The sequence below is a fragment of the Oryctolagus cuniculus genome, chromosome 1 (assembly GCF_051225735.1).
Source record: "Oryctolagus cuniculus isolate XC-2025 breed Fujian yellow rabbit chromosome 1, ASM5122573v1, whole genome shotgun sequence".
NCBI classification, from domain to species: Eukaryota; Metazoa; Chordata; class Mammalia; order Lagomorpha; family Leporidae; genus Oryctolagus; species Oryctolagus cuniculus.
The window spans coordinates 227391359-228436495 of record NC_142867.1 but is presented as its reverse complement, the minus strand read 5'-3'; the positions used below and the strand labels follow the sequence as shown (position 1 = coordinate 228436495).

Below are 1045137 nucleotides of genomic sequence, written 5' to 3'. Positions count from 1 at the left end.
GCCTCCACGGGGAGCCCGAAGCAGCCACTTCTTGCTTCTCCTGCACATTCGAAACTGGGCCCCAAGAGGGCTGGGGCCACGGGCCGCCGACGGCCACCTGCTGGCTGCCTGCGCGGGTGGGGTCCGAGGCTGGGCCTCCTTTATCCAGAGCAGTGAATGAGCCTGGCTGGGATTTGGGAGGGCGATGACAGCCGCCAAGCACCTACTGTGTGCCAGAGGCTGTTGCACCCTCAGACAACCGCCAAGCACCTACTGTGTGCCGGACACTGCTGCAACTTCCGGCTGCTGATGTTCAGCCCTGCCTTGACCAAGCGCCCATTTTACAGATGAGGGAAATGAGGCTCAGAAATGACACCTAGGAAAGCACATTCTCTTGCCCAAAGCTGCCCCAGTAGCAAGGGGTTGAGCTGGAAGTGGACAGCAGAGAGCCAGTCTCATGGCGGGGCGGGCACGCTGGCTGGCCATGGTCAGCAGCATGGCGCTGGGCCGTTGCTGGCAGGAGAGAGACAGGCAGCGGCCACCCCAAGGGAGCCAGCCTTGTCGCAGCGCTTGCTGATGAATGCAGACGTCACAAACCCGCAGGGAGGGAATGGGCCGTCCGTAGCTTCTTCAGCCTCTTAGTTAGGAACCTGTTGCCAGCCCCGCGTCTGCCCATATCCACTTGCAGTGAATGTCAGATCAACAGGAACTTTACGATGGAGAAATACACACTGCAAATAATAATAATAATAATAATAATACTCATCATCATCATAGGAGTTCTGAGACACTGTACGTGTGCAGGGTTCTAGTGGGTCAGGGACACCGGCCGTGTTCCTGCAGCAAACATGAGTGAGCTCATTCATTCATTCATTCCCATGGGAGGGGCCTGAAAACGTTCACAGGAAATGCAATTAAAAGACGGTAATCCTGGTGCAAAAAATGGTTTGTAATTGATACATAGTTTTTCCATAATATACATTTTTTCCAAATCTTCTTGAAGACTCCTTGTATGTGTGGATTTCAAAACATTTTGCACCAAAATAAACTGTTTTGTGGCTTTTTTTATTTGAAAGGCAGAGTGAAAGAGAGGGAGATCGTCCATCCGCTGGTTCACTCCCCAAATGGCTGTACCAGCCAGGCTGAAGCTGGGAGCCAGGAGCTCCGTCAAGGTCTCCCGTGTGGGTAGCAGGGACCTGTGCACCCGGGCCATCTCCTTCTGCCTCCCCGGTGCAACAGCAGACCGCTGCCTTGGACGCCTGCAGTAGCAAGCCTTGACCTGTGCACTCTGATATGGGATGCGGGCATCCTGGAATGTCGGCTTAAACCCCCTGTGCCACAGTACCCACCCCAATCAACTTCTTGAATTGTACTTTCCATGAACTTTTTCAAGCACTCCCGTATCTCGGAGCGGCGTCTCGGGGCCAGGTACCACTGCAAGCACTGGGGAGCAGCAGTGAACTAAGTACAGCCCTGGCACTGTCTGGGGCAGGAGGTAGGTGCTGGGAACAACAAGCTCAGTGGAAAAAACAAAGCAGGAAAGACAACAGAGGGTCCCAGGGCGCGTTTTCCCAGAGGCTGCTGGTAGAAGTCTCTGTGCTGTGAGAGCTGAGCAGAGGCCTGGGTGGGGCGGTGGGGACGGTGGCCAGCACCTTCTGCATGTCCACAGGCTCTGTGCTCTGTGAATGACCAGGTGAGCTGCGGAGCCAGCACCGGACCCTTCCGCTAAGGGAGCGTTGCCGGCACTGGGAGAGGAGGGCCGGGCCCTCCTGCCCCGCGTGTCTGCTGAACACCGGACTGTCGCAAGGTCCCTGCACAGCCTCGCAGAGCCCCTGTAGCAAACACTTCTAATGCCCTCCCTTTTGGGCTGGGGGGCAGGCTCAGGGAGGTCAGGCAGTATGTCCCAGGTCACACTGCCAAGGTCTGGCTGCAGGGCTGAGTGGCAGGAAATCAAGGAGCCCTGTCCAGGGCCCCTCCCCCTCTCCTCCTTGGACGTCAGGAGGGACAGCAACAGGACTTGAAGGGGTGTGGGGGCAGTGCCAACACCCCATTTTCCCTGCATTCCTCTTTCTCATTCTCCACTTCCTTCACTCATGTCTTGGCCCTGATGGTCCCAGTCCTTGGTGACGTGCTTGTTGGGGGAGGTAAGGGGGTGGGTTCAACCTCCCCAGAGACCCGCGAATCCCCCACAGTGCCCCTACCACCCTGGCCAGGGCGGGGGTGGAGGGGAGAGATGCGATGCAGCCTGAGTCGAACTCAACTTTTGTTTTTAACTCAAAGGAGATTTTAACGACTCCCACAATGAGTCAGCGTGGAGAGGTGTTTGCAAAAATGACTCCCAGATTTAGAACTCGTGGCTGCCTGCGCGCTGCGCCTGACCCCTCTTCCCTCGGCGTGGCTTCGGCCACTCTGGCCTCAGAGCAAGGCTCTGTCTGCTCCTCCAACGCCAGGCTGGGAGTTTCAAGATTAGGCTTGAGTCGTTTCATTCTTCCCCTGCTTCAGGGGGGAGACAGACTCCTGCTCGCTGGGTGCCTTGCATGTGCCTGGCTTTGGAAGAGGATTTTATCCTCACGGGGTCGTGACTGGGGTCTTGCAGGTGCAGAGCTGGGGCCGCAGAGAAGTCAGGTGGTTTGGACACAGCCAGGATTTGCATCAGGTTTACCCAAAGCCAATACCGTTGTCCGTATTCGGGGCAGAGGGGCCAGTGTTGCGGTGCAGTGGATGAAGCCACCACTTGCAAGACGGCATCCCCTATCCGAGCACAGGTTCTGGTCCTGGCTGCTCCACTCCCTGCTAATGCACCCGGGAAAGCAGTGGAAGATGGCCCAAGTGCTTGGGTCCCTACTTCTCCCCACCTGGGGAGACCCAGGTGGAGTTCCAGGCTCCTGGCTTTTTTCTCGACCAGCCCCAGCTGCCGTGACCATTTGGGGGGGGTGGTCACCTTGGTCCCCAGGGGATTCATTCTCAGCCTGGCTGTTTTCCACCACCTGAGGTCCCCCAGAACTCCAAGAGAGTTGATGCAACTGAGTTACATTTTCAGGGCAGCAAACCAGGGAAGGGGGGGGTCAGGACCCCGGCTCCTCCCCCCCCCCAGTTCTGCCATCACTCCTGGTGTGACCCTCACTGGCACGATTGGGGGCGGGGTCTCCAAGGGCCCTGTCGACCTTGACCTATCAGCCCAGGATTGCCTGCAGCCCAGAAGACCTTGGTAAGAATTGGGAGGCAGGGAACACCACCCCTCCCCCACACCATCATGTAAAAGCAGCAAACCCACTTTTAGCGTTTTTAACTTTTGAAATGTTTAAGTATTTTCTGAGTAGCTAAAACTTGCCTGCAGGAGGGTACCCTGCAACCGTGGCCCCACCACTCCATCCATCACCTGGTTCTCGCCCCTGGAGGGAACAGTGTCGCCAAGCACAGTGCTTATGTGGTTGTGTATTTATGTATGTGTGTATCTCTGGACAATGTGTATATCCATTTTTTCTTCCTGTCTTGTTTTTACACAAATGATAGCATACGATCCATGTGATTGTATACCTTGTGTTTTCTTAGGTGCTTGGAGACCATTTCCAGCCACTTCATAAGGAGCAACTTCCTTTTTCATGACTGCATACTATTCCGAAATTGTCGCATTTCATCTACATTCAGCAAGTACCTGCTTTCTGTCCTGTTCATCATGGGGAGGTAACAGAAGTCTTGACCATGGCCCCTGCTCCCAGGACTTACGGGGGAGAAGAGCAGAAACCATTAGTGGAGCGTAGAGGAGTGGTGTCTCCTCCGGTCTCCAGGCTTTTCTGTGAAGTTTGGCTTCCTGACTTTTTTTCCCCCAGCCCCAGGCACCTGTGGAATTGCTGAAAGCCCAGACGTGGGTTTTTGAAGACCCTCTTCCTCCGAGGTGAGTTCCAGCGAGGTGCTTCCGCGTTCCGGACCCGCAGTTTGCTCGCTCGTGGGATGCGGGCAGTCAGCGTCTCCCGCAGGTGCGGTCACACAAGGCTGGGTTCCCGGGGAGTTACGCAAGGCATCGCAGGGCGAGAAGCTGGGGGAGCCCTAGGCGGCTGGAGGGAGTGCAGGCGGAGTCGGGGCGCCCGCCTCTCCTCCCGCGGGAACGTGCTTCCAACCAGCCGTGCCCAACGCGATGGAACGCAGCCAGGGAGGGCCTCTGGGGATTGTCATTCCAACCCTCCCTTCACAGGCCGGTCCCAGCCTTCACCGTGCCCCCTCCACTGATGGCCGGTTCAGCTGCCAACCCTATGAGTTCCAAGCCCCGCCCCTTCCTCCTATGTTTGCATCCCTGATCAGAACGCCCTTTGAAGTAGCTTTGATGCCCATTTTACAGATAAAGCAACTGAGACTTGTAGCCTCCTCACCTAACAAAGAAGCGAGCGTTAGGTCAGTCCTGGACAGAAACCCTTGAAGTCATACTGCCCCTCAGTAAGAGAGCTGGTGTTGGGGGGGCTCTGCCCCAGGTCTGCTGGGGATGGGCACAGCAGGCTTGTCTTGGGGTGCTGGGGGAGAAAGGAACCGGATGGAGATGATCAGAGGGTGGGAGTGCGGAGGAGGAGGAGGGCAGGGGTCTGGGCACTGTTCCTCCCTGTCCCCAAACCCAAACCAGCCTCTGATCCAGCACCAGGAGCAGCGAGGGCCGAACCCGTCTTTAGGAAAGAAAATCCATGTCCGCTGTGCCAATGAGCCCAAGGGAGCCTGGTTGGGGTTGTCATTTGGGGAGACTCCTGGGAAGCAGGGTGTGCGGGTAGAGGGGCTCGGGGGAGAGGGGTGGGTCCGGGGGCTCAGGGGCCCCTGAACAAGACAGCACAGGTGGTACCATGCAGCTCAAGCGTCAGGCTTCGGGCTCTGAGCCTAGGTGCCCAGGCAGCCCCCTGGGACAGGCAGCCGTGCAACCCCACACATTCTACAGTGTTCTGATATCAGCTGGCAGGAACCCGGCCTTGGAGCCATCAGCCAGGGTGCAGAGCTGGCAGCATGGGCTTGCACAGGGCATGGCGCCTGCCAGAGCTCTGTCCTCCCATCAAGAGGTAGGGGGTGAGAGCACCTCTCTCACCAGGCAACGATGCGGTCGTGCCCGACACCCCTTTAATGGAAGGTTGGCAACAGGAGAGTGTAGTGTAAGCCTTGGGAGGGAAGCCCCAAAGGCCCCAGGCGAGCTGTCCTTGTGCTCAGATCCGAGGGAGCGGGGTCTGAGCTGGGAGAGCAGAGTGGGGGATCCAGCAGGGCCCGGCCAGCTTCTTCTCGTTCCTCCCAACAGCTCGTGAGGGTCTTGGGACGCGCGGTGGGCCAGGAGGGCGCATCTCCAGGCTGGAAAGCTGTGTGTGGTGGGGGTGGGAGCAGGGCTGTTACAGAGATGTTTGTGGAGTGGATGATTGGCTTTGGGGGAGAGAGTTCTGATTTCTGCAGCCCCGCCTGGGGAAGAGAAATCCCGGACCTTCGGGCAAGGAAGGAGAGCAGGAGCCGAGAGGATGGTGGGTGGAGGAGAGACTTCGCTTCTGCGGCCGTCCCTTGGAGCCCAGCAGCACAAGCCTGCTGGTGGTTGCCGACGAGGCTGACTGCCCTGGAGTCACAGCCTGGCATCCGCACTCGTCACACCGTCCCCTCCAGCAGGCCTCTGGAGCGTTGCCCGCTCAGAGCTGGGGATCGGCCTCGGTTTCCCTGTCTGACCAGAATGGCTCAGGGAAGTTAAGTGACTTGTCCGAGGTCACGCCGCTGAGAGCAGCAAATGGCTATGCAGGTCCGTGCGGTCTCTTCTGTAACAAATCCCATGTAACAGGCCAGCCTCTATTCCAAATCAATCCCCCCCCCCCCATATTGGTACTTGTCTATTCCCTGGGGGGTGTGATGTCCTGGGGCCGCAGTTGCTTTTCAACCACCAACATCAGCCTAGCCATTCCCTGAGGTGGGATAAGCAGCCCTCACCCCGCCGTGGGAGCACTGCCCCAGCACACTCCTGGTCCTGCCTGCCCCTCCCCAGAGCCCTAAGATTCCACTTCCTCCCGTTGTAGCTTATAGAGCAGCGCTCCACAGCCTGGCGCTTTGAGCCAAAGGACGTTGGAAGCCCCCAGAAGAAAGCTCTCCCTGACCGTCTCCTGCCCGCCCCCCCCCCCCATTCTACCCCAAAGCCATGAAGCCGGAACCTGTCGCTCATAGCTGCCCTGCCTTTCTGTCCAGGAGTGGCCACAAGGAAACCTGCTGACCTCTGGCTGTCTGATAACAGGGCCATAAGGCCCTCACTCATGCCTCGTAGCCGGGAGGGAGACAGGTCAGGCCGAGAAGAATCTGGACAGACTGGCCTCGCTGGCCTTCCGCACCCAGCCCCCTGCCGCCGGCTCCCGCTCCGTTTGGCCCACATTTCTGTCTGCTGTCCCTGCTCCAGGGAATCTATACTGTAGTGTAGACATTTCCTTCTCTGCCTTTGCATCACACTTAAAACTGTGACGAGATAAATTTGTTATGCATTTCTCTTGGTCATCTGTCAGCAGGGGGTCACCCCTCTCTGCCCCTAGGCTTTGCGGGGGAAGCAGGAAGCAGCCAGGCTGTCCTGGGTCCCCACTGGGTGCTAGGAACTACACTGTTGCATCCTTTAATCTACACAGCAACCCACCGGTGAAGGTGCTATGGTCCCCACTTGCAGATGGAAATACTGAGACCCCCAAAAAGGAAATGTCCACTTGGCCAGTGCCACCTGTCTGGTCAGGCCCAGGTCTGCCCGACAAGCCTCAGGCGGTCTGGCTCTGATCTGGGGGCAAGTCGTGACGATTTCTGGGTGACAGGGTCCTCATCGTAGGAGAAAGAATTGGACAGGTTCGTTTCTAACCACCGCTTTGCGTTTAATGAGCCACGATTAGAAGATTCCAAGAGCGAAGTGGGGCAGGAGTGAGGGCTTCCATGAGGGCATGAGTGTCAACTCCGGAAGGGAAGAGTTTCAGATGCAGGCAGGGCCAGGTGTTCAGGAGGGGACACTTGTGACTGGTCCCAGGGCATGTGTGCTTGGAGGCCCCACGGGGCTGAGTCTGCACCCCAGCCCCTCAGCTTCCTGGCTGTGTGACCCTGGACTGATAGCTTCACCTCTCTGGCTATTTCTGACCCCGTTAGTAGTCAGCTCTATTATTCCGGAAGCTTAACAGGGCCATGAAGGGCCCCCAGCGTGGAAACCTTTGCACCTGGTGCATGTGGCAGAGCCCCTCCATCTTTACAAAACGGTGTGACTCCTCCCCCGTCTCCAGCCCCCTCCCTCAGTTGGCTTACCAGAAGCCAAGGCTCTTTGCTCCCTGGCCTAGGAGGCCAGAGCAGCTGAAAGGGGAAGGGGAGGGAGGCCTGCGGTTTCTGTTTTCAGCCGAGGCCGAAGCCAAGCCCCCCAGCCTGCACCCCCAGCCCAGGCCCACCTCCCTCCGGCCTGCACTGCTCCGGTTGGCTGCTCGGCTCAGGTTTCTGAACGCCTGTGTTCCCAGAGGAGGCCTGGAGCATGGAGGAATGCTTGCCCTGCCTGTGGCTGGCGGCCGAGGGGGCTGGGCCGAGCCGCAGCCTGGAGAGAGCCCCCCCACGCCAGCCAGCTGCCGCCAGCCCAGCCCCCACCGGACAGGAAGAGAAAGGAAGTGGAAAGGAAAGGAAAGGGATCCGGCAAGCTCCCGGGGGACCTCCTGCCCTGGCGGGTTGGGGAGGAGGGGAAGGGGCTTGGGCCAGCTGGGGAGATCAGCGAGGGACGTGATGGGTTTGGGGCGGGAGACCCCATGGCCCAGGGCCCCAGTGTACAGGCACTTGCGGGGTCATATGAAAGCAGCAGGATTGTTGCGTAGAAACTTCTCGACGTGAGTAACCCAACTGCAAGCAGGCCTTCCTGCTCCCAGCCCAGGGCCAGTCTCAGCAGGCAGTCACATCCCAGAAAAGATCATGGAGCAACCATGAAGCCCCAGGCTTGGGCTCACAAAAGCCACCCGGCTCCAGTGCAATGCCCAAAACTGAGTTCCGGGAACACTGGGGAGGGCGACTCATCAGAAAGCCTTCCTCAGAGCGGGCTCCTCCACACAGCACCTGCTGGCACGCCTCCTCCGCCAGCCCCTCCCTCCCCTGCCCCTCTGCCTGGACTCCGGAATCTCCACCCATCACCAGGGCGGTCAGACACCCTCACTCCCTTGGGAGAGCTGGGTTTATGGTGGTTTGTTCCTCATAGTGCCCCCTTTCGCGTGCAGGCGTGTCCTGGGACAACACCAAATGACCTGGCGTCTCCCTCCTCCAGGGCCTGCCTCTCGCCTGCAGCCGCCCAGCCACTGAGCAGCCTTGGGGTCCAGGGCGCCCCTCAGAAGGCTGGGAGGAAGCCAGGCCTCCCTACCACATGTCCTGTGGGTCCCCCAGAGTCTGCTCATTGATTCCCCATCCTGGAGACCAGCAAGCTGAGGCCCAAGGTCAAGGTTCAAGGTCAACTATCCTGTACTTCCCAAAGCTGGGGTTTTAAGCCAGCTCCGTCTGAGAGCAAGCCCCCATCACCTCCCATGACGCCTGGCCAGGGTGGTGGCAGGACAGGGGCCACCAGGGGTGCTTTTCATTCCCTGGGGAGAAGCCATCAACCCCCTCAGGCTGCACTGGAGGGCACTGAGGTCAGCCACATGATCTCATGCAGCCTGGGAGCGTCGGGCTCAGGCCACTGCCAGGCGCCTTCCTCTCCAGGCACGCCTGGGTTTTCTCCTGCACAGACCGGAAGCCTCAGTGCCACTGTGGGTAGGACTCAACGCCAGGGAGCCCGGTCCCTCGTGTCTCCACCTTGTATGTGTTCGTCCCACCTGGGCGTCTGTGTCAGTTTACCTCCCCAACAGACTCTCTCAACCCCTGGCCTGAACCTCTCTTCTCTCGCCAGCCCTTCTCCCGAGAGAACGAAGCTTGGGCTCCTGCCTCCAACGCCAGCTCTGTGGCGAGTAGGTGTAAGGGGCCTGGGGCAGGGGCAGTGTCTTGACCCTGGAAAGTCCCCCTGCAGCCCGTGCCTCTGAGTCACCAGGGTGGAATGTCCCTGCAGAACTGTTGCCCAAAGAGTGGCTTTCAAGACCCTCTCTGTTCTCTGTCCCCTGCCTCCCCCCCTTGCACTCACCCTGGGCTCCAGCCACCCTGTTCCAAGCATGGGGGCTCAGAAAACAACTCCTGGGTGTGAAGGCTGCAGAAGCAGGGTTTCAGTCTGCCCTCCCCTGCTCTGCTGTCTGTCACTCCTCATTCTCCCCCCGAGGCAAGCCATCCGAGCCAGAACGCCTCTGCCCCAAGGCTGGGCATGGGAGCCAGGACCCCTGCCCCCAAAGCCAGCCGTAATCATCGCATCAAAAACGACAGTGAGAACGGGGCTCTCATGTTCCCCAGTTTTCTGTGCGAGAAGGGCCCAGAGGAAATGTTCTGGCCCAGCTGTGATCGTAGGTCATAGGGCCCGATGGCAGACAGGGCCCTGCCCACGGGCGGGAGGAAGCAGCTGAGAGGGACCAAGCAGAGTCCGGACGTTCAGGCCTCACTGGGTGCTCCCTGGTTCTTCGGGTCTCCGTCTGAAACCTGTGAGTCACAAAACTCAGTTCACATCAAGTGGCTAGACTTGCCTGTCACCACCAGCCTGTCTTTCGTAATAGGGGTGTCAGCCATGGCCCTTGTGATGGGCAGGAAGGGATCTCACCCTTTCTCACTCTGCACAAGGACCCCACACCTTTTCTGTTCACCTGAATTCGACATGTGCTGTTCCCTCTGCCTGCCAGAAGAACTCTTATTCATCCGTCAGGACCCAAATAGGCCATTTATGATCAGCTGATGGACATTGATGGGTTCCCACGGATCGGTTACAGCCAGCATGCTTTCTGATTGGCCGGTGACTGTGACAAGCAGGTTGGTAGCTCTTTAGATCCTTCCCCTGTGAAGTCTCCCCTGGCCTCAGCCTCCTCCCGGGTACAGCCGGAGCTCCCACAGGGCAGGGACCATGACCGGCCCATCCTTGGAGGGCCTGGGGCAGGCCAATGCCCAGGCGAGAGCACCAGCACTGGGCACTGGTTCAGTTTGCCAGAGGGGGCTCCAGAGAGGGGGATGCTGTGAAACCTCTCCTGAGGGCCCTCCTGTGGCCATCTGCTCCCTCACCACCCGTCCCCTTCCCCCTGACCACTGTGGGTCCCATTCAGTCCCGCTTTACAAATGGGGAAACCCAGGTGCCAAGGTCACGGAGCCAGGATCTGAACCCGGGCCTGTATCTAGAGTCCCTGCTCTGCCCGTGGGTCTCTGCATCACAGGCAAGCTACGAGGGGGAGAGGGCAGTGGTCTCAGCTGAGGGGACGCCCACAGCCCCTCCAGGCCCCCCGCTCAGGACAGCACAGGGAGAGGCAGAATAACACAGGCTCACCACGTCCACTTGCCGGGGCTCAGGCCAGACCTTGGCCCTGGGTCCCCTTCCCAGACCGCCTGGTGAGCCCTGGCCCCTGGCCGCCCTGGGCATAGCCTCTGGAGGACACCAGGGAGCAGTTCTGCAAACTAGGCGGGACTTTCCAGGACAACCAGAAAGGGAAGACACAAATCTTCCTCCCATGGGGTCACGCAGTCCATGTCCTCTCTGATCCTGATGCCACCACATGCCCCACCCTTAAGGGGATGTCAGAGCATCTCAGTGGAGCCAGCCCCGAGCCTTGAGCCAGGAGATCTGGGTTCAAATGCCGGCTCCAGGGTGTAACCTTCCCTGCAACCATGGCAAACCCCTTTTTCTGCTGACCCTTGCCAGATCTGTCGGGCCAGGACCAGGGGCCTGCTGTGGGCTTGCTGTTCCTAATAAGGCCTGAATCAGAGTCTAGAATATTCCAAGCTTTCCAGAGAAATTGGTTCCCTGCCAGTCTTGGTAACCAGCAAGTTCCCCAGGTGAAATCAGCTCGCCTCCTCGCCTTAACGTGGTCTGGTTTGCCCTTCCATTCTCCGTGGGTGGGGGAAGCACACGGTTCGCCGTTCTCTGCCATCCGGAGCCGCCTTCTCCCATCCCATGTGGGAGGCCCTGGGCTGCTCTTAGATGAGGTCGTCACTCAGGAGAAAGTCCCTGTGCCCCGAAAACCATAGAAACCCGAGCCTGCTGGGCCACCTCCGGGCAGGCGGGGGGGGGGGGGGTTGGACTCACGCTTTTCAGAGCATGGTGCAGCTGGGAATCCACGATAAGGCGATTGCAGTAAGTGAGGGCTCTTCCGGAAGCTCATGGAAGGTGCATGTTATGAGAACACTGCCTGGGCTTCAAGTTTTAGGGCACCAAAATAAACTCAGCTTTTTTTTTTTTTTTTTAAGATTTGTTTATTTGCAAAGCAGAATGAGAGGAGAGAGAGAGAGAGAGAGAGAGAGAGAGGCCAGCCTTCCATCCATTGGTTCACTCCCTAAATGGTCACAATGGCCAGGGCTGGTCCTGGCCGAAGCCAAGAGCCTGGAACTCCATTTGGGTCTTGCACATGGGTGGCAGGGGCCCAAGCCCTGGGGCCACCTTCCACTGCTTTCCCAGGCACATGAGCAGGGAGCTGGACCGGAAGTGGAGCAGCCGGGTCTCAGCTGGCTTTGCAGGTGGCAGTTTAACCCGTCATGCCGCAATGCCGACTCCCCCCAGGCTCTCCGATCTTAAGGCAGAGTTGGTCACTTTGCCCCAGCTCAGAAAGACCCCCCTGTGGTTTCTCTCGGCACCCTGTGGGAAGTCCCAATCCTGACACTGCCATCCACGGTTTTCCTGAGCCACATGCCCCGCCCCCAAACTGGCACTCACCTTGCTCTCCACGCCACAGGCCCCTAGTGTGACGTAGGGGGCTGCCCCGTGCCAACCCCTGTGCCACGATGCTGCTAAGGGGACACAAGGGTGCAAGTTATCCGTGGCTGAGTGGGCCTCAGGGTGGGACTAGAAGGAGGCAGGCTAGAAGGCCAGGGTGGCAGGGGCAGGGCAATGGCTCCTTGATGAGTTAACAATGCACGGTCACCTGCCCCAGCAGCTCTGCTCCCGGATGTGCAGACAAAAGAGTTGGACACAGGCAATCAGACAAGAGCTTGTACCAGGATGTTCACGGCAGTGTTACTCACACGAGCCAAAAGGCGGGAAGAGTGAAACGGCCGTCAGTGGCCATCGTTGTGGCACGCCTGGATACCCTGCGACTCAGGGCGCCCCGTCCCCTCTCGCAGTGCCAGTCGGAATCCCTGCCGCTCTGCTTCTGACCCAGCTCCCTGCTCACACTAAGCCAGTGGAAGGCGGCCCGTGTGGGGGAGCCCGGATGGAGTTCCTGGCTGCTGATTTCAGCCTGGCCCAGATCGGGGAGGTGAATCTGTAGTTGAAATATCTCCCTCTCTCTTTCTCTCTCTCTCTCTGACTTTCAAGAAAATAACTTAAAAAGAAAAGCTTTTAAAAAAAAAGTCTGTCAACAGATGCAGGGCTGAACAATGTGTGGTCAGTCCACATGGTGGAATATTATTCAGCCAGGAAGAAGGCAGCAAGATACAGGTGACAACACGGACGGACCTAGAGCACACCCTGCTGGGGGGAAAGCCACCTAGTGCATGATCTCCTGTGGACAACGTGTCCAGAATCGGCAAATGCCCAGAAATAAACAGCAGATCCGTGGTTACCAGGACTGGGGGGTGGGTGGGTGGGTGGGCGAGACTCCTAACGGGCAGGGGCTTTCTTTTTTGGGTGATGGGAGCGTTCTGGACCTAGATTATTGTGATGATTCCACAACATTTTTAATGAACTAAAAAAAAATCCCAAAATTGTACACTTTAAAAGGATCTCGTTGATAAGCTTCACGCTCAGGACCCCCCACTCTCAGAAGCTGAGCAGCGCTGGTGTGCCCTGGGGGAGCCCCTGGTCTTGGGCTCCGGGTGCCTCTCTCACCTCACCCTGATCCTGGGGCCGGCGTCCACGGCCTGGTCCATGGTGAAGGGAATTCTGCAATGGCCTTGTGGTTTCTCCTGCACCCACCGCTCCACTCCCCGGGTAAATCCTCTCATGGGCAGATCAGGTCAGGTGCTGAGGCAGAAAAGGGACATTTGATAAAAAGAAACACGCACCGAAAAACCAAGGCTGGGATAGGGAGCTGGGCAAGGGGAGTGGGCAGTGCTGGGGAACACAGAATCCTTGCAGGCAAGAGAGAGTTAGGGAGATAGGGAGTGGAGAGGGAGAGGAAAGAGGTCCCACCTGCTGGTTCTCTCCCCAAAGCCCACAATGGCTGCGGCTGGGCCAGGCTGAAGCCAGAAGCTGGGAACTCCATCCAGGTCTCCCACGTGGGTGGCCAGAGCCTGATTACTCCCTCCCAGGGTGTGCATAGCAGGAAGCTGGACTCAGGAGTTGATGGTGGTGGTGGTGGTGGGGACCCAGGCATCCCCGTCGGCATTATACCCATCACTAAATGCCTGCTCCAGGGCCCCGTTTTTAAAAAACAGCTTTATTGAGATATAATTCATTCACCACACAATTCATCCATTTTAACCACAAGTCTGTGTTTGTTTTCCTGTAGTCTATGTGGCCATAACCACAGTCAATCCAAGGACAATTTCATTAGCAAAAGCGAAACCATCCCTTCTCCCTGCAAGCCCAAGCAGTCACAGGAAGCTGAGAATTTTTTCTTTCTTTTTTTTAAGGATTTATTTATTTATTCAAAAGGCAGAGTTTCAGAGAGAGAAAGACAGAGGAAGAGGGAGAGAGAGAGCTCTTCTGTCCACTGGTTCACTTCCCAAATAGCCACAAATGCCTGCATTTCACAATTTTTCGCCACAGGGCAGATGTTTGGCCTGCCAGTTAAGGTGCCGCTGGGACATCAGCGTCCGACATTGCTGTGGCTGGGTTCAGCTCCCAGCTCCGGTTCCTGATTCCGGGTTCCTGGGCGGCAGTGGTGAGAGCTCACGAGGTCGGGTTCCTGGCACCGTGGGAGACCTGCTTTGAGTTCCCAGCTTCTGGTTTCTGCCCTGGCCAACCTGGCATTTGAGCAGTGACCCAGACAGAGTTACAGAGAAAGAGAAAGAGAGAGAGAGGGAGAGAGAGAGGGAGGGAGAGAGAGAGAGGTCTTCCGTCTTCTGGTTCACTCCTTAAAGGGTCACAATGGCTGGAGCTGAACCAATCCAAAGCCAGGAGCCAGGAGCTTCTTCTGGGTCTCCCACATGGGTGCAGAGCCCCTTGAGACCGGGGGCTTCACTTTACGACCCCCTGGCACAGCACAGCCTCTCAGCACCTGTTCGTGACCTGAACACAGATGAAAAGCAGTCACCTGCCACTGGCCTGCCAGTCTCAGGGAAGATGGCGGCCACATCTGTCCCCTGCTCTTCAGCCTGTTCACTTGCCCTCTCCCAAGGGGAACACACTGGGGAAGTGATGGAAGTGTTGGCAGCAATTGCCTTGGGTTCAGAGACAGAAGGTTCCAGAGCTACGTTTCTGCGCTGGGTGTGTCTGTCCGTCTGTCTGTGCAGGCATGGGATGCGGGGAGTAGGAGATTGTGCTCCTCATCGCGCCCCCCTTTCTCGTCCGTTCCGTGCCCAGAGGGAATGCGGTTAGGGAGGTCCAGAGAGGTGTGGATGGACAGACAGCAGGGGCCTGGGACTCAGGTTTCTCCAGCAGGTGTGGGGATGTGTGGTGAGCACCCCGGAGCAGCCTCTGCCCCCTCGAAGCCTGCAGAAACTCCCTGCCCGCCTGGGCATGGAGACGGTCTGGCTGTGCTGGGCCCACGCAGGAGCCTTGACCCTGTAATTAGACATAATGACACATGGCAGGAGCTTCTAGAACCTCATGCCCCAAGCACGCCCACCTCTCCCTCCCCCATCTCAGGGGCCAGCAAGGTGTCATTAGGCCTGGCGCCCACAGGTGCAAGATCCGAGGAGGGAGGGAGGAAGGAGTGAACCCGCGCGTCGATTCATTTCTCCAAGCCTCCATTTTCTCACCTGTCAAATGGAGTCACGGATTTATACCACAAAGGGCTGTTGTCAGAGGGGAGAGTCCTCCCTCTGAGCGAGGCCCGCCTGTGGGATCGAACCTGGGTCCTGGGGCGGCACCTCTGTTCCCCAAGTGCAGAGGAACCCGCAAAGGCCAGTTTGGTAGAAGGTAGTTCTTGAAAAGCTCATTGAAGGACTCCTGCCCCCGTATTGCCAAATGCACAGATATTCCAGTGACACACCCGGAAAACACTCCGTGATTATGTTCAACGTTCATTCTTCTGACAGGTGGCATTGCCTTCCGAGCAGGGTTTGAAAGACTATCAAATTGTCCAAAGCTATGGGTCCTCAGAAATATACAAGTTTGCAATGCATTTCTCCCCATTCCTCCTCTTCTTCCTCCTCCTCTTCTTCTTCAATAATATCCTAAGGATATGCTTTATTTTAAAAAAAATCCCTGCAAAAGTAATTTTCTATTTTATCAGCCCTTCAGCATTTGGGGGATTCTTTTGCAGTTTTGTTGAATAGTCAACTCAACAAACTGTTCACATTTACTGCTCAGCTTCAAATGTATTTCTTTTATATTTTTTATATTTTGATTTTGCTTTTATTAGAGTTTTATATGCACTTTGTTCTGTAAGACTTGTAATGAAAAACAGCAGTTTCCTTGTTTTTGTCCCCAATACTCAGTCAACAGAGGGAGTCACTTTTAAATAAGAAACAGCAGCTTCCTTTTTCCAAATGTTTATCTTATCTTCATCTACTTGAAAGAGCAACAGAGAGAGGGAAAGAAGGAGAGAGGGAGGGAGAGATATCTTACATCAGTTCTCTCTCCAAATGCCCATAACAGCCAGGCCGGACCAGACCAATCCCAAGGGCCAGGAATTCCTTCTGGGTCTTCCATGTGGGTGGCAGGGACCTGAGCCCTGGAGCTGTCACCTGCTGCCTCCCGGGTGCAGCAGCAGAAGTGGAGGCACCAGGACTCCAACCAGGCGCTGCCATATTGGCTGCAGAGGTCCTGCCCGGCGGTTTATCCCACTGCACACAAGACCTGCTCCAATAGTTTTTTATTCACCTGCAGGCCACTAAATCACCTGCTGATACTCATTTCTTGACCTGCAGTTTGGGGTAGAATGGGCCGTCTTCTTACTCTGGGAGGTAAGAATTCCCGACCGTAAAGCCCCACCTTCTGCCTCTCCTGGCACCATCTTCCTTCAGTGACCACAACACGATTTCCGATTTGCTAAGGTTTCGGGTTTTTTTAGACGACCTTCAGTAAGTGTGAACGTTGCTGACAGGCAGCCCTGTAGAGTGCTAAGATTACATTTGCTTTCTGGTAGGACTTTTGGGAGTTGGTCAATTTCTGGTTTTGGCTTGTGGGGTTTCTCGGTGCGCAGCTCAATTTATCCCATTTGGGCGTCCCCTGCCTCCCTAGGATGGAGAAGGGGACCCAGCCCAGCAACCCAGCCGGCGACATCTTCCTCGGCCCCTCGTTCTAGCATCGTCCTCTGTTTTGCCTTGAGTCCCACACTCTCGCTGTTTTACAGGATAACAGGACCGCCACTTGGGAAAACGTTCCGCCAGGATTCTGCCGGCACTGTGTGCTTGGGCAGGTTCGTCCCAGAGGCCACGCCGGGTTCTTCTCCTGACGTCCCATGGGGGACACAGAACATCCAGGTGCTAACCGCGCGGGTGCTCACTTTGACCATTTGAACAGTGTCTCCGCTGTGGCGTTTCTCTGTTACTTTTGTGGTGATAAGGATCTTGTGAGCAACACTTCTCTCTGTGTGAGTATCCTTTTCCTCCTTCCGTTCAGGCCCTTGCTTAGACCAGGTGCAGGTGTTTCTCACCTGAAACAATAACTGTAACAATTTCCAGAAGGTCATTTCCCTTCTTTGTCTGGCAGCCTACCGTAAGGAAAAGCTCCATCTATTTGTTGTTTATTCATTTGCTTATAGCAGTGTGCATTCATCCCATGGTTATAATTCATGGCTATCACTACTTATTTTGATACTCAAATTCTACTACATTTGGCCTGAAGAACGCCCTGCCAGCTGGCTCTGTGTCCCTGTGACAGGTCCTCTCCGTTCCTTGAGCACTTCTTTAGCTTCTGACACAATAACAGGTCCCAAAGCTCATGTTGCACTTCCTCTGCCCCGGCTGGGAAGCAGCCTCTCCCTGGAAGCTATGTCTCCTGCAGAGGGGAGAGTGGTGTCGTTACAGCTTTGCGGGGCCTGGCTGCTTCCAGAGCTTCTTGGTGAACAGAGCTGGGGAAACACACACACTCATACACTGTGTCCACACACGTCCACATAAATACAAGAGCCTTCAGAAAGTTCGTGGAAAAGGTGCATCACAAACACGATGCATGGACTTCAAAATTTTTGCACTAAAATAAACATCTTTTTTTTTAATCTATCTATCTATCTATTTGAAAGGCAGAGCGACAAAGAGAAATAGGAAGAGAGACAGGGAGACCTATCTTTCATCTGCTAGTTCACTCCCCAAATGGCCATAGAGCTCAGGCTGGGTCAGGCTGAAGGCAGGAGCCAGGAACTCCATCTGGGTGGCAGGGGCTCAAGCGCTTGAGCCACCTTCCACTGCCCTTATAGGCGCATTCGCAGGAAGCTGTATCTGAAGCAGAGCAGGCAGGATTCAAGCCAGGAGTCTCTAAAATGGGATGAGGGCGTCACAAGCAGTGGCTTAACCCAGCACTACAACAGCAGCCCGATTTCTCTTCGAAAGTGCCATCAGAGCTCTGGAAGCTGCTGAGATTTTCAGGAACGTTCAGGTGGTTTCTACTCCATTTTCCTGAAGCTGCCACTGGGGCCGCAGGAATAAAGACCCGGGGCAGCTGACTGAGGCCCAGGCTGGGCTGCGGGTCCCGGGGTGGACTTGGGTCTCATGGTCCGAGATTCTAACTTTCACGAGACCTTCGAAAGCCCTGCCGACTCGTGTCATGCACTGTGTGGGGAATGCCACAAATTTAAAAAGCAGTCGTTTCGGGTCTGCGTGGACTTGGTTAAGCTGAAGGAGGCGGTGCTATGGCCACATGGTCCTTGACTGAACTGACTCAGCCTCAGTGGGCAAGGGGTGCGGCGGGTGGTCCCTGCTCTGGGTCCCCTCCTGCTCTGCTCGTCTACATTTCAGCTGCCAGTTTCCTGCGTGAGCTTCCTTTTGAAAACAGATTTACAAAGAAAATCCAGCCCAGTACCAAGCCCAGAGTCTCCAGTTGGCTGGGTGAGCTCCTGCTTCCCCGGGACCCCAGGGTCCCGGCTGGTAAAGGGGGATTCTGTACGGCTTGGTGTGGGGCACACGCAGCCCGGGGCCCCTGGAATCTTCCGCCAGGTCCCTGGAGCAGTGGTGGGAGGAGCCGCCCCTCGCCCTCTCCCAGAGAAACAGGTCGCTGGCTGGGTCTGGGCCTGCAGCCAAGGGGAAGCGGAGACAACAAGCAAGCTGCAGTCCGCTGGGCCAGCTGCGGGCAGGTTGTGCAACTTCCGCCCTGTATTGGCAAACAAGACTTTGGCCGGCTCTGGACAGCCCATCCCCCTCCCTGGACCCAAACCACATCTGGGGGCTGGGCAGGTGCTCTCATTGCCCCCAGGACAGCCAGGCAGCTGCCGTTCTTCAACAAGACCCCCACCACGCAGCCGTCACAGCCCGGGGCTGTGGGGGAGTGGGGAGGATGGTGTGGGGGGTGCTCAGCATGCCTGTGGGGTGTGTGTGTGTGTGTGTGTGAGTTGCATGGGAGGGTACGGGGGGAGGCTGTGTGGGCAGCTGTGGTCACCCACTTGGGAGTGACACTGGCCCGTGTGGGTGTGGAGTGTGACATGTGTCCCTGTGGGGGAGGACACCTTGGTGAACTGCTTTGTGGGCGGGGCAGCTGTTTGCACGCATGCATGTTCCGGGACACGTAGCAGAGTGTATACAAGTGAGTTGGGATTCAGGGAAGCAGGAAGAGGTGTGTGGCTGCGTGTGCATGTGGGTGGAAATCACGTATGTGTGCCCCATAGGGGGCACATCTCCCATTGGAGGTACTCATCTGTGTACCTGCAAGCCCCCGCGGCTGAGCTTTTTGTGGTCTCTGGGGCAGGATGGTGGTTTGCAAACACGTGTGATGTCTTTAGCACGTGCGAGTGCAGAAGTCTGTGGACTGTGGATGCACTTGGTTTTGGACATGAGTTGAACGGGCTGAGCATACAAGCCCTTCCAGTCTGCCTGCTCCCTGATGTGGCTTCGTGCCGTTCCCACAGCTGCAGTGAAGGGAGCTGAGGCTGGAGGGAGGTCCCACAGCAGGACAAGGACAGAGCCAAGGGCACTGTGCATCCAGTGTCCCCTGGCCTAGGTGAAATGGGGGCAGTCTGGGGTCAGGTTTGCAGCTGTCAGTCTGGGCTGAAAGCCCTGGGGGACATTCTGAGAGGAGGAAAGCTGTGGAGCCAGCTGAGGCCAGGGGCGGGAGAGCTGCGGCTGGTACAGTGAGGACTCCATGCCACAGGGAAGCACAGGGCCTGGGAGCCCGTAGCTTGGTTCAGATCACATCTGCACATCCTGCTCATGTGGGTCATCGCTCTGTGCCTCAGCTTCCTCATTTGTAAAACGCTAGTGAGACCTGAGGGGTTGTACGAGGGCTCTTTAAAAAGTTCACAGAGAACATGTGTTATGGATTCCAAACTCCTTTGCACCAAAATAAACTTATCTTTTAATTCAATTTTCCACGGACCTTGTGCAGTGCCCTCTGATAAGTGTTTGCTGGCACACATGCCCCTAGACTGTGCGTCTCTGTCCCAGGGAACCCCTCATGGGTCAAGAACACCATCAAGTGGGGAACGCGTGCAGTCCCCTTCACCGAAGCGCATCCTGGCTCAGGACCGCAGCAGCCCCGGGGGTAGGGCAGGTTCCCCTGGAGGTCGCAAGGCTGAACCACAGGCAGTGCTGCTGCCCAGCGTCACCAGAGAGCTCTGCGCTGTGGCTGGCCCAGGGGAAAACACACCTCAAGAATCAGGTGGTACAGCCACTTATGCCACGGCCTGAGCACCAGCATCCCATCTGGGAGTGCTGTTCAAGTCCCAGCTGCTCCACTTCTGATCCAGTTCCCTGCCAATGCTCCTGGGAAGGCAGCGGAAGATGCTTGGGTCCCTGCCACCAACGTGGCAGACCTGAACAGTTATTGGCTGCTGGCTTCAGCCTGGCTCAGCCTGGCCATTGTGCCCATTTGGGGAGCTGGGGAGTGAATAAATGGATGGATGATTTCTTTTTCTCTGTCTGTCCCCACCTCTGTCCCTCTGCCTTCCAAATAAATGAATAAATATATTTTTTTCAAAAATTCAGAGTATAGTCTCTCTCTCTCTGCCTTTCAAATAAATAGATAAATGCTTTAAAGAAAACCAAAATATTATCATATAAAAACATTTATTTACTCATTTGAAAGATGGACAGAGTGATTTCCCATCTGCTGGTTCACTCTCCAATGCCTATCACATTTGGGACTGAACCAGACTGAAACCGGGAGCCAGGAACTCCAAGCGAGTCTCGCACAGGGGGGCGGGCACCAAACCACTCGAGTCATCCCCGCTGCACTAGCAGGCGGCTGGAGTCGGGAGTGGAGCCCAGACAGCAACCCAGGTGCTCTTGACACTACACATGCCACTCCATATGTCGCTGTTCTTACTCCCATTTTACAAGCAAGGATATTGAGGCCCCAAGAGAAAAAGAAACTCAGAGAACATGGCACACTAGCAGGTGGAATGGGACTGCAAGTCCTGGCTCTGGGGACCGCACCATTCCCTGCGCTGTTTCTCAGCTCCTCGATTACTCCCCGCAAAGTCCCTGTGTTGAATTCCCTCTGCGCAAAACCCACAGCTTTTCAGGTCTGTGGAACACTCACCTGGTCCCCGCCCGCCTTTGTTTCAGCTCTACCTGGGCCAGACCCTCTTTCGGGCACTTAACCCGTGTTAATGAATTTAGCCCCGTCGCCATGATCCTACCTGTGGGTTAGGTCTCATCACCATCAGGCCTCCTGAACAGGAAGTAGATGGTATGGAACCCCACTCGCCTGGGGTTCTGCAGCTGCGGAGGGCGGAGCTGGGGTTCCGAGGCAGGAGGTTCACGTACAGAGCCCACCCCCGACCACCCCACAGTACTGGCTCGCCTGCCATTGGCCATCATCACGGCCAGGCAGCTGCCACAGCACCCACCGGAGCCCCACCCTCGTGGTGGGCAGGCGGCCTCTGTGACGTCCCCAAACGACCACGTCTAATTGTTGCCCCTGAACCTGAGGACCCAGAAGGTGTCTCCCAGGCGTTTGCTTCCCCAAACTGAAGATCCCAGGGGCTGGGAGGTGACTCCTGGACTTCCTGGGGGATGCTGGGAAGGCTTGTCACTCCCAGGTCTCCTCCCAGGCCACCTGTGGCACCGCTCCCTCCGGGGGGTGGGGGGGGTGGAGCCTCTGGGGACTGCACTGCTTTCACGGCTTCTGCTCTGGAGGGAACTTGGGACCTCCTGCAGCTGCAGAGAGGAGGTCTCTTCCTCGGGGGGCTTCAAAGACCAGGAGGGGGCACCGTGGGCCATGTCACAGGTCAGCGACCCTGGTCTGGGGGTGGAGTATTGTGACTGCACAGGGCAGGGTGGCAGGGGCATTCTAGGCTGACCCCTGGCCCGAGGGGGAGCCACTCCCAGCCCCCAGGAGGGGTGGCATCCAGGGAAATGGACCCAGTGGTTTTAAGCTGGAATTGGACCTCTCATCCCCACTGGTGGCATTAAGGAAGCCCATCTCCATGCATGCATTCGTTCCCTCACTTAACAACTCTGTCCCAGCCTCCTGCCTCCTAAGCAGTCCCTAGTGTCCCAAGAAGGCAGCCTGCTCCCTTCCAGTGAGAAGCTCGTGGCCCGTGGGGTGGTGGGCAGGTGCTGTGGAGAAGAGCTTGGAGAGCTCCAGGCAGGGCCAGGTAGTGCAGTGGCTAAGGCACAGGGCACCACCAGGATGGATCTAGGGTTCCTGGAGCCCGAAGCTTTTCCATTTGGGGAGGCCTACTTTGAAAATAGAGTTCAACATCAGATTTGCAAGTGAGCGTTTATCTAGGAGAACACAAAGGCCCAGACAGCCCAGAAGCCTGGGCGGCACCTCTGAGATCACACAGAGCTGAGCAGAAATGCATCCCAGAAACGCTACCTTGTTGCAAGCTGGCTTCCCCCTCCCCTTAGAGCACCCTACAGCTCCCAGCTACTCCAGGCCTGCAGGCAACGGGGAGGCTAAGAGCCTCCAGGCCGCCATTCAGGAGCTGGTCCAGGGGAAGGGTGCCTGGCTCAGTGACTGCTCAGGAGCCAGATCCGCCCGGCGCTCCTGACTCGGCCGCTTCCTGACTGTGCAGCTTTGGGGAAGTTGCTTCTCTTCTCTGAGCCTTGGTTTACTCATCTGTAAACTGAAGCTGTTAAGAGAACCACGGTGTTGCGTTTTCAAAAACGCAACAAGATCATCTATACAGAGCGGCACACACCCCCCCCCCCCCGCCGCCTCCCTGGCCCGCCGTAAACATGAAGCACCCTCTCAACGTGAGCTGTCCCTGCGAACACCACCAGTCACAATGCGGATCTGCTCCTGCCTGCTCCTGCCTGTGTGTGCCCAGCAGGTGGTCAGGGAAGGCTTCCTGGAAGAGATGACTGTGGTGTGGGGTCCAGAGGGGGAAGGAGGGGGGAGCATTCCAGACAGCAGGAACGGCATGTGCAAGGGCCCGTGCCCAGGAGAAGGCAAGGGTCCCGGCCAAGGGCGGCCTCGAGGGCTTCTCTAGCCCCCCAGGTGGCCAGAGCCACGCTGGGCTGGAGTGCCCAGGCTCTCCGGGCTGCAGGCTGGCAGGGGGCCCAGTGTTGTGTCTGGGTGGGCGGGGGGTGCCCCAGCGGGTCTCAGTTTCAGCCTCTCACCTCTCTGCCCCCTCCCGTTTCCGGACCTCTGCTTCCTTCCCCAGCACAGACCGCAGAGCTTTTCAGAGGAAGCTGCTGCTTATTTTAGTGGCCTCCCTGGACACCCCCACCCCCAGCCACCTCTGCCCCCGAGCCCTTACTGGCACCAAGGGCCTCTGGGAGCCACAGCCTAAATTACTCATGAGTGGGGAACAGGTCCTACCTGGGCCAGCGCCTTGCACCCACCGCTTCCTGGCTCCAGAACAGGAGCGAGCACTGGTTTTGCAGCTGGGAGACGTGAGGTCAAGGCCAGCCCTGGCTCTGACTTACCAGATGGTGTCCTACAAGACCCTTCACCGTTCCAGGCCCCCTGGTCCGTATCTGGGCTGTGGGGCCCTGTGTGGCGCAGCACTAACCCCTGGCAAAAGGTGGAGGTGGGCACCCCGTCTCTGGCTCCTGACCGCCTATGGCATCCTGACTGGAAGCTTCTGAGTGAGAGTCTTGTCCCACACGGGTTTGAGGGCCTGAGCTTTCCCCCAGAGGGGGAAAAAGAATCACAAATGCACGTGGATTTTTACTTAGAAAGGGCCTGTGCAAGTGAGAACCCTGCAGCTTGACCGTTGTCTGGACCATGGAAAATCTGCCTGTGCTCTGGAGCCTCGAAGTCCCTGAGAGGCAGTGGGGAAACTGAGGCTCAGCGGCAGGTGCCGCAGCCGGTGAGGGGTGGCTGGGATTTGAATCACCGCTTGTCAAAAATCAGCCTCCAGGTTCTACCCACCTCCCTCGACAACCTCTAGCAGCTGAGCCTGGGTGGGGAGAGCATTAGGGAGGAGGGAGAGAGACAGACAGAGGCAGTAGCCTTGTCATTACAGCGCGGTGCAGGGGAGAACACAGGCACTGTGGCCCTTGCAAGTGCTGCCCCATCTAGGCAGCTCTGTGACCCTTCCTGAGCCTCAGCATTCTCATCTGTAGAATGGGTGATGTCCGGCAGGGGTAGCCACGCCATGGCAGTGGGCACTCCCTCAGCAGGTCTTCTTAGTCCACTGTGAACCATGCTGATAATAACCACGGCCAGCACTTGCCCGGTGCTCACCTAGGGCCAGGCACTCATTCAATAACAGCAATTTAGACTCGTGGAAGCCTCACCACGACATGACACTATTATAGCCCCATGTTCTGGGGTGGGTGGGGGGGACTGAGGCCCAGCTCTTTGTTGGGCACAGGGGGTGCAGCTGTGACCCACTCACAGTCTTTTTTCTCAGGGAGCCAGGGCTGGTGGGGGACAGAGGCACCAGCACGTGCACCGTTACAGCACCAGGTGGCGACCAGTGTGTGTCAGAGGTGGGGTCCAAGGGAAGTTCCTGGGAGCAGAGGAGAGGAAGGGACAGCGTTTGACCGCGCGGCTCAGTGCATGGGATGGTGTCAAGCACAGCGCGCCGGATTCCTAAAGAATTTCCCAGGCCGACCACAGTGGAAGGACATTCTCAGCAGAGGGCCGGCACTGGCAAAGCCAAGGAGGGGAGGGCAGCGAGTTTTCACTCTTGCACCAGAGATGGTGCAAGTGTCCACACGTCTGTCCACCCTCACGTCCATCTGTGGGTCTACACATTCAACACTTACCTGGGCAGACATGATGGATGCATTGCCCATCTTCCCTTGGTCTGCCTCCAGGTCCCCTGCGCTGCAGTGGACTGTCCCCACTACAGAGGGCGTGTCCCATCCCTGGAGACCACACCTCCACTCCTCTGAGCCACAGGAGCTGGCTCAATGTCACCCAGGGCACCCCAGTGTTGCCAGGGCTGGAAATGTCCCCAGGAAATACTGGCCAGGCAGCTGCTGCGTGGGACAGCGACCGGACAGCTTGGCAGGGCGCTGCTGGGATTGAGTCCTGGGCACCCACAGAGGAAGCTGCTCACTCCCACACCCCTTGCTGGCTTCCTGAGACTATCACCTCCTAAATAAGCCACCCTCCCTATCACCACCCCATCTCCCCTCCTTTCATGGGTTCTTGCCTTTGTCCAGACGCCAGCATCCGTGGGGTTCACCCTGCTGGCCCCGTGCCGGGTCCAGGCAAGCAGAGATAAAGTGGGCATGGCCTTGCCTCCAAGACCCACACATTTGGGGAGAGGACACAGGCTCCAGGGGCACTGCAGAGCTGGGTCCTTGCCCCACCTCTGCCATGCTCACCCCCCACCAGGGGAGCAGGGTCAGGGCTGAGCTCAGCCGCTTCCTGAATGAGTTGGGGTCCCCACCTCCGGCTGTCTCCTGCAGGTAACTGTCGGAGGCAGCTTCCGGCAGCTCATGCCCTGTCCTGCGGGCAGGAAGAACAGTTAATACGCGTTCTCACTACACGTGGAGCATCTCCAAGTATTAAACCCAGGAATCGTCATTCACAGCAGCCCTCATTTTGAACCTCATTTTACAGCTGGGGAAACCGAGGCACCAAGAGACTCACTCAAGAGCCTGTACTGAGATTTGAACCCAGGCAGTCTGAGCTCAAAGCCTTTGGTTCAATCTCCGTGCTCCACTGTTACAGGAAGCAGGGAAGGCAGGTGGGCGCGGGTGTTCAATGCAGGGAAAGGGTTCAGACACACGTGAGAGTCTGGGGGGAGAAGGCAGGTCTGTGTGGAAAAACACGCCAGGTACGCACAGTCATCCAACATGCACAGATCCAAACACGCCATGCACACCGGGCACACAGACAGGACACACACACACACACACACACACTTAGCCAATGGGCAGGTACCCATCTAAGTGTACACAGCGCGCATACCCAACCCTCTCATGGATTTGTTCAACCTTACATGCCTGTATCTGAGCATTCATAAGCCAGAGCACATGCCTGCACATGTGAGCAGGTGTCAACATACGTGCATGTCCACAGAGGCACACATGTGCTCTCCATGTATTTGCACTCATGCGTACCTGTCTGCCCATGGGCGTCTACACACCATATGCCCCCAAGCACCTGCACACCAATACGCATCAGTGGCCAGCGTGAGTCCTTCGCTTGAAGAAAACTTGTGACTGTATTAAAAAATACATTGGCCAAATAATTAAAGTGAGGCGCGGGGCCATGGGACTCCTCGCTGCTGTCTCGGGGCCGCCGGGGCCGGGCTGTGCTCGGCGTGGCTCTGTTCTATATATCTGAGGAAGCGGCACTTTATTACAGTAATTTATCACCCCCATAAACGTGGCTCCTCGGTAACGCAGAATAATTTGGGAAGAAATATGTTTTAAAAATTAAAAATGCAGGCAGCATGCGCCCCGCCAGGTCTGCAGGGAGACATCGCGGCAGCTCCCGTAACTGCCCGCGTAGCTCTAATACCTACAGCTTCCATTATTTAAAGTGTGATTATATTTTTCCTGCTTGGAGCTTTGTCAGCTATAAATAAAAGATAAGGGTGAAGTGTTCCGGGGCCCAGTAAGCACTTCCATTATTGGTACTTAAGGGGGCTCGGGGAAGGAGCGGGCGGGCCGGATGGGGTAGGGGGAGGCGGAGGCCATCGCGGGGTGCAGCCTGGGCCTGCCAGTGGAGCTGGCGCGTTGCGGGGGACACTGCCTTTGCAGGGAATCGAGGTGGCATGGACCCTGTGAACTCGGGGTCTGCTGCCACGTCTCCCCACAGGCCTGACCCTCTCCCTGTCTCCCCAGGGACTCCACACCCAGGAGAGAAGGGTCCCTCGAGAGAAAGGGTTTTCCACAGCCAGGAGATGTGTCCCTGTGAGTCCTGAGAGCTGGCTGGGTAAGGACGAAACAGGAAACCGGAAATAATCTCCCTGTCCTCGACTCTCGGTCACGCAGGTGCCTCTAAGTCTGGAAGCCCACGTGGGCATCCCGGCTCTGCCAGTTCCCGGATGTGTGGCCATCGGCCAGCGTGGTCACTCTTTTGAGCCTCAGTTTGTTCATCAGTAACCTGGGGACAGCAGCAGTGTTGGCAGGGTTGCTGGGGCAACTCCCCAGAGTAAGTCGCACTAACTCCAGCTCAGTCACGTTGGTGGAAGAAAGAACAACACTCCTTAGTTTTTATCCTCCGATTTGAAAATGTGTGTCCCTGTAAAAACCCGCATGCAAATGTTGACAGCAGCTTTATTTATAAAAGACAGAATGTGGAAGCAACCGAGAGGCCCTTCAATGGGGGGGAGGGGGGAGAGGGGCTGGATAAACAAACTGTGGGATCCACACCGTGAAATACTGCCTAATAATAAAAAGAAACGAGCCATCGGGGCAGGTGTGGAGGTGCAGAAGTTAAAGCTGCCACTTGGGACTCCTGCATCTCACAGCAGAGGAGCGGTTTGATTCCTGGCTACTCTGCTTCCAATCCAGCTCCCAGTTAATGTGCCTGGGCAGCAGCAGATGATGGCCCAAGTATTTGGGTCCCTGCCACCCACATGGGAGACCTGGATGGAGCTTCTATCTCCTGGCCCAGTCCTGGCTATTGCAAGCATTTGAGGAGTGAACCAGCAGATGGAAGATCTCTCTCTCTATCTCTTCATCTCTCTCTGTCACTCTGCCTTTTAAGTGCATAAATAAACCTTTTTAAAAAGAAAAGAAATGAGCAATAGGAACAGGAGGCATTGTTTAATGGGTTTGGCATTTCAGCTTGGGAGACGGATGTTGGTGATGATTGACAATAGTGTCACTGGACTCTGCACTTAAAAGTGGTTAAAATGGAAAATTTTAGGTTATGCATATTTTACTACACTAAAAAAGAGAAATGAGCTACTGAGCCATGAAAAGAAATGGAAGAACCATAAATGCATTTTACTAGATGGAAGAAGCAAGTCTGAAAAGGCTACATACATACTGTATGATTCCAACTTAACGACGTCCTGGAAAAGGCCAAACGACAGCAACAGTAAGATCAGTGGTTGCAGAGCTCGGGGGTGGAAGGAGGAGGAAGGGAGGGGCACCTGGGTGGAGCGCAGGGGATTTTGAGGGTGGTAAATCTACTTTGCATGGCACTGTCATGGAGGACGCATGTCGTGATACATTAGTCATAACACGTGTGCTAACACTTGTGTGCATTAGTCATTACACATTATACATAGAACGCAGGGCACAGTGGATCCTGATGCAAATGCTGGACTTCGCAGTGTTGGCTTGGCAATTGTAACAAGTGGCCACAGTAACACAACATGTTAATGCTGAAGCATTTGGGGGAGTATACGGGAATTCTCTTTCTTCTCCTTTTCCTGAAAACTTAAAACTGTTCAAAAAAGTAAAGTTTCTGAAAACTTAAGTAGAAAGAAAAGTCCTAAAAATTAAAAAACAAAATGATAGAGCCAGTGTTGTGGCACAGCTGGTTAAGCTGCTGCCTGTGGTACTGGCAGCCCGTGTGAGTGCTGGTTCAAGTCCCAGCTGCTCTTCTTCTTGTTTCTGCAGAGGCAGAGAGAGAGGTCTTCCATCCACTGGTTCACTCCCCAAATGGATGCAATGGCTGGAGCTGGGCCGATCCAAAGCCAGGAGCCAAGAGCTTCCTCCAGGTCTCCTATGTGAGTGCAGGGGCCCCAAGGACTTGGGCCATCTTCTACTGCTTTCCCAGGCTGCTCCTCTTCTGACCTAGCTCCCTGCTGATGCACTTGGAAAAGCAGCGAAAGATGGCCCAAGTGCTTTGGCCTCTGCCATCCATGTGGGAGACTTGGCTCTTGGCTTTGGCCTGGCTCAGCCTTGGCCATTATGGCCATTTGGGAAGTTAACCAGAAGATGGAAGATTTTTCTAGCTTCTATCTATCTAATTCTGCCTTTCAAATAAATAAGTAAATCTTAAAAAAAAAAGCAAAAACATGATGGAGATCAACACCCCCTTTTCCTGAGCATTTTATACCATTTTTAAAAAATATTTATTTATTTATTTGAAAGCTAGAGTTACACAGAGAGAAAAGGAGAGGCAGAGTGAGAGAGAGAGAGAGAGAGGTCTTTCATCCACTGGTTCAACCCCCAGTTGGTTGCAACGGCCGGAGCTGCGCTGATCCGAAGCTAGGAGCCAGGAGCTTCCTCCCGGTCTTCCCATGAGGATGCAGGAGCCCAAGGACCTGGGCCATTTTCCATTGCTTTCCCAGACCACAGCAGAAAGCTGGATTGGAAATGGAGCAGCCAGGTCTAGAACCGGTGCCCATATGGGATGCCGGCACTGCAGGCAGCACTTTACCTGCTATGCCACAGCGCCGGCCCTGTATTTAATACCATTGAAAGTACAATAGGAAGACAGCTGAACAGTCATTCCACCCAATGGCTTCCAAATCCTTTTCTTTTATTCAGATGAAAAATGTATGGAGCTCCTAAGACACTTAAAAAGCTTACCATGACCGGGGCCAGTGTTGTGGCATAGCAGGTTAAGCTGCTGCCTATGAGGCTGGCCTCTCATATGGGTGCCAGTTCAAGTCTCAGCTGCTCTATTTCTGATCCAGCCCCCTGCTAATGGTCTGGGAAAAGCAGCAGAAGATGGCCCAAGTGTTTGGTTCTCTGCCACCCATGTGGGAGACCCAGAAGAGGCTGCTGGTTCCTGGCTTCAGCCTGGCTCAGCCCCAGCCACTGCAGCCATCTGGGGGAGTAAACCAGCAGATAAGAGCGTGCTCTCTCTCTCTCTCTCTGGACTCTCTGAAATAAATAAATAAATGAACAAATATAAATAAATAAATAAATCTTTTTATTTTTTTAATTTATTTTTTAATTTTTTGACAGGCAGAGTGGATAGTGAGAGAGAGAGACAGAGAGAAAGGTCTTCCTTTGCCGTTGGTTCACCCTCCAATGGCCGCTGCGGCCGGCGGGCTGGGGCCGGCGCACCGCGCTGATCTGATGGCAGGAGCCAGGTGCTTCTCCTGGTCTCCCATGGGGTGCAGGGCCCAAGCACCTGGGCCATCCTCCACTGCACTCCCTGGCCACAGCAGAGAGATGGCCTGGAAGAGGGGCAACCGGGACAGAATCTGGTGCGCCGACCAGAACTAGAACCCGGTGTGCCGGCGCCACTAGGCGGAGGATTAGCCTAGTGAGTCGCGGTGCCGGCAACAAGTAAATAAATCTTAAAGTCAACCTCACCTTGACCAGAGCAAACCCTGTGGCAGCAGCAGACAGAGCTGGGCTCCCTTCTGCTACATGGCTGGGGAGGGCTCCCAGGCTGTCCCCGCCTGCCTGCCCAGGTTGGCCTGGAATCTGAGGTACGTGAACCAGGGCAGCCATGCAAGCCGCTCGGAGCTGGTGCTGGCTGTGTGGTCCTGACCCAGTTCAGATCGCTTTGAGTCAGCTGAGATCAGCCCGTGGCAGAGCCGCTGACTGACAGAGCCGAGTGACACTGGGAGGGACCAGTGGGCAGGCAGAGGGGGCAGGACGAAAGGAGTGACCGAGCCGCGGCCAGCCCAGGAAGATCGCGGGCATGGTCTGGCCGTCGTCTGGTGCACAGGAAGAGACTTCCAGTCCTCGACTTCTTCTTCAGTCATTCCCTCCTTTGGGCCAGAGCGTCCCCTCGAGTGCTAGGTGGCCTGAATACTAAGGCCAAGAGTCCAGCTGCAGCCCTGAGGGAACTCGTTGTCCGATGCGTGCAGTTGCCTTGTCTTCTTCTGCTCTGCTAAATATAAGCGTACACATTAGAGAATGGAAGCTCTGTCCTGTCTCTCTGCCATGCAAATAAATAAATAAGCAGGAGGAGGACGAGGACGAGGAGGAGGAAGGTGGTGGCGGCTAATTGCTTGCACTCAATCCTTGTCTCAGGAGTAGTTTCTGGGAGAACCAAACCAAAGATGGTTTGTACGGCAAATAGTCCTAGAAAGTGGATGCTCAGGAGGGGCTTCTGGGGTGCCTTGCACAGCTGGTGTTGGGAGCAGTGGAGGTAACCCCTGGTGTGTGGTGTGGGGGCGGGGGGAGGGCTCACCCTTGCTGGATTCTCAGCTGATTCGGTCAGGAATGGTAGGTGGAGGCAAATACACAAGTGTGAGTACCTCAGGAAGTTCGTGGAAAAATGGAATTGAAAGAGAAGTTTATTTTGGAGGGAATCCCCTTGGAACACCTGCTTCCCACATTCGAGTGCCAAGATTGGGGTCCTAGCTCCACTCCTGCTTCTAGATCCCTGCTGGCCAGCGCCGCGGCTCACTAGGCTAATCCTCCGCCTTGCGGCGCCGGCTCACCGGGTTCTAGTTCCGGTCGGCGCACCAGATTCTGTCCCGGCTGCCCCTCTTCCAGGCCAGCTCTCTGCTGCGGCCAGGGAGTGCAGTGGAGGATGGCCCAAGTCCTTGGGCCCTGCACCCCGTGGGAGACCAGGATAAGTACCTGGCTCCTGCCATCGGATCAGCGCGTTGCACTGGCTGCAGCGCGCCGGCTGCAGCGGCCATTGGAGGGTGAACCAACGGCAAAAGGAAGACATTTCTCTCTGTCTCTCTCTCTCTCACTGTCCACTCTGCCTGTCCAAAAAAAAAAAAAAAAGGTCCCTGCTAATGCACACCCTGGGAGATGGCAGGTTGCTGGGAGACAGCAGTGCCTAGGTCTCTGCCACCCGCGTTGGAAACCTGGAAACCCAGAGTTCTGGGCTCCTGGCTTTTGCTTGATCCAGTTCTTGCTGTTGGGGGGCATTTGGGGAGTGAAGCTATAGATGGAAGATTCTCTCTCTCTCTTTCAAATAAAATGAAAATAAACATGTTAAAATTTCACTGAAAATGGGATAAAAAGATAAGTTTATTCTGGGGTGAACAGTTTTTGTAGGCCCTACATTTCCTCCCCATAATGCGCGTTTTCTGTGAACTCTGTGCAGTCTCTTCATTATGCCCTGTGGTGCCAGACCTGAATGACAGGGGGATAATGGTAACTCAGGATTGCAGAGTTGTCTTGGCAGAGCTTGGCTGCAATTATAGCCCTAAAGAAAGACAATTACAGGCTCCAGTCAGCCAACCACCAACACAGGGCCTACTGTGAAAGCCGGGAGGCTGCCAGCACAAGGCTTAAATAGACCCCTCGGCTCCCAGGGCTGGAGGGCAGCCGGTGCTAAAAATCAGACCCAAGATCAGATGCAAAGAGCAGAGGTGGAACACGGGGTGCTGCAGCCACAGCCCCAGAAAGACTTCTGTGCAGAGGTCACAGAGCCAGGAGGGAAGGAATGGGACCCTGACCCGCAGCGGGACACGGGGGTGGATCTGCTGGCTGCCTGAACCTGAAAGTCGGGGCTGGTAGGAGAGCCCCCGCTTTGCTAGAGGAGAGCGGCCTCCCCTTGGTGGGAGGTGATGCAAAGTCTTCCGCGCGGGTAATGCTTCTCTCTAGAGGAAACATGGCTCCCTCCACAGTATCCTCCACTTCTCATTTCACACCAGGAACGAGGGGCAGGTCCAGCCCGGTCCAGGGCTCCCGGAGTGGGAGGACGGGAGCAAGCAGGCAGCTGCTGATGTGCAGTGCAAGGCAGCAGGACAGCACCTCCGGGAGGGGGTCTCAGGGGTCCTGGGTGAGGGCAGGAGCACGTGACTCCAGAGCCTTGCCCCCCCCTCCCCCGGGCTGCAGCAGGGAAGGTGGTCCCCAGTGCGGGAGGCCGCAGATGACAGCGCCGCCGAGGCCGGCATCAGGGCGCAGAGAAGTGGGAAGGACAGAGGGACTGCCCCTCTCAGTGAGTCAGAGCAATGGGGAGGCCAGAGCCGCGCCCGCACGCTCAGAGGGCGCAGGAGTGGCGGTTCCTCTGGTGTCTCCGGTTAGCTCCCCAAGAGCGCCCTTGAGAAACGCCAGTGGGTCGTGCCGGACCGTGGTGAATTACTACACGCTCGAGCGAGTGTAGGTCCTATCACGGGACAGATGCTCGCCGCCTCTAGCACTCAGCGAGCGGCCGTCGGTGTGCGGAGTGTGTTGAGTTCCATCCCGGTTAGACGCCGGGGTTGGAAGCGGCTGTGCACCCTCACCTGACCCCAGGGTGCACCCCTGCCCCGCCCTCTGTCACAGCACAGGCCAGAGGGATCCCCCTCTATCACTGGAGCTGGGCTGGCTCTGCACTGTGACAGCTTGACTGAGGTGCAACTCCAGTTCCCAAACGCCCCACGCTGCATCCAGCTCAGGCAGTCTGGGCCACGAGACGCTTTGTGCTTTTCTTGGGAGACAGGAGTTCTAGGCTGTATTCCAGTTCAGGGTGTTCTCGCCACTGTGTTTAGAATGATTGACTCTGTGGGGGGTCTTCAAAAAGCTGGTAGAAAGATGGAATTAAAAGGTTGTTTCATGGGGCCGGCGCTGTGGCATAGCAGGTAAAGCCGCTGCCCACAGTGCTGGAATCCTCTATGGGAGCTGGTTCGAGTCCTGGCTGCTCCACTTTTAATCCAGCACTTTGCTATGGCCTGGGAAAGCAGTGGAAGATGGCCCAAGCCCTTGGGCCCCTGCACCCACATGGGAGACTTGGAGAAAGTTCCAGATTCCTGGCTTTGGATTGGCACAGCTCTGGCCATTGAAGCCATTTGGGAAGTGAACCAGCAGATGGGAGACTTCTCTCTCTCTCTCTCTCCCTCTGCAACTCTGCCTTTCAAATAAATAAGTAAATCTTTTTAAAATGTTATTTTATTTTGATGCAAAAAAAGTTAACATGTATGATATGAGGAGTCTTCAAAAAGCTTATGGAGGATTTGGCATTGTGGCATAGTGGGTAAAGCCACCACCTGTGATGCTGCCATCCCATATGGGCACTGGTTCGAGTCCTGGCTGCTCTACTTCTGATCCAGCTCTCTGCTATGGCCTGGGAAAGCAACAGAAGATGATTCAAGTGCTTGGGCCCCTGCACCCACGTGGGAGACCCGGAAGACATTCCTGGCTCCTGGCTTCAGCCTCGTCCAGCACTGGCTATTGCAGCCACTTGGGGAGTGAACCAGCGGATGGAAGATTCTCTCTCTCTCTCTCTCTCTCTGTAACTCTACCTTTCAAATAAATTAATTAACCTTTTTAAAAAATAATGCTCATGGAAACTGCATATTATGAAAAAAAAAAAAGCTATGCAGGGATTTCAACTCTTTTGCTCTGAAGTAAATTTATCTTTTCATTTCTCTACCAACTCTCAGCAGCCGCCTTGTGTTCCAGTGTGTCTGTTCTTCAGCTCTGCCTCCAGCCTTCTCGCTCTCTCTCTCTGTCCTCTGGCCTGTGCCCACAGCCCAGAGTCTGGAAGGACATGGTGGAACCGTTCATCTGAAATGGCGATTTCTTTTTTTTTTTTTTAATTTTTTTTGACAGGCAGAGTTAGACAGTGAGAGAGAGAGAGAAAGAGAAAGGTCTTCCTTCCGTTGGTTCACTCCCCTAAATGGCCACTACTGCCAGTGCGCTGCACCGATCCAAAGCCGGGAGTCAGGTGTTTCCTCCTGGTCTCCCACACGGGTGCAGGGCCCAAGGACTTGGGTCATCCTCCACTGCCCTCCTGGGCCACAGCAGAGAGCTGGCCTGGAAGAGGAGCAACCGGGACAGAATTCAGCACCCCAACCGGGACTAGAACCAGGTGTGCCGGAACCGCAGGCGGAGGATTAGCCAAGTGAGCCACGGCGCTGGCCATGAAACAGCGATTTCTGAAGTGTGGAATGGGAAGGGAGGGCTTTCCTGTGGCTGTGACACACAACGAGGCAAGGAGAGATTAGGTGGCGGGCTGGGGCCGGGCAGGAGAGTGGCAGGGCCCAGATCTTGTCCTCCCGTCACCTTTCCGCCTCCTTCACCTCTTTGGGCATGGCCCCAGCCCTAGGCTTGCAAACCAGACTTTCCCCTGGAAACCCCTGGTGCTGTCACTGCCTCCTTCCTGCCTCTGTGGTCAGGGGACAGAATTAGATCTTGCCTCGTGGTTCGAGGTGGTGGCAATTACTGCAGAAGAGAAGTGACTTTCAACTTCTAGGAATTGGCTTTGACGATCAGATAGGGCAAGGGCTGAGTCACTGTCGGCCACCCCCCTCCTGCTGGGTTTCAATCGGGTCAGTTGGTGGCAGTGTGTGGGGGCAGGTTGGGTGCAGAGGCTCCAGTCTCACTTCCACCCCGAGAGGCCCAGTCCCTCAGTGCTGTTCTTGTCACCAGCAGGTGTAGATCCAGGCCTGGGCTAAGTTTAGGTCCCAGAATGTCCCAGCTCTGAGGACCCAGCATCCCATTCTGCAGATGGATAAATGGAGACCCAGAAGGTCTAGAGACTTGCCTGTGGCTACACAGCAAGCCAGTCACAGCAGGAGCTCAACCCTGGCCTGTGCAAAGATCACCAAATGATTCAGAATGAACGTTTCCAAAACCCCCAGCCTGGCCGTTGTCAGCTGGGGGTGGCGGCAGGAGTGGGGGCGCCGCTCTGTGTCTGGGTCCAGATGCAGGGGTTGAGGCAGGTCTCCGGTGCCTAATCCTGGGCCCCACCACTTATTCTAGTCGAAGGCCATTACTTCCTTTTCCTTTCAAATGAGCGTCGGGGCTCTGGTGCGGCAGCACTGTAGCTACTCCGCAAGCGCAATGGTGTCCTGGCAGAGTCCTGAGTTATTGATGACGTCTCAGGGGTCCTGGGGGGGAGGGATGAAGGAAGAGGCCGAGCAAACAGGGCTGGAGCTCCTCCTGTTCCTGCCACCCGCCCCCCACCCCTACCACCCCATCCCCTATGGACCTGGGCCTCTCGGTCTATAGGTTTCATACTTTGGTTTTCTGATGTCGGTCCTCCACTGTGTCGGGGGAGGACCAGGGCACCTCATGACTTTGGGAGGCTGCTCAGAGGCGTCCTGGCCTCTGTGACCAGCAGGGCCTTGGGGACCTCTCGGGGGGAGGGAGCTGTCCTGATCGCCTCACAGCCAAGGAAGCAGAGGCTCAGCGGGGGAAGAGTTTGCAGGCAGAGGGGGCCACTGGTGCTCCGGTGACTGTGGCCAACAGGACAGGAAACTGAAATTGCATTCGAGTCAAAACCCAGTCTGCAAGGGCCCAGCTGGGCAGCAGGTGCAGTGGGCGCCCACTGTGCTCCACGGCAAGAGACTGGTTCTCCCCAGGTAGAGCTTCAGGGGTCACATTTGTCCCCTACCTCTCTGCTCCCCTCGTGGCTACTGGCTGGACCAGGGTGGACGACGACCCAAGCTGGGCCAGTCAGCTTCCCCCTGTGACCTTGGCATTGAGAGCCAGAGATGCTGGGCTGCTTATGTGAAATCAGACATAAGGGGCCAGCACTGTGGCTCCTCGGTTAATCCTCCGCCTAAGGCGCCGGCATCCCATATGCGCGCCGGTTCGAGTCCCAGCTGCTCCTCTTCCAGTCCAGCTCTCTGCTGTGGCCCGGGAGTGCAGTGGAGGATGGCCCAAGTGCTTGGGCCCTGCACCCCAAGGGAGACCAGGAGAAGCACCTGGCTCCTGGCTTCGGATCGGCACAGTGCACCAGCCATAGCAGTCATTTGGGGAGTGAATCAATGGAAGGAAGACCTTTCTCTCTGTCTCTCTCTCTCTCACTGTCTATAACTTTACCTGTCAAATAAATTTAAAAAAAATATAATTAGACATAAAGTTGGGTTGGGCTGGCTGTATTTGGACACGGCCTTACAGAATGGCAGAGAGAAGACGCCATCTATCCTAGAGAGGCTGAAAGTGCTTATGCGTGGGAGACAGAGGGAGAGGGAGACTGAGAGATAGAGACACAGAGACCGGGAGGCAGGGCAGGGGTAGGGGAAGGGTGGAGAGAGAGAGGTCGGCCGGCGCCGCGACTCAATAGGCTAATCCTCCGCCTAGTGGCGCTGGCACACCAGATTCTAGTCCCGGTCGGGGAGCCGGATTCTGTCCTGGTTGCCCCTCTTCCAGGCCAGCTCTCTGCTGTGGCCAGGGAGTGCAATGGAGGATGGCCCAAGTACTTGGGCCCTGCACCCCAAGGGAGACCAGGATAAGTACCTGGCTCCTGCCATCGGATCAGCGCGGTGCACCGGCCGCGGTGGCCATTGGAGGGTAAACCAACGGCAAAGGAAGACCTTTCTCTCTGTCTCTCTCTCTCACTGTCTACTCTGCCTGTCAAAAAAATAAAAAAAAATAAAAAAGAGAGAGAGAGAGAGAGAGAGAAAGAGGTGAGGGAAAGGTGGCCAAATTCCCTGTGCCCTGGACAGGGTCTGGGGCACAATTACCAATAAGCCCATAGCAATGTCTTTCTTTTTTTTTTTAAGATTTATTTATTTATTTAAAAGGCAGAGTTACAGAGAGTCAGAGAGAGAGAGAGAGAGAGAGAGGTCTCTCATCTGCTGATTCACTCCCCAAATGGCTGCAATGACCGGAGCTGTGCCAATCCAAAGCCAGGAATCTGGAACTTTCTCCAAGTCTCCCGTGTGGGTGCAGGGGCCCAAAGGCTTGGAACATCTTCCACTGCTTTCCCAGGCCATAGCAGAGGGTTGGATCAGAAGAGGAGCAGCCAGGACTCGAACCATATAGGATGCCAGCACTGCAGGCGGCGGTTTTACACTCTATGCCACAGGGCCAGCCCCCATAGCAATGCTTTAATAAGAAAAAGCGAGCCCTCTGGGCCCCAGGGCTAAGGGCCCAACCTGACTAGTGAAGGGGTTGTGGTCCTAGGGCAGGGACGTGGGGGCTGCCCATGGGGCATGAGCCAGGAGTAGGGGAGGATGGCGCCCCAGTGGCCACACACTACACAGGGACTGCTTGACTCTCAGGTGGGGGTGGGGGCCTGGCGAGGACGAGCCCATCCCGAGGAGCAAGGTGGGCTGAGGGGGCTGTGGCTGTCCCTTCTGCTGGGAGCCCTGGCCCACAGCCGGGTCACGGTCTTGTCCCTTACCTGATGTCTTGGTCTGTTTGCTGCTGCTGGACTGAACCCCAGAACTGGGCAGTTGCTAAAGCACAGAGATTTATTAAGCTCATGGATCTGGAGGTGAGGACCCTCCTTCGTGCACCACAGTGTGGCAGAAGGTGCCCCATGGCAAGATGGAGCCTTGCGTCTCTCTGCCTCTTCTCATACAGCCACAGTGCCATCCCACAAGCCCCCTGACCACCTTCTGTAAGCCTGGTCACCTCCCAAGGGCCACCTCCACACACCACCAACATGGGAATCGAGATTTCGCTCCCAACACGTGACATTGGAGCACACGTTCAAACCGCAGCACCCACTGTCTGGCTGCGGGGGGCGGGAGGGGGCGGACTAGGGGCTGATGTGGCTCGGCTCTGTCTTTGGGAGAGAGGCCCCATCCGGCTAGAGACTGTGCTTCAGAGCCCATGAGCTTGAGCAAACATTGAGGTTGCAGCCAGAGTGAATCCGGCAGCCAGCTGGTCAACCAGCTCTCTCCACTACAGCCTGTAGCATCTGGCAGTCACTGTGGTGTAACTCTTCCCACCACTAACAGGATGTCGCCAAACAAGCTGTGAGGGAGAGCGCCAGGTCCAGAGCAGCTCACCAGGGACACAGTGACGTAAAGGAGTTGCTAAAACGGATGCACAAGCAGGTGGCCTGGAGAGAGGTGGAGGGAGAAGGTGACAACTTCAGAAAATCCCTGGACAGCATGCTCCCTTCAAACGAAGCAGGATGGGCAGCAAGTCCCCCGCTGCTCATGGACTGTGCTTGTGCCCCCAGTATAGCCACAGGGGACCACGCTAGTGAGGCCTGGGAAATGAGGCTCGTCCTCAGAGCTCGGCCTGGGAGCTTAGGGTCAGTGAGGCAGCAAAGGGTGGGTGGGGGAGAGCAGGGCGGGGGCAGGGTCATGCAAGCATTCATTCAGCAAATTGTGAGCCCAGGTGCCAGGCACAGTAGGAAGCACCGGCGGGACAGAATCAAACACTGGGCAAAGCAGAGTGTGGAAGAGCGAGCGGCCACGGATTGGGGCATCAGGAGTGCGGGCGGGATGGGGATGCCCAGCGGCCTGTGCAGCCCCGAGTGCGGAGGCTTTGTAAGGGAAGGTCCCGGGGGGCTGGAGTGTGCAGGTGGGGGAGGGGAGGGGGTCCCAGCCTGGGAAGAGCCTGAGCACAGGTCCCGAGGTGAAAGGGCAGCAGCACCCTTGTCTGGGAGGGGGAGGTGCAAGGAGAGGGGCTGCTGGGGAGGATCCGAGGGTCCAAGCAGCTGGAGGAGGTCGGGTTTGGGGGCCAAGGACGGATGCCATCTGAGCCTCTCCCCACCCTCCCCCCAAGACCCTTCTGGCTGCCCTTGGGCAAAAGTGGAATCAGGGGGCCCAGTTACAGACAAGGGGGACAGAGCCTACTGATGGAGGATGCTGGTGAGCGTGTGGATCTGAAATACAGGGAGGCCACGGCGTCCTTCGCCAAGAGGGAAACCTGGGAGAGGAGGAAGTTGGGGTGGGACGCTCCTTGGGGGCACTGACGGCCAGTTTATTTGTTTATTTATTTTAAAGGCAGTGTTACAGAGAGGCAGAGGCAGAGAGAGAGAGACTGAGAGAGGGAGCAAGCGAGAGAGAGATGGAGAGAGAGGTCTTCCATTGCTGGGTCACTCCCCAAATTGTCAGAATGGCCAGAGCTGAGCTGATCTGAAGCCAGGAGACTGGAGCTTCTTCCAGGTCTCCCACATGGGTGTAAGGGCCCAAGCACTTGAGACATCTTCCACTGCCTTCCCAGGCCATAGCAGAGAGCTGGATCAGAAATGGAGCAGCCAGGACTTGAACCAGCGCCCATATGGGATGCTGGCAGTGCAGGCTGTGGCTTTACCCCCTTCTGCCACACTCTTTGGAGAGGGTCCAGTGGGAACAGAGATCAGAACCAGCTACGCAACTAGCAGATCAAGTGTTCAAGTGCAAAATGAAAACACAGAGCCCCTTTTTCAAAAGTTATTCCCAATTTTCGGATGGCGACAGCACAGCATTCAACCATGGCAGGACTGCACAGGCCCCAGGGCACTGCAGCTGCTGGGACCCAGGCACTGAGTTTCCCAGCCCTTCTTGTAGCTCAGGAACCACTGGACGAGATCTAAACAGATGGTGCCTGGAACCGTGGGCTCATATGAGGACCCCTGGAGAGAGAGCGGCGGAGGGAAGGGGAGGCCCCCGGGGCTGTGCTGTGGGTGTGCGGACGTCGACATCCGAGACTGGTAGAAAAGAGACAAGAGAAACATTGAGAAGGAGCCGGACATGCAGGAACCCCGGAGCATGTGGTGCCGAGAGACTGGGGTGGGGGGGGGGTGGGGGGAAGAGGACTTCGGGGAGGAGGAGCTGCCAGAGGCAGGGGCGAGGCGGCCGTGCCCCGGGGCAGTGCCCAGTGGCACAAACCCACCCAGGGGTCTGGTGAAGCTGCAGATTCAGGTCCGAGGCGGGGCCTGAGGGTCCATGCTTCTAACAGGCTTCCCAGCCATGCTCACAACCTTGACCGCACCGTGAGACCGAGTCTGCAAGGCCCTGGTTTCAAATCTGGTGGCATGGGGCCAGTGCTGTGGCACAGTAGGTTAATTCTCTGCCTGCAGTGCTGGCATCCCATAAGAGTGCTGGTTCTAGTCCCGGCTGCTCCTTTTCCAATCCAGTTCTCTGCTGTGGCCTGGGAAAGCAGCAGAAGATGGCCCAAGTCCTTGGGCCCCTGCACCCATGTTGGAGACCCAGAAGAAGCTCCTGGCTCCTGGCTTCGGATCGGTGCAGCTCTGGCCATTGCTGCCATTTAGGGAGTGAACCAGTGGACAGAAGACCTTTCTCTCTGTCTCTCCTTCTCACTGTCTGTAACTTTAACTTTCAAATAATAAATAAAATCTTTTGAAAAAAGAATAACATTTAAAAAAAATCTGGTGGCATAGGAGGGCACCAGAGTTGGGGGGCTGGGCCCCCACAGCCCACACCCCAGACCAACCAACTCACAACCTCCAGCCCAGACCTGGAATTTCTAAAAATGTATTTGTTTGAGGCAGAGAAAGACACATAGAAGGGACAGAGACAGACAGGCAGAGAAGGGGAGAAGGGACCCCCTCCTACCAGTTCACTCCCCCAAACGCCTGCAATGGCTAGCGCTGGACTGGGGCCAAAGCTGAGTGCTAGGAGCTCAACGTGGGTCTCCCACAAGAGGGGCAGGAACTCACTCACTTGAACCACCACTGCTGTCTCCCAGAATCTACATTAGCAGGAGGCTGGAGTCAATAGTTGGAGCCAGGAATCAAACACAGGTACTCCGATATGGGATGAGTGTCTTTTTTTAAAAAAAGACTATGTATTTATTTATTTATTTACTTGACAGGCAGAGTTAGAGAGAGAGAGAGAGAAATGTCTTCCTTTTCCATTGGTTCAAATGGCCACTACGGCCGGCATGCTGCACTGATCCGAAGCCATTTTTTTAAAATGTTTTATGTTTATTGGGTAAATTTTCTTTTTTAAATGTAAGCATTTAAAGCTTTAATTTTTCTCAAATTACCACTTTTGCTTCACTCCATCAATTTTAATATGAAATATTTTCCTTTTTTAATTTTATTTTTTATTTTTTGACAGGCAGAGTTAGGCAGTGAGAGAGAGACACAGAGAAAGGTCTTCCTTCTGTTCGTTCATTCCCAAAATGGCTGTTGCGGCCGGCGCGCTGCGCCGATCCGAAGCCAGGAGCCAGGTGCTTCCTCCTGGTCTCCCATGGGGTGCAGGGCCCAAGCACTTGGGCCATCCTCCACTGCACTCCACTGCAGAGAGCTGGCCTGGAAGAGGGGCAACCAGGACAGAATCCAGCACCCCAACGTGGACTAGAACCTGGGGTGCCGGCGCTGCAGGCGGAGGATTAGCCAAGTAAGCCGCGGTGTCGGCCTTATTATTTATTTTTAAATGCTTATTTATTTGAAGGAGAGAGAAAGAGAGATCTTCTATTCACTGGTTCATTCCCCAAACAGCTTTGACTGGTCCAGGTTGATACCAGGAGCCTAGAACTCCATCCAGTTCTCTCACATGGGTGCAGGGGCCCAAGCACTTGGGCCATCTTCTACTGTTTTCCCAAGTGCATTAGCAGGGAGCTGGATCAGAAGTGGAGCAACAGGGATTCAAACCAGTGCTCTGGTATGAGATGCTGGCCTCGCAGGTGGCATGTTAGTGCTCTGCCTACAATGCCAGCCCCACCACAACGCTGGCCCCGGGTGAGGGTGTCTTAGCTGGCATCTCAACTGCTGCACCCCTGGGAATTACTAAAGTTCCAAGGTGGCTCTCGTGTGAAGCCAGGGTCAAAGACTAGCCCAGGATTATTATGTACACGTATCACGTACGCTGTTGTGTCTGTTATCGTAATTTAAGGCCAGTGTTCCTAGCGAACCCCAGCCAGGCAGTGTGTTCATCCGGGCAGTGTGCTCTCGTCCGCATCAGCATTGCTCCTTTTCTTAAAATGGCCAGAGCTTCTGCAGCAGGGAGGGGTGCACAGGCAGAGCACAGAGGAGCTGGCTGGCCACGAAAACACGGGCCAGGTGCTGTCCTGGTGGACACCTGTCGTTACACATTGTCCACACCCATCCACCCACGGGCGGCCATGGACTTTGGCAGTAAGCATTTGTCAGTGTGGGTTCCTGGGTTGTAACAAAGGCACTGCCCTGGTGGGGGCGCTGGTGAGAGAGCGGCTGTGCACATGTAGGGGGAGAGGGGCAGTGGGAAACCTCCATACCTTCCTGGCCACTTTACCAGGAGCCTAAACTTGCTCTAGGAAAATCAATTCTTTTGAGAAAGGAAAAACAAGGGAGCAAGTGTGGCAGCAGAGCTGGTTAAACCACCGCTTGGTGTGCCCGCATCCCGTCTTGGAGTGGCTGGGATAGGTTCCGCCTCTGCTTCCAATCTGGCTTCCTGCTTGTGAGCCTGGTAGGTAGCAGGTGGTGGCCCAAGAACTTGGGTCCCTGGCATCCACGTGGGAGAAAGAACTGGATGGAGTTCCTGGCTTCTGGCTTCTGCTTGGCCCAGTCCCGGCTGTGGCAGGCTTTTGGAAGTGAACCAGTAGATGGAAGATCTCTCTCTCTCTCTCTCTCTCTCTCTCAAGTAAATAAGTAAATAAATCTTTCTAAAGGAAGGAAAAGAAACTAGCCTGAGCTAGTGTTTACTGGTGATGGGCGTGCACTGAGACACTCTCCCACGATCACAGAGCGGAAGCAAGGCAGTGTCAGTTTGCAATCTATTTCAAAGCCCTCGTTCTAACCCACTGTGCTACAAAATGGTGTTTGTCAGTGCTCTCCGATACTCGTTAAAAATGCAGGTTTTCCAGAGCCTACTGGAAGGCAAGCTTAGGAAGCCCTGCTCTGATCCTGGGGCGGGGTTTTGCTGTTGGCAGGGACGGAGCCCCTTCCTGTGAGAGGGTGCCCCAGCCCCACCCTGGCTGCCCGGCCATTCTCAGCACTGCGGGCCGGTCGGCCTTGGCCGTGTGAGCTGGAAAGCAAGAGCCGCGCCCCTTCGGTCCAGCACCAGCTCTGAGTGCAGCTGTGCGGCTCAGCTTGTTCTCTCGTGCCTCTGGCCTCTGCCAGAGAGAGTGCACGTCCCAGAGAGGAGCCATGCCTTGGGCCTGGGCTCCAGAACCAGGGCACCTGCGGGGCGGAGCCAACCTGCGGTCCTTGTGAGACAGAAAGGTCTCCTGTGGGCAGCCGCTGAGATGGGTGGCGGCGGCGCTCGTTATACAGCAAAGCTGACGAGTACATGCGGCTCACGAAGCTACAGGGCAGGAGTGGCCCATCTTGGGTACCTTTCATGCATGAAGCACCACATGTATGTGTATGCATACATGCATACGTGTGTCTGCCAGGTAGGGATTGCTATCTCGATTTGGGGGCCAAAGAAACTGGAGCTCTAAGAGACGCGGTGGTTTGCCTGGGCTCCCCGTGCCGGGAGGGGCTGAGCCCTGTCCGAGTCTGAAGCTCTTCACTGCACAGTGGAGCCGTTCGGCGCCGCCCCGGCCCCCGGCCCCGGCTCTTCCCTTCATTTTCTGCTAGCATCAGTCTCAAGTGCAACCTGTTGGCAGAAACAGAAAACAGGCAATACTTAATTCGCTTTAATTAAAATATATTTTAGTCGATTTTTTTTCTTCTGGGACATAACTCATTGTGATGGGAACCCATTGGATTTTAATGGGAAACCTATTAGAGGAACATATTGTGAACCTTAATGAAGCGGGGCTGCGTGGAGAACCACCTACAGGTAATTAGACGCCCCCAGGCCCCTGGGGAATTAGGTGAAATGAACTTGGGTTTGTTTAAGACAATTAGTGCAGACAATGATCTGGGAACGAATTAAATGGTCCTTGATTAGGAGCAGCTGTGCAGGTGGCGGCCTCAGGAAAATGGGACACACAAGAGGCGCTCTTAAGGCAGAGCGATTATTAGTGCTTCTCTGTTTACCTTGGCAGCTGGCACTTCCGCCGGGCTGGCGTTGGCTCGGCCGGCTACTCCCGGCCGCCCTCCTGCCTGCATACAGCCCTGCTGGGCCTGTCAGGTGACTCAAGGGGCCCAGGCTCCCGGAGCAGAGAGGTGCATCCAAGTTGGGCAGAGCCAGCAGCTCCTACACCCTGGCAGTAGATACTTCCGTGTCGACGAGCACTTCTCCCCTGCTGGCCGCAGGAACCTCTTATCTCAAGGACGGGCATCACTGGTGTTGCTGCCCAGGTTAGAACGGGCACTTCCACCTGGCTCCCTACATCTGCTCTTCTAGGGGCCACTGTCCTTGTGTTTTTGTTTTTAAGATTTATTTATTTATCTGAAAGGCAGAGTTATAGAGAGAGGGGAGGGGGGATCTTCCATCTACTGGTTCACTCCCCAAATGGCTGCAATGGCCAAGGCTGAGCCAGATCAAAGCCAGGAGCCAGGAACTCCATCCAGGTCTCCCCCGTAGGCGGCAGGGCCCGAGGACTTTAGCATCTTTTTATGCCTTTCCAGCAGGCAGCTGGATCAGAAGTCGAGGAGCCAGCATTCAAACTGACGCTCACATGGGATGCTGGCATCCCAGGCGGCATCTTGACCTGCTGAGCCACACGTTGGCCCTGAGGCTCCTCTGGGCAGGAAGACCAACCACAGCTGTGGGGACGAGGGTCAGTGCCCCGACAGGTGCTGCTCCTTCGTCGTGAGCCTTCCCTGGCAGAACGGGGCTGCCTGGAAGAAGGGCCATCTAGACTGAAGCCTGGTGGGAGTCAGCAAACAGGGACAGGCATGAAGCCACCTGCTGTGGCTGAGCTGGGAACGTCCATGGGGACAGAGACTCTCCTGGTGGGAGGGGGGACTGGGGAGTCTATGCTGGCAGAGAGGGAAGGGCAGGCTGCACCGGTAGAGGCCCTCGCAGCGACAGGCGTGTGACACCACTAGGAGGACTGCGTCCGTCAGCAGCACCTCTGCCCTTAGCAGCAGCAGCAGTTAAGTCCCAGAAAACAGCAGGATCTGTGCACGCAGCGAGCCGGGCGGTTCTTCCTGGGTGAGGGTGGCGCGTCCACCCTGGTCTCCGATGTCTCCTAACTCTTTTTTTTTTTTAAGATTTATTTATTTATTTGAAAGGCAGAGTTAGAGAGACAGAGGCAGAGAGAGTGAGCGAGCGAGGTCCTCCACCTGCTGGTTCAGTCCCCAGATGGCCCCAATGGCCACAGCTGCGCCAATCTGAAGCCAGGAGCCTGGAGCCTCTTCTGGGTCTCCCATGCAGGTGCAGGGGCCCAAGGACTTGGATCATCTCCCAGTGTCCTCCCCGCCAAGTCCATAGCAGAGAGCTGGATCAGAAGTGGAGAAGCTGGGATCCAAACCGGTGCCCATATGGGATGCCAGCACTGCAGGCAGCGACCCCACCCGCTACCCCACAATGCCAGCCCCATCTCCTAATTCTTGATCAACAAAACCAGAGTGATCCCACGGGCTTTCCTCAGTCCCAGACCATTCCCTGAGCCCAGGGTCTCTCGGCTTTCAACCCGGCACTACCCTGCTTGTGGATGGAAGAGGCAGCCACATTGTGGGTGGTGTGCGGTAGGGAGGGACAACGGGGAGGGGAAGCGGGACCACCGGTGCCCTCCCTGTCCACGAAGGTACTGGGAGGGGAAGGGCCCGATCCTGGGCAGAACCCAGAGATGCCAGAGCAGGATCCAAGCCAGCATCCTGGTACCCGGGGCCAGGAGGTTGGCAACCAGGACGCCCCAGCGCCACCCAGCAGCCCAGAGTCCCTTCCCTCATCCCCGTGCAGCTCTCGCTGCTGGCAGGGGCTGCTGCGAGATTCCCCATGCAACCCTGCCACGGGGCTGTAGCTAAAACATTGGGCTGGCAGTTTTCGTCTTTAAGTTGAAGTGTGATGTTGGCAGGCGGTGAGCTGTGGTGGCAGGCTGCCAGCGGGAGCATGTGCTGGAAATCCTTGCTCCACGTTGCTGCAATCTGGGGCTCCCCCACCCACAAACTGCTCCGCAGCCAGCCAGCCCCGGGGCCAGGGCCTCGCACCGCAGGGGAAGAGTGAGCGAGGCGAGGGGACGCCGAGGCCCAGGGGCTTAGAGAAGCAGCAGAGAGAGAGGAGCGAGCAGAGATGGTCTGAACCGAGGTGGACACAGACAGAGAGCTGGAGGTGGAGCCGCAGCTCGAGACACAGCGAGACACAAGCACAGCCAGCAACGGGGAGGCGCGGAGGCCCAAGGAAGGCAGAGAGGAGATGAGGAAAGAAGTCAGGCACGAAAGATGGGAGAAGAGGGATAGACCAGGGCGCGGAGCCACTCCTCCACGCATGACCGGAAAATGCACTTTAGGGTGCTTCAGAAAAAAATTCATTGAACAATAGAATTAAAAGGTAACTTTATTTGGGGGCAAAATGTTTTGAAATCCATGCACGGTTTTTTTTCATAACCCACAAACTTTTGGAAAACCGGCTGTCTGCATTTACTTTAAAAATTTTATTTCCAATTTCCATGAACCTTTTGGAGTCTCCCTGTATGTGCTGGGATACCTGTATAGTACCTGTAACGGCTGTGGGAAGCAGGAGTCCTCAGCACCCCAGACGCTGCGCTGTGTGGGATTCCTGGAAGAGGGAGCATAGAGAGGCGTGGCTTGCTGTTGTGTCCATAGCTCCAAACTAAGAGCAGGGCCGGCGCTGTGGTACAGTGGGGGAAGCTGCTGCCTGTGACGCTGACATCCCATGGGGCCGCCACTTCATGTCCCAGCTGCTCCACTTCCCATCCCGCTCCTTTCTAACACCCTGGGAAAAGCAGTGGAGGATGGCCCAAGAGTTTGGGCCCCTGCCACCCATGTGGGAGACCTGGATGAAGCTCCTGGCTCCTGGCTCCTGGCATTGGCTTGGTCCATCCCTGGCCATTGCAGCCATCTGGGAAGTGAACCAGCAGATGGAAGTGTGCTCTCTCTCTCTCTCTTCCTTTCAAATAAATAAAAAAATCTTAAAAAAAAAAAAAAAACTAAGTGTAGAGAGGGTCACAGCGCCAGGTGGTGCTCCAAGCTCAGGGTCAACAGTGGACAGCAGGGGGCCAGGGACAGCTGTGTGGGTGAGCAGTGGGTGCTGCATTTACAGCCACAGGCCCACATGTCAGAGAAGCGAGAGGGAATATTTCGGCACGGGGAGGGGCAGGATGGGCCCTGGGCATTGGGAAGACCGGGGCCCATCACTCAGCACCAGTGGCACGCCTCAACTGTCGTCATCAGAGCCCAGCCTGTGACAGACCGACAAAGAGGGGTTCACAAAGCAAAGGGGAGCAGAACCCCAAGATGCTCACGTACTGCAGACAAATCCAGCAAGACTCTGAATGAGAGGTGTCAGCTGACAGAAGACCGAGACCCGCGGGAATGCAAACACAAACCTAGAAAACCTCCAAACAGCACCGCCACCATTGTCCCCAGGGAGACGGGAGAGCCATCACATGGGTAAATCGAGAACAGGCTGTTACAGTGGGAAGTTCAGACGATTGTCCAAGTTTAAGTCTCAGTACACTGGCTGAATCGTAGAAGGCGCAAAGCTAAGGAGAGTGTTGGGCGTGGGCTTTCGGTGCAGGAACGCTGCCAGCGGGATGCCCACCTCCCACCCGCGAGTGCCTGCTCTGAGTCCTGGCTACTCCTTCCGATCCAACTTCCTGCTAATGCACACCCTGGGAGTCCGCAGCTGGTGACTCCGGTACCTGGGTCCTTGCCACCTGCGTGGGAAGCCCAGATTGAGACCTGAGATCTTGGCTTCCGCCTGGCCCAGACCAGGCTGTTGTGGGTATTTGGGGAGTCTCTCTCCATCTGCCTCTCTGACTTTCAAATAAAATGAAAGATAGAGAGTAATAAAAACTTTAAAAAGAGAACATCAGAATCAATGGAAAGAAAGGCACCTCCCAGGAGTCTGCTAGATGTGAGCATAAGGAAATAAATATGAGAACGTTCACTGCAGAACTATTTGTATTAGCAAAAAATTAGAAACAACCTTTAACACAAAAGAGAACTGATAAATAAATCATGCTGTGGTCCCATTACAGAATCCTATACAACAGGTAAAATAAATTACCTGGCTGTATCCACAGGGACAAGCTTTAAAAAATGCTTAGTGGAAATAAATGATAAAGTTCTACAATATCTATTATATAAAGATACAAAGACAATATTATTTACCTTTTTTGATGCATTCAATGAATCATGTTGATTATACTTCAATAAAATTTACATTAAAAACGTATATGGAGAATGTGTCTCCAAAATAGATACAATCTGACAATGTGATAAGACGAACAAGTCAATAAAAATGGGCGAAAGAATTGAGGAGAGGGCCGGCGCCGAGGCTCACTAGGCTAATCCTCCACCTAGCGGCGCCGGCACCCCAGGTTCTAGTCCCGGTCGGGGCGCCGGATTCTGTCCCGGTTGCCCCTCTTCCAGGCCAGCTCTCTGCTGTGGCCAGGGAGTGCAGTGGAGGATGGCCCAGGTGCTTGGGCCCTGCACCCCATGGGAGACCAGGAAAAGCACCTGGCTCCTGGCTCCTGCCATCGGATCAGCGCGGTGCGCCGGCCGCAGCGCACCGGCCGCGACGGCCATTGGAGGGTGAACCAACGGCAAAGGAAGACCTTTCTCTCTCTGTCTCTCTCACTGTCCACTCTGCCTGTCAAAAAAAAAAAAAAAAAAAAGAATTGAGGAGAAATTTCACAAAAGAAGACACAATGATGACAATAATCATGGGGAAAGATGTTCACCTTCACTGGTCGTTAGAGAACTAGAATTCAAGTGAGAAGTACCTCTACGTACTGAAGTTAAGAAGAATGGCAACGCGCGGTGACGGCATCTCACAGAGTTAAACATATCATGTATCCTATAACACAGCAATTCCACTTCCAGGTATTTGCCCAGGAGAAATCAAAACACATGTCCACACAAATATTCATAGTTGCGTTTTTCAGATACCTCCAAACGGGAAGCAACCAAACTGTTCATCAGTTGGGGTTTAGATAAACGAATTGTTCAGACGGTTCATGAAGGTGCACATTGTCTTTTAAAAATATTTATTTTTATTTATTTTCAACCTGAAAGGCGAGAGAGAGAGAGAGAGAGAGAGAGAGAGAGAGAGAGAGATCACGTTGATCCATGGTTCATTCCTCAAAGCCCTCAACAGCCAGGGCTGCGCCAAGCTGAAGCCAAGAGTCAAGAATTCCATTTGACTCCACAGTGGTCCAGGAAGCAGAAGCAAAGACCAGCTGGGCCCGACTCAGGGGCCTGTGTGGCTGGCATCGGCCCAAGCACTCGGAACATCATCCAACACCTCCCAGCATCCATTAGCGGAGAGCCGTTTTAGAAAGAGGAGCCTAGACTCAAACCAGCATTCCAGTAAGGGATGATGGGGTTCCGAGTGCTGACTTACCCATTAAGCCACAGCTGCCACCCCACGATATGTTTCTTTTTCTTTTTTTTTTTTTTTTTTTTGGACAGGCAGAGTTAGACAGTGAGAGAGAGAGAGAGAGACAGAGAGAAACGTCTTCCTTCCATTGGTTCACCCCTCAAGTGGCCGCTACGGCCAGCACACTGTGCTGATCCGAAACCAGGAGCCAGGTGCTTCCTCCTGGTCTCCCATGCGGGTGCAGGGCCCAAGTACTTCGGCCATCCTACACTGCCTTCCTGGGCCACAGCAGAGAGCTGGACTGGAAGAGGAGCAACCAGGACAGAATCCGGAGCCCCAACCGACTAGAACCCGGGGTGCCGGCGCCGCAGGCGGAGGATTAGCCTAGTGAGCCACAGCGCCGGCCTCAATCCCATTTTCACATGAACTTTTGAAGCTTTCTCATCTTCGGGAATAGTATTCAGCAAAACAAAATAATGAAACATTAATAATACATGGAAAACATAGCCAAATCTCAAAAATATTATGCTAAGGGAAGGAACTCAATCACACAAGACTAGGCACTGCCTGATTCAATTTCTATGCCATGCTAGAAAAGGCAGAGCTGCAGTGACAGAAAGCAGCGTTGTCTCGGCCCAAGAAGCCCATACCTAAAACACAAGATCGAATCAGGGGTGGCTAAGGCATGCCAAAAAGTGCAGTCAGTCCTGGCCCCGCTCAATTCCTGACTGTATGGAGGTGACCGGCTTCCGTCAACCACCTGCTTTGTGGAGGAATAGGAAACCTGTATTTAGCACTCCTAAGATTCTTTTATGCACACTGTGTGGCATCACTAAAAATTGCAAGGGGGCTGGCGCTGTGGCTCAGTAGGTTAATCCTCCAACTGCAGTGCTGGCATTCCATATGGGCACTGGTTCTAGTCCTGGCTGTTCTTCTTCCAGTCCAGCTCTCTGCTATGGCCTGGGAAAGCAGTGGAAGATGGCCCAAGTGGTTGGAAGACTGGGAAGAAGCTCCTGGCTCCTGGCTTCAGATTGGCTCAGCTCTGGCCATTGTGGTCATTTTTTGGAGTGAACCAATGGATGGAAGACCTCTCTCTCTCTCTCTCTGTCTGTAATTCTACCTCTCAAATAAATAAATAAAATCTTTAAGAAAAATTTCTAGACAGGGGTTGGTATTGTGGTGCAGGGGGTTAAGCTGCTGCCTGCAATACTGGCATCCCTTATGAAGACTGGTTTGAGTCCCGGCTGCTCCACCTCCAATCCAGCTCTCTGCCTGTGTACCTGGGAAGGCAGTGGAAGATGGACTGAATGCTTGGGTCCCTGCCACACATGTAGGAGATGCAAATGGAGTTTCAGCTTCCTGGCTTTGGGGGAGCAAACCAAGAGATAGAAGATCTCTCTCTCTTTCTCCCTCTCTCTTTCTGTCACTCTGCCTTTCAAATAAATTAAAAAATTGATTAAAAATAAAATAAAAATTGTTACACATGTCTAGAATAGGGAAATGTGACCAAGAGTCAGTAGTAAAAATGAATCATGGAAGCAAACCTACATTTGAATTTAATGTTAGCGTTAGCAGGCAAGGATTTAAATTAACTGATTGATGTGTGTTTTAGTCAGCTTTTCACCACTCCAACTAAATACCTGACACCATCTACTTATGGAGAAAGGAGGTTCATGGCCCAGGATTGGGTGCACTCCATTGGTTTGGCCATCTAATAAGGCTGGACGATGGCAATGGTGGAGTCCGACCCACCTCCTAAACACCATGAATTGGATCAAGTCTCCACCTTTAACCCATTGGCTGTTAACATCAATCCATTAATCATTTTTTTGACAGGCAGAGTGGACAGTGAGAGAGAGAGACAGAGAGAAAGGTCTTCTTTCACCCCCTAATGGCCACTGCGGCCGGCGCGCTGCGGCCAGTGCACTTCTCGGATCCGAAGCCAGGAGCCAGGTGCTTCTCCTGGTCTCCCATGCGGGTGCAGGGCCCAAGTACTTGGGCCATCCTCCACTGCACTCCCTGGCCACAGCAGAGAGCTGGACTGGAAGAGGAGCAACCGGGACAGAATCCGGCGCCCCAACCAGGACTAGAACCTGGTGTGCCGGCGCCGCAGGCGGAGGGTTAGCCTATTGAGCCGCAGCACCGACCAATCCATTAATCATTAACATTAGATTTCAGGGACCAAGACTTTTACACACAGGTCTTTGGGGAGATACCCAAACTAACATCCAGACCACAGTAATGTGTTAAATAAGATCATGGGGGGCCAGCACTGTGGTGTAGCAGGTAAAACCATTGCCTACAGTGCCAGCACCCCAAATGGGTGCCAGTTCGAATCCCCGCTGCTCCACTACTGATCCAGCTCTCTGCTATGGCCTAGGAAAGCAGTAGAAGATGGTTCAAGTCCTTGGGCCCCTGCACCAGTGTGGGAGACCTGGAAGTAGCTCCTGGCTCCTGGCTTCAGATTTTTCAGCTCCAGCCTTTGCGGCCATTTGGGGAGTAAACCAACAGATGGAAGACTTCTTTCTCTCTCTCTGCCTCTGTCTCTCTGTAACTCTACCTTTCAAGTAAATAAATAAATAAATCTTAAAAATAAATAAATAAGATCATGGGAAATGTAGACAAAATGAGTGAAAAAAGGGAGAATTTTAACAGATCCTTGAAATTTATATGCATAATGAAATGAACATTCTTAAACAAAAAAAGAAAACTAAAATTTAAAACTTATTAAATGGGCTTAACAGCAGTTTAGATACAGGTGAAAATGTAATCAGTAAAGTGGAAAATAGGTCAGGAGAAAATATCCAGGTAGTTCAGAAGTCTGGAGAGAGACAAAAGAATTGAAAACACAAGAAAAAAACAAGACATATGGGATAGAGTAAAAAAAAGACTTCTATGTTCTTCTCTTTTCTCAATTGAAATGGTATAATTATAGTTTCTGAAGGAAGAAAAAAAAGAGAGAAACTGAGATAGAAAAACTATTTGAGGAGATACTAGATGAGAATTTTTCAAAACGGTGGGAAGAGAAGACCCCAAAATAAAGGCTGCTCAGCAAACCCCAGGAAGACAAAAGTAAGCAAAGCTACCCCTAAGAGCATTACATGCAGCCTGCTGGAAACCAGGGACAGAGATGCACGCAAAAGGGGAAGAGACACCAAAAGGGAAAAGATGCATTATCACTCCTTTGAAGAATAACAGCAAGATTTACAGGTGACACCTTCATGGAAACCACAAAGCTGAAAGAGATAGGGATGAAATCTTTAAAATACATAAAGAAAAATCTGCAAACCTAGAATGGTACATACAACAGTAGCACCCTTCAAAACTAAAGGTCTAGGAACAACATTTCAAATAAATAAAGGTTGAAAAATTCATTGCCAGCAGTTTTTCCCATCAAAGAAGCCTTCTTTAGTTCAGGAAAATGAGCTCAGGTGGATGTGTGGAACTGCAGGAAAGAAGGAAAAATAGATAAATATAAGGGAAAATATTTTAAAGCTGTTTATAACAACTATGTTACAAATGTGTATATAGCATGTATAAAAGAAAATACATGACAACACCAACACCACAAAAACCATGAGGATGAGACAGTTAAACGGCTGTAGGAGTCTAGCACGCTTCGGGAAATGGTGAAAGGACTAAGCTGGAACTTACAGCTGTCGGGCAGTACTGCGTGGCCTAACACACATGTAGTTGGGACCTCAGAAGTAGAAGAGAAGAAATGAATTGGAAGAAATAGTCATAATATGGCCGGCGCCGCGGCTCACTAGGCTAATCCTCCACCTTGCGACGCCGGCACACCGGGTTCTAGTCCCAGTCGGGGCGCCGGATTCTGTCCTGGTTGCCCCTCTTCCAGGCCAGCTCTCTGCTGTGGCCCGGGAGTGCAGTGGAGGATGACCCAAGTGCTTGGGCCCTGCACCCCATGGGAGACCAGGATAAGTACCTGGCTCCTGCCATCGGATCAGTGTGGTGCGCCAGCCACGGCGGCCATTGGAGGGCGAACCAACGGCAAAGGAAGACCTTTCTCTCTGTCTCTCTCTCTCTCACTGTCCACTCTGCCTGTCCAAAAAAAAAAAAAAAGAGAGAGAGAGAGAGAGAGAAATAGTCATAATAGCTGAGAATGTCTGCATATTAGTAAAAGACAGCAAACGACAAATCACAGATCCAAGTAGCTCAGAGAATTTCAGGAACAATAATTTTAAGCCACCTTCCTGGGATGCCAGCATCTCACATAGGAGTGTCTGGTTTGAGTCCTGGCTACTCTGCATTTCTGATCCAACTTCTTGCTAATGCGCCTGGGAGGCAGCAGATGAAGGTCCAAGTCCTTGGACCCCTGCCACGCATGATGGGAGACAAGGATGGAGTTCCTGCCTCCTGGCTTCAGCCTGACCTAGCCCTGGCTGTTGTGGGCATCTGGGGAGTGAACCAGTGGGTGGAAGATACCTCTGCTTCTCTTTCTGTGTCTGTTACCCTGCCATTGAAACAAATAAATCTTTAAAGAAGAGAGAGAGAATTACAGCATATTTAAACTGCTGAAGATTAAAGATGAAGAGAAAAATCTTGAATTTTATCACCATATAAAAGGCATATTACATATAGAGGTAAAATATAGAAATTACAGCACACTTTTCAGCAGAAACTACACAATTCAGAAGCACTTAGAGTAATAATATCTTTAAAGTATTGAAAGCAAATATACTTGTCAACATGGAATTAATCTACCAAGAATAACTTTCAAAAATGAAGACGAAATCAAACTGTTTTTGGACAAAACTGAGATGATTTGTTACCAACAGACTCCTACTAAAGACACGTTCACTAAAGACACGTTCAGGGGCTGGTGCTGTGGCGTAGCAGGTAAAGCTACCTCCTGCAATGCTAGCATCCCATATAGGAGCCAGTTCAAGTCCACTTTTGATCCAGCTCTCTGCTATGGCCTGGAAAAGCAGTGGAGGATGGCCCACGTCCTTGGGTCCCTGCACCTGTGTGGGAGACCCGGAAGAAGCTCCTGGTTCCTGGACTTGGATCGGCACAGCTCCGGCTCTTGTGGCCAATTGGGGAGTAAACCATCGGATGGAGGACCTCTCTCTCTCTCTCTCTCTCTGCCTCTCCTTTCTCTGTGTAACTGACTTTCAAATAAATAAATAAATCTTAAAAAAAAAAGACACGTTCAAAGAAGTTTCCTTTTATTTAGGAGTAAGATTCCAGACAGCAGCACAACAGCCTGGATCTACACTAAGAAATGAAGAACAACAGAAATGACCTAAATTAAAGTAAATATAGAATCCAATGTATTGCAGGCTGACAGCATACGTAAAAGTGAAGTACATGACAAAATAGTACAAAAGATGGGAGAGAGAAATTAGAAGAATCCCATTATATGATCATACTACACAAGAAATTATTATTTGAAACTGGACTAATACCAGTTAAGCGTGTGTTTTTAAACCAAAGGGCAACACTAAAATAATTTTTAAAGTGGTATAAATAATAAGTCAATGTGATGACAAATAGAACCATAAAAATATATCAATTCAGAAGATGACAGAGGAAAAGAAATAAAGAACAGATGGAGCAAATAAAAAACACCCAGACAAATGCTATATTCTAATTTGACCATTTCAATGATTTCATGAAGGCAAGCAATCTAAACATACCAAATAAGGAAGGAAACTATCAGATCAGGTTTTTAAAAAGTGCGGCTCAACTATATTCTGTCCACAAGAAACTCAGTTTGACTATAAAAGCGTAGGTGGTGTGGAAGAGTGGGGAAAGTAGTCGTTCCAGCACCGATCACAAGAAGAACCAAGTAGCCATTCTAACACCAGCCCAATGGATTTGAGAACAAGGATAAAGAAGGACGTTACGTAACAATACAAGTGAAGGGCGGACGTCAGACACCAGTTAAGACACCAGTGTCCCACAGCAGAGTCTGATCCCTGTCTCTGCGCCCTGACTCCAGCTTCCTGCCAGTGTAGACCCGTGGAGGCAGCAGTGATGGCTCCCGTCACTGCCCTCCCCATGGGGGACCTGGAGAGGCAGTGTTTCTGGCTCTGGCCTGGCCCATTCCCAGCTGTTGTGGGTGTCTGGGGAATGAATCAGCAGATGAGAGCTCTCTCTCTGTCTCTCAAATAAATTAATTTAAAAAAGCGCAATAACAGAAGTTCAAAGCTAGATGAAGCAAAATTTTATAGAATTTAAAGGAGAAATAGATGAGTCAGCAATTATACTTGAAGATTTCAACATTTTTCTCTCAAAAACAAAAATAGCAGGTAAACACAAATCAGGAAGCTTAAAGACAGCACTGTCAACAAACTTCACGTAATTGACTTTTAAAGAACATTCTTCCCAGTAATAGAAAAATATGTATGGGACACTCATCAAGATAGAAAATATCCTGGGCCCAAAAATAAACCCTGACCAATTTAAAATAATTAAATTCACATGAAGTTCATATTCCATTATGGAATTCGTATTCCATTATGGATGGAATTAAACTAAAAATCAAAACCAGACAAAGTGAAATGCAAAAAGAAAGGAAGGAAAGAAAAGCTAAGAAGGAAGGAAGGAGAGAGAGAGAGAAAAAGAGAGAGAGAGAAAGAGAGAGAGAGAGAAAGAAAGAGAGAGAGAGAGAGAGAGAGAAAGAAAGAAAGAAAGAGAAATAGTCAATAACAGAGAGACGTGGGAAAATCTCCGAAATGGTAGGAAACGAAGTGAAACACTTACACTAACCCTGAGTCGAAGAGAAAGGACATTAGACAATATTCTGAATTGAATAACATCAAAATATAACAAAAATTGAAAATAAAAATACAAGGTATCAAAATGTGTGAGAAATACAAGAAATCTGTAGCATCAGATACTTGCATCAGAAAGAAAGTTTCAAATCGGTGGTCTTGTCTCTCAACCCAGAAAAAGAGGACCAAACACCAATCAAGCGGAAGGAAAAACGATGAAGTTCTGAGCGGAAATCAGTGAAACTCAGAGTGAAAAGGGGGTGAAGTGAAAGCAGCTGTTTGTCCTTGAAAAGGTGAGAGGACACAAATGACAAAAATCAGGAAATTGCTTCAGGGTTAAAAACACAAGAGAAGCTGACAAACAACCCATGTCCACGGTCTGAACAACCAAGACGAAATGGGCAAAGTTCCCTGAAAAAGGCCAACTGTTAAAGCTCACTCAGAGAGAGATAGAGATACTTATTAGTTCTACAGCTGTTGAAGACATTGGACTCGTAGTTTTTAATTTATAGCAAAGGGGCTGGTGCTGTGATGTAGCGTGTAAAGCCACTGCTTGCAGCACCGGCATCCCTTATGGGTGCTGGTTCAAATCCCAGCTGCTCCACTTCTGGTCCAGCTCTCTGCTTTGGCCTGGGATAGCAGTAGAACATGGCCCAAGTCCTTGGGGCCCTGCACCTGTGTGAGAGACCCGGAAGAAGCTCCTGGCTCCTGGCTTCGAATTGGCACAGCTCAGGCCATTGTGGCCATCTGGAGAGTGAACCAGCAAATGAAAGACCTCTTTCTCTCTATCTCTGCCTCTGCCTCTCTCTAACTCTGCCTTTCAAATAAATAATAAATCTTTAAAAAATAAAAAATAAATTTATAGCAAAGATACCTTCAGGCCTCAATGGTTTCATTGGATAATTACACCAAATATTTAAGATAGAAATGATGCCAGCTGGCACCACGGCTCACTAGGCTAATCCTCCGCCTGCGGCGCCAGCAATCCAGGTTCTAGTCCCGGTCAGGGCGCTGGATTCTGTCCCGGTTGCTCCTCTTCCAGTCCAGTTCTCTGTTGTGGTCCGGGAGTGCAGTGGAGGATGGCCCAGGTCCTTGGGCCCTGCACCCTCATGGGAGACCAGGAAGAGGCACCTGGCTCCTGGCTTCAGATTGGCGCAGCGCCAGCCATTGCGGCCATTCGGGGAGTGAACCATCGGATGGAAGACCTTTCTCTCTGTCTCTCTCACTGTGTGTAACTCTGCCTGTTAAATAATTTTTAAAAAAAAAGAAACAGAGAAAGGATAATATTTTCAACAATAATGCTGAAACAATTGTATATCCATATGCAAAAAAAAAGGTGGGGGGACTTCAGTCCATACTTTTCATTGTAGGTGAAGTTATACACAAATGAATCGCAGACTTAAGTATCAAACCTAATACTGTGACTCTTGGGAAAAAATTGTGAAAATCTTCACTACCCTGAGCTAAGCAAGGTTTCCTCTGATACGATGCCAAAAGTGCACTCTGTAAGAGAAAAAAACAATAAATTGGATTTCATCAAAATTAAGAACTTCAGTTCTTTTAAAGACACCGTCAAAAGAATGAAAAGACAAACAACATTCTCACATCAAATATTTAAGAAAGGATTTGTATACAGATTATAGAAGGAAGTCCCCACATTCAATATGAAAATACACAATGCAATAAAACCATGGTCTAAAGATTTGAATGGATAGGAGGAGATGTACCAAGTAAACGGTTTCGGCTTTTCACTTCAGGGTGCTAAATAACCCCAAAACTTAGTAGCACAAAGCATCAATTGCTGATTAGTTCTAGGGCTGAGACTTCTGTCCTTCCACTCTGCGTGACGTAACCTGGTGACGCTCACTTGATCACGTCCAGCAGTAGCCGGGCTGGACGGCCCATGAAGAAGGCGTAACTCCAGGCTCCTCAGTGATCTGGCCTAAGACTCTGTTCCTACATGGTGTTCCATCACTCCGCGTGCTGGTCTGAACGTCTGTAGCTCCTGGCAGCAGGCTTACCAGAGCCCCAGAGAGGAGATTCTTGGACCTCCCCAAGGGCTGAGCAAGGAGTAAGCACGGTGTCCCTTCCCCCACACCCCATCAGCCAAAGCAACTCACAAAGCCAACCTGGACTTAAGGTCGAGGAAATGAGACCGACTTTCTTAGGAGGATGCACTTGCAGGAATGAGAGGGATTGTTGATGAGAACTGGAAGGTGGTATCCTTAACTTAAGGTAATATGTGTGTTAAATGAGAAAATAGGACAAACCACAAGAAAGATAAAACAACTGAACATTTATGCTGCTAACAGCATGGCTCAAAATATGTACAGCAAGTGCTGAATTAAATTGTAAAAATAAACCTACAAAGATGATGGCATATTTTAATATCTACCTCCCGCAGAAGATGAGAAATCAAAAATAAAATAGATGTAAAATAAGTAAATTTAGAATAAGAAAGAAACTGAACAACACAATAAATAAGCTTAATTTGTTAGATAGATTGACACAATTTTCTACTCATTAAACAAAGGATAGATGCTCTTCAGATATCCATGAAACAAAACATCAGCCATGCATCGCTCCTCAGAAATCAGCCTTAACACATGTAAATTATGCAGGCCACTACCTCTGAGGTCAGTGAGATGAATTAGAACTAAATGAGATCAAAGTTAATTCTGGGTTCTTAAAAACTAAGACTGCATAAAAATGCGATTAAAAAAAGCAAACTAAAAGCACTTGGAAAATAGTGTTTAGACATCAGTGGGAGCACTGCACATCCCACAAAATCTGCACGCCTTGCTTTGGATCAGCCCTCCTACTGAGAAAAAAACAACTAGAAAAATCTGGATTTAAAAAAATCTGTTTGAAGGCATTGGAGAGCTACCAAGAGAGTGGGAGTTTGGGGCCAAGATCTGGAGATCGGGAAATATAAAATAGGTGAGCCCAACATTTGGCAGTGTATTTCCACTCAAGGGATTTGCTAACTTAAAAATCGAAATAACAGTTTAAAAGCCAAGAAATTCAGCAGCGTTTTCAGCAGTTTTAGAGGGTAGAGGACAAAAATTGGAGTTTGGGGCTTGTGAAGGTTGGGGAACCAGGTAAACCTCCCCAGCTTTCTTTAAATAAACCCTGGAAATAGACCATCCCTGACAAGGATGAAAACCAACTTTGAATCATCGCTTTTCCCCACCCCAGCTCTGTGATTGGAATAAGAGGAGCTGCCTTTAGCTTATATGTCAATCAGAAGCAACAGAACATCCCCTCTGGAGACAGACAAGATCATCCAGAGCCAAAAATCAGCTCTGTAATTTTCTTCATGCACAATGCCCAGCACTCAATCAATAAAAACCAGGCACAGAAAAGACAAATGCTGATTGAAAACCAAGAAATGAAAAAGCAGGTAAAATAGTTCTACTTTTGCAAGTGGCTAAGTAGTTTGAGTTCTCATCACTCTAATCCTGCAAATGATCACACCTTTGATTTGTGACAAATTATAATGAAAAATCATCAAAGCACTGTCAAGTAGATGAGTTGGTGCTTGAAACAAGGGAAAGGCACGGGACCGTCTCTCATTTCAACAGCTCCTTGCATGCAAGTAAAGCCTGTTCAGCACTATGCAGTTACTGAAACTTGAACATAAACCAAAAGACAGAGTTTCTACCATAGCTAGAAATTGAGGAGGGGGACTCAGAACGGAGACAGACAGCGGGAGCCCCCAGATTCTAGGTTTAAACTCAGGTCATCTCTGGATGACTCCTGAACCATGCTTCACTGGGCCAGTTCCAAGCAACTCACCCAAGTCTAAAAGAACTGACCCAAAGTTTCAGCTGCCACCATCACAGAGGAGACAGGGCTTGTGTCTGGGTCCAGCCAAGGCAATTACTTGCTTTTCAGAAACAACAAGAAAGGTGCTTTGAGGAGTATATGGAAATCCAAGGTTTCTACAATGTGTCATTCACAAGGTCCACGATACAATCCAAAATGAGTTGACCCATAGTGAAGAGAAAAGGTCAATGGCAAATGACCTTCAGGTGATCCAGATTTTGGAACTAGCAAGCAAGGGTCCTTTTTTACCCACTTCTTTATCTTTTCTTTGTGTTTGGAACTGCATGAGCTCCTTTCTTCCAGTTCTTTTTATAGTGCCTATCACATTGTTGGGAACTATAGTCAAACCGCTGCCTTAGAACACAGAACCTATTATTTCTACCTACCTGTGACTTGGTACTTGCTAACAAACCTCTCCTCGACTTTCCCCACCTCTGGTAATCACCGTTCTAAGATCAGATCCACTTATTTAACTTCCACGTGTGAGAGAGAACATGCAGTATTTGTCTTTCTGTGCCTGGCTTATTCCACATAACATATGACTTCAACACCAATCCATTTTGCTGGGAATGTCAGAATTTCGTTCTTTTTAATGGCTGGATAATATTCCACTGTGTATGTATGCTATGCTTTCTTTATCCATTGCGAACAGGGTTACAATGAACATAGAAGTGCAGGTGTCTCTTTGATATGCTGATTTCATTTCCTTCAGCCATGTACCCAGAAGTGGCATGACTTGGTCATATAGTAAATCTAGTTTTAGTTTTTTAAGGAGACTCCATTTATCCATTATCATTCTGGATAATGCCTGTACTAGTGACATTCCCTCCAACAGTGTACCAGGGTCACCTTTTCTCCACATCCCCAACAGCATTTGTTATTTTTTTATAATAGCATTCTAACTGCACTGAGATACCATCTTAATGTGATTTGGATTTGCACTTCCCTGTTGGCTAATGATACTGAGCATGTTTTCATGAATTTGTTTGCTTGTATTTTTCTTTGAGAAATGTCTATTCAGATCTTCTGTCTATTTCTTGATTGGATTGTTTGTTTTGTTGGTTGTTTAGGTAAAGGTCTTAAAATAGATACGTTCTTCTCAAGAACATATAGGAGGCTGGTGCCGTGGCTCACTAGGCTAATCCTCCGCCTACGGCACTGGCACCCCAGGTTCTAGTCCCGGTTGGGGCACCGGATTCTGTCCTGGTTGCTCCTCTTCCAGCCCAGCTCTCTGCTGTGGCCCGGGAAGGCAGTGGAGGATGGCCCAAGTGCTTGGGCCCTGCACCCGCATGGGAGATTGGGAGGAAGAACCTGGCTCCTGACTTCGGACCGGCGCAGTGCACCAGCTGTAGTGGCCACTTCTGGGGTGAACCAACAGAAACAGGAAGACCTTTCTCTTGTCTCTCTCTCTCTCACTGTCTAATTCTGCCTGTCAAAAAAAAACATATAGGAAAACACACTTTTAATGGAAAAAATATAAACAATATTAGAAAGAATAAAAATTATGAAAATATAGATATTCTGCAACTGTAAATTACAATATCTTAAATAGAGATATTTTTGGAAACATAGTAACTCATTAGGGATGAAGAAAGAGGTAGTGAACTTGAAGATAAATCATTGGCAATTATCCAGTCTGAAGAACAGAGCCTTAGCTACCTGAGAGACATGGCAGAAAGATTAACATCTATGTAACTGGACTGTCAACGGAGAGAGAGGAGGGGCAGAAAATACACTTGAAGAAATGATGCATAAAATGTCCCCAAATTTGTAAAAGACCAGAATCTCAGTAAACATCAAGCCAGGAGCCAGGAACTTCCTCTGAGTCTCCCATGCGGGTGCAGGGGCCCAAGGACTTGGGCCATGTTCTACTGGTTTCCCAGGCCATAGCAGAGAGCTGGATTGGAAGTGCAGCAGCCAGAACTTGAACTGGCACCCATACGGGATGCTGGCACTGCAGGCAGTGGCTTTATCTGCTATGCCACAGTGCCGACCTCGGGCGCACCACTTCTAATCCAGCTCCCTGCTAACGCATCTAGGAAAGCAGTGAAAGATGGCGCAAGTCCTTGGGCCTCTGTACCCACGTGGGAGACCTGGTCAAGCTCCTGGCTCCTGGCTTCTGGCCTTGGTCTGGTCCAGCCCAGGCTGCTGTGGCCATCTGGGGAGTGAACAAGCAGATGGAACATTTCTCTCTGTGTGTTTTTTCCTCTCTCTTTAACTCTCCCTTTCAAAATGATAAAATAAATATTTTTTTTTTAAAAAAAGAGATAACTCATCACAAATAGATTTTGCTACATAATACTAAGGATGGGTGTTTGTGCAGTGGTAAAGTCGCTGGATGCCTGCATTCCATATCAGTGTGCCTGGTGTAAGTCCTGGCTTCCCTGCTTCCAATCCAACTTCCTGCTAATATGCCCGCTGGTGGGCAGCAGGTGACGACTGAGGTACCTCTGTTCCTGCCACCACCGTGGGATACTTGGATGGAGTTATAGGCTCAAGGTTCTTATCCGGCCCAGCCCTGGCAATTGTGCATTCCAGCAGTTGGAAGATCTCTCCTAGGATGACAGAGCAGAATGTCCAGTGGAGTGTGGGTCTGGACTATCTGTAGAGCTTCCGGGCTGCCTACCTACAGACTACTTTTACATGAGAGGACAACATACGTCTATGTTGTTTATGCTACTATTGATTTTCAGTCCTTTCAACCAGCACTTGAACACAAATACCAACTAATATAGAAGCAAGTAAGCTTTAAATACCCAGTTATGTACATCTGAGATAATAGCAACTATAGTGCAATGGGTTAATGCTCTGGCCTGAAGTGCTGGCATCCCATATAGGCACCAGTTCGAGACCTGGCTGTTTCACTTCTGAACCAGCTCCCTGCTATGGCCTGGGAAGGCAGTAGAAGATGGCCTAAGTCTTTGGGCCCTTACACTCACATGGGAGACCTGGAAGAAGCTCCTGGCTCCTGGCTTTGGATCGGTGCAGCTCCAGCCGTTGCGGCCATCTGGGGAGTGAACCAGCAAATGGAAGACCTCTCTCTCTCTCTCTCTCTCTCTCTCTCTCTGCCTCTCCTTCTCTCTGTGTAACTCTGGCTTTCAAATAAAAACAACAAATTTTTAAAAAATAAATGAATAGTGTTCTTATTTTAAAATGGCCTGTTTATTTAGAAAATATAATAATTCCATCACCCATCCACTAATACCACCATCTTTTGGTCTTTTTGTTGTTGTTTTTCCTTTTTTTTTTTTTTTTTTTTGACAGGCAGAGTGGACAGTGAGAGAGAGAGAGAGAGAGAGAGAGAAAGGTCTTCCTTTTGCTGTTGGTTCACCCTCCAATGGCCGCTGCTGCGGCCAGCGCATTGCGCTGATCCGAAGGCAGGAGCCAGGTGCTTCTCCTGGTCTCCCATGTGGGTGCAGGGCCCAAGGACTTGGGCCATCCTCCACTGCACTCCCTGGCCACAGCAGAGAGCTGGCCTGGAAGAGGGGCAACCGGGACAGAATCCGGCGCCCCGACCAGGACTAGAACCCAGTGTGCCAGTGCCGCAAAGCGGAGGATTAGCCTATTGAGCCACAGCGACGGCTGTTGTTGTTTTTTTGTTTTTTGACAGGCAGAGTGGATAGTGAGAGAGAGAGACAGAGAAAGGTCTTCTTTTGCCGTTGGTTCACCCTCCAATGGCCGCCGCGGCTGGTGCGCTGCGGCCGGCGCACTGCGCTGATCCGAAGCCAAGAGCCAGGTGCTTCTCCTGGTCTCCCATGGGGTGCAGGGCCCAAGCACCTGGGCCATCCTCCACTGCACTCCCGGGCCACAGCAGATAGCTGGCCTGGAAGAGGAGCAACCGGGACAGAATCCGGCGCCCCGACCGGGACTAGAACCCGGTGTGCTGGTGCCGCAAGGCAGAGGATTAGCCTAGTGAGCCGCGGCGCCGGCCTTGTTGTTGTTTTTTAATAGAATGATTTCAAATGTTTAAGCAATGGAAAGAAAGAATAGCAGAAGGGAACATAGAGGAGAGTATGAAAAAATAACAGAAGGAAGATCTAAATCCCAGAGTTCTGAGAGATGGAAAAATGAGGAGAAAGAGTGAGCAGTGTGGAAGTCAAGTCTGTGCTCAGATACTCCCCGAAGATCCTGTTGCTCAGACATTGCTCCCAGATTCCCATGGGCTCCAAGACTCTTGATTCTGACCAACAGCCCATCTCCCTGTAATAACAGTGCATCAGAGATAATATCAGAACCACCAATCATGCATGAAGGGGAGATGGTCCCAAGGTGGGCTGGAGGTCCCTGCTCAGCAGACTCTACTTCCTCCTGCTACAAGGAGAACATCCCTAATCTTTGACCCTCATACTCCCTGGGGGTCTTTCAGTGAGTGGGGCTGTGGAAGGTTCTTCGTGGCAATAGGTAAGACTCATGATAGTAGGTACCCAAAAGGAACCAGAAATGGTGCTGACACTCATGAGGTCATTGTTTTGTGGGCATCCTGTCTGGAGCCTGGATGGAAGACAGATGAGGCAGGAGGGTGGCGTTGAAGCAGCTTCTGAAAGTCACCTTCCTGAACTGGAGGTCTCCTGTACTGAGAGGTAATGGGAAAGAAGATGTGATCAGAAGCTACGACCTTGCATGATCAATTAGGAAGACAATTGGGAAGAGAAGGCAGAAGGAAAGGTCAAATTAAAGACCACAAGTTGTCTAAGCAGTTAGTCCTCATCTAGGATGGAGGTGATATTCCAGTCCAAGGGCCTTGTCCTTAATTGACATAAACCAAGATATGTGAAAGGTTCTCACAGTTCTAGTGATTGGAGAGGAAGGGAGGAGTCCTATGTGACTTGAAGTAGGTGCACTCTTAGAAGGTAGAAAACCATAGATAATACCAGGGAAAGGAGGACATCAAAACCAAGTAGAAAGGACATCAAAACCAAGTAGAAAGTCTAGGGTCTCAGCTTGATGTACTAGGGTTCAGGGAGCTGAGTAGTGAACAGAATAAGTGATCCAGATACTCAGTCAATACATAAAGTTATTAAAGCTATCAATACATAAAGCACAAGTTCAAGATTCCAGCAAGATATATGCCGGCTGACACCCTGAATATAAAGAATTAGGATTGCCAAAAGGATAGACTTGCTTTATCCTGTTAAGAATCAAGGTACTCTGAGGGCTAGATTAGAATTGGCAAATGCATAGCAAACACCCCATGGCTCATTCATTTCCCACTTACGACAGACATTATTAATCAATCCTGGAACAATTTCCTGTTGAACCTGTACAAAGCTTCATAGCTTTCTCCAGTAGAGTACTTTGGGCAGCCACTACCTGTGGATAGTACTTAGCATCAAAGATGAAATCGTCTCACACCCTGGGGAATAGCAATTCATCCCTGTGGGTGTGACCTACAGGGGTACTCATACACCTCCCAGGATAAAAGGTTTTGGTCAGCAGGAAGTCATCCTGGAATACAAATCCCTCAGAGCTCTCCGTGGTGCTGAAAATTGGTCTGCATTTCCCTTCGGGCCTCTGGATCCTGCCACTTCCCACCCACCGCCATTGTTCACATCGAACAAATTTCCCATGGTTGTGGGAGATGCGCTTGTAAATAAACAGAACCTGAAACCATCCAAGGGATGAGAAAAATACATTTTTAGGAGGAAATAAGATAACAGCTATTATAGATTAGCTATGAAGTAGACTTTAATAAGACCAACACTCAGGAAACAGGATGTCAGTCATCCTGAAAGAGAATCTATGACAGAGAATCCTGATCAGAGAATCTATGGGTGAACTTTAAAGAATCCTGCAAATTGTGAGTGAAGTCAGGAGGAAAATCTAAGGTTATCGACCCCAACAGTGCACCTAGGTGAGAGTAAGGACAGGGAAAGTCTTGGGGGCCAGCGCTGTGGTGTAGTAGGTAAAGCCGCCACCTGCAGTGCCAGCATCCCATATGGGCACAAGTTTAAGTCCCCACTGCACCACTTCTGATCCAGCTCTCTGCTATGGCCTGGAAAGGCAGTAGAAGATGGTCCAAATGCTTGGGGCCCTGCACCCACGTGGGAGACCAGGAAGAAGCTTCCAGCTCCTGGCTTTGGATCAGCTCAGCTCCAGCCATTGTGGCTATTTGGGGAGTAAACCTGTGGATGGAAGACTTTCTCTCTCTCTCTCTCTCTCTCCCTCCCTCCCTCTCCTCTCCTCTCCTCTCTCTCTTTCTGCTTTTGCCTCTCTGTGACTCTGCCTTTCAAATAAATATAAAAAAAGAAAAAGACAAGGCAGCTCTCAGCAATAGGAAGTCAAGACCAATTTCAGGAACTAGGAAGGGCAAGCGAGAAAGCATCACATGGTGCTATGGACTACACATTTGTATCTCCCTAAAATTTGTATGGTGAAGTTCTATCCCCCAACATGATGCTATCAAGAGATGAGGCCTTTGTTGGAGATTAGTGAATGGGATTAATCCTCTTATAAAAGAGACCCCAGAAAGCTTCCTCACCCATCCCACCATCTAAGGAAACAGCAAGAAGACGCATCTACGTACCAGGAAGCAGGCCTTCACCAAACATCAGATCTGCTGATGCCTTATCTTGGACTTCCCAGCCTGCAGAGCTGTGGGAAATAAATGTGTTGTTAATCCACCTGCTCTATGGGATGCTGTTATGACAGCCTGATAGACTAAGATACATCCACTGATGATATTCTTGTGGGCAGGCTTTTATTGGTTCATGGATACCTCTTTCTTCATGGATATTTTCTAATAGAACATTTTGTCTAATTTTTAAAATAATATGTAGTTATATATTGAGAAGCAAACAAAAGTAGAAGGGAAAAGCTCTTGGCCACAATTCAAACACAATCACTGTTACCATTTGGACATATGTCTTTAAGTCTTTCCCTCTTGAATATTGATATAGTAAGACTACACTCTGGGGCTCAGAAGATGATACTCCACAATGGCACTTTGTCATACTGAGTACTTTGAACAAAAGGGCATTGGGAGGCTTCAAAGCAAGTCCTCTCTGATCTTCTTCTGCCCCTAAAATCAGCTATAGCAACCCAAATTCTTCTTCCCCATGCTGGGTCATAGAAGCTAGAGGCCCTCTCCCCAGAAGCAAGTCATAAAACCTAAAAAAAAATCATTCTCTCCCTGCTTCCTTGAAGACTCCCCTTCCAGAGGGGGCCTATCCTTACCCAGGAAGAAGGGAGGCTGTGTGGAGAGTCCAAGAGTCATGTGAACAAAGAGGCCTTACTGGGTTTCCCTCTCAGCCTATCACCTTAGATAATCACATGTCTACTGTCCTTTCCTTATCAAAGCTAAGTGTCCATTTTCCCCTGGGTCTCTCAGCCTTCATTTCAGAAGCCTCCCATGCCATGCTACACTTGGAAGAAATAAAATTGCTGTACTTTTCTCTTGCAAACCTGACTTTTCTTGTAGGACTGTTTGCTGTGACTCTTACAATGAGTGAGGAGGTGCATCACATCTTTCCACCCCTACAACACTTTTTTTTGACAGGCAGAGTGGACAGTGAGAGAGAGAGAGACAGAGAGAGAAAGGTCTTCCTTTGCCGTTGGTTCACCCTCCAATGGCCGCCGCAGCTGGCGCGCTGCAGCCGGCACATCGCTCCCCTACAACACTTTTACATCTAAATTTTTAAGTTATACTCTGGCAATTTTTCATGTTGTTAAAAATTCCACATAAAAATCATCTATACTGGTTGCTTCATACAGTATTATGTATCGAGTGCTTTCAGATTGTTCCTTATTTTTAAAGAAAATCACAGCAATGGCGTACTTTGCATGCACCTGTGTCAATATTTCTGATATTCCTCTTATACTCCAAGAAACAGAATCCTGGAGTTAAATAATCTAAACTTTCTCAGCTGTTGATAGATTTTTAAAAATATTTATTTATTTATTTGGAAGGCAAAGTTACAGAGAGAGAGAGAGAGAGAGAGAGAGAGATCTTCCATCCACTGAATCACTCCCCAAATGGCTGCAATGGCTAGGTCTGGTCCAGGTCAAAGCCAGGAGCCAGGCGTTTCTTTTGGGTCTCCCACATGGGTGCAGGGGCCAAGGGAGGTGGATCAGAAGTGGAGCAGCTGGAACTTGAACCAATGCAGATGCCTGCAGATGGCGGCTTAACCTATTGCACCACAGCACTAGCCCCTGCTGATAGAACTTGTCCAGTTGGCTTTGAGGACTATTGTAGCCATGGGGATAGGCTGAGAGCCCAGGGGACAGTTACTCAAGCAAGATGGACACTCCTTTCTTTTTCATTAAACAGTATAAAGGTGAGAAGCATTAGCAAAGCAGGCATTCCCCTTGGAGACATTCAGGGCTCTGGTTCCTCCCATCTTCTTCTGCCACCCCTGTGGGTGTGGTCTCCTATCTCCATTTCAAGTCATTCTGCAAGAAAGGAGGAGAAAAGGCAATGGAGAGTGAGCGATTTGGGACAGTGAGGTGGACATCAGCCCCCCATGTCTACTTTCTACTCTCATCTGCACCTTGAGAGCTGCCCTTGGCACATTTCCTTGCCCTCTGGCATCCAGATGAGTCTGGGTAATGAGACACCAATGAGAGACCAGGGATGGAGGAAACAGATCAGCACTTAGTTCTCTGGCTCTCTCTGCTGGAGGTTGCTGGGTCCATTTATTGAAAGTGACAGCCCCTATCTGGTCATCCACTGCAGGTCTGTATTTGTTCCCTTCTCCTGCCTCTAAGGACTAGGGAGAGCAGTAGCTCCCCATCTTTGCCATTGTTGGGGGGACCACATTGCATCTTGTCACTTTTCCTGAGCCCCACCTGCAATGACTCTGACACCAACTACCGAGAGTTTGGCCAGCCTCACAGGTGAAGGGCACAGTCCTCCGATTGCTCTCGTGTCAGACACGAGCTACACGTTTGGGCTTTTCTAGGCTGCCTTCACTTCTGGGCAAATGGTTGTAGTTCTTGGGATTCCCACTACTCACGTAGCTGCAATAATTACAGAATAACTAGGATCTCAATGTAGTATTATATGTATAAGTAGCACAAAGACACAACCCAGAACCAGCCAAAGGAAAAGCTACATTGGCCGGTGCTGCGGCTCACTAGGCTAATCCTCCACCTGCGGCGCCGGTACCCCAGGTTCTAGTCCCAGTTGGGGGGACGGATTCTGTCCTGGTTGCTCCTCTTCCAGTCCAGCTCTCTGCTGTGGCCGGGAAGGCAGTGGAGGATGGCCCAAGTACTTGGGCCCTGCACCCCATGGGAGACCAGGAGGAAGAACCTGGCTCCTGGCTTCGGATAGGCACAGCACGCTGGCCGTGACTGCCATTTTGGGGGGTGAACCAACAGAAGGAAGACCTTTCTCTCTGTCTCTCTCTCTCTCACTGTCTAACTCTGCCTGTCAAAAAAAAAAAAAAAAAAAAAAAGAAAGAAAAGAAAAGGAAAAGCTACATAATGCAAGGTCTTGGAGGACCCCCAAAGCTAACCTTTCATATCCTGAGGAACTCACTCCCCTCCCAGCCCACCAGTGTGTGACCTTATGCAGAGGACTGCCAACTAAGGGAGGCACACCTAAGTATGGCGGCCAGAGTTTTTATTGCAATTTAATTATATAAGCAGTATTGATTAACTCACTGACCACACAGTTGGTCAATGTTTAGCCTTCTGTATATCCCGAGAGATAAGACTGATATCACGCAGCTCAAAAATCCCAGCCCTCTGGTCACAGGGCTGGAGCTTCTGGCATGGTTGGCCTCGATTCCTGTGCCCTGAGTCATCGCACGGGTATAAGCAAGGATCTGGCTCACATACACCATCAGGTGTGGTCCAAGGGTCACAGCGTGGACAACAAAGACACGCTTATCACTCCGGAAATTCCAAGGAATTGAAAGTTACTTCCCAGGAATCAGGAACAAAAGGCCAGCAAATTCATTACTGAACATTTCTCACACCTTTGTAAATTGTCCCTTTACTTAGTCTCCACGATTTGGCCAATTGGCAGCTGCCATCTCTTTCCTGCTGGGGCCCAGCTAAGAGTAAAATTAGATACATTACTTCTGGCACATGCCATAGGTGAGAATGCAGTCATGTGGAGCCTGGGAGATAGTCATTATCTGAGTATCCACAGGACACCTGAAACTGTCACTATGGAAGGGAGAGAGAGAGAAGAGAGAGAGGGAGAGAGAAGAGGGAGAGGGCGAGAGGGAGAGAGAGAGGGAGAGAGAGAGGAGGGAGAGGGAGAGAGAGAGGAGGGAGAGGGAGAGAGAGAGGAGGGAGAGGGAGAGAGAGAGGAGGGAGAGGGAGAGAGAGAGGAGGGAGAGGGAGAGAGAGAGGAGGGAGAGGGAGAGAGAGAGGAGGGAGAGGAAGAGAGAGAGGAGGGAGAAGGGGAGAGGGAGAGAGAGAAGAGAGAGAGTGTGTGTGAAAGGAGGGAGAGGGAGAGAGGGAAAGAGAGAGGGAGGGAGAGAGAGGGAGAGAGAGAGGGGGAGGGAGAGGGAGAGAGAGAGAGGGAGGGAAAGGGAGAGAGGGAGGAAGGGAGGGAGAGGGAGAGAGAGGGAGGAGGAGAGAGAGGAAGGGAGGGAGAGAGAGGAGGGAGAGGGAGAGAGGGAGAGAGAGGAGGGAGAGGGAGAGAGAGAGGGAGGGAGGGGGGAGGGAGAGGGAGAGAGAGAGGGAGAGGGAGGGAGAAAGAGAGGGAAAGAGAGAGAGGGAGGGAGGAAGAGAGGCAGAGGGGAGGGAGAGAGGGAGGGAGAGAAAGATCTTTCATCTGCTGGTTCATGCCCCAAGTGCCCTCGAAAGCTGGAGCTGGCCCAGGCCAAATCCAGGAGTGGGTGTCCCATGTGGGTGGCAGAGACTTAAGTACTTGAGCCATCATCTGCTTCCTCCCAAGGATGTACATTAGCAGGAATCTGGTATCAGAAGCAGAGTCAGGACTCAAACCCAGGCACTCTGATATGGGAGCAGGGCACCCCAGTGGGGTCGGCCACTGTGGAGAACACTGACCCCACAGTGGCCAGTCTTGTTGGACCGCCCTGAGGAACTGCATGGAAGGCATCTGGCGTCGGGACTCTAAAGGATGGCAGGAGCAGAAGGGACATTTATCCACTGCTGGTGGAAAATTAACCACGGGGCTCTTAACTGCCCTGGACTTCCCAGCTACCTTGGAAAAACCCTAAATGTCCACACAGCTGCGGTTGAAATTAGAGGCAGGCCAAGCGGATATGGTATGTGCCACAAATAGCAGTCACTGCTCGGAGTTTTTTTCAATATGTAAATACCTCAACCACACACCAGGAAAGCCATACGCGTTGTATTTTGGGTGGGCTGGTGCCCCAAGCAGCGTGAGCAGTAGTAGGAAAGGCTGGGAGCTGGATCAGGTGGCACCGAGGGGAGCAAACCCCAGTGGGGGGAGGGGCGCAGGGTGGAAGGAAACGGAGCTAGGGCAGCAGTGTAGCTGGTTGGAGCGCCACCCACCGACAGGCTGAGGGTGCTGATGGAGTGCCCCGGGGTGGGGGGACAGCCTGACCTGAAGGTGTGACCACAGGGTTCCTGTGGCTCTGTGAAAAGGACCAGGTCTCCACAAGCACACAAAGGCGTGTATTCAGGACGCTCAGCTTACTGTCCTTCAGTGGGTGGACGGACGGACAGACGGACGGACGGATGAAGATAGATAACGTGGAAGAATTACTATGAAAAATACATCAAGATGTCATTAGTAGTTACCACTCGGAGGTGGATGTTTTCTAAGTTTGTTTGTTTGTTTTGACAGGCAGAGTGGACAGTGAGAGAGAGAGATAGAGAGAAAGGTCTTCCTTTTCCATTGGTTCACCCCTCAATGGCCGCTGTGGTCGGCGCACTGTGGCCATTGCACCGCGCTGATCCATTGGCAGGAGCCAGGTGCTTCTCCTGGTCTCCCATGGGGTGCAGGGCCCAAGCACTTGGGCCATCCTCCACTGCACTCCCGGGCCACAGCAGAGAGCTGGCCTGGAAGAGGGGCAACCGGGACAGAATCTGGTGCCCCGACCAGCACTAGAACCCGGTGTATCGATGCCGCAGGTAGAGGATTAGCGTAGTGAGCCGTGGGGCCGGCCTCTAAGTTTTTGTCTTCCATCTTTCTATACTATCCGAATATTGTACGGTAATTTTTTTCCTTCTTCTTATTATTTAAGAGGCAGAGAGAGAGAGCGAGCGAGCGAGCTGGGGCAGCCTGAAGCAAGGGGCCTGGAACTCAATCTGGGTCTTCCACATGGGTAATAGGGACCCAAGTTCTCGAGCCATGTCTGCTGCCTCCCAGGGTGCGCATGAGCAGGAATCTGGGTGGGAAGTGGCGTGGCTGAGGCCAGAACCAGGCACTGCACTATGCACCATGGTCTCCCCCGCAGTGACCTGACTGCTGTGTCAAATGCCTGCTCCTTACAGTTTTCTAACAGGCACTTGTGACAGAGCGCTCAGAAGAAAGAAACCTGCGCGCCACCAGTCTTTCCCCTTAATATGCTTATTCTTTCCCCAAACACTGGAAACATTCTAGCCTTCCCAATATTCCTCAAAAATACACATTAAGAGGAAACCTCATGTTTTAAAAAGATCTTACTTGGGGCCGACGCTGTGGCGCAGAGGGTTAACACACTGGCCTGAAGCGCCGGCATCCCATATGGGTGCTGGTTCGAGTCCCGTTTTATCTACTTCTGATCTGCCTCTCTGCTATGGCCTGGGAAAGCAGTAGAAGATGGCCCAAGTCCTTGGGCTCCTGCACCCACGTGGGAGACCTAGAGGAGGCTCCTGGCTTTGGATTGGTGCAGCTCCAGCAGTTGCGGCTGTCTAGGGAGTGAGCCAGCAGATGGAAGACCTCTCTCTCTCTCTCTCTCTCTCTCTCCCTCTCCTCTCTGTGTAACTCTGACTTTCAAATAAATAAATAAATCTTTTTTTAAAAAAATCTTATTTTTCCAGTAGTGGCATTAATGTAGATTCTGGGGTAAAGATTGAAATAAATCAAAAACAGAAAAAGCCATGGTCCCCGAAGTGTGTCCAGCCCAGGCCGGGGTCCAGTGCTCCACCCCTGCTGGAACGGATGTGTCCAGAAACCCAGAAGGAAGCCGGGAGCATCTCACACTGGAAGGAGGGCCCAGGGTCCACCCGGGGCAGCAGCCTCTGGCCAGGCTTGGCGGGACCAGGCTGGCCCTGGATTCTGCCAGGACACAGGGCTGTCCTTGGGCCCTCTGGTCAGAGGATGTCTTCGTCTGAGTGAAGTCCAGAGCTGGAGAAGCAAGAAGCTCTCTCCCCAGACCAAGAGGCAGAGGGAGTGGGGTGGCACCAGACTGAGCTCATCACCCTGCCCTGAGCCTGCTCGCCCTGGGGCCCTGGGCTGAGCGAACAGCCAGCGCCGGGACACGTCCCTGACCCTCTGTCTCCTCCAGAGCCCCCCAGCTCCACGATCCCCACTTGTCCCTTCCCCAAGCTGCCTTCCCCAGCAGGCCTCAGCGCTCTCGGGTCTGCTCGCTGCCGAGGCCTCCTGCCCGAGGCTGGGCCACACACTCCTGGGATGAGAGCAGAGTCAGTGCTCGCTGCATCCGGGTACTTCGCATGCGTCGTCTCAGACAAGGACAACAAGCCCCAGGGCTCCTCCCCTGGTTGCCCGACGACATCGCGATGCTGCAGGTGGTGAGGACGGGATTCAGACCCGGTAGCCTGGAGTCAGAGTCTTCGTGCTTCACCCAGGCTCGGGGACCGAGTAGGGGGAGGGGAGGTGCAGAGTTGGACTCTCAGAGGAGCCGTTCGTGGGCTGTGTGACCTTAGGATCGGCCTCACCTCTGGAGTTCCTTTACCCGAGCAATGGGGATGCTGGCCTTGCAAGGGCTGAGTAAGATGACGCTGTGCCCAGCCGATGCGTCCCCTGTGCTGGGTCACTCCTCCCTCGCTGGCTGCCCTTCCTGCCTCCTCTCCCCTGTCCCACACGACGCAGCAGGGTGACTCTCCCCCAAACACCACCGCCATCCTGCAATTCCCTTACAGGGCCTCCACACCCCTCCAGGGCCCGAGACGCCCCGTCCACCGGGAACGCAAGCTCCCTGACAGGGCCTCTGCTGCCCCCACCCCCTGCTGTGTCCTTGGCCTCCTGCCTTGGATGTGACCTCTCTGGATACACTCCTGCCGGGTGGGGCAGTCCCGGCCTCACCACTGTGCGGACTTACGGCCGCCAAGACTGAGCTCAGTAAACCTCTTTTCTTTTCATGTTTTTTATCTACTCGAAAGGCGGAGTGAGAAACACCGAGAGAGAAAGAGATCTTCCAACCTCTGGTCCACTCCCCAAATGTCTGCAACAGTCAGGGCTGGGCCAGGCTCAAGTCAGGAGCCAGGAGCTCTGTCCGGATCTCCCACGGCGGTGGTGGGGGCCCAAGCACTTGAGCCATCAGCCGCTGCCTCCCTGTATGCATTCGCATGGAGCTGCCCTGGAAGCGGAGGAGCTGGACTTGAACTGGGCACTCCCAGGTATGGGTGCTGGTGTCCCAAGTGGCGGTTTAACCTGCTGCGCCAAACCTGTTTTCATTAAAAGTTTCTCAGAAAAATGATGCAAACCATCACTTCCGGGCACAGCGGAGCAGACTACAGAGGGTGGCCCCAAAGGGTCCAATCTCAGCACAGAACCACATTCAAAGACCCCAAGTCCAGTCATCAATTAGCCATTTTTAAAACTTTAAAAATATATTATTTATTTGCAAGATAGACAAAGGGCCAGGCCAAAGCCAGATGCCAGGAAGCCCATCCGGATCTCCACGTGGGCGGCAGGGAGCCACGTACTGGAACCACCACCTGCTGGCAGCGTGAGGAGTGGAACGGGGACCCCACCGCAGGCACTCCTAGACGGGACGCGACGACACCAGCCCCTCCATTAGTAACTTAAAGAGAAAGATCTAGCCTCACCTGAGCTCCAAGAACATTAAAAGGGGTCCAGGCCAGAGCTCACAGCAGCCCCCCTCACCAGCTCCTCTCTGCCCCCCCCAGCACCCCGGTGTCCAAGGCGCCCCGCCCATGCTCCTTCCCCTGCTTCCCAGTTCTCCACCCTGTCAATCATCTCGGCCCCTCCCAGTGGTTCTTCCCATCCGTCACAACTCAAGATCTGGAATCCAGCTTGGTAGGTGGTGGGTGGAGGGTGGGGGGTGGGGGGTGGGAATGCACATGACATTGGCACGTGAACCCTGGGGACCGGCGCACCGGCACCAGCATGTCCATCATCCCCCTATTCCTGGCAAGGCTCTCACACATGATTTGCATGTCATTATCATCCTAATCCTTATAGCGTCTGGTATCAGCGGTGTACACTGCTACACAGAGTAACCTGCAAACACCCACAGGTGCCTTCACACAGACGCACGTGCACGGGACACGTGTGTCCACACAGACACAGCCACACACGTGTGCATGTCCTGCTGGGTACACTTCAGTACTGCAGGTGGGAGAAAGGGGCTCAGCCCCGCCACCACCCTCCTCCCTGTACCCCTACTACTGCAGCCGGCACCTGCTGAGCCGGTCTGCCCCTCTCCCCCCTGCTCTCTCTCTCTCTCTCTCTCTCTCTCTGCCCCTTCCTGAACTCAGCTCTGCCACTAGGCTCTGCTGGGACCTTGTTATTTTTACAGCTGCAGGGAGCAAACTCTCGCAGAGAAGGGACAGCTTTGCTAAGAGCGCCGTGCCTGCTGCCCTGAGCCACTGCCAGCCCAGTTCCCAAGGGCAGGGTTTCCTGGCTCGGCTGGGACGGTGGCTGTGGTCAGCCAGGACCAGCCCTGGGGCCTGCCAGAGGGACCTTCCCTGGCAACTGGCTGGATGCTACTGCCAGCTCTCCCCTGGGCGGGGGGCACCCTGGGCTGGCTCTGGGCTGTGCGTGGGAAAGATACTGAGCCCAGAGCCAGGGAAGGAGTTCTGTGTCACAGAGGAGGGAGCGCATCTCTGGGACTCTCCCCATTTGACTTCCCTCGTAGGACAGGGAGCTCCAGGGCCCTCTATGTGTGTGTGGATCATGGAGTTTGCGGGATGGGTCATGGGACAAGGGGGTATACACTGGAAGGTGGAGTCGGAGGGGCTGGTCTTGGGTCTTTCCACCAGGGACAGAGGTGGGGGGGGGGAGAGAGAGAGAGGCAGAGAGGCAGAGAGGCAGAGACACAGGGAGGGAGAGAGGGAGAGACTTGGGGCGGGGGACAAGAGAGCTGTGTCTGAATAAAGTCCCCGGCTGATGCCAAGGCCAGCGACACTGCCCCCTGCAGACACTTTGATCTCACTGTCCTGCTCCTGCTGCCGTGGCCCCCAGTCATATACCTGCCAAGACAGCCCAAGGGCTCCTGGAACTCAGGCCTAGAGCGTCCACCTTCCTCACGGCTCTCAGCCAGAGTGATGGCCTCCCCACCTCCTACCCCCAGAGACTCCCCTTCCAGAGCCCCACTCTTGCTCCCCGCCCTGCCCCTAGGCTCCGAGGAGGAGCAAGAAGGCGCCCCCAAGAATGCCAGGGAGGCTCTTGGAGAGGGCTCCCAGCACAGCTACCCTCTGCTGTTGAATTTGGGGCAAATCCTCATTATTTTGCTGTTCAGACAGAAAGTCCCACATGCGGAGTTAATCCCCCGTCGGAACGCAGGGCTAGTGCCAGCCAGAGCTCGGAGGTTTGCTTAATCCCCAGCGGCCCCTCTGTTTCCATCACAGGGTTAATTAGGCCCTGAGAGACTCAAGCCCAGGGAGGCTGCCGTGGGCCGGCAGCCCAGAGATCAGGTCTCGCAGCCGCAGCCGCCAACCCCTGCCTCACTGGGTGAGCGACCTCCCACCCCTGCCCACCCTGGGCCTCAGTTTCCCCATCTTCAAAATGAGCACATGGACCTGGAGGACCTCCAAAGCCCTTTCTGTCGGGCTCCCAGCGTCCGTGACATTCTGCACCAGGCTGCGGAGTGGCAGGTGGTGTCACCGTCGTCCCACGCCGCTGACAGGCATCTGGCGCATTCCGGGAGTCTACAGCGCTCCATGACATTCCTTGACACTTACAAGAGTCCACGATACCCTGGGACATTCTTTGACATTCCACAACATTCTACATCACTCCTGGACACCCCACAACACTCTGGCCATGGCGCTCTGTGACATCCTAAATGCAACGCCATGTGGGCTTATCTTCTCTTCCAGGAGACCTCCCTGGCATTGCTGGAGAAGCCACACCCCCAGCCCAGGACCCTCCCCCTCAGTCCCTCGCAGTGCAAGGTACATGGCCCTCTGTGGCCAGAAGCCCTTGACCTTGGGCCTAGAGCCACCTGGCCACCCTGGATCAGGATCTGAGCGCTGGGGGTCGGGATGGGGAGCTCGCTCCAGCGACAGGGGTTTTGCACCAGCAGAAATCGACTCCGCTTTCCCCCACTGTCACTGGAATATTCCAATTAGTGGGGCCTGGCTTTGGGGTAAATGCATCTCCCTGGCACAGTGACTGGAGGCTTGGACGTGCTGACCCAGGGGAATGGTGGTTTTGTACGCGTCCACCTAACACAACAGACAGAAAGTGGGTCCGGGAAGCAGGCTGTCCCAGAGACAAATGTTGGTGCTGCTGCTTGCTGGCTGTGGAATTTGGAGCAACCTCCCCAGGCCTCGCCCATAAACAGAGACAACAGCGGCTCCTTCAAGGGCTCGGCAGAGGAGTCCACAGAAGGGCCCAGGCGAAGGTCCTGGGGCGGAGAAGAGGCCTCAAAGACTTCTAGGGGTAGGCGTCTGGAGCAGTGGGTGAAGCCACGGCTCCAGACGCTGCCTCCCACATCAGGGTGCCTGAGTTCGAGTCCTGCTACCGCTCCCAATCTGGCTCCCTGCTACTGCACCGGGGAGGCAGCAGTTATGAAGGCTGAAGCACACAGGATCCCATGGGAGACTCGAATGGAGCTCTGGGCTTTGGGCTTCAGCCTGGCCAGCCACGGCCCGGCTGTTGTGAGCATTTGGAGAGTGAACCAGTGTCTGTCTGTCTGTCTGTCTCTGTCTCTTTCTCTCTGACACTTTACCTTCAAAATAAGTGAAAATAAAAGCTTAATTTAAAAAAAAAATGGGCCAGCGCCGCGGCTCACTAGGCTAATCCTCCGCCTTGTGGCGCTGGCACACCGGGTTCTAGTCCTGGTCGGGGCACCGGATTCTGTCCCAGTTGCCCCTCTTCCAGGCCAGCTATCTGCTGTGGCCAGGGAGTGCAGTGGAGGATGGCCCAAGTGCTTGGGCCCTGCACCCCATGGGAGACCAGGAGAAGTACCTGGCTCCTGCCATCGGATCAGCGCGGTGCGCCAGCCACAGGGCACCGGCCGCGGCGGCCATTGGAGGGTGAACCAACAGCAAAGGAAGACTTTTCTCTCTGTCTCTCTCTCACTGTCCACTCTGCCTGTCAAAAAATAAAAAAAAAAGAGAGAGAGAGAGAGAGAGAGATGGCACAGTTGAAAAAGAGGACCCAGCTGTTGGTCTCAGCCTGGCTTCTTCCTCAATATATCTTATTTTTTAAAAAAGGGATTTATGTATATTTATTTGAAAGAGTAACAGGGAAGGACAGAGATATTCCACCTACTGGCTCACTGACTCACTCCCCAGATGGCCACAATGGAAGCCAGGAGCTTCATCCGGGTCTCCCACAGGGGTGGCAGGGGTCTAAACACTTGGGTCATCCTCTGCCGTTTTTCCCAGGCCATCATCAGGGAGCTGGATCGGAGGTGGAGCAGCCAGGTGGCAGCTTCACCTGCCACACCACAGCGCTGGCCCCCTCCTGCGCTACGGCTTTGAGAAAGCGACTCTGTTCTGTGGATCTCAGCTTTCCCCTCTGTGAAATGGGTGGGAGGCAACTGACTCACCTGGAGGGCCCTCTGGCCCTGATGGCTGGGGTTTCTCTGGCCGGGGCAGAGTAGGATCTTGAAGTCTGGGCAGGCAAGCACTGTCGCTTTGAGTTTCCACGTTCAGGGAGGCCAGGATCCCAGGAAGTGGGGTAAAATCACAGCGGGAGGGGCAGGCCTGAAGAAGGTTCCTTTTTAAGCACTGCCAGACGCTCCACTGGGCTGCGGTGCTGGTCCAGGGGAGCAGCTAACGGAGCCCTGCTAAGAAGGGGACCAGTACCCCAGCCAGAGGGCGCTGCCTCTCCAGCCCTCGACCTGGACTGGTGCAGAAAACTTAAGAGACTGCGCCCCCTCGTGTCCAGGCGCTGTCGCTGCAGCATGGGGCGCCCAGGCTGGGGAGGCTGGCGGTCTCATACTCTCACCAATGGCCTTAGCAGAGCTCTGGGAGAAACTGACTCAAGCTGAGGCGAGCCTGCACGCTGACGGCTTGATCTTCATAAATCCCCTCAATAAGCATTTATTGAGCACCGACTGTGTGCCAGGCGGTGAGCTGGGCTCTCAGATCCAGTGCTGAACAAGACAGGACCCTCACTCGGCCGGAAGCTCACACAGCGAGGGCTCTTGGGCTGGCTGAGGACCTACTGTGTGCCAGGCTGTTATCTCCTGGCTTCTTCACAGCACCCCAGGGTCCCCGCCACGGTGCTTGGGTCTGGGCAGGTGGGCGCTGCGCTTGTTACCACCCTCACCCATGCCTCTCCCTCGGAGCTCCTTTGTTGTGGGAACAGCAGGACCTGCCCGCAGGCAACAAAGCCATTGTCCTGCTTCCGGGGCAGCATGGCCAGGGCTCCTCAGCTGGTGTAGACAAAGACAGAGCCAGAGCTGCTCCTGAAGAGGATCCTGCAGGCAGGGCGGGCCCGGGGCCCCTAGGCGGGACAAGCCAGGCCCCATGTGGGACCGTGAGGGCCCACGGTGGACTGTGGGTGGGGGAGGGGTGGGTCTGTACCAGGCTGTGTAGCACAGGGCATGCTGTCACCGCCCAGGACGCAGGTGACGGAACTCAGGACCAGAGGTGCCTATGTGGAGCTGGCCGTGGGCCGGTGGCTGTGTGTGTGTGTGTGTGTGTGTGTGTGTGTGTGTGTGACAGAGCCCAGGCAGCTGCTATGGCTGCTTGGATGGCATGGTGGGAACTGTAGTACTGCGGGTATGACCCTGTGTGGGAGGCTGGGTGTGAGGAGTACAGCTGTGCAGGTGACACCACGCATGCGTGTCCATCATTCATGGGGAGCCTCGGCCCTGGGCTTGATGTGGGCTGAAGGGACTGTGCAGGTGACTCGGTCACTGTATTGGTGGCACTGGGGGGGGGGTGAAGCGAATCGTGCAGGTGACGTCACAAGTGGCCTTGGATCTGGTGACTATGAACAACCAAATGACAGGAGCCTGAGCCAGCTCTGCCCCCTCCAGCCCCGCCCTGGATGCTCCCAGGGTCCCCTGCTCGCGGTCTCCGTGCCTTGCTGTCTGCTCCCCTGGGGCTGTTTTCTGTCTGGGGCCTCTGCGGCTGCACCTGCGGCAATCAGCAGCTGTGGCCATCCTGCACGCAGCTTCGGGGTGGACGCTGGGGGAGAAATCAGAGCAGAAGCAGACGCGTGCACCCTGCTGCCACCTGTCCAGCCAGCCAGCAGTGGACGGACCTGGGAGTGGCGGGAGACCCCCAGCATGGTGTGTAAGGTACAGGCTCATTTTTAGAGAGGACAAAATAGGAGTATGTGTGTACTAGTGTTCTTTTAAAAGAGAATGGGAAGGGCCGACGCTGTGGCGTAGCGGGTAAAGCTGCCGCCTGCAGTGCTGCCATCCCATGTGGGAGCTGGTTCGAGTCCCGGCTGCTCCACTTCTGATCCAGCTCTCTGCTATGGCCTGGGAAAGCAGTAGAAAATGGCCCAAGTCCTTGGGACCCTGTACCCATGTTGGGGGACTTGGAAGAAGCTCCTGGCTCTTGGCTTGGGATCAGCGCAGCTCCAGATGTTGCAGCCATTTGGGAGTGAACCAGTGGATGGAAGACCTTTCTCTCTCTCTGCCTCTGCCTCTCTGTAACTCTGCCTTTCAAATAATTAAATTTTTTAAAAATGAGAGAATGGAAGCAAATGCAACCAGGGGTTATTTGTTGGTATTCTGGGTGGGAAGATTGTGTGAATATTCACTGGTCTTTTGAATTTTCTGATGTGTTGATCTCTCAAAATAATTAAGCAAAAATGATGGCATGCTCATGACAGAATGCGTCCCGTGCACATGTTAACACTGACCCTGTGTCAGGTGCTGCACCGAGCTGGCCACACGGCCTCTCTCACTGAGCACTGACCACAGTCTGGCGAGGAGGCCCTGACGGCAGCTGCGTTTAGAGGAGGGGAAACTGAGGCTCAGAGGGTTGATCAAACTGCACACAGCCAGGGAGTGGTAGAGACGAGAGCCAAATGATCTCTTGCCTTAGAGTTATTCTAACAGGCTCTCTCTCTCTCTCTCTCTCTCTCTCTCTGTGTGTGTGTGTGTGTGTGTGTGTCTCCTCCTGGAATCTCACAGCCACTGGTCTGCAGGGAAGTTGAACTCTGCAGCCTGCATGGCTCAAAGTGTGTCCGGTCCAGTCATTCAGCCATTCAGCCAATCACTCATTCACACTGTTCCTCTGGTAGTACCTGGTGTCCCGAAGACTTTCCTTGTCCCGCCTCCTCCCCAGTGGCTGTGCCTGGACATGCTGGTGGAAGAGTGTGGTTCCTCCGTCCCCCTCCACACAAGACCCCGCAGGCTTCCAGGCTGTTAACTTACGAGTTGCGTCCAGAGCCTCTCCCTGCCTCCATCCAGCCTGTGGCTGTGGTTCGTAAGATGCCTCTCTCTGCTCCCTCCTGTCACGGTGGCCCCCAGACCACTCTACTGGACACACCTTGACCTCCACACTACAGGGGAGCACAGGAGGGCTCAGGGTCGCCCTCTGCTGGACACCACAGCCACAGCGCCAGTGAGGCCTGTGTCCCATCCAGTCGAGTCTTCAAAAAGTTTGTGGAAAATGCATATTATGAATGCACTATGTACGAATTTAAACAATTTTTTGCATAGAAATTAACTTTCAATTTAATGCCATTTTCCAAAACTCTTTGAAGTACCCTCATATTGGTGATCTCTCCTGTATAATAAAGCAGCCCACAGGAAGACAGAAGACCACAGTCGTCCAGGTTTCTCTGAGCCAGGGACTCGGGGGTGGCTTGGCTGGACAGCACGGGCTGAGTCACTCCTGAGGTTTCACGGAGATGCTGGTGGTGCTGGTGGTGGTGGATCTGAAGGCTTTGCTGGGGTTGGAGGACTCATCCCGAGCCCATTCCAGCAAGCTGGCACAGGCTCTCCATGGGCAAGTTGAGCTTCCTTACACCATGGTGGCTGGGATCCTAGTGTGAGCACCCCGGGAGAATCAGCCGAGGTTTGTTGGCTTGATGACTTAGACCAGAAGTCACGTGACATCGCCCAAGTCCCAGCTGCTCCACTTCCCTTCCAGCTCCCTGCTGATGTGCCTGGGAAAGCAGTGCATGGGAGACCCACGTTGGAGTTCAAGGCTCCCGGCTTTGGCTTGGCCCAGCCCCAACTGCTGTGCCATTTGGGAAGTGAACAGCAGATGGAAGATCTTGATGTTGATCTCTCTCTCTCCCCCTCCCTTTCTCTCTGTAACTCTTGCCTTTCAAATAAATAAATTAAATCTTCAAAAAATGTATTATGGATTTCCTGGACTCCATGCCAATCCCAGAGATCTGCTTCATCCTTTTTTAAAAAATGGTTTATCTGAGAGACGGACAGAGCTCCATCCACTGGCTCAGTCCCCAGTTGCCCAAGTCAGGAGCTGGGAAGTCAGTATAGGTCTCCCATATGGGGAGCAAGAACCAAGCTGTTGGAGCCATCCCTGCTGCCTCCCAGGGTTCGCATCAGCAGGAAGGTGGAGTTGGAAGCCAGAGCACTCCAGTATGGGGTGCAGGTGTCCCCTCCATATCTTTACCACCAGGCCAAATGTCACCCCTACTCAATGATTTTTAATAATGCTATAGTATTCCTGTGTGTGTGTTGCCATGTACTTAACCATAGTTCTTCTGAATGATACATAAATTATTTCTAAATATTTTTACACTGCTCAGAATGCTTCATAGGATTTCTTTTTTGACAGGCGGAGTGGACAGTGAGAGAGAGAGACACAGAGAAAGGTCTTCCTTTGCCGTTGGTTCACCCTCCAATGGCCACTGCGGCCGGCGCGCTATGGTCGGTGCACCGCGCTGATCCGATGGCAGGAGCCAGGTGCTTCTCCTGGTCTCCCATGGGGTGCAGGGCCCAAGCACTTGGGCCATCCTCCACTGCACTCCCTGGCCACAGTAGAGAGCTGGCCTGGAAGAGGGGCAACCGGGACAGAATCCGGCGCCCTGACCGGGACTAGAACCCAGTGTGCTGGCGCCGCAAGGCGGAGGATTAGCCTAGTGAGCTGCGGCGCCGGCCTTCATAGGATTTTGCAAATATATCTTTACATGCATGTACTAGCAATTTAGTAAGACAGATTTTTTTTTTTTTTATTTTGACAGGCAGAGTGGACAGTGAGAGAGAGAGACAGAGAGAAAGGTCTTCCTTTGCCGTTGGTTCACCCTCCAATGGCCACCGCGGCCGGCGATCTGCGGCCGGCGCAGCGCGCTGATCCGATGGCAGGAGCCAGGAGCCAGGTGCTTTTCCTGGTCTCCCATGGGGTGCAGGGCCCAAGCACCTGGGCCATCCTCCACTGCACTCCCTGGCCACAGCAGAGGGCTGGCCTGGAAGAGGAGCAACCGGGACAGAATCCGGCGCCCCGACCGGGACTAGAACCCGGTGTGCCGGCGCCGCTAGGCGGAGGATTAGCCTAGTGAGCCGCGGCGCCGGCCTAGTAAGACAGATTTTTGAAAGTGGCTTTGCTGGGGCACAGACTATGCACACTTTAAATTCTGATGAAGGTTACCAAACCACCCCCTCCCAGCGACATGGCATGGGATTGTGGGCATTTTCCCACCTGCTACCCATCGGCTGAGTGTTAGGTTATTGCAATTTAGTAGCTCGTTGGGCAAAACGTGTTTTTGCACATGTTTCATTTTCACTGTTACTAGCGAGCCTTAGCTTTTGTGATCTATTGACCAGCCATTTGTAACATTTTTCAAGATTTATTTATTTATTTAAAAGGCAGTTACAGAGAGAGAGGGAGAAGGAAGAAGGGAGAAAGATACACGCACACACACACACACACACACACACGCACACACACCGATCTCCCATCCATTGGTTCACTCCCTAAATGGCTACAATGGCCAGGGCTGGGCCAAGCTGAAGCCAGGAGCCAGGACCTCCACTTGGGTCTCCCACATGGGTGCAGGGGCAGGATGGCAGGATGGCAGGCTGGGCCAGGTGGGGCAGGAGAGCAGAGGCCAGCCTGGATCAGGCCCTGGGCACCCCAGCAGGGGAAGGGGGCTGGGTGCCTTTGGGAGAGGAAATGGACTTGGGTCTAGCTTTGGACCTTGGCTGCCAGGAATCACCACCACCCCACCCTGAGGCCTGGGCACTCCTCCTCCCATGTGAGGATCTGCACACACACACACACACACTCATGGACAGGCCCACGGATGCTCATATAAATAAATGCACACTTAATACAAACAACAGAAATGCTGACAGAGCGCACTGCATATGGCAGTCACTGTCCTGAGTGCCCTATCCACAATCTCAGTAAGTTCTTTTTTAATTCATTCACTTCTTTTTTTATCTTTTTATTTATTTATTTATTTTTATTTTTTGACAGGCAGAGTGGACAGTGAGAGAGAGACAGAGAGAAAGGTCTTCCTTCTGCCGTTGGTTCACCCTCCAATGGCCGCCACGGCTGGCGCGCAGCGGCCGGCGCACCGCGCTGATCTGATGGCAGGAGCCAGGTGCTTCTCCTGGTCTCCCATGGGGTGCAGGGCCCAAGCACCTGGGCCATCCTCCACTGCACTCCCTGGCCACAGCAGAGAGCTGGCCTGGAAGAGGGGCTACCGGGACAGAATCCGGCGCCCCAATCGGGACTAGAACCCAGTGTGCTGGTGCCGCAAGGCGGAGGATTAGCCTAGTGAGCCGCGGCGCCGGCCATTCACTTCTTCAAAAGGCAGAGCCACAGAGAGGCAGAGGCCTGCGGGGGTGGGGGTGGTGTCTTCCACCTGCTGGTTCACTTCCTGGATGGCCGCAATGGCCAGAGCTGCACCAATCCAAAGCCAGGAGCCAGGAGCTTCCTCTGGGTCTCCCACATGGGCTCAGGGGCCCAAGCACTTGGGCCATCTTCTACTGCTTCCCCAGGCGTATTAGCAGGGAGCTGGATTGGAAGTGGAGCAGCCGGGACTCCACCTAGTTCTGGTGTTGAAGATGATGGTTTAACCGACTGTGCCACAATGCTGGCACCTGTAACATTTCTCTTTAAAATACTTGATCATATATCTAGCCCATTTTACTAGTGGGTTGCTTTATGTTTTTACTTGTCCATTGGAACTCTTTTCCTGTTATAGATAATACTCTGTCTACAATTTGAATTATAGATACTTAGTTCCAGTGAATTTGTCTTTTAAATGTGCTTGATTTCTTTCACTGCACAGAATGTTTATGTATTTATTTACTGGCAAGATAGAGACAAAGACAGACAGCCCTCCTTTCTGCTGGTCACTCCCCAGACGCCAGCAATGGCCAGGGCAGGGCCAGCCTGAAGCTGGGAACTCAGTCTGGGCCTCCCACACGGAAGACAAAAACCCCACTGCCAGCTTCCCTGCTGCCTCTCAGGGCATGTGCATCAGCAGGAAGCTGGAGTCGGATGCTGAGCCAGGAGTGGACCCAGGCAGTCTGGTTTGGGGTGCAGTGTGCCAACTTGGCATCTTACCTGCTAGGCCAAACACCCACCTCTCTGTCTATAGAGTTGGATCTGTTGATCATTTTTTGGTAACGTCCAGGTCTCATATTTGTCTTGCACATGTCCTTCTCGGAGCAAGGATATTAACCCTTTCCAGAAGGGGGAGCCTTGCTCTCAGAAAACTGGTGCTGCAAGTGGCTCGAGACCCTTTCCTTGCAGGGGAGAGGGGCAGTGTCCCAGGGGGTAAAGATGGAGGCTGCAGGGGCCCCCAGGGATGCTTTTTGAACAAAACAAGCTGCACCCTGGAGCAGGGCCCTTTGGAGAGGCAAAGCTTCCCGAGAGGCCCCAAGGGGTGCCTGGGAGGAGCTGCTCGGAGACACTGGCGGCCCGGGAGCTTGAAGGAGGATCTGCCTGCGTCTGCAACTCTCTGCCTTTCTCCTTTCTGTGGCTGCGGCAATTGCAGCCGCACACACACCACACACAGTTGTAACACAGAGAAACACCGAGAATACACGCACACACACGCACCCAGGAAAGCTGATTTGTGTGTACCTGTGTCCATAGTCACGAATGATCGCACGTGCACACATCAGGATGCCCACCCGGACACATCACATGCATGCCGGGCCACTCGAGACGTGCAGCAGCCGGTACACTCAAACAAGGTGGAAGAAGTCCTATCTGGGACCCACTGACACAGGTGAGGGCAAGAGCAAGGGCAACCGGAAGCAATAGTGGAGTCACTGCCGACTCCAGGCCTGCAGGTTGAGGGGTGAGCAACCACAGCAGGGCTAGAGGTTGCGGCTAGGGGGCTGCCCAGTGGGGGCTGGGGCAGCTCGGCAGACAGGCAGCCTGCCAAGGAAAGCAGCCACCCAGTCCCAAGCCTGCCCTCTGACCTCCTGGTCTCCTGCCGACTGAACCCCCTGGAAGACCCCAGGGCCGGCTGATGTGCTGCACAGGGTGGCCCGCTTGGCACACCGGGCAGGGTGAAGAGCGGATCCAGAAACCTGGCCCCGCCCCCACGCCTGTGCTCCTGCACAGGTGCTCCTAGGTGTACACCGCGACTCGGATGCTCGTGCACCAAGGTGCACTGTGCACACCTTCCCACACAAGTGCCAGCGCCCAGAGACCCAAAGGGGCTTAAGAGGAAGGTTGGGAGGCACGTAAGACCAGCTCTCCCCTCCCCCACCCTCCCCGCCCACCCCCCATACCAGCTCTTGGCTGAGCTCTTTGTTACTCTTGGCAAAGACCGACCCTGGTGGGACAATGGGCTGGCCAGGCTTGCACAAATCGCTGGCTCTTTGGGAGTCTTTCTGAGCCTGGCCTGCCTGAGTGACAGCTGAATCAGATCCAGATTGGGCGGGGTGGGGGTAGTGCACTCCCGGAGGCAGTCTCCCTCCCCTCTGACTCCTCTACAGGGAGGCCCAGCCAGACCAGGGCAGCTGGGTCCCCCTTTCTCCTTCAAAGCCTGACTCCCCACCCTCATCTGGCGGACCGCCCAACGCTACCCACTTTCCCTTCTCAGCTCACTGCTGCCTGCCCCCTGGAACGGGTCTCTTCCCTGGCCTGGCCACCTGCAGGCGCCCCCTGCCTCCAGGGAGCTGCTCTACAGCCCGAGGGCCCCTCCTGCACCTCCATGTCCCCCTGCAGGTGAAGTCCCACCCAGCTCAGCCCCAACATCTCGCCCCATCTGGTCTCCGACCACACGCCCAGCGCCTGCTCCCAGCCCTGCTGGTGCCTGAGCCTGCACAGGTGCGGCTGCCTCTGCGGAGAAACCTTCCCCACAACGCGGCCCCTGCTGGCTGTTCCCAAGCCAGAGCCACTCATCAACGAAACAATAGGGTAGGGCCAGGTTTTGTTTTTTTTTTTCTTCCAATCCACCATGGATCAATATTTTTGTAAAATACAACAAAAATGTGCTGCTAGAAGAGACGACATTTAAAAACATGGTGAGGTATGAGCCCCTCAGAAAACAGCAGTTCCTTATAAAATTAAACACCCACCATATGACTCAGCAATCCCACTCCTAGGCGCCCAACCAACAGGAGTAAAAGCATATGGGCACCCCAAAGCCTGATGTGAATATTTTCCATGGTTTTAATCGACGATTGCCAAAACCCAGAAACAGCTCAGAACCCTTCTGTGGCGAACGGGTAAACCAACTGTGGTACATCCATACACCGGGAAGTCCTCGTCGGCCACAGACAGGGAGGAACTACTGATGTGAATGTCACGTGAACGAGGGTCAAGTGCATTCTGCTAAGTGGAAAAAAAGCAGAACTCGAAACCACGTTCATCGCGAGATGATTTGTACAGAGTGAGCCTCCCTAACCTGAAAATCCAAACTCTCAAATGATCCAAAATCTGAAGATTTTTGGGGTATTGGCAAAAAAAAATGACCTCCGGTGACAGATCGCGGTTAAAGTACAGGCACACTAAAAACTACCTTCCAGCCATGTGCATAATATGTTGTGAAACATAAACACGTATATGTGTACATGTATGTGATATGTATATTTGTGATGTGTGTATGTGACATGCATATATGTGATATGTATGTGGATGTGAAGCATAAGCGAAATCTTGTTTAGACTTGGGTCTCACCTCCAAGATACTTCCTTGTGTCTGTGCAAATATTCCCCAATCTGAAAAGCCCAAATGTAAAGCTCATCTGGTCCCAAGCGTTTCTGAAAGGGGAGACTCACACTGTGTGTTTTGGGAGAGACAAAACTACAGGGAACAGGCAGTGGAACCAGGAGCTGGATTCGGGCTCAGGGGCTGGTGGAGGGGTCGGGCGTCAGCACCACAGGCACTGATGGCCTCGAAGGACAGGGGAACCTCCCAGGTGGTGGAAATGCTCTGGATCTTGTGTTGGGGGCCATGTGGCCATACATGGGTGCCAGAGTTTATAGAATTACAAACTCCAAGGCGTGGCTTTTACTGATAGCCCCCAATAAATCTGACTTTAAAAAAACACAAGCCCCATTTTAAGCGTTGTGGTGAGATACGCATGTTGACCCTTTCTATAAGTGCAAGTTGGTGGCACTGAGTAGGTTTACGCTGCCATGCAACCAATCACCACTGTTCACTTGCAGAACTTGGCTGTCATCCCAAATTGAAACTCTGTCCCCATTACACACTAACTCCCCAGCTCCCCTCACCCCCAGCCCCCAGAAATGACCTCCCTATGACCTTGACAGTTCTGCGCTGTTCAGGTAAGTGGAATCACCTCTTAGTTGCCCTATTGTGATTGTCTTCTTCCCCTTAGCAAAATGTCTGTAAATCTCCTCCATGTTGTAGCACATGATGGGATTTTGTTCTTTCTAAGGCAGAAGAATGTTCCGCTGTATGCCTATACCACATCGGGTGTGTATGAAATGGAGGCTCAGAGAAGTGCGGTGACTTGTCAAAGGTCACAGAGCTAGGCAGAGGCTGAGCTCGGGTCCACAGCCCAGTGGATGAGAGGCCAAGACTGGAGAACATGACCATTAGACTATTTCTAGCCCACAATTGCATATACCACGTGCACAGGAGTTTGCACACAAATCATGTGAAAGGACACATTGATGTACACACATAGGCACACACAAGCACAAGGATCCCGGCCCCCACACACACACACACAGGGGGCACACTTGTGCACAGAGACATGGAACACGGAATCAGATATGAGCCGACTCAGGTGGTTCACACGAGGCTCACTGAGGTGAATTCACAGTCCTAGGCTAGGTCCTAGGTCAGATCAGGGTCTTGGCTCAGACTTCTGTCACCTCTCTGCCAGCCCTGCCCCCTCTTGGCAGGTCATACTTTGGGGGTTGGGCAGTGCCGAGCTAAGCCCTGGCAGCTGGTGGCTCAAATGCCCTGGGGACAGACTGCTACCTCCCACCCCCTTCAGGCAGGTAAGCAGAGCCACCCTTGGGGCCAGCATCACAAAGCGCCACACCTGAGCCTCTCCCAGGAGAGGCTGAGTCAGAAAACTTCCAGGTGGCAGCCACAGTGGCACTCCCCAGGCCCCGCCCAGCCCCCAGCTGCTCCCAGCTCCCTTTCCACCAGCAGCTGGAGGTGACAGGGACAGTGACCCCCGTCTCTCCTGCTTCAGCTTCCTTTTATTCCCTCAAGGCTCCCCACAGCCCTGCACACATGAACCATCGAGCAGCAGCACCTACCCATCCTGGGGATCAAGGAAGGCTTCCTGAAGGAAGAGGAGTTTGCACTGAGCTCTGAACCTAAAGGCTGCACAGGAAGCCGCGGGTCTAGGCATAGAGGAAAAGAGCTGTGGCCAGAGGGCAGCATGGGCAAGACCCTGGAAATGAGAGTCAGTGTCACTTTGGGGGAACTGCAATTGATTCATCTTGACCAGAGGAGAACAAAAAGACTCGTAGAATGATCAAAGTCCTTGGTTAGGGGCTGCTTTGCACACTGCAAGACACAGCCTTCCCAGGCGGCAGAGGTGAGTTTGGACCATGAAGGTGCAGGGCAGCTGCCCAAGCAGCCACTAAATTCTGGCCTCACATCTGGGGCCAACAGCCTGGGGAGGACAATCACACAGACTGTCTCAGACCCAGCACACCAGCTCACTGGCTTGGGGCCCCTGGAAGCCCAGATCTTACCCAGCCAAGTCACTGGCTGTGTCTCACTCTCATGAGCCAGGACATTGACCCAGCTGGGTGGAGGTTACCAATCCCATGTATGAGGGAAGAAATAAAACCTTGCAGAGGTGACTTCTTCAAGCCAGGCAGGTGACCTTCAAGCCAGGTGACCTTCAAGTCAGAGGAGTCATGAGAAGAGGCCCCTGGCAGCTGATGAGAGAATTAGCCTGGCAGGAATGTCCAGGATCTGGGAGAGGCAGGAGGAACTGGGGGGGGGGCTGGGAGACTCAAAGACTCTGAGGCCTGATCCCCATGGACAGAAGTGAGTCTCTGGCTTTTGGAGTGACCTCTACAGATCTCTTTTGCTTTGCCTCCTGTCATGCCACATCCAGCCCTCCTTGGGAGTCTAGAGCCCCCAACATCCATGTAGACAGCCCCAAATAAATCTAAGAATAGCTGAAAATGCCAGGGGCCGACACTGTGGCACAGCAGGTTAAAGCCCAGTCTGCAGCATGAGCATCCCATATAGCCACCAGTTCAAGTGACGGCTGCTCCACTTCCCATCCAGCTCTCTGCTATGGCCTGGGAAAGCAGTAGAAAGTGACCCAAGTGCTTGGGCTCCTGCACCCATATGGGAGACCTGGAAGAAGTTTCTGGCTCCTAGCTTTGGGTAAGCTTAGCACTGGCTTTTGCAGTCATCTGGTGAGTGAACCAATGGATGGAAGACCTCTCTCTGTCTGTCTGTCTCTCTCTCTCTCTGGCTCTACCTCTTTTTGCAACTCTGTCTTTCAAATAAAGAAAAGAAAATGTCACTAACTTTATAGGCTCCAAATTACTTTCCTGTGAGGCAGGTTTATGACTGCAACTCTGATGACACAAGACCCAAAGAGTCAGAGGAGGACCTCCACTGGCCAGCCTCCAGCTCAGGCCTTCACCTGGGTCCCCGGAACTTGGTTCTCAGAGGCCCAGCACACTAAAGAAGATGACATCTACAGCATTAGAATGATGCCTGGCTAGCAGACATGCTTGACAGCTGTCTACGTCCTTATCTCCCAGGTATTAAGCACTAGCACCCGGGACAGTTCCCCAACTTGTGGCTGCTTGGCTGCTGTCCGTGGTGCTGATAAAATATTACACTCGTTCTTCCTGCTTCCCCCAAGTTCATTACGCTCTGTGACATTCTCAGATATCTTGTGGATTAAGAAGAGCTGCATGTTGCTTTCACAATTTTCTCTTAGACATTTATCACCATGCTTCAAGCACAGCCATACGATAAAGTGTTGTTCCCATGGTGGGTGGGTGTGTTCCTCTTTTATCTTGTGTGTTCCTTTGAGTAACTTTTATATTGGGTCTAAGAGTCCCAGATTAGTAAGCAGAATTATAATAAAGAAAACAAAACACAGTGATGTTTATTGACCACTGCTTTCTAACCAAGCTTTCCTATCACTCCAGTTTCTTAAACCATCATCCAGAAATCCAGATATTTACAATACAGCCTGAAAAGTCTTGCCTCCTTACTTTCCATTTCTGATCATCTATAGGAAAGAGAAATGGGAGAAGCACCAGGGCTCAGTTCTTACTCATTATCACAGGCAGAGTTGTGGTCGAAGCAAAGCTGCGATGATTCTCAGCCCATCTTCCAGCAAGACCAATCAGGTGCACACAACAGAAAAGAGCACAGGGCTAGGACCCAGCAGACCTGGATTTCAGTCCCAGATCAATCACTCACTGGCTCTATGGCTTTGGCAACTCCTATGAGCCTCCATTTTCTCAGTTGGAAAGCAATATTAATAATTGCATCTCCTGAGCAGATTATCACGAAGACCAAATGAGAGGCTACTCCTAAAGAGTTTAGCAATATTTCAATAGGAGTTCCATAAAATGGTGGATATTGTGTCAGGCATCTGGGTCTCCCAAAAGGAAGACACTGACCAGCTGTGCCCCTTCCTATAAAGTCAGCTGCAGACTCCTTCATCTGGGGAGAACTCTCCCTGGAGATGCAGCTTCCCTCTGCCTCTCATGGGATGTTGTACACCCCAGGGCACAAGTTTCCTCCTCTTTCTTTCTCTGTTCAGTATCATACTTTCCCCACTCCTTCTTCTCAAGAATCCTTGTTTGGGTTGAGTCCACCTCTTGTGATTCTCACCCAGAGTTCAGGTAAGAGTGGGGAGAGAGGAGCCAGACAGGCAAACCTGGGTTTGAATGCTGGCTTGGCACTTAACAAGCTGTGGCATTCTCAGCAAGTCACTCAATCTCTCTGGCCTCAGTCTCCTCATATATAAAGTGATGGTGACAATACCCTGCTCTTCATGAGGTTGCTGTGAGGAGAACATGCATCATGGCTCTTAGCACAGGTGCTGCTGGCAAGTGCCCTTCACCTAACCACTGGTATTGCTGCTCTTGGCTCCCTAATTTCTGTCCCTGCTGTCATTTCTATGAACGCTCTGCTTCTTCTCTGACAGGTGGGAGGGTAGAGGACCAGACCTCAAGCCACCAGCCCCTCTTTGGAAGCAGAGTGAACTCTTGTATTTGGGGTCCATATAGTACTCACCCATCTATGGGGGAAGGCATACATGGAGCATGCTATGGTTCCTGAGGTCAGCCTTCTGGGACCCTTGACCTCTTGTCTTGTGCTGGGACCCTCAATGAAGTGTTCAGCCTTTGTGCTGTTGTATGTGTGTGTGCACATTGTAAGACTGTGGGCATGTACACCTGTGAGTGTGGGCATGGGTACCCGGTGACTGTGGATTTTCTAGAAGTGCATGTGTAATTGAGTGTAGAAGATGTGCATGTGAGAAGTGGCTGTGCGTGTGAGGTTGTGTGTACATGGTGAGAGGGGTGCAGCAGTTGGACATGATGCCAGCTCTTTAGCCGTCTGCAGTCTTGGGGTGCCTGAGGCAATTCACATGGCCACTGATTGATGCCACCTGCCACTCTGTCACTTTAGGAATCACCACACTTCAGTGATTCAAAACCTTGCTTGCTCTAAATTTTTCATAATCTGATTTAGGTGGGAGACTATGAAAAGACTGGCCAAGCACACCAATAGTACAGTAGGATTCTTTAAAAAAAAAGATTTATTTTACTTGAAAGAGTTACACAGAAAAAAAGGAGAGGCAGAGAGAGAGAGAGAGAGAGAGAGGTCTTCCATGCACTCCCATGTGGCTCAAATAGCCACAATGACAGGGCCTGGGCCAGGTCAATGGCAGGAGCCAAGAGCTTCTTCCAGGTCTCCCACATGGGTGCAGAGGCCCAAGGACTTGGGGCGTCCTCTTCTGCTTTCCTAGGCACACTAGCAGGGAGCTGTATTGAAAATGGAGCAGCCGGGACTGGAAGGCCGGCGCCGCGGCTCACTAGGCTAATCCTCCGCCTAGCGGCGCCGGCACACCGGGTTCTAGTCCCGGTCGGGGCGCCGGATTCTGTCCCGGTTGCCCCTCTTCCAGGCCAGCTCTCTGCTGTGGCCAGGGAGTGCAGTGGAGGATGGCCCAGGTGCTTGGGCCCTGCACCCCATGGGAGACCAGGAAAAGCACCTGGCTCCTGGCTCCTGCCATCGGATCAGCGCGGTGCGCCGGCCGCAGCGCGCCGGCCACGGCGGCCATTGGAGGGTGAACCAACAGCAAAAGGAAGACCTTTCTCTCTGTCTCTCTCTCTCACTGTCCACTCTGCCTGTCAAAAAAAAAATGGAGCAGCCGGGACTGGAACCAGCCCCCATATGGGATGTCAGTGCTGCAGGCCGTGGCTTAGCCTCCTGTGCCACAGCACTTGCCCCTCCCTGGTACTTGTAAAGCCATTTGGGGGCTGGACATTCAATGCAGCTGTTGCACTGCCACCACAGACAGCTACATCCCACACTGGAGTGCCTGGGTGCAACCGCAGGCTCTACCCTCCATTCCAGCTTCTTGCTAATGCAGACCCTAGAAGACAGCAGGTGATGGCTCGAGTAATTGAGTTCTAGCCATGTGGGAAGCCTGGGTTGTGTTCCTGGCTCCTGGTTTTAGCCTGGCCCAGTCCTGGCTGATGTGGGAATTTGAAGAGTAAACCACTATACAGGATCCTCTCCCCTCCCCTGCTGTCCCTGCTTTTCAAATAAAATAAAAATTTAAAGACCACTTGATTTGAACCCCTTTATTTCCAATGAGTGCTTAATTACCAGTGATTCTCATCTGTTCATTCAAGCCCCCATCCTAAGGGACTGTGCCTTGACAATGCAGGGTTAGTCATTAATTTGCATTAATTTGAAAGTAATAAAAGTTGTGCAACGCCTCATAACTCAGACTTATCATGAATACATGAACACACTCCCCTCCATTATTCCTCATCAGGAAAGTTCTATTATCTAGCAGCAATATGTACTAATACTCGAGGGAAATAATTTCAGTGTCACCATTTAGAATTTGGTATTAGTAGTGTAATACTGTGTAAGGCCTTCCCTGGACCAGAGCAGAGCTTGCTCAGAGCACTCAGCCACCCGTCCCCCCCAGGACCCCTGCAGCAGGGTGGGGGGCGCTGTGCCCATTTGTCCCAGGGAAGTGCCCCTGGTGTGGAAGTGAGCAGCACACCAGGCTCACACAGCCCGCTGGCCACGGCAGCAGAATCAAATGCAAGGGGTCCCCGTGGCTTCAGCTGGTGGGGCCGGCATTGTGGTATAGCAAATAAAGCTGCTGCCTGCAATGCTGACATCCCATATGGGTGCTGGTTCAAGTCCCGGCTGCTCCACTTCTGATCCAGTTCTCTGCTAATGGCCTGGGGAAAGCAGCAGACGATGGTTCAAGTGCTTGGGCCCCTGCCACCCACATGGGAGACCTGGATGAAGCTCCTGGCTTGGGCCTGGCCCAGCCCTGTCTGTTTGTTGTGGCGATCTGGGGAATGAGCCAGCGGATAGAAGATCTCTTTCTCTCTCGTCTTGCCTTCTCTCTCTCTGTAACTCTGACTTTCAAATAAAAATAAATCTTAAAAAAAAAGAAAGAAAGAAAACAGTCAGGTGCCCCCAGGAAAGCCAGAGGGAGCTGTTGCCCTTGGCTGTGGGAGCAGGAGCAATGTCCTAACTCTGGCCACCCCAGGTGCTGACTGTGGAGTAGGAAGCAAAGAGGTCGGAGCAACAGGAAGGAACTCCTCAACCGTCCTGCCCAGCCCACATCCCTCGAGTTCTTCCGTCTCCCCTCAGACCTGTCCTGTGCCTACCGGGTGCCAGGCCTGGTGAACAAAGGGACCCAGGCCCCCAGTCGGTCTGCAGGCTGGACATTAGTCCCCAGGCTAACGAGAGGTGGTGAGGACATAAACAGCAGTGTCTCTGGTGGGGGCAGAGGGCAAATCCTGGAAGGACCAGAGACCAGAAGTGGGGGACTCAGCAAGCCAGGTTGCAGATCCCCCCTGAAGACCACGCAGCACCACGGAAACCTCCAGGCAAGAGAGAAATGGATCTCCAGCCACAGGTACCTGAGGGGGGAAAAAAAGTCCTATCAAGACCACAGAGACCCCTGCGGCCTCCAGGACACACAGGTTGCTTTGGAGAAGGCCACTGGGCGGAGTGGGACAAACAGGCTGCACAGCCCCGCAGAGCCGGGCTGGAATCGGAGCTCCACGTTTGACTGGCGAGTGCAGCTAACAGATATTACTGAACACCTACTCTGTGCTGTGCCTGGGAAGACACCGTCTTAGGTAACAGCTTCCCGAGTGAGCGCGCACGATGCCCGAGGGCCGGGAGAACTGTGCAGAGGCATCGGCTGCTCAGGGAGACAGCGTTGAGGCGGAAACCAGGAGGAAGCCAGAGCTTGATCCGGGGCGAGCACCCCCCAGCAACAGAAGCAGCAAGGACCAAGGCTCCGGGCAGCCACAGGTTTGTTCTCATGGAGCCGAAAGCGGCCAAGTGGAGAGCGACAGGGCAGTGACGGCAGGTGGGCTGGCAGGGGCCAGGCCCATGGTCAGGTGTGGGGGCCAGCCCGGTGGCTGCTTTCCAATCCCTTCCAGAACACAGAAGCCACAGCTCCCGGACACTCTTGGTGACTCTGTCCAGCGTGTCCCTGCTACGGCTTGCACGGGGTGTGGCCCCTGACCTCACGCAGATGGCTAAATCCCAAAGGCACGGCTGATGGTGCTAAGAAGGCATAAATCTAATCGAATGGTGGCGTCCCGGCGCTGGGCCCGCGTGGAAGCTCTTAGGACGCTGGTGCTGTGCTGACAGGAAGCCTGGGTGTGCCCAGCCTCTCCCCGCTTCCTGGCCGGCCACGTGATCCTGCCGTTGCCCTCCCCTGACCGTCCACTGTTGGCTCTCACCCAATCTCAGACTGTGGACCTCCACAGCTATGAGCCAAAACAAACCTCCTTCCCTCCTAAGTAACTTCTCTCGGGTATTTTATTAGCAATGAAAACCTAAGCGCTCTCATCCCCAGAGGCACAGGGCCCAAGGCCTGACCCCAGAGAGGCAGAGGGGTGAATGGGAGAGGAGGGGGTAGGGATAGCAAATCCACACAGCACCCCCAGGAGTCTTCGCTGAAAAGGAGTGTGTGTGCTTCCTGGAGGGGGATGCAGGGTCACGGCAGGGTTTCTTCCAGGGCCCAGGCTGGGGTGTGTGTGTGTGTGTGTGTGTGTGATATGATGATGATGATGATGGATGAGTTGCGTGTTGAGCGGAGGGAGAGAAGGAAGGTTCTAGAAGGAGAGATGACCCCAGGGGTCAAATCCTTGCTGGGTGAGAGGGGAGGGTTCTGGGGCCTTCCCATGCAGCTACCAGCCACACGAAGGGGCAGGACAGGTCACCTGATAAGCAGGAAAGTCAGAGAGGGGTGAGCCCACGGGTGCAGGAAGGTCTGTGGGCCTGGGAGAGCGGTTTCTGCATGGCTTAGAGCAGTTTTCCAAAACTTACCAAGCCCGGCTGTTAAGCCACTGGGGCCCTGGCATAGGCTGTGGTTGCAACATTTACAAGCTGGAAATTGGCAAACACTGCCCATCACAGGCTCTGTGTCCAGGGAGCCGGCTGTGCCACACTGGTGTTCTTGGTGAAGGCAGAAGGGGAGGTACCCTGGGCACTGGAAGGAAGGGAAATTAGAAAGGAAAAGGAAGCTAGCCCCGAGGAGAAGGAGCTGGTGGTGTGGCGTGATGGACTGAGCTGCTGCCTGGGACACTGGCGTCCCATATGGGCGCCAGTTCAAGTCACGGCTGCTCCACCTCTGATCCAGCTCCCTGCTAATGCACCTGGGAAAGCAGCGGAAGATGGCCCAACTACTTATAGGCCTTTCCACCCACCGGAGTTCCTGGCTCCTGGTTTTGGCCTGGGCCAGGCTGTTGTGGCCATTTGGGAGTGAATCAGTAGATAAGAGATCGCTTTCTCTTTCTGACTTTGTCATTCTGCCTTTCAAATAAATAACTAAATCTTTGTTTTTAAAGTGTGGGGCTGGTGCTGTGGTGCCATGGGTTAAAGCCCTGGCCTGCAGCACCAACACCCCATATGGACGCTGGTTCCAGTCCTGGACGTTCCACTTCCAATCCAGCTCTCTGCTATGGCCTGGGAAAGCCGTAGAAGATGGTCCAAGTTCTTGGGCCCCGCACCTGCGGGGAGATGCAGAAGAAGCTCCTGGCTCCTGGCTTTGGATTAGCTCAGCTCTGGCCATTGCAGTCATCTGGGGAGTAAACCAGCAGATGGAAGACCTCACTCTCTTTCTCTGGCTCTACCTGTCTCAGTTACTCCATCTTTCAAATAAATAAAATAAATAAAAAGAAAGACTGATAGGGCAAGAAATATATTGAAAAGTTAGAATGAATGATATGAAAAATAAAAGTTTGAAAAAAAAGTGGAAGAAGGATGCAGGTAAATGAGCAGCATCTTGGAGTCGTCCAACCACTATCTTGACCAGAAACTTCCTGCCGGCACTGTGCGGAGCGCACTTCTTGGTCGAATCACTCTGGGCAACTTCCGCGAGCACTTTGAGCTCTGGCTTGAACACCTGCAAAATGGGAGGCCTGGTTCCTACTTTTTGAGGTTGTTAGGGTCATGAAACAAGGCGCACAAAGCCCCTGGCCAGAGAAGGGGACGGAGGCCTGGCCGCGTGAGCTGCACTTGGGGTCTTGGGTGCACAGAGGGAGGACGAGCCTGGGGCAGCTCTGACTTGTGGCCGCTCAGGGAGATGGGTTGAGCCCCACCTCTCCCACCCCATGTCAGTCTCGGTCCTCTGCGGACTGGGTGGGCCGGGGTCGGCTCTAGGCTCAGGGCCCCTCACCCCCACTTCCGCCATGTACATATTTATCACAGTACAGCAACTGCATAATTTAAAGTGGGTGTTAAAAAATATTCCGATGTGTTATGTGATTTTGCATTCCTGGGTGAAGAAAAATTGCTGCAAGAAGGTACTTAATTATTTAAAACAACAAACAACAACAACAAATTCCATGAAATAAAAATAGACTCCTTGTCCAGCAAGAAAGTGAGAAATAAAAGAGGGAGGGGAGCCATGAGGAGTGTGCCCCTGCACGCAGAGTGTGGCTGCTTCTTAAGGACAGAGCAGGTGCACCGGAGGGAGACCGAGGCCATTGGAGGAGGCAGTGCTTGTTTGGAAAGTGGGTCGCTCGGATGAGGGACGGGGCGTGGTGACAGGTGAGGGCGTGGAGGTTACAGCGCCAGGCAGCGGTTGAACAGGAGCTTGGGCGTGAGCGGAGAGGCAGGGCTGAGCCTTTCATTTAAAGGAAGGGTTGGTGATGGCGGCTTGTTGTTGGGGTCCTTGATAAAAGTCCTATCGAGAACTACTCTGTGCCCCATCTGAGTCCTAGTACTGATTCAAGAAAGAAGCCCACTGGCCGGCGCCGCGGCTCACTAGGCTAATCCTCCATCTGCGGCGCCGGCACCCTGAGTTCTAGTCCCGGTTGGGGTGCCAGATTCTGTGCTGGTTGCTCCTCTTCCAGTCCAGCTCTCTGCTGTGGCCAGGGAAGGCAGTGGAGGACGGCCCAGGTCCTTGGGCCCTGCACCCGCATGGGAGACCAGAAGAAGCACCTGGCTCCTGGCATCAGATCGTCGCAGCACCGGCTGTGGTGGCCATTTGGGGGGTGAACCAATGGACGGAAGATCTTTCTCTCTGTCTCTCTCTCTCTCTCTCTCTCACTGTCTAACTCTGCCTGTCCAAAAAAAAAAAAAGAAAGAAAGAAAGAAGCCCAGGGCAGCGTTTGACACAGTGGCTGAGACGCTGCCCGCGGGACAGGTGTGTGGTCCAGCCCTACGAGCTGCCACTTGCCACACTGGCATCCTGTTTTGGAGTTCCATTTGGAGAACCAGCTCCTCCGCTTTCCATCCAGCTTCCTGCTGCTGCGCCGTAGATGGTGGCAGTGTGTGTGTTCCTACTGTGCGTGAGAGTCCACGACTGAGTTCTTGGCTCCTGGCTCCTGGCTTCTGCCTGGCCTAGCCTGAGCTGCTGCAGCCATCTAGGGAGTGGACTAGCAGATGGAAGGTTTCTCTCTCTCTCTCCCTCTCTCTGACACTTTTCTTTCAAATAAGTAAGCAAATAAATCTAAAAAGAAAGGAAGGAAGGAAGGAAGGAAGGGAGGAAGGGAGGAAGGGAGGAAGGGAGGAAGGGAGGAAGGGAGGAAGGGAGGAAGGGAGGGAGGGAGGGAGGAAGGGAGGGGGAAGGAAGGAGGGCTGGGAGGGAGGGAGGGGGAGGGGGGAGGGAGGGAGACAGTGTTTTTGATGCTTGCATCCCACATCTGAGTGCCTGGGTTTGAGTCCTGGCTTTGCTCCCGATTCTGACCTCCTGTTAATCTGCACCCTGGGAGGCAGCAGGTGTTGGCTCAAGTGCTTGGGTCCCTGTTACCCATATGGGAGATCTGGGTTGAGTTCCAGGCTCTTGGCTTCTCAGCCTGGTCCAGCCCTCGCTGTTGTGGGCATTTGGGGAATGAACCAGCAGGCTGAAGATCTCTCTCTCTCTCTCTCTCCTCTTTCCCCCTATCAAATAAATAAAAGTAATTGGTTAATTACCTTTTTTAAAAAAGGAAGAAGATCAAGGCCAAAGACCTTAGGTCTTAAAAAAAAGGCCCCGTGGGAACCATGGCTGCAGTGAGTACCAAATGGGCCTGTAAGCTGAACCCCAGAATAAGGCCCATGTACCCCCCTGCAAAGTGCTAGACTGGGGGTCCCATCCAGGGGGTCCCCTGGCACAACGAAGTGGGGGCGGGCTGCTTGCTCCCAGGGACAAAGGGAGGCACCGCACCTGGTTGATCCTTCTCAAACTTGTTGAGCAGAAAAGCCTCTCTGCCTGCGCCGCAGAACGGGTGAAGGGAGTGAGAGAGGCCAGGAGCACATCCCTGGCCCTGGATGATCCCCCGTCACGGAAGCCAGGAGGACAGGCAGGTCCAAGGGACAGCCCTGAACTGACATTGGCTGTGGGACCTGGAGGTGGACGGGGTCAAGCAAGGAGACACCTGCTTTGCCTTTGGGCCCATCAGCGTGGAGCCCACAGGAGCCCCATCAGCGTGGAGCCCACAGGAGCCCCTGGGCCATGCATGCAGGGGGCCTGTGAGTACCCCACACCTTTGCTCTCTCAGCGGAAGAGGAGGGGCTTCAGGCAGGTGCCAGGCACTCTGTGTGGTTCCTCCTGGTACACGCTGGCTCATGGCTCGGTCCCTCCCCCTCCTCCAGGAAGCCTTCATGGCTCCCTCCTCCGAACTTCATGCAGCTGTCTGCACTCAGCCGGGGCGGTCCCTAGCCTTGCTCCCTGCCTCTGAGAGTCGCTGTCCTCTTCTCCCCGCACAGAGAGGGCTCTCAGGACGTCTGCTGCTGAGGTCAACGCTTTGCTGTGCAGTGCAGAGCGACAGGCGAGCCCCTCTCCACGGCAGAGTCTGGGGTGCAATTCCGAGCGTGAGGCCGGCTTCTCACACCATCACGTAGTGCAGACCTGCCTGCCCTGCCTCGAGTAGGGATGCTGCTTCACGCCCCGGTGTCTCCTCCGACTCACGGAGTGGCCTGGGGTCAGCATTTCTCAGCCACATTTCTCACTGTGTGGCGTGTGCGCGGCTGACAGGAGAGGAGGCTCTGCTTCCAGTAACTGGGTGTGGCTCACCCGGGAGGCAGCAGAGCCCTGCGGGGGGCACTTGGCTCGCTCCTGGGCTGCCTGGGTCAGGCCAGGCCTCTGGGCAGGACCGGGGCGGGAAGGAATTCAGAAGGGAGAGAGTCAAACACCTCTTTCCATGGGCACTGGCAGGGGGGCTCTGGGAGGAAAGAGCCTAGAGGGGGCCCCACAGCAAGGGAGGGGGCCGCAGAGGGGGTCCCCAGGGTGAGACCACGTCTGACTCGCAGGCAAAGGTGCTTCCTGCTTGGGGTGGGTGTTCCTTGGCCACCAAAGCCTGCCACACTCAAGAGCCTTGAGTGAGTGGAAAAGGAAGGGGTCATGGGGGTTTGGGGAGCAGCACCAGGGTGCTGTGATGTGTCCAGCAGCCTGGGAGGGGTCTTTGGAGACAGAGGCTGCAACATGGGCGTGGCATGGACCACCCTCTCCTCCAAAGGATAGGAAAGTGAGAGAGGACCATGAAGGGCCGGCCTGGGAGTGCAGTGGAGGATGGCCCAAGTGCTTGGGCCCTGCACCCGCATGGGAGACCAGGAGAAGCACCTGGCTCCTGGCTTCGGATCAGCGCGGTGCACTGGCCACAGTGCGCTGGCCACAGCGGCCCTTGTGGGGTGAACCAACGGCAAAGGAAGACCTTTCTCTCTGTCTCTCTCACTGTCCACTCTGCCTGTCAAAAAAAAAAAAAGGATGACCCAGGATTCGTGGGGGCCTCGGAGGCCCCAGAACAGCACTGGCGACAAGTCCCGTGCCAGGCGACACAGGGACATCCCGACATCCCTGATGACATCACTCTACTCACTTGCTTTCTGCTGTGATTTCCTGAGTGGGAGAGAAAGGCTGGGGGTTTCAGCCCGTGCCTGCCTGCGCCAGGACCACCCGTCACGCCACATCCAGGCTTGGACAGTGCACAGAAGGCTGTGTCTTAGGGACGTGGACACAGCCAGGGGACTGGGTCAACGTGCATGGTGGACAGAATCCAGCTGTCCGCCCGGCACTGAGAGGCACTTCTTCATCCAGTCCTGTAGGCCAGCAGGTGCGAGCGTGACAAATCACCACCTGGCCCCTGGTGGCATCCGTGTGCTGCACCCAGTGGGGCTGCAAGTTGAGTGAGCAGCCCTGCCCCCAGGGAGTGGGTTGGGCTGTAGATGTGATGTGGAGAGCAGACCCAGGGGATGCCAGTCTCACAGTCTCACGGGGTGTAGGTCTGTAGGGAACGGGTTGTGTGAGGAAGGTGAGGCTGTGAGGCCACCATGGGGCTGGTTACAGGCAGCACCAGCTCTGGTTGGTGCGAGGGCGGGGTGTGCATTGTGAGGTTGTGTGAGGAGGATGTGGCACGCTGGTGTTTGAGGGTGATGGGCTGAGTGTGTGAATGCTTGCATGTGGGTGGAGGTAAACCTGTGTGGTTGAGGGTGTCCATTTGCATGTGCAATTATGTGTGTGCACATGTGTCTAAGCATGTAAGCATTGATTGTGAGGGCGGGTGAGAATTTAGTCATTTTTGTCAAATGTGCATGAGTAACTAAGTGTTACTCCTATTGGAGAGTGAACCTTAGATAAAAGATATCTGTCTGTGTGTCTCTTTCTCTCTGCCTCTCTGTAACTCTGCCATTCAAATACATAAATAAATCTTTTTCAAAAAAACTAATTTAATGGGATTGTGCATAGAACACTCAGGACAGTGCCTGCCGCGTGCAGTGTGCTCTGTCAGCATTGCTGTTTTTGTATTAAATGTGCATTTGCATAGATGAGCATCTGTGGGTCTGTCCATGAGTGTGTGTGTGTGTGTGTGTGTGTACATTTGCAGATCCTTACACAGGAGTGGGAGTGCCCAGGCCTCGGGTGGTGGTGGTGGGGGGGGTGAATCCTGGCAGCCAAGGTCCAAGGCTAGACCCAGGTCCATCTCCTCTCCCAAGGGCAACACCCAGCCCCCTCCCCCCCGGGGTGCCTAGGGCCTGAGCCAGGCTGGTTTCCTGCCCTCCTGCCTCTGTTGCCTACTCCAAGGCCTGCCAGGAGGTGGGGCAGGGACAGAGCAGCCAAGAGGCCAATCCCTCCCGCGCCGCAACCTGACAGCTGTGGCCCAATTAAAATCAACAGTTCACAGGTGTTCCTGGTAATGACTCACGCACAAAAAGCTCCACTCCCTTTAGGGCGCTTTTAAAAAAAATTTAGAGCTCTTTAAATTTTATTCACCCACAACATCAAACCGAGGGAGGAAGTCATAAAAGAGGAAGGGGGAGGGGCTGCTGCAGACACGTGTGTGCACACAAGGCTTGCTCACGCGTAGACACATACACGTGCCAATACTCTGTCTGGCACACACAATCACACCCTTTGACCTGTCCAACACGTGCTCGCTGTCTCTCTCTCGCTCACACACACAAGCACACACACACACATGCACATGCATGAACACACACACAGACCCAAACAGCCACACGCCCAGACACGTGCTCAAGCACACATACACCTTAAAGCACATGCCTTCCAAATCCACACCCACTGACACAACCCCTGGGGTGGCCACACACCTTGCACAAGCGCCCATACGCCCCAGCTGTACTGGTTTTTCCATTCTCCACAGCCATCCCCACAGATGGAACAGCTTAAAGCCACACAGCTTCGTCATCTCACAGCGACTGCGGATCGGGGATCTGGGCACAGCTCAGCCGAGCCCTCTGCTGCGGGGTCCACGAGGCTGCAGCTGAGGTGGTGGCCGGCTGGCCTTTGCCTCCCGAGGTGCTGCTCAGACAGACCCCCTGCAGGGTGTCCAAAGAAGTCATTTCTTTGTGTCTGTCTGGATGTTTGTGTTTTGTTATTTATTTGAAAGGCAGAGTGACACAGAGAGAGGGAGAAATAGAGTTCTCCCATCTGCTGGTTCACTCCCCCAGTAGCCGCAACGGCCAAAGCTGGTTCAGGCTGAAGCCGGGAGCCAGGGACTCCGTTTAGGACTCCCAGGAGGGTGGCAGGGGCCCAAGTACTTGAGTCACTCTTGGCTGCCTTCCCAGACGTATTAGCAGGAAGCTGGGTCAGAAGCAGAGCAGCTGGGCCTCTTTGCTACAGGATGCCCCTGCCGCAAGTGGCGGCTAATTCCACTGAGCCACAGCGCCGGCTTCATGGCCCGGCTTTTGCTACCTGTCAGCTGAAAGCCACCGGAAGTTCCACGCCCCGTGGGCTTCCTCAGCCTGGCCACTTACTTCCTCAAGAGAGCAGGGAGAACTTCTCTAGATCATGCCAACAAGACCGAGAGTGTGTGTGTTCCCACGTGTGTGTAGATGACACATCTGAGTGTGTAATGTGTGTGTGCATTATGCATGCGTGTGTGCATACACGTATGTGTGTCTCTGGTAACCTAGTGATGGCAGTGGCATCCCCCGCCCTTTACCATCCTCCCTTGGTTGGAAGCCAGCGGGGGCCCCACCGCAGTCACAGGGAGGAGGAGACACAGGTGTGACCATGGCGCCACCTCGGCCTGTCCTCCACACCAGCTCACACCCATGTGTCCACGGCGGATGCAGGTTCAGTTCTCCAGCTTCTGCTGACCCTAAGCAGTCTCCGGACCACCCCTGAAGCACCCAGAGGGCGTGGGCAGGAGTGGGGCCCTCTCTCAACACAGGTGCTCTTCACCTCGCTCCAGGACAACTGGGGTAACCTCTCTTGGTCTCCTCCCTCCTTCCTTTCCTTCTTGCAAGGCCTCTTGGCAAGGGCTTCCAGGGCTCCCCAGGGCCTGCTTCTAAAGCCAACACTCCTTGGCTTAGTGTAGTACACACTCACTACCCAGACTCCTCCCTTGTGTGGACTCTTGTCTTCCTTCTAGAAACTTCTCCTTAATCTCCTACTCCCAACACACACACACACACACACACACACACACATACACACACACTCAGCCATCCCATTCACAGATTTATAGTATAAGCAATCATATCAGTCAACATATCCCCACCCTGAGCCACAGCTGATTGGTCCACAGGTGGGCAAGTGCTCGAGCTGGACCAATCAAAGGCCTTCCCTGGAATTTTGGACTTGGAGCTGAAGTGAGAGGTCAGGTTCTTTGGATGGCTGAATCTTAGGCCTTGTAAACTCAAGAGGCTTGTTGGCCATGCCCTGCCATGAGGACCCAGGAAAAGAAAAACCCAGTTGTTGGAGGGGGAGTGGGGCAGACGGGAGGTGCTGAGACAAGGGAGGCACTGGGCAGAGGCAGCACCTCCCGGACTTGCTCCTGAGTCCCTCAGGCCCTGGTCGGTTGCTCTGGCGCCCAACTCTTGCCATCAGCGAACTAGCCAGGCCCTTCCCCTCCTTCAGACTTGACCTTCCTAGAGGTGGCTTCTGTTCCTAGCAGCCAGGAGTGAGAATCCCAACATTTAACACTTGGGCTTCACAGCCTTGATAATCAGTGATGTTGGCCCAGGTGCAGGATCCCAAAGGCACCCTAATGTTCAGAACATTAACCCAGCATTCCAGGGCGGGCCGGGGCAGCTGGTATCATGGGTGGCAGTGGTGGGTTCTCCAGGCACTTTGGCCTGCAACTCTTGTCCAACTGAACTAAAGCGCTAGAGTATGCGAAGAAGACGTCAGCTGAACACAAGGCTGGCCTGCAGCAGAGCTGACCTCCCTGCACACTCAGACTCCACCCGGTGAGTCTGCTCCAGCTGCCACGACGGAGGCCACAGCCAGGGCAGGGGCGTGCACAGCAGAAGTGGGTTTCTCACGGTAGTGCAGGAGGAGAAGTGCAAGATCAAGGTGCTTGTCAGGGGTTCCTGGGAAGGGCTCTCTTCCATGCTGGCAGACAGCTGCCTTCTAGATGTGTCTTCACATGGGAGGGGGAAGGAAGAGAGAGAGAGAGAGAGAAAAGGAGAGAGAGGAGGAGGAGGAGAGAGAGGTAGAGAGAAAGAGAGAGAAAGAGAGAGAGAGCTCTCCAGTGCCTCTTCTTACAAGGCATTAAACCCTAATTGCTTCCCAAGGCCCCATCTGGGGATTAGGGCTTAAGCATGAGGATTTGGGGGAGGGGGCACAGGCACTCTGTCCATGACCCTGCCCTGCCGACCTGTGCCGGGTGCCAGGAGTGTTGAAGACAGCACTGGCCCCTGCCTCCCCGTTGCCTCATGTGGCAGGGCTGCTCTGGTCCCTACCCTCTCTGCTCCCACTGGCTCCAGGACACCTTGTCTTTTCTCCAACCAGACAAAGTCTGACCAGCCTCCAAAACGCCTTCCCCTCCCAGAAACCTCAGAACCTGTGGTCTGAAGGGACCCCAACCACCTCACCTTTTATTCTGGTCACCTCCTGCTCTGTTCTCCCAGAATCCACCCCCTACCCATAGAGCCGCACCCCACAGGGGGAGAGTCTGCAGAGGGCTGTGCTGGGTTGGGGGCAGCCTCTGTGTCTCCAGCAGCAGCAAGCCCCGAGCTCTGCACACAGTGGGGACTTTGCTCTGCACACAGTGGGGGCTTTACCTGCCCCTCTCATTGATGGCTGGTAATCCAACTTTATTCCGTGCGTGCGTTCTGTGGACAATGAGAACGAAGGACACACAGGGCCGCTGATAATCCTACGAGACACAGCCCATGCCCCCTCTCCCCGCTGTAAGCTCTTCACTGTTCTGTCACCCAGTTCCACCAGGAGGAAGGGCAAGACTTGTGACCTCAGTTGCTTCCTGGCCCGGGCCCGCTGATGCTGTAGTCACCCACATCTCCCCACCTAGGCTCCTTCCCCTCTCTTGCCCCGGGCGTTTGCACCTGCTATTCACACTCTGCCTGCATCAACCACTCAGCACCCTTCCCTTGCTTCTGCCGGGCCGTCAGTCCCGATTCCTTCTCTGGAGGCCTGCTCCGATGGTCCTCCCCAGGTTCTCACAGGGCCCAGCACTGCTCTTGCCGCACCATTTATCATTGCCCCTGCAATGACAACCTCCAGGCTTCCTGTAGGTCTATGTTGGCAGCAACCGCCTCGGCCCAGCCTAGCTTGGCCTTCTAGAACCAGCCAGAGTGCCTGAGCCTTGATCCTCCAAGTGCGGCCTGTGGACCGGCCAGGAGCAGCCGTGGACTTGCGAGAAATGCAGCTTGCAGCAGTCCCGCTCCCCACCACCTCCTCGGCCACAACCTGTACTTTAACAACCCCCAGGGCCTCGCGTGCACGCCACAGTCTAAAAAGCACTTGTCTAGGTCAGGGGTTCTCAAAGTTGGTTGCATGCTGGAATCACCTGGGAGCTTTCTTTTTCTTTTTTTTTATTTTTTAAAGATTTACTTGAAAGGCAGAGTGACAAAAAGGGAGGGAGAGACACAGAGAGAACTTCCATCCACTAGTTCACTCTGCAAACGACCTCAGTGACAGGGCTGGGCCGGGCTGAAGCCAGGAGCCTGGAACGCCCTCCAGTTCCCCCAGGTGGGTGCAGGGGTCCAAGCGCTTGGGCCATCTGCTGCTGCTTTCCCAAGCACATTAGCAGGAATCTGGATCAAAAGCAGAACAGCCGGGCCTCAAACCAGTGTTCATATGGGATGCCGGCACTGCAGGTGTCGGCTCCGTCCACTGCGCCACCTGGGGAATTTTAAAAACCAGCGATACCTGGGTTCCAGCCGCAGAGATTCTGATGGGCTTGACCTGGGGAGAGGCTTGCATGTCTGGATTCTTTAATGCTCTCCACGTGACCCTAATGTAGAGCAAGTCTTTACAATCCCACTGAACGAATGAGCATTTCATATGAGCTTCCCAGCAGCCCTACAAGGCCTGAGCAAGAATTGTCCCCATTATCAGATGAGGAAGGTGAGGCTTGGAAGGTGTGTTGGGATGAGGGGGCTGGGAATTGCTAAAAGCTGGCGACAGAGTCCAAAGTTCATATTTTCCCTCTGCTCCAAGCCGACTCCCTAGACCAGGACAAGGTCACCGGCAATCAAAGTCACTCCGACCTGCCTCCTCCAGCAGGCAGAAGCCCCCGTAGGCACAAGGGAAAACAAGCCCCTTGGGGCACCGAAAGGCAAAAAGCACACATAAATAAAACCTGAACCCCAGTGCCCGCCGCGAAGATGAGGCGTATATTTATAAAAATCACCCGTGCCACCGTTCCTGGGTTTCGTGTTTCCTTTACGGCGAACACAAATAGCTTCAGCAGGAATATCTGGAACCAAAACAGAGCCGCGGGTTCCGGAGCATCTGTGCTATAGGAGGTGCAGTGTGCACGGAGACAATTTTAGCCCAATGTGTTATAAACAAGATCTGCAGAAGCGCACGGCGGGCTGAGTTTTGAAAACTTAGGATTCTAAATGTATAAATTGTTGGGAACATTTAACATCCAGTCATTAAGAAGTCACCCCCTGGCCCTGCGTTCTCAGAGAGAAACTTACAGTGCGGCAGCCTCCAGCTGACACCCCCTCTTCCCAAGTATTGAATAGGAGCCGCGAGGCTGCGATGTGCACACGCACACACCCACGCATGCACACACACACACGCACGCACGCACCAGCTGGGCCAGACCATTTCTTGGAAGGCAGAAACGGTCCCAAGGCCAAACATCCTGCTCACCGCTGTGCTGCAAAGACCGTTTCTCAAAAGCTGCGGACTTTTTTTTTTCTCGGTTGAATTTTGCAAGTCAGTCTTACACCTCCAGCTCCAAACAGCTCCTAGGAGCGAGCTGAGCCCGGGAGGGAGGGAGGGAGGAGGGCAGGCGCTGGGTGTCATCTGTACCACCTGGCTGGGTTAAGTCTGCTTTTCACAGGACACAAAACTGAGGCTGAGAGAAGGCACACGCCCAAATCAAAGAGCCGTCAGGAAGCCAAGACAGGAGTGCAGCCGAAGGGGACTTGACTGTCCAGCGGCCGCCTGGCGGACGGGAGTCGTCCAGAGCACCCACTAGCATTGGTCCTTCCGGATTTCCTGGGATCCTCCTTTTTCCTGTTGCGCAATCCCGCTAGAGTCGTCCCACCACACACCCACGGCCACAGCTCAAATGGCACAGAAAAGAAAACGCAGCAGTCTGGGCCAGAGTCGCGTGCAGAGGGGTAAACTGCCTGCAGCATCCCATAGCGGAGCCCCAGCGTGGGTCTCGGCCACTCTGCTTCTGCTCCAGCCTCCTGCTCGTGCGTCCCGGGAGCTACAAGTGCTTGGGCACCTGCCATCCACCGGGGACATCTGGGTGAGGTTCCAGGTTCTGGCTTCGTCCTGACCCATCCCTGGCTGCTGCAGGCATTTGGGGAGTGAGCCAGTGGACGGAAGACCTCTCTGTCTCTCTGTCTCTGCTGCTCTGCCTTTCAACTTGATGAAAAATAAACTTTTTGAAAAGATTTATTTATTTATTTATTTGAAAGGCAGAGTTACAGAGAGGCAGAGAGAGAGTGTGTCTTTCATTCACTGGTTCACTTCCCAGATGGCCACAACAGCTGGAGCTGAGCCGATTTGAAGCCAGGAGTCAGGAGCTTCTTCTGGGTCTCCCACGTGGGTGCAGGGGCCCAACTTGGACCATCTTCTGCTTTCCCAGGTCGTAGCCGAGTGCTGGATCAGAAGTGGAGCCACTGGGACTCTAACCGGTGCCCACATGGGATGCTGGCACCGCGGGCGGAGGCTTTACCCATTATGCCACAATGCTGACCCAAAAAACAATTTTTTAAAAGCAAGTCTTCCTGAGGCCGGCGCCATGGCTCACTTGGTTAATCCTCTGCCTGCGGCACTGGCATCCCATATGGGTGCCAGGTTCTGTCCCGGTTGCTCCTCTTCCAGGCCAGCTCTCTGCTGTGGCCCGGGAGGGCAGAGGAGGATGGCCCAAGTGCTTGGGCCCTGCACCCGCATGGTCGACCAGAAGTACCTGGCTCCTAGCTTCAGATTGGTGTAGCGTGCCGGCTGTGGTGGCCATTTAAGGGTGGACCAATGGAAGGAAGACCTTTCTCTCTGTCTCTTTCTCTCTCATTGTCTAACTCTGCCTGTCAAAAAAAAAAAAAAAAAAGGCAAGTCTTCCTGCCATTCCCACTGCATCCAACCTTGGAAAAGCAAATTGTGTGTTTTATAATAACTTGTCTCTCTCTCTCTCTCTCTCTCATTGGTAACCCTATAGCTTTAATTCATTTGCTTTTCTGTTTCTTGTTTATCTCTTTATACAGTACCAACTTCATGATCTGAAGAGTGTGTGTTTAGCTCATACATGCTACACATTTCCCCTTCTTCTTTTTCTTCTCCTTCTTCCTCCTCCTCCTCTTCCTCTCCCCCCTCCTTCTCCTTCGAATGCTTAAAACTTAAATAATTATTTTTATTTTAAAAATTTACTTATTTGAGGGGCCAAGGGAAGAAAGAGACACAAAGATAGTAGAGAGCTTCCCACAACGGTGCGGACTGGGCAGAGCTGACACCGGGAGCCAGGAACTCCACCCAGGTCTCCCGTGTGGGCAGCCGGAACCCAACCACTTGAGCACCACTGCTCCTCCCAGGGTCTGCACTGGTAGGGAACTGGAGTCAGGATCCAGAGCCAGGAATGAAACCTAAGCACTCAGCAACTTAACCACCAGGCTGAATGCCCACCCCAAGTAACTACTTTCAAAGCTTCCAAGTGTTACTCTAAGTGGTATGTAAGTGATTTACTTAAAACCATCATTTCTTATTCCCAACTCTTTAAACCATGGCGAGATTTCTTGGTCTCTTATGAACAAAACTATGCCTGGACTTCAAAATCTTTTTGCTCAAAAATAAGCTTAGCTTTTAACTCCATTTTCCACGAACTTTCGGGAGCAGCCTTGTGTTTGAATCATGACTTACACGTTCTTGCTCTTTTCAGCTTTCTCTCAATGCATATTTGGGAGGCAGCAGTGATGGCTCAAGTAATTGGGTTCTTGCCACCAACGTGGGAGACCCGGATTGCATTCTTGGCTCCTGGCTTCAGCCCCGGCCCAACCCCAGCTGATGTGGCCATTTGGGAAGTGAACCAACAGATGGGAGATCTCTCTGTGTGTCTGTCAAGCTTTCTCTGTCTACCTCTCAAATACGCTTTTTTGTTTATTTGACAGGCAGAGTGGACAGTGAGAGAGAGAGAGACAGAGAGAAAGGTCTTCCTTTGCCGTTGGTTCACCCTCCAATGGCCTCCACGGCCAGCGCACTGCGGCCGGTACACCGCGCTGATCCAAAGGCAGGAGCCAGGTACTTATCCTGGTCTCCCACTGGGTGCAGGGCCCAAGCACTTGGCCCATCCTCCACTGCACTCCCTGGCCACAGCAGAGAGCTGGACTGGAAGAGGAGCAACCGGGACAGAATCTGGCGCCCCGACCGGGACTAGAACCCTGTGTGCTGGCGCCGCTAGGTGGAGGATTAGCCTATTGAGCCGCGGTGCCAGCCTCAAATACACTTTTAAAACCTTTAATGATAGTGGGCATTTTTCCACAAACTTTTTGAAACCCCCTGTGTAAATGTTCTAGAAGACATCTTGAATTTTATATTCCAGGTTTTAAACAAAATTTTATTTAATTATTTTTATTTTGTAAGAGAGAGACTCTTCCACCTGCTGTTTCAATCCCCAGATACCCAGAACCTCCAGGGCTGGGCCAGCCAAAGCCAGGAACCTGGAACTCAGTACAGATCTCCAATGTGTGGAGCAGGGAACCAAGTACCTGAGCCGTCACCTGCTGGCTCCCAGGGTGCTCACCTTCAGGAAGCTGGACTGGAAGCCGAGGAGCGGGGGCTCCACATGAGACACGAGAGTCCCACATGGCAAATTAATCACCGCGCCAAACGCCCACCCCCTTCCAGGCTTTTTGCCTGAATTTTTGTGTCTTCACAATCAGAGTTTCAATCCTTTGGGTTCTCTTGTCCTTTTGCTTGTCCGTTGGTTATGAAACTCTCTTTGTTTTACAGCTATTTCCTTTTCAAAGATGCATTTTATTTATTTGAAAGACAGAGTTACAGAGAGAGGTAGAGACAGAGAGAGAGGTCTTCCATCTGCTGGTTCACTCCCCAGATGGCTGATACGAAGCCAGGAGCCAGGAGCTGGGAGCTAGGAGCCAAGAGACTCTTCTGGGTCGCCCACACGGATGCAGGGGCCCAAGGACTTGAGCCATCTTTTACTGCTATCCCAGGCCTTAGCAGAGAGCTGGATCAGAAGAGGAGCAGCCAGGACTCGAACTGCTGTACCACAGCACTGGCCCCATACAGCTATCTTATTTTCTAATCTGATCTGTTCTCTGAATTAGTTCTACTTCCTCCCAGGTCAGTTTTTCCCTTTGGCTTAATCTTGCTGTGCCGGAAGTTCCTGGGGTTTCTGGTGGCGTCTGTGCCAGCACTGGGTGGCTGCTGGGGGTTTTCCCTGTAAGGGGGATTCATTTCGTGCCAGGCTGGCTGACTGTGGCCCAGGTGGGACGCGTCCGTGAAGGTCGACCTGCAGCCAGCCTCTGTTTTAAGGCCAAGAGCAAGCTATGGAAGAGAGCCTAGGAGGGTGACCCTCTGGGTCACCCAAATGCATGCCAGGAGCCTCGGCTTCCCCAATCTGCAGATTGTCTTTGGGGAGGAGTTTCTGCTCTGCGGCCTGGGATAAACCCAGCAGGCTGAGGGGCGGGGCAGGAGGACTGGCAGGACCTGCAGCCAATGCCCTGCCTTGAGCCCCTTTCTCTTTCTCTCTCTCTGTGTGGCTGCCAAAGCTGCTGGCCTGCAGAATCTCCCGGGGGGGAGGAAGGGGGCTCCACGCCCACCTCCGCTGCGACCCCCTGGCGTCTGTGTTCTAGGCTCGGCCCAATCCACCCACCAGCCCACTGCCATCTGTTTGCCACCTTTCACATGTGTTTTGAAATCTCTTGCCTCAGGAAAAGATGGTGCAGCCACCGCCCCCGCACCCCTCCCCGCACCCCTCCCTGGGGACTTCTTCCTTTTAGAGCTCCCTTTTCCCTCGTGGCTCATCAGGAGCAACAGGAGACAAGCGCTGCCCCCACTGCTCCAGCTGCCACCGGTGGAGCCAGGCCTGGGCTCTAACAGGAGGCACCGATGGCCACCATGTCGCACGGATTTCACACAGCAATGGTTTTACACCAAAAGGATGTAAGGTGGGTTCTGAACAGCTGCCATGGCCTGGCTGTGGCCATTTCCCAGTGACCCACTGGGGCAGGCATCGTTGTCCCCCACCCCGCAGACAAGGAAATCGAAGCTCAGAGAGGTCGAGTCACCTGCCTGAGGTCACACAGGCAGGAAGTAGCATCTCCCAAGAAGCTCCCGGGATTTAGCAGGGCTGGGTTCAGAGCAGAATCTGGAACAAGAGGGGTTGAACCCACAAACAGGAGAAAATGTGGGCAAGTCAGATCTGCTGAGGGCTTTATGTCCAGAATACGTAACGTATGCTTCCAACTCAGCATTAAAAAAAAATGAGCCAATCATGAACTTCTTCTAAGAAGACAGGCAATGACCCATAGGTCAATTCTATCTCCATAAAGTCGTTTAGAAGATAGAAAGAGGAAAAACAGACGGAGATTAAGAAGAGGAACTGAACCCAGTGACCATCATTTCACAGCACCGCCGAGGCGATGACACGGATGGAGTGTGGGCACCCAGGCCAGCAGGGGAAGAGGTCAGGGACAGGAGGGACCCCATCAGGTGCAAGGAAGAGGCCCAAGAGGGCCTGCCCCATGAATTCCTTTAACGGCCGCCCCTGTCCCCAGCGGCTGCAGCTGTCTTAAACTGGGGGTCCTCCTGGCATTCTAGTGACAACCTCCCGCCAGGGTGGGCAGGATGTGGTCCAGTCCTGGGAAACCCCGCCCCCGCCGGCTCCCCCCACCCCTAGCTTCCAGGAACAGGCCCCTCTCACAATAAGAACTGGCATTCATGGGGGCACGGGGGGAAGCTCTTTTGTGACGCTGCTTATCCCAGAACGCTTCAGCACACATGAAAATAGCTGTGTGACGTGGTGCAGCCCGCGGGCCTGGGCCCCAGCTTCCACAGCTACGGGGCTTTGACCAATCTTCTTTTTTCATTTAATTTTTAAAAGATTATTTATTTATTTCTTTGAGTGGTAGAGTTACAGACAGAAAGGAGGAGAGACAGAGAGAGAAGTCTTCCATCTGCTGATTCACTCTCCGAATGACCGCAGTGGCTGGAGCTGTGCTGATTCAAAGCCAGGAGCCAGGAGCTTCTTCTGAGTCTCCCAGGCGAGTGCGGGGGCTCAAGCACTTGGGTCTTCTTCTACTGCTTTCCCAGACCACGAGCAGGGAGCTGGATCGGAAGAGGAGCAGCCAGGGCTAGAATCAGCACCTGTGTGGGATGATGGCACCCCAGGTGGAGGCTTCTCCTAATCAGCCACAGCGCCAGCCCCTTGGCCCATCTTGCTTTGCTTCTGCACCCGCCACCTGCCTGGACCCCTGCTCGCCTCTTCTGCCTCGTTGGAGCCCCACAACAAGCCTGGGAGGCAGGAGCCCTGGTGAGCTCCATTTTTCAGATAAGGAAACTGCGGCTGAGAACGGTGAGTCACTGCCCTCGGAGGCAGCAGGGCCGGGATTCAGCCCCAGGAGCGTCTGTGTGTTTGCATCACTCTCTCCTGCGGGCCGCGGAAGGCCCTGTGACCCCACCAGCAACCCCCAACACCTGGCCTCGTCGCCAGAGCGGGGCTGAGTGACCCGTCTGGGAACGAGTGAGTACTGCACCCCAGAGGCTGAGAGCCGCCGGGCCAGGGTGGAAACAGCCGGTGGGAAGCAGGAGTTCTGCCACAGCCAGCTGTGACCTTGGGAGGTTCCTCATGTGCCAAATGGGAGGGACAGTGCCTGGAGCATGGTAGGGGCTGCACACGTGGTTCCCACCGACTTCCTGGGTTAATCTAAGCTCAAGGTCTGGGGTAGGGGTGGGTGGGTAAGCGACGGCCAATTCTATCTGGGAGCGGCCTTACATGGCTGGGGAAGAGCCTCTTAGAAGTCCAGAAACTGGGGCTGGCACTGTGGTGTTGTGGGCTAAGCATCCACCTGTAGTGCTGGCATTCCATATGGCCACCAGTTCCAGTCCCGGCTGCTCCTCTTCTGATCCAGCTCTCTACCTATGGCCTGGGAAAGCAGTGGAGGATGGCCCAAGTGCTTGGGCCTCTGCACCTGTGTGGGAGACCTGGAAGAAGCTCCTGGCTCCTGGCTTCAGATAGGCTCAGCTCTGGTCATTGCCACCATTTGGGGAGTGGATCAGCAGATGGAATACCTTTCTCTCTATCTCTGTAACTCTACCTCTCAAATAAATAAAAAATTCAAAAGGAGAAGTCCAGAGATCTTGTCCCCTCTTCAGTGTCTCAGTGGCCATCCAGCCCCAGGGCTGGGAATCAGGGGGCCCGTTCCAGACTCCACCACGGCCCCAGCACTGGACTCGACTCCATGCCTGCCACCAGCCAGGCCCTTTCTGTGTGCCTGACCTGTGACTTTGACCAGGAGAAAGGAGCATGAGTGTGATTTCCTGGACTCAGCCTGAAGGGGTCTGTGGCCTCTACCTTCACCTCCTTGGAGCCCGGCCGCCATGCTGTGAGGAAGCCCAAGCAGGCACGTGCAGAGGTCCTGGGGAAGGAAATGCTGGCGCCTGCCGTGTGCTGCCTCGGGACTCTGCCAGCCAGAGACTAAGACCAGATGAGGCCCTCGGATCTCCAGGACCGTGAGCCAAAGTAGGCCTCTTTTCTTCCTTTTCTCAGGTATCTTGTTATAGTAATAACTGGCCAGTACACATGCTATCTGGAGGAACAGGAAACAGCTGTTGGTTTAAAGGTGCCAAGCTTGGGGAAGCTCAAGGAGCTTCGAGGAATTAAACAACCTGCCCATGGCCATATCCAGAATTTGTGGGATCTGGATTCGATTCAGGATCTGCCTGCCTTCAAAACCTGGGATCTTCCCAGCACGAGACAGCGCCTCTGCTGTTCAGTCCTGGGAACAGCCTGGGGACACCATGGAGCAGCCCCCTCCATGCCCCAACTGCTGCTGGGCCCCCTCCCGCAGGCACGAGTGACGCGTGGCCGTCCGTGTGCAGACGGGGAGCGGTGATGTATGTGTGTGCTGCCATGTGGCACGTGCTGGTCCGTGTTTATGAGGGGAGTGGGTGCGTGTATGGGGGGGTGAATATTGCATGGCATGTTTAGATCTGTGATGGCGTGTGTGCAGTATGTGCAGTGTGTGCCATGTGTTGATCCATGTTGATTGTGTGTATGTGTGTGTGTAGTGTGTAGCATGCTTTGGATGTGTGTAGCTTCTGTAGTGCATGGCACATGTTGGTCTGTGTTTGAGGGTGTGTGATTATGCATGTGTTTATTTGGAGCATAAGTATAGTGTGTGGCATGGTTTGGTCTGTTTTTGCAGTGTGTTTGTATGGAGAGTAGGTGTTGCATGTGGCATGTTCCCAAGTGTGTGTGTTTGAGGAGTGTGTGTAGTGTGTGGGATGTGTCTGTGTTGTGAGCACCTGTGTGTGTGGCACGTGTTGATCTGTGTGGTGTGTGTTGATCTGGGGGGATGTGATATGTGTGGTCTGTTTGTGCTGAGCATGTGTTATGTCCATGTTGTGTGAAGTGTGCACATGTGTGGGGCGGTATGCATTTATGTGGTGTGTAGTGTGAACATGTGTGTGGCACATGTGCATGGCATTGCTTGCGCCTTGTGTATGTGTGCAGTGTTGCCATGAGCATGTGTGTAGGGCGTGTGCTACGTGCATGTGTGTGGAAGGTGGGTATGTGTGGCGTGTGCCATGTGCATTCGTGTGTGTGCGTGGCGTGTGCCATGAGCATGTGTGTGCGTGTTGCAGAGCGGTCTGGGCTGGAGCGTGAGTCCCTGCTGGAGCACGCGGGCATCTTGCTGACACTGATCTGGGTCTGGGAGCGTGTTTCCTGAATAAACATGATGTCATTTCCATTCCATTCAGCCTGCAATGGGACAGCTGCTGTCAGCATCGCTGAGGGAAATGCCACCTCGGCCCTGACAGCTGCCACTTGGCACGCTTTGTAGAGAGCTTCTCCAGGAAGAAAAACCAGCCAGTCGTGCAGATGCTATTTAAAGTATGTTGCGTCCTGATGAGCGATGTCGAGGAAGCCAGAGAGGGCGGGGGAGGGGGCGCGGCTGGGACCGTCGGCTGGGGGAGACGCGGGCGACCGTCACGCAGGCCTTGTGGATCCCCAGCTCCATCTGTCCGACCTCCCATTGTACAGATGAGGAAACGGAGGCCTGGAAGGGGGGAGGGGCTCGCCCGAGGTCAGAGAACAAGGGGGAGACACAGAACACGGCGGGCTCTCAAGTCTCACTCCCACGTTGTACCAATGGGAACATTGACCCAGAAAGGAGAAGCGATTTGCCCAAGTTCATGCACAGAACCAGTGGCAGTGCTGCCATTAAAGCCCGGGTCCTGGGCTTGGGTATTTGGCCTTTGACTCAAGCACATGGACAGTCGCTGTTTGCGAAATGACTTTCACTGCTGCCGCTGGCTTAGAAATGCAAAGAACCATCCTGTCCTCAGCCCGCCCGCCTTCCTAGCCAGCTCTGGGCCCTTCCCACGTCCTGGAGTCGGCTCCACCTGCCTTCTCAGCCGGCACCGAGCCCTTCCCGCGTCCTGGAGATGGCTCTAGAGCCAGGAGGGAGGAAGCAAGGTGCTGCCGGCGGAACAGGAGCTGCTTCACTCCCGAAGTGGTCAGCAGGCCCAGGCTTGAATCGGATTCCTGCCATCTCGCTGGCCTCTCCACGCTGCGCATACTCCCCGTGCCGACATCCCAGGCTTTTCCCCATCTGGCCTCTTCCCACTTGTTCTTGCTCATCCTCCACCTCTTCCCATTCACAAGCGATCTTGGGCTGGGCTGCTGGAGCAGCAGTTAAGAGGCCCCCTGGGTCACTCGCGTCTCACTTTGGATTGCTTGGCTTCAGCCCCGGCTCTGCTGTGGATTCCAGCTTCCTGCTAAATGTGCGCCATGGGAGACAGCAGGTGATGGCTCACATACTGGGGTCCCCACCACCCCCATAGGAGACCTGAACCAATGGATAGAAGATCTCTCTCTCTCTCTCTCTGTGTGTGTGTGTGTGTGTTTATGTGTGGGTATCTCCACCTTTCAAATAAGAGGAAAATAACAAAAACAAGTGATCTTGTAACTTTTCATTCTGAGTAAGCTATGTTCTTCGATACCTTTGCCTGCTTTTTGCATAGAAGGACTTTTGTCTGCCTTTCACACTGCTATGCTTCCTTCAAGACCTTATTGGATAGCAGCCTCTCTGAGGGACAGGGTAGCTAACTGACGGTGGGTGGAGAGCCTTTTGGACATCTCTTGGTGGTAAACATTCCACAGTGAGTTACGACCGATGCTCGGGCTCCCCTACAAGATCAGAGCTGGACAACGTCTGTCCCCGGCATCCAACTCAGAGCACAGGTGGTGAAGAGCTGTTGGTTGAGGCTTTGCCCTGTGCGGTGACTCGCAGACGGGCGCTGGGCCCAGAGCAGCCAACGCGGGGGTGGCGTGGAGCTCCAGGCCCAAGGGGCCACCTGTGGTGACTCAGAGCTCAGCCTGCTGCGTCTTTGAGCTCTTGCCTCCGTCCTGGGCCAGCCCCACTCCCTCACCCAGCCCTTTGCCTCTCTCATGTCTCAAGCATCCATCAGGTTGCCCTCTCTTAGTGGCCCAAAGCTCTAAACTAACTTTTCATTTCTCCCTGAACCTCAAGAAAAATTCTGCTCATCCCACTGAGGTGGATTGCCTTGGCTGTTGGGAAAACAATCTGATTAAACATATCCCGGGGCTGGTGTTGCGGTGCAGTGCGTTGAGCAGCCACCTGCAACACCTGCAGCCCCTAAGGGCACCAGTTTGAGTCCCAGCTGCTCCGCTTCTGATCCAGCTCCCTGCTAATGCACCTAGGAAAGCAACAGAAGATAGCCCAAGCCCTTGGGTCCCTGCCACCCGCATGGGAGACCCGGATGGAGCTCCTGGATCCTGGTTGTTCAGCCTGGTCCAGCCTAGGTTGTTATGACCATCTGGGAAGTAAACCAACAGATGTAAGATCTCTCTCTCTCTCTCTCTCTCTCTCTCTCTCTCTCTCTCGTGTGTGTGTGTGTGTAGAACTCTGCCTTTCAAATAAATAAATAAATAAACCTTTTTTTTGTGAAGGACGTTATGCCATCCAACTGTCTTAGAGATGTGTGCAGGAAAGGAAGAAGGCAGGGAGGGAAGAGTTGAGAAATGTTAATGCTAATGAGATTTCACAGCACAACAGAATTGCAAGTGCACTCAGGTGAGAAGCACTCTCCTACTGCCAAGCTCGCTTTGAGCGGCCAGCGCCTTGCACAGTGGGTTCCTTGGAGCTTCTTCGCTCTGACCTTCACCTACCTGCGGTCCCCTGCTGTTGCCCTTGGCATCTCTCTGATGGAACCAGCCTCCCTGATACGCAGAGTCCACGCGCACTTTAACTTGATATGGACTTCGAGCTTCTTGAAAACACACTGTATTTCTGTTACTTTTAACTTATTGAAAGCGTAGCATGGCCAATGACCTTGGAAAAGACAGCAACAGAAACCTCTTCTCTTGCCTCTGCATGTGGATGGGCGTGGTGATGAGAGGGCAGCATCGAGAGAAGACTAAGGAATATGGTAGAATGGTCCCCCCTTATCAGTGGGGCCACCTCCCAAGACTCCCCATGGATGCCTGAAACCACAGAGAGTAACACACCCTGTGTGTATGTGTGTGTGTGTGCTTTCTTCCTATACACATATACCTAAGATAAAGTTTACAAATTAGGCAAAGTAAAAAATGAACCAAAATAATAATAAAACAGCAATGACAACAGCATAGTATAAAAGTATTGTGAATGTGGTCTCTCCCCCTCTCTGTCTGATTGGCTGTTCTGGCCTCCCTTCTGGTGAGGATGTGGGGGAACGAGGAAGAGGGAGCCCCTGACGGCTTCTCTTTGGCACATCTGAGTCGCCAGCTTCCCCATCCTGTGCTGTGGGGCCGCTTTAGAGTCAAGTGAGGATTATCTGAATGCCAAGCCCTGGGATACTGTGATGGCTGACCAGTTGATCTGATAACCAAGATGGGTGCTGAGTGACTGCGGGGCAGGTAGCACCCACCATGTGGATACACGGGGCAAAGGGAAAACTCACGGCCAGTGTGGGATGGAGCGGGACAGCATGAGACTTCTTCACACTTCTCAGAAAGGAGCACCATTTACAATGTACGCACTGGTTATTTCTGGAATTTTCCATTTAGTATTCTTGAATTGCCGTTGACTGCAGGTAACTGAGACTAGGGGGTGAAACCTCAGATTGGAGGGGGGGGCTTCCATACACAGTGGAGGCTTAGAGAACATGGGTCAGCCACTCTCGGGGAGTCAGAGTGGAGCCTGGACATTGTCCGACCCCCACTACGTGGATCACCATGTGAATGACGGTACCTCCGTGGCTTCTGGGAGCCAAAGAGCCCCAGAGTCAGGTCTCTCCTCTCCAGGCTCCCTGGGACTGCCAATTGCAGGCCAGTGGGCAACAGTCCTGGTGTCTCTGACTCTCTTAAGGAAGGGCAGCAAGCAGGGGAGAGCCCCTGCCTCAGGCCAGCTCTGCACCCTGCAGTCAGGGCCCCACAACCCCTTGCTAAACAGGATCAGGGACTCTCCAGACCCTTCTGGAAGCTTTGCAAGCCAACTGCTTGCATTGTGATGCTTCGAGTGTATCTGCTCCCCTCTCCCCCAGGTTGGCAGTTGCACTGATGATGCACAGAAGTGACTTGAGAGAATCAAAGCAGTGACACCAAATTGGACTAATAATCATCGTATTCTTTTTAAATTTTTTTTATTTATTTGTTTGAGAGGCGGAGAGAGCACACTCGTGTGCTGGTTCAGTTCTCAAATGCCTGGAGGCCGGGGCTGGGGAACCAGAAACCCATTTGAGGTTTTCCACGTGAGTGGCAGAAGCCCAATTCCTTGAGCCATCACTGCTGCCTCTCAGGGTCCGTCACTGGCAGGAAGCTGGAGCTAGGAGCTAGAGCTGGGACAGGGACCCAGGTGGGACGCAGGTGTCTAAAGCGCCAGGCTGAATGCCTGCCCCCGATCATTATAGCCTGCTCACTTTCAACACTGTCGCCTAGAAAACCATCTCAGATGCATCAGTGAGTCTTACTACTCCCTTTCATCTCAGCCTGGAGGACACATCTTCTTAACACACTGTGAAGAACTGGGACGTGCGCATAAGCCCCTCTGGTGCAAATGCCAATCCAATGCCTGTCTCGGGGAAACGCATTCGAGTTCCCATCTGCGTTGTAGCTGAATTATCCCCTTCTTTCATGGAGCTTCACTGTACTTGCAAGAATGATGAACCGGAAAATTGGGGTCCATCGGACTTGAGTGTTTAGCAGACACCGCAAAAATGGAAGGAGGGGACCTCTCAACTCAAGGAAAACAAACGTTAACATTTGTTGCCAACAATACAATTGGAGCTTTCGGGTGACAGCTGAGCCTGGTCACCTCCTTGTCCTTAAACACTGAGGCGATGATGCTAAGTGTGATATTTTTTCTAGATCGTACGTTGAGACGTGTTTGTTCTCAGAGGAGCTGCATCATTCTGTCACCTATGTTTCCCAAAGGACAACGTGTGATGTTAAAAACCGTGCATAGGTAACAGGTCCATACAGGGTGCCTGATCTGCCAGCAGAGTCCACAAAACAATATGAAAACTTCCACACAGTGCAGAGCCTACATTGCAACCAGCCTTTAAATGCTACTGCTTGTCGGGATTTAGCGTAGTATCAAAAGTTATTAAGGGGGCCAGCGCTGTGATGTAGCGTGTAAAGCTGCTACCATATGGACACCGGTTCGAGTCCTGGCTGCTCTACTTCTGATCCAGCTCTCTGCTATAGCCTGGAAAAGCAGTAGAAGATGACCCAAGTCCTTGGGCCCCTGCACCCGTGTGGGAGGCCTGGAAGAAGCTCCTGGCTCCTGGCTTCAGCCTGGCCCAGCTCCTGCTGTTGCAGCCATCTGGGGAGTGAATCAGCAGATGGAAGACCTCTCTCTCTCTCTCTCTGTGTGTGTGTGTGTGTGTCTCTGTCTGTAACTCTACCTCTCAAATAAAAATAAATAAAATATTAAAAAAAGAAGCAGACACATGGGCCACGGTGCTCGGCCCGCAGCCACAGACACTGGCCACACGAGACGCTACCAAGCTTTGGAAGTGGAAAGGCTTTTATTTCATTTTTTTCCCCACGATAACACCAAGGACCTCATGTAAAAGATACTTATCAAAGATGACAAGTTCAATGGGAAACAAAGAAGATAAAGAACAAAAAGCAGGGTTCCAGGAAAGGGGCAGAAAGGAATGCAAGCGACTCAGAGCGTGCTGCAATGCGCACAGCAGCTCTCTTCAAATTGTTGTCGGCACTGCAGGCTTTTAGGAACGCAGGGGAAGCTGGTGATGACAGCAGTGCTGATAGGGAAGCGGTAACGAGCATTCTCGCCGGCCCTGTCGTGGGCCAGGCACTTTGAATCCCTTTACATCATTTGATCCACAGAACGCCCCTGATGGCTGGGAACTGTTCGCTCCACTTTACAGATGGGGAAAGGGAGGCTGGAGGAGCGCTAGCGACTTGGTCAAAAACACAGCTGGCTTCACATCCGAGTCCATCTAAGTCCGAGGTCCTCGCTCTTTCCACCAAGCCTTGGAGACCACAAAGGAGGAGAAGAAATGGGTAGGTGTGGGAGGAAGAGCAAGAAGAAGGGAGGAGAGGAATGAGGGCAGAGAGAGACCCCGTGGGGAGGGGGCCACCTATTGCCTAGCAGGTGTCTTTATCCAAATCAAAGAAAGCCACGCCCCCGAGCTTGAGTCCCGCGGCAGACGTAAAGGACAAGGTGCCCTTCCTCCGGGTGGACGGTGCCCTTGCGGGAACGGCCGCTGGTGAGCAGAGGGTTCTCGCGCCCTCCCTGGGCGACACTGAGCAGGGAGGAGCGCAGGTCGGCCGGAAGCAGGAGCGCGCCTGGGAGGGTTTGTCCTCGGAGAGCCCCCGAGCAGAATCATGACGCCTGCCGGTGTCTGGAAGTGACGGGAGCGTTTCTGGTCCAAGGAGAAGTTGGCAGCAAGAAACGAGACATCCTCTTGGCGTTCACACTTCTGCCTTCCATCCTTCTTACTCAGCGCCCCATCCAGCCACCCACTCAGTCACGCGCCCATCTCCCAGCGCCCGTCCGTGCGTCCGTCCCTCCACTCAGTCAGCTACTCAAAATAGCCTTGCGAACATTCTGTTCAAGAGTCCCTGTTGGATTCCAGGGACCCAGAGGTCATTTAAGCTAAGGCCTTTGTCCTCCCAGGGCTCACAGCCTGGTGGGCAGAGGCGGACAAGGTCAAGAACGACTCCAAAATAAACTCAGCTGGGCTTTCAGAGATGCAAACGCTAGGGGCCCGGCATAGGGGCGGGATGGGTTAGGCCTCCGCCTGCAGTGCCAAGCATCCCGTGTGGACGCCGGTTTGAGTCCCGGCTGCTCCACTTCTGATACAGCTCCCTGTGAATGCACCTGGGAAAGAGAAAGAAGAGGAGAGAAAAAGAGACTTTAAGAAAAAGCAGGAAGATACCGCAAAACCATATGAGGGCAGTATCATTAGAAGCGGACTCTAAAGAATGGGTAGAGTCCACCACAGAAATGCAAACCAGAACTACAATGTGACAGTATGTCACACTCGTAGCAAAACAGAACGCAGCCAAGTAGTGGAGCCCTTCCATGCTGTTGGTGGTCATGTAAAAAGGTGTAGCCACTGTGGAAAACAGTGGGGCTGTTCTCAAAAAAAAAAAAAAAAATCACAGTAGAATTGACATATAATTCAGCAGTTCTGCCTCTTAGTATATACACAAAAGAATTGAAAGCCAGATCTCAAAGCTATCTGTGTGCCCCTGTTGGCAGCAGCCACCATGTCCACATCCATGGGTGGATGGATACACAAACAAAATGTGGGATCTAACATGTGGGCTATTACTCAGCCTTATCAAGGAAGACAAATCTGACTCATGCTACAACATGCTAAGTGAAATAGCCAATCCCAGTAAGACAAATACCGTAGATCCCACTCACATGAGATACCCAGGGAGGTTACATGTAGAGGGGGTGGGAAGTAGATGGGCAGTTGTTAGGGCTGGGGGTAGACTGGGGAGTTAGTATTTAATGTATGTAATGCACGCACGGTTGGGGCAGGTTAAGCCTCCACTTGGGATGTGCGCATGCCATCTTGGAGTCCCAGCTTGGCTTCCGATCCAGCTTCTGCACCTTGGGAAACAACAGCTGACTGCTCAAGCGCTTGAGTCCAGGTGGGAGACCCAAACTGAATTCTTGGCTCCTGGTTTTGCCTGGCCCAGCCCTGGCTGTTGCAGGCATCTGCGAAGTGATGGAAAATTCTCTCTTTCTCTGCCTTTCAAATAAATAAAATAAATAAATAAATTTAGCAATGAGTGTAGAATTTATATATTGCAAGATGAAGTGTTTTGGAGATCTGTTGTTCAGAGATATGTATGTACTTAGCATCACTGAACTGTACACTTAAAAATGGCTAAAGCTCAGGCATTTAGCGTAGTAGTCAGCATGTTCGTTAAGACACTTATGTGTCCCGCATCCGAGTGCCTGGGTTCGATCCCCAGCCCCAGCTCCTGTCTCCAGCTTCCTGCTAATGCAGACCCTGGGAGGCAGAAGCGATGACTCAGGTAATTGGGTTCCTGCCACAGACATGGGAGAACTGGGTTGGGTTCCTGGTTCCCAGCTTGATCCTGGTCCAGCCCTGGCCACTGGGGCCAACTGGCAAGGAAACCAGCAGAAAGGAGTGCTCGCTCTCTCTCTCTCTCTCTCTCTCTGCCTCTCAAGTTAAAAAAAAATATGATGGTAAAGTTTATATTTACCACAATAATAAAAAAGAAGCCATTGTGACCATTTAGGGAGTAAACCAGCAGATGGAAGATCTCTCTCTCTCTCTCTGCCACTCTTTCAAATAAATAAAATAAATCTTTTTTTTTTTAAGAAACCATATCCATGGCTGGCGCCGCGGCTCACTAAGCTAATCCTCCGCCTGCTGTGCCAGCACACCGGGTTCTAGTCCCAGTTGGGGCATTGTTTCTGTCCCGGTTACTCCTCTTCCAGTCCAGTTCTCTGCTTTGGCCCGGAAAGGCAGTGGAGGATGGCCCAAGTGCTTGGGCCCTGCACCCGCATGGGAGACCAGGAGGAAGCACCTGGCTCCTGGCTTCAGATCAGTGCAGCGCCAGCCGTAGTGTCCATTTAGGGGGTGAACCAACGGAAAAAGGAAGACCTTTCTCTCTGTTTCTCTCTCTCTCACTGTCTAACTCTGCCTGTCAAAAAAAAAAAAAAAAAAAAAAGGAAACCATAATCAGACTAAAGCACTAGCTTCACATGTAGATCTTTGAGAAATTGCAGTTTTTCAAAGTGGCTGTACCCATTTGCAGTCCCACCAGTAACCCATGGGCCTCCTGCCTTGCCACACCCCTTGACCATTGGTCATTGTGTCTGACTTGGTGTGACCTCTCGGTCACGGCCAGGGCAGCCCCAGCAGGAAGGGCACCTGTTCCCCAGCAGAGACCCTGGAGGCTGGGGCTGTCCCTTACCATCTCCTCCTGCTGGTCACTTGCAGGATCACCCAGTGGGAGCCCCAGGCCTGCCATCTCAGAAGGTCACAGGAAGGTCACACGAACCCCAGGGACCACTTTAGAGGTCCCTCTCCCCAACCCCACCTGCCTCCCTCCCTGCACTCAGGGCCAAGAGCAAAGCTCTGCATAGGAGGCCAGCCTAGTCCTAAGCTTCCCTAGCCTAGCCTGGGCTACAGAACTCTCCCCTGTGGGCAGACGCAAGCGCACTGGAAACTGTTACAAGCAGGTCCCTCCCCTCATCTCAGGAGGATGCTGGGCAGGTGTGTGCAGCAGGTGGGACAGTGGGGCTTGGGCATCACAGCACCTCTGGCAGGGGGCCCTAAGGACGCAGAGAGGAGGGAGACGTTGTCCCTGCCCTCAATAAGCCCCCACCATGCACGGGGTCAGTCACTGGCCATCCCAGGGTGGGTGACAGTGCTGTGACAAGTTGTGCAAAGGGCCTGGGGGTGCAGCTCTCTGGTTCAATGAGAACCTCACATGCCAGGCAGAGACTCAGGTTCTTTCTGATCCTCCCAGTGGCCTGGGAGAAGTGGCCTTAATGGATCTGCACTTAACTGTCTCTGGCCTGATGAGTGCCCTCCATGTGCTAGCCAAAACAGACTGAGTCTGCGCAGGTGTGCCTATGGCTCAAGCTTCTAGAACATTCTCCACTTGCCCAAGCTCTCCTCCCACTGACTGAGCCATGAGCTACCAGAATCAACAGAGTCTGTACCCAAAAGCTTTGGCCAATTTGTGTTTATTGCTGTAATTATACAATTGAGCTAAATAAAACAAACAAAAAAAAAAAACAATGAAGTATGACTGCAAAAAATAATGTTTTGAGAAAACCTAAGTCTAATGCTTTGGAAATATGCAATGAAGATGAATTGCTAAAAATAAATCTGTTGATTTCGTTTGGGGAGAGATTTGGGGTGGGAAGGGATGATAACAATGTAGAATTCCAAATTCAAATTGTTCCACGCTGTCCTGGCTCCCACTGAACAGGAAAAAAAGAACTGAAAGTCGTTAGTGGTGCTTTCTGAATGCAGTCAGACACAGCAAGACCTCGGCCAGAGGCCCTGACCTCAGGACAGCAGCTGTGGCCTACATGCCTTGTTTTAGGTCAGAACAAAATGTTCGAGGTATTCGCGAATCCATTTTTTCTGATTCTTCTTCTTAGCAAATCATTTCACTACCCAGTCAACTCCTTGGAACCAACCAGGTTCGCAGAGAGGCAGCTACTGGATTATTATACCCATTGTACAGATGAGAAGAGTGAGGCCGGCAGAAACAGGCGTCTTGTTCAAGGTCACACAGTGGAGAAGTCCTGGCATTGAACCCCAACCTGGTGGTTCCCGAACCAGTGTCTCCCTGCCTCGTTTGTGGCCTCTGGTTTGTGGCTGTGGGACCGTGAGCCCAACCCCGAGTGTGGGTGACAATGTGGGTGTGAGTCCCCGTAAGTGCGTATGAGTGTGGCCCCGCGGTTTCCACTCCCTGAGGCTCTGAAACTCCCTTGGGAGGAACTGCGGAGACCCGACCTGGGTTCAACCTTCCAGGGTTTCAGTGCACATGAGATGAAACGCATTCAACACAGTGCCCACTGGCGCCGGGCAGAAGGTGGAGGAGGACGCGGTGGGGACACCCTGGGATCCCTGCAGCAGCTGCACGGGCCTCTCCGCACCCATCCTCCCCGCAAGCGCGCATGCTCGCACTGCTGTGCACAGATTTTGTGACTCCACCTCCTTCAGTCTGGCAGCGCAGGAGGAAGGGCGCGGGGGTTCTCGTGCCCATTTTCTAGAGGAGGGGGCTGAGAGTTCCTGGGGTGCGTGTCGTCGGGAAGTTGGAATCCCAGACCTTTCAAGTCCGAGGGACCCTGGGGGCTCATGAGCCCCCACCCAGGGTTGGGCTTAGCTCGCCCCAGACCTGCCTGAGAAAGGCTGTGACTGAGAGTGACACTGATCAGCCTGTTCTCCCCATCCCCCTTCCTTAGTGGGTGACTGAGGGTCCCCTTGGAGAGCGGACACCGCGGGGACAGCCCCTGCACAGCGCTGGCTCCCCACCCCGCCCCCCACTCCAGTTTCCGCTTTCTGGGGAGGACATGGCCTTGGGTACCACTGCCTTCCATGATCCTGGCTACCAGGGAGGCAGCCCCTGCTGGGTGCTAGTCCAGAAACTCAGGAGCTGCCCCAGGTCTCTTGGACATCATCAAGTTGTGTCTGTCACCAGGATCACCGGGTGCAAACCAGACACAGCTGCTCCCACCTGGCCGGGGCACCACATGTGCTGACCCAGCAGAAGACACTGGCAAGGCCGCAAGAACAAGCGGGAACAAGGGACGCACATGTGTGTGGACACTTCCGTGGAGCACGTAGTTGCAACTCCCATAAGCACAGACACACACACGACAATAATCGAGAAGCCGGGGCGGGCGTTGTGGTGCAGTGGGTTAAGTCACCGCCTGGGTTGCCTGCCTCCCATATCAGAGTGCCTGGGGTTGAATCTGTTCGAATCTGATCTCTGTTTCTGATGTGTTTTTCTGCTAACGCTCCTGGGAGGCAGTGGATGATGGCCCAAGTGCGTGGGTTTCTGCACTCACGTGGGAGACCTGGATGGAGTTGCTGGCTCCTGTTTTTGGCCTTGGTGCAGCCCTGGCTGTTGCAGACATTTGGGGAGTGAACCAGCACTCTCTCTCTCTCGCTCTCTCGCTCTCGCTCTCTCTTCCCCTCTCGTTCTGTCACTCTGCCTTCCAAATAAATAAATACATTTTTAAAAAGAGAGAGATAAAGAAAAATAAAGTAAAATAATAAAGAAGCCAGAGAACCCAACGTGACAAGTGCACACCCAATCACCCAAATGAGCAAAGGTTGATGATTTCTTGTTTTTGCCTTGGGCATTTTTTCAATGTTTCTTTCTTTCTTTTCATTTAGTTGAAAGGCAGAGTGACAGAGAAGGAGATCTTGCATCCAGTGATTCACTTCCCAAAAACCCTCCACAACTAGGCTTGGCCAGACCAAAGCCAGGAGCCAGGAACTCTATCCAGGTCTCCCATGTGGCTGACAGGGGCCATCACCTGCTGCCTCCCAGCACGCATTAGCAGGGAGCTGCATTGGAAGCAGAGCAGCTGGGACTCAAACCTGCGCTCTGGGGTGGTATGAGGGCATCCCAAGTGGCAGCCTAACCCCCTGTGCCACACCACCCAGCCCGGCCTTCGACATTCTTATTTGTTTTTTTTTTTATATAAAAGAAATAGATGTTGAAGATTTTTATACCGCTTCACTCCCCTTCATCGAGCAGAAGCAATTTCATCAGGGATTCCCCAGTCCATTCTGTTAATCTTTTTTTTTTTTTTTTGACAGGCAGAGTGGACAGTGAGAGAGAGAGACAGAGAGAAAGGTCTTCCTTTGCCCTTGGTTCACCCTCCAATGGCCGCTGCGGCCGGCGCACCGCGCTGATCCGATGGCAGGAGCCAGGAGCCAGGTGCTTTTCCTGGTCTCCCATGGGGTGCAGGGCCCAAGCACCTGGGCCATCCTCCACTGCACTCCCTGGCCATAGCAGAGAGCTGGCCTGGAAGAGGGGCAACCGGGACAGAATCCGGCGCCCCGACTGGGACTAGAACCCGGTGTGCCGGCGCCGCTAGGCGGAGGATTAGCCTAGTGAGCCGCGGCGCCGGCCCTCTGTTAAGTTCTTGACCAAATCTATAGGTTTGCTGAAAATATGCCTTACAATTTTACATAAATAGTGTCACATTGCACTTAGCCGTTTCCATTTGACCATTGTACTAGTTTCCTGGTTAGCGAGTTAGCTTCTGCGACCGAGTACTAGAAACATGAGACGTTGCTTCTCTCAGGGTTTTTGGAGCCAGGGACCTGTGCTGCTTCTGGGACTCCGGGCGGAATCTGCCCTCGCCAGTTCTAACTTCTGATGGGAGCTGTCAATCTTCGCTGCACCTCGGCCTGCAGCTGCCTCTCTCCAGTCTTGGCCATTGTCACCGCGTGGCCATCTTCTCCCTGTAGACACAGGAGTCACGACCCACCCTCTTAACCTATGCCTGTGAAGATCCAATTCTCAAATAAAGCCACCTGTGAGAATACCTGGGCCCAGGATATCAACCTAACATTTTAGGGGATGTAGTTCAACTCATAGCACTTCTTTTTTTTTAAGATTTTATTTATTTATTTGAAAGGCAGAGTTAGAGAGAAGCAGAAACAGAGGCAGAGAGAGGTCTTCCTCAAACAGCTACAATGGCCAGAGCTGTGCCGATCTGAAGCCGGGAACCAAGAGCTTCTTGGTGCAGGGGCCCAAGGACTTGGGCCATCTTCTACTGCTTTCCCAGGCTGTAGCAGAGCGCTGGATCAGAAGTGGAACAGCCTGGACTAGCACCGGCGACCATATAGGATGCCAGCACTGCATTACCAAAGCTTTATAATACATCAGGATATTTAGTAATTTGGTAGGAAAAGATCCGTACCCTATTCTATTTCAGATTTGTCTTTAGCTATTCTTATGCTTTTTTTTCTCTTTTTGTCTTTACCCCTCTGGGTAAATTGGAAAATCAGTTCTCCAAGTTTAATGATAAATCTTTTTGGAATTCTGATTTAGGATTACATTGATTTTATGAGTTAACTTGGGAAAACTCAAAGTATATATGATATCAAGTCTTCCTTTCCATGAATATGGTACACATCTTTATTTATTCTCTTTTTAAAATATTTATCTGAAAGTCAGAGTTACACAGAGATAGGAGAGGCAGAGAGAGAGAGAGAGGTCTTCCATCTGCTGGTTCACTCCCTAAGTGGTCACAACAGCCAGAGCTGTGCAGATCCGAAGCCAGGAGCCAGGATCTTATTCCAGGGTCTCCTACATGGGCACAGGGGCAAAAGGACTTGGGCCATCTTTTGCTTTCCCAGGCCATAGCAGAGAGCTGGATTGGAAGTAGAGCAACCAGGACTCGAACTGGCACCTATGTGGGATGCAGGCACTGCAGGTGGCAGCTTTACCCACTACCATTCTGTGTATGTGTTCCTCAAGATTTCATACTTTAACCATTGAGCTATTACACACCTTTCGCAATCTTATGGCTTTTAAATACTATCTTTTTTCTGTAATATTTACATTTTCTTGGTGCCAGTGTTGTGGTGTAGTGGGTAAAGCCACCGTCTGCAGTGCTGGCATGCCATGTGGGTACTGGTTCAAGTCCTGGCTGTTCTGTTTCTGATCCAGCTCTCTGCTATGGCCTGGGAAAGCAGTAGAAGATGGCCCAACTCCTTGGGCCCCAGTGCCCTCGTGGGAGACCCAGAAGAGGCTCCCGGCTCCTGGCTTTGGATCAGCACAGCTCTGGTCATTGCAGCCATTTGGGGAATGAACCAGCAGATGGAAGACCTCTCTATATCTTTCTGCCTCTGCCTCTCCATAACTCTGACTTTCAAATAAATAAATAAATCTTTAAAAAAATATTTCCATGCTCTAACTGGTCATTAGCTGGAACATAGGTACATGGTGGATTTTCTGTGTTGATCTCATAGCCAGCAATCCCAACTTCCTCACTGTCTGGTTCCAGACAGAGGAAGGAAGCTTTGAACTCGGTGAATCTGCAAGCTTCCAGGATAGGATGCAGTGTGGGCCAGGTATGAAGAGTTTGACAGGTGAACCTCGGGTCCTGGATCTGCCACTCACTCGCTGGGTGAGTTACTTTGCCTCTCTGAATTAACACACCCACTCCCCGGGGGGCTGTGGGATGCTAGGGAGATGAAATGCAAACAAGTGTCTAGCACAGTGCCTGGCACCAATAAAGTGTGTAATTGAGGCTGGTTCCTGTAATTATTCTTAACTGGCCTCTCCTGCTGCGTAACAGGAAGATAATTATCCACTGCTAAAGAAATCACTTCCTGCTTGTCTTCATCATAGAGAAGCTATGCAGAATTGCCCGGGTCCTAAGCAGCAAGTTTACACCCACATTCGTGGTCTGCTCTCATGATTGCCCATTTGGAGTTCCCATTTAAAATCCACTTGATCCCTTTCTCTGCATCATTTTGACACACGAGGCCCCCCAGGCAGGCTGAAGATGGCCTGCCATTGACACTGGATTCGAGAAACCTTGGAGGGCACCTGCCCATCTCCGACCTCGTCCCATGCCTCTACCTCCTGAACTACTCCAAGAACCATGATGGGTGCCAAGTCAGACCACACCAAAGTCTCCTAGCAAGTCATCCTGCTACTTGGTTTCGGGGTGGAAAGAGACACACGGACAGACAGAAGCTTAACTGTGTTTTATTTTTTTAAAAGATGTATTCATTTATTTGAAAGTCAGCGTTACATAGAGAAAGAAGGAGAGGCAGAGAGAGAGAGAGAGGTCCTTCACCGCTGGTTCACTTCCCAATTGGCCACAACAGCCGGAGCTGAGCCAATCCAAAGCCAGGAGCCAGGAGCTTCTTCTGGATCTCCCATGCGGGTGCAGGGGCCCAAGGACTTGGGCCATCTTCCACTGCTTTTCCAGGCCACAGCAGAGAGCTGGACTGGAAGTGGAACAGCCGGGACTAGAACCGGCGCCCATATGGGATGCTGGAGCTTCAGGCCAGGGTGTTAACTCGCTGCACCACAGCATCAGCCCTAACTGCATTTTATTATGATTTGATCCAAAACAACTCCTTGTACACCCAGGGAACTTGACAGTGGGCGTTGGTCAGTGAAGGGGTGGGGGAGGGCGGGGAAGCAGGCGGGGTGGATCTGAGTGAGCCTTTCTAACACAGGACCCGAAAGGACGCTCTAAGCGGCTTCCGCGGGCTCCCGCCACGTCCCAGGCTTCAGTGAAGCTCCTTTGGTTCACAGATGCCGTCTCTGGCCAAAGACCCACCTCCCGGGGCTGCCAAGGTCCAGGCCAAGGTGGGATCTGGGGTTTCCTCAGCCCTGTTACAGCAAGTGTTGAAGCTGGGGGCCTGGCCTGAGTCAGCCACCGTCACGTGGAGTCCTCCCCACAAGCCAGAGGGGAGCGGATCTCCCTCCAGAGGAAGGGCCAGGGCCAGGCTAGGAGCCGAGAGCTGCTCTGAAGTTCCCGGTTTCGTTTTTGGGTTTCTCTCCCGAAAGTGTGAATGCTACCATACAGGGATGGGCGCGACCCATGCTGCGGCTGCCGATGCCTCTAACCGCCCTGAGGCCAGCAGCACCTGGCTGGGCCACAAAGGACTTCCGTTCAGCCACTCCTGGGATTGGGGGCAAGTGCTGGCCACCGGGGTGGGGGTGGGGGGTGAAGTGATCACCCAGCCGCGGGCGGGGCCCTGGCGCGGGCATTTCCCTCAGGGTACCAAACTCTGGGCAGCAGCTGCTCTGACCTCATGGAAACGGCTGCAGCTGGCACAGCTCTTCCACCCCAGTTCCAGAGAGCCTGAGGCACAGCTGGGACCAGCCTGCGGGTAAGAGGAGGTGTCTGGGGCCCTGGGCACTGCGTCCACCCTGGCAGAAGCTTGGGGGGCTTGAGGGCCTTCTCCCACCCCTTCCAGCCTGCCATGGTCACTAATGCTGCAGCCGAGGCAGTGGGAGCTGGGGAGAAGAGTAGGCTCCCAGGCAGGGGGCCGGGGACACCGTGGGCTGGGACCACTGAGTCCCCTGCACAGGCGGGGAAAGTGAAGCCCCAGGGCAGACTGTACAGGAAGACCTGTCTCTGCTGTCCTCGGAGGGAGCTTCCTGGCAGATCTTACCCCCGCCCTGGCACAGCCCATCCTCCCCACTTCCCTCCCAAGTCTAAGGCACCCACGCCTAAGCTCTGGGCTCCTCCACGGAAGAGAAAAAGGGAAGACTCCAAACGCGCATCAGCAGGAGCCTGGACAGATGAGCCGGGGCCTGTTTCCACCACGGGGCACCTGACAGCCAGCCCCCGGCATGTGCAACAACACCGATGAGCCCCACCACGGTTATGTTGAGCCGAAAGAGCCACACACAAGCGGGGACTTAGTGTACTGCTGCACATGTCCAAGGTCAAGAACAAGCAGAGACGATGCACGATGATAGAAGACAGCATCGCAGTTACGTCCCAGGGCAGGCAGAGACCTCAGCCACTGGAAATATCTACACCTCGATCTGGGCATGGCTGCATGGGTGTAAACATGTGTATAAAAAGTCATCAAGCAGGGAGCCGGCACTGTGGCACAGTGGGTTGAAGCGCCGGCATCCCATATGGCAGCCAGTTCTAATCCCAGCTGCTCCTCTTCCAGTCCAGCTCTCTGCTATGGCCTTGGATAGCGGTGGAGGATGGCCAGGTCCTTGGGCCCCTGCACCCATGTGCAGGAGGAAGCTCCTGGCTCCTGACTTCGGATCAGCGCAGCTCCCGCCATTGCGGCTATCTGGGGAGTGAACCAGAGGATGGAAGACCTCTCCCTCTGTCTCTACCTCTCTCTGTAACTCTGTCTTTCAAATAAATAAAATAAATCTTTAAAAAAAGTCATCAAGCTACACGTTTCCATACACTATTGCATGTCCGCAAAGCCACATTCAAAAGTTTAAAGTGCATAAGAAATAAACCAAAAATACATGTTCACCGCTTGCCCAGAGTCAACTGGAACCCGGATGTTTAAAGAAATGACCGTCTCGGCCGGCGCCGCGGCTCACTAGGCTAATCCTCCGCCTAGCGGTGCCGGCACACCGGGTTCTAGTCCCGGTTGGGGCGCCGGATTCTGTCCCGGTTGCCCCTCTTCCAGGCCAGCTCTCTGCTGTGGCCAGGGAGTGCAGTGGAGGATGGCCCAGGTGCTTGGGCCCTGCACCCCATGGGAGACCAGGAAAAGCACCTGGCTCCTGGCTCCTGCCATCGGATCAGCGCGGTGCGCCGGCCGCAGCGCGCTGGCCGCGGCGGCCATTGGAGGGTGAACCAACGGCAAAAGGAAGACCTTTCTCTCTGTCTCTCTCTCTCTCACTGTCCACTCTGCCTGTCAAAAAAAAAAAAAAAAAAAAGAAATGACCGTCTCCACCCTCCCTCCGCATCCATTCCCAACCATGGCCTGGGTACCGGGCCCTGGCCATGAGACTGGCCTGATCCCACCGCCATGACTCTTCCCAGGAGGGTGCAGGGCCTGTGCCTGGTTCCACTGTGTGGGGAGCAACTCGGACTAGACTAAGTTACTGGAATTAAGACTTATTCTATGCATCTGCTCTCCCACAATATGGCGCTGAGAAGGGAGAAACAGCTTCTACACAGCTGCCTCCAGTTCAACCAATAAACTGTAGGACCTGCTCCTGATTGGAGGAGAGCAGCGTACTCGGCGTGTGGGTAGCAGAGTTGGGATTGGTGGAAGAGGACTATAAAGGAGGAGAGAGACAACATGCACCAGGAACATCTAGAGGGAACATCTAAGGGGAACACCTGAGCAGCCCCCGAGAGAGCCGGCCGGCGGTGTGCCGCTCCCCTGCGGAAGTGGGGAAAGTGGCAGGGGGAACCGCCCTTCCACGGAGGTGGAAGGGTCGGTAGCCAACCCGGGAAGAACCAGCAGCAAACCCGGGGAGGGCCGAGCAGACAAAAGAACAGCACAGGGTCCTGTGTCGTTCCTTCACGAAGACGGGGAGCGACACACTGAGTCTTACAGTTCATTCCAGGCTCGGGAGTCTGGCCGAGGGATGCTCCCAAGACAGGCAAGGGGGCCGGGTGTGCCCTGCCTCGGAGTGGCTCAGGCCCCCAGATGTCGGTTGCTCACTTGAAGGGGGTAGGAGACTCGGGCTCCTGCACTCCGCCTCACCCCACCTCCTGATTCACACCCCCATCTCCAGTTTCCTCACCCCTCCCTTCCCCAGGCCCTCTCGGGGGGAGGGGCTGTTGGGAGAAGGAGCTACTGGCCTTGGCAGGAGACACCGGAGGTCACTTCCGCCCACGTACTTGCTTCCTAAGCCAGCTGTTAGCAAGGGGTCCTTCAGCCTGCCTCTGTGCTGTCCGGGGCCTTGGAACAGAGCAGAGGGGGCCCACACCCCTGGTTACCCCAAAGAATCCCAAGAGATAGAGAGGAAAACAGGAAACAAGAGTGTCTCCACTTCCGGCTTTTATACCTCCTGTGAGGGGGAGCTCACTACCTACCACAGATGCCTCCCTTCTCCCCACTTGGTCCTGACTCTGAGCCCTTGCTCATACAGGGAGGAAATCTGTAGCAATGGGTCCACTGCTCCAGTGCTCTGTTTATTCAGGTTTGGCCAGGATTTTTCTAAGTCCAGTGTTAAAAAACAAACAAACAAAAAAACTGTCAATCGCAAACAGACCGGACGGTTAGTCCCACTGTCCCACTCCTGCCCCCACTCCCAGCTCCACCCTCTGGGTCTCAGAGGCCCTCTCTGCAGGTACCAAGCCCAGCACCCTCCATCTCCCTGGCTAGTTGTGTGACATTTGTTCATGCATGCATTTATTGATAGCCATTCAGAACACCTCTTAAAACCTAGGCCCTAGGGGCTGGCTTTGTGGCATAGTGGGCTAAGCCGCCACCTGTGACACCAGCATTCCATGTAGGTGCCAGTTAGAGAGCCGGCTGCTCCACTTCTGATCCAGCTCCCTGCTCATGCCTGGGAAACAGCAGAAGATGACCCAAGTGCTTTAGGCCCCTGCATCCATGTGATAGACCCAGAAGAAGATCTTGGCTCCTGACATCAGTCTGGCCCAGCCCTGGCCACCACAGAGGGAAAGAAACAGGGGATGGAAGTTTTCTCGTCTCTCCCTCTCTCTCTCACTGTAGTTCTGCCTTTCAAATAAATAAAAGCAAATATTTGAAAAAAAAAAAAAAAAAAAAACCATGGCCTCGGGGCCAGTGCTGTGGCGTAGCAGGTAAAGCCACTGCCTGCACTGCCAGCATTCCATTTGGGCACTAGTTCAAGTCCCAGCTGCTCCACTTCCAATCCAGCTCCCTGCTAATGTGCCTGGGAAAGCAGTGGAAGATGGTCCAAGTGCTTGGGCCCTTGCATCCACATGGAAGACCCTGAAGAAGTTCCTGGCTCCTATCTTCAGATCAGCCCAGCTCTAGCTGTTGTGGCCATTTGAGGAGTGAACCAGTAGGTGGAAAACCTCTCTCTCTCTCTCTCTCTCTCTCTCTCTCTCTCCCTCTAGCTCTCTATAATGCTGCCTTTCAAATAAATACATAAATCTTAAAAACAAAACAAAAACCCTGAGCCACATCCTGGTTTCACATCCTGGCTGTGTGACTTTGGCCATGTTACTTAACCATTCTGAACTTCTGTGTGTGCATCTCTAGTTGCAGGCTAAGCCTCTGCTTCACAGGGTTCTGCAAGTATGAAAGGAGATAATGAAAGGAAAGTGCCTAGCACAGGGCCTAGCATCCAGCAAGCACTTGTAAAGGTTAGAGTCCATTCATTCACTGAAGGAACATTTATCATGTGTGTGTCCCATCTGGATCCTACTCTAGGCACACAGTAATAACGGAGGCGCCCCAAACGCACCAACATGCCCGCAGGCTGGTGCAGGGAGCAGAGGACAACCCGGGCAACTGTACCCAGTGTGCAGGTGAGATCCGAGGAGCGGTCTGTCCCCACCAGCGTCACCAGAACTGGTCCGGCTGACACCTTGATGCCTGACCCCCAGGCTCCAGAATGCGGAGAGGAGCCCTCAGTTGTCTGATGCCACCCCGTGTGTGGGATTCATTAGGACAGTCCTGGGAAAGGCCCAGAGGAATTCAGTCCATGACAAGAGCGACACAGTTAATCAATGAGCAAAAGGCAGATTACTCAGTGAGTGGTGCTATGACGAGTGGATTGCCACCCAGGGAGAAACAGCTGAATCCCTACCTCACATCGCACACCAAGAACAAATTCTGGAGTGAAGACAACCGGAGAGTACTTTTTTTTTTTTTTTTTTTTTTTTGACAGGCAGAGTTAGACAGTGAGAGAGAGAAACAGAGAGAAAGGTCTTCCTTCCGTTGGTTCACCCCCCAAATGGTCGCTACGGCAGGTGCACTGCACCTATCCGAAGCCAGGAGCCAGGTGCTTCCTCCTGATCTCCCATGCAGGTGCAGGGCCCAAGCACTTGGGCCATCCTCCACTGCCTTTCCGGGCCACAGCAGAGAGCTGGCCTGGAAGCGGAGCAACCGGAACAGAACTGGCGCCCCAACTGGGACTAGAACCCGGAGTACCAGCGCCGCAGGTGGAGGATTAGCCTAGTGAGCCACGGTGCCGGCCCGGGGAGTACTTTCAAGAGCTTTCTTACTGCTGCACAGTGCTTTTAGAGTAGGACTTTGTGAAAAACGAAATCCATAAATGAAAAGATGGATAAATTTGGCCACATAGTTATTTTAAATTCCACATGGAAAAAATAACACGAAGTCAAAAGACACATACATTATAGATGCATCATATGTTATCGAAAAGGGCTGATATCTTTGTTATTTTAAGAGCTCCTACATATTGGGAAGAAAAAGAAAACAACCTAATTAAAAGATAGGCAAAAGACATAAACAAACATTTCGCAGGAAAGGAAATGTAAATGACTCTTAATCATATGAAAACACGGTCAACCTCCCTTGTAGCTACAGCTACGGATATCATTTTCTATCTAACAGATTGACAAAGATCAGAAAGTTTGATAACATGCCGTCTTGGCAAGAGTGTGGGAAACAGGCACTCTCCTTCACTCCAAGTGGCAGGGCGAATTGATACAACCTCCCCGAAGAGGGATTTGGCAATATCTCAGTAAATTAAACAGCCACATCCCCTCTCACCCAGAATTTCCATCTCTAGGAAAGATTATCCTTGCGCATGTGTGAGTTAATTACGAAACCTGGGTATCTCCTCCAGCTTTGCTTGTAATGACAATAGATGGGAAACAGCCTGATTTCCTGACCGCAGGGGACTAGCAAAACCGATCACCGAGGATCCACCCCGGGGAATACTATGCACTGGTGTAAAAGGCTGGAGTCCTTTTATATTTTCGCGGGGAAAGAACTCTGCCCTGTGGAGCTAAGGGAGCGGGCGAGGGGAGCTGTGTAAGTACAATGCTGTTTATGGAGAAATGACTTCACGAACGTGCTTTCACAGGCATAGAATGTAGGTACCAGGCTTTGCCTTAAGTACAGAACTGGGGTGCTGGGGTGAGGAGACATCATACTCTATGCTTGCACAGACCACATGGAGCCATTCAGAGGAAGCCGAAAAGGAGAGAGAGGGAGAGGGAGAGGGAGAGGGAGAGGGAGAGGGAGAGGGAGAGGGAGAGGGAGAGGGAGAGGGAGAGGGAGAGGGAGAGGGAGAGGGAGGGACAGAGGGACAGAGGGGGAGAGAGAATGCTTTTAACGGGGGGGGGGGGGGGAATCACACAGAGAACACAAAAGCAAAGTTTTCCTCTGAGATCCGAGTTTACACATCAGCTCCACCACTTCCTTGGAGAAGTTATTTTAGCTCCCTAAGTCTTCACTTCCGCACCTGTAACATAGGGGTAACAATGTAGCCCACCCGCAGGACAGATGCCTGGGTGTGCAAGAGACCGCTCAGCCAAAGGCAGCAAGAGGTTAAAAGCCGGGGCATCCTGTAGGCCTATGTGGGAGATCATTGCACCGTCACACCTTTCCTAGAATTTGGAAGATTCTTAAATGGACGGTTTGGTGGGTTTAAGAAAAAAAAAAAAAAAAAAAACGGCTGGTTCCTGTACTGACCTTGTGCGCGGACGTTTTTCCGAGGGCATTGCGCTCTGAGCACACCGCCCCAGACCAGCGCCAGGTCGGGCTCAGGCCCAGGCCGCCCTGCCCTCCGTCCGTCCCCCGCGCGGGCGCAGGTGTGGGACGGGGCCCTGGACCCCGGCGTCGTCGGGAGCGCAGCCCGCGCCCCACCCTCGCTCCATGCCGGGGCGCCCTCCGCGGGGGCCCGTGCCGGGACACGCAGGGATCCCCGGCCCTGGCGCAGCCGGGATCAGATAAGGCGGCGTTGGCAGCCGGGCCGGCGAGGAGTTTACGTAAGCTTGTTGATGGAAAAACAAAAGCACCAGCAGGCGTTTCCTGGCCGGCTCCCGTGCAGCCGCGGGCCCCAGACGCTGGCTCACCCCGAGAGGCTCCAGTCCCGACGGCTCCCCGGGGGGCTCCGGCTGAACTCTGGGGGTCCCGCGTGCTGCACGACCGGCTCTCAGGGGCCACCCAGCGCCCCAGCTCCACCCCCGGAGCCCAGGCCACCCTGCACGTGGGTCCCGCATGCAGGAGCTGGTTAATGAGCTTGTGCTCGGGCCTCCCGGTGGGGCCCCAGCTCCAGCCCCGCCCCCGCCCCGGGCCCAGCGCCCGGGAGCGCCCGGCCCAGGCATCCATCAGCACCCCTCGGTGAGTGCCGCTGCGTGCCCGGCCCTGCGCAGGGGCAGCGGGGGTGACTGGGCCTGGGAACGGGTCGGCGCTGAGGACAGGAGAGGGCGGTCCGCTCTACACGGCGGGAAGGCGGGGATGAGGCCGCCACCGCAGGGAGAGCGCAGCCCCCCCGCCCGCCAGCCCACCCGAGGCTCGGCGTGGAGGGAGCTAGGACCGCGGCATGACCTCATCCCCCAAGCCGAATCTCTTTATCTGTAACAGGGCAGTGAGGCTTGTACCGACCTCAAGTTTGGAGAATTCAGTGAGCTGTCCTGAGGATTAAAAGAGAGAAATATACTGGGGCCGACGCTGTGGCGTAGCAGGTAAAGCTGTTGCCTGCGCTGCTGGCATCCCATATGGACGCCAGTTCTAGTCCCGGCTGCTCCACTTCTGATCCAGCTCTCTGCTATGGCCTGGGAAAGCAGTAGAAGATGGCCCAAGTCCTTGGGCCCCTGCATCCATGTGGGAGGCCCGGAAGAAGCTCCTGGCTCCTGGCTTCAGATCAGCACAGCTTCAGCCGTTGCAGCCAACTGGGGAGTGAACCAGTGGCTGGAAGACCTCTCTCCTCCCTCTGTGTAACTCTTTCAAATAAATGAATATAAATCTTTAAAAAAAAAAAAAAAAGGAGAGATAAATATACAACCCTTCAACCATCCCTAAGGTGAGATCTGGCACAAAATATCACCCAGGAACAGGTCCCAGGGAAAGAAGTGTATTATCCCACCCCAGCCCCCCATCGGTCAGCCTGGCCTCTCCCGGTCCCTTCCCGCACAGGTCCCCAGCTCTCCGCGTCTCAGAAGCACATGGGTCCCAGACTCAGCCTCTGAGTGTGGATGGGTGCGGAGAGACAGCGGGTTAAGCTGCTGCTTGGGACACCAGCACCCTACACTGGAGCACGGGTTCAAATCCCGGCTGCTCCGTTTCCCTTCCAGCTCCCTGCTGACGCACCTGGGAAGCAGCCGACGATGACTCAGGTGCTTGGGTCCCTGCCCCCCTGTGAGAGACTGGGATGGGGCTCCTGGCGCCTGGTGCCAGCTGCTGCAGCCATTTGGGGAGTGAACCAGCTGGTGGAGGATCTCCCCCCCACTCTCCACTGTCTATCTCTGGGCCTCAGCTTCCCCATTTATCCAAGGGCAGTGCCCACACTCAGTCCCCATCACAAGGCTGTGGTCACTCAGTTAAGTGGACCCACGTGGAAGCCCTCCCCGGACACCGAGCAGCTCCCAGCCAGGGTCCAGCCTGGTTGCTCCTTCGTGTTGTGACCCAAGACTCCTCAGGCTCCTCATCTGTGAAGTGGGTTAGCAATAGCTCCCTCCTGCTCCCTGTGGCACATGTGGTTGATGGCGGGTGGGACAATGTGATTTCTGTACATGGCCTCATCTACTGTCATTATACAGCTGGGGAAACTGAGGCAGAGAGGTCTCAAGCCACCCGCCCATGGTCACACAGCCAGGAAGCAGTGCTGCGAGGTTACCCTGGTGGGCTAGCTGATGCTGCAGCCCTGGGCTCTAACCACTCTGCTTCACTGCCTCTCCGGAACCTGTACCAAGAGCGTAGCAGTAGCAGTCAGGCCTCTGCAGACAGTAGCCATCATTATGATTCTATTAATATGTGGTGTTGATATCACCGTGATCTTAATTACTCATCAATCCCTTCTCCGAGCAGGGCAAGCTGTGGCGCTTTGGGCCTGGGTGGGTGCCAGCTGAGGGCTGGCGCCAGGAGCCCAAGCTGCGGGCACGGCTTTGTTTCCGTGTCACACCCAGCGAGAGTCAGCCCCTGGGGTGGCGGGGCAGGTGGGGCAGGGCCCCCAGGTGAGCCTGGGTGTCACGTGCCCCGCTCTGCCTGGTCTGGCGCTGGACACCCACCCGGCTCCCGGAGCAGGGCAGGGCCAGGCAGGGGCAGACACTGGGCCTTTTGTGTCCTGCTCCCCACGCAGCCCAGCCCAGAAACCCGTTCCCACCCCCGCCCCGGGCTGGGCCAAGGGTGCCCAGTGCCCTCCTGGGAGAGGAAAGAATTCCGGCTGGAGTCAGGAGTCCAGCCTGTACCCTGGCTCCAGTGTGCGTGGGCCAGAGCTCCCTGGGCTGGCCCCTCCTGGGGTGAGGCCCAAAACAAGGCTCAGAGAGCTGCTGCAGGCCTGGGTGGGCTTAGGAGGAGAGAGGAGAGAACCACCGGTTCTGAGGGGGCCAAAGGACAGGGACAGGCATGGCCAACCCAGCTGTAGGTGGAAACAGGATTCAGGTTTCCACTCCCTCCCAGGTGGGCCCAAATCACTCCTCAGTCCCAACACACACACCTCAGCCGCATCACAACACCTGCACCCACCTGCGTGCTCCTTGCCTGCACACAACTCCCACAGACACACGTGCACATCTCAGAAGGCACCCTAACCCACCCGTACGTGAACACGCCGGATACACCGCACACCTGACCCTCTACGACCCCACGCTCGGGCTCCAACACCCGGAGCTGCTGCTGCGGGGTTAGAGAAAGGCCCTGGGGGCCCAGGACGGGTGCCTGGAACTGTAGCGCCTCATCTCTCCCACACTTGGGGAGCACCGCCGGCTTGGGTCCCATACCTCTGCCCGGAGCTCGACTAAAGGAAAGGAGGGCCTTTGGGGGGACTCATTGTGTGCCAACCCCTGTGCTGTGCGTCGGGAGCCTGGCACACACTGAGCACCCAATGGTCATGCCCCACTCGGAAATTGAGGGAAGCTCCAGGGCTGGGGCAATGCCGCGGTGCACCGCCAGGGGGCGCCCTCCTCCAGCCTGCGGGCGCCACGCCCCACACCCCGCAGTCAATGCCCGCGGGGGCACTGCCGGGCCTGGCCTGGCTCCCCCGGGAGCTCGCCTAAGTCCGGGCGGCGGGCGCCCCCGCAGGATGTCTCCGCTCCCCCCACGCCGCCGGATCCGACCTCGGCTCCGGCTTCCGCCCCCTCCCGGGTCCCCAGGGGCCTCCTCCGCAGGCTCCAGGCCCGAAGCCGGAACCGCCCCTAAGCCCACCCCCGCCGGGCCCGGACCGTCCCGGGAGTGGGCCCCTCTCCGCCTGGCTCCCCGTGCCACCGGGCGAAGGGGCAGGAAGGTGCCTGGGCCCGAGGACTGCGGCCAAAGCAACAACAGCGCCCTCCGCGTCGCGGTCACAAAGCCCCTCGAGGTGACCCCTGCTTCCCAGGAGGCTCAGAGCGGGCAGTGCTGCGCCCAGGCTCCACAGCCTCGGTGGCACCTGCGCCGTGAGGAGCCGACGCTCCGTGCCCAGGACTCGGAGTTCGGTAGGAAGGGCGGCTCTGTGCCGGGCAGGACACCAGCTGTCCCGTCTCCATGAGGACCCAGACCCTGGATGTGGAAGTGGACAGGAACTGGAAGGAGGAGAGGGCAGCGCGTGTCCAGGCACGCACCGCAGAGCCATCACCGGTCTGCTCCCCTGACCGAGAGACAGTGCTGGGAGCTGGGCGCCCAGCTCTGTGCGGCCGGCGGGAGCCTGAGGGTGGGCTGGAGTGTGCGGTGTGCATGCACAGTTTTAGCCCCGTGTGGTGCGCGGGGTCAGAAGGGGGATTGCTAAGGAGCTCCGGGGAGGAGGGAATATTTGAATAAGAGTTTTCAAGGGGAAGGAAAAAGGTGGGACCACCCCCGGCCCGCTGGGGGTCCCCACAGTGGGCAAAGCACTGAGCTTGGTGCACCTGGCTGGCGTTCAGCCCAAAGATGGGAGGGTGGCGAGTCCTGCACCTGAGCCAGGGAGGGACTAGTGACCACGCCTCCAACGCCTGCATGAGGACCAACTCGCTCGGGAAGGCTGGGAGGCCCAAGGAGGAGAAGGGGGGTGTCCCCAGGTCTCAGCCATGCCTCCCCACCTGCCTGTGAGCCCCTTGAGGGGAATGGCCAGGCCAGCACTGCAATCCCTTAAAGGCACCAAATCTAGGAACACCCACCCTCCAAATCACCTCCCTCCTTCCCATCACACACAGGGTTGTGGTCCCGCTCCCTTCCAGCTCTGCCTAACTGCACAGCCACCCTGCCTCCTGGGCCTCCACCAGTCAGGTGTCCCATTTCCTGGCTCCCTCTCAGAGCCCTCCCCTGTCCACCTGTCCTCTCCTGCCTGGACCCGGCGTTCCCAGCTTCTGGTGCTATTGGAATGAAGACCCAGGCATGCTCCGTGACTGCAGCACTGCCTTCCACCACCCTGGACCCTGGCCTCGCTCTGACAGCTCCAGTAGCTCTGGACACCTTTTGGTGCCTTGGATGAGTCTGGGCCTCAGGGCCTTTGCACATGCTGTTACTCCCCCCCCACACACACACACTTATAGTTTCCCACTTGTGGAGTGAATTCCTGCTCACTTACCTGATGGCTTAGCAATACCTTTCCCTGACCTGTGTGTGTGCTTCATGGTCCCATGTTGTCATTACCTTCAAGGCTGTTTCACATCTGTGTCCCCAACCAGATTCTGCTCCTTGTGGGCAGGAACTATCTCGTACTGTGCCCAGCACAGAGGCTGGCCCTCAGTGAGTGTCCTGCATCCCGATGACCCGGGCTGCATGCCCGTACGTCAGTCCCTTCCCCATCCGTGAGCTTACCCTGCTCTCCCCGAAAATGCAGGGGCTGGGGCCTTTCAGTCCCCAGCTCTGGCTGCCGAGGTCACCGTCTTCGTCGTGGTCACTGTCATCATCATGGCAGGATGGAGGTGCGGTGGGGGGAGGTATGGATGTTACACAGGCAGTGAACGCTGATGCCGGCCCAGCCGGGCAGCGGGTCCCTGAGGGTCAGAAAGCTCCTCTCTACTTTGTAGGAGTCCGGCAGTCTCCGTGAGAGAAAGTTCTGTATCCGATGCCGCGGCCGGCGCTGCTCCCCGCCCCTGCTGGAGAGCCGGGAAGGGGATTCTGGAGAAGATGGACAGCTCTGGCCAGAGGCTCCCCGGGGCCGGCGGGCGAGGGGGCAGCGGCTCCCCGGTGCTGTGCCCTGTGGGAGAAACCCCCGCCCGGAGCACGTGCCTCGTCCCCTCCCTTAATCCCTGGGCTGCAGCAAAAATTCTTGGTCAAGCACCTGCTCATACAACTCAAAAAGACCCCCCCCAAACGCCAGTGTGCATGAGCGGCCGCTTTGGGCTCCCCAGCTTCTTAGCCCCCCAGTCTCAGCTGCAGTCGGTGAGACCCCCGGGATAAGTGCCCGCATCCAGGGCCTGGCACATCATGGCTGCCTTCTCTCAGCAGGGGGTGATGCTGCCTGCGCATGCACGGGGTGGGGGTGGGGGGCTGCTCATGAGCACAGAGAAGTGTTGCCGGAGGCCGGTGTGCCGGTGAGACTTCACCCCGGGGCACGACCAGACTCTGTGTCCTGGGTTCTGTACCCCCGGCTCTTCCCATGCCGGACGGTGACCCGTTAGTGATCCCGGCAGGAGCCAGAGCCGGCTGGTGGTGGCCAGACCATCTCCATGGCCCCAGCACGGGACCTCCTGGAGTTCCCAGCCACCCAGAGCATGGCGGGAGGCTTCCCCGGCCCCGCTGGCAGACGAGGCCTGCAGGTATCTGTTCTCGCCGGCAGCGCACCCAGCTCACAGTGGCGAACGCTGCCTCTCCAGGAAGCCAGTTCTGCCTCGGGAGACTCCATCTAGAATATTCCATCCCGTACAGGGTGGGGGAGGGACTGTACAGCCCTGTCCCCAGCCTGGGGCCCAGGAAGGCGCAGGGGAGGCATGCTGGGCCACTGGTGTCTCTGGCCTCATCCCCTCCCTCTGGGCGACGGCCCAACCTCCACCGGATCCAGTGGCTGCGAGGAAGCCCCCTGAGGGTCCCAGGACAGAGTTCCAGCTGGTATTCCAGGACCCCTCAAGCTGAGCCCCCCGCCTCCACTGGCCTCACCCAGCTCCCCTCCTGGGGCTGCTCTGCCTCCTCTTGCCTACATCCTGGCCTTTTCCTCCGCCAGGAAGCCCACCTGGCTCGCCTCTCCCAGTCTCGTTCAAGAGTCCAACCTACAAATCAGCTCTTTCTCCCCGTCTTTCCCAATTCCCCAGCCAGGTCCTCTCCACCGTGGAACTTAGTCAACCTGCGAATAAGGCAGGTACGTATTCCCTCAGCGGATCCTATAGACACCGCTCGGGCCCATTTTACAGATTAAGATACTGAGACTCAGAGTGGCTAAGCACCTTGCCACGCCCTTCAGCATGGAGAAGATGGTAAGGTCTCTTCCTTTTGCCCCAGACCTCCCCGTGGGGAAATGGAGACTTGGGGCAGGCGGGTAGGGCCATGGTACAGGCCCCGGCCCCTGCACACCACCAGTGCCAGGCCTGGGTATGGCTCCCTGGTCCCCTCTGTAGTCTGCACGTAGGAAGGCTGGGGTGGGCATGCAGAGCTGCAGGTTCGGGCCTTCCAGCACCTTCTCCTTGCCGTCGCGGTGGGCTGAGCCGGCCTGGCTGCCCCATGCCGGCCCCACCGAGCACCTGCCCTCCTGCCTGCCTCTCCCTGGGCGGAGAGGCTTCTCCTTCGAGTCTCTCTTCACCAGCCTCCCAAGAGCTCTGACTCTAGGTCTGGGTCCCTCTCAGCACCCCCAGGCTGCCCCACACCTCCCTTTGTCTCGACTCTCCTTGGACCTCTGACACACTGCCTCTTCCTCTCTGTCTCCAGCCCCGCATCGCTCCGCCTCTTCCCTCTCTCTGTCCCTGGCTCTCTCTCTCCACCTCTGTTTCCCTCTACTGCCGCTCCGTCTCCCTCCGCCCCGTGTCGGCCTCTGTGTGTGTCTCCGTCCACGGTCCCTTTCTGTCTCCTGGGCCCTGCGTCCCTGACCGTCACTCTCTGAGTCTGTGTGTGTCTCTCCCAGTCTGAATGCGGGACAGCAGTGCCTCCTGCACAGCGTCCCCTTGCCTGGCCCAGCGTGCTCCCCTGCAGGGGCGGAGGACCCCCGGGCACCCGTCCAGGGCCCTCTCGGGCTGGGTGGCAGTGCTGACAGACGAGATAGGGATCAGACTCGGCTCTGTTCGGGCCTGAGCAAGGGGCACAGCCGGGCTACGCGGGGGCGTCGGGTGCCTGCGAACGTTGCCTGTGCGCACGTGTGGGATTGTGCGCAGGGCTCCCTCATTGAGGGGGGCGGGGGTGGGGGCTGGGTGTCTGTCTAGTTTATGTGTGAGCGTCTGGGCCTGTTTACGTCTGTCTGCGAGCATCTGCCTTGGTGTGTCTTTGTGTGGTGCTGTCTGGGGGTGAGTACCATAGCCTGTGGGTCTGTCCCCCCATGGGTGCCTCAAGAATGTGCGTGTGTGTGTGTGTGTGTGTCCCTGGGCGGGAGGTGTGTCAGGGTGTGTCTGCGCCGCTGTCCATGGGCCAGGCCTTCTGCTTGCATCCGCTCCTGCAGGTGGCAGTGAGACCCAGAGGCCATCACCCCCCTACCCTCACTGCCCCCCCACTGGTGGGGGCCTTGAGGCTCCCCTCCCCGCCCCCGCCCAGGTATGTGGCTGTGGGGGTGAGGCCTGGCAGCACACAGACTGGTTCAATGCTGGCTCCTGCAGCACTAGCTCCGAAAGCCCGGCAAGCTGCCTGGTCCTGCCATGTCTCCCACGTTCATTCAGCAAAAATGTACCGATCAAAACCAGCTAAATCAAATCCACGGTTCAGGAAGCCAAAGAGGAGCTGCTGGGGGAAGCGGCCCAAGGGAGCCTTTGGGGGGCCTCTAGCTTGATTTCCGTGGTCGTGACGTGGGGGCGTTTGCTGGGCGAGCATGCATGAAGCTGCTCATTTCAGACGTGTGCATGGTACAGGTTGCTGTAACACTTGATGAAACATTTGCTGGTCTCCTGCTATTTATCAGACATCAAATATCATTAACAGTAGTGGGGGTGTGGCTTGGGGTTTGTTTGTCTTTTAAGCATTTCAGAAAGTGAGTCAGTCCACTTGCAGCGCCATCAGCCCACTCTCATCCCAGCCGTGATGGCAGAGGGAGGAGGCGAGTGTTCCCCACCCCAGCCTGGCCTTGCTGTTTCAAGACAGCCATGATTTTCCCTCGGATTCTGGTGGGCCACTGGGGGCATTGTGGAGTGGAACTGCTGGCGTCCAGGGGAGCTGTAAGAGCTGGACTCAGAGCGAGAGCCGGAGGGCGGGCGACGCGGACGGCACACCTGCTCGGTACCTCCAGCACTGACAGGCAGGGCCTGCTCTCCACCTGCAAAGGCCTCACGTGCCACCTGCCAGTCACCAACACAATGCACTGAGTCCCTACCATGTGCCAGGCCCTGGGCTGACCTCACTTCACCCCCTGGAAAGGTGGCATTGGCCTCCCTCGGCCCACACTGCTCACCAGTAGGGATCTGGATGGAAAACTCCTTCCTCTCTGGCTGTGCCTCGACTCGGGGTTTCTGAGGTTCCCTGAAGCTTGAGTGGAGGAACAGCAATCATTTGCTTTGGCCCTCTTGGGAAAGTTCAATGCTGTGTCTCGGCAGGAAAAGTAGCTCGAGCCGCCCTTTGGTGACAGCGTGCACTGCTCATAGGGAAAAGCTGCTGGCTCTTCAGGAGGCCCCCTCATGGCAGAGAAGGCAGGTGTGGGGGCCGCGGGCCCCTGCAGGGCAAGTGTGCAGCAGGGGGAGCCAGCATGTGAAAGGACAGAAGGAGTGAGTGAAGGCTACCTGGCTTACAGACCCCCACCTGGGCACCTCTTGTCGGTCCTTGAGAACAGGGACTGTTTTGGCATTGCAACAATCAGTTGCAAAACCTGGCACAGAGGAGGGGCCCTGTGGATTTCTTTTTAAACATTTTTTCCCCAAGATTATTTATTTGAAAGCAACAGTTACAGAGAGGGAGAGACAGAGACAGAGGTCTTCCCTCTGCTGGTTCACTCCCCAATGGCAGCAATGCCCAGAGCTGGACTGTTCCGAAGCCAGGAGCCAGGAGCTTCTTCTGGGTCTCCTACACAGGTGCAGGGGCCCAAGGACTCGGGCCTTCCTCTGCTGCTTTTCCCAGGCCACTAGCAGGCAGCTGGATGGGATGAACCGGCACCACATGGGATGCCAGCCTGGCAGGCAGCGACTTTACCAGATATGCCACAACACTGGCCAGAAACTTTTTTTTTTTTTAAGATCTATTTATGTATTTATTTGAAAGGCAGGATTACGGGGAGGGGGGGGGGGATCCTCCATTTGCTGGTTCACTCCCAAATGGCCACCAATGGTCAGGAATAGGCCAGACAGAAGTCAGGAGCTTCTTCCAGGTCTCCCACGTGGGTGGCAGGAGCCCAAGCACCTAGGCCACTGTCCGCTGCCTTCCTGCGCCATTAGCAGGGAGCTGGATGGAAGTGGAGCAGCTGGGACTAGGGCAGGCAGTGGCTCTACCTGCCGCGCCACAGCGCCGGCCCCATGGATTCTTGATAAATGAGTCCAGACCCTGGAACCTGCCTCTGGGCTCCGTCCTGCCTCTCTGGCCCTGTGAATTCCACACTCAGGGGCAACAGCACTAAGTAGTTTCGATAAGTGGTTTTATTACTGGTTAGATTTTACAAATTCGGATATTCGAACAGACTTCCACCTTAAAATTCTAAAACAACAAAGCGACCGTTGGAGGGGGTTTGATTTCTTTTTTTTTTTTCTTTTTAGGACTATTCAAAGTAACAAACTTTTTTTGTTTGTTTTTTTTGTTTTGTTTTGTTTTGTTTTTTACATTTTTGCTCTGGTCATAAATATACAGAGAGAAAAAGAGGGAGAGAAAAATGAACAAGTCATCCCAAGTATGGAGAAAAAACAGTATTCCTAAGGCACGTGGCAGTCTTTGAAAATACAGAAGCTCTAGCCAACTTAAATTATTTGTTGTTTTTCCTCGCTCAGTCCACAAAACTGTACAGTGACACAAATGTTGTGTTGTAGGTTGATCTTCCAAGTAATTCCACAGTCCGCCCCACTGCGGGAGCTGGCCGCGCAATTATTTTTTTTTTTTCCCTCTGTTTCCAGGCGAGATCCTAAAATGTGGTTAGTTAGTTGCTCAAAGCCTCTATTTTAAAATACACTTGGAATTCAACTAAAGATAATTTCTTTTTTAAAGAAATCGTGGGGCTGGGGGCCGGGGGGCGCGCGTCGTTAGAAAAGATTGGTAAGAGTCGTTTGTGAGGGGCTGTGGGGCTCATGGCCCTCCAGGCTGCCAGGCACAGAAGTTAGCACGGACGTCACGGTGGGCAGGGTGGGGCTGGTCAAGTCTGTGAGGGTGGTGGGCGTGCTGGAGGGGCTGAGCGAGGCGTTGGAGAGCTCCGAGGCCGGCCCCGACGGCGTCCCCGTCGGCAGCGCCGCGTCCGTGGACTTGTCCACGCCCGTGTTTTCCTGCCGTAAGAGGTTGCGCCTGAACTTGGCCCGGGCATTCTGAAACCAGACCTGCGTGGGACAGGGAAGGAAGGGCTGGTTAGCGGGGCGGGCTGAGTACAGCTCTCCGGGGGGTTCGCGAAGGCCCCCTTCTGCAGAGGCGGGTCCAAGAACTCTTAGCAAGATTAAATAAAACTTTTCCTTTCCCAGGCTGCGCTGGGTTTCTAACTGCAGCCGCTGGCCGTGGAACGACTGAGATGGATACCGGCCGCCAGCCCGCAGGTGAGGGAGCAACACACACTACAGGCCTGAACGGCAGGAGAAAGACAAAATGAGGGCATCGCCATCGTAATTCTTACATCGGTTTCCCAAAGGGAGATCAGGGATCTACGGGGATCCACAAGACACTGTTGAAATCCGGTTCTGCTGCCTATGCACTTCCTGCTGAGCTTTCCCTGGACACACCAAAAACTCTGCACAATGATTGGTTGAGAGGATTTTTCTTTTTTTGGCAGTTGCCTCTAAGCAGACAACAGACCCCACAGGTTCTTGCTGTACAATTCTGAAGTGGTTTCTGAAGTGTGAGGTTGAAAAACACAGAGATGACAGAAAGAATCCACAGGAATCAGGCCACAGTGAGAGGCAAGGCGGGACACGGACACCGCCCCCGGCAGCTGGAGGAGGCCCAGGCGCCCTGGGCGCAGGCGGGCGGAGTGGCAGGCAGCAGCCGCCAGGTTCACGCAAAGATGTGCAGGTCAGGAGGAGCAGTAGCTGCAGGAGGCCTCCCCCAACAGGCCAAGTCCCCTGCTCCCTCCTGGAGGGAGGTGGAGCCCGAGTGAGAACCGGGCTTGGTGCCGTGTCCCCTGCTCCCTCGTAGAGGGAGGTGGGCAGGAATGAGAACCGGGCTTGGTGCCGTATCCCCTGCTCCCTCCTGGAGGGAGGTGGGCAGGAGTGAGAACCGGGCTTGGTGCCGTGTCCCCTGCTCCCTCCTGGAGGGAGGTGGGCAGGAGTGAGGACCGGGCTTGGTGCCGTGTCCCCTGCTCCCTCGTAGAGGGAGGTGGGCAGGAATGAGAACCGGGCTTGGTGCAGGCTCACCCTCTGACTCCGAGGGTGCAGCCACAAGGACACCTTTGCATGGGAGCCTGTAAGGTTCATGAAGATGCATGCCCACGCCACCCCCCAGGCAAATCTAGCCATGGTCCACACAGCGCCCGGGAGAGGCCCAGGAAATCCGTGCCACTGGGCGGGGTGGCAGTTGTGCCTCCCAGAGGCAAAAGCCCTACAGGCAGGGGCCCCTTCCTTCTCAGTTCCAGGAGGACAACACCCGCCGGCAGCCGCCCCCTACATGCAGGCCCGGGGGGCCCTCCAGACTCTAGGTGTCCAGCTGTGTGTTTCCAGATGTGGCTGCATCTGCCTGTGTCTTCTTGGCGTCTCGGGCCGCTCGTGGCCCCACCCTCCCCTGGGGACCACCCTGGCTGCAGGGGCCTGTGGCCTCCAACTCCCCTTTCTGGTGGCCCCACACAATTTGGGCTCAATTAAAAACACAGCCGGGAGAGCTGCAGAGGGAGGAGAGCGGTCTGCGCTGTGACGTGGCGAGACCAAGCTCTCCCCCGAGCTGGCTGGCGCCCCTGCCCCAGGAAAGCCCCCCGCCTCAGAGCATCCTCACATTCTGCTGCCAGCCCCCAGAGACCCTCCGAGGAAGCGACTGCCCTAAAGGGAGCACACAGGTCCCCGAGAGAGACTGCTGGAGCCCTGGCCGCCGTCCTGGTCTGTGTGCGTGACCCAGGAGCTGGCCCTGTGAGTCTGGGTCTCCCACGCGGTAACTGGATGGGGAGTCCTGGGGTGGCACATCGCTCAGCCACCAGGGCTCTGAGACCTTGGGAAGGGCTGGATCTGGTTAGCTGCCGGCTGTTTGCGATTTCCCAGGCGTTGCCCCTAACAGCGCACTTGTAAACAATGACACATCCTCCGCAGCCGGCGCCTCTGCCGCATGGGGGAATCTCCCAGACTGAACCCAACAGCCCCCTCGCGGCCCGGCTGCTCTGGGGGGTCGGGCTGGCTTGGGGGTCACCTTATCCGGAGTATTTCCTGAGAGGATACAGGAGACAGGGGCCCTAAGTCATCTCCTTGTCCCTGGGGACATGACAGAGCCTGGCGAGGGTGAAAAGTAACAGGTGTGACAGGAGCAGCCCAGACTTCCGTGCCTTGCGCTGTGTCCTGGGCACCCAGCCACCCCGACGACAGGCACCGGCACAGCCACCCACACTGGGCCCAGTGGGCGGGCCCCATTATCATCTCCACCTTACACATTTAAAATCCAGAGGGGCTCAGAGAGGTGAACTCACTTGGCCAAGGCCACACAGAGGCTAAGCGGATCCTAGAATCCAGAATGGTTCGCTATTAAAAAGCAAAAATAGTTCTCCCGGCCACACGATCCTGATGAGTCAGCGAGTGAATGGATGAAAGAACCCAGTAAACAGAGACGCGACCACGGTGCAGGGGGAAGAGCGCAGGACACGGCTCGGCTTCCAGGGCTGCCACCGACCAGCCAACCCTTACCTCCGGGCTGCCTCAGTTTCCCTATGGAAACTGCGGCCTCCTGGGGCTCTGACAGGCTGGGATTCCAGGTCAGCCGCAGGCAACAGGGACACGATCTGCTCCACTCCCCCCGTTCTGAAGCCGACAGCCTTCCCCGTCACCTGCTTGCAGCTCTGCGGTTGTGTGGGACAACGGTGCCCACCCAGGCACAGGAGTCAGAGGCCCACTTGGCCCTGGCACAGCCCCCCTGGAGGTACGAAGGAACCCCAAACATGCAAGCTTCACGCCCACAGGTGTTCATCCTGGCATTTTTTTCTATGACATCAAACAAGGGCTGCATCCAAAGTGCTCACTCAAATGGGGCGAAGGGAAGTCATCACAGGGCGACTCCACGTCCCCGCAGGGGAAGTGTACGGCTGTGAGGTGAGGAGAGGGGGCACCACGATGCCCCCTGCCATTGCAACTTTATGCAGACAACAATAATAACAAATACGACTCACACCAAGGTCCAGGCATTGTCCCAGTCCTCCACACATACTAACTCAGTTTGCCATTATAACCCTAGAAGGTAGGCACCAGCGTTATGGCCAGCCAACAGATGAGAAGACTGAGGCACAGCCAGTAAGAGGCAGAATGGAGACTCCCAGCAGACCGGGTCCACACCCCACCCACACTTAGCCTGTAAACCACACCTGAATGATCAGATCTTTGTGTTCTCAGATGGCTGATGTTTTTCTATTTTTCTAATCTGTGTGATTATTTTACGAAGTTTTTTTTTTTTTTTAAGTTTTGTTTTGGGGCCAGTGTCCTGGTACTGTGGGTAGTGATGCCAGCACCCACATCAGAGCACCAGTTTGAGTCCCGGCTGCTCTGCCTCTGATCCAGTTCCATGCTAACGGGAAGGCAGCGGATGATGGCCCAAGCGTCTGGGAGACCTGGATGGAGATCTACGCTCCTGGCTTCAGCCTGGCCCAGCCCTGGCTGTTACAGCCATTTGGGGAGTGAACCAGCAGGTGGACAATCCTTCTCTGTTTCTGGTTTTGGTGGTTTTTTTTTAAGATTTTTTTTTATTTGTCTATTTGAGAGGTAGAGTTACAAAGAGAGGGTGAGACAGAGAGAGGCCTTCCATCTGCTGGTTCACTCCCCAATGGCAGCAATGGCCAGAGCTGTGCCGATCCAAAGCCAGGAGCCAGGAGATTCTTCCGGGTCTCCTATGTGGTTGCAGGGGCCCAAGGACTCGGGCCATCTTCCACTGCTTTCCCAGGCCATAGCAGAGAGCTGGATCAGAAGAGGAGCAGCCAGGACATGAACTAGTGCACATAAGGGATGCCAGTGCCGCAGGCAGAGGCTTAGCCCACTACGCCACAGCACCGGCCCCCTCGGTTTCTCTCTCTGTCTCTCCCTCTCTCTGTCACTCTGCTTCTCAAATAAATAAAGTAAGTCTTCAAAAGTAAAGTTTTCTTTCAAGTCCCAAAAATCCTAATCAGGAACCCCAGGCCTACAACCAGTTCACTGTGAGGCCTTGGGAAAACCCCACCACCCTTCAGGGCTTTGTTGTTCTCCCCCAGAAACTGAGAGATTTCCTCTAAAATCATCTGTGAGAATCTATCCGACCCAGACTATCCATGACCAGACTGGACGCTCAACACTGTCCTGTACAAATGACAAGCAAGATAATGACCATTTCACAGGTGGGAAAACTGAGGCTCAAATACGCAGTGACTGGCCCTGGTTCAAACCTCACTTCCTCCTCAGGGGAGCCCTCCTTGACTACCTCCTTCACCAGTCGAAGCCCTCTGTTATATGCCCCTATTGCATGTCTGCGTTTCTTCAGTTGTATTTTTTTCAGGAGTTAGACGCGAGTTCTCTGGCCGCATAAACTTTGAGAAATGTTAGTCGAGACAAAGCTGACTGCCCTGCAAGATTTCTCGGTGCGTCTGCGAATGCTGGCGCACTCTGAGCCCCAAGAGAAAGGCAGCCGGTCTTCAGCGTCACCTGAGCGTAGTCATCCTGGAGTCACTTAAAATGCACTTTCATTATGAGCCAGTTCCAGCACAGAACAGTAAGCAGGCTCCTCTCGTCACCGTCTCCACGCGGTGCACGCCCCTAACTGCACAGGCTGGCGGAAGGCCTCATTCACCTGCTGACTGCCCAGTGCCCGCGGCCCCGGCTGCCGCGTGCAGGCGCTGGATTCGCTGAATGGGTGAAGAGGACAGCTCGAGTTCTCAACTCCTGAGCGCCCACACAGACTGCTGACAAGCAGCCATCTGCAGGACGGCTTTTCCATTGTGAGCGGGGCGGGTGTTTGGTGCCGCAGCTAAGACGCTGCGTGGGACACCCACATCCTCGATCAGAGCGCCTGGGCTCAAGGCCCGGCTCGGCTCCTGATTCTAGTTTCCTGCTACTGCACACCCATAGGGGGCATCAGGTGATATCTTGAATACTTGGGTCCCTGCCACCCACATGGGAGACCCGGATGGAGTTCTGGGCTCCTGATTCAGGAACGAACCAGCAGATGGGAGATCTCTCACCCCCTCTCTCTCCCTCTGTCTCTCTGCTTTTCAAAATAAGTAAGCATTAACTATTAGTAGCTAAAATGTGCTTTCTTTCGAAGTCACACCAGGAACAGCCAAGGAGACCGTCCCCCTCCCAATCAATCAGCTCGCCAGCCCCGCCCCCAAGGCCACAGTATCTTCATCACTCTGCCTTCCCAGCCCTTCCCCAGGAAGAAGGAAAAGCAACCTGGGGAGGCATCTGTGTGCCCAGAGACACTCTCCACACATCTGCAAGGCTGACCGTCCCCATGAACCGCTGGCCGAGGGGCCACTGTCTCCTGGTCACCTCGCCACTGCCGGAAGCGCTGGGCTCAGCACGCTGCTGCTGACGCCTCTGAGCGCCTTTTTTTTTTGACAGGCAGAGTGGACAGTGAGAGAGAGAGACAGAGAGAAAGGTCTTCCTTTTGCCGTTGGTTCACCCTCCAATGGCCGCCGCGCTGCGGCCGGTGCACTGCGCTGATCTGAAGGCAGGAGCCAGGTGCTTCTCCTGGTCTCCCATGGGGTGCAGGACCCAAGCATTTGGGCCATCCTCCACTGCACTCCCTGGCCATAGCAGAGAGCTGGCCTGGAAGAGGAGCAACCGGGACAGAATCCGGTGCCCCGACTGGGACTAGAACCCGGTGTGCCGGCGCGGCAAGGTGGATTAGCCTATTGAGCCGCGGTGCCGGCTGAGCGCTTTCTATGTAACGAGAGCGTCACCACGGGCTCCTGCCTGCCACCCAGACGTGGTGTCTCCAGCCCACACCCTCCCTCCTCTCCCATCTGTACTGCTGCGTCCTGCAGCGAGATCCAGAAGGAAAAACCCCAACCCCGACACTGCGCGGCCCCGGAAACAGCTGGGAAGGGGCCTTTCTGGGCTTGCCACCGGCACCATCACTTCCTAACCGCACAGACACGGAAGCCCCAGCTTCCTCGCCCGCAAAGTGAAAATGATTACACTTGTAAACGCCTGCAAAAGAAAGCAGAACACTGACCCGTGCTGTGTAAACGTGTCCGCGACATCAGCACGCCCCGAGCACCTCTTGCGTGCTCTGTCGATCACACTGTATGTCCTCCCTTTCTCCTATCAAGGGCAAGATCGCTAGTATTACATCGCCATTTCACAGCCGAGACCACTGAGGCTCAGAGAGGTAGAGTCACTTACTCAGGGTCGCTCAGCCAGTGAGCGAGTGGGAGAGCGGAGCGTGCACTCCCAGCAGCTGACTTCACATTCCATCAGGAATGCTGCACCCCAGGCCCACCGTGTTGGAGACAGACAAGCATTACAGATTCCATAGTAGCCTAGAACATCGCCCCTACAACACCCGCCCACTCACCCTCATCGCCCCTGGAAACACGGCCCTGCCCCGCCAGGCAGGCGCTCTCTGGGGCTGAGTCTGAGGGGATAGCCTGCAGGGGGCGCCCAAGGCCTGGTCCCATTAAGCCGGCAGAGACAAGCAATGTGCAAGTGGTGAAGGGAGGCCGCCTGTGTCCCAGCAGGCACCGGGCTGGAGCCCTCCCCTCACTGTCTCCATCATCAGGAACCCCCCAGGTGAAAACTTCTTATCCCATTGCAAGGCTGGGGATCTCATCTTGACAAGCACCCCAACCACACGGCTTCTAAGTCAGAGGGGGTCACATCAGTCTGCCGCCCTCCAAAGCCTCCCCACCTGCTGTCGTGCCCAAAGAGGCTCCCATCCATGTCCCCGCCCCAGGTTCTACCCGCAGCCAAGCCCCACGCTGGGGATGCAGGCAGCCCCTGGACCCTTGCAAATCCCTGCATCCTATTCGGTGTGCAGCTTCTCACTTGCGCAACGGGCAGGGACCTATTAAGGGAAAACAGCTTTGCCCACTGCCACGTGGCCCTGAGCATTTGTGCCACGGCGGGGGGGGGGGCGGTATTCAGGGTTGCAAGGGCTGTCTGGAGGTCTGGGAAGCGGGGAGAACAGGGTCTCGGGCTTCTCCCCTCCCCACCATAGACCCTCCATGACACTCACAATGAACACACACAGGGACCGGTTCGGGTCAGAGGAGACAGAAGCATGGCCGCTGGTCACAGTGGCCTGGATCCGGCTCTGCGAGCTCCTGGCCCAGGCAACTGCAACGCATTCAGGCCCCAGCGTTCTCACCCGCACGGTGGGGAGACTGAGGGACCTGCCCGTCTCCACACCTAACAGGAGGATTTCTCCAGGGCCAGGACTGAGTCATCCCTGTGCGTCCAGGACCTGGTGCCAGCAGAGACTTATTCAGATAGAAGAACAAGAGACAACGCCCCTGGAAACCCAAGTTGGTCACCCAGGCCTCCGCCTCACCTGGGTTGCAGAGGCTGGCCCTCCTGGGAGATGCAGAGTCCTTGTTTCCTTTAACCTGGACCACTGGGGGAGGCCCGTGCCCGTGCGTGCCCATTGTAGAGATGAGACCCCCACAGCTCAGAGAGGCTAACTCACTGTCTGAGATGCACAGCCACTGAACGGACCCCAGGCCTTCCTGAGCCCAGCTCTGCCTGACCCCAGGCAGCGCCCGCTCCTGCTCACCACCCAGGGCATCTGGAGGCAGCTAGGATGAAGAATTGTAGAACCTCAGAACAAACTCACCCAGGGCTGAAGGCCAGGGGTGCCCAAAAGGTCCCCAAGGAAACCCAGGAAGGTTGAGTCATCCCCGATGGGACCCTCAGGGTCCACCACCCATTCTAGAGCCCAGGCCTGAGGCACTAGGAGCTGTGGGGGGAGAGGGGTGGGCCCAGGGAGGCGCATGGGCTTTCCATTGGCTGGTCTCCGCCCCTCCCACCTACATCACCCAGCCCCCAGTGGGCTGGGTGCACGGGTGCCTGCTCTGCTCCCGGGTGCATTCAGGCTGGGCAGCCTAGCCGGCGGACGCCCTTCTTCACAATCCCAATCGGCCACCTTTTTCTTTTCTTTTTTTTCTGACAGGCATAGGAACTTTTTAGGGTGGCTGTGGCTCTGGCTCCCTTGATGTCACCTCCCAGCCCTCCGTGCCCAAGCCCTGGGGCTGGAAGGTGGTGGGTACGGCCTGGGCTGGAGTCCCCGCACCTCCCTCCTGCTCTGAGACCGTGGTCAGGTCGGGTCACTTGTTTCACCTAACAACGTGCATTGCTCTTGCTATAACCCCCAGTCCTGAAGGAGAACTCAGCCACCTGCTATCCAGGGAGCTGTCCACCTGCCTTATCCATGTGTGGATGGAGGAACTGGGGTCCAGCGATCAAGAAACTCATTCACACGAGGTAACGACCGACAGCTAATGAACCTCGCTCCTGTGACCACTGGCTGCCATCCAAAGCCGCTGGAGCCAGGAACCCTGTGCCATAGGTAGTTCTGCTGTGCCCATTTCACAGATGAGGAAGCTGAGGCTCAGAGGAATCAGGTGACAAAGGGCCATGAAATGATTAAGAGGAGGAGCTGATGATTTCAGAATTGTCAGCTCAGGGCTGTGCCCTACAATTTTGCATCATGCCAAGGCTAGGGTCATTAACATCTTCTGGATAATAGAAATCTCACGGAAGTCCTGGGTCTTGTCTGTCAAGAAAGCACTCTCACACACAGATGTAATCCCACTGCGTTCTGCAGGCTCAAAGCCATTTCTCCAAAGCCAGCAGGTGAGTGCTGCTCCCACACCCCACCACCAAGCCCTGCTTCTGGGAGAGTCTAGCACACAGCGAGAGAGAAAGATGGGTCTAAAGAGATGCCAGAATAAGGGAGAGGGGCAGAGGAAACTCCTGCGAGGGAGTGAGAGACACACAGGCACTGCCACTGGCCTGGGATGGATGTCCAGGGAGGGGGCTGTGGGTTTATGGGAAATATGCGAACCTCTCACAATGGGAACACACGAGAGGGTCACGGACAGCAACTCACAACTGTGCAGAAGGGAGACAGAAAGAGAGAGAAAGGGGAAAGTTAGGGGAAGAACTGAAATGGCAGACGGAGATGGAGAAAGAGCCAGGCAGACCCAGGGCTGGAGGTCCCTCTCAGTCCCCTGGCTGCTGCGGGGGCTCCACCCCTGCCCCGGCTGACCTGCAGCACCCGCTTGGTGAGGCCTGTCTTCTGCGCCAGCTGCTTCAAGTCCTTGGCGTCGGGGTTGTGGTTAATGGCAAAGTAAGACTTCATGGTCCGAAGCTGGTGGTGCTTGAAGGAGGTGCGCATGCGCTTGGTCTTCTGGCTGCTGGGGTACGGCTGGTCGCGGTCCAGGTGCTCTGCGTCATTCTCATTGCAGCTCAGCGCTGGGGAGGGGACGCAGAAGCCGAAGGTGAGCTTCCAGACCGAGTGCCCACCTGCCCTGCCCACCACCGCACCCTGAGATGGGCGTGTCATCTCCCCACCCTACCCCTGTTGCAGCTGGAGAAACTGAGGCTGGGACACACAGGCTGCCCTGGATCTCTCAGGAAATGAAAGAGTCACTCCCAGCAACGAGATCCAAAAGCCACTTGGAGCCATCACCTTACAAAAATGACAGCGACAGGGACAACTTGTTGCTGTCTCACGGCACCCCAGATGAGGCGCACCAGGGCCACGCCCCGAGGAGCAAGCTGCTACCTCCCCCTTTCCACAGATGCTGAAACGAGGCTCAGACAGGGCAGCTTCGTCCCTGGGACACAGCAGTGCAGGGTCTCCGAGCCCCCGTTCTTCCGGCTTCCCACACTCTCCAAGGAGGAGCCACTGTTTCCCATCGTCCCCTGCAGGCCCTGGCATTGACACCTGCAGTGCCTGGAGGACTGAGAGACTCACTTTCATTCTGCTCTCATCAGCTCCTGTGCCCAGAGGTACTGAGTGAGTCTCGGGTCTTGGGCATTAGGTGGTTTGGGCCCCGACCCCCATGTGGGAGACCCAGAGGAAGCTCCTGGCTCTTGGCTTTGACCTGGCTTGGCCCTGGCTGTTTCGGCCATCTGGGGAGTGAACCAGCAGATGGAAGATTGATCTCTCTCTCTCTCTCTCTCTAAAATAATAAATAAACAGTAAATAAAATAAACCTTAAAAAGAGGGGGAGAGAGAGAGATTGCGCTCGGTGGCTGAATGCTCATCACTGCCCTCTGCAGTGCCTGTTCAACAGCTTTACAAATGGAGCAAGCGGGGACGAAGCAATCTGAGGGCAGGAAGCCGGAGGAAGAAAGGAACAGGTATGGGTCAGACGCCTGGGAGCCTGGGAGCCGGAGCCCGCAAGCCTGCGGCTTTGTGAACCTCACAGCATCACCACTACTGCTATTGTTCCCATTTTAGAGATGACAAAAGTAACGCTAATGGGAAGGAAGCCACTTGCACACATCTAAGCCACCGGATCCAACAGCTTCTCACCCCCCACACCCGCCACAAAGGAAGGCAGCCTGAAGAGAGGTTCCTTAGGGAGCCTGCCACCACCCACAGGGGCCTCGCTGACAATGGCTGATGGCCCTGGGGGTGGAGGAACCTCGGGCCTCAGAAACTGCTCAGCAACCTGGCAGCTGCTGGGGACACGCCGGCCCCTCCCAAGACCCCACACGGAGGGGTCCTGCTCTGGGGAAAGCCTCACCCGAGGGTCAAAGTCAGCACCCCAAAAGTAAGAACTGGGGGGACACCTTGCACCCCATCCCATGCCCACAATGCAGTGGCCAGATTTAGCAAATAAAAATACAGGTGATCCGGTTGATTCAAACTTCAGATAAACAACAAATGTTTTTAAAAATGATTTAGTCCCAAATACTGCAAGGGTCACATCTATATTTTAAAAAATTATCTACCTAAAGTTCAAACATTGCATAGGTTATACTTAAAAAATTATACTAAAGTCATACTAAAAATTATCTAAAATTCAAATATTGCATGGGATATACACTGTAAATATATTCGTTGTTCACCTGAAATTTAACTGAGCATCCCCCATCTCCCTGGGGAGTCACTCTCCCTCTTCTGGTGACTCCCACCTCCCCCTGCCCAGGGACAGGGACAGACCAGGCAGGAAGCATTTGCAAGATAGTGCATTTGCCCTGACCTTGGAGCTGTCAACTAGGACTTCCCCCTCCTAAGCTTCCCTTCCTGAAGCTCCCCCCAGAGCAAAGACCGGGGCTCCCCGATTTAAAGATCAGAGGGTGACCACCATCCACAGGCACAGGACGGGCCCTGCCCGCTGAGAAAAGCGACCACCTTCCCCCAGTCCCCGCTACACACCGGTGGGGCAGGCCTCCCCACGGGGGACCTCCGGCCCAGCCCCCGCCCAGGCCTCGCTGCTGTTAATGAGCTCCGTGGGGACCCCGGCGCCCCGTGGGCCCAGGGGAAGTGCCCTGAGTGCGGCCTGGGTGGGGGGAGGTGGTGCGGGGGAGGGAAACGGATCGGAGAAAAGAAAGAGGTGGAAAGAAAGAGAATGGAGAGAGGTGGGGAGGGGAGACAGACAGGGCCAGGGCGAGAGGCGAGCCAGGGGGCAGCAAGAGAGATACCCAGCTACGGAGTCCCGGAAACAGGAAGACACGGTGGGGGTCCGGGCGAGGGGAGTGAACCCCAAGAACTAAGGGAGGCAGGGTCCCCCCCCCCGGGGGGGGGGCCGGGAGCACAGCAAGCACAGCAGGGGAGAAACCCAGAGATGGAGGGAAAGGAGAAAGGGGCGGCGGGGGCCGCGGCAGATCAGCAGATCAGCGGCGGGGCAGAGTGCCCCGGGGGAGAACCGAGGGGCCGAGGCCTGGCGCGCACCCCCGTGCCGGGCCGGGTCGAGGCGCCCCAGGATCGGATCCGGGGAGGAGCAAGGGGCCGAGGGGAGGGGGAGGACCTGGGCTTTCTCTCTCTCTCTCTCTTTTTTTCTTTTCCTCTCAATTAGGCCGATTCAATGGAGCTAAAGAGCTCGTAAAATCATGAATAATTTACTCGTGATCTGTTATTAACCCATCGGGTTTCGAGCTCTTGTCGCTGGGACTGAACCTGTAATCAAATCTGACTTCGCCTCATTTTACTAAAGACGAGATTGTAGGTTCAATTGTCTAAATAATGGATTGGAATCAAATCAGTAATTACGCCGCCAGGCACACACACAAAAAGCTGGGGCTGGGGGAGGCCCGAGCGTCCGGCCGGTCCGTGCGGGACTTCCGCGGCCGAGGCACGCAAACCCGCGCAAAGTGCACCGCCTGGACCCCTCGAAGGCTCCGGCCGCGGCGCCCGCGCCCCCCGGTCCGCGAGCAGCCCCGCTTGAAGTTAAAGGGAGGTTTCCGTTCCGCCTCTGGGGCTGGGGCTGGGGCCGGGGCTGAGCGCTCGGACCGGAGGGGCCGCGGGAAGAAGGCCTGCGGCGGCCCCCGCCCCGGAAGGACTTTCCGACCCTGCGGCCTGCGGCCCCGCTGCCCTCCCCTAAGCCGAGGCCCGAGTGCACCGACAGCGCACCCCCAACAACCGCTCTCGCGCAGCCCACTCCTCCCCCGCCGCAGGACTGTCCCCCAGAGCGACGGGCTCTGCCAGGTGCCAGGACTCGGTGTGGCCGGGCCCCTGGACGCGAAGCACTGGAACAAGCCAGCCTCCTCCGTCGGAACCAGGCACGCACACAACGCCCGCAGGTCGCACCCTGCACGGTCCCAGCTTTCCGATCCCAGCTGCCCCATGGCCCACACTGCGGCCATTTCCCTCCTGCCCGAGTGGGAGGAGAGGGAAGGGGCGCAAGCCGGGTCTGGGGAGGCCTGGATGCTCCCCACCCCCAGCAAGGCCCCGGAGTCCAGCCTTGTCCCGGGAGCCCCGAAGCAGCGAGCCGCACCGCCAGCGCCGCGCACCGGACACCCTTCCTCCTAGTGCCCGGGGGCCGGGCCAAGGCCGGAGGCGCGAGCGCACGATAGCGGGGCAACAGTGAAACCGCTCGGGAGACAGAGAAAGGAGGAAAAGAGCGGGCCCAAAGAGAAATGAAAAAACTGAGCTGGCTGTGGGGCAGGCGTCCTGCGAAGGCGCCAGCTCCCCCTGAAACAGCCTCCGGCCGCAGGTCCTTGCGGCCTCCCCGGGGCGGGGGGGCGGGCGGCGGGCAGCAAAAAGCAAAGAAATCTTTAGCGCTTCTCGTCCCGCTTTTCTTGTACGATTCCAAACCCAGTGTGCCCAAGGAAACGCTCAAGCCCGCTGCCGGGTGCCCTGGAGCCACTTCCTACTGGGGGCCGAACCCGCTTGATACACAGGCGCGGCTTGGTGTTGGGGGCCCGGCCCGGGCTGGGAGATGCGGGGTGGAAGTTCGAGAGGGCCCCCCCGGGCGGTAGGGCCTCCCCAAATCTTAAACTGCCCTGCCATCGCGGATTCCCCACTGCCCCAAGTAGGGGCTGCAGCCCCCCAGCTCCACACACCGAGACACACCCCACTGCCTTGCAGCGGGCAAGTTCTCGTTGTCGCGCAGCGGCGACCCCCCAGCCACTGCCCAGCGCTCCCCCAGCAGCTCAGACTCAAGATCAAAATAACTGACTTCTTCTGCACCGCCGCCCCCTCTGCCCCAACTTGGGCATCAGACTGGGGGTGGGGAAGAAACCATGATTTCCGAATCCGATTCTGTCGCAAACGAAAAAAAAGAAAATAATTGCAAATAAACTCTAGTTCGGAAGCCCCCAGAGTCGTAAACCTTTCCGGGTCGTGCAGACTTCGGGCAGATGTTGACGGTTCAATTTGCGGAGCCTACTGCGGTCCTGAGCGGGGAGGGGCGCAGGAGGGGGCAGAGCTCCAGGAACGGGGCCCTGGGGTTCAAAGACGCCGGAAATGTGGAACGAGGCCACCCCTCTGCCGCACCCTCCCCCCTTGCGAGGCCGGGCCTGCTCGGGTCTCTCGTCCCGGGCTCCGGGCTCCGGCTTCCAATGGTTGCCGCCCTCACCCCATTAGGCGCCCGGACACAGAGAAAAGAGAGCCCGGGAAAACCAGGACCCGGCCTCCCTGGAGGGTCGAGACGCCGCAAGGACCCACAGCCCTGGCCTGGAAGATGCTCCCGCGTCCGCCGCCCTGGGGACATTTCTCACCACCGGACCCTGCGCCAGGCTGAGCTCACAGCCCCAGGCCACCTCCAGCCCTTTCTCTTGGGACCCTCAGCGCCCTGCCGGGCTCCGCTGAAGCCCCGGCTCCCCGCCCTCCGCCGCGCCCGCCCAGAGCCTGTTTGGTGTCTGCGCCGCCTTGTTTGCTCGATCCCTACACTTTCTGCGCAGCAAAGCGGGCACAAGCTGCAAACCAAAAAGCCACCTCTAAAACACACACACACACACACACACACACACACACACACATCTAATCCGCTACAAGGCCCGCACCCAGGGCTCCAAGGGCCCAAAGCAGCCTCTGAGAGCGCGCCTGCTGGGGCGGAGGAAAACTGAAGTCCCTGCCGCCAGGCCGCACTCCGGCACGAGAGTCTAAGGGTCCGAGGGCCCTCGGTATGACAAGCCCAGAGAGATCCTCCGCAGCTCGCGACCCTCGGCGCCGTGCTTTCCCCCAACCCGACGGGGGCGCTCGGTGCGCCCCGCACTTGCACGCGCACTCACCAGCGTTGTAGGCCGCCAGGTCTGCCCCAGGGCCGGGGCTCTTGCGCTTCCGCGGCCGCCCCTTCTGCACTGTGCCCACGCCGTTGTAGTACGGAAGACCCAGCGGGTTGGCCCCGGCTGCGCCCAGCCCAGCGCTCTTGGCCGCCGCCGCTGCAGCCGCCGCCGCCGCCACGTCGGCGTGGTTGAAGTGCGCCGGATACTCGCCCTGCAGGAGCGCCTCGAAGTGCAAGCGGCAATAGACCAGGCTGTCCTTCATGCCGAAGTGGTCTCCGGTGGTCAGCATCTTGTTACACGTGGTGCATGTGAAGCAGTTGAGGTGATAAACCAAGTCCCGAGCCCGCATCACCATCTCCGAGGCCGAGATGCCCAGGTGGCAGCGGGCGCAGCGCTGCACGGAGAACCGCCTGTAGGGACCAGGGAGGCAGGGGCTGTGGGGACACACGGTTGGGTAAGCCCCCCCCCAATCCTTCCTCGGGATGTCCCCGCTGCTGCTGGGACAACTTTGCCTGCCTTTGGAGGATGGGGCAGAGGGAGCTAGATTTTGACCCAGGCCTGGTCCTATCCTGAAATAGTTCCCTTTAACCATTTTTACGCCTACAAGAGCTTCTGCCTTAGAGTCTGAGCAAGCCCTAGGAAAGCCTTACTTGGGAGTGGAGCAGAAACTCCCCCAGGTGCCCCTTTCTCCACACTCCCCCTGCCCACCTGGGTAATTTGGAGGAAAGAGAGGGAATATAAACAGACACTAACCCTAAACCTGGACGGAAGGAGAAACTGGGAACCTGGAGCCCCATTCGGCATTCTGCTGCTTTAATCCTGGCCAGTTTTCTTTCCGGTCTTCCTGTCTCCCTACAGACTCCCGATCGCGCCCACTCCCCAAGCACTCCCTGCAACTTTGTTCCACACCAACACTGGCCGGCCTGGGTTTGCGGGAATGCCTATTTCTGTGCCCCTCTGGCTGACTCCTGAAACTTCACGGGGGAGAGGAATGCAAAGCCCCCAACCCCAGCTCAGAGGGGAGGGCAGCTCCTGCTGCTCTCTGGTCCCTACACTTTGCACACCTTCCCCAAAGCTTCCCAAATCACTGCTTTAAAAGGCTGTCACCGCATCCGTGCTGGTCTGGAGGGGGCGGGGGGGGGGGAGCCTGAGTAGGGAAACCTGGGGGGGGGGGCTGTGGCCGCGAGGGCATTCTGAGCAGGGGAGGGGGGCTACCTGTAGTAATCTTCCTTGCAGTAGATGCTGCCGTCCTTGCTGAAACACGTGAGCTCCGACTCCAGGTTGAGCTTGCACTCACAGCACTTGAGGCAGCGCATGTGCCACTGCTTGTCCACCGCCAGCAGGTAGTAGCGGTCCGAGATCTTGCCCCCGCAGCCAGCGCACAGCGCAGCCCGGTCACTACTGATGGACGGCATGGTCTGCGAAGGGAGGAAGGCGGGAGACCGCAGCGCCCGTGTCAGCTTGCGGCTCCTCCGCCGCCGGGAAGCCGGCACCCGCCACTGCCTCGGTGGCCCCAGGCAGCCCTGACCGCCCAGGGGGCTGCCAGCGTGGGCAGTGCGCTTCCCCCACCCCAAAGGGCCTATATCCAGGCGGCTTGGGGCCCAGGCCCATCGGCGCAGCCTTAGCCGGCCACGGGCCCAGGCCGAGCTCCCAGTCTGGACGACTCGCTCCCTTTCTACTTCTCCCCCTTCCTGTCCCCCAGCCGGTTCCCCAGAAATGCTTGTCGGCCTGCAGGGACTGGGGCAGCCTGCGGCTATTCCGGTCCAGCCTTCCAAGAGCGCCCTCCAAACTGTTTCTTAAAGGAGCCACCGGCCGGGTCTCAGGAGAGGGGTAAAGTGATCATTAGCAGTCACCCTCCGGACAGACTCCTCTTCCTGGAGCCAGCAGGCTCCCTCGCCCCCAAGCCCCGGTGGTCTCTGGATCCGCAGGCCGAAGGCTTTTGGCCAGGGCAGGTCATACAACTTCTGGCTCCTCTGCCACAGCGGCAGAGGCCTTCTTGGGTCCGGGGGTTGTGCAGCGGGGTGCCGGGGCACCCTCACAGTCTCTGGGTGCCGGGCAGGCCCAGGCCAAATCTTCCCCCACCAAGCTGGAGCCGAGCGAAAGGCTTCAAAGCGGGGCAGGAGCGCCGGGAGGCCGAGAGGCCGCTGAGGCCGCCGCTCTTGCAGAAGACGCTTCGAACGGGCTCCCCGCCGCCCCGGCCTTAAGGTCACTTCTGGGCCCGCCGCTCGGGCAGCCTCGGCTCCTCCGCCCCCGGGGAGGTCTAGGGGCCCGAAACTGGCTCTGTGGGGCTGGCCAGGAGGAGCCAGGTGCAAAGAACCGAGTGGAGTCTCCTTCCGCGAGAGCCAGGCCGAGCCTGAACTCCTAGCCCCGGCCTGGTCACGGCCGGCCGGCCACGGGGCCGGGAACACGATCAACGAAAAGTGCTGGCCCAGAGGACTTCGGCCCCAGAAACCGCTCCGGGGAGCGGGCCCCGATTCCGGTGACGCCGGATAGAACCCCAGTGCTCCCGACTGGTTCGTCCTGCCCGGAGCTGCGGGAGACGCCGCCAGCAGCCCGAGCCCGAGCCGGGAAGCGGAGCGCGGGGCTTTCGACCCGGGCGCCGAGCGAGGTGAGAAGGGCCGCAAAGGAGACTTCGCCTCCACTCCGGGAGAAACGCTGTCCTCCACCCCAGGGCTCCGGGATTTCGACCTTGTTTCCTGCTGCGCCCCAGCAGCCAGGTCTCCCCCCACACACAAACACCCCAGCCGGCAGCTACGGGCCTAGCATCCTGTCCGAGGATTCTCAGCGCCAGGTCCCGTGCGGCACGAAGGGCGCTCCCTAAACTTCGGGGACCGGAGGCGCCGACGGACCCGACTCCGTCCCAGCTCTCAACCCGGACCCCACAGCCGCGCGCCTACCGTCTCGGTGTCGCCGCGGTCGATGGCGGAGCTGATGGCGGGAGCCTCGCTCTTGGCCCTGCGGTCCATCTCGTCGATGACCCCGTGCACTTCGGGGCCCGACAGACTGTGGAACAGCATCTCGGCGGGACCGGCGGGGCCGGGGGCGCGGCTCCTCGGACGGAGGGCTTGCCCCCCGCCTCAGCTGCCTGGCGCTCCTGGCGCTAACGGGCCCGGCGCATTGCCACCGCAGCCCCGGCCCCGCCCGAGCTCGGCTGCGCCCCCAGGCCGGGCTCCGGGTCCCGGGCGCCCGCGGGCCAGGACGCCTCCCGCCGAGGCGTAGGGGCAGCTACATCGCGGGGCGCCTGGGCGGCGGCGCCAAAGCCAGGGTCACAAGGGCACGGGAAGGGGGGGTGCAGAAAAGGGCAGGGGTCGGCGCCCGCCGCGGGCGCTTTCACGCCGCGGGCATTGCCCGCCCGGCTTCGGCGCCCGGGGCGCAAAGCAGGGGCGCAAACTCTGCCCGAGGCAGCGACGGCTGCGGTCGCGGTTCACCCCACAAGAGGCTGGTGCCAGCGGCAGCCCAGCTGCCTGGAACCCTCCCCTCCCTGGGGTGCGCCCCAGCCCAGGGCGACCCTCTTGGGCGCCGAGTCGGCGACTGAAGTAAGGGTTTCTCCGAAGCCAGCGAGCCGAGCCGAGCCACCCGGAGAATTGAAGAGGAGGAGGAGGAGGAGGAGGAAGAGGAGGAGGAGGAGGCGGAGGAGGAGGAGGTGGAGGAGGAGAAAAAGGAGGAGGAGCAGAGTGGGAGGAGGAGCCGCCGGCCGCGGGCCCAGCCTCGGCGCAATGCTCTCCAAGCGCGCGCCGAGCCCAGCCCCGGCTCTGCAGTCCGCGCCAGCGCAAGCCTCCGCGCCTTTTCTACAGCCGCGCCTGACATCACGTCCTGCCGCCGCGCCATTGGCCGCCCGGCGCCCCAGGCCCTGGCAGCGCGTGCTCCGGGAAGGCGGGAGACCCGAGAGGGAGGGGAGAGGCGAGGGGAGGAGAGGAGGGACGAGATGGTGGGAGCTGGTGGGCGAGGCTGGAGGGAGGAGGCGGGAGGGAGGAGGCAGAGCGCGGGGTTTGGAGTTTTTAAGCTACGAACGGTTTCCTGCGATTTCTCCGGGAAGGAAGGGAAATTAAACCCTCGCTCCTCGCTCTCTATCCTAAGAAGGTGCAGCCGGAGGATGCTCCAGGAGGTCTCACTCCGGGCTCTCCCCAGCCCAGAGCCTCTGCCTCTAGCACCGGCTGTACGGAGGGGGCCCAGAAAGGCAGGCCTGGGGCAGAATTGCCAGTCTTCGGTCACTTCCCTCAGAGCTGGACCTTGAGCCTGGGCTGCGGGCTGCTGCACAGGCCCGCTGGGGACCCAGCTGAGCCCACGAGGGGAAATCTGTGGCTCCCAGCGAGGGGGCCAGCCAACACATCCTAGATGCGAGTAAACTAGGGCCCAATCTGTGGCCCAGCGTGTAGCTCCTTCTTGCCTCTTCCCCATCTCTCTCCAGCCTGGAAGAGTGGGGGTGAGCGTGGCTTTGGGACCTCAGAAAGGCAGGAGTCCGAATACTGGTTCCTAGCGTTGCTGTTCAGGGAAACCTTAGGCGAGTGACATAACCGCCCTTAGCTTGCTTTTGCAATGGCAGACAAGAGGGCCCCCTTGCATGGAGGTGATAAAGCAGAGATCATCATGTAAAACGCCTGGAACGTACTAAAGTAGGCACTTGGCAAATTCTTTACTTACTCTTTTCTCTCTCCTATTGAAAACTTTCAGCACCACTGAAGTTTCTTAAAGACCTCAGACCCATCCTCTGCCCACTGGGTGTGCCAAGCCACAGATCCACTGACACCCAGGGTCCACCTTGCCACCTGGTTCCACCACTGTGCCAAGGACCAAGAGCCTAGCCTGCCAGGTAAATCCCAGCTACCACTCCCAGCCTCTACACTTAAAGCTTAGCCTAATCTGTCCGGGAATTGAAGGCAATACCCCGGTGTCTGGTGGAGCAGGATTTAACAGATCAAAAGTGACCGGGGAACAAGGCTAAAGGAGTAGGCTCGGCTCCATCTGAGGGAGGGAGTGGGGGAAGAGCGTTAGTCTGAAGTGACCTGCTTGCCAGGACGCAAAGCCAGGGTCTCTGCCAGAGCTGAGGCAGCAGGACATCATACTTCACACGCCCACAGCACCCTCTTACATAGATATTCCTGTGCTTGAAGTGTTCTTGCACTTGCAATCGAGTTCACATGTGCAAGTGCACACGCTCGTTTCTGTTAGCAAAAATACAGCCAGCATAAATTTGCCCTTGTTGGCAAAGCCTCATCCACCACTCCCGTTGAGCTAGGGTCTACCCCCTGCGCATCAGGTGTGTGTCTGGTCCCCAACAGCAAGATGCATCTGGGAACGCAATTCTTTGCACAACTTAAGTACACTCGCGTGTTCAGGGAATTCTGCTTAGATCACCTACTGGAATAACTTGTTTTTCGTATTTGCAGAAACTCTTGAAGTTCCCAGGATGTTTGCACACGGCTGCGCTGCACACGCACAGATGCCCCAAAGCGAGGAAATGACCACGATCACAGAGACGCGCCTGCGCGCGTGTGCACACAGACGTTTTCCGGCGCCTGCACACACTTGCGCCCGGGCACGCGGACGCCTACATGAGTGCAGGGGCGTGCTTCCCTGACGCATCTGGGACACTTTCTTTCAAAGAAAGTGGGGAATGAAAATCTAATCTGGGAATCACCAGGGTTCAGCAGGAGGTCGCCCAAGGGGTAGAAAAAAATTTAGTAACGAGGCCAGAGTGTTTGTCCTCGGCGAGGCTCCGCTCCGGGGCTGGCTGGATACAGTGCGTCTTGGGGAGCTGGAAGGGCTACGGTGGTAGAAGAGGGCCCCCCCCCCGCCCCGCCAACTCCTGCCGCGGGCTTCTCAGCAAACGCAGAAACGCACCCCGCAGCTCTGCGCTCCCCCCAACCCCACAGCCTGTGCGCGCGATTCCGTCGCCCCCTCCCCGACCGGCAGCCCAAATCCGTTGCTGCACCGACCCCCCAGCTTTCGGAAGTCGGCCGGGAATCGCGTCGGGTGCGCCTGCCTATTGATCCCTCTGCGTCAGGCTGGGAAGCGCTCGGGTTTGCGAGAGGCTCCCGCCGCGGGGTGCGAGATCTGGGCGTCCCGGGCCTCGGGGTTCAGAGGCCGGTAACTTTGCTAATCTGCCCCAGCGGCCGAGGGCCGCGGTGCAACCGCTGAGCCCCATCCGCGGAGACCAAACAAGGAGAGGAACAGGCTGTAAACACACATCCTGACACGTGAGTGACATTTACACGGTGTGAGAGGCTGCCGCCGAGGCGCGGGCAGGGGGTACGGGGGAGGCCGGCACCCACAGGTAATGCAACATTGGCAGGCGCGGGTCGCGGCGGCCCCTGATCCCCCCTCCCCTGAGGGTGGGACGTTGGGGGGAGAATCCTAGAGTCCCCCGAACCTGCCTTTTGTGGGAGGTGACAGGTGAACGGAATTCGGGTCTGGCCACTCTCGCCGCTGCCTACCTCCCCACCATCTGCTTCCTAGCAGACGTGCAGACCCGGCGCATAATGAGGTAGCAGCCTCCAGCCGGCCACCGTGACTAACTCAGAACAAAAGCGCTCCCTCCACGCCTCCTCCAACAAAGGGGCCACCAGCCCTGGCGCTCCCCGAAGGCTGCGGGGCTCCCGGCTGCCGGCTGCGGAGCTGCCGCGCGCAAACTTCCCGGGGCTCCCGGGGCTGGCGGCGCCACCGAGCCTGGGCCGCGGAGCGAGGAAGCGCGCGCGGCGCGGAAAGAGTGAGGCCGGGCCGGGCCGGGCGGGGGGCGAGGGGCGGGAGCGGGGCGGGGGGGGGGGGATTGATCCGTGCGCCGTCGCCGGCGCTCGGTCCCGTTATTAGAGCCGGCCAGAGCGGGGCCACGCAGTAACCTCGGACTCGCCAGCTAATTGACGCTGCGGGCAACTACTTCATTGTGCGCGCTGGTTTTATGTCTTCATAGCCGGTGATTGACAAGGTGTAATTAGTCATCTCACTCGGTGATAAACATGGGCACCCTCCTCCCGCGGCATCAGGCCGTGTGTACCAGCAGAAGAAGCGATAGTTGACGCTGATATACCATTAAATCAAAATGAAGACGTTCAGAAGTGTGTGTTTGCTGTGACGCTCTGATGGTTTATTTCTCAAATACGGCACCAACAGATTTACTTGATTTGCAAGTTAACTACAACATTAACTGGTTTTATTTATTTTGCCTCTTCCTTCCTCTTCCTAGGCAGGGATGTTGCTCTTGGAGAATGTGAACAGTTTGCTTCTTGACAAGCGAGCGAGCGGGCGCCCAGATTTTTGCAGCCTTTCCGAGAGTCTCCCCCGAGGGAAAGGCAGGGAGAGAGAACGCCGGCTTTGGGAGCCACCAACGAAGGAGCCCCGGGCGCAGGGCAGCCACCCTCCCTGGCCCCAGAACCCCTGCCTGGGGCTCCCTCTCTGGGCACTGCCAGTGGATGACCAGAAACTCTTGAGGCTGGTACTGGAGGCTGGGTAGCCTCTAGAACAGAAACTGGAAAGAAGAGGCAAAAAAATAAAAAAAGAAACACACACACATGAAAAAAACAAAAACACAATAACCCAAACCACACTTCTTCCCTCGACTGGAAGCAGAAGGGACAGTGTTCTTAAGGCTGCTGGCGGTCGCCTGCCTCCATTCCCTGAGGAAAGTGTAGCATCTCCTCTCTTCTGAGCCTGCTGGCACCATTCAGCTAATTGTACTCCTTGCTCACCAGTGGGGAGCGTGTGTGTGTGTGTGTGTGTGTGTGTGTGTTCGCACTGAGGCTGCTCTTAGAGATGCTGATTAGATATTCCAGAAACCCGGGGGTTTCCATTTTTTAAAGAGAGGGGGTACCCCCACCTTGACCCTCATTCTGGTTAGAGCGTGGCAGGGACTGAACAAAGCCGCCACCCCTGAGAGTCCACACCCAGGGCATGCAGATGGCCCCCCAGGAAGACCGCAGGGAGGGATGCTGTCTGCACTTTCTCCCTGCTCTCCAACCCGCCTCCTGTTTGCCCCCACCCCCAGCAATGCGGGGTTGTGGGCAATTCCAGGAAAAGCTGGGGTGAGGCTGAGCCACGCCAATGCCAAAGAAGCCTCAGTCTTCAGTGAGGAACCACCCCCCACAAGGCGTGTGGGTCAGCAGGGTCTGGGGGTGGGGTGGGTGTAGGGGTGGTTTTTTTTAATTATTATTATTATTGATGTGAGGCTGTCAGCAGCCAAGCAGCCCGGCCATGGCCGTCTCTTTATAAACCAGAGCATTGCCTTGATCACACCATACGGCAAATCTGCTAATCACCATTATCGACAATAAAAATGAGTGGGGCCTCGCTTGCCTCAGAGACGATCCCTGAGTCGGTGACACTAGACCAGATAGATAGCTGGCTTGGCCCGTGGCAGGTAGGCAGAGCCCAGGTCCTCCTCCTCTTCTCCCCGCAGCGATCTGAACAATTCCGAAACCTCCTCCCTGGCGTCAGCCGAGCGGGTGAGGGAACTAACCAGGGCGCTCTCTCTAGGGCCCTGTTACATGCACTGAACTTAAAATGAAACACGAAGTGTGCATTTCGGGTTTGAACATGACGCATCAGGAGCGGTGGAAGCTGGCAGCCCTTCCCCTCCCTCCAGCCTTTCGGTAGCAGGTATTAATATTGTATTAAATGTTATGAGAAAGTAAGGGCTGCGGAGAGAGGAATGTGCTCAGATGCAATTTTGTCAAGGTTTTTATCTGTGATTATGATTCCAGATGTAGAAACTCCCGGGGGAGGGAAGTGAGGGGCTGCTGGCGTGTGACATGTGTTTTAAGGTGTTTGGCAGTGTTTCTCAAAGTGGTGACAAAATGTTCAATTTTATTACAGGGAATTGGTAAAAGAAATATGAATACTGGGTCAGGGATTGTTCACCTCAGCATAAGGGTTGGCCATTATTGATCAGGGTGGGGAAAGTTTGTACCGAGCCTTGCTTAAATCACATTGTCAACAATGTAAATCTGTCAGCTCAGGTTTTTCTGAAAGAAGACTTGTAACGAAATATCCAACAGCTAACTGTTGTCTACTTCCTAATTTCCAGGAGAAGATGTCAACTACCCTGGAAGCAAAAAAATAAAAATAAAAAAGTAAAGATTGCAAGAAGAATGCCACACCTTTTTTTTCCCAGTGGTATCACTCCAGCCATTCCTTCAGGGTAATTCATTTCACTCTCACCCAGAAAAATGCTCAGTCTGGAAAGGCCATTTTTGCCAAAGTGGCCGTTCTACAAGTCTTTCAGACTGACACACACAACAACAACAACAACACATTTTCTCACAGTGGGAACCACATTTTGCTTACAAAGACAGGGAGATTTTCACAAGAAAAAAGTGGGGACAGAGCTGATGAACTCCAGATGAGCTGACAACTCTTACACCCCCATGCACTTGACACGGGGCCGTTTTCCTGCTACCCTCTGCCGACAGCAGGACACCCCTAAACTCCATCTCTAAGCACAGGTTTCCTCATAAACCTTTTATGAGGTTCACATACGCTAACAGTAATCCACTCGGTGTCAGGCCCAGCACCGAGTCGATTGGAGGTGGCCCTGGTAAACATTTCCATGGGACAGACAGGGATTTCTGGCTAAAAAGGCCACACTTGACCACTGCCCAGCCCCCATCAGAGCCCTGGGGTCGGTGCCCACTCGCTGGAGGCACTGCCACATGGGTCACCCCCTAGCAGCCCAGTCCTTCCCTAATCCAGGCTACAGAGCATTGGTTTTGGCTTCCCAGGCGCTGGCGTTCTGTTCCCATCTCCAGGCAGACCAGGCTCCTAGCACAAATTGCACCTTCGGTGGAGGTGAGGCGGTTCCTCTCCCAGGAGACGAGCTAAGACGTGGACCTTCTCCCAGGGGGAACAGTGAGGTTGCAGGGGATGGAGAATGCCCAGCATGGCCCCCACCTCCAACACTGCTCTCAGTGAGACCCTTCCCCTAACCCAGCCCAACATTCCACGGGTCCAATTAGCAGTCCCCACTGCTCCGTGGGAAGTTGGCATTGTCTCTTTAAGGTGAGGAGCGAGTCGTCCTCCGCATGGGCTTCATGTGGAAGCCCAGCTCCTCAGCAACACCCCCCTCCCCGCATTTTTATTCCTCCATTAATTAAAACAACTAATGTCCCATCGATGATCTTTGCATGAATGAAAATCATTATGAGCCCTTGCAGGTATATGGGAAATTCTGTTTGCTTAAGTCTCCATACTTTGATTTCCTATAGACTCATTTTCTCAGGCATAAGGAAATTCAGACAAAACAATACAAAACCAAAATCTCCTGCGCCTTTGTAATAAAACATGAAGAGGAGTCGTGGTACACTTGTGACGACCTCTTGCAGGAGAAGCAGGCAGATGACCCTGTTTCGGGGCTGAATTTTACTAGCAGGTGGAGCACTCTAGCCAGTTTAGGCAAACACTGACAGATCTTCAGACTCAGATTTTGAATTTGTGCTCTGTTGAGTCAGATGAGCTCATCCAAATTGACTTTTAAGCTCCCATGTTAGTAAAAAAAAAAAAAAAAAAAAAAAAAAAAAAAAAAAGTAGGGAGGGACAATCAGTTTTATTTGGAATTTCCCAGCTAGTTGGCCATTTCAGCTTGCATCTCCATTTCTGGGGGTTGCCATAATTAGAGCGATCTATTTTGCATTTACTTCTCTTTGCAAGCACTACATTATTCACTCTTTCCTGTGCTTATTAAACAGTGCCACCTGCACCAAATTCAACAAAGCTCTTCCATCAGTCGGGCCCAGCTAAGGATCCCAGGCCATATATTATCATTAATTGAAGCTCAATTGAATAGTTGACAACAGAGGCATGAGTAAAAGCAACACATTTTCTAGGATGCGTTTATAAAAATGTTTTAAGCAAAAAAAAAAAAATCCCCCAAATTGTCATTTTACAAACTCATTTCATTCTTTCTGCAATACAGTAATTCAAGCAGCAATTAGCAAGTCTTTTAATTAATGAACTATTCCTGTATGTCACCAAGGTGCCCCCAGCACCGACGTCCTCCTTCATAGGTACTAGCAAAATGCAGCCAATATTTTGTCACCCAAAGCCTTCGATGCTGACCACCTCGATGACCCTAGAGTTCTAAAAAGGATTTGAAGAGCCAAAGACAAGACTGAAAAGCAGAGCACCCTTTTCAGGAAAACTAGTCAAGGGGGTGGGAGTGGGGGCGGGGGTATGGTGGGGAGAGAATGGACCAGAGGCGGAGAAGGGAGACGCAGAAAATGGATGGACAAGGACCTCAGTGGTTACAAATGGCACCGAAAGTTTCCAGCAAAGATGGGACCCTGGCTGAGCTTCAGCTCTGTTACAACGGACTCTGTGTCCAGATGCTGATGATTTACACGGCGTTCAAAGCCTCAAACCTCAGTGTGGTTTGTTCTTTTTAAAGCTCCCTGCTTTGTTCAAAATACTGCTTATCTTTGGCATTGTCAACAGCTCTGCATCTGTGAGAGATTAATTAAGTGATAGGTCAGGCAGGATGAGGTGAAAGGGCATGTCTACCCAATGAGGACGGGTTCATCCGTTCCTAGGTGGATCAACTTTTTTGAAGGATGCCAATTTGGGTTCCATTTCCAGAGGAATTTATCAATAGGGACGCCTGAGCTGCTCCAGTGAGGGGCACTTAGCTGGAAAGGATCATTCTGCAGATAGAAAAATCTAAAATCTACATCCTCTGTCTTTTCACGATGAGGAAACAAATCATAACCGTTCATTGTCTGCAGGCTTAAGTTGTACCGAGCTGGGTAAAGGCTGATTTTCTCAAATATGATCCTTTTACAAAATAGCTAATTGGACGATTACAAATAAGATTGCCACACCACACAATGCAAAAATCAAAAGTTTGCTTTCTCTGTCTCCACTGGCTGTTTCTTATTGCCTCTTCCTTTCTAGTCCACTGTTAATTTCTAGAAGGCAAAATGAGAGAATGAGATAGAAAGGGAGTCAGGGAGGAGGATAGAGAAATTGAAAAAGAGAGGTTTTCTAGGCACCAGTGACTGAATTTTTCCAGACCAATTAGAGATTATCTTTAAATCTCCATCTTCTACCCCCTCCACACCTTTCTAAATAGATCTTCAGATTAGTGAGAAATTAGTTAATTGGGAAAGGCCATGTGGCCGCTTCTCCCTGTTCTTAACCAGAAGGGTTTTAAGGACCTTAGACCCCCCCCACTCCCCAAAATGGCCCCCTCCTGGCTCTTCGCTACAGATCGGTCTGCATTAACACTGTGGTTGCAAAATTGTGAGACAGACATAAGTAAACTCCTCGCCTATAAACAGGGCTAGACTCAGGTAAAGTGTTCTCAGCCAGCCTTGGGGAACAAGGAAAACATTTGGAATATTTTTACTCTATTCTTCAGCACTCCTACAAATGAAATTCACATTACCCAAAGCATTGGGGGTAAGGGAGGAGGGTAAACAACCCTTTGTGTGTGTGTGTGTGTGTGTGTGTGTGTGTGTTTTGGGGGGGGGGGCTGTTGTAACTGACCAGCCCTGCTTTCTCTTCTCCAAAGAAATGTAGCATGCTAGTTTCTTAACTATCCAATTCTTTAAATCATCTGGGATCTATCTATATTTATAAAACTGAGCAGAAATACTTAACAGCCTGATCAATAGCCATTGACCGTCAGAGCACCTTGCACCCTAACAGGCACAGCTTGATCATGTATATTTGATCATTGAAAAATTCAAAGCACCTTGCAGCAGTGTTATCAAGCTTCCCATGAAACAGTCTGTCTCTTTCTGTGGTCTGAAAAAGAGTGAGAGGTTCTCTCTCCCCTGCCTGCATCCATCTATCCTTCCATCTATTTATCTGAGTACACACACACACACACACACACACACCCTTCCCGGAGAATTTACTGCTCCTATATTTGATGAAGAACAAGGTAATTAACTGCGAGGCTGTACATCTGGGCGGCACTTCACATCCATGACAATAATAAAACACTTTTTTCACATTTTAGCAGAAGAAAGGCTAGTCCTACCCACAGATTCAGAGGACCCCAGAGTCTCCGTCTGCAGAGCCTCCTTGTTATAAATCCTGCCTCCCTCTTAAGTGATGGCACGCACAATTGCACCAGGGGCACTAAGTTTATCTGTGCAAAAGCATCACTGGAAAAGCCTGTCCCTTCCCAGAGTTTCAGCATCAGCTGGCGGGGGTAGGGAGGAAACTGAAAGAGAGACAGCTGCCTCCTCCATCCCCAGTCTGCTGGGCTCCAGACTGGGGCAAGGGGCCAAAGGACTTTGTCCCATGAAGGGCCACAGGGAGATGAGGCGTCTGTAGGATCCCAAGGGCTGATATCCTGGCCATGTGCCACCAAATTCTATGGCTCCCCAAAGGGTTGGGTCCTGCAGGTTTTTCCGATATTCTGGGGGTCAAACAGCTGATTCCAAGTTTCTCCCCAAGGTATCCCAGGCCATTCCCAGGGTCTGGCTAGAGAAATACAAGCTGGTAAACCTGCTCCAACCCCTCAGCACGAGTCCTAACAGCCCCAGCCTCAGAGACCACCCCAATCCCCCAGCCAGCAAAACAAGTTACCTGCACACCCTCCCATCTCGTGAGTCTCCTGCTCGGTATTCCAACCGTGCCCAGCACCGATTATCCAGGGGCCCTTCCTTCTACAGGAAGGCTCTCTCCTTTTTAAGGGGGGGGACTTCATATGATAATACGTGTAATATGATATGGAATGACAGAATGCATGACAGTTGCCCATAATACATAGAAGTCAGTCAAAGGACAGAGGGGACATTTGGATAATTACCATCCATTGGCTAGTCAATCACGCGAACAGAGAGAAACTGCACAAAACCCACAATGGAGTTGGGAAACAAAAGAGACCCGAGCCAGACTCAGGATTAACCGGTCTAAAGCGATCTAAATGCTTTTGTATCTGAAGAACTGAGGCTCCCGGGTCGCCCCCACCCCAATCCCAGGGAACTAATTGCGGGGATCAGAGTTAAAGCTCTCTCCCTCCTTTCCCAATTCTCTTTGTAGACTACTGCTCACCAAGCAGAGGGGGAAAAATGATTTCTCTCTCTGTGTTCATTAAACTATTTTAAAGTTAAAGGGATGGGGGAGGGGTGAGATGTGCTCCCCCCACATACCCTCCCGTCCAGAAGCTGAGATTCTTCAGTCTTCCAGGAGGCTCGGACAGTCCGGGTTGGCCTCGATTCTTTGTTTCAGGGTAAAGTCTCCCCTCTTTGCCTCTTGGAAACAAACGCCCCATCCACCTGGGCTGAGGCTGGCAGCACCCCCTTTCCCCCACGGAAGCCGGGCCCCTGCTTTGGGCTGAGGGCGTCGCTGGCCCCTGCACTGGGAACACGCAAGGGCTGGCTCCCAGCTGTCGACCCCGCACACCCAGGGTGAAGTGGGGAACAAGGGCACCAGGGAAGCCGGTCTGGCGTGGGTGAGGATGGCCGCACACCGCGGGCAGGGGAATCTCCTTCTCAATGCGAGGGAGAGGAGGAGAAAGAAGAGCCCTCGGAACTGGGGAGGGGACGAACACGCTGAACTGGGGGTGTCCGGCTGCTGGTGCAGAGAGAGAGGCGAAGAGGGGCTTCGTCCACAGACACGCCGGGAAACGGCGCCCGTGCGCGTCGGCAGGCTCCGAGGGGATGCCTGCCGAGAGGGGAAGGGAATCCCTCACGCCACAAAAGAGAAGGTCTCGGTGATGCGGGCGGCACCTCCAGTCCCCGGACAGGAAGACCGGCAACGACCGCCCTGGCCCAACGCGTCCCTCCCCGCGCGACTCCCACTCGCCGAGGCCCTCCCCGCCCCAGCCGGGCCCTCGCGCGCCCGGGGCCCTGGGGCAGCCGCAGCTCCCGGTCCGGGTCGGGGGGCCGGGCCCGCGCCCCCGTGCAGCCCTCCCTCCAGGCCCCACGGGGCGCGCCGCGGCGCCTTCTTACCTTGCCGAGTCCTCCGCAGCGGGCGTGGCCGGCTCTGCCGGCAGCCCTGGGCCGGGGCCGGGGAGCGGGGGGCGGCGGGGCCGGGCTCGGGGGGAGCGGCAGGGCGAGGGCTTGGGTCGCTGGCACGGTGCCCAGCGGGGGCGACGGGGCAGTTGGCAGCCCCAGGGCCTGCGCGCCCGCCGGGCCGAGCCGAAGGAGACGCGAGGCGTGGGGGACCGGCTGGGGGCGCCGGGGCCGGGGCCCTGGCCGCGGGACGGGGGGCTCCCTCCTGGGGCCCGCGGGGCGCTCCAGCCTGCGGGGCCGGCCGGGAGCCGGGCGGGGTGCGCGCGAGGGAGGACCGGCGCCGGGGAAGCCGGGGACGGGGCGCTCGGAGCCCGGGGGCCGGTTGCTCGTCTCGGTTGATAAATCAATCAGGGCCCGCCGCACCGGGGGAGCTGCCCCCCGGGCTGCCGCGCGCCGCTGCCCGCTGCCCGCTGACGGCCGCCTCGAGTGGGCGCGGGCCGCGCGTCGCGGGCCGGGCTGCGGTCATTCGGCGGCGGCGGCGGCGGCGGGCGCGTGCGGCCGGGGGCGGGGGCGGCCGGGCCGGGCCGGGGCGGGGGCGGCGGCGGCGGCGGTGGCGGCGGAGCGCCGTGGGGGGAGCGGGGAGCGGGGGGCGGCGCCGCGTCCCCGGGCCTCCCGCCCCGCCCCCCGCCGTCCCGAGCCCGCTCGCGCCGCCCCCGCCCTCGGCTCTGTCACTGTCACTCGCCCCGGCGTCCGGTCCCTCGGTCGGTCCCTGCGCGCCTCCTCGGGCCTCTCCGCATCTCCCGTCCCCGTCGCGCCGCTCGGTTCGCCCTCACTGCGCGTCTCCCCGTCTCTCTGCGGCGCTGACTCCGACCCCTCGCGGCTTGCTCGCTCTCACCATTTTCTGCCCCCATCCCCGGCCCTGCCTCCCTCCCCTCGCTCGGGAGCGCTCGCAGTGCCTCCCTCCTTGGATCGGGTTTAAGCCGTTCCGCTGCTCCGAGACCTGGGACAAGTCGCCCCCCCCCCGCCCCCCTCCCAGCCAGCTGCAGTTCTCCTCTCCCTGGAGGAGCTGATGAGCAGCTCCTCGCGGGGTGGCCCCGTGAGCAGCCCTGGCAGGGGGTGCCCCTGGTGAAGTTCACGCACACGCAAAGCAGCCGCACGGTGGGCTCCCGGGGACCTCCGCCTCCAGGTCCAGTGCCAGAGGCCGGGTCAGCAGGGCAGGTCAAGGCGGGTGATTTCCTCAGTGTCCCTAAACCCCTTTCCAGGGTCTTCTCCCCCCCCCCCGCCCCCGCACATCCCAGAGCCGTCACCTGCTGGGTCCTCCCCCACGACCCAACTGGTGTCCTTAAACCCAAGCCCCATTCCTCCACACTGCTCCCCTGGGCATCCTGGGCTCCCATGGGCAGCCTGGCTGGCTTGGGGCTTCAGAGTTGGACAGGAGTGGGTCCGAGCCCACGTGTCCTGGGGCAAGGCACACCTCTCTAAGCCTCCGTTTCCTCGCCTGTGAAATGGGGACACTAGCCCCTTCGAGGATGATGACTGGCCTGCACACCAGGCCCAGCCTGTGGAAGGCTATTGGTTCTGCCCAGCTTGCTTTCCACCGACGAGGAGGAGGCGACTCACAGGCAGGCAGGGTCTCTGTGTTGTGCACCTTGCACTCCAGGTGGGGAGACGGACTGAGCAGCACTGACATGATGACCTTATGACGCTGTATCGGGGCCCCGGGGGAGGGAGTCAAGAGGGTGATGGGAGCAAACGTGCGTGCGGGGAAGCTGACCTGGGCTGGGGCGCAGGAAGGGCTGGATCAAGACACTGAAGCTGAGCTCTCCGCTGAGGATTGCAGGGGACAGGAAGTGGAAGGAGCTCAAGGAGAGGGTGGAGGGCTGAGCAGTGCGGAGGGGCCCTGCAGAGGAGTCTGGGCCTCCATCCAGGGGACTGAGAGACCAGGGGGCAGCTCCCTGACTGGTCCTTTGCCTTTGGCGCTCCTTGGAGGTGGCCGCCTCCTGTCTCCTGTGCTCTGTCCCAGCAGCGTCCACCTCAGAGGGTCAGTGCGTGCCTTGGCATCTGTGCCCCCCGCACCCAAGAGCGCACATGCAGGCTTGGCTGCTCTTAGAGCCCTTCAAGTCGGGCCTACAGGAGGCGCCCTCCGTGCGCACTTGTTGCATTGGGCACCTGCTGTCCTCACAGAGGACTGGGCTTGGGGTGACAGACGCCTCGGAGCACACAGCCCATAGGTGACCCTTCTCAATGAGCCCTGCAAGGCACACGAGGTGTGCGACTGGCAGCTCTTGGAAGGCAGGAGTTTGCTCACCTGGTGCAGTCCTTGGTGTGTCCCAGTGCCTGGGGGACACGCTCCCTAACACGCACTGAGAGGGTAAGAAAGAGCAATGCGTTCCAACACAAGAGGAGGAAGAAGGGGAGGTGGATGGAGTGAAGTGAGCTATGAAGATGTGATCAGGCCAGTGCTAAGCATTTGTGCGCAGTCACCTTGACCAACCTTCCCAGTACTCTTGCCTCCTGGGCACCATCTCCTTCCCTTTTCCGACAAAGCACTGGGGCCCAGAGGGGTTAAGCTACAGGCCCAAGGTCACACCGCCGGTGAGTTCCTTCACTTGGATTTGAACCCAGGTCTGCCTGCTCCTCCTTGCTCAACGGAGGAAGCAAAGCAGGAGGAGAAGGCAGAGGAAGGAGACAACTGAGAACAAAAGAAGAGCAGGGGCAAAGGAGTAAGCTCCACGAGTAATTTTTCAACTTAAAAACAATTCCCATTTCCCAGCCCTGCGGAGGCAGGCGCGGCGGATCTGAGACGTGGCTGGCCCACTGACTCGCCGGAGCCTGCCGAGGGGCCCGGTGAGCTGCTTCAAAGCAGGCCTGCTCAGCACAGGCGCTTTTAAACTTCACACGGGAAACTTTCCAGGGCTGCCTTTTTGCACTTTGTTTCCAAATCAAGAGATGGGGAAGTCCCTGCCGGCCCAGCAGGGCGGAGAGCTGCCCGAGAGCCCTGCCCTGGGCTTCCCCCACCCCACCCCCACCCCAGTGAGACAGTGGGAGGACAGGGCCCCTGCTGGAAAGGGGTCCCGGCAAAAGGGAACTCAGGCCATGGGCGTGGCAGCCGGTCTCTCACCCCCACCCGACACCCCCGACCCCCACACCCTCCTCCAGGAATGAGGCTTCCTTTTACCGGGGTTTCCTGTGGTCCCCGCTGGTGAAGTGCCACCACCTCCCAAGCATTAGCTGTGCTCTGGAACCCCACCGTCTGTTGTCCTCTGATCACCGGTCCGCAAGGCAGCGAGGGTCTGCCTGTAACCGGGAGCTCCCTCTGATTTTTGGAATTCAGATTTGGATTTTGGATGAACATCAAGAGGCCGGCTCCATGCATTTTAATTAAGCTGTCTTTTTTCATTTATTACTAATACACTCCTCTTAACTATGATTTATTTGTTAAACAAAGCACCATAAGCCGTCTCTTATTCATCTTAATTTCAACAAAATTAAAGTAGTCGCTGTTAGATTGCACCTAATTGCACTTGCAATGAAAAGAACGGAGATGTTAATCAAAATAAATTGAAGATAAACAATAAAATCATTACGTCTTTGCAGCGCTAAGTGTCACTAATCAGTTTGGACTTGAAGCGACCGAACAGGAATAATGAATGTGTCACCGAAGGCGTGCTCATTAAGAGAAGCCACCGAGACCTGGTCCTCAGGGCAGCAGACGGCCACCCTGCCCATGTGGTCCTGGGGGTCCTTCCCTGGGCTGGGCAGAAGGCCCTCTTGGAGCAAAGGGAGGCTCGGAACCGGCCGGTGTCAGGAAGGTAGCCCCACTTCCAAGGGGTTCTCCCGTATGGTGAGAAACCATGAGGCTCCAGGCTCATTTCTGCATATCCCAGGTAGCCAAGGACAGGACAGGAGAGGCCGGAGGACAGCCAGCCAGCCATACATGAGACACAAGCAGCCCGACACACCCTGGGGGGCCACAGTAGGGAAGACTGGAGCAGAAAGAGACAAGGGGACAGAGAGATGGCACCCAGCTCGAGAAGAGGAAGAAAGATGGGGGAGCGAGGCTGATGAAGGCCAGAGGTGGCTCTGGGTATGTATGCAGTGGGGCTGGGAAGGGGCGCTGTGGTGGGGGAGGCAGAGGGTCCCTGCAGGGTCCCCCGGGCTCATAAACAACCTCAAGGATTTCGTAGGCCTGGAGGGGTCTGGTGGGGACCCAGTCACAGGGACACCAGGTGCAGAGCCAGAAAGATGCCAGCCTGGGTTGCTTTGGCTGAAGCTGTCCCAGTAGCACCCCCTTTCTAGTCCAGGCACACCCAGTGTTCCTGTGGGTGACTTTGGGAAATGGGGAAATTTGAGGATAGGGTCTGTCTGGGAATGGATGCCAGGAGGGAGATTCTGAAAGCCACACATCTGAATACCTACTATGTGGTTAGCCCTGGGAAATACTCAGGCAAATCAAATATGGATGGCTTCTCCGAACTTCAGTCTGTCCATCTTTAAAGCAGGGTTAGAAATAGAACCCACTTTTTTTTTTAAGGTTCATTTTATTTATTTGAAAGAGAGAGAGAGAGAGGGAGAGAGAGAAAGGAAGAGATACAGAGAAAGAGAGAGGAAGAGAGAGATCTTCCATCCACTGGTTCACTCCTCAAATGGCCACAACTGCCAAGGTTGAGCCAAGCCAAAGTCAGGTCTCCCACATGTGTGCAGGGGACCAAGCACTTGGGCCATCTTCCACTGCTTTTCCCAGGTGGGTTAGCAGAGAGCTGGATCGGAAGTGGAGCAGCTGGTGCTGGAACCAGTGTCCATATGGGATGCTGGCATTGCAGGGGGTAGTTTAACCCATTATGACACTACACCGGCCCCTGCCTTTTTTTTTTTTTTTTTTTTTTTTTGGACAGGCAGAGTGGACAATGAGAGAGACAGAAAGGTCTTCCTTTGCCGTTGGTTTACCCTGCAATGGCCGTTGTGGCCAGCATGCTGCAGCTGGTGCACCGCGCTGATCCGAAGCCAGGAGCCAGGTACTTCTCCTGGTCTCCATGCAGGTGCAGGACCCAAGCACTTAGGCCATCCTCCACTGCCTTCCCAGGCCACAGCAGAGAGCTGGACTGGAAGAGGTGCAACCGGGACAGAATCCGGCACCCTGACCGGGATTAGAACCCTGTTGTCGGTGCCGCAGGCGGAGGATTAGCCTATTGAGCCACTGCGCCGGCCAGCCTACTTTCTTTTTAAAAAATATTTATTATTTATTTATTGGAAAGGCAGAGTTAGAAAGAGGATTACTTCGCAAATGGTTGCAATGGCAGGGCTGGGCCAGTCCTGGCTTGGTCAGGAGCCTGGAACTACATCTGGGTGTCCTACCTGGGTGGTAGAAGCCTAAAGCACTTGGACCATCCTCTACTTCTCTCCCAGGCTCAGCAGGGAGCGGGATGGGAAGTGTACCAGCCCAGACTCAAGCTGGCCTTCATATGGGATGCCGGCGTTGCTGGTGGTGGCTTAACCTGCTGCGCCGTAACGCAGCCCCCATGTCAGGAGAAGTAAATGAGCTGATGATTGCAAAGAGCTTAGAGCAGTGTTTGACCCTTAGACATGGCTGTATGTGTTTGCTAAATAAGAATAAGAGGAAGTTGAGTTCCTGCCCTCACGGAGTGGACACAGACTCATGAACAGGCAAGTTCAGGTGAATGGGCCAAGCCATCCTAGGTGCACCTGTCTGTGCAGAGCCTCCGGCTGAACAACTTCTGGAAGGAGGAGTAAGAATTAGGTAAGGGCGAGCAGGAGGATAAAAGAGTGTTTCCGGTGGAGGGGATCACGCAAGCGGAGGCGCACGGGTAGGAGCTGGTAGGATGTACCTGGTGATGCCGAGCCAGTGGAAGTCAAGGTGAGCCCTAGCAGGGCTGCCGGGGGGCGTCTGTGCTGGTTTCTGTCCACCCTGTGGTTCTGGTTGCTTTGCATGCATTTGCTCTGGGTGGGGTGGGACTCTTCTTTCGGGATTGAATCCTACCACGATTCCTCCCCTGCCTCCCTCCCAGTCCATGTGGTCCTGGTAGAGGCAACCCCCATGACGTCAGGGGAAGGAGCACGTGACCCAGACTGAAGCCAATCAGTGCACTCTACTCCTGTGGCCACAGTGATTGGTTAAGAGAGGGACAAGCCGGCCCAATGGGAGCCAGCCCAAGGCCTCGGCTTGCAGACTCTGGAGAGGTCTTTGATGCTCTCTGATGGTCTCTAAGCTGACAGGGTGCCAGCGTTGGGGGTGCCATCACCATCCCAGGACCATGGGGATTCTGAGCCGAAAGCCAACACAGCAGAAGGCAGCACGACGGAGGAAAAGGAGTTCCAGCGACATCGCTTGAGCCCCACATCCAGCCGAGAGGAAGCCAGTCCTAGCCCTTGGCCTTTCTGGTTTCACGAGCCAATAAATTCCTTTTTGTCGAAGCCAGTTTGGGTTGAGTGGTCTGTCACTTGGGACAGAAAGAGTTCTAGCTGATGCAGACTTCAAACAGGAAAGTCTGCTTTAGTGACAATACTCTGGCAGCCTCGGTGTGGCAGAAAAACTGGAAGGGGGGAGCCAGGCAGCTGTGGTGGTCTCCAGGGGGCTTGTGGCAAAGAGCAGAGCTGGGGACTGTGGTCTGCACCCAGGTGCTGGCTCCCAGGGCTGCCAGACAAGTTGCCACGGACCTGGTGGCCAAAACCCAGCAGAAATTAATCTTCTCGCAGCCCTGGAGGCTGGGTGTCCCAAATTGGAGGGGTAGCAGGTCTGTGTTCCCTCCCAGGCAGGGAGAGTGCCTGGGGGAATTGAGAGAGAATACCTGTTTTTTAAGTTTTCTTTTAAAAAAATATTTGTTTATTTACTTGAAAGTCAGAGTTACACAGAGAGGAGAGGGAGAGAGAGAGAGAGAGAGAGAGAGAGAGAGAGAGAAGTCTTCCTTCTGCTGGTTCACTCCCCAATTGGCTGCAATGGCTGGAGCTGAGCGGATCCAAAGCCAGGAGCCAGGAGCTTCTTCCAGGTCTCCCACACAGGTACAGGGGCTCAAGGACTTGGGCCGTCTTCTACTGCTTTCCCAGGCTATAGCAGAGAGCTGGATCGGAAGTGGAGCAGCCGGGTCTTGAACTGGTGCCCAGAAGGGATACTGGCACTGCAGGCGGTGGCTTAACCCACTACGCCACAGCGCCGGTTCCTTAAGTTTTCTTTATTTTTTCAAATGGCATAGTGACAGAGAGAGAGAGAGAGAAAGAGAGAGAGAGAGAATCTTCCATCTACTGGTTCATTCCCCAAATGGCCTCAACAGCCAGGACAAGGCAAGGATGAAGCCGGAACCCAGAGTCCACGGCGGTCTTCCACGTGGGTGGCAGAGCCCACCACTTCAGCTGAGCTGCACTCGAAGTTCACGATAACCTTTCCAGTTGTATAAAGCAGCAAATGGGAGGATTTGGAAGTAGAGGCGGGAGGTGCTGGAGACCCTGGACGCTTGGAGGCAAGAGGAGGAAGAGTTTGGGGATCCCCCATGCATCACGGTGAGCACCAGAAAGCCAACGGCTGGGGTGGGCAGAGCTCTGGGGAGGCAGTGCAGTGCCCCTGAGCCGTACCCAGGCCAAGGTGCCACTGCCCATAACTTAGGAGCTGGGCAGTCCCTCCAAAGCAGCACAGGGCAAGAGGGAGGCTCAGGGACACAGAGCAGCTGACTCTTCTGGGAAATTTGTGTGTTCCCAGGTCAAGGACAGAAGCAATCCTACAAACATGGGGCGGGGAGGGGAGCATAGCCCCCACATCACTGCCATCTCCTGGACCCTGTGCCTCGCTCAGTGCTTGGCACACGACTGCCCAAAATGGAACTATTGCCAAACCCCAGTTCTCCGTGACGCCCACCTCACATCCCAGAGCCTCAGTCTTCCCATCTGTAAGGAGGTCGAGATGAGCAATGCACCACATGAAAAGTTTGTATGAACCCCACATCCCTGTCCAACCCAGGAGGTCAGGAAAGATATGGAGGCAGCCTCCACATAGCTGCTTCCTCTTCCTGCCCTTGAGTCATGTGTTCGGGGCAAAAGACCAATTTTCTCATCGGACATCTCTTCCGGGAGATGTGACAAGGCACACCAGGAAGTTCCGTAGATGTGTGCCTCCTACCCTGCCTTCCTAATGAGGACAGGGCATTTGAACGAGGATGGACCCAGGGGCGGGGAAGGCTCTGGCTTGGCCAACCTTTCCTCTCCTGCCAAGTGTCCACAGCTGGGACTCGCAAGTGCCCGCCCAAAGGTGCCTCACCATCCAGCTCCCATCAGTCTTGTGCCTGGCCTGTGCCCGCCGCTGTCATGCCAGCTCCACTCGCTGATCGACCGCACGGTGTCGGGCAGTGAGCTTGGGGATCTTGTGCTCTGCTTCCCTGGGTGCAGAGTCCATTGCAAGCCCTTCTCACAGAAGAGGAAACTGAGGTGAAGTGACTTTCTCAAACCCAACAGCTGGCAGGTGCCAGAGCCAGGACTCAGGCTCAGATCTCTTACCCCAAAGACTATTCTTAGAAGTGAGACACCTCCCTGCCTGGGGTGTGGAGTGGGGCATGGGGCTGGGAAGACCATGATGCTGGGCCCCCGGGGCTGGCTCCAGAGCGCCGGTGCTTCAGCTTCGCCTAAAGGAGGAGATGCCCCCCAAATTCCTCTTTGAAATAGGAGCCCCACAAGGCATGGCCGGAGACCCATCAGAGGAGGGCCAGACGCCAACGATGCCCACCACAGCGGGGGCCGGTGCGCCTCAGAGGAGCCTTGGGTTTGGTGCCAAAGCCTGAAGAGGAGCCCCTCCCCCACCCCCACCCACGGTGCCCCTGTATAAGTTGAGGGAATGGAGCTTGAAATCACACTGTACAAGGGCGGATGCTTGGCCTGGTGGTTAAGATGCCCACGTCCCTTATCAAAGTGCCTGGGTTCAATACCTGGCTCCAGCTCCTGCCTCCAGCTTCCTGCTAATGCAGACCCTGGGAGGCAATGGTGATGGCTTAAGTAATTGGGTTCCTGCCACTCCTGTGGGAGACCTGGATTTAGTTCTTGGCTTTGGCCTGACCCCCCACCCCGTCATTGCAGACATTTCATGGGTAAGCCAGTGGATGTCTGGGGCGCCAGTTCAACTCCTGACTGCTCTGCTTCAGATCCAGCTCCCTGCTAAAGCACTCGGGAAGCAGTGGATGAAGCCCCAGATACATGGGTTCTTGCCACCCGTGCGGGCTCTTGGCTTTGGCCTGGAGCAGCCCTGGTTGTTGTGGCGTGTGGGGAGTAAACCAATAGGTGGAAGATCTCCCTCCCTCTCTCTCTCTCTCTCTCTCTCTCTCTCTCCCTCTCTCTCAAATGAGTAGATCCATAATTTAAAGCTAAATGAAAAACCACGCCCTGGAATCTGCCGAGTGCTGGCTGTGTGTCGAGCTACACTCAGCATCTACTTACTCCTTTGCACGGAGCAGCAGTTGGTTTCCGGTTTTCCAGCTGAAGATCCAGTGACTGCCAGCCCCCCACCCCCACCCCCGCCTTTCAGCCAGGAAGTCACTCGAGCTCTGGCCAGACAGGGAAGCCACTTGCCCTGGAGCACGTGGCCTCAGAGTAGCGGCACCAGGTGTGTTGGAGTGAAAAAGTAGGGAAAACAGAAGCCTGGCACATCTGCCCTCTGGGCAGGGTGGGGAGGTGGCCCAGAGGCTGAGAGAGAGGGAGAGAGAGAGAGAGAGAGAGAGAGAGAGAGAGAGAGAGAGAGAGAGACTGGCAGGGGAGCTGTCCTTGGTGAGAGGTGGGGAGGCCTGGGGGTGGGGGAGGACAGAACAGTTTCATCTGGCAAAGTCCTTGGGGGGCTGCCCCATCCGCCGTGCGTTTAGCTGCTGAGCTGCCTGCTGGGAGTTACAAGGAATCTGAGCAGTTTAATCAATGTTTTATCGCACCCTGAGCTGGCCCAGTTGGGCAAAATAAACTGGTTTCTCCAGGAGCAAATGAAGGACAAGCATTCCTGGGCATGTCCGTAGGGCTTTTTCTCTTATTTCACACTCTCATCTTCAGCTCAGAGAGGCAAAGACACTTGCCCAGGCCCACACAGCAGATTGGCACCCAAGGTCCAAACTCAAGGCCCCGGAGCTGGGACCTGGCAGGTGCTGCATTGCTCTGCCCCCAGGAAGCTCCAAGCTTTGTGAGAGCTGAGGCTGCCTCTCCTCCTGTGCTGGGGCCCTCTCCCCGGGCCTTCTAATGGGGACGCACTCAGCCAGGCTGTGGGAACCTGCAGGTGGGAGATCTCTTCCTCTGTCTTTCCATCTCTCTCTGTCACTCCTCCTTTCAAATAATGAATAGGGCCGGCGCCGCGGCTCACTGGGCTAATCTTCCGCCTTGCAGCGCCGGCACACCGGGTTCTAGTCCCGGTCGGGGCGCCGGATTCTGTCCCGGTTGCCCCTCTTCCAGGCCAGCTCTCTGCTGTGGCCAGGGAGTGCAGTGGAGGACGGCCCAAGTGCTTGGGCTCTGCACCCCATGGGAGACCAGGAAAAGCACCTGGCTCCTGGCTCCTGCCATCGGATCAGCGCGGTGCGCCGGCTGCGGCGGCCATTGGAGGGTGAACCAACGGCAAAGGAAGACCTTTCTCTCTGTCTCTCTCTCTCACTGTCCACTCTGCCTGTCAAAAAAAAAAAAAGACAAATAATGAATAAATAAATCTTTAAAAAGGAAAGGGGGGTGTGGCACTGTGGCGCAGTGGGTTAACACCCTGCCTGAAGCACTGGCATCCAATATGGGTGTCAGTTCAAGCCCCAGCTGCTCCACTTCCCATCCAGCTCTCTGCTATGGCCTGGGAAAGCAGTAGAAGATGGCCCAAGTCCTTGGGCCCCTGCACCCTTGTGGGAGACCCAGAGGAAGCTCCTGGCTCCTGGCTTCAGATGGGCACAGGACTGGCTGTTGTGGCCAATTGGGGAGTGAACCAGTGGATGGAAGACCTCTCTCTCTCTCTCTTTCTGCCTCTCCTTCTCTCACTGTGTAACTCTTTCAATAAATAAATAAATTATTAAAAAAAAGGAAAGGGAACATTACAAATCACTCCCTAGCTCTTACAACTTCTGCTCAGAGATGATCCTTGACACGTCTCATATGTCACCAGACAGATAAAGCCACATGACCATGCCTAACTCTGCAGGTGGCCAAGAAGTGCAATCCTTGCATGTGCCTGGATAGCAGAGATTCTGAACTGTTTTGAAATACCATTAAATACCATCACAGAGAGAGCACAAAATACCGCATTAGAGAGAGCACACTTCAGCTTGCACATTCATTCCCAAAATATCTGCAATAGCCAGGCAGCGGGAGCTCAATCCACGTCTCCCATGTGGGTGGCAGGGACCCAGCTACTTGGGGCATTACCAGCGCCTCCCAGGGTCTGCAAGCAGGAAGCTGGAGCCAGGAGCTGGAGCCAGGCGCAGGAAGTGCAGGATGAGATGCGGCTCTTACCTGCTCTGCTGGAGCCCAGCCTGACCCTCACCTGTTGTTCCTCCTGCTTCAAATACCCTGTCTCTCTTCAGCACTTGGCAAGTTCCCAGTGTTCCTTCTCCCTTCTCTTCCTTTCTCCCTCTCTTCTTTTTTTAATATTTACTTGAAAGCAGCATTACAGAGACACACACACACACACACACACACACACAGACATCTTCCATCTGCTGATTCAGTCTCCAAATGGCCACAATGACTGGGCTGGGCCAGGCTGAAGCTGGGAGCCAGGAGCTTCTTCCAGGTCTCCCATGTAGGTGCGGGGCCCAAGCGCTTGGGCCATCTTCCTCTGCTTTCCCAGGCATATTAGCAAGGAGCTGGATCAGAACTGGAGCAGCCAGGACTTGAACCAGCACCCGTATGGGATACAGGCTCTGTAGACTGTGACTTAACCTGCTGCGCCACAATGCTGGCCCTATCGCCCTCTCTTCTTGCATCTAACAAACACACACTAAGTACCCAATGTGCCCACGCTGTGCCCAGCTCGACTGGAGCCTGCCCTGCCTCTCACTGAGGAACGGCGTCCTCAGCACCTGGCACGTCCCTCTGCTTGTCACTTTGGGTTGTGTCTGTGCCCACACTGCCTTTGGCCACTGGGCAATGGGCCGTGCGTGGGTGGCGACTGTGTCTCATTCATGTCTGCATCCTCAGTCCCTCCCCTTGTGCTCAGAAAAGGATTGTCAGTCAACCGGCCAATTGATTGACTGAATGAGTGAATGAATGAATGTTCAACAATGGCTTGGTGGCAATAACTGGGCTGTTTTGCCTTAGGCCCAAAAAAGAAGGATTTTAAGCTTGGTTGTTTGGGAACAATTTCCCATTGCACAGAAAATAGGGTACAGACCCTTTCCCACAGCCTTCGTGGCCCTGCCTGGCTTGCCCCTGCCCGCCATGTTCCAGTTCCAGCCATATTTCTTTTTTTTTTTTTTTTTTTTTTTTTTTTGACAGGCAGAGTGGACAGTGAGAGAGAGAGACAGAGAGAAAGGTCTTCCTTTGCTGTTGGTTCACCCTCCAATGGCCGCCGCTGCAGCCGGCGCACCGCGCTGATCCGATGGCAGGATCCAGGATCCAGGTGCTTTTTCCTGGTCTCCCATGGGGTGCAGGGCCCAAGCACCTGGGCCATCCTCCACTGCACTCCCTGGCCATAGCGGAGAGCTGGCCTGGAAGAGGGGCAACCGGGACAGAATCCGGCGCCCCGACCGGGACTAGAACCCGGTGTGCCGGCGCCGCAAGGTGGAGGATTAGCCTATTGAGCCACGGCGCCGGCCTCCAGCCATATTTCAGACAACCAGACGCACCAAGTTCATTCCGGGGTCAGGGCCTTTGCACTTGTCATGCCTCCTCCTAGAACTTGCTGTTTCGGGTGCATCACTGGGCTGCCTTCTTCTCACTGTAGCCCCAGCTCAAATACCACCCTTGGGTGCCTTTCCCTGCACACGCAGTCTGAAGGCGTCCCCTGCTGCCTTGTTTATTGTGCTGCCTGTTTTATTCTGTTTAAGCTCTTTTCCGGCTGATGTTCTTTAACTTACCCATTTGCTCATGTGCCTGTATTTTGCCTCTTCCTTCCAAAACACAAAGCTCCCCTGGCCTCTTCCCACAGCTGCAGCTGGAATCCCAGGTAGTACTCAACTGAGTGCAGCAGCTTCATCCATGTTTGTCAAGTGCATGAGTAAGAAGTGAAAAGAAACACCTTGCCTAAACAGTCCAAATGGGGGGGATTCTGCCATTTCTTGCCCACCAATATAGTCCTTGGCCTTGAACTCTGCTCTTCCCATTGGTTGTTGGGGACAGATGCCTGCAGAGCAGGTGCCAGATGCCTGAGCACTTAGGGTGCACATGCATCTATGAACCCCGCAGAGCCATCCAAGCACTTGGCCTGGGAGCAGAGAGGAGCTGCAGGGCCATCTCCTCTCTCACCCAGCTCTGGCCCCAGCACCTTCCTCCTGCTCACTGCCTGAGCGCCTGGTCCTGTGCAGCTCTTCTGTGATCAGCAGCTTTAAAAGCTAGACGGGGCGTTGCTCCTGGTCTGCCTTTGAGCGGAGGGCAACAGGGCAGCCATCCCAAGGCTGGCAGGGCAAACACAGACTTCAAAGGACTCCACTTTTGGTTGCCAGGCAGCTGAGAGGCCAGGGGCCTGGCGGCAGGGTGGGGCACAGCAGGGAGCAGGCAGGGCCACCTGTGCAGAACCGGCGTTGGGGGGAGGGGCTGGCTCTCTGGCTGGTGCAAAGCTGGCTTATGTCTCTGTTTTCCCTCTGTTGTAGCTGGTGGCAGCTCCTCAAGGGTGGGGAACATTTGTCTCTTGGTTCCCAGCACCCAGAAGCAGACTAAGCCATACACGACTCTGTCTGCTCGTGTCCCACCCAAAGCGTCTTCCTGGCACGTGGGCAAATCTGTCCTCGGCCGCCTCAGCCTTTGCAGAGGGGGCTTGGCAGGCTGCAGACCCACCTCCAGCGTGCACCATCTCTGCCGCTGAGCTTCTCTCAGGAACCTGCCCTACGGACGCCAAGTCGCGTAGCCATGCACCTGTTCACGCCTGTGTCATTCATGCCAAGTGATCCACTGGGAGGCAGTGAGTGGCAGGCGCCGCATCAGGCCCTGAGACAGCTCACAGGTGCATAGATGGGATCGCTTGGGTTCCTTTAGAAATCGCAGAACCTGGTAGGTTGAGCAGGCAGTCATGGACATCCCGAGTGAAACTTACGCTAAGTACCTCAAGTGAGAAGCACATGGCGTGGTGTGGGGGGACAGGGTCACAGGTCCTTCTGGGAGGCCGACGACATTGTGGCACGGTGGTGGTGGTGGTGGGGGTTAAGCCACTTCCTTCGATGCTGGCATCCTATATCAGGTGCTGGTTTGAGTCCTGGCTGCTGTGCTTCTGATCCAGCTCCCTGCTAATGACCCTGGGAAAGTAACAAAAAATGGCCAAATTATTGGGGCCCCTGCCACCCATGTGGGACACCTGGATGGAGCTCCTGGCTCCTGGCTTCAGCCTGGCCCAGCTCCAGCTGTCGCAGGCATTTGGAGAATGGACCAGTGGATAGAAGATCTTGCTTTCTCTGTTTTTTCTTTTTTTTTCCTGCTCTCTCAGTCACTTTTCCTTTCAAAAAATACATAAATCTTTTTAAAAAGAGAATGAGAAGGACCGGCGTGGAGGTGCAGCAAGTTAAGCTGCTGTCTGCAATGCCATTCCTATGAGCACCGACTCGAGTTCTGGCTGCTCCACTGCCAACCCATCTCCCTTCCCCGCTAAAGCACCTGGGAAAGCGGTGGAGGGTGGCCCAAGTGCTTGGGCACCTGTCACCCGCATGGGAAACCTGGATGGAGGTCCCAGCTCCTGGCTTCATCCTGGCCATTGTGGCCATTTGGGGGCTGAGCCAGTGGATGAAAGACTTCTCTCTCTCTCTGTTTTTCCCTCTCTTTCTCTCCAGATAAATAAATACATCTTTGAGAGAGAGAGAGAGAGAGAGAGAGAGAGAGAGAGAGAGAGAATGAGACAGGTTATATGAATCTACAGTGTAGCAAGTCCTCAATATTGTGTTAAACATTTTAAAAAGGTGTATGGCATGCTTGAACACCAACAATTCTTGTGGTATTTGTGCGTGTGATTAATATTTGCATGGGAAAAGATGGCAAGAATATGTCCCATATTGTTAGCAGCTGTTATTTCAGAAAGGGGAATACCTGTGACTTTCGCTTTTTAAACATTCCAATAATGTTTGAATCGTTAAAAATAGACAAACATTACATTGGTGAAAAGAAAAAAACTAAAGATTCCAGGTGAAAACCTGAAGCTGTTCCGAGAATGGGGTCTTGCTTTCTGGAGGTGAACTTCCTCCCGCCAGGAGCTGGAACCTCAAAGGTGGAAAGCGCTCCGTGAGGAGGGAGCGGAGGCTCCGCAGAGCTCCGCGTGGTACGGGGAAGGCGGGGCCTGATCCTGCCTCTGCCATTCTCCTGTTGGTGATCTGGGGAGGCCACGGGGTCTCCAGTTTCCTCACCCGTGGGGAGGGCATGAGGCCCCTTCATAAAGTTCGTGGAAAATGGCAATAAAAGACAAGTTTGTGTTGGTACAAAAAAATCATAATGCATGTGTCGTTCTCACAGTACGCATTTTCCATACGCTGTTTGAGGACCCCGGTGTAACACTGCCTTCCCCAAAGGGTTGTTTGCAGAGAGAGTGAAATGCTACATTAGAATTCTCTTGGAAAGCTACGACTCGGTGGTTCTAAACAGAGGGAATGCTTTTGCCAGACCTGGAAGCATCATATGGAATTGTTGGAAGAGGAGGAATAATTTTGTTCTTGGCTCCTCTTACAGAGAAGTGAAATTTGCTTATATCATCCACCTAAGAAAACACAGTAGCGGGTCCGCTCATTGATAAGAGGCGGTAGATTCCAGCACGCCTCCCTCGGCACCCTCCTCGGGCGCAGAGAAGGTACCAAAGTCTGTTGCCTGGGTAAAGGAACAACCTACTCCAACCTACAGGGCTGTGTGGTCATCCCCAGGTGTGAACCACAGAGGAACAATTCACTGAACAAAATCTAGATCCCCCTCCCCACACAGTCATAGGAGAGCCACCAGGCACACTTCCGCGTCCCCCGGCCATGCTGAGGGAAAGGGCAGCCAGTGACAAGCAGCTGGGATGCTGTCCAGGAGGCCAGCCCAAAGAACCGGGCAAGAAGTGAAAGTCAGAGAAAACCCCGCTCTGGAGGTGCAGGGAAGTGACAGACAAGCGGGACAGGGGGCCTCAGCCCTGGGGCACTGTCCAAGACAAGGGTAAGGTGCCCTGAGACCCAAGGGCCGGGCCAGTGGGAAGGGAAGAGTTCCTGCTGGTGATGCCCGAGGAGGTGTGCTGAGGCCCAAGGCTCAGTGTCCAAACCCACGATAAGCTTCGGCTTGGTTCTCACTGGCGTCTACCTTGAGTGGAGGAGGGGTGCAGTCTTAACCGGAGTCTGGCCAGCGTGGAGGCATGAAGGAGAGTGGTGAGTCTGTCCATGGTGGAAGCCAGTGCTCTGTCGGGCTCAGGATCTGGAGAACAGAAAGTCTTCAGCCAACAGTGGCTCTCACACCTACTACTATTAAAACTGTCATATTAGGGCTGGTGCTGTGGCACAGTGGGTTAGGACACTGCCCACACCACCAGCATCCCGTATAGGCACTGGCTCGAGTCCCGGCTGCTCCACTTCCCATCCAGCTCTCTGCTAGTGGCTTGGGAAAGCAGCCGCAGAAGGCCCAAGCGCTTGGGCCCCTGCAACCATGTGGGAGACCTGGAAGAATCTCTGGTTCTTGACTTCGGCCTGGCCCAGCCCCACTAGCTGTGGCCATTTGGTGAGTGAACCAGCAGATGGAAGACACCTCCCCCCTCTGTCTTTCCCTCCCTCTCTCTCTGTAACTCTGCCTTTCAACCAAATAAATTGTCGTATTATATAGAGTCTGGTGGCTCTGCTGGTTCTCAGACCTACGCTGGTTCAGGACACTGATTAAGGTGTTCTGGCTTCAGGGGTGAATTTCCCATCAGAGAAAAAGTAGAATTCTTGTGAGAAATTCAAGTAAGAAGATCATATTGTGTGTTTACTATCTTCCAGGCACCATTCTAAAGGCCTTTACCTGGATTAACTCCCAATTATCCACAACTGATTTTGTTCCCACTTTACAGTGGGAACAGTTCCCACTGATTTTGTTCCCACTTTACAGGTGAAAATACTGGGTCCCACTGAGGAGGCCTTGCTCAGGCTATAGAACTAGCCAGGGCCGTCAGAGAACAAAAAGGCCATCACAGCCCCGCGAGTGCCCCTGAGCGTCTTCCTTTGTGCAAAATGTGTAAACCACCTTACACGAACCCCCCAGATCTCAGGGGTGAGACCTGGAACCTCACGGTACAGGGGAGGAAGGCGGCGCAGAGGTGCAGTGGCTCGCCCCGGCACACACAGCCAGGAGACAGGGCAGGGCCGGAGCCGGCCCCTCTGTCAGTTGGCATCCAGATGTTGAGGCTTTCCCACCAATCCCCCTCGCAGCCAGCAGCTCAAACACTGAGCACAGGGGCACCTGGGGCCTCAAAGCTCTCCCCAGACACACGGGTAGCAGATGGGAGACAGCCAGTGCACTCCTGGGCCCCACCTGCCGGGCGGGTGGGGCTGCTCTCTTCTTCCACACCACCTGACCCGGGGCAGCACAGGTGGGACACCAGGTGGGCTGGCCCAGGGTGCAGTGAGGGGCCAGCAAAGCCAGCCTGGGACAGCGCTGCCTGACCCAGTCCTGAGGGTCTTCATATTCCCAGTGTGAGCTGAGACACGTCGCCTGAGGAGAAGGCCGAGGCCCACCGTCCCCACTGGAGGGGGTGGGGGCTGGAGAGAGGCAGGGCTCCTTTCCAGCCTCCTTTGCCCTCCACTTCTCCCCTTCCCATCCTTGTCCACTCTGAAGCCACAGGGAGTCTTTCTAAAGGCAAATCCCAGTCTACGTCCTGTGGTGAATGGCCTTAGCCTTCAAGACAAAGTCCTGGCTATTTCTCCTGACCTTCAGGGTCCTGAGTGTGACCTGACCTTTGCCTCCCTGTTGAGCCGCATTCCCTAACCATGTCCCCCACCCCACTCTAACCATGTGTGCGAGCATGCGTGCATACACACACAGAGGCTACCACTGCGGGTTTGACCATTTTCCTAGATATACCGGGTTCTGTCCCTCCTGTTGTTTCCTTTACCTAGAATGTTCTGTCCCCCTTCCTTGGCCAGCTAGCTCCGGCTTGACCTTCTTGTTGACCTCCAGGACTCAGCCCTGGCGACCCCTCCTGCCCAAGCCTGGCCTGGCCCTGTCGCGGGGGTGGGTGCCTGTCTGGTGCTCTAGACCCACACAGATCAGCTGGGCTGGGACTGTCCTGCTGTGTGTCTCCCTCGTCAGACTAGGGGAACTCCTCTCCCTGCCTTGAGCCCAGGCCTTGCAGGGGCAGGTGAGGCTCAGTCAACGGGAGATGAACAAAGGAGGGGACCCCAAAGTTCTCCATCCTCATGTCCCCCAGCTCGTCCTCCATGACAACACAGCTGGCAGCAAGAGGGTTAAAGTGTGAGAGGCTCCACCACACCGGCAGCGAGAGGACCAGGGGAGAACCAACGGTTCAGCTCCTGCTGGTTCCTGGCACCACATATGGTCTGCATGCCTGCCTGGGAGAAGGGCTGAGCCCAGGAGGCTGTGGGGGCTGAGGGCTCACAGGGGATGTCTGAGTGTGTGTGTGCACATGTGCGGCTGGTAGAGCAGACGGGAAGGAGAAGAGAGGACAAGAAAAGAGATGAATGAGCTGGGAAAGCGAGGGGGGGGCAGGCAGTGAGGGAGGGGAGAAAGCAGGGGGGAGGCAGAGGGAGATGGAGACGGAGCCCGGAGGGGAGGGGAGGAGGGCCCCTCCACCCAGAGGAGACCTGGGAACCAGCCTGTGACCTCAGCCAGCGCAGTCAGGAGTCAGAAGCCCATGGACCAAGTTCAGCCAGACAATGCCTTCCAGGCAACACAGAATGCAAGGGGAGGAGGGCGGGAGAAGGAGCCCAGACACGAAGCTGGAATGCGAGGCTGCAGCGGGAAGGCCTCCCAGGTCCCCTGACGTCCCTGCTGTGGCTCTCTGCCTTTAGACCCTGCTCCTCAGTGGATCCCCCTGCTTTGGAGTGCCTAGACGTTTCCTAAGTCCACTCCCGTGGCTGGGAGTGGCTATGCGGGCTGTGCCATCTGGATGGGACCCCCGGGCTCAGGTCTGACCCACGTGGACCCTAGGATCCATCGTCTCTCCTGGACCAGATGCTCTGAGGAGCGTCAGGACTCGTGCCCAGGTGGACCAGATGGATCCCAGGCCAGGAAGGCACCTGCAGGTGGATCATGTGTTCCTCATTCCCGTTGGTCAACTTGGTCCTTCTTTTGCATAATCCTGTGAGATCAGGTGTGGACTTGCTGATTTTCAGTTAATCAGATTATTTACACACACAAAAGTATTGACATAGACAAAAGTATTTGCTAAAAAGTATTTGCCCAGAGTCCTGACCTCACCCTCAATCGATCATGTTGGAGTGGAAAAGGGCTATCTCTTTGAGGACAAACAGCCCTGGCCTTCCCGCTAAGAAATTCCTAGCCTGGTGCCACCTGCGATGCCCACATCCCATATCAGAGTGCCTGGGCTGGAGTCTCAGCTCTGCTTCCGTGTCCAGCTTCCTACTAACGCAGCCACACCCTGGGAGGCAGAAGTCGTGGCTCAAGTAGTTGGGTCCCTGCCACCCACATGGAGACGTGAGTTGCGTTCTGGGCTCTGGCTTCAGCCTGACTGTTGCAGGTATTTGGGGAATGAACTAGCAGATGGGAGATTTTTCTCTGACTCCAACTCTCTACCTTTCAAATAAAAAAAAATACATTTTAAAATTTTTTAAAAAGAAATTTCTAGTCTGAAGTGGGCTGCAAGTCAAGCCAGCATCTCCCTCCTCACTTTTTCTCAAATATTTATCCATTTGTTTGTTTATTTGAAAGGCAGAGTTTTGGAGAGAGGGGAAGAGAGAGAGAGGTCTTCCATTTGCTGGCTCACTCTCTAAATGGCTTCAATGACCAGGGCTGGGCCAGGCTGAATTCAGAGAGCCAGGAACTCCATGTGGGTCTCCCATGTGGGTGGCAGGGACCCAAGTCCTTGAGTAGAGCAGCCAGCGCGGAGATACAGGATGTAGATGGAAGCCGCCAGCGGCAGTTTAACCCCCTGCACCCCAGTGCCCATCCCTCTGTCCTCACTTTGCCCAACAACCCGACTTCTGAGAGGCAGGAGGCCCTCCCCCTTCAGCAGAGCAGCAAAGGAAAAAAGATGGGGCATCACTGAACTCCGTGTCTGGGAAAAAGACAGGGAAATTGGGCTCAAGTGTAACAGAAAGCCCACAGGGGAAGGATGCGCTTATTCAGATCTGACTGTGAAAGATAAAGCATGAAATCTTCCAGAAGAAAACATGACCATGGAGGAATCAGAGTTCTTCATAGGGATTTCAAAATTGTTTTCACCTAAATAAACTTATCCTTTAATTCCATTTTGCCATGAACCTTTTGAAGTACCCTGGCATTTTGTTGGGAGGAGATAAATTAGTACAACTGTTTAACAGAAGTGTTTGGCATTGTCTTTAAAAGCTGGCCATATGCACACCTGGCATAGCCATTTCACTTCTAAATACTCTTCCAATAGAAATGTGGGCACAGATGTATCCAAAGATATGTACAAGAATATTCTTCAATTCATCGAGACAGAAAGTAAGATCATGGTTACCAGGGGTTAGGAGCAGGTGACAATGGGGAGTTATTATCTGAGGGGTACTAAGCTTCAGTTTGAGATGATGAAGAAAATCTGGAGACAGATAGTGGTGATAGTGCAATGAGGAGGTACTTAATGCAACTGAGCCAGGCTCTTAAAAGTGGTTAAAATGGATGTGCCTCGAGGACATTATGTGAAATGAAATAAGCCAGGCACCGAAAGACTAATACCAGATGTTGTCACTCCTATGAGGAAGCTAAAAAATTTGATCTCAAGTTCGGAATAGAACCCAGGCTGCCAGGCTGGGAGTGGTGGTGGGGGGAGGGACAATGGGAACGGATAATGAACACAAAAACACAGTGAGAGGGGTGGAGGGTGTTCTCTTGTCCACCGCACAGGAGGGTGACTGGTTAACTACAATTTACTGTATACTTCAAAATAGCAAGAAGAGGGTTTTGAATGTTCCCAACACAAAGAAATATTAAATGTTTGAGGTGATGCAGATGCTAATTATCTTGACTTTATCATTATACCTTGTATACATGGATTGAAACATTACACTGTACCCCGCATATATGTACAATTATTATGTATCAATTGAAAAAAGAAATGGTTAAAATGATACATTTTATGTTATATATATTTTACCACAACAAAAGAAGAATGTTCATAGTAATTTTTTCCCATATTTATCCAACTGCAAATGAGCCAAGTAACCATTCTGAGTAGAATAGATAAATAAATCATGATAAATTCATGGAACAAACTATTATATAGCAACAAGAAAGAGTAAATCATTGCTACAAGTAACAACATGAATAAATCTTACAAATACAAGGTGGAGTGTAAGAAGTCAGACAAATGTTAATTGGTTCCCTTTATGTCAAGTTGAGAAACAAGCAAAATGTACCTACAATGTAAAGTGGTTGTGTTGGAGGAGGAGGTGGGGGCAGTGAGGAGCTCCGTGGTGTGGCAATGCCCACCCTGACGTAGGCGATGGCCATGTGAACGTATCCACTCAGCAAATTCATGGATCTCGTGATCTGTGCATTTTCCCTGTTGGTACAATTCAATTAAAGGTGAATGAAGGGCCGGTGCCGCAGCTCACTGGGCTAATCCTCCGCCTAGTGGCGCCGGCACACCGGGTTCTAGTCCCGGTTGGGGCGCCGGATTCTGTCCCGGTTGCCCCTCTTCCAGGCCAGCTCTCTGCTGTGGCCAGGGAGTGCAGTGGAGGATGGCGCAAGTGCTTGGGCCCTGCACCCCATGGGAGACCAGGAAAAGCACCTGGCTCCTGGCTCCTGGCTTCGGATCAGTGTGGTGCGCCGGCCGCGGCGGCCATTGGAGGGTGAACCAACGGCAAAGGAAGACCTTTCTCTCTCTCTCTCTCTCTCTCTCTCTCTCTCTCACTGTCCACTCTGCCTGTCAAAAAAAAAAAAAAGTGAATGAAAAGAAAAAAGAAAAGACCTTGTTTTAAAATGAGCAAAGGACTTGAATAGACATTTCTCCAAAGAAGATACCCACGTGGCTCCACATTGCTCATCACTAGGCAAATGCACACACAGGAAAAACCCACGGTGAGATACCATCTCCCACCCTTTACAATGGCTGCCATCAGAAAGAGAAAATAGCAAGTGCTGGCATGGATGTGGAGAAACTGGAGCCCTGAACCCTGCTGGTAGGAACAGGTAACACGACAGCTTCCAAAAGCAGGCTCTTCCAGGTATTCACACCCGCGGTCCTGGTGGCTTTATTCACCTGCTCCACATTCTGCTCAAGCTTTTCTATAAAATATGCTATATGAACTCCATATCTTTTATAAAATCCCAAAAGTTCTGAATTTCAAGGCACTAAGTGACTCATCCAATCTATGCCAATTCTTCCTGGCTGGGTGGGGCAGGGGCAGGGGCAGGGGAGGTGACAGGTGGCGATGCTGAGTATAGGTTACCAGTGGAAGGAGGCAGGGAGGGGCATCCGGGTTGGTGGCTGCAGCTTGCACAGAACAGGGAGGAAGGAAAGTGAGGACTGCGTGGTAGAAACACAGTGGTTTGGTCCAGCTGGCAAACACAGGGTGATGGGAGAGCGACAGGGTCAGAGGCAGGGAAGACCGATCGCTGAGGGCGTGGGTGCAGAGCTGAGGCGTCCCCAGTCCACCCTCAGGCAGCGTGGAGCCCTCAGTTCAGCCAGGGCAGGGACCAGGTCAGAGCTGCCTTTTAGGGAGACCCAGCCAGGTGAGATACTCCCGCAAGTGCCTTCCTGGAATCCAGAATTGCTGTCTACAACCTCCCCAGCTGCCCAGACCGCACACGGAAATGAGGTTGCTCTAGCATGGTTTACCTGGCAAGACCAACTTCTAGAAAAATGTATCTGCAAGAATCAATCATGTCATGGCAGGAAACCAACAAGGAAGCAGAAGTGTGGCTTTGAGGAGTCGGTAAGCAAGGTTCTACGGACAACTTCCGACCACAGTGTCTACTACTCTCGCCTGGCTGCTGCAGCGCTGTGGCTGGCCAGACCCACGAGACAGGCCTGGCCAGGGACAGCCAGCTCCTGGGCTGCACCCTGTGCTGGCACGCTCACCCAACAGCACCCATAGCAGCTCCCGCACTCGCTGACTGCTTCTCAAGTTGCCTCCAGGTTGGCCCCAAAGTACCCACTCTTGTGTATCTAACACGAGGCCTTTGCTCCCCCTTCTCTATCGTTATTTGCATATGTGCCAATACAGCACTCAGCATTACTTCCACTGGCAGTTGCATGCCCTTGTAACAGTTTAATTTTGCTTCTTGCTTTTTTCTTGTGGCGTTGCCTGTAAGTCGACGCAGGCTCTTCCCTTTGACGGGTGTAGTATTTCGTTGCACGCACATCCTGCTACTTATTAATCCCTATTTAGTTCCCCATCAGCGGATACATAGGTGGCTTCCAATTATTTGTTATTTTAGGCAATGCTGCAGTATAAGCGTCTTTTGTACTTGGTTGGAACACAGGCTTCACAGTCAACCGAAATTGAGTTCAGTTTCCACCACTAGTTCACTGTGTGGCCGTAAGCTTCCATTGCAATGTTCGTTACAAAGAGCAGGGAGGGGGTGTAAAGGAATAGGAGCCTCTCTGATAGGAAGGGGCTTCTCACCCTGGACTGCATGCCGGGTGACGGCAGGCCCTCCTCTGCCTTCTTTATTGCTCCACCCCCCAGGCAGTGCTCAATAATTACGGCTGAACGAAGTGACAGTTGGCGAAGGAGCACTGTTACTGCATGTAGAAGGGCCTTGGGTGGGGCAGGGTTTGGCTCAGAGGTGAACACAACGCTGGGGAGGCTGCACTCCATATCGCAGTGCCTGGTTTGAGTCCCAGCTCCACTTCTTATCCAGCTTCCTACTCATTCGCATCCTGGGAGACAGCAGGTGAGAGTTCAAGTCCCTGGGTCCCCGCTGTCTGCGTGGGAGATTCAGAATGGGTTCCGGGTTCCTGGCTTCAGCCTGGCCCAGCCCAGCCCTGGCTGTTGTAGGCATTTGCAAAGTGAGCCCAGGGATGGAAGATCACTCTCTGTTTCTCAATTGAAGTGAAAATAAATAAATAAAATTTTCTTTTAAAAAAGGCCTTTGGTATGCATATACAAATATGAGTTATTACTAGTCACAGTTATTGAAATAAAATAAACAATTTTTAAAATTTTATTTATTTTTATTTGAAAGGCAGAATGACAGAAAGAGATCTCTCTTGCACTGATTCACTCTCCAAATGCGTGCAACATCTGGGGTTGGGCCATAAGCCAGGAACGCCATGCAGGTGGCAGGGACCCAGGTACTCGCTGCCTCCCAGAATAAGCTCTCGCAGGAAGCTGGACTGGAAGCAGAGCCGGGACTTGAACCCTGGCACTCAGATATGGGACACGGGCATCCCAAGAGGCATCTTAACTGCTATGCCACAAAGCTCATCGTGCCTCCCCCTCCCCACTGCCTTGCCTTTTTAAGGTTTTATTTTAAATTAACAATTTATAATTCCAGGACTTTACATTCTGCACGTGTCCCAAATTCTTCCGCCTCTCCCCTTCCTACCTGCTTCCCTTCGCATCAGGAGATGCTTCCCGAAGATCCACTGAGTGGGCTTGGCTTGGGATTGGGAAATAAGAGACTGGCCCGGCAGGCTCAGGTGGGGTGGCCTAATTGTCCCTCTTGAGGTGGGTGTCGGGGGTCATGCACCGTCCAAAGGCCTCCCCTGGGCCGCGTTGGCCTATAAAACCTCGCTAATGCAGGCGCCCAGCTTGCTAAGGTGTTGTGAAGATTAATTACGGCTTGTAAAGAACTTTGAAGATGAAACGTGCTTGTTATGGAAATAAATGGCTTGAGACGCAAAGCTTTCTTCAGGTCCTCTCTCTGTCTGTTCTTGACCTCCAAGGACCCCGGGTGCGTACAGAGGTGACGGCGACCTCACCACGACTCTCGTGGGCAGCAAAGGTTCCGCGTAGACTTCCCCCAACGACACGGAGATGTGGTTCCTTGCTGCCAGTTTTAAAATTTAAACTTTTGCTCTGTTTCCTAACTAGCTGAGCTAAGCTGGTTCAAAATGCATTAAACAGATTCGCCCATGGGGTGGTGAAATGCATTTCCGGTACTGGGCTTCTCGCTGCCAAATTTAATTATTCAAACGGGTTCAAAAAAGTTGGGTTTCTCGCCACCTCCCCCACCCCAGTGTCTTCCCAGATTTAGAGATATTTGAAGTGGAAGGAATACGAGCCAAATCTCTTCCAATGGTGAAGCTGAAGTTGAGACAGCACGGGCGTTGGAGTCAGCCCGACCGGAGTTCCGAGGCCAGCTCAGCTCCTCCTCGGCCCCGGGAAAGCCCTGGACGCCTTGCAACCGCTCAGTTCCCTGTCTGTCTACTGGGGCTGATAATAACTCCCGCCAGAGCCACTGTCAGGATCAAGGGAGTGGATGCATGAAATGCACACAGAAGCACTCAGTGAATGTTAGCCACTTAGAATACGACCAGAGCTGGTGAGAAAGGCAGTGTTAACCTCACCCAACAGATAAGGAATCCACGCACAGAGGGGCGATGTGTCTTATCATGATCTGTCCCAGGGAAAGTCGTGTGCAGGGATTCAGACATGGGCCTGCCTGACCCCACACCCTGGTCGCCGATGTGTGGCCTCACTCCTGACTGGAAGATCCTTCCTTCCTTCCTTCCTTCCTTCCTTCCTTCCTTCCTTCCTTCCTTCCTTCCTTCCTTCCTTCCTTTGCTGGCCCACATTTTCAGTTTACTGCCATATAGAAAACATTTTATAAAATAAGAAAGTAGACATCTCTCTTTAACATCTTCATGTAAAAATTTCACAGTGCAAGAAAGTGATCACTTTTACGTAGAAAGACATCCAAAGCCAGTCAGTGTAGCACAGAGTATTTTTTTCTATTCACTTCCTAAAACATGCTGGCACATTACTTGCTTGCATTCTAAAAATTAGCTAGTGTCCACTTCCTATCCTTCGAAACATTTTTTATTCGTACTATATCACAGTAATCCTGGAGATCAAAACAGCTAAGAATCTCAAAAACCTCTCAGGTAGCTCAGACGGCTTGATACAATTGGTAAAAGGTAAAAGGTATACCAGAATATTCTGCAAGCAGTTTTCTGTCTGTTATCGCAATAACAAAGTATAAAGCTGTTATAGTTTAAAAAAAAAGCTAAAGGAAAATAATTTCGTTTTTCCTTTGCAAATACCATGTCTTAGCTCTTAAGTAAAGAGGGGAAACAGTTTCTTGGAGGGAGAAGTATTTTATAAGTAAAAATGTCAGATTCAAGTTAGTCATACAAACGTCTCATTTAGGAGAGAAAGTGAACATTTTGATTCAAAGGATTCTAAAAATTTCATCATTGCAAGAAAAGCTTAATTTAAAGACAAAAAAATTGTAATATGTCCAACTAGTATTGGAAGGTTGTCTTCTAAAATGGGAACCTGCGATAAATCTCAAGCCAGGCAGAGAGAGCAAGAGGGAGTCCGGTGACGTCCTGAAGCTGGAGAGTGACTGCTTAATCCCACATTGCTGCATTATCCTGGCATTCCATGTGTGCTTCTCATTTCCCAGTGCTGTTAACACTTGCTTGCCCAAGTGGGGAGGGCTGGCTAGACGTGTGTTTACTCACACATCACAGTGGGACGGAAAATATCCAACGGCTCCAAGAGCTCCTGACATCCAAGGGCCACTGCTGTAGTTGGAGGGTCTTGAGCTTACTGATCCTTTCCCTGAGTCTAGGACTTTGCTCATCCCCTGGTCAGCTTGGCCAGACACCCCCTGGAAGCTAGAGTCTTTGGTCATTTATTCGATTTCGCCATCCTTTATTTCAATGACTATTTATAGCGTTCAACTATGTGACGAGACACAGATTAATCACAGTGGCCCTATTGGATGCTTGCCAACCATCATGCATTGCACTTTCCAAGTATCATCTCATTTATACCTTACAACAATGCTTTCAGGTCAATATTAATAACATCACCACTTCATGGTCAAAGAAAGACAGACGAAGATATGGAATGGAATTGGGATTTTTTGTGTGTGTGTGTGACTATACCAGCTGGGCTCTTAATCATTACAACATACTGCCTCCTTGAGGGCGTACACAGTATCACATCCACTTCTTATCTCCAGTTCCCAGCTCGGTATCCAGTAAGTGCTCAATAAATGTCTACTGTTTAAGTGAAAGGCTAGATAATTGCTAACACACGCACAGGGTTCCATGGAGTTTGGAAAATGCTTCTCACCCATGCCAGCCTTTCAGATTAGACATGGGAGGTAGGTTTAATGATCCCTCTTTGTGGAGGAAGTTCGCAGAGGTAAAGAACTTCTTTGGGGCTATGGAATGACTTTGGCCAAGTTTCTAAAATAAACTCGCAATGAAGACACAACATCCAATGGTGCTGTAGGGCAGAAATGCGTCTGTCTGCTTGAAAAAATGTGGGTATTACAAAGCACTAGAGCTTACGCCACAATCATATGTCCAGCACATGTTTTCTAAAAACATTCACATCACTTACATGGTCGGTGTGAGGCTTCTAGATATTAAAATTATGAAAAAGTAAAGCAAGATGTGAGAGGCAGAGATGGAAAGAGAACAAAGCCAGTTCAGCCTTGTCACCACTTCTCTTTATGGAAGTTCTCTTCCCAGAAATCTCTAGAGGGCCCAAGCTTCCAACCTGACTACATAGTGAGTGGCACAGCTTGTGGCTGGGAGCCATACTATAAATAGGCTGAAGGTTTGAGGCCAGGTTCAAGTCCAGACTCACTTACTCTGCAGCTGTGTGACTTTGGATAAGTGTCCTTGACCTCATGGTCTGGGTTTGTAAGTTGGAGATACATCAGACTTGTTGGGATGATGAACGTGTTACTTTTTTTTTTTTTTTTTTTGCTTCCTGTTTAGGACTGTAGGAAATAAAAAAATCCTAACAGCTACTCAATGTAACTTATATATGGGTCAGAATAAGCAAGGTTTTGCTACAATAATAAGCACCCTATAACTTCAGTGGCTTAATACACACAGAGAAAAATGGGTTTGCTTATTGTTCAGGGTGCACGTCCACCCCGGGTTAACAAGGGCATACTGTTCATCGTGGTCACAAAGGGACTGAGGCTGGGGGAGCAGCTACCATCTGGTTGATGGGTGTTGTGTCCATCAGGAAAGAGGGATTAATAGTCTCCCCATGATAACTGACACATAGCACTTTTGGCTCATAATTCATTGAGCAAATTAAGTCACATGACCCCTCCCAGCCACCAGAGGGCCAAAAAAGTGCAACCCTAGTGTGTGCTCAGAAGGGGAAAGAATCAGAAATGTTTGTTGCTTGAGACCCGCCCATTCAGCAGACACCACCCTGAAGGTTTTTCAGGTGAACTCCTTAATGCCCTTCAGGGTCCTCTGAAGCAGATTCTGCAGTGCCTGCTTGAATACACTGACTCTCAGAGATGCAAAGCCCCTTGTTTTAGGCTGCACGAGTCAGCAGCAGGGGCGGAGCTGATAGCTTGGAGAGAACCCCCACTCTTGCCCCGAGCTGTGCTCCAGCAGCAAGCCGGCAGCCATCAACCAGGCGATTAAATACATCGCTGCAACAAGAACTGGTATTGACTGAGCCTCCCTAAGAGTCCCCTTCCTTCCATTTCAGTCGCACCCAAGAGTTCATTTCCATGCTAAGGATACAGGATCCGAGGCTCAGGGAGGGAAAACCTTTGGCCCTGAGCCCACAGCAGAGGTAGCTCTTGAGCCCACGTCTTCATGGGCTTTAACTCTGTGTTTGTTGGACACCCTTCTACCCCCTCCTCCTTATTATGTATCATCATTTGTAATGGGAACAATGATAGCCAGCCCAGTGGGGGGTGGGGGGAGGTAAGAGCTTGGGGGTCAGAGCCAGACGGTGGCTGGGTTTGAATTGGGGTTCTGCCACTGGGGTTAGCCACCTCTCTGTGTTTCAGTTTCCAAATCTGCAACATAGGGCTGGTGGCTGAGACCACCTCCCGGGGCCCCTGTCGGCAGGAAGTGACATCATCACTGGGATGATAACAGCGAGTGTTTCCCGCAAAATTACTGGGGCCAGAGACTGAGCTGAGCACGGAGTCTTACGTGCCTCCTTCTTTTTATTCCTTCATTTTTCAAAAGCTTTTTTTTTTCAGCATAATTTTAGGCTTACAGAAAAGTTGCAGAGAGAGCACAGACAGTTCCCATATAGACTTCACCCAGCTTTTCATAAGGCTAACACCTGGCAGGACCAAAGTACATTTGCCAAAACTGAGATGAACACAAGTCCGATACCAGTAATTAAACCAGAGACTTTACTTGTATTTCACTCATTCCTGCGCTATCAGCCTTTTCTGTCCCCAAATCCAACCCTGACGCAACGTTGCTTTCAGTTTTTGCCACTCCTCAGCTTCTGGTCGTCTTCCTATGCATTCTTTCATCTCCTTTTCCCATGGAGGGCCCAGAGGTGCCTGTGATTAAGTTACAGGCCGAGGTCTCAGTCTAGAAATTCATGGTGCAATCAGAATTCAACCTGAGACCTGTTTGACGCAAAACCCAAGTCTTTACCATTCATAAATAAATTATCAGAAAAAAATCCAATTTTCTGAATCAGATCAGCACAGAGAGAATAAGAGGCCTGGGGAGGGCTAAAGCGCATAGAACTGGCTTCACAGCTTTGGGATACTAACTCGGCCTGATCCACGCCAACAGCAGCCCGAGCCCAGGTAATCTGCTCAGCCAGGAAGAGCCTCAGGCTGGTTGAGTGTGCACCTGGGGAGTCGTGCGGAGGAATCACGCTAAGCTCTGGCTCAGACGCTGGCGCAGGGGGTCTGCCTGCAGCTAAGCATCCGGAGAGAGGCAGGGAATGTGCAGGATGGGGACGAAGGACAAAGCACACAAGACGAGAGGCTCCCTCTGCCCACAGCACGCGGTGGAGCAGCTACGACCAAAGCAGCCACTGAAACTGTGGCCTTCTTCATGCCGACGACGATTCATTTCTACTGGTCTGGTATTTTATGTGACTGAACTCTAAAGACAGAGAGAGAAACAGACAGACAACAGAGAGAGAGAGAGAGAGAGCGCAGAGACCGTCCTGGGGATCTGTTTCTTAAGGGAAAAGAAAGGATGCAGATGGATTAGCTAGTTTGTTGCATGCAAGACTGAAGGAGGGGGCTGGTGTCTGGTCCAGCGGGTAAGTTGTCACTTGGGATCCCCACATCCCGTATCAGAGTGCTTGAGATCAAAGCCTGCCTTCGTTCTCCATTCCACCTTCCTGCTACTATGCACCCTGAGATGAAGTAGGTGATGGCGCAAGCATTTGGGTCCCTGCCACACATGTGGGAGATGTGGCTATGAGTTCCATCTGGCTTCCACCTTGCCCTGGCCTTGGTTGTTCTGAGCACTTGAAGAGTGAGCCAGTGGGTGGGAGATCTCTGTCTCTGTCTCTTTGTCTTTCAAATAATTTTTTTTAAAGATCTTATTTATTTATTTGAGGGTAGAATTACAGACAGAGAGAGGGAGGGACAGAAAGAGAGGTCTTTCATCTGCTGGTTCACTCCCAAAATGGCCACAATTGCTGGAGCTGCGCTGATCCGAAGCCAGGAGCCAGGAGCTTCTTCTGTGTCTCCCACGTGGGTGCAGGGGCCCAAGCACTTGGGCCATCCTCCACTGCTCTCCCAGGCCACAGCAGACAGATGAATCATAAGAGGAGCACCCGGGTCTCAAATTGGTACCCATATGGGATGTTGGCGCCACAGGCTGAGGCTTAGCCTACTATGCCACAGTGTCAGCCCCATAACTAATTTCTTTTTTTAAAAAAGATTTATTTTATTTATTTGAAAGACAGAGTTATAGAGAGAGGTCTTCCATCCGCTGGTTCACTCCTCAGATGGCTGCAATGGCCGGAGCTGTGCTGATCTGAAGCCAGGAGCCAGGAGCTTCTTCTGGGTCTCCCACATGGGTGCAGGGGCCCAAGGACTTGGGCCATCTTCTACTTCTTACTCTTTTTTTTTTTTTTAACAGGCAGAGTGGACAGTGAGAGAGAGAGAGAGAGAGAGAGAGAAAGGTCCTCCTTTGCCGTTGGTTCACCCTCCAATGGCCGCCACGGCTGGCGTGCTGCAGCCGGCGCACCGCGCTGATCTGATGGCAGGAGCCAGGTGCTTATCATGGTCTCCCATGGGGTGCAGGGCCCAAGCACCTGGGCCATCCTCCACTGCACTCCCTGGCCACAGCAGAGAGCTGGCCTGGAAGAGGGGCAACCGGGACAGAATCCGGCACCCCGACCAGGACTAGAACCTGGTGTGCCGGCACCGCCAGGCAGAGGATTAGCCTATTGAGCCGCGGCGCTGGCCCATCTTCTACTTCTTCCCAGGCCATAGCCGAGAGCAGGATATGAAGAGGAGCAGCCGGAACTAGAATCGGCGCCTATATGGGATGCCGGTGTTTCAGGCCAGGGCTTTAACCCACTGTGCTACAGCACTGGCCCCAATAAATAATTTCTTAAAAAAGAGCTTGAAAGAGGACCCCTGATCCTTCCTGAAGCCCCAAATGCCAGGAGTTGAGCACAGGTGTGGTTGTTGCAGCACTGGGCACAGGACAGGTACCTGTACCTGTATGTCAAGTGTATGAGCAAATACATTGCTGATTTAGATCATTTTCAGGTACTCCGGTAAGAAATTAATCAATGTACGTAGATCTGTGCCAACATGTAGGACTCTGACCGGCACTGGGAACTCTCTCAATGTTTGGGGACCCAACGGATGCTCATGACTAGGTTCTCTGTGCAGAGACCTCTTGTTGGTGAGTTGCAATCCATCAGGACAGAGGTTGTGCGCTACAGGGGCTGGGAGCACAAGATCTGGGCCTGGGTTCTTAGGTTTGAGTCCCAGCTCTGCCACCTACTGACTGTCTGACCTTGAGCAGGACGCTTAACCTCATCTATAAAATGTGGATGAAGGGAGTGCAGCATTGTGACCCAGCGGGTTGCCTAATCCGTAGGATTGATATGCACAAATGCAAACACATGTGTATACTCCAGCATCCCTCACTGGAAAGCTGTTTTGAGCCCTGGCTGCTCCACTTCTGATCCAGCTCCCTGCTATTGCACTTGGGAAAGCAGTAGAAAATTGCCTAAGTGTTTGGTGCCCCTGTCACCGTGTGGGTGACCCAGATGGAGTTCCAGGCTCCTCGGTTTGGCCTGGCCCAGCCGCCGCCACTGTGAACATTTTGGGGAGTAAACCAGAAGATGGAAGATATTTCTCTCTCTCTAATTCTGCCTTCCAAATAAATAACTAAATCTTAAATTAAAAGTTAAAGATACAAAAGAAGAAATGCTGGCCAGCCCACAAGTGTGCTATGCAGCCCACTTCTTCCTCAGGGCCTCTGTTGCTGAGTGCTCTTCTAGGAAGACTTCTGTCCCCTCCACAGCCCAAGGGGCTCACACCGGACCTTGTAGCTCTATGGTTTCCACAAAGGTTATTGAGCAGAGCTCACCCAGGCACCATCCTGGGCCTTGCACACACCTTGGCGCATGGACTCCTCTCGAGCAGCACAGAGCAGTTGTTCTCAAAGTGTGGTCCCCCTGCCAGCACGAGCATCCCTGGGAGCTCGTGAGAAATGCAAATTCTCGGGTCCATCCTGAATCTGCTGCTTCAGAAACTGGCGCTCCACAGCCTGTGTCTTACAAGGACTGCCTGGTGATTTTCATCTGAAATGCACAAAGCAGCGCTGTAGGAGGAGACTGTGTTGCTCTTGGGGCCGCTGAGGCTGGGAGGGCGGTGGTACATCTCCTGATCTCCAAGGCAGAGCTCCAATGCTGTCAGCACAAAGCTGTGCGATTGTTGATGTGCTCGTCCCTCCTAGTAGCATTTCTATCGCCTGGCCTTTCCTGTGGAACCTGATGTACCTCTGCGGGCTGCGTGGGAATCACCGGCACGGATTAGCACTCAACCCAGATGTACGCTCCCGCCAGGCGCCAATGCAGAACCACCCTGCGCTGGAAGGGAGATGGACACGTGGATCTAGAAGACGCATTTCTTGGTCAGCAAGGCTCCCTGGAACCCCCCCAAGCATTGTAGCCCAGAGACAAATCATGTTCAACTTCGCCTCCAAGTGTGTGTGTCGGGGGGCTAGGAAATGGTTAACGTTTTACTGAAGTTACAGACGTTCTGCTGGTTTCGAGACTTTCCAATAATGAGAAGTCAACACGATTAGACAAGGCACTAAAGTTCTGTGTAGACTGCCAGCTGTCACTCTTGTTGACTAGCTCAGATGAAAGAAATGTATTTTATCTCCTAAGTTATTAGACATGACAGGGCCATTAAGTGGAGATATTGTCATAAGAAATATGTCACTTGCTTTGAAAATAAACATCTCACCTTTGCTTCTCTTTCCCTGTGAAAAGTTGAAAGAAATCAAACTATTTAACTTGGGCCTTTCCAGCACACTGGTATCCTGTCATCTTTTTCCCAATCAGGTCCAAGGTTCCAGCCACAGTCATTCTAGGCCCCCTGCCCCCGCCTCACTCATTTCAGCATGGCTTTCTTGGTAGGGACTGTGGGACCTGGAAGTTAGACCAATTAGCTGAAGTCCAGCCTTGCTGTCACCATCCACAGCCAATGCCGCTCCTGAGAGGGGCTTCAGTCTTAGCCTTTTCTCATTTCTGTTTTTTTAAATTATTTTATTTATTTATTTGAGAGGTAAAGTTATAGAGAGAGGGAGAGACAACGAGAAAGGTCTTAACATCCTGCTGGTTCACTCCCCAAATGGCCACAATGACCAGAGCTGGGCCCATCTGAAGCCAGGAGCCAGGAGCTTCTTCCAGGTCACCTACATGGGTGCAGGGGCCCAAGCACTTGGGTCATCTTCCACTGCTTTCCCAGGCCACCAGCAGAGTGCTGGATTGGAAGGGGAGCAGCTGTATGGGATGCCGGCACCACAGGGGGAAGCTTAGCCACACTACACCACAGTGCTGGTCTCTCATTTCCCTTTTTATTTTTTTAAGGTTTATTTCTTTATTTATTTGAAAGTCAGAATTACGAAGGGAAAGGGAGAGACAGATGGGTATTCCATCTGCTAGTTCACTCCACAGATGGCCACAATGATCAGGGCTGGGTCAGGTCAAAGCCGGGAGCCAGTAACTTCTTCCATGTCTCCCACTTGGATGGCAGGGGCCCAAGTACTTGGGTCATCTTCTGTTGCTCTCCTAGGCCATTAGCAGGGAGCTGGATCAGAAGTGGAGCAGCTGGGACTCGAACCAGTGCCCACGTGGGATGCCAGTATTGCAGGTGGTGGCCTTACCCGCTCTGCCATGACATGGCACCCCCCTCTTCCTCATTTCTCACTCTTCCTTTCTACAAGGAGCAAGATGGCTTTTTTTATTTATTTATTTTTTTTGCGACACCAGCTTCCCTGCTTGGCTAAGTCTTGTCATGCTCAGCCTTGCTCCAGCACCTGCTCTTCCTTCTGTCCACCCTGGACCATGTCACTCACTCCCCCACCTCATATAGAACCTCCCCTGAACACCTGACCTAACAGACCCCTCCCCTGAACACCTGACCTAACAGACCCCTCCCAGCCAGCCTCTCCTCCTTCCTTGCCTGACCGTATCACAGTTGACTTATTTTTGGTTTGCTTGCTTATTGGCTGCCTGTCCCAGACTCCATGGAGGTAGGGATGCTTTGTCTCACTCTCAGAACACGTGGGGAATTTTTTTAAAAACCGAGACAAAATTCATCTATCAGAAAATTGACCATTTTAAAGTGCACCCTTCCGTGACCTTCAGCACATGCATGCTGTTGCACAGCCACTTCGGGGATCCAGCGCCCAAACATCTTCATCCCTGTAGAAAACCGGGTGCCCATTAAGTGGCTGCTCCCCATGCCCTCCTCTCCCTCACGCCCTGGTACCCACCACTCTGCCTTCTCTCGCTCCTGGTGTCTGTATTCTGGACACTTCCTGGAAATGGACTCGCACACCATGTGATCTTTTGTGTCTGCCTTCTCCCTGTTTTTGAGATTGGTCCACATTGTGGCATCTATCAGCATTTCATTCCTTGTTGTGCTGTACAATATCCCATGCATCCACACCACATTCTGTTTCTCCACTCTACTGAGGTGCCTGACGCTTCTGCTCGTGCGCTATGAAGAATAATACTGTGGGGCCGGGGCTGTGGCACAGAAGGTTAAGTCTCCGCCTGCGGCACCGGCATCCCATATGGACAACGGTTTGAGGCCTGGCTGCTCCGCTTCCGATCCAGCTCTCTGCCAATACGTCTTGGAAAGCAGTGGAAGATGACCCAAGTGCTTGAGCCCCTGCACCCGAATAGAGGACCTGGAAGAAGCTCCTGGCTCCTGGCTTTGGTCTGTCACAGCTCCAGTCATTGCAGCCATTTAGGGAGTGAACCAGCAGATGGAAGATGTCTCTCTCTCCTTCTCCTCTCTCTGTATCTCTGCCTTTCAAATAAATAAATCTTAAAAAAAAAAAAGAATAATAGTGATAAGAACCTTTGTGTCTAAGCATTTGTTTGAGAACCTGTTTTCAATTATTGTGGGTATATATCTAGGAGTAGAATTGCTAGGTCAGATGGTAATTTTGTTTATTTATAGGGGCTCTTAACAAATATTTTCAGAGTGAATGAGCAAGTGAAAAAATGAAATAAATAAATCTAGGTCTTTTCAGTCCCCAGGTCCTCTATCCAGTGTACTAGGGGACTTCAGGAATTTGTGGGGAAATAAAATTAAAAGAAAAATTGGGGGCAGGCATTTGAACTAGTGGTTAAGCCGCCAGTTCAGACACCCGTATCTCATATCGGAATGCCTGGATTTTGAGTCGTGGTTTCACTCCTGAGTCCAGATTCCCACTAATGCACAACCTAGGGGGCAGTAGGTGGCAACTCAAGTGGTCGGGTCGCTGACCCCAACCCAGGAGACCTGGGTTGATTTCCCAGCTCCCAGCTTCGACCCTAACCCTGCCCTGTACATTGCAGGCTTTGGGGGGTGAACCAGCAGACGGGAGCTCTGTCTTCTGCCTCTGTCTCTTTCTGTCTCCTGTTTCTCAAATAAATAATATTTTAAAGGTTTGTTTATTTATTTGAAAGGCAGAATTACAGAGAGAAAGAGAGAGAGAGAGAGAGAGATCTTCCATCCACTGGTTCATTCCCCCAATGGCCACAACAGCCTGGACTGAGCCAGGCTGAAGTCAGGAGCCAAGAGCTTCCTCTGGGTTTCCTACATGGGTACAGGGGTTCAAGTACATGGATCATCTACTGCTTTCCCAGGCACACTAGCAGGGAGCTGGATTGGAAGTGGAACATCTGAGACTCAAACTGGTACCCACATGGGATGCTGGTGTTGTAGGTGGCAGCTTAACCTGCTATGGCACAGTGGCTGGCCTTTTGAATAAGTAATTTTTAAAAATTGTAACAAGAGGGCCAGCATTGTGGCATAGTGAGTAAAGCCACTGTCTTTGATGCTAGCATCCCATTCAGGTGCTGGTATGTGTCCTGGCTGCTTCACTTCCTATCCAGTTCCCTGGTAACAGCCTGGGAAAGCAGGGGAGGATGGTCTGAGAGTTTGGGCCCCTGCCACCCATCCGGGAGACCTGGAATAAACTCCTGGCTCCAGCCTGGCCCACCTCTGACTGTTGTGACCATCTTGGGGCGTGAGCCAGTGGATGGAGGATCTCTCTCTCTCTCTGTCTCTCCCTCTCTCTCTGTAATTCTGACTTTCAAATAATAAAGAAAAAAATTTAAAAAGATAATTTATTTTGGTGCAAAATGTTTGAAATCCATGCATGGTTTTTGCAATAATATGCATTTTTCCAGGAACTTTCTGAAGACCCCTCATATTCCCCCATTGAGGAAAGAAAGCATCTTGGGGTCTAATAGGCCAGAGGACAGTGCCATGCCCCGACTGGTACACGGCAGATGCTCCACAAAAATCGAGGCCTATGTGAGGAGTGCTGCGTGGACCATCTCTGTGCATTACCTTGTCCACGTCGTCAAGGTCATCAGATCTGAGAGGGGAATGGCTGTGTCAAAAACCATAAACTCTCGGCCGGCGCCGCGGCTCACTAGGCTAATCCTCCGCCTTGCGGCGCCGGCACACCGGGTTCTAGTCCCGGTCAGGGCGCCGGATTCTGTCCCGGTTGCCCCTCTTCCAGGCCAGCTCTCTGCTGTGGCCAGGGAGTGCAGTGGAGGATGGCCCAGGTGCTTGGGCCCTGCACCCCATGGGAGACCAGGAAAAGCACCTGGCTCCTGGCTCCTGCCATCGGATCAGCGCGGTGCGCCGGCCGCAGCGCGCCGGCCGCGGCGGCCATTGGAGGGTGAACCAACGGCAAAAGGAAGACCTTTCTCTCTGTCTCTCTCTCTCACTGTCCACTCTGCCTGTCAAAAAAAAAAAAAAAAAAACCATAAACTCTCTAACATTTCTTGACACATGCTCTGTGTTGCTTTATTTTTAGAAAATCTCCTATGACCAGCTTTTAAAACAATTCATTTACTTATCTGAAAGGTAGAGTGAGAGAGAGAGAGAGCGAGAGTGAGCTTGCTCCCACTGGTTCACTCTCCAAGTGATTGCAACAGCCAGGACTAAGCCAGGCTGAAGCCAGGAGCCCAGAAATCCATCTGGGTCCCCCATGTTGCAGCAGGGGCCCAAGCACTTGGATCATCTTCCTCTGCCTTCCCTGGCACATTAGCAAGGAACTGGACTGGAAGTGGAGCAGCAGGGACTTGAACTGGCACCCATTTGGGATGCCGGCATCACAGGTGGTGTATTAACCCGCTGCACCACAACACCAACCCCGTACCATATCGCTTTCCTAAAAGGTTGCAAAATGTTCACTGCCAGCCTTGAGAATGTTAGGGCTCAATTCAGATTGTCCTAGTGGTGGCCGACTGCCTCCCATGTGAGGAGACTTTCCTCTGAGACGTGGCTGGGCAAAGACGTAGCAACCTTCATGGTTGCTTTGCTTTTCCTGTCTCTGGGCCCCCATTTCCACACCTGCGTGACGCATGATGGCTAAAGTGCACTTCTCTGAGTCGAGTCCCCTTTCTGGTGGCATGACCCCCGCGGGAGCCCAGGCTCTGCCCCGGCCCATTGGCACCACCTTGGCACTTACAGGCCCCAGGAATGCAGCCTCCTGGAAATGAGGCTAAATTAGTTCTTCCAAAGCAAATGCCCATTTGGAAAATGACTTCCCACGTCTGTGCAGCCATGGGCTTGCCCTCCTCGGGAGACGTGTCAGAATGCGTTGTGCTTGGCGGCAAATGAAGGCCAGATGGTTTATTACTGCTATTAGCGATTATTTGTACGGGGCCGTAGGTGTGCATGGCACCTTACAATGCCCAGGGGAAGCCGGGGCAGAGGGCAGTGTTCCTGCCCTTCGAGGAACACCTGGCCTTGGCTGCTGGGGAGAATGGGTGCCCATCGGCACCGGAGGGACTCACCCAAACCAAGGAAGTCTGACTGGCTGGGAAGGAGCTGGGCGAATGGGGTGGAGAAGGATTTCCAGAGTGCCTTCCCGTGCCCAGGAGTACACACCGGCAACCTCATTAAATCTGTTCAATCATCCTAGGAGTTTGGGACACCTATCTCTGTTTTCCTTTTTTTTTTTTTTTTTTTTTTTTTGACAGGCAGAGTGGACAGTGAGAGAGAGAGACAGAGAGAAAGGTCTTCCTTTGCCGTTGGTTCACCCTCCAATGGCCGCTGCGGCCAGCACACTGCGCTGATCCGATGGCAGGAGCCAGGTGCCTCTCCTGGTCTCCCATGTGGGTGCAGGGCCCAAGGACTTGGGCCATCCTCCACTGCACTCCTGGGCCACAGCAGAGAGCTGGACTGGAAGAGGAGCAACTGGGACAGAATCCGGTGCCCCAACCGGGACTAGAACCTGGGGTGCCAGTGCCATAGGCGGAGGATTAGCCTAGTGAGCCAGGGCCCCGGCCCTTATCTCTGTTTTTCAAAGAGGGGTTGAAGTTCTGGCTGGAGGCTCTTCGTCCCGTATTTCCTGAGCATCTTCCAGCTGTGCAGAGCTGCTGCTGCTGCTTGGATCCACGCATGAGCAGGGAGCTGGATCAGAAGTGAAGCAGCCAGGACTCCAGCTGGCTCCGATATGGGATGCCGGTGTCACAGGCGCCAGCCTAACCTGCTGAGCCCCAGTGCCAGCCCCTTGTGTCCATGCCTATACTCCCCGGGTGAGGAGTGCGGGAGACAGCAGGATGGGCAAATAGACTAGCAAGAAGGCGCTGGCGATTGTTTCATGGGGTCCATGCTCTTTGCACTTCGACCCTAGTCTGATGAGGCTTTGGAATCAAAGCAGACCTGAGTTCAAGGTCTACTCCAACCCAGGAGCCTGGGGTGAGTCACTTATCTCCCCGAGTCTCAGTTTTCTCCTCTGTAAAATGGGACAAGAATGCCATCCTACCTGGCAGTCCTTGTGAGGATTAAACGCAACAGTGTGTGCAGAGTGCCTGGCACTGAGAGGGGGTTGACAGTTGCTGACCTGCCGCGGGAAAGCATTCAGGAGGCACGAGGGGTGATGGAGGTATGCTGGGTGTTATTATTCACTAGTTACTTAATTCAATGTCTTCACACTTCTGTTTCCTCATTTGTAAAGGGAGGTGATTAAGCGTCTTCCTCATTATGTGGGTGTGAGCATTCAATGAGTTAATGCAAGCAACACGCTCAGGGCAGTGCCTGGCACATCTCTCGGCTCTTATCTTATTCCTCTTGGCTTTGGGGCGGATCAGAAAGCCCCCCAGAGTAAGTCAGCCATCTGTTAGTGGGGTGGGGAAAGGAAAGGTTTCATCAAGGAATGCTTGGTCCTGCAGTAAGTAGGGGACCCCCAGGGTTTTCTGTCCTGACTCCAGGCTCTGGGCATGTGGGGTTGGCCTGGAGACTGGCATCAGCCATTCTGGAGGTTCAGAACTGTTTTAAGAGCCTGGCCTTGGCCGGCGCCACAGCTCACTAGGCTAATCCTCCACCTGCGGCGCCGGCACCCTGGGTTCTAGTCCCGGTTGGGGTGCTGGATTCTGTCCCGGCTGCCCCTCTTCCAGTCCAGCTCTCTGCTGTGGCCTGGGAGTGCAGTGGAGGATGGCCCTGGGAGACCAGGAGGAAGCACCTGGCTCCTGGCTTTGGATTGGCACAGTGCACCAGCTGCAGCGCACCGGCTATAGCGGCCATTTAGGGGGTGAACCAACGGAAGGAAGACTTTTCTCTCTTTCTCTCTCTCTCACTGTCTAACTCTGCCTGTCAAAAAAAAAAAGATTAAAAAAAAGAAGAGCATGACCTGCCCATGTGGGGGTGGCACAGGAATAAACTGTGTGTACTGTGTGTGTGTGTGTGTGTGTGTGTGTAGCCACTGTAGGTACAATATTAAATGATGTATTGTGAACATTCAGGCACAGAGCAGGGGAGGGGTGAGCCCATATTGAGCCCTGCCCCTATTTCTTTATCTTTTTATAAAAGATGTATTTTTATGTATTTGAAACACAGAGTTACAGAGAGAGAGAGAGGAGGAGAGACAGAGAGAAAGGTTTTCCATCTGTTGGTTCACTCCCCAAGTGACCGCGACAGCCAGGGCTGGGCCAGGCCGAAGCCAGGAGCCAAGAGCTTTATCCAGGTCTCCCATGTGGGTGCAGGGGCCCCATCTTTTCCAACTAATGCACAGGTCTATACTGAACAAGCGCTACAAGCCAGGCACCGGGAAGTCGGCTGCGGCCCTGCCTCCTGCAGCTGTCACTTCCCAGGTTCTGTGCCGACTGTCCCTGCGGTGGAAGAGCAACGGGAAGACTTTCTTTGGTATCTTAATGGACTCCGAAACCAAACACGAGGTGTCTTCGTGGGAGTGTCAGGTTAGACTTCATGCTTTCTAGAAGGACACTGCTCAGGTTCAGGACACGTGCGTTTGAGAAAAGAACGGCAGCACGGAGGCCGTTTTCACCTGTCCGTTGGCCTTCCCCCCGAAGCAGGTTATCAGACCCTCATTCAAGGGTGACCCCCTCCTCCCAGAGCAAAGGACAACCTTTATCTCTGAGGACACAGAGACAAGAGGAATCTGAACAAACAGGCCTGGCCAGGTCCTCGAGAGCTCATACCAATCATACCTCTCCACGGCTATGCACTCTTCATCGAACCTGAGCAGAAAAATGCACATTTGTTTCTTTGGCTTTCCATCTTCCTAGGAAGGCCCCTGTGTCATGTAAGATTTATATGAAATACGCTTGCTTGCTGAATTAATCTTTTTAAAATAGAGACCTCTGGGCTGGCGCTGTGGTGCAGTGGGTCGGGCTGTGGCCTGTGGCACTTGCATCCCATAGAGTGGCCGGTTCACGTCCTGGCTGCTCCACTTCCAATTCAGCTCCCTGCTGGTGCACCTGAGAGAGCAGCGGGAGAAGGCCCGGGTTCCTGGGCCCCTGTCACCCATGTGGGAGACCCAGAAGAAGCTCCTGGCTCCTGGCTTTGGATCTGCCCAGCTCTAGCCATTGTAGCCATATGGGGAATGAACCAGTGGATGGAAGATCTCTCTCTCTCTCTCTCTCTCTGTCTCTTCCTCTCTCTGTAACTCTACCTCTCAAATAAATAATTAAAAAAAAAAAACCCTCGACTTTCTTGAGCAGCTGAGATGAGAGGGCAGAGCTCTGGCAGACTGCACTGAGCTCAGCATTTGGGGGAAAACCAAGAAGAGAGAAAATCAATTTCCTCTTCCATTTCTTGTTGCCATGGACTGCTGAAGGCGGCAGCATGCAGGCTCTCCTGGGCTCTGGAAGGGAACCCCTCAGGGAGTCTCTGCTGGGGACTGGGCCTCGCCAGGTCTGCTCGGACTTCTGTCTGGGATTTCATCCCTCTGTCACATCTGGTTCCCCCTTATCCGTCCCCAACACACACCACTTAAAAATCTCCTCTGGCAGGGCTGGCGAGTTAAGCTGCTGCCCGCGGCACCAGCATCCCATATGAGTGCCAGTTCGAGTTCTGGCTGTTCCACTGCCAATCCAGCTCCCTGTTAACACACCTGGGAAGGCAAGAACTTGGGCTCCTGCCACCCATGAGGGAGACCTGGATGGAGATCTGGGCTCCTGGCTTCTCCAGTCATTTGGGAAGTGAACTTGCAGATGGGAGATTTCTCCCTCTCTCTGTTACTCTGCCTTTCCAATAAAATGGAATCTAAAAAAAATTAAAAAAAAAAACAACTCTATCCCTGCTTTCTTTATTTTCTTAAAGATTTACTTATTTATTTGAAAGAGTTACACAGAGAGAGAAGGAGAGGTAGAGAGAGAGAGAGAGAGGTCTTCCATCCACTGGTTCACTCCGCAGTTGGCTGCAATAGCTGGAGCTGTGTCGATCTGAAGCCAGGAGCCAGGAGCTTCTTCCAGGTCTCCTACGCAGATGCAGGTGCCCAAGGACTTGGGCCATCTTCTACTGCTTCTAGCAGAGAGCTGGATCGGAAGGGGAGCAGCTGGGACTTGAACCGGTGTCCATATGGGAGGCCGGCACTGCAGGTGGCGGCTTTACCTGCTACACCACAGCGCTTACTCCTATCCTGGCCTTCTGAAAAGTGCTTCGTTTTTCCCAGGAGGGCCCAGTGCCCTGTCTCCATTCAGGGCTGCAGGCTTTGGGCTACACCTGCCAGCAGGTCGCGGGCAGGCCCCTCAGCCCCCTCCCCTGGAGCCCAGCACGGCCTTGACTTCTTTCCTTAGAAGCTGCGCTGGCTAGGCTGGCCAGGCTCCTGCGACAATTCCCACCAAACTCCCAAGCTGACTGCAGACATTTGTGCTGTCAACAGAATTGCAGAAAATGCAATTCGTGTTGTTAATGAGCAGCTTGTTTGGGTAAACAAACCAGGTGAGGTGAAAAAAGTGATGCTCTCCAGTAGGAAACACACGCGAACATGAACCAGATGGAGAGTCGCGCGCTTCTACACGCTTCCTACTCCGCGCGCCTCCCGGCGGCTGCAGCGGACGCCCCGTGCGCTCCCTGCGAGCTGGGACTCTGCACACGGGCTGCAAGGCCAGGGTGTCCTCCCGCGGGAGAAGAGCCGCCTCGCAGCCAGCACCGTCCAAGCCTGGCGCTGTGCCTCACGTCCTGCCGACCTTGGCCTGCTTCGTCATCCCTCCTCACTGCTCCACGCCGAGTGTGCGTCACAGCTGGGGAAACTGAGGCTCCGAGACGAAGACGAGGCTTGCCCAAGGCCCAGATGGTGGATCTGAACCCCGGTTAGCTTGACTCTTGCTCCCTCCCACACTATTCTCATCCCTGCCTCCCTGGTCCCTCTCCATCTAAGGGAATTGGCTGGGGCTGCCACTCACTGCCTCCTCCCTCAGACTGTGTGGCTGAGGAAAGTATGAATTCCCACGGAGGCGGTTCTCTGCCTGTCTGGTCAGAATGACAAGACTTTCTAAAAATGGAGAGGGGCGCCCATGTTGCAGCATAGTGGGTTCAGGCGACAGCATCCCAACTAAATGCCGATTTGAGACCCAGCTGCTCCACTTTCCATCCAGCTCCTGCTAATGCAATTGGCAAGCAACAGAGAAGATGGCTCGAGTTTTTGGGAGACCCTGATGGAATTCCAGGCTCCTGGCTTTGGCCTGGTCCAGCTCTGGCTGTTGTAGCCATTTGGGGAGTGAACCAGCAGATAGAAGATCTCTGTCTATCTCTGTCCCTTTGTCTGTAATTCTGCCTTTCAAATAATAAATAAGTAAATCATTTTAAAAATATTTTTAAATGCCAACTTTTAAAAAGATTTATTTATTTATTTGAAAGAGTTACAGTGAGAGAGGGAGAGACAGGGTAGGGGGGAGAGCTTCCATCCCCTGGTTTACTCCCCAAATGGCCACAATGACTAGGGCTGGGAACCTGGAGCCAGGAGCTTCAAACAGGTGTCCCACGTGGGTGCAGGGGCCCAAGTTCTTGGGTCATCTTCTGCTGCTTTCTGAGGCACATTAGCAAGGAGCCGGATCAGAAGTGGAGCAGCCTGGACTCGAACTGGCGCCCATAGGGAATGCTGGTGTTGCAGATGGCAGCTTAACCTGTTGCACCACAGCGCTGGCCCCATAAGTAAATCTTAAAAAAAAAAAAAAAAAAGTGCAGGTGGATTTTGAATAGCATTCCCACGACTAAAGAGAGAGTGAGTGTGTGTTGCCTGAATGTGTATGCATGAGTGTGCACATCCACCTGTTCATTCTACAAGGAACTGCATTTTCCCCAGAAAATCAATAATTTAGGGAGGTTCACAGTCCTCTTGTAATAAGCTGATTACACACTATACACTTTGCATTGATAGCTTTTGCTAATTTGGGACAACACACACACACACACACACACTACACAGTCACAGATCTGGCTGTATTTTACAAACATGAATGACTTGGCTAACTGCAGTGGCTGAATGTGTCCCTCATATAGACAGGACCGGGAAAAGGGAGGTTTAGGTTGCAGGCTGAAGGGCTACATATGTTTCTGGCACTCTCTCTCTCTCTCTGTTGCTCAAGAGAAAAAACTCACATCACATTCATATGTTATAATGCTGTGAGTTATTCCCCCTTAGCATTCAAGGGTAAAGAGTCCATTAAGCTGTCATCAGCCACATAACCAGCAGGAGAAGTCAGGGCAGACAGTTTGGCTCTAGCTGCCCGGAGCACACGTGCTCTGCCCCAAGAGGAACACTCGATGGTGTCCGCGTGCATTTTGTCCTAGGAGCAGAAATCAATTACTCTGACTGCTATTAGAGAGATGATCTGGCTGGAGAGGCTTGCTGTGAATGCAACTGCCGCTCATGAATGAGATCTTTATGCGTTTCATATCGCTTTTACTGTAAGAAAATTGAGGCTTGGAGAGAGGAAGGAATTGTCACAGATCCGGAGCATGGTGCATTCTGGGGTTTGAAACCCGACTTTCTGGCTCCATACTCTATGCAGTTAGCCACCAGGTTCTCCTGTCTCTCCTGCTAATGTTGATATGGCTCACCCCAAATATGTGGCTTACCTCATGGGAGTTCCCAGCTTTTGAGGGGGTTACACCTGGAGGCATTTTTGAAAGCTCATAGATAACAGAATGAAAGCTAAGTTTATTTTGGTGCACAAAAAAATTTTTTTTGAAATCCATACATAGGAAGTCTTCAAAGAGTTCATGGAAAATGCTTATTATGAAAAAACTGTGCATGGATTTCAATTTTTTTACACCAAAATAATCTTCTCTTTTACTTCCAGTTTTCACAAACCTCTGGGAGTGCCTTTGTAGAGCACGTCGGGCCCTGGGGATTCTCATATAGTCTTCCCCACGGCCCTAAAGTGCTCGGGTTCCTATTAGCTCGATTTCACAGCCGAGGAGACTTATGCTTGGGAAACAGGAAGGAGCTTGCCCGAAGTCCCCCAGCTCCAGTGTGGCAGATGTGCATGAATGAAGGGAGTTTGTTTTCTGCTCGATGCTGCCATCCAGCTAGGGACCTGAGCCCAGCGGCAGAGGGGGCTGCCACGCGCAGCTGCCTGTACTGAATTCAGAGCAGTCTTTCCTGAGCAGCTCCGCCACTTCCTTCGTGTAGGTGGAATTCTTTCCTTGGGATGAACCAATTACGTTCAAAGGAGCAAAAAATAATTTATGCGTATTAGCTAATGAGGATGCTGTTTGGGATATTTTTAGCCTAGCTGAGAAAGAGAGAGAGAACACAGGGCTTGGTGGGAACTGACTGGGAGGAAGGGGCAGCTTGGGAATCAGACAGCCCTGAGCCCAAGCTTTGGCTCTCACTGCCTGTGGGCAGGTGCATGGGGTGGGGAGGGGGCGGCGAGGGGAGGAATCACTGCCCCTCTGTGAAAGTGCGTATTGCAGCAGCCACCTCTCGGGTTCTGCTGTAAAGACTGAAGATCATATAAGCAAAACCCACAGTGAGTGTCTACCCCTTGTACCTGTGATAAGTATTTATCAAATGTTTATTATCGCCTGGTCCTCACTGTTTGCAGATTTAATAATTTTATCCTCAACACCATCCCAGCAAGTAAGGACTAACTGTACATCAATCTTTCAAATGAAGGAAGTAATTTGCTCTAGCAGGGCCGGGATTCAACCTGTGGCAGGCTATGTCCCTAACCATCAGGCCATACTGCCTCTATGGCTGCTAGCGCGGCTTGACTTTTACCTGTAGCAGGCAGAGCTCACAGTGGGTCGGGTCATCATTTGTAGGAGCAGGGTCTCCCTTAGGAATCTTAGTAAGCTACTTACACTTAAAAGGAACTCCGTCATCAAACTGGGTCAGAATCCTCTCTCTCAATGTCATGGCAAGTCTGGCTGAGCAGCAAAAACTCTGCTCAGAACAAGAGGCCAGAGAGCTGGAATCTTTTTCCTTTCTGTTTTAAATTAAGATTTATTATTTATTTGAAAGGTAGGGTGACAGAGAGAGAGAGGGGAGAGACAGAGAGAAAGAGACAGATCTTCTATCTACTGGTGCACTCTTGCAATGGTCATAATAGTCAGGTTTGGACTAGGTCAAAGCCAGTATTCAAGAACTCCATCCTGGTCTTCCACACGGGTGACAGGAGCTCAAACACTTGAGCCACTTTCTGCTGCCTTCCCAGGTGCAACAGCAGGAAGCTGGATAAGAAGCAGAACAGCTAGGACTCAGACTGGCACTCCAGGATGGCATGTTGGTAAACCACTGTGCCACAATGTCAGCCCTGGGTGTTGGAATCTTAGTCTCTACTCAGATGCCACGGTATATCTGTCACTATCATCAATTTTGTATGCCTTTATTTGCAAAGTGGGAGAAATACTAAGATTAAAACTTTATAATTGCCAGCGCCGAGGTTCACTAGGCTAATCCTCCACCTAAAGGCGCCGGCACACTGGGTTCTAGTCCCGGTCGGGGCGCCAGATTCTGTCCCGGTTGCCCCTCTTCCAGGCCAGCTCTCTCTGCTGTGGCCAGGGAGTGCAGTAGAGGATGGCCCAAGTGCTTGGGCCCTGCACCCCATGGGAGACCAGGAGAAGTACCTGGCTCTTGCCATCGGATCAGCGCGTTGCGCCGGCCGTGGCGGCCATTGGAGGACGAACCAACAGCAAAGGAAGACCTTTCTCTCTGTCTCTCTCTCTCACTGTCCACTCTGCCTGTCAAAAAAAAAACCAAAAAAACAAAAAAACAAACAAACAAAAAAAACCCTTTATAATTGCCTGCAATGCCAGCCTCCCATTTGAATGCTGGTTTGAGTGCCAGCTGACCCACTTGCGATCCCTGCTAATGTGCCTGGGAAGAGGAAGATGGTCCAAGTGTTTAGGACCTAGGAGGCAAGTTCATGAACACAGAGGTCCTCTGACAGGGTGTCCAGTACAAGTCATCAGAGGTAAGCATGGAGGCTGAAGGGGCCATCGCAAACCTGATTGTGTACTGAGTCTCCTCTACACACCCTCATACTTGTATCTTATCCCAGGCACCAAGCCCGAGGTGTAGACACACAGCAGCCCACAGGAAATGCTTGTTGAAGGCTACCCCACAGACCTGGGAGAGGAATGGTGCCCTGTTGGAAGCAAGAAAGAGTCCTGAGTTCAGGACCTGGCGCGGTGGTCAATGAGTGAATGGGTTGTCGATGACACCGAGCTAGGTGTCTCCAGCCCCAGCAATGCTTTTCCAGTCAAAGGCCCAGACTGTACCTTTAGAAGCCAGTGGCTAGGATGTGGGACCCAGAGCCGGAGGCACCTGGGGAGAAGCTGGCAGGCTGCCGAGGCCCCGTGGGTACTAATGGGAATTCAGTTCACGTTGGCAAGGCTCAACAGTGGCTCCCCACCTGTTTATGGATCTGCATCACTTGTGGAACTTGTTCAAACACACAGCCTTCTGCCTTCTGAGTCAACACTTCCAGGTTCGGGACTCGACTCCATCTCAGACGACAGCAGCGCACATCGCCAAGCGTGGAAACTGAGCTCTCAAATCCTCAATTTTCATTGGCCTTTCTTAGAATTTGGTGTTTGTTGATTGGTTATTTATTTATTTATTTATTTTTAATTTTTTTTTTTGACAGGCAGAGTAGACAGAGAGAGAGAGAGAGAGAGAGAAAGGTCTTCCTTTGCTGTTGGTTCACCCTCCAATGGCCGCCGCGGCCGGCGAGCTTTGGCCGGCGCACCGCGCTGATCCGAAGCCAGGAGCCAGGTGCTTCTCCTGGTCTCCCATGGGGTGCAGGACCCAAGCACTTGGGCCATCCTCCACTGCACTCCCGGGCCACAGCAGAGAGCTGGCCTGGAAGAGGGGCAACCGGGACAGAATCCGGTGCCCTGACCGGGACTAGAACTCAGTGTGCCGGCACTACAAGGCGGAGGAATTAGCCTAGTGAGCCGCGGCACCGGCGATTGGTTGGTTTTAAAAAGACATACCTCTGACAGTCAACATTGAGTCATTTAAAAATCAAGACTAATCTCTGTTCTTTACATGTAGGAACACATATAATTTTCACATAACGCTGTGAGGAAGGCATTATCCTCCCCATTTTACATAACAGGAAACTGAGCTAGAGAGAGGTTAATAGTCCAAGGTCACAGGCAGAGCCAGGCAGTCTGCCTCCAGAGCCCACGCCCTTAGCTTCTTTCTACAAGAAGAAACCTCAGTCCATCGCTTTGAATCCGTGTATACCCAGAAGAAAGACTGCAGAGGAATTACATCTGCTACTTATCCTTTTTTTTTAACAACATAAATTATGATCACTAAGAAAGATGATGTTTGATGAACTAATGAATAGCTCAGTGAGGAAAAACCACAGCAAGATAAACTATTGTATCTTGGAGAACTGACAAATGATCCCACAACTAGGAGTGAGGAGTTGTCTGGGCTTAATTTTGGGTTTTTCCTGGCCATTTGATCTCAGAAAGTCGCTCAAGCGTATTGTGTAGCAGCATCTTCATTTTTTAAAGCAAGGGTAACAGCTTTCTCTGACTACTGAGTAGTGGGAACATGTGGATTATTAAGTATCGATAAGGCAGTATTATTAACGACAATAAAATAACCAGAAAGCAGGTGAGCCCCCGGGAGGAGGGTCTCAAGCATTTCTACCTTGCCCTCAAAAGCAAGCTAAGATCTTTGCCTTACACCTTATACAACAGTTTACTCCAAATGAAACAAAGACGTAAACATACGAGCTTAAACTGTAGAACTCCTAAAGGAAAACATAGGTGAGACGCTTCATGTCATTGGGTTTGGCAATGATTTCTTGGATATTTTTACCAAAGGCACTGACAATAAATGACAAAAGACAAACTTGCAGTTCCCATCTTTAACAATTTGACCATTTAGCATAATGATACTCCCATTTATGGAATACCAAATATATAGCAAGAACCTTATATTCTTTATTTCATTTCACCTTCGTGAGGTGGGCGTGCAACTGTCCCCTGAGAAGAAATGAAGGCTCACAGAATGTAGCTTTCTGAGGACGCTCACCTAGCAGCGTGGAACTCCGTGATTCCAGGTCCAGTTCTCTAACTGCTGTGCTATCGTGTTTGCATTCCCCTCGTTGGAAACCTGTAATGTACTCTGCGGCAGGAAAGGCTGTGAGAAGTTCTACAGGTAAAGAAACCTATTTAACACAGTACGATTGTGTGTATCCAAAGCCTATTGAATTAAATAACCCCTCCTCTCTGTGGGAGAGGAGAGCAGCAACCCTATTAATGAGCTGTGGATTCTTTCTGCAGAATAAAACACAGGTGCAGGGCCGGTTCGAGTCCCGGCTGCTCCACTTCCTATCCAGCTCTGCTATGGCCTGGGAAAGCAGTAGAAGATGGCCCAAGTCCTTTGGCCCCTGCACCCGCGTGGGAGACCTGGAAGAAGCTCCTGGTTCCTGGCTTTGGATTGGCACAGATCTGGCCGTTGTGGCCAATTGGGGAGTGAACCAGCAGATGGAAGACACCTCTCTCTCTTACTCTCTCTTTCTCTCTCTCTCTGCCTTTCCTTCTCTCTCTTTGTAACTCTGACTTTCAAATAAATAAATAAATCTTAAAAAAAACACAGGTGCACACAAAAATGGTCGCACAATGTTCACCGCAGCATTTGTCATTATAGCCAAGAAGCGAAAACCCAAAAGTCCATCAGCGATAAGATGTGGGGCCAGCGCTGTGGCACAGTGGTTTAGATGCTGCTTGTGACACTAGCATCCCATGATGCTAGTGACGGTTAATGCACCTGGGAAAGCAGCAAAAAGATGGCCCAACTGTGTTAGCCCCTGCCAGCTAAGTGAGAGAGCTGGATGGACTTCCTGGTTCCAGGTTTTGGTCTGGCCCAGCCCTGGCCTTTGCAGTCATTCGGAGAGCGAAACAGTGGATGGAAGATCTGTCTGCCACTCTTGCCTGTCAAATAAGTAATAAATTTTTTAAAAAGATTTATTTATTTATTTGAAAGGCAGACTTACAGAGAGAGAAGGAGAGGCAGAGAGAGAGAGAGAGGTCTTCTATCCAATGGTTCACTCCCCAGATGGCTGCAACTCCCCGGATCAGCCAGAGCTGTGCCAATCCGAAGCCAGGAGCCAGGAGATTCTTCCGGGTCTCCCACGTGGGTGCAGGGGCCCAAGAACTTGGGCCATCTCCCACTGCTTTCCCAGGCCATAGCAGAGAGCTGGATCGGAAGTGGAACAGCAGAGACTTGAACTGGTGCCATATGGGATGCTGGTGCTTCAGGCCAGGGCGTTAACCTGCTGCATCACAGTGCTGGCCCCCAGTAATAAATATTTTTAAAAGGACAACAATATGTGGATCAACATATTGTGGTCTATCCATATAGTGTTTGGCAGTAGAAAATAATGCAGTATGGGCCGGCGCCGCGGCTCACTAGGCTAATCCTCTGCCTGCGGCGCCAGCACCCCAGGTTCTAGTCCCAGTTGGGGCACCGGATTCTGTCCCGGCTGCCCCTCTTCCAGGCCAGCTCTCTGCTGTGGCCCGGGAAGGCAGTGGAGGATGGCCCAAGTGCTTGGGCCCTGCACCCACCTGGGCGACCAGGAGGAAGCACCTGGCTCCTGGCTTCAGACTGGCGCAGTGCGCCGGCTGTAGCGGAATTTTGGGGGTGAATCAACAGAAAAAGGAAGACCTTCTTTCTGTCTCTCTCTCACTAACTCTGCCTGTCAAAAAAAAAAAAAAATAAAAGAAAAAGAAAAAAGAAAAAAAGAAAAGAATGCAGTACAGATGTAGGTTACATCATGGGTGGACCTTGAGGGCGTCATGCAAAGAAAGGAGCCAGATGTGTGAATGTCGCCTATGATACGGCTCATCTGGAATAGGCAAATCCACAGAGACAGCGCCGACTTACGTTGCCAGGAGAGGGACACAGGGGAGCAAGGCAAGTGACTGCCAATGGGTGTGGGGTATTTTTTGGGATGATGAAAATGTTTTGGAATGGGTGGTGATGTGACTGTATGAAAAGCCACTGAAGTGTACACACCACAGTGGTGAGTGTCTCTTGCTGCACCCATATGAATGAGAAGACCAGGAATCCAGGCTTGGAAACAACTGTCATGGATTGTTTTAGGAAAATGAGAGAAAAACAGAGAGACCTTTGGAGTGAAATTGTCTAAGAGCCTGGAGGATCCCTCACTGTGTCATCTTGCAGACCCTGGGCATGATGAGCAGGAAGAGCCACTTGCAAGATGGACATGAGCCATAAGCTCATGGTAAACCTGGGCACTCTATACCCACGCCAGTGGCCTCTGGATCTCTGAGGGGACCCCACCCTCCCCCATTGGACTGCCAAGTTCTCTGGTTTGCCTTGGGATGTTATTTGTGTGATTAGTGAAAATAAAAATGGAAAAATGTGGTGAATTTTATGGTAGGTCTACTGTATCTTAATAAATAAATAAACAAAGAATTCCAGCACAACTTAGTGTTCTGGAACAACGGAGCACTGAATCCTGGCTCAGGCATCATCTAATCTGATGTCTTGTGCTGTATAATTAGGAGGGCTTGTGCTCCCTGCAAGACACGGCTCCCTAAACTCTAAGCAGAAAAACCAAACAGGTACAGAGGAGTGAGGGCAAGCCTGGAAACGGAGAAGCATCAAAGTGTCAGTGCAGGTGGTATCGCCCCTCCGGTGGGCTTTTATCTGCTACATCTACTAAGTTCCCCTATTTTGACAACAGTCAAGAAGGCAATGTTCTGAAACCCTTGCTCTTCACCGGGAGGGTTCAATTCCAACACTTGACAGTGTTATGTAACTTGGCAGACAGATCTCGTTTTATTTGAATGATATCACATTCACCTAGGTTTAAAGGATTTACAAAAACAATAAATGACTGAATTACAGAGTTTTAGAACAGAGAAGGACTATGGAGAGAGATGACTGGACCTGATCCCCTTACTTTGGTTATGGGGAAACTGAGGCTCAGAGAAATAAAATGGCTTGTCCAAGGTCACAGAGATAAGCATGGGTGAGACTGCTGCCTGCCTTATAGTAACTGTCTTCTTCCTTTCAGGAGCTGCCACCCCCTCCCTTCCAGCTGTGTGCACGATGGACTGGAACAAAGGACGTATTTCCTAGTGAGATATGGTGGCAGGGCCGCTCTGGCCAGTGCATGTTCATAGAAGTGGTGTGAGAAACTCCTGGGAAGGACACCTCATAGTAAAGGGTTGGAGTGGGGAGCTTCCTTCTTCCCTCTTGCCTGCTGGGTTGCGTAATAGTTAGCTACAGTTCTGCAGCCATCCGGGATCATGAGGGGGAAGCTGCATTGGTAGAATAGGAGAGCAGTAGGAATTTTGTGTCTCTGATAATTGATAGAATTGTCATACCAGCTCTGGAATGTTCATCTCCAGACCTTATGTGAAAGATTAATTCTTTCAGCTGCTGTGATTTTAGTCTACCATTTACAGTTGAATTGAATTCTAATTGATACAGAATGTAAGAGAGCTGAATGGAAATTTAAGTCTCCTGAAACCCGGGACTATTTATCATCATGCTTATTACTTTTAGTAAGAAATGCCAAATTGCTAAATGCTTTGTCTAAAAGAGTTGCTGACAATTTTTTTTAATAAAGAGATTAATTTATTTCAAAGGCAGAGTTACAGAGAGGGTGAATGAGCTTCCATTTGCTGGTTCACTCCCCAAATTGCCACAACAGCCAGAGCTGGACTAGGCTGAAGCCAGGAACCAGGAACTCTATCAGATCTCCCACATGGGTAGCAAGGGACCAAGCACTTGGGATATCTTCTGCTCCCTTCCTAGGCACATTAGCAGAGAGCTGGATCAGAAGCAGAGCAGCCGGGACTTGAACTGGCACTCATATGGAATGCGTGTGTCACAGGCAGTGGCTTAACCTGCTGTATCATATAGGACCCACATGGAGGCACAGTTGGCCCCCGTTGCTGATAATTTTTTTTTTATTTTTTAAAGATTCATTTATTTATTTGAGAGGTGGAATTACACACAGAGAGATTGAGAGTGAGAGAGAGAGAGGTCTTTCATCCACTGGTTCACTTCCCAAAATAGCCGCAATGGCTGGAGCTGGGCTCATCAGGAGCCAGGAGTTTCTTCCGGGTCTCCCACGTGGGTGCAGGGGCCCAAGCACTTGGGCCATCTTCTACTGCTCTCCCAGGCCATATCAGAGTTAGGTCGGAAGAGGAGCAGCCAGGACCAGAACTGGCGCCCACGTGGGATGCCAGCGCCGCAGGCAGAAGCTTAGTCTACTAAGCCACAGCAACGGCCCCATGCTGATAATTCTTGAGTGCTAATTGTATGCCAGTCACTAAGTACTTTTTAAGTGTCATTAGCTCATTTATTCCTCATGTCAACTCAGTAAATACCTCTATTATTATCATTATTTCCATTTTACAGGCAAAGAACCTGAGGCACAGATTGAATAACCTGCCCACGGTCACATATGTAGGAGCTGCAGTTTGAACTCAGGCAGTCTGGTTCCAGAGCCAGCACTCTTAGCTCCCATACGACACTCTCTCTTATGAGATGAGCCCCACACCATCCGTTCTGCTCTGTTTACAGAGGAGGAAACTGAAGCAGACAGTTGTCCAACCATTTGCTTAAAATCACTCTGCTAGTTAGCACTGCAGCCAGCTTGGATGCCAGGTTCCTAACTCAGTCTCCCCAGACCACCCTGCTATCTCAGAGGCCACCTAGGTGGACATACAACCCCCACATCCCTCTTCCCTCCAACACACACACACACACACACACACACACAACCACCCAGCAGGCACTCAGACATTTTTGTGGCCAGGATGGCTACAACCTCCTTTGAAAAGCAGCCAGCTTTTGCCCTCCACCAAAATAACTTTGTTTTATTTATAGTCTCCTGCTTAGAGCTTTTGAACTGGTTGCTTATTCCCAGGGAGATCTTGATAACAACTGCTCCTTGGAGAGGGTTCATAGGAAACAAGGTGAACAAACACCGCAGAGCCCCTGCCTGTCTAGCAGAGCTTTGCTCCTGGGTGTGTTTGTGAGTCGGTGTTGGTGTCTGGGTGCAAAAGATTTTAAATTCAACATGGCGGCTTGGACATTAGCACTTTTTTTTTTTTTTTTTTAATCCAAAAAGTTCACCCTTGGCCTTCAACAACTTCCGGATAAAATGATATTTATCCAGAAGTCGCCTCCAAAAGAGGGAATCTTTCCTACTACTTAGCTAATTCTTACTTCCTTTGCTCCCTGACTGGCTAGGGACCTGGGATCCCTTACTGCAGTGACTATGGTGGTGTCAGGGTAGGGAGACACTCCTTTCTTTCTTTCCTTCCTTCCTTCCTTCCTTCCTTCCTTCCTTCCTTCCTTCCTTCCTTCCCTCCCTCCCTCCCTCCCTGCTTCCCTCCTTCCTTCCTTCTTGGTTCACCCTCCAATGGCCGCCGCAGCCAGCGTGCTTCGGTCGGCGCACCGTGCTGATCTGAAGCCAGGAGCCAGGTACTTCTCCTGGTCTCCCATGGGGTGCAGGGCCCAAGGACTTGGGCCATCCTCCACTGCACTTCCTGGCCACAGCAGAGAGCTGTCCTGGAAGAGGGGCAACCGGGACAGAATCCGGCGCCCCGACCGGGACTAGAACCCGGTGTGCCGGCGCCGCAAGGCGGAGGATTAGCCTAGTGAGCCCTGGCGCCGGCCGCTGCATGATTTCTAAGAGCTAAAATGGCAGAAGCGGAGTGGCATTTCAGAACAGAACATTTCAAATAAAAAAATGAAAAAAAAAAGGAAGACGAAAGAGAAGAGAAGAAAAGCCAACTAGCAAATCTGGCCAGGCGCTTCCAGCATCTTCTGACTGGCAGCCAAAGGTGCCACCCCGCAGCGCGCCTGCCTCACGGGCGTCTGGAATCACTCGGCCTGCATGCTGAACTTGGCTTTCCAGCCTCAGTTGCCTCGTTTGCAAAATGAGGGGATAAACTCTCAGGACTGGTGCCCGGCGTGGCCCTCACAGGTGTGGGCAACGCTTTGGCTGATTCACAGGGCTCTTCCTCAGCCGCTCGCTGGACGTAGCCGAGGCACTGCCATTACTGCTCCGTTTGTGAGCCCTCCAGGCCCGCCGGGGATAAAATGGGGTGTTCATGAAAGGGGGCCCCTAGGGAGGGCAGGGGTACGGAGCAGGGCGGTGGTCTTGGCCCCTGGATACTTCCTCGTCCCCGTGAGTTAATCTCTACCAGGCGCTAACAGGTCTGTGTACTGCAGCCCCCAAAATGGATGGCAAAAGGAAGCGGGGGTCCGCGAGGGCAGCACAAAGCCGAACCCCCATACGGGTCTCTCGAGGCTGCCAGGTGGCTCTCCCGCGTGCGGTCGGAGAGGAAAGCAAGGGGCCTGCCTCAAGCGTCGCGTGGGGAAGTGGATGGTGTGATGTGGCACGGGTCTGTGAGGAACTTACTGGAAGGTATGGGGTTTCTCAAAGGGGAAAGGAGTTTTCCTCGAGGCCTACGTGGGAGAGCTACTGGGCGGGAGGACGCCCTAGAGGGAGGCACAGGGGGTCTCCATGACCTATTAGGGTCTCCTCAGGGGCGGCTGTGGTGCAGAGTTCTAGGCCAGAAGCCCGCGGTACGGATCTTCACGCATCTGCACCAGGAAGTCCCAGCCCGCGGGGGCCCAACTCAGAAGGTGAGGGCGGATGCGCGGGTCCGCCGCCTGCCGCGGCCCCGCCTCCCGCGCGCGGACTACACTTCCCAGCGGCCCCCGCGCGCGGCGGCGCGGGCGGGCGGCAGGGGGCGGCGGTGTGAGAGGCGGCGGGGGCGGCGCGCGCCGGGTACGCGCGCCGGCGACCATGGCGTTCGCCGGGCTGGAGCGAGCACATTAACCCTGGGAGGCGGCGGCGGCGGCGGCGGCGGCGGCGGCGGCGAGGGAGCGAGCCTCGAGCGGGCGGGCCCCAGCCTGAGGGAAGGGAGGAAGGGGCGGGGAGAGCGCCAGAGGGAGGCCGGTCAGCCGCGGGCGGGCGGGCAGCGCAGCGCCGAGCGGGGCCCGCGGGCCCATGAGGAGGCCCGGGGACCATGGGCTCCAGGATCAAGTGAGTGCGGCCGGGCGGAGCCGGGCCGGGCGCGGGGCGGCGAGGCCGGGCAAGGGCTGCAGGCCGCGGGCCGCGCGGGGGACTTGTTGCCGGGACCCGAGGGGGCGCCCCGCGAGCTGGCGTCACGCGGGGAGGGGGACGGTTGCCATGGCGATCCCGGGGAGGCGCGGGGGCGCGGTGCGCGCGGGGTGGCCTGGCGTCGGCGGTCAGGTGCCCCCTCCTCACCTGATTGCGCGACCAGCTGAGCTCGCAAGGTGGCCGCCTCCGTGGGCTTACAGAGCCCCCCGAACATGGTCCTACAACTGTTGGGAGGGGAGTGGGAAATCCCCGGAAGCAACTCCCCAAAGGGGTGTGTTTGGGGCGCCCTGAGAGTTGGCAGGTCTGCGAGGTTGCAGTGCGGCGGCTTGAGGCCTGCGGCCCCCCGGAGAAGTCGTGTGAGGTCCTGGAGGGAGGGGCCGCTCTGGACGTGAGGTCCGGTTGGCTGGGGGAGGCAGGCCCCCCCTTATCTGTGATAGTCTGGGCGCAGCAAGGGCCAAAGGCTGTGAAGGGAGATGCCTCCGCGCTGTAACTCTGCACCTGATCTCGATACTCGTTGGAAAGGCTTTGTAATTCAATCTGACGAATTTCCTCCCTCATTCATTCACCTGGAGTACCCGCTGTGGGGTTGGTTTTCCGAGGAAATGGTTGATAGTCTAACTTCTGAAGCCGGGGAAACATTGTTGCTCTCCTCCTAAGACCAGAAGTTGACTTTGGAAAGTGCAACTTTTACGCGCTCCAATTTGGGTGTGTTGCTCCGGGCTCTATCTCCCCTCCCAGCCAGGTCCTCGCTGGCCTCTCCCTTCCTCAGCCCCACAACGGGAGATGCTTTATCTCTAATCACTAACAAATGTTTGCTTTTTTTCTGTATGACTAATAGAATTGTTTAAGGGCATTTAAAAACAGAGTTGACAGCATAGACGTTGTCGTAAAACAGCTTTCTTGGGACACTTGAAACTCTCTTACGGGAGTTTGTGGAATGTGTTTGTTTCAGCGTTTTGAGAACTGTGCTAGGGAAGGTTGAAAAGCAAAGGGCCTCAAGGGTGAAATCTAATAATTATTCAGACATCGCTTCTTATGTCCAGGTGATGCCATGCCGCGTGACCCTCGCCCGGCCTTGCAGTCCCCTAGTGGTTGGGCTTTCCCATGTACAAGACCTGTCTAATGTGTGCGGCTGTGGCCTCGGCTGAATGGAACTAGGAGGGCTTGCTCGTAAAAATGCAAGTGGAAGAGTCAGATGAATATGCCGTTAATTCCTTAGCTTTGTGGAAACAAGCGGAAAAAGAAGTAGGCTCCAGACAGGAGCCCTGCAAGCTTGGGAGGTACAGAGGCGTATTTTGTGGCGCGTTGGGGTTAAAGAGGCACTCATGTTTAGTTCGTGCTTCCTTGTAAACTTGGACTTCAGTAGCATTCACATGCACTTCCCAAAAGCCCCCTGGAGTCAGAGAGTGTGTGTTACAGAAAAGTTCGGAACTTGCCTGATGTGGGGAAGCAGGCGTTAGAGCCAGCGTTCACATCCACAGGTAGTCAGATGACCAACCCTAGGTCTTAGGTAGCAGGCTGACAGATACATTTCTCAAGTGTGTTTTGTGGAACCCATCGCTGTGATATCTGAGCACTTGGGCCAGGGACTTTATTAAGGCATGAAATTGTATTAAGCGTGAAGTTAGTATGAAGAATAGCCTTATTGATCCTAAAACTAAGCAGCTCTGTGGTAAAACCTTAAGCTTAGGAAATATGTTAGCTTTATTTGTGGTGAGAGTGAAGGAGTATGAAGAGAAGTTATGAAGAATTGTGACTTATAGTGACTGCAGCTTCTGCCTGTAGCTGGGAATGAGAATGCGTGGGTGCTGCCCTACTTGCTGGACAAGAGTGATTTGGTTACTGCTGGTCTTTTCCATCCTGCCGGGGCAGATCAGACTTTAGCTCAGGTGTGCACCTGCAGGCTCCATTGTGTAGGGCAGTTTTGGGGGTGGGGAGCAGGAACAGCACTGGCTGCCCTCCCAGCAGGAGAGCACTGTGGCTGCCTCTGCTTTCTCCTGCTTTTCTTTGATGCTGTGAGCAGGCAGAATGACAATGGGGAATCAGATCTGGGTTCAGATTCCAGCTCTTTCTCCTGCTAGCTATGAAACTGGGCACAGACTACCACCTTCAATGTCAGTTTCCCTGAGAGTGAGATGGAGACGACTGTGTCCATTTTGCAGGGTCATTATGAGCACTAAACAGTATCTCCATGAATGCGAGGCCTGTGGTGGTTGGCTTTCCTTCACACCTTCTCTATCAAAAGACGAAGAAAATCTGGTGTATTTTAAATCAGAAATGTCAGATATCTTTCAGATAATGGAGAAAAGTTTTAATGATGAAGAAATTAAGACTGTTAACATGCAGAGCAGGCCTTAACATTGTCTGTTATTAAAAATAAAAGTTGATTAAAAACCGTATTGTGGAGCTGGTGTCTTGTATGGTCCGCGGTAAAGCATGTGCACTGCCAGGCCTGGGTGTTGAGATTTAGCGTTTGTTCGGACTTTCTGGCCCAGGCTGGTTGAGCACAGTCTCTGTCAGGCACCGTGGTAATGCTTAACATGAACCATTTCCTCAAAGTCTCACAACTACCGTGCTGCTACTTATTAACCACATTTCTCAGAGGACAGAGTGGGAGTTTATAGGCCCAAGATCAGTGGCCATCCCCAAGAAGCCTGCTGACGCCAGTGCCCCATTGCCCACTCATACTGCCCTTCCCAGCCTAGGCCTGATGCCCCTTACCTGTGTTTCTCTGGCCCGTTGTGTTTATTGCTGTTACAGTCCCAAATCGCTCCTTGTCTATCTCCCCTACTAGGCTGGACACAAACTCCGAGAGCAGGGATTCTCTTGGCTGTCTTTGGTTCCCTTTGTCAAGCTCAATGCCTGGTGTGTGGTTGTTTAGGAAGAGTTCTTGGAATGCTTTTAAGGAATAGGTTGGGATCTGAGTCAAGATCCTGATGAAGTTCTCTTGAGTTGGATATATGTGGAGTAAAAAGAACAATTTGCTATTTGAACCCTCTAGGGAGAGTTTTTATAAAGTGTAAGTCAAATTGTCCTAGTCTAGGCAGACTTCCTTTTTCTTGAGAGTGTTTAGTTCACGATCATTTTTCCAAAGGAATGTTGCTTCGCCTCAAACTGAACATTGACAAAGAGAAGGTCACTGGTAGGCAGGTAGCACCCTGGAAACCTAAACTTTAAACCAGAGCAGACATTCATCTAGAGGGATGAAAGGAGTGGTGGAAGCTGACAATCTTTGGCAGGTATGTTTAAATCTTATTTAGTGTTTGAGTGATCCCAGTGTGCCGCAGTGTGGTTAATATGAAGCAATTTAACTGATAATGCAGACACACAGCAGGAAACGTGTGGCAGTTTAATATTGCTTGTGGTGACATCCTAGGAATTGCTTCCAGGCACCAAGTGCAGGAAGTGGGTTGTGAGTAATCGAAGGAAGTACTCTAAGTGAGTTTGAAGAAACCTGACATTTATGGACTCCGAGAAAAGCACACTGTTCAGATTTGAAGGCTGAGGACAGGACGGGGCAACTGATTTGGCCTCGTGGTGGTGTGCATTCTGCCTTATCCTGTTTCCCTGTCTTCTGTCCCTGTCACACTGTGACTTCTGCGGGGTTGACAATAAATTTAACCATTTATTCCTTCACTCACCTGCTATAGAACTAGGAAGAGTGTTAAGCACATATTAAGCACTTAGCAAAGTTTAGCCATTACTATCATAATTGGAGTAGTAGTGTGCCTCACAGTGTGCTAAATACCAGAACCACAAAACCAAATCAATTTTTCTTTGCTTTAACACTTTCTATAGTAAAACAAAAACCCTTCCAGGATTCCTCCCAACTGAAAGCGAAAGCAAAACAACCAAAAACCAAGGATAAGAGTTCTATGGTGGAGCCTGAGCCAGAGGTTCCTAGGTGAAGTAGTGCAGGGGGAGTTGAGAAGAGGCAGAGTTTCAGTTGGGGAGAGGAAGGGTGCTGCACGGATTGGAGGCTGTGGTGATGGTAGTAGCAGTTGTAATGTCACCCAAGGGCAGGATGTATGAGCATGGGGCATTTACGGAAATAAAAACATCATTTTCTAGGCACTTAAATACCAGCAATCGTTTTAGGCATTGGGAATTACACAGATTCATTTCTACTCCAGTGGTGCTTATAGTCCAGTGGACATAACCAAAAAAAAAAAGTAAATTCATGTACAGGTGTGCGGGGTTGCTAGAAAGGGAAACGTGATGCTAGGAGCGAGTGATGGGAGTAGCTGGCTGTGTCTGTTTAAAATAGAGTGGGGGAAGACCTTGCTGTGGAGGTGACGTTTGGGCTTAAAGGAGAGACTTAAAGTTTGAGACTTAAAGGATGAGGCAAGTCCTATGAAGAGATTGGCCAAGACTTGCTGTCTCAGGGGAAGGTCTTGAGGCAAGAGAACAGTAGGCACGTTTCAGGAACTGACAGAGGCCAGCGGGCTGAAGTAGTGACCGGTGGCAGAAAGATCTGAGATGATGTCAGAGACTGAGCCTGGATAGGACCTAGAAGGATGTGGTTATCTGAAACTGCTTTGTTAAGATGAAATTCACATGCTATAAAATTCACTTTGAAGTATAAGATTAAATTTTTTTAGTATATTTACAAAATGTGATTTATCGCCACTAATTCCAGAGCATTCATTTTCTTTCTTTTTTTTTTTTTCTTTTTTTTTGACAGGCAGAGTGGACAGTGAGAGAGAGAGACAGAGAGAAAGGTCTTCCTTTGCCGTTGGTTCACCCTCCAATGGCCACCGCGGCCAGCGTGCTGCGGCCGGCGCACTGCGCTGATCCGATGGCAGGAGCCAGGTGCTTCTCCTGGTCTCCCATGGGGTGCAGGGCCCAAGGACTTGGGCCATCCTCCACTGCACTCCCTGGCCACAGCAGAGAGCTGGCCTGGAAGAGGGGCAACTGGGACAGAATCCGGCGCCCCAACTGGCACTAGAACCCCGTGTGCCGGCGCCGCAAAGCGGAGGATTAACCTAGTGAGCCCGGCGCCGGCCCTTCAGCATTTTCATCTCAAAGAGAAGCCGTCATTCATACTCATCCCCTGAACCCTCCCAGCTGGGGCAATCACAAAATTTATGGGAAATGCTTATAATGAAAAAATTATGCCTGAATTGCAAATTTTTTTGCATTACGATACTTTTTTTTTTTTTTTTTTAAAGATTTTATTTACTTACTTGAGAGGTAGAGTTACAGACAGAGGGAGAGACAGAAAGGTCTTCTATCTGCTAGCTCCCCAAATGGCCGCAACAGCCAGAGCTGGGCCGATCTAAAGCTGGGAGCTAGGAGGAGCTGCTTCTGGGACAACATGGGTGCAGAGGCCCAAGCACTTGGGCCATCTTTTCCTGCTTTCCTAGACCATAGCAGAGAGCCAGGTTGGAAGAGGAGCAGCCGGGACTAGAACTGGTGCTCATATGGGATGCCGGCACCACAAACAGAGGCTTAGCCCACTGCACCACAGTGCTGGCCCACTTGTCTTTTAATTGTACTTTCTATGAGCTTTTTTTTAGTACCCTCTTTCTGTTGCTGTAGACTTCCCTTTCTGTGAATTTCATATAAAGGGGATCATACATAACCCTTTGTGTCCGGCTACTTAGCACGGTGATTTCAAGGCTTATCCATGTTGGAACATGAGTGTTTCATTACTTTTTTATTGTTGAGTAGTATTCTGTTGTATGGATATACCACATGTGACCCATCCATTCGGCAATCGTTAGGTTTTAGTGTTGTTTCACATTTTCACTATTACTGATGATGTTGCTGTGAACATTTTGTGAGGACATATGTTTTCATTTCTCTGGAGTATGCACCTGGGAGTGAAGGTGCTGGATCATATGGTAATTTTGTTTAGCTTTTTTTTTTTTTTTTTTTTTGACAGGCAGAGTTAGAGAGAAAGGTCGTTTTCCATTGGTTAACCCCCAAATGGCTGCTATGGCCAGTGTGCTGTGGCCGGCGCACCACGCCAATCCAAAGCCAGGAGCCAGGTGCTTCCTCCTGGTCTCCCATGCGGGCGCAGGGCCCAAGGACCTGGGCCATCCTCCACTGCCCTCCCGGGCCACAGCAGAAAGCTGGACTGGAAGAGGAGCGACTGGGACAGAATCCGGTGCCCCTACGGGGACTAGAACCCGGGGTGCTGGCGCCGCAGGTAGAGGATTAGCCAAGTGAGCCACGTCGCAGGCTTGTTTAGCATTTTGAATAACTGTTAAAATTCTTTTCCAAAGCAGCTGTACCACTTTGTGTAAAGTGGTATCTCATTGTGGATTTGATTTGGCCCAAATGAATTATGTAGAAAACAGAAGATCAGAGTAGAAAGATTTTTCAGAAGAGTTTGGGACTGAAAGAAACAAGAAATTTGGAGGAGGGGTGAATTCCAAAATAAAGAATAGTGGAAATTAATCGACATGAAAGGGGATTGGCCTAGCAGTTCAGACACTCGCATCCTGTGCTGGAGTTCCTGGCTTCAAAGCCCACCTCTGGCTCCTGATTCCAGCTTCCTTCTAAGGCAGACCCGGGGAGGTAGCAGGGATAGCTCAAGTAGCTGGATTGCTGCCACCTGTGTAGGAGACCTGATTGAGTTAATCACTCTGGCCTTGGCCCAGCCCTGGCTGTCACAGGCATTTGAAGAGTGAACCAGTGGATGGGACCTTCCCCCACCCAACCCCCTGCAGCCTATCAAAAATAAATAAAATTGAAAAAATGGGATAAACCCATCCTAGTGTTTTCAAGTCTAGGTAAGCAGCCATGGCTTTGCTATGCTCTTGTCTTTTTAGACTTTTTTTTTTTTTTAAAGATATTATTCATTTATTTGAAAGGTAGAGTTACAGAGAGGTAGAAGCAGAGAGAGAGGTCTTCTATCTGCTGGTTCACTCCCCAAATGGCCACAATGGCTGGAACTGTGCCAATCTGAAGCCAGGAGCTGCTTCTGGGTCTCCCACATGGGTGCAGGGACCCAAGGACTTGGGCCTTCTTCTGCTGCTTTCCCAGGAAATAGCAGAGAGCTGGATCGGAAGTGGAGCAGCTGGGACTGGAACCAGCACCCACGTGGGATGCTAGCACTGCAGATGGCAGCTTTACCTGCTACACCACAGCGCTGGCCCCCATAAACTCCTTAAATTTTCAAATTGTGTGGCAGGCTTGCTTCTCCTTGAGGTCTGTTGTGTAGCACTGCTGTGATGAGGCTGGGTGTTAAAATGTGACTTCCTCTGTAGGACTTGTCCCTCTGATCCTTTTTACCTTTTTCCCTGTCTCCATTGCTTAAAGGCGTCTCTAGAAAGATGTGGGATGTTTGAATAGAAGTGTCGTTGGAGACTGGGCTCACCATTATTAGTGTCCAGAGTCAGCTAGTTGATTTTTCCCTTCCTTTCCCTTCCTTTCCCTTCCTTTCCCTTCCTTTCCCTTCCTCTCCTCTCCTCTCCTCTCCTCTCCTCTCCTCTCCTCTCCTCTCCTCTCCTCTCCTCTCCTTCTCTCCCCTCCCCTCCCCTCCCCTCCCCTCCCCTCCCCTCCCTTCCCCTCCCCTCCCCTCCCCTCCCCAGATTTCTTTCTTTCTTTGAAAGGCAGAATGATGGAAGATGAGGGAGAGAGTGAAGAAGGGAAAGAGAATAAGAGAACCATATGTTCTATCCACTTGTTCAATTCCTACATGGGCTGAACAGCCAGGACTGGGCAAGGCTGAAGCCAGGAGCCCAGAACTCTGTTGGGATCTCCCACACGGGAGGCATGGGTCCTAGCATTTGGGCCATCATACACTGCTTTCCTAGGTGGATTAACAGGGAGCTGGATTGGAAGCGGAGCAGCTGGGACTCTAACCGGCACTCTGAATGGGATGCTGGTGTCAGAAATGATGGCTTAATCTGCTGTGGCATGACACCCACCCCTACTAGAATTTTCATGACTTCCTGGAAAGTGTATTGTTGCTAGTCCTCCGTCATTCCACCCCTAGTTGTTAGAGTTGACTTGGAGGAGGTGGTACGGTAGGTAGGAAGGTTAAAACAGGGAAGATAAAACCTGGATTATTGCTGTATGAAAATGTAGGTGCATTCAGGCTGTTAAATCTCAGTGTCTTAGTTTGTGGCTGAATTCTAGTTGCAGCTGCAAGGATTCAGTGTTTTTCCTGGCCTTAGAGAGACTCATCTCTGGGTTCACAACATCCTTTTTGCTTAAAAAGACTTTTTTGGGGATATGGAAAGATAAATAAGGAAGAGAAAGCGAAGCTGGGTTCCTCCACTGTTATTGGAATCCATAGTCATTCTTTCCAAGTACAGTCACGTGCTGTGTGACCACGTCTGGGCCAGTGGTGGGTGACATACACGATGGAACCGCTTAATTGGTGTATTCATCTTAATTTGTGTAAGGACACTGATGTTTGCACAATGATGAAATTGCCCAACAACAGGTTTCCCAGAACATGTCCCTGTGGTTAAGTGATGCATGACTGTATCTAGGACTTCAAAAGGAACCAAATAGCAGAACAAGAAGTCTATCCAAAGTATATATGTTCCTATGGAAAAGATAGGTGTCATTCCATTTGTAAGTTGGTATAGCATTTAGAATGTACTTTTTTCTTTTTTTTTTTTAAGATAATATTTATTTGAAAGAGTTACACAGAGAGAGAAGGAGAGGCAGAGAGAGAGAGGTCTTCCATCCCATCTGCTGGTTTATTCCCCAGTTGGCCACAGTGACTGGAGCTGGGCCCATCCAAAGCCAGGAGCTTCTTCCTGGTCTCCCATGCCGGTGCAGGGGCCCAAGGACTTGGGTCATCTTCTACTGCTTTCCCAGGCCATAGCAGAGAGCTGCATTGGAAGTGGAGCAGCTGGGTCTTGAACCAGCGCTCATATGGGATGCCGGCACTGCAGGCAATGGCTTTACTCATTATACCACAGCGCTGGCCCCAAATGTACTTTTTGTTTTGCAGATACTGTTACGTGCAGATCAGCTGTCAAGGGCAAGAACGTTCCACACAGAAGGAACTTTGCAAAAATCACAGATAAAAGGTGTAGTTGAAATGCAAGATAAGTGCATGAAGGTGATAAGAGATGAAGTTGAAAAAGTAGGTTTGTGCTCTTGGGATATGATACTATGAGCGTTCCAATCAGGTGTGTAATATGATCAGATTTGAGTTGTTTTGGTAGATTTGTCTGGGCTGCAGTAGTTGGAGCAGTGATATCCCTGGCTTGTGCAAGATGATATATATATATATGTAATATATATATATATTTATTACTGATAGGCAACTGCATGGGAAAAGATGGGAGGCCCCTGGATTTGGAGATATGTGATGGTTTACACTGCAGAAGATTAAAGCTTGTTGTAAGGTTTTGGCAGTAGAAAGAAAAGAGATGGATTTGAGAGAGATTTAAGGTAGAATTGACAAGACAGTGCCAAATTACATGTGAGAGGCGAGAGAAGCGTCACAGATGACCTGCCAGGGCTAGCAAAGCTGTATTATAAGTGGGCCGTTTGTAAGGTGAGGACTGGTTGTATGGTGTGTGTGTGTTTCTGAGGAAAAGTGAAAAGTTATAATTGGGAGACGGCATTTTAGTCTGCAGAGAGAGGTGAAGGGATCCATAAAGGCTCCGTAGTGAATGTGTGTGCCTTGTTGGATAAGTACGATTTTAAGTGGCCTGGACCAGTTGCTGAAGGGAAATCTGTTCATGGTAGATTTAGAGAGGGAGGGAGGGAGAAACCGCACATTTAGAGCTCTCTTTAGCCACAGGGAAGGTTTCAGGAATGTTGCACTGATCTCTGGCCTCTGCTGTGTGAGTGAATGGAAGGAAGAAAACATCTAGAGGACTTGCTGTTGGAGTCCAGGACAGGAGAGGAGCTGGGGATGGGCACGTAGGTGTTGGGGTTTTCAGTCTCCAGGACGAGGTCCCATCTCCCTCTGAGTTCTGAAGTTCTGAACCTCAATTTGTTTACTTTATTATTATTATTATTTTTAATTTATTTGAAGGTCACAGCTACAGAGAGGGAGGGGAAGACAGAGAGGGATCTTCCATCCGTTGGTTCACTCTTCAGATTATCACAATGGTGTAGCTAGGTCAGGCCGAAGCCAGGAGCTTCATCTGAGTCTCCCATGTGGGTGGCAGGGGCCCAAGCACTTGGGCCATTTTCAGCTGCCTTCCTGGGCACATTAGCAGAGAGATGGATCAGAAGTGCAGCAGCCAGAAAATGAACCGGCACCCATATGGGATGCTGGCGTCATAGGTAGTGGCTTTACCTGCTATGCCACAGCACTGCCCCTCTCCTCCCCCTTTTAATTTATAAAAGGAAGCTCATAAATTCACCTGTAGGATTGGTGTGAGGATTAAGTGGCAATGAGGACTTTCTGGTCAGTGGCAGCTGTTATTAATATTGCATTGTCTAGACAACCTGGAGTTTAAAAAAAGTATTCTCTTTTATAGTTTATTTTTCCTTAAGGTATTTGTTTCCTTCCCGTGAGAGTGTTAGGATGATGTATAGTGTATTTTACTGAGTGTATTTGAAGGATTGAGATCCTGATATTTGCAAAGCACTCTTTCTCTTGCTGGTTGAGGAGAAAGGAAGCTCTGTCGTCTACTAAGAAAGGTAAAATGAACATGCAGATAATTTCTTGTTAACACTTAGGAACATTCTGTGCTACCACTTTCATAAATACTGGGGATTTTTATTTAGTTCTATGAAATATTTATATCAGTAATTTATATTTTTAGCTACTGCGGCTATTCGTTCTAGTCTCTATTTTTTTTTAAAAAACAGATTTATTTATTTATTTGAAAGGCAGAGTAAGAAAAAGGGAGAGACAGAGATCATCTGTCTGCTGGTTCACTCCCCAAATGCCTGCAGCAAGTGGGGCTTGGGTGGCTAAAGCAGAAGCCTGGAACTCCATTTGGGTCTCCCACATGGGTGGCAATATCCCAGTTACTGAACCATCATCTGCTGCTGCTCAGGCGTATTAGTAGGAAGCTGGAATTGGAAGTGGAGATGGGACCTGATCCCAGGCAGTCTGACTTAGGATGCTGGGTTACCAGGCCTCCTAAGCAGTGACTTAATAACATGCCATGTCACACATCCTCCCCAGGTGTTGTAGTACCTTTTTTCCTTCCTTTTTATTTTTTATTTATTTTTTTTATTTTTTAAAAGAGGTCTATTTGAGAGGCAGAGTTAGAGACAGAGAGCACTTCCATCCACTGGTTTACTTCCCAGAGGCCCCAGTGGAGGCTGGGATCAGAGCTGGGCCAAACCAAAGCCAGGAACTTCTTCTGGGTCCCCTACGTGTGTGCCAGGGCCCAAATACTTGAACCATCTTCCACTGCTTTCCCAGGCCATTAGCTGAGAGCTGGATGGGAAGTGGAGTAGCTGGGACTTCAACTGGTACCCATAGGGGATGCTGGCACTGCAGATACAGGCTTAACCTACTATGCCACAGTGCCGGCCCCTCCCTCCCTCTTTTAAAGATTTATTTATTTGAAAGGCAAAATGATGGAGGTGTAGGAGGGAGAAAGCTCTCTTCTGTCCACTGGCCCACCCCCTAAATGCATGTAACAGCTAGGGCTGGGCCATGCGGAAGCTAGGAGCTCAGTCTGGGTCTTCCGTGTGGGTAGCAGGAACCCAAGTACTTGGGCCGTCACTCCCTGCTTCCCGAGCACATTAGTAGGAAACTGCATCAGAAGCACAGAATAGCAAGAACATTAGCAGGAAGCTGGATCCAAAGCACAGAATAGCCTGGACTTGAACCAGCACTCTGGTAGGGGATGCAGGTGTCTCGGGGTGGCTTAGCCCACTGTACCACAATGCCTACGCTAGGTTTCGTCTTTTAATGTAATTTTTTATTTCTTATCGCTTTATACTTGAAATTATTTTTAACATTTTTATTTTGGAAAACGTCAAACATCCATAAAAACAGAATAGTGTAACCAGTCCCCAAATGCCCAGAGCTTGGTTGCACCACTTACTAATTTATGGCTTACTTGGTTTCATTAATAAGTAACTGACCATAATTCCCTCTCCATCCTCCAGTCCTGGATGATTTTGAAGCAAATTCCAGATGCCGTTTCTCATTTTTTAAACATTTCTACATGTGTTTCTAAAAGATACTCTTTCAGAAAATATAACAACAGCGACAGCCTATCTAAAAAAATCACAAAAATTCTTTTAACATTATCAATGGCCAGTGTTCAAAGTTTTTAACCTTCTTAGTGTCCCTTGACTCCACACTTTAAGGGAGAGTCTAGCTTGCTCTTCTGCCTTCTCTAAGCTATACTTTCATGTGGTCATTTAAATGTTGATCCATAGCTAGTGCTGGGTCTCCTCTGATTTATACTTAGATTAAGTCTAACAATTGAATGTTATGAATATTTCATTGTATTTAACTTCAGCTAGGCCAAGTAAGATGCTAGAATAACATTTGCTTCCCATTTGAGGGAGAAGGTCATATGAACCAGAATTTAAAATTCTGCTAAATTTCTTTTGCTTCATCTCTGGATTAAAAAAAGTTTTGCAGTTATTTATGCAAAAATAGCAAAAGGTGCCAGACCTGTACAGAGAGCAGCCCAGGGGTGAATACAAGTACTTCTGACTTTATGTCAGAAGATGAAGGCTCTACTCTGCAGCTTTTGTGGGAGACTGGACACCTGTGGGAGTCTGAGCCTTCGTGCTACCTTAGGTTGGTAGAACCTGGCATCCTGGAATTGTCATAACCAGCAGGCTTCCTGGTTTTGGGACTGAGTCCATTTCATGACCTTGAGCTTGATGAAGGTCATGATGGTCTTGGTTTTATTGGCCTCTGTCATCTTTACACTCGTGGGTTTCTTGGAAAAATGCATGATCCTTAGAAACTTAGGTTCCACCTCTTTAAAGGATATCTTCATGGGGCTTGTGTGGCACAGTGGGTTAAGCCACCACTTAAAATGCCAACATCCCATGTCAGAGTGCCAGTTTGAGTCCTGGCTGTTCTGCTTCTGATCCAGCTCCCTGCTAATATGCCAGGGGATGATAGCCCATGTACTTGTGCTCCTGCCCATGTGGGAGACCAGCATGGAGTTTCTGGCTCCTGGCTTCAGCCTGGCCATTTTGGCCAGTTGGAGAGTGAACCAGCAGATCTAAGAGCTCTGTCTTTCCCTCTCTGTTACTCTGCCTTTCAAAACAAACAAATCTTATAGAAACATTACAAAAGGTATCTTGGTGATCAGGGCTTATGAATGCCATTTCAGTGTTGCTTGGGAACTGCTTGTGTGTGATGTGACTTTACAGTGGCTGCTGTGCTGCTCCTGAGTGCAGAAAGCTCCTGAGACTGTTTTTTTTTTTTTTTTTCTAAAATAGTATTCTTTGTCCTCTCCTTCTTCCTGAGTTTCTAAACCTTTTTTTCCCGAAGTTTGAAATCAGACACCCCACTACCAGATAGCACTCTCCCATCTTCCTATTCCAATCTATAAAATCAACCTATGGTATAATCCTGGAATGCCCCTCCACTTCATTCTTTGGTTGATTCACTATTTCCTGGTCCCTGTGTTACTTTTAAAATTTAAAAAAAATTATTTATTTGAAAGGCAGAGACACGGGGAGAGAGTGAGTGTGCCAGCGAGTGAGTAAGGTACTTCTGTCCACTGGATCACTCCCCAAATGCCCACGATGTCTGGGGTGGGGTGGGGTGGGGCGGGGCTGGGTTGGGAGCTGGGGATACAGTCTAAGCCTCCCTTGTGAGTGGCAGCAACCTAATTACTTGAGTTACCACCACTGCCTTCCATGGTCTGCTGGAATCAGGAACCGGATACAGGAACTGAACCCAAGTACACTGATGTGGGTCGTGACTATCTTAGCTGCCACTCTCGTATCATTCTGTTTACTGGAGTACGCTTTCAAGTTCTTAACGGAGAAGGCCACAACAGCAGACTTAAAGTGGGCATAACAGAGTTCCTGCATGTCCAAAAAATGTCTGTTTTCTCACAATAGTTTGGATGGATGTAGATTGATACAACATCCCCTTGAACCTCAAAGATACTTCTGTTGATTTTAGCTGGCATCCTCAGCCACTGCTCTGGAAGGGGGAGGAGCGTGCTCTGCCTTGTGTTTGCCAGGTGGTGTGTCCCTGGCATCCTCAGCTTCCATTGCCATCCAGATGAGAGATTCCCTTTCACTTCAGGGCAGGAGTAGAGGTTCTGGCTCTTTGGAGGGCCTCCACTGATACCCCTCTGGCTGGCTGGGTAGTGCCTTCTTTCCCAAGTGCATTAGCAGGGAACTGGATTAGAAGTGGTGTCGCAGGCGGCAGCTTTACCTGCTATGCCACAGTGCCGGCCCCAGTGTAGTGCCTGCTTGCTGTTTTCATGATGACCTCAGCTGACACTGAGACTTGCGGGGGGTGGGGGTGGGGGTGGGGGGTGGGGATGGGGCTGAGCACTCCTGAGAGGTGACAGAAGTGCCATGATTCTACTGGAGATAATAAAGGGAGCCTCATTCTTGCCATTGAGGGTGGAAGTCTAGCCTCCCTAGCATGAAGCCACATTGAGGGGTCTTTGTCAATACCTGGTGAGGATGATGAAAGTCCCAACTTCCTCCTGGGCTCTGTTCTGCCACCCTGGCAGGGTGGGGTGAGAGAAGTCCCTTATTGAGGAAACCTAGGCTCCCTGTTATCCTTTGCAAACTTGAGTGAGGGTGAGGCCACGGATTTTTCTGTGGTGTTTGGTGTTTACTTTTTGATCATCATCTGCCCTTTACCGGTACTTTGGCTAGAAAGAGAGTTGGCTTTGTTGCATCAGTTGGTTTTCGTGGTTGCCAGCTTCTCCAGTTCCAAGTCTACCATGATATATTTTTGAAACATATTTTTGCTTTACATTTATTCACTTACATAAAATGTACAGATTTTAAGGATGTTACTTGATGAATTTTAATAGTTGTATACCCGTTTAATTGCTGCCCAGACAAGATTTGGGATACCTCCAGTGCTTCCTAAGGCTCTTTGTGCCCCTTTTCAGTCAGTTTTTATTCAAGAATAATCATTATCCTGGGGACTGACTTTTTGGCTCAGCAGGGTAAGCTGCAGTCTGCAATACTGGCATCCCATATGGGAGCACTGTTTTGAGTCCTGGCTACTCTGCTTCTGATCCTGCTCCTTGCTAGTGTGCCTGGGAAAGCAGCAAAAGATGGTCTCTTTACTTGGGCCTCTGCCACCCACATCGGGGACCTGGATATGGTTCTAGGTTCCTGACTTCAACCCGGCCCAGCTGTGGCATTTGTGGCCACTTGGGGAGTGAACTAATGATGGAAAGATCTCTCTATCTCTGCCTCTCTGTGTCTTCCTCTCTCTCCCTCTCTCATTCTGCCTTTCTTTTATTTTTTATTTTTTTTGTAAGATTATTTTATTTGAAAGTCAGAGTTACAGAGAGAGAAAGAGAGGCAGAGAGAGAGAGAAAGAGAGCACTTCCATCTGTTGGTTCACTCCCCAAATGGCCACAATAGCTATTGCTGGGCCAGGCCGAAGCTAGACCTTCATCTGGATCTCCACATGGGTACAGGGCTGAAGGACTTGGGCCATCTTCTGCTTTCCCGGGTGCATTAGCAGGGTGATGGATTTGAAGTGGAGCAGTCAGGATTCAGTGGGCGCTGCAGATGGTGGCATTGCAGATGGTGGCTTAACCTGCTGTACCACAATAATGGCCCCCACTCTGTCTTTCAAATAAATAAGTCTTTTATTTATTTATCTGTAGATTTATTTATTTGAAAGGCAGAATTACAGAGAGACAGAGATATTCCATATGCTGGTTCACTCCCCAAATGGCTGCAACAGCCGTGGCTGGGCCAGACCAGAGCCAGGAGCGTCATCCGGGTCTCCCACATGGGCACAGAGTCCTAAGCAGTTGTGCCATTTCCCAGTGCTTTCCCAGGTGCATTAGCAGGGAGCTGGATTGGAAGTGGAGTAGCCGGGTCTTGAACCAGTGCCCATGTGGGATGCCAGTGTTGCAGGCTGTGGCTTAACCCACTATGCCACGGTGCTGGCCCCAATCAAAGAAATCTTAAGAACGTTACTGGGCTACTTGGAATAAGATTGTTGGGGAAAAAAAGCAATTTTTATTTCTGTCACCACAGCAATTCTGTGCATACTGGACTTCATATAAATGGAGTCTTCCCGTGTGTACTCATGTGTTGGGCTTCTTTTGCTGAGCATTGTGTCTGTGTGCGTTGGTGTGGTGTGTAGCTGCAGTTTACTCTCTCATTGCCGTGTACTCTGTTACATTAATATGCTACAGTTTATTCCTTCATTGTATTATCAACAGATATTTAGGTTGGTTTCTTGTTTTTTTGTGAATAAAATTGCTAGGAACATTCTTATGCATGTCTCACAGTTAACAGAAGTCGTCCTTTTTGTTGGGTTTTTACCCAATACTGGAATTGTTATTGAAAAATTTACAAAAATGCTTAGCTTTAGTAGTTGCTGACTGAGTTCCAAAACAGTGTGCTGGTTGACACCTTAGCTCTCCTAAGGCTGTTTCACTTGTTTCATATTTAGCGCTCTGTATTATTAGTCCTTTTTTTGCCATATTAAACATTAGTGAGGTATATGAATTACTCACTGAGGTTTCAATCTGTTTCCCTGATGACCAATGATGTTGAGCACCTTTTTATGTTTTGTTGAGCATTTTGACACCTTTTGTGAAGTCTTTCCCATTTTTGCCTGGATCGTCTGTCCTTTTCTCACTGTTGGTATCCATGCTTTATGTTACCAGAGAAGAGTACTTGGTGAGACGTGTGTGCCAACATCTTTCCCCATCTGTGGTTTGCCTTCTTAGTTACTCAGTGATGTCTTTTGATTACCAGAAGATTAAAAAAAAAAAAAGGTTTTATTCGAAAGGGAGAGAGAGAAAGAGGGAGATCGATCCACTGTTTTGCTCCCCAAATGCTGCATCACCAGGGCGGGCCAGGCTGAAGCCAGTAGCCTGGACTCGACCTGAGTCTTCACACAAACGTGCCTCATCTCTGGATTACTTTGTAATGAGTTGGTGTGAACCATAATGAGCCTTCTGACTCATGAAAATGACAGATAGCTCCATATATATCTTTTCAAACTTCTCTCAGCAGTATTTAGTTTCTGTTATAGGGTCCTAAACATCTTTCTGGTTTTTATTTATTTATTTATTTGAGAGGTAGAGTTACAGAGGGAGAGACAGAGAGAAAGGTCTTCCATCTTCTGGTTCACTCCTCAAATGACCGCAACGGCAAGAGCTGGGCCAGTCTGGCCAGGAGCTTCTTCCAGGTTTCCCATGTGGGTGCAGGGACCCAGGCACTTGGGCTGTCTTTTACTGCTTTCCCAAGCGAGAGCTAGGATCCAGAGAGCTGGATCGGAAGTGGACTAGCCAGGACTTGAACTGGCGCCCACAGTGCCGGCCCCTTTTGTTCATCTTTTTTTTTTTTTTTTTTTTTTTGACAGGCAGAGTGGACAGTGACTAGAGAGAGACAGAGAGAAAGGTCTTCCTTTTGCCGTTGGTTCACCCTCCGTTGGCTGCCGTGGCCAGCGTATTGCGCTGATCCGAAGGCAGGAGCCAGGTGCTTCTCCTGGTCTCCCATACGGGTGCAGGACCCAAGCACTTGGGCCATTCTCCACTACACTCCCGGGCCACAGCAGAGAGCTGGCCTGGAAGAGGGGCAGCCGGGACAGAATCCGGCGCCCAGACCGGGACTAGAACCCCGTGTGCCGGCGCCACAAGGCAGAGGATTAGCCTAGTGAGCCGCGGCGCCGGCCTGTTCACCTGTTTATCTTTTATTCATAGGTATTTGTTGTTGTTTTTTTTTAAGTAATTCTAAGTGGCATTGCTTTAAAAATTTTATTTTCTATTACTGTGTACATAGTGCCAATATGAAATATTGACCTCATATCAGACAATGTTGCTAAATTAACTTGTTAATTCTTGTTAATTCTGATAATGTCTGTAGATTCTTTTGTATTAAGTACACAATCATGTTTTCTGTGAATAACAACAGTTTGACTTCCTGTTTTTTGATCGTTTTGCCTTATTTCTTGTATTATTTCACTGGGAAAGACCTCTGATATGATAAAATGAGTATAAGGAACATGGACTTAATGGTCCTAAGCCTGAATTTAGGAGGAAAGTGCTCACTATGTCACCATAAATAGATTGGTAGTTAGAAGTTTTTCTTAGATGCCCTTGGTTAAATTAAGAAGTTCCTGAGGCTGGTGCTGTGGTGTAGTGGGCTGAGCTCCGCCTGTGACGCCAGCATCCCATTATAGGCACGGGTTCATGTCCCGGCTCCTTCTCTTCCGATCCAGCTCTCTGCTAATGGCCTCTCTCTTGCTTGCTCACTCACTCTTGCTTTCTGTCTCTACCCCCCCCCCCCCCCCCCGCCCCCAACTCTGCCTTTCAAATAAATAAATTTAAAAAAATCTTTAAAAAAGTCCTGTCCTTTTCTGTGTTGCTGGGAACTTGAATGGATGTTGAATTTAGCAAATGCTTTTTTCTTTTCACTTGAGATGATTGTTTGATTTTTCTTTTTGTCCCTGTTAATGTAGTAATTTACATTTATTTTCAAATGTTAAACCAACCTTGCATTCCTGAGAAAAACTCTCTTGGCCATGGCCATGTTATATTATCCTTTTCTGAATATTGCTGTATTCAATTTAGTGATGCTTTATGTTTGTATTTATATTCATAAGTGCTTTCGACTATAATTTTTTTTGTGATGTTCTTGTTGGGTTTTGGTATCAAAGTTATGGTGACCATGTTTTATTTAAAAGCTCTTTTTTTATCTTTTTTCTTCTTTTCTCTCCCTTGTAGCTTTCTGTTCCTGTTTTGTAGAGATTGGGGTTTTTTCTGTTGTATTTAAGGATGCCCATTTTCTGAATCATATTTATTAATTTTTTTCAGAGATATATTCTTTTTCAAGAGATGTTTCTGTCTCTCCATTTCAATATTTTTAACAGGTCTCTTATTCCGCCCTTCCCCTTTTTTTGTTTAGGATTTATTTAATTTATTTGAGAGAGAGAGAGAGAGGAAAAAAAAAGAGAGAGAGCTTCCATCTGCTTCTTCACTCCCTAGATAGCCATAACGGGCAGGGCTGGGCCAGGTCAAAGCCAGGAGCTTCATCTGGGTCTCCATGTGGGTGCAGGGGCCCAAAGACTTGGACTTTTTCTGTTTTCCCAGGAACATTAGCAGGGAGCTTGAACAGAAGTGGGGCAGCCAGGACACAAACTGTTGCCCATATGAGATGCCGTTGTCACAGGTGGTGACTTAACCCACTGTGCCACAGTGCTGGCTCCAGGTCTCTTATTTGTCATGTGCCCTTGAGGAAGAAGAACTCTGTGTAGACTGGCTTTTTACCCCATGTGGGTGAATAAGTTACCCTGGCACAGGTCCTTGTGCCCCTGGGGTGACAGTCAGATCCTCTTCTCAGATCTGTAGCTGAAGAACTGGGTCAGGTTCTTTGTTCCTCGTTGAATTCCCAGTGACTCGCAGGTGTTGACACTACTGAGGATTTTATTCCCTCACTGCCTGGTATGTTCATATTCTGAACCAATGACAGACAAAAGAAACTGCGATTATTGGAGTGCATTCTGTTAGAGTTGTTCTTATCTCTGTTCTGACTGTACTTTGTGTAATTATTATAACCAATGTAACTAATTTTCAAAATAATTTAAAAAAAATTAGGTAGTTCCCTTACCTGTTAAACTGTGTGTGCATGTGTGTGAGATTTACTGATTTATTTATTTTAAAGATTTATTTATTTGAAAGTCAGAGTTACACAGAGGAGAGGCAGAGAGAGAGAGAGAAAGGTCTTCCATCTGCTAGTTCACTCCCCAGTTGACCAAACGGCCAGAGCTCTGCCGATCCAAAGCCAGGAGCCAGGATCTTCTTCCTGGTCTCCCATGTGGATGCAGGGGCCCAAGCACTTGGGCCATCTTCCTCTGCTTTCCCAGGCCATAGCAGAGAGCTGGATCGGAAGTGGAACAGCCAGGTCCTGAACTGGCGCCCGTGTGGGATGCCGGTGCTTCAGGCCAGGGCGTTAACCCACTGCACCACAGCGCCGGGCCCCCTGATTTATTTATTTATTTATCTTTTAAAATTATTTGTTTATTTGAAAGGCAGATGTAGCCCGGCGCCGCGGCTCACTAGGCTAATCCTCCGCCTAGCGGCGCCGGCACACCGGGTTCTAGTCCCGGTTGGGGCGCCGGATTCTGTCCCAGTTGCCCCTCTTCCAGGCCAGCTCTCTGCTGTGGCCCGGGAGTGCAGTGGAGGATGGCCCAGGTGCTTGGGCCCTGCACCCCATGGGAGACCAGGAGAAGCACCTGGCTCCTGGCTCCTGCCATCGGATTAGCGCGGTGCGCCGGCCGCAGTGCGCCGGCCGCGGTGGCCATTGGAGGGTGAACCAACGGCAAAGGAAGACCTTTTTCTGTGTCTCTCTCTCTCACTGTCCACTCTGCCTGTCAAAAAAAAAAAAAAAAAAGGCAGATTTACAGAATGGCAGAGGCAGGGGTGGTGGGGTGGAGTGGGGTGGAGTGGAGAGGAGAGAGAGAGAGACTTAGTGCGTAAAGCCCCCGCCTGCAGTGCTAGCATCCCATATGAATGCTGTTTGAGTTCTGGCCGCTCCGCTTCCAATCCAGCTCTCTTCTATGGCCTGGGAAAGCAGTAGAAGATGGTCCAGGTCCTTGGGTCCCTGCACCCGCATGGGAGCCCCGGAAGAAGCTCTTGGCTTCGGGTCAGCTGTTGTGGTCATTTGGAGAGTGAACCAGCAGATGGAAGACCTTTCTCTCTCTCTGCTTCTGCCTCTCTGTAACTCTGCCTTTCAAATAAATTAATAAATCTTTAAAAAAAAATACTGAGTTTTTTTCTGGGAAATAAATGATTTGCTTTGGTTTATATCGCAGATAAAGTATATTCATGGGGAGTTTACCATGGGCAGCTGAAATTTAGTCCCAAAGCTCATGAAAAAAGGTGGGAACTAAAGATCTAGTCTGGGAGTTAATTACAGAGTGGTGTTGGAAACCAAATAGACTTTGTAAATCTCTAGTGGAACGGAGGGATCAGTAGGTTGTTGAGGACATCTGCTGTGCTTAGTGCAAACATCAGGTCTCGTTGCTGTGTGTGCTTGTGTCCTCCACCACTGTCGTCTTGTTCCAGCTCTATACTCTCTTGCCTTAACAGCTGGAATTCTCCTGACTGGGTTCCTTCTACCACTCTTGCCTCATGCAGCCCAGCCTGCATGGTGTCCAGGATGAGCCTTTGAAACGGAAAGTCTGAACGTGTCAGTTCATTGCTCAGTATCCTTCGGTTGCTCCCCACGCTTCCAGGTTAAGCTCCACAATGGCTTACAAGGCCCTTGGAGACCTCCTCTCTGCTGGTTAATATAAAAATAATAACTAACGTTTATTGAACTCTGAAACATTAGTACTTATTATAAGTGAATTTATTATCTCACTAAATCTGCACACTGATCCTTTTGGTGTACCTTCAATAGCAACCCTATGGAGAGGGTACTGTTATCTCCATTTTTTAAACTAATTTTTTAAAAGATTTTATTTATTTATTTGAAAGGCAGAGTTACAGAGAAGCAGAGGCAGAGAAAGAGAGTGAGATGTCTTCCATCCCCTGGTTCACTCTCCAGTTGGCTGCAACTGCTGGAGCTACACTGATCCGAAGCCAGGAGCTTCTTTCGGGTCTCCCATGCAGGTGCAGAGGCCCAAGGACTTGGGACATTTTCTACTGCTTTCTCAGGCCATATCAGAAAGCCAGATCAGAAGTGGAGCAGACGAGACATGAACTGGCGCCCATATGGAATGCTGGCACTGCAGACAGCAGCTTTAGCCGCTCTGACACAGCATTGGCCCCCTGATCTCCATTTTACAGATGAGAAAAACAGATTCCAGTTGCCTGTGGTCACAGAACCAACAAGTAGGGAGCAAATAACTTTACATGCACTGCACTATTCATTCCTCAGTACAGTCCTGTGAGGCAAGTATAGCTGTCCCTCCGTATTCGTGGGCGATTGGTTCCAGGACCCCCTGTAGATACCCAAATCCACAGATGCTTCCATTCCTTTCTATAAAATGATATAACATTTGTGTATAACTTACATATTCTCCCTTATACTTCAAATCATCTCTAGAGAGATGGTATTACTTATAATACCTGATAAAATATAAATGCTATATGAATTGTTGTACTGCATTGTTTAGGGAATAATGACAAAAAAAGTCTTTACATATTCAGTACATTTGCAGTATGTTTGGACTATTTTTGATCTGCAGCTGGTTGGATCCATGGATGAAAAACCTGTGGATATGGAGGCCAACTGTGTTATTACTGCTTTTTACAAATAAGGTGACTAAAGGGCCTGGCGCTGTGGCGTGGTGGGTAAACCTGCTGCCTGTGGTGCCAACATTCCATATTGGCGCCAGTTCAAGTCTCTGCCATTCCATTTCCGATCCAGCTCTCTGCTATGGCCTGGGAAAGCAGTGTAAGATGGCCCAAGTCCTTGGGCCCCTGTACCCACGTGGGAGACCTGGAAGAGGCTCTGGCTCCTGGATTTGGATCGGCACAGCTCTGGCCATTGTGGCCAGCTGGAGAGTGAACCAGTGGATGGAAGACTCTCTCTCTCTCTCTCTCTCTCTCTCTCTCTCTCTCTGTCTCTCCTTCTCTCTCTGTGTAACTCTGACTTTCAAATATATAAATCTTTAAAAAACAAAGTGACTAAAGGCAGATGTCATTTGCTCAGGCGCACACAGGTTCTGTGTGGTGGGGCTGGGATTGGCTCCAGGATCTGTGTGACCATGACTGTGCTGTCTCTAGGCCAGTCCACCTCTGCCCTGTCTGTGGGACCAGCCACCTCCGCACTCTGAGCACAGAGACATAGTCCCTGGCGTGGTTGTCTTCGTTCTCGAGGCTGCAGCTCAGATGGAGCTTTGACTGAAAAGCCTCCAGGCCTCCCCTTTACCCTGCCTGCTGCACCGGGAGGCACTTTGCCCATCAGCCATGGCTGTTACTGTTCTTTGTCTTTTCCATTGTCGACTGAGAGTCTTCCCCACTATGAGCTCTTGACTGACTTGTATAGTGTGTGGCACATAGTAGGCACTTAGTTAACGTATGTTGAATAATTAAGTGATTTTTCCACTCCATGCAGAGGTTGTACTCATATTTATTCATAAGGAACATTCATATATTTAATTCTCACTATGTTTGTGTTCGTTCCACATAACTGATAATCCCCAAATCGTGTGGCTTTAGCAGTCCCTTTGGGATTATAAACATCTATATTTCTGTTATTTTTCTTAGGCTAATGCTGCTGTGCTCTGTCTGTGGAGTAAACACTGATAATCAGCAGAGAGCGACCGCCCAGAATGTGCTGGTTTAGCTGGAGAAGGCAGCCTGGGGTGTCTTACTTGCTGTGACGAGAATACAAAGTCAGTCATTCCTACCCTGATCCTTGGAAGTGGTTTCTGCTCTGCTGATAAGCTGGGTTTTCTCTGCTGCCACTGGGCAGGTAGTTATAGCCTGGAATTAAGGAGGGAGGAATTTCTAGTTTTCTGTAGCCTACTGCTTAATATTTTCTCAGGCAAATTGGTCTGACCTTTCCTACCTTGGTCTGACTTCCTCATAGGAAAAGTTTCACACTGCACAGGAAAGAACAATTTAGCAGGAATATAAGTTGTACATTATTAGTTCAGTGGTGCTCAAGCACGTTCAGGGGATGGAGTACCTAAAAGTCGTGGTATTCTGCGGAATACCATGAAAAATTTATATATTAAATTTCAAACTACATTTCCCCCTAAATCATATACTATTTTATATTATATTCCAGAATTGATAGAGGAGCAGGTGAGACGAAGGTTTAAGAAAAATGCATGGTAGAAAAACTTAAAATTACATTAGTGTACCTTATCTTTTCATGCAAATTGGGAAAAGGCCATTTTTAGACCTCAGTCTAGCTTTCAAATCTACAGTGTTTAAAGTAGCTTAGTTGGTTGGAGAACCATGAAATTAATTGAATATGGGGAGAGGGGAGAAGCTAAAGGGTGAGGATATCAAGATTTTCCATCTGGGAGCATTAAATGCCATTCACAGAAACTGAAGGGGGGAGAGTGTGCCATTGGGATCAAGAAGGATGAATTTGGTGGTGGAGAAATCCACAGTAGGCAGTCAGAAGACGGGCTTAGTGCCTGCCTGTCACATAGTAGGGCCCCCAGTGTTTGCCAGCTTTTACTGAGAGGGTAGAAGCTTGGAAATTATTGGCCTGGATAAGAAAGATGAAGCTATGAGAATTGTTTTCAGATGGAATAAAGCCAAGTGTGGTTTAAAGCTTGAACCTGGGAGTGGGGAGAGGAAGGGACATACGCAACTCGTGTACACTGCTGTTGGGAGGCCAGAGGCAATGGAAACCCAGGGAAGGTGATCTGATGTGGCGATGGTGGTGTTGATGGGGATAGTCCTGATACGACCTTGCACTTAGTCTTTCATCTAAGGCAGAAGTTACCTTTGAGTCCCTTTCCCTATCATTTTATCCCTCCAGTCTACTGATAAATTGCTATTAAATTTACCACTCTAAGTAGGACACAGGGCGCAAACTGTAAGAGGTTAATGAATTATGCTTTCTCAAAATTAAAATGTTTTATTCTTAAAAAAAAATGCCAATGAGAAAATGAAAACAGAAGCTACAGGTTTCCAAAAACTCACTCATTTGATGAGTATTTTTTTTTTAAGGTTTATTTATTTATTTTGAAACATTGGAGAGACAGAGAGGTCTTCCATCAGCTGGTTCACTCCCCAGGTGGCCACAACAGCCAGGGCTGGACTATCCTGAAACCAGGAGCTAGGAGCTTCTTCCAGGTCTCTCACAGGGTTGGCAGTGCCTCAAGCACTTGGACCATCTTCCACTGCTTTCCCAGGCCATTAGCATGGCGCTGGATGGGAAGTAGAGCAGCTAGGACTTGAACTTGGACTCACATAGGATGGTGGTGCTGTAGATGGTGGCTTAACCCTCTACACTGTAATGCTGGACCCTGGTCAGTCTATTTTTACTGCTGCCTTCATATAATACACGTGTGTGTATGCATACTTAAAGGATTCTTACAGCTGAATGAAATGAACAACCCAATAAAGAAAAATGCCCAAAATATTTGAATAGACACTTTTTGGAAAAAGATATACAGATAGCAAATAAGCACATAAAAATACTGAGCATCATTAATCGTTTGAAAAATGCAAATTATAACTACAGTACGGGGCTGGTGCTGTGGCGCAGCGGGTTAAAGCCCTGGCCTGAAGCGCTGGCATTCCATATGGGCTCTGGTTCTAGTCCTGGCTGCTCCTCTTCTGATCCAATTCTCTGCTATGGCCTGGGAAAGCAGTAGAAGATGGCCCAAGTCCTTAGGCCACAGCACCCACATGGCAGCCCTGGAAGAAGCTTCTGGCTTTGGATAGGTGCAGCTTTGGCCATTGTGGCCATCTGAGGAGTGAACCAGTGGATGGAAGACCTCTCTCTCTGTCTCTACCTCTCTCTGCATCTCTGTCTTTCAAATAAATAAAATAAATCTTAAAACAAAAAGCCTACAGTGAGAAAGGCCTTGCATTCTCAATAGATTGGCTAAAGTTAGAAAGGTCAACAATATCTAGTGTTGGTGAGGATGCAGAGCAGGTGGATCCCTCATACGTTGCTGGTAGACTTCGAGGTGACCCTGGGAGTTCAAAAACAACTTTATTGGGTCGTCTTCCTGAGTTCCCTTCTCTCTGCTAACTCTTCAGTTTCCTGGAAGCTCTGTGTTTTTGTTTTGTTCTGTTGGCCTGAAAGCTGAGGCTTTAACTGCTATGTGCATCCCCTGGCTGTATCTGTAGTATAGGCTTAGCAGTGAGAGGACAGAGAGGAAAAGAACGTAGCAGGAGTTTGCGCTATCCTCTTAGGCCCACTCCCTCTGGAGAAGGAGGTTCATTTCCTTGATGCTCTAGGTGCATATCGACCCCTGCTGCTATCCCACTGCTTGAGCCTGACTGGACAGCTTGCCTGGAACTCTAGCCGTGCTACCTGATGTCGGAGGAAAACATCACTGGTCTGATGGTACCCTGAATCCTAGTCTTCATCCCGATCCGTTTATGACTGTTTACTTTCTAGATTCCTCAAATAGCTGCTTCATGACTTCTGTCCTGTGTGCTTTTTTTTATAGACAGTTTTTATAGATGTTTTTTACAGCTATAGAAAGAGGGTAGAGTGTGCCTACTGCATTTTACTTGGAACTAGAACTTCTTGATTTCTTTTTATTTATCTTTATGCATTCATTGAACTTCTTGAATGTGTAAATTTGTATCTGTTTAGCTCTGGAAAATTCTGAGCTATTTTCAGAGCAAGAACTAAGTGAACTAGGTAAAGGTGGAACCCTCAAAAGTAAGTGCAGCATTTAAAGCAGCTTTCTGACGCCAGCGGTCTCTTGCATTCCATTGTCTTCTCTGCCTGATGCTGATGAGTCTTATGGAATAATTTTTCATTTATGTCTTTTCTCTTTTTTATATTTTTGTGAATTCTGTAATTTTTTTTTTAATTCACCAGTTGTCTCTCTCATTGTACTGTCCTACTCTTTAAGCTGTCCAACAAGTTATTCATTCTTATTATTTTGTTCTTTTTCACCTTGGCTTGGTCATGTCATAGTTTTCTATTCTTTACTCATTTTCAACCTTTTCAAGTTGTTGCAGTCTGTTAACCATTTATTCCATATCCTGTCTCCGATAATTCCAATATCTGAAGTATTTGAAGGTCCAATTCTGCCAGCATTCAGTTCTCAGGGCCTTATTTGTGTACCTTGTTTCTTAGAGGTTTTCTTTTTTTGACAATTGATTGTTTGAAAGGCAGAGTGACAAAGAAGTGTCTTTTTTTTTTTTTTTTAAGATTTATGTATTTATTTGAAAGGCAGAGTTAGAGCGAGGGGGAGGGGGAGGGGGAGGGGGAGACTGAGAAATCTTCCATCCACTGGTTCACTTCCCCAGTGATCACAATGGCTATAGCTGGGCCCATCTGAAGCCAGGAGCTTCTTTTGGGTCCTCCACCTGGGTGAAAGGGCCCAAGTACTTGGGCCATCTGCTGCTGCTTTCCCAGGTGCATTAGCAGGGAACTGGATCAGAACTGGGGCAGCCAGGACTTGAACTGGCATTCATGTGGGATGCTCACATTGCAGGCGGAGGCTTAACCCCCTGTGCCACAACACTAGCCCCCAAATTGATCATCTCTTATGACTGTTATATTTGAAGAGAAATGATATGAATACTCTTATGTCAAAAAGTCAGAAATATGATACCAGATTATGGGCAGTTTTTATAATTGAGTTAAACATCTTTCTATGGAAAACACATTGTAAGTCCCTACTTTTCTCATTTTGCTGCTGGCTGGAAAGGACAGCTGGGACCATGGCCTTAGCTTGGAAAGGTGTCTTCACTCTGCAAACCCGCAGCACTTTGTTTCACTGATTCTGTGGCACCTTGTCATGTATTTCCTCGTTACAGTTCATGTTTATGTTTTATTATGTTTCGTCTCCTTGACTAGTTGCGGGCTCCTTACAGCCATTATCTGTAGGTATTTACTCATAAATATGTGTTGAATGAGTTAAATTTAGATGCCTCAGATGATAGTTGAAACCTAGAGTTATTTATAGAGCACTCATTTGAGTGTATCACAGCTCTGAATGCTGTTGATTTCTCCAGGAGAAAGAAGGTTTAATATGAATCATGGGTTGCTTACTCATCTCTTCTCCTCAGGGAATTTCATTCAGTTAACAAACTTAGTGACTGCTTGTTAAAAGCGAGGCCTCTTGTTAGGGGCCTGGTGATATGGAGATGAGTGAAACAAGGTTCCAGTTTAGTGGGTAATGTGTATATACCTGTGTAAGTAGAAAGCATAGAATACCACCAGGGGACCCTTGTAACAGGCCTTTGAAAGGAGTCCTGTGACAGTGTGGAGAGAGCAGCTGCATTTTATAAGGCGGCAGAGAAGCCTCCAGAGAGGAGGCGGCATTGGTTCATTCAGTTCTCCATTCATTCAGCAAATATCTCTGAAGTGCCTGCTCCTTGCCAAGTACTGGTCTAGATGCATCTTGAATGAATAGGACATTGTTCAGAGAAAGAACCCACTGTAGGCTGGGGAAGCTGTGATCAAGAACGTGCGCTTTGAAGTAAGAACAGACCTGGTCTGAGTCCATACACAGCTACTTACTCTAGATGTTGTCTTAGAGCAAGCTACTTAATTTCTTCGAGACTAGTCTGTGAAATGGTCACGTGGGTGACTTGGGGCGTAGTCAATTAAGTTAAGCATAGCACACTGCCCAGCAATTCTTAAATAGCTCAAGGGCACTTAAAGTTCTGGAAGGTGTGTGTTATGAAGAAGCTATGCTTGATTTCAGAAACTGTTTGCACCAAAATAGACTTAACCTTTTAAACTTATTTTTTGTTTGAGAGAGTGGGATCCAATTCCTTTGCTTAACTCCCCCAATACTTAAAACAGTCAGGACTGGGGCTGGGGCCAGGGCCAGAGCCAGAGCCAGAGCCAAGGTTTAGGAATGCGATCTAGGACTCCCATGTGGGTGACAGGAACCCAATTACTTCAGCCATCACTGCTGCCTCTTAAGCTCAGGAGCCTGTCCCAGAAATCTTGAACCCTGGCACCATCATGGCATCTCAACTGTTAGGATAAATGCCTGTTCCCTAAACTTATCTCAGTTCCATTTTCCACAAATTTTTCAAAGTACACACACACAAGTTGTGGGAGATTGAAGCCTTATGAGAAGCTGGAGGTGAGTGTAATTGGGAGTGATGGTGAGTGTGTTGGTAGGGGCTGTCGGTCGATAAGACTGGAGGATCGGAGGCTGAATTGCAGTTGGTCTCACGTGTCACACTAGTGACTCTTTTCATTGCTGAATGCATTTGGGAGCCTTGGAGATGAATGTTCTATTTCCTGTTTATGTTGTAAACTGCAGTGGCATGCTGAGCTGTAGCAGAATAGTAGGAAGTGAGGACCCAGGACTTTGTATGATCCCAGCTGCCTGACCTCCTAAAGCCCTGATTTCAGGCAACTACATTAACCTGTTGGCACCTTCGTTTCTTCATTGGTAGCCTGGGTATTTAATATCCTATCTTACTGGTTGCTTCATTTGCGTGTATGCCCTCTGAGCCACTTTTGTTTTTAAAACTATTGAAGCTTTCGTCAATGGACATTTTATTTAACATTTAGACAGCTAAAGCAGTAGAAGTGGGTCTGTATGAGCCGCCTGTGTTTCTCTACCCTACCCTTACTAAGGCCTCTGAGACATCACTGCCCAACACCACTTCCCTAGAACAAATGACTGAATGCCTGCCTGCCTGCCTGCCTTCCTTCCTTCCTTCCTTCCTTCCTTTCTTTCTCAGGCAGAGTGGACAGTGAGAGAGAGAGACAGAGAGAAAGGTCTTCCTTTTGCTGTTGGTTCACCCTCTAATGGCCGCTGCGGCCGGCGCACCGCGCTGATCCGATGACAGGAGCCAGGTGCTTTTTCTGGTCTCCCATGGGGTGCAGGGCCCAAGCACCTGGGCCATCCTCCACTGCACTCCCTGGCCACAGCAGAGGGCTGGCCTGGAAGAGGGGCAACCGGGACAGAATCTGGCGCCCTGACCGGGACTAGAACCCGGTGTGCCGGCGCCGCTAGGCGGAGGATTAGCCTAGTGAGCCGTGACGCCGGCCCTCTTTCTTTTTCTTTTTCTTTTCTTTTCTTTTCTTTTTTCTTTTTCTTTTCTTTTCCTTCTTTTCTTTCTTTTCTTTCTTTTCTTTTCTTTCTTTCTCTCTCTCCCCCCTCCCCTTCTCTCTCTCCCTCTCCCTTCTCTCCCTCCCTCCCTCCCCTCCTTCCTTTCTTTCTCTCTTTAGTTCTTTAATTCTTTCTATTTATTTGAAAGAGTTACACAGAGAGAGGAGAGGAAGAGAGAGAGGTCTTCCATCCGCTGGTTCACTCCCCAATTGGCTGCAACAGCTGGAGCTGTGCCCATCCAAAGCCAGGAGCCAGGAGCTTCTTGCGGATCTCCCAAGCAGTTGCAGGGGCCCAAGGACCTGGGCCATCTTCTGCTTTCCAAGGCTGTAGCAGAGAGCTGGGTTGGAAGTGGAGCAGCCAGGACTTGAACTGACGCCCATATGGGATGCTGGCACTGCAGGTGGTGGCTTTACCCGCTATGCTACAGCACTGGACCCAAATATCTTTCATTTATTTGTTTAATGGATGTTTGGGACAAAGAACTTGGCCAGTTGGGAGCTTGGAAAATTAGCATTTGTGTTGCTCTAGATCAACAGAAATTATTAACTTTCATATTACTACCTACAATATGACTTAGTATTTTGCAAACGGGAAGATTTGGAAGGATAGAGCCACAGGACAGCAGAACTGGAGAGTTCTTAGCATTCTGTTTAGAGATAAGAAAATTAGGTCCTGCAGAGGGACTCTTTAAAGGCACGCCTCAGCGTGTATGCCTGTGTTGCCCCCTTCCCGCCACAACCCACTGTTTCCTGTCCTTTCTTACGCCGAGCCGCACTACCAGTTGAGTGCTAGAACCAAGGCAGTGTTCACTGTCCCAGGACTCATGCTCCTGCAGCCCCACCTCTTGCTGTTTTACTGGGTATGTTCTTGTCTTTAATGTGGACTCTGCCCTGAAGGGTTACTGGGTGAGTCTGGATTGTTTTCTCCAGTTGTGCTTGAAGCTCTCTTGAGAGCCCCTGAGGCCTACACTGGACTGATTAGCTATTCCAAGATAGATGCTTTTTCTCTTCATGATAGGTTTTAATAGCTGTAATTAAATACCATTTATCAGTAAATCTAATGTAGGTAAACCGCATGAAGAGTAAAGCTGTTCCGAATTAAAAACGAGCATTTAAAATATTTACCTGGGTGTGTAAGCAAGGCTACCATAGCTGAAAATCTGATAAAAAGGTACAGTTGTGTTTCCCTGTTTGTTAATTGTTGTTATGTTAACGAGAGAGCACGCTTGGATGGGCATCCCTGGCTGGCCACAGAGAGCCTGGGAGCTGAGGATTGTGGTCAGCACCTTAAGCAGCCCCGAGCCTCTACACTCTTTGGTCTTTCTGGGACCACACAAGCCCTTCTGTTGACTTTTCCCTCCCTTCTCAGTGGGATCTCCCTACTTGTACATCAGCCCAACAAATATTCCTCCTTTAGTTTTAAGTGCTGTTATTTAACCTGGCTGGTTATGCACCAAAATCACCTGGAGAATGCAACACTTTCTGGGTCCCACTCCAGACCTTTTGCATCGGAATCCCTGGAACTCGGGCATCTGTGTTTTCAGTTCATGTAGGTGAAACCGTTCACAGACCCGAATGCCAGGACCAGTCCTGTAATTGCTCCAGCTCTGTGACTTAGTTCTGGATTCTTGTGATGGAGAGAATCTGATTGGCTCAGCTTAGTTCCTGGTCATTTTTGGTTTTTAAGGGCAGGTGGGTTTCTGTTTTTTGTTTCTTAGTGATGGATGAATTACTGTGGTTCTCAATATATGTTCTCAGAAACATAGATATTCTGTGAATTGGTGTTACTGAATGATACTGGATGTTTTCCCGCATGTCACGGAAGAAGAAAATGACAGAATATCTCAATTTTGAGTAAATTTTTCCTGTGTTGAACAGAATTTTTAAATTTTGAGGTCTTCAAATTCATCAGTTTTGTACAGTGTGGCTTTGGAGGTCTCCCAAATCCTTAATGATTCAGATTTGTGGTTGAAGCTTTGGACACAATTCGGGAAAGAGTGCAAGCAGGTGGAAATGGAAGAATTATAGATAGGTAAGAGAATAAAATAGCTTGAATTTTAATTTCAAAAGTTTTTCTACATAATGATCATGTTCTTCGTAAATAGAGCAGTTTCCCTCCCCCATTTTTTTTTTTTAAGCTTTATTTACTTACTTGAAATTCATAGTTTGGGGCCGGCTCTGTGGCATAGTGGGTTAACACCCTGGCCCAAAGCACTGGCATCCCATATGGACACCGGTTCGAGACCCGGCTGCTCCACTTCCAATCCTGCTCTCTGCTATGGCCTGGGAAAGCAGTAGAAGATGGCTCAAGTCTTTGGGCCCCTGCACCCGCACAGGAGACCAGGAGACACTCCTGGCTTCAGATTGGCGCAGCTCTGGCTTTGTGGCCAATTGGGGAATGAACCAGTGGATGGAGGATCCTCCATCCACCCCGCCCCGCTTCTCCTGTCTCTGTGTAACTCTTTCAAACAAATAAATCTTTTTTTTTAAAAAAAAGTCATAGTTACACAGAGGAGGAGAGGCAGGGAGAGAGAGGTCTTCCATCTGCTGGTTCACTCCCCGAGTTGGCCGCAATGGCCAGAGCTGTGACTATCTGAAGCCAGGAGCCAGGAGCTTTTTCTGGGTCTCCTACGGGGTTGCAGTGGCCCAAGGACTTGGGCAATCTTCTGCTGCTTTCCCAGGCCATAGCAGAGATCTGGATCAGAAGTGGTGCTGCTGGTACTTGAACCAGCACCCAGCGTTGGCCCCCCATTTTTTTCTTTTTTCGAAGCATGGTTTAAAAATTTTTTAAGGCCGGCGCCACGGCTCACTAGGCTAATCCTCCACCTTGTGGCGCCGGCACACTGGGTTCTAGTCCCGGTCAGGGCGCCGGATTCTGTCCCAGTTGCCCCTCTTCCAGGCCAGCTCTCTGCTGTGGCCAGGGAGTGCAGTGGCGAATGGCCCAAGTCCTTGGGCCCTGCACCCGCATGGGAAACCATGATAAGCACCTGGCTCCTGCCATTGGATCAGCGTGGTGCGCCCGCCGCAGCGCGCCGGCCGCCGCAGCCATTGGAGGGTGAACCAAGGGCAAAGGAAGACCTTTCTCTCTGTCTCTCTCTCTCACTGTCCACTCTGCCTGTCAAAAAACAAAATTTAAAATTTTCATTTTATTTGAAAGGCAGAGAAAGAGCAACTAGGGGTGGGGGAGAGATATCTTCTATTTACTGGTTCACTCCACAAATGCCTACAACAACCAGGGCTGGGCAAGGCCAAAGCCAGGAGTCTGGAACTCAGTCTGGGTCCCCCAGTGGGTGTCAGGGACCCAAGTACCTGAGCCATCACCTGCTATCTCCCAGGGTGCACATTAGCAGGAAGCTAGACAGGAAGTGGAGAAGCCAGGATAGGGACCAGGTACTCCGATATACCACGTGAGCATCCCCTGCAGCAACTTAACTGTTGTGGTACGACGGCCGCCCTCCTCCCCTCCTTTTCTGTACTTAGGCCGTTTATTATTTTTCATGTCTTTTTGCCCTGGCTAGGCTTTCTGGTGTAATGTAGGAGTGGTACAGTCCCTTGTCTCGCCCCCGATCCTGGCGGGGAGGATATTTTGTGTTTTACCACTAGATATGCTATTTTTTATTTTGTTTTGTAGATATCTTTTATCAGGTTGAATAAGATCCTCTCTTAATTTTCTGAGTTTTTAATCTTGAATAGATGTTGAATTGTATCTTTTTTAATGCACCAATTGATAGAATTTTGATTTGTCTTGTTTAGCCTATTCATGTGATAGATTATATTGATTGGCTTTCAAATGCTGAGCCAGTTCTGCATCCCTAGAATAAACCCCATTTAGTCATGGGTGAATATTATTGAATTTATTTGTTACTATTTTGTTAAGGATTTTTCTGTCTATATTTGTGGGTAATATTTGTGATCTATGTCTTTGTACTGTCTTTGTTGGTTTAGGGATCAAGGTAAAACTGGTCTTATAAAGTGAGTTGGGAGCTTTCCCTTTTATTCTGCATTCTTTCAGATACTGTGTACAATTGGTGTTAGTTCTTCTTTAAATGTTTAGTAGAATTCTCCAGTAAAACCCCTGTATCTATTGAGATTATCATTAGGCTCTTCTTATTTAGTCCATGAAGTTACTAAATCTGATGCTTTTCATTCTTTAGTGTAGATCCCTATATCCATCTGGCATCATTTTCTTTTTTGCCTGAGGACTTTTAGCTTTTCTTGTAGTACAGGTCTGCTGGAAATGCGTTCTTTCAGCATTTGTAATGTCTGAAAAAAATCTTTATTTTGCCTTCATTTTTGAAATATTCTGTGGAAATAGAATTCCAGGTTGTCAGTTTTTTCTCTCAGTAGTTGAAAGCTACTGCTCTGCTGTTTCTCTCTTGTTTTATTTCTGACACAGAGTTTGTTGTCATTCTGATCTTTGTTCCTCTGACTGTAACGTGTTTTGTTTTTTTTTTTTTCTGGTAACTTTGAAGTTAGTTTCTTTATCATTAGTTTTGAGCAGTTTGTTTATGGCGTGTCTTATTTTTCTTTATGTTTCTCCTGCTTGGAGTTTGTTGAACTTTTGGATATGGGCCTTCATAGTTTTCATCACATTTATATATTTTTTTGGTATTTGCTTCAATTATTTTTTTTTTCTGCCACACTTTCCTTGTTTGGTGATTGCAATTATCAGTATAGTAGATGCTTGAAGTTGTCCCCTGGGTCAGTGATGCTGTGTTGGAGTCTCTCTGCTCTCGGTGTCATCTTACTCATGTTCACTAATCTTTACTCCTGCACTGTTTAATCTGATGTTAATCCCATTTAGTGCAGCTTTCATTTAATATATTGTAGTTTTTAATCTCCAGAAATTAAATTTGAATCATTAAAAAATTTTCCACTTCTCTAACATTTTGAACACATAGAATACAATTATTATAACTGTTTGTCCTTTCTGCTAATTAAAAATTATTTTCATTTTATTTGAAATGCAGAGCGATACAAGCATCTTGAATCACCTGGTTCACTCCCCAAATGCCTGCAGTAGCTGGGGCTGGGCCAGGTTGAAGCCAGGAGCCCAGAACTCAATCTGGGTCTCTTACATGGGTGGCAGGAAACCCAAGTGCTTGAGCCATCATCTGCTACCCCTGCAGGTCTGCATTAGTAGGAAACTAGATCATAATCAGAATAACTGGGACTGGGACCAGAGATTCTGATATGGGATGTAGGCATCCCAAGGAGTGACCTTAGTGCTGCACGAGACACCCACCCCCTTTCTGGTATAACATATCTATCAGTGTGGGTTGGCTACAATTGATTGCTTTTTCTTCCCATTATTGGTTGTATTTTCTTGATTCTTTGCATACTTGCATTGAATGCCAGACATTGTGACTACATCTTGCATCGAATATCAGACATTGTGAATTTACCTTGTGTGCTGGATATTTTCATATTCTGTTATTAAAGATTTTATTTATTTACTTGAGAGAAAGAGAGTTACCTTGGGTCATCTTCCACTGCTTTCCCAGGCTATAAGCGGAGAGCTGAATTGGAAAAGGAGCATCTAGGACACAAACTGGTGCCCACATAGGATGCCAGCATTGCAGGCAGAGGCTTAGCCTACTACGCCACAGTGCCAGCCCCTATTTGTATTCTTATAAACATTCTTGGGCTTACTTAGGGTAGCAATCTGAGACAGTCATAGGCTCACCTCATTTTTCATCTTTCAAGAGATTGTTCTGCTTTGTTGCCTAATGTCTTCAAAATCATTGTTTCATATATTTTGTCTAAGTTGCTTAGAAAGATTTGATCCTTCCAACTTTTGCTTTTAAGATTTTAAGACTTAAGATTTGTTAAGTGGGACAGTAGCAGTGCTTGGTATGAAGCTCATTATTCCTGACTGCTAAGGTCATATCTACTGTGCACTTTAACCAATGCACCAGGAGTCACAAAGCTTTTCCATCTTGGCTGGTGGGAACAGGCATCATTTCTACCCCTGTGTCCCGGGCACTGTTGCCCTCTAATCTTTTCTGGTAATTCTTCAGTCTCAAGTGATTTTGTGCTAATCAGTACTTGGCTGTATACTTGAGAGGACCCTTGCATGTTTCTGGAATTCTCCCCTGTGTGCAACTCCCTCCATACTTGGTGCTGTGAACTCTGACTGCCTTGGTCTCCCTGGAGCCTTGGTCTCCCTGGAATCTCAGCTGTGTCTTTGCCATTTGAGATGTCCTCTGGGCCCTGCTTGGGTTCCCATTCCTTGCACCACAGTCTAGAAACTTAAAAAAATTTTTTTTAGGTTTATTTATTTGAAAGAGTTAGAGGGGGAGAGATCGATGAATAGAAATCTTCCATCCACTGGTTTACCTCTTAGATGGTCACAACGGCCAGACTGAAGGAAGGAGTCAGGAGTTTATCTGGTCCCTGGTGCAGGGACCCAAGCACTTGGGCCATCCTCCATTGCTTTCTCAGGTGCATTAGCAGGGAGCTTTATTGGAAGTAGAGCAGCCAGGACTTGAACCTGCACCCATTTAGGATGCCGGTGCTGCAGACGGTGGCTTAACCTGCTGTACCACAGGGTTGGTTCCTAGAAACTCTCTCTCAAGTTGGTCAGATATAGGGCTCAACTTATTTTCTGTCTCACAGGGACCACTATACACTGTTAACTAATAGCCAGTGTCTTGGAAAAACTTGTTTGATGCATAGAGAGGTAGTGGATAGGTTTTTTTTTGTTTGTTTTTTGGGCTGTTTCAGGTCTGAGGGTAAATATGGTCCCTAGTACTTGATCGTGGCTGGAAGTAGAATTCAGTAAACTTTTGATGCCTGCTATTGCCTGTAAGAAGGTACTTTAAAAAGTTCATAGAAAAATGGAATTGAAATAAGAGTTCATTTTAGTGCAAAAATTTTTTGAAGTCCACATATAATATGAACTTTCCATGTTCATGTATGAATTTTCCATGAGCTTTTTGAAGACCCGTCATAAGCATATACTTTTTTTAAAGAAAGCTTTTATTTAATGAGTACAAATTTCACAGGCACAGCTCTAGGAATATAGCAGTGCTTCTCCCCACACCCACACTCCTCCCCCACTCCTGTCTACCTCCTACACCCTCTCCCATCCTATTCATTAAGATTCATTTTTAATTAACTTTATATGCAAAAGACCAACTCTATACTAAGTAAAAATTTCCACAGTTTGCACCCACACAGACACACAAAATATAAATTACTGTTTGGAAACAAGTTTTACTGTTAATTCTCATGGTACAACTCATTAAGGACAGAGATGCTGCGTGGGGAGTAAATGCACAGTGACTCCTGTTGTTGATTTAACAATTGACACTCTTATTTATGATGTCCATGATCACCTGGGACTCTTGTCATGAGCTGCCAAGGCTATGGAAGCCTTTTGAGTCCACAAACTCCATCAGTATTTAGACAGGGCCATAAGCAAAGTGGAAGTTCTCTCCTCCCTTCAGAGAAAAGTACATCCTTCTATGATGGCCTCTTCTTTCCACTTGGGGTCTCACTCACAAAGATCTTTCATGTAGAACATTTTTTTGCCACAGTGTCTTGGCTTTCCATGCCTGAAATGCTCTCATGGGCTTTTCAGCCAGATCCAAATGCCTTAAAGGCTGATTGTGAGGTCAGAGTGCTGTTTAGGGCATTTGTCATTCTATGAGACTGCTGTGTGGACTGCTTGCCATGTTAGAACATTGTCTCCTTTGGGACCAGTGCTGTGGCGCAGCAGGTTAAAGTCTTGGTCTGAAGCTCAGGCATCCCATATGGGTGCTGGTTCTAGTCCTGGTTGTTCCTCTTCTTATCCAGCTCTCTGCTATGGCCTGGGAAAGCAGTAAAAGATGGCCCAAATGCTGGGGGCCCTGCGCCCACATGGGAGACCTGGAAGAAGCTCCTGGCTCCTGACTTTGGATTGGCTCAGCTCCACTGAGTGAACCAGTGGATGGAAGACTTCTCTGTCTCTATATCTCTGTAACTCTCTTTCAAATAAATAAAATAAATCTTTTTTTTAACTTTTATTTAATGAATATAAATTTCCAAAGTATGGCTTATGGATTACAATGGCTTCCCCCTAAAATAAATCTTAAGAAAATTCCCTCCTTTTTAATTCTATTGTTATTACCAGACATTTGGTCTTATTTATGTGATCCCTTTGACAGTTAATCCTACCAGTATGATCAATTACACACTTAATATGATCACTTTAACATGTAAGAGGGCTTAAGTTCTACCCAGCATAATGTGATTGGAGTCCTTTGGCAAGTTTTTAGCTTTACCCTTAGGGGTAAGTCCGTGGGAATGTGATAAGTATATACTTTTTTTTTTTTTTTTTTTTTAAGGATTGATTTATTTGAAAGTCAGAGTTACACAAAGAGGGAAGAAGCAGAGGCAGAGAGAGAGAGGTCTTCCATCCACTGGTTCATTCTCCAATTGGCTGCAACAACCAGAGCTGCATCAGTCTGAAGCCAGGAGCCAAGAGCTTCCTCCGGGTCCTCCCATATGGGTGCAGGGGCCCAAGGACTTGGGCCATCTTCTACTGCTTTCCCAGGCCATAGCAGAGAGCTGGATTGGAAGTGGAACAGCCGGGTCTCCAACCGGCGCCCGTATGGGATGCTGGCACTGCATGCAGTGGCTTTACCCACCATGCCACAGTGCCGGCCCCAAGCATATACTTAAATTCAAGATGTTTTGCACCAAAATCACTTTTATTTATTTATTTTTTTTTTGTTTTTAAAGATTTATTTATTTGAAAGTCAGAGTTACAGAGGGAGGGAGGGAGGGAGAGAGAGGTCTTGCATCCACTGGTTCACTCTCTGAAGGGCTGCAATGAGAGAGAGAGAGGTAGGTAGGTAGGTAGGTAGGTAGGTCTTGCATCTAGAGAGAGAGAGAGAGAGAGAGAGAGAGAGAGAGAGGTCTTGCATCCACTGGTTCACTCCTTGAATGGCTGCAATGGCCAGGGTAGGGCCAGACTGAAGCCAGGAGCTTCATCTGGATCTCCCACATAGGTACAGGAGCTGAAGGACTTGGGGCGTCTTTTGCTGCTTTCCCAGGTGCAAGGAGCTAGATTGGAAGTGAAGCAGTCTGGACGTGAATCAGTACCCATATAGTATGCCAGCATTGTAGGTGACAGCTTTATTCGTTATGCCATAGTGCTGGCTCCAAACCCTGTCTTTTAATTCCATTTCCCACAAGCCTTTTGCAGTGTCCTTATATAAAATAGTATTTGATTTAGTGCCCTTATTTTTTATTGAAGTTTATCTTTGAGGGTTTTCCAGAGACTGATTTCTAGGTTGTCTGCCATCCTAACCCATTTGGGTACTGTGTATCACTGTGGTTCTCAGATGCCACTGATCAGAATCATTTGAGAAAGCAGATTCATAGATCAGCAGATTATCAGTATCATTTTTCAGAAAATGGATTCCTAGGCTTTACTGCTCACTGAGTCAAACTGCAGGAGGAGAACCTAGAGATCTGATTTTTAAAGTCTCAGGTGATTTGAGATTCTTAAGCAATGAGGTGGTGGCTCCGTGGCAGGCTTGTGATCTGTGTTGAGAAATCACAGGTGTCTGAATCCAGCAGTGCCAGAGAAAAGGCACATTCTCTCAGCAAAGGTAACTCAAGACCATGAGGGAGAGAGGAGCACAGATGCTTCTAGGGGGCATAGGGGAGACAGATCCACCTTGTAATTCCTGGGTCTTTCTGAACTTGGTGGTCAGCAATTTGGGTGGCCCAAGGAGCTGCTCAGGACCTGGAGCCCATGGTTTCGAAGATCTTTTCAGTTGCCCTTAGGTCTAACACAGTAGCCAGATGCTGTGGTTTTTGAATAGGCTATGGAGGAGGAAAAGAATTGGGCAGATAGTTTCATTAAGAAAAAATTGGCCAGCGCCGCGGCTCACTAGGCTAATCCTCCGCCTTGCGGCGCCAGCACACTGGGTTTTAGTCCCGGTCGGGGTGCCGGATTCTGCCCCTCTTCCAGGCCAGCTCTCTGCTGTGGCCAGGGAGTGCAGTGGAGGATGGCCCAAGTACTTGGACCCTGCACCCCATGGGAGACCAGGATAAGCACCTGGCTCCTGCCATCGGATCAGCGTGGTGCGCCGGCCGCAGCGCACCGGCCGCGGCGGCCATTGGAGGGTGAACCAACGGCAAAAGGAAGACCTTTCTCTCTGTCTCTCTCTCTCTCTCACTGTCCACTCTGCCTGTCCAAAAAAAAAAAAAAAAAAAAAAAAAAAAGAAGAAGAAGAAGAAATTAATAGTGTGGGAGTACATGGGTGCCTGCAATTGTCAAAACTCACGGAGCCACGTGCTTACAGTGAGGAGTTGTCGTGTGTGGCTATCAGTACACACACAGCTGTGTGGATTAAAATTGTATATTGTGGGTGTAAAGTGGATTTTAAAAAGTATGGACTCTGGAGTCACACTGCCTGGGTTCCAGGCTCGGTTCTGTCTCTTACAAGCGGTGTGACCTTGGGCCAGCTTCTTAACTTCCTTGTACAGGTTGTTTAAGATTTTGGAGTTTTTTGGATTTTGGAATGTTTACATAGACTTTGCTGGTTGAGCATCCCTCCTCTGAATTGCTCCAAAATCCAGGATTTTTTTTTTTTGTATTTGTCAAGTGTACTCAAAAAACTTAATGTTTCTGAGCATTTCCGATTTGCAGATCAGGGAATGTCATTTGTATTTTAGTAACCTCATCTGGAAAATGGAAATTCCCAGCAAGTCTTTCGTAGAGTTGCTGGGAAGACTAAATGAGGTGATGTTTGCAAAACGCTCAGAACAGTGTCAGCATATAGTTAAGTGTTTAGTATGAGTCAATGAGGTTTAGAAACTTAATTAAGTGGGGTGTGGTGGGGGGAGTAGCAGTAAGAACTTTCCTCACTTTGGCTTGGTTTGAGGATTAGGTAAGAAAGACCATAAAAGCAAAGTCATCAGTGAAATGGGGTTCCTGTTGCATATTTCCATAAATAGCCTCGTGAATCCCCTGAAAAGTGTAAATAATTTTTTTTCATTTTAAGTGCACGTTTCTGGGGAAGGTGGTGAAGCTCTTCATGAGCTCCCCAGAGGAGTCTGCCCTACTCCTGCATTCTCCCGCAGAATGAATCCTCAATCCTCCCGACTCGGGCCTTGTTGCTTTAAACGTCTTTGAGTAGTTTTTGGCTTGGAGGTGTGGTGTGGTAGAAAAGGCATATCTTTTTGAACCTGAAAACCAGGCTTCAGTTGGAGTTCTTCTACTTCCACTACCTACTGCTGGACAGGGTTTTGACCATGAACTTCAGAAATGTATATGAGAGGGGCTGGCGCTGTGGCATAGCGGGTAAGGCTGCTGCCTCCGGTGCTGGCAACCCATATGGGTGCCAGTTCGAGACCCGGCTGCTCCATTTCTGATCCAGGTCTCTGCTATGGTCTGGGAAAGCAGTGGAAGATGGCCCAAGTGCTTGGGCCCCTGCACCCGCGTGGGAGACCCTGAAGAAGAACCTGGCTCCTGGCTTCGGATTGGCCCAGTTCCGGCCATTGCAGTCAGTTGGGGACTGAACCAACAAATGGAAGACCTCTCTCTCTCTCCCTCTCCCTCTCTCTGCATTTCCTTCTCTCTCTGTGTAACTCTTTCAGGTAAATAAATAAATCTTAAAAAAAGTTCCAGGTTAACCATGAAGGGTTAATTACACAGGTGGTCACATTGCAGAGTGACAGGTATAATTGTATGGCCAGAGACTTTAATTTTTCTATTTTTTTTAATATTTGTGTTTTATTAATTTGAAAGGCAGAGTTACAGAGAGAGGAGAAAGAGTGTGGGGGGGGGAGGGAGAGAGCGAGCGAGCGAGAGAGTGTGCTCCCATCTGCTGATTCACTTCCCAAATTGCTGCAATGGCTAGGGCTGGGTCAGGCTGAAGCCAGGTGCTTCTTCCAGGTCTCCCACATGGGTGCAGGGGCCCAAGCACTTGGGCTATCTTCCACTGCTTCCCTAGATGCATTATCAGGGGGCTGTATCCGAAAGTGGAGCAGTTACAGCTCAAACTGCGCCCACATGGGATGCCGGCGTTGCACAGGAGGCTTAACCTGCTATTCCATGATGCCAGCCCTAAGGCCGGAGCCTTCTTTTGATTTTCATACATTACGTTTGTTTGCTCTTTGGTACAGAAGAGACTTTTTCTTTTGAGGTTCTGGTAAAATGTTTCCGACTGGATGATCTAAACTCTTGTTATTAAAAATCTTTCTTTATTCCCCAGACTGTTTCTATGCAGAAGGGTCCTCATTTTCTGGATTGCTTTTAGTGACAGTATTTGAAAGTTTAATAGTTTTGAGTACTTGAAATGCACAGCAATGCATGTTTTACTTACAAAATCTGCCATTGACAAGGTGAAACATTTTATTTTTTATAAACTTACTAGTAATGACCCCCTTTAGTGCCTCATTTTTCTCTCATTTGATCCCTGAAACAGCTTTAGGGATGAGCAGGGCAGGTGTTACCCCTTGATAGGGGTAGATGCTGATGTGTGAAGGTTAAATGACTTCCTCTGATCATGTGGCAAGGAAGGAAGCCACCTGGGATTTGAACTCATGCCTTCACACATTTAATCTGCATTCTTTCTATAGAATCACATGGCACTCCTGTGAGTGAGTCCTGATAAAAGGCAAGTCAGGGAAATTAGTATTAATGATTGATTATTTATTTGTTTTAAAGCAATCAGAAACTTACAAAATAGGTTAGCAACACAGTTTAAAGAACTTATTTTTAAAAAATTTTTTTGCTTGAAAGGTAAAAAAGAGAAAGGTCTTCCATCTACTAGTTTATTCCCCACATGCGCACAACAGCCAGAGCTGCATCAGGCCAAAGCCAGGAGCCAGGAATTCAGTCTGGATCTCCTTTCTGGGTGGGTGGCAGAGACCCAAGTACTTGAGTCATTATCTGCTGCCTCCCTGGGTGTGCATTAGCAGGGAGCAAGATCAGAAGTGGAGGGGCCGGGACTTGAACCTCTGCTCTGGAAAGGGAAGAGACTGTTCCCAAGCAACAGGTTAACCTGTTGCACCACAACAACCTCCCTGGTACTTATTTTAGTATTTTATTTTTATTTAGAAAACAAAAACACCACTTCAGAGTGACTGTTGATCTGATGCCATATCACCTGTGAATACTTAAGTGTGTTTTTCCTGCAAACAAGCATTCTGGTATAAGTGGGATCCTCCAAAAGTTCATGGAAAATGCATTTTATGAAAAAATTGTACATAGATTTCAAAGATTTTTTTTTCTTTTTTTTGGCACCAAGATAAACTTTTTTTTATATATATAAGATTTTATTTATTTTATTTGAGAGTTAGAGTTAAAGACGGTGAGAGGGAGAAACAGAGAAAGGTCTTCCTACCATTGGTTCACTCTCCAAATGGCCACAATGGCTGGAGCTGTACCGATCCAAAGCCAGGAGCCAGGAGCTTCTTCCTGGTCTCCCATGTGGGTGCAGGGGCCCAAGGACTTGGGCCATCTTCTGCTTTCCCAGGCCATAGTAGAGAGCTGGACTGGAAGTGGAGCAGCCGGGCTCGAACCAGTGCCCATATGGGATGCTGGTGCCGCAGGCAGAGGATTAACCTGCACCACAGCACCAGCCCACGATAAACATCTTTTAATTCCATTTTTTTTTCCTGCAAGCTTTCTGAAGTTCTCTCATACAACCACAACTCAGCCATCAAAGTAAGGAAATTAACCCTGGTTACTATGCCCATTCCTGAGAGTCCATTAAAATATGAGAAGATGTCCCAGTGGCTTCTTTTATAGTGAAAGGAACCAGTTGAGAGTCACACACTGCATTTAGTTGTCATGTCTCCTCTGGTTTCCTTCAGTCTGGAAGAGATCTTCAGTTTCCCCTTGGTTTTCATGCATTGACACTTCTGAAGATTACTGGCTGAGTATTTTCTGGACGGTCCCTCTGTTTGAGTTTGATGTTTCCTTGGGTTAAGTATGTCTGACAGGAATATCCCAGAAGGGGCGCTGTGCTCTTCTCATTGCTTCTAGCAGTTTGTCCCATGACTGCTGATGATCACTGATGCTTTGATGAAGGTAGTCTTTGCCAAACTTCCACGCTGAAAAGTCTCTCTGTATTTGTAAGTAAGTAATTTGCTGTTAAACTTGGAAGGGTTAGGCTCTGTTAATATTATTATTCATTCTGATGCTCACATTGCCTCCAATTTGGCCAGTGGAAGCCCTTTCAAGCTGGCTGTGATGTCCCTGTGACCAGTCCCCATCATTCTGTGGGTGCATCTTTGCTTTCTGGCAGCTCAAGATGTTCCAAGCTTGTCTTGTACTTTCTCTGCACTAGCCCTGGAGTGAGCTGTTGCTTCCAGGAGAACTGTATTTGGAAGTCAGGGTGTCTGGGGACTAGATGTGCTTTTGGGGTGTTGTTGCTCCCAGCCCTCTTGGGAGAAAGAGCTAGGACGTATGCACCTCTTAAAAGTCACATTACATTTGTATTTTATTTCTCTTACTGGTCTATGTGTTTTAAAAACTTTCAGTTCATACTAATATCTTTAATTCAACTCTGTAGAAGTTGTGGTGGTTTTTGGTTAACTCTGGCTGTGAGAGACCAGGCTTCCTCATGTACTCCTTACCTGCCTTGGACCCACATGAGGCACGCTGCCCCTCCTCCCTCCCCATGTGGTCTTTCTCCTCCTCTGGCACCTTGCTTTCTCGGGATCACAGTGCCTATGCTGGTGGTTCCCCATACCTCTCTGAGCCCACGTGGACAGTCTCCTCTTCTGCTTGACACCCTGCGTTGGGCAGCCCTCACTCTGCCTTTAGCACTGCAGGCCTGGCTGCTTTGTGCGTGAATACCCTTCTCTCCTGGCGTGGGCTCTGACTCCCTACACCAGGCTGTTCCCATGATGCCCGGTAACCCGTCAATATGGATGTGCTGTTGCCCTGTTCATGTGGTAGGAACACCCTCCTCTCTTGCTCTGGCTGCAGCTTCCCACACTGGGCCATCACCAGCATGGGCATCCGCCTCACTCTGCCCGCCTAATAGCACCAAGGTGAATTGTTCAGGAAGGGAAGAGGACAAGTTAGGCAAGTGGAAGTGTTTACATTGTTAAAGGAAAAAAAAGTTTATCAATAATGAAATAGAACTATCTTTGTAAATGCTGTTGTTATGGTTGAAGAGCCTGGATAGCACACTGCAGCCAACTTAGGAGAGAATTAATTCAAACTGCACATGGCAGTGGGGTGTTCAGGCTCTGTGTGCAGCTAAACCTCTTCCAGCCGCCTTGCTTGCACATTGTGGCTTAGGACCCTTTCCACAGGGGTGTATGGAAATAAAACTTTGCAACCCTTTTCATAGCAATATCTGTGCGTGTTTATTAATCCGATCCTGAGAACATTATTAGAAATGAAAAGTTAAGTGTAAAGTCTTGAAACGACTTGTTTGTATAATTACACAACTAAGTTAATCACTTTTAACAAGTCTCAACAATGCTGGCATTCTCCTATGAAGGTGTTAACTTGTTATGGGGCAGAAAGCACCCTTTGATACAGCATTTCCAGCCTGGAAAAAAGAGCTTTAATTTTAGAGTCCCCTGAAACAAATGGAGGCTTGTTGGAAATATTAACACCACCCTTTGGCTTGTTCCTCTAGCTTAAAGAAATCAGTGTTTATTAGGTGCTGTTTGCTAATATGTGCTGAAGCACATACAGTTACTTTTGACCCTGTTGTCAAGTTCAAGACAGTTCAGTTGGTATGGAGTTTGAAGCATTTTGCTGTAGCCCCCTCAGTATCTGAGTTTGTAACTAAAGAAACCCTGTGCTGCAGTTGGCTTGAAGTCGTGAAGGCTATGAACCGAGGGGCCCTAGCACAGTGTTTCTTTTGGGTCTCTGGCTCTAAATTGCACTTAAAAGGATGAGGACGTAGCATCCAGGCGCAGCTACCATATGCAGCCCAGATTCACTTTGTGAGGCGTTAGTGTTACATTTCCCTCCTAATCTCGTAATATGTTGTAATTGAAGAAAAGTGGGTCCTAATTGAAAGCTGATGATCCAGCAGAGTGATCAATAGCATGATGCTTTGGCAGGAGAGGGATAAAAACCAAACCATTAAGCTTTCCTGCTGCCTGCATGTTGTCAGAGCCTTTGTGTGTTTCTTGACTTCAAGCTGAGTGTTCTTAATCATTTTGAGAACGTGGCCCTGAGCACTGAGTGCAGCTCTTCCAGCGAGTCACTGAGAATGGAGTAGAAATTCTCCCTTGGTTTACTCCAAGGCTTCATTCGTCCAGAAATAAGAACTGAGCAGACCTCCCTTGTTTCCAGCACATTGCAGCTGTCTGTGGCTGTCATTTTCACGTATTTAAGAGCTGAGGCTCTTGTCAGCAGGCGTGACTTATTGATACCTTTAACGCCAAAGGAAAACATCTTTAAAGAGTCAGGTGTGAGCAGTGTGCATTCTGTAAATTACTTCTTGTCAGAAAAAGAGAAGCCGTTAGTGGGAGCTGGGAACTGCATGTCAGGTTTTGGTGGAAAACTTACCAAACGTTTACTGGGCAAGGCAGTGGAATGAGGGTTCTGAGAAGACAGTGCCCTCAAGATGCTGCCAGTCTAGTTGGGAAGACAGGCATTTAATCAGAGGTGCACCTGCGGTTCTCAGCCTCAGCTGCACTTTGAAATAAACAAGGAATTAAACCCGAAGGCTGGAGGTTTTGATTTGCTTGGAGTCAGCCTGGACATCAGGATTTTTCAAAGCTATGCAGGTAAATGTAATTGCCCCAGGGTTGACTGTAGTGAGAGGGGGACATGCAGTATGCCCAGGTAGCAGTAGAGGAGGGTGCCTGGGGTGGGCAGGGCTGGGCTGGGTGTGGTGGTGGAGGAGAAGGCTTTCCAGAACACAGGAAATACCTGAGTAGGGCTCCATGAATGAGGGTGAAAAGGGAAAAAGTGGAGGAGTGCTCCTTGCCAAAGAATATGGAATAATGAAGTGGTTCATGCCCTGTACACTTTGCTGCCTCCTCACTTCGGCCAGTTTGTCCTCCATATACTTTGGTGTCCTCTTATTTATTTGAAAGACAAAGAGATAGAGTTACCTTCTGTCTACTGGTTCATTCTCCAAATGCCTGCAATGGCCAGGCTGAAGCCAGGCTCCCACATGGGTGGCAGGGAACCAAGTATTGGAGCTATTACTTGCTGCCTCCCAGGGTGTGCATTAGCAGGATATTGGATGGGAAGCAGAGGCAGGATTAATTCTAGGCACTCTGATATGGGAGGCATGCATCCCACGTGGTGGCTTAACCTGCACCGCAGCATCTGCCCCTACTGTCCTCACGTTGAAACTGAGGGTACTACGACTTACAGTGTTGAACGCTGACTGAGATGATGGATGTGGAGTGCTTAGGATTGTGCTCGGCACATAGGAAACTGTGTGGTGGTGGCAGCATAGTAATGATACTGCCAGAGAATTGGAGCCTGGTTTGTTTAGTGAGCTACAAGTGGTTCTGTATGGCTGGCTCTGAGGGTGCAAGACTGCAGGAGGTGGGAGTGGGTGGCAAAATGATGTGCATGGCAGGTGGGCAGGGTTCCAGAATGTGGAGTGCACAGGAGTATAATGCAATTATTAATGGAGTCCTATGGCAGAACCAGGACATTTCCATGGTAATATGTTAAGATTATAACATGAAGGTTCTGGGAAAACTTGGGTCTGTATTGGAAAATTGGCTCCAAATATGGTATTCTCAGCATCATTACATGTACCAAATTAGCAGTGAGTGTTAATAGGACAGAAATAGGATTTTCAGTTCCTTTAGCCAAGTAGTTAAAAATATTGAGCATCTTGAAGAACAGTGGAAGAATAAGCAGTCTCTAGGTGGTCCCAACGAGCCTTTGCAAATTGTTATAGCCTTACTTGTTGACAGGCTAATGAGAGTATTAAGTAAGAGTTGCCTGGCCATTTGCATTTAGAGGAGACATTTTTTATTTTCTGATCTGCAGAGAAATAGAAATGTTTCCATCTGCATTGACTTCACCAGCCCCTAAAATAACTTCTGTATACTTGTTGGTATGTTATATAACCTGTCACAACATTAGTCACCATTTCTTCCATAAGGCAACATGTAAACGATCATGGATAAGCATGACTATAATTTATAATTATAGACCAATTTGTTCTTGGTGTTTTTGTCAGGTTTTTGCTTTTCTTTTTTTCTGGGAGACTGTTAAAATCTTTGGCTCCATGTGATAGAATTCTGCCAGCTATTGGAACTGAGTAATCTTAAATGGCTTTATTATTTATTACTCATTAGAGTGAGGCAGTAGCTATGGGTAAGATAGAAGAGAAGTAATTTTTATTGTTACTAAATGCCTTTTTTTCTTTGAAATGTTTCTTTTATTGCAAAATCAGTGAAATTTGAAATGACAGATTATCAACATATACCCTATGTTTATGTTATAGGCATTAAATTATTTGGAAGAATTCCATTTCACTGCAATAGTGGTTCTGAAAGTGTGATTATCAGTCCAACAGCATCAATATTACCTGAGTACTTGTTAGAAATGCTGATTCTTGGGGTTGGGATATAAGTCTGTTTCCATTTTAATATGCATTTCCCTGCACTTTTTTTCTTTTTTCTTAAATTTTCTTAAAATTTATTTATCTGACACACACACACAGACATACAAAATGAGCTCCCATCTGCTGGTTCATTCCCACAGCCAGGACTGAGCCAGGCTTAAGCCAGGAGCTGGGGTGCCTTCCAGGTCTCCTCTGTGGGTAGCAGCAACCCAACTACTTGAGCCATCACCTTTTGGCTCCCAGAGTGTGCAATAATGCATAAACCAGAATTTGGAGTGGATCTGGGACTCAAACCTAGGCATTCTGATATAGGATGCAGCTACCCCAAGCTCCGTCTTAGCTGCTACGCCAAATGCTCACTCTTGAGTTTGGTGTGTTTGGCGCCAAAAGAAGGCCACTGTAATTGGAGTTTAGTGGGCAGAGGAGGGAGGTCTGAAGTGAAGTTGGACAGGTAGGCAAGGGCCAGATCATTTAAGACTTTTGGAGCTCTTGTAAGAACTTTTTGTTTCCGCTATTATTTATTTATTTATTTATTTTTTTACTTGAGACAGAGAGAGAGAGAGAGAGTTATTACCTGCTGTTTTGTTCTCCAAGTGTCCACTATGACTAGCGTTAGGCTGGGACCAGAGCCAGGAGTGCAATTCAGGTCTTTCACAGGGGTGGCAAGAACCCACTTACCTGAACCATCATTGCTGCCTCCTAGAATCTGCATTGCAGGAATGTTGCAGTAAAGAGCCAGAGCTGGGATTTGAACCGGGCAACCCAAGGTACGGTGCTTAACCACTATGCTAAGCACCTGCTCAGAATCACCCCCCCCGCCCCCAGTTTTTGCACGATGGTAAAGTACACATAATAAAGTTTTTCTTTGTAGCCTCTTTTTTTTTTTTTTTTTTTTTTTTGACAGGCAGAGTGGACAGTGAGAGAGAGAGACAGAGAGAAAGGTCTTCCTTTTGCCGTTGGTTCACCCTCCAATGGCCACCGTGGCCGGCGTGCTGCAGCCGGCGCGCTGCAGCCGGCGCATCACGCTGATCCGATGGCAGGAGCCAGGTGCTTCTCCTGGTCTCCCATGCGGGTGCAGGGCCCAAGGACTTGGGCCATCCTCCACTGCACTCCCTGGCCATAGCAGAGAGCTGGCCTGGAAGAGGGGCAACCGGGACAGAATCCGGCGCCCCGACCAGGACTAGAACCCGGTGTGCCGGCGCCGCAAGGTGGAGGATTAGCCTAGTGAGCCGCGGCGCCGGCATCTTTGTAGCTTCTTTTAAGTATACAGTTCAGTGTTGTTAAGCACATTCATATTTTTTTTAAAGATTTTTATTTATTTGAGAGGTAGAGTTACAGACAGAGGGAGAGACAGAGAGAAACGTCTTCCATCCACTGGTTCACTCCCCAAATAGCCGCAATGGCTGGAGCTGGGCTGATCAGGAGTCAGGAGCTTCTTCCGGGTCTCCCACGTGAGCAGGTGCCCAAGCACTTGGGCCATCTTCTGCTGCTTTCCCAGGCCATAGCAGAGAGCTGGATCGGAAGAAGAGCAGCTGGGACACAAACCAGTGCCCGTAAGGGATGCTGGTGCTGCAGGCGGAGGCCGGCCCCTCATATTCTTAAGTAGCCTTTACCACCATGTATCTCTAGACCTAGAAGTTGAACTTTTGACATTGAGTGATATGGGATATTTTTGGGAGATTGGGAGCAGAGGACTGAAAAACTTTTTTTTTTAAGATTGATTTATTTATTTGAAAGTCAGAGTTACACAGAGAGAGAAGGAGAGGGAGAGAAAGAGAGACAGGTCTTCCATCTGCTGGTTCACTCCCCAATTGGCTGCAACAGCTGAAGCTGTGCTGACCCGAAGTCAGGAGCCAGGAGCTTCTTCCAGGTCTCCCATGGGGGTATAGGAGTCCAAGGACTTAGGCCATCTTCTACTGTTTTCCCAGGCCATAGCAGAGAGCTGGATCGGAAGTGGAGCAGCCAGGACTTGAACCGGTGTCCATATGGAATGCTGGCACTGCAGGCGGCAGCTTTACCCGCTACACCACAGCGCCAGCCCTGAAAAAATCTTTAGTGTAAAAGGATCGCCGGCCACTGTGCTGAGATCTGACTGTGGGGGAGAAGGAGGAAGCAGGGAAAGGCCAGTCAGGTGAGCGGATGCTCTGACAGGTGGTCTATCTAGGACATTAATGTTGGGGGTGCCAACCAAGATTCTAGATAAGTTTTGGTGGTAGAATCAGCAGAGTTCACTGATGGGGTGATCATGTCATGTTGGTAGTTGTGGCATCTGAAGCCAAGAGGGAAATCCAGGGTAATACAGAGTTTTGTTGATCTGAGTAATGGGTAGAGTTCAGGAGATGCAGATTTCAGGAAGAAAAGTGTGGAGTGTTGAATTAGAAGCACTTCTTGTGTGTGTGTGGGGGGGGGGATGTTGAAGAGCAGTGGGGTAAGGAAGAATTCAGGGAGGAAGCTGGGTTGGAGACATGACTTTGGGGCTTGTTAGAGTGTGCATGGTTAAATCCACGAGACTGAATGAGATCATCTAAGTAATTTGTGTAGACACAGAGAGTCCTAGACTAAGTTTGAGAGTAGATTAGGGAATTAGCAAAGGAACAGCTAGGAAGGGGGTGGGGAGGGAAAGAAAGAAGGAAAGAGACCACTAGAATGGGATGTCCTGGAAGGGAGGAGAGCGTTTCAGGGAGGAGGAGAGGAGCATCAGCCGTGTCACATGCTGCTGAGAGGCTGAGACGCACACTGAGGGTTGAGGGTTTTGGCCCATTTTAGCAATGTGGAGGTCTTTGGTGACTTTAAGTTGTTTCAGTGATGTGGTGGGTTCAGTAGCCTGAATGCAGTGTGTCAGAGAAGAGGGAGAAGCTGAGACAATGAGTGCTGGCAGTGTTAGGACATTCTTCATTGAGTGTGATCACAGGTCTGCACAAAATACCTTTTGCCCAAGGTAACGTGTTGATCCTCTAGTGTTCTAAAATGTGGTATGTGACACTTCTGATGGTCATGTTTATTATTTCAGTTTTTTTTTTTTTTTAATAGAGACAGAGTTCCTATCTGCTGGTTCACTCCCCAAATGCCAGCAGTCATTCTGGTATGAAATGTGGCCATCCTGGGGCTGGTGCTGTGGCGCAGTGGGTTAAAGCCCCAGCCTGCAGCACTGGCATACCGGTTCGAGTCCCGGCTGCTCCTCTTCTGATCGGCTCTCTGCTATGGCCTGGGAAAGCAGTGGAGGATGGCCCAAGTCCTTGGGCCCCTGCACCCATGTGGGAGACTTGGAGGAAGTTTCGGGATCAGCTCAGCTCTGACCGTTGCGGTCACTGGGAGAGTGAACCAGAAGAATGGAAGACCTCTCTCTCTGGCTCTACCTCTCTCTGTAACTCTTTCAAAGAACTAAAATAATTCTAGAAAAAAAAAAAAAAGATATGTGGGCATCCTAACTGGTGTCTTAACCACCAGACCAAATGCTTTTCAAGTGGAAATTTGGATAGAAAATGCGTGGAAGCTCTGAAGAGCCTCTGTGGAGCCCGGGGGTCTGGTGGAGCATTTTTCAGAGCTGTTGACTTAATCCAGTGGCTGAGATTCAGCCAGTTGCAAAATATACTTGAGAGATTTTTAGGTTTCGGAGGGAATCTTCCTGATGCTCCTCTGAATATACTGCCTGTTATTCACGAGAGACGACCTCGGAACATCCCTTTCGTTTGTCAAGTGCTCTATCTGGAGGTCTTTTTCATGAGTGGAGTGTTTCCATGTGGTATTTTCTTTGAATGTTTGGTGCCAAAATCTTCGTAGGTCATTTTGCACCCACTTGGGTGGGGTGGGGGGGGCAGTGGCGGCATTTTTTCAAGGCTCTCTTGAAACTCTTTTTTCCTTGTTTGTTTTTTAAGTTAGATACTGTGATTTATGTCTGATTTTTTTTTTTTTTAAATTACTATGTTTGACAAGGTATATTTAAATGCCTGGAATTTTAGAGCGACCGACTCTTTTCCCTGTAGGCACTTGTTTAAAGCAAAAGCCCACGCTTCTCTTCTGTAACAGGAGAAATAAGTGGATCCTTTACTCACAACACACACGTTGTTTTTCTGCTCCTAAGGAAATAGGAGGGAGTATTAAACACATTTTATTGAATTTAAGATGCTATTGTTTTATGAGATGTACCATTACTTCATGTGGCACCAAGAAAAAAAAATTGCTGTCTTTTGGATTATAAAATTACTTCAGGTTGTAGGAGAGGTGACTGTGTTGCGGGGAGGTGAGATTCATCTTAAAATCAATGAAACAGGATTTGGGAGGTCAGGAGGTATGAGCTGAGTCCTGGCTACATCTTTAACTTGCTGTGGATCACACACAGTAACTTAGATGCTGCCTTGGTTTTGTCGCCTGCATAGGGAGAGTAATGGCTGATGTACCTACTTCACAGGATTGTGATATGAGAGAAGAAGAAAGAGAATTTTTTGAAAAGTAGGCTCAACTGAGCAAAAAAAAAAAAGTATTTCCTGGACTTAAATTAGCCCTTCGATTTGATTAGGCAGCTTAGAACATTTTTTACTTGAGCTTTGTTGTCAAGTTTACAAAGAAATTCAGTTTTAAGAAGTTTAAAGTGTTGCATTTTCTTTTGCTAAATGATTTTTTAAAGATTTATTTTGGGGGCTGTTACAGTGGCATAGCTGGTAAAGCTGCCACATCCCATATGGGCACCTGTTTGAGTCCTGGCTCTTCCACTTCCAACCTAGCTCCGTGCTGATGCACCTGGGAAAGCAGTGGAAGATGCCCAAGTATTTGGGCTCCTGCACCTACATAGGAGACCTGGATGAAGCTCCTGGCTCCTGGCTCCTGGTTCCTGGCTTCAGCCTGGCTCAACCCTGACTGTTGCAGCCATTTGGGGAGTGAACCAGTGGGTGGAAGCTTGCTCGAGCTCACTCGCTCACTGCCTCACAGAGAGGCAGAGAGTGATCTTCCATTTGTTGATTCACTCCCCAGATGGCTACAACAGCCAAGTCTGGGCCAGGCTGAAGCCAGGACCCAGGGGTCTCCCACTTGGGTGGCAGGGACTCAAGTACTTGGGCCATCATCTGCTTTCCAGGCACATCAGCAGGGACTCAAATAGGCACTTCTATATGAGATACAGATGTCCCAAGTGGCAGCTTGACCCACTGCGCCACAATACCTGCCCTAGTTTAATGATTTTCATTTCAGCTGGAAATAATGTTTATGTTATAGTTTTGAAATTAAAGAGAAAATACAGAGATAATATAATTAAAATATTTTTCACCCCAAATTAATAAGCATTAGCATTCTGTTAGTGCTGTGATCTTTTTAAAGCTTATAAATGTTTATGACATAAAAAGCTAAAGGAAAACAGCAGTAAGCATTCATATACTTGCCATTTTTGTGCAGATGAAGCCCCCTTGTAAGAACAGTGTTGCAGGCTCACAACAGTCTATTGACAGCATTCTGCTTCTCTTCTTCTTTTTGTCTTTAACACTTGTAAATAAGCGAGTTAATTTTGTCGTGTAAGTGTTTTTATCCTGGAATGTGGGGGAAAAGGCTCTTTGTGCTGGTGTTGCTTTGGTCTTAATGTCCTCAAAATTCTACCCTTGGCTTTGGAGGTCCGACTGTGGAAATGGAGAATATGACATTTGTAGGGACGTAGTAATGGCTGGCCTAGGCATTGTACCTAGACATTTTTTGTGTATTTTTGTTTTGAAGTTTTACAATATTTCTTTTAGTTAGGTGCTTTTGTTTTGTAAACTAGGAGGATGTGTTTGAGACGTTGAGTAGCTTGTCCACAATTCTGTGGCCATTAAGTTGTGGAGTTAATAATTTCAATGAAGTTAATAATTTTCAATATTTCAAGTTAATAATTTCAATGGCCTGTACCACAGCCCACATGTTCTGTATCATGCTGCCTCAGTTCTTGTCAGTAATCCTAAGCTGTTTCTCTTGTAGGCAAAATCCAGAGACCACGTTTGAAGTATATGTTGAAGTGGCCTATCCTAGGACTGGTGGCACTCTTTCAGGTACTTGCATGTTCTATTATAATGTGGTGTATTTGTTTATTGTATGACATAGCCATACCAGTATACAAATCAGGGTAATAAACTGTTTCTTTTTCTTAAGTATGTTTAAATGTCTTTTCCTTTTACCCCGGCCACATCATCTTAGGAAGAACGGAGAATAAAAGTACAGTGAAAGGTTGGATTAACAGTCCCTGTCATGGCTTTATTCACTGCAATCATTGGGTCTTGGAATTTATGTCTCACAGATGTCTGGAAGTCAACTGCTGTGCAATGTTGTCACCTTGCTAATGAGATAGGCTTAGAATTGAGTTATAGGCTACAGAATAATAAAAAGGGAATATTGACAACTAAACTGCAAGATGTTTGGAATTGACTTAGAAGATTTTATGTTTACTGGTTAAAGAAGGTTGGGAATTAGTTGAAGGATATGCGTTATATAGCTTCAACTTTTTGGATATGTATTTCTGGACTACTGTGTCTTAGATGAGGTTGGGGTGTTTTGTGCAGGCTGTGTATGTATCAATTCCTGACCTTCATTTCTTCCTGATTGAGAAAATTAATTTTATGATTTTTGTTTTCATTGCCTGAGAGTGATGCATTTTACTAAAGGGTGTGTTAAGGACGCTTGGTCCACATACATAAACACCGTACCTGTATCAGTTGGTGTTTAGGGAGAGTGAATTTATTTTGCATGGGGAATTTGGAGTAATCAGGATTCCAACAGTAGTTATGCCTTAAGTGTCTTTACAACTTGGGGCATATTTTGATTTTATTATTTTAATTGGATTGTTATAATCATAAATACTACTACATATATATATGTATGTATTTAAGATTTTATTTTGTTTATTTGAAAGGCAGAGTGACAGAAAGAGGGAGAAACAGAGATTTTTTCATCCACTGGTTCACTTGCCAAGCAGCCACACTGGTCAGGGCTGGGGCCAGGCTGAAGCTACAAGGCAGGAATTAACATCCAGATCTCCCATATGGGTGATCTGAATACTTGGGCCATGTTCTGTTGCTCTCCCAGACACATTAGCAGGGAGCTGGATTGGAAGGGAGACTCAAACTACCTCTCCAACATGGGGTACTGGAGTCGTGAGTGGCATCTTAAGTCACTGCACCATGTTCCCAGCCCACACAACTATCTTTTATTGAATGACTGTTGTTCTGTTATCCTCCATGCTTTGCATCTGTATTGTCAATCCTTACCAAACAAATCTTTTATTTTTTTCTTAAAGATTTATTTATTTGAAAGGCAGAGTTACAGAGAGGCAGAGACAGAGAAAGAAGTCTTTGGTCTGCTGTTTCACTCCCCAAATGGCCACAACAGCGAGAGCTGCGCTGATCTGAAGCTGGGAGCTAGGAGCTTCTTCCAGGTCTCCCATATGGGTTCAGGGACCCACACAGTTAGGCCATCTTTTACTGCTTTTCCAGCCCATAGCAGAGAGCTGGATTAGAAGTAGAGCAGCCAGGTTTTGAACCGGCGCCCTTATGGGATGCTGGCACTGTAGGTGGCAGCTTTACCCACTCTGCCACAGCACCGGCCCCACCATAAAAGCCATAAAGATTGCTTGGTGGTATCCCTATTATGCTTATAAGAAAACAGAATCTCAGAGAAGGGAAATAACTTGCCAAGATTGTATAGCTATTGAGCATTAGGAGCCAGCATTTTTGTTGTAAATCCTTTTTGCTCTTCTAAGTTGCCTTCATGAGGGCACTGACCACATTGCATACATCTTTCCGTGTCACTTTGCGGGGCTGTGCACAATGTCACCAATATTGATTAAAATGAATGAACCTCAATAGCAGATGTGAGCTGTTCTCTACCTCCTGTGTTACATTTTGAAGGCCGTGCAACATATTACAGATTTACGGTTGTTCTAGAAGAAGAAAGTTCGCATCCATTTTAAGTCATGCTCTTGTTATGCATGGCAACCACTGGGTTTAGAAGTATCCGTTACCAGCTGTGAATGTGTAGTAGCGGTTGTGTGGGCTGACTTCCCCGAGCAACCGCATGATGATGGCTGTGATTTAAGGACAAAACATTAACAGTTATCAGCGTCTCCCTCTTTTTAATGTTCAAGGAGTTTTCCTCCCAAAGCTGAAGTTAATGTTTTTCATTATGAAACAAAATTTAAAGTGTACAGATGAGATGGAAGAATGAACAAAATTGAAAGTTTTCATTCTATCCCACAGAAATTCCCTTCACGTTTGACCCTTTATTTTTTTAGGATTTATTTGAAAAGCAGAGTTAGAGGTAGAGAGGTAAAGATAGAGAGCAAGATCTTTTGTCTGGTGTTCCATCCCTCAAAAGGCCACAATGGCTAGGGCTGAGTGAGGCTGAAGCCAGGAGCCAGGAGGCAGGAGTTTCATCTGGATCTCCCTGTGGGTGCAGGGACCCAAGCACTTGGGCCATCTGCTGCTGCTTTCCCAGGTGCACTGGCAGTGAGCTGGATAGGAAGTGGAGCAACCAGGACTTGAACCAGCACCTATATGGGATGCCAGTGTTGCAGACAGTGGCCCAACCCACTATGCCACAATGCCAGCTGAAGTTTATTTTTTAATCTGAATTTTATTTTGAAAATATTTCAGAAGTTTACAATAGTCCAGCATATTCCCTTTCCTTAGATTCACCAGTTGTTTAGTATTTTGCCTTGTTTGCTTATCACTACACACACACACACACCCCTACACACATACCTTTTCTTTTTTTAGTTTACTTATTTATGTTCATCTGGTTTAAAGGCAGAGTAATGGAGTGAGCAAGCATGCATGAACACGTGTGCTCTTGAGCTTCCATGTACTGGTTTACTCTCCAAATGCCTTCAAGGTCTAGGACGGGGCCAGTCCAAAACCAGGAGCCAGAAACTCCATCCTGGTCTCCCACATGGGTACTGGAGCTGTTCGTTATCTGCTGCCTCCTAGAATGCGGGAGTAGGAAGCTGGATCAGAAGTGGGAGTAGCCAGGACTCAAAGCCATGCCCTGGTATAGGATGCAGGCATGTCAGTTGGTGCTTAACCTGCTGAGCCACAATGCCTGCCCTGCAGTGTGCTTTTCGCTGAACCATTTAAGAATATATTGTAGACATGACCCTTCACCCCTTCAGGATGTATCTCTCTAGATAAGGACATTTTCTTATATGACCCTAGCACAGTTACTGAAATCAGAAAATTTAGGATTGATGGAAGACCAGTTTTCACACTGCAGTTTAGTCAGTTGTCCCAGTAGTGTCCTTTACCCTGTTTTCTCCTCTGATCCAGACCCCAATCCAAGACTATGCAGTCTGTTTAGTTTTTATAGGTATTTAGCCTGGAATGGTTTTGTGTCCTTTCTTTGACATTTCTGACATGATTTTTGAAGATTTTAGTTTGTTTTGAAGAAAGTCCATGAATTTGTCTGAATGACTTCCTCATGATGAGCTTCAGGTTATGGATGTTTGACAGAAACATCTCAACAGTGACCCCTCGGGTACATGATATCTGTCCCTTTATGGAAAAATTGCATGGAACTTATGTGTATGGTTTTTTTTTTTTTTTTTTTTTTTGACAGGTAGAATGGACAGTGAGAGAGAGACAGAGAGAAAGGTCTTCCTTTTTTTTCCGTTGGTTCACCCTTCAATGGCCGCTACAGCCGGCGCACCACGCTGATCTGAAGCCAGGAGCCAGGAGCTTCTCCTGGTCTCCCATGCGGGTGCTAGGGCTCAAGTACTTGGGCCATCCTCCACTGCCTTCCCAGGCCACAGCAGAGAGCTGGCCTGGAAGAGGAGCAACCAGGACAGAATCCGACGCCCCGACCAGGACTAGAACCCGGTGTGCCGGCGCTGCAGGCGGAGGATTAGCCTATTGAGCTGTGGTGGCGCCGGCCTATGTGTATGGTTTAACAAATTATTATAGAGTGATGGCTATGTCACTACTATCCAGACTAAAAAATAGAATGTTGCTGGTCCTGTGGAAATATGAGTCCTGGCCCCTAGTACCTCTTCCCTGGCCTAGTGATTTAGAGGGAGCTGCCTTGACCCTCCTCTGACAGTGCCCCATTCCATGGGACTCAGAATTCCTTGCCCCAAAACTGTGATTTTATTTCTAGAGCCTGTGTGAATCTCTCCTCTGGCGCCTATCATCCTGAGGATAAAACTGTGCTGCTAGTGGGTACACACCCAGGCCTGTGGGTTGACTGAAGGGACACTGTTGGTGGGGAGTAGAGTTTGAAATAGAGCTCAGATTTGTAAGGAAGTCAACTCCACGCTTGAATGTCAGGTTTGTTCCATTTAGAGCAGGATGCAGAAGGGAGCAATGGAAAGTGAGCCAGAGGTCAGGTTCTCCTGCACCACCACTTTCGCATTGGGAACTCTAGGGAATCCAAAAATTCTGACTATGAATATGGCCTTCCAGGAAGTTCTAAAGATATGTTTGTCATGATAGGAGTATGGAACATATTTAATCATTTGTAAGCTTGTTTTATAAATTTTTTTAAAAAGATTTTATTTATTTGAAATGCAAATTACAGAGACGCAGAGAGAGAGAGGGAGAGAGATCTTCTATCCACTGGTTCACTCCCCAAATGGCCACAATGGCTGGAGCTGAGCTGATCTGAAGCCTGGAGCCAGAAGCTTCTTCTGGGTCTTCCACATGGGTACAGGGACCCAATCACTTGGGCCATCTTTTACTGCTTTCCCAGGCCATAGCAGAGAGCTGGATCATAAATGGAACAGGCGGATCTTGAACTGGCTCCCAAACGGGATGCTGGCACTGCAGGCAGTGGCTTTACTAGCTATGCCATAGCTCTGGCCCCAACTTGTTTTATAATTTCAAGTATCTAGACACACGGCCTGTGGTCTGCATTTGTATAATTGCTGAGCCCTGTAAATGTTAGAGGTAGGCTTGCCCATCACCCCAGGGGCCCCTGCCTTTCTTTCTCCAGAGGTAATTACTATTCTGATTTTTATCATAATCATTTCTTTGTTTCTCATTATAGTTTTACTACAAACATATATCTTTGAAAAATATAATTTAGTTGTTTCTGAATTTTATATAAATAAAACTTATTCAAGAGTGAGAGAGTACTCCCCTCTTGATGATTTTTTGTTGTTTAATATTTATTTATTTATCTGAAAGAGTTAACAGAGGGAGAGACGGAGAGAGAGAGAGGTCTTCTGTTCACTGGCTTACTCCCCAGATGGCCACAACGGCCAGGGTTAGGCCAGGCCAAAGCTGGGAGCCAGGAGCTTCTTCCAGGTCTCTCAAGTGAGTGGCAGGGGACCAAACGCTTGGATTGTTAGCAGGGAGCTAGATTGGAAGTGGAGCAGCTGGGACACAGACTGGTGCTGTGGGCAGGATGCAGGTACTATAGGTGGCATGTTTAACCTACCACAACACTGCCTCCTCCCCTATCCACTGGTTCATTCCTCCAAACACCTGCAATGGCCTAGCCAGAGTAGGGCTAAAACCAGGAACTGGGAGCTCAATCCAAGCCTCCAGGCAGGTGACCTGGACCCAGGTACTTGAGCCGTCACCTGCTGCTTCCCAGGGTCTGTGTGGAAGGAAGCTGCAGTTGAGCTGGAGCTGGCTATTGAACCCCAGTACTACCATGTGAGATGTGGGCATCTGAACCACTAGGCCAGTGTCCTCCCCTAAATACAATTGTTCTGAATGTAGTTTTGCTGTTTTTTTTTTTTCTTGATTATGTTTGTAAGGATACTGTATGTTGTATTTAATTGCAGCCATTCAGTTTCCTTTCTGTATAATATGTTGTAGAGTTATGTGTATCATTAGTTATCCATTCTACTACTGACAACATTTGAAGTTTGCAGCTTTTAGCTATTACAGGCCATGTTGTTGTGATCTTTCTTATACATAAACCCTGTTGCACAAAAGCGTACATTTCCACAGGATTTATAACATCTAATTACTGGATCATGTTAAACTGTTTTCCAGTTGATTATGTTATTCTACGGTCCCACCTGCAGCATTTGGTAGTCCTTATTGTTCTGTGATTTCATCCATCAGGATTAACTTTGGCTAACCTGATAGTTATGCAGGAGTTTTATTTGTATTTTTCTGACTAATGAGATTGAGCACTCTTTCATATGCCCTCTGGCCTCTTGAATATCTACTTTTACAAAGTGCCTGTTCAAGTATCTTGCTCATTTTTAAGACTGAGTTTTATACCTTTTCCTGATTGGTTAGTAACACATTCTTTATGTATTACTATCTGGTTATATGTGTGGCAAATATCTTCTCTTTTGTTTGTCTTTCACTTATGGTGTCTTTGATCAAAACTTCTTGGTTTTACTATAGTATAATTTATTGATATTTTCTTGCAGATGTAAGCATGTTTCTGATATTTTATTCTAAGAGATCTATTGTTGCATCTTTTACATTTAAGTCTTTAATCTACTGAAGGTCTTAGTTTTCTATTACATGATTCATATCCAGAAAAGTTAAACTCTAAATTTGGTTTCTCATCTGTGATTTTTAAAAATTGGGAAGCTAAATAAAACTGGGTTACTAAAATATGCTGCACCTTTCCCTAAAACATATTTTATAAAGTGATTAAGTACTTCAGATCATAATTGAAAAATTACCTCATGGTAAAAAGTTGCCAGATTTGAGAAAGGCTGGTAAGAGATATTACTAAACTTTAAGGATGGTTCTTTCTTCTGCTGATTGCTTTTGATGTCTATGCTAGTAAAAGTATGCATTATAAAGCTTCCCTCCCAAGTTCTGTGCTCTGAAGAGACTCTCATGAAGTCCCTAGAAGAAACCTGTGACCTCCCAGTTCTACTTATAAATCGTGTTAAGACCCCAACACTGAATGGAACGCTTCCCAGTGATCTCCACTTGCTTTCTTTGGAACTGGTCAGATTTCCTCCTTGCTGTTACCACTGTCAGTCTTTGATTTTTAGATTGCTTTTGTCTGCTTCTACATTTTCTTATTTGCTTTTATTAAAACTTTTCCTGCTTGCCTTTTTATGATATTACTTAAGACATTATTTTTGCTATTTTAGATGATTATGAAGACTCTACCTTTCAGTTAGTCCTTGTTCCTTGCATCTTCATCTCCGATCTGTGCCACAGTATCTGAGCCTTCATAGATATAAACTTTACCCACTTTACACAGTACTAGAGTCTAGGCATAATCGGCTCTTTGAAGTTTGCTGCCTCCACCTAGAAGGGTTAATTCCCTGCTGTGAGAAGTTGGGTTAGAAAGCACTGAAACTGCTTCACGGGTCTTTAATTGGAGGATTTGGTATACATTTTGTTCTATAAACTTCTTTGGGCATTTCATTCTTAAAATTTTTCTTGTACTGTGGTATGTTCTCATTGCAAATTAAAAATGTATACTAAAATTTTTCTCAAGTTACTGAATATATATTGGCAGATTATCATGGTATGTGTGTTTTTCTATTTTTAAATTATTAGGTTGTTTTCTGATGAGTTGTAGAGTATATATAAAATTTAAAAACTTAAAAAATCATAGAGAAAAACTACTTAGTGGTAACTACTGTTAATGTTTTGATATATTTATTTCCTCTGTGTGTGTGTCTGTAAATACATACACTTTTTCCAAACTCTTACTATGTATGTATTCTGTTTTCTTCTCCCAGTTAATCATTAAGCTTTCCCTAAAATAATTAATACTGGCTTATGAAAGTCCTTTTAGTTGCTGTGAATTGTGATATTGAGTTTATGTGCTATGTTTACTATAATTAGATCTTTAGATTGTTTCCAGGACTTTCCAGTGAGTGATGCCAGCAGACATCTTGCCTGTCACTTAAGTATTTGATTTCGATGCTTTATGAAGAAACTGGACCATTCTGAGTAGATCTTTGATCTACTTTGTCCTTAAGATTTTAAATCTTTTTTGTCACATTCTTTTTTGTGTACTCTAATTGGTATATTTGTTCAGGAACCTACCTTCCTGTCAGGATCGCAGGAAACCAAAGCTGCCAAGGTTGAATTCTGCCCGTGTGATACAAGGTCTCAGAAGAGGGTGCTCTTGCAAGACAGATCTGCCTGCGAGGTCCCGTGAAACTGGCCATGCAGAAACTCTGGGATGCATTTCCAGCATCAGTGTCTCGGTACAGCTGGCATCCCAGAACCCACTGCTAGCGCTCTTCTCGGGAAGGTGCTTAGCCCTTGGAGAGTGGCGGCATTGGCTCTTCAGGGCCACTCAGCAGGCTAGCTTCCCGCTGTGTCTGCTCCTATTAGAGTGTTTTGGATGTATTAGCCCAATGGCCACTTGGTAAAAAGGAGGAGCTGGTCAACTTGAGAAACCTTTTGTGGGAACTCCGAGAAGGGAATGTGTGGGGCATGGTCTTTTGGTAGCTGAGTTTTTCACCTACTCTGGTATTGAGCCACAACCTTCAAAACAAAACAACTTTAAAATCTATCTTAAATGACTGTGTTTCTGTATTAGTGGTATCCTAAAGAAAACTATGTCTTTGGGGTATTCAGAGCAAGATTTATTACTTTGGACTTTGCTTTCATTTCATGGGATTGTATTTGTGGTCAGGGAGCTTCCCCTGAATCTGTGGTCACAGTGGATGCCCAGCATTAGTCAGCATTTAAAAAACATGACTTTTGGGGCTGGCGCTGTGGTGTAGCAAGTAAAGCCGCCGCCTGCATTGCCAGCAATCCTGTATGGGCGCCCATTTGAGTCCTGACTGCTCCACTTCCAGTCCAGCTCTCTGCTGTGGCCTGGGAAAGCAGTGGAAGATGGCCCAAGTCCTTGGGTCCCTGAACCCAAATGGGAGACCAGAAAGAAGTTCCTGGCTCCTGGCTTCAGATTGGTGGAGCTCCGGCCGTTGCAGCCAACTGGAGAGTGAACCAGCGGATGGAAGACCTCTTTCTCTGCCTCTCCTTCTCTCTCTGTGTAACTCTGATTTTCAGATAAATAAATAAATGTCTTTAAAAAAGTCTTTTAGGGCAGGCATTGTGGCACAGTGAATTAAGCCGCTGCCTGCAGTTGCTGACATCCCAAGTGGTGGTGGTTTGAGTCCTGGGTGCTCCACTTCCAATCCAGCTCCCTGCTAATACTCCTGGAAAGGCAGCAGCAGATGTCTCAAGTGTTTGGTCCCCTGCCACCCCTGTATGATACCTGGGTAGATCTCCCGACTTTGACCTGATCTGGGCAGTGAACCAGTGGATGAAAGATTTCTCTCTGTTTCTTTCCCTCTTCGTTGCTTTGCCTTTCAAATAAATAATCTGAAAAAATAGTAAGAAAAGTGACTGGGATGTATTAGGCACTCAAGAAATGGTAGTTTGTTACCATTCTTGAAGCTTGCTATGACTCTGCTGCCTTCCCAGGCACGTGAGCAGGAAGCTGGGACTGGGACCTGAACTGTGACTTGGGATGCTGGCATTGTAGTGGTAGCTAACCTGCTGCCCCACAATGCTGGCCTTGTTTACTTTCTTCAGCCTTGAAAAACACTCTAAAAATAGGTTTAAGAAACTGAGGATCAAAGAGGTTAACTTCCCCAGGCTGAATAACACCAAGTTGTAGAGCCATGTTTCATCCTCAATCCTGTGGCATCTTCCAAAAAATAATTTTACCTAATATTAGCTGCACATTTGGTGCTTAGTCAGGTAACATTAATATGAGGGAATAGAAATCTGGCTTGTGCAGAAAATCAGGGGAGAGGAGGTTTTATTCATGTGTGGTACAAGGGATTCTTAGTTTCTTTTTTTTTTTTTTTTTTAAGAATTATTTTTTACTTATTTGAAAGAGTTACACAGAGAAGGAGAGGCAGAGAGGTCTTTTTTTTTTTTTTTTTTTTTAAATGGCGCTGCGCTGATCCGAAGCCAGGAGCCAGGTGCTTCCTTCCTCCTGGTCTCCCAAATGGGTGCAGGGCCCAAGCACTTGGGCCATCCTCCACTGCCTTCCTGGGCCACAGCAGAGAGCTGGACTGGAAGAGGAGTAACCGAGACAGAACCAGCTCCCTAACTGGGACTAGAACATGGAGTAGTGGCGGAAGATTAGCCTACTGAGCCGCAGTGCTGGCCAGAGAGGTCTTCCATTCTGCAGGTTCACTCCCTAAATGACCGAAACAGCCAGAGCTGAGCTGATCTGAAGCCAGGAACCTGGAGCTTCTTCCAGGTCTCCCATGCGGGTTCAGGGGCCCAAGGACTTGGGCTATCTTCTACTGCTTTCTCAGGCCATAGCAGAGAGCTGGATCGGAAGTGGAGCTGCTGGGACACCAACCGGTGCCCATATGGGATGCCAGTGCTGCAGGCTGAGGCTTTAACCTGCTGCACTACAGCACCGACCCCGATTCGTAGTTTTTTGATGAGTCAGAACTATTACTTCAACATTTCTTTTTTTTTTTTCCTTTTAATTTTCCAGTTAAAATGAATCCATCTTATTGAGTATTAAAGTATGGATCCTGATTCTTAGTAGATCAGTTAAGACAAATTGCCACTCACCTAAAAGACATGAGTTATTAAATAGACTTTTTAAATTTTTCCAGGCTGTAAGTACCTGACATACCAGTTAGGAAAATCTTTTTTCTTTGTTTTTTTTAAAGATTTATTTATTTATTTGAAAGAAGATTTATTTATTTGAAAGTCAGTAAGAGAGAGATCTTCCATCTGCTGGTTCATTCTGCAGTTGGGAGAGAGAGAGAGAGTCAGAGAGATCTAGAGCTTCTGTCTGCTGGTTCACTCTCCAGTTGGCTGGGCCAGGCTGAAGCCAGGAGCCAGGAGCTTCTTCCAGGTCTCCCACGTGGGTGGCAGGGGCCCAAGCACGTGGGCCATCTTCTGCTTTTCCCAGGCCATTAGCAGGGAGCTGGATTGGAAGTGGAATAGCCAGGACCTGAATCGAGGCCACAAACTGGGGCTTATATGGAATGAATGCCAGGTCTCAGGTGGCGGCTTTACCCACTACACCATAACACTGGACCCTAGAAAAAAATCTTGTTTGCAATAGAAGCATGGAAACTCATCTTGTACTTTTAAAACAGGCTTTAAAAAGTCAGATGATGGACTGGTATTGTGGTGCTGTGGTTAACCCATCAATTGTAACACTAGCATCTTATATTGAAACACTGGTTTGAGTTCTGCCTGCTCCATTTTTAATTGAGCTCCCTGCTAATGTGCCTGGGAAAGCAGTAGATGATCGCCCAAGTACTTGGGTCCCTGCCACCCCAGTAGGAGACCTGGATGGAGTTCTGGACTTCTGGCTTCAGTCTGGCCCAGCCCAGGCTGTTGCGGCCAATTGGGAAGTAAACCAGCAGGTGTAAGATGTCTTTCTCTTTCAGTTTCTCCATCTCTGTTACTTTGCTTTCAAATAAATAATTTTTTTAAAAGATTTTATTTATTTATTTGACAGATGGAGTTATAGACAGTGAGAGAGAGAGAGACAGAAAGGTCTTCCTTCCGTTGGTTTACTCCCCAAATGGCTGCCAAGGCCGGCGCTGCACCAATCTGAAGTCAAGAGCCAGGTGCTTCTCTCTGGTCTCCCATGCGGGTGCAGGGGCCCAAGCACTTGGGCCATCCTCCACTGTCCTCCCAGATCACAACAGAGAGCTGAACCGGAAGAGGAGCAACCGGGACTAGAACCAGCGCCCATATGGGATGCCGGCGCCTCAGGTGGATTAACCAAGTAAGCCATGGTGCCGGCCCCTCAAATAAATAATTCTTAACACAAAATTAATTAAAAAAAGAAATCAGGTCCTGGGGCAGGTGTTGTGGTGCAGTTGGTTAAGCTGCCACTGGGGATAATTGCATCCCATGTGAGAGCACCTGCTTCTAGTCCTGGCTACACTGTGCTTCCAATAGAGCGTCTTGTTAATGCTCCTGGGATTAGTGGCAGGATTGGTGGCCTGGGTGCGCGAATCCCTGCCACCCATGTTGGAGACCCTGAGCGAGTTCCTGGCTCATGGTGTTGGTATGGCCCAGGAGTGAACCAGCTGATGGGAGATCTCTTTCTCTCTGCTTGTCTCCAGCCTCCCCCTTCTTCCCACCCCCTCCCCGACTTTGTCACTCTGCCTTTAAAGTCAATACATATGTAAATATATAAGTGAATCTTAAAAACTAGGCAGGTACAACTTTCAGAATTATACTGTACCTTGTCTTCTTTTTTTTCCCCTCAAGATTGCTATGATAATGATTATTTCTGTAAACTAGAGGTGAGCCTGGTAAGAATTCACTGTAATAAATTTTGCCCACCATGTAATGAAGTAAGAAGTATTATTATTACCCTGTTATATGGGTAAGAAACATAGGGCTCTAGAGGGCAGAAATCATGTCTTGCTTGTACCTGTATATTTTGGTAGCTACAACAGTACCTGCATATCGTAGATCCTCAAGTACTGAGTAGTTAAAGCTTAGAGATAGGAAGTGACTTGTCTAAAAGACGAAGTTGGGATTTTTTTTTCTTTTAAGGAAATTTATGAAAACTCTTGCCCAAATTATTTGTATATTTACAGTTTTAAAAAATAAATGAATATGCATATATCCACTCCTCAGCCTAGAAAATGGAACATTTTGTATCTTCTTTTTTTGTTCTTTTTCTTACTTTTTAGACATCTACTTTAATCATTGGAAAATGATCTACTTATTAGGATTCAGATTTTTTAATGGCAAAGTTACTTTGGTATGTGTTAATTGCATCATCACCTTAAAATACAGGAGAAGTCAAGGATTTTATTTTATTTTTATTTTATTATTTTTTTTTTGACAGAGTAGACAGTGAGAGAAAGAAAAGGATTTTAAATACTAACATTTCTTTGGGGAGTGGTGGTGATTTTTTTTCACTAAGAAAAATGGTTTCCAAGGGGCCGGTGCCATGGCTTACTTGGTTAATCCTCCACCTGCAGCGCCAGCATCCCATATGGGCACAAGGTTGTAGTCCCGGTTACTCCTCTTCTAGTCCAGCTCTCTGCTGTGGCCCAGGAAGGCAGTGGAGGATGGCCCAAGTGCTTGGGCATCTGCACCTGCATGGGAGACCAGGAGGAAGGAAGCACCTGGCTCCTGGCTTCGGATCGGCGCAACTTGCTGGCCGTAGCAGCCATTTGGGGAGTGAACCAACGGAAAGAAGACCTTTCTGTCTCTCTCTCACTGTCTGTAACTCTACCTGTCTAAAAAAAAAAATGTTTTCCAGTTGCATCCATTTTGTTGTAAGAGAAAGGATTTTTTTTTTTTTTTTGGCTGAGTAGTTTTCAATACTGTACATATACCATATTGTCTTTTTTAAAAAAATTATTTAAGGAATAAAAATTTCATATATGCAAATTTGGGAACGCTATGATTCTTTCCACTCACACCCCCACCCTTCTACCTCCTCTGTCTCCCATCCCTAGTTTGATTTTTTACAAAGATCTATTTCTAATTAATTTTATACACATAAGATTAACCCTATACTAAGTAGAGAGTTCACCAAATAGTATAAAGAAAACAAAGCAAAACAAAACAAAAAAAGTTCCTCAACTCTTAAGACAGAGACTGTTCAAAATCATCACATCACAAAGTGTCAGTTTCGTTCCTATACATTGCCTTTTAGGTTCTCTATTACCACAGATCAGAGATAACATATGGTATTTGTCTTTTTGTGACTCTTATTTCATTAAGTACAATGTTTCCAGTTGCATCCATTTTGTTACAAATGGCAGGATTTCATTTTTTATCATTGTATAGTATTCTGTAGTGTATGCATACCATAATTTCTTTATCCAGTCTTCAGTTGATGAACATCTGGGTTGATTCCATATCTTAGCTATTGTAAATTGAGTTTCAGTGAACATGGAGATACAGATAACTCTTTCATATGCTGATTTCCTTTTCCTTGGGTAAATTCCTAGGGGTGAGATGGCTGGGTCATATGGTAGGCCTATATTCAGCTTCCTGAGGTATCTCCATACTGTCTTCCACATGGCTGCACCAGTTTACATTCCCACCAACATTGATTAGGGTACACTTTTCTCCACATCCTTGCCAGCATTTGTTGTTTTTTGATTTCAGGATGAGAGCCATTCTAACGTGGGTGCAGTGAAACCTCATTGTGGTTTTGATTTGCATATACCCACTCCTCAACCTAAGAAATAGAGCATTTTGTATCTTCAAATCTCCCATAGACCTATGTCACTTTTCCTTTCTCTACTGAGGTCACACTTTGAATTTCATTAATTGCATATCCTTACTTTAAGCTCATTCTTCTTCTTATCCTATACTGGCGATTCAAATTGAGTTTGAATTGCTGTTCTTAGGAAGTAACTAAATGACCCATATATTGTCTTTTCTGATTGCTTAGTTATTTGAAGCAAACTCCAGATTTTTTTCTTGTTACTAAACTGTCCAATTCAGGGGCCATCTTGGTATAAATTATATGGCAGTCTTATAATGTTTGGTTCAGTCATGACAGTGTGGTTCTTTTCTTATGCTTGTGGTACACATGTCTTTGGCTTTTCAGGTGGTCGAGGAATTCATTGATATGTTAAACTTTGAAATCCATGTGAGCAATGGGTTCGTTGAATTATTATTTTTTAAAAATGTATTTATTTTTTAAAGATTTATATATTTATTTGAAAGTCAGAGTTACACTGAGAAGGAGAGGCAGAGAGAGGTCTTCCATTCCCTGGTTCACTCTCCAATTAGCCGCAATGGCCGGAGCTGCACCGATCCGAAGCCAGGAGCTTCTTCCCGGTCTCCCATGTGGGTGCAGGGGCCCAAGGACTTGGACCATCTTCCACTGCTTTCCCAGGCCGTAGCAGAGAGCTGGATCAGAAGTGGAGCAATTGGGACTCAAATCAGTGCTCTTATGGGATGCCAGCACTCCAGGCGGTATCTTAACCTGCTACACCACAACACCGGTCCCAATTTATTTATTTGTTTGAAAGAGTTACAAAGAGATTAACTCCCCAGAGGGCCACAGTGGTGAGGGCTGAGCCAGGTTGAAGCCAGGAGCTTCAGCCAACTCTTCCTAATAGATGGCTCAAACTCCTGGGCCATCTTTGGCTGATTTTCCCAGGCCTATGGCAGGGAGTTGGATTGGAAGTGGAACAATCATGACACGAACCATTCCCCTTATGTGATTGTAGGTGGCAGCATTACCCGTTATGCCACAATGCTGGCCCCTGTTGAATTTTTTTTTTATTTTTAAAACTATGCGTATTTATTTTATTTTTTAAAGAATTATATATCTGTTTGAGAGGCAGAGTTACAGACAGAGAGGTCTTCCATCCACTGATTCACCCTCCAAATGGCTGCAATGACTGGAGCTGAGCTGATCCTAAGCCAGGAGCCAGGAGCTTCTTCTGGGTCTTCCCAGGTGGGTGCGGGTGCCCAAGCATTTGGCCCATCTTCTGCTGCTTTCCCAGGTCATTAGTAGGGGGCTGAATTGGAAGTGGAGGAGCCAGTACTTGAACTAGCACCCATTTGGGATGCTGGCACTGCAGGTAGAGGCTTAACCTATTGTGCCACAGTGCCAGTCCCTGTTGAATATTTTTTTAAAAATCTCTTTGTCTCTCCCTCTCTGTAACTCTGCCTTTCAAATAAATACATAAAATCTTTTTTTTCTTTTAAGATTTATTTATTTGAAAGTCAGAGTTAATACAGAAAGAGAAGGAGAGGTCGAGAGAGAGGTCTTCCACCTGCTGGTTCACTCCCCAATTGGCTGCAACAGCCAGAGCTGCGCCAATACAAAGCCAGGAGCCAGGAGCTTACTCTGGGTCTTCTATGGGGGTGCAGGGGCCTAAGGACTTAGGCCATCTTCTACTGCTTTCCCAGGCCATTGCAGAGAGCTGGATCTAAAGTGGAGCATTGGGGACTCTAACTGATGCCCATATGGGATGCTGGCACTCAGCGCCCACCCCAGTAAATAAAATCTTAAAAATAAATTCCCTTCAAATACCAGTCTTAGGGCTTCATTGAAATCAATGAGTTTGTTGAATTACTAGTATTCTTTTTAAAGATTTATTTATTTGCAAGCGTTACAGAAATAGTGAGAACAAGTGAGCTTTATCTGCTGGTCATTCCCCAAATGGCTGCAAAGGCTGGAGTTGGGCCAGGCCAACACCAGAAACCTGGAACTCCATCCAGGTTTCTCAGGTGGGTGGCAGGGGCCCAAGCACTTGGACCATCTTCTGCTTCCTTCCCAGGTGCATTAGCAGGGAGCTGGATCAGAAGTAGAGCAATTGGGACTGAACTATGTGGGACATTGGCACTGCAGACAGTGACTTAACTTACTGCCCCACAGTGTGGCCTGAGGTGTTACATTAAGTCATTATTTTTGTTTAAGACAAGAGTTCATGTCTGTGTGGAACTCTATTTAGCAACTGTTATCAGTGTAACATGGCTGGAAAACAAGAAGCTTGGAAAAGTAAGCAGCCAGAGTGGATTTCTCAGAGTCCATTCGCTAATTCTTGAGTCCTATATATTTTTTTTTTTCTTTTTTTGACAGAGTGGACAGTGAGAGAGAGAGAGACAGAGAGAAAGGTCTTCCTTTGCTGTTGGTTCACCTTCCAATGGCCGCTGTGGCCAGCGCGCTGCAGCCGGCGCACCGAGCTGATCCTGATCTGAAGGCAGGAACCAGGTACTTATCCTGGTCTCCCATGGGGTACAGGGCCCAAGTACTTGGGCCATCCTCCACTGCCTTCCCGGGCCACAGCAGAGAGCTGGCCTGGAAGAGGGGCAACCGGGACAGAATCCGGCGCCCCGACCGGGACTAGAACCCGGTGTGCCGGCGCTGCAGGCGGAGGATTAGCCTATTGACCCGCGGCGCCGGCCCTTGAGTCCTATATTTATGGAAGAGTTCTTAGCATGTACCATAAGTACAAATTTGTACACTCTTGGAATTTTTTGTGTGTTCTATTGCTCAGCACAGCAATTCATGTTGATGACATTAAATCATTGCAATAATCAGTATGCTTTTCATTGCACATGATAGAAACCCCATGGAATCTAATTTGATTAGTAAAAAAGGGAAGGAATTTATTGGCTTCCAACACTGTGGTGGTATCAGAGCCTTTGAGTCTTGCCAGATCTAGATCTTCTACTCATGTTTTCAGAGATTTGCTGTATTTTATCTCCTGGTTCTCTATCTCCTGAGTTGGATTCATTTCTGGGCAAGCATTCCCTATATAATGGCATTGATGGCTACTAACAGACCCAAATTTATATTCTGCCAATGTAATCACCCAAATGGAAAAAGAATGTGTTAGACTATTTTGAGCCATGTTCCTAAGATGTCTGTAATAGGCTCCATTTGGAATATATATATCCCAGATATGTATATATATCCGTCTATGAACCATCCCATGACTCTGGGTAGGTGCCTGTAAGATGACTGGAGGAGGAGATGTGTGTGTATGTGTAGGTGCAGTGGGGAGCAGGACCGTCAGTGCCATCTGGATCCTGTAGCAGTCATTCTTAAAGCAAAACATGGTGCTGCAGCAGAAAGCAGGTGTCCCCTGCAGCCATCAAGCAAATGCTATATCTAAAACCCTCTTTTCAAGAAAGAATGAGATGTGTAATCTAGTTTGGAAAGATTGATAGCTAGAATGATTAAGTTTCAGTGTTTAAAACTTTAGCTCTTCAGCTTTCTGGAAAGACTGATTTCCCCAAGGTCTGTCTTTGTGTTGTACACAACCACCTATACTTTGAGCATTTGCTTTGGGTTCGGCAAGGTGCTAGACTGTGTGGACAGTAGAGTGTTACCTCTGTATGAAACAGGAACTAGACCTCATGTTTTAAATGCTTAGGAGACTTAAAAAAAAAAAACCTTTAGGAAGTTGTATTTTAGCTTCTGAACTTCTTTGGTATTATTTCACAACACATTTTGCATTTTCTTCTTTATGTTACCTTGAAAACATGCGGTCTGCTCTAAGGCTTTCATTAGAAAAAGAAAGCTTTGCTGAAAGGTATCGCCATGAGCTTGCCTTGCCCGGCAGGGGACTTTAATAAGTTGCTAGATTTAAAGACAGGGTTTTTTTGTTGTTTTTTTCAAACCTTTAATGTGTTCTTAGGCATTAGAATTTTTTGCTATCATGAAACTTTATTTGAAGAGAAAAAGATGCAAATAAATTGCTGTCTAGATTATAACAATGCCATTAAGTATCTTTGTGGATAATTTGTATTTAAAAAGTTGTAAGTCTGCAGGCTTTGAAATCAGACAGCCCTGGGTTCAGATTTCTTTCCCCACTAATTGTTTGACCTCAGGAGAGTTATTTAAACTGACTTCTAGTTTTCCCTTTGTTTAAATGGAACTTACATCTCCTTGGCAGGTTGTTTTGTAAATTAGAGATAATGTATATTAAAATACCTAGCACAGGAACTAGTACAAATTAGTCATTCTTCTGGTGACTTAATTTAACATCATCATTAAGTTTAAAAAGAAAAAAAAAACAGTAAAACCCCAAACTGCAGAATTTCCTTAATTGTGATGTCATTAGGAGAGTAAATCTTCTTTCTGATAGTTAACTTGAATTCTTTTTGAAAGGGTTCAAATATTAGAATAATAGAAATTATGTGAAACTTATGAAAACTTGATGAAAAGAAAACTGCTTGATCTGACCAGTTTTCTTTTTCAAAAAATACAGGATTAGTTCAGAAGTTGTTTCCAGGGAAACATACTTTGGGCACAGGAATAATTTAAAATGATCCACCTATATATATTTTTCCTCCACTGATATGTTACAGGTAAACTTTAACAGGAACCCAACAATCATTCCTCAGTTCTCTTGAGTTTTTATTTAAACTTGTAAGAAGAGTCAGATGCCAAGAAAAGAAGGTAGTATCAGATTTATTAAAACAGCCCATTTCTGGAATAAGGTCGATAGTGTATATTTAGCCCAGTTTTTTGTCCTCAGCAGTAATGATCACTGAGACTCAGAATGATGGAATTGGCTTCTTGAACATCAAAGGAAATTTCAATTCGTTTGTTGGGTTGTACTTACCATGAAAGGAAAACAGACAAAAGTATTTGGGGAAGATTTTCTACAAAAGCCTGAAATGGAAAATACTGTGTTTTCATCAGGGCCCTCAATGAGTTTGAAAGTCAGCTTTTATTCCCTGTTCATTTATTTATTTTTACTAAATATTTTGATTAATAGAAATTTGCCTCCAAAGCCTCCCAAAATGTAGTCAGTGAAATCTGGTTGAGAAAATTGTTTCTAGAATGAGAGCCTCTGGGTTCAAATTTTGACTCTCCCACTTAAGACATACACCCTGTGATTTTGGGCGAATTACCCAATTTCTCTGTTTTAGTTGCCTAAACTGCAATGCAGGTGGTGATGATAATCTCAGTATTGTGAGGATTAAATAGGAAAATAAGAAAAATAAGAAGTCTAGAGTGATTCTCAGTTTGAATGATCATTGAAAGTCAAGTTGGATTTGTTGATTTTGATCCTTCAGTTGAGGCTCATCAGGAGTCTGAACTGGGGAAATGTTATCTGTGCCTAAGATGGGCTCCTCCTTGCTCTGCACTTGGTGGTAGGGCGTTGGGAGCAGGCCCGAGGCAGTTCAGGTCCAGGGGCTCTGGGAAGGCTTCCCCAGTTTGTTTCTGGCCTCCAGCAGCCCCCTCAGCAAGTCGTTTAGGCTTTTCAAACAGTTCTTAATCCCTGGGGTGGACCCTGGAACAAACTGGCCTAATTTCTCTTGTGTCGGCTGAATGGAGATGGAGTTGACTCAGGTTTTATTTGGTCTTCTCTGGGCCTTCTGCAGGATCAAAGCTCAGGTCTAGATCCACTTAAAGTGGATATTTCGAGCTGACCGCTGATACAGTTTTCCTTTCTTGTTTTTGAAAGATTTTTGTTTTTTAGATATCGTCCTTCATTGAGCAATATTTATTACAAGCCTGCTATGTGGTAGGTGGTGGGGAAGGGAGGGCACATTCCAGCAGAAGGAAAAGCATTTACAAAGCCATAGAGGAATATTTATTTCTCCTTTTATTAATCAGCTGGATTCTGATCAGCTGGAGGGAACTTGTGTTCAAAGAATGTCAGACTCTAAAGGGCACAGATCTTAGTTGACTTGGTCCACTCATATGTCCCCAGCACCTAGGACAGGGACTGGTACGTTGTAGGCCTCTGGAAGATATTTGTGGGAAGAGTGAATGAGTTAAGAGTTTTATTGTTGATGTATCCCTCATTTCCAGTGGGTTGAATGGCTGCCCTGTTTACTAAGTCTTTTTCCTTTTTTTTTTTTTTTTTTTTTTTAAAGGGGAAATCTGTGGGTAGATCTAGGGAGAAGAGTGTTTATGTTAGAGGCAGGAGTTGTGTTGAAGTTTTCTTTCTAGTGATTTTTCTTAAATACTAGATTCTGTCTTTTCTATGAGCAGATGTGCTTAGGATGAAAAGTTTACAGGCAGGCGCACTCACATTCCCTTCGCCAGCCGAGGAGGAATGCCTTTTCCTCTCCTTTTAGCGCGTGTCCATCAGCCTTCCCAGAGCACAATAAGCCGCCAGCGGCAGCCTGTGCTTTCTATATTTTAGACTTTTTCTGCCACCCCTTGGAAGCTGCCTGGTGGTCTGGCATCATGAGCATTTGAGTCACTGCGGCTGTTTCCACAGCCTGTCCTTGAGTAGAAGCAGTGGGGGTGTCCTAGGAAGAGGCGTGGACTTGGCCTGAACTGGGGCTCTGCTGCTAACAGAGCTGACCTTGGGGAGGTTACTCATCTTTTGTTGAGTTTTCTCATTTGCAAATATGAGTTTGATGATGATTATCTTTTAGAGTTGCTGTGAAGATTAAATAAAATAGTAACTCTACAATAATTAACAGTGCCCAGATAGTATTCTTTCTTCTCCTGTCACATCAAATCATTGTTTTCTGCTCTTTGAGCCTCTTGGCACAGAGAGACAGTTATATTATTTTTCATAGCTTGGAGGTCTGTAGAGTCTTTGAAACTCTTGATAATGATTTTCTGTTATTTTTGGATGAAGCAACATGGAATTTTGTTAATATATTTCTACTGACAATGGAACATTTGCCTATTTAAAGAAAACTTACATACTTAATTTACAAGTTTTCCAGGCTAGAAAGTTTTGGTCTTTTAAGAGTTCCTTGGCCCACACGCAGCTTCCTATGGAGGGCATGGCACGTTTGAGTAAGGGGGAAAGGGGAAAAGAGGGAGAAAGAGAATGAAAATATATGTGTGGTGAAAGAGAGATTGTAGCTTGCTTTTGTAACTTTAGCTTTGCTATGCAATGTGCCAAAAGTTATTTCTCCCTAGGGAGTGCCTCTTTCAACAGTTTGTGAAGGTAGCATAAATTCTCGCTTGGTGTTTAAGGAAGATGGTAATACAGTTTAGTACAACCAGAGTATTTTTTTTAAACTTGTTAGAAACCAAAATGTGATTGCAGTGGCAAAGTTGTCAGCACACTCGAGTTTAACAAGTGTTCGCAGGATTAGTAAAGGAAATGTAGTTTACTCTGCAGCTTTTATGACAAAGAATTTAAAAGGTTTTGCTCTAAGCCCCACCATGTGTTTCTTCCTTTTCTCCAAAACATACCTCTAAGCTGAAAAGAGAGATGGATCTCTTAGGGAGAAACTATTAACTCTGAGGGAGTTTATCATTGTTTGAGAGGAAGCAAGGCATTTACATTTGAATTGACCCTGAGTGTAGCTTGTGCCCTAATCTCGTTCCTTCTCGAAGCTGGTGAGGAGTTTAAGTGCTTCCTACTTTGTGTCCTGGTCCTTGTAGTGCCATCCTAATTTTCTTGGTGATCATAAATTTTCTAATTCAAAGTAAGCAAACTGCGGGGGACGCTGTGGCCTGATCATCCCCGGAAATGGTTTTTGAAGTTATTGCTGAAGGACTATTGGCCAGAACTGTCATTTTCACAGCACTTGTTTCCACCCTAAAAATGCTGTAAAAAGATGAAATGTTATGGCAGGTTTGAAAAAGAGATCGAGTCCAGTCACCTCCACCACAACCCCACTTTTCAGTTTGAAATGTTCCCATTTGACATAGTTAGAACTGGTGTATAGTTGAAATGACAAAAAGTAAGACATTCATGTTGATCACAAACATTTTACTCAATTTTGAGTTTTATAGTTTGATCAGTTTCCTTATAATAATGCTTATAAGTTGATTAATCAGTTTCCTCTTATGCACATAAATTCAACCTTTCTTAAAATAAGACAGGCTAATATTTTGTAGACTTTGATGGCCAAATCTTTGATATTCTGCTTTTTGGGGGGCTTGGAGTTTGGGGTTGGGGGGGTGGAGAGGAAGAAGAAGGCTGAGAAGGACTGTGCCGAAGATGACCATGTTTCAGACACAATGCCTTTTCTAAGTCCGAAGTCTGTAAGAAATTTAAACTGAGTCATTTTCTGAGATCAAAAAAAAAAGTGTGACCTTGTTGTATTAATGCATATTTTGTTCTGTGATGGATTAAAGTACTATGACTTGAAAATAAAGCTTACATTTTGTGGATTCTTAAGTTGCTGTTAATGCCTGCATATATCACTGATTACGTTTTGCTTTTTAAATTTGCTTGAGGAACATTTCTGCTGGGGAGGATTTAGGTCACGTTAGCCTAAAGAGAACAGGATCTATCTACCTAAAGATTTGTTGATGGGAGAAATGCTTTGTATTTGCCCTCCTGTCTTGTTGGACAGCTGGACCCAGGACCTAGGACTGGATTTTGCTTCTGCAGCAGCTGTGAAATCCTTGTCTTACAAACACAGCATGTTCCTGGTGACTGATTCTGTGACCAAACCATCGTTCAGACCCACCTCATAGGAACAGGATGTGTCTAACACTTCTTGGGTAAAATGAAGAAACCTTGTTGGAGCCATGGCTTAGTTAAACCCAATTGCCTTTAAAACGTTTTTATTAGGAGTTAGTAAGTTAGGGTTGGGGGAGGGCTATGTTGATTGCTGAGAGGTGGGGATGAGAGTTTTGCCTGTGGTGCGTAGTGTGGTACTATAACTTGAGAACCATCTGCAAGCAGAATATTTGGAATGGAAAGCCTCTTTGTGGTGTGCGTTTTAAAAAGTGTCTTTAAGTGTGCTTAGAAAATGGCAGCACTTGCTGGTCTCGGCTGTCACTGTCTTGCTGCTCCTGACTGTGTTAACCAGAAAGGGAAACTCAGAGTAGAAAAAGTCTCACTCCCAAGACTTTACAAGAAAACCCCTCTTTGTGGATTTATATATATATATTTTAAAGGAGCTTGACATCTTCATCAAGTTCACAGTGGGCTTGCTTTGTTTGCTTTCTCTTGAATGCTTGATAAGATTTTTCTTCTATTGTTTTGTGCAGCAAGAACAGATCTTTCCATGGCTGGGGTGGGTTTTTTGTAAATCCACAATATGGTCATTGTCTGGTGGTGAATAATTGTGGCTGCTTTTTGTACAACCAGAACTAAGGCTTTGGCTGTGAACAGATTCCTTCTTAGCGTGAAAAGGGACTAATCCATGTAAATACAGCCCCAAAATAAAGCTTTACAGAAAAAGGGGAAGGCCGCTGAGCAGGAGGGCACAGGTCAGCAATTTAACCTTTAACCTAACAAATAAGAAGCATGAAAGTTCCAGAATTGGTTTACAAAAGAAAGCTCCTGTGATCTGTCAGTTTTTCTTTTCAGGAGGGAACTGGGTGAGAGATCTGACTGACAGCTAGTGCCTTTTAACTGCAGCCCGAAATTAACGGCCAAATTGAAACTCAAATATTCGAAGGAGAATTTTTCTTCAGTAAACTGAGGTGGCAGAATAGGCTGAATGAGTATTGGTCAGGGTCTCACGTGGGATTTCTATTCCAGAAGTTGGGGGGACAGACATCAGGCTCCAACTACCTGTAGGCTTCCCTTCCAAGTTTGCTAGAGTCTGTGGTCTGATTCTCTCCCGTCAAATTAGACATGAACTTTGCAGTCTGAGGCCAGATGAAACTTCTCCCCTTTTCTAGTTTTATCACTGATGAACCTTGTAGCCCTTACCCGGCTCCATAAATTAAACTGCAGTCTTTACTAATGATCTAAGAGCTTTTTTGTAAATGTAATGAATGTGTTTTCCACAAAACAGCTGTCTTGAGATTTCACAGTGTGCATGACTTTTATGGCCTGATGCGTTACTAGAAGCTATACTGTGTGACGTGAAGCCCTGCGAAGCAGAGGGCACGGGCTTGCTCTCAGGCCCTGCAGTTCTGGTCCACAGACTTTGGCGTTACTAGCAGACACAACTGGAGTAAGCTAAAGCTGCAGAAAGTGAGGTATAGGTGATTATTAGGCGATGCACTGGGGAAATGGGAAGCCGTGAAAAATGAGGAGTTGCCCGTCTCCTACATGGGCTAGAAGAGTGAAGGAAATAAGATTTGTGCTAAGTGGTAAGTTTTATGCTGTTGTATTCATTTACAAACTTTGCAAACAGTTTGTATTTATTTAATCACAATAGGTAATCTTGTTAATGAGTGTTAGTTTTTGCTTACAGCATAATGCATGTGAAGTCGGCTGTTCCATCTCACTATGGAGAATTCTGTAACTGATAAAAACTTTAATTACTGAGAATCATTCAGATTATAAAGAAACAATGAACTAATGACTTTAAAGTAGGCTCCCTGTAGATTAATAAGAATAATTACACTGTGCAGCTCCATTGTGGAAATAACATCCCTGGGATGATTCCATTTTAGTTTTCCGATTGTCCATAGTGCATTTGTATACATGTGTTTAAAATTTGTTCCTTCTAGGTACACTCTGGCCTCAGTATCCCCCAGATATTCAGAGGTCAGAGGTACCATAATGTTGCAGATTCAGGTGAGAGCAAGGAGTCACTCCAAGCTAGAAATCAAGCTCATTAGCACAAGGTCTTTGGAGATCTAGCTCCTACCTATCCAGCTTCATCTTAGGTGCAGGGCCCAAGCACTCGGGCCATCCTCCACTGCCTTCCTGGGCCACAGCAGAGAGCTGGACTGGAAGAGGAGCAACCAGGACTAGAACCTGGCACCCATATGGGATGCCGGCACTGCAGGCAGAGGATTAACCAAGTGAGTCACGGCGCCAGCCCCCCAGTGTTAGTATTCTTAATTTAGATCTTGTAAATGAAGATAAAGCATTCATGGATACAGACAGATTTGTGTGTGTGTGTGTGTGTGTGTGTGTGTGTGTTTAAGAGTTATTTATTTATTTGAAAGGCAGAGTTACAGAGAGGGAGAGAGAGAGAGAGAGACCCTCCATCATCTGGTTCACTCCCCAAATAGCTGCAGTGGCTGGAGCTGCGCCAGTCTGAAACCAGGAGCCAGGAGCCTCCTTTGGGTCTCCCACATGGGTGCAGGGATCCAAGGACTTGGGCCATCTTCTACTGCTTCTAGCAGAGAGCTGGATTGAAAGAGGAGCAGCCAGGACATGAACCGGTGTCTGTATGGGATGCCGGCACTGCAGGCAGTGGCTTTTACCCCCTATACCACAACGCCAGCCCCTGTCAAGAATCTTAAAGCCATAGTTTGCTTCTAGCAAACACACTGAGAAGTGTGTATGACTTTGTGGGTATACTCTTATTTTTGTATGCTGTTGTCATCTCTGGCACTATTTTTCTTCCTTTTATTTCCCATTGTCCTTACTCCCTCAGCTTATATGTGTATTTGTCATTCTCTTATATATATGTAGTTTTGGAAGTCATCTTGAATTGTTTATGGGATTTCGAAGAGTGTAAACTCTCCCAGTGTGATTTTTTTTTTTTAAAAAAAGACTTATTTATTTGAAAGGCAGAGTTACAGAGAGGCAGAGGCAGAGGCAGAGGCAGAGAGAGAGAGAGAGAGAGAGAAAATCTTCCATCTGCTGGTTCACTCCTCAGTTGGCTGCAACTTTTATGATTTTTTTTTTATTTGAGAAGCAGAGAGAGAGAGGTCTCCATTGATGGTTCACTCCCCAAATGGCTGCAATGGCTGGAGTTGGGCTGATCTGAAGCCAGGAGTTTCATCTGAGTCTCCCACGCAGGTGCAGGGGCCCAAGCATTTGGGCCATCTTCTACTGCTTTCCCAGGCTATAGCAGAGAGCTGGATCAGAAGAGGAGCAGCTGGGACTAGAACCAGTGCCCATATGGGATGCTGGCATCACAGGTGGTCTCTTTACCCACTGCGCCACAGTGCCGGCTCCCACATATGATTATGTTCATTGCATGTGCAGTAGACTGTACTATCTAGATTATGTAAATAGACTTTTGTGAAGTTTGTATAATAATGACATCATCTAATGATGGATTTTTCACAGAGAATCCCTGTTGTTAAGCAACATATACTGTGTGAGAGAACTTCAAAAAGTTTGCAGAGAATGGAATTGAAAAAAGTTTGTTTTGGTGCAGAAAGTTTGGAATCCATGTATAGCCTTTTCACAATACACTCTTCTTGTGTGTTGGAAAGGGTAGGTTTGCGCCAGTACTTACAAATTCAATCAATACCACTTGATTCATTTTAGTTTTTCCCCTTTCAATATCTAACTTTCTTCAATAGCAAGAAGCCTGGTTTCCCTTATTCCTGACACATTTACTTAGTTGATCAGGTCCTTGCCCCTTTTCCACGACTTCTCAGTTTAGATGCTCTTTTTAGCCCTCAAGCAATCTGTTACCCTCCTGCCACTCTGCCTCTCCTACACGGGTGCCTGCCTTTTGTGGCTTGGGTTTGGCACCCACACCAGGCTTTTTGTGTGGGTGGGTGCCTTCTTCACCTTGATTATTGACATGCAGTGCACAGCTCCCACCGCCTTCCATGTTGTTCCCCGCCTTGTCCTGTTTGGCATCTGATACTGTGTCAGGTGGTCCCTGCAAGGATAGCCCCCTTACCCTGCCCTGACACCTCAGCCACACCAGGTCATTTTTTCCCATGGACGGTCCTCTCAAACGGCTTTCACTGTGACACCTCATGCTGGCAGCTGTTTGATGCCCACTAGTCCCTGCTTGCACTTAGACGTGCCATATAGGTCCCTCTCCTGCATGGCCCCTTGTGACTCTTAGGTTCTGACGACCCATGCTGGACACCCTATGTGGGTACCCTCCTCACATGCTTGGATTCTGATTTGCCAGGCTGGTCATGCTCTCCCATGTAGATCACGTGGCTGCTTCTCACCAAGTGTGGACATGCAATTTGACTTTGGGATTAAATGGTCAGTTAGGAAGAGAAAAGGAAGTAAAGTTTCCCAATCACTTCCTTGTCTTTTTCTCCCTTGTCATCCAACTCTACCGCCTTTGCCTTGGTTCCGGGCCTTCCTCCTCCTCCTTTGTATCACTGCCACTTCCTTGGCTGGCATCTTTCTCTTTCCAGCCCATCTCCTGTCTTGCTGGCAGGTGCTGTGTGGGTAAAGAAAATGGGATCAATCCAGTCTTCTGCTGCAAGCCTCCAGTGCCTTTCCATCCGTGGAAGGGAAGACTTGAATCCTTAGCATGGCATAAAAGGCCCCTCATGACCTGGCCGACCTCCCCCCTTCATCTCTTCCCACTCCCTGTTGACCTGGTACTCTGGCTCCTGTACTTGAGTCTTTTGCTTCCCTGCCTTGCACCTGTCCTTTCTTCTTGCTGTACCATCCTATGTCTGATTTTCCTGGTTCGCTTCTATTGTCCTTTAAGATTCAGATAATGCTTATTTTATTAATTTACTATGCCACAGCAAGCCCCTCCCCCCAGCCTTTTTTTTTTTTTTTTTTTTGGAATAATTTTTTATTTATTTGAGAGGCAGAGAGACAGAGACCGGTTCACTTCCTAATTCTGTGCAACAGCTGGGGCTGGGTTAGGCCTATGCCAGGAATCTGAAACTCCATCCAGGTCTCCAAATGGGAGGTAGGGACCCAAATATTTGAATAATCACCTGCTGCCTCCCAGGGTGCACGTCTGCAGGAAGCTAGAATCAGGAGTGGAGTCCAGACTTGAATCTAAGCACTCTTTGTGGGATGTGGGCATCCTAAATGAGATCTTAACCACTGCACCAAACTCCTGACCTGAGAGGCCTTTAATCCTCTCCTTTCTGTGTCCTGGGCCGCTGCCCTGTCTGCCACCCTTTGCAGCTTGGTGAGAAGTGTCACGTGGTCCAGGTCTCGGCAGCTGGCAAATTGCATTATAACTGTGTTTTCTCTTTTCTATTATTCTTGAGGACAGGAACTATGTTACTTGAATCCCCACCCCACGTACAACCCCCCTGCAAAGGATAACCCTGTTCAGTACACACGTAGCTAAATGAAGAGATGCTTAAAAATATTTCTGTGTTAGAGAATTTCTCATTCAGTGGAATTCATTGTGTCTAAATAAGCAAGGCCATGTTACTGTCAGTTGCTTCTGAGGCTTTTGAAATAGTCCCATTTACATAAAACTGGACGTTATAATTGTATTTTTCCGAATGGGGTCTTACCTATGGTTATGTTTACTTCTAGGGCGTCTCCAGGGGCTTAGCCTTGTTTTTCCTAGCAAGGTAAGAAAGAGATTTAGAGTGTATCAAGGATTGGCTCATTATCTTCTTTTCCCCATCCACTGCGTTTATCACCACTGTGCGTGCGGAAGGCTGTGTCAGTGTCCTGTGCTAGCCACATAGCTGATGAGATGAAGACACAAATGTGCTTGACCAAGGGACAGGAGAGACTAATTTGACTTGGACTGTTAACCATTTGCTTATCAATTGATTCATGGTTTTTTGCTTTTATTTTGCTTCTTTTTTGAAAAATCTGAGGCAGAGTATTCAACACTGTGTGCTTTGGCACCAAGAGTTCTCTCATGTTTCTGGCCAGGAGCACTGGCTGAGGGCTTCCGTGAGTGCGTGCTGTGGAGCCCAGGAAGGTTCATTTGCTGGCCAGGAGGTGCGGGGTGTGGTGCCCCACAGTGAGATGATGCGCACAGGTGAAAACACCTCGTGAAATACCTTCACCTGCCTCAGTCATTGCTCCCCAGTGTTTGTTTCACCCTGGTTTCTCTTTCACAGACAACGTGAGTAACTTTCTAAAGCAGACGGTACATACTGGAAGTATTTTCTTTCCAGGAAAGTATCTTACAAGTGTAAGATTGCATTTAGGTGTGCCGTAGTCATCTGAAAGAGGCGCTGCTTCATCGGAGAGGTTTTCCAGCTCAGTGAGAGGAGCCAGTCGCCTTTTGGAGAAGCTGGCTTCTGGAGAGAGAAGGATGTCTCTAAGTGCTGCCCTAGAGTGATACTGCGTGGTTATTGAGCGTTACTGTGTTACTCTTGGAAGAGCTTTGCTTCCTAAAACCTGAGAGTTAGCAGAAACCAGCTAGAGCTCCTAATTTCAGTGTCCTTCACTTGAGGGGTTTTTCTAGACATGTAGTTTTAAGTGAAGCATTTTCTCCCTCCTGCTCTTTTGCACTGTATTAGGGGAGTCCACTCTCCCCTGCCCTGTTGGTAACCAGTCACCGGTTATTTAAAACACAATTTAATGAAACACATCATCTTTGGAAGGCTTCTTATTAACTTTTTTAACCAGTTGCACTCTGATCAGTAGATGCTTTTAAGCTATTTTGACTATTAAAATGCAGGCTTAGGAGCAGGCAATTAGCATGGTGATTAAGATATCTTCAGCCTGCGTTGAAGTACCTGGCGGTTCAATTCCTGGATCTGGCTCTGGCCTTGCATCTTGATTGCAGCTTCAGTAATTAGGTTCCTGCTACCCTGTGGGAGACATGGCTTGCATTCCTGCTTCCTGGCTTTAGCCCTGTCCCAACCATGATGTTGCAGGTATCTGGGAGGGTGTGAACCAGTGACAGGGAGTGCTGTCTATCCTGTCCATGCCTCTGAGTGTTGTTTTCAGAATGTTCTTGGGAATTAGGTCTTTCAGTATTCCACACACTTGTGTGACCAGTGAGATGATGATTCTTGTTTTTAATTGCCTAGTGGTCTTAAATATGTGACTGAGGGCTGTCTCCTGAGTGCATTAGAAGCATGTTTTTTTCTAGCTACATGGATTGGAATGGTCTGAGTCCATGACAGACTGGACTTTTTTTTCCCTATATTCATAAATTCAGGTATTTGGGGGACCACGGCTACTGTGGATAGAAATAAAACACATTGTTTGTAAGGAGTTTAAGTCCTGTGAGAGAAACAGATGGTAATTGCCAGTGTAAATATCTGGGATGCACGTATCTGAGCGAGTCACCAAGTTCTGTGGGAGTTCAGTAGAGGGTACCAGGAGCAACAGTTTGTACCGAGTTGCTTTGGAAACATCTGTGTCTTCTTCCAAAGTTCCCCAAAGTTTCATCCCATTATCTGATCAGCTTAGGTCCCTCAATTTCCTGAACTAAATCAGGCCTGGATTCAGATGGGGCTCCTTCAGTGTAGCTTCTCAGAATTCCCACTACCATTTCGACTGAATGTGCGTTGCTTTTGGAGCATCAGAAAGTTGGAGAATGGTAAAGTTGAATTGTCATAAATCGGGGACCATCTGTATACAGTGTCCTGGTAGGTTTTAGCATGCTTGTGTAATGTAGCAAAGCTTACTCTCTTAAACAATAAAAAGACATATTGTTTTAACTTTAATCACTTCTTTCACAATTTATGCGAATATACTTTTATTATGTGTTTTATTTAAAACTTATTTAAGACATTGTTAGGTTTTTATATAGCAAATGTTTGTTGAGATTTATCCATGTATTTTTTCTTTTTTATTTGACAGGTAGAGTTATAGACAGTGAGAGAGAGACAGAGAAAAAGGTCTTCCTTCCATTGGTTCACTATCCAAATGGCCGCTACGGCCAGCACTGCGCCGATCTGAAGCCAGGAGCCAGGTGCTTCCTCCTGGTCTCCCATGCAGGTGCAGGGGCCCAAGCACTTGGGCCATCCTCCACTGTCCTCCCTGGCCACAGCAGAGAGCTGGACTGGAAGAGGAGCAACTGGGACTAGATCCCAGCACCCATATGGGATGCCGGCGCTGCAGGCGGAGGATTAACCAAGTGAGCCCCGGCCCTGTATCCATGTATTTTCTTTCTTTGTTCTTCATGGCTTCTTGTATCGTAGGTTGCTTTCCATCTGGGATAATTTTCTTGCTTAAATAGAATCCCTTTGTTTATGGGAAATACCTCAGTTTTTACAAGTGTCCTTATTTTAAGCCTATTGGAAATGTCATTTTATTGTCTTCTGATTTCTGTTGTTGGTATGGAGAAGTCCCCTTCCATTTTCTTTATTATTTTTATGTAGATAATTTGTTTTATACAGATTAGTGAAGGCAAATGTCTAGCAGTGGCATTTTCTTGCATGTCTTGATTAGGATTCAATTGTTTGAATCTAAGGATAGGTATCTATTTTTATATCACTAATTATTGCTTCCCCTCTCCATTTTCTCCTTTTTCTTCTTATGAAACTTTGATTAGACATACATCAGGCCTTTCTATTTGTCCTTTACAATTTTTAACCCTACTTTCTGTGTTTTCAATTTTTCTCTCTGCTGAATTCAGTAACTTCAAGTCTTTTCTCCAGTTTACTAATTCTCTCTTCAGCTGTGTTTTAATTGCTGTTAAAACCATTGATTTAATGTTTCATTCTAATTATTTTTAAACAGTGTCATTGAAACAAAATTCACAGATCAAACAATTTTCCAATTGAAACAATGGTTTTGGTGCATCAACATTAGCTTATTTCATTTATAATGAGATATATATACATACACACACACACACATACTTATGCCACAAAACTTGCCATTTTAATCTTTTTAAGTGTATATTTCAGTGGCATTAATATACTACTGTGCAGCCATCACTACAGCCTATTACCAAACCTGTATCACCCCAAAATCAGAAACTCTGACCATTGAACAATAACTCCCCATCCCCCCCCCCCTTCAGTCCCTGGTAGTGTCTAATTTACTTAATGTCTTTCGGTATTCCAAGTTCTTTGTTTAAGTGGAATTGTACTATCTTTGTCCTTTTGTGCTGACTTATTCCACTTACGCTAACGTTTTCAGGGTTTATCCATGTTGTAAGACTGATCAAAACTTTGTTCCTTTTTGTCCATTTGTAGATGTTTTATATAAACTGCATGTTGTTTATTCATTTATCTGTTGGTATACACTTTTTTTTAAAAAATTTACTTATTTGAAAGTCAGAGTTACATAGAGAGAGAAGGAGAGGCAGAGAGAGAGAGAGGTCTTCTATCCGATAGTTCACTTCCCCCGCTGGCCACAACAGCTGGAGCTGCGCTGATTTGAAGCCAGGAGCCAGGAGCTGCTTCTTGGCCTCCCATGTGGGTGCAGGAGCCCAAGGACTTGGGCTGTCCTCCATTGCTTTCCCAGGCCAAAGCAGAGAGTTGGATCAGAAGTGGAGCAGCTAGGACTTGGACTGGTGCCCATATGGGATGCCGGCACTGCAGGCGGCGGCTTCACCTGCTATGCCACAGTGCCGGCCCCAGTAGACACTGAAGTTGTTTCCACGTTTTGGCAGTTATGAATAATGCTGCAATGAACAATGCCATTCATTGTCTGAAATCTCTTTGGAGTTCCTGCTTTCAGTTTCTTTGGGTATATACCTAGGAGTGGAACTTCTGGATCATATACTAATTCTATTGTTAGCTTTATGAGAAATTCCAAGCTGTTTTCCATAACAGCTGTACTATTTTAGATTCTGCCTGCCCCCCCCCGCCCCCCCTCCCCATGTATGAGTGTTCTATTTCTCCACATCATTGTCAATGCTTGCTATTGCCATTAAAAAAATTCTGTCCTGCCGGCGCCGCGGCTCACTAGGCTAATCCTCCGCCTTGCAGCGCTGGCACACCGGATTCTGTCCTGGTTGTCCTCTTCCAGGCCAGCTCTCTGCTGTGGCCAGGGAGTGCAGTGGAGGATGGCCCAAGTGCTTGGGCCCTGCACCCCATGGGAGACCAGGAGAAGTACCTGGCTCCTGCCATCAGATCAGCACGGTGCGCGGGCCGCGACGGCCATTAGAGGGTGAACCAACGGCAAAGGAAGACCTTTCCCTCTGTCTCTCTCTCTCAGGACCCTGCGTTGTTCTTTGGTCTGCTCGGCCTTCCCCGGGTTTGCTGCTGGTTCTTCCCGGGTTGGCTACCGTCCCTTCCACCTCCGTGGAAGGGCGGTTCCCCCTAGCCACTTTCCCCACTTCCGCGGGGGAGCGGCACACCGCCGGCTGGCTCTCTCGGGGGCTGCACAGGTGTTCCTTCAGATAGATGTTCCTGGTGCATGTTGTCTCTCTCCTCCTTTATAGTCCTCTTCCGCCAATCCCAACTCTGCTACCCACACGCCGAGTACGCTGCTCTCCTCCAATCAGGAGCAGGTCCTGCTGCTTATTGGTTGAACTGGAGGCAGCTGTGTAGAAGCTGTTACTCCCTTCTCAGCGCCATATTGTGGGAGAGCAGATGCATAGAATAAGTCTTAATTCCAGTAACTTAGTCTAGTCCGAGTTGCTCCCAGTTGCTCCCCACAGTGTGTAAAGTGGTATGTCATTGTGATTTTGATTTGCATTTTTCTAGTAGCTAATGATGTTCAGCATCTTTTCATGTTCATTTGTTTCTTTTTTAGAGAAATATCTGTTTATATCCTTTGCCAGTTTATTGATTGGGATTAGTTCTTTATTTACATAGGGTCTTCCAAAACTTCCTGGAAAACGTATATTATGGAATAAAATGCATGAGTTTCAAAATTATTGGTACCAAAATAAATTGAGCATTTTATTTCATTTTTCCATGAATTTTTAAACTCCCCTCATATTCTATGTATTTTATCAGTAATGTGGTTTGCATGTACCCTCGTCCATTTAACTTTTCCCTTCCTTAATAGTATCATCTACAGCACAAAAGTTCTATTTATTTTTTTTCTTTTGTTGTTTGTGCTTTGCGTTGTATCTGAGAAACTTTAGCCTATCAAAAATTATGAAGAATTAGTCCCCCCCCCCTTTTTTTTATAAGATTCTTATAGTTTTGGTTCTTACATTTGGGCTAGGAATCATTTCTGCTCAATTGTATATACTGTAAATGAGTCTCACTTCATTCTTTTGCATGTGGATATCCAGTCATCCAAGCAAAATTTGCTGAAGACTTTTTTTTTTTAACTGTTTGTATATTTTTTTATTTTTATTTTTATTTATTTATTTTTATTTTTTGACAGGCAGAGTGAACAGTGAGAGAGAGACAGAGAGAAAGGTCTTCCTTTGACGTTGGTTCACCCTCCAATGGCCACTGTGCTGCGGCCGGTGCACCGCGCTGATCCGATGGCAGGAGCCAGGTACTTCTCCTGGTCTCCCATGGAGTGCAGGGCCCAAGCACTTGGGCCATCCTCCACTGCACTCCCTGGCCACAGCAGAGAGCTGGCCTGGAAGAGGAGCAACCGGGACAGAATCTGGCGCCCCGACCGGGACTAGAACCCGGTGTGCCAGCGCCGCAAGGCGGAGGATTAGCCTAGTGAGCCGCGGCGCCGGCCCCTGTTTTCTTTTTCCATTGAATCGTTTTGATGTCTGTGGTAGAAATCAGTTCATAGTTACAACCCTCAGTTACAAAGGCCAGCATTGTGGCCTAGTGGGTAAAGCTGCTGCGAGTGGCACCAGCATCCCTGATGGTGCCAGTTTGTTTTCTGGCTGCTCCACCTCCAATCCATCTCCCTGCTAATGGCCTGGGAAAAGTGTGTGGGCCCCTGCCACCCATGTGGGAGATCTGGATAAAACTCGTGGCTTTGGCCTCCCTCAGCCCTGACCATTATGGCTACTTGGGAGTGAACCAGCAGATGGAAGATCTTTGTCTGTCTGTCCTTTTCTCTCTATGACTCTGACTTTCAAATATATAAATCTTTAAAAAAACAAAAAAAGAAAAAAAAAGGGGCTGGCGGTGTGGTGTGGAAGACTAAGCCTCCACTTGCAGTACCGACATCCCACAGGGTACCGGTTCGAGTCCTGGCTGTTTCACTTCTAATCCAGCTCTCTGCTAGTGCACCTGGAAATGCAGTGGAAGATGGCCCAAGCCCCTGGGCTCTTGCACGCAGGTGGGAGTACAAGAGGAAAGCCAGGAAAAAGCTCCTGGCTTCTGCCCAGCCCAGTCCAGTCATTGTGGCCATTTGGGGAGTGAACCAGAAGATGGACGGTCTCTCTTTTTCCTTCTCTCTCTTTATCTCTGCCTTTTAAATATAAATAAATAAATCTTAAGACAGTTATGTGTTTATTTCTGGGCTCTCAATGCTACTTTTATCCTTTTGCTAGTATTATACTATCTTGATTACTATAGCTTTGTTGTGGATTATGAAATCAAGAAGTATGAATCTTTCAATTTTATTCTTTTTCAGGTTTGTTCCAATATTTTGGGTCTCTTCCATTTCCATATGAATTTAAGGCCAACTTGTCAATTTCTACAGAAAACTAGCTAAGAGTTTGATAGGTATTAAATTCAGTCTATAGATTCATTTGGGGAATGCTGACTTCTTAAAAGTATTAAGTTTTCTATCCATGGACATAGATTCCTTTCCATTTATTAATCTTTAGTTTTGTTCATTTTTCTTGTAGTTTTTGGAGTATAAGTTTTGTAATTTTATTGTTAAATGTATTCATGTAGTTTTAAAAATTCATTTATTTGAGAGGCAAAGAGACAGAATAGGTAGAGGGAGAGAGAACTTCCATCCACTGGTTTACTTTCCAGATACCCCCAGTGGCCAGGGTAGGAAGCCAGGAAGTAGGAATCCCACGTGTGACAGGGACGCAACTGCGTGAGCCGTCATCTGCTGCCTCCCAAGGTCAGCACTGGAAGGAAGCCAGAACCAAGGGCCGAGGCAGGACTCAAGCCCAGGTACGCTGGTAAGGGATGCTGGCATCTTAATCAGCATCTCAACTGCTGTGCCAGTCGCCCACCCCATAATCCCCTCTGCCTTACTGATTTTGATGCTGCTTAGATTGGAATTTTTATTTTTGCATTGTTCATTGATATTTGCATATATATATATCTTATCCTGCAACTTTATTGACCTAGTTTAATAGTTCTAATGCTTTTTTAAAAATATTTTTAATTTAAAAAATTTTTGTTTATTTTATTTAATATTTTATTTATTTATTTGAGAGGTAGAATTATACACAGTGAGAGGGAGAGACAGAGAGAAAGGTCTTCCTTCCGTTGGTTCACTCCCTAAAAGGCTGCAATGGCCGGAGCTGCGCAGATCCGAAGCCAGAAGCCAGGTGCTTCCTCCCGGTCTCCCATGCAGGTGCAGGGGCCCAAGCATTTGGGCCATCTTCTACTGCTTTCCCAGGCCACAGCAGAGAGCTAGATTGGAAGAGGAGCAGCCAGGAGTAGAACTGGCGCCCATTATGGGATGCCGGTGCCACAGGCGGAGGATTAACCTACTGTGCTATGGCACCAGCCCTCTCAATTTATTTTTTAAAGATTTATTTATTTACTTGAGAGGCATATTTACAGAGAGAGAGAGGGAGAGAGAGGTCTTCCATGTGCTAGTTCACTCCCCAGATGGCTGCAATGGCCAGAGCTGAGCTGATCCAAAACCAGGAGCCAGGAGCTTCTTCTGGGTCTACCAGGTGGGTGCAGGGGCCCAAGGGGAGCAGCCGGGACTCAAACTGGCACTGATAAGGGATGCTGGCACCACAGGCAGATGCTTAACCTACTATGCTACAGTGTTGGCCTCCGTTCTAATGCTTTTTAAGTAGATTGTTTGGAATTCTCTTTCTACAAGGTCATGTCATCAGTAAATAAAGCTAGTTTTACTTCTTCCTTTTCATTCTGGATTTTTTTCACCCTAATTACTCTGGCTGGAACATTCAATCCAATGTGGAATTGAAGTGACTGCAGTGAATGAGTAGTTCTGCTTTGTTTATCTGACTAAAGGAAAACATTTAGTCTTTCATCCTCACGTATGATAGTGGCTATACATGTTTATAGATTTGCTTTTTCAGGTTAGTGATGTTTCCTTCTGTTCCTAGTTTGTTCAGTTCTTGTTATCATGAAAGGGTGTGAACACTTAAGGCTTTTTCTGTGTCTACTGAAATGGTCATATGATTTTTTGTTGGCTCGATGCAGTCTGTTATATTTATTCATCTATTTTTGGACATTAAGCCAACCTTGTATTCTTGGAGTAAGTCTCATTTGATCAGATTATAATCCTTTTTTTATGTGTTGTTATATTTAATCTGCTAGTATGAAGATTTTTGTTCTTCTTTAGTTTTCTTGTGATCTGTGAGGGTACTTCAAAATACTAGTGGAAATGGAATGAAAAGGTATGTTTTTTTTTATAAAATATTTTCAAATCTATTCACATGAGGAATCTTTAAAAAGTTCATGGAACATGCATATTAGGAAAAAGCTATACATAGATTTAAAAAATGTATACCCCAATAGACTTATCTTTTAATTCCATTTCCCACAAATTTTTAAAGATACCCTTGTGTTTGTTTTCTTTTGATGTTAGTGTAATATTGGTCTCACAGAATGAATTGGGAAGTTTTCTTTTTCTTTCTTTTCTCCCTCCCTCCCTCCCTCCCTCCCTCCCTTCCTTCCTTCCTTCATTTTTTTTTTTAAAGATTTTTTTGAAAGACAGAGAGGTCTTCCATCCACTGGTTCACTCCCCAGATGACTACAGTGGCCAGGGTTGGTTCAGGCCAAAGCCAGGAGCTTCTTCTAGGTCTCCCACACGGGTGCCATGGCCACAGCATTTAGGCCATTTTCTGCTGCTTTCCCAGGCCATAGCAGAGAGCTGGATTGGAAGAGGAGCAGCCAGGACTCAAACTGGTACCCATATGGGATGCCAGTACTGCAGGTGGATCCTTAGCCTACTATACTGCAGCGCCAGCCCCTGGCACGTTTTTCTTTCCATTCTATTTTTTGAAGGAGTTTATGAAGTTTAGTATTTATGTCAGTCTGTTTTTCATTACTATAATGGAATACCTGAGATAGGCTCCTTACGAAGGAAAGAGACTTATTTTGCTCACAGTTCTGGAAAGTCGGTGGCAATACGTTGACATCAGCTGAGCTCTGATGAGGGCCCAACAGTGGGTGACATCATGGCAAGAACACATGTAGGAGTGAGAGATCACATCAGCTAACAGGAAGCAAGAGACACGGCTGAAGATTCAGTCTTGTCTGAGGGGGATACCTCCGAAGACCTAAGCACCTCCCACTAGGCACCACCTCTTAAAGCTCCATGCTGTCTGTCAGTCTCACACCTTTAAGGACCAGGCTTCCATTGCCTGAACTCTGGAGGGGCTCACTCAGATCACATCTAAATCAGAGTAATATTCATTCTTCTTGTTTAAATATTTGGTAGAATTCACCAGAGAAGTCATCAGGGGTTTGTTTTGGGGGGCAGGGGTAACAAGTTTTAGATTAGTAATCCAATCTCTTAATGTTTTATAAGTCTGTTTAGATTCCTATTTCTTCTTGAGGCAGTTTTGATAGTTGGTTATTTCTCTAAGGATTTGTCCATTTCATTTAAGTTATCCGACTGGTTAGCATATGTTTATTCATAGACTCCTCTTGTAATCCTTTTTATTTCTGTAAATTTGGCCCTCATGATATCTTCTTTTTTAATTTTTTAAAAAAGATTCATTTATTTATTTGAAAGTTAGAATTACAGAGAGAGAGAAAGACAAAGATCTTCCATCCTTTGGTTCACTCCCCAAATAGCCACCAATGGCCAGGGCTGGGTCAGGCTGAAGTCAGGAGCCAGGAGCCTCACCTGGGTCTCCTATGTGATGGCAGGGGCCCAAGCACTTGGGCCACCCTCTGCTGCCTTCCCAGGCACGTTAGCAGAGTGCTGGATCAGAAATGGAGCAGCCGACCGAGGTTTGCGCTGGCAGCCATGTGGGAGGTCAGAGTCACAAAGGGTAGCTTAATCCTCTGTGCCACAGTGCTGGCCCCTAAAATGTTTTAAAAGATTGATTGATGTGAAAGGCAGAGATCTTCCATTTACTTGTTCAGTGCCCAGATGGCCACAGTGGTGGTGGCTGGGCCTGGCCGAAGCCAGGAGCCTGGAACTCCATCCAGGTCTCCTATGTGGTTGCAGGGGCCTAAGCACTTGTGCCATCTTTCACCGCTTCCCAGGAGCATTAGCAGGGAGCTAGATTGGGAGTGGAGCAGGCAGGACCCAAACGGATGCCCTCATGGGATGCTGGTGTCATAGGCAGCAGCTCAGCCTGCTGTGTCACAACGCAGGCCCCTTGATTTCTTCTTTTACTTCTCATTTGAGTAGTTTGTACTTGAAACCAAAAAAAGCTTATTGCCATTTGCAGATGCTGTTCCTTTGTCTCAAATGCCCTTTTCTCCGTTTTAAGAATTTTTCTATCCCTCCCTTCCTCCTTCACTTCCTTTCTCTTTCTTTATGTCTTTCTTTCTAGATTTATTTTATTCATTTGAAAGGCAGAGTTACAGGGAGAGAGGGAGAAACAGAGATAGAGCTTCCATCCACTGTGGTTCACTCCCCAAATGGCTGCAATGGCCAGAGCTGGGGCAGGCCAAAGCCAGAGCCTGGAACTCCTCCTGGGTCTCCCACGTGGGTGGCCTAAAGCACTTGGGCCTTCATCCATTGCTTCCCCAGGCACGCCAGCAGGGAGCTGGATCAGAAGTGGGGCAGCCAGGTCTCCAACTGTTTATCTTTAAGATAATTGTCTTCAAGTCCCTGATGATCTAGGCAGACTGAGTCTCTTCTTGTGAACCTCAGTGAACATCTGCACCTCTCACTGTGCTTGCTTCCCTTGGAAGGTAGCTCAGCAGCCCCTTCATCCCCTTTTCCCCACTGAGGAGCATGGGACCCGATACAGACTTCTTTGGAATTGCTTGTTGAATAAGGAATGAAATCCTGAACCTTTCCTCTGAGCCCTCAATCCCTTGAATGCATCAAAGACATGGGAAATTTAAAATGCCTAATCCAACTAAACGTAGTGAAGATCTCTCTGGTCCCCTTCCCAGTGGACAACACAGCTTTAAAAATCCAGCATGAGATGCTACTGCCTTCATTCTGTTCTCCTGCCTTCTGGTTCACCTTCCATGCTTAGTATATGAGTGTATGGTTGATGTACATAACTTTTTTTTTTTTTTTTTTAATTTTGACAGGCAGAGTTAGAGAGAGAGAGAGAAAGAAAGGTCTTCCTTTTCCGTTGGTTCACCCCCCAAATGGCCACTACGGCTGGTGCGCTGTGGCTGGCGCTCTGCGCCAATCTGAAGCCAGGAGCCAGGTGCTTCCTTCTGGTCTCCCATGTGGGTGCAGGGCCCAAGGACTTGGACCATCCTCCACTGCCTTCCCGGGCCACAGCAGAGAGCTGGACTGGAAGAGGAGCAACCGGGACAGAATCCGGCGCTCCAACCAGGACTAGAACCTGGGGTGCTGGCGCCGCAGGCGGAGGATTAGCCAAGTGAGCAGCGGCGCTGGCCCCATAATTGTCTTTAAAACTGGAAATTTCTTTCCCTCTCAACTTTAACCATCCTAAAACTCTGTCCCTGCTTTTTTTTACTAGCTCTGTGCCTTCAAATCTGGCCTCAGACATTACATCCTCAGGGAAGCCTTTTCAGATACCCAAAGTAAACATGTTCTTATACTGTAGCTCTTCCCGTAGCTTGTAATTAACTTACTGTCTGCTTATTTGTTTGTCTGAGTTTCTCTACTGCACCTCAGACTCTGTGAGGATAGGGATCACATGTTATTTGCTGTAAGATTTGTTTACTTATTCAAAAGGTAGAGTGACAGGGAGGGAGAGACAGTGAGTGAGACAGAGTGCACACTTCCGTCTGCTGATTCACTCACTTAATGGCTGCAACAGCTGGGTCTGGGCCAGGATGAAGCCAGGTGTCAGGAACTCCATCTTGGTACCTCACGTGGGTGCTAGGGGCCCAAGCACTTGTACCATCTTCTGCTGCCTTCCCAAAGGCATTCACAAGCAGAGCAGCCAGGATTTGAACTGGAATGCAGGTGGCCAGAATGCCAGCTGCATACACTATTTTCTTTACCACTATATGACTAGCGCTCAACACTAAGGTTTAATGAATATTTATAGAATGAATATTCATAGAATGAATGAAGCAGTGAAAATGAGGTAATTGATATGTCTATGCCTTTAAAATGAAAATTACTGGAGAAACATTTATTGTTTTCATGATCTGTTAATGTTTACAATAACCCTGATTAATTTATTGAATTTACAGTTTTGCTTAGGTAAAGACAAATTCTGAAATCATGTAGTATTTAAGGCTAGATCATCTTAGATAGATCCACTTATGGCTGATGAGGCTTTGTTTCCTGGGATTGTGGAATTGGTGTAATAATGACAGCGTAGGGTAAGTTCTCGCTGGAAAGTGCTGCAATACTTCCTAAAAGACACCTTTTTGGTAATGATCACATTTGGTTTAAGATATCAGTTAGTATAAAATGGGTTGCAGAAAGTCCGATCCTCCTAAATATTCAAGTAAAGGTGGTGACTTTCTTCACAATAGAGCAGAGATGAAACAGCTCCTGCATTTGTTATTCTGAGTGGAGCCTTGGGATGGAATTCCAGGCAGCAGAATGCCACTTAACATTCTGCATGCTATTTTGCTCTTTAGTAGTATAATTGTAAAATGAGGCAATAAAACTGGAGCGGATATAATATTTATACCTGTGTAGGCAGTTCACATGATAAAATGTCACACGGGACTGTTTACTCCAGGCTGGTTATCTGGATAATGCCCCACCTGCCTCGTGACAGGAGGTGCTGAGTCTTGTATAAATCTTGGGAAGAAGGTTAGGGTTAATACAGTGAATTTTTCAGTGGGAAAAAAAGAATCCATTATATGTGACAATAGTAATGGCTATTCTTTGAGAACTAATTTTCCATCGGCATTGTGCCTGGCCCTTGGGGAGCAGAGAGGCACCAAAAGAAAGAATTTCAGCGAGTCCCTTGCACGTGTCATTTATTCCACCGCACACTTTACTTACAGTGTCTGTAAACCTTCCAGCAGCTCTGCAGGTAGGTGGTGATATCCTCATGTATATGGGACTGGCTCTTGTTTATCTCATGAAAAAAAATCCCAACAACCTCACTGGAGTTCTGTTATAATTATCATGTTTAAACTTTGGTGCTTTTTAAAAAAAATTTAAATAGTCCTTTTTTTTTTGAGACAAAAAAAATTAATGAGAAGAGACAAAGAAACATCAAAGAGCTTTTCCCTCTGATTGCTGTGTTAGAACTTTTGCCTGAAAATAGGTTACATTCCTTCTGTTTTCAGCTGAATCCTCATTAACTTTACATTTTAATGATGTCCAGGGCAAATTACACCATTTATGGTCAGTGCCTTAAAGGGATGCTTAAAGGGGACTTGAAAAAAATTTTTTGGGGGATGGTATATATATTTACTCCAGGAATAGAAATTGATCCAGAATTAAAAAAAAAAAACAAAAACATATAAACCCTTTAACTGTGGGGTTGGTTTTCCATTTCTAAGTGTTATAACTTAATTCAGAGAAAATTATTTTCAGCTTATAGTAAACTAATCTTTGAGCATATTTATAATATCTGGGAGTATGTAACTGGAACCAATGTCCTACGTTTATTTTTGAAAATAGCTTCAGTTTCTGATTTTCTTGAACTTGAATTCCATTTTACTGCCTAGCTTCAGAAATAATTCATAGGTGGTAGATGCTCAATAGGAATAAATGAAGACAGCTTCTCCAGTTATGAAAAAAGCAAAGGTGATTGAAATGCTAATATGTTGATAGAGGGATTATATTTGCACAAGAATGAGGGAATGTAGAGTAAGGTGGAACTTACAGGATTCCAAATTATTCAATTTAAAAGAACAATATGAACTGCCAAGCTGTGCTTTCATTGTAAGATGTGAATGCCTACTTATTGTTTGATAAGTTGGAGTACAGTGTCATCTTGTTGTCAAATACCATTTATTTCCATACCATTATTTGGTACATGAATTAAGAGAAACTAGCCTGTCTGTTGAGGAACCGTATCTATGGGAATGCCCCTCTACCATCAGGTATTTTGTAAGGTTTGTGCTCCTGTTTTTTGTTTTAAATGTTGAATCCCTTCTGTGTGCCAGGCAATGGGCTAATGTCCTTGTGCAGGCATCTTTGAATGCAGGGCCTGGAGTTTCACTAAAATCAGCTCAGAAAGAGCAGGGATGGAGGTGGAAGGATCTGTCCTCCAGAGAAGGACAAGAAGCAAAAGGCAGCTGGGCTTCATGGGCAGCTGGACCAATAAAGTCACAGACCAGGGTGACTCCACCGTGTCTCCCATGGTGGCTTTGCTTACTCATTCTCTCCTCTGGCTTTCTTTGTTTGCTGGTTATCTTGCTCAGTTTCAAAGTGGTCTTAAGGATCTTTCACACTAGACTCCCCACTGCTGACTGACATTTTCTGTGTCTGTTCCCAAGGCTGGCTGGGTGTGGGGCTCAGCCCAGTCCTGGGTGGTCACTGTGCTTGCCAGCTGCGATGTGCTGCCCTTTCTGAGGACCATGGGTGAGCAGAGTAAACAGTGGACGGAGGAGACATGGCTCTGGCCCCTGTGTTTTTCATATGGACATAATAATAAACCTAAGAGGGCGATTTATACTTACTGTGCTAGGACTTACCTATCAATAAGGATGTATTTCAGTCACCTGCAGTATTTGCAAATTGAGACAATGGTGGGAGGGTTTGGGCAATGCCAGTGAAGGCAGTTGGCACGATTTTCTTTTGCCATGAGGTTTCCAAGGCGGGGCTCCTCCAGGATCCAAATCTGTAATTGTTCGCATGCTTGCAGCCATGCAAGGAAAATGAATTAGAAAAAGAGTGAGTGTTTTAACCTAAGGGTTAAGATACCTGCATCCCTGCATGCCACACTGGAGCACCTGTGTTGGATTTTTCGGGCTCCTGACTCCATCTTTCTGCCAGTGTAGGACCTGGGAGGCAGTGGTAATGGTTTAAGAAATTGGGGTCCTGACACCTATGTGGGAGACCTGGATTGTATTCCTGGCTCCTGGCTTTGGCTTTAGCCATTGTAGATATTTGCGGGAGTGAGCTAGTAGATGGGAACTCACTTACCCTCTCTCAAATAAATAAAAAATAATTAAACTAACAAAAAGAAAAAATTTTCTTAGTTGGATTTTCTTCCCATGTGGCAGAAATAGGAGTGTTCAATGCAGCTGAAGGAAGTTTTTGCAGTGTTTGGGTTTGATCCATTGTGGCTCATGACTTTATTTATTTTTTTTAAGATTTATTTATTTGAAAGGCAGAGTTAGGGGGAGAGAGAGAGTACTTCCATCCTCTGGTTCACTCCCTAAATGGCCACAATGGCTGGGGCTGGGCCAGACCAAAGCCAGGAGCCTGGAACTCCATTTGGGTTTCCCATGTGGGTGCAGGGGCCATCTTCTGCTGCTTTCCCAAGTGCAGGGAACTGGGTTGGAAACAGAACGTCTGGGACTCAAACCAGTGCTCAGTGGCTCATGATTCTTGATAAGGCTCTTTCTGTGCTTGTCAGTGTTTCAGTGTTCAAAAGGCAAGCTAGAGTGTTAACTAGCAGATTCTGTGGCTTCTTCTCAAGTATCAGCATCATCATCATTTATTTATTAGAGAGAAAGATCTTCATCTGCTGGTTCACTCCCCAGATGGCCACATGGCTGTGGCTGCTCCAGGCTGAAGCCAGGGGTCAGCAGGTTCTCCCAGTCTTCCACATGGGTGCAGGGGCTAAAGCACTTGGACCATCTTCTGCTGCTTTTCCAGGTGCATTAGCAGAGAGCTGGATGGGAAGTGGAGCAGCCGGGACTTGAACTAAAGCACATATAGGATACCCCACCATGGTGCTGGCCTCATCATTTTTCTTTTTGTTGTTGTTGTTGTTTTAAGTTGTATTTATTTATTTGAAAGGCAAAGTTAGAGAGAGGGAGACAGAGAGCTTCCATGTGCTGGTTCACTCCCCAAATGTCTGCAACTGCTGGAGCTAGGCCAGTCCGAAGCCTGGTCTTTCATGTTGGTGCAGGGGCCCATGGAGAGAGATCTTCTATATACTGCTTCACTCCTCAAATGGCTGCAACGGCCAGAGTAGGACCAGGCTGAAGCCGGGAGCTTCATCCAGGTCTCGCATTTGAGTGTCAGGGTCCCAGGCACTTGGGACATATGCTGCTGCTTCCCTAGGCTCGTTAGCAGAGAGTTGGATTGTAAGTTGAGCAGCCTGGACTCAAAGTGACGTCCATATGGGATGTTGGCATTGTAGGCGGTAGTTTAACACACTGAGCCCCATCCCTGAGCCACAGTTCTTAATTTCTTATTGTGCATAATATATAAGTTATACTGTATCACAGGTATATATACGAAAAAACATGTATGGAGTTTGGGTACACTGACATTTCAGGTATCCACTGTGGGTTTTAGATTGTATCCTTCATAGATAAGAAAGGACTATTATATTGAAAGGGAATGAAGCTCAAGGGGTATATGAGTGTTGGTGTAACTTAACAGTTGTAGAGCTTCTGTTTGCTTTATACACACGTGCACACATACGTGTGCGTGTGTGTGTATACACATGCATACTTGTGTAGACTACTGGAATATTTTTTCTTGTTATTCCTGGAGCCTAAAAGAGATGAATGATTGTCCCCATTTTACAGTTGTTACAAACCAAGGCAGAGATTAAGTAAGTATCTGATCCTCAGGTAATGCAAGTCGTGAGTAGTAGATGGTGATTTGATTCTAGACCCATGCTACGCTGGCTTCTAAGGAATGTGTCTGTGTCTGTGTCTGCATCTCTGTTTTAATGGTGGTCAGCACTGTGAGACAGCTGGTTAGGCTGCTGCCTGTGACGCTGGCATCCCATATGAACACTGGTTCAGGTCCTACATGCTTTACTTCCAGTCCAGCCCCCTGCTAATGGCCTGGGAAAGCAGTGGCAATGGCCTGTTTGCTTGAGCTCTTGCCACCACATGGGAGACCTGGATAAAATTCTAGGTTCCTGGTTTCAGCCTGGCCCAGCCCTGGCTGCTGGGGCCATTTGAGGACTGAACCAGCAGATGGAGGATTTCTCTCCCTCCCTCCCTCCCTCCCTCTTTTTCTCTGCCTTTCAAGTAATTAAATCTTTTTTTTTCTTTATTAAATTAAGGATAATGACTCAGTTGGGTTTCTGAAATGCTCAGCTTCTCTGTTCAAATGAAGTTTTGTTCCAGTAGGTTCTGTTAAAAGCCTAAGTTCTAGTTCAGGTATAGCCTTTTATAAGCTGTGTGGTTGTTACCTGTGTTAGTTAGCTTTTTCTTATTTTCAATTTGTAAATGGAATTATTAGCACACCCATCTTAAAGGCTTGGTCTGAGAAATAAGAGGTAGTATATAGTGTTTTGCCACATGTGTTTCTGTATCACAAATTAACTTGGGTAGTTGATTAAGAGGAGTGGTGGCAGAATAAAGGAGTTGTATTGGTTTGTGTGTTCTGTGCCTCCAAGTCACATTAGCTGGTGTCAGAGTAGACCTGTTGTTCTTTACACTGCAGCAGGGCGTCAGCTTCCTTTTTGCTTTCTCTTTGGAGGCCTTTAGGAAGGCAGATGGTGACCTTGTGGTTTGGGGTAAGTTTAACATCGATAGGATCAGGTCTCCCGAATTGTGCTTGTGCCTTTCTTGATATAGTTGTGAATAACAATTTTTAAATAGTTTTTCAAATTTTGGAAAAGTTATATATGAAGGTGCTTCAAAAAGTACATGGAAAATTTGCATTATCTTTTCTTTTTTTTTTTTTTTTTGGCAGGCAGAGTGGACAGTGAGAGAGAGAGAGAGAGAGAGAGAAAGGTCTTCCTTTGCCGTTGGTTCACCCTCCAATGGCCGCCGCGGCCGGCGTGCTGCGACCGGCTCACCGCGCTGATCCGATGGCAGGAGCCAGGTGCTTTTCCTGGTCTCCCATGGGATGCAGGGCCCAAGGACTTGGGCCATCCTTCACTGTACTCCCTGGCCACAGCAGAGAGCTGGCCTGGAAGGGGGGCAACCGGGACAGAATCCGGCACCCCGACTGGGACTAGAACCCGGTGTGCCAGCGCCGCAAGGCGGAGGATTAGCCTAGTGAGCCGCGGCACTGGCCAGAAAATTTGCATTATCTTTTATTTCTGTTTTCCCATGAATTTTTTGAAGCTCCATATATTCTGCTCCTGGGTAAGAGTATCTGGTTGTTTCTGGGTTGTGCTGATGCAACAAGACTATTTTGAAGTTGTTTTTCCCTTTAACATGACCTGGTTTGTTGAGAGATGCTTGGTCCTTTTGGGAGCAGGCGAGGGTGGGAGCTAATTGTGGGGTATCTTTGTTGAGTGATGAGACACTGTTGTCTGTGACTGTAGTGGAGTGGTGTGTCCCTGTAATTATTTTAATCACAGAGAATGTAGGAAATAGGAAAACAGTATGCCAGTATGCAAAGTGGAAGAAGCAGAGTTTAGGCTTGATGTGGACCTTTGATGGCCAGTAAACCAGCTTGGGCAAGGCACTTTTCAGATCTCCATTTTCTCATAAATAATATGGAATTTTAGCATCACCTGCCTGTCTTATTTTGAGAATTTTTTAGCATAAGAAATTTAATGATGTGAAATGTCCAGAAGGCCTTCTTCATGCTAGGTATTTCATAAATATTTTGTAAGGGAACTCTATAGGCAATAACAAATATAGTTGTAGTCTGTTTTATGCAGTTAATATTCCAAAATATTGTATCATTTTTGTAAACTAGCTATTATTAAACATAACAGAAAGGAAATATCTTTTGAAAAAAAGTATAGTAATGGCTCCTATCCTATTTGTAAGACAGCATTAGGAATTACTTTTTAAAATGTATATTTGGGGCCGGTGCTGTGGCGCAGCAGGTAAAGCCATCACCTACAGTGCCGGCATCCCATATGGGTGCTAGTTCAGTCCAGGCTACTCCACTTCCAATCCAGCTCTTTGCTATGGCCTAGGAAAGCAATAGAAGATGGCCCAAGTCCTTGGGCCCCTACACCCGTGTGGGATACCCAGAAGAAGCTCCTGGCTTCTGGCTTCAGATCGGCCCAGTGCTGGCCATTTGAGGAGTGAACCAGTGGATGGAAGACCTCTCTCTCTCTCTTGCTCTGCCTCTGCCTCTCTGTAACTCTGCCTTTCAAATAAATAAATAAATCTCTAAAAATAAAATTAAATGTGTATCTGTAGAAATTTGTATTAGAAAATACTATTTTAGTATTTCTTCAAATTTGAGATGAACAGTATATGATACTGTCATTTGAAGTCCTATAATATAAAATTAAACACTTAGACCTAAACTGTATTTTACCTAGTCACTTTTTGGGCTGCTTTTCTTATGGCATTTTATTAAATATCCTGTCAATAAAAAAAAAAGAAAAATCTGCATTAGCTCTTTTCCCTTTAGTAGCATTTTTCCTCTGTATAATTTTATTTGCAAAAATACACATGTGTTACTTTTTTTCTCTTATAGGCAGCCAAATGTAGTGAATGAAACACCCATAGCCAGGAAGTTTATGTGAACTTGGCTGCACTGTTAACTCCCTGGTCTCCTTCAGTCCTGTTAATCCGTTTGTGCAACAGGGCTGTTGCTGCTCATTGACCTTTACTCATGGTGATTTTTGCAAGTGCACAGTTAGTGTGAGTGTTGTGAATGCTTGGGTGATGCTACGCCTCGGACACACACTGAGGTGAAAGGTTTTGTTTTTTTTTAAGACTTATTTATTTGAAAGAGTTACATAGAGAGGCAGAGACAGAGAGATCTTCCACCCACTGGTTCACTCCCCAGATGGCCACAAATGAGCCGATCTGAGCCAGTGTGAAGCCAGGAGCTTCTTTTTGGGTCTCTCACATGGGTACAGGGTCCCAAGGACGTGGGCCATCTTTTACTGCTTTCCCAGGCACATTAGCAGGGAGCTGGATCAGAAGTGGAGCAGCAAGGACACAAACCAGTGCTGCAGGCTGGGGCTTTAACCTGCTGCCCCACTGCACCCGCCCCTGAGGTAGAAGTTTATTCAAGGTCACTATAAGAGCACCCCACCATACCTGCCAGTGAGCTGTGTGTTTAATTTTCACTGAATTACTGTTCAGGAAATAATTCACATTATCCTCAAAACCTAGCATACTGTGTGTCAGATACCCTGCTGGATGCTTTACACATAGTGTCTCTAACCCTCATAACTGTGCATGAGAGAGTGGATTCATCGTTTCAGGAAGCGTGAGAAAACGGCCTCCACCCACACCGCTCCTGCCAGGCTTTGCAGCTAGAACTCTGCCCATTATCTGCCCTCTGTTTACAGAAACCCCAGTGGATCTAATGGAAATCAGAATGTATTCTGATGGAAAGTTAGTGATTCCCTTTTACTTAACTTTTACAGAATGCTGTGTTCTGAAGGAGTGGCATTTTGAAAGTTTTTGCTGTAGAAAGGCACTTAGAAGGGTGGGTGTTTGGTGTAGTAATTGACACTGCTTGGGATGCCTGCATCCTAGTGGATTGCCTGGGTTTAAATCCCAGCTTCTATCCCAGCTTCCTGCTAATGCATGCCCTGAGAAGCAGCAGATGGTTCAAGTTGTTGGGTCCCTGTCACCCATGGGGGAGCCACAGATTAAGTTCCCAGCTTTGGGAACAGCCCTGGCTGTTGTGAGCATTTGGAGACTCAACCAGCAGTTGGGAGATCTCTGTCTCTATCTCTGCCTTCCAAGTAAAATAAATAAATTTTTTTAAAGGAAAGGTATTTAGATTTTTTTCTTTAATTTTTGTGTATATTGAGAGGAAAATTCAGATACTCAAGTTAAAGCATGAGGTAAATTAGTAACTTTTTTTTTAATTTAAAGATTTATTTACTTATTTGGAAGAGTTAGAGAGAGAGGGAGAAACACGCACAGAGAGATAACTTCCATCAGCTGGTTGACTCCCCAATGGCCCTGGTGTCCCAGACCGGGTCAGGCCAAAGCCAAGAGCTAAGAGCTTCTTCCAGGTCTCCCGCATGTGTTGCAGGGGCCCAAACACTTGGGCCATTTTCCAGGGCTTCTCCCAGGCCGTTAGCAGGGAGCTGGATAGGAAGTGGAGCAGCCAGAGTACAAACTGCCACCCACGTGGGATGCCAGTACTGCTGCAGGCTGTGGCTTTACCTGCTGTGCCATAATGTTGGCCCTGGGAAAATTAGTACTTTTTATTTTTTTATTTTTATTTTTTATTTATTTTTTTGACAGGCAGAGTTAGAGACAGACAGAAAGGTCTTCCTTGCTTCCATTGGTTCACCCCATTGCAGCTGGTGCGCTGCACTGATCCGAAGCCAGGAGCCAGGTGCTTCCTCCTGGTCTCCTGTGCTGGTGCAGGGCCCAAGGACCTGGCCCATCCTCCACTGCCTTCCCGGGCCACAGCAGAGAGTTGGACTGGAAGGGGAGCAACTGGGACTAGAACCCAGGGTGCCGGCGCTGGAGGCGGAGGATTAGCCTAGTGAGCCGCAGTGCCAGCCGAAAATTAACTAGATTTTTGGGAGATTCCTTTGATTTCCTTTTTAAAAACTTAATTTTAATTTTAATTGACAAATAATTGTATCTATTTATGGAGTACAGTGTGGTATATTGATATGTGTATATATTGTAAAATGATCAAATCAGGCTAATTAACATATCTATCACTAAAATATTTATCATTTCTTCCTGGTGAGAACACCAGGAAAATCTTCTTTTAGCTGTCTTGAAGTGAACAACACATTCCTGTTAACTGTAGTCATCATGCTGTGCAGTAGAGCACAGGCCCTTATTCCTCCTGACCCTGTACCCTTGACCAAGACCTCCCCTTTGCCCGTCCATCCTCCTCCAGCCTCTGGTAACTGCCACTTTACTCTCTACCTCTATGAACTTGACTTTGTTAAACGTTAACAAACAGTAAGTTTGAGATGCAGAGGGGCAGACTGAGAGAAAGAGCTACCATCTGCAAGTTCACTCCTTAGATGCCCGTTCCCGCTGGGACTAAGTTGGGTTCTAAGGCCTAAGCCAGGAGCTCAACTCAGGCCTCGCATATTGGGAGGGCAGGGACATAACCTGCTTGAGCTATCACTGCTGCTCCTCAAGGTCCACATTAGCAGGGTGCTGGGATTAGGATCTGGAGCTGGGATTAGGATCTGGAGCTGGAGATTGACCCAGGGATTCTGATGGGGGATGTGCGCATTCAAACCAACATCTCAACTACTAAGCCAAATGCCTGCCTCAAGTTTAACTTCTTTTAGATTCCATGCAAGAGTGAGGTCAGACAGTACTTGTCTCTCTGTACCTGGCTTACAAGGGTGCTTCAAAATGTTTGTGGAAAAAATGGAATTAAACGGTTATTTTGGGGGCAGGCATTGTGGTATAGTGGGTAAAACTGCTGCCTGCGGTGCCAGCATCCTATATTGGCGCCAGTTCCAGTTCCTCCATTTCCCTTCCAGCTCCCTGCTAACGCACCTGGGAAAGCAGTGGAAGACGGCCCAGTGCTTGGGCCCCTGCACCCACTTGGCAGACCTGGAAGAAGGTCCTGGCTCCTGGCTTTGGTCTTGGCCAGCCCTGGCCATTCAGGTCATTTGGGGAGTGAATCAGTGGATCAAAGATTTCTCTCTGTCTCTGCCTCTGTCTCTCTGTAACCTTCCTTTCAAATCAATAAATCTATAACAAATTATTTTGCTGCCAAAAATGTCAAAATCTATGAATAGTCTTTTATTATATATTTCCATAAACTTTTTAAAGACTCTTCATATTTCATTTAAAATAATGTTCTCTAAGTTAATCCATATTGTTATAAAGATGGAATTTCTTGTTCTTTTAAAAGGCCAAATATTAATTACATTGTATACATGAGGGATCTTTAAAGACTTCATAGAAAATTCATCTTATTAAAAACCTATATGTAAATTTCAAAGGTTTTTTTTTTTTTTTTTTTTTTTTTTTTGGTACCAGAATAAACTCATGCATGTTACAACATGTCTGTACAGGCTCTCATTTGGGGCACTGATAAGAATAAGATATCAGTTTAAAAAGGATTCCTGTCAGAGCAACCTTTACTCTGCTAAAAATGAAGCAAGAGCATATGTGTAACTTACGTTGAGAAGGGTGATCTGATGCTTTGCATAAAGTTCAGGGGGACAGTGCCCCAAAGAAATCAGCACATAAAAATGGAAAATGACTTTTTCTTTAGGAAGGGATGAGACATGTTGAAGCTGAAACCCACAGCAGCAGACCAGCTCATCAGTTTGTGAGGACAAACTTAATCTTGTTTGTGCCCTAATTGAATATAACTGATGAATCACAGGAGAAACAATAGCCAAAACCATGGACATTGCAACTGGCCCAGCTCACACACTTTCGACTTTAAAACTAGAGTAGACCAGACTTTCTCTGATGGGTGCCAAAACTGTCATGCCCAGATCAGCTGTAGACAGAGCTTTTGATGGAAATGTTAAAAAGTGGGACCAATCCTAAAACATTTAATTGGAAGAATGATAACCAGAGATGAAACATGGTTTTACCAGTAGTATCTTGTGGAAAAAGCACAAAGTAATGGCTACCAAGAGGTGGAAGTGGTCCAGTCACAGCAAAAGAGGACCAGTGAAAGTTCATGGCAACAGTTTTTAGGATGCTCAAGGTCTTTCTGAACGGCCAGGGAACTGTAGCACCTGCTTATTAGAAGAGTGTGTTCAGAAAGGTAGCCAGTGTCAGCAGAAAGACACATTAGCAGGCTTTGCCAGGGGGTCCTTCTCTACCACAACACGACTTTGCTCATTCCTCTCTTCACATGGGTGATTTTTGAGGGGAAATTTTTAGGCATCCATGTGGTGGTCCTGATTTGATGCCTTCTGAATTCTTTTTGTTTCCTAATCTTACAATATCTTCCAGAGCAACCGTGTTTCTTCAGTTAAAAGCATGAGAAAGACTGCGGTCTATGGTTAAATTCTCAGAATTCTCAATTTTGTAGATATGGACTAAATGACTGGCACCATTGCTTATAAAAGTGTCTTGGACTTGATGGGCTTATGTTGAGAAATAAGGTTTTTATTACACAGGGGAGGAGAGAGAGAGAGAGAGAGAGAGAGAGAGAGAGAGAGAACAGAGAGAAGAGAGAATCTCTCTCCCATCTGCTGGTTCACTCCCCAAATGGCTAAAACTGCCAGGGCTGGGCCGGGAGCCAGGAACTCTACCGGAGTCTCCCACTTGGGTGGCAAGGACTCTGGTACTTGGGCCATCTGCTGCTGCTTTCCCAGGCACATTAGCAGGGAGCTAGATCAGAAGTGGAGCAGCTGGGACATGAAGCAGCACCTATATGAGATGCTGGTGTTGCAGAAGGTGGCTTAATCCTCTACACCACTGCGCCAGCCCCTGTTTTTATTTTTACATTCCATTTTCTGTGGGCTTTCTGAAGCCCCCTCACAAACACTGTCTTTTAAGAATACATTCAACCTCTGCTAAGTACTTGGTTGTTTCTCTGTGTTGGCTCTTGTGAAATTTCTGCGTTGCTGAACATAGATGTACAGACATCTCTCAGCATACTAAATTCAGTTTGGGTATATATACACCCAGAAGTGAGATTGCTAGGTAATGCAGTAGTTGTATTTTCATTGTTTTCCAAAATGATTATACTGAATTACAATACCACCAACAGTGTGCAAGTGTTCCCTTTCTTCCTGATTTTTGAGCTTGTTACTATGACTAGATATTTGTGTATCGTGTGTGTGTGTGTGTGTGTGTGTGTATGTGTGTGTATTTGTGATGCGTGTACTTGGCCATCATGAAATTATCTTCAATCCTAGAGGTTGGACAGATTGCCCCTCAGCCCCCACCCCCATCATTGTATGGTGGAAGCTTTCTTTTATCATTTTGCTGCCATATGTTTTTGTGAAAACCAGTTGCGTTGTAAAAATTCTTACTTCCTGGAAACCAGAAACCCATTCAGCAAGTGTCCCTACCCTGCCTGCTTCCTCTTCATTATTGCTAAATGATAGTGAAGTCGGTTAGCATTCCAGGCATTCATCTAGCTAGGATTCCTTTCTTGCATTTGCTAGTTGGTGCATTTTCTCCTATCTTATTTTGTTTCTTTGTCCTGATTAGTCCACCAAGTATAATAGAAAAGACATTTGCTTTTTTTTTTCCCCTTTAAAGCAAGTTATTTTAGAGGGAGAGTTTACTAGTGATAAGAGCTGTTTATGTCCTAAGCGATTGATTTGTAATTAATGTTGCCTGGGCTCTCACATGTTGGCAGAATTGGTAACAGCTTGCAGTATTTTTAAAATTCTCTTTTCTTTTTGGTATTTTGACAATGTCATTCATATCTCAAGAAAAAGTACCTCAGACAGGTTAAATGTGTTAAAACACGGAATGAAAAGGATGGAAGGAGACCCAGTGCTGCCTGGAAACCTTGATCTTTTGCCAAAGTATTTAAACAATTTAGTGTTTTGGTTTCCTAGCTCCAAGCTGCTTCTCAAATCCCTTGCTAATTAATCCAGTTAATGCTTTGTAGACTTAGTATATGCAGTGCTTTGGCTTGCTGGTCTATCCTTGAGAAGTCTGTTTTGTTTGTTGGAGTAAACCTAAGCTCTGTTAGAGCGCTGTGCTACACGGGGCGCTTGTGAGTGTAAGAAGCTTGAGGTCTTTAACTTCCTTATAAGTGTGTGTACATACATGTATATGTTCTGTGCACTTTCATAGACAGTAAGCTCAACATTTTAAGATTAGAAAGCAGATACAAGATTAAAAAAATAGAAGTAGGTGACTGATCTTTCAACACCAAACCAAGAAGTGATTGAATGTTGCCCCTCCAACCCCTTAAGTGAGTTCTGCAAATTGTTTGACTTCTCTAAGCCTCAATTTCCTCATCTTTAAAATGGGGAAAATAATCCCGTCTTCCTCTTCTTAAACACATAGCAAGTGCACAGCATGTGGTAAAACTCAGTAAATGGTGACTATTATGAGCAGTCTATTGTAATCTTTTTGTGTTGAATACATTGGTTAAATTAATTTCTTTTGGTGCTTGCTGAGTTTTGGAGGAGGTAATTCCTCTTTCTCTTGGCAAAGGATTTTCAGGTATCTCAATTTGTGTCAAGAGTGTACAAGTCAAGAGCTCATTCTTCTAATAGTAGCTTTATTAAAACCCAAATAGCTGTAGTTTGCTGTGGTGTGTCGTTTTAACACCTAGTAAATGTGAGTTATCAATACAAATGGTTGTTTTAAGGTCTGAAAGGTGAATTTCTTTTATTTGCTGACTTGACAGCTTAGATGCAGAAAAATGCATGGGCTGTCCCCCGCCCGCCCGCCCAGAGTTAAATAGTTCAGTACCATAGAGACAACATCAAGAATAGTCACTGTTACTGAAGTTGATGTTGACTTTTTCTGCTATTGCATTTCTGAAATCCACATTATGCCTTTTAAGCTCAGAGGATATCCTGGTGATTAGGAATTAGGGTCCTCATTTGATTATCATAGGAAATTTTACATTTTTCCCTTCATGGAACTGGCAAAGAAAATGTGCTGTCAAAATGTATAACATTCTCAATTTTTTTCCCCAGCTAATTATTTTTCTGTTTAGAAAAGCTTTTTATGACATAAAAAAGAGGAACAAACAGAAAAATACGGAAATGTAAGTTAACAGCTGGATGAATTAGCACAAAGCTAAAACATCCACAGAACCCTGCCCAGTTCAAAAAATAGAACGTTGCTAGGCATCTTAAGTGTCCTTCCAGTCATCATCCCCTCAGTTCTCCCTAAAGAGAACCATTATCTTGATTTTTTCTTAAGATTTATTTATTTACTTGAAAGAGTTACACACAGAGAGGAGAGGCAGAGATAGAGACAGGTCTTCCATCCACTGCTTCACTCCAGATGACTGCAACGGCCGGAGCTGCGCTGATCCAAAGCCAGGAGCCAGGAGTTTCTTCTTTGTCTCCCACGCAGGTGCAGAGGCCCAAGGACTTGGGCCATCTTCTACTGCTTTCCCAGGCCATAGCAGAGAGCTGGGACTTGAACCGGTGCCCATATGGGATGCTGGTACTGCAGGTGGTGGCTTTACCTGCTACACCACAGTGCTGGCCCCCATTATCTTGATTTCTAATAGCATTAAAGTAATTTTTTGCTTTTTTATTTTAAAGATTTATTTATTTGAAAGGCAGAGTGACATGGAGAGAAGAAGAGACAGAAATCTTTCATCTGCTGGTTCACTCCCTAAATGGCACAGCAGCCAGGGGTGGGGCAGTCTGAAACTAGAAACCTGGAACTACATTCAGGTCTCCTGTGTGAGTGGTGGGGACCCAAGTATTTGAGCCATCCTTCGCTGCTTTTCCCAAGTACATTAAAGGGAGTTGGATTGGAAGGGGAGCAACTAGGACTCAAACAAGCATTCCAGTATGGGATGCCAGTGTCACAAGCACTGGCCTAACCTGCACCACAACACTGGTCCCTTGTCTGTTTTTCAACACATATAAATGGAATTATACAAGTAAAGCCATGAGTATATTAAATGTTTAGTTTACTTTGCTCGACATTATATTCTTATTAGTGTCCTTACATCTCTGTGGTTTGCTTGTTTTATTGCTAAATATGATTCTACTGTATGAATATGGCACAGTTGGCCCACTCCACCGTCTATAAACACGTATTTCCCCTTGTTTTTGGCTGTTTTGTGTAATGGATCTGTGACATTACTGTGCATCTACCTGGTGTTTATGTTCTGCCAGTTCTGTTGGGCATGTACTTAGTAGTGAAATTACTCAGAGCATATATGTGGATCTACCTTTTGCATGAAATGCCAAGCACTTTCCCAATGTGGTTGAACCAATATATATCCCGATCTGCCATGTATGAGTTTTCCACTTGCTCCAGCTCTTTACCAATACTTAGTGTGAAAAGTCTTCTCAATTTTAAAAATTCTACATAGTTGAGTAGCATTTTTCATTTGATTTTAATTTGTATTTTTCTCACTACTAATGCAATTGAGCATTTTTATAATATACTTATTGGTTATTTGGCTCTCTTGTTATTTTTGAGGACTTCTCTGGATATAAGCAATTTGATGGTTATAATTATCTTCTATTCTGTGCCTTATGTTAACTTTTTCCTTATTAAAACTTTTGACAGATCATAATTGTATTCATTTATAGGGTACAGTGTGATGTTTTGCTACTTGTATACAAATGCTATGATTAGATCAGGCTAAACAAAAAAAAACCATCCAGGGCCTGGCACTGATACTGTCTGCAGTGGTGGCATTCCATATGGGCGCTGGTTTGAGTCCCGGCTGCTTCATTTCTGATCTAGCTCCCTGCTCATGCATCTGGGAATGCAGCAGAAGATGGTCCAAGTTCTTGAGCCCTTGTACCCATGTGGGACACCAGGAGGAAGCTCTTAGCTTTGCCCTGCCCCGACCCTGGCCTTTGTGGCCATGTGGGAGTGAACAAGTGGATGGAGGATCTGCCTCTTTCTGCCTCTGTCACTCTAACTCTGCCTTTCAAATAAATAAATTTTTAAAAACCCCACCCCCAAAGAAACCTTTTATTTAAGAAATACAGACTTCATGTATTTCATAAGTACAACTTTAGGAATATAGTGATTCTTTCCACTGTATTCCACCCTCCCACCCACTCTCCCACTCCTTCTCCTTCTCCCTCTCCCATTCCCAGTCCCAATCTCCATGAAGATGCATTTTTTGTATTAACTTTATACACAGAAGACCAACTCTATACTTGGAGTTCAACAATTTGCATGGAAAAAAACAAAAAGTAAATCAAAACAAAAAACTGTTCCTCAACAGTTGAGACAAGGGCTGTTCAAAGTCATTGCATCTTGAAGTTAATTTCATGTCTTTTTTTTTTTTTTAGAAACTTAATTAACTTTAAAGAAGCACCCCTCCAAAAAAAATTGCCTCTCATTTTGAAATTTATTTGAAATACACAATATTTATTATTGACTATAATCCCCTTGCTGTGTGATAGATCTCAAAACTTATTTCTCCTGTTTTTCTGAAATGTTGTGCCCTTTGACCATCAGCTCCCTGATCCTCCCTCTTCATTGCATACTCCCCACCACCTCTGGTAACCCCTCTATTTCCTATAGATTCCACTTTTTCAATTCCACATATAAGTGAGATCATATAGTATTTGTCTTTCTATGCCTGGGTTATTGTACTTAGCATAATTTACTCAAGATTTAATCACTTTGCACAAGGCAGAATTTCCTTATTTTTAGAGGCCAAATAGTATTCTATTGTGTATGTGGTCATGTATCACATTCTCTTGATCCATTCACCTGTTAATGGACACTTAGGTTGATTCCATATCTTGGCTGTCATGAATAATGTTGAGATGAACTCTTCTTTGCACTTCTAATGGTATCTTTGTTGAATAGAAATTTTTTGCTTTTTATATAGTCTAGATTATTCATAGTTACTTTTGTGTCATATTTTAAAAACATTTTCATATAGTCTAGGTTATTCAGAGTTACTTTTTTTTGTGTGTAATATTTTAAAAACCTTTCCTATTCCAGGAATTTAAAAGGTTTTCTTTTATATTATACTTCTTTAAGTTTTCACATTTAATTTTTTTCTTTCATATGCAGCTGTACAATGCACTTGGAGTTGATTTTTAAAATACTTGGTTGAGGCATAAGCATTATTATTAGTGGCTCTTCAGTAAACATAGTACTATTTATTGAAAAAATATTTACTTTTCTGCAGTGTCACTTTTTATTAATCAGTTGTCCATATATGCATGAGTCCTTCTCGATCTGTTCATTTATTCTGTACCAATACCAACTAGAGGAATTTCTACTGACACTTTATTGTGAGTTCTAAGTATCATGTAAACTCAGTTCTCTTTTATTATTGGTAAAATTTGTTCTTGGTTGTTGTTGGAATTTGTAGTTTCACATAATTTTTTGAATTAGCTTTTTAATTTTCCTAAAACTATCAGAATTTTGATTTATGTTAGTGAATTAATATAATTCTGAGAAGTTTTGATTATTTATTTAGTTTTAACATGAATATATAATGAATATAATATTTCTCTTAATTTAGTTTTTTATCATTTATGTTAAATATGTGTGTGTAAGTCTTGCACATTTTTATTAAACCTATTCCTAGGTATTTGGCATTCTCTGCTATTACAAATGATTTCTTTTAATTTCACATTCTGAATATTTCTAGGTATACTGAAATATAGTTAAATTTTGAAATTTGATCTAATATCCAGCAAATTTGCTAAGCTTGATTCTAATTTTTTTTTTGACAGAGTTAGAGAGAGAGACAGAGAGAAAGGTTTTCCTTCCGTTGATTCATCCCCCAAATGGCTGCTATGGCCGGCGCGCTGCACCAATCCAAAGCCAGGAGCCAGGTGCTTCTTCCTGGTCTCCCATGCGGGTGCAGGGCCCAAGCACTTGGGCCATCCTCTACTGCCTTCCCGGGCCACAGCAGAGAGCTGGACTGGAAGAGGAGCAACTGGGACAGAATCTGGCACCCCATCCAGGACTAGAACCTGGAGTGCTGGCGCCGTAGGGGGAGGATTAGCCTAGTGAGCCGCAACTCCGGCCGCTTGATTCTAATTTATCTGTAGATTGTTTTATGTTATATGCACAATCATGTTGTCTGAAGATAAGTTTTATTTCTTCCTTTAGTCTTTATGCCTTCTTTTGTTCTTATTACATTGGTTAGGACTAGTGGTATAATGTTGAATGGAATTGATAATGTTGGGCATTCCTACTTCATTTTCTATCTTGGAGGGAAAACTTCAACATCTCACCTTTCAATATGATGTTGGCTGTAGTTTTCTTAAAAAATTGAGTTGGTATGACTGAACACCAAAAAGGAAACCTGTTGAAGTGAAATGGACACTATGAGAAACGGTGACTTGATCAGCATAGCCCGACTGTTAATGAACAACTTAATACATTATCCCTCTTAGTAGGTTTTTTTGTCTGTTCTACTTAATATGACTGGTTTAATTCTGTAATTAATACACAGTTATTCTTAAGTGTTGAAATTTAACTGAAATGTGATCCCTGTTAAACATAAGAGTGGGAATAAGAGAGGGAAGAGATGTACAATTTGGGACATGCTCAAGCTGACTTGCCCCAAATGGTAGAGTTAGAAACATACCAGGGGACTCCAATTTAATCCCATCAAGGTGGCATGTACCAATGCCATCTCACTAAGTCCAAGTGATCAATTTCAGTTCGCAATTGATCATAATGAAAGGACTAAGAGTCAAAGGGAGCACATAAACAAGTCTAGTACCTGCTAATACTAACCGATAGAATAAATAAAGGGGAGAGTGATCCAACATGGGAAGCGAGATACTCAGCAGACTCATAGAATGGCGGATGTCCTAAACAGCACTCTGGCCTCAGAATCAGCCCTAAAGGCATTCCGATCTGGCTGAAAAGCCCATGAGAGTATTTCAGGCATGGAAAGCCAAGGCACTCTGGCAAAAAGATCTCTGTGAGTGAGATCCCAGTGGAAAGAACAGGTCTTCAAAGAAGGAGGTACCTTTCTCTGAAGGGAGGAGAGAACCTCCACTTTGACTATGACCTTGTCTAAACAAGATAAGAGTTGGAGAACTCAAGGGGCTTCCATAGCCTTGGAAACTCATGACTGGTGCATAGGGAGATTACTGATGCCATAAACAGGAGTGTCAATTTGTAAAGTCAACAACAGGAGTCACTGTGCACTTACTCCTCATGTAGGATCTCTGTCCTTAATGTGCTGTACATTGAGGCTTAATGCTATAACGAGTACTCAAACAGTATATTTCACTTTGTGTTTCTATGGGGGTGCAAACTGTTGAAATCTTTACTTAATGTATACTAAACTGATGATCTGTAAAAAAAAAAAAGAAAAAAAGAAATTAGCAATTCCCAACTTGACTCTCACTGGGATTAAACATGACAATAGGTCTGATCTGATTTCATCATCATTTAAAAAATCATCTATTATTTTTCACTTTATGTTTCTGTGTGGGAGCAAACTGTTGAAATCTTTACTTAATGTATGCTAAACTGATCTTCTGTATATAAAGAGAATCAAAAATGAATCTTGATGTGAATGGAAGGGGAGAGGGAGTGGGAGAGGGGAGGGTTGCGGGTGGGAGGGACGTTATGGGGGGGAAGCCATTGTAATCCATAAGCCGTACTTTGGAAATTTATATTCATTAAATAAAAGTTAAAAAAAAATTGAGTTGGTAGATTATAATTCATGTAGTAAATGAATAAACCTTAAGCATTCAGCTTGAATTTGAAATATATAAACACTTTGTAATTCACACTCCAATCAAGATATGAATCAATTCCCTGTATCTTTACTGGTTATTCTCAACCCTTTTATACCACCAGAGGCAACCACTACTCTGATTTATGTCAAATAGATTAGTTTCATTTTCTTCAACATTATATGAGAGGAATTATAAAGTACATCCTGTTGGTTCTGACTTAGCTTTACTAGATGAAAAGTTTTCTTGAGAATCATTGAAAAATCTCTAGTAGCAGTTGAATCTTTTTTATTGATAAGCAGTATTTCATTGTATAACTATTATACAGTTTCTGTTTTGTTGGTGAGCATTTAGGTGAGCCACCGTTTTTTGTTTTTTTTTGTTTTTTTTGTTAGATAAACGTTTTTTTAAAAAATTGTGTTTACTTATTGGAGGGTGAACCAACGGCAAAGGAAGACCTTTCTCTCTCTCTCACTGTCCACTCTGCCTGTCAAAAAAAAAATTGTATTTACTTAAAAAGTATTCAGAATGTCAACAAAACAGCTGCAACTTTTTTTTTTTTGCAATTACAGTTAACAGAACAGCAATTATGTCATAGACAACAAAGATGAAAAAACTACCATTCCCATAGACAACTAATTTGTGTTGTGCACCAACAAGAACCTGCTTTGAATTTACAACCCCCACGCTGTATCAGGCAAGGTTAGTGGCTACTGATAATACCACCAAGACAGGGCTGTCTAAAGAACATTGAGTAGTGTGGTAACTGTACAGAAAAAAAGACACTGCAGTTTGAAAAGAAATCTTACACAGCCTTACATTTCAGTTTTTTTCTTTATAAGGATGAGTTGCATACAGGGGCTTAAAATGCTTTATAGACAAGAAAAACTGCACTAGAAGCAACTTATCTTCTTCATATTTCTCCTCCCTCTCCTCTTCATCTTCATCATCTTCCTCTTCCATCTTGTTCTTGCTCTTTTAAGCCTGAATGACTCCCTTGTTTGTGGCATCAGGCTTCCCTTTAAGCTCAGTTTGCAGCAATCTCCTTTTTGTGTTTTTCCTTGAGCTTAGCAGCCTCCTTACATCTGGCTGTTTGTCATCTGCAGTAGTGTTATTGCACATCTCTCCCAGTTTCTTTGCAGCATCACCAATGGATAGGCCTAGATATCCTTTGGTTTTTAGGCAATACTCAGAGCAGAACAAGAAAAAAGGCCGAAGGCGATCTCTTGGGTGCATTGGTATCCTTCAACTTCCTTTTGTCCCCCTTTCAAGAGGGATCTAGGTTTTCATGTCTTTCATAATGAGCCTTGTTCACCCTGGCCATGTCTTCACAATTCCCTTCCCTTTAGCAGACATGGTCTTCCACCTCCCTGAGCACTTCTTAGAAAACTGAGAAGTTGGCCGGCGCCGCGGCTCACTAAGCTAATCCTCTGCCTGCGGCGCCAGCACACCGGGTTCTAGTCCCAGTTGGAGCGCCGGATTCTGTCCCAGTTGCTCCTCTTCCAGTCCAGCTCTCTGCTGTGGCCCGGGAGTGCAGTGGAGGATGGCCCAAGTGCTTGGGCCCTGTACCCCATGGGAGACCAGGAGGAAGCACCTAGCTCCTGGCTTCGAATCGGCGCAGCGCTCTGGCCGTACCATTTGAGGGGTGAACCAACGGAAAAGGAAGACCTTTCTCTCCGTCTGTCTCTCACTGTCTACTTCTGCCTGTCAAAAAAAAAAAAAAAAAAAAAAAAGGAAGGAAGGAAGGAAGGAAACTGAGAAGTTGACAGAAGTACTGGTGTGCTGCTTGGGCTCCTCCTGTGACTGAGTGTAATGGAAAGAGTGTGGCCTTTGGAGTCACCGGGGTTTTAACTCTGCCCCTGACGTCTAGTAAAGATGACTCTGGAGGTCACTTAACCTCTCCGAGCCTCAAGTTTCTTATTTTTTTTTAATTTAAAGAGATTTATTTATTTATTTGAGTTATGCAGAGAGAGAAGGAGAGGCAGAGACAGGTCCTCCATCCACTGGTTCACTCCCCAGTTGGCTGCAACAGCTGGGGCTGAGCTGATCCAAAGCCAGGAGCCAGGAGCTTCTTCTGAGTCTCCCATGTGAGTGCAGAGGCCCAAGGACTTGGGCAATCTTCTGCTGTCCCAGGCCATAGCAGGGAGCTGGATCGGAAGTGGAGCAGCCGGACTTGAACCAGTGCCCATGTGGGATGCCGGCACTGCAGGCAGCAGCTTTACCCCCCACGCCACAGTACTGGCCCCAAGCTTCAAGTTTCTTATCTGTAAAATGGAATTAACTCCTGCCTTATAGGATGATTGACAAGGATAGCACTAATGTATATATATTTAAAACACCAGCACAGTGCCTTGCTTGCCGTAGACATTACCTGAATGACAAGAAGGACGAGGAGTGAGGTGTGGGGAGCAACTGGGAGCAACTCGGACTAGACTAAGTTACTGGAATTAAGACTTATTCTATGCATCTGCTCTCCCACAATATGGCGCTGGGAGAGGAGTAAACAACTTCTACACAGCTGCCTCCAGTTCGACCAATAACCTGCAGGAGCTGATCCTGCTCCTGATTGGAGGAGAGCAGTGTACTCGGTGTGTGGGTAGTAGAGTTGGGATTGGTGGAAGAGGACTATAAAGGAGGAGAGAGACAACATGCACTAGGAACATCTAAGGGGAACATCCGGATAACATCTGAGCAGCCCCCGAGAGAGCCGGCGGTGTGCCGCTGTGTGCCGCTCCCCCATGGAAGTGGGGAAAGTGGTAGGGGGAACCGCCCTTCCACGGAGGTGGAAGGGTCGGCAGCCCACCCGGGAAGGACCAGCAGCAAACCCGGGAAGGGCCGAGCAGACAAAAGAACAGCGCAGGGTTTAGTGTCATTCCTCCACGAAGAGGGGGAGCGACACATGTATGATGACATTTGGCCCCTCAGCCTCTCAGGATCTCCTTTGCCTGTGTTTGGTTATTTTTTCTCAGCAAAACAGAGTCGCCCAGTGCCTTGTCCAGCTCTCACTTGCCCTCGCATTGTCTCTATGGAGCTCAATGCATTGCAGTGGCTGTGAGAGCAGGAAGACACAGCCTGATGTTAGAAACACTTCTATCAGATTAAGAAAGTTCCTTTGTGTTCCTAGTATAAGTGTTATTTTTTAATCTTAGAAGTATGCTGATTTTGATCAAATGCTTTTACTAAGAAATGTGACTTTCTCCTTTTTTTTTTTTTTTTTTTTTTTTTTTTTTTTTTTTTGACAGGCAGAGTGGACAGTGAGAGAGAGAGACAGAGAGAAAGGTCTTCCTTTTGCCGCTGGTTCACCCTCCAATGGCCGCCGCTGCAGCCGGCGCACCGCGCTGATCCTGGCAGGAGCCAGGAGCCAGGTGCTTTTCCTGGTCTCCCATGGGGTGCAGGGCCCAAGCACCTGGGCCATCCTCCACTGCACTCCCTGGCCATAGCAGAGAGCTGGCCTGGAAGAGGGGCAACCGGGACAGAATCCGGCGCCCCAACCGGGACTAGAACCCGGTGTGCCGGCGCCGCAAGGTGGAGGATTAGCCTATTGAGCCACGGCGCCGGCTCGACTTTCTCCTTTTTTTCAGTTAATGTGGTGAATGGTATTAAACCTTTCTACCATTATTAGAATAAACTCAACTTGGTTGTAATATAATTTCCCTTTAATATATTGCTGACTTTCTTTTGCTAAAGTACTGTTTAGAATTTTTACATCAATGTAAAAGATTGGCCTACAACTTTCTTTTCTTGTGTTGTCCTTGTCAGATTTTGATATCAAGGTTTCACAGGCCTCCTGAAATGAGTCTGGAAATGTTTCTTCTTTCTCTAGTCTCTGATGTGTTTTGTGTAATATCGGTGTTTGTTTTTTCCTTACAAGATTAGAAGAATTCATCAATGAAGACATCAGTGCTTACAGTTTTCCATGTTAGACATTTAAATTATATGTTCACTTTACTTAATATTTTCCATGCTATTCAGATTTTCAGTTTTTTCTTATATCAGTGTTGCTTAATTGTTTTCAAAAAAATTTTCAGTTGTATCTATTTGACATTTATTGGTGCTTAATAGATTATATCTTCTAATAATATTTTTTAAAAACATAATTTATTTGAGAAGCAGAGAGTGAGTGAGTATGGCAGGCAGAGGGACCTTATCCTCTGGTTCACTTCTCAAATGCCTGTAACAGCTGGGGCAGGACCATGCTGAAGCCTTGAGCTGGGAACTCATTCTAGGTCTCCCACATGGGTAGTAAGGACCCAACTTCTAGAGCCATCAGCTTCTGCCTCCCAGGGCATGGATTAGCAGGAAGCTGGAATCAGGATCAGAGCTGGACATGAAGCCTGGCATTTTATATGGGATGCGAGCATCTTAACTGTTAGGCTAAACACCTGCCAATCCCCGTACTAATCTGTTTAGTATTTGCAGCAATAGTGACAAGTACAAATATAATGAGAGTCATATATGAAATTCAAAATGTTCTAATTCATTAAAAATTGATTTTTTTAATGTATTTTATTTAAAACGATATTGTTTTTAACTCAAACGATTATCATTTTAATAGGCAGTTGTTGAGATATGCTACCTTTTTCTTCATCTAAGTCTTCACGTGCCTCTGCCTAATGGCTGATCACATTCAGAATTGTCTTTCAGGTACTCAGGAACCATGTGTATCTTGGGGCTGTTGTAGGTTCATGCAGGTTCTGGGATCTGTACTTTACATCCTGGTATTGGTTATTTTCGTATTTTCTTCCCTCTCTACCCTCCCATGATTCATTTTACCAGAGATTTATCAATTTTATTGATCTTCTCACAAAACCAGCTTTATGTTTTGATCATTAATTTTGTTGGCTTTACTATTTACTTATGTATTTATTTTAATTTAGGTTTACTTTGCTGCTGTTTCTGACTTTTTGAGACAGCTGTTTTATTTTTTCGGTAAAAGACCAGTTAGTCTCCAGTTATTGGGATCATTACAATCTCTGTTGCAATTATTAACCTCCGCTGTTGTAGTAGGGAGGCAACCAATAGAAAATTTGTAAACAAAGTGGGAGGTGTTGCAATAAAGTGTTGTTTACAATAGTGGGATGTGGGCTGGATTTGATCTTGGGGCTTTAATTTGCCTGCCCTTGGCTTACATCACCATTTTCCTCTCCTTTCCCCTCTCCCCTTTCCCCTCTCCCCTTTCCCCTCTCCCCTCTCCCCTCCCCTCTCCCCTCTTCCTTTCCTTTCTTTTTTTTTAAAAAGATATTTATTTGAAAGTCAGTTACACAGAGAAGGAGAGGCAGAGAGCGAGAGAGAAAGCAAGAAAGAGAGGTCTTCCATCTGCTGGTTCACTCCCCAATTGGCTGCAATGGCCAGAGCTGCGCTGATCAGGAGCCAGGAGCTTCTTCTGGGTCTCCCAAGTGGGTGCAGAGGCCCAAGGACTTGGGCCATCTTCTACTGCTGTCTTAGGCCATAGCAGAGAGCTGGATTGGAAGTGGAACAGCTGGGACTTGAACCGGCATCCATATGGGATGCCTGCACTGCAGGTAGTGACCTTACCCGCTATGCCACAGTGCCGGCCTCAGTTTTCCAACCTTTCTTATTTTTGAATAAATCTTTTTTTTCTAGGTAAAAGCTATAGTATTCTTTCTAATCATGATTGGCTGTATCACAATGATTTATTAATATTTTAATTTTTAAGTGCAACATATTCTCATTTCTATTTTGACTTTGACCTATGTGTTATTTAGAAATACATTGTTGAATTTCCAAACATGTAAGTTTTCTACTTGTTATTTATTGCTATTGATTTTTAGTTTAATTTTGATTTGGTCAGAGTACAAGGGATTTGGCAAACTGTGGCTATGCATCAGGTACCTGGTTTTGTAAATAATATAGCAATGTACATTAGTTTATGGCTGATTTAATGCCACAACTGCTGGAGTCATTGGTTGTGATACAGGTCATATATTCTGTAAGCCTAAAATGATTATGTGGGTCTTTAAGAAAAATGTTCCTGATCCTCTGCTCTATAGATTTCAATCTAATGAAATTTGTTGAGAGTTACTTTTTTGGCCCAGTATTGGTGAACTTTTATAAATATTCCATGTAGGCTGGCGCCGCGGCTCACTAGGCTAATCCTCCGCCTAGCGGCGCCGGCACACCGGGTTCTAGTCCCGGTCAGGGCGCCGGATTCTGTCCCGGTTGCCCCTCTTCCAGGCCAGCCCTCTGCTGTGGCCCGGGAGTGCAGTGGAGAATGGCCCAGGTGCTTGGGCCCTGCACCCCATGGGAGACCAGGAAAAGCACCTGGCTCCTGGCTCCTGCCATCGGATCGGTGCGGTGCGCCGGCCGCAGCGCGCCGGCCGCGGTGGCCATTGGAGGGTGAACCAACGGCAAAGGAAGACCTTTCTCTCTGTCTCTCTCTCTCACTGTCCACTCTGCCTGTCAAAAAAAAAAAATAAATAAATATTCCATGTATACTTAATATATGTTTAAAAAAAAAGTTCATTTTCATCTATTTGAAAGGCAGAAAGGGAATCTGGTTCGCTTTCCAAATGTCCACAACAGCCACAACTGGGTCAAACTGAAGTTGGTAGCCCAGGACTCATCCAGGACCCCCACATGGGTGGCAGAAGCCCAAGCACTTAAACCATCATCTTCTCCAAGCATGCATTAACAGGACTTGAAGCAGCCCGAACTCAAACCAGGCACGGCACTCTGATAGGGGTTTGGGCATCCTAAGCAGTGACTTAACCTGCTGTGCTACAAGATCCACCCCCATGTGTACTTTAAAATAGTATATGTGGAGCAAGACTGATTACTGTGTTCTCTTAGGTCAAGTTTGTCCTTTCCCCCCAATTCTTCTGTGCCCTTACTGATTTTTTGTATTAAAATCTCATATTATTATGTATTTTTTCATTTATCTTTGTAATTTTGTCCATTTTGGCTTATATATATTGGGTGGTATTATTAGATGCAAATTTGGAATTATTTCTTCCTAGTAAATTGAACCTTTTATCATTATGATCTTTTCTAGTGACATTTTTGATTTAAAGTCTACCTCATCTAATGTTTTAAAAAAATTGAGATAGGAGTCACATAAAACTTACCATTTTAAAGTGTACAACTGAATGATTTTTGATATATTCACAAGGTTATATGGTAGTAACTGATTCTAGAACATTTGATCACCCTCAAAAAGAAACTCTGTGCCCATTAGCAGTCCCTCCCCTGTCCCCTGGCAACCATACTATGTGTGAAAAATATAGTTTGTGCCCTTTTGTGACCAGCTTCATTAACATCATGTTTTTAGGTTCATCTCTGTTGTAACATGTATCTGCACTGCATTCTTCTGTATAGTTGAGTAATATATGACCTATTCCACTCTCAGCTGTGTTGCTTTAAAGTATATCATGATTTCCCACCTCAGTTTTCCTGGTTTTTGTGCACGTCGTCCACCTGTATCTGCACCTTTTTGTTATTTCCTCTTTATTGTCTGTGTTCAATTTTGATTCTACTCACAGAAGTTTCCCTTCACTGTAGGATCTTTTTCTGGAAGACAGTCCTGTTCTTGAGGATTCAGAGTTTCAAAATCTGTCCAGCAATCCTTCATCCCAGTCTCACTTTCATCTTTAATGTTTTCATTGAGTATAGACATCTTCTTTGGTATCTATTTTCTTTTAAAATCTTAAAATTATCATCTCATTGTCTTCAGTTTTTCATTGTTTTTGCTGGAAAGTTAGCTGTGAATCTCGTTGGTATGTCCATGACAGTTTTCTGTCCTCCTCCTCACCACACCCTCACCAGCTACATTTAAGGTCTTTCTGTTTATTTTTCATTTATAACAGTTGTACTGTGATTTGTCTAGGTGTTGATCCTTTTGTATTTGTCTTGTTTGAGGTTTGAAATATTTATTGAATTTGGGATCTGATTTTTAGAATTTTTTTTATATTTTTAAAGCTTTATTTATTTATTTGAAAATCAATTACAGAGAGAGAAGGAGAGGCAGATAGATGTTCCATCTGCTTGTTCACTCTCCAGAAGGCTGCACTGGCCATTGCTGGGTCAGGCTGAAGTCAAGGACCAGGAGCTTCTTGCAGTTTCCCATGTGAGTGGTGGGGGCCCAAACACCTTGACCTTCTTCCACTACTTTTCCCAGACCATAAGCAGGGAGCTGGATTGGAAGTGGAGCAGCTGGGACATGAACTGGTACCCATATTGGATGCCAGTGTGGCAGGCAGTGGCTTTACCCACTATGCCAACAATGCTGGCCCCATAATCAGATTTTTAAAATTATTTGCTTTATTTCAAAAGCAGAAAGACATGGAGAGAGATGTCTGATCTGTTGATTCACTCTCCACATGCCTGCAACAGCTGGGGTTTGAGCAAGGCTGAAAGTACAGTTTATGGATTACAATGGCTCCCCCCCCCCATAATTTTCCTCCCACTCGCACCCCTCCCATCTCCTGCTCCCTCTCCCATTCCATTCACATCAAGATTCATTTTCAATTCTCTTTATATACAGAAGATCAATTTAGTATATATTAAGTAAAGATTTCATCAGTTTGCACCCCCATAGAAACACAAAGTGTGAAATACTGTTTCAGTACTAGTTATAGCATTAATTCACACTGAACAACACATTAAGGACAGAGATCCCACATGAGGAGTAAGTAGACAGTGACCCTGTTGTTGACTTAACAATTTGACACTCTTGTTTATGGCGTCAGTAATCTCCCTAGGCTCTAGTCACGAGTTGCCAAGGCTATGGAAGCCTTTTGAGTTCGCCGACTTTGATCTTATTCCGACAGGGTCATAGTCAAAGTGGAAGTTCCCTCCTACCTTCAGAGAAAGGTACCTCCTTCTTTGATGGCCCCGTTCTTTCCACTGGGATCTCACTCGCAGAGATCTTTCATTTAGTTCTTTTTTTTTCCCCCCAGAGTGTCTTGGCTTTCCATGCCTAAAATACTCTCATGGGCTCTTCAGCCATATCTGAATGCCTTAAGGGCTGATGCTGAGGCCAGGGTGCTATTTAGGATATCTGCCATTCTGTGAGTCTGCTGTGTATCCCGCTTCCCATGATGGATCGTCCCTGTTAAATATAAGAGTGGGAATAAGAGAGGGAGGAGATGTACAATTTGGGACATGCTCAATCGGACTTGCCCCAAATGGTGGAGTTAGAAACGTGCCAGGGGATTCCAATACAATCCCATCAAGGTGGCATGTACCAATGCCATCTCACTAGTCCAAGTGATCAATTTCAGTTCACAATTGATCACACTGATAGGTCTAAGAGTCAAAGGGATCACACAAACAAGACTAGTGTCTGCTAATACTAGCTGATAGAATCAAAAAGGGAGAGAACAATCCATCATGTGATCACAATTTTACATGGCATGGGAGCCTTCAAAATAGAGATCCAAAGCCCAGGGTTAGCTTTCCATTTTTATGCTTAGGTAAGCATGGCCAGCCATGTAGGAACGTGGGCCTGGAGGGTCTGACCTAATGCTGTTAAACTGGGGAAACCCAGCAAGGCCTGTCTGTTCATATTCCCCTCGGCTTCTTCGTGTAGCAGTCCGGTGTCTAGGCTATTAGCTGAGACCCCTTCTTAGATGGGGCCCGTGATCTACTAGACAAGGTAGGTTAGATAGTTTCTCTATGGCCAGCTCCTAGACATAAAAGTAGAGTGTGTGTGTGTGTGTGTGTGTACGCGCGCGCGCGTGCTGAGGAGGAATTAATGTAATGTTTTTTATGTTTTCTGGCTTGCTTGGGGAAAGAGAATTCTAGTTTCTGTGATCTGCCTTGGGGAAGAGAAATTCTAGCTCCTCTGGGTTGCTTCGGGAAAAAAGGAGAGAGAAAACAGGAGGGGGGAAGGTCAGGGAGAAAACTTGCTTCTTAGGCCTCTACTCAGGGTTGTCATTTTCCTATCCCAACCCACCCCCTACCCCTTACTGTTTTTCTTTCTTTCTCATATCAAGCAAGGTCATTTCAGTGCATGGATCTAATGCCACTGTGATTTGAATCCCTTCTGGGTCTGTTCCTGTTGCTGGTGAGACCCCTTAATTTTCAGTCTCTTTTCTTTAGTCCTTGCTTTTTTGGTTACGTTTCATTGCGTGCCAGTTTTTGAATATTAAAGCTGTGGCTGGAGCTTAAAGCCTGGGGTGATGCTGTCCAGCTCCATGGAGGATTCACACCCGCCACTGGCTGGCAGGGTGGCACCAGTGATCTCCCATCCCCTCGTCCCCTCCTCGCTCACTGCCAGGGGTTTTCGATGATTTGAAGGTGGGCTTAGTCTTCTGTGAGGGCGCATGTATTTCCTTTTTGTCCTTCTCATGGGTGTAATTATGCGGGGTCCCAAGCCTGAGGCTCTGTCTGGGACCTCCTGGCTTTTGTGGGCCCCTCGAAGAATTCTAGTTTCATGCTCTTCGTGCTGTTGATGAATTGAAACCTCTGGTCAGCTTATAGCCTCCTCCTTGCCTCTTCCTTGGGAGAAACATGGCCTCAAAATGCTAGAATAAAATATGTTTTGAAGTTTCTTCCTTTTCCTGGGTCTTGGCTCTTAGTAATTCTGTACTTTTCTGATAATTCTTTGATGCTTGTGAAACTTTTTTTTATATTTTATTCATCTGTTCTATTTTTTTTTTTTTCTGAATTTAACAATGATATAAAATCCTACTTCACTTTTTCTGGAAATGGAAAACCAACTAGCCTTTCAAAAAAAAAAGAGCTCTGTGTTCAGACATCTGGTCTGTGGTTTCATAATCCGTCTGTGAGGAGGATACTATTATTCTCTTTGCTTATGAGGAAACTATTGTCTAAACAGGTTAATGGAATCTCTTACCTGGGCACCAAGTACTCCTGCTCTAAGCATTCTTTTCTTTTAGACTTTGTAATACCAAGTATTCTGACATTGTATGACAGGTACACCGGAAATGTAAGTGATTGAAAGAGAGAGCCCACATAGGAAGAGTATTATGTGGGTGTATATGTGTAATATAGACTAAGAAAACCTGTAGTTAATTGTGTATGCTTGAATGATTGGCTGTGACCCTTTCTACGTCATTAGTTGAGTTGTGTTGAGCTCTTTTTTCAATGGAAAAATTTTTTCCAAGTGTTTTCTGTATATTATAAGCTTGACTTCATAAGTCTCTCTCTATGTATAATTTTAACCCATATTGTATGATTAATCATGAGTTTGTTAGAATTACAGAAATTATTTTCCAGCTTTAAGTTAGGGTTAATTTATTATTTATTTCTGCAGTCATGCTTCACACTCTGTTACGAGCCTTGTACCTGATGGCTGAGTGAGATGGTTGTCCACAGGTTTGTCCTGAGGTTGCAGGGTTCTGGGAACATGACAGAACAGAGCAGAAAATAGGAATAATTGGATGGAGAGCCAAGGGCAGATGGTATCTCAAAGCAAGCCTTTTGGGGCTAGATGGACATGAAAAGGGGGAGAGCTGGTGTTGAGAATTTTAGCAAAGAGATTTTTTTTAAAAATTTTATTTTTATCCCCAGGAGTTTTTGATGAATCTCTGAAGAGCTCTGGTTGCCAAAAATTTATTTATTTGTGGGACTTCTTCCCAGTTGTACTTGGGGAGAAAAAGTAATGAAATCATAAACGCTTGGTTGGGGTTGGGAAGTATGTCTTTTCTTGTCGTTTTAAATTATTGTGGGAGAGGGTGAGTGCTGAGGAGGGAGGTGAAGAGGGCAGAGGAGAGGGAATGGGAAATCAAATGGAAGGGGGAGAGGAGAAGGGGGAAGGAGAGGGGGCAGAGTATGGGATGGAGAGGGAAATCCCGTCACTGGTTACTTCACAGATGCCTGCACCAGTCAAGATGGATCTGCAGCTAGTAACCAGGAACTTGATCCTTTTCTCCCACGTGGATGCCAGGAACCCAGTCACTTGAGCCATCACTGCCAGCACCCTGGGCTTCTCATATTTGTTTCATGTACACTGTGAATGTGTGCTGAGACAACTTCTGTAGTTTCAGTGCTGGGGACTGAAGTGTTGGGGTCATGAGCTAGCCCCTGTCACCATGCAGCTCATGTTGGCAGTCACCGATGGCAGCAGGTCAGAGGAGCAGTACCCTGCCTAGCAAAGAGATTTGAAAGGAGAGTGGGAGTGGTGTGTGAGGAGTGGTTTGAGACTAGAAGAATGGAAGTAAGTGGGGCAAAGGAAGTGTGTAACCCGATCAGTAATGACTGGTGGGTGAAGGGACAGAATGTGGTAGTCTCAAGGAGCCTTTCTCATCCAGACATTGAAAAACTTTTTAAGAGTTCCTGGTTTGTATCAAGAACTTCCTTATTTTCCATATTTTTACTTAGCTTTTGCTTCCTTAAAAAAAATAACAGCAGCGACCTCAGAAATTGCAATGACTGAGATAAATAAAAGTTTATTACTTTCCTACAGTACACCTTGGTCATAACGTTGCTCCAGGGTCAGCTTTGGCCAGAGCCCAGAGATCTAGCTGAAGGAGCAGCCCTCGTCTGGGACAGGCCTTTCCTGTGTGGCGTGCATGATGCAGTCATGTGGTAGCTTGGGAAGCTTTGGCTGCGTGTTGGCAAGGGTCACCAGCATTGGAGTTTCTCTGGCCACTGCTGTCACAGAGAAGGGCTCTGCAAGTCACATGCCAATAGGCAGGGGTACGTAATCCTCTCTAGGAAAGAGGAGAGAAAAACTGGGCGTGAAATTAGAATCAGCCACATCTTCCCTTCTAGATGAGAGTTTAGATGTGGAGAGTATACTGTCTTATAGAATAGGATACAATTTACCCTGTTTGATTTTTGAAGACATACTCTTTTTTTCCCCAAAGATAAAGTCTGAAATCATGCTGAATCTTATAATAGATGAGATTTTATAATCACTGCAAGCCAAGCAGCTGTTGTGATGTCATTGCCTTGGCATGGGAGAGCTTGGCTGGGAGTGTCGCTGATGGGATCGGACACCTGCAACCACTGACATTTCAGGGCCATTTGGGAAAGGAACATGAATCCTGATTTTTATCTGAAAACTTGGTGTCGGCAGCATCTAGCAAGATCACCATCTATTAGTGAGTGAGTGTCAGCAGCTTGGGAAAAAGTCTCAGAGGCAAGAGTCCGCGTCAGTGCTTCCAGTGGCACAGGGAATGATATCGTAGGGGAAACTGGATTGAGGACTCCCAGTCAGAAGAGTAGGTCTTTGTGAAGAAGTTTTAGGAATACTTTCAGAAATTCATTGTGTGTTGATTTTACTTTGTACATGTGCAAAATAGTGTTGTTTTATATATAAATCTGTTCTAAAGCACTGGATCAGAGCTGGTGTTGTGGAACATGGGTGTAAGCCACCACCTGTGATGTTGGCATCCGTATTGGAGCACTGGTTTGAGTCTTGGCACTCTGCTTCTGATCCAGCTTCCTGCTAATGCACCTGGGAAAGTGGCTGAAAATGGCCAAAGGGCTTGGGCCCCTGCCACCCACATGAGAGACCCTGAGAGTGTTCCTGGTTCCTGATCCAACCCTGGCAGCTGTTTGGGGAGTGAACCAGCTTAGGGAAGGTCTCTGTCTCTGTCTCTCTCTCTCTCTGTCACTGTCTTTTAAAATAAAATAAAATATATGAATCTTAAAATACTGTGTCAATGTGTGTAAGATAATTTTACCTGCTAAGAAATAATGTGTGGGGCTGCATTGTGGCACAGTGGGTAAAGCTGCTGCTTACAATGGTGGCATCCCCTATGGGTGCCAGTTCTAGTCTTGGCTGCTCCACTTCTGATCCAGCTCCTTGCTAATGTGCCTGAGAAAGCAGTGAAGGAAGGCCAAAGTATTTGAGCCCCAGCATCCACATGGAAGACCCAGATGGAGTTCCTGGCTCCTGTCTCCAGCTTGGCCCATACCCAGCTGTTGGAACCATTTGCGGAGTGAACCAGTGGATAGAAAAGATATGTCTGTCTCTCTCTTTGTCTCTCTAATTGCCTTTCAAGTAAATAAATAAATATTTTTTTAAAAAGGCATTGTGCTATGATCTAATTGATCTTCTTTTTCCCCTTTGTGCTTCATGGACTACGGGTACAGTTGACTCTTAGTGGCATCTATGAATCTGTGAAATATGATAACTTGCTTCTTGCACTCTTAAAAATGCTCAATATTGATTGAGTAAATAGAGCCAAAATTTCTTCCTTAGAAAGTCTTGTATATAGTACATTCTTTCCGATTGAACTAACTTTATTAGTTTTTAAATAACATATGAAGGGGGCTAACATTGTGGTGTAGCAGATAAAGCTTGTGGTTTGTGTCCTGGCTGATCCACTTGGAGTCAAGCTCCCTGCTAATAGCCTGGGAAAAACAGCAGAGGATGGCCCATGTGTTTGGGCCCCTGCCACCTACATGGGAAACATAGATCTCTTGGCCTTGACCTGGCCTAGCCCTGGCTGTTGTGGACGTCTGGGGAGTGAACTAGCAGATGGAAGATCCCTCTCTCTCTTTGTCTCTCCCTCTCTCTGTGTAGCTGACTTTCAAGTAAATAAGGAAACCTTTATATATATATATATACACACACACACACACACACACACATACACACATATATATACATACACACTCTTTAACTGAATTTTCATTCCATTGTTTGGTTTCACATGGTGAAGTTGACCTCTTTTATCAAAAGGCTACACATTTGGTAGGGAGATGGATTTTATTTTGTTGTCTAACACTTAATTTTGTGTGAGGGTACTTAAAGTTAGTAGGAAGATGGAATCAGGAGAAAATGCATGTTTTCCAGTAACTCTTTAAAGGGCCTTGTGTTGGAGTAGATATCTAATACCTCTTTTCAGGCTGGTGCCGTGGCTCATTTGGCTAATCCTCTGCCTGCGGCGCTGGCACCCTGGGTTCCAGTCCCGGTTGGAGTGCCGGGTATTTGTCCCGGTTGCTTCTCTTCCAGTCCAGCTCTGTGCTGTGGCTCAGGAGGGCAGCGGAGGATGGCCCAAGTGCTTGGGCCCCTGCAGCCGCATGGGAGACTGGGAGGAAGCACCCGGCTCCTGGCTTCAGATTGGCGCAGTGCTGGCTGTGGCGGCCATTAAGGGAGTGAACCAACAGAAGGACGACCTTTCTCTGTCTCTCTCTCACTGTCCAACTCTGCCTGTCAAAAAACAAAACAAAAAACCTCTTTTCAGATGAGCTCATATTTTATAGTAGTGCTTTAAAAAAAAAAAAAAGATTTACTTATTTGTTTGAAAGACAGAATTACGCAGAGGCAGAGGCAGAGAGAGAGAGAGGTCTTCTATCTGCTGGTTCACTCCCAGATGGCTGTACTGGCCAGAGCTGGGCCAATCCAAAACCAGGAGCTGCTTCTAGGTCTCTCTCTCGGTTGCAGGGGCCCAAGGACTTGGGCCGTCTTTCACTGCTTTCCCAGGCCATAGCAGAGAGCCACATCAGAAGTGGAGCAGCCAGGACTCAAACCAGTGCCCATATGGGATGCCGGCACTGCAGGTGGTGGCTTTACCGGTTTTGCCACAGTGCTGGGCCCGTACTGCTGTGTGTTGTGAGGACCTGGCCATCGTAATTCTCATCTTCATTGCAGTGTTGTAAAGGAACTTTGATTTTGATGTCAGTCATCACTGGCAGGATTCCAATTCTGTCTCTGGCATTTATTAGGTATGTGCTATGAGGGGTCTTCAAAACTTTAATGGCAAGTGCATTTTATTAGAATAAAAAGAAAAACCTGTATGTAGGTTTAATATTGCACCAGGGTAAACTTTTTAATTCTGTTTTCCGCAAGCTTATGGAGTACCTTGTGTCACATTGTCACCTTGATGGCTCTTCTTGAGAACTGAATTTCAGATCTTTCGCCCCAGACTTTACTCATCCTGCAGGACCCCCATCCTGGAGATTCCTATACTAGAAACCTGGGAATTACTCCCTCCCTTCCACATTCCCCAGACAGACTGACTTGGGGCTCTCCGGTTTGTGCTCCTTCCTCTCTTTCCCTCCCTCTCCGCTTCAGTAAGACAGGCCATGCTTCCCTACCTTCCATCTGATGTCTTCCTTCTGTGGACCCTGGGTTTTAGCGGGCTAGACTGTATGTGCTTGGTTCACTGTGTGTGCTTGCTTTAGCACAGTATCTGACACACAGTCAGCCTTCAGTAAGGGTTTATTGAAAGGACAAATAAATGAATGAATATTAGTTTCCTCTTAGGGTTGGAATGAGAATTAAGTTAGAATGCAAATAGTATCTTTTTACATATCGTGTGGCATAGAGTGGGTTTTGGATGCCAGCTCTTCTTCCTTTGTTCCCCCTAAGTCCTAAGCATTAAAAAAGGTCTGCCAATAGTTTCACAGTTATGGGTTGTGACACATAGTGGATAATAAAATCAATTTAGTGAATTTTGAAGTGAATTTTTAAAAAGATGAAATGGAGTAGAAAGGCAATTATCAGAATAACAGAGTAAATTATTGTTTCCTGAAACTCTTGGCGTGTAGGTATGTATATCTTTACCTGTAAAAATGTAGCATATTTCTTAATGTGGATAATGATCAAAAAAAGTTATGAAACCCACTGTTGTCATTCTAGCACAGTTTAGTGCGGCCTCTAGGTGACAGTGTATGTACGTGAGGGCAGTTAAATTGGGATATGTCCTATTTCTAACGAAATGTAATTCTAACTAGCTACCTTGTTTCCATGTTCAAGACCCTAGAATCCTCATCAGTCATAAATGGCATCTACAAAGCTTCTGGGATTACTGCATCCTCCCCTCCTACTAGAGATTGTACCTATTTCTAACCTTTTTTTTTTTTTAGAGTTATTTGTATACTTTGTACATTGTATAGCACAGCCTTTTCTGCTATATTGGAAAGATAGTCCCAATATTGTTAATATTTATTATGTGGACATCTGTCTCATGTAAAGTATAAAGTGATGGTGTTAACATCATATTGTGTATGTCATAAAGAAATTTTCTAATAACTCAAATTATTGCTCTTATTAAACTTTATTGCCCTAGTGACTTTATAGGCCTTAATATGACTAGTTTGATAAAATCAAATACTATGCAGATATATAAAAACCCAGCTTATACATAGAATCAGGGAAAGCCAGTCCCAGACAAAAGGAAACGAAAGCATCTAAGGATTAAGATAATAATAATTATGACTGTGGTAGTCTGGTAAGTGATTTCATTTTTTAGTCTTCTATATAGGTTTGATAAACATTTGTATAACTGAACTATGATTATCTTCTTTAAGGCCAGTGGTCAGTTCAAAACCTTTGATGCTGTTGACTCTCTTAGTATTAATCATTGTTTTATGCCCCAGTCTCCAAGGATGCATAAATTATGATAATAGAAGCTGGGGGGGGGGGTGGAGGTTGTGCTTGCTGCAGCATTATTGTGTCCACTGGGATGGCATTTTGTGTGCTTGCCCTCTGTATATTGCTGGGCTGTGGAACTGGATCCTGTCCCCCCACAAAGCCAGAGCCAACAATGAATTACAAAAGGCATCAGAAAGCAGTCCTGTGAAGTGGTTTGTTTGGAACTCTTAGACTTGATGGAACAGAATTACTCCAGGGATCTTACACAATCTCACGAAAGCTTTGGTTCTCCTTCCTTATAATCTGTTTTATAGCCTTTAGTAGCAAATGTTCAAATAACACAACATTAGCTCTTATCCACCATGTGGAAAGACTGTGGTCAAGTGCAGGGTTCTGTTTTCATGTTGTCTTATTCCTGGTTTCTGTCAACCCTCACAGACTGGTCAGTAGAGACCCTTCTGTTCTTACTTATTCTTTACCTTTTTCTTCTGTTGTACACTGATGACATTTATTTTGGAAGATTTAAAAAATAGAAACTTTAAAACACAATTAAAAAATTCTCAACTCTCAGTGATCTTTCCTATGATTTTAGTATGTATATTTTAATCTGTTATCTGTTGACACGTAAGAGAATGCTGTATATATTTTTTTCTGATGAATTTGAGATGGAATGAATATATTTAGGTAAAACATACATTACCAATGTTAGCTGAAAAAAAGTATAAAAAATTTTACCTGGAACAGTATTCATGGAAGAATGTGATAAATTTGTCAAAACACTATTCCTAAAAAGTTGCCAGTTCCAGATGGTTTCGCTTGTCAGTATTCATGTCTTTGTATATAGTGTCTATGCTGTTCAAACTGTTCTAAAATATTTTTTCAATGGTGTGCTACTTCATTTTCTAAGTTGTTGTAATCCAAATACAAAAATGTTAGTACAAAAAGATAAATCAATAAAGAAAGAACAGACCAATTTTCTTTATGACAAGGAAACTGAAATGGATAAGCACCTATTGGCGCAGCTATTTATTGAAAATCAGCCTTGTGTAATTTGAATATAAAATTGCCATTATCTTATTCACTATTGTAGATAAATGACTTACAAATTAAAACTTTAATCTTAACAAAAGATTATTTATCGCATTAAATAATCCAACAATATCATAAACAGTTTTTTTTTCAGGTGTCTCTCAGTACCTAAGAAAACCACCCTAAATCTTAGTGGTTTCATAATAATTTATTATTTCTCATGCTTCTGTAGATTGATTGGGCTTCTCTGGGCCCCATGAGGTGTTAACCGGTAGCTCAAATGTCTAGGATTGCTTCACCCACGTGTTTATACTTCGCTTAGGTAGCTGGGCCTCCCACTGTCCACATGGCCTTTCTCCATTCTGAAGTCCAGCCTGAGAGGTATGGCAGCCAGACCTGAAAGGATAAGAGCTGAAGCTGTCAAGTGTCTGAAGTCCAGGCCCCAGATTAGCTTGGTGTGTTTGCCGTTTCACTGTAGTGTTCAAAGCAAGTCATCAAATCAGCCCTGTTGAAGGGGAGGGCTTGATGGGAGAAGTGGCATGTGCCATGGAAATGGGCTAGTTGTTGGTGACGGACATCTTTGAAGAGCCTCTACCACACTAGCTTAAATGGAATGTTGCTAAAGCCGTGAAAACCCTTATGTCTCTTCCCTGCCCTTTGTCCCTTCCACCTTCAAATGATCACTGTTCCATCCCACCACCACCCCTCATTTTCTGGGTTTTCATGATCATTTTACCATATGAGTATATGGATTTAGCCAGACAATATATTACTTAATTTTGCATGATTTATATGAATTAATGCTTAAACATTATCTTTTATGCTTCAGTTCAGATAAAAAAAGTGAGGATTTTTTTTAAAGATTTCTTTTTATGTATTTGAAAGGCAGAGTTACAAAGAGAAAAAGAGGGAGATACAGAGAGTGACAGATCTTCCATCTGCTGATTGACTTCCCAGATGGTCGCAACAGCCAGGGCTGGGCCAGGTGGAAGCAGGAGCCAGGAGATTCATCCAGGTGTCCCATGTGGGTACAGGGAGCCCTCTCCTGCCGCTTTCCCAACTGCATTAGTAGGGAGCTGGATCAGAAGTAGAGTAGCCAGAACTCCAACTTGCACCCATATGGGATGCTGGTGTTGCAGGCAGTGGCTTAACCCGTTATACCACAGCACTATTCCCAAAGATCATTGCTAAGATTCAAAAGTAAAAAGAAAGGTACTTAAAAAGCTTCTAATCCAATCCCTATATTATAATCATTGGTGACATTCTGTGATACGTTAACGCAAATACCCATAGCCCAAATTCATATGAAATATCTCTTGTTTTCTCAATCTCTGTGTTTCTTGAGTTTGGGTGGTGAGTCCTACTGCATTATTTGAATGTATGGTATTTAGTTCCTGAATGTTGGATTACAAATAGCAAGGTTTCAGATTTGTGATTCATCCAAACATTTAGTTGACTCCAGTAGGATGGTGAGTGTTTAAATAGTAAAGGTTACTTTTGTATTTCATTCCTTTGTGTGCATGTAATTTTAAATTATTTATTTAAAGAGACACAGAATTTCCATCTACTTGTTTACTCCTGAAATGCTTGCAATGGCTGAGGGCCAAAGCTGGGAGCCCGGAACTCAATCAAAGTCTCCCATCTGAGTGGCAGGAACACAACTACTTGAGCCATCATCATTGCCTCCTGGGATCTGCATGTGCAGGGAACTGGAATAGGGAGTTGGAACCAGGAATAGACTGTGGCTAATCAGGTGTGGGATGCAAGTGTCGTAACTGGTGTCTTCACTGCTAGAGCAGATGCCCACTCCTGTGGTGTGTAATTTTAAGAAAAGGAGGTGGAGGATCATATATCGATATTCCCTTTTAAAATCTGAAATTTAAAATGGAGGAATGGTCTCAGTAGATTGCTGTTAGACATTATTCTGCAATATTCTAAAACTTTAATGTGTGTGGCAGTCACCTGGAGAACTTGTTAAAACATAGCTTGTTGGGCCTCAAGTATAGCGTTTGGATAAGTAGGTCTGGTGCATGCTTAAAAATGGGCATTTTCAGCAACTTTTTGAGTGCCATTGATTTTGCTGGCCTAGGGACCACTTCTGTTTTACAATTTGATTTTGCATGGATGTGTCATAATGTATCGTAGGGATGTATCATAATTTATTAAATCCCTTATAAGACACTTAGATTATCTGAAAGTTTTGCTATTATAGAGAATAATGACCATGATGATACAGAGTTTTCGTTTTTCCTTATAGTGTATTTTTTTAGATTTATTTTTTATTTTATTTGAAAGACACAGTTACAGAGAGAGGTAGAGATGGAGGTCTTCCATTTGCTGGTTTACTCCCCAAATGGCCGCAATGGCTGGAGCTGAGCCGATCTGAAGCCAGGAGCCAGGAGCTTCTTCTGGGTCTCCCACATGGGTGCAGAGGCCCAAGGACTAGAATTTCGGCCATCTTCCACTGCTTTCCAAGGCACATTAGCAGGGAGCTGTATCAGAAGGGGAGCAGCCGGGACTTGAACTAGCGCTCATATGGGATGCCAGCATTGCAGCCCGGGGCTTTAACCCCCTCTGCCACAGCACTGGCACCTATAGTGTATTTGTATAACTTGAAATACCTGGTCACAGGGGTAGTACGTTCCTTTTATTTTATTATTATTATTATTATTTTGTTTGTTTTTGACAGGCAGAGTGGTATTATTTTTTTTTTAAGATTTATTTACTTGTTTGAAAGGTAGAGGCAGAGACAAAGAGAGGTCTTCCATCTGCTGGTTCACTCCTCAAATGGCCACAGTGGCCGAAACTATGCCAATCTAAATGCAAGAGTCAGGAGGTTCTTCCAGGTCTCCCACGCTGGTGCAGGGGCCCTAGCACTTGGGCCATCTTCTACTGCTTTCCCAGGCCATAGCAGAGAGCTTGGTCAGAAGTAGGGCTGCTGGTACTCGAACTGATGCCCATATGGGATGCTGGCACTGCAGACGACAGCTTTACCCACTATGCCACAGCCCTGGCACCTACATTCTTAATACCTTTGGTATGTAATGTCAAATCATATTCCAGGAGGCTGTGTCCATTGTATTTCTTTTCTTTTTTTTTTTTTTTTGACAGGCAGAGTGGACAGTGAGAGAGAGAGTGAGACAGAGAGAAAGGTCTTCTTTTTGCCGTTGGTTCACCCTCCAATGGCCGCCGCGGCCGGTGCGCTGCGGCCGGCGCACCGCGCTGATCCCATGGCAGGAGCCAGGTACTTATCCTGGTCTCCCATGCGGGTGCGGGGCCCAAGTACTCGGACCATCCTCCACTGCACTCCCTGGCCACAGCAGAGAGCTGGCTTGGAAGAGGGGCAACTGGGACAAAATCTGGCACTCCGACCGGGACTAGAACCCGGGGTGCCGGCACTGCAAGGCGGAGGATTAGCCTAGTGAGCCGCAGCGCCGGCCCCATTATATTTCTAATAGGAGAAAATAAGAGATGTAAGTAAATATTCTGAAATCTATGGACATTTCCAAAGGGGGCTTCCAAAATAATTTTAATATTAAAACAATTAAATTGACTCATTAAGGTTTTTATATTAAGAGGATAATTTTCATTTGGAAATAAAAGTTTTAATACATTAAAAAGTTGGGCCATTTCTGCGGCTCACTAGGCTAATCCTCCCATATGGGATGCCGGCGCCGCAGGCAGAGGATTAACCAAGTGAGCCACGGCACCGGCCCCATGGACCACATTTAAGAGACCAGTTAGTGATCTACAACTCTTTCCCAGTGGCCAAATTTTTGCCCCTAAGAAGATGTAGAGATGGAGTTAGCCCCAGAACTAACTAAAACTATTGTCTGCATTTAGAGTGCCTACCTTTACTTTTTGGTTTTTCTCTTTATTGTATCTACTATGTTTTAGCTTCTACACTGAACCTTTTTTTTGGGGGGGGGCACTATTCTTGGATTTTAAAGCAAATGAAAACTCTGAAAATGTGTGGTGCTTTGTGAACTCCAAGTCATGTGGTTGACTGCATTCAAGAGACTGTTGGCCGGCGCCACGGCTCACTCGGCTAATCCTCCGCCTTGCAGCGCCGGCACACCGGGTTCTAGTCCCGGTCGGGGCACCGGATTCTGTCCCGGTTGCCCCTCTTCCAGGCCAGCTCTCTGCTGTGGCCAGGGAGTGCAGTGGAGGATGGCCCAAGTGCTTGGGCCCTGCACCCCATGGGAGACCAGGATAAGTACCTGGGTCCTGCCATTGGATCAGTGCGGTGTGCTAGCCACAGTGCACTGGCCGCGGCGGCCATTGGAGGGTGAACCAATGGCAAAAAGGAAGACCTTTCTCTCTGTCTCTCTCTCACTGTCCACTCTGCCTGTCAAAAAAAAAAAAAAAAAAAAAAGAGACTGTTGAGGTGGATTCCTCTGGGCCCTCAAGGGTAGTGTTAAAGGGCTTGGAATCATTTATATTGCTGCTAGTTTTTTCTGTACTTTTTTGGTGACCTTGTAGGTTTTTGATGTAGCAAACATTCTCCATTTAAGAAAGTATCATATCACATAGTTTGTAAAACACTACTTGGAACTTGAATTATAAATCTTAGAAGCACAGGGTTTGTTTGTTTGTTTGTTTTTTTCATTATTTATTTATTTGAAAGAGTTACACAGGGGAAGAGACAGGTGAGAGACAGACAGAGAGATTGACAGAGATTGAGACAGATTTCTTTGCTGGGTTCACTCCCCACATGGCCGCAATGGCAGGGGCTGGGCCAGGCCGAGGCCCGGGTTCAGGAGCTTCTTCCAGATCTCCTGGTGAGTACAGGGACCCAGGTCTGTGGGCAATCTCACGCTGCTTTCCCAGGTGCATTAGCAGGGAGCTGGATCAGACGTGGAGCAGCCGGGTCTCGAACTGGCCCCCTTATGGGATGCCAGTATCACAGGCGGCAGCTTTATCTGCTGTGCCACAATGCTGGCCCAGAAACACAGTGTTTTAACTTCTCAGGCTAGGCCATAAAGCATGGCTCTCTTGTGTTTGTAGGGAGAGCTTAGTGCAAATAAGAGTTTGGACTTTGGAACCATACAGACTGGGGTTAGCCACTTAATAACTGTATAATCTTGGGGAATCAGTTAACCTCTAAGACTCGGTTTCTTCCTCCGTAAACTAAGGAAGATAATGCCTATCTTATAGGATTGTTATGCAGATTAAAAATGTCAAGTCATTAATTTAGGGCCCAGTGCCACAGAGGTCTTTGGTAACTATTTCTTTTTCTCCTTATTGCCCGTGAACATATTGCTGTAATTTCTTTTTCTTCTTGAGTTATTGTAGTTTTGTTGGGATTACTAGAATGGACTAAATTATAGGTACATTGTATCTAGTTACATACTATACATATATTGTTATATAATGAGAATAATATTGGTTCTGTTAGATTAACATTCTGTTAGATTATAATAATGTATATCTTTAGGAATTCTCTTAGAAAGCATAATTTTAGTAAGGTAAAATGAATTCTCCCTTTTAGAGGCTGGAGGGAGTTCATGGAAGTTATTCCTGATCAACAGCACAGTGGCTGTTTGCAGTGACGGACCTGCTGATCCTTTTTGAATTAGTTTTGTGCAGTATGTTATTGTTTGTAGTCATGTGAATTTACTGACAGTGAGGTGGTCAAATGTGTATGGGGGTTCAGACTTCACACATTCGCCGAGTGTCTGGTTAGGAATACTGCTTATGCTGGTCAGTGGCTCCTGCTGATTTCAGAACAGAAGGTGCATCTGTAGACAGTGCTTAGATCATATAAAATCCGTTGTATTAGCATCTCACACTGCAGGAGAGCAAATTATTTCTTGAACGAATAATTTTAAAGAATACAGCTGTTTGTGATATCTTTGTTACAAAGGTATTGTTTTATTTGCACCTTTAAATAAGGTTTAATTTCTGGCCTAAGTACATCATTTTTTTTAAGTAGTAGGATTTGTTCTTGGCAGGTTGAATATTTTCAGCTTTATAGTTTTAATGAAGAATGTTGTCAACATTAGGAATTCCTTTAAGGAATTTTAATTCATTTTCTTCAAAGTTGTAATCATTGTTCAGTACATAAAATTATCATTCAATGAATAATATCTACTTGACCAGTTTAAATATTAATATTTATATTATTCCAGTTATTGCATTTTTAATTTTTTTTGTTTAAATACTGTTTTAGGTAGCATCACTTGGACACGGGAAACTACTGTGCATTGTTCTGTTAATAAAGAGGAGGTTGTTCTCTGATTTGATTGTTTGAATTGTGTGAATTGAAGAGTAATGTTTTTTTAGCACGACACTTTGGGAACTGCTACTTGGTTAGGATACTTTTGTTCCAAGGTCTCTTTGAGTCAGTTCCTATTAAAAGTGAAATGTGACAACCTGTATAACACTGAAAATATTGGAACAATACAATACTTGTATTATTATTGTATGGCTTTGAGGAAAACCTCATACTGTGTCTAATTGAATTTATTATGTTTAATGAATTTTTAAACCAAAGAGTGCCTTTTTTGTTTACTTGACCATTGAGTTTACATTTTAAGTATAAGTAAAATATACTATAAAGTGTGTAGAATGCTGAAAATATGCATCCTGAAAGATAATTACATGTTAGTTGCAGAATATAATATTTGCAAAGAAATATTGTTAAAAACGATATTCTCAGTAAGTTAGGATCTAATAGATGGCTAGAGAAGAAAGGGCTAAAAACATTAAATTAACATTTGCTTTCGTTAACAGTTCCTGTGAATTTTTATAATAGAATCAATCACAGTGAATTTATTTGGTAAATTATCAGTGTCCGTGTTATGTACCTCCTTAAGAATGTCTTAAAATGTCATTTTTCAGAAACATGTGATTTACTTAAAAATGGTGTTCTTTTTAAGAGAACAAAGAATTCAGATTTAGCTGCTTAGCACTAGTTGTGTTATGTAAATTATTATGATAAATGTAACTTGTAAAAATCTAAAGCAGTTACATGATTTATATCAGTGAAACAACTTTTGTTAGTTTATGCAAGCATATCACTATGAATCAAGTTGAGTGATGATTACAATAGTGTCAAGTTTAGCAGTTCCTTTTTCCTAACACCGTAATTCCTTTTTCTCAACACCGTAATTTTTTAGAGAAGCATTTACCTAAGTGGCCCTTTTCTAAATCTAAACCTTGGAGGGGAGTGGGAAGCTAGTGTAAGACTGTAAATTTTGAGAGCTCGGTAAAAGTCCGGTTTTGTGTCCCTATGAAACTTTTGAAACTTGATGTTTTCTGAGAACAAAAAGTGGTAGAAATGTGTGGCCACGTTGTTTTTGGGTCATCTTTGTTTACTTGCTAGATGATCCTGTCTCTGTTTGGATTCATTATGTGTATGTGTGTGTGTGTATGTGTTTTAAATTAATAAAGATAAATCTGGCCCAGCATATTCTTGCCTATGAAATATCATTAGCCATGACTGGTATTTAAATGATAACTTTTTTGGGAGGAAGGAGATGAGAGGCCCTAAAGAGTTAGGCACCAGGCAGTTCTGCTATTTGAGAGAGAATTTGCTTTTCCTTTCAAAGAATTTCCTGCTTGTGGCAGGAAAATTACAGTGGATTTAAAAACCTGTATTAAGAAACATAAATTCAAAACTTTTCAAAGAAAATGTGAGAATATTTTAGGACATCTAGATAGGAAAGGATTTCTTGTATAACATTAAAAAATACTGTGATAGAAAATACTTGCTTTGACTACACTAGAATTTAAAACTTCAGTAAGGCAAAGGAACCGGCAAACAAAGAAAATGATCAGACTGAAGGGAGAGTTTTTCCAAGGCTTAGGATCCAGGATACATAAGGAACTTACAGAAATTTCAAAAATATGTAAAATGTGTTAAACAGCCAGAAATGCAAACAAGGAAGACCAAATGGCTAGTAATATTATGAAAAGATTATCTCACTAAAACCCAAAGAAATACAAATTAAAGCCATGAGATAAAATTTCATACTTGAGAGTGGCAGACAGTTTTAAAAATTGAATAATACTGGGGCCGGGGCTGAGGTGCAGTGTGTTAACGCCCTGGCCTGAAGCGCCAGCATCCCATATGGGCGCCGGTTCTAGTCCTGGCTGCTCCTCTTCTGATCCAGCTCTCTGCTGTGGTCTGGGAAAGCAATGGAAGATGGCCCAAGTCCTTGGACCCCTGCACCTGCATGGGAGACCTGGAAGAGGCTTTTGGCTCCTGGCTTTGGATTGGCGCAGTTCCGGCCGTTTCAGCAAGCTGGGGAGTGAACCAGTAGATGGAAGACCTTTCTCTCTCTCTCTCTCTCTCTCTCTCTCTCTGTCTCTGTCTCTGTCTCTTCTCTCTCTGTGTAACTCTTTCACATAAATAAATAAAATTTTTTAAAAATATTTGAATAATACCAAGTGTTGGTAAGTCTATGGGGGAGCAATGCCTCTTAAGCTCTTTGACAGTATCTAGTGAAGTGAGATGTACCTGTGGGATCTCAAAAAATGTGATCTCCTAGAAGATAATCGTATAGCAGTGGTTACCAGAGGCTTGGGAGGGGAAGGGTTGATTAATAGGTGATGGTTGCACAACTTGATAGATGTGCTAAAAATCATTGGATTTTACACTTGAAACAGTGAATTATGTGATGTGTGTGTAAAATATTTCAAATTGAAGTTATAAAAGAAGTTTACTATTTGTTAAATCCAAGTATCTGTTAATATGAGTCACAAGGATGCTTCAGAAAGTTCATGGAAAATGGAATTACAAGGTAAGTTTATTTTGGTGCAGAAAAAATTGAAATCCATGCATTAAGTAGGTCAACTTTCTATGTCATTTTTAGTTCTAAATTACTTTTTTGGGGGTGTACCCTCTGCCAAGATCAAGATGGTTTGTGGCCAGCGCCGTGGCCCACTTGGCTAATCTTCCGCCTGCGGTGCTGGTACCCCAGGTTCTAGTCCCGGTCGGGGTGCCAAGATTCTGTCCCGGTTGCTCCTCTTCCAGTCCAGCTCTCTGCTGTGGCCCGGGAGGGCAGTGGAGGATGGCCCAAGTGCTTGGGCCCTGCACCCCATGGGAGACCAGGAGGAAGCACCTGTCTCCTGGCTTCGGATCGGCAGAGCGCCAGCCGTAGCGGCCATTTGGGGAGTGAACCAATGGAAGGAAGACCGACCTTTCTCTCTGTCTCTCTCTCACTGTCTAACTCTGCCTGTCAAAAAATTGAATGAATGAATGAATGAATGATGGTCTGTGATACCTAGAGAGGGCTACCTTGTGCCCCCTCCTGGTTAGGAAGACCTTTCTCTCTGTCTCTATCTCTCTCACTAACTCTGCCTGTCATAAATAAATAAATAAATAATAAATAAAGGTTTGTGATACCTACAGAGGGCTACCTTGTGCCCCCTCCTGGTTAGTATCTTTCCATCCTCTGCCTGCCTTGCCCCCTTACCCTGTAACTACTGCTTTTATGATTATTATATATTAGTTTTACTTGTTCTTGAACTTCATATAAACAGAACCATTTAATTTCTTTCATCCAAAAATTTGCCTGTGAATGCATTCATGTTACTGCATGTGTTTATTCTTGCTGACTGCTCTATAATATTCCATTATGTGACTATACCACAATTTATTCCTTCTTCTGTTGATCAGCACTTTTGTTTTCACTATAATGAACAAAACAACCAAGAATAGTCTTTTAGTAAATATATGCAGTTGCTTCTCTTGGGAATATATTAGTGTTGAATTATTGGGTCATAAGGTGGGTGTGTGTTTAGCTTTATGAGATACTAGCAGTAGTGTTCTCAAGTGGCCCTGCCACTTTATTGTCCTCCAGCAGCACAGGAGAGTTGCTGTTGCTCCACATCCTCCTAAATCACTCTTAGAACTCTATCATATTTTATTGCATGGATTTAACATATTTTGTCTAAGTATTATTGATTGATATGTATGTGGTGTCATATTTTCACTGTTTTGAGCAACACGGTAGTAGACTTTTTTGTAGAAAGCAGCGACCATGGTGAGTTCCATGAATGCTTTCCTAGAATAAAATCGTTCGATTCAAAGGCACAGGCTTTTAACAGATTCCATTTGTGCCGTAGAAAGCTTCGTACCAAGATGCATTCCATCCATCCTCACTTAGTTAGGAGTATAGGAGAATGCTGCTTCACCCAGATCCTTCCGAGTCCAGGTATTTCCCGTACTTTTATCCTTTGCTAATCTGACAGGGGAAGTGCAATGAGTTTGGGAAATTTAAAACGTTAACAGCTCTCTTCATCCCTGTCCTGGCATCTCTCAGCTTCGTAAGAGGTGGAGTCGATGTCCCAGCTTTTTGGGGGATACCTCTGGAGGCTATCAGGCAAAGAGAGAGTAGTTCGATTGCTTAACAGACCTAAAGTTAGAAGGAAAAGAAGACTCAAGGATTTGAGTTCAAATAGAAATGTTAGCTTCTTAGATCACTCTGGAGTCTCAGCTGCATTGATGTGGAAGAGGGGAGCAGTTGCAGGACTCTACAGAGGCTTCTACCCTTCTTACCTCATGGTTAGGCTTAGGACTCTTAATTCACCTGCTCATCTTTCCTTTCAAAACTGTCCTAATTTCTGTTTTACCTGGACAATTCCAGGATATTTGTTGTATTTTCCTGGGGAGCATGCAGATGCTGTCTCTCTCTCTCTCTCTCTCTTTTTTTTTAAAGATTTATTTATTTATTTATTTGGAAGTCAGAGTTACACAGAGAGAGAGAGACGGAGCTCTTCCATCCGATGGCTCACCCCCCAGTTGGCCACAATGGGCAGAGCTGCACCAATCCAAAGCCAGGAGCCAGAGCCTCTTCCGGGTCTCTCAGGTGGATGCAGGGGCCCAAGGACTTGGGCCATCTTCTACTGCCTTCCCAGGTCACAGCAGAGAGCTGGATCAGAAATGGAGCAGCCGGGTCTCGAACCATATAGGATGCCGGCACCTCAGGCCAGGGCGTTAACCTGCTGCACCACAGTGCCAGCCCCAGATCCTTTCTCTTGATTTGACGCCTCATAATGCCTGATAGATTACTAGCAGTGGGTGTGCAATAATCTTACAATGAATTAGGCACTAGTTCAACTTGTGCTAATATATTTTTTGTTTACTACTTCATAGCAACCCTATGTTTATCCCCATTTTACAGATGAGGAAATTGAGCACAAAAAGGCTAACATGCTGTCACAGAGTCCCGCAGCTGCTTAGCAGAAGAGTTAGTATTGAAATCCAGTCTTGGTGTGGCACTCTTCCCTACCTGAACTCCTTGGTGCATGGTCAGGAGTTACTTTATCCAGCTGGCTTCATACCGGCTGATTGAACTCAGTAGTCCCAAGCTTTCTCTTCTCAATTTATAGGGTTCACCTGTAAATTGCACTACTTGGATAATCCTGTAGGTGGGAGGTGGCTCTAGGAGGAACTTAGCTGGACCTGGTTGTGTTAAGCCGTGCTACAGTGGTATCTGTATACAGATTTTCTTCTGTTGAGAGGGATAGTGGAGGAAGGACTGCCTGCAGACTGTAGTTGTAGTGTAGGACTGAGAAGGTCACTTAAAATCTGCTCTCACTGTTACACTCTCACCTCCGTGCACCCTGGGCACTGACCCACTCTCAGCTAGTGGTTAGCATTGGGCACCATGGGACTTCAGTTGTATTTTAATGCAAAGAAGGAAGAAACCTCTTCAGATTATGAAGTGAAGCTATGGAAGCCAAGTCCTGGAGCCAGGTAGAGAGGACAAAAGAAGCGTTTAAGATTCTGGACATCACATCAGGTGTGTAGGTCTAGCACAGGACAGTTATTGAGCTAATTCCTTCTTAATGGGAAATACATATTTCAGTGTTTATACCTTGAAATCCTTAATTTAAAAAGGCATCAGTAGAATGGTATTTAAGTAACCACTGCTGCTTACATTTAGAATTTTTATGCTTCATTGAAAAGAGCTTTAAAATGGTTTTCTGTCTTTTGTGAGGGGCTTTTGTTAGCTCTGTAGAGTGGATGGCCATGGGGAAACTGAGAAGTGCTTTGCTCAGGGCCATTTTCCTTTAAAGGGTACTTACACGAATATTTTGCTAAAGTAATGAGTTGCCTCAGGATTTTAAACCATAGGGTGATAGAATTTTATTTGTTTATTTTAAAAATATTAGTTGAAAGGAAGAGAGGGCAAGAGAGCATTTCCTTCCACTTGTTCACTCCCCAGTGCCTGCAACAGCCAGAGTTGGGCCAGTCCAGACCAGGAGCCTGGAAGTCAATTCAGGTCTCACATGAGAATGGAAGAGACTCAGGTGCTTGCTCCATTACCTGCTGCCTCCCAGAGTGTGCATTAACTGGAATTGGAGTTAGATCTGGGACTCAAACCTAGGCACTTTGATATGAAATGTAGGTGTCCCAAGCAGCAACTTAACTACTGTGCCATCTGCCCCTGGATGATAGAACTTTAGAGTTGAGAAAGCTCATTTACCCAACCCTTTGAGAGAATTCTAGCCTGCAGTTGCCCAATGCAGCACTTTAAAATTCATATAAAATCTTTTTTAATATTATAATGGCTATTGTGAATGTCTAAAAACTTACTAAAAAATGATTGTATGCTGTGAGTCCGATATCGCCCTAGATGTAGCATAGAAAGATAAATAAAAGTGATTCTACGCTCAAGAAAACTAGAGTTATGTAGAAGTGGTCAGCAAATGACTAGAGAATAAGTACTTGGACAAAGGTACACAGAAGATTGTGTATCACTAAAGGTCCAGTTGAAGATAGAAACCGTTGTGCCATTCTTGCTAGTTGTGTATCAGAAAAATGGGTTCCTTATGTTGCCTTCTGACTTCCCACTTTGCTCTGCTCTAATTTTAAGTCTTCCTAGGTGAATCTGATTGGCAGAATTTTTTTTTAAGATTTATTTTATTTATTTGAAAGTCAGAGTTACAGAGAGGTAGAGATAGAGATATCTGCTGGTTCACTCCTCCAAATGGCTACAATGGCCAGAGCTGGGCCTGACTGAAGCCAAGAGCCAGGAACTTCTTCCAGGTCTCCCACGTGGGTGCAGGGGCCCAAGCACTTGGGCCATCTTCCACTGCCTTTCCAGGCACATTAGCAGGGAGCTGGATTGGAAGTGGAGCAGCTGGGACTTGAACCAGTGCCCAAATGGAATGCTGGCAGTGCAGGCAGTGGCTTTACCTGCTATGCCCCAATGCCAGCCCCTGATTGGCAGAACTTAAGTCACAACCAGTGTCTAGGTGTAGGAACATTTGAGAAATACCAGAGGATCCATGGAAGCCTGTGAGAACAGATGTTGAGCAAACCAGTCTACCAAATGTGCAGGCTTGACATAGGACAGGCTCCTGACCTCCTTAGAGGGTGGGGAGAGGGTGGGGTTGGAGAACTTTCACTAAAAATTAATCCCCGAGCTGATACTAGGATGGAATTGAAAGTGTCTCACTTTATCTGAGGAACTTTGAAGAGTAGGTCTTTGATTGTTTTCCAATCAAGTCTGTATAACAGTGGTCCTCAAAGTCAGGTCCTCAGACATCACCTGGGAGCTTGTTAGAAATGCAAATTTGTGGGTACCCCACCATGCTTACTGAAAGGAAGCTGAATCAAGCCCATCAGGTGATTTTGATGCATGCTCTGCTTTGACCTCTGTTGCACAAACAATTAAAATATAAATTTTAGTGTTAAATATGTGAGTTTGAATGTTGGCTTTTACCATTACCATTGGTGTGATTTTTCTTTCTCTTCATTCTAGGTGATAACAATACTTACCTTGTAGAGTTGGGAAGTTAGAAGTTCAAGTGAAATAACATGTTCCATGCCTATCAGTGTGTGTGAGGCAAGAATACAGGTTTCATAACCCATTTGGAGGTACCTGTAAATTGAATTTCCCTGGGAAATTGAGTAGGGACAGAGTGGAGTTCCGTTTAGTCAGAGTGCATAGAAGACAGCCTGCTCTGTGCTGGACACTGTGCGTGGATTCTCTGATACCTTTTTCTGTGGGAAGAACACTGCAACATGGGTTTTGGTTGTGGAAATAGCTTATTTCTTTTTTTAAGTTTTACTTATTAAAAGCAGAGCAACAGAGAAAGAGGGAGAGTCAGAGAGATACCCATCTGCCATTACTGTTTACAGCTGACCACAAACAGCCATGTTTAGGCCAGGTCAAAGCCAGGAGCCTGGAGCTCCTAACTTGTCTCCAAGGTGGTTGGCAGGGGCCCCAGATACTTGGGCCGTTGTCTGCTTTTGCAAGCACATTAGTGGGAGAGCTGAGTTGGAAGCAGAGTAGCAGGAACTTGAACCTGTGCTCTAATATGGGATGCTGGTGTTACAAGCATCAGCTTAACCTACTATGCCACAGTGCCAGCCCCTCACTTTACTTATTGGGAAGACAAGTACTTCCATGAAAAAAGTGCTAGTCTAAGATGATAGCGGACTAGGTGCACAATCAAGTGCATGATATGTTATGGTGCTGCCGAGACACTGAGTGTTACGGGAGACTGGTCAGTCTGGACTCAAGCATTCAGGGAGTTGCTGGGTGGGAGGAGCTTCTGGAAAGGCAGATGGGCACACTGTAAGCTGGTGTGTATCTTTTAAAGCTAATTCTCCAGGAGCGTATTTATTTATTTGAAAAGTTTATTTTTAAAAAAATTATGAACATGACTTAAAAATGTAGAAATTTGGGAAAACCACCTATAATACTCTCACAACTCAAAGATTCAGGGTTAGACATTTTAGTGGATTAACTTTTAGTCTTGTTTTAAAGATTTATTTATTTATTTGAAAGGCAGAGTTACAGAGAGGGAGGGAAGTAGAAGTCTTCCACTCACTGGTTTACTTCCCAGGTGGCTGCAGTGGATCCAAAGCCAGGCACTTCTTCCGGGGTCTCCCATGCAGGTGCAGAGTCCTAAGGACTTGGACCATCTTCCACTGCTTTCCCAGAGCTTGGAAGTAGAGCAGCTGGGACTAGAACCAGCACCCATATGGGATGCCAGCACTGCAGGCAGTGGCTTTACTTGCTAAGCCACAGTGATTCTCATTTTAAAATGTTCAAAAGGGATAGGGGTTGTAGTACAGTGGTTTTGCCACCAGTCAGGATGACTGCATCCCATACTGTAGTGTAGTTTCAAGTCCCAGTTACTCCGCTTAAGATCCAGCTCCCTGCTAATGTACTTGGGAAGGCAGAGGATGATGGCCCAAGTACCTGGGTCCCTGTTACCCATTTGAGAGATCCAGATAGAGTTACAAGCTCCTGACTTTGGTCTGGCCCAGCCCCAGCTGTTACAGACATTTTGTGACTTAACCAGTGGTTGGAAGATACGCTCTATCTAATATCGCTCTTTCAAATAAATAAACATTTAAAAAATCCAGAAAACTCTTATGTTATAATAAGTCTTTGTATTTTGAGTTAATTCTTTATAATGCAATGGTATTTCCCCGTGTTACTAGACACCTCCTAGTTTTGATGATGATGTAAAGATTATAGCTCTTGAGTTTATTAGTATCCCATTTTCAGTTTTTGAAATGCTGCTTAAACATTTGAAAAGCTGCTTATATTTCACGTTATTTCCCTGGGGTGGATTTGATATATGGAATGACTTGGATGCAGAGTATAGGCATTCTTAACTCTTTAACATGTTGACAAATTATTTGCCCAAAGGAGTATTCAAATGTTTGCTCCCTTTCTTCCTTCAATATTCACTCAATATTTATATGCTAGGTCCTATTCAAGGTGCTGGGGATTAGTAGTGAATAAAGCAGGCAAAAATCCCTGTCTTCGTAAAGTGTCCATTATAGTTGAGGAAAAGAGATAAGTATGTAGTGTGTGGTGGGGAGTAAAATGTGCCAAGGAGAAAAATCACACAGGAAAAGGGAATAAGGAGTGGTGGAGCTAGGAAGGGCATCATTTTGAATAAGATGGTTGAGGAAAACCATATTGAGAAACTAACTTGTGTGTAAAGTTCTGCTAGCCCAGGCCTCATTCCTTTGGTATTTATCTGACAGAGTGCATGGCAACAGCGAAGGCGATAGAGTGGAAGGATGACCTGCATGGTTGAGGAACATGAAGAATATTGGTGAGAATGGAACAGAGTTAGGAGAGGAAAATGTTCCAAAGAGAGGTCAGAGAGTGGCTGGTGAAGGGAAGGCATTCCAGAGGGGGCCTGACTTGAGTTCCAGAGTGTTATTTGGGTGCTGTTTTCAGAACAGACTGTAGGGAATTGGAAGCAGAAGCAGGGAAATCTGTTAGAGGGTGGTGGTAATAATCCCGGTGGAAGATATTGGTGGCCTCCACTAAGGTTATGGTGGTGGAGATGGAGAGTGAAGGTCAGAATCTGATTGTATTTTGAAGATTCAGTTGACAGAGTTGGCTGACACTTCAGATCTAGCTCCCTGCTAATCTGGATCTGAGACGTGAAAGATCAGAAGTTCAATTTTGGGTATATTGGATTTGAGCTGTCAAGTGGAGGTATTGAGCAGACAGGTAGATGAGTCCAAAATTGGGAGAAATCTGAGCCATGGAAATAAGTTTAAACTTGATAGCGCATATTTGCATTTGAAGCAGTGAGACTGAAAGAGATCAGGAAGGGAGGGCATTGAGAAAGAAAGTGAAAAGAAAAGTGAAAAGCCTGAGCCCTGAGTGCACTAGAAAGAGATCAGCAAGGAGAAAAGCCGGTGAGGCGGAAGGGGCCGCAGGGTGCTCTGGGAGCATGTGAAGAAGGTGATTCAAGGCAAGGAAGCAATCATGGGTGTGAAATGGTGCTTTCCCTATAGGTCAAGATTAAAAATTGATCATTGATGTCTGCAGGAAAAGAGCCACTGGTGTGACCATTGATAGACGAGTAGTTTCAGAGAGCTTGATTGCATAGGTTGAAGAGAGTGGAAGGAAAAGAATTGGTGACAGTAGGTAGAGATAGTTACAGATATTCATGAATTTAAAGTGAGCACAGTTGTTTACTTCTCTCCCACTGTCAGCCACAGTGGTATAGGTGGATAGTTGGATTTAAGAAGGATTGAGTTTTCTTGATTGAGGATGATGAAGAGAGGCACAAGGGAGTTGAGGATTCATGTAAAGGAATAGTGTAGTAGTAGAGCTCAAACCAGGTAAGCAGGATAGTGTAGATCTGAGGTGGATCAAGGAGAGTGAAAAGATTGGTAGAGGGACTGGTACTGTGGCACAGCAGGTTAAGCCACTGTCTGCGGTGCCGGCATCCCATGTGGGCACCTGTTCAAGTTGTGGCTGCTACACTTCTGGTCTGGCTCCTTGCTGATATGCCTGGGAAAAGAAGCAGAAGATGGCCCAAGTCCTTGGGTCTTTTACCCAGGTGGGAGAACCAGGGTGAAGCGCCTGGCCCCTGACTTTGGCCTGGCCCAGCCATGGCCATTGTGGACATTTGGGGAGTGAACCAGTGGATGGAAGATCTCTCTCTCCTTCTGTCTCTCTCTGTAACTCTGCCTTTCAAATAAATCTTTAAATAATAATAATAATAATAAAGATTGGTAGAGTGTACAGGCCTGTGGGCTTAAAGAAAGTAGAGAACCACAGAGAATAAACCAGAAAGAGAGAATAATGGCCTTGGTTGGAGGCTAAGATGTTTGAAATTTTGATATCTGAGAGGGATTCATTTACTGATAATGATGGAGTTTAGGTTATAACCATGGGAGTGAGTAACTGAGATTGGATAGAGGACAAGATTTTTTATTTAATTTATTTTTATCAATTATTTTATATTTTTTATCAATTATTTATCAATTTTTTAATGAGTGGGGGCAGAGGAGGCCATGGAATTGAGAGTTCAGGGATTTGGTAGGATCATCCATTTGACAGGTAATATTGATATCTCTGTTGGGAGTAGTGTTATATGGAGTAGCAGTGCACCAGTATCCACAGGATTCATTAATCAAGAATAATCCTGACATCAGTTGATGACAACAAAGCAGAGTGAGGAGGGGGTTATGGTATGGTTTCCTGAGTTCAAAATTGGGAGTTTTAGAGAATAAAGAGAAAGAATGGTATGTAGTAATAGCAAGGAACAGAGGCCACTCCCGACCCTGCAGGCCAATAGGAGAAGTGGAGAAGAACCCCCCACCCCCACCCTGAGCACTCTTGAGAGCTGCAGAGGAAACCACCATTCAGCCACAGAATGGAAGAATGGGAAGGGAACTTAGAGAGATACGGAGTTGAGAATTTTGCTGCGGGTTGTCCATACGTGCTAGGGATTTGCTGAGGTAGGGGGCAATCTGTGTAAAGGTGCCAGCTTTGCTCTTCCTGTGGCAACCTCATTTACAATTCATTGCACTTCTGATAGAAGATATTAAATGTTAATTCATTAAGAATATATAGTTGGCTACACTTCTATATTGTGATGCTTATGTGGCTCTTTTAACGGGGTCTGTTGGATAGTGGGAAAAAGAAAAAGATGAGCAGAGAGCATTAAGTTTTATGGGAAAGTGAGTTGATTACATTGGCTAGCTTTGAGGATTCAGTTAAACATGAAATTGGGAGGGCTGACGTGAATGGCTAGGCTAAGGATTCTAGACTGTTATGATAGCTTTACAGTGTAAAGGTCTTGAAACATTAAAAGTGGTGTGAAGATCCAACAACAGATTAATGTAAAATTATCATGATTGAACAATTCCACTTGTGGGTGTGCATCCAAAAGATGTGAACAAGGCTTTCTTATCATGTGTGCTCTTGTGTTCATAGCAGCGCTGTTCACAACACCTGAAACATGGAAGTAACCTCCAAATGTCCATTGACGGAATAATAGAAAAGCAATGTGGTAGATGCTTGTACATGCACTTTGAATATTATTTAGCTGTAAAAAGGGGTTTCTGACACATGCTACAACATGAATAAAACTTGGAGACATTGTGGTAAGTGAAAGAAGCTGGTGACGAAAGACAAAGATTGTACAACTCTATTTACACGAGGTACCTAGAAGAGTCAAATCAGAGGAGTCAGAAATGTAGAATGGTGGCTGCCAGGGTGGCTAGGAGGAGGGGATAATGAAAAGAGTTGGTGGGTTTTCTTTAAGATATATACATATATAATTTTTTAAAGAATTATTTTATTTATTTGAAAGTCAGAGTTACACAGAGAAGGCGAGGCAGAGAGAGAGGGAGGTCTTCCATTCCCCTGGTTCACTCTCCAAGTGACTGCAACGGCCAGAGCTGAGCTGATCTGAAGCCAGGAGCCAGGAGCCAGGAGCCAGGAGCCAGGAGCCAGGAGCCAGGAGCCTTCTTCTAGGTCTCCCAGGCAGGTGCAGGTACCCAAGGACTTGGGCCATCCTCTACTGCTTTCCCAGACCATAGCAGAGAGCTGCATCCGAAGAGGAACAGCTGGAACTTGAACCAGTGTCCATATGGAATGCCGGTGTTGCATGCTGGGGCTTTAACACTCTGCGCCATAGTGCTGGCCCCAAAATATATTTTATGGAGCCGGTGCTGTGGTGTAGCAGGTAAATCTGCCACCTGCAATGCCAGCATCCCATGTGGGTGCTGGATTGAGTCCCGGCTGCTCCACTTCCAATCCAATTCTATGCTACGGGCTGGGAAAGCAGTAGAAGATGGCCCAAGTCCTTGGGCTCCTGCACCTATGTGGGAGACACAGAAGAAGCTCTTGGCTCCTGGCTTCATGTTGGCGTAGCTCCGGCCATTGTGGCCATCTAGGGAGTGAACCAGCAGATGGAAGACCTCTCTCTCTTTGCCTCTGCCACTCTTTCACTCTGCCTGTCAAATAAATAAATAAATCTTAAAAAAATATTTTATTTATTTGACAGGCAGAGTGACAGAGACAGAGATATCTTCCAAAAGTGTCTTCCGTCTGCTGGTTCACTCCCCAAATGACTGCAGTGAACCTGTCTGGTCCAGGCCAAAACCAGGAGCCAGGAACTCCATTCTGGTCTCCCATATGGGAGCAGGGGCTTAAGTAGTTGGACTGTCATATGCTGCTTTCCCAGGCACATTGGCAGGGAGCTGGATCAGAAATGGGGCAGCTGAAACTGGAACTGGTGCTCTGCTTTGGGATGCAGGTATTGCAAGTGGAGGTTAATCCAGTGCTCCACAGTGCGGGGCCAGAGTTGATGTTTAATAGCATCAGCGTTTCAGCTGGGGAGGATGAAAAAGCTCTGGCGATGAGGCTGGTGCTGATCATGACACAATAGTGTAAATGCAGGTAATGTCACGGCACTGTATTCTTAAAGATGGTCAAAATGGTACACGTTATGTATATTTTACCACAATTAAACGCAAGCCAGGATGTAACCTATAGGTGCTGCTTCTCCAGTGGTGCTGGAGGGTCCAGGCCCAGGGGAGAGTGGCAGAGTCGGGGTATGAGGAGATGCTCTGACTGGCATAGTGTATTCACCTGTGGAGATGTCAGCTTTGTCTGTCCTGCCCACACTTCGCACTGGTTGGGGCCCAAACATTGGCGTTCTTGGGGTGGTTTAGACGGACTTGGAGAACACATTTTCTTAAGGAAGCAAACATTTTCTCTGTGTTCATATTCCCTGTTTAGTAAATTTTTTTTTTCACATGTTCCAAGGAGAACCTTTGGCCTTCAAAATTATTCCAAGTTTTTTACATGAATTTGTCTTTTATGTATTGTGTTTACTAGTTAAATTGAGTGCTAGTTACTTTGGAGTCATTTTATTTATATCCTGAACTTGGCAAAGGAATTTAAATAGAGGAATTGGAAAGCTCTCATTCATAATCTGCTAAGGCCTGTTTCACGACAACATGTTTTAGTTATTTGTACAGATGTATTCTTATTGTTGAGTCACAATAATGACTGGAAGACAGATCAACAGGAGGACATAAATAAATAAAGACAAAAAAGAAAGCCAGTGTGGGATTCTTTGGAGTCTGGTAGAGCCATGCTGAATCCCAGCTCTGTTTCTTTGTGAATTTGTTCTTAGTAAGCCTCACTTTCCTTATTTATAAAGTAGAAATAAGTCTACTTACCTGGCAGGGTTGTTATGATTAAATAAGATAAATTAAACTACCTATGGCAATGACTGGTATACCCAGGAGTTCGGTAAGTGGTAGCTGATGCTGTTATAATTGTTAATACAAAAATGTTTACTGGAAGTCTGTGAAACCCAGTGTGCAAACTTAGAAAGCACAGGAATTAGCAGTAAGGCCCTTCAATTTATACAGATCCACCTCAGGGTTTCTGTAAGTCTGGGAGAGTCCCTGGTGCATTTGATGTTTACAGATCATTAGCAAACAGATGCCAGGAGGCAAATAAACTGGAGCTTAAGGATTTTGCAACCACTGACAATATAGAGAAAAATCAGTTTCTGATAAAGTTATAATAACATTTTCAAACAAGTAATAGAAGGCAATGGGAACATTTTAATTGGGTTTATAAAAGTTTATTCCAGGAACACATGTATTTCCAATTTGAGGCACACCTATATGTCTGTAGCCATTTAATTTACAATGCTTGCTTATTTCTCCATTGGGGTTAATAATATAACAACAACTAATATTTATTGTGTGCTTACTACATGCCAATGTGATCTTTAGGATGCCTCTAGCATTCAAAGTCTTGTTTTCATTTGGCTGTTTTGAAATTGGCTTTTATCCATTTGGAGAGACAAAGTGTTTAATGAGTTTATTTTATTCTATTCTGTTTATTCTCTTATACCTCAAATATTTGTCGGGTATTTATAACAGGCAAGACATTTTGTAGGAGACAAAGCTAAATGAAGCACGGAACCTGACCTTGCACGATACCATTCAGAAGGGGGCATGTGATATCATTGTCTAGTTGTGGACTTTACTCCTGGCTTTACCATGTCTTCCAAGAATGCTTTTCTGTCCCTTTCAAGACAAGGCTAGAGGCCTCTGTACTCATCCCTAGCGTAGCACTTAACAAGCCCCATGGTAATGGCTTATTTATTTCTCTGTGTTCTCCATTAGTGTGAGTTAGGCTGTAAACTCCTGGATGGCTGGGACTGTGGCTTATTTATCAAGTGGGGTGGCCACATCAGAGTAGTTATATCACCAATGAGTGCTAATTTTCTAACATAGGACAAGTAATAATCTATTGCTTTAACTTGATAAAATGGATATGGCAACCCCAATAGCATAGCTTTATCTTGAAGGTAAAATCAGAATTTTATATGAAATGCCTATCACAGCACCTGACACACAGTGGGTACTCTGCTTTTATGTGAGTAAATAATTAAGTTATCCCTTTCCCCCAAATCTGACAGATGTGATAGATCTATTTATGAAGACCATATGCAGCAATCTCACATTTGTAACACATAAAGGGCACAACTGTCATTTAAGTTAAGTCTAAGATAATTATTCATATTGGCGTAAAAATGTGACACTTAGGTTACTCATTCAAAAAGGTGTGGTAAAATTAATCTTAATTCATAGAAAAATTAGGTAGAAGCCTGAGATTATAACCACTAGAAAAAGACCACTTTAATTTATATGTGTTATCTCTCGAGTTGATAGGTTTTAGGAATTAGTTTCAAATTTTAATTAGGAAAAAAACCCTAAATATTTAAATTTAAATAATAATGAAACTTGCAAACTAAGGTAGTCAGTAAGGAAAAAGATAAATATATATATTTTGATTTTTTTCCCCTGCAATACACCCTACCCTATTTATTTTAGAGCTCCCTTTGGACTTTAACTTATGTTTGATTTCTAGGTTTACATGGTACCACTTGGTTAATGGTCAGATTTATGTTTGTTTTGTAGATGAAGTTAGTTATGAAAAGTATTTCAAATTATGGTCAATATTGGCATTTGCTGGTTAAAGTCTATCAACTTTCTCTAGAAAGAAAGACGAAACTCCCTGGATTTTACTGTACAATGTCAATGGACTCATTATTTGCAGAACAGCTGATGTATTTTGGACTTGTTGATTCACTTAATTGGTAACTGTGCTTACATTCATAACTCCAACAACTGAAAACAATAGGTCAGTGTCTGCTGTTTGCGCATAGTCACATCGGAGCAGGATATGTCTGAAAGGCAGAATATGTTAGTCTGAGGAGGAGTCTGGCACGTGAATGGTTCCATTGCTTGCCATGCCAAGGTGGGTTTTGCTCTCTTTCCTTAAATAATGCTGTTTGTCTTTGCTACAGGCTTAGGTGGTCAACTGTTCCTGTGTTAGCAGACTGGCTGTTGTGAAATAGTGTTTGTGTTATAAATGCCAGTGTTGGGTGAGATGCTAGAAGAGAATTATGGTTTAAAGTTTGGATGACTCCAGGTTTTTATGTCTTATAATCTTCATGTATTAGAGCAAAAAGTTAATACCTGTAATAGATTAAAAAAAATTCCATTGGTACTTGAAAACTAAATATTCATTTAAAGTAGTTAAAAAATAATCCCCCCCCAAATTAATGAATTAGACTCCTTTGAAATTCTAGGATAAAATCTACATGTTTGATTCAGTAATTTTTTGAAAAGAATAATTTTTAATTAAAACTTTAAAGGAAAGAAAACATAAACCTTTTTGTGTCATCATCAAGGAAAAAGAAAACACACTGGTGATTTTTTTTAACCATGCAAAACATTTGAAACACTGGTTTAAAAAATACATTATTTTTAATTAGGAAATTTTAACTATCATACATAGAATAATTTACTAGAATAATTGCATTTAGTTAAAATGCTAATGATTCAGGTACTTTACAATATCAAGTAAATGAAGCCGAATTTTTGCAGTGTTAAGTCGGTTTAGTAGGGAGTGTCCTTGAAGATCTTTAACACATTCCAGTTTGCAGGCATACTATCAAGAAATTTTGCATTATATGTGTATATATATATATATATATATAAACTTTCTCCTCAAAGATGAAAAGAAAGTTTATTTCTGAGTATGTTTTGGGAAAGGCTGAGCTTGTCCTCAAAACGTACCACTTCTTAGACTATTTTCTGAGAGTCTACCTTTTTAGTGTCTGAAGTTGGAAAATGTCACTGATGAAAGGGGCAGTGGAATGGACTTTCATCCCGTTTGCAGCATATTCCCATCTTCTCATCTGGAAAATTAAATCTGATTACAGCTTGGATTAACATTTACGTTTCTGGGGAGAGGAAGATAGTGTCTTATACTCCATGAAATTGAACAATGAGATTATATCATTTATAGTTTATGTTGAAGTCCCACTTTTTAAAGGGTAGAATTTTTAAATTGTAAACTTTTAAATGTATTCAGTATTTTTAACTCTTACTGACTGGAAATATCCAAGAGAGAACGATAGGATAAATTCAGCAGGCATTAAATGTAACATTTTCTGTCCTGATACCTCCTATGCTAAAAGTGAAAGCAGTGTTAGTTTCCTGTGTTAACTGGTACATTGGCAGTTTCTCTTAAATTTCCTAAAAGAACTCCAGTTATAGAAGATAGTGACATTTGGTTGGTAAGCAGTTGTTATACATTTCATACAAAATGAAGTTAGTGTGTTTTCAATAGTTAAAAAATGTCATGCCTTAACTTTTCAAGTGGAGTCATTGATGTGACAGAGGGAAACACAAAAATAATTTTGTAAGATATAAGTGTGTGTGTGCACACAGTGAGTGAGTGTATACATATAACTAGTTACCGATGTACAAATGAGCCCTCATACATAACTACGGAACTTTTATGAATTATTTTGCATTTCTGTTGTAAAAGATCTGTCTACCACGTTTTCTAGGAACTTTAAGCCTAAGGCAGAACTCAAGGTTTTTGGAGCCTGTGTAAAATAATTTATAGCACCTTTCCAGTGAGTCTTGCCCAAACTCTTATTCTATTAATTAAACATCCTGTGGCAATCTGGTATGTCTTAAAGATGTAAAAGTATGTAGAGTAGAAGACTAGAAAACATAGACTATTGAGATAGACGAAAACTAGCCTTTTTAAAAAAGAAAGAAAAAGAGTAAGACATGTTTGGAGGTGAGTTGTTTTCTGATGTGAAGACAGGGCTTGTAGACTGGGGTCCAGCTCTGTGCCTGAGTGAGATAGTGCTGCTGGGCGTCACGTGGTGATGTTTTAAAATATGGGGACACTTCTGGTCCTCAGTGGCAGTGGTGTGTATGGGGTTGCTGGGATAGCCTTGGGGCATGTGGATAGCCGTGGGCGTGTATCCGCAGGGTTGCCTCATGGATAGCCATGGTCCTGGGAGAAGGTTGAAGAGAATCAGCGGCCTCTCTTGAGCCTTGTTGATTAGGAAGTGTGTGGATTCTGTCAGACTGTACATATTGTTGGCAAAATGTTTGCAGTGGAGTATTTTTTGAGAAGTTTTTTTTTTTTTTTTTTTTGGCAGATGATTAAGTTTGTAAGAATCTATTAATTTAGGAGAAAGTTGCCGCAAGAGGAAGTACAATGCACTACTGTAGTATGTTCTTCATTTTTTGCAAGAGGGACAATTCTTAAGGAAAAAAGCTTAACATATGCTGATAACTCTTCTTACTGCCAATTGCATAAGCAAATTATTGTTACTTTGTTCCATGGTAGTACTCTCATCTGCAGATTTGTGTGTTGAAAGTTAGCTCTTTGGTGACACTGCATTTGGCGGTGAGCGTATGAATGTGAGAAGGTGTTTTGGAACATTAGCAATTATAGCATTGGATGGTGGATAAAGAAATAGATATATAAATATTAGACCAATGCAGTTTTCCAGTGTATGTTATTTTCCATATAAAGATATAGAACATTTCATAAAATGTTCCCAGACCATTTAAAACTCAAAGAAATGCAGCTGACGCAATGAAATACATAGAGTACTTGTAAAAAACATACAGACACGCAAGTGGATTGCTGCCAGACAGAAAATTTAAAGGCGGTTTGCTTAACTGCAGGGTGCTAAGTTTTGTACGTGTGCCATGCTGAAGCTGTTAGTAAGGCGGGTGTTGTGTTGCTGGAGAAAAGCAGATTGTATTTGGACCTTTTTAACTCAGATGTTTCCAATGTCGATATTTTGGTGACATTATGGTATTATGATCAACTAGATGTAAAAAAAAAGAAAGAAAAAATTTCAACCCCCTGTGCAAGATAGTAGGTGTTTTAAGAAAATCCTAACATATTATTTGCAGTTTTTATTTTAATTTCTACAAAATGGCTTTCATAGTTTTATTCACTATCAGACTGTTGTTTGAGCCAATTGAATGGAAATTTCTAGATTGGATTTTGTTTTTAAAAGCATTGCTTTTTTTTTTTTTTTTTTTTTTTTACTTTCTCCCTCTTTTCCTCACCAAGTGCTGCTTTAGAGAACATTAAGGACTCATGGAGTTTGCTTTTTGTAAGCCTCAAGGGGCTTTAAAAAAGAAATCAAGAGTTTTCAGCTTGAATCAATGGTAAATGATAATGCGCGTATTGATTTGGAACATTACTCTGTTAAAATCAGAGGATCTAATTTGGGGGATAGTCCTAGGACAGTTGAAGGCATTAATTGATGGCATTTATGTTGCCTGCCACTGGGGCTTGTTTAGGAGGGATGTGATTTGTTGAATGGCTTCCATGTTGGTATTCTGTGGTCGCCTTTTATCTGCAGAGAATTAAAATAGTTGGTTTTACTCCCTATTTTTCCTTCTTTTTTTTCAATTCTATATTGTATATATGAATACAGTTTAGAAATGATGCGTTTCTTGATATGGCTTCTTATGAATATAGTTAAAGGAAATTTAAGAACCTTCTTCCACCTGTGAACAAGAAACTTCTGTTTTTAATTGAAGAATACACTACAAATTTTGGTGTCTGATTATTCCCTCACAAAATGGTGACAGAAAAATGAAGTCTTTGGTTTTATTTCCATTGGCATTTTGTGATTTCCCCCAAAGCACAAACTACTGGAATAAAGAAGACATCATATTAAAGATTTATATGGAGGTCATTTCTTTATGAAGTTTTGAAGAGTTAAGTGTTAACCACATGACAATTGGAAGAGAAAGAATAAGCCTTAGATGATTTTGTGGCTCTCTCAACCTCTGTTTTATTATGTTCCTGGGTGGCTTAGAGCTGCATTTTTTCCTGTCTGTGGCCAAATTTTAAGTTACTTACATATATGTTTTAGGAATTACAACCACCACCCTCTTTTCCCAGGTGCTCCTTTCTGTTCCCCTCCCCTGGCCTTTGAACACTTTGAGAGGCTTGTTGGGCAACAGGCTGTCACTTGACATCCTGCTGGTTAATTCTTTGTAGGCCCAGTACTTTTCCTGCCACACTGTTAGCGCCCTCTGGCTTCCTGTCTTACCAGGGCTAAGTCCTTGTGTGATTTCAACAGCTTCTTCTGACCTGTGAGAGCAACCCTGAATGGCACTACAGGGAACATTATTCCAGAATCTGCTGGTCACCTCTGGACATAGCATTGGTGCCTCTTGGTAGTGAAGACGAGGCAAAATAGAGAAGTCAGTCTCCAGTTTTCAAGCTAACCAGACCCGAAATGCTCTGCAGAGAGTTTCAGCTTGTTCGCATCAGCCCTGGTGGAAAACTGCTTTTGGTGTGGCCCTCTGATTATTCTTGCTTTTGTTGTTAGTCTTGGATTTAAAAATAAGAACAAAAAACAAAACATTCATTGGTTTTAATGACTTGGACACTAGTATTTTGGGATTTAAATGCGCCATGTAAACAGATCCTTAGTTTTTTTCCCTTCTAATTCTTCACAGAAGACCAATTAACTGTATTGTGATTTAGAGGATTTCAACTTTTACATGGATTCACTTTCACAGCGAAGGAAATTGTGGTTTTAAAGATCGATATGAAATGTGAGCAGTGCATATTGGGATCTCTGGGAGACTGTCAAATAGTGTGCTTTTCCCCCATGAGCCTTTTGCGTTGTTACATGATTTTTTCAAATAGATATTTTTCTGATCACTCTCTTTAATGTGTCTCTGAAGAACCAAATCTTTTTCTTATTAGAAAAGATTGAATGTTTTCCTAATCAATAATAAATGGAGTGCTAATAGCTTTTAATTAGTACACTTCTGTATTGACTTACAGGAGATGGCATTGGATTATCTTGCAGTTATGTTTTAAGAATCAAATGACCCTGTAGTAATTCCATTTTAAATATATTATCATGAGGTACCTTCACCTATATATATATCTTTATAGTTGTGAACAAGTCTAATCATGTAAAACAGAACATAATTTCTTATGTTGTGATATTTTGTTTACACTATAAGCCGAAAGTCTTGGTTCTGTTTTGAAGAAAACTTCTTTTGGTTTTATCTGTATTTTCCTAAGAGTTGATAAGTGTTTCAGGAAGGATATATCTTATTTTTACAAGCAGTGAGTTTCACATTTTCCTCTTAAAAGAATTCTCTCCCCCACCCCCCACCCCAGTCTGGGACTGATGCAGAAGGTGGTTTATCAAGCTCACATCTGTCAAGTATGAAAAGGGGACTTCTGCTTAGAGAAGAAAAGTCGAGCAGGTTTAAGACTCATTTTCTCTGGAAAAATATATCGAGGGCAATTTGCAGCAGGCAAGATTTTTGCATTAGGTAATAGTCTAAAGTTAACAGTAGCATCAGGTCTTAAAATTTTTTCTTTTTTATATTTCTGGAGGAGGGTAATGGGAGTGCCTTGCCGAGCCCTTCCTTGTGCTCATCAACATAGCAGCCTCAGCTGCCCCCCTTGGATCCCCTGCCAGGGCTGCTATCATCTTCTGATCAAATATTAATGTGTGATCCTCTGCTTGCTCACTAATCCAAAGCCAATTAATATTATCTGTCAATTATTTACAGATCCTGAGGTGCAGCGGCAATTCCCGGAGGACTACAGTGACCAGGTTCGGAATGCGTAATTAATTTTTTACATGACAAAATTTATTTCAGAGTTGTTCAACATATTATTACTGTTCTTTTTACTGAAATAGATAAATGAATTTTTAGAAGGGAAGAGAGGCAGTAATTAGGAACTGAAGACAAAAACTAAAACATAGTGAAGTCAGATTGAAAATATTAGTGCCAGATTTGGGGTGTTACCTTCAGCGAAGGAAACACACAGAAACTAAGGAAGAAAATTTATCACAAATTTTCCTTTGAGGAATGTTACAGCCTGCAGTTCATTAGGAAGTCCTTTTGGATTGCTTGTGAACTTTTTCTTTCTTTCCTTCTTCTTTTTTTTTTTTTTTTTTTTAAATGCTATTTAAGTAGTCAAGAAGCAATGTAACAAAAATGGTAGAGGAGGGCAGTTCATAACATTTCCTGGAATTTGAAATATAGAGTGAAACTACATGTTATTGTAGTACTGGAAGGAGAAGCTGCACATGTAGGATTGGTCTTGAGGGTGAGAATTGTTCAGATGATGGTCATGAAAGTTAAGGGTGACCACTTGGTTCTGCAGTCTCAAATTTCCAGCATTCTGCAAGGATAGAATGGGATGGTAGGAATCATTTTACTCATAAAATAGTGCTTAAGTTCTGATTTTGCTCGATGACTTAAAATTAGCTGCAGGGTATTCATTTGGGATTCCAGGTTATATCTTGAGAAATATTAGAGATATATTATAGTCTATTGGCACCTTACATTTTAGTTCAAATGTGCAGTTTGGTATACTTTTTAAAATCATTTTTGAAATAAAAACATCCCTGATTACACTGAATAAAGCATCCCTTAAAAACCTTTCACATGTGGAATATTACACACAAAAAGCATATTTCTGAAGTATATCCATCTAATGTTTTCTATTAAAAATCCTTGAATGAGATAAGTACAACAGAATAGAAATACCTAGTACAGAAGTAGTAACAGTTTGGCAGTATGGCCTGATAGGTAGAGAGCAAGGTATCTGATATGTCTTTAATGAATGCAGTGGACATGATGTGACCAGGAATATAACTTGATAATCAGTGTAATGAGATGCTTTGTAATGAGGTTTTATAGTACAAGAACCCAGAAGAACTGATAGGGCTTGTTTTTGTGTCTGATTTCAAGACTTTTAAATAAGATTTAAAAAAATATTGAAGTCATCCACTCTACCCCTTGCCTTATCTTCTACCAGGAGAGTTAAATTTTTATTTTGTCTCAAATTGTTATGAGATTGAGCCCTTTGGTTTTAAGTTACCCAAATTCAAAGGTTATAGGATCTTTTCCTTAATGTATTTCTTTTCTTTAAACAGTATATAAAGGATGTAAAATCTTTTAAATATTGTTTAGAATATACTTGAGGCCACAGCATTTAAGAAAATTATTGTCTAAAATCTTGCATCTAGGTAAATAACCTCTGTGGTCCCATCATCTGAATTACATAGAGAAAATTTTGTAGGAGAAAACTTAAAATAGCATAGTCACCATCTGGGTCTATTCCTTAAACATAGTTTCTTGCTATATCTGAAACCTTTTTGAGCAACGTGATTTTTTTTTATAGTATAACTTAAAAATCGCATGGGTGATATGTTTATGACACAAATGTAGGAAATATAGATAAAACAGAAATAAATTTTAAAAAGAAAGAAAATATAAATCATCTGTTATTTTACCTCTCAGAGATAACCATGACAACAATTTGATGTTTATCTTTCCATTTTTTTCCCTTTGAGTGTGTATATGTGTGAATGAAGACAGTATGTATATGTTTGTGGGTATACATACATGTACTATACGTGTGTGTAAGTGTACACAGAAATATAGACCATTGCATATGCATATTTACTCTTTGGATATTTTTATGCTATGAGTTCTCTTTCCTTTGATTAATGGATGGTCTTAAGTGTTTCATACATTGAGGTTGAAACAATTAAAATTATAATTGGGATCTACAAAATAATGATAGCTCTAGTAATTTTAAAGGTGTTCATTGGGTAGTGGTATTTGTTGACTTGCTTTAGATCAGTAGCACAGTTGTAGAAATTAGAGAATGATATTCATGCTCCATCTGGTAGGCTTGGTAGAGTGTGTACTTACTGCCTGCCTTAGTGTGTTCTCCAGCTTGACACACATGATTTCTCTGATTCGCCTCATGTAACTCAAAGCATGAATGAAGGATCTACTTTGTTTTTTGAGATGTTACCTCCAGATTCCCAGAAATTTGTCTGAGAGTTATATCTAGTGGTAAAAGGAAGAAGAACTGCATTATTTCTTATTTAATATTTTATCATTTAGGTTGTAATCTCTTAAATTTTTTTCTTAACATTTGTTTGATCAAACTAAATTATCTTTCCCCACAATATTCTATTCTAAAGGAACCCTGAGAAATATTTCTATTACAGTTGAATATTAAATGCTGAATATTCACTTAATCTAGACAACATCTCTAGTATTAAAACATTTATGATAAAATCCATAAGGGATATTTGAGATAATTCACCACACAGATAGCACTTATTACAACACACACACACACGCACACACACACAGTCTCTCTCTCTCTCTCTCTCCCTTACTCCCCCTCCCTGGTTTTTCTCCTCATTCGCCTAAACTATCAGCGCTTGTTTTTACATATAGTGTATTTCCCATGTACCAGCACACTTGATCAGAGACACTTGCTGCTGCTAGATGTTTTATTCTGTGTGTTCTTTGTACCTTACAGTAAAAGAATCTGTCACAAATTATTGTGGCTCACTGCTTTAGAAACTGAGAAAAAAGGGAGGTTAGATTGACATCTGTGACTGAATAATGATGACCAGCCTTTTGGCTCTCCTTGAGCCACAAAGCTAGCACTGCCTTTAGAGTGGAAAAAGAAGTAAGAAGAAAGGGGAGGGATAAAAGAGAGTTACAAATCTGTGGTCCTGGAGATGTGTTACTGTTGGGCCAGTTGTCTGCGTGCTATGATAATCCATTTTGATCTTCTCTGTCTTAATTGTCTGCTAAAGACAAATGGGCAGTAAAAGTTCATCAGTTTCATCTTTTTGCTTCTCGTTTAGAAGCAGAATAAATGATCTCTCCCCACAGAAGCCTTTCTTTCTACCACGGAAGTAATGCAGACCCAACGCGTGTTATTAAAATGTTTTCCCCTCATTATTTCAGTCCTCTCAGCTCTGATAGATCTTACTGTTTCATAAAAAATGTAATCTGAAATGTAAATAAGGGTCTTGATACAGAAGGAAGAAGTAATGAGCAGCCGGAGCCACGTTTAGGGCTCTAGATTGTAATTACTGACAAAGTGATTTCTCTCTGCCCCATTTTTTCCCCCTCCTTAAGTTGTCTGTGACACCCTCGGACCACAATGACATCTTTGGCTTAAAACCATTAAATCAGTGCAGCACTCAATATTTCATTTAAAGTCTGGTGAGCCTGCTATCTTTAAACCTGAAAATAGAGGCTTTGTTAATTCCTGAAAAGGCCTGCAGCGCCTGTATTTTTTAAAAGAGAAAAACAAACAACAACAAAAAGCAAAAACATGGCCTTTTCAGAGTTCATATTACTTATTTGTCTGCTTTTGTTTAATGCTTAGCTAGTTTAAATAATAAAATATCTACAATGGTAGGATCCTGACTTGAAAAGAATCCTTGGTTTTTTAAAAATCTGACAGCTCACATGAGATTTTTCTTAACTTGTGTCTCTCATAAATATGTGGAAGAGTCTAAAATTTTGTTCTTAGGGTTAATTCAGATATAATTTTTGACTCACTTTGGTTTCATTAGTTTAGAGTTAGTACTTTTTACTCTCTAACTGTAACTTTAGATACTGTAGGTCTTAATAAAACCTGTCCAAAGGAAAATTTTTGTTAAAGATGGACAAGAAGCAAAACCATCTATTTCTTTCATTTCTAGAAATGATTTCTCAAAGATAATAATATGTCAACGATATATTAAAAATGAGAAAAAACATGAATACCTTTTTTTCTGCTGGAAATAGCCTCGTAGTTAATTAAGTGGATTTATAATTCTGTTATGTTTACTATGTTTATCCATAATTATAGAAATAATTGGTAAAACTTTACTTACTGTGATTACTGTAGTTTTAATAAATGCTAAGTGAATTAGGAAGAAAGGAGAATTAAATGAACATGTTACCAAATTATGATCACCACTCATCAAAATCCCATGAAAACATGATTTTTCAGATTAAAAAACATGAGCATTTATTAATTATAATGTGTAGTATGGGATAGTTTGGAATGGAAATATAACAATCTCTCAGAGAGGATATTTCTATAAATGGCTTTGTAATAGTCAAGTAGGTATTACTCATACTGTTTTAAAACTTATTAGTTATAATATGCTTATTTCTTACATGAAAACATGCAGGATTCGTAATTTGTTCTGACAGTTGTGTTTCTCATAGCCTGTTTGCTCTGCCTGTGCTGATGAGAGCTGAGTGCTGTAGAAGTTGCTCCTCCAGTGTGATCATCTGAATTTTGAAATGCAGTGAGTGTCTTAGGATCTTTAAAGAGAGGCCTGAGCACACTTTTCGCCTCTGTGTGTGGAGATAGCCGTTTAGAGTTGCAGGTAATTTTTCTTTCCACTTGCACTGAAACAGAGGTTATAATGAAACCAGCAATCTTTATGCATTTACAGAAACTATAAAAATTTTATGGAAATCTTTATATAGAAACTAACAGTGTTTCTTGTACAAGCTCTATAAGCAATGTAGAAACATGGTACATTGGGAAAAATAAAAAGGTGCCCTTTCTTTTATGGTTTTATGTGGCCTATGTGATTTCAGAATTTCATGATAGGCAGTTAAGCAAATTATAAAAACATACATCAGTTATATACTAAAAGGGAACAAAAATATGTTGCATAACTTAGGCTAATTGTGATGGAAATTGGCATTTCTGACTTGCATGTAATTGCTTAAATATGGAGTTTTCATCTGTTCATGCTTCAGGTATGTTCTAAATAAAAAGTTTCTGAAGCGCACAGTTATTCGCAGTATACCCTATGTAAATCATTTGGCAGGTTCTGGCTGGAAAGACAATTGAGATAATATTTAAATAAAACTGGCTTTTTTTATTTTGATTTTTCCTCATTCTGTTTAGTTCACTCTAGTGTATGAATATTTCCATGTTAGTTTTGATAAGCCAGAGACTAAACATTTGTGGTGTAGAAGGTTGTTCCACTTGTCCCAGTTGTCCCACTTCCAATCCAGCTCCCTGCTAATGTGCCTGGGAAAGCAGCAGACAGTCCAAGTGCTTGGGCCCCTGCACCCACGTGGGAGGAAATTCCTGGCTCCTGGCTTCAGCCTGGCCCAGCTCTGACTATTACAGCCATTTGAGGAGTGAACGAGCAGATGGAAGATCAGTCTCTCTCTCCCACCTGCCTTCTCTCTCTCTCTGCCTTTCAAATAAATAAATCTTTTTAAAATTATTTAGAAAGTTATGGGGCCAGCACTGTGGTTAGAGGGTAAAACTGCCACCTACAGAGCTGGCATGCTATGTGGGCACCGGTTTGTTTCCTGGCTGCTCCAGCCCTGATCCAGCTCCCTGCTAATGTGTCTGGAAAAGCAATGGAAGATGGTTCAGGTGCTTGGGCCCCTGCACCCACCTGAGACACCTAGAAGAAACTCCTGGTTTTGGACCAGCCTAACTCTGGCTGTTGTGGCTATTTGGGGAGTGAACCAAGAGATGAAAGATCTCACTCTCTCTCTCTGTCTCTTCCTTTCTCTCTCTATAATTGTGCCTTTCAAATAAATAAATGCATCTTAAAAAAAAAAAGAAAATTACAGATATAATCCAAAGTTACCATGAAAGGAAGCCCCATTGTCTAACACTGTATAATTTGATTGACTTGTATAATATTTCCACAAAATGTAAAACAAATGTCAAAATTTGAATTTCTCTCCCATTATTTGGCAGAAAAACAGAAGCAACAGAGTGCATGGTCCATATAAAATGTGACATTGATTCCAACAATGTTCTGCTAATCTTTCTGTAGTGTTTTGTGTAAGCAATGGATCTTCAAACTGGAATTGAGACTGTGGATTTGTGTTTCTTTGAGCTTTGCTTTCAGCACGCTCACAAAGAATGGGATTGGATCTGGTCATATCCCATTTCTTTTAGAAACTTTTGCACTTTCTTGCTTTTTTGATTCTTCACCCACGTTGATACTGCTAAGCTTCCAGCCTACTGGCACAGTCTCTTCACGTTAGACCCACTTTTCAATGGTGAGGACATGTTTGGTTTTGGTATGTTTTTGTGATACCCTGCACCACAGAATAGAATTTGTGAATTCGTCTGAATCCCATCCAAAGGATTTCTTTATCTAATGGTCAAATGGATTATGTTTTAAAAGTAGCTCCACAATCTGATCTTAAAAAGCCTAACTGTAGTTCCATGTGACTGCATTCTCTGGTTTGATGCCTCCTGTTTGTGGTGGCTTAAGCAGTCTGGGAGACTGGGTTTGCTCTTGGGCATTCGTTGAGTTGAGAGATTGGTAAGTGCAGTGTCTGCAGACTGTGAGCCAGACATTGTACCAGCTACGGAGGAGCAAAGAAGTAGATTGCATGTCTCCTCTGATGGGACATGGTGTCTAGTAGGCTGTTAGAGTGACACCTGACCAGAGTGTTTTGATGGCCTTTGGACCAATGTCATGGTCTGAATGCCTGAAGTCGGGAATGTCTCTCTGAAAATGAAGACTGTGAAATTGCATTCCTGCAAAGCTTGTTCTTTCAACAGGGGTAGTACAGAGACCCAAGTCAAAAGTCCTGGATCTGCCCTTAAAGAATATTGTCCTTTAGTCTTGTTTTGGATGTGTGCTTTTCTAGGATTCATGGGTTTTTCAACCACTGGCTCAAAAAGATCACTTTTCATATTTCAATGAAATATGAAATTTCCTATTTAGTAGCCTGGGATTGTAGGTGGGAATATAATCTCCTCTACAGATAATGAACTCAGAATCTCTTCAGACCCAAAGACCAGGGAGGCCGTTACCAGCATGGGAGCAGCACAGGACCCTGGCAAGCCAGCTTTCTTGTGGTGTCCCTCAGCATCTATGGTTGCCACCTGTAGAGCTGTCTGGATAGACTGTATTATAGATTTCTAGAAGATTCATTGACAGAGTGGAAATATATCAAAGCATGCCAGAGTAAACACCTGCTTCTCTGTATTTGCTTACAAGTGTTCCATTACTCCTGGGTATGCAAAGACAGTCTTGAAAAATAATTGGTTATGGGTGCTTCTTTTCCTTCCCTGTGTTCACCTTGGACAAACTTATCAGGCTGTTCCTTTATAAAAGTGTTTGCCAATGAAAAGCCACTTTGTGTGTAAGAGGAGCTTTTCTATAATAACGATATCCTGACTTTTTCCCCATTTCCAGAAAAAGGTGAATTTTAAGAATGGGATGGGGTTAAATTGACTTCTTAATGAAAATATATTTCAAGACCTTTAAATATTTGGCCAAACCCAATTGGAAAATTGAGACATTTCCTGACTGAAGACTCTTCTTTTAAGTTGAAGATTTCTTCCCAATTTGGTCACTCCCCAGCTGTTACAGTTATATAGAAGGAACTCATTAAAAAGACAAATTCTTTTTGAGCCATTCTTTCTCAAAGTATGCCAAGCTAAACAGCTATGTTGTACTACTACTTATTTGAATCTGTCTCCAGGAAATGGTAATTTATGTAATCCTTATACATTCTTATTAGAAGTGTTCTGCTGATTTTATTCTGGCTCCAAAAATGCTCCATTGGGTGTCTGCAAATACTATAGGATGGTCTCGTTTCTAGCAAGTTGGCCAGTGATTATAACCTAGTGGATTAGGTCTGCTGTTGAGAGCTGTAGTGTCTGTCTTGTCTTGGGCCTCATGTAATCAGTCCCTGTTGCTCCCTAGACACAACTACAAGTTTGCAGTCAGCAAGTCTTATTCATTATCTTTTCTGAACTGTTCTTTAATCAGTCCTGCTCTATTTCCCTCTGCATTCACACCCTAAGTTTTTCTCATGTGGACTCTTCCTAATGACCTACAACCCAGTAACCTTGTGGTCAGTACCCTCCATAAGATGGCCAGAGGTGTTTCTAAAATCTAAATCAGATCACACAGTTTCTTTTTAATCAACACTCTGATGGTTCCCTGGTACCTTCAAGATCTATCCCAGATTTCAAAACTTGAATCTAAGGACCACCACAATCTGACCTTGACTTGACCTCTAACCTTGTTTCCTGCTACTTCCTCTTACAGCCCAGATACCCAGTGTCATACCATATCCCAGGATGCTTTGCTCTTTCCCTGTTGTATATTTTTGCACAAATGGTTTTATGGCTGGAATGTTTTCCTCTTAATATCCCTACTCTCACCCCAGGACACTTCTCTGTTCATTGTTAAATGCCTACCGTGTATTTCTTTCTCTGTGAAACTTGCCCTGAATTAGTCACCTTGTCCTTAGCTCTTGGAGAACACTTGCAACATTCACTCTTACTCTGTTTTTCATGTGGCTGTCTGCTAGTCAGTCTGTGAACTCCTCAAGTATAGGCATAACTATGGCCAATGTTAGACAGCTAGGATAAATTAGGAGCTCAGCAAATTTGAAGTATGTGGTACACAAACATGATTGCTAAGAAGTTAAGATTCCAGAAAGGGAGAGTACAAAGATGGGGCAATAGGGATTTAGAGCATGGACTCTGGAGCCAGACTTCATGGGTTCAAATCTTGGCTCTGCCATTTACAAGGATTTATCATTTTGGGATTCTGTTTCCTCATCTGTAAACTAGAGACAGTCATAGTGAAGGTTGCTGGCAAGGTTAAATGATCTAGGCCGGCACCGTGGCTCACTTGGCTAATCCTCTACCTGCGGCGCTGGCACACCGGGTTCTAGTCCCAGTTGGGGCGCCAGATCTGTCCCAGTTGCTCCTCTTCCAGTCCAGCTCTCTGCTGTGGCCTGGGAGTGCAGTGGAGGATGGCCCAAGTGCTTGGGCCCTGCGCCCACATTGGAGACCAGGAGGAAGCATCTGGCTCCTGGCTTCAGATCGGTGCAGCGCGCCAGCCGTAACAGCCATTTGAGGGGTGATCCAGTGGAAGGAAGACCTTTCTTTCTCTCTCACTGTCTAACTCTGCCTGTCAAAATAAATAAATAAATGAAGGTTAAATGATCTGAAATGTGCATTCCATAATGCCAATAACTGTATAGTTGCTGCTATTTTTAGGGGAAATTTAAAGTAGCAGGGTAGCCCTCTTTTGGTGCCTTTGTTCTTTTCAGGTATTAGGATTGTATATGTTAACCTTTGCCTGTAGAGTTTCAGACTGGTTCCAGGAAGAATTCCGGAACACTTTCCCTTTCCAAACCCTTGTGTTCCAGACCAGCGTTCAGAGAGGTCACACAGGTGACAGGGTCCTTCATCAGGTGAAGAGGTGGTACAGTCTGAAACAGTTCCTGAATATTGATGTTCTAAAATGTCCTACACACATGAAAATTCCTTAAATGGTGAGGAAAGTGTTTCAAATAAATTTTTAAAGATTTATGATAGTTGGGAAATCCGTATATTGAAACTCCCTTGTTCAAAAACCTTGGAAATTTTAGTAATAGGTCCCACTGTCCTTGCAAATGAACTCTTTTGGTTGCACAAGGACTTTGTTTTACTGTGATAGCTTTCATTGTTTAAATACTCACATGCAGTATAATGGAGATGCCTCTGGCTGTCGTAATTTCAGACTGTCTAACTTTGGTCAGTTTCAGATTTCAAATCTGATATATCATTAAGTGCAGACTTTGGTGTGTGTGTGTGTGTGTGTGTGTGTGTATGCATATAGCAGATAGGCTGCTAGTGGGTAGAAATGAAAAGGTCTTTATAAAAGAAATAGATGTGAACTTACCAAAGATTGTTTATTTACCTATCCACCTTGTAAAACAGGTGATACCATGTCGTCTCCCATGGCTTTCACCCCTGAAATGTTCCTATGTTGCCTGCTTATTTAGCAAATACTCATTTTCCTAGAGTGAACTCAGTGGCACCTGCTCTGAGGCATCTTGCACAGCTCCCAGGTAGACTTGATATTGCCTTCCTTTAATCTTGACCTTATTTGTGTCAGAAAACTCAGCCTAACACCATCCTGCCCTAACACTTCAGCTGCATTTTCATGTCCTCTTCCTTCCTCAGGCAGGAAGTCAGGGATTCTTGTTGCTTATTGTCAGAGCTGTTAGAGCCTGGTATTGCCCATGGGCGTAAGGAGGCCATGCATTTGATGTGTAAAAATAAATGACCAAATCATATCCATACCGTGATCCTTGGACTCAGAATTTGGCTGGGTAGGACCAACCAAAACATACATTTATGAAATCCCAACTTACCCATCATACTTAACCAGAAGCATTTAAAATTCTTATATTCAAAATATATTTTGAACATGATGCCTTTTTATATTACATCTAGTTCTAGATGAATAACCTGTAAATTGTCAAGAATATTATTTTTATCAGAGCATTCTTTCAATCTCTGCTGGGTGCTTTTTGTTTTGGAAATCTCAACTCCTGGCAAATGGAAAAATATTATTGGACTTTTAAACTGTATCTGTTGTGGCTTGTGCTGTGGCACAGCGGGTTGAGCCACCATCTGCAGTGCTGGCATGCCATATGGGTGCCAGATTCTGGCTCCTGGCTGCAGCCTGGCCAAGCCCCAGCAGTTGCGGCCATTTCGGGGAGTGAACCAGCGGATGGAAGATCTCTCTTGTTCTCTATCTCTCCTCTCTTTCTCTGTAACTCTGCTTTTCAAGTAAATAAATAAATCTTTTAAAAAAAAGTACACTGTAGCTGTCATAATGCACATATTTAATGGCAGTTAGAAATACTTTTCATTCTCCATATCTCACTAAAAAATATCACGTTTCTCAAAAATGTTAAATACTTCCTTTAGCGTTTTTAATTAAAACTTAAAATTTTATTCTTGTATGTTTGATCCAAAGAAAATTTAGAAGATAAAGACCCCCATGTTAAGTGAGATTTGACTTGGATGTGTCGCTTTGGGCAAAGGTTTTACATTTTTCAGTGTTGTTTTTACCTGTAAAATGACAAAATGATACTGAGTTTGTAGAATTGGCAAAAGAAGTAGCATGTATACAGAATGCCTGAACTTGTGTAGTTGTTTAGATATTTTCTGGCCTAGTATAAGGGAAATGAAGAAAAGAGAAGGTTCTGACACTCCATATGCTTGATGATGTCTGGTATGGTGTTAAGTCCTAGCGTGTAGGTAAGTCCTTACTGTAGACACGCTTGCTTTAGCAGCACATAAACTTACTGTAAATAAGGAGCCTGAAGGTAGGTGCTAGCAACCAAGTCTTCTTTCATGACTCTGGTGTCCCAGCTTTTAATCCTTTTGTTACCTTTCCAACAAGCCATAGTTTTCCCTCTCTCTGAGACTCTGATGACCATGGCATCCAGTCCAGGACACCTTTAAGAGTGAGAGGGAGTGCTATGGGTGCTATGGTGAAATAGAAGTCTTCGACGGGGCTGGTGCTGTGGCATAGTGGTAAAGCCACCGCCTGTAGTGCTGGCATCCCATATGGGCATTGGTTTGAGTCCCAGCTGCTCCTCTTCTGATCCAACTCTCTGCCATGGCCTGGGAAAGCAGCAGAAGATGGCTCAAGTCCTTGGGCCCTTGGGCCCTTGCACTCAGTGGGAGACCTGGAAGAAGCTCCTGGCTCCTGCCTTCGAATCGGCACAGCTCCCACCATTGTGGCCATCTGGGGAGTGAACCAGCAAAGGGGGAATACTCCCCCTCACTCTGCTTCTGCCTTTCTATAACTCTGCCTTTCAAATTAATTAATTAATTTAAAGAAAAGTCATAGACGTAACTGGGATGTCCTGGGAAAACTGACTTGTAAGGCCATCCTCCCATAGGACCCCTGAAGAAAACAACACAATCTTTCACTCCCTTGCTGCGATTGAGAGATGAGTTGGGAGAAGGGCTTCAGCTTGCTCAGCCTGGAGGGCTGCTGCTGCACGGTTGTAGCTGTCTGAGTGTGCAGCTGTGAAGCAGCCGCTCATCTAGCAGGTTACTTCCCCAGTCTGCCTAGTCTACCAGTCTACAAGATCCGTACTCGGTTTCCAAGGTTCAGCTCATCCATAAGAGGGAGACAGCATCTGCATAAGATGCCTCAGGTAGGCTCATTGAGCACATGTCATACCTCCTCCACAACACCTGACACACAAGCAGCTACTTTGTTAGCCCTTTCCACTTGCCACTTCACTCCAGAGAACAGACGACTGTTGGTATAGGAGAATTAAAAAAAGGGCCAGATAGCTTAGTTCCATAATCAAAAACTTGGCGTAATTCGTATGTTTATCAGGCCTAAATGTAATTCGGCGTAAATGATACACCTTTGATAGAAAGTGTTTATACAAACTTTAATACTTTTCTCTATTCCTTTCATTTTCTATGTCAAGAATAAATATTGGGCCGGCACCATGGCTCACTTGGTTAATCCTCTGCCTGCAGCACCGGCATCCCATATGGGTGCCGGGTTCTAGTCCCGGTTGCTCCTCTTCCAGTCTAGCTCTCTGCTGTGGCCCGGAAGGGCAGTGGAGGATGGCCCAAGTACTTGGGCCCCTGCATCCACATGGGAGACCAGGAGGAAGCACCTGGCTCCTGGCTTTGGATTGGCGTAGCTCTGGCCATAGTGGCCATTTGGGGAGTGAACCAATGGAAGGAAGACCTTTCTCTCTGTTTCTCTCTTACTATCTGTCAAATAAATTTTAAAAAAAAGAATATTAACCTTAAAGTTTGATTCTCTGATAAATTCAAATCTATGCTCTGGCCCACATGGTCTCACTACTTTGAGGATTAAACAGGAAGGCATGTGGTCTGCTAGCACAGGTCTTGGCAATAGTGAGTGCTGAGTCACTATCAGTGTCTCTCTCCCAAATCTCCCAACTGACTATCATACAGTCTTTTTCTTTGTTCCAGGTACTCTGTTGGACACTGGCAATGGATATAATCCCCCACCCCACCCCCTTTTTTTTAAGATTTATCCATTTAGGTCGGCACCGCGGCTCAATAGGCTAATCCTCTGCCTGCGATGCCGGCACACCGGGTTCTAGTCCTGGTCAGGGCGCTGGATTCTGTCCTGATTGCCCCTCTTCCAGGCCAGCTCTCTGCTGTGGCCCGGGAATGCAGTGGAGGATGGCCCAAGTCCTTGGGCCCTGCACCCACATGGGAGACCAGAAGAAGCATCTGGCTCCTGGCTTCGGATCAGTGCAGTGCGCCAGCCACAGCATGCTGGCTCTAGCGGCCATTGGAGGGTGAACCAATGGTAAAGGAAGACCTTTCTCTCTGTCTCTCTCTCACTGTCCACTCTGCCTGTCAAAAAAAAAAAAAAAAAAAAAAAAAAAGATTTATCCATTTATTTGAAAGGCAGAGTTACAGAGAGACAGAGAGAGAGATAAAGAAGTCCTCCATCTACTGTTTCACTCCCCAAATGGCCACAAAAACCGCAGCTGAAGCCAGGAGCTTCTTCGGGGTCTCCCATGCAGGTGCAGGGGCCCAAGCACATGGGCCATCTGCCATTGCTTTCCCAGGCCGCAGCAGAGAGCTGGATCAGAAGTGAAGTAGCCGGGTCTTGAACTGGCGCCCATATGAGATGCTAGCACAGCACTTTACCTGTTCTGCCACAGCACTGGCCCCCTCACCTTTCTTAACTCAGGTTATGGGGAAGACAGACCTGTAAATATATTTCATCAATTCCGAGATGTACATTTTTTGACAGGAAGAGTGGACAGAGAGAGAGAGAGAGAGAGAGAGAGAGAGAGAAAGGTCCTTCTTTTCCATTGGTTCACCCCACAATGGCCGCTGCGGCTAGCGTGCTGCGGCCATGGTCTCCCATGCGGGTACAGGGCCCATCCTACACTGCACTCCCGGGCCACAGCAAAGAATTGGACTGGAAGAGGAGCAACCGGGACAGAATCCGGCGCCCCAACTGGGACTAGAACCCGGTGTGCCGGCATCGCAGGCAGAGGATTAGCCTATTGAGCCACAGCACCAGCCAACCAAGATGTACATTTTTTTCTTTTAAGGATTTATTTGAAAGGCAGAGAAAGAGACAGACACACATTGATTTTCTATCTGCTGGTTTATTCCTCAAATGACCCCAGTGGCTGGAGCTTGGCTGATCCGAAGCCAGGAACTTTTCCTGGGTCTCCCATGTGGGTACAGGGCCCCAAGGTCTTGGACCACTGCTTTCCCAGGCACATTAGCATGGAGCTGGATTGAAAGTGGAGCAGCTGGGACTGGAACCAGTGACCATATGGATGCCAACATTGTAAGTGGTGGCTTAACCTGTTACAGCACAATGCCAGCTCCACATTTTTTCTTTCGTTAACATTTCTGAAACTGAGATGGGTCTTCCAGTCCAGGTTATGTAATTTCATTTATAGCATTATCTTCTCCCTAGTGATTCTTAAAAACAATAGTTTTATAATGTCTGACTTCCTGGAGTTGACGACACACAGCAGATTTTTGCAATAAAATGTTACGCACGATTTCTCTGCATACAGGAGAATGGACTGTGGAAGCACAGAAGCAATGCCAGACATGAGAGAGAGCAGGTTCTCCAGAGGTTCAGGGTGGCCTGCTCAAGTGTGATACAGTAGTCCTCTTTTGTTGCTGTCATTGACCACATGGCCAGGGTTCTTGTCAGGGTTCCTGTGAGAGGCTCCTCTTCCTTCCTGGAGACTGATGGGCACCCAGCTGGATGTCTTTTTCCTCCTCTGCACATGTAAGGCCCTGAGGTTATGGTCAGTTTGACAATTGTAATGATAGCAACAGGGTTGAGATGGGAACTTATTGAGGTAAGAACTTGCCTTGAGTCTAAAAGAGGTTGGGGTAGAAGCAGAGGTTAAGAAAGTCATGCGCAAGTTTGGACGGGAGAGAGTCTAAGCCCTTTGGTGAGTTTCCTTTGCCTTGGAATAAAGTCTACGCTTCTTTCAAACAGGCCCTATGAGGTCCTGTGTGATCCACCCCGCCAACCAGTCCAGCCTCGTTTTCCACTTCCTCCCTCACTCACTCTGCTCCAACATTCAAGGCTTCTTTTAAGTTCCTTGCCTGCCAAGATCTCTTTTCAGTGGCCTCTGCTTGTTCTCGATGACTTTTGCCTCCTTTTTCCTATCCCTCTCCCAGTTTTTGCCTGGTGAATTCCTGATGTCTCAGCTCAAAATGTCCCCAGAGGCCTTTCTGGACTGTTCCACCTGAATGCAAGAAGTTGCAATTTTGTCGAAAGCCCTCTGTTCTTTTCTCGCGGCTCCTGTGGTGGTTTGAATTAGCTGTCTGTGTATGCACTTCTGTAGCATCTGTCTTGCCAACTAGCTCGTAAGCTGCATGTGGACAGGGACCACACCTTGCTCTTCTGCTGCGTTTTCCCTGGCCTCTGCCACGTTGTCTGGCACTAAGTGTATTATTTTACTAGGGTAATAGGTCCATTTTGTTTTCTGAGATAACTTTGAAGCATGCTTCAAAGTTTCAGGTGCACCTTTAGGGTTACCTGTTCTGTTTGCTAACACTTGGAGGGGTTTTAAGGTTACAGAAGCTTTTCTTCAGAGAATCATCTTGAAATTCAACAACCATGGCAGACACTTGAATCTGAGGCTCACGAATGGGTCCTTGACCCCCAGCAGGTGTTAGTAGTAGTTGTCTGAGGCTCTTGAAAGGGGCTAGTGAGCTGGGAACCTGGATGAGGAGCTTGGCGTGCTCACGTGGTACGAGGCAGCAGTGTCCAACAGGCAGTTGGAATAGGAGCCCAGTGCTGGAAAGGTGGTTCAGAAGTGAAGATTTGAATCCGAGAGGCACTAACCTAGTGATGGTCATCAAAATTAAAAGGTGGACAGACAATTAAGAGAGGAGGCGGCTCCTCAGATCCTGGGAAACATGGTGTAGGGAAGGGAGTTGAAGAGTGGGTCAGGAATCCGATCATGTGAGGCCAGAGGAGGCCTTTTCTGGTCCTCGTCTCTAGGAGTGTGGGACGATGGGGTAAGCGTGAGCAGGGAGCAGGGCACCAGAACAGGCGTCTTTGCTTTTACCACTGCTTATGGACAGAGATCAGAATCCAGCTGAAGAGGTCTCCGTCATCCAGAGAGCATGAATTGTTGGAGGCCCCTTACTTGTGGACAGGAACTGTTGGGATCAGAAAGACTTGTTTCTGTGAAGGTTCCGTGCCACAAAACAGGTGGGAATTGTACATGGCAAAAATGTGTTTTGTTCCTAACCCTTCTTCTTTTGTTTTTTTAATTTAAAATTTTTCTGTATTACTGGCATTCCATGTGAGTACCAGCTGCTTCACTTCCAGTCCAGCTCCTTGTTAATGCACCTGGGAAAGCAGCGCATGCTGACTCAAGTACTTGGGCCCCTGATGCCTACATGGGAGACCTGGATGGAGCTCCTGGCTCCTGGCTTTGTCCTGGCCTCCCAGCCCCGATCATTGGAGTCATCTGGGGAGTGAATCAGTGGGCGCAAAATCTCTCTCTGTCTCTGCCTTTCTCTGTAATTCTGTCTTTCAAATAAATAAATAAATCTTAAACCGTTTGGGTTGTTTTTTTCCCTGATAGTCGAGCACATTTCAATGCCAAAAGATGTCTGGCAGTTTAGCAACAATCACGTGTGCATTGTTGGATCACCAGAGAACCCACATGACTGGCATTTCAGCCTTAGGAATTTCTAAATTAGACTTTGGGAGTGTTGGTGAGTTGTTTGGGCTCCTTGACACTCTTAAGTCAGGGTTGGCAAACTTGAGCCAGTTGGCCAGATCCTGTCTGGGGTTGATTTTTGTACAGCCTTCAACCTAGGATTCTCTTTTGCCATTCATAAGGGGCAACTGCCACCTCCCCCCGCCCCCAACAAAGAAAATGTGACAGACATTATAAGTGGTCAACAAGTCTAAAATATTTACTAACAGCCCCTGTTAGAAAAAAAGTTTGAGTATTACTTGCAACCTAAAGAAGTCAGCAAAGTGTGCACAAATTGCTTAGGAAAAGTTAAAATAGATGGAATTCCAGTTGCCTCGGGTTCTTTGTGGAATAGTGGCTTACCTGCTGAGGCCCAAGAACAGGGCTGAGTTGTGAGTTCAGTTGGTTGAAAACTGCCCCGTATGACTTGACCATGATGTCAGAGGGCAGAAAGGGCTTCATTACTGTGTGATACCTCTGAGTACTTTTGGAAAAGGTTTAAACCTGTTCAGGTACCAGTGTTGTGTTTTGTTTACTTCCGGCAGGCACAGGTGAACACTAGCATTTGTGTGTTGGAGCATGATACGTAGACTTAATTATTTAACATACATGTGGTATTGAGTTATTTTCTTGTCTTCTGAAAAGGCTTTTTTTTTTCCAATTCGCAAAACATTAAAATACATGGGTGTTAGATTTTAGAGAAGTTTTTGAATTATTCAATTTTAAAATTTCAACAGTGTTTCATATCACCTGCCGTCTGTCTTTGTAGTGAGATATCAATTTGTTGCAGATATGAAGTTCTGGGGCACAAACACGGATTTGAGACAGTTCTGTGATTGGAGATGTTTAGTGTGACCCTGTCTAATTAATTGCTAAGTAATTTTCTGAAAAGCACATTTGATATTTACATTTAGATTTTCATATTCTGTTCTCAGTGTTTGTTGATAAGGCCTAATATCTCCTGCCACTGGATAAATAAAGCCTATTATTCCCTTTTCAGCATTTTCAACTATTATTCTCATGCAACAGCTAATAAGCAGAAGGTTAGGTGTATTACCCAAGAAGGATCCTGTCTCTCAGAAGAAGCTAGGAACCTTGATTAACATGCCTTGTTAACCGATGATTTCAGTTCCATAGTGGTAGTGGTAGAATAATTTGTATAAACCAAGCAGTACAGATTCCTTATTTTAGCACTAAGACTTACAAAGGCTTCTTTTAGCAGCCTTTAATTTTGTACTTATGTATGTGACATAGCCCGTGGCTGTGATAGCTGCTGTGAATCTGCAGTTGTTTGGGGATGAAAGGAGGAGGCAGCTGGAAACTCGGTAGCTACATCTAGCTGTCTACCTCGAGAAGGCCTTGATTTCAAGTTTATCTAAACAAGCTCGACTAATCCCAACTATCTAGGGGGATCCACTGTCAAAACAAGCAGCGTGGCCCTGAGGCAAACACAGCTATACAGAAATGAAGGCTGGGGCTTCCAATACTCCGATGACTGCATACTAGAGACTCTTCCCCCCACCCCCGCCCCCAAAGAGGGTGAGAGAGGTAGAATTTGCATAATGCCTTTTCATTGGAAACTTTTGGAAAGCTGACAGAGCTCCAGCTTATAGATCTGGAGCCACAATACAGAGTCTATAGGAGAATCCTTGAATGACCTAACCATATTGAAAGAAAATATAAAAGCGTCCAAGTATAGCCAAGTGAGAGAGGAAAAGAGGCTGATGCATTGTCTAACATCTGCTGTACTTCTCGTTAGTTTTGTTCTTTGCTATTCTGTGTGGACTTTGGAGAAGCCTAAGACAGCCTAACATGAATCCTATAATCTTCCTTCTGAATATTTATGTAGCGTGCCAGCTTCTAAGCTGTCCTTTGCGTTTTCCTACTCCTCCTCATTTTCATGCTCTCAAATGAGGCCAACATTTCAAAAGCTAAATAAATGTTTGTGAATGTTTATAAAAGATTTGCATAAATTTGTCCTTGTCTGACAAAGATCACTTTTTTCTTATGCCAGTTCTGAAAAAAAATTTTTTAAGGTTTTGGTGCTTGTCTTGACAACAAAGTCCTGTATCCCAGAACAATGATTGCTGATTAAGTGGGTATGCAATTGTGACTGAATAGGCTTTCAAGATTGTGGGTGAAAAAAGACCTATCATCTGAAAGCTGAATTACAGAATTTAGAAAATGTTATCAGAAATACACATTGAAATCTGTTTTTTGGTACCATATCATTAGGTAAAACAAAGAGTTCTTACAAGTTGAAAGTATAGCCACCCGTGGTTTAAAAAATTCTCCCATATAAATCTTAATAATTAGAATGTTTCAATAACTCAGAATATCACCTTTCTTTCCCATGTTTGAACATATTTAAAAATAATTTTTAGACCTTTAGGAACTTTTTGGAAACTGTTGGACTACCAGTTGTATGTGCTAATGTGATTATTGAGGTTGCAATCAAAAGCCGTCCTTTAAGACTTATGAATGTTCAATCACACTTTAAGAAAATATAAAGTACATGAAGTATATGTTAGAGCTTAATTATAGGAGACACACACACACACACAGTACTCAGATACTTACGCCACTGATGTGTTTGCTGAATTCATTTATCTTTTAAAATTAGAATGGATTTTGTGGGGTGGCAGGGGAAGTTGTGGGTAGAGGTGCTAATTTAGTTCAGAGATATTGGAAGATTGGCAGGAGAGAGAGGTAACAGCCAGTTCTGTTAGTCCTTTGGTTGTATTGGTTTAGAGGTTTAAGTTGTCATTAAGGCACAAACTAGAGCCACTTCTCTGACACAGTTTTTATCACATCTGCTAGGCTTGTGTCCCAAGAGGAGGCGTGGAGAGCAGTGAATTCAGCATGGGCCCATTATCGACTGCTTTTTCGTGTGTTGTAAAAGGAGTGAGACCTCAGGGAGGCTTGGAGCCTCCTCCCGTGTAATGTCCAAGTCAGATTTGAAGGACTGGTGGCAGGAAAGCTTTGGCCTTGGGGTGTGAATTCTAAGAAATAGAGGCACAATTAAGTTTAAAAAATTCAAGGACTTTGAGCTTGATAATGAAAGATTTTTTTTTCCTAGACTAATGTGAGCAGAAAAGTTGCCCATCTGTGCACATTTTTGTGTGCATTTAAAATATTTAAAAGCTGACAGCTTTTAATATGCTTACAAAATAGTATTTCTACCAGTGCTCTTTTTTTCTTTTCTTTTCTTTTTTTTCAATAGTATCTTCCTGGGGGCAAGTTGCTTCTTCAGTGAAATCCTGTTTGCAGTTTTACTGTGGGGACCCTGTTCCTTTGGTATGTGCTGACTTGTGTTCACCACTACCTCCCACCCCCTTCACGACTCCCTCCCCTGTGCCCCAACCCTTCATTTTGAAAATATTGATAACGTAAACATGCAGGTTTCAGGAATTGCAGCGTTGAAGGAAATTAACATGAAAAATATTTTAGAGTAATATTAAGTCCAAGGAATCACATTACTGATGCCATCCAATGTTAATTGTATGAGATCACAACCAGATCATTTGTTCATCTTGGAAATATTTGAAACAAGTGTTAAGAATTTTATTGGCATTTAACATTGACCTTGTAAATCCTGCTCCGTAGTTTTCAGCCCCTTTTAAATTTCAGAAAAGGAAATCTTAGAAGGAGGATGTCACATAGTGTTGTGATTATGGAACAACTTTGCATTGCACACCAAAATCTTTGGAAGGAAAGCGTGCAAAAGGATAAAGGAGTTTTGTTTAAAAAGTTTTAAAAATGACTACAAAGGTCATAAAAATTGATACTTCAAGGGAGTTCTAGAGGTGGCTCTTCTACACTTGATCTGTGTGGCCTGCCTCTTCTGGACACAGGTCCTTCCTAGTTCAGGCATAAAGTTGATTACGATACATGTTTATACAGTATGATGAATTTCTTTGCTGTAAATTTATCTTTGGCAATGTTGATTCTGTGTATTTAGTATTCCACAATCTAGCACAAATAACATATGCATGACTTAAAATCAACTAAAGTGCATAAAAAAGTGAACTGGGGGTAAATATTGAAATGGGCCAAAGAAAGAAATCAGACTCCGTAGCATTCGAGCAGTGCTGTTAGAAGTTTGACCCAGCTTTTATGTCTGAGTGTTGAAAGGCCTTTCGGTAAAATCCCTTATTCAAAGCTGCTTTTTCTCTCTAAAAAAGAAAAAGAAATAAAAAATTTGATTGTAACAAAGGTATGGATTCTAGGTTTAAAAAAAAATGTTATTTCCTGTTTTCCCAGTTAGGAAACTTCTGATCAACATTCTTGAACTTTGTGTTAATTAAGCTCCCGAGAACTTCAGCTTCCACCCTTCTGGATCATAAACATTTAAAATCTTTGTAAGCCTTCCCTTGGAGTCCCTGGTTTTGACTTGAAATAGCTTAAAGTAGAAATTTTGTTAGCTTTTTGTATGTTTTGATTTTGTGTGTGTTCTGTTTTTAACTTTCAACTTGAGTTTTAAGACCATCAATCAAAAGGTTTTCTTTCAAGTCAGTGGCACTGCTCTCAATTGCAGGACTTAGACGGTCAGCATTTCCTCCATGCTATTAAAAAAATGTTAAGCATAGATAGTATTTTAGGAATTTGAGCTCTACTGATCTCCTCTTCACACACCTACATTTTGAAATGAACAAATAAATTAGATATAAGAAACCCAGGAAATGTTCCTCCAGCGACTGCCCTCCTCCACACTCTTTTTTCTTCTTCTTCTTCTTCTTCTTCTTTTTTTTTTTTTCCTTGGGACAAAGTAAATTACCCACAGCTATATCAGCTTTCAGCAAACCACCAAGAGGCTAATTGTGGCTTTACATATTTTAAAATAAATTCATTTATTCAAGCTATCGGTTTTCTTTATTTAAATGTTTTCCTGCACACATTTCTTTTTTCCCTGTTTGAAAGGTTGAGATTGTGCCTCATCTCCCAAGATTCTGTAACTCCGCTGGACACCATAATCAACCTATGCTTTTATCTTTCAGTGATATTTATTTGTGGGGTGTGTACGTCTGTGTCTGACAGTTCTCATCTGCCAAATAAAGCTAATTTTGGGTTATAAGTTTCAATGAAACAGTGCAAACAAAGCATTTGACATCTTAGATGATGGCTGTTGTAGGATTTCCTATACTCCTCGTGCCTTGAACCCCAAATTCAGGATGAATTGGTATAGCTAGTTCTCATTATCAACACCCTCAGTTAACTTAATTGAATTTAGCCTTCCAAGTTTGGCTTCCAGGTAGGATTCTAGAATGAATGGTATTATAAATTTAGCACATTACTAGGTTTTTAAGGCAATGTTTCAGTGTCCACAGAACATAATCTACTTTCTCCAGATTTTGTGCATCTCCTTGATGGGCCCTCTGACCAGATGGGAATTTGAATTGGGTGAAAGGAACCCAAAGTAGACCCAGATGAACTTTGAGCTCCTTTCTGAATTTCATTTGCACATGTGTTTGGATTTAGGTGTGTTAATTTGTATTTTGGTTCATACTCTGAATTTTGGTATCTCCTTGTGGGCAGAGGTTTGTAGATGTTGCTTTTCTATTTACACTGTGTAGTCTGCTGCTTAATATATGCGTAACTGGAAGGTTTGGGCAACTGCCTCTCCACCACACTTCCTCCCCACCCTCCCCTCCATGCCCGCTCTTATTCCCTCCCACTTGAAATATCATATATTTTGTTAGGAAGCAAAGCCCTTTTGGAAATTGCCTATTTCATAAATTGTCTGGTGACACAAAGGGGTTGAATGCTGTATCCTTGTCTCATTTATTTTGAAAACTTTGCTACTGAACTCACCTTAATCAATGAGCTCCGTGTTGTCTCCAATAAGTTATGTGTTGGATATATCGATTGGGAGGGATTTTAGAAAACCCGTCTGGGGTTTATAATGTCAGCAGTGTTTTGATTATGAAAAGAGTTGGAACCTGGGGACATGGAACCAGGTGGCGAATGTCCTAAAGCCCGTAGTGACATGGTGGGCTGCTTCCCTCCTGGGATCTAGTTCATGCCCTGCACTTTAACTGTGGTGACTGGCTACTATAGATTCACTTTTTTTTTGCTCATTAAAATGTTAAAAAATCAAACTGTACATAAAAAGATTTGTGAAAATACAAACTTGGGAATTGATCGGGAGAGCTGGCACACAAGCCTCCCACCCCCTGCCTTAGCAATGAGGTCATTTACATTTCATCAGCTGGGCCACATCTCCGAGGTCCGATTTATGTGGCAGTGGTTGAAGTGGCACAGAAGAGCTCGTGCAGGCAAGAGAAAGGGGGCAGAGGACAGGAGACTCACTGGTAGGAAGAAAGCTCCCTAGCCCAGGACACAAGTTCTAGAGAGAAAAAGGGGTCTATTAATGGCTCGTGTCTGTTTTCCCAGGGAAGTTAAGATGGAGAGACTGCGGGATGCTCTGCCATATACATCATGCTTGAGATCTGTTTAAATCGGGGTTTTCAAGCCCCCTCTCTTGGAGAGTGACGCTTCTCATGTCCAAGTAATTGTGATTTTCTTTGCAGAGGATAAGGAGTTGCATGTGTATGTACAGTATAAGGAAAGTATCTGTACTAAGGAAATTGGTTTATTTCAGCAGTTTCTGCTTAAAAAAAAATATGTTGCTTGTTTCTCACTCCCTCCTCCCATGCTCCCCATCCCAAACTGTGAAGTGGGTATTTCAGTTCTGCGGGAGATAATCTCTGGGCTGTGCCTAACACAGAGTAGATGCTCATTTTTGTTCTTGCCTCTGACAGCATGCCACCATCTTGTTTGACTTAAATTGGAATATCAACCTCTTGGAATATCCCAAACATGAGGAAACATACTGCAATTTACAAACATGTGCCTACATCTGCCTGTATTCCCTCCCCATCTCTCCCTCCCTCCACGCTGGGTCCCCACTGCTATTAATTAGACTTATCACTGCTTTCTTGGGTAAAAAGAAAAGCTCATGGGAGGTGGGTTACTCTCAGCCTACATAGAGTATTTTGATATTTGTTCTAATATTATCTGACAGACAAGTTCAAGGTTGGTTATTACTCTTGACATTAGAAAGTGGTAAGTAGTTTCTATATTGTAGAGAGTAATAAGTTGGGCATATTAGATTCCTTTGAGTCTGCTATAGAGCACAATGCTTTCTCATAGCCATGGGGGTCCTTTCTTTCAAAAATCTTTGAGGCCTTTTGCCAGTGCGACTCCAGCATAGAGTAGAGAAGTGCTTTCTGCACCTGTAACTTTTGAGGGGTAAAGGATAACTGTCTTTGTAGCTGGGATTGGCAATGAGTGAACATTGATAGGAGTTTTAAAGAATGCTTGGTACACATAATAAAGTTAAGAGATGCTTTGTGGTATTTGAAACTTGAAGTTGGAGGAGATTTGTATGGACTGCTTTTTGTGTATGTAGATAGTAAAGATTTTGTATAGATGCTTTATAATGTATCCTATAATTAACTAAGTCTACAGACATTGAAGTGAATGTTTTGTATGGTCTCTTTGCCCATATTTGCCTGATAAGAACATGATGCCCTGAAAATTGCCTTTGTTCTGTTTCTGTATTAACTCTTAGACTTTATTTAAATGTATTTAGTTTAACAATAACATAGATGGACATCCAAATGCCATACTGTAAAGTAATTTATAAATAATGCCTCTTAGAATATGCTGAGGTATTCTTTTCTTCTCTTCCATTTTTTGGGTTAACCATTTATTATTTTGCGACATGCCTTAACAGTGCTGTGAAATACATAGTGCCAGGCCAAGATGATATTAAAAAATAGGATATGCTCAATTGAATTATGTAGGCGGAACATGCTCTGGCAGAGCAAGTCAGTGTGCTTTCTGCTTCATTGAGTGGGTTATTAGATTGATGTGGTTTATTTCTTGAATGATAGAACTGGTTTTAAAAATAAATGAAGCGAGAAGCATCAATTCAGTTAGCATTGATAATTCATTATTATTGGTTAGAAAACTGCTACATTTGTAAACTGATCTTTAATTTATCACTTGGATTAGGATTTGCAATGGGCAGGTTTGTTCTAATTTGAACCAGCTTCTCAATGACTGAAAAATGTGTTCTTCATTTTGTCTTGAAGTTGGGATTTTAAATAGTTAAAAAGCAAATCAAATGCATGAAAGGAATACTTTTTTAAAATTTATAACAGTGGGCTATGAACTCATGATGAGCACCAACTGTGGGCTGTCCAAGCCTGCAGTGAAATTAAGTCAAGCTAAAGAGAATTCTATGAAGGAAGTAATAATTAATTACTTGTAGTTGTGTTTAGCCAAACACATTGTGTATGTGCTGCATGTGTGAATTATGTCTGTTAGGAAAAGTCACCATTGTATGTTGTGTCACATATACCAGTATTTATTGTTTTTCTTAATATAAGAAGATTGTCTCTTATGAGTAACCTTCTGAGCTGGGCGCCTTTTTGTACCCTATTCCTGATTTATGTGCTTGGTTTTATGTGTCTGTAGTTTTTTTTTTAAGACATTGAAACTGATAGTTTGCTTGGGATTTTCGTAAATTATAAGCAGGTAAGTGTGTCCAATTATGGTATTTCACTTAAAATAGTGCATACTTACAATGGTTACAGTTTGATTCCAAAAATAAATTTTTTGCCAGAAATGGCAGCTTTTTAATAAAGTAAATAAAGTTTTAAACTCCAAAAAAAAAAAAAAATGTAGTTGACGATGTTCAGGGACAATGATCTCCAAGTTGGCTTTCTTTTCTGCTGTGATTTGGCCTATTGACGTTGGGAAGTGCTGTCTAATCCCGGCCCCCTCTGTTCCTAGGTAACAGGGGAAAACGGTGCCAGCAACAGCGGCCCTGCCAGGCCAAACCCATGTGGCTCGGTGTTATTCACTCTGATCCATATGGTCAGGCTGGAGAGGGTCCCTGGAGGGGTGTTAACACTCAGCAACCCGACTGCCTCCCTCCCTTCAGAGCTCTCCTGCACGGCTCCTGCTGCTTGCCCATGTGTGATTCTTGATTAATTTTTCATTTTTAATGAAGTTTGATCATGTTTATTATTTCTCATGATTGACTGCCTGGTACTCCTCCCATGTAATTGATAAAGCCCATATTTCTTCATCTGTCTCCTCTTTCTTTAGGGTAAAGTTGCTAGATTGTGTGCTGTGGTTAATGTTAGATTTATTGGTCCCATTAGATGTATAAATTATCTCTCTTTTTCTCCACAGGAAGTTCTACAGACTTTGACCAAGTTTTGTTTCCCCTTCTATGTGGACAGGTAGTGTCAGATTTTTGAACTTTTATAGAAAAAAAAGTGTCAATAAACCTGCTATGGAAAATAAAAACCATACCATTCTTAACATTCTGTCTGTTTAACTGTGATTTAAAACACCTATGTTGCAAGGAGAGTTGTAATATTCTCCTTTCCTGGGGATTTTATTGACACTATCAAAAAGTTTAAAGCTTAGAGCTTTGTATTGGTTGGTTTGTGAGATGTATTTTAGATGACATTATTATTTTTATTATTTTTTTGTTATCAGACAACTGTGATTAAGAATGGTTGGTATTTATCCAGTGTTATTTCATTTTTATTTAAGTATAAGTTTATTTGACTTAAACATTATGTGACTCTGTGGCCTTATGAATATTATACATTCTATGCTTTTCCTAATCTTCAACTTATAATTTAAATCCACATAAACCTATCTTGTTTATTTAGGCATGTTGTTAAACAGTGTTTTACATTTTGTTTTGTTGCCTAAGAATCATGTCTCTGGGGAAATCAGCATTTTCTGTAATTTCTAGGCAAAAAAAAATACACAACCATTTCAACATTTCCTTAGTATGTACATTATGATTAGCTGTTTCTTGGAGGTATATAATAACTCCAAGATAGTTAAAATAGTGTGAGAAGATTTTTAAAACCTAAGTCATCGGTTAATATTAACAGTTTTAGATGAGCTTTTTAAAAACTTTTTATAAAACTGTAATTTACTAATCACATTAACTCTTTTTCAAAGAAACATTTACTGTGTTTTTCTTCATTATTATTTTTTGTACTTGTTCATTTGTCAACTTGCTTGTTGTCTCTTTAATTTTCTCGTAATGGAAAACTGTACCATGAGATGGTACATATGTTATGTCTCAAAATTTCTACTTTTAGTGACAGAGAGGTTGTAGAAAATATCATTGTGAGTAATAAATGCCATAATATGTTCCAAGCAAATCATCAAAAGGGCCCATCTTCAGGAAGGTTCTATCGTGTATTTTTGTGTACCCAAACAAGGCAGGATCTGAAAGAGTTCAGTGATTTAGGGAGCATGTGGTTAGCATGCTGCTTGGATCTTTCTATACTTTGTAGTACTGGTGTCCTGGTTTATTTGGCATGAGCCAAAAAATGGTGTGAGATGAGAACTGGTAGCCAGAGGAGTTTAAGAGTACTTAAAAGCAGCCCTGGAATGTGGCCAGCCTCTTGCAGTCACTGCTCTCCCTGGCTTTAACATGTTATTTTTTTAAGCCAATCAACCTTTGTAGTATTTCCAGACTCAGACCTTTTTAAATCCTGGTACCAGGGATGTTTTATAGCAGGTTGATGCTCAAAACAGAATAGCCTTAATTTTAAGAGGGTCAGTCTTTGTAATGAGAGTCCTCTTGTCTCCTCTTTATCCAATTCCTTCTAAAAATAGGAAGGAAACGGGTTTTGTTTAGAGATGTTTAATGCAAACTTCACATTTATATGTATGAATTAGCGATGCATGAAATCTCCTCCAGTCACTTATAAAATGTATCACAAATTATGGCAAGGGCATATTTATGCTGAACGTAATAAAGCTGAAATGTTTTAAAAATGTTCTTAGGTGTTTAACAAAGAAAATACGAGAGTCCATTTTGACATGACTTGTTAGAGTGATGGCTTGTTATGGGTAGGCATTCCTTAATTGACTTTGTAAACTAATATTGGGAGAGACGCACAATGAGATTAAACAATACTCAGGCACACATGCGTACGCATACATGTGTATATGCACACACCACTTGTCTTTCTCTGTAGTTTATATCACACACACACACACATACGCAGCTCAACTTACCTACCTGTCTGGATGATCACATTCTAGAATGAGGAAAAGAAAAAAGCAGAATCTTAATTCTAAAATATTTTTGTCACCAATAAAGTCAGATGCCTTTTTGTTGGAAAAAAATATTTTTCTTGTACAATGGTTCTCTCCAGATTACCCTCTTTTAGTCATGTTCCTCTTATTTTATTATTATTTTTTTTTATAAAATAGCTTTGGGACAGATATGTCCCTGTGTGGATCTATTTTAGTCCTCTCTGTGTACAACAATTCTTTCTTACATTGTGTTACATTATATACCCTATGGGTATCAATAAATTTTTTTGATATACACACACACATACACTCACAAAACCCACTTTATTTTAAGGACTATATTTTTTCACTTTCTGTTTCCCCAAACTTTGGTATACTTTAGTGCAGACGAGATAATAATAACAGTGAATTATTGACAATAACTACACAGGTTTTAATGTCTGTTAATTAGTTTGCAGCCAGCACTGTCAAATGGACGTGCCCAGATTCTAAGAGCCGCCCAAAGCCCCTACAGAATGTTTATGATTCTGTCTGACTTAGGACACATAGTGGCATGGGAAATGAGCAAGGTCCCTAAGGTGACTGCATTCAAAAAGAAGCCTTCCCCGTCTTTCCAGGATCTGTGCTTTTCAGTATTAGATATTCTAATATTTCTAGTCTCTATCAAGAGTGAGATTTTCACCGTCATCATCAAATCACCCATTACAGTTGTCATCTTGTTGTCTCTTGTGTTGCCTTAAGTTTTTTTTTTTTTTTTTTATGAAATGAGAGCTTATGAGAAATAATACTGCTGGTAGCTCTTCCAAAGAAGGTCCGTCCTTGTGAGTTATCTCATCTTATCCTCCTACGGAGACAGGCCAAGTCCCAGTATCTTTATGTGAAACCATTTAGGCCGGCACCGCAGCTCACTAGGCTAATCCTCCACCTGTGGCACCGGCACACCCGGTTCTAGTCCTGGTCGGGGTACTGGATTCTGTCCCGGTTGCTCCTCTTCCAGTCCAGTTCTCTGCTGTGGCCCGGGAGTGCAGTGGAGGATGGCCCAAGTCCTTGGGCCCTGCCACCCGCATGGGAGAGCAGGAGAAGCACCTGGCTCCTGGCTTCGGATCAGCGCGCTGCGCCGGCTGCAGCAGCCACTGGGGGGGTGAACCAACAGAAAAAGGAAGACCTGCCTGCCTCTCTCTCTCTCTCTCTCTCTCTCTCTCTCTCACTGTCCACTCGTCAAAGCTGTGGAAGGAGGGAAGGAGGGAGGGAGGATGGAAGGATGGAAGGATGGATTTAAGCTGTGGAGAAACTGTGACTTGCCCAAGGCCCTCTCCGGCTCCTAGCATCTCCTCGATGTCCATGTCCTAAATGAATCCAGTTTTCCCTAGACCGCTTTGTAGAGAAGACCAGTCAGCAAGCAGAGAGTGAGAGGCTGAGGAGAGGCAGGCAATTGGTGTCTGTGTTTTTGGTGAGGGCACTGGCCACTGTCACATTCCTCATTTATGCTTCTCAGCAGCTCTGGAGATGAGGGTGGGTGGTATTTTTTTCCCCCAGAAGAGCAAAGGAAGGTTTGGGATGTGTAGTGTTTTGTTGTGATGTGGAGGAAGTAGAAATGGCCTCAGACTCAGACTCGGAGTCCTTCCCTCCATGTGTTTCCCAGGTTCATCCAGGAGGCGTTAGAACGACTTATTAAATGGTGTCTCTCCAAAAGGATAGTGAAGTGAGAGCTGAGCTGGTCAGACAAAACTTGTGATGGTGGGGAAGACCTGCATTGAGTCTGCCTGGCCAGCAAGAAGTAGGCAAGTGGAAGGGAGAGCCTGACACCACACGTGCACCAAAAAGCTGTGCCAAAGAGAGAGCCCTGGTGAGCCAAGAATTGTCCAGCCAGAGCGGAGGGAGCCTGCTGGGGGGAGGGTGTGGAGTGTCCGTGAGAGCGTGGGCTCTGGCCACAGGAGGCCCTGAGAATGTGTGGGAACAAGACTGCAGGATTTTAAAGCTGAAATGCATCTGGTCTGAACTTCCCATTTTACAGAAGGGAAACCAAGGTCCACAGAGGTGAAATGACTTGTGTAGGGCCAAAGCTATGTGATTACAGACCTGGGAAAGGAACTGATACTTGTGTTCCAGTATGGAGTTGTCACTCCGTGCTGGGGGGATTGTGAAGTGCCAGTGCTGACTTTCCTGTGTCATTCTCAGAAACTTATTATTCCTGATGAAAGCACTCTCTTAAACAAACAAACAAACTTCTACCATTCTGTATTGTAGTTGCTCCTCTGTTGTCCCTGATAGCTGACAACTGGCTACAGTCAGTGACCAGAATCCAGAGACACAGTGCACAATCAAAGCTACTCCTTTCCATGTCTATGCTCTATGCTCATCCCTTTGAGGACCCAGACCATTGGCCCCCTTTCAGTTGTCCTGTGAGTTTCATGGTGCACACAAAGGACAGGGCATGAAATGAAATGGCACCATCTTTTCAGAGGCAGAGGCATTCCATGATTGGTTCAGAATGTAGCCAAAGATGCAAATGTAGCTCAGATGATCCTTGCCACGTGTGACCCGAATGTGCCAGGCATTGTGCTGTGTTCTCCTACACCGGAGGTTACACATGTGCAGGCTTGTCATACCCAACATGCCACATCTGAGCAGACAGAATCTCAAACAGTTCTACATTTTGCTGAAGGGGTCCACTATTTCGAAGTGGTGGAGCCACCTTTGGAGCCCACCTTTATGATGTCCAGTTCCACCATTATTTGTTTAGTTACATCATACTGCCTCCACTGGACCCATCATGGCATAAAGTAATCAAACTCTTAAATTTAATCTCAAAAGCAATACAATATATCTTTATCGTAAAAAAGTATGAAATTCAGATAGCTGAAGAAAATGAAACTAAAGCAGACACAGTGTCCTTAGCGTAGTAGATGAGGCGCACATAGATGAGGGAGAGGACAGAATTGTCCAGTGAGCTGCTTGAGCAGATAGGCATTGTTTGCATCTGTCAGGTGTGACCTACTCTTGGTCCTCAGTCATTTGGGGTCAGTGTCATTCTGGCCACTTGGGTGTCTGAGCAGGGAAAGTGAGAAGCTTGAGACAGGGGCAGATGAAAGGTGGGCTTATGGAAGGAAGCTCTGAGGTTCCTGGAAGTACAGGTTGGGAGATGTGGTGGTCTGATACACCTTGATTCCCGCCCAACCCTACATTCACATACATACACACGCAGAAGGAAAGGGGAAGCCACTCTTAGGGGTGCCTTGTAGTAGATGGCTCAACAGGTAATTGTTCCTAAGCTATAATAAATAGAGAGTGGCAAAATCTTTTCTATCTCTTGAATTTTATAATTATATAACACAATTGTCCTAAATTATTTATTTATTTTTATTTACTTGAGTGGCAGAGAGAGGCAGGCAGATAGAGATCTATCTGCTGATTCCCTTCCCAGATGCTCACAATGGCTGGGTCTAGGCCTGGTGGAAGCTTGGAGCATGGAATTCAATCTGGGTCTCCCCTGTGAGTGGAGGGAACCAAGTACTTGAGCCTTCAGCTGCTGCCTCCCAGGGTGCACGTTAGTAGGAAGGCAGAATTGAGAGCAGAGCAGAGACTTGTACTGAAGCACTCTAATATGACTAAAGCACTCTAATATGAGCCGCAGGTGTCCCACGAGCTGTCACAACCACTGTACTACATGCCTGCCCCTAATGATCCTTTTGTTGTGAAGCTCCTATATGCTAATTACCTTGTGTATATTATTTCTAATTCTCAAAACTGCTCTGCAAAGCGATTGTTCTTCTGACTGTAGAGATAAGATCAGGACAGTTCATGTGTGTAGTTGTCTGTCCTCACACGGCTGGTTAGCAGTGCTCTCTGGGGTTCTGATCTAAAGTCTGAAACTTGATGTTTCCTCTGTCTGCTGCATCCTGAATCCTGCCCATGTTACATCATTCCCAACAGCTGGGAAGTGTTCTTCCATCCTAAAAATGATGCCTACCGTTGACTCCTCATTCCCAAGCAATTATTGTCTGATTTCTCTACTTCCTGCACAAATTATCCACACTCTTCGGTTTATTCCTCCATGCTTTTTAGTTTGTCATTCATCTAGAGCTGCTCTTAATCAAGGTCATCTGACAACCTTATTGTTACTCAGTGCAATACACGGTTTTTCTCTTCTCATCTTGATGCATTAATACTGTTGACCGCTCCCTCCTGATTGTTCTGCCTGGAGGTTCTCCTCTTCTTTTTTGATGGTCTCTTCCCCACCCATCCTCTAAATTGGTGTTTCTATAAATTAGTCCTGGATCCTCTTTTGTTTCTCTGAACTCTCTCCCTAAGTGATCTCATTCTTCACCATGGTGTTAAATACCATCTGTGTGTAGATGATTTCCAAATTTATAGCTCTGATCCAAATGTTTCCTCTGATTTCCTAACTGGTATGTTCAACTCTGTGCATGACATTCCTACGGAGATGTTTTACAGGCTTCTCAGACCTAACACATCCCAAATGGAAACCTTGGATAGCCCTCCCTCTGTTCCCGAAACTTCTTAATCTTTCCCATCATCAAATGGTAACATGGTGCCATTTGGCTCCCCAGTTCTCTGTCTGCAAGTCCACCATTCGTACCTGCTCACTGTAACTCAAACTGCCCACCTCTCTGCTCTCCCTGTATGGGTTAAGCCACTGCCCAGTCTCCCCTGCACTACTGCAATAGCCCCCTGACACTTCTCTCTGCTCCTGCTTCTGCTCTCTTTCAAATTGTTCTCCACATAACAATCAGATCAGATTTTTTTAATCTATAAACCAGACTGTGTTTTTCTCTTGATTAAAACCATTTGATAGCATTCCATTGCTCTTACCAAAAATAAGTAAGTAAGTAAGTAAGTAAATAAATGAAGTCCCAATCCTTTACCATGACCATGAGACCCTCTGTCTGATCTGGTGCTTGCTTTATTTAACAGCTCCATATGGTGCTACTATCTGCCTCCTGGGCTTTAGCTGTACTAGTGTCCTTTGAGTTTTTGGAACATATCTGGCTCTTTCCTGCCCCAGGATCTTTGTACAGCTCTTTTCTCTGCCTGATTCACCCAGTTCCATGCTCCTTGAATGGCTGCTCCATATCATCTTTTAGGTCAATCACATATCTCCCACAGGGCCTTTCCTTCTCTTCCATTTTCTTCTATCTCTGTTCCTCCTTTGGTTTTATAATAACAACACTGTGACGCATAAGAACACTATTAATAACATTCTGTGGAATTCGTCATTCGTCCTCTCCAAGGTGACAGCTCTAAGAGGGCAGGGACCCTGTCTATATTGTTTGAAGTTGTATATTAAGCAGTTGATACAGTGCCTAGGAAAGTTGTAGCTCAGTTTGCAAAATGCTTAACCAAACTTAGAAAGGAGGCCTCCATGTAAAATGTCATCTGTCACCCAGAGATAAATCAAAATGCCCATCCATGGACTTTTGCTGTTCCTACACCAGACCTGTTAACAGCTTCAGGATTATGCAACCTGCAGCTCCAGGAGCCTTGACTGGCTGATGAGCAATGAAGAGGCAGTGAGAAGGTTAAAGTCAGTGGTTGGAATGGTCCTTGCTTGCCTCCCCTGTTCTCCTTATTCAGCCAGACTTGGGAAGCACAGCAAAGTGGGCCTGGTCTCTTGGCCTTGTTTCTGGAGATGCTTGAATTTGGCTTCTCTGGTTTCATAAGAGGTGGAATCTGTTTGAAAACCTCACAACCTTAGCTTCATCATCTGAGTTGAAACTTTGGCGGGGTGGCTTTCATCGAATTTTATGTTGTGTGGCAGGATGGAAAGGGCTTGGAACCAGAAGCTGGCTTAGGTTTTCGGATGCCTCAGTTTTCCCATCTGTGAAATAAGAATTGGGCAAGATGATTTCTAAGGTCCTGTTACCAAAAGCTCAGTCCGTGTCCCTGGTACCAAATCAGAATAATGGGGGGCTGGCGCTGTGGCTCACTTGGTTAATCCTCTGCCTGCGGTGCCAGCATCCCATATGGGTTCCAGTTCTAGTCCCGGTTGCTCCTCTTCCAGTCCAGCTCTCTGTTGTGGCCCAGGAGGACAGTGGAGGATGGCCCAAGTGCTTGGGTCCCTGCATCCGCATGGGAAACCAGGAGGAAGTGCCTGGCTCCTGGCTTTGGATCGGCGTAGCTCTGGACGTGGCAGCCATTTGGGGAGTTAACCAATGGAAGGAAGACCTTTCTCTCTGTCTGGCTCTCACTGTCTAACTCTATCTGTCAAATAAAAAAAAAAAATCAGAATAATGAGGACTAGATTTGGGAGTGAAGGAAAGAGAGCATTTAATCTGTCAACAGAGGAGAGAGTAACAGACTTCCAGATTTCAAGGACTACCACTCTACCCAGTGAGGATGCTTGGGGGCTTATAAAAGGAGTACAGGTAGGGCAATATCGTGAAAGAGCTGCCTGTCTCTGGCGTCAGGTGGCACAGCTTGTCACTATAGATGGATGACAGTGTTTTCCTTCTCTGCCTCATCACGGAGGTCCTTGAGGTTCACAGGTGTTGAGAGGAGGTCCAGACTGACCAGCTCCTTTGCTCTGGAGAAAGAGTTGAGATAAGGAACCAGCAGCCCTGAAGTGTCAACTTCTCAGCTTTACATTTTAGGAGTGAAAATTGTTGGCTAATGTTGTTTTATAGCTGGGCACAGTTCCCTCCAGTTTTAATCACTGTGAAATCTTTGGTTCCTGTAGAAATTATAGATGCTGATCCTGGAGATAAACACAAAAACTACAGTCTTTAAGGAAGCAGAGCCTTTCCCTAAAGTCATTTTTATGGAGAAATAGTGAACATTCCCCCCCCCCCCCCCCACCACTTCAGTAAGGAGAGAGAGAATGAGAATGATAAATACCTTGGAAATTGAGACTCCTTCTCGAAAACCTCTGTGGAACTGCCCTTGCCAGTTTATTAGAAATTATCCAAGGAAAAATATTTTGGAGTCTACTGGTTTGGGGCTTTTGATGATTTGTACTTCACCCTCCCAGGCATTTAAAAGGTGAATCAGTAGAGAACAGTGAATGCCTCCTCCTAGGCTGTAACACCCTGGAATGGAATCTTTTTCACTTTAATGCAAACTTGAGCTGCATGGTCACCCAGAAAGCTGCCCTTTCCTGAAATAATGCAACTGACAAGAGAGAAAGAAAGGCAGACTTGCTTCTTCCACTCACAGGTGTTAGAAAGCTGAGCCAGGCGGGAAGAATCTGAGCAAATGCGCCGTTTTCACATAGAGTTTAGTTCTCATTCAGTTGGTGGCAGCTTGCATCTCTCTGATTAACTGCTCCTGCTGTGGTTGGCCCTTCTACTGAATGCTCATCCCATTTATTCCCCAAACAGCATTGGGGTCCCCTGGCAATTTCTCATTGTTGTTCCTGGTAAGGAAACTGGGATACTTAGAGGTTTGAAGTAACTTGCTAAATTAAGCCCCAGTTAGCAAGTGATTGAGTTGAGATTTGTACCAAATAAAGGAGTCATGAATCTTTCTTTGAGCCTACCATATAGCTAAGCACATTTGCTGTATTTTAAATGGTAGTGAAAAGACAGTGGGAATTAGTGACTCTCAATTCACAGGTCAAATGGTGTTCGTTCTGTGTCCCTTTCCTAAAGACTTTGGGTGTTTTCTTTTCATCCAGTCTTATCAATACCCATCCTTCTTAATAGGATGCTTCTCAGGATTTATTTTGAACATTCCAGAAGTGAAAACCAAACCCTGAGTTAAAATAATTCGCAGTCATATTTCATATGATCACTTTAGTCTTTCCCAAAAGCATGGCCTTATTTGTAACTGAGAAACATCCAGACCTGTTGCTTTAAATATTTAATAAAACAGGTCTTCCCTCCCCCCACTGAGGCCCACTCTGCTCCCCAATCACTTTAATTATGTGAGCTAGAATCCTGTTTCTCACACATCTTCAGTTCTCAACCTTGTTAAAATTAATCATATAATCCCCCTTTAAAACATAGTATTAAATCACCATAGTAACACAGTATCCAAGCTTTACAGATAGAACATAACAGCTCTAAGAAGGTAGCATTTGGTGTCCCCTTGACAGCTCTATAACTTTTATAGAAATGTATTCCTCCTCCTGGCTGTGTAAGGTGGAGGGATACCATTACTTACTCCTGCTTTATTGCCACCTTGTTTTTGTTCACCTTCCTGGTTAACTAAGGAGAGCAGAACCCTGTCTTCTTTCTGAGTCATTTTCCTGTGCCCTCTAACCCTTACGAGAACTGGGTTTGCTTCCTTGAATATAACCAGGAAAGCTCCATTGACCTTTGTGCTGGGATACCCGGAAAATCCCATGGATTTTAATTTTCTTATGTGGCTTGAATAAGGGAGTTTATAAAGGAAGGCCATTCCAAGTTTGGAAATTTAATTCATGTCATATTTAAAGACTCAGTAAGAATTCTGCCTTTGAAAGGGTGCTGGTAAACCATGATGTTTCATTTCCTCTGACAATTTTGAAGCAAATTTTAGGTGTACGATGGATTCAAAGTGTTTTACCAATTTGAACATACTTTGTGTAACTCAATTTGATATGTGCAATACAGGGTGAGTTGTTGAGTCCCTTGGAATAATTTAGTATCAAATTCTAAAATGTTAGTATAATTTAAATATTTGGGATATTTAAGTTTTTTAAAAAGGAATCTAATGCAAGCTAACTGGTAAGTGGATTTTAAAACAATTTGTAACTTAAAAAAAAGGAGCTTATAGGTTAATTTGATTAGTAATATGCTCTTTAATTTTTAAAACATATCTCCTATTTCATATTGCTTTTATGTGTGATTCACTTACTGTTTACATTTCTTTGAAAGCACATTTTGGTATTTCAGTCCTCATAAAATAGAAAATATGTTCCTTATAAATGGAGAAGTTATGAAAGACACAGGAGTCTAGGAGAGTAATACCTAACCTTGCCTCTTTGTGCTGCTTCCCATTTGAATTCTAGCTCCTTCCCTTGGCAGCTCTCAGAACCTGATTCAGTTACTACCGATTCTGCCCTTTAGTTTCCTTTTCTGAATAACGGGAACATCATCTAAATCCAGGGTTGTTGTGAGAATGAGAGACTTGGTCTCCATAAGATGTCCATCTTTCTGGCTGGCACATGGTAGACCCTTACATCCTGCTGTTGCGATCACGATTATTTTCTGAACCAGAGGAGTTACCAAGTGAGCATAATTAACAGCAAACTGACAGATTGGCCTTTGGAGTCAGAGCTAGGTTAAAAAAAAAAACAAAACAAAAAAACAAAAACCAGCTTCTTGCCACTTATCAGCTGGGACCTTTGGCTATGCATCTCTAGACTACTTCTTCATCTATAAAATGATGTTAATCGAATGCATCTTTCAGGATTGATGGGCTGATTAACAGAGCTGCCTCAGGCTCTGAACCCAATAAGGGGAAAATACGATGGCCGTGGTGATTCTGATTTCTGACCACTAGAAACTGCTGCTGTCTTTTCTTTCTTTCCTAATTTTTTTTAACTTGATAGTTTGCAGTCTGTTCCCTTGAAGTGTATAAATTTTAAGTTCATTTCTACAGAGTTCCACTGAGAGAGGAAATGTTGCAGGTTCAACGACTTGTCGTGATTAGATACTTTATCAAGAACCTTGCTGCACATTCATTTTTCCCTTTGTTCTGTCTCGGCTGCAGCCTCACAGTCAGCCAAGTTGGCCAGAACTTCACATTCGTGCTCACTGACATTGACAGCAAGCAGAGGTTTGGGTTCTGCCGCTTATCTTCAGGAGCGAAGAGCTGCTTCTGCATCTTAAGGTAAGGGAGACTGGCCCCGGCTACTGGCTAGTCCCGTGAAGCAGTGTCAGCCTTGGCATTGTTGTTCTGTAATTAAATTTTCCAGCTGTTCTCTTAATTTCCCTATCTGTTTCCCACAAGTCATTGCACTTGGGGGGAAGGACTTCACAGTGTCATCCTTGCACTTCAAGTTCTGCAGATAATTGTATTTATTTATTTGCATCACATCCCTTGGGTGGGAATGGGACCGTTGCTTCCGCGGCGTGTGTGGAAGCTGGAGAGTCAGCGTGGCTTCAGTTCCTCCTGCTGTTATCTGGAGCTGTCAGGAATTAGCCTGTTAGGCTTTCCCTGGACATTTTGTGTATGTGAGATTATTAATAAAGTATGCGCCTGTAGCTCAGGATGCCTTGCAGACCCAGCTCGTGTGCTCTGCGCAGCAACACCCTTGCCCCCTTTGGGTCAATGAGTGAGTAACTATTTCCCAACCCAGCTACCCCTGTGGAGGTTGGAACAAAGGACAGACTCCTGTGAGAAGGCCTCCTCGGGTCTCCTAAAACCACTTCCTACACCAGAGCCACACTTGCTTAATGCTTTGCTTCCTCCTGCCAGAGGGGCAGGTTCTGGTTGGGGGTGTGTGTGTGTGGAAATCTGATTTCTGAGCTGTGGCTCTGTGGGCTCCTGCTGGGCGCCTCCTGAGGGGGAAGTAAAGGCATCCCACACGCTCTCCTCTCCATCTGCCTTGCTTAAGTAGGTGTCAGAGGGGCCTGCCTCCTGTCTCTCTCTGCTCGTGTGTGTAGCGGCCCCAGGCAGGGCAGCAGGGAGGCGCCCCTGACAAAACCCGGCCCCTCAGTCTTGGGCTTGGGCCTGGGGATGAAAGGCCAGACCCTCTGTGGATTCCAGAAAGGGTAGTTCTCTGCTGCACTTCTTTCCCTTTCTCAGCGAGAGGAGACCTCCTTCCTCTGTCACCCAAAGCTGTGCACCCTCATGGTGTAGGGGCAGGGAAGTTTCATCTGCTCACTGACTGTTACCCTGGACCGCTACATGTGTGCATTGTTGTCTGTCAGTGAAGTCGACTCTCCTCTGCACCAAGCAGTAGCATTTGTACTTTGGGCACAGGAAGACAACCGCTGGAGAGCCTTCAGGATGGGGTGGCAGTGGGCTTCCTGTGTACAGCTGTTCTCACGCACACCCCAGGAGCCCAGATCCCAGGATCACCTGCCCAGAGTATTAGACTTCAGTGCCAATGATTATTTACTTTTTGATTGAACAGTGGTCTTTCTCTGTCTTTTTTAAAGAAAAATTTCTCTTCCATTTTTGTCTGTTATATTTCAGCCTTGGCCAGGACACTGCATATTTCTGTATTCATTTGGAGGAGGTGAGGGCTTAAACAGAGTTCTGGGAGTTCTGCAGAAAGTTTTTTCCCCATATTATTTTGGGCTACAACACTTTCTTTCTTTCCAAACTGGGGTGGGTAGGGGTGTGTGTGTGTGTGTGTGTGTGTGAACTCTAAATTGGCACTACCATACTCAGCAAATTTATGAGAGTGGAAAACTGTTTATTTGAAAATTTAAATTTAAAATCACTCCCCTCTGACTCTTTTGTGTTTGACTCTGTGTGCCTATTCATAGAGTTTGGATTTTGTGTTTGGGAGAAGTGAGTTGAACAGATTTTCATGCTGTCATCATTTAGAATGAAAAATAGCAATTGGTGGGCTTTATCTGTTACACGATCCTGGAGCTATGGAGACAAATTTGGTGGGTTAATTCATTCATTTGTTTGTCAGCCCCTAATTGAATGCCTAGTAGTAGCTAGTCCCTGCCCTTGAGGCGTTTGCAGACCAGCAGGAGCCGGGCGATCACGCCACAGTGTTGTGAGCAAGATACAGACTCCTCCCAAGGTCTTCCGTTGATGTTCTAGTGTCAGAGCATAGTGACTGTGGTTGAGAACAAAGTGTCCTCTGTGAGTTTTGGAACATGCATTTGGTGGGTATTTAACATGAGATGTAAAACTTCTCTCTTGATCTTTTCCAGCTTGTGTATACGGTGGCACTCCCCTGTGTTTTGGGAATGTTGTTGCCAGCTTGAGACTAGCATGTAAATGGAAGAGTGTGAGTTACGGCTTGCTGACTGGTTGGTAGTGTGTCCAATTGGGGGCTGGTGGTGGAAAGGGTAGTCAGGAGCATGAGGGTGCAGTTTGGGTCAGTGCTAGGTTATTAGCACCGTCCTCTATCGCTGCTTAGTCTTTTTGTTTCCTCAGATGCTTCCCCTTGAGATAACCTGTGCCTGGGGTCCAGTCCCCCTTCAGGGTGTGCCCAGTGCTGCAGCTCAGGTCTGCTCACAAGCAACCTGTACTTTGCTTTCTCTTGCTTCTCGTGAGATATCTGTACAGACACAGCTGGCACTATCCCGGGATTTGGCTTCTTAGGACCACTTCCTCCCTGATCTCCCAAGCACAGTTCACTCACTTCTCTGCCTTCACACATGTACCACCTCCTGGACTCAACAGAGGCAGCTCCTCAGAGTAGCCTTCTGCAGGCACAGGTGGGCCTTCCCTCTGGGCACACCGGCTGCTTCATGTCCTGCAGTTCTGTACTTGCGAGCTGTCTCCCTCCTCTCGGATGGTCAGCTCTTCACGGGAAAAGACTGTGTCTTTATCAGCCGTGGATCTCCAGCACTCAGTGCAGTGCTTGACCAAGATACTGTGTGGGGGTATTCATAGGAAAGGAGATCATCAAGAGTGGAATGACAGGGCACTGAGGGCTCCAAACGGCAGAGGGACATTCGTTCAAGGAGAAAATGTGAAATAGAGATACTGGCAGAAGCATAGTTCCTGTTGCCAGTCTTTTTTTGTACTGGTTGTGAGAAGTACATCTTTGAATACACAGCAGAGGTGCACTGTTGAGTGCCCGTCATTTTGTCCATAACGGACTGGGCCATCGGTGTGACAAGGTGTAAGCTTCCTTTCACCTAAAGAGTCTTAGACATTTACTATACCTAAAGTACTTAATATGTTCATTTTTATTTGCTGCCCCTCTCTACTAGAATGTCATCTTCATGAAGCCTGAGTATGTCTTTTTTTTTTTCTTTTGACAGGTAGAGTTACAGACAGAGAGAGACAGACAGACAGACAGACAGAGAGAAAGGTCTTCCTTCCATTGGTTTACTCCCCAAATGGCTGCCATGGCTGGTGCTGCGCCGATCTGAAGCCAGGAGCCAGGTGCTTCCTCCTGGTCTCCCATGCAGGTGCAGGGGCCCAAGCACTTGGGCCACCCTCCACTGCCCTCCTGGGCCACAGCAGAGAGCTGGACTGGAAGAGGAGCAACCGGGACTAGAACTGGCGCCCATATGGGATGCTGGCATCTCAGGCGGAGGATTAACCAAGTGAGCCACGGCGCCAGCCTCTTGAGAATGTCTTGAAATTTACTTTCACTTTATTTGGAAGAGAGACAGAGATCTTCCATCCCCTGTTCACTTTTCATCCACTGTTCACTTCACAGATGCCCACAGCATCTGGGGCTGTGCCAGGCTGAAGCCAAGAACCAGAAACCACATCCACGTCCCCGGTGTGGGTGTGCGGACCCAAGTACTTGAGCCTCCCAACATCAACATCGGCAGGAAGCTGGATTGGAAGTGGGAGAGCAGGGACTGAAACCAAGCACCCTGATACAGGATGCGAACATCCTAAGTGGTGACTTAGCTGCCTTGAGGCCGGGAATTTTTGTCTGTACTGTTTTCTTCTTCCCACATGAAGTTTATCAGAGAGTATCTGGCACATTGCAGGCACTTAGCAATCCTTCTTCTAGGAAGAAATTAATCCCTGGGAAATAAGCCAGCATTGATTAAAATTTAAAATAATTTAAACATTTTCTTCTTAAATGCTACTTTAAAAACTTTCTGATAAACATATAATTCTTGTACATTTCTTATAGGGTATAGTGCAGTCAACACATATATACAGCATAAACCAATCAAATCAGGCAACCAGTGTTTCTTTATCTCATCTTCGTGTTTGGAGCCTATTGGCTCCTTTCTTCCAGTTCTTTATACCACACATAATGTCACTGTGAATTGTAGTTGTTCCTAGCATTGGAGCTTGTTACTTCTGTCTGTATTTTGGAATCCGTTACCCAACCTCACTCTCTAGAAAGTGTTTAAAAGTTGAGGGGCTGGTGCTGTGGCACAGCAGGTTAACGCCCTGGCATCCCATATGGGCGCCAGTTCGAGACCTGTACTCACAACTAGTACAAAAAAGACTGGCAACAGGAACTATGCTTCTGCCAATATCTGTATTTCACATTTTCTCCTTGAACGAATGTCCCTCTGCCGTTTGGAGCCCTCAGTGCCCTGTCATTCCACTCTTGATGATCTCCTTTCCTATGAATACCCCCACACAGTATCTTGGTCAAGCACTGCACTGAGTGCAAACTTCCAATCCAGCCCTCTGCTGTGGCCTGGGAAAGCAATAGAGGATGGCCCAAGTGCTTGGGCCCCTGCACCCACGTGGGAGACCCGGAAGAAACTCCTGGCTGCGGCAGCTCCAGCTGTTGCAGCCATCTGGGGAGTGAACCATCGGATGGACTCTCTCTCTCTCTCTCTCTCTGCCTCTGCCTCTGCCTCTCCTCTCTCTGGAAAAAAAAAAAAAGTTTATTTCAACTCTCATCATCAGCAAAATATGATGGAAATGTAGCAGTACTACAAAGTTGTGTTAGCACAGACACCACTACAAAATCGAATGAATTATTTCTTCCCATGGTTGACTTGTTTCTGCCATTTAAAGATTTTACTTGTTCTTGAGATTTCCTGTACTTTACATTAACTGGTTGCTGAATGGTGTTTAATACTAAATTAATAGCACCAGCTAGGAGAACAATTATTTTGGGTAGGTTAGTTGTGCTTTGTTATAAGCCCAGGAATGGCAAGAATTTCAGCATTTTTGGATGCATTTTACCACTGATGTCTCAAATTATTATCAAAATGGAACAGAGCTGACATGAACCAGCATTGTGGTATAGTGGGTTAAGCTGCTGGCTGCAATTCTAGCATCCCAGATGGGCGCTAATTTGAGTCCCAGCTGCTCCACTTCCCATCTGGCTCCCTGCTAATGCACCTGGGAAACAGCAAAAGATGACCCACGTGCTTGGGCCCCTGCAGCCACGTGGGAGATCTGGATGAAGTTCCTGGCTCCTGGCTTCGGCCTGGTCTGGCCCAGCCCCAGCCATTGTGGCCATTTAGGGAGTGAACCACTGTATGGAAGATCTCTCGCTCCCTCCCTCTCTCTCTCCCCCTTCTTTCTGTGTTACTCTGTCTTTCAAATAAATAAGTACTTTTTTTTTTTTTTTTTTTTTAAGAGAGAGAGCAAGTGAGCTGACATTTTCTTATGGCTTTGGATTTGCCCAAATGGCACATACTCTATCAAGGCCAATGTGGTAGTGAAATGTGCTATTTCTGGCCAGCTTGTGGTTTTGGATAAACAGAAGGAGCATGGGAGTTCACAGCGTCAGAGTTGTTGCTTGGGGGCTATGAGCGCTGTCATGCGATGACTAAGTGTCGTTAGTCTTTATGCACTGAGTTTGCAGACGCTTGTGTTCTGCGGTTTTCTCCTTTATCTACGGGGATCCTCTTTAAGCTCTTGAGAAAGCTTGAGTTCACTGTTCTTACACTCAAGTGAAACTGTTCAGAATGTATTACGCATTTTGGAAAAAGTAAGTTTTTTCACCAAGGCATTATTTTAAAATTTTTAGCTTCACTTAAAAATTTTTTATTCAGCTGGGGTGGAGGGCGGGTATTTAGCCTGGTGGTTAAGACACCTCTTGGCATGCACACATCCCAAATCAGAGTGCCTGGCCCAAGTCCAGACCCTGCTCCTGATTCCAGTTTCTGCTGATGCACACGTTCGGAAGCAGCAGGCGATGATGGCTCAGGTGGCCCCTACACGGTAGGACAGATTGAGTGCTTGGCCCCTGCCTCCATCTGGCCCCAGCACTTGTGGGGATGTGGGAAGTGAACCACACGTGAGAGCTCTCCTCCATCTGGCCCCAGCACTTGTGGGGATGTGGGAAGTGAACCACACGTGAGAGCTCTCCTCCATCTGGCCCCAGCACTTGTGGGTTTGTGGGAAGTGAACCACACGTGAGAGCGCTCTCCTCTATCTCTCTCTCTCTCTCTCAGCTCTCAAATGAAGAAAAAAGTTAAACAGTATTTGTATTAAAAAGTTTTTGACTACTTAGTGTATGCTTGGGATAAGCAATACCAAACACTTGATGTTTGGCCTTTATCTCAAATCCCCTTAAAGTGACACAAAAAGCTCTAGCCCCAGCTTCCTATTTGGAAATCTTTCAGATAGCGCATTCATCCAAGGTTTGATGAGCTGAACTTTCTGAACTTGGTGTTACAAAATGAAAAGAATGCATACTTTTTGTCATTTGCCAAATATAAAATTGAATATGCTTCTAGGTGCACTGTTCCCAAGCCACCTCTGTTTTTGATAATTTATCTCCCTTTTCACTTCTGCTGTTCTTTTTTGACAGGCAGAGTGGACAGTGAGAGAGAGAGAGACAGAGAGAAAGGTCTTCCTTTTGCTGTTGGTTCACCGCGCTGATCCGATGGCAGGAGCCAGGTGCTTCTCCTGGTCTCCCATGGGGTGCAGGGCCCAAGGACTTGGGCCATCCTCCACTGCACTCCCGGGCCATAGCAGAGAGCTGGCCTGGAAGGGGGGCAACCGGGACAGAATCCAGTGCCCCGACCGGGACTAGAATCCAGTGTGCTGGTGCCGCTAGGTGGAGGATTAGCCTAGTGAGCTGTGGCGCCGGCCACTTCTGCTGTTCTTACTGTCTTAGGAGCCACTCAGTCTTTGGAAAGGGGAAGTGCAAACAAGTAGTTAAAATATGTGATAAGTGTTATTTAAATGTGTGTGTATTTGTTTGCATGCCCAAGGTATTCTGGGGTCACAGATAGGCAGTGCCCATCTCTGGCTTGAAGAATCAGAGAAAGTGTGGCTGATGGGTTCCAGATAAGATAAACTGGATGTTACCGAAAAAGTAAGGCATGTCTGGAGGAGGAGGGGAGGGAGACCCTAGACATTGAGAAGTGCTGTGCAGAGGCCCTGGAAGAAATGCAAGGCGTCACAGGATAAAAGAAGGCTGAGAATGCTAAGGAGAAAGCAGTAGCAAGAGACCATGCCACAGGAGTATGGGGCCTGATTGTGGAAGTGCTTGTGGACCATTCTCAGGTTCTAGCTTTATCCTGTAGCAAATGGGACTCCAGCCAATGGTTTGGGGCAATCCATGGAAATACCAGTGTTTGAAGACTGAGGCTGGAGTGGCTTGCTTTCTGCCTGAAACATCCTTGGGTTTTGCTGGTTATTGTTGGAAGGGGAACTGCATATCACTCTGGGAGCTGCACCTGATTCAGACTGGATGTTTCCAACCACAACTTCAATTGCTTGTTTTAACAACATTCCTGGGTTCGTGTTGGAGAGCGGTTGACCTTCTTTCCATGTTGCTTGGCGTATGGACTTTTATTTAAACTTGAATGGTACCGAGTGAGAATCGCCTTTTATTCTGAAGCACTCTGGTCTAGTGGCAGCACCAATCCTTGTGTCCCTTTTTTATCTGGATTATAATCATTTTTTACCATAAACAGCAAAATGCTCAGCTTTCATTCTAAAATGGAAGCGAGAAGCACTAACAGAGCCTGGTTTTAAGAACTTTGGCTTCCCTTTCTAACTGTTCCAATGTTTTTTAAGCAACACATACAGTTCAGGAGGAAAATCAAAGGGCTCTATTTCCTCTGGCAGGTGCAGTGGATCGTGTGTTCCCTGCTTTAGTTTAAAATAAGTGTTTGGGGGATGGGGAAGGGAGTTGAGGAGGAAGGCTGTGGGGACAGCTCCCAGGTTTTTACCTTGAAAGCAGGTGCTGCTGAAATATTCCAGAAGCAGATGGAATCCCCCATTCTTGTTATAACCTATTTATGGTTGTCTCGCCTGAGGGTACCCTGCTATACAAACTGCACTGCCTGATGTTTGAGGGCAGTTTGGGCATCAAAGCTGGGGCCCCTCTGGGAGAAATCAGCTTTTCTTCCCAGTGCCTTAAATGCCATTCTGGAAACCTGGGTCTTTCACAGCATTTAAGAGCAGAGTTTCCTTTGCTTCTGGAGTGTTTCTGTGTCTCTGCAGCTGTTTGATTTCTTTTTAATTCTTCCCCTTAAAAGTTAGGTAGGGACTCTGTTGTTCTTGTGTTCTGGAAGGTCAGTTGGGGAAGGCTCTGCTCTTAGGGCAAGATCTGTGGTCTCAGTGCGGGGATGGGGCTTCTGTCAAACTGAACCCACCCAATGGGCCCCAGGAGGCCCTGATTGCCTAGGCCAGACCCCTTTCAGGTCTTGGTATTTAGAAGGCTTGCACGTGTGTGTGTGTGTGTGTGTGTGTGTGTGTGTAGGAGCAGCACATTGTGGGAGCTTATAATTTTGTTTTCTTAATTAAAAAAAAAAGTGATTGAGGGACGTCATGTGTGTACTGCCATATAGATGCCTTCATGGTAAGAAACATAACGCCCTTGGGAGCCACAGTTCAACCATAGTAATCTGCTGTATGGCTGAGAGCAAGTCACCTTTGAAGAGAAGAAAGGGAAACAAATAAAACTGCCGTTGCTGCTCCCACGTCCCACTCTCTCAGAGGTTGAGGTTCATAGTTGGAAGCTGGGCAGTGGGAAGGACAGGTGTCGCCTGCAGTAGCGGAACTGCTATGGGGCTGGCACCAGCTGTGGACCTCGGGCTGTCTCCTCCTGGAGCTTTTCAGAGAAAACTGGAGACTGAATGAATTACAGATTTGATGCAGAGTACTCAGAGTGTGCAGTACAGCTCAGCAAGTGCGACTACCCCGGGAACGCAGGAGTGTAGTTCTGCTCAGGGGCGTGTGTGTGTGTGTGTGTGTGTGTGTGTCTGTGAGTTTCTTCCCCATACTCACTCATCTTGCTAGCTCTTGGGACTGCTCTCGATTGCTAATGTTATTACACCATTTTACCTTTTTGGAGATGAATTTACTGAGTCTGGACGCTCGCTACAGGGCATCTGAAGAAGTGAGCAGTTAGTATTTATCAGCATTTATTTAATATGTCCTGTGGTTTACATAATTCTCATTTATTCTTATCGCAACCTTATGATCTGCCTTGTAGGGGAGACGGGGTTGATGCTGAGAGAGATACAGTGACCCGTCCAAGATCTCGCCAGGGGAAGGTGAAGGATCTGATTTAGAATCTAGGCTTCAGGGGCCAGTGCTGTGGCACAGCCGGTTAAAGCCCCGGCCTGCAGGTGGTGGCTTGGCTTACCCACCATGCTATAATGGTGGCCCCCAGTTGGTGCTGTTGGGTTGAATTTGAGAGTCAGCAATTTTTTCTTGGCTTTCCCTGTATACCAATCACTTTTCTTCAACAGCAACAACAAGCAGAAGGCGTTTATTGGAGCCCTAACTTTGCTTTGCACTGGACAAGACATGGAAAAGAAATGGCTCGGCCGGCGCCACGGCTCACTTGGCTAATCCTCTGCCTGCGGCTCTGGCACTCCGGGTTCTAGTCCCGGTTGTGGTGTCGGATTCTGTCCCAGTGGCTCCTCTTCCAGTCCATCTCTCTGCTGTGGCCCAGGAAGGCAGTGGAGAATGGCCCAAGTGTCTAAGTGCGGCCCCGCACCCGCATGGGAGACCAGGAGGAAGCACCAGTCTCTTGGCTTCGGATCGACGCAGCACTGGCTGTGGCGGCCATTTGGGGGGTAAACCAACGGAAGGAAGACCTTTCTGTCTCTGTCTCTCTCCTCTCTTTCACTGTCTAACTCTGCCTGTCAAAAAAAAAAAAAAAAAAGGCTCAAAGTATGCCTTACACCTGAGATTATCCTTTGTATTAAGCAGACTCTGATTTTAAGAGCAGCACCATTTCCCAGGTGCAGAAGGAATCTGAACTCAGGTTGTCTGGCCCTTTCAGGGGTCAGTATTAGATGCAGTGGGAAGGTGAACGTCTCTCCCCGGAAGACAGAGGTATCTTTTACAGCAGAGTGACTCATTGTGCCCTTCAGTTCAGAGATCCCACAATTACTTACTTTCTCTCTCTCTCTCTCTCTCTCTCTCTCTCTATCAAAGCCAGGAGCCCAGAACTCTATCCAGGTCTCCCATATGGGTAGCAAGGGTCCAAGCACTTGGGCCATCTTCCACTGTCTTCCCAGGCACATGAACAGGAAGAACCACAATTCTAATAATCCATTACTAACCACTTTTGTTAAATATATATATTTATTTATTTGAAAGGTGGAGTTACAGAGAGGGACAGGCAGAGGCAGAGAGAAGTCTTCCATCCACTGGCTCACTTCCCAAAAGGTGGCAATGGCCAGGGCAGGCTAGACCGAAGCAAGAAACCAGGAGCTTCATTTGGGTTTCCCACATGGGTACAGGAGCCCAAGTACTTGGGCCATCTTCTACTGCCTTTCTAGGTGCATCAGCAGGAAGCTGGATTGTAAGTGGAGCAGCTGAGACTTGAACCTGTGCCTGTATGAGATGCTGGTGCTGCAGGCAGCAGCTTAACCCACTATGCCACAGCGCCCTCCCCAACCACTTATTTTTAAAATGTAAATGTTGCTTTTTAAGACTATAAAGATATATTAGAGGAATTTAGAAAACTGCACAAAAGTAAAAAGAAATCAATTATCCTGGCAAAACTTTGATCATGACTAAGGGTGTTTGCTTCCTTGAGTTGGGATCATCCAATAGATATCGTTTTTGCATCTAGCTTTTTCACTTACTAAATTGTAAGTACCTCTACATATCATTAAAAATTCTTCCCTGAGAATGTTTTTGACTATGTAATTTATAAGTGTGAGATTAGTTTATAAGGGAAGTAGCTCTTAGAAATATGAGAAAATATTTCCTGCTAAGATTTACATTCTTCTTTCAGATACATTTCTTGTAACATTATTATGTTAGATAACTCAGCTAATTATTTTTTTTAATTTGCAAAGGTGCTTAAAAATTTAGTTAGATGTAGAAAGACAATAAGAGAGAGACCCTGAACACTGATTCAGTCCCTAAATGCCTGGCCAAAGTTGGGAGCCAAAACTCAATGCAAGGCTCCCCTAGGGAGGGCAGAAAACCAATTACTGCTGTGGCCCCCCCACTCCCCTCGCCAACGGTCTGCCCTAGCAGAAGTTGGAATCTGGAGTCAGAGCATAGCGTGGAACCTAGGTACTCTAATGTGGAATGCTGGAGTCTTAACTATTTTTTGTATTAACATGTGAGTCATTACCTGATTCTTGACAGTGAATAGTTTATTAGCTTTTGAAAACAACGAACATAGAAGTATGGCAGTTGTGTCAAAAGTCTCAGTTAATCAAATGGAAAATGATATGTTTAGTTTACTTTTCCATATTTTATTTTGTACATTTATATCCTCAAAGTAGATATTCCTTTTTTTAAAAAAAATATTATTTTATCTATTTGAAAGACAGAGTTACAGAGAGAGGTAGAGCCAGAGAGAGAGAGAGAGAGAGAGAGAGAGAGATCTTCTATCTGCTGGTTCACTCTCCAAATGACTGCGAGAGGCAGAACTGAGCTGATCCGAAGCCAGGAGTCGGGAGCTTCTTCTGGGTCTCCCATGTGGGTGCAGGGACCCAAGGTGTTGGGCCATCTTCTACTGCTTTCCCAGGCCATAGCAGAGAGCTGGATCAGAGTAGGAGCAGCCAAGAACCAAACTAACACCTACATGGGATGCCAGTGCTGTAGGCTGGGGCTTTAACCTGCTGTGCCACAGCACCACCACCCCCCCTTTAAGATTTTATTTATTTATTTGAGAGGTAGAGTTATAGACAGAGAGAGGAAGAGACAGAGAGAAAAGTCTTCCATCCACTGGTTTACTCCCCAGATGGCCACAATGGCTGGAGCTGGGTTGATCCGAAATTAGGAGCCAGGAGCTTCTTTTGGGTCTCCCATGTGGGTGCAGGGGCCCAAGGACTTGAGCCATCTTCCACCACCTTCCCAGGCCACAGCAGAGAGCTGGATGAACAGAGGAGCAGCCAAGACACGAGCTGGCGCCACATGTATGGGATGCAGGCGCTGCAGTGGAGGCTCAGCCTACCATGTATGCCACAGTGCTGTTCCTGATATTCCTTTTTTTGTTTTTTCACATGAGTTGCATTGGAAAATACAAAAAATAATATAGCAAAACTTTTAATGGATAGCATTGTAGTCTTGATTTTGTAGTATATTACATTATAAATGAAAACAAATTATGTCTTAATTTTATGTGGAAACTTAAATATCTTCAAAATATTGTAGAGAAAATTAATATCGTAGGATGCACACCATGGAAATTGAATGTCAGAGTTCACAAATGTTAGGCTACCATACAAAGGTTTCTAATCCCTTACCTATAACAAAGCAGTATTTATTTTAAAACTCATCCAGGGAGGCATTGTTTCTGGTTTCTAATCCATTGTATCTCCGATGCCTTTGAAGTAAGATGGGTGTAGCTTTGTATATGGGGTTAATTGTCCCATTGTTCATTTATTCAGTCTGGTATTTTAACTAGGTCTTTATGTGTATAAATGAGCTGAAAATGCATCAAAAATGCTTGACTCTAAAAAACTTGCCATTAAAAACAAAAACTTATTTTAAAATGTGATTTAAAAAGAAGCTGGGTGAAATGCAGTATCCTGGAGTTTAGTGTCTGAGTTCCTTCAAAGACTATTTAGGTTTTTGTTTTGTGTGGCTTTTTTTTTGGGGGGGGTGAAGGATGTTTGGTGATAGTTGTTAATTCTTTCCCCTTTGGAAACAGAAGCCTTTGGGGTGCTAAAAAACAAACAAAAAACTAAACAACAAAGGAAAACTACTTAAACAGAAACAACTCCAACCCAAAAAAGGACACTAAAGAGAGTATTTTCTGGTGCACTATTTTCTGCTGGTTTAGGACTTTTGTCAAGCCTATAAATTTTATAATTTTGGATACCGATTTTAGAGGAACTTTACACGTTTTCCTTTTAATTGGTGGTATATGAAAACATACAAAATGTTAAGCATCCTCACTGAGTAAAGATAACCATTGTCTCCTGAGTCCTGAAAACAATACTTGTTTTGATATGTGGAGACTTCAGAAAGTTCATGGAAACATGGAATTAAATGGTAAGTCTATTTTGGTACCAAAAAAAAAAAAAGAAAAATGCTGAAATCCATGCTTAGTTTTTTCATGTTACAAATTTCCGTGGGCTTTTGGAAGATCTCATTTTTCCCTTTTGGGAACTCTGAATCTTTTTATTCACAGAGAGAGTTTAACTTTGAGGAATTTCCTGAACTTATCCTTTGCTTGTATTGAGTGCTTATGTTCCTAAGGAAAGAACATTGGTGTTATTCTTCGATTTTTAAACAATTTTCTTTTTTAAAAGTTGTTTTTTTTTTGTTAAAAATGCTTTTGCTTATACGTCATGTAGACTTTATTTTAGTTACTTTAGTGGCAGATTCAGAACAGTACTAGTCAGAACATTGCTTTAAAGACCCAATGAAATGTTAGTACTTGATAAAGTTGGTTGTGTATTGCACCTGCTATGTAAATGTTTAATCACCTCCTCTGCCTGCCTTCTGTAAGTTGTAAAGCATGATCTGTAAACAGAAAAGCCTTTTGAGTTTAAATGACTACACATACCCATTAGTATGCATAAATAATTATGCAGTAAATACCCAGGTAATCACCATCTAAAGTAAGGAACCACTAGTACTCCAGTATCAATTTGTTCACCCATGTCTGCATCACCAAATTTAAAAAGTTACCTTTGTCTAGTTTTTAACTCTGAGTTACATCATTCAGTTTGAAATTATTGTTATTTATTTATTATTGCTCCTCTGTCGTAACATTTGAGATTTATCCATGCTATTGCTGACTGTTCTCGTTAGTTTTCTTTGTTGTATAGTGTTCCATACTATGTGACCATACCACAGTTTATTATGGATGAACTGTATGCAGGCAGTCATTTGGACTGTTTCCAGTTTGTGGTTTTTTGGAACATGTTTAAGCAGGTATCCTACTATATGCAGGCACAATCTTTGTATACACCTGGGGCTGAATAGCTGTTGTTATAGGGTGCGTATGTCTTCATCTTTATAGGGGTAGTGCCAAATGGCTTTCTAAAGTGGTTTTGCCATTTCTGTGTTTCCACCAATTTTATGGTTCTGCCAGCTGTGTGTGAGCATTCCATGGTGCCACACCACTGCTTCTTGCCCCTGCCTTTTTGTTTTTCATTTGAGAAGCAGAGGTGAGAGAGACAGAGAGAGTTCCCGTCTGCTCATCCATTCCCCAGATGCCTGTGACTGTCCAGACTAGACAAGGCTAAGGCCAGGAGCTGGGAGCTCAGGCCAGGTCTCCCAGGGGAGTGCCAGGGACCCGACTGCTTGAGCCATCACCTGCTGCCTCCCAGGGTCTGCATTGGTCGGAAGCTGGAGTCAGAAACCAGAGTCAGAGATGAAACCCAGGCCCTCTGATAAGGCACTCAGGCGTCTTAACTGCTATGTCAAACATGTGTCCTGCTGCCTGCGTGTTCCTCTCCTTTGTCAAAGCCCATGAGATCCAGATGTTGTTGCCTTTATTTTCCCAAAGGTTAATTTGACCTTATTGTCTGTAGAGGCATTGCTAAAGAAAGAGGCAGTCCTGAAGTTGTGAGAGAAAAATTGATTACACAGAAAGGTCAAATGCATGATACGGTGGCATGGTGTGAATTAAGTGTGGTCTGGAGTTAGAGCAAGGCTTGCATCCAAGCCATCTGGATTGGGAAGTGTGCTTTTGGGTATTGCATTTCCTCTTTCCAAGCATTGACTTCCTCACATCTACTTGTTTTGTGAGGACTAGTGATAATTCAGGTAAAGGAACCTGGCAAGGTAGTCATTGGTACCTCACAGTGTCACCCAGCACAGGACTTACTAGTGGATGGGTGGACCAAGTGAAATGTATGCACACCATTGTCATAGTTTAAGTTTGTGTGGACATGCATGTAATCAAGCAAGTATGAGCCTTGGTCACATCAGCTTGAAGATGATGTTTGGCAGCCATGTAGTGGCTTTTTTTTTTTTTGGACAGGCAGAGGTAGACAGTGAGAGAGAAAGACAGAGAGAAAGGTCTTCCTTTCGTTGGTTCACCCACAAATGGCCGCTACGGCCAGCGCTGCGCTGATCCAAAGCCAGGAGCCAGGTGCTTCCTCCTGGTCTCCCATGCAGGTGCAGGGCCCAAGCACTTGGGCCATCCTCCACTGCCTTCCTGGGCCACAGCAGAGAGCTGGACTGGAAGAGGAGCCACTGGAACAGAATCTGGTGCCCCAACCGGGACTAGAACCTGGGGTGCCGGCGCTGCAGGCGGAGGATTAGCCTAGTGAGCTGCGGCGCTGGCCCGTGGTGGGCATTTATACATCATTGGTCAGGGTGTGAAATGGTCCAGCATTCTTGGAAAATAATCAGCAATGTACATTCAGACCTTTAAAATTCTTTCCACTTTTGATAATCTGTTCTAAGGAAAACTCAGAAATACATGCACGGATATATTCCCCGTGGCATGTAGAATGAAAATTAAAATTGGGGCCGGCATTGTGACACAGCAGGTTAAACCACCACCTCTAACACTGGTATCCCATGTGAGCACTAATCTGAGTCTTGTCTGCTCCACTCCTGATCCAGTTCCCTGCCAGTTCTTCTGGGAGAGCAGCAGAAGATAGCCTCACCTGCATGGGAGACCAGGAGGAATACCTGGCTCCTGGCTTCAGATCGGCGCAGCGCGCTGACCATAGCAGCCATCTGGGGGGTGAACCAACGGAAAAAAAAGGAAGACCTTTCCCTCTCTTTCTCTCTCTCTCTCACTGTCTAACTCTGCCTGTCAAAAAAAAAAAAAAAAAAAGATGGCCTCAATACTTGCACTCCTGCCACCTGTGTAGGATTCCCAGATGTGGTACCAGGCTCTTAGTTTTGACCTGGCCCAGCCTGGTCATGAATGTCATTTGGGGAGTGAACCAGTGGATGGAAGATCTCTCCTCCTACCTTCTCCTTCCTTCTATCTCTGTAATGCTGCGCCTTTCAAATAAATAAATCCTTTTTAAAAATATTAAGATGAACGTAAAGGCCTAGAAATAGGGATATAGTTAAATGTATTCAGATACCATGTGGCCACTCATTAGAATTGGTTATTGTGATGATTTGATGATTTGGAAAATGCCCAGGATGTATAATGTTAAGCAGCAAAATAAACAAACAAAAAACCAAATTTTTATTTACATTTTGGTCTGTATTTTGTAAGAAATGCCTAAGGAAAAAATGGCTTGGTAATTGAATACCAATGTATAAATTATGAGAATAATCAGGTAATAAGATTGTGGACTTTTGTAAAATGTCTTTTCTGTATTTCTTGAATGAAGTAGTTGAATGCAAATACTCATTGTACCATGGTTTACATATTTTTTAATTTGGAAAAATTGTAACTACTTTAGAATATCTCATGATTCCAGACATAGAATGCCAGGCAATCATTAACTCCCAAGATTATAACTGATGTCTAGTACATGTTTTCCTCTAAGTGTATGGTATGAACTCGGGTTCAGATTTTGAGTCTGCCACATTCTAGCTTTTAAGAACATAAGCGAGTCCTGTCACCTTCTGAGCCGTGGTTTGCCCATCCTTAAAACAGGGAGGAAATTCTTCCCCTGGCAGTCTTGAGGATTGGATGAGTTGCTATGTTGCTGTTTAATGGATATACCACACACAGCACAAGCACAAGGCGCATCTTGGGCCTCAATCCAGCGTGGTCATTCCCATGCTACTTAGCAAGATTTGAAAATACTGTCAGTTAAAAACTGCAACAAAAACACTTTTCAGAAGGGAAAAAGAGGCTATTAAATTTTTCGACAGATCCCAAGAAACATCATGATTTCATAAACATTAGGAGTTCTTCTTAATTGAGAGTGGATGACATGAATTTCACAGTGGGATCTTGGGCATCTGGCCTGTACATTGTCACTCTTCTCTACTCACCTAGTTGACCTTTTAATTTTCTCAGAAATTTTTTATCTTGTTTGTGTGAAATGACGAGGAACCTATTCCCAATGTGTGCCTCAAACCTGCTTTTTATGGCCTCGGGATCTCTGTCATAACCCGTTTTATGCTTTCACAAACTGAGCCCCTGGGGAGCTGTCTGCACTTTGCCGTGTGATCCAGCTGAATTCCTTCCCTTCCCTGGTTGAACCCTTTGATTTGCCAGGTTTTTGTTCATCTACCCTAAGGATGGACTGAGATTGTTGAGCGTGGCCTCTCTTGTGGTGCAAAGTGAGAATTGTTTTTAATTGAGCAGAAACATGTGGAAGGATCAGGAATATCTCAAGGGATTACAGAAAAATTCCAGATTTGTACTACTTACAGCTTGTGTTTAGAACAGGGTCTGCTGGGAATAACTGTTAGTTAGCGTGGCCTGTGACCTTCAGAACTGTCGACATGGATTTCAGCCAGAAACTGGCCACAGACCTCCTTTGTTAAACTCATTCATAGCTCCTTGAAAACTCTAGTCAGTGAAAGTTGCCAGCTCCAATCTAAGCATAGCCCTTTTTTTTTTTTTTCCCATGCTTTGGAAACAGAGGACGCCCCTTAACCAGCAAGCCTTCTTTAATAGGACTGCATGGCCTAAACGCAATTGGAATTGACAACTTCCTGGCTTGGGTTTGCCAACTGGCAGGGCTGTGGGGCCGAGGGGACAACAGCACTGGGGCGCTGTGCACTTGTGTTTGTGTGTATGCAGACGAGGCCTGGAGATGCCCCTTCCCCCCAGAGCAACACCGGGACCTGAATTGGGCACATTCTCCAAGGGTTCCGGCTGGCACAGGCACTTCAGAATTATTTCTCAATATTTTTTTTCTAAAGGAAAGAGAAGAGAAAATATGTGCCACTTCTTTTTCATTGAGGATGATCCTGGCCTTTCTCCTCTCCCCGCAGAGCCCTCAATTTCATCCGCTTTTCATCACTATTGTTCAAATACAGAGTAAAAAGTTGAAACTCAGATTGCAGAATTAACATTTTTTGAATGGTACTCAGCACCCACTCACTCTGGGATCTTCCTTAACAAACTTTAGTTCCCTACCAAACAGAAAGGGGCAACCAGGATGTTTGTCCAAGTTACTTACTGAGAAAAGTGAAGGAGGAGGAGGAGGTTAAGTGGTTTATTCTCCCCAACATCTGAGGGACTCATGAGGAAAGGCCTTCAAACAACTGCTGCCTCTGCAAACCAGCACAGTAATTGAAACTAGAGACTAATATTTTCCCTAGTTCTTCTCCTTAATCCCAAAGACTATACTCAGAGAAACATGTTCTCTGAGATTTTGAGAACTGGATTAAAAAAAAAAAAAAAACTAAAAAAGAGGAAGCAATGATTCTGCATACAAAGTCTGTTTTCATCCTGTTGACACGCTGATGGTGGCTAGGGGTGGGTAGGGCGCCATTTCACTTACCAGCTGTCATCTTGAGGGACCCGGATATGAACAGAGTTTGTATCTGTCTCTGCTTAACCACTCACAAAATTTGGGTTGTTGGAGTAGAATATTTATTTCCAGTTATGCTGTTGAAATTGTTATTTTTAACATAAATACTTGAGCAGACTTATCACTTCTTGAAGCCGCTGAGGTTTGGCATGATTTCAGCCAGGCATGTGTGAGGAGGAAAAAGGAATGTCACGTTGGCCTAGGAATTTGGAAACTTTGAGAGGAGAAATTAAATAATTTCCTTGAGAAGGAACAAGAATTTATATGCAATTGAGGGAACCATGAGGGTGGCCGGCCTTAGTAGGTGCTCTGGAAGTATTTGTTGACTGAATAAGTGACACTGAAATAACTGTTCACCGTCACAGGATCCACCTGTTTACACACACACACACCGTTTTCCTTCCTTTAACTTTACCTTAGAGAATTTATTTCTGTCACAAAAGGTAGGTGATAATCATCATGCTTAATTTTTTGATACCCTAAAGCAAAAATTTTAGATTTAATCAAAAGTAAATTAAAATTCTGGCTTATGTATCACATCACACTGTACCTCATAAATATGAACAGATACTGTGTCAATTAAAAATTTGTGAAAGCCCTGACTTACTAGTGATGTGACAAATCCCATCACATGTCATGTTGCCCATTTCCCACATGAGTAAAGACAGTGACACCTTCGTTGTGAACTGTTAACATACACATAAACACATAATATAAAATGCCCATTTTGGGGTTAGCAACATAGAATCTTTTTTTCTAGGAAGCAACTTAATATTTTTTTCATGGGCTGCTTTACTGCTTTCTAAAGAGAAACATAAGATCTCAAACAGCCAAATAATCTCCATCTTCCCTCAAGAAGAGTAGTCACTCAAGGTCGACAAAGAGTGATTAAGAGTGTCCCAAACTCTGCTAGCCTGTGGAAACTGCACTGTCCTGAGCACAGATCAGGTTGTTGGAAAATGTATTTAGCTGGAAAGGGGATCAAGAAAGCCATGTTAGTTTTGCCTGCTTCTTTGTGAAATACAATGACAGTAATCTCAGCACATTAGCAGGGCAGAGAATGATGGAATAGGAAACTGAGTTCCCTTTCGCACGGGATTTCACCGTAAGTGCTCTCATTCATAAATACACGTGAGGGTTGTTTTACAAGAATTAATTCTAAAGCCTCCCCCAGTGAGTCCATGAATCCGTTGGGTTTTATAACCTTTCTGTTTGTATATGCGTCTCACCCTTGGTGTTATGTGTGAAGAGCGAGTGATGTGAAGCCGTTTTCTGTCTCCTGCGTGCTGGGGGATTCAGGGTGCACTCTGGACGAGGCAGAGGAGGGTGGGGACTCTGATGTGCAGAGGAAGGAAGATTATTTGTCAGATTTTATTTCACTGAAATATTTTCCCCCAAGATTTTGTAAGATGAGAGTGTATCATCTTTTTTCTAAAGATTTCCCCCCGAATGCCACCTCATTTTCTAAACTTTCATTAATAGCTCTTTGCAGCTGAGGCAAATATTTTAGATCTTTCCCGTACTCTTCTCCAGCTGGGAGCGTCTTGCACACATCAAAGGCAGAGGCGAGCCTCTCATTAAAAAATAGGATGAGTTCATCATCTCAGAAGGCTGGGACCTGAAAACCTGGGATAACTTTTAGCTACCACTCATATCTGAGCTGCACCGAGTTTTTCGTGGGTTGCCATGTTGCTTTTCTAATTCATCACTCCAGATGCTATAAAATCTGGCTTTCTCCCTTAGTTTGATTTATATTTGAAAATTATCTTTATGCAGAGCAGGAAGTTGACTGTAGAGTTCAGGAAAGATGAATGCTTTACCATTTGTTTTTAGGGAGAAAATCAGGAATCCTGTGCTTAGGAGGAAAACCCAGGAGTTGCCTGTTGTTTTCCCTGCCTGTTCTGCTGCACACTTTGGATGCAAGGCCCTGTTACTCCCTCACTGCACTGCCTGCTCCAGCATCTATGAGGTGATCTTTGGAGACGTCTTAATTCAGCTTTGAGAACTCCACAAGTCCCCCTTTTGCCCAGCTTTTGCCGATGAACAGCAAGACTGGTATCAGAGTTCTTGAACAGATTTCTCCTGAGTGTGGAGGACAGTCGATTATGTCCTTCACACAAAGGCCGCGATGTGTCCTTCTAGCTGAAAGCTGGACTCCGTGTTCTCCGCTCCTTCTGTGAGAATGTACGTACGCCTGCGTGTACAGGGTAAAGTATCATAGCACAGAACTGCAGGCTCCATCATTTGAGTCATAGCCACAGCAGATCCAGAATAAGTCTTCTGCAGTATTTGCTTTCCTTACTTTGGTCAATTTCAAGTTCTGTATTAGTATTTTGTAGCCAAAGGTGAAAGTTGTTCCCAGATAAATATTAGGATGGCCTGCCAGCCAAATCCCAGGCAACCCAGTGAATTACTCCCTTTGATAGTAGAAGGGTCCAGTTCAAGTTGCTCTGAATGGCATTTAACCATAAAACAATAGCCTTAACAAAAGTTGCTGGTGTTCTTCAAACGGTTTCTTACCAGTAGCCAATTCTTTTGGAACTTTAGGACATGAGCCTTGTTCCATTAATAAATTGCAGTGCAAGCTTTTGGAACATTATTACATGGCCAATGAATGGTGAAAGAGGGAAGAGAGAAGTACATAGATGTTCTGCAAATGCATGAAGTGAAAATGAATAGGGAGCAAGCAAACAAAAACAACATAGTCACACACACACACTCCCAGAAGCTGTTGACTCGACAGTTTTTCATTCTTTATGGCTCTGGGGACAGGTTTAAATTGGGGAAAAAATTTTTTTTATTCTCTTGTGCTGTGTTGAACAGGAAGGCAATGTTTGATGTAATCTGGCCCAGATGTCAGCAATGTGCAGCCTTGTGATGATTATTTATCTTTAGGTTTTACTTTGTAAAAGGAGAATCAGCAAACAGTTGCTCAGAGTTGTAAGTTACACTTAGCGACTATTTTTGAAATCCTGCGTATGTAACAACCAAACACACAGGAGTAGATTAGTTTAAGTATGTTTTAAATTTATTTTCATTTTAGCCGTTAATCTTCAAATCCTCTTTAACATATGCGGGGTACGAGTCCCCTGATAGATGTTAATATGTTCAGTGCCTTCTTTACGTTCTGGTGTTGTTCCTCTTACTCCAGTTTTTCATTCTTTGAGGAAGTTTTCTCAGCTAAGACTAAACTAGTGGCTCTTTTAAATGGTTTTTGAAAGAATTTTCACATATAGATTTCTCAGAAGAATATGTGTGTGTGCGTGTGTGCACGCGTGTGTGTGTGTGTGTGTGAGAGAGAGAGAGAGCCATAAAGACAGCATAAGTGGTAAAACTTCAATAATAGTCCTAAAATACAGTCTATTCACTCTCATTTGAGGTGTATGTATGATTGATGATCTTGTAATTCAGGTGTGTTTGTTTTAAGAACATTCTTTCAAAATGTCTTCAAAAAGGACAGTTACTCATGCTTTGCACCCATCCTTTGTCCGACCCCTTTGAAGTGCTGTTGATGACTGCTAAATCCCCTGGGGAGTGGGTTTTGAAATTTTCTAATGGGGATGGAGAGGGGGGAGTCCTGTTGACATATAATACTATTTTAAAGATCAAGGAATGCACACGAAAATCTTTGCTTCTGTCGTGTTTCTCCAAACATAACTGAGTTTTCTTAGTAAATTTAATTTGGACTCTTCAGTTACATAGTGAGTCGCCCTTTAAAGCCCAAGTTCAATTCAAGGTTAAATTAAAGAACTTTAAAATGTTTTCCATATTAGATGCCAATAACAATTCTAACCCAGCACAATAATAATTCTAACCCAGGCGGGATTAACTATTCCCCTCCATTAGCTAACTTCATTGTCCTTAATGAAATTTTTGTTTGTCTTAAAAGCCCTGAATAAATTACACTGCCATTCTACAACTTTAAAATCAATAACCTCACAGCATTGGTAGTTAATCAGTTAAGGCGGTCTCCATTGGTGGCATCACTGTAGTAGGTGGGAAAGGTGAGGAGCTTTGGCACCTGGGTTCAAGTCCCATAGTACCGCTCATGGGCCAGGGACATGGGGCAGGATTCTGATATGCATCAGCTTCATGTGTGAAATGAGGGCATTGGACTAGATGGTTATCAGTGTCCCTTAAGACTCAAATATTCTGTGGTTTTGGTTTTTTTTTTAATAAATTCAAATGAAATTCATCTTATTAAATTCCAGTGAGCTCATTAGGGTTTTATTGCCATAATTCATGTTTCTTGGACGATTCCTTCCTATTTCCACGAATGTGTTTTGAGATGCATGATCAGAGGGATTACAGAAGTTTTAGTGCAGTCTTGCTAATGCACAACACTATTAAAAAATTTTAATTGTGTTTGATTATTAACATTTTTTGTCACTTTAAACTGGAATATTACATATGAGACCTCATTTATTCTTTAAAGTAGGTAGGGATGGTGACTCTACACCATTCTCTTGCCTAACAGTTCTCCCTGGGGAGGCCAAGACACAGAGCGAGAGGGTTTTTCCTTGCAATGTCGGAGCATGGCCTGGCCTGGAATCCTGGGGTAGTAAGGGAGGAACTCTCGATCCAGTCCCTGCTCAGGGCCTGATGGAATAAGTGGCTTTGGTGTGATGCTGGGCTTCTCCCTGTCTGTAAAAGGGAAGTGGTGATATTAGTCCTTCCAAGCTCACAACAGAGTTCTTTAAGTCATCTGTTCTCAGCCACTTACTGAAGATCTTCTCTTGATTTATTTGTGCAGTTAGCCTCAATAAAGATGAAATCACTGTTGGTGTACATAGTTACATCAGAAATTCTTGTCTAGCTACAAGTGGCATTTGCATGGTGCAATCTCACTAGCAGGCGTAGCTTCAGTGAGTTTTCTAAAAGGTGGATGTCCCTTTGGAAATTCTTAGTTAATAAGAAAAACTTCTTAAAAGGAAACATGTAAGGATGCTTCACAAAGGCAGTTGGAAATGGAATTAAAAGATAAGTTTGTTGGCCGGCGCCGCGGCTCACTAGGCTAATCCTCCGCCTAGCGGCGCCGGCACACCGGGTTCTAGTCCCGGTCGGGGCGCCGGATTCTGTCCCGGTTGCCCCTCTTCCAGGCCAGCCCTCTGCTGTGGCCAGGGAGTGCAGTGGAGGATGGCCCAGGTGCTTGGGCCCTGCACCCCATGGGAGACCAGGAAAAGCACCTGGCTCCTGGCTCCTGCCATCGGATCAGCGCGGTGCGCCGGCCGCAGCGCGCCGGCCGCGGCGGCCATTGGAGGGTGAACCAACGGCAAAGGAAGACCTTTCTCTCTGTCTCTCTCTCACTGTCCACTCTGCCTGTCAAAAAAAAAAAAAAAAAGATAAGTTTGTTTTGGTACAAAAATTTTTGAAATCCATACAGAGGTTGTTTTCATGATACACATTTTGCACGAACATTTTGAAGACCCCTTGTGTCTTGTTCCCTGTTATGCTACTCAGGAAGACCACTTTTGGTGAGTTCAGATAAACACTGAGTGTAATGTGTGCAGGGAGGATGATGTGAGGAATCAAGGGGCTGGCCTTCTTGACTGCAACTTGAAAGATCCCAGGAGGATCATAAAGGTTCTAGAAGGGAGTGCTGTGAAGCCAGACGGGTTGGGGTGTGCTGACCAGCTCCTGGCCTTCCAGCTTGGGATCTTGCCTATGTTACCTGACCTCTAGAAGCTTGTTTGTTTCATCTCTGTGAGTCAGACACAAGGACCTACCCTGAAGATTGTGGTGACAAACGAACTGTGCTGGCAGATTGTTCAGCAGGAGGCCTGATAAATGGCAGAGCCTTTCTGAACGGGGGTTACTCACTCCTCGGAGAAAACGGTGTAGAACATCTAGAAGTGGTCATAGTGGAAATAGGAGGGTTTTAATTTGTATCACCTGGTTACTGTTGGGCAGGTCACTGACACGGATGTGTCCTTGGGCTGCTTCCTTGATTCTCCTGAGAGCAGAAGATGGAAAGAGACGCTCAGAAGGGTCCAGTCCCTGCTTGTATTTTTCCGTATCTCTGTGAGCACATCCTAACTTCTCTGGATGTCTGACTCCCCACTGATATCAAGAGGACAATAATCAGCCCCTTCAAGGATTGTTGTGAGGGTCCAAAAATAACATGCAGCCTCTGTCCAGGATTTTCCTGGTGACCAAATTGCAATCTAATGTATCTTTTTTTTTTTTTTTTTTTTTTTTTTTTTTGACATGCAGAGTGGACAGTGAGAGAGAGAGACAGAGAGAAAGGTCTTCCTTTGCTGTTTGTTCACCTTCCAATGGCCGCTGCGGCCGGTGCGCTGCAGCCGGCGCACCGCGCTGATCCGATGACAGGAGCCAGGTGCTTATCCTGGTCTCCCATGGGGTGCAGGGCCCAAGGACCTGGACCATCCTCCACTGCACTCCTGGGCCACAGCAGAGAGCTGGCCTGGAAGAGGGGCAACCGGGACAGAATCCGGCACCCCGACCGGGACTAGAACCCCGTGTGCTGGTGCCGCTAGGTGGAGGATTAGTCTATTGAGCCACGGCGCCGGCCCTAATGTATCTTTAAAAAAATTTTTTTAAATTAGTTTCCCAGGCTTCGTTGCCATGTGCTCTCTTAGGATGTGTTAACGTGTGAGTAAGGCCGAGCTTTGCTGGAGTGTAAGGTCACCATGCTATGTGTGTTCAGACGTCCTCATTCTGTCTCCACCCAGCCCTGCAAGGGGACGGTGATCTGCGTCTCCTAGAGGAGGAAGGGGAACCTCAGAGAAAAGTCACGAACTAACACTGTCAGTATTTGAACTTAGCTCTGCCTGACTTTCTAAAGCCCCTTTTCCTCCTACTCTTTCATGCTAGCCCAATGCTACACTTTTTGTCTCATCTGATTAGTTTAAGGGGGCATTTATTGGGTATCTGTAGGTTGCAACAATCTACAAGACACACAACTTTCCCACCTTCTCCGGGCCCAAGGTCTGATGGCACACACACAGTTACCCAAACTAGTTGTGGTATAGAACCCTGATGAGAACAGCTAGATGGCTATGCAAGTGGTTAGTCATCTGTGAATTCAGTTTCCTCTGAATGGGCACCTTCTGTTGGTTTCAGGGTATCACGAGGTTAATCTTTTTTTTTTAAGATTTATTTATTTTATTTGAAAGTCAGAGTTACACAGAGAGAGAAAGAGAGGCAGAGAGAAAGTCCTCCATCCGCTGGTTCACTCCCCACTTGGCCACAACAGCCGGAGCTGTGCCGATCAGAAGCCAGGAGACAGAAGCTTCTTCTAGGTCTCCCACGCAGGTGCAGGGGCCCAAACACTTGGGTCGTCTTCTACTGCTTTCCCAGGCCATAGCAGAGAGCTGGATCAGAAGTGGAGCAGCCAGGTGCCCATATGGGATGCCGGCACTGCAGGCAGCGACTTTACCACAGTGCCAGCCCCTCACTTGGTTAATCTTAAAGTAATTCTGCTTTTGAGTGAATGTACAACATGTTTCCATAACTTATCTTCAAACTTGCTAAAATACACATACAAACTGAATAACAACTCGTTTATTGAATGCTATTTGCTGAGTGCTTTCTGTGTATCCTCTCATTTAATCCTCATAATAACCTTATGAAGGGGCACTAGGGTCCCCATTGTACAGAGGAAGAAACAGGCTTGGAGCAATGGAGATTCTGAGCCTTTTTATTTATTTGTTTATTTATTGACAGGCAGAGTGGACAGAGAGGGAGAAAGGTCTTACTTTTCCGTTGGTTCACTCCCCAGTGGCTGCTGCAGCCGGCCCACCGCGCTAATCCAAAGCCAGGAGCCAGGTGCTTCTCCTGGTCTCCCCTGCGGGTGCCAGGCCCAAGTTTTTAATTTAGATACTGTAAAATGTACCTTTTGATGTATAATTGACCTTTTATTAAAAGATTTTATTTATTTATTTATTTGAGAGATAGAGCTGCAGAAGAGAGGGAGAGACAGAGAGAGGTCTTCCATCCGCTGGTTTACTTCCCAAATGGCCACAGATAGGCTGATCCGGAACCAGGAGCCAGGAGCTTCCTCTGGGTCTCCCACATGAGTGCAGAGGCTCAAGGACTTGGGCCATCTTCTATTGCTGTCCAAGCCGTAGCAGAGAGCTGGATTGGAAGAGGAGCAGCCGGGACTTGAACCGGCACCCATATGAGATGCTGGCACCGCATGCATATGCTTAGCCCGCTATGCTATAACACCAGCGCCTGTAATTGAGTTTTGACAACTGTCTAAACCCATGTATCTACCACTACAACCAAAATATAGTTCTGTAACTCCCCCCACCCACTGTTTCCCCTGTGTTGCGCTTTGCAGTCAGTCCTCCTGTTCGCGGCTCCTGACGGTGACGGATCTGTTACCCATTTCTGTAGTTTCTAAAACATCATAAAAAGCATAATCATATGGTTTCGCCTTTTGGGAACTGGCTTCTCTCATACAGCAAAATGCAGTTGAGATGCACCTGTGGTTTTGCCCGATATCAGTGATTCCTTCCTTTTTATGGCTGAGTAGGTATTCCATTGAGTGAAGACCCAGTCTGTTTATCCGTTCACCACTGAAGGACCTTTGAGTTGTCTCTGGTTTTGTGATTATGAATAAAACTGTTGTAAACATTTGTGTACAAATTTTTGTGTACTGCAAGCTTTTATTTCTCTTGAGTTGAATACCTAGGAGTAGGATTGCTGGGTCATACGCTCAGTATATGGTCTAACTTGGAAGAAACTGCCTGTTTTCCAAGTGGCTATTTTATCTGCATTCCCAGCAGCACCGTAAGAGAGTTCCGATTGTTCTGTGTCTTCCCCAGCGTTTGGTGTTGTCACTATTTTCTTATTTTAGCTATTCTACATGTGTAGTGGGACCTATTGTAATTGAAATGTGCGCTTCTCCAAAGCCTTGGTGATCTGGGGCATTTTCATGGGCTTATTTGCCATCTGTACTCAGATGTCTTCTTTGGGAAAGTCTTCAGATCTTTGCCCGTTTAAAAACTGATTCATTTCTTTATTGCTGAGTTTTAAAAGAGTTATTGAAGTATTCTTGTTACAAATCTTTTGTGAGATACGTGATTTGTAAATATTTTCTCCTCATCTACATCCTGTCTTCTCATTCTCTGAAGCAGTGGTTTTTCACGCAGCTAAAGGTTTTAATTTTGATCAAGTCTAACACGTGAGTTTTTTATGGTCAGATTTCTGGTGTCATATTTAGGAACTCTGCCTAATGCCAGGTCCCAAAAGTTTTTTCTCTCCTGTTTACTTCTAGAAGTTCTATGTAAAGGTCTGTGATCATTCTGAGTCAGTGTTCTTCTTGAGGTATAAAGTGTGAGTTTTAGCTGTATTCTTTGTCTGCTTGTTTGCTTGGTTGTGTGCAGGCTCCACTTTGTTCCAGCAGCTCATTTTGGAAAGACCATGTTTGCTCCGGCAACTCACTGTGGCATCTTTGTTTGGGTCTGTGTTTGGGCTGCATCGGCTTCATTGTTCCGTGTGTTATCAATGCCATACTGTCTTGATTCCTGTGCCTTGAAATCAGATAGCGTGAGTCTTTCAGCTGTGTTCCTTTTTTTTTTTTCCAAAGTTTGGCAGCTATTCCTGTTCTTTTGCCTTTCTACCTAAGTTTTGCTCTCCTAATTCCTAACTAAAAGATACCTATACAAAATCCTTCTGGGGTTTCTGGGATTTGGATTGATGATGGGTTAAATGTATAAATCAACTTGGGGAAAGATAACAGTTTAATGATAATTGATTCTTTCAATCCACAAACACTGTATACATCTGTCCATCTATTTCCTTCCTTTAGTATTTTGTAGCTTTTCTTTTAATATTTGTTTATTTGACAGGCAGAGAGAGAGAGTGCTTCCATCCACTGAATCAGTCTCCAAATGGCTGTAACAGCTAGGTGTGGGCCAGGCCAAAGCCAGGAGTCAGGAACTCCATCCTGGTCTTCTACATGGGTGGCAGGGGCCTAAGCACTTGGACCATCTTCTACTGCCTTCCCAGGTGTAAGCAGGAAGCTAGATCAGAAGGGAGGTAGCCAGGACTTGAACCCAGCACTCCAATATAGGGTGTCAGTTTTGCAAGTAATAGCTTAACCCACTGTACCACAATGCTGTCCTGTTTAATGATTTTCAGCATATAGCTTCTATATCTATTTTGCTAGAGTGTACCTAAATATTTGTCATTTTTTTTGCTTTGCTTCTTTTAGTTCTAATATAAATGATAGTTAAAAAATTACACACTATGTTTTTGTTATTTTCTAACTCTTTAAAATGTTTTCTGTAGGTGGTTTCCTATCATTAAGGTCTTTAGCAAGTTAAAAGATGGTTTCTTAATGTCTTTTCTTCTTTGAGTCATCATCTGTTTGTGATCTCACAGTCCTCGCACCATTTTGTAATTAGGATGTCAATGCAGATAGCTTCAAAGCATACATCTGGGAGGATCTGAAAAGTGCACTTCTCTGGACAGGTGGATTAAGTTTGAGATAATCCATGTTTCCTTCTTTCCTCGGGTGTCAGAGGTGGTTCTAAGTTTCTTTGGTTTTGCTTTGCATATGAGCATACCATTCAACTTCTTTTACCCCAGAAAGTCTGGATATTAACATTTCTCTTGATATAAAAGAGGATTTGTAGTAGACACTCTGGAAATATGGGTATTTTCTGGCTTTTTACTCTTATGTGACTAAATAAGAAAACAGGTTCAGGGCGAATCAGAGCAGCTGTTCCCTTCATTATATTTCCCCCAGTGGATCTGTACCATCTCCTGTTCGTGTTTTATTGTTGTGTTCCTCACACACTTGGAGTGAAGCCAGGTTAGAGAGAGGTATCAGGCCTGATACCTTTACCATCCGTCGTTCCATTTGGATCTTGTGACAGCTGGGTAGGTTACTGATGAAAATGCTGAGCTGTACAGTGACCTGGCCGTGGTTACATGGCTGCTCAGAGGGCAAGATTTGAACACAGGACCCCCTACCACAGACTCCCTGGCCTTTCTCACTCTCTCCTCCCAGAGCCATGTCTAACCTTACTCTTCATGGAGCTAACTTTCTTGAGTGATAGGACACCTGTGAAAACCTGTACATCCCAGAAACTGTCTCAAAAAATGTTCTTGAGAGAGAGGGAGAGACAGAGAGTCCAGAGAAGAATGCCTGTTGCAGATTAAGCCGTTAATAAAGTTTAGCCATGATGAACAGTTCCAAGTTTTTATTTAGCGGATACTCGAGGGTGAGTCAACACGCAGCGCCAGGCCCCACTCACAGGGAGGGACCTTAAAGCCATGTCCTAGAGTGGCACGAACTTTGCCGTTTAAGGCCTGCGTTCACTGATACCCAGTCACGAGTGGAAAGCATTATATTTGGTTGTACAGTTTTTCTTCCAAAAGCTGAGCTTGGTTTTCTGTTGTTTGTTACTTACCTGGCAGAATCCAGTTTCTAAGTGAGCATACAGGTGTTTCCCAAGGAAGAAAACCGCAGGATTTCCGTGGCATAATTTGTGACTGGATTAAGTTGCTCCACCTTTGAAGCCAGTCACAGTCTGAAAGCACAAGAAGTTGTTTACAAGGGAGCCCACGGATCCTGCCTCTTTCTCTGGAAGCATCCGAGCAGTGAGGCCCGCACAGTCTGTCTGGCACGGTGGCCGCGCCTAGCTGGCTGGGGCCCTCCTGCTGCGGGGCTGAAGACGCACCAGAGCTGCGGAGCGGAGCCGAGCCTGCCTGGGGATCTGCTTGTGGTTAAGTGGGGCCTCGCGACCGTGGGCCACAGCCTCCTACTTTAGCCGCGATATCTTTTCCTTAATATTTTCCATCTGGACAACAATGACCTGTAAAGACAGACACAAAGCAGGGTTTGAATTATGAGGAGTGCAATGCTGAAATGCTTCCAAATCACACTCTAGAACCTGGAGTCCTGGACAGCTGCCCTTGGTACTGGAGAGGAGGAAACTTTTCTCAAGTTGATTTGCAAAGCATTCAGTCACATCAAAGACCAAAGCCATGCAGCTTTTAAGTATTTTAAAAGGCTTTATAAATTCCTTCTCTGAATGTCCCTGAATTTTAGCATTTAACCCACAATTATGCTACTGATAGTGAACATTTTTGAGCAAAAATATAATGAGGGTCACAAAAGTGTTGCATATTCAGCTTCTAAATTTCTAGCTTTAACAATTAGGCTTGTGGCATAATTGGTGTCATTGTGCTCTGAACAGCATTCCGAGGCAGGGATATTTTACTGTACACGGAGAACCCCCTGAAACTGAAATCTCAAAAACCAGTAAGAGTTGCTTTTGAATTTCTCCTTGCTAAGAATTTTCTCCAAGGTGCATTTGTTAGTGGCTTTTGAATGAGATTGAAATTATATACAAAAAGGCCAATTTCACGTGCTGGAGTCGTGGGAAGCCAACTGAAAGCATTAGTCGGAGTCCGAATGCAGCTTCAGGTTTTGACAATTTTGTATCTGCTCTCAGAGCACTGGGGGATGATTTGTGTTTTTTACAGCTTGACTCTTGAGAATTCCTGTTCTGAGTCTCTTTATTCTCAGGCTGCCCTTTAAACTGAGCAAAGTGCATTGCTTCCCCCTTTCTGGAGGACTGTCGGTGCTCAGAGAGGTTCAGCTTGTGTGGCACAGCCTCGAAGAACGGAGGAAGCCTGGCCAGGCGTTTTGATGCTCAGACCCCAAGTCCATGCTGCCACCTCCTGTCTGCATCCTCGCTTTCATTTTGAATCCACCAAGCTTTTCTTCAAAGTCTGCTCAATGACTTTTTTTTTCCCCCTGCAATTTTATGCTTGGTCTGTCCTCTCTTCCCTTTTTCTCTTCTCCTCCCCTGCCCGCCCCCTCACTCCAGGTGGTTAACTCTTTGTGCCAAAGTTGAAGTCAGGTTTGGCCTGGAGCCAGCATGGAGAGCACAGTGTTTATTTCCCAGTACCAGTGAAGGGCGAGATTCCGATTGCCGTCTCTGCAGTCTGTTAGGAGACACAGGTGGGCGTGGTTCTGGAGGCTGAGTAGGTGTGCCACAGGTGTGGTCTCCTGATCTCCCCTCCCTGCAGTCTCCCCCATGACTGGGGCTCGCTTTCTTTTGAGGCTGTTGACGTCCAAGTCCAGGAGTTGGCACAAGACGTGCAGATTAATTGGAGCAACTGAGTAGGCTTTAAAATGGGAGCGAGCACCAAGCGCTAAGACTACAGCAGTTAGAGTTAGAGTTCAGTGCCTTGGAGAAGAATAATGAGGGGAGGAGAAAAATTTGGAATTTTCTTCTTTAACGAGGGCAGCAAGATTACACTAGAATGTGGATGGTGTTACGTATAGACCATTCACTGATCCAATAAACATTGGTTCAGTTAAGATTTATTGCACCCTCCACTGTGAAGCAGGCTCTAGAGATGCAGAGCTAAGATGTCCTTGCAGGAGAGATGGTCAGACCAAGGACCTCAGTGTGGGCAGCGTATGAAAGCTGGAAGCCCTGTGGAAATAGCTCACTGAACTTGGAGTTGGGAAGTGAGATGAGACCTGAAGGGGAACTGAGAGTGTTACTCAGGTGGGTAGAGGCATGGCGACAGGACTGGAATAAGGAGGAACATTAAAGGCAAGTTGAATGGCACAGGCAGAGGCCCAGAACTAGAGGGGCACGGTGCTTCTGCAGAGCGGCAAGTCAGGCAGTGGGCCTGGAGCAAGACTCCGGGCTCTGCCTAATGCCGGAAGGGAGGTTGGGAGGGCCAGAGGGCAAGAACATGCTGTGTGATGGCTTTTGCAGTTGATCCTGCAGTCAGTCAAGAGTGACCTGGAGCCTCTTCAGTATGGGACTGAGCAGATGACCAGACTGGTGTGCTGGATTAATCATTTTGGCTTCAGTGCGGAAGAAGCTGAGAGAGGATGTTGGGAGGACCTGGACCAGGCAGAGAGGGAGGGAGCATGTGAGTGGAAGGAAGAAAGTGGTTCTCGTGCAGTTATACACCTGGAAGAGGCGTCATTTGTAATCTGAAAGTCTTGATTTTTGTATTTAAGTCCATAACATTTTGCCTTTTTTAAAAAATAAAAAAGGATTTGTTTTATTTATTTAAGTGGCACAACTAGAGAGAGAGAGATCTTCCATCTGCTGGTTCTTTCCCCAAATGGCCTCAACTGCTGGGAATGGTCCAAGCTGAACCCAAGAGCTTCACCTGGGTCTCCCACGTGGGTGCAGGGGCCCAAGCACTTGGGCTCTCTTCTGCTGCTTTCTCAGGCCATTCATTAGCAAGGAGCTGGATCAGAAGTGGATCAGCCAGGACTTAAGCTAGCACCCATATGGGATGCTGGTATTGCAGGAGGTGGCTTAAGCTGTTATGCCCCAATACTGGCCCCATCATTTTGCCTTCTAAGCACTCATATTTGATGAATGAATGGATGCATGACATTTCTTCTAGGGAAAGAAGACTGATTTAGGCTTCTAATTCCATTTTACCAAAACTCACCCTGAATTATGTGTTCCCGAAGAATACTAAGACAGCAGGACCAAGGCAGCCTGCACATGCACTGATGGCAGCAGGAGGCCAGCCTTGGATGTTAGAAATTGCCAGTGATAAACAGGAGTCACCTGTAAATAATGCTAGATCAACCCATCAGTGAGAACGTTGACTGTGATCAGGTAACTGCCATGCTTAGCGTGCAAAGTATTTGGATGTGTTTTAAATAGCTCAGATAGTCAGAAAAGTGAGCATTTGTCTGTGCTAGTTGCTGGGCCCGGTAAAAAGACTGTATTTCAGTGAATGGAGGGATCAGAGGGGCAATTCTTCTGATCCTTTGCTAGACTGAGCCGAGTCCTCTACTTTGATTATATTTGAAGTTGCAGGCCCATTAATGAGAACACTTTAGCTGGTCTCAGACCAATCTTTCTTCCTCTTCTCTTTACCTTTGTTCATTTGGGGGCCCCCCTTTGGCCCCTCAGCATGCCCAGACCCTCCCCCATTGAAGAATAAGAGCATTTTCCCTTGGAGTTCAGGCTATCTGAGACAGCTGCGTCTTCTGTCTCCCTCCCACCCCAACCCCCTTCTTGTTTTCTTCAAGACTTAGCTGGTGCTGAAGAAAAGTTTTTTTCCCCCTGTCTTGCCAATCCATTCCACCTGCTCCTGGGGGCCGTGCCCTGTGTGAATATTTTGAGCCACGTTCAGACATAGAAGATACACTTTAAAGAAAAGTTCCTATATTTAATTGATGATCATGCTATGGAGGGAGCAGGGTAATTGAGTATATTGTCCATTTGCAGTATGGAAATTAAATTAGGACAAGCCTTTAATTATGAGCTGTAGTCACTATGGCGGCAATGCACCGTAGTGAAAGGAGAGCAGGCTTGGGATCCACAGACTGGAGTTCAAGTGCTGATTTTCTCATTCACTGGTTAAACTGAGCCTCTTTTTCCTTCTCTTTAAAATGGGGTTTCAAAGTACCATGAGATGCTATAAGAATGAAGATTCAATAAGATAATAGTTATTTAAGTGCCAGCTCTGAGTGCGCCCTGGCAGGCAGCGGTCTCCGTGTTTGCCATCTGCAGCAGTGGCCTCACGATGCAGCAAGGGTGGGGGGCGTGGGCGAGTCAGGCACAGCAGGGTTTGCACCCTGGCTCACCCACACTCCAGCAGCTTGTGCGTGATGCCAAGCCAGGTCCTTAGTCTCTCTGAGCCTTGGCTTATAAAACAGGAGTGGTAATTCCGACTTTACAGGGCCACGAAAACGAGATAATGACAAGCGCTAGTGCAGAGCTTAGCAAGCTACGTGTGCCTTGGTTGTAGTCCTTTGTTACCATCCTGTGTGCTCTCCTTTGAAAAGAAGATCCTTCCAACAAAGCCTCTAGTTCCAACGGTAGCCCAGTGTTGGCCCTAAATGTTGACCACTCTTCACGTTACTGCAGCAACAGTGCCCAGAAAAGAGTCGTTCCCGTGTTTTTCCAGACCGGGATCCTGGGAACAACAAAATGCAAGTGTACAGTCTTCCATGTGAATCTTCGCAGGAGGCTGTGGTTTCAGCTGACTTGAGAAATTGCTCTGAATATGGAAAGGATGTCAGAACTTTAGCCAGAGCTGCAACTATAATCACATTATTTTGCTGCTGCTCAGTGGAGCTAAGAAAGCTTAAGAGTATTACCATCTGGGCACAGCCAACCAATGGTGAACTGTGAACTGCTTACCAACTTAACAGAAACTCTTGCTACCTCATTCATTAATTAGGCCTTTACGGCACACCTTCTCGGGGTTGCTTGGCAACCATAATAGCAGTCATTAAATTCTGTCATTTTGTATTAACCCTTTGGCCCTAGGTGGGTTGGGAGCCCCCACCTTAACACTGATGCATTTTACATTAGTACTTCTACCTGGGAAATCCCATTCCCTTGACACTTCAGCTATAAAGAGCAAATAGCCAGAGTCCAAAACAGAAAAAGTCCCTCTTTTTCCCTTCACATTTAACGTCTGTGCTTTTAAGGCTTTACAAAATGTATCTGTCAGGGTGAAGGCCATTTCCCACTTTGCTGACAGACAGACATAACATACACCCAGCAAGATGAAAAGACAGCCAGCTTCCCAGAAAACAGGAGGGGACTGCGACTTCTGTGGGCTCAGGGAGAAAGAGCTGGTGTGAAAACCAGATGGGAGGGTTGTTAAGAGTTGTGTGTTTCCGAAATGGCCTGTGTAGCTGCTGTGCAAAAATTTGGACCATGCACGCTGGAGGGGTAGGGGCCGTTCCAGCCACACACTCCTCTGGCCCCTCAGCAATGATTTAGAATGGTCGGGGATCTGCTACACACTCTGACAAAAGCTGTGAGGAAGTGGAGTGGCCACAGGCGGCCTCCAAGAGGCTGTCAAGGCAGTGCTCTGCCCATGAGGTCACTCAGGATTGCAAAATATAAAGAAGGTATGTGAGCCCTTAAGTAAAATAGGATCCAAGAGCTTTAAATGGCCGTATATCCTCTTTTCTGGAACGGGCTAGCATGATTTGGAACATGTGTGGTATAAGAAAGATAATTCAGTTTCACAGAAATACTTGTTTTTCTTAATGGAATAAAGCAGGGAGTTTGGTTTTATCTCCACTCTGCCCAGTAGCTGTGTGATCCTGAGCAGTTGGCTTTCTGTCTGAGCTTTGTTTCCTTGCGTCTGAATAGGGAGAATGGTTTCCTCTCATACTGTTCTCATAGGGATCACGCGAGTTCCATTACACACATACTCTGGTCAGGGTACAAGGACCAGGTGATCAAGCACTTTCCGTTGATGGTTTTATAGTCAAGCTTAGCGTCAGGGCTCCTTAGAGCCCCAGTTAACCCATGAGGCCCAGAGAGGGTGTGAACTTGCCCAAGGTATCCGACCACATCTGACAGAAGCATCCGGGATACCTGACTACAGGTCTGGTGACCGCTCGATTGAAGTTTAAAGGAGCCGGGCACTGCCAAGTTTCTCGGGCTGTAGTGTGATGATATTTACTCTCTCTCAGTGTATTTTGGATAGTAATTTTAGCAAGCAAAAGGAAAAGTAAAATAAAAAGTTAGCTGCATCCACTCACTGAGTCAAAGTTAAAACTAGATTATGCACCTGCATTCGGTGATCGCTGCTAACACTGTCAGCACAGTTTGCTGAGAACTTTAAATAAAAAGTTACTCCTTGTGCCTCTGTCCCACCAAGCATGGATGTGATCCTAAGTGCATCTGGAATTTAAGTGGCTACTGTTTGTTAACAAAGCAGTAACTTCCCTGAAGGAGTTTTGTGAGTTGGGAGAACTCAAAAAGGCAATTAATTTTGTTCTCCGGAGCAGTGCCTCCACAGCATTCGTTTGCGCTTTACGCGAGCTTAAATTACAGCCCAGCAGCCAGCCCTACCATGATCCGATTTGATATTTAGTTTTGATTTTATTAGTAGTTGTCTTTAATGGATGTCTTGTCATGTAGGTTTCCTGATTATTAGTAATTTAAATTGACTCTGAGAATGAAAGGAAACCACAGGCGTGAAACTGATGGACTGTGACTACAGCGGCCCTCCAGCCTCCAGGCAGCCGTGATGGCCCCGCAGGCTCCTCCGTCCCCCGCCCCCCTTCCATTTTAAGACTTTGAACACTCTTTCGGCTAATGCTGAAAATGAGAGCTTAATACTGTTAGGGTATGGGAACCTTTAAAAGCAAATGGGCATCATAAGTGTTCTGTCCTCTTTGAAGGGAAGTGTTGTCCACTGGTCCACTCTCCACTTGATCAGCTCTAATTTGACCCAGGAGAAGGGGTCTGTGAGGATGCTAACCAAGAAACCATGATTGCAGGAGACGAAATTTCCCTTGCTCTCAGACTGGCTTGTCCACCACTCGCTAGGATCACCTTTAGTGTCTTTGTGGAGGAGAGGAACATTTGCTTTTCTCTGCTGGGCTTTTGGTAGTGACCAAGATCACATATAAGGGGACTTCAAAAACTGTTGGGAAAGTGGAATTGAAAGGCAAGTTTTTTTTGGTGCAAACAACAACAAAAACCCTGAAATCTATACATCTTCTTAATGTATATTTTCTGTGAACTTTTTGAAGACCCATCATCTATCCTAAAAGAGGCTGCTGGTCACTGGAGTGGTCCGGGCAGCACAACTCATGTTCCTGCGGGGCACGTGGGAGGTTAAGATCTGATGCTGTAGCACTGATTTCTCTGAGTTCCAGTCTTAGGATTGGTGACCCTGGCATCCAAGTACCTTGAGTTAGATTTAGTCCAAGTCCAGGGAGTTGCTGTATGATATCTGAAAACCACCTCTACTTTGCTAAATACTCCTTAACTCCTTTAAGCATGTATGAAGCGGCTGGTTTGTAGAGGCACTGATGTGAGTGGGTGAAGGAAGGGAGGAGAGAAGGAAGTTACTATGTGGATGAAGGAAGGAAGGAGCTGTGCTTTCTGTTTGCAGGAGACTCACAAGCTCTGCTGTCATGGCCTGACCCAGGCAGTTTCCGTGTGAGTTTTAGAACTTCATATCCAGATGACATGCAGCCAGAGAGTTACCTTTCATAATAATTTTGTAGTCTCATTTCTCTCTCTCTCTCTCTTTTTTTATTTTTTATTTTTTTATTTTATTTATTTTTTTGACAAGCAGAGTGGACAGTGAGAGAGAAAGACAGAAAGGTCTTCCTTTTTTCCGTTGGTTCACCCCCTAATGGCCGCTGTGGCCAGTGCACCGCGCTGATCTGAAGCCAGGTGCCAGGTGCTTCTTCTGGTCTCCCATGCGGGTGCTAGGGCCCAAGGGCCTGGGCCATCCTCCACTGCACTCCCGGGCCACAACAGAGAGCTGGACTGGAAGAGGAGCAACCGGGACTAGAACCTGGTGTGCTGGCGCCACAGGCGGAGGATTAGCTTATTGAGCCACGGCGCTGGCCTCATTTCTCTTACTAATCCAAATTTCAGGTGTATCTTTTATGAACTACATGACCTTAACCAAGATATTTAGCCTCTCTGCTTTTTCAGTTGTCCTTTGGATAGAATAGGAGTAATATCACCAGCAATTAACAATATCCTATTTTTGGAATAAAAAAAAGGTTATCTTTATCTACTTGAAAAGCAGAACAACAGAGAGAGGGAGAGCGTGATAGAGCCTTCCATCCACTGGTTCACTCCCCGGATGCCCACAACAGACAGGGTTGGGCCTGACTATAGCCAGAACTTCTGGCTCCCAGAACTCCAGGCCCAAATACTTCAGCCATCTTCTATGGCCTCCTAAAATGAATTAGCAGGAAGCTGGATCAGAAGGGAGTAGCTGGAGTTGAACTGACACTCCAGTATGGGGTGCAGGCATCCCAAAGGGAGTTTAACCAGCTGTCCTCCAAAGTCTGCTCCTGTTGTTAGAATTAAATATGATAATGTGTATAAGAAGTATTAGGATGTTCAGCATTGGCTAGTTTCTTTTTTCTGGTTTTTTTTTTTTTTTTACAATATTTTTTTCCTCTTCATTTTAAAATTTATTTGTCAAGGCGCCAGCATTTAGCCTAGTGATTAAGGTGCTCACATCCCACGTTGAGGTACAATCTCACATTGCTGGGGTTCAATTCCTGACTCTGGTTTCTGTCTCCAGTGCAGACCCTGGGGGGCAGCAGTGATGGCTCAACTAATTGGCTTTGTGCCACCCATACAGGAAACCTGGATTTTGTTTCTGACTCCTGGCGTCAGCACTGGCCCAGCTCAGCCCTTGTTGGTATTTGAGTAGTGAATCAGTGGATGGGGGAGTTCTTTGTCTATCTGCCTCTAAACTTTAAAAAAAAATTTTAAAAATATATTCACTGTTGTTTACCCTGACTTACAGGAAAACTGTGTACTTTTAAATGCCGTAACCAGGAATTTGTGTCAAGATGTGCTGAAAATCCTGAAGTCCTGTGGTCCTGTCCTCGGAGCAGTGACTGGAGAAATGGAAATGCTGTGGTGCATTGACCTGAGCCGGTGGATTGCTCTGCTCTCTGATTCCCAGATGATAACAGATGTCTCTTAAGTGATTCCAGGTGTTCTGAACATGGTGAAATCTCTTATCTGACACATCCACCGGTCCTCCTTAAAGTTCTTTTATATCACCTCTTTAATAGCATGTGAAGGGCCCGGATTCCTTGGCAGCTGTGGGAAGTCTAACTCCCACTTGAAGGGACTCTGCCTTCAGTCCTCAGGTGATCTCCAGGCTTTCATGCTGCAGTGTTTGATTTGGGCCCACATGCCAAATAGTTTTAATATGTTCTCCTCTTTTATTAAACAGATTTTTGTCATGTCCAAGAGATTTCCCGCCGGTAGCAGCTGTAACTTCTTCTCGCCATCAAGGCGTTCCCTGCCCCTTGTTAACTCGCTGCCAGGGGTTTTCTGCATACTCTTCAAAATGCTCCCGTTGGCATTGTCTGGGCGGTGACGCTGTGCCTGACCACCGTGGGAATCCGGTACTCGCTCTCCCGTCGTGGAGAGCTGTGCAGTGCCAGGCCTTTAAAGGCCCGATTTACTTCGGGGGAAATCCTCCTCTGTCGACCTGAGCTTCCCTTCTGTAGCAGGAGCTGAGGTATTTCAGCAGAACTTTCCACCAAGTTAAATATGTCAAAATGTGGACGGCAAAAGTAACGCAGTTACACGGTTGAACTTGATTTCCCATCCGAACTCTCCGTTGAAATATCCTTTCGACCTCAGGCTACTTACGTAATCTTCTGAGTCTTCTCGAATTTGTCCTTGATATTTATTATTTTTCCCTCTCTCCTAAATCCAGTTAAAAGGCGGTGATATTTTCCTCTGTTGTAGCAGGAGGTGGAGGGAAGGGAGAGGGTGTGTCTGGTGCCTGGCCCTTGCTGCTGTCATTATGGTGGTGGTGATGACTCATGCTGGCAGCATGCCTTCTCTGTGACAGGCACCCTTCTTAATGCTCCAATACTCTTCTCTCTCTCTCTCTTAAAATTTATTTATTTATTTTTTTTATTTGGAAGAGTTAGAAAAGCCTTCCATCCGTGGGTTCACTCTCTCTCTAGCTGGCCACAACAGCCGGGGCTGGGCTGGGCTGAAGCCAGGAGCCAGGAGCCAGGAGCCAGGAGCTTCTTCTGGGTCTCCCACATGTGTGCAGGCGCCCAAGCACTTGGGTCATCCTCTGCTGCTTCCCCAAGTGCACTAGCAAAGAGCTGGATCGGAAGTGGAGCTGCCAGGAATCGAACTGGTGCCCATATGGGATGCTGGTGTCCCAGGCAGCTGCTTTACCCACTATACCACAACACTGGCCCCTGCTTATCTTTTTTTTTTTTTTAAAAAAAAAAAAAAACTTGATCACAATGCTGTGAATTTGGTATGACTATTTATCTCTAGTTTAGAAATAAGTGAATGGGAAAAGAGGTTAACTAAGTTACTCGAGATACAAAGCTAGGATAAGGACTGTAAGTGATCCAATGCCCAGACTTCCAGTGGTGGTTAATATGTTTCTGTTGAATGAATGTGTGGTTGGAAACTTGAGGCAGTTCCTGTCTGATCACTTGTGTTTTCTTGATGAGAGAAGACACCAAGAGTGAGGAAGTTTGTGGAGATAAGCGGTTTAAGTAGATATGGAGATGACTTCACAGTAGTCATTTAGGCCAAGTAGTTTAAAAAGAATGGCGGGATGTATGGTTGATGTTGTACATTTTGTAAGTGTGGAATTCCTAGGGATACGATGTGTGCAGTTTTACCCTTAGCCTGGCCCATCAGCCTAAACACAAGCACAAAGAAGGTAAATAGTTGGACTCATTCAGGAGTAGAGCATTTCTCTGCCTAAGTGATGGAAGGAAGACTCGGGCCTTTGGGATCTTGCTGTCATTGACCGAGGAAGTAACAGAGTGGAAGTGAAGGAAGGAGCTTCTGATGTTTGGGGAGAGTGAGGAAGGTCGAGAACAGGTACAGAGGTCAGCGTTGTGCAGTGGGAGGAGCCACCACTTGTGATGCCAGCATTCCATATCAGAGCACCTGTTTGAGTCCTGGCTCCTCCACATCCAATCCAGCTCCCTGCTGATGTGCCTGGAAAGCAGCAGATGGTGGCCCAAGAGCTTGAGCCCCTGCCACCCATGTGGGAGACCCGGATGGAATTCCTGACTCCTGGCCCAGGCTGCTGGAATGAGCCAGCTGATAGAAGATTGATCTCTCTCTCTCCCTCCTTCTCTTCCTGTGTTCTGCCTTTCAAACAAGCAAATCTTAAAAGAAGAAATATAGTAGGAGTTGTAAGATGAACAAGCACCAAGGATAGCAAAGTAGGTTCAGAACTGGGGAATCTTAATTAGTGATTTCAGAGGCAGAACAGGTTTGGTAAAGCAGGCTAAAAGGAGCCTGAAGGAGGAGGTGGCTGAGGAGCGGTACAGACAGATCAAAATGGTGAGGAGGTCACTGACATACCTTAAAGGCCCCTGTGTTGGAGAACTACCCCTATCAGTTGTGCACATGGTATTTCTGCTTTGAGTTTGCAGTAGGCAGTACTTTCCTGGAACAGTGGATTTGGAAGATATAACTTAATTGAGTTTTTATATATATTTTTAATTGACAAATAAAAATTAGATGTATTTACGGTATGCAGCATGTTCTGATACACTTGGATGGATAAGTCAGGCTATTTGACATGCATGTTAGTACATGTTTGTTCTTTTCTGCATTAATGTTCTCAAATGTACATCATCCAAGGTAGATGGGAGTATTGAAATGCTTTCTTCTTCTAAGTATTTTTAGTTAGATTATAATTTTTAGGAAGTACAAATTGTCCCTAGCAACACTAAAAAATTATCAGAATTTAATAAAAGCTTAAACCAAATTCACATGGTATAGAAATTTTTTTAAAATGTGACTTCATTAGCTGACTCAAAAGTGCAGCTGTGTTTGGCTTATCTTTTCTTGGCTGGTGAGTGACCAGAAAGGGTTCCCTAGAGTGGTATTTTGTTGAATTCAGCCTTCAGAATTTCAGCATTCAAACTCCAGTAGTGATTTCCCAACTGATTGCTGCCTGTAGCTGAGCAAAAAGCCCTCAAAACTTTTATAACGTGGTTTTTGGTTATGAAGTCGGGTCAGTAGTACAAAAAGACAAAACAGGGGAAGCAAAAACACTGTTGCTTCATGATGCCCTGTTATTACCTTGTTTAGGTTTTTGTGTCTTCAGATATTTACATAGCTGGGTAAGGAATTTGGAAATGTATTGGTAGCTCGTAGGTATGTTGGCAATTTGACTATCTTGTGATGTGATGAAAACTTGGAAATCTGAAGAATCAGTTTTAACCAATTGTTGGCTACTGCGAGAAAGTTATTAAACCTCACTAAATATCAGATTCCTTGCCTGTGATAGTTTTTTATTACGAATTAAAACATTCTTAATTTTATTTATTTGAAGGGCAGGGGTGGAGAGAAACTGACAGAGATCTCCCATCTGCTAGTTTATTACTTAAATGTCCTCAACAGCTGGGGCTCAGCCAGGCTGAAGCCAGGAACCAGGAATTTAATCTAAGTCTCCTACGTGGATGAACCATCACCTGCTGCTTACCAGGGTACACCTTAGCAGAAAATTGGAACTAGGAGCAGAGTACGGACCTGAACCAAGGCACTGCAATATGGTATGCAGGCATCCCAATTGGCGTCTTACCCAGTAGGCCAAATGCCCTCCCGGTAGTGATAATTCTTAATTCATTCAGTTGTGGCTGGTGTAGGTAAATGCTTGCAGATGTTAGTTTGTCCTTTCTAATACTTTTCTTCCCATAGTCCAGTGAATTCTAGATCCTTTGTCTTAAGGAAATCTTGGTATTTTCAAGTTTCTTAGTGATTCTAAGGACAGTTTGCCACACATTTTCCAGCTGTCAAGAGTGTGATTTTTAAGAGAAACTTCAGGAAAGACTATCAGCAGTGCATTTCACAATGTTGGTGCATAATATCTGCCAGGACTGGCCCTTGCAGGGTTGGGATGCATGGAAGGGCAGCACCAGGGAGATGGAAAGCTTTTAATATTAGAGGAAGGCAGGAATTTGGCAGAAAATTTGCAGGGATATGGGAAAATGGGAGATAGGGTAGGCAGTAGGAGATCTCTGACAGTGGTTCTCTCAGAACAAGTTCAGAGTGCGACAAGGCAGAACCAGTGCCGTGCCAGGCATCGAGACTCCAGGGAAGTCCAGTTCGGGGAAAATGAGGTGGGAAGGCCGCTGAGCAGAACGGATTCCACTGTGAGAGTCAGTGCTTGCTCATTACAAGAATTCCATCCAAAGAACATGCCGTCTCACCTGGAGACTGGGGCACCAGAGAGGGGCCGGGGTAGGGCGGGGAAGAAGTCCTGGGAGCTGGGGAGGCCTCGTGGCGTGGGGGCACTTAGCTACAGGAGACCTGTCTGCTCCAGTTAGGCCTTCTCCCTGATGGGGTTGCAGAAATGCTGGCTTTGCCGCTCTCAGGCATAGAACAGACTTGACCACTCTCAGCCCTGCTGGGTTGTGGAGTGACAGCTCCTGACAGGCTGACCGGCTGCCTCAAGGTTGTTCTAGGGGAACAGTAGGCAGCCGACTGGTGGCCAAAAGGGGCTGAGGCAGGGGTGGTTATCCCAGTGCCGGAAATGAAATTGAAGTCATATGTTTAACCCAGGGTCATCTACTTAGTGTGAAATTCCTGAAAATGAAGTGCCAAAGCCAATGACATCATGAGGAAATCAAATGGTCATTTAATATGAGATCATAATCCAATCAAAAGCAAAATTCTAGTTTTGGGTACTGAAAATGCAAAGAGAGGTAGAAAATAGAAGGCTCTCCAATTTTTTGCGGGGGTTTAAAATAGTCTCAATTATGTAATTAGTACATGCTCAACGCTGTCCTACTCACTGCCATATTGAAGGTGTTTTTTTTTTTTAATATTTATTTATTTGAAAGAGTTACACAGAGAAAAGGCAGAGGGAGAGAAAGAGGGGTCTTCCATCCAATGGTTCACTCCCCAGTTGGCTGCAGTGGCTGGAGCTGCACCAATCCGAAGCCAGGAGCTTACTCTGGGTCTCCCATGCGTGTTCAGGGGCCCAAGGACCTGGGCCATCTTCTTCTGCTTTCCCAGGCCATAGCAGAGAGCTTGATCAGAAGTGGAGCAGCCGGGTCTCGAACCAGCGCCCATATGGGATAATGGTGCTTCAAGCCAAGGTGTTAACCTGCTGCACCACAGCGCCAGCCCCATTGACAGTGCTTTAAGGAAATAGAAAACCTTACGTAACCCTACCATCTGCATGTAACAGTGATTACATACTTGCTCAGTGTTTTTTTCATGCACATATAATAGTTTATAAGTAATTGTTTAGAATTTATATTTTCAGTCATGAATATATCTGAATTAACTGTACAACTTACCAAAAAATTGAAGAAAGTGACTGGTAATCTCATTTACCTAGAGAATTTAGGCTTACAAAAATATTATGCTAGTAATACATCACTGTTTTCTTCTTAAAAGGTTAAAATAACAAATATTTAATTAAGATACTATAGGGGGGCCTGTGCTGTGACACAGCAAGTTACAACCCTGGCCTGAAGCGCCAGCATCCCATATGGGCGCCAGTTATAGACCCAGCTGCTCCACTTCTGATCCACTCTCTGCTATGGTCTGGGAAAGCAGTAGAAGATGGCCCAAGTCCTTGGGCCCCTGTACCCACGTGGGAGACCTGGAAGAAGCTCCTGGCTCCTGGCTTCGGATTTGTGCAGCTCCGGTCGTTGTGGCCAAGTGGGGAGTGAGCCATCAGATGGAAGACCCCTCTCTCTCTTTCTTTTTCTTTCTCTCTCTCTCTCTCTCTCTCTCTCCCCTTTTCCTTATCTCTTGTGTAACTCTGACTTTCAAATAAATAAATAAATCTTTAAAAAAAAAAAGGTACTATAGATATATGGAAGTCTCCTTGACCATGCCTTCCTTCCAGCCCTGTAACCAAAACAGAACTTTTTAACAAAATTTTTATGTATATTATTTGATGCCTATGAAAGAATGTAGATGCATGTACGGAAATGAACTGGACACCTGAGCATGACCGATGACATTAAAACTATTCCTGTTGATGGACACATGGGTTGTTTCTAGGCCCCTCCTCTCCCCCACTCCCCCCCCTTTTTTTTTTTACTGTTACAAACATGGCTTCAAGCTGCTGCCACCACATCTGACACACCCGCAAGTATATCCGTGGGTCCTGCTTTTTCCCTGCTAGCACGGGCACGCGCTGCAGATTCCCAGCAGGAGTAAACCTCACATACTGCACCAGGTTCCCTCCCATTTAAGGGGCTGAGACTGGGAAGCAACCCTTCTGAACCAGGGTGGTTTTCTGTTGCGTCTGTTTCTTCTTCCTTTCACAGCCAGTCTCCTGAAGAAGCTGCTGAACTCGCTTTCAGTCCCATTCCCTCTCTCCCCTGAAGCTACTCCCACCCTTCCTCTGAACCTGCTCTTATCCTGGCTACCGATGACCAAAAATAGCCTTTAATTCTCACTTCTCTCTCTCTCGATCTGTTTATCACAGTTATTAGCACTGCCTTCTCTCTCATACTTTTTCCTCATGCGACCTCTGGGAAAAACCTGCTTTCTTATTTTCCTGCCACCTCCCTGGCTTTTCTTTCTGTCCCCTTTGCCGTGTCCTCCCACCTCTCCAACTTGTTTAACGATGGCATGTTCCAAGGCCCAGTCCTTGGACTCACTTTCTTCCTTAAAAATATTCAGTCCCTTGATTATATCCATGTGGATACCCTCTGGTAACTCCTCAAATTAAATATCATTCTCAATCCTGGTGCTTTCCTTTGAACTTTGGGTTGTCTATATCTTCTGATTGTCTGATAGCTAGTTTTATAGAGCATATCCAAAATTCAGCTTCAGATTTTTCTTCCCAAATCTTTTCCTGGCTCAGTTAATGGCAGTACCACCTTTCCATTTGGTCATGCCAAAAACCTTGAAGCCAATCTTCACTTCTCTCTTCTGCTCACATAGTTCACATCCAGTCCGTCAGCAAATTCAGCTTTGCCTCATAAGAAAATGTCTCTAGGATCTGATGACTTCTTTCCACCTCCACTGCTATACCCTGATCCAAGCCACCATTTCTTGCTGGCTTACTGCCACCTGGTTTTTCTGTTTCTAGTCTTAACTTCCTACGTGCAGTTTTTCCCAAACAGCATTCCTCATTTGATCCCTGAGCACAGAAAAGGATTCAAATCATTACTTTCTCAGTTCTCCAAAAGGCAATACATAACCCCTGTCATTCTTGCTGTATACAGGGTAGTTAATTTACTACATGCTAAGGAATACTTAATGTACTAAGGTTTCTTCCTTTAGAACCCTGTTTGAGAAGGATTGTTGGTGTTTATGTTTAGTTAACACAGCATCCAGAGGAATACTTTTAAAGGTTGTCAGATCAGAGCACTGCTTAGCCCAAAGTCCTGCAGCAGTTTTGTTTTGGAGAAAATTCTTCACAGTGTGAGGACCTTGGTGATTTGTCTCCACTGCTCCCCAACCTCCATTTACCTCTCCTTACCTCATTGCTGATACTCTTCATCTTACCCGCTCTAATCTAACTGGCCTCTGTTCTTCCATCTGCCTGGATGCTTTTCCAGATAACTACATAACCAGCTGTCTCCTTCATGCCTTTAATCAAATGCCACCCTCTTAGTGAGGCCTGTTTCGACTCCTCTACTTAAAATTACCCTTTCAGGCTGGCGCCGCGGCTCACTAAGCTAATCCTCCACCTGCGGCGCCAGCACACCGGGTTCTAGTCCCAGTTGGGGCGCCGGATTCTGTCCCGGTTGCTCCTCTTCCAGTCCAGCTCTCTGCTGTGGCCCGGAAAGGCAGTGGAGGATGGCCCAGGTCCTTGGGCCCTGCACCCACATGGGAAGACCAGGAGAAGCACCTGGCTCCTGGCTTCAGATCGGCACAGCGCGCTGGCCATAGCAGCCATTTGAGGAGTGAACCAACAGAAAGAAGACCTTTCTCTCTGTCTCTCTCTCTCACTGTCTAACTCTGCCTGTCAAATAAAAAAAAAAAAAAAATTACCCTTTCGGCCAGCGCCGTGGCTCACTTGGCTAATCCTCCGCCTGCAGTGCCGGCATCCCTGTTTCTAGTCCCAGTTGGGGCTCTGGATTCTGTCCCGGTTGCTCCTCTTCCAGTCCAGCTCTCTGCTGTGACCCGGGAAGGCAGTAGAAGATGGCCCAAGTGCTTGGGCCCTGTACCCGCGTGGGAGACTGGGAGGAAGTACCTGGCTCCTGGCTTTGGATCAGCTCAGCGCCAGCCTTTGCGGCCATTAGGGGAGTGAACCAACAGAGGGAAGACCTTTCTCTCTGTCTCTCTGTCTCTCTCTCACTGTCTATAACTCAATCTCTCTGTCTCTCTCTCTCACTGTCTAACTCTGCCTGGCAAAAAAATTAAATAAATAAATAAATAAAAATAAACCTAAGGAAAAAAATTACCCTTTCATGTATCCTGATCCGCCTTCCCTAATTTGTTTGTTTGTCATGATTTTTTTTGTTTTGTTTTTGGTATTCTTTTCTCATCCTTTCATTTCCTGGCATTTAAAAAATATTTATTTATTTATATGAAAGAGTTCTAGAGAGAAAGGAAGAGACAGATCAACTTCTTTCCTCTGGTTCACTGCCCAAATGGCTGCAATGGCCAGGGCTGGACCAAGCCAAAACTAGGAACCAGAAACTCCATCACATGGGTGGCAGAGTCCCACACACTTGGGCTACCTTCTGCTGCTTTCCCAGGCGCATTAGCAGGGAGCTGGATCATAAGTGGGGCAGCTGGATCATAAGTGGATCATAAGTGGGACTCAAACCTGCACTCCAGAGATGCAGGCATCACAGTCGGTAACCTAACCCACTGTACCACAGTGCCAGCCCCTCATTTGCTGTCATCAACCTAAGAAATTCACTTTCCCTATCGCACTTACCTCTTTGCTTTGTGTTTTCTGTTCCAATGCTTATACTCATGTAACTACCATCCAAGGTTTTACAGTTGTCATTTACTCTATGTGCTCTGTCACACATCTATCCATTTCAAAATAAGGTGCAGATGTCAGTATGCTTCCCCTCCAAACACTCTGCTTATTACATTAACTAGAATTTACCATTTTTTTCATCTTCCTAGAGAAATGTTACATACAACAGTAAGTACAGATTTTGTTTCAATTTTTAATTTATTTATATATATATATATATTTATTTGAGAGAGTGTGTGTGCACTTCCATCTGCTGGTTCACTCCCCAGATGCTTGCCCTGGCTGAGGCTGGGCCAGCTGAAGTTGGGAGCCCGGAACTCAATCTAGGTTTCCCACATTGGTGGCAAGAACTCAATTACTTCAACCATCACCATTGCCCCACAGGGTGCCCATTACTAGGAAGCTGGACTCAGAAGCTGGAGCAGGCGTAGAACTCAGTTACACAAATGTGGGATGTAGGCATTTACCCATTAGGTCAAGTGCCTGCTCCAGAAATGTATGAATCTTAAATGTACCACTTGGCGAGCTCTGACACATGCATGCACCTTTTTAATCCAAACTCTTAGCAAGATATGAAATGTTACGTCACCCAGAAAGTTCCCTCCAGGTCTTTCAGTCTGTCCTGCGTCCACCTTCCCAGAGGAAACTGCTACTCAGATTTTTTTCCATTGACGAGTTTCCCCTGTTCTAGAACTTCATATCAGTTAAATGAAATGTACTCTTTTGTGTAAGAGTTCTTTCACCCAGAATAACGTGTTTGTGATTCGTGCATGCTCTTGGGTCATCAGCAGTTCCTGCTATTTAGTAGTGAGTATTAGTCCATTGTATGGTTATATCATAGCTTGTTTATCCTTTCTCCTGTTGATGGACAGCTGGGCTGCTTCAGTTCTTGACTATTATAAATAAAGCTGCTGTGAGCGTTCTTATACATGTCTTTCTATGGCCATATATTTTCATTTCTTTTGGGAGTAAAATTGTAGAATGACGGAGTATACATTTGGTTTTGTTAGAATTTGTTAGACCTTTTTCTGAAGTGGTTGGACCATTTTATATTCCTACCAGTGATGTGTGAGAGTTCCCACTGCTCCCCGTCCTCACCAGTGTTTTGTGTTGGCATTCTTATTTTAGTTATTCAGTGTATCTCATTATGGTTTTAATTTGCGTTTCCCTGGTGAATAGTGAGTGCTTTTAAGTGTGTTTATTGGCACATGAAGGTACTGTCAAATCCTTGATCATTCTTAATTACTGAATAAGAAGTTTTTTTTTTTTTTTTTTTTTTTTTTATTTGAAAGGTAGAGAAACGGAGGGAGAGAAAGTCCACTGGTTCAGTCTTCAAGTGGCTGCAACAGTGCAAGTTATGAGAGGCAGGAGCTCAGGAGCCAGGTATTCCATCTGGGTCTCCCACATGGGTGGGAGGGGCCCAAGCACTGTGGCCATCTTCCCCTGCTTGTCCACTCGCATTAGCAGGGAGCTGCATCAGAAGCAGAGCAGCTGGGACTTGCACCAGTGCTCCAGCATGAGATGCCAGCATCACAGGTGGCACCTTTACTGCTGTGCCAAAACGCTGGCCCCTGGGAACGTGCTTTATGTATTTTTATACTGGTGCTTTGTCAGATACATATTTTGTAAATACCTTCTCCCAGTCTATGACTTGCCCATTCACTCTCCAATAGTGTTTTTTGGTGAACAAAAGTGTTTTATGAGTATGAAATTCATCTGTATTTTTTTTTTGGTTAATACTTTCTCTGCCTCAAAAAACTTTTGCTCACCCTTTCATGAAGAGAAGGTATTCTCTTAGATTTTCTTCTAGAAACTTTATAATTTGTACCTGCATTCAGGTACAGATCTATTTGGTTTCTTGTACATGATATGAGGTAGGGGTGGGTGTTCCATTTTTTTCCCCATGTGGTTTTCCAGTGACGTAGGTTGTGAAGAGCTTTCTCATGTGACTGCTTTGGCTGTTTTGTAGCGATTGTAGAAGTGTGGATCTAGTCTTTGCCATTGATATTTATCTGTTGATCCCTAGACCAAACTGTCAAGATTTTTGTAGTTTTAGAGTATTGAAAGTTGATGGTGGATAGCCTCCAGCTATAGTCTTCTTTTGCAGGAATGCTTTGGATATATATTCTAGATCCTTTTACATTTCCATGTGTACTTTATTTTTTTTAATTTTTTTAAATTTTATTTTTTGACAGGCAGAGTGGACAGTGAGAGAGACAGAGAGAAAGGTCTTCCTTTGCCGTTGGTTCACCCTCCAGTGGCCGCCGTGGCCGGCGAGCTGCGGCCGGCGCACTGCGCTGATCCAATGGCAGGAGCCAGGTACTTCTCCTGGTCTCCCATGGGGTGCAGGGCCCAAGTACTTGGGCCATCCTCCACTGCACTCCTGGGCCACAGCAGAGAGCTGGCCTGGAAGAGGAGCAACCGGGACAGAATCCGGCGCCCCAACTGGGACTAGAACCCGGTGTGCCGGCGCCGCAAGGCGGAGGATTAGCCTCGTGAGCTGTGGCGCCAGCCTCCATGTGTACTTTAGACACAGCTTGTCAGTTTCTGTGAAAACATCTGGTGAGATTTTGATTGATTGGAATTATATTTAATCTGTAGTTCAATTTAGAGATAATATCGTAAAAATATTGAATCTTTTAATCTATGAACATGGCACATCTTTCCATTTAATTATGCTGTCTAATTTCAGCAGCATTTTTCACTTTTTAGTTTAAAAGTCTAAATTCCTTTTGTTACATTTATTCTTATGCTTATTGTGATTTTTTTTAAAAAAGCAATACTATAGCCGGCGCCCGCCGCGGCTCACTAGGCTAATCCTCCGCCTTGCGGCGCCGGCACACCGGGTTCTAGTCCCGGTCGGGGCGCCGGATTCTGTCCCGGTTGCCCCTCTTCCAGGCCAGCCCTCTGCTGTGGCCAGGGAGTGCAGTGGAGGATGGCCCAGGTGCTTGGGCCCTGCACCCCATGGGAGACCAGGAAAAGCACCTGGCTCCTGGCTCCTGCCATCGGATCAGCGCGGTGCGCCGGCCGCAGCGCGCCGGCCGCGGCGGCCATTGGAGGGTGAACCAACGGCAAAGGAAGACCTTTCTCTCTGTCTCTCTCTCTCACTGTCCACTCTGCCTGTCAAAAACAAAAAATAAAAAAAAAAATAAAAAGGCAATACTATAAATACAGCAAAATTGTTTATTTTGTTTGCTAGTTATTTCCTATACATGTATACCTGATTTTTTGACTAAATTTACCTTATAATTTGTGACTTTGCTAATTTTAGTTACTCTTTTAGTTCTTAGAGCAAACAGCAGCAGTTTTACTTCTTCCTTTTGGATTTTTATGCCTTGCATTTCTGTTTCTTTCCTTATCGTACTGGCTGGGGCCTCCAGGGCCATGTTAAATGCTGAACAGAAGTGGTGAAAGCAAATACCCTTGTCTTGTTTCCAGTGTTAGGAGGAACAATATTTTATGATAGAAGCTGGAGATTGCTTTTCAGAGATGCTTTTATACTGAGGAAGTCTCCTAGTCCCAGTTTGCTGAGAGGGTTTGTTGTTGTTGTTGTTGTTGTTGTTTTGAATCATGAATAGGTATTGAATTCTGTTAATTGCTCCTCATTCCCATGGCTTTTTCTTTATTGCTTTTTAAAGGTAAATTAAACCGAGTGACTTTGAGTGTTCAGCCAACCCTCTCTAGTGTTATTTTATCCTTTAGCTCTGTCACTGGACTTGGTGTGCTAACACTTTTGGGTAGAATGTTTGTGCCTGTATTCAGATATTAGAGATATTAGCTTATTCTTGTACATATTTTTTGCAATGGTTTTGTCCATTATGGTAATCAGGGTTATTTTTCTTCCAGAAGTTTTACTTTTCTGCCTTTCACATTTAAATCTTTAATCCACCTGGAATTTCTTTTCACAGGTTGTATACAGTTGGGATCAGTTTTACTGTTTTCCCCATTTGGGTATCTAGTAGCTCTTGAAACATGTCTTGAATATCCATTCTTTCCCGCAGGTATCTGCAGTGCCAAAGTCCCATTAAATGTTAAGTTTTCCCGTATACTTGGGTCTTACTTCTGTCTCTTCACTTTGTTAGTTTGTGTGCTCCTGTGTCAACACCTAGCTGTGTTGATTACTTCTGTCTTAATATCTGCCTGGAAAGTTTCTCCACTTTTTAAAAATATTTTTTGAAAGACTGAATGACAGAGAAAAGGAGAGAGAGACAGACAGACAGGGAAAGAGTAGTCTTCGACCTGCTGGTTGACTCCCATGGCTGCAACAGCCAGGTCTGGGCCAAGCCAAAGCTGAGAGCCAGGAACTCCAATGTACTGGGGTGGTCCTCTGCTGCTTTCCCAGGTGCAGCAAGAAGTTGGATCAGAAGTAGAGCCCCCAGCTGCACCACAACTCAGGCCCAGGTTTTCTGTTTTCTTTTCTTTTCTTTAAAAATGTTTTTGCTTTAATTGGTTCTCTGGCTCTCCATGTAAATTTTGGATTCGTATCATTAAGTTTCACAAAAGTCAGGTTGGAATTTTGTTGGGACTTTCACTAAGGGTATAGGTTAGTTTGGGGTGAATTGACACCTTTGTGTTAATGAGTTTTACCACGCAGGTCTTGAACATATTGTTAGTTTCTGTACGTCTTATTTTAATATCTTCCAATAGCCTTTCAAAATTTCTCCCATGATGATTCTACATATCAGTGATTCATTCTTTCACTAAAAATATATTTTGTGGATTTTATAAATAGTATATATTTTAAAAAGATTTATGTATTTTCTTTGAAAGGCAGAGTTACTGAGAGGCAGAGAGAGAGAGAGAGAGAGAGAGAGAGAGGTCTTCCATCTGCTGGTTCACTCCCCAGATGGCTGCAACAGCTGGAGCTGTGCCAATCTGAAATCAGGAGCTTCTTCCTGGTCTTCCACATGGGTGCAGGGGCCCAAGAATTTGGGCCATCTTCTTTTTTTTTTTTTTAAGATTTATTTTATTTATTTGAAAGAGCTATGGAGAGAGGCAGCGACAGAGAGAGAGGTTTTCGGGGCCGGTGCTGTGGCTCAGCAGGTTTAATGCCTTTGCCTTGAAGTGCCAGCATCCCATATGGGCGCTGGTTCTAGTCCCGGCTGTTCCTCTTCCTATCCAGCTCTCTGCTATGGCCTGGGAAAGCAGTAGAACTTGGGCCCCTGCACCTGCATGGGAGACCCGGAAGAAGCTCCTGGCTTCGGATTGGAGCAGCTCCAGCTATTGCGGCCAATTGGGGAGTGAACCATCGAATGGAAGACCTCTCTCTCTCTCTCTCTCTCTCTTTCTCACTGCCTCTCCTCTCTCTTTGTAACTCTTACAAATAAAATAAATAAATCTTAAAAAAAAAATAGAGGTTTTTTAATCCTCTGGTTCATTCCCCAAATGGTTGCAACAGCCGGAGTTGCGCCAATCTGAAGCCAGGAGCTTCTTCCAGGTCTCCCATGTGGATGCTGGGGCCCAAGGACTTGGGCTATCTTCTACTGCTATCCCAGGCCACAGCAGAAAGCTAGATTGGAAGAGGAGCAACCGGGACTAGAACTGGCGTGGGCCATCTTCTACTGCTTTCCCAGGCCATAACAGAGAGCTGGATGGGAAGTGGAACAGCTGAGACACAAACCGGTACCCATGTGGGATGCTGGCACTGCAGGCAGTAGCTTTACCCACTACACCACAGCGCCAGTGCCAGTGTATTTTTTAATTACAATTTTCTGTTCTGTTTGCAAACTCAAATTGATTTTTTAATTTTGACCTTTTCCCCAACTACCTAATTAATTCTAGTAGTTTATTACATTTCCTTTTGAACTTTGGATAAAAAGTTGAATCATCTGTAAATGCCTATTTTAGTTTTTTCCTTGTTTTTTATTTTCCTTTTCATGTCCCAATGTGCTGCCCAGTGTCTCCAGTACAAGGTCCGGTAGAAATAAAGCCAATGAATGCCTCCCTGCTCCTGCTTTTAAAGGCCAAGTTTTCACGTTTCTCCAGTAGGATCGGTCTTTTTTTTTTTTTAAGATTTATTATTTCTTTGAAAGTCAGAGTTACACAGAGAAAGGAGGAGCAGAGAGAGAGAGAGAGAGAGAGGTCTTCCATCCGATGGTTCACTCTGCAGTTGGCCACAACAGCTGGATCTGCGCCAGTCCGAAGCCAGGAGACAGGAGCTTCTTCCAGGTGTCACATGTGGGTGCAGGGGCTCAAGCACTTGGGCCGTCTTCTACTGCTTTCCTAGGCCACAGCAGAGAGCTGGATCGGAAGAGGAGCAGCGGAGACTAGAACAGGCGCCCACATGGGGGATGCCAGCGCCTCAGGCCAGGGAGTTAACCCACCATGCCACAGCGCCACAGCGCTGGCCCCAAGGCCTTCACATTCCTCCAGTAGGATAGGTCTTAAGTAGCTATTCTTTATTTGGTTAAGGAGATCCTTTTGTTTCTCTAATTTGCTCTTACTTATTTGTTTCATTTACTTGCCACAAATGAATATGTCTAATTGTTGCTCTTAAACTAATCCTCTTACCCTCTCATGCTGGGTTTCCTTTGAAATTCTGCAATTTCATAATTCTTTGTCTCTGATGTGGATTTTTATTTTTTAATTTATCTTGGTTGGGATTACTGGATCAACCGTTCTGGAATATTCTCAGCCATTATTCCTTTGGCTTTTGGATCTTCTCCCTTCTCCCTATTATATCCTTCTGGATATATGATTAGAATGTGGTAGACATTTTCCCTGTCTCATGTTGCTTACCTTCTTTTTAAACTTTTCTCCATCTTTTAAAAAAAATTTTTTTTTCAAATACTTTAACAGCAAAATGAGAGAGAAACTTCATCCCCTGTTTCGCTCCTGTAACAACCAAAGCTGGACAAGGCAGAAGCAAGGGCCCTGAACTCCATCTGGTTCCCCATGTGGTTGGCAGGAGCCCAAGTATCTGAACCATCATCTGCTGTCTCCCAGTATGCATTAGCAGGAAGCAGGATTAGAAGATGATTAGCAGGGACTTGAACTGGCACTCCTATATGAGATGTGAACGTCCCAAGCAACAGTTTAACCCACTGTACCATGACAATAGCCCTCTATCCCCACCCTGCTTCCATCTTGTCTATTTAGACCACATTATGGGCAATGTATCTGGGTTTATTTTTCCAGCTCACTAATTCCACCTTTACTTGTGTCTAATTTTTTTTTAAGATTTGTTTTTATTTATTTGAAACACAGAGTTGCAGAGAGAGAGAAAGAGGGAGAGACAGGTAATCTACCCATTGGTTCATTCCTACGTGGCTGCAATGGCCAGAACAGGGCCAGGCCTAAGCTAAGAGCTTCCTCCAGGTCTCCCACATAGGTGGCAGGGGTCCAAGCACCCCGGTCACCCTCTGCTGCCTTTCCAGGCACATTAGCAGAGAGGTGGATCAGAAAGCTGACACCTACTATTCTGGTATTCCATATGGGCACCAGTTCGAGTCCTGGCTGCTCCACTTTCGATCAAGCTCCCTGCTGATGTGCCTGGGGAAGCAGTGGAAGATGGCACAATTCCTTGGGCCTCTGCACCCACAAGGGAGACCGGAGAAACTCTTGGCTCCTGGCTTCAGGTTGGCTCAGCTCTGACCATCGCGGCCATTTGAGGAATGAACCTGCAAATGGGAGACCCCTCTCTCTCTCTCTCTACCTCTGTCTCTAACTCTTCCTTTCAAATAAATAAAGAAATCTTTTAGGAAAAAAAAAAAAAAGAGGAAAATCCAGGACATGAACTAACGCCCATATGGGATGCTGGCATCATAGGTGGCACTTAACCCACTACACCACAGCATGGGCCCCTAATTTTTTTGTGAAACTCCATTTGATTCTTTTATAGATCTGCTTGAATGTTCATAGTCTTTGAGTTTCTGTTCATTTTTAGTCTCCTTTTTAAACATGTTTAAACACATTTATATTGTTTACCTAGTTATTTTAGTTGCCCCTAAAACTTTACATGCACGAATTCTGGAATGGCTTTGGTGGGATTCCTCTGGGGTAGATGCATATTTTAGTTACACTTCCAGCTGTCACCTAGAGGTGTTACTAGTGCTCTGGAAATGACCTGTTTGTCATTTTTCCGCCACGCCTGGTGAATTTGGATGGAAATCCAAGGGAAAGCATCTTTTTAGTTACGAATATCAGTGGAGATGTTTGCCTCTGCCCTACAGCAGCATCAGGACTGAACAATTTTCTGGTCGCAGACTTTATCTGGAATGTTCTACCCTTACATTAAAGATGTGGATTTTGGGCACCTAAGCAGTAGGTTGTGGAGTCCTCAGGAGGTTCCAGGCGTCTCTCCTTTCACCTGTAGCTCATGTCTCCATCAGTTGGGAGCCTGAGAGTGTCTGTGGTTTGATAAAGAACTTCAGAGTAAAAGCCAACCTTGTTGCTAGTTTGCTTTGTTGCTAGATTGTGTGTGGAAATGTAGTGTAGCATTTAATTTTATAATTTGGGAGGGTGTTTTAAAATGTTTAATTTTCCATATGACAAAATGGATAGCCCCCAAGAAATGAAAACACAGCATAAAATACATGTTTACATATGAAGGTACTTCAACAAATCCCATATAGGTGCCAGGTTCTAGTCCTGGCTGCTCCTCTTCCAGTCCTCTCTGTGTGGCCCAGGAGGGCAGTGGAGGCTGGCCCAAGTGCTTGGGCCCCTGCACCCACACGGGAGACCAAGAAGAAGCACCTGGCTCCTGGCTTTGGATCGGCACAGTGCCAGCTGTGGCAGCCATTTGGGGAGTGAACCAACAGAATGAAGACCTTTCTCTCTCTCTCTGTCTCTCACTGTCTACTCTACCTGTCAAAAAAAAATATGTGGGAAAACGGAATCAAAAAATTACTTTGGTACTAAAAATTTGGAAATCCAGGCATAATTTTATTTTTTGTTTAAAAAAATTTATTTGAAAGAGGAAGGGAGGGAGGAGAGAGAGAGAGAGATTGAGATCGTCCATCGCTGGTTCACTCCCTCAAGTGGCCACAATGGCCAGGAGCTGAAACAAATCTAAAGCCAGGAGCTTAATGGGGTCTCTCACATGGCGGCAGGGGCTGACATACTTGGAACATCTTCCACTGCTTTTCTCAGGCCATTAGCAAGAAACTGAGTTGGAAGTGGAGCAGCCGGGACTCGAACTGGTGCCCAAACGGGATACTGGTGTTGCAGTTGGGAGCTTAACCAGCTATACCACAATGCCAACCCCTATTTTTTTTCATATATGCTTTTTTCTTGAATTTTCTGAAGACCCTTTAAGTCTGGATTTCAACATATTTTTGCATAGAGGCTGACATTTGTCACAGTGGTCAAGTTGCCACTTGGGACACCTATACCCCCCATGAGAGTGCCTAGTGTGAGGCTCTGAGGCTCAGCTTCCAGTACAAGTTCCTGCTAATGCATACCCTGGGTGGTGGCAAGTGATGGCGCAAGTACTTAGGTCCCTTCCATCCATCTGGGAGACCTTGATTGAGTTTCTGTCTCCTTCAACTTGGCCCAGACTCAGCTGTTGCAAGCATTTGGAGAATGAACCATCAAATAGAAGATTGGTGTCTCTTTCTCTCTCTCCCTAATCATGTTGAAAGTCTTTGTACGCTTATTTGCTATTTTATATCTTATTCAGTGAGGCTTCTGTTCAGATGTATTACTCACTTTGAAATTGGGTCATTTATCTTATCACTAAATTGTAAGAGTTCTTTTATAATCTTACCCTAAGTAGTTTATTAGATATATGCTTTGCATATGTTTTCTCTGCTGTAGCTTGCCTTCTTGTTTTCTTAGCAGAGTTCAATATATCGATTTTTTTCTTTCATGGTTCATCCTTTTTATATCCTATGAAATCTTTGTGTAAAGATTTTCTCTAGTATTTTCTTCTAGACATTTTATAGTTTTATCTCATATTTAGATCTTTGATCCATCCCTGTTAATTTTTGTTTATGATCTGAGGTATGGAAATTGGGTATTAAAGTTATAAGTTGAAAGTAATAAAACAATGACATTTATCATAGCATCAATATATGAAATATTTAGGAATAAATTGAATAGTTGCATAGCCTGTTTACTGATAGGTCCAAAATATTGCTAAGATGTGTTAAAAGAAGTTCTAAATAAATGAGGAGATAATTTATGCTTGTGACCTCAAGGACTTGGTGTTTCCAGAGTACTGAGCTGGTTAGTTGTAGGTGCCACCTTGGCTAGGTTATTATTGGTCAAGCTCGTAGATGGTGCTGTGAAGGTATGGATTTGATTGACATTTATAGTCAGTTGACTTTGAATGAAAATCATTTCTTTTTAAAAGATTTACTTACTTATTTGAAAGGCAGGGTAACAGAGAGGGAGAGGCAGAGGCAGAGGCAGAGAGAGGTCTCCTATCCACTGGTTCACTCCCTAAATGGCCACAGTGGCCATGGCTAGGCCAGACTGAAGCCAGAATTCAGGAACTTCATCTGGGTCTCCCACATGTGTACAGAGACCCAAGCATTTGGGCCATCTTCCACTGCTTTCCCATGTGCATTAGCAGGGAGCTGGATCAGAAGTGGAGCACCTGGGACTCAAACCCATGTCCATATAGGATGCCAGTGCTGCAGGCGGTGGCTTAACCCACTACACTACAGCACCAGCCCCGAAAATCATCTTGCTTAGTCTGGATGGTCCTTGTCCAAAAGGCCTAAAGAGCAAAAACAGATTTCTCAGACTGTAAGATAGAAATCCTGCCTGAATTTATAGCCCACTAACCTGCTGTACAAATTTTGGACTCAAGACTGCATTACCAATTCTTAACAGGGTTTCCAACCTGCTGGCCTGCCCTGTAGATTTCAAACTTGCCTGAACAAATTTATTAAAATAAGTGTGTCAAGCATGTTTGTGTGCACACACACACACACGCACACATTGGTTCTGTTTCCCTGGAGGACTATTGCTGACAAAGAAGTCAATTATCGGGGCCAGCACTGTGGCATAGCAGGTAAAACCACCGCCTGCAGTGCCGGCATCCCATATGGGCGCCAGTTCAAGTCCCGGCTGCTCCACTTCCAATCCAGCTCTCTGCTGTGGCCTGGGAAAGCAGTGGAAGATGGCTCAAGTTCTTGGACCCCTGCACCCCACATGGGAGACCCAGAGGAAGCTCTTGGCTCCTGCCTTCAAACGGCACAGCTCCGGGCCGTTGTGGCCATCAGGGCAGTGAACCATCAGATGCAAGACTCTCCCTCTCACCCTCTCTCCCTCTCTCCACCTCTCTGTAACTCTGCCTTTCAAATAAATAAATAAATCTGTAAAAAAAAAAAAAAAAAAAGTCAGTTATCTCGGACTGGCCATTGTGGTGTGGGTAGGTTAAGCTGCTGCCTGCAATGCTGGCATCCCATATGAGTACAGGTTTGAGTCCTGGCTGTTCTGGTTCTGATCCAGCTTCCTGCTAATGTGCCTGAGAAATCATCACAAGATGGCCTAAATCCTTGGACCTCTGCTGTCCATGTAGGAGACCTGGATGGAGTTACAGGCTCCTAGCTTTGACCTGCCCCATCTCTAGCTACTGTGACCCTTTAAGGAGTGAACCAGTGATGGAAGATCTTTTTCTCTTCCTGAAATGCTGCTTTTCAAATAGATAAGTCTTTAAAAAAAAAAATGTGAATTCTTCCCAAATTGACCTATACAATCAATGCAACACCACCAGGCTTCTAAATAGAATTGGACAAGCTGATTATAGAATTTATGTGGCGGTTTGCATGATAAAGGACAGCCTGGATAACTTTTGGAAAGAATAAAGTTGGAGGACATACATTGTCTGATTTCAAGTCTTACTGTAAAGCTACAGTAATCAAGAAATTGTAGTATTGGTGCGAGGATAGACATATAGATCAGTGGAAGAAACTAGAGAATCAGTCGATTCTTTTTTTTTACAAAGGTGCCAAGATAATTCAAAGTGGCAAATATAATCCTTTTTAAAATGTTGATGAAAAAGTTGGATATTCACAGGAAAAAATGAATCTAACTTCTTAATGTATTTTTTTCAATATAGAAGAAAAAATAATTACTTTAAATTCATCATCCAAAGATAGAAATTGAGATTATATATGTAATATACACATACAGGGGCTTCAAAAAGTTCATGAAAAAAATGAAATTAAACGATAATGCAGGAACAGACAGTGTACAGTGGGTTAAATCACTGTTTGGGATGTCCATATTGCATAATGGAATGGCCAGTTTAAGCCTTTACTGCTCCACTTCCCATCTAGCTTCCTGCTAATGCACTAGGTAAGGCAGTTGATGATGACCCAAGTCCTTGGGTCCCTGCCACCCAGTTGGAGACCAGGGTGGAGTTCTGGGCTCTTTGCTTCAGGTTCATCCAGCCCTGGATGTTGTGGGCATTTGAGAAATGAATGAATAACTGTAACTCTGCCTTTTCAATAAATAAGTAATACTTTTTAAAAGGGATAATGCACATTTTCCATGGATTTATTAGCCCTCTTGTGTATGTATATGTTTTAAATTTGTGTATTTGAGATCATACATCCTGTTTACCTAGCTAATACTCTTTTTACATATAAGCATTTTAAAACTCTTAAAATTTTCTACCTGAAGAACATTTTAACATCCAGCTAATGCTAAATTACTGAGGGGTTCCATATTTTCCTAATGATTCTCCTATTGGCAGTAATAATATTGATAGCAGCTGCCAATTATTGATTGCTTCCCCCTGGGAACTCTGCCGAGCACGCTGTGTGAATTGCGCTGTTAAACCCTTAGGACAAGTCTTCTGGGGAGTTAGCTCCATTTTAAAGAAACAGAAGCCAAGGGGTAAGTACTTAGCCACCTCTACTGTGTGAAGCTTGGGTTCATAGTTAATTGTCTTTTATTCCTGAGAGAAATATACTGTGTTTTGGGCACTCCTTACACGTTTTTTTGCTGTTGTGAGAAGCTCTGAGAACATCTTTGTGTAGGAGTCATTGTCGCCGTTTCAGACATCTGAACTTCTTTTTCCCCGCTCCTCCTCCTATATCTGACCCCGCGGCAGCGACTGAGGTACTTCCAGGCTTGTGTAGTGGTCCAACACGGTGTTCAGGGCAAAGCCATACACAAACTGCCAAGCTGTCCTGTTGCTAGACGAAGGCCTGCGCCAAAAAAAGCAGCAGGCCAGGGCTCCCATTTCTGTTGGACGCCAGTCTGAGGGAACTCAGTGCAGCTAGCTATGCGTTGGTTGGATCCTGTTGTAAAACAATGGAGAAATAATTTTAGCCGTCTGTACCCACGAGCATGGGGTCCAGCTTAAAACCTGGCATTATGTGGCAACGTTGGTGCTTTGCTTCCCCTCGGAGAGAAGGCCCCTGAGTGAGCATTGAAGGCCAGGTGAGCATCCTAAGGAGGGAGCAGTGCCCAGAGGAGAGGGCCAGCTCTCTTCAGGACTTGGCAGTCCCTCAGGTGGCAGCATGGGCCTGTGGCTTTGAAGCCAGAGAGACTGGAGTTCAAACAGAGCTCTGACACTGACTGAACTCCAGTTTTCTCATTCCTCAGAATATAAGACACACGCATGCAGAACAGAGGGGTCTGTTTGCCTGACCCCTCAACTTGTTCCATGCCCCCTGCCAAGGCTTTGCTCTTCCTGCCCCACACCCCGCGATCTGCTTCTTTCTGCCTCTTCCGTAGGTTGGTAATGATAGATTTACATCATCTTGGTCTTTCACTTCTATTTTCTGCAGGTCTACTTTTCCTTTGTATTCTCTTAACTTGTTGAGAGCAACAATGGCCTAAGCCACTAAGGCCAAGCGTGTGGAAGAGGCTGCTTTTAAGCAGCCTAAAGATTGGTTTATGTTTAGAAGATCCTTTCACTTTTATTTCCAAGCTTAAGGCTTAAACTTGGGTAAGAGGAAAAAGGCCAAGACAACTCTAATAGTCTCTCCATTACACCTTGTATCACTCACTCTGGGGTTCCAGTTTCTGCACTGAGGCACTGAGAATCCTAGAAGCCCGCCACAGAAAGGGAATGATAGGAGATGAGAAGGAAGAGGAGGAAGGAGATTGATAGATTGAAAGTTGAAGGGGGCCCATGCCATAGCAAAGTGAGGTAAGCTGGTGCTTGCAACACCAACATCCCACACCTGAGCCCTGGTTCCAGTCCTGACTTCTGTACTTCTGATCCAGCTCCCTGCTCATGCACCTGGTCTGAGCCCTGGTTCCAGTCCTGACTTCTCCACTTCTGATCCAGCTCCCTGCTCGTGCACCTGGTCTGAGCCCTGGTTCCAGTCCTGACTTCTGTACTTCTGATCCAGCTCCCTGCTCGTGCACCTGGTCTGAGCCCTGGTTCCAGTCCTGACTTCTGTACTTCTGATCCAGCTCCCTGCTCGTGCACCTGGTCTGAGCCCTGGTTCCAGTCCTGACTTCTGTACTTCTGATCCAGCTCCCTGCTCATGCACCTGGTCTGAGCCCTGGTTCCAGTCCTGACTTCTCCACTTCTGATCCAGCTCCCTGCTCGTGCACCTGGGAAGGCAGGGAAGCTAGCCTCTGCCACCCACCTGGGAGACCAAGATGAGGTCCCAGGCTCCAAGCTTCAGACTGGCTCATCCCCAGCTGTTGTGCTCATTTGGGCAGTGAACCAATGCCTGGAACATTGATCTCTCTCTCTCTCTTGCTTTGCCTTTCAAATACGTAATTTTTTTTTTAAGTTGGAGAAAGATAACTAGTGGGTAGGAATTTATGAGAGGATATACCTTTAAATTAAATTTTTTTTTTTTTTGACAGGCAGAGTGGACAGTGAAAGAGAGAGACAGAGAGAAAGGTCTTCCTTTGCCGTTGGTTCACCCTCCAATGGCCGCCGCGGCTGGCGCGCTGCGGCCGGTGCACTGCGCTGATCCAATGGCAGGAGCCAGGAGCCAGGTGCTTTTCCTGGTTTCCCATGGGGTGCAGGGCCCAAGCACCTGGGCCATCCTCCACTGCACTCCCTGGCCACAGCAGAGAGCTGGCCTGGAAGAGGGGCAACCGGGACAGAATCCGGCGCCCCGACCGGGACTAGAACCCGGTGTGCCGGCGCCGCAAGGCGGAGGATTAGCCTAGTGAGCCGCGGCGCCGGCCCTAAATTAAATTTTTAATCTATAAAGATAAGGAAATAGTGATTTTCTCTTAGAGAAACTTGTTTAAAATGATGCAGGAAGAATGGGGAATATGAAGCTGGGTGGGATGAAGTAAATTTGCACGTGCGCATGTTCTTTCCTTTACTCAGAATGACAAGTGGGTATGTATATGGGAAACAGGAAAACAGTCTGCAAGCTGATCTTCGCCACACTGGAATTTGGGGCTTCCTCTTAATGCAAAAGGAATGCCCCTTTGATTGTATAGCTCTAGCTTCCATGTTAAATGTAGCAGACACTAGTACAGTACTGGCAGGTTCTGGGTAAGACGTGGCAGTCGCATGGCACCTCAGTCTATTTGGAGTGATCCTCAAAAGGTGCTGGTGACTAGAAAGCTTTTGAGCTTTGTGTTTCTTCTTTCTTTGTTTTCCTGTGCCCAGCCTAACCAGCCTTGAGAGGATATGATGGGGATAGGATCGCTGGAGTCATTTAGATAGGAGCATGCTCAATCCCTGCCTCTTCTCTGTCTAATGAGTTCATGTAAAAAATATATCAAAAGAAATTCTCATAGCAGAATCCTCACATTTCAAAGGGGAGTGTATTTATTATAAGAACTGCTGATTCATTAGGAATGCTTCCTAATTCCAACAGCAACAGCTGCTTCTGGTTAGAATAAGCTCCAGCTCCCCTTTTGTCCCCTGTCTCTCTGTGGGGACATTACATTTTGGTTTAAAGACTTTTCTTTTGCTATTGAGCTTTTTTCCCCTCCCACTCTTACTCTTTCCTCAGTTTTAATGCTTTGTCCTTCTCAGTGTTCACAGGATTTAACAACCCGCGATCCCCACTCCCCACCTTTGAAAATGACTTTCCTTAAGATTACCAATGCTAAAAAACTTCTTCTGATAATATGTTTTGTTTGCATTCACACTGGCAGTGGAGTGTATTGTATAGCAGTAAAGAAAAAAGTTGAGACACGTTGCAGTCCTGAATTCTAAATGCAATAATTTAAAGTACAGGGAGCATTTCAGAAACTGCCATTGTCCACTAAATGAAACCACCGTATTAACATATCATAGCATGCTGTTCTAATCACTTTTCTCCAAATACCAGCTTTTGAAAGAAACATGGCAGTATTTTTTCTTATACAAAATCTGAAATCGTGTAATTGAATGGCTTGGCAGAATAGGTAAATGAATGTAGCAACATGCATTCAAATATGTCTCTTTGGTTTGTAATGAGCTGATTGAAGTTCACAGTTGTAAGACTTGCCATTTTATTTCCTGATTTTACATTCTGGACCCAGACAAAAGTGCCAGTTTTTGTATTAACAGAAAAAGGATGAAGAAAAAAATTGTTCATAAAAACCAGGTAGCCTTTGGGGAGGTGGGGGTGGATCACTATGGGATTTTATGCCCCAGGTGCCTTTATTTGAATGTGTGTCTATAAAATAAAAATCTTCTAATGTAGCTATTTCTATTTAATTTTAGTTTTGGAAACCCCTGTTAGGGCTGAGAGAGGTTCTGTGACAGGTGACGGTGTTAGTAGTCTGCCCCTGTGTACACATGCACAGGAGGGAGAGTCGGTGCCTTTGCATACTTCCCCGATAGCATTTATCTCTGCAATTACACTTGTTGACTGACATGAGTGTTTCCTGCACTAGCATTGAGCTCCTTGAAGCTAGAGAAAATATCTGCTTCACCTGTTAACCCCTGGACCAAGCAAAGAGCTTCATAATCCATGAATGAGGACCAAATGAGCCGTAGAAGAGTTAACCAAATGGACATCAGCATGCACAGTCGATAGAGCAACAGCTTTGTAGCTAACCAGACATCATTTCAAATCCTGGTTAGACTGTGGGGACTCCCCATGAAATCCAATTGCAAATGTTGATGTTTCAGTGTGTTTCTAAATATTGATGACAGTCACTGTCCTACTAGGCTTCCTCTTAGACAAGAGGAATCATGTTCTTTTGCACCTATTTAGTAGGAGATGGAGCAGAAAAAAATGGAGAGTTACATTGGGGATTGCCATTGAGTAGAGAGAGAGAGAGATACCTTCGTCTGGGTTTGTGGGAATACCCTTTTGGCTCTGCAGATGTGTGATTCCAGGTAGGTGTCTTACCGCTCTCTGGGCTCACCTCTTTTCTCCAAAATGGGGGAGGTGAATGGTTTGCTACTGGTGGGTATCACATCTTCTTTGCTTCTTCTGCTGGCAGAGAGCTTCGGTTCTGCCTATTCTGGCCAAGGAGCAAACCCCAAACCCTTGGCACCAACCAAAGTATTACAGCCAGACCTCTGGGCTGGGCATTTTTTAGCTAGGAGAAAGCATGGTGTAATATGGAGGTTCTTAGCCCCAGTGGGGATGGACTCAGTGAATTTCCTTCAGTTGTGTGATGTGTTACAAATACTTTGTTGGTATTAAATAATTAGCTAATGAGGTTTCTGAATTATATACTGCTTCCTTATATTGGGTGGACTACGGGGGTGCCTAAGGTATCACCTCCCTTGGGATGGAGCACCAAGAATTTGTGAAACATGGGACTGCCTGTGGGACTATGTTACTATTAAAGCTTGTCTTTCATTGGTCAGCAGTGGGGAAAAAAGCTAAAATACACAGTATGGCTTAAAGGATCATAATAGAATCAAAACCCAAAAGGCTATATATACTGTATTATTTCACTTCTATGACATTCTGAAAAAGGCAAAAATACAGGAAACAGATTTGTGGTTTCCAGGAGCTGAGACTGGGGGAAGGGTGGGGTATACATGCAAGTTGGGTGTTGTGTGATAGAAATGTTCTCTCTTGATTGTGCATGGCTGTCACAACAGGGCAAACATTTGTCAAAAGAGTTTTACTTCATGCTAAAAAGAAGTGAACTTTAAGAAGGAAGGTAGCAGCGGTGGGAAGAACAGGTGGAAAACAGATGCTCTCATTTTAGTGTGGGAAGAACTAGAATAATCATAGTCTATTGCAGATGGGGACAAGAAATGTTATGGGGTCCTGGATACATTGTATGTACTGTTTCTGGGTGGTGATTACATAATTGAATGTAGTTATCAAAACTCATATAGATGTATACTTAGAATGGGTAGGTTTTATTGCCTGTAAATAATACATCAAAGATGATTTAAAAAGCACAGTTTTGGAGTCAGAGAGACCTTACTTCAGATCCTGACTGCCTCTTTACCAGCTGGGAGATCTGGTGCAAGTCGCCGTTTGCCTCTGAGCCTCCCTTCCTGCTACCCAAATGATAACTGAGGTGAGGAGTGGAAACAATGCCTGATGGAGCGGAGCCCCCAGACACATTCACTCCCGTCCCTGAATGGCCCAGAGGGCAGAACTTGTCTTTAAATGAACTGAAACTGCTCTATTTTAGAACCATAAAAATTAAGTCCAAACATTTGTGAAAGGTAAAATTGTTAACCTCCATATGTTTGTTTAATGATAGCTCTTAGAGGCTTATTGCCATTGCTCCTTTATATCACCACAGCATACTAAATCTTTCCTAGTTAATTAGTTAGCTGAGAACAAGATATGCCGATATTTCTTCATTCAGGAAAGCACCAAGAATTAGATTTGTAGTGTTGGCTCAAAAGGATTCATTCATTCAGAAATGATTGCAAGAGTCCCCCAGGGGCATTTGGCCTAGCACGTAAAATACCAGTTAAGATGCCCACACACTGTATTAGTGGGTTTGATGCTTGGCTCTGGCTCCCACTTCTAGTTTCCTGCTAATGCAGACCTTGGGAGGTAGCAGAGATGGCTCGAGTGACAGGTTCCTGCCACCCATGTGGGAGACCTGGATTGAGTCCCTGGCTGCTAACTTCAGCCCTGCCCCACCACAGCTATCTTTGGACATCTGGGGGTGAACCAGATGGGAGTGCTCTGTCGTTTAAATATTTTTTTTTTTTTTTAAGACTCAGGCTCTCCTTTTTTCTTTCATTCTGTCTTTGAAGTTAAATCTTTTCTCTTGTCTAAAATGAATAAGCATTAATTTAAAAAATTGCTCTTGGCCCAGCTCACTGTTTTGTGACCTATGAAATTTTTAAAAAAAATGGACAGCGCACAAAACCTTGTGCCTCTGTCTTAAAGGCATTTAAAAACAATCCAAAATATGGACAAGAATCATCCTTTTTTTTTTCTTTTTTTTTCTTTTTTTTTCTTTTTTTTACAAAGTGGACATCTGCCACCTAACAATAACAAGCGACCTGGTGTATTCTGTGAACTGTGATAAGCACCTTGGATTATTGTGCTTAAATCGAGCCATACCACCATCTTGTGGGTCAACAGGAAGTACTGCCCTTTTGCATAGGCCAGTGGCCATGCAGAAATGGAAGAACGGCTTCAGTGAGGAGCAGTCTGCTAAGTGGGGGCCACAGCGGGTGCTCTAGGCTGCCTGACTCCGCTGCTTCGGCCCTGCGACGCTCGCTGTCTGCTGCCTCTGAGGGAGGGAGGCAGCCCTCTGCCTGCAGGAAGGCACCTGTAGCTCTCATCTAGATCCAGATCCTTTCTAAAATTGTTCTGGGTAAATGAAAGAGCACTGCCAGAAGCCTTCGCTTTTAGAACTTCCTTCTTCTTTGAGGTCTTTCACCTATGACATTGGTCTTGAAACCTCTGACTTTGTCTGGTTCCACTCTTCCCCCATTATTTCATTGTCCATTCTGTTGCTTAAGTGTTTTTCAAAATATATGACAGAAGCCGGCGCCGTGGCTCACTAGGCTAATCCTCCGCCTTGCGGCGCCGGCACACCGGGTTCTAGTCCCAGTTGGGGCGCTGGATTCTGTCCCGGTTGCCCCTCTTCCAGGCCAGCTCTCTGCTGTGGCCCAGGAGTGCAGTGGAGGATGGCCCAAGTCCTTGGGCCCTGCACCCCATGGGAGACCAGGATAAATACCTGGCTCCTGCCATCGGATGAGCGTGGTGCGCCGGCCGCAGTGCGCCAGCCGTGGCGGCCGTTGGAGGGTGAACCAACAGCAAAGGAAGACCTTTCTCTCTGTCTCTCTCTCTCACTGTCCACTCTGCCTGTCCAAAAAAAAAAAAATATATATATATATATATATATATATATATGACAGAGTGAGAGCTGCCTTCCACTGGTTCGTTCTCCAGATACCAGCGAAAGGACCAAAGTTGGGAGCTGGGAAGTTGGTCTATGTCTTTAGTACTGTTGGTGGGAACTGAATTACTTGAGCCCCTCTCTGTTCCTCCAAGAATACACATATGCTTCTGCTGGAATCTGGAATCAGAGTTAGGAATCAGAGTTAGGAATCAAAACCAGGTACCCCGAGGTAAAAAACTGGTGTCTTAACTGCTGGACCAGATAGCTGCTCTCTAAGTAGTCCTTCAAAAAGATGGAACTAGTTAGATCGTGCCTGCTTAAAACCTTCCCTAGTTAAAAGCTCCTTACAAGCCAGTCTTTTTCTGCTTTCTCTAGTACCCTCATCTGCTGCTAAAATTTTTCTCTCCCAATCCCTATCCCATTTCCACTTTCCAAAGAAATTCTCTAGAGAAACATCCTGTACCACCCTTCCTCTGGGACCCAACCACCAGGAACCATTTGTGCTTCTTGGTCTCTCTGCCTCTGTGATGTTTCATGTCCTCCAAGTCTGGTCTGGGTGGCCCACCTCCATGAGCCCACCACCCTCAGGGCCCAGCTGTTCGTACCACAGCATCATCCATTTGAGGGCTAACCATTGGCATATCCGTCTTCCCCCAGAAACTCAGGGTACCTTGAGGACAGACAGCACTGCGTCTTGTTCATCTGTGTGTCCTAGCTGTGTACACAGCTGCCATATACAGTTGCCATATACAGTAAGTGAAGAAATGCTCCAGACTTGCAGATTTGGCCTCAAAATCTAACAGGGAAGAATAGATTCTGAACCTTTTTTCTGCCCCTTCTCAACCAAGAGTGACCTTGGACAGGTGAGTGTCTCTGTCTTCCTGAGGCCTGCCAGCGTTCATCGAGACTGCCTGCTCCTGCATTAAGGAAAGGTCACTGAAACCCTCGTTAGCTGACCACCCCTGCCCTGAAACTGCAACCCATGGCAAGCGTGGTGCAGGGGGAGGAGTGTGACGCTCTGGCGTGAGCAGTTTGTCAAAGAGCACAAGCGTCCATTTCATCCAGAGAGCCCATTTAGGATCTAGGTCATCACAGTTGTTAAGCACACTTAAGGAAGCGAGGAGTGTGCTCTTGGTCACCAGCCGCCACTCCCATCCACCTGCCTACCCCTCCAGCAGGCAGGGATCACACATGTAGCTCACTGTTAACAACAACCAGAAGGACAGGGTATTTTTATTAATAGTTAATCAGAGTAATACATGTTTATCATAGTTTAAAGGATATAGGAAAATAAACATTAAAATGGAAAGTCATTTATATATATATTAGTCTGCTTTTATATCTAAATATATTGACAGTATTTTCCTATGTTTAGTATCTTTTTATAATCTTAATGAATATGTAATATTCCATCATTTTGATAATTCATAATTTATCGTACATTTATGTTGCTTCCAACTGTTTGCAATTATGAATTACACAGAGTACTTAAGCTACAACTTATTTTCTGATTTTTAAGACATTGCATGCTTAATACATAAGCTATCAAAGATGTAGAAAATAATATAGAAGAAAATAAAGATTATCTACCATCCCATAAACTAGAAATAACCACTCTTTTAAAAAATCTTTTATTCTAGTCTTTCTATGAGTGTAGATGATTTCATATGATATATAGTGGTGTATTCTGCTTCTTTCAATCTATATTTCCTGGACATTTTCCTACATGATGAAAAAATACTCTAAAACAAAATTTTCTGTTCCCTGAATTTACTCAATTTATTAACCATTCTCTTACCGCATGTATGGGGAAGGGTGTACATTTATTTTGCTATTATAAATAACAAAGAATTGCCAATTAAAATATATTACCAGAAATATTGTCATAGTATTCAGTGCTAGCGAAAATACAGTAAAAATGATTTATGCATTCATATTCTGACCTTTTTTTCAATTTCCTACTTTTAATAGTTACTTGTGAAGAGGCAACCTTCCTGCTTCCTTTCATATTTTAGGAGTTGAGGAATTTATATCAGAACAACGTTCTGCCTGGAGATTTGCTGATTGAGCATTCTTTCTCTGAGCTTAATTTTTAGGGTTTCTTTTTAAAACTTTATAAATACAGCCACATTTTGAGGGGGCTTTTATAACACCAGCTTTATGCTTTTGTAACATTATGGGCTGCTTAAACTCCATCTATAAAAGCAACAGCAAGCCCTAAGCACAAAGATTGTTTAGAAAATCAAGATTGGTTGAGGGGTAGGGTTTTTATCCAGGTCCCAACAGTGAGTGAGGGCTTTGAGTGCTGCAACCTCGACTCCCCACTGGGGGTTTCCAGCTCCTAGGACTGCCGGAGTTGGGTTTGTCTGTTGGCCCGCTCAGCTGAGGAAGCTGCTTTGTTTGTGCTGTAGTACTGGGGGAGGGGGCTTACACCCTACTTCCCTTAATGTGCCCCAGCCTTTACCTCTCACATTTCCCATGTTTTGTCCTTGCTGCCTCCTTCAACTCATTCCTAAGGCCACGGTGGTTGCAAATCTAAACCAGGGACCTACTAGAGTAGAAGTTAGGCCCTAATCAACTGTCTGCCCAAGGCCTGGCTTATATTAGGTAGTGGGTGGATATTCGAATAAATGAATTAATGAATGATATCTGTAAAACAAATGACTTAGGATGGTCCTATTTTGATAAGAATTTGAAAATACCTAATCAAATATAAAGCGGATGTACTGTGTAATGTACAATAAGTCGTACACACCTGAATTCGACCCTGATCAGCTTAGTGACCGTGTGACCCTGCCCAAGTGATGTCACCTTTCTCAGCCAGGGCTGAGCCAGGTGGAAGCCAGGAGCTAGGAGCTTCATCCAGTTCTCCCACATGGATGCAGGGGCCCAAGCACTTGGACCGTGTCCCACTGTTTTCCCAGGCATATTAGCAGGGAGCTGTATCGAAAGTGGAACAGTCGGGACTTGAACCAGTGGCTACGTGAGATGCCGGCACTGCAGGCCGCAGCTTAACCTGCTGCACCACAGCACTGGCCTTGGAAGTTTTCTTTGGAGTAGGAGAATCTGGTGGACAAACAGATGCCTGTGGCAGAGTGAAGCAGGGAGAAGGGCTGCCTGACTGGCACAGATTCCTGCTTTCCCTTCCCTCAGAGCCCTCAGCTTGTTTTCCAGGAACATTTTGGGGAAAATCTCCGTGTGAAAGAGTCACTCTGTCCCTGAAGGCAGCCCCAGAACAGGGCAGTTTCCTGTCTGTCTCTGCTGCCAGCTCTCTGCTTGCAAGGTTCTGCTTCGCACCCGGTGGAGGCTTTGAGCGTCAGCTGTCGGGAACAGTCTCGAGCCTTATCACTTATTTTAATGTTGCTTGCACAGGGTCACTCTTGCATGTGGTGCTCTGGGCAGTCTCACCCCAGAATGCTTCCCTTCCTTTATTTAACCTCTGACCTGTGAAAACAAGAGTTAATCAAGAGTTCTGAAGTAGCTAAGAGGAAGGGGAAGTGTTCGGTTACAAATTAAATATGAACAAGTCATAAGTCATAAATCCCCAGTAGTGCTACCAGTTGTGTGTCTCAGGTTGCATGTGGTACAGAGTGTTTGGGTTATAAATTCAGGTTCAGAGCCCTCTGAGTGCTTGGGGGTAAGTGCTAGGTTCGTTTTCTTTTGGTCTAAAACTCTTTACCGCCTTAAACTTAATTTTACTGGACCAGCTACATTCGTATCCTACATTCTCTCTGTGTGCCCATCTCTCCTCCTTCTCCTCCTTCCCTGCCTGCCTGCCTGCCTGTGTTGATCGGTGTGCTGTCCTGTGAATTGAGACAGAACTGCCTCCCTGAAAGAAGTTACACATATGGAAAAAGTGCCAGGAAAGGCATTGAAGCATAGAGCGTAAATGGGTTTAAGAGACAGCCAGACACTTTTATAGAGAGATTTGTGATTGAATGATATCACATTCAAGCAGAAATCTGGGGTGGAAATGAACTTAAATGAGTGCTATTCATGGATATCCGATGCCCTGTCTAATCTAGCATTTCCTTAATTGTCACCATAAACATACATTTAAAGCTTTATCCTTTAAAAAGACAACACAGTCTGTTAGAGAATCCATGACATAGGCCATGATTTTTTAGATAAGTTCATAAAAATAGACATTTAGGGTAACAGAGGCATTGGGTCTTGACGTAAAGCACTGGAAACTTAAAACATTTTCTTGCCATGTCTGGTTAAAATATTTAATGTCAAGCTATTTATATTTGTGTTTGTGAATATCATGCATATACCAATTCCTAAAGCAATAAAGACCTGACACATGACTAGTGTCCCTGGAGCTGGCAGAGCAAGGAAACCCTGTTGGGAGGCATCCAAAGCTGGGTTGGTGAGAACTTTTGGAGGCAAGCTTTCATTTTATCATGGCGTTATGATAAGACTTGCATCCTAATCTCAGGCTTGATCTCCACGGCTGATCATACTGTGCAGGTGATAAAGTATTGCATGGAGTGAGCTGGACTTAAACATCACATTAGGCTAGCTTTGTGCCTCAGCTATGCTCTTTAGTGGCTCTTTCATCTTAAGTCACATTACCTCTCTCTGAGACTCAATTTTCTCATCTGTAAAATGGGATAATTCATCTCACAGAGTTATTGTGAAGAGTATTTCAAAGCACCTAACATTTGATAAATATTTCTGTCTTTTCCTCCATTAACTTTTTCTTAGTTCTAAAATGATAATAATATCAAATGGTTTCTCAGTGGGTAATTAGCTTGTTGTTTACTGGAAGTAGGACAGAACTTCTTGGGCAGCATTTCTCCCCTTTATCTTTTTTTTTTTTTTAATAGTAGAGGCAGCACATTTCTCTCATAAGCTGTGAAAGCTTCAGTAAGGTGGACCTTGGTGAGACCCTCCGTCACCCATTACCTTATATTACAGTAGTAATTTAAACCGTAAAATAAGATGCTCTGAATGGGGAAAGACTCGCAGGTGTGTGAACACAGGAGTATCAACTCCCTTAAGGAAATGATGAAAGGCCTGTGCACTCACCCTCCCTGGGCTCCATGGAAAATATCAAGAATTACACTGAATTGTCAGTGCAGGTGCCATTACTCCAAAGATCTCATGTTACCAACGCTTCACCAGTGATAACAGAAAAGTGCCTCTCTGCTTTCCTCCTGCGCAATCTCCTTCAATCACAGTAATACTGGCATAGGAAAGAAGACGCCAGAGCCGCTGTCTAAAAGCAACAATTATTGAATACCCATCAGGAGAGAAAAGAGTCTTTCCCAAATCAAATCCAAGTGTGTGTTTGGATAGGTTTATATAAGCCCAGATGTTTTATGGACATGTTTTGTAGTTTTTCCTAATACAAATTAATATTTCTGCTCATTCATTGCGGATGCTATGTTTTCCTTTGTAGATGGAATAGGTGTCACAATGAGATGTTAATTATGAACATAAATCAGAGATTCTTGGGCTTAACTGGATACCATAATAAATCTACAATTTGAGATTAGCAGCTGTGAGCAGAGAAGAACGTTCAGATTGTATGTGACTGGCTTTGATCTCCCAGGTGGTGGTGTTTTTCTCTTACTTAGGTTTCTTTGACTTTTGATCTTGTTAGCAATAAGAGGATGGTATTATCAGGGCAAAACAGTGTCTACTGTATTCCAGGCACAGTGGCAGATGCATTCACATGTGTTTCATCCCCGAAACAGACCTGTGAGGGTAGAGACTACATTCCCATCTCACAGGTGGGGATAGAGGAACAAGGCTCCGGCCACAGCCAGCAGGTAACAGAGCTGATACTAAAACCTAAGTGGTGTCCTGACTTTGAAGTTGGTGTCAAGTTGATCAGTGACATGAAGTGTCTGGGAAGACTCTGACCCTCTCCTCCCCTCCCGTCGCGACCTTCTCTGAGAGCACTGACCTAGCACTGCTAACATCATCTGCCAGTGTGTCTGCTTCCTGAGACCGTAGCTCCCCAGATGCTGAGACCTGGCTCTCCTTCCCCCATGCACCTAGCAGGGTGAGTGCCAGGCACTTACGGAACAGGTTGGAATCTGTTAGGGAGTGTGTGGGCAGACAGATGATTGAATGCAACATTTGGGAAACTAATAACCTCAAAATGTGCAGTGACTGAACTTGAAATGGCATCTTAATTTTAAATTGCAAGGGAATGTTCATTGAAGCTAAGTGTAGTTAGCCCAGGAAGATGTGCTATGCTTGTCTCTGAAAAGGAGTGTGTGCAGCTTGGCGCTAAGGCATTTTTTTTTTTTTTTTGAGTTATTTATTTGTTTGACAGCAGAGCTACTACAGAGACTGGGAGAGACAGAGAGAAAGGTCTTCCATCTGCTGGTTCACTCCCCTAATGGCCACATGGCTGGAGCTGGGCTGATCAGGAGCCAGGAGCTTCTTCTAGGTTTCCCACATGGTTGCAGGGGCCCAGGGTCTTGGGCCACCTTCCACTGGTTTCCCAGGCCTTAGCAGAGACCTGGATCAGAAGAGGAACAGCCAGGACACAAACCGGCACCGATATGAGATGCTGGTGCCGCAGACTGAGGCTTGGCCTACTACACTACAGTGCCAGCCCCTCTTGAGTGATCTTAAGGATTCACCTCTGCTTGGAAAGAATCAGATTTCCAAATGGATGTAATCAGGTTGGTCTGGTGATGTCTTCCCACAGCCCTTGAGTAGCAACACAGAGTAGATGGTGGAGTTTACTGGTGTTGGGGCCTGGGCGAGGGCAGAAAATCTTGTCTTGTAGCTATTCCTTCCACTCCTGTGAACATCTGCCTGCCTTGTTCCCGTGATTTGTCACAGACTCCGCAGGACCTTGGCAGAGATCGTTCTTGAGCCTGGGTTGTTTCTAAAATAACCCAAATGCTGCCTGCTAAAGTCAGGTCCCCACCTCCAGAGAAGAGTTGGCTGACTGTTAATCTCTAACTCCAGTGGTAATGGCCTTGGTAGAAACAAGAGAGGTGAGTGCCATCTGTCAGAGGAAGTTTTGATTTACTGAGTCTAGAACATGTGCCAGGCACACACGAAGCATTGAACAGCTAGTACACAATTATGATCTTGCTGTCACTGAGGTGACACGAACAGAGCGGACAGACAAGCATCCGGTATAAACTAGCAAGAGCCTTAATGTAGAGTGATCCCAGGAAGGCTTCTTATTCTGGGAATAATATGCATCTATTTAAATGGGACCCAAAGTTAATAGTAAAAATAGCGGAAAGTTTAGGATTTTTATCTAGAAAATGTGAACCTAAAATTTTGAAAATAAATTTATTTCAACAAAATCTAGCTTTCAGTTTCAATAATGCATTAACTCTTGGAATAAATTAGTCAATTTTTTTTGGGGGGGATAACTCTTTATGTTTGACTTTCACAGCATGATCTTAAAAGGAGTCATTTTTCCTAAAGTATTTGAGGCCTTACATTTCCCAAAGCCCTGTCGTATCCTTTGATATTGAAATCACTTTCTTTTGATGTGGCTGTGGTGTCACCGTCCTTGTTTTTCTTGATTTTTCTCTATCATTAACCGATCTAATTCCATCAGGTCTTCAGTGGCTGGTGACTTCTCAGTGCTGAGCCCAGTGCCTGGCATCTCTAACATGGGCCTCGTGCAGTCCTGCATCCTTTGCAAAGGCTGCAGTTGTGCTTTGTGGTCAATTTACGTTGTAGATATTTGGCCAAGACGCAGGAGCCGGGGTGGGTGCTGGGGTTCAGTGTCTTGAGCAGTCACAGTGTTGGTGAACGTTTTCCTCTTTCTACCCTGGTTGACTTTAGGAATTCCTAGAGTGCTGGAGGAGCCTGTGATCCTGACACCAGGAAAGAAAGGGAGCTCCCCAAATTGGAGACTGGCCATGGGGTCAGGTGGGGAGGGGCAAGAAGAGTGTTCATGGCTCTGTGTTGGGTGTTTGTTAGGTACACCAGCTTCTCAGGTCGTCGATTTCCATCTTTCAGTAGAGAGGAAGTTGAGTCTTTGCAAGACTGCTTTCCTGAGCTGCCCTGGCCTGCAAGAAGCTGACCCGATATTCAAACCCAATGTAACTGGACTCCAATCTGGATTTTTCCCGCGTATGCCAGCCTCCTTGCTTTTTAAGTTTGGGGGAGTAGAGGGAGACTTGATGTTTTTAAGTACTGAATGCCAAACACTCTTGGCCATGGGATGCTTTCCCACTTGATAAATCTTGGCAAAATCTGCCAACAGGAAGTAAGAAAAGAAGGGCTTCTCTGTCTTGGAGCACCCAGGATGGAATTTCCCAAGCTCCTCAGCAGTAAGAAGTCACTGGAAGCAATTCAAAGGCCCGATTCCCTGTCACTCTGTGGTCTTAGCCCGTCAGGTTAAGACTCTACTACCAGGCGTGGTAGAAGCAGCCCTGCCAGGTGTCCTTTTCCAGGAAGGACGGCTTCACTGTGTCTCCTGATAGGATGGGCCTGAGTGTTCACATGTGAAATTCTGCTAGAAACTGTCTTTCAATTTTTCTTTTATAATAGAGCCAGAGCATTATGTTGATTTTTTTTTTTTTCAGACCATGTGGTTGACTAGGTTATATTATCTTAAGATTTTCTTTCTTAGGATAGCTAAGCAGACACTGGTCCTGATAAGGATGAGATACAGTGAGTTCTGTTGAAGGCTGAGATGAGGGAGAAAGAATCACTTTCTAGCTGGTTCCTCCTCGCCCTCAGGGTGACACTGCTCTCTGACTATCATTGGTTCCCGGCTGATCGCAGAATGAACGGGAGGCCTGTCACTTTGACCCTACAGAGTCTGGCTCTGCGGCTGCTCCGGCCTCCCCTCTTGCCCTTGGCCACGCCATTGCTCATGAGGGTTTTTTCTGCCTGTCAAGCTCTTCATGCCCAACCTTCCAACAACGCTGCTCAGCCTTCTCTGTGAGGAAGCCAATGACTTGCACATCCACCCTGCTGTTCTCCCTCCATTGTGTGCCCCTCTCCATAGTCATGTTTTTAATATGTTCATTCACTTTCCCAGTTCATGTCATTCGGTATATTCTGATTAATGCACCTCCAGTGTTTTTGACGGACATAGAGGCCCTTTAGCACCTCTCCTCTATTTAAGTTTAAAACACAACAGACTTATTCAGAAGTTGTGAGTACATCACAGAGAAAATTTTTCCTGTCCCATTTGAGACATGTCGTTGGAATAACTCTTATTAACCCCGAACACTTCAGTGTATATTTAAAAAAAAAAAATCTTTTTCTTGTACATAACTACATTACAGTCCTAAAAGTGACAACATTGGTCTTGGCTTTGATACAATGTAATACCCCTGTAATCTTTGGACTCTTCCTGTTCAGTGTTTTACTAGAAAAACAACGAAGTAGAGACTCGGTGTTTCATGGTCAGGTCTCTTTGGTACCTTTCGGTCTGCAGCAGTCGCTAGTTGGTTCCTAGGTTTTCATGAACAGGACAGTGTGGCTGTGATTTTGGAGAGCAGCCCTCTGTGTGGTTTCCTCAGGATTAGGTTCTGCCTCTTTGGCAGGAATAGGACAGAGGCGATGCTGTAGGCTTTGCACTGTGTTCTAACGGTGGCACAGCGTTTCACTTGGTCCCCTTCCCTGATTGGGGTAATGTCACCCGACTTCTCCATTCTGCTTCCCTTTGTAGTAGTGAGTGTATTGAGAAGAAGTCTTTGATGCTAGAAAGCAACCCCATCTCTCATCAAGCTTTCAGTTCCTTTATTTTATATTTATTTTAGATTTTATTTATTTATTTGAGAGGTAGAGTTACAGACAGTGAGAGAGAGAGACAGAGAGAAAGGTCTTCCATCCGCTGGTTCACTCCCCAAATGGCCGCAACAGCCAGAGCTGCACCAATCCGAAGCCAGGAGCCAGGAGCTTCTTCCGGGTCTTCCACGTGGATGCAGGGGCCCAAGCACCTGTGCCATCTTCTACTGCTTTCCCAGGCCATAGTAGAGAGCTGGATGGGAAGAGGAGCAGCCGGGACTAGAACCGGCGCCCATATGGGATGCCGGCGCTGCAGGCAGAGGATTAACCACCTGCACCACAGTGCCAGCATAGACTCCCGGCTTCCTATTTTTTATATCTCTTTCTGTCTTCATTTGTTTAATGCTTAAATCGTTGCAGAGTTTGTCAGCATGGGAGCCCCCTCTCTGGCAGAGCAACAGAGAGGAAAAGAGAGGTGAGAAAATAGCTACAATAGCCAGGTGTGGGCCAGACTGAAGCCAAGAGCCAGGACCTCCATCCTGGTCTCCCACACAGGTGACACTGGAGCAGGATGAGGGCTCCAGCTGGCCCTCCGATACGGGGTGCAGGCATCACAAGGGACGGCTGAATCCGCTGTGCCCCTACACTGGTCCTGCATTTCTGTTCCTTCTACCTGCCTCTGCCTACTCACCTGTGTGTTGAAGCCATGCTTTCATATAGCTACTTCCAGCCTGACATGTCCGGTCCATTCTCGTTTTCTCCTTATCTGTATTCGTGACTCTCCTCTGAGAGTCGGGCACCTGACCCCAGTCGTATTTACTTGCTTGATGAGACTTGGTCTGTTTGCCTGTTTGTAAGCTGTCTCCCTCTGAGGGCGCTGCGCTCCTCACTGTCCTCGGACTCTCACACCTTGGGCAGGGCTGTTGCTGCTGGCCCCTCCTACCACAGACAGCTTTCTCAGCTGCTTGCAGTCTCCTCCGCCACCGTCCCTACCCTTCAGGCATTCTTCACCCCCTCCCCCACTGCCTTCTGGATGCCCCATGTACTCGTTTTGGGTTCTGCCACTGATGCTGGTCAAGCTCCCCACCCTCCCACTCACACCGCCCTGCTCCACACAAGTGCTCCCTTGACCCCATGCCAAACCTCATGCCTACCTCCACACCTTCCTTTCCCTTCTTGAATGCTACCATTTAGGAAGTCTTCCCCATTCTGCTTGGGCCCCAACAGAGTGTGCCAGTCACTCTCTGCAGGATGCCCACTCCAACCCTGTGCCAGCCTGCCCTTCAGGAGCACAGCGCCCCCCCCCCCCCAGTGCCGACTACCATTCTCTCATGGGGCCGCTTCACTCAGCATGTGAAGCCCCTGCCACCCATGCACCACGTCCCACCGTGCTACACGTGTACTTTGCGGGGCTCATCCAGTGGCCCTAAACGGAACTGCTAGGAAGAGAAGCTTTCCGAATGGTTTTCTGTTTTAGTACTTGTGACAATGAAGTGGAACCCCATCATGTACACACTTCACATAGATGAGTACAAGGTCAGTCACCAGTGTGCACACCCACCAGTAGGAATGACTGACCTGATGGCCCAGTCCATGGAGTGAGCTTAGAAAAGTGAGCCATGGGCCAGCCTTGTGGCATAGTGGTTTAAGCCACCGCCTGTGATGCCAACATCCCGTATGGGCACTGGTTTGAGTTCCAGCTGCTCCACTTCTGATCCAGCTCCCTGCTAATGCAACAAGGAAAACATTGGATGATGGCCCTGTGGGTAGAAGATATCTCTCTCTCTCCTTCTCTCTCTAACTCTGCCTCTCAAATAAATAAATAAATAAATCTTTAAAAAAAAAAAAAAAAAGGTGCGCTCTCTGACTTCCACTGGACTTAGTTCCTGAGCTTAGTCTGAGAATGAGCAGCTCACTAAACTGACTTCCTGAATCATAGAAAGCGTTTGCTAAGGTGCCCCCACTCGAGCCCACTGCCTTGTGTCTTCACACACTGCACGCACTTCACGCTGGTTTTGCCCCTTGGCCGTTGTCACCGTTGCACTGTCTTTATAGCCTGCCCGCACGACTTCCGTTGGTCTGTGGTGCCCCCGTGCCAGCGAGGGAGTGTGTTGAGGAGTGCGGCAGTGCCACCTGTGCTCTCTTAAGATTTAAACTTTGTATTACCTCACACAAAGCTTTTCCATTTGATTATCAGGCCTGGGAGCAAAGGCAGAGCCTGGAACCAGGTTACTTGGGCCACCATTGGTGAGACACAAGCTGTACCTCTTCTGGCTCTTCCCGTCTGCTGACTGGGTCACAATGATGCACCATCATTTTTTCATTATTTTTGAGATTTATTTATTTATTTGAAAGGCAGAGTTAGATTGAGAGAGAGATCTTCCATCTGCTGGTTCAGTCCCCAAGTGACAGCAACAGCTGGGCTCCATCTGGGTCTCCCATGTGGGCAGCAGAAACCCAAGAACTTGGGCATCTTCTTTTGCCTTACTGGGTACATTAGCAGGGTCCTGGACTGGAAGTAGAGCAGCCAGGACCCATTAAACCAGTGCTCATATGGGCTGCAGGGTCACAGGAGGCAGCTTAACCTGCTGTGCCACGATGCTGGTCCCCCTCCTCCTTTTTCCTAGATTTTCTAAACTAAATAAAGCACTTGGGATGTTTTCCCCAGTCTCTGCCTGAGCCCACCGCATAATGACACTGCAGGGAGAACACAGGCGCACATAGAGCAGGACCAGGGAGGCCTGGGCCCCGTAAGTGGCCAGGGAGCAGCAGCGGAATGGAGCATTTGTTTCCTGTCTGTGCACCAGGAAGCATTGTTCCCCGCTGGTGACAGACACACACAGAATGGACCGCAGGGTCGCCTTGTCCTCACCTGCAGGCTCCCAGGCAGCGCGAAGCCGCTGTGCTGGCGCTAATGAAGCAGTACAGGAAACGCCACTGGATAAAGCTCAGCTGTGACCCTGGCCTCCCAACAGGGGCGAGCGGGCCCCTTTGAAGAAGAAGACAGCTGGGTTTTGGTTTCAAAACCTTACCACTGCCATCACTAGACACTCATCTGTCAGTGCACAGGGGACCACATGTGGGCAACAGTTGTGTCCAGCCAGGCCAGGGGGAGAACGAAACGACTGATTCCTGGGTAGCTGCAAAGCGTCTCATGCCCTGCTGGGGTTCTGCCTAGCGTGGCCACAGAGCACTGACTTGGTGAGGCTGAGTGAGAACCTGGGTGCTCCTGCAGCAGCCCAAGAGGTCCTTGCCATGACGCTTTCCTTCAGCGTCACAGCAGGGCTGTGGACTTGGGCTGGGAGGTCCTGGCCCAAGCTGTGTCATTCCGTTGGCCCTCCTTGTCCCCAACTGCTTGAATATGTATACTGTAGTGCTGAGCTGTGGGAGGATCCAGCCTGCCGTGCTCTGTTTAGCAACTGCTTTCCCGGCATTGACACGAGGCCAGGGTGTGCTTGCAAGAATATGTTTTCTCCTCTTCTTCCCCTCCCCAGCCCTGCTTCCTGACTTTGAGTTGCTGGATTTAACTGGTGGCATTTTTCTTCCAGGAAAAAAAAAAAATGTGTAATCCTCAGTTGAATTTGTTTACTAAGAGTCCTCTAATCTGTGCAAGAGTTTTCTTCGGAGGGGATTTCTCCTTCCTTCTATAATGGCTTTTAACTCGGCTGAGGTTTATTTAACAGAGTAGGAAGGGGGAAACTTATCTCCTCCCTAATCCCTCTTGAATGTTTACATTGCTCTGCCAAAGTAAACGCTGTGTGAAGTGGCAGCGGCAGTTCCCTCAGTAATAGTCCATCTGCAGCTGCCAGGGCTGATGGCAACATATTAACATAAGTGATAATGCTGTCATAGAAGTGAAGAGTTAAGTTGCTTATCGGTATGTTTCGATAAGCTACTTAAATTTTACAGTAGCATGTGCCGGCTTGGGACAGACGTTAATGACCGGGAGGTGCACACTTTATCTGTCCCCTCTCTTGTCTCTCACTTCATTTATTACCCTCGGCAGCCCAGCCAGTAATCTGTCCAGGGTGCTGGCCCCTCTCCCTGGCAAGATGTCACATGTGCGCTGGGCCTGGGGTTCAGCTCTATCTGTGACGGAGGTTCTGAGCTCTGCAGGCAGCAAGTGCCTGCTGCCATGCTCTTCTCACCAGCCTGTCTGTCATAGCTTCCAGAAAGTTGCTCTTAGACAATAGAGGCCTTTGAAGTAAGTGGCCAAGTGTCTCGGAGAAGGGATGCTTTTCAACAACTCCATAACACTCTAAGGTGGTTTTGCCACTAGACTTTGTCTAGTTGCATTTGTTCAGTAAATGCTGAGCACTGACCACATGCCAAGCCCTGTCCTTGGCACTGGAGGACAAAGTGCAGGAAGATGTGCCCGTTCCCCTGTGTCTGCCACAAGGCCTGTTGAGAAGACTGATGTGCGGCTGCGTGCTTCAGCTAGAGTGGAGTGTTAGGGCCCGTGTGTGCGCATGAGGCCAGGGCAGCACAGAAGCTGGGGCATTAGGCCCGGTGGGGCTGGCACCAAGAAGAGCTGGGAACTTTGTGGAGGGTGTGAAGAAATCAGCTAGGCTGGACCATGCAGGTCTTAGGGTGGAACAGCCACGCTCAGGCAGGCTCAAGGAGGCGTGCACAGTCCCTGTGTGAACCTGCCACGAGAGGGAGCAGGTGCCAGTGCATTTCAGAAAGTTTTTGGAAAAATGGTAACTTTGGTGCAAGAAATGTTGAAATTCATGCAAAGTTTTTTTCATAGTACTCATTTTCTTTTGAACTTTGAAAATTATTTATTTACTTGTTTGAGAGAGAAAGGGAGAAGATAGAGCTCCCATCTATAGATTCACTCCCCGAATACCCACAACGGATGGAGATGGACTGGGCTGATGCTAGGAACTCAGTCCAGGTCTCCGGCATTGGTGGTAGTGTCTCAGTTACCTGCTGCTTCCCAGGGTCTGCTTTAGCAAGAGCTGAAGTCAGGGGCCAGAACTGAGAACTGAACCCAAGCATTCCCATGATATTAGAGGGACTGATCCTAACCTGTTTCTTAACTACTAAGCCAAACATCTGCCCATCCATGAACTATTTGAAGAACCATTGTATGCATGGATTTATAATTTTTTTGCACCAAAACCAACTCACCATTTAATTCCATTCTCTAAAATCTTCTTGAAGCACCTGTGTATGTGCAACTGGACAAAGGACAGCCGGAGAGGCAGCCAAAGGCCTGATAATGAAAGAGCCTTGAAAGCCATCCTAAAGAGTGTGGGCTGGATCCTGTGGCAATGGGAGAATCACTGCAAGAATTTAATCCAACATGGGGCGTAGATTTGCGTTGGGAAGAGACAGAGTGGGTAGACAACCGTGGTAAGGCTGGCTGCCAGGCTGTCGTCAGGCCCTGACGGAGGACAGTGGGGACTGAGTGCTCACTCTGCAGTCAGTGGAAGGAAGGCACATCTGTGGGAGATTGTCCCCTGTACCATCAGGAATGGTGTGGGGTTCGTGGGCCCTGTGTGATAACTTGCAGCCTCCAACAGTGAGAGGTTGGATGGGGCGGCGGCTGTGTGTGTCTGATCATGGGAAATGGAATAGATGCCTTCCTGGGGAGGGTGGGTGTGGTCCGGGAGGCCCCGGGGGCTACTCAGAGATGAGGCCTGATTGTAGAGTCTGCTTTGAATTTCTTCTCCGTGAACCTGTTCTAGCTCTGAGGCATGGGAATAATTTATAATGGACATTCATCCCTCTGCCTTACACAGACAGTTTTGAGAATCTCCGAGATAATTAGCATTTCACCAGTCTGTGTTTCCAGCACAGTCTGTGACAGGAAGACTGCAGGATGTAGAGACGCTGAAATGTGCTGTCTTAGAATAGGTCCTGTGAAGGTTTTAACCTGTGTACTAATATCTCATGTGTCTCCTCTTCTTCCCCAGCTACCTCCCCTGGTTCGAGGTGTTTTATAAGCTACTTAACATCTTGGCAGATTATACGACCAAAAAACAGGTATTTGCTTTTTCTAAAACAACAACAACCTTCTTTTTAACATGCAAATTTCAATATTGATGGTTATGAAAAATAAATCATGCCTTATACTTCAGAAAAATATTTACCAAAATTGATAATGACTGTCTATTAATGAAAGTTTGGAGATTCAGAAAAATAGGAGGAAGGAAAAGAGAATGATTTCTTAACCTGCCCCACTCCCTTCCATAAAATAAGTATTGCTAGCCTTTTGGGTTGTTTTCTTCCTTATTTTTCCTTTGAGTTAAATAATTAATAAAAATATTCCCTTAGCATTCTCCGTTAATATTCATAATTCCTAACATTCCCAAACATTCCTGAAAGCTCATTGCTGATGTTAAATGACGGTTTTGCCAAGGACATACATTTCAGCTGCTCGTGTCATGCTGCAGTTTTGAGTTAAACACTTAACTGGCAAGCCCCCTACCCAGCTGTCCTGAGGTCCTGCTTTAGTGAGAGTTTGTGGTGTATTTCTAGTCACTTTTGTAAGTCTCTGAAAATTACTTTACAAAGTCAGCCATGCTTTACTGTCCTTTTGTAAAAGCCAGTATGCCCTAATCATTTCCATGGGTGTCAGGTGTCAAAGAGGAGCTGCAGTTAGGCATTTGTAGCCCCCATTCCTAGGTACCATTCTGACAGAAGTAAATATCCCATTCAACTAAAAATTCCACCAATATTCTTTGTGGTTTGTAATATTATATCATGTACCTGCATTTACTGATGTATTTCCCTATTATTAGGAATTTTTTTATTGCTGAAAGTAGTTCAGCCATTAGCATACTTTATGTATAAAAGTATTTTCTTCCATTTGGATTGTTGTTTTTAGAGGAAAAACCCAAGTGAACCATTGTACGATCCATGGGCATAAACATTTTTACAACATTTACCAAAGTGCCTTTTGAAATAATTGAATCACTTTTTCTTTCTTTCTTTCTTTATTTTTTTTTTTTTTAGATTTTTTTATTTATTAGAAAGTCAGAGTTACACAGAAAGAGGAAGAAAAAGAGAAAGAGAGATAGGAATAATGAGAGATCTTCTATCTGCTGATTCACTCCCCAAATGGCTGCAATTGCTGGGGCTGGGCCAGGCAAAAGCCAGTAGTAAAGAGCTTCTTCCAGGTCTGCCACGTGGGTGCAGGGGCCCAAGCACTTGAGCCATCCTCCACTGTTTTCCAGAGAGAGCTTTCCAGCAGAGAGCTGGATGGGAAATGGAGCAGCCGGGTCTCCAACCAGTACCCATATGGGATGCCAACGTCGTAGTTTGCAATCCCTGCATCATTGTTTCTTTAGAAAGAATATGTTTCCCAGCTATGGAGGAGGATGACTGGGTCATATTACTCTCAGCAGTATCATTTGTTGAATTCATTGTTTGACAAGTAAAGAGTTTCATTGTTTTAATTACATTTCTTTATTAGTAAGCCGAGTATGTGTCCATATGTCTAGCTGGTTATCATTTCCTTTGTATAAATGGCCTAAGTTTTCTTTTTAATTAAAATGATCCATTATTATCAAACTATTAGAGAGAATTTCCCCTTCGTTTTTATCTGTGGAACATTAGTTCTGAGACATTCTCCATAAACAGGATGCTCTAGTTCAGCACTGTTAGGGTTAGGGGAAGGGAAGGCTGTGTTTTGTTCTTGCCTTCCTATGATTGAGAAGCCCTGCACTGGGGGACCTGCGCCTCCAGTGCCTCCTGTCTCATTTGGCCCCAGAGCGCTGTGATTGCCTGACTGGTATTAATATTCTGAGACATCGCAATTTCCTGGAATATACTTGGGGAGATTCCGTGTAAGAAAGGTGGAAGTTGTGTGTAGGCTTTTCTTCATGTTAGATTTAGCCACTGGCAAGTGCATTCCGGAGGCCTCACCAATAGAACTGGCTCCCGGGATCAAGGCGCACTCTGAGAAGAAGCACGGGTGCCAGGGAGCTCTGTCTCGCGAGAAGTGATTTACTCCTTGATGAATGAGCCAGGACAACACCTTGGGTCTGTTCGATTTCTGATTTGCTGTCACTTCAAACATCTGGGCTTTTGTGCAAATTTTAAAGGTGTCTTTAGTACATAGACTTGTCTAACTTGTAGGCCCTTAGCAGTTTTGAATTGGCAATGGACTCATGTTCTTTTCCTCTGTATTTATGCTCTAGTAATTTAAAACAAAACAGAAGACCATGAATCCACTTTTTAAAACATGTCTTGAGAACTAAGAAAGGCTAGGTGGTACAGCTCAAACAGAGGAAAGGGACTGGTTGCCCTGCAAGTGTGTCGCACCGACCCCAGCAAGGACCCTGCCTCTTGAGATGTTGGCCACTGAGATCAGGAGCATGTTTGAGATGGGGTCTGTTCTCCTGAACTGAGACTCTGTTTATTAACATTTCTTCTGGATAAAGAAATCATGAACCAGTTAAGAAGAAATCTAGGTACACCTGGCTTGTTTCTAAGATGTGGGTCACCATATTAGAACAGAAGGAAAGAGTTTTTTGTTTAAAAATGGAGTGTCTCCCTCCCTGCCTTCCAAAAACCTTGCTTTTCCCGAAAGTCACCGGGAAGGTTGAGCAAAGCAGGCTGCTAGTATGCATGTCTGTGTGTGTGACCCTGATAGTTGAGCGTGGGGAATTGGAGCCTGAGCTGAGTGACGAGGGTGCCGCTGTGGTTCTCAGGCCCTGAGTGGGACATGGAGAACATCCATGTAGAAGGAGTGGCAAGGCCAAGGAGGGCATCCTAACCAGGGGCAGCCTGCCCTGGTTGTGGGAGCCTGCAGGAGACAAGGATGTTTTCATGGTAGCTCTGCCTGGGATGTCAGAACTCTGGTGAGATCTGGAAGGATCCCGGAAGGGAGGCCGCAGGAGTGGCCTGGCGCTGGGGTGTTGGAGCCTGAGCAGGGTGAGCGTGTGTGAGGGGGTGGATGATGGAGGCCCAACCCTGGGTGTCAGTGACCAAAGAGGGCAGGGAGGGTGTCTGGGTAAGGAAGGAGACAGTAGCAGCAGCAATAGAAGAGTGATTCCACACACACACAAGTAAATACGATAAGAAAATGAGGGCAGGGTGCTTCACTTAAAAAAAATTATTTTTATTTATTTGAAAGGCCAAGTTATTGCTTCTCAGCCTTTTGGCTAAGATCAAGTGAAAGACAACGTTAGAGAGAGAGAGAGAGTCTTCTATCTGCTGGTTCACACTCCCAAGTGGCTGCAAGAGCCAGCTCTGGGCCATCCGAAGCCGAGAGTCAGGAACTTTATCCCATTCTGTCATATGGATGCAGGGACCCAAGCACTTGGACCATCTTCTTCTGCTTTCCCAGGCTCAATAGCAGGGTCAGAAAGTGGGGCAGCCAGGACTCAAGCTGGCACCCATATCAGATGCTGGCACTGCAGGCAGTGGTTTAACCCGCTACACCAAAGTGCCGGTCCCAGGGTGCTTCACTTTTGTAGGACACATCACAAATACGGGCAGGGAGGAAACTGGAATGATTCCTATGTTCCGCTGGCACTGGACTCGTCAGTGCAAACCCATGGCTTTCAACAGGTGAAGACAGATGTAGGAATAAGCAGATGTCCAGGGTCTACCAGGAGTCTGTGTGTGTGTAACACAGTCCCTGGCTGTGTCCACAGGAAGGGCCTGGTGTCAGGCACACCAAGAAGAAATGAGGTCGCCTGGTGCTCAGATCTTGGTTTCTAAAGACCATTGCCCACTGGTAGGAACCAAGACTCTTAGAGAAAGGCCTGACTCCAGGACAGGGACAGGGAAAGCATTAGATGAGCTCGAATTACCTATTGTGCCACGAAGGAAGGGAGCACTCCAAAGGTGATGGGGACATGTGAGAAAGACACAAAGCGAGCTTGGAGGTCTAAGGAGCTCCCACTGGTCGTACCTGGGACAGTTTGACCATTACAATAAACTGAAGCAAAGGGTTATAATAAGCCCAGTGAATAAAGCAGAAACCACATGCCTATAGCTAGTAGTATTAAGAAGTAACTGGATAAATTGAAAATTGCAAGGAATGGATGTGTAAAGCACTGCTCCACAAAGCACTTACTAAATACAAAGGAAGGAGGAATCTCACAATAGCGATATGAGATGAACTAATCAAATGATCAAAGGAAATCTCATCAGTAAAGGAACGAATTGAAATGTGAATCATGAGAAAATATCAAGCATTCTATGAAGTGGGTGGTCTCATCCTCAGTCGTACAAATAGAGGAGACTGAGGAGCTGTTCCAGGCTGAGGAAGACTAGAGTCGCAACCACCGAAGGCAACGGTGTGTAGTCCTAAACCGGATCATTTGCCATCAGGTGTTATTGGTACAATTGGCAAAGCTTGATGGGAGCTGAAGGCTGCATGGTAGTGCTGCTCAGTGGTCACTTTCCCAACGATGACAGTGAATCCTGGTTGTGCAGAGAATGTTCTTGTTTGTATTTATGAATGATGGAGCAGAATGTTAGCTACCCACCCGCAAATATTTCAAGAAATAGAGAGGTTTTTTCAAGCTGTTTCTACAACTGCTTTGCAAGTCTGAGATTTCTTCACAAACGTACCTTTAAGTTCATCTCTGCCCTCTGTGCGAAAAGTATTTGATTTACCTGAGTTCAGGTTGAAGTGAGATTGTAGTCTAGGCTCATCCTGTAACCTCCCCCTAACTAACCTCACTACCAAACAGCTGCAGTGAGACAGAGCGGTCTCTGGGCTTGAGCACAAAAGACCCGTGGTTGTCCCTCCATCCGTGCAACTCATAAACCACTGATTTCAGACATGTTGCTTCACCTTCTTAACCTCAGTTTTTACATTTTTAATAAGCTGAGGTACTTGGGAGAATCCAGTACATAGCAAATGGGTACAAATTTAAAACTACCACTCTTGTGTTGGCACAAAGAATTCCACAGGATGGGAGAAGCGGCCTTTGGATGATTCCATGTGTAGTGTTCCTTGGAGCATTTTAAAGGTGACTATGTTTCAGTCGGATAATTTGTGCCGCTTGCATGTCATTTTGTTGCCCAGTTTCACTAATTAAAATGCGCAGCCACCATCCTCTATGGCATGCCGTTGTACTTAGTTCATGTCTAACTTTCTGTAATTGGAGGCTGCCGTGTGTACCCAGTGAACATTCAATAAAATTAATTGAGGGCAACGATGATGAAGACAGGATCTATAGTGTCCTCGTTATTTCCCTCAGCCACCCCCGCCCTGGAAGCTGGGGCTGTTTGCATTTAGAAGTTGTTGCTATGGAGTTGAGGGGATAGATTTGCTGAGAGCTTATGGTATATGATCCATATAAGGCGGTCATGGTAGGTGTCTCGCTGAGTAGAAAATGTCAAATTCGGTGTGGGAGGCTCCATTTGGTGCTTCTGTCTGAGCCATCCGCGATCTCTTGGGCCCAATCCTCCTTGAATATCAAACCTATTTCAGTACTGGGGCCAGCGTGTCCCCGCGCCCCTCAGGAGGGTCCCTAGCACACTGTGTACCTAGACCTCCCGGCAGGGATCTGACTAAGAGCCAAGCCTTGCTTCTGTTACTTAGACCTTTTGTTTCTTTCAGGAAAGTCAGTGGAATGAGCTCCTCGAAACCCTGCACAAACTTCCCATCCCCGACCCAGGAGTGTCTGTTCATCTCAATGTGGTAAGTGAGGAAGGGTGGTGGGCAGGCCGAGAGAAGGCATTTCAATGTGAACAGTAAGAGGCATCATCTTCTGTCCTCCGCACCTCCCTAACCCCATTCTGGAATATGCTGAGACTCCTAGGCCTGGGGCAGGCCCGGGTGTCAAATTCTTTCTTTGTTGAAATTCAGTGAGGAACAGACCAGTCCTAAATGTTCCCAGGCTCCTCTTTGGCCATCACCCCATTACCAGTAGTGCCCGCATAGCAGATCCTGGGCTGGAATAGGAACCCTGCCCCTGCCTTTCGCTTGAGCTCTGTCCTGGACTCCCTGCATCGCCCCTTGTCCCCGACCCCCGGGCACTGTGGTACATCTCCCCGTGCTGAAGCCCAGCTCTCCCCCTTGGCCGTACGCATTGCCTCTCCCGTTTGCCCAGGTAATCCTGTTAATGATTCAGAATTCAACTCCGGTTTCATCTCCAGAGGAATCCTCCTTCGGCACTTTGCAGGACTTAGTTAACCACATTGGAGTGATGCGTTTTCTTGCGTTCCTCTCTGGCCTGTGTGTCCCTTGAGGACAGAGAGGGCGAGGACGGGACACGGTTCCTGGCCCATGGTAATATTTGTTTCTTTGAATACAGTGTGCAAAGCCCCTAAGCACCACGGGGAGATTTCAATCCTGGTTGTCATGTGGCCAATGACCTAAGTGACCTTAATCAAGACCTTTAACCTCATGGGTCTCAGTTTCCAAATGTGTCAGATAAGGCATCAGAAGAGGTGTAAGAGATCTTTTCCCTATTTCAGTAGTTGGAATTCCCTAATTCCCTCAATTAAACCTTGTCACTGACTTTATCAGATAGACACCCTTTGGCCAGATGCTGATTATTCCACAGGGACTGTTTCTCCTGTGTCTGGGGCCTGCACATTTGGAAGTTGTGTCTTTGGCTTCATTAGAACCAGGCACATTGTTGGCATTCAGTGAGTAGAAAGGTACCTGACCCCCTAAAGAAAAGCAGTATTTCTTAAGAGTTTTTTCCAGAATGATGATAAAAGTCAAAGCACTATTAATACCAATTACTAATAATAGAGCTACCATTTCATTACGTTTCTAATTTATAACAAATATCCATCTCTAACGTTGAAACAATTCTCTGCAAAATAGAGATGAACACCTATTTCATTGATGAAAGGTTTGGAGAGGGGAAGGTATCTGTCTATTCAAAGTCATGTGGTCGGGATATGATAAGATTTGGGTTTTACAAACCCAGGGCTGACTTCAAAGCTGAGTTCCTTCCACTGGGCTGTGTGTGTTGAGTTGTAGAGGGGCGAGGGAGGGAGGAAGAGAAGAAAGTCAGGAAGCTGCCATTTTGTACAAGTGTTTGCCCCGTTTTAATACAGCACAAGAAGGAAAGAACCCTTAATACAAAACTTCTCCTAAGAGGAGGGAACAATGATCACCAAAAAAATTATCAAATGAGGGCTGGTGCCGTGGTATAGTGGGCTAAGCTTCTGTCTGCAGCGCTGGAATCCTGTACAGGCGCTGGTTCACATCCCGGCTGCTCTTCTTCCGATCCAGCTCTCTGCTATGGCCTGGGAAAGCAGTGGAAGATGGCCCAAGTGCTTGGGCCCCTGCATCCACGTGGGAGACTCAGAAGAGGCTCCTGGCTCCTGGCTTCGGATCAGCTCATCTGCAGCGATTCTGGCCATGTGGCGAGTGATCCAGCAGATGGAAGACCCTTTTCTTTGTCTGTCCCTCTCTCTGTAATTCTACCTCTCAAATAAATAAATAAAAATGTTTTAAAAAAGATGATCAGATGAGCTTTAGACCTGCCACAGTCACCGCTGTGCAGCCAGGATACCCTGCCATTGTCTTTATCTCTTCTCCTAAGCAGCTTGATCTCACTGCTTCCATCTGTAATGGCATGCGACAGGTCTCCCTGGAGTGGCCAGGCTAGGTCACCAGCTGCTGAGAGGAAGGGACACGCCTTTCTCCACATGGCCGCATGGGCAGCGAGCCTGCCAGGCCTAAAGGACAAGCCACCTCAGGCAGGCAGTGCCGTTGGGTGGTGCAGCTGTTCCGTGCCAGTGGTTTCTAGGAATGCCTCTGAACTCCCCTGGTCCCCAGCATTTCATGGGCAGTGGAGCAAGACAGTCTCAAAGGACAGCTGGGCTCCTGGGTTTGGAATTGCCTTGGCTCACTATTTTCAACCCATCGCATCTATAAAGGCAGATTTTTTTTTCTCTGCTCTTGTCTAGGAATTCCTCTCTCCAGATTGCATTTCTGCTTTTTAAGGGCTAGTGTCATCTAGATCAGAAAGCCTGAAATGTTGATAAAATGGTAATACTGGACTTTTTGGATAGAGACTATTTCTATGTGAACAATATAGATGATTGAGAAAAATAGAAATGTAAATTAACAGGTGAGAGCGACAGTTACTGTGTGTTAAAACATCATTTATTGAGTGCTAGGCGTATATGTAACATTTCTTCACAAAGTTTGGAAGTCAATACTATAATTCCCATTTACAGATTGAAAAATGAAGTTTCTGTGTTGTTAAGTGAAGCTGCTGCAGCTCACATAGCTGTTAAGTGACCCGCTCTGTGGTTCGAGCTCTTTGCCTCTCACTGTGCCAAACATTGCTTGGCGATTCCATCATGGCCTGGACAGTCTGTCGCTGGACATTTCTGGAAATTCCTGTCCAGACAGTTGGTATAGAAGTCAATATCTCATGGAGTCAAATTTGGACATTGTATTTTACTGCTCCTATTTTAATCCTCATTGAGAAATTGAATTGTTTTCTAGTTTCTGTGCTATGCCATCTCTGTTATAATAATTCATAGGTAATATTTTGGCATAGACACACAGACTTTGAGATAGTCCATTGCAGAAGGCTTTTATAAAAAGTTATTTATAATTTTTTGCATTTTAGTTTATTTTCTTCACTCAAGTTCCTTTAGCTGTAATTTATTCAGAAAAGGCACAAGAATAGTAGTCTGTTATAATGGAAAGAATACAGTTCCAGTTACACAGGCCTGATTTCAGTCTAGTTCTGTCACATGCTACCTGGGTGACCTCGGACAGGCTACCTCTCTGAGCATTAATTTACTGACTGGTAACACACATATGGAGATAATGTATGCCTTGAAATTCATTATGGAAATTAAAAATAATATTTATAAAGTACCTGGCATACAGCTTTCCATATAGCAGATGTTCAGTAAACTATCTGTTGAATATCAGACAGGTAGCTGATACTGTTGTTGCTGGTGGTGGTGTAACAATTGTCCCTAAGACCTTTCATTTGAGAAAGTCTACACAACTCATTCTTCTGGAGTCTGACTGATTTTGCAATTACCCAAGAATAAGGGGAGTGGAGGACTTCCTGAAATGTCAGTTTTCGGTCCCAGCTTGAACTTCAGCCATGGCTGAGCTGACCTTCTCTGCATGTGCTCTTTCCTGGCCTTTGCACAATCCCATGTTTAATTGGCCAGCCCAAGGCTCTTTCCACTCCTGCTTGCCATTGTCCTCTGAGTCTTTAAGAGCAGCCGAGGGGGTGTCATCTGCTCAGCCTGTTGTCACTGAACTCAGGGATACACGCTTGTTATATCCGTGGAGCTGCCTCACTAAAGTTCTCTGAAGAGGTCAGTTTTTCAACTCCACCGAGTCTCCCGCTCTCTTCCCTGGAAGTCAGGAGGCTCGCTGGCAAGTGTGCTTCATGGATGGTTTCCCCGCCATTAACCATCTGGTGGGCCCAGCTCGCTGGCCGTTAGCTGGAGCTGTCCTTAACATCATTCAGGCCTTTAGGGCACTTTTTTTTTTTTTAAGATTTTATTTATTTATTTATTTGAGAGAGAGAGTTACTGAAAGATCTTCCATCTGCTGGTTCTCTCCCCACATGGCTGCAACAGCCAGAGCTGAGCTGATCAGAAGCCAGGAGTCAGCAGCCTCTTCCAGGTCTCCCACATGGGTGCAGGGGCCCAAGCACTTGGGCCATCTTCTGCTTTCCCAGGCCATAGCAGAGAACTGGATCAGAAGAGAAGCAGCTAGGCATGGACCGGTGCCCGTATGGAAGGAATGCTGGCACTGCAGATGGAGACCTAGCCTACTACGCCATAGCGCCTGCCCCTTGGGGCACATTTCGACCACAGTTTTCAGGTGGATATAATCTCAGGTGCTGAAATGAGATAGCAGGTTTGTTTGGTAAAGACCATTGCTGAGTGAATCCAGTGATATTTGGTCCCCGAAGTCCACTTGCTTTGTTGAACAATAAATTATAAAACCTGGAACTTTCATGTTTTCAGAAGCCTGAACACATTGTATGGGAATTTAGTCTTTAACATCTTTGAGCTCTTCATTTGTGTCTCCCAACAAAGTTCATCTCTTATAGCAAAGAACTCTGTCTACCAAACTGATGATTTAATGCAACTGGCTTAATCCATTATTATCCCAAGAAAATATCCCGTGGATATTTCCACTAAGGAAATATCTTCCTATCATTTATCTAAATGCTTGAGTACTGTGCTTGTTACACATTTTTGTAAAAATAAACCATGTTTGCTTCTCTTTTTCAGCATTCTTATTTTACTGTGCCTGATACCAGAGAACTTCCCAGCATACCTGAGAATGTGAGTACTCGGGGAGAAAAAGTTCAGTTGTCAGTTTTCTTTATTTTCTACTCTTTTTTTACTAATAAAAATATAATGCTTTAAGGCATAATTGTACAAATCATAATTTTAAAAGGATGCATTATGAAAATAAATATAAAAATGAAAGTGCATTATAAAAATAAAACCAAAGGCTATTTACAAGATATAGGAAGCATGTAGACAATCATTCATACTTCTCAAAGATAATCACCTGTCAACATGTTAATTTTCCATTTCTATCTTTTTAGAATATATTCTCATATTAAAAAATCACAAATTATATACACATATTTTCCATTTTCATTCATAAGAATTATCTGTGGCTCTAATGTTCTGTTTGCTATGTAGTTTACTATCATTCACTCCCTGTTGTGCATTTAGATCATTCTTTTATTGGCATTATCAATGAAATGTTTCCATATAAAATATGTTTCATATAGATGTTTCTTTATTAGGGAAGACTGACTCAAGTGTAGTTATATCTCTAGTTCCTACATTTCTGTATCCACTGTTCAGAGAATACAATGAAGGATTTGTGGATAGAGATTGCGAACCCCCTCGCCCCACCTGTTAGGGACCGAGGAACACAGAACCAGAGTGTGAGACAGGAGATGGTTAATGTTTGCCCTCTGAACGAGCTGAATGATGTGTCTGCCCAAGTTTGTTTCAAAATGTGTAGCTGTGATTGTGAATAGTACCATGTAAGCACCATGTGGAATCTAATGGAGGATGGTCATACTTGGGCACTTGATTACCTTTTTAAAACTGTGATAGAATATATGAAGCATGAAATTGATCATGTAAACCATTTGTAAGCCTACAGTTCAAGAGTTTTAAGTACATTAATTCAATGTGCAATTTCCAGACATTTTTGTAACGCAAAACTGAAGCTCTGTACTCATTGAACAAGAGTAACTCTCTGGTCTCTTCCTCCCCCTTCCCCCGCCCCCCCACTAGCCCCGACCACCCATCATTCTATGTTGTCTCTACAAATTTGACTCCTCTAAGTACAATCACAGTAGTTGTCCTTCTGTCTGGCTTATTTCATTACTACAGTTCACTTAGTACACTTCAAAGTTCATCATGTAGCATATGCCAAAATATTCTTATATTTTGAGGCTGTACTCTCGTGAATGTACCACATTTTGCTTACCTGTTTGTCCATTGGTGGACAGCTGGGTTGTTTCCACGTTTTGTGCCCTGTGCCTTTAAACATTGGTTTATGGGTGTCCCTGCTTTCAGTTCTTCTGGGAACATACTTGGTTACTTTTTTAAAGACCTGGAATAAACGGTATGTTTTTCCATAACTGCTGCAAGCTCACAGAAAGAAAACGCTTCTATAGAGCACATTACAAATAACAAATAATAAGTGTAATTAATGAATTATGCTGCAGTATTGCAATTAGGGTCGTCAAGGCTCTCCATCATCTTTACGATCAGGCTGCGGTGGAAAATATCTCTTCCTTTGTGTTTGACATTAAGTAATTAAAAAACAAACAAAAAACAAAACAAAACAAAAAAAAACAAACCCTCAGCCCAGAGTTCCCATTTCAACAACAGCCAGTGTTTACTGAGTTCTACTGCATGCAAAAAGATGCATTCAGTTCTTTACTTGCCTTGTCTCATTTACCTCTCTTAACAAGCCTAAGTGGCAACTTACCATGATTATTCTCATTTTAGATAAGGAAGCAAAAACCCTGGGAACTTAAATAACATATTCAAGATCCTGCAGCAAGGAAGTGGTAGCATCAGAATTCAAACTCTGGTCTGATTCTTGAGACTGAGCGTGCTCTTTTATGCTTTGAGCCCATGATTTTTACCTTTTGTCTCTCAAAACAATTCCATTGGAATGATAAATATAAAATTAAGGAGAACAATATTCCCATAGTGGCAGAGGAAAATTAGGAATTCCTCCTAAAAGGATCAGTACTAGTTAGTAGTCTGTTGTGACCAGCACTGGACCGGGCTGAAGCCAGGAGCTTCTTCCAGATCTCCCACGTAGGTAGCAGGGGCCCAAACACTTGGGTCATCTTCCAGTGCTTTTCCCAGGCCGTTAACAGGGAGCTGGATGGGAAGTGAAGCAGCTGGGACACCACAGTGCCCATAGAAGATGCTGAGGCATCGGTGGCTTTACCCACTGCGCCACAGTGCCATCCCCTATCCAACACATTTGAAAATTGTAAAAATAGAAATACTTCTAAAAAGTACAAATGATTAAGGTATACAATAAATAGGAGGTAATATTGGGGCTGGCATTGTGGTGTAACTGATAAAGCCACTGTCTGCGAGACCACCATCTCATATGGTTGCTGGTTCAAGACCCTGGCTGCTCCACTTCCAGTCCAGATCCCTGCTAATGCGCCTGTGACCCAGCAGAAGATGACCCAAGTACTCGGTCCTCTGCCACCCATATGGAAGATATAAGAGAAGCTCCAGGATCCTGGCTTCAGCCTGGCATAGCCCTGGCTATTGCAGCCATATAGGGAGTGAACCAACAGATGGAAGATGTGTGTGTGTGTGTGTGTGTGTGTGTGTGTGTCTTTGTCTTTCCCCTCTCTATATATAACTCTGCCTTTCAAATAAATAAAAAAGAAATCTTTAAAAAAAGAAATAGGGCCAGCACCGCAGCCCAATAAGCTAATCCTCCGCCTTGCAGCGCTGGCACACCGGGTTCTAGTCCCAGTTGGGGCGCCAAATTCTGTCCTGGTTGCCCCTCTTCCAGGCCAGCTCTCTGCTGTGGCCTGGGAGGGCAGTGGAGGATGGCCCAAGTGCTTGGGCCTGCATCCACATAGGAGACCATTGGAGGGTGAACCAACGGCAAAAGGAAGACCTTTCTCTCTGTCTGTCCCTCACTGTCCACTCTGCCTGTCAAAAAGAAAAAGAAATAGATAATACAAATATACAATAGTATGGCTTTATTGCTGTCTCTACCTCACCCTTACAGATATTATAGGTTACATATGCATTTTCAAAGAACAGGTAAGTATTTCTCTCTCTCTCTCTCTCTGTGTTTGTGTGAGAGAGAGAGAGAGAGAGAAGCAAGTGAAAACAATTGCTCCTATTCTCCTGTCTCAGAGAATGTCATGTTGTGAGTTTCTTTCCTTCCATTTTGAAATAGTGTTAGTTTTCAAACTATGCTGCTTAGAGCCTGGAAGGTCTGAAGAGACAGGTGGCTGACAAGTGCCGAGTCCCTGCTCCCACATTACTGCTTAAATTGGGGTTGAGCCATATTTTGTTGGAGACAATTTATTATTTTGATTTATTTTTAGAAAGAGCTTTGGAGGTACAAGATGGGAATGGTATGACATAAACAGTTACCTGTATCCTTAAAGATTCCCCGCAAGTATCTGTCTCGGGGCGTGTGCTGTGATGCAGCAGGTTGAGCTGCCACGTGGGATGTCCACATCACACATCAGAGTGTTGGCGTGTGAGTTTTGAGTCCCTACTACTGAGCCTTTCCCATCCGGCTTGCTGCGACTGCGCCTAGGAGACAGTGAATGACCCCCCGTACTTGGGTTCCTGCCACCCATGTGGGAGGCCCAGATAGGGCTCCTATCTTCTGGCTCCAGCCCAGCCCAGCCCTGCCCCACCTGTTGTGGGCTTTAGGGAGTGAACCAGCAGATGGAAGGTCTCTCTGTCACTCTGCCTTTTGGTAAAATAAATACATCTTAAAAGAATACATTTTTTTTGGCCAGCGCCGCGGCTCAATAGGCTAATCCTCCGCCTGTGGCGCCGGCACACCGGGTTCTAGTCCCGGTCGGGGCACCGGATTCTGTCCCGGTTGCTCCTCTTCCAGGCCAGCTCTCTGCTGTGGCCAGGGAGTGCAGTGGAGGATGGCCCAAGTGCTTGGGCCCTGCACCCCATGGGAGACCAGGAGAAGCACCTGGCTCCTGGCTTCGGATCAGCGCGGTGCGCCAGCTGCAGCGGCCATTGGAGGGTGAACCAACGGTAAAGGAAGACCTTTCTCTCTGTCTCTCTCTCTCTCACTGTCCACTCTGCCCGTCAAAAAAATAAATAAATAAATAAATAATACAGAAGTACATCCTCACCACCCTCTCCCAGACCTCTGAGAGTTGATAGTGTAAGTACCTGAGTGTGTGATAAACATTTTGTAAAAACAAATGTGATACTATTATTTTTAACAACAACATACTATTTTATAAGTTTATTCTTTTTGGTGTTTACAGTTATCTAAAAAACCATTCATATCTATCTCCTTTAAATTTTTAATGATATTCTTATATGTTCTCATTAAAGCAATGCATACTATTGGCTATAAAAACCATTAGTAGCTCACAGTTGTTGATGAAAAGCAGCATTAACCACATGCCTCATACGTTTCATACCACATCCCACAGGTGGCTGCTTTTAAGTTTTTACCAGTTGTTTTTCTTTCCATTTTTAAAAATTTATTTCTTTATTAGAAGATCAGAGTGACAAAAAGGGACACACACACACACACACACACATCCTTTATCTGCTGATTCATTCCCCAAATGCCCACAACAATTGGGGCTGGGCCAGGCCAAAGCCAGAAGTCAGGGGCTCCATCGAGGTCTGCCACATGGGTGGCAGGAACCAAAGTGCTTGAGCCATTATCAGCTGTCTCCCATGCAACATTGGCTGGAAGAGGGTTAAAAAGTGGAGTAGCTGGGACTCTAACTAGCACTCGGTGTGAGATATCAGCGTCCCAGGCAGCAGCTTAGCCTGCTGCACCCACCACCTGCCTCTTCCCTCCATATTTGTAACTACAGTGTTCATATTACTGTATCTTAGATGATTTTCCTGTTTGAGACATAACCTGTTGATTTTCCTGTAGAAGATGAGAGTTAGGTCTTTTACCATGTCTGACCGCTGCCCCTGGAAGCACGCACGCATGCACACAATCACTGTCACTCATGTATCTCCCTTCTCCCATTCTTCATCCATCTTTAGAAAAAATTTATGTTTAACCAGGTTAATGTTTACATTTTAATGAACATGCTGTTGTAGATAGGTTATGATCACATTTCCTTTCTTATACAAGTTTTTATCATGTAAGAGTTCTCGGATTTCACATCTTCCTCTTTCTTGATTTTTTTTCCCTTGTTTTGCTGAGGCATTTTCCAGTTGTTGCCTCAGAAAGTACTGTGTTGGACACAACATTTATGGACCTTGTGTAACTGATAATGGCTTTAATCTGCTCCTGATAGTTTGGGTCTGGAGTTCCAGGTTGGAAATCCATCTCCCTTCAGAATCTTGATGATAATGCTCCATTGACTTCTAATTTTTTTATAGTTTTATTTTATTTATTTGAAAGGCAGAGTGAAAAAGGGGAGAGCTGTGTACATTGAGAGGTTTTCCTTCTTCTGGTTCACTCCTCAAATGGCTGTGACAGCCAGGGCATCCCAGGCTGAAACCAAGAGCCAGAAAGCCCATCCATGTCTCCCATGTGGGTGGCAGGGACACAAGTACTTGAACCATTTTCCACTGCTTTCCCAGACAGAAAACTGGATAGGAAATAGGGCAACCAGGACTCCAAATGGCACTCCCATTTTGGATGCGGTTATGGTAAACGGTGGCTTACCCTACCATGCCACACCACCCATGCCATCCACTGACTTCCTGCTTTCCCTCTGTGGTTAAGAAGCTTTTCTGGAGCCAGGACTGTGGCGCAGAAGGTTAAGCCTCCTCCTGCACTGCTAGCATCTTACATGGGCACCAGTTTGAATCCCAACTGCTCCACTTCCAACCAGATCCCTGATAATGTGCCTGGGAAAGAAGATGGTCCAAGTGTTTGGGCCCCTGCACCCGTTTGGGAGACCCGGAAGAGGCTCCTGGCTCCTGGCTCCAGCCTGGTCCAGCCCTGGCTATTGCAGCCATTTAGGGAGTGAACCAGCAGATGGAAGATCGATCGATCTCTCCCCCTCTCTCCCCCTCTCTCCCCCCCTCCACCCTTTCTCTCTATCTTTGCTTTTCAAATAAATAAATAACTCTTTAAAAATTTTTTTAAGAAGCAAGCTTTTGCGTTCTGATTGGTTGTTTATGCTTCTCGGTCTCTTCTGGTGTCCTCAGATCTCACGGTGGTGTCCCTGGCTGTGGGTCTGTTATAATCTGTTATGCTGGGCACTTGGTGCCACTCAGTCTGGAAGCTCATATCCTTTAGGGCTAAGAAATTTTCTGACATCATTGCTTTGAAAAAAGTTCCCTGTCCTTTGTGTGGAGCCTCTGTGGCAGGACGTTAGGTCTCCTGTGGGATCCTCTAATTTTCTTACTTTTTCTCTCCCATTTTCCATCTCTTCTTGTTGTCCTCCACTTTCTTCAAATAATCCTTCCGCCCTTTGGAGTTTCCGATGGCTGCCATCACAGTGTTGGTATTTTCCTCATCTGTGCGACTTACTTACATGTTTAAAAAGTTGTTCCCTCCCTACATAATTTTCTTTCTCAGTGTTCCTAGCTTCTGTTTGTTTTGTTCTGTGGCTTTCATTGTAGAGGATTTCCTCAGGTGGCTGCCCAGTCACATTTAAGGGCGAGGTGGGGGAGAGCTGATTGGAAGCTGCGTGTTCACCAGGCCTCAGTACCTGGTGAGCGCCACTGCAGGTGTTGGAACGGTGTCTGCAGCCCAGAACTGGTGTCACATTTGAGGCTTGGGGGTCAGGAGGCTCTCCAACTCTAGTGTGAGAGTCTGGTTTTGGTTTTTGGAAGTCCCTTTTCTCTGGCCAGCTGAGTGTGTTCTTGAAGCACAGTGTGGTGGTGTTCTGGGGCGTTAACCCAGTCTTCACAACTCAGCTGAGTCCCCTGCTTTCCATTGAATGCCTTGTAATCTTCCTCGTTGTTCCCAGTATCCCCAGGCCTTTCTGGTTCAGTTCCCCTGGAACGTTAGCGTTATCTGGAGGAGCATAGGAAGGTCCGAGGCTGAGTGTCCTGGGAGAAGAGGAGAGCCCAGGGCTTATGGCGCTCCTGTTGACATTGGACCCTTCCCGTGGCCTTCAGGTCCCAGCAGTCCCCAGTTCCTGGAGTTATGTGGAGTGAGCTGAGCTTGGCACTTCCTCTTTCAGCCCCCTTCCCCAACCTAAGTGCTCAGCTCTGCACCCTCAGTCTGGACTTTGACAGCTGAAGCCAGGTCCTTTGCTGTGTGGGGCCATCTTATGCAATGTAGGGTGTGCAGCGGCATGCCTGCCTCTCTTCATTGCAGCTGTGACAGCCAAAAATGTCTCAGGTATTGACTGCCAGATGGTTCCTGGGGGACACATGGCCCCAGGTTGGGAAGCACTTCTTTAGTCATGTCGGCTTTTTGGCTTCCAAGGATTTTATAAAATTTAATAATTTACCCACAACATTCAGAATCGGGCCAGCTTAGAGCCTGGAGCCAGAAACTCTGTGAGTCTGCCCTGTGGGTGGCAGGAGCTCAACCTGCTGCCTCCCACAGTGTGCATGAGCAGGATATGCGTGAGCAGGAAGCTCCATCAGAAGCCAAGGGGCTGGGACTCGGGCGTTCAGAATGGAATATGAGTGTCTCAATCACTAGGCCAAGTATCCATCCTGTGGCTTCTAAAAAATTGACATCTCTTTTCCATTACTTTCTCTTCTGTTCTTTGGGATGTATGCCTTTTAAAATTCTTTTATTTGATTTTTGTGTGTGTGTGTGTGTGGTCAGGAAGTATCAGGAGAAAGAGAAAATAAATTTAATCCACCATATATTTTTGAAAGAGCTACAGAGAGAGAGGGAAAAGACGGAGATTGATCTTCCATCTGCTGGTTCACTCCCCAGATGGCTGCAATAACCAGAGTCAGGCCAGGCCTAAGCCAGAAGCCAGGAGTTTCTTTCAGGTCTCTCACATAGGTGGTAGAGGCCCAAGCACTCGGACCATCTTCTGCTTCTCTTCCCAGGCCATTAGAAGGAGCCAGATCAGAAATGGAGCAGCCAGGACGTGAACTGGTGCCCATAGGGGATGGCAGCGTCACAGGCAGTTGCTTTACCTGCTATGCCATGATCCTGGCCCCTAATCTACCATATTTTACTGTGTTTTCCTATGAAGAGACTTTTTGATTATTTATCTTTTTCTATTATAAGTAATGCTATGATTTAAAAAAATGCTGAGGTTAGATTTATCCATCTATATATTTTTTTAAATTTAAAGACCAAGAATTCCTTGAGAAATTAGTATTCAGGTACCTGAAAGTTCTGATAATTTCTTAATTTTCAAAACCACAATTACTGAGACTTAAAGTAATCTGTATTTTAAAACTACCTTCTCCATTGCCCCACCTCCAATTCCTATCTGCACTCGGTTGCCTCTCCTGCCCCCAGCATTTAAAAAATTCACATTCCTTCTGCTGTTTTTGCCACTAATGAACCGGTTCCCTGCATATGACCCATTGTCTCCTAAATCCTTCTTTGCAAACCAGTAAAAAGCTGGCCTTGTTTGTTCCTAAGCAGAATGGTAATACCAATCTGCCAGGCTCCCAACATCCAAGGCTCCATGTTAATCCTCACCGCTGCTCCATGAGGGGTGGACGTGAGCCCCATTTTACATTTAGGGAGCCCTGGTCTCACAGTTCTAAAGTTGCCAGCCCAAAGTCTGATCCTCCTGGGGTGCAGTGACCCAGGTTTGTAAGGTTTTGTTTCTGTTTCTCCCTAGAGCTGTCTTAGGATATTCATGAGGAAGGAAAAAATGATTTTTTGTATCTCAAATACAAAATGAAACAGGAAAGCTTTTTCTCTAAGGAGACTCTGAACTTTCGTAGGACCAATTTGTGTGATTTTTGACCTAGAATCACTACCGAGCTCTACCCATGTTGAAATTTGCATTTTAATCTCTTGGTGATTTTTCAAGGATTAATTTAAAATGACTAAATTGCTGCATTGCAAATTGAAACAAGCAACAACCATGGGGTTGTTAATACGATATAGCCTGCTGCAGTGAAGAGAACATGAGTTTGGGAGACAGCCAGACCCTGGGCTCCGCCACACGGGGACCTTGGGCCACCTGCTCATACTCCCTGCGCCTCTGTGTCCTCACCTAATGAAGACAATGTGATTGACACGCGAAGTACCGATCGCATGTTCCAAGATCAACCCCTGGTGTAATGGCAATGCCACTTCCCCTGATTCTTTTCTTTGCCTCCTTTTGACGACTTCCCTAGACTCTGTCTTGAGTGCTGAGTTGTAGCTGATAGAGGGGACTCCCTGGAGCTTGTCTTTCCTAGGTTTTCGCTGAGGTTCTAGGTTGTGAAGGTCCATGCTTTTCCTCTCGTGCGGTATGTACTTCACGAAGCCACCAAAGGCACTTAGCAGACCGTGTTGACACCACAGTTTCTGAAGTGTGGAACTGGTACGGTGAATGTAGTGTTGGCAATGCCTGTGAAACAGGACACGCGCTGTACACACCTGTCGATTGTCCTCTGTAAGGAATCCACTGACTTTAATATGCAACAGAAAGAATAAACTGACTTTGGGGTAGGGAGCTCAGTATTCTGCCACCCAGATACTCATGTTCTGAGCAGGGTTAGTGTGGGAAAGAGGAGGAGCTGGTGTTTGCTCCCACCGTGGATTGGAACAGACATTGTTTGTTAGGCTATGAAATCCATAAGCAGCCTTACGTTAGAGTTATTTCCTGCTTCTGAAGAAGAAATGAAGTCCAGACACGCAGTGACCCGCCCAGCTGTGCATGCTAGAACTTGGATTCACACTTGAACCAGTCGGGTGCGGCGTTGAGATGCTGACGAGTCTGCAGCCCTGGCTTCCTGGTTGCCTACACCCGTCTCAGAAGTCACCCTAAGTGTCAGTACCCGATGGTGTGATTATTTGGTTGACATCCTCTCTCCTCTGTAAGTACAGGGATCAGAATTGTATCACTGCATCTCTCTAATTGGTGGTGAAGCTACAACATCACAATTGCTCTCTCTAGCTGTATGGAATGAATGAATCAATTAATGCAGCCACCCATTGGAGAGAAACAGAGAGTCCCTTCCAGTTGGCTTTTTGGCCAATTTGTCTGCAACGCATTAATGAAAAGCTAATGTGGAAAACTAATTCTTTCCACTTTCAGATCCCCGTTGAAGTTAATTCTCATTATTTCTACGATTTCTTTGTAAAAATATTTTCTTCCTTTTCACTGGAAAACTATCACCGTGTAATTGCTCATCAGGGTTTTCTCTGTCTATCAAGATAACACATGTAGGAGTGAATTTTATGCAGGCAATAATTAAATGAGCATAAATCTTTATAAATTTCGAATCGTTGACCTGCATTTAAAAAAATACCTCACAGATAGTGAACAGATATGTTGTGATAATTACATTGTAAACTGACTATATAGGGTTTTTTTTTTTTTTTTTGTGGCCAGGTTTAGAAGTTTACTTTTGATTAATGGTTCATCATATAGCCCATCATTTGGAATATTAAACAAACCTGTCTTAATTATCTGGTCAGTGTCATACCAAGTGGTTAATGATGCGAGGAAAGCATTTAGCATGGACAGTTCCATGCAACACTGTCCAGACTCTACTTTGTCAAAAGATGCACCATGATATAGAAAAGATTTATGAGCTCATCATGACTTTCAAAAATAAACAAAGTTGAGGTAGTAGTAGAAGACCTATTATCAGGCACTGAGATTAGAGAGAATTCCATTGTTGCTCTTCAGAGTTGTCAGGTAATTGTTTATTCTAATGGTTTTTCCATTCACACAGAGGGATAACACTTGACCTCGGGGCAAACTCTGCTTTCCTTCCTGGAATATACTTCTCTGCTGTGACTGCTGATGGGACTTGGTGGGATTCTTTCTCAGACAGATTATTTTAGAATCCAAATTTATAATTCCCTTTTAAGAATCATACCCTACAAAGGTAACCTAAATTATTCTTCTTTAAAGAATGAAAAATGTATATTATGGTGAGATGTTTATAATCTGAACAGGAGTCATTTCAGGACACAGACCCATTGACAGAACCGAAGCCTGGCACTGGGGAAGCCTCTTCCAGGCACAGTGCAGTGAGTCCTCGTCACCCGTAGCGAGGATGAACTCGAACGTCACAAAGACCATGAGATCGGCAGACCGCGGGGCGGACCGGCATCTGTTTCAGGGGCTCCAAGGAGTACCCAGCTTAGAGCCGGTTCTTAGGTTTGAGGATTATCTCATTTCCCTAAGGGATTGAACCTAAGACGCTTTCCCTCTAAGCCATGCTGTATCCCCTCCCATCCCTGACCCATTCCAGCCCCTCCCACAGCCACCACCCCCACCTGCTTCGTAACCTCAGGCAGGGATCACAGCGAGCCCCAAGTCCCCAGCCGCCTGGCTTGGTGTAGGAGCCAGCAGGGACAGCTAGGAGGGAGCAGCCATTATGAGGCCTCTCCTGGGGGGAATGGGGTGTTGCCAGGTGCTGCTTCCCTCCTCTTTGTTTGGATTTAAACCACAGAGGGTTAGCCCTGGAAGGGACCTGCAGCATAGGATAAGGTGGCTAGTGACACCATGTTCTCAAGGAATAATGCTTTTTGAAACAGAGGACTTTTATGAAATGAGTGGACTCTCCCTTTAAAAAACTGTTTTCTATTTGCCCAAAGTAACCTGGACATCTGAAGTGCATTTGAGATTTTTTCTCCCTCCCTGCCTCTCCCAGTCTAATTCATTGCCAAATCCTGTGACTCCACTTCATAGTTACCTGCCACATCTGCATCCACAGCTTTCCCTCTGGAGTGTTTGCTTCCATGTTTGAACCATCTCTTTCCCAGAATACAGCACGCACCCGCCTCCTGCTAGCCTTCCCCTACCCGTCCTCTGTAGCCTCAGGAAGATCTTCTGAGACACGAATGTGGTAGTGGCGTGCTTTCCTTGTCCTATAAAGCCTGCACTTCCACAGACGGGAATCTCGCTCCGGCTCACCACCCACACCCCACCCTTGGAGCTCTTTTTTCCACCTCCCTGCCTCTGCCTGACGTGGCTTCTGCCCATCCATGGAGTGAATGCCTGTTGGGAGGCCCAGACTGTACCTTCTCCTCTGTTGGGACCTCACTCAGCCATGAGCAGAGTGCGTCTTCTCAGCCATCCCTGGGGTAAACCCATGCAGGATTTTTGCAGAGTGGATATTCGGCCATCTGCCCCTCTGACCCCTAGACTAGGCTCCTGGAAAATGAATGTCACATTCAGCCTCTGCGGGCCCAGCTCCCAGGGTGCTGTTAGGCGCATGGAAGGGGTTAAATAAGTGTGGCTGCTGCCTGGTTATAGGAGACAGAAAAAGGAAGTTGAGGACTTGCACTGGAGGGAAGTGCGGGGGGAGAGGGGTGCACCCTGTAGCTTTTGTCAGTCTAGGATCCTCGTGCCTTGTGTCTGCACTGTTGACGGAGGACAGCTTGCTAAGGAAACCTGCTCGCACACTGCTCTCACCCAACAGACACCTGATGAACACCTGCTTCCATGTACAGTGCCCCCAGTTACTTGAGGAACACATCACAGACTTATTGACATTTTTAATAAACGTAGCCATAGATACCCTTGAAAAGTCACCCCTCTCCTGTTCCCCCTCAACCCGAGCTTTTCTACCTGACATTATGTCCCCTCCAGTGTCACTTTTTCCTCCCAAGACCCCTTCGTCATTACTAAGTAGCTGGTCACGTCACCTAACTCAGAGCCAGGTTGCCGGGGTCGACTGCCTCGTTCTTCCTGCGGTACTGGCCACACTGCCCCTCTGCTAGGCCAGCACGCTCCTCTGTGCCGTGCTGCTCACCCCAGAGCTAAGGAGCCCTAATCGTCAACCATTGCTTTCTCCACTCCCTGACTCATTCTTTCACCACACCACCAAATGATGGAATATGTAGTTTGACCCAAAGAGACCTCAGTCTAAAGAAAAAATTGAACTTGAAACACATTTGCAAAATGGGGACAAATTGTCTTAGAAGCCCACAGGCAGGGAAGCTTGACAAATGAGTCCCGGAAGCCTTCCAGGAGGAAGTGATATTTAAGTTGCATCTTGGAAAGTACACGGATATCCTCAAGGAAGAGAAGAGCATTCTAGGAGGAAGCAGCAGAAGTAAAGGCCTGGGAGCGTGAAACACAGAGCCACGCCGCCGAGCAGTTGCGGCTCAGTGTGGCTCAGGCTGTCAGAGGCTTACAGGCAGCAGGAGGAAGGCCCTGTCTCCAAGGGGTTTAGCGGGAGATCTAAGTTGCCCCAGGACCCCTCTCTGACCCACAGGTGCTCCCACGGCTGAGCGAGTTTCCCAGGGCTGCTGGTACTTCCACCCACTCCCACCCTCTCCGGCGGGTGGCGTCCCAGAAGGAAAGAGGCAGGGGAGGAAGCAGATAAGAAAGACAGCTTCTGTTTAGACACAAATATCTTGGTAATCAGCACAGATGGGATGAGAAATACCAAAAAAAGTACATGACAGTTTAGAGAGAATTTGGCGGCGTGTTACGTATTTTTAACATACCTGTGCAGAGTTTTGGGAATAGGCTCCCGAGTCCCTGAGACTGATCGGGCCCGAGGGCGTGCCCGGGGCAAGTGGTGTTTTTATTGCTGAAATGCCCCCTTCCTGTCTGCAAAAGGATCCTTGTGATTTTTTTTTTTTCTCCCACCAAAATAAGGCGCAGGATCTGTCTCTGACGCTGTGTCTCCCTATTTGGACGGCAAGCTGTGTAACATATTTCTACCCAGCGTGAAGCTTCTTGGCAGACTCAAGAGGCCACGTTTTGGTGGCTTCAGAGTTATCTTTGGATCTGTCAAAAGTGCTAATGGGCTTTCTGGCCTTCTTTAAGCTCCTCTCATTTCTATTTTCTTTTTACTTCCATCCTCTCCTAAAAGAAAAATTCATGCAATTCATCAGCAGTTAAGCTTTCACTGAAATGCTCAGCTGAGGGCCTCGTCGTTTCGCTAGCGAGGAGCGCTCTGCCATGTCACCGCCTGCGGCGCAGACCCCACCCCGGCATCAGCAGCTCCGCTTTCCCCAGCCCACCGGGCGAGGGGCCTGCTCGCTGACTTGTTCAGACCACCTGCCCCGTGTGTTCTGTCAGGTTTTCACCAAGTTTGTTAAGAAGCAAGTCGGTGTGGTGGTCAGAGTGTGGACTCAGGAGACCTGGTTTTGGGAAACTGGGCTCTGCCCTTTCCTGCTGGGTGGCCTTTAGAAGCTGCTGAATCTTCCTGAGCCTCAGTTGTCCCGTCTGCAGAATGGAGGTAATGCTCACCCAGGGTTCTTGAGAACATTAGAGAGAACACAAGCTAAACATCTACTGCCTGGGGCCAGTGTTGTGCTGTAGTGGGTTAAGCTGCCACCATCCCCCGAGGGCGCTGCTTCAGGTCCCTTATGCTCCACTTCTGATCCAGCTCCCTGCTAATACGCCTGGGAAAGCAGCAGAAGATGGCCCACGTCCTTGGACCCTGCCACCCATGTGGGTGACTCCGAAGAAACTCCTGGATTGTGGCTTCAGCCTGACCCAGCCAGGGCTATTGTGGCCATTTGGGGAGTGAACCAGCAGATGGGACATCTGGCTCTTTCTCTGTGTCTCTCCCTCTCTCTGTAACTCTGTCTTTCACAGAAATAAATCAGTCTTAAAGGAAGAAAATACTGACTGCTTGGCACATAGAATAATTACTCAGTTAATGGGGTAATGATAATTTTTCATGGAACTTCTCCCCTCTCTTTAGACTCACTTTGATCTTGTTTCATTTCTATACTCCTTTCTTTTTCCAAATATGACTTTTTAATTTTGGGTGATATTTAAAGAAAACGTAGAATCAGAGTAGACCTACCCAGGATTGAATCTTAACTATTTATAGTCTGTGGCCTTTGTCAGATTGTATCAGTCTCTGTGCCTCTGTTTTCTCATCTTTAGAGTAATATCAAGTTCAAGGAGTGGTTCCAGATAAAGTAACACGTAAAGCCTTGTGTATGGTCGATGTGTTAGCATGTATGAGACAATGTAGTATGGAAGAAAGCCTGCAGAGTGTGGAGTCGCCCCTGATTCCACCTCCCCCAAACTTAACAACCCTATGTAATGGAAGGAAGAAGACCTCATTGGATATTTGTTAAGATTGCATAAAATCACATGTGTTTAATGTGTGATACTGTGCCCGGCACTTACCTGCTAGTCAGTATGTGAAGCCATTAATTCATTTCTTCTTTACTTGTAATGGTTTATGGTTGGAACCAGGTACTCTAGGAAAATAATAATAAATCACGAGTGCCCTTTCTCATTCCCAGCCCATAATATTGTTGAAAAGCTCCTTATGCTATTTTGCACATAAAATCCACCTGGCTTACTTCAGTTTATGAGTTATAGATCTTTATTCATCATAAACTGCGACCTCTGGCAACAGCTTGTTCCTTCCCTCACTAACCCCTTTCATTTTCACGAGATTATATTATGTGCTTTGAAAACCCGTAACACTGAAGAAATTAACATATCCATGTGTATTATTAAAGTTAGGTGGGTATAGAAAGGGTATAGCAGTCTGAAATGTGAAGAGTACCAATCTGTAGCAGTGATTAAAAGAGTGAAGCCCAGGATATAGAAAATCAAGCTACTTAAAACACTGCTTTGTCACAACTTACTGCTGCTTGTCTTCAGTTTTTCCCTTTTGGGTGAAATACAAGGAAATTGTAAGTCTCGAAATTGCTTTAATTCCAGCTGAGCCGCTTTGGAGAGTTTAAACTGTGGAGGGGAGGGACACCAGCAGTGACAACAGGAGAGGGGCACACCGGCGCTGGTGGGTGGGAGCTGTGCAGAAACAGGCTCCGAGCCAGCTGCATTCAGGCCCCGGGCTACTCTTTTTTTTTTTTTTGGCTTAGATGGATGGCACAGTACAATGGGAAGGCTCTAGAATCTAGGGTCCGAAGATGTGAGTGGCAGTCCTGTCTTTGTTGCTTATTAGACTGATCTTTGCAAGTGGTTTCCTCACTTGTGAGACTACAGAATTCCTGTCCAGCCCTTTGAGGAGCTGACACGGAGAGCAGACACAGTGCTGTGTGCTCCTCACATCGTAAGCTGTAATCACCACACAGACCGCTTCATGGCTGAGGTCCCTTCCGGCTTTCCACCTCATGATTTTATACACGAGTGGGGTTTGCTCTCCCAGGTAAAAAGCACAGGACCAGGAAAGAAGAGAGGATGCTTTCTGATTATTCTGTTTCTCATGCTTTCATTAGGTACTGTTTGTAATAAGGGCACACCAAATAAGCCACCAACCTTGCCCTTCTTCTTTCTCCTAGAGAAATCTGACAGAATATTTTGTGGCTGTGGATGTTAACAACATGTTGCACCTGTACGCCAGCATGCTCTACGAACGCCGGATACTCATCATTTGCAGCAAACTCAGCACTGTGAGTAGACAGTCTTGAGATGAGCTTCTCAGTGATTTAATTTTAATTGAGAGATGCATCGGCAAGATTAAAGGAAATCCTAGAAAAAGGAATCCGACAGAGTCCCCTCCTAGGGTAACACATCATTTTCATTAATTGTCTATGTCCCCTTTCAGCATCAAAGCACAGTTCGTTTATTTTTATAGTTTCACCACCCGTTATAAATAGTTTTCCACCCGATTATGTGTTAGGAACATTCTGCATATTTCCACAGAAGCTTCCATTATTGTCATTTTTTAGTGTCTACAACATGATTCGTTATACTGATGTGTCATCATTTACTAAGTCTTCTCTTCACGGCCTTTTAGGCTGCTCATAGATTAATCCTGTAGTAGATAATACTGCAGTGAACATCTTTTGGCTTCTTTTGACTGATTGCAATTCATATTCTGAGGAGGTCAAAGGACTTGATATGCGCTGGTGTTTCCTGCTTGCTTCTCAAGTGGGCTGTGCTTGTTTGCAGTGAATGCTGCCAGGTATGCGAATGTGTCATTGCTGCCGCAGCCTTGCCACTGTGTGTGTGTGTGTGTGTGTGTGTGAATTCAAGTGTGTTTTTGTTTTGATTTTGCTAATAAAGTAGATGTAAAATGGTCTGTCAGGTTTGCTTTAATTTTTATTTCTTTCATAGAGGTAATATTTTCCATGTTATTTTTTTCCCTATTTGTATTCTGGTAATGTCTTTTCTCACTTACTTTTTAGGGTCTTGATATTTCTCTTATAAATTAGAATGAGCTCTTTACATATTGCAATAACTTTTGTTACATGTAGAATATAAATATTTTTCATGCTCTTTTCATATTAGTTTCTCACTTGTTATAGAAATTTATATGTTCCCAATAGTTTATGAAAATCAATTTAAATCCTTTTACAGTTAACACCAGTGTAATTCTAGCTGGATTCTGCCAGAAAAGCTTTGTCACATATTTATCCATCATCCATTCATCAACCCATCTTACTTTTTTTGTTGCAATTCAAATTAAATCTGTCAATACATTTCCTTCTAAGAAATTGAATGCCTCTTTGTAGGACTGGCTGCTGCTGCTGCTGCTGTTAGCTAAGACATACAGAAACGGACTGGGCACAGAATAGCTTACAGGTGTCCTTCTGTTGTAAGGATAGGAAAATCCTTTTTACAATGGGAATTTCCGCAGGAGAGGGGCTGTGGATAAAATCAGTTATGTGTTTACCTATCAAGAAAAGGCATCTAGTCATGAAAACTTTGTAAGACAGAGCTCTCATCATAACTTTCACATTTCTTTGGTTATGGATTGCTTGTCCAGAGCTCACAACTTTTTTGGATTGCCTACTGTATGCCGGACTCATGACACATATAAGTGAGAAAAGTGTAGCCCTCGCCCTCTAGGTAAGAACAGCCCTAGAGTGGACCTCTTGCTTTGTTTTGCACTAAGTTCACAATCTCAGGGCGTTAACGTGCAGACCGAGTTTCAGAATGGGTGTACTGCCAACCAAGTGTTTCATTGCCTCTTTCTGGGGCCAAAGAGAATGAGAGTACATTTGAACGTGTCTGGTCCATAAACAGTTACTGTTGCTTTAGATTACTAAACTTCAGTTGAGCAAAACCAGGCTATCACTTCAGTGGAACTGAAAATCTTATGATTTATGTTTTTAAAGACTGACTATTTAGGGGCCAACATTGTGGCACAGCAGTTAAGCCAAGGCCCAAGATGCCAGCATCCCATATGAGTGCCGGTTCAAGTCCTGGTTGCTCTAATTCTGATCCAGCTCCCTGATGATGTGCTTGGGAAAGCAGCAGAGAATGGCCCAAGTCCTTGGACCTCTGCACCCACATGGGAGACCTGGATGAATTTCCTGGCCCAGCCCCAATTTGGGGAGTGCACCAGTGGATGGAAGACCCCTCTCACTGTCTTTCCTTTCTCTGAAAGTCCGCCTTTCAAATAAATAAATAAATCTTTGGGGAAAAAAAAAAGACTATTTATTTAGAAGGCAGAATAGCAGAGAGAGAGTGAGAGAGACAGACAGACAGAAAGAGATCTTCTGTCCTCTGGTTCACTTCTCAGATGGCTACAATAGCCAAGGCTGGGCCAAATGGAAGCCAGGGGCCTGGCATTCCATCCATGTCTCCCACATGGGTGGCAGGGGCCCAAGCACTTGAGCCATCCTCTGCTGGTTTCCCAGGTGCATTAGCAGGGAGCCAGATCAAAAAGGCCAGCATTGTAAGCAGTGGCTTAACCTGCTGCTCCAAAATGCTGGTCCCCTGTGATTAGTCATGACTTTTAGAGCCCTTATTGTGTACCAGGCTCTGTCTCAAGTACTTCACAAGTATTAGCTCATTTAATCCTTACAACAGCAGCCTTGGTGGGTTCTGTTATTATATTACATCCTTGATCTTGTAGATAAGGAAGAATGTGTCTTCTGGTGATGGTGTTTGCTTACATGTGGTCGATTAAACACATGCAGTTAGTTATTCCTGCACCTTCCCAGCACTGACATGGGACGGTGGAGTAAGTCACAACTGCAAGGAGCAGATGCAGCAGAGATTTTTTGCATGGTAGGAATGTACTGTTATCAGTTTTGTGCTAGTGTTTGAAAACTAAGGTCAAAAGGACAGAAAGATCAAATTTACCAAAATTGTCTCAGGAAGAATTGGAAAAAATTGGTTATTTAATTTATAGAAACTGAATCAATACTTTATTTTTCCAAATAAAACAGTCAGCCCAGATGGTTTTATAGGTATATTTTTTATCATATATCTTGAGGAACAGATAACTTAGCCTTAGACAAATTCTGAAAGAGTCTAGAAGAAAGAGAGATCCACCCCAGCTTTTATTGTGACAGTTGCATGACCTTGACATTCCATCGCCTAAGAAGACAGGACAGGAAAAAAACAGTGTTATCCAGTGTCACTTGTCACCATGTATGTAAAAGTCTTAAACAAAATAGTGAGCAATAAAACCTATAATGACTTAAGTTGGGCTGATGCCAAAAGTGTATTTACTAGGAAATCTATTAATATAACTTCCACATTACCATATTGTGAGGGAAAACCCATCATGACTACCAGTAGATGGAGGAGAAAGCATGACCAATCATGAATAGGAAGGTTTACTGTCTTGAAGATGTGATTTCATTCCCAAATGATCTGTAGACTGAATAAAATTCCATTCCATATCCTAAAGGGACCGTACATGGTATCTGACAAGCCGATTCTAAACTTAATGTGCAAATCCAAAAAGCCCAGACCTACTGGATTGTTGAAGATTCCTTTACCGGACACACAACTTCCTGTAAAGCTACCGAAGTTAAGGCACCGGAAGTGGCACAGAGGTGGATGACACCGAGGAAGCAGAGAGCCCAGAAACACGGCTGCCTGCTCACTACAGAGGTGGCCCTGTGGCATCCCTGGGGAGGTGATGTTCTTTCCAGTCAGTGACTATCCACGCAAGGAAGCAAGGGGACACGATTTCTGTCTAAGTGGGTCAAGGGTTTAAATGGAAAAGACAAAATTTGAAAACTTTTGAAAGGGGCAAAAATAGGAGACTAATCCTCTATGACCTTAGAGCAGAGAGGGATTTCTTTAAAGATGATCCAAAATATATGTTGCCTAAAGGAACAAATGAAATTTGCGAACATTTGTTCATTGAAAGATGCCATTCAGTGACTGAAAAGGCAGATCACAAGCTGAGAAGAGATTTGCTATAAGAAAAATTGACAGAGGATTAGTATTGAAAATACATAAAGGATAATAAAGTTAAAAGGCAGAAAAGACACTGATCAATAGAAAAGCTGGCCAGAGGCACGAGTGAGCACCTCACAGGAGAGAGATGAGCAGTCTTCAGAAAGTTGAGGGGCGGTGTGGTGGGTCGAGCTGCTGCTTGGACACCCCTTTCCTGTGCCACTGTGCCTGGGGTTGAGTCCCATCTCCTCCTCCAGTCCCGTTTCCTGTTCACCTGCGCCCTGGGAGGCAGCAAGGAATGGTTCAAGTACTTGAGTCCCTGCTCCCAACTGGATGACCTGGAGGGAGTTCCTGGCTCCTGGCTTTGGCCTGGCCTGGCCCTGGCTACTGAAGGAATTTGAAGGGTGAGCCCATGGGTGGAAGATTCTCTCTCTCTCTCTCTTTCTGCCTCTCAAATAAATAAAAGTGCATCATTTTTTTAAAAAAGCTCACAGAAAATGCAAATTGTGAAACAACTATGCATGGACTTCAAAATTTTTTGCACCAGGATAAACTCATTTTCTAGTTCCATTTTTCCATGAACTTTTGAAGTACGCTTGTATTATTTCAACTTAAGAAAAAAAAAAGCCTTCACATATAGTTGTGGTTTTTTTAATATTTATTTTATTTATTTGGAAGATAGATTTACAGAGAAACGTAGAGCCAGAAAAAGAGAAGTCTTCCATCCGCTGCTTCACTACCTAAATGGCCACAACAGCCAGAGCTGAGCTGATCTGAAGCCAGGAGCCAGGAGCTTCTTTCAGGTCTCACACGTGGGTGCAGGGGCCAAAGGAGTTGGGCCATCTTCGGCTGCTTTGCCAGGCCATAACAGAGAGCTGGATTGAAAGTGGAGTAGCTGGGACTCAAACCAGCGCCCATATGGGATGCTGGCACTGCTGACCAATACTGGGCTGGCCCCAGTAGTCGAGTCTTGAGTCTTAACTGATTTTTCACTTGTTGGTCAGACACCCCTCTTTGGGGGCTGACGCTCTCAGCCCATGCACAGTCGCAGCATCCTGATTAGCTTCATGGAGCATCCTTGGGCAGGGAGTAGCTGAGCAGACATCAGATTGAGTCAAGCCTTTGGTCCTCTACAAAGTTAGAATTTGAAAGTTTTTCAGTTGTTACCTTTGATTTCCTCAATGGTGGCTTTTTATGATCTTCTAGGTGGGGGAGGCAAAGGCCCTTTCAGCCTGAGGTCTGGGGCCAGCCCCCTTGTTGGCAGATCCTCCTGGTGTGGCCTGTGATTTCCTGACAAACCACACTTGTCTGCATTTTGTTTGGTGAGATGTAGGCTCAATGCGCCTCTGAGCCTTCAAGAGTTTGAAAGATAAAAGCTGTCAAACTCTCCAGCGTGCTGCCTTGTATACAAACGAGTGTGTACCGTAAAGCCAGGCGGTCAGGTAATACGCATTTCAGGGCTTCTCGGTCAATACTATTGTGGTATTCCATATGAGAAAAAGGCACGTTTTTGTTCCCTTTGCTCAGTTAATGTATATTGATTGGGTTTTTTAAATAAATGATAAATAGAGAAAGCTTAACTAAACCTTGTTCCCTAATGTAAGCACTTCTGGTAGTACCAAAGCTCCATTTTTCTTCTATATGTTCATATCTGAGTGTAATTCCTGCTGCTTTCTGGAGCCCTTATGGATGGTGGGCGGGTTGAAGAGCAGACTTTGACAGAGATAATCTCACACAATTCCATCAGCTCTCCTAGAAGATCAGCGGTTATTCCCATGTCATGTAGCGCCCATTGGGAGAGTGGAATGATCTGATCAGCACCCTCGTCAGTGTGGGAGACGGCTGTGACGCAGTGTCGGGGGGAGGAGGAGGCTTCTGCAAAGGGGGAAACAAGGATTATGCATACAAGGGTATTTCAGAAAGTCCATGGGAAAAGGGTATTGAAAGATCAATTTATTTTGGTACTAAATTGTTTTTGAAATCCATGCATAGTGTTTATAATATACATTTTGAAAAGATTACTTATTTATTTGAATGGCACTTCGAGGTTGACTGCTTGAATTCTCATCAGGTGGTTCATCTCCCACTTGGCTGCAAAGGCCAGGGCTGGGCCAAGCTGAAGCCAGGGGCCTGGAGCTCTATTCAGCTCTCCCACGTGGGTGCCAAGAGGTTGGACCCCTGACACCCAGGCGTAGTAACAGGGAACTGAATCAGAAGCAGAGCTGCCAGGACTTAAACTGCCACTCTGATTTGGCTGCTGGTGTTGCAAGTGGCAACTTCACCCACTCCGCCACAATGCCAGCCCCATAGGGAAGCATTTCAATGAACTGTTGGAGGACCCCTCATATGCATGGATTTCAGAAGTTTTTTGCACCAAAGTAAATGTAAAGATTGCACTTTCCATGAACTTTTTGAAGTACTCTCATACAAATGGCTCTTAGCCCTTTCGAAGTGCTTGCCTTGGGGACCAGGGAATGTTTACTGGATGCCAGTTCTTTATTTTATTTTATTTTTTTATTTTTTATTTTTTGACAGGCAGAGTGGACAGTGAGAGAGAGAGACAGAGAGAAAGGTCTTCCTTTGCCGTTGGTTCACCCTCCAATGGCTGCCGCGGCCGGCGCGCTGCGGCCGGCGCACCGCGCTGATCCGATGGCAGGAGCCAGGAGCCAGGTGCTTTTCCTGGTCTCCCATGGGGTACAGGGCCCAAGCACCTGGGCCATCCTCCACTGCACTCCCTGGCCACAGCAGAGAGCTGGCCTGGAAGAGGGGCAACCGGGACAGAATCCGGCGCCCCGACCGGGACTAGAACCCGGTGTGCCGGCGCTGCTAGGCGGAGATTAGCCTAGTGAGCCGCGGCGCCGGCCTGGATGCCAGTTCTTACTGCTGTTCAGAACTCTGTGAGCCAATGGTCCCCAGGGCCAGAGGCGTGTTGTTAGGAATAGAATATCCTTCCTGCTGAAGAAATGGCAGCATTCTTGTAAAGAGCCCCCCGAAATACACTGAACCGAACCTGATGGAGAAGGTGACTGGTGGAGCTAACATTGGTTTGAGTGAAAAGTAAGACCTGGTTGTATAGTAATTAGAAGAGTTTTCTTGTGTAGCTTATAAATAGCACTAAGACTGTCAGGGAGGCCTGTTGAGGGTGTCCACAGATTTGCGGTGCAGAACACCCTTGTTTAGATTCACATTTGGTGCTCCCTACAGAAGCTCCTGTACTCCCCCACTCTTCTAAGATTCATTTAACCTTTCGAGATGCCAACTCTGTGCCAGGCACTGTGCTAACTGTGTATGTATATGAGATTATTGCATTTTTGTATTAATTCTTGCAGCAGTCCTGGGAGTTCGTTGGCTTTCTTCTCCTTTTGCAGAAGAGAATGTTGGCACCAAGGAAGCTAGAGTGCCTTGGCTGTGACGAGCAGTGGAGGTCTGGAATTAAAACCCACTTCTCTTCTTCCTACCATGAGCAGCCTCCTCGTAACCTTCCGTTTGTCTTGAGTTCCCTGCAGCTCTCATACTTGGAGAAATATTCTTGGCATGATTCTGTTGACCATGGACCTGAATGATAAAGAACTTCAGCCTGGCCTTTGCCTTTGAATGCACGTGTAGGCCTCTCAGTTCAGGTGGAGCAAGCTCCTCCTGTGTGCTGGGCACCACTCGGGAACCAGTGCAGGGACTCAGCAGGCTCACACGTGGCTGTCTGACTGGCACACTCAATCTGTTAGTCCGAGCTCTCCCTCCATAAGCAGTGTTCAGATGTGGTCCACTCTATCAGTGCCTTGAAAGACTCAGCTGTCTCCCAGCTGCGCCTGTGCAGCTGTGAGCATAGTTTTGCTGGGACCCTGGGGCACATCTTCTCTAACTTGCTGTGGCTTTCTAGTCTCATTTTGGAAAGGAACAATAACAATAACAAAAATAGCCTCATATTGTCTCCCTGTCAGTTTATTTCTAATTAGGTGAATAAAAATTTGTCCCAGGGAACATGGGCTTGAGCAGGATCTGAAGAGTGAGGGGTCTCCTCTGGACACCTCCTGGCTGGCCCATAGGAGATGCTTCAGTATTTGAGGAAAGGCCTAGATGCCGTCCCAGCTTAGCCCTGATCCCGACCCACTCGCTCCCACTGACCACGTCTGTTGCCTGCACACCACCTGGTTTGAGGAAGGGCCACGCTGTGAAGGAAGCTGTTTTTCAGACTTGGCTTCACTTTTCCTCCTTTCCTGGTCACCTTCACCTTGTCCTGAACACGCTGGGTTTCCTGGTGCTGCTGGAATAGAAAAACCCCATCCTGTTTGCTTATCTGCAGCTCTTTTAGCAGAGACCAGAGAGTGGCAGTTTAAGGTTGGAAGTACTGGACCAGAGCCAAGACCTCTTTGCCTGCACACTCCGCTCTGCATGTTCCAGCCTTAGGAACAAACTGCATTATTTTGTTTCAAACTGTGCTCAAGGGGAGCCAAGACCTTGTAACTGGAAACTTCCCAAACAGAGAATTCTAAGAGTAAATTTAGTGTTCTGTTTAAAAAATAAAATAAGTCGAACATTTTGTTTGTTCATCTTTTATATGTAAAGAGAGCGAGAGATTAACCTAGTTCACACTAACAGCCTAAGAAGACTGTTCAGAGAAGTGAGAAGAAAACTAATCCCTTTGGTGAAGAGGGAAATCCTTAGCAAAATGTAATGAAGTGGCATGAAATACAGACTCCACAGCCAAACTTTCAAATAACATAGCCTCTCTAATCTCCATTACATAAAATTTTATTGTGGCTCAGAGAATATTAAAAACTGTGAAAAATAAACGAAAGGCACTTCCAGGGACAGGGAATAGGAGAAAAGATCGGTATGTTTTATTTATGTGGTTTCTCTTCTGGTTTGTAAGTGTAAATACAATTAACTGCTTTTTGAACTATGGTCTTCATTTAATTATGTGTGAGTTGTTTTTCTCTTACTGGTGTTGAAGTATAACTGGAAAGAAGAACCTAGAGATTTACGGAGACTCTATATATAGTATAACACAGAGTATTGGCAGTTTAGTTTGATGTGACTTCTACCAGACAGGGTCTGTCTGCCTGCTGGTTTTTACCTCCCTCTTCTGCCTCTTCTGTTGCACCAACAAACATGGAGCACTGTTTTGCACTGGGTGCCATTTTTAGATTATTACTGATTCCGAAATCCTGGTGTCCATGGACTCAATGTCTTAGAGTCACCCAGAGAGCTTGTTAAAAGTACAGGATCTCAGGCTGGCACCGCGGCTCACTAGGCTAATCCTCCCCCTGTGGCACTGGCACCCCGGGTTCTAGTCCCGGTCAGGGTGCTGGATTCTGTCCCAGTTGCTCCTCTTCCAATCTAGCTCTCTGCTGTGGCCCGGGAAGGCAGTGGAGAATGGCCCAAGTGCGTGCGCCCTGCACCTGCATGGGAGACCAGGAGGAAGCACCTGGCTCCTGGCTTCGGATCGGCACAGCGCCGGCCATAGCAGCCATTTGGGGAGTGAACCAACGGAAGGAAGACCTTTCTCTCTCTCTCTCACCATCTAACTCTATCGACCTGGGAGTACAGTGGAGGATGGCCCAGGTCCTTGGGCCCTGCATCCGCATGGGAGACCAGGAGGAAGCACCTGACTCCTGGCTTCAGATTGGCGCAGCGCTCTGGCTGTAGCGGCCATTTGGGGGATGAACCAACCGAAAAAGGAAGACTTTTCTCTCTGTCTCTCTCTCACTGTCTAACTCTGCCTGTCAAAAAAATAAAAAATAAAAACATAACAGTACAGGGTCTCGGGCAGCAGTGGAAGCGCAGCGTATCTGTTTTAAGGTTCTCCAAGTGATTGAGGCAGGGCCAGCTTTGAAACCAGTGAGTAGTCAGTGCTCTAAAGCAAAAGTAGTGCTTATGCCTCGGTAGTGGTTATTTTGCATTTTCATTTTTAGAGTTCATAGTAGAAAGGATAAACCTAGAAAACTCTCTGTTTTCCTGTTTCTCTTTGGGAGGACTTTGATTTTGCCCTTAGCTAGTCTAGAAAACTACACTGAAAAGTATAATCTGCTCAAGCTCTCAGAGACGTTGCAGAATGCCAGTACAGCTCACCAGTGTACTCTCCAGTACCCATGTTTAAATAAGTCTAGAGAAACGATGCTTCTTTTTACCCATTTTTTTTTAAGATTCTCTTTATTAGAGAGGTAGCGTTACAGACAAAAAGATCTTCCATCCACTGGTTCACTCCTCAACTGGCCACAATAGCCAGAGCCGGGCCGATCTGAAGCTAAAGCTAACGTTTCTTCCAGGTCTCCCACCTGGGTGCAGGGACCCAAGGCATGGGCCATCCTGCTTCTTTCCCAGGCCAGAACAGAGAACTGGATCAGAAGAGGAGCAGCCGGGACACAAACTAGTACCCATGTGGGAGGGACGCCGGTGCCACAGGGGCAGACTTAGCCTACTGTGCCACAGCGCCGGCCCTGAGCTGTTTCTCAAAGAACATGGCAAAAAATGCTGCTATTTTAATATCATAGTCAGTTTACAAAAAAAAATACTGTATGATCCTTGGATTGTAGGACTCATAGCCTGCTTCTTACATGGCTCTTAAGTCTCAAATCTCTACCACAAGCCAATAATGAGTAATATTCAAGTCCTTGACATCTTTATCAGAAAACTCAAATTGATACTTGCTGTGATAGATGTGTATGTGGCTTTTTTTTTTAACTTTTATTTAATAAATATAAATGTCCAAAGTACAGCTTTTGGATTACGGTGGCTCCCCCCCCCCCCCATAACTTCCCTCCCATCTCCCGCTCCCTCTCCCATTCCATTCACATCAAGATTCATTTTCAATTATCTTTATATACAGAAGATCAATTTAGTATATATTAAGTAAAGATTTCAACAGTTTGCACCCACACAGAAACACAAAGTGTAAAGTATTGTTTGTACTACTTATGGCATTAATTCACATTGAACAACACATCAAGGACAGGGATCCTAGTTGGGGAGTAAGTGCACAGTGACTCCTATTGTTGACTTAACAATTGACACTCTTGTTTATGGCGTCAGCAATCATCCTAGGCTCTTGTCGTGAGTTTGCCAAGGCTATGGAAGCCTTTTGAGTTCATAAAAAAAAAAAAAAAAAAAAAAACCTGGGCACCTACTATGTGCTAAGTCACTGGAGCGAGGATTCTGTGGTTGTTTCTACAGGCTGAAAGTACGGCCACTTTGGTAAACCAACATATTAGCGTTTGCAGTCAAGGGCTGGTCCTGATAGAATGAAAATTCACATTTTTTTCCTTTTCTGCTACCTTGATGGCTACACAAGATGCATTAGACAGCCCTGGTAGTGATATTATCTCCAAGAAAAAGGGATAGCAAGGCTGGTGGTGAGAGCATCACACATTGAATCAGGATGGTTTTGTTCCATTTCTGCCCGCCCTTTGAAACTTTCTAGCCATATGGCCTTGGCAAGTTACTTGACCTCTCCAAGTCTCTCTCACCTCCTCTCTAAAACAACAGGTGTGGTATAACAACCACCCTACCACAGGGCTGCTGAAAGGTCCCAGAGATCCTGGGAGGGAAGAACCTAGCCCAGTGCCGGCACGTACCACTCACTCAGGAAGCCTTACTTAGTGCTGCACCTTATCCTTGCAGGCTGGTAAACCCCACTCTGACTTGCAGGAACAAGGAGGGTGCTAGAGACCTGGCGAGAATTCTGAAGATTTAATTAGTGTAGCTGGCGGTAGCGGATGGAGAACGAATCCGAGCGACAGAATAGTCATAGGAAGCCCTGTGAGGTCCCGCACACCCACGCACTTCTCACTAGGCACTAAGTGGTCATTTCTTGTTCAGCCTTCACAGTCCTCAGACGTAGAGCTCAAAGTAGCCTAAGAAGCTGCTGTGGTCCCTTGACCTGCTGACCACCTGCGGGTCCCGCATCAGGGAGGAGGGCTGGCAGAGTCTCCTCCTTCATCCTTGCAGGCAGTGTCTGCTCCATCGCTGCCCCTGTCTCTGTGAAGCAGGCCTGACTTTTGCCCCAGGCAGAATTAATGGTTCCTTCTTTGTATGCTGACACACGTGAACCTCTATTACAGCACCTCTTTCATAATGCTTTTGTGTTGAAGTTGATTGTTTGCATTTTGATCTTTCTCTCTCAGTTTCAAATTGCTGGAGGGCATGGCATGTACACAGAGTGGATACTCAGTAATTGTTGGATTAATACAGATCAGAGCAGGGAGGCAGTTTCTTGTGCGCTAAAGCACAGATATGGGAGTGTGACTTCCCTGGGTTCACATCCAACCTGTGCCACTAGCTCCAATTCCTCACACAAGTTCTTTGTCACCTGGGAACCTTAGTTTTCTCATCTGTAAAATGGGGACAGTAATGCTGCCTACCTTGTCAGGCTCTGATGAAGATTAAATGAGATAAACAAATGTGAAGCACTGTTCCCAGTGTTCGGTAGCTAGTAAATACTAATTAACTGATCGTGGTCGTAGCTATTTTATAACTTTAATCCTTCAAAGTTCACTGTCACTTTCCAAGTTTGGATTTGCCTGACAAACTGTATTGGAGAATGTCTAGTGTTGTGGCGCAGAGCTTATGCCACCTCTTGCCATACCTCCATCCCATATTGGGAGTGCCTGCTGCTCCGCTTCTGACCTAGCTTCTTTTTAATGCACCTGAGAAGGCAGCAGAAAATGGTCCAATGACTTGGCCCCCTGCTACCCATGTAGGAGATCCAGATAGAATTCCTGGCTCCTGGGGCCGGCACCGTGGCTCACTTGGTTAATCTTCTACCTGTGGTGCCGGCATCCTATGTGGGCACCGGGTTCTAGTCCTGGTTGCTCCTCTTCCAGTCCAGCTCTCTCTCAGGCCTGGGAGGGCAGTGGTGGATGGCCCAAGTGCTTGGGCTCCTGCACCTGCATGGGAGACCAGGAGGAAGCATCTGGCTCCTGGCTTCAGATCGGCGCAGCGCCAGCCATAGCGGCCATTTGGGGAGTGAACCAACGGAATGAAGACCTTTCTCTCTGTCTCTCTCTCACTGTCTATAACTTTACCTGTCAAATAAATTTAAAAAAAAAAAAAAGAAAAGAAAAAAAAAGAATTCCTGTCTCCTGTTTCCAGCCTGGCCAAGACCTGGCTGTTGCAACCATTTGGAAAATCCCTCTTTTGCTCTGCCTTTCAAATACATACATACCTATGTATTATGTACGAATGTACATACTCATTGTAAAGAGGAGAATCTTTTCTTTTTGTATACATGCAAATTTATTAGCTTACCACCCAAGGCTTTTTAGCTTCTTTTCCATATTTATATACCTGACAGATAGGAACTGATGATTTTGTGTTCAGTTATGCCTTCTTTCTTTTAAAAAAGAAATATAGCTCTTGGGGGCTGGCGCTGTGGTGTAATGGGTTAACACCGTGGGCTGAAGTGCCGGCATCCCATATGGGCACTGGTTCTAGTCCTGGCTGCTCCTCTTCCGATTCAGCTCTCTGCTGTGGCCTGGGAAAGCAGTAGAAGATGGCCCAAGTCCTTGGGCCCCAGCACCCACATGGGAGACTGGGAAAGAAGCTCCTGACTCCTGGCTTTGGATCGGCACAGCTCCGGCCATTGTGGTCAGTTGGGGAGTGAACCAGCGGATGGAAGACCTCTCTCTCTCTCTCTCTCTCTCTCTCTCTGCCTCTTCTCTCTCTGTGTAACTCTGACTTTCAAATAAATAAATAAATCTTTTTTAAAAAAAAGAAATATAGCTCTTTATTAAAGCAACAGTTTAAATCCATTAGCTAAACATAACTTATGACCCTAGAAATACAGAGGGTCTCCAAAAAATTCATGGAAGATGGGTATTATGAAAAAACAATGCATGAATTTCAAATGTTTTTAAAGATTTATTTATTTATTTATTTGACAACAGAGAGCTGGATGGAAGAGGAGCAACCGGGACTAGAACCCGGCGCCCACATGGGATTCTGGCGCCGCAGGCGGAGGATTAGCCAAGTGAGCCATGGCGCCGGCCCCAGAATTTCAAATTTTTTGGCACCAAAATAAACTTAGCTTCTATTTACATTTTCCACAGGCTTTTGTAAATATCTTCATATTTTCAAAGAAATATAAATATCTACTACTTAAGCTACACTTGGGGTAGCAAACAGATTTTTTTTCCTGAGTGCCAGCTTTGACCTGTTGGCAATGTGTGCCTGTTGGGAGGAAGCCTGAGGCCATTCCCAGCTCTGCCATCAGTTTGTAGAGAATGGAGGGAAGGCAGTATCTTTGCTGGCTGTGTTGAAATGGATTGTTATCAATCCTCATTTAACCTTGCCTTTGTCTTTTTCATCTTCAAGATGAAAAGAAAGCTCTTTTCCTCACTCACGGTGCTGTGGGCTTCTTCACGTGTAGTTTACCATACCATGGCTTCGACCTCGGCTTTGGTAGCTCAAGCTGTTCTCTGGCAGTTTCAGTTGCTTTGATGTTTTGAAGTGTCAAAGCTTGGCAGGAAAGCTTGTTGCCCTGGTTATTAACTTACTCTAATTACTCTAGTTAGTAGGTAGCTTAAAAAAAAAAGAGAGAGAGAGAAGTGATTAAGTAGGCGCTGATGGCCTGAGAAGGCTTCCTCCTCCTGCCCAGGTGGCACTGCACTTGGGGAAAGTTGTTTTCCTTGACTCCATGTTGGGGCTTTTGGTTTCTGTTCATGTTTTCTCTTCCTTTTCCCTGAAGGATAATGGAGAAGGAAGAGATGAGATGTGTTCCACCAAAGTGAGGGAAAGCCTACTTGAAGAACTGTCACTCCCCTTACCCCGGCGAGAAGAGGCACTGCATTTTGGCTTCTAAGAAGTGCCAAGACATTCTTTGCCCCTTCCTCTTTCCGCTCACGGGTCTGGCATCTGTCTAGACTAGCTGAGGCTCTTTGACTTCTGAGGCTCTCCAAGTTGCCTCTCTGCTCCGGCATCTTTGATAGTTTCTTAAAAGCCAGCTTTCCCCCGACTAAGGAGGGTAAACACAGTTTGAACATGGCTGAACCGTTTATGATGAAAGGCTTCCTCGTACCTGCGGAAGGGTTGGATAAGTTAACTGTCCGAGTCCCTGCAGAGTTTGCTCAAAGCTTTTAGCTGATTTTGTAGTGGACTTTCTGTTAGAGACTGAATCATAATCACAAACAAGCAAAAACCACAGCACTGTTTGAACCGTGATACCAGTGATTTCCTGATGATTGCAAAGATGGTTTGTAACTAAATCAAAGAATCCAGTTCTCAAACTGTGAAGGCTCACCTCTTCCCCAAGACACATAACACTTTTTTTTTTTAAGACTTATTTATTTATTCGAAAGTCAGAGTTATACAGAGAAAGAAGGAGAGGCAGAAAGAGGGAGAGAGAGAGGTCTTCCATCCATTGGTTCACTCCCCAACTGGCCACAACGGCCAGAGCTGTGCCGATCTGAAGCCAGGAGCTTCTTCCAGGTCTCCCACGTGGGTGCAGGGGCCCAAGGACCTGCACCTTCTACTGCTTTCCCAGGCCATAGCAGAGAGCTGGATCGGAAGTGGAGCAGCTAAGACTCGAAGCGGGCCCATAAGGGATGCCGGCACTGCAGGCGGCAGCTTTACCTGCTACGCTACAGCACTGGCCCCGTCACATAGCACTTCTACAACCTTTCTACATAGAATGATTCTTGCTTGAAGTGAATAAACTTAAAAATGACTGCCTTTAGAGTTGGTAATCTGGTCCTCTTGATCAGTTTATGTTTAGGTTCAGAGGGGTAATCAAGACACCTTGAACCCTGTGAAGGAGGTGTCCCCTTGGTTAACTCTGGGTTCCTAGACGTAATGTTAAGCTGCAGGCCGTCTGCAGCCCCCGGTCGTTTGCTCAGCACCTGTCCTCAGGCAGGCACCCCTGGAGGCAAGCAGAGCGAGTGTGCTTGCCACGTCCTGGAGGAATTCTCCCCTGTAGCCTTGTGTGCCTGGTCTCCTGAGATCTTCAGAGGTGCACGGCCGGCCGAGTGTGGAAGGAAGGCAGGTCATCGGAGCTGCGAGGGGCACAGCTGTCATGCGGTCCAGCCTCTCGTTTTACAGATACAGGAAACTGAGACCACCAGAGGAAGGGGTTTGCTCAGATCACAGTTAGCTTAAGACTCCATGTAAGTATGAGAAAGGGACCATAACAGATAGTGAGACTGTAATACTTTCAAGCCCAACATTCAAATATGTATGCCTAACAGGACGTAAACCTTTCTGTTTGACTGACAGTGTGACTTCATTGTCAGAATTGAGGACAGTACAGCTACTTAGTTGCATATAACTAACCTCCAGGAAATGATCGGATCTGTGCTTGTTTTTAAAATGATTATTTGCTAGAGTGGGTGTTAGGCTGCCACTTGGAAAGCCTGCATTCCATATCTGAGTGCCCGGGTTTGAGTGCCAACTCTGCTCTCTCTTCTCGCTTCCTGCTCATTCGCACCCTGGGAGGCAGCAGGTGATGGCTCAAGTACCGGGTCCCTGCCCCTCACGTGGAAGTTGAATTCCTGGCTTTCGCCTGGTCCAGCCCTGGCTGTTGCAGGCATTTGGGGGAGTGAATCAACAGATGGGAACTCTGTCTCGCTGCCTTTCAAATAAATATTAAAAGTATTTTTTGTTTAAAATTACTTTCTGTTATTGTGTCCTGGATATTTGGTCATCTAACAGCAAGGCGAATGCACGGCTACATCACTGATCGGTGCTGAGAGCGCTCACTACCTCATCTGTGTTGGAATCCTCAGCACAGTGGATGACACAGGGAAGGCACACAGGCAGTGTTTTGAGTTAATTTATGCGTTGTTGGAGACACAGTGGCCATTATAGTCTGACAGACCTGGGTGTGAGTCCCAGTTCTGTCACTTTCTAACGATGTGGCCTTGGGCGAGTTATTTCACCTCTGAGACCATTTGCATCTCTGTAAAATGTGATGAGTGCGAGTGTGTCTCCATGCACACATTCCTTTACAACAATACTTTGCAAGGGCCTCAACCTCCAGCATGGTGCCTGGCACCTAGACTGTTGGGAGTTGCAGGGTTTTTGCGGGGGGGATTCTTATTTTTATTCCATGTTCAATTTCAGAACTGCCTTTAGGAATCAAAGCATTAGAATCTAAGATTGTGGCAGTCTGGACATCATCTCCAAGAAATTCCTTAAACAGGCAGGGAAGTGTCCTTGTGATTTTCCGGCCCCATCATTGCTCCCTCTCCACTTATGTTCTGCCCCTGCTGCCTTCTCTCCTTCTCTCCCTTTGCCTCAAAGAAAACTCATAGAGACAGAGAGAAAGCTCCAAGGTATAACTGACCTTGTGCACCTTTAATTGAGGACAGAATTTGCTAATCTGTGGCCAAAAACCCACCAGCGGTTTACTTTTATAGTTCGTGTCCTGGCTAGACTAGCTGGTGGCTGGATAATTTGTCTATTTTTGTCTGGAGTCTTAGACTATTCAAGCCGCTTCAGGGCAAAATCTTTTGGGGTGTCATTAAGTGGGATTGATAATTGGCTTCTGATGAATATTCATTGTGACTAATGACTTTGGGCAAATTTTACACATACTATCTTTCTTTTCTCCCACTGAGTGAGATTTTGATAGGATCATTTTCCTCAACTTGCACTTCAATTAAATATTCACAATACCCTTTTGTTGACTACACTCCAAATTGTATACATTCATTACTTTTAAATTCTGTCTTCTGCAAGGAATGACCAAAGGCCTTTAGAACTCTGATTTTTAGAAGTGGATTTTAGAGTGATTCTTTAAAAAAAGTGACCAGTAATCCAGAATGGAATATAATACATTATTCCTGGTTAAACATAGATGTACATTAAGACTGTTGCCATAATCAACTTAGCCACAGTTCTTAAATAACAAAGCACGTAGTTTGTACATTTAGGATTTTGGCTAAGAGCCAAACAATTACCTCTTTTTGTTTGTTTTCTTGATCAAATAGGTGAAAGTATTTTACCTCAATTGCAGATTTGGTCCTTAAACACATCTTAAAGCTTGTATCTTTTTTTTTTTTAACTGAAGATGAAGTAATATTAGAAAAAATGGCAATTACGTAGACTGATGTTTGTTTTTTCTTTTGTTTTGAGGCTAGAGACATAAAAAGATCACTGAAGATAAGGTCTCTGTTGCTTTATTGGTTGAAATAGGATTTTGGACCCAAACCAAATTAAGCCGTGGCAGGGTGGGGGGTGGGGGGTGGGCAGGTAATCAAGTTCAGTCTCAAGCAGGAACATTCTGCTGAAGGCTTTCCTCAAAGAGAATTGTGAATGAGTTTGTGTGCTGATGTTACCTTACCTTTGCAAGGCACCTTATTCATTTTGAGATGCTTTTACTTATTTATTTCATGTGTTGTATGAGATGTGAACTAGGTATATTAATGAATGAATGAATAACTTGATTTTCCTAACATAGTTGTGTGTCTAAGTCAGATACCCCACTCTGTGAGACTCATGAAGATCTTGGTACCAGTACTGTGGTACTTGGTACATGGCTATCTTTATTTTGCAAACATATTAGAAGTACAATGTTTTGGGGGCCGGCACCGTGATGTAGCAGGTAAAGCCGCTGTGTACAGTGTAGGCTTTCCATGTGAATGCCAGTTCAAGTCCTGGCTGCTCCTCTTCAGGTCCAACTCTCTGCCATGGCCTGGGAAAGCAGTAGAAGATGCCCAAGTCCTTGGGCCCCTGCACCCACATGGGAGACACAGAAAAAGCTCCGAGCTTTGGATGGCGCAGCTCTGGCCATTGCGGCCATTTGGGGAGTGAACCAGCAGATGGAAGACCTCTCTCACTCTCTCTCTGCCTCTGCTTCTCTGTAACTCTGCCTTTCAAATAAATAAATAATTCACTTTTTTTTTTTTTTTTTTGACAGGCAGAGTGGACAGTGAGAGAGAGAGACAGAGAGAAAGGTCTTCCTTTTGCTGTTGGTTCACCCTCCAATGGCCGCCGCGGCCGGCGCACCGCACTGATCCGATGGCAGGAGCCAGGTACTTCTCCTGGTCTCCCATGGGGTGCAGGGCCCAAGCACCTGGGCCATCCTCCACTGCACTCCCTGGCCACAGCAGAGAGCTGGCCTGGAAGAGGGGCAACCGGGACAGAATCCGGCGCCCCGACCGGGACTAGAACCCGGTGTGCTGGCACCGCAAGGCGGAGGATTAGCCTAGAGAGCCGCGGTGCCGGCAATAATTCACTTCTAAAAAAAGTTGTAGACTGTTTCATTGTCTATTCAGTATGCATCACATGCACTGGCACTTACAGAGGTCTATCTCTGAGAACCCAGAGGTGAAGATGGGCGGAGTCTGTGTGTACTCCACAGTCAGGGGACAAAATGTAGACTGCAGTCCAGCTAGTAACAAGGCCATATGCCCAAGGGAGCCCCGCAAGGCTCGGGAGAGGAAGGGAGAGCTTGTGCAGAGACTTGGGGGTGGGGGGGGTTCTCCTAGGGGCCTAAGTCCTGGCCACTTAGAGGATGAGTGGGAAGCAAGAAGGGAGGAAAAGGCATCCCTGACAGTCCCTAAGTCTGCAAGTGATTCATTCCAAGGATGAACACGGAGGCGACACGGTAGACACTGTGGGTGGAGAAACAGCTCTGCAGGTGGCTGGGAGCTGGTGGAGACATCCCATCGCAGACATGGTCCTGAAGAAAGTGGCATGACGGACTGGGCCTGCGCCCCGGAAGGGCACTCTTTCCACTACTTAATGGAGGAGGACAGTGCTGGGGCCCAGGGCCAATGTGATCTCCAACCCGACTTCTGGGTGGAGTTGAGGTGAAGTTGGTTCACTCTCCATCCACTCAGCACCATCAAGAAATTCTCAAGTCTAAGAAGCCCTAAAGGGATGAGTCGTGTATTTGTGTGACAGCCTCCTTTCCATGGGAACCTCCCAAAATGGATTTGGAGAGAGCATGCATTCACCCTCCAGGCACTGGCCGAGTCGCTGGGCAGCTCTTGAGCACTTGCTGGCTGAGCTCCTGTTTGTGGCTGTACCTGATTTGAAGACCAGCGTCTGGAGGGGGAAGGGGGCCGTGAAGAGGGGTCTGGCGCCCTGTCTTTAACACACAGCCCTCACAACTGTAAAACATCAGCAGACTCTCCAGTGCAGAGCTGTTCAAGTTACACTAACCTCTGGGATTCTTTTAACTGGGCCTTGGCACGTCACTCTTGCGCCGCGTAAATGTCCTTCTGTCAGCAAAGGCCAGTTAACAGCTTCCAAAAGAAGCAGAGTCCTCCTGGGAACAGGCTTCCCAGAAACCAGAGGAACATTAAAGGGAAGAGACAGAAGGAAACGTGTTGTTGGCTTTTGTCACTTCATAGCCGAATCTCCAAAGCTTAGATTTTCTTTTCCTTCCTTTTCACCGTATTGAATTTTGTAGCAATTGTATCTCTCTGTGTTATCTTCATCTCCTACATTTTTAATTGTTCCGAATACTGATTGTGTGATAGCTCTAGCTGTTAAGAGGGGGGGAAAAGGAATACAAAATAGGGGCATGTCAAAGGAACAGGAAGAGGAAGGGTGAAGCAGTAAACAGCGCAGAGCGATTGATTAACTACTGAAAAAAAAATTCTCACCTCAGTTCCTAAATCTAAATTAATTCCAGATGGATTAAAGAGTTAAATGCTGGGGTAACATTTAGAGGACTTTCTTAGGATAAAAGCAGTGGAAATCATTGCAAAGGAAAAGATTTGTCTGTGTAATTATTTAAGCCTTCTCTTCACCCAGAAATCCAAAGAAAATTAAGGGTAGATTATTTTCAAAAACACGACAAAGGGTTGGTAACCTTGGCAGGTCATCAGTGCTTGCTTATAAATCAATAATAACAATTTAAAATATCCTTAATCCTCAGTTTTACTAAGTTGGCTAAGAATATGAACACCTAAGAAGTATAGTCATGAAATATATGATGGAAGGGAATAAATAAAACAGTAAGATTCAATTTTAAAGCTACTAACTTAGCGCTCTGTGCTGGTGAGGAGCAGGAAGACCAGTGTTGTGGTGTGCGAGACTAGAGTGTCAAGAGGCTCTGTCCTTCATGTCTTTGTTATGTAAATGTTTATGAAATTCACATTATCATATTTATTAAGTGCTTTAAGATATTTATGAACTTAGTCTCTGCATTCTACCTCCAGGAACCATGTATAAAAACCGTTGACCTGGTGTGGTTATATACTGTCATGATAGAAGAGTACTTCAATGTAGTGTGAGAAATCCATTGAGTATCATTAAAAAGTACTTTTTTAAAGATTTATATTATTTATTTGAAAGATTTAGAAGCAGAGAGAGAGAGAGAGAATCTTCCATCTGCTGGTTTGCTCCCCAAATGGCTACAATTGCTAGAGGTTGGCCAGGTTGAAGCCAGGAGCTTCTTCCAGTCTCCCACGTGGGTTCAGGGGCCCAAGCACTTGGGCCATCTGCCGTTGCTTTCCCAGGTGCATTAGTAGGGAGCTGGATCAGAAGTGGAGCAGCTGGGACTCAAACCAGTACCCATATGGAATGCCAGCATTGCAGGCAGCGGCTTTCCCCCTATATCACAATGCTGGCCCCAAAAGTACTACTTTTTACAAATGTTTAAGTTGAGGGGAATGGTACCATGTAAGGTTAAATTTTTTAAAGGCATAGAAAGAACACTGCATCTGAGTTGTATTAGAAAAGGAGAGAGAAGGCTGGCGCCGTGGCTCACTTGTCTAATCCTCCACCTGCAGCTCAGGCACCCCGGGTTCTAGTCCCGGTTGGGGCACTGGGTACTAGTCCCAGTTGCTCCTCTTCCAGTCCAGCTCTCTACTGTGGCCTGGGTGGGCAGTGGAAGATGGCCCAAGTGCTTGGGTCCCTACAGCCGCATGGGAGACCGGGAGGAGATACCTGGCTCCTGGCTTCGGATCAGCGCAGCGCCAGCTGTAGCAGCATTAGGGGAGTGAACCAACGAAAGGAAGACCTTTCTCTCTATCTTTCTCTCACTGTCTATAACTCTCTCTCTATCTCTCTCTCTCTGTCTAACTCTGCCTGGCAAAAAATAAAAATAAAAATATAAAGAAAGAAAGAAAAGGAGATAGAAGTACTTCAGTGTGTGATACAGTAAGATGGTAAATAATCTTCACAGGGTGTGGACTTACTTCCTTTTATCCTTTCCTCCACTTTCTAAGGTTTCTACTAGAAGTATGTATCAGCTTCATAAGCAGGGGAATAATATAGATTTTTTTGCACGAGAAAGCTCCTATTAAGTTTGGATTAGAGTGGTTAACTCAAAATTACTCCTAGCTCGAGCAGCCTGTGAAGACGGTAAGCACGCTGATGCGCACGCGTTGAGTCTTGCTGCTGGAACCCTGCGGCAGCGCCCCTGCTCGGGTCGCAGCCCTGAGTCTCTGCTCTGCTTCCTTTGCAGCTGACTGCCTGCATCCACGGCTCGGCCGCCATGCTCTACCCCATGTACTGGCAGCACGTGTACATCCCCGTGCTGCCGCCTCATCTGCTCGACTACTGCTGGTAAGGATGCCCCGTCCTCCCCCCGGGAATGTTAGCGCTGTGACTGTGTGCAGCTGACGACTGTAGGCTAAAAATACCAGCTTCGGTCCAGCGTGGATTTGGGACTGCCCGACTGCGTGGCCCTGTTGCCTCCTCACAGCTTCGTCTGTGTGGAGACATTCTTCAGAGTTCACGAGAGTAGGTGATGCTTCTCCCATTTCTCAACTTTGGGGAAACCAGAGCACCCAGGAGTTGTCAGCTTTTTGCTTCCCCTAAGACAGACTGGAAACTGCTGACAGGAACCGCTGCGATCCCCAAGATCTTCAAGTTTCAGCCGTTCCCTGGCACGCTGGCGCTCAGCTGTGCTTGGGAGCACAAGGCAGACTTCAGAACCCTTAGAAGTTTGTATTTGTTTGTTAATGAGAATTTTGCTCCTCAGTGAAACACGTTTTAGTGGAAGGAAGAAAGACGTTGGCGTCAGCTTTACCCCTTGACTCAGTCACGAGGCTTGAGCGTTTGTTTCCTCATCAGCCCAGTGAAGCTGTGCACTGCACACGTAGAGCGGAGCTGAGGAGCGGGAGGAAGGGGACGTGCGGGAGAGCTGGCCCGTGGCAGGTGCTCCGATGGTGCTCCCACTCTGCCTGCAGTAGATGACCGGGAAAGACTGCACGGCCACCGCAGGACCCGTTTTCCTGGGGAACCGTTTCTCTCTAGGGTCATGCGATTCAAGACGCTGTCTCTACACAGCTCAGGTCAGCAGAACGTGATAAGGGAGCCCCATGGGTGTGTAGGGACGGTGCTTCCTACCTGCTGGACAAGGGGAAAAGGGACCCATTGGAGGGGGGGTCACAGCCCTGTCGCTGAGGGACGTTTGCCGTTGGGTCAGACTGATTACTGAGTCCAGGTCGGCTGAAGTCTTTGCTGGGATCCCCAGCCTGCTTTGTAATCATCTCACTCGGAAGGTTCGGGTGTCCAGTCATTCCACAGGCACTGCCACTTGGAATGTGCGGGGCTGGTAGGCTTTGCAAAGATACGGCTCAGGACCACCTGAGGGGAGTCAGCAGGCCCCATCTGGTACCCGACGCTCAGGGAATTGGCCGAGTTCTCTTTGGGTTCCGTGTTTTTCTCAGCAAGGGTCTTATCCATGACTTTCTCCCACCTCTTAGGAGGCCATGTGTATCCCGCCACATGGAAGATGTAGCCCTGGCTTACTTTAAATTTCTTCTCAGTCCATCAGGTGGTTATTCACTCCATCTCCCTGGACTTGGGAGACTTTTTGTTTTTCAGTGAGTGGTGATGTCCAGGTGCTGCTGGTCTTGATTTTATTTCCCATCTCTTCTGGAGGAAGGAGGAGATATTGAGCTGTTTGCCGACAGAAAAGGCCAATTCACCCTATTACATCAAATACTTGGGCTTCTTGTCCTCGGGGGAGCGTCTGCACCACAGGGCCCCTCCTTGACCCTCCCCGCTCTCGGGTCCCCAGGCATCTCTTCTGCCATTGAGAATTCACGGAGTGCTGACCGCTCCGTGGAAGCTGTTCTGCCGCTTCCAGGCTCCAAACTATCAGACGGCCGTCCCCACGATCATGGCCTGGTGATGCTTCCGCCTGCCATTCGGTTCCTAGTACAGCACCCGGGACTCCTCTCCCTGTCACTGTCACCTGCTTGTCTTGACATCCACCCCTCTCCATTCCCTTCCCCACCTTCCTCAGAGGTTCCAGCAGCCATGCGATTGGCCTCCGGCTCCTCCCCCTGGGCTCACAGTGGCTGTCCATTGTCGTCTGAGGGGAGGTCACCCCCTTGCCAACAAGGGTGGGGCTGAGAGAGGACATCTGAGACCCTGCCCCAGCTCCTTTGCTGCCCAGCTATGCCGCTTACAGAGAGTGACCTCACCTCTCTCCATTTCTCTCCTTATCTACAGAAGGCTAAAAACACCGGACCTGATTCCTCACGTTGTTTCCAGGATGAAATAAGATAACATCTGTACAAAAGCAGCTTATGGCCTGAAAGGCAGTCAGCCCTCCAGCAGGGGGACACACTTTGTGTCCTTTAACCATTGGTGATTCTCTTGGTGCCCACTTCTCTGACTTCAAGTTCTTCCCTCTAATTCTTTTTTTTTTTTTTTTTTAAGATTTATTAATTTGAAAGGCAGAGTTACAGAGAGGAGGAGGGAGAGGGAAAAACACACAGAGAGATTGAGATCCTCCATCTACTGGTTCTCTCTCTAAATGGCTTCAACAGTTGGAGCTGGGCTGGTCCAAAGCCAGGAGCCAAGAGCTTCTTTTGGGTCTCCTATGTGGGTGCAGAGGCCCAAGTACTTGGGTCATCCTCCTCTGCTTTTCCAGGCACATTAGCAGGGAGCTGGATGGGAAGTAGACCAGCTAAGACTTAGCCCTGTGCCCATATGGGATGTTGGCACCTCACCTGCTACACCACAGTGCCCTCCCCTCTAATTCTGACTTCCTTCTTGGCCTCTCACCTTCGCGCTCCCCTCTATGTCTGTACCCTCTCCTTCCTTCATCACTCCCTCTCCCTTTTGCCCCTTCTCCAACCCCCTTCGGCTTCTATCTTCCTGTCTGCTCTGGACCTTGGTGAGCTTTTGCAGTGTCAGCAAATGTTTGCTGATGCTGTGTCTCAGGCCCATTGCACAGTGCAGGGGACTCCCACATTGAATGTAGAAGACAGGCTCACAAACAGATTATTCCTATAAGCTGCTGAGATGCCCGAGAGAGGAACTGTCCCAGGGTTTTCCCACCTGTCCCCTGGAGGCACCTGCTCTCCTGGCCTTGGCTCCCACCCTGGACACCCCCGTGTCATCTTATGTGCTCCGTGTGTGGCAGATTCTGCTGGAGCAAGCATGGACGCCATTGCAGAGGGCAGGCACTAGAGTGGCTCTGTTGGACCTCAGCTTGCTCTCTGTCCACAGTCATCACCAAACCCTCACTTTCCAACCATGCACCTGACCTAGAGCTGGGCTCCCCGAGCCTGCCCCATTCTGGTGAGAAGAGAGACCACTGCCCCGTGTTCTCACAGCTGCCTTCCTCCTGTCCCAAGGCCTGTTCCTCAGTGCCTTTCTTCTCCTTCCCCCTTGACCCTGGGGGTCTATCCAAAGCCCTTGACTTACTCTGGGCATAGAGAGACCCTCCTTGACATTTGCCCTCCTGGTATCGTTAAACTCCCCTTTTCACCACTTCCCCCTCCCCACGACTGTGCTCCAGTACCCCTTTCCTTAATCTCAACCTTGGCTTGCACTTAGTGTCCTGGCTGAACTTCCAAAACCAGCTAGGCAGAGGCAGAGGCAGAGGCAGATGCTGACACTCAGGAAGGAAGAAGGAGACAAGAGGAGCTGGAGGGGAGAAGGTGCAGAACTCACCCCCGAGGAAGGGGAGAGAGAAAACAAAACGAGAGAAGCAGAGACTGGCATAGTGCAGCAGAGTAAGCTGGTGGTTCAAATCCTGCTGCTCCACTTCTGATCCAGCTCCCTACTAGTGCGCCTGGGAAAGCAGTGGAAGATGGCCCGAGTACCTGGGCCCCTGCCACTCACGTGAGAGATGCAGATAGAGTTCCAGGCTCCTGGCTTATGGCTTGACCCAGTCTTGGCCAAGCCAAAGTCATTTGGGGAGTGAACCAGTAGATGGAAAATCTCTTTTTCTGTCTCTCCCTCTCTCTCTAACTCTGAATTTCAATAAATAAATGTCAAAAAAAAAAAAAAAAAAAGACAGCAAGGGGCCATATGACCTCCGAGACAGAATCACAGAGTGTCCCCTTGGGCACAGAGAACCTGCTGCCTGCTTTCTCCCCTAGTAGACTTCTGCACCTTCCTAGGCTCATGCCCTAATAAAGAAAATGCTACCCCTGCTCCTAAGAAGAGAGACACAGCCCCCGCTCCCCTCGCATTCACTACAGTCCCGCAGTGCTCAGAGGGCAGTCTCTGAGTGCCCTAGAGGAGACCCTCCCATGGTTCTCCCCGCTCTGCTTCTGCCAGGAACGCCTTGGGGCACAGTGGTTCGCTGTAGGTGTGGTGGGGAGAGTCAGTGCAGTCCCTATGCCAAACTTAGGCCAGACAGCACAAGGTTAGCATTCCTTTATTTGGGCAGTTTTGATTGGCCCTTTTGTTAGCTCGTTGAAAACCAGCCACTCGTATTCCCAGAACTGTAGAGAGGAGGATGCTCCATCAGTGACTTCAGGGATAACCATATAGTAGCTGTTATTGCTGATCAGCTCCTAGACCCCTTTTACATTCCTAGTCTCCTTTAATTCTTCCAGCAACCCTGCAAGGCACGCATTATTAGCTCTGTTTCTCAGATGGGTAAGCCAAGGCCACTAGAGGTGTAGCAGCTTGTCCCAGTATAGACATTATGTACCATAAGATTTTATTTTTATGAAGACAACAAGAATTATATGTCCAAGCATACATATAACACACCACAAAAATGAGTTATCCAAAGGAACTTTGGAACGTTCATGAAAAAAATGGAATTAAGAATATAAATTTAACATTGCTTGAGTAAACATTTTTTTCAAATGAAAGTTTTCAGTGATTAAACTCCGTCCTTCATTGTAGAGAGATTTGAGATTACGGAAAGCAAAATACAAAGCACGTGGAGACTTTCCACCTCACACCTATTGCAAGTAGCCATTGAGCATTCTGGTGTTACTTCTGTCCAGCTGCCGCCTCATCCCTCTGTGTTCACAGAGAGGATTTATTAGATGTTTTACTCTTTCCTGTGAAAAGGGATCCAAGATCCTCTTTTCCAGCTTCGTCTCCAACCCTGGCACTCTCAAGAACTGTGTCACCAGCCTGCCTGAGGGCAGTGGAGCTGGCAGGGCGAGCTGCCAAGGGAAGGCTGCTAAAGCCCTCGTCACCCCGCATTTCCACTCCAGAAGATTCCGAGTGAAGACTCCATGCCCTGGTAGGGTTCGTGACGAGGCTGTGCTTTGCAGGCTTCTGTGTCCAGGTGGCAGCAGCCGCTCTCCCAGCCTCTAGTGCTCATGGAAAAACTTCCTGACGTTTGACCGAAGGACGATTACAGGCCAGTGGGAAATGCTGTCTGTTTGTGAGCTGCAAGATGTAAGAATGATGAAATGGGAGACCCCAAGAGAGAAAGCCAGCTCCTCCAATCAAGGCTTCATTTGATCACCTTCAGCCTGCTACCACCGCTTTGCTCAGAAACTACAAATGTCATGAAACTTGAGTCGATGCTAATCACTTGATTCTGTTGTGCTTGGGGACCTTCACCACCGTGGAGCTGAATCTTCAGTGGCAAGAGCCAGCAGGGATAACTAGCAATTCTAAGTAAAGTGCGAGGGGCCTGGAACATGTGAATTTGAAGGAGGTTTGTTCCTCTATGGATGATTTAAATGTTAAGTACGTCCCCATGCAGGGGATACACGAAATGGAATCTGAAAACTATTATCTCCTGTAGAAATGAACTCTCAATTTACTTGCTGCACAGGAAGGGCGGATTCTAGTCATTTTCGCTGCCAGCAGGTGCCCTTTCTATGCATAATAGACTTCGCAAGTGTAATTAACACATGAGGACCACTGCTGCCAGTTTTTCTGCAGGTACACTGCAGCTAGGAGTTTTCAGGACAACAGTGTGGGCCGCAAGAGCTTTCGGCATTGTGCTTGAAGATGAGGTGTTCGCTGACTTCTGGACAAAGACACGGTCAAGCCCAAACCCTGCTGTTGGTATCACAGGTCATGGTCTTTGGGTCCAAAGACCCAAAAAGCTCTATCGCAGCTTTTGGTAGACTGGAGACCAGCAGAGCAACGCTCTGGTTTGCATGTAGCTAATAAATGGAAAATATGATACTGAAAACCCTACAATTATGTGGAAGACTCTAATTGCACATTCACAAATACAGCAACTAATTATCTGAGTTAACTTTAATTAGAGCTATAATCACAGATTTTAATTATCTGCATAAATCAGTTTAGGACAAATGGTCTCCTCTAAATATTGCCCAAATTAATTTTTTTTGTCTCTTCCCATTTTTGGAGATGGCAGTACAATGGAGAGTGCCTGGGTTTTAGATGCATTTAGACCTGGATTCAAATTTCAGTCTCGTCTCTTATTAGCAATATAACCATTAAAAGTCTGCATTGCCTCTCTAACTAGCAATGTCTCTAACTAGCAGGTGCGTGACACCTGCTCCAAAGAGTGACTGTGGGAAGTATTACTCATCAGTTCACACTCAGGGGCCGGTCAGTCAGTGGTGATGGCTCTCTTCACCACCATCATAAATATGGGACCTGGATTTTGGTTTCCAGAAGGTTTAACTCCCCTCAAATGTTATTCTTACTTCTGCTGCCTTGTGAGCTCAGGGGAAAACTTTTTAATTCATCTTCTCTTTTTACCCCTCAGATTGTTTTTATTTTGATTTTTTTTTTATTTAACTTGAGTTATTGTATGGTTGTTTTCATTTGCAGCTGTGGCATAAGAATGAAAAGAAAAGAAACAAAAGCAGATGGCAGAGAAAACGAAAGGAGTAAGACATTTCCAGCCCTTATGAATATTTAAAAACATGTGCTGCTGGTTCCTTTCTACTTTAGATCTGTGCCATTCTCTTGACTTTGAAAGTGAACGCAAGAATGTTCCCTACCTTATCTGATGGCAGCCCTGGCCTTGGCCAATACTGGGAAAGCCTTCCTATTTCTGGAACAAGAGGCCTATGAGAATGAAGGTTCCCTTTCCTAATAACAGTCACCGCTGTTGGGTATAGTGTCTGTGGCAAGCGCTTTATAAACGTCGTTGCCAGTCTTCAAAACCAAGCTCCACTGTGTACGTTAGGAAACTGTGGCTCAGAGGAGTTTGATGACTTACCCACTGTCACATGGCTAAGAAGTGGTGGAGCCCGCAGTTTAAATCCAAGGCCGTCTGATGCTAAAGCTTTCCTTACTCATATCCTTCAGAGTGTTAGAGAGGAAGTTGGACACATCACCAAGATTTGATGAAGAAATTCTTCTGTAGGCTCCTTGATGACTTGCTAATTGTAGACGTATGTTGTCATTCATTAATTATACATTCATTCAACAAATATTTATAGGGCACTTATTATGTTCCAGGCACTATGCTAATTAAATTTTGCTAATAAAATGTCCCAGTAGAAGCCATATGGTATTTCCCTTGCAAATTCCTTCTTCTCCCTTCCTCCTTCAGAAGTTGTCCTAAAAAGGGACCACAACCAGGTTCCCAACTGGTGATGTATTGGGGTTATTCCAGGCACTTGTACATACACCTTTCTGATAAAATGTTTTCAGAGCAAATCAAGACAAGTTCATGTTTTCTGCCAAAGGACAGCTAGGTCAAGAGCCTTGTTAGTTGCTGATTCCTGATGCTTTCTGAGGGCAGGATTGAACAGAAAAATAATAGGTTTTGCCCAGTTAAGGCATGGATTTTTGCATTTAGCTTTCTAAAGTCGAATTGTGTGTCCAGAGTACTCTGGAAGCTGTTCTCCATCTCTGCGTAGGGCTGCTCAGATTCTGTGTGATACTGGTTCTAGGTCCTTTATCTGCGCTGTAGGCAGGGTTCTGAATCAACCCCCAAATGCTGCATTGTGTATTCTGTCTAGGATTTTCAGCAAAAAATCTGAAAGACGTCCAAACACCAGGTGCACAGTCCACGTGGGTGATGGAACCACAGTCGGGACACAGCTGTGAGGTGACTTCCAGTTCATCAGAGCTGCGTCCATTCTAATTGCTGTCTTTATCAATACCATGAAATTTTGCATATGGAATAAATCAATGCTAAATTAAGAGCTGTTGATATGCTTGCTGGCAGAGACAGATGTCAAATGAAAGTGTGGTATGGTGGAAACAGAAAAACCTGACCTTGACCCTGGCTTCCCCATTTACTAGCTTTATAGCCCCTGAGTCTCTCTGAGCTGACTTTGTGTTGTGTCAAAGGTGAATAGTAATTACAACTGACACAAAGCCAGGGCTTTGTAAGTAGGCACTGTCTTCATGTTAATTCATGACAATACAGATGCATCTACAGTGACTATATATTAATGCGTATGTGTGTAGAAGTGTATGTATAGAAACGATCCAACAAAATACAGTTGAAATCCACAAAACCCAGATACAATGAAAGTGGGTTAGGAGGATAGGTGTTGCTCCTTTCCCTACTAAATACCCAACACTCATAGTCTACTCATGTAGGTTATGTTAGATTGAATTCCAGCAAATATGCAAGAGTTGGGTCATTTCCATTTTCTCTGAAGTCCTCAGTCTGCATGCAGGAAGATAGGAGCTCATTGAAGGTTCCGGATTGAAAAGGCACAACCTCACAGAGGAACTTGGGCGTCCGGGCAAGAATGGGAGAACAGAGCTTTGCTTCTGGGCTTGTTTCGTTTGGAGCTAAGAAACGTCAAGAGACAAGAGTGGCCTCCTGCTCAGGGGCGGCACCATCGTGAGCTCCTCACGGGGGGCTGGAAGGATTGAGGACCAGGATTTCAGGCTCAGGCAGAAGGAGGGAAGTTGGGTCTCTGATGGGCCTAAAGTTCAGATATTATGCTCCCCCAAAAAAGTGTGTTGGTTGAATAATTGGAAATTCCAGATCACTAGATAAATCCTGCAGTAACACTTGAGTGAACTTGACCCTGAGATTTGAAGAGCTGCTGAAAGATTCAGGCGTGGAAGTCAGAGTCTTGAGTTCAAGTCCGGACTGTGTTCCTACCAAGTATGTGACTGTGGAGGGTCACAGAACCTCCCTGGACACTCTTTTCCTGAGCAGCAAAGCCATTACCAGGGACGTAGCTGAAAGCCTCCTTCTATGTAAAGAGCTCACGGAGAGAAGTCCTTAGTTGATGGCAGCCCCTGGGGTCCTCAGTGAGATGCACTCTCATTTCCCTCAGAAGCACCCAGAACTAAGTGCCAAGAGCCTGGGGAGCAAACTTTGGACGATTTCTAAGTAAATGTTTGCTGGGTGGGAAGTGGCAGAAAGGAGAGACTGGGCTCTTTGCATTACCTGGGCCACAGATTCTGTGGGAATCTCTATCCCCACCATAGATTCTGCAGGAAAACTATCTTTTCAAGTCCTCCATTACATTTTTTTCATTGAAATATACTTCACATACCATAAAGTTTACCTTTTAAAAAGTATGTAATTCAGCGGTTTGTGTTATATTCCAGCTATCTAATTCACTATATATTTAATGTGATTAATCTCACCACTGCCTAATTCCAGATCCATGGTGTATTTTTTTTTTTTTAAAGATTTATCTATTTGAAGGACAGAGTTACAGAGAGAGGTAGAGTGAGAGGTCTTCCACCTACTGGTTCACTCTGCAAATGGCCTCAACAGCCTGAGCTGAGCCGATCCAAAGCCAGGAGCTTTCTTCTGGGTCTCCCACGTGGGTGCAGGGCCCCAAGGACCTGGGACGTCCTCCACTGCCTTTCCAGGTGCATTAGCAGGAAGCTGCATTGGAAATACATCCTTTATTGTTGTCAATAAGATAATATATTCTTGTTATAAAATATTTTTAGCCCTTCAAAAGAATGTATATGGAGCCAGCACTGTGGCAACGCCAGTAAAGCTGTCGCCTGCAGTGCCGGCATCCCATATGGGCACTGTTTCGAGTCCCAGCTACACCACTTCAGATCCAGCTCTCTGCTATGGCCTGGGAAAGCAGTAGAAGACGGCCCAAGTGCTTGGGCCCTGCACCCCATGGGAGACCAGGAAAAGCACCTGGCTCCTGGCTCCTGCCATCGGATCAGCGCAGCGCGCCGGCCGCAGCGGCCATTGGAGGGTGAACCAACGGCAAAGGAAGACCTTTCTCTCTGTCTCTCTCTCTCACTGTCCACTCTGCCTATCAAAAAAAAAAAAAATTAAAAAAAAAAAGGCTTTTCTGGGCTCAGAGCTCTGGAAGGCAGGGGCATGGCATCCGCATCTGTTCAGCTTCTGGTGAGGGCCTCATGGTGGAAAGGCAAGTGCAGCAGAGAGGTCTCCTCGCCAGAAAGGAAGTGAGAGAGGGAACTGATGAGTCCCGGAAGGTGGCAGGAATCTCTTCACGAGGGCTCCGCCACCATGACCCAAACACCTCCTGCAGGGCCCCACTTCCTGACACTGCGCCATTGAGGAAGTCAGGCTCAACGTGAGTTTTTGTGGGAACAAGCCATATTTGAATGATAGGCCAGGGCTAAAGGGGGCACAGTGTGCCTTTCACGTGAGAGTGACCCACCTGCACCTGGGGGACTCTCCTGCCCACAGCCTACCCACCCACATGATCTCCACTCTTGACTACTCCATCTGCACCCCAGCCTCTGCACCTGCCCTGCCTGTCCCACCTTCCTAATGTCCACACTGCTGCTGGAGATGGGAGGGGGCAGCAGCCAGCTCCGAGGGGCTTAGCTGGCCCTGACTTCCGCCCAAACCCTGGCCTGGTTTTCCGTTTCTTGTGACACATTCTTTATGTAATTCTGTGCTCCTCCCAGACCTGGAAGTGTGCTTGAATCCAACACTTAGGAAACTGGGCCTCCTGAGGCGCAGTGTAGTGTGGTCGCTGCATCCAAGTTGTCTTGCTATCAGTCCCCATAAGGCAGGAGCCATGGACCATGCAACAGCAGGGTCCCAGGGTGCTTCAGCAGCAGAGCAAGTCCCTGCGGGGCAGGGTCCATGTCCCTGGCCCTCTCGGTTGTTGGCACCGGGAAATGACGTGAAACAGCAGCACAGTATTAGGATGTCTGTGATCTCACAGCAAGCGTGGCCTTGTCTTCCCCGCAAGCGTTTGAAACCCTGAGCACCTGGGAGAACAAGGTATTCCATGCCCTGCATCTTGCTTATGGAATATTGTAGTCCTGGGAAAACAATATCATCATTTGCATTAATCTATCTTATTCTCTTCATTTATTTCTCCATAAACTTCTTTCCCTTCTCACTTCTTTGGTACCTCACGTCTTCCTGCACTTTTACCTGTGTGTCGGGCTGCTGGTGGCTCCCAGCCTGAGACTGGCCCTGTGCAGCTGCCTCTGGCCGTGACGGTTCTCAGCGAGGCCTCTGCGGCAGCCGAGGGCCCTGTCTGCTGACCTCTGCTCTGTGACTAACGTCTCCTGCTGCAGTGGTCTTAGCCTGGGACCCCTTCCTGACGTTTCCTGAGACGTCTCCTTCCGGTAGACTGAAGTGGCACAAAGGGCAGGCTCCTGCAGGCCCAGGTTTCCATCCAGGCATTACCTTAGTAGTGTGTGTGTGCATTTCACGTGGGTCCCGTGGCTTGGAGCTCTAGAAGACATCGCCACTACCCTCACCCCCGGGATGCTGCACAGCCACAATCAGAGGGCGTCGTCCTCCCTCTTGCACTGGTTGGTGCCAGTGATAAGCGTGTGTCTCGTGTTAGCAGACCTCTGCAGGCCGAATCCCTGCTCACGGTGAGCTTACCGCCACCGTCAGAGGCCCGGTGCTCTGACTACCAGACTCGCAAAGGGCGGCGCAGCAGCCCCCGCCTCCTCTCCTGCCGCCCCACCCCCCACCCCCGGTGCATCCTCATCACGATGTGGCTGCTGAATCAGGGAAGACTAGAAGTGGAGACCGGAATTGAGGCTAAGTACCTTTCCTCCCTGGAAGAGCTGGTCTAACTCATGGCGTTCACGCAGGCTCTGCTTTTCAAGGCGTGTTTGCTGCCTCCCGCCAGCTCTGCCCTTGATGAAGTCGTGACCCCTCTGGAGCCCTGGGTCCCTCTCTGAATTCTGGAGCTCAGCCTTCTGGGTTGCAGCGGAGATGAAATGAGGTGATCTCAGCCCTCCCGTGCTGAACCCCACAGCACCCTGGGAGTCTCTGCCTGTCCAGTCCTTCACCTGCTGGGTCAGCTGCTGCCTGTGGGCTTCCAGTAGGCAAAGCCCACATCTGTTTCCCTGCCCTTTCCCCTGGTGCTGTGCCTGCCACGTATTTGCTGAGTGGCCACGTGGAAAACACTAAGCCCACAGTGATGCAGCAGGAGACGGTGGTTTTCTCTTTTTCCACTCTTCTGGAGCCTCCATAAAGTTTATTTTTCTCCTGTGGACACACCACACACTGCCCTAACGATCTTATTTCCCTCACTGGGTTGGCAGCCAGGAGTGCTTAGAGCCAAACTTGCAGGCATCATAGTATGAAGTGAAATTCTAACCTCACTGCGGCTTCCATCTTTTCCCCATTTGCCCCTATTTCTTCTACTTTTGTTACTGTATGGAGCATATTTCAAAAAATTGCCTTAAAATTTGTTCAGAATAACAACAAAAAAAGTGTCAGTCCCAGCTGGTAACATAAATAAGGCTATGATTGTCTTACTCTGTGAGTCCATTTGTTATTGTATTTTTGAGCTATAATTATCAAGTAACTTTCAACTGGCTGTAGAATGCTGATTGGTGTTAAGTAAGTGTAGAGCAAGAGACCCTGAAGTGGAAGTACTTGGGCTATAATCACTATAAACAGGGTGGCCATGGGCAAGTTCCTGATAGGACCTTTAAAAAAAAAGTATTTGAAAGGCAGAGTTACAGAGAAGGAGAGGTCTTCCATCTGCTGGTTCACTCCCCAAATGGCCACAACTGGCAGGGCTAAGCCATACTGAAGCCAGGAGCTTTTTCCGGGTCTCTCACGTGGGTGCAGGGGCCCAAGCACTTGGGCCACCTTCCACTGCTTTCCCAGGCATATTAGCAGGGAGCTAGATCAGAAGTGGAGCAGCTGGGATTTTAACTGGTGCCCATATGGGATGCCAGCATTGCAGGTGTCAGCTTTATCCACTATGTCACAACACTGGCCCCAGGACCTTTTTTATTCTAGAAAATAAGTTGGATTGTATTAGAGAAGATAATTAGATCCTCCCACACAGCCCTTGATAAATGGGCTTAGTAGCTAGTGGCTCGGCTGTCTGTATTCTTCCTGCCCTGCACATGACTGGGGGAGGGGGGAGGGGTAGGCGCAGAAACACTGTGACCAGAGTGCGTGCTTACGAGAGCCATTCAAAGCAACACCTGCTTAATGCTGAGTGGGTAACCCAAGCAGGAGCTCCTCCAAAGAGTGGCATGAGCAACCCCTGAGTGACCTGAGAAGCACCTAGCACAGACTTTGAGGAAGAATGGATTTGAGGCCTACAGGGACAGCATGAGACTAAGCCTCAGATGAAGGGTGGGAGGGGGGGAGGGGCACTCAGAATGTGGCAAGTCTGCAGGCCCAGTCCTCTGGGAGCTGTGTGAATGCTGATCTCCTGGGAAACAGTGAGGTGGTTTTTTGGGTTTTGGTTTTGGTTTTGGTTTTTAAGATTTGTTTATTTACTTGAGGGGCAGAGTTACAGAGAGAGAGAGAGGTCTTCCATCCTCTGGTTCACTCCCCAAATGGCAGCAATGGCCAGAGCTGGGCCAATGCGAAGCTAGGAGCCAGGAGCTTTTAACACGTCTCCTACCTGGGTGCAAGGGGCCCAAGCACTTGGGCCATCCTCCACTGCTTTCCCAGGCCATCAGCAGGGTGCTGGGATGGGAACCGACGTCCTTATAGGACGCGGCCACTGGCAGAGGCTTAACCTACTACGCCGCAGTGCCCGCCCTGAGCTCGTTTTATCTCAGGATATTGGAGCTGGGTTCCAGCCCCAGTTCTGCTGCTTAGCAGCAGCGTGACTTCAGATGAGTCCCCTAACTTCCCCAAGCTCCATTTCTTCTTCAGGGAAATGATGATACCAACACTACCTCCCTGGTCTCTTGTCCCGAGGACCCAATGAGAAGATGCCTGGAAACCCCACCCACCCAGCACTGGCTCATGGTGAAGGCGCGGTCAGCGCTGGCTGCTCTTACCAGCCCTGTGCAGCATCAGCCCTTCTGTTAGCCCTTCTGATAGCCCACAGGGCGTCTGTCTGGTCGCGCTCAGACCCAAACCATGGCTGTTTGTGTTCTCTGAGACGTGTTGTATGGTCTTTGTTCTGGTTCCTTCTCCTGTTCTTTTGTCCAGACCTTGTTATGAGCAGAATGAAAACATAAGACAAGCTGCATTTATGCTTTTGGTTCTTTTCAAACACGAGAAAGAGGTAAAGAACGCAAATGAGTAAGACCCCTTCCAGGGTTTTCCTTTCCCTGGAAGGGAGCAGCGAAGCGAGGAAGGTCTTGTGGGATCCCTGTGGCTGACGGGGTATTTGGTTAGGAACGTGGCGCGCCTGGGCCTTGGAGAGGTAAGCTGCGTACCGCAGTGTGCAGACCGCCACGTTAGCTCTGCTTTTACGTGGGGCACAGAAGGAACAGCAGTGGCCTGTGCAGATCCCTGGGCTGCCCTATGCTGTGTTCCTTGCTGATGTCAAGGAGGTGTTGCCCACCCGGGGCTGGGCGCGCCCTCGGGAAGCTGTATTTGATGTCTGTGAGCAGCCGGTGTCCCGTTCTTTCACCTGACTCATTTCCAATTAGTTGCAGCTCACCTCAGGGGAACGTAATTAAGAGGGCTGTCGTTATCCAGGGGAAAGGAATTAAGCAAATTGTGCAAGTGCAGAAATAATGAAGAGGGACTGCAGGACCATTGCTAAGTCCCCAGTATCCATATTCACGCCTGTTCTCACCACAGGCCTGGAGCCCGTGAGGGGCCGGGGGTGGGAGGATGGCAGGGAGCCCTCTGGAGGTGTGTCGCCTCTCCTCTCCCTTTGGCTCAGTACTGGATGTGTGCACTGTGTGATGCCGTTGGCTAAGCTTGGGTGCTGAGTCCCACGGCCCCAGGTTTGCACTACGGCCTCCCACCTTACTAACTGTGTGAGCTGGGGCAAGTTACTCCATCCCGAGCCTGCTTCCTAACCTGCAAATCCGGATGCTGGCACCACCTTGCAGAGTTAACCTTGAGAATTATGTCTGCTGCATAGAAGTGACTTGGGAGTTGGGGCAGGCTACGTTACAGCTGTTCAGTAAATATTAGCTGCTTATCCCCTCAGGAGGATTCAAACTAAATAGACCTTTCAGGTAGGGGTCATGGTGTTGTCACTGCCTGGACACCAGTAGCAGAACCCTTTTCCTTTGCAGGAGAGAGGGTAGCAAGAGTGGCTTTTATTCTCCCAGGATGGAACTGATGAGCTCAGGCCGTAATTCCAAGGGAGAAAAGGCCTGGTACGGTACGCCCTGGTCTGCCGTTCAGACAGACAGCGGCACCCTCAACTGCCTGCTGCCAGGCAGCAGCAACAGTTGACGGCCTGCCAGCACGTGCATGTGGTCATGGCTGTTCCTGTTATCATGACTTTAATTGAATTATGTGTATCGTGGCTCTGCGCGTGTTGTGTTTCACTGCCGTGTAAAATGTCTCAAAATTGCACTGTGATGCAGCCTTGAAATGGAAAGTCAGTGGTGAGTGCTGAAAGGCACCGGGGAGAGAAAGCAGGGCGCCCGCTGACTCAGTGAGGCAAGTATTTGTACTCATATCTTCCTAGAAAAACGTCAGACACGTTCTTTCTCAAACCTAAACAGGAAGAGAGCTTCAAGTAGACGAATTTTTGTTTTGTTTTGTTCTTGATTTGCCTATGGGAAAGCATGGACGCTGATGACTCTGAGTCAGAAGATGATTCAGATGAGTTGGATTTCAGAGGCAAAGGAGATTTTCAGGAATAGCTTGCCCGGTTTATTTTCGCCATGTTCTTTTTAACGTTATGCCCAAGAACATGGTTTTCAGTTTGCCATTCTAAGTGACCTGACAGCCGTGAACCATTGCCCCTTGGTAGTCTCTCCGCTCTTGGTAGAACCTTAAAGAAGAAAGGCGCCCTCCTGAGGACAGTGATGGGCAGCCCTGCTGCACTCTGGGAGCAGGAAGGACAGAGAGTGCCCTGGGGAGTCTTGGGCACCCTCACCAAAGGCTGCCAGGTCTCCTTCAGAGCCAAGGCTGGGACAAGAAGCTGTACCACGTGCCGCTCCTGTGCTGGGCACCTCCTAAGTTGTTTCTGGTTTTTGCAATATTCCCGAAAGATTTCTGCTGGGGCCCTTTTAGAAAGCACTGTCAGGAAATTGAAAAGATATAAAGCCTAGTCCTACCCTTTGGCTTAGTCATTCGCTGTCTGGGAATTCCTGTTCATTTTCATTACAATGGTACCTTATAGTAGCAAGTGTCTCACTCTAGGTATAGAATTCAATAAATGATGGTAAACCCATTCTTGGTGGGGTAGGTGACTTCTTTAAAATAATAATCACCAAGATTGTAGAACCAAGGAAATGTTAACATAGCCAGTGGGGAAACTCTATCTAAAACGCGAGCACTCTCAAACATAGACTTGCTAAAGTGGGCCAATATTAGAAAGGAATAATGCAAGAATAGAAATAGTTGTGTTAAGATGATGTAATCATGGGTAGGTGGTTTTTTTTTGTTGTTGTTTTTTACCCAAAATTTCTTTTTATGAGAAAAAGGCAAAGAAAAGAGGTTTCCAAGAAAATGAGTCAGCCGCTGCAGTAATTACTGAGGCATATTGAGAATGGGCATTGTTTTCCACACACCTAGAATTACGCAGGTGCATTCTTGCCACATTGAAACCTTATGGAGTCTCTGGGTTTCTTTTTCTTCCCTCCCTCCCTGCACTTGAAATTTGTAATTATATATTTGCAGAGCAAAAATGCAGTAGATCCAGGGAATTACTGGAAGCTTTGTAAGCTAATGATGACAGTGTAAAAGGTATTTGTCCAAATGTGCATTCATACCAAACACAGAGCTGCTGTGATTCGAGAATAAATGTGTTTTAAATATTTTCTAAATACAGAGCCATTGCCGTCCTAACAATGCTAGGCTAAGAAACTGCGTTTCTATGATAGGCCATAATTACTCTTTGGAAAATTATTGGGCTTTAAAAACCATGCCTATTGAAAGATTCCTGAAGAGCAAGGCCCACTTTGTCCTTTCTTGTATACACAGTCCCTTGTATAAGACTCTGTTCTCCTCTCTTTCAGGGTTTCATTGATTTTTATTGCAGGACAAAAGGGCATGGCATTAAAACCTACATATTTAAAATTCTAGAAAATATTTCTTTTTCAGATAAAAACCTGTGGTTACATTATACTGAGCGCTTTTGCCATAGTTTTTTCTTTCCACCTTTCTCTCATGTTGAGGGTTTTTTTTTTCTTTATGTTAACTCATTGAATTTGAGTTCTGAAATCCTAATGAAAACTCAAGTTTGCTGATCAATTACATGTCGAAGCATGAGAGCTGGAAAAGCGAAGATTTAGTTAAATGTTGGGGATTTTAGCTCTTCCCCCTTCTGTGTGTTAGACTGAGCTGAGCACGGTAATAAGTGGCCATTTTTCCTGGAACTCTGCACTCTTCCTGCTTCCTTTCATTCCATCAGGCGAGGTTCCACCAGATGAGACATTTGCAGTCTTAAGACTTCCTGCCGGGGTTCAGACTTTGTATTTTTGACATTGAAGCTGTCGTGTTCCTGAAGCAACTTAATTAGAAACACATTCATTCCAGTGGACACTGGGAAAAGCGGGGACAGCAGAGACAGGCACACTGGGAAGTTGGAGCATTTGTGGAGCTGGCAGCTAAACTAATGGTTTACAGTTTAAGGGAGAAAAAATATTGCAAGGCATGTTCTTGCCCCTGGAAGCAAAGAGAAGCTGAATGTGAACAACAAATACCTTTACAAAAAAACAAAACAAAACAAAAAGGGCGGGGGTGGGGTGGGGTGGGGGAGAGGAGTGGAGGGAGACAACAAAAGAAGAGAAAAGACGGCTCCACTGGCTCTGCAGTTGTGTGCACAGTTCTTTCTTTAGCCGTTATCAAATGCGGGCGTCTCTGGGAAGAATACTTCCCAAACCAGGCTGCTAATCTTCAAGTCTGTTCTGCAGGCGCCCAAGGTATCTTACCACTGGGATCTGTAGCAAGTAGGACAGTTTATATTCTGAGGGAGCACTTTTGCTTGAAGAATTTCATTTGCTGAATGGTCAGTGAGGGAATTGTGTCTTTCCTTGTTGCTAAATGCTTGAGTCATTTTAAAATGGGCATCTGATGTTTTACAGCCTCTATCACCTACACTCCTTAGTATCGCCCTGGGGGCAAATCCCGCCTTGTGTCCCCACCCCCACCCCCAGAGAGCCCTCTCCACCCTCCCGCATCCCCTCCAGCTGTCCCAGAGCACAAGTGCCTGGCCAACCCCCAGCGACTCTCCTCTAGGTGCGTCAGCCACCCTCTGCACATTTCAGGGAACGCGCCACGTGCTGCAGAGATAGATGCAGAAGCTGCCGATTGCTCCCTTCCACTCTGCTCCCGGGCTCCCCTTCCCTATCCGTGCAGGGAGCCCGGGAATTTTAGGCTCAGGGTCCCGAAGCGGGTGTGGCAGGTGGAAGAAATGCCTGCTCTGGACGCAGAGTGCTCTTTTACCGCTTCCCTTGGTTTGGGGCCTCACTGGGGCCAGTGATTTGACCTCTCTGTGTCCCCCTCTGTAGAATGGGGGTGCGGCCTACCGTGTCACACAGAGAAGAAAAGATGAGCTGACTTCCTTGTCGCAGTGCCTAGCACATTTCACTAGCAAGCAGCGTTATCCTTGATGTTGCGTGCACTCGCGTACACAGACTGCTGAAACCAGAGGAAGGGCCGGTCCATCAGAACGCCCTGGTCTGAAAGCCGCTGGAGTTGGACGGTCACCAGCTGTTCCACCAGCACCTTAGGGAACCCGTTGCCCTGTGGACAGGGCGGCTGGAGGAGGCTTTGTCAGAGGGAGGCGTGCATGCAGCTCTCCAGATACTTGGTCTCATCAGAAGGCACCCTTAGAACATGTCCCCGATAGCATAAGGCAACAGCAGGCAGACACCCATTCTCCCCGGAGACGTGTGAAGCCCTCACTCACCCTCAGCTGCTTTTTCTGTGCCAATTGTGGCAAGAATGATTTCTGTTTGTAGCAAGACTGTACAAATCATTTGTATTTTTGCAGATAACATATATCCCTCCATCCTAATAACAGTGTGCTGGTTCCATCCCAGTCTCCCATTTTAAAGACGAGGCAGCTGAGGCTGTGCCATCGCAGAGCCGCCATTTAGGGACCGACACTGGGGCCGAAGCTCTTGCCGTCAGCCATGCCCACATTTTTAAATTCTTGTGAAGTTTCTAGGCTTGGGAACAAAATGTCATATTAGGATTTTTGTTGTGAAAGGAAATGTAACTGTGCATACGTTTATTAAAACAGTTTCTCTCCAAATAGTGAACCATCTGTAATTTTCTGGTGGAAGCAACAGACATTAAAGCAGCTGTGTGTCTCTGTTTCTCTTCACAGCGCTCCCATGCCCTACCTCATAGGAATCCATTTAAGTTTAATGGAGGTAAGTCGCCTTTCCTCCCTGGCTCGCTTGACGGGGTGGGGGGTGGGGGGTGTTGGGCTCTGTGGCAGTGGAAAGACACGGTCGCAGGATTCATGGCTCTGCACACGGGAGCATGTGGGAGCAGCAGCTCCCTTGCAGCCTCCCCCCAGGTGCTCAGAGCCAAGAGTGCCTTAGACCCGTTCCCCTGGGCTCTTGTTCCCAGGGTTTCCCACTGTGCTTGGAGTTTGTCAGGCTCCATGGGTGAGGCAGCCAGGGTCAGGGAGGCGGAGGAGAGGGTTCTTCCAGGGTATGATGAAGAGAAGGGAAACCATTCACTTTCCCTCCTATGTTTTTTTCTCAGTCGCTGTGACTATGTTACATTTATTCATGGTAGGAAACATGATATAAACCTCATATAGAAGCATGAAGAAGAAAATTAAAAGCCTCCACGCTACCATTATTCCAGATTGAATCACTGTTAGCATTTTCCAGGGTTTTTTTCTCCTAGTTTTTATTCTTTGAATCCATATTTTGTGTAAATGTGCGTAATTGATATGTTGTCTTTATTTTCCTTAGCATTATGGCATGGGGGTTGCAATATGTTTTTATCTGCTCCCAGTAATAATTTTTAATTTGCTAACCTGTCATTCCGCTATTTGGATAGATCCCAACTTAACCATTTTCCTCCCGTTGGACACTTAGGTTGTTTATACTTTTTTTTTTCACTATTATAAATAGCATTTCAGCGAACATCTTTATGCATAAGCCTCTATCTGCATTTTGACTTATTTCCTTAGCATAGAATCCTTAAAGTAGAAATGCTTGGTCAAAGCTATGAATCTGATGCCAGATTGCTTTCGGCATGGCTGTACCAATTAGAGAGCAATTCTTTGAAAGGACTTTTCTGTGCTTTTGTTAAGTGCCCTGAGTTTGTGGACGTGGACCCTGAGCCTCTTCCTCCTTGGGAGACAGCTGAGACTTGCACCAGAGCGAGATGGGGTGGGGGTGGGGATTGCTCGGTTTTACACGGGAGGTGAGCTCTCCAGGGAGAATCTACAGCCACAGCCGCCACAGCCGTCTGGGGTGGTGCTTTGCATGTCTTCAAGGAAGTGCTACTTCTCTTCTGTTGCCTTCTTTTCACGTCGACGAGGACCACCTGCTTCTTCACTAACTGTTGCACGCTGTGCTATTGTGCTTACAAAAATGAAACAAGTTGGTTATCGAAAAACCTGTTTGTTTGACATTGAGAATCTTGATCAAAATAGACCACAGAAATCTGCTCAAATTTCTAATTTGACAGGACGGCCATGTGGCTCCTACATTCTGTTAACAGTTCCTCCCTGTCATCACCCAGCCCCAAGCACATACAGTACACAGTTTATGGACTATCTCGGATGATGTATTTAGATCAGATTGAAGAGATTTCTTCTGTGTTTTACCTTTGTTTGTCAAGTTTGGGGATCTATTCAGAGAGCTCCTGTATGGAAAAATTAAAACTAGAAGCAGATACTTTGTAATGGACGTTTTGTGCCAATTGCTGTAGAGTTTGAAATGCAAACTTGAGGAGTATGTGGTCTGCCAGTGTCCACAGTCCCCTCCTGCCTCCAGATGGCTCCGGCACAGCTTCTGCAGCCCCCTTTTGTGTCCCAGTACCGTCGGCCTTCTCCAAGCTTCCCGGCTTGGCCTCCTCTATGTGCCCTCTTGTCATCTCCTTCAAGGCTTTTGGCTTCAGCTATTAAGTCAAGGTTGCCGACTCTTGGCTGTGACTCCCACACCTGTCTGCCTCTCTTCTGAACTTCAGGTTCGTAGTTCCCAGTGCCACTGGAATTTCACCTTGCTGTGCTACGGAAGTCTCACTCAGTCTTCCCCAGTTTATTGTCTGCACACACTCTGAGCCACCCCACTCTGCTTCCGGAGTGCCTGGTCCCTGTAAGTGGCACCCCTGCCTGCAAAGGCACTGACATGGGTCACGCTGAGCGTGGCCGGGTGCCCCGCTTTCTCAGTTCTCACCAAGTCTCTGCAATGCCTCCTATCCTCTTGCCTCCTGACTGCCTTCATTGACACTGATGCTTTCGATAAGCAAAGTGAGGGCCTCTTTTGTTCCATCTGTTGGTGCTGGGTCCCGGGGGTGCAAGATAAGCTTCAGTCCCACGTGGAATGTGTTGCTTTCCGCCTCCGTGCTCTACTATGGGTAGCTGGCCTTCCCGTCTCCCTGGCCTGTGTTCTACACCGGTGCTCTGCTGCTGCCGTGCCTCCTGCCCCATCATGGCAGCCAGTTCTCGTGCTGGGCCTTACACCTGTCTGCATCCCCACCCTCTGCGTGGGCACCCCCTGCCCTCCCCCAGCTCCTCCAAAAGCCCTCCCACTTTGTTGTCATCCACATATGGCTCATCTTGCTCTGAATGATAGCTGTTTGCTTCCCCGTCCGTCTCCGTCATCCCCTGAAGAATGAGTTCCTTTGGCAGGAGGCTGGTACATCATTTGTGGTGGTGTCCCCAGCCCCCGAGCATGGAGCAGGGTGTCCAGCAGGTGGGCTTGTCTGAACGGAAACTTTGCGAGCAGGGCGTTTGGGGAGCTGTAACTGGGAGCCCTCCAGTAGGCAGCTCTGTTTCCCAGTGCCGGCATGTTACTTAAAGATGGGGGAAGTAAATTTTCTACTTGTTTTATAATTGTAACTGATGGGAAGTAAGCTCTTCGGTAGTAAAACGTGTAATCCAACATATGCATAAATCTTGGAACTAGCACTTGAGACAGACCTCTGCACCCAGGTGAACTGGTGCGGGTCTGCTCGGCCTTGCCTCTGAGTAACTTGCCATGAGAAGGTGTAGGAAGCGTTGGCCCAGGTGGGTGTTGAGTGAGGCTGGAGAGGAACCTGCTCCGCTGAACTCTAGTGTAGTCAACACCCAAAGAAAAATAAAAATGGCAGTCGCCCCACTCTTGACACCAACTGAGTCTTTCTTACAAAGCACTGTGCCCTGGGTGAGTTGAGCAGCCATGAACCACCAAATCCTGATCTCCTCATTCAGACTTGAGCTGCCTGCTTGTGCTTTTCTGTTGGTTTCATCTGGTTCTGTGCCCTTCGAGGGAGAGAGCTGATTTCCCGCCCCAGCCCCAACCTGCACAACTTCTTCCAGGCACCACGGGCACACTTGGGAGAGAGCCAGCCTGGGCCCAGGGAAGCTCTCTAAGGAAGGAGCTCGGGAAGGCCCATCTCGCCTGCAACGCTAGTTTTCTTACTGGCAATTCAGCAAAAGGCTTATTTTTGACTGTCTTGTTATTTTTTCTTGAAAGCTATAGGCACCTTATTATGCCTTTGCATATGTGCCAGAATTTTTTAAACTTCAAATGAATGTGGCAGATGTTCATAAAAGTTTAGAAAAAGCTACCATAGGAAGACTTTTTAACCATTTTTATGACACTCAAATTTGTTGCACAGAAAGAACTACAAATTCTAACCTACTGTTCTCATTTGAAAGGAAGGTTTTTTTGGGGAAAGACCTAATTCTAGTCTCCAGGCTAGTACAGGACGCCGTTGCTATTTGCTAGATGGCGGCGGCGTCATTTGAAGAGAGTCCACCTTTCATCTACACAGTGACAAGTTTATGGCTGAGCCTCCTCCTCCTCGCTCCTTCTGCCTTTTTATATCCTCTCATTTAAGCAGTTTGAGGCTAGTGGCAAGTTAGCAGGATGGCCAAGGGTATTGGCATAGACCTAGTTTCTTCTTGGAGAGAATGATCATGTTAGCTGGCAGCTAGGAAATCCCAAAACATGGCCAGATTACACAGTGACTGCTTCCTTTCATTCACGCGCTCTCAATTTAGTTCAGGAGACATTTTTGCACCCCCTGCTCTGTGCCGTGTCTGGCAGCAGGTGCCAGGTCGTGTATAGTAGATGGTGCTTCTCCCGTCTGAAAGACAAAGGCCTTCCTCTACAAGCCTCACAAACAACGCTTTGTGTAGGGATCTCAGAGAGACACAAGGGATGGAGCCAGGAGGTATTTGGTATCCTTGCTGGTGGCAGAATGGTCAGCAAGAAGGAAGGGAGACAGGTGATGATACTGACACAGTTCCAGAGAGGGGATTAGGGAAGCTTCTGGAAGCAGCTCCACCTGTACACCAGGCCATGAAATGTAGCAGTTAGAAGGCGGGCTCTGAATTCTGGCTCTCCTGCCTCCCGCTTATCCGGGATCTTGGGCAAGATGGTTGCCCTCAGAGCCTCTGTTTCCTCACCCGCAAACTGAGAGCAACAACTATGTCCCTTAGAGCTCCCTGGGAGCATGTGTGAGAGAACGCCGTCAGATGCCCAGCACAGCGCGCCGCAGCTCAACAGACGCTCAGCACTCACGGCTGTTTCCATTTCACCAGTGGCCTCAAGCCCTCACATGGTTGAGCTGATGGCTTTGAAATTATGTTGTAGGAACTTTCAAGGGTCCCATGGTCATCATCCTCATTTCCTAGGAAAAGAGTTCCAGCAAAGTTGGCTTGCACCCATCCTCTGTTCTCCTGGTGTGCAATGCAGATGGCACGTGGCAGGGTTGGGAATGACCCTCCCGGAGTGTGTGATGAATATCCTTTCAGATTCCTGCTCAAGTGGCTGGTGCTGTGGCATAATGGGTAAAGTCGCTTGTAGCACCGGCATCCCATTTGGGCACCAGTTGGAGTCCTGGCTTCTCCACTTCGAATCCAGCTCTCTGCTATGGCCTGGAAAAAAGTGGAAGATGGCCAAGTGCTTGGGCCCCTGCACCCACGTGGGAGACCCAGAGAAGCTCCTGGCTTTGGCCTGGCCCAGACACCTAGCCGTGTGGCCATTTGGAGAGTAAACCAGCAGATGGAGGATCTCTCTCTCTCTCTCTCTCTCTCTCTCTCTCTCTCTCTCTTTCTGCCTTTCAAATAAAATAAATCTTTAAAAACAATTCCTGCTCGAGCACTTCCTGGCGCTTGGCCTCTGTGCATCTTCCTGTCCTCATCTGCGAAGTCTGGATGCTGTGTAAGCACAGCGCATTGCTGCGGCGGCCGTTGTCCGGGACACAGCAGATTCCTCCCTGCAGTGATGGTGCCAGAGCCGTGGGTGTGCCGGGCACTGCACTGCAGGAGTTCTGTGTCAGATGGTGATGGTGACATGATCTCTTCTGGGGTTTTCCAGAGCACGTGCACCAAGGAGAGAGTAATTGTGGTGCATGTGGGGTGCCACAGGCTCTGGGGGGAGAGACAGTGGCCCTCGCCTTGAGAGCAGGGGAAGGAGAATGCCTGGACTGGAAGCTAAGAGATGGAGAAGAGTTAGGCAAACCACAGCAACAGGGAATGGCGTCAGCAGCAACTTGAGGCGTAGCCTGCGGGCCTCCCAGGATGTAGGAGCCATTCCATGTCTGATAGCAGCACAGAACTGGAAGGAAGCGGGGAGGGCTGAGGTAGGCAGGCAGGGGCCAGGCCATCCAGGGCCTTGTAAGCTGCATTAAAGAACTCGAACTTTATAGGGCAATGGAGAGCTGTTGGAGGGTGTGAATAGGGGAGGGATATGGTCAGGCCTTCTCCTTCTGGGCCGTTAGAAACAGTGCTTCCATATAAAATGTGTGGAAGCCGCTTAACCCTGTTAATAAAGTAAATTGAGATTTGTAAAGATCAGAGTGATTCTTAAGGAAATGGCACACCAAAACCCCGTGTATAAAACTCAGATGTGTCAGCTTCCGGGCGGTTCCCCTGCTCCCCAAGCTGTGGCTGAGGCGTTTGCAGTGAGTCCTTTCTTTGAGGCTTTAAGAACCACTTTTACTAGATTTCTGTCTTCTCTCAGTTTTCAAGGAACTTTGTGAGTCCTGTTCAGTCTCCATCAAGTTTGAGAGTGTCCATTTAGGTGATAGCCAACCAGTCATTTCAGGAGATGGGACCAAGGAGGTGAGACCCAGGTGCCAACTTGCAAGGCTGCTGGCCAGCTCTGTCACCAGTGCAATTGTGAGAGGCATGTGAGGGGTATGGGGGACGGGCCAGGCTCCCAGCCTTCCTCTCTTTCTTACCGTCACCAATCCAGGGAGGCCTGTCTTTGGGCCACTCAGTACACCATTTGGAGGACAGATCCAGGGGCTAGATCAAAGTTTCCTCTTGTCTGCGGGATCCAGAGGCCACGTGTGTCTGAGTCCACGGTAGGCCTCCATTTTCAATGGTGAAACTGCTGCACAAAATGGCGGGCCCCACTTTTGTAAGGACAAGGAAAGTATCAGTGTGTTAGCACTGTTTTAACTCACTTCTTCTTTTCATTTTCCTCTCAGCATAGAAAGTGTTTGTTTTGTTTTTTTAAAAGATTTATTTATTTGAAAGGTAGAGTTACAGAGAAAGAGAGGGAGATAGAAAGATCTTCCATCTGCTGGTTCACTCCCCAAATGACCACAACAGTCAGAGCTGAACTGAGCTTGGAGCCAGGAGCTTCATCCCACGTGGTGCAGGCTGCCAAACACTTGGGCCATCTTCTCCTGCTTTCTTGGGCACATTAGCAGGGAGCTGGATCAAAAGTGGAGCTGCCGGGACACGAACCAGAGCCCAAATGGGATGCCTGCATTGCAGGCGACAGCTTTACCTGCTATGCTACAATGCAGGCTCCGGAATGTTTCTTTTTAAACAGTTTCCTGGTGAGAGAGAGGCATTTTTCCTGTGTCATTTTGCCTCCTCACAGGACTCCAGCGTGGACAGAAGTAAGGTACAGTTTACATTTGTTTGTACAGTTTACATACATGCAGTGGCACAACTCTGAGTCGCCATCATAGTCAGGTGTATGTGGTGACTTTTCCATGGAGAAACCCCGTGGGAGATTTACTTGTGAACGCTAAGCAATGCTATTCCTGCTTTATAGAAAGGGGATATTTGCATGAGAAATCCCACCTGGTAGTTTCAGTCCCAGGGTCACAGTAAGAACTCTGGCAAGAAAGGGAGGAGGCAGGGAGGACACGCCCAGTGCCAGTCTCTGTGCTGCTGGCTTTCCGTGTCTGGAGCAGGCCTCAGACTCTGTGATGTAGGAGATAGCCACACTGGGAGTGGGGAAGTGAGGCTGAGACAGGTGAAGTCACTTGCATCTAGTCCGTCAGCTCCAGTGACTCCTCCAAGGCCCCGTTCTCAGCTGTAAAATTAGGACAGTATGATCTCTCTCAAAGAGCCGTGCGCCTTAACTGAGACACTGAATATGAAGAGCTTTTTAAAAATATGATACCAAACTTTAGTCTTCATACTAATGGGATTAAATAAGAGGCAAGGGACAGAGCAGGGACACCCTAGAGATCGGTTTATTTTGTAAAGAAAAAGGAACTGGGCAGTAGCTTGGTTTCCTGAGCATGCTGTGTGCTGTCTCGCGCAGCCGTCACATCGAGTCCCTCACACCGGAGGGTTCAGGGTACAGTCACAGGCTGTGCTCCTGACCAAGGCCTCTGGACACGCGCTCTCCCAAGTATGATTCTTAAATGCCTCTTCTCATGATGGAATTAGTTCATATGAAGCAACTTAAGGCTCTAGTATTCACTTTATGCCATCAAAGAGAGCAAGTATTTCTGGCCGAGTTGAGCTTCTTGCGGTCAGTACGCAAGTCAGTGCTTTGTCCTGACTGAAACCTGTCTTGTGAGATGGGCTAGTCTTCTGTTACTGAGGAGAGAGCAAACAAAGCGGGGAGGTAACCCCCAGGGAAATCCCACTAGCCTGTGTGAAGCAATTGTTGATGTTTTTGTTTCTCGATCTTTCTTTTCTCACTTAACCAGTCATCCTATGTGAGCTCCACTTAGCAATGTCAAAGAACTTAAAATGTCTAAGTTGTGACAGAGGGAGGCCTGAATGGGTCTGCCTCTTGTGAGATCTGGGTAAGGGGCAGCATGGGGGAGGCAGGGTGACAGGCTGGGAAGAGCGCTTAGGCTCTGGCTCAACCAGCTCTTTGATTTAAAGACATCAGTTTAACAGGGGGGAAAGGTATGGTTACTGCATCATATGGTTTGATGCTTTGTTCAAACTGGCTAGCCTCTTAGGAAAAATCTGTTGGAAATACTTACAAATATATCATAATCTCAGTGACTGAATGGAAGCCTACTAAGTGCACTTAAAGCTTTGGTGATAGAGTTTCTAAATTGTCACCACTTTGAGAGAGGTGCCCCTGTCTTGAAGATAGGTGCCTTAAGGCGCCTCTTTGAGCCTCAACACTCCACTTGTAACATAAGTAGATTCTCCATTTCATAGGCATTTTCTTTGTTAATGTTTCCATTCTACCTTTATTTATTTTTAAATTTATTTTTTTTATTTGAGAGACACATACACACACACAAACACACACACACACACACACACACACACACACAGCTCCCATCTGCTGGTTCACACCACCAAATGTCTGTAGTAGCCGAATCTGAAGCCAGGAACTCTATCCAGGTCTACCACATGGGTGGCAGGAACTCAATCATTTGAGCCCAGGACCTGCCTTATCAGGAAGCTGGTGTCAGGAGCAGAGCCAGGTACTGGACCAGGCCCTCTGATGTGGGTGCTTGCTCCCACAGGAATTAAGTGAGAAATAATAGTGAGGAATAAGTGAGAAAATGCATGAGTAAGCCTAAGCCAGTGCCTAGCACGTGGCAGTCACCAGATAAATGGAAGCAATATTATATGGGTGTAAAAGTGGAATCTTTTTCCTAAGAAAAAAGCTTAACAGACTCATCTACCTACAGTCGACTCTACCCCATTTCAGCGTCTATTTTTATTTTTTAATGAGTGACTTTTTCTGAGTTGACTTTTGCTTAAAGGCACTTTTAACTGAGCCCAGCCGCAGGAGACTGGTGACTTCTTTTCATAAACTCCTTGCAAGTGATTAGGGGTGGGGCCGTTGGGGGCGCTCAGAGCCCAGCATGATGATTGAAGAGTGGTACCCTTGGCCTAGGCAAATCCCACTTTGAGTCTGGGCACATGTGGTTTTGTTTAACACCATGCTCAGCGACTCTTGGTCCAGGTTTGTGACCATCAGGCATTTGTTGTTGATATGCAAGGTCACCACAGTAGGGGTGTTTGTCAACCAAATTAAACTTCCTCTTAATGACCTAAAGTAATTGATTCAGAAGGCCTTTAAACAGGTCAGGGCAATGTGTGAACAATCCCAAGTCCAGCATTTTCTGCACAAATTAGTGTGTGTTGTTGTGTTGTTTGTTATTTTGCTTTTGTTGGCAAAAATGTGGATGGATCATGAGCTCTTGGGAGCAGCAGTGAGCCTGAGTTTGAATCCCAGCCCCTCAACTGGTCTCGGTGTGGCCTGGGGGAGTCTCTGAGCTTCTGGGGGAGTGTGCCTTCATGTGCCCATTGGCTGGGCAAGGCACCTCCTTAAAGGAAATGCCGTTTACATTAGCAGGCCCTCACTCAGTGGTCCAGATGATTGTTAATAAAATATTTCCAATAGATAGTTGTGTCTCAGAGAGACTGCTTAATAGTTCTGTACAGAGTGCTTGAGCTGTGATGTAGTAACCATGCCCTTTTTTCCTGCAAAACTGATTTCTAAGTAAACTACTCCGTACTACAGTTAAACATCCGCAGAGGGAAACGCGATGAGAAACAGGGTCTGTGTGCTTCTTTTTCTATGTTGTTGGGTTCTTGGCTCATTTCAAGATGAACATTTAATATGGATGCCAATGAGGCCACAAAAGGAGTGGGCTTTTTCTTTCTTTCCTTTTTTTAAGATTTATTTATTTGAAAGGCACAGTTAGAAGTCTTCCATCCACTGATTTATTACCCAAATGGCTGTGACAGCTGGAGCTGGGCCTATCCAAAGCCAGGAGCCAGGAGCTTCATCTAGGTCTCCCACGTGGGTACAGGGACCCAAGTACTTGGGCCATCTGCCATTGCTTTCCCAGCTGCATTAGCAGGGAGCTGGATCAGAAGTGGAGCAGCCCAGATTCAAACTGGTACCCAAATGGGATGCTGGCACTGCAGACAATGGCTTTATTCACTATGCCACAGTACCTGTCTAGGAAAAAGTCCATTGGATTCAGTCTTGGTCTGAATTCTTGGCCTTGCAGCTGAAGCTTGGGGCCACCACCCTGTATTTGTTTTTAGACAGACACAGTGGCTTGGAGATTTCCTTGGGGTTGATCTACAGTGGAATTCAAGTTTTGCCTTGTGGTTGGAGGTTACTAAATCCCACAAATAGGCTTTTGTGCTCTGCCTACTGTCTCCTTCCCCGCATGAACCCAAACACCCGACAGAAGCTACAAGGTGTACCCCAGGGCTGTGCAGGCTGCTGGGTGCTTCCTCAGCAAACCACACTCTGTTCAACCTTGCTGCCTCCAAGTCAATCATTTTGAAAGATCTGTGGGATGAAGTTGTATCTTCCTCCTTCAGTATTTGATTGCAAATATTCTGTGCTGACCGAACGGGTTAAATTATGAAGCTTGATAAGTACATATGCACATTACCCATCCCTAGCTCTAGAAGAAGGAAAAAAAAAAGGGAAAGAAAAAGATAGCTATGATTTTTGGAAGTCATCCCAATTTTTAAAAATAAGAGAATTTGGACATTTTGGCATATGGGGTTTTTTAAATGAAATTTCATGGAACTGAAAACAGTCAATTTTAGGTTTCCAAAAATTGTTTTGATTTTCGTTGGTATAAATTTGCTGCACATGGTTTTGGGGAAGTTCTGAGAGATGCATTTAGGACTTTGGGGTTGATTATTTTTTCTCCAAGGTTTGTGATTGAGTTTTAAAAGGTGCTCTCCCCACCCTCCCCCCACTGTTCACTCATAGTATAAATCGGAAGAGCCCAAAGTTTCATGTCAAGGATGGTTTTTGGTGAGGACATCACCACACATTGCCAAGCAATGGGACTTGGGGCTGAATTATTGAAGCTGATGTCAGCACCGCATGTGACCCTGCCCGGCTACACTGCCTTCCCCACACGAGTGGTTTCGGCCATTGCGTTAGCAGCAGCTGCTGGTGATAAGCATAGGGGAGTCACCTGTGTAGGGTCAGGCTTATTGCACATCAAGGTTCAGCGGTGTCGGAAGAGGGAAGATGCCCAGGAGGGGGCTCCAGGCCACCTGCCGTGTGAGGATCAAAGGGTTGAAAGGTCGGAGGGCACAGCTCCCTTAACCATATCTGTCTGTGCAATAGCTATTTCAGATTGTAAATCTTGGCGATTTCATTAAGTCCTCCTGGCTGCTACTGGGGCATTGAAATAATAAAATTTTATATCTGTTGCTTTCCTGCCTCTGGCAGCCTTGCTGATACGCCCTCTGCAAGATGGGGGCAGCGTCTTTATGAAAACCTTTGCTGGCAGGATGGTAGCAGCCCTAATGAAGCTTCAGATTGGGAAGGTGGCTTCACATGACTGCATCCTTGGAAGTGGTTTTGTTTTGTTCTAAGGAAAAAACAACCAAACAACTTAGCAGCCTTTTGGATTCATGCGGTACCTCTCTTCTGAAAGACAGGCCACTAGAATACTACCCATCGCTACACGCAGAAGTGAGCTTTCTTAGGGCCTGAGAAACAAGGGTCCCTTGTTTGGGGCAGCCCCCAGCAGTGATGCAGGACGTTCTTCCCACCCGGCAAAGCGTTTCTGTGTTTTAGAGACACGTTGGCCAAATATGATTTTCCAGCTATTTTTCCTGGGTCTTAAAGCTGTTATGGACCTTTAGGGCTCCCTGGCTCTAGGGCGAGACAAATCACAGTAATGGCCGTCCCTTTACTGCCCGCATGTTTAAGACCCCCTGTAGTTTGTTTGAAAAGTTAAGAGATTTTCACAGTGAAGGTGCCATTTCTGAAATTTAAAGTGTTCCTTTTCACCGGGAGATAAGTTCGCTCTGATTAAGTCCGTAATTCTCGCTAAGCCACGTTTATGGGGGCAATAAACAATGTTTCAGCGTGCTTGTTAAATTGGGTTTCCAACCTCTCCACTCTTTAAAAATTGACATTTCAAATAAAAGGCAGGTGGAGATGGGAGTTGGGGTTTGCCGTGCTTAGTGAAGAATGAATGATGGCAAGTGGTGGTTGTACGGGAGGAGTGAGGCCCGAGTTTTACGATAAGGTGACCCCAAACCCTGTTGGGACTAGGGAATCAACGTCCCCATATGCTCCCAGTGAAACTTTTAAATTCCACTTTTGTTGTTTCTCATTGAGTGGATGCTATTTTGAATGATGACCAGCTGCGTTACACTCATTATTAAGTTTTCACAGTAAGTGTTCTCTGGTAATGGTGGTCCTGTTTTACAGATGATTGGAATTGAAACACAGAGAGGCTAAGTAACTGGTCCCAAGTCACACAGTTAACAGGACCATGATTTGAACCCAGCTATTGCGTAAAGTGTTTGAGTGTGTTGAGGGTCTGCTGGCTGTTACATGAATGGCTCTCAGATACGCCTGTCCATGAAGGGCCCAAGAGAGATGTGTGATGTGGCCACCAGCCACAGGATCTGCCCAACACCAGCTCTGTGGCTGGAAAGTAGAGGCAGCTACACAAAAAGGAACCAGGCAGTGGGCAGCTCTGTTCCTCTGGGACCCGAGACACGTTCCTTTGCCTCTTGGAGTTTTTATTTATCCTGTAACATGTGCATAGTGCACATTCCATAAGATTGCTCTGAGGACATTGTTTAAGTAATACACATCAAAATAGAGCGTGTGTGCAAGCCCTGCGGTACCTGCAGGTGACAGTGGCAAGTGCGACTACAGTACCTGTGAGCCTAGCAAGGTTCAAACAGTTAAGGGGAAGGTGATCGCACACATGGAGCGATTAGAAAGGACCCCAAAACAAACTTTGCTCAAGGACCACAGTGTCTGCTGGCCACTGTGCTTGGCCTCTGGTTTAGAAACACCCTTGCCACAGGAGCAGGAGTTGTCAGGAAGGTTTTCTGGAAGAGCGGGGTCTGGCAGGGTGGAGTAACGGTGGTGAGCACTTGTGCTTTGCAACACCAGGGCAGGGGTTGACACCCTCCTGTCCTTTTACACGAGGACCCCGGGACTGCTTCTGCAGAGTCCAAGGTGTGCATCAGCTCACCATGCATCCAGGAGAGCAGAGAGCAAGCCAGGCTGGACTGGCAGAGTGGACTCCCAGGACAGTGGGCAGAACCCAGCTCCGTGGGGAGGCCAGCAGTGAGGGCTATAGCAGGAGGCCAAGTGCCTTGCTTGAAGCTGCCCACCTAGCAAGTGAAAATCCAGGACAGCAACCCTGGAACCGGCAGACTCCTGGAGCAAGGTCCCTTCCTCAGCTTTACCCATACCCTACCCACAAAGGGGTCGAGAGTCCCTTGAGTTCAGAGATCATTTCCGGGTGGACCGCGTACCCTTCAGACGTCAAGTTGACGGGAGCAACTGGCCGATGCCTGGTGGACCAGGAGAGGAGCCATTGGAACAGGAGCCCCTCTGCTGACCTGGCTTGAGACTCTCTAGACTTGTTAATGAGACTCAGTGCTTGTGACCTTGTGAGCCAGCCGTGGGTTTGGCCTGACCCGGGAGTGCTTACACCCCTTCCCTCCCCGGCCAAGCTTCTGTTTCTGTTTAAAGCACACTGGGAAATGCCAGCCGTGTTTTCAGGGCTCTTCTGAACTGTCGGACGTAGATTTTTAATTTTGTGGAGCAGGAAGGAGCAAATCAGTGACTCCTGGCCCCAAAGAAAAGCCACCACGTTTATCAACAGCTTGGCAGTTCCGTGACCTTTGGGGCCTGAGGAAGGGGAGGAAAAGTCACTCTCTCCTCTGTGTGTACCCTGGAGAGCCAGGATCTCAGGGGAGAGTGAGAAGTTGAGGATGCCTGAGTGACTGCCTTTGCTCTCCCTGTCTCCTTCCTCTCCTAGGAGGCCACCAGCTCTGGAGCTGTTCTTTGTTACATACTCATCTACATGCGCATGCGTTTGAGCACATTTTATAGAGACTGTATACTGAGAAGAACACTGGCTCGCTTGAGCCCAGATTCCAGTTCTTTCTCAGTGGTGAGAACATGAGCAAATTGTTTCATCTTTAGCCTCAGTTTCCTCATCTGTCAAATGGGTATGAGATTCCACAGGAAACCCTCTCTTCCTGGGGCATTTTAATGGCCTCAGGGCCAGGTGTCAAAGTACTGAGGGCCTTGATTCATCTGATAAGTGCCTAACAGAAGTCTTTCTGTTACTGATTGAAACAGTGTGTCAGGGCAAACACTAGGAGGCATTGAGTAGGACAGAGGCTTTGCTGCGCAACAGGGTTCAGCTCAGCTGTACTTCTCTAGGCCATGTGACTTTGGGCAGATTCTTGTACCCCTGTGACCCTCAGTGTCAGGAGTGGCACGAGGGTCCTGTTAAATGTCCACAGAAAGGGTTGGGCCCCAGAGGAGCCCAGCAGCCAATGGCTCTGATCTTATTGTGTGAAATACCTGGAGTGTAACAGTGTAACAGCTCCTGGCTGGCAGGCAGGCAGCCTCCATGTATGGTTGGCTGTGGTTTGAGTCACTTAGCATATAGTTTGGATTAACATACAATTAAAATGTAATTTTTGTTTTAAATTCAACCCTATTCTGTGCCTTTCATAAATGTTAAAAAAAAAAAAAAAAAACCAAGATGTGGTATTTGAAGGGATGTCCATTGATGTCCATCTCTCACAGAGATGAGCTTGCACTAGACTTTCTTTGAACCCAAGCAGAGCACTTTGTGGGCATGGTAATGGCCTGATGCAGGAGGATGCTGAGTCCTCTCAAAGCAGAGTGATTTTGCGTGAATCGGCCTGGACCCCTCCCCTGTGCTTTGGTTGCTGGTGGCAGTGGTGCTGCCTCCGGTGGTGGCAGTGAGAGTGGGTTATGCCTACCAGCTGTGGGACATCGTCCCCACGGGGAGAAGTTCCAGCTGTGGCCCCACAGCAGCGTCCTGAGCAGATGGGAATATAGCCATGAAGACACAAAGTAAAAGTTGGTATTTGTTTTCTTTTGCTTTTCTTTTTTACTTCATCCTTTTACAGTCCTATGTAAAAAGTGGTTAAAGACTTATCTTATAGGCGAGGAAAGCGAGGCTGAACTCAGTTTAGATAGCCTACCCTAGGTCCAAAACTAGGAGTTGAAGATCAAGTCCCAAAGCCCCATCACCGGACCTCTGCTCCCCAGCCAGCTGGCTCAGGTGCCCAGGGCTGCTTAGAAGCCCCCTGCTGGTGCTATTGCCTTGCTTCTCCCTGGAGGGAGGTGGGACAGATGGAAGAAGCAGTGTGCCTCCTGGAGGTGTTGACTTTTGCATATGTGTCTCCTTTTCTTTTTCTTTTTTTAAAGATATATTTATTTGAAAGGCAGAGTGGCAGCAGAGAGAGGGAGAGACAAACTGGGGGCGAGGGGAGATCTTCCATCTACTGGTTCACTTCCCAGGTAGCCACAAGAGTTAGGGCTCGGCCAGGACAAAGCCAGGAGCTAGGAACTCTGTCCAGCTCTGCCAGGTGGATGGCCGTCCTCTGCTGCCTTCCCAGGGTCATTAGCAGGAAGCTAGATTGACAGCAGAGCAGTGGTGACTTGAATTGGCACTCCCATACGGGATACCAGTGTCGCAATCAGTAGTTTAACCCACTGTGCAGCAACTTGCCTACAAGTTTTCTGAAATCATTGATTCAACCTAGATTGAATTGTGTTTATTAGCAGAGTTACAGCTCAGTTAACTTTTTCATAGTAATGACAGCCAATACCTAGTACTTCTACAAGGAAAGTTCAAAAAGTTCATGGACCATCGAATTAAGAAATAAGTTCATTTTTATATAAAATATTTTTTGAAATCCATACATGGTCTATTTTATAATATGCATTTTCATGAATGTTTTGAAGACCCTCTCACATGCATGGGTCACACCAAAATAAACTTATCTCTCAATTTCATTTTCCATGAACTTTTTGAAGAGGCCTTGTACAGAGGATATAGTATTAGACATATACTAATGTATTGAATTACCAAAGCAATCTTGTGATGTCTATAGGACTACTTTTTCTAAGTAGTTCATTGAAGTGTGAGGTTTACAAGGAAAAGCACACCTGTGCTAAGTATACTGTGAGTAGAGTTTGGACAAGGTAGACATGCCCACATGTAACCACCCCAGGTCAGGAAGCAGAGCATCACCAGCCCCCCCAACCCAGGAAGCTCAACCATGCCCTATTCCGGTCCACATCTCTCCAAACCAAGGACTGCTGCTGGCCCACATGCCAGTACTATTTCTATCGCTGTACAGGGAGGGAAACTGAGGCACAGAGAGGCTAAGTGGCTTGTTCAAGTTCACAGCATGGAGCAGCACAGCTGGGACTCAGACTCTGGCAGTCTGGCTCCAGAGCCTGTGCTCCTATGCAGCATAGTTGGAACAGCACGGTGGGCCAGTGGGAACCGAGACCTTCACAGTCCAGACTCCCAACAGGGGAGTCTTATCAGCTTCTGCCTGAACTCAGAAAACCCATTGTTTGAATCCTTACCCTTAGAACTGTATTAGAATTTTATCCCATTTTTTTCCCCTTAGGATTCGTTCATTTATTTATTTGAAAGTCAGACTTAGAGAGAGAGAAAGGTATCTTGCATCCTCTGGTTCCCTTCCCAAATGGCTGCAATGGCCAGGGTTGGGCTAGGTTGAAGCCAGGAGCCAGGAGCTACATCCAGGCCTCCCACATGGGTGGCAGGGGCCCAAGCACTTGAGCCATCTTCTGCTGTTTTTATCAGCCTATTAGCAGGGAGCTGGATTGGAAGTGAAGCAGCTGCCACAGGACCTAACACACATATGGGATGCTGGCATCACAGGGGTAGCTTCACTTGCTACACCACAGTGTGGGCCCCTGTAACCCGTTTTTCTGACACAGGAATAGAAACTGACTTGCAATGGCCCCACTTCCTATTAATCATTACTGTGGTCGGGTATTGTGTGAAGTTCTTTATGTAAATTCTCTGCCTTGGTCTGGTTACCCAGCAGTGTGCCCATTGTAGAGACAAGGAAACTAAGACACAGACGTCGAGAACCTGCTGAAGATCCCACAGTACTCAGACATGAGGCTTGAAGCCGCCAGTCTCATTCCAGATCCCCCAGTCTTAATCACCATGTTCACTCCTGTCTCACTTTCTGTGTCCACCGTGAATTAATTCTGCGCTAATTAATCATGATAATTTTACATGACTGGTATCATTGCCATCATTATTGTTATTCCCAGCGCACTTCCTTGAGCAGACTCCAGTCTGCTTATGCTGGGCTTCCTGTTGTCCGTTCGGCTCACGCTGACATCTGCTGCCTCCCTGCACGGTGGATCCAGCCGTGGTGCTTTTGCCGGTTCTCCAGTGAACGAGCGTGTGCCTGTGTTGGGCACTGTGCTGGGTGCTGGGGACCAGGGAGATTTAGCTCTGCCTTGGAGAGGGCCTTGCTGCCAGGACCACAGGAAAACTGCACTCATTGGCTCCATCCATGTCACCTCACCAGACCCCGCCACCTGCACCCTGGACAGCGAGCCCTGCCTTCACCGGCATGGTCTATCCGACGAGGCAGAGGCGGGCTGGGCCCTTGCCCCGCAGAGCGCAGCTTCTGGCTTCCCAGCCAAGCAGGTACCACAGGTCCCCTGGAGTATACTGCCAGTGCCAACCCTGGCTCTTCATTGCTTTTTTTTTTTTTTTTTTTTTTTTTTTTATGTATTTCAACAACAGAGTCACAGAGAGAAAAGTAGAGGCAGAGAGGTCTTCCATCTGCTAGTTCACTCACCACATGGCCGCAACAGCTGGAGCTGAGCCAATCTGAAGCCAGGAGCCAGGAACTTCCTCCAGGTCTTCCACGTGGGTGCAGGAGCCCAAGGACTTGGGTCATCCTCCTCTGGTTTCCCAGGCCATAGAAGAGAGCTGGATCAGAAGAGCAGCCAGGACTTGAACTGGTGCCCATATGGGACGCTGGTGCTGCAGGCTGGGGCTTTAACCTGCTGTACCACAGCACCGGCCCCCTGGCTCTTCAGTTAATGGCCTGGTCCTGAGTTCTGCCTTTTGTCACTAGCTGCCCAAACAAACCCCTCCTGGGAGAGGTAGGGTCAGCCTTCTCTGGGTGAGGGACTGGTGGTGGTAGAATGAGTGTAGTTGATGTTAGTTTGTATTTTAGGACAACCAACTGGGGAAATGAGGCTCGATAAAATCTGCCTGGCTCTGGGGAGACATGAAAGGGAGAGCGATTCTCAAGCAGAACCCACCTGTGTGTGGGAAGTGTGTCAGCATCTCTGGGGATGCTGGAGTTTTATGCTTATCCCAAGAGGGTGTGAAGTGATAAAGTTTTAAAAATCTGAAACCAGACAAAAAAAATAAATCAGGAAGGGCACAGTTAGTCAAACACAGCCACAAATCAGAATTCTCTTGGCTGATGGCTCTAGGAAAATGACTTTGTCACGTGGCCTTCATCCATGCCCATTCATGCATTGTTATCTTTGACTCTGTATTGTGGTTTTTTCCTCTGTGTCTGGACATAGTGTTAATGCATTTATCAACTTCACTGAGCTATAATTTATGAACAACAAACCACCCATTTGAAGCATATGATTCAATTAATCTTGACAGTTTTACGCTTATGTAGCCACCACAATAAAGACATAGAATATCTCTCTCACCTCCCAAAAATCATTTTTGTTTATTTAGCAAACACTCATCCTGCACTTCCCCGTGCCAGGCCTTGCTGAGTGCTTTAGAAATGCCCATTTCGGGGCCAGCGCCGTGGCTGACTTGGTTAATTCCATATGGGCACTGGGTTCTAGTCCCGGCTGCTCCTCTTGCAGTCCAGCTCTCTGCTGTGGCCCGGGAAGGCAGTGGAGGATGGCCCAGGTCCTTGGGCCCTGCACCCGCATGGGAGACCAGGAGGAAGCGCCTGGCTCCTGGCTTCAGATCAGCACAGCACCAGCCGTAGCAGCCATTTGGGGAGTGAACCAATGGAAGGAAGACCTTTCTCTCTGTCTTTCTCACTAACTCTACCTGTCAAAATTTAAAAAAAAAAAAAGAAAGAAAGAAATGCCTGTTTCGTCTCATCACATATCTGTGACGTTGGTCTGTGATGTCCACACTTCATCACCCTCAGTTTAGAAACTTGGTACAAGTGAGTTTCTATTCCTGTGTCAGAAAAGTGGGGAAGGAGACTGAGGCACAGAAAGACTGAGTGGGCACAGCCGGTGCGTGGAGCGGCCTCATCAGAACCCGGACCTCCAGATCTGCGCTCTTCACTTTGAGGCGCTGCTACTTCTCGTTCACCATTCACAAAGTGCCTCTGCTGGCCCCAACACTGGGGCAGGAACCTGAGTACTGAGAGCTGGCTCCTGACCCCGGGAAGCCCACAGGCTAGGGAAGGAGTCGGATCCCTGCACTGGGCACCCGAGTTGACGTATTACTCCAGTAGTGTGGGAGAACCTCTAGGGAGCAAGGCCACGGGATGCCTACTGCCTCTGAGGCCCCATGGAGGGAGGCGGAGCTGGCAGCTGACTTCCAGGGACCCTCGGGGAGTCCGGAGAGCCTGACACCGATGTGCTGGGGGTCTCAGGAAATCTCACCCATCTGTTTGCCTCCTGTGAAGCTGGCGCCGTCATGACCCCCATTTTATAGGTGAAAACCTGGAAGACACGTGGCCCCGGCACCCACGGGGAAGGGTCAGACCCTAGGTGAGTCTTACCTGAGTCTTGTCACCAGTGTCCCGTCAGTTGCCACACCACTCCCCATACTGCAAGTGTGCCCTGGTCTGGCCTGCGCTGTGACCGGGCGTGACCAAGCAGAGGGAAAGGTATTTTTGATGAACAATATTTATGGGAAGATGTCATTTTCTGGAGAGTGTTTCTGGGTGTAAGAAATGCCATTTGGAAAGCCGGTGTGCGTGTCAGTAATTTTTTTCCCCCTCATTCTGAGAAAAAGCCTGTAGCGTGTGGTGGGGGCAGGGTCTGCAGCTGGCAGGAGCTCTGGCATATGTTGTAACTAAAAAGAGAGGGAATGTGTTGGTGGGACAAGCTACCGGGAGCTGTCTCGGTGAGCTGCGGCCCTGGTGAGTGTTTTAATTGGGGAGGATTTTGGAGGACTATTTTGACATCTGCTCGTGTCTCTGCTGATTTTTCTTCACTTACAGTAGGAAACACAAGCTGTGGATAAAATGACTTTAAAATAATTGGAAGTAAAGATATCTCCTCTCAAAGTCGAATTTGAGAGGGACACTTTTGAAGAAGTGGAAACTGAATTCCACTTCGAGGAATCCATCCTGAAGCGGGAAGCTTTGTACCTACGGCCCTCGTGACAACATCACATACGGGCACTTCTTACAGACTAGAAGTGCCAGCCAACCGGAGGGGCTCGCTTCGGCTCGTCTCCAAGTGGTGCGGTGCTCCGTAGCGATTAATGGCCATCTCCACAGCGGCGCTAACGAAGAGTGGCGTTGCTTAGGTCACGATCAGCAAAAAAAAACAAAAGAAGCCTTAGAGATCTTAGAACTATGTTCTAAAAAGTGGAGAGAGAGGAGGGTGGAAGGAATTACGCAAAAACATTGTCTCCCAAAGCAGCTGTTGGGATAACTGTAATCCTGTCCTTTGAACGTGTCTGTCTTCCCGTGTTTCTGGAGTAGGCGTATCTAATTCTTAAGATGCAGAAGAAAAGTGTGATCTCTGTGTCAGAGAAAGCTGGCCGCAGGCGCGTCTATGTAACCGGCTTCCCTGAGTGGATCCTCTGTCTGCAGAGGAGCAGATCGGGCACATCTTCAGAAAGAGCTGAGCCCGGAGCCAGCTGCTGCGTGGCTTTGAGCGGTTGGTTTGACCTCTCTGAGCCTTACTTCCTCACCTCGCCATGGAGGTGCCAGTGTTCTCCTCATGGCCTGGTTAGGATTAAAAGAGCCGGCACCCAGTGATGGCCCAGCTTGCTTCTCCACCAGAACTGCCCCTGCGCCAACGTGTGAGTGTTTCTCTCCTGTCTTTCTTCCCCCTGGTTGCCTGGAGCCTTTAGGGGACAGGGCCGTCCGGCTGAGCTGGCCTCCGATTCTTTCCTTGGGAACACTGAGCTTTGGGAAGGACTTGAGTCCGTGCCAGCCTCTTTGGAAGAGCTCTTGTGGCCAGGAGGGCAGCATTGCCCTGTGTAAGAGGAAGCTGTGCCGGCCCAGCTCCTGCCTGCAGCTTGGTGCTTGGGCCGTTTTGGTTACTAAGGGGACCCTGGCCCACTAAGTCAGGAAAATGGGCCAGGATTTTTTTTTTTTTTTTTTTTTTTTTTTTGCCCTGTTCTTCAGCCTGCTGCCATTGTTGAAAAAGTAAACACTCCACACAGCTTAACAGGCAAGTCCTCCAGCCAGGAGTGGGAAGAAATCAAAAGCCGGGGGCAGTGAGGAGAGCCACAAGGGCTGGTCTGTGCCACCGGGGCCCTGCTGGGAGCGTGGAAACAGCGCCTGCTTCTGCTGCAGAATTAGCAGCTGCTCACCAGGGCCTCAGCCCCGAGGCTTCTCTCCAGTGGCCACTGCCCCTTCCCTTTCCTCGAGGCCGGCGGGTGACTCTAGGGTGCGGCCGCCCTCAGCTCGGCCCTGAGGGCCCGACATCCCCAGCTGCGTCTCTGCTTCTGTTTCTTTGGCTGCGTGTGGCTCAGCCTTTGCCCACACCATCACCAGGAAGGGGCAGATTCTGTCCTTGAGCCACCGTCCTGCTCGGCTGTGGCGGTTGTGTGCGTCACAAAGTGATCGTGACAGCCACTGTTGATGATGAGGTCCTACTGTGTGCCCAGAGCCGTGCACACCTGTAGCACCTGTAATCCTCACAGCAGCTGAGCGGGACGTGGGGGAAGGAGGCGTCACCTCCATTTCAGACTGACGGGTGAGGTCAATCAGTAGACACACGCCCTTGGGCGGGCTTCTTGGCTCCTCAGAACCTCAGTTTCTCATCTCTGGGGTGAGAATGATGATGCCCCACCTCCAGCTCTGCTGAAGGAAACGAGAGAATGTGTGTGGCTGTGCTGCATGAGCTATGCAGTGTGACATCAGGGACAGAGAGCACATGCTGCTGGCTAACCTGTTGGGCTGGGGGCGGGACAGCTGAGGAGTCCTGGACAGTCCTCCGTGAGTCTCAACGTTCACCCCTGTAAAACGGGGACTGTGCTCTGTTCATCAGACAGAAGTGCTGTGAAACCTGATGCTTTGCGTTCTTACCAGCTGCGGCACCATTGGCCGATTGCTCTTCTGTCCATAAGGGAGGCAGCGGCTGCGGTGAGCTGGGGGTGTGGTGGGGAGAGCGAACTCCGAAGCTGGCGATCCTGCCCCTCCTCTGTGGTTCCCAGCTCATGGTGCGTGCGGTAGCCTGTCACACACTGAATGACAGCTTGGAGAGCAGCCCCCGGGGGCCTGGGCAGGCCAGCCCGTGGCAGAGGCCGTTGGAAGCACCACTCCTGTTAAGTGGAGGGGTTCCAGGGCTCTGCCGCTGGCAGTGTTTTCTCAACACCTGGAGGCTCCTGACCAGCGTGGCTACACCCTCTGCTGGAGTCTCTGCATGTGAACTTGGGCACCAAGTTCTGATTGTGAGTCTGCTTGAAAGAGCCAAACCAGTGTTTGTGAGCCTTTACTAAGTGCTGGTGGTTGTGCAGTGTGAGCCCGGCATTGGGCCCAGCAAGGCGAGACAGGCGGGCCGAGGGACACCGGGGCTCAGGACAAGGATGGGATGGAGGCTGTCTCCCTGAGGGTGTCTGTTGACGAGGAGGCAGATGGTGCTGTGCAGAGAGCATGGGCCGTGGAGGCGGCCAGTGCTGCGTTACCTCTACCATTCACTTCACCTCTCTGAGCCTCGTTTTTCTCCAGTTATGTCGAACAATGGTGTTACTGTCCAGGTTGCATGGTTTGATAAGAATTAAATGAGATAAATTAAGCAAAGTGTGGATCAAGAATTAATAAGCTTCTCACGCGCTGTCGTTGCCACCCTTTCCCAGGTCCATCAGCACACCCAGGCTTCTGCAGCCAGTGGAAGTCTAGTTCCGTCACTAGCTTGCACAGCATGCTCTTGGTGAATTAGGAAAAGCATCACCCCACGCCCACCTCAATCGAAGCCACTTGCAGGCACGCGGGTGGGCAGGTTTCAGCCCCAGCCTGGCAGGCCAGGCAACCTTGGGCAGTGCTCCCCTGCATGGTGATATGCAGTGTGCACAGTGGGGCGACTTAACGTGAAATTGATTCCTTACGTACTCGGTGCCATATGTCTTGTTTTATGCCTGTTGCCCTGGTGTAATAAGCCCCTTTTCACACCCACACATGTCCCAATTTGGACAACAAATTATAAGGACTTTCTACTTAAGCAGAGCAAATTTAAATAAAGATGACAACTCTAAGTTTAATACTCAAAAGGAAAGAGCTTGTTGTGACGGGGCAGAAGGACTTAATAGGTGGGCAGGAAAAAAATGAGGATGGATTCCAGCAGTGCATAAGCGATGTGATTAACAATTAGGGGTGGGTGCTTGACGTAGTGACGGCTCACCACCACCCCCCCACCCCCCCAGCTGCTGCAGACATTTGGGGAGCAAACCAGGAGATGGGAGCTCTCTGTCTCTCTGCCTCTTGAACCAATTAAAAAAAAAAAAAAAAAAAAGGAAAACACTAACTCAGTCTACATACTGTCCTGTAACAACACAAGCTCTGCACAGTTGCTGCCAGACGGGGGGAGGGGACCCTTTCATTCTCGTAGCATCCCTTCTTTCCTTCCTCCCCCTGCCACGCCTGAATCCCTGTGAGGCATGACCCCCGCTTGTCCTTTGCATTACTGCACCTGTGGAAGAATGGCCGTGGCCGGAGCCTCGGAGCCACTGCTTGCTGAGACTTACTGAAAATAAAACCACATGCAAAGCATGACCTCCTCCTTGGAGTTTCCGGGAGATGTGACCATGTTCACACTCGGCCAGACCCCTGTATCCCGTGCTCAAGAGTGACATGATCCCCAGAGATGGGCCGGGAGCCTTTGGTAAATGAGAGGTGTGGCCCCGAGAGCCCCACTGTGCATCAGAGTTCCTGGGGCCAGAGCTTTAACCCTCTGCCTGTGTTATTAATTTTAATTGGAAAACTCAAGGGGGAAAATGGGGCATAAAGAGCTCTCTTCCCTTGCGGCTGTGTGAGCTGGGTGTGCTGCTTAGGCTCTGTGAAACCTGGGATCAAGGGTTTTATGGGAATTAAATGAGCTAGGAAATGTGAACCCCCCACCCCCACCCTGCACCAGGCCTGCCACAGAGGGAGACTTGGTCAAATGCCCCTCTTCCCAGAGGAGGCCAGGGGAAAAGTCTGTGTGCTGATGGCGTGCCCGTGACCTCCTGTTCTGGATTTCTTTTGCCTCACAGAAAGTCAGAAACATGGCCCTGGACGACGTCGTGATCCTGAATGTGGACACCAACACCTTGGAAACCCCCTTCGACGACCTCCAGAGCCTCCCAAACGATGTGGTGGGTGATGGTCTCTCAGGGTCCTGCTGGCTGGGAGCCGGTGCGGTGGACATGGAGCTGCCAGGGAGGGGTGGCGGGCAGGTGGGGGAAACGGGAGGGTCTCCGGGGGCCCAAGAACTGCTGTTTGTTCAGCCGTTCCCTCTGGAGCCCTTGTCTGTGCGGAAAGTGGGGAGGTGCTTTCTTCTCTGAGTCTCTTAGAAGAGCTGTGCTCTTCTAACCTTCCGCTGAAAGCCCGAGACTCAAAGCCAGCTCAAGGCAGCCCCTCTTCCTGTAGGAGCTCGGGAGGGGCCTGCCGCCCCTCCCCTACCCCACCCACAACCTTGTCCCCAAAGAACGGGACGGCTTCCCCTGAGTAACACCCGAGAAGTGGTGGCACAATGCTGGGTGTGAGCAGGTCGGGGCGCTGCACGCTCTAGGCCGTCACGGAACACAGCATGCACCCACGTAGCTGGAAAGGGGCTGCAGAGCTATGACTGGGGCTGCATGTTCCCCAGAGCTCTGCTCGGTGCCTCAGGCCTAGGCAGGATGAGAGTTCTGCTGGACAGAAGAGAGGAACTGGCTGCCGCCTCGGCCACACTAACGTGACCACGCCGGCCTCTGGCTGCTGCTCGAGCTGCCTGACAGGCCGCTGCCGATGCAGACCTGCTCCCCCTCATCGCCGACGTGGGTGATGACGGGACCTCACAGATGAGGACGGTCTGGATGTTTCTGGGCTACCCTCCTCGGCTTTGCCTTCCAGAAGATCCACGAAGGTCGTCTGACTTCCAGCTTGAAAGGAGCTGATGTTCTGCTTGTGCAGTGCTGGTACAAGGCCGGGGCTTGTGGCTGGTGGAGCCTGGGCAGGGGGCAGGGGTGGGTGTGTGTTTGAGCCGGTAGGCACTGGTGCTCCGTCTCTGGCAGGAGCCCCTGCACTGTGTGTCCAGCTAGCAGAAGAGATCACCATTTATTGGCAAAGCATTCACAACAAGGTCTCAGTCCACTCTATTCTTAACTCACTGTGAGATTTTGGGGGCATCAGGGGGTGCTCTAGAGATGTCTCCTTTGTAGCGTCATTAAACAGTAGCTAACATTTGCTCTCTCACTGCACCCTTGGTGCCAGGCCAGGCCCTGGTCACTGACTTTTCCTTAGTCTTCACACCACTCTGAGGACCTCCCACTTTATCCACAGAGCTGCAGGCCAGTGGGGCCAACACCTGGACCTGACTGTGGGAGCACAGAGCCCCCGGTCCTGCCATCCCTCCAGGTGCCGCTGCATCCGCATCTCGTGTGATGAGCATCCGCACTCGGTGGAGGGAGCCTTCCCAGCTCGCTACAGGAAGGAGGGGGCTCACCAAGCATGCACCTTGCTGCAGATCCCACGGCCAGTGGGGCGCACCCTGATCTGAACCCTTTTAGATGACACCAGAGCTTGAGCTGCCTCTGCTCAGCACAGAGGAGTGCAAGATGGCAGATAGAGGAAGTCGTGCGTCCCATCGGACACATGAGTTCCTTTGATCCGAGGAACTGGAGGAGCCTGTGTCTGTTCCCTTCAGCGGGGCAGAGCGCCTGCTGAAGCCATGAGTGTTGTGTTAGCGCCCTCTCCCTCACTTCAGCTGAAACCCCTGAGGGGAGCTTCTTGCGGTAAGAAAGGGCTCACTTCAGCGTCCAGTTTGGCGATTACAGTTCAGGGTCTGGCAGTCCCCTAATCCGGCATCTGTGGAGGCTGGGCATGGCAGGTGCAGAGGTCTGATCACTTTGCTGAGCCAGGAAAGAGAGAGGGAACGTGGCTCAAAATAACCTTTTCGCAGGAACTACCCTCCTAGGGTACCCCCCTCCCTCCCTCCCCCGTGGCCCTAATGCCTCCCACCAGACCCAGTCTCAGACGCCATAATTAGATCAAACCTCCACCCTTATTCCAGCAGCCATTAACATCACGACAGAGTTTAAACATCTACATGAATTTTGGCAAGACAAGTCCTGCTGTACCCATAACAAGTCTCTTGGGCGTGGACCTTGGAACTGCCAAGTGACTGCAGGACATGAATCCGCAGTACATCAGGGGCAGAAAGGGGCCAAGGGCCCTGGAACTGCACAGAATGAGTGACTGGCGGCTCAGAGCCAGCAGTGGACTCACTGGTCCCGCCTGCACTGCTGGCACCAAGCAGCAAAGAGGAAGCAGATCTTCAAAGAATGTCTTCCAGTGGAGGACACAGACTGTAAATTACAGTACAGCATAAGAGACCACAGGGAAACAGGACTCCGGCCCAGAAGGGTCCAGGAGAGAGAGTAACAAAATTTGGGGGAGCATAGTGGAGGCTTCCTGAAGACAGCAAATTCTGAGATGCCTTTTAAATGATGAGTGGCGTGGCCTCAGGGAACCGGAGTAACTCAAGCAAGTTATTTTCCCTCTCTCAGCCTTGGTTTCCCACATTAACAGAGAAATACAAGACCTGCTCTTAGGATCATTGTGGCAAATAATACTGTTAATGTTCATCAAATGCTTGGCTGGGTGCCCACCTGTGGTTGGTGTTTAATGAAGGGTACCTGCATTTGTTTTTAATAAAATTGTTGTTGATAATTACAGGCAAGGTTGGGGTAGTTAATACCCTCCATGTCCTGGCCGTCTCAGCCTGCACACATGCGGCCCCTGGTCTGCTAGCCGGTTTGAAGCAGCATTTAGTATGTTCTGTGGCAGTGGGACTCCGGTGTGGGGCTGGAGCCTCATTAAGGATTCCCGGGATAGCAGGGCGGGGGGGGACCCCAAACTGTGTGTTGCATGGCTGTGGAGCGCAGATTTGGTTCAGGGGCAACGCAGTGCCAGGTGAGCACTCAGGTTCTCAGGAGCAGACATCACGCCATGCGTCGTGCTCACCTCCGTGACCCTGGTATTGAGACCTGGTACCCCGGGCCGGTCAGCACGTCCGCGAGGACCTGACTTCCCCTCTCAGCAGAGCTGCTCTTACTCCATCAGGCAGATTCTGTTCCCTGAACATTTTGCAAATTGTTGTCCTTTTGTCCATTCCTCCAAAACATCTCCTCGTCCAAGTTCGTATCTTTTCCTGCACAAACAGCAGCCTCAGAACTGGTTTATCTGACTCCAGTCTCGTCCCTCTAATCCTTCCTCAAGCACCTTTCTAAAAACATAAATGTTCTTGAGCTCCTACCTAAAATTCAGTGAACAAAATTAAAAGAAAAAAAAAAACTTTTAAAGACAAAAACAACCCTTCCAGGCTTTCCCATTGCCTATAGGCTGAGTCAAGTTCCCCTTGTTGGCTTTGGAATTCAACAGACCTGTGTTTAAATCCTGGCTTCTTCATTTTCTGGCCATGTGGCCTTGGGCAAAATGACTTCAGCTCTCTGACCCTTCATTTCCTCATGGAGTTGTTGTGAGTTAAGTGGAGTATGTAGGATCCCTTTAAATTGTTCTGTGGGTGCAGTAGGCAGGTGTCGCTCCCCGTCTTCGTGGAGGAATGACACAGGACCCTGCGCTGTTCTTTTGTCTGCTCGGCCCTCCCCGGGTTTGCTGCTGGTTCTTCCCAGGTTGCCTACTGTCCCTTCCACCTCCGTGGAAGGGCAGTCCCCCCTGCCACATTCCCCACTTCCGCGGGGGAGCGGCACACCGCCGGCCGGCGCTCTCGGGGGCTGCACAGGTGTTCCCCTTAGATGTTCCTGGTGCATGCCGTCTCTCTCCTCCTTTATAGTCCTCTTCCACCAATCCCAACTCTGCTACCCACACGCCGAGTACGCTGCTCTCCTCCAATCAGGAGCAGGTCCCACAGTTTATTGGTTGAACTGGAGGCAGCTGTGTAGAAGCTGTTTCCCTTCTCAGCGCCATATTGTGGGAAAGCAGATGCATAGAATAAGTCTTAATTCCAGTAACTCAGTCCAGTCCGGGTTGCTCCCCACAGGCAGGGTTTGACAAAGATAAATTATGGATGCCAGTGATATTTAGCATGGCATTCAAAAGCCACTCTTCATGATATGATCCTCCTGGTTTTTGTTTTTGTTTGTTTGTTTATCTTCACATTCTTTAGTTTTTTCTTCTCTCTGCTTCAAACTCTACATTGTAGGTGTTGGGAACGGTTAGTCACTCTCCCAAACTTCTATATTGCTTCATACTTCCAACTGCATACAAGGTTTCTTTTGTCCCAAACGGCCTATCCCATCTCTTAATCTCTTTCTCATTCTTTAAACATTACACTGTAAAAACTTTCCCTGATCTCTCCAAATGGATCTGACCATCCTTCTCTTATGTTCCCACAGCCCCTTTTGAACCTTGTAGAATTGTATTGATTTGTGACCTATGTCTAGGTTCCTTTTTTAATTGTGAATTCTTTGAGGGCAGGAATCAAATTTTATTTTTTATTTCCCAAGGATATAGAAGCCACCAAAGAGATAGAGGAATGGAAGGCACAACTGGGTTGGGTATTTTTGGTAGTGGAAATCTTACAAAACATGGCATCTGTGTTGATACAGTGTTAAAAGAGGCCTCGTTTCTTGCTACAGTGAAATACATGGACCTGCATTAATCTTTCTGCCATCAGCAAACACAACTCTGAACAACTCTCTTCCCACATTACACAATAGGTAGTTCAGGGCCATGACCCCTGAGTGCAAGGAAGCAGAGTTGAGGCCTACCATCCTCCTAGCCTTTTGCCTCAAGGTATTTTCTAGAAACTGGAGCCAGAAGGGGAATCCCCAGCAAAGCACAGTGGTCCTGCTGGGTTGCAAAGCTAAAGGATGGATTTGGAGGGAGAAGTAGTTTGTCTTCGTGTCAGAGGACCAGATAGAGGGGAGCTACTCAGCAAAGAGCTGCAGATATCTGAATTGCCAGATACGCTGAAGACCATCTCTCTGTAGTCCGCAGAGCTCACCCCAGCGAGGAATTATTCAAGTTCTGACCAGCCACTCAGCATGTTAGAGACCCCAAGAGGCCTTGACTTTTTTTTATATGATAGCAATGAAGTTGAGGAAATTACTCTTTTTTTTTTTTTTTTATTGAGAGAGACAGAGAGAAAGGTCCTCCTTTTCTGTTGGTTCACCCCCAATGGCCGCTGTGCCAATCCAAAGCCAGGAGCCAGGTGCCTCTCCTGGTCTCTCAGGCGGGTGCAGGGCCCAAGGAACTGGGCCATCCTCCACTGCACTCCCGGGCCACAGCAGAGAGCTGGACTGGAAGAGGAGCAACTGGGACAGAATCTTGCGCCCTGACTGGGACCAGAACCCGGGGTGCCGGCGCCGCAGGCGGAGGATTAGCCCATTGAGCCTCGGCGCCGGGCGAGGCCTTGATTTGATAGGTTTAAATTAACTCCACAGTAAAGGGTGTTTTAGACCTGCCCTAACAAAATCAACCCTTGGGAAGCTAAGACAGGGCTTTAGGGTTGTTGGTGATGTGCTGGGTTTCATTCTGAGTGTCAGTTACATGGAGAGGAATTCAAGTTAGACACTGATAATATGTACAATTTTAGGAATGTGTACGGAACTTTAGTGAAAAGAAATTTGAAGCTATTTATGAAGCTCTCAAAAGATGTGCAAGAAATTTAGCCATAGCAAAAAATTTAATCCTCTTCAAAAGAAGACAACAAAACCTATAATATCTAGCATCCTACTTAAAAGTATAAGACATATTAATAATCAGAAAAGTGTAACCTATTAGAAGAGAAAAAACAGTCATTCAAAACGTGTCTGGAAATGACAGATACAAGGGCGGACATTTGGCCTAGAGGTTAGGATACCTGTCAGGACACCAGCATTGCTGCCTGATTTCAGTCCCAGACTCCAGCTCTTTTTTTTTTTTTTTTTTTGACAGGCAGAGTGGACAGTGAGAGAGAGAGACAGAGAGAAAGGTCTTCCTTTGCCGTTGGTTCACCCTCCAATGGCCGCCGCGGCCGGCGCGCTGCGGCTGGCGTACCGCGCTGATCCGATGGCAGGAGCCAGGAGCCAGGTGCTTTTCCTGGTCTCCCATGGGGTGCAGGGCCCAAGCACCTGGGCCATCCTCCACTGCACTCCCTGGCCACAGCAGAGGGCTGGCCTGGAAGAGGGGCAACCGGGACAGAATCCGGCGCCCCGACCGGGACTAGAACCCAGTGTGCCGGCGCCGCTAGGCGGAGGATTAGCCTAGTGAGCCGCAGCGCCGGCCAGACTCCAGCTCTTGACTAAAGCTTCCTGCTACTGCAGACCCCAGGGGGCAGTAGGTGAGCTAGTTGGGTCCCTGCCATCATGGGAGAAAAGGACTTAAAAACAGGTGTTATAAAGCTATAAATAAACTCAGGGACTTAAAAGACTTGAACTAAATGAGGAATGGAAAATATAAAAAGAATGAGAGGAAACATCTACAGGTGAAAATATAATGCCTATAATAAAAAAAAATTAGTGGAACTTAGAGGTGAGAAGACACCAGAGAATATGGTTAATGAACTTGAAAACATAGCAACAAAAACTATACAATATGGAAAAAGAAAGAAAAAAAGACTTTAACAAGTTAACCTCATTGATCCAAGAAGCTTAGTGAACCTTAAGTATAATGGACCCAAACAACCACGCAAAGGCACATCGTGGTAATTGCTCAAAAAATAAATAAATAAAAATAAGAGAAAGAGGTAATTATGGCAGACTTTTTGTCTGGAGCTATATAAGTCAGAAAGTAATGGCATAACATTTTTATAGTAATGAAAGAATTTGTGTAGGGGCCAGCGCTTTGACGCAGAGGGTTAACGCCCTGGCCTGAAGCACTGGCATCCCATATGGGTGCCTATTCTAGACCTGGATGCTCCTCTTCTGATCCAGCTCTCTGCTATGGCCTGGGAAAGCAGTAGAAAATGGCCCAAGTCCTTGGGCCCCTGCACCCACATGGAAGACCTGGAAGCAGCTCCTGGCCCCTGGCTTCAGATTGGCGCAGCTCTGGCCATTGTCACCATCTGGGGAGTGAACCAGTAGATGAAAGATATCTCTCTCTCTGTAATTCTGTCTTAAAAAAAAAAAAAAAAAAAAAAAGAATTTGTGTCAACCTAGAATTCTATTTCCAGTGAAAATATGCTTGAAAACAAAGATGTGAAATAATTGTAAACAGGATTGAGCTACAAGAAATAACAAAGGACGTTCTTTTTTTTCAAGATTTATTTATTTATTTTAAAGTCAGAGTTACACACAGAGAGAAGGAGAAGCAGAGAAAGAGAGAGAGAGAGATGGGGGGGGGGGTCTTCCATCCACTGGTTCACTCCCCAGTTTGGCACAACAGCCAGAGCTGTGCCAATCTGAAGCCAGAAACCAAGAGCTTCTTCCGGATCTCCCATGCAGATGCAGGAGCCCAAGGACTTGGGCCATCTTCTACTGCTTTCCCAGGCCATAGCAGAGAGCTGGATCAGAAGTGGAGCAGCCAGGACTTAAACTGGCACCCATAGGGGATGCCAGTACTGGAGGTGGTGGCTTTACCCGCTACTCCACAGCACTGGCCCCAAAGGAAGTTCAAGTACAAGAAAAATGGTAACCGTAAGAAACTTGTATTATAAGGGAGTGAGGAGAAGCAGAAATGGTAAAATTTAGCTAAATGTTAGAAACTAATTTTCTCATGTTTAATTTATATAAAAGATAAAAACAAAATAAGTGACAAGCAGCACCAAGGACAGGGAAGGAGAACAGAAGTACATTACAGGGGCCGGCCTTGTGGCGCAGCTGGTCAAGCTGCTGCCTCCAATGCCAGCATCCCATGAGAGTGCCAGCTCCCAGCTGCTTCACTTCTGATCCAGCTCCCTGGTAATGTGCCTGGGAAAGCAGCAGCAGATGGCCCAGGTACTAGCGCACCTGACAGCCGCGTGGAAGACCCAGATGGAGTTCCCAGGCTCCTGGCTTCAGGCGGTGTTGCAGTGGATTCCGGCCCAGTCCTGGCTGTTGTGGCCATCTGGGGAATGAAACCAGTAGATAGAAGTTCTCTGTTCCTGTCTCTCCCCACCCCTCTCTCTATCACTCTGCCTTTTAAATAAATAATAAATCTTTCTGTATAAAAGAAAGTTAGTTATGTTATAAATAAACTGATATGACATTATTTGAAGGTATTGAGTTAAAAATAAATCTTTAGAAAAAAATATATATACACACATAGTAAACCTGAGAGGAACCACTAAGGGGAAAAAAGGCAAAGATGTGTAGCTGATTAGCCAATACTGAATGACCAAAAGATTTTGAGGAAAAAGAATAAAGGAACCAAACAGAATAAGTGGGAAAGTTGATAAGCTCACAAACCATATTGATCTTTACATTAAATGTATATAGCCTAAATAGTCCAATTAAAAGGGTTATAAGTTATATAAAAAAACCCAATTGTATGCTGTATACAAGAATTCTGCTTAGGAACATAAAAAGTCAGATAGATTAAAAGAAAGAAAAAATATACCTTTCAAACACTAATCAGAAGAGTTTGCGGGGAGAAGACGCAAGTCTTCCTGACAGAATCTCTGTAAATACTCCCCAGGAGAAGGGATGTCATCCCCTGCTTCCAGCCCCTTTGGAAAGTGGGCTTGACCTGCTGCCACACTTCTGAAAAAACAGAGTAAAGGAAGAATGAAAGCTTTAGTGGCGAGATCGGCATTCATGACTCTAGCCAGGTCACACCTGTGATGTGAGGCTGGGAGCAAGATGCTTCTCTTCTGCAGTGTCCTTTCCAAAAGCCCTCTCTGGTCAGGACAGGAACTGCAGATAGACTTGGGGACATTCTACAAAATACCTGACCAGTATTGCTCAGAGCACTCAAGGTCATTCATAGAAAAAGGAAGGACTGGCAAACTGTCCCGGGCCAGAGGAGACGAAGGAGACAGGCTACTAAATACAATATGGAATCCTGGATGAGCCCTGGGACAGAAAAAGGAAAATGGAAACACTGCTAAAGTCACAGTTTAGTTGATAATAATGTACCCATGTTCTTAGTTTTGAAAAGTGTACAACATGCACACAAGGGTACTTCAAAAAGCTAGTGTAAAATGGAATTAAAAGTTTATTTTAATGCAAAAAATTTTGAAATGCATGCATACATGGGCCTTCAAAAGTTAATTGAAAATGCATATTGTATAAAAACTATGTATGGATTTCAAAAAATTTTGCAGCCGATTAAACTTACCTTGTAAATCTGTTTTCCATAGCCTTTTGAAGTGGCCTCATGTAAGACGTATTAAGGAAGAACTAAACTGGTTAAGGAGTAGATGGGTACCATTGTGCTGTCTTTGCAACTTTTCTATAAATCTAAACACATTTTAAAATAAAAGTTTATTTAAAAAAACAAGGGAGTATTGGAGAATAACTTTATGCCTGTAATTCTGGCAAATTTGATGAACAAATTCCTTAAAATATACAAATTACAGAAATTAACCTAAAAATAAAAAATTTTTACCAAAGAGTTTTGAATTTACAATTAAAGCTTTCCAACCAGGGAAACTCCCGGCCCAGATAGCCTCACCAGTGAATTCTAGCAGACGTTTCAGAAGAACACACTCCTTCAGAAAAGCAGAGCAAAGAAGCACCTCCCATCTTATTTGATGAGATCCGCATTATCCTGACATGAAAACCAGACAAAGAATTTACAAGAAAAGGAAACCATAGACCAGTATACCTCATAAATATCAGGACAAAAACTTGAACAAAATATCAGCAGATTGAATCCTGTGATATATAAAAAGGATAATACATCATCATCAAATGAATACCAATTGGCTGAATATTTGAAAATAATCCATGTTGTTTACCATATCAGTAGGCTAAAAGGGAACACCCTAGCAAGGCATATGCAAAGAAAAAGTATTTTAGGACAAATTAAGCACCAGTTCACATTAAAATCTCTTAGCATACTATCCACCCCTCACCCCTACCCCACCCCCCAACCCCCTCACATGAGAGTGAATGGTGAAAGGTTGATTGCTTCCCCGCTGAGAATGGCACCAAAAAAGAAGGATGTCTGCTCTCCCCATTTCTGTTCTGCATTGAGCTGCAGGTATGAAAGAGTTCACTAAGACAAAAGAAATAAAAACCCGAAAGATTAGAAAGCAGTAGGTAAAATTGTCTTTATTCAGACAACATGGTCATATATATGGCAAAACCCTATGAGGTCTTATAAATGAATTTAGTAAGGCTGCAGGATAAGACCAGCATGCATATTTCAAAGGCATTTCTATATAGTTGTTATGAGCAATTGAAAAATTAATTTCAAGATTTATTTTATTCGAAAGGCAGAGTTACAGAAAGGCAGAGGCAGAGAGAAAGAGAGAGGTCTTCCATCTACTGATTCACTCCCCAGTTGGATAGCCAGAGCTGGTCTAATCCAAAACCAGGAGCCAGAACCTTCTTCCAGGTCTCCCACGTGTGTGTAGGGCCCAAGGACTTGGGCCAATTTCTACTCTTTTGCCAGGCCATAGCAGAGAGCTGGATTGGAAGTGGAGCAACCAGGACTCAATCCAATATCCATATGGGGTGCTGGCACTGCAGGTGGCAGCTTAAACCGCTGTGCCATGGTGCCAGCCCACCCTCCAAAATCAGAGTTTTAAGGCATTATTTAAAATGACATATATGGCCTGGGAAAGCAGTAGAAGATGGCTCAAGTGCTTGGGTCTTTGCATCCACGTGGGAGACCCAGAAGAAGCTCACTGGCTTTGGATCGGGACAGCTCTAGCTGTTGCGGCCATTTGGGGAGTGAACCAATGGAAGGAAGACCTCTCTCTCTGCCTCTCACTATCTGTAACTCTACCTCTCAAATAAATAAATAAAATCTTTAAAAAAATAAATTACATAAAACACAGAATACTTAGGAATAAATTTAACAGCATATGTGTAAGAGTTGTATACTGAAAGCTATAAAACATTTTCTGATTTAAAAAAAATAATGACCTACATACATGCAGAGATAGTCTGTTTTAAATTGACAGTAATTTTTTAGAAAACATTTATTTATTTATTCATTTGAAAGTTGGAGGGAGAGAGAGAGGGATGGAGGGAGATCTTCCATCTACTGTTTCCCTCCTCAACAGCCAGGGCTGGACCAGGCCAGACCAGGCCAGACCAGACCAATGCCAGGAGGCAAGAATTCCGTGCCGGTCTTCCTCAAGGGTGGCGAGGACTCAAGGACTTGAGCCATCATTTGCTGCTTCCCAGGCGCATTAGCAGGGAGCTGGATAGGAAGTGAATTAGCTGGGACTGGAATAAGGGCTCCAGTATGAGGTGCAAATGTCTCAAGGGGTGGCTTACTCCCCTGCACCACAATGTCTTCTCTCTATTCAATGTTTTTAAGATGTTAATTTTCCCTCAGTTGATCTATAGATTCAGTATAATCCCAACCCAAATTCCAGATGGCCTTTATATTTGAAAACTTGACTAGCCGATTCTAAAATGAGTATGATATGCGGAAGATCTGGAACAGACAAAACAATGTCGAAAAATGAATGAAGTTGTAGGACTTATATTACCTGCTTTCAGGACTTACTATGAAGTTACAACAAATAAGACAATGTAGATAGATGTATAGGTCAATAGCACAATATTAAGAATCCTGAATTAGAACTACATGGAAATGATCAATTTATTTTCAACAAATATGACAAAGTAATGCAATGGAAAGGGCTGGCGCTGTGACGCATTGGGTGAAGCTGCTGCCTGCAGTGCCAGCATCCCATATGGGTGCCGGTTCAAGTCCTGGCTGCTCGACTTCCAACAGCTCTATGCTATGGCCTGGGAAAGCAGTGGAAGTTGGCCCAAGTCCTTGGGCCCCTGTACCCCCGTGGGAGACCTGGCTCCTGGCTTCGGATCTGCGCAGCTGTGGCTGTTGGACCGTTTGGAGGAATGAACCAGCAGATGGAAGAACTCTCTCTCTCTCTCTGCCTCCTTCTCTCTCTGTATAACTCTGACTTTCAAATAAATAAGTAAGTAAATAAATAAATAAATCTTTTTTAAAAGATGCAATTAAAAAAGTTTTTTTTAACAAATAAGCTGAAACTGGATATCTATGTGGAAAAAAATGAACCCTTGATTTTTTAACTCATGTAAATACATACTCAAAATAGATTTTTTTAACTTAAACATAGAATCAAAACCTGTATAATGACTAGAAGAAAATGTAATAAAAATTTTCATGAACTTGAGATAGTCAGAAATTTCACAGCGCATTTAAAATCACGCATCTTAAGAGAAGAACTGATAAGGTGGGCTTCATCAAGAGGAAACAACTTGCCATCCTCGAGTGACGTAGTTGAAGATTGATGAGACAGGGTACAACCTAGCTTGTACATAGGAGCAAACATGCGAATGTTTTTAGCAGCTTTGTTCATCATCTCCAAACTCTGGAAACATTCTAAATATCCTCTGTTTGATGAACATATTAACAAATAATGGTACACTCATAAAGACTACTACTCAGCAATAAAAAGGAACTAACCATGGAGCTAGCCAAGAAATGGACAAATTTCAAATATATTATAAGTGAACAAATGCATTGATATGCCATCCTACAGCAAGCTAAGGAATCGGCCGAGTGATTGCCAGAACTATAACGTGACACAAAGGCCATTCCATATCTTGATTGTGGTGATGAATATATGACTAAATATGAATATTCATATATGAATATATGACTCCATGCTCCTCTCAAAATTCATGGCTCTATTCACTAAAAGTGGTGAATTTCACCATATGTAAATCATGCCATAATAAGCCTAGCTTCAAAAGTATTTTGAAGACTGACCACACCAGTCACGGTGTGATACAACTTACCTGTAGCTCTCATTCCTGATGAGGGCACTTTGGAAAACAGTTGGCAATTTTCTGCAAAGTTAAACATAGGCCTCCCACAATACTCAGCAGTCCCTCTCATCGCTGTTTATCTGAGAGAAGTGGAAATACGTGTCCAAACAGGCCTGTACGTGGAAGTTAAAGCAGCTTTATGCAGAGTGAACAGTAACTGGAAACAAGCCAAATGTCTATCAAGTGGTAGACGCATAAACAGTGTGCACTATCTCTGATTTTTTTTCGTTCCTGAGTCAGTAGTCCATAGTAGCAAACTTACGCACACAACAATGTGAATGAGTCATAAATACATTATACTGAGCAAAAGAAGCCACACAGGAGGATATGCGGTATGCTTTCACTTATATGCAATTGTAGAGGAGAGAGTCTCCAGTGGATACGTGCAGATCGGTGGTTGCCTTGGACTAGGCTGAGAAGGCAGGGCCTGGCTGCCCAGGGACACACTGAACCTCTGTGGGTGAAGGAGATGTTTTGTGTCTTGATTGTGGGGGTGGTTACACTGGCATACACATGGGTCACAACCCATCAAACTGTACTTCCTGAATGTATGCTTTCTATTATATATGAATTACGACTTATTGGAAATTAATTTTTAAAAGAGGAACTCAACATTGAGTAGAGTTCAGCACAGCTCTGCTGGTTTCTGTGTGATTCATGAACACAAGCAAAGGTTGTAACTGGAGGCAGGATTGCTCTGACCTGCTAGATGCCTAGACAATTTAGTATCAAATTTTATAATCTTGTCTCACTTAGCTTTTTCTACCCTTAAAAAAAATGAGCTTGGCAGAGTTAATGCCTCATACTTTCCTAGGTTCCATGAAATTTGCAAATGTGCTGATGTCACTGGCAAAATTGCATTCTTTCCTAGCTGTGGATTTTGTAGGAGAAATGTCTCAGTACTCCATCTTTTATTGCTCTAACTGCCTGTTTACAGACTTCATGTTTATTTTGATCCTGGCCAGGCTTTCTCCCTGCCAGGTGTCTTTCCTGGCTTAGAACCCTCAGACTCTGGGGGTGCTGTCCACCCTTGTGAGTCAACAATGCATTGGATCCCAAAAGCAAGGGACCAGATCCTTCGTGCCGCTGATCTGCCCTGTTAGTGCGTCTGTTAGTATTTGATGGAGTGTTTATTCATTCAACAGGCATTTCCTGAGTACCTACTAAGTGCCAGGTGTCTGATATACCAGATACAGAGATGATTAAGACCTGACTAACCTGTCTCAGTGAGGTTACAGGCTGGTTAAGAGATGAACTGCTGGAAGTCTTGCCCCCACTTCTCTAGACCCAGTGCATCCTCCACACTGTAATCAAAAGCAGATTCCAGAACAAGGGTACCACTCCGCACTTAGAGCTCCTTAGTGGGTCCTCCTGTTTCTCTGGTGAGATTCAGGCTCCGTAATATGTCCCTTTAACTGCCAGTCTGCCTGCCTCTGGGCTGCTCCCCTGCCCACCTGTGCTTTCCGCCGGCGGCTCTGCAGCCACCCACAGGAGCCCTCAGACACTGCTAGACTCGAGGTCCCACATTGCAGATTCACCCGTTATTCCTTCAGCCCAAGTTTTCCAGAAGTATGCTCCCTGTGCGGGGCCACAAGGCTGTGGAGATGTATAAGAAGTGGTCACCACAGTTTATTGTGAAAACAAGTGACCTATCCCTGCCTTCTGGGTAGTTTTTTGTTTTATCATGAGGAAGCCAGAGAGGACAAAGGATTGTAAATCAGGTCTTTTGATTTTTTTTTTTGACTGGCAGAGTTAGTGAGAGAGACAGAGAGAAAGGTCTTCCTTTTTCCATTGGTTTATCCCCCAAATGGCCTCTACGGCCAGTGCGCTATGGCCAGTGCGCTGCAGCCAGATCGCTGCGTGATCTGAAGCCAGGAGCCAGGTGCTTCCTCCTGGTCTCCCATGCAGGTGCAGGGCCCAAGCACTGGGGCCATCCTACACTGCCTTCCCGGGCCACAGCAGAGAGCTGGGCTGGAAGAGGAGCAACCAGGACAGAATCCAGCGCCCCAACCAGGACTAGAACCCAGTGTGCCGGCGCCATAGGTGGAGGATTAGCCAAGTGAGTTTTGTTCCCACCTGGTAACGGAATGTCAATCTGACAAGTTTTTTTTCTTCAAATTGTACTTAAACACCCCAGTGCCACGGGGTCCTTTGGGTTTTGCTTCTCTTGCAGCCCCCCTCCATGCCACCCTGGCTGGAGATCTTTGACTCTGTTAAATCTTGCTTTTAAACATTTAAAAAAACAAAGAAAAAAAAAGTAGTCACCGTATCTGGACAGAGACGAATGTGCTGAGAGGCTGGACTGGAGCATGTGGAAGCTGGCAGTGTGCATGCAAACAGGATGCCTTCGGGCAGGGTGACGTTCAGTGTGGCTGAAGCATAGGCAGCGTGGTTGGGATGAGTGCAGGAGACCGGAGAAGACGACAGGAAGGACCAGGTTGGAGATGCTCATCCAACAAGTTTGGGTGGTGGAGGACCAGCTGAGATGTCTAGCCCTGGGAAGGATGTGTTGAGCCCCACGCTTGTGTGAATCACAGACTGAGGGAGTAGTGTTAGATCCCAGCTCTTGTTGTCTCATTTCCAACCTCTAGCCAGAGAGCTACTGAGAGCTGACTGCAGGTCAGAGTACACTTGCTTCAGAGAACTCAGTGTCGCCTCTGAGCAATGTCCAGTCACCCATCCCTGTTGCTTGTACGGAATTGTCTGTGGGTCTCTGTTCCGCCTGGGCAGCTCTCTACCACAGTGCCCACCGTGCCTTGCAAACGTTCACAGGAAGAGAAGGCGCATCGGGGTCCAGTGGTCCTTGCCCTGAGCTCGTGTGTAGGATTTGTCAACAACCGTGGATTTTACGGGGCTTCATTAAAGATGCTGAAGCAGGAGCACGGTGGGACATCAGAAGAGACCCCCGCAGTAAACCGCAACTTGGAGCTTTGGAATGCAGTAAATGTTTAAGAGACTTCCTTCCTTTCATTACCGAATTTTACTTTACTTTTATACCAGTAAAGAGTTGTGTTTTATTGGTCGAAATTTCTTGATTCCGTTTTCCCCAGGTCTGTTTAAAAGCTACATTTTATCTTTGAGGATGTTTGGCTCGTGGTGGAGGAAGTGCTGCCAGCGGATTCAATTAACTGGCAGAGCTCACAGATATTGTATGCGGGTTCTTTTTTCCCCCCCTTCTTTTTCACAACTGCTACATAAACACAGCTGGGTTTAATATTTGTGGCAACGAAGATTTAACTTGAATCATTTTACTCCGGGTAATTAATGTGTGGACTCTCGGCTACTCTTTGGTCGGTGTGTAATCCCCCTGCCTCTCTGCACTCTGGCTCTCTGGATAATGAAGTGTGCTCCTCTCGGTCTTTGCCCTGCCTTAAAACTGCTTAATATTTGGCCGTTCCCACTAGAGAGCAGATGCTTTTCTTTGCAAGAATTGAATTTCTGTCAGCTCTTTTATGCATCATGTGTTTGGAACTGTAAGTGGATCAAGTTGTTCACCACAGCAGGGACACTGTGAAACACATCTATTATACACATTTCCCACCCACCCCCCTTCCTGTTTGCTTCTCCCCTGAGGAGGTGGAGACGCCCGGATCCCCTTGGGAGCTGTCTCACTCCGTGTGGATGTGTCCATGTGATCCACCGCGGATCCCGCCTGGCCGCTTCCCTAAGCGTGGAAATCTATATCCATTCCGCCCAGGGTTGCTACCGAGACAAATCCTGCTTTTATCTTCGTAAACACCGAGCACTTCATTAACTCCCAAATACACACCGAGTTTGGGTCACTAAATAAATCCACTAAGCTCAGCATAATGAGTGACATTTCAGTAATTGATGCCCTAGAAAATGTTAATTGTGAACCTGTTATTCTATGCTGTGCTAAAATCAAAGCTTGGGTAGTTTTGGCTTTGGAGTGGGGCTAGTGTGGAAGAATAGTCACCATCTTAGGCTCCTACTGTGTGCCAAGCTCTAGGGCTAGGGGCTCTGAAAATCTGGACTACATAACCATCCTGGGGGGAGAAGGAACCTCATCTGAGGGGGCGCGCAGATGAAGGACAGAAGCTAACTTGCCCATGGCCATCCAGTTAACAGCCACTAGTTGAGCCAGAATTTGCACTCGGGTCTCTCTGAACCCAGAGTAAATTGGTATAGCGTGGGGTCTTGTGCCCTGACACTCGGCGCTCACTGGATGTAACGTTGCCAGTGGGTTGACCGAAGTGTTGATTTATTACACATGTTTCTTTCGTGCTGGCCTTGCTGCATTTCAGTCGTCTGTTCTGTGTACATCTCAAGGCGATTGGCGTTTATGGACACCTTTGCCTTCCATCTAAATCCGATCTCTTGGCAGTGATTAAAATAGTTCCTAGTTTTGCTTTCCCATCAAAGCTCAGTGCGGATGCGAACAACTCCCCCAGGCAAGCTACCATCTCCTTGCAGTTTTATTTTGTGAATTTCAATCCCCAGATTCAGCCCTGGACTGAAGGCTGACATTTCCAAATCTGTGGTTTGGTTTGTCAACATAGCTGTGAAAAGCAGGTGTCTTGATGGTGTTCCTGCTGTGACGTGCGGCTTTTGGGCCTCAGACAGTGGTTCTGAGGACAAAAGTGCATTCCGGTGCATTGTTAACAGATGTCATTCAACTTGCGGGAGCCACTGTGGGGCTGTCAGGTCTGGCTGAGATGTTCCTGGTCTTTAGGATTACTTCTGGTTAAATAGAAATTGGCCGGTGCTCATGAAGAAAGTCACTAGTCTGTTGATAAACATTTTGAGTGATGGTTACCTTTCGTCTTCCTCCAGATACTTTTCAGTAGAACCAGGCATTGGTGTCTCGGTTCATTAGAAATGGAGCCGTCCCTTTCTTTTTGGGTGGCAGTCCACTTTGTTTTTGAAAGATGGTGGTGGTATTAAAAGAAAAAAAAAAACTGGTGTAGGCTGTGTCGTTAAAAGCTTGTCTGACTTCCCTTTTGCTAGTGCGTATCTGTTTTTTCAAAGTAGCTAGCATTTTTATGTTGTGTGTTGTGTTTGCAAGAGAATGCTTCTTGGTTTATTCATGTTGACAACTGAAAAGCCTTAGACCTAATTAAAAGAATTTCCACGAGCACCTTTACTGAACCATTTCATTACGCGGCACTGCACAGATTGCATTGTGAAGCCTGGTGATAGTTTAAATCTGACCTTTAAACCTGAACTGCCGGAAGCATGGGGACGAAACCCTTCTTTGAAAATGCTCCCTGGTTGCATCCCCACATATGCATACATGCACGCACGTATCTGGCTAGGAATAATCTGTTTACTGAATGACCACCTAATATAAACACACTTTCACTCCGAGCACAGCTTGCAGTCTCCGGTAGCTTGGGTAAGACTTTCTAGCTCTGTCGAGTGTGTGTGTGTGTGTGTGTGTGTGTGTGTGTGGTGTTCAAGCTGAATTGTTCTAAGGGAAAACAAAGGCAGTTTCACTTCCCTGGGCAACGTAAACAAGTACTAGAAGAAGGTGAGCTTCAGGAACGGGCAGAAAGCAAGGTCTTTGCTGCAGTGTGTTTCCTTTCTACGTGAAGGTTCTTAGAGTGAGCACGTGGGGATGGGGCAGCAGTGCACTTGAACATGCAGGAAGCTTCCTGAGCTTTTTTGGGTGGTGGTGGGGTGTCAGTGGAAATGAGCCTCTTAGGGTTTTGCTTGACAATTGCACTTTTTTACTCCAAGAATCTCGTTGGAAGGACTTGATGGTTCGTTCCGCGGATGCACGACAGAACCATTAGAGCACACGGTGAAGTAGCCATTCACATAATGAAAATTGATCCTTTTGTCTGACAAAAAAGCCGCTTCCAATTGTAATGCTTGTCCCTAACTTGCTGCCTGCCTCCCGCACTGCCCGCGAGTTGTCTGGAGGGACACAGGGATCAGAGCCCGGGGCCCCGAGGGTCACGGCCAGCTCCAGCTGGGAGCCCTGCGTTATTGGCAGGACCCTGACTCCCCCACAGAGAACTGAGATCTTTGAGGAAAAAATGGGATGCAGAAGCAGCAATTAAAGCCAACCAAGGTCAAGGTACAACCATGTTCTCGAGAAAGAGACAGAAAAGCCAAGAACGAAAGGAAGTGGTAATGGAGATATATTAAGTCGGGGGGGGGGGCAGCCGGTGTCAGGGGCAAATCTCATTTGTTGGCCCAGGAAGCCTTGGCGGCAGTGAGAATTCACAGAAGGGCACGGACTTGAGGGTCAGGGAGGTTTGGGCTCGATTTGGGTCCCTGGCGCTTGCTGCACCGTCTGTGATGTGGGAGTGAGTGTCGCTGCCCTCCGTGGGGTGGGCTCTCTGTGCCTGCCCCGCCCGGCTGAAGAGGACAGTTACAACAGCTGAGCGGAACCCTGGGTGTGGGAGTACTTGCCATGGCCTTTGGTAACACAGCAGTGCTTGATACATAATACTTCCTGTTCCTTTCTCTTGGTGAATTCCTGGGTCTCCCAGAAGCCACAGTTGGGAAGGAGAGTGGCGTGGGGTTGCCTAGGCACTCAGGGTTTGGGCTTCAATTTTGAGACCAGGACTCCGGAAGAACCAGTGGGGTAGCTCCCGCTAGGTACAGGCCGTGAGGATGGCCGGTGTGAAGGTGGTGGAGGGCGCCGATGTCTCCATGCCCCCGAGGACAGGGAAACAGGTCACCAGCCCTTGCCCCCTCCAGACCCAGACATTCCCCAGGGGACTGTAGAACAAAGCCACGCTGTCCGCTTTGTTCAGGAAGGGAGCAGTCACCAACTGGCCTTGGTCTCTGAAGGGGAAAGGAAGACGTGACTCTGTTGCCTCGCCACAGCTGCTGCTGATGCCTGGCTTGTCCAAAAACAAAGCAAAACGTTCCACACCAATTCTGGCACCCGGCAGTTAAAGCACGTCCCAGGGGAGGGAACTGGCGTCCACTGCACAGACCGCCTGGAGCCTGGCTTGGTGAAGAGCTGCAGCTACAGTTGAGGTGTTGGGTCAGCGCTGAGGGTGGGCGTGCTGCCTGTCTGCCTAGACAGCTCGTTCTTTTCTTTTGTTTTTTTGTTTTGTTTTTGACAGACAGAGTGGACAGTGAGAGAGACAGAGAGAAAGGTCTTCCTTTGCCGTTGGTTCACCCTCCAATGGCCGCCGCGGCTGGCGCACTGTGGCCGGCGCACCGCACTGATCCGATGGCAGGAGCCAGGTGCTTCTCCTGGTCTCCCATGGGGTGCAGGGCCCAAGTACTTGGGCCATCCTCCACTGCACTCCCTGGCCACAGCAGAGAGCTGGCCTGGAAGAGGGGCAACCGAGACAGAATCCGGTGCCCTGACCGGGACTAGAACCCGGTGTGCTGGCGCCGCAAGGCAGAGGATTAGCCTACTGAGCCACGGCGCCAGCCGACAGCTCATTCTAACGGAAGAGACAGGCATGACTCGGCACGACTAGGGGCATTGCAGAATGTACCCTTTGCACGTGGCTGTGTTCAGAGAGAGTTTATGATGGGGGATTCTTGATCTAGTACAGGCTAGACCGAGGAAGAGGTCTTTGAGCCAGGAGCTGTAGCTAACCAGGCCCCTGGTTTGTGTCTGATGTGGCAGCCACCATCCACGTGCAGCTGTTTACATTGATTAGAATTAAGTACAACTTTCAGTTCCTCAGTCACACTAGCCACTTTCCAAGTGCTTGGTAGCTGCTATTGGACAGCACTGAACAGACGGTCATTTCCGTCATTGGAGGTGATAGCCGGTGGAGAGGACTCCAAATAGCAAACAGCCTATGCAAAGGTCCTGAGCTGTGGCAGAGCCCAGTAGGACTAGAGCCAAGAGGGGAAACAAGAGCTTTGCCTCTGGAGGAATCTGTGACAAGTCATGCGGGCCCTGCAGGCCAAGCTTGGACTTCAGTCTTGATCCTCAGAGCGAGGAGGAGGCGACTGAAGGGTCTTAAGGTACCAGCAGCTGTGGAAAGAGGTGGATAGGATTTTCTTAGAGGTGGCCGATTAAGAGTAAACCATCCCTGACTCCCTCCTGAGCCACACAAGCTGCGTCCAAGGGACTCCGAAATCAACCAGTATTTGTTGAGTGCTGATATGTGCTGCAAATGTTATCATCATTCTCCCGGGGAGAAAGATGTGGAAACCGCTGGTCTGAAAGGGGCTACGTGAAATAGGCTGATGATGTACACAGTGTGAGGGCCCCTTTTGAAGTAGCAGGATGCTCACTTGGGACTGGTCTATGGGAGCTCAGCTGGAAGTCCTCCAGCGCGAGGCCCTCGTCCATCTGCAGCGCTGGTCCCGGCACAGGGCCTGCAGAGGCACAGGACAGTGTGTCCTGGGGAAGAGCTGTCTGTGCCGGCAGAGGGCGTCCCAGAATCTTGGTGGTGTTTTTTGAATAGAAGAATTTTGTTAGAATATGGTAAAAGAATATGATAAAAGAATATCCAGGCTTAGGAGTAGGTTTTGAGGCCTCTGCAGTCAAGTAGAAGATAAAGTTGGAAATGGAGTGAGAGTGAGCTGAAGCCTAGGGAGGGCCTTAAATGTGCTAAGGACCTGGGGCTTCATTGTATTAGCCACAGGGAGGGAGTGGCATGAAGCAGCCTTCTGTTTTTTGTTTTTTTTTAGATCTTTGACAGAGTGGGTAGTGAGACAGACAGACAGAGAGAAAGGTCTTCCTTTTGTCGTTGGTTCACCCTCCAATGGCCGCCACAGCCAGCGCATCGCGCTGATCCAAAGGCAGGAGCCAGGTGCTTCTCCTGGTCTCCCATGCAGGTGCAGGGCCCAAGGACTTGGGCCATCCTCCACTGCACTCCCTGGCCATAGCAGAGAGCTGGCCTGGAAGAGGGGCAACCGGGACAGAATCCGGCGCCCCGACGAGGACTAGAACCCAGTGTGCTGGTGCTGCTAGGTGGAGGATTAGCCTATTGAGCCACGGTGCCGGCCTAAGCCTTCTGTTTTAAGAAGATAATTCAGTGCGAAGAATGGATTAGACGAAGAAGAAAATAGAGGAAGAAGCACCAGCTCAAAGACGCTTTTGCTATAATCCAGGTGAGAGAGGAAACTTGGAATAATAAAACAAAAAGCCAGGCACTGTCTACATCCATTACCCATTGACATCCACCATATTCTAACTCTGCCGGGTAAATGTGGGAGACAGTTCATTTTGCCGTGAGGGAACTGATGCTGCATAGGGTAGGAAAAAGGAAGCCATGTTTGCAATCTTAGACCTGGACTTGTACGAGTCAAACTCTGTGCGCTACTGCCCGAGGGACGCAGTAAGCACCAGGTGGTCAGAGGAAGCCAAGAGACCTGAGGAACTGGCGTGACCGGGGACAGGGTGCAGGAGGAGCTGGGGCTGAGGGAGGGCCAGTACTGTGCCGGGTCTCCCGTGTTGTGTGGGACGGTCTCCGTGTCCCCTCTAACTCATTCAGCACGCACGGTGCACTTTCTTGTGCTGTGTCTCAGCTCTCCATTTCTGCAGTTGGGGAGGGGCTGAGTAGCAGTTTCTCTCCTAGTCTTTTTCCTCACTGAAGAAGGTGATCCCAGACTTTTCCATGGGAAATGCCTCTCCAGCTCATCTGTTCATTCACGGAACGGAACACTGGGCCGAGCGCTGTGCTGACTGCTGGGTCTTCTGGGAGCCCCCGTCTAGCAGGAAAGGTGGCAGGCACTGCAGCTCACCCTGGACCTGCCTGTGCTCTCCAAGGGTGCCCTGCCTTATTGCAGGAGGGAGGGGGCTTCCCAGATGGGGGGCATTGGATTCCCTCTTCCCTTTACCCCAACCAGTGGGTAATTTGACTGTTAAAGAACAGTGCCCCACTTTAATTCTTTATTGTGAAAGTAACTTATTTTAATAAAGAATAAAATCATGTATAAAATGGAAAGTGAAAGCATCCTTGCATGGTTGAAGTTTGATACATGACCTTTGGGATTTTTAATGTATATATACATATATATACACACAGTGTTTTTTTTTTTAATGATTCCTGCTGTACATATTCTGCAGCTTGCATTTTCCCTCATTGAACAGTATTTTGCGGTCACTGAGTACTAGCATGGTCTTTTCAGTGGCTTTGCAGTATCTTGCTGTGAGGATGTGGTGTGGTGTGGTGTGGTGTGGTGTGGTGTGGTGTGGTGTGGTGTGGTGTACGGGCTAGGCCCCTGTTGACAGGCTCTCGGAGGGCGAGGGGACGTTCACAGGTGGGGCAGGAAGGGGTAAGGATGACTCTGGGTTTTGCACGCTCCTGGCATGACACAGCACGAGGCTGGTGGAGGAGGTCCTGCCCGACTGCGCTGGGGAGCCTGCACACTTCCCTGGAGTGATGATGGCACACAGTGGGGCACTGAAGGATTTCCATGGAGGCTGGAGGGGACCAGGTTGGGATTTTTCCAAGATTACTAGGACAAGCAGCGGTGGCATTGGGAGAAGCTGACAGCCCAGAGCCCGCCCAGCAGACTACACCAGCCAGCTGGCCAGAGAGGGTGGTGGGAGCTGAAGCTGGCAGGCCAGGATCGGGGCACCAAGGGAAGAGGGCAGGTTTGGGACGTAGTGGAGGGTGGTGGTGGGAAGGCGGGGAGAAGTATGCAGCCTGAGCCCTGGGAGGCGCTCAGAGGAGGCGGGGAGCCGAGGGTTTCCCTTTGCTGTCTGTGCCCGTCCTGTGACACCTGCCTAACGGAGGAAGCCCTGCTTGCTGGCACTTCCAGCCCCCCCTAGATTCCCTTACCCCTAATGAACCCCCGCGCTAATGATTTCACAGCACACTCAGGGCCAGTTCGGCTTTAGATGTGCCACAGTGGGTAAGTCAGACCTGGGATTTTCTTCCCTCACTTTTATTTAAAGGACGAGATGCCATCTGCAGCTCTCAGAGGCACAGAGACTGGCAGTTTCAAAGTTTGCAGTGCTCACAGGTCAAGACGAAAGCGTCTCCGGCAAGGGGAGGGCCTCAGAAGTCTTGGCCTGCGTGGTCACGGGGCGCCGGCAGCCCAGGACCACTTGGCTGGCTTCAGACCAGCTGGGGGAGGCAGGCAGGAACACGCTCGCATTTTCTCCCTTACAATCAGCGTCTCCTTCTTTGTGTAAAATGGTAATGAGGCCATTAGGAGAGGCTCACCTGAAGTGCAGCGTTGTGGATCCAAGGTAATTAAACACCTCCCGAATGAAAGGGAAAGGCCAGGGAAGGTTAAGTGAGGAATAATCTGCGGCACAGGTGGCCCAAGGCCTTTGAGGAGCCCGAGGAGGAGCAGCATGGCTTGCTCCATTTCAGAGGGTGGAAATGTCACCCCCGTCCTTGGGGGAGGCAGGAGTTTTCTCATCTGGGGGTGCGGAGTGAGTGATAGTTTTAACATTTTAATAAAGCACGCTTTTCCATGTTTCCATCTCAAGTTGAAAGCCCACAGCTGCCCGCCCAGATGCTGCGGGGCCGCATTGCCGTTCCTAGGATGTCACAGCTGTGGCACTGGCACTCATGTGTCCTGGAAAAGGGCAGGGCACGGTCAACCAGTTATGTGTGCCCAGATGTTGACATGGTCTCCGGACTGCTTCCCGTGGCCCACCCTGGAACAGAGGCTGGGTCACCGGCACACGGAGACCATCACTGTCCCCTCTGCGGTCCCTGCCCAGGCATTTGGCCCACCCCTTCAGCCACTGCAGAGCAGTTTTCCTTCTACTCAATTAACTTTCATTGAATGACTTGGTGTGTGCCAAGCGCTGTGCCCTGTGACTTCCTGTGTCCTTGCAGCATAAAGCCTGGCAGGTCAGGTCCTCTGCTTATGAATGGGGCCGACGCTGTGGCTTAGTGGGTAAAGCCTCTCCGTGCTGTGCTGGCATCCCATATGGGCCCCGGTTCAAGTCCCAGATGCTCCACTTCTGATCTAGCTCTCTGCTGTGGCCTGGAAAAGCAGTAGAAGATGGCCTAAGTCCTTGGGCTCCTGCACCCATGTCGGAGACCTGGAAGAAGCTCCTGGCTCCTGGCTTCGGATTGGCTCAGCTTCAGCTGTTGTAGCCATTTCTTTCTCTCTCTGTCTCTCTTTGCTTCTGCCTCTGCTTCTCTGTAACTCTGCCTTTCAAATAAATAAATAAATCTTAAAAAACAAATAGCTTATTCATGAATCTTGACAGTGGCATTATTCATGATCAGCAAACAATAAAAACAACCCAAATGTTCTTTGTTTTTGTTTTTGTTTTTCCCAAATGTTCTTTGACTAATAGATAATGGGCAGATGTTTTCACAGGGTGGCTATGCAGTGGAATACTACTCAGCTTTGAAAAGCAATGAAGCACTGATACGAAAGCACTTCCAAAAATTCATGGAAAATGGAGTTAAAAGATATTGTGCAAAAAAATGTTTATACCTACACTGAGTTTTTCATCACATTTCCATGGAATTTTTGAAGAGTCCATGTATGTGCTGATGTATGAACTATACTCATTTTGAGCATTAAGTAAGTGAAAGCCACCAATCATAGAAGAAAACCGATTTTTTTTTTTTTTTAGATTTTATTTTTTTGAGAGGAAGAGTTACAGAGAGAGAGAGAGAGACAGAGAGAAAGGTCTTCCCTTTACTGATTCACTCCCCAAATGGCTGCAGTGGCAGGAGCTAAGCCAGTCCAAAGCCAGGAGCTTCTTCCAGGTGCAGAGTCCCAAGCACTTGGGCCATAGCAGAGAGCTGGATTGGAAGAGGAGTGGCTGGGACTCAAACCAGCTCCCACATAGATGGCCAGCACTGCAGGCAGAGGCTTAGCTTACCATACCACAGTGCCAGCCCCATGGTTCCATTGTTATTAAATGTCTGAGTAGCCAAGTACATAGAGACAGAAGCAACTGGTTGCCTCAGTTGCTTGCAAGGATAGAGGCTTTTTTTTTTTTTTTTAAATTTTTTGACAGGCAGAGTGGACACTGAGAGAGAGAGAGAGAGAGAGAGAAAGGTCTTCCTTTTGCCGTTGGTTCACCCTCCAATGGCTGCCGCGGCTGGCATGCTGCGGCCGGCGCATCGCGCTGATCTCATGGCAGGAGTCAGGTGCCTCTCCTGGTCTCCCATGGAGTGCAGGGCCCAAGCACTTGGGCCATCCTCCACTGCACTCCCTGGCCACAGCAGAGAGCTGGATCAGAAGTGGAACAGCTGGGACTCGAACTGGCACCCATATGGGATACTGGCACTGCAGGCTGTGGCCTTACCCAATACACCGTAGCTCTGGCTACTATCTGAAATTTTATCTTTAAATAACTTCAGACCATTAGCTAGTCATGTGTCTCAGTCCCTTACAGAATTTGTTTTCATGAAATGTACTCTTGAGATGTTACTTGCATGTTTGAAAACAACGACCAGCTTCCCACGTCTCTCAACATGAAGGGAAAATCGCTCCTGACGTCTGCCTCATTTTGAACTATCTTCCCCAGCATTCTCTGCAGCGACACCACGGTTCCCTCTCTTCTCTGAGCTCCTTACCTTTGTATGTCACTCTCCGTACGCATACTGCTTCCTCCCTCTGTGCCTAGCTAATTACTTTAACTCCTTCTGCAGCTCTCTGCCAAGTCCGTTCCCTCCAGGAGGCCTTCTGACCTCCACGGCCAACTCTGGTCCAGGCGTATCACAGTGATGATGTCGCATCACTGGAACGTCTGCCGATTGAGGCATGGCCCACGTCTGGTTTCACCCATCGTCGTGTCCTCAACACCTGACATGGCCTGGGCATGTAGGAAATAATACTTGAGCCGTGAGGGAAGGACTCGAGGTCACCACATTGCACAGTTCAGGGGCACCTTCCGTGTGGATCACGAAGTAAATAGTGTGGCCTGAAGGTTTGTGCAGTTTGGCGTTCTGAGATGATGGGAAGGCATATCGGAACTAGCTGGGAAGTCTGGTGTTGTTGAGATCAAGGGTAACAGCCACTCTGTCACACAGTCATTCCTCCGTTGGCTCATGGGAAAGTCCCTTTTAGATCTTGCTTTTAGGAAAATCGTCATTCATTTGAGTGACTTTGGTTTGTTGTAATCCATGGACCCAGGGAATCTCAAAACTTTCATCTTTCCCTCTTGGCCATGACCACTAAGAGGCTCTTAAGTCAAGCTGGAGCCCATTTCTAGCTTTCTGGCTTACGTTCATCTATAAATCTGCCCCCAGCTGCTGCTTCTCCCCTTGACATCACTTTCTTGCCTGTTTCGCTTGAATCTATTGAGTACATGTCTGTGAGTGACTGCTCTTCCTTTAGCATAAAATGTGTGAGCGATACAAGTCAGCCTTTTATTTCTAATATTTGTTAAGTAGTCTGAAGAAGACGTGGAATTGGAACTAAAAGCTGTTGTGTAATTTGGGCTCAGACTTTAAGGCTGATCTGAATTCCAACTTGACCAGTTCCTGGGCTTGTTCCGAGGCAGGTAGCCTGGCATCCCTGAGACCTTCGCAGCCTTGTAAGATGGGACCCGTAATCCCGTCCTCACAGGGTTGTTGGCAGGATTATGCTGGAACACCCATGTGAAAGTAAGCACTAGAATGTAGTAACTGCTTAGGAAATCGTCTTACTTTTTATTAGACAGATATGCTCTAATATAATGACATCCATTTACATTTTAAAACCTGCCTTGAGACGGAGGCTTTCAAAAAGTTCACAGAAAATGGAATTAAAAGATAAGCTTGGGTCCAGCTCTGTGGCGTAGCAGGTAAAGCTGCTGCCTACAGTGCCAGCATCCTCTATGGGTGAGGGTTCATGTCCCAGCTGCTCCACTTGTGATCCAGCTGTGCTGTGGCCTGGGAGAGCAGTGGAAGATGGCCCAAGTCATTGGGCCCCTGCACCCACGTAGGAGACCAGAGGAAGCTCCTGGCTCTTGGCTTCACCTCAACCCAGCTGTGGCCATTGCAGCCATTTGGGGAGTGAACCAGCAGATGGAAGACCTCTCTCTCTCTCTCTCTCTCTCTCTCTCTGCCTCTGCCTCTGCCTCTGCCTCTCTGTAGCTCTGCCTTTCAAATAAATAAATAAATCTTTTTTTTTTTTCAAAGAGATAAGCTTATTTTGGTGCAAAAAAGTTTTCAAATCCATGTGTATGTGGCTCTTTAAAACATTCACAGAAATAATGTATGTCATGAAGAAGCTTTGCCTGGATTTCAAAATTTTTTTTTGCACCAAAATACTTATCTCTTAATTCCATTTCCACAACTTTTTAAAAACTGTATTTGTTTATTTGAGAGGCAGAGAGACAGAGATCAGAGCCAGGAGGCAAGAACCCAGCCCAGGTCTCCCACGTGGTGGCAGGAACCCAGCTGCTTGAGCCTGCCTCCTAGGATCTGCATAGCAGGAAACGAGTGAGGAGCTGGCGCTGGAGATGGGATGCAGGTACCCTGGTGTGGAGCAGAGACATCTCACTGCCAGGCCAAACGCCTGCCAGACTTCCGGAAATGCCCTTGTCCCCCACATGTGTCTCCCCTCCAGAAGCTGGGCTGTCTTTCCCTCTGGCCCTGCCCTCAAGCTGCGTCTGCTTTCTCTCTGTCACCAGATTTCTGCACTGAAGAACAGGCTGAAGAAGGTCTCCACTACCACGGGCGACGGCGTGGCCAGAGCGTTCCTCAAGGCCCAGGCTGCGTTCTTCGGAAGCTACCGGAATGCTCTGAAAATCGAGCCCGTGAGTACCACTTGGCATGCGAGAGTCTGGGCTTGGTTATGCCAAAAACAAAAAACAAAAACGTGCCTAAGGGGCCACAGAAAGCCTAGGATTCTTCTGGCATTTCTCAGAGGAGCCTGGGTGTGGTAGAGCTGGGGTTCCTGTGCTCCCCGCCTTACCCCTTAGCCCTAGGAGGCTGTGCGTCCTCCATGGGAGGACCTGGGGGTCAAGGACGTTGGGACCCCCATAAGCAAGCACTGACCGTGTGTGTTAGATGTGGTGCCGGGTCCTTCACATGCACCTGCTCTCGGTGAGGATTCACAGCGAGCCTGTGGGCAGAGCGGCCCCATGTTACAGATGAGGAAACTGAGGCTCCAGGCCAGCGGCGAGCCCGGTGCTCCCACTGCGCCTCGGCTGTCCTTCAGAGAGACCTCTGTTCTACGCATGAGCCAGCAGTGTCCTGGGAACTCCCTGCTCAGTGGCACCTGCGTGTGTTCTTGGCTTAAAGGCGACATGGCACAGTGAGGACTGGGCAGTGATGCCGCCCGCCTCCGTGGCCCACTTCCTGAGCCACCGCCTCACCCCTGCACACCCCCCGCCTGCCTTGTGTGTGAGTGCTCATTACAAGGATGTGAAGGTGGCCTCCTCCTAAACTGCCGCCTCACCCCTGCACATCCCCCACCTGCCTTGTGTGTGAGTGCTCGTTACGAGGATGTGAACGTGGCCTCCTCCTGAGCCGCCGCCTCACCCCTGCACACACCCCCGCCTTCCTTGTATGTGAGTGCTCCTTACGAGGCAGTCTCAGTGCTCCTGGTTACAATGAGAAGCCCTCATACATCGGCCCCTGCTTGCTCTGCTCTTGGCCAAGGAGAATGGAGAAAATGGCTGGGGGCTGAGTGTGGGGGGCAGTGACTGCAGGGGCGCCCTCTCCATTCATCCTGAGCAGCTGAGTGATGCCCGCCGCGCCCAGCCCGGTGGGAGTGGGGTGCAAGGGGCCACTGCAGACCGCACTAGCTATGGGCCAGGGCTGTTTGTTGCTGATTTTCTTTGAACCATGGCATGGAACTGGACTGAATGACAGGCGATAAGCAGATGTTTCGTTAAAACTTCCAAGAGAGAGCCGCGATGGCGTTTCCTCCTGAGCCGTGAGCGTGACGTGGTTAAAGCGTCTCTTTACTGCTCTCCCTCCCTTGTGCCTCTAAGCCAGACAGACTCGCAGGAGACCCCTTGCTCTCCTTTCACCCAGGACAAGCTCTGTGATGCGGCCAGAGCAGCGGGCCCGCAGGGAGCAGCATCCGAACCCCACCGTCCTCACTCTTCATCCAGTGCTGGGGCCTTCCTCCCCCGGGGTCCTCAGCTTCGGGCAGCGTCACAGTCGCACAACAGTAGGGCTCACGCCTCTCGCTTCCTGAGAAATCCTTAGGCCGTCTGAAGCCCACCCACTTGGAGCAGTTTCCTTCATCTTCCTGCCTCAGTGGAAGGTGGCTCTGATGCTTTGGTGTGATCTTGGTGTGGCCCTGCCAAACCAAGTCAGGTTTTGGCGTTGTTTTGAGAGCTGGCATAATTCAAGGAAAATCCTGCTGTCTTCTCTCTGAAGTGGGAATGGGGCCACGGGCCCGATCCTCTCCTTGGGTTGCTGGGGACTGACAGGCTTGCCGTTGTCTCATCGTCGTCAGTGTGTCTAGAATCCAGAGGCTGTTGACTGTTGGTACTTACTTGCTGGGTACTTACTTTCCGGGCACAGGTTGTTCCCCGAGAGGAGTCTATCTCTGTACTTGCACTGGGCTCTGAAAGGCACTGGGCTTAAGAACTTGGGGGCCTCCATTTGTGATACCGGTATTCCAGATCACAGTCCCAGATCCGTTCAAGTCCCGATGCGCCACTTCCAGTGCAGCTCCCTGCTAATCTGCCTGGGAAAGCAGCAGAGGATTGCCCAAATATCTGGGCTCCTGCTACCCACATGGGAGACCTGCATGGAGCTCCTGGCTTCTGGCTTCAGCCAAGCTCAGACCCGGCTTTTGGAACCTTTTAGAGGAGTGAAGCAATGGATGGAAGATGTCTCTCTCTCTCTCTCCCTTTTTCTTTCTTTCTTTTTTTTTTTTTTAAAGATTTATTTATTTATTTGAAAAGAGTTACATAGAGATAGAAGGAGAGGCAGAGAGAGAGAGAGAGAGGTCTTCCATCCTCTGGTTCACTTTCCAGTTGGCTGCAATGGCTGGAGCTGTACTGATCCGAAGTCAGGAGCTTCTTCCGAGTCTCCCATGTGGGTACAGGGACCCAAGGACTTGGGCCATCTTCCACTGCTTTCCTAGGACATAGCAGAGAGCTGGATCGGAAGTGGAGCAGCTGGGTCTTGAACGGCGCCCATATGGGATGCTGGCACTGCATGCATTGGCTTTATCTGCTACACCACAGCGCCGGCCCCTCTCTTTCCCTTTTTCTTCCCCTCTCTGCCACTCAGTGTTTCAAATAAATAAATCTCTAAAAATAATAATAAGTTAAAAAAAATAAGAAACTTTGGAGTTTAAAACTTGGCCCTGCATGTCTTAGTTGTATAACACTTGGATGAGTGGCTTCATCTGTCTAATGTGTGGTTTCTTCACCTGTGAAGTGTTGGTGCGACTGCTCGTCATCTCTGTGTCTCTAGGACCAAGCAGGCTGGCCATTTGGTCTGGAACATTGGGTTTGGGTGGGGAGAAGGGCCTGCAGAGAGGTTAGAGCGAAACTTGACAGAGCCCTAAGTACTGGGCTAGGCGCCTCACCTTGAGCTTGCTGAGAGGCTAAGTTTTGAGCACAGGGGTGACCTGGCTGTAGTCATGTTTGAGCAGTGATACAGCGAAGGACTGGAAGGGAAGCTGGGAGCAGAGACCGGTTAGAGGAGGGCTGCAGGAACTCAGAGTCCTCAGGTGGTTACACCTGGAGAAGTTCCCACGAAGGACGAAATTCTTAGAACCAGTAGTGAACAGAGTACAGGAGACAGAGGGGGTGGGCATTACGGCACAGTAGACTAAGCTGCCACCTGGGATTCACGCATCCCGTACCAGGGTGCTTTGTACTAGTCCCAGCTGCTCCACTTCCCCTCCGGCTTCCTGCTCACGGCCGCCCCGAGAGGCAGCAGATGATGACCAAGACGTTGGTCGGGTCCCTCCCACGCACACAGAAGAGCCAGATGGAATTCTGGGCTCTTGACTGCAGCCTGGTCCAGTCCCAGCTGTTGCAGGCATTTTGGGTAGTAAACTGGTAGATGGAAGATCTCATCCCCTCCCCATTTTAAATAAATAAAAAATAAACATTTAAAAAGGGGGACAAAAGGCAAGAAATATCAAAATGTCTCCCAAGATTTCAAGCGTGGAGAGGATCATGAAACTAGCAGCAAAGAGGAACGCTTACTGCCAAGGTGTTCACAGTAGCAGCATTTATAAGAGTAAAACATTGGAACAGAGCAAGTTTCCATCATATGAGCAGTCTTCGAAGAGTTCATATAAAATGCATATTATGAAAAAACTATGCATGCATTTAAAAAAAATTTTTTTGCAGAAAATTAAGCTTATCTTTGAATCCCATTTTTCCATGCACTCTTTCAAGTGCCTCCTGAGGACCCTGCTGAAGTCAATGCCAGTGCGTCCGTGTGACAGGCCGTCAAGCTGGCCACTAGAGGTGTCCAGGGGAGGTGCGGGGACTGCTGCAGACGCGGCCTGTTCTCCTAACCCTGAGCTGCTGTCCGGGTGTCAGACACACCACCATCACGGGTAGTGTGAAGAAGAGCAGAGTGATTGAGGGGCACGCCCACCTGTACCAGAGAGGATTTCTTCATGAGGCCGAGAGGCAGCCAGGACACCTGAGAGCCTCATGTCGCATGGCGTCTCCGTGTTGCCTGTATGGTTTTTAAACGCTAGATTTAACTCCCACAGAGTCTCTTCACCTAAAAAATTGGGTATCAGCATTTCCCCTACAAGATTGTTCTGGGAGGATTGATTAAAATAATAGCTGCACGGCACATGTGAGCTGGAGAAGCGGGGAGGGACAGCGGCTGCGCGGCTGGGGAGAACAATGCATGGGGTGAGCCTGGCCGGCACCCAGGCCTCCCCAGAGTCACCTGTCTCCTGGTTGTTTCTCTGGTTGTAAAAACAGCACCTGCTCTGGGTTTAAAAAAAGAAACAGTTAAAGTAACAGAAGGCGAGAAGTGCTGAGCACCTGTAACCCTGCCGTCTGGACGGAAGATGGCTGCTGGCTGGATTCTGCCTCGATCCCAGGCACTTGGGGCTCACCTTGGCTTTGTTTTGTTTTGGGACTTTGCTGTTAGGCAGTTGAGATGCTCTTGGCAAAGCGTTCTAGTGTCGTGGTTTCATTCGTTCCCACTTCTTAGTCCGCAGAAGCACTCTCCACGTGCCAAACCAAGTGCTCTTGCGGCCACTTGAGTGGCTGCTCACGTCCCAGCCCTGGCTGTGAGTCCCAGTCACCCGTGGAACTTATTAAAAGCCTGGGCCACATTCGCAGATTTTTATCAAGTTCCCACAATCAGACATCGGTGCTGAAGCCACCCCAGTGTCCTAGTGCTGGGCTTTGTGGCTCTGGGCACTGTCTCGCTGTGGTGACCCAGTTTATGGAGATCTTCACATGCTATCTGGGCCAGGCATCCGGCACAGTGGCTAAGCTACTGGTTAGGGCACCCACAGCACATGTCACGGAGCCTGGGTTTGAGTCTTGCATTGGCTCTCAGCTCCAGGTTTCTGCTAATGCATACCTGGGAGGCAGCAAGGTGATGGCCCCAAGGACCAGGGTCCCTGCCACCCATCTGGGAAATCTGGATTGAGTTCCTGGATTCAACCTGGCCTAGCCCCAGCCATTGTGGGCATTTGAGGGAGTGAACCAGTAGACAGGAACGCAATCTCTCTACCTTTCAGATAGATAAAGAACTTATTTTAAAAGTCTTCATGCACAGTCTGAATGATTTTCTTAGGCAGATTCTCTGATGTGTCTCTCTGTGGTCAAAGGATCTGCGTACATTTAAGGCCTTTGATACTTAAAGTGGGGGGAAGTGTTGACCAGAAACAGGTAGGGGTGTGCAGTGAGCAGAAGGCGGCCAGGGCCTGGGGGCAGTAGGAGGCTGGGATAAAGGGAGCCCACAGGGAGAATGGCCCGGAGAGCAGCCCAGCCTTGGCCTGCAGCCCCTTGTGCTTGCTGTACAGGTGTGCAGCCAGGTCCCCCCATCCTGGGCCTGCGGTGTAGACTCGGGTTACCGCAGAGTTGCCGTGTGGTGCCATGTCTTGTTTTGTTGAAAATGTGCATCATGGCAGACTTGCGTGTGCTCCTTTGTGCCCTGCTCCCACCCAGTGTGTGACTGCACGGGTGACTGCCTTTCTGTGCTCCTTTGTTTCCTAGTCCAGAGGCAGGTGTGTTGGCCACGCTCGCAGGAGGGAAGTGAGACCTAAGTCAGCCCAGCCCCAGGCTTGCTGGGTTGGCCCTCGGAAGCTTAGCTCTGTGTGTCCATAGCCCGCTGCCCCTCTGTGCTCAGGGGGGAGCCCGCCACCCTGGCATCGCCTGGGAGCCAGCTCCTGCTGGGCTGCACGGTGCCCCCGCACCCCAGCTCCGTGAGGAGGGGTCACGCCCTGGCCTGAGAGGCAGAGATGGGCAACTGCTTCCTCTGCAGTGGGGTCTGAAGACCCTCTTCCTGGCTCGGAGCTTACTGGGTGAATTGTTTTAATTCCTTGGCCTTTTCTTCCTTTGCTACTAGAAATAGCCAGGGAGACTCCTAGGCTCCGTCCACTCCCATGTCCAGAGGGAAAGTAGGGACCCAGCCCCTGGTGGTGTCCCTTCAGGACCAGGTGATGGGTTTCACAGCTTTCCCGCAGGTCAGAATGAGAGGCCCAGAGCATCCGGCCACAGCCAGGTTCACTGTCTCCTCAGTGGCCTCATGGGAGGTCTCAGTGTGGTTCAGCTGCGTGTTGTCTTCATCCGTGACCTCAGCAGCTCCCCCACCCCGTGTCTGCCACTGGCTGTCTGCATTTGGGGAGCCAAGGTGCAGACCAGCAGGGGCGGGGGACTGTTGTTAAGGACAGAGTCAGTAGGCAGACTCAGGTGGGCCTGGCTCGAAACCCCAGGTGCCTTCCACCGTGCCCCCTTGCCTGTCTTTGTTCTGGTTTCCACGTGCTGCAGGCACAGGTCACGGCACAGTGTGCAGGCACCAGGGAGTCTTATTTCGCAAGACTGAGTAGAAGAGGTGAGGGAGCTGAGAAGCGTTTGCACGCACATCCACTGCTGCCTGGCGGAGGGAAGGCTCTGTCGAGCACAAGGGCATGCGACCCGTTTTTCAGTCACCTGGAGAGTACCAGATGCAAAGCCCAAGATATTGAACGGCATCGGCCAAACCAACTTGTTCTTCCCCACGTAAATGACAGGTCCACAAGCGGCCGGGCAGCCCCATTCGGAGAAACCCCCTTTATTCATGTCAAGCGGCTGCATGGGCTCCAGCTCATTTGTTTAGGCCTTTCTTGCTCTCTGACACGCCTCCTTGCAGTTGCCAGGCAACTCTGGGAGTAGCAGTGTGTGTTAGGGATTAACTAGTTAGGGCTGGGGTCCTTTTTGGCAAGAAGGGGATAAAAGACAAATGATTTCAGCTGCTAGGCCAGGTTCCTTTCTCTGCGTTGTGGAAAATGGCAACTTTTGGAGGATGTGTCTTAAATTTGTCTTCAACATTCCCCTTTCTCCCAGGAAGAGTGAATGCATTTTTAGAAGAATCCTTTTTCTCACTTCTTTGTTTAAAATTATATCATCATGAAATCTGAGTAAGACTAACCCACCCCTTTTGAGAGCATTTCACATCATACAGTGGTCTCCGTTTTAAAGAAGTTTGGAAAATAGACAGCGTGTACTTTCATTTCATCCCTTGTTCCTACTCAGGGCTTCTTATTTCGTAGCTCGGGCTACCGTCTTCACACGGGGCATGTGAGGCTGCCCCACCCCATGTGTCACCATTGGAAGTGTTAAGTCAAAGGGCAAAACCCACAGACATTGACACTTGAAGGTGCGTCCTGTTCTGTGCCGGTGTCTGCGGGGCCACTGTGGACAGAGTACTAGGGGACTTATTTCTTCAAGGCGCCCGGGGGGCTGTCTCTGCACCTGCCTGCCGGCGGGGCTTCCCAGGGATGAAGGCGCACAAGTCCAGGCTGTTTTATCAGACAGTGGCTACCTTTGTGCAGCTGTGTGTGCCTGGTCCTGTCCACGTTGAGCTGTGGGCACACCTTCTGGTCCCTGGTGTTGCACGTGATTCTGCTGAGTCATATTTATCCACTAAACCCCCTTGAAGACACAGAAGTTAAGATAAAAGCAGACTGATAGCCTGGCTTTCAAGCATGAATGCACGAGGCTGTGTTGGAGCAGGTTGGAAAAATACCACGTAGATCTGTATTCTGGTTGAGTAATGCCGCTGAGCTCATGGTTTTGTTAAAAAAAAAAGGCACCTACATTTATATATGTTTGTAGTATAATAAGAAATGGAAAAATACGTTAAAAACAGAAAATTAAAATATCACCATAGTCCCATGGAACTTACATAGACCTTTTTTATATGTGTATATATAAAAAATGATTTTTTTCACTGTGCAAAGGGTATCCATAGCTCCAGTCAACTCTAGGTGGAAAGTTTGTCTCTCCCACCATTTCCTGTGGCATCATTGTTTACTTGGCTGACAAACAGTCCATCAAATCTGCTACCCTGACTTCTATCACTACTCCCCCATGTTGGACACTGAGGTTGTTTCCAGTCTTTTACTATTGTAACTAATACTCCACAAGACATCTTTGTGAGTAAAACCTTGAAGTGCTATATTTCAAAGTCTTCCAAGCAGAGGAAATACAAGTGTGTGTGCCGGAACCTGACCGTGGGGGCCACCTTGTCAGTGGTGTCTGTCGTAAGGAGACTGATTTCAGGTGTCTCGGCCTGAGAGTGAATCAGAGTGGGAAGAATGAAGAAGCGTTGATGGGCAGTGGTGCGCTCCCCGCCTGCTGTCCCCAGGCAAAAGCACAGGGTTCTCAGAACACAGCTAAGTGACGTGACCAGGTTGTGCCTCCATCTTGTGCTGGGGGAAAAAAAAGCTTCAGGAAGCTTAAAGCACTGTGCACAGTCTAACAAGATGCGCAATGAGGAAGAGCCTGGTGTGTGTGCCTGCGAGCCTTGGGGACCGGCTCTGGTGGAACTAAGACTCCAGCCCGTCAGACCCAGGTCTCTCGTCAAAGTCTGTGCCTTTTTGTTTTAAATTCCAATGATGGTGAAATCTGTATTTAACGTAAAACTTCCCACATCCACCATTGCTAAGTCTCCAGGCCAGCAGCATCAGCCCCGTTCACAAGGCTGTGCAACTGCCACCACCACCTGTGACCCAGAAGCAGCAGCTACCTCCAACCAGCAGTGCGGCTTGGTCCCCTCTCCCCCAGCCCGTGGTGACCTGTGCTCTCTCTTCTGTTGTCATGAATTTGACCATCCTAGGTCTTATAGATGTGGGATCGCCCGGTGCTTGTCCCTTTGTTTGGCACGTTTCAAGTTCATCCACATTGTGTAGCAGCTTCAGAACCTCCCCCGTCTGTGAGACTGAGTGACCTTCTCCTGGCCGTATCCACCACATGCTGCCTGTTCCTCTGGCGATACACACGTGGGCTGGTTCCGCCTCTCGGCTATTGCAGACGAGGCCACGACGCACGTTTGTGGACAGGTATTCGTGTGAACACCTGTTTGCCGCTTAGGTTTAACTGTTTGGTGTACCACCTCACTGTTTTCCACTCAGACCTCGTGCTCTCGTTAAGTGGCTGGCAGTCCCTGTGTGCAGCGTGGATACGTACCCATGAATATTCTGCAGGGAGAGTTTGTGGAAGAGTTCCTACCAGGTTTATTTTAGGTGAGCAGGTGGAGAACAACAGCCAGAACCTACAGGCCTGAGCTGGCTGCTCAGGCTGCTAGACTACTGCTGACCGTTTTTACTCGTGTTAGTGGTTATCCACAGCCAACATCATGTGCTGACAATGAAGTAAGGGTAAAGAGAGGTCCTTCTACCACGCCGGGCTCCAGGGCCACCACAGTAGCTCTGTGACTGAGTGTAATGGAAAGAGTGTGGCCTTTGGAGTCACCGGGGTTTTAACTCTGCCCCTGACGTCTAGTAAAGATGACTCTGGAGGTCACTTAACCTCTCCGAGCCTCAAGTTTCTTTTTTTTTTTTTTAATTTAAAGAGATTTATTTATTTATTTGAGTTATGCAGAGAGAGAAGGAGAGGCAGAGACAGGTCCTCCATCCACTGGTTCACTCCCCAGTTGGCTGCAACAGCTGGGGCTGAGCTGATCCAAAGCCAGGAGCCAGGAGCTTCTTCTGGGTTCTCCCATGTGAGTGCAGAGGCCCAAGGACTTGGGCCATCTTCTGCTGTCCCAGGCCACAGCAGAGAGCTGGATCGGAAGTAGAGCAGCCGGACTTGAACCAGTGCCCATGTGGGATGCCGGCACTGCAGGCAGCAGCTTTACCCCCCACGCCACAGTACTGGCCCCAAGCTTCAAGTTTCTTATCTGTAAAGTGGAATTAACTCCTGCCTTGTAGGATGATTGACAAGGATAGCACTAATGTATATATATTTAAAACACCAGCACAGTGCCTTGCTTGCCGTAGACGCTACCTGAATGACAAGAAGGACGAGGAGTGAGGGGGGAGGATGAGACTGGGTCAGCCTGGAACAGTGATGTCCATTCTTGTTCAGCAAGTGTCAGAGCACCTGTAACCACGCAGAACACAATGAAAAGCTGGCTGGTTTAATCTCATCCTTTGAACTAACTGTGGAAGTGTGGCTTTTATCTCAAATGATACATAAAGGATCTGAAAGAAATCACGTAGTTAATTATTTCCTTTGATATTTATTTGGTCTTTAGTCCTTCATGTTATCACTCTCCAGCATTTACAGGCAAGTGGGGGTGGTAGGTACCAAGGACTTAAAATTAAGAAATGCATTAGAGTCAATTTTGAAAATGCAAAAGAGGAAATGTACCTGAGAATTTTCTTTTTATGTCATCAAAAACATTTTTTTGCCTATTGACAAAAGATGATCACTGTTCCATATTGGCACCAAGTCTCCTCTGTCCACATCACGGGGACACTGATAGCAACTCAGGAGCAAGTTTGTTACCTTGGAGCCGTACAAAAATTGCTTGATGATGTGAGAAGCATTGTTCTAGGAGCAGACTGCTCCAGTGAAAGCAGGTCCCCAGGTCAGAGAAGACGAGCACTGGCGGGAAATCCACTTTAACCCTGTGATCAAGCTCAACCGAACGATTTCAAAGGGTGTCAGTGAACATGATCAAAATGAAACCCCCAGATGTTCTCAAATACTTGAAAAATAAAACGCAGCTAATGTTTCTTAGATTATCAAAGGAATTACGGGCTTTAATGTCTCATTTTCTGATTCCTTTCTTACTTTGCTTCTCTAGGGTGGGGCCGTGACTTATGCGCCTTAGTGTACCCTTGCCTGTTTTACTAGTGTTTAGTAGGTGCTCATTAAATGTTTGTTGAATGATTGAGTGACACCTGTTTTCCCAACCTGTGCATCAGAAAGAATGGTAGCCGGTGGTATTTCTGTGGTGCACGATATAGATACTTAGGCTTAAAAAAAGAAAATGTATGAGCCACAGGAGAAGAATGAAACTGAGGCAAACACCGCCCAGTGCCCGTGTCTCTGTGCAGCACAGCTCAGCCCGGCGGCTGCATGCACGCGGACTGGAGGCACCCAGGGCCGGGAGGATCACCCTCTGTGAAATTCTCATGGGAGTAAATGTTTTCTGTTCTAGTTAGCAAAACCCAAGATGGGAGCACATTCCTGAGTTGAACTGAGTCTGCTGTGACAGTTTCAAATGCAGTGTCACATGCAAGCAGGGGCCCAGAGAACGGTCACTGTTCCCAGGGCCTCACCTCAAATTCTCTCACTTAAAAGGCTGTCGCTTTTTCAGTGGGACCCCGAAAAAAAGCGTCTCTGTCCGACATCACTGGCAGACTTGGACTGAGCTTCTGTGGAACAGGACCCCACCTTCCTCCTTAGACCCCCAGCACATATTACAGGCATTGTCACATGACATGGAGGGATGGTGGGCTTGCTCCTTGCAGGACGTGGTGGTGTTTATGGTGATTCGAGGATAAAATTGCGGAGTAACTTGCACGTCCCACCTCTTGCACAGACATCCTGCTGATTTTCTGTTGGGTGTGGATGTGTTCTCTGAAACTGATCCACCACCTTATCCTACTCTTCCATGAAAAGCCTGCTCCGGGACCCCGTGCCTGACGCTGGACCCACGATCCCAGCTGGAGCCCTGACACATAGCTGACGCCCAGTAACCATCCATTGAATGAACGGAACTCGTTCTTAGTTACAACGTCCACAGTTGCCTGGGTGCCGAAAAGCAGTGTCGTCAAATAAATCATTAAGACTTGAGGCCTTCCGGGAAAGGAAAGAGGGTTGAGCATTTATCCTATGTGAGGCTCCCTACCCGTGCTCTCTCATCTGATTTTGACAGTGCACATGCGGAGCATAGCAGAGCCCCATTGTGCTGACGAGCAAGCGAGGCTGGGAATGGCCAGGTCGTCTGTAAGAAGTGGCAGAGCCCGCGTTCGGACCCTCCACCTGCCTGGCTGTGGCGACCGCGCTCTTTCCTCCTACCGCCCTCCGCGGTGGTGGTTACCATATGGTCCATGTTACATGCGACTGGAGGGCATTTCAAAAGAAAGCCGAGCTCTTTCCTCTTAGGAGTCAATTTCTCTAATCTGTGCAAATGTTTCTTGACAAACACAGGTTAAACTAACACCATTTAGAAACTATTTTGCAAGGGGGAGATGTCAAAATTTTATATATCTCTTTAAAAACATTCCTTTAATCTGTAATTTTAATTGCCTAATATTTTGTTGTTTAAATATTTGATATTTATGGTGATAATTGGATGAAAAAGTAAAACACTGGGTGCGTGTGGCCCTCCCTCCTCTTTTCCTGGGCTGACACCTAGTGGCCAGCCTTCTCACCGCAGCATTAACCATGTTTCTTAATGGTTATTTTCAGTCGATTTTAGGAAGTGTTAAAAAAAAAACCAGTTATTTTCATTGTCATAAAAATGGTCACCTTAATATAAAGCTGATTTACTATGAATCGTCTTCCCAATAGAACTTTATTTGATCTCCTACAAATTTTAAATCGATTATAATCAAGGCTCTATGGCAGAAAACCGTGCGAGCCTTGGCAGTCTTCAGGTGCTTGTTTTCTCCCCCAGAGCCCGGACGCTGGCCCGCACACGTGGCCGTAGAGGACCCGACCACAGTTGAGGAGCGTGCAGGAGTGGAGGCGGGCAGTGCGCAGGGAGTTGCCACGGGAGAATGTTGTGCAGGGTGGTAGGTGTTCGGTTGCAGGATGAGTGGCTTCTGCCCGTGTACGGAGGGGCGGCTTCCCACTGAAGCATCTCGCGGGAAGAATCGGAGTTTGTGGTGCACGCTGGGAGAGGGCGTCTTCACCCCGTGGCATGGGTGGGCTCCGGGTGCGGCCGTGTGGCCAGGGCATGGAACTGAGGAGCGGGCTCAGAAGGAAGCAGGAGAGTGGCCAGCTCCCCAGAAGTTTAGCATTAATGCTGTACACCAGCATTTCCAGAACTCTGGAAGCTTCTAGTGCTCCTTAAAATACTTCACCCACAAGATGCTGATCTGCCTCTGACCTCCTAAAATTTGAAATTGTTGTATATCATACACTGGAAGTCTCTTTTTGTTTTCTCTCATGTTTATAGCGTGCATTCCTAAGACCTGCTACACGGAAATCTGGTTAACTTCGTCTAACCCAGTGTTTTTCGGAACTCCTTCTCACAAAATACCTGTTAACATTCCGTGCATCGAGTGCCCTTCACAACAGTCTGAGAATCGCTGCTGCAGCTGATGGTTAATGGGTATTTTTCTTTCCCTGGGATCATGGAATTAGGATACCAGCTGTGTTCATTTTAGTCTCATGACTGTGAACCTTGGAAAAATAAAAGCACATTCTTTCTCCAAAGCGCTTCTGTCTGGCCAGACAGAGGTTTTTGGCCAACAGGTGGTCTTGAGACAGAGCCTCGCCATCACTCGGCTTTCCCAGCTCGGTCCCCGAGGTGCAGCCCCTCTGTCCGCACATTAGAACGTAAGCAGGACAGCAGAGACCACTTAGCAGAGGAGAATGGTGCAGGGCGATAGCTATGCACATCGTGGAGGAGCTGAGACTCAGAGCGAACAAGAGGTGATCCAGAGGTTAGCAACAGCAGGTGCCAGGAAGCAACCCACCTCACCACGGCTGGTACCTGGGGGCAGTGTAGTGGGCTCTTGAGTAAAGGAGGAGGCAAGCCATTGCTAGGAGCCTCACCCAAGCGGAGAGAGAGGGAGAGAGGGAGAGAAAGGCAGAGGGAGAGGGAGGGAGAGGGAGAGAGAGGGAGAGAGAGGGAGAGAGAGGGAGAGAAAGGGAGGGAGAGGGAGGGAGAGGGAGAGAGAGGGGGAGAGAGAGGGAGAGAGGAGAGAGGGAGAGAGGAGAGAGGGAGAAGGAGGGAGGGGGAGGGAGGAGGGAGGAGGGAAGAGGGAAGAGGGAAGAGAAAGGTTCAGCTGTTTCTTTTCTCCTCCGCCTAGTCTCTCACTGGTTGCCTCACCTGGACCAAACAGAATGCAACCCAGGGAGCTCATAGCGCAGAGATCAGCCCCTGTCTACAGAACAGAGCAGAAGCGGAAGGGGCGTGTCCAGCGCGACCAGCTCCCAGATAGTAAGGCTGTGTAGACCCCTCTCACCTCCCATTCCCAGGCAAATAATACCTGATAAATAATGGGGAAACCCCTTGAGATCTAATTAGACTCAGTGCAAACCTGGACTCCACCTCTGCTGAGCTGTGTAACTCTGGGCAAGTTACCATGCCTTTCTGAACCCTATTTCCTGAACTATAAAATAAGGAAGAGACCATCTACTTAAGTGTTCGCTTTGCAGTGCTGCCTTGACATATGTCTGACTGGTTCGTGTTTTATAATGAAACAGTCACGAGGTATTTAAGACTCTGGGAGCTGAGCCTGAAGCCAGCAGCAGTGTCAGAAATCCACACACGTTGATTGACTTGCCCCAAACTTCAGTGAATTTGCTGAAGTTCTCTTAGCTAGCACTTAATGCCTAGTAGACGTTGAATTTCTTTTCTTAATATGTTGTCTCCCCCGAGGCATGAGAGTGGGCGGAACCTGTAAGAGGCGCAGGGGAACCTTGGGTGTTGGGAATGAGTTCCGTGCAGGCTGAAGACGGCTGAGGCTCCAGGAGGGCTCCCATCTAAGAGCTGTGAGACCTTGGGGCTCGCTGTCTTCCTGAACGGCAGGTTTTTCTTTTGTTAAATGAGGATAAAAATGCCAGCCTCCCACCATTGTTTTAAGAATTAAATGCAACGGGCAGATGTAAAGTACTCATCCTCCGCGTCTTCCCTGCCCTCCACAATAAACCTTTTATCCCATGAATGCCCGATTCACCGGCAGTCACATTCCATGGCGGCGGGGCCGCAGTTTTGGAAAGCCCTTAGCTGGAGATTATTTATGTTTGGCTCGCTGGTCCCTGTTAGTGATGTGACCTGGCAGGTCTCCGCTCAACCCTGCTCCCATCAGTCACAGCTCACTGCCATTATTCACAAGCCAGTTGCTGGAGACTTTCTTTGGCCATATTCCTACTGTGATGCCTTTTCTCCATGTTAAAAATGGTCTGTAGGCTTTGAGGTTGTCCTGGGCAAGTCAACTCCCAGCTTAAAAGGTCATTATCTATTCTCTGAAGGGGAACTTTTATCTCGAGTGGATTAGTTTTATCTTCCATTGATAAGAGTTATGCAGAAGACGTATAAGGGGAGAAACTGATGTGTGTTGGGCTCTTACTTCTAGCCCTTTCCATCTTTATGGTTAAATTTGCACAGTATTATCCCTGACTTGCTAGACGAGAAACTTAACACACAGAGTTGAAATAATTCCGTCCACTGCCTTGGGATCAGCATCTACCCAGAACCTACTCTGCAGGCACTGTTCCAGATGCTGCTTGAGATAAAACCCCGGCACTGACATCGCTTCGGTTCTAGGAGGACGTGGGAAAAGGTGACGAGGACCAGCATACGATATGTCGAATGGTAATAAGTGTCGTGCGGGAGAAGCAAGCCAAGGAAGGGGCTGGGGAGCCGCCGGGCCGTAGGTGCAGAGAAGAGGGTCTGGCAGCAGCCGGCTCCGTCGGCGTCTAGCACGCACACTCTTTCCACAGGTCCCAGGCTGCTTCTGATCCTCCCGGGGATGGTTTCCAGGGCGTAGTGAGGAAACAGGAACTCTGGCATCTTGCTTCTTGGCGTGGAGTTGGTAATTCGATGTGTCAGGGTGGTGACTCTGCATTCCTAGGGTACAGAGAACGTTTTTGCTGCACTCCCTGCTGTCAGCAGCACGTAGCTGCTGCTTTCATCTCTCTGGCTGCCCAGACGCAGTTCATCTTGATGCAGGAAGCATCTTGCCAGCTCAGCCTCGGGCCCCGGGGGCTGAGGACATGCGCCTGTCCTGGAGGAGGGTCTCCGTGGCTGCTGGGCTCAGAGGAACTCATTGCCTCTTTTTCTGCTCCTGAGAAGCGATGCCACAGAGAGTAAGCGCAGGTGGCCTCTTTCCTCATCTTTGGGATCCAGTCGACTAGTTTAATTCTGTAAGCAGATACCGGGCGCCTACTCTGCACCAGGTCCAGGGGTGGACTGTGGTGTAAAGAGATGGATCGGGTTATGGAAGCTGCTCCCAGGAGTCCCATCGACCTGGGCTCCCTGTGTTCTGAGCAGGTAACCTGGGGGAAGTTTACTAACCCATCTTCCGTGCTTCAGTTCCTTATCTGTAAAATGGGAAGAAAAGTGTGAAGATGAAGAGAGAATGTACAGCATGGCGCCCAGCACCCAGTGAGAACTTAATGTTAGTTTATAAAATACAGACGTATGAAAACAAGCCTTTAATTCATTGCCAGATCCCATGAGAAAACAGTGCAGTAGAAATGAAGTTTTCTTTTACAAAGTATACATATTCTAATGGAGGCAGTGATAATCTCATCACGATGACACTGTTCAGAAGGAAATGTTGATATTCAATGTTTTCTACTAGGTGGGCACCATTAGACCTTTTTAAAAAGGAATCTTTTGGCCAGCGCCACGGCTTACTAGGCTAATCCTCCACCTAGCGGCGCCGGCATACTGGGTTCTAGTCCCGGTCGGGGCGCCGGATTCTGTCCCAGTTGCCCCTCTTCCAGGCCAGCTCTCTGCTGTGGCCCGGGAGTGCAGTGGAGGATGGCCCAAGTGCTTGGGCCCTGCACCCCATGGGAGACCAGGAGAAGTACCTGGCTCCTGCCTTCGGATCAGCGCGGTGTGCCGGCCACAGCATGCCGGCCGCGGCGGCCATTGGAGGGTGAACCAACGGCAAAAGGAAGACCTTTCTCTCTGTGTCTCTCTCTCACTGTCCACTCTGCCTGTCCAAAAAAAAAAGGAATCTTTTTTGTTGTAAAAGGAAACCTAGGTGGATAGCCATAATTAAATGAGTGACTTTGTGAATTGTTTCAAGAACATCACTTCCCAAGACAGGAAATAGAAGTCTCCCAGGGTGGGAGGCAGAGTTTTGCTCCCCACCCTAGGGACCCCTTCAGGTTGGCACCTGAGTACTTCTTTGCTTACATGGCATGGTAGCCTTTGCTGTCCGTGACTATCAGATATTACAAGAGGTCCCAAGTTCATCTCATACGCCCCCTGCACCCCCCCAACCTGGAATCAGAGCTCACTTCGAAAAGCACTGGTTTCTTTTGGTGAGAAATGATATCTCAAAACCCAGCCAGGGATGCTCCTGGGTTTGTCGTTTCTGGGCCTTTCCTTTTCTAGGTAATGCATGCAGGTGCTCATGCATGTGCAGATATCTTGTAACTTTCTGTTGGCACGTCCAGTTAAAATTCAAAGCTACAGAGCTTTTATTTAACCTCTTCTCTTTTGCATCTGTATTTGCTTTCCTCCAGACTGAGAACTGCAGCTCCCCAGGGCACAAGGGATAGTGGTTACTGATCTGATCCCATACACTCAGAGAAGGGTACAAATGCCACCACCAGCGAGATCGTAGAAAGCTGCCTAACTTTTTTTCATTTTCTCCCCCTAAACTATATGAAGGTTTGCAAAAATTTCAGGGAAAAATGCATGTTATTAAAAGTATATGCATGGATTTCCAAACTTTTTGCACCAAAATAAAATGGCCTTTTAATTTCATTTATCTGTGAAGTTTTTGGAGTACCTTCATATTCACATTGTAGAATACACAGCTGCTACACACTGCATGCTGTCCCTCTCAGATCCCCTTAACCTTAGTCTTCAGGTGACTCTGCTTGTTGCTACCACTCCTGGTTGTGATGTCTCTTCAGTTATTTTTGGTTGTCTGAAGCTTGCTCCCTAGTAGATTCCTTAGGAAGGTTCCTGGGAACAATATTTCCTCGGTTGTTAAATGGTAACAGTTTCTCTGCATTCTTTATACTTGAAAGTCAGTTTTGCTAGGTATAAAATCTTTGGCTCCTACTTTCTTCCCTTGAGTATTTTTTTAAATATTTATTTGAAAGGCAGAGTCACAGAGAGGGAGGGACACACAAAAAAAGTGAGATCTTCCATCTGCTGGTTCCCTCCTCAAATGGCCACAATGGCTGGGGCTGGGCCAAGCCAAAGTCAGGAGCTTGGAACTGCATCCAAATTTCCTGTGTGGGTGGCAGGGGCCCAAGTACTTGGGCAATCCTCTGCTGCCTTCCAAGGCACATTAGCAGGAAGCCCAATTCCATATGGGATGGCAGCATCACAGGCTTAACCCACTGCACCACAGTGTGGACCCCTCTTCCCTTGAGTATCTGAATTATGTTATTCCATTTTCTTCTGGCAGAAGTGTTATTGTCCAAGTTTGATAACAGCCTCAATTTTCTTTTGTAAATGTCACATGTTCCTTTTTTTCTTTTCAACACTCAGACATTTTTGCCTGTCTTTCTGTGAAGTCCAGTGTTTTCACCAGACTGTCCTAGATGGCGATTCTGCCTGTGTAGCCTCAGGTATGCTGTGTAGTTTTTGGACATATTTGAAGCATACTGTTTCAACTCTATGGGAGAAATACCATTTCATCCTGTTTCTGTAAAGAGTTCTTGAATTACTGGTTTTAACGTTGATTCTGATTTTTGCATTTTCTTCTACAGGCATTCTAATTAACCCTATATTCAATCTTCTTTGTCTTCCATGTTATTGAGATGCAATCACTCTCCACTTATTTTTTAATTTAAAGTTCTTATCTTGTTTTTCTTAAAGCATTATCTGTTGAGTTAATTTGCTCTTCTTTCTAGTTTAATATTTATTTCTGAAAAGAGATTTTTCTTTTATTTCTAATTCTTTTCTGAGTTCTGTCCCCTCGTTTGTAAGTTTTTATAATCCAGATATATGTTGTTTCTTTTATGCCTTGTACTATTTTCTTAATGTCAGGAGTTCATTTTGATGTGGTAGGTTATAATTTTACTCTAGTTTGTGGGCGTGTCTTTCAAACTTTCATTGTCTACAAGATGTCATTCTGTCCTTTTCATTTTTCTATAACAATGTGTGTGATTTGACCTCTTTGCTTTTCTTGTTACTTGTTTTGCGTGGAGTTGGGTTTCCTGACTTGAGAGTGAGACGAGGTTCAGGAAAGCTTGGAAAACGTCTCAGAGTTAGCAACCCTCCTGCTGCTTGTGGCAGCGTTCCGAAGTTTGGGAGCTGCTTTCTGACGATTTCTGTGTTGCCTTCCCCTGCACCGGTCCGGATCTTCTTTCCGCTTCCTCTCTCTTCCCCTGTCTGGCTCAGTCTCAACCCCGCTCACAGCAGAGGGTCGTGATGCACTCTCGCAGGAGTTCCTAGGAGCGTATCAGGGGCTTCGAGCACCCCAGCCCTTTCAGCCCTTCACTCTGTGTCCCCTTGCAGGCAGAAGCCAGAACCCTCCCAGGTTCTGCAGCTCCTCGCAGCCAGCCCTGCCACAGTCCCTGGCGGCTGTTCTGAGGTCACTCGTTCTCAGATCTGTTGAGCAGGTCTGTTGGTGGCTTGCACTGTTACTGGTACAAAGTACTCACCTGTGTGGATTTTGAGGTTTGTTGCTGACCTAGTTTTGTGGTAGATGCTGCACGAGTTTGAGAGGTTTGGCTATCCAATCATACTGCCTTTTATACGTGGGGATTTGAATAGCTTGAACAACTAACTGTACCACCACTATTGCCACAGCCAGCAAATTCCCAGAGCCCTCCTCTTCAGTTTTGCTTTCTTTCTTAGACATTCAGGAAGCAGGAGCAGTCAATAAGCCTAACAGTTAAAATGCCAGTGTCCCGCCCTGACGTACCTGCGTTCAGTTCCTGGCTCCGGTTACTAACTCCAGGTTCTTGCTAATGCAAACTCTGGCATGCAGCGGTGATGGTCCAAGGCACTGTATTCCTGCTGCCCACGTGGGAGACCTGGATTGAGTTCTTGGCTTTGGATTACAGCCTCAGCCATTGTGAAATGAATCCTCCCCCTCCCTGACCCCTCCCCCCTTCTCCCCCAAAAGCAAAATAGCTTTCACAAGTGGAATAAGGGCCCTCATGGAACTTACATTCTGTTGCAGGAAGACAGTAAGCATGAACTAAAAAAAAAAAGCCAAACAAACAAAACAGATTTCAATCATGCTGATTGGCTGTAAGGGCGGCCAGTGAGGGGAAGCAGGGGGAGTGGGGCTGTGCGTTTTGGTAGTCCTCCCCAAAGAGGTGGTGTGTGAGCTGAAGCCTGACTGCTGAGCAGTGACTGTTACGTGAGTGCGCCAGGCGCAGCGCACAGCGAATGCGGAAACCCCGGTGAGAGCAGGCATTTGACCAACAGTTAAGTTGCCACTTGAGAGGCCCCGCATCCCATATAGAAGTTCCAGGGTTCAGGTCCTGGCTCCACTTCCTATTCCAGCTTCCTGCTAATGTGCACCCTGGGAGATGGCTCAAGTCCTTGTTTCCCTGCCACCCAAAAGGGATGCCCAGTTGAGTTCCCAGCTTCTGGCCCAGTCCTGGCTTTTGCAGGCTTTTGGGGAGTAACCAGCAGATGGAAGATCAATATTGATATCTCTCTCTCTCTCTCTCTCTGCCTCCTTTCAAAACAAATAAGTAAATAAATACGGTAAAAATGAAAGCTCATGTTGAAATGAGTCTGACCTATTGGAGCAACAGAAAGTAAAGCAGGAGATGAGACCAGAGAGGCAGACAGGGCCTGGGTCATGAGGGACCTTGGGGGCCCAGGAGAGGAGTTTGGATTTTAATCTGAGTACTGCAGAAAGCATCGGGGGAACTGGAAGGAAAAGCGTAGTATGACCAGTTGAGGTTGTGCGAGTTTGGGCTGCTGGCTTGGGAAAGGGCTGTAGGGGGCGAGGGTCGGAGTTGGGAACAAAGGTCAGGGGTGAGGCTGCTGTGGCCAGTGGGAAGCTGCGGAGGGCTCGGAACTGGGGTAGAAAGCGACAGGTCTTGCTCCAGCGCTGGACGAGGAGAAAAGAAACGACCAGGATGGGTCTATCCCCTGCTGTCTGTGTTTTTCAGTCTTATTTCTAAGAGAAGATCGGATAGAACTTTGGCCCTAAATACTCACTCACTGTAATACAGCAGGCCACAGACTGATGGGTGATTGTTGCAACTTTAACTCTTGGGGCAGGCAGGGAGGTGGGTGCTGCTTTCCAAATTAGATAAAGAATTTCTATAAAGCAGTCGATATTAACACAAGGGAAAGAAGCGAACAGGTATTTCACCAGCGAGGTAACATGAATAGCGCATGAACATGGGAAAATGTCCTCAGCTTCATTCGTGACCAAGGAAAGTAGACAAGACCAAGGCACCGTCACTTTTTACACATAGTAGATTGGCAATTAGAGCGTCAGATACACTGATGAATGTGGAGCTCTTGGCAGTGTGAATTAGTACCACAGGTTCGGGAACAATCTGACATTAAATTATAACATTCCATTTAGACTAGGAGACATGTACAAAAGTATTCCTATCAGCGAAAACATACTGGAAACAACTCAAATATATGTTGAAGGATAACAGATGATAAGTTATAGATACTTGTGCAGTGGAACTTTGGATAGCCCTGAAAATAAGTGAATTCCAGCTATAAGTAACAACACGGATGAATCTTAGAAACATACAGTGTGATACTCGTGTTCACAGCTCAAGAGCAAACCAAACCAAAAACTATGTAGGCCATGTACATGTGTGATAAAGCTTAAGAAAACCCATAAAACTTTAGGGAATGAGGAACAGAGTTGAGAATGAACACTAACCTGCTCTGAGGAGACAGTGGAGAAACACGAAGACAGTGTCAGAAGATTGGTGCCACCTGTTCCTTTAATTAGACACACAGATGCCTGTTTGCAGCACATAACCTTGTGCGGGTTTCCTACAGCCTCTCTGGTAGAAACAGAAGCCCGTGATAAATGAAACCCAATGGAGTTACAAAATACATGGAGTGTTCATAATTTTCAAACTCTTTCATAATATTGTGCTAGACCCCTCTTGTGTAACATGTTTCAGACTTTCCTAAGGATCCTGACATAGACCTTGAGGTTCTAGATTTCCACTGTGGCTGTGGAAGAGCAAGGGCGGCTTGGCTGAATGTAGGTCAACTTCCTGCCCCATGTTTTCAGGAACTAAATGTAGACGACTCAGCTCTCGGCCTTCATACTTTACTTGAGGCCTTTCTGGGAGGAGAGACCTCTGAAATGCTGCTGGGAAAATGGCTCCTGGATCTTTAAACAGACTCCGAATGATGGGTCACCCCTCCCAGTGCCAGCACCAAGCACTGTTCTCATACAAGCCTGTCTGGTTGGAAGACCCATTCCCTCCGATTTCCAGAACTTACAGGCACATGCAAAGAAATCACGAGTCGCCCAACTCCAGGAGATGTGCATCTTTCTGAACTCCAGGGCGGCTCAGCAAATAACAACCAGTGTTAGCCTCTGAGACAGCCAAGCTCAAGTGCAGTCCCTTTTATTTCTCTCCTGTTCAATGCCTCAGAATACCAAAATACAGACAAATATTCCCACAGACTGTGCAGCTGTATTTTTGGTGTGCTAAGGAGAGTGAATGAGTGAACTTGTACCATTTTTTAAAAATTTCATTATTTATTTGAAATTCAGAGTTACAGAGAGGCAGAGGTAGAGAGAGAGAGGTCTTCCATCCAATGGTTCACTCCCTAGATGGCCACAACAGCCAGAGCTGCGCTGATCCAAAGCCAGGAGCCAGGATCTTCTTCTGGGTTTCTTACGCGCATGCAGGAGCCCAAGGACTTGGGGCATCTTCTACTGCTTTTCCAGGCCTCAACAGAGAGCTAGATTGGAAGTGGAGCAGCTGAGACTCAAATCGGTGCCCATATGGGATGCTGGCAGCGGTTTTAGATACTATGCCACAGCTCTGGCCCCACCATTTTTTTTTTAATCGAGATAAAAATCCAGGTGGGGAAAAAAATCGTCCATCACATCACTGAGGAAAAGCGTTTTCAACATGTTTTCTGAAATATATCTCGAGTACCTTCTGTGTGCCTGACACAGAGCTAGACACTCTACAACCATATGGCCAGTACGTGGCAGAGTTATGATTCAGATACAGGGCTTGCTTCCATAGAAAATATACTTTTCTTTTTGCAGGATAACAATTCAACAGCAGAAACCAAACAAGCCACAAATGAGATAACTCATCTACACGTTAGCCTGTAATGCTGCATGTCCTGCAGCTAATGTCCTTGATGCACCTGAGCACATGTTCTGCCTCTGAACGCCAACTCAGGGCGAAGCCAGCAGCTTCATTGTTTGTCCGCATCGGAGAATCGGCTCATTCAATTCTTGCTGTGCCCTGGGCTGAAGCCTGACTAGTTCCTTTTTTGTGGATTAATACACATGGCAGTTCCTGGGATACAGGGAGACTAAATGTACTTCCTGTGCTTCCGGTGATGCTGACGGTTACTTTCTGTGGCGGATGGGTTTTCTGTGCGTGTGTTAGTTTTTAATTCTGTTAAAAGAAAGGACTTCTAATGACAGTCAGGTGATGCCATTTACTGGGTTTTCTGATTTTGATTTCACTTGGCTTCTTCAAAGAGTGCTGTGATAAAAGACATAGAGCCCACGTCAACACTTGAATCACGTTCCAGAAGATTTCAGGCATTGGTAGTGTTTCAGCCAACAGTGGTAGATTGAGGTAAGAGTGGGGCACGTGCCTGCATCCAGGGACATTCTACAGAAGAGCTGGCAGGGACTCTGCAGCACAGAGGAAGACCAGGCACTGTTCCAGGTCAAGGAGGGCTGGGAGCCACAGCAGGCGAGTGCAGTGTGGGGTCCAGGGTTTTCTTTCCCTTTCGAGAGACACTTTTTGGACAGTTGGTACATTCTGAATAAAGTCTAGATTTTAGATTTTTCAGACGATTTTGATTATTTGTAACAATGTTCATTTCCCTGTTTTGGTCATGACACCCTGTGCACATGAGAGGACTCCTTGATTTCGGGTGATATCATTTGCTCTCATACCCACTCTGCCAGCACAGCGTTGTTCCAGGGCAGTCACAGAGTAGGGAACAGTTTGGGCAGAATGGGAATCGCAGCTGATTTGATTCATTTGAAAAATTCTAGGTGAACGCAAAAAACAAAATATATAACCGTGTGTGTGTGTGTGTGTGTGTGTGTGTACGTACCACTCAGGTATCTGCCAGTTACCTCAGTTCCTCATATGGGTAATGGGCCACATCCAACCTGCACAGTCCAGCATTATCGATTTCCTGTCTTTTGACAACTTCCCAACATACTCACACACTCCAGTCCTTCTGCCACCCACGTCCACAAGCAAATTACTTCTTCTTTAAGGTAAAATGACATTTATCGTAGTGGTTACATATTTCTTAACTTTTTTCCGTGTATAAATGTGTTTTCAGATTAGATTGATTATTGTATCTATGTTGATGTCCTCGTTTTGATCATGACACTCTGTGAGCTGGGTTTCTCTCTTACTTCTAATGTGTTCTGATGAAGCGTTTGGGTGTTGTGCCCCAGGCATGGTGACTTTGAGGATCGGCTGTGTCACATTATAGCAGAAAGCACTCGACTTAAGTCCTTACGGGTAAAGGGACATCAGGTCTACAGTTTAGTCTCAAAGATGCCAGAAAAGTGTTCTGTGCATAATATAATCACGTTGTGTCTGTGTCAGCATCTGTGTGGGAGTTGGGGGCTGGGGAGAAAGGAGACTAAATCAGTGGGGTAAGATCTTTACCCTTGGGGTCATCTAGGTGATGGGGAAAAGTAATTCTTTACCACTGTTCCTGTAACTTTTCTTTAGATCTGAAATTATATCAAATGAAAAGAGAAGATTAAAAGTATTGTGGTGTTCAAGTGTAGAAAAGCTAAAGAAGGCACAAGGCTGAGGAAATGACCACAATGACAGGGGAGAGAGGCTCCAAACCAGACCTTACAAAGGTAGATTAGGCCCTGAGTTGAGTTGAGTTTGATGCAACCTGTTTCTTTCTTTCTTTTTTTTTTTTTTTTTTTTTGACAGGCAGAGTGGACAGTGAGAGAGAGAGAGACAGAGAAAAAGGTCTTCCTTTGCCGTTGGTTCACCCAACAATGGCCGCCGTGGCTGCCGCGCTGCGGCCGGCGCACCACGCTGATCCGATGGCAGGAGCCAGGTACTTATCCTGGTCTCCCATGGGGTGCAGGGCCCAAGCACTTGGGCCATCCTCCACTGCCTTCCCGGGCCACAGCAGAGAGCTGGACTGGAAGAGTTACTCAGAGAGAGGAGAGGCACAGAGAGAGAGAGAGAGGTCTTCCATCCACTGGTTCACTCCCCAAAGGAGCCAGAAGCTTCTTCCAGATCTCCCACGTGAGTGCAGGGTCCCAAGCTCTGGGCCATTGTCCATCTTTGACTGCTTTCCCAGGCCACAGCAGAGAGCTGGATCAGAAGTGGAACAGCCAGGGAACTGGCTTTTTTTTTTTTTTTTTTTTTTTTTTTTAAACTAGAGAGGCATAGTTAGAGACAGAGAGAGGGAGAGACAGAGGTCTTCCATCTGCTGGTTCACTCCCCAAAGGAGCCAGGAGCTTCTTCCAGGTCTCCCATGTGGGTGCAGGGGCCCAAGCACTTGGGCCATCTTCCACTGCTTTCCCAGGCCACAGCAGAGAGCCAGATCAGAAGTAGAGCAGCCAGGACTTGAACTGGCACCCATATGGGATGGTGGCACTGCAGGCAGTGGCTTTACCCACTGGGGCCAAGCACTTCAGCCATCTTCTACTGCTTTCCTAGGCCATCAACAGGGAGCTGGATCAGAAGAGGAGCAGCCGGGCCTTGAACCAGTGCCCCGGATGCCAGTGCTGCAGGTGAATGCTTAGCCTACTACACCACAGCACCTGCCCAACATATAATGTCTCTATTCTTTTCCTAAATCCAAGGAAATTAACATGCTTTACTCATTGGGTATGTGCAAAAGTTATAGTTATTACAAATTCCACTTGGCTTTTTTACAGAAAATACTAAGTTATTGACAATAGCTACTAGTTTACAGCCTATCAATGTCTGTGTTCAACATCATTTCCCTGTGACTCATGATTCTTCTTGCTGAATTACACCTTAATATTTCTTTCTTTCAGTGAGCACCTACAAATTCCTCTTGTCCTTGTGTGTCTGAAAAATGTTTTATTTTGCTACTCTCGAGGGATAGTTAAGCTGGGTATGAAACTGTACACTGACAATTACTTTGATTTGTATTTTCTCATCTTTCTATTAGCAAAAAGTGTTATCAAACCAGTTGTCATTCTTTTGTAAAAATCTATCTTTTCTCTCTAGGAACTAAGAAGATTTTCTCTTTAATTTTATGTTCTATGGTTTCATTATAGTGTATCTAGGTGGGTTTATCTTTGCTCATCCCACTTGATGATCAGTCCTTCTTGAGACGTAGGGCTCATGTCTTTCCTCAACTCTGGAATGTCCTCAAGCATTATCTCCTCAAATACTACTTCTCCACTGAGCCTAGTTTTTAGTTTTTTTTATTCTGGAAACTCCTAGATACACAGGTTGGCATTTCCCTATCTATTATCCATGCACTGACTGATCTGTTTCTCTCTCTCTCTCTCTCTCTCTCATTTATTCTGGTGAACTCCTTAGTATTATCTTCTAGAATATATTACATTATCCCAGTTTCATGGGTTAAAAATAAGTGAAACATGAAGCTGGGTTTTATGCTAGATGAAAGAGTCAGTAAGAAATAGAGCCTGGATTTGAATCCACATCTGCCTGATTCCTGACCTGGATTGGGTTCTGTGATTTGGGAATTCATGAGTTCATTCCAGAAATCTAGAACCCTGGAGCAGTGCAGTAATTTCAGATCCCTGTGGGTGGCTGTCACTGGGACAAGGAAGGTGACTTCAGTGACTTCAGCCCCCAACTTTGGGACGTCACATGCTAGAGGACCTGACAAGTGTCAAGAGTGGTATTTGGCCTTTTTTCCGTTTTCATCCTAAGTTGTTTCTGAGAAAAACAACTTTAATTCCCTTTTATCGTTTTTGGCATGCAAAGTTCCCATCCTCCCCATTCTCTTGGTTGTCTAAATAGACTGCTTACTTACCAGGATTTGTTTGTATACCACTTGTCTCTTCCCAGTAACCGAATTTGGGTTTTATTTTTGGGGGGGCAGATGTTGTTAAACTTGGAATTTTGCAACGAAGGGGAAGTGATAAAATGTTTACAACACTGTTCTATAAATATACATATAAACAATTGTTATTATTCAACGTTTGTTGAGCACCCACATAATGCTGGGTGTTGGGTTTCACTGTGGTTGGGGAAGAGCAAGCCCAGGCTCACGTAGATCATCCCTGTGCAGTCATGAACCTGATCATTTATTTTTGAGATTATATCCATTGCTTTGTCAGGGAATTCAGAAAGAATTTTTAGGAACTCACACCACCCAGCGTGGACATTGCAGTCGAAGATGTTGGTGACACATACAAGTACATTATTTTGTCAGTCATTCATGTGAAAAATAGCACTTTGGTCATCTGTAAATGTGACTTGAGAACTCACAGGCCCGTAAGGAAAGGAAACCTGAAAAGCAGCTGGAGTGCAGTGGGATGGAGACCATCACGAAAGAAAGCGCTAGGAAGAAAGCTATGGAAGAGGTTGTGATTGCTTCTTCCAGGGTAAGTCAAAGAGGGCTTCCCAGAGGAAGAGATACTCACTCAAGATGGATCCTGAAGCAGGTGTGAGTAGGGAATGGTGGCACGCGCTCGCTCAGCGAACCTGGAGCATCCATAGCTCTCTGACCTGATGCCGGGGGGTCTGCCCATTTGTGATGAGCAGCTGGGCTGTCCACAGTCTGTGTTTGTCCTGTGCTTAGAGCGCGTCCTTGCAAAGCAAAAAGCCACTTCAATGAGGGAACAGCAACTGTAGAAAACACCCTGGTGGTTCCAGGGGGCTGCGTTATAAGGTGTGTCGTGGAAGGATGATGCTGGGAGCCAGGACTGCTCTGTGGAACTCCTCGAATGCCTCACGGGAAGCACGGTGCCCGGTGGTTGTGAGAAGTACTGACAGGTTTCAGGGACACTTGCCTTTCTGGAGGCCCTGAGGATGCTGGTTGGAAGGAGAGACCAGGAGTCTAGCCCTGTGATGGAGCCGTGCAACGGGACGAGGAGAGCAAGTCTGGGAGAGATGGAAGAGATACGCTTGAATCGATCCCTGAAAAGGGGGGGCTGGAGGAGCAGGGAGTGTCTGAAGAACTTCCAGAATCTTGGCGTGGGGGCCCACAAGGAGGGCTTTTTCCCACAGCACCAGGCTGCAGCAGAAAACACGTGGTGAACATTTCTCCTCTCGGGTTCCGCCAGGCAGCCCCCGGTCCCAGAAGGAGTAAACAATTCTGGTTTTCCCCAGAGCGGTCTACTGGGGAGGCTGCTGGAGCGTGAGCACCGACGTGGCTTTTTCGGCAGCTTGCTAGGAGCCATGAGAATAACCGGCGGGAACGGTCCTGGCCCTTCCCATTCGCTGTCTGGAGGAGCCCTCTCCTTTGCAGAGAACTCTGATGCGAGTCCATGATTCCTGCCTCGAGCTGTCTGTCCTCATTGTGGCTGGAATGCTGGTCCTGGGTCTGACCTGGCTCTTGTCTCATGCTCCTTTCAAATAATCAGACTTTTCCACTTAATTTTGAAAATCATCTCTGATGAGTAGTGTACACTGCACTGGTGACAGCCGCTTTCCCCCGTCATCCCATTCCACGTGTACAGCAACCCAAGGGACGGGAGTAACATGGGTTTCACAGGTGACGAGCTCAGGTTCCAAGACAAGGATCCCAGATCGCAAAGCAGGTTAGTGGCAGAGTCAAGGTTGGAGGCTGATTCTTACCATAAAGCTGTGTTTGCTGCCGTGCTGTGACTGTCCACTCTGGCGCTATGATCTTTTTCTGGAGGCTGAGAGATAGAGCGTGAGCTTTTTTTTTAAACACACACCTTCTTTGGAGATTTCTGTTCATTCATCCATTCATTGTTGAACCTCAAATAGCCTGTCTTATGTGTCAGAACAGTCACCAGGTTGGGCCCTGGGTTGGTGACGGGTAGTGAGACCAGTTGAGAGAATGCCAAGCGAGTGGGGGATTCTATTACAGTTTAAGGAGTGAGTGCGCCACAGAGGGGACTAGAGGATGCTGTGGGAGACCCCAACTCAGGGCACATGTAGGAACTGGAGCTTGGGGCAGGTGTCACAGAGGAAGTTAGGTCCCAGCTGAGATCCGAGGGGTGGTGAGAAACATCTGCAGGCGGGAGGAGGAACGTAGCCGAAGACGTGGCAAGAGCCGAAACTGAAAGGTGGGCTTGGCCCAGCTCAGGCAGTGCCCTGTAAACCGTATCAAGGTGGCGAAGCCTGAGGCCAGCGGGCCGCTGTGAAGGAAGGGAGATTACACAGCGAGTGAGGCGGTTTTTAAAGGTGTCTGTGGCAGCAGTGGAAAAAAAGAAATGGTTGCTTGGAGGCAGAGAGCTCCCCAGGGGCTGTTGCCATAATCCAGGGCCTAGATGATGGTGGTTGTGCCTGGGGAAGTGACTGTTAAGAAGGGAAGGGGGTGGGGTGGGGAACAGGAAGGGCTAGAACCCACAGGTGTTGGTCCTGAGTGAATGGGGAAGAGAGGGAACAGTAAAGCAAGAGCACCCTGCTTCCTGGGATGAAGGAAGACACAAGGTTTGGGAGGGAAGCTGAGTTCAAGTCCACTCACCCTGAATTTAACTCATCAGTGGGCATCCAAGAGGTGGCTGCTTAGCGGGCTCTGAATGTGAATCTGGGAGGTCACGGGAGAAGGGTGAGTTGGAAATAGATTTGAGAGCTGTCAGCATAGGAACGATAATTAATTAACCAGAGGAAGGGTCAAAGCAAGAAGGAAGGAGAGTGCAAGCCAGAGCACATCTGTGTGCGCAGCCTCCCAGAAAACGGAGCTGGCACAGGAGCCAGAGGGCGCATTCGCCGTGATGGGAACACCGAAGTCAGGGGCGCGAGTGCGCCGTAGGCAGTGTCTGATGTCATTCTCCGAAGAGGAGCTGACTACGTCGAGACACAAAGTCCCCTCTGCTGTTGTCCACTGGCAGGTCTCAGGGGTGCTGGGCAAGGGCAGTTTCAGTGGAGAGGCGGTGGAGGGGACGTCGAGACACCCCCTTGGGCGGCTTGGCCACAGCAGAAAGAGCATGGTGAGACCGAGATGCGAAGGAGGGCGATAGAAGACTTGAGTGTTTGTTCTTTGTGCTCCTATTCATGGACTCGAGCACTCGGAAATGCTACCGAGAAAGAACCAGGGGAGACGAGAGTATTTGATGGAACCAGAACCTTGAGATGGGAGGGTTGTGGGAAAGTGCAGGAATGGCCGGCCTTGGGGCTGGGACCAGGCCCCTTCTGAGTATCAGCAGCAAGGAGGCCGCTGGAAGGCATGGGGATCCAGGTAGAGAGAAGTGCTGGAGGAAGCCGTGTGTCTGACGGCTTCTGTTTCCTCTGCAGTGTCAGGCAGAGGGGTGGGGTGCTGGGCCGTGGTCAGGGACACAGAGGGACAGGGGTCAGCCGTCTCAGGGAGAGTAGAGCAGGTGTGAGTAGGGAATGGTGGCACGCGCTCGCTCAGTGAACCTGGAGCATCCATAGCTCTCTGACCTGATGCCGGGGGGTCTGCCCATTTGTGATGAGCAGCTGGGCTGTCCACAGTCTGTGTTTGTCCTGTGCTTAGAGCACGTCCTTGCAATTGTTTCCCCCTGTGGCTCCTGTGGAGAAGAGCCGTCATGCTGACCGGCTGTTGTTCAGCCAGTCACTGATCAGTGAGACACGGGTCCCTTTAAAGCTGTTTCTCTCTGCCCTTCTGGCTAGTGGCATTTGTCTGCCACCTGTGCTAGCACAGGTGATTGGGGCGCTCTCTCCACTGGTGGCGTCGTCTTGCTTGGAGGCCCCATAGTCGGCATGTGTTCTGGGGATGCCCTCCACAAAGGAGGCCAGAATTCTTGTTGTGCTCCTTCCTGTCATCCTCTTCCCTCTTCCGCTTCCTCTGGGCAAACTGAACCCAGAAGGCCAGCTTGTACCGAAATTCGAATTGCAAGTCCTAATAGATTGATCAGTTGATCTCCCTCTCTCCCGCTCTCCCTCTCTCCCGCTCTCCCGCTCTCCCTCCCTCCCTCCCCTCCTCCCCTCCCCTCCCCTCTCCTTTTCTTGCCTCTCCCTGCAAAGTGCTGCTCCACTGGTCCTGGTTCTCTTGCAGACTTGTTTTACAGAGATAGGAAGTGTCCTTGGAAGGCCTGCCTGGTTTCAGATCCTGGCTCTGCTGCTTACTCACAGATGAATACATCTCCTTCTTTTCTTTGTTTATTTCCTAAATTATTTTGAGAAGTGTAAGGATAGACAGAGCTCTCCCATGTATTGGTTCAAATGCCTGCAACAGCCAAGGGTAGGCCAGCAGAGCCAGGAGCTGAAAACCCAGTCCAGGTCTCCCCTGTAGGTGGGAAGGACCCAAGCACTGTACAGCAGAGTGATTCTGCCTGTTTTCTAAGGTGGTTCAGAGAAGCTGATGAGCCGCATGTGTGAAGAGCTCGGCAGGAAGAGGTGTGTGCGGATTTTCCCGACCTTCTCCCACTTTCAATTGTCCAGGTGGGGTTCATTCCCTGGCCTCCCAGGCGGTCCTGTTTGGGTGGCAGTCCTTCCAGTCTTCTGCCAGAGTGGCTAAGTTGGAGGCGTGCATTCTGGTTGCGTACTCCGTTTCCATGATGAGCATGCACACCACCACCGTCTGCTCACTGAGCAGTAACAGATCTGAGCATTCAGTCCATGGAACCGAAGGACTCACCTCTCGGAAGATGGCGCCCTCGACCCTTCCAGCCCAGCCCCCGTGGGAGGCCAGGCTGAGTCGTTATTTGCAGAGATTCAAACCAGCCTCAGCATCTTCAGCACTTAAATGTGTTTGATGTGTCAAATGGTGTGCTTTTAACCTTTTTTATGTTTATTTGGGGGGGGGGGTGCTTCCAAACATGTGCAGTCGGGGTGTGCCTGATCTGTGTCACCACCCACTGTCCCCTTACACTTCGCCCCCTTCGCCTGTTTCCATCCCTGTGACCTGGGCAGGTGTTGGAGCTGGCAGCCTTTAGTTCCAGACCTACGCTGGGCCTCTGGGCTGGCTTCTTACGGGGAGCATGGCTGTCAGGCCCATGGCAGGTACTGAAAGTCGTTCTGGTCCTCTTGTGTTTGCTGCAGGTTATTGTTTATTCATTGACTCAGCCTGTTTATTGAGTGCCTACTGTGTGCACAGTGTTATGCCTTATTCTCTGTTTCTCTGAGCCCCATAAGAAGGCCTGTTTTAGGTAGTGAAGGATGAGTAGTGTTTCCCCTTGGAAACGTAGAAGACCTGTCATTCGATGCTGAGTCAGCACCCTGGTCTGCGGCTATCTTTTGTGCCTGAGATGCCGGCAGGTCCTTCTTTATTCTCTCAGGCTACATCCTCCAGTCACCCTTTCTGTCATCTTGCAGTTTCTGTGGGCACAAAGGGTCTGTTCTGTCATGTCATCGCTGTTGGAGTTTCTTTGTTGTTGGGGGAGTCTTGTCCCCCTCATGTGATCACCTCTTGGAAGCCAGAGCTCCAAGCCTAAGAGGGTCCTCATGGTTATCAGCCGAGGGACTGATTCTGAAGAGCAGGCCTGGGTCATTTCTGCGTAAATGCCACACACCGAGATACTTGCAGGTAAATTCATCCGAAACCCTGACCTCGGCACCAAGACTTAGGAGCAGAGCCCATTGCATTGAGCCAGCAGTACCTCTGATCTTCTGAGCTCTTCCATTAATGGTCACTGTGGAAGTTTTTCGCTGGTTCTCCTTTTCCTAGAAAGTAAGTGAATTTTACATATGCAGAGGCTTTCACTTTCAATTCTGATAGTCCAAGGGCAAGCTACGAACTTTTCTCGGACTTAGGGCCTATCAGTCTGAGTCTACAGCATAACAAACAAACCCTGCAGGCTTTTGAATCAGGATGACTTACGTTTCCCATCTCTAATTCCATAACTTACCTGCTGTATGGCCTTAAAAGCCAGTCCCAACGTTTTGAGCTTTGGTTCCACATCTTACACTACACCTGGAGTAGGAATTCCCTTCTTTGGCCGGCGCCGCGGCTCACTAGGCTAATCCTCCGCCTGTGGCACCGGCACCCCGGGTTCTAGTCCCAGTCAGGCGCTGGATTCTGTCCCAGTTACTCCTCTTCCAGTCCAGCTCTCTGCTGTGGCCCGGGAGTGCAGTAGAGAATGGCCCAAGTGCTTGGGTCCTGTACCCACATGGGAGACCAGGAGAAGCACCTGGCTCCTGGCTTTGGATTGGCACAGTGCGCTGGCCATAGCGGCCATTTGGGGGGTGAACCAACAAAAAAGGAAGACCTCTCTCTCTCTCTCTCTCTCTCTCTCTCTCTCTCTCTCTCACTGTCTAACTCTGCCTGTCAAAAGAAAAAAAAAAAGAATTCCCTCCTTCCATGGCTCTTGGGAGGTGGACCTCTGCTGGGTGGGAGGTGGGCAGTGCTGAGCCGAGCATGCGGCGTGCTGTTGGGGAGTAGCTACAGCGCTCTCCTTCTTGTTGCTGTAGCACTAAGGGGTCAGCACGTTGCCACCCGTAGTGTAGCTAGCAGACCGAGCCCATTGCCTGATAGGAGGCAGTGCTCTGGATCCTCCCTGCTCACCCCTCCTGAAACCCATCGCCCGGTGAATGTGGTCTTCTAACCCCCATGCGTGAGCAGTGCCATGTGGCCCCCACGTTCATCTCCACTACTAGGCTGTGAGCTTTTCCCAAAAAGTATTTGTTGAGACCGTGTTGTGGTGTGGGTTAAGCTGCCACCTGTGACACTGACATCCCCTACAGGCACTAGTTCATGTCTCCACTGCTCCACTTCTGATGCGGCTTCATACTAATGCACCAGGGAAAGTTGTTGGACCCCTGCCACATACATGGGAGGCGTGGATGAAGCTCCTGGCTCCTGGCTTAGGCCTGGCCCAGCCTGGCCATTGGGACCACCTGGAGAGTGAGTCAGCAGATGGATGATCTCTTCCCCCTTCCCCTCAACCTGGTCACTCTGCTTTGCAAAAAATAAATTAAAGTATTGATTAATTGATTTGAAAGAGTGACAGAGAGGGAGAGACAGAGAAATATCTTCCATCCACTGGTTCACTTCCCAAATGGCCACAACTGCCAGGTCTGGGCCAGGCCAAAGCCAGGACCCAGGAAGTCCATCCTGGTCTCCAAGATGGGTGTCAGGGACCCAAATACATGGACCATCTTCAGCTGTCTTCCCAGGCACATTGGCAGCAGTCAGATCAGAAACATGGTAGCCAGGATTCAAACCAGAGCTGCAGTGTGGCATGCTAGCATTGCAACAGTGGCTTAACCCACTGCACCACAGTACCAGCCCTGGCTGTGAGCTCTTTGATGGAGGAGAGCTTCATATTCTTCTCTGTGTCCCCAGCACGTGGAGGGCCTGAGCGCTTGAGAAGTGGTTCAGATGCCGCTCCCCTCGTGGAGGCAGATCTCTCCAGCCTTCAAACTCACTGTGTGTCGGAGCAGTGTCCAGGACCTCTGGCCTCCCCAGTGCAGTCACTCTATGCTCAGAAAACGCCTGCTGATGGAATGACTAAATGAAGTTTTCATTTAAAGGGCCCACGACATAGTAGACACTCATTAAAAGGTAGCGTTCACACACACACACACACACACCCGTACACACATGTATATTTAAAAAGAAAAATGGCGAAGAGGAAGAAAGTGAAGACGGGCATCTGGTCACCCACTTGGTGTGAAGTGTGCACATCGATTGGAAGACTATTGCAGAGAAACAAAATGGCCCTTTATTCATTTTAGGGAAGGGAGGAGGGCTGACGAGAGCGAGCCTTTTCCAAGTGTTTGCTCCGTCTTGCTGCCACTTTACTATGTGTGGCTGCTGTTGCTATGGCAATTCTTTAAGCAGTTGAATAGAACAGCCCTGAGTTGTTGCGAAGCGGCTCTAATTGCTCCCGTGCACCAGGCCTGCCCACACGGCCACACTCTGCACAGCGCTCCCTTTATCAGACGCATATTTTCATAAATCTCCAGGCATTGTGCTGCTCCCTTGCTCCTGTGACACTGCCATCCTCGGGCAGAGGGCACAGGAAGCCGCTCTGGGCAGAAGGGAGGGGTCCGCCAATTTTCCCTGCGTGAGTGAGCAGCACGGACCCCTGTGTTCGAGCGGATAGTGGGCAGCGGGCTCAGCAGGGCCTTGAGACCGCATAAAGCATGGTAGGGTCAGCTTGTTGCTTGTGTTTGCCAGTGCTGGGAAATTTAGCCGTCATCTTAAAGCCACCCATACCCTGCCATGAGGGCCTGGGCTCGCTTCACAGGGAGAACGGCTGCTTTCGGCCTGAGTGTGATGGGGGAGGGCTGGACTTAGAAGAGGAAGGGGGTGGCGTGTGTCGCATCCCTCCCTGCGTGCCAGGCCTTGTAACGGACACTCGCCGTGGGTTCCATCACTTGTTCCACAAACGCTCGGGGCTGGGGGGAGGCTGGGGGCGGGGCTGGGGCTGGGGCTGGAAGTAGTAGGATCCCCTGTTGCAGGTGAGGACACTGCAGGGCAGTGACTTCGTGTGGACTGGAAGGTCGCAGCCTCATGCACCACTGCCGTGAGCCCCGGCTCTGCCATTTTCACTGGGCCACTGCGTCCCCAGGAGGGACACAGAGAAGCCAGGCTTAGGTGACTCTGACGCCGGGCACTCACCTGCCCCCTGTCCTCAACACATTCAGGCCTTTCTTCAAGGGAAGAAAGGAATCATTCCTCACAGCCACAGCTGCTTCTGAACACTGGCCACATACCAAGCCCTGAGCTAAGAGCCAAGTGGCTATCTCCCTTCATCTTACACACACAGAACTCAAACTGGGCATCACTTCCACTTTCCAGAGAGGTTGCGGCTCAGAGATGGTAAGTGACTTGCCCGAAGGTGTGACGGTAGAGGTGGCAGAGCCAGAGTTCAAATCCAGTCTGCTTCCTTAACCACTAGGCTGCCTCCCATGGACTTATCTGGAAACAGATGCTTCACACACCTGGAACCTTTCCCGTCAATATTCCAAGAAGCCTACGAGCCGATGGAAAAGTTTGTATTTCTGACATAGTTAGACAGTTAGCTTAAACTTACAGCGTACCACCGCCTGCAGGTGGGGGGTGGAGGGGTGCGTGGACACGCGGGGGCACTGGAAAGCTTCCCTGGGTGCATGTCCACCCCGGGAACTGCTTTACAGGAAGCCGCAGTAAGAACCTGTTACCTGATCAGCTCAGGCCTGACATCATTGAGATGGCAGAAATATTTTCTTTCCTTTTTTGTCTGTCTTTAATGAAGTTTGTGTAGTGAAAAGCTGAGGGAAAAGAAGAAACCAGGGCTGACCAGTGTTCTCACAGAAATGATATGAAGCCTAACTCTGGCGGCAAGTGTATCTCTTCTTCTTCAAGGTTTGTTTATTTGAAAGAACTGCAGAGAGAGACAGACAGAGAGAAATCTTCCATCTGCTGGTTCATTCCTCAGATGGCCACAATGGTTGAGGCTGGGCCAGGCCAGAGCGAGGAGCCCGGAGCTTCTTCCAGGTCTCCCATGTGGGTATTAGGAGCCTCAGCACTTGGGCCATCTTCCTTTGCTTTTCCCATCCATTATCAGCTGGTTTGGAAGTGGAGCAGCTGGGACACGAACCAGTGCCTATATGGGATGTTGGCATTGCAGGCAGTGATTTTACCCAATACGCTACAATGCCAACCCCAGGTATCTTTTTTCTTAACAAGAAACCAGTCTTATTGAACACCTAAGTGTGCTAGATGCTGTGCTCAGTGGTAGGGGCAGAGTAAAGTACCAGGGAGCTTTCAGCCCCAGAGAAGAGACCTCTGGCTGGACGCCCTCATCCGTCAGGGCACGGTCAGAGGCAGGCAGTGCAGCGATTGGCTGAATGAGCAGTGGTGTCAAGAACCCTGCTCCCTTGTCGAACCCGTTGCCCATCCCGCCATGTTGGCAATCCTCTCCACCGTGAGGTGGCTGTGTCCCTTGCAGCCAAGCCACCACACCCCACTGCAAGTTCCAAAGGCACCGAGAGGACCCCCTCTTGCTGGTGTCTCCCGGCATTCAGAAAGGCTTCCCAGCAGCTCTAGCAGTGACTTGTGTCACTGGCCGGAATGGAGTCACGTGTCCACACCCTAGCCAGCCACGGCAAGAACAGGAGAGCACTGCACTGGCTGTGGACGTGAGGACCCACTCCCTGCCCTGCAGGTGGCACCTGAATCACCTGTCTTCCCGAGGAGGGTGGGGCCCTGAACTAAAGGCAGACTCAGTTAGGAAAGAGGAGGGAGCGTGGGTTGGGTGGGTAGCCGGCAGCGGAGGTGGAGACAGTGGTCGGTCCTCTGTAGCCAGGAGCCTGTGGTACAGTCTGTGTTGTTGAAAGCTCTGAGCCGGAGAGCAGGGGGAGTGCTCCCTGCGCCAGACTGGTGGCTGGGGAAGGATTCCTGGAGCTGACCTTTCTCCTTAGAGGTGAAGCACGTAGAGCTGATGGGAGGAAGTGTCCCAGGCAGAGGGCGGGAGGCGGCAGGGCAGCTCGGAGGAACCAAAGGAAAGTGTGAGGGGACCCAGGATGTCGCAAGAGGGGAAGCGAGGTGCGTGGCTGAGAGATTCGGGCCAGGCCCTGCAGGGTCCTGCAGGCCGCAGGAGTTTGGATGTTGTTCTCAGCCTGGGAACCAGGGAAGGACTTGGTAAATGGGTGCGATGTGATCCATTTTGTGTTTTAAGAATCTGTCTGACTGCCAAGGACGTCAGGGACAGCAATCTGAAGGTCTCTGTGGTCACCCAGGCAGGAGGTGGGGCTGGCTGGGGCTCGGTGGTCTCAGTGGAAGCAGAGGGGAGAGAACTTCCTGGACACGGGACCCGCAGGGCTTGCTAGGCATCACACAAGGTACATTCCCGTGGCCTCTGTGTCCTACCTCTGTTCCCTAGACACAGAGACCCAGCCTAACACCCACTTGACAGACACAAACGTTCCAAGAAGTGGCCCACACTGGTCACAGCCTGTAGTTCAGACCGGGGTGGGGAGGAGAGCTGGATTCTGGAATACGTAGGCAGCCTTAACTCAATTAGCATTGCTCTGGGATTGTTTTCCTAGATGCAGCTTTTGTTTTTGTGGCTGGTATTTTGAGAACTGCTGTCTCCGTGGGAATATCTTAGTTATATACAGCAGAGCCGTCGCTGCATCTACATTTTCTTGTTTAACACATGGCTGTCTTGATAATGAGTGCCTTCTTTATGTGGGGTTATCAGAGTAACTCTGAATCTATTTTACAACTAAATTAATGGTATCCAGGAAACATTTATTTGGCTCCTTTTCTATTTATAATATTGTTACCAACTAATTGCCTTTGAATGTTCCCACTGATGGGGTCCTCCTTGCTAGTTAAAATCCACCCCACGTAGGTGAGTCCCAAACGCCCCCCGGGGCTACCCTGGCACTTGAGAAGTCTCTCTTCTTGTCATCACGACAAGAGCAATCAGGAACATTTACAGCAGGGCAAAGGGCCGGGTTGGGAAAACATCTAAAAAATAATAATAATGAGTATGTCTTACTTTCTGATTATAAAAGTACTGCAATTTAAAAAAATGGAAAAATCAGAAACACATACCGGGGAAACCGATCCAACTACCTAGAAGCAACCAGCGTTAGACTTTGGTGCATTCCTTTTTCCATGATTGACCTCATAGAATCGACACAAATGTGTCTTCTTTTTCACATAATCCCCAGCATCTAGAATCTCTCCGAATTGTGAGATGCCGTCAGTCAGCACTCTGCTCTAGGTGCCTGCGTAATCCCCGTGCTTGACTTAGCTGTGCCATGCTTTGCCTAACTGTGCGCCACTTGAAAGAAGTTAAGTAGCTTACATTTGCTGTTGTTGTTTTGATATGAGCAGTTTTATACATGAAGATAAAGATTGATTGATTTATTTGAAAGGGAAAGTTATAGTGAGGCAGAGAGAGAGAGAGAAGGGTCTTCAATCCGCTGGCTCACTCCCCAAATGGCTGCAATGACTGGAGCTATGCCGATTCGAAGCCAGGAGCCAGGGGCTCCTTCCAGGTCTCCCATGTGGGTATAAGGGCCCAAGCACTTGGGCCAACCTCCACTGCCTTCCCAGGCCAAGGCAGAGAGCTGGATCAGAAGCAGAGCAGCTGGGACTTGAACCAACACCCATATGGGATGCCGGCACTGCAGGAGGCAGCTTTACCCACTACGCCATAGCACCAGCCCCTTTTCAGTATTTTTTAAAAGGATTTATTTATTTATTTATTTGAAAGGTAGAGTGACAAAGAGAGACAGAGATCTTCTGTCTGCTAGGTCACTCCCGAAACAGCCACAACAGCCAGGGCTGGGCCAGGCTGAAGCCAGGAGCCAGAACTCCATCTGGCTCTGCTGTGTGATGGCAGTTACCAAATACTTGAACCATCATCTGTTGCTTCCCAGGCACATTAGCAGGAAGCTGGATTGGAGGCAGAGTACCCAGTACTCAAAGTGGCGCTCCAGCATGGACCGAGAAGCATCCCAAGCAGCCATTTAACCTGGCGTACCACAACACCAGCCCAGTGTTTTCTATTTCTCTTTACAGGTGCTTCTTATTTTTGCTATTAATCCATTCATAAATCTGTAGCAAATACATTTTTTCTAAACTGAAACATTTTTCCCTCAAATACACATAAAAGTGTAGTCTACACATCCCCAGGAGCCCATCACACAACTTGAGGTGCCATCAACATCTTTTTTTTTTTTTTTTAACAGGCAGAGTGGACAGTGAGAGAGAGAGACACAGAGAAAGGTCTTCCTTTGCCGTTGGTTCACCCTCCAATGGCCGCCGCGGCTGGCGCGCTGCCGCCGGCGCACCGCGCTGATCCGATGGCAGGAGCCAGGAGCCAGGTGCTTTTCCTGGTCTCCCATGGGGTGCAGGGCCCAAGCACCTGGGCCATCCTCCACTGCACTCCCTGGCCACAGCAGAGAGCTGGCCTGGAAGAGGGGCAACTGGGACAGAATCCGGCGCCCCAACCGGGACTAGAACCCGGTGTGCCGGCGCCGCTAGGCGGAGGGTTAGCCTAGTGAGCCGCGGTGCCGGCCATCAATATCTTATTATATGTATTTCATTTATTTCCTACCCTACTCTCCCCAGGTGTTTTTTTTGTTGTTGTTGTTGTTGTTGTTTTTTTTTGACAGGTAGAGTTGTAGACAGTGAGAGAGAGAAACAGAGAGAAAAGTCTTCCTTCTGTTGGTTCACTCCCCAAATGGCCAGTACAGCTTGGCGCTGTGCCGATCTGAAGCCAGGAACCAGGTGCTTCTCCTGGTCTCCCATGCGGGTGCAGGGCCCAAGCACTTGGGCCAACCTCCACTGCCTTCCCGGACCACAGCAGAGAGCTGGACTAGAACCCGGTGCCATATATGGGATGCCAATGCCGCAGGTGGAGGATTAACCAAGTGAGCCACAGCACCAGCCCCCACTTTTTATTTTTTTTCCTGTAACATGTTAATATAAATACAACTCTGTCATTTCCTGCTTAAGATATATTAGTAGACATCTCTAAAAATTTGACATTTTCTTTTCCATTCAACTGTTTGATTTAAAAAAAAATTCAGACTTGTGGAAAGTTGAAAGTAACACAAGTACCCATTTGCCCTGCCCCTGGGTTCATCAGTAATTAATGTTTTCCGTATTTGCACTATCTGAATATATACACATGTTCTGACTTTTATTTTGTTTAGTTTTGGCTGAACTGAGTGAAAGTGTGTAGCAGGTGGCCTGTCATTTCACTCTTGGGTGTTTGAGCCAGTGTCTCCGTCAAGAGCTTTTCTATCGTAGTCCCAGAGCCATTGTCACTCTCAAGGACTTTGATGTCGATACAGTAATATTTTCCAGTGCCAATAGATAACCCAGAGCCCACACTCACTTTTCTCAGTTGACACCAAAGTATCTTTTACGACCATCTTGCTTTCTAAATACAAACATATCAGAGCTCAAACTGAGGCTCCCACATTACATTTGGTTGTTAAACCTCTTCAACGCAGTCCCTCTTGCCTCTTGTTGTATTTTGTTTTAGTCTTGCCTGACACTGACACTTTTGAAGAGTTCAGGACAGTTGTCATATCGAATGCCCCACCACGTATATTATCAGACCGTGTTGCAGCGTGTCACGATGCTTCAGGTCCGTCTTGCTGTCCCAGCCCAGGAGTCAGCCACGCTTTCTTCAAGCAGCCCTGGTTCCTTCCCAGGGGGAATGGTGCTTAGAAACCAGGATCTGAGCACCAGGCGAGCTCATGGCTTCTTGGTGTGGCTGACACCTGCCCTTCCTGTGGACATAGCCAAGGGACTGTGCTGTACACACAGACCCCTCGTAGACCCTGGACATCTGCTTATTCCTACATCTGTCTTACCTGTTGAAAGCCATGGGTTTGCACTGATGAGTCAACGCCAGCGGAACATGGGAATCGTTCCAGTTTCCTCCCTGTCCGTATTTGTGATGTGTCCTACAAAAGTGAAGCACCCTGTCCCCATATTCTTACCGTATTTGCTTGTGTGTGTGTGGAATCGCTCTTCTATTGCTGCTGCTACTGTCTCCTTCCTTACCCAGACACCCTCCCTGCCCTCCTTGGTCACTGACACCCAGGGTTGGGCCTCCATTGTCCACCCCCTCACACACGCTCACCCTGCTCAGGCTCCAACACCAGGCCACTCCTGCAGCCTCCCTTTCCGTGTGGATCCTCCCAGACCTCGCCAGAGTTCTGACACCTGGCGCCAAACCGCTACCACCACACAATGTCCTCACCATAAATGTCCTCACCTGCCTCGGGCTCCCACAACCAGAGCAGGGTGCCCTGGCTCAGATGCCTTCTTCAGCCCTGCTGCCCTCCCACGTGGGTGCTGTTCATGCCCCATACGGGGTCTGATAACCAGCAGGTACCCGCATCATTCACTTCAGGCTTCCCCTCCCGTTCGCTGAGCTATAAGGGTCTCTCCCTCCCCCTCCTCCTCCCCCTGCTTCCTTTTCTCTCTCTCCCCCTCCCTCCCTCCTTCCCCCACCCTCTTTCCCTCGATCTCTTTCCCCCACCCCTCTTTCACATAAACACACATGCACACACACAATACGCACACACACACATGCACTCTAGCACCCTGCCTTGCCCAGCCTTCCAGTGACTTTTGTACTTCTGAGAATTCTGTTTAATTAAAGGTGGGGTGGTGGGGCTGATGGCAAAGCAGATTAAGCCACTGCCTATGAGTCCAGCATCCCTATGGGCAATGTGTTTGAGTCCCAGCTACTCCATTTCCAATCTAGCTCCCTGCTTATGTGCCTGGGAAGTCAGAGGAGGATGGCCCAAATACTTGGGCCCCTGCCACCCACGTGGGAGACCCAAATGGATTTCCAGGTTCCTAGCTTTGGTCTGGCCCAGCCCCAGCCTTTGGGGTCATTGGAGTGAACTAGTGGATGAAAGATCTCTCTCTCTCCTTCTTATCACCTCTCCCCCTCTCTCCCTCTCTCTCTGGAACCTGCCTTTCAAATAAATAAATGTTTAAAAAAAAAATTGTTTCCTCCTGTTCTAACCTGGTGACCTGGCAAGCACATCTAACAATAGATGTTGGGCCAGACTACAGTGAGTAGGGGAAGAAGGTCTTGAGTTCTCATCCAAGATCTCAAGCAGACATGTGGGCAGTGCAGGAAATGCTCCCGAGGGTCTGTCCCACGGCACTGCACCGTCATCTGCTGTCTAGTAAACCCAGCCGCGGTGCCCAGCCCATCCTGTCCTTGAAGCAGCAGCTGATTCCTCCCTACCAGTGGTCAGAGCAAGGCTCTGTAGGTTCACTTTGGAGCCAGAATCCAAGTCCCCTGTGGAACCTGGCACAAGTTGCCAAACTCTTCTTGGTCTTGATTTCTCTGATAGTAAAAGTTAAGCAGTGGACTGGCCAAAATCCAGAGACTCTTCCCTGACCCTGGGCCTCGGTAGTTGGCCTTCTTAGCAGCCAAGGAAAGAGGTGGGATCTTTGGTGCAGCACTTGAGTCTGTAGAGAATCTTCCAACCTCTTTGGCTCTGCTGGGTCTCGCCTGTGCATTGGAACTGTTGAAAACCTGTATTTCCTGCTTGAGATGTCCAGTAACCTGCATACAATGTATATGGAGAACTTTGGCCTTTGGCAATAATGAGTCAGTGGTGGGTGGGTGTGGGCCCCCGACCTGACCCAGCCTCCTTTCCCTGTGCCAGGGGGATTCGTGTCATGGGTGAGGGATCAGCAGGGAGGGCTGGGCTGCTCGGAATCAGAGTCAACAGCAAAGCCAGCTCGGAGCTTTCAGGGCTTTGAGTTCAGGCCAGGGCCACTTCACAGAGCCACAGAGAAGAAAAGCCCAAAAGGTAGCCGGGCCTCAGGGGAGCGTTTCAGTAACAATCAGCTCGGAGCATCCACATCCTGGTAGCCCATTCAGAGGACAGCTGCGGGTCCGTCGCTCGGTGACTGGTTTCCAGAATGCCAGAAATGTTTGTGAATATGGCAGCGTGTCTTCTTCAACTGTCCATGTCCCACACCTTCCCATCTCCTTTAACTTCATCCTCGTAGCAGCCCTAAGGCGTGTATCCTCGTCCCCGCTTGCCAGCAGGGAAACTGAGACCCAGAGGGGTGAGGTCATTGTGTTTGAACCGGTGGCTGGTTGTTCCGAATCTGCTCTGCCTTCTCCTGTCCCAAATAACCTGCAGTTCTTGAACATAGCCAGCCCCTGCCCCCGCCCCTTCCCCACCAGCGCCTTTGGGACTTTTTCCATGACATCATTTTGGGAGGGGCGGGGGACTTCTGCTACACCATCAGCGCTGGCTGCCATGAGAGCAGGTGGGCAGCCGTGAGGAAGGAGCACTGCTGAGACACGAAGGAACTCCCGGCCCCACGGCGCCGAGCGGGACGCTCACCTTTCGTCACTCGGATCTCCGAGTGCTAGTCCCAGGATGCTGCTCCTGCCCGAGATCCGCGTCTGTAGAGGCCTCTGGGCTTTCAAGTGAAGTGAGCCAAGTGCCGGCCCATTCACTCGCGCCCCACTCCCGTGGCCAGGGGCCATGCTCCCCCTCGACGCCAGCACAAGGCGAGGTCCTCATGGGGCCTGGCCCTCCGTGTTCACGGAGGAAAAATGAAAGTTGCTTTATTCCCCGGCCTCTTCATATCTCCCATTATGAGGAGCGGGCTCCACAGTGAGGTGCCAGGGCTGTGATATTTCCGCTTCAGCGCGGGAGATTCATACGTGTGACTAATCAATTCTTTGGCGCTGACTTCCCGGCCTGCATTTTGTTCTGCGGCTTTTGATCGTCTGTTTGCCTTTTTGCCATTCTGCTGGTTCTTGTTTGGAGCTTTTATTTTCCAGGAACACTTTGACCTACTCGATCCGCTGTATTCTTCTCCTTCTCTCCCTTTGTCGTTTTCCTCTGATTTTGGTTTCCCTTGTGATTGACCGCACACAGCTTCCTCGTACAAGCAAAGTGGAGACCCCCAAGTCACAAGGCCCTGGTAACCACTGGGTTTTGTTGTGCCAACCAAGGGACACTGGACCACAGACAGCCCGCAGCCCAGGATCAAGCTGGGCTGTAGCCCTCTGTGTCTCCCGGTCCGGTGCAGTGGGCCCTCACGAGGAAGCTGGCAGGCTCGCTGACTATAAGGGAGGAGGTGGCGATGCTCACGTTGGTCCCATTTTTTCAATGGAAGAAACTGGGAACTGGGAGCACGAGGCGACTTCCCAGCGTTCAGAGCTCCTGAGTCCCTAAGCTAGGACCAGAACCCGTTTTCCTGGCAGCTAGGTAGGCCTTGTTCTGTTGCCCTGTTGCTGCCGCTGAGGGAGTCTGCCTTCGTGCTCAGCCAGCATTGGCCAAGCAGCTGCTCCGAGCAGGGATTGGGATCGGACATGTCCCTGTCCCCAGCGCGGCGCTGGCCGAGGCAGCAGCACTTGGAGTGTGCAGACTGGCAGGTGCCCCTTCCTGAGCACTTACTTTGTGCCAGGCACAGTGCTGGGCACCTGGCCCTCAGTAGCCCTCGGGTCCTCATAGGAACCTGAGCTCAGAGCAGTGCAGGAAGTTGCCAGAGCCAGAGCCCAACTCTGACTGCCTTGGACATCCGGGCTCTCAGCTCACGAGTCCTCATGCTGGGCTGTGGGAGCATGGTAGAGGGGTCCCCCGGGAAGGTTTCCCAGAGGTGAGGATGTTGGGACGGGGCCTTGGGGAAGGAGTAGGCCCTTGGCCATCTGAGGAAGAGGAGCGTGTGGAAGGTACAGCCTGTTTTCTGGCCTGTCCTGAGATCACGGGGTTTTCCTAAACATCATTCAGCACTTGAGAGTCTCAAGGCTGGAAGGAGTGTGTAGCCTTACCTGGTGTCTCCTCCGTAACACCCCTGTGAGACTCTCTCTTGCATACCGTTGGTGCCAACGAGCTTTGCCAACGAGCTTCTTCCCTCCTGAGGCAGCCTCTTCCGTCTGCAGAGTGCTCCTGTGCTAGGACCCTTCTGTTCTTTTAGTGGAAGAAGCTCCTTTTTCTTCTCCCCTCCCCCCACTACTACCACATTGGGAAAAGGCCCAAGGATATAACCTTTGTCCTGGGAGGGTTGCACCGCTGGGCACCGCTGGCCGGCCTGTGAGCCCAGACTGAGGCTCCTGCCTTTCTGGTTGCAGAAAGTGGCGTGGTGGATAGAAAAGCACCGGGCGTGGAGCCTGAGGTCCCGGGCCATATCTTACTCTACCAGCTTCGCTGTGTGCTCCTACATAGTTACTCTCCGTCTCTGAACCTTCACTTCCTTCCCTGTAGAATGGGAATGAAAATCCCCACTATCCATCTCCGGTGCTGCTGTTTGCAAAACAAACAAACCTGTGTACTAGTCCAGTGGAAAGTCCTCACAAGCAAGGTGTTCCCTATGTGTCCGTCCCCAGTGGACCTAACTGCAGATGTGGCCATTTGCACACACACTGAGTTCTCTGTGTTCCCCTTATCAGTTTGCTTTATCCCCTGTGCATGATTCAGACCAAGTTGTGATCAACACATGCCACCCACTGTCCCTAGAGCCCACTTTGTGCCTGGGTCTGGGTGGATGCAGGGAACCCAGGATCAGTGTGGTAGGTCACACCGGGCAGTGTGACCTACAGGGCTGGAGCAGAGAGGGGCACCGTGGGGCGCCCAGGCCCGGGCTGTGCTGCTGGGATGGGGAGGAGTGCACTGGACTTGGGGGCAGGGGCGGGCTGGGGAGAGCACTTCACCGGCCCGGCAGAGGGATGTCTGGGCTGAAGGAGGCAGAAATGGCTGCAGGCCCATTGCAGGGGGTTCCTCTGAAGTAGGTGGCATCTCCAAAGTGGGGAGAATAAGGCGGAATAACCGGAGGTGACACTGAGTGCGAGATCTAGCCTCTCAAGGGGCGGGGATTTCCTTGGCTGGGGTCTAGGGATGCGGCAGGCTGAGTGGTGGGGGAATCAGAGGGCCGAGGACGGGAGTGTGGAGGTGAAGGAAGGCTCCAAGCATAGGCACCCACTGTGCAGTGGACAAGGCAGGCCCTGGAGTAAGAGTGGCGTCCTGCCGGGTGTGAGAACTGCGGGGCTGTCTTCCCCTGAGGTGCAGCTCAGATTGCAGAGGCTTGCCTATGCTGCCCACTAGCAGGAAATTGGGGGTCTCTGGGGGAGCACGGAGCAAGAGCTAGCATTCCCCTCTCTAAGCCACTGTGCCATGTGCTCTTGAATCCTCCCAGCACCCCCTCCCAGGGTTTCTGTCCCACTTCGCGGATGAGGAAGCTGAGGCTCAGCCAGGCTTGGTCAGCTCGCTGGGGGCTGTTTGGAAGGCAGACCTGCCCGACTGCTCTGCTCGGGCACTGCCCGGCTCGGCACAGGGCGACTGGCATGTGCTTTGTGCTGGGCACCTCTGCCCCTCAGGCTGGGCTTCCTCACGGCTCCCGCCAGAGCCAGAGTTCATTGCTGCTTCGTTCATCGTCCGGCAGGAGCCTGGAGCGCAGCTTCCCTGCGTTGCTGGCGGGCGTTTGAGTGTGGGGCTTGTCGGGTGTAGGCTTGCCAATCCCTGCCCATCTCTGAAACGCCGTCCCTGGCAGCCCATCAGACAGTTACGAAAGGGTCTCTCCTCCTCCCTGCAATTCCGCAGTGACGTCCCATGCCTCTGGGACAAGCCGTTGGTGTCTTGTGGCGTAAACGGGTGTTTTGTAAGTCATGATTTTATTTTGTTTAAATAAACTGTGCTCACGCCGAGGTGAGATGTTTGAGGGACACAGCCGGAGGTTCGCACCCCTGAATTCCTCTGACGTCAGTGCTTTTTTTCCAAGCCCAAAACTGTGTGAGGAAGAAGACAACGTTCAAATCACTGTCTTTTTCCTCTCCTCTTTTATACTTTTTTAGATACAATTAACACCTCACACTTCACCTGGGCCCTCCTTGGTTCCCTTTGACACTTCCTTGATATTTATTTAGATGTGCATGCCACCTCTACTTTGAATTCCGTGGTTAAGAGAATCAAGAACTCTTAAAGCAAGCGTTTTCCCTCACTGAGGATGTGCAATTAGTGGAGTACATACATGTGGATGTCCAGTTGTCTTTTTTTATTTGTCAGAAGATCATGGCACAGTTGTGTGAAAATTGCCAAGAAAAGCCGCTGCCATCAAATCAGAATACCTGCTGCGAATTTGCAGAAGCAGCTCATTTTATTATATTTTGCAGAAGATGGGGAAACGTGCGGAGAGAACTCTGTGGTTGTCTCTTGGAATTTACGAATCATGAATAATGCATCTAATTTAAAACGGCTATATTTTCCGTAAGCATATGTGAGTGCAGATTTCAGACACGTCCTGGAATTTGACTCTATCCTATTAGGTGCAGGCAGTCTGATCCCATTGTCATCCACAAAAATAAAAGTAAAGGATGTGCCTTTTGCCAGAAGTTTTGCTGCATTCCCAGTCTCGTTTCAGGAGCTTTGTCTTGCCATGCGCCAGCCCTGGACCTCCGGAGCCTGGCCCGGCCCTGGACCTCCCGAGCCTGGCAGAGGCTGTGTTTCCTCAACCGCACCCCTTCCCTCTGCCCGCGTCTTGCGCGAGCTGTCAGACACTGTCATCGCTAACCCATCCCGACGCGCCTGAAAAAGAACGCCGAAACTTGAGATGGTTTTAGATGCTGGGACTTGAAAGATGAAAAGAAAGCTGCTTTTGGAGTGAGTGCATTTTAAGGGAACCTGAAGGAAGCCGAGGGAAGTTTCACGGGAGAGAGGGGGGCTGCCTTCCGACTCGCTGAGCAGTAGTTATTTGAAGACCAAAAAAATTTTTTTTCTGTATTAATATTTTCCACCTTAATCCACTTGGGAGGGAGAAGTTATAATCTCACATAATCAGTGTGCCTGGCTGTGGGCCTGGAACTTTGCACGTTAAATGCACAGGGAATGAGCTGATAGGCTTAATTGAAACTGGGTTCTCCTCAGTGACAATAATAAAGATGCAGATTTCTTCACGGGAGCGGTTCACGATGTCAGATGACTGAGGGCCTCATTTTTGTAGATAAGAAGATCGATCGGTTTAGAATTCCGTTTGGACAGAGGTTGGAGATCCTATGAGAGAAAACAGTGGCGGCCACACACTCGTTTCTCTCAGCCCACTTACCTGTGTGAAAATACAACGTGCTTCTTTTCCAAAGAGCCTGTGGCGACTCTGAGCCATCGCTAGGTTTTGAGGCTTGAATGAGTGTTTATTCTGATTGCCCCAAAAGCAGCATCCCCCAGTGGAAAGAACCCTGGGCTCAATGCAAGTCTGGGTTGAAATCCCAGCCCTGTCACTTTCTGGCTGTGTAACTCTAGACAAGTAACTTCCCCTCTCTGGGCCTGTTTTCTCATCCGTGAGATGGACTTAAATGCCCTTATGTTACAGGGGTAAATGTGAAAATACTTATCAATGATCCTAAAAGCAGCAGCAGTCCCTAAGTAGTGCTTACCCTGGGCCAAGCACCGTCTAAAGCCCTTTGCACGGTCGATCCTCACAACCACCCTGTGAGGCCAGTATTATTATTTCCCCTAAAACACAGAAAGGTCCAGGGCCTTGCCCGAGTCACACGGCCAGGAGGTCCAAAGCCTACTGCCGAATGTCCGGCTCCAGAGCCCGTGCGCTCGCCCGCCATCCTGTGCCATCCCCTGGGGCGGCCTAGCGCACCCCCCACACATAGAGGAGCCACGTCTGAGCCGAGGCCGTCGGGAGCATCCTGTCACTGGGGCATCTTTAAATGTTCTGTTTCTACATCTCAGAGCCAGTGTGGGCAGTGTTTACAGTGCTTAACATGTGAAAAATCGTTGGGAAAGCGAGTCTTTAAGTGGAACGGTTGTGTAATGGAATATTTCACGTCCTGGTTCAGCCATGAAGCTCAGGGCTGATAAACAAAGCATCGGAAGCCAAATGGCTCCTCATCTGACCCCAATTAAAATAAAGATTTCATTCCATTCTGTCCTGACAGAGAGGAACATATTGTTGCCTTTAAGGGAGTTTGGTTTAGTTAATGAAAGGATTTTATTTCATTTTTCCCCCCAAATACAATATCTAATTAAATAAGATTCAATTTGTTAGAACTTCTGGTGGGGGATATGTTAACTCTTGTAAAGCTGTGTCGCTGCCGTGCCTCAAGCCTGCAGCTCCCGCCTCCCTGTCCATTGTTCAAGGAGGAAGCGAGCCCCAGTCACGGCCTCTTCCCGGTTAGGTCTCCTCTGAGGTGCACCTGTTCACGCACCCGCACAGCAGCCTGCGTCTGTCCGCGAGTCGCCCGGATCCCGTGTAAAATACCACGGATTTACATACAGGCCCGTTTCCTCGAAGCATTTGTTCTCGCGCATGTTGTCATTTACCAATCGCCGTAGCTGTGTCCGTATAGAACGTCTCAGGCACGGAGTTGTAGCTGCTGAAATATGGTAGGTGACATAAGTTGGGTGTGGATGCCAAGTTATCACGGAGTTCCTTCCGTTATCCTGAAGAAATGGGCGGCTGTCTGAAGACTTCATCATTTCACATTCAGAGTGAATGACAGCCACACTCGTGTTTCACCAGGCGGGGTGGTCTGTGGGTCCCTGGATCGGGCCTTTCCTGTTTGCGCCACAGGTCACCGGTGACTGTCGGGGCCACGGCTGCCCAGCACTGTGCTGGGTGTACTTGCGGAGCTGCTGTCTTCGGGTCAGCTAGGCAGGGGGAGGCAGCAGATGGCGAGGCCCTGGTGGGCACCTCCGTGCCCCTGAGGAATTGCCTGGGTGGTCTGCAGAGCCGCAGGGCAAGGGAGCTGGCATGGGCATCAGGGGAGCCGACCCCACCCTGAGCGAGCCCCCTCTTCTCTGGCTGCAGTGTCTCCATCTAGTAAAGTGACAGAGTGGGGTCAGCAGGTCTCGAAAGGCGCCTCGGCCCTGCCTTTCTCAGATTCCGTATTCAGTAGAGCAGAAAGTACATGATGTTCTTAAATCCGCTAAGAATTTATAGTCAGATGCTAAGGATTTATGCTGTGAGAAATCAGAAGTCCTTAAGTCTATAAAACCTAAGACATTTAAACCATATTTCAAAAAAAAAAATCTTTTACTTTCGAATGGCTGCTTCTGACACCAGCGAGCATTTGCTCAACGTGCTGAACACCTGTTCCGCGCAGGCCCAGGGCCAGGTGCACAAGACAAATCAGTGGTGGCCCAGCTGCCCCGGGGCTTGCCTCCTGGTGAGAACAGACAGCAAAGCGGGTGAAGAAGTCGTCCTTTGTTAAGAGTGTGCGCTGGGGGTGGGCAGGAGGGATGAGGATAGGCAGGGGATACAGGGGGCATTCGGGCTGGGCCTTGAAGGGTGTCAGCAGTGTCAGCAGGTGGAGAAGGGGAGCTCGTTCCAGGTAGAGCCGAGCAGGAAGGAAGGGTGCAGCCCAGTGGGGGCAAGTGGTGAATTCTGGCCACTGAAGCATGGCGGAGAGAGGTGGGGGCGGGGAGGGAGGAAGCCCAGAAAGGAGGGCTAGAGGAGAGAGGAGTGGGGGGAGCAGGGCCAGTGGGCGTTCTCTGAATACGGAGCAAGAGGCACGGGGCGTGCAGATGACCTGGGCCGCTCTCGGAAGGACAGTGCGAAATAGGGCTCTAAGTAGCCCTCAGCAGTTACCAGTACCGTCCTGGGCCACGCGTGACACAGGTCCCCTAAGGTTATGACACTGAGGAAAGCCTGTGCCTAGTGACATCGTAGCTGTCACTGTCACACAGAGTGGTGTACACCTCGGTAGTCAAACCTACCACACTGCTGTTTGTGTAAAAGTAGAACACATGCAATGATGTGTAGTATTTAATACTCGATAATAAACAGATGACTATTATGGGGCTGTGAGAAACAAGCATGGAAAATGCATATTATGTAAAAATTATCCATGCATTTCAAAAAAATTTTTTAAGTTTTATTTATTTATTTGAAAGGCAGAGTTAGAGAGAGGTGGAGGCAGAGAGAGGGAGAGAGGTCTTCCATCCACTGATTCACTCCCCAAATGACTTCAATGGCTAGAGGTGGGCTGATCTGAAGCCAGGAGCCAAGAGCTTCTTTCAGAGGCCCAAGGACTTGGGCCATCCTCTGCTGCTTTCCCAGGTGCAGAGAGCTGGATCTGAAGTATAGCAGCTGGGACTTGAACCAGCACCCATATGGGGTGCCAGCACTGCAGGCAGCAGCTTTACCTGCTGTGCCACAGTGCCGGCCCTGTACTACTTATTTTAAAAAGTTTACTATAAAATAGTAAGCTGCATGACACCAGCAGCAGCCTCGTCCAGCTTGTGTTTGCTGTGTCTCTTGTTTGCATTTAGTCTTGTGCTTGATTTCATCTCTTGTTCTACCCCACAGGTGTGCTGTGTAGACTAGGTATACAGTAAGCTTTACCATATAGGTTTGTGTAAGTACTTTCAGTGCTGTTCACATGACAACCAAAACGTTTAAGCACACATGTCCCAGAACATATCCCCCTTGGTAAAGGACGTCTCACTGTACTCAGCTTGGTTTAAGCCGACGTCTCAAACTTACTGACCATTAAGCCCTTCTGAGACAGAAGACCTGCTGGAGACAGGGGGATCCTCTGGAGAGCTATAGTCAGGAGAAATAGGAGCCAGTGAGCATTTTAGATTACTGTGGCCTGCAGTAGGAACTGCTGCTGGGGGAAGTGGCAGGGGAGGATGATACCTGTATTAGGAAGGTCAGTGGACACCTTGGCTGCACTTGGAGTTGGTCAATGTGTGTTTCCAGGAGAGCTCCCTCTGAACATAGCCCACACCTTCTCCGTGGTGATGCCTGAGCCTTCCATGAGTCTTACAAGCTTAGGGCTGGCCTGATGCTGCTATCCCGTCATCCCCCTGGCAGCCTGTCCAGAGCTCATGGACAACACTGGGGACTGAGGTGGGAACGGGCTCAGTGCTAGGAGGCTGGAGACAGAAGATGAAGACTAGTGGGAAGTGTTCCTACGACCCTTTGAAGCCATTTGTTGGGGGCCTGCTATGTGCCAGGGACTATTCCCAACTGTTTCCTGAATCCATCTAAGATGGTACTGTGATTCTTCTACTTGATGAGGAAGGCGACGGAGGCATGGAGAGGGTGTTGGCTATCCCACGGTCACATGGCTGATAATTATGTCTCAAGATCTTCTGAATGACTGCTGGGTCTGTGATTTTTTTTTTCCACTTATTTGACAGAGTTAGACAGTGACAGAGAGACAGAGACAGAGAGTAAGGTCTTCCTTCCATTGGTTCACCCCCCAAAATGGCCGCTACGGCTGGAGCTACGCTAATCCGAAGCCAGGAGCCAGCTGCTTCCTCCTGGTCTCCCATGCAGGTGCAGGACCCAAGCACTTGGACCATCCTCCACTGCCTTCCTGGGCCACAGCAGAGAGCTGGACTGGAAGAGGAGCAACCAGGACTAGATCCTGGTGCCCATATGGGATGCTGGCACCGCAGGCGGAGGATTAACCAAGTGAGCCATTGCGCTGGCCCCTGTGATTTTCTTTTTAAACATTTATTTTTTATTTGAAAGTCAGAGTTACAGAGAGAGGATTTCCATCTACTAGTTCACTCCCCAGATGGCCACAATAGCCAGCGCTGAGCCAGCCCAAAGCCAGGAGCTTCATTCAGGTCTCCCACATGGGTGGCAGAGGTCCAAACACTTGAGGTCATCTTCTGCTGCTTTTCCCAGACCATTAGCAGAGAGCTGGGTTGGAAGTGGAGCAGCCAAGAGACAAACCAGCACCCATATGGGATGCTGGCATCGCAAAAGGCAGCCTTACCTGCCGCGCATGGCACCAGGCTGGGGTCTGTAGTCTTAACACTGAGCTGTGCTGCCTTCCCCAGAGAGCCCCCCTGTAAGGTGCTGACCATCGACAAGCGCCCTTGTGAACGTTGTTCGACTCCCCCAGCAGCCCTGTGATGTAAATGGTATTATCCTTGCTTGACCAGTGAGCAAACCGAGACTTCATTAAGCAGTCGTGTCACAGACATTGCGAAGCCAGAAACTGAACTTCAGCCTGTCCGCTCACTACTCCCCTAAGTAATTCTAGAGAGTTTGTATTGCTCAGAAATAGCTCTGTGGACATGTTAGAAAGTTAGCAGTCTCTAAATGGATCAATGGCCTAAATGTGTGACCTAAAACTATAAAGCTTTCAGAAGAAAATGTAGGGTAAAAGCTTCACAACACTGGATTCACAGTGACTTCTTGAAAATGACACCAAAGGCGTAGACAACAAGAGCAAAAACAAATTGGACTTCACAAAACATTTTCTAAGTTGAACATCAAAAGACAATAGCATTAAAAAGCCAACCCACAGAATGGGAGAAAATATTTGTAAATCAACTATTTGAAGAAGACTTGAATGGATATTTTTGCCAAAGAAAATATACAAATGGCCAATAAGCAAATGAAGAGCTCTTCAACATCACTGATCATTAGGAAAATGGAAACCAAAACTACAGTGAGCTGCCTCCTCACTCATTAGGATGGCTATTGTCCAAAAAGTGCATAAATAAAAAATAACAAATGATGAAGATGTGGAGAAACTAGAACCTTATACACGGTTGGTGGGAATGTAAATTGGTACAGTGGTTGTAGAAAGTACTGTGTCAGTTTCCTCAAAATTAAAAACAGAATTGCCATATGAGCCATCAATTCCACTTCTATCTAGCTACATACTGCAAAGAATTGCAAGCAGGGCCTAAGAGGTATGTTGCACACATGTTCATAGCAGCATTATTCATAATAGCAAAAATGTGGAAGCAACCCCATGTCCATCAACAGATAAGCAAAATCTGGCACATACATACAATGAAGTAGTATATGGCCTTAACAAGGAAGGAGAGTCTGGCACATGCTATATCATGGGTGAACCTTGAGGATATTATGCTACGTGAAATTAGCCAGTCACAAAAATACAATTAGTGTGCTCGTATGATTCTGCTTAAATGAGAGTGAGATCCCTTAAAGCAGTCAACGTCATAGAGGCAGACAGTGGGGGGTGGGCAGAATTGGTAGCTGTCATTTAACAGGTGTAGAGTTTCAGTTTTGCAAGATGAAGAGAGTTGTGGAGATGGAGGGTGGTTGATGGTTGCACAATATTATGAATGTATTGAATACCACTGAACACCTAAAAATGACCGAGATGGGAAATTTATGTTATATGTTTAACATGAGAATTCTGGGCAGGGGGCTGGCGCTGTTGTATTGGGCTAAGCCTCCACCTGTGGTGCTGGCATCCCATATAGGCGCCGATTTGAGGCTCAGCTGCTCCTCTTCTGATCCAGCTCTCTGCTATGGCCTGGGAAAGCAGTGGAAGGTGGCCCAAGTGCTTGGACCCTGCGCCCATGTGGGAGACCTGGAAGAAGTTCCTGGCTTTGGATCACCCCAGCTCCAGCCTTTGCCAGCCATTTGGGGAGTGAACCAGCAGATAGAAGACCTTTCTCTCTGTCTCTCCCTCTCTCTATCTGTACTCTACCATTTAAATAAATAAATAAAATATTTTTAAACATTCGGGGCAAGAAAAGAAAAGAAAGTCAGTAGGCGTTGTTAAGCAACAGCTCTCCACATCCTGGCCTGGATGAGAAGCCAAGAACATAGTGTGGTTCTGTCTTTGGGTGACAGCATTTCTGGATGCAGCCCAGTGTGTTGTAGATGCCCTGCCCTTTTCTTGGGACTGAGCTCAGAGCAAGAGGCAAGGCATGAGCAGAACCCATCCTCTTTGGGGATGACACGCAAGGGTACTTCAAAAAGTCCCTGGGGAAGTGGAGCTGAAAGATAGGTTTGTTTTGAATACAAAGACAAAGGCTTCCTAATGCATTCGTGCAGGTGAGATGGCTGTCTTGAGAGGCATTGGGCACCCTTGCTGGGGTCAGAAAGGCAGACATCCCGTCTGTCTTGTGTGTCTGCTAACACACATTTTCCGTGAACTTCTTGAAGTACTTGCCTGTGGAGAGCTCTCGAGGCAGTGTGATAAGTGCGATCTGGAAGCCTGATTTAACCCAGAAGAGGGAGAGATTAACTCCATTTGGGGGACTGAGCCAGGTTTTCCAGGAGTGAGGTCTACACTGAGTTGTAAGGGATAAACAGGAGTGTGTCCAGCAGCGCTGGGAAAAGGTCTGATTTGTTCGTTTCTCTATCTTGGATTGACAATAGCAGAACTTGTATTTTCAGAATTTGAAGTTGGCTCCCTTCCCTGCCTTAGTTTTCTCTTAAGAAAAGCCCACTCCCACCCTGTCTGCCACCCTAACGCGATTGGAACGTTGAGATAGGGCGACCTGCGAAGGCCTCTTGAGTCTGTCTGCTCAGAGCCGCATTTACAAACACGACTTCGCTGGGAGACAAAGATCGCCATGCGTCCAGATGGCCTGCTGCATTTAAAATAGCGCAGATGATGAAACCTGAGGGAAAAAAGGAAGTAAATTTTGTGACTTTGTGCCTTTCAGTTAAACTCCCATGCGTGCAGGCTGGCTGGAACGCGCATGGGGCACGGGGCTTTTGTTTGCCCTGGTGAGAAGACAACCCACATTCAGCGGCGGCAGGATGCTGGCCCTGTGGTGGTGCTGAGGGTAGAGAGCGTGGAGGGCCAAGTCCCACCTGCCCAGTGCGCAGGGATGAGCAGAGGATTCGGATGTGTTTAACATGGGCAGAAACGCTGCCGGAGCAGCCGCTGGAGAGGTTGCCTAGTAGCACTCCCCTGGTGGCACCACTGCCACCACCGTCACCATCAGCCATAAGCAGGGGACAGTGGTGGCTGAGCACATGGCCCTGGAGGCAAACCACAGGGTCCCCGTGCCAATCTGAGTGTCGTGGGTGAGTCCTCACTTTCTCAGGGCTTTGTCTTCTCCTCCGTCAAATGGGAATCAGAAGTCTCTGTTCCCTGGGGGTTGGGCTGATACTTGTAAAGTGGTGGGAACACTGCCTGGTGCTGAGTAAGGACTGGGAAGAAGTAAGCCTCGGCCCAGATGCCACGTTTCTCCTGCTCTCGGGGCTCCTCCTCCTTCCAGGCGGCCAGCTAGGCAGCCAGCATTCAGTCGTGGTGGTAGTGAAAGCTCTGACGAGAGGCAAAATGGTGACTTTCAGTAAGACATGGGATGGAGGAAAAGGGTGGGGTTTGGGACAAGAGAGACTGGATTCAAATCTCTGCTCTACCCCTGGCCTGGACAAGCTCTGCTTTTGGCCACTGCCCTGCCCCTCAGGACAGCTGGGAAACCAGGTGTGTGGAGTGCGTACGGTAGCGGCTCTGTTAGTGTTAGGTGTCCCTCCATCCCCCCGCCCCGTCCCGGGCTGTGCAGAGCTGCTCTGTCACCACGGTTCCTCCGCAGCCACTTCACCCAGGGCTTCCCGTGTTTATGCCACTTCTTTTCCGTCAGCACGGACGTCGTCCTATCACAAGCCCCTCTGTGACACGGGCCCTGAAGTCACACCCATTTGTGCATCCCATGCACACGCTTAAGGCTGCACGGTGATTACGCCTCTCTCTCCCCTAGCATGGCATCTGGGTTGATGGGACAACCGCTCCCTTTTGGTTTTGCTTATAAAATCAGTGTCCCCTTTTCCCAAGGTTTGGGACTGCCCGAAGAGTAGAATGGTGGGGTGTTTTAGGTGGCAGGGCTTGGGACTACGGAAATAAAATCAGAAATAACCAGCGTTCCCATGGTTAGCCATGGAAGACAGGTTGACCACACTCGACTTTCACAGCCGGGACAAGTCTGTGAGGTGCCCTTGGTGCTGCTGGTAGCAGTGTAGAAGACCCTCAGTGACTGTGCACAGCCTGGCAAGCGTCGGTGCAGTGTTGGCTACAGGAAGGTTTCCAAGCCCCTCCCACACGCCGGGCGCTGTCTTAGGCAGCCATCCCCAAACTTCAGGAAGGGGAATTGGATGCCCCAATGCCCCGTGGTGAGGGCTGCCATCTGGGGGCCGAGGAGCCCTATGAAGACCAGCCCAAGACAGGGATGCCAGGGCTTATGTCAAAAGCTGTCACTCCAGGAAAATGTGTAGAGGAACCTGTTCTTGAATGTGGATGGCACTGGTGGCCATGTGCTTGGGGAGGTGGGAGTGGTGCAAGGTGAGAAAGAGACAGGTGAGAAGGCACCTGGGAAGGAGAGAGGGCTGGATCCTGGAAGCTCCAAAGTACACATTCTGGCCTTCAGCCCCGGCTGAGCTGGGCGATCTCACCAGCGAGTCTGACTTTGGCACCAAGAGAGCACTCCCCGAAGACAGTCCCCATCCAGGGCCCTGGCAGTGTGGAGGCTGCAGGCTTCCCTCTGCACGCCCGGCACATCAGGAGCAGTGTACTGATGGCAGCGTGGTCCTGAACGCACCGCCGGCCTGCAGCCTCTCCCACGTGGGCGGATGCGTGGGCATTCATGCGGCTCTGCAGACTCGAAGCGGGGTTTGTCCTGGGCATAGCCTTCTGAGTGCAGTAGAGACTTTAGCCTGTGGAAGGCAGCTTTGACAATTAACAAAAATGTGTGCCGTGAAGTGAAGCCAGGAAACTCAGGACAAGGGCGTCTTGCTGTGGGTACTTTGCTTTTCTGAAAGGCAGAGAGGTGGAAAGAGATCTTCCATCCTTTGGTTCACTGCCCACATGCCTGCAGCAGCCAGGGCTGGGCCAGGCCAAAGCCAGGAACCTGGAATTCCATCTGGGTTGTTGGGACCCAAGTACTTGGGCCACCACCTGCTGCCTCCCTCGGTGTGTGTTAGCAGGAAGCTGGATTGGAAGCAGAACTGGGACCCAAAGCAGGCACTCTCTGATACGGGATGTGGGTGTTCCAAGCGGCAACTTAACTCCTGCACCACACACCCAGCCCTTGCTCTGGGTATGTGCACATTTAGTTGTAAATATCAATGAAATCCTTCAAACAAAGACCTGTTTGTGTTAAAAATCAAAAGAACCCACACCATGTGTGTCCTCTTCAAAAACCACTTGATGAAGCTGAGTTATTTGAACTCCAACTAGTTCTTAATTTTAGCAACTTTTTTCTTAGAAACGCCAGAAGAAGCGGCAAGACTCCCCCCCCCCCCATCTTTAAATTTCCTTTTTTGGAAGCGATGACAGTGCTCCTCCAAAGTTTGTTTCTTACCTTTCCACCTCTGAGCGATTGATTTTGATGAGAAACATTACACCCAGCATTTACTTTGACATCCCTGAGTACAAACAGTCATTTTAATGGTTTTTTTTTTTTTTCTTAAAAAAAAAACCAGAACCCTGACAGGGACATCAATCCTTTGCCTGGTGTATGAGGCCCGGTATATTAATTGGCTGTCAGATTCTGAAGAAATAATGGATTAATGTGCTTGATCGTAGCGCTCTGTTCAGAGACTGAAGTTTGATCCTGATGTCCCCAGTCTCTCCGCTTAATGCAATTACAGATATGCATTCAGGACGTTTCAGTGGATTGCATTTCATTAATATGATTTGAGCGGACAACATTAGGCTGCTGTCGGGTCCTCTCTGACAGCTAATTACTAGAATGAAGCATGTATACCGCCAAGGAACAATGGTGCCCTTATTGGGGCCATTAAAAAATAATAATAATAATAAAAGGAATAGAGCTTTAAAACATTCACATAGTTACTTTCCTTACGTGTCACGGGCCAGGATGGCACAGAGTGGGGAGTGGAAGAGGAGAGGTGTGCAGGGACCAGCGGCGTCTCCCGCAGCAGGACTCTGGCTTGCCCTTGAAAGAAGCCACATGTTTCCATCACACCCTTCTAAAGGACTTGCGAGATCGCCTGTGTGGACTCCAGCTGCAGGGTCTCCCGGGGGCGGAAGGATCGTGGTCTCTGACCCTACAGACCTGACACTTTGCCCACTTCCCCCGCCTCCTGCCCCAGTCTTTGAGACTGGAGAAAGTAGCCGTTTGGAACACCCACGGCTTGTCAGAGTTTGCCCTTGAGGAGGCTGTGGTGTCAGACTCGGCCGCGTGGGCCGTTGGCCTGTCTGCCCACGGAGGGAGGCGCTGCATGTTAGCAGTGGAGGTTCAACTTGTCACAGCTCTTTCTAGCTGTCCGGGCATTCAAGGAGTGTTTGTTCGGCAACCCATGTAGGTCCAGCGCTGCTGACTGCGGGTAGTAACAAGACAGATAGCCACAGCCCCTTGTCGCCAGCCCTACAAGGGAGACAGACATGAACAAACCACAGTGAGACCAGGAGGGTGGGACAAGCTCCCGGGGAGGAGGTAATTTGGGAGCGGGGTCCTGAGACATGGATAGGACTTCGCTGGGTTGTGAGAGCTGGAGTGGGCTCCTGGGCAGAGGCTGGGAAATGGGCTGGCAGTTGGCCTCCTGCCTAGGGAGGGTCTGGCCTGATGGTCACTCTAAGGGCCCAGTGAGGCTGGTCCTCTCAGCTGCACTGTGGAGCAGGTGTCTTGCCACCTCTAGCCACCATTAGCCAAAGCTCCCCAGAGTCTCTGGAAACTTCAACTCAGTTTCAGGGGTCCTGAATTCTAGCCCCAGATGTACCCCTTAGAAGTAGCATGAATCCCTGAAAAGGCACTTGACCTGCGTGGTCCTTACCCAGGAAGTCAAGACACCCCCACTCCTGCCAGCCTGGTGGATGGATCAGGTTCACTCCGAGAGCTGCCGGTGAGGGGCAGAGCCGTGAGTTACGTGCAGCTGCACCCTGCTGAGTTCACACTGCTCTGGGCCCCTGTGGATACCAGTGGAAGAAGTTTTTCACATCAACAAAGCAGCAAGCTCCAGGGGATCCAGCCTCGTTTTTAAATCCTGTTCCGGCAGTACAAGGTGCCGTGGAAATTCCTGGTACTGAAGCTGCTGTCATTCCAGAGCCCCTGAGCCTGGCCCCCTCCTGGCAGTATGGAAGTGTCTTGTCTTCCCAAATCTGTGTTCCCCACGTGCAGCACCCCTGGTTGGGGTGGGTGCCCTAGAAACCTCCACAGAATGGTTTTAGAGTCCCAGACACGGGTGATCCAGCTTCCCCTAGGTGTCACACTGTGTCTGCCTCTGCTCTCTCCCCTCTGTCCATTCCCCACACCCTGGCCACCTCCGCCTGGGGCTCTTGAGCAGTCTGCTGGGCATCAAGAACAGTGCCTCTCAGTGTGTTTTTAGGGACCACAATAGCCAGCGTCCAGCCTTGCCCACCAGAAATCAGGTCCCTGCTGCGAGCTCAGGTCTTCTGGGGTGCACACCCCTGTTAGAGGAGCGCTCCACTGGGCCCAGCGGTTTGGGAGCATCTGACACCTGAGAGAATGGGGGAGGGGGAGCCACTGGCGTGACCCCTGTTGGCATGGTGAGGGTTCTCACTCCTGAGAATGTCCTCTCTGAGCAGGCATCACCTCTCCTCCTTCACCATCTCGCTGTTCTGTGTGACTGCTGTGGCAAGAGGAACCGAGTGCCCTCCCTCTCTCGCCAGCCGCCTACGCCTGTGGGACGGGGACAAGGCCTGTCCTGCCTGCCCTGAGGCTGCATTGCCACCAGGTTGGAGAGTGCTGGCTTCCTGAGGACATGGCCATGCCCGGGCCACCCCTGCCACACAGCGCAGTGCCCTGCTCTGGGCCGAACCCAGCTGTTCACCTGCTCACCTGCAGCCTGTAGCAGAACGCTGGGCACGCCTGCCACTCGTCAAGCGTCCCCAGGTGATGGCCACGTGTGTCCTTATTCCCCCAGAGCCTCATTGGGTGAGCACAGAAGCCTTGCTTGCTCCTCTGAATTTGATTTGTTGATTTCTCCGTGGGTAACGCAGCCCTGCCCAGGCCCGTTTCTCTCCTATTACCTGGCTGGCGTTTTCCTAATGATCCTCAGACAAAGAGCCGCGGCTGCGGGGAGCGCATCAGTGCTGCTGTCCCCCAGTCGCTCTCGCTAACAGGCTTAGCCGCACTTCACGATCATTATCACGCGGCGGACTGTCTTTGGGATGCAGAGGTGATTTGCCAGCTCCAGTATGCTTCGTTTTTACTAAAATGAAGGAAGAACAACAAAAAAAATCCTTGCATTTATAACAAGGATGTACCATTACCCCCTGATGGATATCATCCTAAAACCGTCCTGTCCCATGTCCCTCTGTGCCCTGTGTCTCCCTCTGGACCTGGCACCAAGACCTTCACTGTCCAGCCCATCTGCTCCTCCTTGCACTCCCCTTCAGATTCTCCTCCCGTCGCCCCATCTGGGCCCTGGCTGCTCCCTGGCGCTGCCTGCCTGCAGCGCCCTCTGCAGTCTGTTCACCACGCCACAGCTGTCAGGGCATCACCGCGCTTCTGTTCCACCGTGGAGCTGTTACAGCACAGCTGGGATGGCCCCTTCTCTCCCATGTGCCCAGACCTCTGTCCAACACCAAAGCCCCCTTTTGCCCTTATTTGTGTGCCTGTCTCTCCATGAGGCTGAAAGTGCCCCAGTGACAGAAGCCACATCAGAGTCCTCGCGCGTGGTGAGCCCCGGGGACGTCTGGGGAGGGAGAGGCGGCCTGTTCCGAGAGGCCGCCCCAAGCTCTCGCAGGGGAGTCCCTGGGGGAGTCGGCTTCCGCCTTGGCTGGTTCTTTGTGCTGGAGTCAGAGGCCCTCTCCCACGAGGTGCTGAGACCCAGTACCCAGAGCTCAGTCACAGCCAAGTGGCTCAGTCACAGATCACCCAAGTCTGAGGTCGCAGAGGAATGAGCTGGGGACAAGGACTGGCGATAAGGAGTTTAGCCGGGGACAGGTTGTCATGGAGGTGCCGTGCATGTTCGGTAGCTGGTGAGACAGTCCTGGTGGAGCGCGAGGGAGAGGCCAGACCCCCTCCCCCCACCGGCTTGAAGCCCACGAGGGCAGTCGCAGGAGGTCTTTCTCCAGAGGGTGCTGGAGGGTCACTCACACGGGGCCTCTGAATACACAGGGGCTCAGGTCCCCTCTGTGTGTCCCCTCTGCACGCTGGTCCACTGAGAGCAGTAGGTTGATGTCATACTAGAGTGTTCCCTAGGACGCTCACAGTGAGCTTCCGGAAGGCAGGGACTCCGCGGGCCTGCTGGCCGGAGGGAGCCTCAGCCTCCGTGAGGAGCCCGGGGCGAGGGTGCAGCTTTGCGTGTGTACGTCTGCGCGGTCGGCTGGACTCTGGGTGGTCCTGCTCGTGTCCCAGAGCCTTGAATCCCAGAGGTGCCAGAGCCTGCAGAGGACATGCAGCCTGTTTTGCAAGTCACCCGGCCTCTGCCACCTGCCTCTCTGAAAAAGCCAGCACCCCCCACAGTTCCCAGCCACTGATTCTAGTGTTACGGTCCCCGGCCGCAGAACACCAGAATCGTTTGCTTGGGACAAGAGCACGGTCCTTTTCCACTAAGCTGCCGCATCGCCCGTCCTGGAGTCTGGTTGTGTGGCTTGTCGCTCCTGAGATGCACAAACACCGGCCGTCCCGGAAGTTGTGTGTTGAGAGCACAGTCTCGCAGACCTGTCTCCACCCCCGCTCTGGCCTTGCCACGTCTGATTCAGCGGGCTGGCTGCACGTGGCTATGGAGCTCTCGAAACGCGGCTGAGTCCAGACGGAGCTGTGCTGTAAGTGGGAGTTACACCCGGCTTTCTAAGGCCTGGTTTGAAAATGACAACGGACATCAGAGTATATAAGGGGTCTGCAGAAAATTCATGGCTCATGTGTATTATGAAAAGACTATGCATGAATTTCAATTTTTTTGCCCCAAAATGTATCTTTTATTTTATTTTTATTTTTTGCCAGGCGGAGTTAGACTGTGTGAGAGAGAGACAGAGAGAGTTATAGACAGTGAGAGAGAGACAGAAAGAAAGGTCTTCCTTCCATCGGTTCACCCCCCAAAATGGCTGCTACAGCCGGCGCGCTGAGCCAATCCAAAGCCAGGAGCCGGGTACTTCCTCCTGGTCTCCCATGTGGGTGCAGGGACCCAAGCACTTGGGCCATCCTCCTCTGCCCTCCTGGGCCACAGCAGAGAGCTGGACTTGAAGAGGAGTAACCGGGACAGAATCCGGCACCCCAACCGGTACTAGAACCTGGGGTGCCAGTGCCACAGGCGGAGGATTAGCCAAGTAAGCCACGGCGCTGGCCCCAAAATGTATCTTTTAATTCAACTTTTCCATGAGCTTTTCAATACCTTTACATATTGGGTAACATAGACTACCTGGTCAGAACCCACTTCCCTTGTTTCTTTTTACCTAGAATTGTGCGTGTGACTCCCCTTTCTCCTTTTCTGTCGGCCTGCACTTGGCTTCAGTGTGGCTGCAGTCTGCTTGTGTTACCGCGGCAGGCTGCACGTGTCTCCTTTGGAACCGTGTCCCGATGGAGGGCATCGATGAACAGGTGTTGAAAAAGTGCCTCTTCTGCACTTCGCCATTTCTTTGAAAGCATTTAAACAAGTCAGCCTTTGCTAGTACTTCTACAGTTGGTGGTTTCGAACCCAAGAGTGGGAATTTACATGTGTCCCAAGTACTTCTCAACTTGTTAGCATCGGGCACTGTCCCTGTCCCCAATAATGTTGTTAGTCCCTTCTGTCACCAGCTCCATGGCAGATCTGATCGGCACTGTTTGTATTCTTACCTGTTCTTCACCGCTTTCAGCCCCCAAGTGGGGTGGACTAATTTTCACTAAAGTGCTAATGACTGATAAGGGGGCCAGCCTTGACGCTTATACTTTAAAAAAAAAAAAGGCAAGAAAGCCTTCAGTAGCTGTGGCAGGGGGAGACTTCATTTGGACATCATGCCACTGAGGCAGGATCGACAGGGAGGAAGTTTGGGGCCTCAACTGGTACGTTTCAAGTTACCCCTCATGGGCTGTTGGTGGGTGGAGACCTGGTCAGGGTGAGTGGGTGAGTGCCAGGGCTCACAGGTGGGGGCATCTCCGCGTGCGACTGTGCCTGGAGAGCCTCTGCCTGCCGGCTGTCTTCATCTCCGGTAGCCCTGGGAGGGGTCAGGAGGAGCACCGGCACCTCTAGCTTCACACCGTGTGCTGCTGGCCTGACCTGCATCTGTGGTCCCCAGCGCAGCCCCTCCTCACTCTCTCACGCCAGTTTTAGTTCTCCCCCGCAGCTGTGTGTGTGTGTGTGTGTGTGTGTGAGAGAGAGAGAGAGAGAGAGAGAGAGAGACGAACGAACACAGGAGGATATTCTCTGAGCTGGCGCAGGGCAGAGGGGAAATCTCTTTTCACTTTTCTGCCTTTGAAGCCTGCACTACAGGGAATGTTTTGGATGTGGGAAGCCAGAGGCAGGCGTCCGCGGGCCTCCTGCCTGGCCGTGTCGCAAGCCTCGCCGTCTTTCTGGGCAGCGCGGCTCTCCCCTCACTGGGGATGGCAGATGAAGGCAGGCGCCAGCGCGACAGAGCCTCCTTGACAGACTTTGAGGCTCCTGTCCAGAGGGTCTGTTGTCAGTGCCATGGGGCCGGGAGGCCTCTTGGGGACCCCAGGGAGGGAATCTTCTGGAACTAAAGCCGAGGCGGGCTGGAGGATGGTCCCGTGGTCACAGAATCAGTAGCAGATGGCGAGCCCTGTGGCTGTCCCTTGCCCCTCGAGAGGGCAGTGATTCTGTGGTTGGGCCGAAAAGCCCCGGTCCACGTTTCAAACTGTCTGCTGCAAGTCGGACACCGCCACCGGGCGCCGTCTCGGAGGATGTGGTGTCCTTTGCATCTGGGATTAGCTGGGGCAATGAGCTCTGGGCTTGCCCTATTTGTTAGCGCCGTGCACGCTCCCTCGGGGCCCGCAGCGCCGTCTGCTACCCAGCCTGACTCCTCGGGGAGAAAGAGGGGGCCCAGAGGTGCTGGCAGTCACTGCGGCAGTGCAGGGAGAAGCAGAGCCTGGCCGACAGCTGAAGAGGCGGGCCTCATGTCATGACTCCATCATCCCTTCATTTTTTAAAAAAAGATTTATTTTATTTATTTGAAAGGCAGAGTTAGAGAGAGGGAAAGAGAAAGAAGTCTTTCATGTGCTGGTTCACTATCCCAAGTGGCTACAACAGGCGGATCCAGGCCCATCCAAACGCAGGAGTCAGGAACCTCTTCCCGGTCTCCCACGCGGGTGTGGGGCTCAAGCGCTTGGGCCACCTTCTACTGCTCTCCCAGGCCATAGCAGAGAGCTGGATCAGAAGAGGCGCATTTGGAACACAAACCAGTGCCCATATGGGAATCTGGTGCTTCAGGCAACAACCATGCCACAGGGCTAGCCCCTCCATCATCCCTTTGCTTACTCATGAACCTTTACCACAGCCCTGCCCTGAGCCAAGCCCCGTGCCAGTAAACGGGGTCTGGAGTTGAAGGAGAACTGCAAGAGTGCTCCCTATCTGCAAGGGACAGCTCCAAGACCCCCAAGTGGACATCTGAGCTAGATAGCACCACACCCTGTATTTCTTCTCACACATACATATCTATAATAAAACTTAGGCTATAAATTAGATACAGTAAGAGATAAGTAATATAGCTACTAATGAAGCAGATAACTGATAAAAATTATGTGAATGTGTTCTCTCCCCCCACCTCCAAATATCTTACTGTATGTACTCCCCCTTCTTCTCATGATGCTGGGAGATGACACAGTGCCTGTGTGATGAGACAGAGAGGTGGTGATGTCGGGGTTGTGACTTAGGGCTGCCTGAACACAAGCCCTGTGATACCACCCATGTGATAACTGAGCCACCAGCAGAGTGTGGCTACCACAGGGGCAGTATATGCAACGTGGATATGTAGGGCAAAGGGACAGTCACGGCCGAGGCAAGATGGAGAAGTTTCTTTGTGCTACTCCAAACAGTGCACAGTTCAAAACTATGAATCCTTTATTTCTAGAAGTTCCCACTGGATATTTTTCAACTACAGCTGACCACAGATAACTGAAACTACAGAAAGAGAAACCGTGGGGACGGGGAACTACTGAGATTCCATCCACAGGTGGGAGTCGCCCCCCAGCCAGCGGGAGGTACCTGTTGTTGCCACTGGCTGAGGGTCTGTGGGTTGGCAGTTCCAGAACAGGAGCGTCAGGTCATGTGGGAAACCCTTGAGCTGGGCCTTGGCAGAGAGGGAGGTGTTTGCCAAGCTGTGTGCTGGGAAGCTACTTAACCTGCTACGAACCTCCATGTCTTCACCTATAAGACAGGCAGAGCACTGTGTTCACAAAATGCGCGAGTCCCGGAAGTGTCAGCAACTCCGCTTCGGAAGACCTGCTAGCACGTTTGGTGGGAGCAAGTCTTCCGTCCCCCAACCTCTGCACCCGCGCCCCTTCGTTTCCAGTTGTTGTAGCACCATTGATTTTACAGGACATTGGATGTGTTTCTATTTTTGTGTCCTTTGTTATAAAGACCAGGAAGGTGGTGAGAAACATCTCAAGGATCTCAGGAGAAACGGGGTCTTTTTAAGGAGTTTGTGGGCTGAGTCCAAGAGAGGCACTGGGGGCTGTAGGTGCTGGTCTGAGAGCAGCCCCAGGTCCTGATGGTTCATGGCACATGACTGACGGACCTGGGGGAGAGGGATGGTTGTGAAAGACTCTGTCCTCTGTGGGAAAGAAGCAGCAATAACGTCCAAGGGGAAAATGCAGCCCTGTAGGTTGACTGGAAGGGCCCTAGATTTGGCTAAACCCTGCTCGGCCTCTCTTGGTTGTAGGTGGTGAAAGTCCAACTCAGACTAACTGGTGCAAAAAAAGTGGGAAAGCAAATTTCTCGGCACCTGTTGCTGAGCGGTCTAGGGCTTTGCTTTCGGCTGGTGTGCTGGATCCCAGGGTGCAAGCGATGTTGTGTCGTCTCGTTGGCCACTGTGTGGCTTTGCTTAGCTTTGCTTTGTTGGCTTCATTTTCATTCTCTTGCTTTGCAAGAGAAGTATAAGTGCCTATGTGGTCCTTGTAGCTTGAAGTGAGACCCCTTCACCTCCAGTGTCTGTGTGTCAGCCCTCAGAGGAGACTCTGCTCCAGCTCGGGTCGCTTCTGGGCCATCCTGAAACAATCACCATAACCAGCTTGGCCAAACCAGGCTCATGCGCCCACCCCGTGGCTGGGCAGGACTTGGCGGGATCAGCCCCACAGGAAAAGGGAGCTGTTGTCCATCCCCAGTGGAGAGGAAGAGACAGGTGTGAACAAGTGATCCCAGTAGTGGCTAGCAGCAGGGGGGAGGGTGCCCAGAGGTTGAGGAGTTAGAGAAGATGTGGTGGCTGACGTAAGGGAGTGAGGGTGACAAGCTGGACACCAGGGAAGGCTTTAGCAAGGTGTCTGTGCTGTGCTAGGCCGACGTTCAGGGCTTGCTGGCCTGACATGCGACATGGTTGCTGCCAGCTTTCTCAGAGGCTCCTGTTGAGTGTGGCTCCACATGTAAATGGTCGAAGGGGCACTTAATGGAATGGATCTCATAGGGGAGACCAGGAGCCACTTCCTTCCTGCCTGCCCCCCCAAAATCTCTGAGGGTGTCCAGCTGAGACAGGAAGCCTGAAGCCAAGGTGATGCAGAGATGGTGCCAGCCATCTGAGATCACGGGCTCAAGGGCAAGCCAGGGACAAGCCTCTGGCTCCTGTGGCTCTGCCTGAGAACTTACTGTCCTTTGGCTAAATGAAGCCACATGTGGTAGTTTTTGTTTTTTTAAGATTCATTTATTTATCTGAAAGGCAGAATTGAAAGGGAGAGAGAGTGTTCCATTCACTGGTTCACTCCCCAAATGTCCACAACTGCCGGAGCTGGGCTGATCTGAAGCCAAGAGCTTCTTCTAGGTTTCCTACATGGGTGCAGGGGCCCAGGCACTTCTACCACTTTCCCAGGTGCATTAGAAGGACGCTGGATCAGAAGTGGAGCAGCTAGGACTCAAACCAGTACCCATATGGGATGCTAGCACTGCAGCTGGTGGCTTCACTTACAGCGCCGGCCCCAACATGTGGTGGTTTTATTGGAACTGTTTCCCCATTTCCCTGATGGTCAGCTTCTGCCTCTTTTTACTGAAATTTTAAACTTGTGCAGTAATTCCAATTGAGTGATGTTATAAGTGGTTACAGGTGGCTCACTCACACATGATCTTACCAGATCATCTTACAGATGAGAAGATAAAGGCTGGCAAAAGCAGTGACTTGGCCAAAGCCACAGAACTGTGGAAAATGCCAGGGCCAAATCCATCCTTCTGCGCTCTTCCCGTCCCCCAGCCCCAGTGACCCCTGAGATACGCCAGCTCTTGAAGATGCAGGTGGGGGAGTGCACCCCTGTTCCCAGGGAGGAGAGGGCTTCAGAAATTGAAGTGTGCTCCAGTGCCAGCCGGATGTGACTGGTGGCTGGAACAATCCAGAGGTCCGAGTGTGAGTTTGCCCTCTACATGTGGGGACCAGGGAGGAGATTCTTTGATCCTTCCCAGACATCCAGGGGACCTTGTTGTAAAGCCAGCGCATGCTCCTCAAAAGTAAGCAAGTACCAAGAGCGTCTTCCGTGAGCTGCCTTCTTCCCTGGCGGCTGGCCCCACGCTGCGTGGGTGCGCACACGTGTGCGTGTCTGTATAGGGATGTGCACATGTGTGTATGTGTGTGTGCACACACACTGGGGGCACCTCCTGGTGAAGCCCTTTAGCCCCGCTGCAGCCTGGAGTCGGGAACCCAGGTGTGGGAGCCCCGCTCGCAGCCGGCTCGCCTGATCTGCCTGTGCTCTGCGGAGGAGATTACAGAGCTTAACGATCCGCTCCTCCGAGCTGCAGCTGATGCCAGCCTCTGCCCCCTTTCCACCTAATTAGTCTCATTAATGAGCTCCTCTGCTCTCCATAGAGAGGGTTTCCTCTTTGGAATAAGAGGCAAAAATACCTTGCCCAGGTAGATTGCTGAAGCCTTTAATTATTGCCCACACCTGCTAAGCCTTGTGACTCACACCCAGTGCTAGTGCCGAGCTGAACAGAGCTTGTTTATAACCACGCGCGGGTTGTAACTCTTTCCACACCCAGAAGGCTTTTGATTCCGAGAAACACACTTCCCCGAGACCTCGTGCCTGCTTGTTTCAGGTCTGGCTCACGCTGGGGGTCCCGAAGTGGTTCCTGCCCTAAGGATGCTCCCAGTCCAGCGAGAGAGACAGGCAAGGAGCCATGCAGACCACCTTCATGGCTGCCATTTCCTGCACACCTTGGTCCCCCTCCTGCGGGCCTCAGAATGCAACGCAGAGGCAGACCCGATCACTCCACCTTACAGAGGAGGCCGTAGAGGGCTGAGGGTGGGTGTCGCCTGCCCCCGGTACCGCAGCTGGGCAGGCGATGGAGTGGAGTGGAACAGGTCTGCTGGCCTCTGTGGCCACTAGACACACCTTGCTTCTAGGGCCTCCCTGTCACATCATACTGTGCCCCACACGGGGCTTCAGAGTTCGGACGAGGCCAGGCCAGGGGGCTTCGTGAGTAATAGCCATCGAGGCCACAGGAACAGAACGAAAGTTCCCAGATGAAAGCCCTGTGTGCTCCCAGGTCTGCGTGCACTTGGCACCTCTGGAGCAGCAAGGCGGGAAGGGGAGGCAGGGACCCCAGCAGGGAGACCCTCAAGTGCTGGGCCAACACTTTGGACTTTCTGTCCACCGTACCCTCCCCCCAGCCCCTAGTATAGCACCCAGGACACAGTAGGTGCATAATGGCAACTAGAGGGACAGCCACACTGAAAGCAGGACCACCGTTGAAGGATCCGGAGCAGGGGAGAGATGGTGTCAGAGGGCTGGGTGGTCCCTCTGTGCACGGGTCACGTAAACACTAAGATCCGCGACAATGTCCTCACCCCAGTGCTCTGCCCCCGCTGGGGAGGCTTGCCTCAGGCTGCCCAGTTGTTGGTAGCAAAGGTGGGACTCAACCTCAGCTCCACTTGTTGGCAAAAACTACACACTGTCCCCCTCACCACGTGGCCTCCTCCGTGGACGCTCACTCAGTGGCTTGGAACCCAGACTGGGGTTTCCTTGCACGTGCCTCTCGAATTCTGAATGAGAAACTAGGAGCTCGGGCTTCCAAAGACAGAGCTGCTGACTCAGACAGAAGCAAGGTGCTCCGGCCACATCAGGACGCATCGTGAAACCAAGAAGAGTAGTGTTTAATAGCGTATGTCAGACGGCAGCAGCCGCCAGGAGATGCTAGCCAGTTTGCTGCCGGTCTTTAAACCTGAGCTGTGTCTCAAACAAGGACCGCAAGCCCCATAGCCAGCCCCTGAGTCTCTGTCCTTTCTATGAAATCAGGCCGCTCCTCCCTACAGCTCTGAGATGCATTATCCCCATCTTTCAAACAGCAAACTGAGGCTTAGAGAGCCACAGACTTTGCCAAAGCCACACCCCCCTCAGAAGCCATCCAGATCGGATGTCACTCCCGACAGATGGAGCACGGGACAGACCCTGGCAAATACTGGGTGTGCAGGCGTCGGGTCAGCCAAGAGCATCTGGGCAGAGTCCCCAGGCCCAGCTGGGGTTCCCGAGCTGTCCAACAAGAGATGGTGTGCACTGAGCAGTCCTTGAGGCCCAGCTCTGCCCTACCCGGGTCACCAAGACCTCTTAGGGGGAGGCCGGGTCGTCAGGAGCCGGGTGCGGAGCGGAGCAGCAGAGCTGATGGGGGCGGTGATCAGTCTGCTCCATCCGTTAACTTGCAAAGTCTTACCTTCCCTTGAGGTTCTTGGATCCTCCCCTTCCCATTCCTGTGCCCCCAGCACCCACCATGCTCTTACCTGGATCCCCTGTGCCCCCGTCCAGACCGCTGTCTCACCGAGGCGGGAAGGGGCAGGCCTCTACCCTAACTGCCCCGCCCACATCTCAGCGTTCTCGGTTGCCTTGGGACCCATACCTCTGGCCCTGCTCTCACTGTTGCAGCCACTCTCTCTGCACCTCTCTACCCCACCCAGGCCTGGGGAGCTCTGGCCCCTCCTCTCTCAGCTCATGGGTCACTCCCCCTGCCCACTGCAGGCCTGCCGCTGCCTCCAGACCCCGCTCTGTGTGCCTCTGTTGGGGAGCTGCTCCGTCGTGCCCCTCCTCCCGGGTGGCACGTATACTTCTGTGTGGCTCCCTTGGGAGCCAACCCCCGTGAGTTCTCAGCAGCGACCTGCTGCATTCACGAAGGGGAGGCAGGGACCACCATCCTTGCTTGCAGGTTTGGGCAGGCCTCCCAGAGCAGTCCTGAGTCCACACTCGCCAGGCAAGGGAGTGATCGGAGAGGGGACCCTGACCCGACAGTAGTCACAAGGTTTAGGGTTTGAAAATGAAACGGACAATGAGACGTTCCTAAAAGCTGGCAGCCCCTTTGCTGAACAGACACACAGATACGAATAATCAAATCCAGCTCAAGCATTCCCCCTCCAGGAAGCCTTCCCTGATGGCTTCACCTCTGAATACCAGAGACAGTGATGCCTCCCGCAACCCGTGCTCAGTCGCTCACTGGTGGCAGAGCGGCTGGCCAGCCTGCCCTACCACTCCTTATCTGGGTTTCTTCATCTCTCACAACCTCAGCATCATCCTCACAACAGGAATCGTGATTCCTCTGGGCGAAGGCTGAGTGGGGGACCCCGTGGTCAGCCACGGTGGGCCTGGCCTGGGTGGGCATTCGCCACTCTGGCTCTCCCCTGCCGCCACTGTCTCCCGTCTCCTGTCTTTGTTCCCTTGCTCCTTGTACATCCTCTCTGTTCCGTGGGCTTCTTGCCTTCTGCCCCCTGCGCCCGCTCTGGTGACTAACAGATACCGGTGAGCTCCCCGTGCATATCGTAGCCTCGTAATGCTTCCTCCCTCATCGGCCTCTGCAGACCCTGATCTCCTCCCCCTCTCTTCCCTGAATCCCCTCCAATTTGGAAATTCAAAAGAGGCGCTTCTCGGCGTGAGCATGCTGCGATTCAATTTGAAAGTAAATTTCTCCCGGCAGCAGCCGTCCTTCTGAACGGTGATGCTTCAGACTGACAGCGGACAAGATTGTAAACAGGTTTCAGATGGGGGGCAGGGAGGGGAGTCAGCGCTAAGTGCATTCTGCAAGTTGTTTGCAACAGTGTGCGTGTGCATGTCTGCGATTGCAGCCTTGCGGCGGCGCCGTGTGGCTGGGGAAGAAAGCCGGGACCGCACGGGTCTGTTGTGAGCCACCCTGATAAGCGCTGGCTTTTCGGGAAGCAGCTTCCTTTCAGTGTGGACCGTCCATTCATTCACTCCATGCGGATTCAGTGCCAGACTGTGGGCTCAGCAGGGGAACCGTGGAGCAGTAAGACGGTGCACTCCGCACCCAGAAGAGCTGGGCAAAAGGTGGGGCAGGGGGCAGCAGATAGGCAGGTAACTGTCGCATCATAGGAGAGAGGTCATACAAGAGAGGTCATCTGGGGGTGTCAAGAGAGGTCATCTCAGGGTGCTGCGGAGTCCAGAGAAAGGCCCAGGGTGAGGACGAGCAAAGGAAAAGGCACCGCGGACCCGGCGTGTGCCTCGAGCAGAAGTAGGGAGGCTTGAACCAGCCGGGTGAACCGGAAGCCACGGGCAGTGTGCAGGGAGGGGTGGCTGGAGGGTCTAGGGGCTGGCTCGCCAAGCTAAGGAGAGCCTTGGAGCTGCTCACCAAGGCTAGAGCGGGGGGCTGTGGGAGGTCCCTGAGGCTGCAGGCTCAGGTGGAGAGAGCCTGGAAGCACCGGCCCCAGGCAGGAGATGAGCCCGGGGCCACGCAAGGCAGCCCAGCACCAGGAGACTGGCCCTGTATTCCTTCTAAAACCACTTTGTTTTCAAGCACTGCAATATCAGCTCACATTTTGGGGGGAGGTATTTGTCCTACGCCAGGGAATATATTGCTGGCAGAACAAATTCAGCTGGTGTTGCCCTGCCCCCCAGAAATGGGAGCTCTGCCTAGGGTTTCTCTTTCGACCCTTGAGCGCCCTGGCCAGACAAGCTACTCTGCGGTTTGCTTCTAAAGGAGACGAGAAGCAGGAGGCTCCCCACGCACCACCAGAGGAAGCGGGTGGCCATCCGATCCTCTAGGGAAGCTGTTGGCAAACAGGGTCCTGGAGGGGCAGAGAGGCCAAGCGGGCAGTGAAGGGCGTGGAGTGCTCCAGTCAGAACTCTGGCATCCAAGTGCTCTCTTTGGGGAGCTCCTGTTTTCCTTCTGCCAAACCAGCCAGCTCCTGCGCATCCCCTAGCCCCGCGCCAGAGTGAAGTGGGGGGCTGGGCAAACAGTCTGCCGCTCCAGCCCCCCAGGGGCCCCAGGCCTCCCAGGTCAAACGGGAGATTCCAGAGTCGTCTCTTGGGGCTGGGTGCAGGCTGGACAGCTGCCTGGAAACAGAAAAGCCACAGGAGCTGAAACCACAGCGGCTGGGCCGCTGGTGCTGCAGGACCCAGGCTGGAGGCGGAGTTGCAAAGAATGACTGGAAGTGGTCTTTTTTTTTAATTTTTGACAGGCAGAGTGGATAGTGAGAGAGAGAGACAGAGACAAAGGTCTTCCTTTGCCGTTGGTTCACCCTCCAATGGCCGCCGCGGCCAGCGCGCTGCGGCTGGCGCACCGCGCTGATCCGATGGCAGGAGCCAGGTACTTCTCCTGGTCTCCCATGGGGTGCAGGGCCCAAGCACTTGGGCCATCCTCCACTGCACTCCCTGGCCACAGCAGAGAGCTGGCCTGGAAGAGGGGCAACCGGGACAGAATCCGGCACCCCGACCGGGACTAGAACCCGGTGTGCCGGCGCCGCAAGGCGGAGGATTAGCCTAGTGAGCTGCGATGCCTGGAAGTGGTCTTGAGATGTCACTCTTCCTAGCGCTCCTCCCATCGAGAGCAGCTGGGTTGGTGACACTAGGGATCTTTTGAAAGGTAGCAGGTGACAGAGGAAAGAGCCCAGGCTTCACACTCCCACGTGCCCTGTGTGAACCACACCTGCTCGTTCCCCGGACCTCAACAAGGCCCTTGATTTCCAGATCTGAAAAAAGAGGGTAGATGCCTTCCCAGGCCGACACAGAGATCATCTGCTGATGGGAGGGGGATGGGACCCTGACTGATTTAGTCACTACCTTTCCGCTGCTCAAGTGTGCCCGGCTCCTTGCAGGGGTACATTGAGTAGCTCGTTTCTCACAACTCATTCTATACCTCTCCGCCACTGTAGCAGCAAAAAATGGGATTAGCACAGTGTCCTGGTTGATGTCCCCTCAAGACTAGCCAAGTGTGGGATGACACACCGCCACGCTTGTCCCTCTGAAATTCTGGCACTTCGTGTCCCCCAGTGCACTTCCCCCCAACACTTTGTTATAAAAGTTTTCAAACATGCAGTAACATGGAATGAATCTCAGCACATCTCTCAGTCCCCGCCGCCCGGGCCACACCATCAGTGTGTAGCTCCACTTGCTTTTCCACAAACTGTCCGTCTGCGCACCTGTCGATGCATCTTGTTTTCTGATGCACTTCAGAGTAGCAGGTACCAGCACACTTCCTGCTAACCCGTGCAGCAGGTCTGTTGATAACTACTGCCAACACTGTTTGAACGTGGGCAGCGGGCATTCAGTAGATGGTGGCGGCTGTGATGATGATTTGAAAAGAATGACGGTTGTGGTTCAGCCTTCCCAAAGATGAGACACCTGCTAGCCACAGTGTTAGGAGTTCCTGGGAGTGCGGCTGTCCCGATGTCTCGGCCTAGCCCCAGGCAAGGAGGTGGCTGGAAGTCACAGCCACCGCCATGCGCCCAGGCATCGACTTCAGCCCCAGCCCCGGCCCCGGCCCCTGGATGCTCATCCCCTTGACAACCTCCAAAAGCCTTTGGAAGACTTAATAACGTGCCTGCAATAACGGGGGCTGGGGTTTTCCCAACAGGTTTCCGCAGAGCGCAATGGAATTCCGTTTTCTGGGTTTGGTGCATCTCGGGTCCTGCTGGGCCAGACGCATTGACACCTTGCCCCCAGCACTGTCTATCATGGAAGATTAGGAACAGCAAAGTCCTGAGTCCAGGTTCTGGAGAGTCAGAGGCTGGGGCCTGCCCACTGAGTGCCTCAGCCTTGCCAAGGGCAGCTTCCCCCAGGGCCCAGGGAGGGAGCCTCCGAGAGCTGCTATTTCCTAGGACCCATATGGAGCCATAATCTCCATTCTTGTGTTTATATTCAGTCCACAAACGTGCCCGCGCTCCCTCATGTTTCTGTGCCTCAGTTTCCCACTTATAAAATGGACCCGCAACCCATCCTCCATCTGGCCCCTAGGGCTCCTGTAAGGATGCTGTAAATGAGCACGTGGGAGCCCTGTTAGCTCACTGCTCTGCTGCCCCCGCCCCCAACCCCCCGCCTCCAGGTTCCCCAGTGCGTCAGAATCGGCAGAGACGTGACCCAGGGGTGCGCAGTGCGGCGAGCCTCCTTTGCTGAGATCCGTGTGCTACCGAACATACGAACCACTGAGCAAAGTGGGCAACAAATGTTGGCATCCTGGATGGGTGTGGCGCAGCAGTCAAGTCGCTGTGTGCCTGGCTCAAGAGCCCATCCTGGGAAGGCAGCAGATGGGGGCTCCAGTACTTTGGTCTCTGCCACCCACATGGAAAACCCAGGTGGAGTTCTAGGTTTCTGACTTCTTCCTGGCCCAACCCCAGCTGTTGCAAGCATTAAGGAGTGGACCAGCGGATGGAAGATCCTCCCCATCTGTCTGTCTGCCTCTCTGCCTTTCAAATAAAATGAAAATACATTTTTTTTTTTTGAGATAGCTTTGCAAACAGACGAGGAAACCAGCTCTGAGAGGGAGGAATGAGCCCAGGAGGACACAGCCAGCGAGCCCTGGCTCCCGCACACCAGGGAGGGTGTGACCTGCACACGCCTGCTCCGGGGTGGGCGCTGCCCAGGAGCAGCCGGCCAGGGAGCTGGGCCTGAACCGGAACAGATTTCCCCACACCACGTGGGCGTTCTTCCTGGCAAAGGGTTCAGGAGAACCGAGTCAGGTCCTGGTTCTGGCACAGCCGCCTCTCACGTGAGGAGACAGGTGCCTGTCTCACACACTAAGACACTTGTAACGAGGCATCCTCCCAATACACAGCTCTGCCCCTTCACCTACCTACGTGGGCGCTGGAGCAGCCCTGCCACACTGCTGCCGTCTCAGTGGCTCTTATTGGTATTTGCTTAAACAATCACTGGTCTCTGCTGGGCAGCACTAACCCCACGTTAGCAGTCTGCATAGCTTCCCCACACCTGCCACACTCTAGAGGTACGCCAGCGTGCACCTGCAGCCGCCGCCTCGCACGCCACTCGGGCTGCAGGCCAGGGGCACCTGGAGCAGCCCACACCCCCACGAGAGCCCTCACGTCGCTCCACTTCCCAGACTTGGAAATGAAACTTACTTCCCTTGAGACAATGTGGCGTTGGCGCCCCAGGCCAGCCCCAGGAAAGGTGTGGCTTTTCCTGAGAGGAGGATTCCTCCTCTACAGGACGGGGGGTGCACCAGGACAGCTGTTTGCAGCTGCCCGCCGCCTTCTGTTCCTTGAAACTTGGGCTCCAGTAGATGAGTGCATCCCCACAGTCACCCAGCCAGCAAGTGGGATTCAGCCCTGTCCAGCTGAACCCGTGCTTCCTGCTGCACACTTCCACAGGCCCCCTCTTAGCGGATTCCATTGAACTGGGAGAAGGGGAATGAAGCTGGCGTTTACTGAGTGTGTACTGGGGCTGAGAAATTTCCTGTACTGCCACAGTTAATCCTCAGAGCTGGACTAAGCTCCTGGGAGGTGAGAATGAGTGTTCCCAGTTTACAGATGAAGAAACTGAGGCCCTGGAAGGTTTTGCATTACTAGCTCATAATTATCAGGGCCAGGATTCAAACACACAGCCTGATTTTCCAACATTACCTTGCCAAGAATATTAATGAGAAATATTTACCAAACACATGGGAAAAAATATAGTTTTTTACAGAGCCTAAGATTTTGTCATTTTCCTAATACTCCAAATTCTTGAGGTTTAAAAAGAAATTATATCCCAGTCAAAAATAACCGTCATAATAACAACACGTATGCAGGATTTTATAATCTTCGGAGCTCTTTCTTAATTAAGTCCTGTGAAAGGTGTGACAAACCCCATTTTACAGATTGGCACACCAAGCTAGGCCAGGTGCGAGCATGCCCAAGGTGGTGCTGGCAGAATAGGAGCTCTGCGCCTTCACCCTCCCCCACTCAGCCCAGGGCCGCTCCCTCTGAAGAGAACTCAGAAAGGGGAGGGGGGAGCGGGGCCTTGGAGTGACATCTCCTGTGGGCGGGACACTGGGCCAGTCAGGGGACTGCAGGGCAGAGCCCTCACGCGGAGTCCGGCCGGGTGGTTCCAGGGCAGATGAGAATGGCTTTACACGATGAAAGTGGTCGGTGAGGGCACGCAGGTCTGGAGGGGAGCGGAGTTGGCATTTTTTGGCCCTGCAAATAGCTGCCCATCTGCTGCCTGTCAGAGAATGTTAGGAGTGCATCTGGACTGCTGCCCCTGCGCCTCGGCTCCGGGCAGGTCATGTGCTCGTCTCCACGACAACTCCGGGAGCGGTGGAAACTGCTGCGCTTGGAGCCAGATGCCGCTCGGCACATGTGGTCTAATTAGACGGGGTTCCCTGCCTCCCCCCACCTGCCGCGCCACTCCCCCCACCAGCACACACGCTGCCTCCCCTCCCCCGAAGCCACTGCCTCACGCATAGCCCTGGCTGGCTGGCTGGCTCTCCATCCTGACTGTCCCTGTCACCAGAGCTGCAGCAGGATGGTTCACACAGCCTGCGTCAGAGCCCACGCTCACCAGCCGCTGCACCAGGAGCTGCAGGTGCAGGGCAAGATGGTTGCCGCCTTGACCTTCAAGGAGACCAGCTCTAGGGAGGGACCTGGTGGGTACCCAGGCCATGCAGTGAATGGCCACAGAAGCTCTAGAGAGGTGAGCTTAAGGGCTAGCACCACCCCGAGGAGGCAGGGAGGCCTCCCGGGGTAGCTGGTCCCGAAGGGCCGGGGCATCCCCAGCCTGAGAGGGCAGCAGTAGGAGGGCGTCCCAGCAGCAGACACAGCATGTGCCAGGCAGGAGACTCGCAGACCTGCTTGGAGAACTGGGGCTGGCTCCGTGTGCACGAGCTCGGGGTGTCTGGGGAGCAAGCAACCGTGGGGTCACCTCTCCAACTCTGCTCTGTGTGTGGCCCTGCAGATGCTGGACCCTGGTAAAGGGGAGTGACACGGAGCGGAGGCTCTGAGTAAGTGAAGCCCGCTGCCTGGGACACATGAGGCTCCCTTCAGGACTGGGCAGGTGTGCAAGGCCAAGCCGCAGTGCACCCTGAGAAGCCACTGGGAATCTATTCTGAGTGCGCAATGTCCGGCGCACCTTGCGTCTCTGGCCCTCAGGGAAGATGTCCCAGTGAAGGAGAGGATCAGTGTCTCCCTCACATACCTGGTCCATGACATGTCCCCAAACCCCAGTGATGCCACCACCTCACTGCGTGCCCCTGGCCTGGCCTTCTCCCAGTCGTGCCATCTGTGTATTCCTCCCTCCTGCTCCTGTCCTCCTTCCTGCCCAGTTTCTATGTTGCCTCGGTCCCAGTGTGGCCTTCCTTGGACCCCTCCCTATCTGGATGATCACTTCTACCTTGGGTGTCCACAGTGGCAGGTGCAGAAAGTCTCCCCCGAGATATGACAGCCAGCTCTCCCAGGGTGTCAGAAAAGAGCTGAGGAGGCCACAGACCACCACAGAGCACCTGCTGTGTGCTGCTCAGGACTGGCTCCTTGACAAGTAGGTAACAGTCCCAGTTCACAGCTGGGGAAGCTGAGGCTCAGAAGAGCGACACTCATGGAGACACTCACAGACACCCAGCTCCCCAGGGCCAGACATAAATCCCCATCCGGAGATGGAATTCCTGAAAGGGGCCTTTCGGTGTGGCGTGTCAGCCCAGAGGAGAAATACCTGTGGGCCCCTGAGCATACTCAGAGCTCTGTGTGTCGTGTGGGGAGCCTGGGCCTTGGGGTCAGACTGAGCTGATGTCACACACAGCCAGGGCTCCTGCAGCTCTGTGGCCTAGGGCAGGTCTCACCCCTGCAAGGGAAGGACCAAGAGCCCGTCTCAGAGAGGTTGTGGTGAGAAGCCACCACGCGCACTCACAGTGGGGCTACTGCAGACCAGGGCCAGCGGTTCCAGGAGGCGGCACCTGTGGGGGAACGCTTCCTCCTGCTCCGAATCTCGCTCTCACCTCTACTGACCCACGCAGGCTGCCTGCAGTACAGTGGCGTAACGCAGGCTGTGGGCAGAGAACCCCGACAACGTGGGGTGGGAAGGATCTTTGTAGCCCCTCTACTTGGAGTGGAGCCCTGAGCCAAGCACTTTGCAAGAATCCGCCGTTGAGCCCCACGCAGCCCTGTGGAGTAGGAAGTCGCTCCCCCATTGTATGGGTGAGGAAACAGTCTCGGGGGCACAGTCTTGCCCCGAGTCCCAGACGCAGGCAGTGACAGAGCCTGCATCCCACTCGGGTCCCTTCCCAGTTCCTGACGCCGCGTCCAGGGCTGTGTGTCGTGACACGAGTTTCAGGGAGGGCCGTGCGGACCTCATAGAGGAGGGCCTTGTCTGTGTCTTGAGATGCGCCCGTTAGCACTGGAGAGTCCTTGAAGATTTCCCAACCTCCCCTCTTACAGGGAGTAAACAGAGGCCCAAAGAGGAGGAATCCAGGCCACGCCGGCCGTGGCCTTTCTCCTTGGGCCCTTTCCGCTGCACGGTGCCACCGTTTGTTGATGCCAGGAGCTCCCTACCAAAGCCTGCCATGCACGAGGCGTGCTCCAGGTTCCAGAGACTCGGTGCTGGACAGGGGACGTTCAGGAGAGAGAGGACAACGGAAGAGAGGGCCTGATGGCTCAGTGTGGGGGCCGTGGGCCCAAGCCGGTGTAACCACATCTTCCCTAGACCCAGGGGGAGCTCAGGACTTTCTGTCTGCGTCTGAATTTGTGCTGCTTCTCTCTTGTCTCCATGTCCTTTTACCTTCTGGTCCATGAGTCCCGTTGCTACAGCTGACGCCGGTTCCCCCTCCGATTGCTTTGGGGTTGATTTATGTTTCTCCAGGCGCCTACCTCTCCAGGGTGCCCTCGCTGACTGTACTCTCCTCACCATGTGGGTGTGTAGACGCTGCAGGCCTTACCTGCAGTCAGCTCAGGACAAATCCTCTCCTGTGGCTTTGGAATTACAACGAGGGGGTCAGCCGCCCATCACAGCGAGGCGGGCCCTGGGGCTGCCCAGGGGGTGGAGCCAGCAGGTGCTGGCGACTGGGATCTCAGCATGAGTTGCCGAGAGGGCGCCGTCCCCGCTACAGCCCCAGCAAGGGCCCCTGCTCTCAGATCAGCTCTCCCCTGAGGCAGCCCCCTCCGTGAACTTGCCTTCTGCAATGGCGTTGAACGCTTGGAGCGGGAGGCAGCTGTCATCATTTGCATCTCATCGGCGGGGAAAGGGGGCTCCCAGAGAGGAGATGGCCACAGCAGGCATGTCGTGGACCCTGAAGTCCACTGTCTTCATCCCTACTTTAGAATCTTATCTCTGAATCGCTTCTAGAGCGGCTCTGGCTGGTGACCAAGGTGTCAAATGCTATCTTGTGATTATTTCTCTTTGCCAACAAGAAATAGTACTGTGTTGCCAGCTCCCCGGCCAGGCAGACTTCAGCTCCCGGAGCCTCGACATCCTTATCTGTACAATGGAGATGGCTGCAGGACTTACCTCGCCTGTGCTATGCGGACTAAGTGAGATAATGCATGGGAAGCTGCCTCGCGCGGAGCCGGAGCCCAGCAAGTGGTCGCTGTTTTTAATCACTGCACCTGCTTTCCTCTTCGAGTCGACTCCCATCTGCATTTCTTATGGGAAGAAAATCTTAAGCTAGTATGCACGAAGACCCACTTCATCGTGTCTCCTCGGCTTCCGCGGGCCTCCCAGCTCATCTGCCATTCCTGCACTAATCAGAATTACCTGACTTCTCCCTGCTTGTCTCGGTTAATGCAGAAGGAAGGGGCTGCTGGCACAGAGGAAGCAAGGCGTGGGCCTCGCGCCTGTGATTTGAATGTCTTTGCTATAATCTAGCGAGCGGGGAGGGGAGAGGGCTTCTGTCGATACCGGAGCCACTGGCCAGAGCAGACGACCGCTGTCACCCCAGCCGTCTCTGCCCCGCAAATCACCGGAGCCACTCTTGTTGGACACCCACGTTTCCCCTGACTTAAATCATCCCAAGCCTGGGCTGACTCCACAGTGAGACACACATTGATTCTTTGTTTAGGACTTGTTACGGTGACAGGGGCCCAGGCTGGCGGTCCGTTCCTGGCGTGCCTCATCTACAGCACAGATGGTTCAGATGGGGCTTGGCCCAGCCCAGCCAGCATCGTCTGACTGTGGCCGTGCGGTGGTGACCTGCCTTCCCAAGGCCCCTGGTGGTCACTGAGGTCCTTGCCTGTGCATTGTGTTGTGCCTCCAAGGGTGGGACAGAGTGTGCTTGGACGTGGGAGTTGTTAGACCCATGAACTCCGGGACCTTGCACGGAACACTGGCCCTGCACGGCACCCTGTCCTCGGTTGTCAGATGGGAATGACGTGCGAAGGTCTTGTGTGCTGGGGAGGAGTTGGCAAGGCTCAGCATGGAGGTGGCCTGGCCCAGAGCAAGTGTTGCGTGGACGTTGACTCCCTTCTGCCATCCTCGTGCCTGCCTCTGGCCTCCTAGTCCTGACAGCTCCTCTCGCTCTCCTGCCTCCCTGCCTCCCTGTGAGTGAGGATTTGGCTCCTCCAAGCAGGCACCACCCTGAACCTTCCCTTGTTGGTCAGGAACTCCCCCTGCTTCTCTGGCGGCCGCCACAGCTGGTGTGAGAGCCTCAGCCCAGCACAGCCCTGTCCTCCCAGCCTTGGGAGCCCCAGCAGGGATCTCGGAGGTCTTTAAGCAAAAAGTAGCTGGAATGGGACTGCTGCTGATAAACAGGACCAACTCCCCTGGCTTACTTCACTCTGTTTCTTTGCTCAATTTAAATTTTACAAATGTTTGTTGAGGTTCTGGTCTGTGTGCTTAGCACCTTATCACCTTAAACACTGGAGCCCCGCTGGACCCCACTGGCGATTAGAAGCTCACCCTGGTCTTGCGAATGCAGAGTCGGGGTTGAGGACTCTTCTCCCATCCACTCCACCTGCTCCTCCCTGCTGCATGGCCGAGCCAGCCCGCCAAGGCAGGTGGTGCCCTCCCCGTCGTACAGGTGATGCAGATGAGATCTCAGAGGCACGGTCACCTGCCCAAGGTGGCCCCTGGGGGCAGCAAGGGCCGAGTGGGGCTGGAGCCCAGCTCGTGTCGCACCCTTCTCCTGCGTCTTCCTGGAGCAACAGTGGATCAGAGCTGTGCCCTGTGAGCTCGTCGCGCCCTGGGGACAGCTGGCCCAGGCACAGGTGTTGTCTGCATGTACACAGGGGGAACTGGGCAGTAGAGTTCCTCAGGAGGAGGCATGGAGAGAGAAGCCAGGTATGGGGGCAGAGGCTAGTGATTGGGGTGTAGGAGCAGCCTGGGACCCTGGGAGGAGGAGATGCTGTGTGAATGAGCCAGACGGGACGTCACAGGCAGGAACGCTCAGCTGGGGAGGGCCAGGCAGAGCCTGAATGTCACTCAGGAGTGCAGAAAACCCGCTTCCGCCTCCCCCAGACCTTCCTGAAGCTGCTGCTCCCGTGATTCAGAGCGGTGGACGGTCAGCCGCAGGCACTGCCCGCTGAGCTCACCGGCGAGGAGACAGGAAGAAGAGTGCGGGCCCCGCCGGCTCACCCCCGCACCACCTGCGCAGTCACGCGGGGCCCATGCTTGGTTCAGTGCTCTCCTGTCACCATCTTGAAATCCACCTTGACGTGTGGGAGGTCAGCGAGACTCGAGGCGTTCACGTGTTCACCTGGACGCTGAGTAGGGCACCGAGAGCCCCGGAGGCCAGCACTCACCATCAGCACCAGAGTTTGCATCAAACGCAGAAGGAACAGGAACGGCGGAGGAAACACTGCGTATTTCGTACTCGTGTACTTCACACCCATCCTGAGAACGGTGACGTGGAAGGAAAGGGAAGAACAACCACAGTTCCTTTGCCCTCAGTCAGCTGGAGGTAGAGAATGCGCGACCATCAACCAATGAATCACGGGAGCTGTGTTTGGTACCAAGCTTCCTCTGTCTACTGAGAACAAAACGCCAGCTACACAACAGGATTCCACGTAGAAGTTGGCATTAAAAACTGCCTTAGGGGCCAGCGTGGTGGTGCAGTGAGTTAAGCCACCACCTGTGACGCTGGCATCCTACATGTGCACCAGGTCAAGTCCTGGCTGCTCCACTTCTGATCCAGCTCTCTGCTATGGCCTGGGAAAGCAGTAGAAGATGGCCCAGCATGGGAGACCCGGAAGAAACTCCTGGCTCCTGGCTCCAGATCGGCCCAGCTCTGACCGATGCAGCCATTTGGGGAGTGAACCAATGGATGGGAGATCTCACTCTCTCTCTCTTTCTCTCTCTCTCTCTCTTTCTCTCTCTCTCTCTCCCTCCCTCCCTCCCTCCCTCTCTCTCCCTGCCTCTTTGTAACTCTGCATTTCAAATAAATAAATAAATCTTAAAAAAACTGAGCTTACAAAATAGAAGTTAAAGGACAAAATCCATGCTAGTAAATTAAAATTGTATTTTTCTTAGAATGCCACTAAACAGTCAATAGCAATAGCACCATGTTAGGCCTGGAGAGAGACCAAGAAAACACAACAAAAGCCCTGTGTTTTCTGTTTTAGTACAGTGCTTTGCTGCTATGACAGCACGTTTCTGCCATACTGGTTTCGCACCAGGTCCTGCTATTACGTTGCCAGCCTTGGTGAGACCTAATCTATGTCCTGAAGGAGAACAGTTATTTATTGTGAATCTACTAGGGGAAAATTTATTTTTTTGTGATCTGTTCAAATGTTCGAAGGGACCCTGCAAGGTGGGTCAGCACTTCGTTAACTGTCACAGATGAAGAAAGATAAGACAGAGTCACCCAGGGTCGCAGCAAGCGCAGTCACGGCCGAAGTTGTGGGGCTGGTCTCTTGACCCCAAGATGTGGGCTCTCCCCACCACGTCGAGTAACCTTACAAGAATCAAATAAAGACAGACTTCCAAGATTTCATGAAAGTACCTTTGCACCTCAAACTAACATGCAAAGCAGCTCTCTGGTGAGCCAGCTGTCACCTGTAGGACTGTTTGTTCCCTGAACTCCACGAATTCCTTGATAACAGGAGCTGGGTTTTTGTTTTTAATATTTAGTTAGATAGTTGAAAGGCAGAGTGGCAGAGTAAAAAAGATTTTCTATCTGCTAGTTCACTCCCCAGATGGCTGCAATAGCCTGTGCTGGGCCGGGTCAGGCAAAGCGCAGTAATCTCATCCTTGTCTCCCACGTGAGTGGCAGGACCCAAGGACTTGAGCCATCCTCTGCTGCTTTCCCAGGCGCAGTGGCGGGGAGCTGCATCAGAAGCTGAGTGGCCAGCACTCCAGTATGGGATGCCAGCCTCGCAGGCTGCGGCTTAACCTGCTGCACCACAGTGCATAGCCCAGGAGCTTCTGTTTTTAACAACTGCCATTCTGCTCCTGGGCTCTGTGAATCTGGCTCCTCGAGGTTCCTCCTGCAGGTAGCATCATTCCCTGTTTGTCCGTGAGCCACTGGCTCATTTCATTTAGCATCTTGTCTTCAGGTTCATCCGTGTAGTAGCCTGTGTCGGAGACTGCTCATTCACCGGGCTTAGCAGTGTTCCATTGTGTGTGTGCCGCATTCTGCCTGTCTGTTCACCCATACATGGCCATTTGGGTTGATTCCACATCCTGGCTGTTGTGAACATAGCATTCCGTCATTCCGTGTCATCTATACTTTCATAAACTCCCCACTCCTCTTTCAGTTATTATTTTTAGGATCTCTGTTTTATTCATCTTAGTATTCCACTACCACAGAGCCTGGCACATAGTAGGTGCTTTAAAAATATCTAGCTGTTTTTTAAAACTTGAAATCAGATCTATAGAGAAGGCCCATCCTTTTCCCCTTAGAGCCACAGTAAATACAGAACATTTTGCTAAAAACTAAAGTCCTAAAGAAAAACAAGACTAATACTTCAGAGTTTGGGTTAGCAGCATAAGGAGAATTGCTGAAGAGTCTAGAGGAGATACAGGAGATTTTCCTTTAATGCCCAGGACTGCGAATGCTGCAGTTAAAGTGCTTTCTTTCTGAGAATACCAAAAACCTTTGGAATCGTTGACTTCACCTGTTAGCCAAGATCCCACTCATTAGCAATAGAATTTCCAATTGATTCCCTGCGTCAAGGAGACAACTGGAGAGTGAAACTTCTTTTTGTAGCGAAGTCTTTGATAGGGTTAAGCAGCTGTGTTTGATTGTCCCGCGGGTCGTGGATGGCAAACTCTGCTAATGTGAGCTACGCTTGGATGCTCACGCCTGGCGTCCGTGCGTGAACGCTGCCACCAGCCAGGAGCCCCCGTGCCTAGGGTGTCACCCAGGAAGATAAAAGGTTTAATCAGACTAATCCGAGAATGAAACCAGCGCTCGTTACCACAAAGGGGGAGTTAACACGACACCTTTCCTTCCCCTGCTGTGGCGCGGATAGCACAGGGCTGGAATCCTTGTCCCCGGCCTGTGGCCACAGCCCACTGGCTCCCAGAGCTGCTGGTGCTCTCTGAGGGTCAGGTCCTGTCCTCCAGCAGATGTCCGAGCCCTGGATTAAAGCCAGGTCTACGGTAGACCATGTGCGCGGTGACAGCCCCTGGGCGTTGGCAACACCGGTGTTAAACCCTGACTGCCATTTCTGTGTCCTGTCTCCTGGGGCAGTTGCCTTCCCTCAGCTACTCATCTGGAAAACTTGCGTGTAATTGCATTAAAGTTTCCATGTGAGAAATGGAATTGCGAAGCCTCGCACAGCACCTCCACCGGAGGCTGTGGTCAGACGAACAGAGGGTGATGGTTGTCACTGTCTGAAGACCTGAGTGGCTACCGGAGAATGTGCCCTTGGTTCCCACTGCGATCCAGACCTCTGCTTGGCACTGGGGACAGTGTCACCGGCTCTCAGCAAGATAAGGCTAGCACAGTTGGGGCCTGAACCGTGGGGATCTGCTCACCCAACTCGTATTCACCCTGCGGGACCCCAGTGGGAAGCGCCCGCCTGCTCTTGTGTGTTCTGATGCACTGCCCTAGGAGGAGTCACCTTTTCTCTTCTGACTCCTGCCGCACCCTGCTAGCCTTGTCTTTGTTTCCAGTTCTTTGGGCTCTTTGCGGAAAAAGCTCTCCCTCGCCACATTTCCCTGCCAACCATCCCGTCCAGAAAAGATGTGTGCTGTTGTCTGTGTTGATAGCAGACATCTGATCCAGGGGCACATCAGCTCCAGTAAGTAGACATCAGGCCGCAAGCATTCCTGTCTTCACCAAGACAGGATTGGGCCCGCTCGCCCGCAGCTGCACCCGGCCCCAGGGCACCTTGCACACGGAGCTGGCCGCGCTGGCTCTCAGAAGGCACAGAAGTCCCGCAGCACACCTCCTCCTGGCGACTGGGCCACATAGCCCCAAGCCCTGGGACACAAGTCACTCACCTGGCCCTGTGCGCCGAGTCTTCTCGGCCAGGCCAGGGCCACGGGACTCCTGAGGCAGGAACCTGGCTAGAGATCACCCTGTGGCTCTAACTGGGCCTGGGCTCTGCACTGTCCCTGTGGCCTGCATTTGGGACAGGGATAGGCCAGGCGGAAGGAGCAGACCTGGAGAAAGCAGGGAAGACAGTGAGAAAGGCCACAGCTGTGAGCAGAGGGTGTATATAAAGCCCAAGACATGCATGGGGGCAGGAGGGCCGGTGTGCACCTGGATTCCAGTCCTGGCTCCAGTTTCCTACTAATGCAGACCTTTAGAGGCAGCAGGTGATGGTTCAAGTCACCGGGTCCTGCCATCCACGTGGGAGGATTCCCTTTGTCTTATAAATCATAAGTAAACGAGGACTCTGGGAGAGAAAGGTACACAGTGTTGAGCAACCCATTCCTGCTACACGGTCTGCTGGGGAAACGGACGTCAGTCCTCATACAGAGGCAACATCCGTGCAGTCCGGGCTCAGGAGTAGGGGAGTGGCCTGATCAGTGAGCACTTTGGAAAGTGCTCCAGCAGGAAGAGTTGGCGTGGGCTGGGAAGAACAAGACAGGAGAGGGGCATGGAGCTGACCCTGCCCGAGACAATGCAGGCCTGCCAGGCCCATGTAGCCAGAGCAGGGGATGAACATGTGAGAGCCTTTGCTGGTGGCCCGGGAAGGTTGTGGAAGTCTGGTAGGTCTGCCGTTGGTAGTAGGGATACAGGAAATGCAGGAAGAAAGAAGAAAATGACATGGGTATAGTCCTAGTGGGATAGTGATCAAGGGTTTAGGCCATTTTGAGTAGGAGGTGCCAGTGAGCCCTGGATTGAGCTGAGAATGGGCACAGGAGTCACCAGTGCATAAGTGATGCTGTACACATGGATGTGGTTCCTGGAGAGAGATTTCATTGCCCTGTTGTGGTCCTAGGGGTGAGAAGCAAAATTTCCAAGCCACAGGACTTCAGAATTCTCTCTGGATGTCTGCTGGTTAGCAGTAGCTGGCCTCTCTGCTATTCCACATGGAGGGTGTGAAATCCTTGTAAAGTAATAAATGTCATGAAAAGCTCTTTTGCCCAAGGATCTAGTATACTTCTTTCTCTCTCATACACTTTACATCGTTTCCCTTCTTGCATTGGCAGCCAGGAAGCTCAGACCTAATTTTTGTAATTTAGTTGTAGAAGCCATATAGGACCTACCTGTCTAGATCTTCTTTTCCCAGATAAATACATTTTATATATTTAAGTATTTTTCAGCCTTGATTTTTATATTTGTGTTAGGTACTAAGGTAAGCTGCTCAGATTTTTTTTTAAAAGATTTTATTTATGTATTTGAGAGGTAGAGTTACAGAGACTGAGAGGAAGAGACAGAGGGAAAGGTCTTCCTTCCGTTGGTTCACTCCCTCACTGGCCACCGATCCAAAGCCAGGAGCCTCCTCCCGGTCTCCCACACGAGTGCAGGGGCCCAAGCACCTGGGCCAACTTCTGCTGCTTTCCCAGGCCACAGCAGAGAGCTGGATTGGAAGAGGAGCAGCTGAGACTAGAACCGGCGCCCCTATGGGATGCCGGCGCCACAGGCGAAGGATTAACCTACCTCGCCATGGCACCAGCCCCTCAGATGTTTCTAAAAGTAGGTATAATTGTGTAGAAACAGTCCTCCTATCCTAATATCTTTGGATCATCCTTACAGCTCTTGTGCCATAAGTCTGCCCAGCTGCTGAGTTGGCGTTGTCTAGTTTTAAGCAGGAGGAACTTGTAGAACTTATGGAAGCTAACCAGTAAATTATCACTCCCATAACTGATGAAAACAGAAGAAAAGTGAAGCTTCCAACTTCTCTGTGTTTGCCACCAAGGCTGTGAATGGAGAAAGGGTTTACCCTTAAATCAGCCCAAGATATAAAAGCCTGATCATTCAGAATGAAGAATACGTCACTGAAATTAGAGATTCGTCTGCATAGACGATTGTGTTCACAGAAAAGATGAAGCTGTTAACTATACAAGGGTACTTCAAAAAGGTTGAGAGAATGGAATAAACAAATTTGTTTTGGAACCCCATATATATGAGAGATCTTCAAAAAGTTCATAGAAAATTATTTTAAAAATTTATTCATAGATTGCAAAGAAATGTTGTTGAAGATTTATTTGTTGTTCATTTGAAAGGCAGAGTTACACAGAGAGGAAGGTCTTCATGCGTTGTTTTACTCTCCATTAGATGCAACAATCAGGGCTGGGCCAGGCCGGAGCCAGGAGCCTGAAACTCCATCCAGACTCCATGTGGGTGCAGGGGCCCGGACACTTGGGCATCTTCCACTGCCTTGACAGGCACATTAGCAGGGAGCCGGATTGGAAGCAGAGCAGCCGGGGCTCGAACCGGCGCCCATATGGGATGACAGCATTGCAGACCGTGGCTTGACCCACTACACCAGAGTGATGGCCCTCCAAAATAAACTTCAAAACTTTGTTTATCCATTCATTCGAGAGAGAAAAAGGAAAGACAGAGTTCCCATCTGCTGCCCACAAATGCCCGCAGTGGCCCAGAGCTGGGCTGTGTGCTGAGGCCAGGAGCCAGGAACCAAATCCAGGTCTCCCGCGTGACTGACAGGAACCCAGTCACTTAATCATCACGTGCCTTCCAGGGTCTGCCTTAGCAAGAAGCTGGAGTCCCAAGCGGAGCTGGGTTAGAACCCCCTCCCCGATGTGGAATGCAGGTGTGTCAGCCTCGAGGCCACGCGCAGGCCCCCGGATGCCTTTCAGTTCCGTTTTCCAGACTTTTGAAGAACCCTCCTATGAAGCAAATTTTTGTTTTTTGTTTAAGCTGATTGTATCATTTTCTTGACTTATAACATGTCGTTTGGTGGAAGCAAATTTCCTCATCACACAGGAGAATCTCTTAGTTGGGTGGTAAATTTTATCTCTGAGGGCCGGCGCCGCGGCTCACTAGGCTAATCCTCCGCCTAGCAGCGCCGGCACACCGGGTTCTAGTCCCGGTTGGGGCGCCGGATTCTGTCCCGGTTGCCCCTCTTCCAGGCCAGCTCTCTGCTGTGGCCAGGGAGTGCAGTGGAGGATGGCCCAAGTGCTTGGGCCCTGCACCCCATGGGAGACCAGGAGAAGCACCTGGCTCCTGCCATCGGATCAGCTGGTGCGCCGGCCGCAGCGCGCTGGCCGCAGCGGCCATTGGAGGGTGAACCAACGGCAAAGGAAGACCTTTCTCTCTGTCTCTCTCTCTCACTGTCCACTCTGCCTGTCAAAAAAAAAAAAATTTTATCTCTGGTCATCCCTGCTTCCTTAGAATAAGTCATGATTTTACAGGTACACTTTGCTGTCAGTTGAGATCCCTGTGCCAATAGTTTTCAAACTGTGTTCCTCGGCTGTTGTGTCCGCCCCCCCTCCCCGGGGATGGCCACAGGGCCTGCCATGTGTGGGAGAGGAGAAGGTGGCCAGGGAAGGAGGGCCCCGCCCCTACCAATAGCAGCTCAGCTCTGCCTTAGCAGGCAGGGCTCCTTCTGTGTGAGTGTCTTGGAATTAGGAGTCTCACTCCTAAAAGCAAAAAGAGGAGTTGGCAAAGTGTGGCACTGGAGGGCGTTTCCGCTGCCTTTGGGGTTTGACTGTCGCTGATACCGAAGCGGGGCGTTGGAATCTCCTCTTGGGCTCCTGCCCTGCCTCCTGTCCCCTCTGTGACTTTGGGGCCTGACTCTTCCCTGAGAGTGACTTCCACCAGGATGGCCGCTTCGCGATGGAGAACTAGACAAGTTCGCGGGTGTGGATTTGTCTAGAAGAGAGCTGACCACTCCCTCCGTGCCCCTGACCCTGCTCTCCCCTCCTGGTTTTGCAGGAGGAGCCCATCACCTTCTGCGAGGAAGCCTTTGTCTCCCACTATCGCTCCGGAGCCATGAGACAGTTCCTGCAGAACGCCACGCAGCTGCAGCTCTTCAAACAGGTGCCCGGCCCCGCGGTTGCGAGCATGGAGGCGAGGGGCAGGGGCCGGGTGCAGAGGGTGGCTGGCCGCCAGCAGACCCCGTGCAGACACAGTCGACGGCGCTCGGAGACAGCGGCTGGTGGAGACTCGCGTTCTGAGAGCTCCCAGCGTCGGGGCACCTTCCCTGTCTTGGGAAACAAGCTTGTTGTTTGCTCCAGCACTTCGCTTGTTCAAGCTGCTGTCCTGTGCTCTTTCTGCAGTTCATTGATGGCCGTCTGGACCTCCTCAATTCGGGCGAAGGTTTCAGCGACGTTTTTGAAGAGGAGATCAACATGAGCGAGTATGCAGGTGAGACGCCCTTGCTTTCCTTCCCGGGATGCCGGCGGCTGTAGGTGAGGGCGCGTCCCACACACAGCGCAGGTACTTCCTTGTTCCTTTATTGAGGGTTTGGAAGAGACAGATTTCAACGTTGGCCTCAAAATTTCTGGAGAATTCTCTGTCTCCTGGCGAGATGCACATGGCCGGTGTGAAATCCTCTGTCCCCGGAGTCAGCTGCTCCCGCTGCATAGACAAAGTCAAGTTAAAGGTGGTAGGCAGCAGGATACAGGGCAAAAGCCTGTGAGATGTCGCAGTGGGAAACCTGCAGTTATATCAGGACTTTGCCCCTCACTGCCGGCGCTGAGACCTTGGTGGCATCCTGTCAGCCCTTCCAGCCAAAGGTGTCCTGTCCTTGCAGTGAGAGAGCCATCTATGGCACAGGGTCAGAGTCGGGACAACCGCTCCATGGTCTCGAGCAGGGTCTGTGCTTAGTAAATGTTTGTTTTAGATGTGAACATTGTTACCAGGGGCCTGGTCTGCAGCCCTCTTCAGAGGCGGCATCGAGGCCCAGAGAGGTGTGAGCGGCCAACAGAGCCTCCCGACCCCCAGCCTGGCCTCCGTCCCAGGTAGCGAAGGCCAGAGCAGATGCAGTATCGGCCCCCCTGTGTCCTGTCTGGGCACAGGAGCCGCTTAGGGTGTCACAGGCCCTGCCAGCCCAGGCCGCATGGCGGACACCCGTGGGGCACTCCGGGGTGGGAGTGGCGGGTTGTTGATGGCCATTTCCTGAATCCCTGCCCGGCGGCACCCTCAAGGAGCTCTCGGTCTGTGGGGAGAGAGAAGCAGTGACTCAAGACAAATGAAACTTAGAGCAGAAGCAGATGTTTGTGCCGCTCGGGCGAGGTTCTGCTGTGTCTCCCCGGGTGGCGGGAGAGCTGTACCCAGGAGAAGGGTTTGAGCTGTGTTGGGCGTTGCGAGTGGGATCTGGAGAGAAGACGTGCTTTATGAGGGCCACACTGCGATCGGGCGTCTGGAGCCTCTAGGGGAGCTGTTTGCTGGACACGGGTCCCCAGCTCCTCGGATAGAGGGGACAGAGTGCATGGCCTGCACCCTCAGCTCCCCAGACAGAACCACCAGGGCCCACAGACCGTTCTTTCCCTGTCGCAGCCCAGTGTCCCGAGGGCAGGGTCCTCACGCCGTGCTAGGCTGCACAGCCCCAGGGACTTGGCCCCCCGAACCTCAGGGATGGTGCACTGTGCTCAGAAACTTGGAGAGCAAGTGCTGTCCGAGCCGACTGGTGAGGTTACTAAACAGAGAGGGGGGAGTGGTGAGCAGGCGCAGCAGGGTTGGTTTGTTCGCGGAAGCCCAGGCAGGTGCTCATGGTTGGGGCGCAAGGCAGTGCGGTGTGGCAGCAGGGGTGGAGAGGCAGGGGCTGTGAGGCTGAGCTGAGACCTGAGAAGAGAGGCGGGGTTGCTGGGGAGCCTGCCCCTGCCCTGCAGGCAGCGGGGGGCATTGTGAGGTCTGTAGTCAGCGCACTGATAAGTAGCTCCTGTGAGTGCTGGGGACGTGGGGGTGCCCACATGGTCCTCCCCGTCCTGTATGCCCACAGCAGCCTGGAGAACTTTAAATCACAGCCTTTCTGACTTCTCTCTCCCCAGGCAGTGACAAAGTGTACCATCAGTGGCTCTCCACTGTCCGGGTAAGTGTGCGCCCATTCCCGCCCCCGGCCCGGCTCCTCCTGGGGGCCTGGGTTCCTCCTGGGCCCTCTGGCGGACCAGTGCAAGGCTGCCCTGAGGCCTGGCACCTTCTCTTCTCAGCAGAAGACGCTGTGGTGTTGACTGCCAGGCCATCCCACAGCAGGCGGAGACTAGAATGACAAAGCCACCGTTTCCGAGAGTAGAGAGAGGCAGGAGAAGCCGCCTTGTCTCAGGGAAGCAGGCCAGGTCCTGCTAAAGAGAAGGCGGTGGGCTAGAGCATGGCTGGGGTCTCTTGCTAGGGCCAGCGGCGTCGCGGTCCTAGGAAGAGCAGAAGAGTGTCCGTCCCCGGCGAAGGCTCCTGAGGGGCGGCGCACCTTCACAGAGGACCTTCGTCTCCTCACCGTCACGAACAGCTTCTTGTTATGTCGGGAACCAGGCGTGGGGGGCTCCCAAGGCTGCTACAGAGTCCAAAGCCTTGCGTTTCCTCCCCGCCCACGTGTAACTGAGCGTGTGCCGACGCCGGCCCACAGGGTGCCAGGTGCCTGGGGTCGGGGGTGGGGGGAGCAGGCCAGGGGCCCAGCCCTGGGAGAGGGGCTCCCGACCCGTTGGGGAGGCAGGCACGTAAACAGGCTGCTGCAGTATAATGTGATAAGTGTTCTCTCCAGCGCCTGGGCCAAGGGCGCTGCTGCCGAGGCGGGTCCCTTGGAAGTGGCCGCACTTGGCTGAGACCAAGCAGTTCCCCGATGAAAGACTTCCTTTGTTCTTCCTTATGGCCAAGCACACCACTTGGCAAATCCGAGACAAGCAGGGAGGACTTGTTGAGTGATTGATAAGGGGCGTTCCAGCCTCCAAGCAGCCGTGAGGGGAGGATACTGAGTCACTCTGGAAGGCAGCATGGAATGAGTGAGTGGCTGAGAATTTCCTATTGTCCCACAACACAAAATGCTTTCTAGGTTGAATTGTCATGTTTTTAGTGAAAGCTCAACTTTTTTGCTTTACTGTGGGCGGTTACCAAAAACTATCCTAAAAGAGAAGCCAGTAGTGCTTCCCACATCATTCTCCCCATGCACACGCTGGCTCCAGTCCGCCTTTGGTTGCAATTAACTCTGCAAAGCGCCCCAGATCTGATGATGTGATGCATTGGATGAAAAGCCTTCCACAGTGTGGACGCCTCAGCCTGGCGTCGCGGGCCCTTGGTGAGCGGACTCCATCCGGCCCCCCAGCCTCACTTCCTGCCCCGCCCCGGCCACGGTACAGTAACCCCTTGTTACGGAACGCACCCTGGCATTTCAGCTCTGCACTTTATGATGTGCTACTTCCTGCCCCTGGAGTGTTCTTAGCCTCCTCTATGCAGCCTTCATGGGCCGTATCAAAGGTTTTGTCCCCAGAGGCCCTTCCTGGCTGCCTGTGCATCCACGCCCCTGGTGCACACAGCCCTCGCTGCTCTCCTCACCTGGTGTCTGTTTTCTGCCCCAGGGCTGAGGGTCTTAGAAGGCAGAGACCAGGCCCTTTCTGACTCCTGCAGCGAGCTCTCACCGCGCCTGCTGCAGGGGTGAGGCCAGCGAGCGGATTCGCAGGCCACTCCAAAACCAAAACTTGCCAGTAGCACACTCTGCCTCCCGGGGGGGGGGGGGGGCAGGCCTTCCCTCCTCTTCCTCCCCTGCTCCCTCCTGCCCGCGAGCAGGACGTGGCCCTGGCGGGTTTCCCTCCAAGCCCTGGTTAACATTACAGCTCTTCATTTTTCCTTTTCTCAAGACGTAGATGTTAAGGAGGGCAGCCTACCAGAGGTTTTAAAAAGCAGCACAGAACACCAAGGTGAGGAAGGGAAGCTGCGCAGGTGAGGGCAGAGAATTCCCAGACTATGCTGGGCCAGCAGGACCCCCGCTGTCCCCCCAGCTGCCACGCCCACCCGAGCCTCGTCTGTGGTCACTAGGACTTCCAGAAAAGCCACCCAGGACTGTGGGGAAACCCTTGCCTCCGACAGCCTGGGGACAGGTGCCTAGCAGGATGCCAGGCCCAGAGCCCCCCTCAGCTGATTGTCACACTCGCACTCGCACCCCCAGAGCGAGCCCACCAGAACTGTGGCCATAGCCGCCCAAGACCAGTGACCTGCTTCACCACCTGAACCACGCGCCCCCGGGATGTTGCCTGAGGAAGAGCAGCCGCCCTGTCGGTGTCGGCCTCCTCGCTCTTCCGCCGGGTCCCTCACGGGCGTTTTCCTTGCAGAAAGGAAGCGGGGCCATCCTGAACACCGTGAAAACCAAGGCCAACCCAGCCATGAAGACCGTCTACAAGTTCGTAAGTGGCGCTCCGCAGGGCCGTGGCTCGCCGCGACTCCTCGGCCCGTCCTCTGGGGCAGAGACGCGACGCGGGCTGCTGGGCCGTCTCAGGGCTGTTTATTTAGCGCTGAAGTTTCGTGACCAGCTCAGCAGCCCTGGGGTGGGGCCACTGGTGTTAGTGTTTATGACGCAGGCTGCTGTGTGGCCACCACCCCACCCCCAGCCAGAGGCACGGCCCACAGGTGTTCATGCAAACGTCCGTGGGTCTCCCCTTCTGTCAGAAATGAAGCCACTCCCTTGCAGGCTTCAGGAGCGTGTCCACAGTGGGACACACCCACCCAGAGTCTCCTCACTCTCCCTGTAGGAAATGCGTTGTCTGTGAGACCCCTGCCCCAGCAGAGCAAGACAGAACACAGCTGTTCCCTGCGCTCCAAGCTGTATGGGCCTCAAGTATTTTTCTTTTCCCAAGTGATTTCTCTTACTTGCTCATTTGACCCTGAGCCACTGAAATGGGGTAGTTTGATTTTATTCCTTTTTTTTTTTTTTTTTAATTTTTGTTAAGCGTCTCTGTGCTTACGCTGTAGTTCTATTAACAGAGCCACACCGGTGTAAGATGACATCAGATAGAAAAGCAGGGCATTGCCCCGGGGTGGGGTGGAGGAGGCGGCCCCGGAGCCTCTGGCAGGGCATCTGTTTTGGCCACTGACCGGGGCCGAACACTGGCCCCGAGGCCCTGCCCTGGTGAAATCGGAGGGGCTGCTGTTCTGCTCCCACTGCTGGCTGTCACCGGCTGCCGGGATAAATAATTAGAGAGGAAGAAGGGCTCCGGAAGGGGAGGGGGACTGTGCCGTGGAAATGCGGGAATAATATCTCTGCAGCCCCTTTAAGGGTTTTTTTTTTAACCTTTTACCGTTCTATTTGTTTTCATAGCCATTATGTTTTCGACTTGATGATCCCGTCTCTCCTTCCTTTTTCTAGTAATCAGAGAAGGTGATTCGCAATGGACTGAAATCAAGCATAGTCCCTGCTGGAAACAGAAAGGGAATCTTAACTTAAATTAATTTTTCATGCAGGCAAAAGATCATGCAAAAATGGGAATAAAAGAGGTGAAAAACCGCTTGAAGCAAAAGGTACTTGAAGTTCTTATTCAAAATGTATAAGCACCATGTATGAAATGCGTGGCCACACAAAAGTATGATGCGATCAATAGAGGGCTGTTTGATACGGTGTTGTTAACACACTTCAAAATGCGCTGCCAGCTGTCCGGGAGTGCTCACACTGTTATAAATATTCACAGACAAAAAACTGTCTTCAAATAACATTAAGACTCTGGCTTAAACCCACAAAGACAAGCAAGTTCACGGTTAGCACTGTCGGTCTGCCCCTTGCCAGCCCCATCCGGGCCCGGGCTCACAGGCATCTGCGGCAGCTGGCTTGGCCTCCCCAGCCTGATCCCAGCCCCTCCTCCAGCCAGCCCCCGCCCCAGGCAGCGCACAACCAGAACCCTGCCTCCACACAGACCGCAGACCCGGCACAAAGGGTGGGTTTGGGCCGGATGCTGTGGGGCCCTTCGCCACAGCGGTTGGAATAAGAGGATCCTGGCAGTTTGGTTTTGAGACTCTGGGCAGCAAAGGGATAGGCTCTGGGTGTCTCCTTGGACCGCCAGTAAAAGTGCGTGAGGTCAGACAGGCTGTTACCCCAGCTCAGGTGCCCCCAACCTGAATCTAGCCTTGCACGGTGTGGTTCCTATAGCAGAGAAGGCATTGCTATGTGATGATGAACGCCACCATGGCCAGTATTGTGGCCACCCTTTGTCCAGCACTTGTTAAGAACGGTCCAGGCTAGGAACTTTCACAGTTGGTCCCTAGAACAACCCTGTGGGGCCTTAACCCCGCTTCACAGAGAGACTGATTCCCAGGTGCAGCGCTTTGCCCACAGCCACCCTGTTTAAGCCTGGCAGGGCCGGGATTCGATTCCAGACCCCCCCAGCTGCAGCGGGCGTGTGCTTGCAGCTGCGGTCTTTGGCACTGCCTTCCTAAAAGAAGTGTTTTGTTTCCCGCCACATGCCTGGGACCTCTTACTTCATTATCCTCACGCCCCCACCCGCACCCCAAAACAGTGCTCCTGTAATAAGAGCCTTTGTATATCTTGGCAAATTTTTTAAAAAATTGAAAGCAGTTTTAATTTTACCAACTCAGAAAAGGCCTCTAATTAACTGCAAATGGTCAGAGGAATTGATTCCTTTCTTTTAATTGGAAAATAATTTGCTCTGACTAAGCATTTAAATTCTTCGTTCCAGCTGACGGTGAGTTTTTTGGTTTTTGTTGCTTTCCTTTTTTTTTTCTTTTATTTTTTTTTTAAACCAGCCAAGACTCACATACTGAGCTAAAATCCCTGTAACGTAAATCCAGTCTGGCGCAGCAGTCTGGCGCACCCTGCCCGAGACAGGCAGGTGGAATTCTTCACTCGGATGTTATTCGAGTCTCGACATTGAGCTTTTATCTCCTTTCCCAGTCACATGTAGCTGAATTGGATCACAGAATCACAGTGGAGTGGCAGGGCCAGGGAGTTTTCCTTCCCTGCTGACTTGGGTTGCTGTTAGAATATTCCCTGAAATAGGCCAAGAAAGGGGCCGCTCGGCAGGCCCGGGACAGCTGCACCCTTGCGGGCCGCATCTCGTCTGCGCACGCCAAGGAGCGTGAGACGTCCCCCTGCCTTCCTCCTCGTACGGCAAGCGCCGGCTTAGATGACAACCCCATCTTAGAACACAGAGCATTTCCCAATAACCAGGTTTTGTACCGCCGCCATTCAAGAATTCCTCAAGACGATCTAGATCGCTCCCCTTCCGTGCCACCTCCCTTCCGGTCCTCAAAAGTCTATAAGGCACCTTTTCTTGCCCTCCCCTCTCTCTCCCCCCTGCCAGTCTTTTCAAGAATCGCTTCAGGAGATGATGTTCTATAGAGTGTGTCAGTCCCTCTCAGGTGACACACGGCGAAGGCATTTTATAGAAATGTGGCTTGTCACCATGGGGCTGTTGACAGATCTATTAGTGCACCCTTTTCAATTTTCACTTTTCCCCCCCTTCGCTCGTAGAGATTTCCACAGGTTTGATGTCTTGCGGTTGCTCCTGCAAGAGCTGTTTTGTAATTGAAACTGCAGCATTGTGCAGCACACACACAGGCCTTGGGTCTCGGGAGAGCCCCAGCTCCCTTTCTTGAGCCAATTTAGGATTTGGCCTCGCCTGACCTCCCTCGGTGCAGCAGAAAATATTTCCCTGGCTTTTCAGCTCCATGCCCCTCCCCTCCGCGTGGCGACACATCTCCGTGGCGCTCCAGATGCACCTGCCACAGACATCTCAAGTCTGGCTTCCGGCGCTAAGCAGTCGGGGCAGTCCCCAGCCAAGAGCCAAGTGTCGGCTGTGCTGGGTTGCCGCCTGGCCTCCTCTGCTCTGCATAGCAATGATGACCTCGCAGACAGAATCGCGAACCCGGTCTTGCCCTCCTGGCTCTCGCCTTGGGTTTGAATTGCAAACAAACGGGGGTCCGTCTCTAATATGTCGGAGCAGGGCCCCTTTCTCCATCCCTTGCTCATTTGTACCACAGATTTTTCAAAGCATGGGAGAGAGAAGCTTTGGAGGTGTCTGTGTGGCCACTGGCAAATCATTGTTCCTGGAGCCTTTGTCTGTCTTTCTTCTTTACCTGCTCTGCTTCAGTCCAACAACAACACCAAAAAAAGATGGGGATGGAGAACGTATTTCCCCGGGAAAAAAAAAAAAAAGCAACCTGGTCAAGTTCTTGTCTAGCTTGGCCTCCTTTGAAGTCTCTCTTGCTCAAAATTAGGAGGAAGAAAAAGAAAGGCAAAGACACCAGCCAGCCATAGCTTTCTAAGGGAGAATGGCAGGCGTCCCTCCAGGGCGTCTCCCCGGTAGAGCCAGCAGTGGGCGGGACAAGGCTGGCACCAGGATGGCCTCTTTTCCAGACGGTGGCCACACACCCATTGCTCCTGGGCCACAAGAGAGCTTTAGGACAGCCACATAAGACAGAGTTTCTTGCCTCCCGAGGAGCCCCTGGAAAACGTGTCTTTCCAGAGGGGCCCACTTTACAGCCCAAAAACTCTGCAAAGCTTCCAGATCTTTGGTCTTCAGAAGACAAATGGAGCTTGTTGATGTGACGTCTCTGACCGAAGGGAGCAGATTCACAGTTGATGTGAGTTTCTGGCCAAACATTCCCGGCGCAAAGAAGGGCACGCCTAAGTGCGTGAGGGCCAGGAGCGCGGGATAGGCTCTCGAGAGCAGCTGTTTTCACACCTTATCACACAACTGTCAGCTCCCTGTCTCCAGGCACAGGAAAACCTGCTGCAGCCTGCATCACAGAGACTCCAACGTCGGCTACTAGTTTGATATCAATATTCACTTTAATCTGTGTTTGCTGTGGTGTGGGCTGCACTGAGTAGAAAGGCTGCGTGAGTCTGAAGGTGGCGATGGGTAACTCCCCCACCAGCCGTCCCAGCCAGCGGTGGAGGGAGCCAGCCTCCCACCACCGCACCTTTAAGCTCCCCCCCCCCCTGCACAGTAACGTGCTGTTTGCGCTTCGGAGGCTGGTGAGCCAGTTGCCAGTGCTGGTTATGCAGGATACTAACTGTGTGACCTTGGATAAGTTACTATGCCTCTCTGAATCTAGTTTGCCTCAGCCATAAACCTGAGAAAACACAGCCTGGCACGTGATTGCCGTGAGGAATGCAAGAGGCCACTGAGCAGATGACGGAGTCCCCTCTGTCCATTTGCTCACATCCTACACCTGGGGCAGCCTAGGACGCGCTGGGCATCTGCTCGCCTCCCCGGAGGCCCCCGGCACCAGCAGAGGAATGTTTCCAGGACATGGCACTGACAGATCAGTCCCTTGGTTAAAACCTTTCCCACCTTCTAAACCTTCTGTGTCTCTGCCTGGGCGGCTGGGGCGCCAGCCACTGGAGGCACAACACTGTCCCCTGGACGTGTGCACGCTGTTCCTTCATCTCCGCCTCGCGAAGCCCTGGCCTCAGCTTCTTCCGTGGCCTGCTCCCACTCCCAGTCGCTCTGAGCCCTCTTTGTCCTCAGGTCTCCCCAGACCCTGCCTCCCTGCCATCTCCCGGGGCCTCATCGTATGCTTCTCCACGGGCGGGTGGGGGGCCGACCCACCGTGATTTTTGACCCCAGTAAGTGCTCAGGGATGGGGCTGGGAAGAGGGTCTTTCCTGCTGCTGGGCTTTGCCCCGGGCTGGGGAGTGGGAGCCACGCTGCAGTGCTGGGGGAGGGGGCACCCCTGGGAGGGCCTTGGTGCTGCTGCTCTGTGGGTGTCTCGCTCCTGCCGGACCCTTCCGGGAGGCACGGCTCTACCCCTCCTGTCAGCTTCTTGATTCTGCTTTCTAACAATGACATTTAGAAGGTCAGCTTTTTTTTTTCCCGTCTGCAAACAAGATGCACATTTGTAGGGGAACATTCAACACATCAGGAAAGCAAGAAACAAAATAACAATCTCATTTCCTAACGTCCCAAACGTAGCCCAGACCACTAAATGTCTCTTCCACCAGTCCTCATTTTAAAGAGCTTCATAAACTTACATCTCACTGACACGCAGAGGTTCTTTAGAAAGTTTGTGGAAAGTGGAATTAAATGGCGAGTTTCTGTTGGTTTGTAGTGGTTTGGAATCCATGAATAATCTGCTCACAATATGCATTCTCCATGAGCTTCCTGAAGGCCCCCCCCCCCGTAAATACGTGCTCACCCATCCACTGTTGCACACCTCAGTCGGTTCCAGTTTTTTCCAGGCATGTGTCCTCGTGGGCAGGACTTTGCCGGAGTTCGTATTATTTCGTTAGGATATGTTTCCAAACAGGAAATGAACAGGCCCAAGGGTTCACACGCCTTTTAGGCTCTTCATGCAAACTGCCGGTTCACATTCCCACCAGAAGGGTGTGGAGCACCTGTGTCCCGAGCCCTTGGCTGATGGCCAAGTTCGTTCCTAGGCCTCAGTGTCCAACGCCAGGCCTCAGAAGCTGTAGCTCGTGGCTCCCCTGCAGCCGTGTCCACTTGTCCCTGGCCCCTTCACTCCCCACGGTTTCAGCCAGCACTGCAGGACAGGACTAGAGGGAGAGGAAAACCCCACCCCTGAGACCTGTACTACCCTCTATTAATGCATTTGTTCTAGTTTACTATTACTATGGTTATTCTGTCACGATGCCTAACTTATAAATTGGACTCCTTCGTAGGGTATATGTGCAGGAAAACACCTGGTCTGTATGTGTCAGGCAGTCCCCGGGATCTTGGAACTTCTCTGTGGTGTGTGAGGGGACCATGAGATCATTGCTATTGGATACGAGCAGAAGCCTGGGCTGTGAACCATTCCTGTTTCTGTCGACTCCTCCCACTCTTCTCCCCTTGGCCTCCTGGTAGAAGGCTGTTGGCCCCAGCTGGAGTAGAGAGTGAAACAATGGACAAATGGGTGGAGCAGGACAAAGCACTTTGTAAGAATTATTTTCCTAAGATTTATTCATTTATTTGGAAGGCAGAGTGATGGTGAGGGAGAGAGAGAGAGAGAAAGGGAGAGATCTTCCATCCCCTGGTTCACTCCCCAAATGCCCAAATAGCCAGGGATGGTTCACACCAGAGCCAGGAGCCCAGAACTACATCTGGGTCTCCTACGTGAGTGGCAGGTGCCCAAGCAGCTGGACCACTCTCCGCTGCTTCCCAGATTCGTTAGCAGGGAGCTGGATAAGAAGCGGAGCAGCCTCGGGGCTGGTGCTGTGTGGTAGCAGGTAAAGCCGCTGCCTGCAGTGCTGGCATCCCATATGAGCACCAGTTCAGGTCCCGACTCTTCCAATTCCCATCCAGTTCTCTGCTGTGGCCTGAGAAAGCAGCAGAAGATGGCCCAAGTCCTTGGACCCCTGCACCTGCGTGGGAGACCCAGAAGAAGCCTCTGGCTTTGGATCGGCCCAGCTCTGGCCGCTGCAGCCATTTAGGGAGTGAACCAGCAAATGGAAGACCTCTCTCTCTCTCTCTGCCTCTGCCTCTGCCTCTATGTAACTCTGCCTTCCAAATAAATAAATAAATCTTTAAAAAAAAAAAAAAATGAAGGGGAGCAACCAAGACTCAAACCAGCGCTCCCTTCCGAGATGCTGGTATTGCAGGCGGCAGCTTAGCTCACTGTGCCACAGCGCCAGCCCCTTGTAAGAGATCATCTGCACCCAACTAAATAAAACCAGTGTGTGGCTTGCTTATGGACTCAAGAACATGTGTCTCTTGGGCACCTTTGCCTTCCAAAGTTTCAAGTGAACTTTATGGAGGTTTTCTGGAGAGCACGTCGGAGTTGCCACCTAGAGAGGAAGCTGAGAGCCTGCGGCCCTGCTTTCAGGCTGCGGATGAGGGATGTGATTAACTTGAGGCGTTGCCAAGGAAGAGGAGCCGGGAGAGGTCCCATCCGCGACCTGCCAAGCCCCTCCTCAGTTCTGAACCCCTCCCCTCTGCTGCTAGGGGGTGGTCCAGCATGAATGCCGGAAGTCAATGGCTGCAGGCCCTCTGCTTTCCCCTTGTGGCCTTGGGGAAGTTACCCTCTGTGAGCCCTAGAGAGGAGGGGTGGTCCTGTCCCCCATGTGATCGCTGTGGGACCTGGGTGTGAGTGTGAAGGCCAAGGGTGTGGGGGTGCCTGCCAGGGGTGGCTTAGTTTTGCACAGGGTGCACGTCAGAGGCTGCCTTTACAAAGTGCTGTGACGTCACAGTGAACCCGTTCTCCTGGGAGCTCAGATGCTTGCCGAGCAGGTGGTGGTCCCCCCCCCCCAACCCCGTAAAGATAAAGGACTAGGTGCTGAGAGGCAGGCCGAGGGAATTGGCGAGATCAGCCCGCGAGTTCGTGGTCAGCATGAGACTAGAAGACTCTAAGACTTAGAGGCTTAAACTAAGCTGCTTTTCCCAAAACTGCCCTGTGCACTTCCTTTTGGAAATCGCTTTGTCATCCTACAGTGTCTCATTCCTATCAGGGTTTTCTCGCCATGTTATTTTGCAGTTAAATCTTTTTTTCCAACCACACGCGCACACACACACACACACACACACTCTTGTCCTGAATCAGAAGCGGCTTTGTGATTGTTGGGCCTCTTGCACTCGCGTGTCCTCCTCTGGGTGCTCCCACCTGGAGCCAGAATGCCCCCTCCTCCTCTGTCACGTCCCGACACAGAGGCACCCCCCCCACTTCATCCTGTGTGACCTAAGCTCCTTTGGGCAGCCCTTCTCCAAAGGAGCATCTCTCTCTCTCTCTTTCTCTCTCTCTCTCTCTCTCCTTAATTTGAAAGAGAGAGGCAGACAGAGCACAAGCTCTTCCATCCACTGGTTCCACAGCCTCTGTCACTGCTCAGCCTCACTCTCACTGGCTGAGACTGACCCTTCCCAGGTGGCCGCTTGACCCACGCCCCCTCACCCCAAGTACAGCTGAGAAGCCTTCCTCTCCCTGTGCTGTTTCACAAGCAGCAGAGGCTCCCCAGGGCTGGCCTCTCCGCAGCCTTGATTCCTCGGGAGAGGCGGCCCGGAGCTAGGCAGGCTGGGCCTGTTAGGGCCGATGTCTGTAAATCTGCCTGGTGGCACATGCAAGTGTCTGTGTGCCTCCTGTCATGGAAGCTAACGGTGTTCTAGACCCTCGGTTGCCTTGTCTGTCTCCTTTCATCCTCAGAGCTACCCTACCCACCTACCTCAGACTTAGAGATGTTAGCTGCACCGCTGTGCAGTGAGGGAACACTCCCTGCGTGTCCCCCGTTCTCTCCTCAGCTGAGAAGTTGGGAATGACCAGTTATCCAGTCTCTACGAGTATCAAGGGTACACATTTTGTTGACCCAAATGCCTATGTGTTGTTGCAGTAAAGAGAATTAGAAATGGTAGTTATTATTTAATTCTGGCTGTGAGTTATTTAGACTGAATAAAACACAAAGATTATTTCTGTGTGACCTCTTTGGGCATTTATTCTCTGCCTGTTCCATGACGCTGAAGCGACTTTCTTGGCTTGGAGAACATACGAGACGGCCAGCCTGAAGCAGTGGGCCGGGCCCTGCCTTTTGCACACTGGGGTTCCTCGAGTCCTGGTGACTCGACTTGGTTCATCTGCAGCACAGCCTAATGTTACCCTCTGGGTTTAACAATGTGCTTTACTACCCTGATGTTTCCTGAGTCACAGAGGCCTCCCTGGGACTTCAGTTTCTTCCTCTTCTGCCCTGAAGACCACGGGGGTGGGGGAAGAGGCTCCAGCCACGCACACGGTTCCCAGACAGTAGCACCATCAGTGAGCCAGCACAGGAAACGTGTCCACACGCACAAATAATCAAAGTTGTGCAAATTAGAACAACAATGTAGTCTAGTTTTTCACCTATTAAATTAGCGATACATTCTTAAAACGACAAGGCTAACAAGTCTCATGAAACTGATAATGCATCCATTGCTGGTAGTTGGTGTAAATTGGAAAGCAGTTTGGTAGGATGAATAAAAAGCCCTAGACGTGTTCCTATCCTTTGACCGAGCCATTTCATTCCCAGGGATCTCTGTAAAAGCATAAATACCAAAAAAAAAAAAAAAAAAAAAAAAAAAAAAAAAAAAAAAGAAGAAGAAGAATTGCAGTATGTGTCACTGGTATTTAGAAAGGGAAAAAAAAAAAAAAACTTAGATGCAATCTAAATGCCCAAAGTAGTGGGGTGGAATGGTTTAATAAATCATTGTTTATCTGCTCAATGAGCTATTATGCATCCATTAAAATGATGATGATGATGACTGTGCAACACCATGGAGATGCTTCTAATAAATTGGGAAAAGCAGGATGTAAAATTATGCATGAGCTGTGACTGCAAGTAATTTTTAAATGTCTGCATGTAGACAAAGTGAATAGGAAAATAGCCGTGTGAGATAGCAGGATGAAAGATGATTCTCTTTGCCATAATCCTGCATTACTGTATTATCGTTGTAATTGAACGTGGGTTGTTTTGGTTTCTCTAGTGCTTGCAAGTCCAAGAGTCAGGTTAGCCCTCCATTTCCTCCACCTCTCTGGGGAGGATAGGCTGGGCGGACCTGTTGGCTGTGGGGTTTGGGCCCGGACACCTGGCACCAGCACCAACCCCGACTCCCGCCTTGTTTTCCCCTGCAGGACATCACAGAGAATGGCTGTGCACCCTCCACAGAGGAGCAGCTGCCAAAGACTGCGCCGTCCCCTCTGGTGGAGGCCAAGGACCCCAGACTCCGAGAAGACCGCAGGCCGATCACCGTCCACTTCGGACAGGTACGTGCCCGGCCCTTCCCAGGCCTGGATGGTTTCTCGGTTTCAGCAGAAACCTGCGGCACAGGCAGCAGGCAGTTTTCCCATTTCGGCTCTCTTCAGCAAAGCAACCGCGAGGAGTTTCTCACATCTTCAAATGTGTGTTTGGTGCAAACATGTTTTGAAGGTGCATTTTCAAAAATCTCAGGGAGACAGCATGGCTCTGGTCATAAACCAGCTCAGCTATTGAATGAAGTCATTACAGGCAGCTGCCGCCTCCCCCACTGCCAGGCACTGGGCTGAAGGTGCCTCCGTTAGCTAAGCATCTCATTAGAACACTTTAGCATCCCAGGCCCTTCTTTGCACCTTCAAATAAAAGGCAACAAGCGAAGTCTTAAAAAAAAATCAATTAGGAGTTCTTTATTAGCGTACTTCCTGAAGATCGATGTCGGGAATGGGGCTTCCCGGAGTAAGCACTCGCGCTGCGGTTCCAGAGATGTGAGTCTCTAACCAACGACGTTCAGCGACCCAGGCATTTGAGAAACTGTCCATTTGTTTGATTTTTTCCCCTTGTGCAAAACACTGTGCCGAGACTGCAACTAACATTCTTTTAATCCATTTCCTATCCCTGGTGTATTTTTGGTCGGAGAGATTGGGCACCCCTTCTACTTCTCTGGAGTTGGCTCTTTTGATGAGCAAAGGTTATTTGGTTTTGGTTGGTGAGGAATGGCTCGTTGAGCAAGACCTGCCGTTAACAAGAACGTGCAAGTGTACCCTCAAATCTCCTGATTCTTCAGACATCTTCCAAGTAGTCTTTGTGATTTTTGTCCTAACTGTGACTACAGTGTCACCGCAAAAAGGACCTCTGAGAGGCTCCCGCTCCCCAGCAGGCATTTACCGGGTAACAAAGTGCTCCCCACTGCAGGGGTGAGCTGATCGCAGCCTGGGAAGCGTGCGTCTCCTATCAGCGCTCTCACATCATCCGTTCACGTCTCTAGCCCAGGGAGGCTCGCCCCCTCTCCTGATGTCACACCTGAAAGGGACATTTCTAAAAACTGAAATGCGGCTCAGGAAAGAAACTCCAAGGGCAGTGCTCATCCGGCCCGTGTCCCCTCCCCCAGCAGCTGCCGCCACCACCACCACCCCCCCCAGCTCCCGCCCCTCACGAGAACTCAGCACCCGGGTTCCGTGGCTGCGCTGGCTGAAAGCGAGGCCCTGTTAGCTGTCGCCGGCGTGGCATTCCAGAGTCGGCTTCCTCCTCTCCTTTGTCCTCGTTCCCGCACACACTAACCTTCCCATGAAAGGAGCCCCTCGCCGGAGTTGGGAGCCCATTACAGAGAAAGAGGGGGCGGGGGAGAGGGGTTTCATGGTGTTAAACATTCCATTTTTCGAAACACACAAAAAAGAAGGCCCTATTTGAAATGGAGAAAGACCCTCTTTCCATTTCAGCAAGAAGTAGAGATGCTTTCATGTCACTCCCAGCTAAATACAGAATAAGAGTGAGTGTGCATCCGCGCGCCCGCTCACGGGTGGGGGATAAACAATTAAAAAAGCCACCCCAAACTCTGTTGAAATAAGAGCTGTCTGTGCCTTCACAGGTCTGCAAACTGGAGAGGATGAAAGTGGCTTTTTTCCCCCCGTTTGTCACTTCCCTCACGTGGCTGCCAGCATTATGCAAGTGTACAGGAAGGCAGGATTTTTTTTTAATGCATGCATGCGGATTAAGGTCAAGCCCCCAGTATCAGCCATGCAGTGCGCTCTCCCTTCCAGCTGCAGCCGCAGAGCCTACCCACAGCCGCGAGATGCCTTAATTGAGACGTGCTGTCAAAGTGACAAACACATTTGCATAGAGTCTACACTCTATTTATTTTCTCTGGAAAGGTCTAGAGCCTGCTGTTGGTTGAACATTCTTAATCAGTTTGCTGTAAGTGAACTGCCAGCCAGCTCACTTGTGCCGGCCCCTTCTTCATTAGGTGACAGATTAGCTGTGGGGGGGATGGGCCGGGAAACCGCACACCCCTTTCTTTTAACTCTTTGCAGCTTTGCCCCGTGGTAGCTTGGCCTTGGTCCTTGCCCGGGTGCTGCGCCTGATGGGTCACCGGGTGGACCGGGCAGCATTTCCAGGGCACGTGCCTCTGTCAGGCAGGAGTGTTAGGGACTCACCACGCTCCCCAGTGAAGAGACTTCTGAGTGCCATTTCAGAAATTATTGTCATATTCCCCTATGGACTCTTTTTTTTTTTTGTAATGTATATTTTTGGTTAACCAGACTCCAACCTGACAACCAGGCAACTTTAGCCTCGTGTTAAGAGATGGCATTGGTAAAACCGTAGGCCTGGTGCCACTGGTTCAGCTTTTCCTGGGCATATAGAAAATCTCTAAGCATTCATCCCCAGGTCACCAAAGCTGCTCAGGGAGCCCCGGTGGTGTATTCTCTCTTTGGAAAATAATGGACTCTCCTCGGCTCCCAGTACCCTGTGCGTCTCTGCCAGGAAAGGACGTTTAGCCCCATCCTACAGACATAGAGCTGGAGCTCAGGGCCGTGAAGGGACCTGCCCAAGACCACACTGCCAGCCTGAAACCCAGGGCGGTCCAGCCTGCATGCACTCATACCGGGACTTCAGCTGTGTGCACGCCGACCTCAGAAAAGTCCTTCCCTTGAGTTTGCGTTTCCGTGAGTCTTATCCTTTAAGAACACTTAGCTTGCTGCCGGGGATGGAGGCTGCGTTCCTCTGTCCACCTTGCAAAGCTGGTGCAGGTGTGGGGCAGCCCAGAGAGCTGGGTAGGGGCCATCCCACAGGGTGGCCCCTTGCAGAGCCCTCCGACAGCAGGTGTGCGGAGGGGCTGGCAAGAAGGCAGAGTGTGGGGTCGAGGTGAGAGCTGCTGCTGCCTTGTGCGTTTCTCCGTGGTCACTGTGGCTGCTCCTCTATTTCCTTACACGTCTGCTCACCCAGATATCTAGACACACTACGCATCGAGTGCGGCAGTCCTCGGTCCCCACACTCATGGCGCATCCTGAGGGAGTCAGATCAGCACATGGACCAGCTGAGCCAGAGAGACAGGGGCTATGGGGAAGAGCTCCCAGGGCGCCAGTTTGGGAGACCTGAGACCAAATGGTTGCTCCAGCTTTGCTTCTGAATTTGAAAGTGCGTCACCGTGCACAGGCTGGTGGACACCTGCCAGCCTCGCCCAGGGCAGAATTGCCCGGAAGCTCCCCGCCAGGGGGCGCAGCGGGCAGCAGAGGGAGCCTGAGAGTGAGGGAGCCAGCTCAGCTCCTTCCTCCAAACCGAGGGAGGGCACAGAGACGAGCTCAGGACCCCCGCCCACCTCGTTCTCCGGGGTGATGGGGACAGGAAACGTGTGTGTTTCTGCGGCGACAGAAGGAGTAGGGAAGCAGTGTCCCCCCCCCTCCCCAGGCAGAGCCTGGACGCACCCTGCCCAGACCCCCCTGCCTTCCGAGGAATCAGCAGAAGTAGCCACGCTGCTCCCTGTACAAGCTAAGGCGGGCAGGCCGCCAGGTGCTTCCCATCTGTGCGTATGGCCTGGTCTCGTCCCCAGCAGCTGGTAGGAAGAAGGCAGAGTGTGGCCCGGTACCCCTGCTACCACAGAGGAAAGCCGCCCGGATGCTGTTTGCGGCAAAGGGCAGCTCGTTCCCACTGCAAAGCCAGCAGCAGCACCTCTGCTTCTCCTGGCCACTCCCTCCGGGCAGCCCTCCCTCCGGGCCTGGGACCTGGTCTGACTGTGTGTGCCCAGTTTGTAGATGCTCGTCTGGGTGTGGGCTGCCAGCGCTGTGTGCCCTCGGCCAGGGGCTGAGTCCTCCACTGACAGGGAGGTGGGAGGAGGAGGCAGACCCCTTCCAGGGCTCCCTGCGTTAGGTTTCCCCACATTGATCGATGTCTGAGAGATTCCAAACAGCAGTACTGAAAAGTGTCTCTATTCCGTTTAAGCGGAGGGTTCTAAACCTCATTCATGTAAAGTCTGAAAAGCTGGGTAAACTACGGCCCAAACCAAGCCCCACCCTGGCTTCCTGAGAGCTATGACAGAGGGTCGGACACCCCCACGAGAGCAGCTCCTAGTTTTACGGGTGCGTCGCAGGCACGGGAGCTTGCCATGGGAGGCTGGAGAAGGCCGCTTGGCTGCCACGAGCCTTCTCAGCACCCTTGAGTGCCCTGGCCGATTCCTTCTGCCCTGCTGACCTGAGAGGTCATTCCCATTCCCTCCTATGCAGCTGTCACCTCCCCAACACCTCCAGCAGGTGCTCCCATGTTCCCCAGGCCTCCAATCTGAACAGGTGCTCCCCACCAGCTCCGCTCCTCCTCCTCCTCCTCCTCCCCCAGCTCCCACTCCAGGAGTGGCACTGCTGTGCCCCCAGGACTGGTTCTTTGTTCCCCTCCTCAGAGCTCCCGCCTTCTGCCCCAGAATCACCTCTCAGTTCCCTCCCCCGCCCCCGTCACCTCTGTGACAGTGCAAGCTGCCTGGTCTCGCCCCTGGACTGTTTGCTGGTCTCCTGAGTGGCCCTCCACGGCAGTCCCTCACCGCCTCACCGCCTCGCAGGGTCCACTTGGAGCATGCACAAGTGGCCGTGCCCCTGCCTGCTCCCCGTCTCCCCTAAAGATGTCCACGTTCCCCCTTGGCGTGGCGCCTGTCCGAGCCCAGAGCAGGTCCCCTTCCTAAGTCGGGATTCCCTGGACTTGTTTCTCAAAGGCTATCTCCACTGCCAGACCCAGAGCCTCTCGGAGGTCACCTGCCCTCGGCAGGGCCCGGCTCGGAGCTGGCAGTCAGCATATGCTCCCGGTTGTTTATTTCTGCTGCGACTGCTCAAATTAACTCAGAGCTGATTATTGTTTAAGTGCTCACTGTGTGTCCAGCAAAGTGTTTGGTTGCATTTCAATTGCTATGATTATAAAACTGTTCATTTGAAGAAGAAAAATGAATATTCCATCCTTCGGCAGTCAAAAACTATTTCCAAACCAGTTTGTGTCCTGAGAATGTAGATCCTGTCTCCCCTCTGTGTGTATTTAGGGGAAGGGACAGTAGCAGAGCAGAGGACCAGGACCCCTTCCCACACTGCTCCAGGATGGGTAGAGCTGGCCAGGAGCAGGCACAGTGATGTGGGGCAAGGAGTTACATCAAATAAACCAGCAGCACGGATCAGACGTAAAGATTCTTCTAAGTGTAAAAGGGACTAGGACAGTTATGAAATGCAAAGTGTGAACCTAGCTCTGCCTCTTTTATTTAAGGAAAGAGAAAACTTTAAACGTTTTCGTGGGGAAGTTAGAAAATTGGAAGATGGACTGGGATGTTAGGTGGTATCATGGATTTGTTGTTAACAGCAAGGTTTTGTGGGAATCTGTTCTATTCCTAGCTGAAGTATTTAGGGGTGAAATACCGTGAGGCCTGAAGCCTTCAATTAGTGTGGTCACAGAATGCCACACGTGCACACTCACATGCATATAGCACTGAACACAAAGACAGAGAGAGAGAGAGAAAGAGAGAGAGAGAGAGAAAGACAGCCCCCATCTCCTACCCCACCCCTGAAAATGTAACTGCCGGAAGGCAGTGCCGTGGAGAGAACCAAACACCGATTTTCAAATCAGGCAGCTCCAGGCTTAAATTTCAGCTTTGTCGCTCAATGGTGGGTGACCTCAGTAAGTGACTTAACCTTGATGAAATCCAGTTTTCTCCTCTTTAGAGTGGGGCTAGCAATGGCAGCATCACAGGTGGCTGTGAGAAGTAGGTAAAATACTGCCTTTAAATACCTCGCTCTGTGCTGGCCTGCAGGCCCTGGTGACTCTCAGTCTCCCCAACAGGCAGGTGCAAGGCTGACCCTACGTCCCCTGCTGGTGTGGCCTCCCCACCAGCCACGTTCCCCCAGTGCTCAGCCATCAGCGTGGCTCTTGGGCACATGTCCTGCTCTTATGCACCTGTAACTGACCCACAGCCCCGCAGAGCGTCAGCCAAGAGGAGTGGCGTGTCACGGCACAGAGGGGTTGGTGCTGGCACCAGAGATGGCAGGGGACACTGCCCAGGCCTGACTCAGACATGCGAGCAGAAGGGGCCTGGGGCAGGTGAGGGCAGCAGAGCGAGGCGTGAGTGAGCAGGCGAGCATTGTGGTCCACAGCCCACAGCCGCTGGCTTGGCCCAGCTCACCCGCACTTCTCAACAGTCCACGAGGCTCCCTGCGTGGGGCTCCTTCAGACGTGCTTCCTTCCACGTCGCCTCGTCCACCCCTTTTCTGCCCTTTTCAGCCAGCGTGCAGTGAGGAAGCAGGGCCTCAGAGGCCGTCTCCCCAGTGAGCTCTCTCCAACTCCTCCTGGTCCAATCTAGCCTTTCCACGTGCCAGCAGGGGCACCGTGACACCACCTGCCGCCCGTCCTGGTTGGGTGACCGTCCAGTTGTTTTGACTCGCTCGCTGACGTTACCAAAGGCAGCACAGCCCCTAATTGGCAGCAAAGTTGTCAGGTCTCTCTCAAGCATGGCTGGCTGGGCCTGTCTTCCCTGTGTCCTCACCTTCCCATAGCCCAGGCTGGTCCAGGGACAGCTTCCTGATGAAAGGTCGACAGGCCCAGGGTTTGCTCCTCTGGGCAGGCACGCTCAATTTCAGAAGGGAAGAGTTGTCCATCGGGAAATCAGATTCTGGGAATTCACAAGGAGTGGGTGCGAAATTTGGAGAGTTCTGAGTGGACGGTCGGTGTTGCCTTGGCAGATGGCATGCCACGTTGAGCTCAAAGTGAGGACCGAGGTCCCCATGTGCCAGGGAAAGGCTGGGGGTGGACAGCAGCCAGATGAAAGCCCAGGGCCAGGACGGCAATTGGCTTCTAAGCTACACGGCCGCCAGGCGGCACTAGGTAAGGCGGGTGGCTGAACAGCCAGGGGCCTCCCACGCCAACCCTCCTGCTGCACTTGAGCTCTTGAACGTCCACCTGAGTGCCTCTTCCGTGCTGAGCAGGTGTGGCGTGGCGGTAACTTGCTCACCTCCCACCAGGCACAACACTGAGGCCCACAAGAACAGGTCCCTGTTCTATCTCCCTACCAGGCGACTCCAACAGGTTGGCCCACTTTCAGCCACCCTGTGACGGTCTCCAATTTCTCCTCTCTCCGGGCTGGGAAGAGGCTCAGAGAGGATGGTGCCATAGCCAAAGTCACACAGCTGGAAGCAGCAGTCAGGATCCAGAGCCATGTTTTTTCATTCTGAAGCTTGGGTTCCTGGCAGTTTCCTGCTGAGCTGTGGTGACACGGCCAGTGCAGCAGGCTGGGCAGGTGGCCCAGGACCCCAGGGTGCGGGGCTGTAGGAAGGCGCAGCTCCTGCTTTCCCTCCGGACCACAGGCCTCAGAAGGCACCAAGACAAGGAAGCGAGCACCCTACACTGGGTGTGGCCTCCGTACACCAAACCCACCATCAGCGGGTGACAAAGGCACGCTGGAAACTTCCCTGTGCGTTGGGACGAGTGAAATACAGAATGAAAATTGGACGCCTTGTAAGAGGTGTGCTAGCCCCGTCCCAGAAGCCAGAGGCATGGCCTGTGCTGGGAGTCTAAGCAGTGAGGGTACTCTGGGTTATAAGAGATGCAAAGCCCCAAAGAGAAACTATTTGTTAGCTTCAGGTATCAAGTCATGTCAGCAGGCCCAGATTTTTTTTTTAATTTTTGATATTTTCGATTTTGCCTTGGTTACATTTCTTGGCTTTGCCTCTTGTGCTGGTGCCGCTCTCAGTCAGCCAGATGCCTGCCGCAGCGCCAGAGCACATTCTTCCAGGTGCAAAACCAGCAGCAAAGCTTTGCGTCCTAGTAACTCCCACACGCAGCGTGGGGTTCACTGCCTGAACCAGCTCCCATCACGTGCCCCCTTGAACAAGTGGGCCAGCCCAGGGTTTCTGTGGCTGCAGGAATTCCAGCTGAAGCACCTGCCTAGGAGGTGAAGAAGCGGTAGTTTCTGGCAAAGAAACCAGAGGGCGCCCTTTTTTTTTTTTTTTTCATTTGAGATTGATTTATGTATTTGAAAGGCTGAGTTACAGAAAGAGGGAGAGAGAGAGAGATCTTCCATCCACTGGTTCACTTCCCAAATGACTTCAACAGCCAGGGAGCCTGAAGCTCCATCTGGGTCTCCCAAGCGGATAGCAGGGGCCCAAGTACCTGAGCTGTCTTCCACTGCTTTCCCAGGTACATTGGCAGGGATACTGGATAGGAAGTGGAGCAGCTGGGACTTGAACCAGTGCTCATATGGAATGCTGGTTTCACAGGCAGCAACTTAACCCGTCACGCCACAACCCCAGCCCTCCATGGGACTCTTATATCAAAAGAGGGAGACTAGATCAAATCGATGATGTGTGCAGAGGCCGAGGGGGGCGCCCTGTCCCAGTTCCTTATCGTCCTGACAGCAGCGAATGGTTCATACCCAAAGTGTGGGGCTCCTGTGAGGAAACCAAGAGAACATGCCGGGCTGAGAGTCAAGGTCAGGCATGAACCAGGGCACCAGATAGAGGGGCAGAAGAGAGGCGGCAGCCCTGGGAGGTGGGAGCTAAGAGTCCCGGCTGTGGGGCCTGCAGTGCAGCCAGGCTGGGGGTAGAGAAGGGCGGAAGCCAAAAGCCCAGGTCACGTGTTTAGCATGTAACCACCTGCACTGCTGTGTGCCACATCTGGGGAAACACGACAGTGACACAGGCTGCGAGTTCAGGGAGCCGTGGCTCGGCTCAGTCCTGACGGACAAGGCCCAGGGTCGCGCTTGGTGATCAGGCTCTGGCACACCTCCAGCTGTGCTTTCTGCCCCTTTCATTTGCTTTACGGCGCTCACCGGTGTGGCCCTTGGGGGATTTCCTTGCCAGCATCCCCTGGAGATGCCCGGCAGCTCCTGGCCCCCAACTGCAGACCTCATCGAGGAGCACGTGCGCTGGCCACAACAACCCCATCCCACCCCCGCTGTTCGTCCACAGCAAGGGCAGAGAGACTTCCTGGGATGGGCGGCAAAGGTGCACGTTAAGTCCCAGAATTCCCTGCACCCAGCCCAGGCAGCCCCCTCTGGCTTCCTCTCGCTGGCTGCAATGGGCAGTTCTTAACCTTTGAAATCCTTGGGTCCAAGCAGTGGTCTCCAGAAAAGGCCAACCGAATCACAGGAAGGCGGGGGGGGAGGACAGAGCACCATTCAACGTGTCCCTCCCCGGCTAGACCCTGCCCTTCCCTCTGCCAGGCCGCGGCCCGACCTCTGTGTGCTCACCCAGTGACCAGCTCTCTATGGGCATCTCCTCTTGGCCAGGCCCTGGGCGGGGCGGTGGAGGGACCCCAAGTTAAATCGGCTCCTAGCATCTCTGCTAGGAGGAAATGTCTTTCCTCTTCCGCTCCACTGGACGCAATCCCATCAGCCCTTAGGGGCCCGCTCAGCCCCCTGCCCCCACAAGCTCTCCCACACTCCTCCAAGCCCAGCCCTTCCCCTCTGCCCTGGGCCATGGCCGGCCCGCACCTGCTTGCACTCACACACTGTCCCCACACAGGGAGTCTTGGCCTCGTCTCTGTAGCCTTGGCACCACACAGGACCTGGTGTAGCCTTTAGGTTGTAAATGAGTGGTGAGTGAGTGAGTGTCTAAAAGGTAGAGCATCAAGGAACACATGAGGGTCATCTCTTACGCCCTTGGGCAGCCAATCAGGGCAGCAGAGCAGAAGAAAGAGAAAACCCATGGTGGCCAGCGTCCACTCCAGAATGCCTGCAGGCGGGGCCGTGTTGTGAGTGACAGGCCTCCTAAATCCCCCAGCCTGTCCATGGTCAGCAGTGAGGCAGCAGGGCCTCCTCGCGGGGCGCCAGCCAGAGACGGAAAGCAGCGTTTCTTTCAAGGGCTGTGTCGGAGCCGCTCGGAATCCAGCTCCCTACCAGGGAGCTATTGAGCCCAGCAGGCCGAGAGCAGGGAATCTGATTCAGCCGGGCCAGAGGAGGCATTTGCTCAGATTAGAAGTCTCAGTGCCAAAGCTGGGGAATTTATCCCAGTAGGGGAGGGGAAATAAAATGTGAAATATCGACAGTAAATTATATCCTACAAGCAGGCCCCTCCGAGAGCGTCAGCTCCATGTCTGCAGCTGCACGGGCCTGGAGCTGCTTGTCACCTAGCCCCATCTGTCCCCAGCCCCTGAGGACAAGGTGAATCATTAACCAGGCGGTGCCCAGGGGAAGAGCTGACCAGGACTGACCGGGAGAGGAGGGGAACGAGGGCTCAGACGGACTCAGGAGGTTTCTGCCATGGCGTGGACGTGCCTTGGTGGAGCCAGGCCCTTCCACAAGCATCGTGTTATGTGATGTCCTCAGCAGCCCTGTAAGGTCGACACAGTTACCAGTATCCCCGAAAGGCTGATGCCCAGAAAGAGAGAGGCACACAGCTGTGCAAAGTCACATAGCAGGTGGTAGCTGGGAGTTTCAAAGCCAGGCCCGCCTGATGCCGGAGCTGGGCTCTCCACACCCCTCATCGGTGCCACCTGCCACCGAGGCATTCCACATGGCTGCCAGCTGTCTGAGGCGTATTTGGGATCCAGCGACGTGGCTGAAGGTGGCTGTGGAGGCCAGCGTCACTTCCTTCTGCTTCTCTCTAACTTCCTGGCCGAGCCTCACAGAACTTGACTCTATCCCAAGAATAAGTCTGTGGGAACCTGGGTACCTTCCCATGAGGGTAAGAGCACATGGGGGCTGCCCTTATGAATGCCCACCTCCTCCCTCCCTCTCTTCCCTCCTTCCTTTGAAAGGTAGGGTTACAGAGAGAGGGAGAGACAGATCATCCATCTAATGGTTCATTCCCCAAATGACTGCAATGGCCAGCACTGGGCCAGGCTGAAGCTAGGAGCTTCATCCAGGTCTCCCACGTGGGTGGCAGTGAGCCAAGCACTTGAGCCATCTTCCACTACTTTTCTGGGCACATTAGCAGGGAGCTGGATCAGAAGTGGAGCAACCAGGACTCTAACTGGTGCTCATGTGGGATGCCAGCATTGCAGGTAGCAGCTTAACCCCCTGTGCCACAACACTGGCCCCTATTGTCCACTTTTCAGCGGGGCCAAGGGTCTGACCCTAATCCCCTGGCCCACAGGGTGGATTTGGATTCAGAGGCCTCGCTGGACCCCTGGGCAGCTGGGCAGTGGCAGCAGATCCCTGGCGAGCAGCCACATGCAGATTCCTGCACAGACGGTGTCCCTAACCCAGGTGAGTGTTTCTGCCTGGTTAGGTTCACATCAGGCTGCTTCCAAGTCTTCTGGAATACTGTATCGTGTATTGTGGATACTGCACAAAATTTTAAAACATAGTAGGGCCAGCGCTGTGATGAAGCAGGTAAAGCTGTTGCCTCCAGTGCTAACATCCCATCTGGGTGCCGGTTCAAGACCCAGCTGCTCCACTTCCAGTCCAGCCCTCTGCTGTGACCTGGGAAAGCAGTGGAAAATGGCCCATGTCCTTGGGCTCCTGTAGCCACGTGGCTCCTGGCTTCAGATTGGCCCAGCTCCGCTTATTGCAGCCAGTGGATGGAAGATCTCTGTCTGTCTCTCTCTCTCTCTCTCTCTCTCTGTCTCTGTCTCTGTCTCTGTCTCTACCTCTCTCTGTAACTCTACCTTTCAAATAATAAATCCTAAAAAAAATAGTAAGAGGATGAAGAGAGGACATGCGAAAGGGCCGTCTCCCCAAGGAGCGTTGCACCCGTCCCACCTTCGCTGCGGAGCACGGTGGGGGAGCAGCACTGCCTGGAAGCATTTGAGTCTATTTCTGCCCATCAGCCACGTGACTCCAGGGTCACAGCCACCTCATGGCCCTCCTTGGCATGCCTGCTTGCCAACGCCTCCTAGGTAGATCCCTGAGGAGTTAATGGTAGGTGTTCCCACACGGACGGCAGGGTGCACCCTGGCAAGGGGGAGATGATGTTGTAGGGATGCTGTTGGCAAAGAGCCGGGGACTGACCCCAGGTACGTCTGCCCAGTGACTGCTCTCTGTGCAGAGAAAGGGGTGGGGAGAGGGAAGTCTTGGCACCAGGGCGATCTGCCAAACCCCTTCCCCGGCCCTGACCACGATGTCCAGCCAAGGACTCTTCCTCCCCTGCGCTCCTCCCGGCTTTCTGAAGTCCCGCAGCCTTGGGATTCCTTGCAGGCAGAACCTGAGCTATGCCTCTATGCCCTCACTCATTCCTCTGGCCTCACTGCATAGGCAGCGAGCCTTGTAGGGTGCCAAGCCCCGTGCAGGGCTCCAGGGTCACAGAGGAGTGGGCTGTGCTCCCTGCCTTCATGGCACTCAGCCTCTGGGAGAAACGGTTAACAAACCCTGTGGAAAGAGAAACACTAATGGACCCGACATACTGGTGGAAGAGGGGCCCCGAGGGGGCCTGAGGAAGCCGGGAAGGCTCCTCAGAGGTGGTGACGTCTCAGCTGGATCTAGAAAGAAAAGTTGTGCATCAGGCGGAGCCAGAAGGCATGGGAATTCCAGGTCAAGAGAATAGTAAGCAAGGATAGTAGAGTGACTTTCCAGAGAAAAATGGAGCTCAGGAGGGAGCCTGAGACTGAGGGCCAGCGGGCGCAGAGGCGGGCAGTGGCCAGGCCTTGGGGAGCTTGACTCATACCCTGTGGGCTACTAGGAGGCAGGGAGGGGGTGCATTCCGGGGAAGAGCAACTGGGAGCCTTTGCTTTGGGGCCACCGTGGGAAGGGATGGAAGGAGATAAGGCAGGGAGAACACTGATGGCGCCGCTCATGTCCAGACAAGGCCTAGCGGGAGGCTGGCCTGGTGGCAGCCGAGGCCCCTCATGGAGCCGTTGAAGTTCACGGTAGGATGGCGCGAGGCTGGGCACAGGCAGCATTGGTTTCACCCAGCCACCATGCTCTTGTGAGGTTTGAGGGTCAGCCTGGAATGAAGGGGGTGTCCTCCGGGGGTGTGCAGGCTCGGCGGACCCCGCCCTCTGCCGCCCAGCGTGACAGGTTCTGCCGAGGGCAGGATGTCCTGCATGGAGGAAGCTGGGCGCAGCTCCCTGCGCCCTCACCACCCTTCTTACACTGTCTGCAGGTCCTGAGGGCACCAGGACACCCCTGGCTTCCTGGTCCCCATCCCGGCTGCAGACCCCTGCGGCTCCTACTCCCCAGCCCGCCAGCTCTTGAGCGTCCTGGGTCATTTCCGCCGAGGATGACGTATGTTGTCTCGCTAAAGCAACTTTATGGGCAGCCCCTTAAAATGCAAGCCTGCGCCCGTGATGGAGAGTGGACCTGCAGCTGGTGCGCCAGCCGCTTACAGGGTTGTTACAAACCCTGAAGAACCCCGCACAGGCTCCTTGTTAGGCCCGTTACGCCAAGGACCCCATAAATAAATAGCAGAGAGTGTCTGGGTGTACCGGGGCTGCAGTATGGAAATGGAGGCACTGTATAAATAATACATATTTACAAATAAACATATCGATACATTAGCATGGACAACCGTAACCAAATCACCTAGTTTAACAACCGCGCAAAGCTCCGAGGGCCTGCCGAGTGATTGGCTCCCGTCCATCAGTGTGGACGGGCGAAGGGAGGGTATCTTCCTGCTCGCTGACCTTGAGGCCTCTGAATTGAAGCAAGCGGCGAGATGGCAGGTGGGCCCCCGACACGCAGCCTTCCTGCCACGGTGTGACACCTATGGCGGCCGTGTGTTCCTGCAGATGTCTTAAGGTCTGGCGCCAAGCAGAAGGCTGATTAGCACCAAGTTGCAGGATGTAATGGGCCGTACCTGCGGGAAGATGGCTGGCAGGGGGGCGGGAGGAGGGGGGAACGGATTTCCTAATTATGCAGCCTCGCCTCGCCCTGCGCAAGGAGCAGGCAAGTCGACTTCCTGAGCCACTGTGACTGCGAGAGCCCCGAGAGCCCCGTAACTTCCAGGCGGTGCCCCTGAGGGCGGGGCTGGGTTTTCGGGAAGTCAGTGTGCCATCCCCGCCGCCCCTTTCTGAGCTCCGGACCCCGCCGGGCATCCGGCTGCAGCGTCTGGGGCTCCGAAGAAGCCGCTGACAGAATGGCCGCTGGAGCGGGCGCCCCTCCCCTCGGCTGTAATGGTACAATACTGGATTTCAGTATTTTAAATGAAAAATATATGCAGTTAGCTGTGCGCTGACAATGTCCTTGAGGATTTGACAGTGAGATTTTCCAGCAGTTGGTCTTCGTTAGGATCCTGGCGGTGTTTAATAAGGCAGTCGAACTGCTGGCACCTTGGGCTCCTGTTTGTTCTCCGAGGGCTCAGGGGCTGCTGCGGTAAGCACATCGACCAGAGCTGATCATTACAAGGGCGTACGCCACCATGAATAAAAATGTCACACGTTTTCCCATCTCACAGCGGTACAAAATGTCAGTCCTGTCAAACACACATTGCAGGGAGCTGTGTGCAGTCCGTACAAATTGGAGAGCTACATATTCCCCCAGCTTTCTGATATTCTTCATTTGAAGCGGAAGAAAAACAGTTGTTAACCTATTAGCTAGGATTTTAAACTCTGCTGAGGCGGTGGATGGCAGACTTTGACACAGATAGAAATGTATTCCAGGGTCCAGGAATTTTAAACCAGGTTCTCCATCCGTTTGTTCCAAGGGAAGGGGGAGAGAAAAAAAAAATCGGCCCCTCTGCCTCGTGAACCCGACTGTCTGTCTTTAACAGACACACTGGGGAAATTTGGGGATCTTTCACATCTGAGCTTCCCGGCGCTTGGCGCTTGCATTCCACCCAAAAAGCCTCTTGCTCGGGGGGATGGCCCTGGGGCTCAGCCTGTCAGGCTCGGGCGCCTCTAGGTTGAGAGTTTTGCCTGATCAGAAGCATGCCAGGAAGGCTGCCAGTCTTGGGGACAAAGTGACTGGAACGATGGGACAGCCGCCAGCTGTGTGGCACAGTTGAGGCACTCGGCCGTGGCCTCGCGGGTACTTTGGTGCTGCTGCGCCTCTCCCTTGAGCGAGCGTTGGCTTTGCACTCGCCGTGTGTGCCAGGTGCCAGGGGTCCAGACGTGAGCCCTCGAGGAGTCCCCTTCCTAGGGGAGGGACGGAGGGAGGAATGACTGGCCCCTCGGATGCAGGACGAGAGCGGAGTGTTCTCGGGAAGGCGCGCAGCCTGGAGGGGCACACGGGAATCTGTCAGTGGGCAAGTAAGGGAAGGGCTCAGGGGACCGCGTGTGTGGGTGTTGTGGAGGGCAGAGGCCCAAGAGGGGCGGGGCTGCTGATGGAGGTGGGGCTTGTGCGGCAAGGGCGGGGCCTGAGCTGCTTGTTAAACACAGGGACAGGCAGACAGGCTGTCAGAGTCACCTGGCCTGGGAGGGGTCCCCAGACTCCATTCCCAGAGGGGGCTAGGCGTTCTCACCCATACTTCTGCAAAACAGGAGACGGTTGTTTTCATGTCCGGCTGGTGCTCTGGGGTGGACATCTCTCCGGAGACGACAATTGGCTCTTGGTTTTGTGGGGCTGGCCCTGGCCCTCCAGTGTACCGTGTAAACCCTCCATGGCGAAGGGAGGCAGCCACAGAGACCAACCTTGCCGTGTGGCCAGACGCCTCCCCTCTGCTGTCTGGGTGCCGGGTGTCACGGAAGGACAGTTTCTTCGTGTGTCAGGTGAGGATGTCACCTTCTCTGCGGGCTTGTCGAGATCCTCCGAGACCTTACGTGGAGAGCTCCTGGCAGGAGCCTGGTACACAGCAGGTGCCCACAGTCACCCCTGTTGGCGTCAGAGAAGGACACTCTCTCCCAACACCCGCTGGCCCCTCCTGTAGCCACCTCGGATGTCACCCTGGTGCCCTTAATGGCATCACTCATGCTCTGTCCCACTTCTGTCCTGGCAAAGCATGGCACACGCCAGCAGGGCTGCCTGCCCCTGCCCAGCCACTGGCTGCATCTGGGGCCCCACCTCCGGCCGCCAATGGGGTGCCACCTATTCAGACCGTGCACCTGCACACGACTGAGCACAAAAGACTCCCCTTCCCCCGCCGCTCCGCTGGCCCACCCCCTCCGCCCCTCCCACCCCCACCCCCCCTGAGCGGCCAGGGGCGCCCGGCCCCCACGCAGCCTTCCCTCGCAGCTGCCACCGCACTTTTGTTCAGCTTGTGAACTTCCCCGTCAGCCGGGCTCCTTGCACGGGAAGTAATCAGGGATCCTGACAAGGCTTCAAACCACAAATGCCACTACAAATTAGCCAGCACCACTACAAAATACTACTCCTGTCAACCTCGGGCAGAGACGCACGGCTCGCCGGGACCAGGCTGAGACGGCTCTCGGCGCAGCTCTGGCCCCACCAGAGAGAAAGGCCTGGCAGGGCACAGGGGAGCACCAAGGCCTGAGCGTACCCTGTGCCAAGGCCCACTCTCCTGGGCCCCATGGCGGGCACGCTATCCTCCAGGGCCACCTCCAGTGGCCCTCGCAGTGGTGCCTCAGGGCAGTGCTCGTGGGCCACCCTCGATCTGGGGCCCAGGCCCTCCGGTGTGCCCACTGGGAGGCGTGAACATGCACGAGAGGCCTCAGCCTCCCGGTCTGTAGAATGGGAGCCTAATAGAGCCTGTATCCCAGAGCTGCCCAGCCCGCCTGAGTATCATGGGTGACGCGTGACCCGTCCAGGGCACCCCGAAGGGAGGCCTTGCTCCACGTCCAGGGCCGTGCACGCTCGCCACACGGACAGTCCCTCCTCTGCTGCAGGGCAGGAGCCGCTCCTCGTGGCGTTTTGCAGGGAGCATTTTCTCCAAGATGAGGGTCCCTGGCCTCTGGGGGAAGGCCCTGCTGAACCACAGACCCCCAGGCCGGTCCTTTGCATCCGTCCCTTCGCATCCATCCCTGCCGAAACCGTAACGCGGACGCGAGCATTTGATCCCCACCCCCCGACAAGCAGGCTGAGCCGTGGGGAGGGTGGACGGCGAGGACTGCATGTAACGGCGGGAGTTGAGGACAGGCGAGAGCCGAGCCTGAGAGCTGGTTGGGCATTTCAAAGGAGACACTCCACAAAAATACCACTTCAATGCTCGCCTTTTTGGAGGCATATCAAAGGAAGCCCTCTTTTATTTCCATACCTTGCATAATAGCAGATTTCCAGTCCCGAAGAGCAGAGGAGCCTTGCTCCCAGCCCAGAGGCCCTTTATGAAGCGGCAGAGAGCTTTGTCCTCCCCTCCCAGCCGGGCCCGGTTCCCGCGCAGGTCAGAGCATTGATGTGGCTACTAGCCGGGAAAATTAACCAGGTGAACTCTGGGCTCGTTAAGCAGCGTCCGGGCTCAACTGCGGCTTTTGTCTCTTCTCCCTCTCCATCCCCAGCCGCCTGTCCTACCGAGGAACCCCAGGGCGGGACCCCAGGGCCTCCCCAACTTGGGCCAGGCAGGTGTCTGTCAGGGAAGGGCCAGCCCTGGAGGCCAAGCCGGCTCTCTCGGGCAGCAGCTGCCCGCAGGCACGCCCACCCCCTCCAGCTGTCAGGAGGCGGCGCTGCCCTAGGGCTTCAGCAAAGCCATCTGTCTTCCACCTTCGTACCCGCACCTCCCCGCCACTTGGGGTCTCACCTGTCCCCTCACCTCTGTGTGCCACCTACCCGGCAGTGACATGGGCCAGCTCAGCCTGACCTCACAGGGCTGTCACAGGGCCAGTCCTACCAGGGCGGAGCGAATCCGGGATCCGTTCCTAACCTACTGCCACCTATCCCACGCGCATTGCACAGACAGCAGAGGACCCCTGCCCCGGTTCGTGATTAGTTAACCTGGTGCGAGCTCATGGACCTCTCCTGAGTGCCAGCCCCGTCACCTCCTCACTCCGGGCATCCTCGGACAGATCCTTGCCTCCCCTGGTCTGTGATGTGGGGTAGCAGCCTCATTCCAGAAGCTCGGAAGCGTGCCAGCGGCAGGCAGGAAGTGGCTCCCGGGCGTGAGGGACCCCCAAGTCAGTGCCAGGCAGTCATTTGCCAAACTCCTCCAGCCCCATGCGGGGCACCCCCTCGCCCGTGCCACCCAGGTAATTAAGTTGCTATTCCAACACAGCTTCCCCCTCTGACCTTTGGAAAACATTGTGTTTTGCTGCATCAACAAATTAACTGCAAATCAGATGCAGTCCTCATAAAGGTGGCGTTCGCGTCTGATGAGTGTTCTGACCCAGCTGACGGAGACCGACAGCGGGGGCCGGGCAGAGACTGGCGTCCTCTCCGGGCCCCGCCGCATCGGTCACGCTCGGGGCCCTCCCCTCTCTCGTGTTCGCGTCTCCCAGCAGTGGTGGGGCTGGGCACCGCCCAGGAGGTGACCACGTGGCACTCTGGGCAGACCCCTGTGGGGAGGGGCGTGTCTGTGCTTCAAGCCAGCTGGCCATTCTCCTCACTGCCATTTCCCGCGCCGAGGCCACCAAGGTCTCTCTCCTGTGTCCTGGGTGCTGTCCCCCCTCACCGAGCTCAGAAGAAAATCAATAGGTCTTAGCCTGCCCTTCCAGGCCCTCTTCCAGCCCCACCTGCCCCTCCTCAGAGTCAGCCTCACCCAAGACTTGCTGGGGGGTGCTCCTGCCACCCCATCTGGAACCCTTACACACACCTTGGCGTCCCCCGGCCCACTGGAAACCGCCTCCCCCCCTTCCCCGCCAGTCCCTGGCACAGCGTATACTCCGCTGCTTGCTGAGTGAATGAGCACATGACCGCACGCCTCCTTTGGAAAGTACCAGAAAAAGATGCTCAAGAACGGAAGAAAACATCAGTCACCTTCTCGCCAGCCTCTTCCGCAAGGCAGTGATCGCTAACGAGGGAAGGGACAGGGATTAGAAAAGCCATGTCAGAAAGGACCCCAGAGGACTTTGGGAAATTGTAGTTGGCAGGTACAGCAAAGCGGGCCAAGAACACCTGCCTGTTTCAGTTCTTGCTCCTCGCTGTGTGACCTCATGCTAGTCCCTTACCCTCTCTGGGCCTCCCGTTTCCTGTCTCTAAACTGGAAGTAATCCTTGTCTGACTTACCTCACCGGGGAACGGGAAGCTCAAAGGGAAGAAGAGACGTGGAGGTGCTTTGAACGGAAAGCACGTCGTGCGAGTGGGAGAGATCGCCGTTGCCATCCTGGAGACTTCAAAGGCGCCTCGCTCGCGGCACCTGTTCTTGGGAAGCCGACCCCTCTGGGGACAGCTGTGAGCCCCGCGAGGAGACCAAGGACCGCACGGTCCCACCGCACCCGTGGGACTCCAGGACCGCACCCTGGGGGCCTCCTCACACCGGCGTGTGTGGCTCAGAAGTTCTCTCTGTTCTATGGAAGAGTTAACTCAGACTCGGGTTCAAGAACTCGCCCAAGAGGCAGAGCCAGAATGGAACTCAACTGGGAAATGAGAGCGCAGAGACGTGGCGCCGCATCTTGCTAACCCAAAACGTGTGTCTCGGGCTTGTAGCCCAGAAGTAGCCTCTGCACATAAAGGAAAGGTGTTTTCCCCAGACCACCCATTCCCTACGGATGAGGACCGTGTCTCAGACTCCTCAGAGGCCCGGGTCCCCCAGAAGTGGTCCCCTGACCGCAGCAGAAATCCTAGGCTGCCACGGGAATTCTGCTCCCCTGAAGCTGTGACCATCCGGAAGGCAGGCGTGCCGTGCAGGCCACCGGAACCTCCACCGCCCTGGCACGGATGAGTCGGCACTGAACTGAGCTCTTCTCAACGACAGATGGCCCAAAGCCCCATCTTTCTGAACTAACTTGAGAGACAGCAGCCGGTGCAATGACGATTCAGCCCAGCCAGGGAGCTGAGGGTTCTCTCCCCAAATGGCTGCCACAGCTGGGGCTGCACCAGCCTAAAGCCAGGGCACAGTGCCATGCGGGGAGTGAACCAGTGGATAAAAGATCTATCTGTGGGTCTCTCCCTCTCTGTGTAACTCTGCCTTTCAAATAATTAAAAAGTGTCGGGGTTGGGGGGGAGGTAGAATGGTCCCTAGCCCAGCGGACTTGGCCGCCACTGACTCCCAGCCAGTGCTGTAGACTTCTCTGGCCACACCTTGCACTGTCGTGGTCCCCGCGTTCACGTAGTCCCAGCTGCAGCGTCCTGAGCTCTGGGGCCCCCTTCTGGGAAAGGCTGTGACTGTCTGAGTTGATTCTGTCCCATCCTCTCTTCCCACCCAGACTGCCCACCACTCACCCATATGACCTGTGCCAGATGTCCCCTGGGAACTCAGCTCTCTCCTCTCTCTGTCCCCGGCTGGCATCCCCCAGCATGTACGGGAAACTGCAGCCAGCAGGGAGACAGAAGCTTCCTCTCGGGGCGTGCACTGTGCCCCTGGCCCTCTGTGGATGCCGTCATACACTGCCATCAACTCCACCTGGGCCCAAGAAGTTGCCAGATGACCAGTCACCCAGCCAGCAAGCTGGGCCTGGGGTCCTGCCTCCATGGTGCATCCGGGAGAGCTCCCTGCAGGCTGAATATTCTAGTGCCCAAACCCAAGATTGCGGCCCCTGTGATCGGCATCTGGTCCCCTGGTAATCACTCAGGTGCCTGCCTGTCCCCAGCCTCAGTGCTGGTCCCCAGGGCCTGCACGGTCCATGACAGGCATCCTGATAACAGCAGAACCACCCCCTTCCTCCTTTTCCCAGTCATTTATGGCACCAGCACTGTGGTACAGTGGGTTAAAGCCCCAGCCTGCAGCACCAGCATCCCATATGGGCGCCAGTTCAAGTCCTGGCTGCTCCTCTTCCAATCCAGCTCTCTGCTGTGGCCTGGGAAAGCAGTGGAAGATGGCTCAAGACCTTGGGCCCCTGTGCCCACATGACAGACTCAGAAGAAACTCCTGGTTTCTGGCTTCGCATCAGCTCAGCTCTGGCTGTTGTGGTCATCTGGGGAGTGAACCAACAGAATGGAAGACCTCTCTCTCTCTTTCTGGCTCTACTTCTCTCTGTAACTCTGTCTTTCAAATAAGAAAAAATCATTCATTTATTTGAAAGGCAGAGTTACAGGGAGGCAGAAGCAGAGAGAAAGAGACAGAGAAGTCCTCCATCTGCTGGTTCACCGCCCAGATGGCTGCAACAGCCAGAGCTGTGCCAATGCAAAGGCAGGAGCCAGGAGCATCTCCCTGGTCTCCCACGTGGGTGCAGGGACCCTAGGACTTGGGCCATCTTCCACTGCTTTCCCAGGGCATAGAAGAGAGCTGGATCGGAAGTGGAGCAGCTGGGACTTAAACCAGCGCCCATATTTGATGCCGGCACTGCAGGTGGCGGTCCGATCTGCTTTGCCTTAGTGCCAGCCCCCTCCCCTGGGAGGTCCCCTTGCCCTCCCCGTGTCCCCACCCCATGCTCCAGCACCAGAGTCTGTTCAGAATTAGCTCATGCAGCTCCCTCTCCCTGTCTGCATACACTGGTGGCTGATGCCTTGCCGCTGACAGCTTGCAGGGAAGACGCCGCGGATGTCAGACGGGCAGCGTGATTTCCTGTTTGTGCTCGCTCTTGCGGGGTTTTGTTTTTCTTTCTGTCTCTCTGGCTGCATCAGGACGTGGGCAGCACATGCTCCTTTCCCGGTGTCTGTAGATGCCCTGGGCTTTCTCCACTAGCCTCTGGGCGGGGCTCAGCCAGGAGGCTGCTCTCCTCCGACCACTCACACGTAGCGTTGCAAAAGAACAGCACTTCCCGGTGACCGTCCCAGGAAAACAAGCTAACTGCGGAAGCCAGAGAACAGACAGTTGTTGAGTTTACATGTGCCGGGAAGTAGAGGCCGGAAATCCGCTGCTGCTCCCCTGTCCGGCACCAAGGACTACTAGAGCCCAGGGTCAGTAGAAAAGTGAGTGAGCTGATGGTGACAGCCCGTTGATGCAGACTGGGCATGTGGGGAACGCGGGGGGCGCATGTGCCAGAGACCGTGTGTGGGACCTAGAGTTTGGAAAGCTTTGAACAGCACAGGTGGCATTTTCCAGGGGATAGTAACAGGTATTATAAGGGTAGTGACTCTGGGCGGCACGGCAGTTACTGAAAAGCATGTATGGGTTTTTTTCTTGGTCTGGCTGGGGTGTGGGGGGGTGTTTGTAAGACTCCAAAGGGAGCAAGACAGCAGGCAGCTTTTCCCACTCCTGCCTGGACGGGAAAAGCCCTTCCCTAAACACCACGCGTCCCCCAGGTGTGTTTCCCGGAAGACAGCCTTCCCCTGGGCTGATGGGACCGTGCAGGTGGTATGATGGGGCGCGAGTTCTCTTTAAGTCCTCTCTAGAAACAGGTGTAGAGGTTGGGGGCAGGGAAGCCTGCTGCCAGTCACAGTTGCACCGCACGGAGAGCCTGGTGCGCTGCCGGGTTCGTCCCAGCCCTCCCGGGCGGGTGGTGCTGTCACTGCGCTCCGCGGGTGAGGGCAGGGAGGCGGCAGGGGTGCAGCGATGGCCGGAGTAGCCCAGGGAGTAAGTGGGGAGGTGGGCTGTGTGAGATTGTGTGACTGCCGGAAGCTGCCTCCTGAGCTCTGCTCACTGTTCCCAGCAGAGTCGGGAAGAGCCAGGACCCAAGACGAGAAGCAGTGGGGACAGGAAGCCTGTAGAACGCGGTCACCCAGAAGCAGGGGCGGGTGTCAGGTGCAGCAGTTGTGACAACACTTGGGATGCCTGCGTCCCTCATCAGGTTGAGTCCTGGCTCCACTCCCGCTTAGCTCCGGCTGATGCACACCCTGGGAGGCAGCAGTGACGGCTCAGGTACTTGGGCCCGCGCCACCCATGTGGGAGATCTGGATTGAGTTCCTGGCTCCTGGCTGTGGCCTGGCTAGGCCTGTGCCCTAGCTCTTGCTGGTATTTGAGGAGTGAAAAAAAAAAAAAAAAAAAAAACACGTGGGACATCTATGTCTCTCTGCCTTTCAGATAACTAAGTCAGGAAGTCAAAAGCTGCAGAGAGGTGGTGGGAAGGCCTGAGAGGGGGCATCCCGCCCGAGGGCGCAGCCTGCACCCGTGGAGCGGGGACCACCCTGTCCTCTCTTCCTTGCCAGCAGTGTGAACTGGGGTGCTCTGTTCCCCTGTGCCCCCATACTTCCTGGAAGCCACGGAGGGGAAGAAACGCGGCATCCATGCCCACCTCCAAGGCAGCATCCCCAGCCCTCAGGCAGAGCTGGGTCGCCAAGCGCAGGTCAGGTCAGCCCTCACTCCCTGCCGGTGGCGTGGCTTCCGGGAACCCACAGTGCATGTCTACCAGACAAGCTGGGCCATGAGGAAGCCCCACCCCCCACCAGGTCTCCCTGCCAGCGTCCTTCAGGTCCCGATGGCAGGCCTCGTGCTAGGCACCAGGGATCAAGGGTGCCTGTGGCGTACAACCTCCCCTCCAGGAGCCAGGCAGGTTAGAGATCGGAGTCTCACTCCCACCAAGTGTACCCTAAGTCAACACTGTGCAGAGAAGTGACTCCCAGGTGGTTCTAAATGTTTCAATAAACAGCTATTTTTAAAAGAGGGATGGGCACTGGGCACGTTTGACACAACTGAAACGCCTGAACATCCCATCATATCTGAGTGCCGGGTTCCAGTCCCAGCTCCATGTCGGATTCCAGCTTCCTGACGTGCACACCCCGGGAAGGCAGAGGCACACTCAGGTACGGGTCCCTGCCACCTATATGGGAGACCTGGATTGAGTTCTGGGCTCCTGGCTTTGGACCCAGCTATTGTGAGCATTTGAGAAGTGAACCAGTGAATGGAAGATCTCTCTCTGTCTCTGTCTCTGCTTTTTGGTCTTTCAAATAAAATGAAAATAAATAAGTAAAACTTAGAAAGAAACAGGTTAAATTATTTTTCAGAGTGAATTTAATCCAATATATCACAAGTATCATTTTTAATATGTAATCAATGAAAAATTTATAAATGATGTATTTCACATTCTTTTCACTCACTGAGTCTCTGTAATCTAGTATGTATTTTGAGCTTATAGTACTTTTTTTTTTTTTTTAAGATTTTACTTATTTGACAGAGTTACAGAGAGAGGAAGAAATAGGGAAAGAGAGATCTTCCATCTGCTGTGCACTCCCCAAGTGGCTGCAACAGCCGGGGCTGGACCAGGCCAAAGCCAGGAGTTTCTTCCAGGTCCCCCATGTAGGTGACAGGGGCTCAAGGACTTGAGCCATCATCTTTTTTTTTTTTTTTTTTTTTTTTTTTGGACAGGCAGAGTGGACAGTGAGAGAGAGAGAGACAGAGAGAAAGGTCTTCCTTTTTGCCGTTGGTTCACTCTCCAATGGGTGCCGCAGCCGGCGAGGTGCGCACTGCACTGATCCGAAGCCAGGAGCCAGGTGCTTCTCCTGCTCTCCCATGGGGTGCAGGGCCCAAGCACTTGGGCCATCCTCCACTGCACTCCCTGGCCACAGCAGAGAGCTGGCCTGGAAGAGGGGCAACCGGGACAGAAACCGGCGTCCTGACCGGGACTAGTACTCGGTGTACTGGCGCCGCAGGCGGAGGATTAGCCTATTGAGCTGCGGTGCCGGCTTGAGCCATCTTCTACTGCTTTCCAAGCAGGGAGCTGGCTTGGAAGTAGAACAGCTGGGCCTCAAACTGATGCTGATATGGGATGCCGGCATCAGAGGCAGTGGCTTAACCCACTACACCACAATGCTGGTGCCCTATGGCACTCGTGTGGAATCACTTCATGCAGCCGCTGCCTCCTCTATTGGCCAGGCCAGGTCTAGACTGTCTGATAGCAATGTATCATCATGAACTGAGTGACAAAGGCAGGAGCCGATTGGAAGCCTCTCAAGTGGGTTTGTTTGTTTGTTTGTATTTAGAAAGGCAAAGAGAGATCTCCCTTCTGCTAGTTTGCTCCTCAAATGCCTGCAACAGCCAGGGCTGGGCCAGGCCAAAGCCAGGAGCTGGGAACTCCATCTGGGTCTCCCACATGGGTGGCAGGGACCCAACTACTTGGGCCATCACCTGCTGCCCCCCAGGGTGTGCATAAGCAGGAAGCTGGATTCAGGAGTGGAGGCGGGACCCAAACCCAGGTACTCAGAAGTGGGGCATCTTAACTGCCACACCAAATGCCCGTCCCTGGATTTTTACTCCCATTACCCTGCCCACCCATCTCCACACCTGCCCGGTGCATCCAGGTGTGCAGGCTGTGTGAGGACAGAGCTGGACTTTTAAGATAAGGAGCTCTGTAGGTTTTGGTTCAAATCACGATTTCAAAAGGCCAAGCAGGTATTTTCTTTTCCAAGTGCCACATGTCCCTCTGCAAACATGGGCGTGAATCCCTCAAGAATCCAGACATTTGGACATAGCCATGGATGGGGTGGAGGGCCAGACACTTTCCACCAAGTCCCACGTCACAGGAAGTACTGGGCAGTGGGAACCCTGGGGGCAGTGCCTCACCCGGACAAGGTCTCAAAGGATGAGGACACATGTGCCGGGCTGGGTGGGGTGGGCTAGGTCATTGCACCCCGAGGCTGAGACAGGGCATAAAAGCTCAGGGCCACTTAAGGGGCTGCTCTCGTGGAGGCTGGGTGGGAGGGAGTGCTGAAGTGTGGCGTGTTGTGTGACCCTGCGTTGCAGAGGGTCCCCTGGTCCCGTGTGGAGAATGGCAGAGGAGATCAGAGCGGGGTGCCCAGGCCATTAGAGAAGGTGGGGGTAAGGGAGGGGGAGGCGGTGAGGACGGCCCTGTGGCGCTGGCTTGGGGAGCTAGAGACGCTGTCCCCCAGTCCCCATGCGGAAATGCTCCGAGAACCATCTCGGTGCACACTGACGTCTGCAGTTTCCACTTTAATGCAGCCACAAAGACTCCGTCCCACCCGACCGCCGCCTCCCAAGATCCAGCGCTGGAGGCCCGTGAGTAGCTGGTGGTCCTGCTGTCCCCGCCTAACATTGCCTGAGCCCTCTGTGCCCGGCCTCACTAAACCCCGGGAGTGTGGACTCTCCTGCCTGGCCAAAGACATCCGGGAGCCGGGTTTCTTCAGCTTCCCTCTCTGCGTGGCATGAGCCTGAACTTGCATTTTTTCCGGGCTTCTGTCCCCTTTTTCTCATTAAGCCCAGCGGCTAGAAGGGTAGAGCCGTGGGTCGCGGGGTGCCGCTATGTGCCGTGTGTGTGCTGGGTGTGCATCGTTGGAGCGCATCTTGTGGCGGGGAGCTGTGTTTCCAGCCAATGAGCTTTAAAAGCCTGGCTCCAGATGCGTCTGCCCCACCGCAAAAGAAGCCTAAGCCCAGCAGCAGGGGGCTCGCTCCCGCTGTGTCTTGATTTGGAAATACAATCGATGTCCTCTCCCCGGGGACAGAGGCTGCACCCAGAGAATACAGGGCCAGCTCAGAAGCAGACAGGGGCCACACGTGGAGATCCACCTTCCCACGTGAAGCGCCAAGTGCAGCGAACACGCAGGACACAACGCGGCTGACCCGCCAGAGTCAGAGAACAGAGTGGGTGAGCCGCCCCGTGCGTGTTTAAAGGGCAGTGCTGCGGGCAAGTCCTGGGCGTGGGTGCCATGCTAAGTGTCGGCTGTAAGACCCCAAGCAGGTGCATGTGTGTGGGGAACCTGCCAGCACTGGTTGGTGAGGGCTGTCGACCAATGCAGGAGTTTGTTGGTTCACGGTTCACAGCAGCCACCACTCCACGGCTTTAGAAAAGGGGCCAGCTGTGATGGGAGGACCCCACAAATGGGTGTCCCACCCCGTCATGCCCTCTACAGTGCACATGTCCAGCTCTCTCTCTCAAGGGCACAGAAGCTGGGCTGAACCACGTGTCTGTGTTGAACCCGTGGTGCCTGCCCCCAGCACCCACTGGGTAGCTGCTCCGTGGGCGGATGCAGACGCTCCCTGGAGCTGCTTGGCCGCCATGTGTGGCAGTTGGAGGGATAGGAGGGTCCTGAGTCTGGAGTTCCAGCCACACTGCATGACGGACACCCTTGTGGCCCAGCCAGCCGGCAAAGGCGGGCGGCTCCCACTCTGTCACTGGAAGCGCCTGCAGGGTCGGGCCCTGGGCGATGCACTGAGCATTTTAGTGCGGAGGTTAGGAGCATGACCTGGGGAGTCAGCAGAGCCAGGCGCAAATGCTGACGCTGTGTGACCCCGGGCAAGGCTGGAAGCTCCGTGAGCCTCACTTCTGTCTGTGGGAACGAATGTGGTGGACATTGGTAACGTCCTCTCACTGAGCAGGGTGCTGCCTCTTGTGGCCCCTGAGGAGTGGCCCCGCATCCTGATAGCCAGCATTTTCCTGGGATCTTACAGTCAGCAAGCTGTCTTCCGGGTACCTCACCACGTGGCTCAACAGTGCGGGTGGCATTGTCAACGCCCATTTCAAGAGATGAGAAAGCTGACGCTTGATAGCTTAACCCCACTTCCTCGACTGTAGGTAGGGTCACAGGACTCTGGAAGCTGTGGTCTTTCCTGAACTCCCAGCTCCCCGGACCCTCCGCCTCCGTGGAAGTGGAAACAGGTTCATGAGCAGCTTGCTGGGCTTCCGCGGAATCTCTAAGGCGTGGTCAGAGCCCAGCAGGGACGGAGCAGTGACAAGAACTCCCATGTATTGAGGGGTGGGCACTTGGCCTGCTGTTGAGACCCCAGCATCCTGCGTCCGAGCACCCAGTTCCCCATTCCAGCTTGCCGTCTCAGCACAGAACCCAGCAGGCAGCAGCTCAAGTGGTCAGGCCCTGCCACCCACCTGGGAGACCTGGGCTCCGCTCCCAGCTCCCAGCTCCCAGCTCCCAGCTCCAGCCTGGCCCAGTCCTGGTCTTTGCAGACATTTGGGAAGTGAGCCAGCAGCTGGGAGCTCTGTGTGTCTTATCTCTCTGTCTCTTTCTCCTAATGTTTTTGTTTTACTTTTATCCAATACTTTTCACATGCCTAGGACTGAACGGGGCCTTGCATCATGACTGTCTCCTTGAGCCTGACGACAGCCCAGAATCGAGCTGTCCCCCAGCTTGTAGCCGAGGCTACAGAGGCTGGCCTGTGAGGTCCCACCCGCCCCGTCCACTGCCTCTCCCTGTCCCTTGAGTGACAGCCCGTGGGCAGCTCTCCGAACTCCCCCTGGAGACCTGGGATGCAGGGCGGACAGGGACTTGGTCAGGAAGCATGATTCAGGTCAGGATCATTCCCCCGGGAAAAACTTCAGGAATGGGGTCAGCAGCAGTGGATTCCGGGTAGTCTCACAGATTTCGGGTGGGGGAGGGGGTGGGAGAGGACTCATCAGCCACACCCCCTGGCACTGAGGACTTGGGTCAGGGGCAGACATGGCCATTACAGACAGCCAGAGCCCAGCTGCCCGTGCCCCTGGGCTGGTGCTGGAGGTGGCTAGCCCGTCACACGGAGCTGCACCCCCTGGCTTTGTGGCGTGCTGCAAACATAGGTGTCCAGCTGGGCGTCCTGGGCTTGGAGGTCAAAGAGGCCTTCTGGTCTGAATCACAGGCTGGCCGGTTCCTGGCCAAGGGACTTTAGGCAAGAGCCTTCGTTTCATCATCTGTGAAATGGGCATAGCAGTTCCCACTCAGTGAGGGTAGTGAGGTCATGCATGAGTGGCACCTGGCGCAGCCCCTGGCATGCAGTGGGCACATCTGTCAAGCAGGGCCACCAAGACACCAATCTGGGAGCCCCAGAAGGGCTGTGTTTTCAGAGAGTCCCGTGGTCCCCCAGGCTTTAGGAGACGTCCCTCTGCTGGCATTCACGCAGGCTTTTCCAGTGGACTCCCCTGCACACTCGGTGAGAGCCTGGGACACAGGGACTGGAGCCCCCCAGGGCCTGACAAGCTCCCACGTCCATGACGGCGCTGGCAGAAGCAGCGGGGAGCCTGCCACTCAGCCCTTCCGCAGGGGCTGTGTGTCCCGGGCCCTGTGGCTGCAGTCCAGATGTGGCCAGAGGACTTGGGCTTTCTTTTCGAAGAGAAGAGAAAGGGAAAAGCAGAAGCAAACCACACCAGTGTCTTGTGGACCTGGGGGCCATGCCAGGGCCCGTCCGGGAGGAGCAGGCAGTGCGCAGCCTGCACGCGAGGTGCTTCCTAAGCTCCGTATTTATTATTTCTTGCTCGCCATTAAAATCAAATGGACTCGGTGCTTTTGTATTCAATACACATTTAACCCTGCCGACTTAGATTTCTCAGGTTTTAAATCCAGTGGGGAATTGGCTGCCTTCCCAGCTCTCCCTGCCAGGCCCCCTGGAACAGAGCTGGAAGTCCCTGCTCAGCGTTTTCTCCCCCGGCACCGCTGGGCTCCTGCCCGGGTGGGGCCAGCGCTGGGGTGCGTGTGGGCCACCTCCCCTCCACCCTGCCTGGGCACCCCAGAAAGACGGACGTGCTCACTGAAATATGACGGGACATGTCTGCTTCATCTTGCGTTGCAGGCTTAATTAAACCATTTTGGCTGCATGTGTGTCTGTGCCTGGTTGTGGTCTGCGGCCATGAGAGTGTGTGTGTGTGTGTGTGAGAGAGAGACAGAGAGAGAGAGATGCACGAACATGTGCCCTCACCTCCTGTGCATGCCTCTGTGAGGGTCTAGGCGGCTGCGTAGCTGGAGCCCCGAGGCCTCCTAGTGTCTGGGTGTTGTCTGTCTGGGAGCGCAGTTGTCTGTCCCACTTTGTCCACCCTGATCAGGTGTGTGTGGCTCTGGGTGCACCTGCAGCCGTGCGTGCCGGGGGGGACGATCTCTGGTCCGTCGTGCCTTGCCCTCCCTCCCCTGCCTCCGTGCTGCCAGCCCCTCCCCCCCCCTCCCCGCACTGTCTGTTTTATCATCCCTAATGAAGCAGTCTCCTCCATCGATCCCGCTGATTGCCAACCCATTCCTTTTGTTTGTTGGCGCTGAGCCATTCAGCGGCACTCTGACAGCTCAGCTCGTCTAATTAGCTCTGTTGTTCTTTTTCCCCATGTTTCACCACGTTGCAAGTTCAGTTGAAGTTGCCACAAACTTAATCCCCCCATTTCAGCCACAAGTTCACATTCTTAACCCGCCTTTATTGTAGCAGGGAGCAGCCCTGTGCAAGGCCAAGCTGACAGGCCTTAATGTCTGACCTTGCCTGAAAGCCCCCCTCCCCGCACCCCAGGGCCGCCCCGGGCAGGGGCAGAGCTGCTCCTGCACCCAGCTGCACTCCTGCCTTTGTGGGGAGCATCCTGGGGGATCGCCCCAGCCTGGGGATCCTGTTTACCTCGCTCTGACTGGGGAAACCCATTCAGGATCGGGATGGGGGGTGGGCAGAGCCATTTGTTCAAACGCTCCCGAGCGTGTGCAGAAGGGCCGACGGTTCTGATGACAGTGGCAGTGACAGCGGCAGTATGATGCACTTGCTGGATGGCACACAGCTACCTTCAGTTGTCTCTAACAGCCCTGCTGGGCAACCACGGTACTCCAGGCACAGTGCAGGGTGCTAGGAGGGATGGCAGTGACCCTGGCAGTCACTGGATGTCCACGTTACCCAAGCAGAGGGGCCATGCAGGATGGGCATGGCCAGAGCCCCTCCTGGGTACCGCGCCCCACCCTGCAGAGGCCCAGTAACCCCACAGACCCCAGCAGGTGTGGTGGCACGCACTTGGCTTTTGCCACATCTCAGACTTGCCAGGGACTAGCCAGTCCAGAGGAAGCACATGGTTCAAGCAGGCAGGTACAGTCCTGAGGCCTCGGCGACGCCCCATAAAGACCGACCTTTCACGCAGGCACCGTCCATGACCTGTGTTCCTCGGCCCTCATTCAGGGAGAGGGCCGGGGGAAATGCAGCAACGGTGTCTTCAGCCCCCAGCGCCAGGATGCTGGTTCAGTTTTATTGGCAGCGAAATTCACAGACAGCCCCGCTCCCGACCCTCCCCTCTGTGGCACTGGAAATGTTCAGGAATGGTGGTGCCCAGTTTTAAGGACCCAGTGGGTCTCCCGAGCACAGCTGGGAGTCCTCAGCCTGACGCCCGTTGCAGGCTCTGGCCTGTGTGGCTGTCAGACGCAGCAGGACAGAAAGACCCATTTCATCACTGCCTCGGAGGCTGCGGGTGGGAGAGGCCTCTGCCCCACCACCACCACGCCCACCACCAACCCGCAGGCCGGGTCCACACAGCGAGCTGAGCCGCGCGAGATGTACAGCAGCCGGGCTGAGCTCCGCCGAGGGGACTGGCACGGGAATGCCCTGGGGAGCAAAACACGGTGTCACATTTGCATTGGCACTCCTGATACTATTCTTTGCCTTCCTCCCTGCCATCCAAGAGGAAAATAAGCTCCCAGAGATCCAGCCGGAGAGGAAGCAGAGTAAGTGATGTGGGTGCAGGCAGCGAGTCTGAGGGAAGCCCCCCTGTTCTGTGACAGCAGTGTCTGGGCTCCTGAGGGAGGCCAGGGAGGATTCGCCAACGAAGGGACTCCTGCGAGTCCCGTGCGGGCGTCCCCTCGCCAGCCCATAGCGCCACGCTGTCCTCACGCTGTGACATGGAGACCGTGCTCTTTGGGAGAACCGTGCTGATTTGAGAGGCCACAGAGTTCCAACTAACCCCGAAGGTTCTGCAGATTAACCAGCAGTGTTTCTGTGGCAGGCGGGGCTTTTGCTGCCTGTACCTTGAAGGTCCCTAAGTGTGTATTCTGGGGCCGCGCATTCAAAGCTTCCAGAAGGTTCCTGTCCGGCTCTCCCCACTCACTGCTTCTTGGGCATCTCCCGTTCTAGGTGCGCCCGCCCCGTCCACACGTGGTCAAGAGACCGAAGAGCAACATCCCAGCGGAAGGCCGGAGGACGTCGGTGTCCAGCCCTGAGCAGTGAGTAGCCCACCGCTGTGCCTGCCTCTGTCTGCGGGGACCCAGTGCCCACAGGGCACCCAGACAGGCCCAGAAGGTGCCAGGCCTCTGATGCCCAGCATGTGGTGTGTAGGTAGGGGTCAGGAAGCTGGCCAGGGAGACCACCTGCTTAACACAGGCCACCATGTGCTAGGCCCAGTGGTTCTCATGGTGTCTGCGGCTTGGACTTTATATAAAGGTGCTAGAGAAAGTCCGTGAGGGGATGGAGTGAAGATGCGTTCATGTTGGTGCTAAACATTTGGTGACGCATGCCTGGTTTTCTCATCATACGTGCTGTTCGTGAACTTGTTGGAAGACCCCTTGTACACAAGTCCGTCCTGACCCATGAGCGCCCCGCCAGGACCCTTGCTCCCCTGTGCTCTGGTTTATCTCACTGTGGTTTGCCTCCTGTGCACACCGCCCCCCAGCCCCCCAGGGGTTCCACCCAGCCCCTAGCACAGACCGGCTCAAGTCACTTGCTGAGTAGTTGCTGGAGAGATGAGGTGAATGCGTGCGGCGGGCACTAAGCTGTGGCCAGAGGCTGAGCGGAGCTGGAAGTGGGGACAGCCCCGACTCCAGGCTGTCTGGGGAAGGCAGCTCCACCTCCCCTCTCCCCGAGGCGCACGGCCCTTGGTCTCTGCCCAGACCCCTCGGCAGCCACAGCCTGGCTCCCTGTGACGCCCGGTCTCAGGTCGCGGCGGGGAGCCTGAAAGGGACCCTGGAGGCCTTTGAGCAGCAAGGAGATGCCCCCGCGGCCCCCACCCGTCAGCAGATCTCTCAGGTGAAGGAGTGAAGAGGGAGGGCGGCTCCCAGCCAGAGAGGAAGCCTAAAGGAAGAAGCAGTTCTGAAATGTCAGCCGTGGCCTGGCCCAGGCGCAGGACGCGGGGGCTCTCCCAGGATGCTCTGCTTCACGCCTGGGTCCTGCTTGAGGCCACTGTGTCGTTTTGATGGGACGAGCCTTCCTGACAGCTCTCAGTGTGTGTGTGTGTGTGTGTGTGTGTGTGTGTGGACTTTGGAACAGGGTACTGCTAAAGTTGGGAGTGGGTTTCACTTCTGCTCTGCACAGTGGATCCCAGGGTTGTTGAGAGCTTTTCCCGGCCCCGCCTGGCGTGGATTAGCATTGCCCCCTTGTGGAGAGAAGGCTGCAGAGTCCGCGGATGCTAGCGGTTGCTCCAGAGGGTGATGAGGCGAGTCACGTTTCTTGTGAGTCACCCGTGCTAAGCCTTTGCGACCCTGGCCTGGGCTTCAGGGTCCCGGACCTGCAGCTGTTGAGTTGTAACCTCAGATATTTCTGCAAGGCCCAGACCACCCCAGCTCCACACCGGAGCCGAGAGCGGTACCCCACCTACCGCAGCCAGTAGAGGCTTCTCGGGGCCCACTGACGGGAAGTGACTCTTCCGTGCCTGCTTAAGGGCCAGCATCTGATAAGCCCATTTTCCAGAGCTGTGCCTGAACCGCGCCAGTATCACGGTTAGTTTCTTGGGCAGTGAATCCTGTTTGCATGTTGGGAAACATTTGGGGTTAGAATGACCCAGTGGGAGCACGGGGGCCGGCCTGGGGGGCTGGCAAGCCAGCAGGGACAGCAAACTGAGAACAGGTTTTCTGCAAGCACCCGCCACAGTGGCTGCGACATGAGGCATCGGGGGCGTGCGTTCGGGGATGCCGTTCCAAGGGGTTCATTTCCCGTTGTTCGAATGAGGAGAGGGATGCTGCACCCCTGCAACGCCAGGGCTACTTGTGGTGCAGCCGGCGAGTTTCCCAGGCTGCCTGCCCCGCCCCCACGGCACCGCCACCCCCACCTCCCAGCGCCGCATCACAGCAGCACTTGGATGTGTTTTTCTCAACTGTCATCAGCTCCAGCTGGCAAGAGCAACTTCTCGAAACACAGGAAGCATCCAGCGGAAAATATTTTAATAAAACAGACTCCTCATAAAATATTGTTCTGGGGGGTGGGGGTGGGGGGCAGGAGCGGCTCCACCAACCTGTCGGCTGGGCCCCGTGCTGGGAGGCAGAGCCGAGGGGGCCTGGGTCGGGCACACGGCCTCGGTGCCTGGCACTTTCATCTGGCCCGGGCTTTCTGGAATCGCCGATCTTTGTCTCCCCTGGGAATATCAAAGTGCATCGGAAACTTGGAGACTCCAGGCAGCAGGAAGGGACGCAGGACTTTTGAAGTCACGAGGAAGGAGTCCGGGCTCCTGGCTTCTCGCCCCGGTTCTCACTTCCAGCAGCTCATTAAATCATTAGCTCCACGGCCAGCAAGACGGAGCAGATTAGGAATCAGACCGCTCCCTGCAGAGGCCCAGCGCACTGGGGTCCATCCAGGCCCAGCAGCCTCCGGCCAGTCCGTCGTGGAAGCTGTCCCTTCTCCCCAGCCGACGTCTGTCCGTCCATTGCTCCACCTGTGCGTTCACCCATCCGTCTGCTCCTTGAGCAAAACTCTCGGGAAACCTCCACAGTGCCCGCTGCCTAGGTTCTAAAAGGGGCACCTTGACAAGGGGTTGCCACGCCGACCCTTGTTCTCTTGCTTTTCCCAAAGTGAAACTGTCCCACATCAAATTCTCTGCCTCAATGGAGAGTGGGTTTCCTGCTCCCTTCAAACCAATGTCTGCTGAAGAACCCTTCGGGAAGACCCTGGAGAAGACATTCCCTGCGTGTTTCAGATGACGCGTGCTGATTCATGCTGGGGTCCTGTTTCTCTTCAGGGTGGTGCTGGCCACACACACACCCCCCCCAGAGTACCCGCTTCTGGGCTGGCACTTGGGACTTAAGGTTCAGAGGGAGAGGCTGTGGGGTACAGGCCAGGCAGCAGGAGGCACAGCTGAGCCCCTGTGGTACTCTCAGCCTCCTAGGCTAGTGTTGTTTCCCTCCACAGGGAGGGACGCAGGCTCAGGAAGTGTCTGTGGCCTGTGTTCCCGAGGTCCCCTGGGCAAGGAGGTGCCAGGACCAGAGTCCCTTGTACTCTGCTGTCCTGGAGACAGGACTGGGCATCCACTCCCAGGCTGGCTTTGCCCAGACAGCAGCACTGCACGCTCTGCCTCCCCTCTGGTCGCCCGAGGCTGGGCCTGGGAATCGGGGCTCACTGCCACAGAAGCAGTGTCCACCGTGGTCCGAGTGTTTCCCCTTGGGCAAGGAGAGAGGAGCGACACGGCTGCAGGCCGCCCGGAAACTGGAGTGTCTGGTCATCAGCATTGCCTCACCGGACCCCAGCGCGAAGGCCCCGCAAGACGAAGACGGGATGAGAAGCGGCCGCCGAAAGCAGTGAGAACCTGCCCAGAGGCAGCTCTGAGAGCCCCTCGCCGCTGTCTGGCTCAGCGAGGCATGCACACACGCTGGAAAAAGGTGGCCACAGATCACAACGGGGATAGTGTGGCTGGTGGCCCGGGGTGTGGGCAGGTCCTCGTGCAGCCTGCCCTCTGCATAGCATGAAGCGCGCTGCCATCCAAGGAGCCTGGCTCTGCACGGTCACTTCCTCAGCTGGCAGGGACCGCACCACCGGCCTCCTGTGCAGCCTCGGCCCTCACACGGCGGCAGGCTTCCTGGACATCGTGGCGGACTTCCGTGTTGTCGTTTTCAGTTTACATGTCCCATGCGCACCTGCAACACCCCTCCCCCAGTAGTCAGAAGCTCCTCCTGGGCAGGGGCCGGCTGATCCTCGGCTGTGACTCCCTGTCCCTGGCCACAGCCTAGCCGGGGCCTCTGCTCAGAGGTGTTTTTTGGATGCTTGAATGAACAAAGGAATCCGTGAACGTGAGGCGCCGTGTACCAGCTCTGTACCCTAGAGATGTGGCAGGGGTGCCAGGTGACCGCCACCCACCGTGTGCCAGGCGTGATCAGGACAAGGCTCTGAAGCTGCCGGCACCTGCCCTGCCCTGCCCTGCCTTCTGAGAGCTGGGAGCTCTCCTCAGGCCTGGGAGCAGGGCTGTAAGATGCCAGCTGGGCCCTGGGCCCCTGGGGCTGGGGGCAGCTGTCTTCGGCTCTACCCCCTGGCAGGCTGCCAGGACCCACTCCCTGAGCGGCCAGGAGTCCAAACACCCGAGCAGAAGGTCACAGACCCAATTAGCAGAATGAGAAGCTCCTGACCCGACTCGCACCCTCCTCCCAGTGGGTTCTGGGCCCTGCGACAAAGCCAAGCCTGGAGCAGACATGGAGCCTGTGCCCAACTGGAAAAGCAAGGACTGCCAAGAAGCCCCCACCCCACCCACAAGGAGCCTCCAAGGATCCGAAGCAGCCCCCAGGAAGACCCGAGACCCTGCTGTCTCTCGGCCATGCCGGCCTGGCCGCTGGGGTGGGGGCTGTTCCCAGGAGCGGCCAGCGCAGGGGGAGTGCGGCCCGGATGGAAAACCAAGCCTGTGGGGTGCTTGAGGAAGGAGGAGGGGTCCCATCCTGCAGATGCCAGTGCCTTCAGGCCCCTCCGAGGGGCCTCGCCCCTCCCACACGCCAGGTTGCCATTTCGCAGGTGGCTGTCACGTGCCCAATGCTCCCGCACGTCGTGTCATCTTGGCGGTTAACCTCCCACCCGGCCAAGGTCTCGGCAGCCGCGCAGGAGCCACAGCTCTGCCAGCGGAGTGCCGTGTGCAAGATTGGTGCGGGGAGCAGGCAGGCAGGAAGGAGTGCGCATGCGGGTGGGGAAGTGTTTCAGCTTTAGATGTGTGAGTGTGGCTTTGGGCCTCACCCAACCCGAGAGGGAGCGACATCGGGGCAACCCAGCCGGTAAGACTTCCTGCTCCCGGCTGTGTCTGCCACACCACGGCCTCGTGGCGCCCCAGCCTCCCACGTCACCTTCAGTGCGTGTGCTACCTCAAGCCCGCCACCACCCGCTCCCTGCCAGCCCTGCGGCCTCTTCTCTTGAACTCCGACACCCTGGGCCTGCTCTTCTCAGCTTTCACACTGTCACCCCGCCACTGTACTTGGGATGGAAACCCTGTGCCCGTGCCGCCTCCCCAGGCCCCCATGCTGGCCAGAAAGGCTGCAACGGCAGGAGCACCATCTTGCTCCCCAGGAGCCAGGGCCAAGCCTGCATGGGGGGACCATCGCCCGGAATCTGTTTGCTGGCAGGCGGATGTGGCTTGCCGATGGTACCTGGGTCAGCGCTGGGCACTGTGCAAAACCCCTGACATCTCTGTTTACCTCTCTGAGACCCTCAGGAGGGCTGTGGCATTCCCCATCCTCACAGGCAAGTGGAGGCTGGAGAGGGAGGGGAGGGTCGTGGTGATTCTGCGAAGCAGGACCTGGCCCCGACCTCGGGCCCGTCCTTGCTCATCAGCTGCCCCCACGGCCGAGCCCCATCATGGAGGGAACATGGAGGTGGCCAGGCCTGTGGCAGTGACCGTGCCACGTGCTGGGGTGAAAGGGTCCTCCACACAGCAGTCGCCCGCTCCCCTTCATTACTCCGGAGGCCAAGCCCCGGCTGGGTTTTTCCACACACCCCCCATCTTTATCTCAAGTACATTTAAATGTCAATTAAATTTGAAATATCTACATTTGTCAGCATTTCATTTTGGGCCAGCGTGACGTGCTGCTGATTTGTCCACGCGATGTGACACATGAAAAAAAAAAAAAAAACCAACTCTGGAGATGCAGATCTTCCTCATTAAAAACTGAGCCGGCGCGGTCCCGGCGCGAAGGAGAGCACAGAGCTCGTCCCGCTCCCTGACGCCCGTGTCTCTGACATGGTATTTAAAAAGGAACAGCCTCGCCTGTCACCACTGTCACACGCGTGCACTACCCGGCGACACGTTAAACCAAACATTAGACAGGGCTCGCAAGTCATCCGCACAGGAGCCCCGCGCCCAGACGAGGTGGGCAGAGGCGGCGGCAGCCGTGGGGGGATGGCGGGGTCTGAGCGGTGACGGACAGCGGCCCCTTCTGTCGCCCCCAGACTCCGGCGGTCCTCGCTGGGTAGCCACGCTCGCCACGACCCGCCTTTTCACAGGCAGCCCTTTGTGTGCAGTGAAATCCAGGCAAGTGCTGGGTGGCAGACTGCAGGGTAGTAGCTGAATTGGGTTAATGAGGGAAGAGATACAGTTTTTTTTTTTTTCCTCTTCTTCTCAAATTCTGCCTTAAGCTAATAAAAAATTTAAACCTGGACGTTTTCGACGGTTCATCCTTTATCTCTGACAAATATCTGACTGTTTTGTGGGAGAGCACGAGCCGCTGAATTTAAATAAGTTTATTTGGAAATCGCACCTTTCTGTTAAAAAGTAGAAGGGGAGAACACCCCATCTTTCCCTTCATTGTTTCAGTTCCAGGGAGCCAAAGGGGCAGGGTCCCGTGGCCCTGCAGTCAGGCAGCTGTGTGACTCCTAGCGAGGGACTCGCCCTCTCTGAGCCTGGGCTTTGCTTTGCTTTTCTTTCTTTTTTGTCCGCAAAGTGGGGATGTGGAAAGGCATTCGTGGGAGACTGTACGGGCAGCACTCAGCCCAACGCTTGTGCAGCCAGTGTCATCGCCGTTGCCCGTGTGGCCGGGCCTGATGCAGCTCCGAGCTGACCGAACCCCAGCCAGTGTCCACCCCGGCACCCTGTCGCTTCTAAGAGCCAGGTGGCGCGTCATCCTGGGCCTCTCGTGGAGGCCAGGGGAGCCAGGAACAGGGCTCGTGAGCCGGAGTTCCTACCCCGTCCCTACCCCACCCCTCGGCATCCCCGCCGTCAGAGTGTGGGAGGCACTGGTTTTGACAGTAGACGCGCAGGCTGTCGGCTCTCGTGGGAATCCAGGAGCTCCTGGCAGGTTTGGAGGCATCTTCTCTTGTGCCTTGTGGTCATCTGTGCTTTCGTGTCCACCCCAGGGAGGGCCGTGTGCAGGGCCAGTGGTCAGGAAGGCACTGGTGAGGGACTGAGGGCCACTGGAGAACCTCATTCTGCCTGACCCACGCAGGGGCCCGCGTCTCCTGCCCTGGAGGGGGCCGCCTGGGTTAGAATCACTTCCTGGCCAGGTCCCTCGGCCACGTGTACCCCTCACCCAGTGCTCAGCCAGCCCGCGCTGGGTCTGCACAGAGCCAACAGGCAGAAGGTGCCCCGTAGTCGGGTACACGGCTGGACAGACAGCTGGACTCAGCAGGGCTCGCCCTCTGCATGAGCCGCGCGGCCATGCCTTCCTGCCGGGCTGCAGAGAGGTCTGGGAGGCCCCAGCACCGTGTTGCCCAGCCTTCCCCGGGATACCTGATGCCCTTGCCCCGGCGTGGTCCCACCCCCTCCCCCATGGCAGGGCGGGGCAGCACGGAGCTGCCCACTGTGCTAGTGCTGCACCCCAGGGACCCTCGAGCGGCTTAGCTGAGGTACGGAATGTGTGAGAGGTTCAGTAGTGTGGGAGGCACCAGGACATACAGCCAGGAAAGCAGACTCCGCCTGGGCCCCCCAGAAATGCCCTTTAGACCATGGCCCCAAGACTGAAGGGCAGGGAATGTACCAATGAGCCAGGAGGGGCGAGGGGACAGGCACATGGGGGCGTTATAGGACCCTGGGTGCTCAGAGACGGCGACACTGCTGAAACGCAGGCCAGGGGGCTGGAGGGTGCGGGGGTGGGCAGCAGCGTGCAGGGAGGGTGGAGGGAGGGCGGGGATGTGCTGCCTCTGCCCAGCCTGGAGCTCGGGGCTGGCACCACCCAAGGCAGCCCTGCCCCTGCCCAGGCAGCACATCCCTGCCCTCCCTCCACGCTCCCTGCACGCTGCTGCCCACTCTGACACCGACCGGCCACCCTGCCAGCATCGTGATGCCGCATCCACCACCTCACTCCGTGGGGTCACTCGCCAGGCACCCGACGGCAGCACAGTGGAGACTGGACGGCTGCTCGGCCGGCTTCGTGCAGAGAGATGGCAGAGGCAGGCCAGGGCACGGTTCTGCCAGTCACGTGACCCGCCGTGAGGCCAGAGGAAAGTGCCGCTCCCGGGCCAGCGCCCGCCCCCTCTAGTCCAGGAGGGGCTGAGGCTTGTGGCGTCCCTGCAGCCAGGGAGGCGGCCTGGAGGGGAGCCCACGCCTGGTGTGTGATCCCGGCCTAGTGACCCCCACAAGCCTCCACCTCCAAGAACGGACTTCACCTGGCCAGCCTGCAGCGACACAGGAAGCCCTCATTCCCCCTCCAGCTGCGGCTCTCCTGTAATTTTTTTTTTACATCTATTTTGTTTATTTGAAAGGCAGAGTTGCAGAGAGAGACAAGGACAGAGAGAGAGCTTCCATCCGCTGGGTCATTCCTCAAGTGGCCACAGCAGCCGGGGACTGGACCAGGCCGAAGACAGGAGCCTGCAACTCCATCCGGGTCCAAGCACTTGGGCCATCATTGAACACTTCCCCAGGATGGGAAATGGAGCAGCTGGGACTCGAACTGGCACTTGTGGGGACGCCGGTGACGCAGGCAGCTGCTTAGCCTGCCGTGCCACAGCGCCGGCACCAGTTCTCGTGGGACTCAGAGTCCACATTACCCTTTCCTCAGACAACTCTGAAGGGAAGGAGATGGCTTCGGCTGGCCGGAGAGAGCAGAGGTGGCCCCACTCCGACACCTGCGGCTCCACCCGCCCTCCCACTTCACCCTCACCTCGCCGGGGGTCCTCGGGCAGAGGCCAGGGACGCAGGCTCCCCAGGATCTGAACCGAGGCCTGTCTGGCCCAGCCCCCTTTCCCTGGGCCCGGCCAGTGGATAATTCATGGGAGCGCGATGTGGAGCGTCCCGGGGCTGGGTGTTGTGTTTGTGTTTATAGAGGAAGCACTCACAGGTGGCTGACAAGGGAGATGTATTTTTTATAACAATGAATATTTAATTTCCACATCACAGATGAGAAAGACTCTCTGAAGAGGTTCCAAGGGGGACCCGAGAGCTGGCCCGCCTTGGGGAGGGGCCTCCTCGCAGGCGCCCCCCCACCGGCTCACTCGGGCATGCTTTTTGTTTTTGTAGCAACTTGCCTTCTTCCTGATCACTCAAGTCCATGAGCTCCCGGCAGAGCACAAGGAAGCAGAAGGAGAAATCACCCACGTCCTCCCGGCCCCCAGCCGTGGCCCCAGCGCTCGGGCGCCTGCCACCTGCGCCGGAGGGGGCGTCCCTGCCGCCTGGGCTCGGACCTTGCCGTCTCTTTTCTAGCACTTTCCCACAAGTGAACAAGAGAGCCTGTGGCACTCTGCCTCTCCGTGTCCGCGGGGGCTGCTCCCCCAGGACCCCTCCCAGCCGCCCAGGGTACAGACACTCAGGAGGGCGTGGGATTTGCTATCACCACGCCCAGCCCGCGTGGACTCTCCGCCGTTTCGGTGACTTGCAGCACCTGATACAGAGTGGACGCTGTGTGCACAGTCGCTCGGCCCCGTCGGGTGGGAAACAGTAGGGGGAAGGCATCTGCTCATGCTTCTCGATTTCTTTCATTAAAGATGTATTTATTTATTTGAAAGGCAGAGTTGGGGTGGGGAGAGAGAGAGAGAGCTCTTCCATCCAGTGGTTCACTCCCCAAATGGCCGCAGTGGCCAGGAGCCCAGAACTCCATCAGGGTCTCCCATATGGATAGCAGCGTCCCAGCATTGGGGCCATCCGCTGCTTTCCCAGGCGCCTTAGCAGGGAGCTGCATCAGAGGCAGCGCAGGGCGGACTCGAGGCGGCACTCATGGGCTGTCAGCCTCGCAGGCGGTGGCTCAGCCCGCTGCGCCACAGCGCCCAGCCCTTGTTCACGTTTCTTACGTACGTGACATTTTTGCCAAATATTTTCCATACAGAACCTGTGGGCCCAGGGCGACCTATACAACTGCCCCTTTGCCTCCTGACTCCTGACTGTGCGCCGGCTTCTGATGGCTGACAACCTGGGTGGCCTCACGTGCTAACTGCGCGAACAGGGCAGTGAGGAACACGCGTGGGGATCATCCAGGCGGCAGCACGCTCCCGGGGCTCTGGCCACACACTGCCTGCATCCCGCCTCTCCCGGTCCCCAGCCTCCCCGCCCCGCCGCGCCCCTAACTGCCTGTTCTCTCTTCTCTTCTCTTCCTCTGCCCAGCCTGGTAAAGCCCTTGCGACACTATGCCGTCTTCCTGTCCGAGGACTCCTCTGACGATGAGTGCCAGCGGGAAGAGGGCCCGAGCTCTGGCTTCACCGGAAGCTTGTTCTTCTCTGCTCCCTTTGAATGGTCTCTCCCTGCTTCTCTCGCGTCCCGGGCTCGGCGTGGTGACTGGGCTGCATGGGGGGGGGGGGCATGCTGCTGCCGGCCCTGTGTTTGGGGGGGAGCTGTGTGGAGCTGCTGCCCTCCAGGTGCCTCGTGCCAGTTTGCAGGGTGGACGCCACCCCCGTGGGCCTCCACCAGCCCGCGAGGGGCCGGGGCGACGGATGAGTGAGGTGATAGGCAGTCCCGTTGGAGGGAAAAGCGCACTTGATGGTGAATGGAACTGATGGCTACCACCTGCTGGGTCCTGAGTCGTAAAAGCCGGGAGATGGGGAGTCAGCGTCTCAGTGACAGGGGACATGCACGCGGTGCTGCCAAGCCCCAGTCTGCCGGGCTTCAGCAAGATGGCTTCTACTGTTGCCACTGGCAGTGTGAGCTCCTACTAACTGCAGATAACAACTGGAAAGCAAGCAAGAGGCATCAGCCCCCAGGTCTTGCCCTCCACCCACGAGTTCTTCAGAGCTGGGATGGAGCAGAGCCAGCTGCTGTCCGTCAGCGAGGTGGTTTTTACTGGGAGAGGAATCCGCCCCCTGCCCAGTGCCCACAGTGCCTGTGCCTGCAGGTGCTCCCCGGACTCGCCCACCAAGGAGTCCATCAGGTCACGGCCAAGGCCCCCTCGCGTTCTGTGTGAATGGATGGACGCCCCCGTCCTTAGCGCGTGGTCCCAAATGTCAGGACAGGCCCGGGTGTGCTGATGGGGGAGCTGGCCCTCCTAACGGCGCGGGCTCAGTTCCCTTCTGCCGCTCATTGTGTCGAGGCTTGGCTGGACGTCTGAATTCCTCGCTCAGATGGCTCGGTCAGAGCGAGCGAGGCACTTCTGGGGTCGTCCCAAACCTGGCTTCCATTTCCACCCCCAGTGCCATGCTGTGTGACACAGGGAGGGCCACTGGCCTTCTCCGACCTCCCATGTCCTCGGCTGCTTGCCTGCTTCAGGGATGCGGCACAGGCTGAGGTCCCTGCCAGTGCTGGGCGGAGCCCTCCCCTCCCCTGGGTCTCTCAGCCGGCCGTCGGGGTGAGCCTGCTCTTGAACAGCAGGTGGCGCCCTTTCCCCCACTTCACCAGCGCCCCAAGCACTGTTCCCACCAGACCCACCAGTACCAGTCAGCCCCAGTCTCAGGGTTGGAGGATGCGCTCTCCTGGATCTCCACTAGGGGTCAGGATTGACCCAGGAACCGTCTCTCCGCGTGTTTCTCCAACCCGCCCGGGGCCCTGGGGCCCAGGACAGTGGGAAAGGGAAGCTAGAGGAATGCTCTGTTCCCCGCACTTGGATGGCCTGCGAGGTTTTGCTTTGCAAGTGGACAGAAGGCTGTTTGCACAGAGCCCACGTGCTTGTAACATTCCCCAGCTATTGCCGGCGCCATGTGCGCTGTGTGCCAGGCACTGCGGTGACTCAGGTCAGCACCACCACCGCTGAGCAGCTGAGGCTCAGAGGTGAAGTGACGTGCCCCAGGCCCCGCAGGCAGGGCTGGCACTGCGTGAGCACGAGCTCCCCCTGCAGATCTGGGGCACCCTGGGCAGCTGCCCCCCCCACACACACACCGGGGGGTTTGCCCAGCTCAGGCCTCAGCAGCCATGTACAGGACCCGTTTCTGCAGCTACTTGTTGGTCACCAAATGAGGGAGCAAGGGGGGACAGGAACCCGTCGGTCTGCCTGTGAATCCCCCTCCCCATCCCGCCCCCCTCGCCTGTTGTATGAGAGGCCTGTGGTTTGGGGGCTCCCTAGTGCCAGCAAGAGCCAACGCCACGTGCCCGAGGTCAGCCCCAGGTTGGTCAGAGCACCCAGCTCACGTCTCTGCTGCTGCCCAGGATCCAGCACACGTGGGGACACCCGGCCGTCCTGTCCTGGACGCTCCTGGCCATGTTCCCTGAGGCCTGGACACTTGGGGGCTGAGGGCTGCCTGCTCCTGCCCTGGGGGCCTGGGCCGCGAATCCAGCCAGCTCTGTCTCTTCCCAGGCCGCAGCCGTACCGGACACTCAAGGAGTCGGACAGCGCGGAGGGCGAGGAGGCGGAGAGTCCGGAGCAGCGAGTGCGGGAGCCCCTGGGCCCTGGCCCAGCTCCCCCTGACCGCGCCGCCAGCATCGACCTCCTGGAAGACGTCTTCAGCAGCCTGGACATGCAGGCCCCACTGCAGCCACTGGGCCAGGCCAAGAGCTTGGAGGATCTTCGGGCCCCCAAAGACTTGAGGGAGCAGCCAGGGACCTTCGACTATCAGGTACAGCGCGGGCCCAGGAGACGGGACTGGGGGAGCTTGCTTAATGTGAGGCAGGGCCCCCGTACGACCGTGCAGGAGGCTGAGGCTGAAGCAGTGACTCTCCCAAGGGCCACAGCCGAGGCTCAGGGTCAGGCTGACTGCAAACCGCACCCTGACGGTGAGCGCTGTGGAAGCTGCTAGAACCTGCTGGACAGTGCTCCAGCCCACTGTCCCCTGGGCCCCCAGGCCAGCCTTGGCCCTGGCACCTGTGCCCACCGTGCCTCCCTGGAAGAGCCGTGCAGTGAGCCCTGCCACTGTGCCTGCTGAGCCACTGCACCCCCTCTCCGTGCCTCAGTTTCCTGCTGACTTGGTGGTCCCTGGGTCACACTGTGCAATTCACAAAGCTCCCACCCGACCCCAGCACTCAGAGCAGGGCCCCCCAGCCTGGGTGTGACACAGCCCTGCTTTCTCCCCGCCAGGGTGCATGGGACCAGGCCCTGAGCCCCCCTCACCACGCCCTGAGAAGTAGGAAAGTTGGGCCCGTGGACGGCCAGGAGACGGTGGCATCCGTCTGTGCCAGGAGTGGGGAAAGCCTGGGTGGGAGCCCGGCCGGCTCTGGTTATCTGCCTGGTGCCCTGGGGTGGCTCCCCAAGGCTGCAAGTCCCCAGAGAAGAGGGTGGGAACAGGTGCACACTGTCCCCCATCTGTCCCTGGTCAGCCTGCAGCCACTGCTTCCCTCCCAACAGAGGCTCGACCTGGGCAGGAGCGAGAGGAGCCTCGGGATGGCGATGGCCCTGAAGCTCGCCCACCCCTACAGCAAGCTGTGGAGCCTGGGCCAGGACGACATGGCCATCCCCAGCAAGCCCCTGGCCGCCTCCCCCGAGAAGCCCTCAGCTCTGCTGGAGAGCTCCCTGGCCTTGCCCCGCAGGCCCCAGGGCCGGGACAGCGCCCTGAACCCCAGCGAGAAGGAGGAGGTGCCCACCCCGACTCCAGGCAACATCACCATTCCCCGACCCCAGGGCAGGAAGACCCCAGAGCTGGGCATCGTGCCTCCACCACCCATCGCCCGTCCAGCCAAGCTCCAGGCCGCCAGCGGCCTTGCTCTCGGGGACTTCTCGGAGCGGCCGCCGCCGATCGATGGAGAAAGGCGAGCCCTGTTCCCGGGGCTCCTCCCCAACGCCGCCCCCCAAGGCCCCCCTGAACTGCTGCAGCCGCTCAGTCCGGCCCCAGGAGCTGTGCCCACAGGCAGCGACGCCCTGCTGGCCCTCCTGGACCCACTTAACACAGCCTGGCCAGGCACCCTCCCGCCACGTCCTGCCGCCCCCAACACAGCCACCCCCTTCACCCCGCAGTTTGGCTTCCCCACCGCGGGGACCCCCTCCCCGTTCCCACAGCCGCCCCTCAACCCCTTTGTCCCACCTGTGCCAGCTACCCCACCCACCCTGCCACTGCGTTCCCTGGCGCCTGGGCCTTTCGGGGTCCCACCTGCCTCCCTGGGGCCGGCTTTTGCCCCCAGCCTCCTGCTGTCCAGCTCCGGCCTCTGTGGCCCCCACCGGTCCCAGCCCCACCTGTCCGCCCTCTCCATGCCCAACCTCTTTGGCCAGGGGCCCATGGGTGCCCACACCAGCCCCTTGCAGCCGCTTGGCCTCCCGGCCGCTGCCCCATCGATGATCCGAACGCTGCCCCTGGCCCGCTCCAGCGCCAGGGCTGCTGAGGCCAAGCAGGGGCTGGCGCCAAGGTCTGGAGACCCCCCGCTCCTGCCTCCCAGACCCCCTCCGGGCCCGGAGCCGGCCCTGCAGCCCTCCGCCCCTCACCAGGCCAGGGACCCCTTTGAAGATCTGTTACAGAAAACCAAGCAGGACGTGAGCCCGGCCCCAGGCTCGGTGGAGCAGCTCAGGAAACAGTGGGAGACGTTCGAGTGAGCCCAGGCGGCCCCCTGCCTCCCTGCCGCTGTCTCTGCCCCTCCTCAGTGCCCACGCCCAAGGTCTGGTCCTGGGTGGGGCCGCCCGGCCCATCCCGCCACCACCCCTCAGCACCCGATGGGGTTTTGCACTGGAGAGGTCGGCTGCACCAGTGGTCCCTGGGGGGCAGGGCCGGTGCCCTCTGGAGAGGCCGCCCTCAGCGTGAGCACACGGGCTGGGGGTGCCGGGCGGCCCCCTCCCGGGCTGGAGGGTCTGCTGGCAAGTGGGCAATACACAGTCTCACCCCTCTTGGGAGTCTTCACCCTGACCCCCCAAACTCCATGTGGCTTGGTAGGGTCTGGGGTGCCGAGGACCCTTAAGGCCCAAGGGACTGCACCGCAGACAGCCCCGCGTGGGGCCGGTGGCACCAGCAACTGGGACTTGCAGCAGCTGACCAGACGCCCCCAGAGCCGAGCCGGGAGGTGGGGCCTCGGGCAGGGCCAAGCAGCACAGACCCAGGTCCAAGTGGTGAGCTGCAGGCGGACATGGGAGGCACGGCTGCCCGGCTCCAGGCCCCCGTGCAGTGGACGGCCGAGGCCCCGCCCCGCCCACGCCGAGCGTCTCGCCAGCACAGAAATTCCTGAGGCCAACGTCACCAAAGTTAAATTGAAATGTTGTTATTGTTTCTTTCATCTTTCTTTTCCTCTTCGCTTTATTGATTTGATGAATCTTGAAACGGACTCCTTTCAATAAACCAGGTTACAATACGGCCCAACCACGTAAGAAAACAACATCTGAGACGTGCAGGAAATTGGGAGCATTTTGACCTGATTTCTCATTTCCTATTCGTCAGTGGTCAGACCCATCTCCCCAGGGGCGTCTGACGGGGACCGGGGGTCCCTTAGGTCCCCTTGACCCCAGGGAGCTGCTGTGTGTCCGGTTGCTGGTGCAGCGGGCCAGCCAGGCCCCACCGACCCTGGTCACCCGTGACCCTACAGGACAGGCCACCCCTCCTGGTCTCCAGCGTGTTCTCCAGCTGCCGGGGCCCTGTGCACCCACCCTGATACTCAGGTATTTCGGCTGCACCCCTCCCCATTGGGGGCACACCCCCCCAGACCCCATTAGGGACAGGGCAGTGCCCCCTGTGGGGCAGAGACTGGAGGGGCCCCAGAGCAGCAGAGTGCACCCCACAGTCCCCTGGCTGTCTGGGGAGCAGGTGCCCCACATTCACAAGATCACGGCTGCCTCTTCACTCGCTGCATTGACCCCTGCGTGTTCAGTGAGACCTGTGTCCTTGGGGAAGGGAGGCCCCGGGTAGGCCTCAGCTGGCCTCACCAAGGAGGCCAAGGGCAAGGCACTTAGGGAAGGGCCAGCCCCCGGCCGGCCCCCAAGTCCACACCCACTCAGGGCTCTAAGCCAGCTCACCCCCTAGGACAGGAGGGATGGGTTGCTGATACCTGCTGGGACCACACTGTTGCGATCCCCCAGGGCCCCAGCAAAGAACAAGGTCAAGTGGACACCTGGAGAGTCGCCCCCACAGAGCTCCCACTGGCCAGCACAGAGCCTTGGCCTCCCTGTCTTTGAGATCTGTCCATCCACAGAGGCCACCACACCCCCAATCTGGCCCCCCTTCCACCCCCCACCCCCACCCCACCCCCGCTAGAAAGCAACCAGCTCTTAGCGACAGGAGGGTGCTTCCAAGCGGTCAGGGAAAACAGCACCAAAAGACCAGCTGCTTTTTGGTGCAAAAATGAAGTCTGAAATCCACGCACAGGTTTCTCCTAATACCGGTCCCTCATGAGCTTTCTGGAGACCCCACGTATGCCAAATCCCTGACCCCCACAATCCCAAGGAAGCAGCGTGTTGGTCCCAGGTGCGGCCCCTGCCCCAGGGATGCAGAGCCTCTCAGGGTGGCCTTCAGCCCCCCCCCAACCCTGTGCATTCTGGGAGCCAGGGAGGACTGGCCTTCCTTTCAAAGAGTAAAGGACTCTCCTGGCCTCAGCACATGGAGCCCGCGGTCACGGGAGGCACTGGCCTGGGACACAGGCCGGGGACAGGAGGAATCCTTGAAGGCCAGGTCGGCAGGCAGGGGTCCTCTGGGGCCCAAGGTCTCCGTGCCGGCCCTGGCCGTGCTCTGCAGGCCCAGTCCACACAGGGCACCTGGGCTCAGCAAGGCGTCCTCTGCTCCTCTCCCCAAGTCCCCCCACGGCCGTGCACTGGGCGCCTGGACAGTGCCCGGGTGAGTCGGGGGCTGGCGGTGGGAAGGCTGTCACCTCCTCGCCTGCGCTAGCCTCCTTGTCAGGCCCCAGGAAGGCCCCTTATCCACCCTCTCCAGGGAAGACGCCACAAAGGACAAGGACACTGTGAGGTAGGCAGGGGCCCACAGCGGGCGGGAAAGCTCCGGGCAGCCCTCTGTGGGGCAGGGCGGGCTGTGGCCCCCGCGTGTGTGTGGCCCCCGCGTGTGTGTGGCCCAGGGCCCGGGCAGTAAAGGAACTGCGTTCACCAGCCAGGAACCCGCACAGCTCCAGGAATGGTCTGCCCCAATTTCCCAGCTGCCTCTGGGGCAGGGGCGGCCCCAGCCAGGGGAGAAGACCCAGGGGTGGGAGCCCTGGTGCCTGGGGGAGCCCTGGCCTGGCCTCCCGGAAGCTGTAAAGGTTGTCACACATGCACCTGCTGCACTGTCACATTCACATACAGCACGAGAAGGAGCCTGGCACACACGTGCACACATGCACATGCGTGCCCTCCCACGCGCATCCTGCACCTGCCCCGGCAGACCCGGCGGTCAGAGGAAGACCTCCACAACCCCGCCAGGCCCCTCTCCGCTTCCCTGAGTTACTCCTTTTCCCCGGCCCACGGCGGGAAGGGGCAGGGGCTGCCAGCCGAGGGGGGCCATCCCCAGCAGGTGTCCCGGCGTAGAAATGCTGCAGGCCCTCCGTGTAGCCGGGCCAGCCTAGATGAGTCTCTCCTCGGGTGGCACCTTGAGGACGCTGTCCATCTCCAGCCGGGCCCCGGCCACCTCCTGCTGGCTCGGGCTGTAGGTGCCCTCTGACTGGCGCCGCTTTCTGGCGGCCAGGATCCCCGAGAGGAGGCCCAGGAGGAGGAGGAGGAGGCAGGCACAGGCCGCAGGCACCACCACCTCCAGCAGCGGGAACGGGAGCGGCAGGGGCAGGCCCTTCTGCAAGAGAGGCATCAGTGAGGACGGGGCGGGGCGGGGGCGGGGGCGGGGGTGGAGGAAGTGGGCGCACAGGGACGCGAGGGGACCAGAGCTGGGAGCAGGCTTCCCACTGAGTGCTAGCAGGTGCAGCAGCCCCTGTCAGAGCCAGCGAGAGGGCCCTGGACAGAGACCAGACACCACCTGCAGCGAGCTGGCACCGTGCACGATATTTCATGGGGCCCTAGAAGGGTCTGCAGGGCAGCAGCCGGGCAGCCAGCATTGGCCCGGGGCCAGCCTGCCTGCGGGGGCGGCTCTGAGCCAGGGCTGGGAGAGCTGAGTGTGCCCGCCTGGGAGACCAAAACCTCCCTGTCCCCCATCACAGAGCCCAGTGCCTGGAACACCGAGGTCCCAGAACCCCCAGATTCCAGAGCCACAGGGCTCACACCTCACCTCCAGACCGCCAGGCCCAGCCACGGCCAGATGTAAGGAAAGTCTGTCCCACCTCCAGGTGGCGCTCGCCAGCCTCCACCCAGGGCACTCCTGGGGGCGGGCGCCGGAGCCATCCCCCAACCCCCTCCCCCACCCGGGCCCTGGAAGGAGGCTATAAAAACTGCAGCTTGCAAGGAGGCTGCGCGATTGGCCGTTTATGACCGGGGCTGTCTGTAGCCTGTGGAGATCAAGGCTGCGCCTTCCCGCCGACACCCACCACGGGCCCTGCCCCTCCAGGCTGCAGGGACTGCCTTGGTGGGGGCCCAGCTCCCACCCTCCTCCTCCTCCAGACCCCCCCCCCCGGAACCCTCGCAGACCAGAGCTCACAGATTCACCACCCCAATTCCTGTGACTCCAGGATCCTCCCAAGATCTGGGGAGCCCTGAACCCCGGGGCCAGGACAGACTTGGCAGAGCCTGGTGTCACCGCAGGGAAGGCCCCGCCCCGTGCCCGGCTCCTGCTGGTGGGTGGGGGGAGCCCAGAGTGTTCCCTAGGGTGGAAGTTCTCCCTCGGCGGTGTAGGAGGGACCTGACTCTCGGTTCCCACCGCCGTCCATCACACCAGACCTGGCCCCGGTGCAGGACACTGCCCGCCCCCACCCCGACCCCGCTACAGTCCCTGCAGGACAGGGTCAGGGGTCGGCCCTCGCTGCACGTCACTCACCGCCACCTCACAGAAGCGGCCGGAGAAGCCGGCGCTGCAGATACATTCGGATGCCCCGCCAGCCGCCTGGCACGTGCCCCCGTTCAGGCACGGGTTGGCGTCGCACGGGAGGACAGGCACCCGGCACCTGGGGAGGACAGGGGGCTGAGAGAGCGCCCCCCCGGGTGCTCCAGCTCCCCAGACCCCACCCCAAACAAGACTCAAAGCAAAGGCAGGTGGCCGGGGAGGCCGACTCTGCCACCTGCACTCTTCCAGTCTCCCGGGGCGGTCCCCACACAGGTGGGCCGAGACAGGGGGCTCTAAGCAGGACCACCAGGCAGGTGTCTTCACAACAGTGGCCTGGGAGCACCAGAGGCAGAGAGCCCACATGACAATGGCAGACACACACACACACACACACACACACACCCGGTCCCTGGCAGCAGGGGCCCCAGGGACTTGGCCCGCCCACTCAGCAGCCCACCTCCCAGCACGCCAGCCCTCAGACCCACCTGGGGCCAGCCAAGTCCTCGGGGCAGCTGCAGTTGGTGGCCTGGGGCCCAGCCTCACAGGGGCCACCGTCGAGGCAGGTGATGTTCAGGCTGCAGCCCTCGGCCAGCACAGGCACGCTGGGAAGAAAGCAGAGGGGCTGGACAGGGCTGGAGGCTTGGCCGCAGGGGCCTGGCCCACCTCCACGCAGGCAGCCAGGGGACCTGCGGCTCCTGTTCCCACTGGTGGAATTCAGGGCCCAGCTTCTAGAACACCCGTCGTCAGCCAGGAAGCCAGGTCGGGGTGGGAGGGCGGTCCCAGGGCTGCCCGCCACCCTGCTGCTCCAGCCCCACCCACAAGGCCGCCAGGACCTCTGGACCAAGGGCCAGGAGCCCCTGGACACAGAGGTTCAAAGAAGAACAAACCAGGAACCCGCAGCCCAACCAGCTTCCCGCGCCTCCCTGCACGCACCTGCAGCGCGGGCCCGCGAACCCGGGCGGGCAGCGGCACTCGAAGCGGCCGTCGGGGCGTGCGTGACAGCGGCCACGGGCGCAGGGCGCCGAGTGACACGGGTCGGCCCGGGCCTCGCAGCGTGGGCCCTCCCAGCCGGGGCCGCAGGCGCAGGCGAAGGCGTCGAAGAGGTCTCGGCAGGCGCCGCCGTGCAGGCAGGGCGAGGGCTCGCACACGGGCGCGCTGCGGCAGCCGGGGCTCGGGCCGGGCGTCCCGGGCCAGGCCGCGAAGTGCTCCCGGGCTCCTGGGCCCACGCCGGGCCGCGGCCTCGCCAGAGGCAGCGGGAGGCCGCCGAGCGCCACGCGGCCTAAACAGCCGGTGAAGTTGTCCGCCAGCAGCAGGCGCGCGCCGCCGGGGCCCCGCAGGAAGCCCAGGTCGCCGGCCAGGCCGTGCAGGAGCAGGGGCGTCGCCGCGCCATCCCACCAGAGCAGCCAGCGCGAGGCGGCGGCCGCGGGCCGTTCCATGGCCAGGCGCACCCGGTGCCAGGCGCCGTCGGCCACATGCGGCCCGGGCGCGGGCAGCACGGCGCCGGGCAGGCCCGGGCCACTGCGCACGCCGGCCGCCAGGGATCCGTTGCGCACCTCCAGCCAGACGGTGGCGGCGTGGGCGCCCGCGGCGGCGCGCAACAGCCCGGCCTCCGTGTCGCGCGTGCGGAAGGCGAGCGAGAGGCCGCTGAGCGCGCGCCCCGAGGACACGTTGCGCCCGCTGAACTCTGCCGGGGGGCCCTCGCGGAACGTGGCCTCGGCCACACCTGCACAGAGAAGGAGACACGGGGCGTGGTCCGCAGGCGCCCTCGCCAGGGCTGCCCACCCCTCCCGAGCCGGTAGCTGCGGCCCCTGCTGCGGGCGTAAAAACCCTCCCTGGGCTCCCCACAGCCCTGGGCCACTCAGAGCGCCAGGCCCGCCACTCAACGCCTCGGCTGGCCTCCCCAGCCCACTTCCTGCTGCAACCCCTCCCTGCACTTGGATTTCCGCTGGCCTGCAGACCTCAGGACCCTTGCCTATGCTGTTCCCTACTCCCGAAATCCTGTGGCCTCCAAAGATCACTCGCTCTGGATACAGTGCCCTCCCCCCTAACCCTCCGCTGTCCAGCACCCACCACGTGGCGGCTCAGGGTCAAACTCACAGACAAAGCCATCGGGAACCTCCTCACAGGTGGCAGGGGGGAGGCAGGGCTGGCCAGGGCACCACAGCTGCTGGGCACAGGTGGGCCCTGTGAAGTTGTCAGGACAGGTACACTGGAAGTCATTCCAGGTGACAAGGCAAGTCCCACCATTGAAACAGGGGTTGGGCTGCGGGAGAGTCGGGCAGGGGTCAGCGCGGGCCTGAGTTAGCATCTCCCCCACCAGAGCCGTCAGTGCAGGGGTCATCCACGACAGACCGTGACCGCCTCGCGGGGGTCGGGGGAGTCACTGCCATCCCATTTTACAAATGAGGAAACTGAGGCACCCAGCCGGGAAAGAGGGAACAAGAATTCACGGCTGAACTATCCCAATTCCAGGGCTGGTGCTTCCTTCAGGAAACCGCGGGTGTCCCTGTGCCCCGGGGGGCCCCCGAGGAAGGGCTCGGGCAGCGCTCTGGGCCAGCCCAGGACGGGTCAGGGTCAGGGTCAACGCAGCTGGCTGAAGAGGAAGTGAGTGCAAATCCCGCTCTGCTGCTGTCCAGCAGTGGGACCTCAGGCAGGGTCACCGCCTGGGCCGTGGCTTCCTCCCAGGAAACGGACACGCGGGGAAGGGCGTGGGGAAAGCACTCACGCTGCACACGTCCTCGGAGACGCAGCCCACCGTGAGGTTCCGGGCCTGCCGGCCGTCCAGCTCCCCAGGCCGACTCGAGTTCTCCAAGCGCGGGGGAAAGAAGGGGAGGCGGAGGTCGTTGAGCCGCAGGTCCTGCAGGCAGCCTCGGAAGCGGCCGCCCCAGGCCTGGGCGTCGGCAGGCAGGAGCCTCCCGCCCACGTGCACCTGCCGCCCTAGGCCCTGCAGCTGGTCGGGTCCGAAGCTGAGCGTCGCCAGACGGCGCTGCCCGTCGTCCCAGCGTCCGGGGAGCACCACGGGAGGACCGCCTGGCACCTCGGCCCGGATCCGGCCCTCGCTCAGGAACACGGTCAGGCTGGTGGCTGAGTCATTGGCGAACTGCAGCAGCAAGCCAGCCGGCTCCCGCGTGCGGAGGAGGAAGGACACGGTGAGGTTGGGGCCCGGGGGCTCGGGCAGCAGGAAGGAGGCCGAGCTCGGGGTGCCCGCCAAGCCAAAGGTGGCAGCAGGAACTTCTGCAGGGAGAGACGGCGTCGGTGCAGGCCCGCAGCCGAGCAGGTGCCGCCCCCACCCCGGGGGGCTCGCTCCTCACCATCCGCGCACGTGGGGCCGCTGTGAGGCCGGGGGCAATCGCAGCGGAAGTGGGTCCACAGGTCCACACAGGCCCCTCCGTGGGCACAGGGCAGAGGCTGGCACTGCTCTCGGCGCGCGCACCCCACGAGCACGTTTCCGGCCAGCGCCTCCGGCGGCAGGAGGCGCCCGTCCACGTGCACGTCCTGGAGGCAGCCCGCAAAGACGGCGCCGCCCAGCTGGACCGAGCAGGGGCCCTCAGGCACTGGGGCCACGGAAGCCGTAGGGGGCAGGGCCACGGGGCCGGAGGCCACACAGAGCCGGGCGGGGCAGCCCTCATGCCACAGGCGCAGCTCCAGGCTCCCCGGGCGGGGCGCCACCTCCACCGGGTGCCAGCGGCCGTCGTTCAGGGCGAGATCCGGCAGTCTCAAAACGAGCGCAGAGGTGCCGTGGCGCCAGAGTGTGGCCCGCAGGGTCGCCCCCTGCAGCGCCAGCTCCAGGCTGTCCTGGGTGTCGGTGCGAGTGGCCAAGACCCCAGCTGGCAGCGTGGTGCGAAACCTCAGTGCCAGCCCTGGGGGGCCACCGGCCGGCACTGCGGCACGCACGGGGCTCCCGGCCACCACGGAGAAGGTGGTATTCTGGTCACACGCAGGTCCGTGAGTCCCAGGGGGGCAGCGGCACACAAAGCTGTGGACCCCAGACTCGAAGGAAGGGACGCAGGTGGCGGCCGGCGGGCAGGTGTGGCCCCGGCAGCCAGTGAGCCGCACGGCGCAGTCAGGCCCGCCCCAGGCCTCCGGGCACCAGCAGCTGTAGCCCGCCACCGCGTCCTCGCAGCGTCCGCCGTGGAGGCAGGGCTCCGACAGGCACTCGTCCACGTCCTCCTCACACGTGACGCCTTCGGGAGAGAGCACCGAGGCTCAGGGGCGCCCAGGGCTAAGGCACGGCCTCAGCCCCGGCTGTCCCGCCGCGTACGGCGGGGACCCCAGAAGCTACAGCCAAAGCCGCTGCCATTTCTCCCGCCCCTGAATCCCAAATCCAAATCCCTTGCGGCGTCTCCTGTGGACTTGGCCCCCGGCCCTCCCACCCCCACTTCCTACCCGGCCAGCTCGCGGGGTGCAGTCTATGGTTCGCCTATGTTCCGAAGCTCACCCCCGCCCCGCCCGGCTCCACCAGGAACCACACATTTCTATTTCTAAAGCAGTACCCAGCCAGCTTCCTCTCCTGCTAGAGGTCCCCCCCAACACACACACACACACACACACACACTGCAATGGGTTGAGCCATGCCAGGCTCTCAAACCCCAACCCTACTCCCTGCAAACCTTGAACTGCCCATCTCTAAGCATTTCCTAGAAAATCTCTGTTTTGCTCATTCTGTTCTCCCTGCTTGGAAAGCCTCATCCTCCCTTGCCTGGCCTTCAAACTCCTATTCATCCTGCAAAACCCAAACCCAAAGGGCCCAGAGGCTCTCCCCGACTACCAACCCCCGACTACCATGTCACTGTTCAGTCCCAGGCACAGCTCCCCGCCCCCGGCATGGAAGGAGTCCGTTTATCCAGCTGGGGTCTCCTTCAGGGGCGTACCTATGTGCCCAGCAAAGGCCCTGGCATGGAGGCATGAGTGGGGCTGAACACACGCATCACGGGCATCGTGAGGAGCCCAACGGCTTCTCACCCTCCGTCCTGCTGCCCCGGGCCCCTCACTGGCTCTCAGGGGCCACCTCTCGTCACCTCCGGGAGCTCCCACCAGGTGCTCGGACCCCAGCTTGCATCAAGGGGCCATTGCCCGACCCCAGCTCAGCTCACAAAACAAGCCAAGGCCCACCCTCCCCCCACATCCCAGCCAGAGGAACCCAGGCCCCAGATAAGCCACTGGGATTTGAAGCCTGGTGCCAGGCACCACACGCACACCACAGCCTCCTCCTGGCACCCCAACCCCCACCCCCGCCCCCACCAGGGCCCCCAACCCTCCGTACCTGCCAGGACCCACAGGCTCCCCAGGAGGGCCCACAGAGCCATTGCACACCCCCATGGACCGGCCGGGTGCTCCCTGCCTGACCTGCTGCCTCCTGCCCAGCCGGCTCAGGAATGCCAGGCACCGGCCTCCCCCACACCCGGCGTGGCCCACAGGGAGGACGGGCAAGGAGCCCAGCCCCACAGCCCAGGTCCCCACCCCGGCCTGACCTCACGGAGCTGCCCTCCCTGTCCCCGGCCCGCTGGGCCCACAGCTGGGTTCCCGCTGAACCTGGGGGTGGCGTCCCTCCCTCTCCACGCCTCCATGGCCTCCTCTGGGACACAGGGATTTTTAAGCCCCCACAGTTCAGGGCCGGACACCCCTGACGGCAGGACTCCCGGGGCAGGGCCTAGGGAACCGGGGCCCTCGGGGGCAGTGCACGGCAGAGGACGCTAAGCCCTGACGTCCCTGGTGGGGGAGGGCAGGAGGGATGGTGATGAGCACCCCTCCTTCCCGGGGCAGGGGCCCGGGTGCCCAGCAGCCTGCCTGGGAGAGGGGCCGGCGGGCTGGAGCAGGAATGCAGGCGGCTGTGGGGGAGGCGTCCTGGGCATTCCAGAGTGGGCAGCCCCCCCCCCGGGGGAGGGAGTGTGAGCTGCTCCTGGGCTCGCCAGTGTCCGTGTGTCTGAGCGGCTGCCTGTCCCCGAGGGAGGGAGACACTGCCTGCACTTCCACCCAGCGGGCCCCAGCCTCAGCCCAGGACCCCAGTCCCCAGCCTGACCCCCCCAGAGGCACACTCAGTCCACTGTACAGAGCTGAGCTCTCCCGGGCAGGGCCTCCCCAGCACCCCGACACCTCCCACCCACGCCCCACGCCCCCTCTCTCTCACCTCCCAAGCTCAGACCCCGGCTGAGCCCCACCCAGCTGTCACCTGGGCCACCGCACCCGCCTCCTCCCCCTTCTCCTTGTCCCCGTCACCAGCTCCGCCCTGTCCCAGCGCCCGCCCCACCCTGGGCACCTGCGAAGCCATCCGGGCAGTGGCACCGGAAGCCACTGGGCAGGTCCTGACAGCGGCCCCCGTGGAGGCAGGGCCGCGACGCGCACTCATCCATGTCCACACTGCAGTCGGCCCCTGCAAGAAGCCCAGCTGCGGCTCCCACCTGCACCCTCGGGGCAGACCGGGGCTGAGAGGGGCCACTTTAGAGCTAGGGAAACCGAGGCCCGGAGAGAGGCTGACTCAGGGGCCACGTCCTGCCCCCATGGCTCCCTGGGCATCGGGACTCTGGCTGACCGCTCCCCCAGCAGGGGGCTCACCCGCAAAGCCGGGAGGGCAGTGGCACAGGAAGCCCGCGGCGTGGCGGAAGCTGAAGGCCCCGGGGAAGGCGGCCTGGGCGCCCCCGTAGAGGGCCGGGTCGGAGCGCTGCAGGCACCGGCCGCCGTGCTGGCAGGGGGCCGCGGCACACTCGTCCTCGTCCACCTCGCACCGCTCGCCGCTGTAGCCTAGGGGCACACACACGCGCGCAGGTCACAGGGACCACCAGGCCGGCCCAGGATCCCGTCCCCAAGGGTGAGTGCGGGCGCGGAGCGGGCAGGGGAGGCGGGCGGCAGTGGCCGCGGCCGGCTCCAGCCTCAGCAGCTGCGTCGCGTGACCGCTGTGCCCAGCACTACTGCGCCGGGCCTGTGCCACGTGCTTCGGGCCACTTGGCTCCGCCCAGCGCCCCGGGAGCAGGTGCTGCTCTCAACCCCACTTTGCAGGAGACCCCAGGCCTACACAGTTGCGGGCCTCCGGGGTAGGGCATGCGCAGAGTGGCCCACCTGCCCGGCCGCGCTCCCGGGGCGCGCGCGCGCACCTGGCCAGCAGAGGCAGCGGAAGTTCCCGAGGCCCTCGAGGCAGGACGCGTTGTTCGCGCAGGGCGCCGACGCGCACTCCAGCACCTCCTGCTCGCAGCGCGCGCCCTCGTAGCCCGTGCCCGCGCAGTCGCACCGGAACCTGCGGCGGGCGGGCGCGCGGCCTGGTCTGAGCGTGTGCCCGCGCCCACGGCCCCCACCCAGCCCACCGCCCGGCCGCCCCACTAGGCCGCCCGCTCACCCGTTGACCAGGTCGTGGCACGTGCCCCCGTGTGCGCACGGCTGACTCTGGCACTCGTCGAGGTCCAGCTGGCAGCGGGCGCCCCCGTAGCCCGGCGTGCACGCGCAGCGGTAGGAGCCCACGCCGTCCAGGCACGAGCCCCCGTGCAGACAGGGCGCCGAGGCGCACTCGTCCACCTCGGCCTCGCAGGTCACGCCTGGACAGGGGCCGAGGACACGGACAGAGAGGTGGGCACCCGCAGTGGGGCAGAGGAGAGCCCCCTCATGGTGCCAAGGAGCTGCGTGTGGGGCTCAGACTCGGTTGGTTCATGCCTTGGGACCAGGTGTTTCTAACGGCAGCTAGGGCTGTAGGTCGCAAGCAGGTGGACATCCCTAACTTGGCGGAGCTCACAGCAGCCTGGGCCAGAAGTCGGGGTTCCGCCAGTGATGGTGCAAACGAGGACTGGGGATTGCTGTGTGGCTAAGCTCCAAGGGAGGAATCGGACCCGTGATTCTGGGTGGTCTGGGGAACTGGCAGTCAGGAGGGCTCCTTGGAAGAAGAGGCGTTTGAAGCCTTGGAACAGGGGACTGTGGGGAGCAGCTGGGCTCCGGAGAGGCAAGCACTACTCAGAGCAGGAACGAGGCCTGGGCCGGGGCGGGGGTGGGGCAGGTAGCAGACTCCACGCCCCCTGAGGGTGTAGGGAGGAGGGGTGAGCGCGGCAGGAGACCCTGGGCCAACCAAGCTCTGAGCTTGCAGGCAATGGCTTGGCTTTAAAAAAAAGTCCCCAGGCAAACAGGGACAGCTCAGGGAACCAGAGGCTCAGGGTTTGCAGACACCCCGCCTGGGGTCATCGTGGAGCTCGCGTGTCATTGTGTCTCCAGTGGGCCCTACCCCGGCTGTATGTGGGTGTGGTCACGGGGGTGGGGCACCCAGCAAGCTGCAGCCGGCACCCTCCTCCTCCAGCGTGGTGAACCCGAAACACGGCCCCTCCTCCTTCCCACGACACCTCCAGGCCCACTCCCACCCTCTGTGCCAGGGGGAGCCAGGCCCAGGCCGCCTGGAATCCCAGCCCCCCCTCCCCCCGCTGGAATCAGGAGGAGGAGGAGAGCAATGAGTCACGGAAGAGCTGCCCTGTTCCCATCCACGGCTCATGGGAAAAGTTACTCACAGGGGCGCGGGCGCACCTGCTGCCCCTCACACGCATGCATTCGGCAAAGACACATTCGGAGGGCCTGGACCCCCTGAGAGACCAGCAGACACAAGGCCCTTGGAGCTAGGAGACACACGACTCGACCGTACACAACACACATCCAGACTTCGAGACACCCCGGGCGCACCCACCGGGAACTCGCCCCCCAGTCTGTGCCCCTCATCCTCAGAGCAGAATTGTCTGAATTCAGGGCTGACGCTGGAACTCGGCCTGTCTGCCCCTGGCAGCCTCACTCCCAGACTCGTCCCGAGGGCTGTGCCCTCCTTAGGCCACCGCAGTGTCAGGTTCAGCTGCTCCTGCCCCGGAGCGGGGATGGAGCTGGGAGGAGCCAGGGGTGCATCCTGGCTGTGACTTTGGGGGAATCCCCAGAGGGGCGGGGCCGTGTCAGCTCCTGAAGCGTCAGATAAGCCAGCCAGTGCCCACAGGAGAGCCTGGCCCCAGGTCAGGGGTGACTGAGTCACCGGTGAGCAGCAGCCGCCATCCCAAGCCCAGGCCTGGAAACAGCCCAGAGCTGTCGCGATGCCGGGGGCAGCCCAGCAAAGATCAGAGCTGAATCCTGCTCTGAGCCGTGGATGGCACTGCCATCCCCACTCCCACCCCCGGGGCGGCCCCGCCAGCCGGTACCTGCATAGCCCAGGGGGCAGTGGCACTGGAAGCGGTCGGCCAGGTTGCGGCAGGTGGCCCCGTGGTGGCAGGGCTGGGATGCACACTCGTCAATGTCCAGCTCGCATTGCGGGCCCTGGAAGCCAGGCACGCAGTAGCAGCGGAAGCCGTGAGGATCTGGACCGTGGGGCACACACAGAGCGCCGTGGTGGCAGGGCTGGCTGGCACAGCCCCGGGGCTCTGCGGGCCCACAGGTGTAGCCGCCGCTGTCCGTGGCCTGGCACTCGGTTCCTGGGGCGCATGGGTCTGAGGCACAGGCGCTCTGGGTCTCTGAGGGCGCTGTCCCTGTAGAAAGAAGAAACCAGCTGGGCAGGTGGGCAGGCGGGAGCTGTAAGGACACCTGCTCCCTGCAGCCCGGAGGCCACCCCTAGACCCCAGGAGGCAGCATGGGCGCCCCCAGACCCAGAGGATGGACGGGCCCAGGGCGTGCGCCAGGGAAGGGGCTACTCGCTCAGCTTCCACAAGCTGCTCACGTCCACGCCAGAGCCAGCTGCCGACGCAGGCGTTGTGGACGGAGCAGAGAGATGGGCCCGGGGGTGCCGGGCTCACCCAGGGCAGGCTTAGGGGCAAAGGCTGTGAGTGTGGCGGGGTGGGCGGGGACTGTCAAGAGCGCGAATGGAAGCTCCAGGAAGTCACCCAGCTGTCACCCAGGAAGTTAGCACTGGGATGCGCCTCCAGGTCCGTGCAGGGTCGGCAGCCCCAGCAGGGGCGGGGGGCTTCCTCCCGCTCCCCTCCACCGCTCCCACTGTGGGTCTGGTAACTCCATCCCCGTGTGAAACTGGAGATGTCACGACCTCAGTGTTGCGGGACGAGGCCGGCTGGATGACTTCAAAGGCAGGGGCCATGTGCCCAGCCCCTGTCACCCCAGCCCTCCTCTGCCTTGCCCCGCTGGTCCGGGAGCCTCTGCAGGGATCCCTAGTGCTGGTCGGGGTTGCTTGGTACAATGCAGGCAGGGACACCTGCTCGCTGGCCACCTGACCCAGGTCACTGCCCACAGCCCCGCTGCTTTGGAAGCTGTCGCTGTCGCGTGCAGGGAGGAACTGAGACTTGGAGTGAAGCAGGGTGGGCTCAAGTCCTAGCTCAGAGACCTCGGGCTGGTCATTCCTCCTCCCCGTCTGAAAAGGCGATGATGACAGGACACACTCCTCGCTCGTAGCACAGAGCGTCCCAGCTCAGGTGCTGCGGTCAAGTGGCCGCTCCTCCCAGCAACGCCGCGAGCCCCTCCCCCACCCAGGTTGTCATCCAGACACTACCCAGGCCCTAGAACAGTGCAGGCCCTGCGCTGTCCCCTCCCCCACTCTGGTGAAGACCCCCGATAAGGCTGACAGCCTCTCTGGCGTCATTCACATTCCTCCAGTCCACTGGCCCCAGCCCCCACCCCACCCCACCCCGCCCCCACTGCAAGCCAGGCACTAGATGAGATGGGGAGACACCCGCTTGGCTGTCCAGCCCCACCCCTCACCTCCACACAAGCCCATTCCTCAGATCCCTGGACAGGGCCCTGGACACCCATCAGGGCTGGTCCAGAGCAGGGCATGGAGGCTCTGACTGCCATCAGTCAAGGGGATGTCCACCGCCCACACTCCCCTCCCCAGCTCAGGACATCGGCTCCGGCCTGACCCTAGGGGTGAGGGCACAGGGCCTCTGGGCCTCTCTGAGGGGCTATGGGCAGCAATCAGGAGTCTTATCCCTCCAGGCTAGACCATCTGCTGGGGTGGAGGATGGCCTGAAGAAGGTGGGAGGGTGTCTTATGGGGGAGGGTGTCTGATGGGGGTGGGTGATAGATTGAAGAAGGTGGTAGGGTGTCTAATGGAGGTGGCATGATGGTCTGATGGGGGAGGATGATGGTCTGATGGAGGAGGGTGTCTGATGGGGGAGAATGTCTGATGGGGGAGGATGTCTGATGGAGGAGGGTGTCTGATGGGTGAGGATGTCTGATGGGAGAGGTTTCTGATGGGGGAGGGTTCTGATGGAGGTAGCATGATGTCTGATGAGGGAAGGTGATGGTCTGATGGGGGAGGGTTCTGATGGCGGTGGCATGATGGTCTGATGGAGCTAAGGATGTCTGCTGGAGGTGGCATGAGGGTCTGATGGGGGAGGGTGTCTGATGGGGGAGGAATCTGATGGGGGAGGAGGACCCCTCTAATGGTATGGGAGTAGACTGAGCCCCCCAAGGAAGGACTCAGGTTTGGGGCACTGTACCTGGGATGCCAACAGTGCCCACACGACGAGGCTGCTGGGAGGTCCCTGTGAAGCCCTGGCACCGGGGAGCCCCCAGGATGGGCCGCAACCAAGGTGAGCATGGTGTCTGGACCTAGCCGGGCTCAGGGGTCAGGGCCTGCGACTTCCCGTGGAGGGCCCTGGCTGCCTCCTGGGGCCACAGGCGCCTTGTTTCACCCCCACAGGGCGCTGCCGTCGCCCTTCCCAACCTTGGGCTTTGCCCCATTTCAGAGGCCTCCATGTGAGGACAGCGTCATGGAAGCCCGCCAAGCCCCCTCTGGGGTCGGCCTCTCGCGGGGGAAAGGCGGCGCAGGCCCGGTGCCCAGGAATCCGCATGAGGGCACCTCTGCACCTTGACCCCAGCCTCCCAGTGAGCCGGGCCACGCCCCGCTGGGAGGGGCGGAGCTGTCCCCAGGGCCAGGCTGGGGGCGGAGCCTGTTGCCGGAGCAACGAGGGGCCTTGTGCTTATCTTCACAAATCCCTGCTGACCTCTCGGGCTGCCCGGGGCCGACCTGGCCGGGGAGGGATTAGCGGACACCGACCTGCGCCACTTCCTGCGGGCTACCCCTGCGTCCTGAAAAGGTGGCGGCCGCTGGGGAAGCGTCTGTTTTCTGACCCCAAGAGGCTGATAGCTGGCTGGGGACCGCCCCTGAGAAAGCTGAGGGGTCCTGGGGGAGGGGCTTCTCGTAGGGGCGCCAGCACTGCCCGCCCCAGGCAGCGGGGAGGGAGGGGGAGGTTCAGGGCGGCCTCTGCTGAACCGCTTGTTTGGGACGCCCACGCCCTGCATCCCCGTGCTGGTTCCAGTCCTGGCCCCGCTTCTGATTCTGACTTCCTGCTGATGCACACTCTGGGAAGCACGGAGTTGGGTCCCTGCCACCCCCAAGGCCCACCCAGCCTGAGTTCCGAGCCCCAGCCTTGGCAGGCATTTAGTGGGGGGAACCAGCAACGCTGACAGTGATGCGAAGACTCCAGGGCGGGAGACATGGGCAATCCTCTTTTTCAACAATGTTTACACCCCCACCCGCCCCCGAGCCTGACCGGCATACTTTTGATAACGGTAATCAGGCCAGTGAATGTCTCGGACTGAGCACTGGCATAGTCCAGTGTTTCCAAACCGCGGGCTCAGAGCCCTGGGCTGGGGAGTGAGAAGACCGGGCAGGGAAGGGGCGGGACAGAGCCCCAGACTCAGCTGTCCCACTGCTGACTGCTGGGGGAGCCCACACCTCGGATTCCCTCACACAGCGGGGGGGGGGGGGGGTGCGCCAAAACTGAAGCCGGAAGACCACTGCATTTCCACATCGGGTTCTCAGGACAGCGCGAGCAGACCGCGGATGCGACTGTGCGTGCAGGTAGCACCGTGCGCTGTGAAAGATCGGCCCTGCCAGGCACAGGCCCGCTGACTCTGAGGAAGGTGCTGACCGGCCCGGGGCCCCCCTTTCCCTTGTCTGCAGCCCCAGAGCTGACCTAGAACCAGACTGTTGGGAGAATGACAGCCAGCCACGTCGGTCTGGTAGCACCGTGCCTGCCACGCCAGGGCTGGACGTGTGTGGCTTCCCGCTTGTCCCTGCCTCTCTCATTGGAGGAGGGGCCAGACATGGAGACTGGGCTCGCAGCCCCTTTGTCTGCTGGGCTCCCTGAGTGTTCATGGAAAGAGGGCTGGGTACGAGAGCCCAGCGTGCCCCATTGTGCCGCAAGATGCTTGGTCTTCTCCATAGCAACCAGCCGGGCTTTTGTGGCAAAGTGAGCCGGGGATGGAGGGCCCAGCTCAGGGCCTGGCAGGGGTGGGCAGCAGAGCTGGGGCCCGGGGCCTCCAGAACCCCCACCCCCTCCTCTTCAAGGGGCCCCGTCGCTGCCTGCCTCTCCTGGTAGGCAGGCCTTAAGCACTGGCATCCAGAGATGGCCATGCCTGCAGTGCCCTACCTCAACTTTTGGGGACCCCCAGGGATGGGACTCCCTGCAGGGCTGGTGCTTTTTGTCTCCCAAGCCTCAAGGGCCCCCCTTGGACTGTGAATGTCTGTGCCCAAGTGCACCCATGTGGCTCGTGTGCACCTGCCAACACCTGTCACGTCATGGTGCGTGGCCTGGCGCAGGCACACAGGTGTGGCTCTGTGTGCATGTGTGTGTGTGTGCACTGAGGACAGGCACCAGATCCACAGGCCAGGGGTTCATGCTCTTTGTGTGCAGAGAGCAGGCCCCCAGCTCCCCTACGAGCCCCAAGGTTGCTGGGGGCAGGGGACAGGGGCCATTCCTAAGTCCCCACCCCTCCCTCATCCTTGGCTTCCTTCACTACAAAACAGGATCCTCATCCTGACGACCCAGGGACCAGGACCAGGAGCCGAGGGCTTCAGAAACTCAGGCACTAAGAGGGGCCAGGCGGTCGGGTAGGGCAGGGACAGGGACTTGGAGCGGCTGCCCGTGGAGCTCAGAGAAGAAGGGGATCCCCAGGCCAGGCCCTCCTTGGTGCTTCCCTCCAGCCAGCAGGGGCAGGGGACTTCCCAGGGCTGGCCCCTGTAGCTATAGTGACCGGGACAAAGCGTCCCCTCGGACCCCCCACGAGGAATTCCAGGCTCTGTGCGCCTGAATCCACTTGGACAAAAGCGAAAGCTCCTGGGGTCTGGCTTCAGGGAGCCCTTCCAGCCCCGCGAATGCTAGGGGGGAGGGAGCATCAGGGGACACCTGTGTGCTTCCAAGTCCCCTCCAGGGACCCAAAGCCTCCCCTGCCCCTCTCCCTCCAGGGTCGCCCTCCCCCTTCTCCACCCCAGCCCTCCGAGCCTGGATCTGCCGCCTACTCCAGCTCCCCGCACATCACACGCCCCACAACTCTGCTGGGACACGGCTCACCACACCCAGAGGCCTCCCACAAACTCACCCGGGACAGCCCACTGCTTTCACACGTCCACCACCTGCCCACGGCTCAGAACACATCCAGCCCCTCAGCACCCGGAGCCCCCCTCCTAACCAGACAGCACAAACCAGGATCCATGCTTCCCCACCCCAGCACCCAAACCAGACGCCACAGACAGCACAAACCAGGATCCATGCTTCCCCACCCCAGCACCCAAACCAGACGCCACCCATCACACCCCCTGCTGCCCCACAGCCCCCTCAGCACGCAGCTGCCCCAGAGTCCCGGGCACACTATCCCTTGGAGCCCGCTGTGCCCCAGCGTGCATCTGTCTGCACCCCATGCCTCAGGCCTGCACCCATGCGCCCGGCAGCCAAGGCCTGGGATGTCCGCCTAGGGGGCCAGACTCTGCCCCAGGACTCCCAGCCTTGCCCTCCACTCACCAGCCAGGAAGCCAAAGGCAGGGGCCCAGGGCAGCAGCAGCAGCAGGAGAGAGACCATGGGCCTGGGGTCCCGGGCCCCAGGCCTGGCCAGCGCCATGGCAGCCCCGCTCTGCTCGCCGCTGTGGGAACAGCCGCCCAGCGGCTCCTCTCCCCCCTCTCCCTCCAACCAGCACTAATGCCATGGACAGAGGCCCGGCCCTCCTCCCCGCCTCCGCCTCCCCCACCGGCCTCCCAGGCTGCTCCGCCCCGGGCCGGATTCTAGAGGAGGGGGCTGGCTGCCCCATCCCCCAGACAGCGGACCCTGGCCCCTGGCCCAGGTCTCAGGGGCCCCGTGGGCCTGAACTCTCGGTGCGGCCACTCTCCTCCCCACCCCTTCCTGAGTCTCCTCCCACTTCCCAGGTAGAGCCACGGCCCCCCTGGAGACCCGTTCGAGATCTCCCCAGGTAATGCCTGCTGCTCCAAGCCCCCCCCCCCGCCCCCGCGCACATACCCCAGCCCTCACCATCCACCTCGGGATAATCCAGGTACCAGGGCTGCACCCTCCCCCCACCCACCCACCAGCGCACCTCTCTCATTCAGCCCTGGCTCTGTCCCTGCCGGCTGCACCCCCAGAGCCCCTCCCTGCAACCTGAGCCCGCCCATTCTGCAGAGTGGCAGCTCTAGGTGAGCAGGCATCCCTCTCCCCCGCCGGGAAGTCCTGCCTGCTGTCCAGCCTCACAGGCTCCCCCGGCACAGGGGAGGAGGTGCGGCCCCAGGCCAGCGTGGAACAAACCCCCCCACCTGCCACCGCCCTGGGCTCCAGGCACCCCTGGCTCAGGGACTTTCCTGGAATGAGCCCAGCTCAGTAACCATGGACTCGGCCCACGCAGGCCCAGGCTCTGGGAGTGTCCCTGACACTGGAGGGCACTGTGGGTAGGGACAGCGACCACTGAGGGCCCCCACCCTACCCCGGGCTTTCTAACGGGAGAGGCGAGGCCTGGGAAAGAGCAGGGCGGGGGGCGCCACCCATGGCACCAGCAAGACCACCACCCCCACCCCCACCCCAGGCTGCCCAGGGTTCGCAGAGGAGATGGGGGGGGGCTGCCCTTCACAACAGCCCCTCCCTACCCCAGTCTTGTTCTTGCTGTGGGCAGGGCTGCTGGACACACACACACACACCACTCCCAAACCCACCCCGAATTCATTCCCTGCCTCTGACATCCACCCACGCCCGCAGCCTCCCACCTCTGCGGACACCCTCTCTACTCCGCGGGACGGGCACAAGCCCCACAGCTAACAGACCCGGGTTCAGTCCCCGCACACCACTCCCTGCTCTGAGCCTCAGTTTCCCCAACTGTAAAGTGGGGGTTACAACAGCCCCCAGATTACGCGGTCATTTAATGAGCTCTTCTCTGGCAGCCCTGAGGAGGGGAGACGGGACCTCAGGACTCCCACAACACACAGCGAGGTCCACGGGGCACGGTTCTGCACGCCCAGCCAGACCCCGCCCCCCAGAGCCAAGCCCGCAGCCGCCTCGCGCCCCCTTGCGGTCAGACCTGGGAGTGTCCCGCGAAGCTGCAGGTGCCCCCATGTGCGAGGGAGGGGAGAAGGGGGGACTGAAGTGAGACGGGGCGGGCTCCCAAGGCCCACCCCCCCGAGGGGAGCCAGGAGGGAGGGGACGACAACGCAAGGTTGGTGTCATCCCCACGTTACAGATGAGGACGCTGAGAGGTGAAGTCAGCTACAGCCCTTTCCCTCCGAGGGGTTGCAACCCCTGCTGACTGCGGCCGCGGGGCTCACAGGGCCCTGGCCCGGGTCGCGGGGAGAGGGCGGGGAAGCCGCTGCTGAGTGGCGGCTGGGAGCCCCAGCGTGGGCATCAGGCCGACCTGGGCTGACCCGGTTTCTGTCCAGTGCCCGTGGGCAAGCTGTGGTCTTTGCTTTTCGGGATTTGCTTCCTGCATCTGCGCTTCGTGTCCCTGGGAGGCTGGCAAGGGTTGGGAGAGGGAGGCTGGCTCTGCCCCGGTGACCCCCGCTCTGACCCCGCGCCCGGCTCCCCAGGGCCTTGCTGGCGATTCTTGGTGCTCCTGGCTCTGTACTGCTGGCTCCCTGCCCCCTGGCGTCCTGGCAAGGGTGGGCCGGTGCGGGGCTCAGGCGGGGGAGGGGGCAGCCGAGGTCGGTGTTTCTTCCCTCTTTCTCCCTGCACGGGTGCTCTCAGCCAGGATAGGCACCGTGGCTGCCTCGGGTCACACAGGTCTGGGGCCAGCTTCAGCCCTGACCTCACCACGCGTGCACCTCAGAGCCCGTCCCTGTGGCTCCCCTGGCTTTGCGGCCTCCTCCCTGGCTGGCCGCCCCTGCCCCTCTCACGGCCCGGCCCTCCCTGGGGGAGCGTGCCCACGCCCTGGCTTCCGTGGTCCTGCTCCCAGCCCCACCAGTGGTTCTTAACCTTGGCAACAGAGATCTCACCCCCACCCTTTTAAATTGGTGTTTATTTCTGTTTATTTGAGAGAGAGAAAGAGAGGGAGAGAGGTCTTCCATCCACTGGTTCCTCTCTCAAATGCCCACAACAGAAGCCAGGGCTGGGCCAAAGCCAGGAGCCCAGAGCTCAGTCCACATCTCCATGGTGGACCCGGTCACTTGAGTCATCGCCCGTTGCCGCCCAGGGTGCGCGTTAGCAGGAAGCTGGGATGAGAGGCAGAGCCAGCACCTGACCCCAGATGTGGGGTGCGAGCAGTGCCGAACGCCCGCCCCTTCATCTCATATGCGTATGCCTATGGCGTCCAAAGGAAAGTCCACCCAGGCCCAACTGGGCCTCCAGAGGAGCCCACTCCAGGCCAGCGGCTAAGGGCTCAGAGGCTGGTTCCAGTCCTGCTTCCTCGCTTGCGAGCTGTGTGGCCTTGGATGGGTGACCGTGCTCCCTGTACTTAGCTCCCTGGGTAAGGAACAGGCACCAAGAGCGCCCCACGGTGCAGAATCACTGGGAGGATTTGTGAGGAGCTACCAGAAAGCACCCAGGGTGGAGCCTGGTGCGGGCGAGGAGTTCCATGAGTTTAAGCCGACACCTGCTTTAAATTGTAAATGCCCTTGTCATAAATGATGAGAGGCTGGTGTGGGTAGAGACACCCCGCCACCACCCCAACGCAGGGAGTGTCCCGGGGAGGCCAGACACCGTGGAGCAGGTCACTCTTCGCCATGGGGACAACTCCAGAGGCACGGACAAGATCAGGCGCCATCTTCCCTCGGTTTCCATGGGAGCCGCGAGTGTGGCCAGTTCAGTGTATGTGAACAGACATACCCCAGCCTGGGCTCCTGGTTCCCACCACTGCTGACCCGTGCTCTCCGTCGGCTTGAATGTCTGGCAGGTGGGATCCAGCGACAGTGGGCGTGCGCGCTGTCCCACGCATCACAGGGGGTCCCGTGGCCCGAGCCCCAGCCGCTGACTGTTACGGGTGCCCCCCGGTCACCATGACAACCAAGAACCCCCCCATAGCTTACAAAGGAGCACCTAGGAGGCCCCTGGCTGCTACCCCAGCTGCTGCGGGGTTTCCACACCCCAGTTGTGTCTCTTGCCTGTCGATGGGCAGTTACTCTCAGGTCAAGTTCACATCCTGAGCCTGATGCCCAAAGTCTTTCATACCCCAGCCCCTGCTTACCTCCCGCTCAATGCACATCAGGGCCACCTCCCACCCCCACTCGCCACCTCTGGCCGGCTTTCCTCTCTCCCTCCCCCCACTAGCCCCCCACCTTCCCACTAGGCGGTTTTGCCCACAGGCCTTTGCTCCTGGCGTCTGCCCCTGGGGTGCCCCTCAACTTCTCCTCCTCCTGACCCCAGGCCCACTGACCCCTGGCTGACCCACTGACCTTCTTCTTAGGGAAGAGGCCTCTGACCCCATCCCACCCCCAAGCTTGGTCGGCCTCTTCTGGGCCCCACGGACCCCTCAGCTTCCCTTGCAAGTCGTGCCCTGTCTGGTGACAGCAAGGATGTCTGTTCCCCGGGCAGTCAGGTGCACGTGGGAGTCGCTCAGCGCCCTCCCCTCGGGCAGCCCGCATCTAGGGTAGGGGACGGACACAGGAGGGCGGGGCAGGCTGCTAGGAGAAGATGGAGCAGAGACGCAGGGGTACCTGGCTGAACACCCAGCCTGGGCAAAGGTCAGGGGTGAGAGGGCATGGTGCCCTCCAGAACCGGAGTTGCGTGGCATCACCCACAGGCAGGAGGTGAAGGGCGGTGGTTGAGACGAGGCTGAGTCAGCAGCTGACAGGGGAGGCGGGGCCTGCAGGTGCCCGGGAGGCCTGGCTGTGTCCTGGGGCACCGAGGAGCCACGCCAGGGTCAGAGCAGGGTTTGATGTGGTCAAGGCCGCAGGTGCTGGAGTCAGAACGAGGTGGAGCCCAGGGGTGGGCCTTGAGCAGCGGGAGCAACAGGACGTGGGTCTTCTGGGGCTGAGAAAGGAGGAGGAGGACAGAGGGCACCCTGGGTCTCAGTTTGGTGCCGTCCCGCCCCCTCCCCCGTTGCCCTTCTCCGGGTAATGAAGGTGGAGCCAGGAGGAGGGGTCCGGACAATGGCCGAATGACAAACTGCAGATCCCTCAGCCGGCACTAGAGGGAGCTCCAGGACAGGCCCAGGCGCCTCTGCCGCTTGCCGCCGGCCTCCACCCACCCTGTGACTGCGCTCAGATGAGGTCTCTGGGCTTCGGGACAGGGGCCAGCCCAAGCCCAGCAGCGTAGCCAGCTCAGGGCCGCCTGATCCTCCAGCCCCAGCAAGCAGGTGGGGAGGGGCCTTGAAGTGGGGGGCCGAGGTTGGGGACTGCAGGCAGGATGTCTCTGCTGACCCCGCCCCATCCCCGGGGGAAGCAGGGAGCTGACTCGCTCAGGGCCACATCACACGAGGGGCAGAGCTAGTCCCAGCCACAGCCGCTCCCCGGGGTGGGCAAAATGGCCCAGAGCTCCCAAGCTGGGTGGAAAGGGCTCCAGACTCGCGAGTATCCGCACCTTCCTGACCCTCCCCACAGAATCCTGGGAGAGCAGGGCTCCTGGGAGCCCCCCAGGCCTGGTGGCTTAGGGGGTGCGGGCACGAGTTGGAGTGATGCGTTGCGGTAGGTGTGTCCCCTGGGCAATCAGGGCGGAGCTGGCCCAAGCCCCGCACCCAGAACTCTCCCCAGCAACCACTTCATCAAAGGGACTTGGGTATAACGCAGTCCAGAGTCAAGGCCAGCAGGTGGGGGCCGGGTGCTGGGCGCAGGACACCCATGCCGCGTGTTGGCTCGAGTCCTGGCCCTGGTTTTGGTTCCTGCACACCTCGAGAGGCAGTGGTGATGGCTCCAGGACTTGGGAGTTCAGGGCTCCTGGCTTCGGCCTGGCCCAGCCTTTGCAGTCCAGGCTCAGTCCCGGGTCAGAGACTGGAGCCCCTCGCTCCTGAGGAAGGCGCCAGGGCATCCTCCACGGGCTCATAGATGCGCTCACTCACTCACCAGTGTTCGTTCAGTCCCACCTGTGCTGGGCAGCGTGGCGGGGCTGGGCCCCATGAGCTCAGGCCAGGGCGCGGAGGCGAAGAACACAGAACAGGAGTAGCAGCCGTGTCCTGAGTGGGAGGAGGAAGCGAGAGGCAGAGGGCAGGGCACGGAGCCCGGGCGGCTGGAGGGAAGCAGGCCCCCGAGAGGCCGCCGGGGGCCAGCGCCGGCCAGCTGGGCCCTGCCAGGAGAGGCTCCTCCAGCTGGGCACAGCACTGCAGTTTCTGGAACAGTGACGGCTTGCGTCTCAATGGCTCTCTTTTAACATTTTATGAAAACACAAAAATGAATAACAAATGGGAGGCACTGAAACAGGAAACCCTTTTCCTGTTAAACTAATGGAAAGAACAAGCCCAGGCCGCAAAGAAGGCCAGGGGGGCTGTGGCAGCCTGTGACAGAGCACGCCAGCGCCGCCACCGCCTCCCTGCTAGAACTCAGAGCCGGGCTTGGACATCCACCTGTTGCCCAGCCAGCAAAGCCACGGCTGGGACAGGGGCAGACGCACAGCCAAGGTCACATGGCACAGCCAAGGTCACATGGGACTCAGACGAAGAGTCCAGATCCCCAAACTTGTACCTATCTGTGCACTCGACGTGTCCACACACCTCACACACACGTCACACACACCCACACACACCACACACCATGCGCACACTGCGTTCATATCCGTATCCCACACCCACACCTCACACACTACACACTCACACATAGGTAACGTTCTCCAAACTTAGGTACACACATGCCTGTATACAGACGATATTCCACAAAAACACACAGCCCCAGGGCTGGCGCTGTGGCGCAGTGGTGATGTCAGCATCCCGTATGGATGCCAATTCAAGTCCCAGCTGTTCCATTTCTTTTTTAATATTTTTTGTCTTTTTGCATTGTTTATTCACATTCTTTTTTTTTTTTTTTTTTTTTTTTTTGGACAGGCAGAGTGGTGGACAGTGATGAGAGAGAGAGAGAGACAGAGAGAAAGGTCTTCCTTTACCGTTGGTTCACCCTCCAATGGCCGCTGCGGCTGGCACACTGCGGCCAGCGCACCACGCTGATCCGAAGCCAGGAGCCAGGTGCTTCTCCTGGTCTCCCATGTGGGTGAAGGGCCCAAGGACCTGGGCCATCTTCCACTGCACTCCCTGGCCACAGCAGAGAGCTGGACTGGAAGAGGAGCAACCAGGACAGAATCCGGCGCCCCGACCGGGACTAGAACCCGGTGTGCCGGCGCCACAAGTGGAGGATTAGCCAAGTGAGCTGCGGCGCTGGCCCCAGCTGTTCCACTTCTGACCCAGCTCCCTGCTAATGCACCTGGGAAGGCAGCAGAGGATGGCCCAAGCACTTGGGCCCCTGCCCCCAGGTGGGAGACCCAGATGGAATTCCTGGCTTGCTGTTGAGGCCGTTTGGGGAATGAACCAACAGACGGATCTTTCTCTCTCCCACCCCCCACCCCTGTAACTATCTATCAAATAGAGAGAGAGAGAGAGAGAGAGAGAGAGAGAGAGATTCCATCCACTAGTTCATTCCCCCACCCCATCCCCACCAATGGCTCCAAGGGCCAGCACTGTGCCAGGCCAAAGCCAGGAGCCAGGAGCTTCCTCTGGGTCTCCCACGTTGGGGCAGGGGCCAAGCACTTGGACCATCTTCCACTGCTTTCCCAGGCCACAGCAGGGAGCCGGATCAGGAGTGGAGCAGCCGGGACGCCAGTCTCCTGGCATCTCAGGCAGAGGCTTTACCTGCTGCAACACGATGGCCCCTGACAAGTCTTTAAAAGCAAACACACACTCCCCTGGATAAAAGGGTGTGTGCACCTACACAGTGAACCCAGAGCACCCAAAAGCCTCCTCAAACCTATTCACACGCCCATGTGAGCTCACACTCCTCATGTGCTCACACACGTGCTCACACTCACGGCCAGCACGCCTCAGCCCTGCACGCGCGCTGTCCAGGGAAGAGCCCGGCCCCCTCCTCACGCCTGGGCCCCGCAAGCAGTGAGCAGCAAGGGAAGGCCCAGAGCCCCTGCCTCGCTGCTGCAGGAGGCACAAGCGCCACCTCCCGTGGGAGACCAAGGCCACCAAGCCCTGTGGGAGAAGCCCGGGCTCGGCGCCCAGCAAGACGCACGTGAGTGCATCCTGGGTGGGCTGAGCCAGGAGCAGCAGCACAGGACAGAGGAGAGTCCCCCTGTGGCCTGGGCAGGTGACCTCCCTCCCGGCCTGCCTTCACTGGCTGTGCGGAAGGCCCTTGGTATGTCAGGCAGCCCAGGCTCTGTCTCCTGGAGCAGGGGCCGGGGCTGAGCCGCTGTCCAGGGCGGCACAAGCTTGGCCGAGAGCCTTCAGCCACCGGGCTTCCCTCTGGGCCTGTGCCACTGGGCCTCAGCTTCCCCGGCATCTCTCTGAACACCTGTTGGGTTTGTGTTGCAATCCATACGGCGATGGCGGGGCTGATGCTTTGGGAGGATCGGAGTGGCTTAGGCGCTTATTAAGCACTGGCTGTGTGCTGGGTCCTGGAGGTGGGAGTGTGGGTGGGGGGCACCGGCCCCGGCGGCAGAGAGGTCTGGCAGGGTTCAAATGCCGGCTTTGCTGAGACTGGTGGTGTCCGAGCCCCAGCAGCTGGCTTCTGTTTTCCCACCGGCAATGCAGAGGTGATAATAACAAGACCTCGGGGTGGGGGCGGGGGGCATGTGGCGCCCCAGTCCCTGCTCCAGGGAGTGTGTTCCCACCACCTTTCGCAAGCTGTCATTCACTCACTCCACAAACGCTCCTGGGCACTTGCAAGGAGCCAGGCAGCTCTCTGCTTGCTCTCCATGTTCTAGCTCTTTCCATCCTTCCAACGACTTCCCACGAGCGAGGAAACAGGCTCAGAGAGGTCCCGTGGCTCGGCTGAGGTCGCACAGCGGGCGGAGGGCGGAGCTGGAATCGGTACCGGGGCCCTTGGCCTCTCTCTCAATCCGACTGTGAGACTGTGCACTCCCCTTTTAGAGTTCAAAGTCTTCCTCTCCTCCTGCCCTCTCCCCAGCAGCAGCAGCCCCTGTTAAATAAATCATCCAGTAACGGTTTCTAATTCCCAGACTTGGTTGCAAATGAATTATTCACATGGTGAGGCCTGCGAACCGCCGGCTGGGCCTCATTACCCAAGCAGGGCCAGCGGCCCACCTGCAGAGGCCTCTCCCTCCCTCCCCCAGGCCTGGGTCCTGGGGGTCTGGCAGGCGCAAGGGCCCAGCTCCAGGAGCTGGGAGGCGGGACTCCCCCTCCACCACGCCCTGTTCCCAGCCTTTGCTTTCTAGTGAGCTCACCCCGGGACATCATCATCTCCCCTGAGCAGCTGTGTGACCTCAGGGGGGTGGCCTCCCCTCTCTGAGCCCCTGGGCCAGGCTGGGCAGCCAGGCACACAATGGGACACAGGGCCCCACTTCACACTTTCTCCTCTTCCTGCCCAGGCAGGCCTTGTGCTGGAATGCCGGGGACCCCTGGAGACAGAAGTCCTAACCGTGCCAGCATCCAGTGTCCATCTGTAGCCCTCATTAGCGCCAGTGCGCTGGGGCTGGTTGTGGGGGTGCGGTGAGCACCGGCGCGCTCTTTGGGATGAAGGTGCTGGCAACATCAGTAGCTGAGGTCTCCCTGGGCCGTGTCCTGTACTGGGGACAGCCCACGCCAGTGCCTGCCTTGGGGGCCTGCAAAGAGCCTGCCCCCCAGCCACAGGCAGAGCTGCTGGGCCTCCATTGCCCCTGCCCTGCGGGTCAGCTTCCCCTGCCCGGTCTGGCTGCCTCTTTCCTCCCAGGCTTTCTGGAGAGCACAGCCCAACAGTTCTGCAACTCAGAGTCGGTTTCGTTTTTTCTTTTCTTCTTCTTCTTCTTTTTTTAAAGATTTATTTATTTATTTGAAAGACAGAAATACAGAGAGAGAAGGAGAAAGAGAGAGAAAGAGGTCTTCCATCCACAGATTCACTCCCCCAAATGGCTGTAATGGCCAGGGCTGAGCCAGGCTGAAGCCAGGAGGCAGGAACTACATCCAGGTCTACCACGTGGGTGCAGGGGCCCAACATGTTCTGCTGCCGTCCCAGGTGCATTAGCAGGGAGCTGGATCAGAAGCAGAGCAGCGCAGACTGGAACTGGTGCCCATATGGAAACCAGCGTTGCAGGCAGAGGCTTGCCCTGCTACGCCACAGCGCCAGCCCCAGTCAGTTTCCAGCATCCGGTCTGAGATACTTGTCACAGACGGAACCCATCCTGGCATTAAATGAGACTGAATCCGAGGCCGGCGCCGCGGCTCACTAGGCTAATCCTCCGCCTTGCGGCGCCGGCACACTGGGTTCTAGTCCCGGTTGGGGCGCCGGATTCTGTCCCGGTTGCTCCTCTTCCAGGCCAGCTCTCTGCTGTGGCCAGGGAGTGCAGTGGAGGATGGGCCAAGTGCTTGGGCCCTGCACCCCATGGGAGACCAGGATAAGTACCTGGCTCCTGCCATCAGATCAGCGCAGTGCACTGGCCGTGGCGGCCATTGGAGGGTGAACCAACGGCAAAGGAAGACCTGTCTCTCTCACTGTCCACTCTGCCTGTCAAAAAAAAAAAAAGAGAGAGAGAGAGAGACTGAATCCGGGACACCAACGGATTTCCAGCTCCCAGGGAGGCTGAGGCTGGGTTCTGCCCCAGTCCAAGCTCAGATCCTCATCCCAGTCCTGGATGGAGTTTTAATTTGGACTGATCCCTAATCCTGGTTATAGTCTAAGCCCCAGTCCTAATCCCAGACTGAGCCCTGTTCCTGGTTAGACAGAGCCCAGACATTCCATGGAAAGCAGAGTGCATTTGGGACAGAACAAAGGTGTGGTGGGTGGGAGGTGGAAGATTAGAATCTGACTTAGAACAAACGAGACAACAGTGTCCCCAGGCAGGAAGTCAGTCACAGAATCTCAGTTCACAGGCCTTTCTTAAAAACAGACCAGTTCCTCTTTTTTTATTTTAAATGTTTTTGTTTCATTCATTCAAAAAGATAAAGATAGATAAAGAGAGAAACGGAGAGCAGAGAGCAACAGCTGGGACTGGACCGGGCTGAGCTGGGAGCTAGGAACGTGATCCGGGTCTCTCTCAGGGCAGCAGGGACCCAACTACTTGCGCCTTCCCCTGCTGCCTCCCAGGGTGTGCATTAGCAAGAAACTGGACTCAGAAGTGGAGGTGGGACTCCACCCCAGGCTGCAGACGGAGCTAGTGTCAAAGCCACTGTCCCAGACACCTGCCCCCAGCAGTTCCTCTTTGTGGAAGAACCACCGTGCGAGCCTAGAACGGGAAGCATCCGCACAGCCGACAGCTTCCTGGGCAGGGGCTCCAAACACTGACCCCTCGCAACAGGCCCCTGGGGTTCCATCGTCGGCCAGCTTACCGCTGAGAAAGCTGGGGCTCAGCCACGGCAGAACCACACGTGGGCTTCTGTGGATCGAGGCTGGCACAAGGGCCCCAGTGCCTGCCCAGTGCAGCACAGGGTCAGGGAGGGTGGTGGGTGGTCCACGAGTTTGTGTAACTGTCACCCAGCCCCATGCCAGCCCCAGGCCAGCCCCAGGCCAGCCCCAGCCAGGCCAGTGCTCCTCTGAGGCCCAGCAAGAGAACCCCAACTTGTCCATGCTCCCAGAGCTGAGAGTCACCCCCAGAACTCCTGACACTCGTTCTCCCAGCCTCTGCTCCAAGGAGTGGAAGGGTGAAGACCACCGCCCCCGGGCACTCCATGCCTGCCCCTGCACCTGCCTCCGGCCACCCAGTCCCCAGCTTGCAGCGAGCGTCCTCCGTGGTCTGGGCTGCAGGCTGGAGGCCCAGGGAGAACCGGGGCGGAGGCTGCCTTTGCCGGAGCACACGGCAAACAGACATGCCACAGCACACGCGTGCAGTGTGTGTGTGCTAAGCGCGGGGCCAAGCTGTCCAAGATATTGTGAGTGGCGTAACACGGACGGTCTCTCGGGAGCGTTCTCTGGGCCCCAGGGAGCTGGCAGGCAGAAAACCTGCAGAGACGACCCCATGGGCTCAGCCTCAAAGGACAGAGACTTCGAGAGACAAAACTGTGAATAATGCCCCAGTGAGCCAGCTTGCTTGGTGAGGCTGCAGCCAGCCGCCCACCTGGCCCCTCCAGGGGACGAGGTCCTCAGGGCTAGGCCACAGCAGGAGGTAAGGGGAGGGTGTCTTTGGAAAATCTGCCCCCAGATTAGCTTGGCAAGCCATCCAGCTGGGCCGGGAGCCTCCAGGAACTATATCGGAGATTCGGGAGGAATAACAAGAGAGGTTATTTCGGGAGGAGGGAACAGTTGGGCAAACGGGTGGGGGTGGCAAACAGCAGGCAGACCCAGGAAGGAGACTCAAGGAGAAAAGGAGGAGGAGAAGCTGGGTCTGGGCCCGCGGAGACTTCACAGCACCCCGGGGGGGGGGGGCTCGGCTCCCCGCCCCCGCACACGCCAGTCGCAGCAGCTGCCCTTCCTGCCCAACGCTGACTGTGTGTTTGGAGAGGGTCCCGCGTGACCTCGTTCCAGCCTCACCAGACCTGGCAGATCACTACTGCCGGGTCCCATTTTACAGATGGAAAAACAGAGGTCAGGTGGGGTTCAATCTGCCACCCGAGAGCACAGGATCAAGGCACAACCCTCTAGTGCCAGCCCCGTAGCCCACGGCCTTAGTATCCCCCTGTCGTACCCAGGAAGCAAGCAGAGAAGTGGGCAAGTGGCGGCTCTGTCTGTGGTGGCTCCACCCGTGGTCTTGTCTGTCTCTCCTGCTCAAGTGGGCACTGGCTCTGCTCTGTCCCTGAGAGCCCCACCTGACACTGGACACAGAGCTGGTGTCCAGGACGTGAGAGCAAACACTTGCAAGGTGTCGCCATCCCCCATTTCACAGATGGGGAAACTGAGGCTCATAAGGGGCAAAGCTGGGACTCACCAAGTACGGGAGAAAATTAGCACACTGTTGAGTAAGTGAGCGTGAGTGATGGAGGGATGAGAGGAAGGATGAGCAAATGAGACTGAGTGGGGACGAAGGGAGTGGAGGTGAGGGTGGGGTCTTGGCACGTGGCGAAGAGCTGGAGACCCCCTTCCTCCCTTCACCTCCTTGGCCCGCCTCCAGCTCCCAGGAAAAACCCCTTTCCTCTCCTTCCAGGGAGCCTGGGTTCTTTGCCAGGCTGTCGCCTAGCAACAGTGCCCTCGCCCCGGCCGGCCCTGCCCAGTCCAGGCTGGGGGCTGCAGGTGCACGGCCAGCCCCGAGGGCCTGGCTCCTGGCAGTGAGGGCGGGGAGCACCCTGGACAGCTGAGCTGGGGAGAAGGTCAGGGAGGTGGACCTGGGGAAAGAGGTCTTTCCTCAGGTGCTCCTGTGGGATCATCCAGGTGTTCAGCAGGTGCAGGTGCAGGTGCAGGGCCGCGGGCGGCGCCCGTAGCAATGCGGTGGGGCCCTGACTCTGGAGATGTGGGAGCCACCTCGCTCCCTGAATCTGCTTCCTCATCGATAGAATGGGGGCACAGTGCCCCTCCCCAGGGAGGACAGTGTGAAAGGTGCAGGCGGTTTTTCTGAGCCAGGAATGTGCGAACCGTTTGGAGAGGGAAGACAGTCTCAGTACAAACAACTCTCACAGCCAGGGGAGGGTGGAATGACGTGCATGAGGGCATTAAGCCTGGAGGGCTCCCTGGAGAGGTGGCACTGGGGCTGGGTGGCCCTGAAGGACTTCTTTTAGGTGGAGGTGGGGGCAAGGAGTGGGGGAGGAGACCTGGCAGAAGGAACAGCCCGTGCCAAGGCCTGGGGGCCTGAAACAGAAGAGGCTCCACCAGCAACCACTGCCGTTTATTCGCGCTCAGGCACGCGGACTCCGGGAAGGAAAGGCAGGTGAAGGGCCGGTGCCGGGGGCCGCAGGGCTGGTGAGCAGCGAGCCACGGCCCGCTCGCTTCCCACTGAGTCCTGTGTGCTGGGAGAAGTGTGGCTCCGGCTCTCGGAGCCAGGAGAGCCGGAGTGCAGCAGCATGGCTGTGGAGCGCGCAGGGGCCCGCTCGCTCGTGTGGGTCTGGGCTGCGGCCAGGGGCCGTGGGGAGCCGCTGAGGGTTCTTGGCCCAGGCAGGGTCCTCAGGTCCCTCCGTGCTGTCCTGGCCTCCTGCGCTTGCCACTCTCTGCATCCAGCCACGCCGCACCCCCCACCCCCACCCCCGCTGCCGCCCAACCGCACGGAGAAGCCATGTGTGACGGTGGAGAATGTAAAAATATATATGCCACCGAAAAGCAACAACAGGCTGACAGCACACAGCTATAAATACTCCGGCGGGCGCAGAAATGTTCCTCCCGGCCCGCTTCCTGCTGCCTGGGGGCCGGGGGGCGTGGTGTTCGACGGGTGGGCGGGGGCACGCAGGAAGGGAAATGCAAAGGGGCCGCCATCTGTGAGCCCCCTCCTGCCCTTGCCCCAGATGGCCGGGGCGCAGCCACGCTGACCCTTGGAGCCTCTGTAGAGCTCAGCTCTGCCCCTGCCCCTGCTGTTCCTTCCCGAGCATATGCTGTTCCCCTCTCGGTACCTCTGCCTACTGCAGGGGCTTCAGCCCCGGAGCCACCCCCTCGGGGGGACGCCCTGGCCCCCTCCACTGCTCACATCCTCCCAGACCTGCAGCGGCACCGGGGCCGTGCGGGTCTCCGTGGGTGGTGGGCTGCCGCTGGTGCAAGCGGAGCCAGGACCCGTGCCCGGGGTGCGCCGGGAGCCTGTGTCCCTGAGAGGCCTCCTTGCTGGCAAGGGAGAGGCAGCCTCCTTTATGATTAATGGATGGGGCAGGGCTGATGACAGCACAGTGGGAAGTGGCCTGGCAGCTCCCAGGGGAGTCTGGAGGTGAAAAGGCACGGGCAGGGCCTGGAAGGAGAAGACAAGACGGAGGAGGAGGAGGGAAGGAGGGAGGTCCTGTGCTTCCTGCAAGGAGGGCTGGGCACCGACCTGCCGGGGAGAGCGGGAAACGCTGCCCCTCTCGGACCTGCCCTCGGGCCCACTGCCCCGCGTGGGGAGTAAAGGCAAGGCTGCGGGGGGGGGGGGGGGGTTCGTTAATTTCCAGAGCTTTCCAGACCACCAACGCGGCTCGGTGGAGACAGCACGCGAGCCACTTATGCAAGCTTTACCTAATTTTCTAGTAGCCACTTTTTTAAAAAAGAGGGCGAGACTGACACAGACACAGACAGAGAGAGAGGGATCTTCCATCTGCTCGTTTGCTCCCCCAATGCCGCCAACAGCCGGAGCTGGGCCAGGCCAACGCTGGGAGCCAGAAACCCAATCTTGGGTCTCTCACAAAGGTAGCAAGGACCCGACTGCTGGAGACGCCACCTGCTGGCTCCCAGGGCGCGCATTGGCAGGAAGCTGGAATTGGGAGTGGGGACAGGACTCAAGTCCAGGTGTCCCAGCGTGAGAACTGGGCATTCCACTGGGACCAACTCCAGCCCTGAGCAGCCACGTTTTTAAAAAGTCAAGCAAGCCAGTGAAGGAAGTTTTAAGTTTTATTTTACCCAGTATACTCTAAATATCATTTCTACAAGTAATGATCGGACAGTGCCGCTGCCCTGGGCTCTCGACTCCATGTTTATGGCCAGCATCGAGTGCCCAGGGCCTGGCATATAGTGGATGCCCCGCAAATGTTTGTTGAATGACTGACATGCACAGAAATGAGTGAACCAATGGCGTAAGGCTCTGTTAGGTCAGAAGCCAGACCCCCAGCGTGGGCCATGGGAACAGGCGTGGCGATAACTGCTGTTCCCACCTCTGTAGCCAGTTCTCTCTGACTGTGAATCCCCACCCCCCCCTTCCTGGGCCTCAGTTTCCCCATATGTGCAGTGACCCGGGGGTTGGAGTTCATGATTTTCCTGGGCTCTCACTACTGGGTAGAGCTCAGAAGATGGGAGTCAGGCCCTCGGCACAGGTCCCTGCTCTGCACCCCCCACCCCTCTGCCTGTGTGTGGGAGACACCAAGCCCCTGGGAAGGCCTCCAGGAGACCTGCTGTGCACAATGGAGCCAGGCCCTGGGGGCAGAGGCGGGGGGGGGGGGATGGGGAAACCAAGCAGGGCTCCTGTCACACACTGGCCTTGGCCCAGGCAGCAAGGCCAAGGTCGGTGCTGGGGCTCAGCTCTCCTCCCACTGCTGTCGTCACCTGCATATTTGTCTGGAGTTGGGAAGAGAGCAGGGCAGGGACTACCCTCTTTATTTCTGCAGAGAAGGAAAAGATGAGCCAACACCAGTCCAAGGCAAAGCTGGCCACAGTCATGGGCCTCTGTTTTCCTCATCTGAAAAATGGGTACACAGCGCACCCTTGTCCCATTAAACATCAGAGCAAGTGATCTGGGGCAAGATGCTTCCCCTTTTTGTGCCTCAACGTCCTAGTTTGTAAATGGGGATCATGATGGCACCAACCATATAAGATTGCCGTGCCAATAAGGTATGCCAACACACAAAGCATGGGCAAGAGTGCCTGGCACGCTGCCAGGCCGTGTGAGTGACAGGTGGCAGCCTCAGCTGAGGGGTGTGACCAGGGCTTGCCGACTCTGAAGTCCTCTCCGGAGCAGCCAGCGCCTCTGGGCCTCTGCGAGCTGCAAAGCGCTTTGCTCTCGCCAGGCTTCTGTCCAAGCTGCCTCCGTCCGGAGGCTGTTGCAGATCGGTGCTTTCTAATCCAAGAGGCTCCTGAAAATCGTAAATCACTCTGGGGGCCTCAGTGCTCTGTGCGAAGGCTTTCCACACCGCTGAGGGCCGTGCACGCCGGAGACAAGTGGCCCCTTTCAAAGACCCCGGCAGGGAGCAGGCGGGAGCGGACAGCGGCTCGGGCCGCCTCCCGTGCCAGCCCTGGGCAGAGCAATCCCAGCCCGTCTGCAGATTCCTGGATTCCACTCCGAGGCCAGGGAAGCCTCTGCGATCGCTGACTCAGCCAAACGGCGGGCGTGAGTGAAGCGGGGATTGGCTCCGTCTTGCCTGCAATTGTGCCTTTTCTGTTTTCCTTTGTACGTGAAGGCAATGAGCTGGACAGAGCAGCTGGAGAGTGGGTCGTCCTGGGCCGCCCAAGGACCTTGCTCCGGAGGTCCCCGCTGTTGAAGAAGCAATGGGCGTGCGGGGGCTGGGGACAAGGGGAGGCCGCCGTCTTCACACCGCGGCTGGGGTCGTGTCAAGGCCCTGGGCTGGGTAGTTCCTAGTTCCACCCCACCTCTGCTACGTTGCCATCTCTGACCTCAGCTCTGATTCTGAGTCCCTTGACTGTCCATGCAGTGGATAAGCTCGTCATGTGTGTGTGTGTGTGTGTGTGTGTGTGTGTGTGATCAGGTGGCCTGGTGTGCAGCCAATGCCAGCCTCCTCCTCTGACACGGAGCTGGGGGCCTCGGATAAGGGCGAAAGGAAGGGAAGGCAGCCCCTCCTGGGCAGAGGCATGAGCACGGGTTTCCACGTCACGGAGACCTGGGTTCAAATCCTGGCGCTGCAACACATCGTTGTGTGTCTCTGGGGAGTCACGTTGCGGCTCCGAGTGCCCGCCTTCTCAGCTGTAAGGTGATCTAAGAGGGGTGGGTGCTTGGCGTAGCAGGCGGGTGCTGCCTGGGATTCACATGTCTTTCATGGGGGTGCCCAGTTCCAGTCCCTGCGCCGTGCCTGACTCCAGCTTCCTGCTACTGCACGCCCTGGGGAGCAGTAGGTGATGGTGTAAGTAGTTGGGTTTTTGTCACTCATGTGGGAGACCTGGATTGAATTCCTGGCTCCTGGCTTTGGGCCTGGCCCAGCCCCAGCTATTGAGGGCGTTTAGGGAGGGAACCAGAGGATATGTCTTGCTTTCTCTCTCTCTCTCTCTGCCTTTCAGATAAAATATATATATATATATATTTTAAGTTTTTGTTTAATGAATGCATTTTTTCATAGATACAACTTTAGGAATACAGTGGTTCTTTCCCCCATATCCACCCTCCCCAATAATTTTTTAAAGATTTATTTATTTATTTGAAGGGTGGAGTTACAGAGAGGCAGAGGGGGAAAGAGAGAGAGAGAGAGAGAGAGAGAGAGAGAGAGAGGTCTTCCTTCCACTGGTTCACTCCCCATATGGCTGCAGCTGCACAGATCTGAAGCCAGGAGCCAGGAGCTTCTTCTGGGTCTCCCACCCAGGTGCAGGTTCAGGGGCCCAAGGACTTGGGCCATCTTCTACTGCTTTCCCAGGCCATAGCAGAGAGCTGGATCAAAAGTGGAGCAGCTGGGACTTGAACCAGTGCCCATATGGGATGCCAGCGCTACAGGCAGGCAGTTTCACCCAATAAGCCACAGCGCCGGCCCCCAAAATAAATAATTTTTATGAAGGAAATAGGCCGGTGCCACGGCTCACTTGGCTAATCCTCTGCCTGCCGCGCCAGCACCCCGGATTCTAGTGCCAGTTGGGGTGCCGGATTCTGTCCCAGTTGCTCCTCTTCCAGTCCAGCTCTCTGCTGTGGTCCAGGAGTGCAGTGGAGGATGGCCCAGGTCCTTGGGCCCTGCACCTGCATGGGAGACCAGGAAGAAGCACCGGGCTCCTGGCTTCGGATCAGCGCAGCGTGCCAGTCACAGTGCGCCAGCCATGGCGGCCATTTTGAGGGTGAATCAACAGAAAAGGAAGACCTTTCTCTCTGTCTCTCTCACTGTCTAACTCTGCCTGTCAAAAAAAAAAAAAAAGAAAGAAAAAGAAAAGAAAAGAAAAGAAAAGGGCATAATAATAACCTCCACCCCGTGTAATGCTTGCAAGGATTCAGACACGTGACAGATATGACATGCATGGCACAAACTCAGACATGTGAGAACTGATTGATGCATGGTGGGGGGATTCCACCCCCAAACTAGATGGGGTGTCCCTTCCCCTCCCTGATCCCAGGGCCTTCACACCTGGGTTCTGCAGCCCCACTGCCTTCCCCAGTCCCTCTCCTTCTTGTCCCTGCTCTGCCTGTCTCTCCAGGCTGCATGGCGCTGACTGTCGTGTAAAACTCACCTCCTCTCTGAGTCCTTCGCACAAACCAGGCAAGAGCCAGGCGCCTTCAGAGCCAGAGGTGGGTCAAGGCTGCAGTCACAGGCGGTTGAACGGGCACCATGGGGCTCCCTGCCCTCTGGGCGCGTGCGCAGCTCCTCCGTCTTGCTGCCATTTCGCTGGCCCCTCCGGCCCTGCCTCCTCTCCCTCACCTTCACTCAGGGGCAAAACATCAGGCCTTTCCCTCCCACCTAGTGCAGTGTCACCACGTCCCCACACCCCTTTGCTGGGCACTGCCCGTGGTGGATGCAAGACCCCGTCTAATTTGAGCTGTGCCTCCAGGCCCCCTGGGGGCCAGGCGGGTGGTCCTCAGCCATGGTTGCATCCCTAGCAGCCGGCACAGCGTCCACTCCCCAGAAGGCAGCCCATATACTTGTGGGGAGTGAGTGACTCACGAGAGGGGGAGGACCGTGTGGTCATCTGGCGTCCTCAGCTCTCGGAGGTCAGCGGTGTGGCAAGGGGCCAACACTGGCTGGACAGCAGAAACAGTCCCTGCCCGCCACATCCTCAGGGATCCTGTGGATGGTAGCAGCCGGGGATCCTCCCCGCCTCTTATCTGACACTTCCCAATCAGCAGTTGCCAGCAAGGGCGACAGAACCCACTGCACACTGAATTCCCCTGGAGAACTTTTAAAAATTCTTTGTTTGAGGGGCTGGCGCTGTGGCTCAGTGGGTTAAAGCCCTGGCCTGAAGCGCCAGCATCCCATATGGGCACTGTTCTAGTCCCGGCTGCTCCTCTTCTGATCCAGCTCTCTGCTGTGGCCTGGGAAAGCAGTAGAAGATGGCCCAAGTCCTCGGGCCCCTGCACCCACGTGGGTGACCCGGAGGAAGCCCCTGGCTCCTGGCTTCAGATTGGCACAGCTCTAGCCATTACGGCCAACTGGGGAGTGAACCAGCGGATGGAAGATCTCTCTCTCTCTCTCTCGCTCTCTCTCTCTGTAACTCTTTCAAATAAAAAAAAAATTCTTTGTGTGAAAGGTAGAGTGGGGGCCGGCGCTGTGCGGGTAGCAGCACCAGCATCCCACATGGACACCGGCTGGAGTCCCGGCTGTTCCACTTCCAATCCAGCTCCCTGCTGATGGCCTGGGAAAGCAGTGGAAAATGGCCCAAGTGCTCCCCTGTACCTGCATGGGAGACCTGGAAGAAGCTCCTGGCTCCTGGCTTCAGATCAGTCCAGCTCCGGCCATTGCTGCCATTTGGGGAGTGAACCAGAGGATGAAAGATCTCTCTCTCTCTCTGCCTCTTCTTCTCTCTGTCTGTGACTCTACAGCTCAAGTAAATAAATAAATAAGTAAATAAAGAAAAAAGAAGAGAAGAGAAGGAAGGAAGGGAGGGAGGAAGAAAGCGATAGGGAGAGATGAGAGACAGAGAGAGAGAAGAAGGGAGGGGGTGGAGGGATGGGGAGAGATGGAGAGACAGACAGAGAGATCTTTGACTCGCTGGTTCACTTCCTAAATGGCCAGGAATTCCAGCAGGGCCTCCCACGTGGGTGCAGGGCCCAAGCACTTGGACCATCTCCTGCTGCTTTCCCAGGCGCATTAGCAGGAAGCTAGGTTGGCAGCAGAGCAGTTGGGACTGAAGCTGGCGCTCCATTATGGGATGCCAGCACCACCGGTGGCTTCACCCGCTGCGCCACAAGACCCGCGCTCCCCCGCCCCACCCCGAACACTTTTGAACACCAGGGCCACTTGGGTGCCACCCCTCCCCTGAGATTCGGACTCACATAGTCTGGTGTGGGGCCTGATGATTGACTTTAGTCAAAATCTTAGGTGACGAAATACGCACCTGTGAGGCAGCGAAAGGACGGGGGGGTTAAGTGAATGAATCTGTGTGCACACACAAGCCTTCCTGGAGCTGGCAGGCTGCGGCCGACACTGACGTGACCCCTGGCCATGCCCCATGGTGCAGGGGAAAGTGTGCTGGCTTTGTGGCCACCGCAGACCTGAGTTGGAATCCCAGCTCGGGGCGGGAGGTGAGGGGGCTTGGGCAAGTCGCTTCACCTGCCTGAGTTTCTGACTGGGGCAATCAAAATTCCTGCCTCACAGCTTGGCCTGGAGGAATCAGTAAGAGAATGTCGCACGCAAGGGGCCTGAAACATTCATGAACACATGGAAGTACAAGATAAAGGCAGGACAGGGCGGCAGTCTGGGCGTCTGCATATCATATCAGAGGGCCTGGGTTCGAGTCCGGCTTCCTGCTCGTGCACACCCTGGGAGGCAGTAGATGACTCAAACAGTTGGATCCCTGCTGCCCACGTGGGAGCCCTGCACTGTGTTCCTGGCTCTTGGTCTTTATGGGTACAGTTTGGGGAGTGAGCTGGTGGACGAGAGCTCTCTGTTGCTTTGTTCCTCTGTGTCTGTCTCATACATACATACATACATACATAACAATCATCAAGAGATGAGAGTAACCTGGCACTAAACCACTCCTAGCCGACCTGCTTCTGGAGCAGGGTTTCATACTTGGCAGGGCAGCTCCTTGCTGCTGTCTTTTGAAATAAAAAGGTTTGTGAAACAAGAAAAGGGACAGAAAGGGAGGAAAGGAAAAGAAATAAAAGATAAGCTTATTTTTGGTGCAAAGTTTTAAATTAGGGCTGACGTTGTGGTGCAGTGCATTAAGCTGCCGCAATCCACATGAATGCCAGTTTGAGTCCTGGCTGCTCTGCTTCTGATCCAGCTTCCTGCTGATGGCCTGGGAAAGCAGCAGATGGCCTAAGTCCTTGGGCCCCTGCCACCCATGGGGGAGACTCAGATGGAGTCTCTGGGCTCCTGGCTTCAGGTTGGCCCAGCCCCGGCCATTGTGGCTGTTTGGGGAGTAAACTAGCAGATGGAAGACCTCTTTCTCTGTCTCTGTCTCTCTCTGTGTCTCTGTCTGTGTGTGTGTGTGTGAGTGTGTGTGTGTGTCTGTCTGTCTCTTCTACTGTGTCTGTGGCTCTGCCTTTTAAATAAAATAAATCCATGCATAATTTTTTTGTAACACATAAGCTCCATGAGCCTTTTGAAACACCCTTGTCCTTGACCGTCTGGGGCAGGGCCCAGCCGTCAGGGGTGCTCCATCTGGCCTGAGTCTGCTGTCTTCCTGGACACACCAGGGGGTCAGGAAGGGAGGACAGGTGTGGCCCAGAGCGGCCTAAGCACCTGATGGGAAGAACAGTGAACTGGGAGAGAGGAGCTGTGGTGCTGCCCAGGTTCTGGTCCATCACAGCATGTGGCCGTGGCCAAGTCACCCCCGCCTCTGGGCCTTGGTAACCCCACTCAGCCCAGCCCGGGGAGGCAGACAGACCAAACATGGCAGCTCTCCAGCCTCGGCATCCTTGGTCCTTGTCTGTAAGAAACAGCCCATCAGGGTGCACGCCTTGTGCCAGCTCTGTGCTCAGTGGTGTCGAGCGGGCAGCTTGAAGTGGGCCGTGGTGGGGGCGCTTGCACCAAGGAGGCTGGCAGCCATCACAAATCCCCTCACTCTGGGGCCAGCACTGCGGTGCAGCCGGTTAAGCTGCCATCTGCACTGCCAGCATCCCATTAGGCTGTCAGTTCGAGTCCCATATGCTGTATTTCTGATCCAGCTCCCTGCTGATGCACCTGGGAAAAGCAGTGGAAAATGGCCCAGGTGTTTGGGGTTCCAGCCACCCATGTAGGAGACCCCAATGAAGCTCCTGGCTCCTGACTTCTGCCTGGCCCAGTCCCAGCTATTGTAGCCACTGGGGGAGTGAACCAGCAGATGAAAGATCTCTCTCTTTGCTCTCTCTCTCTCTCTCTCTCTGACTTTCAAATACATACATAACTCTTTAACAAAGAACCCCCTCACCCACTCCCACCAGTTCACCCGTACAGCAGGCGATGGCGGGCACTCGCACCTGCTCATTAGACACCCTTACCATTTGTCAGCCGTTTACTATGTCCCTGGCCAGGTGCAAGGTGTCAGGCAAGAAGAGAGAGAAGCCACAGCCGGACCAGGTGTATTCAGAAGAATGAAGCCTGGGAGGGGCTTACTCCCCAGTGAACGCATGGCAGAGAGCGAGCCCCCTGCCTTACAGACTAGCGGTTTATATAGCACCAAGTGGCGGGGAGAGGCTTGGGGGTCTGAGCTGAAACTGGACTGCCGAGGTAGAGCGAGAGCCTGGGCTCATTCTGAAGGTGCTGTGAGATGACAGTTTGGGCTGGGAGGGGTTTGGGTTGAGGCTGAGGCAGGACTCTGGGGTGGAGCTGCTGAGCTGAGAGGAGACAGCTTTGGGGGAGGGGGAGAGTTCAGGCTGATGGCTGGGCTCTTCGGATAGTGACGTGTCCAGCAGTCCAGGCAGGGTGGGGCCGTATTAGAGGGCAGAGAATGGGGGCTGCTTGCTGTTAGGGAGGTAAGAGGTCAACGTGTCCTTGCTCTATCACAAGGTGTTCGCATCTGTCATCTCTAAAAAACAGTTACTTTATTTATTTTTATTTATTTGAAAATCTGAGTGACAGAGACAGGGAGGGAGGGAGGGAGCGGGAGAGAAACTTCCATCCTCTTGTTCACTCCCCAAATGACCACACAGCCAGGCTGCCCCAGGCCGAAGCCAGGAGCCTAAAACTCCATCTGGGTGCCCCAGGTGGGTGGCAGGGACCCAAGCACTGGGTCACCTGCTGCTGCTTTCCCAGGCACGTCAGCAGGGAGCTGGATGAGAAGCAGAGCGGCCGGACTGGAACCAGCCCTTTGATTTGCGATGCCGGCATGACAAGCTAAGGCTTACCCCCGGCGTGCCAACCAACCCCGGCCCCCACATCTGTCATCTCATGTAACTTGAACAACCCTAGGAAGTGTTCAGAGGGAGAAAGTCAGGCTCACCTGGCTTGCAGTGGAATTTTGCAGGCCTAATATGTACCACGTTGCTCCTCTACATCCATCTCTAACTGTCCCCTTTCAAGGTCCAGAAAGCAACCTTCCCAAGGCCACGTATTGGCTCTGAGGCTTTGGGGTCAGTCTTGGAACTGCACCTGCCAGCCTCCTTCTCTGCCAAGCCCCTGCCCCTACCTGGGTCATCCAGCTGACCCCGCCCCGCGCCCCTGCAGGTCGAAGGCAAGCTTGGCTGAAACGATTTCTCTGGCCCTTTCCAGCCCTGACTTCTTCGGTATTTAAATCAGCCCATGAATATTTCACAAGCATCCCGGGCGAAAATAACCCCCTGCCTGGTTATGTCAGGCTGCAGCCCGTCGCTGGGCCATGGCTCCCTTGCTATTTACGAGACATGCGATTCCGCAAGGCCTCCCAGCAGCAGCCCTGGCGAATCGATAGTCTTTAAATAAGTAATTAGACAGCTGGGAGGGAGCAGCGGGATAGAAACTCGTCATTCTCCCAGGTCCACTGTTAAGGGCTCAGTTCTGTTTCTCCATCAGGGACCGTGACAGGGCCAGGAGAGGGGGCAGAGATGGGAAGGGCACAGGAGAAGAGGTGACATTGACCTTGACGGAGCACTTCCTGATCTTGAAGTCATTGGGGCTCAGAGAGGGGAAGTCCATGGTCCCAGGGCCACAGTGCTTGCAGGTGGCAAAGGTTAGGGTTGGAGGGGGATTCTGCCTCAAGGCAGGGCGTTCCCTCCTTGGGCTGTTGTGTAGGGTGGAGAGGCAGGCTGGAGGGTGTCCGCTGACATCTTGGCCTCCACACCACCGGGGTCAGGAGCTTTTCCTCCCCACTCATGACAACCAAAAATGTGTCCAGACAACACCCAGTGTCCCCTGGGTGGGAGCAAGATCACCCCCAGCTGCGAGCGACCCTCGAGACAGGATGGTTTGCTTCTAGGGTAAGGTTAAAACCCTTCCCTGCGCCTGCACACGCAGCTCTGGAGGGAGCAGACTGGGTGGACCACTCACTTGGCTACTCACTGAGCTGTGTGAGCTTGGGCAAGTTCTCGACTTCTCTGTGCCTCAGTTTCTTTCTCTGTAAAATGGGAGCTTCCCAACAGGCTAGCATGCGCTCTTAGTGAGTTTGCAGGCACAAAGCATCCAGAGCAGTGCCTGGCACGCTGTTGTGCTCCTGGGGCCTGCATGGCCAAGGCCCAGCCCATCTCTGTGCCCCACCCCCCACAATGGTACCAGTCGTCCCAGAAGTTTGGGGAAAAGCATGTTTGACACCTTCTGCTGTTCCTCCCTTCATGGAGTGCGGTCTTTCCCTGGCCCCAGAGGAGTGGAGAAAGCAGCAACAGGGATGGCCCCTGGTCCCAAAGGAAGCCCGAGCGATGAGAGCTGAAGCTGCCACTTCCCTCCCCTGCCCCGCGAGGACAGCGCACACGCCGCACAATGGTCTCACCAAAGCATCCTGTATTATCCAGGAAGCCATAAAGATACACATCAACAAGTGCGCTGCATCGCTGGCGCGGGGCATCCCGGTTTATGGGTCTGCAGCGCGTGTTTTGTTATGCTGACGCCTGTTGGAAACAAGCTTCCAGAATGCTGTCTTGTTGGTGTTGGGACAAATTGTATCCCGAAAGGCATTCCCGGGCCTGTCCCTACAGAAACTGCCACCAATGCAGGTTGTGAGTGTGTGAGGGTGTGTGTCTGTGTGTGTGAGAGTATGTGTGTGGGTGTGGGTATGAGAGTGTGTGTATGCATGAGTGTGTGTGTCTGTGAATGTGTAGGTGTGAGAATGTGTGGTTGTGTATGGATGGTGTGAGTGTGTGTGTGAATCGGTGTGTGAGAGTATGCATGTGTGTCTGAATGGGTGGGTGTGTGTGGGTATGAGTGTGTATCTGTATGAGTGTGTGTATATGTATGTGTCTGTGAATGTGTGGATGTGAGAATGAGTGATTGTGTATGGATGGTGTGAGAGTGTGAGTGTGTGAATGGGTGTGTGTGAATGGGTGTATGAGAGTGTGTGTGTGTCTGAATGGGTGGGTGTGGATGTGAGAGTGTGTGTGGGTGTGGGTGTGGATATGAGAGTATGTGCATGTATGAGTGTGTATATGTGTGAATGTGTAGGTGTGAGAATGTGTGATTGTGTATGGATGGTGTGAGTGTGAGTGTGTGTGTGAATGGATGTGTGTATGTGTGTGTGGGTGTGGGTATGAGAGTGTGTGTATGTGTCTGTGAATGTGTAGGTGTGAGAATGTGTGTGATTGTGTATAGATGGTGTGATAGTTTTAGTGTGTGTGTGAATGGGTGTGTGTGAGTGTAGGTATGAGTGTGTGTGTCTGTGAATGTGTAGGTGTGAGAATGTGTGATTGTGTATGGATGGTGTGAGTGTGAGTGTGTGTGTGAATGGGTGTGAGTATGTGTGTGTGGGTGTGGGTATGAGAGTGTGTGTATGTATGAGTGTGTGTATGTGTATGTGTCTGTGAATGTGTAGGTGTGAGAATGTGTGTGGTTGTATGGACGGTGTGAGTGTGTGAGTATGTGTGTGTGAGTGTAGGTATGAGTGTGTGTGTCTGTGAATGTGTAGGTGTGAGAATGTGTGTGTATGGATGGTGAGAGTGTGTGTGTGAGTATGTGTGTGTGGGTGTGTGAGTGTGTGTATAAGTGTCACTGTGGGTGTGAGTTGTGGGTGTGTGTGAGTGTGCAGCTACAACCTGAAGGGTCCCTGGAGATTTCCTGGTGTGTCCTCCTTGCACACTTGAGGAACCCGAAGTCCCAACAAGGGGCTGCTCTGGCCGGGATCTGAGAACAACCGGCTTAGTAGCCACTTTCCGAGTGTGTTAGCGCCACCGCCCCACCCCAGCGGCACAGAAGTCACCTTCTCTCACGTGCCGGGCGTTCCTGCGGTGATGGGCCTTCCTTGTGGCTCCCTCCTGCTCGTGGCTGCAGCCTCCAGGCCTGGAAGTGGCCTGTGTCATTTCTGTGTTCCATCAGCCAAACCTCGCTCACATGCCACACCTACACACCAGGGAGGCTGGGGCAGGTGGCCTGGCTGTGTGCCCAGGAGGGAGAGGTGGGTTGGCCAAGAGCCGGGGCTGGGAGCTGCAGGGCAGGGGGACTGGCCCTCACGCAGCTCAGCATCTGAGGGCGGGAGGTGGGGCTGGGGGCGTGGCAGCTAGCTGGGGTTCAGAGTGGGGATTCCTTTTTTTTTTAAGATTTTTAATTTTATTTATTTGAAATTCAGAGCTACACTGAGAGAGGAGAGGCAGAGAGAGAGAAAGAGAGAGAGAGAGGTCTTCCATCTACTGGTTCACTCTCTAATTGGGCGCAACAGCCAGAGCTGCGCCAATCCGATCCCAGAAGCCAGGAGCTTCTTCTGGGTCTCCCAAGGAAGTGAAAGGGCCCAAGGACTTGGGCCATCTTCTACTGCTTTCCTAGGCCATAGCAGAGAGCCGGATCGGAAGTGGAGTAGCTGGGACACGAACCGGTGCCCATATGGCACTGCAGGCAGTGGCTTTACCTGCTACACTACAGCGCTGGCCCCAAGGGGATTCCTTTTTTGTGGCCCCATCCCATGGGTCACTGGAAGTCCCTTTCCTTTTCCCTAGAGAGATGCCCCTGGCACCAGTGATAAGTTCCAGACCCTGGGCTACAGAGAACAGGCTAGAAGCCCTGGCTGGTTTCCTGACAGGCCGTGTTCCCTGCCCCTGGCCCAGCACCGTTTCCTTTTGAGGGGGGAAGGAGGAGGGCTCTCTCTGCAGCACAGGTCCCCAGACATTGCCACAGGCCAGGGCACCCAACAGACTAGCGCGTGGGAGACCCGGAAGCTGACTGCCCACATACACGCGCCCTGAGCCAGCGGCAGCCGACGTGCACCTCTCTGGCTGACCAGCATCCGTGGGGGAACCCCCATTGCCCACACTGGGAGCTGAGAGGGGCACATTCAGCCTGGCCTCCTGCGCCCCAGGGACTGCACTGTGGACGGTGGCCACGGCCCCTGGGGACTGTGAGTCGTTACAGTGACACTGAGGCCCGGGGACAGACGGCTCAAGCCTGCCCCAGCAGAGTGCCGCCCAATGGGGCAGCATCGCGGGCTGGGCCGCAGTGACCAGCTGGCAGGCAGTGGCCTCCCACGTGGCACCTTGGCGGGTCGGAGCTCTCTGGTTCCCGTCAAGCCTGTTCCTCCCGTTTCCCTGTCAATTGCATTAGCTACCTGATACTCTGCAAACAACTCCTCCAGGTGAACCGCAGCCTGGGCCAGCGCCCTGGCTCCTGAGTCCTGGAATTGTACCAGGTCACCGCCAGCCCCCTCCAGGCTCGCTGTCCTACATGCTTCACCCAGGTAGAACGCGTTCCACCTGCAAGGCAAAGCCAAGCCCCCATCACTCCCCTGCAGGAAATGCTGAGCGAATCTCCAGTCAACCCATCTTTTCACACCCCTTCAACGCTCAGATCCTCAAGGGACTCTGGAAAGAACCAGTGTTATTGTTTTTTTGTTTCTTCTGCTGTACTCTGCATTTAAGTTTATTTTGAAAAATTTGGTTTGAGAGCGAGAGAAACTTATTCATTGGTTCCCTCCAACCCCCAAATGCCCAAAGCAGCCAGGGCTGGGCCAGGACTTGGGCCAGGGCCAGAGTCAGGAGCCAGGAACTGAATCCAGTGTCCCCAAACGGGGACAGGAACCCAATTGCTTGAGCTATCAACTTGAGCAGGAATTGAACTCAGTTACACAGGCATCCTAACCAGCACCCTAAACTAAGCCAAATGCCCGCCCCCGTATTTGATCATGTTTAAAAACATTATTCTGAGAAAGGGCTTGGGGCACCAAAGGTGAGGAGGGCTGTGGCCTCTGGGCTCTAGTGCCAGGACTGTCCCCCAGCACAGCATACAAGTCCCTGTCCTATGAGACCCCTACTGGCTTGAGGGACTAACCTCCACCCCACCCCCCAGTCTTTCTGGAAAGAGCTTCCTCCTCTTCCCACTCTCTCCAGTCAGCAGCTCCCCCAAGCCAGGCCACCTGGGTCTTTTCCTGCAGGTTCTGCTATTTTAAAAACAAACTGGGGCATGACGGGGGGGCAAAGCTGTGGCATAGCAGGTTGAGCTGCCGCCTGCCACATCCTTAGGGGCACCCGGCTGCTCTACTTCTGATCCAGCTCCCTGCTGATGCGACTGGCAAAGCAGTGGAAGACGGCCCAAGTGCTTGGGCCCCTGCACCCACATGGGAGACCAGGAAGAATTGCCTGGCTTCAGCCTGACCCAACCCCAGCTATGGCAACGATTTGGGGAGACAGAGATCTCTTGCCTCTCTGGCCTTCAAATAATAAAAATAAATAAAAGAAACCTGAAACTGGGGGAAACCATTTTCCTCTCCCCTAGTGAGGACTCTGGGGCCGAGGGCTGGCTAGTTGTCCACCATGCAGAAGCCAGTCTTAGTAGGAGAGGGACTCTGGAGGGCGTATGGGGGGTTAGGAAGGAGGAGAGAGAAGAACGGTGGAGGGGCAGGCCTTGTGGCACAGTAGGTTAAGCCACAAGTCCCGGCTGCTCCACTTAGGATCCAGCTCCCTGCTAGTGCACCTGGAAAAGCAGTAGAAGATGGCCCACGTGCTTGGTTCCCTGCACCCACGTGGGAGACCTGGGTGGAGTTCCAGGCCTGACTTCTGCCTGGCCCAGCCCCCACTGCTAGGATCATTAGGGAAGATCTCAGTGGTGTCCCTCTTCCACATCCTCAAATCTGCCTTTCAAAGAAAGATGGAAAGAAGCAGGTCCAGCTGTGGCCCTGTCCTCCTGGCCACCTGCTTACCCATCGCTTGCTTGAGACACCCCCCACACCATTTTGCCTCAGTTGGAGATGGAGTTGCCTCCCACACCTCCTGCTGAGCCCCAGCGACTGCACAGAGCTGGGCACGAGGTAGGTAGGTGCCGGGTCAAAAGCAGAAGGAAAGCACGAGGTAGAGGGCAGAGTGATTGCTCTACTGGGCGGGGGCGGGGTAGGGGCGCTGGCGGCAGCGTCCAGGAGTGGGAGGAGACAGCCAAGGGGAGGGGCTTCCTGGCGGCTGCAGTGGTCGTGGAGGTTGGAGAGGTCAGCAGGGGCCAGGTTGGAAAAGGCTGGAGCAGCAGCAGCTGCTGGGTGCCCCGTGCACCTCAGACTCAAGGGCGGCCCAGCTCAGGCCGCTGCGCCCTCCGCTCCCCTGCCAGGGCCGGGTACCTCGCCTCCTGGCGGGCAGAAGGAAACGCGCTGGGAGCAGGGCAGGACTGAGCCACACAGGTGGGCCCAGCTGATCCTGGGTGGCACCTTTGATTAAGACTCAGGAGGGGGCAACGCTTCTCACCACTGACCCCCAGGCCTCCCGGCCCGGGCCGGTCAATGATGACCAGATCGATCTCTCCCAGGCTTGGAAGCCAGTGGTCAGCTGCTGACCGCACCGTCAATTATTCAGGCTCCCTGGGACAACCACCAAGAGGAGGCTTTAACTACAGCCCGGCTCCGCTGTCCTCACTCCCCCAGCTTTTCTCGCCCAGACCTGGGCACAGGTGGACATCCGGTCAGCCAACCCAGAGCACCTGCTCCGGACACTCACTCCCCAGTCAGCGGCTCAGCCCGGCACCTCGAGGTCCTCACAAGTCTGGGCGGCGTCCTTGGGCAGAACTGGGATCAGCCCCTGAAGAGAGGTAAGTTTGGGTCCCGGTCCGGGGGATGCAGGCTTTCCCTGTCTCCAGAGACAGGCACTGTGGGGAGCCACTCGTCCACACCGAGGTGTATCCGTCCATGCGCGGAATTGGGGCTCTCCTTAAGTAACAACTGGAATTTTAAATGTGCTTGAAGATTTACAAGCTTTTGGCGACATGCATCCTCTGGCGACCTCAGGTCATTTTTGAAACCCAGTGGTGTGTGATTGAAGCACATTTGTTCGGCAGTTATTGTTGAGTGGCTGGGCACAGTGTTAGGGGCTCTAAGGTGAGGTGAGAGCATCGATTTCGCCCTTGAGTAATACAAAGCTACTTCAGGAAGTTCATGGAAAATGGAATTAGACGATACGTTTATTTTGATGTGAAAACATTTTGAAATCCAGGGCTGGCATTGTGGGTAGGAGGTTAAGCTGCTGCCTGCAGCACGGGCATCCAATATGGCTCCACTTCTGATCCAGCTCCCTGCTAATGAGCCTGGGAAGCAGTGAGGATGGCCCAAGTGCTTGGACCCCTGCACCCACGTGGGAGACCCGGAAGAAGCTCCTGGCTCCTGGCTTTGGCTCAACCCAGCTGTGGCCATTGCAGCCATTTGGGGAGTGAACCAGCAGATGGAAGACCTCTCTCTCTGTAATTCTGCCTTTCAAATAAATAAAATCTTTAAAATGTTTTTTGGAAATCTGTACATACATACGAGCAGTCTTCAAAAACTCCCAGGATGGGGCCAGCGCCATGGCACAGATTAATCCGCAGCCTGTGACACCGACATCCCATATGGGCACCAGGTTCTAGTCCCATCTGCTCCTCTTCCAATCCAGCTTTGCTGTGGCCTGGAAAATCAGTGGAAGATGGCCCAAGTGCTTGGGTCCCTGCACCCACATGGGAGACCCAGAAGAAGCTCCTGGCTCCTGGCTTCGGATCAGCACAGCTCCAGCTGTTGAGGCCATTTGAGGAGTGAACCAACGGAAGAAAGACCTCTCTCAGGCCGGCGCCGTGGCTCAATAGGCTAATCTTCCGCCTGTGGTGCCGGCACCCCGGCTTCTAGTCCTGGTCGGGGCGCCGGATTCTGTCCCAGTTGCTCCTCTTCCAGGCCAGCTCTCTGCTGTGGCCCAGGAGTGCAGTGGAGGATGGCCCAAGTGCTTGGGCCCTGCACCCCATGGGAGACCAGGAGAAGCACCGCGGCGCTGGCCGCAGGGGCCATTGGAGGGTGAACCAACGGCAAAGGAAGACCTTTCTCTCTGTCTCTCTCTCTCACTGTCCACTCTGCCTGTCAAAAACAAACAAACAAACAAAAAAACAAAAACACCTCTCTCTCCCTCTCACTGTCTGTAACTCTACCTCTCAAATAAATAAATAAAGTCTTCTTTAAAAAAACTTCCAAGATAATGCATTTTATGCAAAAACTGCAAGAGTTTCAAAATGTATTTGAAAAACAGAGCAACAGAGAGAGAGAGAGAGAGAGAGATTCTTCCATCCACTGGCTCACTCCCCCAAATGGCTGCAACAGCCAGGTCTAGGCCAAATGGAAGCCAAGAACCACAACTCTATCCTGGTCACCACGTGGGTGCAGGGACCCAAGCACCTGAGCCATCTTCTGCTGCTTTCCCAGGTGCGTTAGCAGGGAGCTGAATTGGAAGTGGAGCAGGGTGAGACCCAGGACTCCAATGTGACCTGACATTCGACAGCTTAACCAGCTGTGCGGCAACACTGGCCCCAGATCTCAAAAAACTTTTTGCTCCCAAATAGTTACCTTTTAATTCTGTTAGTACTTGGTGCAAATAATAAGGGTGTTTGTGATGTGTCTGGATGTAAACACTCCCTGTGCTTTAACACATGTGACCCTCATAACATGCCAGCGATTTTCCAGGAGGCACGGGAGCCCCCGCTAAACCACAGGGATCTTTTCCAAGCCCCCAGTGGATACCTGAAACCTAGATATGCCGTATTTTTCCTATACATGCATATCTGTGATAAAGTTCAATTTATAAACAAGACACAGTAAGAGAGTGATTAATAGTAACTTATCATAAAATGGAACAATTACAACAACAGACTGTAATAAAATTGCCGGCCCCCCGCTCCTCTTGCGCTCTGGGGCCATTGTTCTGTCAATACGAGTTCCTGGAGCTTCCGCGGGCAGGTAACACACAGGGCACCGGTGCCCCCGGACAAAGGGGTGATTCAAGTCCCTGGCAGACAAAGTAGGACGGAACGGTAGCGTGGGATTTCATTGCGCCACTCAGAACAGTGCGTGATTGTTTATTTCTGGAACTTTCCATTTCATCGTATTAGACCATAGTTAACTGCGGAGAGTGAAGTTACAGGTAGCAGGTGGACTACCGTAGTACAAGGTCAGGCGGTCCGTGTGAACGATGGGGCAGGATTCAAGCCCAGCCGTCTGATTCCCAACCCTTGCTCTCACCTCTCAGAGTCCTGTGAGGGAGGTCAGTAGATGATGGAAGACGCAGTGGCAGGGCTGTGGAGGGGCCACGACTGGAGGGGCCGTCTACCCATGATCTGTGCTGGGGGCGGGGCTGACCCCTGCAGCTGGCTGATCGGAGGTCCCTGAGACTTCTGGGGAGAGGAGTTCGCTGGAGGAAGGCACACTCCAGGCAGTGAGAACTGCAAGTGTGGAGATGCTGAGGCTTCGGGACTGTGGCTGGGACCCTCTCTGAGCCCGGCAAGGAGAGCAGGTAGCGTGCTACCAACACCAAACCTAGGCAAGCCCCTGGCTGTGCCAACTTCCTCTTGGGTGGTCGGCGGTATTTTTAGAATTCTTACTTTGCTACAGCACCAGCTAGCAGGGACTGGCTCTTCCTCACTCCTAGTGTCCTCCGTGGATTAGTTCTGTTGCGTCGACTCCTGGTGGAGACCTGCGTGTGGGCCTGGTTGGGACCCCTGGTTTCTCTCCGAGGGAGCTATAGGCTGTTCCACATGCGACCTAGCACCAGCTCTCCCTACTTCACCCCTCTGTCTGCTTTTCCTCCTGCTTCTTGCCTGTTTAATTCTCCTCCCCTCTGATGATCCCAATCTGTGCCAGATACTGGGCTGGGTGCTGGTCAGACAGACCTAAAAAATGACACAAGGGCCTACAGCAATCATGACTGCTGGCGTCTGGGTGAGCGAAGAGGATTCACAGTGCACACTGGGACATGTATGAAAGTGAAGAGGGTGCTATTAATAATGATGGTTAATTACTAATTATGCTAGCACCACCGTGCAAGTTCAGGCAAACTGAGATGTGTGGCCACCCCAGCTCATTAGAAGGAAGGAAAAAGGAGAGATTTGACAAACAAAAGACAGGTAGAAAGGAGTCTTGGCAGGGGTGACAGTGTCTATAAGTATGTGTTCAGGGACAAGTGTGGCATTTACAGTGACAGTAATCTGGTACATGTCCCAGTCCTGAAAGTGGAGTCGGGGAGATTCCAGGGGGAACTCCAGGTGGAAAAATATGGGTAGTTTGATACAACAAGTTCAAGGTGCAAAAATCTTGCTGTTCTGCCACCTCTGCATCCACAGCAGACATCACTAACTGATCACAGCACTCTCCTTCCCGCTGGGCCCTGATACAACCTCACAGTCCTCAGTACAGTGCTGAGGGTAGGGGCAGTCGCTACCTGGGATTAGGACTAAGCCATGGGTACAGGTGTGCACCTGGCTGGAGATGAGGTTGGAGGTCAGATTGAAAGATGGCTAGAATTTGGGAGTAAGGAGTTGATGTGTTCTTCTCTACACGATAGGGATATGAAGATATGAGGGGGAGCAGTTCCGGTGGAAGGAAGGAACTGGGCCGGGGAAACCAGCGAGGGCAGTGCTGATACCTGGGCCCTGAACGTGAGCCTGGAGCCCATATTGGGTCTGGTGACCCTGCTTCTGGGTTTCCTCCTAGGTTTCCGGCTCCTGGGTGTAGCCGCTTGGTGGGAGGTCCTGATAGGAATCTCCAGCCCCAGAGGTCACTGCACAGTGAAGGCCACCCTAGATTCTGCCCCCAGGGGGAGAGAAACCAAACTGGTTTGTTGGGTTTCACCAGGAGAGATCTAGCAGGCTGGAGAAACTCAGGACTCTGCAGAGAAGGGGAGGGACCTTCCCTGGTCCCCTTCCCCCAAAGCCGAGAAATGGGAGGCCAGGAGTGCTGTCTGTCACGTTTGGGGGTGACCACAAGAAGGAGAGAGGGACATGGCATTCGCTGGTTGGATGTCTGCCTGCCAAAGGCTGGCCCCTGCCTCAGGGCCACAAGACGGGTGCCAGGGAAAGGCCCATCGGGCTCGGCTCCTGGGAGGTGCCAAGGCCAGGTTGGGGGCCCCAGACTCACGGGCACTGTCTCAGTGGGGGTCCACGGCTGAGGGGCCGGTCGAGGGTGAACTGGAAGATATCACGTCTTCCAGGGTTGGATCCCCAGAGCCTGGGAGAGGGGCCAGGAATGAGTCCCTGGGCCGTGGGGCCTTCAGGGGTCTCCACCTATGACCACCAGGCTTTGGGCTGAGTCCATCAGAGCCAGGGTGCAGAGAAAGGGAACCACTGCCCGCAGTCAGATGTGGGTGGGGGGACAGCTGCTTCCCTCTTTATTCTCTCCAACCCTGGGCTGAGACTGGACAAGGGGTGAGTGTGTGTGTGTTGAGACACCACGTGGTCCCCCCAGTCCTTTCTCCTTTTCTCTCTATCTCTCACACACGCACACTCACACTTCAGCCTCCTGTAGCTCCCAACCTAGCTTGCTTGGCAGAGGAAGAAAATTTTGAATCAAATCAGAGCCCCCAGTTTTAAAACAACCAGGTTTAAGCAGAGTGTTATTATTATTATTTTTTTTAATCAACACAAATGTTAGAGACCAGACCAAGGTCCCACCGAAGGCTCGTGACCCGTCCCCACCCTTGGCGTGCCCCCAGCCGGGGCGAGGGGTTCCCAGAGCCCAGTCTATTAGAAAAACCAAACTGTGTTAGAGTCGTCATCCAGCAAGGCCGAAGGGTGGCAGACGCTGCTTCTGCTGGAGCGCGAGCAGGCTGGACCCTGCCGGGGAGTGACTTTAAGGATTGAGGGGGCACAGGCCCTCCTGGGGCGGGGGCTGCTGACCTGAGGGGCATGCAGGAAGGTCTCACACCGTCTTTCCACTCACCCTTCCCTGCGAGGTCCTGGGGGAGCTTCAGCTACGGGAGTCAGAGTCCCGTGGGCATCGCGGGTCACCGTGTTCTTGGTTTTAGCCCCCAGCCCGGAGCCAGGCTCTGCCAGGCTTGGCCCATGAGCCTCAGGCTGCCCTCCCGCCAGGTGGGCGGGAGAGGGGGAGCATGACTGGAAAGGCAAGAGGGCAAGGGTGTGAGGCCTGGGGACACGGCCACCCTGGGGACAGGGCCGCGGGTGCAGTGGGGCTCCTGGGAAGCATGGCTCTGGCGGGGGCCAGGGCCCTGAGATGGCGCTCTCCCCCTGGCCTCTTGTCCCTCTCCCCCCATGCCTGGGGCCGCAGCGAGGGTTCAGTTGGCACCCTCTGAATTTGAGGGGGCGGTGGTACATGGGAGATGGAAGGTCAGGGGCCTCCTAAGAGACAATTTGGGGGTCACCGGGTAGAGGTGAGGCTGCAGGCCGTGAGGCGGAAGCCTCGGGGGACAGCAGAGACCGGGAGGAAGCAGGTGTAGGAAAGGGGGGACAAGCATGGGGCAGGCCTGTGCGCCCTGCCACTGCCAGCCCGCTCCCGGCCGCCTCCCGCCAAGCCTGCTGCCCTGGGAGACCCAGCAGCCCCTGAGTCTGCCCAGGTGGGCAGCCGCACAAGCCTGCCTCCCTGCTGCCCGCCGCCTGCCCCTGCAGCCTTGGCCGCCGCCCTCCCCCTCCAGGCCCCGTCCTGCAGAGCTTCTTCTCATCAGCCTCCACCAGCTCCCTCCTTCCTGCTGCCTGGCTCCTGCCAAGTGCTGCCTGGCTGCCTGCCCCCCCCACCCCGCCCCCTTAGAGCCAGAGCCAGTTGGGGCCTGTCTGCAGACTTAGCCCCAGGCCAAGCCCTGGATCCTTCCCACCTAAGGCAGCAGGGCCAGCCCCCGATCTGAGAGCCAGCATCCTGGCCCCCCACCCCCATACCCCAGCCTGACGAGAGAATGTGCTGTAGGTCAGAAAACAAGTCCAAGAACTCCAAGTCCCTCCTGGGCCTCTTTCCTACAAATGTCATCGACTCACCCTGTGCCAGACAGAACCTGGAACCTCAGACCCCAGCCTGAGGGTGGAGGCATGGGACACAGAGGGGCAGCGGTCTATCAGAGTAGGAGGCCTCTTTAAGTCTCAGTACACCATCTCTGTGTAACCGCCTTCCCTTGCTATTTCAAAAAAAAAAAAAAAAAATCTGTTCAAGTTCATATTCCACACCCGTTGGAAGTGCATCACTCTCCTCAATTCTTCAGAGAGTTCTGGAATGCCTTGAGTCTTTACACGCCCCCCGCCCCACGTCTGCCGTGGAGCTGTGGCTTCTGCTACATGCATTCGGTGTCTGCATTGGGCCTCTGCCCCAGGCCTGCTCTTTCAGTTTTACACAGCTCCAGCCGAGGTGTGCGGCTCAGGCAGCCCCTTCTACTTCCCTCAAACCCTCCTGCAGAGGGTGTGCAGGGGTGAGGCAGGCGGAGGGAGCAGGGAAGTCGGAGCGAGGCTTGCAGATGCTGCAGGTCACACGGCTCCACACGAACCCTGAACGGTGACATGGACATTTTCTTGCCACAGCCCCCACTGCCTTCTGGCTCTCCTCCTCTTTTTTGCATGTCTTTTCCTTGAGAGGCAAAATGACGCTATAGACAAATGCAAGGGCCCTGTTTCCAGGTAGCCTGACCCTGGGCTCCCGCTCTGCATCTTATCAGCTGTGTGATCCTAGGGGAGTTTCCTACCCTTTCTGAACCTCAATGTCGCCTGCAGATGAGGATAATAAAAGCTGGAGATAACAGGGTCGTAGTGAGGGTTTCACAAGGCAGTCCCTGGGAGACGCTGAGCCGGGTGCCAGCTCGGTCAGTTATTGCACTCACTGCCCCAAGCTCTCCTCTGTCCTCGGCAGGACAACTCAGCTTCCTCAGAGCCTCGCCCGAATCCTCTGTCTTGGGCTTGGAGAGGTCAGACACGGGGCTTTTGTTGGGCAGAATGGGGCCGCCTTGGTAACAGGTGCGGTTGGAATGTGTTCCACGTGGCAGTGGGCCTAACAGTGACCTCATAAGGTAGATACTAAGTGAATGCTATGACCTTCCTTCCTCTTTCTCTCTTCCTCCCAACCCCTACCCCCACCAGACCGAAAGCAAAGAGCCATAGCCAGCCAGTGCCAGGTCCCAGGTCTGAGGGGACTTACTTGGTCTGGACTTTTGCTGACTTGTAGGGAGAGAGCTGCTGTCTTCCAGGGGGTTCATCTCAAGCCTGGAGATATGGGGGCCATGTGCTCTACCTTATGGGAAAAACTTAACTAAGAAGGAAGTCAGGGGCAGGCACCTGCTGCAGTGGCTAAGACCCCTGCACCCCAGACCAAGATTTCTGGGTTTGGGCCCCAGCAACTCCACTTCCAACCCAGCTCTTGTCAGTGAGCACCCTAGGAGGTGGCAGATGGTGGCTCAAGTACTGGGTCCCTGCCACCCTTGTGGGAGACCTGGATTGAGTCTAAGCTTGAGGCTCTGGCCTGGGGCAGCCCCAGCTGTTCCAGGCACTTGGGAAGTAAACCAGTAAATAGATCTTTTCTGACTCTTTATCTCTCTTTCTTTAAAAAAAAAAAAATAAATGAAGCTAGTAGCTGGGTGCCGTGGTGTGCACGTGTAGTCCCAGCTACTCGGGAGGCTGAGGCTGGAGGATCGCTTGAGTCCAGGGGTTCTGGGCTGTCATGTGCTATGTCCACACCAAGCTAAGCATCAATATGGTGACCTCCCGGGAGCGGGGGACCGCCAGGTTGCCTAAGGAGGAGTGAACGGGCCCAGGTGGGAGAAATGAAGTTAGCGGCACAGCGTGTCCCTGTAACATGCCCCCAGCCCTCTGAGGCTGGCCTAGCGGCAGCTTCCCTGATATAAGGGCACTATCGCTGGTGCCTGTGGGCTGACTCAATGACCCTCACGCCCCCATCAGCTGTAGCTGATTGTCCTGGGGTGTTCAGGGGTGGCCCCTGAGCCACACTGAATCAATCATGCTCCCTTCTCCGGGATTTAGGGCTTTGAAAGAAGAGGAGGAGCAGGTATTTGGTGCAGTGGTTAAGACACTGCTTGGGATGCCTGAATCCCAGAGAAGAGTGCCTGGGTCAAGTCCCAGCTCCTGTACTTTCAATCCAGCTTTCAGCTAATGCACACACTGATGTTCGTTCAAGTTGTCAGATCCCTGCCACCCACAAGGGAGACCCAGAGTGAGTCCCTAGCTCCTGGCTTTGGCTCGGTCCAGTCCTGGCTGTTATGGGCATTTGTGGAGAGACCCAGAGGATGGAAGACAACCCCCCCCCCCCACACACACACTCTGCTTTTCAAATAAGATAAAAATAAACAAAGCATGAAAGAGGAAGAGTCCTTCTCGCTCTCTCCAGGGCTGGAACACGTGAACTGGGGTGGTGGGAGGGTCATGAGCAGCCACAGCCTCTGTGCTTGCTGTGGGCAGGGCTTAGAGAAGCAGCAGGCTGGGTCCCCAGTCCTTTGGAAAGCGCCAAGTCCCCAGTAGCACCAGCTCGAAAGAGAAAGCCCGTGGGGACCTGCGGGAGCCTCAAAGAGCTCTGTGAGCTTTCTGGGGGTGGGGGGTAGAGATGCTGAGCCCCCAGAGCAGGAAAGCGGGCTCAGACGATTCTAGGTGACCTTGATGATGAGAGGGAGGCTGGGGGTCCCAGCAACTTCCCTGGCAAAGGTGTGGGCATCAAAGACCTTGGCCACTGCTTACCACTGCCCTTGACCAACAAGGAAAACTTCCACTGCTCTCCGTAACAACAGCCTTGTTAATATCATGAATAATGTGTGTCGTCTTGTGCCAGCACAGTCCATTATTCTTTCCAAAGCCTATCCACATCCACAACCTCATCTGCTCCCTGTCCACCTCTGTTGGAGAAAGATGTATTATGCTGTAAGAGCTGCCTCACCCACAGCCCCCTTGTAGAAAAATGCTACCACGTGACCCACCCCTTGCTCACTGGATTAAGGTGCACACCTGTACAAAGGCAGTCACCTGTGGGCAGCCCAGTGACCAAGAGACAGCACCGTAGGAGCTTGGTACTCCACAGGGTTAATGGTGAGCAACTGAACCAACACAGCCTCTCAGGGGTTTGAGCCAAGACTAAATGAGCAGTAGGGGCAGACGCCATGAGGTGCAGCAAAGGTAGAAAAGAGATGTTGGTGAGCAAGGGCAGGCTCAGGTCAGCTAAGGTGGGGGAGCTGGCAGAGGGGCCCTGGGGCAGACGATGGCTTTGGCAGGTGCTGCACTCCATGGTGTAGGGTAGCACTGGGCCCTTAGGGTGCTTCCAGTCCTGAGCACCTTCCCGTCTCCAGAGAGAGCAGCCGGGTGGCCACCTCAGTGGTCTGTGTTCCTGAACGCAGTCCCACACCCCAGGTTGTTTCTGGCCCACCAGCAGGAGGAGGCAATCCCCAGCCATTGTCAGCACATCTAGCAGAGTCTGCCCTGGGCGACAGACATGGGAAAGATCCTGCTGTGACGTGATGACCTCAGTCAGGAAGTCACCTGTCATTCAGGAGAAGGTAGCAATGCCCTGGTTAATTGTTGACACAATAAGTCAAAGTAGTGGAGGAACCCTGCCTCCCTCCTTCCCTTCCTTCTCCCCAACTTCTCCCTCTGTCTCCTCCCTCCCTCTCTTCCCTCCCTCCTTCCTCTGTTTCCTGAAGCACACTTGATTCTCAAGTTCATTGCTCAGTGATTCAAGTACCCAGCAGAGTCTGACTGCTGTCTTTGTCCCAGTTCTGAATTCCCAAGTTATCCAATCTGATTGGTCCACTTTGGGTCAGGTGACCAACTCTGCCCCCAAGAGAACAGCGTTACATAGTATGAGTATGGCTGCTGGGGCTGGACCCTAGTGCTGGGTATTCTCAAAGCAAAAAGGAACACGATGTGAAATATGACCTAAAATATGTGTCCCAAACAGAGAGCCGTAAGCAAGAGATGTGAATTAATGCTTTTTTAATTGACATGTTGGGTGCCCTAGAAAAATTACAAACATTTATTTCAGTCCTCACAACAACTTTATGAGATATTGCTAATAACTTCATGTTGCAAATGAAGGAAATTAGATTTGGGCGGTTAAGACGCTTGCCCGAGACACTGCCGGGGTCCAGCTCAAGGGGTGGCTGGGTGAGGATCCAGGACCAGGTTCTGCTTCGTCTTCTGCCATGAACCTTAAAAGCCATGTCCACCTCAAGGCTCTGCAGACCCAGCCTCGCCCAGGGGCCTTCGGAACTCTCTGGTCGCATTTCCTCTGCCACAAAGAAGCAGAAACCGAGAGGGTTAGCAGCTGGTCCACAGTCACACAGGGCCTCACAGTTGGAGAGGACAGCACCCAGGTCCCCCAAGCCCCAGGCAGCACCAGGCCTTGTCCAGAGCCTGTCCCGTGCTTGTTTCCCCCTGCAGGGGCCAGGGGTGAGATGCTTCCTCTGCCACCTCTCTGACTCCACTTCCTCTGGTTCCCCCGCCTCTGCCACCCTCTGAATGCAGTCATCCGTGTCCCTGTCATCCCAAGTCCCTTAGCAGCGAGGGTAATGCGGCTCTACCACTGTCTCCTTTGCTCAGCAAGGAGCCGTTTCCACAATTAGTTGCAAGCTCCCCAAGGGGTATACTCTGTGTGTTCCTTATTTCACATTTCCCCAGGTGCCTAACATAGCCCAGAATATCCAAGAAGTAACACCATGAAGTCTGGGACAGGTGTTAATTGGATTAAATGCGCCTGCGTTGCCACACTCCATTCATCCACATATCATCCATTCATCCACCATACATTTGTCAATCTACCCACTTGCTCTCCCTCTGCCCATCCAGTTATCCCCCTGTCCATACAGCCATCCATCCATCTGTCCATCTGTCTATCTATCCATTCATCCACCCACCCACCCATCTACTGTAGACCTCTGAGTTCAACAGATGCCTTTCAGGTGCCAGATGGAGGCAGGTGGGGCTTGGGAGGGGAGCTGGGGGACGCCTAGCCACACCTCCACGCTTTTATTCCTGCTTTTCCCTCTGTCTGCAGTGTTCTTTCCATCTTCCTTCAGCCACCACTTACTTTCCAGCTGTGGCTGTAGGTAATATCATTTCCTCCGAGAAGTCTTTCCCAAATGCCCAGACTTGACTATCAGACCTTTGTATGTTCCCAAAACACCTTTACACTTGTCACATGTAAAAAATAACAGCTTTATTGAAAGTAATTCACAGCCTACAGATTCACCTTTTCAAGTGCACAGTTGAACGGCCTGTTCTGAGCTGGGCGACCCTCACGTCCGTCTCATCTTGAAATATTTTCACCACCCCATAAAGAAAGCCCTGGCGGTCGTTAGTCTTCATTCTGTCTCTGTAGATTTGCCTGTGCTGAACATCTCGTGTAAATGGAATCAGAGAGCCTGTGGCCTTTTGTGGCCGGCTTCTTTCACTTATGGTTTCAGCTTCCTTCTGCGTTGCACCAGGTCCCGATGCCCTTCCCATGCCTTTACAGTCTGGAGCCCCACTGGGCAGCTTTGGCCTTTTTCGGTCCTAGGGAGGCGCTAAATCAGAGACCCACGTGGTGGCCTCATCATAGCACATCTCTCTTGCAGCTCCCATGTGGTCATCCTATAAAGTTTATTAAAAACAAAAGAAAAAAAAAACACTTCTTCATTCCAATCATTCACAGTCTTCCTCCCTTAAAAAGTTCAGCCCCTCCCCAAATCCTGCCAATATCCACCGACAGGCAGCATCTGCCAGCTGTCCATAGGATCTCTGCCCCAAACTCAGAGCTGTTTGTCTGGAGATGTGTGTTCCTAGCTCAAGTGTCCGAGCTCTCGGCACCCTGAGACAGCCCCCACACAAATATGAAAGAACCCAGCTGCATGGACATCGATTCCTGGCACCAGCACTGCCCGCGGGCTCCATTGCTAACAGAAGAGGCAGCTGCCCGTATTGCTTCCAGCCTGGGTGACAGCCGGGGAGGGAGAGAGGAGACACAACACCCTAGGCCACATGGGATGTGGGATGAATAAGGTGGCACAAGGAGAAAAATGCATGTTACAGTTGGGATGTGGTTTGTCCCCAGGGTGATGGTTTGGGAGGTGACATGGCACCTTCAAGAGGTAGGGCCTCGTGGGGACGTCCTTGGGCATTGCCCTCAGAAAGGTTTGTGAGAGTTACAGTCTCACCCTTCAGCTTCCTGTCTGGATAAGACGTCTCAGTTTCACACACGCTCCTGTCTTGTAGTGCCGTTGTCAGAGCTGAGCAGATGTCAGCGCCCCACCCTTGAACCTCCAGAACTCTGAATGAAGTAAACCTCTTTTCTCGATCAGTTAACCTCAAGTATGTTGCTATAGCAAAAGGAAATGGATTAGTACAACTGGTGACCGCAGCAGCCAAAGCCAGGAGCCCAGAATTCCATCCAGGTCTCCCACGTAGGTGGTAGGGGCCCAGGCATGTGGGCCATCCTCCGCTGCCTTCCCGGGCACATAAGCAAGAGGCTGGCTGGAAACAGAACAGCTGGGACTCAAACCAGCACTCTGACGCCAGTGTTGCAAGCAGCGGCTTCGTGCCAGCCCCAAAGGTTTTATTTAAAAAATGAAATAGAGGCAGGTGTTGTGTAGTGGGTAGAGCTGTTGCCTGCAATGCTGGCATCCCATATGGACGCTGGTTCTAGTCCCGGCTGCTCCTCTTCTGATCCAGCTCTCTGCTGTGGCCTGGGAAAGCAGTAGAAGGTGGCCCAAGTCCTTGGGCCCCTGCACCCAGGTGGGAGACCTAGAGGTCTTGGATCGGCACAGCTGCAGCTGTTGCAGCCACCTGGGGGAGTGAACCAGTAGATGGAAGACCTCTCTGTCTCTACCTCTCTCTGTAACTCTGCCTTTCAAATAAATAGAAATAAATATTAAAAAATTTAAATACTATCAACTTTTGAGTCCTGACTGTGTGCCAATGAGGGACTTTCCATGCATGAGCTTGTTTACCAGGCTTTGGGGACAGAACTGACCTGCTGGTGAGCCTGAGCTGGAGCCAGTTTGAAACCTGTAGTTTTGGAAGGAGAGGAAGCAGGAGGGGAATGGGCCTCCTTGGTGGCCCGGTGCTCCTAGTTTGGGGCGGGATCTCTCACTTAAGGTAGCCACGCTGAGATCCAGGGCGGAGTAGCCCCAAGAGCTGAGGCCAGCTGGAGAAAAGTCAAATCACCTAAGCCAGGGAGGAGGGTCGGAAAAAGTGTCTGCACCTGTGACCACCTGCCACAGGTAGACGGTATGTGACTGTGTAGGTCCCTGGACGAAGGAAAACCCAGAGAACTTTAAGCGAGAGGATAACATGTCCAGTTTCTTAGAAGATGGACTGGAGAGAGGGGGCAAAAAGGGAACAGGGAGAATGAGGAGGCTGGAGCCATCACCTGTTTGGGGGGTGGGCGGAGGGAGCAGGTTCCTGCCCTCCCAGAGCAGTCAGCAGGCAAACAGTCAGTGACCTTCCAAAACTTTATATACCACAATAAACTTCACATTTTTTTCCAATTTGAGAGGCAGAGAGAGAGAGAGAAAGAGAGAGAGAGAGAGAGAATCCCCACCTGCTGGTTTATTCCGCAAATGCCGTGATGCCCAGGGCTTGGCAAAGGCCAAAGCCAGAAGCCAGGAACTCAATCCCATGGGGTCTCCTGTGGGGGAGGCAGAGACCCCATTACTTGAAGCATCATCAATGCCTCCCAGGGTCTCCATTAGCAAGAGCTAGACACTCTGATATGAGACGTGGGGCTCTCCAGTGTCTTTTTTTTTTTTTAAAGATTTATTTGAAAGTTATAGAGAGACAGGGGGAGAGACAGAGAAAGGTCTTCCATCTGCTGGTTCCCTCCCCAAATGGCCACAATGGCCAGGATTAGGCTGATCTGAAACCAAGAACCAGGAGCTTCTTCTGAGTCTCCCACGTGGGTGCAGGGGCCCAAGGACTGGGGCCATCTTCTGCTTTCCCAGGCCACAGCAGAGAACTGGATCAGAAGTGAAACAGCCGGGTCTCAAACAGGCTCCCATATGGGATGCAGGTGTTGCAGGCCAAGGCTTTACCTGCTATGCCACAAGGCTATACCTGCTATGCGCTGGCCCCTCAGTGTCTTTAACCACTAAACCAAATGCCTGCCAGCCCTAAATTTTTCCATTCCACTTTCCCCTGAACATTTTGAAGTACCTCTGTACACTTAGAAAATACATTCAGGAAGTAGTAAGAGATGAGAGTGTGAGACCAAAATGAAGCCAGGTGAGGGGCTAGAGACGGAAGGCGGGGCGCAGAGTATCCAGAATCAATATTTGTTCAGCGAATGAGCAGTGCTCCTTCCTCCACTGTGTCCAGACCCACGTTGTCTCAGGTGAGGCTTTCCCTCTGCTGGGCTCCACTGTTGCCTGGGACTAAGGTATTTGCTTGTTTTAAGAAGCAGCAGCCTGAAAGATGCCGTGTTCACACATTCTGCGGGAGCGAATGTCACATTCGATACGGCCCCTGGACGAGCTTGACTACTTTATTTATGAGTTCTGGCACGTTCCCTTTGCGGCTGCTCAGAATAGCTCCTGATCTCGCTCGCTCACACAAACGGTGAAATCAAATCTTCCTGTGCTAACCCGATCGTCAGCAACTTTGCTTATGTAAGCTTTCCCCCGGCGAGAGCCGTCCCAGAGCCCGGCCCTGCGCGGCCTTCAGACACTGCCGTCTTCGCATCAACATCTCTGACTTGCGCACTATTCTGCTGGTAAAGTGCTTTCATTTCCAGAAATCTCGTCGCAATCGATAGAAGCTGTGTGCCCACTGTTGAAGGCCAAGTTTGGGCCATTTGCTGTCCACTCACCTCTCTTTACCCCTTTAAATCTTTCTGGTTCTAATCCCTCAGTACTATCCCAATCAATGTTCTGACTTATTTATCCCAGGGAAGTCTCATTCACTTCTCTCCGCATCGCGCCGCTTCTGTGGCATGGCTTCTGCTGAGTGTTTGCACCCTGGGCACAAGCAAGGGGCTCTGAGAGGCGTTTGCTGTCCTGGTGCTGATGTGTGGATGGATAAGTGTATTTACACGTGAGCATGAATGTGAGCATGTGTACACATGTGTGTTTGTGTGTGCATGTGTGTGAGAGAGATAGTGGAAGCATCTGAGTTTGAAATCAAAACATCTAGATTAGAGGGATAGTTCTTTCCAGTTCTAGCTGGTAACTTTGGGCAAGTCACCTCTGAGGGCCTGGGTTTGCACACTTGTAATGCAGAAATGTGAGTATGTATCCGAGAGAAAGGAAAATGTGAAAGTCTTAAAAAGGCTCATGGAAAGACAGAATGAGGAGCTGGCATTGTGGTACAGTGTGCCAAGTGGAAGGAGCCATACTGTACCACAATGCCCACTGCGGACAGTCTACAATGTGGCATCCCGTACTGACGTGCTGGTTTGAGTCCTGGCTGCTCCCTTTCTGATCAGCTCCTTGCTAATATGCCTGGAAAAGCAGCAGAGGATGGTCCAAGTACTTGTGTCCCCGCCACCCACATAGGAGACCCGGGTGGAGTGCCAGGATCCTGGCTTCAGCCTGGCTCAACCCCAGTTCTGGCTGTTGTAGCCACTTGAGGAGTGAACCAGTGGACGGAAGACTCTCTCTCTCTCTCCCTCCCTCTCCCGTCCTCCCTCTCTCCCTCCCTCCCTCCCGTCCTCCCTCTCTCCCTCTCCCCCTCCCTCCCTCTCTCTCTCCCCATTTCAAACAAATCTTTAAAAAAAGAAAAGCCAAATGAGATGATGGCACGCCTTTTCCTTGAACTTTTGAAACCCCCATTTGTCTTCACAAAAACTCATGCATGAATGTTTGTGGCAGCATTTTTCATAATAGCTCAACCTGGAAGCCACTCAAACGTTCCCTAACACCTGGAGGGGTAAACAGAAAGTACCGTATATACAGCATGGAATAGTATCCAGCCATAAACAGGGATGAGGCACTGATGTGTGCTAGAACACGTGTGAGCCTTGAGAAAAGCGTGCCAAGTGGAAGGAGCCATACACACAATACTCCGCATATTCGTTCACCAGCAGTTGCCTTAACAGAGTCCCACAGACTGCGAGGCTTAACCCACGGAAATTCATTGTCTCACAGCTCTGGTGGCTAAAGGCAAGATCAAGGTGGCAGCAGGGCTGCGCCTTCTGGGGCTCTGTGGCCCTCACCTGGCTTTTGGAGGTTGCTGGCAACCATGGTGGTCATGACTTATGGAAGCACCACCCGATGTCTGCCTCCATCACACAGGACGTTCTGCCTATGTCTACGTGTGTGTGTCTGTACCTGAAGTTTCCCTCGTGATAAGAACACCCGTTGGGCCGATGCTGTGGTGCAGCCAGTTAAGCTGCCGTCTGCAGTGCTGATATTCCACGTGGGCACCAGTTCAAGAGTTCAAGTCCCGGCTGCTCTACTACCAATCCAGCTCCCTGCTAATGCACCTAGGAAGGCAGCGGAGGGTGGCTCAAGTGCTTGGGCCCTTGCAGCCTGTTTTCTGGCTTTGGCGTGGCCCATCCCTGGCCTTTGCAGCCATTTGGGGAGTGAGTCAGTGGATGGAAGATATCTCTCTCTCTCTCTCTCCCTCCCTCCCTCCCCACTCCTATAACTCTGCCTTTCAAATAAAATAATTTAAAAAAAGAATATCCATCATGTTGTATCAGAGATCATCCTAATGTCCTCATCTTGGCGAATTGCATTTGCAATGACCCCATTTTCAAATAAATTCACATTCCAGGTAAGCATTGAGCACGTGGATTCCACGGCTGGCAGGGACAGAATTCAGTCCATAATACTCTGTGTTCTATAATTCCATTTATGTAAAATGTCCAGAACAGGTAAATCCAGAGAGACAGAAAGTAGATTAGTGGTTGCCAGGGACTGGGGGAAAAGGGAATCGGGGAGGCCTGTTCATGGATGCAGAGTTTGGTTTTGAAAATGTTCTGAAATTAGAGCAGCTGTTAATATTCTAAAATCCATTGACGTGTACACTTTACACGGGCGAACTGTATGCCACAGGAATTTTGTCTCCTAAGAGCCGTTGTTGCTTTTTTAAGTGCACTGCTCGCCTCTCTGTTTGCCATCATAGGGGCGTGCGGATCCCATGATGTCATGAAAGTGAGCGTGTTTGGGAAAATCTGCAAAAACAAAAAGACGCTGCCACCTCCACCTCCCGCCTTTGCTTCTCCAGCACCTCTGGTATTTGCCGGGTGCCTCCCACACCGACCACACAGTGGGCTTCCTTTTCATTCCAGGCTGTTCTAATGCAATAAGGAAAACGCCAGCCCTTCTCCCCCCATCTGCCCTGTGTTCATCCTTTCTGAAAAGGTGTGTCTCTCCCCACTGACTTTATGCCGACTCCAGCAGGCACCTCAAAGCCTTTGTGTTTTAAGAGACAGGGTTGTTTTTTTTTTTTTTTTTTCCTCCTCTTCATCTGTGCTTTTGCCCTTGTTAGCTCACAGCTAGTTCTTTCCCCAGAGGCCAAATAAAATTTTATGAAACAGTCGGGATTCCAGAGGCTGACAAAATCCTTGCCTCGTCCTCTGAGTTGACTCCCGGTCTCTGCCCACCCCTAAGCCGCGGGGCAACTGGCAGACCCTGGAGCCCCTGCGGGCACGAGCCTTGGGGACCACTGTGTTTGCAGCAGTCTGCTCAGCTGCTCCCAGCCACAGGGGTGATGGGTGTCCTCTTACACTTGACCTTGGCTCCCAAGGTGAATCGTCTGAGTTGCAGGTCCCCCAGGCAGCCTGTCTCCTGTTCTGTGAGAGGAGAGGTCACTAAGTAAAGTGTATGAAGACGGGCAGATTGTAAGCAGGACAGTTGCTGAATGCAGCCTGATAAATCCTAATTCCCAAGTCCCCCTGCTGCCTGCTTCTCCTATCTGCCTGTTAGACTCCATGCTCTGGGCCTGATCAAATGGGGCCCCAAGGAGGCTTGCTGTGTGTCTTTGATGGAGTTGCTTAACCTCTCTGAGCCTGAGTTTCTACAACTTTGAAAAAGGGTTAATGATGCTTTTCTCATAGGGCGTGATAAGGATGAAATGAGAGTCTCTGGGTGTAGTGAGAGGCCAGCTGATGGTGGCTCTTTGTCCCCTGGAACACTGCTGTCCCTCAAGGAAAGCCGGCCCTGACCTGCAAGCATAATAAGAGGCAGTGGGCCCTGGGGGAGGGGAGGGTCAGACACAGCTAATTGGAAGTCCAGGTCTGGTCTGTGACCTTGTGCAGACTCTGATCTGGAAGGAGCAGCCTGGGGGGACCTGGGCAGGTGTCCTGGCTCTCAGGTGGGCAGGATCCAGACGCTGCCTCTGCAGCCCCTAGGTGTTTCCCTTTCTCTGCCTTCTCCCAGCATGAAGTCCCCTTCGCTGACTCCCAGTGGGGGTGGGGCTCCAGAGGACTGAGGATTCTCCACGGGGCCACTTAGAGCTGTGGGGGCTGGGGCAGGTCCCCTTAGTTGTCTGTGTTGCGGGCGCCTCACTGCCCATTGGCAGTGACCAGAGCACCCACCCCGTCGGGGATGGCGGCGGGTGAATGAGCCGAGTCTGCGCGTGGCAACTGCTCAGTAAATAGTTGATAGTATTGCCGCTTATTCATTCACTTGTTCCCTTGAAGTCGCTCGCTGGGCACCCTCTCTCTGTGGCCGCAGGGGCACAGTGAACCTCATCCCTCCAAGTTCACAGTCCAAGGGCAGGCAGGCAAGGCCACAGCCTGGAGCTGTGCAGGAGGATAGCAGAGAGTCGGTGCTGTGGGAGACACTGCGCACCCTGATAAGAGAGGGCCAGTGCTGGGGGGGAGGCGCTGACTCCCCGGGGATGGGTCCAGAGCCTTGCAGGAGGCCTAGCAGCTCATTGCTGGTGGAAAAGAGGCCTGGGAGAGGGCGAGCCAGGAAAAGGCACAGAGGCTGAGGGTGGGTTGCCCACTGGGACAAACTTAGCGGCCCCTTTTGCTGCCTGGCCTGATCCCTCTCCCCTCTTCTGGAACCTTCCCTGGGAGGCTCTGCGGCAAGGACCTGTGGTGCTCAGATGCAGGTGTCCTGTCAGCCGGAGCCAGGAGCAGGCCCTAGTACCCAGGAGGAAACCCCCAGGAACTGCCTGCAGCTGGGGTGAGAGGTGGTGACCCCAGCATCCCTTGTCCTGGGGATGGGACAATTCTAGGCTGTGTTTCACTTCCCAGAGGCCCCCGGCGGGGTGGAGCAGTCCTGCTGGGAACGTAGCCATTCTCGGATGCACCCCGTATTGGTGCTTACCCCCCAAATACACCACGTGGACCCCAGCCTTGTTGTAGGGTCTGGTTCCTGGGGGGGGTCTCACGGACCCAGCCTCAGACACCCTGACCAGGCTAGTTACTCATCCCGAATCCTCCTGTTACTCATCGTCCCCACTACTTGGTGAGCTTTCCTGGGGCTCCTGGGCATCCCGTCCACGCCAGCGCCAGGGACGCAGAGCTCCTGTAGGGAAGGATGAGGAACTGCTGCACTGTGTCCTCGGGTGGTGCCGCAGAGACCGGTGGCAATGGAGCCTCGGAGGACCAGGAGGCCCATGGCCAGCCGTGGACACAGAAGCCCAGAACGCCTCACCTGGATGCTTCTCGCAGCCCGGGCAATGGGGAGCCAGCGCAGGGTTTTGAGCTGCAAGGGAGAGGAGCAATCTCTGTGCTCGGAAGAGCTGCAGGGTTCCAGTGGGGAGGGGTTGGGAGGGAGCAGGCTGCTGGAGCAGCTCTGTGCCTCCAGCTCAGCCCCGGCGCCCCCGGCACCTCCCCCTCGGCTGTCTCCTCGCTAGCTTCCTGCCCTCCCACCCATCCTTTCAGACCTGTTTCCTGCTTGGCCCCCACAGCCAGTCTCACTCCTCCTACCTTCTCCCATTATCTCTGACTTCAGAGTGTTTGCTTTGGCTCCCACCGTCTCCTGCTCTCGGCTGCGGTTAGCGGTGGATACTCAGCAAAAACCCGCCCTCCTGCCAGCCGGCCCGCACCCACGGGGGCAGGGATTGTCTTCTTTCTACTTTAAGTAAACGGAATTGGAGCAACCTTGGCCTTGGAAGACAGACTTTGTCTTCTAACGGCTTTCCTGCAAAACCGCAAATGCATTTTGTCTCGATTTGAGGTGGTTTTTGCCTCCCGGCTCAGCACAGCCTGGGGGAGAGTGTGAAGTGAGGCCCTGGCCGCCTTCACGTTGTGAAAAGTCAGTTCCTTTGCGAACCAGTCGGGAGGGCAGAGACCGCGTAGTGCAGCTGTCTCGGAGCCAGGCCCGGAGCTGGTGCTGGGGCGGGGTAACTGACGGTCGGGGGTGGGGGAGACTGGCCGCCTGGGAAGCTTGCAGAGAGCATGCGGGCAGGTGTCCCACAGGAGGCGTGCACAGTCCACACCGACTGGGGCCGGGCAGCCCTCGGCAAGTTGTTGTAGTGCCTCCTGCCTCAGTTTCCTCAACTGCCAAACAGGGACCATGAGAGTTCTTAGAGGCTGTTGTGAGGACTGAAGGAGGCGGTCCGCAGCAGGAGCTCGCACAGAACCCGGAGAAGTCATCCTGTCAAATCCCCCTTGAAGGGAAGTGAGTGTATAATTCAACACGCAGTTACAATCCCCGTATAGTTCAGTGACTTTTACCCACAAGCTTGAACATCCATCACTGCTTTTCAGAAGATTTTAAATACTGCCAAAGAGGCCGGCGCCGCGGCTCACTAGGCTAATCCTCCGCCTGCGGCGCCGGCACACCGGGTTCTAGTCTCGGTTGGGGCGCTGGTTCTGTCCCGGTTGCTCCTCTTCCAGGCCAGCTCTCTGCTGTGGCCCGGGAAGGCAGTGGAGGATGGCCCAAGTGCTTGGGCCCTGCACCCCATGGGAGACCAGGAGAAGCACCTGGCTCCTGGCTTCGGATCAGCGCAGCGCACCAGCTGTAGCAGCCATTTGGGGGTGAACCAACAGAAGGAAGACCTTTCTCTCTCTCTCTCTCTCACTGTTTAACTCTTCCTATAAAAAAAAAATACTTCCAAAGAAACCCTGTCCCCATCAGCAGTCCCCACCTGCCCCTGTTCTGGCAACAGCCAATTTACTTTTTTTTTAATTTTTTTTGAATTTTTAAAAATTTATTTAAAAGAATTAGAGAGAGAGAGAAGAGGAGAAGAGAGGAGAGGAGAGGAGAGAGAAATATTTCATCCCTCTTATTCATCCCCAAGACGGCCACAACGGCTGGAGCTCAGCCAGGCTGAAGCCAGGAGCCTGAAGCTTTTTCTGGGTCTCCCACATGGGTGCTGGGACCCAAGCACTTGGGCCGTCTCTTCTGCATTCCCAGGTGCATTAGCAGGGAGCTGGATAAGAAGTGGAGCAGCCAGGACGCGAACCAGTGTCTATATGGGATTCTGGGATCGCAGGTGGTGGCTTTACCCACTATGCCACAGGGCCAGCCCTTAATTTACTTTCTATTGCTAAGGGTTTGCCTGTTCTGGACATTCCATGTAAATGATCATGTGACAGATGACCTGTCAATTCTCACTTCTTGCACTTAACCCGTTACCATGGTTCATCCGTGTCGTAGACCCATACTTCCTTTTCTTTATGTGACTTCACCTTGTGGAATCCCAGCCTCCTCATCTCTCCCACCTACCCTGGTTGTAGGAGCCGCACGGGGAGTAAGGGCACAGAGTTGGCGCTCACGAGGACTGCTTTGAATCCTGGCTGGCTGTGCGACCTTGGGCGACTCCTCTTACCTCTCCGAGGCTCGCTTACGCTCTGGGGAGTTGGGGTGCATGTCGAGTTGAGTGCAGTAGCTGTCCCCAAGTAAGGACTCACCAAAGGACAGCTATGCTTTTTATAGTTTCTGCAGATGAAAGGGAATTGGCACGTGGCACACCTAGCACAGTGCAGGTGCTCGGCACACGCGAGCTCTGGCTTTTCTCACCCCCCGGCTTGGTGCAGACGATTGGTGCAGGGCTGGAGGACCACAGGGAGGTGGCCTTGGCTATTGCCCAGAGTATCGGTGCAGCCTGAAGGTGACCTTAAAAACATGTGCTTGCCAGCAGCCGGAGCAAGACGAGCCCCGGGCTGCCAGAAGCCCTCGGGCAGAGCCAAGGAATTAGTGGCCGCTGGTGAAGAATACGGTGAGACCCGCTGAGTGGGAGAGCTGCTGGTGAAGGATACGGTGAGACCCGCTGAGTGGGAGAGCCGCTGGTAAAGAATACAGTGAGACCGGCTGAGTGGGAGAGCCGCTGGTGGAGGCTGGACGTGGCGGCTTCTCAGGCTGCTGGGCTTTTGCAGGGCACCCACGTTCCTGCCGTGTAAGCAGCCAGATCTGTTTAAAGGGCCAGGGACCAAGCAGCCATTTTGAAGATGACTTAGGCGTCCTGAGCTGATGAGCTGTATCCCAGCAGGCTCTGGCAGCAGGTGTCTCCTGACCGTGCACGGGAGACAGAAAGCTGAGTATGAGCGGGGAAGTCCAGAAGCTGGTGGACATCACAGCAGGCTTCCTGGAGGAAGTGACCAGGGTAGACACAGACAGGGCTTCAATCTGATAGGGAGGGAAACACAAAGGCAGGAACAAAAATTGAAAATTGCTTTAGGGAGAAGAGCAAGGAGACAAATCTTTTTTGTTGTTGTTGTTCAAGATTTATTTATTTATTTGAAAGTCAGAGTTATACTGAGAGAGGAGAGGGAGAGAGAGAGAGAGAGAGAGAGAGAAAGAAAGAATATCTTCCATCTGCTGGTTCACTCCCCCAGATGGCTGCAACAGCCAGAGCTGCGCTGATCCGAAGCCAGGAGCCAGGAGATTCTTCTGAGTCTCCCATGAGGGTGCAGGGGCCCAAGCACTTGGGCCATCTTCTACTGCTTTCCCAGGCCACAGCAGAGTGCTGGATCGGAAGTGGAGTGGCCGGGTCTCAAACCGGTACCCATATGGGATGCCGGTGCTTCAGCCCAGGGCATTAACCCGCTCCGCCACAGCGCCGGCCCCAGGAGAGGAATCTTCTTTAAAAAATTAATATGGGGGCTAGTGTTGCACCATTCCTTATCGGAGCACACATCCGAATCCCAGATGCTCCACTTCCCAGTCCAGCTCCTTGCTAATGTAACTGGGAAAGCAGTGGAAGGTGGCCCAACTACCTGGGCCCCTGTACCCACGTGGAAGACCAAGATAGAGTGGCAGACATTTGGGGAGTGATTCTCTCTCTTTCTCCCCCTTTCTCTCCCCCACCCACCCCTGTCTCTCCCTCTCTGTCACTCTGTTTTTCAAATAAATAAAAATAAATCTTTAAAAAAGTGAATGCAATTTTGGGTTATTCAAAGCAGTGTACTCTCACTGTAGGATATTTAGCAGGAGAATTATAAAAATAGTTAAGAAAAGGAAGTTTTTAAAAATCTGCAGTCTCACTCCCCAGAGGTAAGTAAAACTGAAATTTTGGTATGCAGTCTTCCACCTTTTGGCTATGCATCTGAATTACATATGCTTGCTTTTTTTTTTTTAAAGCAAAATGGACTCTGTAATACATACTCTTTGTGACCTACTTTTAGCATAAACTGTGTTCTCTGTCATTAAATCTGCTTCTTCACTACTGTTTAATGACTTCATAGTATTTTTCTCATATGAATGGAACATAATTTATTTAAGTAATTTTCTATTCTTGGATTTTTAAGTGCTTTCCAATTTTTCAGTATCATGAGCGTCTTCTAAATGATTATCCTGGTAGCTGAAACCCTGAGCACGTCCTTAATTATGTCCTTGGGATAAATTTCTGGGAGAGCGATTGATAGATGCAGGGTATGCAGCTTTTAAAGGATCTGGATGCGTGCTGTCAGGTGTTCGGCAGCAGGCAGTTGGCAGGCACTGGCAGGATATGGGGCGTCTATTCCCTAACATTTGTACCCACATCGGGCGTGCTATTTTTTCTTTGTGAATTTGATACATTAAAGAGTGGAATTCACGGATCCAGGTTTCCCGATATACAGAATGGAAATGACAATAATGGTACCCTCTCGTGGGTTTGTTGTGACAATCAAACCACATAATGGATATGATATGCTTGAAAAGAAAACATGATTTGTGGGTAGAATCCATGCGAACCAAGGTGGAAAAGATGGCCTGGAGACAGCTTTAGAAAAGGAAATTTTTTTATTGGCTTATAAAAGATTTATGTAAGTCTTTCCTATAAAGTCTTTAGATAAAAGACATCATTTACTTAAAAAATACTTTTTGCCAATTTTTCTCTTTAACTACAAAATTAATATAGGCTTATAAAAATGGAAACAATCCAAGTTCTGACAGCAAAAAGTGGCGGTGTTTCCCTGCCTCCCTTACGGTTTTCTCCCTAGAGGTCACCTGTGTCTCTTGATGGATCTTTTCTTCTACCTATTCAAGCTCGTGTGTGTGTGTGTGTGTGTGTGCATCCTTGTATAGAGTTTTGCTATTGCTTTGTAAAAATGCAATCCCACCTCCTCAGATTTCACTTTCATCTCAGAACATCTGGGTCTACCTTATTCCCTTTTTTTAAACTAATTTGTTTATTTGAAAGGTAGACCTGCAGAGAAATTGGGGGAGGGGGGAGACAGATCTAGAGATCGAGATCTTCCACCTGCTGGTTCACTCCCCAAATGGCTGCAACATCCAGGCTGAAACAAGGACTCAGGAACTCCACCCAGGTCCCCTGTGTGGACAGCAGGGGCCCAAGGACTTGGGCCATCTTCTGATGCTTTCCCAGGTACCTTAGCAGGGAGCTGGATTGTAAGCAGAGCAGCCACGACTCGAACCGACACTCACAAGGGATGCTGGTGTCACAGGTGGCAGCTTAACCCATGCTGGCCCCTACCTTATTCTTTTGGACACCTGCTTGGATTCTTCGGCTGGATACAGCACCATTTGCTTATTCTTTCCACAAACAACTCATTCTCCCACCTGCATCCTTGCACACTGGAGCTGGTCTTTGTGCAGCTTGGATCCCTTGCAGTGGAGAGCTAGGACAACGTGGATAGGCATTGTCACACTGTCACTGCTCTCCAAAGAGACGACACCAATTTGTTCTCCCAGCAACAGAGCCCGAGAAGGTGGGAGACTGGGAACTGCAGACTCAGAAAAGGGGCAGAACAGAGTCCTGTTTGCTTTTACCTCTTTGGACTCTCAAAGTCTCACCAGAAACCTGCCATGAAGCCCGCTCTGTCTCCCGAGCAAGCTTCGTGCTGTCCTTGGCTGTGAAGCAAACCACAAAGGAATCTGTTCCTTGTTAATTAACTGGGGTTTTATTAAACACCTTAGCAGCTAGCCAACCGCTCTGACCCAGCATTCCTGGGGGATGTTTTGATGAGAAATTTGGTGTGTTAACTTCTACATCTGCAGCGACAGCTTCTGTGCCAGCGTGTGTGTTCTGTGATGCAATAGTGCATTATGTGAGAGACACAATTCTCCAATAACAAGCAGGCATAAAGCCTCTACTCTCTGCCAGGTACCCGTCTGGGCCCTGGGGAGGCACATGTGAACACAAGCAGCTGGGAATACATACAAGTAACCACAAGGTGTGAACAATGCGTTAGGGGGAGCCTGGGAGAGGACCGAAGCCATCTTTGGGGAATCAGGAAAATAGATATCAGGCTGGATCTCAAAGGCGCAGGACGCCTTTGCCAGGTGGAGAAGAGAGAAGGGGTTCCAAGCAACAGGAATCGTGTGGGTAAAGACTTCATGTCGGAAGGGGAGGTAGCAGATAGGAGTTGGTATGGTTAACACATTCGTCATGGGGACAAGCAGGTGAGTTCTGGGGGTTCCATAGGAGGTGAAGCTAAAATGGAAGATGGGGGTGAAACCACGAAGGATCTCCAATGTTAGGCTGAGGAACTTTCACTTTATTTTGTAGGTAGTAGGGAGCCATTGAAGGTTGTAGGGAAATAGGGTAAAAGCACACAACTGTGTTTTTGAAAGATCATTCTGGTGATTTGTGGAGAGTGGCTTGCAAGTGGGCAAAGCTGGAGGCAGAAAAGTGCACTAGATTTTTTTTTAAGATTTATTCATTTATTTGAAAGTCAGAGTTACATAGAGAGAGGAGAGGCAGAGAGAGAAGTCTTCCATCAGATGGTTCACTCCCCAGGTGCCCGCAACGGCCAGAGCTGCGCTGATCCAAAGCCAGGAGCCAGAAGATTATTCCGGGTCTCCCACGTGGCTGCAGGGGCCCAAGCACTTGAGCCATCTTCTACTGCTTTCCCAGGCCATAGCAGAGAGCTGGATCGGAAGTGGAGCAGCTGGGTCTCAAACTGGCACCCATGTGGGATGCCGGCACTTCAGACCAGGGTGTTAATCTGCTGTGCCACAGCGCCGGCCCCAGTGCAGTAGGTTTTTAACTAAAGCTGTTCATATACTAAAGTTGTTTTGAAATTCTCCAGAGTCAGGGCTGGTGCGGTGGATTACTTGGTTAATCCTCCGCCTGCGGCGCTGGCATCCCAAATGGGCACCGGGTTCTAGTCCCAGTTGCTCCTCTTCCAGTCCAGCTCTCTGCTGTGGCCCGGGAGTGCAGTGGAGGATGGCCCAAGTGCTTGGGCCCCTGCACCCACATGGGAGACCAGGAGGAAGCACCTGGCTCCTGGCTTCGGATTGGCGGAGCGCGCCGGCCATGGCAGCCATTTAGGGGGTGAACCAACAGAAGGAAGACCTTTCTCTCTGTCTCTCTGTTTCTCTCTCTCTCTCTCCCTCTCTCTCTCTCACTGCCTAACTCTATCTGTAAATAAATTAAAAAAATAAATAAATTCTCAAGAGTCAACAAGCGTCGTTTAGAGGCACGGTGCCCAGCTCTGTGCCAGGTAGCAAAAGAAGATGACAGGCCTCCGCATCTGACACTATTGGATTGAAAAAGTGACACATGGGCAGGCTCATTTGTAAGCAAAAAAGCAGGAATGAAAATATCGAGATTCCTTATTTAATCTAATTTTTACATTATTTATCATTTTTATTTGAAAGGCAGAGAGAGAAAGAAATCTTCCATCTGCTGGTTCACTTTCCAAATGCCTACAATAGCTGGGGCTGGGCTGGACTGGAAGCCAGGAGCCAGAACTCAATCCAGTCTCCCATGTGGGTGACAGGGACCCAAGTACTTGCTGCCTCCCCAGGTGTGCGTTAACTGGAAGCCAGAGTTGGAAGTGGGGCTGGGAATGAACCCAGGCACTGTGCCAAGTGACCACCCCTGATTTAATAGTTTTATTTGTAAGAGTTACTTATTTGTTTGAAAGGCAGAGCAACAGAGGGAGGGAGGGAGGGAGGGAGGGAGGGAGAGAGAGAGAGAGATCTTTCATGCACTGGTTTCACTCCCCAAATGGCCACAATGGCAAGGGCTGGGCCAGGTTGAAATCAGGAGCCAGGAGCTTCTTCCAGGTCTCCCAAGTGGGTGCAGGGGCCAAGGCACTTGGGTCATCCTCCACTGCCTTCCCAGGCCATTAGCGGGGAGCTGGATCAGAAGTGGAGCAGCCGGGACTCAAACAGCTGTCACCCATATGGGATGCTGGTGTCTCAGGAAGCGGCAGCTTACCCTGCTCCTCCACAGTGCCAGCCCCCATCTAATAGTTTGCATCTCCAGTGTGGTTAAGAATGTTAAGGTGGGGTCGGCGCTGTGGCGCAGTGGGTTAACGCCCTGGCCTGAGATGCTGGCATTCCATATGGGCGCTGGTTTGTGATCTGGTTGCTCTACTTCCGATCCAGCTCTCTGCTATGGCCTGAGAAAGCGGTAGAAGATGGGCCAAGTGCTTGGGCCCCTGCATCCACATGGGAGACCTGGAAGAAGCTCCTGGCTCCTGGCTTTGGATCAGCCCAGCTCTGGCCATTGAGGCCAACTGGGGAGTGAACCATTGGATGGAAGATCACTTTCTCTTTCATTGCCGCTCTTCTCTCTGTGTAATTCTGACTTTCAAATAAATAAATAAATCTTTTTTTGAAAAAAAAAAAAAAAAGAATGTTAAAGTTTGTCACATGGTAATGGCAGTGTTCACGGGAGTAGAATTTGATAATCTATATCAAAAGCTTTAGAAAAAGAAAAAAACTCCTCATGACTTTTTAATATAGAAATTTTGCCTCTAAGAATTTATACTCAGAGTAATAATTAAACATGAAAAAATTGAGGATTAAGTTGTTTTTTACTCTGTTGTCTATGAAAGCAAACATTGGGGGGCCAGTGCTGTGGGACCCAAGGACTTGGGCCATCTTCTACTGCTTTCCCAGGCCATAGCAAAGAGCTGGATCAGAAGAGGAACAGCGGGACTAGAACCGGCACCCATATGGGATGCCAGCACTTCAGGCTAGGGTTTAACCCACTGTGCCACAGCGCTGGCCCCTTTAAGTATTTTCAAAACAATCATCTCAAAACTGATGGGAACCACCTTTACAAAAATTTTTTTTTTTTTGACAGGCAGAGTTAGATAGAGAGACAGAGAGAGAGGTCTTCCTCCGTTGATTCACCTCCCAAATGGCTGCTACGGCCGGAGCTACACCGATCCGAAGCCAGGAGCCAGGTGCTTCTTCCTGGTCTCCCACACAGGTGCAGGGCCCAAGCACTTGGGCCATCCTCCACTGCCTTCCCTGGCCACAGCAGAGAGCTGGCCTGGAAGAGGAGCAACTGGGACAGAACCGGTGCCCCAACCGGGGCTAGAACTGGGGTGCCGGTGCCGCAGGTGGAGGATTAGCCTAGTGAGCCATGGCACCGGCCCCCATCTTTACAAATTTTTAAATGTAAGATGCAGGTATTACAGGCAGCAGCTTAACCCACTACACCGCAATGCCAGCCCTGGTAACAAATATTGTTTAAAAATAGTTACCTTATTATTATTGATGACTAAATGGGTTAATAGAACACTGCCTGACCTTCTGAACCTCATTTGGTTGTGAATAGCAATGGCGATCAATAGGTTTGGGGGTGCCTTGTATAAGCTTGGTTAATTTGGGTTCAGGGTTGTCCCCTCCCCCCAGGAGACCCATTTTATCTCCTGTTCCCCTTCACCCAGCTGCTGGACACTCTCCATCCCTTGACCTTTCCTACAGTGCTGGGAGTCCCTGCCAATTTCTCGATATTCTTTTGCACAATTATCTTTCTAAAGCTTCCTCTCCCTTAACGACAGAGAAGCACATATGTTGCAGCTTATGCTTCTATTTAGAATTGGGGCTTTGGAAAGGGAGTGTTTGCACACGTGGACAAGCATTTGTGTGCACGCCCATGTGGGCTTTTAGTTGTGAACCTGTGTGTGTGTGTGTGTGTGCATATGTGCTTGCACAGACCAGTATGGTTGTGCACTCACACATGTTCATGGGCACGTGAGCTTCTGGAATAACTACCTGGCACGTGCATGAGTTTGGGTTCAGAGTGTGCACATTATCACTTGTGAGCATGCATTTGTGTCTGTGACCAGGTGTGTGTGTGTGTGTGTGTGTGCATGCAGAATGTGGCAGGGAAGATATTATGTGCATCTAATTTGTGTGCATGTTTGCATGCGTGCTTTTGTGTATCTCTGTGCATGTGGTGTGAGTTTGCCTCTGCTCATGCCCAGGAGGCACCAAGCCAAGTGTAAACTACAAGGAACAAAGGAATAATCTGCATAATTTAGGCTTTGATCTCTGCCACCCCTGCACCCTCCTTGCTCTCACTCCAGCTGCCAAGCTGTTTTCCTGCCCTGTGGACTCCATCTTTGAGTTCTGTCTTGCAGAAGCGTCAGCGTCTTCTTGCTACAGGCAAGGGGAAAGGGGGCAAAGAAGGGGAAAGAGCATCTATAGAGGCCCCTCCAGTACCTGTACCAGACACTTCACACGCAATCCCAGATTTCACAGCGGTGCTTTCAAGTTCTGCCCTTCAAAGACTGTGCCTGCTCGGTGTCTGAGGAAGCTGTGGATCAGGGGAATCGAACCATTTCCTAAGCGCTGGACTCAGAATTTGAACTCTGCATGCCAAATCCCACGCCCTTTTCACTGCATCATGTTGTGTTCCTGGGAGCACGCCCAGCTGCTGGGTACTAAGAAGTAGAACCGGGGCCAGTGTTGCGTCTCAGCTGGTTAAGCCACCGCCTGCAGTGCCGGCATCCCATATGGGTGCCAGTTTGAGTCCCTGCTGCTCCTCTTTCCATTCAGCTCTCTGCTATGGCCTGGGAAAACAGTGGAAGATGGCCCAAGTACTTGGGCCCCTGCACCTGTGTGGGAGACCCAGAAGAAGCTCCTGGCTCCTGGCTTCAGATCAGCCCAGCTCCAGCCATTGCAGCCATTTGGGGAGTGAACCAGCAGATCAAAGACCTCTCTCTGTCTTTCTCCCTCTGTCTGTAACTGTACCTCTTAAATAAATAAATAAAATAATATTTTAAAAAATGTTGATGCTGCCACCAGAGCTCCTGGGGGAGGAGATATGCTGGTAGACACAGTCTAATTTGGGGGTAAACAGGGTGTGAGCAGGGAACAAGTATTGCATTCAGTTTTCATAGGGGAACAGCATAGAGAAATTCTGGGTGTCTGAGTTGTCCACGGATGGAATGGACAGAGCAAGGGATGAAAAAATGAATAAGCATCATCCTTGCCGCCTCTATTTTCAGGACCATGGAGAGATCACAACACTAAGCCTCAGTTTGCTCATCTGTAAAATGTGTGTCTGGGTCCTCCTTCTCCTCCTCCAAGATGTATTTATTTTATTTGAAAGGCGGAGTTACAGAGAGAAAGGGAGAGACAGAGAGATCTTCCATCCCCTGGTTTACTCCCCAAATGATGACAATGGCCAGAGCTAGCCAATTGGAAGCCAGGAACCAGGAGCTTCTTCCAGGTCTCCCATGTGGGTGCAGGGGCCCAAGCGCTTGGGCCATCCTCTGCTGCTTTCCCAGGCACATTAGCAGGGTACTGGATCAGAAGTGGAGCAGCCAGGATATGGGATACCAGTGCCACAGATGATAGCTTTACCTGCTACGGCACAGCTCTGGCCCCGGGTGCTGTTCTAACAAGCTCAATGCAACTGTTCTTAGTTGTATCTAATGATGCTAATTAATAAGACCTCCTGATAATTCTGTAAGATAGTTACTAGTGTTCCCATTTTACAGATAGGACACTGAGGTTCAGGGAAGTTAAAGTGTTTACCTGAGTAGAAGATTAGAATGCAAACTTGGGGGCTGTCTAACTCCAAAGCTCCCACTAGGCTTCCCTGAGTGTATAAAATACCAGACACATACTAGGCATTCAACAAATGGTAGTCATTAACAAGAAAAATAGTGAAAAGTGTGTCTTGATGAAGGTTAAGGGTGGCATTAATTCCTCTGTGGTGAAAATTGCTGGTGAGTCCCACACTGTGAGTGGCTATTTTTAGAACAAGGAAGGACAATGATGTCTGTTCCCAGTCCCTTGAGAGAGCCAGACCAGACTCAGAGCCCTGCCACCGCCCTGTAGCTCTGTGACTCTGAATGACCCAATTTTCTGGGACCTCATTTCCTTATCTACACTATGGAAAAGAGCCCTGCCCTGTTAAGGTTAAACACGGAGGTACCAGATGGCCCAGCAGTTTCACTGCTGAGTACGTGCTGAAAAGCCAGGCAGACATAGATTCACATCAGAATTTGTCATCAGCTGTTCATAGCAGCATTCCTGTGAGTCGCAAAAAGTGGGAAGAGCCCAAATCTCCCCCAGCTGATGAACAAAGAAAAGCAAAGGAGACGCGCCGCTCTGGCTCCAATCCAAAACGCGGGGAATTCCCAACAGCACAATTCACGAGAGCCAAAAAGTGGAAATGACCCAAGTGTCCATCCACAGATGAATGGATAAACAAGACACAGTGTGTGCATGCAGTGGCACACCGTCGCGGCCGGCCGTTAGGGTAGTGAACCAGCGGATGGAAGATCCCTCTCCCTCTTCCCCTCCCTCTGCCTCCCTCCCTCTGCCTCCCTCCCTCTTGTCTCTCTATCTCTCTCCCTCCTTCTCCCTCTCTCTCTCTTTCTCAATCTCAGTCACTCTGTCTTTCAAATAAATAAAAATTGGTTTTAAAAAGTGAATTTTGTGGAGTGTGAATTGATATTTGTTTTAAAAATAGTTTTACCTTCTACAGCCCTTGTGAAGTTTGAATGGAATAATGTATGCAAATCCCTCCACAAAGAGCCCGCCTCCTGGTAAACACTCATTAAATGCTAAGTAACCCAGAGACTGCCAGCTGTTGTGACCCTGGTCCCCACGACTGTTATCCTTACTAACTGCTGGTTTCAGTCTGTTCGACTCCCCCAGAGCTTGCAGTTCCTCACCTGCAAGCAGGAATAGTACTTTCATTAGCTGGGATTGCTTAACCACAGCAGCCTACTCTGGTTTATGAGTAAAAGATTTTATTGAAAGTCTGGGGTGTTGGCCGGCGCCGCGGCTCACTAGGCTAATCCTCCTCCTTGCGGCGCCGGCACACCGGGTTCTAGTCCCGGTCGGGGTGCCGGATTCTGTCCTGTTTGCCCCTCTTCCAGGCCAGCTCTCTGCTGTGGCCAGGGAGTGCAGTGGAGGATGGCCCAAGTGCTTGGGCCCTGCACCCACAAGAGAGACCAGGAGAAGCACCTGGATCCTGCCTTCGGATCAGCGCGGTGTGCCGGCCGCAGTGCACCAGCCACGGCGGCCATTGGAGGGTGAACCAACGGTAAAGGAAGACCTTTCTCTCTGTCTCTCTCTCTCACTGTCCACTCTGCCTGTCAAAACAATAAATAAATAAAGTCTGGGTGTTGATGGCTGAAGAAGGGAGAACAAGGACTCAGCCTTGGCAAGAAATGGTTCCAGAAACAGAATCTAAAGGAAATACTCTGTAGCTGTCCACATCTGCAGACCGAAAAGATTCGGAAAAACAGTTGCAGCTGTACTGAACATGTCATTCCCTAGAATAACTATTTACATAGTGCTTAATCTGTATTAGGCATGTATTGAAAAGTTGCATAATACCCCATAGATATGTACACCTGTTAGAAAAAAAATTTTTAAGTGTTCTAAAAACATATGATAAACAAAAATATTTGAAAAAAAATAAAGGGGTAGAGGAGCATGTGCACAGGTTACATCCAAATGCTACACCGTTCTGTACAAGGCACTCGAGCGTCTGCAGGTTGGGGTCGTCACAGAGGGTCCTGGAACCCATCCCCCATGGATACCTGAGAAGCTGCGTAGAGACAGGCAGGGCATAGGGTCCCCAGAGTCAGACCATCTGGGTTCAGATGTGGCTCTGCCCAGAAGGGCTGTGTGGCCTTGCTCTGTTGCCTCAGTTTGTCCATCTGTTAGATGGGGTGGGTCGGGAACATCTTGGTCTCAGGGCCGCCCTCATTGGAAGTGCTGTGAGGATGAAATGAATTAAAGTCAGTGCTGCTCTTATCATTGTGCCTTCTATTCATCAGCTCTCAACAAAGATTGCCATTCCTGTTACTGACAGGGCCTTGTCCCTGGGATGATTCGAGTCTGTCCAATTTTCTGTCTCTGTGTGGCTGGGTGTGAGATTCAAATCCCTGAAGAGTGTGGTGAGCTCAGCTGGGCCGGCTCAGCAGCTCCTTCCCAGGGGTGGGAGGCGCTTCTTGAGTGACAGCCCCGCTACACAGGGTGCTTGGGGGTGAGGGCAGATACCCAAAGAAGAATCAGAAGGGGGGAGGTGCTGAGCAGCAACACCAGCACAGGCCCCCTGCAAGCACCCTCAAGGTTGTTAGGAGAATCAAAGGCCGCATGTGCAAAGAGCCTGGCACATGGCAGACCCTTAATTACTCCGGTCCTTATTCCGAGCTTCTTCTACAGAGAAAGGAGACTTTGGATTTCTCATTACTACCGCAATGTAGGTTTGGGAAAGAGTGCAAGAGTTTTTGAATGCCGTGTTAAAGCATCTGCACTTTATCCCAAGAAACAAGCAGGAGGCCCCACCATCTGCTGACAACCCCAGAGCCTGTGAGGACTGCCCCCTCCCTGCCCCAGGGGCTACAGTGCGCATTTCCCAAGCCCCCCAGCTGGGTGGCCGGGGGCAACTGGGTTACCATCTGCAGGTCTCAGCATCCTGTTGCGTAAATCCTGGTCACATCTTGGGTTGCTGTGGGGGCTTTGCGAGGTCCTTAGAACTGCGGTAGATGCCCAATAAATCGTCGCAATGATTACACGTAAGGTGAAGTTAAAAAGCTTCACCTCACCAGGCTGATGGAAGATCAATTGGGATCAAAGAGGCCGTAGCACTCTGCACGCAGGAAAATGCTGTGTCCCGGAAGGCGATAGCTCTGTGATTACTGCTGCCGCAAGACACACCTTGCGTCTAAGTCCGATTTTTTCATGAAATCAAGAAACATTAAAAGTGCACATTAATGATATGGGGCATGCTTTAGAAGCATCACATTACAGAAAGGGTGAGTCTCAGAACTGGAGAAATAAAAGGTCGATAATTTAATGTTTTAAATAACTGAAGAATGTTCTCATAGCCTATGACCAATTTCCCAAAACTTAGAACACAATATCACTTACTTAATACTAAGAGGGCACTGAGGGTAATTTAATCTTTCCTTGAAGCTTTCGAATTTCCTTGAAGGCAAGATCAGCAATTTTAAAATACACTGTTGGATCCTCCTGCTCAGTGGTTCTCTTCTGGCTACACATCAGGAGCCGCTTGGGAGCTTTTAAAAAAAATCCTGTTGCCTGGGTCCCATTTCAGACCAAGTGAATCTGAGTCTCTAGGGAGGAGCCTGAGCACTGGAAGTTTTTGAAGCTCCCCAGGGGATTCTGATGCACAGAGCATCTGAGAGCTGCTTGCCCACAGAGGGTGCCTCTGTACTTGGAGATGCAAGCTAAAGAGGCCTGCAGAGGCTGCACCACGCAGGGCCTCATGTGTGACCACGGGGGCACTTGGCGCTAGCCTGTACGTTGGTGAGCTCTGGCAGACTTTTCACAAAAGTGTTAGTCCACTGGGAGTTCAGGTTCAAATGAGCATTCCGTTGACCCCTGGAGCTGAACTGGAAGAGAATCTGGAGGGTTGGCCACTGGAACCGTTTACATTGTATCAGTTATCTTGGCTGTGTAACAAAATAGCCCCCACACCTAGTGGCTTAAAGCAGTGATTAGTTTTCCTGAAGCTGTGGGGCAGCTGGGCACCGCTTCTCCAAGCCTCAGCTACGTTCCCTCATGCGGCTGCCTTAGTTGGCAGGGGAGCTGGAGGTTGGGCTCAGCTGCAAAAAGTGGATCTCTTCCTCCAAATGGTCTTTCGTCTTTGCCTTTTTTCTCAGCCTGTTGGTGTTGGGGCAGTGGTCTAAGACAGCAGAAGTGGAAACTGCAAGGTCTCTTCAAACTTAGCCTTGGAAGTCATAAAATGGTCGCTTCTGCTTTGATACACTGACCAAAGCCTGGTTCTGTTGAGTCAATGCATGGGGGAGAAGACTCTGCCCCTTGATGGGAGGTGTGGCAGAGTCGAATTGCAGAAGGCATGCATTTGATAGGAGGACTTTGTAGCCCTATTTTGCCATCTAGCTTGCAGGCAGAAGACGGTAAAGACTGGCATATGCAGAGGTAGTAGAAAGAGGAGGGTTTAGCCAGTTAATCAGTGAGGTAGCCATTCACCCAATAAACGTTTATGGAACAACTCTTGTTCAGCAGGCACTTTTGCAGACATTGGAGAGGGAGCTATAAATGGCACGGATGGAGTACTGCTCTTGTGGAGTTAAAGGTCTAGGGCTGGGGGAGGGGGCATGCAATAAAAAGTACATCACTCACCATTTGGGGCAGGCGTGGTGGCGCAGTTTGTTAAGCTGTTGTGTGGGATGCCTGCATTGCAGATTGAACTGTTGGTTCCAGTGCTAGCACCTCTGCTTCTGATCCAGCTGCTGCTGCTTCTTTTTAAACTATTTATTTATTTGAAAGGCAGAGTTACAGAGAGAGAAGGAGGGATGGATCTTCTGTCTGCTGGTTTACTCTCCAAATGGCTGCAACAGCTAGGGCAGGGCTGAGTCAGGCTGAAGCCAGGAGCCTGGACTCCATCTGGGTCTCCCACATGGTGGCCAGGATGAAGCACTTCAGCCATCAGCTGCTACCTACCAGGATGCATTAGCAAGAAGCTGAATGGCGAGGGGGTGCGTTGTGGCACAGAGGGTTAAGCTGCCACTTGCAACACCAGCATCCCATACAAGCGCCAGTTCGAGTCCCCGTTGCTCCACTTCCAATCCAGCTCCCTGTTAATGGACTGGGAAAGCAATGAAAGATGGCCCAGCCCTGGCTGTTGTAGGCATTTGGGGAGTGAACCGGTGGATGGAAAAATCTCTGCCCCTTCCATGTCACTTTGCCCTTCAAGCAGATGAAAAAAAAAAAAAAACATTAAAAAAAAATCATGGGGGCGAGCACTGTGGCATAACGGGTGAAGCCTCAGCCTGAAGTGCCAGCATTCCATGTGGGTGCCAGTTCGAGTCCCAGCTGCTCCACTTCCGATCCAGTTCCCTGCCAATGGCCTGGGAAAAGCAACAGAGGGTGCCCCAAGTGTTTGTGCCCCTGACACCTGCATGGGAGATCTGGGTGGACCTTCTGGTTCCTGGCTTCAGCCTGGCCCAGCACTGGCCATTGTGGCCATCTGGGGAATGAGCCAGCAGGTGGAAAAATCTCTCTGTCTCTCACTCTCTCTCTGTAAATCTGCCTTTCAAAAGTAAATAAATCTTTAGAAAAAAAGATATCATTTAATGTGACATTTATAAAGGTGAAAAAACATAGACCAGGATAAGGGATTTAGAAAGCGTATTTCAGACAGGGTGTTTATACTCCAAGAAGCCTCCAGGAGTGAGTAAAATCTAGCAGAAACCTGCATGAAGTGAGAGAGGAGCCGTACAGATGTTTGGAGGTTGGGCAAGTATTTTCTAAGCAGAGAGGTCAGCAAGTGCAAAGGCCCTGAGGCAGGACAGTGTTTCATCTGTTTGAGAAGCAGCAAGCAGTCCAATGTGGCTGGGGCACAGTGAACGAAGGAGAGATGGAGAAGAGTCTGTACGTGGGACTGTATGGACCATGGAAAGCATTTTGAATTTCATCTCAAACATAAGAGAAGAAACCACTGGTAGATTATCTGTGGGACTGAGCTTGATCTTTTGTTTCAAGCCGGCTACTGGTTTGAAATAGACTGGAAACAAGGAGACCAGTGAAGAGATCCCTGCTTAGACAACAGTTGTAGCAGAGAAAATGGTGAATGAAGTCCAATCTAGGGATATTTTGTAGACAGAGTGTATAGCATTTCCTGAACTATCAGATGTGGAGTGTGGAGAAGGAAAGATTAAGCAGTTCAAAGCTCTGGCTTGACGGACTGGGTGAAACGTGGTGATCTTTATTGAGGTGTTGGGGTGCTGGGGAAGGCGGAGGTGAGTGGGGAGGCATCACAGGTTGGTGTTGGATGTGTTAGGGATGCCTTTGAGTGAATATGCTGAGTGGGCAGTTAGCCCTTAGGTCTGGAGTTCAGGTGGGGGCTGCAGACAGAAGTCTGAGTGTTGTCAAAGGGTTACATCAAATCGTGAGTTTTGGGGAGTGGGTCTGATAGTCAGGAGGTCTGCAGACCGAACCCAGGGTTCTCCAGCCTTTAGATGTTGCCAGTGAGGTGGAACGATGAGTGGGGTGCAGAGTCCTGGGTGCCAGTGTTTGTGCAACAGTGGGGCCCACAACCTGCCAGGGAGTCAGGAGGGCTGAGGCTGGCCGAGATGGAACTGATCATTTTGATACGGTCACGTGGAAGTCCCTGGCGACCTTGAGACGGTTAAATGGCACTGAGCGGAGGGGGTTGAAGGGAGAAGATAATTGCAGAGACGTGAAGCTGTGTGTGTGCGTGTGCATATGTGTGATTGTTTAGTTGGGAGAAATTATAGTGTGGTGTGTTAGTGGAAATACCTCACTAGAAAGGAAAAATTATGAATGATGCAGGAGAAAGGGAGATAATTGCAGGAGCGAAGGGTGTTGGATCGAGTGGAAACGGGAGCAGCAGTGAGGACAAGGAGTCCTCTCCCAGGACAGAGAAGGCAGAGCAAATGAGCTCAGATGCAAGCAGATTGAGGATTTGGCAGTGGTAGGGGTGCAGAGAAGTCAGGAGCCCTGTGGAACGTAGAACAAGGAATGGAAGCAGGGTTTAAAGCATTTCCCCGTGAGCATCAAGCCCATCTCTTATCAACAGCCTCTCCCCACCCCCACCACGTGCCAGGCCCAGCGCCAGGCAGAGGGGTTTACAGATGACCCCCCCCCCCCGCAGTGCCCCTGCTGATGGGAGGTTCACAGCCTGGGAAGGGACTCAGATCCGTAACTGACAACTTGAATGGCGCCCGCTAATAATGAGGACGTGTATGCAGCCTTGGGAGAACAAAGAGGGAGTGAGTGAGTTCGCCTGGAGGGGTCAGAGAAGGCTGCACAGAGGTGACAATCAAGCTTCTAAGAGGACTAGAACATTCTCGAGCTTGCTGGAGGGGGAAGGTCATTCAAGGTGGAAAGAGGAGCTGGTGAAAGCCGCGGAATGACAAAGACTTTTTTTGCTTTCCCTGGGCTCCACCTGTCTCTCTTCTTCTCCTCCCGGCTCAGCCCCCTCCTTCCCCAAGCTGTCATCTCTCAGGCTTCCTTGGTTCAAGAGGAAATGTTTCTTTTTGGAAAGTTTAATAAACTTCCGTTCAGCCTGTTCTGAGTCATGACAAAGGTGTGTTTCACACTTAAACAAACGTCTTAGATGTTATTTTTTGCACTTGAGGAATGAGCTATTTTTAAAGAAATTCTAACTCGCCGGGAGTCAACAAGGACGATTTCTGTGACCTGTTTTTGAAGGAGTGAGCTTTGCAGAGCAACGCAGCAGTGCTGGCAGAATCAGAGGACCTGGCGATCCTTTGCTTTAAATCTTCCAGTGAGCCGCTGAGCAGTTTCACCTTACTGGATTGTGTCTTCGAGAAAACTCTCAGGGAGCGTGTAACGATTTGCCCGTATCGCAGTCGGGAAGAGGAGGGCACTGCTCTGTTGATGGTGGATGGGATGAGGAGGAGGAATGCATTTGAGAGAGGTTGAAAAGGTACACCGAGCAGGTGCAGGTGGGCATTTGGCTTCATGGTTACGATACTTTTTGAGACCTTCACATCCTGTATCAGAGTGCTTGTTCCCAGTTCCACTTCCAATTCTAGCTTCCAGCTAGTGCACTCCCTGGGTGGCAGCAGGTGATGGCTCAAGTAGTTGGGTCCCTGCCATCCCTGTGGGAAACCTGAGTTGAGTTTCTGGATCCCAACTTCAGCTTGATCCCACCCCAGCCGTTGCAAGCATCTGTCTGACTCTCTGTGTGTGTGTCCCTCTGCCTCTCAAATGAAAAACACTTTGAAAAAAGAACTGTACAATGAACAAAGGCACTTGCCCCGGCTTCGGAGCTGTCACTGTGCCTATCTATGCTGCTGGCCTCCTCCCTGTAGGCGTCACAGAGTCCCTCCCTCCCCGTACTTGCACAGAGCTCCCTGCCTCTGGGCTGGCCTGAGACTCCTTTGATCGATGAACCTAGGGGAGGTGACACTGGGCTGGTCTCAGGATTCGCCTTTAAGAGATCTGGTTGCTGTTATTGAAGAACGAGAGGCCCCCTGTAGGTAATCCAGTCGCCATTCCAACCATGTTCCCCTGAATTATTCTTGGCAAAGGCAATGCTTAGCTTGTTTGAAAAAGAAAATCCTGAGGCCGGTGTTGTGGTATAGCCGGTAAAGCCGCTGCCTGTCACGCTGGCATCCCATGTGGATACCGGTTCGAGTCCCAGCTGCTCCACTTTCAATTCAGCTCTCTGCTATAGTCTGGGAAAAGCAGCAGAAGATGGCCCAGATACTACCCATGTGGGAGACCCCAAAGAAGCTCCTGGGTCCTGGCTTTGGCCTGGCCCAGCCCTGGCTGTTGCGGCCATTGGGGGAGTGAACCAGCGGATGAAAGAACTCTCTCTCCCTCTCTCTGTGTAACTCTGATTTTCAGATAAATAAGTAAATATTGAAAAAAAGAAAATCCTCTAGTTTTTCTTTTTTAAATTGAGACATTAAAAACTGTACCAACTTATGTTTTGATACATATGAAAATTGTGTAATGTTCAAATCTAGCTAAGCATATCTAGATCCTCAAACATGTATCTTTGTAGTGAAAACACTTTTTAAAGATTTTATTTATTTGAGAAATAGAGTTATACACACAGAGAGAAAGAGACAGAAAGGTCTTCAATCTGCTAGTTCACTCCGCAATGGCCGGATCTGGGCTGATCCAAAGCCAGGAGCCAGGGGCCCAAGCAACTTGGGCCACCTTCCACTGCTTTCCCAGGCCATAGCAGAGAGCGGGATCAGAAGAGGAGCAGCTGGGACTTGAACTGGCGCCATATGTGATACCAGTGCCACAGGCAGAGGCTTGGCCTACTCTGCCACAGCAAAGGCCCTGGTGGAAACATTTAAAGCCCTTTCTTCCAGCTTTTCTGAGCCTCCAGTTTTTATCAGTTCTAAGAGAATTCCTAGGACAGTTTCTTTTCCCCTTTTTAGTGAACCTCAAAGTCGAAACAGAATCTGAAGAGGCTGCTCCCTGGGAGAAGCTGGGAACATCTATCTACAGGCTGTGCTGGGATGAAATGAGAGAAGACACAGGAAAGCACTCTGTCAACCCAGAGCATTGAATAAGTGTCTGTTTTTATTATTAGGATTCTTCTCCCCATAAATGCTTAACTCTTTAGTGATCAATTTTTTAGTGATCAAGTTGATGCTATAGAAACATCCAAGAATATCCAATGAGTTGTTTGGTTTCTCTCTTGCCATTAAAAAAATAGAATCATTATGAACTTATGGCTTTGTCTATATTCAAAGGCTTCTTATTGTTTGTTGTAATTATTCTTTGTGATGATGTCATTGGTCTTTGCCGGGTGAGAGCCGCCTAAAACTGGCTCCTGTGGCCTTTTAGTGTGACCTCATCAGTTTTCGAGAGTGTTCTATTTTTTTCTTTTATTTTAATAAGATTTATTTGAAGGCAGAGTTACAGAGAGACAGAGGGAGACACAAAGGGAAAGAGATCTCCTATCTTCTGGTTCTCTCCCCAGATGGCTGCAAAAGCCAGGCTGAGCCAGGCTGAAGCCAGGAGCCAGGAGCTTCATCGGGGTCTCCCACATGGGTGGCAGGAGCCTAAGTACTGGTGCCATCTTTGGCTTTCCCAGGTGCATTAGCATGGCGCTAGATCAGAAGTGGAGCAGTCAGGACTCCAACTGGTGCTCACCTAGGATGCAAGCATTCACTGCAAGCAGCAGCTTTACCTGCTGTGCCATGAGCCTGGCCTGACAGGGTGCTTTGGATCTGACATGGCACGATGCCTAGGTCCGTCTTACACACTTCCTGCCTTAATCATGCATTCAGCCAGCTCTCCAAAGAGCCCTGGCCTGTTTTCGCGTGGAGTGGTATTTATTTACTTCTTACTTTTGATGAGAGGCAGGAGGAAAGAGCGAGAGAGAGAGAAAGGCTATCATTTGCTGATTCACTACCCAAATGCTCACAACAGCTGAAGCCAGGAGCTGAGGACCCACACTGGGTGGGTGTCAGGGACCCAGTTACTCGAACCATCACTGCTACCTCCCCTCCCAGGATCTGCATTAGCAGGAAGTTGGAGTCAGGAGGCCAGCGCTGGGCATCGAATCCTGGCACAGGAGCTTCTCAACCAGTGACTTAACCACTTGGCCAAATGCCCTGGCGATGGAATTGAGAGACTTCACTGTGCCTCCTAAGGATATGCACTGCTACCGGATTGCGGATTGCTGCTGCTTCTAGGCCTTCGCTGTGCAGTGCACGGAGCTAGAGAGCTGGAGATAGATGTTTTCTTAAACAAGGGGGAAAGCATAATGCTGGCATTTCCAATTTGAATTTAAGAGTACGAATTTTTTACTTAACTTTAGTATTTCCTAGCAACACTAATGTTGTTCTTAAATTGTTTTATCCTACGATGGATAGGCTTTAATTTTTAAAAGGATTTTTCCAGTTGCCCCTCTTCCAGGCCAGCTCTCTGCTGTGGCACGGGAGTGCAGTGGAGGATGGCCCAAGTGCTTGGGCCCTGCACCCCATGGGAGACCAGGAGAAGCACCTGGCTCCTGGCTCCTGCCATCAGATCAGCGCGGTGCGCCGGCCGCAGCACGCCAGCCACGGCGGCCATTGGAGGGTGAACCAACGGCAAAGGAAGACCTTTCTCTCTGTCTCTCTCTCTCACTGTCCACTCTGCCTGTCAAAAAATTAAAAAAAAAAAAAGGATTTTTAATTTATTTGTTTGAAAGGCAGAGTTACACACACACAGAGAGAGAAGGGGGCGGATATATCTTCCATTTGCTGGTTCACTCCCCAAATGGCCACAATGGCCAGGACTGGGCCAGGCCAGGGTCAGAAGCCAGGAACTCCGCTGGGTCTCCTACATGGGTGGCAGGACCCAAATGCTTGGGCCATTTTCTGTTGGTTTCCCAGGTACATTATCAGGGAGCTGACTTGAACCAGAGAGCATATGGGATGTTGGCCTCACAGGTGGCTGTACCACAGTGCCCACCCCCAGACTACTGAAAGACTACTGAAAGAAATTTAAGGTTTCTTTGTTGTTTTATATAATATATCGCGCTGAAGATGTATGGTCAAAAATACTTTTTTAAGGTCACCCGGACAAATCCTTTTTTTTTTTTTGTTCTGTGTGCGATTTTTTTTTAAAGATTTATTTATTTATTTGAAAGTCAGAGTTACACAGAGAGAGGAGAGGCAGAGAGAGAGAAGTCTTCCATCCGGTGGTTCACTCCCCAATTAGCTGCAATGGCCGGAGCTGTGCCAATCTGAAGCCAGGAGCCAGGAGCTTCTTCCAGGTCTCCCACATGGGTGCAGGGACCCAAGCACTTGGGCCATCTTCCACTGCTTTCCCAAGCACTTGGGCCATCTTCCACTGCTTTCCCAGGCCACAGCAGAGAGCTGGATCGGAAGAGGAGCAGCCAGGACTAGAACTGGCGCCCATATGGGCTGCTGGCGCTTCAGGCCAGGGTGTTAACCCGCTGTGCCACAGTGCCGGCCCCTCTGTGTGCAATTTTATCAATCTGATATAAAGTTATGCTTGTATTTTAGCCTGTTTTTTATTGTCAGGACTATTTAAAAATGTATGTGATTTAATGATTTCATTGTTTACGTGACTCCTTTATGTGATTTCAGAGTCAAAGATATCTGAGAAGGCTCGTTCAGAGAAGCTCCCTTCTGCATCCTTTTCCCTCCGCTCTGTCCTCCTTGTCCCCATAGAAACTGCTGTAAAGTCTGGCTCCTGAGCCTCCGCTTTGTTGACGTTTCAGGGCGAGCAATCCTTGTTGAGATGGGAGGCCACCCTGTGGATTGCAGGATGGTTAGCAGGGTGACCTCCCACCCAGTGGATGCCAGTTGTTATAATCAAAAATGTCTAGACTTTGCCAAATGTTGGGGGAGAGGGCAAAATCACACCTACTTGAGAGTCACTGTTTTATTTTTTTTAATATTTATTTATTTTTAAAGATTTATTTTACTTATTTCAAAGGCAAAATTACAGAGAGAGAAGGGGAGAGAGAAAGAGAGAGAGAGATATCTTTCATTTGCTGATTCACACCCCCAGATGGCCACAATGGCTGGGGTTAGGCCAGGCCAAAGCTAGGAGCCAGGAACTTCATCCAGGTCTCCCATGTGGGTACAGGGGCCCAAAGACTTGGGCCATCTTCTGCTGCTCCCCCAGGCACATAAGCAAGGAGCTAGAATTGGAAGTGGAGCAGCCGGGACTCAAACTGGCACCCATATGGGATGCCAGTGTTGCAGGTGGTGGCTCAACCTGTTATGCCACACCAGCCTGTATTTATTATTTATTTGAAAGGCAGAATGATGCAGAAGATGTACACACAGAGGGAGACATGGAAAAAGAAAGAGATCTTCTATCTGTTGGTTCATTCCTCAGATGGCCTCAAGGGCCAGCGCCTGGGCCAGGCCGAAGCCAGGAGCCTGAAACTCCATCCAGGTCTTCATGTGGATGGCAGGGGCCTAAGCACTTGGACCATCCTCTGCTACTTTCCCAGGTGCATTAAAAGGGAGCTGAGTTGGAAACAGAGCAGCTAGGACTTAAATTGGAGCTTCATTATGGGAAGCTGGTGTTGCAAGCAGTGGCTTAACCCAATGTGCTACGCACTGGCCCCAAGAGTCACTGTTGGAAAGAAAACAATTTCTTGCTGACCTGTGAGAATTTGACCTCCAGTCTAAAATATATCCGTTCAATATTAAACGGTCAGTTTAGGCAATCACTTTGTACCAACATGATTACTAATTTTGGGTGCCAGGAACCATTTACGATGTGCTGTCCCAGTGGTCCAGAATCTGCTTACATTAGTACTGTTTGTGGATTATGGTCGAAATGAAGACACACACTGACAAGCTTCTCTTAGGACTTGCCTATCCCTGAAAGCACCGGTACGTCCACCCAGAGGCCCACGAACCCCACAGCACTTGCCCTGCCTTGTGAAAAGTCTGGGGCTGGCTGATTTCTTAGGGCTTCCCTGATGTCTTTTGCCTTTTTTATTTTTTCTACAACTGTCGGCGCTTGCTTCTCAAACAGGGGTGGGTGGACAGTATTGAGAGAACCAAGTTGCATCCTGGGTCTCCCACTTCCCAAGCTCTGTGGTGTACAGCAGGTTACTTACTTGGAACCTCGTCTATAAATTGAGATTAAAGTCAGGGCCATTGTTGTGGCACACTGCGGTAAGCCACTGCCTGTGATGCTGGCATTCCTTATGAGCTTTCTGCTAACGTGCCTGGGAAGGCATCAGATGATGGCCCAAATGCTTGGGCCCCTGCCACCCACGTGGGAGACCTGGATGGAGTTCCTGGCTCCTGGCTTCAGCCTGGCCCAGCTATTGTGGCCATTTGGGGAGTGCATCAGTGGATGAAAGATTATCTCTCTCTGCCTCCTCCTCTCTCTGTGTAACTGACTTTCAAATAAATAGAATAAATTTTTTTTTATTATTTTTGACAGGCAGAGTGGACAGTGAGAGAGAGAGAGACAGAGAGAAAGGTCTTCCTTTGCCGTTGGTTCACCCTCCAATGGCCACCGCGGCTGGCGCGCTGCGGCCGGCGCACCGCACTGATCCGATGGCAGGAGCCAGGAGCCAGGTGCTTTTCCTGGTTTCCCATGGGGTGCAGGGCCCAAGCACCTGGGCCATCCTCCACTGCACTCCCTGGCCACAGCAGAGAGCTGGCCTGGAAGAGGGGCAACCGGGACAGAATCCGGCGCCCTGACCGGGACTAGAACCCGGTGTGCGGGCGCCGCAAGGCGGAGGATTAGCCTAGTGAGCCGCGGCGCCGGCCAAATAGAATAAATATTTTTAAAAGAAGTTGTACCTATTTAGTAGGATTGTCGCAAGGATTAAACACATGATGCATGCAAAGTGCTTAATATACTGGCACATAATAAGTGCTTAATAAATGTTGGCCATTAGTATAATTACTACCAGAGCTCCTGGTTAGTGGTGTGCCAGGAAATATTCAGAACCACAGGATAAGCAAGGAATATCTTTCTGGAGTGTGAATTTTGCTTGAAGAGTTAGGGAAACAGGCCTTGCATTTTTCTCCTAAAGGGCAGTAATTAAAAACATCATTTTCATGTTAAAACAAACATGGGAGTAGAAGGTGTAATTTGCATCATAAAGAAGTTAGACTTCAAAGAAGTCTTAGCCTTGGGGCTGATGGATTTGTCCCCAGACCTCCCGGGCAAGCTGACTCAATCTCAGCTGGGAGAATACTTTGGGGGGTGGGTAGTGGGGGAAACATTTCAGCAGTAGCTCTGGGCTGTTTTACTATCTTAGATAGAAGTGTCAGGAATATTAGAAAAAACTCTGGAAGAAGTGAGAGCTTTCTGGTTAGAAGTCCTTGCTCTCTTTTGATATAGATTCCCACAGTTCCAAATCGCCTTGGGGTTTGCTACCTGAGGAAGGAGATTGGGAAAATTTGCTGGAGATTCATTCAACAAATGTTGATTAAGTGACTGCTACATGCATGGTGCTGTTGTGATGGGTACTAACAGGATGACAAGGAAAATTCTACAGTCTACCAGTTATTCCACGCCAACAGCTGCCAGGGCCTCCATAAGCAAACTGAGAAAAGGAGAAGTAGGGGGAATGGGTTTGAGGTTTGGAAGATCAGGCAGCTCTGGATGGCTGTGTAGCATGTGGGACATCCAACTGGATCGTGAGTAGGCTGCTGAATGAGAGTGTGCAGCCACAGCGCTCAGTGGGGACTTGCAGACGTTTGTGGTAGAGTTGGGAGTCCAAGCGACAGCATCCAGGGCTGCAGGATACCATCATGTGACGTCTGAATGTCCCACTGGACAAAGTCCCCTATACAGTTATCTCAGCCTGGTGACTCAGGTACATTCTAGCGTGATTTTAATATTCCAGGGAGGCAAATACTATGCGAAGGGAATGAGAGATTATCCCCTGTTTTGTTTCGACTCCAGCAAAAGTTGTTCACCATTTCGAGAGCATCTTGTTGTCAACAGCAGTTTTGCTAGGATATTCAGGACACAATAGCTGCTGGCGCCACGGCTCACTAGGCTAATCCTCCACCTAGTGGCGCCGGCACACCGGGTTCTAGTCCCGGTCGGGGCGCCGGATTCTGTCCCGGTTGCCCCTCTTCCATGCCAGCTCTCTGCTGTGGCCCGGGAAGGCAGTGGAGGATGGCCCAAGTGTTTGGACCCTGCACCCATATGGGAGACCAGGAGAAGCACCTGGCTCCTGCCTTCGGATCAGCACAGTGCGCCGGCCGCAGCACACCAGCAGTGGCGGCCATTGGAGGGTGAACCAACGGCAAAAGGAAGACCTTTCTCTCTGTCTCTCTCTCTCTCACTATCCACTCTGCCTGTCAAAAAAAAAAAAAAAAAGACACAATGGCATCGGCAGCTGTTGAGTTTGGGTCCTTGCTTCTCAGACTGTAGGGTGCACGTGAATCACGTGGGGATCAACCTCCCTTCCTCCCAGCCTTCCTCCCTCCATTGGCTCCTTCCTTCCTTTTAAACACTGGAAGAGGCTGTGTGGGTTATAATGGAAGGTTCCAGCAGAAGAGGGAGTGGCTGCCCATATCACAGAGGACAAACCGTGGAGTGAAGCTCTGCAGAGGGCAGGAAAGGGGAGCGTGCAGCCAGGCACCGGGCAGCCTCCCGGCTTCTGTTGAGAGGAGTTTTGGTGTTTGTAACAGGAGGGAAGGAGCGCAGCACAGCTGGAGATGCAGGAAGTCAAATCCTCCATATCCTACTCCTCATCAGCTGCCTTTTCGCCTTCAGCTTCTTCCTAAGGAGCTGGCTTACATAGGGGAGGAGTGGGAAATGCAGAGTGAGGAGGCCAGGTCAACTTCTCATCTCCCAGGACAAGGGCTCCGGAAAATAGCACACGAGTCAGGTGTGACTGTCGCCACCACTGCTGCATGGTTATTGTCCCTCTAGGTCAGTGCTGGCCGATAGGATGTTCTGCAAGGGTGAGAATGTTTTGTCTCGCTGCTCTCTGGTGTGGTAACCACTCCCCATACGCGGCCACAGAGCACTTCATATACGTCTAGTATGGCTGAATTCTAAGTTTTCTTTCACTTCAGCTAATTTACATGTGGCTAGCGTCTGTTTATGGATGGGGCTGCTGGTAGAACCTCAAAGATGAGTACCTGACATAAGGGGCTGTGTTGTTTGGGCCTGAGAGCCCTGGGCTGGGAGCTAGGTCAGTCTGCCTGCTGCAGTGACTTTCCTGGCTGGCTGACCTTGGGCAATTTGCTTCCTTCTTGGAGTCCCAAGGTCCTCCATTCGCTTCTCAGTGGGGAGACAGAGCTGCCAAATGAACTAGGCTTGTGAAGGACCAGGAAGTGTGAAGGTCTGTCCACTGCTCCAGGAGGGGGGACAGTGCACCCCTTCCTGCTAAGCATCTTTTCTAAGGATGGCATACAACAGGGCCAAGGCCATGCTGCAAAGATACCTCCTCTCCGCCCTTCTACTCCTCTGGGACTTAGTTGCTTCCTTCTTTTTGGACCAATTAGTGTAATTATTTGATTAACATATTTCTCTCTCCTACTTGTCTCCAGCCCCACTGGGGTAGAGACAGTGTAAACTCTTTGCTTGATTTTGTATCCCTAGGGCCAAGCACATAGTAGGTTCTCAGTAAATTTTTGTGCAATGAATGGATGAAACAGGAGATGCTGGTGTTGGAACTTAGGCATGGTTTCTTTCTTTCTTTTTTTTTTTTAAGATTAATTTATTTATTTGAAAGGCAGAGTTACAGAGAGGTAGAGGCAGAGAGAGAGAGAGAGGGAGGGAAGGAGGGAGGGAGTGGTCTTCTGTGCACTGGTTCACTCCCCAAATGATCACAATGGCCGGAGCTGTGCTGATCCAAAGCCAGGAGCCAAGAGCTTCTTCCAGGTCTCTCACGTGGGTGCAGGGGCCCAAAGGACGTGGGCCATCTTCTACTGCTTTCCCAGGCCATAGCAGAGAGCTGGATTGGAAGTAAAGCAGCTGAGACTCAAACCTGCACCCAAATGGGATGCTGGCACGATAGGTGGTGGCCTTACCCGCTATGCTACAGCACTGGCCTCGAAGTGTGGTTTTAAAGCACATTGAGCTCAGAATGTTTACAATACTTGGTACCTTCTGTATACACATACTGGAAGGGATCCACAATACCCAACATAGAGGCTTGGTTTACTAAATGATTTTTTTTAAGGTTTATTATTTATTTGAAAGTCAGAGTTACACAGAGAGAGAAGAAGAAGCAGAGAGAGAGAGGTCTTCCATCCGTTGGTTTACTCCCCAATTGGCTGCAATGGCTGAAGCTGTGCTGATCCGAAGCCAGGAGCCAGGAGCTTCTTCTGGGTCTACCACATGGGTGTAGGGACCCAAGGACTTAGGCCATCTTCCACTGCTTTCCCAGGCCATAGCAGAGAGTGGATTGGAAGTGGAGCAGCCAGGACTAGAACCGGTACTCATATGGGATGCTGGCACTGCAGGCAGCAGCTTTACCTGCTATGCCACAGCACTGGCCCCATAGATGTATATTTATAACCTTTACCCGCTATGCCATAGCACCGGCCTCTTACTAACTGATTCTTAAGATGGAACACGTGGGGCGGGCATTGTGGCACAGCAGGGTAAGCCACCACTTGGGATGCCCATATCCTCTATCAGAGTGCATAGAATCCTGCCTCTGCTTCCAATCCAACTTCCTGCACACCTTGGGAGACAGCAGATGATAACTAAAATACTTGGATCCTTCTACATCATGTCTCTAGGGAGGCCTGGATGGAGTTCTGGGCTCCTGGCTTTGGCTTGACCTGGTCCTGGCTGTTGCAGGTATTTGGGGAGAGAATCAGCAGATGGAAGATCTCTTTCTCTCTTGTTGCGTGGCCTTTAAGTAAATAAAAATATACATTTTTAAAGGAAAAAATACAATATAGAGAAGAATATTTAGTTACACAAATAGAAGTATCATTACCTTAAATGAAAAAAAATCAAAGCAGAGGTGTATGATACCATTTGTAAAAGATATACATTTATATGCATAGAAAAAGATTGGAACAATATATGCAAATATTAACAGTGATTATTGTCATTGAATGGAATTAGGAGGTGACACATTTATTCTTTTTTTTCCTAAAAGGTCTATTTGATTTATTTTTAAATATATCAAATGAATCCAGAAAAAGCAAAAATAGATACAGAAAGTAGGTTAGTGGTTGCATGTGGCCGAGAGTGGGAATGGGAATTAGCAGCAAATGAGCAGGATGGAACTTGTGGGGGAATCCAGAAAATGCTGTTTTCTGAAACTGATTTATACTGATGTTGCACCACTCAATAAAGTTACTAAACATCACTGAATTGCACATAGGAAATTTAAAATTTTATGAAATGCAGGTATACTTCAGTAAATTGCTAAAAACATATTATATGTATATTTATTTAATTTTTAAAAGATTTATTTATTTATTTGAAAGTCAGAGTTACACAGAGAAAGGAGAGGCAGAGAGAGGGAGGGGTCTTCCATGCGCTGGTTCACTCCCCAGTTGGCTGCAATGGCTGGAGCCACAGCAATCCAAAGCCAGGATCCAGGAGCTTCCTCCTGGTCTCCCACGTGGGTGCAGGGATCCAAGGACTTGGGCCATCTTGTACTGCTTTCTCAGGCCATAGCAGAGAGCTGGATCAGAAAAGCAGAAGCTGGACTTGAACTGGCGCCCATATGGGATGCTGGCGCTGCAGGCAGCGGCTTTACCTGCTATGCCATGGCACTGGCCCCGTAGATGTGTATTTATAACCTTAAACATTAAAACAACACAGGAATAGCTAAAGTCTTTTGTCCCCTCACTCAATTCTACTTTCTAACCAGTCACAATTGGTATTTAATTCTTTTTAACCTTTGTTTATGCAGACTCCAGCATATACACTATAGATATGTCAATTTCTGCAATTTCCTTCTTTCTCATGGGACATAGAGAATTTAACTGCCCTGGGAGGTGGAATTAGGGTAGAGGAAGCAGTCAGGGGCAGGATGGAAGAAGCACTCTTGAACTTTTAACTTGCTTGGCTTTTGTATTAGTTACCTTTTTATGTTAAGATTTATTTATTTTGAGCCGGTGCCGCGGCTCACTAGGCTAATCCTCCGCCTTGTGGCGCCGGCACACCGGGTTCTAGTCCCGGTCGGGGCACCGGATTCTGTCCCAGTTGCCACTCTTCCAGGCCAGCTCTCTGCTGTGGCCAGGGAGTGCAGTGGAGGATGGCCCAAGTGTTTGGGCCCTGCACCTCATGGGAGACCAGGATAAGCATCTGGCTCCTGCCATCGGATCAGCGCGGTGCACCGGCCGCAGTGTGCTGGCCGCGGCGGCCGTTGGAGGGTGAACCAACGGCAAAGGAAGACCTTTCTCTCTGTCTCTCTCTCTCTCACTGTCCACTCTGCCTGTCAAAAGAAAAAAAAAGATTCATTTATTTTGAAAGAGTTACAGAGAGAGAGAGAGAGATATCTTCCTCCTACTGGTTCACTCCCCAGATGGCTAGGCCGAAGCCAAGAGCTTCATCCAGGTCGCCCATGTAGGTGGCAGGGGCCCAAACACTTGAGCCATTTTCTGCTGCTTTCCCCAGGCCATTAGCAGGGAGCAGCTGGGACACAAACCAGCGCCCATATGGGATGTTGGAGTTACAGTCTGTGGCTTTACCTTCTAAACCACAATGCTGGTCCCCAATTGCATGTTTGTGTCATGAGTGTTTGGAGTTGTAAACCCAATACAGATATTGAAATAAGAGATACTAATAAATCCTTAATGCCATGCATTCCTAATTTACAATATTAAAGCCAGTATAGGACACCATGCTGAGTGCCTTAGATGAACTGTCTCATAGAATCTTTGTAACACTATGAATTTTGCAATATTAGTATTATTTTAAAGATTTATTTATTTATTTGAAAGGTAGAATTACAGAGAGGGAGAGGCAGAGAGAGAGAAAGAGAAAGAGGTCTTCTATCCGCTGGTTCACTCCCTAAATGGCCGCAAAGGTGGAGGTGGGTCGATTTGAAGCCAGGAATTAAGAGCTTCTTCCAGGTCTCCCACTCAAATGCAGGTACCCAAGGACTTGGGCCATCTTCTACTGCTTTCCCAGGTCATAGCAGAGAGCTGGATTGGAAGTGGAGCAGCCGGGACTTGAACTGGCACCCATATGGGATGCCAGCACTGCAGGCAGCAGCTTTACCCATTATGTCACAGTACCAGCTCCAAAGATTTATTTGGTTCACTTTCCAGATGGCCACAATGACCCAGGCTAGGACAGGTCGAAGCCAGGAGCTGGGAGTTTCTTCCTGGTCTTTTACATGGGTTCAGGGGCCCAGGGACTTGGGCCATCTTCCATTGCTTTCCCAGGCACATTAGCAGGGAGCTGGATTGGTAATGGAACAGCTGGGACTCGAACTGGTGCCCTTGTGGAATGCTCGTGCTGCAGGTTGTGACTTAATCCACTGCACCACAATGCCGGCCCCGGAAACATTATTATTCTGATTTGCTAGATGAGTAAACTAAGACCTAGTGAAAGGCCACCACAAAACACACCAAACACCCGAGTAACAGAGAAGGTATATTGTGTGTGTGTGGGGGGGGGGGGGGGCAACAGGCTGTCTTCTCATGCAGCAGCCTGTACTGGGATAACAGATTTTTAAAAAAATATTTATTTTATTTATTTGAAAGAGTTACAGAGAGAGAGGTCTTCCATCTACTGGTTCACTCCCCCAGGTGGCTGCAACAACTGGAGCTGCACCAATCCAAAGCCAGGAGCCAGGAGCTTCTTTTGGGTCTTCCACGTGGGTGCAGGGGTCCGAGGACTTGGGCCATCTTCTGTTGCTATCCCAGGCCACAGCAGAGAGCTGGATCAGAAGAGGAGCAGCCGGGACTAGAACCAGCGCCCTTAATGGGATGCCAGCGCTTCAGGAAGGGTTTCAACCCCCTGTGCCACAGTGCCGGCCCCAAGAGGAGACCAGATCTTATATAGCTTTGCCGAGGTAAATACGTGGGAGTAGCGAATCCCATTAGGGTGGGGGTGGAGCTTGTGGTTGGGCCATTCGGTCACCTGCTTTCTGGTCGGCCAGGCTGGGCTTGGGATCAAAGCTGATGGTACAAGATGGCGTCTGGGGCTTGAGATGGCGCCCCTTAGGAGAGGGCACCATTTTACTGAGATTGATTTTCCAAGGTCACGCAGCTAACGGGCAGTGAATTTGGATACTGACACTGTAGTGTCTCTCTCCCTCTGACATACTTGTGTTCGTCCTGCAAAACCCAGCTTTGGTGGTCCCGCGTACCTGTGGACTCTCCCCTAAGCAAACTGGGCAGCGAGATGACCTTGTCCTCAGTGAGGAGACACAGCTGAGGGATTACAGTCCAGTGCCGGTTTGCCAGGGCTTCGTGCACGCAGAGGGAGTTGGGGTCATGCATCTCAGGCAGCCAGCGAGCTCCGCAGAGGGTGTTCTGCGCTCATAAGGCCGCCTGGGAGTTTCCTGGAGGCTTTGGAAGGTGTGGGCGGCCAGAGGTGGGGACCTGGGGCTTTGCACCTGTCTCGGGAGGTTCAGGGGTGTCACACACCTGGACGTATTCTGCAGACAGCCAAGTGTGGCTTGGAGGGTCAAGGCCTCATCACCAAGGCTTTTGTAGTTGCAATGTTTACGCTTTATTCTGTGAGTGAAGCTGAGCCGCATATTATCAGAAAGATGAGAAGCAGCCCCGGGGATCTTTTATGGGCGATCCCTCTCGCGGCGGAGCCCCTCAGCCCTGACACCCGGATGGTCACCTCGGTTTTCAGCCCCAGGGTGATAGCTGCTCCGTGCATCCCAGCACGCAGCACGGTGCCTGGCAGGCTATTTAGTAACGACTTGACTGCCAGGCAAGTCGGGCACCACGGTGGCGGTCGGGAGCTGGAGAATGGAAAGTAAACCTGAGCGTCTTTCCTAGCGCCGCCCCCCCGGGGCACAGGGCAGGGTCGGTGTTCTGCCAAAGCCGGACCCGATCCTGCGCAAACTCAGTCCCAGGGAGGTTACTGAGGGCTGAAGAAAGGACAGGTAGGTGATGGCGGCAATTTCTGCTCAGTGCCAGGAGCATTCACGTCTATTGTCTTAGGCCACCTCCCCCACAGAATCCTAATCAGAACCAGACCCGGCATCAGAATTCCTGCCCCAGTTTTCCCCGACGCGGAAACTGAGGCTCAGCGTGGTTCCGTCACTTGGCCAAGGTCACCCGGCCGGCTGCGGGGTGGGGGCGGGGGAACCTTCTAACAAGTCAAAGCCCAACGGCCCGCCCCTCCTCCACCCGGGGAGACACTGCGGCGCCTACTCCGTTTGCGTAGCCGCCGGCGTTCGGGGAATCCCGCCAGGGGCCGCGGAGCCAGCCGAGGGCGGCTGGCTACGGCCGCCCAGAGGGATCTCAGGTTCGGAAGTTACGAAGTTTCCGTGCCTTTCGCGCGACTCCCAGTGTAGCTCGTTTCCGCGCCCCGGCGCGTTACGCCGCTAGCGCAGCGGGGCTCAGGTGCTGCAGCAGGGGGGAGCGGCCCGGCGCCGGGAGGAAGGCGGGGACGCAGTTTACGTAAGCGTCCGCTCGCAGGTGCATGCGGCCGCCGCCGGCGTGTGCTCCCTGCGCGCTCCCAGGTGCGCAGTTGGCGCAGGCGCCGGCGCGGCGCGGCGGCGGGCGGGCGCTGGCTGGCGCTCTCAGGTGCGGCAGTGCGCGCGTGGAGGGGGCGCGCGGAGAGCGAGGGGGGCGGGCTTTCCGTTCCCCAGCAGCCGCGGGGCCCGCCCCCCAGCTCGGCCAATGGGCACTCTCGGCGGCGTCACGTGCTCGCCACCGCCGCCGCCGAAGCGAAGACCGGAGCCGCGAGCGCCACCAGGGCAGCAGCCGCCGCAGCCGCCGCCGCTGGACTGAGGAGCCGGAGACGCGGGCGGACGAGGTGGCGGCGGCGGCGGAGCAGGAGCGGGCATCGGGCGCGGGCAGAGCGTGTTGGCGCGGGTAGGCTGCGGCGACGGGGCAGGCGCCTGCGCGGCGGGCCGTCCCGGGCGGGCGGTGGTTGAGGCGGCGGTTGAGGCGGTTGGCGGAGCCGGCCCGGGCCCCGCATTGTTTGTTGTGCGTCCTTAGCAGCGGTGGCGGCGGCGGCCGGGCGGGGAGCGGGGAGCAATCCCGGCCCGGTGCTCCGGCATTGTGACCGTCGCCGCCGCTGCGGTGTCCCGGCCGCTCCGGGCAAGGGCAGCTGGCAGCCTTCCTCACCTTCGGGGGACGGGGTCCCGGCCCAGACCAAGGGGAGGGCGTGGGCAGTGTGGGGACCGGGCGCCGGGAGGTCTGGGTAGGATGGAGGGCGAGGGGCTTGGAGCAGGTGTTGGAGGACATAGGGGGCAGGAGCTAGGGTAGAGGCGTGGGGGGGGGCAGGTAGGGGGTGCGGGCAGGTTTGGGGTGAAATGGAGGGTGGAGGTATCCGGGTCGCCGGAGGATGAGGGCCTTCGGGCAGGTTTTTTTTTTTTTTTTTGGGGGGGGGGAGCTGGGGGTTAGGGCGAGCGGCGAGAGGGATGTAGGACATTCCTGTGGGTGGGGGAGCCCGTATGGGGTGGGCTGGAGGGCGCTTTGGGGAGAGCAGAGGGGAGTGGGATGGGACCGGGGAGTCGGAGGCAGGAATGGAAGGAGCGGATGTCCCGGCCGGTGCTGCGTGCGAGGGGCAGGGAGCGGGGCAGATACTGAAAAGGCCACCGGACGCGTGTGGAGGAGAATGGCGGAGGAGGGGTCCCGGTAGGGGGAAGGGTGGCCGGCAGGGTAGGTGGGCATCGGGGGGGTCTCTCGAGTGACGGTGAGGGAAATGTAGGGTGTCCCGGCTGAAGGTGTTGTCGGAGGGTAGGCCCGAGGCTCCCGGAGACCGCGAGGGGCGTCTGGCCAGGAGGCAGGGATGGGGAGTGTGGGGTGCAAGGAGACTGGGGGAGACGTGGGGACAATGGGTTAGGGCGATGAGGATGAACAGGAGGAGGAGGTGCGCGGGGCATTGGTGGGCGTCCGAGGGAGGGAGGGAGAAGGTGTTGGCCCGGGCAGGGAGCCGCAGCCCAGGAAACTTGGGTTGGGGGCGCTTTGGACATGTGTGGGCCACAAGGGAGTGGAGGGGAGAGGGAAGGATGGCAGGGGAGGTGTGGGGACTCATGGATGGACATGCTTATGGGTAAGGAAGTGTGGGGAGAAGTTGGGGAGAAGGAAGGAGATGGGGGTGTGGGTGAAGGGGAATGAGAAGAGCAGGCAGAGGGGCTTCCGAGGGAATGTGTCCAGGTCTGGGATACCACGCATGGAGAGAGGGAAACACAGGTGTGGGGCCATGGACTTTGTGCTTAGGGAGAGGGAAAGAGGGAGTGGAGACGCAAGAGGGGAAGACGGGATATTTTGGAGTAGAGGATGTAGAAGAATGTGTAGTACCTAAACTGGGGTAGGGAGGGGAAGGTAGGTGTGTGTGGGCATGTCTGTGAGTAGGAAGGGCTGTTGGTGTATTATATTGGAGGGGTGCAGGTTTAGGGCAAGAAACCACTGTTTAGGTTGGAGAGAGTTAGGAAAGCAGGTTGCTTATGGAAAGTCCAAAGTGTGGGACTATGGGGAGGGATTGGAATATTTTGAGTCTTGAGAGATTAAAGGGGCCAGAATTTTTAGGTTACTGAAAGTATAAAGGAGGGTAGAGTGTAGAAGTTGGGGGGAAAAGGCAACCTAAAAGGAGAGGATTAAAATCCAGATTTAGAGGAACTGGAGATGGAGAGAGGTCGGGGGCAGGGGATGTGGATCCTGGACTGATGTTCATGGAAAAGGGGAAACATTAAATCCTGTACCATATATGAAAGTTCAGGCTTCTAGGATCGAAGCCTGATTTTAATCCCAGAACCCATTGAATAGGGGAGGGATAAGGGAGAGCTGAGTACATATTCCCAAGTCTGGAGGAGGTGTGTGGTGGGCATTGTCCTAGCGTATTGGTTTGACAACTGGACAGATAGAGGAGCTTTACAGTGTCATGAGGAGTGCACCAAGAATGAATGGAAGTGGGCTGCAGCAGGTGTAGGGCAGATGAGATGTCTTTGTGAAACTGCAGGAGAGGGCCCAGCTGCCAGCAGCATTCAAGTAGCTGTGTGAGCCGGAGGAAGGGATACCTTGGTGTACCTCAGATACCTTGGTGCTTTCTGGGTAATGGGGCAGTATCAGGCATCGGGTGATATAGTATCTGACTCCCTTGTTATAGGCAGACTGAAGTGATGTACACACAGCTTTCAAAACTGGCAGAAATGGAGCCTTTTCATTCTTCAGCTCTCTTTGATAGGGTGAATAACTGAGACTGCATCAGCTTTTGTCCCACCTAGTTCAAGTAAAATTTAGTTGGAGGCTTTTTGGATTCCGTGGTATTTTGGTTTGAGTTGGGGAGTGTAATATTAAAATTACGGAGGAAAGACCTTTCTGGGGTTGGGTGGACATATGGCCATCAGCTTGTAACCACATGGGAAATAACCTTTAGGGGTCTGAGCACAGGCGTTAGCTGGGCAGGTGTCATTCAGCATTGTGTGGCTTGTGTTAGATTCTTTGGGATTTGGAAGGATTAAGCAAACTGCTTTGAGACTGCTTCAATAAGCAGAGTTTCCTAGAATCCTGAAAAATGAGTTCTTTGACGCTGAAAACTCAGTCTTGTCAAATTTTGGTAAAAGAAAAAAATAAATTTCATCATTTTGCAGGAATAACTTGTCACTCTCTGAGCTTTGTGTAGTGTGTAGTATGTACCTAGTATGATTTCAAATAAAAGGCCTGCTTGGAGAGTTGGGAGCTTTCTGGGTTGTTTAGTTTTTGTCTCGTTAATTTAGGATGCATCTTAATGCAGCCATTGTATGCTCAAATAATAAAGTTTGAGTGGAAGTGGGAATCTTGCCTAAACTTAATGAGGGCTGAACAGAACGTCAAATTTAAAGCAATCTGAATCTGTGAATACAAATATTTTAAACACAGCCTGGAAGCTAATGATTTTTGAAATCTAAATTTCAGGTGTGTCATGCAGGCTGCAAAATAATGCTTTGAAGGCATTGCTTTAAGATTTTTTTTTTTTGGAGGGAAAGGTTTTTAAGTATAGTAGGCTTTTGACTGAAACTCTTGGGGAGTATTTTGGGATTTGATGTATGTATGGATTATAATTAGTGGGAGCATATCTAACCCCCTTTGCTCCTTGGCAGAGAATTTGAGCAATAAGGTGTTTGCTGAAAAGAATGACCTTTGAAAATTCTCAAAAATATGGCCATTGTTTCCCCTTTGTATTTTTAAAGTCCATTGTGCTAGTTCATTTTATTGATTTGAGGTGAGCAGTACTTTCTTGCTCAGAATACTCAATTCTGCCATAGTGTTCTGATGTGACGGGGTCATTTGTAGGCACTTAAAACTATTATCCCTAAGTTTATGAACCAAGGAAAGCAGGTTATTTAGGCTTTGTAGGCTAAATAATTGGGATGTGGTTTTTATTTTCGTTGGTGACTTGCTGGACAAGACACTTAATCCCTTTGTGCTTGTTTCCTTCCAGAAACCTGACTCTCTCCCTCCCCCTGAGAATTGAGATGGTTTATATAAACCAAATTTAAGTCTTTTGGGAAAACTAGAACTGTGTAAATATGCCGATAGATTTTACTTGTTTAATTCCTTTTTCCTACCCCCCCCCCCCCCCCCCCCCCAGTTTTTAGACGCTAATTGTACTTCAGAATCTGCCATTAAGTGGACTAGTTGGTCATGAGAAGCTTGGATAGAGATGAAACTTCTGTGACTATCGGAGATAGTTGCAACTTTAGGTTGTTTATTCTTTGTCATCTGTCTATTTACCTTTCCTGGCTTATTTCTGCAGCTGAGTATTGGTGTTGATTTGAATTCTTCAGCCTGAGCAAAAGCTTATGGTTTCTAGCTATAGGCCAAATTGTTTCCAAGTGTGATTTCCAGAGGTGGAGTATTCCTCTAACTCAGTGAACTGAATTCTTAAATCAGGAATGATAAATACAATGCATTGTTTCAAAATTGATTGATTCTCAGTGACGTGAACAAAATAAGTACTCTCTCCTTTTTGCTAGTGGCATTAAACTTCCTTGTTAGTTATTGAATACTTTTTTCCTTTTTAAAGTTTTGGTTATTAGTTGATTACTGATTACTTGGTATTTCAAAGTCCATTGACAGGTTTTGCTCCATTTGAGGGGGAGTGATTTTTTTATTTTTTTTATTTTTATTTTTATTTTTTTTTACAGGCAGAGTGGACAGTGAGAGAGAGAGACAGAGAGAAAGGTCTTCCTTTGCCGTTGGTTCACCCTCCAATGGCCGCCGCGGCCGGTGCACCGCACTGATCCGATGGCAGGAGCCAGGAGCCAGGTGCTTTTCCTGGTCTCCCCTGGGGTGCAGGGCCCAAGCACCTGGGCCATCCTCCACTGCACTCCCTGGCCACAGCAGAGAGCTGGCCTGGAAGAGGGGCAACCGGGACAGAATCCGGCGCCCCAACCGGGACTAGAACCCGGTGTGCGGGCGCCGCTAGGCGGAGGATTAGCCTAGTGAACCACGGCGCTGGCCCTGAGGGGGAGTGATTTTTAAATCACTAAAACTGAAATGTATTTTATTTTACTTTATTTTTTAAAGATTTATTTATATGAAAGGTAGAGAGAGAAAGAAGTCTTCCATCTGCTGGTTCACTCCCCAGATGGCTGCAGTGGCTGGAGCTGGGCTGATCTGAAGCCAGGAGCTTCTTCTGGGTCTCCCACGTGGGTGCAGGAGCCCAAGGACTCCAGGAACCAGGAGCTTCTTCCTGGTCTCACAGACGGGTGCAGGGGCCCAAGGACTTAGGCCATCTTCTGCTTTCCCAGGCCATAGCAGAGAGCTGTATTAGAAGTGGAGCAGCTGGGACTTAAACAAGTGCCCATATGGGATGCCAGCACTGCAGGTGGAGGCTTTACTCGCTACGCCACAGCTCTGGCCTCACTTAAATATATTTTAATGTTGTTTTTGGTTTACTAGTTGTAAAGAGTCTCCGGATGCTGGTTATGATTGACATTTTAGAAATGTAATTAGTAAGTTGCTTTATTAGAAAATAATTTGTCTTGAGTTTTGTAATACCCAGCTCTGATAGTGGTCTTTCTGTGCTAGCTCCTCTACTGTCAGTTTGCTGTCTTACGTAACGTGTGTGGACGTCATTACCTATCTTACTTCACTTATGTTTTCATTTGTTTTGCACACATCCTTTTATTGGAAGATTTGTTTTTCAAAATTTGTTTAGCTGTAGAAAACTGTTTCTGACAGGTAATTATGAGAGGATTCATAATCCAGTCTAATTTTAGAAAACGGTTGAGAGATGCAAGTTAAATTTATGCATCAATTAAAACAAATAAATTAATAAGACCAGATTAATGATGATACAGATAGATAATGGAATGATTTGAGCCTGAAAAATGTATTAATCTTGATCTAGTTTTTAGGTTTTCTGTTGAATGTTAAGGTGATCAGCTAGATAGATAATGCAATGATTTGAGCCTGGCTCAAATGAGTGAGCCGTGGCTCACTTGGTTAATCCTCTACCTGCGGCGCCGACATCCCATATGGGTGCCGGGTTCTAGTCCCGGTTGCTCCTCTTCCAGTCCAGCTCTCTGCTGTGGCCCGGGAGGGCAGTGGAGGATGGCATGAGTGCTTGGGTCCCTGCACCTGCATGGAAAATTAGGAGGGAGCACCTGGCTCCTGGCTTCAGATTGGAGCAGCGCTGGCCATGGCGGCCATTTGTGGAGTGGACCAGCAGAGGGAGAACCTTTCTCTCTCTCTCTCTCACTGTCTATAACTCTACCTGTCAAATAAAAAAAAAAAAGATATATTAATCTTTAACCTAAGTTTTTAGGTTTTTTATTGAATAGTGAGGTGATCAGATGACCTGATTTGTCACTCTTTGCCTAATTTGAGTTATTTCTTGCCCTTATGGTCCTTTATTTATTTAATTAATTTTATTTGTAGAGATTGATTTTATTTATTGGAAAGAGTTACAGAGAATTATATATAGAAAGAGAGAAAGAGAGAGAGGGAGAGAGAGAAAAGAGAGAAGAGCGGTCTTCCATCTTCTGATTGACTCTGTAAATGGCCACAATGGCCAGGGCTGGGCTAGGCAGAAGCCAGGAACCTGGAGCTCTGTCTAGACCTCCCGCATGGGTGGTGGGGACCCAACTACTTGGGCCATCTTCTACTTTTCCACGTGCATTAGCAGAGAGTTGAATTGGAAGCCGAGCAGCTGGGACTTGAACTTGCGCTCCAATATGGAATGTCAATATTGCAAGCAGCAGCTTAACCCACTGTGCCACAATCCTGGCCCTACTAACAGTTGCTTCAATGCACTGTATTTGAGAAGTATTATGCCTGCCTCACTGAAGAATTTCCAAGTATATGGGTAGCTGACCGAATGGAGCAGTCCTAAATTTTAGTTACTTGATAGTCAAATTGTCTTAACTGCTGATGTAACTAGCATTGTGTGAGACATCTGCTTTCTTCAGTTAACTTTAGCACATCTCAGAAGGGTACAGTTGATTATATTAATAATAAAACCACAGCTTTGCATTGTGTGGCTTCATGGTTCATTTCCATTTGAAAAGTGAGAATTCTGCAGCAGGTTGTATAATAAATTCTGAGGCATTTCTGGGTCATGGATAAGATGTAGTTTGTTACTGCACCTGCAGAATTTCCTGTTCTTTGCAGTTTTCCAAGTGCCAGGACTTTTCAAAGTGTTCTGTTGGGCAGAACAGCATTTTGTTTATGAATTTAATTTAACCAATTTAATCCTGATGACATTAGCAAATAGTAATTGTCCCGAATGATAATATCTAGATTTTCTTTCTCTCTCTCTCTCTTTTTTTGTGATGCTTATTTTAGTGTTGCATTACTAAGCCTGTTTTACTAGTTAAATTCAGCAAGCATGCATTGACATTTAGGCTCAAAGGCACTTTAAAATTTTATTTATTTATTTATTTATTTGACAGGCAGAGTTAGAGTGAGAGACAGAGAGAAAGGTCTTCCTTCCTGCGCTGATCTGAAGCCAGGAGCCAGATGCTCCCTCCTGGTCTCCTACGCAGGTGCAGGGGCCCAAGTATTTGGGCCGTCATCCTCCACTTCCTTCCCGTGCCACAGCAGAGAGCTGGACTGGAAGAGGAGCAACCAGGACTAGAACCTGGCACCCATATGGGATGCCGGTGCTGCAGGTGGAGAATTAACCAAGTGAGCCACGGCGCTGGCCCAAAAGCATTTTTTTAAAAAAGAGATCTATTTATTTATTTGAAAGGCAGTTAGAGGAGAAACAGTGAACTTCCATCCACTGATTTATTCCTCACATGACCTCAAGTATGGGTTCTGGGCCAGGCCAAAGCAAGAAGCCAGGAGCTTCTTCTGGGTCTCTGAGGAGGATGGGGGTTGTAGTGGCAGGGGCCTAAACAGTTGGGCCATCCTGTGCTGCTTTCCCAGGCGCATTAGCAGGGAGCTGGATCAGAAGCAGAGCAGTGGAACTCAAACCACTCTCGAACAGATTCCCATATGAGATGCTGATGCCACTTAACCTGGTGTGCCACAGGGCAGTTCCATCAGTCTTTTTTTTTTTTTTTTTAACATTTATTTATTTGAAAGAGTTTACAGAGAGATTGGGGAGGGAGAGAGAGAATATGAAAGCTTCCATTTGCTGGTTCACTCTCCAAATGGCTGCAACGGCTGGAGCTGGGCCTTTCTCTAGTCGGAAGCCAGGAGCTTTCTTTCTTTTTTTTTTTTTGACAGGCAGAGTGGACAGTGAGAGAGAGAGAGACAGAGAGAGAAAGGTCTTCCTTTGCCGTTGGATCACCCTCCAATGGCCGCCGCTGCAGCCGGCGCACCGCGCTGATCCGATGGCAGGAGCCAGGATCCAGGTGCTTTTCCTGGTCTCCCATGGGGTGCAGGGCCCAAGCACCTGGGCCATCCTCCACTGCACTCCCTGGCCATAGCAGAGAGCTGGCCTGGAAGAGGGGCAACCGGGACAGAATCCGGCGCCCCGACCGGGACTAGAACCCGGTGTGCCGGCGCCGCATGGTGGAGGATTAGCCTATTGAGCCACGGTGCCGGCACCAGGAGCTTTCTATGGGTCGCCCACGTGGGTGTAGGACCCCAAAGACTTGGGCCATCTTCCCTTGCTTTCTAGGCACATTAGTAAGGAGCTGGATCGGGAGTGGAGCAGCTGGGACTCTTAGGTGGCAGCTTTGTCCGCCACGCCATAGTGCTGGCCCTAGGGCCCGTCATTCTTAAGATGTTTATAATTCAAGTAAATCTGAAACTCATCAAGCATTGTATGTGATCATGGGCTTTTGTACAGCTTACCTTCCTATGTTTTAACCTAATGAAGCTTGGGTAACTCTTGAATTAAATAACTGGATAACTAAGTTACCAAAGCTAATGTACTAGAGGGAAAAGGTATAGCAGTTTTGATGATGTATGATAGCAGCTGGAGAGGATAAACATCCTAAGCCCTTGGTGTGAATATTTTCAATTGTTTCGGAAGTTGTGAATAAGCTTAGAATGTTAAGGTTAGCATGGAAAAACCAGATCTCAAACATGCTGTGATGGGGCTTTTAAAAAGAAATTATTGTAAAAAGTGGGTACTAACTGATTTTTCTGATCTGCTGGCTCTGTGGTAAATGTTGTGGAATTATGCAGAATTGGTTTTTGAAATTGATCAGTATTATTGTTTAATACTGTCTTTTATTTCTAGAACTCACAGTTCATGTACCTGGACTTTGGTCCCTGTGATAGCTGTGTAATACGGTGAACAGCAGAATATTACGTTAGGAGAAGTGGAGGCACAAGAGGTTGACTGGTAGAGTGGAAGTTGGCAGACTTTCAGCTCACTCTTTCAGAAACTGTGTATCAAATTCTTGTTAGTCCCTGAATTTGGCAAGGAAAGTTGGATGGCTGGGCAAATTTGAAACCTGCCTTTTTCAGTCAGCCCATTGAATACATACAAGTCTGTTCAAGGACTGCATGGGATAATGCTTAGCCCTCCTAGGAAACTCAGGGTCCCAGGATTATGAGATAGTAATGAATCCTGAGAAAAAGGGCTGGCACGTGGACTCTTCTGTGGACATGCTCTAAGTGCCCTGTGTGCAAACTAGAAGAAATTAAAAAAAAAAAATCAGTGTATCTTTTTAAGTTGTATTTATTTATTTGAAAGGCATGCTGAAAAAGAGGGAGGAGGGGAGAGAGGTATCTATCTCCATCTTCCATCTACTTCCAACATGTCTGTAACAGCTGGACCTGGGCCATGTTGAACTCAGCAGCCAGAACTCCATCTGGTTCTCCCACGTGGGTGGCAGGGATGCAAGTACTTGGGCCATCATCTGCTGCTCCTGGTTGCATTAGTAAGAAACTGAATCAGAAGTGGAGGGAAGACTGGATCCCAGGCACTCCCATAAGGGATGCAGGTATCCCCCGCAGTGGCTTAATCTGTGCACCACAAAACCAGTGCCCAGAAGAATGTCTTTGACCCTAGAAGACTTGGCTTTGAGAATCTGGTCCTGCCACTTACTATATAACATTTAACATTATATAACATATAACATTATATATATATTATATATATAATTATATAACATAATATAGCATATAACATTTTCTTCTGTAGAGAGAAATGAACAAAATTTAAGGCCAGGCTTTGAAGTGATGAGAACATTTGACTCAGAAGGTAGATTTTTATTTTTTGTCATAGATCTCTCTCCTCATGTCTAAAATTGGAATAAAACCTTTAATTTGAAGCTACAGTGAGGATTAAAGAAGACAAAAAATTTTTTTAAGATTTTTAATTTACTTATTTGAGAGTAGAGTTACAGACAGTGAGAGGAAGAAACAGAGAAACATCTTCTGTCCATTTGTTCACTCCCCAAATGGCTGTTAACGGCCGGAGCTGCACCAATCCGAAGCCAGGGGCCAGGTGCTTCTTCCTGGTCTCCCAAGCCTTGGGCCATTTTCTGCTGCTTTCCCAGGCCACAGCAGAGAGCTGGATTGGAAGAGGATAAACTGGGACTAGAACCAGCACCCATATGGGATGCCGGCACCTCAGATGGAAGATTAACCTACTGTACCACGGTGCTGGCCCCTAGAACACTTTTTTTTTTAAAGATTTATTTTTATTTATTTGAAAGAGCTACAGAGAGAGGTAGAGAGAGAGAGAGGTGTGGGGGGGTCTTCAATCAGCTGGTTCACTCCCCAAATATTGCAATGGCCAGAACTGTGCCGATCTGAAGCCAGGAGCCAGGAGCTGCTTCTGGGTCTCCCATGTGGGTGCAGGGCCATGACTTGGGCCATCTTCCACTGCTTTCCCAGGCCATAGCAGAGCTAGGTGGAAAGTGGAGCAGCCGGGACTTGAACTGGTGCCCATATGAGATGCCAGCACTGCAGGCTGTGGCTTTAACCCGCTGCGCCACAGCACTGGCCCCAAGAACACTTTTTCGTTCTTTCTTGACAGGCAGAGTGGACAGTGAGAGAGACAGAGAGAAAGGTCTTCCTTTTGCCGTTGGTTCACCCTCCAATGGCCGCCGTGGCCGGTGCGCTGCAGCCGGCACGTCGTGCTGATCCGAAGGCAGGAGCCAGGTGCAACCAGGACAGAATCTAGCGCCCCGACCAGGACTAGAACCCGGTGTGCCTGCGCTGCAAGGCCGAGGATTAGCCTATTGAGCCACGGCGCTGGCCTCCAAGAACACTTTTTAAAGATGTAAATGAGAACATTTGACTCAGAAGGTAGTAGATTTTTATTTTTTGTCATGGAATTTTTAAACATATAGGGGCTGGCGCTGTGGGTTAAAGCTCTGGCCTGAAGCTCCAGCATCCCATAAACATATGTAAAAGATAACAGAAAAGTGAACTTCCACCACCCAACAATTATCAGTATTTTATGGTTCTTACTTCATTATTCCTCATTTGCAATTACATTTTATTGTTTTTGCTGGAATATTCATAGCAGTTCTTAGACATCTTATATTTTTATCCATAAATAGTATGTATTTCTAATTGATAAGAGCCTGACACCCTCCCCTACCCCAACAAAACTAATGTACCACGCTAATAAATTCTTTGCCTTATACTCAGAAGGATCTGAATTTGAAAGATAGCCTACCAGTTGCCAGTTTTGTGCACTAAGCATATCATTTACTCTGAGCTTCTGCTTCCTTATCTGTCACATAAAGATAATACCTTATGAAGTTATGAGCTTAAATGAAATAACATAAAACGCCTCACACAAAGGTTCTCAGTAACTTGTGTCACTTGTCTCTTGAGCCTCCTATGGCCGAGGCTCACTAGGCTAATCCTTTGCCTGTGGCGCCAGCACCCCAGGTTCTTGTCCCGGCTGATCCGAAGCCAGGAGCCAGGAGCTTCTTCCTTCTCCCACGTGGGCACAGGGACCCAAGGACTTGGGCCATCTTCTGCTTTCCCAGGCCATAGCAGAGAGCTGGATTGGAAGTGGAACAGCTGGGACTCGAACTGGTGCCCGTATGGGATGCCGGCACTGCAGGCGGCGGCTTTACCTGCTACGCCACAGCGCCATCCCCAATCTTTTAATTGTTTTAATAACTCTTTTTGGGCTACACAGTTTCTTCCAGCTACTAACCAATTTATATGCTTCCCTTTATAGGATAACTTTTGAAAACATTGTTTTTCCCATCAGTTCTCAGTTCTCCTGTTCTCTCTCTCTTTTTTTTTTTTTGACAGGCAGAGTGGACAATGAGAGAGAGACAGAGAGAAAGGTCTTCCTTTGCTGTTGGTTCACCCTCCAATGGCCGCCGCAGCCGGTGTGCTGCGGCCGGCGCACCGCGCTGATCCGATGGCAGGAGCCAGGTACTTATCCTGGTCTCCCATGGGGTGCAGGGTCCAAGCACTTGGGCCAGCCTCCACTGCACTCCCTGGCCACAGCAGAGAGCTGGCCTGGAAGAGGGGCAACCGGGACAGAATCCGGTGCCCCGACCGGGACTAGAACCCAGTGTGCCGGCGCCACAAGGCGGGGGATTAGCCTAGTGTGCCGCGGCGCCGGCCTCTCCTGTTCTCTTGTGAACCCTCTAGTGAGATTTTCAGCCCTGTCACTTTGATGACACTGCTGCTGTCAAAATCACCACATTTCTTCCCTGATCTAGTATCAGCATTTGTTGTGTGGATTCTTTTGTTTGGAAACATTTTATAGTTTGGTTTCTAGGATTCCACACTCTGCTGCTGCTTCTCCATCGTCTTTTCTGGTTCTCCCTCATTACTCTCATCTCTTAATAGTGGACAGTGACATGGGATCTCTGCTCTTTTTCTCATTTCCTTGGCCTTGTCTCATGGTCTTAAATATTGTACATGTGCTGATGACTCTTAGATTTTTGTCTCTAATTTGGAACGCTGGGCTTACGTATCCTGCTGCCTACCTTTTATCTTCACTTACACAAGGGGCTTCAACAAGTTCCTGGGAAGTGTGCTGTATTTTTTTACTTTTAAACTTTTTTAGAGACAGAGTTCCCATCTGCTGACTGATTTCCCAGGTATTCCAATGTGGAATGCTGTATTCTTAATATTAACCACTAGGCCAAATGCCTGTCCCTACATTATAAATAAATATAAATAAATGAACTATTTTATATATAATTTTTATATATTTATATGTATTTATAAATAAATATATATATTTATTTGACAAGTAGAGTTATAGACCATGAGAGAGAGAGACAGAAAGGTCTTCCCTGTGTTGGTTTCTCCAAATGGCCACTATGGCTGGAGCTGCACCAGTCCGAAGCCAGGAGCCAGGGGCCTTCTCCCGGTCTCCCATGTGGGTGCAGGGGCCCAAGTGTTTGGACCATCCTCCACTGTCCTCCCGGGCCACAACAGAGAGCTGGATTGGAAGAGGAGCAGCCGGGACTAGAACCGGTGCTCAAATGGGATGCTGGTGCTGCAGGTGGAGGATTAACCAAGTGAGCCATGGTGCCAGCCCCCCTACATTATCTTTTAAAAAATTGTTTGGAAGGCAGAGAGAAGGAGAGATCTTCATCTAGTGGTTAACTTCCCAAATGCTTGTACCAGCTTGGGTGTGGGCTAGGCAAAGCCAGGAACCTGGAACTCAATCTTGGTCTCCCACATTGGGCAACAGAAATCCAACTTAAGCCATCACCTGGTACCTGGTGATAGGAAGCTGGATCCAAAGCCTAGCAGGGACTGTAGCCCAGGTACTAGGATATGGAATGTGGGCATCTCAAATGGCAATTTAATGGCTTTGCCAAATGTCTACTGTCCTACATTATCTTTTTTTCTTAAATTTATTTATTTGAGAGGCAGAGTTACAGACACAGAGAGACAGATCTACCATCCACTGCAATAGCTGGGGTTGGGCCAGGCCGAAGCCAGGAGCCTACGTGGGTGTCAGGGTCCCAAGTATTTGGGCTGTCTTCTGCTTTCCCAGGCATATTAGATGGGAGCTGGATCAGAAGTGGAGCAATTGGGACTGGATCCCGGTGGAGGCTTAAGCTGCTGCCCCACAATGTGGGCCCCTTGATTAGCATCTTAAACTGTGTTCCAAATCTAATTCCTGATGTTTACCTTGTTGCCTCTTTTCCCTGCCTCTCTTGTAGTCTTCCACATCTTAGTTAATAGCAGCTACATCTTTCTAGTTACTCAGGCCAAAAAGTGAGAGTCACCTTTGACTTTCACACCCCACATCTGATCCGTCAAGAAATCTTGTCAGCTTTTATTCAGGTGCTGTCCACCTCTGGTCTGAGCCTGATTCAGCTTAGCTGAGCTATGGCTGTAGCCCTCTTTCGCTCTTGTCCCTTTATAATCTATTCTCAATACAGTAGTAAGAGTGACTTTTTAAAAAAATATTTATTTACTTATTTGAGAGGCAGAGTTATAGAGAGGGAGACACAGAGAGAGGTCTTCCAGCTGGTTCGCTCTGAAAATGGTCCCAACGGCCAGAGCTGGGCTGATTGGAAATCAGGAGCTTCTTCTGGGTCTTCCACATGGGTGCAGGGGCCCAACCACTTGGGCCATCTTCTGCTTTCCCAGGTCGTAAGCAGAGAGCTAGACCTGAAGAGGAGCAGCCAGGACTTGAATCAGTGCCCATATGGGTTGCAGAGGCTTAGCCTCCCATGCCACAGTGCCAGCCCCAGTAAGAGTAATCTTTTAATAAAGGTATAGGTCTGGTGTTGTGGCATTGTGGGTTAGGCTGCTGCCTGTGAGGCTAGCATCTCATATGGGTGCTGGTTCGCTTCCTGGCTTCTTTACTTCTGATTCAGCTCTTCACTAGCATTCCTGGGAAAGCAGTGGAAGATGGCTCAAGAACTTGGGTCCCTGCCACCCTATATGGGAGACGCAGATGAAGCTCTTGGCTCCTGCTTTGGCCTGGCTCAGCTCTGGCTGTTGCGGCCATTTGAAGAATGAGCCATTGGATGGAAAATCTCTGTCTCTCCCTCTCTGTGAATTTGACTTCCAAATAGATAAATAAATGTTTAAAAGAAGATAAAGGTGAGTCAGATTTTGTCTTCTCTGATCAAAACTATCTGATTCCCTATCTTGCTCAAAGTAAAAGACCACGTCCTATCAGATCCTTATGTGATGTGATCCCCTTTGCCCTTTAACCTTCCTCTTGGTGCTTACTGTGTTCTGGCCACTGCAGCCCTCTTGCTGTTCCTTTAACATGCCAGACTATTCCTGTCTTGGTTCCTTTGCATTTGCTGCTGTTCACCCTGCCTTTTTCTGCCTTATCTCTGTAGTCACTGATGCCTTCTCTCTCTCTCTTTTTTTTTGGACAAGCAGAGTAGACAGAGAGACAGTGAGAAAGGTCTTCCTTTTCCATTGGTTCACCCCACAAATGGCTGCTACGGCCGGCGTGCTGCGCTGATCCGAAGCCAGGAGCCAGGTGCTTCCTCCTGGTCTCCCATGCGGGTGCAAGGCCCAAGCACTTGGGCCATCCTCCACTGCCCTCCCGGGCCACAGCAGAGAGCTGGACTTGAAGAGGGGCAACCGGGACAGAATCCGGCGCCCTGACCGTGACTAGAACCTGGTGTGCCGGTGCCGCAGGCAGAGGATTAGCCAAGTGATCCGCGGTGCCGGCCAATGCCTTCTCTTACCACCCTTTAAAATGGCAGCCTCCTCTCTTGGCTCTCCTGGCCCCTCCTTCCCACTCTGCTTTTTTCTTTCACCTTTTTTTCACTTTTTAAATTTTGAAAGTTTTAGATTTACAGAAAAATTGTAAAAATAATATAAAGGGTTCCCAAATACTTGACCAAAATTACCTTCTTACCATCCTACATTCACAACTAATGAACTGATACTGATATTTTATTATTAATTCAAGTGCATAACTTATTCCAGCTATCTTATATTTTACCTAGTGCCACTGTTCCAGGATTACGTCCAGGAGACTGTATTACATTTAGTTGGCATGTCTCCTTAGTCTCTTTTTCTGTGACTGTTTCCTAAACTTGTTTTTCATGGCCTCCACAGTTTTGAGGAGTGCTGTCAGTCATTCTGCAGAACGTCGCTCATTTAGGATGTGGATGATGTGTTTTTTTCTTGAATGGATGAGGTTATGGGTGGGGGAGGAAGCTCTCAGAGGTGGTGTCTTTCTCAGCTAGCAGCGTGATTTATCACTACTGATGTTAACCTTGATCACCTGGTTTAAGAAGTGTTTGCCAGGTGTCTACACTTTAAAATTACTCTTTTTCCATATTGGGCCTTTTTTTTTTTTTTTAATGTTTATGTATTTGAAAGGCAAAGTTATAGAGAAAGAAGGAGAGAGAGAGAGTGATCTTACATCCTCTAGTCCACTCTCCAAATTGCTGTAACAATTAGGGCCAGGCTGAAGCCAGGAACCTGAAACTGTACAGGTCTCTCATTTGGGTGCAGGGGCCCAAAGAGTTGGGCCATCTTCTGCTACTTTAGCAGGAAGCTGGATTGGAAGTGGAGCAGCTGAGACTTGAACCAGCACCCATTTGGGATGCTGGCATTGAGGACTGCAACACCGACCCTCTTTATGGACTTTTTGGGAAGGAAGTCACTGTGCAGCCCACACATAAGGTTGCTCAGATTGTTTCAGTTTTTGCCATTGGAAGCTCTTTCAGTTGGTTCTTATGTCCATTTCTTTCTTCTTTTATTTTTTTAAAGATTTACTTTTTGGGGGTAAAGATATATATTTGTTTGAAGGGAAGAGTTAGAGGTAGAGAGAGAGAGGGAGAGAGACAGACAGAGAGAAAGTTCTTCCTTTTTCTGTTGGTTCACCCCCCAAGTGGCTGCTACGGCCAGCGCATTGTGGCTGGTGTGCTGCGCCGATCTGAAGCCAGGAGCCAGGTGCTTCCTCTTGGTCTCCCATGCTGGTGCAAGGCCCAAGCACTTGGGCCATCCTCCACTGCACTCCTGGGCCGCAGCAGAGAGCTGGACAGGAAGAGGAGCGACCAGGACAGCATCCGGCGCCTCGACCAGGACTAGAACCTGGTGTGCCAGCGCCGCAGGTGGAGAATTAGCATAGTGAGCTGAGCGCCCACCTTTTATTTTTTTGATATATTTGTTTTTCTTATTCATGACTATCCTTGCTATGTTATTTCTCTTAATTTTGAGTCTTTACTAAGCACTGTGCTAGTTGCATCATGGTATACAAAGTATATGCAAAACCATGACCTTTTAGAGCTTGCAGTCCACTCATATTAAGTTTTTTGTTGGGGACCGGTGCTGTGGTGTAGTGGGTAAAAGCCGCAGTCTGCAGTGCCAGCATCCCATATAGGTGTCGGTTCGAGTCCTGGCTACTCCACTTCCAATCCAGCTCTCTGCTACGGCCTGGGAAAGCAGTAGAAGATGGCCCAAGGCCACAAGGACTTGAGCCCCTGCACCCTTGTGGAAGACCCAGAAGAAGCTCCTGGTTCCTGGCTTCGGATTGGCACAGCTCCGGCTGTTGCAGCCATTTAGGGAATGAACCAACGGATGGAAGACCTCCCTTTCTCCCTCTCTGCCTCTCCTCTCTTTCTGTAATTCTGACTTTCAAATAAATAAATATTTTTTTAAAAAAAGGTTTTGGTGGTATGATATGTATTTCTTTTTTAAAGATTTAAGTACCTAAGATGTAAAGTGGTCTGGGAATGCAGAGTAAGGAATTATTTCTAGTTGAAGGGAGTAGGGGAGACTAAAGAAAGGATGTGGTATGTGATATTTGTGCTGAGCCATGGAAAACAATAGGATTTGATTATGAGAAAATGGAGTAGAGAATTCTGCATGGAGGGAATAGCATTAGCAAAATAATGAGTGCTCAAGAGTTGTAGGGAGAATAGCAAGTGATTTATTTAAACATAAGAGAATATTCAAGAAACTGATAGAGTATAAATTTGGAGAAAATGTTGGAGTCACTGATAGTGGGCCTTGAATGCAAGAATAAGGAATTCAGATTGTATTTGTCGACTGTGAGGCTCCCTGAATGACTTCAGGACTGTCTTTATGAACTTGACAACTGGTTTTAAAATTCTTTTTTTTTAGATTTTGTTTGTTTATTTATTTGAAAAGCAGAGTTAGAGAGCAGGAAAGAGAGATATCTTCCATTTGCTGGTTTTACTCAAATGGCCACAATGGCTGGAGCTGGGCCAGGGTGAAGCCAGGAGCTTCTTCCAGGTCTCCCACGTGGGTGCAGAGACATGAGTACTTGGTTGGGCCATCCTCTTCTTTCCCAGAAGGGAAAGGAGGGAGCTGGATCAGAAGCGGAGCAGCCAGGACTCAAACTGTCACCCATATGTGATGCTGGTGCTACAGGAGGCGGCAAACTTAGTAGAAAGAAATGCAGGGCCGGCGCCGCGGCTCACTAGGCTAATCCTCCGCCTTGCGGCGCCCGCACACCGGGTTCTAGTCCTGGTCGGGGCGCCGGATTCTGTCCTGGTTGCCCCTCTTCCAGGCCAGCTCTCTGCTGTGGCCAGGAAGTGCAGTGGAGGATGGCCCAAGTGCTTGGGCCCTGCACCCGCATGGGAGACCAGGAGAAGCACCTGGCTCCTGGCTTCGCAGGGGCCGTCGTTTGTGTCATTAGGCTGCCTGGAACTCCAGCATCCCAGTAGGAGTCCTGGAAGAAGTTCCTGGTCCCCGGCCAGGGCCCAACCTTGGCTATTGTGGCCATTTGGGGAGTGAACCAGCAGATGGAAGATCTGTCTTACCCTCTCTGTATCTCTCTTTCAAATAAATAAGTAATCTTTTTAAATGACTGTAATAATTTAGAGGAAAAATGATAAAGGTAGTGAACGTGGGCATAAAAAGGATGTCTTAGAAGTTATGAAACTTGGTGACTGGATGTGAGGGCTGCTCAGTAAGTTTGAAGCCTGCTTGGTTGGGAAGGCTGGAATGCCCTGTATAGAAGTAGGAAACCCAAGAGAAGTGAAATCCAGAGGCAAGTTCATTTTTGATTTGGTGACGTTGTGACATGCAGGTAATGATTGTTCTGATAAAAAGAAAGTCATCATTTTAGAAAGGATGTACATCTGGCTTTGGTGCCTTCATTTTGATAGAGTAGACTGCCAGAAAGGGAAGACTCAATTTCTGAGTTTATTGATGAGATCAGAATCTAAGATAATTGATTTGAAAAGCTGATAAAGCCTCTGAATTTTTCTTTTGTCTCTGAGTAGCTTAACATGTTTCACTGTTAGGTAATTTTCTCTAGATTGTAAAAGCACATGTGTGTTTTCAGTAATTTGAGTGCTCCTTTCCTGCTGTTTCATTGGCTGTGGATATCAAAGCAGTGTCTGTCATACTCATTTGAAGACAATAGAGGAGTCAGTGCCTATCCTTCCTGTTTGAAGACAACAGATTAGCTTTCTCAGTAGTAATCTTGATCACCTTGTTGAGATGAAGGTTGAGTTAAATCATGACATACTCTCCTTTTTCCCCCCTAGGACACAGAGCCACAATGGAAAAGGATAAACCTTCTAACCTAATTAATGGTAGTTAAGGTGTTAGTTGCCAAAACATTTCTGTGACAACCTGTGCTTAACAAAATAACAGAAGATATCAGAGGATTGAGCTTCTATTCTGGGTAACTTCAAGAACAGAATAAGGTTTTTGTTTATTTCTTTATTTTTTGATTTATATCCTTTTCAGAGCCTTATAGTAGGAAGTGTTTTACCCAAAGGTTATTTATAGAAAAAGCAAATTATTTGTAAAATAATGTTTAATGTATACAGTTGTTATTTAAAGGCTACGTGGTAATGTCCCATAGTTTTATTTGTATATTTAATGCAGTTTAACAATGATTTTTAGAAAAAAGCCATGATTGAGTTCTTAGTTAAAAGGCTGCATGCAGTTCACGGGCCTGGCTTAGAAAGGCTGACCTTGAGCTTACCACATTAGTCATCTTTGTTTTAAGTCTTTCCTTTACAGTCAGGTAATAACATCAATAAATACCATTCTGACACTGTCATTCTAGAGTCTTGTTTTCTGGTAACTTGTAGTCAGTAGGACCCAGTTATCCTGAAATGAGAAAACTTACCCATTTAGGATAATTTATATTTTTTAGCCCACTGGAGCATATGGTGGCTTTTAATTTCAGATTTAGCATATATTATATTAAATTTTTTTTGAAATTTAGGCAATTTAATTTCACATGATTGATTTAGCAAGAATATAGCATAAAGTCTTGTGGGAAAACTGTGAGATCCTTTTAGCCCTCCTTTGTTCCAGAGAGGTTAAGGCAGAAATCCAAAACCACACACCCAACCAGTGGCAGAGTTGGGACAAGAGGTGTATTTCTTGACCATTAGTCTTGGGCACCTTCTGTCATGTCAGGCTGCTGCTTTAGAAATTGGGACATGCTCAGGCTGACTTGCCCCAAGTGGTGGAGTTGGAAGCATACCAGGGGATTCCAATTCAATCCCATCGAGGTGGCATGTACCAATGCCATCTCACTGTTCCAGGTGATCAATTTCAGTTCACAGTTGGTCATGGTGGAGGGACTGGGAGTCAAAGGGAGCACATAGACAAGTCTAGTACCTGCTAACGCTAACTGATGGAGTAAATAAAGGGGAGAGTGATCCAACATGGGAAGTGAGATACTCAGCAGACTCATAGAATGGCAGATGTCCTAAATAGCACTCTGGCCTCAGAATCAGCCCTAAAGGCATTCGGATCTGGCTGAAAAGCCCATGAGAGTATTTCAGTCATGGAAAGCCAAGACACTCTGGCAAAAGATCTCTGTGAGTGAGATCCCAGTGGAAAGAACAGGTCATCAAAGAAGGAGGTACCTTTCTCTGAAGGGAGGAGAGAACCTCCACTTTGACTATGACCTTGTCTAAACAAGATAAGAGTCGGAGAACTCAGAGGGCTTCCATAGCCTTGGAAACTCATGACTGGAGCATAGGGAGACTACTGATGCCATAGACAGGAGTGTCAATTGGTAAAGTCAACAACAGGAGTCACTGTGCACTTACTCCTCATGTAGGATCTCTATCCTTAATGTGCTGTACATTGAGATTTAATGCTATAACGAGTACTCAAACAATATATTTCACTTTGTGTTTCTATGGGGGTGCAAACTGTTGAAATCCTTACTTAATGCATACTAAACTGATCCTCTGTAAAAAAAAAAAAAAGAAATTATCAATTCCCAACTTGACTCTCACTGGGATTAAACATGACAATAGGTCTGCTCTGATTTCATCATCATTTAAAAAAAATCATCTATTATTTTTCACTTTATGTTTCTGTGTGGGAGCAAACTGTTGAAATCCATACTTAATGTATACTAAGCTGATCTTCTGTATATTAAGATAATCGAAAATGAATCTTGATGTGAATGGAAGGGGAGAGGGAGTGGGAAAGGGGAGGGTTGTGGGTGGGAGGGACGGTATGGGGGGGAAGCCATTGTAATCCATAAGTCGTACTTTGGAAATTTATATTCATTAAATAAAAGTTAAAAAAAAAAAAAAAGAAATATGGATCAGAGGCATAGTGGGTAAAGCCGCCACCTGCAGTGCTGGCATCCCATATGGGTGCCGCTTTGAGTCCCAGCTGTTCTACTTCTGATCCAGTTCTCTGCTATGGCCTGGGAAAGCAGAAGATGGTCCAAGTCCTTGGGCCCCTGTACCCCTGTGGGAGAGCAGGAAGAAGCTCCTGGCTCCTAGCTTCAGATTGGCTCAGCTCCACCAGTTGCAGCCATTTAGGAAGTGAACCAGTGAATGGAAGACCTTTCTCTATATCTCTTTCAAATAAATAAATAAATAATTTTTTTAAAGATTTATTTATTTATTTGAAAGGCGGAGTTACAGAGAGCCTGAGGCAGAGAGAGAGAGAGAGAGAGAGAGAGCAAGCTTCCATCGCTGGTTCATTCCCCAAATGGCTGCAGTGGCCGGAGTTGGGCCAGTCTGAAGCCAGGAGCTTGTTCCAGGTCTCCTACACTTGTGCAGGGGCCCAAGGACTTGGACCATCTTCTAATGCTTCAAGCGGCGGCTTTAGCTGCTAAGCCACAGCACCAGCTCCTTGTGTACTTTTACTTATTTATTTATTTAAAGAGTTACACGGAGAGAGAGGTCTTCCATCTGCTGGTTCACTCCTCAAGTGGCTGCAATGGCTGGAGCTGTGCCGATCCGAAGCCAGGAGCCAGGAGCTTTCTTGTCTCCCATGCGGGTGCAGGGGCCCAATGACTTGGGCCATCTTATACTGCTTTCCCGGGTTGGAAGTGGAGCAGGCGGGACTCTAACTCAGCGCCCATGTGAAATGCCTGAGCTTTAGGCCAGGGCGTTAACCCACTGCGCCACAGCTCCCTGTTAACTTATGTTGGCTTTTTCAAAATTTGAGAGAGCTTTTGGTAGGCCAGTTGTTAGTCATTCCTTTAAAGTCACCTTGTGTAAAATTTGTCTCTTTTCTCCTTTGTTTTGGCTTGAGTGACCTGACTTTTCAGTAGTAAGCACTGAGGTAATATGTGTCTGTTACATAGTGTTTTGGGTGAAACAGGCTAATATCATGTAAGAGATAGCTTTTTGGCCAGTGCCATGGCTCACTAGGCTAATCTTCCGCCTGTAGTGCTGGCACCCCGGGTTCTAGTCCCTGTTGGGGTGCCGAATTCTGTACCGGTTGCTCCTCTTCCAGTCCAGCTCTCTGCTGTGGCCCAGGAGGGCAGTGGAGAATGGCCCAAGTGCTTGGGCCCTGTACCCGCATGGGAGACCAGGAAGAAGCACCGGGCTCCTGGCTTTGGATCGGTGCAACGCGCCGGCCGTAGCAGCCGTTTGGAAGTTGAACCAATGGAAAAGGAAGACCTTTCTCTATGTCTTTCTCTCTCTCACTGTCTAACTCTACCTGCACAAAAAAAAAAAAAAAAAAAAAAAAGACAGCTTCTTGCCTCATTTGGACAAGAGATTTCTTCTGGTTCTATGAGAATAACAAGAATACATGTTACAGCAATAGCAACCATCTACAAATTAGAAATGTCCTGAGTTTAAGTGTATTGTTATCCAAAAAAGTATAGATTTTTGACAGTGACCCTGTGACTTTTGCTAATATCTAAACAGTAAGTACTTCCATAAATTGATTTTTAATTTGAAAACCTTAAAATGCCATTGTTAACTTGATTCAGATATTAGGTAGTGCTTTTCTTTTCTGACCTGGGATGAATTTCATTGTTTCTGGACAAATAAAAATATGTTGTAAAGAGTGCAGGCTTTGGGGGCCGGTGCTGTGGCTTAGTGGGTAAAACCGGCGCCTGCAGTGCTGGCATTCCATATGGGCGCCGGTTCCAGTCTTGGCTGCTCCACCTCTGATCCAGCTCTCTGCTATGGTCTGGGAAAGCAATAGATGGCCCAAGTCATTGGGCCCTTGCACCCATGTAGGAGAAACGGAAGAAGCTTCTGGCTCCTGGCTTGAGATCAGCACAGCTCTGACTGTTGTGGCCAACTGAGGAGTGAGCACATGGAAGACCTCTTTCTCTCTCTCTCTGCCTCTCCTTCTCTCTGTGTGTAACTCTGAATTTCAAGAAAAATAAAAAAATAAATGTTAAAAAAAGTGTGCAGGCTTTGGAATTGGTCAGATTTTTTTTTTTTTAATTTTTTGACAGAGTGGACAGTGAGAGAGAGAGACAGAGAGAAAGGTCTTCCTTTGCCGTTGGTTCACCCTCCAATGGCCACCGCGGCCGGCGCGCTGCGACCGGTGCACTGCGCTGATCCGAAGCCAGGAGTCAGGTGCTTCTCCTGGTCTTCCATGGGGTGCAGGGCCCAAGCACTTGGGCCATCCTCCACTGCACTCCCTGGCCACAGCAGGGACACTCTTTGCTGAAGCTTGCCTCTGACCGCCCCCCCCCCCTTTCTCAGATAGGATTGACAACAAATATCTCCATTGGGTATTGTATACTTTACCTCAAAGAATTAATGGTACTATACAAATTAACGGTCAGCCGTGTGCTGTGTACAGCAGTCCTTCAGTTGGTGCTCCTGTATAGCGTGCTAACAGGTGCTTACTACCCTTAGAGTCGTCAGCTGGCCAAATGCCCATGTTTGTGTCAAAGAAGGGAGCCTCAGTTGTCTGAAATGAAAGAACAACACAGTTCTTACCCAGTGCTTATAGAATATCTTATAATTGTAAATAGTAAAGCATGAAACATTATAGCCTGTTAATTTTACTTGTTACTCTCCTGTGGTTTGTATCATTTCTCTTGCTCAGTTTAGAAAGCATACAAAAGGCCTTTTGCTCTGTAACCGTAGGATTGAGGTTGTGATGAATCATAATCTAAGAATATTAGCTATGGAGAGGACTGGAGATCAGCTAGACTAACCCTCTTATCTTGTAGATGGGAAAGCTGGTTGAGACAAACTGACTGGCTCAAGGACACAGAGAGTAGTAAGTGACAGGTCTGATTTCCAGTCAAGTGTTAGGAAGTAATCTGATAGAGTGGAGAGAGAATTGGACTTTGGAGTCACACAGGCCTGATTTTGAGCACTGATTCCACCATTTATTAACTGTGTGACCTTTGACAAGTAAATCTGAGTCAGTTTGCCTGTACTGTTACTTTGTGGGGTCATGAAGATTGTGAGATGATGTAAGTACAGCACAGTGCCTGGCATTTGCTATGGACTCAGTAGTGCTGTCTGTTCTGTGTACTGCTTTTCTTGATTACTTAAAACAGGTATATGGCTAAGTGATTATTTTTTATGAGATTGAAATCAATGAGAATGGTTGATGATTTTGCCAGCCTTTCTCTGAAAATTTAAGTTGATTCATTGGAGGAGAAGACTGCTCACTGCAAAATGAATGTATAACATTTGTCAAAAGCTTAATGACTACTGCTCCAAGTTGTATAGTGTTGGCATGTTTCATTCCTGGAAACTATCTGCTTCCTCAGTCTACATTTGGTTAGGCCAGCAGTTCTCAAACCTTTTTTTTTTTTTTTGACTCAGGACCCTTTTACATTCTTTGGGGGACCCTGTGGTCTCTTTTTTATATGAGTTACATCAATTGGTATTTATCTGATAAATATTAATTCATTTTAAAATGCCCATATTCCATTGTATATTAACACAAATGATATATTTTAATGAAAAATAATTATTTTCCAAGCAACAAAATAGTGAGTAGAATAGTATTGCTTTATATTTTTGCAGATTAATATCCAAAATTGATGTCATACTTAATAGAAGGCACTTGGTTTTGATAGCTGTGTCTGCAGTGTATTAAGTATGTTGTTTTAGTTGAAGTACATGAAGGGAGGCCAGTGCTGTGGTGTAGTGGTAAACCCGCCGCCTGCAGTGCCAGCATTCCATGTGGGTGTCAGTTCAAGTCCCAGCTGCTCCACTTCCGATCCAGCTCTCTGCTATGGCCTGGGAAAGCAGTAGAAGATGGCCCAAATCCTTGGGTACCTGCACCCACACGGGAGACCTGGAAGAAGCTCCTGGCTCCTGGCTTTGGATTGGTGCAGTTCCTGCCATAGTGGCCAACTTGGGAGTGAACCAGCGGATGGAAGACATCTCTCTGTCTCTCTGTCTCTCTCTCTCTCTCTGCAACTCAGACTTTCAAATAAATAAATAAATCTTTGGCGCCGCGGCTCAATAGACTAATCCTCCGCCTGCGGCGCCGGCACCCCGGGTTCTAGTCCCGGTCGGGGTGCCTGATTCTGTCCTGGTTGCTCTTCTTCCAGTCCAGCTCTCTGCTATGGCCCAGGAGTGCAGTGGAGGATGGCCCAAGTGCTTGGGCCCTGCACCTGCAAGGGAGACCAGGAGAAACATCTGGCTCCTGGCTACGGATCAGCGGGGTGCGCTGGCTGCAGTGGCCATTTGGGAGTGAACCAACGGAAAAAGAAAGACCTTTCTCTCTCTCTCTCTCACTGTCCACTCTGCCTGTCAAAAATTAAAAAGAAATTAAAAAAAAATCTTTAAAAAGAAAAGAATTATTTGAAGAAGAAAATTTGACTTCACATAGATAGCTGCAGAAGAGTGTAGAGTATTTTAATAGCTTTTTCAGGTTAATTCTGGATATTCTTATTTGATATTATACCAAAAATTTTATAAAGGGTAATTTTTTTTTTTTTTTGACAGGCAGAGTGGACAGTGAGAGAGACAGACAGAGAGAAAGGTCTTCCTTTTGCCGTTGGTTCACCCTCCAATGGCCGCCGTGGCTGGTGCGCTGCGGCCGGCGCACCGCGCTGATCCGAAGCCAGGAGCCAGGTGCTTCTCCTGGTCTCCCATGTGGGTGCAGGGCCCAGGTACTTGGGCCATCCTCCACTGTACTCCCGGGCCACAGCAGAGAGCTGGCCTGGAAGAGGGGCAACCAGGACAGAATTCGGCGCCCTGACTGGGACTAGAACCCGTTGTGCCGGTGCCGCAAGGTGGAGGATTAGCCTATTGAGCCACGGCGCCGGCCCGATAAAAGGTAATTTTTTAAGAAAATATTTTATTTATTTATTTGAGAGGTAGAGTAACAGTTTGAGGAAGACAGAGAGAAAGGTTTTCCTTCTGTTGGTTCACTCCCCAAATGGCCGCAACGGCTGGAGCTGCGCTGATCCAAAGCCAGGAGCCAGGTGCTTCTTCCTGGTCTCCCACACAGGTGCAGAGGCCCAAGCATTTCCATGGCTCTCCCAGGCCATAGCAGAGAGTGACAGCCAGGACTAGAACTGGTGCCCATATGGGATGCTGTCACTGCAGGTGGAGGATCAACTTACTGCGCCACGGCACCGGCCCCACAGGTAATTTCTTAATGGAATCTTAAACCAAATTAGTGAACTTTTATTCCAGTAAAATCCACTGATCTCTGTCTTGCCTATATGGGGTCTTTTATGCATACATGATTTTATAACAGCATATATTGGCCCTCTGGAAAATGGTGGTTCACTGATTATATTGATCTAAATGTGACACATTTCATTGCTTATGTCTTCACATGTTACGTAACCTCTAGAAAACTTATTTGTGAGAGAGTAAGAAGAAAATCTAATAAAACACCTTCATAATATTGTGAAAAGTAGTTTTTGCTTTTCAGACCCCTGGAAGAGTCTTTAGGACCTCCAGGGGTTCCTGGACCACTCTTAGAAAACCACAAAATTAGACAAATTGGTAAACTAGAGGGAGTGACCAGGTTTGTATACTGCAGTTGTAATGATAGTCTGCAGAGTACTGTGGAGTGGATTGCTATATTAGCTTTAGTCTTAGAAACTGTGTTACTCCTTGAAATAAACAGCAACCTAACTTTGAAATGCAGCAAATTGGCCATTAAATATTTGAGTGCTTTTTATAGACAAGGCATTGTATTAGGTACTGCTGAAGATATGAGTTATGAAAAAGGGCTCCTCTTCAGTAGTTTAATAGTCTAGCTGGAGGAGAAAGACATAATCTTGTGAACGGATGACTAATGCAGTGTTCTCTGTAGCAAATGTGACAAGGAGAGAGGAAGCCATTTTATTTTGCAGGAAACTGCAGTGCAGGTAATTATATCAGATAGTTTAGACTAGAAAGTTCATATAGAATGATTCAGTTATGCTTACAAAATTAAACTACAATTTGCATTTTATTTTTTAATTTTTAAATTTTTTTCTAGGGTTTATTTTTATTTGAAATGCAGAGTTAGAGAGAGATATCTTCCAGCTGTGGGTTCACTCTGCAAATGCTCCAACAGCCAGGAGCTGTGCCAGGCTGAAGCTGGTAGCCAGGAACTCCATCCAAGGTATCTTACATGGGTTGCAGGAACCAGAGTTCTTAGATTTATCATCTGTCTCCAAGGTGCATTTGCAGGAACCTGGATTGAAAACAGGGTTGGGACTTGATCCCAGGCACTTCAGTTCGGGATGTAGGTGTCCTAAATGGCCACTTAACATGCCACACCACAGCACCCTCCCTTCCTGCTGTTTAAAAAATACTTTATTTATTTGAGAGGCAGAGAGACAGGAAAAGGTTTTTCCTCTGCTATTTCACTCTAGCTGGCCACAACAGCCAGGGGTGGGCCAGGCTGAAGCCAGGAGCCTGGAACTCCATCTGGGTCTCCCTTGTTGGTGTGAGGAGTCCAAGTACTTGGACCATCTGCTGCTGCTTTCCCAGTTGCTTAGCAGGGAGCTCCATCAGAAACAGAACAGCTGGTACTTGAACTAGTACTGCAATACGGGACGTCAGTGTTGCAGGCAGCAGTATAGCTTAGTGTGGCACAACACTGGCCCCCATCTTCATTTCATAGATAAGAAAATTGAGGCCTAGAATAGTTTGTTGTCCACGATGCTTAGTAGCTTGGAAGTATAGCTGGTTTTTGAACTTATGTCTCTTTATCTCCAAAATGTTTCCCCTTTTTCATTTGGGCAGTTAGTTGAAGGAAAAATAAATTTTTAAGGCAGAGTTAGAGAGGAAGAGACAGAGAGAGGTCTTCTATCCACTAGTTCACTCTCCAAATGGCCTGGGGCTGGGCCAGGCCAAACCAGATCCAGGAGCTTCATCTGGGTTTCCCACTTGGGTGCAGGGGCCCAAGTACTTAGGCCATCTTCCACTGCTACCCCAGGTGCATTTAGCAGGGAGCTTGATTGGAAGTAGAGTAGCTGGGTCTCGAACTGGCGCCCATATGGGATGCCAGTGCTGCAGGCAGAGGCTTAACCTTCTATGCCATAGAACCAGCCCAAAAGGGAATGTTTTTGAGTTGTGGAATTTTTGCTGTTTTTCAGAGGTAAACTTTGTTTTTTGGTGGTGGTGTTGGGTAGTGACTATTCTCCCCTTGTACATGCATTCATTGATTGATATCTGGATCTCAGATCTTATTATTACTTTTTATTGAGATAATTTTGGCTTTATTACATTATAGTAAAGCAATAGTGAATTAAAACTTTTTAGTTCTTTTTTTCCCAAAGTGACAGTTTATTTTACTGATGAGGAATAGTTTGCAGGCTTTTACAGGTTTTATGCCAAAATTTGACTTACCTTTATCTTGTAATAGCATTAGTCATTGATAGAATAATATGGTTGTAGCAACTTTTGAAAAAGTTTCGTGGCTTACAAAGCTTGTTTCAGGAAAAAAAAATCATTTATACTGGCAGTGAGCCAATATTTTATAAGCTACAATTTTCCTCTCAATAGCTAGTGGTTTGTAGCTCTATAATTTGTGGTTCTTCTGAACTTGTAAAAAGATTACACATATTTAAAAATGACCTTATCACTGTTATGTTTTAGGCAACATATATCTGTCAGATTTTGTTGTGTTACAGTGCCCTTATTTTACTTAGTTCTCCTGGGTTGAGAGTCTGTTTTAAGTTGATAACTTATCTCCAGTATAGTTGGAACTCAACCCGCTACCTCCACCCAATAACATTGCAAAGAAACGTAAAAACCAAAAAGTGCTTTCATAATTTAACAGGTGTAGTTACAGGCAAAGGGAATGTGAGTGTCACTGTATCAGTCTGCCAGAATTCTTGCAGTGTTCATGTTATTTTATCGTTTAGCCACTGCTGCCTAGATGTGTTGAGATATGTGGTATGTGGTTTTGTTTGAGTATATTTAGTGTTGTTGTATGACATTTAGCTTTAAATCAGCTTTTTTGGTGGTGCTGCCATTGTGGTTTTTTTCATGTGCAGGTGGGGAAAAACACCTTCACTGGAAATGCTACATGTTCTGTACGTGGTACTTATCGTTTGTGTTCAGGTAGTTAAATTTATAAATTTAAGTTATTATAAATTTATATATTTATAATTATAAATTTATAAAAGTTATGAGATTATTTTAAAAATTTCCTTTTGATTTTAGGTTAACTCTTTTTAAAAATTTTTTTTAATAATTCCTTATTCTTCCCAACCTCCCCAACCTTGCCAATTACCACTTTACTTTGAGTGTCTCTGGATTTCATTTTCTTTTTTTTGTATTTATTTATTTATTTATTTGACAGAGTTGGGGAGAGAGAGAGAGAGAGAAAGGTCTTCCTTCTGTTGGTTCACCCCCAAAATGGCTACTATGGCCGGAACTACGCCGATCCGAAGCCAGGAGCCAGGTGCTTCTCCTGGTCTCCCATGCGGGTGCAGGGCCCAAGCACTTGGGCCATCCTCCACTGCCCTCCCGGGCCACAGCAGAGAGCTGGACTGGAAGAGGAGCAACCGGGACTAGTACCTGGCGCCCATATGGGATGCCAGCGCCACAGGTGGAGGATTAACCAAGTGAGCCATGGCGCCAGCCCCAGGTTAACTCTTTACTACAAAGAATATTGGAATCTTTTGCTTGAAAGATTTTGGAAAACCAGATTAATAGTTTCTTTTTTTTTTTTTTTTTTATTTATGGAAGCTTCACAGATAAAAACCTGCCTTTCAGCTTCTGACTGCAACTTCCTTGCCAAGTTAGGAACATTTAAAATATATCCTAATGAGCTATTGTCTTTCTTGTGCTAATTCTTTGAATTTTGTTTTGTCTGGAAGATGGATGAAGTTTGAGTTATAGTTTCCATTTATCAGTGGAATGCTTTTTATGGCTGAGATTTTAGCAAATCATTAGTGTTAAGTCTTGTTTTTCATCTGCACATGAAAAAGCCACAGTGGCAGATCCTGGATAACTGATGATAATTTTGGCATATCCAAAACTATTCACCTCTGAGGGGTACTACTTCTCTTTTTTTTTTTTTTAAAGATTATTTATTTGAAAGGCAGAGTTGCAGAGAGAGTGGAGTGGGGAGAGACAGAGAGAGCTTCTGTCTGCTTGTTTACTCCCCAGATGGCCTCAACAGCCAGGGCTGAGCCAGGTTGAAGCCAGGAGCCAGGAGCCTCCTACAGGTCTCCCACATAGGTGCAGGGGCCCACGCACGTGGACCATACTGCTCTACTGCCTTCCCAGACACATCAGCAGGGAGCTGGGGTTGGAACTGGAGCAGCTGGGATTTGCACTGGCTCCCAAGCGGCCAGTGTCATAGGCGGCAGCACGATGACAATGCTGACCCCCCCAGTTCTCATTCTTTTTTAAAGAATTTATTTATTGGCAGAGTTACAGAGAGGCAAAGGCAAAGAGGTAGAGATCCTCAGTTTGCTGGTTCACTCCCCAGATGGTTGCAATTGCTGGAGCTGGGCTGATCCAAAGCCAGGAGCCAGGAGTCTTGGACCATCTTCTGCTGCTTTCCAGGCCATAGCAGAGAGCTGGATCAGAAGTGGAATAGCCGGGACTTGAACTGGCACCCACACAGGCAGCGGCTTTCCCTGCTTTGCCACAGTGCCAGCTCTCCCAATTCTTGTTCTTGACTGAATGTTGGAATTACCTGAGAGTTTAAGAAAATACAGAGGAGGGTAAACTAGTGGATGGAAAGCCTCTGTCTCTCCTCCTCTCTCTGCTTTCAAATAAATAAATATATCTTAAAAAAGAAGAAAATATAGATGCTTGGGTTTAACCTTGAAGATTCTGATTTAATTGCTCTGGGATACTATATAAGCATCTGTACTTTCAGAGGTAATCCCTCTGTGCATCCGAGGCTGAGAACCCTTGCATTGGGAAATTTGTCAGTCTATTGAAGGAGAAATACTTGATTTCTGAGGCTGACCTATTTTTACCTCAGGAATTTACAAAACATTTTACTTGAAATAATTGTAGATCCATATACTTTGTAAGAAATAATATACTCAATAAAAATCCATCTTTATGATTTTGTCATTTCAGGAATATAATATAAATAGAATCATACAATATGTAATCGTCTAAGATTGGCTCTTCTTTCACTTAGCATAATATCCTTGAGATCCATCCAAGTTGTTGCGTGTATCAATAGTTTGTTTCTTTTTATAGCTAAGTATTATTCTGTGGTAGGTAGGTATGCATCACAGTTTGTTTAAATCATTCAACAGTTGAAGGACATTTGGACTGTTTTCATGTTGGCTGATATAGCTGCTGTGAACATTTGTGGATAGTATGGTCATAATTTTCCATTCCTCTAGGATAATGTCTGGGGTGCAATTGCTAGGTTGTATGGTGAATACATTTTTAGTTTTGTAAAACACTGCCATACTTTTTCTGAATGGTTGTACTGTTTTATACTTCTACTAGCAATGTATGGGTGGTCCAGTTTCTTCATATCTTGATTGGCATTTGAAAAACTAATAAAAATTATTAAATAATTCATAGACTTATTTTTAAGAGTAGTTTTAGAATTATAGAAAATTGAGCAGATGATGTAAACAGTTCCCACGTATACTTTTCTCCTCCACTGTTTACCATGACACCTTTATAATTGACGAATCATTATTGATGCATTATTAGTAACTAACGTCTATAATTTCCATTATGGTTTACTTTGTGTTACATAGTTCTGTGGATTTTGAAAATGATATTTTGTTAACATTCCATATACCATGATACCTTCATAGTTGATGAACTATTATTGATGCATTATTATTAACTGAAGTCTATAATCTCCATTATGGTTTACTTTGTATTGCACAGTTCTATGGCTTTTGAAAACAAATGCATAATGTCATGTGTTTAGTACTATGCTATCATACAGAATCGTTTTACTGCCCTCTTTTGTGCTCCACTTGTTCATTCCTTCTCCACCTAAGAATTCATCATTTTATTTTCTTTGTCTTTACTAGAGCATCATATAATTTTATTTTATTTTCATTATTTTAAGGATTTGTTTATTATTTGAAAGTCAGAATTAGAGAGAGAGTCAGAGAGATCTGTCTGCTGGCTCGCTCTTTAGATGACTGCAAAGGCCAGGGTTGGGCTAGGCTGAGCCAGGAGCCAGGTCTCGCATGTGGGTAGCAGGGCCCAAGCACTTGGGGCAGCCTCCACTGCTTTCTCCAGGCCATTAGCAGAGAGCTGGGTCACAAATGGAGCAGCTGGGATATGAATTGGTGCCCATTTGGGGTGCCAACATTGCAGGTGGTGGCTTTTACCAGGTACACCACAACACTGGCCCCATATAGTTGAAATGATACAGTATCTATGCTTTTCAGAATGTCTTTTTGAACTAAATAATAGATATTTTAGATTTTTTCCATGTCTTTAGATAGCTTTATAATAGCTCATTCTGTTTCTCTCTCGTTATTCAACTGTACATATACTATGTTGTGTTTATCCATTTACCTATTAAAAGATATCTTAGTTGTTGCCAGTTTTTGGAAATTATGAGTAAAGTTGCTATAAATGCTTGTGGACTTTTTGTTATACCCTGGTTGTCATGTCATCTAGGTAAATACTAGAAGTGTAATTCCTGTATTATGTGGTAAGACTGTGGTTAGCTTTATAAGAAATTGCCAGGCTTTTTCAGTGGCTATCCTATTTTACATTCCCTCTGGAAAGAAATTATTTTTTTAATTTATATTTATTTGAAAGATAGCTTTTTAAACAATTGATTTATTTGAAAGTCAGAGTTAGAGAGAGAAGGAGAGGCATACACAGAGGGGGGGGGAGAGAGAGAGAGAGAGAGAGAGAGAGAGAGGTCTTCCATCTGCTGGTTCACTCCCCAGTTGGCTACAATGGCTGGAGCTATGCTGATCTGAAGCCAGGAGCCAGGATCTCCTTCTGGGTCTCCCACGGAGGTGCAAGGGCCCAAGAATTTGGGCCATCTTCTACTGCTTTCCCAGGCCACAGCAGAGAATTGGATCAGAAGTGGAGCAGCGGGACTCGGACCGGTGCCCATATGGGATGCCTGCACTTCAGGCCATGGTTTTAACCTACTATGCCACAATGCCGGCCCCAAAAGATATTTTTAAAAAATATTTATTTATGGCCGGCGCCGCGGCTCCCTAGGCTAATCCTCTGCCTTGCGGCGCCAGCACACCGGGTTCTAGTCCCGGTTGGGGAGCCGGATTCTGTCCCGGTTGCCCCTCTTCCAGGCCAGCTCTCTGCTGTGGCCAGGGAGTGCAGTGGAGGATGGCCCAAGTCCTTGGGCCCTGCACCCCATGGGAGACCAGGATAAGTACCTGGCTCCTGCCATCGGATCAGCACGGTGCGCCGGCCGCAGCGCGCCGGCCGCGGCGGCCACTGGAGGGTGAACCAACGGCAAAGGAAGACCTTTCTCTCTGTCTCTTTCTCTCACTGTTCACTCTACCTGTCAAAAAAAAATATACATTTATTTTTTTGAAATCAGAGTTACAGATATGGAGAGGCAGAGGCGGAGAGAGAGAGGGAGAGAAGAGAGAAGAGAGAGGTCTTCATCTGCTTGTTACTCCCCAGATGGCCACAGTGGCCAGAGCTGGGCTGATCTGAAGCAGGAGCCAGGAGCTCCTACATGAGTGTAGGGGCCCAAGCGCTTGGGCCATTTTTCACTGCTTTCCTAGGCACATTAGCAGGGAGTTGGATCGGAATTGGAGCATCCAGGACTGGAACCAGTGCCCATATGGGATGCCGGTGCCACAGGTGGCAACTTTACTAGCTGTGTCCTGACGCCAGTCCCAAGAGAGAGATACTGATTGATTGATTGTGAATCATCTTCTGGTTTACTTCCCAAATGTCAGTAATAGCCAGGGCTGAGCCAGGCTAAAGCCAGGAACCCTGTTCAGTCTGGGTCTCCCACTGGGGAAGAAGGGACCCAAGTACTTGACCCATCATCTGCTACTTCCCAGGGAGTGCTTAATGCTTCTGCAGTAAGCTAGAAATGGAAGTGGAGCTGAGACCCAAATCCAGGCACTTTGACATGGGATGCAAGCATGCCAAGTAACATCTAAACTGTTGCACCAAATGCCTACCCTAAGAATTATTTTTCATTTTAGCCATCCAGATAGATGTGTGGTGCTCTCTTGGTGGTTTAATTTGCATATCTCTGATAATGGTTCTGAACATCTTTTTGTGGGATTATTTGTCATTTATATCCATTTCAGTGAAATGATTGTTTGTGTCTTTTGGCTATTTTCTAATTGGGTTATTTATTTTTTTTAATTGTTTAAAGATTTCATTTTTTTAATTTAGAATTTGTTTATTTGAAAGTTAGAATTACAGAGAGATAGAGGGAGAGACAGAGAGATCTTCCATCCACTGGTTCTCTCCTCAAGTGGCCACAACAGTCGTGGACTGGGCCAGGCCAAAGTCAGGAGCCTGCGACTCCATATTGGTGTCCATCTTGGGTGGTGGGGGCCTAAGCACTTAGGGCACTTAGGCCATCCTCTGCTGCTTTTCAAACCAGGACATTAGCAGGGAGTTGGGTCGGAAGTGGAGCATCTGGGACATGAACTGGTAGGCATATGGGATGCTGGCATCATAGGTGGTTGGCGTTACCTGCTTTGTCACAATACTGGTGCTGGGTTTTCTTTTTCTTTTTTTTTTTTTTTTTCTTTTTTAAAATTTTTTGCCAGGCAGAGTTAGAGAGAGACAGAGACAGAGAGAGAGAGAGAGAGACAGACAGACAGACAGACAGATAGAGACACACACACACACACACACACACACAGTGAGAGACAGAGAGAAAGGTCTTCCTTCCGTTGGTTTACTCCCCTAATGGCCGTCATGGCCTGCGCTGCGCCGATCTGAGCCAGGTGCTTCTTCCAGGTCTCCCATGTGGGTGCAGGGTCCAAGGACCTGGGCCATCCTCCACTGCCTTCCTGGGCTACAGCAGAGAGCTAGACTGGAAGAGGAGCAACTCGGACTAGTACCTGGTGCCCCAACCGGAACTAGAACCTGGGGTGCCGGCGCCGCAGGCGGAGGATTAGCCAAGTGAGCCGTTGCACCAGCCAATAAATCTTTAAAGAAAAAAAGAGGCCGGTGCTGTGGCTCACTTGGCTAATCCTTTGCCTGCGGTGCCGGCACCTCAGGTTGTAGTCCCGGTTGGGGTGCCGGATTCTGTCCCGGTTGCTCCTCTTCCAGTCCAGCTCTCTGCTGTGGCCCGGGAGGGCAGTGGAGGCTGGCCCAAGTGCTTGGGCCCTGCACCCGCATGGGAGACTGACTGGGAGGAAGCGCTTGGCTCCTGGCTTTGGATCGGTGTAGCTCACCGGCCATGGGGACCATTTGTGGGGTGAACCAACGGAAAAGGAAGACCTTTCTCTCTGTCTCTCACTGTAACTCTGCCTGTCAAAAAAATTATTTACTTTTTTGAGAGGCAGAGTTACAGATACCGAGAGAGAGAGAGAGAGACAGAGATGGAGAGAGAGGTCTTCCATCCACTGGTTCACTCCCCAGATGGCAGCAGCAGCAGCAGCAGAGCTGGGCTGATCCAGAGCCAGGAACTTCTTCTGGGTCTTTCATGTGGTGCAGGGGCCTAAGCACTTGGGCCATCTTCCGCTGCTTTTCCAGGCCATTAGCAGAGAGCTGGATCAGAAGAGGAGCATCTGGGACACGAATCAGCGCCCACATGGTATACTGGTGTCAGGCAGATGTTTAACCTCCTGCACCACAGACACCCCCCCCCCTTTTTTTTTTTAAAAAGATTTATTTATTTATTTGAAAGGCAGAGTTACACACAGAGAGATATCTTGTATCCACTGGTTCACTCCCCAAATGACCACGATATCCAGGACTGGGCCAGGCCAAAGCCAGGAGCCAGGAACTTCTGGATGTCCCATGTGGGTGAGGAACCCAAGTACTTGGGCTGTCCTCCACTTTTTCCCAGGTACATTAGCAGAGAGCTGGATTGGAAGTAGAGCAGTCCATATGGGATGCCGGCACTTTAGGCTGTGGCTTTAACCTGCTGAGCCACTGTGCTCTGGGTTTTCTCTTTTGCTCTATTGATCTTTGTGTATGTGTCTCTGCCAATACCCCATCTTCTTGATTTACTGTAGCTATGTAATAGATCTTTAAATTGGTTAGAGCAATTCTTCCCATTTTATTCTCCTTTAAAAAATTTTAAAAATATCTCCCTAGAGCTTGTGTCTCTCCATATGATTTATATGTTTAAAAATATTTATTTATTTGAAAGGCAGAGTTACAGAGAAGGAGATATTGAGACAGATTGATCTGCTGGTTTCCTTCCCAGATGGCCTCAACAGCTGGGGCTGGGACTCCCACATGGGTGTCAGGGGCCCAAGTCCTTGGATCATCTTCTGCTTTCCCAGGTGCATAAGCAGGGAGTTGGATTGGAAGTGGAGCAGCTGAGACTCAAATTTGTGTTCATATGGGATGCTGGCTTTACAAGTGGTGGCTTAATCCCCTGTACCATGCTGCCCCCCCCCCCCCTACGAATTTTAGATTGTTTGGCTATGTCTATAAAAAAGCCTTGATAGTAATTTTTCTTAAGATTTACTTATTTATTTGAAAGTCAGAGTTACACAGTGGGGAAGAGAGAGAGAGAGAGGTCTTCCATCTGCTGGCTCACTTCCCAATTGACCGCAACGGGCAGAGCTGCGCTGATCCGAAGCCAGGAGCCAGGAGCCAGGAGCTTCTTCGAGGTCTCCCACGTGGGTGAAGGGGCCCAAGGACTTGAGATCTTCTTCTGCTTTCCCAGGCCACAGCAGAGAGCTGGCCTGGAAGAGGGGCAACCGGGACAGAATCCGGCACCCCAACCGGGACTAGAACCTGGTGTGCCAGCGCCGCTAGGCGGAGGATTAGCCTAGTGAGCCGCGGCGCCGACCTCAAATGTATTTTTGAGAGATTAGTTTGTTAGATTAGATTATAATTAGCAAAGTGTTGAACTTTTTTTTTTTTTTTTTTTGACAGGCAGAGTGGACAGTGAGAGAGAGAGACAGAGAGAAAGGTCTTCCTTTTGCCGTTGGTTCACCCTCCAATGGCCGCCACTGCAGCCGGCGCGCCGCGCTGATCCGATGGCAAGAGCCAGGAGCCAGGTGCTTTTCCTGGTCTCCCATGGGGTGCAGGGCCCAAGCACCTGGGCCATCCTCCACTGCACTCCCTGGCCATAGCAGAGAGCTGGCCTGGAAGAGGGGCAACCGGGACAGAATCCGGCACCCTGACCGGGACTAGAACCCGGTGTGCCGGCGCCGCAAGGTGGAGGATTAGCCTATTGAGCTACGGCGCTGGCCATAGTGTTGAACTTAAAAAAAAAATCTCTGCTTCCTTTTTAGTGCCAAGATACCATTACATCAACAGCAGTGAAATGGGATCAAGTGTTCACTCATTAGTTTATTTACTCACTATCTTTTTTTTTTTATTTTTTTTTATTTTTATTTTTTTATTTTTTGACAGGCAGAGTGGACAGTGAGAGAGAGAGAGACAGAGAGAAAGGTCTTCCTTTTGCCGTTGGTTCACCCTCCAACGGCCGCCGCGGCCGGCGCGCTGCGGCCGGCGCACCGCGCTGATCCGATGGCAGGAGCCAGGAGCCAGGTGCTTTTCCTGGTCTCCCATGGGGTGCAGGGCCCAAGCACCTGGGCCATCCTCCACTGCACTCCCGGGCCACAGCAGAGGGCTGGCCTGGAAGAGGGGCAACCGGGACAGAATCCGGCGCCCCGACCGGGACTAGAACCCGGTGTGCCGGCGCCGCTAGGCGGAGGATTAGCCTAGTGAGCCGCGGCGCCGGCCCTACTCACTATCTTTTGAGTATCCGTTGTGGGCCATGCACTGCTCTAGGCACCCAAATACAGTGGTGAACAGGATAGATAAGGTTCCTACTCATTGATCTTAAATTCTAATGAGCAGATTAAAAAAAGTCATCAAGATATACTTCCAGTTTAGTGCTATGCTGATAATCAAGATAGGTTGATATAAAAAGAGAATAACAGGGTGACTCCTACTTTGGTTTATCAGAGAAGGCCTCTGAAGAAATCATATTCATGGTGTGATCTGAATAAGAGTCAGCCTTGGAAGGAAAAAGGAGACTATCCCAAGCAGAGCAAACAGCTGGTGCAGGGGCACAAGGGATGTGTGGGGGGAACCAGGAAGGATAGATGTTGGAGTGTAATTGTGCAAAAGGGAGAGTGATACCATTGAGGCTGGTGACCTGGGGCAGGGCCAGATCAGCTGAGACTTTGTAAGCCAGGATAAGTGGTATGATTTTTATTTTGAGGATGTTGAGAAGCTGTCAGAAAGTTTTGAACTGAGAAATGAAAGGGTTTGATGCTTCAAAAGATGGCTTGAGTTGCTGGATAGAGAAAGGATTCTAGGTGGAGGCCAGAACAGAAGTAGGAAGATGAATTAGAGGTCACTTCAGATGAAGTAAAAGATGATTCTAGGAAAGGATTTGGATGTAGTTGGAAGAGCCAACAGGATGTGCTGATTGGCCTGTAAGCCATGCTTGAAAGAGGCATGAAGGGGCTGGCGCCGGTTCGAGTTCTGGCTGCTCCACTTCTGATCCAGTGCTCTGCTATGGCCTGGGAAAGCAGTAGAAGATGGCCTATGTCCTTGGGCCTCTTCACCTGCATGGGGGACACGGAGGAAGCTCCTGGCTCCTGGCTTCTGGCCGGCACGTGGGCAATTAGGGACTGAACCAGCAGATGGAAGACCTCTCTCTCTCTCTCTCTCTCTCTTTCTCTCTCTCTCTCTGTGCCACTCCTCCTGTCTCTGTGAAACTCTGACTTTCAAATAAATAAATATTTTTATTTTTTAAGAGGAATCAAGCATAATGTCTAAATTTTTTTCTTTTTATAATTTGGGTGGGGGATTATTGGTGTTCCCTGAGACTTGGGAGAGGAGCAGGTTTTGGAGAAACAAAAGCATAATTCTGTTTAGAACATTTCATTTTTTGTGTTGTCAGTCATGAATTGGGTATACAAGTCTGGAGTCCAGGTAGAAACCAGGATTGTAGATAGGATATGGTGGTTTCTCTACAGGCATCATTTAGGGTGATGAAACTGGGAGAGGTGACTTAGAAGAAAGTGTGATGAAAGAGAAGGGGCCTGGGACTTTGAAGACATTCAGTGTCTTGAAGAGGTGGAAGCAAAGCCAGAGGGTTTAGTCATTGGTGCTGTGGCTAAAGTTATACAAAGACAAGTATGTAGAAAAATGAATTGTTTAGTGCCTTCCCTGAGATGTAAGAAAATTGTGTGATTTGTGGTAGATTTGCGATCTATCGTTGCTGGTGAATAGGGAAACAGATAAGAGGAAGTAAGAAGATGACACAGCTTTGTTTTAGAAAATTAGCTGGTGGTATCTGCTTTCAGTGGAATGCTAATAAAATCACATTGCCTTGGGTTCTTATCTCTCTTGCCTTTGATTCCTGCCTGTCTTGTTTGTCCCCTGAAATTAAAGACTCGGTAATATTAAGGTAAATGTTGGAGCCTTAGGTTTCTTTCCTTTTTTTTTTTTTTTTAAGAGTTATTTATTTATTTGAAAGAGTTACACAAAGAAGGAGAGGCAGAGAGAGGGAGGGAGGGAGGGAGGTGGGTCTTCCAGTCTTCCATCCGCTGGTTCATTCCCCAAATGGCCGCAACAGCTGGAGCTGCATCGATCTGAAGCCAGGAGCCAGGAGCTTCCTCCAGCTCTCCCACGTGGGTGCAAAGACTTGGGCCATCTTCTGTTTTCTCAGGCCACATTAGAGAGCCGGATCGGAAGTGCAGCAGTCAGGTCTCAAACCAGCGCCCATATGGGATGCCAGCGCTTCAGGCTGCGGCTTTACCCTCTCTGCCACAGTGCTGGCCCCTATCCTAGGTTTCAGTGTGGTGGGCAGACAATACTCACAATTTTTATATATAGTGTAACTTTTTCTTCAAGAAAACATCGTGTGTTTTAAATGATTGAGTTACTCTGGGTCTAGCATAGTATTGAGATTGGAGGAGACAAAAGGAATGCAAACTAGAAGCTTTGCTTTCATTGAACTTTGATGAAAAGAGAAATAAAGAATCATGAGGTGTAAACCATGACACCTGGGGAAGATTTTTTGGAGAAGCTGGGGCATGAAAAAGAAGCAGGATTTATGTGGTTAGAGGAGAATAAATCTAGGCAATAGAATGAAATAGGAAGAAAATGTGCTTTTTGGTGATAAGACCTGGTTTGACTGAGGACTCTCAGTAGCTTTGTGAGCTTGTGTGAGTCCCTTGACCTTTTTGAGCCCATGTGTCCCTTGAGGTATGCCTGTACCTGCTTCCTAGGGCTGCTGTGAGGACTGTATGAGCAGCTGCAAAAGTAATAGTGCTACACTAGTTCTCATGTCAGGTAGATGGTTTATAGTTACTCATCTGTTTTTTTAAAAAATATTTTATTTATCTACTTGAGAGGTAGAGCTACAGACAGTGAGAGGGAGAGACAAAGAGGTTTTCCATCCACTGGTTCACTCCCCAATTGGCTGCAATGGCTGGAGCTGAGCTGATCTGAAGCCAGGAGCTTAATCCGGGTTTGCCACATGGGTGCAAGGGCCCAAGGAACTCAGGCTATCTTCCACTGCTTTCCCAGGCTTTAGCAAAGAGCTGGATCGGAAGAGGAGCAGTCGGGACTAGAACCGGTGCCCATATGGGATGCTGGCACTGCAGGCGGAGGATTAACCTGCACCACAGTGCTGGCCCCTACAGTTACTCATCTTATTAACTACACTCAGATGTTTCATTTAGTAATTTATATTTGTCAAATGTTTTATAACTTTATCTTACAAACTATGAATGTTTCCTAGCTCTTTGCTAGTCATTCAGTACATTGTAGGTGACGCCATTGTCATTACTCTGCTTTTTATAAGAATAGCATAGAGAAAAGACAGTCTTTGCCCTTCACAAGCTTTTTGCTCTCAGTGATGTAACACTCATGAGAAACTGAGGGAAAATATGCAAGATATTTTATGCCCTGGCACCTCAGTTTGTGGTACAAGTGAGGTCAGAGTAAGCTTTGTCATTGGGACAGGCCTCATTGTGTCAGTGAGGCTAAATGTGGCTCAAGGAAAAAAAAAGGTTAAGACTTGCATAGGCAGGAGAACAGGATAAGAATACTCTCCTGAGAAGACATTTATGTATTGTTCACTTTTAGGGGCAGCAAAACATAATGTTAAAGCCGTATCTGAGGACATCTTCAGCAGCACTCAAAAGATTCTCATTCTGAAATGTTATAATTGAGTTTATCTTTCGGTCTATACTATTTATTGAGCTTGTATCTGCTCCCCAAATAGCATTATAGTGTAGGATTTGGGGTATCTTTTTTAAAAATATGGAATTGTTTTTATGATATACCTAGGTTTATTATCTGTTATCATCTTTCTGTTGCATGTATGTAAATAATAAAGTTCTTTTATTTCATGCTTAAGATTTATTGTTATAAAGGTGGGGTGGACATCTGAAATTTCCTTGGGTAATCTTCGTTTACATCTTTAGATGATTGGATCTCAGCTATTTAAAAATTCGTGTGCACATATGTCAGGGTCTCAAGCTCAATGCTAGCCCCTGACCAGCAGGGGCAGCGCAAGCACTCCCCAACAAGGCGAACGGGAAGGGTAAGGTTGACGGGTGATGAACACACCACAAGCACCCGTGAGTTCTGTCGAAGCAGGAACCTCTTTATTGAGGAAGTGTACAGGCTTATAAAGCTTAGGAAGGACATGTGCAGTAGGGGAGCCAATCAGAGAAAAGGTCACGCAGACATGGGTGGACCACGCACAGGGGCACCTTAAGCAAAGTATAGGGATCATGCACTGAACTAAAACGGACCTATCCCTGCCAGTGGTCTGCAGCAGCGGAAGACACGCCCCTCGAACATCCGCCAGGTGCCATATTGTAATGGAGATTTTAGGCAATGCCCAACACATATATGGGATGCTAGAGTGACTCTTGGCTTTGAAAAATGGTGCTATCAGAGTCCTGTACAGCTTGTGCTGAAATTGGGTTGTCCTAGTACAATGTACTGTTCTCCTTTGGTCACTGTAATGGTTTTGAATGTACCCAGACCCTAGATCATGCATTTTCTATGCAGCTGTCTTCCTTGGTTATTGCTAATTAGATAGCTCTTAGTATGCCTTTAAGGGAAGCTAAGTTTAAATGCATAATTACTAAAACAGTTTATGCTCACAACTAGGTGATAGGGAATCTTTGATAGCATTCTAGTAGTCTTACTGATGTCTGATCAGTGAACTTATGTAGTATCATGGTACATTTTTTTTTCCTTTTAAATGAGAAAAGTTCACATATACTCAATGCTATGTGCTGTGCACTCTGCTAAACAACTTTAAAACATGGAATTTTTTTAAAACATCACAACACCTTGAAATTTTTTAAAAGATTTGTTTTTCTTTATTTGAAATGCAGAGTTACAGAGGAAGACAGGGAGAGACAGAGACAAAGAGATCTTCCATCCACTGGTTGACTCCCTAGATGGCCACAATGGCCAGTGCTGGGCCAGGCTGAAGCCAGGAGCTTCATTGGGGTTTCCACATGGGTGGCAATGTCCCAAACACTGTGCTGCTTTTCCCAGGCCATTAGCAGGGAGCTGGATCGGAAGTGGAGCAGCTGGAACTCCAACTGGCACCCATATGGGATACTGGCGATACAGGCAGCAGCTTAACCTACTATTCCACAGTGGCAGCCCTGAATATTGCTTTTATTTCTGCTTTGCAAGTGAGACAGAGAGGTTTTCTGTTCCAGGATTACACATTTAGCAAGTGATAGAGAAGGGGTTTGAAACCAGGTGGTCTGACTTCAGGATCTACTTTCTTGCCACTGTGTTTTACCATCTCTTAAGATAATGCGTTTCTGGGAAACTGTCATATTGGGAATTTGATTTTTTTGTGTGTCAATTGTGTGAGGGCATTAGAAGTTTATGTTTGAGATTTTATAGTTGGACCCTCCCCATATGTTAGGGGTTGACCATTGTATGAGGTAAATATTCCTAGTTGCTGAGTTAGAACCCTGAAATACAGTAGCTAAAGTCCAAAAATTCACTGTATAATAAGTCCAGGGCAGATGTTCTAAATCTGCATGTAGCTCTCTTTATTATGTGGGCATTTGGGGATGTAGATAAATGATACTGTATCATCTTCAACATGTAGTGTCCAAAGGTTTTTTTTTTTTTTTTTTTTTTTTTTTTAAGATTTATTTATTTGAAAGGCAGAGTTAGAGAGGTGGAGACACAGAGAGAGGTCTTCCACCTGCTGGTTCACTCCTCAAATGTCTGCAATGGCTGGAGCTGGGCCGATCTGAAGCCAGGAGTCTGGAGCTTCTTCCAGGTCTCTCATGTGGGAGCAGGGGCCCAAGCAGATGAGCCATCTTCCACTTCCCTAGCAGTGAGCTGGATCTGAAGTGGAGCAGCCAGGACTCGAACTGGTGCCCATGTGGGATGCTGGCCCTTCAGGCCAGGGCTTTAACCTGCTGTACCACAGCTCTGTCCCCCAAGGTTTTCTTGTTGCAGGAAAAGTTAAGATATTTTCTCTACGCAATTGAGGTGAGAATTGTACAGATAAAATTTCTGCTCATTTCATTGTCTAGGGCCTAGTCCATTGCCTTCTCTAGCTGCAAAAGGATCAGAATTGGGTGTTATTTGTCCTTGTTGACACAAGGAGGTAAAATGTCATACTGGTAGTATTTTTTTTTTTAAGATTTATTTTATTTATTTGGAAGAGTTAGAGAGAGATCTTCCATTTGCTGGTTCACTCTGCAGATGGCTGCAACAGCTGGAGCTGAGCCAATCTGAAGGCAGGAGCCAGGAGCTTCTTCTGGGTGTTGCACGTGGGTGCAGGGGCCCAAGGACTTGGGCCATCTTCTACTGCTTTCCCAGGCCATAGCAAAGAGGTGGATCGGAAGAGCAGCGGCCAGGACTAGAACTGGCACCCATAAGGGATGCTGGCGCTTTAGGCCAGGGCTTTAACCCACTGCACCACAGCACCGGCCCTGTATTTTGAGGATTTCATCAGTGTTGACATTGTTCTTAGAAGTGTATTTTCAGCTATAGAATGTAGAGGTGAGACCCTTGTCCTGTCAACAACTGTCTTACTTTGAAAGTACAGAGCATGGATTTTGGTGGAGAGGTAATAGCCTCTGCCACACCTGTATTCTATAGATTTCAGTAGGAATGCTAAGACTACTACGCTCTGTGAAGTATTATAACACACATCCCACTCTTGATTCTCTCAGTAATCATATGAGGTAAGTAGATAGAGCAGGTGTTGGTATTCCCTTTGTAAATGAGAGAAGTGAGGTTTGGGTGGGTAAACATCGAGAACATTCAGGAGGAAGTTGTGGAGCTGGGACTTAAATCCAGGTCAATACAGTTTGTAAAAAATGCCATTTAGGCAAAAAATTCTGATTTTTATGTTCACTGTAATGAGTATTATGTCCTTCTTTAACAGAGTGTACAATATTACTGATGTCCAATATGATATATTTACACAAAATTTGCATAATTTGACCTTTTTTAATGTTTATTACTGAGATTTTAAAAGCAATTTTTAAAATTTTCATTTTAATTGAAAAACAGAGACAGACAGATTTATCTGCCATTTGCTGGTTTATTCCCCTGATGTCTGTCACAGTTATGACTGGATCAGGGTGAAGCCAGGTGCCAGGAACCCAATCCGGGTCTCCCACTTGGGTGAACGTTAGCAAGAAGCTGGAAACAGAAGCAGAGCCGTTACTTCAACCAGGCCTTCCATTATGAAATGCAGGTGGCCCAGGTGGTGTCTAGACTGCTGTGCCGAATGCTCACCCAACTTGATCTTATTTTGAAGATTTAGAAAGTACTTCAAGAGAGGTGGGCATTGTGGGTAGTGGGTTAGGCCACTGCTTGGTATGCCTGCATCCCACTAAGTGTGCCTGCATCCTGAGTCTTAGCTACTCTGCTCACTTCCGATCCAGCTTCCTGCTAAAGTGCCTAGGAGGCTCAAGTCCTTCAGTCCCTGCCACCCACCTGAGTGGGAGACCTGGATGGCTTCTGGCTTTGGTCTGGCCTAGCCCTGGGTGTTTGGGGAGCGAATCAATGGATGGAAAAATCTCTGTTTTTTTTCCCTGTCGTTCTGTCTTTCAAATAAACAAACCTTTTTAAAAAAGTACTTCAAGAACTTACTTTTGCATGGCATTGCAGCCGTCATTAGATGGTAAATGATATTATACTTGAGGTATATCAGTTATTGGAGTATACCAAGTGACAGGTTTTATTCTCCTTAGGACTGTAGAATAACCCAGTAGATCAAAGAACATGTAAAATGAGCAAAGGAAAATAAGAATAGAAATAAAATAGGAACTAGAAAATGTTGGGGCAGTTGGTGTTTTCTCTTAAGAAAATAAAAAGTGTTACTTTCTTTTGAAATACAGTGCTTATCTATGTAATTTCACAGGTAGTTTTGCTCTACTATGTGTCAAAACCATTTTAGTACATGCTGCTGCAGTAATTGAAACATTTTCTGGTTTATAACAGCTGGAAGACTCCCTTTTCCTTGCTGACAGGAGGAAATAAGGTGTCATTATTTTGTCTCTTGAGTTTTTTTTTTTTTTTTTTTAATAAGTGTTCATGGTCGTGGTAGTACATTTTTAGCAGCAGATTTTGTGGTAATCTGACTTAGAGATTGGAAATTGTGAACTATGGTGAAATGGTAAGTATTTGCACAGATGGGTTATTAATCAGAAAGTAGGGTGCAGACTTGCCCATTCCCATTCCCATTCCCATTTTAGTATAATAAGGCAGCAGGCTCATTCTGGCTTTCTAATTTTTGATTATTTTTCTTGGTGCCCACCCTGTCTTGCTGAATACTCTATTCCTAAATGATTTCAGAAAAGTGGACTTCAGTATCACTGAATTTTAATAGATGGAAGTAACATGATTTCAATATATTTTCCATTAGTAAGCTACTCTTTAAACCTTCCTTTTTTTTTTTTTTTTTTTTGGACAGGCAGAGTGGACAGTGAGAGAGAGAGACAGAGAGAAAGGTCTTCCTTTGCCGTTGGTTCACCCTCCAATGGCCGCTGCGGCCGGCGCGCTGCAGCCGACACACTGTGCTGATCCAAAGGCAAGAGCCAGGTGCTTCTGGTCTCCCATGGGGTGCAGGGCCCAAGCACTTGGGCCATCCTCCACTGCACTTCCGGGCCACAGCAGAGAGCTGGCCTGGAAGAGGGGCAACCGGGACAGAATCCGGCGCCCCGAATGGGACTAGAACCCGTTGTGCCGGCGCCACAAGGCGGAGGATTAGCCTAGTGAGCTGTGGTGCCAGCACCTTTAAAAAAAAAAAAAAATTATTTATTTACCTGAAAGAGTTACACATAGAGAGAAGGAGAGGCAGAGAGAGACAGAGAGGTCTTCCATCTGCTAGTTCACTCCCCAATTGGCCACAACGGCTGGAGCTGCACCAATCTGAAGCCAGGAGCTTCTTCTGGGTCTCCCATGCTGGTGCAGGGGCTCAAGGACTTGGGCCATCTTCTACTGCTTTCCCAGGACATAGCTGAGAGCTGGGTTGGAAGTGTACCGGCGTCCATATGGGATGCTTGCACTGAAGCTTTACCCATTACACCACAGTGCCAGCCCCTAAACCTTCCTTTTAGTTTTAGTTTTGCTATGAAAGGAAAAGATGACACAAAGAAATGCTTTCTTTTTCTTTGTTTCTTACACCTGGTCAATGACGTGCAGCTCTCTGGGATAACATTGCATGATGCTGAATTTGTACCTTTTTTTACTTGGATTTTTAATTGATTGACAAGATGGCAAATGGAAACACAGTGACTGTATCATAAATTTGCTGAAGCCTAATGAATGTGTTTTTACAATTCAGAGTAGCATTCTTCGGATGCTTTTTGAAAAGATCCAGTTATCCAGTCTTCTGGATAACCAATTCATTATTTAAACATATGCATATTGAATTTATTGATTTATTTTTTTAAAGATTTATTTTTATTTATTTGAAAGAGTTACAGAGAGAGGTGGAGACAGAGAGAGGTCCTTCCATCTGCTGGTTCATTCCACAGATGGCTGCAATGGCCGGAGCTGTGCCACTCTGGAGCCAAGAGCTTCTTCCGGGTCTCCCATTCGGGTGCAGGGGCCCAAGGATTTGGGCCATCCTCTACTGCTGTCCCAGGCCATAGCAGAGAGCTGGATCTGAAGAAGAGTAACCGGGACTAGAACCTGTGCCCATCTGGGATGCTGGCGCTTCAGGCCAGGGTGTTAACCCGCTGTGCCACAGCGCCGGCCTGAATTTATTGATTTATTTGAGTTAGAGAGAGATATATATTCCATCTGCTGGTTTAGTCCCCAAATAGCCGCAGTGGCCGGGTCTGGGCTGATCTGAAGCCAGGAGCTTCTCCAGGTCTTCCACATGGGTGCAGGGGTCCAAAGATTTGGACCATCCTCCACTGCTTTTCCCAGTGCATTAGCAGGGAGCTGGATCAGAAGTGGAGCAGCCAGGACTCGAACCTGCGCCCATATGCCGGCATCTCACGTGTCAGCTTTACTATGCCACAACGCTGGCTCCTGTCCCTCAATTTCTGTAGCTGTGAGTTCCTCACTTTTTAGAAAATTTACATGTAAATTTGGCTTTCTGCCACAGGCAAGGAATGCAGGTGATGTGTGTTGTTAAAATTCTGTTGTTGCCTCCTTTATTCTTCTAAAGATACTGTGGCACTTTCTAGTTATTTTGATGAAAATCACTTATAATGAATTATGAGGTATGTCTTTTGACTCATGGTCATAATTTAATTGCTGTATTCACTTGTATTTATTATCTGAGTGCTTGCTATAAAGAAATAGAGCTAGTTGAATAAATACAAAATATTTATGACAAGATTAGGCACTTTATGTAATTCCTCCCATCCTTCCCTAAGGTGGCGGTTTAAGATTACAAAGTAGGCTTGAAAAAGAGCACTGGACTATAAGATTTGAAGTCAGATCCTTGGTAAAAATAGTTATTTGGCAATCTTAGGAAAGATACTTTATCTCTTTGAGTCTTCATTTTCTGTTTGAGAAATAAAAATCAGTCTTTTTGACCAGTTTTAGTAGACTCTGATTCCTACCTCCTATGTTTGTCTTGTGCCGAGAAATTTAACAGTATAAAGTTGTCAGCTCCTTTTCTTTTGTCTTAACAAATGACCTTGATAATAGAAAACTGATTTGAATTTCCTAATTTTAATGTTTTCTAAAACTAGTTTTAATGAAAGCATGAAATGGGAAATATTTAGTTTTACATTTTAATTGTGCTGTACTGTTGCTGCTTTTTTTAAAAAATAGCTTTTGTTTTATTTAAAGGCAAAGAGAGAGAAAGAGATCTTCCATCTACTTCTTTACTCCTCAAATGCCCACAACAGGCAGGCAGAAAACAGGAGCCCAGAACTCAATCTGGGTCTCCCATGTGAGTGACAGGACCCCAAGTATTTGAGTCATCACCTGCTTCCTGCCAGGGTGTGCATTAATGGGAAGCTAGATCAGAGGCAGGGTAGCCAGCACTTCGACCCAGACACTGCAGTATGGGATGCAGCATCCCAAGCAGTGTTTTAACTGCTGCCCCAAATGCCTGCCCCTATTATCACTTTAAAAAAGAAAATCTTGAGGGGGCCGGCGCTGTGACATAGCAAGTAAAGCCGCCGCCTGCAGTGCTGGCATCCTATATGGACGCCGGTTTGAGTCCCGGCTGCTCCACTTCTGATCCAGCTCTCTGCTATGGCCTAGGAAAGCACAGAAGATGGCTCAAGTGCTTGCGCCCCGCACCTGCATGGGAGACCTGGAAGAAGCTCCTGGCTCCTGGCTTTGGATTGGTGCAGTTCCTGCCGTTGCGGCCAACTGGGGAGTGATCCAGCAGATGGAGGACCTCACTCTCTCGCTCTCTTGCTCTCTCTCTCTGTAACTCTGACCTTCAAATAAGTAAATAAACGTTTTAAGAAAAAAAAATCTTGTAAAAATGTACGTGTTCTTGGTTTTGTTTCTATTTAAATTTATTTGCATTTTATTTGAAAGGGAAGGAGCAGATAGAAAAGAGATTTTCCATCTGCTGGCTCACTCCCCACACCTACAACAGCTGGGCTTGGGCCAGGCTGAAGCCAGGAACACTCAGTCTGGGTCTCCTACTTGAGTGACAGGAACCAAAACTGTTTGAGCCATCATCTGCCTCCCAGGACATCTATGAGCCAGGAGCTGGATCAGAAGTATAGTAGCTGGGACTCCAACCAGGCACTCTGATATGGGATACGGGCATCCCAAGTCATGATTTATGATGCTGTGCCACATACACCTGACCTGGTCTTATTTTGAAATTCATGACCTTGAGCTTCAACTGGGTCCTTAATGCTGTCAGGTACGAGGTCCTTTGACTGTATTACTCCTATTACTCTATCCCCCTTTTTAAAACTCATAACAGTGTCTCATTCAGCTGATTACCTTGCTTTCTACTTCACTAAAATTGAAGCACTCGTATTCTGGCCTCACGCCTTTTACCATAGATAAACTCTCTGTGCTTCTATTAAAGACAAGCCATTTGGCTTAATGGTTAAGATGTCCACATTTCACATCAGAGTGCCTGGGTTCCATGCTAGCTCCAGCTTCTGACTTCAGCTTCCTGCTGATCAGACCCTGCTGGGAGGTAGCAGTAATGGCTCCAGTAACTGGGTTCCTGCCACCCATATGGGAGACCTGGATTGAATCCCTATTCCCTGGCCTGACCTTGAATGTATTGTGTGTTTGGGAAGTGAACCACTGATGGGGGAAAGCTCTCCTGCATGCCTGTGTGTGCATTCTTTCTCTGCACTCTCAACTCTCTTCCTCTTCCCTCCTTCTCAAAAAACAAGACAAACCATTCACTTATGTACTAGATATCATGTTCTCTCTCTCTGTCTTTAAAAGATTTATTTTATTTATTGGAATGGCAGAGTTAGGGAAAGAGAGAGAGAGAGAGAGAGAGAGAGAGAGAGGGAGAGGCTGGTTCACTTCCCAGATGGCTGCAGTGGGCCCTGAGCTAGGAGCTGCTTCCGGGTCTCCTACGTGGGTGCAGGGACCCAACGACTTGGGCCATCCTCTGCTGCTTTCCCAGGTGCATTAGCAGGGAACTGGATTGGAAGTGGAGCAGCTGGGACTTGAAACCATTGCCCGTATCATCCCAGGTGATGGCTATCAAGTGAAGTTTATTCAGGTGTTTTCCCTATTTCTCAACTGAACTTGCCTTTGATAAGGTCATCACTAACATCAGTATTTAAATTCAATAGGCAATTTTCAGTCCTCATCTTGTTTGACATATAAACAGCATTTTATATAGTCATTTACTCATTTCTCCTTGGTAGACTTTTTTGTTTTTGTTTCTGAAATTCCACACATTGTTCCTTTTCACTGGCCCCTAATTTCATTGGTCAATCTTTGTTGATTTTCTCTATTTTCCCCTACTTAAAATTGGAGTGCTTATTGCTAGTCTTATCTACCCTTAACCATCTTTAAGTATTGTCCTTATACTAACTCCCAAATCCATATCTTTTTTTTTTTTTAAGTTATTTATTTGAAAGGCAGAGAGAGAGAGGTCTTCCATCCACTGGTTCACTCCCCAGATGGCCAAAATGGCTGGAGTTGTTCTGATCCAAGCCAGGAGCTTCTTCTGGGTCTCTCATGTGGCTGCAGGGGTCCAAGCACTTGTGCCATCCTCCACTACTTTCCTAGGCCATAAGCAGAGAGCTGGATTGGAAGGAGGAGCAGATAGGAGAAAAACTGGTGTCCATATGGGATGCTAGTGCTGCAGGCAGAGGCTTAGCCTACTACGTTTCTTCAATTAATTGTACAATAAAACTAATATTGAGAAAACATTTGATTTTAAAAATCTATAGTAAGAAGAGAGTAAAGGAAATTGTGTGAGTTAAATTTGTGATTGAAACAATGTATTGTAGAAGGAAACTGTTAAGATGCCATAGGAAAGTTATAGGAATTGTGCTGGTTGCTGAATTTAGAAGCATCTATGGGAATGTTTAATTGGTTTCTTCAGGAAATTGTGTGCAACCTGAGGATGCTAACTTAGCTTCCACTGTAAGTATAAGGAAGAAAAAACTGCCTTCTCTGTTAAAATTTTATTCCAAGAGAAATTGTACGAAGCCATTGAAGCATCAGAACTGACAGGCTAGAAATGCATTTAAGGGAAGGTTCATTAATGTTTAAGAAGTTGGAAAGCAAACACGTGGCAGAGAAGCCAGTGTGGATTTGCAAAATTAAAGTGCCAGCATCTTCAAATAGTGTCAGTTCGGTAAAGGCCATGGAGAAATAATTTCAGAATGGATATAACTTACATATTTCTTTGAAGGTTAGAATAATTCACTGTTAAATCAAAATTTCATAAATTATTAATGTTAATAATTATGATTTTAAGTGAGGGTTATGGCTGTAAATGAAGAGTCATCTGTGGGACCCGTGTTGTAGCATAGGCCGCTTGCCATGCTGGCAGCCCAGGTCGGAATGCATGTTTGAGTCTCAGCTCCTTCACTTTTGATCCAGCTTCCTGCTGATGTGCCTGAGAAGGCAGTTGGGGGATGGTCCAGGAACCTGGGTCCCTGTCACCCACGTGGGAAACCAGCTTGTAGTTCCTGGCTTCTGACTTCGATCTGCCCAGATCCTACTGTTAGGGGCATTTGGGGTGTGTGAACCAGTGAATGGAGGATTGATTGATCTCTCCTTCTCTCTCCTCCACTCCTCCTCATCTCTTTAGTTCTGCCTTTCATATAGATAAATGAATAAACCTTTTTTTAAAAATTCAGTATTTACATTGATTTTACTAGATAATTTGTCAGAGGACATGCTATAAATCCAAAGGAACTAAACACATGGGACTGTTTCTTAGATTATATTTCAGGAGTTATATAGTCTAGTGATTTGACTCTTGGTTTAGTTGGCAACTTAAAAATAAATTTCTTTATGGTCTAGGGTTGTGGTACAGCATCTTAGGCTACTACTTACAATGCCTGCATCCCATATGAGTCCTGGCTGCTCCACTTTCAATTCTTGCTGCCTGCTAATGTGCCTGGGAAAGTAGCGGAAGATGCCCCAGGTACTGGGGCTCCTGCCATCCATGTGGGAGACCTGAGTGGAGTTCCTGGCTCTTGACTTCAGCCTGGATCAGTCTTGGCTGTGATGTCCATTTGAGGAGTGAACCAGCAGATGGAAGATGTCTCTCTCTCACTCTAGCTCTGTCATTTTGCCTTTCAAGTAAATTAGTCTTAAAAAAAAAAAAAAAGATTTAAAGTTTGTTAAGGCCCTTTAAATGTGGTCTCATTGTTTTTCCTATTTTCCATATTATTTGTGTTTCTTATAATTTGGTAAGGCAGTTGTCTTTGCATATGGTGTGTTATTATTAGGATATTCTTTTCAGTCTGCTTCCCTAACCTTTAACCAGCCTATTAACAGATGGTCAGATTACTGTCTACTCCATTATTTTGATTAACTTTGTTTAAAAAAAAAAAAAAAAGAACTCAGTTTTTTTTTTTTTTTTGGACAGGCAGAGTTAGACAGTGAGAGAGAGAGAAAGGTCTTCCTTCCGTTGGTTCACCTCCCAAATGGCCGCTATGGCCGGCGCCCTGCGCCAATCTAAAGCCAGGAGCCAAGCGCTTCCTTCCTCCTGGTCTTCCCTGCAGATGCAGGGCGCAAGCACTTGGGCCATCCTCCACTGCCTTCCCAAGCCACAACAAAGAGCTGGACTGGAAGAGGAGCAACTGGGACAGAATCTGGCGCCCCAACTGGGACTAGAACCCGGGGTGCTGGCGCCACAGGCTGAGGATTAGCCTAGTGAGCTGCGGCACCGGCCAAAACTCAGTTTCTAACAGTAACTTGAATTTTTACATGACAATATGATTTAGGATTGTACAACTCACCCATTATGACGGTTTGGCTTCTATCTTTTGGGTGGTTTCCATTTACACACATACTAAGAATACCCTCCCTTGCATTTTAAGCTATTAGATGGTCATGTCCTTGTGATACATTAGCTCAATTTTGAATCAAGTCATAACACATTATAAAGCAGATAAGGCAGTTTTTTTCTTTCTTTCTTTCTTTTTCTTTTTTTTTTTTTAACTTGAGGACACTTTCATGTATAAAACCATAGGTTTTGGTTTCTAAAAGACCTGAGTTCAAATTGTAGATTTGCCCTGTGTGACTTTGGACAAGTTACTTAACCATCCTAATTTCTGTTCCTAAACCTTTAAATGGAGACTGATGATACGATATTTAACTTGTGGGATTGATGTAAATATTAAATTGGATCATTAATGTAAATGTCTATACACTCTTGCCGGCCCCACGGCTCACTAGGCTAATCCTCCGCCTTGCGGTGCCGGCACACCAGGTTCTAGTCCCGGTCGGGGCGCTGGATTCTGTCCTGGTTGGAGGGCGAACCAACGGCAAAAGGAAGACCTTTCTCTCTGTCTTTCTCTCTTTCACTGTCCACTCTGCCTGTCAAAAAAAAAAAAAAAAAAAAAAAAAAAAGTCTATACACTCTATGGAACTTGGGAAATAAAAAATGAGCATACTTGCCAGAGTGTTCATTTTACAAAATTGTCATATAATTGTACATGATCCTAGTTTTCTGATTATATGGGAAGTTATCATAAATGAATTACCTGGGAATAAAGTATCTTTTTTTTTAAAGATTTATTTGTCTGATAGAGTTATAGAGAGGGAGTGAGGGTGGGAGTGAGGGGGAGTTCTTCCATCTGCTAGTTCACTCCCTAGATGGTCGCAATGGCTGGACCCGTGCTGATTTGAAGCCAGGAGCCAAGAGCTTTTTCTGGGTCTCCCATATGGGTGCAGGGGACCAAGGACTTGGGCTATCCTCTGCTGCTTTCCCAGGCTGTAGCAGAGAGCTAGATTGGAAGTGGAGTAGCCAGGATTCGAACCGACGTCCCTATGGGATGCCAGTACTGCAGGCAGTGGCTTTACCTACTGTGCCACAGCACTGGCCCCCGGGAATAAAGTATCTTTAGAATGAATGTGGCAGCATCTCTGATGACGCACATTCTCATAAGCTGGCACCTGATTCTCAGCAACTGAAAGTGGTGAGCACAGCAGTAATGGCCATGGCACGTTTACCTAGAACTTAGAGAGAGAGAGCCCTGTAGGAAGGCTTTCTGTTGAAAGTGACGAGTGTAGCTGCACCAGACTATGGAGTGAAGAGCTGTACGCAGTCTCTTCTAGGGGTCACTGGGTCATATGATCATTTGACAGTACTGGAGAGAACACCGTGTAGCCACTGTGATGATATATCCTAGGAATATATCAGAGAAGAACAGACAGTATTTGCCTTCAAGGAACATGTCTTTACAGAGCTGGTAAGGGATACACAGCCAAAGCTAATGCAGAGAGGGTGCATATGGGAGAGCTACTTCATGTAGTCAAAGCTAGGCAAGGGATTAGGAAAGAGACAGAGATGGATGTCAAGATCAGAGAATGCTTCCTGAGGAGGAAGGCACTGTTTAGGCTGAGTGTGTGGTGAGGGTGGAGTATTTAAAGAGTTCAGGTGGTATTTTGAAAGGTTTTACTCTGGGGGTTAAACTTCTTATATCTATGAGTAAGTTTTGGGCACTGGGGCTGGCTCTGTGGCATGGAAAGTTAGCCTCCCATATGGGCACCTGTTTGAGTCCCAGGTGCCCCTGCTAATATGCCTGGGAAAGTAGCATAAGATGGCCCACATCCTTGGGCCCCTATACCCATGTGAGAGACCTGGATGAAGCTCCTAGCTCCTGGCTTTGGATAGGCCCAGTCCTGGCCATTGCAGACATTTGGGGAGTAAACCCATGGATGGAAGATCTTTCTTTGTCTGTCTCTCTCTCTTGGCTTTTCAAATAAATAAAATCTTTTTAAAGGAGAGTTATGAACACATGATTAAATCTATTTCAGCAGTAGAGTGAGAGATCAGATTTATGAAATCTTACTTTCATTGTGTTGGGGATTTTGAGGAGACCCAATTTTGTAATTTAGAAAGAGTCTGGAGGGGCTGGTGCCATGGCACAGTAGGTTAATCCTCCGCCTGTGGTGCCGGCATCCCATTTGGGTGCTGGTTGTAGTCCCGGTTGATCCTCTCTCACTCCAGCTTTCTGTTATGGCCTGGGAAAGCAGTGGAAGGTGACCCAAGTCCTTGGGCCCCTGCACCCATATGGGAGACCAGGAAGAAGCACCTGGCTCCTGGCTTCAGATTGGCGCAGTTCCGGCCACTGCGGCCATTTGGGGAGTGAACCAGCAGATGGAAGACCTTTCTCTCTGTCTCTCCCTCTCACTGTAACTCTACCTCTCAAACAGATAAATAAAAAAATGTTAAAAAAAAAAAAAGAGTCTGGAATCTGACTTGGAAGCTGAGAGTGTTCTTACTCATGAAGTATTAGAATATTGCCATTACCATATTGGATTTTTATAATTTTATGCAGTAAATAACTTGTTGATTGAATGGTAGATGAGATTGTTATGGTTCTGGTCCCTGTCCAACTCTAACCTTGACAATTAAGATCTCAGAGTTTATAATGATGAGTGAGCTATATAACAGGTTTGGGGGATGGATGTTGCCACTGCTACTTGGAACATATCCCATATCAGATTGTTGGTTTTGAGTTCTGGCTTCTCTGCTTCCAATCCAGCTTCCTGTTAGTGCACCTGGGAGGCAGTGGATTATGGACCAAGTATTAGGTTTTCTGCCATCCATGTAGGAGACCTGAATGGAGTTGCAGGCTCCTGGCTTTGACCTGGTCCAGCCCTGGCTGTTGCAGGCATATGCGGAGTAAACCAGTGGATTGAAGATCTCTCTCTCTCTCTCTCATTCTTCCTTTCAGATAGATAGATAACTTTTTTTTTCCTAAAGAAATTGGGCTTTGGAAACAGACATTAATAGAGGTTATTAATCATAAACATACATAAATATCTTGACTCTGTTCCACATTAGTTCTGTGACTTAAGGGAAATTAATCTTTTTGTTAAGTGCTTTGAAGACATTCTTGTGAAGTTTAAAAACAACTCTTGTTGAAGTAGAATGGTTCCTCAGGGATGAGGAGCCTGAGACTTAAAGGGGTTACCAGCTTTTTCAAGGCCACTAATCCAGGGATGATGACAATCACTATCCAGACCAAGGTCTTTGTGGGGTAGGTCAGAGAGCAGGAACTAAAATGAGGATCCCAGAAAGTGTATAATACAATGTAATCTGTATGCCCAGAGACTAAAGTAAAACTTTGTTTTTAAAATCAGACAGGATTTTTTACACACAGACACAGACACATACGCATTTGTATGGATGCATATGCATATCCTTGTATGTATATATGTCAAGTTTCATGATAATGTTATATATTTTCCAACTTGTTCATTTCTATCTATGTGAATACTTGTATAATATAGTAGATAAGGATGTTACCAGAGGAGAGATAAAACAGTGCTTTGAGAACAAAGAGGAAGGAGAATTAATTTTACACTTGATATGAATGAAAGCTTCCTGGAGTGGTGGCTTTTAAGCTGGCTCCTAAGAGCTGGGGGAGCCTTTTTGGCAGAGACTTTATAACAGTGAGTCATGAAAGAGCCCCAGCCCTGTGGATAGGTGGCCTAGACCTTATCCTGGTTCTGCTGCTTGAGCTCAGATAAGTTACTTCATTCTTCTAAACTATTGTTTCTTCTGTACAGTTGATGTGATTGTACCTTTCACAGAGAGGTTGAGGATCAAATGAAGTACAAGCATACTTGAAGAGGCTTGTGAATTAAAAGAATTAAAGTTTATTTTGGTGCACAAAACCTCTGAAATCCATGCATAATGTTTTCATAATATGCATTTTTATGTACTTTTTGAAGTACTCTTATAGTGCGTGTAAAATATATAGCCAAGGATCTAGTCATTTAAAAAAATTAAGTTATTTTATTATTTATTTCATTCTGTTTGAAAGAGATCTTCCATTAGTTCACTCCCCAGAAGCCTGCAGCATCCAGCCAAGAGCCCCAAGAGCCCCAAACTCCATATGGGTGGCAGGGACCCCCAAGTACCTGAGTAGTCATATACTGGCTCCCAGGGTGTGTATTAACTGGAAGCTGGATCAGATGTGAAGTAGCCTGGACTTGAACCAGGCACCCTGATGTGAAATGCAAGCTTCCCAAGCAGCGACTTAACAGATGCTCCACATGTTGATCCCTGGTCATTATTACTATTAGAGGTTGGTGTAGGCTGAGAGCATTTTAGTCCATTCTGTTCTTCTGTTTTAGTAAGTAAATTACTAAGGTTTTTTTTTTTTTTTTTTTTTTTTTTTTTTTTTTTTTAAGATTTATTTATTGAAAGAGTTACACAGAGAGAAGGAGAGGCAGAGAGAGGTCTTCCATCTGCTGGTTCACTCTCCAGTTGGCTGCAACAGCCAGAGGTGTGCTGAAATGAAGCCAGGAGCTTCTTCCAGGTCTCCCATTTGAGTGCCGGGGCCCAAAGACTTGGGCTATCTTCTACTGCTTTTCCAGGCCACAGCAGAGAGCTGGATCGGAAGTAGAGCAGCTGGGACATGAACCAGCGCCCATATGGGATGCTTGCACTGCAGGTGGCTGCTTTATCTGCTGCGCCACAGCGCCGGCCCCACTGTGTTTTCATAAGCGAACCTGGTGTTTCTGCTTTCCCATTTATCAGTTACACACTGTGGAAAATTGAGACTTAGTGTTTTTCTTGAATTGCAGAATTGATTGCAGACTAAGAAAACATCAGTCACATGCTTACGCTGTTTATTGCTGTCCCTTGAGTTCAGTACAGTGGTGGACTGGAAGGATAGTCTTCCGTGTTTGCACCTGACTTTGTAGTTTTCAGTTTTCTTTGGCTGCTAGTCAGCTGATACTTACAGCAGCTTTGTGGAGCACAGCACATTAAGTGGGGGGTATTATTTTTTTAAGATTTATTTATTTATTTGAAAGGCAGAGTTACAGAAAGGCAGAGGCAGAGTGAGAGAAAGAGAGGTCTTCCATCTTTTGGTTTACTCTCCAAATGGCTTCCATTGCCAGAGCTGGGCTGATCTGAAGCTAGTAGCTAGGACCCTCCTCTGGGTCTCCCATGTGGGTGCAGGGGCCCAAGCATTTAGGCCATCTTTCACTGCTTTCCCAGGCCATAGCAGAGAGCTGGATTGGAAGTGGAGCAGCCGGGACTTCAACTGGCACCCATATGGGATGCCAGCACTGCAGGTGGCATCTTTACCTGCTATGCCACAGCGCCAGCCCCTAGGTTAGCTTTAATGTTGTTATCCTTATTTGCAGATAGTATCTTTGATAGTGGTGTGAAAGATTTATCATGGCGAAGCCAAAGAGGTCTAGAAGTATTTGATAGGTGAATAACACGTAATAAGTAACTGCATGCACTTTTCGCATCACTACTTGACGATGTTTGTTCTTCACCACCATCTCTCTATTTTTTGGCTCACTATTGCTCAGATAGTTGGCACTTTATAGTCTTACACCTAATAAAGATACTATATTGTAAGTTTGAAGTTTGTTTCCCAGTGGAAATTTCAGACAAGAGGATCCTTTTTACATATGAAAATCATTCTTCGTGAGTACTTATCAATTATTTATGTTAGTTTGGCTCTTGGCTTTGGATTGACCCAGCTCTGGCCATTGCAGCCATTTGGGGAATGAACCAGTGGACAAAAGACTTCTCTCTGTCTCTTCCTCTCTCTGTCTGCAACACTGCCTCTCAAATGAATAAACAAATAAGTCTTAAAATTTTTTTTGGAGCTTGAATGGATACAAAATGTTATTTAATTTTTATTGCATTTTTCTTAGTTACTCTTGATATTAACTTTTCTGCCATATTTACTGATCTTCTGTTTTTCTTCTGTGAAATGCTTGTTCATGGCTTTTATTTTCCTGCTCCTCCACCCCTGTTTTTGGTTGTCTTTTAGATTTCAAGATTACTTACACATTCTATTTTTTGGAAAGATTTATTTATTTATTTGAAAGTCAGAGTTACACAGAGAAGGAGAGGCAGAGAGAGAGAGAGGCCTTCCCTCCGCTGGCTCGCTCTCCAGATGGCTGCAGCTGCGCTGATCCAAAGCCAGGAGCCAGAAGGTTCTTCCGGTTCTCCCATGCGAGTACAGGGGCCCAAGGACTTGAGCCATCTTCTGCTTTCCCAGGCCACAGCAGAGAGCTGGATCGGAAGTGGAGCAGCTGGGACATAAACCAGTGCCCATATGGGATGCTGGCACTGCAGGCAGCAGCTTTACCTGCTATGCCACAGTGCCGGCCCCAACTTATATATTCTTGTTGCTTTTTTTGTTAGATGTGTATATTCCAAATATCTTTTCAGTTTGAGACTTATCTTTTCACTTTGTTCAGAGTGTTTTTTTTTTAATATTAAAAATTATTTATTTGTGAGGCAGGGAGACAGAGCTCCTATTATACTACTGGTTCACTCTCCAGTATCTGTAATGGCTGGGTCTGGGCCAAGGCCAGAACCAGGAGTTGGGAATGCAATCCAGATCTCTAACGTGGGTGGCAGGAACCCAGTTACTTGAGCTATCATCATTGCCTTCCAGGATAACTTTAACCTGGAGTCAGGAACGTAAGCCAGGTATTGATTGCAGGTACTCAGATCAGGACGTGGTTGTCTTAGCCTGTGTCTGAACCACTAAGCAAATGCCTACCCCAGAATATTTTTTGATAACTAAAAGTTCTTCATTTTAATATAGTGATTTATTTTATAGTCACACTTTGGTATCTTTAAGTAATAATTGATCTCTTATCATATTTTTTTCAGTGTCTGTTAACAGTGCAGCTGATTTTTAAAGACCTGAGATTGCAATGTTAGAACAGTAGAGAGATAGTGAGTTTAACAAAGTGAAAGCATGGGGGCTGGTGCTATGGCATAGTAGGCTAGGCTAAGCCTCCGCCCGCGGTGCTAGTATCCCGTATTGGTGCCGGTTCCCATCCCAGCTGTTCCTCTTCTGATCCAGGTTTCTGCTTGTGGCCTAAGTGCTTGGGTCCCTGCACCCACATGGAAGACTTGAAAGAAGCTCCATTGCTCCTGGCTTTGGATCGGCCTAACTCTGGCCATTTGGGGAGTGAACCAGTGGATGGAAGACCTTTCTCTCTCTCTGTCCCTCTCTGTCTGTAATTCAATCTCTCAAATAAATAAAATCTTTTTTTTTTTTTTTTTTTTTTAAGGTGAAAGTATGGGACCGATGCTGTGGTATCGTGGATTAGGCCACCGTCTGCAATGCCAGCATCCCATATAGGCGCTGGTTTGTGTCCTGGCTGCTCCACTTCTGATCCAGCTCCCTGCTAATGTACCTAGGAAAGTAGTGGAAGATGGCCCAAGTGCTTGGGCCCCTGTTCCCATGTGGGAGACCCAAATGAACCCCTGGTTCCTGACTTTGGTCAGGCCTAGGCCCTGGCTGTTGTGGCCATTTGGGGAGTGAACCAGAGGATAGAAGACCTTCGTCTCTCACTCTCTGTCTGTTCCTCTCTGTAACTCTTTCAAATAAATAAGTAAATCTTAGAAAAGAAGACAAAACAGAATGGGAAGCATTTTAGAATACACCAGTGCCTATAATTACAAATTACTCATTCTTGACCCCACAATAGAAAATGAGCCTTTGTTGAAAACTATATTCACATTTAAAAAAAAATTATTTATTTGAAAGGTGGAGTTTATAAATATATATGGAGGGGGGATTGAGGAAGGGAGGAAGGGAGAGAGATCAAGAGATCAAGAGAGAGCTCTTCCATTTGCTGGTTAACTCTTAAAGTGGACACAGGATGCAATTACTAGAGCTGGGCTGATCTGAATCCAGGAGCCAAGGCCTGCTTTTTGGTCTCCCACATGGTTGCAGGGGCCAAAATACGTGGGCCATTTTCTGCCACTTTCCCAGGGCACATTATCAGGGAGCTGGATCAGAAGTGGAGCAGCTGGGACTCAAACTGGCACCCATGTAGGATACTGGCACTGCACATGGTGGCTTTACCCACTTTCCCACAGCATTGGTCCCTGGATCCACATTGGTGCTTTGAACTCAGGTACCTGCATAGAATTCTTTGCTGTACTAGTATGAATTTTCCTTAAACCCTCATCAGCCTTTATGTTTCTTGAATGATTTCTTCTCTCTCTGAACCTCATTATATATATATTTCACTTTTTTGGGTATAGTAACTATAAGTATGACTTCTTGTAGTCTATTTAGACTAATGTTTAGAGGATATTGCATGAATATATTATTTATATTAGAAACTTTATAGTGTTGAATTTTAGATAGCTGGAATTAAGCTATCAAGCTTAACCTAAAGAACTTTATACAAAAGCATTCTGTTACTTCTTTTATTATTTATTTCTTTGGAAGGCAGAGGGATGGAGACAGACAGAAATCTTCTGTCTGCTGGTTGGTTGACTCTCTAAATGATCACAGTATCTGGAGCTGGGCTGGGGTGATGCCAGAAGCCCCAGGCTCAGTCCAGTCTCCATAGTGGTTGGCAGGGATGCAGGTACTTGAGGCACCACCTGCTGTTTACAGGGTGCCCATTAGCAGGAAGTTGAGATGAAATTGGAGCTGGAACTCAAACCCATGTACTCTGTTATGGGATGTGGGCATCCCAAGCAGCCTCTTAACTCATGCACCATTTTAACACAAGCAGCAAATGCCCATCTCATAATAAGACATTTCTAATAATGAATTTTATACTCTGATCTTTTGTAGAAATGCTTCACTTAAATGCTGTTCTGCTGTTCATTCAGCTTATGTATGGGAGATATTCATACCTTTTGTTGCTTCTCTGTATGTATTCTATTCTCTAAGAAATTTGAAATCTGGACAATTTGTGTCCTTATGTAAACCTCTCCAAACCTGTGCTGTTTAACCTCCATTATGTGTTGTTTTTGCTGTCCAAAAAACAGCCCGATAACTTTTTTTTCTTAAATAAAGATTTGTTTGTTTATTTTGAAAGAGTACAGAGTTATAGAGAGTGGGGGAGAAACAGAGTGATCTTCTATCCACTGGTTCACTCCCCAGATGGCTGCAATGGCCAGTGCTAGGCCAGGTCAACACGAAGAGCGAAGAGCTTCAACCAGGTCTTCCCCGTGGGTGACGGGCCCAAACAGTAGGGCCATCCTTCACAGCTTTTTCCCAGGCCATTAGCAGGGAGTTGGCTCAGAACTGGAATGGAGGTGGCGGAGGGAGGAGGAGGTGGTGGCACTGTGGTTAAACTGCCATCTGCCGTGCTGGCATCTTATATGGGTGCTGGTTTGAGTCCTGGCTGCTCCACTTCTGATCCAGCTCCCTGCTAATGCACCTGGGAAAGCAGCAGAATATGGCCCAGGACCTTGGGCTCCTGTACCCACGTGGGAGACCCAGAGGAAGCTTCTGGCTCATGGCTTTGGCTTGGCCTAGCCTTGGTCATTGTGCCATTTGAAGACTGAACCAGCAGATGTAAGCTCTCTCTCTGTAACTTTGCCTTTCAAATAAATAAATCTTTTCCTGGCACATATGGGTGCTTATTAAGTATTGGATGGATGGATGAATGAATGGCTGCTTATTCTTACCCTAATGCTCTTTGGGTTATACAATTGTTTTGTACTTAAATTGTGTACCAGCTGAGGTTTTCTACCATAGCAGAAACTAGAATTTCTATTTACTAAGATTTCTCTTTTTAGGTATGTGGGTTCTGAACCAACTTTCTTGCTGTGGTTGTTTGTGAATAACCATACAACTGGACAAACTGTATGAGGTGACTTTTTTTTGGGCCTTGGGCAACAGGCAGCACAAAACTAATCTTGGCAGTCATGGAATGAGGCCCCTAATTGCCTGTGCCATTTGCCTGAAGACAGTTTGCTGAGATGAAGTCCAAGGAGAACATGATCACCTAACCATGCTGAGGAACCAGAATGTGGGAGTTTGGCATAGCTAAGGACCTCAGGACAGGGTGTCGGAGAAGAGGAAGCCATACAGGAGAGGCTCCTGTGTGTTTGTGTGTTTTTGTGAATTCTTGGCTGGCTGTCCACAATGGAGAAAGACTTTGGGAAATATATCAGGTGGCTAGTGGGGGTTGGGAATGGATCGGGATACTAAAGGTGTATGGTTGGGGATGGTGGAGAAATATCAACATAAAAAACTATGTGATAAAGGTGGGACCAGTATACTACATCAGTGAAGTTTTATTAAAACAGCCATTCCCATTCATTAATATAATATTCTTGGTGACTTTTATGGTACAGTGCAAAGTTCAGTAGTTGCCACAGAGTCTGTATGGCCTGAAAGGCTACAGTATTTACCGTTTGACCCTTTTAGAAAAAGTTTGCTGACTCCTGCCCTGGACACTCTTTCCCCTCCCCAAAGAAACCCTGTAACCAAATTCTGGTAAAATCTGCAGAGGAGATAGAACCTGGAGGCTGAGGTTTGAAGGGTGTGGGGAGCATCTTGGACTCTCCGTAGTTCTGCCCAGCAGAAGTATTACTGGGCTTTTTACTTGAAATTAGAATGTTTCTGACAGTATTACTTCCTTGGTTGTGCTTAAGAACATTCATAACAATGAATGACTTTTGTCTGCATCCTCTAATACTTTGAATTTTTTTCTTTACTCCCCTAGATAATTCTGTATTAATTCTGTATCCCCTGAATAATTCTGTATCTCATTTTCATGTTAAAAAAACCTGCAAACTTCTTTGATGTATGTGTGTTTACTAGTTGCATTGTTACTCCTTAAAGGGTAAGGCTAAAGCTAAAGTAGTTTCCTACCTAAAAGAGGGCCAAGTTTACTTTTGTGTCTGAATATTTTACACATGGACATTATTTTTTAAAATATTTGGGGTAGGCATTTGGCCTGGCAGTTAAGGCACAGGTATCCTGCATTGGAGAAGTGGGGTTGGAGCCCTCACTGTGCTCCCAGGAGAAGGATCACTCAGTGAGAGACCTGAATTGAATTCCCAGCTCTGGCTCTAGCTGTTGTAGGCATTTCCAGAGCAAACTAGAAAATGGGAGGTCTCTCTCCCTGTCCTTCAAATAAAAATAAATAAAAATATTTTGAAATTGTAAACTGTGGGGCTGACACTGTGGCATAATAGGTTAAGCTCTTCCTGTGGTGCTGGCATCCCATATGGGTGAGTCCTGCCTGCTTCACTTCCAATATAGCTCCCTGTTAATGGCCTGGGAAAGCAGCGGAAGATGGCCCAAGCGCTTGGGCCATCTGCACCCACATGGAAGACCTGGAAGAAGCTCCTGGCTCCTGGCTTTGGATTGGCTCAGCTCAGGCCATTGTGGCTGTTTGGGGATTGAACCAGTGGGTAGAAGACCTCTCTCTCTTTCTAATTCTACCTCTTGAATAAATAAATAAATCTTTAAAAATTATAAATTATTTGAAATATAGACAAAGGCAAATGTGATAATAACTGTATACTTATGACACATAGTTTTTCCACATCCTGATATTTTGCCAAACTTTTTTTTTCCCAAGAAATAATTCAAACATGTACCACATGTGTATTTCTTGCAATTGCTGTTCTATTTCTTCTTTTCTCAGAGGTAATCCCGCTCCTCAAATTTTTGTCATTATCTTTTTTTACTAAAAAAGTGTATGTATATTTATATGCATCTTTGAGTATTCAGTAATAGTATGAAATAGTATTAAATATTTTCAAGCTCATATCTAAGATATCACTTTGTACCTGTTTTGGAACAACTCTTTTTAGTCAGAATCGGTTTTTGATTTATTTTTTTTAGACATGACCTGGATAACTCTCACTCATAAACTGCTCAATTTATATTTTCATTTTTCTGTTGATGGACATTTAGGTTTGTAATATTTTGTGAATATAAATGGAGCTGCAGTGAACACTGGTGTGTTGCCCTTCTTACTGGGTTATGTATTACAATTTCTGTAGATGCTGTAACCAAAAGCAGATCCATATCTCTGATTTCATTAGTTGTTTTTTTTTTTAAAGGGACACAACTCACCAGAATCTCTGGGGATTTATTTTTTATTTTATTTTAAAAAATATTTATTTATTTGTAAAGCAGAGTTACAGAGAAGCAGAGAGGGGCGGGGGAGAGGTCTTCCATTCGCTAGTTCACTTCCCAACAGGCCGCAATGGCTGGAGCTGGACCTATCTGAAGCCAGGAGCTTTTCTTCCGGGTCTCCCATGTGGGTGCAGGGGCCCAAGGACTTGGGCTATCTTCTACTGCTTTCCCAGGCCATAGAAGAGAGCTGGATCAGAAGTACAGCAGCTGAGACTCAAACCACTTGCAGGTAGGATGCTGGCCCTGCAGGTTTTACCCGCTACACCACAGCACTGGCCCCCTTCATTAGTTCATACTAAATTGCTCCTGAAGTACTTTTTATCCTTTTACGGTTTTATCTACTTTGGTTTTACATTTAGATACAATGGATTCTCTAAAGCGTTCGTGCCTGAAGAGGATAAGAGATGATTATCTAATTTTAGTATTAGTCAGTTGAAAGTTGGTTTAGATCCCCCCACCCCCGCCTTAAAGACGTATTTTCTTTGAAAGGCAGAAAATTACAGAGAGAGGGAGGGAGAGACACAGAGAGGTCTTCTGTCTGCTGTTTCACTCTCAAATGGCTGCAATGGCCTGAGCTGAGCTGAGTAGGAGCCAGGAGCTTACTGGTCTTCCATTCGGGTTCAGGGGCCCAAACACTTGGCATCCTCTGCTGCTTTTCCTGGCACATTAGCAGGGAGTTGGATTGGAATTGGAGCAGCCGAGACTCAAACTGGAGGCCTTATGGGATGTTGGCTTCAGTTGGCAGCTTTACCTATTACACCATAGAGCTGGCCTCTGTTTAGATAAATTTGTCCTGTTTAAAACTTTTCTTATGGAAATGTTGAAATGCGTACAAGCAGACAGACTCTTTTTTATTTTTATTTTTGACAGGCAGAGTGGACAGTGAGAGAGAGAGAAAGGTCTTCCTTTGCTGTTGGTTCTTCCTCCAATGGCCACCGCGGCCGGCGTGCTGTGGCCGGCGCACTGCGCTGATCCGATGGCAGGAGCCAGGTACTTCTCCTGGTCTCCCATGGGGTGCAGGGCCCAAGCACTTGGGCCATCCTCCACTGCACTCCCTGGCTACAGCAGAGAGCTGGCCTGGAAGAGGGGCAACCGGGACAGAATCCGGCACCCCGACCGGGACTAGAACCCGGTGTGCCAGTGCCACAAGGCGGAGGATTAGCCTAGTGAGCTGCGGCGCTGGCCTCTTTTTTTTTTTTTTTTAAGATCGTTTATTTATTTAAAAGAGTTACACAGAGAAAGAAGGAGAGGCAGAGAGAGAGCGAGGTCTTCCATCCGCTGGTTCACGCCCCAGTTGACTGCAGTGGCTGGAGCTGCACTGATCTGAAGCCAGGAGCTTCTTCTGGGTCTGCCACGCGGGTGCAGAGCTCCAACACTTGGGCCATCTTCCACTGCTTTCCCAGGCCGCAGCAGAGAGCTGGGTCAGAAATGAAGCAACTGGGACTCGAACTGGTACCCATGTGGGATGCCGGCAATGCAGGCAGTGGCTTTATCTGCTATGTCACAGCGCCAGCCCCAGACAGACTCTAAAAGAACAATCAGGAACCCCCATGTGGCAAGAAATGTTTTATACTGTTCCTCTCATTTCAACTATATTCTTTTAAAGAAATTCCTAAATTTTCATATAAATTCATCTGCAAATATTTGAATATGCATCTCTAGAAATTATGAGTATCTCCCCAGAGGAAACCCATACAATACCACTATGATGCTCTAGAAGCAATTAAAAAATAATAGAATACTTAGTGTTCACACTTTTCTAATTCAGTTTTTATTATTATTTAAAGTATGATTGCATTGGCAAAAGTGTACACTTTTAAGGAATAAGTTCAATCTGTTTCATGTGAAATGTGTTTGTAGAGTTCTCATTTAGCATAGAATCAGGTTTAACCAGATGATCTCTAAAGGTAATCTAGAATAGTCTAATGTTTTTATAAGTGGAGTAATTTTTTAAATAAACATGTGTATTTGTTTATGGGTTTTCATTTCTCTTCTACTGGTCTTTGTTTCTTTTCTTCTTCTTCTTTTTTTTTTTTAAAGATTTATTTATCCATTTGAAAGGCAGAGTTACTGACAGGCAGAGAGGCAGAGAGAGAGAAAGAGGTCCTCCATCTGCTGGTTCACTCTCTAGGTGGTTGCAATGGCTGGAGCTGGGCTGATGTGAAGCTAGATGTCTGGCACTTCTTCTGGTCTCCTATGTGGGTGCATGGGCCCAAGGACGTGGGCCATCTACTACTGCTTTCCCAGGCCATAAGCAGAGAGCTGAATCAGAAGAGGAGCAGCCAGGACACGAACTGGTGCCCATATGGGATGCTGGCACTTCAGGCAGTAGCTTTACCCACTGTACCGCAGCGCTGGCCCCAATAAGTGGAGTAATTGATGCTTTGAGAGGTTAAAGTTTGTTCAGACTGCCCAACTCATTAGTAGCAGAGTTTGAACTAGAATGCAGGTCTTCTGACCCCAAATCCATTGCTCTTATGCTAATTACATTGTATGGCCTATTTCATATATATATATATAAAATTTTAAATTTAGATTTATTTATTTATTTGAAAGATGGAGTTACAGAGGCGGGGGGGGGGGTCTTTAATCTGCTGGTTCACTCCCTAGATGGCCACAGTGGCCGAGCTGCGCTGATCTGAAGCCAGGAGCTTCTTTCAGGTCTCCCACATGGGGTGCAGGGGCTCAAGGGCTTGAGCCTTCTTATATTGCTATCCCAGTCCATAGCAGAGAGCTGGATCGGAAGTGGAGCAGCCCAGACATGAAATGGCACCCTTATGGATGCCAGCACTGTAGGCTGTGGCTTTACACGCTATACTACAGCGCCAGTCCCGTTTCATACATTTTTTTGGTCCATTATCTTTGTCAGTTTTAAAAGTCTATCTTTTAAGATTAAATTATTTTCCGTTGGCTTTTTAAATCAGTGGTACTAATCTTGTGATTTATATCCGAGTTCATTTTAAAAGAAGTTTGTGAAAAGCTTGAATTACAATATCAACACTTGAGCCAATGATATTGAAGAGTTCTGAAAAGCAACTCGCCTTTTCTGACCTAGATACACAGTTTCCAACTGTGGTAGATGATGCCAGAAAGAGGAGAATGAGTGTTGGCAAGTGTTTGGATATTAAATTATTATTATTGAAGGATCTAATGTATTTTTTACATTTTAACACTTCTGTATAATATGAAAATATTTCCTGCCTTGAGGGAATTCTTGGTAAACTTATTTTTTGGGGGGTGAGGCGGCCAAATCTATTTATTTTATTGATTTCTGTTTTAAAATTGGTGATTTTTAACATTGTTGCTGTTTATAACTAGAGTGTAGGTTCTGAGGTTGTTTTTGCAAACCTACTTAATTAAGAGAAATTTACGTCTTCATTCTGTCTCTGGATACAGTTCCTTTGCCGTGCTCTGCTCTGCAGAATGGTAACAGAAGGTCTTTTGAGATTCAGAGACAGTTGGAAGCTTGTTTACCAAGGTGCTGATTTACCGTTCAGTGCTAAGTGTGGTGCAGTTAGCACAGGACAGAGAATACTTGAATACTTAACTGTTTCTTGGTATGCTACCACCTTTTCCTTTTGGTCAGAATTGTCAGGAGATCTGTGAATTCCAAAGATAGTCTGATGACCTCTAACAGCCTTTTGGTGAGAAGAAAATGTAGCTACTGAGTCGAGTATATTTCTGCTATTCTATATTTGACCATAGTTTAATGGAATAAATGTCAGGTCAAGCTTTTAAAGATCTCTGTACAAAATTAAATATATACCTCCTCTTGATATACTTGTGGAGACAGTGATCTGAACTGGAAATGCTGTTGACCATAATATTGGGGATGCTCTGTGTGTAGTCTTCGATAAATTAGTAAACATTTTTTATGTTTGTGCTCTCGTATTTCAGAAGACTCTAAAAGAAATTTATGTCATTTCTTCTGTCATTCACTGCTTTTTAGGGCTGTTGTAAATCTTGACTATAGTGTCATAATGTGAAAAATTCATGAGTTTCTCCTTTGTGTTAGGCATTTGTTCTGGGTGTATAAAAACAAAGAGTAAACAAAGTAAAGGTATCTTAAGCCAGTGGTAAATCCTGTGGCGAGAAATAGAATAGCTATGCTTTAGTAGGAGATGCTGTGGGAACAATTACTTTTTTATATGGATTGATCAGGGCTGAGCTCATGATAAAGTGACATTTGAGCAGAAGAGAGGGAAGGAGTTAGATGGATGTATTAGTCATACTTTTGTTACACAGCAGAATACACGATGCAAGCTCCTTATGAAGGAAAGAGGTTTATTTTGCCACACTTCTTTGGAGGTTCACAGTCCCCAGGTTGGGCAGGTTCCCTTGGTTTCGTGTGTGGCGGATGGCAGTGTTGGAGCATTTGTGAAGAAGTGATCCCACGGTGAACCAGGAAGCAGAGTGAGAGGGTGACCAAAACTCAGGCTTTTGTAACCAACTCTCTTCTGAGAATTACCTTCCAAAGACACACCCCTAGTGACCCAAGGCTCGGTCCTAAATACCATAACTGGATTAACTTTCCACTCTCCTGGTTCCATTAACTTAAGACTCTGTGGTTTAAGTATCTGCATGAATTCAGGAGCCAAATCATATTTAAGCTAGTGGATATTGAGGATTAACTAGCAGGTGTAAAAGCTCTGAGGTGGTACCCTAGCAAGGATGTCACTGTGGATGGAGCATAATGAGTAAGGTGGGGCCAAGAAGTCATGGGAATCAGAGGATTAGAGCTTGATAGCTGTAATTGTTATGAAGTGTTTATTCAGAGACAAGAAACTATTGGAAGGTTTTGAGCGAAGGAATGATGTGACCTAATTTAGATTTAAAAGGAACACTCAGAACGCTGTTGCCAAGAGTAAACCCCTGGTGGGGAAGCAAGACAGCCAGTTGGAAGGTAGAATGTAATCCAGGTGAGAGATGAAGGTGACCCAGACCAGAGTGGTATTACTGGAGGTGGTTAAGAGTGGTGAGACTTCAGGGACCGGCATTGTCGTGCAGTGGGTTAAGCTGCTGCTTGTGATGTCAGCAGCCCATATGGAGCACTGGTTCAAGTACCAGCTGCTTGGCTCTGGAACCAACTCCCTGATAATGCTCCTGGGAAAGCAGTGGGGAATGGCTCAAGTATTTGAGAGACCAGGATGGAGTTCCATGCTCCTGGGTTTGGCCTGTTGCATCCTTGGCTGTTGCAGCCATTTGGGCAGTAAACCAACAGCTAGAAAATGCCTTTCTTTTTTCCTCTTTCCTTGTCACTCTGCCTTTGAAATAAATGATCTTAAAAAAGAGTAGTAAGATTTTAGATTTAGGATGGAAAGGTGACAGAGTTTGGTGATGGCCCCCATGTGGAATGTGAGAGGGCAAGAGGAATCAAGGATGACTCCCACGTTTATGGCATGAGCAAGTAGAGTAATGAAGTACTTGCTGTCTTCTGAGAGAGGGAAGACTGGGAAGGCAAAGGTTATTTTTTGTTTTGTTTGCTTTTTGCTGGAGGCGGGGTAGGTATCAGGATTTGATTGATAACCAGGTGAATATGTTGATTATGTATGTGAATGTGAGTCTGGAACTTAGGTTGATAGAAATTTGGGAGTCTTCAATGTATAGGTGGTATCTGTATTTTAAAAAATTTTTTTGAGAGGCAGGGAGACATACACTAAGTTCCCAGTTGCTGGTTCACTCCCAGATGGCCACGGCTGGGCCAGGACTCAAGGTGGGAAGCGAGAAGTTGGTCCAGGAATTCCATGTGGGAGCCATCACTTTGGGCTGCATTTGCAGGAAGCTGGAATTGGGAGCCAGGCAGGAATCCAGGTATTCTATGTGGGTTGGGGATGTCTTAACTAGTGTCCTAACCACAAGGCCAGGTGCCCATTCCCTATGTATAGGTGGTTTCTAAAGCCTGCAATTCTGGGGGCATATGTTTGGTGCAGTAGTTAAGATGCCCTCATCTCATATCAGAATGCATGGTTTTACTTCTGGCTCCACTTCTGATCTGTCTACCTACTAATACTCACCATGGAGGTAGCAGATGGTGGCTCAAGTACTTGGGTCCCTGCCACCTGGCTGGGAGACCTGGTTTGAGTTCTGTTTTCCTAGCCTTGGCCTGGCTCAACCCAGGCTGTTGGTTGGTATTTGGGGAGTGAACCAGTGGATGAGAGATTTCTTTCTGTCTCTGTCTCGCTCAATATATAAAATAAATGTGTATTTTCCAAATGCCTCAAACTTGGAGGAGATTGCCAAAAGAGTGAATAAAGTGGAGTCTGAGCCTGAGTCTTGTGGTGTGCCAACATTAAGAGGTTGTGGAGATAAGGAATGTAGATAATGGAGTAATGATGAAGTAGGAGGAGAGCTAAGAGTAGTGTCTTGGATGACAGCCAAGGGAAGTAAAGTGTTTGAACTAGGGGGCGGTCAGCGGTGTCTGCCTGTTGCTGAGAGGTAGACTAACACGGGGATTAAGAATTGTTGTGGGGCCGGCGCTGTGGTGTGTAGGCTAAATGGCGCTGGCATCCCATATGGATGCCGGTTTGTGTCCTGGCTGCTCCTCTTCTGATCCAGCTCTCTGCTAATGTCCTGGGAAAGCAGTGGAGGATGGCCCAAGAGCTTGGGACCCTGTACCCATGTGGGAGACCTGGAAGAAGCTCTTGGCTTCCTGGCTTGGTGCAGTTCAGCTTTGGCTGATGCAGCCATTTGGGGAATGAACCAGCAGATGGAAGACCTTTCTCTGTGTCTTTCCTTCTATCTGTAACTCTACCTCTCAAATAAATAAAATCTTAAGAAAAAGAAATTGTTTGCAGCCTTGAATACCATGGGAGTCCTAGGAAACAATGGTGGGAGCAATTGCAGTGGAACAGTGGGATTTAAGGCTGATTTGAGTGGGTTTAAGAGAATGGAAGAAGAGGAAATCTTGACTAAAGTGTAAACTCAAAGAATTTTGTCCTAAAAGAGAAGCAGAAAATTGTGCCTGTAGTGAAGCAACAGGTCAAGGAAAGCCTTAACATTTATTTTCTTTCTTTTTTTTTAAGGTGGCTATATTAAAGATGGCAGTGGAGTAATTGGTAGATAAGATCTAGCAGAATGGGGAAAACTGATGATACAGGGGAGAGAAGGAGGAGGAGGATGACTGAATGATATCCTTGAGCAGATAAAAGGAGGTAGAATGGACCAGCGCCACGGATCACTAGGCTAATCCTTCGCCTGCGGCGCTGGCACCCTGGGTTCTAGTCCCGGTTGGGGTGTTGGATTCTGTCCTGGTTGCTTCTCTTCCAGTCCAGCTCTCTGCTGTGGCCCAGGATGGCAGTGGAGGATGGCCCAAGTGTTTGGGCCCTGCACCCGCATGGGAGACCAGGAGAAAGCACCTGGCTCCTGGCTTTGGATCAGTGCAGGGCGCCGGCTGTAGTGGCCATTTGCGGGGGTGAACCAATGGAAAAAGGAAGACCTTTCTCTCTCTCTCTCTCTCTCTCTCTCTCACTCTCTCACTCTCTCACTCTCTCACTCTCTCACTCTCTCACTCTCTCACTGTCTAACTCTGCCTATCAAAAAAAAGGTAGAATGTAGTAGGTTTTGAAATCAGGGATTGGTGTTACATAGGAATAGGGATTATTCACTTATAGTAATAGGACAGTAAGGAAGGAAGATTGTATAAGTAAAAATGTAGCAAGATTGGCCTTTTGAATGAAATAGGAAACAGGGTGATCAGTGGAACGTGAGTTGAGAAGAGATAGATGTTAGAAGGGAAGATTGAAATAACCATTAGGAGAGTGAGAAAGTGAATGAACATTATTTAACTCTTTTTAGTGGAGTTCCTATGTGTATTTTAGGTGTGGGAAGTTAATGGACATTGTTGGATATGTAGCATCTCAGGATACCAAGTGCCAGGACTTACCTCCTGGTCATTTTGACAATCTAAAAACTCCACATTTTCAAGCTCTCAAGAGGTGAAGTACTGCCACTTGAAAAATGTTGATTATTGTCACTTTTGTGGTTAACAATGATGAAAAAGACCAGTTAGCACAATTTTGTGTTTAGGACTATTGATAAGGTATAGCCAAGAGGGTTGTATTTAACCAGAATTGGGGTTTTGCCAGGAGAGGACAAGGAATTATCAGTGTGAATGGTAATGTTTTAATAAGATTATTTATTTGAAAGGCACGTTACAGAGGAAAGGGAGGAAGGGAGAGAGGTTGTCCATCTGCTGGTTCACTCCTCAAATAGCTGCAATGACCAGGGCTAGGTTAGGTGAAACCAGGATCCTGTAAGTCCATCCAGGTCTCTCATATGGATGACAGGGGTCCAAGCACTTGGGCCATCTTCCACAGCTTTCCCAGGTACATTAGCAAGGAGCTGGATCGGAAGTGGAGCAGCAGGGATTTGAACTATTGCTTATGTTGGAGATGAGCCTTGCAGGTGATAGCTTTACCTGCTGTGCCACAATGCCAGCCCCTTAAATGCTTTTTAAATTACTTCTTTTTATTCTCTTTTGGTTGTTTTCCCTCTGCTAGACTTAAGCCACAGGGCAGGGATTTTGCCTTTTAAAAACATTTTTATTTTTAATATTCAAAGTGCTCAGGACAGTGCCTACAGTGTGACAGGTTCTCCATGTATACTTGTAGAAATGCATTAAATTGTTGGTTCTTTCACCTGGTAAGTCATCTGGCTGAATGTTGTTCTGTCACATTAAGATGTGTCAGGGATTGGGAAGGACTAGTGACTTTATTTCAATCAGAAGATGAATTGTTAACTTCTTTTTTGATTGGCTCCTTAATAAGATCTTTTCCATTTTGCACACTAATAGTAGATATTCAGAAAGCATTCCAGTTCAACTTAGCTGGCTTCATACAGTGTATTTTAGGTTTGAATTACAGCCAGTACATCATCTTTTTCATTGAAAAAGAACCTTTTGGCCTCTGTCCAGTATTGAAAAACTTCCAACAAGATTGTAGGATATAGCTTTTCCATCATTATAGGTGGTTTTGGTTAGAAGTGAATAGCTGGATTTTTTTATTTGGTCAGAATTTTAAGTTGTTTATTGATATTTAACTTTTAAGTTTTTTTATTTAGTCTTCATATGCCTTATTTCTTTATTTGGGAGGCAGAAAGATATATGTATATATAGACAGGCATAGCTCTGATCTGCTGGTTCACTCCCCAAACACTGCAACGCTGGGATTGGGCCAGGCCTGGAGTTGAAGTCATGAGTCAGGAACTCAGCCCAGATCTCTAATGTGGGTTACAGGAACTGGATTACCTCAGCTATCACTGCTGCTTCACAGGGTCCTCATTAGCAGGAAGTACTCTGATAGGAGACACGGATGCCTTTTTATTTATATATTTCTAAAAAAACAATGGTCAGGAGCCAGGAGCTTCTGCTGGGTTTCCCAAGTGGGTGGCAGGGGCCCAAGTACTTGGGCCATCTTCTGCTGCTTTCCCAGGTGCACTGGTTGGGGGCTGGGCATGAACCATCTGACCATATGGACAAACCTGTGTGGGATGCTGGTGTTGTATGCAGCAGCAGCTTTTCCTGCTATACCACAACGCTGACTCCAATAGACACAGATGTCTTCACTGACTTTTTTTTTTTAAAGATTCATTTATTTATTTGAAAGAGTTGCACAGAGAGAAGGAGAGTCAGAGAGAAAGAGAGGTCTTCCATCTTCTGGTTCATTCCCCAGTTGGCCGCAACAGCCGGAGCTGTGCTGATCTGAAGCCAGGAGCTTCTTCCGGGTCTCACATGCGGGTGCAGGGGCCCAAGCACTTGGACCATCTTTCACTGCTTTCCCACAGCAGAGAGCCGGATCGGAAATGGAGCAGCCAGGACTTGAACTGGTGTCCATATAGGACGTCGGCACTACAGGCGGTGGCCTTACCCACTATTCCACAGTGCCAGCCCCCCTTGACTGACATCTTAACTACTAGACTTAAATACCTACCTCTCATCTGCCTTTCTTATTTTTGTAAGGTTCTGATTACATTCTCCCCCCATCCCCTTTAAAGGTTTCTTTCTTTCTTTATTTGAAAATTAGAGCTATAGAAGAGAGGGAGAGACAGAGATCTTCTATCTGCTGATTTGCTCCTCAAATGGCTTCTGGGACTGAGCCAGTCTGAACTCAGGAGACTGGAACTCCATCCAGGTCTCCCATGTGGGTTGGAGGGGCCCAAGCATTTGGGCCATCTTCTGCTGCTTTCCTAGGAGCATTAACAGGGAGCAGGACAGGAAGTGGAGCAGCCGTAACTCAAAACTGGTGTGGGTACTTCTCATGTGTCGCTGCCTACCACCTCTCCCCCACCCCCATCATGTAGGAACTTTCTGGAAGAAAACACTGAAATTCAGTATTTTTTTTTTTTTACATTAGTATTGCACAGAAACAACGCCACTGTGCAGAGAAAATTTATTTGCAGAGATGAGGGAGTGTTAAATTTATGTCTATTTGCTTTTACTTTCCTTAGAGTGTTCTGAGTTGATTCATCTTTGCAGCCTGTTACTAACATAGCACCAAGGTACTGAATAGGCAGTTAATATTTTTTATTTGAAAGGCAGAGTTTTAGGGAAGGAGGGAGAAAGGGAGGGAGGGAGGGAGAAAGGGAGGGAGGGAGGGAGAGAGAGAGACAGAGATATCTTCCATCTGCTGGTTCACCCCCCAAATGGCTGCAATGGTCAGAGTTAGGCTGATCGGAAGCCTGGAACTTCTTCTGTGTCTCCCATGTGGGTGCAGGGGCCCAAAGACTTGGACCATCTTTCGCTGCTTTTCCAGGTGCATTAGCAGGGAGCTGGTTTGGAAGTGGAGCAGCTGGGACTTGAACTGGCACCTGTATGGGATGTTGGCATTAAAGGTGGCAGCTTTACCCACTATACTACAGCGTTGGCCCCATTTTTGTGTTATCTCTTTATAGTTTAGTTTGCTTGTGTGTTACATGGAGACTATAATGAGATTATTGTGAGGATTAAATGAGTTAGTATATTAAAAACTCTTAGAGCAGTGCTAGTGCAAAGTCTGACTTCCATAAATGTTATTTGTTAATTAGCAGGGAAATAGTTTCTGGTTTATAGATAAAGGATAAGGAAACTGAAGGAAATGAAATGACTTTGAGTTACATATAGCTTTCTATTAAATGACAAAGTTATTCTTTTAAAAAAAATTTCAGGGCCAGAATTTTACCCACTAAGTTGACCATTGTTTAAAAGAGACTCTTTAAAACTGTGTTGTTGGGCCAGCGCTGCGGCTCACTAGGCTAATCCTCTGCCTATGGCGCCGGCACACCGGGTTCCAGTCCTGGTCGGGGCGCCGGATTCTGTGCTGGTAGCTCCTCTTCCAGTCCAGCTCTCTGCTGTGGCCTGGGAGTGCAGTGGAGGATGGCCTAAGTCCTTGGGCCCGACACCCACATGGGAGACCAGGAAGAAGCACCTGGCTTCTGGCTTCGGAATGCTGCAGCGCGCTGGCCATAGCAGCCATTAGGAGGATGAACCAACGGAAAAGGAAGACTTTTCTCTCTGTGTGTGTGTGCCTCTCTCTCTCCTACTCTCTCACTCTCACTAACTTTTCCTGTCCAAAAACAAAACAAACAACAACAAACAAACAAACAAAAAAACACCGAAAAGCTGTTGCTTTTTTTTTCCTGATTTGCTTAGAGCATACCAAATATAACTTGACTTTTTTTTTTTTTTTTTGGATCAGATTGGTACAGTGGGGAAGAAGCTTTAAACTATGATTTAGGAATTAAACCATGCCTTGTCCCTGGTTAATGGTGTGATCTTAATATCTGATTCTGTTTCATTTGTAAACTGAGGGTGGGGCTGGATCAGATGATCACAAAGTTCATTTTTATAGCACTGACCAATTTGATTTTGAATACTGTGCTTGCTTTTATGGCATGAATTATTGCACTACGCTGTCAGACTCTGAAGTTTGCAGAGGTACATGATATATGTGTAGGGTACTGTGTACTAAATGACTGCACAGTATGGTACTTTTAGAAAGATGATGTATGATTTCCACACTACATCAGAAGTTTGTTTGCTTGCAATATACTCTCTTCCTCTTTCTCTCTTTTTTAAAAGTTTATTTTAGTTGAAAGAATTACAGAGAGAGGTAGACACACACACACAGGTCTTCCATCCACTGGTTCAGTTTGCATATGGCTGCAATGGCTGGAGCTGAGCCAGTCGGAAGCCAGGAGCCAGGAGCTTCTTCTCGGTCTCCCACATGGATGCAGGGACCCAAGGACTAAGGCCATTCTCCGCTGCTTCTCCAGGCACATTACCAGGGAGCTGGATCAGAAGTGGAGCAGCTGGAACTTGAACTGGTGCCCATATGGGATGCCGGCACTGTAGGCCTGGGCCTTAAAGCACTGCACAATGCTGACCCTGTGATCTACCTTACTTTATTTTATTTTATTTTATTTTATTTTATTTTATTTTATTTTATTTTTTATTTGAAAGAGTTACAGAGAGATGTAGAGACAGAGAGAGAGAAAGAGGTCTTCCATCCACTGGTTCATTCCCCAAATGGCCACAATGGCAGGTCAGAGCTTTAACCTGCACCAGAGTGCCAGCCCCTCTACCTTCTTAATATGATCGCTTTATTGCTTCACGTTTCACAGAGTAAAGCTTATGGACTTTCAGTTGTATATGTGGTAGTCTTTTTTGGCGGCTGGATTCATAGTTAAGTACTAAATGACTGAATGAAGCAGGATCGGGAATGGGAGGTAGCTGAAGATTTTATTAAGTTGTGTAGTAGTTATTGTATAGAAGTTATAATTTTAGTGACAACAATATTTCTGAGATATCTCTTACCATGGGATCATGTTTCAATTTGTGTTTCTTGATTGTCCAAAAGGACACTGAATTGTCGTTTTGGCTAGTTGTACTTATGCATCTTTGCTTCGGTGTGAAATTGTGTAATAGAGTAAGTTGTTGTCACTAGCACCTGCTCAGTTGCATGCTCTTCCTTCTTCCTTCTCAGGCTTCCTTATCTTACTGTGGTGGAGCTTGTGAAGCAGCTGGGGAAGTTGGTTGTGGGACATCCATAGTTGTGCATGTAAGTCACTGATGAATGTCATTTTACTGCAGTCGTGGTTCTTTGTTTCTGTTTGAAGTACTGAGAGTTAAATGTCACATCAGTATGTTCCTGGCCCCCAAAATTCAAAAAGGACTTTATTTTTTTTTTAAAGATTTATTTATTTACTTGAAAGTCAGTGTTACACAGAGAGAGAAGGAGAGGCAGAGAGAGAGAGAGAGAGGTCTTCCATCCTCTGGTTCACTCCCCAGTTGGTTGAAACGGCTGGAGCTGTGCCAATTTGAAGCCAGGAGCTTCTTCTGGGTTTCCCACGCCGGTGCAGGGCCCAAGCACTTGGGGCATCTTCCACTGCTTTCCCAGGCCATAGCAGAGAGCTGGATTGGAAGTGGAGCAGCCAGGACTCGAACTGGCATCCATATGGGATGCCGGCACTGTAGGTGGTGGCTTTACCCACTATGCCACGGCGCTGACCCCCAAAAAAGACTCTAAGAAAGCAGCTGGGGGCAGGTATTGTGGAGTGTTGGGTTAAGCTACAACATTGTCCACATCCCATAACCAAGAGCCTGGTTTAAGTCCTGGATCCTATGCTTCAGATCTCCAGCTCCCTGCTAATGTGCCTGGGAGGCAGCACATGACAGCCCAAGTACTTAAGTTCCTGCCATTCAGTGTGGGAGACCTGGACAGAGTCCTGGCTCCTGGTTTTGGCCTGGCCTACCCCTGACTATTGTGGGTATTTGGGGAGTGAACAAGTAGATAAGCGATCTCTCTGTTACTTTGCTTTTCAAATAGGTACCCCCCACCTTTAAAAAAAAATTAAAGTCAGAGAGAGAGGAGGAGAAAGAGGAGAGGAGAGAGAGAGCATGAGCGCACTCACGAGAGGGTGAGTTGTCCCATCTGCTGGTTCACTCCCCAAATGGCCGCAATGGCCGGGGCTGGACCACTCTGAAGTCAGGAGCTTCTCCTGGGTCTCTCATGTGGGTCTAGGGGTTCGGGCACTTGGGCCATCTTCCACTGCTTTCCTGGGTGCATCAGCAGGGAGCTGGATCAGAATTGGAACAGCTGGGTCTCAAACTGGTGCCCATATGGGATGCTGGTGCTGCAGGCTGTGGCTTTACCCACTATACCACAGTGCCAGCCCCCTTTTTCTCTTTTAAAGAGAAGACTAGTAGTCCAAGAAAGTAGCAAAAGAAAGAACAGCTGATATTAAGAAACTATTACTGACGCTAGTCTTACAGGGATTTCTTTGTTTATAAAGAAAATTTAAACCTAAAGAGATTTCAATGAAGAGAAAGCGATTTTCTTTGTGAATATATATGATATGTGATATAAATGTGATATGTGAGATAACTATATAAAGTATGTCTTCTAGTCTGATATTAGTTTCTGTCCTCATTCCTCCACTTTTATTTAGCATTTGGGTTTATAATATATAATCATCAGAAAAGTTTACTTTTACCCTATCTGGAATCAAATCTCATAAAGATGAAATAAGTGGGTAACGGAATGATGACTAGGCCTCTTGGTAGAAATATAATGTGGGATTCCAGTTGGGGAAATCTAAGAAGTAATGAAGTAAAGATCTATATATTCAGGAATCTGACACAGAAGTGCATATAAGTTGAAGGAGTGTATCTTGGGAGTTAGGAGAGCGGAGACAAACATTCAGAATTTTAGGCCTAAAAGTAATTAAAGAACAAACATGCCAACATAAATTGTCTATCTTAATGGCAAAGCATTATGGCACAGTCAATGTTACCTTTGGTAGTATTGCTGTATTTTTAAATGGTTTGTCGAATTTTCATAGAGGTCTAAGTGATACCAATTTCTAATTGAAAATATGTGGTTAATTATAACATCATTGCTACTACCAGAAGTGGCATTACTGTTTTAGTTGGCTCTTCTTAATAACTAAATCTGTGTCTGCAATTACAGTTATCTCATAGAGGGCAAGTCAGCCAGCAGTCACATTGTGGCTACCAGGAAGGTTACTTTTCTGTCCCATCAGTCAGCTTATTGGGCTCAGGCTTTCAAAATATAGGTTAGCTTTTTGTTGGGAATGAGGTGATTTTCCTCTGTAAAGTTTCTTTTAAACCCGTAACATGGTCATGGGCTTCACACTCCGATTGGAAGCAAATTGTAAATAAACATTTTTGAAAAGTTGTTTTTCCACTTCTTTTATAGGTGTATTCCAGACTTCAGACCTCTTTGCTATATTGACACTGAGCTATCAAGGGACTCAGGCTTATGAGGAGGTACTGTCACACAAAACAGTGTCTAGTGAAGACGACAAGAAAGAGGGGAAAGGATCGGAAGAAAAAGCAAAGATACCATAGAAAACCATGGTAGGTTGTTTATATTTCCTTAATTTAGCTATACATATTCCACTAATTTAAAACTGCAAGTGTTAACATTGAGATTGAGTGAACAGCACTGGTGTTAATTTTTGGCTCTAGTGCATCGGATAAGATAGCACTTTACTATTTAAGCAAAGCAAATGCGTTCAGATTTATTATGAGCCCTTTAAACCACAAGATGGAGCCCCATGAGTCTGCAGTCCATAAATTATTAAAAACAAAGGAAGGAATGCTCATAAGTAATATCTTCAAATACAGTTGGCACTAGGCAAGTGACCTTGAACTCAAAATTAAGCTTTTTTCTCTAGTTTCCTACCTGAAGTTGTTTCCTGTGGAAGTTAAAGACCCTGAACCAATTTTTAATTACTTATATGAATGATGTGGGAGTTTATAAAATGTGTGTTTAGCCCACAAAAGTCACCTATTTTACATGCTTTAAAATAATAGGGTCAAATATTGGTGTATAAGAAGCACTGTGAGTTTTGTGAAGAGTTCAAACTTAAATTTGTGATATTAGATGTAGGCATAACCTCTGAGGTCTAGTGTTTCTTAATTTGAGAGACAGAACTCTTATCTGCTGATTCATTCCCCAAATGCCTGCATTAGCTGAGGCTGGAAGCCAGGAACTTAATCCTGGTGTCCCGTGTAGGTGACAGGGATTTTTTTTTTTTAAAGATTTATTTATTTTACTTGAAAGTCACAGTTACACACAGAGAGAAGGAAAAACAGAGACGAGACAGAGACAGAGGGAGGGAGAGAGAGGTGTCTTCCATCCCGCTGGTTCACTCCCCAAATGGCCACAATGGCGGGAGCTGAGCTGATCTGGAGCCAGGAGCCAGGAGCTTCTTCCGGGTCTCCCACGTGGGTGCAGGGGCACAAAGACTTGGGCCATCTTCTGCTGCTTTTCCAGGCCATAGCAGAGAGCTGGATGGGAAGTGGACCAGCCGAAACTCAAACCGGCATCCATATGGGATGTCAGCCTTGCAGGCAGCGGCTTTACCCACTACACCACAGTGCTGGCCCCAGATGACAGGGATTTAACTACGTGAGCCATCACCTGGTGCTTCCCACAGTCTGAATTGGGAACTGAAACCAAGGATTGAGTCCTGACATTCTGAGGTGGAATGCCGGCATCCTAATTTCTGTCATAATTACTAGGCCAAATGTGCACTACCTCCCCACACCCTAACATGTTTTTTTTTTTTTTAACTTTAAAAAATTTTATATTTTATTTGAAAGAGACAAACAGACTCAGAAAGAACTTACATCAGCTGGGTCACTGCCCAAATTTCCACACCAGTCAGAGCTGTACCAAGCTGAAGCCAGAAGCCCAGAATTCTACATAAGTGGCAGGGTCCCAAGTTCTTGAGCCATCTGTCAAACCATGGGGTGTGCATTTGCAGGAAGCTGAATCAGAAGCAGAGTAGTCGGGACTTGAACCAGATAATCCAAAATAGGACGAGGGCGTCCCAAACAGTGATAACTGCTGCACCAAACGACTTCCCCACCGCCAGATTTTCATTTGCTGAAAGCACTGAATTTTCCCCTAGTATTTTGGTTCTGTAGAATGATGTGTGAATTTTTTCTCCAAATGAGAAAATATTTTAAAAAGACATAATTAGGTGAAAGAGCACAAAATAATAATTATCAGGATGTTCGGGATATGTTATTTAACTGGCCTGATGGTAGTTATTTAAATGTTACTTGCTTTTTAGAATATTTGTGCCTAGGATTGTAGTATAGTCATCTTATTCTTAACAAAAATTCTAATATTTGAGATCTTGATGGTGGGAAAAATGTTGTTATTTTAATTTTATAGTAAAATGTGAAAAAACCACAGTGAACTGAGTTTCCTTAAATGTGAATTATTTGCCTTTTCAGCTCTTCTGTTACTGCCTTGGTATTCTTATATTTTAAAAGAAATGTTTAGGGGCCGTTGTGTGGCATAATGGACTGCATCACCTGTATCCCATACGGGTACCTGTTTGAGTCCTGGCTGCTCCACTTCCAGTCCTGTTCCATGCTAGTGGTCCTGGGAAGGCAGCGGAGGATGGCCCAAGTCCTTGGGCCCTTGCCATCTACTTGTGAGACCAGGATGGAATTCCTGGCTTCTGGCTTCAGCTTAGTCCAGCCCTGGCTGTGGGCAGTTATTTTGGGAGCAAACCAGTTGATTGAAGGTCTCTCTCTTTCTGTCCCCTCAGCCTTCCACCCTCATGTTCTCTGTGTAACTCTGCCTTTCAAACATACATATATATGTATATGTATATGTATATGTATATGTATATGTATATATATATATATATTAAATAAGAAATGGTGGGAGCTGGCGCTGAGGCGCAGCGGGTTAAAGCCCCAGCCTTCAGTGCCGGCATCCCATATGGGTGCTGGTTTGAGTCCCGGCTGCTCCACTTCAGATCCAGCTCTCTGCTATGGCTTGGGAAAGCAGTAGAAGATGGCCTGAGTTCTTGGGTCCCTGCACCCATGTGGAAGACCTGGAGGAAGCTCCTGGCTCCTGGTTTCGGATCAACTTAGCTCTGGCCATTGTAGTCGGAATGAAGACCTCTCTCTTTCTCTCTGGCTCTGCCTCTCTCTGTAACTCTGTCTTTCAAATATATAAATTTTTTTTTTTAACTCATTTGACAGGTAGAGTTAGTGAGAGAAAGAGACAGAGAGAAAGGTCTTCCTTCTGTTGGTTCACCCCCCAAATGGCTGCTACGGCCGGCGCTGCGCTGATCCAAAGCCAGGAGCCAGGTGCTTCTTCCTGGTCTCCCATGCAGGTGCACGGGCCCAAGGACCTGGGCCATCCTCCACTGCCCTCCCAGGCCATAGCAAAGAGCTGGACTGGAAGAGGAGCAGCTGGGACTAGAACCCGGTGCCCATATGGGATGCTGGCGCCACAGGTGGAGGATTAGCAAAGTGAGCCACAGTGTTGTCCCCCAAATATATAAAATATTTTAAAAGAAATATAAGAAATGAGGGGGCCAGCGTGTGGCATAGTGTGTAAAGCTGCTGTCTGCGATGATAGCACCCATGCTGGTTTGAGTCCTGGCTGCTCTGCTTCCAACTCTGGTTCCTGCTAATGGCCTGGGGAAAGTAACAGAAGATGGCTCAAGTACCTGGGCACCTGCCACCCACGTGGGAGTTCCGGAAGAAGTTCCTGTTTCCTGGCCTCTGCCTTATCCAGTTCCAGTTGTTGCGACCATATGGGCAGTGAACCAGCAGATAAATCTTTTTTTTTTTTCTTTTTAAAGATTTATTTATTTGAGAGCCAGAGTTACAGACACTGCTCTTTCCCAGGCCATAAACAGAGAGCTGGATCAGAAGAGGAGCAGCCAGAACGGACACAAACTGGTGCCCATATGGGATGCTGGTGCTGCAGATGGAGGCTTAACTATGCCACAGTGCTGGCCCCCAAGCAGATAAATACATATACATATATTATTTTTTAAAAGATTTATTTATTTGAAAGAGTTACACACAGAGAGAGAGAGAGAGAGAGATATTCCATCTCTGGTTCACTCCTCAAATGGCCTCAATGGCCGAGCTGTGCCAATCCGAAGCCAGGAGCCAAGAGCTTCCTCCAGGTCTCCCATGCGGGTGGAGTGGCCCAAGGACTTGGGCCATCATCCACTGCTTTCCCAGGCCACAGCAGAGAGCTGAGTCGGAAGTAGAGCAGCTGGGACTCGAACCAGCACCCATATAGGATGTCGGCACTGCAGGCAGCAGCTTTACCTGCTATGCTATAGTGTTGCCCCCGAAAACATTTATATATATTTGTCATAGTTGATAAAAATTTCTTTCCAGGCTCTTGGCTTTGACCTGGGCCAGCCCTGGTTGTTATGGGCATTTGGGAGTAAACAAGCAGCTGGAATATGTTTGTCTTTCTGTTGCTTTGCCTTTCAAGTGAACTAAAGTAAATATTAAGAAAATAGGATAACTTTTCAGTTACAGTTTGCTTAGAAGGGTCAGTAACACCTTAATGTTAATTTACTAGTTTCTAAATGAATATGATTTTTAAAATGTTGATATTCTGCAAGACAAAAACAAAAGAGGCAAAGACTGTTAAAAAATTGTTAATGTTTTATTTTATGGTTGTAATTTCAAAATACTTAGCATCTTTTTAGCACATAATTTCAGGTACATGAAGACACTATAGCTACTCTTTAAATGGAGTACTTAAGTTTTATGTAAAACTCATTAAGTTATCCTTGTTCATTTTGCTGTGGTACAAGCCTTCATGACATTTTGTGAATTTGGAAATATTCATAAGGTTTTAGATGTGTGACTCATGAGTGTGAATGATCTACTCTTAAATTTTCATGAAACTCATCCTATTTCTGGGTATTAGTCTGCTCTACTGATTTCTGGGCCAGCGTGTCATTTTAATTATTGCTTTTTAAATTTTTTTGATATTTTGTTTTAGCATAATGGTACCACCCATCCATCTTTGTACTGTATTTCTTTTTTTTTCTAAAGATTTATTTTTTATTCATTTGAAAGGCAGACTTAGGAGAGAGAGGGGAGGGAGAGAGGGAGAGAGAGAGAGAGCGAGCGAGCAAGCGAGTGAGCTTCCATCTGCTGGCTTACTCCCCAAATGGCTGCAACTGCTGGGGCTGGACCAGTCTGAAGCCAGGAGCCAGGAGTTTTTTCTGTGTCTCCCATATGGGTGCAAGAGCCCAAGCATTTAGGCCATCTTCCTCTGCTTTCCCAGGTACATTAGCAGGCAGCCAGATTGGAAGTGGAGCAGCAGGGTCTTGAACTGGTGTGCATATGGGATGCTGGCCCTGTACTGTATTTTTTGATAGTAATTTTTTTCTCCCCATGTGTGCTTTAAAATTATTTTTGTTGTAGTTTAAGAAAATCAGTCCTGAGGTAGTCTTGATTATTTATAAATTAGCATCGGAAGTTGGTTGGTTTGCAGTGTGTGTTTTACGCTATCTAAAATTTGGAATGTCTCTCACGTGCTTTAGAAATTAAAGCCTCAGAGCAAAAGTTTGAAATGTCAAGTAATAGGCCACATTCCCATGTTTTCCATAGTTCACATGTAGCTTTTGTATTTTGTGTTATTAAGGTATTATGAAATCTCAGCTTTGTAAGGTGCAAAAGTCTCCCGCAGCTTGAAAATGAATGGCTGCATACTGAATCATCATCATGCGTTTCTAGAGACTCTGAAAACTAGTGTCTGTTTCTTGCAGCTGTTGTGTGATAATGTGACCTTTTTTGAAGTTTTATTCAGAATGTGTAGGCTCAGCTAAAATAGACAGTGTATACATAGGTAACCCTGAGTGTGGCCTAGATGAACCTCACCGAAACATGGTGGATAATTTTATATTTTCTGCTGTTGAGTCCAATAGAATGGGATTTTATCCCCAGTTCCAAGAAAGTGTCACAACATTACTTCACAATGATTTGATAATTAATGCTGTTAGTTGAATTAAAATATTTGTCATCTTACTTTTAAGTTTACTTATTTTATTTGAAAGGCAGAGAGACGGAGAGAGAGAGGAGAGAGAGAGAGAGAGAGGAGAGAGAAAGAAACAGACATTTATCATCTACTGGTTCACTCTTCAAATGCCCACAACAGTTAGGGCTGGGCCAGGCTGAAGCCAGGAGCTGGGAGTTCAATCCAGGTCTCTCACGTGAGTGGCAGAGACCCAACCACTTGAGCCATCACCTGCTGCCTTCTAGGTGTGCACTGGGAATGGAGCCAGGACTTGAACATAGGCACTATGATACAAGATGCGGGGGTCCTGATCCATATCTTAACCACTGCAAATGTCCATCATTTCTTCCAGGTAATGTTTCTTTTGTTGAAGTAATCATTTTCTGTTTCCTTCTGACAGAGATCTATTCGATCTTTTGCCAATGATGATCGCCATGTTATGGTGAAGCATTCAACAATCTATCCGTCTCCAGAAGAACTTGAAGCGGTTCAGAATATGGTGTCTACTGTTGAATGTGCTCTTAAACATGTCTCAGATTGGCTGGATGAAACAAATAAAGGCACAAAAATAGAGGGTGAAACAGAAGTGAAGAAAGATGAGGCCGTAGAAAACTATTCCAAGTGAGTGTGGAGTGGCCTTTGTGGGGCTTTACTGAAGTGCAGAAAAGCCTGGGGGTCTGCCAGGCAAGGGTTTGTTATATGCTGTTCTTGGGGCTTTCTCTGTGTGTATCTGATTAGAACCAAGAAGGTAAACGTTACGATGAGGTCTGAATAATGACTAGAGCCAGATAAAGAGCATGTCCTTTAAAATCTTTACATTTGAAGGTTATGATATCTCATCTTTTTCCTGTGTTAATTCAGCCTCCTAAATTTTGAGATAAATAGTAGTGTTTTTCATATCTGGAGAAATAATAAAATACCATTTTGTTACACAGTTGGAAGTATTAGAGTAGAAGGAAAAGTGTAGGATAATGTATTTTAAAGGTATTTTTGATTATATTTACCTGTTGTTTTCTAGGATCTAGCACAGTGTATGTGGCACATTTTAATCACTGTGTGTTTGTGGGTGAATGAAGGTTTAGTGGTTGGCAGACCCTTCAGTAGTTACAGTAGAGTGTTCTTAATGCTATAGTAAAAGTAGTGTTAGTGAGATGAAGCTGTCATGTTAACCAGAGTGAGGTCATGAAACTTTTTATGCTATGGTAAGCTTAAAGGTATTATTTGAGAAGTATCACTAGATTGGAGTAAGTGTATAACTTGGCAACAACTTATAAACAGAAGAAAGAGATTACAGAATTTTTTCTCCAGCTTTCCGTTTTAAGTAAATGTGATAAGTAGATAAAGAAAAGTGAGAAAGTAGTGAAAAATTGATTTTCTTCACTGAAAGATAGTGCAGTCTTTCCATTTTCAGATGAAAGTCACTTTTTAGCTAAACAATATAATTTGTTAACTGTAGGTAATTTATACACTATATCTGGTCATAGTCTTGTCATTGGGAAGGTTCTTGGAAATAATTCAGTTATTCAATATATGATGGCCTTAAAAATGCTGTCAAATTTGAAGTTCAAATTAACTAGTAATATTTTTGAGTGACCTGGCCTTGTATCTCAGTTCTTGTATAAGTAAAATAGTCATGTACTCCCTACTTAAATTGTATATTGATACATGTTTATGTTTTTTTAAACATTTTGTTGTGCTTTTTACACACATAGGCACAGACACACACAACATAAGATTTACTATTTTAGCCATTTTACTAAACCTATGGAGTTTGGATCTTTTCTTTTTCTTTTTTTTTTTTTTAAAGATTTATTTATTTATTTGAAAGTCTGTGTTACACATAGAGAGGAGAGGCAGAAAGAGAAAGAGATCTTCCATCCGAGGGTTCACTCCCCAATTGATTGCAATGGCTGGAGCTGCGCCTATCCGAAGCCAGGAGCCAGAAGCTTCTTCTGGGTCTCCCACGTGGGTGCAGGGGCCCAAGGAGTTGGGCCATCTTCTCCTGTTTTCCCAGGCCATAGCAGAGAGCGGGATAGGAAGAGGAGCAGCCAGGATTAGAACTGGCACCCATATGGGATGCTGGCGCTTCAGGTCAGGGCGTTAACCCACTGTGCCACAGCGCCGGCCCCTAGACCTTTTCAATACATTTAATAGTGTTTCTTCTCAGGGCTAGTGTACTTTTTGAAAGCATTCCTATAGATTTTACTTAAATGGATGAGGTAATTGTTTTAAAGGTTTTTAAAGGAAAATATGTTTCACACTTTTGTTTGTTTGTTTTGTTGTTTAAATATAGCTGTATGTGTGGATGCTCTTCGTTGTCTGTGCAAAGTGTTCTTTTGTGGAACAGGACCCACATTCAGCACTTCTTCCCATGTGGCAGAACTCAAGAAATGCAGAATGTTTCTGTTCTTAATTTTTATAGAACTGAGGCAGGTATGGCTTCCAAAAAACAGAGCTGTGTTCTAGGGGTAGACCTATATTGTGATCCTGGAGTGTGCTGAGCACTTCAAAGGGCACAAAGCTGGGTGAGGGCTAGCTTATGATTCTTACGTACCTTCTACTGCCAAGTATGGTTAGTCAGCTCTTACCTATGCTTTTTTAACCTTTGTTTTTTTTTTTTTAAAAAACACTGATTCCAAAATCAAATACATTGTTGGAAGTTCTCCAATTTATATTATTAGGAATCTACCTTTAATCTTGTTTCATTTCTACTTTTTAAAAGATTTTATTTGTTTATTTGAAAGGAAGAGTTACAGAGAATCTTCCATCTGCTGGTTCATTCCCCTATGTGTCCTCACCAGCCAACTGGGAAGCTGGGAGCAGGAGCTTCTGAGTCTCCCATGTGGGTGCTGCGGGCCTAAGCATGTAGACCATCCTCACCTGCCTTCCTAGGCACATCAGTAGGGAGTTGGATAGGAAGTGGAACAGCGGCAACATGGACCAGCACCCATACTGGTGTCCCAGGTGGCAGCTTAACCCACTATACCACAATGCCAGCCCCTCTGTCCTTATTTTAAATAATTGTATTTGGATTGCTTGTTCTACAATAATTGTTATATTTACATTGTTTGAATTGGGACTTGGTTTCTCTCTTTAATCATGCTGTCTTCTTCATGTGGCATGATAAGACCAAGTATATAAAAATTATGATTTAGAACTTAATATGTGAGTTGATAATGGGTAGCTAATAATAACTTCCATTTACTGAGTGCCAGTTACGGTAACAAATTATTTTTCATATCTTTTTTTAAAAAGATTTGTTTACTTGAAAGTAAGAGTTAGAGAGAGAGAAGAGGAGACAGATGTTCCATCCGCTGGTTCATTCCGCAGGTGGCTGCAACGACTAGAGCTTGGCTGGTCCAAAGTCAGGACTTCTTCTGGGTCCCCCATGTGGGTGCAGGGACCCATGTACTTGGGCCATATTCCACTGCTTTTCCAGGTCATTATCAGGGTATGGGATTGGAAGTGGAGCAGCTGGGACTTGAAATAGAACCCATATGCGATGCTGACATCCCAGGGGATGGCCTCTCATTTCTTCTTCTTCTTCTTCTTCTTTTTTTTTTTTTTAAAGATTTATTTATTTTATTTGAAAGGCAGGGTTACAGAAAGGCAGAGAGAGAAAGAAAGGTCTTCCATCCTCTGGTTCACTCTCCAATTGGCTGCAACAGCCAGAGCTGTGCTGATCTGAAGCTGGGAGCAAGGAGCCTCCTCCAGGTCTCCCATGTGGGTGCAGGGGCCCAAGAACTTGGGCCATCTTGCACTGCTTTCCCAGGCCACATCAGAGAGCTGGATTGGAAGTGGAGCAGCCAAGACTCTAACCGACGCCCATTTGGTATACAGGCATGCAGGCGGCGGCCTTTCCTGCTAAGCCACAGTGCTGCCCCCCACCCCCCATCATCTTAAAACAATCCTAGTAGTCAATGTTATCATTATCCCCCTTTCTCCACCCTCATTTTGCTTATGAAATTTCTACTGCTTCAAATTTGCTTAGGAAAAAAGTGATTCAGATGGCCGGCACCGCGGCTCACTAGGTTAATCCTCCGCCTTGCGGCGCCGGCACACCGGGTTCTAATCCTGGTTGGGGCGCCGGATTCTGTCCCGGTTGCCCCTCTTCCAGGCCAGTTCTCTGCTGTGGCCAGGGAGTGCAGTGGAGGATGGCCCAAGTCCTTGGGTCCTGCACCCCATGGGAGACCAGGATAAGTACCTGGCTCCTGCCATTGGATCAGGGTTGTGCGGCGGCCATTGGAGGGTGAACCAACGGCAAAGGAAGACCTTTCTCTCTGTCTCTCTCTCTCTCTCTCTCTCTCTCTCACTCTCACTATCCACTCTGCCCATCCAAAAAAAAAAACAATGAAGAAGATGTTACTGAGGTAGTTTATGTGAGAGGCTATAAGAGCCTGAAGAAACAAGTTACAAGGCAGTGATTTGAGAGTGATAATGGAAGATAAATGTGTAAACCATTATTAAGATTTGGGAAAATGAGAGGATACAAAGACAAGGACAGAGGAAGAAAGAATATGAGATGACTGCTACTCTGTATACCAAACAGTTGGTTGCATTTGGATCACTTGCTTTAAAATGTTTTTTTTTTTTTTTATTTTTGTATAATGTATATCATTTTCTATTGATCAAATGTTTATCAAATCTCTATGGTATGCCAGGCATTGAGTCAGGGGCTGTATTATTTGTAACTTCCTGTTTAGTTTCCACTGCCAGAGTTTGTCTTCCTTCTCCATTTTATTCTCAACTCCACTGCCTTTTGCCCAACTTTGCTGATTCTTTTCCTCCAGCTAAAATGACCTGTTCTCCCAGACTGCTTAAGTCAAACTTGTAGATTGCCTTGCTTGACCTCATTTTGACCTCTCCCTTTCTGAATTTGGGAATCAACCATATATTGTAAGGAACTTGAGTGTTGTGATTAAACCAGCTTGGGTTTAAATTCAGGCTTTGTTGTGCTACTCTGTGAACTTGAATAGCTAACTTTTCTGAGGTTCACATTGCTATATGCAGCCTGCAGTTTGTTCTCAGAGGTTGCTTTCTCCTCCTCTTCTAGGTAGGATACTTAATCTTTACTGCCCCTGTTACTAGGACTTAGGGAAGAAGGATCTCCTTTGTGTGTTTTTAGTGACTGCAAAGCTTAGTTGTTATTTTCACCTATGATTAAGAAAAAGGAGCCAGTCAGAAGCTTTTAGAGCTAAAATCAAGGACAGATGAATATTTTTCTTAGGTACTGCTCATAATTTGATGATCTTTGAGTGCTTGCTTTTTAACTACTTCTGGATTTGGAATATACACGCTGACAGGTTATATTTAGTCCGTTCTTTCCTTCCTCATCTCTTATTACATTTTGATTCCCCCTTCAACTTTTGTGAATTCCTAAAATGATACAGCTGAGAGGTACCTTAGCTCATCCAGCTGAACATTCTTTATAGTTGTGGGTGCCAGGCAAGCAGGCACCACCAGGGGCAGTACCTGGGTTTTTAGATTTCTACATTGATGCTTTCTCTGTATATCAAGTCGTTCATATTTGTTTTAGATTCTTATTTACCACTAAAAAATAATAGAAGGAAGTTTGAAAAAAACAATTTGAAAAATTGTTTAAGGAGGTGCTGGTATTTTGGGGTTTTGTTAAGTAATATCAGATGTAGTAGGGAATTAGAAAACTGTAGTCTGAAATATGTTCCCTCTTGAGTCCTTGGGAGACAGTAGATACCTTATGAACTATAAGTCTTAGACTTAATTCTGTGGATTTGAACGTCTGGATTTACTAATTCCTTCTCAATTCATGTGGATATCCAGGAAACCAGGTGATGAATAAGTTATACTTTGGGGAACAGGTTGTAAAAGTAATCATACAGACTTTTATTTTTAGGGATCAAGGTGGTCGGACATTGTGTGGTGTAATGAGGATTGGCTTGGTCGCAAAGGGCTTGCTGATTAAAGATGATATGGACTTGGAGCTGGTTTTAATGTGCAAAGACAAACCCACAGAGACCCTGTTAAACACAGTCAAAGAGAATCTTCCTATTCAGATTCAGGTAAGTACAGTGTAACTGGCCCTCTAGGAGAATTTGTAAAAAGGTGAAAATGGTAGTGACATTGATGAGTTTATTAACAAGAATTGGCGGTAGTAAAGGAATACCTGTACCCTGGGTCATTTAAAGCAAATTTGTGGTGGTGGGTAGTATTCAGGATATATTTATCAAATAAGATGGCTATTAAGGTACGGTCTTAAATTTTTCAGGTGTATCTAATTGAGAGTCTTCATTTTCCAGATTAGGTCTCTCAGCATTATAAAATTCTTGGAAGGGTTGTTGTCATGTGGAAAACAAAGATTGGAATGAGCCTTGATAACTTTTATAGATGATTACTTTTAAAATTGAAGACTCTTAAGGAAAAATCAGTATCCTGGTTTTCAAACCATTTTCACATTGGATGTTTTTGGAAAATTTCAGTGTTGAATGCTCTCTGGAGGTGCTACTAAAGGCTTTTCATGGCTTGAGGCAATCAATCTGGGACTCTGATCCTAGGGAGACCTGCCCTGCCAGCTCTCCCAAGGGTCAGTTCTAGAATCATCTTTTAGTTTCAGATATGTATAATCTGTATCTAATTAGATTACAGCTTTTTAAATGATTTCCCATCAGTTTGTGCTCTTATCAGTGTCACTGAAATAGATGTCAGCGTCTAGGTTGAAACTTTAGGTGTTGAATGCCCCTTTGTTGCTTTTTGGCTTCTTTTCTTTGTCTTTCTTCTAAAAGCAGTTTTCAAGTGGTAAAAATTCTAAATTTGTTTTTATCAGTTTGTTACTGGGTCACATTCTTTAATATCCACCAACTGACCTTTAAAGTCATTACTTTTTTTTTTTTAATCTTTTGACATATTTGTATTATGTTTTGAGACATTGTTATATGTTAATTTTTGGGCATTGTTTTATATTACCTATCCGTCTTAAAAAATTTTTTTTTTGGGGTCAGGCAGAATTAGAGAGAGAGAGAGACAGAGAGAAAGGTCTTCCTTACATTGGTTCACCCCCCAAATGGCTGCCACGGCCGGTGTGCTGCGCCAATCCGAAGCCAGGAGCCAGGTACTTATCCTGGTCTCCCATGGGGTGCAGGACCCAAGGACTTGGGCCATCCTCCACTGCACTCCCTGGCCACAGCAGAGAGTTGGCCTGGAAGAGGGGCAACCAGGACAGAATCCGACGCCCCGACCGGGACTAGAACCCCGGGTGCCGGTGTCTCAGGCGGAGGATTAGCCTAGTGAGCCATGGCACCGGCCAATCTGTCTTAAATCTTAACCTACGGTTTTCTAAGTTACAGGGCATATTTGGCTTTCCTCTTTCAGTTTTGATGGGGAAATATTTTACAACGTTTTCTAGAGTTAAATTTGTTTCCTTTCTGAATCCTTTTGTGATCATTCAGGGGAACAGGAGTGGTAAATAACATGGATTTTATAAAGTTTTGTGAAATGGGAAGTTCAATAATGGGTTTTTGGCTAACTAAACTTTTTATTTTAAGAATACTGATGGCCAACGTAGTGGCACAGCAGTTTAAGCCACAGCTTGCAATACCGGCATCCCTTCTCTGCTAATGTGCCAAGGAAGGCAGTGGAAGATGACTCAAGTACTTCAGTCCCTGCCCCCCATGTGAGAAATCAGGATGGGGTTCCTGGCCTAGGTCACACTTGACTGTTGTGGACATTTGAGGAGTGAACCACCTCTCTTCCACTTCTTTCCCTCCCTATATTCTTCCCCTCTCCTTCCACTACTGTCCTCCCTCTCCTTATAATAAATCTTTTAAAATATTAATAAAATTCCCCTTGTTCCCATTATTTTTATATTGTTTTAGATTGTAATATGTATTTCTGCTTTTTGTTTGACAGATATTGTTTCTCTTGAGTGCATAATAAAGTAATAATCCTAGGATTGAGCATATTAGAGGCTTTTTTTTCTTTAAAGACTTATTTATTTATTTGAAAGGCAAATTAGAGGGAGAGAAGGAGAGACAGAGTGAGATCTTTCATCCTCTTGTTTGATTCCCCAGATGGCCTCAGCGGTTGGGGCTGGGCCAGGCTGAAGCCAGGAGCCAGGAGCTTCATCCATGTCTCCTGCGCGGGTGCAGGGGCCCAGGCATTTGGGCTGTCTTCCACTGCTTTCCCAGGCACTCTAACAGGGAGCTGGATTGGATGGGATGCCAGCATTGGGGGTGGCGACTTAACCTACTGCACGACAATGCTGGCCCCTATTTAAGAGGCTTTCTGTTCCCCTACTAGAGGCTTTGTGTTAACTCTCTCACACTTGCTGCTCCTTTTAATGAGTCTTGTTTCTTATGACACTAGACATATTCCCTATCTACAGGTGTGTCAGGTGTTGAAAAGAGGTTAAGCAATACTGTTATAGTAATTCAGAGTTCTTATTCTAAAAATCTATCACATCTCTCCAGTTTTGAAGATAGAGAATATTGGGCCAAGCTTCAGTCTGCATTAATAGAGCTTTCTCTGTGCATATCACGTTTCTGTGAACTCTATTGTTCTTCTGAGTGTGACAACTTTTATTGTGGGCATCACAGCTTTAAAGTTTCTTTTAATTAATTTATTTGAAAGAGTAACCAAGAGAGGGGGAGAAAGAGAGAGATCTTCCATCTGCTGATTCACTCCCCAAATGGCCACAGCTGTCAAAGCTGGGCCACACTGAAGCCAGGAATCAGGAACTTCATCTGGGTCTCCCACATAGTAGGCAGGGGCCCAAGCACGTGGGCCATATTCCATTGCTTTTCTCAGGTCCGTTAGGAGGGAGCTGGATCAGAAGTGAAGCAGCCTGGACTGGTGCCTGTATGGGATGCCAGTGTTGCAAGCAGTGGCTTTATGAGCTGTGCTCCAACTCTGGCCCCAGAATGCTTTTGTTGAGTTAGCAAGTGTTCATGGGAGCAACATAGGAGAAAGCCGGGCTGTGTAGACCATCTCAAATTTGAGGCGATTGAGACTTTTTAGGCTAGAGAAGGCTAAAAAAGAAAAACTATGTTGTTAAAAAGACTGTCTTAGGAAAAATAGGAGATCTGAATTGTTAAGGTCACTGGTGGAAATTATGAGAACTCTAGTTTAACATAGCAAATGGAATTTTCTAAGAGTGAATCTGTATGTGGGTAGAGGTACATTTCCCTGTAAAATTTGATTGAAAACTATATGTTAATCTCGCATTATAGATGTGTACTCATATATAAGGGGGTTTTCAAAAAGTTCATGGAAAATGCATATTATAAAAGACTATGCTTGGCTTTCAAAATTTTTTTGCACCAAAATAAATACATATTATTTAAAATATTTATTTATTTATTTGAAAGACCACATGATTAAAAAAAAAAAAAGGTGGGCAGAGAGCTCTAGTGCGCTTCCATCTACCAACTCACTCCTCAGATGGCTGTAACAGCCAGGGCTGGACCGAGCTCAAACCAGGAGCCTGGAATGCCATCCTGGTCTTCCACATTGGTGGCAGGGTCCTAGGTGCATTGGCAGTGAGCTGAATCAGAAGCTGAATGACATGTATAGGTACTCCTATATATGAGATGCTAGTGTCACAAGTTGTGGTTTAACCTGCTGTGCCACAGTGCTGGCCCCACAAACTTTTATTTTTTTTAAAGATGTATTTATTTGAAAGTCAGGTTACATAAAGGGAGAGAGGGAGAGGGAGGAGAAAGGGGAAGAAAGAGAGAGAGAGGGAGGGAGGGAGGGAGGGAGGAGAGATCTTCTATCTGCTAGTTCACTCTCCAGATGGCCACAATGGCCGGGGCTGGACCAGGCAGAAGCCAAGGCCCCGGAGCTTCATCTGAGTCTCCCATGTGGGTGCAGGGTCCCAGACACTTGGTTCATCCTCAGCTGTGTTTCCCAGACCCTTAGCAGGAAGCTGGATTGGGAGTGAAACAGCTGGGACACAAACAATTTGCCACAATGCCAGCTCCACAAACATCTTTTAACGCAGTTTTCCCTGACCTTTTTGAAGTACCTGCATACACACAAGCACATAGGTATTACTATGACTTAATAATTTTTTTAGTAAATAAAGTGTGGCTTTCCCATTCAACCCCTTTCCCCATTTTCATGGTGTATGTGTGGGAAACCAGTATGATCTTATTTTCTTATGTGTTAGAAAGCTTATTCCTCAGGGTGAGAACCCAGTTAAGATATCCACATCCCATATCAGAGCGTTTGGATTCAATACCCAGCTCTGGTCATCCAGACCCTGGGAAGCAGCAGGTGACAGCTCCCACATGGGAGACCTGGATTGGGTTCTCAGTTTTTGGGTTTTGTCCTAGCCCCGCCCCTGCCATTGCAAGCATTTTGGGAGTAAAACAAATGGATGGGCGCTCACTCTCTGTCTCTCAAATAAGTAAAAAGAGTGAGAAGACAATTTGGGGGAGCATTTGCCATAGCAAAACTTTTCAGTTTTCTAAGTTCCATTCCTTTGTCCTCTGTTTTTCTAGGGTGACCTTAGAGCTTCTTTGAGCAAAGGAGGAACATGACCAAAAGCAGAAATCACTTAAAATTAGTCTAGTCCAAAATTCATACCATAAGCTTATTCCTTTAAGTGTATCTTAGGGTGATCTGCATACATAATTGAAAATTTTAGTTGGGTTCCTTGTCTAGGACACATCTTTAATTATTTTTTAGTGGCAAAATGAATGTGAGCAGTTTTGTGTTTCATGGTTCTTTATATTTAGGTTCTGGTTTTACGATCCACTCCTTGATCTTCTGCTTCCTTGAGTTTGTTCCTGTGTTCTAAATGAGGATGAGCTTTTATTTCCTCCTTTTGGGGGCATGTTTAATGGTAAAATACTATTCTTACGTAGATTGCTTTGAGTTCTTCCATATGCACCAATGAGCCAGAGACCTAGTAATGTCTCCATTTACCCTGACTGTTTTATAGTGGTACTAAATTTCATCACCAAGAAAGGCCCTGTATAACTTACTATTAAATCATCTAGTGTATAGTAATATATTGGGCATAACTTACTATGTGATTATAATTGGGTGATTATTTTGTGAAAGGCCCCTAATTGTATATTTATAGTTTTATGTTAAGAGAAGCAATGTAGATTTCTTTGTGGATGTCAGATGATTTGTCCCCTAATGGTAGATCTCACTGGAATGATCTAAGACCTGCTGTAGCAGAAAGGAAGACACTACTTTTTACATTTTTTGGCCTTGTGAGTCATTGTTTGCAGATATTTCTTTTCATTCAGGTATACTCAATTCTCTTTAAAAACCTACATAGTCTTATTATAAGTCAAAAATTCCTGGCAGGTAGGAGTTCCTATTTAGGCTGTTCTGTCAAAAAACCGTTGTTTTAGAAAGCATTCTCAGCCATTTATTATTTCACACAGTAGTCCTCTAATAATTTCAGAGACAATAATTAACTCTTTATCACAAAATGCTGCTGCTGCAATTTGTTTTCAAATATTAAAAAGAATAGCTTCAAATATTGCTTGGTAACTGGTTGGGTGGGTGGGTGTCATGGGGTTACTTTTTGAGGGATAATGAGAGAGGGTTTACTTGTAACTTGGGAGGAGAGAAGCATTACCCCTCATGAAGGACTTGCTATGGGGTTTATTTTACTCTTTCAGCAGAGTAGTGCAAATAGTTATTACCATTTGAGAATTTAGTGCAAGCATTTGTTTTTTGAAATTTCAATCTAATTGTGTGTTTTTGACATCTTGGTGACTTTTAGAAGCTCACAGAAGAGAAATACCAAGTGGAGCAATGTGTAAATGAGGCCTCTATTATAATTCGGAACACAAAAGAGCCCACACTAACTTTGAAGGTGATACTTACTTCCCCCCTCATTAGGGATGAATGGGAGAAGAAGGATGGAGGTATGCTTGTGTGTGTGTATATAAATAAGTGTATATATATATATATGTGTATGTGTATATATACATACGTTTTTGTGTATGTTTTGATTATAGAATAGCTCTCTTGAATGCTATGTTAATTATGCTTTTTGGATTCAGGAAATAACAGTCTTTCATTTGTTTTATGCAACCCATAGTATTTTGAATGACTTTTCTGTCTGTATAATTGCTGTATTTTGGAAAAACATACAAGTTCAAAATATAAAATATATTTATTAAAAAAAACTTGTGCTTATTGTGTTGGTCCTAACTAATTTTTATACCATTTTGTTGTGGTGGTTTTTTTGGTCTAGTTTTGCATTAAGTTATTGGTATCAGCCAATCTATTTGTATTTTGGCTTAATGGTCAGATTTCAGTATCAAATGTGGTCCAATACAGAATTGTTTTCAAAGTCACTCAGTAATTGTTTAAAAATTATTCACTTGTATGTTGCTCTTACCTCCTAATAGTGTATATGCTTGTGAGATTTATGTTTTAATTAATTGCCCATGTATGGATTAGTTTTATACTGTAAGGAATATAATTAGATTTTTGTTCTTTAATAAATAATCTCTAGTAGGATTTTTTTTTCCTGAGAAGTTTACGACCCTGTTATAGTTTGAAGTTGATATGTATAAGAATGAGGATCATACTTTAAGCTTTCTTCTGGGGTTAAGGAGAATTGTTGTATGTCAATCTCATCCTTATATAATAGAAATTTATTGATTTACTGGTAGTTTTGTTGTCATGTTTTGTTTATCAGGTTTTTTTTATCCTGTGAGATTAGCTTGTTTCTGCCTCTCAGTCCTGTCCCTATAAACTTGCCATTTCTCCTGTATCACACCTGTGACCAGCTGGCCACTCTCTTAACTGCTTAGAGGCAGTACAGCCTATCTGGCCAATAGGGATTCCTTGATGTTATTTTTCATCACTAGGCTTTCAGTAAACATTGCGTACTGTTCTTACTGAAATACGAATGTGGTAAGAAATATTGGTCAGCTTATTTTTCAGGTTAGTGATAAGGGTAGAAAATGGCATGTTTGTCAGTGAAATTAGCATTTTGATTTTAAGCAGACATAACTCAGGGTATCACTTAAAGTAAAAATGACAGACTCTTAAGAAGACCTTTTTTGGTATAACTAAAATTGGCTATCCCATGTCCAGCACATATAAACCACACACATTTGAAATCATAGTGCATCCAATCTAAAGTTAGGTTTATGCCTGTACTTTTTTTTTTTTTTTTAATAGTACCTATAGCACCTCTGAAGAACTAGCCTTAAATGACTTAATTTTTTAACAGCAGAACTATGGTTTCTGATTTCTGGTGTGTCAAGATGAATGTTAATTCTGGTAAGCTGTATTCTCCTTGACTTGTTAGTATAAAGTATAAAACCACCCATTTCTAAGTAGCACTGTAATGTTAGGTATTATTAAAATCTAGTTGAGGAGAGAGAGAGAGATGAGACAGAATGAAGTTGCCATGGACTGGGTTAATTATGTGTTTGTTCATTTATACCTGTCAGGATTCCTTCCTTCCATTGCCTTTTAGAAAATATTATGGGAACATCACACTTCTTTTTCCCTGTGGTTTTATATACTTACCTGGCATATTGTTATAACTTTCAATGATGCCTTTAAGATTAGTCTATTGCCCTTAAAATTTTAATTTCTGTTCTGAGAAGCTGAAAACAGAGTCTTCATGTGTTGTACCCTTGCTAGACAACTATTATAGAATGGAATTTGTAATCAAGTAGGAGAGTCGTAGTCTCTGTTCAAGGTGTTTAAGTTACTAAAGGATCCAAAGACCTCTGAGCTGAGTCTCATCAGCTGGTGTGTGGGATCAGGTAAGGGAAGGAATCAACTTGGTTCTAATGTTTAACACATGTTACTGCCTCTTTTTCTGAGTGGCAGAAAGATTTGCTTTGCCATTGTCCTTAACATTCCAGCCTTGTTGACTCAATCTTTTATAATTCGCTCATTTTATCTAACCTGGGCTTTGTCAAAGACATTTTTTGTTCTTTGTTGGCAGGATGATCCAGCATAATTAAGCATTTGAGACCTGAGTTACATAACTCTGTTATCTCACATTAGACAAGTGTTTCATCTCCTTCATGTAATGCCTTTGAGCTGCATGGGATGAAAGCATACAATTTATTCAGGTTCTAGGTATTCCTGAGTTTGAAAAATTTTCTACACACACATACTCACACAATCCCTTTGCCCCAGTTTCTAGTCATTTTATTTCTCCTGGTTAAAAAAAAAAAAAGACAAAACATTTTCTTGGAGATATTTTCCTGTGGTATCTCAGCTTCCCCCTCTCTGGGCCAGCACTCCCACCGGCCACATCAGATTCCGCCACAATGAACTTCACAATACGCACACTTGTCCTGTCTTTCTCTTCCCTCTCTTAACTTCCACGTAGTGGGTAAAATCTAAAGAAAGGTATAACATGATTGAGACCAGACAGAACAGTGGATTGGGGAGTATTACAGCATCAGTCTTGCCTCTTCAGGGTTGTGTGTGCAGAAGTAGGTCTAAGTGTTTACTTCAAATCACCTTTTACATTTTCAGTTGCAAGGGTACATAGTGAGTCTCCTTGGCAGTGGTTACTATTTCACAAGTAAGATTCTTTTGGAAGGCCCTGTAAAATAACTTTCCCTATTATTACATGTTTCCTGCTAAGAAAAACACAGAAAAAGCACTGACCTTGTATTCAGTTTTAACTTTAACATTAGTTACTAAGGTATTTCAACAAATTAATGGAAAAAGGAAATTGAAAGTTAAGATTAGGGGTGAGCCTTTGCCCAGTGGTTGGGATGCTGCTGGGGGTGCCCCGTCCCTTGTCTGGGAGCCTGGTTCGAGTCTCCGTTGCTGCAGCAGATGTTGGCTCGAGTAATGGGGTCCCTGCTACTCATACAGGAGACTTGGATTGAGTTCCTGGCTCCTGACCTGAGCCTTTCTAACCCTGGGTGTTGTGGGCATTTAAGGAATGAACCAGTAGATGGAAGCTATCTCTGTCTCAGTCTCTCTACATTTCAAATAAAATGAAAATAAATAAATAAAAATGAAAAAGAAGTGGAATTTATTTTGCTGCAAAGATTTTTGAAATCCATACATACTAGGGTCTTGAAAAAGTTCATGGAAATGTGTATTATAACAATGACTAGCATCTTATAGCTCAAGCAATATATAGAAGGTTTGTTTATCTCTGTTAAGATATTTTAAAGCCTGTTGCATGATAAGCATTTCTTCATATATGAGTTATTTAAAAAACCCTCACAACAGCCCTGTGAGGTAAGTCGTTGCCTCGTTTTGTAAAGGAGAAATTCTCACATTTTGCCCAGCCCCTCACATTCAAAGTCCGGTGTGCAGACCTCTCTTCGATCCTGAGTGGAATTACCGCGTGGGTGCTTTAGCACTCACCAGGCGGTCTCCGTTTCTTCTGGTGCTTGTGATTTTAGATGAGAAGTATATTTGCTGTTAGGGTGACAAAACAACTGTTACATTTGTAGTGTGATTTGCAAACAGGTGGGTGAGGAAACTAAAGAGATTTCTTATAGTTTAGACTAACACAAACCTTTGTACTCAGTACAAGGATTTTTTTTTCAGGAGTTGGCAGAGAATTTGCCCAAGAGTTCCTTTTCAAATATTAGTCCCTCTAACTCCGTCAGTTCACTCCATGTGTCCTGAGGTCAGGACAATAGATTCTCACAATCAGGGATGACAGCTGGGAGTAAGATGATGCCACAGACTTTCTTCTCCTTCTTTCCCCAACTGCTCAGTCTACAGTATCCAGAGTGAATCTGTAAACATTATCTTTAGCTATCAGCCAACTGCCCCGCGCCTGAGGAAAAGTCCTACTAAGTGAGGTTCTTTAGAGGCAGAGAGAGAGAGAGAGGTCTTCCATCCACTGGTTCACTCCCCAGTTGGCCGTGACAGCTGGAGCTGCACTGATCCGAAGCTGGGAGCCAGGAGCCAGGAGCTTCTTCTGGGTCTCCCACACAGGTGCAGGGGCCCAAGCACTTGGGCCATCTTCTACTGCCTTCCCAGATCATAGCAGAGAGCTGGATTGGAAGTGGAGCAGCCGGGTCTTGAACCGGCGCCCATATGGGATGCCGGCACTACAGGCAGCAGCTTTGCCCCCTACGCCACAGCGCCGGCCCCGTAAGTGAGGATCTTAATGGAGATTAGAACAGTGCTTTCTATGTTCTACCATCTTGCCACCTTACCGGTCCACATTTCTGTGACCTGATGTTTTGCATGGAGAGTGGCTTGGGGCATTATTGTCTTCTCTCTAGAAGGCTTCAGGGGATTGAGAAAGAGGTTGCTACCAGGTTATCCTTAGGCTAACTGGAAAATTCTGTCAGTATAAACTCAGTAGCTCAGCTTCACCCTGATTGTCAGAGAGCCCCTCACGGTATTCCAGCTCAATGATTTTACCTTTGGAGAGCCCAAGTTCTAAACATATTGTTCCTCCTTTAACACAACATATTTGATACTTCCCTGCCTCATTGCCCGGTTAGTGTTTTGTTCCCTGGGACAGGTAGTCGGCTTGCATGTGAGACTGGAGAGCAGCTGAACAGCATTTACAACATTGTGGTGTGATTCTGGTCACCGAGCTAACATTAAACAAAGAAACACGACTAGCCGTCATAACTTCTTCCCAATGTTTCTCTTGTTCAGCATGTTGTATGTACCTTCATGCTCTGATGTCAGCTTACTGAGTAGTAATTTTTAAAAGCTGTTTTTCTTTGATTTGTTGTTTTGGTCACATCAACATATCCCTGTCTTTTGTGGTCATTGTAGGAAAAAATGAAATGGCTCATGGTAGTGTTGTTTCTAGTAGCCGATTCCGGGATGTCTTTTTATGTCAAAAGCTTTGCATCCCCACAAAATGAGACACCTATATTAAAGCTAAAAAATAATAAGTTTGAGGTTCTTCTACCAGAAATAGCAGTGTTTTTTTTTCCAGAAACAATTTTGTGACTGCAACATTAATTAAGCTTTTTTTAATGATTTAAAATATATAAATTGTATATTATTATTTACATAAAATAGGCCAGCTGGGCCTGTAAGCAGCTTTGTAATGCAATATGAATTTATATTGTTGAAATATAAAAAACTTTGAAGAAGATAAAATGAGGTGAATTATTATGTCTCCTTTGCTATTTCTGGCCTCATGAATATTTTGGGTCTTCTGATTTTTTGGATTGTCAGAGCATGAAGAAACATGGACATTCTTATGCTGACACAAAGAGGATCCTATGCAAGTCTTCTGTTCAGTGCTTGTCCCTTTATTTCTCTAGCAGAATCTGTTTTCTGCAAATGTTGACTGTCTGTAGCAAGCTGATGTCTTGATTTCTTTTTTAAAATAAGTGTTTGTGTTTATAATCTTTCTGATGAATTTATCAAAATATCTTATCATTGTCCCCTATTTAAAATTTCCATATCACAGTCAGACAAAAATAATAGAAAGTACAAAAAGAGTTTGGTTACCTTGTCTCTTCCTACCCAAACTTCCTTTACCTCATTTCCCTCTTCCATTGTCGCTCTTCCTGACATCCCTACTTGATAAGACAATAGGGTAAAATTTAGCTTGCATTACTATTTATCTAAAAATTGAAGTCTTAAAAAATAAGCAAGCTCCATACCTTTTATTGGGATTATATTACTTTTAGCAGTCAGTCAACCTTTGTTGTATCTAACTTTTGAGATTCTGGTCATTCTTTTATGGTAGTTTTATCTGGTATGTGAGCTTTACACAGATGCTTGTATTGACCGCACTTAAACATTTTGATGGAAAAATATTAAAGTGAATTAGTTTTATATTTTCTATGACTATAAAGCAAAGTTGAACAAATCCAGGGTCTGCATCACCTGTGAAGTGAATATGTTTACAAATAAATCCAAATTAACAATTCTTCCCATTTCATAAGGCCTTGTGTTGTGAATTTGTTGGTAGAAAAACAATGCAAATACCTGTTGTAGAGCTCACCTGGTCAGAAAATAAGTGTGTAGCACTAAAGCTTTTAGAATGTTGGATCAGCAAAGAAATCACAGTTCTTCCCTTACAAGATTTGTTTTCTGTTGAGCATTATGCATTCAGTTTTAACTCAGGTGTTCAGTCAATTAGAATAAACATTAAGGGATTGGTGTTGTGTCACAGCTATTTTAGCCACCACCTGTGATGTTGGCATCCTGTATGAATGCCAGTTTGAGTCCCAGTTGTTCCACTTCTTAACCAGCTTCCCGTTAATGTGCCTGGGAATGCAGCAGAAGATGGCCCAAGTGCTTGGGCCCCTGCACCCATGTGGGAGACCTAGTTGGAATCCCAGGCTCCTGGCCCACACTGGCTGTTTTGGCCATTTGGGGAATGAACCAGCAAATGCAACACACACACACACACACACACACACACTCTCTCTCTCTCTCTCTCTCTCTCTCTCTCTCTCTCTCTTCCTTCTTTCTCTCCCTGTCCTCCTTCTCTCTCTGAACTATGCTATTCAAGTAAATAAATAAATCTTAAAGATTTATTGAGTTTGCTGTAACGGAATCCTCTGGTGACAGGAAACCAGAAGGTATCTCAATGCTCTTGTGCCCTATTAAAAACTTCTATATTGCATCAGTTGACACACACAAATACACTAACAAATTAAGTATTACCATTATGATAATACCAACCAGTATTAACCAGTTTGGCCTCCCTTACATTTAAGTGAAAGAGATTAATCTGACTTACTTGGTTTAGACAAGCTTCTACTCAAGAAATGTTGATATGATGTATGCATTTAGTGCACTGAGATTTAAAAAAAATTTTAAACCATATTTCCTAATAGCTTAAAGGAAATTTGGCTTTAGTATTAATTTTTTTTAATATTTATTTATTTGAAAGTCAGAGTTACACAGAGGAGAGGCAGAGAGAGAGAGAGGTCTTCCATCCGATGGTTCAACCCTCAAATGGCCTCAACGGCTGGAGCTGCGCCGATCCGAAGCCAGGAGCCAGGAGCTTCTTCCAGGTCTCCTACGCTGGTGCAAGGGCCAAAGGACTTGGGCCATCTTCTACTGCTTTCCCATGCCATAGCAGAGAGCTGGACAGGAAGGGGAGCAGCAGGGTCTCAAACTGGCACCTATATGGGATGCTGACGCCTCAGGCCAGGGTGTTAACCCACTGCGCCATAGCGCTGGCCCCATTTAGTATTGATTGGTTTTAGTACTATGTGACCTCTTCCCAAGTATGGATATTTGTCATTGCTCACATGTTCAAAGTTTTAATTTCATTGCCTTGGGCTGCCTAATCCAATGTTAAAGGCAAGTCAAATAGGCCATAATTAGATAGTAGTCCTTGCTGTCTTTTTAAAAAGATATTTCAATTTTATATTTTCAGTTTTAGTAATTTTGGTTTAGGAAAGAAATAATGAGAGAATTCCAAGGTAAAACTTGAGTTCTCATCAATGGGTAAAGTTTGTGTTAATAGTTATCTTGCTGAATGAGTTCATGTAATCCTAAAAAAAAATTTGTGGCATACTCAGTGTATTTTCAGTGAATCTCAAACTGATTATTGTATTGCTTAACAACTGATCAGGGATGAGTATTTCTTCCATAAAGTGAAGTTTTTAATGCTATCGGTCAGATTCCCTGTTCACCTCCCTGCCCCACCCCAGGAAAAAGTGCTACATACTTATTTTGTGCCCTTTGATGTTATCCATGCTTAATAAGATCCCAGATTGTATGTAGCAGTGGTCTGGTCATGTATTTTTTTTTATTGAATTCCTGTATGTTCCATCGTGCTTGTGCACAGACTACTGTGATGACTGTTTACTTAAATAATTGTAGTGCACATAATTAAAAAGGCACAAAGTAAATAAAGAAAATTACTGGGAGCCTTATTGGTTCACTCAGATGCTGCTATTCTTTTCTTTTTTATTGTGTGGTAATTTGACAGGAACCCCTTGATCAAATTGTATCTGTCTCTGTTTATCCCATTTTACCATTAGAAAATGTTGCGATGAAAGATCCTCCGGACTTACTGGACAGGCAGAAATGCCTGAACGCCTTGGCATCTCTTCGACATGCTAAATGGTTTCAGGTTGGCTCTTTGTTACTATTTTATTGGTACTGTAGCTGTGTGCAGGTTTCATTTGGAACAACTGCCACTTAGTTTGTGTATATTCTATGTAAAATGGGGGTCGCTTTCTAGCTAATATGGTGGATGTTTGAGTAAATGAATTAATTTAGGTAAAGTGCTTGGTATAACTTCCATGATTAATGATGATTTATTGTGACACAGTGTTTTTTTTTGATTCAGTGTTCTGAATTCAAGTGAAATTTTATAAAATACCAACAAGGTTGATAAAAGCTAAAAATTAAGGTAGCTGGTTGCCTGAAATGGAACTGCCATCAGGCTACAAAAGAAGTTTTATTCTCTTTTTACTGTAAAATCTGCCTTTCCAAACCATAATTTTACTACTTATTGTTTTTGGTTTCTTGATAACTGATGAATGATATGTTAATTAGAATGCATTTTAAAGAACCCTAATCATGATCAGTGACGAATGGGTTTCAACAGGGATATTGGAATAATTTTGTTTGTTTTAGGCAAGGGCAAATGGATTAAAATCATGTGTAATTGTCCTCCGCATTCTCCGTGATTTGTGCAACAGAGTTCCCACATGGGCACCGCTAAAAGGATGGGTGAGTACTGCCATAAGGTTAAAATAATCTATTGGTATAAATTGGCTATTTTCTGAGTTATCCAATGTGGTGTTGTTTTTTTGTTCTGGAAAAAAATTCTTTAAAAAAAATCTTTTAAAAGTGAATTCTTTTTAATTTAATGCATGTAACTCTTATCATAGTGATGTTACAGAACCTGAAATTTTTATTTTTGCTTAAAAGGTTTTGTATCTTTAAGAAGTGTCTTTCTGCTCTTGATGCTGGGCTGATGGTTGATCACTCTCTGGTCATCTGTTGCCCACAGAAGCCTCCTTGGCTGGCCTGTTTGTCTTCCAGTGCTGTCTTACGTTACAGTGGAAATTGCCTGATAGGCTGTTGTCCACATTGGTAAATAAAGTCAGGCAGACAGTATGTGTCAGGAGATTATGGACATAAGTTCTATGTTGTGAAAGTGACTTACAGTTGACTACAGCATAACATTCTAAAACAAATGAGGCTGGGAAGGTCATTTATAAATTAATACAGTGATTGATGTTGCATTCTTAGTTTATGTTTTATTAAATAAGGAGATTTGGTCCTTTGTTTATTCTAATTATAGGACTTGCAGCAGGCTTCTGAAATTGAGATTTCAATTCTTAAATTGAAATAATTGTAGGTTGAGTGCTTACTTATACTAAGTTAAATGAGAGGTAAGTGGGCTAGGATTTTTTGTACTGGCTAGTTATTAGCTACTACTAACTTACATGAAGGCTTGTGTAATCTTTGTTAAATGAATTGGATGACCATAGCTTCTCTAGTGATCCTTGCAGTGTAGCATAACTGAAAATAAAATTTTTGTTACAAAAATGTTTTCTGTAAATATTATCTCAGAAATGCTTGATTTTAAAACTTTGGCTGGGGTAAAAGTTGATATTCATGGGGAAAAGGTTAAGTGAGCCCTAAATATTAAATTGACTTTCACTTTTTGGCCTCCCTTATAAATAGAAATGTCAGCTCACATTTTAACTGGAATCCTTTTAACACTTGGTGCATGTACTAATTTGTAATTTAATATCTTCTAGCCACTAGAGCTTATATGTGAAAAGTCTATAGGTACTTGTAATAGACCTTTGGGCGCTGGGGAGGCCTTGAGACGAGTAATGGAGTGTTTGGCATCTGGAATACTACTTCCTGGTAAGGGTTTCAAACTCTGAAGGCAGAAGAATCAGAAAAATCTCATTTTAGATTATTTTTCTAAATATATACTAAATTTATCCTCTGCACAGGAAAATGTTGCTTAGGTATCTTTTGCTTGGAATTTTTGCAACTAGAATGCATATTATAAAAGTGCTTTAAAGCTCTTTTTAAATAATTATATAATTTGTGTTTTATATGTACTAACATAAAGGGTACTAATAAGTTATTGTGTCTGCTATGAACTTGCTTTACCTAGAGCTCTGAACTTGGAAATGTAGATGTTTAGTTAAAATATATGAAGTTAATTCTGTTCGCAGTCTGGTGTTAAATTTGGAAAAAAATAAATTTTGTCTTATTTTCCATATGTTATCTTTCTAAAGATTTGAGATGATTCATGGATCTGTTTCTAAATTATCAGAGTCAGACTCAATTTTGGTGTTAGATATGACAAGTGACTTTGAGAATAAAATAAGGACATTTAAGTGCTAACATCGAAAATGAATGTCCTTTTTACTCTGCTTAATTGAGCTGACCTTTAATTTAGTTCCTCGGTTTTTTTCTTCTCTCTCTTTTGTGTTAGTTAACTAAAATTCTAAACTCAGTTTTAAGTGCTACCTATGCTTTTCCTTTTCCTTTGCCAAAGGGGGTCCTGGTCTTCATGATCCTTGTGAGCGAGACCCGACAGATGCTCTGAGCTATATGACCATTCAGCAGAAGGAAGATATTACCCACAGTGCACAGGTAGAAGACGGGGTGTATCATTGTGTTTTGTTAGGTATTAATTTACGTTCTGAATTGTTCCGTTTGAAGTTTTTTTCTTGTTTGTTGTAGGGATTTGTGCTGTCATACCATCAACGTTTAGTGAATGTTTTTTTAGCTAGCTGTTCAAAAGGCTATTGAAATTTGATTGAATAAAATGTTTTGTTCTTCAGCATGCACTCAGACTATCAGCCTTTGGCCAGATTTATAAAGTGCTGGAGATGGATCCCCTTCCATCAAGTAAGCCTTTTCAGAAGTATTCCTGGTCAGTTACTGATAAAGAAGGTGAGTGTGAACCTTTCTTACTGGGGTTCGGGGTTGGCAGTGGTGGTGGTCATGGTTTCATCTCTTGTTAGAGTTGAGTGAACTTAATAATTGTTCATCTAAGCCATGTATAAGACAGCTTATGGTTTTACTTCCTGACTTCTGTTCCCATCAGTGACATCAGTTTACCATCTTTTATTCTTATTAGTTACCAACTCATTAGGTTATGTTGGCCAGAATCCATTATTGCATAAATTTAGGGACCATACTTTGAGGACTTCCAGTCTAAGGAGAAGAGAAAGTGTAAGTCAGGAGGAGACATTGTCACTATTATTAATCATTTTTTTCTCATGCTTACAAGTGTGCTATAACTAAGAAGCAGAAAACAAAAATACACAGGAAGAGAAAAGCATGTAGGAAAATGAGGACCATTGAACTAGTATATATCTAAAATGAGAGTTTCAACAGAAAGAAGGGTAAGTGAGTTGCAGGGTCAGTGTGACCTGGGTTCCGATCATAACTCCCTTGTTTGTTAGTTTTAGACCTTGAAATGTCTGGAAACTGCTGGTGTGTCATCTTACAGCATAAAGTAGGACTGTGAGCCCTAAGTTCTCACTCTCGTCCTGCCAGCTGCATGATCTCATCAGGTTACTTAATCATTTTGTGCCTTGGCTGTAAGGATGTTATCCCTTGCACTTGAATTCCTGTAGCACCTAATTTTCTGACATTCATATTTAAGCCTTATTCTTGTAATTCTTGGAGATTTCAATATGTATTCAAATGGATTTTTTTTCCCCAGAACTCTAACATTTCAATTCCTTGACGTCTTCTCCCACAGATATTTTTTCTTGTTCCTTTCCTCAGCTGCTCATTCCTTGGACATACTTTAGACCTTGTCTTCGTCAGTAACTCTACCTGTACTTCCCATAGTCATCTTTTCCCACTTTCCATTCTCCTTTTGTCATCACTGTGTTTAGAATTGTTACTTCAGTTCTTGAACCTCATCTCTGATTCTGTTACCTTTGCATAGTCTCTGATTTCCTTGTGTTTTCACTTTTTTTTTTTTTTTTAAAGATTTATTCATTTGAAGGACAGAGTTACAGAAAGAGAAAGAGATCTTCCATCCGTTGGTTCACTCTCCAAATGGCTACAATGGATCAGGCCAAAGCCAGGAGCCAGGAACTTTATCCGGGTCTCCCACATAGCTGCAGGGACCCAAGTCCTTGGGCCATTTTCTGCTGCTTTTACAGGCAGATTAGCAGGGACCTGAGTCAGAAGTGGAGCAACCAGGGGCAGGGGCTAGAGGAGGATGGGGGGTGGCACTGTGGCAGAGCAAATAAAGCCACTGCCAGCATTGCCATCATCCCATATGGGTACTGGCTCAAGACTTGGCTGCTCCACTTTAAATATAACTCTCTGCTATGGCTAGGAAAGCAGTAGAAGATGGCTCAATTGCTTGGGTCCCTGCACCGGTGTAGGGCACCCGGAGGAAGATCCTGGCTTCAGATCAGTTCAGCTCCGACCATTGTGGCCATTTGGGAAAACCAGTACATGGAAGACCTCTCTGCCTCTGCCTCTGCATCTCTGTAACTCCGCCTTTCAAATAAATTAATCAATCTGTTAAAAAAAAAAAAAAGAAGAAGTGGAGCAGCCAGGACTCACACCAGTGCCTGTAAGGGATGCCAGTGTTGCAGACAGCTGCTTTGCCTGTTATGCCATGACACTGGCCCCTCCCTTCTGTCCTGGATCGCTCTTTACTATGTATAGTTTAGTATATACCTTCACTTTATTGATCCTATCTTTGTGGAAGAATTCTGACTGACTAACACCATCTCTCTACCTTCTCTGTGTGTATAACAGGTTGCTGAAGATGATTGGAGCAAAAGCAACCATCTTAAACTGTTCTCCCTTAAAAGCTATGGCATTACTTTATTAGGGACTATTTGTGTTATCTGGCAATCCTCCTCTAAGTTAAAGTTCTCCAGTTTCCCTAGATAATGATTTATATCTTTTCCCACTTCACACATTCTCTTTTACCTCCTTGTTATTGATGAGCTTGTTTGCTTTATTTTCTCAGATTAGTAGGAATGAGAAGATAGCTTCTGCCTGTTCTCACCACTCCACCAAACCTAGCTTCATGTACTCACATTTTGCTTTCCCTCTTTTGCTTATGGATAATCTTTTCAGCCTCTTAGCTTTCTTACGTATTCACTGCGTCACATCCCCTTTTGCCTACCAGTGGACATTATTCCAGCAGTTAGTTACCCTCTCTGTCACCAGCATCAGTTCCTCCCTGTCTACTAGGTCATTTTCATCAGCATCAAAACCTTCTGCATGTGAAAGGCAAGTGGAAAGCAAACTCTCCATTGATTCTGCAGCTTCCCCAACAGGGTCTCATTTCTCTGCTCCCCTTTGTTAGCAGTACTTTTGGAAAGAGTGACCTATTCTTCTTTTTCCTTTGCTTTCACTTTGTGTTCTGTTTTGAGCCTGTTCTAATCATCATTCTTCCTCACCACTCTACCAAAGTATTGCTTGTGATCTTTAGGTTGCTAAATTTAGTGGCCAGCTTTCCAGCAACCTTGGCCAGATGGACTCTTCTTTCTTCCCTACTTATTTTATGAAATAAAAAAAGTACAGATTAAATCCCTTGATCACTGCTATGGCTAAGAAAAAAAGCATTATCAACTCCTAAGAAACCATCCATTTATCCCTCATCCTTAGCTTCTTGCCCCATGAACTACCAATCCTGACTTTTTGAAAATGGTTTCCTAGGTTTTGATTAGAATTTTTCCACCTGTGTATGCTTTCTGAAACAGTTTAGCTTAATTTTTCTTGGAACTTTGTAGAAATGGAATTGTACCAATATTCACTTCTTTTATGAATAGCTTCTTTCTGTCCAATATTTTCGGGATAAATTCATGTTACTGCATATGGTTATATTTTGCTCATTGTAATAGGTCTATAGTATCCATTTATAAATATCTGACATTATACTTTAACCGTTCGTATTTGAAGGACTTTTAGGTTCTGTAGTTCTTGGAGCCATTCACAGTATTGCTGTTAGCAGCATTCTTAGGTGTACAGGCAGGCTTCCTGAGGTCTAGGCCTGGGGATTTGCTTCCGGTTAGGAAATGACCCAGTAAATTTTGAATAGTTTATGCTCCTGCTGGCAGTGTGTGAAAATTCATGTCGCCCTGGATCCTCGGCAATAGCTGGTACTGGCAGACCCCCTTTCTAAAATGCAGTCCTGCTTTTGGGGGTTACCACGCCTCCTCTTGGTTCCTTAGTGCCACTGCAGTCTTTTCAGCTGTTTTGTTTGTTCTTCCTCATCTTCCTGACGTGCAGGTATTGAGTGTCCTGGTGTTCAGTCATCAGACAATTTCCCTTTACTTACAGACTTTTTTTTTTAAGATTTATTTATTTATTTGAAAGGCAGAGCTATAGAGAGACAGAGAGTCTTCCCTCCACTGGTTTACTTCCCAAATGGCCACAATGGCCACAGTTGGGCCGATCTGAAGCCAGGAGCTAGGAACTTCCTCCAGGTCTCTTATGTAGATGCAGGGGGGCCAAGGACTTAGACTACCTTTCACTGTCCTCCTAGGCCATAACAGAGAGCTTTATCAGAAGTGAAGCAGCCAGGACTTGAACCGGTGACTGTACGGGATACCAGAACTGCAGGTGGCAGCTTTACCCACTATGCCCCAAAGCAGCCCCTACACTGACTTTTAAGGGAATTTCACTTAATCTCTTGACTTGCAATACCTTCTGTGCTCTGAAGATTGTCCCAAATTTGTACTTAGACTCCAAACTCCAGCCCTTGAACTTTGACCCAAATATGAGAATCGCCTCTTTTAGAGTCTCTGCATGGATGTCAAACAGATATTGCAGACTTAAGATATCTAGAATCCAAGCTCTCTTGGAAACTCCTATCTATCATATTCCCATATCCAAACTATCAGCAAATCCTATCTGTGTACTTTAAAGTATGTCTAGTATTCGGCTATTTAATTAACCTCTTCCGTGCTAGTGCACAGATAGTAAGAGATCCTTATCCTCAGTTTCTCCCAGATTTTCATCTTATATAATTTAGTACAATAATCCAAACCAGAAAACTGAAATTGGTGGAATGTATTTATAAATTTTGTGCCGTTTTATCACATGTGTATGTTTCTGTAAGCACAATCAAGATATAAGACTAGGGGCTGGTGCTGTGGCATAGTGGCTAAAGCCGCTGCCTGCAGTGCCGGCATCCCATATTGGCACCCGTTTGTGTCCCGGCTGCTCCACTTCCAATCTAGCTCTCTGCAGTGGCTTGGGAAGGCAATGGAGGATGGCTGAAGTTCTTGGGCCCCTGCACCCGGAGGGGAGACCAAGAGGATGCTTCTAGCTCCTGGCTTCAGATCAGCTCAGCTGCGGCCGTTGTGGCCAGTTGGGGAGTGAGCCAGCAGATGGAAGAAATCTCTCTCTGCCTCTGTCTCTGCCTCTCTGTAACTCTGACTTTCAAATAAATAGATAAATAAATATTTTTTATAAAAAGATATAAAACTGGGGTTAATTCTGTGGTGTAGAAGTAGTGGCATCCCATATGGGTCCTGAGTTGAATCGTGGCTGCTCTACCTCAGCTGCAGCTCCCTGCTAATGTGGCTGGGGAAGCAGCAGAAGATGGCCTAAGTCCTTGGGCCCCTGCACCCATGTGGAAGCCCTGGAAGAATCTCCTGGCTTTGGATCGGCCCAGCTCCAGCCATTGCAGCCATCTGGGGGATGAACCCATTGATAGAAGATATATCTATATATTTCTGTCTTTCAAATAAATAAATAAGTAAATCTTTAGAAAAAAAGATAAAAACTATTCTGTCATCACAAAGCCTTTCTTGTTCTATCCATTGCTGGTCAAACCCGCTTCCCTCCCCCTAACCATCCCTAAACCCTGGAAACCACTAAGTGTTCTCCATCTATAATTTTCTTATTTCAGGGGTAAATGGAATTATACAACATGTGAGTTTTTGAGATTTTTTTTCCCCCACTCAACTTAATGCTCCTGGGATCCATCCAGATTGTTGCAGATGTGAATAGTTTGTTCATTTTTATTGTTCAGAAATATTTGACTATCACAGATAATGCTATTTCTGGATAATATGGGTTTTTGTGAACAATTTATAAATGCAGAGTTTTTTTATATTAGTTTGGACAACAATTTCCCTTGGTTGCAATGTTTCATTAAGTTTTGGCTTATAGGTTAAGCTGCCTTCATAAATAGAATTAGGAAGTATTCTTTGTTTTTTTCTCTTTGTTGGAAGAGTTTTTATAAAAATAATAATAAATTTTTCCATAAATGTTTAGAGGCATTCATCAGTAAAGCCATTGGGCGTATGATTTTCTTTGTGGAAAGGTTTTAAATTATGATTTTGATTTCTTTAATGGGCATAGGACTCTTGTGTTCTCATGACAGTTTTAGTCAGTTGTGTTTTTTGAGGAATTTGTCTGTTTCATCCACATTTAAAAACAGTTTGACATAAAGTAGTTCATAAGATCTTCCTTTTGGGGTGGTGATGGTGGTGTTGCTGTAGTAAGTTGAGAGGCAGAAAGAGAACTCTACATTTACTGGTTCACTTCCCAGATGCCCGCAATGGGTGGGACTCGGTCCATGCCTCTCACCGTCTGCATTAGCAGGAAGCTGCAGTCAGTAGCACCTGCAGGCAGTGGGTGTCAAACCCTGGCAATGCACTGTGGGACACATGCACATCTTCACCTTTTTCTTGGCCACTAGGTTAAATGCCCACCTGAGATCCACTCTTTATTGTCTGTGCTGTGTTTAGTAATGTCTTCTTTTATACATTGCATTTCTTCTTCTTTGCTAATCTTATCACTAGAGATTTTTGTTATTCTTTTGAAGAAAAATTCAACCTTTAACTTTCTTGAATTGTCTTCTGGTATATATTTGTGTTCTATTTCATTGATTTCTGCTCTTATTCTTAGTTTTTCTCCTGCTACTTTCTTTGGGTTTATTTTGCTTTTTTTTTTTTTTAACTTTATGAGTTAGATAGATGAATATATTATTGATTTTTTTCAGTTTGTTGTTGTGTATACTATTAAGATGATATGCTTTCTTTTAAGCACAGGTTTACATATATTGCATTCTTTTGACATTAATATCTTTAAAATATTTATTTGAAAGGTAGGGTGACACAAAGACAGACACACCCCTCTTACGTCTACTGGTTTACTCTCCAGATGGCCAAAACAGTCAGGGCTGGGCCAGTTTGAAGCTAGGAGCCAGGAACTCCATCTGGATCTTCCACGTGATTGGCAAGAATTCAAGTACTTGAGCCATCATCTGCTGCTTCTGGGTACATTAACTGGATTGGAAAAGGAGTAGCTAGGCTTTGACCTGGCACTGCAGTACGGGATGTGGGTGTCCAAGTGGCAGCTTAACCCATTGTACCACAATGCCACCCCTTTAGTATTTTTATTACCTTGTAGTCAAACTTTAAAATTTTCATTTGTTTTTTTTTTTTCCCCCCTAAAGATTTATTTATTTATTTGAAAGGCAGAGTGACAGAGAAAGACAGATATCTTCTGTCTGCTTTTTCACACCTCAAATGACCACAACAGCTGGGGCTGAGTTAGGCCAAAGCCAGTGGTCAGGAACTCCATCCAAATCTCTCATGTGGGTGGCAGGGAATCAAATACTTGAACCATTATCTCTTGCTTCATGGGCATATTAACAGGGAACGAGATTGGAAAGCAAAGTAACTGGGACTCAAACAAGTATTCTGATATGGGATGTGGGGATGTAACTCCCTGCACCATACTACCCGACCCTGGTAGCAGTTCTTTGACCCAAGGGCCACCTAGATGTCATTGGTTCATATCCAGACAAATGAGGACTTTCTAGTTTTTGTTTTTGATTGCCCACTTACTCTGTTATCTGAGAACATGTGTGATTTCTGTCCTTTGATTTATTGAAACTTATTTCTTGGCTCCACACATGTTCCTTTTCTGTAGATGATTCATGCTTCAAAATGTATATATATATTTTTAAAGGTATATTTATTTATTTGAAAGGCAAAGTTACAGAGAGGCAGAGGCAGTAAAAGGGATGAGGAGAGACAGAAGAAGAGATCTTAAATCCACGAGCTCACTTCCCAGATGGCTGCAGTGGCAGGAGCTGTGCCAAAGTCAGGAGGCAGGAGCCAGGAGCTTCTTCAGGGTCTCCCACGCAGGTGCAGGGGCCCAAGCACCTGGGCCATCTTCTGTGCTTTGCCAGGCTGTAGCAGAAAGCTGAATCAGAATCAGAGCAGCTGGTATTTGAACCCGGTGCCCATGTGGGTTGCCAGTACTGCAGGTAGTAGCTTTACCTGTTATGCCATGGTGCCAGCCACCACTGCTTGCTTTTTACAAAGCAAGCCTGCCCTCCTTTTTAAAAGATGAAGTTTAGGATTTAGCCTTTAATTTTTTTTTAGCTCTTTCCCAATGGCTAGGATGATAGCATGAACTTTATTCTATAGAACTCTGTTTATGTAGCTAGAGAATTTAGGGAATATCAAGCCAATTTGTGATTTCCAGTCAGAGAGCTACTTTTAACCTAATACAGTGAGGAGGACAGTGATTCAGAAGACATAGTTCCCTGTGACTTTTATTTCTTTCAGAGGACATTTTGGAACACTGCAAATGAAATACAGTACTAGGCAGATTCTCTCTTCTGTTGAAGAGAGTGTCAAGATTGATTGAGCTGAGTGGTAATATTGAGCCAAGCAAATGCCAAAGTCAGTGTTTACCCCCAGGCCCATAAATCTTGATGATCAAAAAATACATAGTTAATCAGTATTGTTATTAGCTTGTGCTAGAAATATCTGGAAATTTTGTGTCATGAATACCTTGACTGTAATTTAGCTTAGAGAAAACTAAGCAACTAACTTTTAAGGTGAAGATATAGAGAATTCTTTAAAGTACTTGGAGAAGATTGATGAGCTTTTCTTTTTATTTTTCTTTCATCTTGGACAACAAAGTTCTTCCCTTACGCTTAAAAGCACTATTAACTGCTTTATCCCAGAAAGTGATTAATATTAAAGTCTTATGTTAAGATAGTTGATAAAGATATAAGATAGGGACCAAATGTCTTTTGATTTTCAGAGAACGCTAAGGACATACAAGAACACACACACACACACACACACACACAGCAGTAATACCTATGGTACTTTATATTTCTAATGCTGTGGAAACTGTTTAGAAAATTGATAGGAGAGAAGGGCTTCATGTAGGAGTTGAACTGTAAATAAAATCTTGAATAGGATTTGAAGAGTCAGAAGAATAATCTATAGTTTAATAGATTTATAGTTTTATGTATTTCCAAAAGTATAAGACTTAACAAATCATAATTTGAGAAGATATAAGTAAAAATAAATCCTGCTAGCGGTAACTATTTCTAATATTTTGCTATATAGCTTTCTCTAGACCTTTTCTCTTCATGCTGTCTTGGTCTCTTTGGGCTACAGTAACAAAATACTTCAGACTGGATACTTTATAAACAGCAGACGTTTATGCTCATAATTCTGGGGGCTGGGAAGTGCCAGATCAAGGCACCAGCAGTGTTGGTTCTGGTGAGGACCTCTTCATAGACAGCACTGGCTCTGTGTTCTTGTTCGTGGAAAAGACACACTCATGAGGGTGTGACCCGATCACCTCCCAGTGGCACTGTACTGGGGACTAAGTTTCAACATAAGAGGTTTGGGGAATACAAAAGATTTAGACCATAGCATATGCATAGAGGTGTATGTGTGTGTGTGTGCGTGTGTGTGTGAGAGAGAGAGAGAGAGAGAAAGAGAATAAATTAGAAAATAAGTGTTTGTAAAAAAATAACAATTTCAGCCGGCTCCGTGGCTCAATAGGCTAATCCTCCACCTTGCGGCGCCGGCACACCGGGTTCTAGTCCCGGTTGGGGCGCCGGATTCTGTCCCGGTTGCCCCTCTTCCAGGCCAGCTCTCTGCTATGGCCAGGGAGTGCAGTGGAGGATGGCCCAGGTGCTTGGGCCCTGCACCCCATGGGAGACCAGGAAAAGCACCTGGCTCCTGGCTCCTGCCAGGATCAGCGCGGTGCGCCGGCTGCAGCGGCGGCCATTGGAGGGTGAACCAACGGCAAAAGGAAGACCTTTCTCTCTGTCTCTCTCTCTCACTGTCCACTCTGCCTGTCAAAAAAAAAAAAAAATAAAAAAAAAAAAAATAAAAAAAAAATAAAAAAAAATAACAATTTCAAGAAAGAATGCTTTAAAAATTGCATTTTCTTAATTATAAATATCATGATTTAATTAAACATTGGAAGAGTTTCCTGCCTAACCATTAGATGCATTTGGTTCAGTAAGCAGGATCGTTGCTTTGATGGATAGTGACTCTCATAAATGTTTTTTAGGTGCTGGGTCTTCAGCTCTGAAGAGGCCATTTGAAGATGGATTGGGGGATGATAAAGATCCCAATAAGAAGATGAAACGAAATTTAAGGAAAAGTGTGTAAAATCTTTATTTTTACAGATGTAAACTCAAAAGGATTTATAGCCTCACATAGGAAATTAAAGAGTGGAGAATTTGATTAATTTGAACTGGTGTTTTAAGAGTAGATCTTAACTAAGAAACTGACAATAGAATAGCTTTCTTGTTTTTCCAAGCATCATTGCTTAAGATACATTACTGTTGAATGTATATTGTTTTTATAACAGCATAATAATGAAGTAATAATAAAATCACTTAGAAAGTAGATTTGTAAATACATTTTGAAATTCTCATTTTTAAAAGTGACTTGGTGAATTTGTCACTTATAAAGAAATGAAAGTTAAATGCTTATTTTCTCTTTGTTTTGTTCTAGTACTATTGTTTGAACTCTGTGATTAACACACAGTTATTCTTAGGTGTTTAAATTTTAACTGAAAAGTGATCCCTGTTAAATATAAGAGTGGGAATAAGAGAGGGAGGAGATGTATAATTTGGGACATGCTCAATCGGACTTGCCCCAAATGGTGGAGTTAGAATCATGCCAGGGGATTCCAATACAATCCCATCAAGGTGGCATGTACCAATGCCATCTCACTAGTCCAAGTGTTCAATTTCAGTTCACAATTGATCACACTAATAGGTCTAAGAGTCAAAGGGATCACAGAAACAAGTCTAGTGTCTGCTAGAATCAAAAAGGGAGAGAACGATCCATCATGGGAAGCGGGATACACAGTAGACTCATAGAATGGCAGATGTGCTAAATAGCACTCTGGCCTCAGAATCAGCCCTTAAGGCATTCGGATCTGGCTGAAGAGCCCATGAGAGTATTTTAGGCATGGAAAGCCAAGACACTCTGAAAAAAAAAAAAAAAAAAAAAAAAAAAAAGAAGAAGACCTAAATGGAAGATCTCTGCGAGTGAGATCCCAGTGGAAAGAACGGGGCCATCAAAGAAGGAGGTACCTTTCTCTGAAGGGAGGAGAGAACTTCCACTTTGACTGTGACCCTGTCGGAATAAGATCGAAGTCAGCGAACTCAAAAGGCTTCCATAGCCTTGGCAACTCATGACTAGAGCCTAGGGAGATTACTGATGCCATAAACAATAGTGTCAAATTGTTAAGTCAACAACAGGAGTCACTGTGTACTTACTTCTCATGTGGGATCTGTCCTTAGTGTGTTGTCCAATGTGAAGTAATGCTATAACTGGTACTGAAACAGTATTTTACACTTTGTGTTTCTGTGTGGGTGCAAACTGATGAAATCTTTACTTAATATATACTAAATTGATCTTCTGTATATAAAGAGAATTGAAAATGAATCTTGATGTGAATGGAATGGGAGAGGGAACAGGAGATGGGAGGGGTGTGAGTGGGAAGGAAATAATGGGGGGGGGGAGCCATTGCAATCCATTAACTATACTTTGAAAAATTTATATTTACTAAATAAAAAATAAAAAAAATATAAAAAATGCAGAGAATAAAGCAAAGCTGCCTTCTCTAGTTATTTTCTGTTCTAATTTGTTTTTCATCAACAGTTCTGGACAGTAAAGCAATAGACCTTATGAATGCACTAATGAGGCTAAACCAGATCAGGCCTGGGCTTCAGTATAAGCTTTTGTCTCAGTCTGGACCTGTCCATGCCCCAGTCTTCACAATGTCTGTCGATGTGGATGGCACAACATATGAAGCCTCAGGACCATCCAAGAAAACAGCAAAACTTCATGTAGCAGTGAAGGTACAGTGTTCATTTTTCCTATCAATGCCTAATTTTATGTTTCAAATAAAGTCTTATTTTCTTATGGTAAATAGTATTTTCAAGACCTTAATAGCAAAAAGATTTTTCACCTCTATATTGTAAACTTGCCTTTTGTATTATAAAATAATTTGTTGATAGTACGAAATTTGGAAAATACAGAAAAATGTAAGGAAAATCATGTCATTTGGATATTTCTGAGGCAAAGATTATTCATATTTGTAGTATGTGGGCTTATTTCCATTCTTTCTGTGTTTTGCTTATTTCTTTAAGTTTGGCTTCCAACATATATGTAATTTTACCCTCTGATTTTTTTATTTGAAATTTTATTTGTTTTTCCTTGTTATTAAAAATCTTCATAAATAACCTTTTTTCAAAAGATTTATTTTATTTGAAAGAGTTACACACACAGAGAGAGAGAGGGAGAGATTGAGAGAGAGAGAGAGAGAGAGGTCTTGCATCTGCTAATTTACTCCCCAAATGGCCGCAACGGCCAGAGCTGCACTGATCCAGTGCCAGGAGTCTCCTCTAGGTCTCCCACATGGGTGCTGGGGCCCAAGCACTTGGGCCATCTTCCAGTGCTTTCCCAGGCCATAGCAAAGAGCTGGATCGGAAGTGGAGCTGCCGAGACTTGAACCGGTACCCATATGGGATGCTGGCACTGCAGGCAGCCGCCAGCCCCCGTAAATAACTTTTAATGACTGTATGATTAACATTTGTGGATGTACTGTTATTTAAGTATTACCCCGTTTACATTTTTCATCATAAATAAATTTGATCAGTATCTGTATGTATGGTACTTCTGTATTTCGGAGTGTTTCCACATGTAATAATGTCTAGAATTAGACCAATCAATCATGGATGTAGTTTTCTAGAAAATTCTCAAATAATAGATCTCTCTGTTAATACAATTTTTTAAAGATTTTATTTATTTATTTGAAAGAGTTACACAGAGAGAGGAGAGGCAGAGAGAGAGGTATTGTATCCGATGGTTCACTCCCCAGTTGGCTGCAATGGCTGGAGCTGTGCCGATTCGAAGCCAGGAGCCAGGAGCTTCTTCCAGGTCTCCCACCTGGAAGACCCTAGCTTGGCAGGAATATAGGCAAGGGCTGTAAGCAATAATAGAATGTAATATAGGCACAAACCTTATCCTAGACATTGGGGGATATAACAGTAACAAAACAAAGTACTTGCTCTCATGCAGCTTATCTTCTGGTGCAGATAGGATCCGGAGATATATAACAAATACACAAGCAAGTATATACTATTTTAGGTATGGTTGGAAAAATGCAAAGGGGCAGGATTTTAGTGCAACTTTCCCACTTAGGACCCCTGCATCCTAAATTACAGTGCATGGGTTCGACTCCCAACTCTGCTTTTGTGTACCCTGGGAGGCAGCAGGTGTTGGCTCAGGTTGGTGGGATCCTTTCCATTCTGTGGGAGAACTAGACTGAGTTGTTCTCTCCCGATTTCAGTCTGGCCGAGCCCTGGCTGTTTTGGGCATTTGGGGAGTAATCCAGCAGATTGAAGATTTCTGCCTCAAATAAATCAAAATAGACAGCTTTTTAAATGAAGAATATATTTAGAACAATGCAGAAAAATATCCAATATCCAACAATATATTTCTGTCTTGTGTATATAAAGAGTATCTAAAATATGATGAAAGAAGACTTACGAGTTTAAGGCAGAAAGAAAAAAACCAAGAATGAAGGAAAATGAATCCAGGAATAAGGGTAAAAATATAGTTTAATAACTTTGCTATATTATGCTGAGAATGAGTCACAAATTTAGAGCTAAGTTCTGTAGCACTGGACACAAAGAGTTTGTGAAATACACAATGGGCAGTCTGCAGTAAGAATAGCTTATTACATGAGGCATAGTTTTTTCTGTATAAAGATTAGGTAGGCGTTTCTCCTTGGGCAGATCTTCATAAAAAGGAATATCAGTTATACCTGCAATTAACTAATAAATCAGAAATTTGTAAAGAGTAGAGATTTGCCTTGCCCTTTTTGAAAATGGGATTGACTTTGGATCCACTCAGGCAGAGTGAAGTAAGTAAACCAGCTCTGAACATTTGAAAACCTCCCAAGTGGTACTTCATTTGGTTTAAGAGTTTCAGCCAGCTATAGATATGTGGGCCTCTTACTGGCTCTCACTCAGAAGTAAGCTGTAGTCTTCTGGGCTTCTGTACTTGATAGCTGTATTCCAGATTTTGAATTTTTTCTGTTGAGGCAGATAGCTTTTCCTAAGGTCTTCCCAGAGTTTGTATTATACATCTTTTTTTTTTTTTTTAAGTTTCTTATGAGTTTTCTTTTTCTTACAAATATGTAATATGTACTGTAACCAGTTTAGAAAATGAGGGGCAAATCCTTAATGCCAGCACCTAGAAATTACCTTTTTTTAAACATTAAGTACTTTTTAAAAAAAAATTTGTTTATTTTGACAGGCAGAGTTAGACAGGGAGAGAGGCCGGTGCCGGGGCTCACTAGGCTAATCCTCCGCCTGCGGTGCCGGTACCCCGGGTTCTAGTCTCGGTCGAGGTGCCAGGTTCTGTCCTGGTTGCTCCTCTTCCAGTCCAGCTCTCTGCTGTGGCCCGGGAGGGCAGGGGAGGATGGCCCAAGTGCTTGGGCCTTGCACCAGCATGGGAGACCAGGAGGAAGCACCTAGCTCCTGGCTTCAGATTGGCGGAGCACGCCGGCTATAGTGGCCATTTGTGGGGTGAACCAACGGAAAAGGAAGACCTTTCTCTTTCTCTCTGTCTCTGTCTCTCTCTCAGTGTCTAACTCTGCCTGTCAAATAAAAACAAACAAACAAACAAACAAAGATAGAGAGACAGAGAAGAGAGAAAAGTCCTCCCTCTGTTTTCCCACCCCCCAATGGCCACTATGGCTGGCGTGCTGCGCTGATCCGAAGCCAGGAACCAGGTGCCTCCTCCTGGTCTCCAATGTGGGTACAAGAACCCAAACACTTGGGCAATCCTCCAATGCCCTCCTGGGCCACAGCAGCAAGCTGGCCTGGAAGAGGGGCAACCGGGACAGAATCTGGCGCCCCAACCGGGACTAGAACCCTGTGTGCGGGCGCCGCTAGGCGGAGGATTAGCCTAGTGAGCCGTGGCGCCGGCTAAAAAAATTTTTTTCCTAAGTTTGGTCTAAACTCTCTGGGAGATAGAATGTGACCTGAATTGATGATTGTCTATTTTTAGTTTTTAATATTTCATTTATTGTGAATATTTTCTATGTTCTGTTAAACAAACATGGGGTAGCAACTGAGAACCCTCTTTGGAGTTAGAAAATATGTGGTATGTGTATTGTATTAGCTTTCTCTCTCTCTCTCTTTTAAAACATATTTATTTATTTATTTGAAAGTAAGAGTTACACACAGAGAGAAGGAGAGGCAGAGAGAGAGAAAGAAAGAAAGGTCTTTCATCTGCTGGTTCACTCCGCAATTGGCCGCAATGGCCGGATCTGTGCCAATCAGAAGCCAGGAGCCTCCTCTGGGTCTTCCATACGGGTGTAGGGACCCAAGCACCTGGGCCATCTTCTACTGCTTTCCCAGGCCATAGGAGAGAGCTGGATTGGAAGTGGAGCTGCTGAGACTCGAACTGGTGTCCATATGGGATGCCAGCACTGCAGGTAGTAGGTACTCACTATGCCACAGGTTTTTTTTTCTTCAAAGATTTATTTATTTTTTACTTGAGAGTCAGAGTTACACAAAGAGAGGAGAGGCAGAGAGAGAGAGAGGTCTTCCATCCGATGGTTCACTCCCCAATTGGCTGCAACGGCCAGAACTCTGCCGATCCGAAGCCAGGAGCCAAGAGCCTCTTCCAGGCATCCCACGTGGGTACAGGGGCCCAAGGACCTGGGCCATCTTTCTTCTATTGCTTTCCCAGGCCATAGCAGAGAGCTGGATCGGAAGTGGAGCAGCCGGGACTAGAACTGGCGTCCATATGGGATGCTGGTGCTTCAAGCCAGGGCGTTAACCCACTGCGCCACAGTGCCGGCCCCCTGTGTTAGCTTTTAAAACTGGAAAGTTATGAATTCTCGAAATGAGATGGCTCCACAGTTTCAGAATGGGGGGGGGGGGCGCGTCTATAATGTGTATAAACTATATAAACTTTAAAAATGCACTTTTTTATATTCATAATATATCATGGTTAATTTTTTTAAAGATTTGTTTTATATGAAAGGCAGAGTTACCAAAAGAGATGCCGCCTGAGGGGTGTCTTCCATCCTCTGGTTTACTCCCAGCTGTAACTGCTGGGGCTAAGCCAGACTGAAGCCAGGAGCCAGGAGCTTTTTACAGGTCTCCTGCATAGGTGCAGGGCCCAGTGACTTGAGCCATGTTCAGCTGCTTTCCTGTGTGCATTATCAGGGAGCTGGGTCAGAAGTGGAGCAGCTGGGACTCAAACTGGTGCCCATATGGGATGCTGGTGCTGCAGGTGGTGGCTTAACCCACTATGCCACAATGCTGGCCTCCCATTAATATTTTTATATTTAATACAAAGATTGTTTTCATTTCTAGTGATGACCTGATAATTCATTATTATCATGCAACTGTAGTATAGTTATATAGTTTTAGATTTAGATGCTTCTAGTCTATTGCTTTTTAACTTCTGTGATATTATCTCTCTCTCTCTCTCTTCTCTCTCTCTCTTTTTTTTTTTTTTTTTTTTTTGACAGGCAGAGTTAGAGAGACAAAGAGAAAGGTCTTCCTTTTCCGTTGGTTCACCCCCAATGGCCGCTAAGGCCAGTGCGCTGCTCTGATCCAAAGCCAGGAGCCAGGTGCTTCCTCCTGGTCTCCCATGCGGGTACAGGGCCCAAGCACTTGGGCCATCCTCCACTGCCTTCCCAGGCCACAGCAGAGAGCTGGACTGGAAAAGGAGCAACTGCGACAGAATTGATGCCCCAACCGGGACTGCCCCAACCGGGACTAGAACCCAGGGTGCTGGCGTTGCAGGCGGAGGATTAGCCTAGTGAGCTGCGACGCCAGCCCTGTGATACTATCTCTTAAGATATAGAGATGAGGTTACCAGGTCAAAGGAAAACACAGTTTTAAATGATTCATTAATTCAGTAAAGGAACGTATTGGCTTCCCATTATAAGGCAAGCATATATTGCTAATTTGCGATACATAAAAGTTATATTGCATGTTACAGCTTCTGTTTATAAATGAGTCTGAGAGTTTTAAATTTAACATGAGTATGAAAGTCCATCCCATTAGATAAAGTCCTTGTAGTCCTTACATAACAGCTTAGAAGGGGATCTGTACCTATTAAGGTAAATCACACAAGAGAATCAAGTCAAAACAAGAAGAAGTTGATTCTTGCCTCATGGGTGTGGTCTGGCTGCCCAGCAACAGGCACCCTAAAGTGATGAAGATTAGTGGCCAATATTTTCTTTCTTCCCTTGGTTCTTTTTTTGTTTTAAATTTTTACCTTGAAAGGCCCAGTGAGATAGAGATAGAAAGAAAGATAGAATGAGAGATAGGGAGAAGGAGAGGGAAGGGGAGGGGGAGGAGGCAGGGGAGAGGGGAGCGGTCTTCCATCTTCTGGCTCTTTTCTCAAATGCCTGCCACAGCTGGGTGTAGGCTGGACTGGAACCGCAGCTCAGCACTGCATTGCCCTCTCCCATGTGCGTGACAGGGCCCAAGCACCTGAGCATCATCTGCTCCCTCAGGATGCATCCGCAGGAAGCTGGGTTGGCAGCAGAACAGCTAGGACTGCAGTGTGGATGCAGGTGTTCCTCGCAGCAGCTTGCCCTCCTGTGCCAGCACCCGCACCTTTCCCGATTCTTTATCCCAGCTGTCCCTTAGCCATATTTTGTGAAGAGAATCAGCTGGAAGAGGAAGAGGACCAAAGTCTCTTTAGAAAGGATTTTGGAGCTGTCATGTTCTTTCAGAATCTTTTTTTTTTTTTTTTTAATTTAATGGCTATCTTTGCATGGTAGCTGGATCCTTTTTTTCAAGATTTATTTATTTATTTGAAAGGCAGAGTTAGAGAGACACAGAGGCAGTGAGAGAGCAAGAGAGAGAAATGTGTTCTATTCGTTGGTTCACTTCCCAAATGGCCAAAACAGCTGAAACTGTGCCAACCCGAAACCAGGAGCTTGTTCCCGGTCTCCCTCACAGGTGCAGGGGCCTAAGGACTTGGGTCATCTTTTACTGCTTTCCCAGGTCATGGCAGAAAGCTGGATCGGAAGTGGAGCATCCAGGATTCGAATCGGTGACCATATGGGCTGCTGGCACTACAGGTGGTGGCTTTAACCCACTATGCCACAACACCAGCCCCCTTCAGAACCTTATGAAATTAGATTATTTTCTGAGAAGCCATGAATATTACCTTTTTTTAAAAATATTTTTTAGTATGTAGCTTGGGTGTAGAGTGCTTTGTGTATTCTTCTCACTCTCAACCCCTAATATTTGAGAAGGTATTGTCTTTCTCAGTCTCAGTGTTTTGCAACCTCAGCTTTTTCCCAGGAAGGAAGGGATATGGTCACAGCTGATTTCTTGGCCACCTTGTTCCTATGAAATATTTTGTGATTTTCAGCTTAATTGCTGTGTTTGTTTAGGTTTGATTTTGTTTGCCAGACATTTGAAATTCACTTTTCAGGTTTTTTTTTTTTTTTTTTAAAGATTTATTTATTTGTAAGGCAGAGAGAGAGAGGGAGGTTTTCCATCTTGCTGGTTCACTCCCCAAATGGCCGCAATGGCTGGAGCTGGGCCATTCTGAAGCTAGGAGCCTTATACTGCTATCCCAGGCGCATTAGCAGGGAGTTGGGTCAGAAGTGAAGCAGTCAGGACTCGATCCAGTGCACATATGAGATGCTAGCATTATAGGTGGTGGCTTTACCTGTTGCACTACAATGCAAGCCCCCTTAATATTGACCCTAAACAAACTTCTGTTCTGTCAAAGAAAAGCAAAACTGAACAGATTTTACTTTGCAGCTATTGCCATAGAGAAAAAGAGAACTCTGTCGAACTATGCCAACTCTGAATACCACACAGACAAGCCAGGAACAGAGAGGGATCAGTGAATGAAAAAATGCTAAGGAAGCATCCAGGATAAAGCGGGGGGTTTCTGGCTACATAGACCTAACATGATTTGTGCTGAAGTCAGGCCAGAGTGATCAGACAGCACCTGGGGGTGTAAGAGAGTGAGGAAATTTAAATAGATACTGAGGGTGATTAGGCTAAACCAGTTTAGCTTCTTACTGCAGCTGGGCTCTTGAGAACAAGGCCCAAAGATGGGACCTCCTTAAAACAGGGGCTCAGGGTATCCTCTATCAGCTCTGGAGCTCTGAGGACACTCACTTGTTTTGCCGTCTGTTGCATGTCCTCGCATGTTCATGTGTTCATAGAAAAATGACTAAATTTGAAATTTTTTGTTAGTTTTGCTGTATGTTTGATACTGCATACCTTGAGAAATAACTTGGCAATTACATAAACTATTTCTAAATGTACTTGAGTTTGTTGCTGTGGTAACAAGCACAGTAAATAAATGTATCTGATATGTGAGGGAAACACAGAGAGAAATGGTTGACCTTCAACTATTTTAATTGTGTGAAGTTGGAAAAAGTTGCAAGTCTTTAATTTTTATTGGAATAAATAAATCAAATTCATTTGTGATGCTTGTCTTTTGAGTTGCAGCCCCTGTTAGTCTTTATTCAGACTGGTAGCGATTCTCTGAGATGAGATTTCTCAGGGAGAACATATTTGCAGGAGTCAAGACAGCAGAGAAAGGTGTTTTTTTTATGAAATATTGATAAAGTTATAACCAAATGATGCTGATGTACTTAAAGTACTAAATGAGCATTTTTAGAACTCAAGATGGGCCGGCGCCGCGGCTCACTAGGCTAATCCTCCGCCTTGCGGCGCCGGCACACCGGGTTCTAGTCCCGGTTGGGGCGCCGGATTCTGTCCCGGTTGCCCCTCTTCCAGGCCAGCTCTCTGCTGTGGCCAGGGAGTGCAGTGGAGGATGGCCCAGGTGCTTGGGCCCTGCACCCCATGGGAGACCAGGAGAAGCACCTGGCTCCTGGCTCCTGCCATCGGATCAGCGCGGTGCGCCGGCCGCAGCGCGCCGGCCGCGGCGGCCATTGGAGGGTGAACCAACGGCAAAAGGAAGACCTTTCTCTCTGTCTCTCTCTCTCACTGTCCACTCTGCCTGTAAAAAAAAAAAAAAAGAACTCAAGATGTTAAAAATGGATTCTTGGCTGTATTCCCAAATAAATAAAGGAATTTATTTATGATGGGAATGCCAAGTTCTCCATATGAATTGGATGAATTAATTTCAAGATCTCCTGGTACAGGGTTCTACTTAAGCCTTTTTTTTTTTTTTTTTTTTTTTGACCTTGGAGTAACACTGCTTCATTTATATAAGAAAAATCTTTTACACAAGATGACATTGTTCAGAAGTCTGGCTTCTGGCTGTGTGGCCATTGTAACAATTTCTTGAGATACCTATTAAGCGAATTTGGTATTATAAATAGAGTATTGCTTTTACTCTCCAGCAACTAAAAATAGTTAAAAACTGAAACAAATATAGGGATCTTTAGGGACCTATTAGTATGTTCTCTGATATAAGACTTTACTCAGTAATTAACAAAGCAATGTCAACCTACATTGAAAGAGGCTTTTTAGCGTGAACGTATTCTTTTGTAAACATCTAAAAAGTAGTATAACTTGGAGGTATTAAAAGGCACATGCGTGTGCTTTTGTGTATGCAAGCAAGTGTGCACACACACCCACATATACACTCTATTGAAAGTTTTATTTCAACAAAGTATGAGAGATCCCAGATGTTGAAGGGAAATATAAAAGTGTGAACACTAGAGGCAACCATAGTAATCAGGTCTTGAGAGAACGGGATGGAAATAAAGTCAAAAAATTGTTCATTGATCACATAGTATAAAGTTAAATAAACCTAGGGATTGAGTCTTTCAAGTTTTTTTGTTTTTTTTTTTTTTTTGTAAGATTTACTGATTAGAAAGAGGAAGGGAGAGAGGAAGGGAGGAGGAGACAGATCTTCCATCTGCTGGTTCACTCCACAAATGGCTGTAATGTGTGCTGTTTGACTTTCCCCTCATACTGCTGGTTGAGGTTGACAGTTTTCTCTACCTATCATATTCAGTTAAATGAACTAGGAGCACTCTCAGGTTTGCGTTTCTGCCAGGCTTTATTTAAACCTTACTCTGAGGTGATTTTTTTGTCATTTTCTTAATGATGCTACCATGGTAGGTGTCCCTTATATAACCAAGGATTTGTACATTTTGCTCTTCCTGCAAGGTGTTTTATGGATCAAAATGTGATGAATTTGAAACTGTTTTTTCTCAATATTTTGTCTATTCTCTGTGGTCACTGGTGTTTGAATAAAGCTGTGTTTTAATGTTATTTGTACAGGTATTACAGGCAATGGGATACCCAACAGGCTTTGATGCAGATATTGAATGTATGAGTTCGGATGAAAAATCAGATAATGAAAGTAAAAATGAAACAGTGTCTTCAAACTCAAGCAATAATACTGGAAATTCTGCAACTGAAACCTCCAGTACCTTAGAGGTACGCTCTCATGGTTTCTTTTCTTACAACAAAAGTAATTTTATACGTTGTAGAAAATTTGGGAGATGTAGAAAAATAGAACAAAAGCATATACAAATCATACATTCCAGAGGCAGACTGTTAATATTTTGGCTTTTTTTTATCCAGCTTTACTTCATGAATATTTGTATGAAGGCATTTATGTTTCATGAAGTTTTCCCTTTTAAGTTACAGAGTTGTAAGTCTAAAGAGTTCAGTGAAAATGTTTTCAATTCAGCACATGAGTATACTTAGTTCCACTGGCATTTCCTTTTTGCTGGACAATGACAGTGTGTGAGTATATCAACAAAAACAGCTGGGTAAAACATAAAAGATTAGTAGAGGAAATTTGAGATTATTTGAAGTTTATACTGAACTGTAGGGCTGGTAGGGGGTGGCATTGGTTGAACCCTGCCAGGGAGGGCATATCTTGATCCACTGTGTATCAGACTCCTAGGTCCTGACCTGTGAGCTTAGTGTCATCCAAGGGGATGTCACAGAACCCTTACTTCCTGCATTCTATGGACTTTACAGTAACAGCAAGAGCTTTACAAGTTTTGAAGATTTTCTCATTTGTAAGAATAAGTATTTATTACAGACATAACTGGCCTTTTTTTCTTTCATTTTGTAAGCTCTGCAGTGCCGGGTGCAATAGAAATTGTGTCCAGTGCCTGAACATGCTTCCAGGCTAGACGCATGAAAAGACATGTTTATAGTGAATGAGAATGTAACGTGATAAGTACTGTGATGCAAAATGAGTATAATAATGGGAATTTCAAAGGAGGAAGTGATATGAGACTGTCAGAAACACACAATCATGTAAAATCAAAGGGAGTACAATGTGAGCATGGTTTTAAATGAGTTTTGTTGGGTGATGAGAGCTGGAAAGAAGGCATTCTGGGTGAAGGGAATGGAAGGTGTAAGGACCTGGAGTTGTGAAAATGAATGTTTGGACGTTTGGGTGTGTGTTTGGGGGCGCTGAAGCCTGGGAAAGCCTTGCTTGACTCTTCATATGCTGCCATGCGAGGCAGATGTGTGGTGTGGAGAGCACTGCTCAGTCACAAAGTGGTAGGCACAGGGCAACATGTTGTTTTGCAGGCAGTGACTCAAAGAAAAAAAAAGGGGCCCCTTAATTTTTTGGCTCAGACCACTAAGTGCAAAGGGAATTAGGAAGGGAGAGAGAAGTATGAGCTGCACCAGCAGTAGCTGTCGCTCCCCCTCTTCGTGGAGGAACGACACTAGACCCTGCACTGTTCTTTTGTCTGCTCGGCCCTTCCCGGGTTGGCTGCCGACCCCTCCTCCTCCGTGGAGCGGCAGCTCCCCCTGCCACTTTCCCCACTTCCGTGGAGGAGCGGCACACTGCGGCCGGCTCCTCTCGGGGGCTGCTCAGATGTTATCCGGATGTTCCTGGTGCATGTTGTCTCTCTCCTCCTTTATAGTCCTCTTCTACCAATCCCAACTCTACTACCCACACGCCGAGCATGCTGCTCTCCTCCAATCAGGAGCAGCTCCTGCAGTTTATTGGTTGAACTGGAGGCAGCTGCGTAGAAGCTGTTTACTCCTCTCCCAGCGCCATATTGTGGGAGAGCAGATGCATAGAATAAGTCTTAATTCCAGTAACTTAGTCTAGTCTGAGTTGCTCCCCACAGTAGCCACCTGAGAGTGTGTTGGTTTTTATTTATTTTTTTGCAGAGTGGACAGTGAGAGAGAGAGAGACAGAGAGAAAGGTCTTCCTTTGCCGTTGGTTCACCCTCCAATGGCCGCTGCGGCCGGCACGCTGTGGCCCGCGCACTGCGGCCGGTGCACCACACTGATCCGATGGCAGGAGCCAGGTACTTATCCTGGTCTCCTATGGGGTGCAGGGCCCAAGGACTTGGGCCATCCTCCACTGCACTCCTGGGCCACAGCAGAGAGCTGGCCTGGAAGAGGGACAACTGGGACAGAATCCGGCGCCCCAACTGGGACTAGAACCTGATGTGCCAGCACTGCAAGGCGGAGAATTAGCCTAGTGAGCCGCGGCGCTGGCCAGTGTGGTGGTTTGCTACTGGCTACATCTATACTTTGTGTGATGTAGCTGATTATATTTGAAATATTTTTGTGTTGTAGCTCATTTTTCTAAGAGTGATTTCAGCTTTGGAAACCAGAAAGTATTACAGCCTAGTTCCAAAAATTACTCATTACTTTTTTTAAAAAGGAGATTGGAAATTTGCCATGAAATTTAAAAAATGTAGATTATAAGAAGTCATCAAGAAAGGAAGTTCATTGCAAAAGGCCCAAGAATGTTTATTATATTTATGTTTAAAAACTGATAAATATTTTATTTCTGCAGCATTAACCACTTAACAAATCAGCAGTCATTGTGGTGGAATTAGACATGATCTCTGACCTTGAAAAATGATGAATTTTTCAGTCTTTCCTTTCTTAAAATTATAGTTGTTGTATTGTGTGTGTGTGTATGTGTGTGTTGTGAATGCTGTTTATTTGAGCCTTCACACTCCTACTTGAATTACTTTTATTCCCTACTTTCAGTCATATCCTTCCTCAAGTCAGTTCTTTCCATCACTGCTAGATGATTTTTTTTGGGACACAAATCCAGTCATGTCCTTTTCCAGGTTAAATTGTTTGCAAGGCTCCGTGTTATCCATGGTGAAGTCAGAGCTCCTTGCGTGGGTTTCAGAGTCCTTTATGATTTTGCCCTATCAAGGGGTTTTCTAATCACACCCTAATCCAACTTGCTTCCTTTCCTCATTGCCTTTCACAGACATACTGAGTTTCTCGTCACTCCCTCAGGGGTGGGGAATGTCCACCCCACGGGAGGCTACAGATGAAGTTCCAGGCTCCTGCCTTCAGTCTGACCCAACCCTGATCCATGTGGCCATTTTGGGAGTGAACCAGCAGATGGAAGATCTCCCTCTCTAACTCTGCCTTTCAAATAAAATAAATAGATCTTTAAAAATCTCTCTCTGTAACTTTGCATTTCAAATAAATGAGCCTTTTGTTTTTAATAAGGATTTATTTATCTGTTTGAAAGGTAGAGTTACAGAGAGAGAGCGGAGGAGACAGATCTTCCACCTGCTCGTTCACTCCCCAAATGGTAGCAGCAGCCAGGGAGCTTTATCCGGATTTACCACATGGGTACAGGAGTCCTGGCAGTTGGGCCATCTTCCGGTGCATTAGCAGGGAGCTGGATTGGAATGAACCAGCACCCATATAGGATGCTGGCGTTGCAGGGACAGCTTAACCCACTGCTCTATAATTCTGATCCCTGATACTTACTTTTAAGGTGAGGCTCTATAACGTCTTTTCCAGGAAAACTATTCTGATTTCCTTAGAAAGTGATCCCTTCTACTGAGTTTTCTTAGTATACACCCGTATGTGTGGAAACTGGACCCCCTGTTTTGCAGTGGTTGTATCTGTCCTTTACGGTATACTTTAGCTCTCGAAGGGCAAGAAATGACTGCCTTTATTGTTGGCTCTGAATTTTCAGATCCGTGTTCTGCAGCCTACTGTTCTTACCATGTGTGTGCTTAGATCTATTTAGAGAGAGAGAGAGAGAGAGTTTATATGAACAGTTCCCTCCTCCATCCCAAATTCAGAGTTATTTCTTCTTTACCCTAAATATGAAAAACAGTAAGTCCCCAGGCATCATGGTAATCCCAATTTTCTATTGTCTTAGTTATGTAAAGTAGTATTCTTCGCTCATGAACACCACAGGTGGCAGGGGGATGAGGCTGCTCTGTTGGCCCTGGGCAGGCTGACCAGGGGACTGTACATTTACTGCTCTGCATTCCGCACACCTTTCTGGTGCCTCGCCGGCGGTGGAGCGAGGTGCCTCATCCCAGCCCCAAGTGTTTCAAAAGTAGAATTTTTGAGTTTCTTTTTAAACATAATTGTATTAATAAATTTAATATTCTAAAATCTTACTTGATTAAACCTCTAATTCCCTTTTTCTTTTAGGTAAGAACTCAGGGCCCCATCCTCACAGCAAGTGGCAAAAATCCTGTCATGGAGCTCAATGAAAAAAGAAGAGGTCTCAAGTACGAACTCATCTCAGAGACGGGTGGAAGCCACGACAAGCGCTTTGTGATGGAGGTGGGTGCCTGGACACAGCTTGCCTTCTGTTTCTTCTCAGAGACCTGAGATATCCTAAATTTACGTGTGAAAAAAGCTTTAGGCTGAGTCAATTCTTTGGTACTATTTGATTTTTGTTATTTTCTGGGGTGTGATATGCATTTAGATTAAAACTGCATTGACACACTTTCTGGGAAAATTGCAGTCTTCCTCTTAATTTTAGGTGGAAGTCGATGGACAGAAGTTCAGAGGTGCAGGTCCAAATAAGAAAGTGGCAAAAGCAAGTGCAGCTCTCGCTGCCCTGGAGAAACTCTTTTCTGGACCTAATGCAGCAAACAATAAGAAAAAGAAGATTATCCCTCAGGTATGAGTCAAGCATTAAACCTTTGAAATATTTTTTTTTCTTCTAAGATTTATTTTATTTATTTGAAAGGCAGATTTAGAGAGAGGAGAGAGGGAGAGAGGTCTTCTATCCATTGATTCATTCCCCAAATGGCTGCAACCGTTAGGGCTGGCCCAGACCAAAAACAGGAGCCAGGAGCTTCTTCTGAATCTCCCACATGGGTGCAGAGAGAGAGAGAGGTCTTCCATCTGCTGGTTTACTCCCCAAATGGCCGGAGCTGGACCAGGCCAAAGCCAGGAGCCAGGAGCTTCTTCCAGGTTTCTCTCGTGGGGGCAAGGGCCCAAGCACTTGGGTCATCCTCTGCTGAAATTTCTCAGGTATATTAGCAGGGAGCTGGGTCAGAAATGGGGCAGCCAGAACTCAAGCTGGTGCCCATATGGGATGCTGGTGTTGACGGCAGTGGCTTTACCTGCTTTGTCATCACTCCGGCCTCAACATAATCTGCTTTTAAGTGTTTTTATGTCTGTTCTCTCAGTTGCTCTGTCTACTCTAAAGTAAGGGAAACAGAATGTGGATATTTTTATCCTCATTTTACAGTTATTTGGGGATTGCCATGGTGAAAGGTTTTGTGACTTCACTGGAGTCTAGTGACATTTTAGAGCTAGAATGGTTTTCAAAAGTATTTGCTAAATGATTGATGAACACACACTCAAAGCCAGCACATACGGCCGAAGACACAACTCAAGGAAACTGCATGGCCCACCTGAGGGCACAGGTGTTTAGATCAGTAACTGGCATCTTATAAAGATAAGGTCCTCCTGCCTTAGTTTTTTTTTTTTTTTAATTTTTAAATGTTTTTATTTTTTTAAAGATTTATTTATTTGAAAGAGTTACACAGAGAGAGGAGAGGCGAGAGAGAGAAAGAGGTCTTCCATCCGATAGTTCACTCCCTAATTGGCCACAATGGCCAGAGCTGCACAGATCCTAAGCCAGACGCCGTTAGCTTCTTCCATCTTCTACTGCTTTCCCAGGCCATAGCAGAGAGCCAGATCGGAAGTGGAGCAGCTGGGTCTTCAACCGGAGCTTCAGGCCAAGGCGTTAACCCACTGCACCACAGCGCCGGCCTCCTTGTTATAAATTTTTTAAAAAAAAACTTCCCTCAGGTTCAAGTCTAATTCTAGGTAGCTTGTTGCTGGGATGTTTCCTGTCTCTGGGTAGATGAGTTCAAACCTGAGTATCGAATTTCTATAATTATTTTAGTCAGGCCTAAAATGACTATGGATGTAATTTGAATAATGAAATTTTATGTAGAAAATGAAGTATTTCTGGGAAAGTTTCGTGTAAAAACAAGTTATTTCCTTTCATGTGTGTGTCCAGCATTTTCTGCAGACTGACTGTGGTAAAGCACCATCCTCACTTTACAGATGGAAAGCTGAAGGTTCGAGTTTGCAGACAGCTCTTTATCTGACCTGCAGGTGTAGGGTTTCTCATGATGTTTGTGCATGAAAGATGTGAAGGGAAGATCGTTCTTGCTTCTCCTGGTAATGGGAATGTGCTGTGTTTCACAGGCGAAGGGTGTTGTGAATACCGCCGTGTCTGCCGCAGTCCAGGCTGTTCGGGGCAGAGGAAGAGGAGCTCTAACAAGGGGAGCTTTCGTTGGGGCCACTGCTGCTCCTGGCTACATAGCTCCAGGTATAGTACAGTCTGTAAGCTTGGCCCCCTTTTCTGGGCCAAAAACCAGCATCTCCTTCATTTTCCAAGGTTATATAGCATCTCTGGGAAAATAAAATAAGGTATGTGAACACAGAAATTCACAAGAGGAGACTACGGTGTCATAGGTTATCTTGTGGAATCTGAGGACTAGTGGTTCTGGAGGGAGGTAACAGAAACACTTAGTTGGGGGACTGTATCTTGGCAGTGAAGAATCTAAAAAGATGTATTACTGATTGAGGAGCTTGGATATCTGAACAGGGTGTATTTAGTGGGGAAACAGAAGACAGGTTGAGAATAACAGAAGAGAAAAACTGCTAATAGGAGGTTAATTAATCGAGGTAAAGTCTGACATCATTAGCATTTGCTGAACTCAGGGTATTAAGACCATCAAAGGCTAAAAAAGGACAAAAAGGTTTAAAAAAATCTTATTTATCCAGAGATTACTATGATCTAGATATTTTATATAAATGATTTTACTTAACTGCTTTTAATCATCACAAAAGTTTCATTCTAATTATGTTCCAGGTAAAGAATCAAGGTTTAGGGAGAAAAGGCAGCTAGCTTAGATAGAAGAAACTACTAAGTAGCAGAGCAAGGACTGGAATGTAAGTGCTTGCATGTCTGAAGTTTGTATTCTTTCCATTTCCCCACATGGCTGGAGGGTTTGGAGGAAGATGCCTTCTGTCCTCATCCTCATGTCGCTTCAGCACCAGATGTACAGCTGTCTCATCAAAGCCAAGTTCTTCCCAGTGGTCAAAGTGTAAAACTTTTGACTAGACAGGTGACCACTGATGTTGTGAAGACTGAGTTTTATGTAGTCATTATTTTTTTACATTAATATCCCTCAGAGTTTATGTAGGTTCTGTTTTTGTCTAAGGAAGAATTAGAATGGCCATTTGGGAAGTTTTATGAATGATGTGACTGTAGAATTACACTCCTAGAAGCAGATCCCAGACAGTACATCTCTCAGGGATGCCCTGTGCCTGCTTTGGCTCATTCCCATCATAAGGTTTGCTCTCACACAGCTCATGATCTATAGGGTGAGAAGTAATTACTCAGGTAGGCATAAACTGAGGTGAGTGCATGTGAGAGAAGGCCACAGTCTAGTCCGGGGACTCCCTGAAGAGATGACCCTTGAAATCAGCTTGGAGCAAGGGATGCAATTAACCCAGAAAAGAGTGGGATGGAAGACTTGCACAGAGAAAACAGCATGTGTAGACCCTGTGCTGGTGCTGGGGTACTTGGCTTACGAGGAGCAGCAGAAAGTAGCCAGATGGTCTGGAGTATGGAGAGTACTAGGTGGGGGGAGTGGCTGAGGAGTGACCTAAGTTAAAGTGAGATGGTCCATGGGGGCCAGTGTTGTGGGACACAGCAGGGTTAGGTGACCACTTACCATGCTGACATCCCATATCAGAGTGTGGTTTGAGTCTTGGCTGCTCTGCTTCTGATCCAGCTTTTTGCTGACGTGCTTGGGAAAGCAGAAGAAGAAGGTAGTCCAGTGCTTTGGCCCCTGCCACCCATGAGGGAGAGTAGTATGGAGTTCCTGGCTTCTGGCTTCAGCCTGACTAAGCCCCGGCCTTGTGGCCATTTGGGGAGTAAACCAGAAGGGTCTGTTTCTCTGTCTCTCCCTCTCTCTCACTCTGCCTTTCAAAATAAATAAATCTTTTTTTTTTTAAATAAAAGTGTGATGGTTTTGTTACAGTCCTAGAGGTTGTGGTTTGGATTTGGGTCTTAGGATCCTAAATGCAGTGGGAAGTCCTAAAGGGTTCTAAAGCAAAGTGACAAGATCACTTTATTTGGAAAGATTACTGTTTGCATAGTGTAGAGAACAGGTGCAGGGTCAGCAGTGTGATAGCAGGACCAGTTAGCTACTCTGGTTACCCTGGCCGAGGGCAGTGGAGGCTTCCCTAGGACATGGGAGGCAAAAAGTGAAGAGCTGAAAAGAATATTTAGGAAGCAGCACTGATGGGTTGAATATATAGGATGAAAAAGACTGATGATTCAAGGATGTCACCTAAGAGTTTGAGTTAGAGGAACTGAGTGGGATGACTGGCATTTAGTGAGAAAGGGCACACTGAGAGATGAGCCTTGGGGTGGTGGGAGGGAAGTGAAAGGTCATGAGCTTTGATAGTTTACAGTTTATGTATCCGAAATGGAGACACTCTTCTGTGCTTTCCACTGAAATCATTTTTTCGCCTCATTCAGTGCATTATTGAGAGGGCAAAATGGGAGCAGGTATTAGTAGCCTAGCCTGCATCCCACATCCGAATGCCTGGGTTCTATTCCTGGTTCCAGCTTGTGACTTAAGCTTCTCGCCAATGCAGCAAGGCATAGCTGAAGTGGTTGGGTTGCATTCCTGGCTCTTGGCTCTGAGCTTGACCTAACCCCAGCCCACTGCAGCATTTAGTGAGTGATCCAGCAAGGGTGAGAGCATTCTCCCTCTGCCCCTCAATGTAGATAAAAAGAGCAAAGCTCTCGTTACACAGTGATAGGTAAGTTACTGAGAAGAACCTTTCTTGTCGTTGACGATTGTTCCACTGGAAATTAATCTCTTATTCTGTTATTGCTGTGGTCTTGGGCCCTTGGCCTCCTGGTAGAGTGGCAGGCAGCTGTGGCTCCGTGAAGTGATCATGACAGGAATCGTCTGTGTCTGCCAGTTGCCAGGTTCTTTGCTCTGTAAGTTTCTCAGGTTACGGCATCGATCTCTCTGAAAGGCTTGTCTCCTGAAGCTTTTCATTAATTAATTAATTAGTTGAAAGGCATAGCTACAGAGAGAGAGAGGGAAAAGAGAAAGAGAAAATCTTCCATCTGCCAGGTCACTCTCCAAGTGGGTACAATAGCCAGGGCTTGGCCAAACCAAAGCCAGGAGACAGGAGCTTTCTCTGGTTCTCCAAAGTCAGTGCAGGGGCCCAAGGACTTGGACCATACTCTAGCCTTCGGGCACATTAGTAGGAAAGTGGAGCAGCTGGGACCAGAACCAGTGCCCTTATGGGATGCTGACGTTGCAGGCGGTGGCTTTACCTGCTGTGCCACAATGCTGGCCCCCTGAAACTTTTAAAATGGAAGTTGGGGCAGGCATTTGGCACAGTTGTTAAGATAAATGCATCTCATATCAGAATGCCTGGGTTCAGATCCTGCTCCACACCTGATCTGGTTTCCTGCTTACGCATACCCTAGAAGGGTGATGAGTTGGTGATGGCTCAAATAATTAGGTTTCTGTTGCCCAGGAGGGAAACTCAGATTTCCTAGCTCCAGCTGTTGGGAATATTTGAGGAATGAATCAGTAGATAGGAGATTTCTCTGTATCTGTCTCTCAAATAAAAGAAATACATAAATTTTTTTTAAAAAATGATAAAGGAATTCCTTTATTATTATTTTAGTATATTATATTATATTATATTATATTATTATATTATTTTATATTATATATATTTATATATATAATATATATATAATATATATATAATATATATTATATATATAATATATATTATATTATTATATTATATTATATTATTATTATTATTATTATGGCCTGGAGAAGGTTCAATTGAAGTCAGTTTGGATTATGAATATTTCATTTTCAGAGTAGATTTTGTACAGCCATGATTGTTGTAGGTTTTTATATATTTTATTTAATTGAATTTCCTTTGTGAATTTAGTTACTGCATAGGGCATTGAGACTCAGAGAGGTAAAATAGTAGGTGGTTTTTCTTTTTTTTTTTAATTTTAAGATTTATTTTATTTGAAAGGCAGAGTGACAGAGAGGAATGGAGAGAAAGAACTCTTCCATCTAGTAGTTCACTTACCAAATGACTGTAAGGCAGGAGTCAGGAACTCCTTCCACATGGCTGGCAGGGCCCCAAGCACTTGGGCCATCTTCCACTGCTTTCCCAGGTGCATTAGCAAGGAGCTGGATGGAACAGCTGGGATTCATACCACTGCTCTGATGTGGGAAGAGGGCATCGCAAGCAGCCTTTTAACCCTCTGCATCATAATGTCAGCCCCAGCAGGTTCCTTTCAGACACTGAGTTAGTAAAAGGTGAAGTCAAGATTAAAATCCCAATGGCCTGGTCAGTGACAAGCTTAGTAGTTGTAGTTTCACCTCTCTTTTTTGAAATATATATTGCTTATTTGAAAAGCAGAGTGACAGACACACAGAAAGATCTTTCAGCTGCTGGTTTACTCTCCAGATTGCTGCAATGGTCACAGCTGAGCAAGGCTGAAGCCAGGGCCTAGAACGCCAATGAGGTCTCCCGAGAGGGTGGCAGGGGCCCAAGAATTTGGGCCATCCTCCACTGCTTTCCCAGGTACATTAGCAGAGAGCTGGTTTGGAAGCAGTGCAGCTGGGACTTAAAGTGCTGCCCTGTTATGAGATGTCACGTCACAGGTGGTAGCTTATCCTGCTGTGCCACAGCGCTGGCCTGGTTTCATCTCTCCTTAAGAAGGTTTTGGTAAAATCCTTGGAATTCTAGTGATACTCAAAGGGCTACTTTGTCCTTTGGCTTCTGCTATCACCTCCTGTTCCTACTGCTTAATTCAGCTGCTTTCTGTCCTCTTAAAATGTATAATTTAGTGAGTAGTAAGACTGAGTTGTACTACTTACAGTTCTATATGACTTAAGTATTGAAAAAAAGTAAAAAATTTTCAACCCCTGGAATTGTTTGGTCTCTAAAAACACTTCATCAGCATACATTTGAGTGCTTTGTCTCAGGCAGGAGATTAATAACCTGGGCATTCACAAATGACTAAGACCTAGCCTCTTCCCCAGGGAATACCTGGAATCAGATGAAGGAGAAGCTGATTTGTCAGGAAACACAGTGCAATGTGATGTAAGCTATAACAAGGGTGGGCAAAGAAGTGACCAGCAGACTTGGGAGACAATGGAGGAGGTGATATTTGGTCTTGATCTCGAGGATGAGTTGCAGTTGGTCATATAGAGGGAAAAAGTTTAAACAGCAGAATTGTTTTTAGAAAAAGGAGTTACTGGGGCCGGTGCTGTTGTATAGCTGGTTAAGCTGCCATCTGCAGGGACAGCATCCTGTATGGGCATTGGTTTGAGTCCAGGCTGCTCCACTTCTGATCCAGTTCCTTGATAATGCACCTGGGAAAGTAACAGCCCAATATCTTGGGCCTCTGCACCCTCCTGGGAGACCTGGATGAAGGTCATGGCTCCTGGCTTCGTCCTGGCCTAGCCCTGGCTGTTGCAGCCATTTGGGAAGCAAACCAGCAGATGGAAGATCGCTCTTTCTCTGCTTCTCTCTGTGTAGCTCTGCCTTTTGTGTAAATAAATACATCTCTAAAAAAATCATAATGCAACTTCCTGTCCCTTCGTATCATTTGCCCTCATTTTAAAAAAAGGGTTGTAATATGAAAAATCTTTATTTGTTTTGATGTCAAAGAGCCATGTAGATTTTATATTTTATTTATTTTCTTTTCTTTTACTTTATTTATTTGAAAACAGAATAACAGAGGGAGCGGGGGGGGGAGATCTTTCATTTGCTGTCTGACTCCTCAAATGTCCACAATAGTCAGGGCTGGGCCCAACCAAGGCAAGGAGCCAGGAATTCCATCCAGATCTCTTAGCTGGATGACAAGGACCCAAGTACTCATCCCTCGTCTGCTGCCTCCCATGTGCATTAATAGGAAGCTGGATCAGAATTGATTCTAGGCAGCTCGATGTGGGATGCCGGCATCTCCAGTGGCAGCTTTGCCGACTGCATCATAATGCCTACCTCTCTTTTTCTCTTTTATATTATTATTTTAAGAAATTTTAGGTCAGCGCAGCCGCTCAGTAGGCTAATCCTCCACCTGCAGTGCCAGCACCCCGGGTTCTAGTCCTGATCGCTCCTCTTCCTGTCCAGCTCTCTGCTATGGCCTGGGAGTGCAGTGGAGGATGGCCCAAGTGCTTGGGCCCTGCACCCGCATGGGAGACCAGGAGAAGCACCTGGGTCCGGGCTTTGGATCAATGCGGTGTGCCGGCCGTAGCGGCCATTGGAAGGTGAACCAACGGAAGAAGGAAGACCTTCCTCTCTGTCTCTCTCTCTCGCTGTCCACTCTGCCTGTCAAAAAATTTTAAAAAAAGAAATTTTATTTATTTTTTGTCTTATGTGAATGGCTGAGAGAGAAAGAGACAAAGTGAGATGTTCCATCTACTACTTCGCTCCCCAAATACCTTTAACAGCCCAGAAGCCTGGGATGCATCCAGTTCCGGTTTACATGTGGGTAGCAAGACCCAGGTTACTTGGGTCAACACGTGCTGCCTACCCAGGTGTTCATTAGCAAGAAGTTGGAGCACGGAGCTGTGACTGGAATTCAGGCATTCCAGTACGGGATGTGGGTATCTCAACGGCTGCACCAAAGCCTGCCTCCTCCTCTTGCTTTGTATTATTTTATTTGTAAAGATTTATTTAATTATTTGAAAGGCCGAGTTACAGAGAGATCTTCTGTTGATTCACTTTTCAAATGGCGGCAATGGCAAGGACTGGGCCAGGCCGCTGCCAAAAGCCAGACTTTTTCTGGGTCTCCCACATAGGTGGCAGGTGCCCAAGCACTTGGGCTATGTTTTGCTGTTTTCTCAGGCAATTAGCAGGGAGCTGGATTGGAAGTGGAGCTGATGGGACACAAACTGGTGCCAGCATTGCAGGCAGCAGCTTACCTAAGCAGGGTGCCACAGTGCCGGCCCCTTTTGCCTTTTGTTTTAGTAAGCAAATTCTTCTAAATTTACCCAATTGATTCTGTATTTTCATGTGTTAAAGTTGTTTTCCTGAAAGATTAAAGATTGCAGCTTTTATGAACATAGTATTTCTGATTCCTGCAACAACACTAAAAAGTAGCTTAGGAGGTTTCCCACTTTGTAATTAAGAAATGGCAACTCAGAAATTATTACTCTGAGGAAAGACAAGACATTAGTGCCAGAATTTACTAGCTCAAAATTGTCTCTTTTTGTTGTGAGCCTTTTTCATTGGCAGCAGATGCTAATGTTAAGTTCAGCATTTACTAGGAAGATCCTATGCTGGGGCTAAGAATTCAGATATCATCAAATTAAGGATCTCGCCCCTAGGCTCACAACCTGACCTGTGTGACCTCTTCAAGGCATTTGAAGTCTTGTCTTATGTGTTCTGTCCTTGCTTTCTAAAATAGAGATGTAGAAAGTACTGCTTTCCAACTTCCAGAAATTATGAGTGGTTCTTAGGTGTTCTTTTTTTTTTTTTGGTCAACAAATTCTATCTAGTGAGTGGTTACTATGTGCTGTATGTTCTGCTAGGTTCATATGGTATAAAGATGAATAAATTTGGTCTCTGCTACTCTAATGGGGACCACAGACAAAGAATAAGTACAGCGTGGAAGTGAAGTGAATGAGACACATAGGATATCCTGGTAGATCAAGAAGAATCTTGAAAGCCATGCTGAGAATCTAAGCAGGCACGAGAGAGCGTGGCTAGGTGGGACTGACCTAGGCATGGTTCTCATTCATCCAGCATCTGGAAGAAGATCCTCAGGGCCCAGGCTAGGTGCTGCTGGAGAACTGGGCCAATGCCAAATGCCCTTGGTCCTGGACTGACCTGCTGTCTTCTTCTTTGCATTAGGCTATGGAACGCCATATGGTTACAGCACAGCTGCCCCTGCCTATGGTATGTACACTATCTTACTGATTTCTCCTCTTAGCAACTCTTTCACAGCATTCCAAAGCACAGTTTGTACTTAGGGTTTCTGTAAATAAATTGAAGGATCTCAGACCTAATCATTGTAGTGACCCAACTTAAATTCCCTTTGAAAATGCCACAACCTTGTGGTTCTTGGTTTGGTTGGAGTTGCTCTTCTCTCTGCTTTGCCTGATTGAAGGACTGCTTGTTCTAATTGCCTGTTTCTGACCATACTGAGATTAAATATTTTAAGTAGTTCTTTTTACAGCCAACTTACACTCCATTCAAAGGCTACTGAAGGGCCATACTCAGTTTCTGGCATGGCTGCCTTCCAGACAGAGAGCTGCAGTTAAGTTTCGAGTTTGCAATTGTATGAACTGTGAATGATTGGGATCAAGAATAGGGAGTGGAGTGCTCACTTCAAATTTGAAGCTGTCACCCCTTTCCATAAATTTTGCTTGGGGGTGAAGTAAATGGGTGTTTTTGGTTCTAGAGAGGAGGGTTTAGGGGATTCATCAGCAGTTACTCAAGCGTTTACTGCAGAAAGTCAGTAGTACATGCTAGAAAATTGTAGATGTGTCTCTTCTCTCCCTAAAAATGAAAAATAAAAGCAAATGCATAAATGAAGCCTAGTGGCCCTTTGGATAACTTTTGAATGAGGTTTATGTGGCAATGGAGGCAGTAGGTTTGGAGTCAGTGATATGCTCTGAGACATTTTTCCTAACTTAGGTGCTACGTGTTGTAGAATCAGCCATCTCTAGTGGTTGTCATTGGGGGAAGAGGAGAGTGAGAGTGCGTGTGCATGTGTGGGAGAGCTTGTTTGTCAGTCCGCCCCTGGCTGGGCGTGCACACACAGGAGGCAGAGGCGCTCCATGTGTCAGTACTCGTGGCATGAGTCCCCACACGAGCCTCAGACCTTCACATTCTGCCTTTTCTCTTCATGCACCTGCTTTCCCATCCTCGTTTGGGTGTTAAGGCACTGATAAACTGAAGCTTCATCTGATTTTATAACTGTAGCAATAAGCAATGATTTGACCAAGTGTGAACATTAGTACGATAGGCAGTTTAAATCCTGGAAAGATGTGGAGACATTGCAGGGTGGCCCATGTGCAGTAGTTTTTCTTTTAAGTCAAAGTGCAGAGCCCAGAGTTATATCCTTTACCTGTACGCCTCCACTGGCACACTCAGGTCGGTCAGAGCTGGAGCAATGTGCGGTTCTTGGGAATTGGGTCCAATCCAAGAATATGCTTTCACCTAGATTTCTTTCTGTACTCAAACTCGCTAGCTCCTTTTGGTTTGGCCATTTGCTTTTACCATTTGGCTAGCTTGTGGGTAGCATGACCACCTCATCCTTGCTGTGAAGCAGGTAAAGGCAACCTACCCACATACAGTACATTTCCACTCACTGTGCTGTGTCTGTGTGAGTGCCCAAGCAGCTGCCGCCCAGGGCAGGTTGTTAAGTCTGTGTCTTTCCTGTAGACACAGAGTAAGCTCCAGATTCTTCAGTTAAGGTTTGCTAGAGCTTGATTTCCCCTTTACAGCAGCTTTCTATCTAGACCTTTCAGTTACATTCATGTTTTCGCTCAGTCTTTTTACTTTTCTCTCGTCCCTCCCTTCCCTCCCGTAACATCCTGCTCTCACCCTGCGGCCTTTGAGCCTCCATGGGAGAAGGCTCCTCTCTTCCCTGTGCCATATAACTGACTTCCAAAGCTGGTGACATTGGATGCCCCCATTTTTCACATAAAAGATTTGGTTTTTAAATGTTACTGTGATGCAAACCTACTAAAACGATGCTTTATTTTGGCTGTAAGGTAAATATGTCTTTTGGCCTTTGTAAAGCTGTTGCATGTGGGGTATTTCCCTCTGATCATCTGGTGCTCTTGAATACCTGCTGTTGCTGCTTTGTGATTTCTCCCTAGGGTCAATATTAGAATAGAAGTAGGAGCAGATTTCAAATCATGCTTGAGTATGCAGAAGTTTGTAGGCCACAAGAACTATTAATTACAAAATTCAGAACGTACTCTTTCCAGATTTGCCATGCCAATATTGGTCATGGCTCCAGTTGGAGCTGAGGGGAGCTGAGGCCTGCACAGAAAGCTGTGCTCTGAATCCTGACAATCCCTTGTTTTCCCATAATATGTGATGTGCCAAATTGAGAGCCATTATAGATTTCTAGATTCACTGTAGAGTATTAATAGCATTCCTTTTGATCTTTAGAATTCATGGCAGCTCAAATATTTTCTGAATATCACTCTTCCTATGATGTAGCCATCTTCATTTTGAGTGGAAAGTATCAGAATACTGAGAGCACTTTGAAAATAAGAGATCTGAGATTTGGGGGCCTCTTCCAAAATGGTACATGTTGACTGACTAATCTGGAAAAGGTTAATGGTAATTACTGTTCAATAATTTTTTTAACCTGAAATTTTTATTGGCATATTAAACTTATTTGGAGTCCTCTCCGTTTCTTTTCTCTGTAGGTTTACCCAAGAGAATGGTTCTGTTACCCGTTATGAAATTCCCAACATATCCTGTGCCCCACTACTCATTCTTTTAGCCAATGACAGAAGTTAATTCCTATTGAACAATACCATACAATACAGAATGTTAGAGGAAAAGCCTTTTTATCCTGCTTTCTTTGAACACATACTTGATCAAAATTATTTGTAAAAAACATCTTTCCTACTTTTTGATTTTAACAAATGCAAATTTAGTTGTCTAAAACTTGAAAACAAACAAAAAAGAAACCAGTTCTGTGAAACGGTACCTCATTTCTGGAAAATAATTTATACCAGCCCTTCTGTTCTAGGGAAATAAAAGTCTAGCAGTTCAAAGTTTTAAGTTTTAAGAGAAGTATCAGATTATGTAAGATTAAATTTGTGAAGGATGTATAGAGTCTTAGACACTGATCACAAATAAACTGCTTTGTTGTAACGCATAGTACTGCCTGGTTCCTGACGCAGTCACCGATTCTCAGCTGGTTGACATGGACTGGCCCCAGGGCACTTTAATTCGGGCTGTAGTTATTTTTTTTATTACAATAGAGAATTTTCATTTAAACTTTAACTTTGTAAATATTGAAGTGTGTAATTAAAGCCAATAAAATATGGGTTTGAATATTGTTTTAGCTTATTATTTTTGATATGTTTTGGTATCAAATTACAAAGAATTGCAAACTAATACTATCTTAGCCCTAGAAACCCATTCATTTGTAAGCAAACCGCTAAAACAAAGCAAAGGCGATTGTTAGTTGGAGCCAGTCTCTACTTTGTAAGCCCTTTGCACAGTCCCTGTTGTAAAGGGCAATCCCCGTGATAAAAGTTACTTATGTTTCCTGAGCGTTGCTTATAAAATGATGGCACTACCCAGAGATGGAGAAGGAGCGATGTGATTATTTTAGATTCCTAATTTCCAAGTTTTAAAAAATAAATTAAACAATCAAGCACCCTCTCTTGTTCTTGTGGCCTTCTTCACTCTGTAAGACACTGTGTTCCCTCCCTGGTTCTTTTCATGCAGATAGAAGATTAGCGATTTCTCTGGGATTGCTGGAAAGGTCTCCTTTCCTCTTCAATTACATCAGAATCTAAAGCAGCAACAGGGTCCCCATAAAAACTTGCTCTTCGATTGTCCCAGTTCTTGTTGAGTGCTGCTGTGAAAAGTGACAGGTTTCAGCCATGGGTCAGCATTTATTTTTTGAGACACCTGATTCCGCTGGTGGAAACTGACGAGTCAGTAACATTGTGCTGTTCTGTAAAGGTGCAGACCTAAGTCCTCCACCTGCATTCTCACCTTGTTTGGAAAGCTGATGATGTTACTAGAAGGTAATGGTTTCATTAAGGTAGTCACCCCCATGAAGGCAACAGTGTGGTCCCCTGTCCATATTTGCAAGTGGCTGTGTCTTAAACATGTCTGTTCTTAGTGGAAAGCAGCTTTGCTTCTCCCTGTTAAGTTCTGCTTCTCAGAACTGAACAGTGCCCATCGGTGAGAAAGAGCTTCATAAAATACGGCAAATTTACACACCAGAGTATTTCGGGACCACTAACTGAGGGTGAAATGGGCAATGTAAGACAAGGATTCTTGTCACTTCTCAGTTGCATGTTACACCAGTATTCATTTCTTCTCCTTGACCTTTTGTCTTTATTAGTGGTGGGTGATACTTTAATAAAACCTCATCACTTGCTGGAAATAGCTGTAACTGAATCGTTCTCATCCTGTGCATAAGTGGTAGACGTGACCCAGAGGGCCCGTTTCTGCTGCGAGTGTTCATGTGCGTTGATTTGTTTCGCTGACCTATGGATGAAACAGCCATCACTGAGAAGAAAAAGCATGGCTGGTAGTGTCCGGTTTTCACTAAGTAAATATTTACCACAGTCCTCTTTGTTTCTGGAGCACTATTAATTGGCAGCTGCAGCTGCACTTTTATCTGAAATTGAATATCAAATTTGGGTTCCAAGTTGGAATCTCTGGAGATTGCTCTGTAGAAAATTCTTTTGAAGTGGCTAACTCTGCTTCATAACTCAACCCCTCCATGGTGGTGAAAAGGGAGCTGTGCTGTTTTCCAACATGATGGCAGTCATTTCAAATGGTTTCTACCAAGTCTTTTTTTTTTTCTTTTTAATTTTGTTGTTTGTTGGAAGTTACTAACCATGTTGTAAACCTGCCCAGTTGCTGCAAACTTTTACATTTCTCTGCTTTACTTAAAATAATCGAGCTGTCAGTCCTTTGTTAGAAGTGGTAACCATGCAAGTTCAACTGTTTGAATTCTGTAATGAATTAAGTGTCCCCCTCCTTGACCCTTCCCACCCCTCCATTTTGTAATGAAAATCCCACTTACAGCCGAGAGAGCAGAGGACTAGAAACGAAGCTGTTGGCTTCGCCGCGCTGTGTGACATTAACATGCAGTCTTGCTTCTCTGCTCTTCTCTCCACTGTAGGTGGCTTTTTCATTGAGAGCCCCTATCGCCAGCCTCTGAGCGTCGCACCATTTATTATTCACTTGGGCCCTCAAGATTTCTTCTCTGACTTCTAGAACCATCAGGTTGTCTGGCTTGAAATGGCAATTCCTGTGTCTCGGTCCCAGAGCAATGTGACACCTGGAGGCTTTCCAGCTTTCAGATACACTACTCTGACAACTGCTTTTTGAAAGCAATGACTGAGCATTTTAACGAAGAGCAATACTTGGTTCAAAGCCACGGTGTCTGTTTTAAAACCTCTTTGGAAACCTAGCAATATCTGTACTTAACCCTATTTATTTAACGTAGTTTTTGTCAGAGAGTTTACAGACCAATTAGAACTTAGAGTTAGTGTGTGAGCTGACCGTTTTTTAACCTTTTTTAGCTTATAAATTTAATAGTTAACATCCCTGACTGCATCAGTTAGCATCTTATAATTTCTCAGAAACATGGGCCCTCCTTGAAGCCATATCCTCGCTGTGGGGGCTGGCGCCTCAGCAGGGCTGTGGCCAGCAGCCTGTGTCTTCAGGCTGCAGGAACACCCCATCCCTTGTGCGAGGCAGGTGTCCAGCGTACTTCCTGCTGCGCAGATGGAGTGCATGGGACGGTGAAGCAAAGGCATTGGGTTTGCAGAGTTCCCGAAGTCGTGTGCAGTCTCTCTAAGTTGTTAACCTGGGGAACAGACCACTGACGGAGTTTGCTGCTGTCAGTCTTTTCTTCTTGTTTAAAAATTTGGGTGAATGTTTGAAAATCATGAATCAGTCACCTTTATTAATTGAAGAGCTGGGAATACCTCGTTAATGTATTTTTAAAACTGGTGTTGGACCCTCTGTGTATTTCAGGTTAATACTTTTAAGCAGTTTTCAGCACGTTTATCTCACTTTATTCTCGTTCTCCTCGGACCTTCGTAGCCATATCACTTGTGTAAAGTAGGCTGAGGCATAGTGACTGTAAGCTGTGACCTCAGTGTGCGAAGGTAAGCTCTTTTATTTTCTGATTAAAGAGAAAAATAATCAGCTAGCACAACATGCATATATGACAATCATATATGATGTGTTTGATCTCCTAGGTCTTATGTCATCACATTACCTTAAAAAATTTGATGGTGTAAATGTGAAATTGTTATTTTCAGTATTTGCTTTACTACCTTTGTAACTGCTTTTTAGTCCAGAGAGTGATTTCACTTTCCTCGAGTTAAATGTGTGTACATGTGTAGAAACTCAGGGTGCGATGTGTATGTAAGTTACACACATGCACCTGTTTGAATACGAACGAGAATTCAGTGGTAGACCAGTTCTCCTAAGATACATTGAATGCCAGGGCACTCTTGTCCAAAGCACTGGAGTTGCATACGTAACAAGATTGGTGACAGTGCTGGAAGGATCCATGTAAGTAGTGATTGTACAAGCTGAGGATCAAGTGCCAATTTCTCAAGGAGAGAAGCTTCTCTGAGAAATGAAAATCTCTGATCTGTGTTGTATGTCCCAATACAACGACAGCAAGAAGCCATAAAAAAAAAGCAATAGAAAATGAAAAAAAAAACCAAAATATTAAGGTAACTATGGAAAAACACGTGATTGACTGAGATGAGCTGATTCTCTGTAGGACACACTTCAGCAAGACTCAGAGTGCTGCATACTGAGTCTGCACAGACCAGATAGACTGAGCAGTCCCGCTGCCTCCCCTAGGCCGCAGCCAGGGCCTCTCCCTCTCAACTCCCTCTCACTCGGCGGTCAGCAGTTCCTGGGAGGGTAGGCCGACCATTTTAACAAGGATTGACTTCATTTCATGTGTCGCATAGATGCACCTTCTTATGTATCAGATGTTCTGTGCTGAGGTCTGTGAACACACACGGAGATTAAAGTGAATTTTCATGTTTTGTATCTGTTTCTAAGTAGCAGTTTCTTTTTCTTACTAACTTGAAGGTTGCTGGAACAACTTTTCCCCGTACAGAATCTGTATGTACCTTCGATGCGGCTCTGGCAGCTGTGAAAGGCTGTGTGCGTTGTGGCTGCCTGGCCTGAGTGCAGCCGGGCCTGGCGGAGGCCAGCTGCCTCCAGAGGCGCTGACCTTCGAAAGCATTTTCTGGCTGACCGTCCCCGTGTCGGTGGAATTGAGCCTCTTGTAAATATCCTACTTGTGGCAGAAGAACATTAACTTAATTGTTCCGTTTTAAGATGCTTAATAATGTAGGCCTTCTGTTGTCACTGAAATAATGGGTATTGCTTGGAAACTCACTCATTTAAAGTATTTCCCTGGCAGTTTTGAGAGCCTGAAACCTACCCTGGTTCGTGTTCATGGACCTCTGTCCAATCAGTAAGTGAGCCGAATTTAAAAACAAACAAACAAACAAACAAAAACCAACACTCCAGCCCTCCTTCGTAGTTCTGCAGTAAAGCAAAGGACAAGGTGGCTGTCTACGCCCTCAGCAGTGGCTGATCATTTCATGTCCCTGTTTGGATTTCAGCAATCGCTGGAGCAGGACGGTCTGGAATAGCTAGCTCGGGGAAAGGGAGACAGCAGAGACCCCAC

At 49.1% G+C, this 1045137-nt stretch overlaps 4 protein-coding genes and 5 long non-coding RNA genes across 36 annotated transcripts; 5 read left to right on the top strand and 4 right to left on the bottom strand.

Annotated features, from left to right (window-relative positions):
* Nucleotides 1–122266: 122266 nt before the first annotated feature.
* On the bottom strand, nucleotides 122267–139545 carry LOC149128888 (uncharacterized). The gene is made up of 2 exons (XR_016225122.1): nucleotides 139326–139545; nucleotides 122267–123607 (listed from the first exon to the last, which is right to left on the bottom strand). It is a non-coding gene; the product is annotated as an uncharacterized LOC149128888 (long non-coding RNA).
* A 125-nt stretch (nucleotides 139546–139670) lies between these two features.
* On the top strand, nucleotides 139671–140634 carry LOC138845188 (uncharacterized). The gene is made up of 2 exons (XR_011382018.2): nucleotides 139671–139976; nucleotides 140220–140634. It is a non-coding gene; the product is annotated as an uncharacterized LOC138845188 (long non-coding RNA).
* Nucleotides 140635–149419: 8785 nt separating this feature from the next.
* LHX2 (LIM homeobox 2) lies at nucleotides 149420–179782 on the bottom strand. Of its 3 annotated transcripts, none has more exons than XM_070056678.2 (5): nucleotides 179650–179782; nucleotides 165977–166179; nucleotides 164768–165195; nucleotides 159348–159553; nucleotides 149420–150319 (listed from the first exon to the last, which is right to left on the bottom strand). In XM_070056678.2, exons 2-5 carry the CDS (start codon nucleotides 166174–166176, stop codon nucleotides 150032–150034), a joined length of 1122 nt encoding a protein of 373 aa, XP_069912779.1. In that variant the 5' UTR covers nucleotides 166177–166179; nucleotides 179650–179782; the 3' UTR covers nucleotides 149420–150031. The 3 variants fall into 3 exon arrangements, with proteins under 3 accessions (XP_069912779.1, XP_008271559.1, XP_002720520.1); XM_008273337.5 differs by lacking the exon at nucleotides 179650–179782 and adding an exon at nucleotides 167659–168326; XM_002720474.6 differs by lacking the exon at nucleotides 179650–179782 and adding an exon at nucleotides 167659–168320 and having other exon boundaries at nucleotides 164768–165171.
* On the top strand, nucleotides 168511–170546 carry LOC138845187 (uncharacterized). Of its 2 annotated transcripts, none has more exons than XR_016225121.1 (3): nucleotides 168511–168689; nucleotides 169433–169571; nucleotides 170149–170546. It is a non-coding gene; the product is annotated as an uncharacterized LOC138845187 (long non-coding RNA). The 2 variants fall into 2 exon arrangements; XR_016225120.1 differs by having other exon boundaries at nucleotides 168511–168699.
* A 56195-nt stretch (nucleotides 179783–235977) lies between the features above and the next one.
* DENND1A (DENN domain containing 1A) lies at nucleotides 235978–791753 on the top strand. Of its 11 annotated transcripts, none has more exons than XM_089302416.1 (24): nucleotides 235978–236036; nucleotides 290561–290631; nucleotides 398538–398581; nucleotides 424521–424570; nucleotides 436059–436178; nucleotides 519748–519817; nucleotides 525360–525440; nucleotides 529988–530041; nucleotides 546243–546353; nucleotides 568400–568500; nucleotides 587658–587703; nucleotides 611912–612013; nucleotides 640206–640331; nucleotides 730603–730707; nucleotides 730947–731034; nucleotides 732660–732700; nucleotides 734925–734996; nucleotides 736051–736107; nucleotides 745128–745259; nucleotides 770826–770882; nucleotides 776661–776749; nucleotides 786724–786852; nucleotides 788840–789098; nucleotides 789824–791753. In XM_089302416.1, exons 9-24 carry the CDS (start codon nucleotides 546285–546287, stop codon nucleotides 790997–790999), a joined length of 2649 nt encoding a protein of 882 aa, XP_089158542.1. In that variant the 5' UTR covers nucleotides 235978–236036; nucleotides 290561–290631; nucleotides 398538–398581; nucleotides 424521–424570; nucleotides 436059–436178; nucleotides 519748–519817; nucleotides 525360–525440; nucleotides 529988–530041; nucleotides 546243–546284; the 3' UTR covers nucleotides 791000–791753. The 11 variants fall into 11 exon arrangements, with proteins under 11 accessions (XP_089158542.1, XP_051711314.2, XP_069912626.1 ...); XM_051855354.3 differs by lacking the exon at nucleotides 235978–236036 and adding an exon at nucleotides 236130–236294; XM_070056525.2 differs by lacking the exons at nucleotides 235978–236036; nucleotides 770826–770882 and adding an exon at nucleotides 236130–236294.
* Nucleotides 791754–793784: 2031 nt separating this feature from the next.
* On the bottom strand, nucleotides 793785–810134 carry CRB2 (crumbs cell polarity complex component 2). 3 transcript variants are annotated; one of them, XM_051855321.3, is made up of 13 exons: nucleotides 809981–810134; nucleotides 804434–804757; nucleotides 802621–802816; nucleotides 802382–802521; nucleotides 801846–802031; nucleotides 801550–801663; nucleotides 798605–799477; nucleotides 798019–798527; nucleotides 797391–797556; nucleotides 796227–797016; nucleotides 795779–795895; nucleotides 795288–795414; nucleotides 793785–794156 (listed from the first exon to the last, which is right to left on the bottom strand). In XM_051855321.3, the coding sequence occupies exons 1-13, from the start codon at nucleotides 810075–810077 to the stop codon at nucleotides 793932–793934; spliced, it is 3864 nt and encodes a 1287-aa protein (XP_051711281.2). In that variant the 5' UTR covers nucleotides 810078–810134; the 3' UTR covers nucleotides 793785–793931. The 3 variants fall into 3 exon arrangements, with proteins under 3 accessions (XP_051711281.2, XP_051711283.2, XP_089158514.1); XM_051855323.3 differs by lacking the exon at nucleotides 801550–801663; XM_089302388.1 differs by lacking the exons at nucleotides 793785–794156; nucleotides 795288–795414; nucleotides 795779–795895 and having other exon boundaries at nucleotides 796437–797016; nucleotides 797391–797477.
* Nucleotides 810135–821459: 11325 nt separating this feature from the next.
* On the top strand, nucleotides 821460–840564 carry LOC149128887 (uncharacterized). Its single transcript, XR_016213922.1, has 3 exons — nucleotides 821460–821597; nucleotides 839753–839916; nucleotides 840393–840564. It is a non-coding gene; the product is annotated as an uncharacterized LOC149128887 (long non-coding RNA).
* A 9451-nt stretch (nucleotides 840565–850015) lies between these two features.
* Nucleotides 850016–853255, bottom strand: LOC149128886 (uncharacterized). Its single transcript, XR_016211885.1, has 3 exons — nucleotides 853037–853255; nucleotides 851279–851658; nucleotides 850016–850318 (listed from the first exon to the last, which is right to left on the bottom strand). It is a non-coding gene; the product is annotated as an uncharacterized LOC149128886 (long non-coding RNA).
* Nucleotides 853256–893315: 40060 nt separating this feature from the next.
* Nucleotides 893316–1044488, top strand: STRBP (spermatid perinuclear RNA binding protein). 13 transcript variants are annotated; one of them, XR_007923223.3, is made up of 20 exons: nucleotides 894280–894451; nucleotides 972473–972547; nucleotides 974708–974868; nucleotides 980724–980944; nucleotides 986196–986361; nucleotides 992043–992187; nucleotides 1000204–1000295; nucleotides 1000805–1000900; nucleotides 1001941–1002052; nucleotides 1002699–1002796; nucleotides 1002988–1003099; nucleotides 1012487–1012579; nucleotides 1014094–1014293; nucleotides 1023705–1023863; nucleotides 1027839–1027973; nucleotides 1028176–1028316; nucleotides 1029864–1029987; nucleotides 1037598–1037642; nucleotides 1043448–1043581; nucleotides 1044211–1044488. XR_007923223.3 is itself a non-coding variant. In XM_089302310.1 (20 exons), the coding sequence occupies exons 4-20, from the start codon at nucleotides 974866–974868 to the stop codon at nucleotides 1042680–1042682; spliced, it is 2037 nt and encodes a 678-aa protein (XP_089158436.1). In that variant the 5' UTR covers nucleotides 894292–894451; nucleotides 972473–972547; nucleotides 973316–973406; nucleotides 974708–974865; the 3' UTR covers nucleotides 1042683–1044488. The 13 variants fall into 13 exon arrangements, 11 of the variants coding, with proteins under 11 accessions (XP_069912718.1, XP_069912730.1, XP_089158449.1 ...); XR_016211868.1 differs by having other exon boundaries at nucleotides 1043675–1044488; XM_089302310.1 differs by adding an exon at nucleotides 973316–973406 and having other exon boundaries at nucleotides 894292–894451; nucleotides 1042588–1044488.
* Nucleotides 1044489–1045137: the final 649 nt, after the last annotated feature.

Bases quoted from the DNA above. Each gene is read 5' to 3' on its own strand.
- LHX2 (XM_008273337.5), bottom strand. From the start codon at position 167,778: ATGCTGTTCCACAGTCTGTCGGGCCCCGAAGTGCACGGGGTCATCGAC. The intron at 166,180-167,658 runs GTAGGCGCGCGG...CTCCCTTCGCAG, and splicing joins ACCGCGGCGACACCGAGACG to ACCATGCCGTCCATCAGTAG. The intron at 165,196-165,976 runs GTAGCCCCCCTC...GTGTCCCCACAG, and splicing joins TGCAAGGAAGATTACTACAG to CCCCTGCCTCCCTGGTCCCT.
- DENND1A (XM_051855354.3), top strand. The intron at 525,441-529,987 runs GTAAGTGAGGAA...TCTCTTTTTCAG, and splicing joins TGTCTGTTCATCTCAATGTG to CATTCTTATTTTACTGTGCC. The intron at 640,332-730,602 runs GTGAGTACCACT...CTGGTTTTGCAG, and splicing joins ATGCTCTGAAAATCGAGCCC to GAGGAGCCCATCACCTTCTG.
- CRB2 (XM_051855321.3), bottom strand. From the start codon at position 810,077: ATGGCGCTGGCCAGGCCTGGGGCCCGGGACCCCAGGCCCATGGTCTCT. The intron at 799,478-801,549 runs GTGCCCAGGGTG...TCTCTCCCGAAG, and splicing joins CTGCCCGGATGGCTTCGCAG to GCGTCACGTGTGAGGAGGAC. The intron at 797,557-798,018 runs GTGAGTGCTTTC...ACTCTCCCGCAG, and splicing joins TCTCCGAGGACGTGTGCAGC to CCCAACCCCTGTTTCAATGG.
- STRBP (XM_070056617.2), top strand. The intron at 1,012,580-1,014,093 runs GTGTGTAAAATC...TTTCATCAACAG, and splicing joins GAAACGAAATTTAAGGAAAA to TTCTGGACAGTAAAGCAATA. The intron at 1,023,864-1,027,838 runs GTACGCTCTCAT...TTTTTCTTTTAG, and splicing joins AAACCTCCAGTACCTTAGAG to GTAAGAACTCAGGGCCCCAT.